Below are 1,113,197 nucleotides of genomic sequence, written 5' to 3'. Positions count from 1 at the left end.
TTTTGTGACTAGATCCTCCTGTTCTTTAATTTGGTTCATAACTCCATAGCATGAATCAGATGGTGGACAGTTGGTTGTTTTTAATTTTTTAGCCATTTATACACCACCTTTCTGAACCAAGTCCACCCAAGGTGCCAAGCAAAATACAAGCATAAAACACAAGAGTATATTACAATTATATTAGATTAATTTGATATTTATACCTTGCTTTTTCTGTTAAAATAATACTCAAAGCTGTATTACTTTATAATTTATTATGATGCTATATAATCGAAAAATACAGTATAATTTAGCAAATACAAAAGCCGTTTCCAGAGCCACAAAAACAACTGCATGACCAATAAGACACATAAAGGCTATTTGAAAAGTGATGTGTTTTTTTAAGCTGAAGTGGCCAGCACATCCCTTGAGAAGGCGTTTCATAAGGTAGGGGCCGCTGCTGAGAAGGCCCTGTCCCTTATGCTCTCTAATCACTTCAGAGCACTCAGATTCAGTTGTCACATTTCACCACCCAGCTCCATTTTTGCTATGTTTTCTCTGCATGTTTAACCCTGGCAGGTAGCATATTTAGAGGAATATCCAAGGGAACATTTTGCCCACATTTTTCAAGTCAAGTAGAATCACTGATATGGACCAAAAGGTTGCAACTGACTGTTGTGGTATCGTACATTAAAAAAAAATAAGCATATTATATTTTGTCTTTATTCAGGAGACAGAAGCTTCAGATTTATTTTTGCCTGAAGATGATGATGACGAAGACGAAGACGAAGATGAATCTCGTTCCTGGAGAAGATGAAACTTGAAATGGAATCAATAGTTTTAGAATTGTTGAACTAAAACTTTTAAAAAAATATTTAAAGGAAGTCAATGAGCCAAAAATTGTTTTCGTTTTTTGTTTTTATTTTCATACACGCAAGAAAGCAAGTGTGAGTTTGAGATATTAAACTTAACAAATAAGTAGCCACGATCAGCCAAAGGCTAAGTGTTTCAAAGGTGGTTGTGATCCTCTGAAGATGGAATGTATCAATCTTTCAAGCCCAACTTGTGTTTATTTTGTTTTTAAAATATGGACCTTTTTCAAGCTATCAATGGCTTTATAGGCTTTATTTAGTAATGTAGAGTGTGAGATGAGAGCTTTCTGTGAAGTTCACTTATACGTCAACATTTCCTGGAATTTGGTAATTCAAAAGTCCCTTAGTTAGGTGGCAGACAAGTTATTCAGTTTGAGTAAGTTTCACACCTGTCCAGAATTGCTCCTAATCTTACTGTGGATGATACCATTCAGCTATCTAGCAAAATTACAGGGCAATGCTGCCCATCTCCACATTCAAACAAGTCCACATCAATGACAGCTACTCTTGTCTAATAAGGCAGTTCTTCTCAATCTAATCTTCAGACATAGTCCAGCCTTACTAATTTTTGGGTGCAGCTTACCACTGCTCTGTGAATTCCACATTTATTTTCATGGAGCATCCATGGACCTCCTGCATGAATCCTATTAAAACGAACAGAGCAGTTAGTGCTTGATGAATAGCTGGTATAAGTAAATACATCTAAGTGCTTTTAAAAGTGTCCAGCCATTTGAGTTCATTTTCTGTCCTTTGTAGCTAAATAAGCTTCTTCTTTTTTAACCTTTTTAGGTCAAGCCTCCACAGTATTCAAAGCAACTTGTTCTTTCTTTAACTCAGAAAGCCCTAAGTCTTTTTTAGAAAAATTATTAAAATGATATGAGACCATCACTTCTAATAATATTGTGCTTAACTCTAAAGAGAGCAACTTTGGTAAAAGAAATGTTGAAAAGAGAGTGATTAGCTTAAATGCTTTTTATTTCCATGCTGTTTGGTTATGTTTTCCCTCCCTTCACCCACACCACTTTTTTTATAGCACCTAACAGTAGCTGGGGTAGATTGCGGTAGAAACCGTATTTAACTATTTTGGCTTTCCAGGGCAATAGATCTTCATACTCAACTCATGTGTCACTTGCTTCTGTTAAGCCTAAGCACATTGTCCTGTAGATTCCCCCCACTCTTGGTGCCTCTGTACTATGCCAGTACACAGTAGGGCCATTTTATATAGGAAAGTATGTTACGCCACAGCGTTCTGAATGTTAGAGTCAAAGAAGCAGAGCAAACAGTACTGTTCTCAACTGTGGTACTGGAACACTAATGCAAGCAAGTTTAAAAAAAATACTATTATTTTTGAAGTTTTCTATTAAAATGTATTACTGCAAATGGTACTTTACCCTCTCTTAAGTATCAGAAGTACTACATTAGATCTCGGCTAGCTACATGAAGTCAAGCACTCTGTTCTTCCTATTCTTTTGGGTACTGTTGTGTGTGTGTTGTGGTATGTAAAGTCCAAAGTAGTATCAATTTAAATTCCAAGTCATACTTGGAGAGGAGTGTAATTTGTCAGCAGTTTTTTGCCCTTTACACAAAGACCTTTGTTTTCTAGATTATTGCTACATTCCGACTAATGTTTAATCTCAGTGAATTACGTTAAAAGAAGAAAGCACGAATATTGCACACCGTAACAGGCAAAGCCTTGCTCTTCCCCCCATTGCCTGCAATGTCTTTGGAATGCCTGTGACTCAGTATGTGGCCATCACATATACTGACCCATTGCAGCAAAATGCTTGAATCTAAACAGTTTAATCAAATGATAGAGGGAACAAAGGATTTATATATGTGTATATATATATTGTACAGGGTTTTCTTAAAACTGTATAATTGTGTAAATATTTTGCTTTTTTGTGTACTAAAACTACCAGCATCTAGATTTCCATAAGAATTCTTGTATTTTTGTATCCGGAAGATTACAGTGAGTGAATGAAGCTGTAAGAGAAATTTCAATAGCCTTTGGCACAGGTAGACCGGATAGGATTCCTTTTCATATGGTTTTAAAATAACATTTTGTTTGCACACTGTTCAGAACAGGATGGATGTCCTTGCTCAGAGTGTTGGCTTTTTTTTCATGGGGAGCGAGAAAGATTAGGGGCCATGGGGAAAATATTTATTTAATGGGGATTTTCCCCCTTCTCTTTTCTTTTAAAATATTTGTTGGCTTACATAAATCCTCTGGTGACATCTTAAATGTGATTTCTCAGGCCAGAAGCACAAAAATGAGTTGTGCCCCTGAACCCATATATTGAAAGCATACTATTACGTTACTGAGAATGTAAGTGATGGGCAGCATAGTAGTAACTCACTTAATACAAAGGAGAAAGGAAAACTAGTTCAAAGTGACCTTCATTTTGACATAGCTATGGATCTCCCTGTGTTGTGTATTAGAACTTAGTAGGATACCATTGGTGTTTCTAGGTAGGTAACTTCTGGTAACACTTCATTTTTTACTGCTGTGGAATTGTCACTTCTGCATTCATAAGCTGTGATGGAGAGCATAATATAATACCTACTAAGTGACTTGAGAATGATAAATCAATCTGAAATAAAAGGCTACTACACAAGGAGTACCACTTCACTGACCACTTAGTGTGTAATCCCATTGCAATCCAGAAGAATGCCACAATGTAAATGGTCAGTGAATCACCCCCTCAATCTTTACAGATATTAATGCTTCTACTATATAAGCTGTCAATTAAACTGTGGTATAAAAATTTTGGTTGGTTTGTTTTAAATCCTTGAGCATAAAAAAGCCTAGCATCTGAAAACTGATTTGAAAAATATATGCCCACATACAGTGGAGATGCTTCAACAGTTTTTAACAAAATCATGTGAAAAGGAATGGTAAATTCCTCTCAATGTATAGTAAACTTGTATTATAGTTTTTACAAGATTGTGAACTTGTGTAATAGTATATTAGGAGATATTGTTGGATTTCTAACTGTTTATACATTTAAATTCATACATGTAATGTTTGTTTTATTGATTACACTCTGAATTTCTAAGATGCATGTTGACTTTTTTGCAATAAAGAAATAATATGGAATGGCATAAAACTACAAACGAAAAAGGCATAAAACAGATTGAATTGAAATTTGGAAAAATAGCCATTCCCAAAAAATTATAATCAGAAAAAGAGCTGTATTGCTTCATTTCTTCTGAGGTATACTCGCGTGAGTGCTTGGTGCAGAGTGTGTGTTAATAAATACATACGTATACATATTCATACGCATAGACATAAGCAGTTGGAGAGAAGGTGCAGTTCTTTTGTGGTAAAATGTTGGGTATCTTTATTGAAGTAATACAGGTTGGTTAAGCCTGTGACAGATGTGAATGCTTACCTCAGAATTTTGCTATTTCCTCTCAGGAAGGGCAGTTTGAGATAAACAGCAGCTTTGTGACAGAACCTTCAGGAAAATTCTTGGACAACTTAACTGCCCTGCCCCAACTATTCTGAACTGGAAAATTATTTTACCTCACCTTTCCAATGAATTTGTGTTGTTTGGGAGGCAGCTTACAAATAATTAATAATAATAATAATAATAATATAATATAAAATTAATACAACCATAAAGCTCACTTTTTATTACATGGATAAAACGAATAGTGTGCTTTTTAATTATGTTTGCCTCCAACTTAACTGTAATAAAATGGGTAGTGGAGTTCTCTTGATGACGATGGTATAGAGGGAGGGATAGTAAGATATCAAGTATTAGGACAATAATAACTGAAGGATATTGTTCACTATTCTGAAATTCACGTCACGGCAAAAGCAAGAAAACATCGGTAATTTATGAAAACAGATTTGCCTGTACAGTGGTACCTCAGGTTAAGTATTTAATTCGTTCCGGAGGTCCATACTTAACTTGAAACTGGTCTTAACCTGAAGCACCACTTTAGCTAATGGGGCCTCCTGCTGCTGCCGCGCTGCTGGAGCACGATTTCTGTTCTCATCCTGAAGCAAAGTTCTTAACCTGAAGCACTATTTCTGGGTTAGTGGAGTCTGTAACCTGAAGCGTATGTAACCTGAGGTACCACTGTATATCCTTGAACTCAAGGTAAGGTACATTTTCTAGACAATTCTGCATCTAGGCAACCTAGATCTGCTAGGTTGAGTAATATTTGCTTCCTCTGTTTTTAGGCCATACCTTTTAAGAGCTAAGACACGGAAGAACAGTAATTCCTAAATTAGGCTGGCCCATGCTAGTGCACTATCAGGGAGCCATTGTTAGACTGTGAGAAATTAAATTCTCCGAGGTTGCCCAATGTGCTTGTGAATGATTTACCATTCTGGTCTTGAAGCAGCTTGTGAGCTTTTGTGATAATATGTTTTCTTTTGCTCTAAAAATACATGTGTAAAGATCCCCCACACGCACACACACACACAATTTAATTTCTGAAAAGCTGCCCTGGCAGTTGGGGACACTTCTAGAAGTTTGATGCAGCCTAGATCTTTCTCTGTGTAGAAGATTATTGAGAAATATGTACACATTAAATTGGCTCTAATCCACCACCCCAAATGGCCTTCATTTCTAATCTTCAGTACTTCGATACCTGCATAAACAACAGTGGTAAAGAAATCCTTAATTTTTTGTTGCTGAGAGCAGAATGACTTTAGCTAGATCACTGAATCTGTAATCTGTGGGCATGATGTGTCTTTATGCTCTCTATAAAACAGGGAAATTCTGAAAGGCTTTTACAATCCCCAACGTGGCATGGAATCATTGAATTGTAGAGTTGGAAGGGACCCTGAGGGTCATCTAGCCTAACCTGCAATGCAGGAATCTCAGCCAGGTCATACATGACAGATGACCATCCAACCTCTGCTTAAAAGCCTTCACGGCTTGCTTGTAGTCAGGCCGCCTCTAGAAGGGCCATGGGTGCTATCTGGGTCCTACCTCATCCCTGCTTTGAGCAGCAAAAGATCTCTGGTCAGCATTGTGTGTCTGTTGGCTCTCAGGCCTCATCTGTACAAGAGCTTGCCATCCCAAAAGTATTGGAAGAAGCAATACATGAGAAAAGAAGGTGCAAAAATGGTGAATAGTTTATGTGATGGCCATGCTCTTTCTCCCATGTGGATTGTGCGGGTAATAATCTTCCATACAGGGTTATTATAAAGATAACTAAGATAATGATGTGAACCTCTCTGAGTGAGCACTTGGAAAAAGCTATCCATTCCTACCTGTATCCCACCTCGCCTGAAAGGAGGTGTGCCTAGCTATGCTACAGTGTTACTTCTAGCAGGCTGCATTATTTATGTCTGTCAGACTTGACTTCATCCATCTTCATCTGCAAGCTGAATCTGAGCTCAGATCCCCTGGGAGGAGGGCGACGCACAAAACAAATCCCATTTATTGGAGACTCTACAGAACAGTCTTTATGTTAATCTTCAGATAAACATATTTAAAAGCAATATCTGTTGTGACCCTAGCTATGTGCGACCAAGAAATGTGATGCACTTCATAATATTTTTGGCCATTTTATTTTGTTTTCAATATAAACTGAAATGCGCCTTTGCAGCAGCAAGACAGATTATGATGATCTTTCAGTTTTTTAGACATTGCTCATACTGGTTTGCATTGTTTTCTTTCAGCTAGCCATTTAGATATACTGTAAAATAAACATTCATAAATTTCTTTCAGTTATTGAGAATTTCAATTTTATATGTTTGTAGCAGTGTTGTGATAGAAAAGGCTGATGTTGCATGTTGAGCTGGGCTGCCTTGACACAGTGTTCAGAACACAGGATCCTCCCGCCAACAATACTCCATGCTTTCAGCATCGATAGGCAAGTGCCTCAATCTTTTCTTTTTTCTTTTTTCTGTAATTTTGGGGAAGTACTGGATCAATGTCACGGCCAGGTTGCTTAGCAAGAGCCTTGTGTATTTGTGGGCATGTTTGCATAAAGATTAAAAAGGAGCATTTATGATATACCCGCATCTAGGCCATACTGGAATCCCAACATATTATGAAATACATAGCGTTTGAAGGTTCAGAATGCTGCATAAAGAGGCTTATGTCACTTTAACAGTCACAGCTGCCCTCAAAGGATCCTGGGAACTGTAGTTTAACCCCCCCCCCCAGCTTAGCTTTCCAGTACTCTTAACAAACTACACTTCCCAGGATTCTTTGGGGGAAGCCACGACTGTTAAAAGTAGTGTAGGAGTGGATTAAAAGTATGGTGTGGACGTTACTTAAGTTGTGCAATTGGCCACAATTATTTGTAAGCTCTCATCATAATGGCACTTCTCAAGACAGCCAGTGTATTCTAGGGGTGTGCATCGTCTCTTTGTGTATTTGAAATAACCAGGTAAATTGGGATGATTCAAGGCAGACTCTCACATTCCCAAATTGGATTGCATTGTTAACAAGGCACATCAGGGTGAATCAGGGAATCCTCAACTTTGGAATAGCTCTGTTGCTTCAGCATTTCCAAAATGTCAAGCACATGACCACCCCCACCCCTCTTTTCTTTTCTGAGAAATTAATCAAGAGGGGTGGGATGAAGGAATTAGGGCAGGGTCTTTTGTTTTTATGGACAGGTCCAGTTTTTAATCAGTGATTAAAAGTGGGTGGGGGTTGTTGGTGTTGTTGACGTTAATTTTTTGTATCTTTATTTTGAATCTCATGATTTATGGGGACCGTTCAAATTGGTTGTGTATTTTTTGATGTTTCAATGATTGTTTATGACTACTTTAGTTATGTTTGTAGTTATGTAATTTTTTTACATGTTGCAAGCTGCCTCGAGCATAGTTTTAACTTTAAAAAGGTAGAAAACAAATGCAATGATTGGTTGGTTGGTTGGTTGGTTGAATAATCTTCCCAGTGCACTCCAACCACAGTGATTTGAAGGAAGGATGTCAAAGTGAATAAACTAAGTTGCTCTTCACATGGGTAATTTTTGTCCTTTGAGTTTTGGCTGTGAAAACAGGGTAAGCGACAGAATTGGACTAGGTGGATTGCGTCTTTCCCAGTTGTTTTTTTCCTAGCAAGTTAAAGCAATAGCTCATTTTCTCTCCCCCACCCACTCTCAGGTGACCACTCAGTAGGGAATGTCTAGGTGATGTTGGGCTACAACTCCAATAATCCCTGACCCATTGGTCATGCTGGCTGGGATGGAAGAAAAGTGAAGCCCAGCCACAACTCTGGAGGGCTGCAAGTTCTTTCCCTGCCCTGGTCTACAATTACTTAACTTAACTGTAGCACTGGCAAGTTGTGATGAGTGAACCACCTTCCAGAGAAGTTTGCCTGCCATGACCTTATCTGCTCACTGAATATCTCCTGATAAACTTTATCTCCAGAGCACAGTCTGAAAATGGCTATGATCATCTTGGTGCTTAACTCTGTTCATCTTGTTTTGAACATGCAATATAGTACACATGAGGTTATTGTACAGAAGAACCTTTTTTAAGTAATTATAATTTGGTATTCTGTGCATCTTTATGCTGATAACTTTAAAGCACTCATGGTCTCTGTGATTTATTTAAATGCTAATAAATTATACATTTATGGCACTTTAGTAATTCATGTGAAAATTATTTGGAGTCGAGCCACTATAATGTACTCTTGGTATGGTCTCCTGTGGCCAAAAATATGTCAAACAACAGTTCCATCCACTTTCTGGATTCACATTTTAGAGTGACTTTGGGTTATTCACAGGTCAGGGAAAGATAAGGAACACTTTTTGAAGAGAGCAGGCCTTGAACATTTGAAATCCATTTCATAAGCAGTGAGTGTTATACTCTGTGCCAATGCTACTCTTCTTGTGCTCAAAGTACACCTTTTGTTTGAAAGGCTTTCCTGAATTCTTTCCTTCATTACTTAGTCGTAGGCTGTATATGTTTGTTTGTTTGTTTGTCTGTTTGTCTATCTGCTGTGCTTGAATCCCATGCTTTTTCCAAAGAGCTCACTGTGGTTGCATTCGCATGGCAGTTTATTCGAAATGGTTTAGTATTTAGGTGATAGCCATGTTTTAAAGATGCTGCCTTTTATTAGACCATCATAGCTTTGGGGTTTCACAGAACTTTCCAGCTTTCAAAATGTTTGTTGTGGAGAAAAGTATATCTTTATGGAGGGTGTGTAGGTGTGAGTGTGTGCGAGAAAGAGACAGGACACACACAGAAAGAGATGTATATATTTAAATAATATATTTTGTGGTCCTAATATATTATTTAAATCTTACACCTGCACTCCCTCCATATACATATTCATTTCTTTTAAGGGTGAGTTGGCGAAATCAAGTCACACCATTATAATAAGAAATTGTGGGTGGGGACTAGGTTCTATGACTTATCATTAGAAATGATTCAACAGGCAGATTTGAAGCTCAGCAATCTAAGAGAGATAAATTATTAAATTTAGGCTCATGCTTAACTTGGGGTAGAAATGATTAGTGGAAGCTGATCCATTAGGGCAGATGGCAGACCCTCCAATTGTCCCTATTTTTCAGGGACAGACCCAGATTTACAGAAGACATCCCAGTTTCTGATTTGATCCTAGAATGTCCCTCTTTTCCTTAGGACGTCCCTATTTTCATCAGAGAAATGTTGGAGGGTAAGGAATGGGACACCCCTCATCCAGCCCATACCTGCCTGCCTTCTTACAACCAGTGCAGGGCTTGGCAACACTTTCTGAAATTAGTAGGGTGGGGGCTTGGGGCACACCAGGGCTCCTGTTGGTGGCCCTGATTCCACTCCACCAGCCCAGTGGGCACCAGCTACCACTAGAAACTATGAGAAATGGCTTGTTTTTGTATGAATTAAAGCCATTTCTCGAGAATGATCTCGAGAAGTTGACAAGTGATGTATGTTTTCCTACCATAGACTTTGCTGGGGTGGTTTGGGGGGAATGATTTCTATGTTTGCCTTTGGGGAAATTGTTTTCTGAAGCCCATGAGAGCATCTCTAGTAATGTGCCATAATCCATGAGCTGTATAACACGCTTACAGTTTTTATTAAAAGGCATTTTTGTGGCCAATGTTATGCAGACATAAGGGTGTCCCCTGCACATGCTCAGTACAAACCTGTTGTCAGAGAAGGTTGTGTGATGCAGGAGGAGTAGAACTGAACATTGAGGCCAAAACTGGGAGCAAGCAAACAGACCACTATGGCTTGAGGTGTTGAATTTCTTGGGCATTTTGTTGCAGGGAGCAGGCGGTTGAAAGCCACCTCTAGATATTTTCTGTCATAACATGTAACATGTGCACATCTTGTTTCATTTCAGCTGCACTGTTTAACAATGCAGCATGTTCTAAGACCTCCCTGCTTCCTTCCCCAAGTGCTGAAACCCACACAAAACAACAGGATGCATCTTTGATGGGTGAAAAACAGTGGAAAAATCTCGAGAGACATGTGACAGAAGATGGCACGCAGGGCTTCTAAAAATACCATGTAATGCATCCAGCTAGAGAGTATCTGAGGCAGTGGTGGGAATTCAGCTGGTATGTGAGAAGGAAGCCGTGCCAGCTACAAGGCCCAGCGGGTCCCACTCCTTAATAAAACATAGTTAAAATGGCACAGGAAGCCATGGCTTGTCAGCTCTGACACTGTACATGGGATTTCAGCAATCATGTGACAAACCACGCACATCTTTTTGGCCAATGCACAACTGCTTAGTCTTCCCCAAAGTCAAGCACACCACTATTCTGTTTGGCTTTTACAATTAATTACAAACTGGGGGGGGGGGGATGCAAACGGAAAGAGATTGTTCTAATTTCAGGTGACATGATGGGGTTTTTGTCCTCCCACTTTGGTTGTTACGTTTTGCCTTCAAAGTTTAATGAAGGTTTCAGTGAGCACTGATGTTAAGAAGCAGGCAAATCCAAACACTAATGCTAGTCATGTTTCTGAGTTGCAGGTCCAATACGCGGCTGTTTTCATATTGGTTTCTAGTGAATGTGGGTCAGGAAGGGCAAGTGACAACATGCGGAGGATTCATGTAGTCTGCTTGTGGGTTGTCACTTATTTTAAGTACCCAGATTTGTCAGGCTTCTGGAGCAAAACGGCGATCTAAATATGCCACAACCCTATGCTGCAGCTCTCCCTATCACAAGATACCCCTTTGGAATATTTGGTAATGTGATGCAAAAATTGGCACTTATGGCTTAGATGCCCTTATCTTTTGCCTTGCTCTTTCCAGGCACAGGTCTGCGCTTAAAAGCACCATCACAGAAAAACAAACATGTTGTTTGCTCCAGAGCCTTTTCCACAAGACCCGCTCTTTAGCGCTCAGTCAGAGCAAACATCGACTCGGGTTTTCCGTGGATTGCTGTTTGCTCCGATTGAGCTTTAAAGTGCAAGTTTCCACAGCTCTGGAGCAAAAAAAGTGTGCTTGGACGCAGAGCTTTAAAGTATGGAAAGAGTGGAGAAGCCCTCTGTACTCATAGCAACACTGCAGAGCAGCGACGCCGACTATATGGGGCGGAGGGGGCTTCAGCCACCTCAATATTTTGGGGCACGGAGCTCAGCCTCCCCATATTGAGTGCTCGGCAGCCGGGCGGGACGCGCGAGGGTGAACCAATGCGTGCGCCCAATCCCTTGCGCGCCGCAGTCTGTCTCCGCCCCTCGGGTCAGGCCTGACCCGGGGACGGAGCAGCCGCAGCTGGTCTCTGCCCCAGCCAGCAGCCTCTTTCAGCAGCGGAGGAGTTGTGTGCTTGCAGCCCAGTTGAGGAGAAGGGCGGCAGCTCTCTGCCGCCAACTCTTCACTCTGAGGAAGTTCCCTCACATGCTAAAGCCAGGCTTCGATGGGAGCTTGTTGAAGGGAGGGGGCACCCGGTGGGTGTTGGGGGTGGCGTCATGCGTGTGACGTCATGCACATGTGACACACACACCCAAAAAATGTTGGGCGCAACTCGGCGCGCCTGTTGCAGAGGACCCATTCATCACAAGCATGGTTAAGTACAGGCAATGTTCCCTATGGGAAGTTTGCCCTGAACCAACTTTCCAGCATCTATTGTTGTTTTTGTTGGCCTGGGCATTCCAGCATGTAGTGTAAATTGATTTTAATCTAGCTGGTTTTATCCATTCTGCTGAACCTTATTATTTTCTTTTGACTGCCTTTCTCATATTTTTATCATCAGCACTATCAATTTATTGCAGTGAACAGACCAGAAATATGATCAAAACGAAACCCGCCCTGTGCACCATACTCGTAAATACAGTGCAAATACAAAGCAAGGTGCAACGTTAATGTCCTTGGTTTAGGTATGCATAAATATAAGAAATGACCTAAGTAGCCTCCAAAAATTATTCTTCCACAAATGTGTATGTTTCTGGTGCCTTCATATATACAGGGTGATTCATAATGAAGTATACAGTTTCAACGCACTATAAAAAAGAAGAATGTAATATGTCTTATGTTAGCTGTAACAGAACTGTAGGGGAAGGTTTAAAGTTTTTTTAGAAACAGTCACAGATGTTCTATGTGTGCACCCTTTGTCACACAACATATCAAACCCGTACTGTAATCCATTTCTGCCCAAATGCAACTCATTCTCCGCGTTTATTTTCCTGGGCTTCATCGAATGGCTGTGCAAACACTATCAACTTCTTCTGATACACATGGTCATCCAGGACTTCTAAGTTTGCACCACCCGTAGTTTCAATTTTTTTATGCCAATCGTTGATAGATTTTCTGCTTAGAGGTTTTTTTCCAAACCACTTCTACAGCCCTGCCGCTTGTGCCAGAGAGAGTGGGAGGTAAGGAGGCAGGAAATAAACTGCCAGGCAGTGGACTTGACACAGGATCTAGGCCCGCTCTGCCTCCTATCCACCAATATCACACGGGGAGGAGGAGGCAGGGTGCAGAGCCCAGCTCTGTGGCCCCTACTCCCCACCCGGTGTATGAGCACCGGGACACCTGTGTGTCCTGACCTGGCGAGTGAGTGAGCACACTAGGTGGGGGCAGGATGCATCACATGATGTGTAATGTGACGCGTCACCTGATGCGTCCCTGCAATGTGGGGGGCAAGTCGGCACCCTCGGTGGATCCTGTGCCAGTTCGGCCTTGCCTCTCCCTCTCTCCAAAGTGCCCTGTTTAGGGGAGTTCTACTGGCTACTGCTGGTGAGGAAAGTCACCGTTGGTAGCTTCCTCCCACCTACTTCTTGGGCAGGCACATTGGAGTGCTTCTCCATAGTGGGGCTTCCCTACCAGTGGCAAAGGCATACCTCCACTCCATCCAAAACTTGTTCAGCTGGATGTATTAAGAGTTGGATTACTCTGTGAGTTACCCATTCAAGGGTGAAAACCCTATTCAGAAACACATCCAACCACCTTGGATTCTCCTTCCTGGGAGATTTCCCTGAATATTCTGAATTGACACCTCCAGGACTCACCTTAGCCATGGGATATCTTGCATTACCACTGGAGTACCTTACTTCTGGTGTGTCTTCCAGATCATGTGGGGGTTGGTCCTGAAAAAAGCACCTGCAAAGGTGTTACATAATTAATGGGTGCCCCCTTAGTATCCATTTAGTATCTGTTTCATGCTCTGAATAACCCTTCAGTATGCCTACTAATTGCATTTTTACTTTTTCCCTGATTTCCCCTGCCCCAATTTCTCAGGAAAGATATTCAGGTTGAATTATAATGTGACTGTTTGCTGGTAGATGTGGCTTTTCATAAGCATTCCCTAAGTTCCATCCACAGGACTCTGCCGTTTGTCTAACTTTTCCTTCTCCTGGACTGCGAAGTTTCGCCATGTGTGGGCAGCTTGGTCAGGTATCCCCTGTAGCTTAGCAACTTTCCTCTTGCTTTGTTAAACTAGGCTGTTCAATCTCCTTAATGAATAAGAGAATCAAGCCAGGTAATTGATGCTTGGCTATTTAGCTGATGAATAATTGACCGTCTGGGTAACACTAGACATTTCCTCGATCAGATTGGACAATGGAAGAGCCATGTCATCTCCTGTGCGGAGCTTCTCTCTAGTGTCAAGGAAAGTGCTTTTCAAATACAGTGGTAAAAGACATTGCAATGGCTTTTTTAAAAAACCACTAGATATTTCTTGGGGAGAAAGTGTTTTTTTAGGCTGCAATCCTATGCATACTTGCTTGGAAGTAAGCCTCATTGAAATCTTTTGGAATTACTCTGAGCAAACCTGCCCAAGTGCACCATACCACCAGCAAACCAATTGATCCAAAGTTCATAATTAAATTTTATCTTCTTGAAAATTCTACTCATGCAGCTTTGCAGAGAATCTGTAAGGTGGCAAGGCGAAGTAAAATTCTTTAGGTTAGGAAAGATAGGACCGCCTCTCCTCGTATGCCCCACGGAGGACCTTAAGGTCCATAAATAACAACATTTTGGAGGTCCCGAGCCTCAAGGAGGTTAGATTGGTTTCAGCTAGGGCCAGGGCCTTTTCAGCCCTGGCCCCGACTTGGTGGAATGCTCTGCCACAAGAGACTAGGGCCTTGCAGGATTTGACATCTTTCCGCAGGGCCTGCAAGACAAAGCTGTTCCACCTGGCCTTCAGCTTAGATTCACTCTGACCCCTTAAATGGGATTTGGCATATAAATTTTCCCTTTGCTTTTTTGCTGGCCCAGGTAGGACCAGCATGGATAGTTGGCTCAAGTGAATATCTGATGTTTCCTCCCCTTATGGTCTTGATTTATGGGCTACTACTAAAATGAAGCTGCATTTTAAGCTGCATTTTAAGCCATATTTTAATTAACTGTTTGTTTGTTTGTTTGTTTGTTTGTTGTAGTTTTCTATTACATTTTATTGTAATTTATATTTGGTGTTAGCCGCCGTGAGCCCAACCCTGGCTGAGGAGGGCAGGGTATAGAGAAAAAATTATTATTATTATTACTACTACTACAGCATTTTCTTCGGATCCACCAAACTGAGTGCTATGTTTCACTATTTATTTGTGGTGTAATTTCATGCTACTGCCTTACACTTTGAAGCATTGTGATCTTCTTTCCAAAGGGCAGCACATGAGTAAATGTAGAAAAACGAGAGGGGAACCCACTAGATTTTTAAAATAAAAAGTTATATGTTTTTAACCTGAGAAAAAGAACAATTTGTCAATTGTATGTGGAATAGTCTTTTAATTGCTGGAACTATTTTAATATATATATTATTGATTTTTGAGTATATTAAAGCTAAGAAAACAGTAACAATATTTACCCGAATTACAGAGATAGTGTTAAAAAAATACATTAGAAAAAGACTTGCAATAATTCCATACAATGAGAAGAGATCAAACAAAAAGTTAAATTAAATTAAAACAAAATTACTGAAACTAGGCAGGAGATGAAAATGAATATGATTTGATGAGAATTACTACATGTTTTAGCTAAGGAATGTTACCATTAAAACATTATCAATACAATCTAGATATCAATACAGATGTGAAACCAGACTCGGTGTACAAAAGTCATTCTTGATCCTGCTTTTCTACATAATACACAAGTTAAACAATAATCACAATTTAAATGTCAATTTAAAACAACTCCAAACAGCGTCAAAATATATAAATAACACATATGATTCCATCTTCCAAATGTAATGCGAAAGGACAATATCCAGTTTTCTGCAAAATACCTTAACTCCCACTCAAATCTTGATATCCGTGTATGAAATGCCTGCAAATAGCTCACTACTAAAATGTATTCTACATAGGGTTAAACTGTCTCAAAGTTTCATCATCTATACAGTATTGGTAACCTTTGCCTGCACTCCAAATTGTGATAACTAGCTGTGGGGTCATCACTGGTAAAAAAGACTGCCATTACTTTTCTTGTTTGGGGCTGGGCCCTATCACTGAGGTTGCCCACTGGGTAGGGGGAAAAGGATAAAATTCAGTGTGTTTGCCAGTGTGTATTCAGTTACCTGCAACAGTACCATAGTACCCAGTTTAGGAACCAAACTGGCCCCTAGAGCACATCAAGAGCAATAGTATATTGGGTCAGGCAAAACAACTAAGGTGATTTGATGCATCTGACTGCTTGAACAGGATGTATAATGTGTGCCTGACACATGGAAAGAGAAATCATGTCAATGCTATACACTTTGAACTATGAGGCAAAATATTCTGGGTTCTACGTTCTGTTGTTTCCTTAGTTGTACAGTTTAACTGTAAAGAGAGTCTTCTATTATACAACTGCCTGTTTCCTCCTAATCTCTGAACTGGGTCAGATAATAAAATGATTCACGTGAAAAGATCCATAAACTTTTCATATAATTTTGTGTTCAGAGTGAGTTCACTGGAGCATTGTCAGGGTGTTGTTTATTTCCTCCTCCTTCTCCATCTCCTCCCTCCAGAAAGACCATCAATAATTTACTGGGAGGAGAATGATCTCTCAAGTTGGTTGCAGCTTTCCTTTTATTCATGTGAACAGAGTTGCTTGATGGCTAGCCATCTGGGTCTTTAACTTGTTCCTGTTTATGGTTTTCAACTTTCCTGTTTGTGGGGTTTAGACAAACCAGACAGGGCCTGAAAGGTTTGATTTTATTTTATTTTTTAAACCTCATGCAATAAAGAGTCAGCTCAGTTAGATGGAGCAGTCCATGCCTAAAAAGAAAATCAGTCAAGCCAAAATTCATAAATTCATTCATTCATTCATTCAGGAGGCAGGAAGCACTTGGGTGGAATTCTTATCAGAAAACAAAGAGTGTCTGACAAGAGATTTGTTCCAACTGAATATCATATCTGAGCTTTCAGTGTTTATCTGGAATGTGTCTTTAAAACAGTGCCTTGTTTTCGAGACCCCTCTAAAAATATGCTTTATTAAAATGGCATCTCATCTTATGCCCCGGCCCCAGTAATCTTAGTTAAAAGGACATTTTAAGTCCTTGTGCATGAAACTGAAGATCAAGTGTCAGTTTCATTATCCGAATAGCTGGCAGCGGCTGGATGAGCAGGAGAAACCCATTGCTAAGGCTCTTGTATGCAATCAAACATTTCCCCTTTTATTTATTTACTTTAACTCACAAGTTCCAAATAGCAGGAGGGTTAAGCAAAAAGACAAAGGCCTGCCATTTATCCATCTATTAATTACCTCTAGCATGGTAGGGCCGTCTGTAAATACAGTGCTACTTTAGATAAAACTTTCATGCAGCTATTTAGGCCCTTTGAAATATAAATGATTTCCTTTAAATTTTTTATCATAAATCAAGGCATGGAGCTATGCGACAACACACCGATTCCCCCCCTGTTGGGAGGAAGCTCTCTCTCTCTTTGCCTTTTGCCTTTCAAAGCCTAGTTCATGTTCCACTTCCAATTGCCTGGCTCTAAGGCTTGATGGGAAGTGATGGCATGCTGCAGTCTTGTCATCAGGCCCTCTGCTCCTTGGGCTGCCTTGTCATGTTGCCAGCAGATCTAAGGAATTTAAAGGGGGAAAGAAGGGGGGCAGGGAGGTAGCGCTTTAATGGCCCTGTACCAGCAGAGAACAGAGAGATGCTGCTGGACTCACTGTGGAGAGGTGACCGCCCCATCCCGTAATCTTTACCAAGGCCTCTTTGTCTGGCTTTTGAAAATCTCCCCAGACCCCTCACTGGTCCTGCTTCCCACCCTGGGTGTCTTTTGCCTGGTTTGAATGTCTCCTTGAACTCTGATAAGGCCTCTTTGTGTATTATAATGATTTGATCATATGTGTCATAATATGTTTTTGAGGCCTGTTTGTTTCCTTGTGATGATGGGGGGCTATAACCTGTATTTGGTTGAGCACTAAAAACTGTTGAAGGTTTAGGCCTCTTGGATAGAGGATAGAGCTCTCTCTCTCTCTCTCTCTCTCTCTCTCTCTCTCTCTGTGTGTGTGTGTGTGTGTGTGTGTGTGTGTGTGTGTGTGTGTAGAAACTAGCCTACTGTAACCGAGATAAACTTTACCTTTGTGGCTCTGTCCACTTTTGCCACTGGCTCCTCTCACAACTGGTTGTGGCCTCCATAAGGGAATGTGGCCCTCAGGGTGAAAAATATCCCCCACCCCTCTGTTAACAGCACCAGTCAAATAGCATTTTAAGATTGCCTGGGTCTTTTAACTCTACGTTAGTTACATTAATTTTATGCTGGAATTTTATTGCTGTTGTTTCCTGTTTCAGTATATTTTACTGTACATGATTCCACATTTGGTAAGCTTCTCCAAGAGCTTCAGTTGAAGAGCGGCTAATATGTTTCTGGAAAGAAGGCAGGCAGGCGGCCAATTATACTCAGCTCCTTCCTGGATTTTGCTGGATAGCATGGCTGGTTGTGATCCATGTCCTGTCTCCACAGAGGCCTGAGCAGGCAACAGAGTGAGAACTGGGATGGAGAATGGACCGCTAGATATTCCTCCAGTTTTTAATATCAATCAATAGATTTATTGCATTAGCCGTGTGGCCATAGCATAATATACATAGAAATAACAGCATAAAATGGGGGTGGGGAGGTAAAAGTAGATATCGTCCTGGGCGAATACTTTAAAAAAAAAATGGGGATAACAAAAGTAACAGGGGATTTAAAAACATCGAGTGACAGAGAGTACAAAAACAAAAAAGACAAAAAACTGCTGAAAAAGGGGGGAAAAAGGAGCTAGGACAAATCTGAGGAGATGAAGGACCCCTTAACGATCCTCCTCCAGCCTCAGCAGTTTTTTTGTCTCCAGTTTTTAGTAACTGGAAATGCTATTTCAGGGAATCTCCAGATGTTGTAGGACTCCTGCTCCCATCAGCCTTGGCCAGCATGGTCAGGAATGATGAGAATTGTACTCCTGGAATATCTGGAGAGACACATGTTCCCCTGTCTTTGTTGCTGGTGGTGACAATTTAAGATTGGGCAAGCCCACTACAAGAACATTAAAAAAAACCTCTGGGACCAATTAGTATGAATGGATTGTTTTATTTCTTTGTTTCTATAGCATGACAACCAAGGTGGCATACATGGGGCAGGATTCAACTAATGAGTGCTGTCAGTGAAAGTGAAAGTGCAATGGGGATTTTGCCTTCTCTGCCTTCCACATGCCTGTTTTCAACCCCACCCCCAAAACTGGCTCAGGAGAACCTCCAGAACAGTGTGCACGGGGAGGAGAGAGGAGATTGTACACTCTTACATTAACCAAAGATTATTCATTCATTATTGGCATCCGTTTGTCTCTAGAGACAATGGAGTGCACCTCTGGGGATGAAGTCAAACCGCTGCATTAGCAGCACCTAAGTAACCTCCCCAGGGTGCAAGCCTGGGCAGTGTGTATGGAGGTCCTGGGCTGCTCGGTCCAAAGGAAACCAGAGCAACATATTTAGCACCAACTTGGCTGCAGGAGTTGCCAGAGGGAGGTGCACAAGATGTCATCCAACCATCTTAGGGACTCCACTCAGTGGCGGAGCTTTGTGCTCCAGCACCGGGGGGGGGGGCAGAGAGCAGGTGGGGGCATGGCTGGCACACGTCCCGGGAGCATGGCATGCTGCCCACAGGGGCTTGACGCGCGTCCTGGGGATGTGGCATGCTGCCAGCAGGGGCGTGGTGCCCAGTGCGGGTAGGGGAGCATCCATGATGGCACCCCACCGGGATCGCACTGCCGGGGGCTGTACGCTCCCCCCGCATTCCTCTTTCTCCGCCACTGCCTCCACTCCAAATTTGTGTAGGGTTTACTCCTTAGACTTTTCTTCTCCTGAAGATATCTCTCAAGGCAGCAGAGGTTTGGTATCTGATTTTTCATTCTTCTAGATAGGCTAACCTCTCAGATTGACAAGGCCCATCTGCCTCTCACTTCCCCCTAGAAACCTCCTTCCTGACCATTAGACCCGCTATTGGCCTCGTCCTCTCAATCTGCTGGAGCCTGTCTTCACAAGCAGGGGATATTCCCAAACTCACTGAGGGTTTGAGAACCATTGGCTACCCTCACCTCAGACAGAGGGCAAGTGGCAAGAACTGTACTCATGGATCCCAAAGATGGATCCCCCCCAATCACTGCTCTTCACCAAGCACTGCTTTTGCCTCCAGGATGGCAACTGCAGGGGCAGCTGATACTCCTAGGAATTGTGTGGTAAAGAGTTGGGTTTGGCTGTGTGGCCTCCAGTAGCTGATCCTGGCTGTACATCTGGGAGTTCACAACTGAGAGGGGGCGCCTGAGAGGGCCCCCTTACAAACCACAGGAATTCCTCCAGCCTGGAATCAGACTTTGTTCCTCTTCTCCCTCCCACCACTGCTCCAAATACTTTGTGGTTCCTTCCCTTGTGGTGCCCTGTGCTGGCTCTGAGCTGCTTCCCTTTGCCCTGGCGGCAGCTCTGAACACGTGGCGGCTCTAACGTGGGGCACCTGTTGCGTTACTCTGCTGTGCTCGCTTGCCACACAGTTCCAGGAGTGAGACAGATGGGAGAAAATTTGGACAGCTTTAGTTAGCCAGGAGAGAGAGCTAGATCCCCTTCACAAAAAAGAGGCAATGAAGATTCTCCCTCCCTGCCCCCAAGCTCTAATGGGGCAGAGCCTAGAAGTTCCTGGACAAAACAGGTTCCCACAAGTAGTAGCAGTTGGCTGGATACCCACTGGGATGGTTTTAAGAGAGGATTATACAAATCCTCGTGTATAAAGTTATCCATGACTCCTAGCTATGATGGCTATGTGTGTCAGGGACTGGCTGGGAAGCACCAGTTGGGAATCCCATGGGAACCCCCAGAGGAAGAAGGCTCATAGCCAAGGTTTTGGTGGTGGGACAATGATGCATGGCCAGGGGGAAGGAAGAGCAGAGGAGCTCTTTTCTAGGTTGACCTAACCTGTCCCGCAGTGCTTGTGTACACAGTTGCATAAGTTCCCCAAGATTGGTCAACAACCCTTGTTAACCAACCCCCAGTAACAGGTCTCTCCCATTGGCCCATTTTCAGGAGGTGTTTCTCTCTGCGAGTTGTTTCCCCGGCTAAGTAGCCACACAAGTCATCGCAGGAAAGTCTACGTACCGTTCAAGGAAAGAGTTTCTGCACTGCTAGGTTTTTAGAAGCCGACCGAAGAGAAGCACTAAACATACTTTATCCTTCCTTAAAAGAACCAGAGATTTGTGCAGCTGTCAAAAAAGAACGAAAAAAGCATTTAAGATCAACGCCTTTTAATAGATTCAGATTATGACACCCAGGAGATAGAAAACATCTGGAACCTATAGGCATTTTTTTGCGGCTGGGGAGAAGAACCGGCAGTGCCCTAGATGAGTGGAGATTTCCTTGGACCTGAGTCAAATTTTGTGCAAACAGGTTCCACCTTCATGAAAGAAATATGGGTAGTGTGGGGGGAAGGGGGCAGCTGCCCCCCTAGATCAAGTAAAACAATAGAAATATTTAACCAATCGCATGAGTTCTGCCCCCCAACAAAGTCCTGCCCCCCCTCAAGAATATTGGCTACACCCATGACTGGTAGGTAGAGGAGCAAGAGAAAGTGTTTATTTATTAGGACTTGGGGTGCAGAGCCAAGGTATGCATGCAGAGGCAATGGGTGTGTGTGTGCACGTCATTTAACAAAGGGGGTGTTCGTTATTCCAGGATAAATTCTCTTTTGTGTGTAGTGATTAGAGTATCAGAGTAGACTTGGGGAGGTTTCAAATCCCCACTAGGCCAGAATTTGATCCTGGACTGGTGTCTGTCTGTCTCTCTGCCGAACCTTACCTCACTAGGCTGTTGTAGCTGTGAAGATAAAAGAGAGAGGTAACCTATGTATGTTGCCTGGGAGGAAAGCTATGTTATAATATATCCAGCAGATCTGCAATGTGCAGCACAGCGAAAAGACACGGTTCTTTTCCAAGCCTCCAAATTCTTACGTATTCTGCTGTTGTAAAAAATAAAAATAAAAATGGATAGCTCAGTTGGCTGGACTACTAAGTGATGATAACGCCAAAGTTCAGGTTGGATCTCTGTATGGGACAGTTGCATATTCCGGCATTGCAGGGGGTTGGACTAGATGATCCTCAGGGTCCCAACTCTACAATTCTATGATTTGAAACCCGGGCCCCTCGGGAGCTGGAAAAAACGCACGGAGCGCCACAACTGGCCAGGTTTGTCGCCTTGGGACGGTGCGCATTTAGCTGCTTTTTTCGTCCTGGCCAGTTCTCCGGCCTCTTAACGTGCTGCCAGAAAGGAATCCCTGTCACAGTCGACGGGGCGGCCTTTTAAAAAAATGGCTTTTGGCAGGATCCTTCCCAGCGCCTTAGCTGGGGACCCCCTGCTCTCCTCCTGCTTGGCTCCCATCCCTGGGGCTCCCCCCCCCCTTCCCTCTTGGCCGGCACCAGCAGCAGCAGCAGCACGCGTGCGCACAGGGTGCTGGTCCCATGGCAGGCAAGGCTTGTAAGATGAGTGAAGAAGCCGAGGTGGAAGCAGGCGCGGGGCGGGGGGGCCGAGGCGCAGCGCCGTGGCAAGGGAAGCGTTGTCCTTGAGCACCGCTCACTTTGACAGGCGCCCGCCAGAGAACCAAGGCGGCCTCGATGCCCGACGCCGCGTCCCGGCCAGGTGCGCCAAGATGCTGGGCATGAACGCCAAGGCGCCTTTCGGCGTGCACCCTGCCCTGCAGGAAGCCAAGTTCGCCAGCCTGCACTCCAGCTCCGAGGCGATGCGCCGCGTGTGCCTGCCAGCCCCGCAGGTACGTAGACGGAGCCTCGCGACTGCTCGAAGGCACATTTTCTGACAGGCCCGGCTTAATGTTTTTTTCATGTCTCCTGCACAATCTCTCTCCCTCTCTCTCCCTCTCCCCCTCCCTCTCTCTGATCCACATGTCTGTTCCAGCAAAGCATCTTGCGCCTTCATATTAATTTTTATGACCTGAGCTTTGAGAAGAGGAATCTCTGTGCTTGAGAGAGAGAAAATGTGTTTGAATGCCGACTTGACGGTATTCCCCACTGACGGCGCTCTGCGCGTTCTTGCTTGCAGCTGCAGGGCAATATATTCGGGAGCTTTGATGAGAGTCTGCTGGCCCGCGCGGAAGCTCTGGCGGCGGTGGACCTGGTCTCGCACGGCAAGAGCCATCCTTTCAAGCCCGACGCCACCTACCATACCATGAGCAGCGTCCCCTGCACGTCGGCGGCGTCCAGCTCCTCGCCCCCCGTGGCCATCTCGGCGCCCTCGCACCACCATCACCACCACCACGCGCAACATCCGCACCATCACCCGCACCATCCTCACCCGCACCACCACGCCGGGGCGCAGCACCAAAGCCTCGACGGCGGAGACCTCCTGGAGCACCTCTCTCCCGCGCTGCTGGGCGGCCCCGAGCCGGGCGCGGTGCTGGCCGGCCCCATGCACCCTCACGCGCACCCACACCTGGGCGCAGCCATGGGCCACCTCCACCAAGCCATGGCGAGCATGGCGCACGCTCCTCCGCCACCTCCTCCCTCGACGGCCCCGGTGCCGGCTCCCCACGCGGGTTTGCCTTGCCTGGGCGACGTCGAGTCGGACCCTCGCGAGCTGGAGGCGTTCGCCGAGCGCTTCAAGCAGCGGCGCATCAAGCTGGGCGTGACCCAAGCCGATGTGGGCGCAGCGCTGGCCAGCCTGAAGCTGCCTGGCGTCGGCTCTCTGAGCCAGAGCACCATCTGCCGCTTCGAGTCGCTCACGCTGTCGCACAACAACATGATCGCGCTCAAGCCCGTCTTGCAAGCGTGGCTCGACGAGGCCGAGGCCGCCTGTCGCGAGAGGAGCGCGCAGGCCGAGCTGCTGCGCGGCGCCGAGCGCAAGCGCAAGCGCACGTCCATCGCGGCGCCGGAGAAGCGCTCGCTGGAAGCTTACTTCGCGCTGCAGCCGCGCCCGTCGTCTGAGAAGATCGCCGCCATCGCCGACAAGCTGGAGCTCAAGAAGAACGTCGTGCGCGTCTGGTTCTGCAACCAGAGGCAGAAGCAGAAGCGCATGAAGTACTCGGCGGGGCACTGAGAACGCCAGGTGCACCAAAGACCATAGATCACATACATATATCTATAGCTATAGCTATATAGATCTCTATAGATGTTGCTCGACGGCAACAGGGAGCGGAATAAATGGATCTCTGCAAGGACAGCCCTACCGAGCCACAAAGCCATGGACCTTAACCAACCAACAAACGCTTCCTTCTTTTCCTCTGGCCATCGGCCGCCTGGTTTATTTATTTTATTTATTATTATTATGATTACTATTTATTGCTTATTAATTATTTTCATCATCATCATTCAGTTGGCACAGCTTACTGTTGTTCCTCCCTGCGGGGGCGGCTGCAAATCAAAACTACTAACCATCCAAAATAAAACGCGCGCACACACAAAAAGTTTGTTTCTCCCCCCAACTTCCAAGCCATCTTTCCCCGTTTCATCCTTCTGGGTTTCTCTTCTCACCCGAGTGTGTGTCTTCTGGCGTCCTAGAGAGTGTATGAAGGTACTGATTTCTTTTTTTTAAAAAAAGAAATTAATGACGCAATAAGAACGGCAGTGGTAGATGCAGTTCGGAGGGGGAATAAACCGCATCTGGATTTATGCAGAGAGAGGTGGGGGAGAGAGAGAAGACTGGGAGAGAAGAGAATGAAGATTTATTCAGATTTTGTGGATTTGTATAGGTGGGCAGGGGGAGGCTATTTTCTGAGAGTCCGCTATTGTAATTTGAAGCCAGGTTTGGGTAGCTTTTGTTGCTCTACCGCCTTTTACAGGCTTGGTCAATTGCATGCTGTGGATAACTTAAAAAAACAAACAAAAACAAAACAAAACCCGATTCCTTCTTAAAAAGCGGAGGTGGGCCGAGCTTTCTTTTTAACAGCGAAATGACTTGGTCTTCTTTTTCAGACACACACACACGCATGCCTATCTCCAGATGCAGTACAGTTCGTTGTTTCTTGGGTGAGGAGAGAGGAAAGAAGAGGGGGTTATCTGAAATAAAACCATGCCGAATGGAAATCTTTGTTGGGGAGTGGGGAAGCTTGCATTCCCCACCCCCCATCAACGACTCGTGGATGCGTTTACTTTTTTTCCATGGGTATTTCCAAACACGTGTTGAAAGGTCATACTGAGCCAGCAACAAGTAATAGATCTTTGCCTGAGGTGAGCCACTGCATCCACATGGCGTAACGTGTCTGCCCACCCCCCACCCCGCCGCCCAAAAGGCACCTCATCCCGGTCGACAAGTAAAACTCCCCTTCTAGTAAGGAAAACTTTCACCCGCACAGGACGATCTGCAACACTGACTGCATAAAAGCTCATTGGAACTGGAGTTTACTGGGTCTAGCGGGCTTGAAATCCGAGCTCTTGAGTCTGTTGAGTCTGAGTCACTTTAAAAGAAAAACAACAGATGTGAGACTTTTCATTGCACCTCCGAAAAGAGTTTACTTTTGGCCCACTGCGGAACCCATTTTGAACTGAAGGCAGTCCCGTAGGAGTTTTTAAAATATAGCTGTCAGTCCTCGTCCGGGCTTTGATCTAAACATGTTTCTGCACTAAGTAAAGAGTTCTTTTTGCAAAATGTCTTGTCTGTATTTGTATCCGCCCCTTTCCTTGGAAAATTTATATTTCCTCCCTGTAATTGGGGCATTTTGTCCACTCCTGTCATCTCTACACCTTTCTCTTTGTCACTAACTTTCTGCCCCCGCCTCCCTGGAAAGACATTCTGAAATTTCTCAAATAAAAGAAGCTTTATTTTTCAACCTGAACTGAAGTTTTTTTTCCTCCCTTCCCCGCCCCCACGACTGTTTTGTGGGTTGATCTTGTGGTTCATCATGTTTTCTGTTTAGATGGAGAAGTGGGGGGGGGGGACGGGACAGGGAGAAACATTTTTAGGCGCGCTAAAATGTTTCTGTGAAGCGAGTGATATTTGTGCCAGAAAAGAGAATGTCACATCTTGCCTGACGAAGAGTTCTGGAGAAGGTGAAAGCTTGCCACGGTTTTGTGACATTGTGGTTGACCCCAGTATAAATATTGCTGAACTAGATTTTCCAAATATTTTCCTATACGATGTACTCCGAGTTCAGAGGGGCTAACTCATCGGAAAAGCGTTACAGGGTTGCTGCGATAGGGGTCAAGTCGTTCCTTAAGATTATTGTATGTACTGTATTACGTTATACCTAATTTCGGCCCGCATCTTCTTCCTAGAAAACCAGTTCTTTCTTCACATTATATCATACTTTGACTGTTGATGCATTTCTTACCGCTGTTCCCACGTGCAAACTTTTTTATTGGATGGTCAATGTTTTGGAGAGAGAGAGAGAGAGAGAGAGAGAGAGAGAGAGAGAGAGAGAGAGAGACACTAATATAACAACATCTCTTGCCAAAATCTTAAAACTTTATTGTGGTAAAGCCTACAGAGCCCACTAATGGTGAAAATAATTTCGCAGTTCATTAAAAAAATAATTCAATTTTTATCGCTGTTCATAAAAAAATAAAACAAAATACCGGACTGATTGTTTTTGTAAGAAAGTTTAGCCGAAGCCCCTTCTCAGCAGGACAAGGACGGAACTTCTTTGTCTGAAGTTCCATTGAGAAGGAAAGAAATCGCTCAAAACAACTGTATCAAAGGTTGATTTGGAATTCTGCTTAAAAGGAAAGTAGGGCTTTTGTTTATAAATCCCCGAAGCACCTTAAAGGATTAAAAATTAATGCTCGAACCGCAGCGATCTTCGGAATGTCTCGCCCTTGCATATCAATGAATATCCAGCAACAAAACTCCGACCACATTCTGCTTCCTTTGAAAAAATAACAAGAAAAGCTCCTTACTGAGTGGCTTTTTTAAAAGTTGGGTTTTTTTTAGTCCCATGAAGAAAATCGTAAGAAAGAGCATTAAACTCTCCTTCAGCGCCCTGGTTTCATTTTGTTTTCTCAGCGAGCCCCAATGATTTCCCCCAATCAAATGTCCTTTAATAATAAATGCCCTTGTGTCATTACATTATATTGTGGGTTCTGAAATTTTAAAATAAGGTTGATGCAATATTAATTGGATAACGTAGTATAAAAGGGGCAGAAAGCAATGCTGCCTGCATCCTGTCTCTGCTATCCGCTTGGATTTCAAGAAATACTCTTTTCAGGGTTGGTGGCGGTTGTTTTTATTTAAAAAACAAACTAACAGGTAAGAGGCATTTAATGATTTTAACATTCCTGCTTACTTAGCCTGCTGCATTGCTGTATTTTGAACGTAGCCTCCTGTGTTATTTGGTTTTTGTGTGCCCCCCCCTTTATTATAGTCTGCCTTCCTCTTAAGTCCAAAGGTAGCTTTGCTGCTACCTAGTGCTCCCCCGGCTCGGGAGACTTTTCTTCTTCGATTTTCTAGGTAAACATCCAGTTTCTATGAGGATTTGCTTTAATAGAACCGCATTCAATTTTAGGACAGGCTTAACAAATTCTCTAGTTCTCGCTCTCTTTCTTCGGATACGATCCCGGGAACTGAAGAGTTTCCCCAAAGTCATATATCAACAGAAACAGATTTTTGAAACTTTTTTGAAACCCAGTTGGCCTTCCAAAGTTGATGTTCTCAATTTCAGCACCTGGACAGCTCCCTGCATAGACAGACTGTCCATTTTTAAAAAAAACACACGATTACTATTAAGCCAACCTCAGGGCATTCCACTTCAAGAACGCAACTTTCTTGTCCACGGAGTTTCCCAGATTTAATCCAGAGGATGTGCTTTTGGAAGGGATTTCTTGATGTACGTCCCTTAAAAAAAACACCTCATCTTTTATTGATAAGCAGCTGTTGTACTTTATTAGCTTCTTCCTTTCTTGTGTGGATTGCCACGAACCGCGCTGCGCTGCATTTAGCCTGTCTCGCAAAGGCAGGCAGGTAAGCAGACTGCTACTTACAATGGGTTAGAAAACAGGAAAGGGGAATGACGGGGGCGATGGTTTCTCATTGACTGTTGCCGGATATAGCTTGCAGTTTGGTGAGTTTTATATTGCCCATCGAGCGGATGTTTCGGGAAGCAAGTTCAGAACTTATAAGGTAAAGCAGAACAAAAGCGATTCTGGGAAAGAGAGAGAGACTCAGAGAAAGACAGACACACACACACACACACAGAGAGAGAGAGAGAGAGAGAGAGAGAGAGAGAGAGAGAGAGAGAGGTGTCTGTTACCCTTCTTAATTTTTAACACGTGCAGAATAGTGCCAACTGCCTATGTTAAATGACTTGTAATTGGACAATAAATTTCTTATGCCTGGATTTTGATTAGTTGTCTTGAGGGGTCCCTGTCCATTCTTCTGCTATAGGTTCCCATGCATTTTCATTCCGATGTAAGCGCAAGCGGGAGCTTGTCCTTCAGTCTCTTTTTTACCCCAGTCCCATCGTGCAGAGTGAAGGCTTGTCTTCCCTTCACACCCACAATTTCCCATGCGGTGATGAAATCAGTCTCAGCATCTTTCAGCTTCTGTGCACTGTTTGTTTGTTTGTTTGTTTACGCGTCCAACATCTAAGTCTCGTACATGCCTACTTAGAAGTAAGCCCCGCTCATAAGGATGCAAAAGGGTTGCAGCTCAGAGGGCCAGAATCTATCCAGCAGCTGGTTTCTGTGTATGAAGAGAAAGAATTCAGAACTTCTTCTTCTTCTTCTTCTTCTTCTTCTTCTTCTTCTTCTTCTTCTTCTTCTTCTTCTTCTTCTTCTTCTTCTTCTTCTTGTGATGGGCTACAAAAAACTATGATATGTTCGTTCCTGCCGATATTTCTCGTTCCCCTCAGTTGCTTTATAAAGTAGAAGGAAACAGTAGAATTCTCTCTCTCTCTCTCTCTCTCTCTCTCTCTCTCTCTCTCTCTCTCATAATATGGTGGCCGATGTGAGTGTGCAGATGGTATTCCTCCCATCACGCCTTTCCCCTCTCGCTTTTTCATTGAATAATCGAATTGTAGAGTTGGACTATGCAGGACTCTTTGGCCCAACGTGGGGTCCGAACTCACAACACTGTAATTAGGAGTCTCATGTTCTACCGACCGAGAGAACCACACACCGAGTCAGACAGCACATGGCCTGTCTCCACTGACCGGCAGCGGCTCTGCAGGAATCCAGGCAGGGCTGTCTCCCAGTCCAGCCCCGCTACCTGGAGAGGCCGGGAAGGAACGTGGAACCTTCTGCATCCAAGAGAGATGCTCTGCCAACGGACCAGGGGCCTGACTCAGCAGAAGGAAGGGCTCCTATGCTCCTTCCTCTGTGTGGGACTCTCCGAGTCCTGCGGGCCTGCTTGCCTCCTCCCTTGCGAATCCACTGAGTGATCGCGTCTCATACACCAAGGGGGCGGAGGGATCCCCCCACCCTTCCCCCACCTCGCCCCCCGCTGCCCGGATCAGCCTCTCCCAAGGCACCTCCCCTCGTAATTGCCTCTGCTCCTCTGGGCCAGCCGGGGCTAGAGTCGCGCTGGGGGATCTGATCAATTAGTCATTAAGCGGCTCCATTAGCTTCCTGATAGAAACGCCCCGTGTCAGTTTCCTTGTTTGTGAATGAAAGCATTCATTATGAGCGCCGCGGAGGGGCAGGGCGACGGGAACCTGATCCGGCCAGGCGGGAGGGGAGCGGGGAAGGGGACCCAGCGCACAGGCAGCGCCATTCCATCCCGAAAGGAAGGCTTCCTTTGACCACAACTTCCAGCCGAGCGTCTTCTGGTCTCTTCTTCCAAGCCAGACGCAAGAAGAACGAGGCTGCCACCCCCCACACCCCACTCCTTGGAAAGGAAGCCCTGCGGAGCTCACAGGGACTTGAGGAAACATGCCCCAGCCATAACAGGAGAAGCGATTATGGGTTAATTTAGGACGTTTTAAAAATCCAATTGGACCATTGATTCGTTCTTCGTCAGAAGTCCATGAAAAGGCTTCTTGCTTGCCTGGATGTAGGATAGACTCTATCCAATAGAGTAGGTGGGTGGTCTGTAGAAACTAGCCTACTGGACAAAGGTGAATTTGCATTCATTGCATTCACTGCCCACTTTTGCATCCAGTCCTGCCTTCCACTGGCATGTGGTCCCTGGAAGTTGCCCAGAAGGGAATTATGGTCCACCGTCTGAAAAAGGTTCCCCGACTCTGTTTTATTCAATATTAACAACATCTACCAAATAGGTCTATATTTTAGAGAGCAGAGAACTTGCAGGGTTTGTTTTATTTTGGTCATGGCGAGTCTAAGTGCTGTCTGAGCCAGAAAATCTTAATGTCGCTCCTATTTCCATTAACTAATGGAACACAGCAATAACACCAACACACACACACATACACACACAGACACACACACACACACAGAGAGAGAGAGAGAGAGAGAGAGAGAGAGAGAGAGAGAGAGAGAAATTATCCACAATAAACCCTACTGGATCTAAGGGGGACTGTGGAATAACCATCCTTGGTAGATTGTGCCCTCTGGGTCAGAAAGATCTGTCTGTCGCTCACTCTGCCAAACTTTAGTGGCACCCAAATATGCCATTTGAATCAGTTGCTCTGCTTTGCTTCCTGGTAGAGACTGCCTCTGCTTTTGGTGCTGTTCTTGCAAAACTGAGAGACAGTGAGGTATAGTGCTTAGGGTGTTAAGAGTAAGGCCTCAGAGTCCAGGGTTCAAGCCTTGAAGCTCACTGGGTGACCTTGGGCCAGGCTCCATATCAAAGCCTAGCCTACCTCACACAGTTGTTGTGAGGATGAAATGGGAGAGAGGGAGAACCAGTTACGCTGCTCTGAGCACTTTAAAGAAAGGGTGGGGTATACATGAAATAAATGAATAGATTGGGAGCCACAACACAGAGTCTTCTGTATGCCCAGGAGAGTAGTATCCAACTCAAAGAGAAAACTTAACATTCCCAGTAATGCTGCCTCACCCGTGAGATAAGAGTCTCATCTCTATGGCGGTCGAGTCAATCCTCCAGATGGAGATATGATAGCAGTGTATAGTGTTCATTTTTCTACTGTTCATGAATGACATTTGAAGAAAGTGTGTGGCCTGCTGTTTCTTGAATAAGAGAATGAAAGATGTGAAACAGAAAACTTGCTTTCTGCATGTGAGTCCTACGAAAGACCAAAGTTCTATACACATTCCCGTCAAGGAGTTGGTCCATCTGGACATTTTGCTGTTCTGTAAGAAGTTTTTCTTGGTGCAGACATGATTACAACATGACAGCAGTCAGGAAAGACTGTGCCATTTCCCCCCCTGATCTGACAGGATGAGGGGACCAGAGAATGACAGGGAACCTTTTACCCTGTTATGGTTGTGTAGGAATGTGGGCAGGTGCAGCTTGACATGCAGTACAAAAGTGTGGAAGAGGCTCAGATGACACTCACATTCCCTTACCGTAGTCTTCTCTGTTCGTTAGCTCAGTTTGCTTGCAAGTTCACCAGCTCTTGACACAGAGAAAGAAGAGAAGTTTGCCAGTTCCGATTTATCACAACGTTTCCATAATGCAGGGGTTGCCAACAGAGTGCCTGTGGGCACAATGGTGCCCTTGAGATCTCCGCAGATGCCTTCTGAGCTCCCTCCCTCCTTCCATCTCTCTCTCTCTCACACACACACCTTAGTCAGAATGAAAAGCTGGAGGAAGTTTATTTATTATTAAGAGATTTCTATATCATCCTTCTCCAAAAATACACAGGGTAGTTTACAACAAAATAAAGCAATATACAACATACTATGTAATATTATTCACAGGAACTCAATTAGCAGCAGCATAATTCGAAAATGACTTAACCCACAAACCTCTACAAACCTGACTATAAAAGGGCCCAATTTTATGAACATAAAGTTTGGGTGAGGCACATTTCAGAGGGGAGACATTCCACAGATGTACAGTCACATGTTTTTCAAGGCTCAGTTTGATTCTGCTGGATTTCATCCCTTCGAAAAGCAAAGTGTGTGTATTTGTATGTGTGTGTGTGTGTTTGTGTGTGCCTGTGTCTGTGTGCTTTCCCTCTTCCTGCCTCTCTTTCTCTCTGTGTGGGTGATCTGGGGGAGGGGTGATAGTTGTGACCAGAAGGGCTGTCACCCATAGCACTTGCTCAAAAATCCAAATGTCCTCACAGACCTAAAAAGGTGCTTGGCTCTGCTGTAATGCAGCTTATTAAGAACCCTAGTTTTAGCCACATAGTCATCTTTCTGAATTTTAAAGATAATTCACACACATGCACCTTAAAAGAAGAAAGCATACATCCCATTAGTTTAAGCTCTCACTTGCACCACCAGCCTCTTTGCTTCTTATGGATGGTACTCCGATGCTTTTGACAGAACCCGGACAGGCAGACGTTTAGTAGTGGCAGGAAGAGAAGAAGCTTTTCCTGGGAAAAGGGATGAAGTGATGGGGGAAACTCCATCTGCTAAATGTCAGGTTGCAGTTAAAAGACCAGGAGCAAGGCCAGCCAAAGAGTTTGCAACTGAATCAAAACTGAATGCCTGCCTTTAATACAAGGAGTGGATTGTAGCTGCACATAATAACTGCCTTGGGATTAAACTCCCTCCCCCCTTTCTTCAGAGAGAGAATTCCTACAAAAGTAAGAAAGCTATCACCTCTAGGCAAGCATGATGGGATGAAGCCAAGAGTTAATCATCAGCTCAAATGTTAGGCTGCAATTCAGGGTATATAATTAAAACATAAGACAAGGCAGTCTGTATCAACCTGATTTGGTGAAATGAACCCACTTCATCCAGTCAGATAGATGGTTAACATATGCCTCAACCTGAGGTTGCATTTGCCCCAGAGTCAATTTTTCTGTTGATAGGGTTCCTGCATGCTCTACAGCAACATAACAAGTGTACATTCAGCAGGTGAACCTTCCAGGCAGAAGCAGTGGTGGGGAAAATCTTCACCTGCTGAATTTCTGCCTGTTGTGAAGCTATTTGATTTGTCATGCTTGTCCCATGCTTCCTTCAAAGAGCTAAGATGGGTTTGCAAGAGTTTTCTCATTTTAGCCTGACTGTTCGAGAAGTTAGGCTGAGATTCAGCAAGGAGCATGAGGCCATTCAGTTTCATAGCTGAGAGGGAGTTCTGCTATGGTTCTTGAAAGGGATGGGGAGCTGTGTGGGAAGGTGGCTTATCATCACTGGGTCCAACCATTGTTTGGTTGGTCTGTGGTCTCCACCACAGACACCAGCTTCCTTGGCAGGAGCAGCTGGATCTGGGAAGCTGCCCACCATTTACATGTCCCGCATTGCCCCCCAAGCAAAGCAGAGTGCTCCATGGCACTGCAGGAAATTTGAGGAGTTGGGTGGCTTCCTAGATTAAAGTGCTGCTGCCAGATAAGCCTGTGGCAATGGAAGCAGCTTACCAGGAGTGCCAACACAGGGGCATCAGTCCCTACCAGGAGGTTTGGGCAGGAGGAGTGGTCCAAGGGTGTTGGGTGCTGATGGCAGCTGTGCTATAGCTCAGTGCAAAAATATGCCATAGGGATCTCAGATGCACAAGTATCAGCAACACTTACCCCTCCTCCCGTAACCTAGCTGCTTCATATAAACCTCACTGTGTCTCACACCTACACGACATTTGGAGATTTCTTCATGGTTGCAGAAGCACAGAGAGCATAATGTTGTCACATACCTGTATTGTTCTTGCTTAAATAGGAAGGATCTGTGTGTGTGTGTGTGTGTGTGTGTGTGCGCGCGCGCACAAGCACATGCATCTCTCTGTGTGTGTGCATGCGCACACATGCACATGCACACACACACATGCACCTTGCTAAATCACTGGTCATGGAAGCACAGCAAATGGATCTATGGCAATACCTGTGTCATATATTGCAAATTAAATCAGCTGGGTAGCTCAGTTGCTTAGAGCATGCTGCTGATAATGCCAAGGTTGCAGATTCGATCCCCATGCAGGACAGCTGCATATTCCTGCATTGCAGGGGGTTGGACTCAATGAACCTCAGGGTCCCTTTCAACTCTACACTTCTTTGATTCTATGATTACTAGCTTGTCCAATGTAAACAGCTAAGAACATAAGGAAGAGCTTATTGGATCAGACAAATGACCCATCTAGTCCAGCATCCTGTTTTCACAGTGGCCAACTAGATGCCAATGGGAAACCCATAAGCAGGATTCAAGCACAAGAGCACTTTCCCTCCCTGTGGTTTCCAGCAACTGGTATTTGGAAGCATCACTTCCCATCATGGCTAGTAAGTCTTTGATAGCCTTTGATCGCCCTCTCCTCCATAAATTTGTCTAGCTGCTAGCAGGAAGCATATGCATAGCATTTGTGGAGTAGCCACTGGTTTTCATTATCTGTAAGATAAAGTGCTTCTTTGTGCATTCTCCTTGCCTTGCCAACCATCTGGGCCAGGACCTGCTGAAAACTCCCATACAACTAAATAAGTTGTAAGTTTCTTCAGCTGGTTGTTTCATCAGTGCTGACAGCTCTACTTTCAAACTGAGTGTTACCTTGAACTTTCAAATTAAACATTACTTTCGATAGACTCTGACATGCAGCGTAAGAGAATAACACTTCTTTGAAGCACAGAGACCAAGTGAGAATTACCAAGACCTGGCACACTGGTGAATTTTTCAAGATCTGTACAGATTCAGAATTGAAAATAAGAGCCAAGCTGGAATTTGATGATATCATTAGAAAACTTGTAAGGCAGAAGCAAAGGCTGTTTTTGAGCTTGAGAACGTCTCTAGTGAGCCAGAAGTGTTGAAAATGAGCAATGCCCATGTGATGCCAACATAATGGTGGACATTCGCATAACTTAAGGAACACAAGGCAGCTCCCAACTCTACCTGGAGATGCTGGGGATTGAACCCAAGACCTTGTGCACGCAAAACAGATGCCACACTCATCCTCCTTAAAAATCTGAATGCACCACTGAGAAAAGCTGGGTTCTGTGACTTGTATCAGTAATGCAAACTAAGAAAGATTCCATGTGCTTGGTTAGATTCTGTTACTTACTCAGCATCTGATAGTCAGGGAGAGGAACTATATAGTGCTCACAATTCAACCACTTATCTCATTTTGAAGTGAGTGAACATGAACATGAAATTTATTAGTCAGAGACCAGCTTGTGAAACACAAATGGAACTGCAATCCCAATAGCAAAACAAACATTTAAAACAATACACAACAATGGATTTCAAGTTTTAAAAAAGTGTGATAGGCATATAAACACATAAAAACTTTAAGACAGACTACCTTCCCCAGAATCGGTCACGGCCGGACCTAATGGTCAGGGGTCCCTTTACCTTTACCTTACCTTATGAAATGACCCAGAGTTGCCCGTGGAGCCGAGTTTGGGAATTTTCTTAACAAACTAGATTGAATCTCATTGGTGCAGTTAGGTAATTTTATTTAGACTTTGGGGACATCCTGGTCTTACTTGGGGTAGTTAGTGCAGGGGCTCTTTCAGAATGTAGCAAGCCAGCCTGGATGTTTCTGAGGGGCTTCTTGCTCATTCTGCTAAGAGGGACTCTGAGCATCTACCCCCAAGAGTTCTGACCAAATGGCACCATTGTCTTAATTCATGGGAAGGTATTCTGAGCTCTCACACACTTTTCACGGATGACCCTTATCATAATGAAAGATGCAGCTGTGATGTCCAAGACATCAGCCCATGTTCTTTTCCTCTCCTACTATATTATAGGCTTATCAACATATCAGATGTGGCATATCCTTTCCCTGATACCATTACATGGTGACTTTCCCTCCATTTAAAAAAATATTATTTGCCTTATCGTCATTCACTAAAGTGGAGAAAAGCACAGTGTAACGATGTCAGGACATGGATAACTTGTCCTCCACATTAGTAAGGTAAAGGTACCCCTGCCCATACGGGCCAGTCGTGTCCGACTCTAGGGTTGTGCGCTCATCTCACTTAAGAGGCCGGGAGCCAGCGCTGTCCGCAGACACTTCCGGGTCACGTGGCCAGTGTGACGAAGCTGCTCTGGCGAGCCAGCACCAGTGCAGCACACAGAAATGCTGTTTACCTTCCCGCTATAAAGCAGTACCTATTTATCTACTTGCACTTAGGGGTGCTTTCGAACTGCTAGGTGGGCAGGAGCTGGGACCGAAAGACGGGAGCTCACCCCACTGCGGGGATTCGAACCGCCGACCATACGATCAGCAAGTCCTAGGCACTGAGGTTTTACCCACAGCACCACCCGTGTCCCTAGTCCTCCACATTACAAAGGAGGTTTTAAAAAAAAAAATTGTACTCCCCAAAATTGTCATCGCAATTCTTTCTTAAATCCTTATTAATTTTGCTGAATCTTTTTAATTTTGCTGTCACATATTGTCCAAATGTTTTTGCTGGTTGATTTAATTGCTGGATGATTTAACAGTATTTCATATTCTGTACTTTCCACCCAGTGATATTTGATACTGGAAAGGTGATCATTTATAGGATTTGGTAGCTAACATGCAATGGTGTATAGTATTTGGCAATATGGAAAGCTGATACCTTGTATTATATTGAGTGGAAAAAAGACTGAGGTGGTTTTAGTCCCCCTGCTGCATAACCCATTTTAGAAGATGGATGGAGGAATGTGACCCTGTTAGTTCTCCTGAATCTCTTACAATAATGATCACATTATAAAATAAACTTTTCTCTGGTGATCAATATTCTGGGCAGGGCCAAGTTTGTTTGTTGTGTGTGTGTGTGTGTGTGTGTGTGTGTGTGTGTGTGTGTGTGAAGGCAATGGATGACATACAGGCAGAGAGTGAACGAGCATGCATTTGAACAGAGGGGGCTCCTCTATATGAGCCACTAACAACTGATTCCTCCTCTCCCTGTTCCCTGCTTGTTTCCTAATATCCTGCGCTGTGTCTCCTGAGGACAGCACATGGGGGATGAAAGCAAAGAAAACCAAACACGCCATTGGCGGCATTCACTCAATTGATTTTTACACAAAATTTGCCTTCATGCTCGAAGGATGGAAAAATGATCCCATTAATAATAAATCATGAAAACAAATGTGGGGAGGAAATCAATAGAGGCACATTTGGTGTCATAGGGAGATGAGGAGGAGAACCGGGGAAAGGAAATCTCACTACAGACATCAGATTAGCAGCACTGAGGTGTTGCGCTTGTTACATAATGCAAGGACTCTGCCTCTTTCCATTATATGCATTTTGGGAGGGTGCTCGGGAGAAGAAGCTGCCGCAGCACAGGTAGAAAGTGATGCACACTTCTCTCCACAGGGCAGCATTTCGGAAGCAGGCCAGCTGATCCCACAGTGGGAAGATTCAATTGAGAATGAGCAGAAAAAGAGGGGAGACCTACAAGAGAGCAGTTAAATCGCCTGTCACTTAATTTGTACTCAAGCCTTGTGGCTGCCACTTTCTTTCCATCCAAATAGGTAGACTAACAGAAGAAATGAAACTATAAAACAGTTCTTTCCCAAGCTATCCAAAACTTTTACATTGAAATAATCCATAATTTGAGAAGATATATTCAGTATTCATCAGTTTATTTGACTATACAGTATTCCGACAATATTCCAGGATTCCAGCTGAAGAGACTCAGCATTCACAGCACTATCCTTCCTGCTTCAGTCCAGCCAGTGTTGTTGTTTTTTCGGTCTCACTTGTTGTTTCAGCTTAATCAGTCTTGGGACACTAAGCACATTTTGCCACAGGCATAACTGAGCAAACACTGGATATTCCAATCCTATCCACTCTCTGTTTGTTATCGATGCTAGAAATCAGCAAACTGAAGTAGTGTTTTCAGTGCTATTGGAACTTGCAGATATCAGAATTTGCACATGCCAAAGTGTGTGTGTGTGTGTGTGTTTAACAAGCATTTCCTTTCTGCAACTGAGGGTTTGGATGCAGAAATAAATGAGACAAGAGAGAGTTACTAAATGTTCTATAGACAGAGACAGGCATATTCTCCAAGGATGCTCTATTGAAGGGAGTGAGGTCACATCCAAGATGGGGACATGTGCAAAAGAGACTTCACAGCTCCACAGCATGAGCTGCCCTGTGCCTTGAAGTCTGCATGATGAGATGTCATGGTTTTGGCATGGAAAAGGAAGTACCTTCCCACACTTTTCTCCACTCTGATTTTATACTAAAGTGGCATTTCTCAAACTTTTTGAACTTGGCTCCTCCCCTCACAACTGCACACAAATACGCCAAACAGCAAGGCAGCATTTCTAGAAGGAAGCAAAAGTTCTTTTTATCATTCTCACCGTATGGTTGTTCCTAATCCCATCCTGGCTGGCTGTTGAGTATGTTCCTTATTGTGAGTTACGGTACATAAATTATTGAAGAGTGCCATATATCCCTGTTTACTGACAATCAAAATGTACAAGTTGGAAAGGAAAACCTGCCATCACCTATCCAAAGAGAACAGCATTTGGGTAATGCAAAGTTCCTGAATGATTCAGTGATGGGTTTAAAAGAATAGGGTTTTGTTCTGTATAGTTCTTCTTTGGACTTTCAGGAGAGGCTTGCCTGCCCCAGCCTTCATATGAACATATGCCACAGCTCCAGGCCCTGAAGCCAATAACAATTCATGGGTGGTAGCCAACTAAGTAAGTCATACTCAGAGTAGTAGACCCACTGAAATAAATGGACTTCAGTTACTTATGTTTATTGATTTCAGTGGGTGGAATCACCCACTGAGCATGATATGCATTGGCTATCACCCAAGAAGGTATTGAAAATTGATTTGGCCATTGTCTGAGCTAGATTAATTTATGTTTGATGCTCCCAACTGGCAAGCAGGTTGCATGTGCAGGTAGCAAAAAATTAGCCTCTCACTTTGTTCAACATGCCTTACTAGCTGATGGCATAATTTACATGCTGTGCAAAATTTTTTAGAGTGGTTTAAAAAATCATGAAATAATATTTTTAAAAAATATAAAACCACAATCTTATAAAACAGCAAGCAAGCAAGCAAAAAAACAAAAACAGAACAGAACCCAGGAAAAAAGACTTATCAGTTCAAAACTAGCTAAGTTTGGGAGCCCTGGGAAAATATATAGGTATTTGGATGACACTGAAAAGATAGCAAATTTAGTGTCCTGTTATCTTTTGGAAGAACAGTCCATATGCCTGGTGCCGCCACTGAAAAGGCCATCTGTTCTGATCACATCTGCCTAACTTCAGAAGATGGAAGGACTCAGAGAAGGGCCTCTGATAATGATTTTTTTTGTTTTGGTAACTGCTTTTATTTTCATTTCTAATACACAAAAAACAATAACAACAACAAAGAGGAAGAGGAAGAGAACGGCTCAAAGCAAGAAAGGAAAAGAAATGTGTTATTGCAGATTATCCTGAGTTGTTTCGTTTCCGCTGTTCTTATTTTTGGAAGAGAAATATTGTAACTAACAAGTTCATAGGAGCAAATTCAGATACTTATGCACCCTCTTTTACATTTGCCATTGTGTAGGCCTTGAACAGAGGTTAATACATTTTCTGATACACTGGGAACTGGCATTCCCAGCATGTGCACCAAAAATACTACTTTCCTCTGCTAGGCTAGCGAATGCATTTGTGAAAGCAGTCTTTTGCAACTATTCGCATGAGTAAACCCACTAATTTTGCAGACTCTGAAGAGATGGTGCTCTGAGTATGAAAAATGTGTGAGAACTTCATATTAAATAATGACCACAATCAACAAAGATGCTTCACTGTGTACCCCACTGTGTACTTCTCATGGTGAGAAGTAGAGACCAGTCGTTTGAGCCTTGTTCTGTAGAATAAGGTTCATGTAGCTTGTTACCCTTATATGGGGTTGACATTTAGCTGGCCTCATCATTACCCTTGAAAAGCAGTCAGATCAAATCTTGCTGCCAAGGTAAGGTGGGAGAAGATTTGCAGCAAAAACAACATTAGTGTAAGTTCCATATCAAGTATTAATAAAACATGTTCCCTGGGACTCATGTACAGCTTGGATCCTGAGGAAAACATAAAAAGATAGCACATCCTGATCAGACATTAATATATTTGGGCTTCCCCTGCACCACCTCAGTTTAAAAAGGAAGACAAGAAAGGAGATTGTAGGTACTCCTTTCATATGCATAAAAAGCAACGCCAAAAGTAGAGATTGCAGTATTTATGGGAGACAGGCGAACATCTCTTTCATGTCTGGTGTTTGAAATTTCTTTCACAGTTACCTGTGGGAAAACAATGCACAGAGCTCACCCGAATATGCTGTATAATTCACACAACTGGAACTACATAAAAAAAAAAAAAGCTCAGAAGATAAACCCACTAGAAGAAGAGCAAATGTGATTTAGAAAGGGAAGATTACACGTTTGGAGTCCCAGACACAAGCTAGATGTGCATGAGTCTGAAAAGTAAGGTTGTTCTGCTGTGTATGAGGTTCTAATATCAAAGTACGGTAAACTTCAGCTTGTGCTGACAGCAAGACAATGCCTAGGTGACTTAGCCTAGGGCAGGCACGTGGTAGATGGCTCTTTTTCTGCTTTTGTAACATAGGGAAGATCTTTTCCTTTCCTTGTGTACCTGCAGTGTACCTTTTGCTGCCCATGAAGAACAGAGGGTGGAGGGAGGAAGTGGAGCGATTTAACTACAATGATTTAAATGTTAAGTCCTCTAAATTCAAATGCTTTAAATGTTTAAAGGAAGGTAATTTAGGGCCAATTCATGCATTATGAAATAACACTGACTGTGTTGACAAGAGCATCATAAAGCAGAAATGGATTATGTGTGCAGCGGATATTTTTGTGAGCAGGGATATCTGCAAGAGCCCTATGTCGACAATTCCTGCTATGTCTTTTTGTGAATACCCATTATACTGCTCATGCCAAAACGGACCATGCACTAGGGAAGCATGCACACAAGCTGTTATCTGTGCAAACCTGGGCTATTTTCTTCCATAGGGCACATGATTTCATGGAGCAATCTAAGCAGTTGGTGAGAAGGGAGAAAAAATCTCCATGGTCCTGGCGTCAGACTTGGGAAGGGTGCAGGAGGGGAGAATACATTTTCAGTGTTTGTGTTTTGTTTTGTTTTGTACTGTCCTGCCAAAATGCCCAAGGCAGTCCTGCTCAATGCCAACCTTCTCAAATACTTTTGCAATCCTGCCTGGTTCATATCTCTTTTGTCATTACCATTCATGAGAAAATGTTAATCCTGAATTTATGGTAAATGTTAATATTAACACATCATTTATTCTTCAAAACAATTCACTATGCTATGATTACTGTTGCTTATCCCAAACCTAATCTCTCTCTCTCTCTCTCTCTCTCTCTCTCTCTCTCTCTCTCTCTCACACACACACACACACACACCCCTTTAGACAGGGCCATCTTTAGCATATGTGCCCCCAAATTTGGTTTAGCCGCCCCCAATTTTTTTAGGGGGGGATGAACTCAAAGTTGTTGAGCTTCTTTTGGGAGGGGGGAAGCCAAAGTTGTTGACACTATGGACTAACAGAGCAATGGAGGAGGGGGCAGAGACTTTCGCTCCATTGCTTTTCACTGCCGTCGATCAAGAGGGACCAGTATACAGTAGGTATACATTTGGTGCTCCCCAGAATTCAGTGCTGGGGTGCACCGCACCCCTTGTACCCCTGGGTTATGACAGCCCTGCTTTTAGACCTCTGTGCCCTATTAAGGGAACAATACAACCTTAACGGGGAAGCCATCTGCGGGGTCCCAGAAAGTGGGGAAAGTGCCACTCCTCTGGCAGAGATATTAATGTGTCAACACTCACCAGCAGGAAGTCCTCAGGACTAAGGCCTCGAATTCTGCTGGCATATGTGTTCCCCTGGTCAGTGGTGTTGCAAAGGGGGGCCGGGGGGTGCGCCACGGGTGCCATTTCGGGGGGGGGGTGACAAGAAGGCACCCTGTGAGGGCTCGCAGCAGCATGAGCATCCATTGCGCTGCTGCCACCACATGTGGAGGATCCTCTGTTCACGGCTGCAACCGCGAGCAGAGGATCCCAGCGCCAGTGACAAGCAGCTATGTACAGTGCATGTGTGGCATCGCATGCATGCACTGTACATAACGATGCCGCACATGTGCTGTACATAGTGGTTTGCCTCTGGCGCCCCTTGAGTGCCATACGGATGGCGGTGAGATCCCTCCGTCACCGCTATAGCCACATGCAGACGATCCTCCGTTCGCGGCTGTAGCGGTGACGGAGGGATCCCAGCACCATCTGTATGGCACTGGAGCAGCGCCACCGGCAAATCATTATGTACAGCACATGTGCGGCATTGCTACATACGGTGCATGCATCGTACATAGCGACAACACATGCGCCCTATGTAGCGATGCCCCGTCCCAGGTGTCATGACGCCTTCGTTCACCCCTGCCCCTAGTGCTGTTCTGCCAGCAGAACAGGGCAACATGACCCAACATGGTCCCAAACTTTGGGTAGAAGCCTAAAGGTCCTGGAGAGCTAACAGTTGCATCCTCAGCATCCTCCGGAAGAATGGTATCCTCATGTCCATGTGGATCTTATACACAATCAAAGACTAAGGCTACATCGGCACCATACTTTTAAAGCACTATTTTATTACTTTAACAGTCATTGCTTCCCCCCCTACAAACAAAGAAGCCTACAAACTGTAGTTTGTTATGGGTGCTGAGGGTTGTTCGGCAACCCCTATTCCTTTCACAAAGCTGCAAGTCACAGTGTGGTTTAGCAACCAACCCCTCTTCACAGGGAACTCAGCACCCTTAGCAAACCACAACTTCCAAGCCATGACTTAAACATGATTTAAATGTGTGGTGTGGACGTGACCTTGGAGTTCTAATTGCCTCTGTCAGTCATAGGCCTGGCAGCATACTTAGGGGATATAGTTAGAGACACATCCCCACCGTGCTTTTGGAGGGAGGATACAGAGGTGTAGACCAGCCTATTGTACAAAAGTAGTATTTATGTCAGTTGCTCTGTCCACTTTTGCTTCTGATCCCATTCCACCTACCACTTGCAAGGGCCCCTTCAGAGGTTGTCCAAAGGGAATGTCGCCCTCATACTGGAAAAAGGTCTGTAGCCCCCACTGATAGAAGGGCTTCTTCTATGAGTTTAAGAAAAATGTCAGCAAGCTTATGCTGATCTCCTTAAACAAACGAACCTACACAGAAAGAGGTGAAGAAAGTTTATTTTGACATTGTTTCTTAGGAAGCTTTATTTTGGGAGACTTATTAGGACATAATTTGAGAATCTCAATGACAAAGGTAATCCTCAGGAATCGGCCTCTGTTTTCAGTGCTATCACAGATGATGACGAGATAGGCACCCGCATGATTGTCCCCAAGATGGAGACAGCCAAGATCATTTTACATGAATATACAAAAACAGCTGCTAGATACAGAAGAAATTTTGGGCATCAACAATCATGACAGAATTCAGCATTAACAGTCTAGTGAGCGATGAAAGGTGCTATGGCCTATCCATTATCCGAGCCATCCATATCCCTGGATTATGTTACAGTATAATGATTTCAATATACATTAAAGAACAATTCTGCATCAGCTGAACAGCTGGGGAATGGGGGGCAATTTACGAGGCTTGCCTGCTGAAATCAATAGACTCATTGATAGCATTGAGCTTTAAATCTAGCCTTAGTTGACCTGAAAGATATCAGAATCTTATCTTTGCATGACGTGAAATTATTGTCAGCTAACTTCAGGAACAAAAGCATTTTTGAGCCAATACAAGCAACACTTTTAAAGTTTGATAGCTTGGCTGTTCCAAAAGAGTTGTTGCATTTGTTTGCTTTTTCTAAACACCAGCATAGCTTAGTTCACTGTCTTTATGATATAACAAATTAAATTGTTCCCCATTTCATTCTCTTCTGAAAATCAAAACTTAAAAACCCCTCTGATCTGTGCTTCAACCTGCAGCACAGCTGGCTAGTTTTGTCCTAGGGGAAAGGAAGGTTGGAAGAAAGCTGTGTTTTGTAGAACTGTAGATGTACTGCATAAGCCTGGAATCTGTTCTTAGTGTCAACTTTACCAAAAGCAGTCTACCATCTGGAGTATGTCCACACCCTTCTTTTCTTTTATAGGAAATTTCCTTATGGTGTCAAAGAATAGCTTGGAAGCATGTGAGAAATGCCGAAATAACTGACAGCAATATCCTTTATAGGGTTTTCTGAAGATGCAAGGAAATGAATGTGTGTGTTTTTTCTTAACACATGACTCAACAGGTAGAAAAAACAACACCCCTTAATCAATAAGCAGTTTTACTAGAAGGCTAGCCTGCACAACTTGTATCCCACCAAGCTGAATGCTCCCCACCGGCCATGTACAGTGTCCTATCAGGGACTATCAGGGACTCAGTAAGCACCTTATTTTTTGCTACTGCTGCCAAAACAAAGGGATGACCCTGTGTTTGGCAGCTGCACTGCATTAGGAACACGAAAAGCTGCCATATGCCATCAGACCATCAGCTCATCTAGCTCAGTATAACATGACTGGTCGTGGCTCTCCAGGATTCCACCTAGGGGACTTTCCCAGTCCTAACTGGAGATGCTGGGGATCTGTAAAGCAGATGTTCTACCACTGAGCCACAACCATTCCTTATTCAGTTTCATGGCTCACGTGTTGCAAAGCATAATTCAAGGAGAGGCTGGAGGGTGTCAGAACAGGGACTTATAATCACTCCAGGCTTATAACATAGTGGATGTCAAATGTATTGCTCTGGTGGATTTAGGGGAACATGACTGGTTTGGTTGCATTGGGTGTGGAGCCTTGGGGGCACCATTGGGGATGCTGCAACGATGATTTAGAATGGTGCACAAGAAGCAGAGGGGCACAGGAGACCGCTGGAATCTGAGTCCCCAAGATCTGCCACTGCCTCTGCCTTCCCATGTTTGCAATAGCTAATTAGGAGGGCAGATCATGCCACTTCAGCTGTGCTGGCAAACCTCCCTTTGGCTGAGTCAGGTTTTTACCTGCCCTACACCTGTTGTCATAGGTGTGACTTGGCCAAAATGGAACAGGAAAGCCTGGCAGGCTTAATTAGGCCCATGGGCCACAGGTTCCCTACCCAAGGCCTAGGGATTCCCACATGCAGATCTCTCAGTGCTTTCCTCAACTGTACCATGAAAGCTGTTGCCACTGAAAAATCATACTGATTCTCATCAAAGAAAACACAGCACCTTTGGGAATCTTACAGACACAAGTGTCCTTATTTTCCCATGAGCTCAGGAATCCTGCACATGTTTTTCTGTTCATTAATTTCAACGTCTCCTCATGCAACTTTTTGTTCCAAGTCACATAACAGAGCACAAAACACGTGTATCTTTTACATCAATCATTGTTTTCTCATTTGAAATGCACGAAACTGGTGGACGGATCCTTTTCTTGGTTATCTCTTCCATGTGTTTTATCCTAAGTCTTATTCTTCCCCAGCTGGTGTGCGTACCCCATTCTTCATCTGATAGATCTGTGTCCCACAGCATCCTATCCTTTCAATAACTTTTATTCAGTGAATTGTCGTCCCCCCCCCCAAGTTTTGAAGAAGATGACACCCAAGAGGAGCCAATCACCCAAGGAAACTACAAAACAATCATTTGCAGGGCACACCCCTCTCTGAGCTCCATCCTGTCCCTGAAAAAGCAGAATGCGTGAATCGAAAAACAAGGGGAAGGAAGGTTCATGCAAATGCAAAGGACAGAGTGATGTCCTCGCTTGAATTCCCCCAGTGTCAGGCATTTGTCCTTGTTTGGCAAGCTTCAGAAATGAGAGTGATGGCTAATGATGAGGCGACAGCAAACAGAGTCCCTGGTGGTCCGGACAGCTTGTTTCTCCTCCATTACACTGAGAGAGCCTGGCAGCCGGCAGCCAGAGACCAGCACAAGTTGAAGAGCCATCCTATGGAGCTTTCTTTCTGCCTTTTCTTTTTATCTCTTTGTTTGGATGCATAATGAAGTTGAGACAAAATAGGGAAACGAAAACAGGCAGGGGGACTTGTTCTGCAGCAGCTACAAACCTGTGAAAAGTTAGCAATGCAGACAAGAGTCTCAGGGTAAGAGACACCTGGGGAAATGCCGTGTTTCATGCCATGTCCTTGTAGTGTGTGGCATGGTGAAGGAATAGGACTTTAAGCCATTTTGTGAATACTTTTTGTTCAGCAAGGTTTATAGCCTGACTACTTGATCACAAAATAAATAGATAAATGTAAAGCATTTTACATAAAATAGTCATTAAAAATAACAATTAAAACAGCAACCAAATAAAAATATGTCAAGCTGTAGAAAAGATCAACAGATTTTTAAAACAAACATGATAAAAATCACTTTTAATGTGCTATAGTCATAGATCTATCTTTGATGAACTTGCATGATCATTTCAAAAGGAGTTTCCAACTCAAGAAATTACTTATTCTTCTTGGCTTCTGCTCAATCCTGCCCCACTGTCACTCACACTCACACTACAGCTCACACTCAGCACAACTTCCCTCTACAACTGATAAACACACTTAACATCAGGTTGTTGTTGTTTAGCCGTTTAGTCGTGTCCGACTCTTCGTGATCCCATGGACCAGAGCACGCCAGGCACTTCTGTCTTCCACTGCCTCCCGCAGTTTGGTCAAACTCATGCTGGTAGCTTCGAAGACACTATCCAACCATCTCGTCCTCTTTCGTCCCCTTCTCCTTGTGCCCTCCATCTTTCCCAACATCAGGGTCTTTCCCAGGGAGTCTTCTCTTTTCATGAGGTGGCCAAAGTACTGGAACCTCAGCTTCAGGATCTGTCCTTCCAGTGAGCACTCAGGGCTGATTTCCTTAAGAATGGATAGGTTTGATCTTCTTGCAGTCCATGGGACTCTCAGGAGTCTCCTCCAGCACCATAATTCAAAAGCATCAATTCTTCGGCGATCAGCCTTCTTTATGGTCCAGCTCTCACTTCCATACATCACTACTGGGAAAACCATAGCTTTTACTATACGAACCTTTGTTGGCAAGGTGATGTCTCTACATTTTAAGATGCTGTCTAGATAGTGACACTAACACTAACATCAGGTAGTGAGACTGAAATTTCCTACACTGGTGTCTGTCTACAGAACATGATTTTATGACAATGAAATCCCCTGTATGCCTGGGTAATTGCCTGGGTCCATTTCAGCAATGCTAACACTGCTGCAAGGAGAGAAAATGCCTGACATAAGTTGGTAGGGAAAGGAGAAAGAGTGGCGCCTGCTGCTCCCTGAGGAAAACATTAAACATTTTTTAAAAATATATATGCTTAATTTAATATTAACCCAGGAGACAGAACATTTCTTCTCTCTCTGGAAAATACTGCACATTTTATAGCTTCTTAGGAAAGACTTTTAATTTCCCCCATCCCACTCTGAACACCTCACAGAATGTACATTTCTAAGAGCAAAAAGCTATGTTGAATTTTAAAACAACAGATATGCAAAATCCACAGTAGGCAGAAGATGCTTGAGGTGAGGTGGCATGGACAGAGAAATTAATAACTTTGTTTGGCCCCCACCCCTGGCTGACTTACTGCTATTGCAATGGTGTGGGGATTATTCCTTTAAAATGTCAACATATCCCAGTCAATTTCATCCATGTATGTGTGTATCTGCTTGAAATCTATGGAGCTGAACTAGCACCATTTTGAACCCTGGTAACATCCATGGGCTCCAACTCCTTTCCTCTCCCACTTTGCTTCTTAACACCCTGTCAGATTGACACATAAACTGACTGCCACTTGCGATTTTGAAGAATGCTTTCCCAAGATGCACCTCAGCTGAAATGCCCCCGAGGAACAAAACAAAGATGAATCGCTTGGCTGAAAGGCATCTAGTGAACAATGAGTTTTATTCATTTGTATTGCAGCCAGGCTTGGAGCAAGCAGAGCAGCAGCACCAGGTTATTTGGCAACTATAGTAGAGGAGGGAAGCCATCCTACAAGCTCAGCTCCCTGAACTAAAGTGAGCATGGGGTGCACGTATGGAGAGGCTAACTGGGACTATTTTAACTGCGTTATAGGGCTGTTGTGGGGATTAAACACCTCTGCCCTCTGCTCCTTGGAGCAAGAGCAAGCTATAAATGTGATAAATATTTTAAAACATTGCAGCCCCACAGCGCATGACTAACTTTACCCCTCATTTCAAAACTATTTTACTGTACAGAATAAACACCCGAATTCTGGTATCCCTAATGGCCAATCTAGAGATGCCTGTGTTTATTCAGCACACTCTTTCCCTTTCAACTACAAAATGAGGGGAGACCTTTTTATATCAGCCTGAGAATCTGGGAAGGGAAGTGAAACTTGCCCTCTCTCCCACCTTGATTCACTGTGCTTGGATGCTTTAAGCTACATTCACCCCAATCCAGCACACTTCTGGAATCAGAACTAGACTGAGGGAAGCAGCTTAAAGCAGCAAGGTGTGGAATCACTCCTGAGTGCTCATGTTGATATTTTAAAAATAGAGCCCTCCTATCCCCATAAGTAAATAGGCAATGATGCACATGGCATAAGGCATACCCTGCAACATTTCTCAGATGAAAATGTGGAATCCTATTCTATTATTATTATTATTATTATTATTATTATTATTATTATTATTATTATATATGCTGCCCATATGGGGATGACTTCCAACATAAATAAATCACAATAAAGCATTAAACATTAAAAAAAACTTCCCTGTATAGGGCTGCCTTCAGATGCCTTCTGAAGGTTGTATAGTTATTTATCTCCTTGGCTTGGGAGTCACATAGCCAGCTTTCTATGTTCCTATGGAACTCCCTCCAACTGGAAGCAGTGATGGCCACCAGCCTGAATGGCTTCAAAAAGAGGATTAGACAAAATTATGGAGGAGAAGGCCAATGGGTACCAATGGGTACTAGCCACAATGGTCATGCTCTGCCTCCACAATCAGAGGCAGCAGTGCTTCTGAATCCCAGCTGCTGGAGTCCACAGGAGGGGAAAGGGCTCTTGTGCTCGGGTCCTGCTTGCTGGTTTCCCATAATGGTCATCTGGTTGGGCACTGAGGGAACAGGGTGCTGGACTAGATGGGCCATTGGGCTGACTCAGCAGAGATCTTATGTTCTTAGGCTGTGTTCATTGGCACAGGGAGGACAGGTTGGCAGAAGCATCACTAGGGGTTGAGCCAGTGGGCATAAATTCCAGGTGTCAAGTGCCTAAATCTCCACAGGGAGGAGATAATGCTTGGGGTTGGACTACATGATCCTTTGGGTCCCTCTCTACAATTCTGTGATGAATTGGATTATTGGTCCATCTGATTTAGTTTTGCATACACTTGACTAGTGGTGACTCTCCAGGATTCCAGACAGGGCTCTCTAGCCATAGCTGTCAACTTTCAGATTTGAAAATAAGATATCAGCAGCCTTGAAAATAAGGGTTCAGCAGCCTCACTGTCCCGGGGACAGTCTACAGGATATCTAACAATCCAGGATAGCAGCGGGAAGCAGCAGGAAACGGTGCTGGAATAAGGGAATTTCCCACAAAAAAAGGGAAGGTTGACAGCTATGTCTCTAGCAGTCTTACCCAGGAGATGCCAGGGATTGACCCTGGGACCTTCTGCATGCAAGACAGATGCTTTACCACTGAGCTACAGCCCTTCCCTAATTTGGTTTGGCTCTTTCCAGTCTAGGACTTGGCCCATGTGCCAAAACTCATTTACAGCGTGACTCCATACCTGTTTATGAGTTAGGTCTTACTTCCGTACAACTGTGCATAGGATTGCTGCCGCCCGCTGGAAAGTTACTGTCATTGTGTTTGCCCAGCGATGGCGACCATGGAGGTCCAAGGCATGGAGGTCCAAGAGGCAGCACATCTCTGTCCCTCATCATGTGGCTTTGCAAACCAACCCAAGGAACTTTAGTTGCAAAAAAAAAAAAAAAAAGTGTGGCAGGCTGCAAGTGCCACCCACGTCAGCCAGCTGAAGCAATCCTGACATGGCAGCTCTGACAGGCACTAATTAAACTGATCTGGGTTCTACGTGGTGTGATCCTTTGCTCAAAGGAAGGATGTGAAGCAGGCATAAAGAGCAGCACGGCGGAGGAAATGGGAGAGCAGGAGCACCTAGACGCATCAATAATTCAGATAATGCCAGCAGCAACAAAGGGAAAGAGGGACCAGAACTAGGAGAACAGAATATCATAAAGCTTTTTAATGGTCTTTTTCTATTAATGTCAGCTCGGTGACCATTTTTCAAGGGGGTGGAAGTTTTCCAAAACTCTGGTGGAATCTAGCAACGAAAGCTAAACTGCACCTCCCCTCCATGTGGTTGTAATTCATGGTCTCGGAAGTGGAATGTGATTGGTGCTGCTCGAAAGTGCTGCTCCATTTTAAGGAGGGTTTTTGTTGGGGTTTTTTAAAGGAAGTCTGGGGAATTAGTACATTCATGGTGCAGGAAACTGGTGGCCTTGTCACAGTGAGTGGTGGGTGGTTAAGAGTATAGGCTGAAAAGCCTTTGAATTTTCTCTTTATCTCACCTTTCCACAGGCAGGCTCAAGTTAGCTTGCAAAAATCCTCTCCTCATTCCACATGCGACTCAAATCTACTCCAGAGGGTCCCACAACCCTATATGGGGCATATTCTGAAGGTTGGGGTGGCAGAGGAGAGAAGAAGTTCCACTGTACAAGTGGAAGTCTGATGTGCAGATGGAATGGCCGCATGGCTATACAGTGCTACCTCGAGTTACAAACGCCTCAGGTTACAAACTCCGAAAACCTGGAAGAGGTTGAGAACTTTGTCCCAGGATGAGAACGGAAATCATGTGCCGGCGGCACAGCGGCAGCAAGAGGCCCTATTAGCGAAAGTGCGCCTCAGGTTAAGAAGAGTTTCAGGTTAAGAACGGACCTTCGGAACGAATTACCGTAAGTTCGTAACTACAGGTAGCAATGTAGCACATAATTTTTATTCTGTGCTCCGATTATGATGCATTCTCATAAAACTTTGGGGACCCAACATGGAGCTAATCCCAGATGGGCTTAGTGCTCTGCCTACTCTGCAAGTTTGCAGCAAAATAGTGGTCAGGCACTGAGTCAATGTGACCACCAAGCATCCAAATGGACAGTTCATACCAACTCTCCTTTAAACTAAGTCTCCTTCCTTTAACAATTAAACTTTGAAAACATTCATAGAATAGATTCAGCATGAGGAGACAAAACAAGAATTGCTTTGCTTACCATTACCAGAAACATCATAGACATCATTACCAGAAACCATTACCAGGCACCATTACCAGAAACACCCAGCCATATTCCACACAGCACTCCAAATATCAGTTGATGTGCTGGTTGAGAGAAGAGCTAGGTTAGAAAGAGCTAGCTAGAAACAAAATACTGCAATTTGAATTCTTGGAATATGCAGTTTGTATTGCTTTGTATAGGATGCCAAAGTAGCCGTTGGACTAAAGTTTCTTCTTGTACTGCAATTGCTACAGTTAGGATTGGGCTGCCGGTAGCTGCTGTGTCATAAACTATTTAATAACAAGCATTACATATATATGCTCACACTTGCACAGGCACATGGCTAATATACAAGAAAATCAATTCAGAAAAACTTGCCAATGATTTACCTAATCATTGCTCTGGGTAAATACAACACATAGCGGGGGGGGGGGGTGTCTTAACAACTAGGACTGAATTCATCCCAAATATACAGGCTAAAACCGCTCCTTGTGTTCCTTTCATTTCCTATTCATGGTAAGTGTCTGCTGAGCATTCTGTCATGAATTCCACCGGGACTATGCATTAATCACATTGGCATTGTTAACAGAACCGCACAAAGGGTGTTTTGGTTTGCAAGGCAAGAGATACCTTATAAACATCAAGAGGTGGTGCCAACAGAGGGAAACACGATCTAGTCCACAGAAAATCCCCCCCCCCTAAATTTTATCAATTTTAATGATAAAATTCAAGTTTTGCTTGAAAATTCTTGTGGCCAAGCATTGGGAAGGGGAAAGGAAACTGCAGATTATCTGTTAATCTGATTATGCAGATTCAGGATAATCTCTTGAGTTTGGGAGAAATACAGTTGGCCAACTGTATATCACTATTGGACATCTTCCTCACACCCCCTCTCTCCCCCCTTCACACCCTCTCTTCTCTCACACACACAATTTGTGGTATGTTTTGATCTACCTTACACCCATTATACTATTTTAGGCCACTGCATTATACCAGTCACAGCACCCTAACATCCACCCAAAATATCTGAAACATTATTTTATTCAAGAATTTGCAGATGTCATATAGTCAGAAAAGCAGGTTGCCTGCCCTACCCATCCCAAAATAGTTGCTTCTCTCTCTCTTACACACACACACACACACACACACACACCTGCTGTTTTTTCTGTGTTCATCTGCCAGCTGAAGGTTGCCCACAGTCCGAAATAGGACTTGTGGGTCTCCCATGGCAGATGCTGCCACTGCTGTAGTCTGGAGACCCTCCAGACAGCCCAGGGCAAAATTTTTAATTCAGCATCAAACTTCAGCCTGAAATCTGGGAGAAAAAATGACAAGATGTCAATGTCTCTGAACCTATTTAGCTGCGCTTGAAACTTCACTGATCTGGATCAGAAAACTCCAGATAATAGGTTATAATTGTAAGCTTCCTCAGAGGCTCTGAGAGCTTTGTGCACTGGTTCTTATTGCCTTGAAGGTCAATATGACAGGGACTTTAAAGAATTAAACATGCTTCATTTTCACAGGAAGCTAAAGCAAGCAGCTTTGATAGTGACAAGAACTCCAAAGGCCCTGAAAAAGAACAAGGGGCTTGGCCCCGTAATACCTTCAAGAGACCTGTAAGGGAATCACAGCTGTTTGATACTATTAATGCTTCTCACCCACAGGATATTTTCATCGTACAAAGTGCTTTCCAATTGTGTCGCTGTATTTCACTCTCACAAAAATCCTTTTGGGCAAACTGTCACCATTTGCATGTTGCAGATGAGTAAATCACTGGGGCAGAGTCACCATTTGGAAAGCGAGTCTTTGCAGAAGTTGAGGCCAGAGGCAAAGACAATATTACAAGCCACCATTCTTTTAGAACTTTGCTCCTTAGCATGTAATCAATCGTCGAATGCTTCGGCAGCCCCAAAATAATTCAAGGTTCATCGTCACATTTGATGCAGACAGACTTGCAAAATTCTCAGGCCCAGTTTGAAATAAGAAATACATAATGGCGGTACCCTACCATGCTTTACTCAGAGTAGACCCACTGAAATTAACTGAAGTGAGTCACTTAGGCTGGTTAATAGGTGTGCTCTAGGTAAAACATAGTTGAATACCACACCTGCACATGTTCAAATGTGAGGTGAAGTCTGTACATATTCTTTAAAATGCACTCGTCTAGTGTCGGAGAGAATGCATTGCTAGCAAACATGGGGGGAAAAGTAACACAGAACATCTTCTGTGAAAAACCCATGAATTAAAAGTGTAGGTAAAAGAGATGCATGTAGGCAACTGTATATTTGTGCATGTATCACTTGTTTGTATGTGGTATTGCCTACTCAGGAAACTAAAATATTATTATGGCTGCAGGGAGCCGTTCCTTTGTTAGGGTGATTGCTTGCTTATGGCCCAGGTGGCCAATAGTTGACATTCTTTCAATGGACACTGAGATATTGTCTGGAGATCTTCAGAAAGTGCTTTGAGAAAGTGACCACCTTTCTTAAGGGGAGGGGGTCATTTATATGTGCATGCAACACATGGGAACCCAACATGGTGCCAAAGCTCCCCACTCCTCCCAATTTTAGGCTTTTTCTGGTTTTTGTTTGTTTTGGTTTTGGGAGGTTAGTTCAGAGTGTTGACAGTTTTTAAAATTATTTTAGAGTGTCAGTGTTTTGCTTGCTGGTGGGGAGTGGGTTCTGAGCGTCACTAGATTCTCTACTATGAGATGGGTGTTTTGTGGTGCCCATGAGTTCCATAGATTTCTAAATGTGTCCCTTGGTCCAAAAAGGTTGGAGATGACCTCTGCTGTAACATGTAGTTTGTTTCTCTTAATGAAGCAACAAAGAGCTTTCATCCCTGTGACATCTCTGCTGCAACTCTAAGTGTTGCTTGGGAAAACAGTCAAATACTGGCATATCAGGCCAATAATTTCCACCACATTCTGTTTCTTCATAGCTATGGAAAAACATTAAGCAGAGAACAACTGGATAAGAATGGGTGGGGTCTCTTGCACTTGACTAGGGCCAGTATACCCCCTAGGGGAGAAAATAGGCCTTGCAGATGTTGCACACTCTAATTAATACATTATTAAGGTACTTTTGTGAGAACCTGTGAGATATGGGGATTAAAGGTTTTAGACAAAGACAGCCTCACTGTTTGGGACTTAGCTATACCATCCTAAAAATGTTTTAATCTTGGGTCATGGCAATGTGGAGCTGGTGCAGACAGTTCTCACTGAAGTCAGCAGAAGCCAGGTAGTCTGTGTAGACTTTTTCCATCTCCTTTCGCCCCACCCCTTGCAGCTGAGAGGACAGACACTTCTGTCTCTGCACAAGGGCAGAACCACACCCAGTTTCCTTCCCTCTGATCCTTGGAGGCAGCCTCTGAATCTCATCCTCTCTGGAGACATCTCCACCACCAGCAGCAGCAGTATGTCACCTGCTGTATATGCGGCAGCTGATGACAAACCGGCTTCTGGGACCTGAGGGGCCTCTTTGAATGGCAAAGAGTGGATTGTTCGATCTGCACAGACGACTGACAATCACTCTCCAAGCTGTCAACACTCTTGTAGTGCCAGTGGTTTTAAGCAAAATACATGAATAAAAATGAAAGGAAGCAAAGCATAATATCAAAGCAAAAGGAACAGGAGCGCTGTTTTATCACGGTCCCATCAAACGTTCCCTTAGAAACTCTTGATGGTTGAAAGAAGGCAGCTCCTTCCTGTTGGGAAAAGTGGGGCTAGGCAGTGGCACATGGAAGAAAACTACACGAGAGCCCAGAGTTGGTACAGAGATGCAGGTGTTTGCAGCCTGCAAGCCATGGACTGCAGTCTGTGGAATCAGGCATGAAATTCCTTCCAGACTTTGCGGGTACAGACAAAACCTTTCAAAATACACATAGCTGAAAATTCCAAGGGGAGGTCCAGTCTCCCAGGAACAATATACGGGGTTTCTGTGCCTTCCACAACTGTGTGCTCTTCAGCCTTCCCAGATGTCGTTGGACTACAGCTCTCATCATCCCTGGCCATTGGCTAAGGTAGCTGGGGATTGTGGGAGTTGTAGTCCAACATCTGGGGACCCAAGGTTGAAAAACATTGATATACTGAGTGGCAGTGTCCTCTAGGATTTCAGACTAGGTTTTCACCCAGCTGTTCCTGGAGACGTGAACCTGCAACTGAGCTAAGGCCCTTCTCTGAATCTCTACAACACTCACCAGTTTTCTTTGTCTGGGTTTTTTGGGGGGAGGATGTCAATGTCCCTCCTCTCAATCTTACGGGGGCACTCTGGAAGGAAGGTAGAAGCACACCATCCGTAAACAATCGTATTCACAACACCAAATCCTCTTTGGTGTACAAACTTAATTTGATGATTATTCTGTCCAATAATTTTTGTAGGAGGTAGACAAGCTGTGGCACTCCAGATGTTGTTGGACTCTCATCATCCCTGGCCTTGTTGGCATTTGAAATTCAACATCATCTGGAAAACGTCACAGTGCCTATCTATGCACTATATTGACTTCTGCTCGACTCTGACAAAGAAAACTTGATGGCAGCCCCCCATGCAGGAATTAGGTGTCTAGGCATGAAATAAGCTTGTTAATACAGGCAGCCTTTATCTCTTAATATTTTCCAATTGGTTTACTACTCTTTGGACCTTTCTTTTGAGTTACCTGTGCTCATAACATTTTTATTTGGTTCCCAAGAGTCACAATGAAAGGAGAGGTATTTAAGGACACCTTATCTCTGTGCGTCAAGGCACTAATAAGTGTGGCAATTGCCATGCATTAGCACACGAGGACATGTCAAAGAAAAGGAAGTGACTGAATAATTTCAGTATCTTATGCTGTAAAAATAAAATGTGGATCAGAACCTGCACATTTCTAACTAAACAAAATTTGACATATCCAGCACTGAAATTCTCATAGTCATGTGCGCTCCAGTCAAAGCTAACAAACAACATGGACCTATGCAGAGTTAAGGTAACTACTTTCAGTAGGCTTAGGATTGGATTGCTCGGTTGCTATCTTACATACACATATGAGGAAGTACCGTATTTTTTGCATCATAACACTCACTTTTTTCCTCCTAGAAAGTAAGGGGAAATGTCTGTGCGTGTTATGGAGGGAATGCCTACGGGGGCGGGGGAATCTGCTGCAGTTGTGAGCAGAGGATCCATGGTTCCCCTTCCTTTCCTCCTCTGTGGCTCGATTTGAAACAGCAAAGCGGGAGAAGAGCCGCTGAGTGGGGAGGAGAGAGGGACAGAGAGCCTGCTTCTTTAAAAGAGCAAAGCGGGAGAGGAGAGGAGCCACTTACACAAGTGTAAGCGGCTCCTGTCTGGTTGGTTCCTTTAAAGCAAGCAGGCTCTCTGTCCCTCTCTCCTCCCCACTCAGCTTGCTACATAGCAGCAAAGTTTTTCAGCTCGCTAAGCCGGGGGTGAGCGGGGAAGAGGAAGAAAAGCAGAGCCTGCTTGCTTTAAAGGAGCAAAGTGGGAGAGGAGAGGAGCCTTCTCCCCTTATACCCTTCTTCTTCATTATTAGCAGCATCCTTCTCCACCCACCCCACGCGTGCTCCTTGTCCCTTGAGTGCTTTTCCTTCCCTCCCCACTTAAAACGTGGTTACAAAGCACGGATCCACATGGATCCTCAGGATTTTTGCATTGGGCTACTCCAAACTCACTGTCTGTGAGACAGATCACATGTCTGTGGCCACAGCATGAACCACAAAAATCATACATCCACTCTTTCGTTTAGAATACAGTATTTTTTTCTTGTTTTCCTCCTCTAAAAACTACGTGTGTGTTATGGTCAGGTGCATGTTATAGAGCGAAAAATACGGTAAGCCCCACTGAACTCAATGGTACTAATGACCAAGTAAATATGCTTGAGGTCGCAGCATTTGGCTGCAGTCCTGTGCATGCTAACTTTGAGAGTAAGTCCCACTGAAATCAGTGGAACTTATTAATGTGTCAACGTACATGCGGAGGATCAAGACCTTACTATACCACAAAAGCATTTTATTGCTCCTCAAAGAATGGGTCAGTGGTCAGACAAAATGCCGTGCTAATAAACTGTTTGCTTAACTGTTCTTGGGTGATGGGGCTGACAAGCTGACACGAGGCTGAAAGGGGAAATCTGCCAAGTCAACACTGTATGCCTGAGGCTGATGCTGCCTCTGGCTCCCACAGAAGGCTTCGTGCGCACTGATTCCCAAAGCACCTTGCTTCAATCACAGAATGCAATCCAATGACCTCGTGGTAGCCAGAAAACCAAATAGGCCCTTCCTATCCTCAGGCAATCCTGATGGCTAGGTTTCATGTGGGTGGTGAATTTGATGCTGGCATAGGTTTCCCATAATACCTTGCAAAGAAAAAAAAACACCCATCCTCCTTTTTAACAGTGGCATTCTGTCAAAGGCGTGAGGGGAAGTATACATTGCTCTCCTTGCTAGAAGGATTTTGACTGCTCTTATGGGTGGAAAGATCTTGAGCTTTTGTTGTATGGTTGTATATTCAGTTGAACTTGGCAACAGTGTTGACAGTCCCAGCAGGAACTACAAGGGATAGCAGGTTGTTCCAGAGCTCTAAACCTAGTTTATGTGAATAAAAACCAAACCAACGAAGCACCATTCAATGGCTTTGTAAAAGTAACAGGTATGAGAGTGGCAATCTAGATTGGGATCCTGCCTTGGTAGGGAAGGGACTTTAGCTCTTTTACTCCCACTGCCATCTCAATCTGGATCAGCTTCCCACTCCAATCCCACACCTATTTGCACTCAAAGAAGACATCCCTTTTGGGCCAGCCTGAATTAACAAGCACAGCCCTAAAGTGGACATGAAAAATACAGTGATACCTCGGGTTACAGACGCTTCAGGTTACAGACTCCGCTAACCCAGAAATAGTACCTCGGGTTAAGAACTTTGCTTCAGGATGAGAACAGAAATTGCATGGTGGCGGTGCGGCGGCAGCGGGAGGCCCCATTAGCTAAAGTGGTACCTCAGGTTAAGAACAGTTTCAGGTTAAAAACGGACCTCCAGAATGAATTAAGTTCTTAACCCACGGTACCACTGTATCACTTTTCCAATTTAAGAAACCTAGCAGCATAGTTTCTTTTAATTCTGCTGCTGCTTTTAATCGCATTGTTGACTGTGTGCCACCATTGGCATTTGGTCTGACGCAACAAAATTGCAAGGTTAAAATGTTTTAAATCAATGACAAAGATATGTCTACTTGAGAGTAAGACACACTGTGTTCCATGTGTTAGTATTTCACTCCTCCCATTGCAAGGATCATCTGATCCTATTGTTTACTTTCTGTTCCGTGAGAAAGGAAGCCTGTCTGTGTGACTTCCGTCTCTGGTACTATTGTACTTTTTTCTTTCTCCTCTGTCTTGCAACGAGACAGAGTGTCTGTATGAGGGCTGCTCCTCTCATATGTGTTTGTTATGTTCTTTAATCTGTAATTAGTAGAAATAAAGTAGGTATGCCCAGCTACCTCCTCACCTCTGTCTGCGCTGCTTTTACTCTGCTAGACCGGGTGCTCACAAGAGAGCAGCTATGAGTCCCAGTACATCAGGACTCCTTCCCGGGAATGCTGCGTAGCTGTTCCAGTTGCCGGAGGAGGCCATGGGGCCTGCAGGAGTGTTCCATTACCATGGGGCTTACGGCATGCATAGGTTTGCAGGGCAAGTCAATTGCTTCCATGACTTTTAGTCAATGAATGAATTAATCAATTTGTGTTATGGCACCCCTGATTTGAGAGGTACAATCTTTTTGACAACCCTTCCTCCCTCCTACTGCTGAGTAGAAGGCACCCACAACCTTTTTATTTAAGGTTTTCAGGGTCACTTATAATACCTTTAAAAAGACAACAAAATAGACACCTAGGGAGGAGCTAGACTGTGTATACACATTTTTCCAAAAAAAATCTCAGACATCCCAGTGGTTTCTTTTGTTTCTAAACCTCTGGGCCAAAGCAGATCTTACTCTGGCCCAGAAACAGCTGCCAAAACAGATATTAGTCCTCTTGCAGGGCAGGTCTTCCTCACCTGAATTGCCGCTGCTGCCTCTCACACTTTCGGCTCCCAATGTCCCATCATCCATGTTAAGTTGTGGGCGAACATAGGACTAAATGCAGTCGGAAGAACAACATGGTGCAGGCGACACTTCTGCCTGTAGAAGCCAATGGCATATCTTGACCTACTTCAACTGGAAATACAGCAGCTGGTGAGGGCACTTCCTTCTAATCTTTGAGAAAAGCAAAACCATGCCAGTCTTATGTAGCTGTAGCAACAAATCACCCGTTACTCTTGATGTTTTGACACGCTCACTGCAGAATGGCTGGGAATATGCTCCTGTTTCGGCGCTAACTCTTTGTAGATTCCCATCTGTGACTCTATGAATATTTGATGCCAGCGGCCACTCCGCATACCCACATTACTGATAACTTTTGCCCAGGAGCTAGAGCACAATTATCAGCCGTCAGAGTAAGTTAAAAGAGCTCATTCATTAGTAACATCAAAGGAGCAGATACATGTGTATATATTTGGTTTCCTAGGTGGACAATTAAACAAGGCAGGTCTTCAGCTAGTCACTTGCTCTTTAAAACTACGAAACTACTTTAAAACAACAAAACACAGTTCAGTTGAGGGCTTCCATTTAACAAGCAGACCCGTCTCTTTACTGCCCCCTTTCTTTTTCTTTTTCTTCTCCCTCACCTTCTCCTCCCTGAATATTCATTATCCGCTCCTGTCCTGCATCATCTAAAATCTGTGCCAAGACAATCTTACAAGTGTAAGAACCAACTTCCAGAAACACTGCTTGCCTAGAGGCTGCTCAGAGTCAACCATGGAATTTCTCCGAATAAAACAAGGCAAATCATTATTTAGAAATGAACATACACTTGTTTTCAAAGGAGGGACTCATTTTACAATGAGTAACATCTTTGGCATTGGGTTCTGCTGATTTCCCTTTTTTATGCTTGTGATTTTAGTCAGTGTGAGCAGCTTTGGATGAAAGGCAGATAATAAAGATTATATATATTTTCAAATAAAATATTCATAGAAAGGCCAGCTCCCAGCATCCTGCTGTACTGTAAAGTGACCAAGAAAGAGAACCCAGGGCGAGGCCAAGCAAAGAAAAGGGTAAACTATGTAGACATGAATTTCAGTTGTAAATAGCTACCACTGAGTTTTAAGGGGCAGAATAAATCAGGGTTGGAGAACTTGCAGATGTTGACAGACCACCCCCAACTCCCATCAGTACCAGCCAGCATGGCCTGTGGTCACTCAGCAATGATGAGAATTGTTCTCCAACAATGTCTGGAGGGCTACAACTTCTTGGGCGTCCAAGCAAAGCAATGGCAGCCAGCAATCCTTATGCATTCCACCCTCTACAGAGGAACTGAGTACAGGAAGAAGAGAAAACCTAAGCCAGACAGGTCCCTTGTTGTGCTGTTTTGTTTGTTGTTTCAGTTTTGTTGAAAGGGCTGAGTACACACAAACATTTAAAGCACATGACTTTCTCCAAATAATCCTGAAAACTTTAGCTTGTTAAGTGTGCCAGGGATTGTAGCTCTGCGGGAAGTTCTTTGGGGGAGAATGCATGTGCTTAATATGTATTGTGTATGTAACCTAACCCTTTAGGGGCAAGTGAAAATGTGTGCGAGAACATGGTGTCTTGTTTGCTGGCTAATTACTTGTTCCTAGGCAGCAGACAAGAAACGAGGCCATTAACAAAAGACCTAGCACAGAAGAGACATGAGTATTGCAAACAAGTGAGATTTCGTTAATGCTCTTTCAGGTCAATCTTCAAAGCAATCCACTGGACAAGCTATCAAAAGAAACCGACAGCTGTAAAGTACTCCCCAGAAGATCTGCATTGCTACCTTGATGGATAATTCTGTCTACACATACCAAAGCAGACGAAGGGGATCTCCTAGTGGCTAAAAGGAAGAGTGAAAATAAGAGTTACACTATGGAGGGGAAAGAACTTGATTAACATTGGTTCTTTGAAATTATATTCCTGTGATGTAACGATCAACAACAGAAGTGGATTCTGCAAGATCTTATGGTTGCAGAGAGACTTATATGTCAAGGTTAGAAGAATAAACACCCACTAGTGTTCTCAAAGCTATCAGCATGAGTTTGACCAAACTGCGGGAGACAGTGGAAGACAGAAGTGCCTGGCGTGCTCTAGTCCATGGGGTCACGAAGAGTGGGACATGGCTCAATGACTAAACAACAATAACAACATCCATAACTCAATGGTCACTGTCTGAAGATCTTACTGCCTTTCTCCATTTGAAATTATAATCTATCATACTTGATTCTGTTTGTGTGTCTGCTTGCATTTATGAACTGCCTATATTAATATACAAATTTAAATTAGGATTGATAGAGTGTTCTTATTGCTAACCTGAGCTGACATCATTTCTTGTTTTTCTTTGTTATATTTGCAATGAAAAATAGACAACTAGAACCTTGGCTCTGGAATACAGTACAATCCCATTTAAAATAGCAGGACTTCTCTGAGAGTTTATGTTATCATTTATGGTCTGCCATTCACCCAATATACAAAAAGTGTAGCGTGACACAGACTCAGCTTCCAGTTTTGGTAGGGTTTTCCCACCACCCACCAGGGCTGGAATTTTCACTCCTGCGCTTTTGCAATTCCATCCTGATTTCAGAAAGAGGATGTTGCTGGTACTACTGCTCCCACAGACACTAACTGTGGCTAGCCATCCCACAGCAGACCCCAGTGAAAACAAAAGAGAAAAACCAAAAGTAACATCCATTGATAAGTCCAGATGGCCAGACTAGACAGTCAGAGCTCTGAATAAGAGTCGGCACTCAAGCCCCAACTCTCTTTCTCATCACCCCAAGCATCTAGTCAAGCCACCAGGACTCATAGTGAGCAACACCCTGACTATATTTGTGATTGGGCTACACTATGTTCATCCAGAAGTGAAAGGTAGCAGCAACCAAAGAAAGTCCTGCTTTTCCTAACTGGTATCTTTTCAGACAGGGGACGCAGGTGGCGCTGTGGGTTAAAGCCTCAGCGCCTAGGACTCGCTGATCGAAAGGTCGGCGGTTCGAATCCCTGCGGCGGGGTGCGCTCCCGCTGCTCGGTCCCAGCGCCTGCCAACCTAGCAGTTCGAAAGCACCTCCGGGTGCAAGTAGATAAATAGGGACCGCTTACCAGCGGGAAGGTAAACGGCGTTTCCGTGTGCGGCTCTGGCTCGCCAGAGCAGCGATGTCACGCTGGCCACGTGACCCGGAAGTGTCTCCGGACAGCGCTGGCCCCTGGCCTCTAGAGTGAGATGGGCGCACAACCCCAGAGTCTGTCAAGACTGGCCCGTACGGGCAGGGGTGCCTTTACCTTTACCTTTACCTTTTCAGACAGATGCCAACAACAAAAAGATCTTTTGTTTTTGAACATTTAAAAGCACAACACTTTCTCTTGCAAGTCAGTGGAGCAGCAAGCTTCTGAGTGGACCTGAGATGGCAGTTTAAGCAGTGGTATAACCTGAGAGGTATTTTGGCTTGAAATTAAAACCCTACTTTTAATCAGCAATATTAACTGTGGGTAACATTGCGGGGTGAATGAAGACTACTCTCTCCCACCAACACAAACAACAAGCCTTATGAGTGGATATCTCCCCCTCCCCCCAGTCAGTATTTGCATTTTACAGTATTTGAAATTGTATTTTTATCTGTAACAGCTTTTGCTTGCTTTTATATATGCAATAGTTGTTTTATATTTTTATTGTATTGTGAGGTCGCTTCAAAATGCCTCCTAGGAAGTGATTTGTTAATTAATTAATTAATAATGGATTGTATTTGCATTTGTAATAGCAATTATATTTTAAAATGTTTAAAAATACATTATAAATCATAGAAGGGTAGCATGTTACTCTGTTGCAGCAAAAAACATAAAGAATATAATCCCAGATTATATTCAAAACAAAATAGAAAAATTCCTTCCAGTAGCACCTTAAAGACCAACTAAGTTAGTTCTTGGTATGAGCTTTCGTGTGCATGCACACTTCTTCAGATACACTGAAACAGAAGTCACCAGGCCCTTCTATATAGTGAGAAGGTGGGGAGGGGTATTACTCAGAAGGGTGGTGGGAATGGGTGATTGGCAGATAGCTGTGATGAGCCTGTTGTCGTCATCTCAGGTCCACTCGGAAGCTTGCTGCTCCACTGACTTGCAAGAGAAAGTGTTGTGCTTTTAAATGTTCAAAAACAAAAGATCTTTTTGTTGTTGGCATCTGTCTGAAAAGATACCAGTTAGGAAAACAGGCTCATCACAGCTATCTGCCAATCACCCATTCCCATCACCCTTCTGAGTAATACCCCTCCCCACCTTCTCACTATATAGAAGGGTCTGGTGACTTCTGTTTCAGTGTATCTGAAGAAGTGTGCATGGACACGAAAGCTCATACCAAGAACTAACTTAGTTGGTCTTTAAGGTGCTACTGGAAGGAATTTTTCTATTTTGTTTTGACTATGGCAGACCAACACGGCTACCTATCTGTAACCAGATTATATTGTCACTCTACATTTTATATGGTGTATTTGTTTTAAAATTGTTAACTGCCTTAAATCAAATGAATAAATCTGAAAGTATTTGTTCTTTTTTGGTAAAAAGATCGCATTATCTCTTCGCGCGAAATGAGTCCTGAGCAAGAAAGATCCTAAACGTCTCTACCATTTCGGAGAAGACACGATGGAGCCCCACCATAGCTGAACTACATTAAAATTGTGATTTTACTGTATCACTTTTACTGCTCTCACTTCAGACCCAGCGAGGTTGAAAAAATGGCTTCTCCAACATACACCCGTAAGTTCCGTATCAAAAGAATAGGATGCGTCCCTTTATTTTCTTATCTCTGTGGTCAGAGACTTCTTTTTTTTTTTTAGGTAATCAAGGTCAATTCCGGGTTATAGGTCACGTGACGTGCAAGCGAGCGGGCCGCAGGAGGGCGCGTTCAAGCGGCGCCGCTTGATGCTCTTTGAGCCAAACCAGCCAGTCACTACTCGCTTTCCGCCTCTCATTCAAAATCGGCGGCGACAGGCACCAATCGAGGCGAGGGTGACGCGGCGCCGTCATGTGATTGACGCACCTGGCAGCCACTGACGAGGCGGCGAGGCCTGGCGAGGGTGGGCGTGTGCGGCGGCAGAGTCGGCTGGTGATGGCGGAACGAGGAGGAGGAGGCGGCGGCGGTGGTGGCGGCGCAAGTGGCGGAGCAGGCGGCGGCGAAGGGGACGCTGGGGCGGCGGAGCGGTACAACAATGAGATGAGGTAAGGCCAAGTCCTCCGGGAATGGCGGCGGGGAGGAAGAGGTTGGCAGGAGGAGCCGGGAGCACGAGGCCTTTTGTGAGCGCGCGCGCGCGAGGGAGAGAGAGAGAGAGAGAGCGCGCGCGCAGGGGGCACGAGCGCCCTTCCCGCTCCGCTTTCGCGTCGCTGGGCCCGCCCCCCTCCGTCCTTTCGTCTCGAGGCGGAAGCGGCCGTTCGGCCTCCGCTCCCTCTCGGGGCTCCCCCCCCCCGCCCTCCCGCCCTTCACCTCAAGCCTCGCTCCTGCCCTGGTGAGATTCCCGCTCAGCGCCCCGACCGCTTTAACCGCCGTTATTCCAGAGTAGTACCGCCTCCATGCTCGCTGCTTTTATTTATTTATTTATTTCCAACGGCTCTTCAGCCTTGGGGACGGGATGCCCGTTTTGTCTGTTGGCTGCTCCCCCACACGCAGCCGGCTTTTGCCAATGGCGGCTCCCGGACACACGCTGACGTATCAAGAGCGGGCGGGCGGGCGGGCGGGCGGGCGGCGGATGAGATGCGTGGTTCGCTCTTCCCCAGTTCCTTCTTGAACTGGCGCCTCAGCTGGGGGCCCGCGGCTCAGTAGTAGCTGAGAGCGCATGCCTCTCTGTGCATGTGGAAGGCCTCAGTATTTCAGCAGGAAAGAGGATCTGAGGAAGGCAAGGGGGGGATAAAACAACCCTTGCATCTGCAGCAGATACCTGTTAAATCTATTCTGTGCAGAGTTAAATGAAGCCAGGGGCTGCCTCAAGTGTAAGGCAGGATTTCATATGTTCATGTAACCAGGCTGCATTGAGGAGAAGCCCCTCAGGGTTGTGTGTGTGTGAAAAACTTGACATGCAAGCGTAGAAGGTTGGCCAGATCACATCTAAAGTTTTATCCAAGTAACCAGAAGGAATACTTCATTTGTTAACAGTGGTCCTGCATAAGGAAGTGTTCCCGCGTAGGAAAAACTGTGAAGCTGACATGTGACATTAATATAGGGTTGTGTTTTGCATGGTACGCTTCTGGCGTCCATGTGTTGGAAAGCTGTGTCGAACGGCAGCTTCCCAACATATGGATGCAGAGCAAAACGCATGCATGACGATTTTCCATACATGGAAATACTTGCATGTTTATTATTAAAGTCATTTCTGTACTGCTTTGTATTCCTGGAAAAAGAATCTGTAAGGGGTTTGCAACTTTCCTTAAAGCTTCAAATGAAACACCGTAAAGATCCACCATTTAAAGCAACGTAATTAACAGAAAAATATTATTTGTAAACATTAAGAAATTACAAGTAGAAAAATCAAATATTAAAAATGTACATATTAAGCATCATTAGTGACTAAACAGAATAACTGAGATTGAAGTTGTGCCACTACCCCAGCCCTCTTCCACTTAAAACATATGAAGCAGTCCAGTTTAAAGTGGGAAATCTGCACTTGTCTGTGTTGCAGCTACGTGAAAAAGAAGACAGGGCTGCTTCACCTTCAATAGTCATGCCGAAGAAATAATTCCAGCAGCTGGTGAAAGTCTTCTGCACTTCTATTAAAGGTGCAGATGTCCAGTTTGCTCTTTCACCCAGCTACCCTGCTTGCATATACTGTATCTTTGGTAATTTGCAGTATGATGTGACTTTCACTGTATCCAGAAATTCCACTGCAAATACTAACCATCATAAGAGTAGTGGAAAAACTCACCCAGATAGTATTTTTAACTTCTAGTGTTGATAGCAGCAGTCTCTTTTCCAATTTAATTGCTGTGCATCATAAGAAAAAGGCATTGTCCTTTTGAAATGGCCCATTATGACAAGCAAAACAAGGCCTGACTATGCATATATAGTGGACTTGGTACTCTTAGGCCCAGGCTGTTTCTCCAGTGTATTGCAGCAGTGGTGGAAGCAGTGAGGATTTAGAGATGTAGGATAAGAAGCCCTCAATCCAAGTTGTTGCCAGCCTTTATTCTCCCTCTTATGTCAGACTTTAGGTAGAAGTGGGCTGGTGGCAACAGTACTGAATACTGGAAGTAGAGGGAGGGCAGGAAGACCTATATCACACTAGAACACTGTGTGCTCTTTAGCAGGCCGCAGACCTTCCTCCTCTCAGAAATCTATAGAGGAGGCTTTTTATGTTTGGTACGAATTGAAATGAAATAACTTATATGTCTTGGAAATACTAAAAGTTTTGCATTCTCTTGGAGTCTGCCAATTTGTCCTTCCCAGGATGGATGTGGGCAACCAGTTTTTCCCAAACACTAATGCATGGCAGAAACTTTTCAGTGCTTTATTTTTCCGCATAATATTTTCCATTTCACAAGTTCATTATTATCAAATAATGGAGGCCAATTGCAAATTCTCATTACCTATGCATGTCCTGTGATAAAATTCTATAAGTTCTGTAGACAGAATTTTTCCAGAACTGGCAGAATACCTTCCTTAGTGAGAGTGTTCAGTCTTGGCACCCCTATTATAAGATATATTTTAAATAACTTATATTTTACATGTACAAAATACATGCACATTGTGTCAGTTTACTTAGCTGCATTGTGGCTTTTTCCTTTTAAAATACATGTGAGCTGTAATAGGAAAAGTTCAGGCTCAAACTTGCTTGAGTTTTAAAGGCATAACCTGAAATCCTTACATATGTGCATCCTTTGTAACTCCTTCAATATGCATATATTATGTACTCTTAATAGCTTTATCACACAAAAAAATCTGATGTAGCTCTTGACCATCTCAGTGGAGTTGGCAGTGGCCACTGAGTGTCACATCACAAATTTACGAGTTATATACAACAATAGAATTCTTAAACACCTCTGTGCTATGCAACTTCCAAAATTAGAAGGTTAAATATTAAGTGTTGAATTATTTGTCTGTTGTCGTTCACCACCTTATAACCTTTGTTTTTTTCAATTTTGAGTCATCATGCCAACATTGGTATTGCACTGGCACTAAATGGTGGGCAAAATTGTTTTCCTGAGAGCATCAGAAGAGCGTTTGTTGGTTGCAAAGGTGAACGTTTTTTCTATATATACATTTATTAAGCTACCTCTATAGAGGGCTGGGTGGCACAGTGGGGATAGCATTCTCAAATTCAGATTTAGGCTACAAGTGAAAAGGATGTAGATGTTCCCATCCAAGTGTGTGGTGTGCACCCATTCACGTTATTAAACTGTTGGGTGCTTTGGTATTTATTAAAATCAGTTGTTTTAGAAGTCTTGGATATATATAAATACAGGAGAGATGTGGGTATTGCACCTTGTGTTTGAGGTGACTTTTATTTAGGTTTGTGGGAGGGAAGCTTGTGCAGTGCCTTTCCATTTGAAGTATCCCCAGTCTAGATACTGCTTTCTAAGTCATTTAAATTATGAGGACAAAGCCTCCCAAACAGTTTGGGTTTCATGATAACTTTGTCACAATGTTTTGGTTCACTTGTAACACCAATTTCCTTCTGTCGATCAAATAATTTAAAGACAAAACTGTTCATTTTGGTTTGCTCACAGAATGGCTCAACAACAAGCACTGAGATTTCGTGGACCAGCTCCTCCACCAAACACTGTCATGAGAGGCCCACCACCTCTTATGCGCCCACCTCCACCTTTTGGTATGATGCGAGGCCCTCCACCACCACCCCGGCCTCCGTTTGGACGTCCTCCATTTGATCCAAATATGCCTCCAATGCCACCCCCAGGAGGAATTCCTCCACCTATGGGACCTCCACATCTACAGGTAAAAATATGTATGAGATGAGGACAGTATCAGTTTTATTTTTTAATGTCTGAAGGATTGCTTGTTCCAGCAGTGAAAACTGTGATCATCCATTTGCCAATAGCGCTTACCACCTTTTTTGTCCAAAGAATTAAAGTTATGTTAATATTAGGCGTTTTCTGCTTTTTCTCTGCTGTCATATACTTAAAAAAACCCACTATCATTATTTGCTTTTTTTCACTCAGCCTTCCAACTTTCTGCTTGCCTGAAACTTCATCTATTTCTCTTGCTTAGGGCAACAGTCCACAACCTTTTCTCCCTAGGGCTTTGATGGAGTTTTCATCAGCCTTTCTTCCTATTTCTCAACTCATTTGTTTCCTCCTCTTTTCTTTCAGATCTACCCACTATTTCCAGTTTTCAGTCCTTACTCTTTTCATTTTGTTGAACATGACTGAGCATTTTTCCCACCCAGCTTCCTAGATGTGTTCCCCTGGAAGCCAAGCACTTCTGTCTTTTGTCACAACTTTTCTAACAGTAGCCTCTAGTCTGTAAGCCCTGTATGATTGAGTGCAACAGAACTCCTCCTCTTTCTGCATGTCCCCCAGATATGCTCTGGAGGGTTGGGAGAACCCCCAGAACAGTTTTGGGGGGCATGCAAGGGGAGGAGAGGCTGGGAAAGTTCTGTTGTGTTTGGGGAAGATGTTCTGTGCATGCAGTGATTTAGTTGAATACATCCCATAGGGACTTATTTCTGGATAGATTTGGTTAGTTATGAAGGCACTGTGAATTTGAACATCCCTTGTAATATTTTTACTCTTGCATATGTTTGTAGAGACCACCTTTCATGCCACCTCCAATGGGAAATATGCCACCACCTCCTGGTATGATGTTTCCTCCAGGGATGCCACCTGTCTCTGCCCCTGGAACACCAACAATGCCACCTACTGAAGAGATCTGGGTAGAAAACAAAACTCCAGATGGAAAGGTAAGATTTATCCCTAGTAGCAATAGTAATAATTGTTGTCTTGCTACACTGAAGATACAACAATCCTGTTGGGAAAGGCAGAAGGTGTGTATTTGAAGTTTTCACATTGGCACCACGGGGGGGGGGGGGGTCTGAATTGTTCCCCTCTTTGGTAAAAGGACCAGCCCAGGGCCTAGTGGTTCCATGGCTGGCCCTGCTGTGCATGCCGCACCTTGATTTGGGGCCCCATGTCATGGATAACTTCACAACTGCCCACAGTTTTGGCAGGCACAGTGGTAACCTTTATGGCAGCAGAATCCCCTGCAGGATCATGCTCAGTGAATGGACACGTCTGCAGAATCCCAACCCCCTCTAGCAGCATTGATCACGGAATTAGGCTTGCATCCTTAGCAATCTTATTTGTTAAGGTGGTTGTGTAGTATTGTAAAGCCTTCAGAATGCTAAGAAAAATTTCTAACAATTATATTGATTTTGAGACTTTTTCACAGGTAGGATCTGAAAGGTGAAAGGAAGAACTAGGTTATGTACAGTAGCATAAAATTGTCTTTTTTGCCTCTAGGTTTATTATTATAATGCACGGACACGTGAGTCAGCATGGACCAAACCTGATGGAGTGAAAGTTATTCAGCAGTCTGAACTGACACCAATTCTTGCTGCTCAGGCCCAGGCTCAAGCCCAGGCCCAGGCTCAAGCCCAAGCTCAAGCTCAAGCTGTAGGTGGTTCCACACCTACTACTAGTAGTCCTGCATCAGTATCTCCATCTCCATCATCAAATAGTCAGTCATCTACAACGTCTACTAGTACCACAACGACGTCTGTTTCACAAACAGTTTCCAGTAAGTAAAATTGCTGCTGAGTTTAATATTAAATTATTGCACCACTTGGAGGTGCTATAGGATTCTAGAATGCTTACAGTCTGAGTTATAGAGGGAAATATTGAATATACAATATTTGCATTATGCTGTGGCCATGCATATGCTGAATTGCTTTCATTATGTTTCAAAATTTTGCTTTATATTACAAAGTATACCTTCACTCTGCAATGGTACAGTGTAGTTTCCTTGTTCTTTATTTTGAGTAGGAGCAATGTAAGTTCCAAATACATCAGTTGTTCAAATGACTTTATTTGCTGTTTGATGAATCAACAGAAAACTCATGCCACTGCTCTGGAGGTTTGTTAGGTGCATTTTATGGAAAATGTGGAAATGAAATAAAATCTTAATCCTTTGAAGAAAGCTGAAAAACCCCATTATCAGCTATTTTCAGAAATTTGCCTAGGCTGTTTGAGGTGAGTGTGCGTGTGTATGGTAAATTTTTGCAGCTGCAGAGATTATTTCATTATTTGATCCTTGCAGCAGAAACCTCTTGGTGACTCCACTAGCAGAGCACCTTGATAATCTTGGCATTAAGATTGAAGTTTATACTAAAATGAAATAACTTGCAAGTTCTTAAGTGGCCCCTCCGAAAACTGCATAGTTTTGTAAATTACTTATGAGAGCATAATGAATTTGGCATCAATTTACAAGGGAATGTTGGTGAATCATATTAAACATGGAGCTTATACATGTATGATATAGGGTTTTGGATGTTTGTTCTCTTTATCAGCACCTACAACACAAGACCAGACCCCCAGCCCAGCTGTTTCAGTTGCCACACCTTCAGTCAGTGTTTCGACCTCTGCTCCTTCTGCTACATCTGTGCAGACTGTACCCCAGCCAGTCCCACAGACTTTGCCTCCTGCAGTACCTCATGCAGTACCTCAGCCGACAGCAGCAATTCCTGCTTTCCCACCAGTAATGGTACCTCCATTTCGTGTTCCTCTTCCTGGCATGCCTATTCCACTTCCAGGTAAATTGAGATACTATGACTGTCTTGCCAGCCACATGTCCATGTTGTCAATTTGTTTGCACTCATGTGTCTACTGTGTATGGAATTTGCCTGAATCCTCTTCATTTAAAATATATTCTTCAACAAATTTGGAGTTAGCTGACAGGCTTTTTAGAGTAAAAAAAATATTCCAGAATTTATTTTTATTGGCAAGAAGTCATGTAAAACCCTTTTTTTTTTTGGCATGAATACATATTATACTTCAAACACAATTTATTGGTTTAACAGTTCATGGTTGGAAGAAATTCACCTTGTCTTTGTTACTTAAGCTGCAATCCTATACACACTTACCTGGGAATGATTCCTTCTGGGTAGACATGCTTAGGATTGCACCCTAAGAATGTGATACTAGGCTTTACTGACTTTAAAATAAGCGATGTCTTGGTAGAAGTAGACTACTTTATTGAAGTAAATAGCTGCTTTGGTGAATTAACTCTTATTAAACTGGTTAATTACCTATACAAGCTCTACAAAACATTAGTTGTGGAGTCACATATTACAGTGCAGCTATTAATGTATGCATATTTCTAATTGATAGAGTAAAACTGACTGAGTGCAAAAGAAATACACTTCAGTTGTTACCTTGCCAAGTGGTAATTACCAGATGGAATCAGTAAACTTTCATTGAAGGACAGTATAAAATGAATTAATAAATTCAAAGATAGGGTTTAATTATCTGTTAGTGCACAAAAAGTTCAAATCCATGGTGCCACCTATGGTGTCCTCCCTTTCTTGCCATCACTTGTACCCCTAGAATTTAAAGACAGACTGTGTTGCAGACAGGGAGAGGATTTGGTGGTACTCACATACACAAGTACTTTTTGGCCGGGCCATATAGCTTCATTCTGAAATTGGAATAATTTCAGGCCTATATGGTTGAAGACAGAATCTTGGACCTATGTTTGGAAATTTGCTAGTATATAATAACTACTATAGTCTATTTTATTTTTTATTTATAAAAATTTCTATACTTCTGTTCATTTGAGGATCACAGCACAGTTTACAATATAAAAACACAAAAATGCATAGTAACAAACAAAAAGAATACTCTCTTCCACCTCCACCCCTGTTTAATAAGCTGTTGTGTTTAAGCCCTACTTAGGATTCTAGCATTACCAGGATTCTTAAGTCACCTCAGCTGACTGAAAAAAGGTTAACTTTTTATAAAAGCTACATCTAGTGCCAGTGACATATGTGGGCATTTATACAAATATATGTTTTTCAAATTCATGAAACTCTTCTAGTTTGGCTTCAGTGCTACTGGCCAAGTTGCCTGTCTTAATAGTGAAACCTCTGAGATCTTAAAATATACAATATGAAATTCCAATAGTTATTCTGAAAAGTAGAAGTGTGATTGGTAAAGCAGCGGAAACTACCTAGCACAGGAACAGCAACAACAGGAGATACAGAAGGAAGGAGGAATTGGTGAAAATTCCACCATCTTCCTCCAATGTGAGCAGAAAGCTGCTGATTGCAAGTCTTGATCCAATTAATAGTGTAGTTTTTGTCATTTCCATAGGCAGAATCCTATGTGCCGCCTTTAAACAGTCTTTTCGTAGCATAAAAAACAAGTCAAGTTAGAATACTAATGCACTAAGAGAGGTTGGAACATCCAGTAACATCTTCAAATACTGAAAATGTATTTTACATTGTCACTACTGCTATTGTACGTGAAGAAGTACCTGTTCGAATTATTTTCTCCCCTTCAGCCTTAAGTGTTTAGTTATAGTTCATATACTATAGGCTACTGATACATTTTAACATGACAAGTTTGACAGTGGAAATGGCTACTTTTCTCAAAAATCTTTCTGAACAAAAACTTGGCCAGATTCAGTGATCTTTCTATAGCACAATCTTACGCATACTTATGCAGAGGTCAGTCACACTGTAATGATACTTACTCTCTAGTAAATCTGTTTAGGATTGCAGCTCTACCCTTAATTTTCAGGCATTTTCAAAACATGGTTAACAAGATTAACCTCTGCATTCATTGCAAATTTGTAACGTAAATACACCCTAACATATATCAGCAAATATTTTGCTTGACTTGGCAGTTGTGCATTTTGTTCCATGCATGAATAAAGCTTGGGAATATTATTAGAAAAGATATTTTCTGGAAGACTAATGCAATACAAAAACCCATGAATGATAGTTGAATGTTTTTGTATTGGACACTCTTGAAGAAACTTTGCTTTTTGTTTGTTTTGAACTTGGGATTTAATTTCATTTTGTGCATCTCAAAATATGGGAATAAAAATATTCTAAAAGAAATTTGGGAAGGGTTTACGTTCTTGCATTTTCTAGTGTTAGAAGGTACTATAAACTTGGTACCTCTTTAAATTATCTCTTGTCTGGAATGTCCCTTCAACCCTGTTTCCCTCCCCTCCTTCCTCAATTGCTGGGTGTCCCATCCTATGCGACCTGTCAGTAACATTTTTCAATTGGAAAACAGTTCTTGACTGCTCTTTTCAATGAATAAACTTAAAAGGCGTCCTTTAAACATTAGCCTACCTTGCCACATGGGACTCTTCTGTGTGGCTAGGGTAGTGTTTAAAGAGCTAATTTGTAATGTGTTTTGGCTCCGGAATGGAGGTAGGAGCGGGAGAAGGGAGAGAAGATACAAGGGAGAGCATATATAGGCAACTAATGAGCCGTCAACTCAACTTCTCTGTTTCCTTTCTTCTTTTGGAGGGGGCCTTTTACCTTGCCCCTTACTTGCATTCACCATCTTACCTTCAACCTTGCCTGTTTTCCCTCTTCAGACTGATACTCCTGTGCCTTCTAGTATGATTTGCTTTCTCAACACCACCATTCTTCTCCCCCTGCTCCCCCAAATACATTTCTAAGGCTTCAGTCCTGTGAACACAATGGGGCTTCCTTCCAAGTAAATGTGCATAGGATTGGGCTAAATGAGCTATTTGCACTAATCCTGGACAGATTGCTGTAATACGGCAAGATAAGTATGACCTTTCATAGCATTGTCTCACAAGGGGGTGGAGAAGCTTGACCACACTGAATTTAAATCCCTGCATCATTCCCTCATTTTTTTTAAAAAAGATGGCTGCATTGTCATTTAAGTCCTCATGTTCAGTATAATCCGAGATTATTGCAGGAACTTGTCATTGATCTGGAATCACTTTACTAAAAGGGAAACGCATTTTAGACCTTCCTGCTTGCTTCCCACTGCCATTGAAAAAAAATAAATGGCATGCTAAATTTGTAGCAGGAAAATTGATACTACTCAGATTCCCAGTGGTAGCTGACATGCAGTGGCAGCTTTCCAACATGCTTGCTTATCCATTTTACAGGTGTAGCAATGATGCAAATAGTCAGCTGCCCGTATGTAAAGACAGTCGCTACCACCAAGACCGGTAATTTTTTTAAACCATCTTAGTCTGTTTTGTCTGTAAGTTGGCATGGTAGTGAATGTTGTTGTTTTTACCTTTATTTGCTTTTCCCAAATAACTGGATCTCTTATCTTTATTTTCAAAATACACTTACAAATACAGATTTCACATGTAGTCAGCAAGATTTCCCCCCAATTAACTGGCTATGAGCTTAATTAGTTAAAAAAACCAACACTTATGCAAGTTAAATTATTCTGTTCATGTGAATCTCTTCCATAACCATATTTTGTTTTTGCTTTCCTATGTGGGATACAGTGTTTGATTCCCCCCTCCTGCTATTTGTACAGTGATCAGACTTTGTTTGCATGTTAGTGTGCTTGTGTATGTGTATGTATGTCTGTGTCTATGTTTAAACTTACATGTTAAAGGCTGTTCTAGATACATATGTTTTCATGCAAAAAGGAGTTTGTTGTCAGTCCTTACATATTCACAAAAAAACTAGAGTCATGCTGCATTAAACCATCTGTTATTTTAACCTTAAAATCCAAAAATCAAAGTTGAAAGCAAAATCCTGGGTTGTATTGGCACCTAAACGTGTGATCCTGACTTCTAAGATTGGGTGCTCCTGACAGCGGTTGAAGGAGCTTAGTAAGTGTGCAGGACTCTCTCCCCTTCCATGGCACTGGGGAAGCTCTGCTTGCATGTGTGGGTCTGCTTTGCTTGATCACATGGCCATTTAATAGAGAGAACTAAGAAGATTTCCTGATAATCATGCTACATCTGTACTGAAGAAGCTGACTTTATTGTTTTACTACTCTTTGTTAGTTTTACCACTTTGAAGAGCAGTAAATCCTTCCCATCTTCTTTTAATGCTGATTATTATGATAGTGTATGGAATTAGCAATAACTTCATTCTTAACACTTAAAAAATAGTGCAAATTCACAAGATTCATCAAATATTTACTACATTTTGTGCCATCCATGACTGGGTATACAGAGCAGTAGTGATTAGGCAATGTGCAAGTACAGTGTACTAACACAGAACTACAGCTTAGAAGAAATGTCTCAGCTTCCAGTATTGGTAGCTTCAGTTTCATTAATAAGCCACTGTATATGCTGATTTCAGTTCGATGCTTTGGATTCACAAAATGTTACTTTATCAGTACTTGCCTTTTTATTGCTCCTTCTTATGTAGGTGTCTTGCCAGGAATGGCTCCTCCTATTGTACCTATGATCCATCCTCAGGTTGCTATTGCCGCTTCACCTGCTACATTGGCTGGAGCAACAGCAGTCTCTGAATGGACAGAGTACAAAACAGCAGATGGGAAGACTTACTACTATAATAATAGGACACTGGAATCAACATGGGAGAAGCCTCAAGAACTGAAGGAGAAAGGTATAGTGTTCAGTTTTGGACCAGCTAATGTTGCGCTTTGCAAAATTAAAAAGACAAATTGGCTGATGTGTGTGCTTATTTCTAGCATTTTTAAACCTGCTGTATGTCTTAAAGGTAAGGGGACCCCTGACCATTAGGTCCAATCGTGGCTGACTCTGGGGTTGCAGCACTCATCTTGCTTTATTGGCCAAGGGAGCCAGTGTATAGCTTCCAGGTCATGTGGCCAGCATGACTAAGCTGCTTCTGGCGAACCAGAGCAGCGCACGGAAATGCCATTTACCTTCCTGCCAGAGCGGTACCTATTTATCTACTTGCACTTTGACGTGCTTTCGAACTGCTAGGTTGGCAGGAGCAGGGTCCGAGCAACGGGAGCTCACCCTGTCGCGAGGATTTGAACCGCTGACCTTCTGATCGGCAAGTCCTAGGCTCTGTGGTTTAACCCACAGTGCCACCCGTGTCCCTCACTGTATGTCTTACATACAGTTAAGAGTCTCTCTGTCTACAGACTCAAAATCTAAAAAAACATGACGCAGAAAGAAAAAGCCATGGTGAGTCAGAAGTTGGGGGGGAAGCAAGCTCTGCAACTCTTATAATGACCAACATAAATGGAAACAGTTCAGGGACAGGAGGAGTCCAGTGCAGCTGGTCTTTCAGAAAAGCTTATGGGATGATTCAGTGTCCCACCTCCACTAGTATGTTACTTCTTTTACAGTCTTTCCCTTTCTTACCAGCTCACAGTTGAAGTTTGTTGCTTCTCTTGTTGTCTTAATGTGGCACACTGTTACAAAATGCCCCAGTTTTGCGTGTGTGACTTTGGGCTCCTGGATAGCAGACCTCCACTGCCAGGCTGCGGTTTCTCTAAGCTTCCATTTGCCTAAATTGAGAAATGCCTGGTTTTTTTCCTGGAGCCTACCGCCAACTGTTTTGAGAGTCTCCAAGTATTTGCTTTTTATGGATTTCTTCTTACAGATGGATGATTTCTAGAATTCTATTTAGTAGCTATCTCCAGGTTGCTTCATGTTCTCTATTTAGATTTTTTAAAGCATTTCTTATTGGCCTTGGCATTTCTGTTGCAGTGTGAAAAGGGTATGACTCTTTGAGAGTCCTTTGTACAGGATGCCTAGCACTATTAATCTGTCACTGATAAGCTCTTCCTTTTTGCTCCCCAAATCATGAGTTTTTAAAAAGGTATTCCGTTGACTCTCTAGGCTTTGACATTTCAGATGGAAATACTCCACCTCATAAACTATATTACACTTAAGAATAAAAAATTAACCAAATCTGCTCTGCATAGTTATTTTCAGTACCTATCTTATTGTCTTGTCCGTAATTTGTTTAAATTGTATTTTTAAATTGCTGTAACCTGCCCTGGGATCTTAATGATGAAGGGTGGGTAAGAAATCAAATAAATAATTAAATAAAATTAGTAATCCTTGGTTTTCCTCAATAAAGTTGAAGGATTTAAACATGAGGGAGCTAAGTCTAATTTCTCCTATCTCATTGAAGCACAATGTTGCTGTGCAGCAACAATCAAATCTTTTCTGCCAGACTGGTTATTCTGAGGGTCTGTTGAAGCTTTCTGGGGCTGAAAGTTGAGCAATTTTTGTAACACTTAAGGCTTGGGTTTCTGACACCATCTTATACTATTTCAGAGAAGGATGTAGGCCCCAAAGGATACCTAACAAAACAGCAACTTTATTGCTAAGAACAAACTAGATTAGAATTGCAGCGTAGATAACTGTCTTAGTTTTGACAAAGACATAACAGTAGTCCTGGAGCCAATATAAATCTCCACATATCAGTAGCAAGAGAATACTACTATATTATCTCATCCTTGTTGTGTAAACATTTAGCAATTATTTTCTAAAGTACTTGTGGTATCTGCTGATTACAGAAGCGATTGCCATCCTTACCATAGATAGGATAACCAATGTAAGGCGGTTGCATATCCATGGTAATTTTGAAAAGACAGCAAGTATGAAAATATATTTCTTTTGGAAATATAAGTAGAAGACTGTAAATAACAGTTGCTTTAAATAAAACCAGACTGCCTAGTGAAAGAGCTGCTTCTTCGAACTCCTTGCATGTCAAGGAGCTTCTCCAGACTACATACCTGTTCCTTCCGGGAAATGCAGCTATGTCGGCAATAGGCAGATTTTCTTGATTTCTGGACTGGGAAACCACCCACAAGGCCTTCATCTTACCAGGATTTCGACTCAGTATTGGGTCTTGTCCAGTCCACCACTGTATCAAGAAATTGAGAAATTGCACAGCACACTAGAGTTGGATGTAACAGAAAAATAGAGCTGGGTGTAATCAGCATACTGATGGTACCATACCCCAAATCTCCTGATGACCACTTCTAACAGCTTCATATAGATGTTAAACAGCATCATGCAGCACCTAAAAGTGTAGCTGTCTGGGAAGAGAAATATAGCCACCCAGTGTCATTCTGCTAGCTGTGTAATAATTTGTATAATCCCAGATACATGTCCATAGTTGAGAAAAATTCTGACAAAAATGAAAACACTAGCATTCAAATGTACTTTTCATTATGAATAATTATGCTGATAAGAGACTTAAGTTTGAATTTACAGAAAGTGGAAGGTAAAAAACAATGCTTTTCCCTAGAAAAAGTAGAAGAGAAGATGAAAGAAAGCATTAAGGAGCCTGCCGAAGACCCTTTGCCTATGGAGACCGAAGAGGAGGAACCCAAAATTGAACCTATCAAGGAACTTATAAAAGAGGTAAAAGACATGAGAAACCTACAGTTTAATTTTGCTGTATTTAAATACTCTTACGTTGGTTTGTGAAAACAAAGCTGCAGATCAAGTAGAATGAAGTGGAAGATGCAGTTAAGTAAACTGAAATAAAATAGAAAATGTGCATATTTTGGTCTGGATATTGAGAGCAAATTGGCAGCATATTGACAGCTCTCTAACGTGAATAGGTTGTTCTTATGTTTGGGAACTAACTAGAAGCAATATTTGATTTTACAAATTACTTAGAAAGTAAAGCATTGTGGATAGTCTTCAATGGCTGAAAAACTTGCTTGTATCCAATGTTAATCATACTTTGCGTCAACCAGTTGAATAAGTATGACAACCTAGGTTCATTTATTCAAATGCATATTCTGAGTAAAAACAAGCTGAATACAGTCCTCAGTTTTTAAGGCACACATTCAGTGCCTTAAATATTGAAAACTTGATTTACATTTAGGAACATAAACATCAAAACAAAGTGCTATTGCATAGTTTTGAAAGTAGTGAGATAGCACAAACTCTTGGCAGCTTTTATATTACTTTGGAGCAGATTTTGGGGCACATGGGGGTGCAGGTGGAAAGGGGCAAAAAGAAACTAGACATCCCATTTCACAGATGGATTAACCACTGTGCAGAAGCATATGGGCATCTTAGGATGTTGCCCTTAGTGTGTGTTAAACATAAAATGAATTAATCATTATAGTTCAGAAACTTTTCTTACACATTGGTTTCACTGATTTCCAAATTTTTATTTCTAATTGATTTTATATACTTCCTCCTTATCCTTCTTGTCAATTCACTATAAATGCAACAGTTGGTTTTAAATTACCTTTGATCTCTCACCAGGAACCAAAAGAAGAAGAAATGACGGAAGAAGAAAAAGCAGCTCAGAAAGCAAAACCTGTCGCTACTACCCCTATTCCTGGTACACCATGGTAAGTAACATTTTTTTCCCTCAGATTGATTAGTGTGAATATATAATAAAAAAATTTCTTCCAGTAGCACCTTATACACCAACTAAATTTGTTATTGGTATGAGCATTTTTCGTGCACGCACACGAAAGCTCATACCAATAACAAACTTAGTTGGTCTCTAAGGTGCTACTGGAAGGAATTTTTTTATTTTGTTTTGACTAAGGCAGACCTACCTGTAACTGTGAATATATAAGTACTACTTTAAATCTGTGCATTCTATTCATAGTGAACATTTTATTCATTGTTTAGTTTTAATATAAAATTAATGTTAGATTTACAATGATTTAATCAATCAATAACGTTAGCAATAGGCTTATATTATACATTTCATGTTGTATAAAGAAAAAATTGGCTTTACATTATTTTTGTATGAGATTGACCAGCAGTTAGCAGTGATCGTAAGTCTACTTTGTGTTTATAAAACATTCTCGTACAGACAGGTACAATTAAGTGCTGTTGATCTTGGCTATAATCATATGCACATTTATCTGGGAATAAGCCCACTGAATACAACGTTGCTTATTTATGAGTGAGCATGTTTAGGACAGTGTTGTTTTATGGAGTTTAAGAGCATGTGACAAAGGCATTGGGACCTCTGTATTTTATTAACGGAAAGCATGTTTATAGGTTAAACAAACTTTGATAGAGTATTGATAAACCATTGATTGATTGTGGCTTTCCTGTAGGTGTGTGGTGTGGACAGGTGATGAGAGGGTTTTCTTTTACAACCCTACCACACGTCTGTCTATGTGGGATAGACCAGATGACTTAATTGGAAGAGCAGATGTGGATAAAATTATTCAGGAGCCTCCACACAAAAAAGGAATAGATGAAGTGAAAAAACAAAGTAAGAGTAAAAACAGTATTCTTCCTATTTTGTCTTGTTTATTTTGCAATTTTGAATATACTTACAGGTTCATTTTTTGTGCTTATTCAAAGCAAGAGATATTTTGTGCTTATTTAGAAGCAAGAGAGAACTGCACTGGAAAATGTTATTGATCAATGCATGATTTCTGGGACTCAGTTGTGACTAAATTAAATCATTTTTGATTGCTAAAAGTAGGCTAAGCATATATTCAGTAATGTGAATATTTACATAATCTTAGGAAGTGCAGGTCCTCTATATTTGATATCTCCCATTGGTTCAAAAGATAATGTTTTCTTTCACTCAACACTTCCCTCTACTTTAAATCCACCGGCATGTAGAACAAAGTTAGGGAAACATGGCTGGTGGTCTGGGATGATGAGATTTTTTTGGGGGGAGGGATACAGGATCCCCTTCTGTGATGTTGGAGATGCAGTGGTTCATCACATCTATGAGCTTGATTTGGCCTTTTTGGTTGGATGGTGGTAAAGGATTAGTGAGATTTCTAATGTAAACACTTGGAATACTGAAGTGCTTTTTATTCTGTATATACATACGCTACATACCTCACAAAATACATTGCAGTCTTACCAAGAAGCTTGGGCATAGCTGAGCCACGGCGCAAATTAGTTTCAGAGACCTTGCTGACTGCAGCACTCACATTGTAACAGAGTCCTAGCATCCCGCAAAGAATAACTACGGTGTCATTCCTGAACTATATGGTTCAGTCTGGCTCAACATTTCACAGGTTGTTTTTTTTAAAAAAAAAATATCAATGTGTCGCTTATGTGTTTGCTGCACTGTGTTCCTTTGGGAGGAAGGGTGGAATATAAAATTTATAAATAATAACAATTAAGATTTCACACCAAGCCATAACTGGCTGTTCTATCTGATTTGAGCCTCTGCCTCTGAGGCTGGTATATATTAGGTTCTGGAAGCTATGGTAGAGTGGATTTTTTTTAAAAATTATAGATATTAATTGGAAGCATACATTATTATTTTTTAGGAAGTATACATTATTGATCAAATGTTATTTGTTGTTTAATTTTATTTCATAAAATTAATATACCTATTGATTGTGGGGGGAAAACCTCAAAGTGGAATATTGCATTCTTTATTGAGATTCTAATGTGTATTCATAGACTAACTTTGCATGTCTTAAAATTAACATGAGATGCATTCTTTACCTTTATGTAGACAACAAGCGAATATAAGTGGTGTGTTTTTTCCCCTGAACTGTACCTATAGGGATGCTAATAGAGGCCTCTCTTACAGTAAAAGAAGAGCATGAAATGCAAGATGAAACAAATGATGATGAACCTATTAAAGCAAAGAAAAGGAAGTAAGTTGTGTATGAAAGGAAAGACTACATTAATTTCTGAGCTTTAAAGTTTTCAAGTCTGAACTGGGGCTCAACTCTTTCAGTGTGGAAAGCTAAGTTTCCCACACTGCACAGTGGCTTTTGTAGTCACCATATTGAGTGAGATTGCTTGTCTGCAGTATGCCCAAAGTATTGTTGTATGCTCAATCATATTTTTTAATTAATTGTCTGGGGGGTATTGGGCCAAGTTAAATAATCTCTGGTTCCACTGTGCATTGAATAGAATGCATTGAATGGAATCCACCCTGAACATATGTTACCAAAATGATGTAAAGCTAAATATTTAATTGTTTTTGTTTTTTTAATGGAGTCTTGTATGCCTTCACTTTCATAGGAAGGAGGAAAACAAAGACATTGATTCAGAAAAGGAGGCTGCCATGGAAGCTGAAATTAAAGCTGCTCGAGAGAGAGCAATTGTCCCGCTGGAAGCGCGAATGAAACAGTTCAAGGACATGCTACTTGAAAGAGGGGTCAGAAACTATTATTGTATTAAGTCAACCTTGGTGTTTCCTGATTACACTGACATTTTAGCCCAAATAATGGAAAAATCTGTTAGTTCCTATATTGTTCTTCTTTCACTGACAAGTTATTCCTGCATACTGTCATTAGGATTGAAGGATATTGGTTATCTGTATAAGATATTTCAACTCCGTATGGGTGCCAATGATAAGGATGTCCGGTGCTTTGATAATTTTTTGTTGTTTGATTGTCCAGAAGGCACATGTGCCGAATAACTGGTCAAAGATAAAACTAGTGTTCACATTAAGTAAATGCCATTGGGAAACACACACACCTGTTGAAGTTCTGTGATGTAGGATTGTTGCGCACAACTAGTTGGGTGAGTGTGTAATCTTAATTTGGGGAGTTGGATAAATTGGGCTTCTGTTCAAATCCTTATACTACGATAGTTTCACATTTGAAGAGTGTGTCTGTTACCTATGTATGTGTACTGAAGATAAATTCTGGATTTCAGTAGCATATTTTTTTCATGCAAAATGAAGCCCACAACAGTTGTCTTTTTCAGGGGCAGTTTAGGGAAGTGGAGCATTTTTGGCAACTATCATTGCTATTCCTGGAGCCTTGGTATGGGTGGGACAAGAGAACAGCGCATATGTTTGCAGTTGATTTCAAAATTCTCTTGTTAGAGTAAAGAATATCAGCTTTCAGTGTGATTTTTCCAATGCAGTTTCCATGAAATGTTATAAGTTTGCCTTGTTAACCTGTCTTTTTAAAAGTGCTCCAGAGACAATTTCTGTGCAAAACCTTTGGGTTTATTTGGGGTGGCGGTGGGCGGGGGAGACATTGGATCATTTAGAAAAAGAGCTATGCAGGCAGCATAGGAAGTCTAGAGTAGAGAACTTCAAGGCTCTCTTTTGATGTGGCAATTTTTAAATGTCACACAGTAGTGGCTATTTTAATGAGTAATTAGATGTGTGTTAGTTCTGTGTAATTATGTAGACGTTTTTGGAGCCAATTAGTGTGGAAATTTGTGATGCTGACCTCCTGGAGCTTGTCATCTATTAGTGATGAAACTGCTGTAAGGGTTTCAGTTATGGCTCTTCTCTAACAGATGTCCTGTAGGTTTCAAGCAAAATAGCACGACTTGCTTGTCTTTGGGTGAATTTAATTGCTAGGAAAATCAGCACTTTTCTCTCTTCCTCTTCACCCCTTTCTATTTTTTTTTAAAAAGGTTTCTGCATTTTCTACTTGGGAGAAGGAGCTACACAAGATAGTTTTTGATCCCCGCTACCTGCTTCTTAACCCTAAAGAAAGAAAACAGGTAAAATAAAGGCCTACAGGTAAACACAACTGGCCTGTGAATTCTGTGATATCTGGAGTTTCAGATAACAAATGTTTAGGGAATGGGGTGGGGAAAGGGTAAGGTTCCAGGTATTTCTTAAGAAAGAGAACTTGACAATTTCTATAGGGAAATGAAAGCTTCAAACTCAAATGTATGTTTAGGTACGAAGTCCCACACCCCCAAACCATAATTGTTGCAGAGATTTGTATAAAAATATTAACAGGAGTATTTGACAAAGAAACCCTGAATATGTTATTCATACCCAAAATATTCTTGTGTGAAATCTTTTACTACAAAGATGAAAATAAATGGGAAGTGTAAAATTTGCAAAAGGGAACAATCAGGATTTATTTATGTACTCTGTTTTAATTTCTTCATCTCCAGAGTGATTATTTAGAAGCTGAGACTTGGTAGAACCACCAGGTTCTGAACCAAGGTGGTCAGTTGTATGTCTCTCATTAAATCATGCACATATAGCCCAATGTTAAGTGGGAGTTTTTTCCTCCTATCCTAACTAGTGATAAGTGTGGATACTGTGTCCTCATGAATAAATGATAATTTGATTGCATTAATATTGCATAAAAGTGTTTCTAGGGTTATTGAGCATTCTTAAATGCTGGCTATGAGGGTATGAAAGAAGAAAGAGCTGGCTCTTTTCTGATAGCTTCTCTTATATATTAGCTTCTCTTAGTGAGAATTACACTTTTTGGCTTTGATAGAGAAGAATATGTCACTATCTCCATATGTAGCAGTATCTTTGGCAATACCCTTCTTCACCTCCCCTCCTGGCTGCTTGAGCTGCAGGACCCCCTTGTTCCATGCCGCATTGTTCAAGATGGGCTTGATCCCAGCTTGAGTGATGACATATAGATCTATCAAAGGACATGCCATTATCTAATGAAGACCTCTGTACAATTTAAAAATACAGAAATTCATCCTGATGGAAGGAATAGCGTCCAACTATTTTATGTTCGGTACTGTTGCTGCTGTGATTGTTACTTGGTGCCCTAAAGAACAGTGTTAAAATTTATGTTGAATGGCTTTACATAAAAGTTTTTATAGAGAGGAATATTTCAGTGAGTCCAAGTTTAGTGAAGTAATACTCTTGAGGTCATATATGGTAACTTCTCATACTACTGCAAATGATGCACCCTAGCCTTTCACTTGTCCTTTGGAGTTCTCCCCACTTACAGGGTGATAATGCTCCAAATGGTATACTCTGGTGTTTCTGTAGGTATTTGATCAGTATGTGAAAACCAGGGCAGAAGAAGAGCGCAAAGAGAAGAAAAATAAAATAATGCAGGCTAAGGAAGATTTCAAGAAAATGATGGAAGAAGCGAAGATTAATCCCAGGTAAGAATATCCTCCTACATAAATAAATTTAAATCTTTTTTCAGGTACTGTGTACTGCTAGACTTGGTTTTACTTGAAGTCCAGTACTATCCTCTGCATGTTTACTGTCATTTAATCCAAATTTTATGACACTGGCTATTTCAGGATATGAAGCAATCCCAAATGCTTGGCAAGGTGTGGAAGATGGATTTATTTGCCCTAAATGTTCACAAGCCATGCCCTCCAATCTGTAGGTTTCCTCATCTTGATTAGCTGTGAAAACACCAACATTACTACTGTACAGAATATAATAGGGAACTTCTACTCTTTTCCAGCATTATGTAAATATGAAACATAGTGGTGCCCCGCAAGACGAATGCCTCGCAAGACGGAAAACCCGCTAGACGAAAGGGTTTTCCGTTTTGGAGCTGCTTCGCAAAATGAATTTCCTATGGGCTTGCTTCGTAAGACGAAAATGTCTTGCGAGTTCCTGCGGGGTTTTTCCCCTTCCCCCCTTTTTTCCAGGCCGCTAAGCCGCTTATCAGTTGATCCGCTAAGCCGCTTAACAGCTGATCCGCTAAGCTGCTTGTCAGCTGATCCGCTAAACTCGCTAAGCCGCTAATAGCGCTAAGCCGCTAATGCGCTTGCTTCGCAAGACGAAAAAACCGCAAGACAAAGAGAATCGCGGAACGGATTCTTTTCGTCTTGTGAGGCACAACTGTACCAGAATTGTTTGTGACTTTGAGCAGTATTTTTTTAAAGCTGTCTGTTCTACTTAAGCAAACTACATATGCAAATAGGCCCTAGCTATGACAGGCAAGTTTCCATAAGCTATTCCATAGTCAGCATGGGGAAAGGACCAGGTGGATTCTCTCTACTTAGCTTTGTAATTTTAGGTTGTGAACCGCCCTGAGATCTAAGGAGAAAAGGTGATATACAAATTGAATAAATAATAATAATAATAATAATAATAATAATAATAATAATAATTTTATATTATTTATTCATGACCAAATAGGTTTCCATAGTTCAGTTACATTGTAAGCAAGACATTGCCAATATATTGTTCAACAGCATGTAGTTATAATTTCCTTTTAAAGTATTTCTTTTTGTGTAAACTAGCCAGGATTTACTTTGCATTACATGTTTGTCTGCTTTAGGTTAATACTGTGGTTTCAGTAAAATGCAGTGAAACACCCAAATGTTTCTTCAGATGTTGTGCTACTTTGCTTGAATTAACTTGATGTCTACAAATGGTTACCCTAAACACTTATTAGGCAGGGGTGGGCAACCATTTTTCTGTCAGGGATCGCATTCCCCCAGGAGTAATTGGTTGGAGGCCACATGCCATATGTGGGCAGGGCCAGGTCCAGTGGTGGGTGAGACCACATTTTTTCTCTGTCTTATGCCCCCTTTTCTCTCTCTCCTCTTTCCTGCCTGTCCAGCAGACTGTCAGGGAGTGATGAGTCACTCTCACCAGCAGTCTGAACTGATTGCTTACAAAGAGCTTTTGAAATTAGGCTGTGGGCCACATAAAATAAGGTCAAGGGATTCAGGTTGCCCATCTTTGTTGAACAGTACTGAGCTTGAAAATAATTGCTTTGTTAGTATAACCATTTTCCTTACTTAGCCTTAATTGTTTCTTACTACTTTTTTGCACCCCAAAGGACACAGAAGTATATATCATTTATATATTATGTTTGTCTTCTTTACCCATTGTTGACTAAAACCAATCTCCAAAGGACCTGCAAGTCTTGTTAACTAATTTCTCTTTTTTAATCCAAGGTAACCGTGCCCATTTGGAAGTTTGCATTCCTTAAAAATCATATTTGTGCTTTGTGTGCTCAGAAATCCATGTCCAGTCTTGCTTTTGCAGCTCACTTTCTTTAGTTTAGGTTTACATTCACTTCCAGTCAGTTGAATAAGCTACCCAATTATTCTCTTGTTTTAATTTACCCTACAGCAACATTAGGCGGGATTGCCCAAGTCTAATTATTTCCAGGCTGAGATGAAAACATTCGTAGGATTATAATGTCTCACGTAAACCTGGGGCCAGATTAGCATCAGACCTTGGAAAAAGCACAGTAGTGTTTGTTTTTTTCGAGGTAAGTGGCAGTACTATATCTACTGCACATCTGAGAATTGGAATCTGGCCCTGGAGGTGAGAGTACTGTTAATAATTAAAACTGCAGGGAGAAAAGGTGGGAAACCCTTCAGACACTACTGTCCTTGCTCACAGTATTAAAAGAATCTGAATTTTTGTACCATGCCGGTTCTATTTCTGGCAGTGTTGGGTGGCAAAAGAGCATTGTTAAATTTACATTGCATAATCATGAAGTATCAGGACAGATTGACCATGGAATTTGTCTTCTGCAAGGATTATGTTATATGTGAAGAACTGCATTCAGTGTGTGCAATTTTTTAAAAAAACGTTTTAGCTGGTTCATGTCAACTTTCTAAAAAAGAAAATAGACAAACTTTATGTCTTGGACCTTCAACGGTGGCAAGGATACCAATATATTGGTGCCTAGTGTATGTATTCCAACAGAACCAAAACACAGTTGTGCTTTTGAATATATTTTCCATCTACGAAAGCCCTGCCAAATCAGTACACTTGCCATTTTGTTGCAGAACTACTTTTAGTGAATTTGCAGCCAAGCATGCTAAAGACTCACGATTCAAAGCAATTGAAAAAATGAAAGACCGGGAAGCCTTGTTTAATGAGTTTATCACAGCAGCAAGAAAGAAGGAAAAAGAAGATTCGAAGACCAGAGGAGAGAAGGTAAGATTTTTATATCAAGGATGTGAAAATAGCATAATGGGAGGATTGGGGAAGGGCCCATGCTAGTCTTCTGCCCTTCACCCCCCCAATTATTTTTTCCTTTTGTTTCCCCCCTAGTTTAAGCATTTGTATCTTATTTGGAGGTGTGGGGTTGGTCATTTTACTCTGTTTTTTCTTCTAAATTTGGAATAAGTTTAATGTTCTAGAAAATGTACTATAATTTTCTTCTAAATTCATATCTAGGTTTTAAAATCCTAGATATATTTTTTTTGGTGGAGGGACAAATGTCTGACTGGTAAACTCCAAGCAGACCATTACATACCCGTTCTGTCAGGGATGCAAGCAAGGTTTGAGAACTATTTGTGGGCAAATTTCAAAATGCTAACACTTCAGTGGTTTTTTTTAATCTTCCAGTAAATGTATCTTAGCATGACTACTTATCAGAATTAAAGGTCGCCTATGAAAGATTAATGAATTTCAAATGTCATTTGTCTGCACTGTCAATACAAGAGAGAAAGTGCACATCACTGGGGAAGGGGGATGCTACAAAGTATCTTCAACAAGCGTTAGCATCAAAATATGCAGCAACTTTCTTCAGTGTCCAAGCATACACCTTTGAAACCTAATCATTTCTGGGATTTCTGTTTCCTTACATACTTCTTAAGTGAAGCTAATATAATTTCCTTTCAATAAGTAGCATAGATAGAGGCAAAACTTTCAGGCAAAAGTTACCTGTCGTATAGGAATGGAAAACAGTCACAGCTGAAATGCAAAAATCTTAATATTGCAAAAAATGATAATCGGAAAATCCTTTGAGTAGGATCCAACATTGTCCAAGCGGACTTCCACCCACGTATTGGGTATTTCACTTCCCCACTGCTGCCCTATTGTGTGAGCTAGCATCTGTTCCACACTTGCGTTTGATGGAACTTCTTTGGGAACTGAAAATAAAGGCGAGTGACTCACATAAAGCCACTCATACTAGGCATGAGATTCAGCCCAGCAGCTACTTGATGCACTGCTCAGTCTCATAGGCTGCAGTCCTTTACCCACTTACCTGATATTGAGCCCCATTGTACTCAATGGAACTTCTGATAGATATGTACAGGATTGTGCCTGTAGACTCTATGATACATCAACTCTATATGCACCAGAATGATTAGCTTTCTAGAGGTGAACATGTATAACCTAGAACTAGCCTAAATTGCACTCTACTTGTTTTGATCTGTATTCATGCCTTAAACATTATTGTTGCATCTTAGCCATTATCAAAATGAATAGTTAATAAGTAAATTATTTTATGTTGCATGAGCTACATCAAACAAGATTTTGTGTTAAATAAATGTGTTTATCTTTGCATCTGAAACTAATTATTTCTTTTCTCCCAAAGCCTCTTGTAACCATTTTATGTATTCTGTTTTGTAACAAGTGGATAGATTTTACAGTTTTGTGCTGTGCGGCCTGTCAATCAGTTCAGTCTGACAGCTGTCAATCACTGACACGCAAAGTATTATGGGATTCCCTAGTGAGGAAAGAATTGGTATCTCTGTGTGGTGACTTTAGCCTCCCGCTGTTCCGGTACTTTACATTTTTTTCAGTTTTTTCCTTGTGAAGTGATGAGAGTTGTGCCCAGAATGTGTAAACTGCAAAAAGAGGAGAAAAATCCTCCTAAATAAAAGCAAAGTATTTTCAGCCATACATGCTTTTTTGATTCCACAAGAAACATAAAAGTTGATTTAAAATATGCTTAAAGTGTTAAGTGAAGCTTTCTCAGCCAGTTCTTCTCTTCCCAAAAAGAGGTTTAATGCAGGGGCAGAGAAACCTGTGGCCCTCCAGATTTTGTTGGACTCCAATTCCTATCATTGCTGGCTGGGGGTAATGGGTGTTGGAGTCAAACAATATCTGTAAGGCTTCAGGTTCTCTATCTCTAATTTAATACTATAATTTTGTGATTTCCCACAAACCTTTAAAGTAAGTGATTTGGGTTTTGTTTGTTTTGGCATCTTCCAACTCTGTGGTTCACTTGTTTAGTGAAATTAAAGAGAGAAGATAGCAAAGTTCCCTTAGGAATAGAAATATGACTATTTGTATGCTGAAGGAAGAGATATAAGGCACATCAACTAAACTGAGGAGTTTCATCTTTCATAAGTGTATTATATAGCTCCACTCAGTAAGGTCTAACTAAGCTGAAAGTTGCCAGGTCAGTACCTTATAACTCAACAATTCTGCCTCCCTTCCTTTTCACTAGAAAAACTTCAGCGACCCCCCCAGCTACCATGTCTATGTTTTTTCCCCTCCCCAAAATCAAGCCAGAATAGAGGTACAGTTTCGTTACTGCATTTATGGATTTAGTATCTATAATCTTGGATTTACGCTTTTCATTTTCTACTTTGCTTTTCCTGAAGGGTGACAGTTTTCAAGTAAAATGTGGTGTTCTCACCATTGTATGAAACCAGAAAACCTGCATGTTTCCTAAACCCTAGAATTATATTAAAATATTAGGAGAATGGATTGGCTGGATTTGGTAGAAAAGTCCATGGAAGGGTTGCCTTTAGTTGGAATACTGTATGTTCCTGCAGCACTAGGTGGTAAGATCATGCTGGCTTTCAAGTTAGAAAAAGGAGGGCAGCTGCTGGTTTCTAGAGAGACGGGTGCATGCTGTGTAGATGTCAGGCAGGTTTGTTACTGTACCTTCATTGTGTTGTAATGTTCTGAAGCCTTCTAAATGAATCCCAGTTAAATTATCACTTGAAGATTAGCTTTGTGTACAGTAGAAAAATAGCAATAATTGATTAGGTGTGCCTGTACAATGACCCTTACTTTAAAGATTTCCACAGAAACACATTTTGTTTTTAATTTTGTAAGTGTTGTTCTCATATATCTGGCTTAGAAAGCTTTCTATTTTGATACTAGTTGCATGCTGTGCTTAAGTTCAACTTTGGAATAACAAATACCATTAAAAAATAGCTATAAGGTTACTGAATATTTTCTTAAATACTACTGATAAATCTGCCATTGGTGGAGAAAAAAATTGCTCTACGCAGTGTTGTGCAGCCTTTTCATGATTTTATTTGCCTTTGGACTTAAAAAAATTCATTGTCCTTGCATAATACTGTGCCAAGAACCAAACATAAGTGTTGAGGGAGAGCTACAGACTATTAGCATTATTTTTATGTAGTAATTAATAATTGAAGGAAGCTAGAATGCAAGTTTTAATTGGCTGGTAAGGCATCAAGGCATCAAGCTGCACTGTTAATCATACTTAAGTCATTGGGATTTGGTGTCCTATAATGCATTAAGACTTGGGGTTGCATGCATGATTTGGGTTTGGGGGGTGGGAGTTGAGATTTATAATATAGCCTGTCTTACAATGGAATAATATCCATTCTAGAGCTAAAATAAGTATGATCTCTCTAATCTCAGAAAGAAGCTGTGAATGCTCTTAAAGCAATAAACTTGGCCCCTTGGCAGGGCTTAGCCATTTAGAAAGATAAGATAAGATAACTGGTAAAAGGTTTCTTAATGGTCAGAGGCCTGATCACGGGTGAGCATAAGTTGTTTGTGTGAAGCATCTTCCCATGTGATTGCAGCAATTGTACTATTACTATCTAGCAGCCATGCATGGGGCAGAGGTGCTGGTGGCAGTGCTAGAATTACTGGGAGGGAACGAGGTCAGGAGAGCTCTGGTTGGCAGTGCATCTGTGGAGCTGCCACCAACCTGGAGCTGCTCCAGCCTTGCCACCTCTCTGTGAAGCACCACTACCTGGAGGACACTCCACTTCTCCCACATACATGCACAAACCACTGTTGATGCTATCTCAACTCCTGAAAAGGTGGGTTTTCACTGTCACAACAACATGAGAAGTTGATTCATCCAAACAGATTATGATGTGCTACTGTGCCTTGTAGTTACGTGATTTTACCTGTCCAGGTGACAGTACCAAAGGCTCTGCAATGACATCCCTGTCATACATAAAATTAAGAAAATTCCAGAATTTCCAAGGGAAGCCAACAGAAAAAATAACTTGGGAGAGAGGGGGGGGGGAAGGAAGAAGAGAAAAACAATGCTTATGTTTTGCTGCACTTGTTTATATGGAAGGGAGAATTGTTTCATGAAACATTTCATTGTAGACTGAATTCTACTATTATGATTTATGCTTGCATTTAGCCAGATAACTATGTTTGGACAACTTCTCACTATTTGTATGAAACTTAATTGTGCCCTTCATACCAGGTTTTGAAATCATTATCCATTGCTAGCTGCTACCAATGGTGATCTTGGAACATTAATGAGCCCATTTTTACGCTCACATTTAAATATTGATACTTTATTCTATGATTTTATTCCTTAATTCAGTGAGTTGGTACTTAAAAGTGCAATGAGAAATCTAAGGGTGTAGCCCACCAAGCATTGCTTCTGTGAACCAACAATCTTCAGTGGATTATACCATGGCTAGAATCCAAAGTACAGTATACACACGTGTTCTAGAGCTCTGGACTACTTATCAAAGCAGGCTCTCGTTATAAGTGGTGTGGACTTAGACTGCATGCACACACTTCCTTAAGGTGGAAGGATTGCACAAATGAACACATATGTCCTACGGTGCACATTACACATTTGTGTTTCCCTGCCATGCATGTAGAGGACAGTTTCAGTAAATATGAGGACTGGTCCCATATTTACATTCTGGGTTTCCTGTGCAGTTACTGCAGGAGCAATACCAGTTGTGTATATAATGCACGCTCTTTTAAGTGGAAGAGCAGATTAGACCTGCTGTTGTAGGAACTTCTCAAGCAAGCCCTAACTATTGAGATGGTTCTCTTCGACATGTGTAAGCACCCTCTTTAGGTAATGTCCTAAGATTCTCATGACTGTGCAGTAGCCTTAAAGGAATTAGTCACATTGCATTTTGAAGGCTTCTGTATCATGTTTTAATATATAATCAAATCTCTCTTTCAAAGTGGCAGTGGATTAAATTTAAAGTTTAATATTCTAATGGAATCATCTAGTTTTGAATTTATTAAATTAAAATAGTTTTTGCTGTACGGTGAGTCTGCTTCTTTTTATTTCTAAATTACACTGCAAGCATTCAGAAGTCTAAGTGACTTCTTTTGTTCCCTTTTTCTTCCTTTTGTCTTATGTTTTGAAATATAGATCAAAATGGACTTCTTTGAACTGTTATCTAATCACCACTTGGACAGTCAGTCTCGCTGGAGCAAAGTGAAGGACAAAGTAGAGACTGACCCTCGTTACAAAGCTGTGGATAGCTCTTCACAAAGGGAGGATCTTTTTAAGCAGTACATTGAAAAAATAGCCAAAGTACGTGTGTTACTAATGAAGCCATTTCCATGTGCGTAGTATTTCACTGATGAAGCAATTGACAATAGACTTTGGAATACCCCACACAAGCATAAATCAGTTTTCTTAGCAGTGGTAGGAATTGCCCCATAGTCTCAGATTGGGGTTCTTGCTTACTTACTTACCTATTTATATTGCCTTATAAAACGCACTCTTGAGGTGACACATGATATATATTATATATAAAAAAGAACAAGAGCACAATCTGGAAGACCATCCTAGGGTCCATAAGATTCTGTAGATTGATGATAGAGGGATTAGGTGAAGTTTTGGACCAATAGCCACCCCATTCTTGGAGGCAGGAGAAGAGAGTGGAGTAAGGTGGCCCTGAGGATGTTTTAGGTATTCCAAATGACTTCACTATGCCCAATGAAATGTTGGACTTTCGCCACTCCTTTTTGAAAGTCCTTGGCATGTTTTGCCAGTACAAGACCAGAGTCGGCTTGAACTTGTAGGACTAGTCATGCACTTACTTGAATCCTAACCGTGATTTATTCTTCATTCAGCGGTTCTGATTTTGAAGGTAGTCTTATCACATCTTTTAGTATGCATTGGGTTGGGTTGGTGTCCCTCCACTGATGAAAGGCTCTTTGATCCAGCAGAGCCTTCCAGCCACATAACAGATTTTAAGACGATGGTTAGGAATTTCCCCCCCTTTCTCCATATGCTGTACAGAATTAAGGAACCCTTGTAATATCATGGGAGGGGGTGGGGTGCTGCTGAAGAGGAATTGCTTTGATTCCACTTCATTAATGGAGCGATACCAGTTGGATACAACTCAGTGTCTTTCATTTGTATAACCCATCGGAGCTGTGATAACTATAGTTAACAAACATTCTTTAAAAAATTAATTGAAACCTTACACTAGCAGCAGCAGTTTAATGGATTTTTAACTAGCTGCATTAATTTGCTTTATCAGTTTTTTTTCTTGAGTTCAGTTTGTGTTAAAATTCATAGCTAGTCTAAGCAGAATGTAATGTGTATTTTGGCTTCCATTTCAGAATGTGGATTCTGAAAAAGAAAAAGAACTGGAAAGACAGGCTCGCATTGAAGCAAGCTTGCGTGAACGAGAGAGAGAAGTTCAGAAAGCTCGCTCTGAACAGACAAAGGAGATTGATAGAGAACGAGAGCAGCACAAACGAGAAGAGGCCATCCAGAATTTCAAAGCTCTCCTATCTGATATGGTGAGGTTCCTGTGTGTTGAAATTAACAAGGTCAGGTATGCACTTATGTATAGAAAACACATTAAAATGTTTCCTGTTGATTTTAATCCTATAAGAGACTGATGTGAGTATAGATGCCTTCCCTAAAGTCCTATGATTTCAGAAGAGCTAAATTATCCATCTTTCCTTTTCCCTCTTTTTTCCATTGGCCAGTGTAATAACTGGATGGTATTCAACTAGGTTTTGCTTAGCTACTCAAAGAAATTAATGAACATTACTAGGGCTCCATCTCCATTTTACAGTCATGACTCCCCCCCCCCCCCACTTTAAACAGTCATGGCTTCTCTCCAAAATTCTGAGAACTGCAGTTTGTTAAGGATGTTGAGAGTCAATAGGAGACCCCTAGTCCCCCCACAGAGCTATAGTTTCCAGAGTTCCCTGGTTTGACTGTTAAATCACTTGCAGAATTCTGCCAAGAAATAGCAAATGGTAGCAAAAGACAGGAAGCGTGATAAGGAAAGGGAATGTTGCATAGCAAAAAACCAATCCTGCTTCCCCCCTCAAAATGAATAACAACAACAAAGAGAATGTGACATTGATGGTCTGTAACATATGGAAAATACATGAAGATACTTTAAACCACAATATCTTAATTTTTCTTTGCTTTGAAATAATTTGGGGCTGTATGTATGTTTGTACATTTTGTATAATGGGGGGTGGGTCACTGTTCCCCCGGTATCTACATAGATAACCAGCCAGTATTTTTAAATCAAGGACTCCAGCTCATTTGTTCAAAGTAATGTGTGATATCCACTGCTAGTTATACTCTGCTGAAATCAGGTGGATTCAGTAACTTAAGCCCTTCTATATTTGAGGCAGTTGCTGATGATCCAAATGGGTTGGGTATTATTCCTCATCATGTGACGGAGGCAGGAGAGCAAAGAACTCTGGGAGGCAGGCACAGTCTCCTCATTTTTTTCTCTCCTGCCTGATGGATCAGATCGTTTCCCCCCCGGCTCTCACTGATCTTTCTTTAAGCTAAGTTCTTCTACTTTCAAATACTCTTTTTTACTTTACTTTTTTTCTTTTGTGTGTGTGGGGCTACTCTTGAGTATGACTTAGTTGGATAATGCTCAATGTTTCCATGAAACTCGTAGGTATAAGTATTGTCTTCAGAACAGCCCAAATCCACACTTCTTTTTTTGGGGGGGGGGCACATAGCAAAAGAGACCACCTTGGGAATATTTTTACATTAATGCAGACATATTTCTCCCTCTTTGGTAGATGTATTTATACCAAAGTAATGGAGAATTACTTTGACACTTGACACATATTTTTACGACCTGGTCTAGTAGTGACTGTAATTGGTTTTAAACTGTTTTTAATGCTGTATTTTAATATTCCTGTAACCCAGCCAGGGACTTTCTAGTGAAGGGCAAGTAATAAATGGAGCAATAATAGTAATAATTTTAATGCAAATTACCTAAAGTTTTTGAAGTATGTATTTTAACAAGCTGTATAGTGATTGAAATTATTCCTTCCATTAGGTGCGATCTTCAGATGTGTCATGGTCCGATACTAGAAGGACACTTCGAAAAGATCATCGGTGGGAATCTGGCTCCCTTCTGGAAAGAGAAGAGAAGGAAAAACTATTTAACGAACACATTGAGGCACTTACAAAGAAAAAGAAAGAGCATTTTCGGCAACTTCTAGATGAAACTTCATCAGTAAGCAGATGCTCTGCAATTTTTCTGGGGTTCTAACATAGTTTTATGTGTGTATTATATCTTACTACAACATATTATTGAGATTAAATTGGTATTTTCTACTGTCGTTTCATTTTCCACTGACTTCTGCCTAGCAAATCTTGGAACAAAATGTGTATTTGTTGAATTACAAAGTAGTCTGTTCAAGCCCACTATTATGTTGTGCCCCTGTTTCTAGATCTGAGCTATGTTGAGCGGGTGGAGAGAGATTTGCAAACATTTATCTGATTCCATTTGACAAAATCTGATGGTTGGTAGCAGATCTCAGATACATATGAAAATGTTTTTTGGTGGGGCAGGGAATAGGTTTAATCCTACATGAATAAATGTTAACAATTTAGTAGCATGTATTGATTTATAGTCTACCAAGTTAAACATCTCACTATTTAAATGACTTCAGTTTCTCAACTTATTTTATTTTGCAAATCTTGTTTAAAAGTAGCATTGAGTTCAAAAGTGAAAACAGTGTAACAATAGACCAAAACTGTCAGTCAGAACCTTTATATCTCCTTCCCCTCACTTAACATTTGAGCGCAATTAAAGGGCATCCCACTTCCTGTGTTGTGCAGCAGTAGTATAGGCTGTTTGTGAGAGAGTGAATCCTTCCCCCTGGACATCTGCTGAATAGAAGGTCTTTTGCTTCTTTGCAGCAGCCTCTTCTACTTTTGGGTGCTTTTCTCTGATTATGGTTATCACACGTTAAGTCAGAGACCATCCTTTGCCAAAATTGCAGCTTAGTATTGCATGTTTGCAATTTCTTACCCCAGCCTGTAATATTTCTATTTTTCTATTTCAAAAGATTACTTTAACATCAACATGGAAAGAAGTAAAGAAAATAATTAAAGAAGATCCCAGGTGTATTAAATTCTCCTCCAGTGACAGGGTAAGAAGCCTTACAGTAGTCATTCTAGACTACCCATGTGATGTTAAAACAAACAGCAATTTCCTCCCTCATATATTTTGTTCAGCAGCCCTTAACAGACATTAGGAGATCTATGTTGTAATGGAGATGCAATGCCCAAATTTGCTTCTTTCTTTTCATGCAGAAAAAGCAAAGAGAGTTTGAAGAGTACATCAGAGACAAATATATTACAGCCAAAGCGGATTTCAGAACGCTTTTGAAAGAGACCAAATTTATAACATACAGGTGTGTATTCAAAAGCAACACAGAGATGGTTCTTCAGCCTTTTAATATTTATGTTGAATATCTGGTTAGCTTTAGCATTTTTTTTAAATGGGGAAAATGGATTACCCTCAGTTCTTTCCATGTATTTGAAAGTATTCTAAATCATGGATTTGGATTTTGGGGATGCTGCTGTTCAAATTGAATATCTGTGCCAGGCTAATTTTTAGTACACAAATATTTAGAGATGTATATTTTGTAAAATATGTGGCCTGCTCTAGAAAACCCTAGCTCTGAATTTTTACTTAGCAGTGTGAACGGATTGGGTTGGATACAGAGCTGTTCTTCCACTCCCATAAGGGTTGTTTCTGACCTAGCAGAAGAGTGTTGCATGAAGAAAGTTGCCCCAAGTCCAGAAGAGTTCCTCTCGTTTTGTGCAAGCTCTTCCTCAAAACCATTTTGTGATCCACAATGTTTATACGCTACAACCTGTATTATTATCATTCACTATTTCTTACAGTGTAGCACAACTCCTTCTACATTGTGCAGCTGCATTATGAAGAGTTGCTGAGCTCAGTTAGCCTCTGCCAACCTGGTGTCTTCCAGATGTTTAGGACTACTGCTTTCATCAGCCCCAGCCAACAGCCATGCTCGCAGCATCCTACCAGCACGTTGGCTGGAGCTGCGGCAAGTTGTCATCCAAATCATTTGGAGGGCATCAGGTTGGCAAAGGCTATTCTAGCCCCTGTGGGAGAGCTGATGAGAAAGCACTCTTTCTGCTCCAAGCCACTGATTGTTTAGTTAACAGCAGTCCCTACCCATGGATAATTCTATCCATTTAATAAGGATAATTTGACCCCAATAGGTTGTGTACTTTTCTTTTTAGTTAGTCCTTTTGCAGAGTATCTATTTAACAATTTACGTTGTTTATATACCACCTATATCCTCAAGTGTTCAGTGCAGTTTCAGAAATGTTAACTAACAAAATAGCAGATTTGCCTTCAGCTGTTAGTGATCTCTGCTGATCTCTGAGCTTTGTAGGCTGGAATTCTCTTACTCATTTCCTTCTTGGTTCTTTAAGTAGCCCCAGGAAGATGAAGAAAGGACTGGCAACAACAGTTCTTGTGGGCCAGTGGTGCTTTATTCAAAAACTGGTGGCATGAGCTCCCCACTCAGGCTTATTCTCTTATACTTGATTATTGCTATTGTTGTCATTGAAATAAAGCACTGTCTCAAATGAATGTAAATAATCATATTTATCTTCGGTTGGTCTGAAGTACAACTGGGATATTGGCATCCATTTTCTACAGGTGTTCTTCAACTGCAGTGTTTAATTTGAAATGTGCTCATTTTTCTTATTTTACATTTTTATAGTTTAATTAGTGCTGATTTTAAAAGGTACTGGCAGCCCTTGAGACTGAAGTCTTCTGTTTACCTGCAGAACAGATACAGCACAGGCAGTGGCAGTGCAAGATTTTTTACATTCACACATCCCTGCCATTTTGCCTCACCCCTGACCTGAAGGGGCAACCTTATAGGTGAGAGGATAGCCCAGTCTCTGTGTCCTTTTGAGCATTTGGCCTACCTGATTGCAATGTCAAGAGAGATTGATTTTGGTGGGTGGAATTGTTACTGGGACACCTGTCCACTAGTATCTTCACCAAGATTCCAGTTCATTTCTGCGGTGTACCCAGCCATCCAATGGTAATGATGACCCTTATACTTAATTGCAGATCCAAAAAGCTGATCCAGGAATCTGACCAGCACCTGAAGGATATCGAAAAGATATTACAGAATGACAAACGTTATCTGGTACTTGACTGTGTGCCGGAGGAGAGACGCAAACTCATTGTGTCCTATGTAGATGACTTAGATCGCAGAGGTCCCCCGCCTCCTCCCACAGCTTCAGAGCCTACAAGACGAACAACAAAATAATTGTGACATACTCTTGAACAAGAATATCTGTTAAGTCAAGAAGATTGCATGAGCCATCTGTCAGGTTTAATCGTATACATTACCATGAACCTATTGCAAAAACCATCCAAGGATCAGAGAGAAAAGCAACATTTGTGAACATAAAGCAGTCTCTATGCAGAGAGAACATTTGCATTATCGATGCTTTTTCTCTTTGTCGCATGACTGACAAATATTCTAACCATGCAGCTATTTCCAGTGATTTTTAGGTCCTAGAACAATGCGATATCTGTGTACAAGGTGTGAATGTTGGTAGCATTTTGAAGCGTTCTTGGCAGCGTTACATGTGAAAGCCTTGGGATGATTGATATTTGTGGTTTGAAGTTAAGAGCGGCAAAAAATACCGCAGATATCCTAATGGGAGAGCCAAGGTCAGGCATTCTTATGATTAAACTATTGACTGCTGAAGACCGCAGTAAGATTATGCCCCTTCATGAACCTGAAAATATAGGGCCTAATTCTCTACTCATGCGTGGCCTTTCCTGTATATAAATCAGGACTAACCCCATTAACGTCAGATCCAGCATGAGAGGAGAATGAGCCTTGCAGTGACCAAATTGAATAAACACCATTTGATCTTGTTCACAGGCCTGCTTTGATTCCCCCCTCTCCTTTGTCCTCCCCAGTAGGCACAATCAAGTTGCTTTGCCCAGTAGTCGGTAATGTTTTTGCTGTAAATTGGAAATGCACAGGAAAAAGTGTGTTCCCCAGGATAGCACGGTTGTACAAATACACTTTTATTTACCATAAAGTGATCTCTACCAACTTCTGGATTAGAATATGAAGTTCCCTTCTGGGTATTTCTTGTAAACTATATTCCTGTTTTGAATGTTAAACTTGTGTTTCTAAAGTTTAATTTTGAAATGTTGGGATTGTTCAGTTTACGTATTTGAACGACAATAAACCAACCCTTTTTATATATGAATTGTACATGCTTAGTAAATGGCTCATTACATTTGGGCAGAGTGGAGGAGGGAGAATCTGAAGCAAAGGAAATACCATAGCCCTAGCAGGGTATAAGATGGTGGCACTTTTTTCTATTCCCTCCTCCCCTTTTTAGATAGGCAGGTGTTTTTTTCTTCTTATTTCATTTCCAGGTTTTCTTGCGCAGTGGGAAGGAAAGTAAGTATATTAGTTCCAAGGCTGGCATAATTTGATGGCAGATGTTGCCACACCCACAGTGGGATGACTTATGAGGGCTAACATTCCTGGACTTCCACAGCAATCATAGGATCACATCCTGTTTATTTGATGAGTCAGGCAATATGGAAATCATACAAATAGGCATGGGATTTTTATGGAAAAATCACCTACACGTTTAAAGTAGTCAAAATGCCAGAGCATGGGCATCATAAGGGGGGGGGGGAGAATAATTTTTTACTTTTTGAGGGATTATATCAAAGGATAGTGCTTGCTAAGGGTTTGTAGTGGATTCAGAGGATTCCCAAGCTAATGTAAATTGCTTTAGAGGGATTCTGGGCTTGTCCAAGGTGAAGCAGTATGTATGAGATGCCTCAAGACAAGAATCCCACCCCCAAAGTTTGGTGATTTGAACGCGCAACAAATGCTGTAGAGAACATGTCTCTAAAGCTTACCTTATAACAAAAATGGCAGGGTGGCTTGAGAAAAAGGTAAAGCACCAAGAGAAATGGGAAATCTTTTGTGATTGACAGGTCTAGCTTGAAATCAGAGGGAATGATTACTGTCCAACTAGATTTGACTGCCCAATTCCAGTGCTTTTGGGGGAGGGGTGTGAATAAAATACTAACAGCATCTATATTTTGTTAAATTTCAAGGTAAAAATAAAGTATAGCTTTTATTTCTAAGTACCACAGAGCACTTTAGGCGCAAATGCTTCTTTTAAAAATGCATAATAAGTATGTGCACATTTCCTCACTAATGAAAGTAAAGAGAGTTCTGCAGGGCTGTTTTCTCTTTAGATTTGCCAGATCATTTATGATACGCGCCATGAATGGAAAATTATGGTGTTGTCATAGGTTGTATATGCATTTACAACCCCCGCCCCCTATTGCTTGCAGACTATTTCAATGAAAGAACTCGGATCAACGTATGACTGGTGCAATATTTCTCCTGTATAATTCCAGAGACATCCTACAGATGCAAAGTATTATACTAGTATTCCTTTTCAGTATTGTAGTACATTTTAATTTTGTGTCTATTTCTACAGTGCTGGTAAGGTATACAATATAAACCATGTCTTTGGTAAAGACTTGGCTTTATAAACTTGCCTGCTGAGGAGGGGAAAAGCAAAAAAACACAGCTTGCTTTTGTGGTTGCATCAAATATAGTTACTACCTCAATAAGGTGAGCCTGGTGCAGCAGGAGCAATCTGAACACCCACGTCTTATTGCACAAACAGTAGCCAATGCAGTTGCAATCAAACTAAGCATAGTGATGAAAGATACAATGCTCTGTACACAACCAAGTGAAAATACATGCACTTATGGATAACCAAACGACTTGGAAGTTTATTGAAACTGGCATGTTTAACCACACATAATCTAAGTAGTTGTTCGGGTTGGCAATTTTTTTACAAGCAAAAATACAGTAGCACGTGATCCAAGAGCTGCATCTCAGGATATTTTGCAATGTCACAGAAGCACAATTCTTACTTGGCAAAATGCAGTGTTGCTGTTCCAGGTTTGATCCAGTGGAATAATCTGCTAATGTAAAAAGGGGAGGTGATTTCTACCACTTCCCACTCAGCCTGCTTTGCCACCTAACACTTTTCTGGAGGATCTGCCAACTTCCTGAACATACTTGCAGGAGGCTGCAGGAGGAAAAGGGAAGCAGTGAAAATTATTTTTCGTTGTATGGTAAAAGACCCTCTCCACTGGATCAACATCTGCAAGCAGAAAAGGCAGCACTAGATTTCATCCACAATATACATTGTTACTCCCCAATGTCCTCAGTTCTATTAATGCAGCCTAAGGCAAACACATTGAATCTCACAGTGTAGTAGCCACTAGAGGCAACAGAAATGTCTTTGGCCAGCCCTGTTAACAGTTCTATGCATTTAAAATGTTTCCAGGAACAGTTGTTGTGTCCCTGTTCGTTTCAGAGGGACATGTACCAATTAAAATGTCATCAATACATCGGAATCGAACAGCTGCAAGATCTGAACTGTAACTTTAATCCCCTGAACTTTTTATGTATGTATGTACAGTTCCACCTTTAAGCACTCAGAAAACCTATAAGGACGAATAGCACTTACATTTTAAAAGCCAGTTTGCTGCAGTCAGTTTTTCCTTTCATATACAAATGTGCTTCAGCAGTTGTGAACAGTATTGCTATGTGATGGATAACGCATGTTGCCTTGCACTGAAATAAGACTAATCCTGTCCTGCATATACAAAAGTTGTATTTCCAGAACTGTGGAAATGAGCCACACCTGATGATAGAACTCAATCAGTAACTCACTTGCTCTTTTCAAAAACAGTATTTTAAATGAGAGCGAGCAGGTCCTCATATGAAGATGAAACAGCCAACTGTATCTACAATTGAGAGATAAAGTAATATAGAAATGATGTTGCTTTGGAAAAATATATATACCGGTTGCATAATAAGGTCCTGGTGCATTTGATGTAAGTGAAGTGATACCACTTCATTTTGGCTCTTGTTCAAAACTTGCCTTGCTGCCAAATACAAATGTTATATTAATTGCTAAATGACTATACAATGGAATGGAAGATTTCTACACACCTGGTTTGGAACACTATACTTAGACTATAAAGCTTATTTCTGTTATTCGTGTGAAGTGGCAAGCCCATTAAGAAGGCTAATCGGTTAGCAGAAAAACATGAGCCACATTTTCTTTGAGCATGTTTAATACATATTAAGTGTAATAATGAGAGAACCTGTCATGCATACTTCTTCATTAGTTAAAACCAAATTACACCTTTTGCTCTGCCCTTCTTTTTGAATTGGTCAAAACCTGTTCAAAGCCATAATTGTTCACCCCAAAGTGTGCCTACAAAACCTATATACAGAGTATGTATTATAAATAAGCACAAAGCCCTTCTGTTTTATAGTCATCTCATGCAATTTCAGCTCACTTCTTGATGCAAAACTACTTTGCAAATGTAACCAAATTACTATTTTTTTCTTCCTGAAATTTTAACTTAAATCACCATCTGAAAGTACAAGACATGCATTTTAAGTAAAATGAGAAATAAAAATCTCACAGCAGAATAACTGGAATAACTGACAGTTGCATTTGTTCATTACATTAATTCTGAAGACGTTGATAAGTCCCAAGCACACATGCAAAGGTGTAAAACTAAAGTAGTATACCCAGTTCAGCATTACTCCAAGTAAGCAACAAAATTATGATTATATATATATCAGCTTTCTAACTTCAGTTCTGTTGATCACAACCTACTGTCTCTTGCCCTTCATGTTCCCAAGGAATAGGGTCATTGTCTTGAGCATCAGGGACTGCTTCCCTGTCATGCCAGAATTGTTCAACATCTGGCAAAATGGGCATCTCCTTCTTGATTTCCATGCTTTCTGAGGTTTGAGGGACGGAGGGGGGCTCTTTTTCTTCATCAGGAGTCACTACCTCTGGAGAAGGAACAGAATCTGGGGCTTCCTCTGTGTTGTCAACCACGGTTTCCTCCTGATCTTCTGGGGCAGGCAGAGGTTTCTTCAGCGTAAGCCTTTTCCACAAGCCTTTGAAACCCTCCCTGAACTCTTCTGACATCAGTACAAAGATGAGAGGGTTGGCCGAAGAGATGGCAAACATCAGGACCTGGGTAGTGGCCATGAATCCTTGTGGGGGAGCAGGCCCACCCTTCTTCAGGTGCCAGACCCACAGCCAAGATATCCAGTCAGGAAGCCACATCACAGCAGAGGTGACAGTAACACTCAGAAGCATCATGGTCAGGCACCTGGATCTGATCTGGTTCCTCAGGTTCTGAGTCTTGGTCCCCCTCCGCTGGCATCTGCCATAAGCTCTCCAGAAATAAAAGAAAGCAAAAGTGAGGGGGGTGCAAAAGACCAGCAGGGGATAAAGCTTGACAAAGGCTGACATAAACTTGTAAGCATGGGCTGGAATGCTCACGATGCACAAAGCAGAGCCTACCTCCGGCTCCCAGAGGCTGCTGAAGAACCACAAAGGCAGTGGGATTCCCAAGGCCAGCAGCCAAATTGCCAGCAGCACAACGCAGATGGTGTGCCATTTGATGCTCACCTGCTTAGCCGGGTTATTTGCATACATGAAGCAAGTCTTGGCAACCACAGCGATGGTCAAGCTCTTGGCTGTCATGCAAGCGTGTCGGAACCAGTCGGAGGTTTTGCAAAGAAACCACCCCAGGTACCAGGCTCCTCTGGAGTAAGCCGCTGCCCTGAAGGGCACAACAAAGAGGACGAGGAGCAGGTCTGCCAGGCTGAGGTTGAGGATCAAGGAGTGGATCATGGACGGCTTCCCTTTCTTGGAGTTGTACAGTAGGATCCCAATGACACACACATTCCCTGCAAAGCCAGCCAGGCAGATCACCCCCAAGAAGGCTGGGATCACCACCTTCCACTCCTTGGAATCCTGGGGCTCATAGCCTCCTGCATAATGGATTGGTAAAGCCAGGGAACTGTTCATGGTGCTGAAGGCAGATTCTGTCCACCAAAGCCTCTGTTATTGTCGATGATGCACGCCAATGGGAGGTAAATCCTCCTTGCGCCGTTCTGTCTCCTTTAAGCCCTCTGTGGGTGAGGAAAATCTACCATTCTGTAAGTAATACAAAACCTCTGCGAAAAGCCTTGATACAGTACATGTGGTTCTAGCCAGATCCTCTCATTGCTATATACCTGCGACGGCTTTGATTGACAGTCCCCTGGTGGGAGCACGTAGCCTGCTGCTTATTAGCAAGTCTAATAACCTGTGTAGCAGCCCCATGGAGTAATTAAAGTGATTCTTCCATAAATGATGTAAAACTCAAAAATGCTGTGCCCAGTTCCTTTTATTACTATTTTTTTATATATACAAACGATAATGTGCAGCTAATCTCTGGACATTTATTAGCGTAAACAGCAGGACTGAATGGTTTTCTGATTTCGATGCTAATTTGAACTTGGGCCATTGGCTAAAATAATTCTGCAATCATGCCAAAAATATGTAGAACTCAAAAAGCTCCACTCCAGGTGCTACAGGTGCAAACTTCATAGAAAATTGCCTTTGCAGTTCTGGGAGTTAATGACAGGGTGGTCTTAATGATTTGATAAACATTTGACATGGGTATATTCCATGCTCTTATACTGGGTTTTTTTAAACTTAAATTTATATTATTTTAAGGAGAAGGGGGGGAAAGAGATTTATTTATTTATTTATTTTTATTATTACTTAAGAGAGTGGGGGGGTTGGGATTTAAAAAGTAAAAATATGAGTAAAAGGTGGCTGCAACAGCAGTGCCCCCCTTAAAAAGGAAAATATTTAAAAATGGGGGGGGGGAGGGAGAAACGTGTTTTGTTTTTGTTCTGTTTTTTAAATTGGAAAAAATGAAAACTACTGGGGGGGGGGGAACACCTAAAAAATGAAAATAGGTTTTTTTGGATGGTGTTAAGCCGCGTTCTCTTCTCTTGTGGGGAGTTGTCCGTTGCGCTGCTTCCCTCTGGGTCCCAGCCTGCTCTAGGCACATTAGCCACTGTGGAGGTAGGCTTGGGTCGGGCCTGGCTTGACTGCGTGGTTTTTCGAGGCCTCGCTGGCCCTCCCGGTGCTCTCCTACCTCTGTTCTCCCTTTGTGGCAGCAGTGACGACAGTAAGCTGGGGAGGAGGTCGGGGCTCCCTTTTCTTTCCTTTTTCCTTCTTTTTCTGCTGTTTTCTGCCTCCAAGGCCCCAGAGCTCCACCGGCGTGTGGGCGGGTGTTCTCAGCCCTGGCTTGATGAGGATCGCTGGGGGAGTGTTTGGCGGTTCCCTCGGTTGACACGCTGGGTCCCCTGGTTCAACCCCGATGACGGTGTTAGCGGCAGCATTCCTGGTTGCCCAGGAGCCTGCCAGGCAGCGCAGCTGCCTTCAGGAGCTCTGCTGCACCATGGCCCACGCCATGTTGCCTCCATGTATATATATTATTTTAGATCATTTCACAGGATACAGATTTTTCTCCCTCAGCATCTTATCCTCACAACCACCCAATGAGGCAGATTCAGCTGAGAAACAGTGCCTGGTGCACAGTCATCCAGTGAGTTTCATGGCTGAGTTGGCATTTGAACCCTGGTCTCCCCAGGTCCTAGTCGAACACACTAACCACCACACTTTGCTAAGAATCACATTCTACTAAAGTTCAACAGAAATTTATCCTCCCGTAATTTAAGACCATTATATCTAGGCCTGTCTTCTGGGAAAGTTGAGAGCAAGTCCTTGCCTCTTCTGTGTGACAGACCTTCTCCTATTTGGAGAGTCCCACCTCAGTTTTCTTCCCTCCTGGCTGAACATGCCCATTTCCTTCATCTTTTATCATAGGACTTGTTTTCCATATGGCTGACCACCGTTACTGCCCTCTTTGGAACCTGTTCCAGTTAGTTTATATACTTCTTAAAGTGTGGCATCCAGAACTACAGCTAGGTATAGGATGCCAATAAGTTAGTAAAGGTAAAGGTAAAGGTACCCCTGCCCGTACGGGCTAGTCGTGTCTGACTCTAGGGTTGCGTGCTCATCTCACTCTAGAGGCCGTGAGCTGGCGCCGCCCGATGACACTTCCGGGTCACGTGGCCAGTGTGACGAAGCTGCAGCTGGTGAGCCAGCACCAGCGCAGCACATGGAAACGCTGTTTACCTTCCCGCTATAAAGCGGTACCTATTTATCTACTTGCACTTAAGAGTGCATTTGAACTGCTAGGTGGGCAGGAGCTGGGACCGAACAACGGGAGCTCACCCCGCCGCGGGGATTCGAACCGCCAACCATACGATCGGCAAGTCCTAGGCACTGAAGTTTTACCCACAGTGCCACCCGCGTCCTAATAAGTTAGTAGGATGGGCTTTTTACCATTTAATGATTGGTGAGGGTTAATGGGCCTTTGAATTTGATGCTACATCACTGTCCACAAGTTTAGTGTCAGATACCCTAGAAATTATGATGGTTGAAAACCAAAACCTCAAATACAGTGGTACCTCTGGTTACGTACTTAATTCGTTCCAGAGGTCCGTTCTTAACCTGAAACTGTTCTTAACCTGAAGCACCTCTTAGGTAATGGGGCCTCCCACTGTCGCCATGCGATTTCTGTTCTCATCCTGAAGCAAAGTTCTTAACCTGAAGCACTATTTCTGGGTTAGCAGAGTCTGTAACCTGAAGCGTCTGTAACCTGAAGCATATGTAACCTGAGGTACCACTGTACTTGTCCTGTGTGGAGAACAAAGCCCAGTTGCTGCTGCTGCTATATTTGCCCTATTTAATATTCTCAGCCAGTTCAATCTTACTAAAAGCTTACATTGGGTATCATGTAGAAAAACAAATGGGTAGAAAATGAAATGGACATGTGCGCAGCCACTATTTTAATAAGGCTGACCATGTTGCACAGCTTTTCCCACCTGTGCGGGTAAGCAGGAAGGAAAAGATTATTCTTTTTGCTTTCTGATCCAAGGAAGACAGTGAAGTGGGTTGTCTGCTTATTATTCACTCACTGTTCCCCAGCTGGTATTACAAATGGGCCACTTTTTAAAGTGACAAGGAGCATTATTCTCATTGCAGCACATTAGTATATATATAATTCATTTCCTCTTAGAAAGCCTCAGCAGCACTACCTGCTGCTCATTTTTTCTGTGCCATAGTTTGCCTGATACTAAAGATGTGTAGGTGGTGGGAGTATCAGTGAGCTTGTGAGAACATGAATCATATTCCCAGGTGTCAACCTGGCTTGCTGATTTGTTGATTTAGCTACTTTCTTCAAGAATGGTGCCAATGTGTTTATTCCTATTTCTCTCCTGCCACCAAAAACAAACACACCGCTCTGATTGCAGATGGTAGGTTTCTTTGTTTTTACAGTGAATGTTTTTTTATGAGTAGCTACCACCTCCGTTTGAGCCTAGCCATTTCCCCTTCCTACTTCTTTCTCCACACCTTCCCTCAATCTGCTTAGGAGGCTTGAGAGAATCCCCCAAAACCGATTGACAGATGTCGTCCCACTCCCACTATGACTTCCTTGGTTACATCGCAACAATGGAAACTTACTTCTCCAAACGCACAAGCTGAAAACCACACAAAATGCAATGAAATACTCTGCAGCAATATCCTCCTACAGGTATAACCACCAGCATGGACCCAACTCACAAGTAATACTCTGTTGTGGTCCCCAGTATTTGCCCCAAACATGCTGTGTGGTGGTGCTTGGCCTGCCTTCCTCAGGCTTAGCAATGCAATCATTATGGAATACTTCCATGAGGATTTGTGTCTATTTTGAAAGCTTCCATCTGTCAGGGCTAAATGCATCTGATACCAAAGGCTATTGCAATGCCATCTGAGCAAAAGAAGAGCAGGGGATAGCTTCCACCTGCAAATATTAAACTATCTCAGCACATGTAATATTTGAAGCATCAGTACTTTTCTTAACTGGCATGGCTGATCATGCAACTACATTGTTAGCCAAAATAGTATCTGCCTGACATATGCAGTGTGCAGTTTGTTGGGTTGACAGCAGGGTATTGCTGTTTTTCACATTGGCAGCCTGTGTTCCAGTCTCTGTTCATCATTATGAGACGTTGGTGGCCTTTGCCATATCACTGGCTCCAGCCACATACAGCAAGTATACTCATTCACATTGACAGCTACATCCAGACATTTCCATGGGACCTGAATGAACACTGTCTATCTGCGTCCATAGAAAATCTCTGTATGCAACAGCATGTTTCCTTGAGCCAACTCCCTTGCTGCATCCAACTCCTGGATTTGCTTATCTGTAAAATGGAAGCAATGGCGACCTAACTCATGGGCTACATGCAGTGCTTTTTTAAAATAAAAAAATATTTAAGGGTAAAGTTGTACCTCGGGTGACAGACACTTCAGGTTACAGACGCTTCAGGTTACAGACTCCCAGAAATAGTACCTCAGGTTAAGAACTTTGTTTCAGGATAAGAACAGAAATCGCGTGATGGCGGCAGCAGGAGGCCCCATTAGCTAAAGTGGTACCTCAGGTTAAGAACAGTTTCAGGTTAAGAACGGACCTCTAGAAAGAATTAAGTTCTTAACCCGAGGTACCACTGTACGAGAGCTTTTGACTCAAGAAAATAACCATTTTATAGTTCAAATTGGGAAAAATAAATACAGTAAATGGACAGAAGTACTAAGAACACGCATTACCTCATATTACACAGCTGACAGCTCACAGTAACTTCCACAATGAGGCCAAACTTTCATCAGTAAAACACCACACATCCACATTCCACACTACTTCACACACTAAAAACTTGCTTCCATCTGAGACTCAGGAAACACCAGGAAAGGAAATTAAGCCGCCATCAGAAGTGGTAACAACAAAACTGACCAATCACCATGCTAGATTCCAACTTCTGCTTCATGCATTAAACACTCGCCTTCGTCTGAGACTCAGGAAACACTGTGACAGGAAATGAGGCCACCAACAGGGGTAGCAATGGAACTGACGATTCACCGTGCTAGAGAAGAAACTAATTTTTTTTTTAGTTTTTTCTCCCATTAGATTCACAAAATGTTTAGGGGTACATGTACCTCTGCATCCCCCCAGGAAAAAAAGCACTGGCTACATGTAAGGATTAATAAAAGACATGGAAATGGTTTCTGCTGCTTGTGACCTGGATACAAGAAGGACCACCTTCTCCCACATAACCCTGCTTGTATGCTGAGATTATATTTGGATGGTAGCAGATGGTATGGTGGCCTTACAGTAAGGTACAGGATGACCAAGGCAGAATGGAAGATGCCCACACAATTGTATGTATTTCTGTGGAAATAACACCTGGGAGCTGACAACTTTACATAACCAAATTAGCAAGGTGAGGAAAATTTATATTGAGTAGAAGCATCAGTGCAGTGTGTGGTTTGCATTGAAGTCACCCCCGCCAGCTCTTTTTAGTTTAGTTTGAGTCCTTGGAAAAGTGTCTGGCTGGCTCACTACCCATTTACTGTGCTCACAGTAAATGGGTTTTGGGTCTGAGTTTTGGGCTGGACACGCAGTTTTAGTTATCATACATGACCACTTCAGTTACAGGTAGGTAGCCGTGTTGGTCTGCCGTAGTCTAAACAAAATTAAAAAATGCACACGAAAGCTCATACCAATAACAAACTTAGTTGGTCTCTAAAGTGCTACTGGAAGGAATTTTTTTATTTTGTTATTACCATTTCAGGACATGCTGAACTCTCCTTGAGTCTACTCAGTCAACCTTGCCTTGACAGTTTTGCTCACATGAACAGAAGGCACTCTAGGTCTTTGTGAAGAAAAAATTTAAAATTTTGTGGCTAACAATTATATTGGGTTTTTTCCCCTCCCAGAAGCTAAGAAGGCTACCTTACTGGAATCTGTTCTAGGAAACAGTGGGTCTTACATGCAAAATCCACTAGATGGCACAGCTTTGTCATAGATTTGATGCAAAGTGGAATGGATTTCAGATGTGAACTGAAAGCAAACTCTCCTTATGGCTGCAGAGGTGGCTTTCGGAAACCAGACATGTGGGCATATTTTAAAAGGCATAGGAGAAATGCTTCCCCATGTTAGCTATGACTAATTCACAAAGGTTCCAAAAAACAATGTGGAACAATTGCCAGTGTTCCCTCGTGCAAAGGACAATCACTTCCCATTTGTGGCTTCTCATATGCCATATTACAGAATGTGGATGCATATGAAACAATACGGGAATAAACTAGTGATGAGGAAACACTGGTCCTCTCAAACATCACTGGACTTCAACTTCCATCATCTATAACTGCTGGCCATGCTCACTGGGGCTGAAAGGAGTTGAAGTCTAGCCACATACTGCCAAGGGCTCCCTCTCCCTGCTCTAATTATAAAGGGGTTAGGGTGAGAGGGTGCTAAGAAAAGTGGAATCCCTATGAGGATGAGTTGATGACGATGATGAATTACAGTGGTACCTTGGGTTACATACGCTTCAGGTTACATACCCTTCAGGTTACACACTCCGCTAACCCAGAAATAGTGCTTCAGGTTAAGAACTTTGCTTCAGGATAAGAACAGAAATCGGGCTCCGGTGGCGTGGCAGCAGCAGGAGGCCCCATTAGCTAAAGTGGTGCTTCAGGTTAAGAACAGTTTCAGGTTAAGAATGGACCTCCGGAATGAATTAAGTACTTAACCTGAGGTACCACTGTACTAGGTTGAGGTTAGAAGCAGGACCAGCCCTACCATTAGACAGACTGAGTTGGCTTCCACAGACGCTTTGTGGCAGGAAATAATGTCAAGGTGTTGCAGGACAGGGCCGTGTGTGCTTCATCACCTGCTCCCTTTCTAAAACAGTCTGCTGACTTCAAGTGTGATAGAGGATGATTCCCCATTGTTAGTACTGAAGAAAGTTTGAACATAACATGGAAGGGGATATCTTGCTTTTTGCTTTAGGACCAGCCCTGTTTCACTAGGAAAGCAAAAGAGAACCCCTTAGCGCAAAGATGGAAGATGTTGTTAAGTCTAAGGGAAACTTTCAAGGGCTGCCTGCTGGTGGGGGGCAGAGGCAGAAGCAGAGGTGAGTGGCACAATGACCACACACTTTAGCTTTGAATGGTAAGCTAGCTTGTGTTACACCCACGCCTCTTTGTCAGAATTCAAGGACACCCTGGGCAAAAATGCCCAGGGTGTGATACAGAGCCAGTGAGGGGTGTGGCCTGGGGAGGGGTGAGGTTCCCTGCCTCTGCTAAGCACTAAGGTGCTTCATGTAATTTGATCAGCAGGGCATTATAATTAACCTGAAAAATCCATTTTGCAGTACAGCAGCATTCCTGACCCGCCCCATTTTACCTCAAGCTGCCATATAGGGAGAAAGGACTTAATACAAATCTTACTATGCAGACTTCAAATAGTTTATCCAGGTTCTTGAGATCTATTAGCTGGGTGCCCTCTTTTTAGGGATGTTTGAATTATTTGGAGCAAGTTGCTGAGGTAAAAATTCTCCTGAATTTACACAAAGATATGCATGTGCTTGCCACAATATGGCCTAGCTGCATTGGTGGCGTCAATTTCACTATACCCTGCTTACTACAGTGAGTGAGAGATTCATGGTCTCATATAGGGCTACTACCATGGCTTATTAATTCATTTCATGATTTGTATTACATCGTCATAGATAAAATGGATGGTGGAAACTGTAGCCTGACATACACTGCAGGGCACTATTTTTAGGAAGGCTGCACCAACCACTACATAACACTACTGAGATGTCATTGCCAACACCCGGGAGGATTCTACTGAGGGAATGTTAAATGTACTTGGTTGTCTATTCTGTTCTCTAACATGCCATTTACAAATTTTAAGTACATGCTTTCCCCCTCACATACCTCTTTGATATTTTTCAAGTATCCAGGGAAAGGTTCTTCTGAAATCTGAAACAAAGCTATTGATTCTCACAAGCTAAGGAAAATCAGACTGTTTGAACCGAGATGCATTTCATCATTTGCAAAATTGGTGGTGCATGTATAGTGACATTTGGTAACAAAGGATGCAGAGAGCCTCCCAAAATAAGTGACAGTTTTGCTGTGACTTCCTACTGGACTAGGGGTTTGGCACTGATTCCATACTTCACATACTAATTCTAATTACCGTAAATTACGCACGCGCGCGCGCACACACACACACACACACACTGAGAGAGAGAGAGAGAGAGAGAGAGAGAGAGAGAGAGAGAGAGAGAGAGAAACTAATCAGTGTTCAATTTTAAATACAAAAATCCAACACTAAATTGTTAAAGACTGAATGTCCATCACAGACAATGCCAGAGGGGTGTAGGGTGGGGTAAGCACCCTCTGAAAAGGAGCCTGCCCCCCATTCCTGAACTCCTGTCATTAACATATGATGTCAATTTTCTTTCTTACCCACCTAGAAATATACTTTGCTCCTTCTGTATTTCCCCTGCCCTAAATCCCCCCCATGCCATGACTTATGTCCAGTCTTAAGATTCACCTTTGTGAAGTGTGGGGCTGCTTTGGATCATTGCTCAGTCCTGGCTTTAATTAGTGTCTGACCCACAGATTGCATGTTTTGTTTCCTCATAAAGTTATTAATGACTCGTGGTTTTCTCCCCCCCCCCCCACGATAAATTAATTGGTATCTCTACCCTGGTAGCAAAGATTTCCATCTTGAGTTTATAATTGCAGTCCTTCCCTCTGTGGGTTTTTAATGTCGCCTGTTAATTACCTCCCTGTACATGGGACAGCAGAATCCATACTGGGGGTCCCCCAGTCAAGTCTCCCTCCACCAGTCATTCCTCTCCAGCCGTGCATTTGGAGATAACTAGGGTTGGTATTTTGCATGCTTTTGTGGGCTGCTCACCCAGCTAAATTCAGCCTATTCAGGCTAACACAAAGCTCTCTGATCAAAAGTATCGCTCTTCAGCCATTGTGAGATATTTTTAGCATCTACAAAGGCAGAGAAGATGGAAAGCAGGCAAAGTGCAATATCTGTAATCGAATTGCTGCACTTAAAAAGGAACCGTCGAGTACTTTGTCTCAGGTTTGACCTACCATGATGATTCTCATTAATCTGGTCTGATGGAGAAGAGGGGGAGAGAAGGAGAGGGTTAGCCAGGCTGTATAAACAAGGAAGAAACACCTCCTTTTCTTGTTTTGTTTTAAGATGCATCACACACACCAGCGCAGTCGCTGGCAATGAGGGGGCAATGAGGGGGAAACCTCCCCAAGTCAAACAAGATCTGAAGGGACCTGAGCTAAACGACTACATTGGTCGGGGCTTGAGCCTGCCCATACAGGCAAGAAGCTATCATTCCCTCCTGCTAAATTGTTGGTGTTTTTTTTCAAACCTTGGTGTAATGGAGGTTTATTTAAATTCTTCCCTGTGGTAGGCTCCATATGGCATACTGATATGAATGCAAACAATGGGCTCAAGTCATTACCAAGGCCGAAGTCCTACTCAGAGTAGACCCATTTAAAATTAATGGACATGGCATAAAGTCAGGTCTATTTTCTGACCCTGTTTACAAAGGAGATTTTGACCGAAAAAAAATCTCATTCATGACCTTGTTGATTTACATAATCACAGTATCCTTTGAGTTACTGTTTGTTTATCTTAATTACTGGGTCAGTTTTGGATCTCTGCTCTTTCCCCCCCCCCTGCAAAGATTGACGTTGGTTATTAACTTTCCATTGTGATTATGCTAAAGGAGTCACAATCTCCGTCAGCCCCTGCATTTCTCCTAGGATGACCCCGGATTACTATCGGGTTAACCAGGACTAGTGCTCATTTGAAATGCACTAGTTGAAGGGCAAATCAATTAGTTCATTAAAAAAACTCGTAGAGTTCTATTGCTGATCAGGGACTTGGGTGGTTGCAATCATCTCAGGCAGTGATGTACTGCTAGACAAATAGATCAGTGCCTTTCAATTTCCCATACCCTGGGGTGAAATCCACTGACAATGTCAGGGAACCAGCATTGCATAAATTAGTGTGCCAAACATCCATCTTCTAATTCAGTATCAAAGTAGGCTTCTCACCAACTGGTCAAATGATGTTAAGTACCCCGTGCCCCTTTCAAACATCACAGTTGCCCCTGAAGCTAGTCCAAGCCTGGAGACAGACATATAATCATTTAACTTTCTTGTCTCAGAATTGGTTAAAATTTGAGTTCAAAGCCCTTCAGATGACACAGCTCTGAGCAAGGCTTCAAAAGGGGGATTGCAAACACCCAGGAGCCACATGGCAGTGGTAAACAGCACAATCCTACTCACGAGTAAGGGGTCTGCCTCCCTAGTTAGTAGCTTCAGGTTGCAACTTTAAAAACAGGGATGGAGAAACCAGAGATTGCTGTACTACAACTTCCAGCATGCCTTGGGGGGGGGGACAGGGTGCCCCATTCATGCCTAAAAGCTTAGTGAGCAGTTAGCTCATTGTCTGAAGTCTCTGGACTTGCAGTTAAACCCAGCATTGCTGCTCATTAATGCAGGATAACCCTAAACATGAAAGAAAGTCCTGGCACTGTGCTTTGGAAGGCTGCCTGTAGTGTAACAAAAAGAGGGTCTCTCTCTCTCTGGGTGGGTGTGGGTGTCATAGGTGGGAGGCATATTTCTGGAGGGGCTTTCTCTCCCATGCTTTGGGAAAACTGACACACTGCTTCCATTCATCCAAATGGGGCATTCAGCTGGAAAAAGCAAAACCAAATGCTCCTCCTTGACCCTTAATGCACTCCTTTCTTAAACAGTCCAGCTGCAGCATTTCTGGACCTACTGCGACTTCTGAAGGCTCCTCAATGGCAGCTGGCTGTAGAGCACATTGCAGTAATCCAGACATGGCACCAGTCAAGTACTTGCCATCTTTCCCCTCACTTGCCACGCCAGTCCTTTTGCCTGCTTTCTCCCTTCACTGCCTCCTGTTGGAAGCAGGACTCCTTTTTCCAGGCCACCTTCCTTGGTCTTTATCAGTAGCCTGACACCCAGAAGTTAAGCAGGTGATGCTTTACCTGACATGGAAAAAAGTGCCTTTGCAGATAACTTGAAACACTCAAGGAACAGGGCAGTGGCACCCTATTTGTTTTACATCTGGCTTAGTATGCACAGGAGAGAGAGGCTGACTAAAAAGTGAAGTAAGAAAATCTCACCACCATGGCCACCACCGCCACTGGGGATAAGGAAAAGCAAAGCTTTTGGCAAAATGCCCACTCCCTGTGAAGCTCAAAGGTAGCCCTGGAGTGCCTGTAAACACATTTCTTTCGCTTGGTTTCACACCTCCCTGCAGGAGTTCATGCATTTTTTATCCCTACCTTTAAAATATGGTTAGCATGTTCATTAAATGAATAAGATTATTATTAATTTTAATTTATCTTGTTTATTGAGACCAGCTGTTCATTAACATTTATTTATCTGCTTATTTTGCAGCTAAACCAATTATGTAAAATGCGCCGTGTTTCATGCCTAGGGAGGCATTGCCATTTTGCACTGCAGAGCCCATTAAAATAAAATAAAATGGTGAGGGGTTTTCATGGTATCCTGCCGCCTGCTGTCCATCTGTGACCATAGGGCAGTCACTTACGCATTACCAAAACAAAACAAAAAAGGAAGCCCCTCACCAAAAAAGAGGATAAAAAAGGGCATAGGTTTACATGGTATTGAAATACATTAATGTACAGGTGCACATTTTAGAAATGATTGCTATTATTTATATGGAAAAAAGCAATGCATCTCACTATAGTGGGGAAGGCCACTCGGTCTGCTGTCCTGATCTTGAAACTAGACTCTGAGACAGTCTTTCCAACAGAGGGCTGCCCCCCCCCATACTGTCCACAGACTGCACTTCAAACAGAGAACTGTCCTCTGCAAAGTAGGATCAGTGGCAAAGCTGTATGCTCCGACACCGGGGGTGGAGAGCAGGTGGGGCTGTGGCTGGTGAGCATCCTGCGGGGCATGGCATGCATTCCATGGGCACCGGACACTGCCCACAGGGGCATGGCGCACTGCTGCAGTGGTGTGGTGCCCAAGCGCGGTGGGGGCACATGCAGCGTGTGTCCGGGGTTGGCTGCTATGGTACCCCCCTTCCCGATGGTGCCAGGGGCAGTGCACTCCCCCCCCCCATTCCTCCGCCAGTGAGTAGGATGCATAGCTATTCCACTTGGGAGTCTCCATGTGCAGAAGCTAAATGCATGCGGAGAAGGGAATAAGATCAAGGGTTCAAGCATATCAAGGGTTCAAGTGTTCCGGTTTTCGAACGTTTTTCGGAAGCCAAATGTCTGAGGCTTCTGCAGCCAATTGGAAGCCATGACTTGGTTTTTGAACATTTTGGAAGTCAAATGGACTTCTGGAACAGATTACTTTCAAGAACCAAGGTACCACTGTACAATGAATTCATTTACCCATGCCCATTTAATAAAGACAATAAAATGGCAACACACCAGTTTTCATGTACTGTCATATGAAAAACTCCACTGGTGATTCCCAGGAATGCTCTACGATGTCGTGAGGAGCAGGGGGCTGAGCTGAACACCCTCTGAAAGTTAAGGGGGACAGACCCCCTCAACCCCCAGGAGGTGGTGCCTATGCTAGGGATAGTTGGGAAGAGCATGGAAGGAGTGAGGATGAAGACAAAACAGTCCAGTATCCCTTGCATAGCATCCACTGGGCCACCAGTGTGGCCTCGTCCCCTTAGTGCCAGAAAGAGATTCTTTCAGCCAGTCTTTATAGCTAGTGAGTTTCAAAAGTCAAGATAGACAGAGCCAGAATGGGCTGCATTGTGGAGTCCTCTGCACATCCAACAGCAGCTTAGAACAGAGAAGAGGATGGGTCATTACACCATTGTCACTCTAATCTTCATAACCTTTTTCAAAATTGCTAATATTTCATTGCTGTTTATTATTTCTATAGCAATGTCATTGCACATGGCTCTTTACAGAATATAGGTGGGTGGGGAGAAGAGAACAAGTCCTTGACCCAATGAGCCAAGAATCTAATAAACTACTAAGTATTGCATTATGTGTTTGAAAAGAGCCGCTAGCCTCTGCCTGCCTAAAACATGATCAATACGTGCTTCCTATCCAAAGCGCTCTGGGAACCATGTGCAAAGCCTTCCTTTTCTCCATCAAGGCCTTTGCATGTGCAGACTCCATGTGCATGTTGGATCACCTGAGAGATGGGGTTGTTTTTATTAATTTCAAAAAAAGAAAATGGAATCAAATTAAGACACAATTAGGCAGACTTCTGTGCATCGATCACACATCCTTGCCTGGTTGCTGGTACATAACGGAATGCAGTCAACCTAATGAGCTCCCATCTGCACAATGGCGATGCTGGGAGCACACGTAGGATTTTAATCCTCGCCACTTTCTCACTCAAACTGGGAAATATCCCCTGCATGTGGGAGGATCTTTGCCATATCTTTTCATGCAGCATTTCTCTGGAACAGCCATCCATTATTCAAAACGAGTGTGGCATTATCTAAACTCCCCCTAAAGGGAAATAACCTTGCCAGCTTATTCCTTGAAAACCATAGATATTATTTACTATTTCAGTTGTCAGAAATGGTCTAATAGACTGGAATTTAAATGAAACTCACTTTAGGGGAGGAAAAGTCCATTTTGAAAGCAAAATGCCTTTCAAGAGGATCAAGTAGTCAGATTTGCCAGGGGTCATAAATTCAGACCTTCATCCCCTCACTTAGGCTGGCAGGTCCCTTCTCAGCAATTTACATACTACAGCTTATCAAATCAGTTCCAAACTTCTTCAGACGAGACACTCCAATGTGAACTTGCTGGGATCCAAAAGAGCATAAACCAGCCCACTTACATCCATTAAAGTATCGTCCATCAGGTGTCAATGGGAGCTCCAATGGGCACATTGGCCATGATCTAACAGACTGCTGCTGTCAGAACTGTATCTGCCGTTCCATGTTAGGGAGAGGAATGCAAATGTAATAACTAGGAGGCAATCTGTTGGGTTTTATCCAACAAAATCATTGTGGGAAAAGTGGAACATCTGTGAACACAATGGAACTCCCCCTCCCAATGCCTCTCAAATCTGTTATGGGGTACAGAGCAGATTTGGGAGTGGGGGAAGGTGCCATTGCTCTCATATTTTGCAGATGTCTTTCTTTGTGTGGAGGGATTTAGCTGGATACCCACAATCTGCGATGAGTGATGTAATGTGGTAGGTAACTACTAGTGCCTTATTTTGCCCCACCCCCACATGCCCAAGGACACTGTCCTTCCACCATCCTTCAACTCAAATTGCATGTTGTGACATTATCATCTTAAGTAGGGGCACATTTCAAGCCATTCAAAGCAACTCCACCTCTCTCTTCCCCTGTTTATTTATTCAGAAAGGCAAATAAACACAAATGAGCTCTGACCATCTGAGAGAACACAGCCCCACCAAGACAATTTTCTCCCTGTTTCACTGCCACACTCACCAACAAAATTCAAGCAAGCCAAGTCATTCAAGCAGCCCTTACAACTGAACATCTGGAAACATAGGTAGGCTGTGCCTACAAGCACCTTTGGCTCTGGAATTTGCTCTCTGTCCTCCTTGATTTGTTGCCACCCGAAGAGAATGAGAGATCTATCTGCCCATGCAAGCTTTTACCCCAGGGAGGAGGTTATAGGCTAGGCACATAATTTACTCTGAGAGATGCGAGTCTCTAACCGTTAACGTTGGCCAGTGAGTTATGTGCATTAGCCTTCAAATGCCCCAAGGGAGTGACGTGACAGGTGCATATTTCACTTGCAAAATAAATATATCATATTATTTCAAATTAAAATACTCTCTGCCTTTCAGCAATTATAGCATCTGGCCTGTCATGCCCATTTCTTCCCCCCCTTCCTCCCTCCACGTTAGTTGCCGACTAGTCTTCTTAGAGCACGGCATGCACATTCTCTATTAACTGTTTGCATGCACCACACTTCTCAGTGCATCCCAAGTTCTTGACAGTTGCAAAGCATTTGCCATAGAATGAAAATTCTGGTCAATCTGGAAATTTTATAAAGACTGGGAAAGTTTTGGGTGGGGAACTGAATCACTGGGCAGCAGCGCCAATACTGGTAGCCTTAGAACAGACCTGAAAATAGAACATTCAGCGGGCCCTTGTCATGTATTTGAACTTCAAGAAGTAGCCATAGCGGGGCTAACACCTCAGTTATGATAGACTATGGGTACTGAAAACAAGTGGTAAAGGTGTATCTAAGGCAACCATCATATACAGACATTAAAAAGGTAAAAGGTAAAGGGCTCCTGACAGTTAAGTCCAGTCACGAACGACTCTGGGGTTGCGGCACTTATCTCGCTTTACTGGCCGAGGGAGCCGCGTTTGTTTGCAGACAGTTTTTCCGGGTCATATGGCCAGCATGACTAAGCTGCTTCTGGAGAAACCAGAGCAACACATGGAAGCATTGTTTACCTTCCTGCTGGAGCGGTACCTATTTACCTACTTGCACTTTGACGGGCTTTCCAACTGCTAGGTTGGCAGGAGCTGGGACCGAGCAACGGGAGCTCACCCCGTCGCAGGGTTTCGAACCGCCAACCTTCCGATTGGCAAGCCCTAGGCTCAGTGGTTTAGACCACAGCGCCACCTGCATCCCACATGGCTAAATTAGGTCCCTTAAATTCAACAGGTCTTCTCTGAGTAAAGCTTAATTTAATACCACCAAAATTCTTTGGGGAGGGAGTAGAATTCCCACTTTCAGGATGGAAATAGAAATGGGCAAACCTACAGCAGCGATTCCTATTTTGGGGGGAAATATTATGATTTTTTCTTTTTAACTTCTGTCTTTGACACTATGCTATGTTTTCCACTTCTGTAATAAACAACCCCCTTTCCAAACTACACCACATGCTTCATAATGTTTTGGAGTCAAAGAGGAATTTGCTTCACAACATGAAGGGAAAAGACAACCATAGTTTGCGTCCCCCTATACAGACATACTTGAGAGTAAATCATATTGAACTCAATATACCTTCCTTCTGAGTATAGGAAATCCAACCCTGGAACCCACCAATGTAGCTTTATAAACAGTCTTTAATATTTCTACAACATGGTCCTCAAATGTACGCTGGCTTTTAGTGTAATACAAATCAACTGCAAATGCTGTGACTGAAGAATAAATGAAGGAGGAATGAATGGCTAGCTTTAAAAGAACACTGTTACCAAGGGAGAAGTAACAAACAAAGTTTGCTTCATCACAAAGTTTGTGAGCTGAATTCAATTATCATGCTTTCTTACCTTCCCCCTGCCTCCCATAGAATAGTCCCACTGGTTCTTGGACTTAATGAGCAACACATGATTACTTACCCCTACTCTTGAAGAAGAGGAGCAAAAGGTTGTTGATCACCCGAGGATATCAAAGAGCTCCAGTTGATTCAGAAGATGGCAAGTGAATGAACAAGGCACCCCCAGCAGCATCTTTAGGCCATGATACAGAAATAAACAGCACCAACGACAAGGGTCAGTGAACACTCAGCTGATTTTTAGTTCATCAGCTGCCCTGATATGTTGAGAAATTAATGCTCATTAAGGTTCCCATTATTTCCTGATGAGTAACACACAGTGGAAAGAAATTGCATCAACAGCATTTTATGCTCAGATACATTTGGCTAATATTTAGTTTCGGCACTACTGTAGATGCCCAGCAAATGTATAAATGTATTAGTTTTAATTAAAGAGTTCCAAATAGTGCATTAACCTCTGGTTGACCTTGGATACAGATTTTGCATCAGTGGCTAGAGCCAGTCAGTTTAAACTCTCTGGCTATGCCAAACTCACTGGGGAATGCCTAACTACAAATTACAGGCCTAAATGTGTAACTAAAGCCTGATACCCCACTTTTACCTCAGGAAAGGATGCAAGGGGGTGGCTTTGAATGGGAGAGTGGTGGCAGGTGTGGGGATTTAACCCTTCCCCTACCTATTTTTATCTGCTTCAGATTGTCCCTCCCCTATCTTGGCTGCCAATTTTCAAATGCACAGCTGCCAGTAAGTGGGTCTGCTCTGCAAGACCCACTGCAGGCATTCCTCATAGTTGGCCTAAGCAGCTATGCATAAGCCAGGTGCACAATGGAGCTGATTATCCACAGGTTGTGACAATCAGAACTATAGTTGTTAGCTGAGGAAAGCCTTGCAAGCCAGTTCTGAAACAGAACACAAAGTAGTTAGTGGAAGGATACCTCTGTCTGAAGGTAAGTAGCTCATTCTGAAATACCTTGTGCAATGAAAAGCGGGTGAAATATGTTTTAAATAAATAAATTTGCCAAATGCAGGTTATGTACAAAGGAACTCAGGGTAGTACAGGGTTGCCTTACAAAAGAGGACTGAGTGCATGACTAAGTACAAGGTTGGGGTTACCAGAAATGTAGGGCTGGGCTGCATAGTCATTATTTAGTGTTAGAACAATTGTATATTTGACTTTAAAACCTATGACCAACCAGAGTTTAAATTAGCATGGCACCCCTCCTACATTTGAATGCAATTTCTATGAATGCCAACTTTTGTTTGGATACCCGTCTGGACATTTGGATAGTAGGGATTAAACTGTATGTATCAATCAAGATGGATGTATGGATGTTTATTCTATTGTGAATGTGAGCGAGTGATTTTGTTTGTGTTCTGTTTTTCCTGCCCCCCTTTGTTTTATCTTTAATACATTTATATTAATACGTAGGAATATCATGTTTGAGTTTTACAGATTGCCAGTCATTGTTTATTTTTTACCTGCTTTTATCTTTTGGTAGATGAAAACAAGTGCTTTTCCCCATCAGCTTTCAGGTTTTTGTTGAGTTTAGCCATTTTAGATGGTCTTTGTAAATGCAGAGCATTGCTATATTTAAGGATGACTGGATTAGACAAATTCCCACCTGTGTTTTATCATTAAGACATTCTTTCTGCCCCACTTTTTCCTCACATATACCTGGGGAAGGGGATCAGTTTGAAAGACATGTAGATTTCACTCCCCACCATGTGTGCACCACCGACTTCACAAATCATCTTGGGAGGGTGAGAGGAATGCCCAGAACAGAGTTAGGGGATGAGGGGGAAGCAAAGGGGGGAATTACTGTTGTCTATGCAGAAACCTTTGTGCTGACAGGAAAGTTGCTTAGAACTGTGTAAGCCACAAACCTGGCTCTCCCCTTTCCATGGTCAGGGTGGGCCACTGACTTTTAGTTTCCCTAATAAAGGAGGTACTTGCCAACTTTGCCAGAGCTGTTAAGAGCCAACGGGACTTCTAGCCCCATGACCTCTTTCCCGTCCAAAACCCCAATCCTACAACAGTACAGATGACTAGAACATTTCCATGCAATGCAAGATTGAATAGTAAAAGCTCAGCAAAGAGAATGAACAGATTTCAGAGTGCTCTTGCCATGCTGAATAGCTGAAGAATAGCTGAAGATCAAGCTGCCCTTTTCCATACATTGGTCCTCTACTGCTACTCTGTTGTTTATAGCCCTTCTCAGGGAAGCTAACTTGGCGCCAATGTTACTATTGTTTTGGCACCAGGCAAAAACCTTTTTATTCACCCAGGCTTTTTAAGTATGACATATCTGTTTTATTGGCTGTTTTTATCTCTGTGTTTTATGGTGTCATTTGAGTTGTATTTTTCACTTGTTATATTATTGCGAGCTGCCCTAGAATCAATTTTTGATGAAGGGCAGCATATAAATAATATTTTAAATAAATTTTTAAATAGAGGAGGGAGAAAATAACACATCTAGAACAAAACTCCAACCCATCCATCACCACAGCGAATAGGTTCAGAAAGCACCAGCTTGAACCAGCGTGGCCCCTGCTGTACATAATAGCTCTTGTATCTTTTAATGATTGCGTAGAAGAGGGAATTGCCGAAAGCGCAGGGGTGCTTGTCGTGCAGGGGTGAGAACCTGGGACAATATCATTTATCAAAGGCACGGTGTTGCTGATCTCATTACTGTATTTGTATCCCTGAACTGCCTTAGGCCAGAATGCATGGAGTCACCCAGTTTTATCCTGTGAGCAGGTCTGGCCCAGCACAGAGGATTTCTGGGCATCCGCCTTGGCTACTGACATTCCAAGGTTTCCTTCCTCAGCTAATAATTGTGTTAGAGTCCCTGTCCGCACTTCTGGTAGAGATCCACACAGGCAGGTTGTGCCCCTTGCCTTCAGGGAGGCCAAAAGCAGATTAAAAAGCTTGAGGGGAGGAGCAGGTCTTTCAGGCTTCAGCTGGCACTGAAACATTAAGAATCATAAAATGGTCGACTCCTGATCGCTTAATGTCCCATTGTCAGCCTGCTTAGCCTACAGTGAGACACAAGGGCCTGAGCCTCCCTCACGAGTTAACATCCCTAAGGCAGTACTATTCAACTGAACAGGCTGGGCTTGCCCAGAAAGGTGAGATAGGCTGAGTCTGAGGTGGGTCCAGGGCATTGGAGGCTGCTCTGTTAGAGTGCATGGGGCCCTGCCCCTGCCCCACCAACCTCAGACAGCCCACAGCAAGCTCCCACCTGCCTGCCTTCTTTATCTGCAACCACCAGCCAGGGGGTAGCTCAGCCTGTCAGTAGCCTCCACCCACTGTTAATCTCCTTGACTTCAGCCTTACCAACTCCCAATGGACACCAATCACTGCTTGCCATGCAATGTTTTGGGGTCCATAAATGTAGACAAGAGGAATGAGGACTTGTGCAGAAGAATGTCAATCTGCGGAGTGACACAACAATTGACACTATAGTCTTGGGCCTACTTTTGCCCCACAGGATCTTAGGGTATGCCCCCCAATTGCCATTTCCTTTCAGATGTTGCTAATGTGGGGTCCTCAGGTACACATGCACTCAAGAGATCTTCCTCGGTGCCCACAGGGTCTCTCCCCCCCCCCCCCGCTGAAATTAAGACTTGAAATAAGGATTATGTGGAAACCATTAGAAGAGGTTGCAGTGTGTGCTTAATTGTGGGGTGGGGTGTATATGCCCATGACAGTTTATCATGTTTGCATGTGCCCACAGGCTGAAAAAGGCTTGTGACCCCTGCTATGTTGTTGCTGACTAGTGAATGGAATGCTTTGAAATTATAAATCCAGCCACAACCTGCCTCAGGTATGCTTCACAGCTGAGACATGACAATGATTGCTAGATGTTTTGAGGCACCATGCAAAAATAAAAAAAATATGGAAAAAGCAGCACAGCCACCACCCACTTACAAATCTAGTAGACAAAACTAGTAGTTCAAAACTCAGTGCAGCACCCTGCTTATGGATTATGGAGAAGAGGCTTATGGAGTATGAATTTTTTAACTTAGAAAAGAAAAACTACTAATGCTTAAGAGTGAGGATAATGTGGTTATGAATAGTTCATAGGTCAAATGTTAAGGATACATTTCTGCTTCTGCCAAAATAATGGAATGTAGGAAAATCTCTTGTTTTTTCCTGCCTCTTGTTGTTCAGTCCTCCAAGTCTCCCTTCCTTTGTTTGCTCTGTCCAAAGCTATGTGACAGGCAGATTGACATCATGATTACAGGGCTTCCTGGCCTTATCAGGATTCTCTTTTCTAAAAAAACAAAACAAAATGGTGGTGCAATTTCAGCCAATCATACCTTATTAATCCATGTCCTCCAAGGGGAATTGCTCACCTATAAGCCAGCCCTAAAAACTGTTAACTCTGTTGTTTTATCAAAGGTAAAGTCCTGTTTATTTGCAAGTGGCATCTACAGCTCTCATTCCATTGTCTTCTCTCAGTTTAAGCAGAGCTTTCGTTCATTCATTCATTTATGCATGCATGCATCCATTCTTTCAGTCAGTTCATAACTGATAACAGTGCACTGGGGAATTAAAAATACAAATAATAGAAATATAATAGGAGGAGACATGATTATAAAAGTCAGGCCCGCTGAGATACAGGGACTGAGGGCACTGATGGACTCTTTGTGTTTGTAATTCTATGAAATATGAGTTATTTGCATAGTTTAGGGTTGATGTTACAGGGAAAGTGCAATTCTTGTGGTTGTAACAGCTGGGTGGCAAGCAGAAATTCAACAGGTTAAGCCTCTTCTGGTTTGGAAATACAGTAGGGAAACTTTCCCTTGTTCACATTCTGTGACAGACATTTTATTACTGTGTAGCCAATGATTTGTTTGGGCGGCCCTCCACTCCACCTGCAAAAAAGGACAGAAGTTTGCATATGACCCAAAGCACATGCAAATCTGTGCCCTCTTTTGCAAATCGGATGGAAGGGGTCAAAAATAAATCATGGAGACTTGTATTGCAGATTAACACCCCTACACTTTATTCTTCCCAGAGTCTAATATTCTTGGGAAGCCACAAATGGTCTGAAGAGGACACTGAAGCACTGCAGCACAGCCAAGGCAGAAGAACACCCTCACTTGGTTACCAACAGTTAGAGGATGGTTGAATAAGATTTGGTCTCAAACCCCTTCTTAGCTGTGATGTCACTGGGTGCCCTTAGCATGCCACCTCTTTCCCCTTTGTAAAATGGCCTACTTACCTCAATACTTAGGAACACAGAATTTGCAAAGCACCTGCTCATTAAAATACTACAGCCTTGATTAGCAATAATAATACGGTGGGTGGCAGTATTGTAATGGCCCTGCCCTTGACATCTTGGGATGAATGATGCACACTTTCCAGTCTCATCGCTGCAGCAACTTTCGCTATTAATCTCTTAATTATTTCTCTATAACAAGACTCTGATATCTTCTTCTCCTTCTGGTTATCAATCTGCCCCAGGTCCATCTGGGAGTCTCGTTTTCAGCAAGTTTCAGCTGATGGAGGCGCATGAGTGATTTTTAATTAAATACAAGTTATTTGTTTCCACAAATATAGAGCCCTAATTAAAAAACAAACAGCATAAAACTTCATCTTTACAAGCACCCGGGCAGGAAGCAGCGCTGTCTGAAATGCTGACATTCAACGAACAAATTAGAAACATTTATCAGCTCAGGATGCTGCTTGCATATGCAAATTGGGCTCTAGCAGGCTAGCAAGAAGTTAGAGCAGGATGGACTGGAACTGGTACTAGGGAAGTTTGTTTGCAAGGGGAGGACTAGATAGAGTAACACTGTTTGATGGCATTGGGTGGAATCTAGTGGGGTATCACTCCTTGCCAGAGTTGCTTAGTGGCACCTCTGCACCCTCTCACATCCATGTCCCCCGGATTCCATTCTTGATTCCTTGATTGCACTGACACCTCACTTTTCCTCCAAGGAGCTCAGGAGAACTTACAGGTTCAAAGGCGACCTGCCATTCAGGCTGTGTACAAACAACATTTTGTTTTAGAAGCAATGGAGAATCAGCACTTGTTTTTTCTAAGTAGTCCTATTAAATCTATTACCCATCCAGGAATATGCAATGCTACTTATTTATGCATTTGTATTACAAAAAAAACTTTAATAAATATTTATATAAAAAAAATAAAAATAAATCTATTACCCATCCTTTCCCAGGGTGGGTTGCAACAATTTAAAATTCAGAATTAAAAACAGTGAAAATATCTAGATTTGTTGCATTCCCCGCCCCCCGAAAAACGTGTATTGAGAAACATTAGGAAAACAAAAGCTCATTGCAGGTTGATTCTGCAGTGTGTCCATTTGAAAACAGATGTAGGAGGTGCTAACAGCAAGGGTGGTGATGTATCCACACCTGCCCAGTGACCTTGTAGATGGGCATTTGTCAAGATCACAATCCCTGTTTCTTTCTCCATTCACCTGGGGCATTTGCAGGGAGAAAAGGGCATGGGTGACCTAATCAAAGGAAGGTTTTTCAACCACACATCAAGCATTTGGGACCAAAACGTCCGAGTACCAAGACGTTCAAAAACCAAGGTATGACTGTACAGTGTGGTCGGGCCACTCTATCATGGCCCATTCTCTGCTTGCATTTTCAACATTGTAAGAATAGTGGAGGCTTAACTTTTTTCCTGAAAAATGTAATTATGGGGAATTTAGAAGACGCTTCAATAATTACCTTACAATTTATGTGGTGTGGTGGCAGCTGTTAGCTACTTTGCTCTTCTACAAAGCAACTCTAAAGGGCTCATCAATGAGAATTTAAAGGAATGGAGCAATTACTCTTATAAGTATTACTCATGCACAAAAAAGACAATAACAAGAAACAATACCTTGAGTAATTTTTCTGACAGTGAGGGTGGGAGAGGGGGTGACAAACTGTGCCTTGATGCTACCTGCGTAAATGAAACACTTGATTCAGCCTTCATTGCTGGAGAGGCATTCATGGGAGCTGATTCATGCTGAAGTTTGATGGGCTTAATGCACTTTCCCACTGATGACATGTCTGCCTCGAAAATATACCCACACTAATTGTTTTCAGCAGAGAGAATAATGTGAGCTGCTTGTCTCAGCTAGAGATAATTGCCAACAGGCTCAACCAATATACCGGTAGTCATGCCAATGGTTGGGAATAATGGCAGCTGGAGTTCAGGAACATCTGGGAGGACATAGGTTCTCCTTACCTCATAGGAGTGTTTCTCAAACTTTGGTCCCCAGTTCTTGTTGGACTACAACTCCTATCTTCCCTGCTAGCTAGAGATGATGGGAGTTGTAGCCCAACAACAGTTGGGAAGCCAAGTTAGAGAAACACTGTCTTATATAGTGTCTGCACAGTATTTGCAGTCACAATGAATGCATTAGTTGGAGGACATTTCATTCGGCAACAGACTGCAGCAGCTTGAGAGCTAGCAGAAAAATATATTCAAGGTGTTAACTCAGGCGGACGACAAATGAATAACAACTACACATTTACTAGATGAACAAAAGCGATTTCATGGCTAGCTTGTAAGAGTCAATCATTTCCTTAACCCACCCTCCCAGATGTGAATATTCAGAAAACATTACTAAAATGAAAAGGATGCTGAGGATGCTGGCCAGTGAAACCAAACTGTCCCTTTCCAAGCTGAGTAATAGCAAAGAAAGGCCGTCAATCTACCATTTTTTTTTTTATCTGGCAGGGCAGGGAGAACAGCAAGCCATAATGGGCGGAAGGGAGCACATACATCACTAGGCGTAGCAGACATGGGATTCCCTGGGGAGTCTTAACAAGGTGCTGCCTAGCCTAAAATCCACAGAAAATCTGACTGATAATATTGCATTATGATAAGGCCCTTTTGTCAGCCCAAGGCTGTGTCTCTCCACCGCCCTGCTCCCCCCATCCCAGGCCTGAAAGGTGTCTCGCTTTCCCAAACCCATCCCCTTGATCTTCTCGATGGACAGCAATTGGGGCTTAAGCCTGATGGAGAGGGGAGTGGGAAGGTGGAGGGGGAGAAGAAGCAGGCATTAAAATTGATAGCTCAGCAGCTCTGATGATAGAGAGCCTAATACTTGTTATGTGCTATGTCACTTATGGCTGGCGCAGCAATCTTACTCCAGTGACAAATTGCATTAAGGGAGGGATGAGAAAGCGAAAGCCTGCAAATTAAAAACAAACCAGTGGTGCTTACAGCATTCCTGTCATTGATGGGTGACGGACCTCCTCAGCTTTAGGCTAGGGTGTCAAGTGCAACAGAGACAGCCAGCTTTCACATTAGATTAGCCATGGAGACGCAGGCTGCATCCAGGCAAAGGGAATGGCATTGCCAGAAGCAAATGAAGAAACCAAGAGGTGGTCTCCAGGAGGAATAAGTCTGAACGGATTATATCAAGCTAAGTTCATATTAGTTCTCCTGTTGCGGGTGGGGCGTACAGAGCAGCTTTCCTAGTCAAGGTCTGTTTTCTCTCAAATCCCAGCAGTTTCTGCCTGCATCCTTAGAAATCCCTCGTGTTTCAAGCCATATGTGATCATTCCGCAGGAGCACCTACTTTTCTATATTTGGTTTTACTATCTGTCGGTGCTTGGGAGTACAGGGTGAGAAAAAGTGGCCCATCTGGGATCCCATTAATTTCATAATGGCCTCCTTAGCTGCTGCTTTCAGAAAGCGGCAGGGGGCATGATTTGGCTAAAGGGGGGGGGGTGTTAGTGGGTGGAGTTTGTGGGTTTCTTTAAGGACCTGCCTTTCCTTCCATGCTTTGAGCCACTGCAGTAAAGGACCATTGTTATAACCCATTACATGAGTTTAATTGTGAAAAAACACAAATCCTTTTGCTTTTTTAAAACCTCTGCTATCATGAGGTTATAAAGGAACCACAACCAATAATTTTAATACACACATCTTTTTTAGTAATTTACTTTTGAATAAATCCGATATGTACCCCTTCAAACCTTCTCCTTGCTAGTCTTGCCATACTACTGAGAACCCTGGTGCGCTGCCAGGGCCCAGCTCTGGAACCTCTTCTGAATGCCAAGGATCAGTCCTGGAAGAGGGGAAGTAATGGTAACATGCTTCTGAGCAAATGCATTGGTCTTTCCCCATGGCTCCTCAGATCAGAGAGTGCAGCTTCTTTCCAGGCAAGAAATTAACAATTACTGTATTTCCCCCCACCTATTCATATGGACACCCCTAGAGGTAAACCGCTAAGTGGCTTACAAAACTATTAAGATGCTTCCAAAAACCACCTCCAACGTATTGTGATCCAGATATTTATCTATATGATATGCACAATCCCATCACATTTCTCAGATGACCGTGTGCTTAACTGAGACATAATCTCTAGTTGGAAAGGAATGTACTTTTGTGTCCTGTGTGACTGCAGAAGACTTAAAAATTGTGTAATACCACAATTAATGCAAACTTGTCTTTAGTCATACATCTACAGCACCTGACTCCTGTGAAAGGATAAGCGTAGGTCCTGAGAAGTGATGGGATTGCCAAGGTGATGTAGAAATAAAGTAATTAAAAATAATATAAATTATGGGTTAACAGGCAAATGAGTGCATAGCTGGTGGTGTAATTTTAAATAAATGCTCTTGGATACACCACTTTAGACATCCAGGGTTTATTAAGGGTTCTGTCAAGAGATCATCATGAATGTCTTTGCAGCTTTACATTGGAGTATGTGAATCAAAGAAAATGAGCTTTTAATGAGGCAGTGTCAGAGAGGGCAGGTGGGGGCTCTTTGGAGTTGTCTATAATTCATTCATTTCTTTTCCTCCCTACCCCTCAAGAGAGACAAAGAGTGAGAAAGTGCACACACATACAAACGTGTTGCATTTCTAAGGCATGTGGGTAAAAACTGGATCCAGTAGAATTAACCTGAGCTGGGGGGGGGGGGGAGTGAAAGGGAAAGGGCATCATTCTTCCAACTTCGTCCTTCATCTCCATGTACTCCTCAAGGAGTACATCCTCAGAACTTCATGACCAGTGAATAAGGGGAGGCTCAGAAGACCACCTATTGGTAACCACTGCAGTATATAGATGAACCAATGCAATTTTATGTTGTGAGCTGCCCTGAGATCTATGGGTGTAGAGTAGTATACAAATGTAATAATAAAAATAATTATCATGTGCCCTTTTCAGCTTGCAATTTGGGGGCTCTCATAAGCCCTTTCCACACTTATAACTATAGCATTGGAAGGCCAGGTGGGCAGAGATATGTGCCCTTGGCAATGTCTCTGAATCAGATACTGGCAACAAACAACAGGGGAAAGCTTTTATCTTGATGCCTTCCTGATGATCTTCCCAGAGATATCTGGTTGGGAATGGGATGCTGGTGCTCTGCCAAAGCCAGTTTGCACCCAACCCTGGTGTTGCTGTTGCCCCTTACATGTGGTGGCTTCCTATATCCCTCTAGCAGAGTAAATAATGGGGTGCTATGTGGCTACTTCCCACCCCAGTGAATTCCCACCACTGCTGCAACCTGGCAGCTGTGCCACTATGGTGCGCTCAGAATATACAGAGTGTCAGCAATTCAGCACATAGTAATATGCAAGGCCATTATGTTCAGCGGTGCTACTTTCCAAGAGATCATTTTCTCATCCATTAGTAATAGGTTTACTCAGTGCACTCTCAAAATCAGAAATCCCACCCAAAGTCAATGCAATTCTCTGACCAAGGATACTTGAATTAACATGGCCCCATCTCAAGTGAATCTTATGCCACTTGATCCAAATGCAGTTAATTGCATAGCTTACAAATGGAATGGATTTTGGCCCTAATGCAATCTACATCTTATTAATGTAACAAGTGAATGTGCCCTCCTATTTAGATATACGGGAGCAGCTCTGGAATGTAGATTTGCACACAGCTAGCATTGCATAGGGAGGATTTTTCAGTGCTACTATGGCTATTTCAAGATTTCATTTGAGAATGCTGTGGGGTACAAAAAAAAAGAGACTGCTCATTTGCACACCCTAAAAGGCCTTATACATTCAGAGATGTTTCTCTTCCCTGGAGTCTGATCTTATACCAGGCCCTGTGTGCTGCTGCTTCGATGCAGCAGATTGTAACATTTTCTGAAATTGGTGCCAGAGGGATAGCTTGTTCTCTTACTCTGGTGCTGGGGATCCAGCCATCCCTTCATCATGGCACGGCATCATACATTAGCACTGCCACACAAGTGTAGCTGCGCAAGGTCTTGCAAAGGCTGGGGGATCGAGAGAGTGCAGGTGCACTCAAGTAGTCATCCTAAGGATTTGAAGTGATGTAGATGCTACCCAATCTCTTTTGAGGTGGACATAATTGTGTCTGACCTAACCAAACCTTCTCCCCTCATCTCCCACTTCAGGCACTAGTAATCCCAATAACCACACCCGAAAAGTGGATTGTAGGCTATATCTATTGTCACCTGTGATCGTTCTGGCACCAATGCTGGTGTTGCTCCTTCACCAACAGTGGGGTTTCTGCCGTCTGAGGTGGTTTCTTCACTGTGCCTCAGAGGCGGGCTAGGCCTGACATTGCAGGGCATCTTGGGAAAGACGTCATAAATGATCATGGCTGGCCATTTCCTTTGGAAAGCAAACAATTATCCTCACACAGTTACGTGTGTATGCTTCTAGATGTTCATCTTTCAAACTGGGAGAGATAGTGGTTGGAAAATGTTAAATTGCTGCAATCTATTTTTTGTAGGGTGACTCCCTAAATTCAAGGACTTAGGATTCAGCAGATTTCCTCAAAGGTGCCCTGTTCCCCAAACACCCTGCTTCTGGGGTTACCACTGCTTGCCACTGGTGAGAACTTGCCACCCGCCCACAGGAGGCTGGGTAACCGGGGAGGACAACTTGCCAATAGCATCAGAGAGTTAGGGTTGAGTCTATCTCACAAGGCCTTACAGCCAAGACAGAGAAGTTCCCCATTAAAGATTAAAATTGTTCAGCCTTTCTTTCCCCTTCCCTCCCCCCCCCCCAAGTATGAAACCAGAAAGCATGAAGGCCATGCTAAAATAATCAAGTGATTGAACCTTGTTCTTTTCCAAGTTTACCTGCCTGAAATCTCAGATTTGGTGTGTTCCATTACTCGTTCACTGTGAAGAATGACTGTGAACCAGGTAACTTTTTCATCAATATTAAAAATGGGCATGGAAGAACTTATGTGATAGCGATGGAAGCAAAGCAAGGAATAACTATTGGGACAGAAACCATTAATCAGGGCAGATGCAGTATAACTGCCAAATTCAAATTGTTCTAATTGTTATAAATGAATACAGATCAGGAAGGCAAACAGTTCTTACAAACATATATTCCCCAGGGACACAGCAGGTAGAATTCCAGGTGTGTTGTCTGATAGATGAAGGAGCAGCTTAGCAAATAAATGTTTCCTTATTTGATTTGGTGTTTGTGAACTGCCTCTATATTACTTTACAATGCACTAATGTAAAGAGGGCCATCTCACACAGGTCCTGCTAGCAGGCTTCTCATTGGCATCTGGCTGTGAACACAGAATGTGGTACTCAATAGGACTGGTGTGCATCAGCCACAATATTTAACTTGTATCTGTAGCTTAGGGGAATTGAAGAACTCACACACGCTCCCCTTTTCACAAAAGTGAATGAACTTTGCAGGCAGAGTAACCCCTCCAGAGTGGATTAATGCCATTTTGCCATATTGTAGACAAAGTCATCCCAGTGGGTTGTATTCAAGAAAGTCTGCCTTTTAGCACATAATTGCATTCTTATCACATGTGACACTTAGCGTGGTAGGAAGGAGTGGCCACAAAGAGCATTCCAGGTTGGGCTCCCAAGGGTTGTGTGTGATGCATTCTGCATGCAAATGAGGTCTTCCAGAGCTGCAAATCTGTATTCACTTACCTGGGAGCAAACCATCTTAAAATCTGTAGAAATTGTTTCTCAGTTGACATGCACAGCAGAGCATCCCTATGTTGGAGGGTATGGAGTTACGCAACCCCTGAGCCATCTGAAGGCAGCCCCATATAGGGAAGTTTTTAAAAAAAGTTTAATGGTTTTTTATGGTTTTATATATGTTGGAAGCCACCTAGTCAGATGGGTGGGGTATAAATAGTAAAACAATAACATTAACAATAACTGAACAGGACATCCCTATTTGCATCAATGTTGGAGGGCATGAAATGGCAGCCTCCTTTTCTGGCCAGGGAACTAGGCGTGAGTGAATATTGACATCAGGAATGGGGGCGGGCAGATAAAGATCTACATTGGGAACAAGGGTTTGGGGAGACCAGCAGCACCTCTGTTCTCCAAAAGGCTGCTGTATTGGGAAGGGGGGCTGCTGAGAAGGTGGCAGATCTGTCCGCTGCTGTGGTGATAGCAACAGCTGCAGCTTACTCCTTGGTGTCTGGAACTGCTGCCCCTGTAGATGCTGCCACATGAGGCAGTTGCCTCATCTTGCTTCATGGGTGGGCCGGCCTTGAGTAAAAATTGGAAGGTTGGAACTAATATAACACACATTAGGGAGCCAGTGTGAGGATAGGTCAGAGAAGAATACAGTGGTATCTTGGTTGTCGAACAACTTGGCTCCCAGACTGTTGCTATCAAAGGGTTAAAAGAGTAGCAGAAACGCTCTAATCACTGAGCAGCTGGAGGTCATTAGGCTTCCAGGAACATGAGTCTGTATAAATAGTCCCCCTGTTTGTTTGTTCTTCCCCTTCTCCCTTTTTGGGTGTGTGTTTTGCTGAGATGTGTGGTTCGTCGCCAGGATTGTTTTTTGGTGTTTTGTAAATAAACCTTATTTTTGATTTACAAACCGCATGCTCCAGGACTCCTTTTGGGAAGATGCTGCCTCTCCTGCCCTTCTTAGCTGCTGCGCGAAATCCTCTGCCGTGGTGAGACTTTTAAAGAAGGAAGTGCACTGGGCATTTACATTAAACTAATTAAAGTTTAATGGGACAGGTTATGGATGTTTGTACGTCAAGAAGGAGATAAGGAGAGCAGTTCAGAGTGATTTATGCAAGGACTGGAGTGAAGACAGAAGCGGTTGCCGACAACGAAAGCCTCCAAAGCAGCTTGAGTCCTGCAACGTGCCTAGAAAAGTTTTAAAGAGGCACTGCGCAGTTTGTACTCGCTGGAAGACGTCTGATTCCTCAAGGAGCCACCTCAGCAGCTGGGAGACGGTCTACAGGTGTGTGAGTATCGTTCCTAAGCCCCAGGGAGGATGGCAGAGTCCCAGGAAAGTTTTACTGTCCCGTTTACGCGACTCAATGGGAAAAATTGGCAAGATTGGAAGGCTAGAGTAAGGGTTTGGTTGCAAGCAAGAGAGTTGTGGAGCTGTACTGAAGCACCGCCTTTACAGGCAGCTGCAGACGCGTCTGCAGAAGCCAAAGCAGCAGCAGCAGCTTCACAGAAACGCGACAGGAAAGCCCAAGGTCTACTAGTTTTGGCAGTGGGACCAGAGCAAATGCCTTATGTTTCTGAGTTAAAGAACACGCATGAGGTCTGGACGGTTCTGCAGCGGTTAAATTCCAGAAACACTGCGGGGGCCAAGATCCATGCTACAAGATGTTTGTTTGATTTACGTCTCCAACCGGGAGCGTGTGTGAAAGAACATATTGCCAAAATGGTGTCTGCCTTTAATCAACTAAGACAGCTGGGCATTCCTTTCTCTATGGAGCAGCAGTCATACATATTGTTGTCTTCTCTTGATAAAAGCTATGAGACTCTAGCTCTAACTTTGGAAGCTATGCCTTCAACTGAATTAACCCTTGAATACATTTCTTCTCGGCTTGCGGATGAACAGGATAAAAGGCAAAGAGAAAGAGGTTTGTCTTTAAAGGGGAGTTATGCTGTGCCTAAGAGTGTTGATGCTGAGTTTGAGCACACAGTAAATGCTTTTGCAGCTAGACACTGTTTTCGCTGTGGTTCCCCTTCCCACCTAATCAGGAATTGCACACGTGAACCTGGTCAAGACAGCAACAAGGCCGTTACCCCTAGTTACCAGACAAGGAGTTCCAGGGGACGTCGAAGAAGAGGAGGAGGTCGTGGCTACTCCCACAGCACACAGCACATGGCTTCAGCAATGGCGTTGATGCAAGGGCGTGGCCAAGGCAGCAATCTACGCTGGTTGATCGACAGTGGTGCATCTCACCACCTGGTGGCGCCATCTAGTGTACGTTTGCAGAATTGCAGACATTTGCAAACCCCTAAAGTTGTGACAATGGCAGATTCAACTAAACGTTCCTTAGAGACTGTAGGCACAGTGTTCTTGAATTGTTTGCAAACAGAAATTGATGCCTACGTGCTAAAGGGACTGAAGGGGTGTATTTTGTCTGTGTCAGAACTTGATAGAAATGGGTTTAAAACTGTGTTTGAAAATGGGGTTTGCACTATTTCAAAGAATAACGTATCTCTTTTGCAGGTGGAATGCAGAAATGGGTTATATTATTTTGAGACAAGTCCAGATGAAGTTGAACAGGTTCATGCTGGTTGTGTGAACACGCCTACCCATAATTCTTGTGTTCATTTATGGCACCGCCGTTTAGGGCATATTAATTTTCAGTATGTTAAAAGGCAACCTGAATTATCAGAAGGGTGCAAATTGAACAAATGTACTAAGTATTTGGATTGTACTGCATGCAAAAGTGCAAAGGTTCATAGATGCAGCTATCCCAGTTCAGATAGGAAATCTGACAAAGTATTCCAACTTGTGCATATGGACCTATGTGGCCCAATGCCTGTTGCTAGCATGGGAGGTTCAAAGTATGCACTGTGTCTCTCGGATGACAAAACAAAGGTTACATGGTTTTTTCCTCTCAAAACAAAAGCAGATACTGCAGAAACAGTTAAAAATTGGGTTCATGCGGTAGAACTTGAATTCGGTACTAGAGTACTTGCTTTTCAGACAGACAGAGGGTCAGAATTTACCGGGTCTGTGTTGCAGAATTTCTTTAAGAAAAAGGGAATTAAGCATCGTCTGTCTACACCTTATTCCCCCCAAGAAGGAGGCGTGGCCGAACGTAAAAATAGGGTTCTGCAAGAGTTGGCAAACTCTATGTTGTTTGATGCTAAACTTCCTCAAAGTTACTGGGCGGAAGCCTGGCAGGCGGCTACTCATATTCTGAACCGAGTATATAATTCGGTAATTGATACTACGCCTTATTTTGCTTTATATGGGAAGAAGCCCAAAGTTAATTACTTTCGGGTGTTTGGATCTCAAGCCTATGTACTTATCCCAAAAGCGTTAAGGAAAAAGGGAAGTCCAAGGGCTAGGAAACTCATCTTTTGCGGGTACGAACCACATGCCAAATCTTGGAGGTTTGTGGACCCAGGTGGGGATACTACAAGAGTGGTCCTCAGTAGGAGCGCTGATTTTTGTGAGCAGTCCGGATGGACTCACTTACACGCTAACCCTGACATTTTGAGAGATGATTTAGGCATTCATGCTGAGAAAGAAAGTCCAGAGAGTGATGAGCCAGAAAGGGATGGTGCACATGGTTCAGATGCAGATTCTGATCAGGCACGAGGTTCTTCTCCTAAGGTAGAAAAGCCAGAATCTAGGAGTGCTCCAACTTCGCCAGTCAGTAGGCCTAGCAGACAGCAAAAGCAAAGCAGGTCACCTGCAACACCAAGCCCAAGGGAGGTATCTAAACGGAGGTCTTTATCCCTAGAGGCACGTCCAGACATAAAGTCTGAGACAGATTCTGACAGCCAACGGTCAGAGGGGGCACAAGAGGAGCAATTGCGCAGGTCAAAACGCGCCACGAAGGGCAAGCCGCCAGAGCGGTTTAAGGTGACAAGTGTATACGTAAATATGGCACAGTGTGAGCCAGAAAGCTATATGGAAGTACAACAGCTTCCAAGCTCAGAAGCCGTAAAGTGGCAGGAAGCAATGGAAAAAGAGATGGCTTCAATGAAGTCTCTCGGTGTGTTTACAAGTACAGAGCTTCCGAAAGGGCAACAAGCTGTAGGTTGTCGATGGGTATATCGTTTAAAGCCCACAACTACTGAAGAGTTGCAATATAAAGCCCGACTAGTTGCAAAAGGGTTTTCGCAGCGCAAAGGTGTTCACTATTCTCAAATCTATGCCCCTACTTCAAGATCGGAGTCATTAAGAATGCTTCTAGCCTCTTCAGCTAAGAAGGGAAATAAGCTGTTTCATTTTGATGTCAATGTGGCTTATTTAAATGCAGACTTACAGGAGGAAGTCTATATGACACCACCACCAGGTTTTGAAGGAGACAAGCCAAACCAGGTCTGGCGCCTACACAAATCCATTTATGGGTTGAAACAGTCCGCCCGTAATTGGAATTCCTGCTTAAACGATGCTCTAGAGAGCATGGGGTTCAGAAAGAGCGCAGCAGATGCGTGTCTTTATCTAAAAGGCTCGGCATGTGAACAAGAAGCAGTTTTGATATTCGTTGACGATTTATTATACAGTGGAAAGGATGATAAACTTGCACAACAATTTGCCACAAAGCTTGGAGAAAGGTTTCAGATAAAATCACTAGGCAATGTATCTGTTTATCTAGGAGTTAAAATTCAGCAAGATGAAAATGGTAACTATTGGCTTAGCCAAGAAGCTAAAATCCAGCAGTTGCTGGAAAGGTTTAAAATGAACAACTGTGCTGGTGTTAAAACCCCAATGGAGTTAAGTTACACAAAGGATGCTCAAACTGAGCAAAAGGCAGAGTTCTGTAATCCCGGGGTTTACCAGTCAGCGATAGGCAGTCTACTCCACATTGCACAGTGGACTCGGCCCGATATAACATATGCTGTCAACATGCTGTGTAGACAAGCTGAAAAACCATCAATGCATGCTTGGCAAGGAGTAAAAAGAGTTTTAAGGTATCTCCAAACTACCAAAAGCTTTCGCTTAAAACTATCAGCAGAGGGCAGCACACAACTTGAATGTTGGGCCGACAGCAATTGGGCAGATGCTGGACCAGATAGAAAATCAGTGTCAGGAATGGCGATAAAATTTGGAAATGCACTAATTGGTTGGAGATCAAGAAAACAATCACTTATAGCTTTAAGTTCAACTGAATCTGAGTTCAATGCGTTATCAGATATATGTAGAGAACTGGAATTTTATAAGCAACTGGTACAAGAATTGTTTGGAGAATGTTCCCTACCTATCAGAGTGTGGGAAGACAATCAACCTTGTATTAAACTAGCTAAATCAGGTCAATTCAAGGCGCACACAAAACACTTGGATATCCGTTATCAAAATGTATGCCAAAGTGTAAAACAAGGTTTAATTGAACTAAAGTATTGTCCAAGCCAAGAAAATCTCGCAGACGGTTTTACAAAAGCTTTGAGTCCGCAATCTCATAAATGTTTCTGTTCAGGTTTAAATTTGTATTAAGGTTGGTACAGCTCAGTGTTACGAGCGAGAGGGGGTGTTGCTATCAAAGGGTTAAAAGAGTAGCAGAAACGCTCTAATCACTGAGCAGCTGGAGGTCATTAGGCTTCCAGGAACATGAGTCTGTATAAATAGTCCCCCTGTTTGTTTGTTCTTCCCCTTCTCCCTTTTTGGGTGTGTGTTTTGCTGAGATGTGTGGTTCGTCGCCAGGATTGTTTTTTGGTGTTTTGTAAATAAACCTTATTTTTGATTTACAAACCGCATGCTCCAGGACTCCTTTTGGGAAGATGCTGCCTCTCCTGCCCTTCTTAGCTGCTGCGCGAAATCCTCTGCCGTGGTGAGACTTTTAAAGAAGGAAGTGCACTGGGCATTTACATTAAACTAATTAAAGTTTAATGGGACACAGACAAATCGGTGTGGCAATCATACAGGGTCCCCAGACTTATTTTGCCACACTAACTCAACCTACCCACAGACTCTTTCCCAATTCACTCCCACTCCAGCCAACCATCCAACTCCCAACGTACTCCCCCCTTCGCCCCTCCCAGAGTTGGTTTTATAGACTCTCTGACTCCACCCCCTGGGTTCTGATTGGGTAAGCTGTTTAACTATTTCACCTCCGGAACTCTCATATGTTAATGTCACAATCGGATCCCAAATGCCGCAAACCCGGAAATGGATGTTCCAGTTTTTGTACGTTTTTCGGAAGCCGAACGTTTTTCCGAAGCAGCTTCTGATTGAGTGCAGGAAGCTCCTGCAGCCAATTAGAAGCCGTGCCTTGGTTTTAAAACCATTCCAGTAGTCAAACGGACTCCCGGAACGGATTAAGTTCGAGAACCAAGGTACCACTGTAGTTATTTCTACCACCAAAGAAAATGTTGTACAACGTGGCAGCACTTTATAAATGTTAAACAATGCTGATGCAACAACAGTGAGTTACTCTGTTAGCAAGGTGTGTTAAATAAGAGGACTGGCATAGGAGAATAAAATGAATAATCACAATTAATTGGCTAATAAGTGACGGGGCAGAATGCTGCCCCAGGGGCTCCTTATTGCTGCCACAGAGCAGTGTCAGATATTAGCTGAATAGTTTAATCGCTGCTCAAGTTATTTATATCACTGCAATTTGTACCTATCACTACCCTTTTTAGCAAACATTTCTCAGACCTTACCTACCTCTGCCTTGGGGAATCTGATATTGGATGACCTGGGGCAGGGAAGGCACAGCCTTTTCGGGGTTTATTGCAGTGCCTTGGACTCAAACAGCTTTTGCACAGCTTTGGCAAATCAATCCAACTCACGACAGTGCACCCAACTACTCCCTTTCTTGTGCAAATAGCAAATGGATATTAATTTGGCAGTACAATTTATCATTGCTTTCCCTTATGTACCCAAGACATGATGCTTAAAAAAAACTATAATCTCCACTTGGAGGTTTCTTCATTAAGGGCATGCAAACTTGCTGCAATAATCTTGACCTTTGCCTTGGCAAAAATGAAAATGCTCTTGTGTTCCAATTCTGCTTGCATCTGGTCAGCCACTGTGAGAACAGAATACTGGACTAGGTGGACCATCTTTTTATGTCATTATGAGAGGGCTGTCAAGTTATCACTGGATGTTCCTGCTAGTTTCCTTTAGCTTGTGTTTTTTTTAATATAATGCTAAAATGTTATAATTTCTAATCCATGTGTTGTATAGGGCTAGATTTTAGTTGTAACATACTTGCCTATCCTGACTGCTCAGCCATGTTCTGTGATAATATTTAAATAAAATAATATTTTAATTTTTTTTACATTTTTATATACTACCATGAAACATATATACACAGGGTGGTATACAATATTTTATTTATTTAATGCATTTCATATAATAACAGAATTGTAGAGTTGGACAGGACCACCAGGGTCATCTAGTCCAATCCCGTGCAATGCAGGAATCTTTTGCCCAAGGTGGGGCTCAAACCCACAACCCTGAGATTTAGAGTCTCACGCTCTACCAATTGAGCCATGTTCCAAGGAGCTCAAGGTGATGCAGATGGTTTTCCACTCCTCCCTTAATCGCCACCAGAGCCCCTGTGAGTTAAGTTAGGCTGAGAGGCAGTGAATAGCCCAAGGTCACCCAGTGAGCTTCATTGCTGAGTGGGGTGCCAGAATGTCTTGGGCCGGCTCATAAAACAGGCCAAAATGACGCTTGAGTATGCACACAAGGAAGGTGAAGAATGTTGAAGGATTATTATTGTTATATATAACTTATGCCCTTGTGAAGTTGCTTTATGGATAAACCTTAAGCATTTCATGGTGTCCAGTTAGTACTGCCCAGCCCATCTTGTGCAGTTCCCCTTCATTTGCATGAGCTGGCCCCAGACATTTTGGCACCTAAAGCAAAACACAAAATAGCTCCCCAATCCCCACCAGGGAAGAAGGGGTGAGTGAAGCTGTGAAGTGGTGAGTGCAGACAGAAATGGAGCCCAAACATGGAGAAACAATCCAGAGGAGTCAGCATGCTGGAGGGGACCCCAAGGTTTGCAGAAGTACAAAAAGAGGTCAAAAAACAAACTCAGGGGACAACCCTTACTTAGTTACCACTGAGTGTTGAGCATCAGCTAAAAAAGGAAACTGGGAAACAGGGCGGAAGATTGTAATGGTATATTCTGGAGGGAAAGCGTGGGTGGCTGTCACCTTGAACAGGAGCGTCCCTGTTAAGGTGTGCAACATTTTGCTGCAAATCTTACTTGTTGCCATTCTCTGAATGAAAAGAAGCCTGTATTACTTTATTGCAACCTTTTCAGGCTTTCAGTTTAGTCTTTGTTCTGCATCTGTTGTAAGGAAGGCAGATGATTTCCTCCTCTGCACTCTTTAATGTCTCCTCAAATATTTGCTATGATCTCTGCACTCTTGTGTGAGGTGGCAAATTGTGGTTGCCTGTACCCTTTTCCTTCCATGTTGTGAAGCAAATTCCTCTTTGACTCCAAAAAATTATGTTGTGTAGTTTGGAAAGGGGGTTGTTCATTACAGAAGTGGAAAACGTAGCATAGTGTCAAAGACAGAAGTTAAAAAGAATAAAGTATCATATTCCCCCCACCCAAATAGGAATCGTTGCCATAGGGTTGCCCATTTCTATTTCCAACCTGACCTGAAAGTGGGAATTCTACTTCCACTCCCTCCCCAAAGAAGAATTTTGATGGTATTAAATTAAGCTTTACTCAGAGAAGACCTGTTGAATTTAAGGGACCTAACTTAGCCATGTTCATTCATTGCAATGGGTCTACTCTGAGTAAAACCAACCCTTTGTCTTAATTTTATTTACAAATTGGAATTAGTTTCATTAAAGTGACATTTCCCCCTGTGTGATTCCAGTTAAGCATCTTTCTTGTGAAAACTGCATCGAAACAGGCAGCTGAAAGGTATTGCAGTGAGGACCACATAGGCACTGGAATTTCTGAGTTCATTATGCTTATCCATTAGATGTGCATTTCACTTTCTCTCTTAAACAATTAAGTCTGCAACGGGGAGTGTGTGTGTGTGGGGGGGGGTTACTTCATTATGATCCTGCTCCAGCTGGGTATGATCTTTGATTATTTTTTTCCTTGTGAAGGAGCCAGCACACTGATAGGGAGGAGAAGCCAGTCAGGCTGCTATATGAAACATGAAACGAGCATTTTACACAATGCATGTTTTACATTTGAATGTATTTGCTTCTGTAGCATCTGCATGCAGGGGTCCTTTGCCATTTTAATCATCCTGTTTGTTGGGTGGCTGTGGCAGGAGGGGAGGCATCCACAGTCATGCTTTGGGCACAGAACAAGGGAGGCAGAACTACAGTTCTCCAGGGCCCTCTGGACTTTCCAGAGGCAATAGCAGTCAGCAGGCCAAGGTGGTGATGCTGAATTGGCTTTCCAATGCCAAGGTCGCTCTCGGTTATCAAGAAGGGGTGAGGAAGCAAGGGCAGCACATTGGCAAAATCTTGGCCCCATCCACCTAAAAGGTTCCCCGGCGGGAAGGAAGAATGCAGCTGAAAAAGGCTCCACACGCCCGGCATCAAAGCTCCCCAAAAATGGGTGTCCATGTTAAATAGGCTTCATAGTCTTTAGTGTCCAGCGTGGAATGTGTTATTATGCTTGCACATTTTGTTCCTTGCTTGAGAATTGGAAACTGAAGGGCTGTGTCATCAGTTTCCATAGCAAATTTGGATTCCTTCATTAACTTTTTAATGCTTACTACTATAAAATAATGAAAGGCTTAGACCTTGGAGATACAATTAGACTGCTGCCATTGCACAAGCCTTCCTATGAGCATGCATAAGGAGGTAGGCCAAGCAACAGTAGGCACCAGCGGGTGGGCAGTCACTGGGGGCAGCCTACCCAGAGCCCCTGAGAAGCTTAAGCCAATCCTGTATATTATGATGGTTGTGTCCTATATCAATTACAAAAGGAGAAATGAACATTAGACGTTGATCAGTGACTAGGTGGTACTTTGGTGATTCTATTTTGAAGGAACGCACTCCATGGATTATGTTCAGCTCTTGTGGTGCGACAACAAAACTGCTAGCACAGTTACAAAGCTAAGCGGAGTCCAGTATGATTTCAAATGAGATGGGGGACCAATTTGAACCCTGAATTGCAGAGGGTTGGACTAGATGACCCTCAGGACCCCTTCCAACTCTACAATTCTATCTGTACTATCAGGATTATACTTTTCTAGCTTTATTATAAACTCCACTTCAGAAATTATTTTGTATTGTGATCATATTGTCCACGAAAGTCCACAGTAAGGGCTCATCCAGGTTTGCCCTTGCCCAGCCAGTTCCCCCTGAGGAAACCCAATCTTTACTGCTGAACTGGAGCAAACTTCAATTGGGTTTTCTCCTGTTTGCTCTGATTTATTGCTAAAGTGCAGGTTTTCCCAGGAAAAGAGATGGGGCAAGGGCAAAATTTCTCAGACTCGTGCCTGTAAAGCACAGAAGCGGAGCAGAGCTTGTTCCTGTGCTTTTAAGGCATGGGACAAGCAGAGGTGTGGAGGAGCCCTCTATTATGATAAGCAGGAGATACCAATATTTGTAAAAAAGGATTTTGAATGTGTCAGTTTCAGCATTTTTCTTTATATCAACAGGACCTTTTAATCCCTTGTAAAATGGTATGAATGATATAAAGCAAATGCATATAGATTTCACAGGTTTTTTAATGGCCATCCCTTGTGTTGTAGACTTGATTAGCTTTGATTTTGTGTGGAGTAATCTGGGCTGATTGTCTTTCATGACTAGGTTAGTTTCTGTGATAGATGACCTTTGTTCAGAATGCAGACACCAAGACCAAAATAATAAACCCATGCTGGGAGAAGGTTTCATTTATTAGAGTACATTTTCCCTGATACATTGAAATCAAAGTTCCATCTTTTAGAAGATGATTACAAACACCATAAAAGAAACCCCACATTTCACCTCTCTCATCAACCAACGTGTTGTATGGCAACCCAACTAAATAGATCTGCCAATCCTGGCTGCGTTAGGCAAGCACTTGACTCCTGATGCGGGATTATGAAGGGGCTGAGGAGGCTGCCCCTGATAAAACTCAAATGGAAGATTTTTTGGCAGCTCGGCTTTTCAGAGAGGTTTAGACTGTGGGTTAAAAATAATAGCCCTTGTCACTTCACATAGCCTTGTTATTGGAGATATTTAGTGCTGAGGCTGGGCTGTGGGGGTAGTATCTAGGATGTGATCATGTTGCTTCCTGCATCAGTGAACACAATATTGATTGTGAGCTGTCATGGCTTGGGCACACTTTATGGTACTCCAGCAGGCTGCCTTCGACAATGAATCATGCCACATCTCTCATGCACTGCATTATCTTAAGACAGCCGTAAGAGCAATGGGGTGTCCTTCCTTAATAATACACCTCTCAAATATCTCTGTAGCTCTTCTAAAATAAGGCAAGCATCCAAGAAATTAGCAAACTAGCTCCTTAATGCTGCTATCATTTATTTATTTTTGGATTCTGAAATCCATTCAAGCCCATGGTGGTGAGCCAGAGTTTCTTGTCATAAAGCTTACATTTTTCAAAAGTGAGGAAGTGAGCATCACTAGGACAGACAGAATGAGAAATCTCTCTCTTCTCTTCTCTTTTTTTTTTTTTTTTGCCCTTTGCCTCTCTAGCCAAGCCACCAGGCTCTTTTGAACAGATCACCTCGAAGCAGAGCTTGATGCCAACATACCGTTGGAGCACATGACCCAGTCACTATATTATAAACCCTTGGAAAAATCTCCAGATAAATCTCCTCCACAGAAATGGTTGATTCCCTTCTGAAAGTTCAAAAAGTGTTATAGCTGTTTGGTCTGTCTCATACAACAAATCAGCTTGTCCATTCAGTAATATGACAAATGCAATTGGAAACTGCAAACAAAAAATAGCCTATTACGTAAATATTGGATGGGTAGGTATGCAGCTGGATACTATGCTTGCAGCTTTAAGCGCGCCGGGGGCAGAGGCGTTATGCACTTATGCCCCTCTCAGATCCATGGGCTACACACCAGGCCCTTTGATTCACCAGTTATTCCTTCAGGTTTCTGAACGGTGAACTCTTTCAGTGTGTTCTCCAAGCATTGGCTCCTCCCACCCAAGTCTCTTCCTTCCTGCTTCCTGTTCCACTGAAAACTCACTCACTGGTGGACCAAATTCAAGGGCTCACCCTAACCAGCTCTGTGGCCATCAGTATTGCCACACAGCCCTATTGATTATTAAAGAAAGACCTTTAGCAGAATGTGGGGTGATGCAGTGGCAGCAGAGATGGCTCAGAAACAATCCGAAGCACTGTGAGGCATGTGTTGGCCCTGAGAGGAAAGGGGGGGCACCTTTTGACATGTGTGATCTACTCAGCTAGAAGTGTCCCACCTACTGAGAAAGCTATGCCAGACTAAATTTGTCTTCTAGTCTGACAAGAACTTTCTTAATAAATGTCAAGTAAACTCTGGTGTAGCTGGCACATGGGAAGGAGTTGGGTTGTAAAGCAGGGCATTGTCATGGAATGACAATAAGGAGAAAGGAGTGTGAAAGGAACTTCACATTCTTTGGCATTATGATGCCCACAGTCGTATGGAAACCATTCCTTTCCAGCCTATGGTTGTGTATCCTTGGAGTCTTCCTAGTCACTGACTGCTTATGTGTGCTATGCTCTGTGGGGTCCCTTGACAGGAAACAGATGATGGGAGACAACCTGAACACAGAAGTACTTGGTGTGGGTCACTGTGCAAAAGCCTGGCTAGCAGCGAGTACCGTCAAGGATACACTTGAAGGATGCAAACCATAGGATGGTACTGTGAGCTCTTTCCATGCAATGGGCTTTCCAGCTCCCGTAAGTATTCTGACAAGAGCACTGCACACTGTTTGATAAGCTATTACTGAAACTCTTAGGAGTGTTTCCGTTGTGTTTTATGATGCAGCAAGAGAAGGGAGATCTGAAACCCTGGGACATACATCCAAAGACATTGCTGGATCATAACCGTAAGCATTTATGTGAGCATCTAGCCTCGCTGTACTGAGGTGGTATATTTCTGAACAACTAAGGCTGGTGACAGACAGGGGATGGATACCATTTTCATTGTCCTTCCTTTTTGTGAGTCTCCTCGGGGGCATCTGTTAGTTGCTGAATGCTGCGCTAGAATAACCTTTGATTAACCCAACAAAGAAACCTTTCCTTTAAAAGCTGTCACCTTTATTCTCTGCTCATGGAACACACATGAGACCAAAGTGAAGCAAGAGATTTAGTCTAGAATCCAAATTCTAGACAATGTTCTTTGCGTGAACGAGCCCTTTGAGTCTGCCATTGGGTGACCTTAGTGCCAACGGCATAGGGTTGGGATCCTCACTCAAATTTGGAAATTAGCAACTCGAACATCTTGGAGACAATTTTACTTCTGATACCAGAGTGCAGCCTTTCTTTACAGGAAGAAACAAAACCTTTTTTTATTAAGAAAAATGACTCATTTACCCCTGCTATTTTTTTTATCGTTTTGTGTTTGTTTTTTAAAAAAGAGGTTACTCCTGAAAGCCATTACTTGTAATAAATTTATAAGCCAGCATACTTTTTTTTTCTGTAGTCATTCCTTTAAACAAGGCAAAACATCTAATTTGCCCCTGACCTGAGCAGTCTCATGAAGAGCAGGCAGGGAGTTAAGTAGTTTAATAACAATGAAAAAGCTTGATTCCAAATATCTGAACTTCCTCTTGCTCCCAGGACTATCAAATCAGTGTCCCCCTTCCCTGGCTTCTGTGCAGCCTTGTAGTATTTTGATGTCTCTTGAGAAAGCTGCAGGCAAAGTCTTGCTCGTAAGGTGTAAGAGGTGGTCAGCTGGGCACAGGAAAAGGCTGGGCTTTTAAGAATCCTTTACCCGAGAGGGTGTTTAGAAATTCTTGTATGCTTCACGGCAACAATCACAAAAGGTTGGAGCTGCTGCCCAACTTTTCACAATCAGAGGAAACAAGAAGCACATTGATCTTCAGATATCCACCTTGTCAGAGAAAGCACAGGTTTTATTTCTTGTAGGGTCTGTTCTCTGATCATAATTTTATTTACTTGTTTTTATTATTATGGTAGTTTGTTTTTTTAAAAAAAACCACCCTCCCAAACCAATCAATTGTTCAAGAAAGGCAAGACCTAGATTAGATCCTTGTAGTGGAATAGGATAGTTTACCATGCAAAAACGAAGAGCTAATCTTCATATTGCGGAGCCATGGACAACCTCTCTTAGAAAGCAGCCAGGCGAGGATAGCAATACATGTTGGTTGGGTGGCTATTTTTCTGTGTTTGTTTGTTTCATTTAAATTCCATAAATTAGCAACTCAAGGGTTCGTTCTTTTAAAAGGAGGAGAAAAAAAGAACCAATGTCTACTGGAATAAATAAATAAATAAACAATATTTAAACACACACTACTAAAAATAAAAAAGGAGAGGGAGGAACCCTCCCTCCCACACACAAATACATATTTATGTCATGCAAGAGATTGAAAGAGAACTTTTTTTAAGTTCTCTCAGCCAAAGCAAAGATAAAAATTTAAAAATAAAATAAACTCACAGGAATTGCAGAAGAAAGCTCAGATTTGTTTTGGTATGCAAAAAAGTTGCATATTGGAAGCATTGGGTTTCTTTTTTGTTTTGTTTTGTAAGGTATTTTGTATACCAGCAAAAGGCACCACAGGATCAACCCAGCCAAATCCCTATGAGGACATCTGTGGGGTGTGATGAAAAAAGGTAAGAGCCCTCAATAGCACACATGGTTCTTCATGAATGATGAGTCGAAATGTCTGTACTGTGTACCTGTGTTTTCCCTGTCTTGGCTTTGCTTTTCTTCTGTCTGAAGGCCTTTCCAGAAAACAAAAATAGGGCTTAGTGATCCTTAAAGTAGCACTAGCATCATGTCCGCATGCAATGATGGAAAGACAAAGTGGACTTATTGCAAGTGGGACAGCGACGCTTCTGTGGGCTGGGCCTGGGCAATTCACATATTTTTCAGCTGGGGGAAAAATTAAGAGGGTGGATTTGTGTTCTAGCACGGAATGAGAACTATGGACTGATTGAAACTAAATTTAAAGGTGGTGGGGGCAGAATGATGGAATGTCACAAAGGCTGTGGGCTGAGACACTGCTGTCATGTGTAATGCGTTGGTAGCAAGAGCTTAGGACTTGCCGCTCTTTGCCATTGACAAAGAACAAATACAATTTTGTATGAGGTCACTGGCTTGAATGGTATAGAGGGGGGAGATTCAGCATCTCAAACACTCAGATGCAGCCAAACATGAGAACACAAGCACTTTTGCGGTCAAAACATGTGCTTGTATCTGTCCCATTGAGATCAATGGTGCTTAAAAAAATATTTAGATTATGCTGGATTGTACCCTAGGAAAAATTAAATTAATGGCATAGTCATGGTAGTCACCACAGATGTCAGATACCAGCCAATAGGAGGTTGTGACACCTGTGCAACATAAAATGGCACGTAAAAATGCAACAAGTCCTCTAGCTGGAAAGAACAGGGCTGGGGGGGGGGGAGCAGAAATGGCATTTCACCCAAAGCAAAAATCTTGTGGTTTTGCAATGCATTAGCTAGCTTGGGCAAAAATACATTTGTACCTCTCATAACAACAGTGTTACAGCAAAACATTTATTGTGTGACAAATATGCACAATAAATGATAATCTGGAAAGGCCCTGAGTTGATAAAAGGTAAATGCCATTTTTAAAAAGGGGGAAGAACAATTGGGTGGGGGGGAGATGAACCAGCAAAGGAAACTGAATTCCTGTTTGGGGATGGGGATGGCTGTAAAACCCAAAGATCTCCAAAACTGAAATTGGATAACTTAATCTTTAGATACAGTAATACATCATTGTATTTTATGGCCTTGCTTGCATTTTTTTCTTTTTTTGTAAATATATTACTATAGTCTTAACTTCTGTATAAATTGGCAGATGTCTAGAACAATATTTTTAAAGAAACTAAAAGCTGCTACTGAGTACTGGGGAAAAATAAAGCGCAAATAATTCAAGCTTGCTGTTGAATTAATGGTGTCACTTTGTAGGTCTCAATACCTGGAAGTCAAATGTTCCTAATGGGCTTTGCCAACCCAATTTCTTAAGGTTTGGGGGAAAGCAATAGACACTGGAATCTGAGTGCTTGCCTCTACATAACTAATGTCTGCAGAGGAATAACAAAACAAATAAGGAGGAGAAGGGGGAAAATTAAACGGAAGAAACATTTTAAAACTTGTGTTTGCTAGTTAGTACCCAGTACGTAAGATTCCTAAGGGACATTTCCCCCACCCCTTCCTAGTTAACCTTGTCCTGAAATATATACAGGTTATTTGTTGCTGCCACTGCTATGATATTTTCTGAAGGATGCCAAGCTGTATGCAGGATCTTCTTGCTAAAGTCCAGACTGTCCACACTAATTTCATCTTTTCTCCGTTTGCCCCCCACACAAACTTTGCGGGGTTTCAGGATGGCACGGGGTTTGCTGTTTTCCCTTGAGGCCTCCAGGGTCACATCACGCTTGGTGTTGCGATCAAACATTCTGAAGAAATTGTTGTAGGAGCCGGTCATGATGACACTGAGGAGCAAGCAAAGAGAATGGGGTGAGAACAGAAATAAAATCAGGTGACATACCCAATACAGTGGTATCTCGGGTTACATACGCTTCAGGTTACAGACTCTACTAACCCAGAAATAGTGCTCCCACCTCTCTGTAAAAGAGGAGGAGGAGACACCGGGAGGGGCAAGCAAAGTGAGAGCTGCGCAAAGCGGGACAGAAGCCGTGTAAGCAGCTCTCGATTTGCTTGATCCTGTCCATCCCTCCTCTTGCTTCACTGTGAAGCCAACAGAGCAAGAGGAGCGCTGCGCAGCTCTCACTCTTGCTCTGCTGGCTTCTCAGCAAAGCGGGAGGAGGAACGGAAGGGAGCCCTTACACAGAGCCTCTTCCGTCCCTCATCCCGCTTCTCTGAGAAGCCAGCAGAACAAGAGCGATAGCCGCGCGGCGGTTCTTGCTCTGCTGGCTTCACAGCGAGTGACGGACAGGAGCCATGGCTCCGGTTGTGGAGGCATCCTCAGCTCGTGACTGCAGTGGTAGCCGATTGATCCCTCTGCCACACAGTGCATTCGTTCCATAAGACGCACAGACATTTCCCCACTTTTTAGGAGGAAAAAAGTGTGTCTTATGGAGCAAAAAATACGGTAATCAGCCAAATCTGCACTTGCTGTATGTACCATCTCAAATCAGAAAGATACAAATATGGGCTACAATGGGATCCCTTAATCTGGTTTTCTATCAATGTTATTGACTTTCAATTCCCACCATCTCCCATCGTTGGACATGCTGGCTGAGGTGATGGGAGTTTGAGTCCAATATTTGGAGGTTATCTGCTGACATCTTTTGTCATGCTTTCAGGTGTCTGGATCAGAGTGACCACTACTTCCACAAGGCTATGCAATTTTTCTCTTCTGCTAATATCCTGTGCACAGAGAAGGAATGCTCTGAGCACACTTCAGCCTTCATGAGATCCAGGTATGACTTAAGAACCCAGAGCAAAATCCCTGTCCTCAGACCCCCAAATAAGAGATAGGAGATCTGTGACCCTCCAAATGCAGTTGGACTCCAAATCCCATCAGTACCAACCAGCATTGCCAATAGCAAGGGATGATGGGAGCTGTAATTTCCCATCCTTGCCCTAAGTAACAACTGCAAACCCATTTGGCTGTCTGCAAATGAAAATGGACAAATGTACTACAATGACAACCAGCAAATGTCATGTTTAATTTTACACTGCAGATGAAGTGACAGATTTTGGAAGGCACCTCAATCACCAAATTGGGAACATGAAACATCTTTCTGATAAGCAATATTTGAAACTATATAAGCATGGTGTTTACAAATAAGATGACAATTTAGTTAGCAATATTTGTCAAAGCACAGCTAGAAAAACACCACAACTCATCTCCGTTCCATTTCTAAAGCAGAGAGAATGCTCCATTTGCAGGGCTGCCTCAGCTGCCTTTGCATGGGGAGTGAGGGTGCTACCTTTTCTTTCCAGGAAAAAGAGGTAGCCTGCTTGCCCCCTTGGGTGTCAGCGGCAGAGGGACTCCCTCCCCCCCCCCGGTGGTGGTAGGAGGAACAAACTGCATTGGCCCCGGCCATGTGAGGCGCAACCTCCTTGGCTTCCTCAGTGGGAGCAGTGGTGTTTCCCCCCTGGTGGGCCCAAGGCCAATGTAGCTTTCCCCTCCCTTTCAACATTGTGGTGTATCGCCAGGTTGTGATCTTTGCCTGTTGATACATCGCAATGTTGTAAACGTGGAATTGCCCAGCCCTAGCAGTGAGCAGAACTCCACTAGGGGAAGCAGACGTGTCGGCTGTCTCAGAGAGACGGGGATGGTACTTAGAATCCTCTGAATCCAATTATGTGCTGCTGGAAAGGACAAGCCCCTCCTAAGATGCAAATGCTGTGATCTTTCTGTCTCCATAAACCAAGGTGTAAATAAACTACATTTCTAAGACACTGCAGACTCTCTGTGCCTTGATGTTCCAATGGAAAAACAACCCTGGTTGAGTGCCGCAGCTTAAGAGAGATTGGAGAGTGGCGAGTAACAATAAGTATTGTCCCTGCCTGCCCCCTGGCTGATGAGCAGATGTCAAGTTTCATTCAGCTTCACAATGATATCTACAGGGGCATAGCATTGGGGGTGGAGGTAGGTTGCCAGGGCGATTGTCCCAGGCAATTTTTAAGAGGAGTGTTGCTGAGATCACCCTCTCTTAGCCAGCCCTATGGTGCTTTTGCAAGGCTGGGATCTAATCAGATCCAAGCCTTGCAAAGCAGCTCAGGGAGGGCAGCCTGAGAAGGATGGCATGTGTTATTTGACCCCAGCTTCATCCTCAGGGGGTTTGGATCAAAGGGCACGTGTCCTTCTCATGATGCCCTCTGTGAGCCAGCCCTGTTTCTGAGGCTCACGACTGGCACACACTTTCCCCCTCAGCCCAATAAACACACACTCTGTCACTGCTCATGAAGCAGAAGAAATGCAAGATCAAACAGTGTAAACCAAGAGGCAACTAAGGGTGGGATAGCCAAAGTAAAAGGAGGTTCCTTACCTGTCAGACCCATTCCACACACATTCAAATTTATCAAAAATGCAATCGTTCTCGTAGAGGGAGCACAGCTTGCTGCGGAGGTAATCATGAACCTAAGGATTGAGGCACAGACAGAAAGGGTGATAGTAAAACAAGGGTCAGTGGGAATCATAATCCAAAGCCTGATTTATAAATCTTGTGAATCAACACGACATAATATCCACTAGTTCCCTACAAGCTCACCTCTTACTCATTTAGGTTATCAGATACATTAATCCTGGAGACATCTTCTACAGTGGATACATTAAGCTCTTCATTACTAATCCAGAAGCATGACTCAAAAGAAATGATGTTCACAAGGTACTTAAGGGAAGAACACAGCAGTCCCATGGGAGAAGGCTGCTCCACTACCAAATAGTGGGAAAAGACAACCTCAAAAATCATCTATTAGTATGGCGATAGGGGAGAGACGTGGGTAGGAAGAGCACTCAGCAACCTTATTTTCATAACAAAGATTCAATGAAGGGTGAAGCTGTCCAAGAATCAATGCACACACTTGCTTCGCAAGCTCCAGTTATCTGTTCCAGTAGTCTGGGTTTAATGTGTATAGGGGAGAAGTCCACCCTGGCATCCAAGAACAATGTTGGAGGATACAGGTTTAAGGGGCAGGCTCAAGACTTTTTGCTGCCTGAAGCAAAGGGGCAAGATGATGCCTTCCCAATTCCACATACAGAAGCCACTTGGGTTGGCAATCTACTCTTACTTCAGCACTGGCTCCAGTGCATCTGAGGGCAGTAGGGCAGAATGACACACACAGTGCTCTGCTCCAATACTTTTGTAATTCCTGACCATCAGCCAGCACCTGCTACCTCAAGTGGTTGCCTAATGGTAGGGCTGGCTCTCATCCCTTCCCTCCACCTACAGGGTGGAATTCGTATAATGAGTTCCATCAGCAGAAGTCCTGCACACCTCTGAATGCCCTGCATACCTCTGAAATTGAACCAGGGGGAAAGGGAGGGTTAGGAGAACCACCAGAACAGTATGCAGAGAGAGGAGGTGAGGAGGTGATTCTGCCTGGCAAGCTGAAACGCTTGCACTGATGGAATGTTTGCAATAGCGTGATGCTGAGTTCCCCCCATAACGATAAAAGCAGAACCACTGCCCAGGTAAGAAGCATTACATTCAAGTAATTCAGAGCAGTCCTCTCTCCCCTTTATTGGTGGAGAGTCTGCTCTACATGCAGAAGGACCCAGGCATATCCAGATAAAAAGTGTCAGGTAGCATGTAGAAGCAGGAACTTCCCCCCGGCTGAGATGTTGAAGAGCTCCCAGCCAAAGTAGATATTAGTGGTCTACATGGACCGATGGTCTGCCTCTATATAAGACAGCTTCATGTATAGTTTGGCCTCTTGGCCTTGCTCCTGTAAGAGACAGTGTGTGTGTTCCCTCAAAGATCCCTAAAGGCACACCAACGTTATTAGGCAAGAGAACACAAGTATATTCCAAGCATCACCAGCAATTTCATTACTTTGGATTTGTATAGTGTTTGACAAGCAGCCTTAAAATTATGCCGCTTTCTATGAGATCATATGCAACAGAAAAAACAAAACGAAAGTATCATTCTAATTTCAGTTGGAGTGGAAAGGAGCATGCTAAACAATGAGGACTTTGCCTGTTAGTTATGTAGCAGTTTTGAATGTTCAAAGTGCTTTACATAGATTGGGTTTGGCCCAGACTTAAGTAATATTCAGAGCAGAATAACTGAAATCAAATCTGTTTAAGTTATGTCTAACAGTGGATCAACTCTAAGTATGACAAAGCCTGGGTGCATCCTTTTATCTTTAATTCCTACCATCCATTCATTCACAATACACCAAAAATCTTGAGGATGAGGTACCTGGTATGTTTCAATAGGTCTGTTCTCCATGTTGAGGTCCCACACCTTGACAGTGAGATAGTCCCTGGTCATGATGTACCTCCCGCTGTGACTGAACTTAACATCAGAAATTGAAGAGATGATCTCAGAAAAAAACGACCTGTTACTTGGGTCTTCGGGCTCTTCAAAAACTATACAACACACAGAAAACAAGTCACTTAAAACATGGCCAAGGCACAAATCAATAGGGCTGGTGCCAATGTGGTAAGTATTGACATATTGATGTGTTTCATTTGCACAGCAGTGTGGAAATATTTAATGGAAAAAAGGTTACAGTTCAGGATAGTATCCAGATATAAGTGCTAGTGGAGCATTCCCATCCCCACTGTGTTTGTCAACCGAGGAGCGGCGATACCAACCCCCTAACCCTTCTTCAAAGAGCATGGCTCTCTGCAATCATGAGTACAGCTAAATGCCTAAAGGCTTTGTTTTGAATCTGGAACCCCAGTCGGACAGGGTTCTGGGTCACGTGGAAGTGTTTGCATATACAGATTTATGGCTAAAACCTACATTACGGACAACTATGCTCCGTGCACATCTACACTCTCATTCTGACAAGCGCAAAGGCAAGAATGCCCCAAAAGGGCTACAATAGCTTTCATTTCACAGAAAAACAAGACCATAAATGACACAATCCTGCAAAAATACAGTCTTATCAGGGAGTAAACCTTATTGAAATCAAAGGGGCTTACTTCTAAGTACATATGCATAGGCTTGCAGTTTTAAAACTCATCTGAAAGTATCCTTTAAAAAAATGTTTCTATTTTGTTTTACTGTGTTTTGAAATTTTGCAAGCTGCCCTGGGAAAAATGTATTGAAGTGGGCTATAAATATATAACATTTTATACGGGAAGGTAGGTAGATAGTCAACACAATAGGAGGAGGAATGCATAAAGTCCACTTTTAAATATGCAATGTGTAAGCAAATTTGAACAGTTTCAGATGCAATGATGCAAAAATCAAATTTTATTTTAGAAAAAATATATACTCAGCTGAGTGAAATCTCCCCTAAAAGTTCAGAGTTTAGTGCAAAAGCTGACAAAGTTGAGGAACAGAAACTGCTCCCCTCTTTAGAGTCTATAGTTTCTTTGCCAAGTCTCCCTTCTCCCTAATGACAAAGGTGGGGTGAGGGGAGAGACACAGTAGGATCAGCACTGAAGTCTTAACAAGATCTTGTTTTTTCAGTCCTTAACATATAATTGCCAGAGTGAGATTGCTTGTTTTGCCAGCTTTTTCATTCACCTGACAATCTCAAACTCCATCAAGCTACCCACATTTGCATTTCAATGTTTCAATGCATGGCATCATTAAATATATATACCTGCAGACTATAAAATATTAATTTCTTAAATTAAAATGCAACAGAACAAATTGAGCTTTCACACCTGGACTCCCACTGAATGACTGGCAGCAAACCAAAGTAAATAACAGTTTTTAGGAATCTAAACAGAAGAGTAATATGATTACATCATGTGAGAAGTCAAAGAAATGGCACCCACTTTATGCCACCTTCTGATTTGTAAAGCTGGCTTCCATGGGACCAAACTTTGGTCCACTGGATCAGAAGCCAGAGGGATTAGTTCTTCAGCTTCACGGAAACCTTGAGAATCTTCCTGTCTTTGTTGCAGAGGCCTACTGGCCAAGGCCCTGACTGCACCACACACTTAAAGCACTATCAAACCACTTTTAACAGTCATCAGCAACCATTCCCATTCCCAGAATTCAATGGGAAGAGGGACTGATTATTAAACCACTGTGGGGACTGTAGCTCTGTGAGAGCAATAGGTCTCCTAACAAGTCTCTGCACCCTTAACAAACTACAGTTCCCATGATTCCTTGGAGGAAGCCGGCTGTTAAGAGTGGTGTGAGAGTGCTTTAATTGTATGATGCAGATGTAGCCTAGGTTGCTTATAGAAATCCTTCTGGATCAGGGTGAACCCAAGTGTAGGACATTCTGCCTGGCATCTATGGCTAATAAATGTGGACTTCCCTGCATCTTCTTTCTGACCTTCTTCCTAAGACATTTATCTTGCTTCTGTCATGGAACAGCTCTATATGCTGCACTCTGCTTTTGCTTACCCAACTATAGTGTGTGTGTGTGTCATGCCTATCTATCTATATCATATATATATATATCTCAAGGTGATCTGGGCACTGTCAGGTGGTCCTGGACCCTCAGAACAGTTGAGATTTTAATGACTAGGACATTTTAATGAGAACACTCATCTTTAAAAGAACGGACCATTCTCTACCAAGCCATCAATTAGTGGAGTAATAAGCACTTGTATCAAACCTGCCACCAGTCAGAGAGATTTAAAGCTTTATGGGCCAATCAATATATGGCGTTAGCCAATCGAAGTCAGTACAGAGGTTTCAGAGCAATCGCTTACTTTGTGTATATATAAATCACAACTGAATGGCCCAAGAAAGCAAACCGATGCATCTGTGAAGTTAAGACCTTTTTTTGGTAGGAAAAATCTCAAGGATGCGTTCAATGGATGAGTTTTAGGACCCTCACCATGCTTTTTCAAAATGTTATATTTATATTAAGTATTCATAAAATAAAGATATGATACCACAGCAGAACTTGAGAACGAGCATCTTCCATTGTTAGCATACTTTACTTTTATGTGTGACAGCAGCTCTATTGGTAAAAGTAAATAAATCTTATAACCATACGTGAATTCTTAAAACAACTACCGGACATTTTCTCCACTACCATCATTCCGCAATTGACTGTGGAGACAGCTTGGTTTCTCAGCTGTAGACAATAACGAAATCAGGGATGGGGGACCTTTTTCAGCCCAAATTTTCAGCCACATTCCTTCGGCACCACCTGCCAGTGGTGGGGCAATGAATATAAATTCTACCTTTGCAGAGCAAGCAAATTTCTACACCTACTCACGCCCATTCTCTACCTTCCATCCAGGGAAGACAGACACATCATCAAAGATACATTCCAGTCAGGCAAAAACACTCAATGCAAGTGTTAATCAGGGCTGCAGAGGCACTCTGGCCAGGGAGAGTCTCAAGGGCAGCTAGAGAGGTTTGGAGGGACACATTCAGACCAAAACTTGCATTTCCCCGACCCCTTTCCCTATGTGAAAGTGAGTGTTTGGGTAAATTGTGTTATGCTTTCGTTGGGTTTGGTGGAATCCTAGATTAAATTTTGTTCTGACTTGTAGTGTTAAGGCTGCCCATTTTGTAGCACATGGGATTGTTGGCTCTGGTAACTGGGTTTTTTTTACATTTGGCTGAATGTATACAGGCCGTGTGGCCTATGGGTGTAATAGTGAGTGTGGAATTTGTGTGGTTACAGTGAAAGCTTGCTTTATGGATTTTATTATTGTATCTTTTTATTATTTTATATGCTGGTATATTATTATTGTTCAATTTTCTTTGTTGACTGCTTTGGAATCTTTTCTGATGCACAGAAGTATTATAAACACTTGACAAAAATGAGAGAGAGGGAGAGGGAGAGGGAGAGGAGGAGGAGGAGGAGGAGGAGGAACTACATCTATATTTGACCAAAGGAAGCACATTTCTGTGGCCAGGGCAGAAAACCTGTGGCTAAAACAAGACGAAGCTTAAGGAAATTTCTTAGAGACAGTAGGATTTCTTTCGCACTGCATGGATTCAGCTGCAATGATGTGTTCTCGCCCTTCGAGGGTAATGACCCACTTGACACCTAACATCCTGGCAATGAGAATTTTATTTACTTATTTTAAAAAAATAAGTCTGACACTAGCAGTCAGACCTCCTGCAGGAAAAACTGGGGAAGAAAACCATACCAGAGCAGTTTTTCCTTTCTCAGCACAAATACTTGGTGAGTTTCATTGCCCTCTAACTGAATGCTGAGCTGTGAAGTCCTGAATTTTGGAATATGGTGTGTGCAGGAAGGAGGGATGGAAACATCCCAAAGTGCCAGGATAAATGATCTCTCTACAAATCTGAAATGGCACTGCTCACAGCAGTCTCCAGCTTGAGCTCCTTTAGCTGCCAGCAGGAAATCTGATGACTTGTGGGTTTTTCAAAAATAAACCGAAAACATCAAGAGAAGGGGAGGGGATCAAGATCTGAGCTGGCTTGCGCAAAGCACCTAACTTCCACAAGAGCTTGTCGCGGCTGTAATAATTATGGGCTCAGGCACACTAGGAGGCAGGATTTGGGAGGAATTTTTAACAGCGGCATCATTTCTATGGGTTCTGTTATGTGCAAAGCTTGAGTCAAGTTTGCTGGTGCTAAAGTGACAGCAGAGGTGATGGGCTGACTTATGCTGCAGTCGAGGAAAGAGAAAATTGCAACCACCGCCAAATTATACAAAACCTGAGCATGTGAAAAACTCAGGGTCAGCCTACTTGTGATGTTGCAGATCTCCATATATTTTTATTTCTATTTTAAAGCAGCCATGGGGGGGGGGCACTGAATTTGAGGGTGGGGTGGGGTTAATTTTGCCCCGCTTTATTTTCCTGATCTAAATACCCCACTAACCAGTATCTGTAGGAGTGAAGAACCTGCAGCCCTGCAGATGCTGCTCCACTGCACCTCCCATCACCCCAAACATTTGCCATGCTGGCTGGGGCTGGAAGGAGCTGCAGTCCAGCAATATCTGGAGGAGTATTGGTCAGAAAAGGTAAGAGGCCATCCACCTTTCAGTCATGCTCCCTTGGTTTCTATACATCTTGTACCATCCTGTAAAATCTCTTTTAGAGAAATATGCACACAATGGAAGCAAAATCTTTCTTAAATTCAGGTTTGCATGTAAATAGCAGTGCAATTTATATATACAGCTGTACCTTTGTTTTCGAACTCCTTGTGACTCGAACGTTTTGGCTCCCAAACGCCGCAAACCCAGGAGTGTGTGTTCTGGTTTGCGAACTTTTTTGGGAAGCCGAATGTCTGAGGTGGCTTCCGCAGCTTCCAGTTGAGTGCAGGAAGCTCCTGCAGCCAATTGGAAGCCGCGCATTGGTTTTCGGAAGTCAAACAGCCTTCTGGAACGGATTCCATTCAAGAACAAAGGTTCAGACTGTACTGGCTGATTTGAACCAGACTGCTGCAGTGGAAGAGAAGGGGAGCAGGGCTACTGCATTAGCTTTAATGAGACCCCTGCTCCTTCTGGCTCCTCCTCTGGTCATTATAGGAAGATCTTGAAGAACTGGTGCCCACGTTTGCTTCCCCCCCTTCATCTCTCCTTCCTCATTCTCTTTTCTTCTGTGTTGTGTCTTATTAGTGTTAAGCCTGAAGGCTGCAAACTGTTCTGGGAACCTCTTTGGCTGAAGTGCAGGGGAAAACTGCTTCTAATTAACTATCGTGGACTTTGTTGTAAAAAGACATAAACATTTACATAGCCCGCTTGCCACAATGCCATTTTTCTTTCTTTCTTTCTTTTTCTTTTTAATTGATACACCAGAAAAGAAACAAAACAAAAATACAAATGAAAATATTGATAAACACAATATTAATTACAAAATAATAAAGCAAAAATTGGTCTTTAGACTATAGACCCGACCTCCCATCTATTCCTTATTTCAATTATATATTACTTGTTGCCAGTACACACTTTTATTTTAAACTGACTAATTCTTAATTCATCTTAGGTCTCATGTCTTACTTAAAGCTACTATTGAAATTATTCGAATGCTGCAACAGAGTTTAAACTGCTGTAATTATTTTTCAAATAAACTTTGAAGACCTCCCATTTTGAGACAAATTCCTGTTTTGGTTTGTTCTTTATCTTTTCTGATAGGCTGTCTAACTCCGCATATTCTGTCAGTTTTTGAGTCCAATCATGAGTAGAGGGGATTTCATTACTCTTCCGTTTTGTAGCAATAAGAACTCTTGCTGCAACTGTAGCATATAAAAAATACCCTTCATTTTTTGCATGATATCCAAATCTGTAATCCCCAGAAGATAAGCTTTTGGTTTTCTCTTAAAGGAAATATTTAGCATTTTTTGTAATTCTGAGTAATTCTGCTTGGATTTTCTTACATAGCCATCACATGTGATAGAAAGTGCCCGATTTGCCTCCACACCTCCAGCAGTTACTTGGGACACTTTTGTACATCTTTGAGAATTTCCAGGGTGTTAGATACCATTGGTGTTGCAATTTTAGAAAATTGTCTCTTAAGACATAACAATTTGTAAATTTCTAATTATTTTTCCACAAATTTTCCCATTGGTGCATGGTTATTGAGTACCCAAAGTCTTGTTACCACTTGACCATGGCCGCTGTAACCTCCTCCTCCTTGACCTCCCAGTCAAGGAGGAGTTGGTATACCTTGAAAAGGGTTTTTCTTTTAGAATTTATTAATTTGGATTCGAATCGAGAGATTTCTGCTGCAAAACCCTTTTGTTTATCAGATTTGAATTTTTCATGTACCTGATGGTATGAAACTAATCTGAGATGTACTCTTTTATTTCCTCGAAGCTTTTAAATTTTAGTTGATTGTCTTCTTCCTTTAATAGTGTTTTATATGTTGGCCAGGTTTCCTGGGTATTTTTCCTTTTCACCACGGAGGCTTCAATTGGGGAAGTCCACAATGCCATTTTTCATGCTACCTAGCAATCCAGGATGAGGATTATATGTGCAGACTGCAGGATTTACAACCAGGCTTGACTTTATATTTCCTTGAATTGGGCCTGCATCCAATCCTTCTGTGTAAGCTCCCTCTCAACAGTACATTTGGTGAAGGGCACTTTAGAACAATGCCTGCTTTGCGGTTTATTCATCAAAAGACAAGGCATAAGTGACCTTCCTTCCCAGTTTCTGTCTTCATCATTTGCAATGACTACCATTGCAAAGTGAAAATTGAAATGCAGGAATTTGTGAACTGCCTTATTATCAAAGACCAGATGGTGCTCCTTCACTCAAAAGAACCTCTGCCAACTGGAGACTTGGTGGTACCATGACAACTGATGCAGAGAAACCTTAGATTCCTCAGATCATCATATATGGGGCCTATCCCAGCTTAGAAGGATATCTCTGGGCAGAGGAGACAACCATTCTTCTCAACCCCCAACTGAGACAGCAAGGGGTTGCTTTGGGGAAGGAAGGAAGGAAGTAAACCAACCGAAAGGCACTGGATGGATAATCACTATAATTTTTGCAGAATAACTTGCTATTTGGTAATATATATGCTTAAATATTCCCAACACTGTTATTTTAGTATGTACCAGCATAGCAACAAGTAGTCAAAGTTCTACGTTTTTCTCCTTATGTCATCATGTCTGCATCCCTAAAAAGTTTAATGGTAGGGATGAGAGACCTCAGGCCCAGGGCCCAAATGTGCCCCCCCCGGCTGCTGCATTTGACTCTTGGAACTCTCCTCAGGCCATATTCCCTCCCAAGGCACAACCCCCATCTAGGCTGCTTTGCACTCTCCTTAAATGTTTTTGCCTGGCTGGAATCTGTCCTTCAACTCTGAAGATGCTTCTTGCTTGACTGGACGGAGGACAGTATTTAAAACAGTAGACTCAAGAGATCAAGGAATGCCAATGTAAACAGGTATGTCTTCAAAAAATCATGGAATGCCAATGCAGATGGGACCTCATATTTCAGCAAGGAGTGCATTCTATAGTACTAGGCCCACTGGTGAAAAAGCCAGGCCTCCTATAACCACAAGACAATCATTCTTAGGCTGTGGCAAGACTAACCTGCAGAATGATATACAAAGTCTAACTTCTAAAATGAAATTATGAACAACCTAAAAGTTATTTCAACCTGCAAATAGGAAAAATAGGATACAACAGCAAAAGGGATGCTGGGAAAATCTTGGTGATGCTGACAACTAGTATCCTCTGGAATCTGGTTAGCAGAAACTACTCTTCCCCTACCAACCAAATTTCATGAAAATTCAATTTTTCATTTCTATGTTGGGAGCACTTTGCATTAGTATAACCGGAACCAGTCTATAATCATCCAAGTTGGATAGATCTCTTGGTTCCAGATCAGTCTCAAGCACCCTAATACCAAAGACTGAAAAAGTATACTTTTAATGACACAGGGAATGAACATGTTGATAGAGGAACAAGTCGTAATTTGCAAATCTTGTCTGTAGGAGAGCTGCCCTTAAATATCCAGCAGGCTAAATGGAGCTGTAGTCTCTGACTATTCATGTTTTTTTGGGGGGGGGCATGGAAATGGGTGGCGCTGTGGGTTAAACCACAGAGCCTAGGACTTGCTGATCAGAAGGTCGGCAGTTCAAATCCCCGCGACGGGGTGAGCTCCTGTTGCTCGGTCCCTGCTCTTGCCAACCTAGCAGTTCGAAAGCACGTTAAAGTGCAAGTAGATGAATAGGTACCACTCCGGCGGGAAGGTAAACGGCATTTCCGTGTGCTGCTCTGGTTCGCCAGAAGCGACTTAGTCATGCTGGCCACCTGAACCAGAAGCTGTACGCCGGCTCCCTCGGCCAATAAAGCGGGATGAGCGCCGCAACCCCAGAATCAGCCATGACTAGACCTAATGGTCAGGGGTCCCTTTACCTTATGGAAACATCATTTTAGCCTTCAAGTGCTTAGGGAACTTGTCCCAAGAGGTTTTCAGAGGAACTAATGTGGGACATGTGGTGTAATTTCTATAGTTTCTACATGTTCTGTAATTACATGTCATTTCCTTAACTTTGTGGCTGAATAGTGCAGGATTCCACAATGCACCTTTGTTCTGAATAGAATTCTTTTTTTTAGTTGATGAATAAATCCTAAAGATTTAGTGCAGCCCCTTCCCCAAGCTGGTGCCTCAGGACTTGGGGGGGCTACACAGCAATTTGAGATTAGGGAAATGTGAGCTTGCTGGGCACTGGCAATTACATAAAATACATTGTTCACTACTGCAAGGCAGGACCTATTTTGGAAAGGGGTAGGATTGGTCCTCTGCTTCCATTCTGAAGAAAACTGTAGTCTTGCTTATAGCAGCAGGAACAGCTTTATTCCAAATAAACAGCTCTCCCACACCAGCAATGAACCATTTGTTTCAGTGTCTGTCAAAGCTGTCCCACAGAAGGCTGTGTGATCCTGTAACACACAATCCAGTTGCTTGGAGCAGCTATGCACTCGCTTCCTGTTTATTCTCCACTTGGACCTTTTCCTTCTTTTGTGTTTATGACGTAATGATAAAGGCACAGAAATCCTGGCCTTCAAGGTTCTCAGGGGGCTGGGGAATTTCATAGAAACATGGTTACTCTCTCTCCTACAATGACATTTCATCTGTAAAACTACAGAGCTAGCACTCTTCCCATCTGGTGGTATGGCTGACCATTTCCCCTATAATGGGACAAAACCTGGCAATTTTCCTGCACTGCAAAAGGAGACTGTGATTTTTCATTTTAGAGAGGCAGAAAGCAGAAGGGGTTTCTTCCCCCTCCAGTGACATTTCATTGCTCCCAATATAATGAGAGAGGCTCAAGAGTTTTCTACAGGAAGAGCCACATCCAACCTCTGCAAGTTTTCAAGTTTTCCACGCTGGAAACAAGAGGAAATGTTTCAGTCATTTTGTTCTTACGCCAACAGCAGACCACCAGAAGATAAAGAGAAATTAGACGATCCTACGGATTTCTAGGGTTGGAACTCATCCATATTTGTGCTCACCCCACACCTAAAAAGCATGAGTCTGAGTGGGTTCCCGCTTATCCCATGCTTTCTAGGCATGGGTCTGAGTGGTTTTGGATTTGCCCTGCTGCTTTCTCCGGGAAAATCAGATAAATTTGAGCAAATGTCAACCTGCAGAAAATCTGTTTGAAGTTTGCCCCAATTCAGCAGTGAAGATCAAGTTTTCTTGGGGGAAAGCGGCGGGTCAAGGGCAAGTCTTGATGGTAGTTATGCTGAAAGTCACTTACTGCTATTGGAGTAACCTAGAGCATTGATTTGTGATAATGCCTCTCCCTTGCCTAGATCGAGGATGGAGCAATGTGGGTGGGTGGAGAAACCTCTAACCTCTGCATGGTTAGAAGGTAGCCTGCTTTTTTGCCTCTGGCTCTGCCCACCACTGGCATGTTATGGTCACTGAAAGGCAGCTGTCATGCCAAAAAAGGCTTCTTGCCTCTGATGCAGAAAGTATACAGAGCTGCTATGAGGCTCACACTATATGGCAGTACTACTCACAAGGGAATGGTCATTCGGGAGAACCAGCACCTCCCATGTAAGTGCTGAAAAAAGGGCTGTTGGTTGCACAAGCCATCATGGAATATCACCTGCCTAATTGCTCACAGTTTGTAGGAAAGGAAGATTACATGAACACTGAAACCCAATCACACTGCAGCAAGAACATTTAGCCACAGTTGCTGAGAATACAGGCTTAGTGGGATGTGAAATCCTATCCTTCTAAGGCACTGGAAAAGAGCTCAATAAAATCAGGACTATACACTCCGCTGAGCCTGGTCTGGGACCATAATAAATTCAATTCAATATACACTCCGCCACTGGGTGTGTGTGAAGGGGGGGGGGGGAGTTGGAACTTTTCCAGGAATCTTATCCTTAGCTCTAACGCACCTACCCAGAGGTGTGACCTTGATACTGCTTGAATATCACAGTACAGAAAACCCAGCTATGTTTTTTATGTCACTGCTGCCTCTACAATGGCCACCTGCCAAGAACGAAACAGTTCTGCAAAGAGTGGCTTCTCTCTAGGAGGCACTCCTAGAACAGCATGGGACAAGGAAGGTTGAGCAAGGGAGTTGCTTTCAAGGCCACATGCAGCGGATTTATCTTGATAACTTTTTAAGGCTACTACATTACCCACAGTATTGTGGGGTGGTGGTTCAGCCAACACTGCAATATACATGTCGGAAAATTTCTGGGTGGCAGATTAAGGTAAGGAACATACTTTCTTTGACATAAAGCTGCAGATTCATTCGGTACTGCTGTAGATTGTGCATAGAAAGAGGTACATATTTCCAGTTGCATGGTGCATATCCTAAGGCCAACCCACAACAATGCATTACAGGTATATCCACCTGTTACACTTAACAGAAACACAATTGGAAGGTGCTTCAATACAATCTGCATTTTGATTAAACGCAACTAGTTATTAAATATTTCCTTTTCAAAATTCATCTATAAAGGCCAGAGTCACTTTTTTTTTGTTTTGATCCCCGATGAACTGCCTCAATTCCAACTTGCAAGTCTGCTGAACCACAATTGACTGAGGGCCAATGCTTCTGAAGGATAGGGAAAAATCAATATCAGACGTCAAGGGAGAGGTCAAATTGAACTTGTTTTCACAATTGGCTTGTATGTGCTCTAAAGGACACTGCAGCAGCAGCAGAACAAAGAAACAAACCAAGCCAAGGTCTCCGGTGTTGAAAAAGGGAAGGAAATGAATGCAGCCTGCTTCTTGATGCTTATATTATGAATCTGAGGTGGTACAATAATCAGACACTGGGAGGAAAGAGTGAAAAAAATTGTGGCTGTCCAATGAACTCTAGTGATAGATATCAGGATATAATCATACGCTTAGAACAGCCATCTAATTGGGCTTCTGTGACATCTCCCACTAAGTGGAAGCGATAAAGCCAAAGAGGTCATTTTTGTAACCTGGTTATTAGGGGTTAGGGATTGATTCAATAGCAAAAAGAAAAGAAAAACTGCAAGCTACTACAGCATCATGGATGGGAGAAATGGCTATTTTCCTAGGAAAAAAGCACCTTCGAGATATAAACTCTCTCAAGAGGAACATGCTCATATTTTATTTGTACTTTTTGTGGACAAAAGAAAATAAACAAAACATGACAAAACACATGCAAGGAGAAAATGCCAATCTAAACAGGAAAACATGCAGCCATTGTGAACCTTATCAGAATTTGCATAATGGGATCAACATGTGCAAAAGTTAAGGAAACAGAGAGGTCTTGTTCCGCTTTAGGAAATGGACATAAGATCATGTGACAAAGGAGATCAGTCATAGAAAAAGGGAAGAAAATTTGTCCCCCACAGAAGTCCTGTTTTAAGTTCAGATGCAGCAATAAACCAGGCTTTGTCATTAGAGGAATGGGTGATGCCATGCCTCATGCTTGCATGTGCTCTCCTCCCACCTTCCTTCGTGCAAGAGGGTTTGATGCTGGTTTAAGGGCAAGCTATGGTTTCCACAAACCATAGTCTGCTGCATTCAGATGGAATGACAAACAATGGTTTGCAAAAACAGAAGCTAAAGACTACCAATCTCCTCCCTTTCAGCATGATGGAAAGAAGGGAACACATCCAACTACAGTCAAACTCTAAAATATAGTTTGTTTACGCAAGACAAGTATTCTGATTCAATTGAATTAGGCTGGTTCGCTGAGATTAAATCCCCCATGGATTCTTGGTTCAGGTATAAGAACAACTTGTTCTACTTTATAAATCCTGGGTCAAAATAATCTAGCTAAAATGCCCCTTGAGAAATTCTTTACATAAGGGTTTAATCTGGATTAAAACATCTGTGTAATTTAACGTAGACAAAAATAGTTAAGGATAACTCAACATCTACATAACACTTGTTCAGACTGAAAACCTATTCCAGTTATCCACTTAACTGTAAATCACTACTGGTTTCATTTTCTACTCTCTTTAGAGCATCAACTCGCCAAATTCTCTGAATATTTCAACTGCATTGGCATTTTCTCTTATTGAGTGATGCAGGTGGAGCTGTGGTCAAAACCATTGAGCCTCTTGGGCTTGCTGATCAGAAGGCTGGAGGTTTGAATCCATATGATGGGGTAAGCTCCTGTTGCTGCCTCAGCTTTTGAAAACCTAGCAGTTCGAAAGCATACCAGTCCAGGTAGATAAATAGGTAGTGCTGTGGCAAGAAGGTAAACAGCATTTCCGTGAGCTCTGGCACTCATCACAGTGTTGCGTTGCACCAGAAGTGCTTTAGTTATGCTGGCCACATGACCCAGAAAGCTGTCTGCAGACAAACGTCAGCTCCCTTGGCCTGAAAGTGAGATGAGCGCCACACCCCATAGTCTCCTTTGACTGTCCATGGGTCCTTTACCTTTACCTGCCCTTATTAAAGGGGGAGAGGCACATAACCAAACTGATGTGTGAAAATGTGAGCTGAGTGAGTTCAGAATGTGGTAAAAGCATGTCGAACACACTACCCAACAAGCATCTGGCATCTTTGGGACAGCATGGGAATGAACAATGGGTTGTTACCAGTGGTGGAGTTATAAAGCAGTCACACAACCACATCACCACATACTGAACTCTACATGGATACGGTCAACCCCTATTTTCAACATACCAATTTGAGAATGTGATCTTTTATGTCAGGTGTGGGGAACCTTTACTAAGACTGAGGGCTGCATTCCACCATGAGCAATCTTCTCATGGTCACATGCCAATGGTGGGCAGGGCTAGAGGCGAAGGTGGTTGGAGCAAAGTGTGCAACTTTTACCTTTGCTTAGGAGGCTACATTCCAGCCATGAAAATGTCTGAGGTTTCTGCACACACACTCCACCCATGCAAGCAAGAGGCATTATCACAGCTGAGTGGCACATTCCGCCCAGGCAAATGTACTTGAAGAGGACGCAGAGCAGGGCCAGTGCAAGGAGTGGCCTGGGAGGTGGGGTGTGTCCTGATGGCCGGGCAGAGATGCCTGCAGGGCTATACTTGCCACCCAGGCTACAGGTTCTCCATCTCTGCTTTAGTAGCTACATTCATCTTAGTTGTTATAGAAAATAGTGTATGACCTGCAATTTAATATCACCATTTCTGATTTGCAAAACCACCACATTAATAATTAAAAGCTGACTCCCAAACTGGAAGCACTCTTCAGATGGCAAGAAATGAAAAATGGGCTTTGGATTAAATTTTGAGGATCAGAATAACTTAGTTCAAAACCAATCTCTCCCTCCTGTCCTTTTAAAAAGCAATTAGCTGAATCTTTGCATGAGATTTATTTCAATTCTGGCTGGAAAAGGCATCAGGCGGGGCCTTATAGCAATTGCACATCTCTTGTTCAGGGGGACAGAAAGCAATGGTGTGGGTCCCGTTCCCCATGCATTAAAGCAACTATTCATAAAATGCTTTGCCATTCCCTCCGCCTTCCACACCCAGGGATTTCCCATGTACTTTGAGCTTTCAGTTTGACATTAAGATATCTGAGAACCCAGTGAACCAGAAACTGAAGTGAGCTCTGGGTGTTACTCATTCTGGCAGGAGGGTAAGGTTTGGTTGTACAGAGATATAAACAGCACCAAGGTAAAAACTATTGTGCATGCTGCTCTTACTTTGGCAATCACAGCAGGAAGAGGATATATTCTGTTCACTTCCAGCTGGTAATACTTTGTGTCAGAAGTAAGCTTGATAACTAATTACTAAGAAAAAACTAAGGTTTCTTCTCCCCCCCAACACACCTGCCATTGAGATATATATTTTTATATAAAATAAGTACAAATCCTATTTTCTCATTCATCCTTCCGTGGGCCAAAATATACTCACATTTGGAGTGCCTGTCACACAGGGCGGACGCTCGCATGTCGCACAGTCTTATTGTCCCCTTGCTGCTGCTGTAGACAAAGGTGTTGCAGTGGTGCGGATGGAACTCTGCAGCCGTAATCACTTCTGTCAGCTCCTCCATGTTTGCTGGTTTTATATCTACAATATCTGGCAGAAGTGAATCAAGGCAGAACAAACAGCACAGAGCAGGAGGCCTAACATGATGTCCCAAGGAAGTGGGGAGGAGACAAGAGACTACCATATATCTGGACTGGGGAGACCTGGGTGGAACTCACTTCTCTGAAACTGGGCCAACTACTAACCTTCTGAGTAACATGCCTGAGATGTTATGAGGATAGAAGGGGATAATAAGAGAAGTTATCGCCTACCTGTCTGGGTGCCTGCATGTTAGCTCATTTACACTAAGCTATGGCTTGGTTTAATGTTATGTGTAAATGAGGGCAAACTGTGCATATTTATTTGTTTATATTTTGTTTATCAAAATATGTATATATTGCAGTTTCACAAAAATACTGGAGTGGTATACAACAATTATAAAACATGCAAAAACAGAATTAAAACCATAGATCACTGGCTACTGCAAGAGAAATATTATCTGCACAAGCCCGGTGGTATAGGAAAGTTTCCAGATTGTCCACTGGAAGAGTTTTCCATAGGACTAGGCAAGTAACATGAAAGGCTCAGCTTCGTGTTGACATCAGATGAATCTCACCAACTTGGGGGACAAATATCAACGCTTCAACAGATGTTCTCAGGTGTGATATAAGAATTCAGGTGGTCCTTAAGGTACCCTGGATCCACGTTATTCAGGGTTTTATAAATTATTACCAGAAATTTATACTTGGCTAGGTAGTGCAGATGCTTTAATAAAAGTGTAACATGCTGTCAATCAACTGCCCCCGTCAGCAGTTTAGTTGCTGCACTTTGGACTACAACTCCCTGCCAGTCTGACTGAGCTGATGCAAGTTGTAGTCCAAAACATCAGGAATGGTAGCTTGGCAAAGGATGGTCTAGACCAAATCCTTCTCTAGCTCCATCCCTTTCAGTTGGAATGTTGTGCATATTATCAAGTCTCTTATGCATCCTCATGCTGTAACATGCCGTGGTGCTAGAAAGAACACCCATTCAAAGCACGTTGCTTTATCTGCCATCAACCATGTGCTAGGTGATTGACTCAAAATGAATCCTAACTCATTAGTCAACTAGGTTGCCCCCTGGCTGATGGTAGGCACGCAATAGATTTTCTATTTCAGAAAGCAAAATCAATCTGTAACACCATGGGCAATCATCTGAGGAAAATAAACAGACTAGTCAGATGAAATAAAAGGCCGAGGTAAGTCACATAAATACCAGCCACTTGTTCTCACAAAAACAAGTTATTAGCTCCTACTTTTCTTGTCTCCTGGATTTTCTTTGTTGCTTATATCAGAGCAGACACTCTCCATTCTCTGCTAGTTGCCCTGGCATATGTAAGCTATCCTCAGTGGGATTATATTTGGTAATTATAAATGTCCACTGCAAGGAGGCGAAAAACCCCAGCTCAGTCACCAAAACCTTACAATTTACCACTAACCATGCTTTAACTGGGATAGGGCAACTACTTTATGGCATTCATGACCTTAATGACTCAACAAAATAGCAAGCTGTCTATCATTAAGTGTCTCCTTCCTTCTTTTCCTCTTACCAAATATTTTAGTTTGGCATACATTAACAAAATTGTTCCTCAAAGTGACAGCCTCATTGGTCTCGTTTGCACCTAATGCTATACTATGTTTAATATCAACCAAAGTTAATAAATCATGGTTTAGTGTCATGTGCGAATGAGGCCACTGGCTCCACAGAACAAAGGAATTCCTCTGATCAGGCTAAAGTCCAATTAGTTTAACAAAAAATGCTTTTCAAATATGGTTTCCCTTAACAGGCCAAGAAATTGATTCTCTCTGGTTGCCCATGATGCATGAGCCTAGGTCAAGAACTGAAGAGGTGGGAGTCAGGGCATGCAACTGTTTCTAGAGACCACTGGTTGAAATGGAGATGGCTTAGAACATGGAACTATAACAATTCCTTGTCTGTTGTGAGTCTCCAGTATTGAGTGAAAGTGAATGGGAGACCATTTGATTATAAGGGATTGGACACAAGGTTTCCTTTCTAGAAGCCCATCTCCTGATCTTCCCTCCCTCCCTTAAACAAAAGTCTTTGCTGGTGAAGAAGGGTCTATAAGCCCTTGCCTAGAATATGCATTAGTTGTATCCTATACAATCATGTCCTGACCACACTGGAACAGGGTGAAGTGAGAATCATCTGTGAAGGAAGACCTACTAATAATGCCCTAGGGTATTACTAACCTGACCTGGAAGCACCAGGAACAGCTTAAGCAGGCTATGTTTCATCACATGGCCTGCCCAGGTTCCTTTGTTAGAACTGCATTAAACAGGTGATCACAATTCCGCAATCTTTTCTGCCTACTCACTCTGGTCAGCTAATTTCCTACTATATCTGCTTGGCTATCGTCACATGATAACCCTCCATTATCCAGGCTTTCTTTTGTTCACACTCTACTCATTCTCCAGCTGAAACTTGGCTAATTTCTTGTGTTAATTGCAGGGCAATGCTATGCGTGTTTATTCAGAAGAAATTCCCACTGTATCCAGTGGGGTTTAACTCCCTAGTCACTGTGTTTAATACTGTATCCTTAATTTCCTTTCCAGTATGGGAGAAAGGTATTTCCTGACCTTGCCCCATCCTGATAACTTCACAGCTCCTCAGAAACCTCTCTGGGTTCCCACCTATTCCTCCCCTTTTCACACCTGCATAAACCTGTTGTCCTGGGAGAATGAAGCGCATATGCACAGAAAACATGTAAAAAGCAGGGCAATGGAAGACTATGAGGGCTAACGAGAGTTATATCACCAATTCATAACACATTGAAGCAAAGGGCAGAACCTGTACACTGACACCCGCTTCACCAACAATTGATCTTTAGAGGAGATAAAATGTCTTTTCAATACAGAATTGGAGCAAAATTGAGATTGTGTCTAGGAATGTTTTGAGCATTCGTTGATTCCAATAAAAAATAAAATAAAGAGCAGCACCCCATACAAAAACAGGACAGTATATATCCAGGATGCAATGTGGTGCTTTCAGACCATATTATTTCCAAGCAAAATAACAGGAAAACTGTCTGTCTTGGGGTATTTTTTAGTCTCACAGGGATGTTTGCATCCACACTAATTAAAACTCAGCCTGTGCTTCTTTATTGATTTTAGTGCAAGGAAAGCTAGCAGCTAAAGTAACTGCTTACTTTCAGATTACAACCGTTTGCTTTGGTTCAAGATGGAAGAGTTATGATTCCTGCCCCCTGCAACCCAAGGGACAAAATGAAACAGTTTAAAAAAATAGCCAAGGCATCACGCTAGAAAAGCTTTCCAATAATTGCTGCTGGGGTAGGTTTTTTTTTCAATTCTTCACATTTCGATCCAAGATGGAATCACAATTGGACACAATTGTAAGATTCAGGGTATTTATTGGTATTTTTTCCCCTCAGCTGGCCTTACCATTCAGAGAAAAAGCCCTGATAAGTGCAGATGATCTTTTGATGATTGGCTCCCTCAGTCATTGCTCTGAGATGGTGGCCACTGATGTCAAGCAGTTTTAGATTTCACACTACAAAAACCCCAGCATGGGCCAATTCTGTTGGCTTTGTGAAGCCTTAGTGTGGATAAAGGGGAGGAGGAGGGAAAAGCACAGAGGCATTCTTTGCCCCATACGGAAAACAAATTAAGTTCCTGCTGCTAACAGGGGCGAATGGGAGGTTAGGAACATCCTTCTCCTGTAGGGATTACTGGGAAAATGTGGCTGTGTGAAAAATACTTTCCTTAATGTAGCATTATATGATGGGGAAATTGAATAGTTGGATATACCACCCTCCTCATCTTCTCATAAATGAAACTTGTGTTTCAGAGAGATAATGGATCCAATTCACTGGGACACGTCCCCCTACACAAGTCCTATTGGAATAAGTATGCGACTTTCCACCCTTATTGATAAATTTAAAAACTAGAGAATTGCCAGGTCCAGATGGCATCTACCCCAAAATTATTAAAGAACTCAAATGTTAAATTGCTGATTTAACAAAGCTATGGAACTTTACCCTAATATTAGCATCTGTAACCAGAGGGGCAGGAAGTGGGAAATGAAAGTTACACGCCATTTGGTTTAACATCTATTCCAGGCAAGTTTATGGAAACAATTTTTAAAGACAAAATGTTCAAGCATATAGGAGAAAATGTGCTGGAAAAGAGTCAACATGGCTTCTGCAAACCATCTCTCTAACCTTTTAAAATTGTTTGAAAGGGTAAGTAAGCAGGCCTATAGAAGTGACCTGGTAGACACTGTGTATTGGTCTTCCAAAAAGCTTTCTGATAAATGTCTTCATCAAAGCCTCCTAAGTAAACCAAGCAGTCATGGAATAAATGGATGGGCCCTCTTATAGATCAGTAACTGGTTAAAAGAACAGAAAGCAGAGATTAGGCATAAATGGACAGTTCTCCCAATGGAGGAATCTGAGTTCCACAGGGATCAATATTGAGGTTGGAGCTTTTTGAGCTTATTCATAAATTACATGAATAGTGAGGTGTCCAAGTATACTTATGACTTTGAATTATTTTAGATTGTCAAAACAAAACAAAACAAAACTTTGAATTATTTTGGATTGTCAAAACAAAACAAAACAAAAGGATTGTGAAGAGCCCCAAAATGAATTTATCAAACTGGGTGAATAGACAATAATATTGCAAGTACAGTTCAACAGTGAGGCACACTGAGGCAAAAAATATATATCCTAATCTCTACACACTGATGAGGTTTGAACTGACAGTGATTGATCAGGAAAGAGACCTTGGAGTCATGGTGGATACCTTGATGGAAATATTGGCACAGGATGTGGCAGCTATGAAAATGGTAAAGTCCATGTTATGGATAATTAGGGAAAAGTTTGGGAAAATATACACTCCAAGATCAGAGGAAGCACATATCTGAATACTAGTTGCTGGGGAGTAACCAGCAGGGCATCAGACATTCCCAAGCAAGCACAAACGGCAACCTATTCTATTGGTGGCAACAGAATGCTTCTTTCAAGCCCTATTTCAGCTGGGAGGGGGTGGGGCAGAGTGGGCTACAGGCACCAGGAAATGTCTCTCTGGGCAGTTGTGCACCCCCAGGCAACACGTTGGCAATCCTTGCTTTAATAAATCTCTCAACCTCCTAGCTGCAAGACTGGGATTAAGAAACGCTGACTTGTATTATAGTGTTGCACACAGAGCACAAGAAGCTGCCTTATACTGAGTCAGACTTACTGGTCAATCTCAGCATTATCTACCCTGACTGGCAGCTGCTCCCCAGAGTTTCATACAGTCACATTCCCAGCCCTACCTGGAGATACTGGGGCATTCTGCACTCTGAATCTGTGACCTGCTGCATACACAGCAGATGCTTGACCACTGAGCTACAGCCCTTCCCCTTGTGCTAAGTTTATTATGTGTGTGAAATACTTCGTATGTTCAATAAATATTAATGTTCATTGTGAAAACATATGAAACGCTTTCTTCCAGTGGCAGTCAATGTAGAGAGGTTTCCCATCCCTGGTCTGCATGTGCAATGCTTCACCACTACTTGGCTTCTTTGTGCCAATGGAAACACTTCATGCCATGTTGGTGATGTTCTAGTTTCAAGCTGCTTCAGCCAAACGGGAGGGAAATAATCTGGTGAAAGTGTGAAAAAGCAGTGCACTGTCTGTCCATAGATTCCAAGTCTTGCTAATACTGTACACTTCAGAACCTGCCTGTAATATCTATGCTGTCAGTCTTCTTGTCAGCTGGAAGGATGATCCTTCAATTAAAATCACAAGCCGGGAAACCAAGAAATATGGGCACCTTTCCCAGCCTAGCAAAGAATCGCCTTGGCTGCATTATTTGCATTACTACTGATATGGCATGGAATCTTTTATCCTTATTTTGCTTTCATTGAACACTGTATCGCTCATCGCAATTTAGCCAGGAGCAGGACGTGGGAGTGAAACCAATGCATAGGAAAAAGGCAGCAAGTATACACATCGCATGCAAAGTCACTGGCAGAGCTCAGAATGAAACGAATATTAACACGTGTGATTTAATTTTACCTACAGAGATGCTTTGATTTAGCTTCTCAAGCCATGCAACTTTACAGCAGCCTCACTGCCCAATGAGACTACTCTGGAGGAAGTGGTTTTAGTGGATCTAGCTTCTTTAGAAAGTAAAAATTTGATTTATTTGTGGACTTTGCACCAATGATGTTTCAGGTATGTCAGATGGCATTATTATTATGGACCTATAGGAAGATTTGTCAATCTGTATTGACTTACGAATGCGCACAGAGGTTTTGTGACATGCACCGTATCTGAATTAGGATGAACCTCCTCCCTCGGCATAATTTTCACTTACAACTCAAGAAGGATTTCATCCTGGCTCTCTAAGGGACAAAAGGCAGGTTCATTAATCCACTGCATGCTTCTGCCCCGGGGGATATCGAGACCTTGTTAAATAGAATCTGCACTTGACCAAGGAAGGAGCTGTCGGCACACATGACACAGTTCTGATATTGAAAATGTTAAGCTCATTGACTTCAGTGGAAATAACTGGACATAAGTAGCTTGGAAATTGCAAATCCCTGAACTCACCATGCACACACAAATAAATAAGCAAATAATATAAATATGCTAACGGATACAGTGGCAGAGCACCTGCTTTGCAAGCAGATGGTGGCATTTAAATCCTTTGTGTGTCCAGGTAAGGCTCCTATCTGAAACCCTGGGATGCCACTGCCAGTCAGTATAGAGCAGGGATGGAAAACCTGTGGCCCTCCAGATGTTCATAGATTGCAACTCCCACCATCTCTAACCACTGGCCATCTTGCCTGAGACTGACAGGAGCTGGAGTCTAGCCAGGGCCAGGGATTTTCAATCCCTAGTGCAGATCATCTTGAACTAGATGAGCTGACCGTCTGAGTTAGCATAAGCTTCCTATGGCTACCCCACACATTTAAATGGACATATACTGACTGAGTGGTTGATATTATGGTGACAAATCTCATAGCTAGGGCCAACAATGATTTCCCCCCTAACAGGCCAGCTTTGTGTTAGATTTCAGTAAATAAGTGAGACTTCACTTTTAGTCTGTTCTTTCTGGAAACATTTAATGGGCCATGGCTGGCCCGAGACGTTTTGGCACCTAGGCAAGCCACCAAGAAGGAAGGCAAGATCTACTTCAGGAACAAGGGGGGAGGGAAATAAAGATTGGCCTTGGGATCTGTTGCCCCTGCAGATCCTGCAGCCTGAAGCGGTCACTTCACCTTGCCTCACGTGCTGGCCCTGCATGAACCAAAGATGTGCTCTCCCAGAACCTTATTTTGAAAGGAATTTTGTGCATACACGAGGACACAAAATGTAACTAGCCAAGTTAGATTGAATTTATTGATTTTATTTGGTACATTTTTGTGCATGATTGTTGTGTTCCCTTTCCCCTTAATAAAATTATTTATATTTTGACACTTGGCCTTAATTTTAATAGGAAAATTATCTTAACAATGTTTTGTTAAGTTCTGTGTCCTCTGGCCCTAAACTCAAAGCATCTCTCTTTATTTTCCCTGGAACTGGGCTAAAGAGGGGGGAAACAGATGGGCGGGCTAGGGTGTGGCAGGAAATTCATCCTGTCTGTTGGTAGTTCCTGTTAAGTCTTCTTTTTGGGGAGAACCACTTAAAACGAACTTCCCCTCCAGATTTAAATATTTGAATTTAACTGAATAGGTCTCTGCCATCACATCTACTTTGTGCTTTACACAAAGGAGGCACGTCTACTTCATAGGAGCTTTCCCCTGACTTCAGAAATACGTTAGTGTAGTCTTGTAGTGGGATAAGTCTTTTGATCATCCGTACCAGAAGAAATGGATGAGCCTTTCCCTTAGTCCAGTGCCAGGGATCTTTCACGGGATCCCATGCACCAGTGGAGCACAGAATTGGGCTGTTAGATTTTAGCTTCTCTTTCATCACATTTTCAGACTGGAAATTAGTTATGCATTTTAAAGAACCAATTTGTTCTTGCAAATGAATAATAGATGGGCCCAACATGAAATGTGCCGGGTTTGTGAGCACATGTTGTTTAGGTGGGAATGCTTAACAGGACACACACACACAGAGTGATAACATAGTTTAAAAGGGCCATGTTGTGCAAGAAGTGCAGGCTTTCTGCAGTTAATGTGTAATGCAGGCTCACCCAACATATGCTGTATCCAGCCAAATGTGGCTTAATAAATGTCCTGCTTTTTCTGCCTGCATAAAAAACACCCTGAACATTTACTGAGCTGAAGGTGTGTCCTCTAAACTACAACTCCATTGAAATACCCCCTGCAAAACTGGAGACGTTAAGCATGGGCACACATGCATCAACACTTGCACACTTACAATTGCAAACACTAGTGGAAGACCCATGCAAATAAACTGCCATGTTAAGTGTGAAGCAATTCTAAATTGACCTGAATTTGGAGGAGAGGGTAACAAGAGAAAAAGGGGAAATTATTACCTTCCCCAGTGTAACCCTCTTCTAAAATAAAAATGCATTTCTCGTGCTCTCAAAACCAACTTAAATATAAAAAATGGGCAAAGACAAGGGTTTTCAAATACATTCCTTACCCAGAGAAGCTGTGATTCTAAAAATAGCTCTGAGGAATATGCATAATGCCTTCACTATTTAGTAATTAGCAATTGGCCCTGCACACATCATGCTATATAAACGCTAAGCACATCATCGTCATCGTATTGCAAGTGCTTAGCTTTGTCTGGATCACACATATTACCCATTACAGATTTTTCACTCTACGAGGAAGAAGCAATTGGCAATTTTGCAACTGTCCACTGTTCTCCAGTGCACAGAATTCAAGTAGGCATCTATACACTCAAATCTGTAATAACCAGGGAGACACTTTAGGGATGGGACAGGATTTGTCACATGCTGACAGGTTCCATCTATGGCTCACTGACAGACCAGAAGGCTTACTTCATTTAAAATATACCATGTTGATGGTGTGGGTTGTTACAATCCTTTGCAAGAATGAAGTGCTGCACAGGTCCACAAGCTTTTGCAAAAACACAAGACCCAGGGTTTCCCCCTCTCACTCAGAATGGATAGAGGGCCAAAACTGGGTTTGGTGGATCACACTAACTGTGACAAAAAGGGAACTCTCAAGGAGAAAAATAATGAACTAATGGATCATGTCTGTTAAATACATCATTGCCAGCTCTATTGAGAAGAAAGCAACCACAACAGCCCACTGTCAAAAAGACAAGATTTTCTCAGCTTTTAGTATGGCTTTCTTTTAACAGCAATCCCTTTGAAGGCTGCTTTTAGCATACATTTAAACTCACAGCAGGGACGTGGGTGGCGCTGTGGGTTAAACCACAGAGCCTAGGACTTGCCGATCAGAAGGTCGGCGATTCGAATCCCCGCGATGGAGTGAGCTCCCGTTGCTCGCTCCCTGCTCCTGCCAACCTAGCAGTTCAAAAGCACGTCAAAGTGAAAGTAGATAAATAGGTGCGCTGCTCTGGTTCGCCAGAAGCGGCTTAGTCATGCTGGCCACAGGACCCGGAAGCTGTATGCCGGCTCCCTCGGCCAGTAAAGCGAGATGAGCGTCGCAACCCCAGAGTCGGTCACGACTGGACCTAATGGTCAGGCGTCCCTTTACCTTTAAACTCACAGCAACCCACTGTTGGCTGATGCAGGCTGCAGTGCCACAAGAAATGAACAGCAGTGCTGTCTACCTATGGAAAAGCATGTCATGTTATAATATTCAACTACCATAGAATGTCAACTTACTCGTGCGTGCTAGATTGGACATACCTTCAGCTGACCCAAAATTACACAGGTTGTGTAATAGCTTTAAAGCAGGGTTTCTGAAAACCCTGCAGAACCTGCCAAGTTTAACTGAAAATTCTGCAGTGGGAGACTGCTAAACAAAGTGCAAGCAATAAATGAAAGGAGAGATCAAAACGCTTAATTGGTTCATTTGGGTCAATGCTGTATTTGCATGTCTCTCTGGATGCATCATCATCTTTTTATAGCAGGGATGAAGAAGCTGTGGCCCTCCAGATGTTACTGGACTCCAACTCCCATCAGCCCCAGCCAGCATGGCCCATGGGCAGGGGTGATGGGAGTTGTGGCCCAGCAGCATCTGCAGGGTCCTGGGTTAGCCACCCCTGCTTTACAATGTGGATGAGTGTGTGTGTGTGTGTGTGTGTGTGTGTGTGTGTATTTCCCCTGAAGGGACCCAAGTGAAATGTGAGGTGTTGTGGTTAAAAGCAGTTCAGGCGAGAAAGGGAGGCTGCAGACTAAACTGCAGGATTGCGAAAGGGAAAGGTGAAGCGTTTTGCATCCAGGCTAAGCCAACATCCCACTGTTACAGAAAAGGTCTATTATAGCAACCGAATCATAGAAGGTTTCAAATTGCACAGTTCAAACAAAAGCACACCACGTTCCCAGATCTCTGACTTGGCATGGTGAAATCATGACTGCTTCAAGTGCATACTTACACCCCCATCCTACTGATATTTCAAGAGGCACCCAGGGCCATGAAAATTAGACCTCCCATCCTAGTTAAAAGCTGGGTGCCTTTTAGTTCGTCCTTCCCATGTGTTCCCTGGCAACTCTTATTATCCCTTTGGCTTCTTTTCACCACAACTACTGCTGGATCAGGGCGTGCTGAATTTTTCAACTTTCAACTTCCAAAAATGAAGGGTTCTAAAAAGTTGTGACATGACTTGGGATTCAAAAGATATTTTGGTTAAATTAATTTAGTTTTGCTTGATAAGTGAAATGTGTGTAAAATTGCATAGAAATAATTAAAAATGCCTGCCAAGTATTTGCAGTTATATTATTATTATTATTATTATTATTATTATTATTATTATTAGGCATTACCTGACATCTTCATAAGGTAAAATTAAAATTCTTTGGTTTTCTGAAAACAGTTTCTATACTTTTTAATCAAATGTAGCTTTACCAAACTAAATGTTGTCCGAAGTAACAGCAGATTTGAATTCCTCACACCCAAAACATATTTTTAAGACCCCTCACTGAATAAATTTGCAAAAATTGTTTCAACACCTAAAATGACACACTCATGGCTGCTGAATATTATTATTCCAGTTGTGGCTTTATAAAGGTGACTAGCACGGCCTCATTTGCATGCCTGGTTCCAGCAGCCTGTCACATATCTGTAGCATGCAATGAAATCTACCTATTAATATTTCTTCTCCACATGCTCCCTAAAGGCACCTGTCTTCTAAATTACACCTTGCAATTGCCTTCCTCCCATGCTGATCCTGTAAGCAAAATTCAACAATTTGTCAACCGAGCTGGAAAGCAGCACCTTGCAATAATGACCAGCTGAGCTGAGCTGCATTTAGATTTCTAGCTAAGGGAAGCAAACTGAGATATGAAAGCTAGGAGCTAAATGGTACCTTAAACCTAGGTTATGTGGACAACAATGGGATGTCTAGGTGTAGTTTTTTTATAACAATAATAAAAAGCTGAAAATGAATGAACTGTTCATTTTTCACATGGTCTAGTCCTTCCTCTAGCCACTCCTCCAATATTCTTAAGAGGGTGTCTTCTCCAATCTTCAGAGAGTAGCTGGAAGTGGAGAGGCAGAAAAGGGTCCTCCTTTCCTTCCACTCTGCAGTTTTAATCTGAAATCTTAGGCACAGTACTGTGCCCAGAGCTCAGAAACTGTTCATAAAATTCCCTGTTTCAAAATGTGGCTAGAACAATGGGAGTTTCGAACACTGGCAAAGCCCTGAGTGTGGTCACTGCAAAGGCAATACAAGGGCCTAGAGATAAACTGCAATGGTAATTTTTAAAAAAGGAGGATCGCCTTAAAAAATGAAAATAAAAAGAAGAGAAAGGCTAGAAATCTCACTCTGTTTACCTGTAGTTTTAGATTTACATACAGTTGTACAGACAAAATGAAGCCTGTAGCCATTGGGGGGGTATGTGTGTAGATAAATATATATATACATATAATATCTGCAAAAGACCATGGCAGAATGCTCTCCCCAATGTTGCCTGTTGCCAGTCTTTGTCTCTTCCCTGCACAAATCCTGATTCTTCCCTATCATCCTATCCCCAAATCCTGACCCTCAACCCCACTCTATTCCTCTCCCTCTGCCCATCTGACACCTTTCTCCCTTCCTCCAATTCACACACTTTCTTCACTCTTCCTTCTTTCCCCCTCCTCTCTTATGCATGCTCTGTTGGCTGCAAGCCTTGATTAAACTATAGTAAGTTTTCCTCATTTCAGTAGAACATGCTACATGGTCAGAGGAGAATGTTATTTGGTCTGCATTTTAAAGGGAAATTGACCTAATATTCAACTCCCGTAGCCTGATTATTTTTTGAATTTTACACTTTTCCGAATTTTGCAGTAACAAATCTCAACTCAAACAATGTACCAAAATATGTAAATGACAACCACCACCAAATATTTTGGGGTAACATATGTTTAGAATGGCTACCAGTAGATAAAATACGCATTTTTTAAAGGTTGTATCAGAATCTCTCTTAAGAATAAAAAATAAAAAAACCTGTCACAGATGGTTTGCAGAAAGATGGAATGGACTGATGAATGAACACAGGCTAAACTGACCCAGATCAGAAATAGACTAATTTCTCCATCCCTGTGTAGAGGCTGCATCTTCAATGCATTTCTTGGGACACTAGTCTTACTGAAATCAATGGTGTCTTTAGGATTATAGTTTTATCTGATAATAGTTTTATCTGAAAACAGGAACAAACCAAAGCTGCTTTATACGGAGACAGACCACTAGGCCATTCAGCTCACTAATTGTCTACACTGATTAGCAGTGGCTCCTACCAGGAGAGGGACGCAGGTGGCGCTGTGGGTTAAAGCCTCAGTGCCTAGGACTTGCCGATCGAAAGGTCGGCGGTTCGAATCCCTGCGGCGGGGTGCGCTCCCGCTGCTCGGTCCCAGTGCCTGCCAACCTAGCAGTTCGAAAGCACCTCCGGGTGCAAGTAGATAAATAGGGACCGCTTACCAGCGGGAAGGTAAACGGCGTTTCCGTGTGCGGCTCTGGCTCGCCAGATGCAGCTTTGTCACGCTGGCCACGTGACCCGGACGTGTCTCCGGACAGCGCTGGCCCCTGGCCTCTTGAGTGAGATGGCCGCACAACCCCAGAGTCTGTCAAGACTGGCCCGTACGGGCAGGGGTACCTTTACCTTACCTTTACCTACCAGGAGATGCTGGGGATTGAACATGGGGCCTTCTGCATGTAAACCAGATGCTCTACCATGGAACTACAGTCCTTTCCCTGGGTGATACTATCAATACCACACATGGGAGTTGTGTCCCAATGGCATCTTCCCACACAGCTCTGGCAACTCTGTATATGCAAGGTCACCTCATTATCCATTTGGAAACTTGTACCAGAACCACAGAATTCTCTGAACTCTCAATATAACTCTATACTCTAAGGGGGAAGAATAAGAACTCAAGCTCAAGTCTACTCCAGCACCCATTCTTTTTATCACAGCAACCCCCAGTAAACCATTTTACCTACAGAAAGTGCTTTGGAGAAATATGCTTGCCACCCTTCTCTGTCATTTCTTAACTCAGGCAATACTAGTCCCAGGTGTTTTTGTTGTCCCTCATATTCCCCTTCTTTACTCTCTTGCAAAGACCTCAAGACTCCCCCACCCCATTTCTCCAATGCAGTTACCAGAGGGAAGCAGTCCACAATTTACCTAGCTAAACTGAGAGGGAAGGAAGTCATTTCCTTCATACTGAATGGCTACAGCTGACGAAAATGGTTTCAATTGCATTTCAATTGCTTGTTTTTCTAATTGTTTGTAAGCTACCAAGAGAACTTTAGGTTATGGCATATCATACAAATGCCATAAGGTCAGTCAGTAAAGAAGGCCTTGGGCACATGTAGAACTTTTTATAAGGTGCTCAGGGTTTGCCTCACTTCTGAGTAAACATTTGTCTGCAGGCTAAAGGCAGGTGGGGGACTGAGACAAGTACAGTTGTAAATTGCACTTTAAGGACACAACAAACCAACCATTCAAGAGGTGCAAACTTGAGGTTCAAGCAAGCGGTGCCTTCTCAGAACAGGGCTCTCTTCTGATTGGATGGCAACTCCAGCCAGATTCATGCAGCAAAGGATACTAAAACTTTGATTGGTTATTTCAAAGTTCCACAAGTTTATCCTCAAGTCATCCGCTGACATGTAAGTTTCATAGTCACTGTTCACAGATATGGAGTTGATGTGATATGTGTGTGCATTTGCGAATACTCTCCTGGGAGTTGCCTCCACCATTAAATCCATGGGCCTTAGCACGGGTACCTGTCAAGACAAGAAACAAAAGGAGTTAATCAATGAGAAAAAATAGTCTATCATCAAAGAAAGTATCATATACTGCAACCACTTTTCTGTAAGCAACATATATGGTTATTAGAACTGGGTTCTTATGCTGGGTTAGAAGAACAGCAACATTAAGAATTTGAACTTGCTTTTTCCTTCTCCTTCCTATTCCCCTTTCCTCATGTGTCATGTCTTTTTAGACTGTGAGTCTAAGGGGAGGGATCATCATAGTACTGGTTTTTGTAAGAAGCTTTAAGAACCTTTGTGACTAAAGGGTGAAGTACAAATCCCACAAATAAATAAATATTAAGGTTAGTAGAGATTCCACGCCCTGGGAGCAACCTTTATTTCCTTCTTCCCATCATGTAGAAGAACTGGGACGGGTATAACAACATAACACAAAAGCACATGGCATAAGTTTCCCCACTCCAATGCTTCTTAAGTATACTCCAGTAAGATATCAGTCAATGAACCTTCAACTATATAAGGAAACTTTAACATAACAGAAAGGCATCAGCCAATGGTGGCCAATGCCAATGCAGTATTTCCTCCAGCAATTTCATTACTGTGCATTATTGTCTGTATGCTGCCTGGGGAGATTTCCCATGGCTGTGGAGGTGGAGACGGGGATATGACAGCCAGGATCAAGTGACACTAGAACATAGGAACTGCCAGCTCAGAGTCTGAGATTAATGTGATGAGCCTGCTTTCTAATTCAGCCTGACACATTCAATGATGCATCGTTTGCTGTTGAAGGACTTGGCGCAGCCATCTGGGGACATGGCCCAGCATTTTGCCCAGAGACTGCAGGGAGAAAGCAGCCATTGAGGCTGTCAAGAGAAACGTGATGGTTTTCAGAAGTTAAAGGGTTCTATGGTCATATCAGATTTCCCTAGAAACACACAAACATCAAAATTAAGGGCTTCGCCATAAGATTTTTACTTAGCCCTGTGAAGTTATGTGGGAAAGGTGTGTCGTAATTGGTTTTCTTACTGCTGTTCACTCAAAAAAAACAAAACCCAGAGTTTCCCACAATTAGGAAGAATCAATCAATCAATCAATGAGTAGGGTGGACAAATTAGCTCAACCGCAGTAAACACAGTGGTAAATGAGCCAGTCCACAAGTACAGTTTATATTGGCATCTTTGTTATGCATTTACTCTGCATAAGAATAATCAGAATTCTACAAGGGAGGGCATGTTACTAGGAACAGAAAATCTAAATGGTCCAACAGGTGCAAAGGACATTGGACACTGAGGTCCAGCTCTGAGGGCCTTCTGGCAGTTCCCTCACTGCGAGAAGTGAGGTTACAGGGAACCAGGCAGAGGGCCTTCTTGGTAGTGGTGCCTACCCTGTGGAATACCCTCCCATCAGATGTCAATGAAATAAACAACTATCTGACTTTTAGAAAACATCTAAAGGCAGCCCTGTTTAGGGAAGTTTTTAATGTCTGATGTTTTATTGTTTTTAATTATTATTATCATCAATTCTGTTGGGAGCTGTTCAGAATGGCTGGGGAAACCCAGCCAGATGGATGGGGTATAAATAACAAATTATTATTATGAAGTGTGTAGTCAGGATTAGATGGTGTTTCCTGGTCTTTATGAGACCATGGTAATGTTTAACAAGCAACCAACCAATACGCCTGATGGTCAAAACTACCATCCATTTGTTGTAGCTGGGAGTGTATAATTGGTCCCATCTTCCAGTTGTGGTGATCAAATATTCTAAAATATATTCAAGACTTCATAAATGAAGGCCCAGTCCACTCTAGCATAATGCAAGGAAATGCATCCTAGGGTGGGAAAGGGATGGAGGTATGCAGAAAGAGGTAACTTCTTAAAGCCAATAATGTTCTTCAGGACTAACTTTTGGGGGGATGGGGAGGGTATCAGAGCTCACAAATGGGATGCAATGGGAGCAGCAACGGTAGTTCATTCATGCATCTGCCCTATTTACATCTAAAACTGGCAGGGTAGGAGTGTTACATTTTTACAACAAAATGTGCATGTGGGTGAGTGGAACTAGACCTTGCCCTACAAACCGTGACACGCGAATGGCAGGGTGATGTCTTCTTATCTGCATCAGGAAAACACCATGATCAGCATGATCAGCAAATTTCTCCTTTATGCGCCCTGATTTCTAAGACCCCATCCACCCATTACCTATTCCCTTCCATTCTGAAACTGCACTAAAGAGAACGTGCGAAATGGATCTCAGACCTGTCTAGTCAATGATGGTCACAAGTAAATGGATGCTTTTAAGATAGCAATTAAAACTTAGCACATAGCTCTTTTACTATTAGGTTTCTACTTGAGCCACCCTTTAACTAGTACAGTCACGATGTTCTTAACCAACACAGACAGCTCCTTAAATATATTCCTTATTCAATTACAAGAGTAACCTGGGGGCAGTATCTATATGCCCATTATGAAAGGGTAATTCAGTGTAACAAACCAAATCAAGACCCTACACAGGCTGTCAAATAAAATAAACCAACTAACAATTTAAATTATTTTGTGTTTTCAGAAGGGGGAATGAAAATGCCAGTCTTTCGTGTGTGTATAATATATATATAGATAGACAGATAGATATATAGATATATATACAGATATAGTGATGAAGCACAAAATACTGCTTCCATGCAGATGGCATGCGAGTGATCACATGCCTCCACATGCAGTTTCCAACCCCTTTCTTCTCATCTGGTGAGGATTTTTCCTCCTTCCAAAGTTAATGGAGCACTAATCCTCTTTTGCACTGTAAAATTCGCTTTCTGCCACGGTTCAGTGGTGGGTGTGGTTCAGAAGGCAAGGGGATATGGCCTTCCTCTTTTGTGCCTATCAGAATTGCATTTCTTCAGGCAGCAATTAACCCCAAATTGAAGGCATCCCAGGAAAGAAAGAGGGAATCGCATCAGGATAACTGCTGCTGTTCTTTTTAGAGCTAAGCTGAAATTTCCCAGAAGACATTTTTCCTGAGAAATTGTGAGGGCCCCCCTTTTCTCCCTCACTTCCTAGTACACAAAACCTACTTCACAAATTCCCTTATTTTTTATAGTAGCTATTTTTTCCACAACCCCACCCCATCTTAGGTCCAGGACACACTGTGGAGGATTCAAAATAGTGGCCAGGCTGCTAACACAGTTGTTTCTGCTGCTACTCATAGCAGCAGCCACACCCTCCCAAAAACTGTTGGGGGTGGTGGTGGAATGAAAGAAACTGTGATACTGGCACCCTACCCTCACAAAAATGTTGCAGCAGGGGAAAATGTTCCCCAGGGGAATTTTTTTTGAAATTCCTTCCCCCACCCTGCTCCACATAGGATGGAGAATTTTGAAAGGCCATTTGTGTACAAGCTCTAGCTGTTTTACTACAGAGTTTGGATTTGATACCCTGCTTTATCACTACCCGAAGGAGTCTCAAAGTGGCTAACATTCTCCTTTCCCTTCCTCACCCACAACAAACACTCTGTGAGGTGAGTGGGGCTGAGAGACTTCAAAGAAGTGTGACTGGCCCAAAGTCACCCAGCAGCTGCATGTGGAGGAGCGGAGACACGAATCTGGTTCCCCAGATTGCGAGTCTATCGCACTTAACCACTACACCACACTGGCTCTCAGTGATACCTCTGATTGCGAACGGGATCCGTTCTGGAGGCCCATTCGCAACATGGAAAGAGCGCAACCCACAGTGGTGCGTCTGTGCACGTGCGAGTTGTGATTCCCCGCTTCTGCGCATGCATGTGACGTCATATTGCACTTCTGCACATGCATGAGCAGCGAAACCTGGAAGTAACCCTTTCCGGTACTTCCGGGTCACTACGGGACATAACCTGAAAGAACGTAACATGAAGCGGATGTAATGTGCGGTATGACTGTACTTTTTGTCTGAGTTTTTAAAACAGGTTCCTTGAGGGGGGCTATATTCCCAGTTGAAACAAATGCTTAGTCAGACATGCTTTGTCCTTGTACTTTATAGAGAAAGACTCGCTTTCAGCATTCAAAAGTAGTCCTCTCAAATCACTGCGGTGTAAAAAGCATTGTTAGCAGAAAGGAAGAATCGCAAGGTGAATGTGCTGCTCTGCATGGAGGAATCTGCTCACAATATCTGCTGTACGACTTTGGCCCAGTAATCTAATTTGTGTTTCCTTTTTCTGTTTTATACATAACACTTATGACTCCGTGTGGCTTTTCTGTGAGATGTAGCAGTATTTCCCTCTGAAACGCTGTATCCTGCATTTTAAAACTGAGTGATGTAAATGCAGTGTGAGAATCACAACAGAGGAAGAGAGAAGCCCAGTGAACTTCAAAGCTGCTTCTCAAATCTCACTGGGTTCATGGGCCTTCTCTTGAAACTACCCGGTTTTATGTGCTGTCACATTTAACCCACATCTAAATGTATTTTTACACGTTGGAATAACATGTGAGAGTGCATTCTTTTTTTAACCATGTGGCAATAGATGTAGACATTGATCTGAATGCCATCAGATGCCATTGATCAAGCTCCTATTGAGCTTTATCTTGACCCCATTAACATGAGTAGAGAGAGCCCAATTTATTCCTGTGCAGTCATGAACTCAGCAAGCCTATGTTGCTCAGGGTACAGCAGCTGATACCCCCTTTTGTCATGCTCAACAGAACCATTTTATTAAATTATTAAAACATCACCTGTCTAGACAGAATATCTGGGCAGCACTGGGGGCGTGTGAATGCTGTGAGATAGTGAGCCCCAACTTCAAATGGAGCTCTAGGTGCTAAGCCTTCCTCTTCTATGTCTTTTCCTCCCCTCCTCTTTCTCTTTCTAGAAGGCATTGCCTATGCTGTCAACAGTAGGAATAACCGGCCAGTGCTGCCTGGGGATTAATATTTTGCAGACAGAATATTCATCAAGGACTATTATCATGGTAGGCTTACAATTTCACGCTCCCTGTGCCTTTGCCTTATTGGGCCATTCCTATGAAGTGAGAGGAGACACCTTCCTGCATAAAGAACTTGCAATCTAATTACAAGCCTCTGCTTCCCCCAGGCGTTCTCCTTCCTTCTAAACTCACACATTCAACCCTAGTGTCATTTCTTCCCCTGTCTTTTGTTGCTTGCTGTTTCCCTCTGCAAGTCCTCCACATCAGAAATACTATAATCATAGAACTGAACAAAATACGTGAACGGGCTTATTGCTGTCACCAATTTGTCAGATGGTATCCAACCAATTGTTACCCCGGGGAAGGAGAGGGAAATGATCAGATGGGAAAGACTCATGGAGAAGGGCTTTGCATCCACTAGGTCCCTGGTTTAATCCCTGGCATCTCCAGGTAGGACTGAGGGACACTCTTGCCTGAAATCCTGGAGAGCAGTGCAGAGACAATTATGAGCTAATTGGAGCATTGCTTTGACTCAATATAAGGTAGCTTCTGGTTCCTATATACCAGTGATGGCGAACCTTTTAGAGACTGAGTGCCCAAACAGCAACCCAAAACCCACTTATTTATCGCAAGTGCCAAAACGGCAATTTACGATACGCTATCTTTATTGTCATTGTCCCATGCAGAACAATGAAATTGAAATTTAACCTGTATACCTCATTTTTTCTCTGTGTTTCAGTTTCTTCTTTATGACTGCTATTGAAATAAGTAATCCTTCATGAAAGTTACTGCATTACATTCTTCATTAAATTATCTTTCCACTGATATATAATTTTATGGTATAACTCAGTGCTTTTTTTCTAAAAAAAATAAATGTGACCCTCTTTGTGACTCAAGAAATCACCAATGGAGAAAAATACCGTATTTTTTGCTCTATAAGACTCACTCCCCCCCCCCAAAAAAGTAAGGGGAAATGTGTGTGCGTCTTATGGAGCGAATGCAGGCTGCGCAGCTATCCCAGAAGCCAGAACAGCAAGAGGGATTGCTGCTTTCACTGCGCAGCGATCCCTCTTGCTGTTCTGGCTCCTGAGATTCAGAATATTTTTTTTCTTGTTTTCCGCCTCCAAAAACTAGGTGCGTCTTGTGGTCTGGTGCGTCTTATAGAGCGAAAAATATGGTAAATACAGTTCAAATTGGGGAAAATAAATACAGCAAATTTCTTCTCCCATTAAATTCACAAAATGTTTAGGGGTATGCTTCCCCCTGCATCCCCACAGAAAAAAAGCACTGGTATTACTCCAAAACAAAGTGGTGTTATGAGCCACCAAACCTCGGAAATACATTTTTCTAGAAGGTTCCACAATTTTGGCCACTAGTGTACGGAGGAGGGCTGTACTAAGAGCCACCCTTTCCTTAATAAGAGATAATAATGATTGTCTGCGTGTGCACATACAAATAAATATAAATAAATGCAGCCAGATGGGTATAAATTATTATTATTATTATTATTATTATTATTATTATTATTATTATTATTATTATTATTGCCGTTTCTTTGGCTGCTGTTTGATCGCAGCCTCCACGGAATGAATTTCTCTGTTGGCTTCCGTGGGAAAGCCCAGCGAACATGTAAACCCGGCAGCCCCTTCTTAGGTTACCATCTTTATATGCTTACTGACCTGGGAGTTAAGCCCTCATGAACTCAAGGTGGCTTACTCCCGAGTAGGAAAAACAGACTGGCGGGAGGCCTGGCACATCAAAAGTCAATGCCTGTTCAGCTGCCAGGCCCTGGTGCCACAGGCTTTGGGCGTGCACAAGCTCTCCTCTCCTCCTCCCCTACCCCGAGCATAGAAGCTATGGGCCTGGTGCTGCAGGCTTTGGATGTCGCGCACGAGCCCAGCACAGAAGTTACGGCCCTGCTGGGGCGATGGCATGCGTGCCCACAGAGAGGGCTCTGAGTGCCCTCTTTGGCACATGAGCCATAGGTTTGCTACCACTGCTATATATCTATGTGATCTCTCCACACCCTCAAGGTTCCAACAAAATAGCAGCAGCAGTCTGAGAAAACACACTGTTGATTATTAAGTGTGCTCTTGTAGATCTGGACCATCACTTTCGGCACCTGCTGTTTTTGTGTGTGTTTTAATTTCAAGACTTATACAGCATTTCCTCTGTAGATATGCAGCTTGCTGCAACTTTCCCTCTAAATCTTTACCCCTTATGTGTACAACCACTTATGCAAACTGAAAAGGGCAGAGCCTGGATAGCTCACTTGGTTAGGTTGCAGGTTCAATCCCTGTATGGGACAGCTGCATTGCAGGGGTTAGACTAGATGATCCTCAGGGTCCCTTTGAAAACAATGAAGGAAATGAAAGCTGTAGCAAACATAAGCCAGCTCTCTCTCTCTCTCTCCACGCCCCCCCCCCCGGGATTCCACAGAAGCATGCACAGTCTCCATTTTATCCTTACAACAACAACCCTGTCAGATAGGATAGGCTCAAACAGAATTCCTGGTCCAAGGTCACTCAGTAAGGTGCATGAAGATTTGAACCCTGGTCTTACTACTAGACACTCTAACTACCATGCCACACAGGCTCGCTCCCCATGTCATGATGGAAGGAAGGCAGAGCGGGATGCTGGACTGAGGAAGCCCATGGAACAATAGCGGAATGGAACAAGGGCATTCTGCTGAAGCCCTATTTGGGAATCAACAAAGCTAATGTGTGTGTGGTGAGCTGTGCAGCTAAGAGATCAGCAAGCATTCAGAGTCAGCATGCTCATGTTGAACCAAGACAAGTTTTACAACTCTACTTAGCAGCAAGCTGAAGCACTCCTATGCTCAGTTTATCACATAAACACACCTAGAGCCTGCCCCTTGAGCCACTTTCAACTGCAAAGTTCTGGTTGTCTTTAACTCATGTGGCTTCCTCATTTTGTTAATTCAACTAGGACAACCACCACCACCTTTCATAGTTTGGATATCATGGACTGATGATGGGGAGGAGGAAGAGGATCCCGGTGAGGGGTGTAGCTGGGGCTGGAACGCACCAGGGAAAGCAGGGGATGGGGATATAAGTACTCACAGGGTGACGGAGGATGGCGAGGGGATGGAGGTCAATGTACAGAAACCAGAGCAGCAGGATCCATCACCAGAGGCAGAGGGACCCTGTCTCCATGAATATGGAAGGTTCTGAAGTGTAGGGAGCAGCAGGAGTGGTGCTCTAGGAGGCTGAGGTAGGCAAGGGCTCTCAGCTCAACTCCCTAGTTGGCCAGGTGGGGCTCGCTAGCTCTGGGAGGTGGTGTGTGATTCCTCAGCTGGAGCAGGTGAGGGTCATATGCCTCATCAAGCCCAGATGCTGCAATCAGCATGCAAAGTACCCAAGGGAAGCAGAGCTGAAGTGTTGTGTCTGCTCAACTGCCCATGTTGAGGGACTTTGGCTTGGATGCTCCTGGACCTCTATGGGCCTGCGCTTCAGGTTTGACTCTCAACTGTATCCTGACTGCTGGACTTCAGACTTGGCTACACGGATTGACCCTGGACTGTGTTTCCTGTCCTTTGGATTTTGGACTGTGCTCTTTGCTTGTATGGCTTGACCCCTGGACTTGGCATACCAACTTGCTGCCAGTAGGCCAGGGGTTCAGGACAAAGGAGCATCCAATCATGGGCCAATAAAATAATGCATATCTATTCTTCCGTTTATAGATCAGTTCATTTCTAGGTCAGAAAGAAATAAAGGGAGAGATGGAGTTAAAAGCAGATTGGAGTATATTGAGGCTGTGGGACAAGGAAAGGAGTGTATAGCTTGTGTTTACATGGAAACAGCCACCTGAGCTTGGTTGATAGATTTAGTCTTCCAATATGCCCTTTTCAAACTGCAGCCACAGTTGCCAAGCACACAGGAAAGGTGGTGAAACCGAGCAGAAGAGGGAGCGTTGTTCACTTTAATGAATGTGCTTAGTGCTTCTTGACAGACCAGCCAGCAGGAGTCCTGTTGAGCTTTTCAATTACTACTGCACTACAGAGCATGCTCCTGGCACACTGAACTGCCCCAGCACCAGAGCACATGCAGATATTCGCCCACAGCTGATAAAATAAAAACCGATTGCAAAGAAAAGAAGGACAGCAGTATTTTGCTGTTTTCGTCACGAGCTGGCCTTTTGCAATACAGTCTATGGAGATGCAATTTAAAGGGGAAGTGGGAAAATCAGCACAGCTCTGGCTTCCTTGCTCTGAATCAACTTACACATTCAGTCCACGTTCCCCCTGGGTTATTCAAGAGCAAGGTGGGCATGGCTCACTGACAAAGTTTGGTGAATATTACAGAGGGGAAAGCCAGGTATAGCCACCTCTTCATTCCTTAACTTTGAAACTGATTAATGAGGATAAAATGCTCATTATGCCCATGAGTCACAGTTTTTGCCTGCCAAATGTATGCAAGTGGCCTTGTCCTGCACATCATTTGCAGTTAAAAGCTGTGATTGTTCCATGTGCACATGCTATGCAAGCATGTTACATGTGTATATTTGTCTTTGTACCTGAGAACTGGTTCAAATGGTTCTGTCTTTTGATATCATAGTCATTATTGTGTGCATTCATGAACGTGTGTGCGTGTGTGTGTGTGTGTGTGTGTGTGTGTGTTTTACCCACTACATTAAGGTGAACATAGTTTTTATAACAAACTTAACCCAGGTATGCAATCATACTGCCTGGTAAAATCCCTCCCCCTAAAATTTCACATCTTCTGTTCAAAGGTTGTTCCCTAGCTTTTTTAGAAATACATTTTACTGAAAATGGCGTAGCAGTGATGGTTAACACCATATATTCAAGATACAGAATAGCATTACAAGGCTCTCTGAGTAGGGAAGTGTTTTAGACATTTATGATAATTGCAATCGCGAATGGAAGCCGGCCATTTGGCACGGAGCCTTGTTAATTTGGGGTATTTGATAAGTTTTGCAACTTGTTCTTATACACATCGGACCAAACTGACACTTTCAAGCAAGAGAGCAGCTTTTAGTTTTTGAACGGGGGTGGGGGCACCTTATTTTGTTCTTATGTTTGACTCCCCATTTTTAATTTTTATTACAGAGATGTGGCATACCTAGGCTTCCTTGCGCTGTTGGCAAGAAGCTGTATTAGCACCACCACCCATCCCTTGCACCCTTGGCCGGCTGTGGGGGATCTAGGTGCCCCAAGAAGCTAGCGTGCCTTGCCTCGCTGCCCAGAGTAGTGGAGGAGTGGCCCAGGGAGCAGACGGGCTCCTAGCCACTCTGTGCCAGAGTGGAGAGGTGTGATTTTCATGCCTCCCCTCAGACCTGTGCTCTTAGTGGGGGCCAACCTGGCCAACCCCTGGATGCACCCCTATAGGAACCTCAAAATCTGAATGTCGCCTGGGCATCTCCGGGAAGCCCTGCACATATACAAATATCAATTCACTTCTCGAACCAGTGATGGCTGCTAATGAGTCCCATCAGTGCACGAGGGTTTCTGCTTTTGCAACAGGGCCTTTCCTGCCTTTTCTCTCTCTATGCCCCTCATGTGTCCCTGAAATTGGCTCAGGGATGTTGGAAGAACCCCCAGAACAGCATGGGGAAGGGACTGTTCCACCAGGCAGGCTGCAGGGCTTGCGCTGACAAGATGTTCACCACAGGACAATGCTCAATTCCTGACACAGGTTCTAAACCACATTGGTCTATCATTTAGATTAGATTAATTAATCCAAAACAAAGTGCTATAGATGCATTTTGCCCCACCCCCAAGTTATTTTTGTAGACAGGCTGAGGCAAGGAGCTGGTCTCTGATAAAATATCTAACAGAAGGTTCAAATATATTCTCTCTCTCTCTCTGCACAGCAGCATCGAAGAACAAAATTCAGTAGAGTCCCTTTTAGAACTGTAAAATGAAAATGCTTTTAAGACCAAGTATAACTGCACACAAATAATTTATGCATTAGGAAGAAACATGGAAGTGATCACCCAAATGCATTCTGAGGTGATAAAATCCTGTGTCAGAACCCTGCACCGTATATGATCCAGAAGCCATGGGCTGCCCCCACCATTTTGTTGCTGACCCACATTCCACTTCAAGGCAGGCAGAATTTATGCTCTTCCCTATTAAATAGAATATTGTATTCGGATTCCCTTTTCCACACACCAAATACTGCAAGCAATTACGCAGCTCAGGCATTGTACTTCTCTTCTCGGACCCCCTGTAGTGTTTCAGAGCCTCTCAAAAACATCAACCGAAGTCCTCACATTTCTTGAAGAGAAGCTTTCACGAAAAACTCTCGACTGTCATGAATTTTCAAAAGGGCCCTTTTCCCTTTGGTTTGATGTCCTTAGCCTCTTGCGTTCCTTTTCTCTTTGACATCTCTGAAGCCTTCCCACACAGATGTTCAGTAGCACAGGCTAATCTCTGAGCCCGGCAGTTCAGACCATCAAGAAAGGAAAGTACAAAGGTGCTGCCAGCGATGGAAATAGGAAGAGCTGGCATTTGTTTCTATTAGTTTTTAACTTAATTAAAACAGAAAGCTGAAGTAATCGCTGCAAGAAACTGCTTTAATGTAAGTATAAAAGAAGACCCAAATGAACCTTAGAGAATAATAGGGTTGCTTTTTTAAAAAAAAGTGTACATGACATAACACTGTGTAGGCAGCCGGCTGCTGAATGAGAGAAATCGCTGCTGTGTGGGGCAGAAGAAGAGGTGGAATGGCTAAATGTTAGGCTTCAGCAAGAGTCAGACAAAAGGAGAAGGGAGCTGGCTGTCTAGGCAACTGGGACAGAATTTCATGTATGATCCAAAATAGGTGTGGGGAGGGATGGAGGGTTCATGAAGATCCAAGGTAAGAGATCAAAGACATGGAGGAGAGGCTTAGGCACTGAACTCACACCAGAAACAAGGTTATCAGATTGATCAGCAAGCTCTGAGGTTTTATTAGGCAATAGTGAACATGGATTGGCCTCTGGCGTCAGCTGACTGAGTGTTCAGGAAAGGTGGTAGTGCAGCCTAGATAGCACCGAGCGTACCCTGCCAGGTATGCAGCAGAAAACAAATCACTGGTGGTTCAGGGAGTAACCTATAGGAGTCCTGGTTCAATACCTTATGCTAATGGAGCGAGATGTCCCTGTGCAATGACGGGAAGGTGGCTAAAGAAGAAAGGGGTCAATAAGGATGCACAGTGCATGTGGCACCTTGAACATTTCCCCTGGAAATGCCCCATGCCCCTTTTTATGGCATCTGCATGATATTGCCCATCCCACTGGCACTGTCCCTCAGCCTAGTGGCACTAGACACCTCACAAGCACATACACACTCCTTCCCATGTTCTGCCACTCAGTAAAAAAGCAGCGCAATCTCCCTTGGCCCTTCCCTCACCTATGAACGCCTACTGAATTAGCACACATTCACACAATTAAATTGGTATGTTAAGAAGCTCAGTGGAATGGATCTGTAGAGAAACACACAGCCGGCTTTCAACTTAACCTCCACTTTGATCTCCTTGTGATGACCTGATAAATGCATACTGAGCTGTAAGCTGGGGCCATATGACAGCAATCTAGTAGTTTAGATATTTGGGAATGGATTCATTCAACCCACTTTCCCCACATGTGAGGTTTGGTTGTGTGCATTGGGCTTTGGCTGCTAAAGAAAACATGGCTTACCTGCCTAAAGGCTGGGAACCTCAACCTCCCAGTTCAGGCATCCTGAGTCATCACCTCTTCTCCTACAAACTGTCTACAATCTGTAGACTGTACACCAGCCACCTTGGCATGCTATGTCCTGCTGCTTTTCAAGTCCATGGCCTCTTCCACCTCCCTTTGCTCTTAAAAGGTTTTAAAATCTGAAATATTTTTCAGTTACCTTCAGTATTGCTCGTGATGCTTCCCAAAGCAGTCCAAGGACAACATTGTCCTACTTTCCCCCAGAAATATAAAATACAAAGCCACTGCTCACTGTGCCCCAGCTACCTACTGATAAAGTAAATGCCACACCACATGTGTTTGCTTTCAGTGTGCTGCCTGCCTCTTCTGTTATGCGTCCATATAAGATGACGACTCTGGAGTCTTGGGCAAATGGAGTAGCTACGCTTTACGTGAGCCTACTGAAAACACGACCTCTTTTCCAGCCAAGACTACATTTAGACACTATGATGCAATGGTGGTCCTGAAGCTCTTTTTAAAGCATGATCCAGGCAGCAATACCATCTCTTAAGACAGTGGGTCTCTTTAATCCCAAGTCACAATATATTAATAAAAATATGCATTTTAAAAGGTGGAAACCAGATAATTTAGAATAGAAAATAAGTGGCAGACCAAGTAAGAGCAGAAATCTCTAGCAAATGTGGATTGAGGAAACATAAAGTCTAAATAATATCACCTCTAAAAGTATCATACTGACACACGGCACATTCCTGCTATTTGCTTAGAATAGTTATATATAATGTTTACCATGCCTCTTTCCATGTTTTAAAATTTCAGTGGTAAGTAGCAGTTGAGACCATTCCACCTCGACAGCTATAGATTTATGGACTGCTTAGCAATTCAGTACCTAAAAGGCATGATTCTTTCAAGTGATCTCACTGATATATTTCTCCTATCCCCTGCCCCCCAAAAGAGCCAGCAGACGGAAACTCATCTGCCAGATTGATAGTTTCCTCTCGTTTCACTAATCAGGGAGAATTATGCAAAAGCACAATTATGTTATCAAATGCAAAGTCATAGCAATCTAATTCCACTCGATAATTCTGTTGGGCACATTGTTTTTACAGTATGCCTAGACACAGATACCGACGGTGTAATTGCTGTGGAAAATCAGATGAATAGGAGAAAAATTCCAGGAGGTCAGTTCTGGTCATCGAAGCCCCAAGCTGAGTTTACAAATATTAAATGGATGAATAATGAGCCTGTAGCAGAGAAAAGATCCAGCTCGTGACCAGGGCAAGAGCAAATAAAAAATGCAAAGAGGCAATAAAAGCCTCTTTTTCTCCCTTCTTTTCCCCCCTTAAATAAGAATTTCACAGTCATAACTCTTATTCATACTGGTACAATATGCTTCTTTATTTTGCAGAAGGAGTGCAGCTGGAAGTGAATATCAGCATGTAAAATCATACATATGAAAGGACTCTATCTCAATGCCTCTGTTAAAAAACAAACCAATGGATATTTGGGCCGTTTCCCCCAGTAATGTTAATGTCTACACTGTACCACAAAATAAGCACACATACTATATACATACACTGAAAAAGATAGAGCTACCTGGGTTATTTCACCCGAGAGATGAAAATAGCATGGACAGTATGCTTTTTAGTGGGTGGAAACCCACTAGAGCCAAAGAGTTGGCCCGCTTTCCCACTCCTATCTTCCACTGCATTCTATAAAGAAGAAAAACTGGACCTGAGATCCTATCTAGAATCTTTAAAATGTATCTATGTATTGTACGATTAACTCTCTCAGTGTCTCAATCTTTTCCTTAGCTTTTACAATGAGAAAACCTGCCTAGAGTCCACAAATTGCACCTAATATATAATAATAATAATATCTTTATTGTCATTGCCCCCTCTCAGGGACAACGAATTCAAAGTATATGAGAATTCAAAGTAACAGACTTGCTAGCATTAACACTAAGCCAAACTATGGCTGAACGGACAAGCGTGCAGGTACACAGAGCAAAAACTGACACCCATTTTGCTCTTCTCCCAGTCTTGCAGCTGCTGTTGCTGCACTACCAGGAGCCGGCCCAAGCCACTGTTCAGCTTAGCCTTATGCCCCAAATCAGGCTTGCAGCTTCACTCACTCAGTCTAAACAAACCACGAACTGTAGCCATAAGGTTTATCCTCAGCTTATGACTCATGGTTTGTTTTAGGGAGACAAACCCTGAGGCTTTGCCTATATGGACTGTTGAAGGGCTAGACTCAATACTTTCTAGCTGGATTTCCCAATAATGAACCCTCTCTAGAGGTTTATTATCCCCCCTTTTGCAATTATCACTTAGAGTTGTTCCAGCCTCCTGAAATGTCTTCACAAGCTGTGTTTTCAATTCACAATTGAATAGGGCTCAGGGGGAGTTTGACACCAAATCTGACATTACACTCACTAACTTCAGTTCATTAATTTATTCCAAATTTTGTCCCTGTGGTACTAAGGGCTGCTATCAGACTTTGTCTCTGTGGTATTCGGGCTGCTATCAAAATCCCAGACCCAATTAAACTACAAATAGTGGTTAATAATGGGCTAAACCTATTCAATAAATGCTTAATCCATTTGATTTCAGCAAAAAATATATCTGCTGACTAGTAAATACTGATTATCCCAATAAACTTAAAGACAAATTATCTGTTGGACTTCTTGAATTTACAGATTGTAACTTATTGTTACCTATAGATATTGTGAAATCAAAACCAAGAGCTACAGACCATGAACATCTTCTATATAATTAATGAGAATATCCTTCCTGTCTGTTCCTCAAGGTCATTTAGTAAGGCCTTGGGGAATCTATAGACCAGTTCTCCTATGAAGGGACATAAGGGGTTTCATTATTAGTCTCCAAAGCATTCCCACACTTGCGTGTCGAGGTCCCCAGGTCCACCCCAATAACTCACACATCACACAGAAATTTTTGTTTAAGATTTTTGGCATAATTTTGGCCACAACTTTATTAAAATACAAATTTGTGAGTGGTTGCTTAGGCATTGGTTTTGACTATCTGCCCCCACCATGGGGGACAGACTGACATTCCGCACGATGCGAAAGTCAGAATGGGGGTATACACTTGGGGGTTACGCGGAGCAGGGAACCTGCCCTCACCCCAAATGCAACCAGGCATTGGTTGCGACTATCTGCCCCCACCATGGGGGACAGACTGACATTCCGCACGATGCGAAAGTCAGAATGGGGGAATACACTTGGGGGTTACGCGGAGCAGGGAACCTGCCCTCACCCCAAATGCAACCAGGAGCTCATTGCTATGGCCCGAGCCCCCTTGACAGAGTGGACAAGCAATAGTTAGCCCCCAATTCCTTTAACGGAATCCCTTGCAGCAGCAGCATTAGAGGGGCAGGCACAGCCAATCCATGCCCCTCAACCAACCAAACCATAAACCAATGCCTAACCGCAACATTACAAGTTGTGACGATTTGCTACGCAGTAGGCAAAAAACCAAATGGCCCCAGCCAATCAGCCAGATGGACAAATTCCTACCAGGCCCCCGCTCCAAAGCAGACGACCCCATGACAGGCATAGCAAGGTCAAAGCGAACAACCCTATTCTAGGGAGGGAGGGACGGGCAATCCACTGCACGGGCGAAAAGAGGAAGCCCTAGCCTTGTGCAAGGAGTTTTACTATTTCTGGCTGTCAATCAATAAATGGCAACATTAACTTCTTCCCAACAACAAGGGAAGCCCCAATCGCATCAGTGGCCAACAATCAATTAGCCCGCCCACCAACTTTGGAGTGTCCTGGCAGCCCCCACCGCAACACGTGCTCTCCATGAAGGAGAACACGCTTTGTCATTTCAAGAACATTCCCATTTAATTAAGTTTTTTATATCTTTGTTAAAATTTCCTTTTTTAAAAAAACACAACTATAAATTTAATTCTTTCTAGAAATCCACTTAACTCCATATATACGGTGCCAAGTCAATATTAACCTACAAACACACCCAGTAAGAAGTCTTTTTAAAAATCCAGAATGCCCCTTAGACTCCTTTATTATGCTCGGAAGAATTCAGGAGTTACTAGGTCTTAAAGATGTTGATGCAGCTGCTGAAACCTTCTGCACCAGTGCCCTGCTTCACTTCTGCTTCTCCCCCATTCATGGCAAGCTTTGAGGAAGAGGAAGATCAGCACAGAAGGCAAGGGACAAGCTTGGTCTTCATGAGCTCTCCCAAAAGGCTCCGAGCTTTTCCAGTAGCTTGGAAAAAATAGCAATGGATTGCTTTGATGAGCCCCAAAATAAATTTTGGATTATTGCACTATTTAGATATTTGCATGGGTATTTCTAAACATAGTCTAGAAAAGCCAAAGTAAGCATATCTGCAAGGAATGAATTTCTATATGAGATTAGCTGAGCATGCAAATGGTGCCCACTGAACTCTTTTAAAACCATTTTAAGTACCGATTGCAAATGGAGGAAACCTTTTTTTAATTATTTCTGTAGCACTGGTTTGATGATGATCTGATCATTCAAAATTGATTAGTTCTGCCGCTTGAGTTTTATGGCACTTCATTCTTTTTAAAAAGCCAAATGTTTCAAATTACCCTATCTGTCATTAAAATGATAATGTTGCTCAGAAGTGTGTGTGTGTGTGTGTGTGTGTGTGTAAATCTCTGTGCTGCATAATAAATGCTCATCTAACAGAAAGAGCAACGCCATGAGTCTTACAACATAACTATTCTTACTCTTAGCATCCTTTGTGTAAGCGCTGATGAAATCTGTAGTGTGTGTCTGTGAGAGGGAATACCTCTATGAAGTATTAAAGGAAAAAATATACATACAGAGAAGAGAAGACCATAGGATTGATACTACAGATGTGACAGGATAAACACCAGTTCCTGATCAGACATCCTCACTATGGTAGCCACTAAGTTGTTCACAGGAATGTGTCAAATATGTGAGCCATTTTGGCTAGATTGCTAGTGGATGGCTAACTTGGGCTAGTCAGCTCCCTATTTTTAGCAGGTCCCATTTGCAATCTTTAATTGGAATAATAATAATTTATTATTATTGGGTGTACATATTCCGTTTCCTGTATTTTAATCACATCACACAGAGGATTCAAGATGAAAAATCTGTCCATCAACCATTGCGTTTTCCCTTGCTTAATGCTGTGTTATTAGACAGACTGGATTTGCCTTGATATGTCCGGCTCTTCACAAACTTTTCACGTTGCCATCCTCTGCCTTCTGCAGCCCTTAGAGGGCATAACAGCAGAGTGGACAACCTTTGCCAAATGCCATTAAAAAGGTGGGGCTCATTTCTCCTGCGTTTAATTTTCTCTCCCTAGTCTCTTTTTATTACCAAGGTGAAGCGTATGGTTTGCCTGGTATTATTATTATTCAGAAGCCAGATAATAGATGGCAGGCTGTATTTTGCAACCAAACAAAAGGAATCCTCAAACAAGGTATGTTTTGAGTGATCCCCATGGTATCCCATTTCAGAGCTGTCTGCAAGAAACCCACTGATGGACAGCCTGCATTACTGGCAGGTGGAACAGGAGCTTCAGGCCAGCAGAGTGGTGCTACTCTTGCTACATAGGCAGAAGTCAGCAGAGCTGATCAGGGCTGGGAGACCTCTGCCCTATCCAACACTTCCACAGTGTGGTGGATTGGGTGTTTGGGTTGTGACCTTAAAGGGCTAAGGAAACAGGCTGCAAAGTCCACTTAAGAGCTCATCCAAACTTCCTTTTGCACTGAGCTTTCCAGGCATAGGTCTGTGTTTTTAAAGCTCTATGTCCAAGTGTTGTTGTTGCTTTTATCCCGGCGCTTTCCCCTGGAAAAAAACCGTGTTTCAGTGCTTAATAGGAGCAAATGGCAGTCTGGAGCTATGCCTACAAACACAAAAGGCAGTCTGGATGAGCCCTGTGTGTCTTTGTACAAGACTCTGCTGGAATAAATAAACTGAAACACAATACAGATGTGGCAGAGGTGGTGATGGCAGGTGTTTGCCTGCCCTGTTGCAGTTCTCAAAATGCAAGTTTGCAGCTTGGTGATACTCTTAAATTCTCCATGGCTAGTGGTTGTTCTCAGGAGTAACGGCTCGTGGGGGTGGGACTGTGTTGCGGAACTGCCCTCTCAACACTGGCATCGCTGCGGTTTAGTTGGATGGAGCTGGAGTGGGACACTGGATTGGCTCCACTGACGTGCCCATGCAGCCCCAACCTCACCATTGCAGTGCCTTGCCCCAGTGCCATCCAGAGAAGCTGCAGCGCCACCAACTGTTGGCAGGGCAGCTCTATGGCGCTGTCCCACCATGCAAGTCACCAAGCAAGTCCTTAGCATGAACAGCAAAGCAGACATTTCCCCACCCATGGAGTCAACTTAACACACTATTTTCAAAAGAATATCCATAGTGCTCTCTGAATCATTGCTGAATCATTACTGAATTTTAATTACTATGAAACGTGCCAGTTCAGACCACGGTTAGAACATCCCTCCAGCCAACTCACCAGCTGTTTTCTACACCTTCCTCCCTTTAATCTTCACCAGTCTCAAAGGTGAAGTTGATTGTGCAGAAGATGCATCCTTGGCAGATAAAATAAATCAGTTGGTATCAGACTTTCCTAAGAGATCAGTTCACTGAAGCTGCATATGGATTACTGTTTCTGAAGAGCAATGAAGGTGACTTCACCTGTTAAGGTCAGCCTGGCGTAGATCAAGTTTTGCTGGTTTGATAATTTCTTGAATAGTAAGACATTGCTGAGCAGTGGACCTGACATGTGTGCGTGTGGATAGATCACTGATAAATCCTTTTACGTATTATTTATGCCCTTCCTCAATATAAAGGCACCTGTTGTTATGGGGGAGGGGGGAGGTAAGCCATATGCCTGAGTCCCTTTCTAATTTCTGGATCCAGCATGGATTCAATTTCTGGAATAGCCAGGTTAGCTTCCTGGTGAGGCAATGACCCTCTAAGTATGGACCATTGTGTTTCCCAACCTTGTGCCTCCAGCTGTTTTTGAACTACAATTCCCATCATCCCTGACCACTGGTCTTGCTAGCTAGGGATGATGGGAGTTGTAGGCCAAAAACATCTGGAGGCCCAAGGTTGGGAAACACTGCATTAAGGTAACAAAGGAAGTGGCTCTGTGCCAGGTGCCTGATGGCAAATGGATGGGGCCCCCTGCCTCAACTCACTGATAGTTATAAAGGCAAAGGTTAGAGTTGGGTGTTAAGAGTTCAGTTATGTGAGCTAGAAGCTAGAGCTGGAAGCAGCAGGTTGGGAAGCCAAAGAGACATAGAGATACTTGTGATTATGGGACAAACAAAGACCCTCTTGTGGTGTTAATGCTGTGAACCCCTTGATCGTAGGCTCGGGTTGCATATATGTGTAAAAAAAACCCTTCTATCACAAAGACACCACAGTCTCCGCTGTCCCTCATTCTAAAGGAAACACAAACACTGGGTAAGCACCTGGAAACCCCAGAATCTCACATTGCTCAGGGATGGATAGCATGCAAAACTGTGTCCTTACTATTTTTAAAAAAACCAATAAAGTTGTGTGATGCAGGGAATGACAGCTCTAGGAAGCCCTGGCATTCTACTGTCTGTATGCTACCTGAGTAAACTTGAGCTCCTCTGAAAGTACAGATTGTGGGTGCTGCTGAGCTGAGGTGTGAGGATAGTGGCCTATCCAAGGCAATTGTTGGCAAAGGCAGCAACCGCTTGGGAGTAAGCTCCACTGAACACTTAAGAGGTTTTACTACAATCAAGCCGCATATAAATTTTGCTAAAAATATGAACAAATAAAAACCTTCTGAATAAACATGCAGAGTCTTGAAGTGCACATGTGAGAGCTTTCTTCGCTAAAGGCAAAAGCAGAGTTTGGAAATCTCCTCTCCTTTTGGCAAGGGAATACCCATCTCTTGTACTTAGGCAGAGCAGGCAATGGTTCTGTTCCATTACAAAGAAAATCTATTACTTGTTCACTCATCTGATACGTCTCTCCAGATTACCTGGTGATGTATTTTCACTGCATTACGATAACCTACTTTTCCTTTCTTTCTCGTGTCCCAGAGGATTCTGCTGCCAAGAAGATGGCTTTCTAGAATAGTTTAAGGCAAGGAGAGTACAGGCAATGACAAGGAGAAAGAGGGGGTGGGGGTGGGCACGAGCTTGCTTCATGTGCCCTCGTCTGTACAGATGCATTGGCATGGTGCTTTGTTAAAGAGAGCCACTGCCTGGCACAAGGAGAAGTGGAGAAGATGAATTTGCTCTCCTTTCTCCTGGAGCCAGCATCCAAAATGCAAGCTGATACATTAAAACAGATTGAATCATGGTTTTTTTCTGCCATCACTGCTAATATGGAAGCAATGTACTCTCTCGATAGCACTTGTTTTTTTGAAGCGAGGGAGGGAGACAAGAAAGGATACAGCCGTGCCTGCCTTCTTACGATGTCTTGAGAACTCTGTAGTGCAGCCATAGGCGCCGACTCCATGGGGCTTGAGGGGGCCCGAGCCCCCTCAAAAATTCGTTTGGGGGGGCTCCGCCCCCCCAATAATCTCCGGCGCCCCTCCAGCAGAGTGCCATCGCCGCCCCTCCCCCAGCCCAAAATGCACAGGGAGGGGCGGGCTGCATGCCTCCTGCCCTCCCTCCCGAGCAAAAGCTCCACCCAATTTCCTTTGGAGCTGATTAATAGGCGCAGCACGCTCTCCCCTATTCGCTCACGAGGAGGCGGCGCCACTTTATTTGCATATTCATGAGCTTATTTATTATTCATGAGCTTTCCCGGGCCCCCCCAATATTTTTTATAAGTCCGCGTCCCTGAGTGCAGCTCACACATGGTATTCAAAGGAAGGAAAACATTGTAAGCCAGTCCCAAAGTAAGAGCAATGCGAGAAGCGCACACTGTATGCAGAAGAGACCCTGTGCCTTAGCTCTGCAGTCAGCCCCTTTTAAAGAGCAGCAAATCTATGTGATATGCGACTGCAAAAATGAGGAAAGGAAGGGACTTCTTTTCGTTGTTCATTTTACTGGCTGATTAAACTGGGTTTCGTTAAGTGGAGATCCCAGGGCAGTGAGTTGAATAAAACAAAAAAGACACAACTGCAAAGTCATAGAACCCAGAAACAAACTACCCACTATTTTTTAAATCATTACACACTATAAATACAACAGCAGTTCATACATCCACTAAGACCTTGAGCTATCCAATCTCTGAAAGCCCTGGTGCCTGGTGTAAAGTTGGGGCTTTTGGATGGAAGGGAATTCCACAGTCAGGGTACCACTACAAAGAACGACCTATCCTTCCAGATAAAATCCATCTATTCACTCTTTATACAGCAGGCAGATGAATTTTTCATCTGTGAACTGGGGGCTAAGCATCTGCAGTGCTGAAATCAAAGATAAAGCCCTCTGTGTCCTCTTTATAATTAAAAATAGTGTTTCCAGTGTCCCACAGATCTGGAGTGGTGTGTGTGTCTGTGTATCTGGTAAGTGTGCATGTGTACATGCATGGCCTTATGTGTGATGTATGTAGTGCGGAGTCGCAGGTGCATATCCACTGGTCATGCCTACCAGTGGCATGTGGACTTCAGAGGGGGTGACTGACGATCAATATGGCCCTAGGGGTGAAAAAGGTTAGCCATCCCTGCTTTAGAAGACTTCTACATAGAGCTGCCCTTTTGTTTGCTGTTGCTGCAATATGTCGATGGTTTAGCTGTTGCTGGTCAGCCATTCGCATCCAGCTCCAGCTGTTAGTAAATGTCACCAAAACAAACCACTCAGAAAACAAAACTACGGACATCCATCTCTGTCGTCCTAGAGGACGGCAAACTCCATTCCTCTCTGCTTCAATAATGGACAAAGCCCTGCTTAAAAGCGAAAGTGAAGACTTTTTAATAAGGTTACACACCGCCAGTCAACCTCAGAAACGTCTACCCCCCCTTTCTGACATTGTACAGAAAATTGAGATGATTTATATATTGCAGGCTTTTCTGACATGCGTGTTGCATCTGGAGCTTCTGTGGGGGCTCACAAACTAATCGGAAGCTTATCTCCGTCTTTGTGGAAAGGTCTGCTGTCAGCTTCCAAGGCCCTCCGAACAATTCAATAACTGACACCAAAGGTTCACCCCAGAACTCTGAACGTCTTGATGTTTCACGTGCTCAGACAAGGCCAGCGCCTACAAGGGCTACACAGTGACACGCGACTGATAGGTATGCTTGTTCAGCTGATTGGATGACATTTGTTTCATTAAATTAAAAGGCTGGCTGCAATCTTACTGTGCACGATGGCAGGCTGGGGCTGTAGGCACTCAGGAGCGCAAGTGAACCATCTTGCCTTAGAGAAGGTTTATTACTGAAAATCCCTGTGATCAGAAGGAACATAAAAATTCAGACACCTAGAGGCCCGCTGCCCTAGAGAACTGAAGCACTTTTGTGTTTTCCTCAAGATCAGATCCTATGAAATGTGTGCCATTTCTCTAGCACCCCCTCCATGAGCAAAACACTGTATTATCTGCTTCCTTGCATAATTTCAGATAAAGCATCTGCTAACAAACACTTTTGATCCTTGACTTGTTCTCTAGGTCTGCTGCTCCCCCCCCCCCATTTGTATCTTACACACATCTGCAGTTACATTTCATGTGTTTTCCTTTTGTCATAACTAGGGTTTTCATTAAAAGACAGAAATATTTGTTCCTGCTGCTCCTCCAATGAGAATGTAACTGCACTAGCACAATTAACACCTCAGTCAGTACTATGTATTTCAACCTCTTTTAAAAAAGAAACCAGATTCTTGCTGCTCATAGCAATGTGTACATGACACTGATTAAGACATTCAGCAAAAGCTGTTTTCTGAAATACTATAATAAAAAGGGGGGATCCAGACTCTCGCATTATTAGTTGTGTGTCAGATTGACACGCCTTGGGGGAAAACAACAACCTGAAAAGAATCCACCAAGCAGGCCACAGCCTCTAGGCTAGTGATGACCAACCCTTTTAATAATAATGCCATAACTCAAGCCCAACGTATGGGAGAGCGTCATATTTGTCACTTGATGTACAAACATCTCAGGCCCCAAAACATCTAATATGCAAGTGGATTCAATTTTCTACACAAACTAAGCATATAAACAGGAGGATTCTAGTTGTCTAGTGCAGGATCAAAGCTGAATTTCAAATCAATTAACCATTTGTAGGCCAGAGGCATTTTACACAACCACAAAGACATCTACACAGCTGCCACATTTATAAAATGTGACCTGCCATGAAAATAAAGTATTTAAAAGCAGATGAAATAAAGCCTGCTACCTTTTCATGACATTTAAAAGCAGATCTTCTGCAACCAGCCCTGGATGCTGCTTCAACCTATACATCTTCTACCCTCCCCCCAACCTCTTTTTTTATTTTGTTTTGTTCATCAAAGGAAACAGAAAGTATCTTGCTGTGCAGAGCACCCCAGGGGGACATTTGCAAACCTTCTCTTCTAACTGGAAGGGTAGTTAAAAGTGAGGAGGAAATACTTCTATCAGAGCCTCAGTAGAAGCTTGATTTGCAGAGTGCAGGATCAAAGTCAAAACATTTCTCCTTTAAAGAGATTTAAATCATAGATGTTATTTGTGCTAATTATTTATTGCAAACATCCCCTAGCACAGACAAAACCACAAGCACTTTGGATACTACAGCTATGCAGAAAAGAACTCCAGCAAAACAAAACAGCAATGCTTTTAGGGATGATTCAGAGGAAGAATGCAAGCGGTTATATGAGTTATATGTACTGTATGCTCACTGGGGACAGGGGGCGGCGGCGGAAGGGTGGGGATGCAAAACACCAAAGTACCATAATCCCTTTATTAGTACCAACCCACTTTAGGCATAACTTCATAATTCTCACGTCCTGCTTACTGTACAGTGGTACCTCGGGTTACATACGCTTCAGGTTACATACGCTTCAGGTTACACACTCCACTAACCCAGAAATAGTGCTTCAGGTTAAGAACAGAAATCGGGCTCCAACGGCACGGTGGCGGCAGGAGGCCCCATTAGCTAAAGTGGTGCTTCAGGTTAAGAACAGTTTCAGGTTAAGAACGGACCTCCGGAACGAATTAAGTACTTAACCTGAGGTACCACTGTAACTCAGTCTGAAATAACCACACTTTGCTTCCCAGCTTAGCCCTGCCTCCTCTTCCTCTCCTTTCCCCTAGGTCAAATTAAAGATTGCTAGCTTCTTGGCGATGACCTCTTGCAGCTTGCAAAGCGGCACTAAATAAATAAATAAAAACTAAACTACTAAAAATCACAAAACAGCGGTACAAGCTTCTAAATTCACCAGGACTCTTTCGAACATGCAGGATTATTAAGAAGAACAAAAATGGGAGGTTGGGTGGAATTCTCTCCCCCCACCCAATGCAGATTTCTTGATTTTTATCAAGTTCAACTGCTCTTTCTCCCATCTCCTTTTGTGTGCATGTGTGTAAGCACAAGGGACACAACTCCTTTTGCATTGTGGCTCTGAGATTCTGGAACACCCTTCCAAGGTAGTCCGTCTGGCCCAGATCAAATTATACTTTTATACCTGTCTGGCCCTATCTGGTTTCCATATCAAATTACACTTTTAAAGCCATTCTTGCTTTCTAAAACAGAGCTTCCTCATTGCTGTTCTGAAACTGATTTCTTAATGCTCTTTTAGACTAATTGCTTTTAACTTGGTGATTTTGGACAAAGTACTTTTAGTTTTTCATGGTTGTTTACTGTTACTGTTTGTTGCCTTGAGTCTTTTTTAAAAATAAAAATAACAGACTCAAGGTTGCAAACAATAATAATATGGAATTATTATTGGAATGCAGAAATATGAAATTTAGAGTTGTATCCATCATTAGTTCTACTCAGAGTAGAACATGACTATCTTAGTCTCAATGGGTTTCACTGAATAGAACTTTGATAAAGCCCATAATGTCTTAAAACTAAAATAAAAATAAAAATGTGCTGTTGCTATTGGGATTCTACCACCGCCACAAATGCCATCTTGTGGGAATAAGAATGCATCCTAAGAGCAGCATTGCTGGGCTAGATAATTCAGAATCCCAATTCCAATTCCAACAGTGGCCAACCAGATGCTTCCAGAAGCTCACAAGCAGACCTTGAAGGAAAGAACCTTCTCTTGTCATTAGTTCTCAGCACCTAGTACTCTGAGATACACTCCCTTTAAGTTGTAGATGGTCCATTAACTAACTTGGCCAATCACTTTTGATAGACATCACATCCATGAATTTGTCTAATACTTAAAAAATATATTTACTGAGCTTAGTGGTCATCACCCTTTTTTGAGGCAGAGAATGCACTGTCTGTGTGAAGTATTTTCCTTTGTCTGCCTTGAAATCAAAGAACTGAAGCTATATTGTTATAGAGGATCATATATTTATCTCTATCCATTATTTCCATGTGATTCACAATGCCATAAACCTTTATCACTCCACTCCACTTTGCAGCATGAGCCTATGCATCTCTATTCCAAAGTTAAGTCTCCCTGAGTTCAATGGGACTGGCATGCAAGTGTATAGAATTGCAGCCTTAAATGGCAGTCCTATATACTTTTACCCTGGAAGTACGATCCACTAAACTCAGGGAGAACTACTTTGGAAGAGACATGAAAATTTAATTTGTCAGCCCCCAACAACAAGAGTTTTCTGGGTGATGAACAAAGTAAAAACAAAATTTAAATATAACAATTGTATTGGGACAAATTAAGGAGCAGCAAATAAGTGAAAAATCAAAATGAAGCAGAGATCAATAGGTTTTTTTGTTTTTTCTTAAAAAAAACCTGCATCAGTGATAAATCGGAACTGAGACCAACAATAAAATATTCCACAGAGCCAAACAATCATGCTAAAACCAGAGATTTAAAAGACCTGAGAAAATACGAAGGTATTTTCCCATAGCACCAAAGAGACATCAGTTACCTGGTACACCTCTCTGGTGAAGGACTTTTCACAACTGAGGGACCACTGCAGAAAAAACTCTTTTCTCCCACAACCAACTGGTGGAGGCACTTAGAGAAGGGCCTCAGCTGAGCATCTAAAGCAGCCTCCCCTGAGCTGGAGCTCTGTAAATGCTTTTGGATTTCAAGTCCCATCAGCCCCATCCAGCCAATGATCAGGAATGATGGAAGTTGTAGTCCAGCAACAACTGGAGGGTGATGGTTCGAGAAGACTGATTTCCAGGCTCAACAAATACATATAGAATTGTGTGATTTATTAGTCAACGTATTTCAAAACTATGATTACTTCAATTTTTCCTTGTATGGAGTTTATTGCATTCCTTTGATAATCCTGGTGGGATGACCAATATTCCAGATGTGGTTGTGCTATAAATGTATAAAGCATTATGACACTGGCTGATATTGGCCTTTTCCTAAATAATTTCTGACATAGAATTTGCCCTTTTCATTGCTACTGCACAGGAAAGTGATGTTTTCAGTAAATTATTCAAGTGTTTACCACATGCATATGATAATGAAACTGGTGCATATAGCAAACCTCATATGTGAAATAAAACTGTTTTAAGAGTTAAATATTTTCCTTACCCCAAATTATCTCTGCACAGCAAAAATGTCAAGTATGAAGCTTTAAGCATCTGAAATTATGGTGTACAGCAAAATAAATAGATCGTGTTTTTGATAACAAAAAGCCACTTAACAGGGTCACAGATTTCACTCCGCTTCTCACGCACGGACACTTTTATCTACATGGAAGTATTTCAGGGAAGCAGAGCTTTGTAAACAAAAGTGCATCACTGGGAAGAATGGGCATGAAGCTGCTGAAGTGAAGTGAGAGGTTTGTTAAAAGAGGCTCTTATAACTGTTGTTGATCTCTGCGGAAGATGAGCTCTCGGGAATGTCAGACCCTCCAAATGCAAAAGCAGCAGTAAAAAAGGAAAAACAGCTTTAAGTAGCTATCATTTCTGTAAGCTAGAGAATAGGAAAGTAGTTTTGCTTAAAGACACTCTAATCTTTTACTCTTATAGACTGATGGCATTACCTATGTCACATAATAAGCACCATGAGACTTGGCATTTAGAAAGCGTATTGCTTCTTCAAAGTGCTTTAAAGTAGGGGTTAGGTATTCCCTTAGGTCTACCTGCAACAAATATCGGAGAATTAGAAACAACTTTGCTCTGCATTGGGGAGGGAGAAGGGCATGCAGACAGTAAATGCCAGTCTGATGGTTATTAATTTATTATTATTTATTAAATTAGTATACTGCCCTTCATCCAAAGATCATAAAATTACAAAATGAGAACACAAAATATGTAAAAATAATAGCAAGAACAAAAACAAACCAAGTACATGGAGTGTTAATCAGCCAAAGGCTGGATTAAAGAGAAACCTTTTCGCACGGTGCCTAAAGAGATGCAATCAAGGCACCAGGTAAGCCTTCCTAGGACAAGATTCCACAAACAGAGAGTCACTGCAGAAAAGGCCCTTTTTTGTGTTGCCAGCTTCCAGAAACGTTGTGGAGGCAGCACACAAAGAATGATAATTGCAGGGTCTGGGCTGGTTCATATGAGGAGAGGCCGTCCTTGAGATATTGAGGTTCTAGGCCACTTAAGGCTTTATAGATCAAGACCAGCAATTTGAATTAGGCCCAGAAACTAATTGGCAGCCATGCAATCAGGTCAGGATTGGTTTTAAATGCTCAAACTGTCTTGCCCTGGTGAGCAATGTTGAATTTGTGTTGTATAGATATATTGCATCTAATAATTGGATGCACTACTAAAAATAAAGAGCCTAGTGACACCTTGAATGCTAACAAATTCATTATGGCTTAACCTTATGTGGGACTAGAATCCATTTCACCAGATGCTTCAAGCTGGCAGGTTGCAAGAAGTACAGTTCTGTCACCTATGGCTTGAACTGCAATAATGGTTTCCTATCTTATTACATATGTCAATTAACTTGCTAATGCTAGGATGTTTGTTTTACCATCAGTTACTGCCATTGTGTATGCTTAACTGCACTGATTTTGCATATATTGCTTCCATGCAATTGTTGCAGACTGTATTTCCCCCCATTTAATTTCCATTAGTGTTTTCACTCCCCTTCCTGCCGGTACATCCACATAAACTTGTCACCTGATAATAACAATTTGCTCATCAGACTCATTCATCTGACATTCCTGGACTCGAGTCTATAAAACAAAACATGTCAAAATTTCCCTCAAAATGTTAAAACAAATCGTCCTAAAATGTGACTTGGCATAAAAAGACAAGAGCAGCAATAGAGCCATCCTGCAATGGATTATTACTACAGAGAATTCAGACCATGTTGCTGCCAAATGCTCGCATGCCAGTGCTTTTCCTCTCCTCCTCTCCTTGTTGTACATTGTCTGGCTTATGGCCATTCTTCTGACCTTCAATGCAATTGCAGCATCAGCCTTTCACATGCAGGCTGGCCAAAGCACCACTGGCGAACGGAGTTAGTCCACCGTGGGACAACTGACACGGCCTGGTAAAGCCTTATCTTTCTGTATTGCTTTATCCCAAATTTCTTGGTGGCGTTGTCATGTGAGGCTTCGTGTAGGCAAAAATAAATAAATGCTTCTCCTGGCCCTAATTCCCCCCTCCCATTCCAGGATGTTTGAGCTGTTAAGGGGCTTGCCCACCTTGGCAGATACCTGTCCAGCTACACATAACCCTCCAAAGAGAGCACAGGAAGAGATGTTTAAAGGTTCTCATGCCCATGCTGTTACAGTGGATAACAATAAACTACAAGCTATCATTGGGGGTGCCCACTCTTACTGACTATGAATTCCTCCAGAACACATCACTAATACCTATCAGGTTGTGATAAATATGAGAGGATCACTGGGAACACCAAAGGAATCTGCAGAGTTCTATTCTTCCAATTCCTCCATTCTTTCCCGTTTCAAGGCTTTGCTTCCCAAAATGCCATTTCATTCCACGTGTTGCTGGTAACTGTTGCCAAAGCAAAGTTAGCACGATATCACATGTCATAAACCTGTACCGGTCCAAGGGCCTGTTCTCTCTAGCCAAAAGGATTGAGCCATGAGAACTTTTCCCCAATATATAACAATCGTTATACAGAAAAAAGTTCACCTTGGTCAACGGGAGAGATCTTTTCGACAGTGATAAATCACTAAACTCCCAGGCATGAAAAGTCTCTGTACTCTATCTTTCAGTTCCTCTTCCAACACTTTGACCTTCATAGGTCCCAAACCTCCAGATAATTTAATAGCTGTTAAAATAAGGTTAAGAAAAAGGGGAAGGTCATATAAGAAGAAAACTAAGTATAACCTGGTATGGGAGTGGGGCGGAGGGAAGTGGAACACTAAAAGGACCAGTAACTGATGTCCACTTACTACTTCATCACTGAGAAATATTAAATCAAATCCTGCTTTTATGGATTAAATGCAATAATTTTATAGATACGTATATAAGGAGAGCCCTGCTAGATTGGGACAAAGGCCCATCTAGTCCTATCCTGTTCTCATACAGGCCAATCAGATGCCTATAGGAAGCCTGCAAGCAACACCTGAGTGCTAAGGCGCTCTTTTCCATGCGTGATACCCAGCAGCTGGCCTTGTGAGGCATGCCATACCCGCTTATCAGCTCTTACAGTGGAGGCAAAACTTAAGCATCATGGCTAGTAGCCATGGAAGACTCCCCAGTTTTAGGAGAAGGTGAAGAAGTTCGTTTATTTTTAGCCTCACATCCTTAAACTGAACTACAAGTAGAAATAAACTGGGTAAAACGCATACCCCACAAGTGTTTATTCTGAGAGCACAGCAGCCATTCTGGTTACTGTGAGGGGGCAGTTCATGGGCAATTGCCAAACAGGAAGCTTTCAAAACAACTCTTGTGTGTATACAGCTACTGTATCTTCAAACTCCCTGTGTTACGGCCTTCATTAATTACTGAGCTAGCTAAGTCACAGTGAATCTTTCTCAACAACCCTTATTTTGTATCTCAAATTCTCCACCATCAGTCCAAGATAGTAGAATTAAACAGACAGGATTTTGTTTGTTTGTTTAATGAAGATTACACTGGTCCAGAGCAACCAAAGAACTACTTAAAAACACAGCAGGCACATACATACAATCAGTGACAGCAAGCATTAATCCTGCCCCCCCACCCCAAAATCAATATATAGAAAGCATATCCCACTGAGGATCCATAGCTTTCATTAGGTTGATCGCTGAACAGCATTCACTTGACCAGAGTTGGACAACAGCTAAGAGTTAATATGACAAAAGCAAAATAGCATTATACCCATAGAATATGGGCTGCCTGTGTGACACTACGATCTCATAAATATAAGAGTCTTGATCGGGTTTGTGCTTTTTTATTACCTCACTATTTGTAAGAAATGCAATAAGGAATGAGTGATGGGCAAAATAATTGACTATTAACCTTCAACACTACAAACAAATTGCAAATATGACCCTAAAATCCAAACTGGGAAGTGGATCATTGTGCGGCTTTCTTGCTGCTGTGGGTGGCCTGGTTTCCTGGAGAATGTAACCATTGCTCAGAGATGACACTCACTTTTAATCGGTTTATGGATTTATTAGGCTCAGAATTTATTATATCTCAAAGAATCTGTTTTAAATCTCGTATTGATTTGAATAACGTGGAGTGAAGATCTGCCTTTGTTCCTCTCTCTCCCAATGTACTGTAATGTATATAGATTAATTGAAGTCTTATAAACAGTATATATATTTTAGGTGGTTAAGGCTACAATCCTTACTCTCCTGGAAATAAGCTCCAACAAAGTCAATAAAACTAACTTCAGAGTAAATATGTACACAGCATGCTTTGTGGCAGGGATGGGGAATCTGTGGCCCTCCAAATATTGCTGAACTCCAGCTCTCATCAACCCCATCCAGCTTTGTCAATGGCCAGGAATAAAATGCAATCCAGCAACATCTGGAGGGCCACAGGTTCCCAATCCCTGTTGCAAGGAATGGTAAATGATCACTCAAGTACTCAACAAGACAGCTCTACTCTGAACTACCCTTCCTTGTACTATGGCTCTGTCATATCTGCTATTTCCTTGATGACCACCCTGATACAGAAAAACAGAAATACTGAACATACTGAATTTATTATTTCAGTCACAGACCAGTTCCAGCTCACATACAATATCAAGTTAGTCATAAAACATGATAGGGATACATTTGAATTTGCAATTAGGTATAACAGGGACAATACAAATATGGCAAGAGTTAAGAAATATATAAATTAAAACTTAGTCACTAAAATATAACCTAAATTTATCATTTAACGCCTTGATCATTATGATAGCACAACTTGTTCCCTAAGTTTTACGGCGATCGCACAGAATTTGGCTACCCTTAACGTGATATCAGGATCCTTGTCCTCTACCAGGGATTTTAGAGATTGAAGTTTGGATTCATTTGGAGATTTTTGCATAGCAAGGGTAATAAATACTGAGCGTATATCAGAAATCTGGAGCTCTTGCACAGTTACAGTTCAAGAGAACTTGCCCAGAAGATATTCCTGGTGGATTGTGCCCCATAAGATCGACCTGTCTCCTACTGCATCACCCTTAATGGCATCCAAAATCCATTGCCAATGAAGTCACTTCATTTTGACTCATAGTACAGTTACTCCAGACAATTAATCAGTCATCTGGAGTTATTGTACCACAAGAGACCAGCAGGCCTCAAAGGTTTCCAAGACAATATGCAAGACAATGAACATTATCTTAATGCCAGCCTGTCCAACACCATCCCCAGAGTGCAAAACAATTCATTCTTTTTGGGGGCATTTTTCGCCCCCACGTTCAGCACACCAACTCTCACAACAACCTGCAAACTTTAGAAACACAATTTACATGAAAATAAACAGAAAGCATAGCAGCCAATGAGTGACTGGCTGCGTTTAAGATGGCAAAAGTGTGTACGATTTCTTTACCTAGGCAGTCCAAGCCTATATATGTTTGCTCAGAAGTACCAATACTGAGTCCAATGGCAGTTATTCTCATGTTAGCATGTGTAGGATTGTAGCCTTAATAATTAACTGAAGCTTTCCAGGAAGAGCTCACTATGAGCTGTCACTTCAAGCCACTGCAGGATTCGGTCAGTACAACCCAGGCTCAAACTGGCATGTCAGCCATGTGGAGACTCTCCACTTAGATCTAGACAAAGCAAATGTGGCAGTTCTGCACTGGGTCCTTGCTTTTTACACATTAAATACATGTTCTTCTAATGCAGTGAAGAAGGCAATCTTTGAATAGTATCCTTTTGACAGTGCATTTCAGAAAAAACTAAAGAAGTCAATAACAATGATGAGCAGTTCTGTCTGTGCATAGCAGCACACTGGTTTAGATATCCAGGATATGCGAGAAATTATTTTAACGGGCTTTCTGAACAAGAGTGAGACAATGCAGCCTTCCAAATGCACTATTCAAAATGACAGTAAACAAACTGTGAAGTAAAAATAATAATAATAATAATCTTGGCCTTGAGCAATGCCTTCAATATCAAGAATCGGCAATGCAATATGGAAACCATTTGCTTTATGGTGAGAATTAATTAGTTGTCTGGAGTTATTAAATGTCTTTGCTGGCCTGCGGGCGATGAAACTAGAAGCTATAAAAGGTGACCCAGAGTAATAATAGCACCACACATAAAAAACTCTTCTAAATCAATATTGTGCAGCCATATTAATATACACTAGACTAACGGTCAATACCAAACCAGCCATTTTGTACAACAGGAGGTAATGGGGCTAAAATAGGAAACACATCCAGAAAACTGTAACTATGTTCTTTCAAAGCCATGCTGCACTTTCAGGTTCAAGGCTTCTTTAACCAGTAGTTAATTAGTGGAAGCACAGAGATTCTCCTGTGTGGGACGGGTGCTTTGTGAGCAGAGAGACCCAAAGCACCACAGCTTAGGCTTCAGATCCTAATGAAGCAAGAGCCCAGTGTCCACAGAACACATACTTCCCTGGAAGAAAGAAACACTCCCACTGAAGAATTGCAGTTTGGATGGAGAAATCAAATAAAGCAATAGCTCCGCTGACGGACAGCAAAAGAAACAGCTATACAATGCACATCAGTGTTCTTCAGTTAATTCTAATGCACTTGGAATAAAACAAGGAAGGCTACCATGTGCTACGATAATGACTCTGAAGAAGGTGTAAATTGCTGCTAAAGCAGCCTGAAGGAGAACTCACCACTATATTGCCAAGAGAAGGAAGAGGAGCTTCTTTTAACCAAAAATAAAAGCTCTTTATCTTTTTGCTACTTGAGGAAAGAGGGAAAGGGAGACAGACGTCTATGGGGTGCTTTTCAGAATGCGAATACAGGACCGCAACATGAACTTCTGCCAAGTAAAGCAAGGTACACCTGCTGAAGCTTCTTCCATCACCCTGCTAAGAGGTGATGTCTGTCAAATCTCCTCCTGTTACATAGTTGGTGCAGCAAAAGGAAAACACCTTACGTCAGGAATTGATAACCCAAGCAGGAAACCCAATTCTCTTGAGGTGTTCTGGTACTAAAGCAATCAGATGTTCCTTCTACTTAGTACTGACTGTCTTGCTGAGCTGCTGTTGTTGTTTATGCAGCACTATTTGTACTACTATAGCTTATGAATAACATAACCCAAGGTTTTCTACAGCATGGGTTGGGATATGGTGTTTTCTATACATTACCGTTTTGCCGGACATAGAAAACACCTGTGTTGAACAAGTGTGAGTGTGTGAACTATAGTGCAGGTGTTGTTCACACCATCAGTATCTCAAGCAGGCAACCATCAGAATGCACATAACCTCTGTGTAAGAAATCCAGAATGTGTGAAAGAACCGTTGCTCTGAGTCAGTCAGCTACAGCAGGCAGTGATGTCTCCCTTACTTCCAATTAGCTGAACCCCTAACAGAAATGTACCCTGGCAGCTAGAACATGAGACCAAAGCGAGGTGAGAATCCAAAGCAGAAACACAGCTTGTTTAAACCCAACTGCAATTGCTATATGCACCACACTCCAAAGAATTCACAGGTGTTTTGGCGAGACTGCCTTAAGCAATGGCAAGGCTACCGTCCTCATTACAGTGTCAAACACTATCTCATTACTATGACAGGGACAATTAACACTCTGATCATGCTACTAACATCTAATGTGCAAAGAAAGGGTATTCCCAGACAGGTGTTAATGGTGTGAACAGCACTCCTCACACATGCAGGTATTTTGCAGCACCCACATGACGTCACTGGCATCAAAATGTTCATATCAGTCCATATCTCACCCCCCCCCCCCCACACACTGCATTTAATTAAGATTGTCCCTTTCTGGGGAAAATCCAGTAAGTAAAAAAAATACCTGTTCCCAATTACACATTTGTAATATTAGGCCACTGTATGGAAACATGCCAAGAGTACAGTGGTACCTCGGGTTACAGACGCTTCAGGTTACAGACTCCGCTAACCCAGAAATAGTACCTCGGGTTAAGAACTTTGCTTCAAGATGAGAACAGAAATCGTGCAGCGGCGGCAGTGGGAGGCCCCATTAGCTAAAGTGGTACGTCAGGTTAAGAACAGTTTCAGGTTAAGAACGGACCTCCAGAACGAATTAAGTTCTTAACCCGAGGTGCCACTGTACTTCAGACAGAAATGCTGTGGGCTGTTGTTTTTTGCTGAGATCATGAGTAATTAAATAAAGAAACTCTGACTCTTTTGCAGGGGAAATGCCCCCCCCTCCCGGAAATATGCATTTGCCATACCCGTAGTGTGGTAATTGTGGAGGGGTCTCGGAGCCGTCCATCTTCATCTTTGAGATTGTAGCCCTCTGGTCTTTTGTCGCGTTCACTCACTTTCCATAGCTTCACAGTTTTATCTAGAAGACAACAGGAATACCCAATTGACATTTTTCTCTAAGCCAGATCGAATGCTATTGAATAATGATACATTTAATATTCCACAATGTTTTATTTGTTATTTACGCAGCTCATTATATGTGGACAGGGGTTTTTTTTTTTGTATCACCTTAGTCTCAAAACAACAGTAATTCAGATGGGAAACTGCGGTTGCAAGTTAGCGACATGCTCAGGGTTACCAAGCGAGTCCATGACTAAGGAAATATAGGATCACAGACTTGGCTCCAGTGCAGTTTTCACACCATGCCCTCTGCAGGTAGCATGATCAGGTTTCATTCTTGCTCAAATCAATGATCAGAAACGACATAGAAGCTTTTATGAGTCAAAAGGTGGAGGAACGGACTCTGAACGTGAAGCAGGAGCACATTCAGGGTCAGCCCCACAAGGACCACTTTCCTTTAACTCCACTGCAGAAGACTCAGAAAGGGTTGAGGTTCCCCTATTCAATCGCAGTAGGAGATTACTGGAGAAGGATAATGCAAGGCTTCCCTATCCCCTACAGGGACCAAATATAGAGGGTGCTGCAAATCCATAGAATGTTGCTACTCATATAGCCGCTGTCCCCTTAAACTTCTGTGTTTAGATAATTAAAAGTATTCCACACAAGATGCCTATGCAGAATTTTCCTTTCTATATATTTAGACATAACCAGTGGTCCAAGAAACTGTTTTGACTTTTCAGACTAAAGTAGGTCAAATGGAAGATTATTAATGTTTATACCCTGACCTAGTAATGGTGGCCTAAACCATGCATTTCTCTCAATAATTGGTCTTGGCACAGTCAGGCATTTGATCTTATTTCAATATAGCAGGGGGAAAGCACAGCTTTATGTAAAATTAAGAAGGGGCAATTACAAGGATTTCTTCTCTGATCGCATGCTGAAGAAACACATGCCACCAGTTATTCCTGCCAATTTGGCAAAAGGAAATAACAACATTCATGACTGTGCAGCCTATCTATCATGTTTGAATATTTCAAGCAAATTTTGAACCAGTAAGCCACAAAAGTAGATTCCAGTGTCTCGTCTGCAAAAGGTTGCTGATTGTAATCTGGTCTCTGCACATTGCATATGTCAAGCTGAATGAATTTTACTTTGGCACAGGTTGAGGGAACAGCTTAGACAAGAAAACTAGCATGCACAATATCCTATAAAAGCAATTTAGAGTTACATGGAAGCTAACTGCTTTAGCTGAGCTTTGATTGCAACAGATTACATTGCAAGTCCAAAGGGTGACAAAGTACAAACTAGAAAGGAGCCCAATCATGTCCCTAATTTACTCAAAAGTCAGTTTCAACTCCCTCCTCTCAGTGAAAGGAATAAAATCTGACGTTTTATCATCGACACTGAATCTGTGCTGAATTCCACAATTGCCAGCTTGCCTGTCAGGTGGATATTTCCATTGGCTTCATCATTTTGTTGTCATCCCATTTATCGTTGTGCCATGAAGTCCTTCAGGGAAAGAGCCTCAGGAACATGTGGCTTTTATTCTGAATAATGGTGTTTTCTTTTCCCCCTCCTGGTGGGTGCTCTATCGGCAGTTTGTCATTGCTCCCACCAGCCTTTAAAGACAATCTTATTCATCTTCATTTCCCTCCACCCCCTTTTCTGGGGATTCCAGTTGACTCCTGTTAATTTTGTTGTATTAACTCATTTTGATCAAAGGGCCCTTCCACACGCTATGTTATTTTGGGAACAGAATGGGAATATTTGGGTAGAAAAGGTAGCAGAGAACTCTGAATCATTTTGAGGTATTTATAAGCATATGAAAACACCTTCCTGAATAATATTCCTGTTAATCAAAAAACTATTTAAAAACTCAATTAACAGAACATTAGGCTACATAATTAATCTTCATTGTGTTTCAGTGAATCCTCCCCCAAATGAGTTTAATAACTCTCAGAATTTTATTACAATGATCAATAGGGTAAATTCTTTAACACAAAGTAAGTTGACTATGAGAGATAATTAGACCCCCCTTTTTTCTCCTGTAGTAATTAAGTCACATCCATCTTAAAGCTTCATTCATCCTAGTAACATCACTGGACCCTCATGATATTTATCTAAACATAACATGAAACATAAGCTTAGCACGACTGAAAACTGAAACAAATTAGGAATGCTTCTTCCCTCCTTCCCTCCCTATTATCGTAGAAGAGTGAAATTCCGACAGAGGCTCACCAGCACAATCATGAGGTCAGAGAACTTCACTGTGGTTAACACTAGATCAAGGTCAATGCATTATGCATATACTGATGGGTACATAAAAACTGAACCAGAACAAAACTGAGTGTTTGGTTGCTTTTCTTATGTGTGAACTATCCCTGGTTGGTTACATAAGCTTTTCTTAGAGAGCTGAGAAAAGTATGCATTAGAGAAGTTATTTTGACGGACTCTTCTCTTGTGCTTGGGTTCTATATGATCAAGAAGGGGTTTTCTTTCTACCCTATAAAAAGGTACAATGAGTTTGTTTTATTAAACCAGTCTATTTCTTGATATGTTAAGTGTTCTGTAGAAGGTATGTAATCCCTCAGAACAATGCCCTGGAATTGTTTGATTTGTAATCATCACAAGGACACTCTGTTTATAGGCCACAGTGCAATTAATGCACAAAATAATTGAATGCCTGCAAATGGCATATCTACATTTCTGCTTCTCCTATTTAAAAGAATTCTCAAATTGAGATGTTTTTCAAAACTGGGCTTCCATCTTGTTTTCAGATATTCATTTTTTTTTAAAGCCTTCCTCTTACTATGGGCTTTTACAGAAGACAAAAGACCCAGACTTTTATTCTCAGCACTAGACTGGATCCAACACCAATAGATCATTTCCATGTAATAAACAGGAAGGTAGGAACAGAAAGGTAGGCTGCAGGAGGGTAGAATTTATGCTGCTTTAAAACAAGCTATGGGAGAAGTATGCTCCTGAACTGGGGCAAGAGAACAACCCTCAAACTAAATAAAAATAAAGTGGTTGGGGATGAAAAAACTCCCCCCCCCCTTCTTTTTTGCCTAAGACAATTTAGCTTCAAGCCCTCTTTGCAAATGGAGAGAGATTTCCTCCATATAGAAGATGCTTGGGAGCCATCTTAAAAACTATCATTAAAGTTCTGTTTTTTAGTACTTGGCCTTGGTTATAAGTTGTAAGTTTAAAATTTGTGTCCTTTCCCTTAACTATCAAATATGGTATGAAGTGCTGTTCTTTCAGATGAAGGTTCTCCAGCACACTAATCATCACTGACAATAACATCTGTTTTCAAGTTACATGCCCGGATAAAAAAATAAGACCAAATCTGAAAGTGTATAGGATGTTTGGGCAGGGGCAGTGCTAATGTAAAATGCCTTCAGAAAGGCTAAAATCACATACTAAAGCAAAATTGTGAGAACTGTCCCTAGGATAATTCAAGTTGTTATTTAAGCCATGCTGTTCATTATCTCACAAGTAGCAGTGTCTGTGGAACAGTCATAATGTGAAGATACATGAAACACGTTAGGACACGTGACAGAGGAGAGGCCGATTGAACTCAGCCAGAAACCTGTGTCTAGTTGCATCGTTTTATGCAGAGGTACAACTGCAATAAGAAGTTTCAAGTAAGATCTGATATTAATGGGCTGTTGACTTACATTATGAAAAGGGGCTTTATTACAGCCACTGCCACCATCTTACAAAGCCTGTGAGCTTCAGTCGCTCCACCCGTATATGAGAGAGAGAAAGTAATACCTACCCATCCTGCAGCGAGATTACAAGTTTTAATTATTGCAAGCCACCAAAGCATAGCAGGCTATTTGGCTGGAAAGCAAAGAATTATCTGTCATTACTGCAACATACCATTGGTGGAGAGAAGGAAGTAGGCTGCATTTTGCTGCGGGAGCCATCGTATTTTATTGATCTTCTCCTCTATCTCTAAGCTCTTCAGGTAATCGAACTCAGGTTCATGGCTCTGGAATGTGCTGTAAACATTATATTCTCCCCTGCGATGGGGCTGATTTTTGCTCTGTGGGAGTGGGAAAGAAACAATAAAGGGATTCTTAAAAGAGCCAGAGCTAGCAAATTTTCAATTGATTCTTTTGTTCTCAGAGGATTGTTAAAAGACAGGGAAATGTCTGATTATGGTGACACATTACAGTTTAGATATCAAAGCAGACACAAGAGATCTTTCCTGCACAATGCATCCTCCTCGTGTGTCAGTTTCTCTGCACGCTGATGATAGGAAGCAGGAAGAGCACCTTTGTTCCATGAATGAATGAAGGCCTCCCTGACGTTTATCTCCAAAACATATTGGCAAGGTGTGAAAGTGGCTCAAATCAAGGGGCAAACCCTATTTGGCTTATGCCCAGGATCACAGCTCAATGCAACGTTTGCCTACAGGCCTAACAGAATTAAAAATATTAACAAACCAGGATGGAATGGAAAGCATACAAAATGGTCCAAAGTTGCCTTTATCCTGAAAACTGCTGTTATGCTACTATGAGGCACTTCCAATTGACAGTATCCAGATGCCCAATCATAAGGCCAGTTCACACATGCGAGCCATCTGCTTATTTCTTCCATGCAATTCCCCCACACAATGAATTGCACAGACACTCCTCTGGGTGAATTGGTCTGTACACTGTTATATGTGGGCAGAAACCATTTCCACAATTACAGCAAAACTTTGTCCCACTGATGCAAGCTTATAAAAAGGCTTCTGTGAGCTGAATTGGACACAGTCTGGTTCACACCGAGATTTCCCCAACATGACCCCTGTGTACATGAGAGGTCACATGGAGAAATCAGCAGCCCCCTTCACTGTGTGAACTAACCCATAATGGACATGTTTGAAATACTACAGCTTATATTTAAATAGGACTCTGTTTCAAAGCACTTTGCATTATAACAGTAAAAATTCACATATCAAACTGCCTTATGTCAGATCAGACCACTGGCCTACAGAGCTGCCTTGTCTGCCCACCACTGAGTCCCCAAGACTCAGCCAGAGGATATTTCTCAGCCTTGCTCCCTGAAGATATTTCAAAGAGGATCCATGCCTGTAACTAAAGTTGGCTAGTATTATTACTTACATGTTGCTTATGGGAAGGAAAGAGAGTTCAAAGGGAACTCCTTCTCCTAAGGTCAACTAGTAAGTTCATAGCTGAGGTGACATAACCACATATGGTTATTATTTGGCACAAAAGTAACTGCAATGAGTCTTCAACACTTGATGAGATAAATTCAATTCAGCTAAAGATGCACATTATTTTAGAAAGTTTTAAAATCCCCACCTAGATGGGAGTATATGCAACCTGCATAACTTCATCAGATTGTTTGATCCATATTAGATGACACCCTCCAAGAGCCCAGATGCGTAGCGTGGGGTTTGTCATGGGGGCCGTTGTCCCAGGGGCAATTTTGAGAGGGGGCGCAAACAGGCACCCCCACAGCAGGTTCCCTCATCGGAGCCTGGCTCCACACCAGAAGGACCTGCGCCTTGGCTGCGGTGCTTGTGCCTGGTGCAGCTCTGCCCCCGCCCCGGGTCAGGCCTGACTTGGGGGGGGGGAGGAGAGGAGGTGAGTGGGCTGCAGAGCTGATGCCCACCCTCCTCAGCTGTGGCACACCTCGTGCCCGGTAGCAGCAGCTCTGCCACTGGGTCATATCTGATCCGGTGGCAGAGAGCATCCCACCTCGGTCCTAGCGAGGCGCGCCTGGCGAATGAGAGCAGGGGGAGAGTGGGCAGCATGCCCCTCTCCTACCCTGAACTGTGGCATGTGGGAAGGTGCCCTCTACATCCCGCCCCCTTGGGGCAGCACAGGAATACGCTTTGCCACTGTAATAGCCCAATTGAGGGTACTCAGCAAAAAAAAAAGTACTGAAACAGCTGCATGCATTCATTTGATGTAAATGAGTTGACGCCAATACCTTAAGCACTGGGGCAGTACTGCAAGCCTTAAGCATAAATATTCTGGAGACAGGAACATTCAGATTTTAAATTGCACTAATTGAAAATCAGTTTTTGTCAAATGCATTTTAACCAAGCCATGACTGGGGGAAAGCAATTGACCGTTTTCCACCCTTGCACCACCCTTGCATCAATCTGATGGGGCCAGAATATGGCATGTCATTCATAAGAGCTGATTCTGCCACAAATAACGTGTTGCATTAAAATGATGGTGCCTGATGCTAGTATTTCTACTAGAGGCTCTCATAAATGTCTGCTCATAGCATTCTCTGAAATGTTACAAGTGAGACATTACTCCCATGTAGATGAAAGTGATCCTACATAGTTTGAGATATTCACAAGATGCCAATAATCCTGCTATGTGAGTTAATGAATGATCCCCTTAACTGAAGAAAACCCTTTTTGCAAGTGTATGGATTGTCTGTGTAGGGTGTAGATGAGAAGAAACTGAAAACCTTCAGCACACACATCTACATGTGGAAGTGTCTTCTGCTTGCACCAGTGGGATCAATTCAAGCTGTTATCAAATTCCTGCCTTTTTGATCCAATAATACCTTTCCATTCAGGTAAGACATATCTCTGCCGACTAGGACAGATTAGAATAATCTTTGGAATCATATTCTGGGAATGGCCCATGTTGTGCATTCTATAGCAATAAAAACTGTCCTTTCTAAATAATTATACAGAATACACACACACATCCAACAAGCAATTATACAAATGGAAAGAAATCATAACTGACAATACTGTGCTTCCACTATGGAGTTTAATTATATGTGAAACTTTAGAATATATTCTTCACTGGCATATGGCAACAGCATCACTACTGTTGCTTAAGGCCCTGCATCAGTGTTTACCAGAATAAGACTATGAATACCTTTGCAAAGTAAAGCAGTTGAGAGAGCAAAAGAAAAAGAAGTAAGAGAAGTCGTACTAATGATTAAACAAATCAGACTTTAAAAGCATTATTTGGCTGGGCAAACAAGGCAGTTGGGTGTCTTTGAATTTATGATGCTTCAGCAGTATTCAGTTTATATTAGATTTGCAGCCAGCACTGACTGTTAAAGGAAGCAAAAGGATGCAGAAAATGTGGTATTTGCAGGGTGCTTCATGAGACAGAAGCTGGCCTATTGATGTTAATGGACTTTTTTGCAATTTTTAGTTTGCTAGAAGAGAAGCTGGGTGAAGACTGACACGCAAAGATTAGGAAGCAGCAGGAAGCTTCTTTTAAAAGGATAAAAATGGGCATTTTTGCATTCACCAGCACTTACCTCCTGCTCACGCTGAAATATTACAACGCGACCCCCCTTGTCCCCTGTCGCTAGTAATTCTCCTGTGTGGTTGAATTCTACTGTAGAGATAATGTCAGCTGAAAAGAAAAAGACAAAGGCAATTTAAGTTAACTGCAAACTGGCTTTGCACAGGCATCTAAAGGCTTCATTGCCTATATGGTTACAGGAACAACCACCGTCAGGGCTTTGCCTTCCCTGCGGAATTTCTATGGAGCAGTTGGATGTTCTATTATACTTGAATATCATAAAGTGAATTCATAGACATTGTAAGCAAAGAATTGTCAAGATTTAAAATCTATATGAGCACTTCAAATAGTCAGCCATTACACTCTTGCTTTTGTCACCAACATAAATGGCTGGAATGTTTACACCGGCTGGGGGATGGTGTGTGGGAAAAGCACGAGTCTTTACAAATAGCATCTCATGAGGGCTGGTCAGTGGTGCAATCTCCTGGCCCCATGTGATTTATGGGATGAAGCAGTCTTGCTGCAGGAGAGGGGAAAATAACCTTGCTGGATAGTCTGTTAAACATTATTCTTTATTAATTTTCAAGTGATGTACAGCAATCTAGGGAGGTGTGCACTCTTAATGCTTGAAAGGGAGAATGTACAATGTCATCTTCCAAAGAGAAGGAAAGGATCACTGGATGTTGCAGCAAACTAAGAAGGTAAACACTTTTTTGCTTGCTTTAAAGGCTACAATAATGTTCCTGCTATCAGTTGGAATCCTTGGTTTCTAAAGAAGTTTTTAAAAATTCATTACATTAAACATTGACAACATGTACTGGAAATACCCGGGAAGTCACAGGCACTATCAGAAATGGCACCTGAGGTTACTACAACTGCATTCCATGCTGTAGTCACAGTGATAACCAACATGCCGGTTGAAGGCCAAATTGCATTTTTCTAGTTATTGCTGCTTGACAGAATGCAGTGTCCCTGTGAAAAAAGTGCTTTCCAAGGAAAAAATATCAGCATCTCTCATAATAACAGAGTCAAAGTTGCATGTTTATTCTGCTTTAAAAATATCTAGAAAAATGTCTCCTCCAGCAAGTATCTGCCAAATGCCAAACTTTGGAACCACAGTGTGAAATGGGATGATGTGCCAGTTATCACTGCCTCTCACTTAGATCTTCAGGAAGCAGCAATAGGTAAATGCCACCTTAGATACTATTCATTAGCACTCTCTGTATTCCTAGATTCACTCCAATATAATCTTCCCTTAACAATCACACTGTCTAGTATAATGGATTCAAAACCACAGAGAATCTACACTGACACGAAATCTTTTGATTAAACTATTAATTACAGAGTAAAAACACACACCATTTTTTCATTCTGAATGTTCATGTCAATAGTGAACAAAGAATATTTTTGTTCATTCATTCACACACACACACACACACACACGTACACAAAGTGCTTTTTTTCTAAGAAAAATGTTTAGGGGTACCCTCATTTTGACTCAAGAAAATCAACATTTATAGTTCAAATCAGGAAAAATAAATACAGTAAATGGACAAAAGTACAAAGATTCACAAAATGTTTAGGGGTATGCGTCCCCCTCCGTCCCCCCAGAAAAAAGCACTGCATATATGTATATATATCTCCCAATGGGAAGGGCATGCAGTGTTAGCAGAGTGAGGAAAGAATGGTGCTCATATGTTCCTTCAGCCTCTTCCCCGTTCCCCTCTCTCAAATAATTCTGCCCACAGGGCCACAGCCTGGAAGGAGTGGAGGTGCCCAGGTTGTTGGCTCCCCTGCTCAGCCTCAGCCTTAGGAAAGGGGCCAGAGCTAAGGGGACACCAGTAGTGGGAAGAAATGAGGTTGAAGCATCAAGGGAGGAAGACAAATGACAAAGTGCATGGGCACAAGGGCCTCTCACCCAAGGCTCCCCCGAAACCTGGAGCCAGTCATGAAATTCATCCCCTTCAAATACAAATGTACAGTACACCACCAAACTGAAATGTGTTTCCTCAGCAAATGAGCCCATGCCTCATGGCTGGGTCGGCCCTGCATAAGATCTACATTAGGATCTGCTGCCTGAGTGGATCCTGCTGAGTTTAATGGGATTTACTCCCTACTAAGTGTGTGTGTTAGGTGTGCTGCCTAAACTACACATGCCATACATGTGTAGTTATATTTTCTGCAGCCCACAGGGATATGTTTCAACATTTACAGCTCCAAGGCGACCACCTCCCAAACCCACATCTATAACGCAATGTCTGGAAGCATTATGTTATTTAATAATATTCAAACACTCTGAAGTGAAATATAATGGAATATGCATTTAACTAAAATACAGTAGAGAGGTGCTTGGGCAGAGAGTGATTTGACTTACAAATGCTGTCCCTTTCAAAAGGTGGAAGAAAGGAGTGTTTACACTGCATCAAGTAAGCGGGTAACCTGCTGATGTGTGGATTTATCAGGGCTATTCTTAGGAAAATATGTCAGGGGTTAATTCCATTGCAATTACTCCCTGTCTTCAGCAACTGCATCTGAGTGCAGTTTTCAGTGAATGCAAAGCACAACTAGAGAGGGAGAAAAATGGCTTCCAACATAGCAGTATTGCTAGCTAAGGGCTTCTTTTATAAAATGAAGGCTTTTACACATTTTTAGCTTCTGGCATCCATTTTCATTGTGTGTTAGGGAGCAGGTTTTATGGTGTCATGGGCTTCTTTCAGCACCCAATTTACATTTGCTACCTTCCAAGTTATATCTAATAAAAATAAAGACACAGCTATCAGGACCTTGTTTCAGGGTGCACTGCCAACCCAGGCATCTCTTCTTTCCTTCCTCAGAATGTCTAGTCTAACACAGATGTGTGATGTAGAACCTTCATATTGGGTGCTAGAGGCATAGCAGAATGATGTCATTTTACATAGTGAAATGGGACATTACAAGAAAGCCATGTGGAGTGGATGCCTCATAAAGTCTCATCTTGTCCTCAGAAATCAGGGGAAGCAAAGAGGTGGTATGTTTTGTCTCCACAAGGTATGATAGTAACAGACAACTGGCCTCCCACATGGTTACATCCTACTATATAGTAAACTCCACCTGGTAAATTGTAACCTGTGTTCGTTGCCATTGTGAGTTCCATTTAGCCCAAATGCATGTTGATTTGCGCTTTTAAGAGCCTGTGACCCCACTCTCCATGGATCCAGCCACTCTCTATGCAAGAAGCCTACTCCTCACATATACTCCCCCCCCCCATGCCTGCTGGGCCATGAACATCCAGATGGCATTAGGCAGGTGAATAATGAGTTCCATGCTGCCTCTATTAATATTTGCACAATTTTCTCCATATTGCCCTGTCTCTTCAGCACTAAGCATATTTACCAAGACATGAATGCTTTCTGAAGTTTGTCTTAACTAATTTATAGCACTTGCTTGCTGTGAATAGATTTAGGAAGACAATTTCATTGTAGACAGGGCTGTGACAACAGCTGAGAAACCCACAAGGGCTGCAGTGGGATTTATAGTATTCTCTTATTATTACTATTTGGCGATTACTCGTAGCCGAGTAAGATTGTCTTCCATGAACATGGTCTTAACAGTAAGTCCGTAAGTGACTGTGGAGGCCATCATGTCCTTCCACAGTGGGGACATAGGTTTCTGGGCAGGAGTTGATCATGGGAGGGTTTGCCAAACGTTTAGCGTTCCATTGTCTTCAAGGTCCACAACATCTTCAGTAAAGGCTGTTCTCCAATTGGTGTGCTCGCAGGCAAGTGTTTCTCAATTATCAGTGTTTATACTACATTTTTTTAGATTTGCCTTGAGAGAATCTTTAAACCGCTTTTGTTGACCATCAGCATTACACTTTCCATTTTTAAGTTCGGAATATTTTTAAGTTCAGATTATTGTTTGGAGGACTATAATCAGCCATCCAAACAACATGACCAGTTGTATGTTGATGTTGAAGAATCATTGCTTTGACACTGGCGATCTTTGCTTCTTCCAGTACACTGGCATTAGTTCACCTGCCTTCTCAAGTGATATATAATATTTTTTTTTGGAGACATCAATGATGGAATCTTTTGAGGAGCTGGAGATGGTACTTCTAAGTGGTCAGTGCTTCACAAGCATACAGTAAGGTTGGTAGTACAATAGCTTTGTAAATATGTATTTTGGTTTTCCTGCGAATGTCCTGGTCCTCAAACACGCTATGCTTCAATCACAGAGTTGGATTAGTGGCGCTGCAGAGGGGTTGTTTTGCGCTTGTTGGTGCAGCACTTTGTGTTTTTTGGATGTTGAGTGATAGGCCAAGCTTTTTGTAAGCTTCTGGGAAGATTTTTAGGATGGTTTGCAGGTCATCTTCTGAGTGTGCATACACTATGTTGTCATCAGCATACTGAAGCTCTAAGACAGAAGTTATGGTAACCTTACTATTTGCTTTCAGCCTACTCAACAGTATTCTTCATATCCCTAATAGAGATGTAAAAGACATGATTGCACTGGCTGTTAGTAGCTTGCTTACTTTAGAGGATTTAGCACTGACCTGCAAAGAGCTAGTCGTTCTGGAGAGCTAGCAGTAACCACACCAATCTTGCAACTGCACTATTTATTAACAGAAGCAAAATGTTTTAAGGTGAAGTGTGAGAGCACACACAGGTTAATGACTTGGGGTTTGCAATGCCAATACAGAATGGAAGGAATTAATAATACTGCATGTTACACAGTATTAACTACACCACCCCCGCTGCCTGGACCTTTTGCTTAGTTGCTGCTGCAGAATGGGAGTGGGAGAGCTAGAGGCAAAGAGATGCCTTATGTAACAGTAGGAGGCTAAACCTTATAGGCTCAGCTTTGTTATGAAGAAAGAAAACGAACCAGGAAGGTGGGAGAAGGTTTCATACAAAACACGCTGTTTCCCAGTCCCTCAAGAGCAAAAGAGGAGTGAGATTGGGAAAATGAAGAAAACAGAAACAAGTAAAGGAGTTGAAACTGAAGCAACACCATCTAATGTTCTTATTAACTTTTCACTGAAACAATACATGCAGAACTGCAGATAGGCTTCCGTGCTTTAACAAGGACTTATCATATTAGGCAATTCTTCCACCTGCCAAGAGTAGATGCCTCCATTCAGGGTGGCCAGTAACCTGAACCCCATGGCAAGGCAACTCACCCTTCTCTACAACCATTGTGGCTCCAAGGATTCTTATGAACTCACCAAGTATTCTTTTTTGCCTATACCTCTCCACAAAGGATTCCTGACTAGGAAAACAACAAACATGGTGCAGAGGCAAGGGGGCAAGGCAACGAATTGGCATGGAAGGGAACTACTTAAAGTCAAAGAGAGAAAGATGCCAGCTACCTTAGATGGTATCTAAAAAGGGCAGTGCAGAGTAGTCTGCAAGACTGACCCCCAAAACCCAACTAAATTGGGAGTGCAATGTGCACCCAATTATAGGAAAAAAATATCTGAAAGGCCTCACTCTGAATCTCAAACAGCTTTTCCTAAAAGGCCCAGGCTGGACATGAGCATCATTGCACAATAAAAGACACAGGTGGTGAGTTTCCTGGCTTATGCAAGCTAAAAGCCCTGCCAGAGTGCTAAACACAAGTCAGATATTTGTCCCTACATCTCAAATCTTATTTTAATAAAGTCATCTGGTCCTTGCTGAAAAACATAAAAACTTAGATCTGTCTGGAAATACAAAAAAGGCACTTTGGTCTAATTACGATAGGGTATGCATTCATTTATAAGGTATAATTAATTAGCAATACTTGAGGTGCTGCTTGCATTAGATCAGTAGTTACTTGGATCAGTTCTGGCTTGTACCCAAGGTGCTTCCCCCGGTTTAAGCCAATGATGCTCTCAGTGCTTGGACACTAAAGGATTTCTGGGGCAGAGACAGAGTACCAAACTCCCCTGCAACAGAGAGGCCAATAAAATAGAGTGGGGAAACCCAACCAATTCATCTTTGGCCTGTTATACCAGGAAAGATTGGATGGGAGACACCAAGGGTGGCATTCAACACACATTTTGTGCTAGTGCAAGAGTTAGTGCAGACCCAAGGTGATTTCCACCCCTCTTCCCTCTGAGCATGCTTCAAGCCATCCCCAAATCTGCTCTGAATGTTTTGGGGAACCTCCAGGACATAGGGGAGGAAGCGGAAGAAAGTTCAATAATGCAAGGAAAAATGGTTGCATTGGTGGAATGTTCACCTTAGCGCTACGTTGATTGCAACCCCCAAGTGACTGATTCCACACACACCCCTTTTCAGGAGATGAGCATCTAAGTACACAACCCCAAGAGCGGCAGAGGTGGCCTTTCTTCCCTTGGCTAGTTGGGAAAATATCCTCTATTCTTCTAAGTGGCATCTGTCAGTATTTATAATTGCAAAGACACTCCTGAGCTGCTGCTTGTTCATTTTTAGGGTTAACTTGTGTCACTGGAATGCACTACAGTCTGATCCTGATTGTCACCTGCTACTTCAAGCCAGCCTTCATTTAAAGGCCAGTGCAGTGTGCAATATTAATTCGAATTCATAATGCTATTTGCACGATCGGTATATATAATTCATGACTCTTTTTCATGAGAAGACTCCAGCAGCAGATTTGTGGCAACAGAGGGAAAAAACTAAGATTCCCCCCCTCCTGCCCCCCTCCACCCCATCCCTTTTACTTGCTTCCCAACACATGCAGTGCCTGGAGAGTGTGGAATTCAACGAAAACAGTTTCCATGGTGATCCTTCTTTTCTCCATGAGGCAGATGATGCCAGCCCGTACTTCTCTCCCTTCTGAAGTACATTAATGCTCTTTATTGCTTTCATGCTAAATATATTGAAGATTGGATTTGATTTCCTCAGGAGCAATACCATTTTTATCGGGGGGGGGGGCGGGCGGGAGGAATGGAAAGTAAGAAGCAGACACAGAACTCAGCATGAAAAATGTCATCTTTTCATTTCAGGCAAAAAATATATATACACCAAACGGATGGCCCACCCACAGACTAGCTTGAGGTGGCAATGTAGGTGGGGCTACATCTGGATTGCCATGGAGAGGAGAGATAAAATTCCTCATCTTTTTCGTATCGCCTGCAAACAGGTCTGAACTGAAATGGGTGGATACTGCAAATGTTTTTGCCCCCTGGTGTAAAGCTTTCATCATGGGGGGGGGCAGGGTCTTGAAATAGTGTAAAAGAGGAGGGGTGGCACTTCACTTTCATATAGGGCTTGCCATATTCCAGTTCACCAAATCTGACAGCCTAATTTGCATATTATGGGTTGGGAAAGTGTTTGAGTGCGTACACACACACACACACACACACACCCCTGCTGATTTCACACTTCATATCATTCCTTTCAAAGTTGTTTCATGGGAAGGAAACAGGTGGTTGGGTTTCTGCAGATACTTTTGTAGAAGAAGAGAAGGAGTTTGGATTTGATCTCCTGCTTTATCACTACCCGAAGGAGTCTCAAAGCGGCTAACAATCTCCTTTCTCTTCCTCCCCCACAACAAACACTCTGTGAGGTGAGTGGGGCTGAGAGACTTCAGAGAAGTGTGACTGGCCCGAGGTCACCCAGCAGCTGCATGTGGAGGAGAGGAGAAGTGAACCCTGTTCACCAGATTATGAGACTACCGCTCTTAACCACTACACCACACCGGCTCCCTAGAGTGCATTTTGTAATGTACATTATGAGAACTGTCTTTCGTGGGGGGGGGAAATCCTAGCCGCAAGCCTATGAACTGTTTCTGACAGCAACACTATTGAACACAGTAGACTTTACTTCTCTGAAAACACCTATAGGGTTGTACTTTTAATCTTAAAAAAAAGAAAAGAATAAGCTTCAACTCACTTGCAAAGGCTGCAGAATCATAACATCTCCTTCCTTTTCTTATGCCTGGAAATTAGTTACTTATTTTCCTCTCTGTATACAGTTTGGTGTTTTGTTGTCAGTCTCAACACTTGCATGTTGGAATTTTATCTCTGATACTGTTGTAACATAATCATCATTAAGTTACACAAACCTTCACTAAGAACAGGAATGGGAAACCTGTGGCCCTCTTAATGATGAGGGTGACTGGGAGCAGTCACTGGGACCATTTAACACCTGTCCTAAAGGATTGACATTGGCTCCCAGTACGTTTCCAAGTACAATTGAAAGTGTTGGTGCTGACCTTTAAAGCCCTAAACAGCCTCAGCCCAGTATACCTGAAGGAGCATCTTCACCTCCATTGATCAGCCTGGACACTAAGGTCCAGCTCCAAGGGCCTTCTGGTTGTTCCCTCACTGCGATAAGTTACAGGGAACCAGGCAGAGGGCCCTTTTTAACAGTGACACCCTCCCTGTGGAACACCCTCCCATCAGATGTCAAGGAGATAAAGAAATATACAACTTTTAGAGAACATCTGAAGGTAGCTCTGTATCGGGAAGTTTTTAATGCTTGATGTTTTGCTGTGCTTTCATTATGCTGGAAGCCACCCACAGTGGCTGGGGCAATGCAGTCAGATGGGCAGAGATAAGAAATAGTTGTTGCTGTTGTTGGACCCCCATCAGTCTTAGTCAACATGGCAAATGTTCAGGGATGGAGGTAGTCCAGAAACATCTTGAGGGCCACAGGCTCCCTGCCCCTGCATTATTGGACAGTTGAAGCTTGGGGGCAGGGTGGGGGTGGCTGTGGAGTTCTCCCAGTGCAGGCGGGGCAAGACAATGGCAAGGTCAGGAGAGCCTGCATTTATGTGTGCACCTGTGGGGCAACTGCTGTGGGGCTGCCTCAGACTTGCCACTTCCCCCCTGCTTGCCCCATCCCTATGCCAAAAAGTACAGCGCTGCCACCTCTGGATTGTGAGTCAGGAATCCCACTCACCAATAGATTTGTCATTAACATGGTGGAAGCCGAGGCCTTTCTGGGGGAAAGTCCTCATTGACTAGGCATAGCCAACATGCATTCTCTTTAACAATCCTTAGGCTACAGAGACTGTGGAGTCTCCTTCCAGGGAGGAAGCTATTGGGCAAATATCAAAGATAGGTTTCTGATGTCACAGAGAAACAAGGGGAGTGGAGGCATTCACAATTCTTCTGGTGCTTATAGAATAGGAACTTTCCCTGGGAAAGAAAGAGGTGCCTTTGCACATGAAGTTTACTCATATCACTATGGAGAAAGGATGGGGGAGTTCTACTTTGGACACAGAGCGTGAATCACTTGCCAGCTCTATTTCACGATGACTGAGACTGCTCTTCTGGATGAACTGGATTCTACAGAAAACTTCTGTTGCAAAGTAACTCCCAGACAGGTTTCAAAGTTCTCATCTTATCTTTGAACTCCGTAACAGCTGCGGACTTTGGTAATATGGCACCTGGAGTCAGGACAAAATTTGTCCCCCCTCCCCATATTTCTTATTTTCACAGTAATTCCTTTTGGTACAGTTGCTTTTTTATGAATCTTCTCAGTAGGTACCCATATAAATATAGGATTATTATTATTATTATTATTATTAATTATGCATTCCCTCATCTTGGCATCCTGTGTGGGGGACCAGCTGCACCATCCTAAATCCAGCACTGACCATAAATAAGGATTCCAGCCCTGCAGATGATAAATTGAGAAGTACCATTTAAAAAAGCCCCCAGGAAACCTCAGGGCTGCCAAATGATGAAGGATTTAGATCATTCAAATCCCAAGCTATGAGTTGTCAAATCCAGTTTAATGCTGATAAGTGTGGGATAATAACTCATTGCACATCCCCTCTCTAAGCCCACCAAACAGAAAAAGGACAACAGATTTATTGAAGGAATAGGGATGCTAGCACTGACCAGGCTGAGTGATTGTACAATAATCCCCAATGTCCCAGGCCTGCTGTGTGACCGTAATAAAGGCAGCCAATGGGATATTGCAGTGTTCCAGCAACCACAGAAGGGAATTTAAATCTAAGAGAGAGCTTTTGTGGTGTTTTGATGGATAAAATAAACACAAGGAGATAAAAGGAAAATTATAGGTATTGAGAGAATGGAAAGGAACAACATTTGGGGCTGCTGGACCCTTGACTTGATCCCCACAATTGTCAGACACTCAGCATATACCTTTGGTCCCTGACAGTCATCTTAGAGACTGCAAGGGTGGGTGTGAATGTACCCCTCCCCCCAAAAGACACCTCTGAAGAACTGTACCCAAAGACATTCAGTAGAAGCTTCTCTGTTGAGTTCATTAAAATGACAGTGAATATGTATCAAAAGGATACATATTCATTCTCTCATGCAAATCCTTTCTGAAAACCCATTTCTTTTAAAATAAAATCTGATATGTGCTCTGGGCCAGCAATACAGAACAAAGGCCAGCAGTTGAAAAATTATGTTTATGCTTCTGCAGAGAGATTGTGGAAATAACAGTTCAGAGTCTGCTAGTCTAGAGACTGGATAAAAGGCCTCAGACGAACAGTTTCAAGTCTAGGCACAGCTCTGAACTACAGAGTAAGTTTTCAGACTTTAGTTTGTAGCACTTTGCATCATGAGAAAGAGGATATGCTGCTCATCCCATCTCCTTTTGCAAGCATTTCCCCAAATGTGATTCTAGGCATCAGCAGTGGCCATTTAAAACAAGAATTACACTAACAATTATCCTAGTGAAACCAGCTATGCTATGATATGGATGGTCGCAAGTAAACCATAACAAAATGCAATGTTATGTCTACCTAGATCTGTTGAGTTGATGATTGGGACACAGGAAACCAAATCATCTACAGGTAGGGTATCTGTGCAATGCCAGGGAGCTTTAGGAATCACTGGTAAGAGGTTAAAGGCATTATACAGAAAAGGCAACCCAAAAAAGTCATTTACCAGCCATGGACAATAAGCAAAGAAGTATCTGCCCAAGATGAAGAGCACAGGAAGACAGACAAAGTTGCACGACACCAGGGCCAACAAAGTCAAGACTAGCTGTTGTCCAGTATCCAGGTAAAGCGATAGGTTTTGACTCAGAAATATTTATAACCAGGCTAGAAGAGAATTAATGGTCTGTCCAAAGTGGGACAATAGAACCATGCTGCAGCGCGGACATCATTATCCTTGATTGACACACCAAAAAAAGCATCAGTCCACAAGTCTCACCATTAAGGTTCCAGCACACCTTATATAGCCACGACTATATTTTCACAGTGCATAATATAGGCATCTTTTTGAGCAGGCATCCCCAAACTTGACCCTCCAGATGTTTTGGGACTACACTTCCCATCATCCCTGACCACTGGTCTGGTAAGCTAGGGATGATGGGAGCTGTAGTCCCAAAACAGCTGGAGGGCCGAGTTTGGGGTTGCTAGCTTTTGAGGATCTTGAAGATAATTCTCTGTAGTGTGAAATCACTTTCAGTTTGGTCAATGAAAGCTACTATGAATCACCAAATTTGGAAATACATATTATTTCAAATTACAGTAACATACTTCAGAGTCAAAATACCCTCAAAGCAATGAGTTCAATCCCTTTCAGTGTTACAGAAGATCCAGATTAAAAGACATACTGAGCAATGCTAGACATATTTGGAGAAGACCCATTGAAATGGTTGAACTTAAGTAACTTAAGACCGTAGAGCTCAATGGATCTACTTCAAGTATGACTGACATTGGAAATCACCCAGTGTTCTCCCCCCCCCCCATGGGCAATACCATGTTCTCTTGTCTGTGATTCTTACCACTAGAAGGAAAAGTATGGAAGTATCCTCCTGGAAAGCTAGTTTACATACTAATTTAGGGACAAACTGGAAGATAAGCTCATCTTCACATTTCCTTTTTCCACAAAATTTGGCTTAGGAAGAAGGGAAAATGTGTTTCTGTGCAGTCCGCATGGCAACAGGCCCTTTGCAACATCTAAGTCCTTGCTAGTCAGAACAACGAATTGCTTAATGCTTGTAGCCCCAAGCAAAATTTCTGCTTAGCTATTAATATGCCCTCATTGCAGAGCTGAATTTCTGCCCACAATTCCAAATTACGTAGAAGTGGAATGGCAGAGTTTCAAGAACCCTGTGTTTAATAATTAGGTTAAAAAGTATTAAGGAAGGAGGGAATGATTCCCGATGTTTCAATGGAAGGGTCATGCCCAGATTATCTGAAGCAATCAATCTTCTTTCAAACTGTGTGGTCCACAGTAGGGGAGGGGGCTACAGAGGTTAAATCAGGATCTAATGGCATGCAAAATCACACATGATTGATCTGTATTGATTTTCCCCTGCTGAGGGGAATGATAGGCTAGCAAACAGAAATCAATTCCACTGCATTAAACTCAGTACGCATCTGGGCTCATCAGCAAAAATGGCTTGAACATTATTGCCCAATCACAGAGATGTGCATCGTATGTATATGTTCATATCTTACTGCTTGCTACGGATAACCAAATTTCTTTATTTGAGCCGGTGGCGTTTTAAAGAATTATAATGCAAAATGGCACACGTTTGCAAACTATGAAGAAAGACTGGATCCTTGCTTGACAAACCATCATTATATATAAAACTTTTGAATGTACCTAAGAAAATTCCAGTCTAGACAGAAAAATTCACTTTGTTTCAACTATGGGAAAGACAAAATGTCTATTAGCTAGAGGATTCATCACCCACTATGGTTTAGGCCAATTATACAAAAGGCAGAGTATAAAAATGAGAATTACAGTACAAATTATTGTGTAAGATTATTACTATTAAGTGCTTTCTACAAAACTCGGCTCAGAATGGGTTTTTTTAGAAGCACAGTTCTCCATTTCATCAAGTAAGAATTTGGGCTACTGATACACAGGGTTTTATATTGGGAACCATTTTACAAGGCGAAATGCATGTGCTTGACTTTTATAAAAGGGCCTTCTCTGTGGCTGCACCTAAAATCATGGAATCTTTTCTCCTGGGAGGCTTAGCTGACCCACACACTTGGTGTTTTGCTGTATGGCAATGCCTAACAGGGCAGGCATTTATTGGATAGATACTTTTTATTCAATGACTCAGTTTTATCTGCTGCATTTCTGTTTTTATTATGTTATAAAAAAATACAAAAATACTGTATTTTATGGTTGGTTTTAATTGTTATTAGATGCCGAATCAGCATCTTAAAAAGCAGAGACATCACCTTACCAACAAAGGTCCGTATAGTTAAAGCCATGGTTTCCCCAGTAGTCATGTATGGAAGTGAGAGCTGGACCATAAAGAAGGCTGATCGCCGAAGAATTGATGCTTTTGAATTATGGTGCTGGAGGACTCTTGAGAGTCCCATGGACTGCAAGAAGATCAAACGTATCCATTCTTAAGGAAATCAGCCCTGAGTGCTCACTGGAAGGACAGATCGTGAAGCTGAGGCTCAATACTTGGCCACCTCATGAGAGGAGAAGACTCTCTGGAAAAGACCCTGATGTTGGGAAAGACGGAGGGCACAAGGAGAAGGGGACGACAGAGGACGAGATGGTTGGATAGTGTTCTCGAAGCTACAAACATGAGTCTGACCAAACTGCGGGAGGCAGTGGAAGACAGGAGTGCCTGGCGTGCTCTGGTCCATGGGGTCACGAAGAGTCGGACACGACTAAACAACTAAACAACAACAGATGCCGAATGGTGCAGAAGCATCAAAAGGGCAGGATATTAAATGTTCAATTAAAACAGCCCAACAAAGCATGTTTATACATCTTAGCATTTGCTTGTGACCACATATGGGGAGAGGAGCCCAAATTTGTTATCAGTACAGGAGACACAACCTAAACTAGCTGAGCAAGATTTCCAGTTGTGGTGAATGGAGTGTCACTGCAATGCAAAACTCCTTGTGCTTTGCCATGACTAAGAGAAGCAGAATGACGAATGAAAGCCGAAGAAACATGGTATCATTTACACTGGCAAATAATCTAAGAGCACAACCTTATCCATGTCTACTTAGAAGCAAGCCTCCCTGCTTTCAGCAGTGCCTACCCCAACAAGGACTGCACCCTAACTTAATGTGGGGTGTAGTGTGCACAGTTCTCAACAGTGGAAATGTGGAAACAGAGAAGGGCCAAAATCAGCAATAAAAGGTGTGTGTACAAGAACAAAAAATAGGTAAGGAGGCTTTTAAAAATGTAATCAGTAATTTGATAATTAGGACCATGTCAGTTATAAGCTCCTGTAAAATAGAGTAGCCTCCTCACTCCATCCTCTTCTACTCTTTAGTAGAGGAACAACAGAGCGTTTTCCAGTCTTTGCTCAGATTTAAGGCCAGAATGACAAAGATTCCAGTTTTGATTCAGGCTCCACCATATACAACAAGCTCGGTTCCTCATGCAAGTCTTGAATTAATTCCACTGCCATTCTTCCTGGGTTTCCCCCTCCCCTCTCCTGCTGAGTATATGGACTTTTGGCCCTTCCAAACCTATTGGAATGTAAAGTGTGTGTCTCGAGGCCATACATATGTCCCTTCATTAAACATACACCGTCTGTGCTAAAGAGATCAGGAGGTCAACAGGCCAAAGGTTGAAACCACAGAATTCGTTTTTTTCATTTATCCTCTTGTTTTCCATGCTCCCCTTCTTTCCACTCCCCTTTGTCAGGAAATGATGGAGATTGACAATTACCAACTGGCAATCTCCTGTGCAAATGGTGGGTGCCCCACGCCGGTCTCAGATTTGACAAACTGACCTTCACATTGCAAACATGCAACATGCCAGCTGGGGGGGGGGGAAGCTATCATTTTTAATTGGCCAGGCCATGAATAATGTTATCTCTGATAACTGAAGAGTGTGTTAAACCAAGAATTAGAACAGCAACCTTGTGGTTCTTCCTTACACTAGGAAAATCACTGGTGGGAGGGGGACAGAATTAATGGCTGCTCCAGAGGTGTTTCATCTCTATTTGCATGAAATCTGGTATCAGGCTGCAATCAAATGAGAGATTCACAACTTCTCATGATAGGGAGAGATAACATCTGCTCAAAGACCCTTGCATTTTTACTTTGAATCAATCATATACTCTGTGAAGTCCAGGGAAATCACCACTAGGCAGTAATCTGGCACAATAGTTGCCTCATGGCAGGAGAGACTGATGGAAATTTTCAGACCTCTGCAAAGAGATTTCTAAAAGGAAGATGGGTCTATCTCAATCTGGGAAGTGATTTCCTCTGCACTTTCACCAGAGAGATTTTGAACTCATTCAAGGAAGCTGATAACGACTCTAGACTCTACCGACAGCTCAATTTAATGTTCCTATTTTTACGAAGTATCTTGGAGCAGGTATTCACTGTAGCATAAAAGTGTTAATACTTTCTGTGCAAGGCTAAAAAGGCATTCCATTTTGCCTCCTAGAATGCTTTTTACTTCCTGGTGCCATTAATGGATCACCTTTTACTACTTTTTACTACCTCTTTAGCGGTTCGAATCCCTGCGATGGGGTAAGATCCCATTGCTCGGTCCCTGCTCCTGCCAACCTAGTAGTTCGAAAGCACGTCAAAGTGCAAGTAGATAAATAGGTACCGCTCCAGTGGGAAGGTAAACGGCATTTCTGTGTGCTGCTCTGGTTCGCCAGAAGCGGCTTAATCATGCTGGCCACATGACCCAGAAGCTGTACGCCGGTTCCCACGGCCAATAAAGCGAGGTGAGCGCCGCAACCCTAGAGTCGGTCACGACTGGACCTAATGGTCAGGGGTCTCTTTAACTTTTTAAGTAGGAGACAATCTTTTAACACTATGGTCTGCTTCAAAGTTTCTACATGAAAAGCAGTTGCCTCTAGGAATCATCATGCAATTTGATTGCAGAACATTACATGTGCATTTTTCTGGGCGCACACATGTGAGAAAACCATAGCATCCCAGCTGATATAAATACAGCAAATCAAATCCATGTACCATTTTGATCAATGATGATCTCAGAAGTGCCACCTTTTCTAAACCTGCTTCTGTGTCTTTGTAAGCCACTCAATATACAGAAAATAAGCAGGCAAAGCACAGAACATTTTAAAAAGGTCAGCATGTTGGATGACATTCTGCTTCATGCACAGAAGGACTTCCCCCATAAGACTTCTGTAACAGCTCTGAAGCACTAAGGGCCAAGCTAAATGTGAGACTAACTACATTGGCAGCAGCCACATTGGCTGAAAGTTAGTAACTGACACAGGGAGGGCGCAATGAGCCCTGAGTACAGAATAGAGGCAGAAGCTGTAGTCTCTCCCGCTAAGGAGTTGGACCAGGTTCAGGGCTCTAATCCTGCTGCTGGAAATGAAACCACTAACAGGAAGAGGTTTCCCTGAAAAATTTGCACTTGAACTCTGATGTTGTATAATCTACTCTTCTGCTGCTTATGTAGACTAGACCTTATTTTTATCCTGTGAATTTAGAAAATCCAGCAAAGAATATATTTTGCTAAGTTTTGAAAGATATGCAAAGCATGAAAAATTACACACCTGATTTACAAAACTGTATGCCTCCATGGCAATACTTAGCTACAGAGACATTCTTTATTGTATGTATGCTTAGCATAATTAGAAAATATGCTTTCTGTAATGCAGTGAATTTGAAACAAATGATTAATTGCACAATTACAAAGATCCATCATTTTTATATCACTTTTATTTTGTAATTTCCACTGTTACATTTCTCTTTCTCTCATGCATATCCACACAAATTAGAGGAAATCTGTTTGGCAAGTGATGAAGTATCACATTAGTTCTTCAGTATTCAGAGTGGGTCTTATTTATCAGTACATTTTGATTTGCCCCACTGCTCCAGTAAGCTGAATGGAGAGCATTTTGATCCCTTTCTTTTTTCCATCTATATTTCAGCCTCCACAGTGATCCATGCACTGCAGAATTGCAGAAAGGCTTGTTTTTGTTTCCCATGTTTTATTTGATTTCACATACTCTAATGCTTCATCATCAATGTCACCAGCAAGGTAAACAAGGAGCAAGAATACATTTGCAACTATCCAAAGCAAGGCTTCCATGTTTTGCTTGTGGATGGGCCTTATCCAGAATTTAGCTGCAGTAGTGTCTGGTCAATTGACCACAGAGTCAATCATACTGTGATGATTTCAAACCCCTTTCCCATGTGATGTTCAAAGACAGTTGTTGATTTAAACATGCAGGCTCTCTGTGTCTGCTGAACAATATCAAATGAGATACATTAACAGAGTGTAGAAATGTTTTCAGGAACAACAAAAGACTCCTCGCTTTGCTTTTACATTCCAGATTCTGCAAGACAATGCAGGTGCTGGTGAAGCTTTCTATTTAGCTACAGTTCTCTCAACATTGCCTTCCTGTTGTTTTAGAGGTGGTACATCTTAAGATAGGAGGTAAAGCAATCTTCCCCACAAATTATGAATTAATATGACTGGACACTGTTCCCTGCTATGCCAGTGTGACCTTGAGCATGTCCTTCTTTGTAGTATTTTCAGGTGTTCAGAGTCAAATCAGGCCCTTGGTAAGCATGTCTCTTCCCCGCTCCTTCCAAGGAGCCCTGAGCCCTGTGACAAGCTAAACAGTGATGAGCACAGGGTCTCCAGCATGAAGATTTAATGATGCAAAAGCTACACCTGCTGAATTTCTGCCACTATTCCTGGGCCCACTATTAAAGTCAAAAGGCCATATCAGAAAAAGGTTGCAATTTTACTGATAAAACAAAACTTTTCAAAAACAGATCTTTCCCCCACATCTCAGAGGTTTCTGTGTTGAGAGAAATAACAAAACAAGCTAAGGAAGTGCATATGCAAGTTTTGAAGTTGGTTCTTACACAAGGCCAGAGAGAAAAAACAACTCAGCACTTTGTTCTTAGTTCTGGAACTGGCAACAATGCACCAGAGATTATCATCTTAATTTATTAAATCATTCAATTATTGACTCTATGACCTAAGAAAAGTGCCTAAGGTGGCTTACAATCATATAAAAAGAAGTATAAAATGCAAGGTAACACTACAATTAAACACTACAATTAACACTACTGGGTGAGCATTAAAAATAACCCACGATATTTGGAGTCCAACACCAGGCAAGATTAGAATATAGAAGCTTGATGGAAGAGAAATGTCCTACCTCACTACACCTAAAAGAACAAGACAACCCAAGGTGGGAAACACCAAAAAGCCCTCTTGCTTATCCTGACTGCACATCTCTGGGTGGCAGAACAGAGCATAGATGCTGGTGTCAAGCCTGTTTGTTGCTGCCCCATAACCTGCCATTCTCTGGGAGGCCCTGGTTCACCACCATAGGAGATTGCAACTGATGAAGGTATTCATGCTGGAAGAGGCACTCATTCAAATATCCTGGTCCCAGGACATTTAGGCCACCTTAAAAGTCAGCAGTGGATGCCACAGTGGGGCCACAGCAGCCACCTGACCTCCCTCTGGATGCATTGCTTCTGCATACTTTGATGGAGACTGGGTGGGGTGATGAGGCAGTGAGAGTGTTGTGGTACAAATACTCCACTCTGGATTGGCTCCGCCAGCAGGTTTGCACCCTACTGACTTCACCACAGTTCCACCACAGAGAGCCAGTGTGGTGTAGTGGTTAAGAGCGGTAGTCTCTAATCTGGGGAACCAGGTTCGCGTCTCCGCTCCTCCACATGCAGCTGCTGGGTGACCTTGGGCTGGTCACACTTCTCTGAAGTCTCTCAGCCCCACTCACCTCACAGAGTGTTTGTTGTGGGGGAGGAAGGGAAAGGAGAATGTTAGCCGCTTTGAGACTCCTTAAAGGGAGTGAAAGGCGGGATATCAAATCCAAACTCCTCTTCTTCTTCTTCTTCTTCTTCTTCTTCTTCTTCTTCTTCTTCTTCTTCTCTTCCCTCCCTGTCCCAGTATGCAGCAATGACACAGCAGGAGGGAGGTGAGGTTAGCTGCACAGCATCTGCTACTGCTTCAATTGGGCCCAAGTACAGAGTGGAAGCCAGTTCATATTAAGAAGGGCCTGTGTAACATGGGCAGAAAAGCAGACAGCAGAAATCTTGTCTGTTGCAGCAGCTGCAGTTTCTGGACACGTTTCAAGGGCAGCCCCACATAAGGTGTATTACTGTGATTTAGTTTTAAAAGGGGTGCCCCCTGTAGGTTGATAAGACTCTCCAGTTCCCATCAGGCCCAGCCAGCATGGCCAATAGCTAGGGGAGATAGAAGTTGGGAGTGCAACATCTGGACAGCGCCACATTGAGCTACTCCTGCTATAGCAGTTAAGAGCATGATGCATCAGCTCTAGGTCTCTAATTCTCAGCCTCCAGGTATAGAACTGGGATAATGCTACTGACATACCTTACAGGACGGTTGTAAGGATTATTATGTGTGCAAAACACCTTGAGCATGTCAGAAAAGCCCTGTATAAATAAAATCCAGCTCTCCAAGACTCCTTTCATCTTAGCCTTTATGATCCCATTTATTTTGGGGTGTAAAGCTGCATTTTCACTTGAGTATCCAATTACTGAAGGTTCTACTAGTAGTAAATAGATTCTTACATTTAATTGAAAAGCAAAGCAAAGAGAAATAGCTATATATTTCATCTCTGTTATTTGCCCAGCACCTGCTGAGGAAGAGATTCCAGAACTTATTTGCTCTATAAAATTGCATCCGTATTAGAACAAATAAAATTGATCTCTAAAAGGTCACGTCCTGTGAGCATGGGGAATTGTGTGCTGGCCAGCTATAACTCCTGGTTTATATCACTTTGTTTAGCTACAGCATGAAAACTTAAGCACATGTAACACAGCAAAGGCAATCTATAGCTGTCAAGACTTTTTATATACTGTTCCACAGTTTAGTGCTAGCCATGGAGGCTGTCTTGTGGCTATCCAAGGGAAGCCATCTGGTAGCTTATCAGGCAAACCCTATTGATTTTCTAAACATTTTAATGAATCGTACCCAAATGTCACCAAGTGAGAGAGTTAAATCTGGGAAACAGTAAGCTTCCTCTCACACCCGGCAGCTGTTTTTAGCATTTGATTGCCATCATTTTATACTGATGCCATCTACTTTTCTACATTATCATACTCGTTGCAATATGATGCACATGCTTTGTAATTTTAGGGCCAAACACAGACTTTTACATAGTGTAAAAACCAGAAAATAATTAAACAAAGTAAACAACAACATGCCTATAGGGGATTTCAGAAACGTACATAGCCAGGACTATGATATACAATTACGTTATAAAGAAGTGGTTATTGTGATTTGTAGCTCATGCTGGTTAATCAGCACTGTGCCCCTGGGTAATCCATCTGCACAACAACCCTATGCAGAGAGATCTCCATCATTTAAATGTTGCAAAAGAGGAGACTGAATGATTGAGATTTATTGAAGGTCAGTAGTGAGTTCCCCAGACTGAACTTCTGCCTGGTGGAATGGCCTCCCCTCTCCTTTCCCCATGTGTTATTCTGGGGTTTTTTCCCACCCTGAAAGCCAATATGGTGGGGGTGCCAGGGAGGGAATCATGTCCTGCCTGCCCCCCTTATGCTGAGTCCCAATAGCAAAACTACTTCATTGAATCCGACCTGAAGATTCAAAATTCTCTTTTTGTGCTTCACATCTGCAAATGGCAGTACTCTTTTCTATCCTATTTGCTTTATCTACACAATATTTTGGCTTTATTTGTTGGCACACAAGTTTACTTCTCCTCTCAATCTCCTTCCCCAAGATGCTCCAGTAACAACCCCCTCAAATACTTTTGGTGAAACCTTGTGGCCAAAAGTCATGTGCCACAACCATCAAGCATATTCACTGCATTCAGTGGGGCTTACTTTCTGGTAAATGTGCACAGGACTGCAGCCTTAAAATGGTCACTTCAGAAAAGCCCATCTGAAAACCTAGCCCATAATAAATATAGCAAATTTGCCAGATTTCCCAATCATTCTCTGGAAGAATCTTAACTTGCTCAAGAGGGGGCAGGGAAGAGAGATGAGAAGCATTTGAGAGAGAGAAAATTGTGTCTATTTCATGTGGCTTTTTTGCATCTTTCAGACAGCCAAATAGTCCCATGGCAGGACTACTGCCCTGCATTTCTCATGCTTTAAGATGATAAGCACTGTCTCTGTGGCATGTACCCTGATTAATAGATGACCCAAGAGATTTGCTCATTTTGCAGAATTGTAAATACTTGAATAGTGCCGATGTGTAGCACAGAAACAGTCAATCCTTTAGAGGTGTCTAATTTTAGGGTAGTTTCAAATCCTTCTGGTATGGGAAGGAACCATGGCTATCCTTTTAAAAAGTAGAGGATACTGAAATAGCGTGGGACTCATCTGTGTGGAAGTGGCTTCCATGCTACTCTGTTATGAACGTTTGTGTTTTATTTGTATGTCTAATAAAGTAGATTCTAAGTATGTGGACAAGACTGGAGTCAAAGCTTGGGGGAGGGGCGATTTATTTCCAGTATTTATAGACTGCCTTTCACCATGGAAAGTGGTTTATAGAACTGCTTAGGTTTTAACCCATGGTTTTTTGTTTATTTTGAACACATTATTGGACTGATGAATTCATCAACCAATAATATGGTGTTGAATACCAAAAAAAATCAAAATCAAAGATAAAAATCATAGGGCAAAATACAACTTCAGAAATAGGCAGAGTCCATAAACAGGCAAAATACAACTTCCTTAAAATAACAAGCATCTCAAGTTGAACAGGAAGGGGACTCTATGATCTCAGCTGGGAGGGAATTCCACAGACTGTAGCCCAAAATACTGAATGCAGCGCTCCTGGTGGATAAGACTCCCACAAATATCTCAGTGACTGGGCTGGTATATAAAGTATCCAGTAGTCCTTAAGGTATCCTAGGCCCGAATTGTTGCAAGTCCTGTAAATTAATATTAGAACCCTGCTTAAATCTGGTCCAGGAGTAATATGTCCCCACCAACCGTCTAGCCACAGCATTCTGTACCAGCTGTAACTTCTGGACGAAGCCCAAGGCTTGCCCCACATAGAGCACATTGCAATAATCTACTCCTGAGGTTATCAATGCATGAATGACCAGGCTATCCCCATTCAAGAACAGAAATAGCTAGTAAAAGTCATTCCTAGCCAATGAGACTACCTGAGCCTCAAGTGACAGAGACAGATCAAGGAGTACAAAGACACCAACTATGAACCTTTCAGAGACCCAGGATCTTCCTTGTTGAAAAGTAAACCAAATTAAATAAAAATAAAAATTAGAGGGAGTTAAGGGCTGCACATGTTGTCCTCCCATTACATAAAGCAATGTACAGGTATGGGCATGCTTCAATTCAAAGTTGGCCATTAGGCTGAAGGAAAACAAGCAGCCTGAGAGAGAATCAGACTTGGTCCTTGGAAAAAATCCCCGCCCAACTGAAATACTGCTTAAAAGTTGTGTGAGTTTCCTTTTTGCTACTGCATTAATCTGGAGGAGAATTGACAAAGGATGTACACCACAAGACATAGTTCCTCTAAACCAAGTATAGGGAACCTTTGGTGCTAAGTTTATCTCCTTAAACTGGAGATAAGAGTTCAAAGCCAGAGGCAAAAAAATTAAAAAGTAACTGAAAACAATGAAATTTGGAAAAATATATATTAAATGCCCACAAATTAACTGAAAGGATTTATAGAATTTATTTTTTTTAAAATGCCAATCCTTTTCACACACATACTCGTGAGCAACCACAATAATGTGTTATGCCACTAATCTACATTTTGGTGGCAAGTCTACAGCTCTAATGGCAGACATCAGATTGTGCAGTCTAGATTTGAATTTAATCAGCTAAATGCCATTTAGCCAACTTCTGGAACTGTACCAACTGGGAGAATGTGCAAAACCGAGGTTGTTTATTTTTGGCCCAAATTTCAGCAACATATACAAGCTGCTAGAGGACTGAAAACACTCATATACAAGCTAAATCTCACCCACTGAGTCAGAGAAGGTGCAATGGTTGCAGTCAATCTCCTTTTAACCCTTTATATGCCATATTCCACAGCCAAGTGTTGTTTGTCATCTGGCTATCCCCTCTTAGTGTGTGAGGGGATTTTGTCTATTAACATATATTCAGAAAAATGTGCAAATACACATAAACTATCCACAATACCATACATAAAATCCACAGGACTGCAAGGCAATAGAATTCTAACTTAAAACTCAAAACTCAGCAGCCTGTGCAAGAACTCTTATCCCATTCTCAAACAGCAAAAGATATACGGTAGTGTCACTTATTCTAAAAAGTGTGAACCAAGCTAATCCAAAAAGCACACGGATATACCTATTTCACTGCTGTTATTTCAGATTTAGATAAAAACCTATCAGAGTACTGCTATATGGCTCTGTGTTTATCTAGAAAGAAGTAATGTAAATCTTCATACATCCATATCTCAAATGGAAAGGTTATGGGTCGTACTGATGTTAGGATCTGCAGACTACGATAACAGGAATCCATCTTAAGCAGTCAGAGAACTCTAATATTTGCACGGCTAACAATGTCTAGAATTGGTAGACCAGATATACCCTTCAACATCCGGGGGCAGGGAAGAGGATAATACCAAGTGCAAAAGATGGGAAAATTCAGTGCCACCCTTTGAGCCTTAAACTGCTTATGATAAGAGGCTGGTTAACACATGGTTATTCTGCTTTATTCCATCATCAGGCACACTTCTGGTTGCCAATGGAGAGCAAGATTCAGCTCCAGGCAACCAGGTAGAGATTTTTTAATTTTTCTGTTGGTAAGGGGACACTAATATACAGTACATGTGGGTAAAGCTTGCTGATACATAGTGTGATCAATAAAATTTGTGGATTTGCAAGGTTATTCATTTCACCTCTACTTACTTATTATTTGTATTTCTACCTGATTTTTACAATCAAGAGTTTCCCTAAAACAGCTACTTGGGATGTTGCAATAGTCTGAAAGATTCAGGTTTCTCACTTGAACATTATTATTTCAGGGGATTCAAAGCCACAGAAGCTTTTAATGTTCTGCTGCTAAATTAAGGTATTGTGGAATGCCCTCTTCCCTTTCTCAGACAGGATCAGCCCAGTCTGAAACCTACTTTGGAGGTTTTTTGGCAGAAAGAGTCAGAGATGGAAGCATTACTTGCTTGCGCTTCCTCTCCCCACATTCCATGGGAAGAGGAAGCACGAAGCTCACCCAAGCCACCTCTGCTGGGTAGATCAGAAGCAGCCCACAGGGGAAGCTGGGACAGGAAAATATCCCACATCCCCAGTGGTCTTTTGCCTGGTAACAGTGCTGAGGCTAGGCATACCCCTCACTCCCTCTGAAGCAAAAAGTATCAAGGAAAAGAACCCTTGCTCACATATCCACACCATATTTTTATGGTGTAGTTTGTTAAGAGTGTTCAAAATTCTACCTTTGCGGGGGCTCTGTTAAAGGTGCTTTAAATGTGCTTTAATGGTATGGTGTGAGTGTGATAGCACACATCTGCAAAGAATTTGGTTGACAGGAGGTCATCTATTGCTGATCAAATAAGCAGGGCGTTAGGAAGCATCCACCACCATCATAGCTGTTTGCTAACCAATCTCACTGAAGCTGTTTCTAACTTGGCTTCTGAATTTCAGAGGAATTTCAGATATACCTTGATTTTCTTGCAAAGATAGGCTGTATCTTCAGAAACAGTTATTACCTGCTACATGCACCTTTAAATATCTTGAAAGTTTAAGTTTATGATGTGCAAAGAGCCTGTGAGTACATGCTAGCTTCTTGCCTCTTGAGTCACCTCCTGGAGATAAAATTCTTTAATCTCTCTCTCTGGACCAGCTGTATAGTGACCTACTTTCCGTATCGCTGGAGAAAGGGGGTTGCCCCATTTTAACACAGGCTGTACCTCAGGAACCCTGAGCTTAAACTGTCAATCCTACAAATCCAAAGTGTTCATTTGCATTCCATTTTTAGCTGATCTCAGTGCTATGGATTACACATGGATATCCCACCCCACCCATGCAACAAAGGATGACTTGTTTCTGGGCACTTCCTTGCCTTAAAAAAAGAAAAGAAAAACCATATACAAATTCGATGATAGAAAGGGAAGCGGGAGACTTGAATAATTATTTGCCTTATTGAGTAAAAGCTTTATAATAAAATTCAGGATATAATAAACTTCCAAATTTAGATTCACATACTTACTAGATTACTAAAAAAAAAAAAAAGCCAGAGGGGATTTAATTAAGTTCATTCTGACAAGGAATTAAAGAGCTTTGCTGGAAGCTTCACTGCTGGTGTTGTGAGGGATGCAGCTTTGAAGCTAAAAATAGAACTTCCTCCGTCGCTATTAGTATAGAAATGCTGGAGCAAAACTGTAAAGACAAACCTAAGCAGATCTTTGTTTGCTGACCACACATCAGAAATTCACTGTCAGCTTGACCTGGTTGCCTCTAATGAAAGCTTAGTGTGCAAAACCCCATGTTAATTAGAATGGAGTGGGAAGATGCATTATGTATTCTAAAATTCTCTAACTCCAAGGGGCAAAAATAGAGGGTGATTGCTGTTAAATTGAGTGACTGTCGAGGAGTTGCCATGTGAGTCTAATGTAGGCAAGCCTGTGGACAGGTTTTAAATAGCCGCTTTAAAAATAGCAGCAGGTACCTAGGTGCAGTCAAACAAAGATGTATTCCATATCTTTAATGAAATGTTCATTTGCAAATTGATACTAAAGATTGTTTTAATTCATATGTGCAATTACGTTCAGCAGAATCTGGAAAGTTTGCTGGTGTGTTTAGGAAGTAGGAAAAGGGAAGTATCCTGTTCACCTTACACACATCCACTGCAAGGCCGTACACAAGACTTCCAAAGATCTGGTGTAATATCACTGGACCCAATGGAAATTTCCCCATGGGATTTTGACCTGCCGTCTTGAAGAAAAGCTGCTTCTGTTTGCTTCTAGTCTGTCATGAGGATTAATTCAGTTGGCACCTGTTGTGGAAAGATTCTCAGACGACCTGTATTTTTTCTGGATACTTAGAAGTATTCTTACCTGCTGCCCAAAAATGAAGATGCCCCAATCTCACCTGAAACAAATTTTACCTGAATGTCATCAAATATTGTGTAGAGAATACCAGTAATCTCAGATATGTTGGCCATTCTTGCACAACTTTCCTTTTAACCCTTTTCCTCTGAGTATTTTGTGAAAGATTTTTCCTTTCACAGGCTACCCATGAAAAAAAGTGAGTGCAGCACATTTCCTTCTTCAGCTAATCTCCTTTTACTCTCATCTTGCTTGGTACAATGGAGTATCCAGTGTTAGCAATGGATTTGTTTTTTATACATGATTACACTTTCAAAACCTTGCCAACCATTTCCCTGAGCTTCCTCTTACAAAGAAGACAGTCTGAGGAAAATACAAGGACGGCAGATTAGCTGGCAGGTAACATCAGCTAGTAAAGCAAGTGGCAATGGCTAAAAGGTTATTCCCTTACATCTCAACACCCCCGTTGCTAATATTGCTACGGAAAGACCTAATCCAATAGACCAGGCTTCATCAATGAATAAAAAGATTGAAAAACACCACGTTAAATGCTTATTTGATTTTCATTCATGGCTCTTTGCACCAGCAGAGTGCAAGCGGCCACATCTCAAAGGTTATGATTAAGCACCTTGACAACCTGGAAGTCGATGATAAGGTATTTTCCTCTGCTAGCCGAAGCACAACGTACCTTCTTGAAAGGTGGCATTAAGTTTCTTAGGAAAGGCAGCTTATTCTTGACTTCATTTAATATCAGGTGCATTTTGTCACCTTAACCAACTGAGTTTTGTGACCAAAATATTGTTGATCAGATTTAAACAAAAAACAAAAAACACAATGCACCCAACACATTTTCTTGGCGCTTGTTTGTGCAAGTTGGATATCAGATGGTGATTTCTTCCTATATATAGCCAACCAGGTTATAAAACTCAACTTTGAACAACAATTTCCTTTCAACTTCTAGCAGGCCTTTAAAGGATTCCAAAAATAAGAAAAAGGATTGCTCTTACTGGAGTCTCCTGAAGGACAAAAATCAATGCTATCTTCAGAATAATCTCTATCCCACTTCAGGAACAGAGCCAGCTCCCAACAAAGGGCCTTTGTCCATGAAAATGAATTCCACCTTGAATGCAGAAAGGCCGATTTTCTTATTAATAAGCCTGCCAAAAGTAAAGTATTTTCAAAGAGGGGAAAATAAGAACTTATCTAGAGCTACTGTGCAATACATCTTACAGGAACTGGTACATTATCTGTTTTACCTAAAGCTCATTCCTCTGGAAGAGATGTCAGAATCCATGTCACAATCTACATCTCAAAGGAGAAAGTGAGAGGAGTCGGGCATAAGGCAAAAAGCTGGTTACAATAAAGCCTGCTGTAAAAAAAGTCCCAGCCCCCACATACTATCACAGCTATCTCACTTTCAACAGTCCCTTTTCTGTTTACTTCGATCTCACTGTCGCAGCACATACAACCTACACGATAATCCCTTCCAAGGAAAGAGAGACAATGCAAAATACAGGAAAGGTTTTCTCTACATGCCAGTGTCAATGCATTCAAAGACAGCTCTTACATTGGCAATGCCCTCCCCCCACTCCTAAGTACGCTAATAGCAAAGTAGGTTAAGCACTCAAAAGGTACGTGATATTGGTTACCTTTGGGGAGTGACATTTTTATACTGCACAATAATATATAAACAGAGATTATTTGCAAAGATATTCATGAGGGGCCTTGGTGGGGTTTTAACTTCCAACTGGTTCCTCATTTTAACTATGTGACCTTTCAATTGATAGTTACTACACTTCATGGTGTAGGAAAAGTAGGGGCTATGTCCACAGATTTCTATTAGAACCAAGTTGTATCACTGCCAGTATTCTTTGCAAAGCCTTTCCCCACACCAATAGAAAGGCAGCTCTATGCCTTGGATTTTCCACAAATCCCTGGTCATCTACGCTGAACAATGAAACATTTGGGGCAGAGCTGCCAAAACTACAGAATGGACTGAAGAAGCTGGAACAGATACCAAAACCCATTCTAGGAAAGAACAAAGGTCCACGCAGCATTCCTGTCAAATTCCAGTCAGGGCATACCTTCACTCAGTCTCCAAACAGAATTCAGACATCTCAACAATTGTAAACCTACATCAAAGTACCGAGATCTAGGAATTCTTCTGAAATTGCCAAGTGAATTTCTTCCCTGATTCTTTACATCTGGATTATCTGGTCTTCATTCCAAAGTGGAAGTGACACATTAGGAGGTCTCTATTGTTCCGTGTTTTTAGTTCTGAATTTTGAAGAGTCGTTTCACTTCCTCCTCCTTGCCCCTGCATTTCAATTGCAATCTGAACATCTCTTTACTTTTGCTGTGTTTTTGCAGTGTTTATTATCAATTTTGTTGTGTGCATGGATAAAATATTGTGAAGGGGGGGGGACACAGCTTGTAGTGATGGTGTACATGGTTGTCTCAAGATTATGTAGCAGAGGAACCCACTAGTAGTTGGCATCCCTCTGTCTGTCTTGAGATACAATGAAATGCACTTCTATGGGTGAAGTCAAACTACTGGAGAATCACTGTCTACTATGGCTGCTGCAGAGATTCACCTGTGAATTTTTTTGCTGTGTTAGCAGTAGCAAAGTGAACTCTCTGGGGCACAAGTCTAAGCAGTGTGTATGGAGGTCCTGGGCTGCCCAGACAACAATGCCCTTGGTCTCAGCCTCACCAAAGGAAAGCAGAGCAATACATTTGGCACCAGCTTGGCTGCAGAAGTTGCCAGGAGCAGTGGTACAGGGCGCCACCTTGGGGACTTCAGATTTGCATAGGGTTTACTCCTTAGCCTTTTCTTCTCCCAAAGATGCCCCACAAGACAGTGGGTACAAATTTTTCCTCAGGGTTTATTCCCGAAGCCTTTTTCACCAATGAATATAGCTGCAAGGCAGCAGAGGTTTAGGAATAGAGTTTTCCTTCTCCTAGATGGGCTACCTTCCTAGGTTGATGAACCCCATCTGCCACTCATTTTCCTCTACAGTACACGCAGTAACCGCCTTCTTGACTGTTGGACCCACTACTGATCTAGTCCGCTCATCCGCTGGAACTTGTCTTCGTATGCAGGGGAAGTCCCTAACTCACAGAAGGTTTGCACACGTAGAACACTGTACAAAAATAAGCTTGCATTATGCGTATTGATTGCATACCTTTAATGCAACATCAATGCACATGTGTGCAATCACACAGAAGGAAACATATGTGAAGGACGTAAAAGCTGCAACTCTATTCATGCTCCAAATCCAGAATTAATGTTAGTAACTCTCCTAATTAAACCCAGTTTCAGAAGGAATGGGATGCAGAGCACAATGAACCACAGAACAATACAAGAATTGAATGGGGGAAGTCCTCTTGCCCTTACCAAGAGCACAGTTTCTTCTTCTCAAGCCATCTTGCACAGATTGCTTGTGCATCCCTGAGTGCTCCACAATCATTTGCAAGCTGCCACCTTGTTTCTTGTGGGCAAGCACCAATAGGGTCATAGCAGCTTGCTGGGCTTTCCCCGGAAACCTCTCTCCCCCCTAAAGGGAAAACATTTTACTATGCTTGTCCTTAACTACAAACACAGTACATGCTATAGAAGAGTCTTTCTATAGTAGCATCCTACAGTGTTTGATGACAGCCCTCCATCCCAGAGATGCCCTGTGCTGCTCTTTCCTGCCACTCTTTCCCCCCATAACGCAGGCAATGCAAGTGCTCCCAGTGTTTCCTGAACACTCAGTGATCATTGCTAGTGCATGAGAATTGAACAGAGCAGATTAGAGGGTGTTTTATCCCCTGTGGTGTAATCAGAACACTTGGCCCACAAAGAAAAGCAAACCACTCAAGTGCATCTCTGCCCAAAGTCTGACTGTTTCCCATGCAGCAAGCTATTTTGCCTACCTCCGGCTATATGCCACAGTGAGCATCCCTATGTTAAGGTGATGAGTAGGGGCAGAGTGTGTGTGTGAGTCTCTGTGTTCACTATGTCTGTTTATGTGTTCTGCATCTGCAAATTTGGATGCATACAGGTGCGTGATGTGTACCTAATGTGCATTTGGCTTGACCACTTTGAGACCTGGTCCTGCCCACTGTTTGATTGCAGCCTACAAAAAGCTTTCTATGCATTTCTTAACCCAAAAGAGTCTTCCTCCAGCAGTGTAGACTCAATATACACACCCATTTCACATGTAAACTAAACATTTTTATCTGCACAGAAGTCTGGAAAAGGCAGCTACAAGAAGACATGCTCACTATTGACTAACTGGCAAAATATCACAACATAGGCAATGACACATTTTTGAACTGAGGCCCCAACATAGTGCCCAATGGCACTGACACAGTGGCACTGACATCACAGCATCCCAAAGTACAGAATGCACCCTAATTCATGTACATGAGAGAAAATAAAAGGGTATGCTGGGGGGACTCCATTGGGTTGGGGAGGCGCAACCTACCATTACTCCCAGTGTCAAGGCTGAAGTGCAGGGTTTGCCTTCACTTGAACCCAACTTCAGCCATTGACTCACATGGTGGAAAGCAAAACACACTACAACTGGGGGCACAGTTTAGATGGGAGCAAAACCTGCCCCTTCCCCACCCCAGATAGTGGAGTCAACAGCAGAGGTAAGGAACCTGTGGGGCCCACAGATGTTGTTCAACCGCAGCTCCCATCATAAAATGTTTTCTGTGTCCTAGAGTTACATGGACAATGTAAGTAAGGAACACACAATGACCATGATTTTATTAAGGGTTCAAAAATGAGCTTCTATAATTAAGATGGGAAAGAACTCATGTAAAATTTGGAACAAACTATAGAGCAAATTTAACAATTCATGACATTGGCATATAAACTAAGATAATCCAGGTTCAAGTATGGGTTTTCTTGTAACCAATTAAATTGATAGATTTCTTTTTTAATAAAATAGTAGCCATTCTCTGGAGCACTCAACAGGATCTATGCAAATATTTGAAACTGATACCAGTGAAGTGCACTTCCCACTGAAAGGCACTTGCAGATATTAGCAATTTGGTTTGAATTTTTATTTTATTCACTTTTTGATAAATAAGCTGCACTAACTCCTAGAAGACCCCTGTAATAGGTAAGATAAAGTTAATCTACTAATGTTTTTACCAGAGTAAACCCCAGAACAGAAACACATTACTTCCCTATGATGGAATTTTAAATCAGGGGAAGGGATTAAACAGTATTACTGAGCTGATGATAGTGACTTGAAAAAACACAATGGATTGTGGGTAATGATCATTATTTGCTCTGCTATTTGTATTCTAGGAACAGTGCTTAACTCTCAGGTGCCCGTGTGTGTTTTGCTTATGATTTCAATGAGAATATTATGAATGGATTGTGTTAAGTAAAGCTAAGCAGGGCCAGGCATGGATGGCTCAGTATGCAGTTTGTTGTATTCTATTTGACTCCTAATTCCTATGATATGTTTAAATGCATGTGCATTGCTGAGCAAGCTTACATGTTTTGCTTTGAATGATGCATTCTTAAAAATAAAAAATAAAACCCTAGCGCTGTAAAACCGAATCGGACCAGGAATATGTGTGATATGTGAGCACCAGCTAAGGAAAGGGTTGGCTCAGCCTACATTTTTTCTTGGAACTGTGGGACGGACCTGGCTATGCAGCTACTAATCAGCAAAGGCACTCTAAAGGTTTGCTACACAGTCACCATGACAGCTCGATCAGCAATAAACTAGAGATTCGGAGTCTCAAGAGGCTAGTGAAATCAGACTTCCAACGCTCCTATAGCAGGGCACCTTGGAATCTAAAAGACCTTCTCAGTCTTGCTGCTGCATCAGCTGCCAACCCATTTTGGGAGGAGAGTGACAGATGTGTTATAAAATTAGTGCCTGGATTCACTGATCCAATAGTCGCTGAGGTGGGAAGTAACGAGACTACTGACAAAGAAGGTATTTCATTCAATTGGTTCACACGCCACTGCTTTTTTCTGCAGAACGGAATGGAGGCAGTCTGTGACACAATGGCCTCGTGTATGCCTAACAGACCCTCCTCTGGCCGAAGTGGTAGACAAAAGGATATAAATATAAAAGGAATTCAAAATTTCAACATCAGCATTAGTTAGAATACTTAAAAGGGCACATGGTAAATGACTGCATCCTATAAGACCCCATTGGCAGCAAACCTCTCCACATCTGTACAAAATAATGCAACAAATAAGGAAGTTTAGCAAATTCCTGCTGAACCAACTTCAGTGTCACAGCAGTTACTTAACAAGCCCACCACAATGCACTCTTACCATTATGTACTACAGAATCCAGCAGGCTCTTGATCATTATTTACGGTATATTTTTGGCAGAATACTTTTGATATGCAGAGACATAACTTTCAGGGTTATTATTGGCAGCTCACTCTCCATCCTTGAGTTGGGGTTCTCTAGCCTTTCACAACTTCATTAGAGGAACTGGTTCAGTGGGTCAAAAGAGAGATGAAGATGGGCGTTTGGAATACTGCTTGACTAGAAGCAGGGCTCACATTTGTCCCTCCAGATACTTCACTCTTCTACCACAATTACTCATCCCGGATTTTCAGAGTCTGCAAATGTCAGAATGTATCCACTGCATCTGTGCCAGTTCCTTACATGACCTAGAAAATGAGATGTTTCTGGCACTTCCTAGCCATATAACCAATGCTTGGAAGAGACACTCAGACATAAATTATGAAGGAGCTATAGAAAGCCTCACCATTTCAAGGCTTTGCAGTTCTTATCTCATTACTTACAGTGTCTGATTTGAAACAAATGGCCAAGCCTTTTGTTTTATATTACAAAAGGTTATTTACATAGCATTTTGATGTGCAAATGCTTTACAAGACCATGCACAATTCAAAATACCCCTTTTTGAGGGTGTTCGTTTCCTATTCTCATTTAACAAATGGGGAAGGGGGTCTTTAAAATGAAACTTGCTGAGGCAACCAATGAAAGCAGCTCCAGATGTTTACCTTGAGTAAGCTGCACTTGATCCAAGGAGCTCATTAACTTCATGCAAGAGGCCTGCATGGTCTATTTATTAGCGTAGTAGTGAGAGTTTTATACTACTGCCACAGAGATCCAGGTTCAAACTCTCATTCAGCCAAGAAGGTCACTGGGTGATCATGGGCCAGTCACTCCCACACTCTCAGTCTAATCTGCCAAGTGATTTGTGATTAATATCAACATGCAAAGTGATGCCCAGTAGGCAAAAAGAAGTGGTGGCTGGAGCAGGAAGTCAAACATGATGCCTCACAATGATATGGAACCTTGTTATGCCTCAGACTTTAATGTTCTTGCTGAGAGTATGCCTGTGATAGAACCAATGACAGATTTGCTTGAGAGTGAGAAGAGCTGGTTTCCAGGGCAGTCTTAGATGTGCTTCTACAAAATTGCCTTTCAGTTAAAAAAAGAGGGTGGGCCGGGAGGGAGGGAGGAAATGAAGACTTCTACTCTGCCAAAAATTCGTGCAAAAGGAGCAGCATCACAGCAATTCCTTCCGGTCTACTGAAGCTATACAAAAGTGGTTTCAGTCCACCCTGCATAATATATACTGTCAGTTATGCCTCTGACTCTCTCACTGAAAGCTTCTCTCCTCTCACCTCCCCCTTGAAGCTCATTATGGATAAATGTATTAGACCACATTCTATTGATCCTTAGCTACCTTATTTATCCCAAGATCTGAAACCCAGGGGACTGATATGTAGTAAGGCATTCTATTGGCATTTTCAGAAATCTTGACATCTTCCATCAGTGCACTGCAATAGCTGTCAAACAAAGGATCATATTAAAAGACTGCTTGGCCTGTGATAAGCACCCAATTATTACTGTGCATGGCTTCCTCAGGTCTGAAGATTCATACTGGTGGCACTCAAGCATGGAGGAGAGGAGATAAAATTTAATTAATAATTTTGACAGCTAGGCCAACAGCCTATTAAATGGCTGTTCCTTGCTGTTTTCCACCATGACCTTATGGCTTGTAAACATTACAGACCTTGACTGGTCATGAGCTCATCGTGAGCTTTAATTTATGGCACAGGTTGCAAGTCATAATTAGCTAGTCTAAATGGAAGCTTTTCCAGGGCTCCCACGGAAAGCCTCATATGCTTTGCATAAAGAGATTCTCTTTTAGCTATGCCATGCGCACGGAATATAAAATGTAATTTCCCAAGGGTTAAGGCCATGTCACAGAAGAAAGGTAGGACAAGTATATTCCCTGTATTTTCAAAGATTATAATTTGTTCCAATAAAAGTTGGTCAGTGGCAACTAATGATAGGGATCTGCAGCATGTAGACCATCATCATATTTCTCCTCTAGTAATTCCTGGTTTTGAACTAGGGAAGATAAATTCTGAAAACACAGAGCAACAATGGAAACACAATTAAAAAGGTGCTTTAGATGGTGTTAAAGCCCGGGGGTGGAAATACAAAAATAGCTAATGCACAATGAAATACATGGGGTTTATTTCAAAGTAATGTGCTTAGCAATATGACTGACTTTAGTAATATATTCACAATAAAAAGAGCCGTAATAATAATAATAATAATAATAATAATAATTATTATTATTATTATTATTATTATTATTTATTATTTGTAAACACCCCCCCCCCCAATCTGGCTGGGTTTCCCCAGCCACTCTGGGCGGCTTCCAACAAAGATTGAAAATACACTGTCATGGATCCTCATGTAATGAAGCCAGGGGAGAAAGATATAGCATTTATGAAGCACTGTATCAGCTTACGAAGGTGTTTCCAAAAGGAGTCACACTCACCCACCCAAAACCAATTATCCTAATAATAATAAAGTAGTAACAGATTTTAAATGTAAAGTAATAAAACAGATGAAGAATTAAGAAACTGAAAGAAAACTTAGGAATAACAATGACTCTGGGCAAATACAATCACTGAAACATGCTATCAAAAAATATTAGCAGCACATCGCAAGTAAAAGGGGATGAGAGGGCATGCGAAATACCCTTATTAATCTGTGTGTTTTGTTATGTACTTCCTTCAATAGTATTGCATCCAACCTAGCATCCATGACATAAGATGGATGCTTATATATGAATGTGAGCACTGCACAAGGTTATGGTATTTGGAAATAAATACAGTAATTATGACCCCATATGAGTAAAGAAAGAACGTATCTGTTTTACCGTATGTGAGTGCAGTGGAGGGCTGCAATTGGATATAAGGCATAGCTCTTCTTTGACCATTTAAGCAGAAGAAAAAAACCAACCAATTATACAAAGCCCGCCACATGACTCTTCAGCGTGTACCATTCCTTCTGCCTTATAAATCCTTCCACCAGTCAATAATCCATCAGACACCAGATGTACTAAGATGGCAGAGAATCAAATTTTTGTTCTCTTCTCCCCCCCTGATTTGGATGGGAAACGAGGAGAAGGACAGAAAGCAGTTATACATATATGGATATATATCCAGCTGGCTAGACAACCCCTCCTGTGCCCCTTCTGCCTCAGGCAGTTCTGTGGACTGCTCAAGTGGCCTCAGGAGCTGTCAGGTGGTCAAATTAACAGCACTTGGATTTTGGGAACTGGTTGTTCTTCTAAGGAATATGGCTGTCATTCTCAGAATGCATTACTGCTATTGGGGATGTAAATATTAGCACTGCTCTCCACCAGAGAAAGAAAAACAAAATGGCTCACGAACACAGAGAATCTCAAATGCCTGTGTGGTAATGGCATAAGACAACTGAGTTCCATGTCACATGGGGGGCTCATTCAGCAGATTTTTCCAAAGGAAGAATGGAATGGATGTGTGTACACACAGAGAGAGAGAAAAATCAAGCTCACACAGAGAGAGAATGTAGATAACTTACAAGCCCCCAAGCAATATCTTTGCAAGTCAGTACCCTAGCTTAGTCCCAGGGACTGCTGCCTCAGGCTGTGGATTGGCAAGCAAGTGAAGAGCTCAAATGCCTAGGAGCTGCTCTGTCCAATAAGCTATAGTTCTCCCACAAGGCAGAGCAGATAAATAAACATATTGGTGTTCCCTGAAGCTCTCCTTTTTCAACCCTGCTGGTCTTTTCCATGGACTCCAAAGCGAGGTAATGACCGCAAGCACTTTATATGGCACATATTTATACCTTGCTCTGAACCTTTTCAGATACAGATCCAATCTGAGATGGGGGAAGCCAAAATAAATTCTTCAAAATGTGCTGCATTTTAAGGACTAAAGGGCATTCATGGAAGGAAGTCTGAGGTGCAGGGTGTTGGTTCTGTCCTTAATAGAATCATCACAGTCCTATCAGCTTCTGATGTTTCACAGTTCCATCAACAAATATGCATGCATATACAGTGATTTCTAGCATACTTTTTGTATGAGTACTTAAAAGGTCATTCACAAAAGGAGTTAGGTGATATTTTGTTTCCTCTTACCAAACTGGTGAAAGAGCTGTGGTGAACCTAAGGGCATCTCCATGGAATAAAACTCCTAAGTGTCACAAAAACTGAGACAGAGTGAATGGGAATCAGCAGTGAGTACTGTTCTCAATGCACATGGCAAAAATCCAACAGGAGAACCTTAGGCTGCTGCTGCTCACTCTATTTAACAAATCCCAAGGAGCATCTTTAACTCCCCTCTCCCAGAGCAAGACAAATGCAGAAATGCAAATGAGTCTTTTGCAGGAAGCTTTGCACATCCAAAGAGGCTGCCAAGCAAACAGTTTTCCTGGGTAGTGCATCCAAGGCTTGCTTAATTCTAACTGCGTCCCATACTGCTTATTCATTGCCACCATCAAAAGATGGGATTCTGAAGCTGCAGTCCTGCAACGTAATAGCTCTTTCTGAAAACCTGTAAGACATTTAAAGTTGTTTAATTCAACAATGGAATCTCGAAGGATCCCTTCCCCAAAACTGCACTCTCAACCAGAATACAAGCTACTCAGAATTCACAGAAATGCTGCCAAAAGCAGCCTTCCCTGAAATAATTATCCTGTCCTGGTATGTAACATTTAGAATGGCTTGCTATATAGCTTGTAACCATTATCCTGCACTAGACCATGGGCATAGTCGGGAGGGGCAGCTGCCCCCCAATCAAGAAAAATCAATAAAAATACATAGTTAACTGAGCCCCCCCACAAAAGCCCCCCCCCCCACAAAAAACCTGGCTACACCTATGAACTAGTACCCAGAAACCTGGATCAGGTGTGCAGAGATTGGCTGCATTTCAGATGCAACACAAAACATCTTTTGTTTCATCGCACTATACATGAGCTATATGCAGCTCAGGGAGCTCCACCTTCTCTCCTTGTGCACAAACCAACTTAGTATTATGTCCAAGTGAGCATTTGTAGTTTCCTTTCCCTGAACAAAAGTTGGGAAGCTCAGAAGAAAACAATGGCTTCAGATTGTGATTTCTTTGGAGAGAGAAACACTATATGCATGGGTTCAAATGGAACACCAAGATGACAGCTCTGCAGTTTGCTTCCTGCTTTGACTAAGCGAGGCACAAGGCAGCAGAGCTTGAGCTGTATGCACCAGCATACAGCTCATGCACAAGATGATTAAACCATTTATACTTTGTGACATTATATCTGAATGTGCTCTCTCTCTACACACATAGGTAGATAGATAGATGATGATAGATAGATAGATAGATAGATAGATAGAGAGAAAGAGTACCGTATTTCTAAACGTTATGGGATAAGACCGAGAATACTCCCCACAAGAGCAGCTATTTTCAGGGACATCTCTCTGTCAAGTAAAATGCACACTTCATCCCTCACTCAGCAGTTCTCTTAGCACTACTGGCAACAATCCCTTATTGAGACTACCTGAATGGGCATTTTTTTCCCCAGAGGATTAAAGCTTGATGTAAGAGAATAGGTTGCTGAAAAGGGGCAGCTGAAAAGAGGATGTTTGGAGGAAAGAGAGCAAGGCATTAGCAGGGAGGGATACCGTATTTTTCGCCCCATAGGACGCACCAAGTTTTTCAGCGGGGAAATAAAGGAAACAAATTTTATTTTTCCCCCAGGCGCTTGCGGGGCAGGCAGCGGGGAGAAGCACTCTTCTCCCCGCCACCCGCCTGCAGATCAGGTCCGGGGACAGCGGGAGGACGCGCTGCGCCTCCCAGCTGTCCCCGGAGCTTGCGGGGCTGGCAGCGGGAAGAAGAGCTCTTCTCCCCGCCGCCCGCCTGCAGACCAGGTCCGGGAACAGCGGGAAGACGCACTGCGCCTCTCCGCTGTCCCCGGAGCTTGCAGGGCTGACGGCGGGGAGAAGCACGCATCTCCCCGCCGTCAGCCTCCAAACCACATCTGGAGACAGCGGGATGGTGGCGTTCCGCCTCCCCACTGTCCCCCAACCTTGTGGGGCTGGCGCTGCGGCTCTCCTGAAGCCTGCATTCGCCCCATAGGACACACACGCATTTCCCCTTCATTTTTGGAGGGGAAAAGGTGCGTCCCATAGGGCAAAAAATACGTTATTTGCAAAATATAACAGGAGAATGAGATCAGTGACATGGTGCACGGAGCTGTAAATAACCTTCATCACATCCCAGACTAGTAGAATTTAATCCAAACTGCAAGTTGCATGGATAGCCTTCCATGATGAAAGCTAATTAGAGAGCTATAAGTCTACACACTATCGTCATCAAGCTTGGTAGCTAAAACATTAGGTCCAGTCGTGAACGACTCTGGGGTTGCAGCGCTCATCTCACTTTATTGGCCGAGGGAGCTGGCATACAGCTTCTGGGTCATGTGGCCAGCATGACTAAGCTGTTTCTGGCCAACCAGAGCAGCGCACAGCATGACTAAGCTGCTTCTGGCCAACCAGAGCAGCGCACAGAAAGGCCGTTTACCTTCCCGCTGGAGCGGTACCTATTTATCTACTTGTACTTTGATGTGCTTTCGAACTGCTAGGTGGGCAGGAGCAGGGACCAAGCAACGGGAGCTCACCCCGTTGTGGGGATTCGAACCGCCGACCTTCTGATTGGCAAGCCCTAGGCTTTGTGGTTTAGATCACAGTGCCACCCGTGATATTCAAATGTCAAATATTTTAACTTGCCAACCACCTGCTTCAACCCCCTTCCCGGAGCTTCCACTCATTGGCTGTGGAAACCCACTCCAGGCTGTAATAAGGGGAAATACACAATTCCAAAGTAGTGGAAATTGTGAGCTGTCCTGTGGGTAAGTACTGTGAGGACTCGCCTGAGCTTCTCTCAGAAGGGGTAAAAGTGAAAATGCTAATTAACCTCAGCTGTTGGAATGATGCCCTGAAAGGAACGTGACTTAGAATAGGTCACAAATCATAAGATAATAATAAAAAAGCCACAGTGCTCTGGGGACATTAAGCGATTACAGGGAGTTGTTATTTGGCTGATTTTCACACATCATTAGCATATGTATAATTTAACGAGTGAACATGCAGAGGATTGGCAAGACATAAGAGACCCCTTCTTAAAACGTGAACTGTAAATTGAGGTGGCCACACTTAAGAGATTTTAATCAAGTTGGAAAAAGTAACGAGATCAATTATATTAAAGACATAAGGAGAAAGAAGTAGGCCTTATTCTAGTCAATTTTTTCCCAATATGGACCTGATGTAAAAAGTGGAAATTCCCAGTTATTACTATAAGATATTTAACTGATCAAAATGAATCGGCAGGATATGTGTTTTAGGGCACACTTTTTCACGGTACTTTAATAATGGACAAAAAGTCAGAGAAATACTCTGAATGAATTTTAGGAAACGTCAAGATAATTTTACTTCTAAAATGATAAGATGGGAATTAGTTATCTAATGAAATGCCAAGAATACTTGAGATGGTTCAAAGATTGATTGTGCAAGAGGCCATCTACAATTCTTTACCCCAGAAAATTACGGACGTAGTTAACCCCAGGAATCAAACCAAATCAAGTATCTCATAATCTGCATAAAGGTACTGTCTTCACTGTACACCAGTAATATCAGGGAGTGTGAGGCAAGTATCTATCAGCATAATTTCTCTAATGCCAACCTTGCCTGTCAATGCAACAGTGAAATGGAGGTCACATTTTAGTGTCACATTAGAGGTGGGTGATAAACTCTACCATTTGGTGGTAGGTCCCTGAAAAAGGACAAAACCAGAAAACAGGAACCAAATCCCTGAAATTGCTGACAGATTTTCAGCAAGACCCTAATACATTAAGAGGGGGGTGGTGGAGAGAAATTGCATATGGTTTCAGTTACTGTGGACTGCTTTGGCCTTTTGCTCTTTCTCTGAAATTCAAGGCACCCATTTCTCAACCATCTCCCCATTCTATTTTGGCTTTGCAAATATGACCATGCCACCATCTGGTGTGGCTGATGCCAGCATAGCATTGCAGCAATGATCTCCCTGCTTACACTGACACAACATAGTTGTGGTTTGTATGACACCCAGTGCTCGTGCTAGACTATAATACGAGATGACCTTGACCCAAGGAAACTAATGCTGCAGAACAAACAGGAAGTCGAGGAAAGAGTTGTAAAACCAAGACCAAATGTATGTACATCAAATAAAAAACATATAGCAAGTAACCCCAATATCCCTAGCACTGACTCACCTATTTCAAATATCAGTGATGAATCTGTAATGTAACATACATAAGTTCTGATGTACAAATAAAAAATCCACAGAAATTAAATTAGTTTACCACTGGTTATAAAACCACAAATCTGGAAAGGGAGGGTGATGATATACACCAGCCTCATGCAAAGCACTTAGATTTACCAATACTGCTCAATCAAAAGACTAGATTTCAAAAGTTCCTGTGAATTATATTAGCAAAGGTGTTGGCCCAGGAAAAAAAAGCTTTATTAAGTTAACTAAAATGCTACAAAATAATGTGAAAGTTTTCAAGTTCCCCCAAACTCTTCATCAGGCTAGATCAGGGGTAGGCAACCTAAGGCCCGGGGGCCAGATGCGGCCCAATCGCCTTCTCTGGTCTGCGGACGGTCTGGGAATCAGCATGTTTTTAGATGAGTAGAATGTGTGCTTATATTTAAAATGCTTCTCTGGGTTATTTGTGGGGCATAGGAATTCGTTCATATTTTCCCCAAAATATAATCTGGCCCACCACATGGTCTGAGGGATGGTGGAATGGCCCACGTCTGAAAAAGGTTGCTGCCCCCTGGGCTAGATGGTAAAAAAAGGGGATGGAAAACTGTTGTTCAAACCATTATAGTCTGCATCTGACAGAGTCTTAAGATGTGATGTGGGACAGAGTAGCCTACATACAAATGAAGCCCTTTCAGGTGCTTTGCAGGCTTCAGGTTGTACCCAGGCCTCTTGGAGAAGGAGAAAATGCATAATGGCTGTGCTCTCATTTAGTACAACAACCAGTTGTTGCTCTGTTCTGCCTTCCCCACTCCATTTCCAGACAATAGGGTTTTGATGCTGCTGCTGCATGTATCAAGTTTATTAAAACTACACCTGCATTAGAATACACACAGCAGAAAAGGGAGAAGTCCTTTGTTTTAAAATCAGCTGATTGGCATCGTCAGTGAACCCTCTGGGATTGGCTGCACTAAAGACAAGACATGCCCATCGAAGTTGTCCCAGAGGGGATGGGTGAATTAAGGATCTGGCCTCCCAGTCAGTTCCAGTCCCCTACACCTCTCATGTCTCCCCCCTGCACACACATTTGTTTCCTCCCACAATCCTTGAAAATTGGACTGGCAGCCAGAAATCTGGGCTAAGCCACTAAAGCTTGAGTAGACCAATTATGCTAGTTTTGCCCAGTGCCTTAACTGTGCAATTAACAGTTAAGCTGTTTGCCCATTGTACTGTGACTCATGCACTGGCATGAATATTGATGTCCACTCAAACAAGTTCAGCCTGTGAGCTTGAAGTGGGTGGGACTTACAGCAGGAATCATCCCGGCATTTAATCTGTTTTATCACATGAGGAGTCCAACCCAGTATCTAATATCACCACACCTTCAGCCCTGCCTGTAACTCCTGCTTTCACCAGCCACTGTTCTAAAGGGGCCTTGCTTCCTCTGCCTTTGATCTGTTAATTGGCTTTCACCCTCTGATCCCTTCATGCCTCTTCAACATGCAAATTGGATCTTTCAGGCAGCCTAATTTGCCCAAACTTTTTACACTCTGCTGCCTCATCTCCTACAATCCCCTCTGGTCCCCCTCCTCAGCTCACCCCTCACCTCTTTTAATTTGTCACAGGAACTGGGAAAAAAGCCTCAGGGCACCACTGATTAGTTTGGCTTTGCTGCCTCTCTTTCTTTTCAGTAGGTGGGTCACCATCCTCTCCAGTGACTCTGGGAATTTTATTGCCCCTTTCACAGATGGGAGAGAAGCAATTTTGCCCAACAGGGGAGGTGGGGGGGGGGGGAGAAAGCAAGCCTCTCATCTCCAAAGCTTTCAAGCTCCCAGTTTGGATGGGGGGGGGGAGGTTGCACAGAACCTCCAGTCTTTCTGCCCATGGATTTCCACAGCATGGGTGGAACATGCAGGACTAAATTAGTGAGAATAAGCATCCGTTCATGGATGGCAGTGGGAATGTCCCATATTGTTAAGCATGCTGCTCAAGCACCAAGGAGAGTGGCACCTAGTCCTGCAACTGGAAATCTACCATATGTTTTCTCAACAGCAGAATCATTTGCTGGGCTGAGGAAGGACTTTAAATGCACCTCCACTGAAAAGATTATTGTGAAGCAGTAAATCAATACACCAGGAAGAAAGGGTTCAAACCAGCAGAGTCCCTCCATGCCGGGCTACTTTTCTGCTCACAGGAAATCTTTCCTTACATGCACACTTTAAAACTAAAGGGATATAATCCATTCTGCTACCTAATTCAGTATACCTCTGAATGCCAGCTGCTGGGAATCACAAGTGGGGAGAGAGCTGTTGCACTCAGTGTCTGCTTGCAGGTTTTCCACAAGCATCTGGCTGGCCATTGTGGGAACGGGATGCTGGACTAGATGACTTGCTGGCCTGATCCAGAAGGCTCTTATGTTCTTCATTTGCTCACTCCACTTGCTGCATATATAGATTAGGCCCTGCTCAGTTATCAGGATCAATCACTGATTCTTAAAAAGGGAACAGGACTTTACAGTAACCAATTGCCCTGGCATTGGATTGGCCCCTTCTACTTTTTAAGTATAAAGAACCCTGACCTAACCTATTGCAGCAAGAGTTCTTTGGTAATACATATATCACATAAAAATAAAACTCCTTCTTTTGTTTGGGAATATTTGTGTTACAAAGCCAACTTTTAAGCTGCCATAATGGATATGTTTTATGGTCAGAACAAGTGACCTTTAAGTGCCTATATTAAAATGCCCGCAGGCCCTTAATATGAATACAGAGGACACAAAAGACAGACAGCAAAGGGAGTTCTTTGATAGCCAAGATCACTCCTTTAAATTAAAAAAGCGACACACACCAGAAGGGGGAAATCCAATCAGCAAAAGGTTTACACACCAATGGCATGAACTCCCATAAGGTGTCCTAACCAGGAAGGATAATTGTACCTAAAGGCTACATGAACATCAACAAAACATAAAATTTCAACTTGGCTAAGTTGCAACGCTCACGGTGCATAAGCATCCAAGGTCAATAAGGTAATCTTGCCTCCGGCTACTAAGGCTGAACAAGCTAAATACTAGTTTACAGGCCTCTGGCCAGCAAGCGAGAAAGAAAGATGATGACTGGCTACTTCTCACTGTCCTGCTGATCCTGTTCACATATTCACAATTTTCAGTGCATATTTTCTCCATTTAAATCCTGGCGATGATAAGATGTGAATGGCAGATTAAAGAATGAAAAAGGTGTTTTCAGAGACAAACAAAATAAGAATTGGAGGTGGGTGGGAAGGCCACTCCAAAACACAGTGCTAGTAATACAGCCTCATCAATCTGCAAGGATTGTATTTGTAACAATGTGCAACTCTGTAGTTTCTTTATATTTTAACAGATGTTGTGTTTATGGAACTACAAGATGATCTAGGTTTTATGAATAGTGCTTCCCCCCTCCCCAAGATGTTTCTTTATATGATTAACTGACTACAGGCCATTTGTTTTACAACAAAGATGGTCAATGATCCATACGCACTGATTTATTCAGGCCCCATGTACCGTAATGGTTGATGTCTCCCTGGTACTGTTCATTAGCATCCAAAAGTGATTGGAGGGATGCAGATTATGAGAGCAGTTCCCCATTGCTCTACATGATAGTTCATTATGTAGGAAAGAACTGACTGGCAGGAAAACTAAACTCCTGAGAGAAAAGGGAAATATTAAATACTGAAGCAACTATTAAACCCAATTTCAACAGTAAATAGGTAGCATACTCCCATTTCCAGTATTATGTCCTTTATTGGTGTTGTAACCAGTTTATACAAGAATATTTCTAACTCTAAATTTAATTATGAAAGTGAATTTTACTTTTACATATATTAAAGGTGCATCAGTTAAGACTGCATATCATTTTTAGATCAGTTAAGGAAACTAAACATGGAATTTGGAATCAAGCAGATTTGGGCATAGACTACTGCTAGTAATAGAATTAAACTGGTTGTGAATGATACGCTACATAAGTGCCTCCTTGATTTTGTTATTTAAATAAGTGATATCATGTCTTCTAATATAGGAATTATACCACTTTGATGCAACTACCACTAGTATAAGGAACTGTTTATCACTTTTGCTATTATCACTAATGAAGTCTGTCTAAATAGCTCATAATGCACCCTGAAATATCAAGTGTTATATTTGTGTAACACAATATTGTACTTGCTTTGTACAAGATGTAAAATTTCAAGGGTTGTTTTAAGCTAGTCTCACTGTAAGTTCTTCTAAAACCTAAAAGAGGACTAGTAACAAAAAATTGCAAAAAAACCCCCACTCACTTGGTTTCCCTTTTGAAGCTCCTGTGTGTTGCCTTGACCTGAACACCTGCAGTTTGCATACCAAAAAATAACAACAAAATGTCCTTTTTGGTTTCACAGAAATAATTAAAATAAGGAACAGGTATATTGAATGAAATTTGCAGCTCAAGCAAAACAGCAGCGCACACAATAAGTTATGCACAAACCATTTCTGATCAGAATTTCAATAGCCTCAGGTGATGCAAATAGGCACTTCTGAACCTTTCCTGAAGCTATGGGACCAAAACATATGGCTGAGATTAGTTACCAAGAGGAAGCTTAATTCCAAAGCCAGCAAAGATTTGATCAACGAGTTTTGGAGTAGGTTTACATAAACATGAAGGAGAGCGACAAAAGATTTTATCTACGCACTGCAGAAAAAGAAGGAAAAAAAGGCCCAGGCACTTTTGGTGCTGAAGCAATGCTCCCCCCACACACCCCAGAGACATTTTTCATCATTTTCCAAATCAAGAGCATCCTCCCTAAATTTAATATAGCAATTTCAGCTTTCAGAAGAACATTTTGATATGTGTTAATGAAAAAGAAAGTGAGCTCTGCTGTTCTGGGAGTGAATTCCGAACCATCATACTCACGGTATAAAGATAATTCAGATTTATACTGGAACGTAACAATGATACCAAGCCTCTATATGTGCGGTGTAAGAAATATTGCTAAAAGTTCCACAAATGTTGTTTTGAATTTTCAACAAATGCTGCCTTGCGTTCATTGTGGAAATCAAATGCATACATTTGTTATTGGTGGCTTGGTAAATATGCAGTGACACTGGCTGTTGTAGTGTTTGGTATCTGTACAGTCAAAGTTTAGTCAAACAAAAAATGAAATCCTGGGCACTGAACTGAAATGGTTGGGGACAATGGCTCCTAACCTCCTCTGCTGCCCCCAAATAAACCCAACAACACAGAGTTTAGAAATAAATATATAATATGAAAGTCTGACCACCAAAAGCAAAAAGTATGAAGAAATGCCTTATTATTAAACCAAACATTGAGGCTGATAAACAAATATACACCAAGTATACTCAGCAGTTAAAACTGAATTGGTAACGAAGTCAAGGCCTCACTTCTAGGATATTTATTCTTGAAAAATAATCACACACATTTGTAACAAATGACCAACGGCAAAGCTAAAGGACTCATGACAGTTAAGTCCAGTTGCAGATGACTCTGGGGTTGCGGCGCTCATCTCGCTTTACTGACCGAGGGAGCCAATGTTTGTTCGCAGACAGTTTTTCCGGGTCGTGTGGCCAGCATGACTAAGCCACTTCTGGTGCAACAAAACCAGAAAATGCTTTCGAATTGCTAGGTTGACAGGAGCTGGGACCCAGCAACAGGAGCTCACCCCGTCGCAGGGATTCTGATCAGCAAGCCCAAGAGGCTCAGTGGCTTAGACCACAGCACCACCCGCATCCCTAACAAAGGACTAGCGTGTTCTAAATCTGCCCCAACACTAGCATCTAAACCATGTTAATTATTTTTACCAATCCACAGTCCTGAATTTTCTTACTTTTTGTGCTAATTAAACCGATGCGGGGAAACTACTCCAATCTCTATGCAAGGGCTTGGTTTTGGTGGTTTGTTTTTTAAAAAACAAACTTTACTCAGGAGATGAGGGAACTTCTTGGGGTTTTTTTGTTTTGCCAGGGGGCAGAATTAATTGATCTGGAGTGCCAAAGCATCCCAGGGGACAATGAACTATTTCTGCCCAGAGCTGTGGCCTAATTCCCATAGCAAATATATCTGCTGTATGTCCATTGGGATCTCCCAGTGGACACTGTGAAATGTGAAGGAGAAAATCTAGTTTTTGGAGTCAGAAAGCCACAACATGTCACACATTTATAGATGCACTTCCCCTCCACTCTTGAACGCATCTGCCATGGCAATGTATAAAGGTATGAATTCTTCTCAACATTTCTGTGTATTGAACTAGGATGTCTCTGAGCCAGTATAAGCCAAATAATAAGCTAAGGTCCTATGGTACCCATGTGTTCCGCAGACACAGAGGCAAGGGTTCCCAGAGTGTCAGCCTAGGACCAGAGAGACCAGTGTTCTAATCTCCCCGCTCATTGAGTGATCTGCGTTTAATCATTTGTCTCCCAGCCTAACAAGTTTGTTGTAAAGAAATACAATGTGCAGGGGAACACCATGTCTGTTAACCACGAACTCCTCAGAGGAAGGCCAGGTTAGCAATGAAATAAACACGTAGTTCGAATTCTAACATTATACTCCTTTTATCAATTTGCTACTAAATGAGATAGGAACCAAGAAGAGTCTATAAAAGTAATTTGGTAAATAATGAATACATTCCTGGAAGAATGCAGAGGGAATCATCTATGAAAATTTATAGAATATATTAGCACCTATGAATTATTCAGAAGCCTTTACTGCATATGCCTTCACACAGATCAGCACTAAACTCACTTCTTAAAGACAGTCCCTGCCCGACCTGCAGCTCATGACTCCTATCTAGACCATTTCAGCTGCTGTGATAAGCAGTTCTGTGCTTAAGGAAGTGGGGTGCAAGCCCTAAAAATAGCCCTTACTACAGAAAACTCTGGGCACCATGCTGAGTCCACTCAGTGAACATAGGGTTGCTAAGATGTCCCTTTGGATCCAGTGGAGTACTGACAGCCCTGCTCCTTTCTTTCCACCCCTGCCCCTTTCTACTTCAAGCTTCTGTCTCAGTAAAGTCCATTTTACTGCAAGTTTGGGTCCAAATGCCAGCCAAAGGGACAGACTGTCCTTGAGCCTTGACACCTCCCCTTGGCTATGTTTCGCAACATGCTTGGCTGTGTTCCAGTAGCTGTGTGCAGAGAGCTTTACTGGATGCGACGTCACCCAGCAAAACGCCAACTGCTACTCAGACCCCTCTGAAAGAGGGCAACCCCCCAAACAAAGAAGAATTAACAGGGAGAGACTGTAGGTGGCAAGATTGCTTTATTACATGCAGCAATGTTTTCTGATGGAGCACAAAAAAAGCAAAAGGAGGTTAGCCGTACCTTGTCCCCTAAGAAAAAAGCTTCAAAAGCTGAGCAACAGCATCACTGGGACAAGTCAAAATGTGACAGAAGCGTGGCAAGATTTCAAGTTCTCCAGACCTCTTCAGAATTTAACATCTCACAAATGGGAAGCGACCACTGCTGCTTTATTGCAGAGTCCCTACTTATCCATTGCTTCATTATCCCAGAATCACAGTAGGGCTTCACCTGTAGGAACAGCACAGCTGCAACACCATAAGCTATACACTATCTACAGAATATTTTGGCATCAAAAGGTTCTGATCCTCTGTTGCTTGACTTAGTTGCATTGTAAGGTATTCTAAGGCAGCTCCAAGCCATTAATAATACTGAATAGGATACAAAAACTATGTGATCGTTGTATACCTGATACAAAGGCCAATCAGGTTGTATCTTTGAACATAAGTAATTCTTTCTGCTCACCTTTTTCATCAGGGCTGGAAAAAGTGAGTCGAGTCCCACCATCAATCACAAAATGCACATACTGATCAGAGTTATACAAGATAGAGCTGATAATTTGAAGGAAGTGAAGATGCCTAAAATAGAATTGGCTAATTACCCCGTTAGGGTAGGCGGTATCCAGGATCTTGACTGTCTAAATCATAATTTGCAATTAAGACTAATCACTGTAAATATTCTGTATAAAGACTGGGAGCCATGATACAATGTAGAGACAGGCTGCAAATTTTTCTAGTAATCACTGGCACATCAGAAAAAAACAGGCCCTTCTGGGCCAAGAGATCAAAGGCAATCTCTATATTGACATAACCCTCAAATTTCTCCCAATCACCTGTGCAACTTCTATCCACGGAGTTGGACAGATAATGTGATTATATATCAACCTTCCTCCAACCTACAGCTGTCCAGATGTTTTGGACTACAACTTCCATCAATCCTGACTACTGGGCATGGCAGCTGGGTGTGGTGGGACATGCAGTCTTAGCATCTACCAGTCTGTAGAAGGCTGTTACATGCAGTGCTTAGCACATATATTTTTCATAACTGTAGAGCAGGAGAGATCAGGAACTCCAATCAAACAAAGAAGGTGCTTATGCTGCAGGAGTAGCGTGGGAAGAGTAATGGAACAGTGGTGCTCGTGCCATTGCAAGCTGTGCATGAAGTAGGCTTCAGTCACAGATTCACAGGAAGCCACCCCTACCTGCTTTCTATCCCCTATGTTGAGGACTCAGGAGAATCTCATAAAAAGACCACACACTTGTATTCATGGAAAAAAACCATAGGTATCCCATATGTAAACTTAACCCTCTTGGCAAAGCCTAGAAGGTAGCTATGTCATCAAGGCAGCAATCCAATACACATTTAAAGGTAATGGCAAAGGTATCCCTGACCGTTAGGTCCAGCCGCGTATGACTCTGGGGTTGCGTGCTCATCTCACTCTATAGGTGGAGGGAGCCGGCGTTTGTCCGCAGACAGCTTCTGGGTCATGTGGCCAGCATGACTAAGCTGCTTCTGGTGAACCAGAGCAGTGCACGGAAACCTTCCTGCCTATTTATCTACTTGCACTTTGACGTGCTTTTGAACTGCTAGGTGGGCACGAGCTGGGACCAAACAACGGGGGCTCACCCCATCGCGGGGATTCGAACCGCCAACCTTCTGATCAGCAAGCCCTAGGATCAGTGGTAAGCCACTCACTTACCAGGGATTAAATTCCACTGCAGTCAAGAAGGCTTACTTCTGAGTACACATACTGTGCTGCAAGTCTTTTGGGGTGTTAACCTATGGGCTTTCAGGCTTAGCTTTTCCAGCATCTTATAGGCCTTCACTATTCACCAGCCCATAAAACCAACTGAATGACATTTACCTGCCTCAAGAGCATTTGGTGGCTCAGCTGAGTAGTACTAGAACTGCTTCATCAGCACGAATGCTACCTATTAATGTATCTGTGACAGATGAAAGGAAACTTGATTATATTAATTGCTTATGGCGTAGAATGAAACTGCTGGGCCTGAAAAAGCATGCCTATAAACAATGGCAATTCTTCCAGTTCAAGCTGTAGGTCAGCTTTTACGTGCACTAAGGAGATTAACTTTATTGCTAGTGAAGAATTTAATTACAGGAAGTGATTAGCCAAGTGCTCCTGATCAATGCAAGCATAGAACAAACTGTGTTCAGTTTGGAGTTGTGGCAATTTGTTTTAACACAAAAAGGCCAATGCCTAAAGGAAAAAATGGTTTTGGTATTGGAAGACATTTGATACAAGCGCAACACAAGTCTAGGCAGGGCAATTATTCTCCACATACCAGTGACCACCCACTCATTCAAGCATTGTTCCATAGCAAAGGGGGCAGGGGCAGACAGTTTCTTAGAGCTTGAAAGGTTGTTTCCCTTTAGAGTAGGAGAGGAAATAAAAATGTTTGCAGTGCTTTCTAAAATAGTTTCAGAAATTGTTGTTAGAAAAACAGACATTTTTAACACAAATACAAACACTCCAATGTCATTTCATCTATTAAAGTCACCAATTTGCTTTTTAGCTTAATGCAAAGTGCTAGGCTTAATTGTTATTGCTAAGATCTCCCAAGGACTGGTTTTGCCCATATGAGCCAAGCTACCAACACAACTCCTGAAGCTCTGTTTATGGTTCTGCCACTGTGTGAAGTTTGGCAGAGGAAGGGCATGCTTGGATTTCCTCAACAGTAGTGTCTACCCCATACTATATCATCACCTGTTTTATCTACCTTACCTCTTGCCTTTTGGCAAGCAGCTAAAACACGAATCTTTGAGAGAGCAACTGGTCTCATTTAACTCCAGTTGCCCAAGCTACAGCTTGTTTCCATTTTAATTCCTGTGGTTGTTTTGTGCTAAAAACCTTGCTGGTCAAATGCCTACACTTTCAAGAGCTTTATCCAGCTACTCCATTAGTGACAAGAGGTCCACTTCTTTCCTTGGGACACTAGTCAGAGCAGAAATGTATTTGCTCCAGTCAGCAACCAAGTTAATGAATTGAGTCCTGCTTGTAGCATCTGCCTTCGTACACAGCAGTCTCAGGTAATATGGATGCCTCGTTTGTAATTCAATGCAACTAACTCATCATCGTTCATTCATGTAATCACATCTTCCATTTAAAATCGTTCATCACCATTCAAAATAAAAAGCCTGTCAAAGTATGCATGGAGCTTTAACTGAACCTATTTTCAAACATATGCAGCCATAATTTGGGGGGAGGGCCATAGCTCAGTGGTAGAGCATCTGCTTTGCATGCAAAAAGTCCCAGGTTCAATTGCCAGTATCTCCAATCAGCTGCAGTCAGTGTATAACATAAAACCAGATAGAGCAAAGAGCCTGCCTTGTTATAAGGCAACTTTCTACATTCCCGTAATTTTAATATAGCTTATTTAAGACTGAAAATCTAAGCATGCCCACCAGAAATAAAGCTCCATTGAGTTTAATGGGATCTACTTGTGAGGAAGCAAGTGTAGGAGTGGACTTCACTTCTTCATTCTTTTTTAGACTGGCAACTTGCTCCTGAACAATCTTACAGAACCCAATGAGATTATTCAAGTGTAAGCAGTTCAAGGATGAAACTCTGAGAGAGATAAGCCACCTTGCTATCCAAGTGGAAATATGAGGTATGAAAATGCAAATGTTGGAAGATTGTGCTTATGAGTAATGTGAGATAAGTCTTTCATTATTTGCAGGTGTCATTTCATCCGGAAATGGCAGCCAACACGGAGACCAAATTAAACTGCTCTTAAGTTGTAGACTGAGCATATTTAAATGTCATTTGTAATTAGGAGGCTTTAGGAAGCATCGGAAGAACATTATTAACCCATACTTTCCCATTAAGCTTTCCATCACTTTCCTCATCACAAAAAGTCTGATTGTAGGTGGGGGGTGGGTTTGTAGCACAAGGACACTAAATCAACTTTAATTGTGCAACCTGAATTTGCTGGTATGTGACTGAATAAAATATCAACAGTCTGGGATTGCCTTTCTATATTGTCTGTACAGGCTAACAGAAGTGCAAGAGTTTTACACAGGAGTCTTCTTGATCCCTACCTGTAACTGCATTGTTTTATACGTCATGTCCCATGATCATATTATACAGTATTTGTGTTTTATGTTATAAATCAAGCACTGCTAGGAGTGGTTTCTTTCTGATCAATAAAAAAATGTGATGTGGCATGAGCAATTTTTTATTCTAAAAGTGTGGCCCAGAGAAAAAAGTTTGAGAACCACTGATCTAACTGCTATAGACAAATGTTAATTTTGAAAGATCCAGTTTAAATTAGTGCAGTGTTTTCCTCAGAACACTGGTCAAAGTGATGTGATAATTACGGGGAGAGAGAGAGAGAGAGAGAGAGAGAGAGAGAGAGAGAGAGAGAGAGGCAACAAGCAAGAGATTCTGGCGAGAGAAACCTTATACTTCTGGAATACAGGGGATAAAGTGCCACTAGGTGACTGTAATTCAGTGTTTAGCTTTTTGAAGCACTTTGAACCAAGTTGAACCACATTTGAAGTTCATGAACGATATTAATAACCGTTTAGACGAACATTTGCAGGCCTCCTAGGTCTAGTTTTATTACCATACAAATGTGAAAAACCACAGTGCAGGAAAAGTAGCTGCTGTATCTTCTCTGTTTTAAAAAAACACAAACAGAGAGAGAAAAGAACTGAGTACTTAGAACATAAAGAGAGCCTTGTGGGTCAGACCAGAGGCCTAACCTGTGCAGCATTCTGTTTCCCAAAGTGGCCATCCAGATGTCTACGAAAAGCCCACAAGCAGAGTATGTAGGAGCGCAATCACAAATAGCAACATGTGTGAAAAGAAGACTGGTTTAGAACTATAAAGCCTGATGTAGTTAGGAACCCAATACTACTTCTCCATATAACCCTACCCGGACACTATACTTGTCATCAGAGGCCCATTTCCATGTGCCTCCCCTGTGTGAGGTGCAGAGAGTGGCAATACAAGGATGTAATAGGCTAATAGGGTCTTCCTCCTTTCAGATCAGAGTTTTGGGCATAATAATTATTTCCACCATGTGCATAAACTCAGTTTGGACTAAGACATCCTTAGCATTACTATTCATTACGTGTAACTGGAGAGTATACAAAGAGGGTAACAAGATAGCACATTGAACTATTTAGACAGGGGTAGGAAATCTGTGGTCCTCTGCTCCCATCATCTAGACCAGTGTTTCCCAACCTTGTGCCTCCAGCTGTTTTTGAACTACAACTCCCATCATCCCTGACTAGCAAGACCAGTGGCAAGGGATGATGGGAATTGTAGTCCAAAAACAGCTGGAGGCACAAGGTTGGGAAACACTGATCTAGACTACCGCTCCCATCATCCCTGACCATGCTTGGTAGGACTGATGGAAATTAGGAGATCAACAGCAACTGGAGAGCCACAAGTTCTCCATCCCAAATTTAGACCATTGCCCTCAGCAGCTATTCTGCTGGCTGGCTGAGACTGACTTTCCCAGTAATCACACTGCAAACAGTTCACAAAACAGGGTTACTAGAGGATCTCGGTAATGAAAAAAGTGTCATCAAATTGCTTCCCATTTTCTTTATGCTCCAGGGACAAACACAACTTTACAGGGCTAATGTCTGTATTTATTTTTCAACCCTGCTTTTAAATTTAAAGTAGCAGTGAGAAACCGTATTCTTTAGCAGATGGCTATTGGGAGAGGAGCGTCTTACCATTTTTCCACCCAAAAAATTGCCCTCCAAGCCCATTTTTGTACCTTTAAGGGGGGTGGAGGATAGTCTCTCTCTCTCTCTCTCTCTCTCTCTCTCTCCTTCCCCAAGTCTACTCCATGGATCCTTCAGTTCATGACTAAAAACTCCAGGGCATTTTTACACACATCTGTCACAAGGTAGCATCTAGAATGCCTTTTATTCTTTTAAGTAGGGTTTGGAAACAAACAATATAATGCAATGGACATGAAATAACATTGATGAGGAGAGAAATGACCAATCTATGCAAGGTCTTATGATAAGCTGAGCTGTGCCTATTAATTAACCCAGAGAGGATTAAGGGAAAACTGGAGAATTGCTGCAAGTTAAATCAATAAACAGGAAATAATAGGTCTGACTCCAAAGGCACAGTCATTAAGGGAGAGAACTGGATCCTGGCATGTGCAAAAGCCTGGGTACAAAGCTAATCAAAAGATGTCAACCACAAATGTGAACAAATGCCCTTGCACTAAAACCAGGAGAGACAGAGCAAATGAACCAAAAACTGCAGAAGTTTTTTGAACAACCAGGCTCAATACCTGTACGATAAGACGAGAGTCCTTGGCATTACTTCTGGCTATCAAGTGGTTGAAATACACAACATGAAGCTATATGAGGAGTTAATTATGAATTCTCTTTAACAAAATTCCATGGCTATTCTAGGAATGAGGATAGGTATTTCAAACAGAAACAGTGGTGACGCAGATACCACTCCATGGGAATTTAAACTCCCAAGGCTGGGCTAGATGCTGAAAACAAAATAGTAATGCTAGATTTAGATCTCTGATCAGGTTGAGTAATAATCTCTCTGCCTTATGGATACTGTGAAAGGATTTAAGTATGCTGTTGCACCATGTGAAGAAGTTTAAAATAGAAGGTGCAGAAGGCGAATGTCTAGACAAGAGCAAGCTCATGCACAAGCAAATGTTGCTATGACAATTTTTGCCACTCGCCTGTTGCCCCAAATTTCTGATTAAGCTTGGAGATGTAGTAAAATTATTATCTTCATTTTGTAGATGGGACCTATAAATGAACAGCTACTCACACAGCTATGTGTCTGCTGTGGTAAGTTATCAGCTGATAAACAGTTATAGCTGTATTTACACACACAATACATCTAGAAGGTGCATTAAATAAATAGGAGTGGAAACCCCAGATTAAGCCTATGGATTCACACTCAACATGGGGATCAAACAGCTGCACTGGGAGACTACTTCTTGAATGCAAGCATTAAGATTTTCTGCTTATTTGAACTCTACAATGGAGGAGCAAAGCATTCTAGAGATCAATAAATGCCTTAATGCAGCATGGGTGTGGGCTGTGCTCGGTGTACATAGATACTGCCTTCCACATGATCTGCTGTCTGTCATCAGTTCAACACAGCAGCACAACAGGGTATTCTGCTTCATCTCTGGCAGTTTCTGAGATGAGAAAACTTAGTGCTTAGTATTAAAATGTGAAGAGAGAGAGGAGATTCCTGAAATTAAGCTGTCTTGCAGCTGAAATTGGTTTCCTTCAACTGAAAAAAAGTAATAAAAGATCTTTTATGTTTCAAATGAAATGAGCCAACATTTGTTTCTGCATGGGTTCTATATATATGGGAAAAACCAGCTGTGCACACTGTTAATGGTGGTATTCATGCTTCAACGCAAGTTCTTGTGCACTATATTTTGCATACTTAAAAGGAGCAGCACGAATAGGGGCTGCTTTTGTTTATCAAGGGCCACTCCACATGCTATTCATTTCATAACACAGGCAGAATTTCTGTACAAGAAAAAGCATGCGTGAGATTACTGCAGAAACATGTACACAAACTGTGGACAATATGAAGAAACTCTGGGAACTGAGGATTGGCTAAAGGAACAAGAATCAGAAAACTTGAAGAAAGGGAGGAAAGAAGAAATGGAAGAGAAGAAAGGAGAATCAGACAGTCTCAAGGAAAAGAGCTGATGCAGTGAAATTATAAAATGGTTAGGAAGATGCAACAGCAAAAATGTTTCCCTTTCCTTTTAATTTCAAGGTTAGTTGAGGAAAACAACTGCTCTTACCAAGGATAATTTCAGAAATGACAGGCATCTTTGGATTGTCAGTAGTTTGCGAGAGGAATGCTGGAGCAAACAAGAAATAAAGTTTGCTCATATAAAATGGGTTTGTTGGCTTCATGCAACAAATCACTTCTTTCAAAAAGAGGCATTTTATGGTTAGGAAGTTGACATGGAAAAGTGAACAAATTACTAATGGGAAGAAATATGAACACCCTGCAAGCAGATCAGGATAAATGCAGGATGAATATTCATTGCCATGTAACTACCTCACAATCCAAATGAATGCTCAGTAAAGACCAGACATAGTGTAACCACCAGATAAGCTTAGTGCAAGCAAATCAGAATAATGTTGACTAAATGGGTCATCTGGAAAAGCCCACAGTCCTTTTGGCAGTTTCAGTTGAGTGTGTGCAAATGAATCCAGTCTCCTGCTTTTTACAGCTGAAAGTTGTCTTCCCTTTGACATAGGCCATCAGTCTTACTCCCACTCTTCCTTAAAAATAAAAACAACGGAGTCTGCTTTCTCTTGTTTAATATTAAAATCAGAATATTTTTCTCCACCATCTCTTGGAATTGCCAACTTTTATCTGGCATTTTAATTTGTTTGCCTTGTGCTCAGTGTATTCTCAGATTCTCAAATGCATGTCAATTTTCTGGCAATTTTATGATGTAGTTCTCTCTATAAACCGGGTGTGATCACACTTTCTCTTGTCTGGCCACATGATTTTAGCTGCCGTCTGTTGGTCTGCAGTTATCTGTCTCTCTCAGCAAACATAATTCTCTGCACAGTTCATCAACACCCTTCTACTTTTCTCAGCACCACTGAGATCTGCAAATTAGCCAATCTCAAGACTTTGAGTTAACTAGGGCTTTGGATTACTCTTTCCCACACACCTTCCATTTCAATGGCAAAAACATTTTCCCCATTGCATTATGACCCATCTATGTTTGGCCCTTAATCTCTGACAGATTAGCCTTCTGTAATCTAGGCAAGCCTGAGCAGCAATATTGTAGAATGGAGTAAACGTATGTTGCGCCAAGTTGTCATATGTCATCAGGTGAGTGACAGGTTGGCATAGCGTGCCCAAAATGGTCTTAAAATCCAAATCCAGAACCACCAGCATAAAAGACAATTCAAATTCCGAAATCCCTAGTAGTATTTCTCTCTAACCTAAGATTAAGATAGCTTGGAAGGTATAGCCATGATTCTTTGAAAATGGAGGAAAGACACACACAAAACAACAACAACAACAACAAATGTCTGTCTCTTTTGCAGCTATGACTCACAGCTGCAAAATACAGCAGCATCTGAAAGCCATTTCTTTCTTTGTAATATGGAATAGAGGCATGACTGCATCCTGGTAAGAAACTGGTAAAACCTACAGTGAAACTAAGGATTCCTCTAAAGGCAGCCACATAGACTGATTCACATTTGTCTCATTTAGACTCTGAATTGCACAAACCAGGCCTTTTAGCAATAATGTGTGCCACTGCAGAAGGTTGGATATTGTGCAGCAGCCCCTTCAAACTCAATAAGGGTAGGCTGTATTGAATTAAAATGTGAATATGAATAGTACAATCAGTACCTCAAGTCTTCTATTTATATAGATAAGTCTGTTTATCTCATTTCACAATGTTCTCACAGTAATAGTTCCAATATGGTGTGATTTTTATAACTACAGTTATCGCCAGCATTTTTTGGGGGGGGGGGGAGACTTGGGCTTGGGAACTTAAAAGAGGGACAGCTGTAACTTTCTGCATTCAACACGCTAGCCGCTAGGGTTACTTACCGGTATTTTTTGTAAACTGGCTCACCCAGCAGAATAGTCAGTCCTCAATACAAGACAACTGAGTTTTTAAAGGACTAGTGCTTATTACACCATACCAATATTGGATACTTTATCAAAGGCAGTCCACCTTACTTCCTCAACTATGAGATATTTATGTCTGCAAAAGGGTTTTGCTTTGTTTTTTTGTAAAATTGGGGCATTATATCTTCACATTTTAAAGTTGTTGATCCACTAATGCCAGTACCTTCAGTTTGTAATTGATGTTAATGTTTATTGCATATTATATTGGGCATGTTTTACTATAGTATTATTGCAATGCTGACTGTTGTGAACTGCTTAGGTATTTTGTAACTAAAAAAGCGGGATTTTTAATTATTTTTTAAGATTTAAAAAGTGGATCATTCATTTTCAAAAATGTACAAAACCAAGAAGAACTCATCAGGTTATTTTTAAAAATCTTGTAACTATAATCAGTATTTGTCTCACATGTAGTCCCATCAGTGTTAGAAACTGAGATATGAACTCTAGGAGCTAAATGACACCTTAAACATAGGTTATGGGTGCAACAAAGGAATGTCTAGGCACACTTTTTTACAAGAAGAATGCAAAGCTGAAAATGAATGAACTGCAACTAAAATGATATGTTCATTTTTCACATGGTCTAGCCCTTCCCCTTCCCACCCCCTAATATTCTTAAGGCGGTCTCTTCTCCAGTCTTAAGAGAGTGGCTGGAAATGGGGAGGCAGAAAAGGGTCCTCCTTTCCTTCCACCCTGCAGTTTTAATCTGAAATCTTAGGCGCAGTACTGTGCCCAGAGCTCAGAAACTGCTTGTGCTAATGAAATTTCCTGTCGCAAAACATGCCTAGAACAATGGGAATTTCGAACACTTAGTCCCATATAATACAATCATACTGAAATAAAACATGCATTTATTAGAGAACTTCGGGTTGTCTCAATGGCCTTGTTTTGTAAGCTGTCACATTCTTAGGGAACATGCTATCCCATAATGAATTCTGTAAGCCACCCTCCGTTCAAGGATTTGCGTGAAAATCTTTTAAATTCCTCTGCCCGGAAGCTTGAATAATTTGTTATTCAAGTGGATAGCTCAAGTGGTTAGAGAATGGTGCTAACAACACCAAGGTTGCAACTTTGATCTCTATATGGGACACCTGCATATTCCTGCATTGCAGGGGGTTGGACAAGATGTTCCTCAGGGTCCCTTCCAACTCTACAATTCTATGACACTATGATTTCAATTGAGGAAAACTGGATAATAATAGGAACAGAACCAAATATAACCATTAGTGTATGAGTTTCCCTAAAATAATGTTTGCTACCATCATTTCCAGGTGTCAAGAAACCAGTTATTTGCTTGTTTGTTTGTTTTAATCTGAATGTTATTGGATAAATAGGATGGAAAATACACACACACACACACACACACACACACAACCCTGGAACAAACTAGAATTGGTGTGAGTCATCCATTCATAACAAAAACCTCACTGAAATCTGTGCAAACTCAGCAAATTGGGCAGAAGTGTTTGATGAAAAATATCTTCCAGCCGCAAGAGAGTCAAAATAAGCCGAGGAACATTTATTTGGGGACTATGAAAGATTTTACCTATTTGGTGGTGGGGTGCCACCAAATTATTACAATAATAATAATGATTGGGGGCAGTTCTATTTCCCTTTCCCAAATTTCTCCATTCATTAGATTCCAAGGGAAGCCTCATTCTGCCTGAAGCCTTCAAGGCTTTTATCAAATAGATTCCTGCCCTGTGCTCTAGACAGGCCAAGAATTACAATGATCTCAGTTACTGAGCTGTCCATAGTGCTGGAACACAAGCTTCCAATATTTAGCTTAAATGGATGACGTCAATCTAGGTTTTGCATTTTTTTAAATCACAAAGGAGGTTGAGAGCAAGGGCTGTTTTTAAAGGAATAGAGTATAACATGCACATGTGCACACACATGTAATAAAATCCTAAAATATTTAATAAATATTAGTGGAATATGTATTTGTAAACGTCTAGCCGGTCCGGCATAGGCAAACTCAGCCCTCCAGATGTTTTAGGACTACAACTCCCATCATCCCTAGCTAACAGGACCATTGGTCAGGGATGATGGGAGCTGCAGTCCCAAAACATCTGGAGGGCCGAGTTTGGGGTTGCCTGATTTAGCTTCAAGGCAACCCATTAAAGGGCTAATTTATTTCATCAGAAATACTGCATAAGTGATTGGGTTCAGGAACATGCATGTAACAAATTATATGGATGGACCATAGCAGCAAACTGGGGTATGGTTTGAAAACACATTAGGCCACAATCTTGCTGAAGCTAAGCAACTCTGGATTTGCTTAGTGCCTGGGGATCACATGTACACCCCTTTGGATTCCACGAGGGAAGAAAGGTTGGATATCAATATAAGGATATCAATATAATAGTTATGTGTGGCATACCAAAAACCTTCTAAACCTTTTATAGGACGAAAGGGTCAAGGAAGTCAGGCTCATGGATGTACATGTTTTAGTGGGTATGTACCCCATTACATGCACTGAATTTCTACATTACCAATTGCCTGAGAACTAGCACAGGATTGTCATATAAAGGGATAGTTAAGCTATGAAGTGGTTTCAGTTCAATATGCTGTACCAAGTGTTTACTTCCAAAATAGAAAGCCTCTAAGTGGCACTGTTTGCATTTGCAAGAAGCCGATATTGTGTGTGCATGTGAACTGCTACACCTTCTTCACACATGCAAGCCAACCATTTATTTTGGCTCACAGTGAAGTTTCTTCATGAGATTGCATACATGGGGGAGATCATATGGAGATAATAAGTGGCTGATCTGCATATAGAAGAAGCCCTAGATTTCACCACAGGCCACTTCTGAGGTGGAACAAAAGGGCTTTCTTGATAAACCAATTCTAAAACAAATTTCCAAAGGGCAAAAACCCAGTGAGTGTCCTCCCTTCATAAAAGACTGCTATAAAGTACAGCTGACTTAATTGAAACACTTATTTCCCATGTGCAGCTTTATGCCAAGTGGGAGCAATTTATCCAGCAAGGCCACTCTTTGGGCTTGTAATTAGGCAATGCAAGCCCTGCAGAAGAAATGGCAACTAGCTGGTTCTGACATATATGAGGTCAACTGTCACTCTTATGAACCAATTTCAAGTAGTATCTGGCCATCTAATTTCTGCTGACAGGTATTTCTTCCCCATTTTCTATTATCTCTGTGGAATACCTCTACCATGATACAAAAAGCAAATTATTTATGGTGATTTAGAATGCATTTATAGAGCAGCTACTTCTCCCATCACTTTTTTTAAAGAACAGAATTCTATAAATGATTATTGAAGGGGGAGGACTGGAGAGTGACACAGACCTGCCATTCCCTGTAAATGCCAGCTAATACTGCCTTCATTTGTGAGAGCAGGGATGCAGGGAGAAAGGCAGAGCCTTTATCAAGCCCTTTGAGCTACACTGCCTGTGCAGGTGTTGCACCTGCATAGGGAGGGATCATACCCATTTTACTTCTTTATTTGTAATGAGTTTCTATGGTTTTGAGCCTCAAAAGCTTAGAATACCATCTGTGATAGCAGACTGCTGCAGCATTTAGCTAATAATAGCTGCTGGTACATATTTCTTATTTTTCAAATGAGGGGCATGGAATAGACAAGCAGATGGATGGAAATAATGCACTGAGTGACTTGCTGCCAATAAGATGATGCATCCCTATCCCATCATAAAACAGGAAACTAAAAATACCGTATATTAATCTGAAGCAGCACCACTCCGGAACCAGCCATTCCTTCCAAGTCCCCAGCAGCTGCTTTTATAGAAGCGTCTGAAGATATATTGGCACCTTCAGTTCCCAACCAAGTACCATTTGCCATCTGGATGGAATCTCAGAGGTCAGTTGCTTCTACTTGATGGAAATGCATGTCACAGTCTTGACTCGCCAACTCCCTACCATGATGGAAACTTACCGTAAATGTGCATCCACTGCTTGAAATAAATGTTCCTATTAGAGGACTATTTCAGAAAATGTTGCTGAATGAAAGGGCAAAATAGGCAATCACTGAGAATGTGAAAGCTTTCAAGCTACTCTTAATATAAAGCCTTAAGCAAACAATGGTATGGCGATCTAAACACTTCTCTTAGACCATTTATTTCCACTAAATAATGAATTAGAGGGGATGTCTAGGTATTAATTCTCACTTTTAAAGAACACGGAATAGGTAGCTTTAGACAAAACACCCTTCATCAGTTTGTTAAGGCTCTGTGTCTCTCATTGTACTTTTAACGAAATCATTACATCAAGTTGCCAAGCAACCCAATGAAATAGGTCTATATTAAAGAAACCTTGGTAACAAGAAAATTGGTTGTACAAGACAAGGTTCACACACACACACACACACACACACACACACACACACAGAGAGAGAGAGAGAGATTTTGGTGGGAATTCAGACTTTTGGCCCAGCAATGACATCCCACAAATAATGGGGAACAAGTGTGGGCCTCATGAACATGCATATACATTCCAGGCAAGTGAGCTAGGTGTTCAGCACACCAGTTAAGTCTGTCATCGTTTTCTACTGCCCATATGGACAATAGTGAACTAGAAACACACACACACCTGCATCCAAAGTAGCATTAAATCATAGTCTATCAGTACAAGGATTTCCACTTGTGCGATGGGACCTTCCACCCCCTCCCACCCCTGAGCACTACCTAAGTATGTTCTATCTGTTCCCACAAACCTCTGGAACAGATTTGAGGAAGGCATGGGACACATACAGGGGGATGGGAAGGAGGAAAGTCACAGTGCATAAAAGGATTTTTTGCCCCCAGTGCACATGTGACATCATTTTTGTGATAGTAAGTACTCATATTTCCAGAGCCCGGGGCTTTTCATTACCATACGTAGGATCTTATAATCTAGACTGAAAACTAGAAATGAACAAATTGTTACCAACCACCATTACATATTGGAGTGCTCCATCTGCTCTGGAATTTTGGAACTCCTTTTGAGACAATATAAAGATAGGATCACTTCCTCTTGCAGTGTTCTGAATATTGTCAGATTCAAGAAACATAATTAGCTAGCCAACACTGCTGGAATAGTTTGATCTCAAAACTTTGAATAAAGATGGGCTTGTGGGTGGGGACGGATGATGTTTCCTTCATGTCAAATGAAGACCCAACTTTACTAGATGCTAAGTAAGCATGCTCAGTTTTCAACCAATGTCTCAAAGACTAGAGCGCATACGTCAAAACCTGAGTCTCGGTGCCCCTGCATACATACAGAGTTGTTAATTGATCTACAGAATTCAGACATGGGTTCCTCCTTTAGTGTTGGCTCTAGGCTTTGGGAGGCCCTTGGGCAAGATCCTTTCAGGAAGAGTTACTTTCTAATTGTGTGCCCATCTCCTTTTCCTCACCACTGCTACAGCTCCCCATTTGCTTGCCTCTGGGCCCAATCTGTGCCACTTCCCAGGGAGAGATAAAGTTATGCGGAGGTTTCTGCTCACTTGCCAAGGGAACATGAATAGGAAGTAACAACAGGGAGAAGAAAGGGCCAGGACATTCTTAAGTTTGGCAAAGGGTCCCCTGCTGGACTGTAGGCCATTGCATGTGCCCCAAACCCCCAATTCCTGGTTCTGGTCCTGCCCCCTTCAAAGAGTGATTGCTTCTCCAGGTTAAATCCCAGATTATTAAACTTCTCTTAATTTGTAACAAAAATATAATGCAAAAATAAGTCCTTGGTAGACAATATGAAACACTTACATGAGTACAAAAGCTCTCTTTTGGATAGTCAATAGGCCTCTGTGACAATAAAGTCATCCAATGGCTGAGCAACTTCTCAATTTGGTAACTCAAAACTCTGCGTAGGTTAACATCTGATCTAACCACCACTTTGAGACTCTACCAAGAGTAATTGGTCTGTCTGCCTGTACAAGAAGGCAATAGCAGACCAGATGGAGACCAAACATCCATACTAAAGGCTTCCAGAGATATGAAAGCCACTTAAAGAATGTTATATCATTATGGAGGCAAGGAAGCCAGCTGCAATGCCAATCAACAAAATGAAAGAAAAGGGAATCTCACAGACTTGTTCATCCCTCAAAATAAGGCCCAATCGCCGCATCAAGGCCCATTGGCTGCATTTAAAAACAGGCTAAAGTGAAAGGCTACAACGTTACAGCATCTCCACCTATAAAGTAAGATATATGGTGAGCTGTACATGTATGCAGATGAGTTTGTTTTGACTACTCCTTTGAATTTATTTTAACATTTGAAATTGCAAAGCTTTTTTAAAAAAAAATACAAGAGCAATATTGAATACTTCCATTTTCCAGTTTTTAAAGAGGGTTTTTAAAATTCTCAAGGTGTTGAGGGGGGTTTGAGAAGCCTTTTAAATGTAGTTTGTATATTTTTAAACCAATAAACATTTAATTAATTTTTTTAAAAAATAGAGATTTAAAAAATCTCCTAGGATTGTAGTGCAATACTAGAAAGAAAAGCAAAGACAGTAACACAAAAGCCTAATAATCTCCCACACACCATTTTCATAGGATATAGCCCAAGTTACAGCTTCTGACTTTTTGAGATAAAGGAACTTTGGAATAAAGCACACACACCTTTTATACACAAATCATGTTTTCAAGCAAAAGAAAACTTCAGCCAGTTGAGGTCTACCTGACTTCATGTATTGGAGGAACTAACTTGGGAAAAGGTGGGAGGAAAGCTTTCCAGATCCTATACTGTTGCTACTGAGAATCTAAGATCTGCCTTCAGTGGGTCATACTTCACTTTTGCTTTCTGAAAAACCAGAACTCTGCTGGAGCAAATCACGGGAGTCCCACACATGTGGAAACCCAGTGTTAACGGACAGTAGCAGCTGGTCTTGCCTGTCCAAACAAAATGACAAGACAAAGTTGAGACAATGAATGCCTGAGTCATTAAAAATGCATGATGCATTTTGAGGGCTAGCTTTTCTGCCATTTGGGAAATCAGTATGGAAGGCAACTTACAGCAATTTTTTATAGCATTCCATGCATTTGCTTTTTCAAACTAATGGCCCGATTCTGCTGTCATTCTGTGGGAGGAATTCCCAGTGGGAGCCAACAGAGAGAAACGGGGCCTGTTAGAGGTCAGTTTTATATTGTACCAGGTCACAAACAAGTTTATAAAAAAAAAAAGAATACAACCTCTACATTCTCTCTCTGGCACACAAAAATGCACAAATGTACAAATACTGCCCAAAGTCCAAAGGATACCAATTGGATATTTCACCTAGGATATTCAGTAATATAGTCGCTGGCTAAATGTGCAGGGAAAATCAAGGCTCACACACCACCCTACAGGCCAAGCAATGGGCAAGAAGCAGGTGAATCCAATGTTGGGATAAAGCACGGAAACTTGCATTGTCACAGAACAGTGGAGTTCAAAGAACAGAAGACCCAGCATGTCCTAGGATGCAGCTGGGCTCTTCCTATATTCATGGTACAGTAGTACCTCAGGTTACAGACGCTTCTGGTTACAGACTCCACTAACCCAGAAAAAGTACCTCGGGTTAAGAACTTTGCTTCAGGATGAGAACAGAAATCGTGCTCCGGCGGCGCGGTGGCAGCAGGAGGCCCCATTAGCTAAAGTGGTGCTTCAAGTTAAGGACAGTTTCAGGTTAAGAACTGACCTCCGGAACGAATTAAGTACTTAACCTGAGGTAACACTGTACAGGTTTTCAAACATAGGGATGTTTTTACCAGCAGTCAAATAGTTATACAGCTCAGTCCTATGAAAGTTCACTCTAAATTAGGTCAGCCGAGTAAAGCGGGACTTATTCCTAGGTGCAAATGACAGCAGCCCTGGGGTGGAATTCAACATTGCACTATGATGAACATTCTGTCTGCGGAAGCATTTCAGCTTGCCAGATGGAACAATCACGTGTCTGCTCCCCCTGCATGCTGTTCTGGGAGTTCTCCCAACCCCCTGCCCCCCCCAAGCCATGGGGTGCGGGGGACGTGGGGCACAGTCCTGCGGCACAACTCCTAGACAGGGCTTCCGCAGATGGAGTTCATTATGCGAATTCACCCATAAGTCTGGTTTCTACTCAACTAGTCACACATTGGGTTGTTTCCTTAATCTATGTTAGACCTACTTTGGGTAGACCCATTGGAATAAATGGCTAACTTAAGTTTATTAATTTGAAATGGGTCTACTCTGAGTAGGACTTACATTGACTAGAACCCTCAGCTCTTTTGCTGCAATAAATTGAAACACAATCCTTGCTGCAGATATGGACCAGTACAGCATGTTAAAGCACTTAGCTATTTATACAAATGCTTTTTATTCTTTGCTCTGCATAATCTGTCCCTGCATAAATAATTATGAAAATTTCCTTATGGTTCTAAGGAGACAGTGATAATCATTTAGACAGGACCAATCTATGGTACGTTGGCTGTTGTCAAACCAATAAGACCCTTGGTATGTGCATTATTTACATTCTCATGCTGAGAGGGCCCCTTCCAAACTGCTCTTCAGGACCAAACATAATCACAGACAGACATCTGGTATCCCATTCTTGGCTAGCCAGAAATGTCCAGTGGGGAACAGGTAATAAAGAAGCACTGCTCTGTAATTAAGGTTCTGCCAGTCTACTGCATACTCCAGTAAGTTTAGAGGCATACAGAGCATCCTTGTCATCCTACACTCCCCCAGAGGTGCAAGTATGCAGTACAAAATTTGCTTCCACTCAAGAGGAAAGAACTGTTTTGACACTATCCAAAAGGTTTGTGTACCAATATAACTAGGCACCTATGCCTGTTTCTAGTGGTTTCAGTTCTGATCATGGTTGTGCATATGAACAATATCCCTTCTCCAAAGAAGAACTGTATGAATTGTAGTTTATCCATCACACAGCTACCATATCCAGTATCCTTACCAAACTAAATTCACCAGGATTCTTTGGGAGGGATGTGGCAGGGATGGTTCAGGGATGGAAAGGCCAGTAGATTCCCCACCCTCCCTCCTCAGGATGGGCTTGAAAAAGGAAGAGCAGCGATGCCATCAGCGACTCATATAAGCCAGAGGAGGAGAGGGGTCCCACTGTTGCTGTAATCTGTCATGGCCTGTCCCAGGTAAGGAAGGCACAAGTTAACTCTTTACTGGCAAGAAAAACTTTCAGCAACTTCCACAGTGCTCCAGATACACTCCAGTGAGGGCAGTGAAGGTCCTATGTGAGTGTCTGGAGGCATTTGGGGGATGGATGGCAGCTAACAGTCTACCAGCTCCACTTGGTATGCAGGCTGAGACCCTACCTGTCCGCAGACTGTCTTGTCAGAGTGGTGCATGCCCTGGTTATCTCCCGCTTGGACTACTGTGAGGCACTCTAAGTGGGGCTACCTTTGAAGGTAACTTGGAAACTACAACGAATCAAGAATGCGGCAGCTAGACTGGCGACTGGGAGTGGCTAACAGGACTATATAACACCAGTCCTAAAGGATCTTCACTGGCTCCCAGTACTTTTCCTTTTTTTGTTTTCCTCCCTTGCCTTTTTCTGCAGTGTATTTTGCTGTATAAAGAAACCTCTCATCACTGCCTTACTTGCATCCCATACCACATTTAAATCTGTACCATTGTTCAGATTCAATTCAAAATAGTTTCGCGGGTTTTTTGAGCTTTCTGCAAGACCATTTGATTATCTAATAGTCCTTCATTTAATCTCCACCTGAATGATGCCAGTACGTTTCCAAGCACAATTCAAAGTGTTGGTGCTGTCCACCCCCATCGCTCAGCCCGGACACTGAGGTCTTCCTCAGAGGATCTTCTGCTGGTTCCCTCACTGTGAGAAGCGAAGTTACAGGGAACCAGGCAGAGGGCCTTCTTGGTAGTGACACCCGCCCACCAGATGTCAAGGAAATACACAACTATCTGACTTTTAGAAGACATCTGAAGGCAGCCCTGTTTAAGGAAGTTTTTATTATGTTTTTAGATATGTTATTATTATTAATTATTCTTATTACACGTTTCTAGACTGTAGGCAGCTGTCCACAGATCTGGGCTATATGGAGCAGTCACCTTCTTCCACCACAGACTGCCCTGACTTCTGCTCTTCTCCTGGCTCGTTCCTTGTGGGTGGCATGGCACCCCATAAGTCACTGGTCCCCTCTCCTGGGTCACTCCCCTGATCCCCTGCCTCCATCACACACTCTTCCAAGCCTTGCCAGTCCCCGACAGATGTGTATGGCATGTATAGTCTTAGTTATATTCCACTTGGATTACTGTGGAACAGGTTACATGGGGCTGCCTTTGAGACTGTTCAGAAGCTGGTCCGGAATGCAGCAGCCAGACTGTTGACAGGGGCTAATAATAAGGAGCACGTTGTTTCTGACCCTCACTCTATGATTTTCTGTGCATGTCATGATGCCAACATTTACTGCCAATAGTCCAAGAGATACTTAAATCTTGTCAGCATGGAAATAAAGTAAAACTATTCTGGCTGGCTTGTCTTTCTGCTCTACGCAATTATGTAGGAAGTTTTCCTTCTACTTCTTCAGTTCAATGCTCAATCTAGACCTTGTGTGAACAATACCAACCTTGCCCTTATACTTTGTACATAACCATGTGTGTGTGATACAAGATGTTACTATATTCAGTTCAGCAGATTTATATTTTTGCTAAGCTGCCCAAGCTCATATAAACTCATGCACTTCCAATTTTCGAAACTGTTATTCCAGTGACAAACTAGACATCAGGGAGATAACTGTATTTATCTCCATTAACATTTTATTGTTATTCAGAGACTACAGACAGAGACCGAACGAAGCGTAGGAAAGTTGCAGTAATTTGTTCAGATATTCAGAAGGCACAGTTAATGGCTGCGTTTTATGACTGCACGGAGGACAACCCAAATGCTGTAAAACAAAGATCAAATTGAGAAGTTTGCGGTCATTAAGGGTTAAACCATTCTTTGGTTAGCTTTTTGTTAAGAGACATTTGCCTTTGCTTCGAAGTAGTGCCCACGGCTTGTTATCTAAACAGCCACTTTGTTATGCCAGTAAGGAGTACAAAATGATTAAAGTGACAATTATGCCAATGAGCGCTCTGGAATGGATGAAAACGTTAAGGACAGATTCCAAAAGTGGCACAATATTGGCTAGCTTGTGAAGAGAACAGCTTGAGGGCTTGTAGAAATGATATGCAGGTACCCAAAAGCTATTAGGCATTATTTGTATAGCTGACTCCATAATGTCCTTCAGCTTTACACACCACATGTGCAACTAATGTCTTTGTCAGTAGAGAAAATATTACAATAAAATTTGAAAAAGTGAACTCCAGAGCTATGGGCAAGAATTAATTGTCTAAATGTGGGTAGAGAAATGCCCATAAGCATAAGAATCCATGGTACCCCCTGAGCCTTCACAATAATAAAAAGTTCAATATTCTGTGGCTTAACTAAAATGTCTGCAGATTCAGCCTCAGAGACAAAGGTTGCGCACACACTCCCATTTACTCTGCATCCAGTGTGCTCCCATTACTGGTTGGGGAAACAAGGTTAGCCACAATCAGTGTTGTTTCTTATGAAACAATGCATTTTGATTAGCTTTCCCCCTCAACCAGCTTCTATCTGAAGTGAGAAAAAGTCTAACCTAGCTGTGTTTTAAGCTGGCAATGAGAACACAGCTGGACTTGCTACTGACTTGAAGCAGATGCATAATCTGCTCATTGCAGAGGAAAGCTGAACTTATTTTCACCTCCTCTTGCCTTAAAAGCAGCAGGCAATTTGCTGTGACCTCCTGCCTTCCAGTACCAAGGAATTCCTGTACCTAAGGCAATCCAGCTCAGGACTCTCAAGAACTAATGTTGAATCTCTGGTATAGTGCTCAGCTGCACTCTTGTCAACAAAGGGCACAAGCCAAAGGGACATTACCTTGTGAAACAATTACCTTGAAATTGGTGGAAGCTGACTTCCTCATAGGTGGCATAGAAGAAATGGAATGACGAGTAGAAATGGAAGAGATACTGGGGACAGAAAGCCACCGTGGGCACTCAAGTCTCCAGACTTTTTTTGGCCTTCATCATATATAACTTTCCAAGGCCTTATTTATGAAACAAAGGTGGGGAATTGGTTCTGGTTGATGGGCTGCATCATTATGTCTCTCACCTACCCTCTAGGCCCAACCTGATGTCCATAATGGCACCCACAATGACATCAGGTGAACAGTTTTCCTTCTTTCCCTGTGCACATAGCTCTATCAGCAGATTGGTGATGCCTGTAAACCCCACTTCGGACAATGAGCGACATCTTTATCTGCACCACACCCGACGTCATGCCTGACAGGTGGGCATGTCAACCTCACAAACCAAATGGGGAGGCCTGGTGAGCCTACAAACCAGCAATTCCTCACCATTGCTATAAATTCACTGCCTTGAAACCAGCTGCTTTCAGCAGCAGATTAAATTATCAGAATCCAAAATTTCACATATATTAGACATATTTCACATTCATTTTTTAAATGTCCATTAGACAAGCATAAGAAAGAATGGGAAATGTCCAGATTTTGGTTTTTGCCATTTGTTTGGTGAATCACAGTGGGTTGTGGCTCTTTTTCACTTTTTAAGGTCACAGCTGTACAACCTATATACTACTTGCCTTTCAAAAGGAAGAGGAAATGGGATATACATATCATGTGATGCAAATGACCTGTCTTGCCCCTGACGTTTGAACATGGTTCATGAGCTGCTGCTTCATTTATATTGCTGTTATGAAGCCTCCTCTGTAGTGTTTTCTCCCCCCACCTACTACTTTTGCTTGGCTTTATGCAGCGGTTGACCAGTGTTCTAGGATTCCGGGCTCAGAAAGTCTTCGGGTGTTGCCATGGCAACATGCTAGTACTACAGGTTGCTGTCCATTGAAGGATGTTTGAGACAAATTACTGACAAACACAAAACCCAGCAGCGGCAGCCAGCCAATCGAAGCCAACCAAGCCAATGTGTTTATTAAAACGGCATTTGCTGTCCAAAATGAGAGCTTTTCTTCATACAGAAGCTACAAAACTACTTAAAGGGATACAAATTCAAAGAGAACCTTGAGTACATCCTTCTAAAAAGCTTCCCAAGATAGCCAATTCTCTTCTAGGGGTTTGAAGTGATGGTGGTAAGGAGTATGATAATAACTAACATGTCACATACATGCCCAGCATATTAAACATTTTTCCACCCACTCTTTGATTGGAAAAATATATATTTGTAACAGTTGGGTTTGGAAGACGATGACAGAGGGCAATAGTGGTTCAGCTGTCTGAGGCTGGTCTTCTCTCCACCTCCCCATTTCCTCTTAGAATCAAATAATAATATCATGTCATCCACTTCACCCTCTGTTTATCTGGCTGGTGGTAAAAGCGCTAAGCAGTTATGTCAACATTCCTAGTACAGCGTAAAACCAAGGCAACAGGATGTTATTCATTACACATCAGTGCTGACCTTTCCCTATCCTTTAAGAGTGGCAAATCTGCAATTGGTCTAAGGAGAACAAAAACTCTTAAATCATGGGAATTACTACTGCTTCAAAGTGTTTCCCCTCAAGAAATCAAGCTTACAACACAAGGAACAAAAACCCAGTAGAATAATTGCTCAGAGGGGGATACTAACCCTAATGGCTCTATTATGTGTATTAGGGAAGAAAACATTGATTTAAATTCATGTGTGCTTTTATGGAGTGGGACAGGGAATGGAATTTGGACAGTTCTGTTCAAAGGCAGCAAAGGACAAAACTTACTGAGTTTTTGCAAAAGATAACCGACAGGTCCCAAAAGTCTGTTTCATAGCACATTCGTTCCAGGTGCTCATCAGCTAGCTCTGCTTGCCATTATCGTCAGTTTCATGATGCGGCTCAGCAATTCGGAGATCCCTGATACAAATCTGCAGTGAGTTGTATTAGACTGGAACAGGATCCAGCCATGTTTTGATTCTAAGGAACAAAACCTCCCTCCTCACAGAATTCAGGTAATGCAAGCCTGCAACAAATGCTCCACTGCATATTGAGCCCCTAAGAGGGCAGTTTCAGTAGAAGGGGGAGAGGACATCTTTTCTCCTTCACCCGCCTTGATCTGCCAACACAAGACCCTGGAGAACTGCTGTCAGTGGACAATGCTAGGCTAGATGGGCATATATACTGACTTGGTACAAGATTAAGGGCACAAGGAGAAGGGGACGACAGAGGACGAGATGGTTTGACAGTGTTATAGAAGCAACCAACATGAATTTGACGAAACTCCGGGAGGCAGTGGAAGACAGGAGTGCCTGGCATGCTCTGGTCCATGGGGTCACAAAGAGTCGGACACGACTAAACAACAAAAATGACAACAAGATTGTTTGCTAGAGTACTAAAAAGTTTGCTGCGCCGCACCATTTTCTACTTATTATTTTACTTTTACTTCACGTGCATACTTCTGAATGCTTAGGAAGTCCAGGGTTATTTTTTAAGAAATATTATCGTTCTTTGGGATTGTGCTATTTTGCTCCCAGGATGGTTCATTATTAGAAGCATCAATTTCATGAAGACGTGCAGAGTGACGGGATGAAAGGAAGGCTGCAAACTTTTAATCTCAAGAGAAATTCAGCACATGCCACTTTTCTGGTGTCAGCTACTTCTGTCTATGTAGTTCCTAAAGATACAAAAGCATCTTTCAAGAGAGGACACCAAGGCACTGCTCTCCGTTTTTAATCTGTGTGTGTTGGCTGAACAATGCTCTGCACCATTTTTGTTGAAAGCACTGCAAAAAGGGAAATAACAAACCAACAAGCTCAATGCAGGTATCTTTGGAGGTTTACTTGCATTTGAAGGTTATGCATCATACTTGTCAAAATCCATCCCCACAAAACATCGCATTTGGCACCACCCTATTCAAAACCCTGTTTCATGTGCACACACTCGGGGCAATCCCAGAGGTTCTTGACTGCTCTGCACCAGGAGGTTTATAGCTATCACCATGTTAACCTATCTCTAAAGCACAGATGGGTGTGTTGCTCAACATACCATTACCAGCCAGTTATTTGCTCTTCCCCATCAACGGCTATATCAAAATTGTATAAGGAAGAAATGTTGATGAATCTATTTTTAGCACAGAGTAATCAGCAACCTGCCATGCTTACTGAAGCTTTACTTCTGTTTTGTGCTGCAAACTGCACTGCTGTAGTTCACTGCTCAGCACTCAGGAACGCAAAACTGACTCAGCAATGTTAATTTTAGTTACAGCCAGATATTGGTGGAATTAGCAGTGTGTGGAATAGATTATTCCAGCAATTTGCCATACCCTTTATATCTGAGAGCAGAGTGGTGCAATGGAAAGAAAAGCAGAGTTGGCATTTCACCACAGTGCATCTCAGGAACGCACTCAATGTGGGGCTTCCCTTATGGCTGATCTGGAAATTTCAGCAGAATGCTGCGCTGCAACGACACTACATGACTCCTGCGCTCAAAGATCTGCACTGGCTGTGGATTTGTTACTGGACCAAAATCAAGGTTTTGTTATCACAATTTAAATGTATTTAAGCCTTGGGGCCAGTTTGCTGGAGGAATCACTTTGCCCTATGTGTTCATTTGGCCATTTCCATCTGTGGAAATTGCACTTTTTAAAATGCCATGTGATGCTCATTCCACATTTGCAATGAGCCAATCTTTTAATGTGGCAGCACCTATGCTTTGAAACTCACTATTGATATAAGCACCAGTCCCTAATGTCACTATATCGCTTTATATACCTGCTGAAAACTTTACTTGGGAAAACCTACTAATACATAACATTTTCTAAAGCAAGTTCATTTGGCTAAGTTTTACTTACTGTATATGTGTAGTATTGACTTAAAAAGAACCACATATACATAAGGTATTTACAGTTTTGTGGGTTTTAGTTACGGTTTAACAATCATTTCGCTATCTAGTGTGAGAAAGTTGATCTCTGTCCTCTTCAGTTCCTCATCTGTGAAATGGGAATAATGATGACATGTCTCATAGGTGCATTGTGAGAATGACTGAAGATTGCTGCCCTTTTTCCATTCAAAGATTAAACAATCTGGACTGATCTTTATATTATTATGGTCATTTTTCTTTTATACTGAAATTATTAATTTTTAAACAGCCAGTTCATGAGCTGGACTTGTGTTGTCAATGCAAATATCATCCAAGAAAAGTCCCCTTATTCAAATATGCTTCTGCACTTGTTCTTCCTTCCCTCAAAAAGTCCATCCTAATCAACTCTTCCATTTCTGCAATGTCCTAGCTTTTACACAAGGACTATATAATAGTGCACAGTATTTTCATAGCTTATCTACAAGTGTATTAAAGGGATATCCCAAATGCAAGTTTTCTATTAGCTTTGACACCATACCGAAATGCTGGGTTACAATGTTCTGCCTCAATTCATCCATGGACACAGGGTGGCCTTTGGGCATTGCAAGCAGTGTAATGCTATCCAGCCTTTCACCCACCATTCCAGTCCCATAGCCAGTAAACATCTGTTTGGTTTGATGCCAAATAGCCAGTGTCTAAAGAGACTAATGAACAGCTGAACCTTTGTCTGCCTGAGCCTATCCAACAGACTGACCAAGGCTTTCTGCTGCTTTTTCTCCAGCATTCCCGATGGTTGTATGCGAGCTGCAGGCAGCACCACTCCTGTCTTAACTATTTTAACTTGCAAGAAGGGTATGCAAGAGTAGCCAACAGCTGCGGTAAGAAGGTCTGGTGGGCCAAAGTTCAGAATAAACTCAGGCTTGCAAGAGAGGGTTTTTAAAAATAAAATAAAATCAAAAGCTAATGCTATTCTAGGTTGCATCAACAGATGTATAGTGTGTCCCGATCAAGGGAAGTAATAGTCTCACTCTATTCTGCCTTGGTCAGACCACACCTGGAATACTGTGTCCAATTCTGGACACCACAATTTAAGAAGGATATTGACAAGCTGGAACGTGTGTAGAGAAGGATGATCAAGATAATCAGGGGTCTGGAAACCAAGCTTTATGAGGAACAGTTGAGGGAATTGGGTATGTCTAGCCTGGAAAAGAGGAAACTGAGAGGATATACGATAGCCATTTAAAAAGCTTTCGCATGGAAGATGGGGCAAGCTTGTTTTCTCCTGCTCCGGAGGCTAGGACTCGAACCAATGGATTCAAGTTACAAGAAAGGAGATTCCAACTAAATATCAGGAATAACTTTCTGACAGTAAGAGCTGATCGACAGTAGAACAGACTCCAAATTCTTCAATGGAAATTTTAAAGTAGAGATTGGATGGTCATCTGTCATGGGTGATCTAGTTGAGATTCCTGCATTGCAAGGGGTTCGGTTAGATGACCCTCAGTGTCCCTCCCAACTCTACAATCCTATGATTCTAGTACAGTGTTGTCATTTTTGCCTCCTAACTTCAGGCCTTCTGCAAGGTAACCATATGAATCAATGCATTTTTATTTTATGCTGCTGTGCATAATCATACTTGTACCAGCACTATCCACACTCCCAACCCAGTAATGACTGATTAGCAAATTCTCCTCAGCTCAATCTGCACCTGGCTTGGTATACTTAATATCTATCTTCTTGAGTTTTCTTCTGCTTTTCAAATATTTTCTTCAGGCACTTAATGAATGCTTGCATGCACCTGTCTTACTGTATTGGCTCTTGGGAAATATAGTTTCAAGCATCAGGCATGGCAGAAAGCCACTTAGAAATTCAATCTTCCTCTTTCCATCACAAAACAACAATAGTCAGGAACAACAGAAGGTTGCGGTGACAGCAATCGTATTATACATTTGCAAAAAACAAGTCAAATACTTGATCCAAATGGAGACAATATTAAATAAACAAAAGGCTGTGTCATTGGGTGTTCAGGTCACACAGTTCACAACTATCAATGAGAGCTTCCATCGAGTTACAAGGAGATTCAGCGAGTAACTTTTGTGCATACTCCTACAACAAAGCTGTCTTCCATTCTGAAAATGAAAGCCACACATGTACAAAAATGTTATTTCAGCCAGAGATTATCTTCTGGGGAAATGGCTCAATTTGTAATATATCCAAGAAACAAAATCATATTCCAAATCAAGTAACTACAAACACTGGCAATATCATTACTTGCAATTCAGTAGTCATGAATGGGCTATAATAATACTCAGAACTCAAATAGTACTTTATTAAGCACTTCCAATACGTTGACTCAATAATCCTTAAAACACTATTGATATTATTTTGCTACAAATAGAGGGCAGAGGTCATGTTTTGCCTAAGCTACCCCTTAAATTAATTCTGAACAGAGATCAGAACTAGGGAATTCGAGTTCATAGCTTGTGCTTTTACCCACGATGCTAGTGCCATTTTAGAGATGGACCAATTTCCTTTTAAAAACTGAAGTCTACTCAAAGAAACCAAATAAAAAATGGGAGTGTACTTCACATAATCCTCACAATTAAACATGTTTTCAAAAGCCTCCCAGCCTCCTCCACCACAGAAAGAGATTTACAATCCTTATAAAAACACATTTCTGCTATCACCAAACAGTCCTGTCCCACCACATGTATCCATTAATCTAACTTCCAATGAATGAAATACACAAAGCAAATTATCACCTGCTGATCTCAACAAACACATGGGAGGAGGTGGTCCCCAGAATACACAGGGATTGTTACACAACTTTAAAGTCAAAACCAGAACCTTGAGTCATTCTTGTGCTCTTAACTTGCTGCTAATGCTAGAACAAGTGCAGTATCCCGTCCACAGCTCACACCAGTTAAGAAAGACAGGTAATCTCATATTCTTCACCGGCTCCCAGATGGCAATATTCTTCAAGAGCAGCTCCACAAAGCGCTAACTTGGAAGTCAAAGCCACTGAAATTGGGGGGTTTCACTTCCAAAGGGCAGTGAACTGCTAGTCCCTAGTCACTGGAAGCCCTGCATAGCTATCAACTGTTGCCCTATTGACTGCAAATTAGTCAGAACTACCTTTGCAGCCATAAGGTCAAGAAATGATTTCATAGAATCGTAGAGTTGGAAGGGACCCCGAGGGTCATCTAGTCCAACCTCTGCAATGCAGGAATCTTTTGTTTAACATGGGACTCAAACCCATGACCCTGAGATTAAGAGTCTCATGCTCTGCCAACTGAGCTAGCTCACATTTCTTTTTAACTAAAAAAACCCCTGAAATTCCTTGGATGTTGAATTCTCAAACCAATAACTAATATGTCACAGGACTGCAGAATACACACAGCCCTGGGCTTATCTGGGACTGGCAAATACATGAAATAAGAGTGCATCTCTGCTATCTGAGAATGCACAAGCTGCAAGATTCACAGACATAATCTTCAGGCAGAAGTGGGGGAGATTAAAATGGAAATGGCTCTTTTGATTTATGTAATTATTTTGGAAAACTTCAGGCGCACCATTTCTGTTCTTCAATTTCAAAACGTGTGAAAATGAGAAAGTTAATGTAAGATTTTGCAGAGGGCACCAGCTCTCTTTAAAAGGAAGGAATTCAGAGAGCTATTTCTCAAGTCAGCTCCTAAAGTAAGAAAGCTTTTAAAGTTTCCAGCACAGCAAAATCCAACCCCTTAAAGCAAAGTTAATCTTTTTAAAATTCTGTCAGTGTAAGGAAAAATGCATTCGTTTGCTTTCTACAGAAGATCCTCAAATGCCTGCCAGCAGCAATAGATGCAAGGTAAGGAAATTGAATCAATGGCCAGTACAGCCAGGGGAGTATGCATAACACAAATGGAACACCCAGAACCTGCCACAGACAAGACAGGTTGGCTCTCACTGCACTGATGACTTGTAGGCTACTTTTGTTCTCAAGCACAGGAAGCTGCCCTTTACAATACATGAGGGAAAGACGGTGCTTCTGAAAGGTTAAGGATTCCTTGAGTAACCATCAATGTGAGACAAGCTCCAAGTTCATGTTTTAAAGGTTGCCCTAGGCATCTGATGGTAGAAGCAGGTGCAGAAAGGAGGGAAATATTTGTTATGAAAGCTTTCTGGGCAAAGCTAGAACACTGAGCTCAGATAGGTCAGGAATAGTACAGATATAACCTGCAGTTTTAAAGAGAATATAGAATTAACATAAATAACTAAAAGCATAAATTAAGTTGATTTAGAATGTGCAGGAAATGATAAATCAAATTTAAGGAATCCCAGAAAGAGGAGGAAGGAAGTCAAACTGTTTGAAATGTTATAATTTTTGTAAAATTATTGAAATGTATACAAATGAAAACAATAAATAAAATTATAAAGAAAGGAACAGTAGACATTAAGATGAGAAAATGAAGTCCTGAGAAGGGAATCGCAGGATTAAGTACAAGAAAAGCAAAGATTAGGATTAGAAACAGATTGCAAAACAAGGCAGAGATAAATCTGTTAAAAGTGGGTTTGTCGGCAGGAGATTTGACCAAAATGAAATTTAGGGAAAACAGCCCCATCATGGAATATGGGGGGATCAAAATTCCTTTCACCGAGGTAGATTACCCTGCATCTTTACAAATTCATTAGCATCTCCAAATAAGGATATAAACAAACATGCAAAATCTGTGTGTGTCTCCCATTAGCATGATAACATTTGTGCAATATTAAGCCATTCCACAAAATATTATTTGAGGGGCATGACTAAGGAATAGACTTAAGTTTGCTGAGCCCCAACACTTATTCAAAATAGCACAACCCAAAGGGACATCTAACTGAATTACACCACGTTTATAAGGGCACAAATAAAAGAGGCTGGAATGCACACCAGGATAGAGTTAAGTGGAGAATCCCACTGTATAGACAGTTTGGTGTAGCAGTTGGAATGCTCAACTAGGGCCTGGATGCAAATCTGCATTCAACCATGATGCTCCCTCACCCTGTCCGGTCATCATTTTTCAGCCTAATCTAGATCACAGGGTTGTTGTGCAGTTAAAAGCACAGGAAGGGAATAATAGAATCATAGGATTGTAGGGGTGGAAGGGACCCCTGCAATGCAGGAATCTCAACTAAAGCATCCATGATAGATGGCCATCCATCTGTATATATACCACCTGGAACTCCTTGGAGGAAAGGTGGGATATAAATGTGATAATCAAGTAAAGAAGAAACACTGCAGGCTGATTTCATTACAGCATTTTTCTATTTGGAAAGATCTGTTCATAGGTGCTTACTGAAAAGGCCACATGGCCTGCTCAATCCAACATAACAGTTTCCACATGTGCTACCCATGAATTATCCCAAACTACTACTCCTGTTGTAGAAACAATATCTCAACCCATCCCATTTATTTATTTCTGAACAAGATTTCTCATCATCAGTCCTGTATCTTTGGAGACAATTTGTGTTGCGGTGTTTAAAAAAACAACAGCAGCAACAGCAGCAGATGTGGAACAGTATCTATTGATAAATACGCTAGAAGAATAACCACAACAACAGCTAAGGTGCTTTATTTGGATTATATGGTCTGAATCTGCCCGCCTATCCCAAATAAAACTAAAATATTACTGTATTTTTTGCTCTATAAGAGGCACCAGACCACAAGACACACCTAGTTTTTGGAGGAGGAAAACAAGAAAAAAAATATTCTGAATCTCAGAAGCCAGAACAGCAAGAGGGATCGCTACGCAGTGAAAGCAGCAATCCCTCTTGATGTTCTGGCTTCTGGGATAGCTGCGCAGCCTGCATTCGCTCCATAAGACGCACACACATTTCCCCTTACTTTTTAGGAGGGACAAAGTGAGTCTTATAGAGCAAAAAATATGGTATATTAGCAGAGATTAGCTTCCTCTAGGAGGGCCACCTAGTGGTTGCTTCAATAAAATTCAATTTACTCCAGACTAGACTCTTAATAGCTCTTTCTCCCAAAGATGCCAGCTACACGCAGAATTGCTTCCATGATACCCTCACTCCTCAATTTACTGCTAATTCGCCAAGTGACTCAGCGTGCTACTTATTCTGCAAGTCTCTGCCAGAATGATCGGGCAGGTTAATTTGAGATGCTTATTCTGGACAGCTGCTTGGGAGTTGAATGGAAGAAAAAAGGTTTATTGTTTCATATGATTTCTTGGCATTCACACACAGGCAGGAACATGATTTCTGAGAGGCCCCAAAACATGCAAAAACCTTCAGGGAAGGAGTACTTGGTTTGCATTTGATTCCAAACCTGGATGCCAGCTCCAACAATTCGTGCTCATTTTTGTTTTATTTTTTTAGGGACAGGGAGAAATCCAATTTTATTGCAGTTGGGAATTCTTACATCAAACAGCACAGCACTGCCTGCAGTTCCACCTTTCCCAGTGCATCAGCAGAGGTTCCCTGCTCCAGAAAGCACTTTTGAGTCAGGCTCTCATTGGAGGGAGGGGGGCGGAATCCCAGCTGACTCAGACTTCCCCCTTAGGCACAAGCAGATTACTGAAAGCTAAACAGCTCAGCACACGGAAGGGCCACAGTCCCTTGGATTTGTCACAAAGGGACCCCAAATTAAAGACCAGTCCTCCTAGGAATAGGAGGGAAAGCAGGATGGTACTTTACAAAAACAAGTATTAAAGACTGACCAGACCTGTCTAGGCAGCATTGGGACATGGTCAAAACCACATTTATGTAGCATATGCTTTGTTAATGCTTTACCAATTATATTCTAGAAAAAAACACGATTAAGCCAGATGATGCTACATATTTTAATGTTTGATCAGCTAAGTGCAGGATACATGGGGCAGTGCAAACTAAGAGAATGAAACTCTAGACAAGGGGAAGTCTACGTGGTTCCTCCATTTCATGCTCCCTCGTAAGCACCTTGGTTGAAAACCAAGCACCTTGGTTCCATTTTGCCTGAAAAGTTGTGTGTGTGTGTGTGTGTGTGTGTGTGTGAGAGAGAGAGAGAGAGAGAGAGAGAGAGAGAGAGAGAGAGAGTGCATGCTAGCAAAGTAGGACAAAATGCACTTCAAAGTTCCACTGGAACCCTCTACCCCATCTATGGATCTATGAGGTGCTCTCATATGCTTGAAATCAGGAGAGGAGATTCCTCATGGCAAACTGTGTAACAGGACTTTCCCTATATTGCACCAGAATTAAGTAGCAGGCAGAAGGACAAGCAATGATATCTGTTATAAAACACTCAAAGATCTCATCCAATTGTTTCAAACAAACAACTGGGCAGCAGGCCCAGAGAATGTCCAAGCAGCAAATGTATCCATAATGGTACTGAATCAATCTACATTGGGTTTTTTCTTAGTTTGTTTTAAATGGAAGACACTTGGGGGGGGGGTGAAACAAATAATTGCATACAGTAGATGAGGCTGGAAACTACCTCTCTTCCTACACTTTCCATCAATGAAGCATTTTTTTTTTTTGCCCCATAGTATGAGAGATCCTGGATATAGAGATTATGAGAGAGATTTAACATTCCACATGGTAGATGTATTATATTCAACAGCCCTCTGTGTTCATTAATGCCAAACATTGCCTGAAGCAAACCGAAAAGGGAAGTGAGATATGATCCACAAGGGATTGAAGCAATATCTGTTACATACAATTGAGACAGACTAGCTTCGGAGAGACCCATAAAGAACATAATAACATAAGCAGAGCTTGGTGGATCGTGCCAATGGCCCATCTAGTCCAACATCCTGTTCTCACTGTGATAGGTCAACCAGATGTCTAAGGGAAACACACAAGCAGGATTCGAGAATGATTCCTTTCCTCTAAAAAGCGGATTGCCATATATATATATATATATACACACACGAGAGACCTATACTGCGGCAGCAATGTAACTGTATCACACAGGCCCAGTTTGCAATCATGTTAAGCCAAACCATGGCTTAGCACAAATGAGCAGCTCTGAGATAAAAGATCATGGCCACCTTGCTCCTCCGCCAGTCTTCCTGCTACTGACACACAGCTGTAAACTAAGTCATGGTTGGGCATAGCATTTCATCCAAACCAAGGCTTGTGGTTTAATTGCCTCATGCAAAATGCATGTGGAGGGCCATAAAACAAGCATTGGCTATAGATTGAGGCTTATCAGGAGTGAGAAAGCATGAGCCCAGGTTTGGACATAACACTAAGCCAAACTCTGACTTGCCTCACTGTAGCAGGCCTGGAGGTCTCAACCTTCTCTCCAGGAATCCACATGTTTTGCTCATTCAAGCTTAGCCATGGTTTGGCTTAAGTGTTATTTGTGAATTGGCTAATAGTGTTTACAGGGCTTGCACTGAAAATGGGTGGAGCTGCTTAAGGAATTATTTTAACTATTGCCCATTGATGATGATGGCCTATACATTATTTGCTCTACACAGAAGTATGGGATTCAAGGCATGCCTTAAAAGACAACCCTATGTCGTTTCCAACTAGCAACAGGTTACTGGGGGGGGGGAATACCACATCCCCCCTTCTGTTAATACAATACCATCTTCACTTGAAAATCCAATTCTTCCTACTTAGAACAGCCAGCATAAAGGCTGCAATGGAATGTCTTACTCATAGCTTTTCTGTGTGGGGAAGAAAAATACCAAATTCCTAAGATCTTTTTGCATTCTTCATTTTGCTCAAAAATATCAAAGTGTTGCTTTGTTCTACATGAGTAAGAGGCAGACACACATACTTAAGTTAACTAATATACAAACACCTAAAAATTCCCTGGCAATAGGCTATCTCTTTAACAGCCATTTTTATATAAGTAGATGTATTCAGAATTATACAGATTTTAAATTATTGCTGAAATCAGTGATCAGATTCCTAGGGAAATTCTAGTGGGGCAACCCTTGGGAGAATCAGTCAAGTAGTAGCCTGAGGAGGTGGCTTAGAAGGCATTGAAGTTATGACAGTTAAGACAGCCACACATTTGAGTACTGCCTAATTTACCACAAAGGATTAAATGGATCTTTTTGATTAACTTACATAAACTGCCTCCAAAAGAACAGCAGAACCTTTCCCTATTTCATCCAATAGAAGGCTTCAATCACGACCCAGTTTTAGCAATAAAACTTGTTTTTTAAAGCAATCATTTGTAAAGTACAGGAAAAGTCAAATCCTAAACTCATCTACTCAGAAGTAAGTCTCGGTGAGTTCAATGGGACTTACTCCCAGGTACCAACTGCAGCCCCAACCTATTATTCACACACATTATTGTAGCCTTCTGCATATCTTGGCCTGCTCTGGCCAGTGGCGTAGTGTGGGTTGTCAGCACCCGGGGCAAGGCAAGTAATTTGCACCCCCTAACCCGTGGATTTGTGCCCCCTAACCCTAACCCCCAGATGTTGCGCCCGGTGTGGCCGGCCCCCCTGCACCCCCCACGCTACGCCACTGGCTCTGGCTGCCACGCTACTTCCACTGCCTAATTGGAAACAGAGTTGTTTCCAACCAAGGCCCCATTTGCACTATACACTTAAAGCAGTATCATACCACTTTAAACACTTGTGACCTCCCCCAAAGAATGCTGGGAACTATATTTTGTTAAGGGCACTGAGAGCTCTTGGGAGACCTCTATTCCCCTGACAGAGCTACAATTCCCAGAGGATTTAACAATCAATCATAAACCTTAAACACATTTGGGAGGTATTGTGGTATCCAATTTCCACCCTCCATACACCTTCTTGTCTTGAAAGCGAAAAAATCACTGCCAACCTAAAGATTTTGGCCCAACCCCAAGAATACCAACGCCTATTTCAGACACAAGACCCCATTTCCTATTTCCACCATCCCCACTGCATGGCCCAGTGGAGGGGCTCACATACTTGGGAACGGAACTACAGGAGCAAGTCAGAGCCACATGCAGCTACCTCCATCCTTCCTGGGATTTATTTGCAGATTAAGTAAATCACAGGCGAGCCAAGTTTAGATTCCACCCTCCCCCCCATGCCACCTCTTTCAGGTAAATCCTTGTTTTGCCCTCCCTCCCCACCATCCTGTCTCTCCATTTCATCCTCAGAGCCAAAGCTCAATATCTTCAGTAGTGGCTCACTGAAGCCTCTGATGAATTGAAAAGGGGGGGGGGGAGGCCACAAGACAAGGACCCATTATATCAGTGAGAAAACCAGGCCCAGCGAAGCCATTTCTTTTCCTTCATCCACGACACCTCTCTGTTTTAACACCCTTTTCCCATTCCCAGTTGATTCAGTAGAATCGACTCTGCAGCACGGCTACCTACCATTGCATTCGTTTCCCGTAAGCATGTCGACACCTGCCTTACAGCTCCCTGGCCCTTTCCACGGGAAACAGCTTGGGTCTGTCGTCATCGTGATACATCCAGGGTTTACCCCCACCCTCCCTGGCGCTGAATCGTTGCATTGCCGAGCTTGGGTAACGCAGCACCCCAGCAGAGTGAACCGGCCCAAATCCTGCCTTGTAAGCAACCAGCCATTAATTTACACTTCCCTGAGCATTAAGAGGTAGCAGTCGAGAGAGAGCGCAAACGCCGGGTGCAAGGGGAGGCTGCAGACACCTGGGGAGCGCAGCACGCCAGGCTGCTGACACGTCGAGGTGCGATCAGGGCCCCAATGAACCGGAGGCGACATCACCCCGGGCGTCCTCGGCCAGTGCTCGAGGGACCTTCCGCCCTGATCCACCTGCTGCTCGGGGCCCCAGCTTGCCAGGCACCGGCGCCCTATGGCGCGTCTTGCCCGCGCAGCTGCCAAACCAACCAACCATGCCACCAGTTCCCGGCGATTGCCCCGCTAGGTCCGATTTTGTGGCCAAGCGCAGCGCCGTTGCGCTGCCGACTCGGAGCTGCGCTTTGGCAAGAAGCCTCCCCGCAGTGGACTGCCTCTCTTCTTCACCCACCCCATTATTTATTTATTTTATTTCCTCCCCCCCACCCCACCCCTAACCGGCTGGGCCATCCATTACCTTCTGTTGCATAGCTGTGATCGCGCAGGAAACTGTTGTTTATCTTGCGGGTATCAATGTCCTCCTCCATTGACAGCGGGCTTACTTTTGTGGGAAGTGAGAACAAGCAGGCAAGTATCCATCATCGCCCCACCAAGCCTGGGATCAGTGGACAGGAGGGAAGGGGAGCTGCATCGAGACCAACATGCTCCTGCCCTGCAAGGGGGGGAAAATACGTGTGTGTGTGTGTGTGTGTGTAATCTATATATATGCAAGCAAGCTTTCACCTCCTCCTCCTCCTGCCAGGGACGCTGCTGTTGCAAAGGTCCAAATGCCTTTCTCTTCGTGCCGTTGACGCAAAGGTGCAAATCTCCTTCGCCTCCACCCAGGAATGGGGATGCGCAAGGTCCAATTTCCCTTCGCCGCCTGCTGCTGTTGCCGACGCTGCGGTTGCTGCTGCTGCTGCTGCACAACCTCCGAATTCCCTCCTCCTCCTCCTCTTCCCAAGGCTGCCGCTGCCGCGCACGATCCGATTCCCAGGGACGCTGCTGCAACCCCCAATTCCAGGGCGAAGAAGTGCCGCAGCTGGGCGACTTCCCGATCGCGGCGCCCAACAGGTTCCCCTTTTGGCTGCCCACCTCTCCTCCGCATGCAGCAAGTCAGGCAGCCGCTAGCCACAAAATGGTGTCCGCTCCCGCAAAGATCGCACTGCTCCGGCGTCAAGGCTCCTCTTCCTCGCTGGGTTTTTCTTCTTCTTCTCTTTTTCTTTAATTATTTCAGCGCGGAGGGGGGCGGGTGTTCCGTGAAGCCACGGCCCGAGGCGGTGAGGGTGGAGAGGCGGGGGTCTTCCTCTCTCTCTCTCTCTCTCCGGGGAGGCAGGAGGACTGGCGCCGCTGCGGCAGGCAGGCAGGCGGGCGGGCGGGAGGTGGGGCGCGGGGTGCCGCGGGCTGGGCTCTGCTGCAAAGCGCCGCCGAACAGCCCAGGCTGGCGGAGCGCGAGTCGTCGCTGCTGCTGCTGCTGCAGAAAGCTGCTCGGGCTTGTGCTGTGGCGGCGGCGGCGGCGGCTTTGCTGGAACCTGATGGTGCATTAAAGCCCAGGCTCCTCCCCTACAGTTCGGCTTTGGCCAACCGCGGCGGCGGCCTGGGGAACTCTTCCCCCGGCAGCGGGAGCAGCTTTTTTTCTTGCTGCAGTGGAGCTTCCGAGAGAGGAGGACCACCCCGGAGGGACGAGCTTCGAAAGGACGCCGACCAAGGCACCGCCACGAGGCCGGCCAGGGAGGCGGGGCCGCGCCTGAGGCGCCGAGGGCCCCGTGACCTCGCGCGCCCGGGGCAGTAATGGTGCTCACGTGGCGCGGCCGCAGGTAGACGGCGCGCGACCTCTGAGGGGAACTTCCTCCCGCGGCCCTTCCCTCTCAAGAGTTAACGGGGGGGGGGAGCTGACGCTGAAGTACCGGGGAGCAAGGGGCCTGGAAGAGGAGGAGAGTGGGCATGCGTCTCGACGCGAATGAAATTTGGGGAGTCTTCATTTTATTCCCCCAAGAGCTCGTGGTGGTGTGCATAGTTCTTTCCCCACCCCCTCATTTCAACCCCCACAACCCTGTGAGGCGGGTTAGGCTGCCCAAGGTCACCCAGTGAGCTGCTTGGCCAAATGGGGATTCGAACCCTTGGATTAGCAATCTTTGTGCCTCTTGGCTATGATAATGCCATTGCACCACAGCGGCTCTCATGGACTTGTGGAGTCAGCCTCACCCCCTCACTATAGAGGCAGTGGGGCATGGAAGTAGCCTTACCCAGCTTAGCATTGCAGCCAGCTAAGTCCTGGTAACTTTGTGGATAGTGTTAAAAAATAGTATTTGCCCTCACAGGTGGAAATCCCTCTCTTGTTAGTGTGTGTGAAGACCAGCTGCAGGTGGGGAGAGTGTCGTTTGCAGGCTTCCCAAGGGAATCTGGTTGGCTACTGAGAATAGGATGCTGAACTAGATGAGCCATTGGCCTGATCCAGGACTCTTATTGGGTTTTTGTAATAGAATGACATGACCCAGTATCCTGCACTTTCTTGATTGGCCCCTGGAGGAAACTATCCATCATAGCTGGGCTGCTTTGATTAGCAGATTCCAGAAATGGTGCCATTCCACCCACACCCAACTGCTGGTGTTTCTTTAAGAGGTCCAGACCGGGAGGCTGAACCAACTTTTGTCTTTTTAAGGTCAGGTGCAGAAGCATATTAAGGCTTGCACCACTGTTCTGTTTTCCAGGCAGCAATTTTCATCATCATGCAAGGTTTCCAGGCTTCTAGTTAGGCCACTTGAGCAGAGCTAGACTGGGCAGCACAGGGACAGACTGGTATGTACCTACTTTTAGAAGCCTGGCTGTTTGGGAGATTTGCTCTCGACTTAGACCAAACATGGTAGGCGTCACAGGTAGAACAGCTATATATTATCAAGGTGTGGTGTATCCATAATATAAGTTGCTACAAGTATTGTACATAAGGCCAATTCTGAACTTTATGATGCACTTTCTAGAAGAATAACACTTTATTGAAAAGTGGAATTCACATTAGGCAGTATTAAAATTCTGCAAGAACAAAGCATTACTCTTGTGTCTCTTCTACTTATAGTACAAGTGTTTGCCTGCAGTTTTGCAACCTAGGGGCCTAATATTGCAGTTAGAATGCAGTTCCATTTGAGGCTCTGCAAGCAGTAATAATGGAATATTTTATTTATAATATGGGAGGAAAGAAAAACATCCTCAGTTCACAAGAAGTTATCCTATGGTTTATTTACTTTTAAATTTTCTAGCTCTAATCTCGTAGGTGGAAACTTAATTGAAAATCTAAATTGAGAGTGGATTATTTAGCAAATCTAATTTTATACACCCTCCAATTAATAAAACCACTATAGTTATGCTTGCTTCCGTGGTATATATAATAAAATTGGAATACTGTAATACCACATGGCCATTAGATAACTCTGGCACACAAATAAAGTAAACCAGGGGTGCTCAAACTTTTTTCAAAGAAGGCCAGATTTGATGAAGTGAACATGCGTGAGGGCCGACCAAAGTTCTGGAGCTTTTCCCAGGATTTCCCCCAGGAAATAAACTGCCACAGATGCTGAATTAAATCGACCAGTGGGCCAGATTAGGCCCCCGAAACTGACTTTGGACATGCCTGAATTAAACAATCCATATTGTCAGTAGGGATGCGGGTGGCGCTGTGGGTAAAACCTCAGTGCCTAGGGCTTGCCAATCGCATGGTTGGCAGTTCGAATCCCCGCAGCGGGGTGAGCTCCTGTCGTTCGGTCCCAGCTCCTGCCCACCTAGCAGTTCGAAAGCACCCCTAAGTGCAAGTAGATAAATAGGTACCGCTTTCCAGCGGGAAGGTAAACGGCGTTTCCGTGTGCTGTGCTGGTGCTGGCTCACCAGAGCAGCTTCGTCACGCTGGCCACGTGACCTGGAAGTGTCTCCAGACAGCGCTGGCCCCCGGCCTCTTAAGTGAGATGGGCGCACAACCCTAGAGTCGGACACGACTGGCCCGTACGGGCAGGGGTACCTTTACCTTTATTGTCAGTAGAGAGGCATGTGGCAGAGCTCATGTTTTGATTTCCTGAGTCCTAGGTTTAGCCCTGGCATCTGCAGTTAAAAGGATCTTAAGGGGTTAAAGGGCTAGGGAGGACATCTGCATATGATATCTGCTTCCAGTTAGAGCAGTAGATGATATTGGACTTGATGGTCAAATGGTCTGATTCACCAGAAAGCATCACATTTCAATCAGTTGTGAGTCAGCAATTGTACCACACACACCACCTTATTCCTCCATATTCATAATATTGCTTAAAGTTCCCATCTGCTGGGGAATCCTCCCCATCCAATGTCCCCTTTGTTTCCACAGCAGAGTGAAAAAATACTTATTTTCTTTTCAGTGGGCATCATTTTGGACAGCCTTAGTCCCTTCTTTTCTTCAAAATATCCTACTGCTCAAACTCAAATATTCCAGCACTGTTCTTTCTAACACACTGGAATGCATGTGAAATAAATCTTACCTGCTGCTCTGAAATCTGCTGTGTTTAATAATTATTATTTTTTATTGTGGATTTCTTTTTACTGTGTTTTTGTATGTGCTACTCTGAATAAATGAGGAGAAAGAGTATGTTTGAGGGTGTTCCATTATTCCTGGGGTATGAAGGAGCAGGCCCACACAAGAGTCCAGCAGCAAATGATCCAATATGGAAGCCATCGGGCGAGAAAAGCTGGTGATGATAATAATAATTAAGAATATAACTTTTCCCAAGGTCCAGGAGGAGGGCAAGGGTCTGCACTTATTGGTGCATGGAGGTTGCATGGTGATGCAGGACAATATGAAGTATCAGAGGAAACACTGACATTTTGAGCTGCTTAGAAGCAGGGAGCATATTTGACCAGCTGAGAAAACTGATGTCTTTCTTACAGCAGCACTTGAGAGCAGGGAGCTGTCCCCAGTAAACCTAATAATGAATGGTGCTGAAAAGAGTAAGGAGCTCTCTGAACTTCACTTACGCCACGACACTGTGTCCTGTTGGAGTGCAGCAAGATGAGAACTGGTAGTGTGGTTTAGCTTTCCCCTCTCTTATGTTTGATTTTGCTCTGCACTTGTTATGCATCATTCAGTCTAGATTACTACAGTGTAACAGTAAATGTATCCTATGTTCACTGAGTGTTTATTTTGCCTTACTTGAATTTACTGATACGCTTTGCAATGCTAAATGTTTATTTTAAAGTGTATCAGTAAATTCAAAGCACGATATGTTACAAAACATGATATAATGTTTATGTTTATTGTGAGCCACTTTGGGCAAAGTGTAAAAGTGGCTTATAATTTGACTATATTTAAGGACATAGGAAGCTGCCTTATAGCAAGTCCGACCATCTAGCTCAGTACTGTCCATATTAACTGGCAGCAGATCTCCAAGGGTTTCAGGCTTTTCTCAAACTTACCTGGGCACACCAGGGCCTGGGACCTTCTGCATACAAAGGATGTGCACCATCACTGAAGTAAATCCTTCTCATATAAATCCCAATTTACAGATACAGACCAGGGTGGCAATTGCTCAGTGATGCACCATTTGCTTACCACCTTGTACTAGTGATCTTCTTGCACCCAAACAAAGGCATGCAGCAGCAGGACCCCACAGGTACACACTACTTTCACAACTGTTACCTGCTTTCCGACAGGTATACTCTCAGTCAAAATTACAGTAAGATTTTCGCTGGTTGTTAATTGGATATTCCTTAGGAAAACAACATTTCTGCAACAATCCCCTTGTGTACGATTACATTATATAGCCAAAGGGTTCAGTACCCGTGTTTCTGGTGAAATGGTGAAAGGCAATCTTTGAAGCAGGATCTAGTCACTGCAGGCTGTCAGCAAGGAAAGGATGCTGCTTAGCAGCTACTTTCCTTAAATTGCTAAATCTTTGGAGGACCTTTCTGCTCTGTGGCCACTCCTTATCTCAGCTTCTCCTACAGATTGCACCCTGGTAAGCTATAATAGTAAATAGCAGGCGTAGGGCCAGCACAATGCAGTATTCATTCCCTTTTAATGGTTACAAAGTGGATAGCCAGTCTGCTAAGTGTCCCTGCCTTTATCCAAGCCAAGTATGTGTGCCAAGGAACCAGATGCCCATATTAGAAAAATAACTTCTATGGCTGGGCATCTGGACTATTAACTGCTGGCCAAAACAAACCCAGAAATCTATGCACATACCTGAACTCGAATAATCATTTGAGGAGTTTTGGAGTACTTTAGACTTTTATTTCAATGGGTATCAACAAGGTAAGTTGAGCAAAGACCGAATATAATAGCAATAATTGTTAAAGGCTTTGTCCTGGATATGCATATTGGCAAATTGTATCAGTAATAAACTGAAGCTGCTTCACACAGTATATCCTGCAGCAGCAGCATCTCTCTGTAGTGTGGTTGCCTGTATGTAATGCAGCAGTCATTCTCCATTTTAATAAATTATTTTACTTATTTTCCTTTGAAGTGTATCGAGTTAATGTCCCCCCTCTCCCTTTTCAAATGATGTGAATGAGGTTTTGCTCCACTGAAAGGTTTGTCCTATAACAAGATTTCTCCTTCGAAGACCCAATTATGTTTGAATAGTGATAGCAGAGTTGTTGTAGAAACAAGGATATCATTGGGGCAGTACTAACTGGAGAGGGGGCATAGCTCCTGTTGCTCATGGGGGGAGGGGAAGAGACAGTTGTGTAGGCCCTATGAGAGCCAGTTATTCTGAAGACAAGAAGGTGATCCTGAAAAGCCAATAGGGATCACAGGTCCTTAATGGGGACTGCCTTGCCCTATACGTGCCCACTCAACTGGTTTAATCTGCAGAACTTGCACTGTTATTGGTGCGACATGATACTTCACAGTTGTAAGAAATCAATCTTTTAGTGTAGCAGCAGCTACACTTTGGAACTTCCTGCTTATTGCCATCAGGGCAAGTGCCTTTTTGGCACTTGCTTAAAATATTTTTGGTTTAGACAAGCCTATCCAGACATGATGTGTTTTAATATTTTCTCCTGTTTATTTCAATTATCCTTAAATGTTTTCAGTGTTCCTTGTAAAGTAAACAAACCAACAGAATGCCTAGCAGGAAATAACTGTGGAATCAGTGCCTCAACTCAACAGGGAAAAGGAAATCAGGAGCAAAACTGGTCCATTTGGAAACAAAGAGAGAGCTACCTTTATTTTGTGCAGTGACAGACTAGAAGCAAGAGTTGTCTGATTCTAGGCTGCTGCTGCTTCTCTCTTCAGGGACAGACTGCAATCAATTTTTCACTGCAAATTGCCACCATTCCTTCACTGTGACTTGGGGTGTCTGCAGCTGTGGCAGAAATCTGATATGTGCAGTTTTTTATGGCAAGTTTGTTACCTCTTGAGCAAAGTACAAGGTAGTGTGTTTGGTTTTAAAATTAAAGGCATGATAAAGCTTCAGGTTACGTTTCAGCTTGCCAGACAAAGCTATCCTATTTTCCTTCAGTATATCTATAATATTCTTTATCCATTAAGTTCCCTCCTGATGTTCTTGGCTTATGCGTAATCACCCTGCATGAGACAACTCTCCCTCTTTTCTCAGGTTGACTGAAATGTTGGATAATAGGTCTGGCATGGAGAAGCACTTGAGGAATTTGCAAAAAACAACAACAAAAACACACACCAAAAAAACAAACAAACTCCACTTGCCTCTAATGAAAAGAAAGGGTTTGAGGTCCTTGAATTTTTTTCCTTGAATCTGAGCCTGGCAAAAGGTGGTGGGAACAGCAGTGAGAGAGTGCCAGGAGAAAAGATGAGGAAAAGCTTTAGCCCTAGGGTGGGGTTACTGGCCACCCCAATCTCAGCAGTAGCAAAATTCCAGGGGTCTTGGCCCTTAACCAGGGTTTGTGTTCTTTGGAATGAGGCACGGCGGAGACTGCAGTGTCTTTAAGATATATGATTTATTTACACATATTTATACCTGAGTTTGAAATGGAGGAAGTGCAGATCTCTACACTCCAATAGTGTTTCTTGTTGCTCTCCTTATAGCTTCTGCAAGTGTGATAGCTAGCTATGTTCCCCGGTCTCTGCATGCAGCCTCTCCAAGCCAGCCACTCATTGAGGCCTCCCCACCTTCTTAGAAACCTCTGCTTTAAAAGGACACATTTTTTCCTGTGGTGACATCACACCCCATTACCCAGGCTACCTCCCACCTCCCAGTTTACATCATGGTACACTGAAATTCTGAACCTGGTCCCTCATGGGAGAAGGGACTCACACTCTGTTATAGGGTAAATGCTTGTGTCAGTTGCCCATTACCTTCCTTTGTACTAACTACATGGTGGTGGTTCTCCCCAGGCAAGCCCCTGGCCAAGAAACTGATTCAGCCTGCATTTTTACACTTCTAAGCTGTCTCGCACCTGGGCGAAGACTTAAAGCATTTTGTAATCTCCTGCATTTGCTAACTCTAGAAATTAGGGAGAGGGAAATCTGGTACCCAGGACTCCCAATTCATAACAGTAGAACTCCACCTTCCAGACCCCTTTGGGTTTTGTAGCTCAGCAGGCTCCTAATCAGAACACTGCTAGGGTACTAAGATGAAGGGAGGGAAGGTACAAAGCTCTCTTCTCTCCTTTCTCCCTCTACTCCCAATAGCAATGCTATTGCCATTGCTTGCCAGGTTTGCAAAGGAGGAAGTTTGGGGAGTGTGTGATAGGGTGTGATTTTGGGACAGGGAGGACTGATGGGACAAGGCGCATCATTTTTCCAAGCCTTGGGTTACTCAGAAAAATAATCCAGGTTATGCACTTTAAAAAAAAGGAAAGAGACTTGTATCATGTACAGTGGTACCTCTGGTTACATACTTAATTCATTCCGGAGGTCTGTTCTTAACCTGAAACTGTTCTTAACCTGAGACACCAATTTAGCTAATGGGGCCTCCCACTGCTGCCGCGCCACCACCACACGATTTCTGTTCTCATCCTGAAGCAAAGTTCTTAACCCAAGGTACTATTTCTGGGTTAGCGGAGTCTGTTACCTGAAGTGTATGTAACCCGAGGTACCACCGTATCTAGGGAGAGCAGAGTTTGCCAATCACTAATCCTAAATTTTGGTTTTACAAGTGAAATGCTTTAAATTGGTCCGTTAAAAAATTGAAACAAGTGTCTTTTATCAATTGAACAAAGAAATCTCTCCCCCCTGTAAAATCTACTTTGGAAGTAAAAATGTTGAAGATACTTGACAGAAATCCAATTTGCTAGAAAGAAGTTAAAGATGCTTAATTGGCTGTCTGATTGAGAGCTGATAAGCAGTAATTTTCTTTGAAACTATGGTAACTAAGGGCTGGTTCATATTTATCTTTTGTCACTTGGGCCTAATTCATATATCTCCTTAGGCTTCTAATATGTACGTTTAACAGATCACATTAAGGGAATGCTATAAAAGAAAGTTCACAGATCACAGGAGTAGTCTATGTGCACAAACAGCACAGCAGATGACAAGCAAACCTGCAAAATCCTGCAGTCCATTTCTGTGAGGAGAAGGGGAAATAATCAGCAACAGGACATGCAAACCCTTGCACAAGCTACACAAAGACAGGAGGAAACAGAGATTCAATGCAGATCAGAATGACATCCAAATGTACATGTTTGTCAGCACTACATGAACTTCAATGGGATGTGCACTCTCAAAGTAGATTGCTACCACCAGATGCTCCACATGTTCATCAGCATTACTGGATGGTGCAATCCATATGGTAAGCTGCTCAAGGCATCACATTATTTCTGCAGGAAAGGATTGCCCACCTATTTAAAAGGCAAACCAGAAGATAGATCCTCTATCTGAAGCCTTCAGGAATATTGCATACATGGACTAGCAATACAATATACCTTAAGGCTGGCCAAACATGCCTTGTGAAAAGGATTTATTTGAAACAGTGTTCACTGCAAATCAGAAGAAGCAACCTGACAAATCCTTCCCAAGAAAGAAACCTTATCCTATTTTCATCTTCGCATCAACGTTAATTGTACATTAACACAGTGTACTACTGACACAGTGCAGTATAAAACTCTGCCCAGTTCACCTTGACCCAATAATAGCCATTATAGCTTAAAGGATTTATTAGGTTATCATGTCATCTCATTCAGGGATTTTGTAATATGAAAATTACTGACATGGCAAGCCAAAAGTATCCTTCTGGAGGTGTTCCACCTCATAAACCCCAAGACAGAAATTTCACATGCCACAAAATTCATATTAAGAGTGCAGTGAAAATCAGCCAGCAGGTTCTCAAAGCAGGGATTCTCACACTGGCTATAACCCTACGCAGGAACATATTCTGTTGACATTTACACTTGAGTCAATTTCATCTCAATATCATCAGTATCAGTTCCTCAATTAACACCAAAAAAGAACTATTCTTCTGTTGCAGGGATCACCAAATTTTCAAGATAGTTCATTACATTTTAAACTGTGCGGATGAAACAGCTACAGGAGGCACAGATTTCTCTCTCCCTGGCACTCTTTGACATGACAAGCTGCACTACCTGGAATTCTCTCTTCTGTGGATATGGGAGGATATTGTGGATATTGGGACATGGGAGTCCTAATTCTAAAAGGGATGTTAGAAAGATGTACTTTCGTTCATTTATAAAGCTGCATGAGTTATTAGGGCTAAGATTTATTAATCCTGCATATCTTAGAAAACCCTTCATTAGGTTTTCATCAGTTTATTGAGTTCAGGTGCATATGTAAACAACCGTACAACCATGCTGCAAAAACCTACTGTTCCTGCCTAGGAATTCTCATTAAGAACAGAAAGTCACTGCAATCAGTGTCATAAAATCAACAGCTGAAGAGCTCATATGTGAAAGAAAGTAACCAAGGGTCAAACTAACTCACAAATGCCTGCCCACTGCTCGCCTACACAGGGTTTATTCATGTACATAAGTATGCTGCCTAAATTATGCTGAAGTCAATATAATTCATTCAGCCTTATAGTTTGTAGGACTGTTGTCCATGTCAGTGGAAGAACAAATAGTACATTCTTGTGAAGTGAGGCACAATTGCTTATTTTGCAAGAATAGCATTGTTGTTTATGAGATTTTTTGTCTAATTACCCCTAGACTGAATTGTTCTAAAACATTTCACTTCTCATCATTGGGTATTATCTGTCAATTCTATGTGGTTTCCCATTTTGTAGCCTGCATAATCCAGTTGATTCAGCTCCAGAGAAACAACTTTCATTGACTACTACAGGCTTAGTATCAAGCCTCCATATGACTTGGATGCTGCCGTGATCTGTTATGCAACATGCATTGTGCTGATTCGTGACATTCTTCTATTCTGAAATCTCTAAAATCAAGGAACAAGCCTTTACAAAAACTAAAAGCATTAGCAGTCCTGAACACAAATGCGTTTGCAGATTAAAATTCACAAAAGGTCAGCATGTCACTGTTGTCCAACCTCCCCAGGTATCTACCATGTCCCATTCTTTGGCATATCTTGAAGAGTGGAGGCACTTTTCACTCCAGTGGTTTTTACCTTCATTTAGATTTAAGAGCCTTTGTGCATTATCTTGCATAAGGCTAAAAGTGTGCAATAAAATTACTATGATAACTTCCTGTTCGACACATGCAAAAAGCTTCAGCTTTATCCTTTTCAGAAAAGGATGAATTGCCTCAACTTAACCACTTTTAAATTTCCATATTCACAATCCATTTACTAATTGGTGGAATAAATCAGATTGAACGTTACAAAGGAAGATAATTCTAGATTGGCAAACACTGTTATTTATTCTTGCTATTTATGTCCTGTTACCACTAAATACTGTACTTCTGTATTTCAAGGTCTTGATTTTAACCTTTTAACAAAATCGCTTTCTGTCCTCTGAATTGTGACAGCTCCTTTCAGCCTGCAACAATTCAGTTGCCACTGAGAGAATCAAACTGGGACCCTATGAACACTTACCTAGGAATAAGCTCCACAGAACACAGTAGGACTTACTTCAGAGTAAAAATGCATATTAAATATTATTTTCTTTTTAACAGCAGCTCTTGGTACCTAATATTAAATTTGGGAGGGACTATTTCTAGTCCAAGACCCATAACATTGTGACCCATATTAGACCTTTCCTATTAATCAATCTGCAAAGATTAAGAATTACATATCCATTTATTTAATGGACTTACAGAATGCTTTTCAGACCCAAAGCAGTTTACAACATACCCAATAAAAATTGGCAAAAGGGTACTTGAAGTGGGGTAGGCAGTTTTCATTGATGGTGGGACACTAGCTGTCATTTTAAATCAAAATGGTGGTCAGAAATGTGATTTTGGCATGTCTTTGGCCAATTTTTGTCATAATGGGTCCAAACTGCTGGTTGCAAACTTGGCATAAGGATTCTTGAGGTGGAGGCAGTGGTTTTTGTCAAGGTCGGGATACTGGCTGCCATTTTAAATTAAGATGGCAGACCAAAACGTGACTTTGGTGTTACTTCCCCATTTTTGGTTCAAACCTGAACCAATTTGGATGCCTCTGGAGAATAGTATTACCCAATCTGCCATGAGGGTTCCCAATGGAGGAGGCAGTTTTCATCTATAGTTGGACACCAGTCACCATGTTGAATCAAGATGGCAAAACAAATAAACCATAAATAAACATTAGCACACACACGAATTGGGTCTGGGTCAGGTGTTTCCTGTGGGGTGTGTGTATGTACACAGCCCCAAAAGTCACAAATTACACAATCTATATGGAAATCATATTGGTTTTGTTTGTTTGTTTGAATTCCTGGGCTGCACTGTCCACTCCCTAATAGTAAAAAAACATTTGAGTCAGATCACAATATTTTCTATAGCCCAAGTGATATTCACCCATGAAATATGTCTTAAAGGGCCATTTTAAAGTACTGAGGGACTGGAGTTTCCTCGATCTCACTCAGGTTCACATTTCACAGCTGTGAGGCCACTACCAAAATATACATTTGTTGGAGAGAAGTGTGTTGTGGCAGGGAGGGTTTATAGTGGCAGAGGCCTCTTCTATATACTTTAAGGCAGGAACACTGCTTTAAGGAGGCCTGTAAATTGTATTCCTGACACCTCTGCTACTACAGGGCTTCCTTTTGAGGAAGACTGGTAGGTGAAGCAGCAATAGCTCCATCTTGAAGGATTGGGTAGGTGCATAGTTAGGAACACCCACTGCTTTCAAGCAGCAGGGGGGGGATGGAATTTCCAATGTCTTGCAGCTCAGTTCTTTGCAACAATGATGGAGATCTCATATTTAAGTCCTGGATGCCCTAGCCTGGACACTCATGCAGAGAGGATTGCCCAATGCTACCAGAAAGCCACATAAATGGAGCTCCTAGCAATTCTTTTCCTACCAGTCCTCCTGTTTGTAAGGGGAACTTTTGAGAAAGGGTAGAGCAATGGGCATTTCCTATGGGTGTATCAATATCATATACCAGTGTTTTTCAAACTTGGGGCCCCTAGCTGTTGTTGGTCTACAACTCTCATCATCCCTAGCTAGCAGGACCAGTGGTCAGAGATGATGGGGGTTGTAGTCTAACAACAGCTGGACACCCAACGCTGTCATAGACTTTTGAAAAGAATTTAGGTTTTCTGAGTGTTCTCTAATTGGTACAAAAAAAACCCCCACTAAGTCCAAATAAATAACAAGCAAATTCACCAGCAGCTTACTGTTTTCATGTCTTATTTTATGCTTGCTGGCAAACTTTCAAGGTAAATGCAACAGCTGCACACAGGCAGGTATATCCAAGGTACTAGGAAGCTACTGAATCAATTACTCTTCCTTGCAGAACCCACTATCAGATGTTGAAACACCATGAATTAACTTTGTCACATAATACAGTCCCTCCCCCGCATTCTCCATGAGCAATACTTACAGACTGCAACACTGTTGTATTTTTATTCAAGTCAACAGAAAACATTTGCTAGATGAACAAAGATCAAGTTCCTGAACATTAGCAGTTTTACTAAAAGAAGTAGCACCATTGAAGGCTAATGGTATTTGCTACCCATTTAAAACTGTGTAGGCACACTTGTAATGCATTATCTTCCTTGACTTCCATGGGACATGAAGTCCAATACAAAAGATAGGCCAGAGTAGTAATGCAACCAGGGAGTTGCTGAATGACATTCAGCCGCCTGTTCCCAACCCTGGCAATTGGGGCAGAGCCTGCTGGCTGGAGGCTGTGTTGCGGCCAAGCTGCAATCTCTCTCTTCCTTTCTCTCATGGGTGCTGGGACCCACAATGCCAACATTATGCTCAGCTATCCCAGCGCAGCAGTTCAAAAGAGCATGAACCATAGATCAAATTAAGTGCAAATACCCCAGCTGAAATGGCTTGTAGATAATCATGTCCCGAGGCTTTAGGCAGCTTTTTTAGTACTCCTGCGAACTAATACCATGTAAGTAGATATATCCTGAAGATCCAAGTAATTTCACCTAATTGTCTGTTCTCATTCCAGGAGCATGTTAGCCTGAATGCCATTAGGCTGCGTTACATATGAACTTTAAGGCGTATGACATATGGTGGTGAGCAGGTGGTATTGTGGGAGAGGTATTAACTATGTATATATGAAATCACAACAGGAATAAATATTTAATTTCATGTGCTGGAAAGCAAAGTAAGGTCTTTCATGATAGTGGACTCTAATGCATATGTAAATTAATTAGAATTCCTGACATTCATTGCACCAATTATTATTTCATAAAGCAATGCAATCATTTTAAACCAATATTGACTCCCTCCCCCCCCCCAAAGATGAAACTGTAGCTTTGAAAATGTAGCTGAGAACTGGGAAAGCTTTCACCCAGACAGAACGAGAATATTTTCAAAGTGAATTAAAAAGTGCAGGTGTTAATAGCCCTGGTTTATATTAACCATATTTGAATGAATCTAAAGGCACAAGTGTGCCAGAAATCCAACAAATCTGCTCCAGGAATGGAAGCAGTATCATGACATGAGGATTATATAGATAGTCAACTGAATTGGATGCTATCTTACTAAGACCTCCTTTTTAACAGGGATATAAAATGACATTAGAAAGTTCACCTTTAAATATGGTACTTCCCATGAATTTCCTAAGTACACACAAACGAATTCCCCAGTTCTGTTGTTGCTGTTTCTTGGGCCTGTTGGCATCAGAGGCAATAAACCGACTGGCAAGCTGTTAGACATACAAGAACCTTTCTCATGAATTTAAATCTAACCAGCATTACAATGAAAAACAGCAAAGATTTTGAGTTTAAACCAATATGATGGCCACGGTCAAATGCGCTGCTTAAGGATCATTTACAAGATGCTGTCATGACAAACTGAAAAGAGTGTGCATGCACATACGCATGCACACACCACATACACACGCATTTCCTAAATGGGGAGATTCCAGCAGCGTGCTGCAGCATTTTTGTAAAACTTAAAGAAACAAAACCCTACATTTATATCCTGCCTTTCCTTTAGGAACTCAAGAAAGTATACATGGTTACCCACCCTCCATTTTATCCTCACAGCAACCCTGTTGGGCTAAGAGAAAGAGACCTCCATGGCCATGAGTGGAGATTTGAACCATGGTCTTCCAGGTTCCATTCCAAGCCTCTAACCTCACCACCACATTGGCTTGCTTGGCTTGAGTGTTTATTTTTTTCTCCATGGTGGTTCTTCTAATCTTAAAAGCAGACTGCAGTATAATGAGCCTGCAATTTACTCAGGGATTACATTCCAGGGATGGCACCTAAAGCCAAAATCACATTTTTATTTAATATGAGGATTTCTGGGGTTCTACCTTGAATTTCTACTGAAGGAGTAACAGTCAAACATGGAATATGACTTCGCTAATGTCATTACTGAAGACTAGGACATTTCATCTTATTTTTATAGAATCAGAAATAAGCTAGTGGGAACTTGGAAATCGGAAATTTCCTAGTAACAGAGACCAATGGCATGGCTGATCTCCAGTGACTGTTCCAGAATCACACAGCATCTCATAATGTCAGGCACGAGGTTAGCAAAATTAGGGAGTCAAGTCACACAAAAGGAGACGCAGTACTCCTCCTTCACGGATGAGAAGAAGAATGAGGGTCAGGACCTTCCAACAGCACAAGAAAAGAATCAGTTCATTGAATGCAAAGTAGGTACAGATTTTCTACCTCCCAAAGGTCATATGATAAATAGAACAACTTCACAGTCACAAGTTGCCTATGATAAACAGTGCCCAGTTAATGAACACTGTTATGGACTTGCCTTTACTTTGGCTCAGTGGATTTGTAGCCTAGGACAGTGTATTTCAAAACTTCTATTAGATGGATCATTGTTCTGTGACATTTTGTTCATGGCTCTCTTCATTTCTGCTCATCCATTCCTGCATGTATGCATGGAAGCAAATGACCTCGCACAGCAATGATTGCCCTGAATAGGTTTCCCCTTTCCACAATGAAGTTCCACTAAATCCTTTTTCCCCTAGCCGGTCAAAAAGTTTGCTTTTTGCTTTACACAGTCAACATCTATAAAGCATGGCTAGAATTAATGTTCTTTAAATGTCATTTTGGTTATACCAAAGTCCTTCCCACCCCTCTCAGGTGTTTAAGTGGGGCAAGTGGGAATAAACACTGTCCCCCATCACCTTCCATATATCTGCCTCTAAAGCAGGAATCTCACTAAACTGCTGGAGGCTCCCTGCATGGTTATAAGCAGGGGTAGGCAACCTAAGGCCCAGGGGCCGGATCCAGCCCAATCGCCTTCTCAATCCAGCCTACGGGCGGTCTGGGAATCAGCGTGTTTTTACATGAGTAGGATGTGTGCTTTTATTTAAAACACATCCCTGGGTTATTTGTGGGGCATAGGAATTCGTTCATTTCCCCCCCAAAATATAGTCTGGCACACCACATGGTCTGAGGCAGTGTTTCCCAAACGTTTTTGGGCAACGGCACACCTGTTTACTGAAAAAAAATCTTGCGGCACACCACCATTAAAGCCCCGCCCCGTGACGTCAGCGCGCAGCGTCACGCCGGGAGGGACGCACAAAAGTGAAAGTTTTTTCCCTCCCCCTTGCTGGGGAACCTCCAAGCTTTGGGGGTGGGAGGAGGCAGCAGAGCGAGGGACTGAGGGACGGCGGCAACTGAGGCGGCGGCGGCTGAGGCAGAGCTGGGAAGGGGGTTTCCAGGGGACACGGCAGCTCCTCGAAAGGCTTCTCTCAGCTGCGCTCAATCCGCCTCGGAGAGGATTTCCCCTCCGGTCCCATGCGTTCGTTTGGGGCATCGCTCCGGCTGCTCCCTCTCCCGCCGCGCAGGAGCGATGCCTCTCTCTGGCTCTCCCTCCGCGCAGGCTGAGGGAGGGAGGGAGGGGCGCGTGTGACCCGTCTCTGCTGGGAGACCAAACCCAGCGAGGCAGAGTCGCGCGGAGGCGCCCAGGCAGCGCTGCCGGCTGCGAGGAGGAGCGCCAGGCAGCAGCAGGAGGCGCGGCCTCTCCTCGCCGCCGCCGCCCCGCCTCTCGCCGCCCGACTCGCCCGCCTCCCTCCAGGCATCTCGCGGCACACGAGGCAACGTCTCACGGCACACTCGTGTGCCGCGGAACACCGGTTGGGAAACACTGGTCTGAGGGATGGTGGACCAGCCCATGGCTGGAAAAGGTTGCTGACCCCTGGTTGGTTATAAGTGATGGAGAGAACCTCTTTGAGTACTGGAATCTGGGCCCTGTTGGGGGAATTCTGCCACTGGTGGCTTTTACTGCCACTGCAGCTTTGTGACCTGGTAACCATAAGGAAAAGGGGGAGAGCCTCCAGCCCATGGGGCCTTCCTATTCACCCCACACCCTTCCATTCTCAACTGTTTCTAAGCCTAATGGTTAATGCTGTGATTGAGGGGAGGGACAGTTACAGGTGGGACAATAAGGTTTAGCCTTCCTCTCATGCAGGTTGTAACCTCCACCACCACCTCTCCACCCCACGGAGCAATTAGGCTTTTGAAAGCAGGCTTGCATTGCTGCCAGTGCATTTGTGGGGTAGTGGTAGCTGTAGGGGAGAGTGAGAAAGAGAGAGTAAGGGGAAAGTGTGTGTGTGTGTGAGAGAGAGAGAGAGAGAGAGAGAGAGAGAGAAATGAGGAAGGTGAGAGAATGAAATAAAGGTGGGTGACAGAATACCTATATATGGAGGGGCCTCCAGGCCCCACCCACATTTGACACTGGTCTTGCCCACTGTCGGCATGCTGGCCGCAACAGATTTCTCCCAAAGGAGTCTGGCCTTTGGAAAACCTTTGTTTTCCACCTCTGCCCTAAGGGAACAATGAGAACAAAAAAGCAGTATGTATTGCTGAAATTTCCCATGTTGATATAAACCAACCAGTCAATTCTTTGGTTTGAGGCTTCTGGTTTATTATAAAATAATCCACAGCTCCTCATATTTCATTATTGACTCAATCTAAGTGGGTGAAAAGGTGTAAGATTTTCAAAGAAAGCTTTAGTCAGAGATGGTACCTCATTACACATTCAGAAGAGAAATGAGAAATGTCAGGCTTCATGTTCTGCCTGCGCCAGGAATGGAGGTCTCCCTCGACATCGTGGGGAGTTACAGATGGAGATAAACAAGGAATGATGGGGAAAAGTCATTCTTTGAATTCCTCTGTAGGTGTGAGAGGAACTGGCTTTCACTCGCAGATTGCCCTACGGTCTGGCACTTGCTTCCTTATGGAATGCAAGGGCAGGCAAAGGAATCGGGTGCATGGAGCACTCCGACTATTGCATCCACCCTCCCCAATCCATTTCTGGAAGCAGAGGATACCCTGCTAATTGGGCTTTAATTGAAGTAAAGTACAGGCACATGCTAGAGGCGATGAGAAGACAAACTGTGGAACATCTTGGCTACAAGGATTTAAAGGTTGGAATTGAGATAAGGTTTCATTCGGTGCCAGAGACAGTAGGGGGAGGGGAGCCTATGGTTGCTCTGTAGAAAATGTAGAAGTTTTTCTTCTACATTTCTGATTTGGCAACCCTCCTCAGATTGCAAGGTTAAAATAAAACATAATATAAAAGTGAGGGTGGAAGAAACTGGATTAATAATATGAAATTTAACATCAAACTGGAACTGCATATGTGAGAGGAATTGAATGGAGAGAGAAGGGGGGGACGTTTTACCCTTTGAAAGGACTATGTTGGAATATAAAACTAAACCATCCCCGCTCTCTATTATTTTCAAAGGAATGCAAAGGAGACTGAGACAATTTGGAATGTGATCTAATTGGAAAGATAACTGATTTTAAATGTTCAGCTGAAAAGAGGTAAAGAGTCTGTTAGCTGCCAGAGGTTTTCCTATTAATTGGTAGTTTGGAATCAGACCACTCTTCCTAGGCTGAAAAAAAAATGGTGAGGAAAGTTTATTTGTTGGAACAGAGGGGTCTCTAACAAGCTCTTGAGTCACAGGATGAAGCGATGCAGAGGCTTTTTGGAAAACTGTGGGACAACTGCTTCCCCCAAGTCATGATGGGAAATATCAACAGTTGGAAGAATGAAGGACACAACACCATATACGGCTGGGACAACATCATGGGGGGGAAACTACCACACACAGGAAAGAACAATGAGACACACCTAGATTTTAGAGGAGGAAAACAAGAAAAAAAATATTCTGAATCAAATGTTGTACTAAACTATTTAATAAACTACTAGTATATCAGGAAAATATTTCAACCATGTAAAGTAAACAGCAGCACTGGCGAATGAAGAGGGGTGTGGGGGAGCGCACCGCCCCCAACAGCGCAATCCTGGTGGGGTGCCACCGCGGCTGCCCTCCACCTATGCTGAGCGCTACGCCCCTGCAGGCGGCAAGCCCTGTCCCCAGGACATGTGCCACGCCTCTGCATGTGGTGTGCCACGCCCCCAGGATGTGTGCCAGCCCCGCCCCCGCCTGCTCTCTGCCCCCCGGTGCCGGAGCATGAAGCTCCGCCACTGAACAGCAGCCAACAGTGGCATTAAGAACCATCATCACTGTCATTAACAAATGAAGAGAGACTTTAAGGTTCGAGTACTCTTCTAGTCTTCTGTGACCCCCAAGAATTCATCAGTGCTAGAGTCAGAATTTATGAAGCTCCGTTGCTCACAATCACTGACATCACTTTCTTCACTATCTTCATATAAGATACCATCTTTGTTTCCATCCAAAGCATTGCTGATGCCACATTTTTTGAATGACTATACGACGATTTCCTCCTTCACCGAGTGCCATGATGTTGTCACTCATTCACAAACTTGAGTGATAGTGGGCCTCTTCATTCGTCCAGTAGGTGTCAGATCATGATTACCAGCAGCCATCCACTTGTTCCACTCTTCTTGCATAAAGACCTTAAATGGCTTGTTGATGGAAACGTCAAGAGGTTGCAACTGGCTGGTAAGTCCTTCAGGAATTACAGCTAGATGAGTCTTCACTTCTTTAAAGCACTTTTTTTGTAGATTCACTAATATGTGCTCTAAACTGCTCAAGTACTAATAAGGCAGTTTTTTTCAAAAGCCCTCCAAGACGTTTGAACCACACTTTTTCAACCCATACTCTCATTCCACTTTTGTCCATCCATCCTTTCTCATGAACATGTACAAAGAAGAAGAAGAAGAGTTTGGATTTGATATCCCGCTTTATCAGCCCTCTTGGAATCACTTCTTTTAGAAATAACAAAAAAAATTCCTTCCAGTAGCACCTTAAAGACCAACTAAGTTAGTTCTTGGTATGAGCTTTCGTGTGCATGCACACTTCTTCAGATACACTGAAACAGAAGTTTCCAGACCCTTCTATATAGTGAGAAGGTGGGGAGGGGTATTACTCAGAAGGGTGGTGGGAATGGGTGATTGGCAGATAGCTGTGATGAGCCTGTTGACGACTCTTAACGACTGCAATAGGTCTTACAGGAAAAAGCAAGGGGTGAGAAGGTGAAAAGTGGCTTTGTCATGTATAATGAGATTATTTTAGAAATGTTTTCCTTTTGAAAATTAACATGGGTGGCAATTTGGTGCTATCTGCACAGCAAGACAACACAACTGTGTAAGGGGTTTTCTCATGTCCGGAGGTTTTCACGGCGATAGTTTTGGCACCTTTCAGATCAACAGTTAGATGGCACATTAAAGGTTAGCGGAAGTTCATCCATATTCCCAATCTGGCCAATTTCAAACCCATTTCTCTTCCTAGCATCAATTACCAATTTATGAAAAGACAGAATCTTAGATGCATATTCTTCTGGCATTTTTTGTGCAATTCTAGTTTTGGTGCACATAGCAAGGCCACATCGCTTCATAAATCTGTAGAACCACGGTGGTGATCCAGTAAAATCGTGAATGCCTTTCTCTTCAGCAATGCATTTGGCTTCATATATTATCATTTTTGTAGAGACTGCGAAGCCATTATTCCGGTGATTTATGATCCATTCTTTCATGACCATGTCCAACTGTGGCCACTTTGCAGCATTTCAACAAAAAGTGTGCTTACTTTTATCTGCGTTTTGCAGCTGATCCTCCTGTTTCCTCCACTCTCTTACCATTTTTTCAATTGGAGGTGGTCCAAAGTGTCTCTCCGCTGTTCTGTTTCCATGCTCCTTAGCATATTTTACTACCTCTAGTTTAAAAGGAATCTTATATGCTAGCCTTTTCTGCTTTATCATCCTTGTATGTAGAATGTAGAATCCCTCCACCCACGCGAGTGTCATCCCAAGGGGGTGGCTGAGTGCGGGGGCAGAAGTATTACATGGCTCCCGCTGTGCTTGCTTTACACCCATGTAAGCGGATCCTTTCCCACTTTGCTGCTTTAAAGCGAGCTGCGGAGGAGGGACGGACGAGACCCATGGCTCCTGTCCGTCCCTCCTCCACGCAGCATTCGCTTCATAAAACGCACAGACATTTCCCCTTACTTTTTAGGAGGAAAAAAATGTGTCTTATGAAGCGAAAAATACGGTACCTCACCTGAGACTTTATAAATTACTTAATATATTAACATGAATTGAAAACGTAAGGTTGTAGCCATTGTATAAGAGATTTTTATCTTGAAGGGAATGTAACTGAAATTATTAAAATTTTGAAATGCGGGGGGAGGGAGCCACCAAATCTAGCACTTGAGGAGGCCACTTTAGCTACATTGTATAATTTGGTATATGAATAATTGATTTTAATAATTGTATTAATTAGATAAAAATGGTGTTGTTATAATGAGGCTGTTATTGGAACGATATTGGAAAATCCCTAAAAATATTTATTTAAAAAGAGAGAGAGAAATGAGAAATGTCCACATTATGACAAGATCTTCCTTCCCAGATCAAGCTGTATTCTTTTCTGGGGTGTCAGAAAAGAAATCTTCAGATTGGGAAAGAATGAAAGCATAATTTATTAGTGACTCAGATATTTGTATGCAGAGAAAGGAATTATAAACACACCAATGGCATGCAGGGATCCTTCCCTCCCATCAATGATCTACAACTGAAGCCATTACCAGAAATATTCTTTCCTCTCTTTCATTTTGTTTTACTGCGAATAGATGGATTTGAATTTATTTAAGGGCCCAATTTCCAGCTGATATAGGCTCTTCTATTGTAAAATCAAATTTTTGTATTATTATTTTAAAAAATCAAAATAGATCTCCAGTGTATATTTTATTTTTCAGTTGATGCATCTCTCAACTTGCATCTCCCAGTTTTATTGCTCTTATAGGAGTGATTTTTAATGAGTTTTCAATTTATCACGGTTTTGATATTAAGAAAACAAGCTGCCTTGGGCAACCAATGGGGTGGAAAGACAGGAAATAAGTTGTAACAGAAATAAATAAATATATAAATGGTATTTCATGGAACTGTTAATGATGTAGCATCTTTTCCAATAACATTCTCAACGTATCCTCAATTGCCCCAATCCAGCAGTTACCTTAGCCTCAGCAGAAGGCCTGCGTGTGCTGTTTCATGTACACATACCTATGGGATAACCAGCCACATACAACCAACATGCTTAAGTCTAATTAATGCCTGAAGGGGTTAAAACCATAGAGGACGCTGCCCTGCCAGGCTTGAACCAACATGACCTACTATATCCCATGACATGGAGAGAGAGGGAGGCTCTGTCTTCAGTTCACATCTGCTGATATTGGATAATGCTGTACATGGGAAAGCTACATACAATACATAGGATGTTAGAATGTGGGTGCTCATATAATCCAGTCAATGTGATCTCCATTGACACTGCACTATACAGATGAAGATAGGCTTTCCCATCTTTCCAGAACTGTGGGGGGAAATGTATATCCTATTCTGCTGATAGTTATCCACATAACCACAGCTGCAAGTAAACATTGTCCTGGTTGGCACATAACACTAAGCCATGGTTTGCTGAACAAACCGTAAGATGATCAAACATGTTTCTCCCAATATTGGTTTGTTTTCCAGCTGCTCTTGCCTCCTGCCTTTGTAATTTGTTGAGTGTCTAGGGTGGGGGAGCCAAACAAACTATGGTTAAGGAATGGTGGTGGGTTCACATGTAACACTGAGCCATAGTTAAAACAAATCCATGTTTGTAAGCCAGCAACAAATCATGGCTTCAGACTATGGTTTGATGGCAGTAAAGAACCAGTTAAGACCCTAAGCAGGGTTCAAACTTAACACTAAGCCATAGTTTAATAAACCACAGTTGAATAAACTATGGCTTATTATCATGTGCAAACCAGGCCATTAACTCAAACAATTACGAGATTCATGGTAGTAACAATGGTATATAAGGAATATGGAGAGAGTAGTCATTAAAGCAGCAGTGCTAAAAATGCAATCTTTATTGCTCCCTCTTGCATAACCCATCAACATCCTAATAGTTTCCCAAGAGAAAATGTGCGCAGATAAACTCCATGTAGCAAAAGACTAGATCTGGTGAGTGGGACGCGGGTGGCGCTGTGGGTTAAACCACAGAGCCTAGGACTTGCTGATCAGAAGGTCGGCGGTTCGAATCCCCGCAACGGGGTGAGCTCCCATTGCTTGGTCCCTGCTCCTGCCAACCTAGCAGTTCGAAAGCATGTCAAAGTGCAAGTAGATAAATAGGTACCGCTCCGGCGGGAAGGTAAACGGCGTTTCCGTGCGCTGCTCTGGTTTGCCAGAAGCAGCTTAGTCATGCTGGCCACATGACCTGGAAGCTGTATGCTAGCTCCCTCGGCCAATAAAGCGAGATGAGTGCCGCAACCCCAGAGTCGGTCACGACTGGACCTAACGGTCAGGGGTCCCTTTACCTTTACCTTAGATCTGGTGATATTTTCTGACAGCGTTCTTATTCTCAAAATGAGACCCCAAATTGCTGTGTCAATTATCTGAGCCCATAATTCTTCCTCAGCCTCAATGCTTCATCATTGAAATGGGAATAATAGTGAATGAACAGTTATTGCAACGTCAGATTAAAAACAGACATCTGCCAAAGCAAAACTAATTACCCTCCCAATCGAGACAGCAATAATGTTTATAACATTCCTAAAGAGGAATCGTAAAATTTTAAATCTACACTGCCCGCCAGGAATATAAAGTATAGGGAATAATAATTTATTCACAGGGTTGCTGCAAGGATTAATGAAACAAAGCAGATAATAAAAGTGCTATATAAATGAGGAGGGCTTTGCAGTTAGTCAGGAAAGTATGCAAGACAAGCTTCCACAAGAGAGACAAATTCTCTTTGTAAATATATGTATAAATATTATCCCATTCCACTCAAGTTCTTTGCTAAGGTGCAATAAAAGTACATACTTGCTATTTGTCATCCCCCACAGAATGAGGTGCATCTATAAATCCTCACATTTGTATCATAAGAAGACATGCTGGACCAGACAAAAAAGCTCATCTATGGGAAGCTCACAGAACATGAGCACAATAGCACTCTCCTGCTCATGATCTCCAGCAAATGATATTCAGATATATAATACTGGAATATATAGCCATTATGACCAGTAGCCCTTGATAGCCTTACCTTCCACAAACTTGTCTAATACGCTTTTTAAAGCCATCCAAGTACATGACCACCACAACCTCTTGTGAGAGCAAATGCCATAGATCAAGTTATGCTCTGAGTAAAAAAGTATTTCCTTTTGTCTTTCCAAAGTTCAACTTCACTGGGCACCCCTGGGCCTTGCAATGTGAAAAAAATGTCTCTCTGTCCACTTTCCCTACACCATGCATGGTTTTTATACACCTTTGGCATGTCCCCGCTTACTTGTCTTTTTTCTAAACCAAAAAGCCCCAAATGTTGCAACCTTTCCACGTAGCGGAGTTCCTCTAGTCCCTTGATAATTTTGGTTGCCCTTCCTCTTAAGAGAACAGGATAGTGTAGATGGTTTATCTCCTTTTCTACTTTGATTGGGTTCTGAGATACTGACAACCAAGGCAGACACTGATCTTCATAGCAGCTGACCAATCAACTCAGTTCTTCCCAATGCAATTCTGTTAACTACATCAGAGGACATAAAGGTATCCCCGCCTGATAGCCATACAACATTTAGCCATCTTTTTGGTTTAATGAACTATGCAGAATGGTACTTTTAAGCACACCATCTAAATTACTGCATACGTAATTATATAGAGTGTTGTTTCCTGCTTTTTTCAGCTGGTTGTTGTGCTGCTGAAAGAAAGCATATAATCCTTGCTAATCAAGAGAATGAAATGTGGAATATTTCCAGTGGATCAAACAAGACTTTAATGTCTTTTAGAGGGGATAGTGCAAACCCCTGTCACACACACCCTTGCATCAGAACAGTAATTAGCTTAACTACTTATATAGCAAATAGGATTTGCTATTTGCAAATGCGCAAAGCCATATGCTGTCATGCCAGTGCATCTGAATGGCTGGAGCATAGGTTCCTTAGCACAAGCTTATCTTTTGCTTTCAAATTGCCCTTTCTAAGCACTTCCACAAATGAGGCTTTTTGCTTTCTCTATTTATTTGCCAACCACACTGATACTGCAAAATGGAGGAATAGAATAAATTGCTTCATGCTTTCTTTGACCTCAGATCTAGGATGCTTTTCTACTCTCTTACCAGCATGCTGCTAACACGACCCCTTTTAAAGCAATACGGCTTAGTAAGTGCACAGGCAGGGAAATGTATGTGGCAGTTTGCATGATTTAAATTCTGGCATCCTGTTCCTAAGTGTCTACAGTGGATGCAATGCAGCACTGTGATACTTCAGCCAGGAGGATGTAATATGCAGGGATGTGACCCTGGAGGCAACAAGGTGGAGTAAAAAGGAGTGAACCAGCAATAATTCACACAAAGTAAGTGGAGTTAACTCTTTATTAGGAAGGGGGAAAAACAGGATCTGCACAGGAGTGTTAAGCCTAATGAGCACAGCAATTCTTCTTAGGTAGGTCTTGCCCCCATGAATGATGCAGTTGCAGAGACTGAAGGTCCCCTCCTCTCCAGGATTTCCCTCAAGATATCTGAGATGACACCTGTGTGACGCTAATTTCTCCTCTACCCTCCTCATACCTCTCTTGGTTCTGGGAGACCAGGAGGGAGGGGAGCTTGTCACATCAGGAGCGGGAGACACCCATGCCTCTTCCCCAGTCTGACTCATCTCTGCCTCCCTCATCCCACTCACCCACTTCAGCTTCTGATTCTGAGCTGCTCTCTGCCACAGACTCCCCCTACTCACTGAGCCCCGGCACCGCTTCCAAGTCTTCTCCTTCTGACCACTCAATGTCATCCCACCACCAATCCCCTGGCTCCGAGCTATTTTTCCTTGGGGGTTCCCCAGCTAGTTCCTCTCACCAATCCTCTGCATCTAGCCATCTCTAACAGCTAAGCAGTCAAATCCATTGGGCACACAACAGAATACACCTTGCGCTATATTATTTTTAGTTGATTGAGAAAGGTCACCTTTTTCAGAAATTCATAGACTAACCCAAGTTTTTACTGACTGATTTCTCTGTAAATTAATTTGGTTGGCCTTGCATTGGCCTGCTAAGACCCCACTTTCTCATCATAGGTCACAGAGAAAGACAAAGATTTATTGATTTATTTTCTTACATTTATAGTAAGGTTACCAGATTTTTTTCACTGAATCTGGGGACACTTTAACTTCAATGGATGTTGTCAGGGACTGATTTGTAAATCCAGGGACTGTCCCCAGGAAATGGGGGCATCTGGTCATCTTAATTTATAGCCCATCTTTCTTATGTCACTGAACTCGAGGCAGCATACATGTGGCTCCCAGGTGGCCACCCATCCAAGCCTTGGCCAGACCAAGATCTGCTTAGCTTCAGCAAGGTGTTGCCCTCATGTGCCATACAGATGAGCTATGAACCACAGATAAATGGCTGTATCAGTATCGGTTGCCTTTTTCTTATCCCCATAAATATGCAGAAGGGCTGCATCTGCAGTAAGTAATTCAATTAGGGTTGGTTTTTGTTGCTGTTGTTGTTCTGATTTATTAGAATTGTAGTAACAGTGGTAGCTGTATGAAAACATTAGCAAGTGTAAAGTTTTCTGAAAACATATTCTGGGAGAAGATGGATTGCTGATCACTTTTGTGGACAGCATAAAACTGTTGGCATGTAGTCAGTAGCGATGAAGTCAGAGAAGATGCATCGAACAACCTGAAGTGCTAGCAATAAGCCAATCTGAGTCCAGCAGCATTGGTCTTAATATAGCCAAATTCAATAAAGCTAAGTGGAATGCAGCCTAATTCAAGGTCATGCGCCTCCAACAAAATGGGACATAACTTTCTATAATATTACTACTCTACATATGGTGAAGAGCCATACCTCAGTTCTCGTGCTGGTTCTGCATCAGAAAAAAAAAACTTGCCCCAAATAGGGAGACTGGACTACGAATTGTAACTCTTGGCACCTAAGATCCTTTATGTGAATAAGAATGATTTCAGGAGGAGGGAGAGGAGCCAGTTGAAAGCAATGACCCAGGAGAAAGAGCTGGCAGTGACTATATAAGGTTCTCAGTCCCCTCTTTACCTTTGTTGAGTTCTAACAGTTCCTTTTCAAGCTCATTTCCATTCGGTTCTGCTGCTCCAGTCCCCTTGTTTCTGATCTGGAAGTGACATCTAGCTTGTTTACATCCTGTTCTGACTCGGCTCCAGCCTCCACACCTCTATGCCCCACCCAGGGCAAAAAAAATCTTAATTTCACAAAAATGTTCATAGGGTCTGAACTGGTGATAACTAGCCAGGAATGAAGCCTTGGGGTCTCAGTGGAGAATGAAGATGTTGACCCAGTATGTAGCAGCTGTGAAAAAGACAAATTCCATGCTAGGGATCATTAGGAAAGGAACTGAAAATAAAACTGCCAGCGTTGTTATACAAATCTATGGTATGGTCACATTTGGAATATTGTTTGAAAATGTTCAAAAAAGTGCAACCAACATGTTCAAAGGGATAGAGCAACTGCCCCATGAAGAAATGTTGCAGCATCTGGGCTCTCCAATATTAGAAACAATATTAGGCAGCAATATTTTTTATTGCAGGTTTTCATGGGTAATTCCTTAGCTGTGCAAGTAGCTGCAACAGAGGCTTGGAAAACACCCACAGGTGTATGAAATGTGTGCAAATACATTTCCATGACAAAAGCGTTAGTTTACCCTCCGTTGCACTGTGGTGCATACACCGGAGTCTATGATTTTCACAATCCACATCAAATCTTTTGGTCTTCAAGTTGCCACCACAGAGATCTTTGACTGTTTCTGCAATACACTAACATGACTCCTTTGGGAGGGTAATCAGAGATCAGAATATAAAGGAGTGTTATTTATATAGACTGACAAGGGAGGCACACCAGGACAATTCACATGACCTTCTGCCTGCAGCCAAATATAAGCTGACCAAATCTTTATTATTAAAATTGGCTGTGTGGCAAAATGTGTCCTTGGCCTGGGATATTGTTAGTGCACAACAAGGGCTGCAGAATCTTGAACTTGGCTCATCATGTAAAGGAAAGTGACTATAATAAAGTAAAATGGCTGTCTTTCTTAAATAAGGATATCCTTAACCCAGAACAAGATTCCTTAGGGTCATTGTTTTGTACATTCAATCATTACTCTGTACATTCAAACAACTAGCAGTTTCTGGTCCCTGCACCTTGGATAATGAAGGTGGTGTTGAATAGGTTTGTACCTATTGTATTCTGAACTATTTTACAGATCTTTTGGGGAAATGTAATTCATAAACCTAATATCTGTACATTATGAGTATTTACGGTATATGTGCCCATATCATCTGGAAAAAGAAGTGCTGAAAAGTGTTAATTAATAAAAGATATCACGTCTTATTAACGTTCATATCATAATTACTAAAATCACAAATCCATCTGTTATGTAGTCAGCAAACAAGACAAATGACTATGTTCTGTTAAACCGATTATCAAATGCCTCAGGGAAGAAAATCTAATAGCCTCAGCTAAATCAAGAATCAAACAACAATCCCTTTTACCACATAAAGCTGTAGACACACACACATGTATATACACATTTAGCCTGATTGACAAATAATTTTACTATAATGTAACCCCCTCACCTCTACTCTGCATTGACATCAGGTCACAAAAAATGAAATTTCACTGTAAATTTCACAACCTTTAACATTTCATCTTTTCTTTTTAATTTTTATAGCCAATGCATTTTTAATTCTTCCCTGGAATCGCACCATATCATAACATTCATATCACAGCTATTCTGTTAAACATTAAATCCCTTTTGCCAAGATGGTAATTCGGTTTGTGTAATCCAATTTAATAAATAAAATTAACCTCAAGTTTGTAATGATTTGAGCAGATTACTATTATTATTAAAAAAAGAATGGTCATATTTTAAATATCTGATTTGTAAAGGGGTTTCCATGCACCACCAACACATCCTAACATCTGCCGGTAATACAGCTAGGATTGCTCTGTTAGACACATAAAATGAAAATAATGTAAAATGCAAACTCACTAATTCCTTCCTCTAGCTTCTGAGCATAAAAAGTGCCACCAAAAATTTCATTCTGTCTTGCATACATAGAATATCCCAAACACAATCTTTATTGCTCTCAGTTCAAGTAACATAGTGTTGCATGCCACTCCAATCTCCAAGCAGTGTGAGAGTCCAGGGGCGGTTACCTAGGGTCCATGTTTCCTTTTGGAAATCAGTCACAGCAGAGACTGTGGTGTTTGTATGATATATGGTTTATTTACACATACAGTGGTACCTCGGGTTAAGTACTTAATTCGATCCGAAGGTCGAATTAACCTGAAACAGTTCTTAACCTAAAGCACCACTTTAGCTAATGGGGCCTCCTGCTGCTGCAGCGCCACCGGAGCACAATTTCTGTTCTCATCCTGAAGCAAAATTCTTAACCCGAGGTACTATTTCTGGGTTAGCGGAGTCTGTAACCTGAAGCGTATGTAACCTGAAGCATATGTAACCCGAGGTACCACTGTATATACAACCTGAGCCTGTGGTGGAGCATTACACACCAAGCAGACTGAATCTGACATGGGGATTCAGCTTGCTGAATCTGACATGGGGACAGCTTGTTGAGCTGTGTATGTGATGGTATGGCGCCCCTCCATCACATACACAGCTCAACAAGACCACAACAAGAATCCACCGACAGTATACAAATCAATATGGCTTACCTGACCCAATAATCCCTCCCCCCCAACAAATGCAAACAAACCTCACTGCAGCCAACGACAACCAACCATGCCCTGCCCCCCATGCCTCTCACTACCAAGGAAATGTAATAAGCAAATAGAAAGAGAACCTACCCCTCTGACAAAAAACTCCACTTGTAAACTATTTAAAGAATACCGTATTTTTTGCTCTATAAGACTCACGTTTCCCCTCCTAAAAAGTAAGGGGAAATGTGTGTGTGTCTTATGGAGTGAATGCAGGCTGTGCGGCTATCCCAGAAGCCAGAACAGCAAGAGCGATTGCTGCTTTCACTGCGCAGCGATCCTTCTTGCTGTTCTGGCTTCTGAGATTCAGAATTTTTTCTTCTTCTTGTTTTCCTCCTCCAAAAACTAGGTGCGTCTTGTGGTCTGGTGCATCTTATAGAGCGAAAAATACGGTATGTTTCACCACCTCACCCTTCCTCTCTCCTCGCTTTTCTTCCCCAACCCTATACTGAATATCTCATAATAATGGGATAATAATGAATAATGTCTCATATCAAATGTAACTGATTTGTAGAAAAGACTTTGCAACCTGAAAAAAGCGACAATGCACATACTTTTGTAAACCAAGAAAATCTTTAATAAAAATTTATTTAAAAACAGAAAACAACAAGAAATCAGTCATGGCTCTTCAACCTTCTGCTCCAGCTTTCAGCCTGCAACTTTTTTTGTCCTGGTTCTAGCTCACAAGAAAGAAAGAAAGAAAGAAAGAAAGAAAGAAAGAAAGAAAGAAAGAAAGAAAGAAAGAAAGAAAGAAAGAAAGAAAGAAAGAAAGAACCCTCCAATGACTCTCACCTTTCGTCTCTCCAACTACTAACTAACTTGGAGGAGGGAGGGAGGGGCCCCTCCTCCATTTGTCATCAAGGAAAGATAGCTTTCTTAAAGGGACATTACCTTCCTTTTGTCTTCTTAATAGCTCATCTCCAAGGCGATTACCTCATCATCCTAGTTTGTATTTTAATAAAAGCTGAATCCAGGGGTACAGTATCTGGCGGAGGTTCAGTGTCCAGTTTAATACTGCAAGCACTGATTAAATTCTAAAATTTACTGGATTAATTTAGGGGAGTCTTGTACCCCCAAACTCATAACAATGGAGACTGATGCGATGCATTTCACACCCTGCATTGCTTTCACTCTCAAGGACAAGTGTCCTTGCAAAGCTCCACTGTCAGCAAACAGGAAAAAGGAACAGATCTGAATGTGGTCTAGCGGGGGATATAAATGTACACATCTGGGGCTTTTTTTTTTTTGCAGTGCATGTATGTCTGATTTGGGGTGGAGAAGAAGACATGCATATTTCGTAGAAGGAAATATAAGTGAAGGATGCAAACTAGAAAGATATGAGCAATGGAATCTCTCCTTTTGGATCCCCATGAGAGCCCTCTCAAGGTCAGCAGAGTTTCAAGACGTCAACAGAGGCTGATGACCATTGTTCAAATTGATGACAATGGTCACTTTTATCTTTTTAAAAATAAGTAGATGAAAGCACCTGAACCTCCATGCTGAATGATTCCTCACACCCACTAGTTACAGTTAGAGCATGACCAGGAGGCATTAGGATGGGAAATGAGTAATACCCACAACAGATAGGCCCATTCTGAAAGAACAAATGGCACACACATAATTGGACCAATCCACTGCTCTGTCATAGTTTGGTCTCATATACAAAGCTGTTGCTACTGGAACAACTCCTAGCTCACTGCTTGGGGAGTTTTCTGATTAAGGAGCATATGTTGTTGTTTAGTCGTTTAGTCGTGTCCGACTCTTCGGAGAGCCAGTGTGGTGTAGTGGTTAAGAGCGGTAGTCTCCTAATCTGGGGAACCGGGTTCGCGTCTCCGCTCCTCCACATGCAGCTGCTGGGTGACCTTGGGCTAGTCACACTTCTGTGAAGTCTCTCAGCCCCACTCACCTCACAGAGTGTTTGTTGTGGGGGAGGAAGGGAAAGGAGAATGTTAACCGCTTTGAGACTCCTTAAAGGGAGTGAAAGGCGGGATATCAAATCCAAACTCTTCTTCTTCTTCTTCTCTTCGTGACCCCATGGACAAGAGCACGCCAGGCACTCCTGTCTTCTACTGCCTCCCGCAGTTTGGTCAGGCTCATGTTTGTAGCAAGGAGCATATAAATATTTCCAAATAAATAAATAAAAGGATGAGATTCTCCTTACATTAGTCCAAAGTAATGATTCCTGCATTTATTTTAATACTGATTTTGTGAATCACTGAATAAATCTACTGTTAAGGCAAGGCAGAAGCAGCCAAAAGACATTGCGCAATTGGGGCTTTCACCCTCACTTCTGCAAAGATCCTACAGTAGTTGAAACTAACATGAAACAATGATATCACTTACATTTTCAGCATATAAGAATCAGTAAAGAATGCTATAAAGGAATAAATCCTGTTTGTATCAGGTTGTTATTTCTCGATCTATCATTCCACTGCTTTCAGATTTCTGATTAAAACATTGGACCCTAGATAGGAACTTAATCTGCTATTAACTTAAACGGTCACATCAATTAACTTGTTTCAGTGGAACAATCCACTTTTAATTATCAGACAGGCGGTAAAAAATACACCTTGATGGTGTTGTAATCAGGGTTTACCGCTTCATTACCGCTTCCAAATTTCTCTTATTCTCCGGCAGAGTTCAGTTGAAAATTGAAAGGAAAACAACGCTTCTTAGCAACCTTTCTTCCTGAAGCTATTAACGGCCACTTCATTTTGTTCTGAAATTTCCATTTCAGGCATGTTACTAAGAAACCAGATTAAAGAGAAACAAAGATAGCATGTGAGGGGGAGAGGAAATGTGCACGTGCACACGCAGACATGCCGAACAGCACGGCTGGAAGGAAAACGCTGGGCTTCCCACCTAAGTAGACATTTGTAACAAATGAAACCTACATTGCATTTCTGGTCTGGTCTCATTTCACAGTGTGAGTACTGTCTGGGGGCACCTGCCAAGTTCTTTGAAAGATCAGAGGCCACAGATTTGCAAAAAAAATAACTCAAGGATATTATCTTCCCACCACAACTACCGCCAATTTTGCTGCTGAAACGCCACAGAATTATTTATTACTATTATTTATAATAATACGAGTTAGGAATTAATGGTCAACAAGATGGGATGGTGTTGGTCGGGGGAGATGTTCATTCATTAATTTGGGGCAGAAGGATCCACATGTTCAGCATCAAACCTGTCATTCCAAACCCCACACCCGCAGTCTGCAATTACTTTCTCACTAAAGTTTCAAATCTGAGTTGCTCTGTCTGTTCATGTACTGTATGTGTTTTGGGGTAGCCTGTTTCACTTCTCATGGGTCCAGTTTCCTATGAAAAGTTAAGGATTCACACCCACCATGCTTCTTGCATTTGCTTAGAAACACCTGGGTGCAGCTCATCTTCTTATCAGTATCCTATACCTCACTACACACTGACCAAAGTGTAGTCGTGTAAGGGAGGAAAATGCCATTTTAAGAAAGGAGGTGTGAGTGCAAGAGAAAAACCCTTATTATGAAGAAAGACAGTATGAGATGTGTTGATAAGAGCCTGAAGGCCACTAGAGGTGATTCCACAGATGTTGGTGCCCTCTACACCAAGGAGTTACCCCTGCGACACTTGATCACAGGGGAAGACCAAGTGGACAGGCAACATTGACAAGATGCTAGACGCTGCTACAGAACTTAAAATTGATCTTCCATACACCAAACTCTCAATTGGAGAACCTCTAACTTCATTGAGTGACCATGTTGTCAAGGCTCTGTCTACTGATCAAGCATACAGTTATCGGATCATATGGGCTACATCAGAAGCCAAGAAGCAAGTCGGTGGCTGATGTCCAAGAATGAATCAAAGCAAGACTTGGTGAAACTTCTAGTTTAAATTTCTTATGAACTGATGTCATAACTTTCTAATGTTGTTGTATGATTATAAGGTGTGATGGGACGATGAGCTGCTTGTGCGTAAAATGCAAGTCCCTCAGAGTTTGATCAGGTTTTCAAACCTCTGCCTGTGACGGAGCCCCTCCAGCATGGCTGCGTCAATCACTAGTAGTATCCGAAAGTGGCTGCTTTCGGAAACGTTTCCAACATAAAAGCTCCTTAACGGAAACACGTCGTCTGGCCTCTCGGCGTGACAGTTTCCGTCGAGGTGTGGGTGTCCCTATAGGAGGTCCTGAGACCTCCCCACTGGTTTCGCTTGAAGCGTCTCTGAGCCATCCCTCCGACTCACTTTCCCTTGGAGTTCTTGCTCGCCCTCTACTGGTTCCCTCTTCCGCTGCTACTGCTCTCTCAACCTCAGGGAGCCTTTGCACCTGCGGCGCTTTAGATGTCAGTTCCCTGACATCCACCTCCCCTCCAGGGCCCCCTTCACCCCCTCCCGTCTCCTCTCCTACTGGCGGTGAGGAGGTAAAACCCCTGAAAGAACCTCCCTCATCTTCCGACGTCGCGAACACTTCCTTCCACTTGTTGCTGTTCCTACTCTCTAGGTACTCTTCGTCATCAGAGTCCACTCCATCTTCCAACTCCGACTCCGCGAACCCTTCCATTTCCTCTTCCTCATCGGTGGTGCCGAAATACTCCCTCCTAAACCTTGCTATAGGCTGAGGTTTCCTCGGGAACCTTTGGTGGAACGTTTCTGTTAAAACCTCGTCATTGACTTCCTCTGCACTTACCCAGGTGTTTTCTGACTCCGGTTCCCCTTCCCACGCCACCAAATACTCCACCTGATTACCCTTCCACCTGGAATCGAGGATTTCCGCTACATGGTTGCGGCGTTCCCTCTCTTCCAAGGCTGGTCCCCTGACGTGCTCCCCTTCACGTCCCCCCCTGTATGGTGACAGTAACGACCTGTGGAACACTGGGTGCAATTTCATGTGGTTGGGTAATCGGAGTTTGAAAGCTACCGGGTTGACCTGCTGAATCACCTCAAAGGGTCCCAATCTTCTGGGCCTCAGTTTCTTACAACCCCCTTTGAACGGCAACCCTTGGGTTGACAACCACACTTGATCCCCCACCCTTATGGTTTCACCTTCCCTTCTGTTCTTGTCTGCCTGCTTCTTATATTGTGCCTTGGCCCTTTCTAAGTTGAGCTGGAGCTGCTGATGGATGGCTTCCATCTCTTCTACAAAATGTTCAGCCGCTGGAACGCTCCATCTCTCCCCTCCTTCCCCTGGAAATGCCCTGGGGTGACACCCGTAATTAGCCAAAAAGGGACTCATCCCTGTGGACACATTCTCCGCATTATTGTAGGCAAATTCTGCCAACGCCAACTTTTCGACCCAATCGTTCTCTCTGTCATTGACATAACACCTAAGATATTGTTGAAGAATGCCATTTGCCCTTTCCGCCTGCCCGTTGGTTTCAGGGTGCCGGGCAGTTGAAAAATTAACTTCCACGTGTAGCAAGCTCATGAGCTTCCTCCAGAACCTGGAAGTAAATTGTTTGCCTCGATCTGAGATCACCCTCGAGGGAGCCCCGTGCAACCTAAAGATATGTTCCACAAACAACTTCGCCGTTTCTTCCGCTGTGACTGCATGTGAGCATGCTACAAAATGGCACATCTTAGTTAACAGGTCTACTACTACCATGATGGCTGTTTTCCCCTTGGACCTTGGCAGATCCGTCATAAAATCTATTGATATCGCTTCCCAAGGCCGTTCTGGTGTGGGTAAAGGTTCTAATAACCCTGCCGGCGCCCTTCTTTCCCCTTTGGCTCGCTGACATTGGTCACACCCTCTTACATACTCCCTTACATCTTCCCTCACCTTAGGCCACCAAAATTCCCTGGTAACCAACCACATGGTTTTGTGTTGCCCAAAATGTCCCGCCGTGGGGCTATCATGCAACTGCTTGAGTACTCTCCCCCTCAATTCACCTTCGGGTATATACAGTGCCCCTTTGTAATACAATGCCCCATTTCTTTCCTCAAAACCTCCGGGGCTCTCGCCCTCCCCCCTGAGACCTCTGAGCTTATCCTGGGCATATTCATCATTTTCCGTTTCCTCCACCAGTTCCCGTTGCCCCACCAGCGCCGCCCCACACACCCAGCGGTCCTCCGGGATGACATGTCTCTCTTCGATCACCTCCTCCCCTTCCCAATATTCTGGTTTGCGTGAGAGCGCATCCGCCCTGACGTTTTCTGGGCCTGGCACATAACAAATCTCAAAGTTAAATTTGGAGAATTCCTGTGCCCATCTCACTTGTCGTTGGTTGAGCACTCGAGCTGTTCTCCAATACTCTAAATTTTTGTGGTCGGTGCACACTTGCACCTTGTGTTGTGCCCCAATTAATAAATGTCTCCACCTCCGGAATGCTTCGTGAATGGCAAGTAGTTCCCTGTCATACACCGTGTAATTCCTCTCGGACTTATTCAGTTTCCGCGAGAAGAATGCACACGGTCTCCACTCCGACGCACTCCTCCCCGGTTGAAGAAGGACCGCCCCTATAGCCCGGTCGGATGCATCTGTTTCCACTCTCATGGGTTTTTGTAAATCCACATGCAGAAGTTGTTCTTCCGAGGCGAAAGCCCTTTTCAGTTCTTCAAAGGCTCGATCCGCCTCCACCGTCCAAACAAATTTCTTCTTGCTGCTGAGGCAGTCGGTGATGGGCGCCGTCAAGTGGGCAAAGTTCTTGATGAACTTCCGATAAAAGTTCCCAAACCCCAAGAATCTTTGCACGTCCTTCTTGGTCTTCGGTGTCTTCCATTCCAGTACCGCTTGAACCTTGCCTGGATCCATGGCCAATCCCTTGTCTGACAAGCGGTACCCCAGGAATTCCACCTCCTTGGTATGAAACTGGCACTTCTCCAGTTTCACCCACAGCTGGTTGGCTTGCAGCCTGCCCAACACTTCTCGAACGTCCCTCACATGCTGTTCCTCATCTTCCGAATACACCAACACGTCGTCTAAAAAGGCCACACAGTTCTTGTACAGCAAAGGTCCCAGAACGTGGTTTATAAAAGCTTGAAAACAGGCGGAGCCCCCTTGTAGACCGAAGGGCATAACGAGGTATTCAAAGGCTCCCAAAGGGGTAAACATGGTGGTCTTCCATTCATCTCCCTTCCTTATGCGTATCAGATTGTACGCCCCCCGCAGGTCCAGTTTTGTAAAAATCTTTCCCTTCCTTACTCTGGTCAAAATGTCGTCAATTCGGGGCATAGGGAAAGCCAGGGGCTCCGACACTGCATTGAGGGCCCTAAAGTCACACACCAGTCTCGGTTTGTCTGTGTTCTTTTTGTCCACAAAAAACACTGGGCTGCCCCCCACCGCTCGGGACTCTCTGATGAAACCTCGCTTCAAGTTTTTGTCAATGAACTCCCTCAGCTCCTGCATCTCCCTGTCTGACATGGCGTACAGCTTGCCTACTGGGAGTTGGGCCCCTGGGAGTAGGTTGATTTGACAGTCAAAGGGTCTATGCGGTGGCAGTTTGTCTGCTTCCCTTTCGCTGAATACGTTGCTCAGATCTGCGTATTGCGGGGGCACCTTCCCTTTGCCCATCACTTCCATCCCCGCTAGGGTGACTCTGTCTCCTCCCGAGACCTTCCCCTCCTTGCAGTGTTCTAGGCAATGCGCTGACCCAAAGGAGACCACCCTCTGATGCCAGCCCACTAGCGGATCGTGTAGCGCCAGCCAGCTCATCCCCAAAATGATGGGCGCTCCTCCCAGGATGGCCACATTAAACGCTATCTGTTCGGTGTGCCTTGCCACTCTCATTATCATCGGGACAGTCTGTTGGCTAACTTCTCCCCCCAACAGCTCTCTGCCGTCAATCGTAGTCACCTGCAAGGGGTTACTTAAAGGGATGGTCTGTATCTGGTGCTCAGCTGCAAACTCCTTACTCATGAAATTACAGGAGCTGCCTGAATCCAAAAGCGCCTTGACCTTTAGTGGGTGTCCGTTTGGCAGTTCTAGTAACACCTCTATCACTAAAGCAGGTCTGGGAGGTTCTGGCATGGGCACTTTCATTGCTCTTTGGCCTGGCTGCTGTGCCCCGACGGTGGCAGCCAGGCGTTGGCTTTTACTTGCTCCTTGCTTTCCTCTTCCTTTCCCCCAACAGCTCCTGCCATCCCTTGCCATTCCTTTCTTTGTGGGCAGACTCTGGCAAAGTGCCCTGGCTGTTGGCAGAGATAACATCTCTTGGCGCTCTTTCCCTCCTTCTTCCGCCCTTCACTGGGATTTGAAACTGCGCGCGCCCGCGCTGTTCCAACTTCCATCGGCTCTGCCGGCGGGAAAGATGGCTCTGGAATGTCTGGAATGCGGAACTCCCTCCAACGGTCTCCTTTCCCTTCCCGCCTTTCCAAAGCCCTCGCCTCCTGGCGCGCTCCTATGGCCAGCGCAGATTTGGTTAATTGGTCCATAGACTCCGCCCTGGGCCCCCGGGAAAGCTCATCTTTGACGGTTGAAGAAAGCCCCTCTTCGAAAAGCATTTGGATGGGCTCCGCCGATAGGTCCCACCCCAATTTATGAATCAGCATAGTAAATTCAGTCCAGTACTCACGGACAGATCTGCTTCCTTGCTGGCAAGCCATTAACTGCCTTCGCACCACCCCCTGCTCAATATCGCTGGAAAACATCAGGTCCATGGCACGAAAAAACTTCCTCGTGTCCTTTAAGATCTCATTATTCGCTGCCATCAGGGGTCTAACCCAATCTTTCGCCCCGGATTCGAGATGGCCAATCACATACGCCACTCGCGATTCCTCGTCGGGGAAGTCATCAAACTGCAAGTTTAGAGCGTATTGCATCTCTGTTCTAAAGGCATGATAGTTCCTGGGATCCCCCCCGAATTTCTGCACCAATCCTGGTACCTTTCTGGCGAGCGGGGTGGTTTTCTCCTTTCCCTTTTCTGCATCCTGAGCCCTCCTCTCCTCAAGCCTCGCCGTTTGCAGCGCCAACTGGATCTCCAACGCTCTGTACCTTTCTTCCAGGCTTGGACCCCCTCCAGCTGCTCCTGCACCCCCGGTTCCGGCTGGGTTGCTCATGATGCTTCTCTCTGCACAAGCTGGCTTTCGGTGACTTTCGGATTGCTGTGATGGGACGATGAGCTGCTTGTGCGTAAAATGCAAGTCCCTCAGAGTTTGATCAGGTTTTCAAACCTCTGCCTGTGACGGAGCCCCTCCAGCATGGCTGCGTCAATCACTAGTAGTATCCGAAAGTGGCTGCTTTCGGAAACGTTTCCAACATAAAAGCTCCTTAACGGAAACACGTCGTCTGGCCTCTCGGCGTGACAGTTTCCGTCGAGGTGTGGGTGTCCCTATAGGAGGTCCTGAGACCTCCCCACTGGTTTCGCTTGAAGCGTCTCTGAGCCATCCCTCCGACTCACTTTCCCTTGGAGTTCTTGCTCGCCCTCTACTGGTTCCCTCTTCCGCTGCTACTGCTCTCTCAACCTCAGGGAGCCTTTGCACCTGCGGCGCTTTAGATGTCAGTTCCCTGACATAAGGTAATGTTGTGTACTTAGCAGGATATATTCTAAGCAGAGAAATGATAATTTTTATAGCATTATCTGACATTTTCAGAAGATAAAATTAAATTCTTTGGTTTTCTGAGAACAGTTTATGTGCTTTTTAATCAAGCATCGATTTACCAAGCTAATGTTATCCAATCGCAAAAATAACAGCAGAGATGAATTCCTCATACGCAAAAACATATTATTAGCCTTTACTGAAATGCAAAAATTAAGTTTCACCCCTTAAATGACACACCCTACTGCCCCAGCTTCCTTCATGCTAATTTCCCATTTGCTTCCCTCTTGCTAAGGCTGCTTTTCTTTTCACATTGTTTATGATCATGCCAGCTCTTGTCACTTATTCCAAATTTCCAAAATAAAGCAGGTTGGCACTCTAAATTATGCTATAGTTAGAGTGGAGAACAGAAGGGACTGCAAATTATCATGTGCAGAACTGGAAGTAACGCTAATCTTGGAAGTGCTGTCATAATGGCAGCCCCCTTGTCTAGTTTCCTCTGCCTGCAAAATTTACAATTTGAGGGGAGAGAAGATTGGAAATTCCCTCTCCACACAAAATAGGTGGCTTTTCCAAAGTAAATGAGGTGCAGGTGAAACATTTGTCTAAACGAATGAAGCAAAAGCCAGAACAACAATGGGCAACTGTCTTTGCACACAAATGTTTCCAAGAAATCTAAAAAGAAAATTGCTGTAAAAACTGACAGCTTTGTATGTCTGTCTCTTTCATGGACATGATAGTTAAGAGTAAGCATTTGTGAAAATAATTTACTGACTTCATAAAGTGTGGAAAGTGGTACTCTCCAGGGAAAATAAAGATTGACACTCTCCCGCCTCCCTTGCCTCAAAAATGAATGGCAAAAATGAGCAAACATATGTTTGATCACACACTGCTTTCTGGCTCATTGGTATATAGCTAAGCCTTTGTGCTTAGCCAATATGCAGGGGACTTAATTTTCCTTTCAGCTGTTGTTAGAATTATATTTAATAAGAGGCTTCAGAAACAAATAGGCAGAGCTGGGCTTTTTCAAAAGTGCCGTTCAGACAATGAAACTTTTCCAAGTTGCTCTGTGGTGCCTTTGATATTTGAAATAAGAGAAGGAAGGATCACAAAAATCCAAAATAATTTGTTTTTCTAAAAATATCACCCTTCTTTAACATGGCCAGTAATCTTTTAGAGCAGCTAAGTGCTTTCAACTTGTGTGAATGTCTAGAAAGAATAGTAATAGTAATAATATTTATACCCCACCCATCTGGCTGGGTTTCCCCAGCCACTCTGGGTGGCTTACAGCACATAAAAAATTGTAAAATATTAGACATAGAAAAATTTCCAATATAGGGTTGCCTTCAGATGTCTTCTAAAAGTCAGATAGTTGTGTATTTCCTTGACATCTGATGGGAGGGCATTTCACGGGGCGGGCGCCACTACCGAGAAGGCCCTCTGTCTGCTTCCCTGTAACTTCACTTCTCACAGTGAGGGAACCACCAGAATACCCTTGGAGCTGGACCTCAGTGTCCGGGCTGAACAATGGGGGTGGAGACGCTCCTTCAGATATACTGGGGCAAGGCCATTTAGGGCTTTAAAGGTCAGCACCAACACTTTGAATTGTGCTCGGAAACGTACTAGGAGCCAATGTAGGTCTTTCAGGACCAGTATTATATGGTCTCGGTGGCCACTCCCAGTCAACAGAGAGTTGCCAGTTTAGGATCAGTTTAGGATCTGATTATCTTTTGTTTTGGCCAAAACAGACAGAGAATTTATTGATCACCCACATTGTCTTGGCCATCCCCCAAATACATGTGCAAACATGTGCAAATGTAATGTGTGAATCAGGCAGTCTTCATGACCCCATGGACCAGAGCACACCAGGCACTCCTGTCTTCCACTGCCTCCCGCAGTTTGGTCAGACTCATGTTTGTAGCTTCGAGAACACTGTCCAACCATCTCATCCTCTGTCGTCCCCTTCTCCTTGTGCCCTCCATATTTCCCAATATCAGGGTCTTTTCCAGGGAGTCTTCTCTTCTCATGAGGTGGCCAAAGTATTGGAGCCTCAGCTTCACAATCTGTCCTTCCAGTGAGCACTCAGGGCTGATTTCCTTCAGAATGGATGCATTTGATCTTCTTGCAGTCCATGGGACTTTCAAGAGTCTCCTCCAGCACCATAATTCAAAAGCATCAATTCTTCGGTGATCAGCCTTCTTTATGGTCCAGCTCTCACTTCCATACATCACTACTGGGAAAACCATAGCTTTTACTATACGAACCTTTGTTGGCAAGGTGATGTCTCTGCTTTTTAAGATGCCCCCCCTAACCATAACTTTTCCCAAATCTCACTGTGGCTAAGAAACACTGCATAGCAAGAAAACATAATATATGAACCCCACTCCAAGACATCATCTGCACACAAAAAGCTGCCTCATACAGATTGCATGTAAAGCATATTTTGTGCTTCCCCATTTCTTTAAAGAACTGCTTTTCACATATGCCATCAAAATATGCTTAGCAACCAGATGTGCCTGTGTGGGGAAACAAGCAAATTCCAAGTCTTGGGTAGTTGCAAGCACCTTTGCGATACTCATACACATAAAAAAACAACCCAGTACATCTTCAAAATGTAACACAGAAGCTGGTATACTCGCACAAAAATGCATTTTATTGCTTGTACCGGTTTCTGAACTTTCAAAGCTTGTAGGGTAGGAAGGAACGAAAATGTGGCCTCTGTTTAGAAAGAAACGTAACAGTGTACACATTAGTGGGGTAGGGGAGATAAATTGTCCAAAGCCCCTAATGAAATCTACAAGACACGTTCCCCCAAAACCTCACATTTTTATCCAAATTGTGGCTCCATTGCAGCCTCCTAAAATGATAGACGGGGAGGGGGGCATCACAAAGATATGGGGACTGGGTTTCCTCTGTCCGCTGATAATTTCAGCACTGACACATAGAAATGGATGGAAACTGTGGCACAATCCAGACAAATCAAGTACGTGCAAATCCTTCAGCTGTAGAGTTGAAAATACATCCCACTGAAATGAACTGAGACTGAGCACACAAATGAGACTGTGCCCTCAGTCCAAGAACTGAGATCAGTACGTGGTGTGGAAGCTGCTTGTGGAAACCTGGAGAAGGACCCTCTCCATGGTGGGGCTCCAGTTGTGGCACTTGTTTCCCATGGAGACATGGATGCCCACGATACTGACAAGCGTCTGCTGCATGGTGAAGACTGATTGGCTCTCTCAGCAGGAGGCTATGAGTGGTTTACTTTCTGAAGCTTTTGTGATTTCTACTGATTACTATGATTTTATTATTGGCTTTTAATTGTAGTCCCCCCCCCCTGTTTTTTATTATTTATATTGACAGAATCTGTTTTGATGTAAACCACTTTGAGGTGATATTTTTAATGAAAAGTGCCATACAAGAATGTTGAATGAATGAATAAATGTTGAAAGGGTCATTTACATCTCTTCCATGGAAGAGTTGTAACATGAGCAGAGATGATGTAAGCCCTCTTATAATACACTCAGCACTGATGCCACCCTTATGTTGTTTACTGCTCTTTTCATATGATCGGGTCACATTCTGAAGAGCCCTTACTTCCCTGCTCTTCTGGATCCACTGCAGTCTGACACCCCAGACAAATTAGTAGGGATTTGTCTATGTCCACAAATAGGTTAAAGGTTATGGGAAGAGAGCGATAAAAAGAAGGAAAGAGAGAGAGTTTTTCTTTAGCAAGAGAACAAAAGAATATACAATGCTACACAAAGGAAGAGTGCAAGATTTTACATAGGAAAATGCCAGCATTTGCACTGTAATATTCCTGTTTATGAAGATATACAATATGTTTGATTACAGCAAACCTAAATCTTTTGTCTATCGTTCCCATATGCGTGAAACAAACATCTCATTATTTTTTTAGTGTGGACACAAAGAACAGAGTAATAGCAAAAGAAAACAACTTAGTTACCACCTGCTCAAGCTGGTCCCTTATACATTACGGTACATATTGCCTATGGCATTATCTGTAATGTCAACCTAATCCAAACTTGCATTCTTCTAACTGCATTTCTCCATCTCTCTGCGCTGAATAGACTAGTTAATCAATGACCAGTAATGATCCATACTGATTTCAGTTTCTATAGTTCTTGAAAAGAGTATATTGCAGTTTAGGATAAACATTGCTTAGGCAGCCATTCATTCAATGGCCCATTGGTGGTATTGACAAATTTCTACTTAAAGACAAAATGACAAGATGTTTCAATAGCTAAATTGCCACAGCACATCCTCCTCCAAACAGGTATCCAGGTAACCATGGTGATAATGTCCCCAGGCTTGGGGGGGGGGAGAGAGAGAGAGAAAGGGGAAGGAGAAGAAAATAGTCCTATTTCCTTAACAGGTTGAGGGGGAGGGGAATTACATGACAACTTTCTAGTTACTGGTCAAAAGTAAATAAAAAGAAATTAAATTAAATACTTAAAATACTACTTGATTGTGTTCTGGAATTAATATTAGTCAGATCCCAAATAAGAAATATGGCATTAATAAGTATTCAAGCTTTTCCTTGGCAAACAAGACTATGGTATCCTGCATCTTTTGTTTCATTTTGATTGAAATTGTACTACATTTTCCCCTTTGAGAGCTGAATTTTTATATCGGATATTTGCATTAGAAGATGAAAATATAGTAGTAACAACCAGCAAAGGTGTGGATGTATTCATAAGCATCAGGTTCATCACATGTTATTCGCCTACACAATTCGCCTACCAACGAATAGTTTCAGGGATACACAATGTCATACATGAAAATCTGGTGCCATATGGGTCTTGGAGGGGCAATTTCTCAGGGAAAGTTCGGTCAGCCTGCTTGACTGTTCATGACTGCCAGTTCCTAGGTCTGATAGGTAAAGGTAAAGGACCCCTGGACGGTTAAGTCCAGTCAAAGGTGACTATGGGGTTGCGGTGCTCATCTCACTTTCAGGTTGAGGGAGCTGGCGTTTGTCCACAGACAGTTTTCCTGGTCATGTGACCAGCATGACTAAACTGCTTCTGGCGCGACGGAACACCATGACGGAAACCAGAGTGCACGGAAACACTGTTTACCTTCCCACCACAGCGGTACCTATTTATCTACTTGCACTGGCGTGCTTTCGAACTACTCGGTTGGCTGGAGCTGGGAGAGAGCAACAGGAGCTCACCCTGTTGTGTGGATTTGAACCGCCAACCTTCTGATCAGCAAACCCAAGAAGCTCAGTGGTTTAGACCACAGCGCCACCCGCATCCCATTTCCTCACTTGATGGATCCTCCACAGGCTGGACTGTGGTGCACCAGGGCTAGGGTCGAGAGAGCTGCCTATACTCCAAGGTTTCAGACGGGGGTCTTTCCCAATCCTACCTAGAGATGCAGTGGACTGAACCTGGGACCTTCTGCACTGAGCTCCAGCCTTTCTACCAAAGGCCATGTGGAACTTCTATTTTGGCCTCTTTCATGTCAGTACCTAGGTGATAGGGGTGGGGTAGGGAAAAGGCAGATGCTCCTCTAAATTTACTGGATGGTGCCATAATAGAGGAGTTGCTGTGCATCTCCCCCTCCCCAAATTTCCATTTGTGCCCTACTGCTTATCCACTTTCCTTTCCCCACCTGCTGAAGAAAGAACTTTGCTCCACAGCAGATCAAGACAATGAGCAGAGTAACCTAGATAGGAAGAGGTGTGTGTGCAGCAGCAATCTTCCCAATGCATATGCTTTGTTTAAGATAACAATGCAACCTCTGTGTTGCAAACTGAAAATGTTTTTTCCTTCAAAAAAATTGTTTATTAAAAATGCAGTAAAATGGCTACTGGAAATGTTTCAATGCATTTCTGGCAACAACAGCATGAGTGGGGGTAAAATTGCTATGCCCGTGGTAGATAAAGGCTCAGTGGATTCTAGTCCATGATGGCTATATCCCTCCAGGACTGAAGCCACCATGTCTCCGAATGCCAGTTGCTAGGAAACAGCAGCAGCAAAGGGCTATTGTCTTCATGTCTTACTAGTGCAATGTACCTGGTGTTGCCCAGGAATTTGTAGAAACCAAAAAATTAGGATGTTTCAGTCCTCCGTCTGGAATCAAAATGGTGTCCAGCATGCAAACATCAATAAAGACTGGTGCCCCACTTTGGGAATCCTTCTGCCATAGTATCTCCAGAGGTGGCTGAACCTATGCTTAAAAAAATATATGTGAAGTCACACCAAAGTAATGTTTTGGTCCACCATCTTGATACAGAATGGTGGCTGGCATCCAAATGGCACTGAAGTCAGCCACCCCCACCTCAGAAACATGCATACCAGGTCTGGAGATGATATTTCAAGAGGCAGCCAAATCTATAGAGTACAGGCAGACCACCTTCCAAAATATATAGAATATATGTGGGTTTCCCAGGGCATTTGTTTGGCCACTGTGGAAAACTTCATGCTGGACTAGACAGGCCTTTGGTCTGATCCAGAAGGATTCTTCTTACGTTTCTATGGATTGCAATATGGCCAGTTTCTCACTGCATGGCAAGAGCCACATGGAACAGGAATGGGACACAATCTGTCCCATGATCATCATCTGCTGTGGCAACTACGACAGGGACATTTGTAAAAGGACTTCTGACAAGAGCAGTTCCAGAGGGACTTGATCTGATTATTCAAAAAAGAAACAAGACTACTTATTACAAAACTAACCATCTGACCTCACCTATCTTTATTAGCTAAAATATACATGGAATGGTACTTCTGATTTGAGCTCCCATTTAGTGTAAACCTGATACAAATTAACTGAGCCACAGCCTTAGAACGTTGTTCAGACCAACCAGGGGCAGGGGGCTGGCACAGTCAACTGAATTTGAGCCAGCACACCCCTTCAGTATCAAACATTCAACAGACAATCTCCAGGGACTATTTAATATTCACTGTGATCTACCTGTCTATCACAGGATGTCCCTACTTAACAAACTGGGCATAAGCAAAAAGGGAGGAGGGTGGAGTTAAGGCAGCTCCAAATCTTTCCATGCAGCGCTGCCTTGCATTGCAACGGCCAGGAATGCTTCCTTTTCCATCACACCCAAGAGAGCGCAAGGAGCCATGTCTGTCTAATATATTGACTCACTCACCATGTCCCCCAAGGGAATGGGGTCTTCACAAGAAGCAACATATTTAGCCCCCTCCTCCTCCCTTCTCCACCTCCTCCTGCTGCCACATATGTTGCCTGCACAGCAGTGAGCATTAAAGCAGCAGATGGTGGAGCATGTAGGTTGCTCGAGCTCAGAGGAGCAATAAAGTGTGCCACTCAGCAGGTTGTCCCACGCTACCCTACAGAGTTTTGCTTTGCTCTGGCAGGATTATATTGCAGGGGACCCACTTCCAAGTGTCTCTGCTTCCTCCCCCTTCTACTGCAATACTGGGGCAAGATTTGGCTGTTATCCATCTGGGTAACATAAACAAGCAAGTTGCCGTCAAAGGAACCTGCGTAACTTATCAGGCTTATGTACGCAATCTTCAGCATTAAGGGCAATGTTCTGCCACAGATGTCCAGATCATCAAACTATTGTGGGGAGGGAGATGTATACACACAAATACACCGTTCTCCATGCTTTGTCCTATTGCTGTTGGTTTCCATTTTTCAAGAGCGTGATTTCAGCTATGGCCCCTATTAAAACTTAGTAGAAAACTCGCAGGCTTGCTACAGAATGCCTTGGAGGAATTTCAGATCAAATACGGAGAGATAATGAGCTCCTAGTGACGTTAGTGGGAGAAGCAGGCATTCAAGACTCCTTAGCATATGGCCTTTAGCATGGAGGTAATTGCTGTCTGGGAAGATCTGTTTGCCATACTGTAGGGTGAGGGGGGGGGGACAGCAGAATAAATAGCAAGGAATCATGCATGCAGTGGGTTCATTGACCATTTAAAAAACCGACTTCTTAGATGTTTGTTGCTTTGGCAATTTTGAAAGCATCTGCTGGAAGAATGGGCTTTTTTTAAAAAAGTTACTATTTATTTCAAACACATTTTATCTTGGAAAAAGGACCCCTTCACCTTTCAGGCTAAAAATAGCAACAAAGGTTACTTACCATTCTTCCATGTATTAGCTCCATCTCAAACATATTGATTAGTCCTGTGTGTAGGGCACCCCGTGAACTTCAATCAGCAGGCAGCTTTTTCTGAGAACAGAATAGCCTGTTTATTGTATTAACTGTTTATATTTTTGACTGGACCAGGTATAACTGGAGAGGGAGAGTAGAAAAATATATATAAAAGCATATCCAGGACTCTTTTTGTAAGTGGGATTCTGCATGTTTGGAGTCACAGTGAGGATATTTTAGCCATAGCTTTGAAATATGTATTACAAAATGACCCAGAAATTAAAAGCCACATGTGCCAGAATGCATGTGAGCACATGGTTAAGCAGATGTGAGATTCCCTCATGGTGTACCCAATTTGCAATTTTTATATGTGCATGCAAATCCTTTGATGTTTAGGCTGCGAAGGACAACAGGGCTCCTGCACTCGTAATAGTGAAACAGAAGAGGTCATATAAACTTGTATAAAGATAACTACTTGAAAACTTGGGAGGATATAAAAAGAAACTTACAAATATGGAACAGAATGAAACTTTCATTACTGGGTAGAGTGTCGACTATAAAAATGAATGTATTACCAAAGATGTTATTTTTGTTTCAATCATTACCAGTGACTGGAGATTATATTATGAAGCTTCCTGTCTGTGCTGCTTGAAGGAATGGTTGTTATTGAAGAATCCATATATTTTAGATTTGGAAGGTCATAATAATATCTATGGCTGGCACGCATATTTGTGGTATGAAAAGGCAAAAGTACAAAAAGGATTTACAAACCATATAATTTGGAAAAAAATTGTATAGAGTATATGATAAAAAATTATTGGAAACCAAAAACTAATATGGCTTTCACCAATAGAAGCTATAGCGGTGAAGAAGAAGAACACGACGGAAAACTGGGTGATTTATAGAAATTGGTTAAAAGAGGAAGGTGGAGAACTTAAATTAAAAGAGTTTAAGGATTTATCAGGAATGTTAGCGACATGGATACAATATTATCATTTGAATGAAGTATTCAAAAGGATAGTAAATGGGGATTTGGGGAACAGGTATCTCAACTAGAGAGAGACCTGCTAGATTGTAATGTTAAGGTGATGTCTAAAATGTGTAAGTTGTTATTGGAATGGGAGACAAAAGATGAACAAGTGAGATCTTCAATAGATATTGGTCATAACATAGAAATGGAGGCATGGGAAAGACTGTAAAACATGGACATAAAATTTACAGCATGTTAAGATTTAAGAGAAAACTATACGAAAATGTTATACAGATGGTATCTAACACCAAGTAGATTGGCAAAAACGTATAAATTAAAATCAAATATGTGTTGGAAATGTAAAGGAAAGGAATGTACCTTTTCCCACATGTGGTGGTCTTGTAATAAGGTTAAAGCTTACTGGGAATTGATATATAATGAATTGAAAAAGATGTTTAAGATAACATATGCAAAAAAACCAAAACAAAAAAAACCAGAAGCTTTTCTTTTGGGAATTATGGAATCAAAGTTACCTAAATAATATAGAAATTTATTTATGTATGCAACTACTGCCGCAAGAATGACATTTGCCCAAACATGGGAAGAAGAAGTAGTCCCAACGAAAGAAGAATGGCTACAGAAATTAATGGGCTATGCAGAAATGGCGAAATTACCAGAAGAATAAGAAATCAAGACAACATATTTTTTTTATTACGGAATAAAAATCGTTTATTGAATATTTACAAACTGTAAACAAATTAAGGCATTAGCAGGATTATTGTAAAAACTTGCAGTTTCTAAAAGATATGAGATAGATGTGGGAAATTATAAATAGAGTTAATTGGGATACGCAGAAGAAAAAAAGAGGGTAAATCCATGGAACCACTGAAAGAGGGAGAGGGAAGGTGAGGTTTGATATGTGAGAACTGCTTATTTTTGTTGTTATTGTTGAAATGTTTATTTGTTATAAATGAAAAATAAAGTTCTACAAAGAGAGGTAATTTCTACACATTTCTTTTTTAAAACCAGCAAAACAAAGCTGCTCAAGTATCAACTTCTAGTCAACAACTGAAAGGTACAGGAACTCTGTTCTCCATTCTATTGGGTCATCTTATGTATTCTGCTGCTGTCCAGCGATAGAAGAAACAAACATCCACTTGCATTGAAACATGTGCTGGGCATATATTTCAGCTCATTTCACTGTACACCAAGAATGAACACATATAATAAATGTTTTGGGCCCAAGGCCCATTCAGAATTTTGAGTGAGGGAAGTGGGTACTGCCCTGTCTGGTTGCTTCTCTCCAAGTTGGATTCAGTAGAATTAAAATGGCTCATCTTGAACTTGTATGGTTTTAGATGGGAGTACCCAGCCTCAGCCACCATCATATTAAAGCTTACAATAGTAGATAGCACAGTTACAAAAACAAAAACAAAGCACAGATCTAGAGATGGCCAGAACCATATATACACTGATTCAAGACAAAGATCTTCATGAATCTTCACGGCTTTATCAGAAGAGGACAAACAAACACACACACACCAACAAATCCCAGAATACATCTGTGGACACAGAAGTAACCCAAGATTTGATTGTTGTTTTGACCACACTTGCTACCCTTTGACAATGAGAGGAATGAGTGGAGGGGCCCAAAGGATCTGTGGGTCCCAAAGGAAGTCCTCGAGGGTTCCACACTGACAACCCCAGCTAGATTTCAGAGCATTTTCACTGTTCCTATATCAGCACTTACACTTGCTCATTGCATTACTATCCAATCTTCTAAATTCTTTCCTGAATACATGGAAGCACAGCCACATAGGAAAAGGTTAGCATGAGCCAAGCTACATACACAAGGAACCATCACAAACATCCATGGTTGGGTGGGAGGTGGAGTTGAAAGTGTAACTGTAGTCACAATATTTGGTTGCTGGCTTGCTGGTCTCCAGCCAGGCTCATGTTATCCTTTCCTCCACACAACTGTGTACTCGCATACACAGTTTGATGAAAGAATTTTGCAGCATAAATTGGCCCTTGGGCATTGTTGGTTAAATTTCTAAGGATCTGCTCCTTTCAGATCCTGGAATGAGTGGGTAAAGAGCTCCACCACCTCTGCCCCTATGGCTTCTGAGTCCAACAATTAATTCTCACTGGCCAACTGTCCTCACCCTTTGCAAGCACAATGCTGAGAGGGAAGCCATCCATCCGCAGCAATGTACAGTCACTAGCAATAAGGCTCTTTTCCTCACTGATTAGATAGGAAATCAGAGGCAAATCTGAATGTAACTATGCAGCTTAGATCTATGTGGGCTGTGGAATTGGCGGCGGGGGGAAGCACAACAGTGATGAATTTCTGCGGTGTCAAAAATTACAGATAAAGCAGGCAGCAGTCACCAGGGAACCACTAATGTAAATGATAAGTAATATTTCAGTCCATGCACTGTGCAAACAATGGTCAGTGTAAAAAAAATTACATCAAGCAGAGCCCCACTGAGTCACGTGAGGGGGGAAAAAGCATGCTGAGTTGTATACTGGAAAATTTATTACTAAGAGCCATGAACTTGCATTTGAATGGAAATGTTGATTATGAATAAACCTGCCATAGATTTGATAAAGCTGATAATACATTTGCTTTCCAAATATAGCTAGATTAGCCCATGGCAGTCTGTTTCTCATTCTAATCCAAATTAGAAAATCATTCAAAGTGCAAAGGAGAAAGCCTTGTGTTAGATTGATATCAAACAGTCGATGCTACAATTGGAAAGTTTAACGAGGACACATGCATTTGCACATGGAAAATAGAGCAGGGCTTGTTCCGACCTGAATCACCTTCTCATTGTCACAATTAATATCCTGATTCCTATTTTTATGTACTAGGCAGAGGTGACTAAACCAAAGGATATAGACATAGCTATGGAGAAACAGGGAGAATTGAAACAGGGAGTTAAAAATGCTCAACATTACAAAACGTTAGCAAAATTGTGGTGATGTTTTTTCTTAGTTTATTAGGAAAGCATTTCATTCCAGATTAATACACGTAGTGTCAAAGAAAGAAAATGTGGCAAAAAAAGAAACATAAGCCTGTCAGGTTGCCTCTGCCTACTCTTCCTATTCTTCCTTTCTCTGCCCTCCACAGCCCCCAGATGTTTCTGGACGAGAACTCGCATCAGCCCCAGCAAGCATGGACAATAGCCACATCAACAACATCTGGAGCGCCAAAGGTCCCCCACACCTGGTCCACAAGTATATTTGTAAGACAAGAGACCTGTCTTTTGCTTCTGCTCTTCTGTAAAATGCAGCATACAGTAATCATTGTCACAAAAGCATGTATAATAATACACATTGAAGGACACATCCCTAAGATCAGGGTTGGGGAAACTGTGACCTCCATTCATTGATGGACTCCCAAGTCCCATTAGCCCCAGATGGTGCGGCCCAGTGATCAGAGATGATGGGAGTTGGGAGTCCACCAGCATCTAGAAGGCCCCAGCATTAGGGATGAATTCCTACAATTTTACAAGCAAGCCTTTCTTGCATTCTTGTCAACTGAATCAATATTTTTGTGAAACTGGTATTAGTAGCTTTTCCAGATATCTTCAGGTGCCAGTTTTAGGATAGGAATATGGCTTTTAGCTGTGCCCACAGCTGCTTATTGAACATCAGATTCTAACAATCGTTTCTGGGAGATTTGGGGAAAGCCAGAGATTAAGAAGGTGGGGTGCGGGTGGCTCTGTAGTCTAAACCTAGAGCCTAGGGCTTACTGATCGGAAGGTCAGTGGTTCGAATCCCTGCAATGGGGTGTGCTCCCGTTGCTCGGTCCCAGCTCCTGCCAACCTAGCAGTTCAAAAGCACATCCAAGTGCAAGTAGATAAATAGGTACCGCTCCGGTGGGAAGGTAAACAGCATTTCCATCCGCTGCTCTGGTTTTGCCAGAAGCAGCTTAATCATACTGGCAACATGACCTGGAAAAACTGTCTGCGGACAAACGTCGGCGCCAGTAAAGCGAGATGAGCACCGCAACCCCAGAGTTGTTCGCGACTGGACGTAACTGTCAGGGGTCCTTTACCTTTACCTTTTAGAGATTAAGAAAGCCAAGCCCTTTTTATAACTCAGGGGCTTGGTAAGTCAGACAAAAGGTTTTCCATCCCCTACAAGTAGTTTTATGCAATCGTAATGGCAAAAGGCATTTTAACCTCCCTCTCTGCAATAAGTTTTTATACGTGCATTACTGTTTCAAACACTGAAAGCATCGACCGGTACACAAACTACAGGAGCCATACAAATAGCAACCTGATTGCAGTACTTTAGTGCTCTGGCCCTCTGCTGGATAGCGTTTAAAGCGCACAGCTCTGCCTCCAGTGCAGAATCACTTTCACCTCAGAGGACAGGGACCTCTGCCAACTGTAGGGTTTGATTTCAGTCTCCAGTGGCACATTGTGATGACATTCATAGGTGCCTGTTTATAGCCAGAAACTAATTAGAGCTCATGCTGCATTACACAGCCTGCATTACGGAATTCTCATGCACAGTAGCAGGAATTGTGTTTAATCTCATTTGGCTTTCTATACTTCTCTTTTCCTGGATATCAGGGCGTGTCATGGTTTTTTTGGTTTTTTTTTTAAAAAGGACAACAACACAGAGAACATTTTTACAATTAGATTAAGACATGTGTGATGCTAGAAGATAAATTATCTGAACCATTTGTGCTCCTGGATGTCAATGTCCATGCAGGTCTGAAGAACTGGAAAATTTGATTTGTGTATTTTTTCCCCAATGCAATTTTTTTTACTGTGCATTATGTGAAGCATTTATCTGACCACTGATTTAAGTTTCCCAGGAAGCTTTAAATGAAAAACTTAATGTTAATAGATACCAGGTTTATTTTGAGAAAAGAAAAACAGCTAAATTCTGGGCTGCAGCTATTAAACCACATAGTAAGTTGACAGCAGAATATATTATCACACTGAATCAATATAAATATTATTATTTTTTGGAATATTTTGTTTAATTTCTTTACTGTCATGCATAATGTGTGCCTCCCTGAACCACTATAAATTCGGCCAAAATATGTATTTTTACTTCCCTCCAAATGTTTCTTCATGGGTGTATGCCACAATTTAGGGGCAAATGAGGGGGGAAAGCCTCTCCACATCCCATTGTTGCACAAAATGTGTAAAGTGGTACCTCTGGATGCGAACGGGATCCGTTCTGGAGCCCCGTTCGCATCCTGAAGCAAAAGCAAGCCGCGTCTGTGGGTCGCAATTCGCCGCTTCTGCGCATGTGTGTGACGTCATTTTGAGCATCTGCGCATGGGCAGGCGGTGAAACCCAGAAGTAACACATTCCGTTATTTCCGGGTCGCCACGGAGCATAACCTGAAAACGCTCAACCTGAAGCATATTTAACCCGAGGTATGACTGTACACAGATAGCATGAGAGAGTTGATATTTGAGCCACAAGTGGACATAAATCCTATCCAGGTCTTTGCTTTTGTGCAAACTCTACATGTGAGCAGGGCAACTGGGGAGATGGCAATGTGGGGACAGAGCTTGATGCCCTCATGCTGACTTGTGTATAGGGTTTACACATGACCAGAACACTCAAATAGGGCTATCAGGAATACAATGTGTAAGATCTGAGCCACTAAGAAAAAAATTATGTATTTAACAAAATTTGAATAGCACTTAAACATAAATGAAATGAAAGGACCACATTTCACCTTGAAATTTTAGGGCCTTAGGATACCTTCCCATACTGTTTAACCGAATCCACTAATCTTTGGCAGGAGTTTCCAGCCACTTGGAATGCATGCAAAAACCCAGCTGATTTTTCTACCCAGCTCTCCTTTTCCAGGGGAACTACAAAAATGAAATATGTACCCTACTTTTTGCTGTTGGGTTGAATAGACTCTGTAGGGACGCAGGTGGCGCTGTGGGTTAAAGCCTCAGCGCCTAGGACTTGCCGGTCGAAAGGTCGGCGGTTCGAATCCCTGCGGCGGGGTGCGCTCCCGCTGCTCGGTCCCAGCGTCTGCCAACCTAGCAGTTCGAAAGCACCTCCGGGTGCAAGTAAATAGGGACCGCTTACTGGCGGGAAGGTAAACGGCGTTTCCGTGTGCGGCTCTGGCTCGCCAGAGCAGCGATGTCACGCTGGCCACGTGACCCGGAAGTGTCTTCGGACAGCGCTGGCCCCTGGCCTCTTAAGTGAGATGGGCGCACAACCCCAGAGTCTGTCAAGACTGGCCCGTACGGGCAGGGGTACCTTTACCTTTACCTGAATAGACTCTACAAGCAAGCTGTCCCAACCACAAAGGTCAAACAGAGTCGAAGTTTAAAACTTCATTTTGCCCTAACATAGACCACAGGTAAGCCCTTGTTTGCAGTGGCACCAGAAGCTGGGAGAACCCTGATCCAATGTGTGCAGCTCTAGCCCATGTGACAGCAGCTGCACGCTCATGCTGGTAGTACCAAGGCAGACAGAACCAGCAAGCAGGTGTTTGATGCGCCCCATTACTGCAGTTCAGCACAGGGGGCTGTACACATGGCAAGGTTCTTGCAAACATTATTCTCCCCGCGTGTGCCATTGCATGCAGCAAAACCTTCGCCACAGAGGAAGCGGTATCTCGAAAGGCCCTAACGTTCACTGCTGTGTGGCTGCCGCTCTCAAAAGCATGGAAACTGCCAAGCTTCAGAGGTAAAACGAGGCTTTGCTTTTCAAGCAGACTCTTGCAATAGGCCGGATGGAACGCTGACTAGGCATGTGCTGGTGCAGCAAATGACTGTCTGCGTATTGCTGACTTTGTGCCGCGGAGAACATACAGCAGAGGGCACTGGGACCACTCCAGGTTTCAGCACTGCATCATTTTGGGAAGTGCTCTTCTAGATATTTCTCACAATGCATGGGACCTTTTTAAGGAAGGAAGGAAGGAAGGAAGGAAGGAAGGAAGGAAGGAAGGAAGGAAGGAAGGATCTCTTTGTGCCAGCATAAAACTGTCAGAAACAACTCAGCCTAGACATCCGATCCAAAGAAACACAGAAAACGTCTCCTGTCTGTGGAGAGATCATGGGATAAAGATGTTGTCACTTTAAAACTATGGGATGTCAACAGGTGAAAGGAAGGATGACTAGGACTGCAATCCTGCATATACTTACCCAGGAGTAAGTCCATCAGTGAGGCTTACTTCTTAATAGAAATGCATAGGATTCTGCTGTATCTTCAGTCCATGTTTCAAAAACCCCAAACCAAAGCCACCGGAAAAGATTCTCACTTACTTGAATGGATGCGAAAGAGAAATCACAACCTATAAAAGACTTGGCTGTTTCCTTGGCAGTATAGAAAGATGCCATTGGTCATAACCATGGGCAAATGAGCCCATTCTTGAATGCCTAAGCATCTGACATTAAAAACAACGCAGGAGGAGAGCTTATACATAATAAAATGGCTTTGATCATCTGTTTGATCTGCCTTCCTTATACAAAATGCATGAATGCTGTTATTTTCCCTGAAAGAGCAATATTGACAAGTCATAGTAATGTTTCTGTTCAGAGCACATTTCTGAAAACATTTTCACAGCGGGGGTTTGCTCGCTTGCCGCAGCCTCTCTAGGCCAGCTCTTGCGATTAAAGGTAGCCTTGTTTGTTTGCCTTATTAAATGAGCTGCCAATATATTGTGTGCACATTAATGGGCTCTCCACACTTCCAGCTCCCCTCAGCAGCACCGAGTCCTTTCTAACAGTGTTCAGCCATTAAAATGAACTTCTTGCAAGAGCCAAAGCATTTATTGGCTCAGCCAAGTCAGCTAAGGTATCGATGCCAGTGTCAAGGGAAAATGCTAATCATTTGCCCTACGGGCTAATGTTTTAAAGATGAAGATGCAGGAAGTGTCATGTTTACAAATTGGTTAATTCATTTCAGGCACAATAGATTTTCCATATATATACACACACACACACACACACACACACACTCCCTTGTTAAAAAGTTGGTATTCCACATTAAAACAGTAATGAAATATAGATGGTTTGTTTTCTTTTGCTTGGTACAAAAACTGCAGAAGGCTTGCCTTTCCTTTTGGCAGAATGTTGCTAACAAAGAACAATTGAGGTATTTGGAGGGTGGCAAGGACTAGAATATCGCAGCATGTTAATGAACACCACCACCTTGTGGATTTCTTAGGTAACACAGCCAAATAAATGCTGCTAAGCAAGACTGCAGAACAGCTGCATGACACCAAGACAAAATAATAATAATAATAATAATAATAATAATAATAATAATAATAATAATAATATGAAATACTTCCTTCTGTTCAGCAGACTTCATTTTGTTTTGACGGGGTCAGCAACTAATTCTCTTCACTTTCAAAATGATTTTTTCTGAAGCCAGAAATAGGAATTCGAAGAGTCAGCATACACACACACACACACATATTCAAGTGTGATCATAGACTCATAAAATCGTAGAGTTTGAAGGCACCATGAGGGTCATCTAGCCCAATCTCTGCACTGCAGGAATCTTTGCCCAACGTGGGGATCAAACCCTCGACTCTGAGATTGAGATTAAAAGTCTCATGATCTACCAACTAAGCTAACAGCTACAACCTTAATTGTTCTTAGCAAGGAGGGTTTTTCACTTTTCTTCATTTAATACCACTGCTAATCTTAGCTGCTAAGAAACTCACTCCTTTCTTTTATTGATGGGATGACCTACTTCAGATCACAGAAAAGTCCTTACCCAAATTTAAGGCAGTGACAGAGCTTCTATTGCTATCAACGAAGGCATATGCCCAACACTCTGTGCCTAAAAAGCCAACACATGTTCCTGATACAATGCATGAATTGTTAGGCTTGAATCTGGCCCATATTTATTGAAATTCCTGATCAATCATGAGCTTCACTGGTTTCCCCTAAAACCATCTCTCTCAGGCTGGCTTACCTATTTTTCTGTTATGATGACCTTTTGACTGGCTACTGACTGATAGGGCTGCTGTTAGCAGGGGGAACTCTCTTTTGCAGGCTATACATTCTGCTTTCTTGTAAGCAGAACCTGTATAAAAGAGGTACTCTTTGATCATGTGACCCAGAGCTTGTGACGGTGTAATAAGAGTTCTAGTTAGGGATGTGAGTTCAAGCCTTCTTCACACATTATTTAGGAACTGCTTCTCTGTGCTGTAAATTCACAATTAGGGTGGGACGGCAATAGCGGGGTGGTGATGCTGGAATCTACCATTCGCTCTTCCTGCCACACAGTTTCTTTGTCCACATACTGTGGGAAACTGGCTTCTACAGGTGCATTGCATGGGCATAATTCTGCAGCTGGAATGGAAAATGGCAGGTTAAAGGCATATTGCTTCTGAAGAAGACAGAAGGAGAAAGAAGAGAAAAGAACCAGCAGGCTTTAGAGAAACTCTGACCTTGATTACTTGATTACAGAACCTCAATCCTTTGTCTACCTTAATTTGCTTTTTGGATGTTTATTGCAAAAGAGTGAATTACCATTATCCAGCATCTGTTAAGATGGCTTTTATTTCTAAGAGGTTATTCCACAACATCGTATGTCAACTATACAGTAGTTGTACTGAGTATTTTGAAAACACTGTAGATTGGAAATTGAAGTGATTAAATCCTTATTGCAAACAACAACAACATTCCATAAAGCACTGGGTATGTATTTTAAAACAATAGCCACTGAACGAAAACCTACTGTGATTAAACATAAAAGTATATTAGGCACTGGCAGTGTGATGCGGAGTAATTATGCTGCCAAGCCTTTATTTATGCATGAATTGTTCAATAAAAACTCATAGTCAAGAGCTATCAGTTTCTATCATCCAACTCACTCCATTATGGAAAGAACAGAATGATGGACAGCAAGCATGGGGAAACCTTGGAGCCTCCAGATGCTGCTGGACTCCCCTGTAGCCCAACAATTGGCCAAGTTGGCTAGGGCTGGAGGAAGTTGAAAGCCCAACAGCATCTGCTGTAGAGCAACCACTTCCCCTGGAACTGTTCTTTCCTCCCTCCAGACAAATGGGGCATAGAAATTGCACACAAACATCAATGTCTGTTTTCAAAGATGAGATTTCCACACTGCATTCTTCCTCTAGGCAGAATGAACCGATACTGCAAAAGAGTTTCACATCTAAACTCAGCTTGCAAACCTGGCACTTTTCCAACCATTTTCATTCCTGTCTCTGGGTCTGTCACTGTCCCTTAATTTACAGCCAATAATATCCACTACTGCAAGTTCCCTTGTGCTTCAATCAGATGGGAAGACTTCATAAAACATCAGAGCTTTAATGATTTCACAAAAGAGTTGTGTTCTCTCTTGGAATCCTTAATCAGATGAAATAGGCCCTGAGGGTGCATGCAGACCGACAGTTGTTTTGCAGGACCTGATACAGTGATTTGCTCAAAGTAGTAAACACAGATTGCACAGTATCTGTTAAGGTTCAGCATTCTAGTTCAGGATTTTTGCATAAAGGTTTATACACTATATTAAAGAGATAAAACCTTCCAACAATTAGACAGAAGTTTAATGCCATCCTTCCTTTTCTACCTCCGCTGTTGGAGACAGTATAAAAAGGTAAAGGTACCCCTGCCCGTACAGGCCAGTCGTGTCCGACTCTGGGGTTGTGTGCCCGTCTCACTTAAGAGGTAGGGGGCCAGCGCTGTCTGGAAGACACTTCCGGGTCACGTGGCCAGCGTGACAAGCTGCATCTGGCAAGCCAGCGCAGCACACGGAAATACCATTTACCTTCCCGCTAGTAAGTGGTCCCTATTTATCTACTTGCACCCGGGAGTGCTTTCGAACTGCTAGGTTGGCAGGCACTGGGACCGAACGACGGGAGTGCACCCCGCCGCGGGGATTCGAACCGCCGACCTGACGATCAGCAAGTCCTAGGCACTGAGGTTTTACCCACAGCGCCACCCGCGTCCTTGGAGACAGTATACCTAGTCTGAATATACCAGTCGCTGGGAATCACATGTGGGATGAGTGCTCTCCTACTCGGGTTCTGCTTGCAGGCTTCCCATTGGGCATCTGACTGGCCATTGTGAGAACAAGAAGCTGGACTAGATTTCCCTTGAACTTGAAAATCATACCCATGACTCCTTTCTTCATTTTCTTTAGCGTTAGAACAACAATTGTTCTTCGTTGCTTTTAATAGAGAAATATTTAAAACAGGATGATCAGTAAGCCCAGTCATTATATGCTAGTGGCACTGTGTAGGATTGCAGGTTCACAACATGGAGTGAGAAATATTTGCACTACCACACCTCCTGTCTCTAATAATAAGAAATACTGACACACACACACACACCCCCATTTCCCTACCTTCTAAAGAACACGTTTCTATAACGCCCATCAGTATGCATGCGGGGAGGTCACACAGGGCTTAAGATGTAAGCATCTACCACTGTGGCAAGTGAATTCATTGTGGCAAGTGAATTCAAAGGGTTTATCAAGGTTGCAACCCATATCAAGTCTGGAGGAGCTGGTCCATTAGGACAAACGAGGCATCCCTCCACCAAGCACAATCCACCCTCAGCCAGCTCCCACCTGCCTCCTTCCTTACTTGTCCACAAGGCGGCACTGTCTGTCAGCACCCTCCACCTTAGCCTTTGTAGAGTTCAGCCAACAGGAGGATGGGGACAAAATCAAAATGAGTTGGCTCTGGTTGGCCTCCCTGCCTTTGCCCTACCAGTCGCAAGGCTACAAGGCTCCATAGGGAGTAGGTCCTGAATATGGAGCCTGAGACAGATTAAATCAGGATCCAGCCTGTATACCACTACCCAACTTTGGCCGAAGGAGGACAACAAAGAACTAAACAAGCCTCTTGAACAGCAACATGATACAGCAGGCCTGGCCAGGTGATAGTGCCCGACTTCTATAAAAGCTTCTGCTTTAAGTTAGCTCTCTTGCGTAACAAGGGAATTCATCTTCCTGATCTTTGTTTGCTACCCTTTGCCTTACTCAAAGAACCATCTGCACTGACTCCAAAGAAAAAGCCAGGTCTGACACTTTTGTACTCGCAGAAATAAACAGGGTCAACGAAAGCTAACTCAGGACACCATCTACATTCAGCAGACTGAGAAGCCACATTGGGTGCACGCTTCCCCACTAAGATGAGATGTCTTGAATTTTTATTTAAATAATAATTACTTCTGAACTTGTATCTATACATTAAGATTACCACACACATATGATGGCCATGCATGCACAGCCAATAGACCTAAATATTGCCTGGTGGCTGAAGAATACTATTCCTGGCAACTCTGAAATCACCGGATGTAATTGTGTGTTTAACTGCAACTATTTCTTAAATGATTTAACTGTTTTAGGTTTTGTGTTTTTTAATTGTGGGTGTGTATGTTGCCCTAAACTCCTTTGGGAGGAAGAGTGGGATAATAAGTTCAATATATAAATAATAATAATAATAATTCTTCCAAGGCCTAAGGAGAATCTGAGGCTGTGCCACTCAGCACTGTTTTCTGAAAAATACTAGCTCTCAAATGAGCTTAAGAAAACAATCAATTGCTTGTTTCCATTTGAAGGCTACAGTTGATGCCAGAGAAATGATTCTGGGGTGCCAATGCCTCCAATTGTTTAAAACCCTTAAAAGAACATTTATATTTTTCTAACATAGATAAACATTCAGCTGACTGGCTTCCGTCCATATATTAAACTGCCCTCTAGTGTTTTCTGCTCAGTACTGGAGCAAAATGGCCATAAATATTTAAATAACTGCCGCTCCACGATCAAAGCAATTCATAAGAATAATGGTTTTTAAGAAGACAAATGAAGAACAGCTGAGGGCACTTGAACTAAAAGTTCACATGCCAGCCAAAAGTGTGCTGCGAGGTGAACTTATGGTGTGCGTCTGCCACAGTCAGGAAGCCACATCACCGGCTTCTTTCTGCATTTAGCAGGGCTGCCTGCCAAATCACATATTTTATCAACAACAAGAAGAAGTCTTATATCCCTCGCAGCAGTTCTCAACCTGCGGGTCCCCAGATGTTGTTGGACTACAACTCCCATCATCCCTGAACTCTGGCCTTGCTAGCTAGGGGTGATGGGAGTTGTAGTTCAACAACATCTTGGGACTCACAGGTTGAGAAAGGCTGCCCTAGGGAGCTTGGAGCAGGAAACATGGCCCTCTCCTCCCATTTGAGGCTCAAAAAACCCTGTGAGGTACGCAAAGCTAAGAGACAATGACTGACCCAAGGTCACCCAGTGAGCTTTATGGACGAAGCTCGCCAAGTTGAATCCAATGAAGTCACTGCATGAATGGAATAATGCCCACTCATGCAATAAAGCTTCCCCTCTCTCTTCTCTCCGTGTTCAGTCTGCACACACACACACACACACACACACACACACACACACACAGAAACATATCTTCTCTGGTGGATTGGAGGGACTCCCAGAGCAGATTTGGGGTTATGGGATGGGCATGGGGAAGAGAGGGAAGGGAATTCTGTTGAGTGAGCAGATGTTCTCTTCTCTGTGCGATGATGTCACTGGATACAACTCATAGTCTTTCCACTCATCATCCAAGATTATGACCCAGCCTTTCCCAACCTGTTGCCCTCCAGATGTTTTGTACTGAACATCCACTAACCACTACAGCACACTGGATGTCTTTTATCACACTGCTCTATCCATACTGTGCAAAGTGAAAATGGCAGCTGCTTGACTTGGTGGATCCCTTATGGCAGGGTGTTCCTGGTGGATGCCAGTCGATTGTGTGATCCTGATGGATCCCCACGCCCAAAAAACAAAAGCAAAAGCTCAACAACTTTGGTGTAGGCTCCCCCAAAAAAGCTCAACAAATTTGGTCATGTTTTTATAGTGGGAGTAGATAGCAGACTCTTGGAAGTTGGACATCTCTGCCTTATGGTGTCAGCCAGTGTGCACAGATTGGTCAAGAGCTAGAAAGCAAAGTATCTATCATATTTTCAGAGTGAGCCATCAAGTGGTGCAACCCAGCAGACAGCAAAATATAGCTGGAGACTTTGGGGGGGGGGGAATCCCAACTAATTATTAAATCAGTCCTGGCTTTTAAGTGTTAGAATAGACCAGTGTTTCCCAACCTTGGGTCTCCAGCTGTTCTGGGACTACAACTCCCATCATTCCTAGCTAGCAGGACTAGTGGTCAGGGATGATGGGAACTGTAGTCTGAAAACAGCTGGAGACCCAAGGTTGGGAAACACTGGAATAGACCATATATTCACATCTGGTTTGTCTCAGTTTATGCAATTTGCCTGGATATTGGTGCAACTTGAGTCAATTACACATTTTATTTATCTTGTAAATCAAATTGTAGTTTCCCAAAGAAGCAATGGGGTTTTGATCAAAATGTTGGCAAATGTACTAACAGGTAGAGCTGGATAATAATGGGCTAATAAAGAGGCTGATGGTGTCATCTAATGAGACGCCCTTAAATTAATTAATTAAACACAATTGCCTATTAAAATCATCTGTTTTCCATTCTGGAGCTATGATTCAATATTTCACTTCTGCATCCCTCTCCTTTACCATGAATGACTTATGAACACTGTCCCTTCTCCACTAGGAGGCAGGGAAGTTCCAATGTTACCACCATTTTATAACTTGTTGTGAAGAACAGGCCCATTCAATGTTTCTCCAGCATTACCGGTATCTTGTTTTTGCCTTCACTCTTAAAAACTTCCCACCTTCTTCACACTATAGGGAGATCATAGTTTGTGTTCCCCCTTGCGAATTTCACACTCCTCAAACTTAATTTGTGTCGTGCCTGAATCCTAGATGGTGATGTACTAAGAAAGGCAGCTGTCTCCAGCATGCACAGAGTGGTGTTCCATCAACCCTGACTGAACAACTGCACCAGTTTGGCTGGCCCCACATCCTTACAATTAAGAGAAGGAGGGGAGCAGGGCTTCTGGGACAAAAGGCATGGCTGAAACACAGCTCAATCCCCTACCACACTCAAAAAAGACTATTCTGCCTTCTTCACTGCTTTTACCACTCTGGTCCTTGTCCTGTCTTGCCAAGCTAGTCTTACCCCTTCACAGTCATTTCTACTTAACCATGCACTTTTCTCCTCCGAGGGGTTTTAGTCTTCCCTCCCCCACCCAGATTCAATAGCTGTCTGTGATGGTAGCAGCCATGGAGAGGGCAGGAAAGACAATTTATACTCTCTCCTCTGTTGAGGCTTCTTTCTGCAGTCCCAGCTTCTCTAAGCACTTCTAGTTTGAATTCCACCCTGAAATAGTTGCAATCACACACTGGTTGCACAATTCAGGTTGCACAATTATGTCTCAAATAATTTTTTTACTGCATCTGCTTGCCTGTGTTGTCTTAAGGTCTGAAACAGATTTCTTGTATATTTTTCTTATCAGCTCACCATCTCAGCTGAAAGCTTCTCATTTCTTGTGTGTCTTTGAGCTTCCCCACCAGCTCCCCTGTGCCTTCATTGATTGATCTGTAAGGTTGTTGGGTTTTTTAAAGACACATTTGACAGGCAAAATGAAGCACAAGACTATACAGTACTCTATTGTAAGTTTCTGGACAGATTTTTCTGTAGTATTGAGCGGCTTAACTTGACAATACAGAGAGATGTGCCGAACTTCAGGAAGCATGATCAGAATACAGAAGATTATATAAAAACCAAGAAAGAGTATTGTAGCACCTTAACAACCAATACATTTATTGGATAACAAGGTTTTGTAGACTAGAGCTTATTTCATCAAATGTATCAAATGTATCAAATGTATGTTGCCCACAAATTGTTATTAATTCTTCTTATTCACAAGTTTATTGTTTTATATTTTTTGTAAACTGCTTTGAGGGTTTTTTTTTTTTTAGAGTTAAGCAGTGTATACATTTTATGAAATAAATAAAGAGACATACATATCTGTTCAGAGATGGGAAATGTGGCTGTGAGGTGTTCCCCCCCCCCCACTATAGGTATTAAAGTATAGCATGGTATAGATAGCGAGATATTGTTAAATGCACCAGGCCATTCATTATCTTATAAATAAACTGGTCTGACTGGTTCAGCAGGTTCCTCTTACAGATTCTAAAGTCTAAACTAATATACACAGGGTCACAGGTTTGGAAGGGATTCATGGGTATCATTCAGACTGACACCCCCCCCCCCAATCCACAACATATAAAACACTATTATCAGTGACAGCAAATGTGATTGGGTCACTTTGTTCTTAAACTTGTTTACATTTGGGTACAAGAATAGTTGTTACATACATGGTTGTGTATGCACTCTGATCAGTTTACTGGTGTGACAGTACCAGATGGAAGGGAGACCTAGGTCTCTTCCAGTGCTAATAAATGACCAAATTGAGGTGTGTGTGCTTGCAATGGCCAAGCAAAGGCATGTTCAGTTGGATCAGGAGCACAGTTAGTTCTCAGCATGTGTCTGGAGTTCTTCTCTCTCCCAAACATGGATGTGTTGTCTATTATTAATGGAGAGAACCTCTGTACACCAGGGTTTGTGGCTTCAATGTGATTGCAGCAACAACCCTCATTGCACAGCCACCTGCAAAAGAAATCTAAGGGGGACCCATGAAAGCTTATGCCAGGTGTTTTCAACCTTCAACGGCTCCCTTAACCAACTACATTCTTTCTGCGGCACCCCTGTGGGGCTCAGGAGCCCAGTTATGTCACCCCTTGTCTGCAGAGCTGGCAGCCTCTCACCCTTTTCAAATACCCTCCCTTGCAGAGTCTTCCCTCAGCCTCCTCTCCCCTCTCCTTGGGAGTCCTCTGCGTAGCTGCTGCTGCCACCCCTGGTCTCTGAGCTGCCCCACCCCACCCCAAAGAGAGGAGCCTTCCAGAGGCACCATTCGCCTGTGGAGCTTATAGCCAGGGCTGCTGCAATAAACAGCTGTGCAAACCTTTGGGAGGCAGAGACAAGAGAGGGCATCAGAGGAGGGAGGGAAGGAAAGAGGGACAGAGGCCAGTGTTGGCTGCGGCACCCCTGACCCTCATTCAAGGCACCCCAGGGTGCCAAGGCACACTGGTTGAAAACTGCTATCTTATGCCATGGTGGTAAACCTTTCCCTTTTAAAATGTCGCTAGTTATTAACTTAACTGCCCCTTTGGAAGAAAGCTATATAGCACTTCCAGCAGTTGTAAGCTAAGGAAAATCTTGAGGGTTTGATTTTAAATAGTAATACAGTGGTACCTCGGGTTAGGTACTTAATTCGTTCCAGAGGTCTGTTCTTAACCTGAAACTGTTCTTAACCTGAAGCACCATTTTAGCTAATGGGGCCTCCTGCAGCCGTGCCGCCGCAGCACAATTTCTGTTCTCATCCTGAAGCAAAGTTTTTAACCCGAGGTGCTATTTCTGGGTTAGCAGAGTCTGTAACCTGAAGCGTATGTAACCTGAGGTACCACTGTACTAGAAAACTATAAGGAAATCTTATTTTTAAATTTTACCTTAAAAACTGAAACCTTTATTCAGCAGTTTCCAATGGCTGGTGGTTATGGGGGGGGGGGGGGACAAAGCAACACAATCCTATCCATGTCTGCTCAGAAGTCCTACTGAGTTCTATGTGGTGCGTATGATTGTAGGCTTAAATAGCCAACACACGCAAATAGTAGTTGTAATTGTTTTTTTGCCAAGCATAAAGCAACACTATAGATAACACACTGGGTAGAATATTTTATAGTGAGATTACTGGAACTGACAAGCAGCTTAGCAAGAACATGCCCCACTTGCTTCTCATAAAATGTTCCAGTAGCTCTGTCGGCACTGCCGGAACAGATAGGATGACAACGCCAGTCTCTTTCTTCCTTGGGACCTGATGGGGTGAATATCCTTGCTTCCACATTATGGGCTGCAAAAAGGCATCACAGCAGTCTCTCCCTACTAACAGTGGATCCTAGCCTGTGTTCCCATCTCTAGTTTTGTTCCATTTTTGGCCTGCTGTAGTTGGTCCTTATTTCCAGTAATTCCTTATTTCTTGAAACTTCTCTTGCTCTGGCTGTTTTATCTTAGAAAAGCAACATGCACTCATTCATGGAATGCTAGAATCTGATCTGATCGCTAAGAACTCTGCACACATTTGGCTCTCTGGTGCTGTTTAAAAACGTATATCACTCTAGTATTTCTCCCTTCCTTGACTGACTCACCCCAGTCTCTATTGTCCAAAGTCTCTGGCTTACTCCATAGCTCAGTATTTGGATAGGTATGCTGACAAAGGATTTTAGAGTTACACTGTGCTATTCTGGCCCTCTTTCCAGGTGTACCAGATTGAAATAATAAAATGAATATATAGTGGGATTTACTCTGGCAGTTAGTTCTAGTGAAAGATGAGGGAAACCAAGTTTATGGATATCTCTTTGACTGTTCATTGTTAAAGTGGCATCAGCATACATTGATGGCATCTTCCTAGTTCTGGAATAGACTTCCTCATCCAAGCTGACAGGAATTTCCTGAAAAACACTACAAGACCTCTCTATTCAATGCAGGGGGTAGGGCAGAGAGAAATCACTGGCTAGGAATAACAAAAGCAAGCAACATTTTACACACATTTTATTTTAACATAGATTCTATAATTCAAGTTATTAAGGTTTGTTTTTACGTTAATTGAATTTTTAAGACAGTGGTACCTCTGGTTGCGAATGGGATTCTTTCCAGAGGCCGATTCGCAACATGAAAAGAGTGCAACCCACAGTGGCGCATCTGCGCACGCGCGGGTTGCGATTCGCCGCTTCTGCACATGCGTGTGATGTCATTTTGCACATCTGCGCATGCACAAGCGGCAAAACCCAGAAGTAACCCTTTCCGGTACTTCTGGGTCACCGCGGGACATATCCTGAAAGAACGTAATATGAAGCAAACGTAACATGAGGTATGACTGTACTGTTACCCACTCTGAGGCTTCTGGGGGCAGGCAGCTACAAACTGGAATAAATTCCTGAAACACCTCCACCAACTGAAGCTATATTTACATCAGGACTGCCTACTGGATACCTTATTAGGGAACATTTATCAGATGCAGAGACAATTGGTTGGGCAAAGTAAGCAGGACCGCTGAATTAAAAGTTTCTCTCTTTGGGATGGTGAGGGGAGGCTCTATTCTACTCTTCTAATGTTGCGTGAACTTTCCTTCCATCTTTCACAAAACTTTTGAAAAGCCTTCCCTTTCAAACCAAATGTTTAACGCACCTCGATTTAAAATTGGTAGGAAACCCAGAGGTCAAATAAGCTAAGTGGGAACGAACACAACAGAGTGGGAGGCAGAAGATGGCACCAGACACTTGCTGCTGGGCTGGCTTCAGTTGTGGTTGTTCTTCATGTACCCATTGCATTTATAAATGTTGTGAGCTGCCAGTCAAACAGTGGTATATAAAGCCACTAAATGAATAAACATAAAACTGGAAGCTAGTTCTAGCTTAGGAGCTACTAGACACCTGTCTTCAGTTTAAGGTAATGGCCACAGCAATAGCATTTGTAATATAAATCTAGTTGTTCAAAGACTTGGTGACAATTCCTGTTGCAGTTAATCAGTTTTGTCCCACTCATTTCAACTGAGAATTAAGCATATGCTAAGGGCAGCAATCCTATAACCCAACTATAAGGTAAAGGTAAAGGGACCCTTGACCATTAGGTCCAGTCGTGGCCGACTCTGGGGTTGCGGCGCTCATCTCGCTTTATTGGCTGAGGGAGCCGGCGTACAGCTTCCGGGTCATGTGGCCAGCATGAATAAGCTGCTTCTGGCAAACCAGGTAAAGGTAAAGGGACCCCTGGCAGTTAAGTCCAGTCGCAAATGACTCTGGGGTTATGGCGCTCATCTCACTTTACTGGCCGAGGGAGCCAGCGTACAGCTGCCGGGTCATGTGGCCAGCAGGACTAAGCCGCTTCTGGCGAACCAGAGCAGCACACGGAAACACTGTTTACCTTCCTGCCAGAGCGGTACCTATTTATCTACTTGCACTTTGTGCTTTCGAAATGCTATGTTGGCAGGAGCAGGGACCGAGCGACGGGCGCTCACCCCATTGCAGGGATTCGAACCGCCGACCTTCTGATCGGCAAGCCCAAGGGGCACAGTAGTTTAACCCACAGCGCCACCCACGTCCCACCTATACCTGAGAGTAAAACCTATTGAGCTTAGTAGATTTTATTTCTGACTGCTGTACACATGCCTTACTTGCTTACTTCACCAAACCTTTATTAGGCATTACAGTGTACGCTTGCCTATAATTGCTCTGTAAATCTCTTTCATTGAAATACGTGGAATTTGTGTAGGAAAGCCTAGGCATGTTTATTCAGAAGTAAACCTCACTGACCTTCAGGTAAAAACTGCACTTTGGATGGTGTATGTCCTCAGGTCCTATTCTGCACTGTGTTCATAATGTGCTTTTTACCCTTGGAGAGGTCAGGCTCTTACTGAAAACAACTATAGCATATTTTTCTAAATCCCGGGTTTAATCTGACACGAAATTGATTTAATACTTACAGTTTATTTTCATGCTGTGGTTCAAGACATGTTATAGAAAATAAAATTATGACTGTTGATAAAACCTGCATGTAAAAAGCAATTTGGTATTATTAATGGCCATGATCCAGCCAAAGGAATGTCCTTGTATACTTGCATTGGGATCAATGGGAGAATTATGAATATGGGAATTGAAAGTGCTCGTTTCTGGATGTAATTTGGTTTGCTGTTGCTTTATCTCTAGATTTGCTTTATATTTTGTACAGTATTCTACTTTTATATCACCCTAAACCTACAGAAGTCCCACTGTTCTCAGTGGGGCTTAACTTGTCCTAGGAAAGCATTAAACACCATGTGCCTTTTTGATTACCTTTCATTTCGCTCCTTTGCATTTTGCACACACAAAAGCAAAAGAAGCACATTTTGTGCATTTAAGGATAACCTGAAAGCTATTTTAAGCTGCTGTGATAAAAACTTCAGAGGTATAAAAAGAGCTGAAAGTGAATCCATTTATTCCCTGTATTATCCTGGTATTATCTTAGGATACAGGAAACCCAGTCCTAGCCATGCTTATCCAAAATGAAGCCACAAAGGATTCAAAAGGACTTACTAACCAAATAGGTGATCACAAGCAAATCAAGTGATTACCATGTTGTATATCTCTTCTGGCATGAACAAAAGGCAAAGGCCAAACTCATAGGGCAGGACCGGGTGTTGGTGGTCTCTTTCCACCTCCATTTTCTGATTTAGATAATTCAGCAGTGTGGACACATAGAATATTACTTGTTTTAACAGATGCCATTTTTATATTACTGTAATAATGCAAAGACCAATAAGGGTATCATTATGTTCTCCATATCTACATGAATATGATATCTCCTCCAATCTGTTGGGCTGGTATATTCTTCTGAAAGTAAATTTTCCACTCATGCCATGGCTTGCGGAAGGGGAGTCATCATTATATGCCTTTAATTAGGTCTACAGAGATTGGTAAGAGCTGCCATCAAAGCCATGCAAACATGTCACTTCATAATTCAACCTGGTATCACTTTGCTTATAATATCTGAGTTTATAAATACCGGCTTAGCGAGTGAGATGAAAGAATTAAACAAAAGGTCCCCCCCCCCCTTATTAAGAAACCATCAGACGGCTAAGCTCTTCTTCCAGAATTCCCTTGGATTTCTATGGCACACGTTGCCTAACATATCGACTTGAAACATTTATTTCTCTAAACTATGGAATACACAGACTGCCAGTTTTCTGTTTGTCCTAAAGTCATTATATGAATCCTTCCATACATGAGCAACCACAATGACCTTGGTGTCTAACAGTCTCATCCAAATGACTCACCAAACTTCCTGAGCTTAAAAAAATCTAATAAATGTTTGGTTGATTCCAAATCTTTACTGGTAAACAAGAAAAACAATGCAGCAGGGATGAGGAACGTGTTACTCCCCAGCTGTTGCTGGACTACAGTATATCTCTCTGCACTAAAACAGATTAAAATTACTTCAATTTTCTAAGCATCTGGGTATGCTTGTCTAACCAAGAATGAACAATGTTTTTAGAGTGGATATGGCTAGAACGCAACATAAGATGATCATTCTGAAATATGGTTTGGGAACAAAACAGAATGTACTATTTGAAGAAAATTGGGTATCATTTTAAGGTCATTTTTGTTTTTAGGATCTGATTAAAGATGATGGAGTTGATTAGCGCTCCTGCTTTTAACAACTGAATTGATTAATCAATATAAACTAATTTACATAGTGCAGAACCTCAGTGAAGGTCTCATTTAAGAATTCTGAAAGAATGGGAAAGCTTCTCTTAAGCATAAGATAAATGGCTGCAAAAAAAGGGGGGGAAGAGGGTACCCGGGAGAAACATGGTAGCTCGGGCATGATGCAGGCCCAGCTCCGCTCACAGAGTCAGCGCATGCTGCTTGCATCCTTACTGGCCACCCTCTGGCCACCGTGAGCCATACTGCTTTTGGGAGCGGTGCGCTGGGCTCTGGGGTGCTTGGGGCTTGCACGCCACCTTGGGCTCTAGTGTGCCACCCCCAAAGATAAGCGCTGCCGAGAGCACCCCACCCTCGCCTCTCCTAGCTACACTACTGCAACACCTGTGCTCAGAGATCTGCAATGGTTGTTGATCTGCGAGCCACATAATATCCGTTCCACATTTGTAAGAACTTGGTCACTTCGTGTGGCAGCGGAACTCCCTGCCTAATTGAGAGCAAGCAGGCATCTTCACTGCACGATGTTAAAAACATGCTTGTTTAGACAAGCCTACCAAGCTGAGGTAGTTTTTATGTTTCAGAATGTTAACTTTTGTTAAATAAATAAATAAATGTGTGTTGGGGGATAGAGAAACCTGTGGCTTTTGCGTGGCTAGAATTCAGCCTACTGGTCAAAAATCCATCACATCCTTTGCCTCAATCACATTTGGCTTCTAGGCCTGCCCACTGACATGCACCTCCCCCTAATGTCATCAAGAAGGAACGCCGCCCTCGGGCTGAAAAAAGGTTCCCCACTATAAAAACAGTTTATTGGATTAGAATGATGCCCCATGTGACCCAAATAACCTGCTCAAACACTTAAAAAAAATTAAACACTTGGATAGCCGATATGGGGACAATTAGAGGCCGATCTATTGCCTATCATTTACTTCCATCTTCTAGTCATAAATTACCAAGCTAAACTAAAGTGGCTTTAGATGTAAAGATTAAAGACAACTCACTATTGGATTGTGCTCCTAGTTCTACTTATTGCTGCTTTAACATTTAATTAGCTGTAATTATATGCTATGGTCTGCTTGCATTCCTGTCTTGACAGCATCAATCTCTGCAATACTTAAACACTCATTTAAAGCTCTCATAGGGAGGGCTTCTACTCTCTGCTACATGGAAAAAACCAAAATCTACACTGGGGAAAAATCTCTAACACAGCTTGTAAGTTTTAGAACTTAGATTCTTCTTGCAAGCACCTTCTATTATGACTAAAGAAAATGTGATTCTCCCCCTTCTATCTTTATATAGTATGACAGTCTCAGTATTACTTCAATGGGTGTAGGGGGGGGTAGAGAGGAGCAGCTGCCCACCCCATAATCAATAAAAATACATAGCAAACTCAGTTTCTGCCCCTTCCAAACAAAAATCCTGACTGCCTCCATGATTACTTCCTGTACACTCTATATCAGTTATTAGAGTGTGGCATCAATGGCAATTCATAAAAATTTCTGACAGCAGATCATGCAAACTAGTAGTAGAGAAACTTGCCCCAGAATGGCAAAAGTTCCTAGCATTCTCCCAGGCTCCAGAATCCTGAACATTACTTTCCCTTCCAGTCTTCTCAAGTTGAAACCTTGGCAAAACAGATTGCATATACCTGATCTGCACAGCTAACCTCCCACCCTCTCCCCAATCTGTAAACAGATTTGCACGATATGTTTTCGATGGAAACCCGGCCTGCAAAGGAAGTAACTAAGGTGGGGGGGATCGTAGTCCTGCAGTCCAGAAGACCTTTCCGATGCTGTAATGTTTTGCACCATTCTCCTTGATAAATGGCTGACTCGCCGGGAATATCGGGCCGCCCCCCACCCAGGCCCCACCGATTCCTCAAATCTTGTTGCAAGGCAAGCTTGTTTTGCTGGCACACGCCACCCCCCCCCCTCGCCCCGGGCACGCACTGGCTGCAAAAGGCAATGTCAGCAGAGACAGGGAGGAAGGGGGAACGGAGCGGGGGGGGGCAGGCTCTCCTCCCACTTTCCCTCTTTCCCCTCCCCTCGGCTCTGATCCGCACCTGGCGTCCCACCCACCATCCCGCCGGCGCTCCTCTCCGACCTGTACCTTCCGTGTGGCAGCTGGAAGACAGGATGGTGTTGGGAGGTCTGAAGAGGTAAGGCAGGTAACGGGAGAAGCATTTCATCTTCCGGCGACAAATAGGAAGAAATGAGGGCTGAACGCAGCCTCCTCAATCCATGAGGAGGAGGGATCCTCAGGCTGGCCAGGGAGGCTACATGGTGGACGACGGCGCAGCGCGGCAGCCCTCCCGGCGGAGCTGCAGGGCGGCGGGAGCGAAAGCGCCTCGGCGGTGGCGGCGGCGGCCGGACCCCATTTTGCCATCAGCGCCCGCCAGAGCCGCCTCGCATTTCTGCCCGCGCCCAGCAGCGCCAACTCCGGAGCCCCCCGGCGAGCGGGCCGAGCGAGGCTCCTCATTGGCTGCAGCGCAGCGGAGCAGGATTTGCTGACTAAGACCCTCCCGCCTGTAAACACACGCGCGAGGCGACCGGAGAGCGTCTCGCGCCCCGCTCTGCTCAGCAGGGCGCGGGATCGCGTCCCGGACTCTGCGGAGAGCCCTGGGAATCAAAAGACGTTTCCTCCGCAGGGGAAGGGGGGGGGGACCTGTTACAGAAAGGGAAATTCCTCCGCACGTTTAAAGGTGCTTGGCTGGTCGAGAAGGAGCTGCCCGCCCTTCCCACCGCTCCCCTTATATTTTGGGGTGGTGGTGCTGGAATGGCTCATAGCACAACATGGCTACCGGTAGAAGTTGTTTAGATTTTCGGGAGGGAACTGGAGAATCTGAGTTCATGGATGTAAAGTAGGGCCTGTTTCCAAGTTAGGGCACAGAGGACTGCAACTGTGCAGCGCCGAGCCCCTGTATGTTTACTCAGAAGTAAGCCCTACAGTATTTCATGAGGTTTACTCCTAGGAAAGTGTCGCAGGACAGCTAACGAACAGTGCATATCTAACCATGCATGCTCAAAATTAAGTCCTGTGTGACTTGTTCCCTTTGAACCGGTGATACTTACCTTCCAGGTAACATGAATAGGGTTGGGCTTCAGGAGAGGGAAGAAACTTAAAATCAAGGGTCTACAGTAGACTTTGGTCAAATGTTATAACCAGCCTCCACCTTGTCTTTGTAGAAATGTACATAGGGATTGCAGTTTCAATTACTTTTAGCATCACAGTTTTGTGCTAATATTTACACAGCATAGAAGAGCGGGGGGGGGGGAATAATATTTAACCTCTATATGGTGCCTTTCTCACATCCATTGCATCCATTGCATATACAGTCGTACCTCGGAAGTCGAACAGAATCTGTTCCAGAAGTCCGTTCAACTTCCAAAACGTTTGGAAACCAAGGCACGGCTTCCGATTGGCTGCAGGAAGCTCCAGTTCCAAAGAACGTTTACAAACCAGAACACTCACTTCCGGGTTTGCGGCATTCGGGAGCCAGAACGTTTGAGTCGCAAGGCGTTTAACTTCCGAGGTACGACTGTATTTTCTTAAATAATCTTCACACCCAGGTGAGTCAGTGATATTACTTCCATAGTACATATGAGACAGTGGAAGCTGAAAGTTTGTTACTTGCTACTTAAGGAGGTTGAGGCAAGGGAATGACTGAATGTCTCCATGGTGTCGAAGGCTCACATTCTAAGCCACTGCACTAGATTGTTTTAAAGATATTCTAGAAAGGATTTTATTGCAATTACATTGGTTTATCCCTGGTATTTGCTCAGAAAGATCAATATGCCCATGGGACTTCTCTTCCTGGTTCTAATGGCTTTGGGGGTGATGTTGGGGTGAGGGGAGGCTATTCCCATCACAATGTGCCATAGTTGCAAACCTGCTTCTCCTTTCTCATTGCAGAAATTTAATATTTCAGAACCACGCATGCTAATTGCTTACATACAGTTAATATTGCATCCAGTTTGACCCTAAGGAACTTATCACCCTCTTGAATACTACAGTTCAGATCCAGGACATACTGGTTGAACATCTTCTGGGTTTTCTTGACACAAACAGGAATGTGCTTAGTAGCCGCGTGCATAAGTAGAAATGTGATTGAAAGAACAAGTATGCAATAAACCAAGTATTAATGCATCTTGAATTGGCACTTAGTACTTCACACAGATTATCTTAAATATTTTATATACACCTGGATATGAAATTATACTCATTTAATCTCTTTTTCCTTTTTTAGTACTACTCATAGCTTTGCCTCCAGCTTTCCTGACAAATAAATGTGTAATATCAATTCAAGGAAATTATCACTGCTTGAATCTCATTTGTTTAGCACTGTCAGCTTTGAAATTACCTACTGTATTTGATAAATGGAAAGTGCTGAGAAGGACTTCCCTAAGACATTGTTTATGCCATTGTTTGGGGGAAATTGCTTGAAATATCTCTTTGGAAACTGGATTAGAAGAGGAAGTAGTATTGAAAGAAAGCATAACGAAAAATATGTACATTTGTCTTCAAGAGTAATATGAATGAATAAATAAATAAATAAATAAATAAATAAATAAATAAAGGGTTGGTTTCCAAGACACTGGATCTCAATAATTGTTCCAGATCAATACTGAAATGGTTTGGGTTTAGCTTTAACCTGAAATATATGGGGGTGGTGGCATGGGCGTAGCCAGGATTTATGGGGGTTTTTTTGTTGGGGGGAGAACCTCAGTCAAGTATTTTTATTGATTTACTTGATTTAGGGGTGCAGCTGCCCCCTGCCCCCTTGGCTACACCCATGGTTTTTGGTCTACCCTAGAACACATTTATTGATTTAAATCTGCTCCCCTAAACATTGCCTGTCCTCTCCCTCCACCCCAAGCTACAGTATATATAATTGGTGGTTTAGTTTTCCCTTGGAGTAAATTCACTCTACTTTAAAATCATATTCACAAAAATAGCCATAGTCTCGTGGTAGCTGGCTCTTACTTAATTATTTAGGCTGAAATTGTAGGTTGCATTAACTAATAGCACTTTACTCTCTATGCAAACGGCAGAGTGCAAACTGTGAAAGCAATTAGCAAGCAGCATAAAAAGAAGCCAATGAAGTTGGGCTCACAGCCAAATCCAATGATATTGTAGAGTCAGATATCCAAGGTATCCAAGATTTTAAAGGCTTGATTCCCAGCTGTCAGTAATATGTTACAAAGTTGTATACATATACAGTATACAATAGCATCCAGAAATCACTAAAAAATGAAGGGTTGTCTGCTAACACAAGAGCCCTTACACTAGCAGATGGCAGAGTTTAAAAGTTGTGGAACAAAGGACCCCAATGCAACTGTTGGAATAGTGGAAGCTTGTTGCAGGTATCTTCAGAGAGCTTTTGAACCCTAAGCAGAATGGGACCCCATTTTGAGAAAGCAGGCTAGGATCTGACTCCAATGGAGGTGTGGCCGGATCCTTCAGAGCAGCAGCATGGGAGGAAAAATCTAATGCTAGCATCTGGACCAAACAGGCCTGAGTCCCTACCTTCGGATCCTGCCCTGCCTGAGGAATTAATCCCCTTCACTCAAAGAACTTGCATCTTCATGCCAACCCATCAATGTAGGCAACATGCCTGGAAGGATTTGTCAGAAAGAAGTGCTCAGTTTCCAAGCCAGGGGCTTGCCCCTTTATAGCCTTTGGAACTTTCCATGGTGCTGACTTGCCTCATGTGCCCAATATTAGGACAATAGAAATGCAATGGCTCAAACAACATAAAATCATCCCAGGATTCTCTGAGCTGTGGGTGAAATTGGGGGAAGGACCCATCCCCTAAACTCATAGCAAATGTGCAGAGTGAGGCCTCCCCTCCACCCTGGAAACTGAAAGTAGGAAATCAAAGACATCCAGTGGAAAACACAAAACAGCAGCAGGGGAATACAGTAGGGTCAAATACATCTGGCCTGGATCCCCAGTACTCTAGAAGGTGCATACCTAATCTTACTGTACTTAAAATAGTTTTATTTGTGCCCCAGTTGTCCAAACATGTCATGGAGCGCTGAATAGGTGTGCTAGCAGTAACAAGTACAATGAGTTCCCATAGTGCAATAGAGCTCCCCCTGTCTCCTCCCCCCCTGCACCCTTCAAGTCAGCTCTTGGGGATTGGAAGAACCCCCAGAACAGCACACAGAGGGAGATTATTAAGTCGGGCAAGCAGAAATGCCTGTGCTGATGGGAAAATGGCCTTACAGCAATGTTGAATTCCACCCAAAATTAATAGAGATGTATAGCCTGTGGTAAATGATATACATTGATTAACATTCTTGTCCTCCGTAATGCAAGTAGAAACTGTGTGCCAAAAAAGGTGGCCTTCCTCAAACTCCAGCAAGCCAGCAGTAAGAGAAACCTCATTTCAACTTCTAGCTCTCACCACTTTAGGCCTGCAACAGAGGAGATGAGAAGGGCCATTGTGACGAAAAAGTTGGTTTTGCTGGACCGGTTGGATCAACAAGTGTTCGTTCGTTCTTTCTTTCACTGCCAACAAATGGTTAATGAATGGCAGCCTCTGATTGGCTGTGGTTCCAGGAGGGAGAGTTTAAAAGGAGAGGATTTGAGAGACGGTTGGTTGGTTGGTTAGTTGAGAGGGTTGGTTGAAGTGGGTTGGAATTGAGGATGGGAGATAGGTAGGGAGACAAGTTGAAGTAGAAAGAGTTGGTTCTGGAAAAAACCAACTTCCACTCTGAGTGTATTGTGAAGGACAGAGTGTGGTGTCCTGTAGGAGGAATAGACCAGAATTTTACTGGGAAGCAGAGGCTGAGCCAGGAAGTAGGAGCTGGAAAGGAACAACCTACTTGGGACTCAAATCTAGTCTGGAGGGGAGAGATTCTTCTGAGGAAAAGAAGAATCTCCCAAACCCAGTGAAGGGAGGGGGTGTGGAGAGCCCTTTGCTCTATTGCTTAAGGTACCTCAGGAGCAGGATTGTTAAAGGGTGTGTATAACTGAAAGAAAGTATCACCGTATAAAGGAACCAAACCTATAACGCAAATACAACTGACAACAAATTAAAGTATAATCATATTGTATGCCTGAAATAACATAAGTTCAAGCCATTTGTGTTATATACTATCTTGCCTTAAATAAATCTTTTTTGTTTATTTAAAGAAAACCTGGCTGAGACTCTAACTGACTAAATATTCCCTCACAAAGTTCCCCCGCAGGATACTCTGGGCTAGAATTTTAAGAGGAAAGGAAAAGAAACCTTCGGATAAAGTGCTGTTCAGTGAGGTGGGGGCAATTTATCTAAGTGAGAGCGGGCCCAACAGCGAGAGAGAGAAAAGTGTCGTCGCATATTAATTGGTGGCAGCGCCATGATCCAAAGTTAAAACCCACACAGAAACATACCCAGAGATATAGAACAACCAGTTTAATAAATGTTAAATATTTGGGAAAAGTCAGACGCCCATGGCAGTATAAGTTCCTCAACTACGTTTATTCAACATTTGGGAGTGACAACAGCTCACTCATAGGAAAACAAGAATCAAACTGACTGGATGACACAATAATAATGTTGAGCATCAACTGACCATTGACAGTTGACCATTGAAAGTGCATGCACTTGCTTGCCATTAGAATGTTCATCTACCAACGCTTATACGATTGGTTAGAACACGCCTTGTAACATAAAATGTGCTAAACCCAATACATAACAATAAAGTAGTGAAGTTATTTTATTAAAAGGAGAAAAAAATTCTGTCAGAAAATAACCAGCAAGCGCCAAGCCAAAGAGACTCAGGATGACCCAGTGCTGGGAGCTGCTGCATCTGAGGAAAATCCTAATACAGTACTGAATTAGAGATGATGAGACTAAGATTAGAAATGGCTAAAGTTGAAGCAGAGAAAGAAAAACAAAAGACAGCTGACATTCAGATAGCACAGAAACAGACTGAGAGAGATATGGCAGAGAGAGAGAGAGCAGACTAGCTCATGAGGAAAAAAAGAAAGAAAGAGATGCCAGATTAGCCCAGGAATACAGAGAAAGAGAGGCCAAGATGGCCCTTGAAAAAGATATGTTTCTTTTAAAAATGGAGGAAATCAAGCTGAGAGCAGAACTGCCGCAACCCATGTTGGGGGGGTGGGGATTTTTCCTCAGGTAATATAAAGAGGTTTCCAAAGTATGTAAAAGGTGATGGTGTGCAGGCATTCCTATTTAGTTTTGAACGGACTTGTAAAGACTTAAACATTCCTGAGGGAAACTGGATGCTGTACTTGCGCCCTCAGATATGTGGAATTTTGAGTGAAATATACTCGGATCTCAGAGAGGATGAAACCTCTGATTACCTCACATTTAAAGAGAGAATGAAAGTGTGCTTTGGTCTGACCGCAGAACAAAGTCAAAGCCTTCCATGTCGTTGGTAGACTCCCCAATGTAGACTATGTGGTTGGTTTAAACTTGGAAGGTGGACATTGTGAAGTTTTCCAAGTAAACATGCTTAAACCTTATTATGAACAGGGCAGAGGGAAGGATAAGGCAATTGCGGATGCCCTGTCACAAAAGCTTTAGATAGATAAAGGGACAAACAGGTGGTGCCAGGATATATGTTTATTTGAGATGCAAAAGTTTGTAATGTGGTTTAAAGTGTATTTGAAAATTGAAACAAACCCCCAAAGTGTTTTTTAGTTCCTGCCCATTGCTGCGTGGAGGCTGGTGTATGCAACCTCGCTTATGCAATGAGGGGTGGGACATGTGACGGAAAAGTTGTTTTTGCTGGACTGGTTAGATTAACAAGTGTGTCCCCCCCTTCTTTCGCTGCCAGCAAATGGTTAATAAATGGCAGCCTCTGATTGGCTATGGTTCCAGGAAGGAGAGTTTAAAAGGAGAGGATTTGAGAGAGGGTTGGTTGAAGAGGTTTGGAATAGAGGTTGGGAGATAGGTAGGGAAACAGGTTAGGAGACAGGTTGAGGTAGAAAGAGTTAATGCAAGAAAGAGTTGGTTCTGGGGGAAAAACAACTTCCACTTCTGAGTGTATTGTGAAGGAAAGCCTCCCTTGCCCTGCAAATCATCTGGAATGTATACCCTTGTGGGATCTGGCTGGTAGAAACTTTCTCCATTTCAGGAGCATATATTTCACCCGTTGTTTAAAGGGCGGGGTGCAAAGACCAGAACAGTTCAAGTTTGTTCCAAAAACGGCAGGCGGCATATTCCGCTTTTATTGTGAGTAGACAGAAGGAGAGAGGGACATGATTTGACTGTAAAATGTCCCAGAACTACTAGGAACAAATAGATCATTGAGTGCTGCAATGCCCATCATTCCTGATCACTTTTTAGTACTCTCTCTTTTCCATATCTTATGATAAGAAATGCAATGAATTGTATACAGTGCAGTAGTTAATATGCTAATATAGTCAACATGAAGAAAAAGAAATATATTACCTCCCTCAAAAAAAAAAAGAATGTGAGGAGAAGGATTCCTGCATTTGCAGAAAGGTTCATGCTCCCATTTTAGTGACAGTTAATTAAGGCCTCCTTAAAACACCCTTTAAAAAAAGACACATCATTGCTACCTGTTTGCAGTATACCTTATCACCACAAGAAGAGCTGGAACAAAGTCATCATTGACTAAGCAGTTAGTGCAAGAAAACAAGTTCCTTTTCATTTCAAGAACAAAAGGAAAAGTAAACCCACCTTCTGTGACCCCTGTGTCAATAGTTCCTTTCACTTGACTGAAGCACCACAGCACATCTTGCATGAGGTTCTCAAATCCTGCAGATAGACACGTCGCCCCATCAAAAAAATGAGAGAGATAAAATGAGAAGGAGGTTCAAGGTTTTTTTTAATTAACAAATGCAGATCTATGCGTAGTCACTGCCTTGTTCTGAATAAAATGAAGGAAAAATGTGTACTCACCTGGAATCATTCTGCAATGCAAAGATATAACCTAGCTCCCTGGGAAAGTAGCAACATTATGCCCACATTGTGAATTGCCTTTCTGTCTGCTTTCTTCGTGCCATCTGAGGCTATTTCGAAAATGGTGCAATCGGAGTCAGCTCCCAATACATCATTGGCAGCATCATTGTGGAGTCAGGAGGCCAGCAGTCACATTCTTTATCACAGCCTCTCTTCATTGGAATACTAACGCAGACACAATAATTTCTGTTCCATCTTATATAAAAAAGTGCAACAAAATAATAGCTGAATTGTTGTTTTTAGAATAAAATCAATGTTTAGTCTTAGATTTAAAGGGGCTAGCTATCCCCTCTCTCTGCTGTATGCGACTCTTGCTTCTTCCTTTCCCCTCCCCTCTGTTGTGACACATATACACACACCACCACTGGTCTATTAGAGGCTATCATGTACAATAGCTAATAATTAAACCTCTATGTTCAAAGGCAATTCACATTGCTATTAGATGCTGGTGGCACATAGCAGGAAATAGTTGGCCACTACTGGAAAAAGGATTATCTTTGCTCTGATCCAGAAAGCTGATTCTTAAGTGCAATGAGTGTGATTCTTAAATGCAAGGAAAATATCAGTTCAAGTAACCAATTCATTACACATAAACAAGTGTTCATATAGCTTTTCATAAATCAATGTTTATAATGCTTTGGTTGACTGATCTATGGATTAATCTTTGGATTAAGTTGATTAAAAGTTGAAGCTGCTGCAATTTTTAATTTATTGATTAAAATTACTCAAATGCCATCCCCCTGTTTAATTATGACAACTGGACATGTTTCTGTCAGAAGTGAGCTACAGTATTTTCTTATCCTTTCTGAATGATTTAACTGTTTATGTAGTGATGATATTCCCTGTTGAATAGCCTCTGCCTTACAACTCACATTTGGCTGATTCGCAATGGATGAGGTCACCCTCCTGTTGTTTTGAAGGGAATATTACATAAATTATAAAGACTGGCTGCTAACCATAGGCCCTTCAAACTGGCATACTTAAACTCAGCAATTTACAGTTGCCAGGAATAGGCCAAAACTGGCATAAATACAATACTAATTCAAAACATCTTTAAACTGTTTCAGGAACATAATGGCCAGATGTTTTAGGATACTTTTTAAAAAGATACTTGTAAATCACAGTGTTTGTGAGGACTCCTCATCCTTGTCTGGCTGAAAATAGTTGTGAGAATGAACTCTGTTGGAATTATTACTCTAAACGCAGCATATTTTTTAATCAATATATGAGTATCAGCACCTCATTATTATTTTTGCCAAAAAACAAAAACAAAGCACTGCTTACAAATATTGTATTTGATGAACTTTTTTTCCTCTTTATTACACATTTTATAATATTTAAAGGTTTTTAAAAATCAGAGGGAGACAGCATGTCCCTTCTACTGGCTCCACATCTCTCCTGCAGTGACCACTCCACACTGGGTCATGATGTGACCATATGAAAGTGTCAGTACCTAAATTTACTTCTTTTACTTTTGAATCAGGGGACTTTGATTTTACCTTTGTTATTATAAAATGTAAACCACCTTGACTTGTTTTACAGAAAGGGTGGTACTTAAATGTAGCAAATAAATAAATGTCCTGGTCACCCCTTTCTAGTAAAATGATAGGATTGCCCTATTAGTAATTCATCAAATCACCAATAATGAGAAAAGGCATAGGCAGATCTTCTTGGCAATGTTATTCAAAATAACAGATTGCAATACCACACTTAAAATTTGAAATCTGCCATTATTATCTTCACTGTAGAAAATGTCATTTTAGAAAAACAAAATGTGCATGGATCCTTGGCATGATAAGTGTATGTGAAGTTCTTTCCCCTAAAATAATGGATAAACATTAATTATTTTCATTATGCTATTCTGAACCCTGTTTTCTCCCTTTATTGTCAATATGATTCCTCCTTGAACCGAGCTTGAGTGGTCCCAGACTATCAGTTTGGAAGCACAATTTGATCACTCAAAAATAAGGTAAATGTATCTGTGTATGGTTGCAGAGGAGGGCAACCAAGATGATCAAGGGTCTGGAAACCAAGTCTTATGAGGAACAGTTGAGGAAATTGGGTATGTCTAGCCTGGATAAGAAGAGACTGAGAGGAGATAAGATAACCAAGTTCAAATATCTCAAGGGCTGTCACGTGGAAGATGGAGCAAGCTTGTTTTCTCCTGCTCCAGAGGGTGGGTGCCAAGCTGGACTCTGATCTGAGTCACTGCAGCACAGTTTGGGGGAGAAGGGGAGATAAGCCGCCTCATCATACTGTTGGAAATCTGCCAGGTCAGAGGGATGTGCCTCAGCGCAGGCACCGGCAGATATTCCTTGGCGACCTCCCCGCTGCTACTCCCGGCAGATAAGCAGCTAGGTCTCGGCGATTCTTCCCAGAAGTGTGAGAAGAACACACCGTTCATCTCTCTCCCCTTTGGTGTCCCCCAGGGAGGGGAAAGAAGCAGACAGAAATCTATTTACATCTTTTATTCCTGTCTCTCATATCAGTACAGAGAAAACATGTCTGCACTCCATAGCAGTTAGAATTGACTCCACCCATGTACTTCCAGTACGGGTCATATGACACACTCACAGAGCTAACATCCGGTGCTCAGTACAGAGTGGACTGCCCCTTTGTTCCCTTGGCAACAGTCACAAACATCCTGTTTGGCTTTCCAGCCACAAGCAGCTGACTAAGCTGCTAGAGCCTTTGCTTGCAGCAGCTTTGGTGCTTTATAATAACACATACAACCATACATCTGGCAATTAAATTCCACCTCTTTATGTTATATCTATTAAAATTGTATATTTAATTATCGGTTTCTTCCCTTTCCAGACAAACCTAGAAATATATTTTTGCTATTCTTTGAAACATCTTGCTCTGCCTACTATTGGAGTGGTTTGAAATAAAATTAGGCAAAATATTCACTTTTATAACCAAAATTATTCCCATTAGAGAGTTTCATTCTTCCCCATAACTCAAGATTTATTCTTATATCTTTCCATGTCTTTACATAATTATCTTGAAATATATTGGAGTTTTTCGCTGTTAACCATATTTCCAGATACTTCACCTATTTCTCAGGGTCAAGGTCCCCCACTTTTAATCACCCTTCTCCTGCCCAGTGTGGCCGGCCACCTGCCTTGGGGCGGTATCCTGTTGGTCATCATGGCAGCCAGGAAGTCCTGAGCCACCCCAGAGCCAGCTGCCTTGGCACAGATTTCAAAGTCTGCCAGCACCAGCAGACAGGGAGTCCTCAATTCTGCCTGTAAGACCAGTTCCGTCAGCTCAGGCAGGGAGACTGCTGAGCAGAGAGGCCATGGAGGGCAAAGGAAACAGGAACCACCCCTCAAAAAGACCCCAACCCAAAATCTGTTCAGCCCTCTCCGCTTTTTGTAGCTGGAGTCAGTCTGGGCGCTGCCCTCCCAGACCAGGTGGGAAAAGGGCTGCCAGGAAGGGAGCAGGTCCTGCAGGACTCCCAGCAAGGAGACCTGGGAGGTGTGTCTTGGGCAAACATGGGACAAGGGAGTTCGCTGTCCCTAAGGTGTGGGGCTTATCTTCTTTCAGATTTTGCCGGAAGCAGGCCAGGTCTGGCTGAATTACTGTCTTCTGCAAAGGAAAAAGAATCTGGGTCAGATGACACTACGAACCCCACCATGGATGGGTGCAAGAGAGCACAGAAGCAGCCCCACGCCAGGCAGGACAGGTCTCCCTATGGCTTGGGCCCCAATCCCTTGCCCCAGAGGACTTCCCTGGGCCCTGCAGCCTCCTGGGAAGAGGTGGAAGGACAACACCAGGAAAGGGGGCAGAAGAAGTCTCTGGCCTCATCCTGGCACCCAGGGACGCACACTGCATCTTCTGCATTAAAAGTCGCTGGGGAGTGTGCTCTTGGGGGGATGGAAGTAACCAAAGAAATGAATACAAGAAGGCAAGATACTTACTCTGAGGTGGGGGAATCTTTGTGAAACGGCCAACAGTAGAGAAATGCTGCTAGCTGCTAGTTTCCTTTCCTCCTCACTTCCCCAAAGGGCATAATATGGGAGGTCCTGCGGGAGGAAAGAGTGCCTCAGAGTCAGGGACCAGTCTGGGCCAAAGTGGCCCTCCGCTGCCCCCATCACAGAGTCCCTGGCACTCCCAAATCATGAGGGTTGCCAGTTTTGGTCTTGGGCCAAATTGGGGGCCAAACGGGACAGGGGACTCCATGCCCCAGAAATGGGACAATCCATTGGATAAGGGACGGGGGCCAACCCTAAAACCACTCCTGATGCCATCAGGATACTTACAGTGAGCAGCTGGAGGAGGGTGCCAGCAATAGGGGCTTCCAGAAGGAGACCCCCCAGCAGTCTCTGGAAGTGCTGCTTCAGTTCCTGTGGGAAAAGAGAGGAGAGAGGTTGAGTGCTGGGTTAAATCTTGCAAGGGTGTGAGAAGAAGAAAGAGCTGTGCAAAGGGATGTCAAAGCAGAGGACATACATCTTTGACCTCCTCCTTTTCTGCACCCCAAGAACAGCCTCCATTGTCATATGCAGGATAGCACTGATCATATCGCAGCTGAAATGGGGTCTCATGAAGCTGGAGAGAGAAAGGGAAGCAGTAAGACGCTGCCTCCTCCAAGTCTCCCTTGCCCCTTTCTCCCTCCTGCCTGCTCTTGCCCACCCAGAGCTCCCCCTGGAGTTCTGCCCCCCACCCCGCAACCCCACCCACTCCAAAGACCCCACTCACCTCAGCTAGAGGAGGGCCTCCAAGGCCAGGGCCAGGCTCAGGGGGTGATCCCTGAAGCGCTCCAAGTGGCCAAAAATGTCCTGGAAGAGAGCAGAGGAGGAAAGTCAGCTCCTTCCAGGGGTCTACGGAGGATGGCTTCAACCCCAAACGCCAGGGGATTGGCAACCCCTGTCCTAAGCCAGAAGGGTCCTCCTCTCTGGCAGATGCACAAGCCCTTTCACAAAGCCCTTCCCTTCCCATGGGGGTCCCTCACACCACCCATTACTCACCATAATGGCTCCTGCTTACTCACCATGATGGCTTGGGCCATCTCCTGCTTGGAGCACTTCAGGGTGTGGAGCCCCCTGAGCCGAGCTGCCTGGCAGTTCTGGATGACCTCCAGGAGGTACAGCTGATCTTCCTCCAGCAGCTGAAATGCAAAAGTCAGGCTGTCAGTTCCTCATGGGGGGAGGGCTCCTCCGCATCTGAGAGTGCAGAGCGCAGAGTGAAGGGCAAAGAGCTCGGACAGCAGGGGGCAAGTCTGAGGGATCTACTCCCTGCTCTCGTTTTATCCAATACTCACCCCTAGGGAAGGGATGTGGAACCCCAGCACATCCCTAAGCCCCTGGCAAGGCTATTCCAATAGTTTTCTCCTGGATTCCAAGTCCTACTACAGGTGAAGGGACACCCCAGCCCCCCCGCTTCCTCCATCAGACCCCACAAAATGGCTTGGTCGTGGGGGGGGGGTTTCCAGACTGTGGCCCAAAAGGACCTTGGGTCAGATCCAGCCATCTGGCTCTGTGCATCTTTTGACTAGCTGCCCTCCAAGCCCATTCCTGCCCTCCTCTGTCCCAGAAAGGAAGGCCATTTGCTCACCTGACACCATGGGCTTCTCCAGGCCTTATAGGGGGGCCACCCTGTTGCTGCAGCTGATCAGGCATCTAAGCACCTGAACCTCGAAGTGACGAGCAGAGAGAGCAACTCAGAAGCCAGCAGCCCCAACTCTTGGGGGGTGTTTGTGTGTGAGGAGGGGCATCTGGCCCAATTCCTTCCATCTCTCTGCAGTTCAGTGACCTGAAAGGGCATCACCAGAGCTGGATAGAGGCAGCCCAGAGCACGAAGGGCTGGCAGAGAGAGTAAGGAGGCCCCAAGTGCTATGGGTTCAAGAGCTCAGCCCAAAGGAAAGAGAGGCATTGCCAGCTGTTAAAGGGCTGCTCTGCCTCATCTTCTTAGGACAGCCCTGCCCTTCCTAAAGAGGGAGGAGACCCCTAGGAGGGTCCTCTAAGCATCAAGGCATCCCAGAAAAGGAAAAGAACATGAAGAAGGTGCTGGAGCCTTCCTTGGAGCCAAAGAGACCCCCCAGAAAGGGGGAGATGGCTGATGTCGTAGGGCAGCTGGAGAGATGCAAAGTGGAGCCAGGCAGAGGTGTAATGGTTGGAGGGCTGGACTAGGAGGACCTGGGAGAGCAGGGTTCGAATCCCCACTCAGCCATGAAGCTCCCTGGTGGACCTTCGGCCAGCCTAGCCTACTTTACAGGACTGCTGTGAAGATAACAATTGGTGGCAGGGAGAACCATTAAGGCCACCTTGAGCTGCTGGGAGGAAAGTGGGCTAGGAATGTCCTAGTAAATGAGAGGGGAGAGAAAAGGGGAAGACGGGGAAAGAGTGGAGGAGTTGAGCTCTCTGGAGAAGACTGACTGGGTCAATTTCCAGAGAGCTAAGGCTGTGCCGGGACCCCAGGACTCATACTCCGCATCCAAGAGACCAAGAGAAAGGGATAGAATCCTACTTACAGTCTATACATTTTGTTCACTAAAAATTCCCACTCTCCTCTCTAAACTAGCTATCTAAAATGCCCACCCAACATTAACTCTGACCCAACCCCAGCCCTAAGCCTAACTCTAATCCCCACCCTAACCGTACACTTACGCCTAACTACTCCTCTATGCACAAAATAAATATATACAAAATGTGCCCAAATGTGCCCCAAATAAAAATGTAAAATAAAAAATATGAAAATAAAGAACAAAAAATGAAATAAAAAAGTAAAATAAGAGTTAAAATAAAAAGTAAAATAATAAACATAAATAAAATCAAATGAATCAAATAAAAGTAATAAATCAAATAACAATAACAAGCAAATGAACACCTCTCCTTATCTTCTCCAACCACCACCAACTCCTCTCTCCTCCACTCGCCTCACTACTAACCCACAATGGCTGCTTGCAAGTCAGTGGCTTTTAAGGGAAAAGCAAGAGATGTCACAAAGGAGGGCAAGTCCTTGTCACCGTGGCAACCCCCCATCTGGACCTGTCTCCTCCTGAGAGGTGATGCTCCTCTTTCAGAACTTGGAGGCAGTCCACATCAACAGTAGGCTGCAAAACAGTGAAATTAAGTAAAAAAATTCATTCATAAGAAATTCCCATTGTGAAAAACAGGTTTTAAGTGCTTGTGCTCACAATGTTAAGTAAATAAACCAGAAAATAACACTTGCAACTGTATCTTATTTTTCCTTCTTTTAATAAGGAAAGGGGAGGGTGACAAGAAATTTTTTACACCTGGTACCACCTGACCTTGCTACACCACTGTGTAGGACATAAACCAATAGCTTCAAGTTACACACAAAAAAAAATTCCAACTAAACATCAGGAATGGACTCTCTCCAAAGGTGATGGTCTTTCCTTCATTGGAGATTTTTAAGCAGAGGTTAGATGGATTTGTCATGCGCTGCTTTAGTTGAAATTCTTCCATTGCAGGGGGTTGGACGAAATGACCTTCGGAGTCCCTTGCAACTCTACAATGTTATTATTCTATGAATATTGCCCTTACAGCTTTAGCTGTGTCTCTGGTTCTCTTACACTGCCATCATTTTCAAGTCAGTGAATGCTCTTGGGCATTATGGGGCATGGAGGGTTGGCAGGGGAATGGTTTGGGAGAGGGAAATCCCTGAGGAGAACGGGGATACAATGGCAGGAAACCGCTGTGCGTGTATAATAAGATAGCAGGGACCTGAAAGCAAGAGCCGGCTTTTCTAAGCAGGAGAATTGGCTTGACACCAACGTTATAAGAAAGGGAGGGAGGAGGGAGCGGGGATTGGCGGAGGGGATTCGGGGGCGGGAAGTCGGCTCCTGCGCGCGGGACCGAGTGTGCGCAGAACTGTTCTCGGGGCGTGAGAGGACGACGGTTGAACTCTGGCGCCGACTCCGCCCACAGTGGGGAGGAGCCACAAGAGCCTCGCGTAGTAGTAGCAGCAGCAGCGGTAGAGGCGTACTAATGGCGCCCGGGCTGCTGCTCCTTTCGCTGCTTCTGTTGGCGCTGCACGTGCGCTTGGTCCATGGCGACACGTGGGATGGAGGTAAACGAAAGTTGCGCTGCGAACAGGTGTTGCCGTCGCAAGCATTGCAAATAAAAACACCCACAGCAGAGATCCAGCCTCATTCCGTCCATTGGGGAAAGGCTTGAACTGTATTTGGTGCTAGTACCTGAGGTGATTTTACCTCTGCCCTTTCCTTTCCAGCAGCTGCCCAAGGCTGGCTTAGCCGATCCAGAGCACACAACACACACCTGTCCTGTGCCCTTGGCAGTTTTTGTCACTATAGGAGGGGGGGGCAGAAGCACCCAAAGAAGACGGAGGTTGAACCCCCTGCGTTGCATCACAAGGTCCCAGATTTCACCCCTGGCGTCTCTAGGGTAGGGCTGGGGGAGATGTGAAATCCTGCAGAGCCTCTGCTAGTCAGGGCAGACCACATTCGTGATTAAGTAGCTTCTGCGGTGTTATAGTTGCAGGATGCTGGATCTCTGTGGGAGAGGTGATGGGGTGGAATATCCTGGAAGAGGTAAAGGCTAGGCTCCATCTCCACTTCTGTTTGTGCCTAGAAAGCATGAGTCCAAGCAGTTTTCCACTTGCCCCACTCATTTCTAACCCCCCCCCCCAAATAAAGGTAAGGTGAGTTCTTAAGGGAATTCTTTCTGTGCTCAATTTTGTGTGTTTAGTTTGGGCCAGGACGTAGAATGCTTAGATCTTTCTTAGGATTGTGTCCAATTAAGTAATTGTGTTAGTGCAAGGACTTTACACTAGCACAACAGAACTTTTCCACCTGTTCTCTCACACACGGGAGTAGCCAGGTGGTTTTTTTTTGGGGGGGGCAGAACCTCAGTTAAGTATTTTTATTTATTTTTATTGATCTAGAGGGGCAGCTGCCCCCCTGCCCTCCCTTGGCTACACCCATGCATACATCCCAGTTTGCTTTGGGTTTCCCTCAACTCTCTGGAACAGATTGTGGGGGCATATGGGGAGAAGAGAGGACAGAAGTTCTGTTGCACAAGTAGAAGTCCTTGTGCTGAATGGACAACTTTGTTGGATACAACCCTTAGCCCTTACCATCCTATACTTCTGTAAAGAGGGTAGAAAATAAAACCTGTTGATTAAATTTCAGGTGGCGAGTGGGCTCATATGGAGAAAGAATAGGCCTTTGTTGTCTAAGATGACATGAAAGATGCTTTTAGCTGTGTTTACTAAATTCAGTTGAAATAAACATGCAAAATTAGATCAGTTTTTAAGTCATTAGAAATTTGTCTGTTGCAAACAGTTTCTTAGCGCAAATTACCCTAATATGCATTGGGGGGAAAACTCAGTTCTAAATTTTTCAGAAAACTCGCACCTCTGCCTCTTAATCACTGGATATAGTTTTTCTAGGTAGGTAAAGGTGTTGTAGAATTAATAGACAAGGATTCCAAATTGCAGAGCACATGATTCAATGAGAACATGTTTATTCACATAGACACATTTTTTATTGCTCCACACAGTTTGAGTTGTTAAGATGCATCAAAAGTAGATTATATGAATTCCTTAAATTTTGAGTGTGCTTATAGATTCTGAAGTAAATAAATGAAAGCTGTAAATGAAGTATCTTAAGGTTGGTTCACACATTAGTGAACCATGCTGCATGTATGAGCTTCTGTGAACTGGCTCAACTTCCAACACCAGTATTATTTCCCATGGCTAGATATTCTCTTTCCAACCTGCACCTTTTTATATTTTGGGCAAGCTGATATCCCCCGTTACTTTTGCCCACTCACCTTAAAGCTGCTCCAGCTTCTCTTTGCCAGAGAGAACAAAGAAGGAGTTGCAGAGGCAGTTCTTAATTTCTCTCTCTTTGGCAGCAGTGTTTTTTCCTATTCCAGCTCTTGGCAAGAGCAACCACCAGAAAAAAGTGGGAAAATAGCCCATTCATTTTCTTTGTTCTCTCTGGCATGGAAAGGCTATTACAGTGGTACCTTGGGTTACAGACGCTTCAGGTTACAGACTCCGCTAACCCATAAATAGTACCTCAGGTTAAGAACTTTGCTTTAGGATGAGAACAGAAATCGTGCAGCGGCAGCGGGAGGCCCCATTAGCTAAAGTGGTACCTCAGGTTAAGAACAGTTTCAGGTTAAGAACAGACCTCCAGGATGAATTAGGTTCTTAACCCGAGGTACCACTGTATTGATGTGAAGCTGAGTGGCCAGTGGTAGCTTTGAGCTCCCTGGGATCATGGGACAAGGCATGCATTAGAAGACTCCCCTGAAGGCACCTGTATTGACTGTTAGAACTGGGGCCCTCTGCATATGCACAGAAGCTTCTGAACATCCCAAAAGGTGTGTTTTTAGATTTAGATAGTGGATTTCTGCACTTAGATTTTTCTGTTAACAGAAGTTTGTGCTTAATTTTTCCATTTTTCCATTTGAAATCAAGGTGATATAAAAGTGGTTAATGCTGGATAACTAATACACATAATATTTATATACAGTAGACGGGTAGAGGGGCTGCAACTTCAAGGTAATCAACTGAGCAGCTATAGAAGACAAAAAAAGAAAAGAATAAAATGTGTGCCTGTGCTTACATACTTTTGAACTAAACCCAACACATTCCTGGAGAAGATTATAGAATTTAGTACTTCTATTGTTGCACATAGTGGGACGCAGGTGGCGTTGTGGGTTAAACCACAGAGCCTAGGACGTGCTGATCAGAAGGTCAGCGGTTCGAATCCCTGTGACGGGGTGAGCTCCCGTTGTTCGGTCCCTGCTCCTGCCAACCTAGCAGTTCGAAAGCATGTCAAAGTGCAAGTAGATAAATACCTTCCAGCGGGAAGGTAAACGGCGTTTCCGTGCACTGCTCTGGTTCGCCAGAAGCGGCTTAGTCATGCTGGCCACATGACCCGGAAGCTGTACGCCGGCTTCCTCGGCCAATAAAGCGAGATGAGTGCCGCAACCCCAGAGTCGGCCACGACTGGACCTAATGGTCAGGGGTCCCCTTACCTTATTGTCGCACATATGATTGTGTAGAGACACATACAGGGGAAAAGTGAGGATTAAGCATTTACTTGGGTTGTTTCTGGGCTCACCAAAAAACAATTTTGTTGCTTTTCTTTCCTGCCTTATCTCTTATAAGAAACTTGCTTCTAAATATACAGGCAGGATTAGAAGTGGATGTTGACTTGCTTTAGCTAGAAGTAATATAAGTGTAATAAAACAACATTTCTTTTTCTTGCGTAACTGCTTTTTGCATGTTTCTATTTTTCAATTTTCTGTTGAAACAAGCAACCCACTCATCCTATCTAATCTGTTTTATCAAGGTGGGTGTGAAGTCAGAGTCAGGATGCAATAGTTGCAGAATGTACAGTGTTCTCTATTATGGCTTGGTGCCTGAAGAATCTAGATGGAGGTAGAACTTAGAAGTTTCAAGAGGAATAAGGGCAGCAATAAATTACAAACAGTCTTCAATTTAAGTTAGAATATAATAACTAAATTACTTTTTCCCGTCTAAAGCTAGATTCAGACTGAATTGTCCTCAAGCACCCTGCTGGCGCTACTGGAATGGAAATTGTTATTGTCTAGAGGCAAATAATACGGGGACTTGGACAGAAGCGCTAAAATTTTGCAAGCGATACAGCTTTACAGAATTAGTATCATTTACTAGTAGTCAGGAAATGGTAAGTTGCATATATACTTACTTTTTGTATCTATACATTGAGGACACTTTCTGCCCAAACAGATACTGCATTTACATAGTATAGTCCACAAAATCACATTAATTAAAAATTGTATCTTGAGAGACCAACAATCAGGGCAGGGTTACAACAATAAGTACATAAAAATCCAGTTAGCAAAACTTTCTTACCCACCTTCTGTTTATAGACACCTCAGTAGAGTATGTCAGTAGAGTATTCTTGAAACAGAATAGCACCATTGGATACAACCAAAAAAATACATACAAGCTGCATTACAATGATGGATCAGAGGAAGCAAATTTAAAACAGGGACAGAATAAAAGGCCTGCAAAAGTGTGTTCACTGCACTGCAATGGCATTAAGATAGGTACCAGGTGAGCTTCTCTACTGGAACAGGCTCACCTAGTCCAGCATCTTGTTCTCTAAGTGGCCAACCAGATTATTAGGTTACAGAGAAACCAGCAAATCCTAGGTAACAAGACATTTGACAGTATTGCAGTTTATATTACAGTCTTAGTTATGAATTATGCAACAGATGAGCAGATGATGCTGTTTTTGAGTTACATCAATGAAACCTGATAAAATCAGAAATTATTTTACTGTAACTCAAGAGTAGCTGATAATTACTAGTTGTTCACACCAGATTTGTTCTCACTTACAAACAGATGAGCAATAAGAACTTCTTGATCTTTTTCACTGTACTCCCATGTGACATCACAAATCATTTAACTTCTTTGAGCCAACAAATGTTTTCTTATGAATGTCGGGAACGTTAGTATCTTTGAACTAATGCTCAGTGTACTGTACAAGTAGAAACAACATTATTTAAGGGATGTAATATTTAGGAAGGCTTGGAAGGTAGGATCATAAAAAGTATTAGAAAAGATAAATTATAAAATAAATAAAAGAGATGTGAGGTCCAGGTGAATATATATTTGCCGATACGGTTTGTATGTCAAAATATCTTAAACTTTGCTGTTGTTTTTCCACAGAACTGGATCTTAGCTTTACCTTTGGATGATTTTTGGACTGGATTGAATAACTTGGAAAATATTAACACTTTTTCATGGTCAGAAGGTACACCAGCAAATATGAGGCTTCCTTGGTAAGATGTGAACATTAAAAAGCACAATTGAAGTATGATTTGTTTTCCTCTGATATGATTGTGTCAGGGGTGTTTGTAATGATGCAAGTGTATTTTTTCTTTCTTTTACCACTTATATATTCCATTCATCCTGTGTATTGGTATTTTGTGTTATTGATATCATGGGGTAAACAAATATAGGTAAACAAACAGAATAATAATAATGAAAAAATAGTAAAAAGATGCTGAGGAACATAGGACTATGGTAAGCCAGAATGTTTCATCAACTGTCTCTCCCTCCCTTTTAACCTGGCAACAAGGCCTATTAGCATTGCCATTCACAAAACTTTTCTTATGTTTACATTTCCATAGAATATTAATAGGACCATGGTGTAGGCCATTGTTAGAGTGGACCAAGAAACTGTTGGAGATAAGCAGTGTCCAGTGCACAGCGGAATGATGAGAAGTATGAGCCAACATGCTCTATACTACTTTATTTACAGTTCAAAGCTGGTATGTTACAGAAAAACATTTTCCCTCTGCCGGAGCAGAGAAAGCGTCATCTCTCCTCTAAAGCCTCGGAGAGAATCACAAACTGAAACTGCAAAGAAGCAGTGAAAAACAGGAAACCAGTGTACGTCATATCCAGTCTCCTTTCCCGTGGGAAAACCTCCAACAGTACAGACTCTGTGGAATGTAAACAACCTGTCTCGTGACAAGCACTTCGCTGCACAGAGAAGAAAGCAGAAACCAACATCCTCCCCCTTTCTGTGAACATCTCTGGGCAGCGTGTTCGTACAATATCAGTACAAACCCAACTTCTGCACATAGGTACAGTGTTGATCCCTTGATACAATCTTGGACAATACATCAGCAGGAATTTCATTACCTGGCATATAGGACACCATTACGAGTCCCTTCTGAATATGTTCCCTAGCATGTTGCACCTTCAATTGCAAGTGCTTCGTGCTTTGCTTACAACCTTCAGAATTTAGCAAAGCCAAACATGCTTTGTTGTCCTGGTAAACCTGGATTGGACATTTGACAGGAATTTTCATGTCTTTGCACAATTGTAACAACCATTCACAATCTTTAAGTGAATAAGACAGTGCATTCAGTTCAGCTTCACAAGTACTTAAGCTAACTGTTGTTTGCTTCTTGCATGACCAATCAAATAGACCCTGATTGTACTTATAGCAAACTCCAGACGTACTTTTCCTGTCTGTAGTGTCACTTCCAAAACTTGCATCTGCAAATATCTCAAGACCACCAGACTTCTGATTGTTAAATCTCAGTCTGTAATGCATAGTGCCTTTCAAATACCGCGCTATGCGTTTCAGAGCTTTCCAATCCTTAACAGTAGGATTGTTGACTTGTCTGCTTAGCAAATTACAGCTTACAGCAATGTCTGGTCTTGAACATCTGGCAATGAAGTTTAGCTTGCCTAGCACACTTCTGTACAGTGTAGTGTCAGAAAATGCTTCTTCAGTGTCATCTACCTGATAACCTGTTGTCATCGGTGTGTCTACAGGGTTAGCATCCATCAGGTTTAGTTTGCTTAACACATCAGCAATTTTCCGTGACTGGTGTACTAGAATGTTACCATCTTGATCTCTCTCTATTTCCAGAGATAGGTAGTTGTTTACCTCACCAAGATCTTTCATGTCAAAGTGCTCTTTCAGTTGAGCTAGGGCGTTATTGTACATTGTGACATCTTTCCAAAAGAATAAAAGATCATCAACATAAAACAAACAATACAGTTTCTTTTGCCCCTCCTCTTTGACAAATACACATGGATCAGATTTCCCTTGCTTAAAACCTAGAGAAAACAACACTTCAGTGAGTTTTGTGTGCCAACACCGTGCACTTTGTTTGAGACCATAAAGGGACTTTTTCAGAGCACAAACAAATCCCTGTTTTACCTGTACGCCATCAGGTGGAAGCATATAAAGGGATTCACCTAGAGCAGTGTTTCCCAACCTTGTGCCTCCAGCTGTTTTTGGACTACAATTCCCATTATCCCTTGCCACTGGTCTTGCTAGTCAGGGATGATGGGAGTTGTAGTTCAAAAACAGCTGGAGGCACAAGGTTGGGAAACACTGACCTAGAGATCCGTACAGAAAAGCTGTATTCACATCATGGTGACTAATGTGTAGATTTTCCTCTGCAGCTAGCTTGAGCATAAGCCTAATGCTCTCATACCTCACTGTGGGTGAGTAGGTCTCATGATAGTCTTCACCTGGTACCTGAGCAAATCCTCTGGCTACCAATCTGGCTTTGTGTCTGACTATCTTGCCATTTTGATCAGTCTTCGCTTTGAAGACCCATTTGCTTCCAAGCAGTTTCATTCCTGGAACTACTGGAACAAGTTCCCATGTTTTGTTCCTTTCCAAGGAATCAAGCTCAGCCTTCATGGCATTTAACCATGGCTCAGCTTCCTTTGAATCCAAATCCTGGATTTCTTGGAAACTTGAAGGTTCAAAAACCTTCTTGGAGCTTTTAACAGCTGTTACTGCTAACTTAGCAAACTCATCAGCAAATCTCTTTGGAGGTTTGCCTTTTGTGGCTCTCTGTGACCTGCGAATTAGCCTTAAGTCTTCAACACTCTCCTCTTCCTTCTTAGGAGAAAAGTGACCTATTGTGAACAATGGTTCCTCCAATTCTTGATCAGAGCTTTCAGAGGGTCGCATAGAGGCTTTCGCACTCTTGAAATCCTCTGAATCATCTGATTCAGTTTCAGACTCAGAATCAGAACCTTCATCAGTGGGTGTGGGTTGTTGCGGTTGCTTTTGACTATCCTCAGTCTCATCACTGTCATCAGGATAACATTGGAAAATTCCCACATTCTCCCCCCACTTGGCATTGTACTCAACACTTCTTGTGAGCTTAATTTCCTTAGAGTCAGTCATCATTATTCTGTAAGACCCTTTCTGATAACCTAGAAAGATACCATGCAAACCACGCTTGTCTAACTTGGAGTTTTGTGGTGAGTGAACCCACATGTCAGAACCAAAAATTTTCATGTGTTTGATGTATGGCTTCTTGCCAAACATCTTCTCATAGGGGGTACAACCAATCGCTGAAGATAACCTGCGATTATAACTGTAAGTGAAACATGAGAGAGCTTCGGCCCAATAACTCTCTGGAAGATTTGCATCATGCAGCAAGGTTTTTAACCCTTGAAGCAATGTCTGATTTGCCCGTTCCGCAAGTCCATTCTGCCATGGCGAGCGAGGACTAGACAAATCGTGTTGAATTCCTTTCTCAGCCAGAAAAGCTTCAAACTGCTGAGAAGTGAATTCTCCCCCCCGGTCAGTGAAAAGAATTTTTATCTTCTTACCATGCACATTTCCCAACCAAGCACAGAATTCCTTGAACCTAGGAAAAGCCTCTGATTTCTGCTTGAGATTGTACACAAAAATATACCTGGAAAATGCATCAATGAGAACCATGAAGTACCTATTCCCACCCAAAGAGGGCGCTAGTGGTCCAACCAAATCAGCATGAATAATTTGGTATGGTTCTGTAGCTTGCCTACTAGACACCTTACCTTTTGCAGCCATTTTTACCTTGTTTGCTGCGCATGCCTTGCACTTCATGTGGTACCTGCAGGGTTTAATAGTCATACCTTCAACCAAGGCAGGCATTTTAGATACTGCCTCAAAATGCAAATGACCAAATTTTCGATGAAAATCGTGAATACATTCTGCATGCAAACTTTTGTTAGAACCTGCAATGCAACAAGTGTCATCCTGCACAACATCATCATAATACAAAACAAACAAACGATCAACAAATTCAGCATACAATTGATAATCATTTTTCTTGGTGATGATGCATCTATTGTTTTTAAAGGAAACGTCAATCTTCTTCTCAACCAGCTGTCCAACGCTGAGCAGATTATGTTTCGCATCCGGCACATAAAGCACATCCTGTATCGATAAGTCCAAACTGTGAAGAACAACAGTTCCGTAGCCTTTACTGGGGATTGTGTGGTCATCCGCCTGGTGAATTGCACCTTCCTGCGGTGTAAAAGACACGAACAATCGCTTATCGTTGCACATGTGATGCGTTGCCGCTGAATCAACAACGAAGAAAGATCTAGACGTCTTCTGGACCTCTGCAACCTCTGCAACCTCTGCAACCTTTGGAGCGAAGCGTGAGACCATTGCCTTGTGCTGCGTTGTCCTGGACACCGGACCTTTGCCTTTGCTCTGGCCTTTTCCACGCGATGAGCTTCCACTGCGCTGCTCTGTTTTGGCCCTGGGATATTTGCATTCCCTCTTCATATGGCCTAGACGTCCACACGAGTAGCATTTCACTGCCTTCAAAGCTTTGGCGCCATCTGGTGGTTCCACTGCACTGCGGGATGACGACTGTGAAGTCTCCCCCTTGTTGATGCAGCTAGCACCCCGCCGATCTGCTTCACTCTGAATCATGGCAGTATCACAAGCTACTGTGAGTTGAGCATTTGGCTGATCAGTGGTATCAAATCCCCCACTTGCTTCATCCAGCCTTCTGCAGCTAGCTATCACTGCTGCTTTAAATCAAGCTGCTTTATACATGCTGCGTTTGTGTACAGCTGCTTCAATCCAAAAGCAAAATCAAAACAGCCTCTGCCTTGCCTGTGCTGCTGTTCTCTTTAACTGCTTTGCTTTTCTGCAGCTGCTTCAAACCGCATTCCCAAAGGCAAGTTCAATAGCGAAAGTCCCCAAGTGCTTTCTCTATGTTGCCCTTTAATTCTTGCTGCGTCATGTCTGCAGCTGCTCTGAAACTGCAGCATTTGTAAAAGTTACTTTCACTTTCCCAGCCATCCAAGCCACTACGCTTGTGCCGTGGAAAACGGCTTTAAAAGCTCAAAGTCCAGCCATAAAGCCATTAATTAGAAGCTGGCAGGCTGCCCGGAGCAGTAGCACATACCTCATCAATCATTTTGACGCGCAGAGCAGATACCGTGCGTTCCGACTCTCTGCCGCTGTTCCGATGCTTTGCCGGCACTTTGTTTCCCTGCTCCTTTGTTCCTTTGCCAGGAGCCCGACTACTGAAGTCCATCCTCAAAACACTGCGTTTTCTGGGCCCATAACCAAATGTTGGAGATAAGCAGTGTCCAGTGCACAGCGGAATGATGAGAAGTATGAGCCAACATGCTCTATACTACTTTATTTACAGTTCAAAGCTGGTATGTTACAGAAAAACATTTTCCCTCTGCCGGAGCAGAGAAAGCGTCATCTCTCCTCTAAAGCCTCGGAGAGAATCACAAACTGAAACTGCAAAGAAGCAGTGAAAAACAGGAAACCAGTGTACGTCATATCCAGTCTCCTTTCCCGTGGGAAAACCTCCAACAGTACAGACTCTGTGGAATGTAAACAACCTGTCTCGTGACAAGCACTTCGCTGCACAGAGAAGAAAGCAGAAACCAACAGAAACCAGCAGGCATGCCATAGTCAGAGCCATGAATACAACTGTTTTCATGCATAGTCTGAAGTGCCCAGAGAGAACCCTTTTGTAATTCTTTCTGTCTTGGAGGGCCCAGTGGTTCTCCTGGGGCATGCCACTTAACCAGGAGCTCAGAGGGTATACATCTGGAAAAGCCCTTAATTACCAGGAGGAAGGGCAATACACTGGAGACAGAAGACATTACAATATCAGTGTGATCTCTGACATCAGTATATTTTTGCAGTCATGTTTTCACTGTTACGTCATGTAATTTTTCTCTTTTGTTGTACTAAAATCTAATTGGGAAGGCTTCAGCTATCGTCCCCAGCCCAGCCAAATACTGTGCATTGTGTGAAAGTTTCCAAACGTCGCTTGGTTGCTTTGCATTGCAATGAAAAGGCCCATTGGATCTGCAAGCGAAATACAGGTGAGTTTGGTTTTTACAGGTTTTTAATTCCTTAAATTTTTCCAATTTATCTGTGATTTCCAGACAGATATTCAAGTGGTTAGCTTTTTCCTATCCTGCTGGCATGGTATATGATGAAATAATCCAAATGCAGATTTTATTGCCTGTATATTCAGAGAAATCTATTGTTTGGTTGCTTGTTCATTTATTGAACTGGTATATCACCTAATATTTCAGAAAATCTCTAAGCGGTTTACATCTTAACAGAAATCAAAGGGAGGAATTCAACATTGTTCCTTTCCAAACATTCTGTCAGTTCAAGCATTTCCTGTATGCCTGATGGAACAATCTCTCCCATCCCCGCTCTACTATTTGTTCTGCGTGTTTCCTTGACCCTCCTAGAGCCAGCTGAGGCATGTGTGGGGAAGAGAGTGTGGTGTGCTACCAGAGGTCTTCACATGGGATTCCACTAGCAGGACCAGACCAGTTAGTTCAATCTGGCTCAAAATATATTACATAGAGATTCCACATTCAATCCAACTGTTATTAATATATGATACATTTTAAATAAGAGAATTAAGGAGTAAATATATCCACACAGTATACATAAGCAAAAAACTAAACAAATCATATAAAAAATACGTCAAGAAGTAGTATCATAAATATTACAAAACTAGGTGTCTTCATATATAAAAATACAAATCTGGAATTCAGGAACCAACTGTTATACGGAGTCACTCAAGAATCATACTCTTCATGCATGCACAACTTCACTCCATCCACTCAATTCCATTTAACAACCAGTGCATATGTACAAGACAGCAGGTGAAAAGCTCGACCCCAATAATTTCCATCCCTTCTCTCACCTCGAGCAATGCAAACACCCTCACCCCATCTCTCATTTAAGCCCTTCTCTGCCAACAAACTCTCACCCTGTGGGCAGTTAACCCAGCCACCAACATGCCTAATACCACCTCATAGGGAGTATTGCAATCAATCGACTAAAAATAAGATAAATCTTCCATATAGGACAAGTCAAATCTCAATAGGGCTCATCTATAGACCATTTAGCCAAACACCTTGCCATTGTTGACCCTGTGGGAGTTGATTCTTGTGATATGTCAAGTTGAATAACTGTTCCACCCATTCTTGTTGCTTTTACTTCGTAGTAATGATAAAAGCCTACAGTGTTACATGATGCTTGAAGTAAAGATGTGTGCCAAATCCTAACTGGCATTTGCACACTTTTAATATATATTTGGAATTGATTCCAGTGTGAGTCTGGCAATTTTGTGCAACTAATTTAAACTGGTTGCATTACTGTGTGGATTCTTTTTCCTATTGCAGCTGTTGACCGGTACCAGGAACACAAAGGAAAGGTGCTTCTATCACCCCCAGGCTCTGTATCTCAAGTACATGCAGATTTGATTTCTGCAAAGGCAGCGTGCTTGGAGCTTAGAGAACAATGTACAGGGATCACTATCTGGAATAATGCCTATGCAATTGCTAGAGGAACTGTATTGCTAAAAAGTGAAGAGCGCTGGTCCGCAGCATATGTCAAATCAGGTTGGCCAAACATTCTGTAGATTGCAGCTCACAGTATTGTATTATGCATTATGTGATAACAGAAAAACTAACTGATACAATTTATAGAACTAGGGACTGTGCATTCTGAGATGTAATCAGAATGTGAGTTCTTTGCCTTAAATGAAAAAGGCATTAAGTTTCAGCTGAAAGAAATATAAATGTAAAACTAAAATGCTGCATTTTGAGCAAACATTCATTTGGTTGCTTGCATGTTTTATTCTCATTTCAAGAGCAGAATCTTTGTGGAAAGTATTTTGCTAGTGTGAAGAAAGAGTTTGAGAGAGCTTGACATAAAAGGGAAAGAGGAATGGATATTCTGTACACTGCTTGGGTATTCTCTGTATAATGGTTTATAATTTCTGAAATGAAATAAATAAAACCTAAGTATTAGATGACCAGGAGAAGAAACAGAACTGTGGAAGGCAAATATGATTATTGTTATGTCCTTTTTATTATTTTTCATAGATTGCTCCTTGGGTTACTTTGGAAAGAACTGTTCCTCTGTTTGCAGCGGATGTTATGGTGATGAATTATGCAATCCATACACTGGAGTTTGTGATAATTTTCATTCTTGTACAGCTCAGGACTCGCCTACTATTTGTGATCGAGGTACTTGAACAAAGCTAGTAGGGGATGAATTGGGAGCAGAGAAGAACTCTTTCTACTGTGCAAAACTAAATGTAAACTAAAAAAAAAAACACTTTCAAGAAGCACCAATAAATATAATAGTGATATTCCTAACTCTTCATTGCACATGACATACCTTAGCTTGGGAAACCTTGTAGCAACAGCCCAGGCATACCAGCTTTTCTGTCTCTGTAACATTTTAGCTATGTGACTGAGCTGGTGTTTTCACATTTTGACATCTACAGTGTTGCACATGATTAATTCCCAATAAGTTTATTCCATCACCTATTCTTCAGTGTTTGAGAGTGGCTGCATACTTATATGCACACACAGTTGCCATGGGTACATAAATGTTTTCTGCAGCAAGCACATAAATTGTGGGTGACATACCTCTATCTTTGAGCCACCACTATACGTCCTATTACACTTACGTGTGTTTTCAATTAGATTTGCATAATATAGGCATTCTGGTGGTTTATGACCACGTAGATCGTAACAAGTTTATCCACAATGACATGCCTCTTGTGCTATGTGTAGACTCATTCTGCCATTTATGTGCCATTTATGTGACCTGTATGCTCTTACTAAGCTGCCTTGTTTAAACCCCATGTTCAGAATTGAGTGTGGTAGGAATGGATGCCTCCAGTTCCACCTGTGGGTTGTGAGTTGTTGTTTTTGGTGGCCGTGTTCTTCTTCCTTATGGCTTAATTTGTAGAATTTCTAAAATTAATTTTGGAATTGGTGCATGTGCAGTTTGCTGCAGTTTTCACCTTGTGTCTTCCATTTTACAGGTTACTGCAGTGTGTGATTACACAGGACAGCGGGCCACAACTGTTCACTTGTATCATTAAGCATCCTCTTGGTTTTTTCCTAATAATCGCTTCTTACCCTTCCTAAGTTCTTTAGCATGTGGAGAATGCTTCATAGAGAGGCTGGGATTTCTCTTATGTGCACTGTCACTCAGAGAAGGCCAAAACTGGAAGTTTCACCTACTGTTTCCTCCCAGATTCCTCCCAGAGAGACAGTTATGACTCACATGGATGCTTGGATAAAATGAGAAAAACCAGGAAAGATTATTGCAATTTTTCTAATACAAAGTTCTATGAAACTGAGAAAAATCCTCACCCATCTTCCCTGACACTCTGCTTGTCAGAATTTGAAGGAGAGTTAGCAGCTGTGTTCATACGCCTGTTTACTGTGCACTCGCTGCATTTCCTGTGCTGGGTTTTTAATCTGTATTCATGTGACATCATTGAAAATGTATATGTATCCTCTACTTTGATGCATTATTGCCTAAGATAGCTTCACACAGATTGAAAGACTTAAACCATTCCCAATTTGTCTCTAGCCAAGGTGTAAACACCTTTGCATAAGTTAAAGACATCCCTGCCCTATCAATGCCTCCTAGTGTGTACACAGAGGCTGCACCTCCACAGGCACATACCTCCACATGTGGTGGGAATGCCCCAAAATTCAATCCTTTTGGATATTGGTGCTGCAGGAAAAATGCAAAATAACAAAACAAATAATGAAAGCAATTCCGGAGTCTTTCTTGTGCCTGGATCTGTGACCACTTGTCATAGATCCTTTGCTTAAACTACTTTGCAATATACTTGTGATTGATTTCTGCCATCACTTCAGATTCCTTTTTGCATGGCTTTTTAATGAAAGCATATACGTCCTATTAAGCACTGGAACCAGTAAGAGAAGAAATTAAAATGAAAATTGTGACAGTGCATCTATACACAGTAGTATGAAGTGTAGCTCATCCACACTTCCATTTGTCCCACTGTTTTCCCCTGGTAAAACCTCCTGTTTACCGCTGAATCGGAAGAAACATCAGTCATTTGTTTTGGTGTGGATTCATGCTTATTCTGATTCAGTGGTAAACAGCAGGTTTTCCTTGGGAAACTGGTGGGACCAAAAAAAAACCCCTCACCACTTAGACCTGTGCCTAGAACGCATGGAACAAGTTGAAAACCTTTTGGACCTATGTTTTCTAGACACGGGACAAGCAGAAGTGTGGATAAGCCTAAAGTCTGCAAAAAACAACACACACACCCAAAAAAGATTGGTGGGTTGGGAATGCAATTGTCCCCTTCTGCAAATACAATCAGGCAATTTGAAACAGAAAAATGGGGAGAAATTTGAGTGGATCCTGGGTGAACTATTTGCTTTTGCATAACAGCGAAACCCATATTATAGGCATGCATTGTACAGAGCTGTAGCTATGGAGGAGGCTAGCCTTTTTTTGCCTTGCCATTGAGGCTCTCGGCCTCAGTGTGTGTGTAGGCAAATGCATGTGGGGGGGGGCTGCCCAACTGGGTCTTTGACCCAGGTGAAATAAAGCCTAGCTTTACCCCTGCATTGTGGTCCTTGCATGTGACAAATCTTATTACAGCATACAGACTGGAATGTTACCTGTTATTTATTTGTGTTTTGATTAGCTATGAGCAGTGCATGGTGTCCACGATTTTCTGGTTGGAAATATTGGGGAAATGGCTGTTATTACTTCAGCAATGTCAGCATCAGCTGGGCAGATTCTCGGAAACAGTGCAGAAGATTCAGAAGTACGGATCTAGTATGGATTGGAAGCAGAAGTGAAATGGTATTTACACATCCCTATGGCAAAACACAAATAATGGAAATCTAGTGGTAGATTTTATATGGCTGTATGTGTATGTGTGCGTATAATATATATATGTGTGTGTTACTATTTTGAAGTATCTTCAATTAAAAGCAGGGTTTGTAAATTTTGGCATTTGTTTTGGCATTGGTTTGGCTTTCTGATATTTGCACCTGCCATTACCACAACCTACTGTGTTTTAAAAACAGTTATGAGTGTGATGGTTGTGCTGTGGCAGCAGCATCAAAAGACACAGCCCCAGTCTGGCTCGAGTCCCATGGTGCTGTGAGTCTCTTTCCCTATACCCCATATTTGCACCTGCCATTACCACAACCTACTGTGTTTTAAAAACAGTTATGAGTGTGATGGTTGTGCTGTGGCAGCAGCATCAAAAGACACAGCCCCAGTCTGGCTCGAGTCCCATGGTGCTGTGAGTCTCTTTCCCTATACCACATTCACTTTAAAGTGAAGGTCTTTGCTAATTAGGTTTCCCTGACTAAATCAAATATCCCTAACTTTGTGGGCCAGGTCTGATTTACACCAGTGTTCCTTCTGGCTCATTCTTCCAACTAGTTCTCTTTTCAGAGGTGCTGTGGCTGTCTTTGACATTATTTTTCTCCACTCTGGTCCACATTTCTCTTTGCTTTTATAATGTCAAGGGTGTCTGCCTATCAGCGCCAACAACACAGGCCAGAGAGTTCCCTGCAGTGTCTCTCTCTTCTCCAAGAGTAAGGCTGCAAATTTCCCTGGGAGTAAGCCCCATTCAATTCAGTAGGACTTGCTTCTGAGTCCCACTATGTTTTTGAGTCTTAAACAGGTAGGTCTTCAAGAGGTCTCATTTTAAATCATAAGGTGTTTTATTCAGAAAGTTATTAGACAAATTCTTGCAATATCTGGCTCTGATTGCTAGTTTATTGCATGCAAGTATTTATTTCACAAGTATTGTATAGCTCTAGAAAGTGCTTTGTGAGTTATGAACATGACTGGGCTTAATTTTGTTTGGAATAAACTGAGCCACTATTTGTAGCTTGGTGTGTGTGGAAACAGCTTAGTTTGCTAAACCCAGTTAGTTACAAATTGAACCTGGATTGGAGTTGTCTATCAAAAACAGAAAAAAAAATTATGATAAAAAACTGTGTGATTTGAACTGAGCTTTCTATTTAAGAAGAACTGTATAAAGTTTAAAGTACGTTTAGTTACTGGACGGTGGGAAGAATGTGTTTGTACCCAGCATTTGACTTGTGGATGCTGCCCTCTTGTGCTAGAAATTGATAGTAATGCAAATATTAAAACTGAGAGAATTCAAAAACAAAATGTCCTAGTTTGGGAAGTTGGGAAAATGGAAATCCCTTTTTTGCTATGAGCCAGAGCCAAACACAAACTCCAGGCATTGGAGCCTGTCTTGTCACTCAGTTGCTGCCAGCTTGTTAAAATTCTGCCAGCTTGGGGCTAAGGATCCTATCTGTGTTATCTCAGAAGAGGTAGGAAGCCATCTCTTCCAGCTGGAGCTTACAGGAGCCTTTGCCAAGGCCTGTACCCCAGGGCTTGGGGGCATTCCTTTTATGTGGTTTAAAGTACTGTTAGCTCTACTCTGACCTTGTAAAATTTAGCAGAAGGCAAATATTGTTGCATCCCAAATTGTTTTACTGTCTCTTGTATTTTGGCAGGACTGGTTGTCCTCTGTAAACCCTCGTGACATTTTGTGGACTGGGCTGAATAGCAGGAAGCAAAAATCCATATGGATTTGGTCAAATATGAAATCAGCTGCTAAAGCATTACACTGGTACATAAGTGTACACTGGTACACATAAGTGTTTCTGTCAATTTTAGTTTCATCGTTTCTAATTTGCATTTCAATATTACTATTTCCATCTTGAGTAAAACTATTTTTCTCAGTTTTGTTATATATTTATTTATTTATAAAGGTATTTGTGTACCGCTATACCATAAAAAAATATCAAAGTAGCTTACAACAATAGAAGCATAAAACCATAAAAATGTTAAAAACAGGCATCAATTTACCATTGTGGAAGTCTGTATTCCTACTTGTCTGCAGAGGCAAACTATAAACAACTCCAACGCCCTGTAACAGAACAATGAAAGCAAAAATAATAACTAAAATAATTACCTCAAAGAACAAAAGAAGCAAAGGCAGAAAGAGCACAGAAATCCAGAGCTAATAATAAATACATTAAATTCTCAAAATGAAAATGGCATATAAATTAAGCAACAACAGAATCAAAGTCTTGTTTAAAAAGAAATGTCTTGAAATGCTGGTGAAACGCAAATAGGAAGGTAATCTCTTGGAACAAGGAATTGCACATATGGAATGTGCCTGCCATAGAGAAAGCCAGGCCTAGAAGGTGTTGGCACATGTGGGAGGGCTGGGTCACACATCTTAAAGGATGGACAGCTCCACTTGGTTGGGGACAAACTGCAAGAAGCTTTGTCCCAAGCTGTTTAAGGCTTTAGAAGTAATAGCTGACACCTTGAATTTCACTTGGAAACTGCACGTCTTGTACAGTACTTGCCCCAATCAAAGTTTTACTGGTGGTGTTTTACACTGGTAGAAGTTATTGATGGTTTTTAACTGCTGCCCCATAAAGAGTATGTTACAGTAGTCCAATCCAGATGGCATGTTTGACTGGGTTTATTTTTAATGTTTCCTTCTAGGAGCAGCTGGTGCGGAGGAGTGACATCATGCACCTGGTTGTGAAGTCACTGCTGCTTACAAGGAGGGAGACGGGCAAGGTGACAAAGAAGGTTGGTGCTGTGGCTGAGGAGACAATGCGCTCTGCAGAATGCCCCTCTCCTTCCCAGTAAGCTGCAGCAACTCTGTTGGAGGCCAGGAGCATGGTGCCACCCCTCCTCACTGGCTGCTCCTGGTTTATTGTTGTTGTGATCTGTAAGGTGGCTGAAAAGTTTTTTATAAGATGTAACAGAAATGTGCATATCTATGTCTATACCAGTTAATCAGCCATGTCTTTTTCTTACAGGTTGGAACTAAAAGGGAGCCCAGCTGGAAGATGTATGGGTCTTAATTCAGTAGACCAAACTGCTCTGAGACTAAATTGTGAGGAAAAACACAAATTTATTTGCAAGAGAATTGAAGGTAAACTGCACAGTAGAGTTCTGAAGGCGATGAAGAAGAAAACATCTGTAATGATTAATAATATTATTTATACCCTGCCCATTTGGCTGGGTTTCCCCAGCCACTCTGGGCAGCTCCCAACAGAATATTAAAAGCACAGTAAAACATCAAACATTAAAAACTTCCCTAAATACTTGCTTAGAATTTTTATTTTAATTATATCAAGGTGAGCTCTCTAGGTTAATCAGATTTCTTTTCTCCATTCATGGTGAGGCACAAGGTTGCATAGGTATCCTTTATCATGCGGGATGAAGCAAGCTGTGAATCATGTGATACACAAATGAATATCAGGTGTGATAGGGGGTCTACAAACCAACTGCACAGGCCATTTAGATGGCCCTAAGGAGCTTCCCTTATCATTTGCCCCAGATAGCTTCCATGCCTGAGATGCCAAAAGACCTCCCAAAGGAATTCAGAATGCCAGAGTAGTGCTGGACAACTCTCAGCCAGAGTGTGTACTCTTTTAAAAGATCTAATCTTCAATGAGTGAAGAGTGATGTGTATTCGAACTTTGTAAATGACCATCTGGGACAGGCCTGGGGAACTTTTTGTTCGCCAGATGTTGCTGAACCATAACTGCCATTATCTCTGGCCATTGGACATGCTTGCTAGGACTGATGAGAGTTGTAGTTCAGCAAAATTTGGAGGGCCAAAGGCTCCCCACACCTGATCTGGATTGTGAAGATAGATGGGTGCATCTGCAACCTGGGCTGACCTCAAGGTAGTCCTAGCTCAGGCTACACAGTTTTGAGACAGGCAGAAGCAGTGTCCACAGTTTTGAAGAAGGATGGAGCAGTCCTGCCTCCTCCCATTCCAGTTTGAAGTGCATATTAAGGGGAGACTCACTTCTCTAATATCAAGTGCACAGATTTCTGGTGTGGCACCTTCACAAGATTTGCAAGCACTGATCAGCTTTGAGGCTCCATATATATGATACACTTTAAAATGCCATTCTGGAAGGTGCTGTTTTTGGAGTTCAGCAAGAAGGGTCTCAAAACTCGGGTTCTCTTGGTTCTTAAACATGAAAGTTCAGCAAACAAAACCAACGTTTATACCTAAGGTCAACTGTGCCTTCCGCCAGGCACAAAATCTGATGTTTTCCTTCCTTCCTTGCCTTGCTGTATGTCCCACAAAGAAAAGGAGTGGCACACATTGGACATTTGGAGGACTTCCAAAATGTATTTTGGAAAGACTTATACAGCTCTGACACTTGTATCTCTGAGGAAGCATCCTTTGGAAGGCATATGCTCCAACAGATGATCTACACTTGCCAGAGAGCACTGAGGTGGCCCATCCTGGGATGAACATTGCTGCTGGACATTCTGCTCAAAGATACCCTTCTCTTTCAAATACATTGTTACGGAATGTTTAGGAGAATTACCAGTGTGTCGCGTTTTCCACATTCCACATATTGCATTTTGGAAACACATGAGTTAATGGAGAACAATTAGTGAAAAAATGTATTTCTACAATTTCTAACAGAAATATTACTGGACAAGATCTGCTGTATTTGCAGAATTAGTATAGATGAGTCATACAGTATTGGGTACACATGCTGGCCCTAGGAGGTGCAGAATGTACACTCCTTTGCCAAAACATGTACAGGACTATAGTACAGAATAAAAAGGAAGGAAACAGGCTGTTCTTTTTCAGAGTGCTTTTGAATGGACTTTGCTTTCTACAAAGTCATCTTTGACAAATCACTGCAGTGTTTGGATCCTTGACTGTGGGCAGTATGCCCTCTTTTGCAAAACTTCAAATTTTGGCACACAGTATTGATACAGGGAACTCAAAAAGGCTCTTCCAGTAGATCTAGCTCTGTATTGTGGTTGCAGGAGGGGTTGCTGTCTTGGATATTTGCCTGGGTGGGGGTAATTAAACTTGAAAACAGTCTCTGGTTGGAAGTTGCAGCCGGGACTTAATCCAATTCCATGAAGATCACCCATCTATTGCAATTAGACTTGAAAAAAAGATAGAATCCTCAGCTGCTGGGGTTTGGGGTAAAAGTGTATTGGAGAGAGTAAATTAATGAATGAATCAGTTGGGTGATTTTGTATATCAAAGAGATTTGTGAAGTGGCACTTCTCGCTTCTTGCACATGACCTGTGGAAGGTTAACCACCAAATAATGTGACTCTTGAGCCAAACAAGTTCTCACCCCAATGTAGTGGATTGTTGACTAAATAATTAGTGGCAGTGCCACTTGATCAAAGGAGTTGCCTGTTCTCATTTAAAGTACTCTGTATTATTCAAGCCTATGGGATCAGTTCCATTAGTTGAGGCCAGAGGGTGTAGACAGTGTGCTTTTAGCTGTCTGTCCCAGTATTTGTCCATCATGGCTTGCTTGTTCAGGTCAGGGATGGTGGGTGCTGACCATGTGGAACCACTGACTTTCAAGGGGTGGTGGTATTAATACTCAGAAGGGGTCATATTTCAATATACATATTCTCTGATCTATGTCTATGCACTGATCAAATAAATTTATTTAAATCCCTAAACAACTTAATGAAAAACCATGCAGAAAGGGGAGTGACTGTTGGCAGAGACTATAATGGAGCTGTATCGTCTGTAATTGGCAGGTACTAAGTAATATCTGGAGAGTATTACCCAAAAAAATTTTTTAACGATGGAGGGAAATCACTTAATAGATATGGAGCTTTTACCATCCTGCTAATAAACACTTTTTAATCTCAGCCTCATAACTCAAATTATTGAATAGATTATATCTAATTACCCTACAGCTGACATCAAAGACAAAAGAAGTAAAAAAAATGGATTATTACCAACAAATATTATCTAACATTATCTCTGTTGCGTTTTGAATTTTAAAAAATCCCCAAAATATTATTAGGTGTGAATATGAAAGAAAACAATTTCAAACTACTATTCCAATAGTATCAACTACATAACACTGGCAAAATTTATAGCCCAAATAAGCAGTGCTGGAGGTGCAAAAGAATTAAAGTGGGTTTAATATATAGTATGACTCAAAAATGGAAGACTAAGGATCCCTCTACTATAGAGGAATGGTTGAGGAAAATTTGACAAATTAGTCAAATTATAAGGTTACTGTATAAGAGGAACGCAATATATAATTGAGAAATTGTTTATATTTAAATAATTGTGGTATGACAATGTAAATGATGATTTTTCACCTTATAATCAATTTACAATAATTTAGATTTTTATGTACGGTATATTGATCTGTTTCTCTTGACCTTTCTTTCCCCGCTTTATGATTGCACTATTATCTTATTGCATAAGAAATGTAATATTGAATTGCCAAAGGTTCAAAATTCTACAGTGAAAATATTTTAAAATAAAAGGGGCAGTGGCACATCCACTCATGGAAAAAGACCTTTCTGGACCCTGATGTACTTGGCAATTAATCTGTTAACCAAGAACATACTCTCTCACCAGACTACCCCAAAAGAATGGTTCATTCAGTGAAAATAAATATGCATTAACTAAAGGAGTAACTAATGTGAAGTAATATCTGTCTATCAATCTTTATGTCGTGTAGGTACAGCAATTATATCTAGCACATTCACACTCTTAAGCTAAATGAGTAAGAAGTCTTAATCTATATTGTGAAACAGTGGGTGAGTTCAACACATTGCTATGAAAACACCTAAGATAGAGATTTACATTTTACCCTTGCCCCTTCTGCTAGGACATGGAGTTCCGTTTAGAGTATCTCTGGCGTGTATATGTTCTGAACGCCCGGGGGGGGGGGGGCGCTGAGCGTGTTGCACTGCCAAACATTTGACTGTCTAGGTCTGTAAAGGAAAAGTAACCCATAGAAGAACTCTGAGGTGAAACAACATAACTGGATAAAAAGAATGTCTTGTAAACTTTATTTGATAATTATTCTAAGCATATTTCTATTAAAATGGATAGTAAAAACAATTATTGCCCCCTCCCTCTTTTTTCTTTTTACCTCAGTGGAAAATCTTTTTGATGTCTATACTGATCACTTTTTGTCAGGACCATTAGAACCTCACTTTTATACCTCCTTTTCCACCGCTGCATTAGACTGCTTAAATGATGCCAGCTGCACAGGAATAGTGAAAGATTACCGATACTACAGAAGAACAAGAGGTGTTGATATAATTGTTACTTATGATGAAGCTGCAACTGCATACATAAGACGTGGTATGTTTGTGCGCCTGAAATAAAAACTAGTAAACAGCTTTTAAAATGCACTAGTACTCTAAAAATATTTGCAAAGTATTGTGGGTCTTATAGGGATCTTTCATTTTTCTTCACTATGCAAGTTTTGATTTAGTTTGAAAAGCTTGTGTATTTGTTCTTACTGTAATCTAAATAGCTCCCATTTTAAATCTGAGCTGTAAAATGTAATTCTATTTCATTCCCCAGATTTAGATTTCATGTCTTAGCCAAAGCCATATCTTGCTTACATTCAAAACCCATAGGTCAGGATCTAAAACACCCCATGCAGAAAGTGCTTTCATGCACATATATGGAAGCCAGGGAAAAGTTCTCAGGTTCTCCTTTCTTGCTGCATCTCTCTACGATATTAACTACCCATTTTAGGGGTTTTCTGACTAAAATGGATAGTGGTGATATAAAAAAAGCCTCCAGTGCACATGTGGACTGTCATACATGGACTTTTTAAGCCTGACCATAAGTGTGTCTTTCTTGACATAAGACCAGAAAACACATTTCTTAAGTAAAATCAAGAAATACACACATTTGAGAGAGTTTAGAAATTTAAAACTTTTGGAACCCAGTTCATCACAGTTGCAGTGACCTTATGCAGAGATTTCTCCAAAACACATGACATGAAAATTCAAAGAACTGTATTATGTGGGGTGCAGTATCATTACCCGCAACAGGGATTGCCCCCCCCTTTTAAAAAAAATACTCCCCCCTCCCCAAGCTTCAAGCAAGAGATTTTAAGTCCTGCAATCTAAACGGAGGAGAATTACAGAAGCAATTATTTTCCCATATATGATTCTCCTGTTTTTCTTTGTTTTAGGGACTGGTCCTCTAGACTCTGCTCACTTAGTCTTTACTTCCTTTCACTCATGTACTGTATTTCTTGGTCTTAGCTGGGAGTCTTTACTTACTCATTTACATTATTTTAGGTACCGAAAAAGGAATTTTGAATGCTCATGACTTGTTCCTACGTTCTGTTTCTCTCTTCCACCTTCCTCCCTAGTTTAGCTTCACAGCAGTCTGAGCTCCTGTCTGCATGATGCATTTAAAGTGGTATCATATGACTTAAAACAGCCATATCTTCCCCAATGGCATCCTGAGAACCGTAATTTGTTAAGGGTTTTGAGAGCTGTTAGGAGACCCCTATTTCCCTCACAGAGCTATAATTCTCCAGAGGTCCTGGAAAGAGGGGTTGATTTTTAAACAACTCTGAGAATTAAGTATATGGTGCAGGCAGGCAAATCATAGTTACTTTAGGCACAGACTTTAGGTTAAGATCTATGTCTGTGTTATAAGTCAACCAGGATTATCTGCTTTCTCCATACTGCCCCTTCCCTCTCTACAATGGTTTGATATGCTTTCTCACTGGGAATGGTGTAATTCAACTTACGTGATCTTTGGTTTTTTAAAAAATGAAGTAAGCTGTTACATCAGCCTTCATCTTTATTAATGTCAGATGCCTCAAGGTCTTCAACTCCCCTATTTCTCACAACCCCTTCTGCATATTAACATTTAGATCAGCTGGTTCTGTGCAGAAGCTGGCTAGATGGTGACGTCATTTGGTTGCTTCTCGGCTTTCTCTGAGGTTCCGTATGATTTTGTTTTAAGTGTGTAATAATGTTTATCTGATTCTCTACACAGAATGTAACTTTCGTTTCTATGGTTATAACTGTGCATCCGATTGTAAAAAATGCTATGGAGGATTCAGGTGTAATTCAGTAAATGGCAAGTGCCCAGAAAGGATGCAGTGTATTGGCCAGTTCAAAGGTGAACTGTGTGAATTAGGTACAGTATTACTTTGAACAGATTTGTGTGGGGTTTTTTGTCTATGTACAGTCATACCTCGGATTGAATGTGCTTCGGGATGAGCGCGTTTGAGTTGTTCTCCACGGCAACCCAGAAGTAACGGAGCGCATTACTTCCAGGTTTCGCCGCTTGTGCATGCGCAGACGCTCAAAATACGTCACGCACATGCACAGAAGTGGCGAAAAGCGACCTGCGCGTGCGCAGACGTGCCGTCACTAGTTACGTTTGCTTCTAGATGCGAACGGGGCTCTGGAACGGATGCCGTTCGCATCTAGACATACCACTGTATAAGCACAAATGAAAATCTAGAATGTTTATTTTGCAAGGGTGGAGCTGTCTTCCTATGGAAAATTTTGGTTGACTTTAAGCCTTGGTAGAACCCTTGCAAGTAACAGATTAATTTACAGGGGAGGTTAAGGGTATTTCCATTGAATTCAACCAACTGTAAAACCACAGCAGGATGAAATGCATATGAGACCACTTGCTCAAATAACTAAGTAGTTAGGTTTTTTTTAAAATTCCATCCTTAGATTTTTCCTTGTAACATGATGTTTTGAATATGTTCACCAGCATGTGCAATCTGCATGAACTTTTTTTACCCACAACACCCTCTACCCTTCTTATTTCCAAAATAGAAGTTTTCTTGTTTGTGCCATTTCTCAAAACTAAAAACAAGCAATTTGTATACAGTATTTGCTACATGCACTCATTAGTCTCCATGACAGAAAAAATGGAAAATACAAAAAGATGCTTATTTAAAAGCAGATACAATGTGATGTTGCTACAAAATGCTTATGAGATTTGTTGGTGCTGTTTTTAAGGAAACGTTTTTGAGACAGACTTAGAGACAAGGCATGATGACTAAAACTACATATCTCTGGAGGCAGCTCATTTGGCCCTATAAAACAAAAGGCTAGATACAGTATGAACTTCAGTAGAAAAGCACTAGAAAGTAAATGCAAACAGATGCAAATACAGTTGGTAATGTGAAGCAAAAAACATGTTAAAATAGCATGATTCCATTCAGTGCAAATTTGATATGTGTAACTGGTAGTGCTTTTGAATGAAGAAAAGGGTGTACAGTTGTGAAACCTCAGAAAATAGTATAATGGCAAACATTGCAATCAACTTTTGCTTCAGAATATCTGCATTATACATAAGCCTTTGCTTCATGATGAAAATATTAATGAAAATAAAATGAATGGTTTGGCACACCTCTAGTTTCTGCAAGATTGTGACCTGTCCTAGTAAACTATTCATGTTTAATAAAAATTTAGGCATACTGAGTTGAGTGAGGTTTACTTTCAGGTAAATACATAAAGGACTGTAGTCTGACTGAATATCTGTCAGAATGTGTTCCTGTTACTTGGAGTACTAAAAGCTGCTGCACTGCTGGGTTGGCCATGATGCTTTAGTTTAGCATGTGATATAGCTAAGGCTGTATGAAAAAGAATAAATAATCTTACTGGAGGGCAGTTGAGTCAGCCTGTCTTCTTTCTCTGATATTAGAAATAGCTAAAATAGCCGCTAGTGAAACCAAATCTGAAGACCAACGTTTAGACATTTGCAAAACTTGGGTAGTGGTTGTGTTCTAAGAAGAAAACAAACAGAACCATTGTCACAAGGAAGGGGTGCATTTATATCTACAAGCAAGAGGACAAACAAACAATGGAAAAATCCTGGGAACATGGAACATAACCAAAAATCTCCCCTCACTGGAAGATGGAGTAATTGCACCAGTTATGTGTGAAATACCATGCACTTTCTGCCAATCAAATGCTCCCGTGGAAAGATCACACACTCACCACTTAAGAATAAGAATAATAACAGAGAGAAGCAGAGCTGTGCCTGAAGCTGCTTTTTTGGAGCAGGCAAGATGCCAGGCTGCCCACTACAGATGGCATACCTGTCTTTTGGAGCAAGTTGGAGGAGAAATCCAATCATGGATATGATCCTCAACTATAGAGAAAGGTTCAGTTCCCACTTGACATAAGAGATCACCATTAGTTTCCTTATAATTTTCTTCATTTCAGGCATCAGGAATCCAAAATGTCCACAGAATGCCCCATGGTGGTTTTATGATGGACACTGCTATTATTTTGAAAAGAAAAGGAAACGGCAGTACGCACAGGCAAGCGTGCAGTGTTCATACTACAAGGATGTCAACCTTGTCAAAATTGACAATGAAAAGGAAAAGGTATTGTACTTTAGTGCAAGGATAAATTTGAGACAACAAAAAGACATCTAATGGTACCTCGGGTTAAGTACTTAATTCATTCCGGAGGTCCGTTCTTAACCTGAAACTGTTCTTAACCTGAAGCACCACTTTAGCTAATGGGGCCTCCCGCTGCTACCGTGCCGCCGGAGCACGATTTCTATTCTCAACCTGAAGCAAAGTTCTTAACCTGAGGTAATATTTCTGGGTTAGCGGAGTCTGTAACCTGAAGCGTGTGTAACCTGAAGCGTATGTAACCCAAGGTACCACTGTAGTGTAAAAGGTTTAAACATTGCTAGTTTCAGTTTAGGCTACCTTTCTTCCTGTTTTCAGGAAAAGGAGCTGGAAATATTTCAAAAAGGCAAAAACCCAATCATACACATCAGATCATTGAACAGAACAGGCATAAGTACATTTAAAACTGACTAATTTAGGTTTAATGCACTGCAACTTTTTACATTTGATCAGATATGTAATCAATTAGACTGAAGATGTAATAGGCTGCTGGAGATTCATAAGCCAAATCTGACCCATTGAAGATGGTTTTCTCTCCCTATTGCTCAAGCCAAAAAGGCAGAAGGGTGTGGAAGGCATGTAAGCTTCAGAAATGGCTGGCAGGTCGTTTGGGAGACTGGCGAGCAGAGCCTAGACCGTTCTCTAGCCAAGCTAAGTACATGCACTAAGGTACAACAGAGGGAGGGAAAAGGCTAGCTGGATGGCTAAGAACTAAAGAAAACTAATAGTACTCCCTCTCAAGAAAAAAACAAAGTAGATTTGTACCTTGAAAGTCCTGCTATATCTAATCCCAGTGTATAGGTGCTGTGATGAGTAGCATTCTCCCCTCCCCCCCTTTAATCAGTTCAGGTTAATTCATCAGTTACATCAGTTCCTTTAAAAAATTTACCAGCCCACTGATAAACTGGCCCTGATAACATCAAGATGAGTCTACTGCAATTGCTGCGTTTGAGTATACTAGCTGGTGCTAAAAAGCAATCTAGGGAATGGTAGGAGGAAAATTGCTTGTATCAGTCTAGTTACCATCAAGGCCTGAAGTACATGGCTGAAGAGCTGTAATACCTGTACGAGAGTTTTAAGTATTCTTACAAAGGCTGAGCACTACCCTGCTGACTGCCGAGCAGTAGCAAGATTCCAGGACAGTTCTAGGTGCCCAACCAGAATTTGTGCTCCTTTGAGAATCAAGACGCAGCGGAAGCTGTTGTAGCTTTAAGAAATATGTCTTATTCACATAAAAGGTAAAGGGACCTCTCACCATTAGGTCCAGTCATGACTGACTCTGGGGTTGTGGCGCTCATCTCGCTTTATTGGCCGAGGGAGCCAGCATGACTAAGCCACTTCTGGCGAATCAGAGCAGCGCACGGAAATGCCGTTTACCTTCCTGCCAGAGCGGTACCTATTTATTTGCACTTTGATGTGCTTTCGTACTGCTAGGTGGGCAGGAGCAGGGACTGACCAACGGGAGCTCACCCCCTTGTGGGGATTCGAACCACCGACCATCTGATCGGCAAGTCCAAGGCTCTGTGGTTTAACCCACAGCGCCACCCACGTCCTTCTTATTCACATACTTACACCTGAATTTAGATGGAAGGAGTCATTGCAAGAGGGGTGTGTTCCCCACAGCAGTGCAGCACTGGAGCCCAGCCTCACTTCAGTCAGCCTGCCAAGATTATTTCTGGCTTTTGTTTCCCTTCTTCCAAGCACATTCCTACTCCAAACAACTCCCTATCCCAAGAACATTTTTAGAGGCACATTTTTCTCATGTGAGCACAGCCTGCTCCCTCCCTGTCTTTCACAGTCCTGAGACCCTTTCTTTGATGTGCTAACGGATGCCAATCAACACCTTTGTCTTTTAATGACTTTGCATAAGCCATCCCAAGGATCCTTTGTCTAGCAGGGTTCTGTAGCTTGCATCTGTCATCAACCAACAGTACCTGTTGAATTCCATCCATCCCAATACAGATTCCAGATATTTGTTCAGGTCTTAAATTTGAAAAGCTGTTTTTAAAAGAGATTTCTTTTTCTAGAAGTGGCTTAATACTATGATGGAAAGTCAGAGTTGGATTGGTTTGCTACAGGAAGGAAGTGTATGGAAATGGAGTGGCGATCGAGAAGCTGTTGATCCATTACACTACTCCTGGTAAGCATTCAATTTCAGCAGTTGCAGGAAAAGAGCATAGTTCCATAGATACTTCCATAGTACCTATTGAGCATTGTTTTTAATAACACTCTTGCTCAGTTATAACTCTCAAATTGTCATCAGAAGAGGATGCTAAAGAAGGTTTTGGTGATGAGAAGCATTTTGGAAGGTAAGGCCTACAGACTGACGGAGAGAGTTCTTCTCTGGAAGATACACATTTCCCCCCATTCTTTTGTGACTGTCTTTGTCCAGTAATATTGTTACATGTTACCATAATCTCCATGTGCAGTGTGAGATTTCAGGAGCTTACCCAGGATTGTGTTTCCATTGGAAAGACAGTGGAGGCTAGTGTCTTTAAGAAATTTGGTTTATTAACACAATTACCCCTGGAAATCTACAATGGAGGGGGTGCAGAACATTTTACCCTAAGAATGTCTCTCATCCCACCCCCCATAGCTTCAGCAAGCTTAGTTCCAAAGCAGCAGTCAGTCATGGCCCCTTGTCGCATAATGCAGCCTCTTCCAGGCAACAGCCAAGTTGGTTCTGCCCGCCCAGCAGTTCTTGGGGTCTGACCTTCGTTCTCTTTCTCAGCAGACCTCTTACCCAAAACCCAAGCCTCCTATGTAATTACTCTTTTTCTAGTCATCCCATCCCATCTCCTGTTAATTGTCCTGCCTCTATCCACTCCTCAGAACCAGGATGGGTGGTGGAGAGGACAGTTCATTTGTATTGCCAAAATCCTTAATGGCCCTGGTATTGGTTTTTAATGGCTCTGCACCTAGTTACCAGGCACCAACCCAGGGATTCCACATCTGGCACAGTTCAGCAGGTTGCATTTTCCATTCCTTATCCAATTATTAGCTAGATTCTGACATTTATTAATTTCTTAGTTTTGGGAAATCTCCCCTCCCAATTTACAGGTCGCCTCCCGTTAACATTTTGCATACCAAAGAAAACCATTGAAAAAGCCTGCAAACACCTCATTCTGCCCTTGCCTCCATTCCACCCTTTTTATGGCATTTCCAGGTCACTTCCATGTTTGGCATGATTTGTATAGACATGGTCGTGCACATATTGAACATGCGTAAACTGGGAGCTGCCTGTTTATCAATATAACTGGATTTTTGTTCTGTTCAGTAATATAAATGCAGTTGGTCCCACTTTCCTGTGACACCACACTACTATGTTTAGTGTTGAGCTATTGTTCCATCCATTCAGTTTTAATTTGGGAACTGGACTCTCAGATATATCCCTAATTTCTATGCCATCTGCTTTTTGTTTGCATTCTGCTTTTAGATTTCAGTATTTTCTACATATTCTAGAAACGTTTCCTGTTTGCTTTTAATTAGACAACATACAACATTATAAAGGCGCCCTCTGAAGTAAACAAATTGGTTCTGCATTCTCAGGAATACTACTGTAAAGAGTACAGAAATGTATGGGATATTCAGTTGTTGGTTTTTTTTTTAATTTTGTAAGGCAGAGTGTATAAATTGCATTGTTAATTCTACCAGCTTATTTTTTATATTTTTAATCAGGTTATGGGACTTTCCCGCCACAGCAAATGGATGTGTTATGATGGTTAGAGGAGGCAGACTTATGGCATTACCATGCACTGAGCAACATTTCTATGTTTGTGAAAAAGAAATAGGTACTGATTGGAATATTTGATTGTTATACAATATAAATGCTCATCATAGGATCACGTAACCTTTTGCTCTGTTTTATGATTATGAATCTGAATTTGCCCAGAGTAAGTATGATTAATTGTAGTGACTAAGATTCCTAAATTTTTTCTTTCTTTCATATAGCAATTCATGTTGTATTTGCTGTCAGTAATCTTGTTACTAAATTATAATCATGTTACTAAATTGTCTCTTCTTTTTTAAAAAGTTGGTCCTGACATTTTCATTGATTACCCTGGGAAAATAATGCTGGCTGTTCACCCCCTGGCTGTGTACAAAAGCTTTGAGGAAGCAAGATTCTATTGTATATTAAGAGAGAACTGTACTGGAATAAGTAGCTGGCCAGACAAACATTTTCTTGTCACAGGAATGGAAATGGTATCAGGTGTGAGGCATCATGTATTTCACTTGAAGACCGGTAAGGATCATTTCTGTTTTTAATAGTTGTTTGGTGCACTGGAATGCTGAGTAAAGATTCAAAATTCTGAGCTATAATAGCTCCAAATAGAAGTTTGAAATGTCCTGGAAATATTGTGAAGGATCAGAACCAGTGGAGCTTAAAGATTGACCAAATTTAGTTTTCCCCCCCTATAAAGTGATTCCTTGTGGGGGTGGGAGCCAACAAAATTTGTGGATGGGGTTGCACTCCTAAAGGAGCAGGTCTGTAACTTGGTAGTATCCTAGATACACCTAGACACAAGAGGCCCAAATGTCCCTAGCAGTTTCACTTAGTACACCAGCTACGCCCGTATTTGGATTGGGATAACTTGGCCACTGTAGTCCATGAATTGGTAACTTCAAGTCTGGATTACTGTAATGTACAGTATGTAGTACTGCCCTACTCTGGAAGCTCCAGCTAGTGAAGAAAGCATCAGTTAGACTGTAGATGGGATCAGAAAGCCAACAGTATGTGCACCTCCACTAAAACATCTGGACTGGCTGCCTATATGCTACTGGGTCGGGTTCATATATTACGTCAATAGCCAAAGCCCTGAACAGGTTGAGTCCAGGTTACCATAAGGAGTGTCTGAACCCTAATATCCCAGCCTGAACACTGAGATCATCTGGAGGAGCCATGCTAGTTGTACCCCATGTTACATTGAGATGGCTCAGTATTCTACTAAATAATAAACTTGAGAGCATGTTTTTTATATTGAAGCTTGCAGGTTCCAACCCATCCTAATGCATTCCAGGAGCCATTCAAAAAGTGCTAACATGCTTTTGAGGGGTATCCTCATATTATACCATGGGACTTGGCACACAGTTTGAGAACTACTGATCTAAGAGAGATTGAGCTAGGAAGCATAAGAAGCAAACCAAATTGGGGGAGGGGAAAATATGATAATGGTGATACAATACTGACATGCATTGTGTGTGTGTGTGTGTGTGAGAGAGAGAGAGAGGGGGGGGGGTCACTAGTGAGAGAGCACACACAGCATAGGAGACAAAGAGAGAAATGGAGAAAAGTAAATTGACAAAGATAGACAAACTGAAGAAGAGGGAGCATAGTAGAAAATAAAAGACAAATGTAGTAGAATGTAATTGTATTTCTTCTGTATCAAAGGTGCTAAATATCCATATGCTTATATTACTCTTTTAGGGTTGTGTTGCCCACAGTGTCTCCATGTAGTTGCGGAGGACCACAGTACTTTCCTCACAAATGACCCATATATTTTGTTGCTGTTCTGTGGCTTTCTCAGGACAGTCATACATCCTATTGTATTCTAGGGGTTTATTGGAACTTTTATACAGTTTATCTGCTTTGCACCTGTCACAGTAATACTCAGGGTTTTTTATGTTTTCTATTTGATTGCTGCTTTAAAACAATGCTGAGCCATCTCCAGTTGCTCTCACTGTAGTGATATGATTTTCTGCTTACTGTTCTATGTTCAGCTGAGAATGAGAAAATGCTGCTTAGCTTTTGAGTTTGAAGCACCTGGAAGTGTTGGGAATACATCCAGGTTTTAATAATCAGTACAGATAAGAAAGCATGAGATCCCATGATGTTTTGGAATAGTCTAACTCATGCATTCTCTTGCTCAATCTTGTTAGTACATCACTCTGTGATTTATTTCACACAGGATGAGACAAAACATCCAGAATGGATATAATTCCATAAGCTGAAGTGATGATTCAGAATTTAACACTGCTGTAATTATTTACAGTTTTAGTAGTGCTTATTTACTTCTTTCTGAAACAGAATTTTTCATCTTGAGGGCTGCAGTATCTTCTGAACAGTCTTCTATAGGTCATGATCTTTTTACAGGTCCCAGTTGGGCTGCTTGGTGTGGCAAAATCTTCTTAGGGATACCCGCTCATTGGTTATTGACTCCCTTTACTGTTGACAAGGTACAGTTGTACCTTGGTTCTCAAACAGAACTCCTGGAACCATTCAAAAACCAAGGCACAGCTTCTGATTGGCTGCAGGAGCATCCAAAAATTGTTCAAAAACCATAACACTTCTGGGTTTCAATCGTTCGGGAGCCGATTTGTTCAGGAGCCAAGGTGTTTGAGATCCAAGGTATGATGGTAATCAGTAGTTTGTCCATGGTAAGGCATGGTGCTGTGGTAAAACACTGGATCTTACTGTAAAAAATAATTTATTAGGGCTGGATTCAGCTGACCAGTGCACCTAGTGAAAGCCCATGCAGCGACTTCCGATAACATGATGTTGCTTCTCCATCCTCCCCACCATGGCCCCCAAATTTGCTCATGGGGAGGCCAGGATAATCCCTAGAACAGTACATGGGAGGAGGAGAGGAGAACTCATTCCATCAGGCAAGCAGAAATTCTTGTGCTGACAAAATGATCTCCTTAATACTATGTTGAATTCCTCCCTATATGTTTGCCTGTGTATTTGTAGCTTGGAATATTTTTATCATATTTTTATCATACATAGATGTCCAAGACAGCTTGGTTACTTTAAATTTTTTAAAATTCTCTGCACTCTAGCTTGTTCACCAGGACGTTATGGGTATGGATGTGGGGAAGAATGTCCACCATGCAGAGATAATGCCCTTTGTAATATGTTGACTGGTTTCTGTGATGAGAAAGCCTTCTGCAGAGACACATCCTCTATAGAGAGGTGTTCAGAAAGTAAGCTTAAAAAACAAACAAAAATAAATAAATTTAGTTTATATGAAATATTGCTGTCTTTGTTCTGTAGGGTCTGTCTTTGTTTAGGGTCTTCAAAATATCCCTAAATGCTTCTCTGTTTTCAGGATCATTTTAATGGAAATGAAACAGAACACTGCTGTTTCCCCATGTGCCCTGGTGCATATTTTGTCTTGTAGTTGCTTAGCTCAGTACAGAGCAGATGTTCATGCTCTTAGTAACATCCTTTGAATGATGGAGACTAGGACCATGCCATAAGAGTGGCTGCACTAGCACCGTTTGAGCGCCTGCTCATCCTTTCAGAGGTGATTACACGCAAATTTAATGTCTAGCCAGTTCTGTAACAAGAACCATTCTCTGAATATGACTTCTACATTGCAATGAATTGGGAAAAGCCTCCAAGCAGAATAAATATTATGCAGTGTGTTGTTCACAGATCATATACACATTTCTGCCCCAGTGAATCATGATGGTTGTGGAAACTAGTGATTGGCACCCCGTGGATTCTCTTTGGATTGGAATAAGGGGGGCTATTCCCCCCACCCCAATCTGAATTTAAGCTAATCTTTACCAAATCCTCTGGAAAACGTAGTTTTTCTGTCTTTTTCTACAGGCCATCCCTATATTTTTTGTTGATATCATGAGAGTGAATTTCTTGAGACTGGAAAGTTTCTGTTTGCACAGGGTAGATGTTTTGCATATTTGTTTTGGCATGAGTATGAAGTGGCTTTTTGTGCATTTGTTTTTAAAGGCACAGTCAGCCAGAGATGTCCCGATATGGGTAAATGGCGCTACTGGAACAGATACTGTTACTATTTCTCTGTCCATATTGATGCTGAAAAACGCTGGGAAGAAGCCAATTCTTCCTGCAGTCGTTTTAGGGCTGCTGAACTTCTATGGATTGAAGACCAAGATGATCTGGTATGGCTATTTTACCATTAGTGACTCTTGTCTTAATTGGCCTGTACTTCCAGAACTTTAGCACCTATGTAGAAGTATCACAATTCAGAAGAATGCTGTACTTTTTTATTAATATTGCAGGCACTATACAGTAAAAAAAGTTTCTACACTTTTATGTTATTCTTTCCAAGCTGATGCAAGTTCCTTTAGTGATGCTGTTGTAAAGAATTGCTGTAAGAATCCCCAGAACCTCAATTATCATTTTTCAAATGGTAAGACCTGAGAAGGCTGGTTCATACCTATCCACATGGTGAATTAGTACATGCTCCTCTACGTGTCACACATAGAAGGCAATATTCATCTGGATTCTCTGCCTGAAAGCTTGTTGCACGCATTCACTTCTGCCCTCACCCCCCACCTTTTTAGAGGGAAACATTTCATGTGTGGACATAGATGCAGAATGCCCAGATCACATTACCTCAGCCTTATGAACAAACCTACAAGTTACTGGCCTGCAAAACTTCATACTAGCTTACTTCTGCAAGCTGTTTTACTGGCCCTTGCTATTGCCATTACATACCATACTGAGGTACACACACTCTGTCATATAACAACTACTTCTGCTCTGCAACACGTTGTTTAGCTTTGCTTGCTCCTTCCCAGCCATTCATGGTGCTTTGCTGGTCCAAAGAATTTTGTTCCCATGGTTGAATTGCTAGCAGAGGGTTTTAATCCATAGCACTATTGCTCAGGGGCTGCATAGCTGAAGAGCAGCACATTCTGGTTTCTGCTGTTGGCCAGGGGACCAAAGGCCACTAGGAAGCTGCTCCCCCTGCCTCTCAGAAAGATAATTGGGACAAGAGTAAGACCAATCAACCCCATCCATTGGCCAGAGAAGGAGCAGCTGAAGGGAGCTTATTTCCTCCCATCCTTTCTGAAAAGAACAGTGCTCTAGCTGCTAGTTTCCCTGGGATTGTAGGAGCAAGGAGATAGGCTACATCAATCAGACAAAGGAACAGGAGCTACCACATGCATTTCAAACAATAACACCAGCAAGAATAGATCAACTTGGTCCTACTGGATACAAGTGCCCACTTCTATATTACTATTTTATTCATGCCTTAAAGTACCTTTCCATTCCACTGTGTGTCTTTGTAAGCCTAATATGACTGGGGATGAGCAGTGACATGCAGAACACCAAGGTATACATAACTGAATGATTAGTTGAATGTGCATCAGATTTATGTTTGTCCTTCCTGGCTCAGTAAGTGATACATATGTTAATGTCTAATTTTGCACAAAGATCCTCCTTATGTATTAACCCTGCTGTTCAGCCAAAAAGGCTTCCAAGGTGGCTTAGATAAGTTCAACAATAGACAGCACAGTCCCTCCCTGCAGGCTTCCTGTCTAAAAGACGCAGCATGAGAGGAGGAGAGATGAGGGACTAGGAAAAGCAAAATCTGGCACTTAGTCTTAAACTTACAAAGTTATTTTAATGACCTGTTTGAGGGCGAGGAGGAGCCAACTGAAGCAGGTCCCTCTGCACAGTTCACAGAGGGTGTTGTTCTTCCCATCTCTCCCTCTATCGCAGCCAGATGAAATGGCTGCCAATCAATGACAATTGATAGAGCTGGAACTACTCTTCCATCAGTTGTCCTCTTTCAGGTGTTGGTAGGACACAAAGGACAACCTCTGTAAAAAATCTTAACATTTGGGCAGATTCAGGTGGGGGAAAATGGTCCTTGAGATATCTTTGACCCAAGCTAGGGAGAGGTTTTAAAGAGCTTGTATATCACAGTTGAATAGGTAGTCCTCATAATAAATACAATATGTACTGAAGATCCAGATCTCAACTCTGCTCATTGTTTATCCTAGTACTAAAATCATATAATTTCTTACTGCTTTAATGATACCTATGCAAGGTAACCCAACACCAGTTTAATATCAGAAGCAACATTTGCAACTGGAATGGGAACAAAGTGATCATCTTTTCATTAATTGTGAAAACACATGCACTGCTTTTAAAAATCAGTCCTGCCTAGCTATTTCTGTTTTTATTCCTCATCCTGATTTCAATTGTAGGAGTGGATACAAAAGTTTGTTAGAGAAAAAACATGGCTAGGACTGCAAGATATAAACTCTGATGAAGTCTGGGCTTGGTCACATGAGGACAATGCAGAAAGTACATTGCGATGGTATGTATAATGAGTGGGCCCAATCCATAACTGTTGGCAGTTTAAGCAGATCTCAGCTGTGTATTGCATGTTTGCAAACAGCTATGAAAAGACTCATCAAGGATAATAAATACAGTATCTGGAACTTCTGTATGCAGATCTCATTTGGTATCAAGTAGTGGTCTTTATTATTACAAAATACTGAGAACAGGTCAGGGAAAGACTGAGAGAGCGTAGAGGTAGAGTCTGGAGAAAGTTATGGAAGTATGAGTAACACATGACAAAATTACTTTTTCTAAGCACAGCGTAGTGAATAAATATTTAGGGTTAAGCTGTGTTCTACATCTACATTTAAATTGTTTTGCTATTGGCTCAAACCTAAAGGCTGGGCCAGACATGTTGCTTTCCTACCATATCACAATATGTTGCACTCAGTAGGAAAGTTGAGGCATGGCTGCTTGATTTTCTCACCTATCATATAATGTCACTGGCTTTGGTGGTGGTAATGCACTTGTATGATCTGAGTATTAGAAAATATCAGGACTTTGAGAACCATTAGTCAGCTCTTCTTCTTTCTTGGTATGGTACCCAAAGACATAGGCATTAGTGGCCTTGCTTAAATGCTTGCCTGGCTGGAATCATAAGAATATAGATGGCTGCCTTATACCAGTCAGGCCACTGGTACTAAAATATCTGAAAAGGCCATCTGTGCAAGTGTTCATTTCTTACTAGAAGGTACTGCCAATCAATTCCTTAAGTTATTCCACCTCTTCCTCTAAAAAGTTATATCAGATACAAAAATCTTATAACAAGTATGCTTGGAATGGAAAAAAAGCTAGGGTTTGAGTGCTTTCAGGAGTAGGAATTTCACTAAAATGTCTAAGCTGTTTACCTTTACCCTCCCTTGCTTCTTTAACAACAACAACAACCCTTTGTTCTTTCATAGCAGTTGGGCCAGAATGCATCATGTGACGATGTAATAATAATAATAATAATAATAATAATAATAATAGTAATAATTTATTATTTATACCCCGCCCATCTGGCTGAGTTTCCCCAGCAACTCTGTGCGGCTCCCAGTCAAATGTTAAAAACAGTACAGTGTTAAATATTAAAAACTTCCCTAAACAGGGCTGCCTTCAGATGTCTTTTAAAGATAGGATAGCCGCTTATTTCCTTCACATCTGAAGGGAGGGTGTTCCACAAGGTGGGCGCCACTACCGAGAAGGCCCTCTGTCTGGTTCCCTGTAACCTCACTTCTCGCAGTGTAATTGCCAGGAGCATTCTTAAAACAGAAATAATAGTGTTTTGTAAGTGTGCATCTCACCTGCTGTTGTCAGCCAGCACAATCTGCACTTTTAAAGCACCCTGCTCACCCAATTTCAGCGAGGAGTAGGCAATTCCCTCCCCAGACAGGTTAAGAAAATGCATTGAATGATCCGTCAGCCTGCACTATCTTCTCAGTGCACACTCCCAGCTTGGCTCAGAAGGGGTATCCGCTCTCCATTCAAGTTGGGAGAAAGAATAGTTGGTGGTCACCAGTGATCAGCAATGATCATGTAGAAATTACATTGGCATGTACAGATGAAGTTACTTAATTAATTCTTTTATTATATTTTGACAGGCTGGATTTCCCAAAGGGGTACAAATGGCACAGATGTGCTGATATGTCAAACAAAGGTGTTATCAGTAAAGTTTACTGTACTGAAAAGAGAGAATGGGTCTGCAAGAGACCAGCTGGACGAGGTTCGGAGTCTGCTGATCTTTATTGTTACGTAGAAGTTGCTCATGTATAATTTGGGGAAGAAGACAACTGAATGAGAGTTAGCATTATTGACTTTTTGAAGATCAACTGTCCCAACAGAGGGATTAAATGCTACTTGCTTGGAACAGAAAGAAGCCCTGAATTACAATATATCAGTTGCAACACAGTACAGTGGTACCTCGGTTTAAGAACAGTCCGGTTTAAGAATGATTTGGTTTACAAACTCCGCAAAACTGGAATTAGTGTCTTGGTCTAAAACGGAATCCGAACGGTGGAAGGGCACTGGTGGCAGGAGGCCTCATTAGGGAAAATGCGCATCAGTTTAAGAACGGTTTTGGTTTAAGAACGGACTTCTGGAACGGATTAAGTTTGTAAACTGAGGTACCACTGTAGTTTATAGTACTCTGTTTTGGGGCACTAAATCGTTAGCTCCACTTTGCTGTGTATCCATGATCAACAGCCCATAAGGTCTTAGATCATATGTTTCAATCTGAAGGCTTTTAATGCAAACTTTCTGTATTTATTTGGGAAGTTTTAGGCCATTGGCCTCTCAATTTACTTGTGATCTGCTGTGGTGAATATTTGTATTCTGACAAAATTCTGATAGCTTCAGCATCTAAACGAGGTAGCAACCTAGATGAACTCTGAGAATTGTATAGAGTTAGCAGAAGGAATTAGAAGAGTCAGCAGCAGCTTTCAAAACTCACCAGCTGTTATAATGAAGATCCTCTGTAGTTTTATAAAAATGTACACTTCTTACCCCTTCAAGCATAACTCAGTTAAATGAATGATTTGCAGAAGTGCCAAAAAAAGCTTTAAAAAACCTCTTAAAGAGGTGGAAATAAGTCCTGCTTGTAGATGGCCACTGTGAGAATAGGATGCTGAACTAGATGGTGCTTTAGTTTGATCCTCCAGGAATCAGTCACATACTAAGCAAGATTTCAGAGAAGAAAGAATCACGTCACCAGGGAACCCTAAGATATGCAGAAGGTCAAAAAACAAACAAATCCTCTTTAACCCTCCTCATGAGGCAAGTTCCCAAAACCAGCGCATTGAGCATGCCCAGTTGTCACAGAGAGGAATGTAATGGAGCTGTTGGAAATCTGAACAGAATCATTTTGTTAAGAGACCCATGTGTTTTTTCTGTTAATTTTTTATATCTTACATTGGCATTAAAGAAATCCCCATAAATTTCTAGATCTCTTGCTACCTTTGTCAGCACTGAATGACTGATTGCCTTAAAGAATTGCTTTGCATTATTTCTGTCGGATTTACTGTCTTGATTTAAAGCATGCTAGTAGCAACTGCTTAATAGTAGTTGATCTTATGGCAACAAAGCCATAACTTGTCAAATGCTGTTATGGGTCTAATGGTGGTACCCAATGTTCAGTATCTTCATTTTTCTGTTGAATTTGTACATGCATTGTGGCTCATGTATCGTAAGTTGATGGGCAAAGGTTTAGAATTAAAAAAAAGGGGGGGTTGCTTTTTACAATCTTTGAGCAGTGGAGCTGAATTCCCTCATATGTTCAAGCATATTGATTGCAGACAAGTGAGCAATAATAGGGATGATTAAAATATCAGAGTTATGACATTGCTTATTTTGTCTACAAATTTTAACATTTTAAAGAAATATACAGTACTCAGCATAGATTTTTTAAAGTGCTAACTGACCTTGCCTGGCTTTGTTGTGAGTCATCTGTATCATAAGTATCATATCATCCGTATCATATCCGTATCATATCATCCATATCCATATGCGTACCATCCATATAAACTAGCTTTATACGTCTGCATCACTGTTAATTAAGCTGTAGAACTTGCTTATAGAGGTCAATCTTCTTAAAGAGACCTCTTGTGTAAGCATCACATAAATGATATTAATATTTGGTTGTTCATATATATTTAACAGATGGACCTCAGTATAACTTTTTCTGTCTTCCCTACAGACCTTGATGTATACACAGGCTTTTGGGATTCACTAGTGATCTCAGAGAAACCAGCTTTGTCAACCAATTATACTTACAATTATTCAAGGGATGAATGTATTAGATTGAAGTCAAAATGTCTTGGCTATGGATTGTGGAAAAATGGATATTTCTTGTTCAATGGTTTAATATTAGTCGGTGGCGGATTTGGTCCAAGTGTAACATTTTTAAAATCAGGTAGTCGTAATTGTCTTGAGTACCTTCTTAAATGTTTAGAATTATTGAATACTGAATCGTATCAAGATTCCCTCTCATGAAAATACAAAATTCTGTGATATTTTTGTATTCTAAATACAGTAGTACCTCGGTTTACGAACTTACTGTAATCCATTCCTGAAGTCCATTCTTAAACCAAATCCATTCTTAAACCAAGGTGCACTTTCCCTAATGAGGCCTCCTGCCGCCGATGCCCTTCCACTGTTCAGCTTCCGTTCATAGACCGAGGTAAAGTTCACAAACCGGAACACTACTTCCAGTTTTGTGGAGTTCGTAAACTGAATAGTTCATAAACAGGACTGTTTGTAAACCGAGGTACCACTGTAGATCCTTTGAAATCTCATTCATGCTTTTCCTTGCTGAAGAGTCTGGCACCTTGGAATAGCTAGTTTCTTTCACCTACAGATGTAGAAGTTTTTCCTTCAGGTGTGATATTTGCTTGTTCCTGCTTTTACTCGTCCAGTATACCCCCTCAACTGAACACTGATGTCTTCTTTCTTTTTGCCTCTTCCAAACACTGTAAAGTATACTCACAAACAGTGTTTTTTTCTGGGGGATACATACCCCTAAACATTTTGTGAATCTAAGTTTGGCCTCATTGAGGGGCAGTATTTTAATATAAGTAGGAAAAAGAGTGCCCCTAAACATTTTTTTTAAAATGAAAAAAGCACTACTCACAAACATTCGTTTAACATCTTTATTTATAGCGGACATCATGAGGTCACTGGGTTGGGCTATGGCTCCATCCCTGGTGATGCAGGCAGGAGAGAAAAGCTCTTTGGAAAGTGGGCAGCTATCACTTAGTTATATGTTCCTGCCTATGCAAAGCAGTAATCTTCATTTTATATTCTTTCTATTCTTCTTCCCATGGTCAGGGTTTTCCCTCTTTACCTCCTCCGTTTGTACCTTAGTTCTTTTAACTTGGCTGATTTCCCCCCTCTTCAGCCCATTCTCTCCTCACACCTTACTCAGATTGCTTCCCTCAGAAATGTTGTTCCTACCTTTTTTATTTTTTTGCTTCTTCTCTTCCCTGCTTCCTTCACCTCAATAAAAATCAGAAAAAGGACCAATAAAAATATTCCTCTTCCTATCTTTGCATTCTACCAGGTTTGCAGCAAAATAGCTGCCTTTTCCACTAATGCCCCACTGTCAGAGATTTGCAGGGTGGCTTCATGGTCGTTGCATAGCACATTTGCTAGACATTATAAAATGGACTTATTTGCCTCAATGGATATCACCTTTAGCCTCAAGGTCCTTCAACAGGCTTTAAAGCTCTAATACAGCCATAGGCAAACTCCAGCCCTCCAGATGTTTGGGACTACAATTCCCATCATTCCTAGCTAACAGGACCAGTGGTCAGGGAGAATGGGAATTGTAGTCCCAAACATCTGGAGGACAGAAGTTTGCCTATGCCTGCTCTAATCTGTTGCTGTTGATACCTACCCTAATGGGGAAAGCTGTGAGATGTCCCAACCCAGTGACCACTTGATGCCCACTATAAATAGTACAATTGGTACTTACCCGAAGAGAGTTTTGTCCCTGGGGCCTCTCCCTAATAGGGACTGCAACTGATTCTTTTCTCTTTTTTATAAATATTTATTAAAAAAAATTTTTAAGTACAAATGCATAAGTAATAAACAACTTTACTTATATAACATAATTTCATCACTTCTTTGAACTCCCTCACGTCTCCCGCTCCCACTTACATCGTTAAAAAGTTTTTTCATGTAAATTATCATCTTGTTTACAATCTTATATCCACTCATTTAAATACATCTAGCATTTCTCCAAAAGGTTTATATTTTCCTTAATCTCACTTATCGTCAAATTCAGATCTAATTTAGTGGTGGGCAATTATTTATGATCTAGCATCCTTCTTAACATTCAGCCAAATCACAATATTTTTGTAAATAAGTCTTAAATTTCTTCCAATCTTCTTCAACCCTCTCTTCTCCCAGGTCTCGGATTCTGCCAGTCATCTCGGCCAGTTGCATGTAGTCCATCAGCTGCATCTGCCACTCTTCCAGTGTGGGTAGATCTTGGGTTTTCCAGTTCTTAGCGATAAGTATCCTTGCTGCCGTTGTTGCATACATAAAAAATGTTCGATCCTTCTTTAACACCTTCTGGCCGACAATACCCAGAAGGAAGGCCTCTGGTTTCTTGGTAAAGGTATACTTAAATACCTTTTTCAACTCATTATATATCATTTCCCAGAAGGCCCTCACTTTAGGGCAAGTCCACCAGAGGTGAAAGAATGTTCCTTCACCTTCTTTACATTTCCAACATTTATTATCAGACAAATGGTATATTTTGGCAAGTTTAACTGGGGTCATGTACCATCTATATATCATTTTCATTACATTTTCCTTCAGAGCATTACATGCAGTGAAGTTCAGCCCAGTGGTCCATAACCTTTCCCAGTCCTCAAACATAATGTTATGCCCAATATCCTGTGCCCACTTTATCATAACCGATTTAACCATTTCGTCTTGTGTATTCCATTTCAACAGCAAGTTATACATTCTCGAAAGTACCTTAGTCTTAGGTTCTAACAGTTCTGTTTCCAACTTCGATTTCTCCACCTGGAACCCTAACTTTTTATCATTTTTGAAGACTTCTTTAATCTGAGCGTAATGTAACCAGTCTCGCACTTTATCCTTTATTTTTTCCAAACTCTGCAATTTCCAATTGTCGCCATCTTTTTCTAGTATTTCCCAATACTTTGGCCATTTGGCCTCCATATTGGGTCTTTTTCGGGCCTTGGCTTCCAGAGGTGAAAGCCACCTTGGAGTTTTGTTTTCCAGACAGTAAACACTGCTTTTTTCTATGCTTTTTCTTTTCTGTTATGGTTCTAGCTTTGTCGTTCCATCACTATATACCATATTTTTTGCTCTATAAGACTCACTTTTCCCCTCCTAAAAAGTAAGGGGAAATGTGTGTGCATCTTATGGAGTGCATGCAGGCTGCGCAGCTATCCCAGAAGCCAGGACAGCAAGAGGGATTGCTGCTTACACTGTGCAGCAATCCCTCTTGCTGTTCTGGCTTCTGAGATTCAGAATATTATTTTTCTTGTTTTCCTCCTCCAACATCTAGGTGCGTCCTGTGGTCTGGTGCATCTTATAGAGCGAAAAATATGGTATGTTAGTAGTAGTTAAGTAGTACTACTTATGGTTATGTGGAAAATGGGCTCTTTATTTCTTGTTGTTTCTTATCCTTGGTGATACTCCAATGACTTTTCAAATTTAGTGGCTCTGCAAAACTAAATGGGAGCCACTCACTTCCCAAAGAGCGTTTTGCTCTTGCCGTCATCAACAGGAATGGAGCTGTAACCCAACCCTGTGACTACATGATGCCCTAACAAATCTACCTATTGTATCTTCTCCCTCACTCTGCATGTGTGTTAAAGTTTGTAAAAAAATATTTTTAAGTTGATTTGCCGAGAATGTAGATATGGGAGTATATTAGCCTAAGCCCTTAGCCAATCAGTGGTATGCACAGCTGCTTCTGCTTGAAATTAACAGAACTGGCTTTTTGGCAGTATCAAGCTCAGGGAAAACACTGACAAAAACTGGGTGAGTGTGGTTATGGTAGCTTAACCACTTTTTGCCTGCCCGTATCCCACCTGGTGCATGTCTTTCAGCATGAGTATTTAATTGTTGGGGATAGCTGAGCTTATGACTCAGGAATTCCCAACTGAGGTGGAATCTACACACATATAAAAAACATTCTGAAAATGCTTTTAAAAAAAAGTTTTTAAAAAATACAATGAATTTTCCATAAGGCTCACCATTGCCATCTAGTGTCATATTGTATATTGCATATAAAACACACTTAAAACATTTTATTTTCAGCTGTATAGCTGAGTCCCAACTAGGCTCTAATCTTAGCCAATCTTTTCTTCCAACTTCAGGTATGGAAATAATAACACTGACCTACCTAGCAGGGCTGTTGTAAAGGTTACAAGATAATGTATGTGAAACAGTTTGAACATTCCATACTGCTATATTACTTTTATTTTATTTTATTTTAAGCATGTGACTATGGATACTATGGGCCAGAGTGTGAAGCTGAATGCCGGCCATGTCATTGGGACAAACCATGCCACCCTGTTACAGGAACATGTGAAGGTCCCATTGTTTGTGTTGCACCTCAGGGTGTAGGTACATGCCCTTTCGGTAAGTGGGCTTTCTTTCTTTCTTTCTTTCTTTCTTTCTTTCTTTCTTTCTTTCTTTCTTTCTTTCTTTTAAAAACCCCTATTTATTTATTTATTTATTTATTTATTCATTTAAGAGTTTTGAAAACAAAGCTTTGCCAAATGTAGTTTATAATTGAAGACATAAAAGCATACAAAAGCAGCATCTGAAAAATAATGTAATTAAAACAACAGGATAAAACAATAGATCCTGATGCATGGATGAAGGGAAAGGGAGAATGTGCCCCTGAGGATGGGTCCTGATTTGCAAACCATCACTTGTACAGAGTAAGCTTATCACTGACAGTTATCAGAAGTTAATGGGAAGATTCTGCTTTATATAATGAACAACTCTCTACCCACTCTGAAAATACTCACTTGGCAAAAGATACAAAGGAATGTTAGACTATGAAAAGCAACAAAACATGGGAAATCATAATAGTTTTTGCATTTGTTTTCTCTTTTAATGGTGTGTCAGGCTTGTACAGTTTAAGATGCCCCCTTGGTGATGGCTGGTGGTACTGGGGAGGAAAATGCTACTTGATAGACGAAAAAAGAAAAGTGGCATGGAGTGAAGCACAGGAGCTATGCAGACGTTTTAAAGACACAAATCTACTTGAGATACAAAGCCTTGAGGAAAAGGTTAGAATCTTAAAAAGAAAAGAAAAACCCTATAAAATGTTGGTCACCTTTCAATTCAAGAGTGCTGAAGGTGGTAAATAACATTTACTTGCTTAAAGAAAATTCAGTGGGCACTTTAAAAATCTACCTTTTTGCAAATGGCACTTCAACATTTATTTTAAGGGAGAGATTTTGTTTGTACTGTGAGGGAGGAGTGTTAACAAAAATATAAAGCCTTCTTCCCTTCCTTCCCATACTTTTGCTGTAGTCAGAAGTCACTTGTTGGGTGAGGTACTGGGGAGGAAGAGAACAGGCAAATGGCTTCATGTGAGATATGTACCAGTCCTCTTATTTCAAGTATTGTGCCTGATACCTAGGTGGAGAGATAGAGAGGAGGTGCTATCAACCCTTTTGTTTTTGTTCAAAGGGAGAATTGAGCTATACTTATCCCCTGATGTGTATGCAGTTTCACCTATGGAGTATATTGAGATCACACCACCAGATCATAACGATGCTAATTATGTCTTTGTTGTGTTCTGCTCCAGACATGGGTGAAAGCAATGATAAATCAACAAATGTGGGTAGGAATGAAATGGCATTCAGAGACGTCTCGTTGGCAATGGGGAGATGGAACAAATGTGAACACTAATATAAATTGGTAAGATGTTTACATTTTTCTGCCTTTTATGAATGGGACTGGAGGTACTTTTTATTTATGGCCCTGAAATACCTACTGAACAGTTTTCAGTGTATGGATAATGTCAGGGAACTGCCATCAGCTCAGAGGCGAGAGATAGAGGGGGAATTGTGTTACAGGGAGCCTCCAAAAATCTTGCGAAGCAGTTCCTCTTCCAGCGAGGAGGAAAGCCCAACCTCCAGTGGAGAAGAGGTGCAAGGACCAGAGGATGCTAGAGAGAGCCTTAACACCGTGCCTGAGCAAGCCGGAAAGGAGGGAAGCACACCCCTGCCATCCCCAATCATGCGCAGTAGTTTGAGATGGGGGGGGGCAGAAAAGGCTTGGGGTGATGAAACTTTTATGTTGGGCGAGGTACAAAAACAGACCACTCCTGGATTCTGCTAGCGATTGAGCCAGGTATGATCAGCTTGGTAACATGAAGCGGAAGAACAGGTCACTTTCTCCTTGGATATAAGATGTACTCAAGTGGGTTTGAGCTTTCTCTGGTGCTTGAAGGAAGGAACACTTGTTACTGTCTTAGGTGTTGTAAGAAGTAGTCCATTATGCTAATAGCAAACTCATTCTCCAAGTGCCTATCCTTATGTAGCCAGAACAGCACCATCCATGCACAAGGAGCATGCAGGGCCTTCTCAGTGGCTGTATCCAGACTTTGGAACTCCATTCCTGGAGAACTTAGACTGACTCCCAATTTGTTCTCCTTCTGCTGGCAGGCAAAGACTTTCTTGTTTCAACAGGCTTTTGGGAACTGACTGTTATTAAGAAAAAAGCTGGTGCTTGATGCTTCTATTATAATGATCTGTATGTTTTAATAAATCATTCAGATATATATTATTTCAATATTAGTATTTAAACATTCATATTCTATTGATGTTTAAATGTTTTAAATGACTGCTTTTTCCATGCTTTTAGCTGTTTCTGAGGTGGGATATAATTAAATATTATAATGATGATAATGATAATGGCTGCTTACCCAGTCACAGGCTGGGCAGCTGTTGCAACCCGTCACTCCAAATGCTTACCCTCAAGAGCAACATCTGGGTTAGGTGGTTGGCCATTGGGAAACTCCTAAGCCGGCCACTGGGGAGTGGCAGGCTTTCCCAACATCTGTTTACTTGAATCCTGGCCAATCTGGTCAGGCAAAGTGAGGCGGGCTTGAGACTTGATAAAAGTTGTCTGTGTCTGTCCCCAGGGTCTGCTGTGGCTACTAGTCTAGCAACATGTGTGTGTGGGGGGGGGGTAAGTGGTGAATCACCCCTACCTCAGAACTGTGCATGACAGGGGTCGAGTAGGAAATCTCTGTCCAAAAGTCAAGGCATTTGGCATATGGGCCATAGAGCTTTCTTCAGCATTTTGGGAATGTAATCCCTGTAGACCTGCGGCTTGTGGAGGACCTGTTAATGCTCAGCTTGACCCCTAATGCAACAGCCCTCCATTACAAGAGTTGTGAGGGACATACATCCAATAACTAACCCAAATCCAACCTACATCTGGAATAAATAAAGTTGTGGCCAATTTTTTAAATCTCAGACTGTCCTGTCCAGTTCACCTTCTTGGCTTAGGCCTTGCTCCCTGGAGCTGGGAGTCCCTGTGAGTGAGTCTGCAATAATAATAGATTGCTCAAGATTGTCGGAAGTAAAATCTATCTATCTTTGGGAGAAAACCTAAAGGGTGGGAGCTCCAAAACAGCCATGTGAAAACTGAGAATGTTGAGGGATGGAGGAAGATGACAACTAGAAAACTGTGTAGGGAAATGGAATGGAGCATAATGAACATGGCTAACTTGGTAGAACCCTGAACAGGCATATTCTACACTGCAACATTCTTTTTTCAGAGGCCACCTGCCTTATTTATTATTATTATTTCTAATGCAGCAGTGCTCTCAAAATAACCCTCCCAAATTCTGCACAGTGGTGTGTGATATAACAGATTATGTTATAAAAATTAGTATGAATATTTTTCTCTTCCTAGCTGTAGTTCAAAATGTTGCCTTTCCCTTTAGGTTAAATATAGAAGGGGACAAACGTGATGGCTGCAGTACTATTCTCAAAAGTAAGCGACTACTGCAATCAGCAAAGTGCTCTGAGAAGTTTTATTTTATATGTGAAAGAGAAGAATGTAAGTATTAGCTTTTTTTTCTTGCTCCCTTTCCTTCTTTTATATTCTTCCTATTCAGTACTGTCTCTCACCTAGGGAAAGCAAGGAATATTCTAAAGAGTCACCCCACTGCTTAATGTTGTCTTCTCTGCAATGTGTTATGTGGAATTATTGTTTGGGAGTTAAAGGGTTTTTTTTGTTTCAGTTGCATTGTGTTTTTATATGATGTAGCCTGCCCTGGGACCTTGTGGAGAAGGGTGGTAAGGAATACAATAAGATGTTGATGGTTCTGTGGCTCCTGGGTGCAATAATCTTATTTGGATATTACTAAAAGATGAATAATAATAGCTAGGCTATTACGTACAGTACACACTGCCTTTTCCTGTATAGTTTGAAAACTTGAAAGAAAACCCACCTTAAACATCAGTACAGTGGTACTTCAGGTTACAGACACTTCAGGTTACAGACACTTCAGGATACAGACTCTGCTAACCCAGAAATAGTACCTTGGGTTAAGAACTTTGCTTCAGGATGAGAACAGAAATCACGCGGCACCGGGAGGCCCCATTAGCTAAAGTGGTACCTCAGGTTAAGAACAGTTTCAGGTTAAGAACGGACCTCCAGAACGAATTAAGTTCTTAACCCGAGGTACCACTGTATTGGATTTCCAACACTGAGCAATCAGCAACAAAATTACTTGATGTTGCCATAACAACAGCTGAACATCTTTGGAAAAACGTGCTGGTAAAACAAAGCCGGGGAAAATTGCTTTTCTCAGAAGAGTGTTCCACAGTGTAAGGGCCGCCAATGAATAAGCCTTTTCCCTTCACCTTCCTCATCTCATTTCTATGGCTGAGGGAATGCAAAGCATGACTTCAACTTAGAATCTTAATTCCAGGAGAGGGTGGTACAGTGAAATAACGTGCTTTGCAGGAATTCAGGAAATAATGACCAGCAGTTTGAATTCACAAGTGAATTGGAATTCAGGACTGGTTAGTGAAGATCATAGTAAATGATCTGTAAGCAGATTAGTCAAGAACATAGTAAAATGTTTTGCATGTTCACTCTCATCAACATTTGGACCACTGAGGTCTGTACCATCTGAAGCTTCCAAACTGTTTTCAAGAACAAACCCTTTTGTGGTAGATGTGTGATACTTGCTGGATATCTTGGTGTCCTTGAGAAAGCTTGATCTTCCATAATACACATAGTGTACTTGGACTTTCAAGAAGCTTTCAACAAGGTACAGTCATACCTCGGGTTACAGATGCTTCAGGTTGCGCATTTTTGGGTTGCGCAACGCACTGAACCCGGAAGTACTGGAACGGGTTAGTTCTGTGTTTCAGTGCTCACGCATGCGCAGAAGCACTAAATCACTCTTTGTACGTGCGCATGCGCGGCGCTGTGGGTTGCGAACGTGCCTCCCGTACGGATCATGTTCGCAACCCGAGCGTCCACTGTACCTCCCAAGGACACCTGAGTAAGCTCAGCAGTCACAGAGTAAGAGGCGATATCCTCTTGTGGATCAGAAATTTGTTAAGTAGGAGGAAGCAGAAAATGGGAAATGCAGTTCAATGTAAAAAAGAGGAAAGTGGTACATGTTGGACAAATAAAATCTGAATTTCACATATACGCTCATGGAGTCTGATCTGGCAGTGACTAATCAGGAGCAAGACTTTGGGGTTGTGGTAGATAGCAAGACTTTGGGGTTGTGGTTAGAGAAAAAAGATGAGTAAGAGGTGGCAATGCATGATGGAAGTTTATAAAATTATGCACTAGAACTAGGCAGAGCATAGTTAAACTGTGATCACAGTTTGGATGGCTTTAAAAAGTACCGTATTTTTCACCCTATAGGACGCACTTTCCCCCCTCCAAAAATGAAGGGGAAATGTGTGTGCGTCCTATGGAGCGAATGCAGGCTTTCGCTGAAGCCTGGAGCTCACCGACTGGTGCGCACCAACCCATCTTGCTCTCCAGGCTTCAGGCAGCTATCCGCAAGCCTTCGGAGCACAGCGGGAGTTCCCGCCGGGCTCTGAAGACTTGTGGATAGCAGCCTGAAGCCCGGGGAACGCAGTGCCAACTCCCGCTGCGCACCCCGGGCTTCAGGTAGCTATCTGCAAGCCTTCGGAGCCAGCAAGCTCTGGGAGCGAAGGGAAGGTTGCTCACAACCTTGCCGCCGCTCCCGGACCCGTTCTGGGGGCTGGGGTAATGGGAAGCTTGGGCTTCCCCAGCCCCAGCCCCACGGCTTCTGCCAAAGCCGCGCGCAGCCTTTCCCGGCTGGAGAAGTTACACACGGCTAACAGAGGAAGCCAAGACAGCCAGCAGGATGGATCCCGCTCGCTGTCTTGGCTTCTTTGCTCTTTGGGGCTTGGAGAGGGGGGAAAAGAATTTCCCCCCCTTTATTTCCCCCCCTAAAAATTAGGTGTGCCCTATGGTCCAGTGTGCCCTATGGAGCGAAAAATACAGTATTAGACTAATCTATGGAGGAAAAGTCTTATCAATGACTCTTAGCTGTGATGGAGGCTAAATTGGTTGGAAGCAGTATACTTCTGAATACCAATTTCTGGAAACCAGTTCTGTTGCTCTCAAGTCCTGCTTACAAGTTTCCCACAGGTATTTGGTTGGCCATTGTAAGAATCAGATGCTGGACCAGATTGGCCATTGGCCATTGGCTTGATCCAATAGGCTCTTCTTATATCATTATATTATATCATTATACTATATCTTTGAACTGATGGTAAAAATCACGGTCTATGATTGTTTTCTTTGGACAGCAATGAATATATTCCAGGAATACAAAGGTCACATTATACCACAACGACAAAACGCATTGCCAAAAATGTTCTATACTTTGAGTGATGCTGAAGAGGATTGCATTTTTGAGAAAACTACTTGTACTGGTATAGTTTTATCACAAGGCCAGTATTATATGGTTAGTGGAACAAATATATTCAAAAGCGTCGATGCACATGACACCTTATATGTGAAGTCTGGTGAGTCACTTAAAGGAACTTATCTATACACTTATGTATAACAATGTGGCTGTGGCTACCAAACTATCTTTTTCCTGATCTTATGAAAGTTGTTAACTGGCAGATGCATGCTGTTGGCTCCTATGTACGTCTCTTTCTTGTTACGGCATTATCATTGTTGCCAACTTATCCAAAGTACTCTGATCCTAAAAATAGTATAACTTATTAAATTTTATGTAATGTTTTAGTTTCTTAAATCTAAATGATTCTGGAACTGTTTGGTTCCAAAAGTAAATATGTCCAGCTGGGCCAAGAGCTTACAGCTTTGGTGATGTCAACATCAAAGCGTTAATTACTATTTTGCTCTTATGGGACAAAAGATGGGGTAGAAATACATTAAATAAATTAATTAATCATAGCCTCTTTCAGATAAAATTGAACTTTTCTATCAAATAAGCTATTTTTCATTCAATCCGCAATTAATGAACTCTAGTGTAGCACGGTGGCTAGAAAACTGACTTGTGAGCCCCCAAGTCCTACATTTATTGCTCACTAGATGGCAAGTCATTCTTTGCTCTCTTCATGTTTCTTCCCAAATCTAATATGGGATAACAACAACAACAACAACCTATCTTCAGTTTCTGAATACCCGAAACAGCTCATAGTAAAAGTCAAATGTTGAAATGTACTTATTAATCTGGTTTTTAGTTTATTCTTTTGCTGTTTTAATTCTCAAATTTTATTCTAGTTTGCAATCCTGGATTTTTTGGTACAAATTGTCACTTCATTTGCAAAAAGTGTGCCAATAACTTACCTTGCCATCCGATTACTGGAGAATGTGTAGCCATTGGCCCTACCAAGTGTACCTTGGACTCCCCAGATCCAGAGTGTAATGCAAAAGGTACAAAATATGACAGTTTCTAGACATAGGTTTTCCTTTTTTATTCTCTCATTTTATGTGGCTTTCTCTACCTTTCTTTTAGTACCTCCTTTAATTTATGTCAGCCACTCTGTAGAAGTCACTCTAACTCCTCTAGTAACCACTGAAATTTTGGGTTTCATTTACTAATATATTTCCTTTAAATTTTACCATTTACATCAACATTAGTTTTCTGTGTAAGTAGAATTAAACTATACAGGAAACTGCTGCATGTAATAGTAACTTAAGTGACTGAGCCACAAACTCACTAGGTAGCGCTCTCTGAAGTGCTACAAAGATACTACAATTACTATGTGCTCTGGTTTCTGTCACGGTGTTCCATTGCGCCAGAAGCGGTTTAGTCATGCTGGTCACATGACCCGGAAAGCTGTCTATGGACAAACACTGGCTCCCTTCCTTGGCCTGAAGTGAGATGAGTGCCACAACCCCATAGTTGCCTTGACTGGACTTAACCCTTTTTATTTTTTAATTCAGTATGGTTTGCTCACAGCTAGAAATGCATTTAATTACATAGATATGCAGGTGTATCTTGTGGTTTCAAAGTTATATTACAACTTACCGTATTGGTTTTTAAGCTATCACAAATCCGTGCCCAAAGAAGCCCCAGTGGTACCATTATTCCAAGTCATGTTACTACGTGGAACACACAAAAACAGCCACATGGACCGATGCCAGGATTGCATGCCAAGGATTTAAGGGAACAGACCTAGTTAAAATTACAAACAGTCATGAAAAGGTACTATTTATGAGCTGGGTGGGGGGTAATTGCTTTATATCCTTCTCACACTAGATAGGGGCTGGTTTGTGATTTAGACTTAATTAGGTTAATTCTGTGACTGTTTTCTTTTGTTCATTTTAGAAGCCATACAAATTGCAGGTGTTTCTCCATTGAGATTTAAGCAATTCAGATACCTACCCAACATGGGAGGTACTTCCCCACTTTACTATATCACGTAACTATGATTTGTGTGTGTAGCTTCTTCAATCATGAGTGAGGCCAGTTGCATGGGTCTTTCTTTTTCCAGCACAAAAGGACTCTGTTGCAGTAGCATCTCCAGCCAGCCACTGTTACTTCTTGTTACAACTGCAGCATTAGTTACCTAACAAGAATAGAAGTATTTTAGACTTATTATAGAAAGTGGTGGTGAGAAGCCTTATACAGTGCTCTTAGAGTGACTATGAATGCTTTAGAAAGCTTCCTTGCAGCTGAGAGAAACTGAATCTATGTTAGTAGTGCTATCTGAAGACATTTGGAGCTTTGTAATCCGTGTGCTTACTTCAGTTTTCTCTCTTAAATTATTATTTAAAAGCATATACCACCGTTATCTAAACTAGACATGCGGTACCTATTAAAGGAGGTTTTTATGTGTTGGAAAGATTATTCAAAGGATGATTAAATGTTGTTTGGATATAAGGCTTTAGGATTCTTGCTATAAAATAGTTTTTAGGACTTTTCTGAATGTTGGTTTATATTAAACGTATTCTGCTCCTACACCATAAAGAACAGTTCAGATTTATTTCTTCTTTATTCTTACAGATGTGGGTACAGTATACAGGAGATGACAGCTGGATTGGTTTGATCTTCAGCAAGCGGTCATATCAATATATTTGGGTAGATAACACAACTTCAATCTTTCAAAATGCATGGTGAGATGTTTTAATCTCACTATTGTTTTAATTGTCTGTTTTAACCATATTTGCACGGCAGTTTTTAACGTTGTGAGTGTCCTCTATTTAAGAGGCTTCTACTCTGCGGCCTCTTATAGTTATTTTATCTGCGAGTCTTTTAGTTCTTATGCTCTTACAGTTGTTTTAACTGCGCGTCTTTGTTGGTTTTTAGCTCTTATCTGTTTTAATTATTAGGTTTTTTTATCCATCCACTACCTGTGTTTAATCTTGTATTTTATTCGGATGTTTTATGCCTGTTTCCTTGTCCTCATTTGCCCTAACAATTATCGGTAAAAAAATCCTAACTGCTATTTTATCTATATGCTTTTTTAATCCTGGTCTGTGACCATAATAAAGTTCATTCATTCATGGTGAGATGTTTTCTAATATAGTCCAATATTAGCAGAAAAGACTGTTTTCAGAGCCTTAGTAAAGTCCATTCTCTCAACAGAAAAAAATGATCACGTGATATATTCAGATTCTAGTACCATGCTCTTTATTTTAAGAAAGTATTCAGAGGTTCTTTCTGTTTCAGTAAGGATCTCGCTGATTTTCAAGTCTCTAAAACCACAATGACTGTCAATTCAGCTTCTTCTTCTCATTGTGGAGCAAGCAGTCAAACTAGAAAATCTCAAATTAACCATGATTTCCTATTTCATCTGACCCTATAAACTATGGTTTTCACCTTTAGCACAAGATAGTATATTAAACCATATTCAAACTATGGTTTAGTATCTTGGTTTGGTTCAAAGCCAGTTGTTGCAGTTTCATGTTTTGACTTACAGGTTTGATTGTTTGCATTGTGAAGGAGCTGTGCACATGGGCAAAAGGCTTGTTCATACTTGAAGTCAAAATATCACTGTCCAAACTGAATGGATAATTTATGGCAATTTCAGGGCAGATTGTCATTCTCTGGCATAAGTGAGGATGAGACACTGAAAGAATGGGTTGTCTCTTCCTCCTGCCCAAGAAAGGCAGGGATCGCATAGCTTCAATCTTTATACTAGATATGGCTTCCAAAAAATCCTTCTGTGCCTTACCTGGGAACAGGGGTCTCCTCTAGATCCTCTTTGCTTACTGGCTAGTCTTGCCTTGCCAACCTCTTTTAGATTCTAGCTTATACTGCACAGTTTTCTTTCCTCTTCTGACCATTACTTTTTCTTATTTCCATACAGTTAGTTGATGAGATATATATAAGCAGAATGCTACTACTCAGATTGAACCAGCCTTAAATCTTTATATGGTTTTTCAGGTTGCTAACTTTAGAATGCATTTCAAGTTTGTTGCCCAAAATTAGTGTGTGGTTTTGAAAACTTCCTGTAGTAATGTTGAAATAGAGCAAGCTTTAAGGAACGGTTTAATTAATCAGAACCTGTACATTTTTTCTCCTTCTTAACTGCTGGCAGGGTGGTTAGGCAAAACAGAAGATATACACAATCTGTTTCTGATTGTGGAGTTGCTTTCAAGAGATATCTTTCTGTGATTGATTGTTCTCTTCACAGAAAATGGATTTGCAAGAGACAAGGTAAATTAAGAAGTTGTTTTTGCCTCTCAGAAACAGATGCACAACTTGACTCTGGCTAGAAACTAATGTGTCTCTCCCCCCCCCCCCAAGAGTTGGAAGTGATATAGTTGTGTTATTTCTTGTGGTTTGTCCCCATTGTCAATATTGCTATCAGTATCACCTCATCAAACAGATGATAGTGCTTCAAAAAGATGTGAAATCTGTTTGACCAGATCAGCACTGGACACGAAATGACAATACGTAGTGAGTTATAACAACCCGTATCATACCTCCTTAAGCTCTCTTAAAACCTATTGACTTTCTCTGGCCATGCAGCCCTCCTGATTTCAGTGAATTTGACTCACAAGTATGCATATTATTATTTATTTTATTTGTGATTTCTGTCCCACTTTTCTTCATTAAAATATACTCTTGACAGATCACACTCACCATTTTAATAAAAAAATACATTAAAACATTAAAAAGCTGCTGGCCAGATCCACACATTTAAAACACTCACATATCAATTTAATAGTGCCTTGGTGGTCAAACGGCTTGGCTCCTGAACAATCAGCTCCTGAACACCACAAACTTGGAAGTGAGTGTTCTGGTTTGCAAATGTTTTTCGGAAGCCGAATGTCCGACTTGGCTTTTGCAGTTTCCGATTGAGTGCAGGAAGTTCCTGCAGCCAACCAGAAGCCACACCTTGGTTTTCAAACCATTTTGGGAGTCGAACAGACTCCCAGAATGGATTAAATTCGAGAACCAAGGTACCACTGTATATACTGATTCTTCTTCTTTACTTCTAGGTGGTCCCACTAAACGCAGTCCAAAAGCACAGATTTTATAGATACCTTTCAGTGTAGTTCTTCAAGTGTCTAAGTACAATCCTTAAATTCAATATCAGTATTACTTGTGTGGCCATTTTGGCACTGCAATGATTTGTGTGTAAATGTGTACTACTTCTGAAAGCTCAGGTCCTTGACAAGACAAACATTTGTACCAATGAAAAGGGGAATCTTTTAGAAAAAAAATAATTTGGTGAAAAAGACATAACAATGCATTGTTATCTGTTTGTTGCAACAGTTGCTCTAGTTTGGGGCCCTTAAATCAGAGTATATTTGTCCATTTGTGAACTGGCAGGTTGCACTTGCACATCACGTATCTGCACAATAATTAGGAGCAGTCATATTTTATACATTTCATTTAAGTTGACTGTTCCTTTTATTTTAAACAGATGTTGATCTCTTTACCGAATTCATTGGAAGAGCATTTTACCTTCCTGGTGGAAAAGCTCCTAAGTATTCTACTTTAAATGAGGCTAAACAGGCCTGTTTAGTCTTGTCAACGTGTATTGGAGTGGTAGAAGCAGGGAAAGATTTCATGATACACACTGGTCTAAGCATATACAATACCAGGGACAAAAGTGTGAAAACCTGGATTAAATCAGGTATGCAGTACAAGTATGTGCAGAATTATTTACTTGGCTGAAATTTATATAATTTAACTCAAATGCAACTGGTTTGCCTGTATTATTTTTATTAATAACAATTTTGGGATGGGTGCATGCCTATTAATTAGAAAGTGACACTGGGCCATCCTAAATGAGGCAGTGGTTTCTACATACTGAGGGGATGCTTCAGATATATGTAATATAGAAATAAAAGAAGGCTTGTAGCTCTAAGGAGTTTACCATCTAAATACTCGCAGTGGGCGAAGACAACAAAGAGGCAAAGAACTATGAATGTGGGCATAACAAATATGTGCCATCAATTGCTACACTATAGTATCTGGTAGATACTAAATTCTATGTTATATTCATGTTTGGATGATTCAATCATGCTTTTTAACATCTCCATGAAGCCATTGGGAGAGATCATTAGGGGGTTTGGGCTGGGTGTTCACCAGGCAGTTGGAGGTTGGATGGCAGCTAATGGATTGAGGTTGAATCCTAACAAGAGAGAACGACTGTTTCTGGGATACAGGGGGCAAGCAGGTGTGGGGACTCCCTAGTCCTGAATAGAGTAACTGTGCTCCTGAAGAACTAGGTATGCAGCCTGGGAGTCATTTTGGACTCACAGCTGTCCATGGAGGCGCAGGTTAATTCTGTGTCCAGGGCAGCTCCATCTGGTACGCCAACTGAGACCGTACCTGCCTGCTCACTGTCTCACCAGAGTGGTACATGCCATGATTATCTTCCTCTTGGATTAGTGCAACACACTCTACATGAGGTTACCTTTGAAGGTGACTCAGAAACTACAACTAATCCAGAGTGCAGAAGCTAGACGGGTGGCTGGGAGCGGCTGCTGGGACCATATAATGCCAGTCCTGAAAGACCTACTTTGGCTCCCAGTATGTTTCTGAGCACAATTCAGTGTTGATGCTTACCTTTAAAGCCCCAAATGGCCTAGGCCCAGGATACCTGAAGGAGCATCTCGACCCCCACCGTTCAGCCCAGACACTGAGATTCAGCTCCAAGGACCTTCTGGCAGTTCCTTCACTGCAAGGTTACAGGGAACCATGCAGAGGGCCTTCTAGGTAGTTGCGTCTACCCTGTGGACGCAGATGTAAAGGAGATGAATAACTATACAAGCTTTAGAAGACATCCGAAGGCAGCCCTGTATAGGGAAGTTTTTAATGTTTTATTATGTTTCTGTATATGCTGGAAGCTGCCCAGAGTGGCTGTGGCAACCCAGTCAGATGGGCAGGGTAGCAATAATGACATTATTATTATTATACATCACGTCCCCTGTCCTAAAATTGGGTTTTGAATAAAATTGTCTTTTCGTAATCCATTTATTATGCAGCTGTAGCCGGATTTACCCACAGATGTAGCCTACAATTTATGGAAGTCATTCCTGTATTTCCCTGTAATATAACATTTTACATCTTTCATAGATTGTGTCGCTGGAAGATTTGGGGAGAACTGTGAACAAATATGCCGCAAGTGTGGTGATGATGTGCCATGCAACCCGTATACAGGGTTGTGTGGTGACAGCTTGTTTTGCAGCAAAAATGACCGTACTTTCGCTTGCAAAAAAGGTGATCTGGGAACCCCTTTCTCTGCTTCTTCTTAAAAATTTCTACTCCCATAAATATGAGAATCCACATTATGACAAAAGTTGTAGGAATATCAAATAGTGGTCATGATCCTTTTCTGGTTTCAGCTGAAATTAAATTCCTTTAAGTATATAGAACCAATCCTATTTCTTTGAAAGGTGTGAAGTTGATATAGGGGGGATATAGCTAAGTGAAGTAATAACGCGGCTATTTGTTACTCACAAGGTTGGAAGGAAAGGTTAGCAGCCTTTTGAAGTCATGGATTAGCTCAGTACTTGAATTATATTAAAAAAATCTGAGAATAGAGATAGTATTCAGACTTCACTCAAAGTATCAAGGATTTGATAAAGATTGTAGGATAAGATTATTAATTATGTTGTATGATAACAAGCTTAAAATTCAACAAATCATTTGGCAATAATCCAGTATCCTTCTTTCAAAGACAGTATGGAAAATAACAGCATTAAGTCTTTCCAACAAATAAACTGATCATGGGAAAAATAATAAATATCATTGGCAATTCCACAATTTAATTGTTTCTTACAAGAGGCAGATGCTTTACATTTGTACTCTGGAAGAAAGTCAGCTACTTCTTAATCAAATCAAAATGACTGCAATTTTTTTTTAATAATACCATGTGTTGTAGTGATACTTTGGAATCAATTGTAGGGAGTGAATGATGTAAATGAGTTTGCTTGATCTCCATAATTTGTCAATAAAGGGCAGTTTTTATTGTGTTGGGTAAAATGTCCAAAACAAGCCTCATGTCTTGTAATTTCTGACATTCAGCTCAAGAATAAAAAATCCACTATTCCCTAGTTTATTTTGCTTTCTAGTAAATCTTGGCATTTCCCAAAATAGTTGAGGAATGCCCATAATTGTGAAGAAGGGTTAGTTTTTCAGATAATTTTATACAAATGAAGGTGCCTCATATCAGATGGTTTCAGAGAGTATAGTGCCCACTTTTGTTTTATTTTCCAAGCAATCACTCCAGGATTAGAGGTTGCATCTTGTTCTTGTTCTTGTTATTTTATTATTCTTGTTATTTAAATTTATATAACACCCTTCATTTGTAGTTCTCAGGGTGGTCCACAACATAAAAATATAGTGCATTTTGCTGTTTGATTGACATATTATTTCACTGCTAACAAGAAGGGTTCTGCTTTAGCACAGTGATGGAAGAGAAGAAGACAGCTGTAGGCTCTGTGGTACCTGAAAAGTGCACATTGGTGGAACCTGATCTTGTGAGGTGGGCCTGGTAAATAAGGCTTGAAGCATGTTTCTTTGATCATAGCGCTGAGATTTCATATGTATCTTACTCGTTTGGTCTACATAGGTAGTAAAACATAGTATTACATATAATATTTAGGCTAGCTTACCTGGAAACAATTCACCCTGTATGTATATGTTTACATTTCAGGGACCTTGATTGGCGGGAGATGCCCTGTTGAAGATGGCTGGGTGTACTGGCATGGCAGCTGTTATTACTTCCCCAAAGCAACAGAAAAGACATGGTTTGATGCAAGAGATATGTGTAGACGATATATGGACGCAGACCTTCTCTGGATATCTAGTAGAAACGAGATGGTATAAGCCTGTGTTTTCACATAATATATATTTACTTGTATGACTTTGGATATGCCATGTGGCAACTTCAGTGGGAAATGCCAGTTTGGGGGATGGTTTTAAGCTGATATACAAGTTTTTGTAAAATGTATGTCCCCCATTTCTTCACCACTCTTTCATAGGTGTTCTACCTTTTAAATTATTTAGGATTCACTTCTTACTATATTGCCAAGAGGAGTCTATTGGATTGGTCTTCATGGTGGTCTATTTTGTACCCATTTGGAGTGGTCAAAGGCTAATGTTTTATACACAGATTTAAAATGGTAAGCTGAGTGAGACACCACAGTTGCTGCTGCCAGCAAGAATAAGCACCCACACTCTGAAATTTACAACAAAGTTGAATGTCCCAGGCTGCTCCCAGACTTTGGAACCCCCTCCCTCAGTGCTGGATTTACGTATAAGCTAAACAAGCTATAGCTTAGGGCCCCACTCTTTTGGGGGCCCCCAAAAAAATTAAAGGAAAAAACACCTGGATGTACGTTTCCAAAATATAAGATAAAAAAACAAATAAAATAAAACCTACATACAGCAACAGTTATTTGTATTGTGCATAAATTACCATATAGCATATATTCAACACAAAAAACAGCGACAATTTGTTGTTGACAAAGGACAGCTGGACATATAAAGGGCCCCATTAGCTTCAGTAGCTTAGGGCCCTCCCCTCCCTGGATAAGATATATTGGCTCCCTCCTTGTTGTCCTGCCAGCAGGTGAAGACTTCCTTGTTCCAACAGGCTTTGGGGCACTGACTGCTTTTAATGAGACGGCTGCTGCATTCTGTTTTTATTGTAATAGTTGGTAATGTTTTAATAGATTTTATTTGTGTGTATAGTTTATAATTTTATCAATGTTTATTTTTTTCAAATTATTGATGATATTGGCAGTTCTTATTTTTATCTGTAAGCATCCTTGAGTCCCCTCAGGGGAAAAGGTTGCATATAAATAAATATATCATAATAGTTCTAAGGCTCATGATCAGCCCCATGCTCCCTCTGAAACTTAAAGTAGCTCTACTGGGGATACATTGTCCAGACTTATTTGCATAAAATCCTGGTAGGCTCACATTGCTGAATGTTGTTTTTGTTGTGTGACACTAACATGGTGCTAGAAGCTGCCAAACTCAAAGACTCATTAGAGGAATTTGAAATGTGGCTCCCCCTCCCCCTCAAATGTATTTACGAAGTGTTCAGAGCATGTGTTAGAATTTACCCTTAAGCCTTTCTGTTGCTTAATTCTGCTGCTTCCATCTGCTATGTGGCATTTCAGATACAGTGGTACCTCGGGTTAAGTACTTAATTTGTTCCAGAGGTCCATTCTTAACCTGAAACTGTTCTTAACCTGAAGCACCACTTTAGCTAATGGGGCCTCCTGCTGCTGCTGCCGCGCCACTGGAGCCCGATTTCTGTTCTTATCCTGAAGCAAAGTTCTTAACCTGAAGCACTATTTCTGGGTTAGCAGAGTGTGTAACCTGAAGCGTATGTAACCTGAAGCGTATGTAACCTGAGGTACCACTGTACTCATTCCAGGAGACCACTAGCTGCACTTACTGCCCTCGTTCACATGTCATGGTACAGGAAACTGGCTTACGATGACCACACAAACATGCAGCTTGCATCTGCTTTGCTTTTTTCTGGCCCTTTTCCTTCTGTTCCATGAGCCCAAGTTTGGGCAACACACTAAGCCGAATGTTTGGCTTTCTGTGTTGTGTAAACCAGGAAGCTATGGAACAGAAAGCAAAAGTTTGGGCAGTTTCACACATCATATAATGGGATGTTATGGCTAACTTTAGCCATACATAATTATGTACTTACCAGTTGTATGTTTCATGCTTTTCCATATGTGTGTGTGCATTATGTTTTCACATATTTATATGCAATATTTTGTTTTCTTAACAAGGTACTTTGTGAAGTAGCCCTTAATAGAATGCAAATGGGCAATAGTAACTCATTGAATACTATTAAAGTTTGTAAATCGATTTTCAAAGTAACAAAACTTTTTCTGTGTGTGTTTCTAAAATTGAGGTTACGTAATAATTCATGGACGTTCACCTGGAATTGCTGTGTGCAGCTAAATGTTCCCGAAGGTTCAATGCCAGGAACTAGTTGTTACGGGAAAAAATCGTGGGTTTGCAAGAAAAGAGAAGAGGGTAATGTGAAATACTACTGATTTATGTAAAACATTAGAAGACATACAATAAGATAGTTACATTTTTAAAAGACTTCCATGTCAATTTCAGTATGGGCACCCTAATACACAAATTGTTGAAATTTAATTAAAACCAATATTTTGTGCATCAAAAGTACAACTCTTTTTTTTTTACCCAAATTGCTAGCCTAGTAAGTTAAGACCAGCTTTTCTTGTGGGATCTACTTGCATAATCAGATTTTACTTAGCAATATGAAAATTCTGAGAGAGTTTGAAATATTTATATCACCAAGCTTTTAAGAAGCTGATAATAATATAGAAGTTGCAATATAGTTGTGGGAGTTTGCATTAGCAACCAATAGTAGCATAAATTTAAATTTAAGGCAAAGTTGGCTAACTTTCTGTATTGTAGCATTGCTTGCTTGCTTGCTTTTTTGTTTTAAAAATATTTATATACTGTATTGCTATTCATACAAAATATTAAAGTGGTTTACAATCACAGTACATTAAACCATACAGTTAAAACCATATAAAAAATTTAAAAATACTCTTCCGTTAACTATTATGGAAAGATATATTCTTAGTTGCCTGCATAGGCTTGATGGAATGGAAGAGTTTTAAGCAAGCATTTAAAAGTTGAAACAGAAGGTGCCTGCCTACTTAATTAACTCTTTATAATCCCCATTTGTGGAGGGAGGTTTGGCTGGCGCCTTCATTATACAATTTCAGGGGCCAGGTGAAAACATGCCTCTTCAATCGGGCCTTTGGCTGATTGACATCCAATGCCATTTTTTAATGTGGTTTTTTTGTGGGGGGGGGAGTTAATGGTTTGTTGTTGTTTTTTCCCCACTATGTATTTTGTGGTTTATATATTGTAACTATGTTGTGAATTGCCCTGAGATCTGAGGATGAAGGGTGGTACACGAATTTAATAAATCATCATCATCAGTGCCTGCAGCAGTTTTGGGGAGGTGCTGGGCAAGCTGTCCACCTTGGCAAATGATCCAAGGAGGCAGGCCTCTTTTTTGGCAGTGCAGGAGATTAAATTGTCTGGCACACCTGCACCAATCCACCATTTCTCTGCATCTCAAGCCAGCATTCTCTTCAGGGCCTGGCTGGCCAGAGGAGCAACAGCATTGGAACAGTGAAGATGCACAGTGCACCTCCCTCCTTTCCCCCATCTGCCCTTTCCTCTGGGACAGGCAGACAGGCATGGGCCTTTTTCTCAGGGCTAGGCAGAGTAGAGCAGCGCACGAAGCAGCCATTGGTCACCGCTGGGGGGAGGTGAATGTCTCTGATTAGGTTTTCAGTGCAGCTAATCTGAGAAAAGATTTGTCATCTTCTGGATTGGGGAGGATGACTAAGATCTATCTTCCAATTCCAGCTTTGTCAGAGGTTTATATCCTGGTTGCTCAGAAGGTCCTGAAGATTCTCAGAAATGTAGAGAGGAAGAGGCCTTGAGGTTCAGCAGTAGAACCACTTCCCCCTTTCCTTGCAGCTAGAGTAGCCAAGAAACAACATAGAAAAAGATGGGATTCTTCCAGCTCATCTTTGGAGTTAGTGATAGCGCCTTCTCCTGCTATAGTTACCAAAAGTTTAAGAGGAAATGGAGATCTTATAAACTGAAGGTGCTGTGCAATTATCAGTCATGCATCAAGAGGGACTCTCCTCATTTTCTGCAGGAACAATGCAAAGAAGAAGTCTTAGTCTTTTATATTCCAACTCTCTCTCTAAGTTGCAAATGAGAATTGGCAGGATCAAACACTCAACCAACTGTATGGTCTTAACAGTTTTTTTAAGAAAATAAACTTTAAAGGTAATTATCCCAAAAACTCTGAACTATTTATCTGAAATTTGGCAAGCTTGACTCATTTTGTAGGGTCTACCATGTCTCCAAATATCCTGTACCTGTGTTTCAATACAAGGATGGTATGGCCATTTTGGTTTCCCAGTGCAAATCAGTGGGATTTCCAAATATTTGTCTGCAGAATCCAGGGATTGAGTCTGGATTGTCCCAGGTTGGGACCAGTCCAAATCATTGAGTTGGGCCCCAGATGAGTGAGGCCACGAACAGCTGAGGTCACGAACAGCCCTAGTTTCTTTTTTTAAAAAAAAATTATTGGGTTTTACACAGTTTATATAGACACACACAATACACAATACAAACATACACGTATAGGGACAAACATGTATAATTTCAAATCCTTAATTTCTTAGCCATTTTCCCTGACTTCCCCACACCGCCCCTTCTTGTATCCCAATTCCAGTAGTTAGTTCAGCAAGTTCTTATATGAACAGCCCTAGTTTCAAGTGTTATTTGGGTTTATTGTGCTTTCTGTTGTAGGTAAGTGGGACTTTTCCTACATTGCCTTCTGTATTAAAGGGGGGAAATAACCCTTGCCAGATGCCTGGTATAATTCATGGCACTTTTATTTTTCCTTTTTACTCTGTTCATTCATTCATTTATTTTACTGGTATGCTGCCTTTCCACAAAAAACCATGCTCAAAGCAACACAACAAAGGAACAGGGATGCATTTAAAACAAACACTACAAAAACAATTTCATAATAACATAGCAAAATAATGACATAGTAAACATCTCATAACAGCAAAAAACCACAATTTTTTTCAATAATATAAATACAAGATTAAATAAACAACATGTTGCATTCAATTTCAAAAGTATCATGGGAACGTCACATTTTCATTAGTCCTAAAAACACCCCTCACATGATGTTGCTCATAGTCCCTTTCCTGCAGCGGTTTATAAGGCGGGCAAGGGATGGGATAGCTGGAAACACTCCTTCCTTTATGTTACTCACAGTCTCTCTCCAGCAGCTTCTTTTCATCTGTCTAGGCTTAATGTTTGATTGGCACAGAAGTCCTTCAAATGATGTACGTAAATTGCACGGCTATTTATCCAAACTAATTTTGTTTGTGTTCTAGAAAGTACAGATTTCATCGAGTTTGGTGGCTATTACCTGACTGGCATTATCAACAACACTAAAGTAGTCACCCACATATCATTACATGATGCCTTTCTGCATTGTAGAGACAAAAGAAGTCTTTGCACTGGAGTTCAAAGGATAAGAGCTACGTACATAACACTGATTGCAAAGCGTCTTGTATTTGTCAGGGGATCATTTGCAAATCTCTATACAGCATATTTGAAAACCGGTATGTAACAGTATGCCACACTTGTGGAATCCTGTGACAGGGATTAATTAACCCATTATGTAAATGAATCACTCTTTTTATATTCATACTATATAGCTCAATGACCCCTGGGAAGCTCCCAAGCCCATCTCCATCATTGTCCCTAACCAACTGGTATTCTGGGTACACTGCCTCCATATTTGGAGGTTCCCAATTAGCTATCATGATTAATAGCTAGTGATAGAGCTATGTTTTGAAATGATTATTGAGCACCCACTGAAGCTTCAAAAGATGCTTCAGACCAGGGATTCCCAAACTGTTGTCCATTGAATTGGTGGTGACTGCTCCACCAACTTATTCACATATTCTGTAGCATGTCTATACATTTGTGGTTGAAGGCAAGAGATAGGAAGCAGTCCAGGTTGCCCCGCCTTGTTAACCCGAAAATCAGCCCTAACGAGGCTTTTAACTGTTCCTGAAGTAGGCAGTTTCCAAGCTTTCTCTAAACCTAAATGACAGACAAACCCTATCTCAGCTCTCACAGGTACTGAAGCCCAGACTGTCAGCTTCTAACTTTTAACATCCTCCTCCTGATTGGATGACACTTCAACCACCCGTAATTGGTTTCTGGGTCACCAGGAGGCTGGCCTAAAGTTTGTGTCACACAGTTGTTTCATAAGACTGTTCAGTTTTTTTGCAGAGCAGCAAGGAGATGCTATTATGTAATTTTCACCATCCTGCTTTAAAAAAACAAAATAAAACATATTATGATCATTTTAATATGCAATTATATTTGATCTTTGAAATCTCTTTTGGCAGCTTGCACACCAGGGTATTATGGTCCTGATTGTAGTATAAACTGCACCTGTAATGGCACTAAGAACTGCAATCCATTAACTGGAGAATGTGCAGAAAACGAGCAGTGTAACGAAGACTTCATAGGAAAAGATTGTGAAGAAGGTACACAATTTGCAGTCCTGTTGGTTGGGTGGCCCTCCCCTCCTCAGACTGATCTGGAGGGGAGAGAAAAAATGAGCTCATTGATCAAGGTGACAAAGCTTTTATGGAAGTAGCAGTGTAAAAGAATTAATCTGTTCTTATTCTTATCACCTAATAACAATAGTGTCCTGTGAAAAATTGTGAAAGGATGTGCTGCTTCCCTTGTTCTACTCTTTATTGACAAGCAGAGTAAGAATGGTGAAAGGGGATGTTACTGAGGAAGAATTAATAAGTCAGAAATTGTAGGACTCGGGATTGTCTGGCAAATCTGCTGAGCAACAAATGAGACATTGCATGGGATTTCTATGACTAGGTATCCTCATGTCTTTGTGACCAATGAAGACCCTCATTTGTCCTACTTGTGACTCATGGTTGATCAGACCTTGAATCTGGGTAGGATCATGCAGAAGGAGCCCCACAACATATCAAATAGTGAAATTCTAGTTATAAAGTTTTATTAAATCCAGTAAATTAAAAACCTTATCCTAAACTGCACTCAAATTTAAAACTCACAAATAATCTAGTTGGCCAAACTAGGTGTAGTGAAGGTTTTGATGCCAGAGTCCTGGTAAATGCACATGTCTGCATCAGAGTTATCTGCTGCATTTTCCAGATTACTTTTAGCTCAAGGCTAGCTTCATACCGGTCAGCAGTTAGGGAGAGATAAGGAAGCAAGTTTTGTAATGTGCCTGCAAGAACTAACCAGAGCACGTCTGTGCATTTAGCGCTTCCATTTCCTTTTCCATGCCCTTGTCAGCATTCTGCTTAGAAAACATGGGCTGTTTTTCCATCTTCATGCACACTAATGCAATCTTCTGCTCTCTCATGGCTTTCTGGCCTGCTACCTATAGCAAGGATTACCAAACTTTTTGGACCCAGTAGTACATTTGGAATTTTGAGAGAAAGTCATTAGCACCAGTCACAAAATGGCTGCCATAAGGTTGTAGCTTGACACAAAATTGGTATTGCTAATATTTCTACATAGCCAAGTTTGGTTGACATGGGAGACCAGGGTTTAGATCCTCACTCACGAAGCTCATTGGGAGATATTGGGACAGTAACTGTCTTTCAGCCTAACTTATTTCACAGGATTGTGTGAGAGAGAATTCTGTGTGTTACCTTGGAGGATATAACAACAACAACAATAGAATAATGACACCCTTTTGCTTCATAACTTTTTTCTAGGAAGACTATGTTCTTTTCTTTTTTTAATAAAAGCTCAGAATCTAGGACTTCTACCCAGGGTCTGGTGTCACGGTGAAGGCCTTTGTAGGTGCCTACAGATGCCCGTCTGGCAACGTCTGACCTGATCATGCCTACCCATTCAAACACTATTTCCAGTATCATGCATGTTAGTGAAGCATGGCATACAAGCATGTCAATCAGGTGCCAAAATGTGTCACATGCACAAATGATTGACATTAATTGATTCCTACCTGCTTCTGTGGGATTTCAAATCATCCATCTAGCAAGAAGGGCTGATGTGATCTTTAGCAGATGAGTTCCTCAACATGAAGTTGGGACACGTGAAATGAATTGTTTTTCAGCAGTAGATTTACTTCTGCATCTGGGTTATCAAAATATTGTTGCATTCATAAGGTGAAAGTTTTTATGCTGTAACCAGATAGTGATTTATGCTGACTTTGGGTGCTTTCACACTAGGTGTGTAGTGTGGAATTACCATGCCTCATTCAGTTTTTAAGGAGCATCCATATGATGAAGTCATCCCATATTTTTATTGTGTTTCTTCCTTTTTTTTTCTTTGGACCACAGGAAGTTTTGACTCTTTTTTTTTTGAGAAAAATGAAAGAGCCATGTAATCTCTGCAGGTATAGATGTCTCTCTTTTTAGCCGGGTGTGTTTTGGCATGGGCAGTGAAGGGCTCCCTTTCCTGATACATCACCACTCAGCATTCATTTATTATAACATATGTACTGGACACTATTTTATGACCCCAATTTATTTCTGGCATCAAGTGGGTAGTGGATTGAGTATCAGCCCTCTGCAAGCAGGCTTACTTGTTACAACACTTCTGACCTGGTGGTGGGGCGGGGGCAATGACTTGGAAATTATATTTGTTTAAAATGCCGCTGTTAATTTCTCAGGTGTGATTAATCTTAAGTGTCCAACAGATCCTGGATGGTGGTACTGGAAGGACAATTGTTATTACATAGAGACGGTGAAGCAATTCACTTGGGAAGGAGCAAAGGATTTCTGCAATGCTTATTATGAAACTGAACTTATACAACTGCCACTACGCAAAGACGAAAAGGTAACATGCATAAACTGACACAGTTCTGGAATGGCATAAATAATGAGAAATAAGAGTTTATTTATTTATACCCTGCCTTTTTATACGCTGTCAACTGAAAAACAGTACCTTTTCCTATTGGATACAGAAGTTAAACTTAACATGCATTTGGAGAGCAAGAGAATTTTCTGCTACTATTTCAGGCCTGACATAGGAGTCTTTATTCTGCTCTAGAGTGGGTGTCTGCTGATGTTAAATATCATATAATGCAACCAATTTTCCTATATCAAACCTATGATATATGTTAAAATATGAAGATAGGGAAGACAACGTTAGGGAAAACATGTAGACTTGTTTAGTCCTGGAGCATAAAGTAAGTAAGTGGCTATATCATTATTTGCCATTGCTTTGTCTTGACATAATTGGCAGTGTTACATTATAAAATCCTACCCCCCCCCCTTTGCTGAATATTTTGAACATTCAAAAAGATCCGAACAATGTGTAGTAAGGAAAGGAACATCTTGAAAAAATCTACATTGCATTGTTCATCTACTTGTTCAAGTTCTATGTTCTTGCTTTAATTTTTGTACACCATTTAGAGATGCCATTTTATATATTAAGTGATATAGAAATGGTCTAAATAAATAATAGATAAATAGTTTCAAACAATTCTTTTTTCAGGTAGGGCAGATTACAGAACTATGCTGTTGATGTTCAGTGTGTCTATCAAATAAGTGTATTCTTAATCTGCAGGTCTGGCTGATGTCTATGATAAAGGATGCTATATGGACTGACTCAGCAGTGCCAAAACTCAAAGAAATGACTAACTCGTAAGAGAAACTACTGCTTTCATTAATGGTGTATTAGGCAGGTTTAGTTGTCTAGCTGATTATAAGAAATAAGCACCTGTTGGGATGTTCATCAGTCATCAGATTTTATTGGTCAACCAAATACATGTACAGGTTATAGCCAAGAACAAAACAAATAAAAACAGACAGGTCTTAAAAACATATTATAGCACATATTATCAAAACATTATAAAACACTTCACAAACTCAGGTGGGAAACTCAGGGCACGACAGGACTCCAGGCTTTCCTGAGTTGAGAGGCTTTTAGCGCAAGCTTTACTGTGTTAAACATAACTAGTTTGTTTGAGCTAGACAGCAGGTATTTGATGTTATCGTTGCCTTCACTGCTTCCATATCCTGTCTGACCAATAGTTCCTGCAAATGCTCTTTAATAAACCTTCAGCTAGACTGCACATTAGATGTTAGGAGGGCTACTGGATAAAAACCACATTTTTGAAGCAATATATTATTACAGCTTTCTTTCCAAGTAGCCTTAGAGGGCGATTGCATCTGCTCTGCCACACATAGCTTGACCAGCTCATATACTGAATAATAGTCAGTAGAGCACGAGACTCTTAATCTCAGGGTTGTGGGTTTGAACTCCAAGTTGGGCAGAAGATTCCTGCATGAACCTTGTGGTTCCTTCCAACTCTACAATTCTATGATTCTTATTTTAGATCCAGTGGTTTTGTTGTAGCAGCAACATTTGAAACAGACAGGTGAAGGCAGGACAGCAGGCAATGTTTTGAAATTTCAGACATGCTACTGACAGTATTTAGCAGCCACCTGTAACAGCATTTAGTAAATTGTCTACTAATTATTAAATGATCAAGAAATATGCCACTGAATTGCAGGGGGCATTTTTGGATACAGTGTTGTCACAGATTTAGAGTCCTCAGTTCTAATTTAAAGTTTTGCCATTCAAATTCAACATATAAATAGAAATTACAACATTTTAAATTTCATCATTTCAATTTTTTCCTCTGATATTCATTTGTATAGCCTTGTTTTTAAACTTTATATTTTGCTATAATTACCTTGCCTATTATATACTATAATTTAAAATATTGGTGATTTTTTTTTTCCAGTGTCTAACCTTGCTTACCTTGGGTTGCATCCAGCTAAATCATTGTATGCGCAGAACAACTTCTGCAAGTGCAATGCAACCTCCCCTCCTTTTACTCCCCTATGTTCCCTATACCCTGCCCAAGAGGCTTGGGAGAGCTACAGAGCTGGTTTTCTTGTGATCAGGTACATTCTGTTGTGTTTGCAGAAGGTATCCCACATGTGCAAGGGTTTATTTGGTATAACCTCTTGTGTGTTTGATTCTTAGTCAAGAAATGTATGGAAAAGCTTCTTCTACCTGCACACAAATGAGGAAGAACGGGGACCTTGAAGAAGTTCCATGTTCGTTCTTTGCTATCTTGGCTTGTAAAAGAAGTGTAGGTAAGAGAAAATTCACAGCAGTTCCCAACTAGAAGCAGGGATGTTTGGTGAACGTGAGCTCTGTCACTTGCAGTAATGACTTAACGTGATACACACTTCTCAGGCTGATAGGCAGATTGGAACTTAGTTATCCAATGCCTTTTTGCATGTACTGAATGTTCTGAAGCCATGGTGACCTGACTTAGCATTCTGTTTATAGAACCAGCTGCTTGTACGCTATGACCCAAGGGTCAGATGGGTGTCAAGATCAATTTGAAATGTGCCACCTGGGACAGTGCCCATTGCCAAGCACCCCCTCCCCAAGCTGGGTTGTCTGCATGCACAACATGCATCTACATCAGGGTGGTCCAGCACATGGCCCAGGGGTTACATGTGGCCCTTGAGGCTTTATTTGGTGGCCCTCAGCAACATATGGCCCCCCATCCCTTGCACCACCTTCCCCAAGCCGGTAAGCAAGGCACTGGACTTTGGGATGAAGGCGTGAGGGCTTCTAGAGTCCTCCTTCCTCCTTCCTGAAGCCTAGTTAGTGCTTCCCCAGCTTGGGGAAGGAGGTGGGAGGATTCTAGGACCCTGCCAGAGCCTATGGTCTCTTTCCCAATGTCTAGCACCTTGCTTGTCTGGCTTTGGGAAGGCAGCCTGCGGGTTCCATGTCTGAATACTCTGGTAGCCCACTTGGTATGAAACATTGGGTTGCCCTGTATTAAATCTATTAATTGTGTATTTAATTATATATATACTCTTACAGGATCAGGGGCAGAGGAGCAGTATTGTACACAGACAGCTCCATAATTCTGTTATTGATACTGTATCTCCACTTTAAAATATTAGGGAGTGGCTGATGGCTGAGACCTTAGAGACAGACAATAGTAGGATGGATAGATAGATAAACATTCTGAGGTAGTATAAGTTACAGATAGGTAGCCGTGTTGGTCTGCCATAGTCAAAACAAAAAAAATTCCTTCCAGTAGCACCTTAAAGACCAACTAAGTTAGTTCTTGGTATGAGCTTTCGTGTGCATGCACACTTCTTCAGATACCAACTGAAGAAGTGTGCATGCACACGAAAGCTCATACCAAGAACTAACTTAGTTGGTCTTTAAGGTGCTACTGGAAGGAATTTTTTTTGTTTTGAGGTAGTATAAGGTAGCTTTCTATATTCCTATTAGTTCAACAAAGCTACTTGTGCAGAATCAATTGTTACTTGCCCAGGTCTGTGGCTCACTGCAAGACTGGCTTACTGGTCTATATTTGGAGCTACCTCTGGCTGGTATCCCTGTACAAAATTCCCAGATGTTAGTCGGTTGTTAACTCCAAATGTTATAAATAGTAGTTTCAAGATGAATAATAATTCCAGAATTCAGCACAATGTCTTCCTGCACAGCAGTAAATTGTTCAGAAAAAGGTAAAGTAAAGGGACCCCTGACCATAAGGTCCAGTTGTGACTGACTCTGTGGTTGTGGCGCTCATCTCGCTTTATTGGCCAAGGGAGCTGCTGTATAGCTTCCGGGTCATGTGGCCAGCATGACTAAGCCACTTCTGGCGAACCAGAGCAGTGCACGGATACACCATTTACCTTCCCGCCAGAGCAGTACCTATTTATCTACTTGCACTGTGTACTTTTGAACTGCTAGGTTGGCAGGAGCTGGGACCGAGCAATGGGAGCTCACCCCGTTGCAGGGATTTGAACCGCCGACCTTCTGATCGGCAAGTCCTAGGCTCTGTGGTTTAACCCACAACACCACCCACATTCCTAATTGTTCAGAAAGCCATCTTCAAATGCAGCATTTGGACTTCGCTTGGTAGAAAAAAGGAATTAGGAAGCCAGCATATTATTAATTGGCAAGCCAGGTGGCTCTGTGTATAATAATGACACAAGTGAAGTCACAATGGTACAATATGATCAGGCAGATTATTCTAGGAAAATGCAAAGGAAAAAAAAGAATTTAAAAATACCTTTCAGATGCCAAAATGTTCTGGCTATACCCTGGAAAGATGCTCATCTTGCCTATGGGCGACAAAATGTATATACAAAAGGAGCTTGCAATATCAGCCTGCCTTTTAGAAGAAAAATGCACTGGAATCAGCTTATGGAAAAGACAGTATGTACCAGTCAGTGGTAAAGAACTGATCTCAACTAACTCAAAGTCGGATGCTACATTCATGAAAACTGGTAACTGTCCACTTTAGAGTGTGGGTTATGGGAAGGAGTATGGGTTATGGGTTATGGGAAGGAGTAGCAAAAAAAAAGAAAAGAAAAGGAAATTAGAAAGGTATGCAACACTGTTACTAATCATCACAGTAATGACCTATTTATGTACATGCTTCACAAAGTTAGCTGAAAGTCATATGTCTGCAGCCTGGTGCTGTGATGGTTTAATTGTTGTCTGTGTTTTTAATTGACTTTTAAATATTAAATATTTAATGGACTTTTAAATCTGTTAGTGTTTAGCTACATTTAATTATTGTCTTTTCTATGTTTTTAGGTTTTTCTAGTTTGTCTGTGTAAGCCACCTTAAGTCCCAGACTAAGGCAGGATAAAAATAAATACAGACAGCGGCCATTTCATGCAGGGGTTCCATTCCTAAGCACCGCAAGCATCAGGGGAGCACATATAAGCACGCCCTTTTCTGCATCCAAAAGGATCTGCACATTGGTAATCGTGCATCAATTGGCTGCGCCTAAAATGGTTACCACCTGTGTAGCAATAACAATAATAATAAAATATAGCAGCTTTTTATAAAATAGCCTGTTCCCATCACATTCTAACATGAACAAGAAACAGAATCCAGGGCAAAGCTGTATAGATAGGGGTTGGCATTGTTCACAGTGCTTCTCATTAAGGTAATTGGGATAAAGTAAGAAAGCTATAATATAAGGCAGAATCAAGAAGAGGCAAAACCTGCTTCTCGTTCAGACATTGGAATCATCAAGGGCACTGGGCAAGTTCAACCATTTATCCCATGATGTCCTTGAGTATATGTATTTTGTATAAAATTTATACTGTATTATAAATGAATGGCTTTCATTTGTTCCTTTATGAAAAATTAATGTACTGCACATCCAGACAGTGTTAGCTGACTGGTGCTCAAAGGACATCTTCAAAGGAGGTTGGTGTAAATTGGCCCAAGTGGGTTGGGCTCAGGATTAGGAATCCAGCCTGCCGGTTTGCTATATAAATTTAATCCACTTTAATTTCGCAAACCTAAATTTCTGGTATGTGTTTGAATCCCTCTTGCGGAACACAGTTTGAAGGCGCCCAGTGTCTTTCACCATGACTGAACCCCTTGATTTTTTCCTGGCTTCCCGGCCTTAATTAATTACAGTGCTGTTAGAATAAACTTCATAGCTACCTGACACTTTTCATTTCCCTTTTTGAAAAAAAGACAAGCCAGGATAAAACCTACACTTCAAGACTGTATACACTACTTTAACTCCCCTTTCCCAAATAAAAATGGGTACAACACTGGGTTATTTGGCAGGGCTAGCATAGACTCATATAATTGCAGAGTTGTAAGGCATCCCAGGGGGCATCTAGTCCAACCCTCTACAAATTTGACAGAACCCTGTGGCACCCCACTAGTCACTCTTCTCCAGGATGAAGAGGAACCATTGATGAGCACCCTTTGGGTTCAGTCAGTCAGCCAGTTACAAATCCACTGAGTGGTAGCATAGTCAAGACCGCATTTTACCAGCTTCTTTTACAAGAATATCATGGGGCACCTTGTCAAATGCCTTGCTGAAATCAAGGTAGGCTACATCCACTGCATTCCCTTCATCCAGCAGGCTTGTAATTCTGTCAAAAAACGAGATCAGGTTAGTCTGACATGACTTATTTTTCAGAAATCCATGCTGACTATTGGTGATCACAGCATTCCTTTCTAGGTGCTCACAGACTGTTTGCTTAATGATCTGCTCCAGAATCTTCCCTGGTATTGATGTCAGACTGACTGGGCGGTAATTATTTGGGTCCTCTCTTTTCCCCTTTTTGAAAATAGGGACAACATTTGCCCTCCTCCAGTCTGCCAGGACTTCGCCTGTTCTCCAGGAATTCTCAAAGATGACTGCCAGTGGTTCTGAGATCACATCTGCCTGTTCTTTTAATACTCTTGGATGCAGTTCATCTGGCCCTGGAGACTTGAATACATCTAGACTAGCCAAGTATTCTTGTACTATCTCCTTAGTTATTCTGGGCTGTGTTTCCTCTGCTGAATCATTTGCTCCAAATTCTTCAGGTCGGGCATTGTTTTCTTTATCGAAGAAGACTGAGGCAAAGAAGGCATTGAGGAGTTCAGCCCTTTCTGTGTCCCCTGTTTGCATTTCACCATCTTCTCCTCTGAGTGACCCCACTGTTTCTTTGTTCTTCCTTTTGCTACGAACATACCCATAAAAGCCTTTTTTGTTGCTTTTAACCTCTCTAGCAAGCCCGAGTTCATTCTGTGCTTTAGCTTTTCTGACTTTGTGTCTACACGTGTTGGCTATTTGTTTGAATTCCTCTTTGGTGGTTTCCCCCCTTTTCCATTTTTTGTACACATCCTTTTTAAATCTTAACTCAGTTAAAAGTTCTTTAGATAGCCACCCTGGCTTCTTTAGGCACCTTCCATGTTTCCATCTCATTGGTATTGCCTTAAGTTGTGCTTTTACTATCTCCCTCTTAACAAACTCCCAGCCATCATGAACTCCCTTTCCTTTTAGTCCATGGGATCTCACCCAGCACTTCCCTAAGTTTTATGAAGTCGGCTTTCTTAAAGTCAAGAAATTGAGTCCTAGTATGCTTGGCTGCTCCTTTCCGCTGTATAGTAAACTTCAGAAAAGCATGATCACTCGCGCCTAATGATCCTTCCACTTCTACCCCACTAACCAAGTCATCAACATTGGTTAGGACCAGATCTAAAATGGCTGTTCCTCTTGTTGCTTCTCCCACTTTCTGGACAATGAAGTTGTCTGCAAGGCCAGTGAGGAATCTGTTTGACCTTATGCTCTTGGCTGAGTTTGACATCCAACAAATATCTGGGTAATTGAAGTCCCCCATTACTACTATCTCCCTTCCTTTTGCATGCTTGGCCATCTGTTCTCACAAACTGAATGAGCAGAACATTGCCTGCACATCTTGCTTCATACTTGAGGTTATACAAGGTCTAGAGACCTGCATGATAAAAGAATTAAAAACTTGGAATCACTAAACTTTGAATAAAACTTACATGAAAACAAACTGGGAATCTGCAGAATATTATTTTTTTGGGGGGGGGGACTGCTCCCACTTCCCATCCCCTATGGACACACACAGGAAGGAATAAGTAGACCCTATTTATTCTGTGCCCTTCATCACTGATGGAGGAAGAGGAATGCGGGGGGAGCGCACCACCCCTGGCAGCGTGATCCCCAGGGTGCCATTGCGGGTGCCCCCTGCCCCCGCAGGTGCTGTGCCCTGCCCCTGGATGTGTGCCCCGCCCCTGCGGGCAGTGTGCCCCGCCCTTGCCCGCTCTCCGCCCTGGTGCCGGAACATGAAGCTCTGCCACTGCTTCTCAGCACTCACATGGATATTGTTTAACTTCATGGAATCAGATCTATATGCCTACATGCCTTATTGTATGGGGACTTAGATAAAGATTACTATTTTTTGAAGGGGGTTGGACCATAAAGTACTGTTCTTATCTAAACATTAGTTCGTTATTTTAAAATACATTTTCAGCTTGCAGAGAAGGTCATTTTGGAGCCTTTTGTCAAGAAAGGTGCCCAGAATGTCCAGAAGATAAACCATGCAATAGATTAACAGGAAAGTGTGCTGGTGATGTGACCTGCTCAGAACATGATTTAAAGCTCTGTGAAATAAGTGAGTACTACAGTAGTGGGACAAAAGTGGTCTTATTAGCTTGAGGCTATTGATATATTCCATTTTTGTAATCTGTTCAATTTAATTTGTGGGATGATGGAACCAACGGTGTAGGTGGTTTTTCACCACGTGACAGCAGGCAGGAGCAAAGAATTGTGGGAGGCAAGAAGCTAAGCGGCTCTGTCTATAGATGGGGACCCACTTTGTCTCAAAATAGCGAGGGGCAATGTGACCTTTTATTTATTGTACTGCTGCCTGCCTAGTGATAATTATGTAAGTGCATCATTTCCCCCCACTGTGTTCCTTCTTTTTGAAAAGATCTGAGAAGCCAGTTTTGTTACTACAGTTGGACATACTTCAATGGACAGTGTTATTACATTCCTTCATATGGGCAGATTAATCATAGTGATGCAGAATACATGTGCAGCCTTTTTAAAGGAGCCCGGCTTCTACATATGACTAGCAATGATGAAAAGGTCAGTGACTTAGGCATCAATCAGGTAGATAAAAAAGAGACACTGTCATTCTCTGATTTCTAAAATGGGTTTCTACTGCCTTTCATCTTATGGAAACTTGTTAGATTACATGGGGAGATAAAATAGTACAGGTTGCAATTCTGCCCCAGTAGGCCTTATTTCTGTTTAGGAGTGGGCTGAAAGTAGAGAAGTGTGAAAATAAACCTTTTTTAAAAAAAAATTGTGTGTGTAGCTGTAGACCTTGTTTGCACCTTTATATAGTACTTTGCTAATATTTTCTTTAAAACCATAAATTCAAAACAAGCTGCTATTAATTTTATGTAGAACAAATAGGATAAACTTAGGAATGGCTCATTGCTGAGAAACAAAAGAACTGTGAGCTATGTTCTGGAAATTCTCATGTTCAGATAATCATGCTAATCTATTGTAATTTATTTCCCGGTCTTCTTTTTAACTGGCCGAAAACCTCCTAGTTTGCGCAGTGCGACATGTATGCGGTCTTTTGTTAAAAGAAATTTGTAACTGAAATTTAACTTCAAAAGATGTTGGATATTTTCAGCTGTCATCAGATGTTCTTGTCTTCTGTCACTATTAATCCTTTGCAGGATTGGGTAGCTAAAGTGATCTCTAAAATATTCTGGGTTCACGTAGCTGGCCCAGATTTCCAGCCAAAAATGTGGCTTTCACAGGAAGAAAAGCTAGAAGGCAGGTAAATTAAACAGCTCTCTTTTCACAAATTCCCAAATTTTGATTTACTAGAGAATAATTATGCCATAAGGCTGTGTGTGTGTATATATTACTTGTTGTTGGGAACCATATCATCCTGTAGTTTTGACATCATTCTGCAATCAAACAGCAGATTACTTTAACTTTTGGAATGTTCACCCATAAATTGTTCTATAAGAGGCTATGATACTGGTTTGTGCGTTCTGAGTGTTGATTGTAATAAAAAGGAGGTCTTTAATAGGAACAGTTTTGAACTGGATAGCAGTTGGAGAGGGAAGGCTTAAATCTTCCCTCCCCAGTCATTTTACAGTGGTACCTCAGGTTACATACGCTTCAGGTTACATACGCTTCAGGTTACCCAGAAATAGTGCTTCAGGTTAAGAACTTCGCTTCAGGGTGAGAACAGAAATCATGGTCCGGCGGTGCGGCAGCAGCAGGAGGCCCCATTAGCTAAAGTGGTGCTTCAGGTTAAGAACAGTTTCAGGTTAAGTACAGACCTCCAGAATGAATTAAGTACTTAACCCGAGGTACCACTGTATTCCTGATGACAGTCTCTCCCACTTCCACAGCTGGTGATTAATTTCTTAAAACCCATTTTCATACATGTTGTAAACATCTGTTGTTAAGCCTGAGAAACCCATAGCCCTTTGCACTTATGGATCCTTTGCTGCTGCTGCATGTGAATACAAAAAAAGATAGCTTTTACGTTGGGACAGGGTGTTTGTTTGTTTGTTTGTTTTTTAATAGAACATGGCTCATGGGGAAACCCAGCCAGATGGGCAGGGTGTAAATAATAAAATTATTGCTGTTATTATTATTATTATTATTATTATTATTATTATTAAACAAAATTATACTCCTGTGTTTTCTGTAAGATGATATTCAAGTGCTTGATAATTATATAAATACCTGTTTTACAATATTTTGCATACAATTACGGAAGCCTTGAAACCACCAACTCATGCAAAGGCAAAGACCAGTTTGTATCTAAAGTATTAGATTCAAGTATATGTTGGACCACTTAGTGTTCAAAATGCTAAATATTGGAGTATAACATTGGAATCAGACTATTCATGTGCACCTTCCCACCCACAATAGTTTACTATTGACCATCCTAAGCTGTTTATAGCATAAAGTGTGTGTTGTTTGTCTAGGTTTGTTTAGATATATGTCTACTTCATGTTTCAGGATTCTTTTTGATGCGGAGCAGTTGTGTCCTCAGATGCAACCTGCTGTGGCTTTTTTGATATCAGCTCCTTGTTCAGGAAATGCTTCATGGATCTGTCAAGCCCCATTAGGTGAGTTTAATGTTTAGCAAGATATTGGGTGTTTAGGTAAAAATCACTAAGCTACTTTCAAGTTTCATTGGGAGTTCCTTTTCTACAACTGATGCTGCCTGAGCCAGGGTAGCTATTTTAGTTTTATTAGGGTGCTATGTCTATAAAAGCAGAGGTCCATGGAGCAAAAAAAAAAAAGGGGGGGGTCCCAACACTGACATATAATAAATACATTTTTAAAATAGTAAAGTTTTCTACAGGCTTACCTCCTAATTAGCAGTGTCTTGGGCACTGGGGTCTGGCCATATTTTACAGTGTAGTGAGGGCTTAGCATCTTTTCTCTTTCCTTGTTTTCACAGCATCTGAGCCAGTGGATGATCCAGAAAAGTGGTGGATTCCAGTAGTGATATCCACTTTAGTTACCACTGCTGTACTGGTAGTGACTGTGATTGTTACATTTAAATATGGGTTCTCTATTCAAAAAGAAGCAAAAGAAGCAAATGATGTGAAAACGCCATCATCTTAAATCAGATGCCAAGCTTACCGTTTCATGGTCATACAGTTCTTCATAGAAGAAAGAACAAGCACTAATGTATATTGTTGGCCACCTGAGAAGCAAACTCTGTGAGCTCCTTTTGCCTTGTTCTTAAAATATTTTGAATTGTAGAGGTGGGTTTGACAGGTGAAATAGTAAGTGTAATAGGCAAAGAAGCAAAAAAGGAATTGAAAATTTGTTCAGTGTCTTAACAGACTTCAGAAAGTGTCCAGGAACATGAATAAAGTTGTATAATAGATGCTCCTTCAGTGATTCAGAAGAATGGTTGTCTGCTTCCAGCACTGAGTTTCACAAAGCAGGAGTGTATTCAGTAAGAAAAGACTGGTTGAACATAACCCTTGTACTTTACTCCTTCAAGTGTGTGTTCCTGTTTGTTAGATTTTTAAATAAACTTGAAGGAAAATATGCTCGTATCCTGTAGTAGATTGTTTAAAGATAATGAACCTTAAAGCTTCTAGCTATCCATCATTGGTACTCCATTCACTTCATACCTTCATCAAAAGAATACTAATTCTGTAGGTAGTTTTTCAAACAACTATTACCCAAAAACTTTGGCATTATCCCTAGGACGTTTGCATAATGATGACGTGCTGTGCTACACTTAGTTTTGACTATACAAGAAAAAGGTAGGTTTAGGATTTAGAATAGATTATTATAATGATAATTAGGAGAGATGGGTGATTTTGAAGGACATTATTTTTTTGTTCTTGACTTGCAAGTTAGTTTTTAGGGAAACATTTTTATTTGCATATTCTGGGGAGATGTTGTAATCAGTGGGGGGGAGAGAGGAGGTCAGTAAATGTAAATAAGTGAATATATATATTGAATTGATATCAACCGCTGTTTAAATTGCTGCTATGGCATTGCATTTCTATTGAGGATCTGTTGTCACACACACACACACAAAAACAGTAAATGTACCGTATTTTTTGCTCTATAAGACTCACTTTTTCCCTCCTAAAAGTAAGGGGAAATGTGTGTGCATCTTATGGAGCGAATGCAGGCTGCGCAGCTATCCCAGAAGCCAGAACAGCAAGAGGGATTGCTGCTTTCATTGCGCAGCAATCCCCCTTGCTGTTCTGGCTTCTGAGATTCAGATATTTTTTTCTTGTTTTCCTCCTCCAAAAACTAGGTGCGTCTTGTGGTCTGGTGCGTCTTATAGAGCGAAAAATACGGTAATTCAAATTGCCTTTGAATGTTTGGTGGTTGTATTTTGGAACTTTAGGCATCCATACCTGAATGCCGTAGAATGAGTTTCAGTAACTGAAGCTAATCACATAAAAATTATTTGTAAAGAAAAACCAGGAAAATATCAACATCATACCAAACTGAAATTTGTAACACTTGGTACATAATAGTCAAAATATTAAAAAATAAAATAAAATACTGTGTGTAGGTAAAAAAAATAGCAAAGTGGTGAACTACATCTTCCTAGACTCTTCTGCAGACTTAGAGTGGGGTTAGGGATTGGTGAAAAACTGCTACCAGTCAAAGTAGGCGGCACTGGGCTAGATGACTAGTGATCTAATGCAGTATAAAGTAGCTTCATAATGGCAGGCTGCTGGTGCTCCTTTTGTATGCCATGCTGCTTTATCCCCATTAGAGGGCAGCAAACATTTCCAGAAAAACAGCTGAACTTCTAAAACTTTGTTCTATGGCCTTTTAATATGCAAACTGCTTTGCAGTATTTACCTCACAACCACCATGTGAAATAACGGGTTACTGTTCCCATTTTATAGTTCACACAACACATACATAGCCAAGCAAGCTTGCTAACTTTGATTGTCAAGACAGAAGTTCAGTTTACTAATCACTGAATCACGCTGGCTATCATGGAATTATTATTTTGCAATACAGTCTCAGCATGCAAGCTTGTTCCCAATTATTTGGGAGTAAGAGTTGTTGAACACAGTGGGACATATATCCAACTATAAACATGCATGTGATTAGGCTGCAAGGCTGGTACAGTGTCCAATCACCAGGCCAAAATAGATGTGATGCTAAATGTTTTGCATTTGGGAATTTAAAAGTTGTTGTTAAAGTTAACAGCAACCACCAGGCATGGATTTTGTCAGCATCATAACTTGTGGGGGAAATTTTTTTTCCACCCTTTTGTGCCTGTTGGAATGCAGCCTCAGTGGAATATCTGTGCCCTTGAAGCTGTTGCTACTTGGTGGAAGGAAGTCTCCCATTGGTAATATTAGCCTAGATGGGAGTGGGGGGGGATTTTTGTTAAAACAAAATAACTTCAAATGCTGCATTTAGTGCAGGGATAGATATGGTAATATGGTGCCCTGAGTGAGGACAAAATTTGGTGCCCCTCCAGCAATACTTCTTATTTTTACAACAATTTCATTGTGGTACAGTTGCTTTTTATGGATCTCACATTATTGTTGTTCTTGTTATTTGGCACCCATGTGTGGTGTAACCGTCCACACCACACGAAATCTAGTGTCACATCTGGATTTAACACCAGTGCCTGAATTGTTTGGGGAGTGAGTCCAATAAGCTCACCTCTTTAGCCTTCTAAAAAGTATAGCACTGCAAAAAGTGCACACCCCTCCCCCCCAGTTGTGAAAGAGGGAGCCAAGGCTGATTCAGTCTTTGCCTTCTCCACCTGTGGTAGCCACTATGAAAAATTGCCACTATTAAGGTGAGCTGATGGGAGAGAGAACAGACAATACTAAATGTCATTACTGCTTACCACCATTACAATTTAACTGGAGGCTGGGAACTTGCCTAGAAGCATAGGGTTTGCCTCTCCTTTCATCCTCCACACTGACGTAAACTGGTAAAATTTAGCTCCACACTCTCTATGGCTTCTCTGCCCCAAGAAGCTTTCTGCATCTTTAGAAGAAGTGAGAATTGGCCCAGATGTGTGTGTTTTCCTCACCCTTAGTGCTGCATTGATGGCACAGGCAGTATGTGGGCAGAATTACCCCCTCTATGCAACTCCTAAAGGGAGCAAACTGGCTCAGATTGTGTTCTTGGTAATCTCCATGACACCTTAGCCCACAGTACACCAGCTTTCCTTCCCTGCCTACTTTACCAACAGTTATGCCTTATTTTTGCTCTGAACATCTATGTAAAAAGTGCCATCCAAAAGATATTTTCTCTCACCTTATAAAAAATAAGAGGGGAGATATTTTTATTCTGTGGGATCTGTTTAACTACTGAAACTCTGACATATCTACCCCCTCAAACAAAAGATGGTCATACTCCATACATATAGTAAGACGCAGTAACCTGACCTGTGTTTCAAGTTGCATACGGAATCCATTCTATTTTCCTGTCTTTCCTTATAGAAACCTTTCATTCATAGCTTAGGGTTGTCACAGGCTGTGTAGATTTCCCTAAATTCTATCAGTTCCAATGTAACTAGGTTCTTTCTGTAAATGAGTGCCCTGAGGGAGAGAATGAGGTGCTATGAGTAGAATTTCACTTTGCACAATGAATGCTTGGCTAGAGCTATTGTGAATATTAAGTTATAGGAAAGTAACTATTATCTTTTCCCAGTCTTTAAAAAAACTGGGAGGATGGGTTTCTTATCCTTTCTTTCCCTTTTCATACCTACAAATACTAGTTAAAAATAACTATTTTTATTTCTGTTATTGTTCTGCAAGAAAATGATTGAAATATAAAACCTATATGATAGCAGGTTTAAATTTTTTAAAGACACTTCACAAATCATTTTTGTTGCTTAATGGAATGCCATCAATTTGCATGTAACTCTTTGATAAGGAAATTAAGTATCATCACTCGTGCTGTCAACCTCTCAATAATTTTTAATCAATTAATTATCTGGCTTTTAAGTGATGAAATAATTAACTGATTACATGTAAATAAATTTACATATTGTGAAACCCTTCTTAGCTATCCGGCTTTTAACTGATGAAATGTTTCTCTGATTAAATCTACATAAATTTACATATTGTAACACCTCAGTTAAAGTGTCTCTGAGGACCATGAAGGAAAAGTACACTTTCTCTTAAGTGGGTCAAAAGTTGCAATTTAATAGACATACTATACTGACTGCATCTTTATATAGGTAGTCACTAGGTGGCACTGGACTTTACCTGGATGGAGGAATTCCTTAGGGAGACAATGAAGTTCTCCCCGGGGTTCCCAAGTGACTTGCCCAATCCTATATGTTTACTCGGAAGTAAAACCCACTTACCAAGTGAGCATATGACTGCAGCTCAAAACCACCAGACTTAAAAGACACATTGATGTTGATTGTTGTAGCAAAACAGTCACCTTTATTTAAAAGTAGCTCTTGGTATAGAAATGAAAGTCTAAATGGTTTCACATACCTTATTTTTCAACCTGCTAGCTTTTGATTCAAGCTGGAGAACAAGCCACATTCCAGACATTGGACCCACACTCGGGACATTGGGTACAGGAGGAGAACGAATGCCTTTTTGTTACATGTCTGGACCCTTATCCCAGACTTTGGCTTGTTGCCAGCTCCATCAATAAATCGGTGGACAAGTGCTTTAGTAGCTGAATAACCACACCAATTAATGTTTAACTGCGCAGTTTAGAGGTAAAGCAGATGCGCAAAAGTAGCACTTCCAAGGACCACCATGCACTTGATACAAGGTTCCTGTGTCCTAAGCGGTCCTCAGATTCTACATTTCAGGAGCTCAGATGCTGACACGCCCTCCTCCAATTTGGAGAAGAGATTGCAAGGTTTAAGGGAGTGGCTCTCCTCTCGCCTCTCAGAGAAACGTGAACAACTGATGGCTTATGCAGGCTTCATGTCATTGGTCCTGATGCCCCTCGCAGTACCTGGGCAGGCACGTCCTGAAGTTATTTTCAAGCCCGGGGGCAATTTCACGAACCATTAGCCCTACCTGTGCGCTTACAGGCCGTGCTGGATTCAGGCCAAAAGAGCTAGCTCGGTTCCTGGCCGAAACCGAAGCCACTGTGCATGGGACGCGAGAAGTGCTGCATGAGATGCATGGTTTTAATGCAGATATCTGGGGGCGGAGAGGAGATTCTCGCTCAATGGTCCTAAATCCCTTTGCCAATGAAACGCCAGTAACAGTCTTTGCAGCATCATTTGCATTCTTTTCATGCTTTCTCATTGGGATGCTAGGGGTTCCTGCCTAGAAAGAAAAAAGGGGGAAAGGGAGACTGTCCTCGCCCCCAAGCAACTACTTAAGGGATCTCTGGAAAGTGCTGATCTGCATAAAGCCTTTAAGCGACACGGTGTGTCAGGCGGACCCGGCCGGCGTGCTTTTGATTCGTCTGCAGTTGCAGAAACGCTGCCAATTTGATCACAGCGTTAACTACAGTTGCAGTGGCTGGCCGCTGCTTCTACCGTCTCTCTCTCTCTCTCTCTCTCTCTCTCTCTCTCTCTCTCTCTCTCAAGATCCCCTCCTGCTCGCTCCTCTCCTTCCGACTTTTTTTTTTATTTCCTGTCCTCTGCGCGCGTTTATGTGCGTCTTTGCAACCGTTGCTGTTGTCTGGTTTGTTTCACCCCCCTTGTGACTACCGCAGGCTCCTCCTGCAATCTGCAAGAGGGGAAACTTCCCTGCAATAGCGGCTCGGGCTCTTCTCCCAAGTGTCCTTGCCTCCAGCCGAGATCCTGCAAAAGGAACCTGGGCAGGCAAAAGCCACCCACAAAGTGTCGACCCGCACCAGCGCACTCACCTCTCCCGGTTCCTCTTGCTCTGCAGCTTCAGGTTGTTGCTGTTGATGCTGGCTTCCGTTCTCTGGTCTTTCTGCCCTCCCTAAAACAAGGTAAGAAAGGTAGCTTTTGTTTTCGTTTCACCCTCTAAGGTTTCCAACCAGGAAGTAGCGCTCTCTCTCTCTCGCTTATCGATGCCCCTCTGGTTTGGGGCATTCTTTTCTAAAGATGCTGGCTTGTAGAGAAGTTAACTTTCCGCCCCCCCGCTCATGGTTAGTAACTTTGAATGTTTACATATCCCTAGCGAAGACTCCAATTGCAGTTGCCAGTAGCAGGACAAGCGCTTGCAGCTTGAATAGTGCTAGGTGTGTGTGCCCTGAAAGAATAATTATGGGTCAAGCTAACTGAATACTTTTAACTGAAGTCCTTGTTCTTGTGTGCATCTGCAGGGGTGTCAGAACCAAGTTGGGGTCAGAACACTATGGGTTGGAATTCAAGGGTTTCAGTGGGTCAAACCTAAAAGGGACTCAACTAGATTAGTAAACAAAAAGCGATTTATATGCGTTGCATATGCGATATAACGTTGTGCCACCAGATGGCGCTGTGAAGCCCCCCTTTTCTCTACCTGTTTTCCCTGTTTAAATTTACAACGCTTTTAACTGAAACGCTTCTTTGATGTGTCTAGCTAGATCCAGCCTCAGTATAAGAGTTTTAGAGAGGAAAGGGTTTTTTTTTTAATGACCAAGTTTCTTCCTAAACCACCGTATTTTATATTTGCATCTCCCCAACCTTCTTTTAAAGTATTTAAAAACTGTAGAACTATAATTCATTTTCTTCGAAATAACTATTTAATTCTCACAAATCCAACAGCTTTAGCATAAGCCATAATTTTTATCTCATGATTTTCATTCTCAGCAGCTGAATAACTTTTTTTTAAAAAAGAGCCTAGTACTGTTATGGTTTTACTTTGACATTTTTGCATACATGGGGTCTCAGCAAGGAAGTGCTGTGCTAATTAAATCAATAGTTTTGATTTACCCCCATACTAAGTTCCCTTCTGTCCCCCCTTTCTCTCCTCCAGTTATTAGTCTGTTTACTGTTCCGTTAATGGAACCATGAATATTGTGATCAATAAAGGGATAACATCAGAGCATTAAAAAGCTGGAACCCTGAGGAGATGTGCAGTGACCGATTAATAAAGTTCAGCAATGTTTTGAATTGTTGAAAAGGCCATAGCAAAGTATGCAAGGGCTTAGGGATTCCTGTCTCTCAATTATCTAAGCCATTAAAATGTATATTTGTGACGCATAAAAAATTAGTATATGTGCTCTCCAAAGCTAATCATACCCAGAGGAGACCCATTGAAATCAGTGTTCTTAAGATACCTAAGCTTTTTAATTTCACTAGGTCTACTCTGGATACAATTTAGTTGGAGATCACCTTATGAGATGTTCAAAACCCTGCCACTTAGCCATGAAATCTTGGTATTTTTTTCACCCATCCTTAAAAAAATTGCTTGCATGAATAGATGTAGAAACACTTTGTTCAACACATTGTCATTTTGATTTCTTCTGGTGATTATGTGGAGGGTTCTTTATTTTGATTATAAATTATATAATAGGGATAAAAACTTTAAGAAGGTAGCAATTATTTAAAAGATATAGGCAGGCTCCTGTACCCACTTAACCTTGAACTCAGTGGGACTTACTTCTGAGTAAGGCTCCGTTAGACTGCAATTCTAAATATACTTATAGGACACAAACTCTATTGAACACATTAGGACTTACATCTAAGAAAACATATTTAGGATTAGGATTTAGGACAACATAAATCAGGAACCTGGTGAGAAAAAAAATACCTAAACTGGGGTGATAAGTAATAGAAGGTTTTAATAACAACATGCATATCAGAGTCACTAAGTATCCTTGAAACTATTTAAACTTGGCAAATGAAAAAGCCCCCAGACAACCCACAATTTTGAAAGGCGAGGCCTGAATCCCTTCTGAGATGTCTGTGTGTCAGTGGTCTCCCAGGAAGGACATCAATAAGGCTTGTATGTTTCTATTTAACAAGTGCACATAAATGATATGGCAACTGACTTTTATAGCTACTTATGATGAGACATAATTTTAGCATCCTGTTTTATGGATGATATCACCGCATAATGTCATGCATGCTGTGTTTTTCCTCTCTTTCTCTTCAGGTCAGGAGAAACACTAATCTTTACTGTAGCATTTTTCACTGCAATGGGGGAAGCATTCTCCCAATTCTTCCTTCTCTGTGAGCAAGATTTTTGTTGTTTCAAAATAGATGACTGTATTATTTTTGCTTATTTATTTAATTTATATACCACCTTATATCTCAGGGTGGTTCTTGGCTTTGTCCAAGGTGTTTGTTTCTTAGCTATCTTTAAGAAGAAAAGAATAGTAGAAGGAAATATGGTTCTTAAATCAGACAATTAACGACCGTATTTTTCGCTCTATAAGACACACCAGACCACAAGACGCACCTAGTTTTTGGAGGAGAAAAACAAGGAAAAAAATATTCTGAATCTCAGAAGCCAGAGCAGCAAGAGGGATTGCTGCGCAGTGAAAGCAGCAATCCCTCTTGCTGTTCTGGCTTCTGGGATAGCTGTGCAGCCTGCATTCGCTCCATAAGACGCACACACATTCCCCCTTACTTTTTAGGAGGGAAAAAGTGAGTCTTATAGAGCAAAAAATATGGTAATTATTGGGCTAGGTCATTTTTAGCCATTTCACTAAAACAAGCTTTATTGGGAAGGACCATATCTCATGTGCAAGATCCCATGTTCAATTCCTGGCATCTCCAGGTGGGGCTGGGACCACCCACTGCCCGAAACCCTGGAGCACTGCTGCCAGTCAGTGCTGGACTAGGTGGACATAGGTTCTGATTTTGGAATAAGGCAGGTTGCTGTTTTCCTAGGTCAGGTGCATTTCTAGTACAGGTTATGGCAATCGGAACTTCATAAGAACTTTTCTGAGATTTGTAACATGCTTTGGAGAGAGGACTCACTAGTGACCGAGAGGAAGCTGCCTTAGATCAGGTCAAAATGTTTATCCATCTAGCTCTGCATTATCCATCTAGCCCTGACTTTCAGCTGCTATCCAGAGTCTTGGGAGAGATCTTTCCCATCACTTTCCACCTGACCTTTTTAACTGGAGGTGCTGGAAACTTCTGCATTCTTGCTCTAGCACTGAACTAGGGTGCCTCCCCTAAGTGAGGGAAGTTCCGCTTTTTTCCTGAGCGCCTTCAGCCAAATCTCAGCTCTGCACTTTGCACATTTGGGCCTTGTGAAAAGGTTGTGATGATGGCAGCACTTTTGTTTTACTACTAGATCAATAGCGAGAGCATGCTTTATGCTGAAATAATCTTTATTCCCAACAAAGTGGGGTGTAAAAATATTAGAGCAGTCTATGTTTCATTCTCAGTTCACACACCCTGTTCTCTTCTACACATGAGAAGCCCTGGCTGCTGCTGAGTGCATTTTTGCATGTGTGAACTGGATGGATACAAGCAGCAACAGAGAAAATTGTGCTGTTAATGGTCATGCATATGTCTCTGGATGCCGCATCTATGACTCTTCATTTAATATAACGGTGAGCTGTAGCGAAGGTTTGTTCTTGGCTATAGCTTGTAGTTAGCAAGGAGAGAGCTGAACTCCAAGCCTAAGGGCTGCACAGAAGCAAAACTGGTTAGGAGCAAAGTGGTTGCAAGCCCCTTCAGGATCCCACACCTTTGTGCACTCCCAGTACGCCATAGTTCGGCTTCTTGTGCTGTGCAAACCAGGCCATTGTCAGCACTACTTAATGCATCAAAAGGACATAACATTGTTTGATTCCCAAGACAAAATGTGAACCTTATAAAAATATGTGTGATCTTGAGGCTTTTCCCTCTGAAAAAAAAAAGTCATTCAGCAAGTTTTACCTTTCTGATGCCCCTCTTCACAAGCTTCTTATTTCCCAAGCTCTTTGTACCCCCATAAGTCCAAAGACACTCCTTGATGCAACATTGCTTCAGCGTTTCACTCACACAGGGACTAAGGAGAATAGCAGCTTCTTGAACGGGATTTCTTGAGGATACATAAGACTGGCTGGTTGGTACCTTTTGGGGGGCTTATAAAAATTATGGCAACAGATCAGGCATCAGTGGTACTGAGGTGTAATTATGTGCAGGACTGTGGTCTGTGTATCTGAATTTAAGTCTAGGTGTGTACAGACACTTCAGGTTACAGAAGCTTCAGGTTACAGACTCCGCTAACCCAGAAATAGTACCTCGGGTTAAGAACTTTACTTCAGGATGAGAACAGAAATCGTGCAGTGGCAGCAGCGGGAGGCCCCATTAGCTAAAGTTGTACCTCAGGTTAAGAACAAGTTTCAGGTTAAGAACGGACCCAGAACGAATTAAGTTCCTAACCCGAGGTACCGCTGTATTTAATAGTTTCTCTGGTGTTCTTGAAATAAGGCACCTGGCAGCGAGTTTCCTTTAAACCTGTTTGGATTAAAGCTGGTTTAGGCAGTAGGAGAGCATATTAGAATCATAGAAGTGTAGAGCTGGAAGGGATCGCCCCAAGAGTCACCGAGTCTATCCCCTGCAATGCAGGAATCCCAACTAAAGCATCCATGAGAGATGGCCACCCAAACCTCTGTTCAAAAACTTCCAAGGAAGGAGAGTTCATCACCTCTCGAAGGGAGTCCACTCCACTGTTGAACAGCTCTTACCATCAGGAAGTTCTTCCTAATGTTTAGTCAGAATCTCTTTTCTTGTAATTTGGATCCATTGGCCTGGGTCTTACACTGTGTAGCAGCAGAATACAAGCTTGGTCCCTCTTCCATGTGAGAGCCTGAAACCTAAATGTATATGAAAGACCAGAAGAGAGAAGGGTGACCACAGCTTGATCAGTGTCAGAAGCTGAAATTTTAGTATTTATTTATAAATAATAGTATGTGAAATTATGTACAGAATGGATAAAAGCATAAAAACATCACAACAAGACCAAATAAGGGGCCAGAGGACAAAAATAAATAGTGGAGCATGCAAAACAAAACAAAAACCAACTTAAAAGTAGAATGCATAAAATAGTACAGCCGGCAGCAATAAAACAATGTTTGCCTGATTTTATTGAATTATTAAAAAACACAGGTGTTTTTTGTGGGGAGAGAACACAACTTTTGTTTCCCTTTTTGGTTGCACAGAACTCTTCAGCAGAGTGGTACCAGTTTGTCAGCCACATAGGGCTAAACAAGTGGCCATGTGACAAACACATGTAGCACTTTAAAAAACATAAAAGGCAGAATACCTGAAGACTATTCTAAAGCTGTTGTATAGCAAACAGAAGAAAGTTGAGTTGAAGTGAATATTTGGTCCTGGGCAACCCTCCACCTTTCATGCCAGTTCTTAAACCTTAATATTTCCAGAATTCTGAAAAGTCTGCTCAAGCTACATTACCTGATTAGGTTTCATATTGCTGCTATAACAGGGAAAAGAATTTCTTAAGCCGTGTTTTCAGCCAATCTGCTTGACTCTCCTTCTGTTTTCTTTCCCGTTTCCTTCTGATATGCTTAAAACTCTTTCATTACCCCCTCTCTACCTCTGTAATGGTTTTCAGCCAACCAAAGGCAGCCATTATTTGCAAAGTCTTAACCACTTAAGGGAGTGACTTAGCAATTTTCATCCAAGCCCAAATCCTGAAGAATTTCACCTGGGCTCTCCAACCATAAGACAATTTTGCTTGCTTCAACTTCCTGAGTATTTAATTACCCCTCTGATTTATTTTGAAATGATGGGAACTTTGCCGAGCTCTTACAACAACAGAAACAGCTTTGCTAACATGTGCATCAATTATTTTTTGAATCAGTGCCAACATCAGAAAGATGTTGAGAGGATTTGGGGGCCCCTGTGCAAAAAGTTGAGTCTGTTGTCACGAGATATGTCTGGTACAGAACTAAGGTATGATTAAATAACGAGTGCACTTTTGATGCAGGCCTTTGTGATAATGTCCTTTGCAGAAGAGCCATGGCTCAGCTGAAGAGCATCTGCCTTGCAAGCAGAAGGCCCAGATTCAATCTCCAGCATCTCCAAGCAGGGCTGGAAGAGACACCTGTCTGAAATCTTGGAGAGCCACTGTCAGTGTAGAAAAACTGAGCTAGAGGGACCAGTGTTCTGTATGTGGCAGTTTCCTGTGCCCTCGTCCTTCCTTGCCACCTAACCTCCAGTCCTGTGAGAGCCAGCCCAGGAGGCTGGTGATATGTCCTGCTCTACAGAAGTCAGCCCTGTATTTGAAGGGCTGTCTGGTCCAAGTCCAGTTTGAAGTGAGATAATTTGAAGAAAGGAAAGTGGGAACCTTAAAGCAGCCCACCGATAGTACCCAGATAGCAAACGTAAGAGGCCTGCAGGCCCCTGGGCCCCTGGTCACTCTCTCCCCCACAATGGTGAGATGTACTATTTTTCTAGTTAAATGATAGTAATTATTTATATATCTCCACATATCAATTAACAAATGGAAACATACACCCTCTTTGGTTTTTTGGGAGTTGAGGAGGTGGTGTGTTTTCTGATTTGGGGGGATTTGTAAGTGGCTGCGCTACAGCTCTGTTATGCTGCTGGGTGAAATAACCTGTTTTTGGTGGCACTGTGGGTTGTGGGGGATAGATAAAGGTAGGATGAATCTGAATGGTACATCAAGACTTTAAAATGTTGGCTCTAGCAGAGAACTGCCACATCTGGACCTCAATAAGGCAACTCATTGAGTATAAGAAGAGTGCTGCTGGATCAGACAGACAAAAGAGCAATCTAGTCCAGGATCCTGTTCTTACAGTGACCAATCAGATGTCCATGGGAAACCTGAGATCACGACATGAGCCCATTAGCATTCTCCCCACTTGTGATGTGGTACACAGAGGCATGCTGTGCTCAGTAGACTCAGAGCATAGCCATCTTGGATACTAACCATTGAAAGCTTTGTCCTCCATGAATTTGTCTAGTCCTCCTAGAGCTGTCCAAGGTTGGTGAGCATCACTTCTTCTTGTGGAAAGAAATCCCATAGTTTAAAGAAGCTGGCCCTGGGTTCTAGTATTATGACACAGGGGGAGAACGTGTCTTTGACCACACCATTTGTATCTTAAACACCTCTAGCAAGCCTCTCCTTAACTCTTACTCACCTTTTCTCTAAACTAAAAAACCTCAAATGCTGTAAGCATTCCTCATAGGAGAGCTGCTCCAGCCCTTTGATGGTTTTGATTCCCCTTTGTTGAACCTTTTCTTGCCTCCAAGGTGGGTAAGCACTTCTTTTCAGCCTCTAAACCTGATGGGGCTGGAGTAACATTTTCTGCATTGCTTGCATTTACGTGTGCCAGGTTGAGACCTTATTAATTATGTTTACACATAAATGCTTGAAGTTCGGTCCCTGCTTCCGGGTTGCGTATCAGACAGTCCTGCAGCCAGCAGACTGCGGAAGAGACAATGAATCAAGGCACCATAATGAAAAATATCTAGCCTGATTTATGCGTTCATTGTACTTAACCACCTCATAAAGTAGCTTCCAGGTTTTTTTTTTAAAAAAAGAGAGATGTGGATACAGGCGCTTTCTGGTAACTGGTTTTATATACATGGTGGGGGCTCTCTGGTTTTTTGTTGTTGAAGTTTTATTGCAATAGAATGAGGACTATAAAACCAAGATAAAAATGGTTTCATGGGAGCAGTGCAGGGATCATGATTATAAACTGAGTCAGTAATCATGACAGCCAAATTTCTTACTTTTCCACAGAAAGAGAGGTTTGTGCTCACACACTGGAGGAATAAGAGATCAAATATATACATGGTTCTGTGTTCCTCCCTGGGGAGTTTCAGGGAATACAGTAAGAAATTTTAATATGCTTCCTTTCAAATGAAAGCAGCAAAGGTGAAGTGACACACCCTCTGTTTCTCATGTTTAGTCCGAAGCAGAATTAAGATTTTCATAAGCAAGTGGAATTTATACCAGCTTGGCTGTTCTGCATAGAAAGCAAGATGACAGCCACACTAGTAGAATCATGCAAAGACATAGGGGTGATCTTGTTGAGGTAGTCAGAGAAAAGTCAATAGGTCTACTAGGAGAGAGAAAAATCTGTCAGCATCAGTGACCTTGTGTGTCCTTTTTAAGGGCTTCTCCCCCTTCCATTTATTTTTTATTAACACTCCTGTCAAAATGTGACAAATTTGTGTGGTTCATACAGTTTTTCAGTTTTGATGTCAGCTGTGTCCCCCCCCTCCTTCCTTTCTGTTTTTCCCTCCCCACTAGGGTCCACCGGCAGGAAGATCTACAGATCTGCCAACTCTGAGTGAGTTAATAACTCGCTCTTAGCACTTTGAATTTAAAGGATGATGTAAGTGAGGAGCTTCCAGCCAAATCCAACATGGGCGCAAACACCTCCAGCAAGTCACCACCGTTTGACGAGAACGAAGACGGTAAGAACACTGTGTGGTGTTTGAAATAGCTTTGCTCAGTAAGACACTGGGAGAGAGAGGTGCCTGAGAAATCCTACATTGCAGCGCCTTTTAAAGCACTGCCTCTCCGTCACGGGCCAGGCAGCACAGATATCTCTTCAATTTGTGTCATTGTTGTTAATCCCCCTTTGGGGAACTAAATGAATATCTGGTTTGGGTGGTAATTTAGTTTGTAGCATGAAGCTCTTTTGGACTTTAAAATGGTAAAATATCATTATTTAGGAGGAGCAAAATTCAAAAGAACTTGGGTAGTATTTTAGAGTCATTCCAAGGACTCGAAACATTATGCCTCAAAACATTATACCCCGCCCTCCCGACCTTGGCTGGGGAGGGCGGGGTATAAATAAAAAATTATTATTATTATTATTATTATTATTATTATTATTATTATTATTATTAGGTGCTTTCTCCCCAACCCCCCACCTCCACCACGAATGGCTCCATTAGTCCTTAAGGAGGTGGAAAAATATGTCGCAGGGGTGAAACGGGGCTTTTGGTCTAATCACTAATCTGCCCTCTCCCTTTAGCATTTTCCATCCAGAGCAAGGGCCTTCTCAGTAGTGGTGCCCATCTTGTGGAATGACCTCCCGTCAGATGTCAAAGGAATAAACATTATATAGACATTTGAAGGCAGACGTGTATGGGGAAGCTTTTAATGTGTGATGTTCTGTTGTGTTTTTGTATATTCTGTTGGAAGCCACCCAGAGTGGCTTGGACAACCCAGGCAGATGGGCGGGGTACAAAAAACAAATTGTTGTTGCTGTTAAATTGATGCCAGAGCTATCACAAGGCTAACTCAACCCTATGAAACTCACTCCTGCAACACCTCCTTATTCCAGGGTGTTTTTTTTTCACTTTTGCATGGCGCCTACCTATATATTTTGGAATTATAAAGAAATATTTATATAGTGGTACCTCGGGTTGCATACGCTTCAGGTTACATACGCTTCAGGTTACAGACTCTGCTAACCCAGAAATAGTGCTTCAAGTTAAGAACTTTGCTTCAGGATGAGAACAGAAATTGTGCTCCGGTGGCGCGGCAGCAGCAGGAGGCCCCATTAGCTAAGTGGTGCTTCAGGTTAAGAACAGTTTCAGGTTAAGAACGGACCTCCAGAACGAATTAAGTACTTACCCCGAGGTACCACTGTATAAAGATATATTTATAATCTTATACAGTGGGGTTGCAGAACTTTGTTGTTGTTTTTCCTTGTGTCAGGTGTCTGGGACCTGAACAGTTCCTGCCCCTTGGAAAAAAAGAGGCTTTTAAACTGTCTCCTTTGAGCAATGCTCTTTTTCAGTACAAGTTCTGGCGCTACAAGACCCCTCCTTCTGCCAACAGCTTTGGAGCCGGTCACTCTTCACAACAAAGTCACAGCTGACACAGCAGGTTTTCCCTCCGTCTGATTTAAAGGGGAGCGATGCTTAGGGGGGAGTCTGCACAACCCAGGCAAGCTGTGCTCACCTAAGAGGCCTGAGAGCAGCTCGCACAGGCACTTTTGTAGCAACTCATGAAATGAGATGCAACTGAAAGGTCAGGGCAATGAACTGGATCCACTTTGGCACAGTGTTCTGCAAAGTAGCACGTATCATGCTCTCCTGTACTTCGGTTCGGGGTTTTGCGCCCTGCAGGGTCCCCATGTAGCTGAGGCTCTGTTCCAAATCTTGCTCCCTCACTGCACTGGATAGTTGGGCTGCCTTTAGGCCAAAGACTCCCTTGTGCCTCTGGTCAGTCCATGTCCTCATGGAATCCCAGGACTTAATCTGAGTTGGAGTTCACCACAGATTAGAGCCAGTTCTTATCTTGAGAGTTCAGCCCTGGAACATGTGAGGTAATAACTGAGTGCCTTTAACCATGCTCAGATTGGTTTTGCTACACGGCCAACACGCATACTTCTGGTATTGAGGAGAAGTTATTCTAAGGAAGCCCTGGCATCTTTTGTCTGAGATATTAACCACGGATGGAATTTTTTCGTAATGTAATTGTGATCATTGAATGCAAGGTTGGAGTTGCCGGTGATGCCCAGAGCATTTGAGGATTAAACACCTAACACACACACACACACACACACACACACACACACACACACACACACACACAGAAGCAGGGAACTGGGGGCTGCATCACAATATGGGAAATGGTATTGGTATGACTTTGGCGTAGGAAACTCTGTGTGTGCATTGTCATATGTGATTAATGCCAAGCGTGTGTTTTGCTGGGCAACCTTCATGCCTACACTGTGTGCACAGGGCAAAATACACACATCTACATTTATGAAGACACATGCTAATTTGGAAGTAATATCTGTGTTTGAAATGTGTCACAGGTAAAGATGCTAATTTTATGGTGTCTTGCCTGGCTAATGTATGGAGTGAAGCAGAAGCGCAAGGAAAGTGTAGATCAAAGGACCCATCTTCTCTAGCCAGGAAAAAAGAAACTAAAGCCTTCTTATGGTGCCTGCAGTGCACTTAAATGCTGTTCCTTCTGAAAGTACAGCAATTTGTTCCAGTAGTGTATTCTTCTCTAATCTCCCAAATCATTTTGTTCTGATTCTGTAATAATCATTGCAGCCAATTTCCTCTCCATGAACCTAAGACCAAATTTCATTCATTTAAAAAAAAAAAAATTCTGATCCTCAGTGCACTCCGCAAGCATGGATATTTCAAGCATGGAACTGCTGGCACAAATTATTTGATGATTAGGTTGATTGTGTACTTAGGAAATTTATGGTGATGCCCTCTGAATGTCATAATTTTCATTACTGCATGCCGTACTGCTGGACCCTGTGTTAAATGCTGAGTAAGTGTGTGGACAACAATTCCCTCCATATTTGGCTAGAGTGACTGTGGGCTTTGTTTCAAAATTAATAGTGCTATTGTTTGGGTTTTTTGGTTTTGTGTATGCATGCATTAAAGTAATTGAAAACTATGATGGGGCAATGCCACCCTGAAATTATCCTGGGAACTGCAAATTATATTCTTGTGCATGCAAGCATTTTGTATTGGCATCTGTTGTAAAGCAGTCTCTGGTGCAGTCTCAGCAGTATTGATAGATGTTTTTGTTTTGCACTTTTCTGAGAGTGGGAAACCTGAGGAGGAAATTCTGTAGTCCTATGGTACACCCTCTCCGTCTTAGTCAGATATGGTACCCATAGACTTATAGGGTGTCTGTGTGCATAAACACTAGTAACTGATGAGTTTGAGAAACACAGGCATACTGAAAAAACGTGGGAAGAATCCACATTAAAAACAGTTGAAAGTGGTTTGATTGGGGCATCGGCACCACTTCTCATGGCACACAAATATTTATTTTATACTGGTCAATATGTTGTGCAGGGATTTAGGGGATCTTAGCTGATTGGTAGCACATCTGCCTTGCATGCAGCAGGTCCCAGTTTCAATTCCCAGCATCTCACGTAGGAAGATGTCCCCCTGCCTAAAACCCTGGAGAGCCACTGTCACTCAGAGTAGACAATATTGAGCTGGATGAACCAATAGTCTTGACTCCTTAGAATGGCAGCTACGTATGTTCTGGCAAAGCAAAGATTCAAGAAAAACCCTGCACAGCCTTTCTAAAAGAGGCGGAAGTGGGATGAACAGGCACACCATGAGCAGGTATTCCCCCATTCATGCTGCTTTAAGCTCTGTGGAAAAAGAGGCTCCAGAATGTTAGGATTGGTGGACTGGAGGCAAGCAAATGCTTCAACCAGCAGTCAAGCAAGGATAGGCAGTCTTCAGTGTCACTCAGACTCAGGAAACCAGACCAGAGTAGATAACATTACAGAGCCTTATCGGGACACTGTAGATCTTTGTTTCACTTGAATCTCACTGGGTTGAAAGCTGCTGTACCACCCTATAGATTAGCTTAGTTTTGTTTGTAGTATTTATATACCACTTCATATACCCAGAGTTGGCCCTAAGCAATAGTAAAATGCAAAACACATTTTAAAAAATGAGCAAAACAATAAAAATATAAAATATCATAGAGTTGGAAGGGATCCTGAGGATCATCTAGTCTAGTCCAACCCCCAGCAAAGCAGGAATATGGACCCATATGGGGATCAAACCCATGACCTTGGTGATAATAGCACCACACTCTAACCAACTGCATGTTCATCCAAAGAAAAAGTTGTATCATACAGCACACCCTGTCTAAACAGTATGAACCCTAGTAGACACCCAAAGGCCAGCCATCAATGCTCTCCAAATGCCTGCATGTGGTGGTGCTGCAATGCAGCAGAGATCAGACCAGGAGTTCCTTCCACCTCCAAATGACCACTATGGTGCAGGGTTAAGGTGCTTGGGCTTTGCTGCTGCAGCCCCCTGGTTAAGGTTACTTCCACAGTGTGCTAGTCCTTTGATGGTGAGAAACCTTTGTTGATAAATCTGCCAACTGCAGGGCTTTCTCAAGTCTTTTCTTCAAGCATGTAACTTGGATACAGACTATCTTCTTCTTCTTAAAACAATGCCTTAAGAAGCTGGGAACTTCTCAGCAACACTGGGTAGTGCTCCCAAGATGAAGATGTAAAAAATTAAGACACCAATATTTTAAAGGGAATCCATTACATTGTAGGGAAGTGTGAGACAATGAGGGAAATCCATAATGTTAGGCGAGGCAGCAATCTTGTGTGGGTAAGATGATCTTCCTTTAAAATATTTCACATTTAAGCAACCACATTATGCCTTTTGTGATCTGTGACCCATGCAGCAACAGTATTCAAGATTAATCTGCTGCCTAGACACCATCAGTCTTATAGGAGAGGTCTTTTCCCGTGAAAGGGGCCAGCTTTTGAAGCCTCACGGCTGTCTTTAGGGTTCTTCAAGGAATCATAAAACAGACCCAAGTTGGCACTTCCATTGATAAACAGCATCTTTATGATGCCTGAAAGTGGTTGCTTCCTGATTAATAAAAGGGGCTGCTTGATCATGGGTGTTTATTCCCGGAAATGTGTGCAGAAACTAAATACTGAATAGAGCCACAAACTCCAGTCTGAAAATGGACTAATTGAGCCTCCCCTCTTCCCCTGATTCACCACCATCTCAAAACTTGTGTTTGGACCATTTGGACAAGCTTCACCGTATCCTGTTTACCCTTCCCTGTTTATTCCCATCTTTTCCCCTTCAAGCCTCTTCCTTTCAGCATGCATTTAGTTCTGGTTTGGACCAAATCTTTGTGTCTCCTCTACCTGCAGCTTTCACCTTTAGTCAGAGCATGAGCCTTCTCTTGGTTCTCATTTCATTCTGAAGTACAGGTTGCTCACAACTTATGCACATTTAACTTGTGCTCATTCAGCTTTATGCACTTGGCATAATAATAATAATAATAGGGGTGGGCATCTAGGAAAAAGACTTTGGCAATCCTACATGCCATTGAACCCAATGTGTTTTGACTATACGCACACCTGCCTGGGTTTTGAGATCTTCATGGGAGGCGCTTCTCCAGGTCCCGCTACCTTCACAAGCATGATTGGTGGAGATGCAGGAAAGGGAATTCTCAGTAGCTGCTCCCAGACTTTGGAACTCCCTAGGAAAGCTGGCTCCTTCCTGGTTGTCCCTCCACTAGCAGATGAATTGACTTGGGGAATTGATTCATTTTAATTAAAGGGTTGGTGCCATGCTGTTTTTATTGTAATTGTGGGTATCTTTTAAACAGATTTTATATATGTATATAGTTTTGATTCTATTAATGCTTAATTATATTTAAATAATTGCTTTTGATATGTTTTTTGCAGTTCTTGTTTTTATCTATAAGCTGCCTTGAGTCCCATCAGACTCAAAAGGAAAAAGGAAAAAGGCAGAGTAATAACAATAACAATAATTTCAACCAAGAGATACTGACCTTTTGGTCATAATCCCAAAGTATTAGAGAATGCCACCCTTGGATGCATTACAATAAAATGCAGCCATCAGGGCTTGGTATATGGCACAAGCCCTCTTGCTTCTGTCCCAAGGTGATTCTACCACTTGTTATTGCAGTAGCTGTCCATCTGTAGTTTAGGCAGTGAAGTTTATGAATTAATTCACTTAGGGTAAGTAATGTTGCTAGTGCTCTGTGATTCTGTGTACTTTGGGCTTGTGGGTGAAAGGTGTACTGACAAACAGCATTTAATCTAATATAACAACTGTTTTATACTCATTTCCAGTTAGGAAAACAGGAGCACAGAAGTGGCGTGTTGATTGGCGCATTTGCTGCCAGCATTTTTTGCTGCAACACTGATTTCCCAAGTCCTGTTTTTCCTTTGTCTGTTAGCTTAGCCTTAAAGCAACAAGGAACACATCAGGTTTGGGTAGCTAAATAATAACAACGTCCTAGTAAAAGATGCTTCTGTTGAATTTGCCAGCACCTTTTCTTCTTTCCACATATTGGCATGGCAAGTCATTATCAGTAAACATTTATCACTTATGTCACTGCTGGTGTTCAGGTTACAGTATCAAGGGATTCATTATTCATGTCGTTTGGACCAGTGCATTGAAGGTATGCCTCTTTAGGGGATGGGAGCTAACAAAAGAATACATTTCGGGCAGAGACTCAAATTTAATTAACTCACTTTCTCCTCTCTGAACTCTCCTCTCCTTGCCCATCTCTAGAAAAACAACGATGATTAGATGAATTTTAGCAAGCGACTTTTCAAGACGGACTCTGTCACTATATTAGGAGATGGTCCCTGAGTCATGGGCATAGCCAGGATTTATTTAAGAGAGGCAGGCTTTATATGGGGAGAGGAGAGGCAGAACCGAGTTATCTGTGACACAATTAATCAGCTAGTTAAGTATTTGCATGGAGTGTTGGGATAGGAATGGGAAGATCTGGGCTCAAATCCCTGTTCATCTATGACGCATGGCCCTGCTATTGTTATTAGAGTAGAAGAAGGGTAGTCTGCAATTGGTTTTAAAAAGAGAATAAAAGAATGATGCATTGGAATAGCACCATTTCCTTCAACTTGCTTGGGGCAGGCTACGTGTGGTTGCTCTGTTTCATTGTCACAAAAACAGAGGGAAATTACTTGCCCAAGGCCACTCAAGAGGACAGATTTGTAGTGGTTAAATAATCTGACCTCTGCTGAACATTTAAAGCCAGAGCCCTGCTGTTTTAACCAGTGGCTATTCTTACAATGGCCAGCTGGATGCCTATGCAAAACCCCAAAGCAAGACCTGAGCAAAAGAGCATTCTCCCCTCTTGTGGCATTCAGAGGCATATTGCCTTCAACAGTGGTGGCAGAACATAGCCATTGATACTGGTACCCATTGATAGCCTTATCCTTCATGAATTTGTCTAATCGTCATTTAAGGTCATCCAAGGTGGTGGCTATCACTAACCTGTGAAGAAATGAAATTCATAGTTGTGTGAAGAAGTACTTTCTTTTGCTTGTCCTGATTCATCCAACATTCAGTGAACTTCCATGAAGTTCATTGAATGGCTTTGGGCAAGCCACTTGCTGCAGGTTGTTAGATAAAATGGGATGATCCCATGTACCATAATTCCATATAATAAATTTGCTTGCCAATTTGGGGGTGGGGGCATGGCAAGCAAATGTTTCCTAGATTGTTTTTTCAGAAGTGTTCAAGACTCAAGTGCTCAACATTATCTAAGGGTATACAATGTGTCAATAAGATATTGTAAGCAAGTTGTTGGCAATAGGTTTTTGTTTGTGTGTGTGTTTTAAAAAAACTTACTGCATTTTTCCTGGAAAGGATAAATACTGATTAAATGGGGTGGGGGAATATGGGCTGGCATTTTGATGCTATAAATGTTGTGTGGATGCTGCAAAAAACTGCATGCATGAGGAGCAGCCACCCTAAGATAAACATATTTTTGGAAGTGTCCAGTGAAAAAAGAAAGATAAAGAAAAAATGAACAATTGCATCTCAACTCTAAACCTACTGCTGTCCAAACAGTTAAAATCATCATCATCATCATCATCATCATCATCATCATCATTTTCATCCCAAATGCTGATCTGTAGATTTTTCCACACAGATCCAAGCTATTTAAACTGGCAAAACATTTGTAGAATGGAGTCATATTGCAAGAGCAAAAGACTGATATCCTCTTAGATTTTGTAAGAAAAGACACAATCACTTCATCAAGAGCCCTTGCAAAGCGCATTAATGTTCAAGTCCCATTGGAAATGATGATACTACGTGGTAAAGGTACAGAGAACTAATTTATACAGGGCTGAAAATGGCAAAGGGGGCTTGCCCCATAGTTGTGAATATAGCTGTGATACACACACACACACACACACACTGTTTCTGGCCTGCATAATTAAGGAAATGCAATTTATAGGGAAATATCTGATTCTAATTACTTGCCAAAAGTAATTTATCTCACTATTGACAGGTTAAGCTCTTCAATATTTGGGTTTTCTTGCCATTAATTGAACTCTTCAAATACATTTTCACAATAATTATAGCAGAGGCAATTACCTGATTTCCAGAGGCAATTAAAGGCCAGTTTTGTGCTGCCTGACATTTGTTTCTAAACCAAGGTTATGTTTGTCTCTGGAAGGTCTGTTCTGGGGTTGTCTGCTCTAGGAGCAAGCAAGTGCTGTTGTAGATTGCAAGTGGACACATAGTGAATACATGTGGGTACACAGTGGTGTAGGGTGTCCAGGCAGAGATACTGCAGCAGCAAGGAAAGGACTAGGCGATGGAACCAACAGCTGAGGCAGTAGTATGGATGGAGGTGCCACCAAGCCTCAGAGTCTAGACGTTGTCTGAATGTTGTGGAGTGTCTTGAAGCAAGGATTCTTCAGCTCCAAGTGCCACTGTGTTTCACCATGCAGATGCTATAGGGGTGATATGGCAGCAGGGTTCAAGAGAAAGACCAGTAGGGTTCACTCAAGCATGCCACATACTATTTTTAATTAGTTATTTAAACACAATAAAACTTATTCATCCCATTTTTTGGCCCCACTAAGGGCTCCACATATATAATTGTATCATAATCCTTACAACAGCCATGTAAGGCAGGCCAGGGTTATTATCCCTGCATTGCAGATGTGGGCTGACAGTCATCAAGAGAATTTTGGGGGTGCTGAAATTTGAACTGCAGGCTTCCCAGCTCATTCTTTTTGCAACTTCCCAGTGCCAGCTCTGTAAATAAGCAGAGAAAATTGCTGAGGTGTGTTCTGTCTTCCTGACTGTTCCCAGAATGTGTCTTCATTGGACCAGCTTTATATTACGCCAGTCACTCTTCCTAATCACTATGACCTATCTATCTATATTCCTGCCCTTTGTGATTATAGTCATTGCTGGATATCAATATGCCTTTGTTTCTTTTCTCAGTCTGCTTCCTTGAGCAACTTTAAAATACACTGTGAACCTATGAGGTCTTTCCCTTTTAATTTGCTTATCCCAATATCAATCTAGCCACAGAAACCTATTATTTGCAGTTTAAGGAGTCAGTGATCCCATTTGTGGTCATTCTTGACTTCCATTGGTGAGATCAAGATAAAGACCTGGAAAAACCGGGGTTCATTTTCTGTGGGACTAGGCCAGCATTTGGGATTATTCATTGCTATTAGATTTTCCAAAGTGTTTAGAAGCAGCTTTGTTGGTATGGGTGTGTGGGTGTATCTGTGACCAGACTTCCAAAATAACTTGGCTAGTGATTCATAAGGGCTTAGTACCCAGCAGTTAATGTGTAATAGCTACGTTGTTAATAGTTCAATCCTATGCGTTTTTACTTGGAAGTAAGAGCAAGTATGAGACTCACTCCACAAGGAAATGTTTATAGGGTTACCACCTAAAGCCATTTTCACTCAAGAGGTTTATGCATGTTGCTCTGTGAAACTGAAATTGTCCTGCATGCTCAACCACATCACAAATGCCTTTGTTCTGAACATGCAGTGAGCCTACTGCTCTGAAATATATTACTAATGTCTGACGCTACGTCTGGACTAGAATCTGCCTGGATTGTTTCTACCTGTATACTGGCTACAAGATCAGTGTAGATTCTGATAGACAAGTAGCAGTGATCACCAAGTTATTCTAGCCTGTAGAAAATGACTGAGGGACAGATTCATGTGATACAGAACATTTGTACTTTTGCTGCTGAAGTTGTGGGTGGCAGTCAGAATTCTGCTGGTGTGTTAGACTTCTCCGCTGCCTAACAGTAGATAAACTTGTTGAGTTGGTACTGGAGGTTACAGGAGGTTACTTGAACTGGGGAAGAATGGGTGTGTGTGTGCAGTCCTATTCAAGATGCTCTAGAAAGTGATGTAATTTAGCATATTTTACCTGTACTTACTAAACAAAGGTAAAAACTTTGCAACTGTTAGCTTGCCTTTTTTTGCAATTGGGAGTCATCCATTCATTGCTGCTATTGAACTTGTGAAATGTGGAATTTTCCATAGAAAAAATAAGCACTGGAAAAGTTTTCAGAAGATTTTCCGTTTGGGGAAATGCTCTACCCCACATCTCTGGGCCCAGCACAGGAATTAGATTTCACATTTTACACTGTTCTAGGTGTTCCAGTTATTGGGTAATTGCTTAATTGCTTTCCTTGAAACAGATACCTCAAGGGGCTTTACTTGTCCACAAGTAGAAAAACAATGATGGCATTATTTTTCCTTGATATTTACTCAAAGAAGACACAGCTGCTGATTTACAGAAAGGTTAAAAACATAAATGATGTGTCATGCCATACTAGCTCACAAAGTGGCCTCAGTATCCATAGTTGTTGGCACCAGGCATAATAGTCTATAAGTCTGAAATCACAATATAGTATAAATCTTCACCTACAGAACGTCAAAAAGTCCTGTCTTGATGGTTTTCAACAGGCCAAAACTGATAACAGATAATAAACAGAAGAAAATGTCTCTTTATAATTTGTTAGTTTTATCTGGTGAAAGTATACACTGCAAGTTTACACGCCACTTGTTCTGCCCAGCAATGCATATACTACAAACTTAGATAATGCTACCACCAACTCCTATTGCACAATTTAATCTGCTTGTCCTTCACATGCCCTTGAAACTGAGACTTAGTTCTCAGCAGGTTATACCAATAATCGCCAATCTTTTCTGACCCTTTGACCCAAACATGCATTTGTGGGACCAGTATCTTAAAATAATTCTTACCTAGGGCTTGCCAATCAGAAGGTTGGTGGTTCGAATCCCCATGATGGGGTGAGCTCCCGTTGCTCGGTCCATGCTCCTGCCAACCTGGCAGTTCGAAAGCACAAAGTGCAAGTAGATAGATATGTAGATAAATACCTTCCAACGGGAAGGTAAACAGCTCTGGTTTGCCAGAACCAGCTTAGACATGCTGGCCATATGACCTGGAAGCTGTTTGTGGACAAACGCTGGCTCCCTCGGCCTACAGGGCAAGATGAGCGCCGCAACCCCAGAGTTGTCTGCAGCTGGACTTAACGGTCAGGGGTCCCTTTACCTTTACCTTTAATGCGGCTGTTGCAACCCACTTGGATTAGGCTGCGACTCAGTAGTGAGTTGCAGCCCACCAGCTGAACACCAGTGGGTTGTACCACTTCATATATTAGGTGGGAAGTTCCTCCATGAGAAAAAGGCATTCATCCACATAGAAATCTAAATAGAACCCTTATCCTTTGCATGCATAGTTTAATATGTGGAAGGGTTTTGTTTTTTGTCCAGTAACCATTTATTCATATGGGCCTCCATCTGCATTTGTAGAGATCAGATACACTTGGCAAAACTGAACCACTTCACTAGGAGACAAGTCCCAAGTTATTGGCTTTTCTGTCATCCACTCTTGTCTAACCATCTAAGCTGTGCTGTCAAGCAACAGAAACTGAGGGAGAATGTAAGTATTCTCAGAGGATTTAGAACAAGGTTGGAGAACTGGTGACCCTCCAGATGCTGTTGAACTCCAGCTCTCTTGAACTCCAAAAATAATGGGAACTGGGGTCTGACAACAACTGGAGCCCACACCTGTTTTAGGGTATTGTTTCATCAAGACATTTGAAGCAGGGAGGGACCAGTTACGAGTTTTCTGTCTTCAGTTTAGAGCAGGCATGGACAAACTTGGCCCTCCAGATGTTTTGGGACTACAACTCCCATCATCCCTAGCTAACAGGACCAGTGGTCAGGGATGATGGGAAGTGTAGTCCCAAAAACATATGGAGGGCCAAGATTGGCCATGCCTGGTTTAGAGCATAGGAGAGAACTTCTGTTCCTTTCCTTATTGCTTTGGAATAGAGGAACGTATGAACAGCTGCCCTTAGAGGCAGCCTCCAAATTCTCTTTCCATAACTATGGGAATAACAAATAATCCAGTACATTTATATACTGAACATAGTAAATTAGGAAATTTGAGTAACCCTGATTCATATAATAGGGAGGAGAACTATTTTGTGTGTATCAGTTGTTTGATTGTAAGAACCCCTGGTTCTGGCTGTTCCTATCTTCTAACAAAGCTTGTTCAAAGCCATCCAAATTTCCTCTTATTAGCCATGTATGGAATTATGGGGCAGTATTTTTTAAGTGGCTAGCTATAATGTTTTAATACTGTATTGAGGGATATGTGTGGATTTTTAGCAATTTAAACGTACATAATTACTTCTTGATGGATATTAGCATGTTGGGAGCTATTTTTAAGACTTACTTTTATCAGCAAATGAGGAGCTTCGGTTGTGCTGTTCCACATGAAAAATGTTTTGCTGCTCATTTGCAGGATCAGGAGAAAGTCTCACGTGCCAGCATCACAAAACATATCCTGCAAGCCTTTGATTTGTATTGACTAGAATGTTACTTCACTTGTCTTCCTGGGCAATTCAGAAAATGTCTGTTTTCCATAACTGTCGTTCATGATGATTTTGTCATTATAAGATGAATTAAGCATACAGAGAAACTTAATTAAATCAATTTCCTCCCAATGTTCGCTAGTGAACAGAGGGGCTGACATTATTAAATGTGTGCTGCAAAAGGCAATGGCTAATCCAAGCATAAGAGAGACCAGTAAAACTAGAAGCTATATTCTCAAATTCTTATATGAATGTCCTATCCTGATGACGCTGGAGCCCAGGTAGTACAATGAATGCTTGAGAATGGCTTGTCAGGTAGGTAACAGGCAGAGTAATGTTGAAATTGCAGGACCTTGGATAGCTCATAGCAGACAACTTACGGTACTAGAACAAAGTCTGGAGGTCATCTGAAGCCGGTCCAGATGATGATGATGATTAAAATAATGTATATACCATCTGTCATTTGGATAAGAAATACTCAGGTGGTTCATAAATATGTAAAAGCCTGTTCCCAGGAATTCTTAAAGGCTGTGTTCCTCTGGTTGGAGTCTAGTACTCCTTCACCTCTCAGTCAGCTCCTAACTTGTGTGTTACCTCCGCTAGCGAGCCACCACCAGTGACTGTGAGGTCCTTGGTGTTAAGAAAGCCAGTATCACAGGGAATCTTGTTCAAAGGGTGCTATATTGTGGGAGGGAGGAATGGCTTTGTTTTTAGAGACTCTGTTCAAGGGGCTTCTGGCTGACAGGCTGGATATTAGTGTCAGAACCTGTGACTTGAACAGAATTTCCACTGATGTTCCTGATCCACCTGGTTCTTCCTCCTCCATGTTGCTATTCAAAATCACGACAGTGGGCTCCCTACAGGTCATAAGGAATCAGAATGGAGGCTTGACATTTCAGTTCTATTAAGTTGGATGGCTGAGAGAGAGACAGAGGGACACAGAGGCAATCACATGCCATCTGGGTCTTTAGCCTAGCTCTCTCCCATGACTCCAAACCTGGTTCTCAAAAGCTACATACATTGTCAGGTTCCCTCACAAATACCACCCCCCCATTCAGTTCAGAGATGGTTTAGAATACTTTGTACTGGCTGACTAGCTAGAATAAGCTGTCTTCACACTTTACAGACATCTTTTCTGAACCGTATTGTCCCTTGTTGCAGGAGGGAGTTTCGGAAAAAAGCAGGTCATACACATGGTCTATTTCCTTCCGCTTCTTAATTGGTTGGAAATGTACAGATGGATGAGGCAAATGTTGTAATTTCAGGCTCTGTCACTTTGGCATTACCTGACAGTTCTGGGGTCACAATCATTAAAGCCGTCGCTGTTAGTAATCCACAGCCTTGAATTGGTGCTTCCAATCAGCCCCCTAATGAGGTTTAAGTGCTATTACGTTTGTGCCCGGTATGACAACTGGACTGCTCTCATTATTATCATTTCTTGACTAATAGTTCTGTGGCTTTAGTGTTGCCTGATCTCCATCTGAGGACTTGAGCTAGTATGAGCAGAATTCAAAGATATTGATTTAGGAACTGCAGCTGTACTGCCTTGCTAGAACCACTTATGAGGTTTCAAGAACGGTGGGTTGGTATCTGATGGCTGCTTAAAATTATTTGGGATAGGGCAGAAAAAGCCGTGTAATGGCACAAGGACATAATGGTAACTGTGGGAGCACAGCACCAGAGCAGGAGACAAAAGTACTAGCGCAAAAGTTCAGATTTTGAAGCTATTACATTAATTTGTTATATGTTGATTTAAAACAACTAAAAACTAAAATTCTAGGGTGCAGCACAATTTTGCATGTAAATGTAATCCTGGAATTATCTTGCTTGCACAGATGCTTACCTTGGGCTGCCTTGCCAAATTTATTCAGCCTTAAAAAAAATTAAAAAATCTAATTTTTAACCAAATGATCTACAAATTCTCCTGGGGTTTGTTCCTGCAATTTATATTGCAGGAAATGTTTCCTCTACCATTTTATCTAAATAAGATTCATTTGTAACTTGAAAGTTTATAGTATCTCAATGCAGCAGAACTTCATCCAAAAAGATAACTGTTATTTGGTGTTCCTACATGTGGGAAGAGGGGTATGGGGAAAGAGAGCTAAATATGTGGAAAAAACTGGCTCTTTACATTCTGTATACCCTTACCTTAAATAGTAATAAAACAGGATTCGATTTAAAAAGTGAGTACTTATTCTATTAGATAGAATCTTATCAGTTCTGAAAAATGTAGAACAACAATATTATTTTAAGCAATAGTGAAGTATATAATGTTTAGTCTCGCTTACTAGGGAACAAATGGTTATCCCCGCTGTATTATAATTCTGAAATTGGTTATTTCAAATATTGAATAGCTGAGGCTTTTATTTTTAAAACCTTTATTCTTCTTTACAGTCACCTTCGACCATTTTGAAATTTTGAGAGCCATTGGAAAAGGCAGCTTTGGAAAGGTATGTTTTTTTTCCCCAAACAAAACTATCGCTCCATGTGGTAGGGACCATAGCTATCCACAGATTCTTCTTAAAATAACAAGGTGGACAGCAAGTAAGCAGGTTTTAGATAATATTGCATTGTCAGTGTCTACAAGCTGAGCCTTATCTTTCAGACCGTCAGGAAGAATTAGAGCCTTGTCCCTCATATGCTCAGAATCTTCAAATTATATTACAGGATATTAAACTGTTCTTATTGATAAAACCAGAGCTGCTGAATTTATATGTAAACATCCGGTAAAGGGAGACTTTCCACCAGAGCAACTCAGGACACACTGGCATTGTGCCTCATTTCTCCCTTCTCTTGCACAGTCACGATGCTTTTTGAGGTGTGCGAGCCTAGTTCTTTGAGCCTGGTCCTGTACAGCCTCTACATTTTTGCCAAAGGAGATCAGAATGTGTGCTTAAGATGCCTTTTGTGTGGGATTTTAATGTTATTTTAAGGCTGTTGTGTTCTTGTTAGTTCTCATTTTTATGTCAAGATCTGTATCTGGAAGCTATCAGGGCCACTTTGCCCATCAAGAATAGGTATAATGTGACGAAGAAGCCTGGTGAGAGGTGGATGAGGCCTATGAGAATGTGAGGCAAATCAGTTTGGGAAAACATAGTTCATCAGACCAAGCATTGGACACAGTTTCACCTTAGTCCCACTCATTTACAGTGGTGACATGTCTAGTTAGTTGGTGACTCTTCTTAGCAACATGCCTGTGCGTTTGTATATGGTGGGGAAGAGCAGGATCTAGAACAATGAGGCGGCAATTTAGCAATGTACATTGTTGAGGTAGGATAAGGTATATTGCTAAGTTAGGGTAGGATACATGAATGTCCTCAGCACAACGCAATGCTACAGTTTGCACCATGTTTCCGCCTTGGTTTGTCCTTGCTAGGTTTGCATAGTCCAGAAGAATGACACCAAGAGGCTGCTGAAACTTTTCTCTTAACATAAACTGTTGCATTGATGGATACACTATCGCTTTAATACTGTCATCGAAACCTCTCCGTTACCTTGTGGCACTAATTTGAAACAGAACTTTCTGAAATCCTCCTTTCTGAACTTGGGGATTTCAGTTGAAATAGGAGCTTTGATGGTGGAAAAGAAACTTTCTTTCCTTTGAAACCCCCCCCTAGTGGATTTGCGGAGGCATAGTGGTCTGGGAACTGTATCTTATTGGGATTTTTTGTGGTTTAATTGTTTATACTCTGGACTTGCCTTTCTCATGGATTGAAAGACTATTTGACCTTGAACAGCAGCTGTGGAATGAGTGGCCCAGCGAAAACAAGAGCAGCTAAAGCTGAGGAAGCTTTAGCTGAGGAAGCTAAAGAAAAGAAAAAAGACAAGAGAGCTGGGCAGCTTGTCCAAACAACCTTGATTCATCATCGTAGATCCTCGGTGCCAACTGTGTTGACGGCGCAGGAGGAGGAAGTTGAAACGCCTGCTACAGAAGAAATGGCAGCTGGAGGAACTGATCCAGTCTTGAAACAAATTTTGGAACAATTGGCACTTTTGAATAAGAAGGTGGACGATCAGTCATCTAAAATTGATAGAGCTACATCTACTATCAGCAAGCTAACAGATCAGGTTTCGCAGCACACTCAGGTTATTGAGAAACTGCAAGGAGCTACGGCAGAGAACTACAAATTAGCTGCGGAAGCCAACCAAAAAGCTGAGCAAGCGTGCAAGAAGGTGGAAGAGATCAAAGGGGAAGTAAGACCTCTGAAAAGACAGGTAGGAGAACAGCAAGCCTACCTGTCAATGGTGGAACTGAAAAGTAAGGAATGTAATCTTAGGCTGAGGGCTGTCCCAGAGTTGGAACAGGGCAACCTAGAGAAATTCTTGACGGAGCTGTTTTCTAAATTTTGGGGGGTTGAAGAAGATAAAGACTTCAAGATTGTGACGGCCTTCAGACTGGGAAGATCGGTTAAGAAAGATAAGTCCAGAGACTGTTTGGTTTGTTTGAGAACAAGAGAGGAAAGAGACAAGATATTAGGCCAACACTTTAAAAAATCCCTGGAAGTCGAAGGCAAAAGGGCAGAAATTTATAGAGACATTCCTAAATATTTGTTGGACCTTAGAGCCACATACACAGACTTGGCCAAATTGTTAAGATACAACGCAATCCCTTATAGGTGGGAATTTCCTCAAGGTCTGTCATTCACCTATAAAGGAAAGAAGGTAAGAATTAAAACACCAGAAGACCACCAGAAGTTCCTACACGACAACGAGGAGGACCTCCAAAAGAGAGCCGTAGATTCTTGGCCTCCACCACCGGGATTACCACCAGGATCCATACCATCTGGAGGCGGCCCGGCACCACAGCTTCCGGAAAAGGACGACAAACTAGATACCCAACTGTGATACCCAAGAAGTAAACCGGGATGTCTCTACAGCTTCTTAGTTGGAATATAAATGGCGGGAATTCTCCAGAAAAACGCAGAAAAGTATTTCATATTTTGAAAAAAGAACAATTGGACATTATTTGCCTGCAAGAAACACATGTGACAAGACTCCATAGAAAAGTGCTAATCAACAAAAGGTTAGGCCAAGAATTTATTTCATCGGATAAAGTTAAGAAAAGAGGAGTGGTGATTTATGCAAAGGAGAACTTGTCCCCAAAATTTGTATTTAAAGACGAACAGGGCAGAATTTTGGCAATTGAAATCCAGACACAAGGTGAAAAGTTTTTAATTCTAGGAATCTACGCCCCAAATGATGGAAAATCGGAATTTTTTAAGAAGCTGCACGAGATTATGCTGGACTACTTGGACTATAACAACATTATCATGTTGGGAGATATGAACGGTGTCGCCTCAGTGAATATGGATAAGTCACAAAGTGCTAATATAACGAAAGATGGCAGGCTTCCAAAAACCTTTTTTGAAATGACTGACAATTTGGATTTGATCGACATATGGAGGATCAAGAACCCTCTAGGGAAAGAAGGAACTTTCTTTTCTGAGGCCCATATGACATGGACGCGAATCGACCAAATATGGATAACTAGAGGGCTGGCACCTAAGACCAGAAAAGTGGAAATCTGCCCAAAAACCTGCTCCGACCACAACGCCTTGAGAATGGAATTGAGACTAAATACAACCGGATCGTTCAGATGGAGAATGAATGACGCCTTGTTAAGAGATCAGGAGATTGTTAAGAAGGCCCAAAAAGTTTTAAAGGACTATTTCGAAATAAACTTAAAGACAAATGTGGAAAAAAGAATAATTTGGGACGCAAGCAAAGCAGTGATAAGAGGGTTTCTAATACAACAGAACACGATTAAAAAAAGACTCTGGAATGAAAAGAAGGAGAAGATCTTGGAGAAAATAAGAGAAGGAGAGAGAAAACTGAGATCCAGGCCTAAATCAAAGGAAGTATTGAGAGAAGTGAAGTTTTTCCAGGCACAATACTCGAAACTGATAAATCAAGAGGTGGAATGGAAAATTAAACAAATGAAACAAAGATCCTTCGAATCTGCAAACAAATGTGGAAAATTGTTAGCCTGGCAGTTGAAAAAGAGACAAAAACTTAACACAGTTACAAATCTAGGGATTGAAGGGAGAATGGTTCAGAAACCCGATGAAATTAGAAGGTCCTTTCAGAGATATTTCAAAGAACTCTACTCTCAAAGGCCACAAAAAAGCTTAGAGGTGGACCAATTTGTTATAACTAATGGATTACAAAAAATACCCCAGGAAATGAGAGCAACCCTGAACTGTAATATTACAACCCAAGAAATTGAATGCGCCATTCAGAACCTCCAACTGGGCAAATCTCCGGGACCTGATGGGCTTACTTCCAAATATTATAAGGTACTGAAGGACTCATTGACACAACCATTGTTGGAAGTTTGTAACCAGATTATGGAGGGGAGGAAGGCACCGGAAACGTGGAAAGAAGCTTTCATCACGTTGATTCCAAAACTAGAATCTGAAAAAACTCAACTTAAAAACTACCGTCCTATCTCACTCCTAAATGTGGATTACAAAATTTTTGCAGACATTTTGGCAAGTAGGTTTAAGAAAGTCTTAAATGAAGTGATTCATAAGGACCAAGCAGGCTTTCTCCCTGGTAGGCATTTATTTGACAACATAAGAAACATCATTGACATTTTGGAGTTTTTACAGATTAATTCAAACACAAGAGCGGTGTTGATTTTTATTGATGCGGAGAAGGCCTTTGACAACATTTCTTGGCTGTTTATGAAGAAAAATTTGGAAAGGATGGGAGTAGGGCGGGGGTTTGAAAATGGAATAGAAGCAATTTATTCAGAACAAAAAGCCAAATTGATAGTAAACAACGTGGTGACAGAGGAGTTTAAAATTGAAAAAGGGACACGACAGGGGTGCCCTCTATCTCCTCTGTTGTTTATTTCAGTCCTGGAGGTGCTAATGAACATGATTAGAAATGACCGGTTGACACAGGGAATTGTGGTCGGAGAGAAACAATATAAACTGAAAGCTTTTGCAGACGACTTGGTATTAACATTACAGGAGCCAGCCTCTAGTACTAAAAGAGCGTTAGAATTAATTTCTGATTTTGGTCGGGTGGCGGGATTCAAGCTGAATAAACAAAAAACTAAAGTTCTAGCAAAAAACTTGACAACTACTGAAATAGAGGAGTTCAGAAAAGAAACAGAACTAAATGTGGTTAAAAAAGTAAAGTACCTAGGGGTGCACTTGACCTCCAAAAATTTGAATTTACTTAAGGATAACTATGAGAAATGTTGGTCAGAGATAAAAAGAGATCTGGAAACATGGTCAAGATTAAAACTTTCCTTGCTGGGCAGAATAGCTGCTATAAAGATGAATGTATTGCCGAAAATGCTATTTTTGTTTCAGTCCCTCCAGATCGTGGATAAGGTGGAATGTTTTGGAAAATGGCAGAGGGATTTATCTAAATTTGTCTGGCAGGGCAAAAAGCCCCGAATAAAGTTTAAAATACTAACAGATGCGAAAGAAAGAGGGGGGTTTGCCCTGCCGGACTTGAGGTTATATTATGAAGCTGCAGCCCTCTGCTGGTTGAAGGATTGGATTCTATTGGAGAACACCGACGTCCTTGACCTGGAGGGATTTGATAATGCTTTTGGGTGGCATGCATATTTGTGGTATGACAAGGTTAAAGTTCATAAATTGTTCAAAAACCATATTGTCAGAAGGGCAATTTTCATGGTCTGGTCAAAATATAAAGACTTATTGGAGAGTAAAACTCCGAGGTGGCTCTCACCGATGGAGGCCAAAGCACGTAAAAGACTCAATATGGAGGCCCACTGGCCTAAATATTGGGAAATAATTGAAAAAATTGGAGATAAATGGAGGTTACAGAGTATGGAAAAGTTAAAAAACAAGGTGCGAGATTGGTTGCATTATGCTCAAATCCAGGAAGTTTTTAAAGCAGACAAAAAAGTGGGTTTCCAGGAGGAAAAATCGAAACTAGAAACAGAGTTGCTTGAGCCAAAATCTAAGCTAATTTCGAGAATGTATAACTTGCTGCTTAAATGGAACACACAGGATGAGATTGTCAAATCCTCTATGATAAAGTGGGCACAGGATTTGGGGCATAACATTATGTTTGAAGACTGGGAAAGGTTATGGAACACCGGAATGAAATTCACGGCATGTACTGCCTTGAAGGAAAACATTATGAAAATGATATACCGGTGGTACATGACCCCAGTCAAGCTTGCAAAGATATATCACCTGTCCGATAATAAATGTTGGAAATGTAAGGAAGAGGAAGGGACATTTTTACACCTCTGGTGGACCTGCCCGAAAGTGAAGGCCTTCTGGGAAATGATACATAATGAACTAAAAAAGGTGCTGAGATTCACCTTACCTAAGAAACCGGAGGCCTTCCTTCTGGGCATGGTAGACCAGAGGATGGTCAAGAAAGATAGAACTTTCTTTATGTACGCTACTACAGCAGCGAGGATTCTGTTGGCAAAGCACTGGAAGACACAAAATCTACCCACATTGGAAGAATGGCAGACGCAGCTGATGGACTATATGGAACTGGCTGAAATGACTGGCAGAATTCGAGACTCGGGAGAAGAAGAAACGGAGGAAGTCTGGGAAAAATTTAAGGACTATTTGAAAAAGCATTATAAGTTGTATGAATGTTAAAAAATGCTCCTCTCTAGGAAGGTATAGCTTCAGTATCGGCAAATTTCTGAATTGATAAATAAGACACTATAAGACAGAAGTGAGGTAAAGAAATATTTTTATTGTGTGGAAATTAAAAATTAATGCAATTGTATTGAAATGTTCACATCAGATAACACGATAAAATGGAAGATATATTGTTATGCACCATGTTTCCGCCTTGGTTTGTCCTTGCTAGGTTTGCATAGTCCAGAAGAATGACACCAAGAAAATGTACGCCATGAAATATATGAACAAGCAAAAGTGTGTGGAACGGAATGAAGTGAGAAATGTCTTCAAGGAGCTACAGATCATGCAGGGATTGGAACACCCTTTCCTTGTGAATTTGTGGTAAGCTGAGCACCATATTTCCCATTATTTTCCTGGGAGGAGGTTGCCTTCACTTTTCTGGAAACCTGGTTCTGTTTGTTTCAATTTAACCTTATTTACCATTCTTGGTTTCCAAAATACAGTACTTGTTGCCTAGCTGGTGCTTTTTTCTTTTCTTTTCTATGTATAACCTAGTTTTCTTTGAGTGGCCTTTGAGAGAAACAACAGGCCCCTGGACTGCCTGTGGTTTAAACTCATGTCTTAGGCAGGGCCTGGATAATAGAGCCCCCTGTTCAGCTCCTTTTATAATGGGCTGCGTTCTTCCTGGCTTGAGGCATCGAAGTCCCATGCTGTTTGCCCTTTATTTCTTTCACAGTAAAATAAATAAATGTAGCATTTTGACCCAACAGCAGATGTGTCAGATCTAGGACCGTGACTGTTTTGAATAGGAAATATACTTTGGTAGTGCAAAGGAACGTCACTTTTGAAAACAACTACCTGTACCTGGAAAATTTGTGCCTTTGGGGAGAAGGCTTGGATAGAGCCCCCTGCCTAAACTGCTTCCATTGGTTTCTTGGAGAATATTCCAGCTTATAGTCTCCCATCTGCAGCCTGAAATTATAGTCTCAAGGAATTCCATGTGATTTATACAAGTCTGGAGAAGGGGTTGATGTGGCCCTTTGGCTAGGATCTTTCACCTGCCCAAAACCTTTGTCATTATTTTCATGTGATAATTTTAGAGAATGTAACAAGCTATCATTCAGGCTAGCACTAGTTGACAATAGATTCCTAATAAACCTTCTGCTTTGCTTTCTGCTGCCTATTTCGCCCATTTCTTTGTGCTTTCTGTGCTATGTGATGCAGCTAATGAGAGCTGGAATCTGACAAAGATTAGGTTGTGCTGTGCATGAGGCCCAAAAGATGTGCCCATGGACACCAAATGATTGGTGACTCCTCATTGCAAAGGCTTTGAATCCCGGTTTTGCGGGTCCTAGTCCAACATTCCAACCACTGCAGCACAAAGGCTCTCCTCTACTGAAGCAGATTTGGCCCACTACACTACAACTTGGGTGAAGTGTTCCACTTTTATTGGCATGGCCCAAGGCATATTGCCAGAACTCAAATTCCACCTGTTCATTCCATTAGCACAGTCAGTTTTCAAAAGGGAACAGGGCTCCTGCAGCTTTAATAATTGCTGAAAATAAATCTGTCTTCTGCATAACTCTGTAAAGGTTCAGGAACCCTGCCTTCTTTGGCATCTAGCCACACTGCCTACTACTGGGGACATCGCTGCACCTTTCAGATACCAATTCCTGTCTTTATCTGTTTCCTCCCTGTCCCCACATGGTGCCACCTGAATAAGGTCAAGTCACCCTGCTGCAGGGCAGACTATGAAACCAGATCGATATCTTGGGGAAATGTCTGTAACAGTTCTTTCTCTGAGGACCCTTGATGGGGGCACAGTTCATTTTCAGCAGCTTGCGCGCCATCAACAATGAAATCAGCACACTTATAAGGCATGTTGATCCTTCCTTTTTTCTTTGATTTAGTGTGTTTTCCCCCTTTCAGTGGCCCTGAAACAGGAAGGATGGAATAAGGTTCTGCTACCAATGGACACTAAACTCTGTTAAGAGCCACAGTAATATTTCAAGTAATGGGGAATTAGATTATTTTGCAATTTTTTATTTTGTTTTCAGGGGGTTTTACCGGTAGAGCATTGGTTAAATAACCTCCAGCAAAATCACCCTGTTGTAGGGTAATGGTAATAAAACAGATCTCAGTGTCTTTTCACCAGAGGTACCAAAGTATTAGCTGACAAAGGAAGAAGTATTTTTTTTAATTATACCCTGCTCTTCTGTTTTGACCAAATACCAGTAATAAAAATTATTAAAGAATTTAGAGTTGAAAGGGACCCCAAGGGTCATCTAGTCCAACCCGCTGCAATGCAGAAATCCCAGCTAAATAATCCCTCACAGATTGTTAAAATCTTCCACCAGGGAAGACCAGCACAAGATATTTAAAAATCCACCATGAAGTTCCTTCTGTAGACAGTGGGTCATTCACCTACTCTTTGCTTGATTGACTAGATTTGCTTTCCTAAATGCCAGTCATTGCCTATGACTTCATTCATTGGCTAAAAATCAACAACACTGAAAGCAGGAGCAGGCTTGTTTCTCACAAAACAAATAAGCAAAAATGTGCCTCAATATTTTAAAAAAATAAAGTTGGGAGTGAGGAGTATGCTCCCCCCTCTGCTATTCACATTTTTAAGAAGTCACCATACAACAACTAATGTGAATGGTGTCTTGTCTAATTTGGCCCTTCCTTGCCACGGGGAACAAATAACCCAAAGCAAAACTGGAAATTAATGTCAGGGAATTCCAAATAAATGTATACCACTACAAAGCAGAACTGTTTCCCAGTCTGGATCAAACAAGAGATGCCCTATTAGGTGGGGATGGGGGCTATTTAAACTCCTCTGCTGCCTGTGTTCCTGCTGCACAAAAAACTCTGCCTCTCCTCATCAAATAGTGATTTGGTATATGTTAGATTATTTTAGTACTGCATCTAATTTTGTACTCTAATAATCAGTCTTTTCTACACATGAATGGTTTTGCTTATCTTTGCTTACTTACCTATCTATCTATCTATCTATCTATCTGCTTGTTAGTTTCCCTAGCTTCTTTTTTACCAGCTTAACCCATCAAGGCAAGGAGAGAGTGAAAGTAATAGCTTATCACAGGAGAGTTGCTGTCTACAAGTGTTGCTTGAGTGTTTAGTGACGGATGCTTGAGAAGCAGACTGCATGATAAATGAAGGCATCTTATGGTGCTCCTTAAACTAGGGAAATAAATAATTTCTCTGCCTCTCTGAGCCATTGGTCTAGACTATTAATAATATGCCTTTGGCAGTCAGTACTGAAGAGAAAAAAGAAAGAAAAAAATCTGGGAGATTAATTTTCCCTTACCAAACAGCCTCAAATGCAAGGAGGTTAATAGTGATTTTGAGTGCATCTGCATATATCACCCTAAGTTTTTAATTCCTTCTCAAACACAACAGTTCTTGGAGAAAAGCCCAGCTTGCAGCCTGTGCAGTCTTAAGTCTGTTGGCAGAGTTATTTAGGTTTATTTAGGTTTATATAGGGATTTCCAGTAGCTTAGGGTCAGCGGAGACTCTCAGGCCAGAGGGTACATTGTTAAAACTTAGCTCAAGTTGATTCTTCCGTTGTTCTGACAGTAGAACGTAGTCTGTGTATCCTCCAGCTGGGTCTATGTTACATGCCCTGAATGTGGGTCAATTTGCGGCAGTTGTTGCTAGTACTCCTGTGGAATAAGAATGGGAAGACAGTGGTAAAAGATTGGGAGATGTGCTGTCTTCACAGGAAGTATTGATGCAAATGAATGAATATCTCACTTCACATTTTTAGGAAATGGTTCAGTCCAATGGTGCAGGGTCCTGGTACACATTTCTTGTCTAATGAGCAAGCTTTTCACAAGGACGGTGCTTTGGGAAGGGTGTGCTTTCAAACAAGCAGGGTACATTTCTGAGGTGTTAGAATCATGTGAGAAGTTTGTACTCTGTCAAAAATGTTCTGCTCAGGCTCCAGTTTCCTTTATCATTCATTAGCTAGGATCCTTTTCTCTGCATTCAGTGCTTTTCCAAGACAATGATGCCCTCTGGCTACAAGGGTAAACACTTGAAAAAGTCTTGATACACCATACAGGCACTGATTCCTTCCTTCCCAGACTCACACACACAGACAATGCCTGAAGCAGGTTTTTTCATGCTGCTGCATGGTAGTGCCCACACTGTCTGCATTGGCAAACTGGCTGAAAAAGAATAATTCAGCAGCACATGTGCAGAGAGCCTTTTCATGAGCACCAAATTGCTAAAGCAGGGAAGAGAGGGAGAGATAGTTCTGTTGTGCAAGGAGCAAGTGATCTGCTTAGTGCTATGTTGAATTCTACCCTAAGTCTCTGATGCCGCCTCTGTATTGTTAATTTCCTTTAAGCAGCCTCCTTATACAGTCTGGGGTTTTATATAACTGGGAGATGTAAGCTGCCAAGGGTGTGGCTGCCCCTTTAACAAGCACCATAAAAAATGATTGCATTGATGATTTGTTATAAGTCCACTTGCACTGAGACCTGCAGGGGCCCCGTTGTTATATTATTCCCTGTGTGTTCTACTCCTTGGCAGGAGTGTGTTCAGAATAATAATTGTAGGTTTTCTCAGGATAGGTTTCCTAAGTGAAAACTTCGTTTTAACAAATATAGAAACTAGTGGCTGAAGGTTAACTGCAACAGTCAGCAAATATTTTATCACAGGGGGTTTCTCTAACAAGCTACATCTTGCAAAATAAAGACAAAATTGAGTTTTTGTCTTTGAACCTAAGTTGTAGATCCATGATTGTGGGCTTTAAGATTATTGGTGTAATTTCACTTGGGGAAACTCTTACATTTCATCTCTCAGCTATTTTAACTCCAGCCAAAGTCTGATTTTCAGCATCGTCTTGGACCAGTTTCCATGTTACATATGAGAGAATGTATGACCCGCCTGATTGACTGAGCTTCTTGAACTAAGGGCAATACCAGCTGGTAGTTTTCAGCTAGCTTGGCACTGTATTGTATTTAATATTCATTCATTCATTCAATAAATATATCTCTTTGGAGAAGAGTCACACAAAGTGGTTTACAAAAGATTATGACAACAAACAGTAATGATACAACAAGCAGCAATGATACAAAAAGTTGCAATAGAATGGATACAATAAAAATAGAGTATAATATAACAGATAATTTTTTTCTCTCCTCTTTTACCTCCTCCTTCTTCTCCTTCCCAGATGGCAGATTCCTGGTCTTCTGGCTTGACATAATAATAATTGACATTGTATCTGGTGTTGCTGTCTTTACCATTGTTCTTTATATCCTGTCTTTAGGGATACAAATCATTTCAGGGTAACTTATGCCTACAACCACCACGAATACACAAAGAAAAGAAGAGTCATTATTTCCCCCCTCTTACCATCATACTCACTATGGAAGGTCATCCACCTGCAGGCTGTACAGTTCTGTCAGCCCTGCAGATATGTACGACAGCAGCATGGACTGAAATTCCCTCATCTTGGCCAGCTTCTGGAGATGAGAACAGTTGAAGCAGTCCACCCAATCTTCAACATTAAAGCCATATAAACCTGTCATTCTGTGAGAAATTCTGAAGGCTGGTTCTTTCTTTGTGTGATCCTGGTGGAATCAAAAGGGCAACCTGGGGAGAAGCTATTCACTGTGATTATGCACTGGTGAACTGACTGTATTTCTAATGCCAATTTGCTGATCCCCAGCTGCCTTTCAGTCCTGCATGTATGAAAAATAATGGTTTTAGAGCTGTTTGCTCTCTTTCTTTCTTTCTATCTTTCTGTTTTAAACACAGTCCACCTGCACCTCTAGCATGATGGAGAAATCTGTAGAGAACATTACAACCAAGTAACGGCTCAATAGATTGATTTATTTCATCCCTCTCTGTTGTGTAGGATTTTTAAGTCACTCTGGAAATCTCATTTGACTGAAACTTGGAGAGCTGTAAAACAGCAACACTCCTTGTATACAGATATGTGTTAATATAGCTGCTTGAATGATTGCCATAGATTTCACATTAAAAGGAAACCTAATCAAGTAGCTGTGTCCACACATTGCAGTTTAGCATACAGTACCTGGTAGTAAGGAAATTTCTTTAGGATCTGTCCCCAAATCACAATGGTAAGGGGTGATGATAAAACATTTATGAAGAAAATCTTCATAGCTATTTGCAAATGCATTTTCAAATTATAGAAATGTAATTTCCTATGTTTCTATGGGTTATTCTTGCTCAGTCTAAAGGAAGCTGCCTCATACTAGATAGCTGCTGGTCCATCTAGTTCAGTCTTATGTACACTGACTGGCAACAGTCCTCTAGGATTTCAGAGGAGTCTTTTCCCAGCCCTATCTGGATATTGAACCTGTGATCTTCTGTATGCACACTATAACCCCTAGCATTCAGCTATGGGCCTTCCCCAAAAGAGCAGTATGGGAACAAGATCTTTAGGTGGGTCTGGGCACTCTTGCTTTTTGCGAAGGGGTTGTCTTTAGTGTTCCTGCAGCTTCTAGACTGTCAAAGACATGCATGGTTGTGTCTTCTGTGCTGCTTGCTTATATTCATGCATCTTTCTTTGTCCATTGACTTAGAGATGATGTGATTTTACCTTGTATTTAATTATGCTGGCACCTCAGGGAATCTTTTGGCACAAAAGCAGCTAATTTTCCTCTCTGTATTCAAGAGCATTGACTGCTCCAAGTCTAAAATGTATTGATTTCTTGAGCCCACATTTAACTCGCTGTTATTTAAACGAAGCCAAGCAGAAAGGTCTTGTGAGGGAAATTTCGAAGGCAATATGAAAATGTTGGGGGTGGAGGCTTAATTTGTGCCATTTATTTGCAGTGCCAGGACATAACTTTTGAATGCATTGGCTAGGAATAGATGGAGGTCCCCTTGAGCAGGTGTCAAGTGCATTTCCTTTGTAACCCCAGGGAGCCTCCACACATTAGGGGTTCAGGGAAGGAGGAATTCAGAACTAGAGTGGTGTTTCTAGACAGCCTTGAGCCCTTGTAACTAGAGGTTAGAGTTCTAGCTAGAAGGCATTGAATAAAGGGCTTGGGAGTGCCTTCTCTTTTTGTTTGCTACCAGTTGTGCGTCTCTCTGCTACTTTCCTTGTTTCCCACTTCTTGTCCAACACAGTTGCTGTTTTCATTTTCATACTTTTGTTTGTATTTCATGTGTCCTTGAATAAGCCTTATTGTTGGACTCCTCCCCACACACACACACAAGAAAAGGGAGGGGGGTTCCATGTCTAGAAGAATTATGGAAATGAAACTTTGGCCACATGTCCTATTAATAGTCCAACATACCCAGAATAGCTTAAACCTTAAGATATTTTGCTGTGCAAGCACGACACTACTAACCCCAGTTCTTGACTTAGGGTTTGCTGTGTTTTGCACAAAGAGGAAGTCTGACTCCAGGCAGAGTCATAGATCTCATCATACAGGCTTCTAATTCTACTGCACTAATCAAGCTATATGTCCTTTGTGTTCTGGCATCTTGTTCCAGGTATTCATTCCAGGATGAGGAAGACATGTTTATGGTGGTTGATCTGCTTCTTGGAGGAGACTTGCGTTACCACCTGCAGCAAAATGTCCGCTTCCAAGAGAGCACCGTGAAGCTGTTCATCTGTGAACTAGCATTGGCACTGGACTATCTCCAGAGCAGGAACATCATCCACAGGTGAGCTACGCACTATAGAGATACATTGATACTGTTACCAGTCATACCATCATGAGACACCATTAATCCTGCCAGGTATCTGTAGTCAGTGCTTTTTCCCTAGAAAAATAGGTGCTGGTACTCACCATGAAGTTATTGCATAAATGCCACACTTTTAAACCCAAAAAGAGGTGGTGGTACAGCATATCCTTGAGTACCCCCTGAAAAAAGCACTGTCTGTAGTGTCAATGAATGACAGCACTTTCTGTATGCTTACCTTCGTGGGTCGACAAACACTTGGAATATTGGGATGAAAGCACCTGTGGTTATTTCAGTTACCAATGAGTATTAGTATTATATTCCACCCTGAAATAATCAACAAAACAAATAATGTCTTTGTTCCTCCTGTAGAAGTAAGGGGATTCCTCAAGGTGTTTGGGGAATACCCTAAATAAATAATTTAATTTAACATTTATGAGTGCTTCAATAGATGTTGGAAGGAATAATAACATAAATATCTAGCTTGCACTTGTTTTAGAAAAATTCTACAAAAGGCTTCTGATGCACTGATTGAGATATGTATAGATAAATGTATAAAACGTAATATAACATCTATAATATAACATGTTATATACAAAACATCCACACACATTTGTTTCAGTCCACTAACTCGGCCATATAGCTGCTACAGTCAAACCTTGGTTCCTGAACACCTCTGTTATTGTACGTTTCAGCTTCCAAACACCTAAAAACTGGAAGTAAATGCTCCGATTTTCGAACATTTTTTTGAACCCGAACGTCCGATGCAGCTTCTGCTTGAGTGCAAGAAGCTCTTGCAACCAATCAGAAGCTGCGCCTCGGTTGTCGAACGTTTCGGAAGCCAAACAGTCTTCCGGAACGGATTACGTTTGACAACCGAGGTTTTGACTGTATTTGGTTCAGATGAATCATCCATACCATAGAAGGTTAGTTGGGATCGGACATTTGCCCACAGATTGTTTTAATCCATAACAATAGTTTCAAAATATTAAATTTGATAGCATACTTTATTTTGAGTGTTGTGAATTTTGAATGAGCATTTCTTATGGGCTGGTGACAGCCATTACTATCTACAAACCAATCCATGCACTCATAAAGAACTTTAACTCTCCACTGCCAATGAAAGACAAAGCAGCCTTTTCATGCTGTGACCTGCATCTATTATCACTTCACTATGTAACTGAGGGGAGAAGTTTAACTATTCAAGAATGATACCCAAAACGTTTGCTGATTGGGCATAGCTAGTTGCATGGTTCTCTGGTTTGTGACCAGTATTGATAGTGCGTTCCTTTGAGAGTCATTAATATATACAAGGTTGCAGTGTGTTATCCCAAGGACAAGTTCAATAGAAACTCTTTAAAGGTTTGAAGTCCAGAGAGGGGGATGCATCTAACAGAATTCTGTCTTGAGTAAATACAATAGGATTCAGCTCGTAAGTGGGTAATTGCATACCATCAAAACGTTATTGGTTTCCACTTCATCTGTTTTTATGCAGAGTGTATGCCACAATGTTGTAGAGCTTGGGAAATAAAAAAAAATGCAGGGAGATTGCAGTTTAAGAAGTTATACAAGTGATAAAGTTTGAAGAATAGAAATATTGGTGTACTAAGTATATGTATTATTAACTGTCTATGAAATTACTCAACCAAAACTTCAGGCTCTAGAAACAAATGTAATGCATGCTGTAATCACATGAGAAAAATGGGTTGCAAACGTTTGACCCATAAAACTGTTTTTTTTAAATTAAAAATACATAAAATGTGTTTTAGAAATGTGAATTGGATTATATTTATTTGTTTGTTTTTTAAAAAGAAATCAGTAATACTAGGTGTCTCCTTATTAATAAATAACCTGACTTACATTGAAATCTAAATTTTAATATAAATATGTTCAAGCCCACACTTCTAACATCTCTCTTTGAAGCAGAAGCTTCAAAGCCCACAGATCAAATGACTGTCAGCTACATCAGATTGGAGTAATTCCCAGCTGATGCAAACACACCTTTAAAAATGCAACCAGAGGTGTTATCTGTGTACTTAGGAGTAGATGATCATGCAAGATGAGGCTATCTTCCTGGATAGATGCAATTCTTTGGAATGGCATAGTAAGAGTTGTATGAATGATCCATTTGCTGAGAGTGTTTAGCCTTGCTTTCTCAAGTAGGCAGAGAATTTGAAAGCTTATATGCATTTGGTAAGAAACTTTCAGGTGTTGCCTTTCAAACCTAAATAATATTTATTCAATGGACATCATACTTGACTGGGAAGAATAGGGATGCTGAAGGTCATCATCCAAGATTTCTAACTATAAAATAGTGAGTGGAATTGACTTACACTACTCCTTTTTTCATGCTTCATTATCAAACGTCTTCCATACCTCTGGACAGGATTGGAGTTGTCTTCCTATAGCTCTTTTGTTTTTTAGGATATTCGCCATTTATGGTTTACTTTCTAAAAATGTACACTTCAACTTCCTTTGTAATATGTTTAAACGTCTGCACTTGGACAAATTCAAATGCCTATTTCATGCTTGCGTAACCAAAGGAGACTTCAAGACAAAACAGTGTGGTAATGAAGGTATAAGGTTCACTTTTTCTGCTCTGCACCTGTTCACACAGCCACCAAATAATGAATGAGGATGAATTACACTGGGAGACACGGAGGGAATAAGGCTGTTTTGTACTGGCTTTGAAAAAGCCTGGAAACTGTATTGGGCAAACACCCAAGGATGGAGGGTGTTATATATATCAATTAATAATAATGGACACCATGATGATGTAGCTAGGAAGATCCTAATCCAGCTTGTTTTTACATTACTCTTCTTAGCAGGAGGATTGCTAGTAACATAATTTGCTGGTCTTAAAGCACATATTGATGAACAAGGCTTCTGGGTGAGCCCCACATCCCTGACCATTTTAAAGAGATGAATTTCATACTCTCCTGAGGAGGCAGTTACCATGGATGTAATGTAGGCCTCACTTGATAAGCTGGCTGTTGGTGGTTAGGGTGACCAAATGTTGAAAAAGTTATCAGATAATAAAAGCAAGGAGATAAAAGTTGGTGCCAGTTGTATGTTAGCTCTTTTTATAATGAGTTACTGAACCCTTTGAGCACAGGACTAATGCCACATAAGCCCAACGTCTATCAAGATAAAGTTCCTGGGAGTGAGATGTAAAGCTGTTGGTTACTTTGCTAGTATGTTACTCCTCTTACATGATTATCTTTGCAAAGGCAGTTGGGGCATCATCTTGAGATAACGGCAACAAAAGACTCAGGTGAAACCTTCTCTTTTAAAAGAAGGGGAGAGGAAAAGGAGGGGAGTAGTCAAAGGGTGTGTATCTACATGGAGTGTGGAACAGACTGGGCGGGGGTTGACTCTGTAAGGAGAAGGGGAGAGCAAACACCTGCACTACCCACTGCTGATGATCTTCAGTGCCTTCCAGTTACCTCCTACCTTCTCAATGCATGCATATTTAGAAAATAGTTAAGGGGGGAAAATTACAGTTCCTTATTGCTGAATATTTGTTTCTCGAAAGAGAAGAGGAAGGCCTTTTTCTGAGGCATGGGGTTGTTTCCGTTCAGGTTTATCTCTTATTTATCCCATCTTATTTGGCTTGAAATAGACTGAAATTAGACCCCAGTTTCTCCTCACAAAAATATGCTTCCTCACACAGTGTATAGTTAAACTTTGGAATTCTCTCTGGCAAGAGGCAGTGAAGATAATGGAAGATAATGGCTACTAGCCACAATGGCTATATTCTGTCTCCGATGTCAGAGGTAAAATGCCTCTGAATGCCAGGTCTTGGGAATCACGTTGGGGAGAGTGCTGTTGCACTGAGGTCTTGCTTTGGGACTTCCTGTAGGTATCTGTTTGGCCACTGTGGGAACAACAGAACAGGCCATTGGCCTGACCCAGCAGGGCTCTTGTGTTTTTGATAAATGTGTGCATGTGAATTGCCTCTTGGCAGCTGAGGAAAGATTCTCTACATATGCAAATACACAATATGTTTGTGGCATTTTTTGTTTTGTGGAGATAATAATTTTCTTTTATTGGCAGCTGATAACTTAAAATAGATGCTAGATATATATATTTAACTTCTTTACTGTTTTATAAACCATGTGCTTCATTGACTCAGCTGTATGAAAAAATAACCTGACATATTGCTCTGCTCCAATCTTTCTGTGCCATTGTCCCTATATCCAGAATTTAGATTTCTTCAAATCGATGGTAATCATAACCTGACATCTCTATACAGAAACACTTTAAGTTAACAATAAGCAAAGCCCTATGTTTTTCCCAGACTCAGAGATTATTTGCAAATATCCTGCACAGTGGAGTATGTCATTTTTCCTGTTTCTGTAAATGCTAGTTAGGAACAGATCAGTTTAACAACTAAAGTATAGGTTGGAAGGAAAGAACTCATGAACTAAAATACAGCTGCATTCTCATCGAATTAAATTACAAAAAATGTATGTGGGATTTCTTTGTAAGAACTTTTTTGCCATAAATTGCAGCGATAGAGTTCTATTCATCATAGATTAGATAAAGTTGATCTCTGCCCTTGGTATTTATTATTTATGCTCCATACTGTAGACACACAGGTGTGCTGCTTTCAGCAACACTTTGAGCTTTTACTTTTCATAAAATAAGAACAGGATAATGGTTTGTTTTTTAAAAAATAATAATAATATAATCAATCAAGTATCACAAAATAGCAAGCAAGTCAGCTTTCAGGTTCTCAAGAACTTCAGCCTGGATCAAGATAAAAAGGGGCTGGGGAAGCTGGAGAACAATGCTATCAATGGCTTCTAGTCATTGATGCCTAAGTACCTTTTAATAATTAAAAAAGAGAATAATATTGACAAATTTTGAAAAGGGTGTGGATAAGCTGTATTAGTCATGAAGGCTACATGCTGTCTACGGGATCAGAGACAGCATGCCTCTGAAGGCCTTTCACTGGGAAACAATAGCAGCAGAGGGATATTGCCCTCATCCCCTGCTTGTGGACTTCACATAAGAGGCATCTGACTGGCCAGTGTGAGATACACAATGCTGGACTATATAGGCCTTTGGTCTGATCCAGCAGGCCTCCTCTTGTACAGACCTGAAACTGTAGCCCAGGTCTAAACTTTGTAAAATACAGTGGTACCTCGGGTTACAGATGCTTCAGGTTACAGACACTTCAGGTTACAGACTCCGCTAACCCAGAAATGGTACCTCAGGTTAAGAACTTTGCTTCAGGAGGAGAACAGAAATCGTGGGGCAGTGCCATGGTGGCAACGGGAGGCCCCATTAGCTAAAATGGTACCTCAGGTTAAGAACAGTTTCAGGTTAAGAACGGACCTCCAGAACGAATTAAGTTCTTAACCTGAGGTACCACTGTAAAGTGTTTATTAAGTGCTATGGAGACATTATTAGGCTAGATCAGTTACAACCGCAAAATGATTGCAGGAACAATGAAAAATAGTTTCATTTAAAAAACAATTCCACATATAATACCAATTACAAAACACTTCTACAGATGAAAACGGTTAAAAATAGTTCAAATACAGATGCAAACTGGGATAGAAATCTTCATTTAAAAATGATAGATATTCATGTGCACAGAATACCCCCGAAGAGCATAAGTCAAATTGTGTTGACTTTCTTTTAAGGATGTCTCCCGCTCTCCTGCTCTGTGGCACCAGTGGACTTCTTCCCCTGTGGTGTGTGGGGCTACTTTCCCCCCTATACTTCATGCCTTTTTGACATGGACTTGCGCTATTAGCATTTGTGCTCAGTACATATGTTTATTCAAAAGACACCTGCTCCATTGTAACTTGCATCCTATTGCGTGATATCTTAAGGCAGTTTTCTCTGCCTCTGGATGATGGCTGTTTGAATCTGTAAAGACAGATAGAATCCTCTCCCCTGCATAGCTTGGAAAAGGGAACAGCAGGATATAATTTCAAAGAGGTAGAAAAACATCAGTAGCTGGCCTCCTATGGTTGTTCTCTATTTTCATATTAACAGCTGAAATGCTTTGTACAATTGCCAGCGCATCTCCCAATAGACCTTATTCCCAAGATGCAATTTGGGTGTACGTTAAAAGTTTCCTGTATTAATTCCACAGTGCTATATCCTACAGTTTATTGTGTGACCCCTGGGTGATTATATTGAACATTCTGATTTTTTCCCTTTATTTCTAAGTTGCTGTTTATCAATGGTCTTTAATTTATTAAGAGAAGAGTGGTGTGAATTTTCCCAGATTCTTTCCCCCCCCTAAAATAATTTATTTCATTTGAGACGGTTGCTGATGACGAATGGGTTGGGTAATAATTTATTTGTTCCCCTTGAATCCTGGTTTATGATTAAAAAAATAAATAGGAACTTGTTTCAATTACTCCTCAGGATGTAGCTATTAAGATATTATAAACTTTTCTTCCCTACTCCCAAACAATTCTGTAAACAGTGTGTCAACGTGTTGGGAACATTTAATGACTGAAGCAGTTACTTTGGCCAGAAACATGAATTCTAGTGCACAGTGTAATCCCATTTGTTTCAGTCAGCTGTCTTTTTGGAGTGGAGATTGTAGCCTTTAGATGTCTGGCTGAAATGCTGAAATGCAAGAGTTAACAGGACGTGGGAGACTACAAGCCTTCCCGAAACCTTGAGCCAATGTGGAAAACAGGTTATATACCTGAGATAAATGTAACATGATGAAACAGTTTTGGCCACCTGGAAGGTTTTGCTAGTCTTATAATTAACGCTATTCCCATACGGGGTGACATTAAATTGATAAAGCAGCAACCTTACCTGTAGAATGCAACATCTGTACTTAGAACCCTCAAGAGATGTGCAGACAACTGTTTACTTTGTAGGAACAAAGCTCTGTGGAGACAGCAGCAGTGAGTCAGACCCATGTTTTTAATATATCAGCCATCAGGTGAAGTGGCAAGAAGATCACCAAACAACTTAGACCTGTCTAATAGAGTCTGACTTGCATGGCCACAACACTTGCCATCATATGGGTACAGAAAGCATCAAGCCTCCCCTTTTGTCGGTGAAGATGTTTGCATGGTGTTTTCCGTGCTCTCTGTACTGGGTATTAGATTACAAGGCGCTTGACTAATTCCCATGGCAGGTGCTTGGGAAGCAATGTAATTAGCCCATTAAGATCAGGTAATTTCTTGTAAAGTCAATCAAGTGCATAGAGCAGGCGTATCAGTTGCCACTTTGCCTCCAGTTCCCCCCTCCCTAGTTTTGGGATATTAGTCTCTCCCCCCCCCCAATCATAGAGAAGCTACATTTCATTGACTAGATACTGAAATTCGTCAGAAATCCCATGTTTCCTTGGCTGTGATATTTTGGTTCGGAGTGCATTTTTCTGCCTTAAAAAAACCTAGATAAACGAAAAGCATATGTTATAACAACTGAAATATATTTCAGTGCAAGAGCTAAATTATATTTTAAAAAACCATGCTATTACTAGCTGTTGCTAGAGAAGAGGTTTCTAAACAACCCATTGGGGAAGTTCATCCTTTAAACGTTGTTAAGAATTGGATGGTTGAAACAGAGTATGCGGTAATAATGGGAAAATTAAAAGAACCATGGAAGCAGGAGAAGGGAAGTAAACAAATGTACTATTTTATTGGTGGGTATTTTATTGTGTAAAATGTATAACTGAAACTTTCAAGAAAATAATAATAATAATAATAATAATAATAATAACAACAACAACAACAACAACAACAACAACAACAACAACAATGAATTAGAATGAAAGATTTAACATTTTTTTTACATAAGCTGTAGATATTCCGTAAAACACAATAAACTGAACTGAATAGATTAAGTTTCTTAGTTTATCTATGCATTCTGAAACAGAAAAGAATTTAGACTGTATTTGCTGGGTTATTATTTTACTGTTAACATGTTAAAAATTGCATTTAACTCTGCTGGGAAATTTTTGAAAGTTTCCCCGAGGTTACAAATGCGATTCTCTTACCTGTGCTTTGATTTTTACCTTTTGGGAACTGCAATGTTTATTTTGTTTTTCTTAAAAAAAAAAAATTGCTGTGTGCCACTGAGGAGATTTTGCTATACCCCTGAGATGGTTCTGTTTCAAGCCTAAATTGATTTCTGGGGAAATTTGTTTGTATGTAAAGGCTTCGTACTCCTATGATAGCAATTATGATTGTGCTAAATTTCATTAACTTTTCAATTAGAAACCAAACTGCCACTCAGACTGTATGATTGATTATTTCTGTGGAGCATAAGATCATAAGAAGAGCCTGCTGGATCAGGCTAATAACCTGTCTAGGCCAGCAACCTGATTTCACAATGACCTACCAGATGCCTGTAGGAAACCCACCAGCAGGATTCAAGTACAGGACTACTCTCCCCTTCTGTGGTTTCCAGCAACTGATATTCAGAAGCATTGTTGCCTGCAGTTGTGGTGGCAGAGCATAGCAATTGTGGCTTGATAGCGCTCTCCTCCTTGAATTTTTGTAATCCTATTTGAAAGCCGTCTAGGCTGGTCGCTATTTCTGTCTCCTGTGGGAGTGAGTTCCATAGTTTAACTGTATGCTGCGTGAAGAAGTACTTTCTTTTCTCTGTCCAGAATCTAGCAGCTATGGAAGTGACACTTTTACCTCACTGCTGTGGTGACACTAGGTCTAATCTCCTTCATTGGACTGATAAAATCTCTGCTCACTCCTTTTCTAATGAACAGGAATAAGCATGCTTAACTGTGATGCTGGAGGAGGTACTGTCCATGTGGGAATGGATTTTACAAGCAGTGAAATGTTTTTCAACAGATAGCACATTGCTCAGAGGAGCAGCTAGCACAGGGATTGCAGTTGTGAATAAGCACCCATCCGTTCAGATCCATCCTTTTCAGAAAATGAGGTGCTACACACTATGTGCCCTGACAAATAGGTGGCCACAGCAGTCTTACTAAGGCTAGAACCAAGATGATCAAGGGTCTGGAACTATGGTGTTACCTCCATTTACAAACTTAATTCGTTCTGGAGGTCCGTTCTTAACCCAAAACCATTCTTAACCTGAGGCGCACTGTCGCTAATAGGGCCTCCCGCTGCACTGCCAGGGCACGACTTCTGCTTGCATCCCAGGGCAAAGTTTGCTACCCAGAACACCTACTTCTGGGTTAGCGGAGCTTGTAACCTGAAGTGTTTGTAAGGAGGACGGTACGTAACCCAAGGTTCCACTGTACAGTGGTACTTTGGTTTACAACCATAATCTGTTCCGGAGGTCTGGTTGTAAACCAAAACAGATTGTTACCCAAGGCATACTTTCGCCAATGGGGCCTCCCCAAAAAAATTGGGTTGTAATAAAAAAAAATGGGTTGTAATCCAAAAAAAGGGACAAACACTTCCAGGTTTGACGTGGGTGTAATCCAAAACGGATGTAATCCCAAACAGTTGGAAACCAAGGTACCACTGTAGTTAGACTTATCTCATGTCTTGGCCTCATTATCCCCACCTATGCCAGCAGTCTGTGCTGTGAGGCAAGGAACAGGAAATGTTCAGTTGGTGAAATTATGCTGAGACATGGTGTAAGCCGAAATATACAAATCTCAAAGATTGTGGTGAACAGCACTCTGTTTCTCTGGCATCATGTCTGTGACCTCGTGCTGCACCAGCAAACTCAGCTTGAGGTCAGGGACAATCAGAGCTTTGCTTAGATATAAAATCTGAGCACATCACAAAGTGGCAAAGCAATACTTTCTTGCATCTGGGAAATTATTTTGCCTCCAGCTGTTTCTCCCAATTAAACATTCATGAAAAGTTCCTGGGCTATTCTTCAGGAAAAAAGAAAGAAATCACAAATGCATCAGAGATGTCAGGCTCTAGAATCACGCCCCCCCCCCCCAGCTCAGTTTTGGAAACTCTTGCAGTCAGAGAAGTGCTTAGTTATGTGAGACTAACTATATATAAAAACATGTTGTATTGGGGAAAACATAAGTATTAGGGGAAATATGCATTACAGAAATGTGTGCATAAGGCAGAACTGCACACACAAAAATATTATTTGAAAAAGTTTGCACCAAAATACTGATGGATTTTCATAAAGACTTAAAAGTTTTCTGTAAACTGATGTTGAGAACTGAGTCGAAGACTGGTAAAATGTGAATCTAAAATTGACTGATTTGCCCATCCCTAATAGCAGTGAACATGGTGCAGGCTGGTGGTTGTTTTTTTAAAGCTTTTTCACATCCTTTCTTTGCTTTTAAATTGCCGCTAGGTTTCTCCTGTGGAAATGGCAGCCTTTTCTAAATTAAGTGATATTAGAAAGAGGTATTGGAGACTTGCATCATATTTCTTTCAGCTGGTGCAGACTTTTGTTTTGGTTGCTGTGGACTAGAATGGCAAACTGGTTGTTGCTTGTTGCTGCAAGGAACTGTCTGTAAGTAGGACAGAGACAGCCAGCTGTTCCTCATACGTAGATGCTGCGTGAGTGGCTGTCACTGTTTTTATCAGTAGTTCATGGCAAGACTGACAAATACTTTTTATGTGGCCTGGATGATGTTGCTAATGCAACAGCTACAACAAAAGGGTGGGGAATTAACCTCACACAACATGGGCTTGTTCACATGAACTTATGAACATAGCAGCTTATGCAGCTGAGTAATTAGGATAACTTTGCTGCTGAGGTACCATTTAGGAATTTGGGCGATTTTTCCTTCAATAGAAAATAGCTATGACAACTGCTCTTAAAATACACTGATTTGGGGTGCAGTAGGGGGTGGCAGCAATGTAATCTTGAATGCATCCACAGACGGGTGGCACCCTGGGCCAGGGCTGGAACCCCTGGGGTTCTCTCTCCTTGGTCAAATGCTTCTTTCATCAACTCTTTTCATCTGCAAGGAGTCATGTATCATTCAGGCTCCTGTCACACAGACCCCAACTTCATCCCAAAGGGTAATTCCATCTTTCACAGGACTCAAGAGAGGTCCTCCTTTCCCCATATCCAAAGTCCGACAGGGGGAAGGAATGGCACACTGGATGTGTGCAGGGCCATCAGGATCTCCCGCACATGCCCAGAGGCACTGTGCCCATCAGAGGCCAGGATGTGTTCCCTCCCATCCAGAGCCAAGGGGCACAAGGCTTCCCCTTGTGTAGCTCTGTTCTGGCCACGGCAGCGGCAGCATTCAGTCGCTCCTGATCTAGCAAAGCTACCCACCCTTAGAGGAGAGTTCATGCTCCAGGGTCGGCTCCTCCTTCCCAAGAGCCACAGCCAGACGCATAAGTGCTGCTCTTGGAAATGGAAAGATCGGGCAACTCTCCAGGAGTTACAACCATTTTAGCTGTAAACTCAGTGCTTTTATGCAGAATTTCACAAGCTTCCCACAAGACACCAGGTGTACTGGGAATCTATTGTTACACTGGCAGGGAAGCCTACAGAAATTATTAAAAGGGAAATACAAAAAGAACGCAAAAGCTATTAAATCGCAGGGCTGACTGGCAGTAAGGGAGGCACCCATCTTGGCTGGGAGTCCTGGAAGGCCTTTCCCCGCCTGGCCGGGGAGGGCAGAGCCTGGACTGACTCCAGCTGCAAAAGCAGAGGTTGCTGAACAAACTCTTGGGCTAGGGAGCTACTGTTGGTTTTTTGTATCTTTGTTTTAGATCCTGTTATGATTTATGTGGAAATTGTTCAGTGTGGTTATATTTTTTTAATGTTTTGCTTCCTGTTTATGACTACTTTTGTTGTAGTCATGTGGGTGGTTTTCATGTTGCAAGTCACCTTGAATGTGGTTTGAACTGTGGAACGGTGGCATACAAATATGTATGTCTATGTCCCCAGCATCATTGGCAGGTGGGATCAGGATCTGCTTCACCAAGGGGTATGTGGGGGTCCTATGTGGGGCATCATTGGGAATCACAATCCATCTCATTAGCAGCACCGCTGCCTTGGCAGCACTTGGGACCTGAGCTCCTCTGGGTGGCCATTTGACCTTCGCCTTCCATCTTCATGACTATTACAAGCTAGATAAAGGTAAAGGTACCCCTGACCGTTAGGTCCAGTTGTGGATGACTCTGGGGTTGCGCGCTCATCTCGCTCTATAGGCTGAGGGAGCCGGCGTTTTTCCGCGGACAGCTTCCAGGTCATGTGGCCAGCATGACTAAACTGCTTCTAGCGAAACCAGAGCAGCACACAGAAACACCGTTTACCTTCCCAGTGGAGTGGTACCTATTTATCCAGTTGCATTTGACGTGCTTTTTAACTGCTAGGTGGGCAGGAGCTGGGACCAAGCAACGGGAGCTCCCCCCGTCGCAGGGATTTGAACTGCCGACCTTCTGATCGGCAAGCCCTAGGCTCTGTGGTTTAGACCACAGCACCACCTACATCGCTTACAAGCTAGATAAACTTTTTTTTAAAAAAAGTTACTTCTTGCCAGTGGTGAGATGGGTAGTGAGAACCCACATAGGATCATATTTCTCCCTACAGATAAGGAACTTAACACGGTCGCATATAAAAGAAGATGTAGAAGTCACATCCAGAACGTAGATTATGTTGTCATGGAGGTGGCCTAGACGGAAGTATGTCAATCGATAAGTTCAAAAAGAACACTGAACTTTTTTGCCATTACAGTCTTCCTGCAATTGCACCTTACATGATAGAAGCTTTTGTTCATTGTTGTAAAAGTGCTTTCAATGGACTAAGCATGTCCTAAATGTCTTGCCAAGGGTACTTTGCTTTTGGGGAAAAGAGCCTGATGCATTAAGGAAAGCAGCTGAAAAGTCAAAGCCAATAGAAGTTGTGTTTCCTGCTGTGTTTGTTCCAAGCGAAAAATCAGTGAAATTGGGTTCCATATCCTGATGTCTATCTGGGTCATACTTCTAAAACACTGAAAGGAAAAGGATATTTAAAAAATACAAAATTGAAAAGGAAAAGGTGCTCTAGTGTTTACAGTAATCTATAATATATAGAGTGTCTTGGAGTTTATACTTGGGATTACATTAGCTATCCCAGAAGACAATCAGGATGTTCAAGGGAAATGGCAAACCTTATGTTCGGACAGTAACGTTGGGGGAGAAGGAGTATGTTGTGATTATTATGCATTTCATTTGGGATGGTAATACCCAGTTCCTGTTGCCATTTTTTTTTTGGATAGTCTTCAGATTGGAAGACTCCGTAGAGCAGATTTTGAGAGTGTGTAAGGAGAGGAAGGAGAAGTCCTGTTCTATTATGGGAACTGCATGGGCACATTGGAATCAACCAATAATGTTCAATAATGTTACCCCAATATATTCTATTTTAACACTTTGCAAATCTTATTAGCCATGGGAGGAATTCACTGTTGTGCTAAGGTAAATATTCTTTCTGCACAAGCATTTCAGTTCAACAGAACATTCTCCTCTTTCCTCCCCCTGCACACCATTCTATGGGTTCTTCCAACTCCCCCAGTGCTATATTTGAGAGACATGGGAGAAGCCTTGTTGCACTAGCAGAAATCCTTGTGCATGCTTCTGCTAACAGTACTAATAAATCAATAGCCTCATATGTTTACTGGGCTCTTTGGCATTTCAACCACAAAGTGGGGGAGACAACTGCAAGCAGTTCTATTGGTGGTGGTGGGGAGAATCCAAACATGGTCAGTAGTATAATAAGGACTATTTTTAAAAAGTAGTGCAATCACTTTCAAGTGTCACAGAACTCTTCATCAGGCTTCACACAAAGAAATAAGGGGAAAGGAACGAGAAGGGGGAAATAATGTTGCTCAGTAGAGGGCATGGCCAGAAGCACTTTCTGCAATGCATTACAGCTGTTGAGGAAGTTGACGGGCAATTAAAAAGTTATTTGTAGACAAATTAAGTTGATTGAGCCCTGAGTGAAAGATCAGAAGTTGTCCCTTTATTACTAAATGGAACATATGGGCTCCAGACAGTATTTTGTTCATTTTACAGAGTTTTAACTGCAGGTATGATTACAATCAGTGGGTGGCATGTAACAGAAGGACTTGAGGATCATTCTATAGATTGCTAAGAGTGATTTGGGTGTCCTTCAGTTTTTACGAGAAACGTGATCATGCTGCAGTAAGTCCCTCCCCCCCCCCCCCGATATAATACTAACTACTACTGGAACCTTCTCTCTCTCTTTCTCTCCCTCTCTCCATCTTTTATTTTAGAGACATAAAGCCAGATAACATCTTGCTGGATGAACAGGGTAAGAGCCAATTGTTTCTTACTATAATAGTATCCTCACGCATGCAAACCTGTAGCAAAATACTGTCTCCTAGGTGAGCAGTGCAGGCTTTAGGAAGCCACCATGTCATTGTGAGATGGAAAGCAGGCTGAGGCAAAAAATAAACAAATCTTACCTTAGCTCTGTGCTTCTGCTGAATTAAGGGATGAATGACAACAGCAGGCCAGGTTAACTATAGGTTTTCTTCATCTGCACTTTGTGACCCAGCTTTTAACTAGAATGATGGCCTTGTTCAGAGGTTCCTCTTGCATGCTATACCATTCTTCTTTCATGTGCCAGGAGAGGAGTTTGAAAACATCCACTTTTAGTTTTGAATGAACCACGGTTTACCATTATGTCTGAACATGGGGAAACTATCTCACAAAGGTTAGTTCAAACTTGCCAGGATCAATTGGGGGTTTCAGGATCTGGTTTGTTATTGATAGTAGGAACCAATCACAGTTTCTCTGAGTGAGAAACTATGATTTATTCAAAACCAAAAGTGGAACCTTTTTATTCCAGTTTTTCCTTCTGTGTGATGGATTCAAGCAGGGGCCAAAGCTCAGCGGATGAATATATGCTTTGCATTCTAAAGGTCTGGGATTCCATTCCTCATATCCCCAACTAAATGGATTATGTAGCAGGTGATGGGAAGGGCCTGTATTTGAGCTTTTAGAGAGCTGCAGCCAGTCAGAGTAGGCAGTGCTAACTAGATGGACAAATAATCTGGCCCATTGTGTCACCTTCCTGTCTTTCTAGGGAAGGGGAACAGGGACTCGGTGAACACAAAGCTCGCTGTGGCGTGGAGTCATAAATTTATTTATTTATTGACAGCATTGATATGCTGTCCATACATAACTAAGTTTCTCTGGCTTAGCATTATGTCTGAACCAGGCTGATAAATTTATCATGAACAACAATCATGTTTTCCTCCGTAGAATAAGGTTTTAATTTTGGATGCTTTTGAAGGAGAACCTGCTGTGGCTCAGTGTTTCAGACGCACCGCAGTGCAACATAGCTGTGCAATCAGAGATAACGGGAAATGTGTTTGGAGAGTACTATAGGTGCATTTGGGATGCTGAGCTGCAGAGCATTTCCTCCTTGCTTGCTCTTTTTCCCCCACAGGAATGTGCAAAAGTTTTATGCAGCCTGTTTGAAGGCAAGTTTCCTTTTTAAACACTCCCACCCTATGCAGGTTCAATGCAGTTTTCTTCCAGTATGCATGGGATCACTGGGTCATGGATGCATTTTTCACATGAAAACCATTTATTCCAGGGGTGGGGAACCCAGAGTCCTTCAAAGGTTGTTGAATTCAAGCTCATATACACCATAGACATCATGGCCGATGGCCAGGGATGATGGCAGTTGGAGCCCAGCAACATCCATGGTTTAGGTGCTTCTGAAGAGGTTCCTCAAGAGCATCTTCCTTGTCATGCTGCTCTCACACCATTTAAATACAAAGTAAATTCCCTGCTTTGCCTCCACAAGGTGTGGCTATTGTGTGAGCTGTTCTCTGCTGTTTCCCAGAATAGTCCACTCTGAGGCACTCTGAGAAGGCGAGGAACGGGCAATGTTCTGATAACTTTACATTAAGAAAGAATTCAAGAGGAGGAACTCGCACTTCCGTTGATGTTAATATGTGTCTAAATGCTATAATTTTTGGAGAATGGACAGATATTACAGTCATAGGATTGGGCTCAAGGAAGACAGTTGAAAAGAACTGCTTCAGAGGCTTTTCAATTTTTGATGCATTTGGGACACCGTCAGAATTCTATTTGGACTTGTCTTTTCTCTACGTGCCCTTGAAATCCATGCCCTTCTGGCTGTTTCCTCTTTGCAATTGCTCTGTGTGTTTCTCCAACCATGGCAGGAGAGTTGTGTGGTTCCACTCAGGCGTGCAAAGAGCCTCTTACCTATAGTTCAATTTTGTTCTTGGTTTCCCCCTCAGCCATTGTTTTAGCAGCATCTCTATCTATATTTAGACCGCTAAGATTGTGCTTGTTTTCCAGTGACTTGTTCTCTCCTTGGGAATGGTCGTTCAAACTCAAGCTCAATTCTGTTGCACCTTTGCTACTTTTATGCCAAACTGTGGGTGCTTCCAGACCGTCTCTGTTTTTGGGTGGGATTCAGTCACCCCCTGGCAAATTCAGGTTGCATAATTAAGGCTGATTTGGAACTCTTGTGAAACAAGCCCACTTCTCCAAAATACTGGATTTTTTTGCAATAAGGAAGGTGATGGGAAAACACATTGGAAAGTGTGGAATGACACTTCCTTTGATGCAGCATCGTCTAAACTCCCCACAAATAAATAGGAATGTATTCTCTCTCTTTCTCTCTCTCTCTCTCCCTCCCCCCTTTTTAAAAAAATCATCTAATGTCCCTGCAAGCAAATCAGACTGAATGTTCATTAAGCAGGTTGTGTGAAAGCACCCTGTGTGAGAAAGAGGTTATGTTAAGGCTGACTTCAATGGGCAGGATCAGCTGGGCGGAGGCAGTTTTTTTTTGGGGGGGAGTAGAAAAAAAAAGTGTCAGTACTCACCATGAAGTTGTTACAGTAAGTGCCACACTTTTAACATTTGGGGGGAAGGTTCTGGCACTGCATACCCTTGAGTACCCCCAGAAAAAAAGGACTGGGCAGGGGGAGTTCATAGCTTTTCCTTTCATTTGGTGGTGGTGGGGAATCTTACTTTTGTTTGGTAAACATTTTTTAAAGTCTCATACCATTATACTGAATGTTCACAATTTAATGATTGTTGACATTTACATCTGCATGCTGGTAATCCCAGATAAATTTTGTTACTATCTAAATATACATATATACATATATACATATATTTTAGTCCAGGTGTTAACTGTGCTTCACTGATGAAATATCTCTTGTTTTTCACCATTAACAAAATTAGTCAGGGATTGTCAGCATTCGCAAATGAATATCATGTTTTCAAACATTTCTTTAACATGCACAACACCTTGCATTTTTTCATTCTGTTTTGGTAGTTTAATGTTAACTACATTTTTATTTAGGTTTTTAAAAAGTTTTTTAATCAACTCTAGAGTCTAAAACCAAATTGGATCCACAATTATTTATGGTGCTGCTCAGAAAATTATATTCACATCTTATATGTGGTAGTAACTACACCAAGCTTCTTCTCGAAATACTAAAAGTTAAGATATTTCTGTGTGAGGTCCTCCCCATAACATGCTTTTTTAATAGTTCAGTTTTACTGTTTACTATTCCAATTACTTCTGCTTTTTTAGAAACTTTGGGTTGTATTTCAAGAATTAACTTCTGACAAACAAGACAGCCAAAATGCCATCTCCCTGCTTCTTTCCCAAAGAATATCAAAGGTTGAATAAAAATAATGGCATCTATAATTCATTATTTTATTAATGCAATTTCCCGCAGGGAAAGGAGAGCAATAGAGAGGAAATGAAAAGTGATGCAAGGATGGAATATTGCCTTGGCCTTTCACTGCCTCCTCTCTTAAGAGTTCTCCGAGGAGTCATTTTGGGCTTGCCTTTTCTTTTCTCTTTTTCACTCTACAGCCACAAGGAAGGGGGCACCATGGTGTCTAAGATTGTTCAGGCTATGCATGTGCTGCTTGCCAAATCAGTTGCTGGGAAGGGGGGCACATGTCAGATGTACTCTGGCATCATAATTCATGGTTTTCTCATACTGCAGGTGACAATAGCCCTTAAAGCATTCTCCCCGCCTGCTGAGATTATGCTTCAAATGCAGCCTTTCTCAACCTTGGGTCCCCAGATGTTGTTAGGCTACAACTCCCATCATCCCTGATCACTGGTTCCTGCCAGCTGGGGGTGGTGGGAGTTGTAGTCCAACAACATCTGAGGACCCACAGTTGAGAAATATAGTTCTATTGCAAAAAGAGGCATCAGGTGTACCAAGTGGGTACATTTGCTTACCCAAAAAACTTCATTGCAGCACCGTGGCTGGTAGAGGACCATAGCAGAGAGTGATGTCCGGCCATCTTTGAGCAGTAGCCACTAGAGGTACTGAAGTATGCTTGAGGTGATCATGGGAAACAGTCCCCTGTAGGAATCACTTCTTCTACTGCCACAATTTATTTATAAATCCCATTTTCTCTCTTCCGTTGAGCAAACAGAGTACTCATTTGCTTCAGCTGGGGCGAGATTTTGGCTTTGATTTCTGATCAGCAGTGCCACGGACGTGGACCTCTGAGCCTAGGGATTTACTGTGTTGCTTTTATTATAGCACCTTGCCAGCTCAACAGCCAGGGTACTTTTTATATTTCCTCCCTGGCTGTTCAGAAAGGGAGTTGATAGGTGTTGGCTTGCGCAATCACATTGCACTTTCCTGCCTTGGGGCCTCGGTGTTTAATAGGAAAAGTTGCAGGGAAGAGAGCAAATTCAAAGGACATAGTGCAAATGATTGATACTCTTGGCTGCCTGTTTCCTCGTAATTATATATAGTAAAATGAATAGCCATGCCAGAATGGAATGTTATGTAGATGTGAGATGCTCATGTAAAAAATGGTTTCTTTACCTCTCTCTTAGGACATGTGCATATCACAGACTTCAATATTGCCACCGTGATAACAAAAGACACTCAGGTCACCACTATTGCTGGCACTAAACCATATATGGGTGAGTAGCTAAAAATTAAGGCACAGTTTACTTCTGTTGGTAACACCTCTGTTCTAGGGTTGTGCTCTGAGCATTTTAATTCTAATTCTGTCCAGATATTAAAGCAGTTTTGCTGCTGCTTCTTCTTTTTAAGAAGCAAAGGTCCAGCTTAGAAGAGACTCCATCCAGCCTAATACATGGAACCAGCATACTGGTTCTACCTCTTCCAACCCCATCTCATTGCTGCCTAGGTGCCTAAAATCTTAAGAGCGTAGGGCAAAATTGCGTGATTGCTTCTTGGGTTTTGTGTGTGAGATGTATGCTGCAGTTGGGTGGGCAGGCCCTATAGAGATGATGAAAGCTGGCCCAGCCCATTGGCTTGACACATGAGACTGGGAGAAGCCTTTGAAATATCATCCGAACTAGCCCCCAAACAATAAATGGATATACAGAATATTGATGTATCATCCTCAAATGATTGGCAGCACACCTCCCCTGTTTTTTGGTTACCAAGAAATATAATGAACTTATTACATACTCTTTGAGAATTTAGCAAGTGTTCACTTCCAGTAATTGTCTGCTTAACTTGGTTGCCTGAGGTAGTGGGGTTTGTGTGTTGGTACCCTCCCTTTGATCTCTTATTTCATGTGATTGTATTTTTTCCATGTTTGTTTTAAGTTTGAATGTTTGTTTGTTTGTTATTACACTTATATACCACTTTTCCTCCAAAGAGCTCAAGATGTTCACATGCTTTCCCCTCTTGCCTTTTTCCCTCACAACGACCTTGCGGGGTAGGTTAGGCCAAGAGACTGTGAGTGGCTCAAAGAACTTTACGGCTAAGTGGGGTTGGTATCCTGGTCTCCCAGGTCCAAACATAAGGAGCCACGGTCTTCCAGTTCAGGAGGGCACCATTTCTATGGGTCAGACACTGGAGTTAGCAACTCCCCTCCCAGCACTTGAGCAAAAGTTAGGCCACTTCCATTTGACAATATTAAATGATGTTTTGATGGCTGTAATGCATGTGTCTGCTCAGCAGCTACAAGCATGTTATCTGTGATCATGGGGGAAAAGGAGAGGGACTTTCATGCATATATACTGTATATCTATAGATCGATAGGTATTTGTGCATTTGCAACACAAGTGCGTCAAACAGTCAGCCAAAGTGTGACCTGGAAATTGTGATTCATAAGTGTAAAAACTTGTACAGAACCAGAGAACGTAAGCATGATGAGTCAGTTCCCCAGTGCTCCGTGCATTTGTGCAGTGACCTTCTGAACCTCAATAACATGGCAGAATTCTCCCAGCTCATTTTCTTGATGGTAGTTTTGGTTAGGTGACAAAAGTAGAAGGATGTCATGCCGCCTTCGTCTTCTCTTTTAGTTAGAGGGCAATGAGAACATTCACAGAGGAAGGGGGAAACTTTTGTGCTTATACCTCCCCCCCCCATTCTCATTCCAAATATAATTCCTTAAGTATCTCCCCACTCCCAAAAATACATTGCTTGAAAATACTTTTTTGCCTTCTATATTTGTTTATATATTTGCTGGGGATATTTGTATTCTGTGATTGTTCACAATGGGTCATGATCCAAATCCAAATGACAATAAAACATTAAAAAATTGATAAACCATAAAGTCAGTTTGAACAGTCGAAGCAGGTGGAAGAAAGTTCAGAGTGGGCTACTCACCCCAAGTCAATTAACTCATTAAATACACTAAAAATGCTTGGGCAAACAGGTGAGCCTTTACTGGCACAGGAATGAATATCCTGCACACTTCCAAAGGGAAAGCATTCTCTGTCAGAGCCTGATGGCCACAGGCTTCTAAAGTAGTTAGTAAACTGATCATAACAACGGCTGAAAAGTAAATTATGATGGTTGAATAGAATTCTTATCTTGCAGTGAACTTGGTTGCAATTGTTATAAATATGGGCAAAATTCAAAACGCGTTCAGCAAAAATGGCTCTTTGATTATTATGGAGGTATGGAAGGGAAGAAGTATATAGGCAGTGTATGGACATAACTTTTTAGATGCATGTGCACCAGACTTGAGATGCATTTCTTCCTTGCTCTAGAAGGCAAAACCTAAAGGCGACATCTCTAGAAGGCAAAACCTAAAGAACTCTGGTATACATGTTTGTTGACAGATGTTTAAAGCTGTATCTCTCCGGAAGGCAAAATATTGACTCCTTCTGATAAGTAAAGTGTCAGGGCTGAGCCATAAGCTGCTGTAAGAGGGGAACAGGAACGGGGACCTAATGACTGTGTCAGAGAAACTGACTCAAGGGACCAGGATAGGAATCAGCTTAATGTCACCCCAAAACACACCAGAGCCAGGGAGATGATTATTGTCATCATCATGTTTATTGGTAGGCTACATTTCCATGAGATTATCGCCAAAGCAGTTCAAAAAATATCAAATGAACAGCGATAACATTTTTTAAAAAAATTAAATTATTTTTTAAAATAAGAACAATTGCAGCTAATCATACTGTCAGTGTAAGTAAAGCGTCATTTAAAAATAGCCCATACAATAGTGTATAAAACAATACAAATTTAGTCCGCCTCCTCTTTAGTTTTAAGCTTTTAAATAAGGCTAGTTTAACAGCTTAAAACTAGAGAGGAGGCAGACTAAATCCTAATGCAGAAATAAAAATAGTTGTTGATGTCCCATTTTCATAAGGCATTTCGCAAGGCTTAGGTAGATAGCAGCCTTTTTCTCAGCTCCCATTTCTTTTAGTTCATTTCCCATAGCTCGCTGTTGCCCAGGCAAATCAGGAAGCCCTTCTTGACTAGGTGGGCCCAGTAGCCAGCCATGGCCCCCAAAGGGTCTGTCCCCATTTGGACATTTGGAATATATGTTCACACCAATGGAAGCAAAGGCAATAATCTTGCTGTAAGATTCCTAACGAAACCAAATAACAACTTTCTCTTTTCCCCCAGCACCCGAGATGTTCAGTTCTATAAAACCCATTGGCTATTCCTATGCTGTTGACTGGTGGTCATTAGGCATTACAGCCTATGAACTTCTTAGAGGCCGGGTACTGTACTGTTCATTTATATACTTTATTGCTCTATACATCCATTAACCCATCGTTTTCAGGTTATCCTGCTCTCAAGCTCTGTGTCCATTTTTATGATAAACTCATTAAAATTACAGAGAGAATCACTGCTGTTTCTTTTAAAAAGGGATTATCTTACTGATAAATATGAATTTTTGATATAGCAGTTGCTAGACAATATACCAGGGTTTCAGCAGGAACAAAATGTAGAAAGATATTTTACAATTGCAGAATGATCCTGCGGTTTGAGGAAGAAATGGACCGCTGTGTGTGAATTAGTAATCAAACACATTTCATGTTCCAGCATGCCTTGTTGCTGGATTGGATGACAACATACTTCCAAAATGTTTTCTGGGAGTCTTTAGAAGTTAGGTCAAACCAGTAGGCAAAATGGGAACTTTATTGCAATGGATACACCTAAAAGCTTTTTTAAAAAAATTAAATAAACGTTTGTGAGCAATATGTCGCATTGCTAGCATATAGAATATTAGCATCAATTTTGCAATAAACTATGCGTGAACAGTCCCATTGATTGCAGCCCTGGAGATACACAGGCAAGTGAAGGTGTGGGAGGAGCACGTGCTTAGCTGGAGATGTTAAGAATATTTTTGCTGCAGCCGATCACCTTGCACAACCTACAAGCTGCTCAGCAGAGTGATAGCTGCAGTAAAAGAAAAAAAGCATTTTGCTGCACATGTTCTTCATCTGTGACTACCCAGGATTGCAGCCTTCTGTTGGATTTCAACCTTAATAAAAAAAAAAAGCAGGAGAAGGCTTCTGTTTTGTTTTGCTCTTGTTAAATAATTATATTTATACCAGTCGGATCTTTTGGTAAAGTAAGCAGGGCAGAAATAATTTAAACCTCTGCTTAAAATTGCTTCTTTAAAAAGTCTCATAGTTTTAAATTTTAATTACTTTTAATTTAATTAGTCTTAATTAAGGATACCTTAGCTTTTTCATCCAAAACAGCTGTTCTGAAGCATCCAAAATGTTACGTCATTTAAGTCACAACTGCATGTTGGTGGGGGAATGAAGTAGCCAAGTTTAGATATCGTTTCAGTCCCCACTTTGTTTCTGGGGGAAACAAGCAATGCAGTATCGTGTTAGAATATTATGTATACATGCAGCTGAAGATAGATATATTTTATTTGTGAATGTGCTGCTGGCTGGACAGAATTTTGTATTTGTATTTAGTCGTTTCCACTATCCATTTAGATTTAGTTAAATATATAAGCTATGCATATGGTTGCTGCTAATAAAGACCTAAACAGGGATTGAAAAATTAGTTCCTTACACTGCAGCGCTTTACTTCACATGTACTTTGCCTTTTCAGTTGCATGTATTCTTCCACATGCCTGGGAATGTCTCCCAAAGTCAATGTTGCCTAAAGCGGTCTACATTTATTAGGGTTAGATATTTGCTTCTCACTCTCCTGTTATACATGGGCATTCTTCAATAACCACTTGCTAAGGTTGTCAGCAAGAGTGAAAAGCCCTGAATCCAACGTTGCAGTAACATTCAGGTATTGGTGACCTGAAAAACAGTAATGCGTTTTAAAGCTTGCTTTATTGGATTTCTACTCTGCCCAAAGGAGTCCTTTGACATAGCAGGAAATTAAAATGTTCATGCCTTGTTACCGTACACTACAGGCATGGTGAAGTATTCCTCCATCTTCCCTGTAAAGAAAAAAAAATACTGTAGAGTTAAATCTTGTGAATAGAAGTTGCTTATAATAATTCAGAAATGTTCTTGTATCTAAATCTTTCCTGGAACCCTGGCAGATTTCTTGCCCATCATGTATCGCCTTTGAGGATCTATACTAGTAATGGCTGAATGTTCTGGCAAATGGGACAGAAGTAAAAATCCAGAAGACGAGAGGGTTGTTCCCTACAGTCCTTATGTATCTCCCCATGGCAGGGCATCTTAACTGAACTGCGCAGGAGAGGCAGGCAGGAATGCAGGTTGTACTCTAGCCTGTAGCCAGAAATGTGCTAGTTTTGCTACCTGCTTTTGCACGTGGATGATTTTTGTCTTCTGATATCATTTTTAATCTGCTACAGTCAAGAGATTTAGATGTGTCTTAGGTAATTTTATTATTTGTGATATTGTTATAGGTTCTATTTAACATTTTGGTAGTCGCCTTGAGAAAATACAGAAAATACTAACCATAACTGTCCAGGAGTCACATATATCCCCACTTCCTGTGCTGTAAGTTAGCTGTCCATGATCTCTATGGACTGTTTGAAACTCCATAGTTTAACTCACTCTTTCCAGAGGCTATAAGGTCAGCCACGATATAGCAAGCAATGCTGAACTAATTTGGCACTTAGTTTGAATGGGTAGTTCTTTATACGGCAAGACCCTCTACTTTTGTTTTCATGAAATGTTTGGCAAATCATGGTTTGTCGTTGGCTTAGTGCATCATGGTTTGTTAGCACAAAACACAGCATGTTCCTGGGTTATCCCCTTTGTGGTGGGAGGAGCAAAGTGGGAGTCCCCCGGATGTCTCTGTCAGCCTGCACTTCATGCAAGTGTGACTTACCAAACCATCCTTTTATGGCTTAGCATGATATACAAACATGGTCAATGTCTGTTTCAAAGGAGATACAAACAAGAGTTTACCTCAATGGCAGTTAAGCTCCGACTCCAGACATAAACAGGATAATGCAGTCTTTAAATGTTTCAGGGAATATGGAAAGAATTTTGGTTTGTTTTCTGTTTCTTAAAAACAGCAGTAAATTGATTTCCTCTGCACTCAGGCTGTCCTAGTGAAACACTGGTTGGATGACAGTGCAAAGCCTTGATCCCTTCCCTTACATTTTGCTTTTCAAATGTACCTTTGTTGTTGCTGCTGCTGCCCTCTCCTGCACTGATCTATTTACTTCAATTGAATTAGGCTCCCCAGTGACTGTAGTTCAATGGTTCAATTGAGAACAACAGCAGGGCGAGATGGAGGAGAGATGCGGGTGGGAACAGGAAGAATGTGGGCTTTGGAAAAATCAGCACAATGACCACCTGAGCAGAGGTCATTTACTTAGAAATGGTCTGAAAGAAATAATGTGGTTTTTGCAGCTGCTGGATGAGGGATTTGTTTCAAAATTTATTTGCTCCCCACCCCCTTTTCTTCTTCACAGAGGCCATATCACATTCGCTCTAGTACTGCTGCAAACGAAATTGCCCACATCTTCAAGACAGCCACGGTTATGTATCCTGCTGCTTGGTCAAAGGATATGGTGTCCTTAATCCAAAAGGTAAGAGGGACATGTTTTTGGAGGCAGGCTGACTTCAATAAAGAGAAGGGTGCTTGCTTTAGAACAGGTATGGGGAACCCCAGCCCCCCATAATGTTGCTGAACTACTACTACCATCATTCCTGGCCATTAACCACTGTTCAGTTCCCTTCAATGACTGGTAAAGAATCCCTGACAGATGGCCACCCAACTTCTATTTAAAAACTTCCAATAAATGAGAGTCCACCACCTTCCAAGAAAGCCTGATCCACTGTCAAACAACTATTGCCATCAGAACATTTCCCCTAAAGTTTTCTTAGATTCTCCTTCCTTGTTATTTGAATCCAGAAAAAGCTTGCTTCATCTTCCGATATTTGAAGGTGGTGAACATATCACCTCTTAGTCTGATCTTCTCCAGGCTCAAGATATCCAACACCCTCAAATTTGGTTTCCAGGCCCTTTATCATCCCGTTCATCCTCCTCTGCACATGTTCCATCTTGTCAATATCCTTCTTAAACTGTGGTGCCCAGGACTGGACACAGACATATCTAAAAGACCAAACGTTTCCCACACCTTCTGAGTGGAAGCTCAGTACACCAAGACTTATAGGAGAAGTGCGACTGCTGCAAAAAGCAAGAAGCCAATGTCTCACCTCTCCATCCCCACCCCTCACAGTAATTTCTGCTAACACAAAATGTGTGACATAATTTTACATGACTTCAGGTTACCACACAAAAGCCACCTGCTGCACTTCGTTGGCTCCCACTTGTAGAGGCATAGAGAAAAATTTGCAGTGGACTTATGTTACATCTTTGTATTATTAGATTTTATGGGTATTTAAATACTGCTGTAAATTAAAAAAACAAAAAACCCCCACCTCTTAATGGTTTTCAGTAAAATTACCAGAGAGAGAGAGGGAGAGAGAATTACCTGCTAGTTCAGCATGCTTTAACTTGAGAAGGTTTCCAGACATCACATTTTCCCTGTGGCAAAGTGACAGTTGGGCTTCTGTAGAGATGTTCACTTGCCATCATTTATTCATAACTTCTATTCACATATTTCCACGTGGTAACAGTTTGTCAGCATAAGAACTATCAGAAAATATGGCTGAGAGGCATTCTTTATCAGACAGAGGAAATTGGAATGGGGTGCCTTTTTGGAAGGTTTGCTGTTGGGAAAGTCTCAGTACAACTATATCTTTCAGCCTCTTTCTTTCTGTAAAGGGCATGTTTTGGTAATGCCTGAAAACATGATTTGATTAAAGGTGAAGTTAATGAAAAAATGCACCAAAAACAATGGGTTCAGTCCATGAAAATGTGAATCTATGTTCAAACATTCAGTGAGCACAATTCAACAGAAACTTAGGTGGTATTCAGCTAAGTTTCAGCTGACCCACTGAAATAAATGAATATTGACTTAACAGGACCTCATGACTAACTTAAAAGTCCTATAGTTTCAGTTAATACTTGATTGCAACTAATTGATTCATGCTCAGTATGGTGTTTGCAGTGGGACATCCTTCTCCCCATACTAGCAATTCCTGTTATAAATTTTTTTTTCAAAGCCTCAAGACCCTGGTGTGAGAAACTTTTGACCCTCTGGATATTATTGGACTTCAACTTCCATCAGTGTCAGCCACTGTGATCAGTGTCCAGGGGTGATGGGAGCTGTAGTCCAACAATATCTAGAGGACTACAAATTCCCCATCACAGTTCAAGATCATTCCAAATAAATTCATTCTGACTGGTATGAAAATGCAATGGGATCCATTTTTACATAACAAAATATTTTATAATATGGAATAAATGGCATAAGGAGATTTACCTAATTCTTTTTATACCAGATACAGTGGCACAAATTAATTTGGTCTCACATCCAAGATTAGTGGCATAAACAGGACCCTTTAGCGATTTCCAGTTATGAAAGATGGTTACATTTCTCTCTCTCAAATAAGCTTTTTTTTTTTTAAAAAAAAAAGTAAAATAAGATAATTGGGTTCATTGATATAGGTAACTTGGGGAAGAAGAGATAGACTACCATCCTATGCATACTAAATTGAGAGTAATTTCAATGGAGTTAATGGAGCCTTCATCTGAGAAAACAGATAGGTTTGCACTGTTAAAAGAATGGGTTTATATCCAGCAAAATCTTCGCATTAGCTCAAGGACTTCTGTCTGCTCAGTGGACTTCCTCTGCTCATGCCCTCACAGAGTGTTTGTTGTGGGGGAGGAAGGGAAAGGAGAATGTTAGCCGCTTTGAGACTCCTTACGGTAGTGATAAAGCGGGATATCAAATCTAAACTCTTCTTCTTCATGCACCCTCCAAAATCCGTTGAGGCATTTCCCCAAACCCCAAACCCAGATTTGAGAGTGCGGTGTTGTAGTTTCATATGGGGAAAGGAGAGGGAGTCCTGTTGCACAGGTTTATGTATGTATAGCCTCAGTATCCTCCTATAACCCCCTCAAAAGAGACTATGGAAAAGAAAATAGGTTAATATGTGTGCTGCGTGCAGGTTCTGGTATTTGTGTTTCTGTCTCTATCTGTGATGTTTAAATCAATGTTGTACGGAACTGCCTCGAGAACCTGAAGGCTTGGCAGGCTATTCAGTTGAGAAGACTGCTGCTGCTATTGCTGCTGAGGCTGAGAAAAGTTAAGGCCAAGGTCTATTATATTTCATTATTACCCCGGGGGGAAAGAAAACAGAAGGGGGCACGGGTGGTACTAGAATGGAAGTGGCAATTACACAGCCCCCAGTGGCAGCAATATTTGTAACAGCAAGTGGTGTAGAGATGATATATTAGGCAGTTTAACAAAATGACCCTGAAATTGGGCTATCATTCAGTGATGCACTCTGAGGTTGTTTTTTTAATTCATGAATCTCCACTTTTGGTGTTCAGAATCTCTAGCTAAAAAACCTCTGCAGAACTGAGAAGATCTCTTGACTGTCTTTGACCAGAGTCACTCAGGTGCACAGTTCCATGTAGCAAGGAGAAGTCTGATTTCAGAAGGGGGTGATGTTTGCCTTGCCACATGACCCCCAGACCCAGGTGGAGATATAGTGTAAAGGTGAACTTCAGATCCATATTGTTAACCCACACACATGAACCAAGTGTGCTAGAAACGTTTTTAGTCGTTTTACATTTTAGTAAAGACAAAACCCACAATATTTTAATGTTTTTAGGCAGGATTAATAGATCTGGAAGACATGATTTTGGCTGGGGACCCTAAACTGTAGACAGTGAATCAGTTACCACTACCCTCCCCGTCCCCACAAAAAAATAAATGCATAGCAGGTTATGCTGGGCTAAAACTCCAAATTCACAGCCCAATCCTGAATGTTTTTCAAAATTTAGTATCAAATATATGCTCTTCACATAGTTCTGCACAAGGCGAAAAGCTTCCATATATTCAGAGTCCCATATACATGCATGCATTGGCTACATATTGACTCCTCATTCCCCACTGCCTTTATGTGGCACTGTAAGAGACGGCACCAAGGAGATGGAAAATTGCCCAACGGCAATTGAAAAAACCTGCATGTATGGTGGTAGTTGTATGATCAGAAGAACTATTTTGTCCAGATATATACCTAAACACACATAAAATCTGTTTTAAAAACCCTGCATTTGAAACTAGTCAAGACAGAGTAATAACTCCACATTTCTGTAGATTTCCTTTATATTTATTTATGTCATTTTACTTTGCTTTTTATCCTGTGCCATGACATTCTGGAACCCCCACAGGCCCTTTTGTTCCTTCTTGAATTAATGATGCAATGTCACCGCTATTTAAATTTCCACTGTGCCCCCCTTTGTCTTTGTTTTAGCAGCCATTATGTATTATAGATGAGACCAACTGGGATGTCAAGTTTGGTCCTGGCTCTCACTTGTCTCAAGTAAATTTCATAAGAAAGGTTTCAGTGCATTAAATCAGGCATGGAGCATTTCCACATACAAACTGAACACCTTCCAGTTATGCAAGGCTGGTAATGCAGAATGGAAAAGGGAAGAAAACAGAAATCAAATGTGTGCTGCAACCTGTGTAGGTTTTATGTTTGTGTTACAGGCAGATTCAAAGGGAACCCAGGGAAACCTCTCATGTGAAAAATGCTTGTATGGGCTTGCAGATGTTAGAGGAGCATTTTAGGAACTTGCATAATTGTAGGTTTGCAGTTCAGCAGGAGTATCCCATTCCAGTCAGTCTGGCATATGAATGGAAGGAGGCTGATGAAGTAACTGGCTGGCTTTGATTTCCCTGAATGATTTGCAGCTCCCACAAAAACAATCTGTTTGCATTCATGTTCTACATGAATCATTTTGAAATGTTTTGCTGATTCCTGGGCAATGTTTGAAGAAAAATATTCAACACTATATGGGCAGTGTACACTGGTGGCATTTGTATAAACCACAGGGGGATCTGATTTCAACAGGAGTTGGTTTGAACTATGTGGGTATTTATCGAGTCATAAAAATAAAGTACGGCTGCAAAAGCTTTCTGAGATAAATCTGTCACAACAGGACTTTTTGAATAATTTGTTCAAATGCAGTAGATACTTGTAGAGTGTTTGGCTTAACTTACTTAGAAGAAAGAGTTCAGTAAATTACTGCTGAAGTAGAACACTTTCTCATTTTGAGCCAGCCAAGCATCCAGCAAGGAAAAGAACCAGATTCTGTACTCAGTCATGGATAGTGTGATGTATGGAAATGAGAGAAAAGATTGAAAGGCCTTCTATGGTGGTGCTGATTTCTGGTCAATGCAAATTAAATTGTTTGACCTTTGGAACCAAACTTGTGGTCTTTAGCTCTAACTGCTTTTGGTTGTAATGCCAAGTCTTACAGGAGAACGGAAGGTAGAAGGATTTTTCATTGTCCAAAGCCAGCTCCTTAAGTTTGTTGAGGCTGTGCTACTTAGAACGCTGGTTTTCTCTTGGAAAGTTCTCCATTTATCTTCAGTTGTCAGTTGTCCTCACAAAAACCCCATGTGAACACTTATTCCCATTTCACAGAAAGGGAGTGAAAAGATTACAACTTTGCCCAAGGCTACTCAGTGAATCCATGGATTATAAATTTGAATTCACAAGTTCAAGACCAACATGTATTCCACTGAGCATGTTGGCCTTTGTAAATGCTTTTTGATACCTAAATTGCTTATTGCACGGCTATAATTGCCTCCCTTACAAATTCTTCTCATGGCATTAGCAGAAGACCAAACTTGCAGGGCTATACAGAATGAATAGTGGTAAGTTTTGAAATACGAACAAGGCAGCTTGAAGAAACTGCCAGAATAGTCACCAGTCCATCATGGAGCAAATATCTAGGAAATGTAGGGACTGTAGTCCTTGAACTCCACGGGTAACCTGTCACTAAATTGAATATGTTTCTTTTGTGTGGGTAAAAACTGTCAAAAGCCTAAATTTATTAGGCAAAACTGTGGTTACCTTTTTGATGTTACATTCCTGTTGAAATTGCTACAGTGCAGCTCCCTCTTGGCTTCTAAAGGATGGTGGGAGCCTTCAGGGAAGAGTCCGTGATGCTTCTCCTTCCTATGCCACTGCCATCCTTCATGAAAGCGAGAGTATTATTGCATGGTGAAGGAGCTGCAGCATGGACCTCTCTCATATAACCCAGGTCTGCTGACACTTCCTTTGTGAGGTAGTACAAGAGCCACTGCTTCTTCCCAAGCTGCCCAAGGAATGTCAGAAAAGACCCCTATCTTGTTGCCCTTAGTTCAACAAGTTAGATTTTTGAAGTTTATATGGCAAGTGACAGTTGTACTGCCCCTCATGTGTTGCAACTCTTCAGATAACCCAACTGAGCTTGAGATCTACCAGTTGTTGCCTGCAAAAGTAAATGCTAACTTAATAAAAAATGGAGCTTATGAATTTCCAATTGGTCTTCTGCCCTAGACTGCTTCCTTATTTTTGTCTCAAAATTTTATTGATTTCTTACGTAAAATCCAATCAGATGTTTTACTGTAAAGATAAATAGACTGGATTGCGGCTTTTCTCCTTCCTGGAAAACCTAATTATATTTTCAGATTAGAACAATAGATTAGACTTGCTTCTATGCTGTGCTACACAATACAGTTGTAGAAGAGGATTCTCTATTGAGTTATCAGGAGTAAAACTGGTAAGCTGCCCTTTTTTCTTTTCTGCTTACAGCACAATGGTCCTGATCTAGTGAAAGTTGTGACTAAGATCCATTGCATTTGAAACCAATGCAGCAAATTAGTCATGATTAAATTAAGTCATATGGCTTTTAATGGGGATTCATGCCTGTCTGAAATGCACAGGGATTCAAACCACCGTCATTTCCTGTATCTAATTTACAGTAAAAAATCTTGTTGTTTTCTCTCTGTTCTGATCCTTATCATGTTTACATGCTGGTTTAATTCCCATTTCTAGTTAATGGAAATAAATACAGAGGAGCGGTTTTCTCAACTGACCGATATCCAAGACTTTGCTTATTTGTCCGATATCAACTGGGATGCTGTACTTCAAAAGACAGTAGAGCCTGGATTCCTTCCTACCGTAAGGATTATATTTTTAATTATATAAAGTCTCAAATGATAGGGTTTTTTAATATTTTTAGCCTGCTTTTCAGATTGAAGTCCACAAAAGAAAGCTTACACAACCAGCAATTTAAAAACAAACCAGTTCATTGGATGCAGTGATGGCCAAACTCCTCTTTTTGGGAATGATGGGGGAGTAGTCTTTGTTGTAACTATGTTTTTTTTTTTATAAATTTTTTTTATTGCGTTTCTTTTCATAATTTTATACATTCCAAACAGTACAGAAACAAGAAATACAAGAAACATTTTTTTTTTAACCAAAAAAAAAGAAAATACTTAACGATTCAATTGTCCTTAAATCCCTTTTGGACTTCCCCACACCTTCCAGATCTGCGTTCTTTAAATTAACAATATCAGCAAATTGTTACCTTATTTCAAACCTTATTATAACTTCCAATCATTATGTCTTCAAATTCAATATGTTGTATCTCAATTTTAACACCTTTATAATAAACATAATGTTTTAGTTCAGATTGTCTCCTTTTCTCTTTTATGACTTATTTTACCATTTACTTAATCCTATTTGCTAAAGCATAACATTTCCTAATCGTGCACAAACTTAAGCTTCATACAACATATAATATTTCTGCAGGTAATCTTTGAATTTTTTCCAATCCCCCTCAATTGTTTCTTCTTCCGAATCTCGGATTCTGCCAGTCATTTCGGCTAGTTCCATATAGTCCATCAACTGCGTCTGCCATTCCTCCAGCGTGGGTAAATCTTGGATCTTCCAGTTCTTTGCAATGAGTATTCTTGCTGCTGTGCTAGCATACATAAAGAAAGTTCTATCCTTCTTTAACACTTTCTGGTCTACCATACCCAGCAGGAAGGCCTCCGGTTTCTTAGTAAAGGTATACCTAAATACCTTTTTCAATTCATTATAAATCATTTCCCAGAAGGCCTTCACTTTTGGGCAGGTCCACCAGAGATGAAAAAATGTCCCTTCTGCCTCCTTACATTTCCAACATTTGTTATCAGACAGGTGATATATCTTAGCTAACTTGACTGGGGTCATGTACCACCGGTATATCATTTTCATAATGTTTTCCTTCAAGGCACTACATGCCGTAAATTTCATTCCGGTGTTCCATAACCTTTCCCAGTCTTCAAACATTATGTTATGTCCAACATCCTGTGCCCATTTTATCATGGCAGATTTAACTGTCTCATCCTGTGTATTCCACTTAAGCAGCAAGTTATACATTCTCGATAATGTCTTGGTCTTTGGTTCTAACAATTCTGTCTCCAATTTCGATTTTTCCACCTGGAAGCCAACTTTTTTATCTATTTTAAAAACCTCTTGAATTTGAGCATAATGTAACCAATCCCGCACCTTATTTTTTAATTTCTCCAGGCTCTGCAACCTCCAATTGTCTCCAATTTTTTCAATTATTTCCCAATATTTCGGCCAGTAGGCCTCCATATTGAGTCTTTTTCGAGCCTTAGCCTCCATCGGTGATAACCACCTCGGGGTTTTACTCTCTAATAAGTCTTTGTATTTCAACCAGACTGCAAAAATTGCTTTTCTAACAATATGGTTTTTAAACAATTTATGAACTTTAACCTTGTCGTACCATAAATATGCATGCCAACCAAAAGCATTGTCAAATCCTTCCAGATCTAGGACATCCGTGTTTTCCAACAAAAACCAATCTTTCAACCAGCAGAAGGCTGCAGATTCATAGTATAACCTCAGGTCCGGCAGGGCAAACCCCCCTCTTTCTTTCGAATCAGTTAAAATTTTAAACTTTATTCGGGGCTTTTTGCCCTGCCAGACAAACCTAGATATATCCTTCTGCCATTTTCCAAAACATTCCACTCTGTCCACAATCTGTAGGGTTTGAAACAAAAATAACATTTTCGGCAATACATTCATCTTTATAGCTGCAATTCTACCCAACAAGGAAAGTTTCAATCTTGACCAAATTTCCAGGTCCTTTTTAATTTCCAACCAACATTTTTCATAATTATCTTTAAATAAATTCAGATTTTTGGAGGATAAATAGATCCCTAGGTATTTCACTTTTTTCACCACACTTAATTCTGTTTCTCTCTGAAACCCTTCTATTTCTGCGGATGTCAAATTTTTAGTCAAAACCTTAGTTTTTTGTTTGTTCAACTTAAATCCCGCAACCCGACCAAACTCTGATATAAGTTCTAAAACTCTTTTTGTGCTGGGTTCTGGCTCTTGTAATGTCAAGACTAAGTCATCTGCAAAGGCTTTCAGTTTATATTGTTTCACTCCGACCTCTATCCCTTGTACCAACCGGTCCTCCCTAATCATGTTCAGTAGCACCTCCAGGACTGAAATAAATAAAAGAGGGGATAGAGGGCACCCCTGTCTTGTCCCTTTTTCAATTTTAAATTCCTCCGTCACCACATTGTTCACTATTAATTTGGCTTTTTGCTCTGAATAAATTGCTTCTATTCCATTTTCAAACCCCCGTCCCACTCCCATCCCTTCCAAATTTTTCTTCATAAACCTCCAAGATATGTTGTCAAATGCTTTTTCCGCATCAATAAAAATTAACACCGCTCTTGTATTCCTGTTGGTTTGCAAAAGTTCCAAAATGTCAATGATGTTCCTAGTATTTTCATACAAATGTCTACCAGGGAGAAAGCCTGCTTGGTCCTTGTGAATTACTTCATTTAGTACCTTTTTAAATCTACTTGCCAAAATGTCTGCAAATATTTTGTAATCCACATTCAGGAGTGAGATGGGACGGTAGTTCTTAAGCTGAGTCTTTTCAGATTCTGACTTAGGTATCAATGTGATGAATGCTTCTTTCCACGTTTCCGGTGCCCTCCTCCCTTCCATAATCTGGTTGCATACCTCCATCAAAGGTTGTATCAAATAGTCCTTCAAGGTCTTGTAATATTTGGAGGTAAGCCCATCCGGGCCTGGAGATTTGCCGAGTTGCATATTCTGAATGGCACCCTCAATTTCCTGTGGAGTTATTTTACAGTTCAAGATTGATCTTTTATCTTGAGTTATTTTTGATAGTCCATTTGTCTTTAAAAATTGATTTATCTCAAACTCTTTCTGAGGCCCCTGTGCATAAAGTTCTTTAAAATATCTGTGGAAACACTTCCTAATTTCCTCTGGTTTCTGAACCATCCTTCCTTCAATCTCTAGATTTGTAACTGTATTTAACTTTTGTCTTTTTTTCAGCTGCCATGCTAGCAGCTTTCCACATTTATTTGCTGATTCAAACGATCTTTGCTTCATTTGTTTAATTTTCCATTCAATCTCTTGATTTATCAGTTTAGAATATTGTGCTTGATGGAATTTGATTTCTCTCAGCACCTCCTTTGACTTTGGTTTGGTTCTCAATTTTTTCTCTCCTTGACGTATTTTCTCCAATATTTTCTCCTTCTTGTTATTCCAGAGCTTTTTCTTAATTGTGTTTTGTTGTATCAGAAACCCTCTCATGACTGCTTTGCTAACGTCCCAGATCGTTCTTTTTTCTACTGTGGTGTTCAAATTTATCTCAAAGTAGTCCTTTAACGTTTTTTGGGCCTTTTTCACAATCTCTTGGTCTCTTAGTAAGGTGTCATTCATTCTCCATCTGAAGGAACCGGTTTGAGTAAGTCTAAATTCTACTTTCAAAGCGTTGTGGTCGGAGCATGTTTTTGGGCAGATTTCCACCTTTCTGGTCTTAGGTGCCAGCCCTCTAGATGTCCATATTTGGTCGATCCTTGTCCATGACTGGTGGGCCTCAGAGAAGAAAGTTCCTTCTTTACCTAGGGGGTTCTTTGTCCTCCATATATCAATCAGGTCCATATTGTCAGTCAATTCGAAGAAAGTTTTAGGCAGTCTGCCATCTGTTGTTAGATTTTGATTTTGAGACTTATCCATATATGTCGACACCACTCCATTCATATCTCCCAGCATTATGATGTTGGCATAGTCCATGTAGTCCAGCAAAGTCTCATGCAGCTTCTTAAAAAATTCTGATTTCCCATCATTTGGCGCATATATTCCTAATATCAAAATTTTTTCTCCTTGTGTCTGGATTTCAATTGCCAAGATTCTTCCTTGGTCATCCTTAAATAAAAATTTCGGTGACAGGTTCTCCTTAGCATATATCACCACACCTCTTTTCTTTACCTTGTCTGATGAAATAAATTCTTGGCCTAATCTTTTGTTGATTAAAACTTTCCTATGGAGCCTAGTCACGTGGGTTTCTTGTAAACAGATAATGTCCAATTGTTCTTTCTTCAATATATGAAATATTCTCTTTCTTTTTTCCGGGGAGTTTCCGCCATTTATATTCCAACTGAGTAGCTGCAGAGACATCCTGTACTATTTTGTTAACTCTAGAGTGGTGTATCTTCTTTATCCTCTGGTCCCGAGGGTATAGGCGTTAATCCGCCTCCAGGCGGTGTAGGATGAGGTAGAGGCCAAGATGCTGTTGCTCCTTTTTGGAGATCTTCTCCGTGGTCGTGCAGGAACTTTTGTAGGTCCTCTGATGTTCTTATTTTAACCTTCTTTTGTTTGTAGGTAAATGATAGTCCTTGTGGAAACTCCCACCTATAAGGAATTGCGTTATATCTCAACAATTTTGCCAGTTCTGAATAGGTGGCTCTCAAGTCCAATAGCTGTTTCGGAATATCCCGGTAAATTTCCACCCTTTTGTCCTGTATTTCCAATGATTTTTTAAAATGAAGGCCTAATATTTTGTCTCTCTCTTCCCTTGATCTCAAAATTATCAAACAGTCCCTGGATCTGTCCTTCCTTACCAATCTTCCCAGTCGGAAAGCCGATACTATTTTAAAATCACTTTCTTCTTTTAAGTCCCAGAACTTTGAAAATTCTGTTGTCAAAAAACCAATCAAATCCCCTTGTTCAAGTTCTGGAATTGCCCTCAGTCTAAGATTATTCTCGCGATTTTTCAATTCCACCATAGAGAGGTAGGCTTGTTGTTCCCCTATCTGTTTGTGCAGAGGCTTGACTTCTTCTTTGACTTCCTCTACCTCTTTTTTCGCTAACTGTGCTATTTGAATGGCTTCCCCTGCAAGTTCGCGATTTTCTTCTGTTGCACCTTGCAATTTTTCAATAGCTAGTGTATGCTGGGAAACCTGATCTGTCAATTTCTGGATCGAGGATGTAGCTTGGTCAATTTTTAGTGATTGAGAATCTACCTTTTGATTTAAGGTTGCCAATTGATCCAAAATTTGTTTCAAGACTGCCTCAGATCCTCCTGCAGCCATATCTCCCTCTACAAACTTGTCAGGCTTTTCGACTTCTACCTTTTGTGGCACTAGCACAGTTGGCACGGATGATCTGCGTCCTTGAGTCAAAGTTGTTTGCACAAGCTGTGCCTGCTTTTTTTCTTTTTCCTTTTCTTTAGCCTCCTTGGCTTTAGCTGCTCTTGTCTTTCCTGTGCCACTCATTACATATCAAACAATGTTCAAGGTCAAATTATTTGTTGTCCCATGGGAAAGACAGATCCAGTTTAAAAACAATCCTGAGAGAGAAGGTAAACATAAAAGCTGTTCACAGGCCTTTATATTCCCAAAGTCCTCTAGGGGGAGTGCCACCAAAACTCAGAAAAAAGAAGGAAACTTTTCCGCCATTAAAGTCCCTGTTATTCCAATTTGAAAACACAATAGTCCCAAAACAGCAAAAGAAAGAGTCCTCCGGAGCTCTTTTGGACCTAAACAAAGTTTCAAAACGGTGTCTGCAACAATATCCACTCCAACTTGTTTATGCTCCAAAGTATCACTTAAATAACCGAAAGTTTGTAACAGTTCCGCAGTTAAACAGTTTCCCCCAGGCAGCCGATGATTTGGTATTTAAGTCTCCATAGCCCTAAACAGGAGGATTGAATCAACTTACGTTTAGGAGTTGTTCTCTTTAAAAACCAGTTCTATAAGTACACTAAAGTCCCACTTTAACACTTCCCTTTTCGAGCGCTTTCCGCTTCTCAAGTCCTTTGCTTTGATCTTAAAAGCAGTGCCGGAAGGCGGACTTCCTTTTTCTCGTCTCCCGGTTTCAGCCAAATTCAGTAAAATCTTTCCCGGATTTAACGTCCTTACTCACGGGTTTGTTGTTTCAGCCTGATGTTTTTAGGAAGAAAGGTCGGCGCTCATCTGTGACAGCCGCGCGGCTTCGCTCCCGCAGAAAGAGCGATACACTCACAGCACCGCTCCCCCTCCTTCACTCCGGAGCCCCTTACGGGGTCCCTTCTGCGATTTCGGGGTCGCTTCAGGTGCCCGCTGAGTCTCACGGCCACGGGCTCACTCTGCCCGTGGTTTTTCTTGATGGGTCGCCGCTGCGCCGTAGCGGAACGACCCTTTCCTGCGAAGCCCCTCTTCAAAGATCGAAGAGAGCCGCCATCACAGTTTCGCGCCGCCTCCGGAAGTCTTTGTTGTAACTATGTACCAAAAATGTGGTGGCCTTTTTTTTTTTGCTTTTTATTAAAGTTTGGCAACAAATAGTGAATCCCACAGATCATACAGGTCTCCCCTGCCAGTTAGATGATGGTGAATAGGATGATGGGGTAATGACTGGTCCCCACATTAAATGGGGGCGCCCTTTGCGTGGTCGCGCGCAGTCCCCTGGACCCTGTGGGACACCATTAGCACGGGCTTGGCTTCGCCTTCCCCAGGTGGGATACCTGGAGGTCTCCGCCTACCTCAGCCAGTTGCCCAATCCTGCCTGGGGAAGTGTTGCCAAGGTGATTGGGAGCTCTTGGTATGGTTTCTTTTCCAGGTATAGAACCAAAGTATAGATATAGAGCCAGCTTCCCATGCGAGTCTCATTCTGTTTGGAACATTCTCTCTCCCCTTACCCCAGAAAGGGAAGTTGAACTGTGACCCAACCTTTGAACTTGAAGAAATGATCTTGGAGTCCAAGCCGCTTCATAAGAAGAAGAAGCGCCTGGCTAAGAAGGAGAAGGAAAGCGGCAAAAATGATTCCATGGAGGTGAGAGTCGCAGGCAGCTGGGCTCCTTGTTTCAGTCGAGGAAATTCATATTTGCACAGACCAGTGGACTTGTTGCTGATGTAAAGATGCCAGCATTTTAATGCATTCCAGCTTTGTTAGATGTCTTCCTGACATATTGGTCTCAAAAGACTAGAGACAGTGATGCTCAAATTGCTTACTCAGGTCTAATCGCATTGACGTTAATGGCAGTGCTCCAAATGAGTGGCTTGAAGAGAAGATTGCAGCCAAAATAGGCAAGGCATCACCCTACTTGGCTGCTTGTCTCTGCAGATTTGGATAATAATGGAAGTAGTAGTTCCTTCAGTTTCTAAATTATTTGCTTTTTTACTGTGTGTCACTGATACTATATTTTCTATACGTCCACTTTTAAAACTGCTGGAATATGAAATAATTGCTAATAGCAAATAATGCTTTCTGACTTTGGTGTCACGTTTTTTTTTAGCAATAACCCGCTTGAAGGGCCCTTACTGAAACCCCCCTTCTACAACAGACAGGTGTATAATTCTTTCTGTTTACTTAGCCCTTCATGTTCAGACAGGGAAGAAATTGGGGAACGTAAACTGTGTCTGTACTATTTACTGATTGTGATAGGAGAACACCTTCTTGTTTTCTTGGCAACCACCCTAATGCTTTTCTCTAGGTTCATCCTTCTACCCTCTTCCAGCTATATGGAGTTGAGCTCATATGAGGTGTTCCAAAATATAATATAAATACATAGTACAAAGGGAAATAATTTAGACCATAACCCCCATCACTTGGTATAGTTGAAACCTATTATCTGTCTGTCTGTTTCTGAATGTGTCTGAGAATGGACTACTCTCCCTTCTCAGATTTAGTATCAGATGTGGAATAATGCTATAACTCTCCTTACTGCTTGACAGGTTGAAATAGTTGATAAGTGGCTATGTTGGTAAATTTACCCTTTGGTAAATTGTCAGTAGTAGGCATCCTTGCATTCTGTTAAGAGAACAAAGGGGCAAAAATAAAAGGAGCTTCCTAAGCTTCTCACACATCTTTCTATGTTTTCCTGAAATTGTCCACTCTTTTAACTCTGTATGTGACCCACCTACAGAATATATTGGGTTAGTCTTGTACAACTTTATTCTGCAACTCTTTATTTTTCTGTAGCTTCATAAAGCAGCAGAATCTGGATCGAGGAGTGACAGAGGGGTATGATATCTTCAGCCCACCATTACCAGTATCCCTAGATTTCAGATGACTTTAATGTTCCTTTGTGCTAGAATGTAAAGATATCACATGAATTTTAGAATCTTTGGCGTATAAATCATTGGGGACATGTGAAAAACAAAGCATTGGATCAAAGTTAGATGAACTTAGTTAATCTCACGAAGTCATGATTAACTTGTCCGAGGCATACGTTGTCTGGATTCAACCCATTGCTTACTATTGTTGTTGCTATCACTTCCCTATATCCCAGTGAACTGTCTATGGCCTTAATGTCATCTCATCACATAAACTTTTCTGTTTGTTTCACAATGGAAGACCTGCCAGCTTCAGAAACACCTGGAGTCAATCCAAAGGGACTTCATCATTTTCAACAGGGAGAAGTAAGTATTGAGCTGAAAAGTAGACTTTATCTTGGCAAGTATGCTACTGCATGTCACTAAGACTATTTAGATATAAGGAAGTCTGATCAGTATTCCTCCAATAATTAAGCAGTGAGTTTGGCATGAAATCTATTGAAAGGCTTTGGGAGGTTAGGTAATGTTCACAGGCTCTTTCGTTGGGCTGCCACTAGAACAAATTATTTTAAAAGCCAATGCCAGCCCATTTCCCTGAAGTAGGCAGTCCTACTAAATTCATGTGATTAAGTATATGGTGACTGTGGTGGGTTTATAGCTCTCTTCTGTTCTAGTCTGCACCTCTTTAGGGAACAATGCATAGTTTTGAGAAAGGAATTTGTGACTGACATCTTAAATAGTTGAATTATGTTTTGATTTTGTCGCTTGCTGCCTTGACATTTAAAAAGGAAAGGCTGGGGATACATATTTCAAATAAACTAAGAATTAAAATAAATGACAAAGAACAAGCTCTTGGCTCGAACGGTAACTGGATGAATATTATATTAGCAGAAATAATTAGATATTTAGGTAATTTAGCAAAAGTGAACTCAGCAGATTTTATCTATTAAAGGTGCCCAAGAATTGCAAGCTGGCCGCCACTTCCCCTGATGCCATCCTGGCCTCCTCACTGGCCAAGAAAGTTGGATACAAGCCATCTGCCCAATTGGCCGATGGCATGTGTGCAAAGGGGTGGGCACTCACTGAGGGGCGGGACCAGCTGAACCACCAGGTTTCACTTGGGTTTGCTCTTTGAGCATTTAAAGAGGCCCACATCCTACCTCCACACACAGCTCCTTGGCTCGAGCAACAGCAGGGTAAATTTTATATTAGCAGGAATAACCTGGTCTTTAGACCCGGGATATCTTCTTGGATCCCCATCATTGCACAACATGACTAATATCAGGCTATATTGTTTTTTGTGTCATCCCTACCATTTCTGTCCACAATTAAGTCTATTAGTGTGTAAATAGCAGAGTGCTCCATATGTGTCTCAGCAGTTCTGAAGTGATAGGCATCAGTTCCCCACTTTCCAGCCTGGTCATCCTGCTTGCAGACCCTGGTTGCTGCATCTCTGTTATGGACTTTGATTTCTCTTACGTGTTTTGTTTTTGTAGGATGAGGAAACAGCATAATGAAATGCAAGAGAACTTGACACTGACACAAACCAAAGACAATCAGGAAGAAGACGACCAGAATAATAATCTTTGAAATCAGTTTAGCTTCTGCTGAGGTCTTGCTGTCCAAGGTCCAGGCGTCTACTTTACCTACTTCATGGAGCTCAACAAATCAAACTGCACACTGCTCTCAAGACAAGGCAGACAGCTTCCCTTGCTATGAGCTCTCCAAACCAGAAGCTGAGTGTCTCCTTCCACCATAAGGAGTTAGGGCCTAATCTCTTGCAGCAGTGCATAAGGCGCAAATTCTCATTTTATGCCTTTTCTGGTGTTTTAAAAAAGCAGGAAAGAAGGTGGTGTTTTCCCCTCAAAGGGCACAAGAATGAAGAAAGGTCATATTTTCTTTATGTAGCTTTTCTGTGGCAGGATGTCGGGTTTGCTGATTACTGGGCTCAGTCAACTGCCTGTAGGAAAGGGATAAGGTTTTTATTAAGTGTTTGTTAGGGGGATGGCTGCATATTTTAATAGATGTTTCAAAGAGATGGTCCGAAACTGAAATTGTGCAAATGGACAACAAGAGAGTCCAATGTCAACACCAGCTTTTTCTGCACCAGCAACTACTCTGATCTAAAGCTTATATTTAGTACACCAGCTCAAAATATACAAAGAATTATTATTTGCCATGGATTCTCCCCTCCACACACTATTGGCACTATATATGTAGCGTTCCAGGGCAAATGGATGTGGTGTGTGTGTGATCTTAGAGTTGCTATGTGAATCAGAAATTGAACTGTTGGCAAGTAGGTACAAACAAAGATATAAGTCGCTAAAATCTTCTAAGGGGATGTGGTTAGATAGAACTCACCACCAGCAAGTACAGCTGACAACTCTAACGGTGGGGGATGGGGCTGAACTTAAAACATTGTTTTTGTTTTTTAAAAATGAAATAAAGGCTGCATAATCAGGAATAGCCATTCAGCAAAGGTTGATGCCCCCTAAAATCAATATGACAGCACATCACACTTAACTGTATGAAGCCTATTACCTTTGTAGCCTTAGGTTGCTATTTGACACTGTATGCACTCAGATCTGCTAGGAGCTGCCAAAGGGGAATGAGCAAGTGAGGTGGAGCGAGTGTACAAAGCATAACAATTACATAAGCCTCCATTTTTGGCAATATTAAGAATAGTTCTTTAAGGAAAACCAATATTGTACGTATTGAAAATTCACTAGATTTTTGCTCTGTCCTGCTTCAGGACTCTAGCCATCTTCTTGCCATGTTCTCTTCTCTCCATGTTTCCGCTGGAACGCAGCTGGCCAAGTGATATCACCGATGTGAAAGTCAAGCCCATAGTTTGCAACCGGGAGTCAAAATGAGCCGAGTGATTATTCCTCCACTCTTGCGGCCAACTGCCCCCTGGTGGCCTTTCATTTTCGTGCACACTCGTGTACAAAAATGTTTTTAAAAGAAAAGCAGCAAAGAAAAAGAAACTCTGCAAGGAATAGACACAATACAGCTGTAAGTTCAGTGCTTTTCAATGCCATTTATTTAAAAATTAGAGTGAAACATTGGCTAGACTGTGCCCAGCGTCTTGGGTTTTAATCACCGTATTGAAGCAAGGCAGACAGACGCTTGATACATTTGGCTAACTGAGCAAGCAATCCCGTCTTCGCTTTATAGGCTCACTGGGCTGCTTTCACATATGAGAAGCTGCTTTCTATTAATATCTGGTTTCTCTTGCACTCAAGGAAAGCCACTGCCTTGTGGGGAGAGGACCAATCATCTGGAATAAGTAGTTTATCTGCATGCACAAAGAAAGACGGGCTGCTTAAGCCCATCTATTGCTTCAGGCAGCTTAAGCTAAAATTGCTGCCTTGGATGTTGAAATCGATAAAATGTTCTCTAAGGCCCTCTAGCTACATCCTTTTTATGTGTACTTCCTGCAATAATAATAACAATAACAACCTGCAATTTATTTTTCAACAAAACACTTTGGCTTCTTTCTGCCAAAGAAAACTGCCCCAGGTAGCAGCTGGCTGTGACCCAGCTCTCCGCTGCTTTTAAAGGTGAAAGGCCAGTAGCTGTCTTGGGACCAAAATCTTTCCAAAATGAAATATATGTGGCATGGAATTCTCCCAGAACCAGAGTCAAAGCAGGTTCCAAAGTAGTTGGGATCAGAGCATTGCCTTGTGTGCCTGTTGGGATCATTGCATTCAATAAGAAGCAGTGTCTTTGTAGTGACACTCATCCTGCGTTGGAGACGGCACACTAGTCTCTCCTTGGCTTTTATCAATTTCTCTTCTGTAGACCAGGCACGAATGCAGTTGTATAACGTTAATCATTAGATACCTAAGCTCAGCATTACCCAACGCAAAAGGTGATCACAAACTACCCTTCCTTTGACAGATAGGTAGCCTTGTTGGTCTGCCATAGTCAAAACAAAAAAAATTCCTTCCAGTAGCACCTTAAAGACCAACTAAGTTAGTTCTTGGTATGAGCTTTCGTGTGCATGCACACTTCTTCAGATACCTTCTTCAGATATCTGAAGAAGTGTGCATGCACACGAAAGCTCATACCAAGAACTAACTTAGTTGGTCTTTAAGGTGCTACTGGAAGGAATTTTTTTGTTTTTACCCTTCCTTTGGCCATGGTGGATTAAGCATAATAGATGCCAACATTCTGAATAAGCTCTAAGACTGGACTATAGCCTTACTGTGCTCTGCCTGGGCTCCCAGGCTCCAGCTCTCCCTGCCATCATTCCGCCTGGCCTGCTGCACCAGGCTGAATGGTCAGGGCATTGCTTCTCAACTGGGAGGAGCCCATGCTACTGTATAGTATCGAGGAAAATCCACAAAGCCCTTTAACACAGCTTTGGTCCAACTTTCCACTATTCACACTATATTGAATTTAAGTCTTACTGCTATGCCAGCACAATCTTTACGCCAGTCCTATTGGCTTGATAGCTCAGCTGCATGTAAAGCCTAGAAATAACTTGGGATTGTTGCAGCACCAGGGAATAGTCTTGTCGAGATGTGTTGCTTTTTTAAGGCTGAATGTGAGCTACTAGGCCTGATTTGTACAATGTAGAACAGTCAGCCTCAAAAGACTGTTATTACTAGTGACGTCATTGGCACTACCCAGTCGGTGCCCAAAAAACACAATGATAAGATGTGAAACACTCACTTTTAAAACAGGTTTGTGAGTTATGGGGCAAGACAGCATTTTTTAAATTTTTATTTTTTTGGAATATCAAAACTGTGGGCTTAGGGTCAAACAGGATGATATAGTAAATGCATCAGCATATTTCTGTAGGTATACTTCCCCATCAACACCCACACACATCTTGATTGGAACTGTGGAACTCAACCCTGTCCCATTTCCCCCCCAAAAAAGTTCCCCTGAAGTTGCTATTTATGCTATAGCCTCTCATTCAGAAAAACTGCGCTAGGTGAGAGGGTTAAAACTCCCTTCCTCCAGGGTGGTTGTTTTTTTGAATTAAAGATAGTGAGAAGCAACAGTGCATTAAACATACTATCCTATTTGATGCTTTGTTGATAAATGTGTTTTGCAGCAACAGAATCAGTAGCTGACAACTGTGTTTGTGGTAGAATAAAACTTTTGTGGGCAGGAGTGCCTTATGTCTAATTTGAATCCCAGAGTATGCCACAACTTGTCAGGTATTGCACTATTTTAAAACGCTAAAAGACAATACTTTAGATTGAAGAGGACATGAGCTGCTGGCTATTTCAGAACTACCACTTTAGGGCCAAGCAGCAGCAATAATTGTTTTTTTGCATTCCAGAGGTAGCCAACATGGTGCCCTTCAGATGTTGTTTGACCAGCCCCAGCCAGCATGACCAATGGTCAGATTATGGGAGTTTGCGTCCAGCAACATCTGAACAGCACTGTGTAGGCTACCCTTGCTCGGTGCAGTTTTGATCTCTTGTCACTTTCAAGCAATAACCTTCCCATAAAAAGTTTAACTGGTAAACAGTTGTTCAACATGCCACAGTAAAATGGCCGCCTATGCACTGTCTGCCCTGGATAGCTTTCTGCACAGCGATAAATAGGAGGCTTTAATCTGGTTATAGTCACATATCTAACAATCGTAAGCAATTGGGTTTTAGGCTTCATCCTTTTGTCTTGCATAGAAATGGGCTGCGAAGACAGCTTGCTCATTATCAATGTTAACGGGTTAGTAATTATGTCAGGTTTAATGAAAATACACAGGTGGTATTTCTGGCACTTTTCTTCTCTTCCATTTTATAAACATGGTCTATTAAACTTTCTATAAGACTCTTAATACTGCCTTGACTCTTTTTTACCCTTTAAAAAATAAAAATACTTGTGTTAATTTATTAAATGTTCATGTTTAAAAAGTCTCTTGGATAGATAAGAGAGACTTGCCCCATTCAATATATTTGTAGGTTTGCCGAGTCGGTTTTGATGAGGTAGCTAAGGGGCTAAGGGATGACCAAGAGGGGTGTCATATAGCCATGGATCTTCCTGTAAGGCAAGCCAGAATGTGAATAGCAGCAAACCTGCTTAGTTGTAATATAAAGGTGAGACCCAACTCTTTGCCAAACCATCTTAGCAATAGTCATTCTCCTCTCCTGCATTCCCTTCCATGGCCAACTCCCGCTTGCTATCTTCTTAATTTAATGAGGGTTGTGATCAGACAGCAGGGTCCCTGCCTATGTTCTTCACAGCACCTTGGACAGTGGCGGAATTAAATGTTCTTCAATAAACTGTGAGTTGGAACTTTTGGCAATAGAACTTCATTTTTAAAATGAAGTTAATTTACATTGTAATTGCCACATTATAGTTTACTTATTTTTATTTATAAAACCTCTATACCACCCTTCATGTAACAATCACAAAGCAGTTTACCATATAAAAATACAGAACATATTAACAAATGAAAACAACAACCCTGAATAAAAGGCCCTAGATTGTTTGCCTGGCACCTTTCTAAACTAACTATATAGACAATCCATGCTCTTGAACAGCCCCATATTTTTTCACTGCAGTTTGCAAAGAACATCCTGCTAGACTGTCCCCAACATTTGTAATATACTCAACAGGTGTCTGGTTGTATGTGAAAGCTCAAGTATCATCGTAGTAGAGAGACTCTGTAGGGGAGCTTCTGTGGGAATCTGAGCTCTCTTTCACTCCCCTCCCTTTTCTGGCCACTTTTCATTTTATTTGAAGCTTAGATAAAATTCTCACAAATAGGATCTTTCAGTTTTTTTCTATTCTTTTACGCAGTTGTAAAACAACTCTCAGAAAGGAATAGAATGTTCCTAACCTTCCAATTCCAAGTACTTAAGGTGACATTGATGTGTTGGGGAGATCACACATCTGATTGATTTTCACTGCTGGCCGGAGCTCCAGTTAATAACAGCTTTATGTATTTTTCAAAGCTTGATGACATCCTTTTTTTATCCCAGATTGCAAAAACTTACCTCAAATCGCAAAGGCAGGAAAAAGTCTCAACCGATCTGTTATGTTAAAAAGTCATCAAGTTTGTTAACTGACAATTGCAAACAGCAATCAAGATATCCATGTTGTGTTAAAACTTTTGTTGACAAGAATTAGAGGCTGTTTGTCAGTTTCTGGACTGATCCACACCTGCATATAGATCACCTGCTCTCAGGCTGACTTGTCACAATGGCCATCCTTGACTAGCTCATTGATTTTCTGAAATTTTCATCAGCTGAATCTATTCTTGTGAATTACAGAAGGTTCAATTCACATCTGATGTGTATTAGGTCTGTGCTGTCATCCAACAGAGCACAGTAAGAATGTGGCCAGAAGTGGCAATAGTCTCATTTGAACAGGTAACTTATTGTAAGGTATGCTCTGTGATGCTGATGGTTTGATGTTAGGGGGATGCCACAAATGAAGATGTACAGCTGTCATTTCACAAGTCTTCCATGAATCACATTTAGAAGCACTTCTAAAGCTTATTAATGCCAGTCTGTGAAAATGCACATATTTATCCCTCTTCCATTAAAGCTAGTAAGAATTGCAATTGCAAGACAGGTGCTTGGATATATTCAAGTTCAATTCTAGAAAATATTAAATAAGAAATATAAAAAAGCAGCCTGCAGAATCAAAATGTGTACAAAACCTACATTGTATGAGCATGAAGTGGCTGCCAGTATGTAGTTTTCCACTTGTGAAAAGTCCATTGTGGACACAGAAAGGAGTATGTTTTCGTCTGTGTTGCAGAAACAACTGACTCCCATCTCTCATCACATTTCTTCCTCTTAAAACACACAATCCGATTTCTGAGAATAAGCAAGTGTGCAGTTTTGTCTTCCATACTCTCTTACACAAACCACAGCTCAACAGTATGTGTTCCGTTATTTGTAGTTTGGCTCCATCTTGTGGCAACTTGGGAATAATGCAACTATTGTAGGAACACTGTAAGCTGTCTTTTATTAACAATATTGGTCCATCTGGCTCAATATTGTCTCCACATTGACAGACAGTAGCTCTCCTTTTCTGGATAGATCTTTTCTAGTCCTACCTGGAGATACCAGGGATAGAACGTGGGGTGTTTTGCAGGCAAAGTATGTGCCAGCAGACCACAGATATCCCTGGTGAAGTCAGCTTGCCAACCAAGAAAAGATGGAAAGTGACTGAGATTCTTTATTATATTTAGAGGTACAGAAGGAAAGGTTACTCCAGCATACCAAAGCTGGTGAAATAGGAATGGGACTGACAACATTTACATACTTGTATACCTTAGGCAATGTGAGAAAAGTTTTTTCTATCTTCTATTAATGGTAGGATCTTATTTGAACATGCAGCTTGCTGCGAAGGATATTCTTAAGCATGAACCTGGCAAAGACTGGAGTTAAGATGGCAGGATAGAGTAATGCTCATGCATTTCCTCCAGGAATCAGAGAAGCAAACCAAGCAGACTGGGCACATAGATGACAGAGGCCTCTTCCAATGATGTTATACTAGCTACAGTACTTTACCTTAACAACACTCTTATGTTCCATCTTCACCATGCCCAATGTCAGGCAACAAAATTATCCATTTAAGTCATGTGAAACAAGGACATGACTAAGAGACTCAAAACCTACATTATTGCCTTGCTATTTGGAAAGGACGTTTTTAGCATCATAGTTCATTTGTGGAACTGCAAGGAGGAAGATAGGGGAGATTATTCTATCTGGCAAGCTGAGATGCTTGTGCTGATGGACTAAATGTTAATAGGGCAAGGCGAATTTCACCAAGTGTGTTCAGTTCTCCTAAAACAAGGCAGCTTCCACATTATAAGCATACCAGCTAACTTTGTGTGAGGTTTATCTGTTTAAATCACAAAACTGCTCCTCGTCATTTTCTAATCTGCCAGGTAAGGGCAGTCCAAAAGCTGACAGGTAAACCTATTGTGTTGGGCCTCCTTTAATTTACAAGCACATTTCTTGTTTCTTGCGCAGGCTATATTATCAGCTGTTGTGGACAGACAGGATCTCAGCTAGTTTGATCCGACATAACTTAATGTTCATGATTATTGCAGCTGAAACTGAAGGAAGCTTAAGGCCACTTCTCTGACATAGATGCTGTGTTTGCTTATACCTGACTGAAATCTAGCAGACACATAATAACGTTTGACAAGGCACTTTTTAATAGAGAAAGCGATATTGTCAAAAAGTATTTTAGTGTAAATACGGATAAAATCAGCAGTATTCTATGGTCTGTTTGGTGCTTGTGTACTGAACTGAAAGCAAATTAAGTAGATGCTTTATAAATACACTTTTTCATGGGCAACTACCAGTGTGTGGAATGCAGAGCCCATGCAGATCCCTGTTGCCAACCCATGGTACTGAACGGCACTGAAGAGTGGGACATGTAGAATGTGAGGAACACTGAGAAGAGCTTCGCCTATCTTCTACGTGGTCATGCAGGCATGCCACTAGCACCAACCTGGAGGGTGGCAATGGACCTCTTCTGTGGTGGCTCTCCTCAGGGAGGTTTCGCTGGCGCCTTCATTATACACCTTTGGGTGCCAGGAGAAAACATTCCATTTCAACCAGGCCTAAATCCTTTTAAATGTGTTTGTGGGAGAGGGTTGGGGGTTATTGGTTTGTTTTGCTTTTATTATGTATTTTGTGTTTTTATCTTGTATTTTTATGCTGTGAACCACTCTGAGATCTACAGATGAAGGGCAGTATATAAATCCAATCAATCAAGAGAGCCACAGAGATTCAAAAAGCCCAGATTCAAAAAGCCCAGAATGGAAATCAGTCACAGCCCTCATGAGAGGAGCTGCTACAACTTCCAGTTCACTAACCAGTTTGTGTGATATGAAAGAAAGAGGATTTGGCAAGAAGTTCAGTCCTGTACAAACTGAGCATAGGGGGTGATATCCTTTCCCCTACCCCCACCCAAAGAACTTGAAATTAATTGTGAGGGAGGAAGAAACTGTTACTTTGCCTCGACAAGCCAAGGAGGGGGGGAAAAACCATGCCTTTCCATTTTTTATTCAATAAAATGTACAAAGTAATAAAATCTCTAACAGGAAGGTGATACAACAGAGCCATTACAAAGATGGCTGAATTTTCCAATGGCCTCATGTAGTGCTCTGAGGCAACTATGTCTTGTCTGAATTTAGTGGAAACAGAAGAACATGGACACAATACACAGATCTACTTGGTCTGCCCCCCGTCCACCTCCCACTACCCTGCCCCACCACCTTCTGCCCCCACCCTTCCCCAACACTAAAACTCCTTGGTTGATTCTGCCCAAGTAAACTGGCTAAATAAACAGCTCATGTCATTAGTTTCCCATCTTTAATCCAATCCCCTTCTTACAATGTGTTATCACACAAGCACTCACCATGTACAATTACATACTCTTAACTTAGTCACCTGTCAGATTTGCATGCATGTAAAAAAAAAAGGGGGGGATATTAAGGCTATGAATAAACAGAAAAGAAAACCCGCAATATTTTTTAAAGCTAGGTAGCGAGTAGCATTTATGAAACATAAGGCTTGAGGCTTATTGATTCTTCAAAATCTGAACGCTTCTTCAGGTTGCTCTTTCCTTCTTAAATATCAAGGTACCATTGCTTAGTTTTCTCAAATAACAGTTTCCCCCTTCCCTTCCCCCCTTCTCCCCTCCCTGAGTACTGGGTGCTTAACTCAGAGATGTTATATTGGAGCGGCCTCCTGGAGGTGCTACAATGCGCTTGCTTGCTGCGCGAACACCTTCATCAATTTGGGTACCTGCAGGGCATACACAAGATGAAAGGGGGGAAAAGCAGGAAAAGGAAGTTAGGTGCTTTTCTTCACAGGGCTAAGAAAAAGTAATACAGCGAAAGGCCTGCTATGAAGGCTATTTTCTTGTCAATCATAAAATCTTAGAACACAATTGCTTTGGCACAGGTACCGCTAGCTAGCTAACTCTGGAAATATCTATGCTCACCATAAAGGGGAAAGCGGCGGTAAATCATATAAAAAGTAGGTGACAGTTAACCATTCCACAGCAAAGAGTGGCACCTGGTGTGGCTTAACTTTCCTACTATTTGAGATCCCTGATAATCTGAATAGGTGGCTACAAATCTAGTGTGTGAAATCCACTAGTGGTCTTAACGCATAAATGCTGACAAAGGTTACAATAAGCATATGGAATGAAAAGACGTCCCCTTCCCTTCTCTGCCTAATAGAATAAAACAAATCTCAAACCTGCCAGCTGGGTGAATTTGATTTTATTGCAGCTAGAGAAGCTGTACTAAATACCAGTGGCACCTTTTCCCTTGCCTTCTGCCTAGAAGTGTTGCAATCAATGTACCGTCTTCTCACCCAATCAGCTTAGCAGATAGCTTACCCGATAGCTTACCCGATAAGCTAAATCCAGACTGGTGGAGATTCCTTACTGGGGGTGTCTGCCTGGTAGGTGATCCCCGAGTAGAGCCTGCAGGAGTGCCCCCTTTAGGTGTAGTGGTCAAGTCAAACACAGGCCCATCATACATGCCCCTTGGCACAGCATGCATCTCAGCCATCTGTCACAGGTAAGAGAAAAAAGCAATGTATTAGGCCAGTGGTTTTCAACCAGTGTGCCATGGCACCTGGGGTGCCTTGAATGGTGGTCAGGGGTGCAACACTGGCCTCTGTCCCTCTTTCCTCCCTCCTCTGATGCCCTCTTGTCTCTCTGTCTCCCAATGGCTTGCATAGCTTTTTGTTGCAGCAGCTCTGGTTACAAGCTCCCCATGCGAATGGTGCCTCTTGGGCTGGTCACGGGGTGCTTCCCAGGCCCCTGTGGGGCAATGTGAGGAGACACCTCTCTTTGGGGCAGGAGATGCCGCTCAGAAACCAGGGGCGGCAGCAGCCCAGAGGACTCCCAAGGAGAGGGGAGAGGAGAGGAGGCTGAGGGAACATTCCACAAGGGAGGGTGTTCAAAAAAGGGTGTGAGGCTGCCAGTTCTGCAGACAAGGGGTGACATAACTGGGCTTCTGAGCCCCACAGGGGTGCCGCATAAAGAATGTATTTGGTCAAGGGAGCCGTGGACCAATAAAGGTTGAAAACCCCTGTATTAGGCCTGGCTTCCCTCAACTGTCTGCTCAACTGTCAGTGCAAAGGCCTTCACAGACTTCTCCATCATCGTCTCACCCATCCACAATTAGCAGAAGGGTGGGAGTGATATGATGGTTTACTACAGGTTTTGGTCTCGTAAACACAGTGAAAACATGCTACCAAGCAAGGCAACCTGAATAAGGAGAAGCTCTCTGAGGTAGGAAATGTAGCCATGCATTTCTCATTAATGATACACAGAAAGGGTCTCTTCTCAATTGTAGAAGCTACTACTCTATGGCTGCTTCTATGACAAAGATAATGTCTGAAGTTCATGGCTGTAAGAGAGGAGACCGCATGACAGCTGTACCCAACATAAGCATGATACCTTCTAGAAACTAGGACAATGCTGGCTACTCCCATGTGACTCAGGGCTTCTGGTAGTATCTTCACAGCATGGGAAAGAGCTGTGGTGCACAGTTCCCTTGCCATAAAGCAGTATGAAGGAAGAGACACCATCATTAAAACCCTACATACTGGGCTTCTCTATCTTACCTTCCTCCTTGCTTTGATGCGCTTGTAGACATAGTCTGAGAAAGGGGTGCCAGGAATGAAGCGCCCTGTCCCCTGTGTCACATGAAGGTTGCCATCTTCCATCATTATCTTCCCCTGGCATATGACAACCAAGGGGGCTCCACGTAGCTCCATTCCTTCAAAGATGTTGTATTCCGCTGCCTACAACACATTGGAGTCAGACTCATTATGCATCAAGCCACCAGCCCACCTAAACCAGTGCCAAGTCTACAGATACCCTCTACCCTGCGGGCCTACCCCTGCCTCTAGCCACCTGGCTGCTGCCCAGCAGAGTACTGCTTCTTATTTTAAATTGCTTTTAAATTGTGTTTTAAAAAATATCTTTTGAAATTATTTTAACTGGCTGGGTTGACTGACACCCTATGTCCTTTTAAAATGTGTGTGTGTGTGTGTGTGTGTGTGTGTGAGAGAGAGAGAGAGAGAGAGAGAGAGAGAGAGAGAGATTGACTTCTTGTTGATGTGATTATGTATTTTGCGGTTTTGTATTCTGATTTTATCCTGTGAACCACCCTGAGACGTATGGGTATAGGGCGGTATATAAATTTTAAGAAAGAAAGAAAGATACACTCTATGAAACCCAAGAACAGCAGGTGGGGGATCATTCTGTCTGGCAAGCTGAAATGCTTGTGCTAACTAAATAATATTAGCACTGCATTGAATTCCTCCTAAGGTCTGAAAACACACAAGTATTCAGGACCAAAACTTTTTGCCCTCAAGAGATGAATGCTTTGACCCTATAGCCTAAACATCTTTTTCTAAAATAAAGAAATACATTTCATTTTTGTTTGCTACTTCGTTTCTGTGAGGATGTGGGTGGGCTAAGGCAGACTGAAGCAGAAACGAGCAACCCAGAATGAAGAGAAGACAAAGCTGTCCAGGGCTCAGGTTCCTATATTCCTGTGCTTAACTTCATAAACTGACCATGTCAGTTCGTGAAGTTAAAAGACTTACTGACCAGCAAAAGACTTACTGATTGGTGGCTTTTAGCAGATACAATTTTCACTGCATCGGGATCCCATATGACAAGGTCACTGTCTGATCCAACAGCAATTCTGCCCTTTCTTGGGTACATGTTGAAGATCTTGGCAGCATTGGTGCTTGTCACAGCCACAAACTGGTTTTCATCCATTTTCCCCGTAGCCTGTTGGGTATTAATCATAAAAGAAAGATAAGGCAAGTAAAACAAGTTACAGTCACAGGAGTAAAGCAGGTCCCAAAAATACAAATCTCAGATATCAAATGCCAGAATAAAGAGCTGCATCTTCAGAGTACATTGGAAACCATATAATGAAGGTGTCAGATGTACCTTTGTGGGGAAGGAGTTCCACAGCCTAGGAGCTGTCACAGAGAATGCCCTCTCCTGGGCCACCACTAGGCAGTGGAACTACCAAGATGGTCCTTTCTGCCAATCTTAATACCCAGAGGGTCTGTAAGGAAGGAGGCAATCTCAGATAATTGGGGCATATGTCATATAAGGCTTTAAACATTAATGTGAGCACCCTGAATTGGGCTCAGAAACAAGCTGACAACCATGCAGCTGATATAAACAGAGGCTATACAAGTTACAAAGGGAAGTTTTCATTTCCAATAGCTGAATAATTCAGTTTCCTTTATTCTGGATAAAACTAGTATTAAAAGAGCAGGTCATTAAGCAGATTCACCTAAAATGCACAACTAATATATTTTGGAGCGTTTCTCCCAATAAGAACCTACACAGACCCTTTGATCTGTCATCGGCCTTCCTCCAGGTCCCCCCTCTGAAGGAGATTTGAAGGGTGGTGATGAGGGACAGGGCCTTTTCATTTGTGGCTACCTGCTTTGGAATGCGTTCACACTAAGGTCCACATGGTGCCAATATATTTGATGGATTATGACATAGCTGTCTATGGTATTTTTCTGCTGCTGTTTTATTGGTTCTGTTTTATAAGTTACTGTATGGCTCTGATGGTAATATATAGTTCTTTATTATGATTTTACGTTATGCTTTATGCTCCTAATTTTTTATGTCACTTCAAGACTTCTGTGAGGCAAGCAACTAATACACTGAATAAATAATACAAGTAATATCAATCCCCACTTCCCCATCCTCTTCTCTTACCACTGCTTTGTCCCAAATAACAGACATCCGTTCCTCAATACCATTGGTCCCCTCTGGGATTGCTGTGAAGTTGTCTTTTCCAATTGCTTTCTGCGCTGTACTGAATGTACAGTGTGCACTTCCTGAGACTTGGAGGTCACCACTAGCTCAGAGACAAGCAACAAAATGTATTGGTTAGCCATGCCCTTAGACCAGTCGTACAAGAATGCTTTTATCTCCAAGTAGTTTACTGAAAGGCACAGAACTGTAATTAGCATAAATGTGAACTAGAAAAGTAAGGTATAAAAGAACCTTGTGACTAAGTAGCAATGCCCAATATTGCTTTTCCCCCTCCTCCTCCCACATCTTTTTTCCTTTTGTGTCATGCCTTTTAGATTGTAAGCCTAGGACAGAGATAGTACTGTTTATTGATCATTGTAAATCTAAACCTATTCAAGAACCTTTTCCAGCTGAAGATTTATTTGCTCTTGAAAAATGAAGCAAGAAAATTATTGCAGCTAGCACCAGATTGATTTGATTGCAGACAAGTGAGTCAGACAACAGATCAGTGCCAACACTATGCTTTAAAGAAAGTCTGCTGATGCAAGTCTATTCACATGAACAGTGTTAAGATGAATCCACAGTTCCCGTGAAACTAGAAAGTGTTTTTCATTTTCATGGAAGGAGAGCCATGATCTTGCAGGAGTTCACAGGTTCCACATTATAATGCTCAGGGGTGTACAATGTATGCGAGCAGGATTTTTTTTAGAACAGCATATGATTAGAACCTGCTGTCAGTGTGAAAATTAGATACTGGAGTCACAAGAGATTGCCCACTAGCAGTGAAATCTTCAACGACATACTGTCAAAATGTTATGTGAAGGAGAGAGAAATAAAATTGGTTAGCTGCCTAAAGCATCTGCTTCTTGGTTTGTCTACTTCTTGGTAAAGGTAAAGACTTTATTACTTTAGCCACACCTAGAATCTTTTATTGGAAAGGCATCCAGATTTCATCTATGACAGAATTGCTACATTGCTTCTATTCTACCATTTCTTGCAATGTAACAAAACCTTGACCCACATAATCCAAAGTATTTCAACCACTGTATGAAACAAGCTTTTGGCATAACCTATTAACTTAACTTTGTTTCAAAGTTCATGTAGTGTCTAAAGACACTAAGTCATTTGCTTTGGTCCATTATATTTATCTGCTTGTGGCTCTAGAGGGCAGCAACAAACAATGGTCATGGCCTAACAATCATACCAAAGACCATGCAAAGAGTTCCATGGAAACTTCCTGCTTCCTGGCGTCTGCTAGCTGCCGGGGACTTAGCTGAAAGGATGCACGGTAATTAAGAAAAAAAAAGGGGGGGGCTTAAAGCCTTGTCTAAACACTAAAAAAGGAAACTATAGAGATTGTTTGCCTTCCAGATGGACCCTGTGTCTGATTTTCTGATTCAAAGAGTCTCTGAGCCTCATGGCCTCAGTCTGGGCTTCAGAACACAAGTCCTAATCCAATGATAATCTCCATCTCCTCTTAATAATTTGGTGCCATATGTCTGCTTTACTACACAGAGAGATTTGTGTCAGTCAGATTTGTTCTGCTAAAAACTAGCTAACTAACAGGCAGGCGATCCTCCTAAAGACTATATCCAAAAGAATATTGAGCAGGGTGTTTAAGAAAAGCAGGCATGGTTCCTTTTTTCCAGGACTTGGCCACTTCATATGTGTTATGAAATATTTTTTCCATGTTGGTCAGTTTTAATACAACTCACACCTAGTTTATTCAGTCTTCTCTTCAAGTTGCCAGTCAACGCATACAATTTGAAATGTGAGATGTACCTCACTATTTCCAAACTTGAAATCTGAAATATACCTCACTGTTTCCAAATATAAAACCTTATTTTTAGTTTCTGGATGCTCACTAATCCAGGTCTGTGCCAACATGCAGTTCAGCAAACTACCCCCCAGTGCTAAATGACCCACTTCTTTTGTTTTTCTATACATCTAATTTCTTTAGTAAATATCCCTTCTTTTTCAGCATCACCGCTGTCCTCAGTTTGAAGCTGTCTTATGAGCTATTCCAGATGCAAATGTGCACTTGCAATAGCAACACCTCAGAATCCTCCAAATGAACAAGGCAATATAAACAGAATCTGGAAAGTCCCCACTTGAGTGGGTGCAGTTCACTACTTTCCTGTTTATGTTAGCTCCAAGCATCATCTTATTATTCATTTTCCATAGGACTGGTTGCAAGAGAGAGTATTTCCCTTTCTCTCTATAACCAACCTGGCCAGTAAGGAGTTGATGTAATCAGGGGTTGTTGGATCTGGACTCAGTGGAGGGGAGGTCACAAATGCAGCAGCTTTTGCCCAGTTTTTGCTCCAATAGTGTGTTCCATCTGTTCCAAGACTGGCTGCAATTGGCTCGCCAAACACTACATTACCTGATGGTGAAAATAACAACAAAGATTTAGGACAAGGACAATACATTTTACAGAAGGGGAGAGGGGGAGCTAGGCCTGCAGCTTCTTCTGTTGGCAGAAGTACACATTTATAAAAGTTAGTGCCATCCTCAGTTAGTCTAGCTCTAGAATATGCCAGCCATAATTAGAACCTGCTGCAGACCGCATATATCACCTATGCTTAAAGAACTACATTGACAAATCAAGGACAAATCAGACTGCCTTTAAAGCTCTAAACCCAGGGTTCCTTAAAGGAGTGTCAGACTAGGACTTGGTAAATCAAGGGTCAAATATGCTGTCAACTAGTCCAAGGGGAGCAGTGACATCACTGATAAAGATGGCAGGCTGAGCAGCTCTCTCCTCCTCAGCCAGATGAAATAACAGATTAAATGTACCCCAAATCCTAAAACTATTTAGATTTAACATTGACCCCGAGAAGGATATATCACAATGAGTGAAAGAACGGACTCTGAAGATTCATTTTAACATCATAAACTGACTCAATAGATGGGTTCTGATGACATTGAAGACGGACCCACGATGGTGCCAAAAAACAAAGACTATGTACGGAAGACATTGAGCTGGCAAAGGGAATCTTGGATAAATTTAAAAAGGAATTATCTGAAGAACAGAACAAAGCACTGACCCTTTGAAGGACAGTGTTAAAGGTATAGCTGATAAAGAGCCTCATCTTGTGATGTAAGCAGGCTAAAATAAGCAGGCCTCCTTGATGGTAGGATCCTCTTCCCACCATGCTTACTCCTTTTCAGGAGGATCATGAAAACCTTCTTTAGGGGAAGCTTTGTGGCCCTTGGTCTATTTCAGTTATGTAATTGTATTCTTTTAATTGGCTGCATCTGTGCTATTGGTTTTTGTTCTTCTGGCTCAAGAGCGCTTAATATGTGGCGCTCCCGTTTTGGTTGGGGCTGCTGGGAGTGGTAGTCCACAAGGTGATTACATTTATTCTAGTGTTTTTATACTGGTTTCCTTTTTTAAAGTCATTCTGAGGCTACAGCCATTCTAGCAAACCTTGTAAGTAAGGTGACATGGGTAGGTAACAAAGATGCAGCTGCTCACCCTTTTTTCTGGCCTGTGAAATCAGGTCAGCAGCACTCTTGCTCATCACTTTGGTCACATATAAGGGGCAGTTGGTCTGGCTGGCAATGGTGATCGCACGGAAGACAGCTTCAGCCTCCAGCTGAAACAGAGAAGGGACTGTGAGCTCAGAAAACAGCAAAGGACTTCAGTAACTTTGCATGACACAATATATTCCACTTCAAAGCATGATCTTTCCATTCCCTTAAGAAAGTTTGGAACAGCAAGAAAAGAATGATCCTCAAATCCTGAACAAAGCAGAAGCATTAAATTCTAAAACGCTTCCCTCACTAACCTTTCCAAATTCTACCCAACACAGTATCAACTTTCTATTTTATGTGTGATGGGTGTTTCTTGCACAACTGTCCTCTCTCTCCAAAGACTCCTTTGTTCATAGTAGTTCATGCATTTTGCAATAGAAAACATTGCAAATCATGCACAGTAGCAGTTTTGGCCTTGAAAGATGAAAGCTAACACAACCTGCTATGTGAGACTATTATGTCTAAGCTCAGCTTGGCATTAACCCTGTATCCCCTATTGAACCCATTTAGTAAATGAAACCTGTGTTTGCTAGATAGAGAGATATGCTCCATACAGCAGTCAGCTACTTAACAGGGGGAAAGGAGGAGGAATCATTTATCTTGTGTTTTTATATTTTTATCCAGAAGCCACCCTGGGTACCAGTCTGGAGGAAAGGCAGGATAGAAATGAATAAAATAATTCACAGAGAGACTGTTTAGGCTACGAATGGTCCCAAAGCAGCAGCAAGAAGGAAAAAATGGAGTTCACTAATTTGTTAGTGGTGATTAATTGTATATCATTTTTATTAACAGTTAACATTGAGAATATATTAGCAGCTGTTCTAAAGCAACAGCATGCATCTCTTGCAGAGCCAATCAAACCACCTGAGCCATATAACTGTGAGCTACAAACCCAAAATTTGCCACTTTCATTATTATTATATGTACAATCCACAATTACAACAATTTCTTTCTTCTCCTCATCTCCCTATCTCTCAGTCCTCAAGTTTAACTCTCACTGATTAAAATTGATTTTGAACTAAAGCTTTGGCTTATTTACTGAATAAGGCATGCAGCCTGAGTCTATTTTGTTACTTAATGGCTGTACTGGAAAAGAGGATGGTTTTCTGCTGGTTATTTGTTTAGGATGCAGTTCCAACCCAATTATGATGACTGTTTTCCCTTCCTATTGGCCCCTACTGCCTCCCATGACATCAGAAGCCTGTAATTTTCATATCTTGCTTGCTGTTATAACTTTCAACACTTCAGCAAGTAAGGTATCTTTGGAGCATTACATCATTCACTGTTCAGCCTGACATAATCTAAAATACCTTCTGACTGCCAACAGCTTAAATACTGATATTTTAAAAAGGAAAGGAAAAAATAAAAGAGTGTCCTGAAACAAACCATATACAGTAAGAAGAGGTGGTGGTAAGCAGAGGTTCGACTTTAGGCAAGCTTGTAAAGGGACCAAGGAATCAAAGTTTGAAAAGTTGTTTACTCAACCATCTGCCTATGCTGAAACAATTTCTTCTCTAACAAAGTGTCAAGACTATGTGAATACAATTCTTAGGACTGTCTTACTTAATGCCAATTTGCTGAGGAAATGATTTAAATTCCATCTGTCAGCATTGTAAAGGGACTTGCCAAGAGTAACATACTTACGTGCACCTCCCCCCCTTAGAATCTGAATATCTAATGTTATTTGAGACCTAACTGCTATACGGCTGGGATGCTGGAAATTCAGGACAAGGATGTTTATGTGAAGCACCAGAAAATGCAAAACATAAATAACCTACAAGCAAAGATAAGTTTGAAATATTTCCAAACCACAATTCCCTGTTCCACAGGTGAAGGCAGCTATGAGCAACCTTCAAAAATCACTTGCTGCCCACAGGGATAAAAACTGAACTATTTGCAAAATATTGTTGAAATATATGTTCAGAATGTATTATTTCACTGTTATGAGCCAGCCTGAGAATATTTAAGCATTTAGTTATATAGCAGGTGATTCTTTATGAACTAATTCTGCTGAAAATGAAAAAAAGCTTCATAGCAAGTGATTTAAGACATGCCTTTTATTACACACTTGACCAGCCAGCTGGAGGAAGATGGAAGAGTGCTGCAGCTGCTGTGTAAGTGCACTGTTGCTTTCCTGGAGAGAGAGCACAACACCAAGGAAGGAGACTGGTGTTGTGCTCAACAAATTATTTGCTTACAAATTTGAAAAACAAATTAACATCCAAATACAAAAACAACGTGAAACTTTCCACAGTAGTATGGTGCAGTCTTGTATGCTTAAAGGAAGCATGCTTTAGATATGTAGCTTCTCAGCTTTAAGTCTAGAGGAAATAGGCAATTAAGATCTTCATCAGGGTGATGGGGAACTGCAGCCCCAGGACAGCCAACTTGCTCCCCGCCAATCTACAACACACGGAATCTCAATTATACCCCAGACATGTTCAGATTTCCCTGAATTATGGAGTAGCTTTATCCTAGAAATTTAAAGGAATCCCAAATAATATATTTTTGAATGGCTGTTTTGTGCAACATTCCAGATAACCAAAGTGGTGTGTTTTCCACATGGCTGCAACTATTCGGTAATGACTGAGGCTTGCGGTCCAAAAACCATACCACATGTGCCATCAGGATGTGTGCTAAGGAAACCATATGTGTGGTTAACACATCATCTTCCCCATAAGACAGTTCTGAGTCAGGAGTAAAGAGACTGTCCATGAAGTCCAGCAACCTTAGAACAGCAGCAGCACTATAGAGACTCGGGACAGCTGCCTGGGCAAACAACTTATATAAGTTTCAGAATTCCTGTCCTTTTTCTCAAAAATCCTCAAAACCAACCACAAAAATATAGTAAGCAGAGAAAATGTGTTACACCCTACCAAGATGAATGGAAGATACCTTATTCCAAAGCCAGCTGTAGAAGCATGTTAGCATTTAACGTACACTGACCTTCCTATTTTAGGACAATTATAGTAATGAAAGTATTATGTGCAAATGTAATGCTCCTACCATTCCTGCTCCCTATGGGTATAAAGTTATACCTATTTAAACATAGTAATTTCCTTTGCTCTTAGTGCTGCAAAACTACCATGGCCAGCCCTGACTATAGTGCTAGGAATGTATGAAGGGTGTTTACTCTGTCAAAAAAACAACCCTCATTACCACAAGTGATAGCATAAAATTCAGCCTTAAACTAAAATGTGGATTAACAGGCCAAATAATAAAGAACCTGGATGCTAATATTAGCTGTAAGCAGAAATGAGATACTGGCAAATTTCTAGACAATTATTTTACAATGCAGATGCACCGCTAGAGAGTCCTTTTAATTACCCTAATTTTCACTGTCTTGTTTCTCAAGTCTATAAAAAGCAAAGCTGCAGGAATGTGCTATGGAATGCCCAGTTCGCCCAGGCAGGACTTGTCGGTTGCTTTTGGAACTGCACTGGTTCATGTTAGCACTGGGAACTTAAATCATCTACTGCAAAATTGAGCAGCAGCAACAATCTGTCTGAAGGGTGTTTGTTGATTCATCAGTGACATCTTACCTCTTCTGGCCTACTAAGTACATGGCCCTCTGGGCCAGTTATTCCCATCTCCAGCATCCTAGCTTGCTCCTAAAGAATATAAACAGAATGAAGTTAAGAAACAGATTTAAGAATTGTTGTTAAGGAGTAAATCTGAGTACCTTACAGTCATCTGAATATGTTGCATAGAGCAAAGTCTAAATGTGTGGTTACCAGAGCTTGGATTACTGTGGTTAACCTATCCTAATACAGGAATGACTGTAGTTAAATGTTATATAGCCTTGGCTGTCAGCTTATTATAGTTTTTAAAAAACTTATTAAGCTTTTACATAAGCTAGCATTTACAAAACAATTTTTGGAACAAAACACTATAGTAGATCTATAGAGCTGAAATCAAGATTTAAAGCCACTGATAAATATCTGCAAAACCCAGTTACATCTGGATAATATGCTTGCCCACAACTACTGTAAGTCTCAGAATTTTGGTACATTACCAGTTCTGCTGATTAATCAGAAGACAGAAGACAAACTATACAGTATCCAGACAACATAATCCTACTTAACTGGTTAGAATTTCCAGTTGAAGGACAAAAACTTAATTCAGGCATTTACAATCTCTACCTGATTGGGATCTAAGGATCCACCTGGCTCTTTCAGAATACATTTGTAGGATGTGTCATGTTTTACACTAGTATACATACATTATTTCTGCTTACAATATGTGCTTTGGTCAAAGAGAAGATAGAACAACATCACCTGTGCAACGATATCTCCATTTTCAGCATGAACTTGAGCTACTGCGCCAAGATCTCCCAAAAAACTAAATATCTCATACAACTGAAAAAGAGAAATTAACAAGAAAGCCAACATTAGAAAACATGTGGTTCAACATTTTCATGTTTCTGATTAGCAGAGATTTTATTTCTTTATTTACTGTTATTAGCACTGGACTTTGAAAGGGCTACCAATTCAGTCAACTACCACTTAAGAATAAAGGAAGTAAAATAGTGAGAGCTCAGGAGAAGGAACTAGACTAAAGGACTACTGGCTGAAGTCTATAAATCCTAGCTGCACTTACATGTGTTGTTGCCTCTTAATCAGATGTCTTGTGAGACACTGTGTAAAAGGTAAAGGTAAAGGCACCCCTGCCCGTACGGGCCAGTCTTGACAGACTCTGGGGTTGTGCGCCCATCTCACTTAAGAGGCCAGGGGCCAGCGCTGTCCGGAGACACTTCCGGGTCACGTGGCCAGCGTGACATCGCTGCTCTGGCGAGCCAGAGCCGCACACGGAAACGCCGTTTTCCTTCCCGCTGGTAAGCGGTCCCTATTTATCTACTTGCACCCGGAGGTGCTTTTGAACTGCTAGGTTGGCAGGCGCTGGGACCGAGCAGCGGGAGCGCACCCCGCCGCAGGGATTCGAACCGCCGACCTTTCGATCGGCAAGTCCTAGGCGCTGAGGCTTTAACCCACAGCGCCACCTGCGTCCCTGAGACACTGTGTAGCCCTCATTAAAAAAATGGCGAGGAGCGGTATTTGTATTAGATTATAGTTCTATACAGCAGGTGATGCTGTGGGTAAAACCCCAGTGCCTAGGACTTGCTGATCGTAAGGTCGGCGGTTTGAATCCCCGCAGCGGGGTGAGCTCCCGCCGTTCAGTCCCAGCTCCTGCCCACCTAGCAGTTCGAAAGCACCCCTAAGTGCAAGTAGATAAATAGGTACCGCTTTCTAGCAGGAAGGTAAACGGCGTTTACCAGCTGCAGCTTCGTCACGCTGGCCACGTGACCAGGAAGTGTCTTCGGACGGCGCCGGCTCCCGGCCTCTTAAGCGAGATGAGCGCGCAACCCTAGAGTCGGACACGACTGGCCCGTACGGGCAGGGGTACCTTTACCTTTTTATAGTTGTCACAAATCAATGATGGACATTTGAACTGGTATGATAATTTCTGTCCTGGCATTTAGTCCTACATGAGGCCACCAAGAAGGCTCAAAATCACAAATTAAAACACAGTATTAACCCTTTAAAAAGGCTGATAAGCAATGCATACAGCACAGTTGAACAGCTTAGTTCTTACCTCTGTATTTGACATCTGGTACAAATCCTTATAGGCCATGTAAACCATGAAAGAGTTAACACCTAAAGCAAAAGATTATATAAGAAGAAAAGTTGGCAAATAAGATTTTATTCTCTACTTCACGTCATTCTAAATCGGTACTCCACTAGTCATGTGAGGAATTACTCACACATAATGGAATGGGAATCTTTGGCAAGAGCCAGCAGCACAGGGAAATTTTCTGTTTATTGTCCTGTTAGTTGATTCTCTGAAACATTGAAGTTATCTAGCCAAAGCTCTGCTGAATCTTAAATGTAGTCAAAAGCTTAAGAAAAGGGAAAATATTTATTGGGCATCTGGCCACCTTTCGGAGTGCTGCTTATAGAAATCTAAGAAACATGAGAGGACACCTTCTGGATCACACTGATTTAGTAGCCTGGAAGAAAGCATGCAAAAAGAGATTGAACCAGTTGATGTATTGGTATTGCAATACCAAATAACATCAGCACTATGATTTGTAAGCCATTTTCTACACTAAGATAATTATCACGTAGAATCAAGAGTTACTTATCATATAACTGGGGAACAATTAATATCGCCCAAAGGAGATAGTAAGAAAACTGTGGTTGGACCCAACAAATCTCAGCACACATGTCTGTTAAGACAGAATCATGCACTATATATTCTAACAAACAATTAGAATGTGGGAAGACAAGGGATTGGCCTCTGGCATTGACGAACCTTTTTCTTTGATGAGTGTTTGCACTTCTTGTTTGACACTGTCATTCCAGTGGGTGATGTCCACATTCAGGGAGTAGTCACAGCAAGCCTTCCCATCACCCCACTCTCGCCACTTCTCATATGCTTCTATGAGGCTGGACTCGGGCTCAGGAACAACATGATCAACTGTGAACAAAGGCAGCAAGCTGTAGTAAAGAATGAAGGTCTTATGCTCTTCCCTTCTGTCTGGAGATTTCCCTCTAAACAATTACCGTATTTACTCAAATCTAATGTTCCCCCTTTTTTGGCCAAATTACATTGCGAAAATTAAGGTGGGCATTAGATTCGATGGCACATTTACATTCGCCAGCAAATCCTTTTTTAGGTTTCAAGGTTCCGAAAACTGAGGTGTGCATTAGATTTGATGGTGCATTAGACTCGAGTAAATACAGTAAGTCTTCTGTAGCCCAAAGACTCCTGAACTCCTAAAGGCCAACTTCATAGATCCTTCAAAAAATATGCTGTTTCCTAGCATTCTACAAGACACAATGTACCACAGAAACCAGCTAAACAGTTTTTCAAAGTCTCAGTCACTATGCTGTTTGGGGCAATGTTTTCACCACCAAAAGAACAGATGCAGCATTATTTCAATATTTATTTTTGTGATGGAGCACACTGTAAATAGGTATAGAGGACTACTTAGGCAACAAAGTTAATAGCAAGGAATCTGGGTAAAGAAGAAACAGAGAAGATACTTCAGAAATAGGAATATTTTAGAACTATAAAGAGCAGTCATTGTCCAGACATTTTCAACACAGGAGCATCTACCATATTTGACAATTTGGGTCTAGCAAGTGAACCAAGAGAGCATGTCTCATCTTACTGCTTGTAATTTCTCAGATATGTCTAAGTGCACTTACCAGAAGGAAGAATGAAAAAATAAGTCACTGTGCTTTGGATTAATAGTTCCTGGCATTATACCAGGTGCTTTTAGCAGGCTTTTGCTAAGAAGTGAGCGGGAAGTAGTAGCAGGTTGCCTCATCTCTTTCCCTCACTACGACTCATTAAAAAAAGAAGAAAGTTTCTTCCTAACATGCAGCTTAATTTACCTTTTCATTGCCCCTGACGTAATCTTCAATTTCTACTGCAGTTATTAAGTGCAACAGACACTGCGGCAGATACTGCAGTTCTTTCAACACAAAAATGAAGGAGCAGGAAGTAAAACATTTTCAACCAACTGCAGTCACACTTGCAACTTGTCCTATGACTCAATAAGCCAAAAAAACCCTGCAGAACCATCAAGCTATGAACCAGAACATTCTAAAAACAAGAAGCAAGAATGGCTCTCCCATTTTAGTTTACTTCCTAGGCATGCTGGGAGATTAATTTGTCTTCTGCAGCATGCTCTACTATTATTATTTTTAAATCACAATTTTGTGCACGTTTATTCTTTGTTGAACTGCTGAAATGCCATTGAATAAAAGATTAAATCTTTATATTTGAGCAAACAAGACCTTCAACAAAAATCTCACAGTATAATGAAGCTAAGTTGGGTTATTGCATAAATCCTTACACTTCAGTAAGTTTTTCCAGAAAGCCTGATTTTTCCATGGAAGCTGTAACACAAACTTCATCTCACTTTGGAGTCTACTGAAGTTCATTTGCCATAACTACACACTTTCTAGCTCCAAATTATTTCCATGGAGGAAAAACAAAAATAAATATGCATCACCCATTACATCTGATGACCAATGGAGCTGCAATGAGTAGAGCAGTTTTCAAGCATTTTTAAACATTTTAAATACTATAGAAATAAACAACTATGAACCAGTAATGGCAATTATTGAACTTCTGAGGCAGCCCTCAATATGTTCTACAGAAAGGATGACTGATGTGGTAGATGGTAATGGACCAAAACTCTGGCTGGGACTGATGGGAGCATGTAGAACTGTACTTTCCATTTGTACTTTCACTCAATGAACTGTACTTTCCATTTGTAAAACGTTCACCCTATCTTAACTATAACTAACATTATATCTATACCTAGCACCATATTATGCACCAGAAACAAGTTTTGTAATAATAAAAAATGAAGGTAATGTTTAGAAGACCCACAAACTGTTGAGGAAGTCACAAAGAGAGCCCCCCTCCACCCTTGTACTTACTGATCATGGTGGTCCCACCCGCCAAGGCTGCTTTTGTCCCCTGGAAAAAGTCATCCACTGCTGTCATCCCCTTGTATGGCATCTGCAAATGAGTGTTGACATCAATCCCTCCAGGGATAACCATCCTTCCATTGGCTTCTATGGTCTTCACTCCGCCAGGGACTATCAAGTTGTCTCCAATTTGCCTGATTAAATAATAACAAACCAGTCTGATAAACACGTTTACAATGACAAATGTCGAGTGCAATTTATTCCACAATAAGACAGTTCTTTCATCCACCATAACTGATCAGCAAACCAGCATATTTAGTACAGCTTTCTCTTATACATTTTAGTTACTTTAGGCTGTAAAGTAAAGTATTACAATAATGGAGCAAATATATGTTTTTTATACTCCTTTTGCAAAAGAGTTAGGATTTGAGTGAATTTCATCAAACATTTCTTTATTTGACCTGCCTATTAGAAGAGTACATATTTAAGAAGCCAAATACCTGAACTCAATACATTATTATACTAATGCCAGAAGAACCACACATTGATGGAAACCCAAAAATGGAAAACCAGGACTCTACCTAACAGCTGCAAAGAGGTAGGAAGACTCTGTGACTGGCACTTGTGGGCAAGAAGAGGATGCTCAGCCCTTCCTACATTTGTCATACCACAAGGAAGGGCAGCAAGTGAATGAGTTTAGCAGTACCCCTGAAATGTCAAATTGTGGCTGCCACTTGTGCAGCTGTTTGGCAGAGACCCAGATTTCCAGACAGGCTGCAGCAGTGAGTGTCCTGCATTTCTGCTCCTACTAACTAGAAAGAAGCCTGTTACTGCTGGTTTGTCTGTCTTTTTACAGTTAATTTTGATTAGCTACATTAAGCAAAATGTTCTCCATTTGGTATGGAGTATAGTAGCCTCCTGTTTTAAAAACTAGGGGGAGCAATTCCCAAGGTTTACAAGCCAAGCTTCAGCTTGACTAAGGGTCGTTTTACCCATGAACACCCTGCTCAGAGAAGAATGTACTTCTCCCAAGGCTTCAGAGATTCAGGCACCAACAATAGGGGCATCTGCTGGACTTATACAAAGCCATGAAATATTTTTTGGTAATCAAAAGACTAGTGTTTCATTATGGATTGGATTTTCACTGTGTGTGAATTTCAATATTAATGATATTTTTGGTATACGGTGTCATCGTAAGACATATGGACCAAAATGTTGGAAAGGCAAGCTAGATATATGTAATTGGACAATTTACATCATCTTCATGTAGGAAATTTCATGTGCCCTATATATACCCTATCACACTTAGCAAATGTTTCTGTTTCATCACATGTATATATCACAGAACAAGCTAAAGCTTCTCATGATGGAGAAACAGACATGGTGTGCATCACATACCGTGAGGTACATGCAATCAATTTCCTAGACAGAAATTATATTCATGTAGAAAGTTATGACATTTATGAAGCAGTTCTAACATTAGTTTTAAAAAGATATTTGTAAGTATCATTTGAAGGATGGAATTTATATTATTATGTTGTTTTTCTTCACTGTATAGTTTATTGTAACTTGATATGTTTTCTGCTCCTTTAAGGCTCCATTTGGGAAGGCAGCTTCTGAGTTTTTAAATGTATTGTTTTGAATAAATAATAATATTTATTATTATTATATTTTGTATCAGCAGGTAGTGTTACTTTCTTAATTTGTACATTTGGCTTCGTGTTTGTTGAGTTACAGTTACTTTTCCCACCAAACAGTTTTCATGCACATAGTAAAGACAAATGAGGAAGACCAATATCAAAATATCTTTGAGTCTTGGGATAGTTTGTAAGTTATATTTGTTTTTTTTCTTGACATTCCAGCGATCTGTGATATCTTATGAGCTACATCTGTTCAGTTATTTTCCTAATATACACTGTTTGCATTTGTATGCTTTTGATTTGGTTATAAATAGCATTGTTTATTTTTAATTGTCATTAGATTCCATTAAATTGTATTTGGTAGAATTCAACACTGTTCTATTCCATCTGTGTAAGCATTTCAGCTTGCCAGATAGAACAATCCCCCTCTCCTCTTTCTGCTGTTCTGGGGGCTCTCCTGACTGATTTGAGCCAATTTTGAGGGGTACACAAGGAAAGGGGGGAAGTCCCATTGTGCAAGCAGGAGTCCTTGTGCTTCTGCTGAAGGGGCTTGTTAGGTGAATCCTGCCCTTCTTTCTCTCTGTCTCTCTCTGTGTGTGTTTACATTAGTTTGCAATTATTTTTTGAACCCAATCTTTTTAACAAGACTTCAGATTGTTGGGATTTATTTCCTTTTTTCTGATGGCCAACCCCTGCTTATCCCCTGGATTCAAAATTGAGAAGCATACTGCCTCTAAACATGGTGTCATTTAGGGCAGCTAGCATGGCTATTCACAGCTGTTCACAGACCAACCTTCATGAATTAGGATAATTCGTTGCATTTATATATTGTATCTTCAAGGAGCTCAGGGTGCCCACAATCATCAGAATGAAAGGTGCCCAGATTCACCCAGTAAGCTTCACAGCTGAGCAGGGATCTAAACCTCAGCTTCCCTCGTCCAAGCTTACAGCACTGCAGTGGCTGTAAGCAAGAAGCATTGGAGCAAATATTATGGCAGTGAATTCCAAAAGTTAAATGTGTGAAGAAGCATTTCCTTTTGTCAGTCCTGAACTTACTGCAACATCAGCTTTACTGGATGCAATCACTCTTCATTCACACCATTAAAATGTATAATGAGATCAGGTTGCTCCAAAATAAACATAAAAAATAACTGAAAAAAGATCAAGCTCCCAGCTCTATTTACTACCACAAAAATTAAAGCAGCAACCGATTAATTCCATGAGAATTTTGTCTGGATGTTAAAAATAAATAAACTTGTATTTTGTTGTAAATAAATAGGAGGTAAAAAGAAAGCTTTTAAAAAATATGTTAAAAATCCCTGTCTCCATATGCAAAAACAATTCTCAAGTCCTTAAGGTCTAAAAGTTAGAATTACTTGTTGCAAAAAATGAAAACTCCCAAATATAATGGACACAGCTGCTGAACTGTTCTTAAGTTTTGCCAGAGTTTTGCAATTCCACCACCATCAAAAAGTTCTATAAAACAAACAAAAACCTTTCCCTGGGAGTTGACAATGAGTTCGCTATGTATTTGGACATCCACTGACATAGCCTTGTGCATTCTGTGCATTATTTTTAACAGCACATTCATTGTGTTATAGCAGTACAAGAAATACTATCTTCTTGTTTGAATCTCATCTTCCTCTGACCTGAAGGACTTACACAGCAATCCACGTTGCAGCTGGGGTGGTAGTGAACCAATGGATTCACTGCCACATCCACAGCCCTGCTGGCCAGGGTAGAAGCCGAAGGGCTGTAATTTTCCACTTTGTTTTGCTAGCTCCAGGAAACAGGCTGCTTTTGGATCTAGCAGATCCATCACCAACCCTATCCCAGCTTGTGAACAGTGTTCTGTTTCAGGGTCTTACAACAGTAAATGCTGGTAGAAACACCTTAGGCAGTTGAATGCACTCCACTGTGCTTTCAGCAGGCACAGTGGAGGCCTCATCCTCACCAGCAAAGATATCTCTACCACATTCAAACCCCCTCTAACCACTGGTGGACCTTGGCGTCTCAAATTTCAGTGGCCCCCTGTGCAATGCCAAAATCTAGCCACCCACCTCCCACTCTACCTTGGAGCAATAGTGGTGGAGCTTGCTCCTGCGCCCCAAAAGTTACGTGCCCACCCCCCTAGAGCTACCTCTCCTCTAACATTGCCTCCTCTAGTGGTGCCAAGACTCTGGAGGACCTTGCCCCAGGGAACCTGACTGATTCCTCTCTGGTGGCATTTAGATGCCAGGTAAAGACAATTTTATTCAAGCTTATAATTTGTCTGAATTTTGAGCTGAAGCTTTTTGTAAATTTCCTTTCTTCTTAACTGCTGTTTGCTTTTTGTTTTCAATTTTGATATTTTTTGAAAATTATGTTGATTTTAAGCTGCTTTGGGCATCCTGTTATACATGATGGAAAGACAAGTGGAATACAAGTATAAATATATGCTCCAAAACATCTTCTATTAGTCCTTCTGAATACGTGCACAATTCCATGCTCTTTGTGCTTACATATGAGTAAATTTTATACCACTAATACTCACTTCTCTAAGCCAAAGTGCCCAAATTGCAGAATGTCTTTTTTTAAAGGGGTGTGTGGCTACAAGCCTACACAACCTTGTGTACACAAAGAACACTGGTTCAGTTTTAACTGAAGCAATTCCAACTCTTGCATTCATCAAAATGTTTATTACACCAAATAGTTATTCAAATCAAATCTGGCAGCTTGTGATACGACAGACAATGGCCTTTTTGCATAGGGGTTATGTTCCTAACCTGTGCACATCAGCAGAGCCCTGTTACATCTCCGACCCCCCTTTTCCGGCCACTTCCAGGTTGCAATGATGCACGTGTGTGCAGCTACACACATACTGCACAAGCATAAAATGCTCATTGCCTGTATACATCTTTTGGGGATACATTTTTTGGGTATAAAAAAGAAACCTTTAAACACAAACACCCCACATCTCTGTATCAATGAACTCACAACATTTGAAAAATTATTTGTGAGTTTTAAATATTTTACAGATGGTACTCTTTCCAAATGTCTTTGTGGCAACAAACCAGCAGTTAATAAATTGCCCTTTTCCCTCGGGGTTTGAACACTTGGACAATTTCCTCCTCTTAAATATTATTTGATTCCCCTGTTGCTGCTTTTAAAAATATTTCCTGCAGAAGAATCTGGATATTTGCTTTTATACTTTAATGGCAAAGAACATTTGAGATCCTTGGCTATAAAATATCCCACAACTCAAACCTCACTGCACTGGGATTTAATCCTAATTGCATGTATTTACACACTAGAACAATTTCAGCCTTTAACCACTGGAGTCATTACTTTGACTTCATAAACATAACCAGAAGCCAGATAAAACAGAAACCATAACAACTTTTGCCTAAAACCTCTCAGAATCTTAAAGACACAGCTTCTTTTAAGAAAATCTTTACCATCTCTAACTGCAATAAATGTAACAGTCATTTTTATGATGCAGTAGGCAAGCCAGAAACCAAACATAAATTACATTTGTCATCTCTTCTCTTTAGCAAAGGGTCTCCAAATACTATGACAGTTTAAATGCACTGATATAGAAAGCCATGTGCTGTAAATGACTTAATCATAGACTATTTGACATGAATAACAAGACAGTATACATGCAATATAAACTTGCACATAACAATTTTTGGAATCCCGTTCCTCTCTTCAAGAGATAGATATATTCTGACCACTAGGAAAACAAAGAGTGGGCTGTGGGAACTGTATACCTACTTTATAAGACCATCCTCCATGTAAATGTCAGCATAGAATGACTGATCATCATTGACTATCCTCCCTCCCTTAATGAGAAGACGGTCGCTCTGTGAAGAGAAAGCAAAGATTTGTATTTGACAGATGTTATGCATATGTTTGCATCTCCTTTTTATAATACAGGGTGTCCATGAAAAGAGTAACACAAAGCCAATGAACTGTGCTTAGTTAAAGTAGGCCCAATCTTTAATCAATTCCATCTCTGTTTGGCATAAATTACAAATTATCTGCCCATTTCCCTAGAGCTGGATAGCTGATGCAATCCCACTGCTGTCCAGGAACAAGCGGCAGTTTCACCTGGATGCTATTGATATTGTTACTACTGAACAGTTCCGAGAGCTCTTTTTTAACAGCAGTCAGTGTAGAAGCTAATTTTGAGCACCATCATATCAACATTACATTTGGGAGGGGGGCCTCACAACATTAAAATAATCTGCATTGGAAGGTGCAAAAGATTTAGTTCAACACTTGGACCAAAGGAAAGACTTACCAACTTCCTATAGACCAGGCATGGCCAAACGTGGCCCTCCAGATGTTTTGGGACTACAACTCCCATCATCCCTAGCTAACAGAACCAGTGGTCAGGGATGATGGGAATTTTAGTCCCAAAACATCTGGAGGGCCAAGTTTGGCCATGCCTGCCATAGACCATATATCTTCAACTGGTGGATGGGGATCTATTACTGGGTCACAGCCAGACCTAAGGCAAGTGAAAATATCAGCACCATTTAAGTTAAAAAAATTAGAGAGGGTACACAAATGGGCTAAAGCTGGGTCCCGGGCCTGAAAAGGTTGACCATCATAGAATAACCAACATAATCCACAGTACTGGGTCACAAGCAGCAAGCTGGTACATGCCAGAACCAATTACTCCCAAGGACTCCAGAAAGAGTTAATTGGTCCCTGGTGGTTAACCTAGGCCGTTTCGTATCCCCACTGTTTACACCAGTCCGGGGGGCGGGGGGCTCTTTCACTGCACCAGTTTTTTTTATGTATTTATGAAAGTTATTCCTTTGGATGTTACCATATCACTGTGTCTCATGGATCAGGCCAATGGTCCATCTAGCCCAGAATCCTGTTCTCACAATGGCCAAGAAGATGCCTATTGGTAGCCTAAAAGCAGCATTCGACTGCAAACCCAGACAATGTTTGATTTCTGTATTCCTGACTCAAAAGATTTTTTGACTAAAATGGCCTTGCCTCAAATTCTAAGGCAATTTACAAAAAATAAAAAACACCACAATTTTTGTTACTTTGGCAAGTACTCTTCTTCCTTTTCACTATCTTTTCTCTCTCTTTTTGTCACAGGAGACAACAAAATCAAATAAACCCGACCCTCAGACTAATGTGCCCATCCAGCTCTGTACAGGCCAAGGATTCAGTTACATGCCATGCATGCACTGCACACATTTCAACACCGTAATTGGGGCAGCCCCTCCTTGGGAGAAGCTCCATGCTCGCTCTGCAGCCTTAAGACATTTTGGATGAAAGGCAATGTTTTATGTTGTAGAAAGGTCAGTTCACTGTAAAAATGAGCTTCCTAAAAATGCTTCAAGAAAGTTGAATGATTGTTTCCATTTTAGCTATTTGGCTATCAGCTTGAGGGAATTGTAAGGTTTGCAGCAGTGGAAATGAATATTTAGGGGGAGGGAACCCAAAATGAATAAACTTCCCCTTCATTAACAACCCAGTGAGATGGTCACTGGCTCTAGAGAAAAGTAAACACTAATGGGGGGGAGGGGAAAATAAAAGCACCAGCTGTGAAAAAACAAGTTTAAATATATATGCAAAAAACTAAAAAAAATCTTAATGTATAAGAGTGCCAAACCAATGTAATAATAAAAGTATAAAACACTATTTAAAAAGAAACCCCAGCTGCAACAAAATTTGTCTCTCCCATATCAGTCTCTACAGCCACAGCAGGCGCTGCAATGTTCCAGCAGTTTGACTTCACCCCCCAAGGTGCACTCCTCTATTGTTTCCAACAACAACCCAAAATTGGGTCTCCAGCTGTTTTTATACTACAGTTCCTATCCTCCATGACCACTGGTCCTGCTAGCTAGGGATGATGGGTGTTGTAGTCCAAAACTGCTGGAAATCCAAGTCTGGGGAAACCCTGTTCCATACCTACCCCATACATAGACCAATCTTACTTCCCAATGAGATTAATAGCAAGACCTCATGCAAACATCGTAATAAAAATCAGGGGGAAATGATGCAAGAAATACCCCCTTGGATACACAGAGTCCTTTTCTGAAATGCATTCACCTCTTCCACACATCCCACTTAGCTTAGCACAAATGAGTGGGCTTCCAGAGAGGAAGCTTGCAGATGCTTTGCTCCTCCGTGGTCCTTTCTGCCGCTGCGCCATGCTCATGACACACATGACTCGTGAACCAGGAATAGTTATTTCCGTTCACACAAAAAGGGCAGGCTTTGTTTTCATAGCTGTTAGAATAACCTACACATAAACATTTGCTTAGTTTCTTTACTCTCTGCAACCTTGAATCCCTACTGTTATGGGTTCCATGGTTATTCGGAGTATAGTCCAAGCATATCAGTTAAGTGAATAGACATTACAATACAGATTGCTAGTTAAGAATTGCTAGTCTTCCAAATAGATAAATGACCCTGGACGGTTAAGTCCAGTCAAAGGTGTGTGGCGCTCATCTTGCTTCAGGCCAAGGGAGCCAGCGTTTGTCCACAGACAACTTTCCAGGTAATGTGGCCAGCATAACTAAACTGCTTCTGGTGCAACAGAACAGAAGCCAGAGCACTCGGAAATGCTGTTTACCTTCCTGCTACAGCAGTACCTATTTATCTACTTGCAGTGGTGTGCTTTCGAACTGCTAGGTTGGCAGAAGCTAGGGCAGAGCAACGGGAGCTCACCCTGTTGCGAGGATTCATACCGCCAACCTTCTGATTGGCAAGCCCAAGACCACCTGTCTTCCAAATAACCCAAAGCTTGTAGATATTAGAAGGAAATTTATGGCAACAACAGTGCCCCCCCTCCACCTCTTCATTCTTCATGGCATCTACTTCTATAATAAAGTTAACCTTCCTTGACAGGTAAAAATTCAAATAAGCAACAACTCCAGTTCGTAATTCCTGAGGTGCAATGAGACAAAAAATACAATTCTGTTCTTAAATATCATCTTTCTCACTTGTACACAACCTATGATTTTACGGTGTGCTGTTATGCTTTGCTTTCAAATGAAAAGTTTCTTGGAAGACCTCCTACAAACATTTTTCAAATGCCCAACACATCTGAAGGAGACAGGGGTACATATGTATCACCCGGATGGTCTCCCATAAAAGGACTCCAAGTTTTATTCACATGTTGTAATACAATATGAAATACACTGATAAAAACAACTATACAATTTCAGCTTGTTTCTTAGATTACCCTAAAACTTCTGCATTCTAATAGTACACATACCAGTAACACAAATACAGTGGTACCTTGGGTTAAATACTTAATTCGTTCCGGAGGTCCGTACTTAACCTGAAACTGTTCTTAACCTGAAGCACCACTTTAGCTAATGGGGCCTCCTGCTGCTGCCGTGCCGCCGGAGCACAATTTCTGTTCTCATCCTGAAGCAAAGTTCTTAACCTAAAGCACTATTTCTGGGTTAGAGGAGTCTGTAACCTGAAGCATATGTAACCTGATGCATATGTAACCCGAGGTACCACTGTACAATGAATATCTGGTGATATCCTCAGCACAAAATAACAAGCAAGCTATTCAGAAAAATCTCAATTTCAGTTCTAGACACCAAGTTTCCCAAAATTGTGAAGCAAACAGAATAATTAGGGGGTGTGGCAAAATAACATTGCCTATACTAAAGGGCTGGTGGGAAAGTGTTGAAGGTCAGGGCAGGATTTCATAAGCAGAATGTATCAAGTGTGTGCAAATTACATTGTAGCACAATCTGTGTTTGTTTTAATACGTACAGTACAGTACTAGATCTGCAATGCTTTTTTTAAAAAAAAATCTTTATCTTCTAGATTCAGACCCGTGCTCTAAAATGTGATCTCCAAATAAAAAAAAATTATGTGATGTGGAGAAAATAAGAAGTGAACAATCTGCTCGTACCAGCACCCACGGAGGGATGATTCTGACAGGGCTCAATACAGCCTTCCCCTGTCTGCATGCTTGCAGCCCAACAAAACCTTAAGAGGAACAAAAGGTCTGTGTGCACCTCCCTTATTGCCACCTTGTCCTAATTCACTGCTGAATGCAAGTTACTTAACTTTTTTGACTGAAGTACATTTTCCCCCTTCTGAATTCTTAAAGGGCAGAAGTAACTGATGCTAATGCATCTGAATAAAGGAGGAGGCACAGCACAGTTAGAAGTTTATTTTGGTCTACTGTTACTGTAGCGAAAGTATACAGGAATGTAATGGCCTTAGTGGTTGTTTCATTGATATTTAAAAGTTTTGCATTTATCATCATTTGTGCCGAGCCCTAGCAGCAGTAAAATAAGAAAGAGGAAGGCCAGCACCAACTCCATTAATTGGTAGGCAGAAAAGGGTGGGGGATGGCACATTCAATGACATCATGTCTATTCTGGCACAGAAAGTTCTGGATTCGTTCGTATGCAAGAGGAACTAAAGAGGAAACTGAAGCGCTTATCAGGAAACGGGCCTGACTAATTCAAGGGCTTTTGCATGCTTACCAAGATCTCCCGGGCTATTACAATAAACACACTGTTCATCCTGCCAAAGCTCATTTCTGCTTCCCCACACCCAGCCATGTCTTCCTGCCAACCCTGTTTCAGGCTGCATCATTAGCCACTGTTGGCCTGAGGGAAATTTTATCTGCAAGATACAGATGAGTGAAATCACATTCATGGAGTCAAAACAAAAGCACCAAGAATCTAAGTGCATCTTGGATTCTCTTTGGAAATTCTGGCACAGATCCCAGGCCTTCTCTGTTACCTCCTTTGAGCATCCTGTTAAATGAAGATGCCTCTCTGTTGCTACAGGAAACTTTATTGCTTGTTCATTCTCACATAAATGTTACCCTACACACCAGATGTTTTCTACCAAAAGGATAAACAGCAAAGAGTTATCTACCACCTTTAAGATTAAAAAGTTCTAACAGCATACACTGCCATGAACTATTAAGAGCACAGACTCATTTGGCTACTCTTCTGCAAGTTTGCACAGGAAATTAGTACTGTCTGACTGCAAAAGCAAGATCAGGAAGGCAGATGGCTTGATTTTAAAAAGATGCAAGCCACCATGAACTCCCATTTTCCCCCTGCCATCCAAAAATCCTTGCACAAAACAACACTGACTTTATGAGAAAAGAAGGGTGCACATGGAATACTAATGCACGGGTTTCTTTTAGTTGAGATTGAATGTACACAGGTAGAATGGTAGCACAATTCAGCCCTTCATGTTTCACAAGCATAAATCACTATCATGAATGGGACAAACTGCACTGATGCTCTACTATGAATACAATCTATTTATCCTTGTAGTAATTCACAGGCAAACATTCACTCTATGTAGACTAACTGCATAGATTTGTAATGGAAGTCACGTTTGTAGATGTGAAATGGCCCCAAGACTGATACTGAAACTTCTGGCACCTCTGCCAGATTCCTTGATAGCTGGTGTCTTTAAAAATCTGGAGAGGATTATGCACCACAGGATGGATCAGTAAAAACCATTTTTATCTCTGAAACAACTTTTTCTCTCTCCCAAAGATTAGTTAGGTTTGTTTTGTGGTTTAAAACAAAATTTAAATTCAGTTCAAACATGTTTAAAGCAATTGACTCTGTAGAAGGTATACTGTATTAAAAAATAGAAACAAAAGACAAACATATGCAACTTTCAAGATCACATATTACAGATATGACACATGTAATATATATTCTAGTTATCACTAGAATATATCACTGAGGAAGCCATGAATATTTAGAAGTCAACCAAAGAGCATTTCCCTTTTCCACTGAAATGGACAGTGTGATATAGTGTTTAGAATGTTGGACTGAGGCTGGGGATAACTGGGTTCAAATCTTCACTTGGCCATGAAGTGATTTTAGACCAGTCACTACTCTACCTTGTAGGACTGTTGTGAGTACAGAATGGAAGGTGGGAGCTATGCATGCTGTCTTATACTTATAGGAAAGGTTGGATATAAATGTAGCTAACAACAAAAAACTTCTGGTTACTTAATCTTCATGTAAGTGATCTTGCTAAGTGTCCTTGCATATGCAAGAGCACCAGGCACTCCTAATTTTAAAACTATTCCAAATCTGCATAAAGTCCTTTTGTACAAAGGCCATGTAGGCTACATGATCAGAGGTTCTGGATTATATTCATAGGTTGTATGAAGATGTTTTAATTGCTACAACAACCAGTTAGGATGCATGTTAATAGATGAATTAGAAAAGTGGAAATTTGGTTTAACTCATTGATTTAAAATTGACCCTTTTCCTGGTGACTTTAAAAATCTATATTGATCAAATTTTCCTGGTAGGCAGCACAAATGTGCAATTACTAGCATGCTCCCTACCAAAAACAATAGTCTGTAGAAAGGCAGATTGATCTAAAATAAATAACTGATTTTAAATCCCTACCACAAAGGAACAATTGTAAATCAAGTTTCCAATTCCTATGTATTTCCAGCTTGTGGGGGGAAATATATGCTATGGCTAACCCTGTGTCTTCTGTATTTTCAAGTGTCTTGGCTGCAAGCCAAGCCATTGAATATTACTCTTACTGTCCTTGTTAGCTTGTGAACCCAACACCCCCTTTACCTTTGAAATGGAACCAAAGCATCAAGAGAACCCAGAACTTTAACAGACAAGCCACAAATATTTCTGTTCACTGGGTTTCTTAAAAAAACCACAATGGACAGTATTCCTCAGGAAATCAATTTTACTGTGTTTGTGTGGTCCAAGCAACATATCTTCTGATAAAGTTTTGAACACTGGTGTTAGGGTTCAGTAGTGGTAGTGGCAGAAGGGTGGATATGGGTTTTTTCCCCATGGGTAACACACCAGAACTCAGTTCTGACACCTCTCAGGTGGGTGCCATTGCCATTTTAAGAAAAAGGGGGAGGTGTTCCTGGTGAGTTCCGGCACCTGTTTTTCTGGAAAAATAGCACTGCATACTTGTGATTTATTTCATCTTTCAGATTGCTTTAAAATGATAGACCATGCCTTCCCTACCTGATTCTCATATTTTTGGGACATCATATTTGACATTTGTAAAAAACAATAGAGCAACAGAAAACAAACAGGAGCCCAAGTTATAAGAACAGATTTTTTCTGTTAAAAAAGATAACATTCATCTAAATCTTAAGTCCCCTCCTCATTTTACTTTTGAAAGACTGGAGTAGATTCTTTCTACTCTACTTCTTTCATACATATTCAAAGGTCTAAGGGGGAAAAGCCATTTTATACAATTTTGGGCAGCACATGCACAGAGTACTGCTGGATTAGCTCCATAGTTTGTTCATCTTGTCTCCCACATGATGTTTTCCTGGATCTTTTATAGGCATAGGCGCGACTCTCAGATGTATACTCATATTTCAAAGTATTGAGTATGTGGCCAATGAAGTATGTTAAATTAGCATAAAACATACATATATTAGAGCCTCTTCCTGACTTGGCAGGAGTATGAAAATGGAATTTTACACAGACTCTTTATACAATGCAGAGTTATATAGAGAATGGTCTCACAGCAGACAATGGAATTCTACTATTGCAACTAAGCAGATTTGGCCTGTTAAAATGACTGAATCAATGAGTCCTATGTAAACTGTTCAGGGTGTGTGTAATAAAGGTATACTTCCTTGAAAACCATTACTTTGCCATTACTTTTCTTCCAAATTGCTTAACACTTGCATGCAATTCATGGTCCTCTGCAACACTTCACAGGCCAAAAGATGTTCAGAAATACAGTAATTGGGTACATGTTTTGAGACTCAGATCAGAAAAGGAATAGGTTAGTTTCAGCCAGGAAGATAATACTTTACATATTTACAGTCCACAAGGCACATGGCTTGGAAGAAGGGCAGAGTTTAAATGTTATTTCTGTTACTGAAAGAAACATTACAAAGGTCATGCACTGACAACAATGCAGCTCTCTCTTGTTAAAGAGTGTTGTTATGTAACCTCTTTTTTACCAAGACAATCCAAAAATCACAATCTCTGGGAATTGCAGGGGCAAGTGAATAGTGTTCAACATACTGTACAAGGTATGCATTATCCTGGTGGTGTGGCTACTGTTAGAAACCTCAGCTTCATGAACAACTTTCCACTGGGTTCACCAATTGGGTATATATGGTATATTCCCCAATATACCATATTTTTATAAACAAAAATATACCGTGGCGCTAGGAGATGCCCAGTGGTAAATAGACTGGTCTAAAAATAAAAGAATGTAGTTGATGCAGATGTAGTTGAGAAAGTCACTTTACCTTCAGGACTCCATTTTTCTTCCCAAAGTGAAGATCTAATATATTGATGAGGAGTAAAAAAAACTAGTGAAATATTCCAGATTGGAATCTGCATGCTCTTTGCATGCAATCCAAGATTCATCTATTGTCTTTAGTATAGTCAATTTATTTGGCAAGACTTAAAAAAATAAACATAGCATCAATTATAGTCTGTAATTTTGAGCAAAACACATACCATTTGTATAGTCTGTTTCTTATCTGTCTCACATCTTTACTTCCTAACCTAAGCCCACTGAGCTTTTGCAATATTGGCCAGTTCCAATATATTATCTACAACTTATTTTATTCAGTCTACCTCACCATCTTCCTAATTCAGGTGTCTAGGTAATCTCACTATACATGTATAGCCATATTCAAGATGGCAACGCCCTAAGAACACAGTGAAAATAGCCACATATGCACAATACAGCTGCTGCTCATGAGCACTAGTATGAAAGACAAGACAGACATCCTGCCATTCTCATTTCATCAGACTGCTTTTCAGCAATATGCAAGATGAATATCTGCACAAGTTGTAGTGAATTTCTTAGTTTATGTACAAACTAAGTACAAACAAGCAACACTATTATTCTGCAAGATTTTGGCTTATCCCTAAGGATCACGCAGAAACTGTTATGCCTGAGTTTAGGCAGAGCCCCACCCATACAACCAGGCACACATCACTGCCTGTGGAAGCGTACTACTGTTTTCACTCCAATATTCATTACTAGCAGTGAGATTTACTGCCAGCTATGATGATAAAGGGATTCAGTGCTCTTATACCTCAAGAGTTTATTTTCTTGATCTCAGATGTTCTTCTACAGCACTGCAATTCCCTGCTAGTCAACCTGTCAAATGAGGAAACAACGATGGGCTGTGCGCAGCCTGAACTGGCCACATGTGGCAATCAGTGTTGTGGGCAGAAAAAATCTTGAATACCAGTATACCCTTTCCCTCTTGGAAATTACTTCTGGTTCCTGGGTGGTCACACCCTTTCAAATGCAGGGATGCACCTCCCTGTGGAAAGTGGGGGTGGGGTTCCCCCAGGACTCCTAAGAAAGCAGTTCTTCAATGTGTCATGTCTTCAGGGGACCAACATCTCATATACTGAACAAGGAACATTCTCGCAATAGTACATACCTTACAGTTCTGTACTATGTGGTTACCATGTGGTATAGAATTGACAATTATTAACACTATCAGAGGACTGTTAGGTGTACATCTTTAAAGGTGAATACCTAACTTTAACATTTATTTTCCAGCTACACCATCTTGAACTGCTTTTTAAAATGACATTAATTTGAGAGAGTGCTGCTGAGAATGCTTTAAAAACCCCTGGAAAGAATAATATCACCCTCAAAGAATTTATTTATTATTACTACTTTTATCCTGACTTTAGATCCACAGCACTAAATGCCATAATTTTTTAAGCTAATTGCAGCCATAAAATAACCAAAGAAGAACTACGAAACAACACACAATCGTGAGCAGCTGGACCCTAGTGCAGCTGGACTTTCCTCTATTTCAAAGAAAGCATAAGAAAGCATATGCTGAATACCAAGATAGGTGCGGCCCCACTGCACAGAGCGTCAAAGAGGCAAAACTGCTGCAGTCAGGTGCAGCAGCACAAAAGAAAACAATATCATGGGATTTAGCTAGCTAATGTAGGTCACACCTTCTAGACCTAAGAGAGAAGAAAATGTAACACTTTTACATGGCTGCTTTATAGTATTATACTGTGCATGTACACACCTAGCTGCTTAATCTGAAAGCAGGTAAAAATCGGCTTAAATATTAAATGACTTTGGCATTAAAGGCAAATAATTCAGTACTGCCAGAAATGTGAGCGTAAAATAAGATACTGGCTATGTCTACTTCTTTTATATAATTAGTCCCAACTGTCTAGTCTGTGACTCTCAGTGTTTTTCACCTGAAAAGAAAAATATCTGTTCCAAAAAAGGTTCAAGAAAACTGGCTGTTTCAGTGGGGGTGGGGTGGGTGGGCTGGTGACAAAAACAAACTGGCAGCTATAGTTAACATAAACTCATCCCTTATTTAAGGTCACAGGTAGGAAAATATGTCCCACAAATGCTTTTAAGCCATTAAATGGGCAAACAAAAGAAAGCACTCAATAAAATCCCATCAGAAAAGGCAATCCTTTAGTGAAATTAGTTGCCCTCTAAACAAGTACAGTGGAAGACAAAATATCTGCTAAGCCTCTCCCCCCTCCAACCCAGTGTGTGTGCGAGTGTGTGTGCATGCTTGGTTGTGCTGCTTCCTTTGTTTGCCTCAAAGATGGAGTAGCCACCCGTTCCCCCAATGCATACCCTATCCCACAAAAGATTTCATTAAAATGCATTGGAGACAAAGCACAGCTGCACTCCTTGCATCTGAAGCCAGCGACAATAAACCCCAGGCCTATTAAAGACCAAGGGGGTACCCCCTCTGCAAGCCGTTTCATTGCATCAACAATAAATCAGGGTGGAGTATGAAGCCACTGGAAATGCATCTGCAGGGCACACACAGATGCAAAGATGCAAAACACACTGCTATTTTCCACGGTATTTCCCCCCATGCTCTCCAACAGACAGTTTTTATTTCATGTTAACAAGCAAACCATTATTTAGAAGAAGAGAAAATTATATATTTCACATTCATTTGTAAAACAAAGCTTTCACATTTACAGATGAATCAATTCCTCTTTTTCCTGAGCCAGTCAAAGCACATGACGCACCCAAATATGCAGCAAACGAAACTATGCAGCAGGCAACTTAGGCATACCAGTGTTCCTGCTTTTAAAGAAAAAAAGGAGTGGTGACAGAACAAAAAACAAAAACAAGGGTCTGTCCAAAGCATTTAAAAAGTGATCAAACATCCTGAACTGAACAAGGAGGGACATCTATTCCCAACATGCATGGTTGAAAACAGAATGTCACTAAATCCTCACCATGCCCCACAGACATGGACAACAGACATGAAGGGGGAGTGGGGGGGGGGGGGAGAGAAGAGAGATTTGATAGCAACATTTTGGGGCTTGAAGATACTGCAGTCTGATATCACTGCTTCACACAAGTACAGTCCTCCCAGACAGTAATTTAACAGCACAAGACAATGAAGGGCCCCCCCTCCGTGTCAATTGTAGTTTATGGAAGTCCCAAGATTTACTTAATCAGGGCTGCCCCTGCATGCACCTCCTCATTTTTGCAAGCTGGCTGGCTTTTTAATATCCCTCGCAAATATGAATTGAATCAGCACCAGCTTCTTACAAAACTAGACTGACATGGGTAGTAGCTGGTGGGGAAGAGTAAACTAATACAAAACAAATGTGAAGACAGAAGCATAAATGCAGCAAACATGAAGAGCGGAGGGTGGGGAGAACGAAAGAAGCTATGTTAAGCCACTCACTGTTATCCTGGGGATGTTCTTCTTGCCCTGATAACCAGACATGACGTTCGGCTGTTGTGGCAGGGATAGAACCAGCTCCTATCCTCCAACCTAGGAGTAGTACCAGCTTGCAAAGCAGCTCAAGCTCAGGTGAAACAAATGGTGCTTCCTTCCTTTCCTCGTCTTCCTCTCTGTCTTGCCCCCTCCCACTTGTTTCACACAATAGTAAATCCTCTCCCTCCCTCCTCTTTTACCAATGACAGCTGGGACCCTGTAAGACAGGAATGGCTGATGAGGCGACTCCTCCCTTCTCCTTCTTCCCAGTCTCGCTTTCTCTGTGCATTGATTTTTCTCTCCTCGCCTTATTTGCCTCACCCACTCCGAGCTGCTGTCATAGCAGTAAGGCATGACAGCCGCTAGAGGGTAGCAGTGGAAAGACTGGCTACCAGATTTGCAAAGGGACTGGGCAAGGCCCATAAGCTCTTTCCCAGGGACGTTAACTACTGCAGAAGAAGCAAGGAGCTACAAGCCAGCACTGACAATTCAAGGGAGCAGTCAGAAAAGCACATCAAACTTCCCAGAGACCAGCAAGCAGCTAAGATTTTAGGAATTAGTATCCATAGATACCCAGTGGAAAATGGTCAGAGATATTTCCTCTCTTTGAGCAACAAATGACTTCTAGTTTAAGGTTACCAGATTTTTTTCAATGAATCTGGGGACACTTTTTAACTTCAATGGATTTTGTATGGGGACTGATTTGTAAATCCAGGGACTGTCCCCAGGAAACGGGGGCGTCCGGTAACCTTACTCTAGTTTGTTTCTTGTCTAAAACAGATGCTTTAACAAAATGTACATAAGTGGAAGAGTAGCAGCTAAGTTGGCATGTAATAAAGTAGACTAAAAACTTTGTGAAGGAAGGGGTAGTTAAGCTAGTACTCATATTAACAACAGTATTTCTTTGCTAAGTCTCCTTGAAATCCCTACACAGCTTTCCAAACTTTCCAATTTGGTGACACAGATTTTAGACAATGCATAATTTCGAGCCACATTAATTCAGTTTTACTAGCAAACCGGAGGATAAACTAACCCCCTTCCAGCCCTGGGAAGAGCATGGGGAGCATTCCCATGACACACCTACACAATGCAGCTGACACAATAATGTGTTGTGACACACATCGTTTTTCATATTGTGGTGATTCTTCCACCATCCCCTGCAAAGTAATCTTCTTGTTCTCATGGTTTTAGACCAAGCTTGAAAACCTAACCCATTTCAACTCTATTTCACTGGAAAGTGCTCCCTAAGGAATTCAAAACCCATCCATTTTTAAAATCTTGCTGTTGTTCGGAAAATAGTGTGTGCAGGAAAGGGAGAAGTGCAACAGGGTTACAATACCTAACTTTATTTTAGAACAACAACCCCCCCACCTGGTTTTTTTAAAAAGAATTTTCATATTTTTTTTTTTTGTCAAAATGATCAATATTTTTTCAAAGGTTTTTATTTCGAAATCCATTTCTTTCAGGGCTTGTGAAAAGAAATTGACATACATAAAGCTGAGGGGGCACAAAACAAGCAAAATCAAAAAGTTTCTCATCATCAAGCCCTCTGGAATATAAACTTTCTTTGTTCTAAAAAGTTTTACAGTGTGGTTAGGGGGTCTAAGATTGTTGATGTGGTTTGTGGATATTGCGCTTCATACCTGAGGTGAGATAATCTCATCCATTTGCAGAACATATGTACAAAATATCTGCTCTGTAAGCTGAAGGGAGGGCAGGGGAAATATTGTATAGTCAGCCACTAGAGCTTGTGGAAGAAGCAAACTATCCTAAGGCACATTCTAGAATTCCCACTAAGCATCCAGGGTTTTAACCACAAACCCCTTGGTATGAGTCCAGGATTGTGGGTGCTTAGACCACAGAGCCACTTTAGGGTCCACCACCTACCATGTCAGCTGACAGACTATGCCAGTAGAGATGGCTCACACTTACCCTTAGAAACGCTTATTTTCAGTGGAGACAAAAACATTTGCCAGTTGGGTTGACTGGAAATTCAGTAATTCCACAGTAGCTAGCAAATGACTAAATGACTCTGACTTGTGTAACGTAACAGCTCTTGTTGCTCAGTGATTCTTCATTTTGATAAATATGCAATGAAGAACTTTTACCTCCAGGGACTTTCACATTTCAACAATTGACACCACCCTCAGAATTCATGCAGAGAAGTTAGAGAATAAAGTGGACCCAAACATGGGCTTTCTTTTGTATGAGTCTTTATGCATATTGATTAACCTGCATCCTTCTGCTACATTAACCTTTCCCACTTTCTACTCTTGTTCCACTCTCAGATCTCCTCTTTTGCATGCATCTCACCTGGCATGCCAAGGAAAAGCCAATACTGGTTTGAAGATTAAAAGTGAGCCAAGGGCATCCATCAAAATGCTCAGTGGAGCAGCTTATGCTTAGAGACTGGGAATTACAGTAGAAGGAATCCCCTTCCTCCTCTCTTGGAGCTGTTGCAGGTGGTGGGTTTGTCAAACACAGAAAGATCGCAGCAAATAAATGTTGTTAAATATAAAGTGAAAGAGACAGCGAGTAATCAGAACTACCTATGGCTAGAGTTTCTTTTCAGAAATAGCACAAAGTTAATTTTATCTCTTGTGCAGCATATTATTTAATGAAAATTGAGTATTTCTGCAATGCACATATACTAGTGGTTCCATTAAATCCCCTTAATAAAAATATTTGGATTTCCTAGTCTATAGGATCTCCACAGAAAGACATGGAACTTCTGTAACAAATAATCATTTTCTGCATCTTAGCCCCGAGAAGAAAACAGATTTTATAAATCAATAGACAAGTGTAGTAAGAAAAAACAGCCTTCACATTTATACCTTTCCTAGTTCTCATATCCCAGAGGCATGTCCCTGTCTTCCAAAAAGCTCATTGGTTTGGTCAATGGTCAATGGAAAGGCTTATTCATAGTGGTCATAGCATTCATAAAGCCTTGGGGTAAGGATGGTTGGGTCATCTACATCTGTTCTGTAGCTGGGGCAAAGGGCAGGCTACCCTGAAGAGATCACAGTATACACACACTGGAATTTCAAACACTAGGCTGGATGCTAGTGATGACATCTACGGGGGGGGGGGAGGTGCAACCCAAACATTTAGTATCTATTCGGGGATTCAAAACCCACTGTCAGATTTGTAGCACTGAGACAGCCATGTACACAGGTCACATGATACCCTAAAACAAACTTTTGTAATCACTTTTTTGAATAATTTGTATCAAACTTATATTAAACAATATAAAATTTATAGCAAAAGATGGAACTTTCAATGAAAGGGGCAGGACGTATGGTGGAAAGGGGAAAGGCACCTGTCACTTTTTGTGTGATGTTAGATCTGGCAAGTCATTTTATGTATTGCTATAAAAACTCTCTTGAAAAATCCATATACATAGCAAGAGCTGCAAAAGACTCTATTCTTCTATTGTATCCACTCCATTTCCTTCCTCTCCTCATATCCCAAACTCCATAGCAACTGAGCACGCTCAATCCTTTGGGGGATGTTTTTGAAGTTCCCCTTAGAGTTTGTCATAGAAATTACTTGTGCTTCTACAATCTCTGGGTTCCCCTAAGCCTGATACTGTCCACTTGTGAATGGTGCCATTTAGGTTACAAAAGCAGTGGCACTCTCAACACAGCAATGGCATGTGGGACTGGAGCCTTTCTCGAATCATTTGCAAGTATGGTTTCCACCCTCTTCAAAGAGGTAAAGGGACATGGGTGATGCTGTGGTTTAAACCACTGAGCCTAGGGCTTAAAGATCAGAAGGTCAGTTGTTCGAATCCCCGCGACGGGGTGAGCTCCCATTGTTCAGTCCCAGCTCCTGCCTAGCTAGCAGTTCGAAAGCACGTCAAAGTGAAAGTAGATAAATAGGTACTGCTCCAGTGGGAAGGTAAACAGCATTTCCATGTGCTTCTCTGGTTTCGCCAAAACCGGCTTAGTCATGCTGGCCACATGATGAAATGAGCGCCGCAACCCCAGAGTCTTTCGCGACTGGATTTAACTGTCAGGGGTCCTTTACCTTTACCAAAGAGGTAAACTGTCTCTGGAGAGCAGCAGCACAGATCTAGTAAATCAGCACTGCTGCAGGTGGATGGCAGTCAGCCTGGTCAAATGGAACCAAGCACTTTTTAAATTTTATTTATTTGTTTAAATTATTTGTATACTGCCCTTCATCCAATAGATTCCAGGGTGGTGAAGAACATACATAATATAAAAATAAGGGATGGTCCTTCAAATATTGAAGCAGCTTAGTCATGCTGGCCACATGACCCGGAAGCTGTACACCGGCTCCCTCGGCCAATAAAGTGAGATGAGCGCCGCAACCCCAGAGTCGGCCACAACTGGACCTGGCCTGGTCAGCGGTCCCTTTACCTTTTTACAACACACATCATTTCATAAGTTGCATCCAAAGTTAGGCAGCTATAAGTCTGTTTGTATAACAGGATTTTCTGGCCCACTACAGCTCCCTGAAAAACCTCTCCTGAGGTTAGAGGACCCTTAGGAAAGAGCTAACGTGTAGTATGAGGAACTGCAGTGGGATGGGGGGGAATGAGCAGGCGCAACTTTCACTTGTGTATCTTTTAGATAAAACTTCATGATCAGGATTCACTTAACAAACCCCATCAGCAGAAGCCCCATGCAAGCACTTACACAATGGGAGTTTCCCCTTGCTTCCCTGCGCCCCCTCCCTTGGTAGGGCTGCTGGTGTTGGAGAATATCCAGAAAGGGAGGGGCAGAATTGCTCCATTTGTCAAGCAAAATGTTTGTAATAGTACAACACTGAATTCTACCCAGTGTGTATTACTGGATAATGGGTAAAGGTACACATAAAGGTAAAGGGGACCCCTGACCATTAGGTCCAGCCGTGACTGACTCTGGGGTTGCGGCACTCATCTCGCTTTATTGGCCGAGGGAGCCGGCGTACAGCTTCCGGGTCATGTGGCCAGCAGGACTAAGCCGCTTCTGGCAAACCAGAGCAGGGCACGGAAATGCCGTTTACCTTCCCGTCAGAGAGGTACCCATTTATCTACTTGCACTTTGATGTGCTTTCAAACTGCTAGGTTGACAGGAGCAGGGACCGAGCAACAGGAGTTCACCCCGTCATGGGGATTCGAACTGCCGACCTTCTGATCGGCAAGTCCTAGGCTCTGCGCCATCTGCATCCTGGATAATGTAGTTTAAATACAGATCCCTTTAAAAAAAACCAGCCACACACCACCGATCCCAATATTCTCAATGAAGTTCATTTTTTCCCCTGTAGCAACACAACTAAAACCTTCTTTGAAGAAAGTGATTTAATGGCATTTTAGAAAAAAAATATTTATTTATTATTTTGTATATTTATATCCTGCCATTGCTCCAAGGAGCTTATGGCAGTGTACAGGGTTCTCCTGCTTCATTTAATCTACTTCACAACCCTGTGAAGATTAGGCCAAGACTCGTTCAAGGTCATCCAATGCGTTTCATGGCTGAGTGAGGATTTGAACCCTTTGTCTTCCAGGTCCTAGTCTTACACTAACCATTACATCACACTACACCATGCAAGCTGCATGCATGTTCTGGGAAGTGAGGGGAGGTTCTGCTTTCTTTGTTGCCAAGTCACATTTTCTATTCTTTTAAACATTCATTTTTAATGACATTTTTGAAAAAGCTTTTACTTCTCAGATTCACTGCACAAGACATCAACTTCCATGCCAAGTCTAGGCTAGAAGTTGTTCCACTTGATGGTTTTCCCTACATTCATCCTGTATGGGATGTGCTGCCAGCATTCCTTTCTGGGCCTGTTTCATCTCTCTTTTTTTTACCCTTGTAAAGACTCTTTCTTTTCTTCTTTCTTTTTTAAAGAAAAGTGCTTAAGTCTTGTTGCTTCTGCCAAAAATCACACTGGAAACAGTATGCATACTCTGCATCAGCTTTACACCATTGATGACTTCCTGATGTGCATATGATATGATATGATATATGCCTCACCCAATTTCTGCAGCAGTGGGCCAAATTATATATGTTTGAGATCCATGATTGGTTCTCCCAAACTTTTCATTTTTTAAAAGCAACAACTCTCTCTTCCTCCCTCTGAATTAATCAAGACCTTAGTACTGTGGGGATGGGAAGGCAGAACCCTTCCATACTGCACTGTTTTCTGGCGTAAATGCCTTCACCCAAGCACCTATTATGGGGCAGCTAGGGAGCACTTACAATGGGAAATCTATGCAGGGAAAGGGTTGACGTTATCCCCCATCTTCCTACAATGCACTGTTGTCCAAATTTCATAATGGATCTAAAACACCTTGTCTTAATATAGCCCAAAGACTCTGGGGTGCTAAGACAGTACTGGCTTGGGTAGAGCTACAAAATTACTACAAAATCCTATGAAAGATTTGGAGGGGATCCCAAATGTTGGGTTTTGTAGTTAATGAAGCTCTTGATCAGTAATGATACTCAGGCAACTGTTTTGTTGTTCTCTGGAAACATTAAGATAGGTGCAGGGAGTACTTTACTCCCTGCTTCTAACTCTTAAACTGTCCCTTCCTGAAGCAGCTTTTCAAACAAAAGAAGGCTTTTAAAGGTCACACTTTGCTTGTAACAGTGTTGTTTGCCTTGAAGAAGCACAGTTCAAGGCCTAGTTTGTGGGGGCAATACATCTGCAATGATAAGCAGGGTTTGGAATGAACTAGTTCAGTTCAATGAACCACTTCAAACATCTCTGAGAGCTGTGCTATTTTTCTAGAAAAAGAGGGACTCACCATTAATGCCTCCTGAGAGGTGCTGAAACTGAGTTCCAGTGGAAAAAAAGAGCCCTGCCTGGAAGTAGTTTCCATAACTGCTAGGTAATCTAAAGGAGAATTAAGTTCATTTTGGGGCAGAACTTTGAACAACTTCTAGTTCATGCTCATGTTCATTCCCTCCCACCAACACCCCCAAAAGAAGGCCTGAACCCTTAGCTTCCAATAAACAAAAACTAAGTAAATTCAACAGCTATAAAGAACGATAAAACAAACCATGTAGGCAATGTTCTAAGACTCAGGCAGGTATGGAGGTGTTGCTGTTGCTACAGAGCAGTAGGCAGGTAGCCAAATTCTTCATGTGGGCTGTTGCCAAAGATGTGGAATTTCCAGAAAAGTCTGAACTGAGGCAATTAGCATTGGAATATTTTCAGTTTGCACTGCAACATTTTCTGATATCCTTGAGAGTGATCTAATTTAGCATGTTCATTTTACCTGTAATTAGTACTGTATATCAAGCTATAAACTTTGAAATGGCTAAGCTTCCCTAATACTTGCTATTGGAAGTCATCCATTGTTGCTGATGAAGCTATGAAACAGCACTGAAAATTTTACACCCCACATCACTGGCTGTTGAGAGTGCCACAAGGAAAAGCTGTGAAAGCCAGAAGGAGAAAATAGCTTATTACAGCTTTTGCCAAATTACCCTCTTCTTTCTGGAAGAACAGAAAGCACCACATCCTGAATCTGCTAGTTAGAGCCAGAGAGCTATCCTGAATGGGACAGGGCATCAGAGGATTTTGTAAATTGAGCCTAGAAAAGAGGAGAAAGTTCATTGCAAGATATTTCTCTTCCCACCCCCAATGCAATTATCATCTGGTCAATACAGTGAACAGTATCCAGCTTCCCCACTGCAATAATTCAGTTGCTGACAAGAATGAAGAATAAAGGAAAGTTTGTAAAACCAAAGCACCTGTTTCACTCCCCCCTAGTTACACACAATACTAAGAATGTTAAGAGGGAGGTGAGATTTCTGCTCAGAACTTCCTCCTCCAAACTTGTCAGTATAAAAGGATCATAGCAATTTCCCATTTGAGAGGTGGGAAAGTCACGGATGGAACCACACATTGACTTAGCCAGGCTCCAGTTGGACATGTATGAAGCAATGCCATTTTCCTGCTTCCTTAACTTGCTTTCTGGAAAGCATATCAGACATTTGTTTTTGTTTTGACAAATTATTTTTTTCATTCATCTATAGCAACTGTTCTCTCTTTTAATTCACATTCATACAGAAAGACTTCTGAAGACAAATTCACACAATTTATTTTCCCCACTGTAACCATGTATATGGTGTGCTTGTCAAAGTCTCAAGGAATTCCCACAATCACAGCTGCAATTTGAGATGCACTGAGACACACAGTGAGACTGTACAACATGCAGTACTTCCCAGATGTTTTGGTTGATTGAACTGATGTATTTGTAGTTTTGAAGGATCATTTCATGCAAGATGTCTGCCACATACAGGCAGCTTCAAATTTCATCAGTATGGCAGCTGTTGTATGTGGTGAGTTCTATACAGTGGTTGCTGTGTGATTTCCTCAAAGCCACCTGCTTACTTGAGGACTAATAATAATAATAATAATAATAATAATAATAATAATTTATTATTTATACCCCACCCATCTGGCTGGGTTTCCCCAACCACTCTGGGCAGCTTCCAACAAAACACTAAAATACAATAATACATACCAGTGATGGGGTAAGAAGTAGGTTGGCTGGGGCTGCTGGGAGTTGTAGTCCAAATCATCTGGAGGGCACCAAATTGGGGAAGACTGTGATGCACTATGAGAACACTAGAAATTGGCTGACACAAAACAAGCAGCCAGACAAATATCACAAAGGGGTGTGTTTGCCAACTTCAATGATAGTACTAATGCATAAAACCTAACACATAAAGAAACTGTAAACATTTCAGCACAGGTTCTACATGGAGAAGAACATATTTTAAATTCTCTACCTGAAGTACACAGGAAAAGCTGCAAGAGGTTCAGAACCACAAAGCTTTCAAGTTCTAGATCTCACTGGGGAATTAGGAACATCCTATACACCAAACTGATCATATTCACCAGTGTTTTTCTGAATGTTGACAGTATAACCTATCATCTAAGATACATGTCATTTACCTTACTACCTAGACAATTAATGAGGTGAATGAATATTTGCTAAAACACCAACATGATATAGGCTCAATGTTGCTGTTCTTTCCCGTTTATATGTGTGTAATATATATATATGTAATATATATGCTTTCGTAGATTTTCACGGGTACAGGAATGCAGGTTTTGGTGTCCTCGGGTGTCTTCCCGTGTAAAAGTTGGGGTGTCTAGGCGACGTTTCGACGAGGTCTCACTCGTCATCTTCAGGCTGGTGCTTTCGGCTTCTTGTTACTGGAACAGAGCAGGATCTCAGTGTTTGAGTTCCTATAAATACTGTTGAGGGGGTGTGGTGTATAGCCTCCAATGTTCTGGGCAGAGAGGAATACCAGCAAAACAGGGTTACGAAGCTAATCCAAAAAGAAACACCCCCCAAAAACCAAGACACAGAAGAAAACAATGGCATGGCCCTCCTTCCTTATATCAAGGGCACTACAGATAAAATTAGCAAAATCCTCCATAAACACAATATCAAAACAGCCTTTTGCACCAACCAAAAAATAGCCAATATCCTCAGAAACCCCAAGGATAAAATCCAGTTGGAAAACCAAGGGGTCTATGAAATACCCTGCAAAGTCTGCCCAGCCACGTACATTGGACAAACAAACAGACGAATAAATGCACGTATCGCAGAACACAAGAATGCCGTCAAAAAAGAAGAAAAAACTTCCTCTCTTTTCCAACACATGAAAGAAACAGGACACGAAATTAATTTTGCAGATTCCAAATTGCTCTTTAACATGGAACATCACCACAAGAGAATAATCATGGAAGCCATCGAGATAGAGAAACACCCTCACAACATGAACAAGCGTGACGACACATCCCGCTTGCCAGACATCTGGAAATTAGCCCTCCCCACAAAAACTGACACCAGATCCAGAGGCACACAGAACGCCATCACCAATCAACCACACCAGACCCAAACCCAGACCCTCTCCACAGATAAATTACAGACACCATCCAGTAGCCAAACCATGGAGGCACCTCCGGATGCTGCACCCCCCTGCAATCCCTACACAGATCTGGCTGACACATGCCACAAAACCACAGCTCGCCCCTATACACGAAGCCAAGCCAGAGCACAACTAAGTGCAGTACAGCCATCTTCTCAGAAAAACTCTTCACAAAGTTCAAGAGGTCAAGACACAAAGACTTTAGCAACTAATCCACACCTAATGACCCACCTAAGTGGTACTCAGGATATCACTCAAGAAATCACTCAGGATATCCCTCAAGTAATTAAGGAACAAAAGAAGAAAAGGCACACTAGCCTGGGAACTTCCTCTCTGCCCAGAACATTGGAGGCTATACACCACACCCCCTCAACAGTATTTATAGGAACTCAAACACTGAGATCCTGCTCTGTTCCAGTAACAAGAAGCCGAAAGCACCAGCCTGAAGATGACGAGTGAGACCTCGTCGAAACGTCGCCTAGACACCCCAACTTTTACACGGGAAGACACCCGAGGACACCAAAACCTGCATGTAATATATATATATATATTACCATATATATGGTAATATATATATTACATGTGTGTAATATATATGGTTTCAAGCAAACCATATATTTATTTGTTTTTGAATAATCAGAATATTGAAGGGCACCACCAAGAAAAATGCTGTATAATTCCCCAAATATAAAGTTATCTTAAAGAGCATCTACTTCTGAAACATGGAAGAGGAGAAAATATCCCAGGTGCTGATCACCCAGGCTTTTAAGCATTTAATATTGTCTCTAAATATTAAAATATTAGTATTCATCAATGTTTTCACTAGCCATAGTTTTATATAAAACAGTATGAAACTGATGTTAAAAGCAAATTTTTATACTGTATATAGGGTTAGCCTATGACTAACAGATACTCCAGTTGGTCCAATTTATATATTAGATGGGGATCTGTCCCATCATACCTTGTCTATGGCACACAGATCTCTTATTTTTAGCAACACTTTCATAGGTGCTTGGCCTTATGTACATATACAGAGCGCTTATATTTTAGTCCACAATTATCAATGCAACATACCCTTGCAAGAAAGAGAGACCACCGAGGCTATAATATCAGAGTCCTTTCTCCAAGAATAAAGCTCATTATGTAGATAGCCAGCTAACAGCATAACAGGCAGAATATAAAAGGCCTCCCCATTAGTGTATCAATACTTGGTTTATATCATCTAATTAAGTGTCATTGTCCATCATGAGAAGGAGTCCAGTGTTTAGGTCTATCTGGTGAGCTCAGACTCCTGGACACAAGAATACTCTGATGGTTAATGGAGACAAGATACTGGGCTTAAAAATGGATTTTTTTATAGCTTATGATACTGTGCTGTATCTTCCCAATAAACCCTCCAGCAAACACAGAGTGACATGACACTTGCCTCTCTCTGGGAGTAACAGCAAACAACTGTCAAAGTTCCAGCTATCTGTTCAGTTCTATTACACGTATGCACACTTTAACCTTCAAGACTTAAATGTGACTGTTAGTAAGGGGCGTTTGGGACAACTGTTGCTTGAATATGTTTTAATGTCTTGATTTTGAAGCTTTTTGAATGTTCTGTAGACATTGTATATTTAGGTTGACTTTTTTGGTTTTCCTTTTGTACTTTAATCAGGGTACAGCGTGTGATTTTAAAAGAGAGTTTAAAATCCAGTAACTAAGGAGGATTTAAATAAAAAAATTGTCCAGTAGCACCTTAGAGACCAACCAAGTTTGTTCTGGATATAAGCTTCTGTGTGCATGCACACTTCTTCAGGAGGATTTGTTGTTGTTTTTAAAATGAATTCTTCACAAAATCTCTATTGGAAAAAGAAATGGTTGCCAAAATGATCAATGCTCACTTTGCAAAAAAATCACTATCAGGAAAGGTCCTCTGAATACATCTGTTTTTTCCAATTATGATCTCATAAGCACCTCTCCCTGTATTTGGGAAACTTGAAATGGACAGTAACTGGGTTTCCTGAAAACACATTGCTGATTTCAGTCCAGATGCTTTTCATTCAAAGCTGTACTATATATTTCTGTTCTGCCTTGCACATTTTCCTGTACAATTTTAACTAAAAACACACAATGGGAATAGACAGCTGTTAGAATCTCCTGCACATATTACACCTACTCCTCAGCCTCTAATTTATATAGCCAAACAACCCCAGCAACGGAAAGTTTTCCAAAGCACTGGACTTTTTAAAAAATCATGCTTTAACTTAAATGGTTTCCCCCCCTTTCAACAAAAGAACATTTTACTCTTCCTCCACTCCTCCTTAATTTAAACCAACATGTTTCCAATGAATTTAATTAAAAGAATATGGATTCTTAACCATTTCCAACTCAGATGCTGTGACTGTTCTTTATGAAAAGTCAATTCTGAGTCTACTAGGATATTAATTCAAGTATAAAAAGCATCTAACACAGACTAGGCCTAGATTTAGATTCAAATTTACTTCAATGTGGGATAGCACAGCTCATTTTTCGTTACTAGGCATAATAGCCTGCTAAGGAACTGGGTGCTGAGTCAGTTATATGTCGTTTAGGAGGTAGATGTGGCATTACTTCCTCCATGAAAGAAAGAGTTGAGGAAAGAGGACTGATCGTTTGGATTACTGCTACAGAAAGGAGGGATAGGACACTTGGTGGCAAAGTGAGATCTTTCTGGTTAGCAATACTGACTTTATTTCGCTTTTACTACTACTACTATTCTGATAGCAACGCATACAGTTCTTCCACTAGGTGACCACAATTACTGCAAATATTTATATTTGTAAATTTCCCATTATCTTGCTGAACATAAACTCAGTACAATGCAAAGCACCATCAGTAAATCATGTAAGGCCCAGAGCTGGAGCAGCACACTGCTATTCTGAATCTCCCAAAGCCTAGATTTTAGTCCACTCCTTTACAGTACAAGACTTATAAAGTCAATCATTTCCAACCTGATACAAATAAGTAGGTTCCAATTGTTTGTCAAACAAGTACAAATTTAGTAAAGACTGGATACAATAATTCTCCAAAGGTTTAGGATATTTGGTTCAGAGCTCATGCCTGATTTAGATATGCAAGTATCCTGATACTATGCAAGTATTCTTCATAATCAACACATATGCAGCATTTCTGGAAGCTGTATGTCATATATAATTACCAATAATAATATTCATCCTGAGCAGAAGTGGCAATCACCTGTTAACATTAAATTCTTTATACAATAAAATAAAAAACATATACAAACCAACATGACAGTATTTTCTTTTCAATTCCTCTTTTACAGAAAGAATCTTGTAGGTACCACACCTGTGAACTCAAAATATCACATCAAACAATACATTTCTGGAAGTGTCCAACCACTGTTTCCTTTATTTAGAAAAGCAACAATGTCATTCGAATTGACTTCAAACTGCTCTACATGTATGTCTTTGGTACCTGTAGTGTTAGTTTCTCTAACAAGGCTGAATTCCAAACCAGACTTTTCTAACACTCTAATGATACAGAAGAATTCACCATGCCTTTGCCACTGTTAACAATCTTGCAGACATTAGTTTCTTTCTTAAGTTTCTTAAAATAAGTTTTCATTGTTCCCATCAAAACCAAAACAGTGCCAGTTTTGGATCATTACATGTTGGCTGAAAAGTTTTTTTGTTGACAGTTCATCAACAGCCAACTAAAAAAAAGAAAGAAACCCACTACATCACATTTCCAAGTCATTCAGACAATGACCTGAAAGTAACACAATCATAACAATTCTTCTAATTACATCTGATGAGCTTCCCAATTCATCCTCAAATCTATCATTTTCTAACAGAGATGCTATATCAGCTAAAAGACAGGAGCTCTATTGATAATAATGAGCAGTACTAGAGAAATCTGGCTTGCCTTCCTAAATTCCATCCCAAGTCCACAGCTCAAGCAGAATCACAGATCAGTATGTGAACAGCTACATGAAAATACAGGAAGTTTCTTAAAGCAATTACATAACAAATGTGCACTTAAGCTGGCAGTCCGAAAGGAAATTACACCACGGGATAATAAAACAATCCGAAACAAATAAAAATAATGGCACCCTCATGTCTATTGTTCTTCAAGGCAAAATATATCTGCCAGTGGCTAAACAACAAAGCACTTCCACAAGTGAGCAGATGTGTATCAATCAATCAATCAATCAATCAATCAATCAATCACTAACCTTCTAAACTAGGTGCTATTGAAACTGACAATTACTGTTTTGCACTCATGCTTTGGGGCCATTATTATAAATCTTCTAAACTCTATCTTCTAATCTAAACAATACATTGAGCACAAAATTATTTGGGCACATTTCCAGTTTGCAAAGGCATGTGCCTGTTTTCTGTTATTTTTTTAGAATATAAATATGAAAAAATGGCATCCAATGAAGTGCTGAGCATATACACCCTATCAAGTGTCCCTAATTATGGAATACTAACTCCTCCAAGATCTCTCCTCTGCACTGATTAGTTAGGTCAACCAGGCCACCACATTTGGCCAACAAAATATTTTTGACTAAGCCACACTCACCAGCAAAATAGGACATGCAAGGGAAAGAGAGAAAATGCAATGCAGCTGTGCAAAGAGCTGGATCAGCTCCACCACTGCTCTTATACCTTATATTTGGCTGAAAAATGGTAGGCCAACAACAATACCTGCAAAAAACTATGAGACAAAGGGAAAGAGAAGAGGAAAACTGTCTCCCATAGGAGTATACAGAGAACTACTACCACTTCTTCCAGCTATTGTTGAGCAGGACACAGCTGAGAGAAAAGAGGAAAGCTGATTCCAACTAAGTTAGAATCAATTTGGCCATGTTTGCATGAAAGCCAAACCATGACTTTGTGCAAATGCACAAATATGCTGGCTGCCAGGAAGATCACAGTTGCTCTGCTCCTCTTTTAGCAAGCTCATTCATACTATCCCAGTAAGCTTACTATGATGTGAGAACAGGGCCTTTGTCTTCGCTCCCAGTTATACCTGGTCTGCAGCATGTCAAGGAGATCAGTATCACAGCAAACTGTACCACAGACTGCAAGCATTTGTCTTCCTCCATTCCCACCTGCACTAATCCCAGAATAATAATACTGAGCGAGTAACTGCTGGGAGAAACAAGGAGTGGCTGGAAGGCCTGCCTGCTAGCCACAGATGCTGCTGCAGGTAAAGACAGCCACAGAGGTATGGCCTGGGCCTGGACAACTAGCTTCAAGAAATGAAATTAGAAGCAAGAAGGGCTTGGCTTGTTTCTCCATTCATCCGACCCCATCAAACTGGACAGCCACTTAGCTAGGCATTTAATAGTAGTCACCACTGTAATGTAGCACTTACTGAGATGTTTCTTCATTTATTGGATGGAGGATTTCCATCCAAACACCAATCAGTCTCCTCTGCATTTGTAGGTCAAAGTACACACTACACAATATCACACATAAATATTCAGTACAGGTAAACTGTGATCAAATCGTTTTACAATCAGTTTTGAATATGGAATGAAACTTTCCCTTCAGAATAATCAATTTAAGAGCTAGTCTTTTCTTCTTCTCTTCAAGGGCACACAAGTGCTATGCACCGATTTCTCTGAAGTAGTATAAGTTCCTAATTAGCAAAAGACACATCTCCCCACCCCCACCCCATAAAATGAGAAACCTAAAGCATTTTAAATGGGCCTTGAAACTGCTTGATAATGTAGCTGCATCTGTATTCATGCAAATTATAGCAATTTCAGTTCATCTTTCTATATACTACTACAAGTTACTTATGGTACGAACACTTTATATTTTTAATTTAACTGGCCTCTTTTATGTCAGACATAAATAATAGATGTACTAATTTCACACATTCTGATTTTTATATAGACAATGGAAACCACGACACAATGCTGCAATAGATACCAGCAAATGAATGATTACTGAGTTTCCAACTCTTATTTTGATGGAAGATTTACTTAGCGACCATTGGCTTCCACTGAAGAGTAGGAGCATTTTCCCTCATAAACCAGATCATCTCTGTGCCTAATCCTGCAACCAAGTTGTAATTTGCAATTGCAGTAAAGCCTGTGTTGCGTAGTACAATACTGTATTACAGCCAGCTGTCAAGGAAAAGCCCTTCACAGAATTACCTAGGAAAAGAGAAAATGTCTTGACCACATGCTGAAGAGACAAAGACTTGTCCAATTCTCGGATAAAGGAAAACATAACAGAATGGTTTTTTTCTGATTAAGGTAGATGAAGTAGATGTCATTAACAGAATAATCATTCTGCCTTATGCTTCCCAAAGCTCACAAAACAGTGTTTTGCCATATATTTTAGCTCTGCTTATTGTGCAATCCTATATATGTCTATTCAGACATTCTAGAACAGATCTAATTTATATCAGTGCTGGACAGAAGAATTCTCAAAGAATGTAAGAAAAGCCCTGCTGGATAAAGTCAAAGGCCCATCTAGTCTAGCATCCTTTCTTACAGTGGCTAGTTAGAGATGTAGGGGAAGTCCACAAGCAAGACCCGAGTACAAAGGTGCTCTCCCCAGTTGTGATACTCAGCAACTGGTATTCAAAGGCATTTTGCCTCCAACAGTGGACGTAGAACATAGCAAAAAATAAATGGATGTATCTACATAGCTATTCAAATGCCATACATTCTGGGATGATTTGCCACCAACATAGGAATGAGACTTTCAGTTGAAGCTTCTGAGTTTCCTTGACAGGCAGCCCCATATACAGTACAGGGTTATGTTAATGGTGGCAACAGCAGTTCCCTCCCACCTTTTAACCTTTTACCAACCTGTCTTCTCCCTCCATAGCTCAGGTGTTCCTTGGGTGTTTTGCGGATTTCTTGTGCTTATTTATTTAAGAACTTTGTCCCTTACAAGTTGTTACACTAATAGCACTTCTGCAGCCAGCCAGCAATAGAGAGCAGAGAAAAACAGGAACTTTAAGAAGGCGAGCAGCAACTGCAGGCGGAAATAACTGGAAATAGTGGGGAATGGTATGTACTGAATTCTTAAATAGACAGATGTATGCCTGGCAAGTATGTTTACTGTTTGTGGGTGTTGTATGTATGGCAAATGCATGTGTGGCAAGTGTCATTTAAAAATATAACAACAAAAGACAAGAAAATAAATAATAAAATAGTAGATGTGGATTGAAGTGATATTTATTTACATGCTAGACCACTTAACAGGATTAGATGGATTTTTTTGCCATTTTCAGTTTTGCAGGTTACATACCACTTGACTCACTAGTGCTGAATGGCAATACCTTCAACTACAGCACATTTTAGTCTATTTTTGGACCATCAGCTTTGAAAGCCTCAGCATCTCCTGGAGAAAATGGATGTTTGAAGATTAAACCCATATTACTTGTTTATAGAAATGTTGTAAAATTGATGTTCAGGATCTTGGAGACAAATGGAACAGAGTTAGATGTTTTCCAATCGACGGAAAGTTGCTATAGCATCAATATGTGGTATTTGTTTAGATTTAAAATTGAGATTGATTCAATGAAAAAAGGAAGTCTGTATATGGAACTCCCCAGCACCTTTATAAGGAAGGGGTTGATTAGTCCAGAAAGATGTTGGCAACATAACGCTGAAAACCCTCTTTGAGGCATACAATGTGGGCATGTCCTGTGGTCTTTTTTTATTATCAGAAATTACTACTCATATCAACTTTGTTTTGGAAAAAAAACATTGATATTTGTGAGTGTTCACAAACTTGCCTTTAGAGGATGTGGAGGTAGTTACCAGAGAGAGGGTCTTTTATGTGGTGATAGTGATATTTCTTCTATTGGTAAATTTGGCTATAGTCCTGTAACTGTTTTTGTCTGCTGTTTTTAATATTTTGAACATGGTTTACTATACTTGTGGTGTTGAATTTTCTTTCTCTAAACTAGCTTGGGGTTTATTTTAGAGGAAAGGCAGGATATAGGCTTCCCAAATAAATGAGTGTTGTACATTTTTCCTAGTGGGGCAATAGAGCTTCCAGGGTGTTCAAGGGCTGAGGTTCAGCCTATGCACTAATGTAAATTGTAATGCACAAAGGAACAAAGATATTATGTTAACACATGACTAGCCCTTGCATACTAGTTTTATTAACTCAATAGCAGCTGCAGGAATCCCCAATCCTATTCTGGACCAAAGGTGGGTGAGGGGGCTCCAACCATTTGTCCTCAACACAGTCCTGATCTGGATTGCACACACACACAGCCCAGAGACTGCCAATGTTCTAGGAGAAAATAACAACTGCAACTCTCCCCCACTCAATCCAGATTGGAACAGTGGTGGGGACAAATGGTTGAAGTTTCCTCATGTTCCAGCCCCAGCCAGGATCACCACACATCTTATTTGTTTAGTAAAGAAAAAAAATGTGTGATAATGCTGTCTCGATCCTAAGAGAAACAGTGTGTTGCAGTGGCTTAAGTGCAGGATCTGGGAGGCCTGGGTTCAAATCCCCAATGGGTGACAGTCATTATATTTCAGCCTAACTGACCTCACAGGGTTGTTGCAAGAAAAAATACTAAGGGGGAGAATACCATGTACTCTCCCAGGAGCTCCTTGGAAGAATGGTGGAATAAACAAGACTAAATAGTAAGATAGGAATTGGATCGAAAGTTGGTAGCTGAAAGTCTGTGTCATGGCAGACCCTTTTGGCAAATATTTAGCAAAAGCTGTTTGAAAGGCAGCACAGTACTAATAAATCAATGTTCTTTGCACCTTTTTGAAGAAAAACCTACCACAGCTAAAAATCCAGCACAGCTCTCTTCCAAAGTTTCAGATCAGGAATACCTGAACTAACAACCCTAGATCAATACAGATCTAGGCAGAATCAGAGAAAAAGAAGTTATTATACCATTATAAGCATTTATGAGCAGTTCGTTTATAACCTATTCATTGCTTAAGAACTTAATCTTCAAATCAGTTTATTTGGCTTAGACAGTTAAAGGGGTGCCAGCTCTTACATGTGACAAAGGATCTGTTGTCCCAGTCTCAAGGATCCGGTGCTCATCTACAGCTGGATGAACTGAAGTTCAGTGTGAAATTAGCCTTTTTCTGTTAAGGCAGCCCCTTAGCAAAGCAGCAACCTTACTGAATCATATGAAATAGGAATTCATTCTATGGATGATTTCAGCTCCAGCTGACTTCACTGAAGCAGCCCACACTGACCTAGAAATGGACAGGAGAATTTCCAACCAATACTTATGCCCGTATCTGGCACAGTTCCATCCTCTTTAGAACTCAGAACTAGTTAATGCATGGTGGCTTTCTCCTGCATGGAGTAACTAACAATGTAAACCATCACTTAAGACTTATCAGAAAAACCTTATTTGTGTCAAATATATACATTGCGTAAATAATATTGGCATTATATTATTGATTCATGTTCTTGCAGCAAAACTTAAGCTCTACCACATACATAACAGTGGTTCTGTTTCATTGCCACACTTGTTAGGTCTGTATGGAAATTATCATGTATGAAGCATCTATCAGTAACACCAGCTATGTACACTTAGCACTTAACTCTGACTCCAGTGCACTTCCACTACTGGCATTTGAAGCCATGTCCACATGACATCAGCCACAATCCATATGTAGTTTCTTGAGAAACACTGCTATTTCATGCATTTTCCCTCAAATCAGCTTTCATCTGATTTGAAAACGTAATCCACAATCATTTCAAAATTAAGGTGAAGTATGTACATTTACTTGCACAGATGACAGCTCCATGAGCAGAAGCTCAGGGTGAGTGGGTTGTAAGGTAAAGGTACCCCTGCCCGTACGGGCCAGTCTTGACAGACTCTAGGGTTGTGCGCTCATCTCACTCTAGAAGCCGGGAGCCAGTGCTGTCCGCAGACACTTCCGGGTCACGTGGGCAGCGTGACAAGCTGCATCTGGCGAGCCAGCGCAGCACGCAGAACGCCGTTTACCTTCCCGCTGGTAAGCAGTCCCTATTTATCTACTTGCACCCAGGGGTGCTTTCGAACTGCTAGGTTGGCAGGCGCTGGGACCGAACGACGGGAGCGCACCCCACCGTGGGGATTCGAACCGCCGACCATGCAATCGGCAAGTCCTAGGCGCTGAGGTTTTACCCACAGCGCCACCCGCGTCCCTTAAGTGGGTTGTAGGCTTGAGGAAAACAAACAGGTAATGTGCATTGGGTGAAGACATCCTTGCCCCCTCTCTGGTGTGCACAGCAACTTGGCAAATGTGACTTAAAACACAGCAGGGAGGATGGGGACTACAACTTTGCTGCATTTTAAGCCACTAATGTGTGCATAGTCTTAAAGGAGTAGGTATCACTCACCAGTCACCTGTATACTAGCCAAGGCTACAAACAAAACATGAGCTCAAGGAAACATACTGACTGAAATCAGAAAAACGCACCCCTGATTTCAGGTACCAACTTTTGTTGGTGTCAGCTCAGAGAAGATTTCCTGAAATATAACTGGGATGGGGTTAGAAGACAGGACACTTATTTTTAGTAGTTCTCAGGTATTTTTCCTGTTTTGCAGTAGGTAAGACCAACGGAATATAAAGGCTATTTATAAATGACTTGGAAATTCTTGGATCCCAAAAGAATGCTTAAAGGTAAAGGGACTCCTGACTATTAGGTCCAGTCGTGGCCAACTCTGGGGTTGCGGCGCTCATCTCACTTTATTGGCCGAGGGAGCCGGCGTACAGCTTCCGGGTCATGTGACCAGCATGACTAAGCCACTTCTGGCGAACCAGAGCAGCGCACGGAAACGCTGTTTACCTTCCTGCCGGAACGGTACCTATTTATCTACTTGCACTTTGACGTGCTTTCAAACTGCTAGGTTGGCAGGAGCAGGGACTGAGCAATGGGAGCTCACCCTGTTGCGGGGATTCGAACCACCGACCTTCTGATTGGCAAGTCCTAGGCTCTGTGGTTTAACCCACAGCACCACCTGCGTCCCTAAAAAAAGAATGCTTAGGCCACTTTTAAAACCTAAAAGTGTAACCTCTAACAAAAGAGTTCTTACTTCTATGATGCAATATTTAAGGTGTTCCTGTTTTATTCAGCTGCTCCTTATAAGGTCAAACTTTTGAAAGTCAAGCCATTTAAATTAAGTTCCAAGTTCATCCTTTTTATGAAGAAAATGGGGAGGACTGAGTTTAAAGTAACCAATCCTGGCATAAGTTGACTGCATTCTCTCCTGATTGGCTTACTTGACCATTCTTGGAACATAGGACATAGAGCTTTTAAGTTAATAACTTTAAAAATGCTGACACTCGACTTGTGCAGTACAGGCTGATGGCAAAGAAAAGCTGTCTCTCCCTTTTTCTCTTGAAAAGAAACAGAAAAAAGTTGTAGAGCCTCCTCTTGGTTAACCACAACCTCTGTGAGCAATAAAGAAGATTCAGCATATATACAGAGCAGAATGAGCAACTGATTCATTCACAGGGATGGTGAATAATAATTAGAATGTGGTCACGTGACCTCTACAATTAAGATCCAGGCACCACTAAGAGTATGTAGAGTTGTTTCTTACATCCCTAAACCCTGATATCTTACCAGAATTACTCCTAGCTGCAAGGGCTTATCGGGAACGTCAGGGAACACATGGCATAAGTGTTGAAAAGATGCCTCATCTACACATTATTTAGTTGCTAAGTTTATTTTTCAGGAGGAAGGGGGGGCGCTAGGGGCCTCTCTCTCTTAGTAACCGTCTTAACAGCCATCATCAACTTCGGAACAGGCCGTAAAAATGTACGGCCAAGTAGGATTCGTGCCGTTTTGTTTTAACTTCTGTTGAATTTTAACCGCTTCGCAGCTTGACGAGGGCGAGATGTTCGAAAGATGCTTCGGACGTTTCTCAGGAGGGCAGATCACGCACAAGCCCAGAAGTAAGTAGTTTTGCCTCGTGTCAGCCCAGCTGCCGAAGGCTGGGATTCGGGGGCGCTTTACTCGCGAGTAAACAGGTTCCACAAAGAGCCGTCGACACGAACACACACATTACACACCCCTCCAGATCAGGCTACGGGTCTCCCTCGCCCTCATCGCCTCATCTTTTGTTTCCCATCTCAGAGATGCCACCCACCGACACCCCCCACCCCTTTCCGCGGTCCCCTTGCCTCCTCTCTGACCCTTGAGGGACTCCCCAACCCTCCCCCCTTACCTTGTAATCCTCGTAGTCGAGGTTTTGCAGGCGCTCCTTGCCGGAGCGGGCCCGGATTTCGACGCTGCGGGCCGGGGCTTCGTCCGGGGGCGCGTCGGGCTCCGGCGGGGGCTGCTGGGGCTCCTGCTGCCGCGACGGGGCTCTCCGGGCCCCTCTCTGCCCGACGCTGAGCGCCGCGAAGTCGAGCGTCTTGCTCTCGAAGGCGCCCTCCACGCTGCAGAACATCCCGCCATACTTCTGGCGGGGCACTTGGTCGGCGGTGCCCGGGCGCGCCAGGTACACGGGCAGCTCCTCATCCTCCTCCTGCTGGTGAGGCTCCCCTCGCTCCCGGCCTCTCCGCCTGCCGCTCGAGGTCATGGCCGCCGCAGGCAAGGCAGCGCCAAACAACGCTCGGGAGCCCAAGCCGCCGCCGCCGCCGGGTGGCAAGTCGAGCCCCTTTCGCCTGCCTGCGAGGAAGGAGAAGGAGGCGGGAAGGGGGGAGAGCGCGCCTCAGCCGGCTCCTCTGCCGCAGCCGCCGCGCCTCAGCTCAAGCGCGGAGTGACTGGCTGACGGGGAGAGAGGGAGAAAGAGCGCCTGATGGGAGGGAGGGAGAGAGGGAGGCGGCGGCGGCGGCAGGGCTGCCCGGCCGGCCACGAGGACTTCTCCTCACACGACGAGCACCGGCCGCCGCTGCCGTGAGGGGGAAACGGCGCCCGCTCTTCTTAGGCTGCGCTTGTGTAACGTCAACGGCGGGCACCTGAAGCGCCCGGCGCCGAAGCCCTCAGGCAGCAGCGGCTCGCCTCCATCCTCGCGACGTCCCTGACAGGACGGCCTACTTTTTTTTAATCTGTGTCCCTTATTCGCAGTAGTTTGTTGGGGGAGGGGAGGGGGGAAACATGCCAGGAAAGAAACTTCACCGGCTGAACTCCTGCTTGTCACACAACTGCTAAGGGGTGGGGTTGGGAGAGGGAGAAGTGCCAATTTGAATAAAATATTTGAGGGGCGGGGAAAGAAAAATAGGTCACATGATGCGGTGCACACACCCTAGTTGAATGGCAATGCCCATCAACTTGGGGGGCTGGCCCTCTCAAATATTTTAGGGGGCGCCAAAGGGAACTCTGCCCCCAGGAGTTGGCTCCTAGCCTGAGAGGTTCCTTATGCCCCCCTACATCAGGTGTGTGGGGGGTATCTGTGGTCCTTGAGATGTTGCTGAACTACAATTTCCATCATCTCTGGCCATTGGTGAGAGGTTCCTTATCTGGACCTCCTGTGTTTTTAATAGGAATTGGACTCGCAGAACGGAAGAAGGCATTTGGTGGTTTATCAAATGTATGCCCAAACCTCTTTCCCCAGGTTACTTCTACTGTGCACAACATGCATAAACGTAAGAAACATAACAAATATAAGTCTTAACATGCGGAATGCTGCCAAAAATGGCAGTTGGTGTCAAATAGGACTTTAGCAAGTGGGGCTTGCTAAAAAACGACCTTCCAAGGCATTTGTAGCAGCCAGGTGGGCCAAATTAGGCCCATGGGCCGGAGGTTCCCCTATGGTGCTCACAACCAGTGACATCCTACCCTATTGTGACAATAGGTGGAATCCCCATGCCTTCCAACAACCACATTGTGGGCATAAGTTCAGCAGGTGCCATTTTTCCTGGCATGGAGATGCAGGGATGGGGGCCACTGCACCAAATGAATTTCTGTACGCCATGTAGATATTAAAGTTACAGGAAGATTGCAATCGAAAGGTAGCAAGTTTGGGAGTATTTCATTTCTAAAATAAAACATGGATACCTCTCCTCCTAAATCCCAGATGTATGGAAGCTGAGTGCAGTTATTTAGTAACGTAAGGAAAATGTTCCATGCTCATGTTCTAAATTATTATTATTTATTACATTTGGATACCATCTTTTATCTGTAAATCTCTGGGCAGTTCCCAACACAAAACTACAATATAAAAAAACCACAAAATACATAATAAAAACAAAAACAACCCAATAAACACCTCTTCCACAACACATTCAAAAGAGATTGGATGACAATCAGCCCAAGGCCTGGTTGAAGGCGAACATTTTTGTCAGGCACCTAAAGGCAATGTAAGAGAGAGCATTCCACAACTGGGGAGCCACTGCAGAAAAGGCCAATTCTTGTTTTGCCTCATCATCATTACTCCCCGAGGCCAGGAACTGGAACTGATAATAGTTTCTAGCTAGGGTTGCCATATGTCCTCTTTTTCCAGGACACATTCTCTTTTTCATGATGAGAGTCATAGAGATCCATAGTTAAAAGTATAAGTTGGCAAATGTGTCTTCTTTTTTGCTCTTCAAAATATGGCAACCCTATCTAGCTCAAGAGAGCATAATGAAGGAACATAATGTTATGCAGAATTTCACTTTTATCCATGAAAGTTTAAGGCATGTAAGACTGCTCGGGACTGAGGCCTCTTTTTTCTTCCAAACTGAAGTTTATTTTCTAACAGAAGCCATGATTTTATATTTCCACACGCATCTATAATCACAAGACTTATAGCTAAATTAAATCATATCTCTCCCTAAATAAAGACGTTGAAGTAAAGGCATGATGGTACAGCATGCATTCAGAATCTCACTGAGGTCAACATTAGGCACATAGATAATAACACATTTGCTTAGTGAAAACTATAGCTTACCAGAGGCTCACTTATAATTTGTAGAGTTGCTTCTGTTAAGAATTGCATGAGAGGCAGAAATCAACAGATGTATCTTTTTCCATCCATCTATCCATGCCAGGAAGGACTTTATGTACTGATTTCTGCCTGCCTAGAGTAACTTAAGGTAAGGGAAACTCTTTTCCATAAAAGAACAGTAGTTCTAAATACCTCAAGGCCCACCTCTCACAATGTGAACAAACCCAGATCCTGCGCTCCTTATCTGAGGCCCTTCTTTGTGTGCCTTCTCCACAAGAGGTGTGCAGGGTGGCAACACAAGAACAGTCCTTTTGTGCGGTTACTTCCCATTTGTGGAATGCTGTCCCCAGGCAGGTGTGCCTGGCACCATCATTATATATCTTTAGATACCAGGCCTTTGGCTTTTAACTATCTGTGGCTTTTAAAAGTGATTGGGATGTGTTTAATGCTTTTATCTTTTCCCTTGGTTTTAATGTATCTATGTGAGATTTATTGTATGTTTGTTTGGTTGTAAGTTGTTTTAGGTTGCCCCAGGCAAGATAAAGCAACTGATAAATTAAATTATATATATATATATATATATATATGCTTTCGTAGATTTTCACGGGTACAGGAATGCAGGTTTTGGTGTCCTCGGGTGTCTTCCCGTGTAAAAGTTGGGGTGTCTAGGCGACGTTTCGACGAGGTCTCACTCGTCATCTTCAGGCTGGTGCTTTCGGCTTCTTGTTACTGGAACAGAGCAGGATCTCAGTGTTTGAGTTCCTATAAATACTGTTGAGGGGGTGTGGTGTATAGCCTCCAATGTTCTGGGCAGAGAGGAAGTTCCCAGGCTAGTGTGCCTTTTCTTCTTTTGTTCCTTAATTACTTGAGGGATATCTTGAGTGATTTCTTGAGTGATATCCTGAGTACCACTTAGGTGGGTCATTAGGTGTGGATTAGTTGCTAAAGTCTTTGTGTCTTGACCTCTTGAACAGCCACGTACATTGGACAAACAAACAGACGAATAAATGCACGTATCGCAGAACACAAGAATGCCGTCAAAAAAGAAGAAAAAACTTCCTCTCTTTTCCAACACATGAAAGAAACAGGACACGAAATTAATTTTGCAGATTCCAAATTGCTCTTTAACATGGAACATCACCACAAGAGAATAATCATGGAAGCCATCGAGATAGAGAAACACCCTCACAACATGAACAAGCGTGACGACACATCCCGCTTGCCAGACATCTGGAAATTAGCCCTCCCCACAAAAACTGACACCAGATCCAGAGGCACACAGAACGCTATCACCAATCAACCACACCAGACCCAAACCCAGACCCTCTCCACAGATAAATTACAGACACCATCCAGTAGCCAAACCATGGTGGCACCTCCGGATGCTGCACCCCCCTGCAATCCCTACACAGATCTGGCTGACACAGGCCACAAAACCACAGCTCGCCCCTATACACGAAGCCAAGCCAGAGCACAACTAAGTGCAGTACAGCCATCTTCTCAGAAAAACTCTTCACAAAGTTCAAGAGGTCAAGACACAAAGACTTTAGCAACTAATCCACACCTAATGACCCACCTAAGTGGTACTCAGGATATCACTCAAGAAATCACTCAAGATATCCCTCAAGTAATTAAGGAACAAAAGAAGAAAAGGCACACTAGCCTGGGAACTTCCTCTCTGCCCAGAACATTGGAGGCTATACACCACACCCCCTCAACAGTATTTATAGGAACTCAAACACTGAGATCCTGCTCTGTTCCAGTAACAAGAAGCCGAAAGCACCAGCCTGAAGATGACGAGTGAGACCTCGTCGAAACGTCGCCTAGACACCCCAACTTTTACACGGGAAGACACCCGAGGACACCAAAACCTGCATATATATATATATATATATATGCTTTCGTAGATTTTCACGGGTACAGGAATGCAGGTTTTGGTGTCCTCGGGTGTCTTCCCGTGTAAAAGTTGGGGTGTCTAGGCGACGTTTCGACGAGGTCTCACTCGTCATCTTCAGGCTGGTGCTTTCTTCTATATATATATATATGAAAGAATGAATAAAGGCAACTTCACATAAAGCAGAAAATAGCAACACACATAATCATATTTACTTGCCATTTATTTTTTGCCTGCAAACTCTATATTGATATATATGCACAGGTAGAGTTGTGTGATACAGTTTGTTTATGAGACTATTTGTTTTGACTGCTTGATGACCAAGTTTGCTTTTTGTGGTATGGTTTAGTATAAATGTTGAAGTGCATCATGACAACAGGCTTCAAAGCTCTGTGTTGCTAAGTCCTTTCCCCCCCCCCCCACATTGTGCAAGTCTTTAAGGTTCCACCGTGCCCCTCGTTGTTTTTGCTAAAACGAACTGACATGGCTATGCTTCTGGAAAATGTGCAGGCTTGATTACTGTAAACCAAAGTGTGACAGCTACAAGTTTCATGAATTCCCAACAAGCTGCTGCTCTAAAGTAAAAAATAAGGATTCATCTGAGACAGTAAGTTGCAGACGCACAAAAATGTTGGCAAGCTAGGAAACTGCAAATCCTGCTCCACAGCAAAGCATTCCTTAAATGTGTGACAAGGTAAAAGGAGTGAAATGATGAATCTGCACATCTCGCATGAAGTATTCACTAAAAGAGATTTTATTGGTCCCAAATGTATGTTAAAATCAAAGATAACTCTGGACTGCTTACCATTGTTATTTTCATGATGACTCCATTTTAAGTTGTAGTAATTCTTCCTTGTGAAAGATATAATGCTGATCTTGAACTCACAGTCTAATCAGTGTTACAAGAACCCAAAGAATGTAGTCTTCAACACCGATTAAGTTTCTACAACTGTCAAAGCCACTACTTGTGGAGGGTGTGTGCGTTTGTGTGATTACATTATAATGCATAATACTGTACATATTATTACACTTATTCAATTACCATAGTCACTCGAGTCTAGTGCGCCATCGAATCTAATGCACACCTCAATTTTCATAACTTTGAAACAAAACAAAAAAATTATTTGCTGGTGAACGTAAATGCGCCATTGAATCTAATACGCACCTTAATTTTTGCAATGTAATTTTTGCAATGTAACAAAAAAAGTGAGCATTAAATTCGAGTAAATACGGTATTAATGATATACTTTTGCTCCTATTTAAGGGCTTCTTTAAAACAATTCAATGTCACATTTACTCTTACTGTTATTCAGAAAGCAACTGTATACCAAGAGATTAGGCATCATCTTTCAGTGGTCTCTGAATCTGTTGCATACATTTAATCATAATCATAAGAGTTAGTAGGTAGAGCAGAATAGGGTTCATATGATTTTTATTAAGTGGTCATGAGAACACCATAGTCACTGTCAAAATAGCATCTTTACCATGCAGTCACTGACTACACCACAAAGGTCCTGGATTGCAATTTATTGATAGGGAATTAAGGATTATGGATCTCTTGTGGAAAAACAAATAAATGGGATTTCAGTGTATCAGGAGAAAGCTGCTAGAATCACACAGAGAGCTGCCCTGTGTGGTGAGCAAGTGACCTGCCAAATGGCAGATTTCAGTGAGGTACCCTCTGGTCCTGTACTGAGTCTCCCCACTCAGGCTAGCCATTGGATGCTTCTGGACAGGAGAGAAAATTGGATTCCTGCTTGAGGAATGAAGTCTTTCCTCAGCAGGATGTTATTGTATTCCTTAGCCCTGTCTCCCAGTTTGTCCTTTGCTTCTGCACCGTAGTTGGTCTTTTAGTTCCTGCTAACTCTTTATTTCTCTTTACTCCTAGCTTCTGACATGTCCCACAACTCTTAGTTCCTAGCTCACTTCAGATGGTTGCCCATACTAACAGATTCCTCTGTTCGGTATGTAAGTAGGTGAAGAAAGGGTAGTGTAAATGAATCTGGGCGTGCCCAAAGGTAGAATCCATTTATACAGCCACAAGCATCCTGTTTAATGTTAGACACCACTGTAAAAACCATGGGAGTCTGCTGTGTGCACAGCTCAGTTTGCGGTGTTTTTCTTTCTGTGCACAGTTATGTGAATTGTCCCTTATGAATGTTTGCATGAAAATATTTATTTATTATATACAGGGTGGCCCAAAAGTAGGTATACTGCTTTAGAATCCAGTTTCTTTGTTCTTGACTCAAGTTCTCATCATTCGCAATATCAGTAAAGAAAAATAATCCATTGATTGATTGAATGTATAGCTACTTTTGGGTCACCCTTTATTATATCACATACTTACACAGTCCAGAACTGACCAGATCTATAACTTCAGCTAGAAAGCAGCAGACCACTCACAGGGCTCTGACTGCTATCAGTTTTTTGTGTTTTTTCTCAAGATCTGCTGACTAGACTTTCATTGACTAGACTCAATGACTGTGCAACATAACACAACAGCCATTCTCAGAGATAATTGTCAGCATGTCTGGTTCCCTCTGCTACCATCTCTGACTTATTCTCATGACTGAAGTCATCTGTGAAGCTGATGTCAGAAGCCACAATGAGTTTTGTTTAAGAAAAGTCTATCAGTGATTAGTAAGATTCGCAGGAGAAAACTCTCAAAACAATAAATTCTTCCTCTCATACACACCACTGTCTGTATAACGGACTCCAAAACCAACAATGGTCTGTGGGTAAGGAAAATAATGGAATGGAATGGAATGGAAACAAATGATCACTAAATGAGCCCTGATTTTCACCACCCACTGCATAGTAGAGATTCAGGCATGTTTTTGTTTTTTTTACTCTTTAAACAGTTTTTGCATTTCACAATACAAAGGGCTATTTTCCATTTCACACTTAAAATAGCAAATGTTGGGTAAAAAAACCCAAGACTCTGTGGACTTAGGCAAAATAGTACTTTTAGGAACATCTTCTGGAGAAAGGTAGGTCTGAATGGTGCAAGGAACAGACTAGGAGGCAAGTTTAGGGGAGCAGCAAATTTCCCCTTTTCCCTTTGTACAAGCCACCCAGGGAAGTTAGAAGTAGCTGCTGTCTGGATTTCCTGCACAAAGTGATATTGCCGCCAAACTAGATATGATGATTGTTACACAGTTTGCTCATACACTGTTGAGGTTTCTTGTTTCTTGTTTGTTTGTTGGGGTGGGGAGAAGCTGGATCAGGACCGTAGCATGCAGAGGAGAGAGCTTTAACACTTCCCCCCTCCATATATCCTGATTGAACTCTCTCACTCTGTGCCCCCTGACTATCCACAAAGTTCCCACTCCAGAGCCCTCTGTAGCACAACCCCACCACCTTGGTTGTGGTATCTCATGAGAATGGCAGATCAGGTACACACTACTGCAAAGAGGAAAGAAGGGAGCATCATATTGAGGTTGGGGGTGGGGGTGGGAGAGGAAGTTGATTAAGCAGCAAAATATCAAGGATTGGCGCTGATAGACTTTCAAATAGCAGCATCTTAACCAGACAGCCATGCAAGAGCAGCTAATGGCTCTGTCTCAAAACCTCATTATTCTGTTGCATTACTTAAATGGATGACAAATCTCCAAGTGACTCCTTTTACAGTATTATCGTCTGAAATATTAATAATGTCAAAGCTGTGTGTGCTACTTGACAGTACCAAGCACAATCCAATTAGAAGATACAAATATTTCCCAGCATTAGCCTCATTTCCAAATGGCTTAGAAATTGTCCATAACTACTCAGTATTAGGAGAGAGCAAAAAAGAAAAGGAGGGGTGTGCCATTAAGCATGGGTCAGTAAGTAGAAATGCTCATGTTCAGTGTTAGAAAGAAAAGGGTGGAATACTTTAATAGTACTGAGGTGAAGCAGGGGCGACCATGGCTGGAATGAGGAATTATAAAACAGTTGCCTATCAAGCATAATGTAACTGTGTGTACTATATATTTCAGAATAAGAATCCTGGAAATGGAGAACTAATCAGGGCAGGATGCAGCCAAATACTGTATGATTAATTTTAAAATGAACAGCCAAAGTCTTGACAACCTGGAAAAGAAGTAAAATTGTCCCAAATGCAAAATGACTACACTTATTCCAGAGTCAACACTAAAAAAAGGGATAACTACACATAAGGCTTTCCCCATAAAATATGTTGTTGTTGTTGTTGTTGTTGTTGTTGTTGTTGTTGTTGTTATACCCACCCAGTCTGGGCAGTTTACAGCATATATGAAATATATATTTCATATTTTTTTCCTCCTAAAAAAATGTTTAGGGGTACTCTCATTTTGACTCAAGAAAATCACAAGGAAAATAAATGAAGCCACCATCGGAGGTGGTAACAATGAAACTGACCAGTCACCGTGCTAGTTTCCAACTCCTACTTCACACATTAAATGCTCGCTTCCGTCTGAGACTCAGGAAACACCATGACAGGAAATGAGGCCACCATCGGGGGTAGCGACGGAACTGACGATTCACCATGTTAGAGAAGAAACTTAAAAATATATATATTTTAGTTTCTTCTCCTGTTAGATTCACAAAATGGTTAGGGGTATGCATACCCCTGTGTCCCCCCAGAAAAAAGCACTGTATGAAAGCATAGTAAAACATCAAATATTAAAAACTTCCTGGTACAGGGCTGCCTTCAGATGTCTTCTTTATGTAGTTATCTCCTTGACATCTGAAGGGAGGGAGTTCCACAGGGAGGGTGCCACAACCGAGAAGGCCAAACAGAAGAATTCAGCTGCCTTCTGTACTTTTGTTGTCATGCGCTGCAACCTTTAATGCATACACTCCAACATTTCTCTGATGAAAATAGAGACATCTTAACGAAAAGTAAGACATTCTTTGATCAAATCAGAAACTGGGATGGCTTCAGTAAATCCAGGACTGTCTCTGGAAAATAGGGACACTTGGAGGGTCTGTTACTGATGACAAGTGAGCATGTTTGGGATTTTCCAAACCCTTCAGGAGAAAGCCATAGTCACATTTAAATTTCTCGTTTAGTTTCTGAGACTTAACATACAATACTTTGAACTCCTGCCCTATAATGTCATATTCTTCATTCAGCAACCCAATTCTTTTTCATGTCAGATTGCTTTACAGAAAAGTAAACTAATTTTTAAAATACTTACAGAAATGACAGAAATACTATTTCAGCATCAGACACTTGGAAATGCTAAGAAGCTCCCAAGTGCTTTGCCAAGCAATTTGTACGAACAACTATGAATGAAGCAGAATTGTCCAGCCTTCTTCAAAATATCCTTTAAGCAAATCCCTTTTCACAGGCGGATTAGTTAATGAAATGAGACATAACCACTCCACATGGTATGGTGTTCTATAATTTTTTGACTCCTAGAATTCATTGTGCATTTTCTTTGTTGCTTGTTGTGGGTCTGCTAGCTAGGTTTTGTGAAAATTGAGAATAATTGTTAACTAAATTGTCTTTATGAACATGTCATGGGGGAAAAAACACTTGATTTTCACCATAATTTTTAGTATATGTAATTGTGGGAAACATTTCTTACATTTTGCTATTATGCAAATGACAGAAACCAAGTTACTAATAGCAAATTCCTGTTGGTTTACTACTCTGTCTGTATGTCCCCTACCAAGGCAAGACGGAATGCCACAACATATTTTCTGGTGTTTTGTCTAATTTCAGCGTCTCCCAAAAATGATTCGTAGATGATTCATCAAAACATGTGTTATCAAACACCTCTTTATTTTTAGTAGACCTCTTTTTCCAAACTCTCTACAGTAAGCCAAACTGTGTGATAAAAACTGAATGGAGATCTGGAGGAAAGTGGAAACACTGCAATTATCAGCTTCCTCTTTACGTGCAATGTGGCTTTTCTAACAACTGGAAACCTTGGTGTTATCAGGAAATTAGGGCCCAGTTTTCCAGAGTGTGTAATTTTTTAAAAGGTCTTTTCTATACAGTGGTACCTTGGGTTACATACAATTCAGGATACATACGCTTCAGGTTACAGACTCCACTAACCCAGAAATAGTACCTCGGGTTAAGAACTTTGCTTCAGGATGAGAACAGAAATCATGCTCCATCAGCGTGGCGGCAGCGGGAGGCCCCATTAGCTAAAGTGGTACCTCAGGTTAAGAACAGTTTCAGGTTAAGAACGGACCTCTGGAACGAATTAAGTACTTAACCTGAGGTACCACTGTAAAGGGATTAGTAGAAGGCAGCCTTGGGCATCAGTTAGCAGTACAGAGTCTCAAGCAGAGATGTGCTTTCCCAAGCCCACATGTTCCCAGCATGTTCACACTCCTGTCTCAGTGACGTCTACTCCATCTCCACAGAATGGAAGATGGCAGGATACCCAAGGGTGTAATCTACGGGGAGCCAGCTTCAGGCACCAGACCCATTGGCAGACCAACTCTGCATTGCAAAGATGTCTGCAAGAGTGATATGAAAGGTGGCAACATTAACCCCACCATGTGGGAGTCCCTTGCAGTCAACTGCAGCACTTGCAGACAAACAATCAGGTTGTGTATCCACAGCAGTGACCAGAGGAGGAATGACCGTTGGGAAGAGCGCAGAGAGAAGAAACGCCATGGTGCATCTGTAACAGCCCAACTGGACACCTTTATCTGCCCCAGCTGCAACAAAACACGTCTCTCCCTTATCAGTCTCTACAGCCACAGCAGGTGCTGTAACTCTCCAGCGGTTTGACTTCACCCCTGAAGGTGCATTCTCCAACAGTTTAAGACAGGTGGAGAACCTCAGACCCAAATGTGGCCCTCCAGGATTCTCTCTCTGGCCCATGGAACTCTCCCCAGACCACACCCCTCACTGCCCTTCTTTTGCACCACAAGTGTTTTTGGCTGGCTGCAATGTGCCCTTGAACTTTGGCAAACTCTTGTTTGTCTAGATGGGAGACTGCAGTATATATTAGTGTGTGCAGACTAGCCTGCACAAAGGTAAAATTTATATCACTCTCAAAAGGTGGCCCAGAAGGGAATCTGGTCCTCATGCTGAAAAAGGTTCTTCACTGATACTTTACATTTTTAACAAAAAAAAAAACCAACACTGATTCCTCTTCAAGCAGCAGTAATAAGCAACCCACTGATGCCCAGTAGGAATGCCCAGGGCCATTGTAAGGCAAGGTGGGGAGGGATAACTGCTTCGTGTCCGCTGATGCATTTTTAACTTTACAAAGAATGCACATTCAGCTTGTCTTAACATATAAGACATAACTGAGTTGTGTTAAGTGATTCTGACTTTGCATTTTTGCTTAAGAACTTGAAAAGTGTTTTGCATTATCACTTTATCTCCAACTATGCCAGCATTTTTTGCACGCAGACCCCAGCAGAGGGAAGGTGCCATGATCTACCTCCTACCCACTACCTTTAGCCTAGTGCTGTCAACTCTGACTCACAAAGGCCTTTCTCAGCCCTGCTTTGAAATCCTCTAACGGGAGATGCCTGAGTTTGGACTTTAGGATTTTTTGCATTCAAAGCACTTACTCTACCACTGAACTATAGACCATCCTCAGCAACACAGATCTCAGCTGATATTTCAACTCTAAAGTGCTTCTACGGTGCAGTGATTAAAAAAAAAATATTAGTAGCATCCCTCCCTCAGATGTGGGTCACCTCAGTTGAAACCAATGGAGCACTGTGGTATAATAAATCTAGTTTTTATTCTTGCTCTATTTTACATTGGGCATGAGAGTTATTTATAGACACCGAGGGACAATTTTCCCTATCCCTGAGTCTTTATGTTTCTGGATTGTCTCATGTGGGTCAAATGATTTAGGTGCTTGGAGAATAAAATATTTTGGTGATTACACACAAACAGCTGCTTTCAGGGCCATGACCACAACATTCCTCTTAATGTTTGTCTTTAAGTCAGTTACATCCTGTCTCATACCAGCTGCACTTTATCTTTGTTCCCAAAGAAGAAGAAGAAAGCTAACATCAGGTAAACACTGTTGCTCAGTATTTGTTTTCCAAACACTTTTGCTCCGCACTCCACACCATTTTAAGGGATGGAGTGCATTTGTGTCCCAAGAAGTTTAGGATGGTGCATGTGGTTCTCCCCCGAGAGGTGGGTTAGACTGAGAGTTCAGGACTGTCCCAGAGTCACTCAGTAAGCTTCATGCCGGATCAGGGATTTGAACTTCAGTCTTCACAGCCCTAGGCCATTGCTGTATCTTAGGCTTCTCCAGCCTGGGCCTTCCAGCTGTTTTGGACCAGAACATCCATCAATCCCAGCCAGCATAGCTGGAGTGCACTACAGTGGTACCTTGGGTTAAGAACTTAATTCGTTCTGGAGGTCCATTCTTAACCTGAAACTGTTCTTAACCTGAGGTACCACTTTAGCTAATGGTGCCTCCCGCTGCTGCCAAGCCACCACCACATGATTTCTGTTCTCATCCTGAAGCAAAGTTCTTAACCCGAGGTACTATTTCTGGGTTAGCAGAGTCTGTAACCTGAAGCATCTGTAACCTGAAGCGTCTGTAACCCGAGGTACAACTGTAGTTAGAAAAAAACTGCTCTAACTGCCACACCATGATTTTTGTCTCATCCTTTCACAATTATCTTGAATATATGAACTCCTTGGAAGAAGGCAGATAACACAAATGAAATAAGGAATAATACCAAGGAAATAACTGTCTGCCCGCACACACATACATACTCCTTGTTCATCCCAAACCAACCATCTGAAAGTCAAGTCCTTAGGAGGAAATTCCTCTTTTCTCTGCTATCACCACATCAGTGGGAAATGATATTAAAATGGTTTTCTGGTGGATCTGGAGACAGCACCCTTTCGTAATTGTACACAGAAGACAAGTAATGAGGGACTAACCCGATTGGCATAGCTGATATATAGCTAGCACCATAGATCATCTATTGAAAATGCAATAAAGGGAAATTACAATGGGAAGGACACTGTAATTATATATTTCCTCTTCTAAGAAAGTAGGCCTGGCAGAAGGGCAGCCCTCGGCATTTTGCACAGCTAGGAATAATGTTAACAATAACTCAGAATTGTTAAGGCTGAAAGTGAGCAGAGTTTTTCTTTACATTGCTATGTCTCCTGCACTACTTTCAATGGTTGTCCCACATAGCCAAAACAGGATGTGCTGCACTGTTGTGTCTTCATGTTGCATCTTCAAAGCAAGAAATCTCCACTGGTACATTGGGAAAGTGCTTTGAATCCTGATCCTATGCTCTGCACCAATGGGATTCACCCTAGAAAGAGCTTTATGAAGCGACCAAACACAGGCAGTCTCCAGAATCTGTTTGGCCTTTTGTAAAGAGTCTGCCAGCGGTTAATCTGATGCATGACTCATCTCTCCAAGCAATGGCAGCAATTCTGTCGTGGTCCACCCAAGCAAATATATTTATTTTGTCACTTAAAGGCTTAACTTGGCAAAGAATTCAAAGGCATTTCAGTGTCTTGATCCCAGCTGGTCGTGGATCGCCAGGTTAAAGCAATGAGCTTTAATCTTAGGTTAGCATATGCTTCTTCAGAGCCAATATTACATTCCTAAGAAATTATAGTTATTTTTATTATTGTACTCTATATAAATAGCTTGTTGCATTTGCATTCATTTCATGCTTGAGGAAAGCAATACCACGCAGTGACTGCATGAATGATTGGGGGCTGTACCACCACCATGGAGGCCCCCGTTGCACCCATTTTAAGTACAGCAGAGGAGATGCTCCTGTCAGTGTAATCTCCAATGGTTGCCACCACACAAGGGTGCATATAAGCCTATTAGGAACTTCAAGAAGTAAAAACAAAACCCAGCAAACAGAATTAAAATGTCTTCCCAGAGGTCTATTAGAAGACTTCCTTGTTTGCTTTACAAGTTCTCACTACAAATTGTGTAACACCACGAACATAGCTAGTGCTATGACCTTCTAACATAGCTAGGTTATGACCTTCAGTGGCCAGACTGGGATTTAGGTTTACGACTGGCATTTCTGAAGACCTGCCTCCTCCTATATGAAATTGTTTATCCACTGAAGTCATCGGTGCAAGCCCTGCTCCAAGTCCTCCCATTTCAGAAGCAAAGTATGTGGTGAAGGACCCTTGCATTTGCAGTCTTTGGAACACCCACTGCAGAAAAACTGAGTCAGTGCCATCTTTTACACATCAAGGCATTTTCCTGATGGCTGCTCACTGTTAGTTGCCCTGCTTCTCAGACTTAGTTTTTTATGTGTTTGGGCATATGGTTGGGTTTTTGTTTCCATATTTCCATGTATTAGCTGATTTCTAAAAATAATCGTCTGATCTTAAATAAGCCATCCTGGGCACTAAAAGATGGGAAGGCAGATATGAATGTTTGAAATAATAAATACTTGTGATTATGTTATATCCTGCCTTTCTTCCATGGAACTTAAGATGACATGCACAAGATTCCCAGCTGGTCTCCTGTCTTCTACAGGATGTGTCTTCAGGTCATGATACACCTGCGGTAATGTGTCAGGAGCATATGGATCTGCCTTCTGCCAGATCCATCTCGCTCAGTATTTGTCCATTTGGTCAAATGGGTAGCTCAGTTGGTTAGAGCATGGTGCTGATAACAACAAGGCTGCAGGTTCCATCCATGTAAGGGAAAGCTGTATATTCCTGCATTGCAGAGGTTTGGACTAGATTATTCTCAGGGTCCCTTCCAACTCCATGATTCCATAATTCTATGATTTAGCTCTCCAGGTCAGAAATATTTCTTATCATATCACCATCCTTTTTAGATGAGATGCTAGGAACTGAACCATGTGCTCTACTGATGATCAGTTATAAGGCCAGAGTACCTCCAACCTGACCAGGAGAAATGCGTTGTGTATGAAACAGCAGAATCCACCTCAGTAAGACAAGGGATCTTATCCACACAATTTCCAAGTTGTTGGTTTTTCCCCCCAATACAAGTTTCATGATCTGCTTCCCTTCCAACCCAAAATTTGTATTCACCTCTCTCCTCAAATTAGCATCTGCTTGTCCCATGCAAAGCCCTGGAGTAGAAACTGTCTGTTATGCTCAGAAAGTGACTCTGTCTTACATTAAGGAAAAATATTAAGCGTAAAATAAGTAAATATTTTATTTAGGCTAGCATTATAAACTGGAGGGTTTTTACAGGGAACAACGAGGCTTTAAATACCAGGATGCAAACCATTTATTTCCATTGAAGGCATGAAAAACAAAGCTGATCCCACTTTCATTGTTTGACAGTTTGTTTCTAAAAGCAGATTTCTAAGTATCTCAGCCTCTGGGATGGAGGAGAGTCGTATGTTCAGCATTTGGAGTTTATTTTTTAATGCTTTGCACTTGAAAGAAGAGACATGCAAAAGAAAGCCTACAGAGAGACATACTTTTGGCCATCAAATGAACCTAGATATTGGCAGAAGTTTGTTTTGAGAAACAACGGCTGCTGGACAAAGTAGGAACAGATGAAAATATGTTTAAGTTCTTTATATTCTAAAACAGAACATGTTGCATGTCAGGAAAAACAGATGTTCTAAATGCTGTGAACTGAATCTCAGATTTTTATTTTTTATTCTAAGCCAAAACCTTTCCTACTGCTTTTGTTTCAGGTGCTGGAACAGGCCCCACCCAACCCCCTTTTCCTAAACTGCTACTTATCCAAATTGACAACATTTCCACCACTTACCTTTGGACAATTCTTTATTCCACATATCTGCTTTGCCACATGTCACCAGGAACAGGAAAACATGGCCAAGAACTGACAATGTGAGGCACAGATTTATTTATTTTTTAAGGAGGAGGAGAGGGTGAATAAAAGTAGAATCATTATTGTTTAAAGCCATCCGCATAAAGCAGCAGGAGAATTAGCATGAATTAACAAGTTCTCCTAGGATATAGTGTATAGTTAGTAGGAGTTGCCAACCTTTGTTGGCACATTTGGAATTTTGGAAAAGTGTCGTGGGTACCAATAACTTGGATGCTGTGGGGTGTGTGGCATAATACAAAACGATGGCTGTGGGAGAGTAACATTAACACACAATGGCTGCCACATCCAAGAGAGCGGAAAAAGAGGCAGGACCACAGAATGATGGGAGCATGCCACCCTCAGCCCCTTCCCCACCAATGGGAAAAGTCTCCTACATCATCTACCACCACACTCTCCTAAAGAAGCTCTTTGTCCCTCTCCTCTGTTCATAATGGAAAGAGGGTAGGTGCCCAGGTCCGGCATCCAATGAAACCTGGTCTTGTTAAGGGGTGTGTTCAGTATGGGAGAGGCTAAGACAGTGGAAACAGGAAGACCAATCTGTTTCTTGTGCATTGTGGATTTTTGAGTGGATATTTACTGAGACCTTTTGCAGGTGCCATAGGAGGTACTGTTGTGCATGGGTGCTGCATTGGCAGTCCCTGGAAGGTACTGTAAGGCTGGGAAATCTCATGATTGGAGATCAAATGTGGCCCTCCAGGTCTCTCTGTCAAGCCTTTGGGATTCTTCCCACACCAGACTTCCTACCCTGTAATACCCTCCTTACTGCCCCTGCAATACACTCCTCAGTACTTTTGTCTGGATGAAATGTGTCCCTGAATAATGCCACTTTCTTGTCTGGATGGAGGGTGGAAATGTGAGTGTAGAAACCACTGACATCTGTATAGATTGTAACCTACTGCACAGAGACCACATCTGTTGTCTTGTCCACTTTTTGCCTCTGGCCTCACCCACTGCTCCAAAGCTTGCCCATGAGGGAACGCTGCCTTTAAGCTGAGATGTTTTCTTCATTCCTGGTGCAGAGATAGATCAAGTAGTGGGCTATCATTGCAGCTTCATGGACTCCTTCAGGGAAGAGGTGTCCAAAGAGGGAAGAGGATACCTTAGAGAAGATTGCTGGGTTTATTGTCTTAGATCAGACATAGGCAAACTCTGGCCCTCCAGATGTTTTAGGACTACAGTTGCCATCATCCCTGACCACTGGTCCTGTTAGCTAGGGATGATGGGAATTGTAGTCCTAAATATCTGGAGGGCCAATTTTGCCTATGCCTGACTTATGGGGACTTGGAGGGCAGTGTGGGACCTGGCACCTCTGAGATAATATGTTCTCAGTACACTGGTACCTCAGGTTACAGACGCTTCAGGTTACAGACTCCGCTAACCCAGAAATAGTACTTCGGGTTAAGAACTTTGCCTATGCCTGTCTTAGATATATTTAAATGAATCATTTTCATGGAAACACTACTACTGTGTTTCAGTTCATTAACTCGTGGAGTATTTTTTGTGGGCGGGAATAAAGTTTTAATCTCACCTCTGGGATGAATTTACCCCAAATTAAAAATGGAGAGGAAGAAATCCATAAAAGAAATGCACATTTGTGGAGAGTATTCAGTGGCTCCTCCTGATTATACGAGCCAAAGAAAGCTGTCTGCCTTCATCAATCAAGCAAGACACTGAAGCTCTGGGATTTAGCAAGAGGAGCTGTGGAGATGAAATGAATGAGCTCAAAGTCTTTGGGCATTTGAAGAAGCTGTTCGGGAACTGGGCCAATGTAAGGCACAAAAGGCTCCAGGCAAAGTGAGAGATGCAACGTGGCACAAATGAGAACACTCCACAGATGCTACATTCACAGCCAGTAGTGACTTACTCAAAGTATTGCTCCTACTCAATACATTTAAGGCTAGCATTCATGTCTATCCTGCATTCATTTGCCCTTGGCCTCCTCCTTTGCAATGGTCACCAAATAGCACTAAGGGGATGGGATTGTAAAGAAAAACCCAGTCTGCAGAAATAACCAAATTGGGGACAAAAACAACCCTTAAGCTAGCTACTAACAGCAAATATTTCTTCCTTAGGGATTGCTACAATAGGTTGCTGTGCTGCTAAAATCCATAGAGTATGCCTGTCACTCTAAGCATCCACTTGGCGAGTTCAGTTTGAGGTTGTGCATATGAAAGGCAAAGTTCTTCAGGGAAGTTGTTCTGGGTTTGAAATATATTGGCACAAACAGAAAAGCCACTGGGATGGAACATTGCCAACATGATTAGTGTGGATTTCTTCTCTTGCCCCTCCAAAATCATGAATATTGTTCTTGACAAAGCCAGATTGGGGCTATGTGTAGACATAACCAGAGCCTGGAAGCTTTGTTCATTTTTACGTTCCCATTGCCAGTGGCTTGGCACTGGAGCTACAGTAAGAAGGTTCTGTTCTGCTAAGCAGGACAAGGCAGAAGCCTAAGATCCTAGTCTTTAGACCAGGCCTGGCCAATCTGGAGGCTTCAGAATGCCTACCAATATCAGAGGCTCATGTTGCACACACCCCCTTTTTCTATGAGCCCCAAAGGTGCCTATTTACTAGGGATGGTCCTTGTTTTCTTGTCCCTGATACATTGCTGCTCCCATTTGTCTCAATTGTTGCCTGTTGAACAAGCTCCTAGGTTTACTCAGGTTTCAGCTACACCCATAATTTTACATGCTGGTGGGGCTCATTTTGAACTGTTGATAGCATATTGTGGGTGCTTCATTATTATTATCATTTTAGCATACTCGTAAGGTAAAGGTAAAGGGACCCCTGACCATTAGGTCCAGTCGTGGCAGACTCTGGGGTTGCGGCGCTCATCTTGCTTTCTTGGCTGAGGGAGCCAGCGTACAGCTTCCGGGTCATGTGGCCAGCATGACTAAGCTGCTTCAATATTTGAAGGACCATCCCTTGTTTTTATACTATGTATGTTCTTCACCACCCTGGAATCTATTGGATGAAGGGCAGTATACAAATAATTTAAACAAATAAATAAAATTTAAAAAGTGCTTGGTGAACCAGAGCAGTGCACAGAAACGCCTTTTACCTTCCTGCCGGAGTGGTACCTATTTATCTACTTGCACTTTGACGTGCTTTCGAACTGCTAGGTTGGCAGGAGCAGGGACCGAACAATGGGAGCTCACCCCATCACGGGGATTCGAACCGCCGACCTTCTGATCAGCAAGTCCTAGGCTCTGTGGTTTAACCCACAGTGCCACCAGCGTCCCTACAGCATACCCGTACCTGCAACCAAAACCACATACTTGTTCTTGGTTGTTGTTGTTTTTCAAACAATGTAGATTCACTGACTGTTGTGGAATAAATGAACACAACACAACAGATGGAGTAGAGCCTTCAGCCATGTGTAATGAGGTACAGGAAGGTTTGAGAAATTATCTTAGGCATAAAAAAAAATGGGGTAATAACAAGCAAGCATGTCCCTGTTGTTCCCTCTATTTCTGAAGTCCAAACTATGAGGGATGTTGCTTATGCAGCCAATATGGAATCCCAAGGTCTTCAGAAGTATAAAATGATACTGTGTGTGGAAACTCCCTTTAAGGGAAGAACCCCAAGAATAACACAATGGAGACTGAGCATACTCAATGGCAATGAAACTCTGTATATCTGTTGGGGAGGAGAAATAGAAAACCACGGATGGTGGGATTGGAATGGGGTGGCTGAATCCTGACCAACAGCACGGCATGCTGCAACCTTGGGTAAGTATTTAATTCGTTCCGGAGGTCCGTTCTTAACCTGAAACTGTTCTTAACCTGAAGCACCACTTTAGCTAATGGAGCCTCCTGCTGCTGCAGTGCCGCCAGAACACCATTTCTGTTCTCATCCTGAAGCAAAGTTCTTAACCTGAGGTACTATTTCTGGGTTAGCAGAGTCTGTAACCTGAAGCGTATGTAACCCGAGGTACCACTGTAATGGAACACTCCATTACTTCTAAGTGTCCCTTTCTAATATACAAAGGAATTCATACTATTTAACCAGCACAGGCTGAGGGTTTTGCAATATAAATATTTGGCAAAGACTGTCATTCCTTTGGGCTTTAATCAAGTATCCTGGAAGCTGCAGATTGCCTTCACTGATTTTCTCTCTTTCTCCAAAGTGACATATGAATCAGCACATCCATGTAGCCTAGGCTTATCTAAAAGAACTCTTGGAAATTCTTGGAAGAGAGTGACAGCACTGGTCTTTGAACTTTCTCTTGGAAATATACATACAAAGTGGAAGTGGCTTTGCTGACCTCTTATGAAGAATGTTTATGGGAGAGTCAGTCAGTGTAATTACAGTAGGATTTTCTTTAATTGTAACTGTGTCTATTTGTTTTAGGGGCACATAAAAGTAGTTTTACATTGTGCATAATAAATATGCATGCATAAGTTTCCAAGTTAAATTCTATCTCCACTTAAAAGAAACTAAAGAGGAAAGGATGGGAGTGATCTTTGCTTGTCAAGACATAGCTCCTTCAGAGCTAGATGGACCAACAAAGTACTATGTAAATCAATAAAGTAAATTTCAAAGTCATCATTGCATTGTGGAGCAACATAAACTAATAACTGTGAATCTTTCAAACTATCAAGAAGCTCACAAGAACCAGAGTATTTACTATTTGGTTTACAGCATAAGCAAAACAGAGTTTTTAAAAGATGTTACAGAAGCACAATTATAGGCTGTAAGAAACTAGCCTTTTCTTCCAGCAATATTATCCAAAGCAACCATTTCCAGAGGAGGCCGGCATATTAGTCTCTTGCAGTTGTGTGATACTGTAAGAACTAACTTGTTAATTACGACAAAAGCTTTTGCTTCATCAAATGCACAAATGTTATCCTGAGTTGTAGGTGTGATATATTTAATAGAACTTGTATGCTACTTAATTGGCTGAAACCTCTAAGTGGGTTACACACACCCCACACAAAAAAATTCTAATATATATAATTATATAAATATATAATTTTTAAAAACCATATATGCATAACAATGTATGTGTATAAATACTATTTGTTTATTTTATTTTAAGTATTTATATACCACTTTTCGTCAGAAAAGATCACAAAGCAATTTACAGAAAAGGCAAAAAATTAAAGGCAATATGCTAACCATCAAAATCCATGGTTACAATATGTAAAACATCATATTCCATAACAGAGATTTCCACTCAATACACTAATACTCAGTATTCACATCTACTAGCCTGCCTATGCCTTAGCCATTCTGCACCTGCACACAATCACCCACACTCACATATTCCCAACAGTTACAGAAACCCAATAAAGAACTGCAACCTAAATAAGCTGTACAATTAGAAGTGCTATTTGGTCTGGTTTCTTCCTTTAGGGTCTGTGAGCCTATACATACATGTATGTTGAAATAGTAAACAGTAAAGCCAGAAGGAAATTAAAGGCAAAAAGTATGTTTGTTGATACATTTCATTTCAGCTTCATTGTTTACGATTCCCCCACCCAGCCATCTATATAAATACCTAAAACTCAGGACAGCACTTCATGCAATGGAGTGCCAAAAGACTGTTTTTTCCAAAATAAGTTATATTTATGCACAGAGTTTTGTTTAAGCAAAGAGATTTTCTATAAAGCATTTTTACAAATATGCTGATGGCTCCTCTTTTACAGGGACCTAATAATCTAATTGCTAATGTGCTGCAAATTATAACATCCTGTACAAATTTCTTTATTTCCCATTACAGCAATCTTTGTTTTACATTTCCGTATTATGCCAAGATTGAGGCTACAAGCCACAAATAACTTGCTCTAGAAAAATCTCAGTGTGCTCTTGCAGAGCAAATAGCAGACACAGCGTTTCCACACTATTCCATTACCACAGGCAAAGCCTTCTTTCATATACCTTATGCCTTCTGTATGATTTTTTTTTTAATTAACCACTCATTTTCTTGATTTTTAGGTCAAGAACAAGAATTACTGCAACTAGGGCAGAACACACCATTTGACAAAAAGACTAAAATCCTACACATAATCAGTGGAACTTATATATGAATAGATATGAATAGTATTAAGATTATGTTATTGCCTTCATTGTATACTTGGATTTAAAGAGAGGAAAAACTATTTTAAATTAGTATTCTGCAAGTTGAATAGAAAACTAGTTACTACGGGATGGGTAGAACTTCCACCTATGCTAGTTTCAGATGTATATTGATTACAGTGGTACCTTGGGTTAAAAACTTAATTCATTCCAGAGGTCCGTTCTTAACCTGAAACGGCTCTTAAACTGAGGCGTGCTTTCGCTAATGGGGTCTCCTGCTGCTGCTGCACCACTGGCACATGATTTCAGTTCTTATCCTGGGGCAAAGTTCTTAACCTGGAGCAACCACTTCCTGGTTAGCGGAGTTTGTAACCCGAAGCGTCTGTAACCCGAAGCGTCTGTAACCCGAGGTACCACTGTACTAGATAACTGTAGCAAGTGTTGGGAACTTCCATTCCACTGACTTTATTAGGACTGCCAGGCCATTTGACCAGGCCATATTTAGCCATCATGACTGATAGCGTTCAGGGCCAGCACTATAATATATAGCCATGTGGCTCAAGCAGCAGGCCAGGAGGGATTGTCAACATCATCATCATCATTTAGATTTATATACTGCCCTTCATCTGAAGATCACAGGGGGAGTTACAACCTAAAAACACACAATACATAACAAAATAACTGAAAAACAATACTCCACCCCAACACGTTTAAGAGGCCATAGATTGTAAAATCAGCCAATGGCCTTGGGGAAGAGGAATGTGTTTGCCTGGCATCTAAAGAGATGTAATGAAGGTGCCAGGTGAGCCTTCCTGGGGAGAGAATTCCACAAATGGGGAGCCATGGCAGAAAGGCTCCATTCGTGTGTTACAACCCTCCGGACCTCTCGTGGAAGAGGCACGTGAAGAAGGGCCTCAGATTAACAGTGCTTGCCACGGTCATGGCATTTCAGTCACAATGGCTTGCTTCCTTTCACAGGATCCCTTTCTCAGAGTCCAGCACTGAGGCATAAGGAAGGCTCCAGAAATCCTGGGCGGTAGCAAGTGGCAGGTAAGGAGTGAGACAATGAGATGGTAAGTGGCAGGATGGAGAATAGTGGCACAAGGTCGTTGTGGGCAGAGGAAAAGGGAGAAGTTAGTGTCAGTGCTGTGGCCCTGTAGCCACTAACAGAAATAAAGTATACTCCATGAATTTATCCAGTCACTTTTTAAGACCATCCCCAAATCTCATTGTAGTGGGTGTAAACAGTGCCATTCTCACTAGCCATCCCATGAGAAACAATAGGCTGTGTTCCAGCTCCTGTCATGTTTTTGGTCAGTTATTCTTATGCTTACAATGCACATAGCTTTTAAGATTGACAAAGGACTAGGGGTGTGGAGCAGACTACAATTTCAACAAATAAGAATACTAAAGTCTCTTGGCTCAAAGGGGTGGGGGTTATTGTTGTGGCTTGCAATCTGTGATTAATGGCTTTCCACAAAATGCCACGGGCATCTCAAAATGCCTTTCCTCCCCAGTTATTGAGGAGACATGAGGAATTCTATGTGGAACGGAAGGTGTTCAGAAACTCAAAGCCTGTGCTGGAATGTGCCTCTAGAAAGAATGTCTGGATCCAAGGGTGGGAGACAGGTTGTCTCTCACAAAATTTGAAGGCCCAGCATGCAATTAACTGAGAAGAATACGTCCTGTTATTTATGCAAAGAATGAATGATGTATGGGCTGACTCACTAGCCCCTTATACAAAAGCACAGAGAACACATTGGGACACTGGTCTTTTTTTCTTTTTCTTTTTTTGCTAATGGCTCCCAGGCTGCATTTGAGTTGTAAAGACATAGTAAAAGAGTTAGGTCATCACAGTGCAGCCCAGAGGTAGGAAGGCACTTTGTTTGCCTCATAAAGACTAGCCAGTTTCTCCTGCAACCGCCAAAGCTTGGGGTATTCTGAAGATTAGCTAGGATACTGACAACAAATATTTCCTCCTAGTCTTTAATCCTGCTAATAAAATGCTGTGGCCTTGGAATGACATTGAGTCTGTGAGCCGGGAGGCCTCCTGTTACTTTGGTGCCTAAGAGATATAGCCGAGAGATTGAAGGCACAGGAATGCACATCCCAGCTGGCAACTCTTGACTGCTCATTTTTAAAGGGTTGTAATCTTGTGTCCTGAAACTCCTGGCCAATCTCGTGCCCGGGATTAGGGAGCATCCTTCATGCCAACTGCCATTGTTGGCAAGGGCACAGGCTTTAAAAGGGGATTAGACACACTGATAAGGCTATTGAGTGCCCCTAGTCACATTGGCTCTGTACTACCTCTGGAATTGGAGGCAGTTTGCCACTGAATACCAGTTTTGGGGAATCCGCAGCAAATTATTATTATTATTATTATTATTATTATTATTATTATTATTATCATCATCATCATCATCATCATCATCATCATCATCACTCTGGGTGCCTCCCAACAGAATATTAAAACACGATAAAACATCCAACATTAAAAACTTCCCTAAACAGGGCTGCCTTCAGATGTCTTCTAAAAGCCATTTACAGTTGAACCACCGTTGACATAACCCTCTGGCCTATTCTCTATTTGCTTCCTTCCAGATCTCGCACAGAGAAAGCACACAAAGAAGGGCCTCAAATGAGGATCACAGGGTCCAGGTCAGTTCATATGGTGCGAGGCGGTCCTTGCGGTATTGTGGTCCTGAGTCATTTAAATCTTTATGGATCAAAACCAACATCTTGGAAATAAGTAGGGCTTCATTGCTGAAGGTGCTTATGCCTAACTGTCCCTAAATGACCAGTAATGGAAGATAGCTAAGGATCACAGCTTCTACTATAAAATATTTTATTTTTGTTATGGGGGGCTACCTAAAAATGGTCCTAGCAATTATGCAAAATCTGCCTCCAATGATAGAACTACTAATATCAAAGAAGCAATTATAAATTTGACAGAATGGAGATAAACTGTTCAAGTGAGCATATGTAAACTTGTTAAAGTGAGAATGTACAGCAGGGGTCAGCAAACTTTTTCAGCAGGGGGCTGGTCCAATGTCCCCCAGACCTGGTGGGGGGCCGTATTGGGGGGGAATGAATTAATTCCTATGCCCCACAAATAACCCAGAGATGCATTTTAAATAAAAGCACACATTCTACTCATGTAAAAACAATCTGATTCCCGCACCGTCTGTGGGCTGGATTTAGAAGGCGATTGGGCCGCATCCGGCCCCTGGGCCTTAGTTTGCCTACCCATGATGTACAGCATCATCTGACTTTATAGCTTTGTGTTTTGACAATTTAAATGCTGGATCAGAATTACAACTATCAACATACCTGAGCTAGTTGACTTGGTTCTTTGCTGATCAATGGGATATTGATGGTTTTCTCGCTTATGGATCAGGAGGCTTTGGAGGTTCGTAAAGAATTACTTCCATTGGATCATAGTTTTATCTTTATATTCTTTTGGAATAGTGGGAGAGCTAGAGTAACTTTAGAGAGCCTGGCTATCAGCAGAGGTGATGTAATGAGGAATAGCCTTCTGGACAACAATTTTGCTACACCTTCCCTGGACAGGGCTGGGGGTGAGGAGCAGAAAGGCATCAGGGTTGGGGCTGTGCAGATGCACGAACATTAAGCAACTAACAGACTCCATCAGGGTGTTGGCACAGACCTAACCTCAATGCCACAACACCGTCCTGCCCCACTGATGTAAACTGTAATGTTACCAGCACTGGGAGAGCTCTGGCCACTCTTCTCTATACCCTAAGCTTAGCAAAGAACGCTCCCATGTTATTTCAGGTTCTTTCTAATGGGCAAAGGGACCTCCAGGTTAAAGGCCATCTGGTACTTGTTTAGAGTAGATATGGCTATGTCTGCCTGTTTCATCTGCCCCCACAATACAGCTGTAATCGGTGTGTAATTAGGGAGTCTTTAATCCACAGATTATCAACTCTTCTCCCTGAAGACCCCATCTGTTGTGCTAGAGCTGAAAAAGAAAGCTTTACATCTGTGAACTGGGCTCTGGTTAGAAGTTGTGCTTTCACAAGGTCTTCATCCGCGTGCAAAATGGTTCGCTTTTGTTGTCTGCCACTGGAAAAAGATTTAGGCCACGGAGGATTATTAAAGTTAGGCAGCTGCGTTTATGCTCCTAAACATGTGGCTTGCTTTTTCAGTCATAGAAAATACAGTAGTTCCTGGGGTTTGGGAAGCTCCCCACGCCATTCCCTGAGGAGAACCAGGATTTCTGCGCTTCACAAATCTAAAGCACTTACTGTCACACTATTGCGTGTTCTTCCTCCTTGCATGTTAAGTTGTTCTCACATTGTAATCCATTGCAGCATACGAGACACTTTGTAGCATATTTGCCAGTGTCAGGTCCTGCTTTCGAGCTTTGCATAGACATCTGGTTGGCTGACGTGAGAACAAGATGCTGGACCATGTGGGTTATTGGCCTGATCCAGCTGGCTCTTCTCATGTTCTTATGACACCCTGAGAACTGTTACTATATTTATTCCACTGCCTTGTGTCCCTCTTTTGGTATACCAGTAAGTTCAACACATGCTTCATTGGCAGGGCGTTCATAGGAGAAAAAATGGTGTTAATGCTCAGAAACATCTCCCCCCGCCCCCGAAATAGACAATGTTCCCCACAAAACACAAAAAATAATTTTTTTAAAAAATGGAGGGACAGAAGGTATTGACGGGTACCAGTAGAGATGTCTGAGGTCACTGTAGCACCGATGAGCACCACATTTGGTTCCCTGGGACTAAGTCTTGATAACATTTGCTAGGCATGCAATCCTTAAAAAAATGAGTTACTTTTGTTATCAGAATTAGTTTGTCCTGTGAAAATGCAGGTTCTCCATATGCATAAGTATCATTTCTTATTTTCTTCTGCAGCCAGTTTTGGTTGGCTAAGAATGTTACAAATGATTCTGCTGAGATATCCTTGGAAATGTGTTTGGACTGTGCTTCAAAAGCTTCAAATCTGATCTATTTGCTTTATTTCCCTTAGCAAACATAAACTTTAAGGATGTCTTACAGAGTCTTACACACTAGATTCAGAATGCTTTAATTTACAGAGATGGTCCAGACACTACAAAACTTCAGTGACATTTAGATACATTCCAGATCCCATGTTATGTGTTTATTCCCTTAGCAACATTCACTGTTATAAATGATCCTTTATATTTTTTAAAAAAATCTAAAACTATAGTGCCAGAATAATTCGTTCCCATTTATATAATTCTTTTTCACTTTATCTTCTGATTTATGCTAAAACAAATGGTTGGAACATGGCTTCCCATCTTTCTGTGAGTCATGGGGTGGAGCATTACACATGCATGCAAAAGGCATAAAGTCACACACAGCTTTTTTCCATTTCAAAATGGCATTTTCTTTCTTTCTTTTATTTACCAAGTCCATAGCAATAAAACACACTTTTCCAAGGATGCTGTGGATTTGAACTGACTTTGGCGGGGGGAAGACTGTAAATTAAAGTAATTAACTAAATCTTTGTAGTTATAAAAATATACTTTCTGTTTCTCCTCTGAGGCTTTTCTTGGCAACTCCCCACCACAAGGCCTCCATTGCGGTGCAGCCTGCCTTCCCTTTTGTGAGCTGCTGCCCTTCCGTCCATGGGCCTGCACACTTTGCCAGAAAGGCAGAATAATATTTTGTCTCTCTTGACAACAAATGCAATGAAAGCAAAGCTCTGCTGCCGCCTCAAGAAGTGAGAAAGGAACCAGTTTTTCTCAGCTAGAGTGAACAAGGGGAAAGGCTGTAGTTCAGCAGCAGAGTACAGTATCTGTTTTCTGTGCAGAAGGTCCACTCCCTGGCATCTCTGGATGGCGCTGGGAGAGATCCTGAAAACCCAGCAAGCCACTGTCAGTTACTGTGCAAAACTAGGCAAGGTGGACCAATGGTCCAATTCAGTATGAAGCAGCTTCCCATATTCCTAAAATTTCAACAACGCACCAAGTTTAGTTATAGGAGCAAAGATAGTCTCCAGAAGATGGAGGCTAGCAATGAGTGGGGTGAAGGTTCTGTTCTTTGGTAACTTCTAGAATTCAGCCTTAAACGGGATTTGTGTATTTCCAGGTCATCACTGCTTTTGCCCTTTTATGTTGCCTTGTTTTTAAGAACTGCAATAAGCGGAATAAATGTGTAGCTGCTCCTTACCTGGTAAGGTAAAGGTAAAGGATCCCTGGGCAGTTAAGTCCAGTCAAAGGGGACTATGGGGTGCGGCGCTCATCCCGCTTTCAGGCCATGGGAGCCGGCATTTGTCCACAGACAGCTTTCCGGGTCATGTGGCCAGCATGACTAAACCACTTCTGGCGCAATGGAACACCGTGACAGAAACCAGAGCATATGGAAACGCCGTTTACCTTCCCACCACAATAGTACCTATTTATCTACTTGCACTGGTGTGCTTTCGAACTGTTAGGTTGGCAGGAATCACCCTGTGATTCAAACTGCCGACCTTCTGATCGGCAAGCCCAAGAGGCTCCTTGGTTTAGACCACAGCACTACCTGCATCCCTGGAGGGTTACTTGCTGGCATGTTTCATGCAAACCAAGGTCTTTGCTTTCCAGCTAAGGTCCACAATCTAATCTCACATCATTGCTATTTGAACAAGTGTAATGTCACTGAATCATTTTATTTCTGATTTTATCTTTTGCCAGAGGAGAGCTCCTTACTTGGTTGTCAGTCCTGTTCCCTTCCAGAGGTTCAAGCCAGGCACTGAGTTGGCATGGAGAACACCACCCCAGTGATCCATTCCATAGGTAAAGGTAAAGGTACCCCTGCCCGTACGGGCCAGTCTTGACAGACTCTGGGGTTGTGCGCCCATCTCACTTAAGAGGCCAGGGGCCAGCGCTGTCCGGAGACACTTCCGGGTCACATGGCCAGTGTGACATCGCTGCTCTGGCGAGCCAGAGCTGCACACGGAAACGCCGTTTACCTTCCCGCTGGTAAGCGGTCCCTATTTATCTACTTGCACCCGGAGGTGCTTTCGAACTGCTAGGTTGGCAGGCGCTGGGACAGAGCAGCGGGAGCGCACCCCGCAGCAGGGATTCGAACCGCCGACCTTTCGATCAGCAAGTCCTAGGCGCTGAGGCTTTAACCCACAGCGCCACCTGTGTCCCCATCCATTCCATAAGTTATCACAAAAATGTCAGTTTCTCTCCTGAGTATTTTGAAGGAGCTTGATGGCTGGGTCTATAACACGCAAAATGGCCTTGTTTCTCTGATAGGGTTGTGGCTACATATGCATTACAAAAAAGATGATACTTTCCATATGCTAAATTATATGTACATATGCATATATATGTGTGTGTGTGTGTGTGTGTGTGTATACACACACACACACACACACACAGTACTTTTTTCTTTAAAAGGTTTAGGGGTACTCTGGGTGCTAACTTCAGACGGGCAATTTCACAGCTTTCTGTACTTATGGTGCTTTCTTTAAACTGGATGCAGATTGGGCAACCCTTCAATGTGTACCAAATATTTAACTAGCATCCAGCATTGTAGTGGTTAAAAATAAGAGCTCTTCTTTTGCTTAAATTATCACACTGACCCCATTCCAAGGGGTCTCTTTGTCTTTGCACCATGTCTCGCTGTTTCAGACAAAAGCGAGCCCGTCCTTCTGTCCCCCTCCCTTGTCCTCCTTTTCTGGACTGTGCAAAACTAGCACAATGGAAGCTGTTCATGGAGAACATGGAAGGAGTTGGATTTCACTGAACTTTGTTGCGTTGTCATGTGCTAAGGTGCTGATCCTGGCCCTTTTATAAAGCCACTCTTTTAAAACACAAACAGCCCCTGGGGTCAAAAGGACTAAAATTGATTGCTGTGCTAAATAAAGTTTTAAATAAGTATATTTTTTTAAAGGAAAGAAAGCAAAGTATCTGCCCTGCAGTGATCTCACTCAGAAAACAAAGTTTGCAGTAGCTAGTTAAATCTCCTCAGGAAGAATGCAGCCAAAGTTTGTGAGTTGAGATTAACATCAACAGGCTTCTAAAATATCTTCCTTTGGTCAACAGCAGCGGTTGTACTGAAGGGAAAAAAAGGGAGTGGGATCCAAGATACAGTGGTACCTCAGGTTACAGACGCTTCAGGTTACAGACTCTGCTAACCCAGAAATAGTACCCCAGGTTAAGAACTTTGCTTCAGAATGAGAACAGAAATTGTGCAGTGGCGGCAGCGGGAGGCCCCATTAGCTAAAGTGTTACTTCAGGTTAAGAACAGTTCCAGGTTAAGAACAGACCTCCAGAACGAATTAAGTTCTTAACCCGAGGTACCACTGTACCAGCAGCAGAAGCTGAGCTCCAAACTACAAACAGACTGTGTTAAAAGCACCATCACATTTAAAATGTCTGTGTTGCTGTTTCAGGAGAAATTTTCTCTCTCTTTCTCACCTCTACCCTCCACCCTGCCCAATCCTGTCAAGAATTGACTTCCCGAAGCTGTGGCTTGCCTTAGGAGGGAAGCAGCTATTGGCAAATAGCTGAGCTGGAATAACCCAGATGGAGCTGAGCTTTCTGATCTCTCAATTGCTCGGTAGTTTAGTTCCACCTTTGCTAGCTTGGCTGGGTTGATGGGAGTTGTAGTCCAAAACATCTGGACGACCCCAGGTTGGGAAAGGCTGGTTTAGAGCAGAGGTCGGTGCATTCCAGAGGAATGGAGCATGCTGGGGGTTGGATTACAGCAATGTGTGAGGGCTACCCCTGGTTGGGGGGGCGGCGAAGGTAAATAACAGCTGAGGGGCTATAACTGTCTTGGCTAAAAGATATGCACAGGCTGCTGGGCTATTATTTAATCCTGAATTGCAAGGAGTGCTAAATGGGACATTAGAGAGAAACAGATTATTTCACTTGCAAAAGGAAAGCATAACCAAAAGTGGCTAGAAATTCAAGTGTGCCTTAATCCAGTGGCGTAGCATGGGGGGTGCTGGGGGGGCCGGCCGCACCGGGCGCAACATCTGGGGGTTAGGGTTAGGGGGCGCAAATTACTTGCCTTGCCCCGGGTGCTGACAACCCATGCTACACCACTCTTTGTAAATGTGAAACACTTCTGTATTACTCTAGGTATGCACACCTGCCAGAAAGAGTTGTGCCAGGAAAGTGTGTGTAGGATTACAGATCATACCCTCCAACATTTGAAAATATGAAAACAGGGACACCCTAAAGAAAAGGGGGGGCTATCTGGGATGAAATCAGAAACCAGGACAGTTTCTGTAAATCTGGGGCTTTTCCCTGGAAGGTAGGGACACTTGGAGGGCCTGTGCCTTATTTACTTGGAACAGGCCAGTGGCGTAGCGTGGGGGGTGCAGGGGGAGCCGGCCGCACCGGGCGCAACATCTGGGGGTTAGGGTTAGGGGGCGCAAATCCACGGGTTAGGGGGCACAAATTACTTGCCTTGCCCCGGGTGCTGACAACCCACGCTACGCCACTGGAACAGGCCCTGTTTTTCTAGTCTCCGGGTAAATCAGAGTGCTGGAACAACAATTAGAAATTAGAAATTATGGTTATACTTGGAACAGCAACAATAAAAAAGAGTACTAGAGGCAGAAGACATGTAAACTGGGGTGTGTGAATGCTTTCTCATCTCAAAACAGAAGCAAATGACTTGTGCCTCTGAAAGCTGAAAATTAAGAGGGTGACTCACACAGACCTTTAGCCTTTTCTTGTCTGGCAGCAGAGCAAGGATGAGTTGTTCTGTGTGCAATTAATTAGTTGCAGGGCTCTTTGTGACTGCTGAGTCTCTTGGATTCGTAAGTTAATTTACTGCATCTGTTAGTAACAGCCAGCCTCAGTCTTTAGGCAGAAATGTGGAGAATTCTCACAAAGACAGATTCTGGAATAATATTTTTGACTCCTCCTTCATTTGTAATGAAGCATAGTCTGGCACTGTATCTAATGTCAAATAATTTTGGATTTGTGACTCATCTGTGTGTAGAAGAAAAAGACATACTCTTTAGACGGAGAGAAACAAATATGAAAGAGCAATACTGAACACTCAAGAAACTATCCCCAGTTACCCCACCCAGTCCTATTTTAGTGTTGATGACAGTAAACGGCTGCCATCTTGTGGAAAGAATCAGAATCTCTTTCTAGAATTCTGATATCTGAGTCCCTTTTAACTATGGGGGCCATAGATTTCATACATGCTGTGTGTGTGCTTTACCACTGTGCAGTGGTACCTCAGGTTAAGAACGTAATTCGTTCTGGAGGTCTGTTCTTAACCTGAAACTGTTCTTAACCTGCGGTACCACTTTAGCTAATGGGGCCTCCCACTGCCGCCTCACCGCCATCATGCGATTTCTGTTCTCATCCTGAAGCAAAGTTCTTAACCCAAGGTAATATTTCTGGTTTAGCGGAGTCTGTAACCTGAAGCGTATGTAACCTGAGGTACCACTGTACTGTGAAATCTCATGTAACACCAGTAGTCTTCAGTGTTTTAAGACCTGGGACCCACTTTTAACCCAAACATGCATTTCAGGATCCAAAAAAAAGGGGGGTTGGGAGCAGGTGGCACTGTGGTCTAAGCCACTGAACCCCTTGGGCTTGCCGATCAGAAGGTTGGTGGTTCAAATCCCTACAACGTGGTGACCTGCCGTTACTCTGTCCCAGCTTCTGCCAACCTAGCAGTTCAAAAGCACACCACTGGAAGTAGATAAATAGGTACCACTGTGGCGGGAAGGTAAACGGTGTCCTGTTGCACCAGAAGCGGTTTAGTCATGCTGGCCACATGACCCAGAAAGTTCTCTGTGGACAAACACCGGCTCCCTTGGACTGAAAAGTGAGATGAGCGCCGCAACCCCATAGTCGCCTTTGACTGGACTTAACTGTCCAGGGGTGCTTTACCTTTACCTTAAAAAATGCTTAGAATATACTGTATTTGTATGGTGATGGTGCTACTTTTGTGACCCACTTTAGATCAGTCTGCAACTTGGTAGCCGATGCCAACTTATCAGTTGAAGCCCCACTTTCCTACATACAATCGTACCTTGGAAGTTGAACGGAATCCGTTCCGGAAGTCTGTTTGACTTCCAGAACATTCGGAAACCAAAGTGCGGCTTCTGGTTGACTGCAGGAAGTTCCTGCAGCCAATCAGAACCAATGGAAGTCCTGTCGGACGTTCGGCTTCCAAAAATAGTTCGCAAACTGGAACAGCGATCGGGAGCCCAAACGTTCAATGTTATGTACTGAAGTTCTCACCCTGGGCCAGCAGAGGGATACTGTAGATAGTTATGCAAATGAAGGATCAAAAGTGACGTTCAGTGATTGGATAGTTTGTATGCGAATGAAGGATCGAAAGTGACGTTCAGTGATTGGATACTTTTAGAAAGTTGCTACAGTTACGTTGTTCTGGAGCTCTATATAAGCAGGCTGACTGAGCTCTTCAGTTCAGTTCTGTTCCAGCTTACAAATAAAGAGCTGCTTTGGAAGAATAGCTGTGTCGTCTGATATGTTCACCCACAACTTAACATTCAAGAACTAAGCTGTTCGAAAACCAAGGTATGACTGTACCAGTGTTTTCCAAAGTGGGCGATATTGCCCCCTGAGGGGCTCTGGAATGATCCGGGGGGGTGGCAGTGGCCTCAGGTGCAACTGCAGGGCATTGAATAAAAATAAGGAGGTGATGGAAGCATAAAGAAAGAAGAAAAAATTGAAAAACTGTTTGTACATGTTTCATCTGTTGTATAATGACGCTTACTGCCAGGTCAGGCACTGCTGTGGGATGGTGACAATGCCTCTCCTGGATCTGACGGTCATGCTGGAAGCAAGGGGTTTTCCCAGGCCTGGGAAGTGGATCACAGCTTGCCAGTCTATTTGGTCAATGGCAGGCGAACTGCAGCACTGGCACCTGCCCCTTTGCTTAAAGTAGGTAGATTTCCAGGGGGGCACTGAGGAGTTGTTGTTTTCTGAAAAGGGGGCGGTAGGCTAAATAAGTTTGGGGATCTCTGCTATATGCTGTGTTCTAAATCATAGATCTGTTTTACCATTAATTAAAACATTCCAGCAGCCACGAAATTAAAAGACACCTGCTGCTTGGGAGAAAAGCAATGACAAACCTAGACAGCATCTTAAAAAGTAGAGACATCACCTTGCCAACAAAGGTCCGTATAGTAAAAGCTATGGTTTTCCCAGTAGTGATGTATTGAAGTGAGAGCTGGACCATAAAGAAGGCTGATCACCGAAGAATTGATGCTTTTGAATTATGGTTCTGGAGGAGACTCTTGAGAGTCCCATGGACTGTAAGAAGATCAAACCTATCCATTCTGAAGGAAATCAGCCCTGAGTGCTCACTGGAAGGACAGATCTTGAAGCTGAGGCTCCAATACTTTGGCCACCTCATGAGAAGAGAAGACTCCCTGGGAAAGACCCTGATGTTGGGAAAGATTGAGGGCACAAGGAGAAGGGGACAAGAGAGGACGAGATGGATGGGTAGTGTTCTCGAAGCTACAAACATGAGTCTGACCAAACTGCAGGAGGCAGTGGAAGACAGGAGTGCCTGGCGTGCTCTAGTCCATGGGGTCACGAAGAGTCGGACATGACTAAACGACTAAGCAACAACAACAACAAAAACATTCCACATATTTTTTTTGGGGAAACCATTTAGCTTCTGTTTGTGGCTTAGGAGGTTTCCCATCATTCTGCCACTAGAATGTCTGGCTGCTGACTCCACTGCTAAATTCCTGAAAATAAAGCTGAATGGGGCTCAGGACTGCATGGGAGACTATTACCTAAATCTTAATGGTGAAGATTCACTCTGCCCATGTTCAAATGCACATCTTTATATGTTCTTTATACGTTGCAGGACCAACTTTATTACCACTGCATATATTGAAAACAAGTCCTGAGGCTGATCCCTGATGATCCCTGGCACAACTCCTGAAAGTTGTTCTTTTCTCACACTCTGCTCACTTTCCTGTGAAAATATAGCACATGGCAGGAAGCAGGTGCGCTGCTTTGTTACTGTCTCTGTATTGTTTCAAAATAGATTTCAAACAGGCTGTGGATAACACATCCATTAATGTAAAGTGAAGTTTAAAAAAATGCTGCTGTTTTATTTTTATTTTTTTTATACAAACTAAAACACCAGAGGTCATTGAATCCTATATTAAATACATAAATTAAAAAATAACCATTCATAAAACTTTACATACAATAAGGATTCTCATCTACACGTTAATACGTACAGTACATATACATGGCCGCAGTGTTTATCAAAGGGTCATTCTGCCAAATAATTTACAATTCTCTTCTGGAATTATAGACACAAAAATGGGATCAATTTATATACAGGGAGATGCAGTGGAGAGAAAGTGGAACTTTTGTCCAACGCAGGAGCAATCTGCTGAATCTAAATGCAGTGGGATTAAAAAGGGGTTGGCTAGCTTAGTCCAAACGGGATAGAGCAGATAGAAACACTTTGGAGATTCACAGTGTCTTCATACTGCCCTCAAATCAAGAAACTGGGAAGTTTGCTGTAGTTACAAGTAAACTATATAATGTGCCCTTTTGATATGTCAAAAGAGAAGGCTTGCCACTGTGATCCATGTGAGTAGTAATACTGCTGAATTGCGTGATGTGGGACTATCTTTTGCCCAGAGTTTGCCATTCAAAGCCTTTCCCCCTTCCGTGCGCTTCCAAGGTGAATTTGAGGGGTCTTTCTCCATGCTCCTTGTCAATGAAATTGAGGGGCCACATGGCAAAAAGGAGCCCGAAAAGAGTCACACGCTGACGTTTAAAAGAAAACACTTGCATTGTCAATGAGATGCCAAACTGAAACAAGAGGAACTGCTCAAACTGGGAGGTGCCGTGGACTCCATTTCAGGAAAAGGCTCGGCGGACACTGATTCGCCCCACCCACTTTGAATGCTCCATAACTTGTTTTGAAATTTGGAAGTCCTGATTCCACTTTTCTGAAGTACCAGATTCTGTTGAGTCCAGGCCACCTCTGGCTTTGATGATGCACCAGGTCTATCTGTACATGCACAGAGAGGCCTGCTTAGCTGGGAGTGGTGCAACGGCTGCAGTTTCACGAGGGTGGAACTGCAGATTTGCCACCAAATTCCCCAGGAGCTGAAAGTCATGCCATTCATTCACAGTAGTCACATCACCTTTGAACCACCCTTGGCCCCACATCCTCATTCTTAGAATTGGAAGTACACTTTTTTTTATAAGATCTAAGAGCATCCTACTATATACACTGGAGATAGATATATGTACAGTAACATATGCATGTATTTGCTTCTACGTACATATTTCAAAAGGTGAACTCATTTTGATCAGCAGAGGGTTTGCAAAGTCAGTGTCAAGAATATTAGGCACAGATTGTGTTGCACTGAAGAGAGAGAAAAGCGCCTCCAAAGTCTACAGAGCAAATCTGACAGACCACTCTGTACTATATGAGTCACAGAATTGTCACCAAGGGGCTGGTGGTTGTCCACCCTCCTTCAGAGCCTTAATGAAAGTTGGCTGAATGTATTAGAGAAAGTGAGATGAACATGCATACACAAGGAACATATTGCAATACCAAAGACAGAACTGAAAACATGTAAATTTCTTCAGCATGCTAAGAATGCTGTGGAACATCACCTTAAGCAGTTCCATCTTACCATGGAAGAGCTGGAAAAACCATGAAAATCCATGAAAATTTAGCCATTCATTTAAGTGGAAATCAAACTATGTCTCGTAAGAACAGTGTGACAGAAGACAAAATGCCATAGACTGACAAAGCAACCTTTTTGTCTACATCTGAAGACCCATGGTTCTTTACAGGAACCAAATCTGACTTACTCAATACTGGAGATCCCAAATGGTAAAAATGCATAAAACTGAATAACATAGGCATGTAAATTACACATTATATGAATGATATTTGCACTAGATCAGAACAGAGAAGTTATCATGGTAGGCATATACAAGATTCAAACATAAGGTCACATCAGACAGTTGTTATCCAATGAAGGTACAAGTTGTTCATATTTGGACTGTTTTTTTATTGATGTATTCAGAGGAATAATTGGCACCACCTGTGGTAACTGGCATGTGGGCACGCAAGGCAAATTTCCACATGTTAAAAGCACTCTAAAGTGCGAAACTGGATATTCAGGAAGCAGTCCTATAATGATGTACATTTCAAACAAAACAAAAATGGATATAGGAAAAATGGCAGCACTGGCCCAAAGACCCCGTGGTACAATGGAAATCATATTGCAGCATTCTGGGCTGCTATTGCAGGATTCTAAAGGGTCTTAATTCCAAGCCACATGTTTAGGAAATGCTATAAGTTGAGTGGCATAGTACCCATGTTATTCGCCCCTACATATGACTGCCATAATTATTTGCATATTTTAGAACTCGGGGATGTAGTGTTAAAGGGCAATGCATGTTTTACATTGCAAATATTGCATCAGTGCTAACGAGAGAAAATATAAGACGGTCACAGGACCTGTGTGTGTGTGTGTGTATGCCTGCATTTTTAGCAATGGAAATCTGGCTTGATGGGATGAACAACACTCTTTCCCTGAAAGAATGGGAAATATTTTATATACTGAAGGTGGATTCCACAGTAATTACAGGGCCGCAGACAATTTGAAGATAAGGTAAGATTTACCTGCATGGCTCTTTTTCACTCCTGGCCCAAATTCATGAAAACAAAAATTCCATCAACCAGCCATGTTCTCTTACCACCAGTGATATGCATACTTTTTGCTAGATTTCAGAAAATTGAAAATTACAGAAAATTGAAAATTGTAGATCCCATTCTGGGCAGTGTTATTGTTAATTTAAAGAGTGCTGATAAAGGGATATATTTCTCAGGTAAATATTTATCCACTCACCAAGGATATGGCAGTAAGCCTGCAATGCCTAGAATTCTGAGATGTCAAATGAAATGTACACAAAAATGGAGACGATAACTAATAAGAGCACACGAAACATCAAATGGAGGTTGATGTTCATTTTGATGGGAGAATGGAAGTGGTACCTGAGAACTGTACTCACTCAACAGCTTAGCACAAGCACCATTCAGCAAGTGATAACTTTAAAAGTTGTTGAGCTTTGGGGGGGGGGTTATTGAGCTGTTTTTGTGATTTTTAGGAAATTCACAAAAAAGACACTTCCAACATGGGTTGCCATATACCCGGGTTTTCCTGGACATTTTTGCCAAATTTCGGAAATTCCGCCCAGTGCAAATGTTAAGGATCAAAAGATAGATAGATGATAGATAGATAGATGATAGATAGATAGATATAGATAGATAGATGATAGATAGATGATAGATAGATAGATAGATAGATAGATGATAGATTGATTGCTATGGCTTCCTCTTCCATTCAGAGGCATGCCAGAAATAGCGGAGCACAGCAGAAAAAGAAATGAATGTTTTGAAGAAGCATGGAAATGAGAGTAGTAGATAGTGATGAATGATCCACTCAAAGACACTGGAACAAAATAGTCTGCACCCTGAGTGGAATGCTTTGGAGCCTGATTTTCCACAATTTATTGGATTTTCCCCATTTTGGGTAAACTGAGAATTTTCTGGGGGAAAGCGTTGAGATTAGTGTTGAGATTTGTCACTTGGACTATGTAATTTAAACAGGAATGGCAAACACACAGTGTGGACATGCCCTGCAACACATACTGCATCTTATAAGGTTTCATGTAAATTAAAGCACAAATAAGCTGATTTAGCCTTCTGGTATTCCAAACAGCAAAGGAAATGGCTTCAAAGAAAATCACAGCCCTGTTCTGCAGGGAAGCTTTACTGTAGGTGCCTTTTCATAGCCTTAACCTGACATGACAGAATCAATCCACACTGTGGTAAGACAAAGCAAGCTCTTTTTCAGTATTTAGGTCAGGGCATTTCAACGATATGTGGAATGGTGCAGAAGATAATGCTGGCTACTCAGCATCTTGTATGGGAGATATAACTCTTTGTGGTGCAGCAATCCTCTGCACAAGAATTTTGGGACCAAATTCAGGTTTAACGTTGGGAAGTAAACTCTATCCTGGCTTCTTACAAGATGCTAAGAGACAAATGAGTGTGACACATAGAAAAGTAATGATAGCAAGCAGATAGAAAAGCACAGGGTTTTGTTTCCAAACTGAGATGGTACAAACTTTGCTCAGCAAAGTACGTCAACCATTCAGTACCGATCTGCACTCATCATATTGCAAAAGGGACATACTATAATGGATAGAGCTTATTTCACTTTAAGTGACAGAACACAGCAAGCTGTTCCTTCTGACAGGATCAATTATGGTAGGCAAGCTTCTCTGAAGCTTCTCTGATTTCTTACCACTACTGATTGTACTGAGTGCTATTCCTTTGTGGAATTCCTATTCCATATACTGTAACTATGGAACCTTTGTCTCCTTCTATGCTCTGTGGTGATCTAAAATTAATTCTACTGATGTAGAATAGAACATCCCTATTTTCTGAGGAATATTGGAGGGTATGAAAGTATTGCTAGTAATCAGCCATGGGCTTGGAGCAATGCACACTGGAAGATGTAGTGTGAGAGGATGGGGGGGGGGGCAGATCTAGAGGAGTGACTCTGAACCTAGGTTGTAACCAGAACTGTACAGCATCTCTTATGTAAGTTTTAGTTTAGCAATAAAGCATATTAGAATGTAACCTTCAATGCATCTGTTTTCTGACAAGCTGTTACAAGGGATCATGGACACATATGAGAAACAGAGCTTGTGAGCCTTTGGCTGGGAGAAAATGCGCACAAAAACTTTGCTTTGCCATGGGGTCTGAATAAAAGTCGAATCCAGTGGAATTAAAATGGATCCCGTTGAATTTACATGTTTTTATACCCTCCAGTCCCCTAAACCACCATCAAGTTAAACCTTGGTAGACTGCACAATAAAGAAGACAGATCCAGGGGTTGCCAATATGATAAAAAACATGGATCCAAGGCATGAATCTTCATTATTTGTAATAATAACAAAACCACCAAGAAGTCACAAAACACACCTAAGGTCACAGAGGTGACCTATGACATGACTGGTGGTTTGGATGGGATCCATGCCTCACATCCATGCTTTGCACCATGGCAGTAATTGATAGTGCAAGATCTGTGGTTCTTAATACTTCCTCTTTCATTTCTATGTGCCTTTCCTGGTAGGTGGGAGGTCACCACCTCATAAGGAGGATCTTAAAACCTTCATGGGCACCAGGGGAAGTTGCATGGGTAACCCTGGCCATGTAGCGTCATGCTTTCAAGGTGTTGCTGCGGCAAACTCAATTGATATAAGACTAACATTGTGGTGTGGATCCACTGTAGGTGAGAATGTTGTTCATCCCTTCATTACTGATTTTCTTGATTGTATGAATGTCTGATAGCATGTACTGTGCCTTTACAAGGCACTAACAGGAGGACAGTTCTGAACAAGTAGGGGTGATAAATGTGCATGAATGTTAGACATGATGGCATGGCAACGAACCAATGGGTGCTCTTGCAGCATTCCAGCATTTAAAAATCAGAGACTTTGCTTTATGTCTGTATGAAGCCCCCGTTCTGAATGCTAAGCAATGCATAGCATAATCTTACGTTGGCCACTGTTATTAGGAGCAAACAACCACAAGCAAATTCAATGCTTGCCGTATTTATATTTCTAAATGTATTTAAATTCTGCAGGTGCACAGGTGGAAGATAAGTCCTTGCTTTTTCTCCCATCTCTATAAGGGAGAAGAGGCATAAGGTGGTAAAATGGAAGAGAAGGTCAGTGCAGGCTTCTGGGAACAGAGCTGAGGTTCTCCGCACGCTATATAACAAACCAGGCTCAACTGCTGCCTTCAGCACAGGGATGACATCCGCCCTCAATGCATGTTGCCAGTCATCAGAACTTCTCCAAACACAAACCAAGGATTCTAAGCAGGAATTTCCACAAGCAGGTGCTACATCCAACAAGAAACCTTGCAAAATCAAGACAGAGTTATTTGTCACCTGGAAGATAAATGCTGCATTAAAAGGCAGGCCTTGATGAATGAACACAAGCCTAACCTCAACAGCAAGATATGTACTGGTCATGTATGGGTGAGATAATAAAGGGTACATCCTAGGTTTCATCGTTTTGGTTCATGCGGCCAACTGGGAAAACACAACATGACAGGGGAAAACAAATTGTTTAGGAGGATTTCACTTGTACAAGTGAGTGGAGGCAGAAACTCTTCGGAAGCTGAGGTTTGATTAACAGGCATTTGCTTCCTCTCTGACACAGCTATTTCTTTGTCGGAGGACCTTTCCGCCCCATTCCAGTGGCCGAAGATACATTAAACGGTTAGTGAAATGAGTGTTGCGTCCTTGTCAAGTTCTTCACTTGATGTAACAGCCATCCTCCCTTTCCAGAAGGACCCTGGCGACAAATAAGGCTACAGCATTGTTAGGAATCCTCAAGAGCGCTGTCAGACATTCTCACTAGATGGATCACCCATGCTATACTGCAGGCAGCAGTAGATTAACATTCCAACCACGTCTATCCCATTGTCAGTTTCAACCCATTATGAAACAAAAACAGAGTATGTTTCCCCCCTTTTGTTCACATTGCAGCTGTCATTGTTCCTGAGTTTAAAATCAGAGAGAGAGAGAGAGAAAGAAAAAGCGTCCCTGTATTAAGAAAGCCAGACTTTCCATATCAACTGTTTTATTGTCACTGTCCCCTTAAGATTCCTGGATACGTTTCTTCTGCTCTGTCCCCTTTATTATCGATGACTTTCATGGGAAGTTGGTGTCCGTGTTTAAAATAACCCCCCTGCACAGCAGGGATAGATTGTTCATAGTAACTTTGGTTCCTTGCCTGGCATACCTTTACTCAATCGACTGAATGTGGTTTGCTTGCTGATTCTTCACCATAAAAAATAAAATAAAAATCCTAGTGATATATGCTGATGGCATATTTGTCTCCCTCCTTATAGAATGTTATTAAGTGCAGCATATCTTGTAGCTTTAGACAGGGAACTGTCATGTAACAAATGTTGAAGAATGGCTTAAAACTACATGGTGGGTGTGGTCTCTCGGTGACAGAGTGTCGCTTTGTTTTGCAATGGTTGTAAACAGTGTTCTCTTCTTCGTGTGTTTGGAAGCATCTGCCCTTTGAGGACTTTTCTGTATAGTCAATCGCTCTAGAAAGCAAGAGAAAAGCATGTCTGGTAAAAGGGGACCATTCAAATGACCTCCCTAATTAAAGAGTAGTACCCGCTTCCAGTCTCTCTGCTCTCCCCTCCCCGTCCATCTCCTCCCACTTCTAAGCATCTCTGGACCATTTACATGCCTCTAAGGTAATGCCCAGCTAGGCCCTCTCTTGCCCAGCTGACAGCAATCATGGTGCTGGTTGGTAAGCAAATAGCACCCATGTGTGATGTCATCATAGTGGGCGATAACACTTGTGACCTTCCTGGCTCATCTCCCACATCAGTTTGGAGAGAGTGGTGCATAGTGGTGAGTGCTGGCAGCTTGCTACAACCCATGCAAATCAAAGTAAAATATCAACTGTTAATAAGGAGACTTGAAAAGCAACCAGATATGTGTCTTCCTTTATATTTATTTAGAAGAGACCAGTTTTAAATTTAGAATTTGGGAGTATTTTTTCTACTTTGATAGTGTCTTCAAAGACAGTTCAGTCTACGTGAGTAGCTATTAGTTTATTATACTCTAAAGACATAAAGAGAAGTCAAACCATGAAATCTTTTGTTGTTGTTGTTATTGTTGTTCTGCATCTTAAGCTAGTCACTCCAAATGATGACTTACGGTTCAGACTCTATATTACCAAAAGCTGGTGCTATGGAAAATAACGAGGGAAGGATTGCTGGACAGAGGACAAAGGTTAGAACCAACCAATAATATATTATGGACAAAGGCAACATTCCACATTTCCTTAGGGTCAAACACACATTACAGCAACCATCTAATGTAAAGTCTGAGTGCAATAAATGTGTTTACAAACACATACAACAGAAAGGTCCACTCAGGGAGCTCAGATTGGCTACAACTTCCTGTGGAAAACTCAAGTTGGCCTCTGCATAATGTATGAAATGGCCCTTTGTAGAAGGTCTGAAACACACTTGATTGATCTTGTTTCTGGATCAACATTGGTATAGATATTCAGCTGTGTTGCTTTGGATAAGAACCTAGAAAGAGGTATGTGTGTGGCTTAGTATTTTAAGGGAAAACAAAGACAGCAGTCTTACCTTTCAAGAGGCACATTTGACATCAAGGCCAAAGAATAAAGGCAAGAGAGAAGAACAAGAACAGAAAAAGAAACTGCAGAGGAAGAGGAAAAGAACACATTATTTTTCGGGGATATAATATTTATTTTCACTATGATGTATGTGATTAGGATCTAACTCCATTAGACATGTGATTACAATGATTATACTTCCAGTAAACCTTTTCTCCTGGAAGTTATACATCACTTAGACTATAGGGTTGCATCCATTTTGTTAACATTTAACTGACACAAATCATTATTAAAGGCCTCGTGCTTAGTAGCTTGGCAGATTTCCGTGGAAACCAGCCTGTTAGGCTGACTTTGAATAGTTGGGGATTTATGATCTGATAAAGAGGTGTGATCTCAGATGCACATGTAGGAATCAAAATTCATGTCACTGAAAGGACCCAATTTGTGGGCAAAAGAATGGGTGTTGCTGTGCAATTTTTATTTCCTTGGGTGCACTGGAGCTCCCATGTCTTGATCACAACACAGGGTTAGAGTGGAAGTGGACAGCTTGTATAAATCTGTACTGGCAAAATAATAAAATGATACATTTTGGTCATGCAAAAATAGTAAATAGGGAAAGCCTTTGTATTATGAACATCAACTATTCGTGCTTAACCAAGATGGAAAATCTTTTGGGTTGATTCTTTTCCCTGAAACGATTTCCAGCATGATGGCATAGGTGGGTTAGTGCCAATATTTTGCTTTGATTTTCACATAGAGATTAAAGGCTGGATGGCTTCTTCAGATGAAATCCATTTGCTGCTGTGAAGTGCACTACCAGCTGTCTGATTCATTAACAGGAAGAAAAAAATCCGATGAAGGGTAGACTGACTTAAAAACAAAAACTGTTCTTGATCAGCCATTACACAAATATGGGCAAATCTGCAAGTCTGAATCACAACTAATATCTCAGGCCAGTGTTTCTTTCCCTTTGTAAATTTTAAAATAGGATAGCAGTAAATAGACACTAAAGCTGAGTTATTTAAAGAACATTTTTTTTCTCTCATCCTGGAGGGTTGGAAGGTATCCTGAAACTAATTTCCCCTTCCATAGTCCTCTATCACTTTTCTCCAGTGTTGGAGTGATTATGTGCATGTTGCTACAAAGCACAGTTATTCTTCAAAGTTCTTTCCTACCAAGAAGATGCCAAAGTCAGGGTTTTTTGCTCCTGCCCTCATTCTGATGGTGTCAGCCTGAAGCCAAATCAAAGTAAGGGCAGGTACAGAATGTTTTCAGCCCTTATTCTGATGTCTTCTAGGTGGGGAGGAAGCAAAATAGAATCCAGGAACAATGGGGAGCAAGAACCATTCTTGCTGGGTAGTGGGGCAAATTCTTTACTCCTGTTCCCATGTCCATTTCAAATATCCACAATGAGTCATGGAGGCACTGAAGTGAAGGAGGGAGTATTTTGGCTCAGCTCTAACAGAAACAGCTGATTTCCAATAGAAAGGCAGAGGTTTACAGAAAAGCCTCTGCAAAATTTCATGGAGTACAATCTGTAGAGTGAAAAATGCAAAGCAACAGAACAATTAATTAACACCAATTAGACTTAATAAACCTGAAAGGAACACATAAAATAGTAAACTATCTAGGCTTCTACACATTTTAAAATATGTAAATAACCAACCTTTTCTTCTAAATCCTTGATCTGTCTCTTCTGGATGTCAGTTTTATCTTCTAAATCTCTGATCCTCTAGAAATAAAATGCACACATAAAAAGAGAAAGAAACTTTAGGTTTGCTTAATTTTGAGAGAGAAAATATCATTTAAGATTTCTAAATTAAGAACTTGTATTGACGGTGAGCAGTTAACGTGCACTCTACTTACAGTGCAATCTGATACGTGTCTACTCAGAAATAAGTCCTATTGAGTCCAGGTAAGTGAATATACGATCACAGACTCAAAATGTCAAAAATAAGTTTGGGTTTCCTTAATTTCTGCAAGTGAGTAAAGCATGTACTTACTTATTTACCACTTGGAGTTCCTCCGGACAACCTGTTTATTGAACTTTCATCCTAATTTGCTTGTGGGATGTTTATTTTGTAAATCATTGGTTCATTTCCCACTTTTCAATGCATTACTTTCCTAACTGCAAAAAAATCCATTTCTTTTTTTAAGTGGATCTGTTGCACTAGGGTGACAGAGTGCTTTTATTCTTTAATTGTGTGAACCCAAATTTCCTGGTATGATTCCATCCTGTGAAATACTGCCAGTCTGGAGGTGCCTTATGTGATGCAAAATCCACAGGTCTACCTGATTTGTTGCTGGTGTTTTACAGGGCAAATGCATTGACCATGAAACAGTGGATAACAATGCCAATTTTTGCAAGATAAAACCTAATAGTATTTCTTCTGTCATCTGAATCTTACCTGATGTGCCTGCTGAAGCAACTCCATTCTCTCCTGCAAGATCTGGCAATCATATTCTCTGCTTTTTCTCAGCATCTGCCGCCTTAATTTTTCGACAGCAGTCCTAAGTTCCTCCTGCTGCTTCTCACTGAGCAGTTCTCCAAACTTGATCACTGTTTCTTGCTGCAAAGCGTTGTACAAAGTGGCTTCAAGCTCCTGGATTCTCTAAGCAATGGAAGAAGAAAAGGGAATATATAACCTCACACTAAACCACTTGGGTAGGTATAATCCTGAGTTTTCTATTCATGCATATATTTTAAAACTATTATGTAGAAGAACAAGGTGGCTAAACTGGGGGGGGGTTCAAAATGAAAATGGAAAGTTTGTGATAGTTTTATGTCTGTCTGTCTGTCTCTCTCTCTGGGTATGTATCTACACATATGTGTATATATAGTTGTCAGGGGCTCAGGAGCAGAGGCACAGGGGAGAGAGGAAATGGAGAGCGAAGGGGAAGAATCTGAGGGCAGCGTAGGGGAGTATGAAAGTGGCCCAAGAGATTCCATGAGTCTCTCCAGCGAATCAGAAGATTCCCAGAGGGGGGCGCCGATGGCCAGGGCAGGGGGGGCCCCAGGGGGGACACACCAGAAGCAAGGGGCCAGCGGGGACTCCCAAAGCAGCAGCGGGAGATCAAGACCAGCTCATCCACCAGAGCGTAGTGAGGGGGAAGAGTCACATGTATCAGGGCCAGCTTCTCCTCCAGCAGGGAGAGGAGATGAGTCAGGGCTGGCCACGCCTCCATCGCAGAGTGAGGGAACGGAGGGGAAGTCAGGTTCAGCTAACCTCCCCGAAGGGGGAAGCAGTGACAGGAGTAGTGTAACGGTCAGGAGGAAGGTTGCCGGCTGGGCGCGCGCACCAAGTTCAAATGTACAGGCGCGCGGGACAGCAGAAAACTCGGATTGGGAACCAGGTCCTAAAGCCCGCCGGAGGCAGGGGGAAGAATCAGGGGACTCAGCGTCAGAAGAGTCTAGAAAGGGGAAGACCCCAGCGGACAGGCGGACCCAGAGGAGGAAAGAGCAAAGGAAGAGGTGGAGCAAGGCTAGAGTCTTAAACTGGTGTCTGGGGGGAGGAGATTCAGACGGAGCTTCAGCGGTCTAGAGTTTGAGACGTAGAGCTGTGCGCCGCGGCTTTGAAATCGAAACTGAACTTCAATAAAGTCTTTTGTAAATAGTAACGAACTGGCGTTGGTCCTTTGTGAGCTGGGACCTTGGGCAGCTCTGACAATAGTGTATTAATTAATCTCTAGAATTTGGTAAATGATGACAATTCTACATTAAGGTCTAAAATCATCTACCTGCCTACCCACTTAGATGTACTGTAGTGAATGCTTATAGTCACATTTAGATTTTCCCATTCACTTTAACAGCAGATGTAACCCTGCACAGAGAGAACAATATGCACCCTTTTCTGCCATTATGCCCATGGAAGCTCCATGTAGGCAATGGAGCTTTCGCACATGCAAGATACCCATAGCTCAGGCTGATTTCTTTCCCTCCCACCACCACAACAGGAAAATGTTATGTTCTATCTTCTAAAAACCCAAACACACACACCGAGTTTGAATGGCTGACATGAGAATGTACCCCCAAATACATTGAGGTGCATGTAATCAGTGTTCTGAGATCTATGTTCTGGTGTTCATTCCAGCTCTTGCTTTCAACTTACCATATAGGCCTGGTCAAGAGCTTGTTTCCTGTAGTCCAGTTCTTCCTCTAGATAACCTTTTATTTTACAGAACTGCTCCTACAATGAAGGATGATTTTGGAAAAAAACAAACAAAACCACAAGTTAATTATTCAAGAAGCTGTAGCAAAGGACATATTTGATGCTCAGAATCATTCAGGAAATAAATAATAAAATGTGTGGTGTATGTATGGGACAAAGATGGCAACAATTACAAGGTCTAGTTTATGTTTTTTTCCCCCCTACCATGTCACTCTCCAGCTCCATCATCTTCTGGTGCAGAGCTGCCTCAGCCCCTTCAATCTGCTGTATCCACTAGAAAAAGGAGCAAGGCCAAAAAGTTATTTGCATCTTTTTTTCATTACTCTTGTCAAAACAAGAAACAAAAGAAATAGGAGCCTTCTGAACGGCTTTCTCTTTCAGCAACTGTAAAGGCAGTTAATGGCATTCTAACAGATAACAGCACTGATTTTACTGACCTGTAATTCTATGCATTTGTTATCTATTAATCTTGACATTTCTATTCTATTTCCTTCCTCCCAAGGAAGCCCAGGGCAGCAAACAACAAAGCGGCAGACCATCACAATGAAATAATAGAATGAAACAGAACATTTAGAATGTTGGGTTTATGTGGTTTTGTATTGTAGTTGTGGCTCAACCTGTAACCTGTAAGGATATAAGTTTTCATAACATGGATAAATAAATATCTTACTTTAGTCGTTTGCCATTAATTTATATAAAGTGTATGTGTGCGTGCTTAAGGCTCAAACCTTGCTGGACTCGGATCCATACCTCTTTCTTCCAAATGTGGAAGGAGGCTGTGGCTGCCCAGTGGTTTTAAAAAAAGAAACCTCTAATCACAGACATTTTGTTCACATCTCGAACACTGAAAACGTGGCCTAGGGTAACAGTGGGGAACCCCTATGGCCCTCCTGAAGTTGCTAGACTATACCTCCCAGTAGCCCAGACCACGATGGCTGAGGTTGAAGGGAGATGGAACGCAGCAATATGTAGAAGTCTACAAGTTACCCAACCCTGTCCACGAGCCAAGTCTAGGCAAGTTCTGTTTCTTAACCACTTGTGCAAATCCTTCCAAGTCTGTTCTTGTGGATATTTCCATCTTCCATCTTCCCAAACCTAAGTCTTCTATGTTTGAGAATTTTTTTCCTGGATACCCCATGTTTGATGTTGCTCATCTTTTCCCATTCAAAGGGCTGAGTGGTTCTGCTTCTGCTCAGAGCTCATCAGTATATCATTTACAGCACAGCAGAATCAGTGCCAGGAAGCCATGGCACAGCAGAAGAGCATCTGCTTTGTGTGCAGGTGGTCCCAGATTCAATCCGTGCCAGGTAGGATTGGGAGAAAACCATGTCTGAAAAATGATGGAGGGCTGCTACCAGTCAAATGTAGACAATACTGAGCTAGATGGATCAATGGTCTCAGTATATGGCTATGCCCTATGTACCCAACTGTCTCCATTTAAAGGGCAGTCTGTGTTAATGTGAATCATTCGTGTGTGCATCATTCTGGGTAGTAACCTCATCATTTCAAGGACAGACTCTGCTAGATAAAGTGCACATTGCTCATTAATCTGTTGTTATTCACAGAGTGGGAGCTTTCAGGCCAAGCAAATTGTCATTTATCTGAACAATGAAACACTGGTTTTTACTCTTAACTGTAATGAACTCTTACTGGAACTAGAATGTTAAAGTGAGCAGTGCCTTGGGCAACTGAAAGGTAGTAAACAGTCACAAAATAAAATGATTTGGCTTATATCCAAGGACCAGGCCAACCTGAACAACAGGATTGATGAATGAAATTATTTAAAAAACAAACAAGCAGGAGCAAACTAATGTTTCCTTTTGTGGAGAATGCACCTGAATCATATTTTACTCTTATCCATTCTTTCATATGAGAAGACAACATACTTTTTGACAGGCAGATAATATTTCAGTCTCCTCCCCGTCATTCTGTGCTACATCGCTTTCCAATTAATAGCTTAAATTTGTGTACACTTAAAGACACCAAGTGCCCCAAAAGTACCTTTTCTGCCAGGGACAACACGGTGCTAGCTTGAATTATGGCCACTTGCTCTTCATTTCTTAAATTCTGTAAATTTCAAAAGGCAAAAGATCAAACTCGAGAAAAGCAACAGTTGTTTGCTAAATAGGTACTCTTTGAGGGAGAGAATTCCGATTCAGTTTCTCCTATAGTCCAATACATCTTAGTATCTTAGTATTCCCATGCCCCTAATGGACTTTCCCCATTCACTTAAGTGGAGGAAGCAGTTTTGTGTACAGGCAATGCGATGCACTGTGCAAAATCACATCCCCTCTTCAAATGAATGGGGAAACATGGACATTACATTCTGCGGTGAGCGCAGAACTCTGTATCAGAGACAAAATCTTTCTTATCCACAAAAGGCCAGTCTTTGCAACTGACAGAAATATCTCCAAAATGCACAATTGGGTGATACCTTTCTTGAAAACCAAACATCTCAGACAAAGTTTTCTTCCCTGTTTATCTATTTTCTTTGGGTTTTTTTTTTAAAAAAACCCTTAATAAAAACTAATTTGAAAAAAAGAGATTATGAACACAGTTCTATTGCTTTCCTCTTTACTCTGCAGCTTTACAAGTTTCCCTTGTGGTGCTGTACATAATATGAACTTGTCAGGTATGCATATCACTTACCCCATTGTCGCCCAAGATGTCTAACTGTTTTATAAGATCTGGAATGCTAACATCCTATTAAAAAACAAAACAATACACTTATTAAGAACTTATTAAGAACAGAAGGATCAAGGCTTTTCACAGTCAGTATAATCAACAAAACTAGAGTGCTTAAAATCATATCCAGCTCTACTGTCTACCACACTTCATTCATAAAAGTGAAACTCAAGTGTTCAATGAACTTTGGGAAGAGCTCATCAGGGTTGGGCCCACTGATCCTGTGCCCAACTTCCTTGAACTCAAAAGTCACATGTCTTTGCATGTACATGAACTAATACACTAATAATAATGGAGGGTCATGGATTAAATGTGCAGACTCTATGCAAGTGAGATCCTTGAATGTGCTTAAATTGGGATCACCATAATCCTAACTCTGCTTGTATCTTCATGTGTTTGTTTGTACCTTGATGATCAATTTAACAACTGAAATTAGTTCCAAAAGAAAGACAATAGGATCTTTCCCTTTTTTTATTGAATCCATGCTAACATACCTTGACACCTTCTTTCATGCAGTAGATCTGCAGAGCACTTACACCATCGGAGAATGGGTGGATTTGTAGATTAAATGGTGGAGACCTTCTTTCTCTTTCCTTCAAGTAAAATGTAAGAATTATGTAAGAATTAGAAGAGTTATGTACATTGAGCAGATGAAAACTTTGCTTTTTTCACCCTGTTCAAGCAATTTGTTCTTCATACTTTAAAATGAAGCGACAAATATACAGCTGAGCTATAGTGTTTATGTCTAATATATGCTGTAGGTTTGCTTGTTTTAATGTATGTTGGTAAGCTGCTTTGAGTTTTTGTAAGAAAAGCGATCAGTAGGTTCAATAATAAACAACAGATTTTTTTTTGAGTAAGCGGTATATATATTTACTAAATAAAAAATAAAAATCATGAGAATGTTAATCAGAAATGAAATATTTGGGTTACCGAATGCCAGTAAGAATGTTCTCAAAAATATGCACTGACTTTATTTATCTGTTCTTACAATATTTAAATTCATTAAATATTATTCATTAAATATTATACAAAGCAGGGGGAACCGATCTGCTATTAATGGTATGGTCAACATATATCAAAGAAGACTATTCATATGGGTGATTGTGACAGATCTGGAGCTTGTTATTATTCTGGATTAGCTGATCTACACTAAAAATGCATGCTCTGGTGAATTTCTCAGTGAGATACTGTACTGGGGAACTCCTGAAATAGCAACACCGAGCTTGAATCTGGCACACTGTTTGTACCTGGAGATGTTTGGTGGTGAGCCCATCTAATTATTTCTGTTGTTCTTTAACATAAGGACATACAAAGCGCTCTGCTTGTATCCGGTCAATACTAGTTCAGCATTCTGTTCTCACAGTGGCTGACCAGATGCCTATGAGATGCCTGCAAGGAGCATATGAGCATAACAGCACTCTCCCCAGTTGTGCTTCCCAGCAACTATTGTTCAGAGGGAGGGAGGGAGGGAGGGAGGGAGGGAAGGAAGGAAGGAAGGAAGGAAGGAAGGAAGGAAGGAAGGAAGGAAGGAACTGGGCAACTTTTATTCCACACTGCTCTTCCCAGTTCAGTTATCTTTGTTAATCAATGATCATTTATATATTTTTGTGTATCTGCACTCTGTTTTTCTGTATAAAATATTCAAAGCAGCTAACAGCTCCCAAACAGCAAACCACAAACACAAAGTTATAATCAAAAACCATTCTGCAATAAAGGGTCCACGGCGTCTTACTTCAAGCTCCAGATTCCGAAACTCCAACAGCTCATTTTGATCTCTGGCATCCTGCAGCTCCTGTTGCAATCTATGGTTATCGATTTCCAGTTTTTCTATCTATAAGGCAAATGTAAATATATAATTAGTGGAGCAGACCATGTTTGTTTAAAAGTTTGTAACAACCACTCTCTCTCCCCTGCAATATTCTATCCCCTCCCCAAACGAAAGATATCCAACTGTTTAAACTTTGTTGTCAGCCTGATAATGGAAAACATAACAAAGCCTATAAAGGTTACAGGTCATGTGCTATAAGCATAAATTGCCTTTAAAAATCGATGGAAATATATCAAAAGCAACCTGGCACATAAAACAAGATCTGCATGTGCTGATTTGGGACTTTTGAGGGATTCATTGTTCCTTGTGGCTAAGAGATACTTTTGAAGATTATTTTTGATGATTCATGCAGTTTTCTTGGATGACTTTTCAGTTTTCATGTTTTATATTATTAAATGCATTGTGTAAGGACTGGCCTTTGAGCAAAATTGGAAGAATTCTTAGTTGCTCTGAAAGGCCATTTCTGAAGGATGAAAAATAATTGCTGCCAAAAGATACTTTTACAGTCTGGTGTTGCTGGAGAGTCTCTTGTTTTATTTTTGATTACAACTACTGCCCTTTCTTTGTAATTAAGTTTCATCTTGATATCTTTCATTTGTTCTTTATTTCTTGCATTTTGGAATTAATATATTTTACTTTCTTCCTATGCAAACTTCAGCAATGTTTTGATATCTGTGCATTTTGCCTACCTGTTGCATAGACTACTGTTTTCAGAATTTTCAGAGAAATGAAAAGCTTTTTATCATGCATTTGGAATCCTGGACAGAATAAGGTACAGTGGCTCTAGTTTTCAGCACCAAATTCTACGCACTGATGTACAATCTAGAAATTCAGGTTTTGAACATACCTTATCCAAAAGCTCTTGATTCCTCTTAATAAAAAGTTGCTTGTCTTCTACCCAGTGGGAGTCCTGTTTGATGGGAAGAAATATTTTAACATTAAAAGAAGTGTGATATGCAATGAAGTAGACACACTATGATGTGTATAGACACAAGTTTTTTGTTAAGCGGAACTAATGCATGTCAAAGAAAATTGTATTGTGTGAATTGGCCCTGAAAGGGCTGACATTGGCAGGAGATAGGAAACCACAGTCATGATAGTAATTAAAGCCACTATGACTAAGAAAATAATGGATGTTATTTTCACTGTTCTGACTCAACTCTTATTCAGCTTTATATTGCACTTACTATCAAATTAATCCATAGTTGCGTTGTAGGAAGTGGGACATCGAAAGTAGCTACATTTAATGGGTGGGACATGTATGACCACCCAATTTGGCGTGTTGCTACAGTTTTCTGTGTATCTCTTATGGTCTTCACATGTCACCTTTCACATAGTGGAGACATGTATGCAAAGCATTTATTCCCCATACAACAAACCATGCTTCTAACAACTTCTTTATGCGAAAGCAAATAAATATTGCCAATGGGTGAAAACAGCTGCGGAAAACACCAGTTGTAAAGAATATACCTGTCCTCTCTGGGCCAGCGTTTTTTCCAGATCCTCTATTTTAGCTCTGTACCTCTGGACTTCAGCTTGGAGCTGCTCCTGTGCCTGTTAGAAATAATAGCCACAACATTATGTGACACAGCTATGAATTTCTTACAACATCTCTCTCCTCCTTCTCCTCCTCCTCTGTTTTTAAGTTTGGGGTGTATGTTTGAGTTTTAGAGAAATGTTGCCCATGGTAAATACTAACCTTGGCTTCTCGTTCTGCATCTATGATCCCTCCTGTTTGCTCTTGCAGTAATGCATAGGCTCTCTGCAGGGCTTGATACTCCTTTGTCAATTGTCGAAATCGCAACTCTGATTCTTCAGCTGCTAAGCTCTGCCAGTGAAATAAATAAAGGAAGTCTCAGGTGGTTATAAACTGTAGGAATGTATATTGCAAAAACTTGGAAGGGTTGTATAGGGTTTTTACCATGTTGAAAGCCACAGAATTGTTTGGTGTTTTGTTTAGGAGTTTAATGAACATAAATTTAAAAAGCGTCACCATATCAAAATGCAACCATCAATAACATATTTTTAAAGGGAAAAGGTTTGTTTGTTGCTTCCTGGACTTTTTTTTTGTAAATTAAGGGAATACAATTTACATGTAACCTAAAAAGAGCATTGTTGTAGCTTGTGTTCTCACTTGTATGTGGTTTCCTTTAAAAACCAAACACTTAGTTCTCTTTCAAAAAATGTGATGTCAACATACTTAAAATGCAGTTATAACCAATGGTTTTTTTCTGGGGGCACGCAAGGGTACGCATACCTCTAAACATCTTGTGACTCTAAGTTTGGCCTCATTGAGAGGAAGTATTTCAATATGAGTAGGAAAATGAGAGTACCCCTAAACATTTTTTAAAGAAAAAAACAACACTGGTTATAACACACCAGATAACAAGAATTCAAAATAATTTCCCCCCACGATTTATACACCATGCTTATTTTGAGAGTTAAGCAATACTAGAACACTTGGTCAAATGGCACATGATGCTAAAAAAATTTCTGAATGCCCTGACTGGAATTCTCTAATTAACTCACAGCATTTCCAAGGTGGAACAAAACTATCAGGACTGCAACATGGGGCAGGAAATGCGACCCCTTTCCCCATGCCGCTTCCCAGCAGAAAAAGTCCCACCTCCAACTGCTATGAGGTTTTGCTATTACAGTGGTACCTCTGGTTACGTACTTAATTCGTTCTTGAGGTCCGTTATTAACCTGAAACTGTTCTTAACCTGAAGCACCACTTTAGCTAATGGGGCCTCCTGCTGCTGCTGCACTGCCGGAGCACGATTTCTGTTCTCATCCTGAAGCAAAGTTCTTAACCTGAGGTACTATTTCTGGGTTAGCGGAGTCTGTAACCTGAAGCGTATGTAACCTGAAGCGTATGTAACCCGAGGTACCACTGTCCTTGCTTTGGGAGCAAATAGCAGCTGCAAGGAGGGGAGGATTTTCAGTGGGAAAATGGTACAGGAGAAGAGATACCGTAAGTGTCTCGCCCCCCCCCCCCAGTCCTGATCCTGATCCCCTCCACACATTAAACAAACAAACAAACAAAAAACAGAAGTATAATTGTGGAATTCAATGTGTTTTAAACATCACATGTAGTTTGGCCTGTGTCAATTCAGCTGAATGGATTATTCAGCTGGAAAGAAGGTATTTTATCACGCTATCAAAAAGCTGGGAATTTATTTTCTGAAAACAAAATGACACACAAGGCAAAGAATTAGCAAGAAAAACATTTAAAAATGTGAAGAAATTCACTGAAATTTACAACATTTTTTTTCTCAACATGGTAGTCTTTGACGAGAAGCTAACCATACCATGGTTTCCCTTTCATTTAGGAACACAGGAAGCTGCATTAAGCTGATTCACACCATTGGTTCATCAGGTTCAGTATTATCGACACTAACAGCCAAGAGCTTTCCTGGATTTTAGACAGGAGTCTATTCCAGCCCAACTTGGAGATGCTGGGAATTGAATCTGGGACCTTGCGCCTGCAAAGCAGATGCTCTACCACTGAGCTTTGGCCTTTTCCAATTAAAATGCATATTTTAAATAGGTCACAAGAGAGTACTCTGTTTCACATAGTTTATTCAACAAATACTTATCAAACAACTACATTTTGCTCAGATTGGTACCATGCCCCAGACTTCCTGTTTTTAAAATTCCGATCAGTCACTTAAAAATAAAAATAAAAATTGTTGCCACTGCAGAAGTCCCCACTGCTAGCCCTTCAGGGTGTATAGTATGAGGCAAAATATCTTACTTCATCCAGGTCTTCATCTGGAGTTGCTGGTGTTCGGTCTGTCCTGAATGAAGCCATGGATGAGGTTTCTGAGTCCATGGAGTCATCATCACCCCCATAAACTGTGTCCAATATATGCCTCTGAAGGGAGGAAAAACCTCACATGAAAAAATACTGCCAGTATTGTTCCATCACCACAGGCAATAGTCAGTCATGCTTACAAGTCCAGTCATTACGTTCTTGATTCAGGCACATGGGTGCAGCCTCACTGGCTCTGCACTGACTATTTCATCATGTCCTGCTGAGCCACAAAATCTAGACAGCAAGCTGATGTGATTGCTGTGCTGGGGTCTGCACAACATGGCGTCACTGGTGGGCCCGTTTCTGTTTTAGAAGTACAGTGTACACCAGAATTCCTCCTCTCACTCCCCCCAGTGTCAGAGTAGTGGCAGTCATTGATGCGGACACAGCTTCACGGTGCTGTACAAGTGAAAGAAATCTCACTGAAATCAGTGCACAGAGGCATCAGGATTCCGGTTGCTAGCAATGGGTCCTGCTCAGGGAAGGCTGCTTGATCTAGTGCAGGCTTTCATGAATGGAAATGGGAGAGATGTGATTTCCACACACAGCCGTCCTTTCCCTTGCAGCCCCCTGTTGCACCACCTTCCATGCATTTCCAGAGAGTCCCCCCAACATCTTTACAGATTTGAGGAGGCAAAGGGGGAACACAGAGGGAATCAGTGAAAATCGCTTGCCTCCCGCTTTTCTTCACACAGAGTCACAGAACTGTAGCATTGGGAGTCACCACAAGAGTTTTCTCGCCTAACCCCACGCAATTCAGGAATCATAGATGGATCAAAGAGCCTTCCTTGATCAGGAGGACGCTGCAGTATACAACCCACTGTTGTTGCACCCGCTATTGATTTGTTATCAATGTATTTACATACAGTGGTACCTCAGGTTAAGTATGGTACTTAATTCGTTCCGGAGGTCCGTTCTTAACCTGAAACTATTCTTAACCTGAAGCACCACTTTAGCTAATGGGGCCTCCTGCTGCTGCAGTGCCGCCAGAACACGATTTCTGTTCTCATCCTGAAGCAAAGTTCTTAACCCGAGGTACTATTTCTGGGTTAGCGGAGTCTGTAACCTGAAGTGTCTGTAACCCGAGGTACCACTGTAGTTCCATCATTGTGCATGCTACTTTACAGAGATATAAGAACTGAGGTCCCTGCCCTGAGGAGCCTCCATTCTAAAATCTGACACAGGGAAAACAGAAGAGGAAGGGAAGGGGTGTGGGTGAAACAGGGAAGCAATATATGGTTGCTTCAGTTACATGTCCTTATGCTTGGTTACAGGCTTAGTTAGAGCTAAGGCACAGGAGCAATGCTAAAGTAACTGCTACTTTATGAAGTAAGCCATGTTAAATCCAGTTTGCCCCCCCCCAGCTTAGTGCCTTCAGACTTCCTAATTGAATTAGAAAACATCAAAGGAAAGATGAGTCATGCTATAAGATGACAGAGCTGCTTAATCTGTGGGTTTGGATAGCAAAGTACTGGCATCAGCACTTAAAACTTGCCAAGTGAAGTGAAATTGTTTTGCAGACAGACTGATCAACGAGAATTTAAGGCATACTTGTATTATAATGTTTTTATTCCCACATAAAGGATAAGACATCACAGGGGTGGAAAGCATATGGGATATGCATGGTCAACGGGCAGAAGATTTGCAGCTCCTCTCTCTCTAGGGAGATGAGGTCCAGGAATGTATTGAGCTCAACATGCAGGTTCACAAATCTCTGCTTTTTTCGCTCCTTTTTCTTCTTGGCTCCACATGCTCCACCCCTGGCAAACGCATCCTGGATTTGCTGCTATTTGTGCAAATTCATTGTCTCTATTGGCAAAACTAAGTCTGCGAGGCCTAGTGCCTTTCTCACCAAAATGCCTGCGACTCACGACATTGGGCTCTGCAATAATGAAATACAGCACAGCCTCTTTGTCCAAAACATTTCTATGCTTGTCTTACCTTGATTGGCTTGGAACTTCTTTTATGCTTCCTGCGACGAATAAGTTTCTCTCTATCCTATAGAAGAAGAGCAAGGAACAGTGAGTGCCAGGGTAGGACAGGCTCAGTCTCAGGCATCAAATATATTCCCCACATTGAGAAGTCTCTGGCCCTCACCCAATGGAAGGTGGGATCTTGAGGAAATGAAGGCCATGAGTTGAAAAAGGTTAGCCACCCCTGTCATCCCTAACCATTGGTCTTGCAGGCTGGGAGTCCAGCAAAATCTGGAAAGTTTTCCGCATCCCTGAATTAAAAACCCATCCTCACGATTATTCTGCCCGTGATGGGTTCAGTTTGAGGCAGACTGCACCACCATCCAGCCAACAGGGCGCCCACTCATGAACAGAAGTCAAGGTGTAATCCATATACAACCCGTAACAGTGGGAGACTAATTCATGCCATATAAATGCCAATGTTATGTTGATATCTATTTGGATATCTGGCAGGCTTCTCTTATAAGTTAATGTTTCACTTTTGATGCAGTAACTGATGGTCATTGTATCCATAAAGTGAACTGATGGTTGTTTTTGCTATTATTCATACTATTATTATATTATTTCTTTTTCTTTCTGTTATCTATAATTTTCTTTCTCTTCATTTTCTTTGTTAAATTTGCAAATAAAAATGTTGTTGTTGTTATTAATCATAATAAAGGATTGCTATGTGGTCTGGGAGCCTTGCTCCTGACTTCAGGATATGAGAAATGCTTCCATAATTATAGGCCATCTTGCTTTTTCATAATGATAGCTTTCAGAAGAAGAAGAAGAAGAAGAAGAAGAAGAAGAAGAAGAAGAAGAAGAAGAAGAAGAAGAAGAAGAAGAAGAGGAGTTTGGATTTGATATCCCGCCTTTCACTCCCCTTCAGGAGTCTCAAAGCGGCTAACAATCTCCTTTCCCTTCCTCCCCCACAACAAACACTCTGTGAGGTGAGTGGGGCTGAGAGACTTCAAAGAAGTGTGACTGGCCCAAGGTCACCCAGCAGCTGCATGTGGAGGAGCGGAGACGCGAACCTGGCTCCCCAGATTACGAGACTACCGCTCTTAACCACTACACTACACTGGCTCTCAGGAGCTACGGTACTCCTCCTCTACTTCTAATGTCTTGCAGAAGTGTCAACCTACCCGTGTCAATTCATCAATTATGTTCTGTTGTTCTATAACCTGAAGCTTCAAAAATTCAGTCTCTTGCTCTTCATTAGCTTGATCCAAGTCATTGAGAGATTTTAATTTCTTCAGAGGAGGATGTGATGTCATTTTTTCTTTCTGTGTAGCAAACAAAACAAAAGCAACCCCTGAATATTAAAAACAAGTAATTTCTTTTAAATTTCTTTTAAACAACATTTTCTGCTTCAGCAGCAATTTCTGCCAGGTGTCTACAATCTGACATCCAAATTGGCATGGCTATTTTTAGTATTTTGTTTTGTTTTGTTGCCTCAAGCCTTAAGTGTGAAATCATTTTGGATGTCAGGGAGTTAGGCTGCAGTTTTTCCACTTTGTGCATTTCTAGGTAGACATAAATAGTTTCTAAAAAAAGAAGAAGTGTTCTCTTGCTATGGTCTTGAGGGTATGGCAGATATACACCCTTATTTAGAAAACTGAACAAAACCTTGCCAGAGCTGAAAGTCCTGCACTATAGTATGAATGTTAAATTCTGTGATTTGGGCTGAGAACCTGAACACACTTACTTGGGAGTAAGTCCCTAAAATCAGTAGGACTTCTGAATATAAATGCTTAGGATTTTATTTGTTGCTTAAAATTAATTTATGCTAAAAACAGCTTATGTTTGTAACTTTACTTCGTGGAGAATTAGACATCCAGTTCTGTTGCATAAAATCATTAAAATGAATCCAGACCCATTTACTTGCAGACTAGGAATCACTGAACATATCTTTTGATATAGGCTTACAAAGTTTTTGTTTTTTCAAAAGAGAAAAGTGCAGCGGAGAGCAGGTTGGGAAATGATTTGAAACAGATCAGTGTAAATTATTCCTTGTTCTTTTTACAATGCTCTTGCTTGTCAATTACTCTTGACACAAAGAAACTTCAGGAGAAGTTTCAAGGGAAGCAAATGGAGGCAGCCTTCTTGGGAATGGTTCAAACATCTCTTCTGTGGGGTGTGGTTCAAGGGAAAGAATCCCTCCCCCGCCACTTCACAAAGGGAATATTGGTGTGTGTGTGTGCGCGCGCGCGCTGGATGTTCACGTGTACAAACGCAAGCATAGTTTAAGTGAGAATTGGGAGGCTCACATGTAAATTTGCATGCATGGATGCTGCTCTATGCAACCTGCTTAATGAGTATCAATCCTGATTTGCTTGCACAAAGTTTGCATTGGTCTTTATGACCATGTATCTGATGAATTGGACTGTAGTCCATGAAAAGCTTATGCCAGAATAAACTTCTTAGTCTGTGAAATGCAAGAGGTTTAGGCATGCAGGTTGCTGTGTTCAGTTTGTATGCACCAGGATGTTCAATTTGGATGTGTCAAAGGCCACAATGTCATAGCTACAACCAGACAAAGGTCAGCATGAAATTGACTGGTTTTTAGCTATTGATAATCTCCCTGTTTCAAGTTTCTGAAATATTCACACTCAATTTTGAAGAAGGGAAAGCCTTTATCAACTAATTAGATCAAGTGTCAGCTTTGCCTTTTGCGGTTAAATCCCAGAAATTCACTGCAAAGAAAACTTATGGGCAAAAACTTGCCAATATTACTATGCACAAGTAGAAAAAAATGTTCTGAACACTCAGTACAAACCATTTCTAAATTCTCCTTAGCGATTGCTTTGAGCTTCTCCTCCATGCGCTGCAACGACTGCATGAGTTCATCATTTCTCTTGGAGAGGCACTTATTTCTTTCCAGAAGAGGTTTGCATTGTTTTTCAGCTTCCCGAACACGTTTCAACTGCAACAACAATAATAACTCATAATAGAAACCCCTTTCTTCATTTCGTTTCTCATTGCTGGTGTCTACTGTGCAAGGGAGTCTCTAGTACAATTTAGGAAATGAATGATAACATGGTAATTCTAACTTTCATTAAAGCTGAACGCAGAGGGTTTTTTGTGGGGTGGGGGGGGTGGGGAGAGATTAGAGCACTAAAGGTGCTTTGAAAGAGGATGGGGAACCTCTGGTCCTCCAGATGTTGTTGGACACTAACTCCCATCATTCCCCAGCCAGCTTGGCCAATAGTCAGGGATGATGGGAGTTGGAGTCCAACAACATCTGCCGGCAACTGCATTGGCTTCCACTGGACTAAATCTTGGAGGAGAGATCTTCCCCACCTCTTTAGGGAATGTGCTTGTGTTTGCCCTCTGTCTTTCCTACTCATGTGGTGCTTATTCCTTCCATCTAAAAGTGATGAGGAGCCATGTAAATCATCCATCTGGTTTATGCTGTAACCTGCCCTTTGACCCTGGGATGAAGGGTGGTGTAGAAATTTAATAAACAAAATAATAAGTCACGGCCCCTTTTAGGTCCTTTTGTTCTTTGTGATATAGCTTTCAAGCACCCCCGCTGAAAAAACTGCTAAAAGCACCCACCAGTTCATTCCGCTCATCCACCAGCAGTGTATTCCTGTCCTCGAGTTTCCGTATGGTAGCATTGAGTTCTGCCATCCTCTTCTGGTTTCTGCGTAGGTCCTGCAAAGGAAATGTTTAAATCATTTAATACAACAGCTGCATATAGGCAAACTGCTGTCAGTGCAGTGCCCAAGGCCAGACAAGTTATTTTGGCATCTGAGGAAGAAAATCCCACAGGCACCTTTCCCCTGAACCCCACGTGACAAATGAAATAAATAACAACTTGCTGCCTTTTCATGACACCAAAGTTCAGCTGCCTGAGGCGACCACCTTAGTCTGTCTAATGCTACTGGACCTGGTAAGTCTATTCTACTGCATACCCATGGCTTAGGTTGGGCAACTGTAATGTGCTCTATGTGGGGCTGCCTTTGATGGTTGCTCAGGAACTGAGCTGATCCAAAATGCCAGGTTCTGTACATTTGCTGGATAAATGGACTGCAAGAGCTGCTTGGTTACTAGCTGGACTGTGTAGGGAAGTTTGGATTTGATATCCCGCTTTATCACTACCCAAAGGAGTCTCAAAGTGGCTAACATTCTCCTTTCCCTTCCTCCCCCGCAACAAACACTCTGTGAGGTGAGTGGGGCTGAGAGACTTCAAAGAAGTGTGACTGGCCCAAGGTCACCCAGCAGCTGCATGTGGAGGAGCGGAGATGCGAACCTGGTTCCCCAGATTACGAGACTACCGCTCTTAACTTCTTTGGCAGAAATGATGGATCCCAAGGTAAGGTTACCAGACGTCCCTGTTTCCCAGGGACAGTCCCCAGATTTACATATGTCCCCCTGACAAAATCCATCTATTTGGTAGGAAGTTGAAAAGTGTCCCTCAATTCATTGTAAAAAATCTGGTAACCTTATTCCAAGGAAGACAAAACGTTTACCCCACCCCTGAAACCATGTCTCTCAACCTCTGGGATTCAATTCATTTATGATTTCACATAAAATAAAGCATTCAAACAATGAAATAATTGTTGCATAGTATGCATGGGTCTCTCCTGAATCGGCTTCGACACCCCCACTTTACAGAACTGTTGAACAGATTATTTTAAATTTGAACACTTCCATGTACTACAAAAATGCTAAGCTTTAACTTCCATAACCATTTTTGCAAATTGTGCTAAATTGAGCGTATTGAAGTGCAGTCTTACGCCAGCCACAAGAGGGCACGTTTCATGCACCACAAATGGATGCTTCCTCGTGGAAATGATGCAATAAGTGGGCAAAGTGCATCCAGTCAAAGACCAAATGTTCCCCTTTCTTACAGGACTGCTGCAGTGTTCAGAGCCATCTCCTGCTCTGCCTGGGATCTCTCTTTTGGGACTGCTCATGTTACATTCGGCCTCCTTTACTAAGAAGAGCTGTTCGTCCAAAGCCTCCTTCTGCAGTTGAAGCTTCTGAACATATCCAGTCAGGGTCTCCAGCTCTTTCTCCAAGGAGAAGATGGTTCTGTCTTTTGCTTTGATCTCATCCATCTGAATTAAGACATGGGAGGAGAGTGTTATTCCACAAGCCAGAGCAGTGAGCTAACGTACTTTCTACACATTCACGAAGGCAGTTTACAGAATACAGAAGCTCAACTTGTTTACATTCAAACAGGCCTTTCAATCTATTAACGGAAACTTTTCAGTCAATTGTTTCACTCTCTCCATCCCCAACCATTATGGCTGGCAACTTTTTATGGTCAAGGAATGATTATACAGCTGTACAGCAGGCATAAATCCAAAAGGCAAAGAATCTCCATATCTGTTTCTGGATGTTTAGAAAAGATACACCTGTCAGATTTTTGACTGTTATGTCCTGGCATGTGAAAAAGCCAAAGGAAAAATAGATTGCAACTCTTCACAAGCCAAGGCTGAAAACAGGACGTTAAAAAGGGACATATAGATTCTACAGAGCTAAGAAAATATTTTATTTGGTGGGCACACAACATTTTGTTATGTAGCAGCTATGTGGTGGAACCAGTGCCGGATTTACATATAAGCTAAACAAGCTATAGCTTAGGGCCCAAGAGAGTGGGACCCCCAAAATTTAAAGGATTTTTTTTTAAGTTAGAGCTTAATAATTATTTCACTATTAATATCTTTCTTCTTAACTGTATTTCAGTTCAGCAATTGCTTTGATAAAATACATATTTTGTTGTGTGCAAATGGCTTTAGATACCTATTAGGTCCAGAAATTACCATATAGCATATATTCAACACAAAAAACAGCGACAATTTGTTGTTGACAAAGGACAGCTGGACATATACAGGGCCTCATTACCTTCAGTAGCTTAGGGCCTCATCAAACCTAAATCCGGACCTGGGTGGAACTACCCTAAACTGAATTATTTTGGCCTCATGATTTTTTCTTCTTTATTTCTTTCTGTATCTGAGCTCAATCCACATTCTGATACTTTCCCAAAATGAGACAACTTGCAATGTTTAATTGTGTGATGGACATATCAGCATGTCCCCAAAAACCAGCTCATAGCTGCCCTATTTACCATGTGATTGTCAGGTGAAAAACATGCTGAGTCAGTATGGGGTGATAAATATGGGCTGGTTCAAAGAGCCTACATCTAAAGTTTTCCAAGTGGAAAGGTCCATGGACGCAGCTGTATTGTGGAAGTAGTGTCTGACCCAATCTGAGCACATTGGGAGGCGGTGCTTCCCAGTAGCCAGTCATTAAGGGGGTGGTGGTTATTACTGCACCTACACCAATCACTACTAGGAAGCAACACCAATCAGGGTTGTTGCACATGATCTTATGCTACTTTCTGGGAGGTTTTGCACTGAGGGTTTTAGAGCATCTAAACCAGGCCTGCAGTTAGGATCGAGAAGTTTTCACTCAATTTGTATTGGCTGGCACTACTCTGTGGAAAGGTTGTTGTGTCATTTAGATATTCTTCTGTAGGGAATTCTTGTATGGTGGGGAGACTGCTTAAATGACCTTATAAAGTAGATATTTCCTACAAAATCAAGAAAGGGTGTGTTTGCTGTGCCAAATCTGTAATAAACATATGGTTGATTCTTTTAAGCATTCTCACAGCCATGTGCAAACTACTCACAAGCAAGCGGCTGTCACAGGGCAGGGAAGAACACCTAGAGGGCACCTGCAAGATCTTTTAATGTGAGGTGTACCCCATTCACTCTATCCATTTAAAATTGTGTGCTAACGGCATACCTTTGACTTGGACATAGCACGTTTTGCTAACTTCTACATATGTTACTCTGGAGGATGTCGGCTAATTAGAGCAGATCTACACCATACCTTTAAAGCACACCCAACACACATTTAATGCACATGACTTTCCCAAAAGAATCTTGGGAACCGTAGTTTAACTATGCTGGGAATTGTAGGGTTTTTGCGCGGGTTTGGGGGGTGGGGATGACGACTGCAGCTTCTAGGATTCATGTACTTTAAATGTGTGTTGGATGTGGTTTAAATGCATGGCATAGACCTGCCCACAGTTTTATGGCAAAGGCTCTGTGTCTTTAATATAAGCTTGATATCCAGAAGACAGTCAGCTCTTTTGCCTGTATGGGGATGCAGTCACAGGGAAACCTTATTTTCTGCATGCAACTCTATAAAAATGAAGCAGCTGTCCATAAAAAATGTCAGTACGGTGGTACCTCGGGTTAAGTACTTACCGATAATTGGTTCCGGAGGTCCGTTCTTAACCTGAAACTGTTCTTAACCTGAAGCACCACTTTAGCCTATGGGGCCTCCTGTTGCCGCTGCGCCGCTGGAGCACAATTTCTATTCTCATCCTGAAGCAAAGTTCTTAACTATTTCTGGGTTAGCGGAGTCTGTAACCTGAAGCGTATGTAACCTGAAGCGTATGTAACCCGAGGTACCACTGTAGTCCTAACTGCAGTACTGGTTGTTGAACTATATGTAAAACGTTTAGCTTTTGCAGTCGATAAGATCAGTAGATGCTGAGCATCTTTTCATTTTGCAAAGTCATACAAATGTTTGCTTATGTAAGATGAGTATAGAACAATTTTAGAACAAGAAGGTGACTCAGATTATTGTCTGGCTAACATTTATCAACTAAAGTCAATTTCCCCAGCTAAGTGTGGGACTGTATACTGTACTGCAAAACAACAACACAGTGCTATCTGGTAAACTTAAACAAAGCATAAAAGCCACAAACAAATGATAGACACTCAACACTCAGATCTCCCATTCCTCTCTGCAATGTCATGTTCAATTTACTCTGTGTCATCATCATCACCACCACCATCATTTATTATTTATACTCCACCCATCTGGCTGGGTTTCCCTAGCCACTCTGGGCGACTCCCAACAGAATACTAAAAACACGATAAAAAATCAAACATTGAAAACTTCCCTAAACAGGGCCGCTTTCAGATGTCTTCTAAAAGTCAGATACTGTAGTTGTTTATTTCCTTAACATCTGGTGGGCGGGCGTTCCACAGGGCGGGTGCCACTACCAAGAAGGCTTGGTCATTAGAATGTGAAGTTATTGGACTATAATTCCCATCCTCCCTGACCATCAGCCATGGGAGTTGATATCGAGCAACATCTGGAAGGCATCATGTTGGCTACTTTTGATATTAGCTTTTCCCTAGCAGTGAAACTGTTAATTTAGAGCATGATGTTGGAAGTTGTAGTGTAAAATACCAGGGAGAAACCACACTGAGGAAGACTGATTTTGACTGAGACCTCTCAATGTGAGACTTGAAAATGTCACAATTTGGTATGAACTAGATAACAGAAAAAAGAATAATAAATGCTCAGCGGAAGAAAATGATTAATTTGGGGTGTCTATGTGCAAGCATTCACACAAAATAGACTCTGGAGAATTCTCCACACATAACTCAAAGCCACTTCCAGGGCCTGCAATATCTTGTGATGGCAGAATCCTTAACAGGAGTTGCTTTCCTAAAAGCAAAGCAAAGTCTGTGAGGCAGGGTCTGATCTTGTTTACATAGCTGCCAGTCTGGTGAAATGTGCTTTTAAGCCAATATGCATGACACAAGGGTCTGGCTTTGTATGTGGCTCCCAAAAAGTTTGTATTCTGGGCTAGTCATCCAGACAAATTCAGTGCTGTGGACTGAATCCAACACTCCCTCTCTGTATGCACTCAGCAGTGTTTGTACACACACACACACACACACACACACAGAGAGAGAGAGAGAGAGAGAGAGAGAGAGAGAGAGAGAGAGAGATTGGCTTTGTTATTTCTCTCTAGACTTCTGCTTGCCACTAGATGTCTTCCTGCTTTACTGAATACTGCATATATATGATTTTGAAAGGTATACTCCTGTTCCTTTGAGAAGCGACTTGATCCTCTTTAAGTTTGGAGGCCAGAGGAAGAGGAAAATACTTTATTAAACAGCAACAATCAATTAAAGGCACATCTGAAGTTGATCCTTTACCTTCCATGCTTTAACACAGTTTTCAACATTTGTTTGTAGCAATTGTTTCCTATTTGCTGCTGCTATGGAGTCTATTATTATTATTATTATTATTATTATTATTATTATTATTATTATTATTACTATTATTTGAAGGGATTTCCCCCAGTGATTAATTAATCTAATCAGGGATCACATACTGAATTTGGTGACGTATCCAGTCAAATTTGTTATATGATGACATCACTGAGGACAGGAAGCATCCCTGTTGTCCACCTGGTTGTGTCACACTGTACTATCAATTCCACTGCTCACTGGCAGAGTATTTTTGCTACAGTCCATCTCTAATCATGGGTGCCTCCTTTATGCATGCATGTTGCATCAGAATATCAATTCAAATGCACATCTCAGTTAAGTGATGCAGTGTGAATGTCACATGCGAGGGAAGGTGTCATTTGCCTGCCATGAACACCTTCACTGGGATTCACATCTCCTCTTTAACCCCCAATCTGCTATCCTATTGAGCAAAGTGTTAGACCCTTTCACAAAGCGGTGCAAAAGAAACTCCCAATGACATATAAGGGAATAATGCATTCACCAAGGGTGGAAATGTACACGAAACACTTCACCCCCATTTCACCTCAGCCCTAGAACATTGTGCTCCTTGGGATCGCAGTAGTGGCAAGCTGTGCCCCTACCTGTGGGCAAACGAATACAATTGCAAATTGAGTTCCTGTGCTTCGATTTCAAACAGCAGGCTGGTGTGCCTACTTTCATGGGTAAATCTACTTCACTGCTTGTCTGCTGACCTTTGCAAGCAGGCAAAGACAATTACAGGAACAATGTGAAAATGAGGGATACATCAAGAGAAAGAGAAAGAGAAAGAGAAAGACAGATTATGCACAGTGGCACAATTTGGCTTGTTTGCTGAAAACTGGCAGGGAACCATGTGCAGGTCTATATGGATGGCACCTAATGACATCTTTTAAATCAGGGGTAAGGAACAATCTTCCAGGGGCCACGCGCCAGTTGTAAGTGACGAGGACACAGGGAAAAGTGGATAGGACGAAGGATTGCACTTTTAACTTTGTACGGAAGTCTACATTCCAGCCATGCAAAAGCCAGCGTTTTCTGTAGACACAGCCCACTCCATCCTCCATACAGGCAAGCAAGTGGCTTTATTACAGTTCAAGGACCCAACCCAGCAAGGCAAAAATCACCCAAAGAGAGCATGGAGGAGGGCTATGGCCTGGGGAGAAGGGGCGAGTGTCTGCCGGGCTAGTTAGAGAGGTGAACAGTCTTCGTATCATGGGATGGATATTTCCTACCCCTGCTTTAAATGTATACCCCCCCCAAAGAAATGGATTTTCAAAGCAAAAAAGCCATACAGACTTTCCTATAAGAAGAGATTGCTTGCCTAGGGGGAGGGGTACATGGAATACATCGCCATTTGTACAATTTTGGCTTATTCCCCCCACCCCACCCTAGGGGCTGTGCTGAAAGAAATGGCTGTGGGCCTCCACCCCAAGTTCACATAAATATTTTTTTCTTGGCAGCTGCGTACCCGTGCACACAATCACACGGAGTCAAAGAGGGCTGCTTGCATGCGTTGTTCACATGCCCTAATAACAACGAGGGAGACTAACTACTATTATGTAAGTTATGCTCACTGATTTTATATGTCAGTCTTGATAACACTCAGAAGGAGGATGCAATGTTCCCACAGTGAATTTGATCCCTGTGGTGTGTGGGGGGGAGAGGATGGGAGCATCTCGAGCTACACTGCCCTGTTTCGGCAGCCAATTCATTCCTGCCTCTGTAACCTTTCTTTCGTCATTGCAGGCGCCACATAAGAGTTGTGACAACCGCACAAAACCAGTACAGTGGTACCTTGGTTCTCAAACGCCTTGGTACTCAAACAACTTGGAACCCAAACACTGCAAACACAGAAGTAAGTGTTCCAGTTTGTGAACTGTTTTGGGAAGCTGAATGTGCTCCGTTTTGAGTGTTATGCTTCTGTTTTGAGTGTTACGCTGAGGTCTGTTTGTTTTTGCTATTTATTTTGCATTTTTATTTCTGCGGCTCTTTTTGTTTTGTTTTTGTGACTGTGTAGAACCCAGTTCAGCTACTGACTGATTGATTGTGTGGCTGCACTACATTGTTTATTGCTTTCATTTATGGATCAATCGTCTCATTAGATAGTAAAATTCATGTTAAATTGCTGTTTTAGGGGTTGTTTTTAAAAGTCTGGGACGGATTAATCCATTTTGCATTACTTTCTATAGGAAAGCCTGCCTTGGTTTTGGAACACATTGGTTTGGGAACAGACTTCGGGAACGAATTAAGTTTGAGAACCAAGATACCACTGTATGTACTTCTGAGCCCTGTTTAGCAGCTTCCCATCCAGATAAGGTTACTAACCAGTCTGCGGATATCCCTCTCGCTCTCCCATTTGATCTTTGAGATTGCTTCCTGGTGGGATTGGTGCTCACTCCGAAGATCCCCCGCTTTGATCTTATCCGCCTGGATCATGTTGTTCAGGGCTTCGTCAACCTGCTTTTTGGCAGACTTGAGTTCGGTAATTTCCTGCAAAAGCTTAAGGCGCTCAGAGTCAAATTGTTTCCTGGCCTCTTCGCGAGCCTCAATGGTCAGTGCTGTCCGTACTTTGTCGCTGCTCCCTTCCCGCAGGGCGTACAGGGCTGACTTGAGCCTCTGGATTTCACTGTCTCTGATTTTCATTGTCCGAGCCATTTCTTGCTCGTGCTGCTTGATGAGATTCTCCCGCACGGCCTGCAGCTCCTTCATCTTCTCCTCGTGGAGCTTCGCTTTCAGTTCAGTGATCTGCACTGTCTGCTTGCGCTGCTCCAGCTCCCGGATCCGCTTCGTTTCTTGGGTTTTCTCCCTTTCGAGTCTGCTTACCTACGGGAAGACAATAAAGCAAGGGAGAGAGAAAAATAGATGTAATGAAACAATTAATAATGATGACAATGACTATCCATTACATTTGTCGCTACATAAAATGTTTCAAAGCAGATGGCAATTATAAAAAGTATACCAACACAGAAGTTTAAAGCAACAGCAAAAGAATTAAACAACCTTCCTTAGTACAAATACTCCTCCTGTAATTTGATAAAAAGGCTGAATCCTAGCCTTCCTTACTAAAAGGGTGAACACAGCAGTAGGCTGAAGTATGATCATACCATATGATCGTAGTTAAAAATCAAATGCTGGGGTAAACAGATCTGTCTTTGCTTGTGGCCTAAAAGTTGATAATGGTGATATAAGTCTTTAAAATGTTCAGAGAATTTGCAGTTGTCACACAATTCCAAATGGCTTCTTTTTCTTCCAAGAGTGAGACCAAAAGCTTGTTTACTAATGTAGCTAAAGTCCTAAGCAGCAAGATTCCAACCAAACCTTAACGGAAGTGTGAACCCTGAGTCCCAAGCAATTCACACCTGAGTTAATCTGATCTCCACCTTTGGGGAATTGCACACTGATTCAGATGCTCGGCTTCCATTCTTTCTGAATTATAGAGATAAATTTCTAAGACTTTTTGTTATGGTTGCTGTTGCTATCAGAATTCTAGGGTTGGAAGGGACCCCAAGGGTCAACTAGTCCAAACCCCCGCAATTCGGGAAATCTAACACATTTCCTTTGTATGTGTTCCAATACACCGTATTTCAGGCTTAAAAAACTAGCTCATGAGGGTGAAGATACAGAGGGAGAGAACAAGGATATGTTGTGCTTTACCTGCAAGCAAATTTGCGAAGCTATCTGGGAGTTGTAATTCATCCAAAATACATATTTTGTTATGTGCAAATGGCCTTAGATACCTATTAGGTTCATAAAAAACAGTGACAATTTGTTGTTGACAAAAGACAGCTGGACATAGAAAAGGTCCCATTACCTTCAGTAGCCTAGGGCTTCATCAAACCTAAATCCAGCCCTGCATATCAGTCTTACTCTGAATATGCAGCTTATACTGAAAAGGAAAGTATGGCTTTTGAGCCAAGGTGATGATTAACCTTTTGCTCCTCTGTGTCTCAATTTCACAAAACACTATCTAAGGGTAAGCAAGGGGAGATTCTGCTCGTGTCAGGCCTGACTTCAGAAAGCAAATCTAAAGACTGTAACTTCACAAAAGATGGCTTACATTACACAGGTTATTTCTGAAGAATAACCCCCCCCCCCCCGCTCTGCAGTATCCTCTGACACTTGAACATGAATTCTCTTAATTGTGTGTATGTGATTTGTTTTACTGTTGCTGAATTATCCTGTCATCTGGAGAGTTTAGTTTTGTTTCTTCTATCTACGATTTAAAAGATGCATAAATAAAGCTGAAGAGATCATTTACAAAATTTGCTGTAAATATATATATGCCAGTCAGCATTCCTGTATATAGATATAGCCAGTCAGCAATCCTACAAAAGAATAAAAATAGCAGGAAACAAATAAAGCAACAACAAGACAACAACACAGAAGAGGGTAAAAATCAGAACTCACAAGTTCTTGAAAATAGTGTAAAAGTTAGCAATCTTTAAAAGACTGTGTAAATAAAAAATGATTTGCCTGGTTCTAAAACAATAGCAAGGTAAGGGCCAGGTGACTCTCACCTGGGATGGCATTCCACATGCATGACATTGCCACCAAACAGCCAGTCTCCAAGGGAGCTTTTCTACCATTGTAAATAGAAGGCAAGAGGATGAGAGATTTTAAGCCTTCCTTCATGGTCTCAATATGGTTCACCCTCACCTTATGCACCAGTTCAGTGCCGGATTCACGTATAAGCTAAACAAGCTATAGCTTAGGGCCTCCCTCTCTTGGGCCCCCCACCAAAATAAATTAAAGGGGAAAAAACCTGGATGTACATTTCCAAAATACAGTGGTGCCTCGCAAGACGAAAAGAATCCGTTCCGCGATTCTCTTCGTCTAGCGGTTTTTTCGTCTTGCGAAGCAAGCCCATTGACAGCTTAGCAGATTAGCACTACAGCGGCTTCTAGCGATCAGCTGTTAAGCGGCTTATCAGCGGATCAGCTGTTAAGCGGCTTAGCGGCTTAGGAAAAGGGGGGGAAGCGAAAAAAACCCGCGGGGACTCGTAAGATCTTTTCGTCTTGCGAAGCAACCCCATAGGGAAATTCATTTTGCGAAGCGCCTCCAAAACGGAAAACCCTTTTGTCTAGCGGGTTTTCTGTCTTGCGAGGCGTTCGTCTTGCGGGGCACCACTGTATAAGATAATAAACAAATAAAATAAAACCTACATACAGCAACAGTGTTTTGTGTTGTGTAGGCTCCTATGATGTAAGCAATGGGCCCCACCTGCTAGCCTGCTCCCTAAAATATCACTGGTTTGCTCATTTCTATATATAGGGTGCCTACATTCTGCATGTGCAAATGGCTTTAGATACCTATTAGGTTTATAAATTACCATATAGCATATATTCAACACAAAAAACAGTGACAATTTGTTGTTGACAAAGGACAGCTGGACATATAAAGGGCCCCATTACCTTCAGTAGCTTGGGGCCTTATCAAACCTAAATCCAGTACTGCACCAGCTATTTATTTTTTAAAAAAAGCAAGCATGCTTGGGTTAACTACGTGACAAGCCTCACATCTAGCTTGGCCCTTCCGCAACACTGAATATTTCCTTGAGCCCATCTGAAATCTGCTGACAGAGCTTTTGAAGTCTGTGCATTGCAACCTGAATGGGTGGCTTAAATCCGCACTTCATCTTTATTACTTCAGAAACAATATTCAATAGGAATTTTGCCTAAAGAAGGGCTCATGTATGGATCTCAGCACTCGCCCCTATAAATATTTCACGGTTCTTGACAGAAAACAACAACAATAATGTCTTTTCTGCACTGTAAGCTGCTTTCAACATCATCATGAGGGCAGACTTCAAGTGCAGCCTGATAGTGACAAAAGCAATTTAGTGAGGGGAAAAGACTTGGATAGAGAAACAATTTTGGTTTAATACTAAAGCTTGCAGGGGGAGGGGTGTTCAGAGCACAGTGATGACCCGGGAAAGGCTTTTGTTCAATAAATAAGGCTTTCCTTTGAGTATTTCTTTTCCAACAAATATAGTGAAATACAATTTAAGGGAAAGCAAAGAAATATTTAAAACCACCAGGGAGGCCCACTCACTGATAACACCAAGGAAAAATTAATACAATATTGTAATAGGCTTGCAGCGATGAAGCCTTGTCAGAAACTGCACTTGTGGACTTTTTCTGTGGAGGGAAAAAAGGGACTATCTGTGCTCAGCCAACAACTCTGTGAGGCAAGTAAGGCTGAGGTGAGGTGACTATCCCAAGTCCACATCGTGAGTTTTGTGGCTCAGTTGGGAACTGAACTCAGGTCTCCTTGGGTGAAGTCCAAAACTCAGCCCACCTCACCAGGCATGGAGAATCTTTTTTCATTCCGAGGGCCTCATTACATCCAACCTCCTTGGACCACATACTGGCAGTGGGCAGAGACAAACAAAAGTGGGTGTGGCCAGAACAGTTGAGGCCAGAAGTTACACATAAACAGCACCCACCATACATAGATTCAGCACACACCTGTTCACATACACATGCACACGCATACACATGGCACACACACATGTACAATTTGGAATAATTGCATATGCATAAGCAGACTTTCACTCACATGCTCCCTCCACTGCAGTTGGGCTTGCTCTATTTAGGACAGTTCGCACAATCGCCTCAATGGATATGGCATATGCTTAGACCATTGAAAAGTACCATACATGCCACCCCAAGCCCCAGTGGCTATGCAGCTTCCAGTTTGCACATGCCAGGATGAACAACTTTTCATGTTCACCGTATGCATGTAAGGATGATCAGGGTTCCATATTGGTTAGAAAGTCTCCACACACACCTGTACCCATGCAGGGCTGGTAGGTACATGGGGGAAGTCACTGGGGTCCTGCTCCGTATTCCGAGTGCATATGCATAGAGGTTACCATGTGAATTTTCCACATGACATTGAAAGAAGACTTCAGTTTGGAATAATTGTTGTAGGGTGATTCTGGGGACATGTTTTAGTTAGCTGTCTCCAAAAGCGATATGAAAATAGCTCTTGCCTTAGGAAGAGCACTGATCAGTTTTAGTTCTGATGTGAAGACTTTGGTGACCTATGCTGAACCCAAATTGCTCTTTGGAAACTTTTCCTCCTCTTAGCATTTATCTGGTTTAAAATATATTCCATACCCATGGACGAAGGAATAAAATAAAGAAGGGGGAATGCTTTTGTTGCCTCAGTACATCTTGGGATAGTCACCTCATCTCAGCCTTACTTGCCTCACAGAGTTGTTAGAATAAAATGAAGAAACTCCTTTGAATGCCATCTTGAACTCCTTGGAGAGTTAGATAAAAGTGTGCCAAAAATAATGGCTTAATTTGCTTCTCTTAAAGTTATCCAATACTTATTGGATTTATTTTTATGCGCCTCTTTTCATCTGTCCCACCTGGACTTCTGGAATTCACCTCTGTTCAAACTGTGTTTCTAAAATTGTGATGATGATACTGCCAGCAATGTACAGTAGATGACACTTTTCTGCTGTTGGGACAATCTTGCTGACCCTTCAGGTATTTGCTATGGGACCCCTTTGTAGAACACAAGAGTACCATTTAAGGAAGGGGCCTCTTACCCATCCTCTGTTTTATAATACAAAGGATTATTACTCAGGAATATCTCTCATTATTACAAGAAGGAAAAATTACAAGAAATACTGCAATGAACACCATGAATCTTCTTGCTGCTCTTAAAATCTGGTTGCCCCACCCATTCTCGATATATGACGTGGGTCCCTTTGTCTCTCTCTTGTTAACAGCACATTCCAAAAAGCTGCAACCAACCAAGAGATGCAGATGACTGTAGGGTTGGAATGAAGTGGCAATTGTCAGGACAACCTCCTCCTCACGCTACATCTTCCAGGCCTCTGGCAACTAGCCTACGGTTCTTAAGTGAACTGAGCAGCTAATTTTTTCCTGAGTGCTACAGGATCTGTGCCAAGGGAAGGGGGGGAGGGGACCCAACACAAGCTGTCTTTCAAGATTGTAAAAATAGAGTGCAGCACATGATGAATTAGAAACAAAAGCTCAATTTCCACTCACTTACACATAGGTAAGTCCCACTGACATGATTGGCGCTTCTGCACATATTTTTTTGGGCGTAGGTTTACAGCTCTCCTCTCATTCAAAATTATTATTTTGTTGCTAAAATGGGCTGCAAATTAATGACTGACTCTCACTGGAGAGCCAAAGGAGAAATACTCTGGAGCACACTATCTTGTCTGATATTAATGCAGCACTGAGTCTTTCTTTCATCCCAATCATTCTACAATGAAATAAACTGGATTTCAACAGACATAGTTGATTGTCCTCTGAGGTTAATGGTAGCCTTGATCTATGGACAGCCCAGAAAGGTCTTCGTGATGAAAGACTTGATGGAAGTTAAAATGGTACTGCTTAATTATGGAATCCAGTGGCAGCCTAGATTTGTTTTGCCTGAGGCGATGCTTATTGGCAAAAGAATCAAAGAGTCTGGGTCACTGATGTCGATTACAGTTCTCTGGGCAGAGAGAGAAAGAGAGAGGAAATCTTCCTCAAGAACCTTATAAAATTGCTAGTGTGGCTGGACTGCGAATTCAAAGTGGCAAGACAGCGTTAGAACTGAAGCAGATAGGCAAGTAAAATTCATAGAGAATCTGGACGTCATTTCGCAGCACAGGTGGAAGAATGCCAATTTTTTTAATGCTTCTGAAAAGGAAAAGAAAGGTCCAGCCATCTTTCCATTGTGCTAGTTTTTTGACACAAGAGCATCCATAATGTAACTCTCCTCTGCAATCTGAAATAGTACAGTTGAAATTCTACAGTCCCTTTTCCACCTCATTCTGCAGCCCAGGAACGCATGAAGCTGTCAGAGCACTGATCTATCTACATCAGTGCTGTGGACACTTCCTGGCAGCAGCTCCCCAGGGTTTCAAGGCAGTTCGATTGAGCCTGGGAACTTTTGCATGTTTCTACCACTGAGCCATAGTCCTTTTCCATAAAGCCAGTTTTGAATGCTGTCAGTACTAACAGCAGACCAACCATTTATCTGTCTAGTATCCTAAGAGGACTTGGGTAAATACAGAGAACAAACTCACCAAATGGTATATATGGGGAAGTTTGCCTGCTTCTTAAATATATGCTAAAGAGCAGAACAGATGGCTGTGGCTGGCTTTGTAGAACATATTGCACAGGCTGGTTGCTGCAGCTCCACCCTTAGTTACTGCTTTTACCCTGCTGTTCCGTTGCTATAGAGTAAAAGCCTATCCTGGCATGTATTACTGAAGTGTGTTTTGTCTTTACTTCCCGTTTAGGGAAGTCAGAAGCAAACCTCACAAATAAGCATTGCAAGCTTGATTCAGTCCCTCTTCTGGGATGGCGGGAAGGCATATTTAATTAATTCCTTGCAATGTCATGTTCTTTTTAATCACCTGCTGCCTCTGACTACCATTTTTTCACTCACCTTAGACTTCTCCTGATGAAGCTCAATTTGAATGTCTGTTAGCTTGGTCCTGAGATCTTCGTTGGCAGCTTGCAAGGACATAATCAGTGCCTCAGGCTTTTCAGCCTTGCTGCGTCCTTTTTTTGACATGGCTGTTGGCTGTTGTGAGTCTGTGCGTGAGAATCCTTTTTCAAATGGGAACAGCCATTTTTTCTTTCTTTCCATTAAAGTTGTCTCAGAACCTACTGTGTGACATTCGTAAAGATAGCCCCATCAGCTCCTTGGGCAGTCCTGGGAGAAATAAGATGACACAGCATTAGTTAGCAAGTTCAGTGAAAGCTGGAGTCTGCTTAGCAACACTCAATATAAAGACAATGTTTTGTTTTGTTTTGTTTTAAGGATTTAAAAAACTGCCCCAGGTCATATATGCCACCCATGAACCATAGAGTTCTTGGGAGGTATATATGACAATTTAAAATCCACAATGCAATATTAAAACAGCATAGAACAGTTAAACACAATACTGAGAGGAATAAAAACATTCAACCAGATAAAAATTAAATAATTTAAAATGCCAGGCAAATAACAATGTTTTAAACTTCAATAGGGAATAATAGAGAATTGGCTGAAGGCATACCTTCCTCATTTCAAAGTCAGCCCACCATCACAGAGAAGCCCCTGTTATATGTACATGGACTCTATAATTCTCCTACTGACAGAACATGGAGAAGGGCTTCTGTGGCCACATTGCAGAAGCTGATAGGAATAACCATAACACAGATTTCAGTTTATGTTTTCCACTGGCATATACTACAAGGACATTAGGGCTGGTGGGAGGCCAAATGTATTTTTGGGTACTCTGGGTCAGATTCAACTAACCTGGTGCTCTAGTAGAAACCAGTGCAAAGACTCTGCTAACACATCCTGGGTGTCCACCGCTTCTCCCCCACCACTTTGTCACTTACTTAATGGCCTTGAGATTTCATTCCTCACTTTCTGCTGTGCTTCATTTTATGTTCAGTTAATTCATGGATGCATTTAACCAATTAATGGCTTGGCTAGAGAATACAACCAGATCTGTGATCAGCTAGAAACCAGCCATAGTTTGCTAGTATTTTTAGCACCTATGCATTTTCCTGCTTGTCTTCTTGATTTCCAGGCATCTACCCACGTGGCTGAAGAAACCTTCCCAATGGCGCATGCATTAGATTGCAGAGAAGCCATACAGAAATGGGACAGGAGAAGAAAGGAGTAAACATCAGCTGCCTTTTTCCTGCCTTCTTGCTATGGTCTGCTTGTATTTTTTCCCATATATCTGCTGATCTTGCATAAGTTATTAATATTGTCTTGGAGTATTGCAGTTGTCAGGTTGCAACCTGGAGATCTGTTTTGGCCCTTTACATATTTAAGGGAGTCGAGGTCTCTGTTGCACAGTGCTCCCTTAATTCCTCCCCCCCCAACCCTAATGCTTGCAGCAAGCAGAACCCCAAGGGAAGGAGGAGGGCAAAGTAGTGAAGGAGACTACTCTGGAATAAGCTCTGGTTTGGAAATGGCACAGTGTATGGGTCCAGTCCATTCACTGTTACACACTGTATATTGCAATTCATCTAGGAAGGATTTAGATTACATTACCAAGCATGGGGGTTGGAATATTAGGTCTGTAATAAATTGTTTGGAGAGGTGGGAAATCTGTGCTCTAAGAAGCAATTTCCCACTGGCCTGGGGACTCTTGTTCAAACAGGAATCTTAATTATATATACTGTATATTTATTAAATGGGTTGTAGCACTTGTCAGTTGTAGTGGGGGAAAACCTGGAAAAATACTGGCAATGAATCCTGAAAGCTCAGAAACCAGAAGGCAAATCAAAGGACCCTTACATTAGTCCTATTTTTGAACATTTGGGCTTGGCAATATCAGAGCTTTTTTTGTTTGTTTCAAAGACTGTTGGAAGACTCAGCTGGAGAGATAGGACTTGTCACAACTCCCATACTGTCAACCACCAACATTTCCAATTATGTTAATTAAATGTGCAAATTAGCAGTGGCCCATCCGTTCAGAATAAACTCCAGTGTTGATTCTGCGGCTAGAACATCCATGGCGTCTGAGGCATGAATACCAACACCAGCTGCTTGTACAGAAGTCTCACACTGGCCAGTCCAGTTATTTGCCAGCATTGTGCTTTATGTGATTAGACCAGTGGCAATTTATCACAAAAAACCACAATGCAAGCCAAGTCTGAAATTTCTGTAAGACTGCATATGCAGTGTATGTGTAATGCACATCCAGTTTAAAGAGGTGGGATGGGAGAGAGATAATTTCTTTCTGGGTGTGCTTGTTTAAAGTAAGGAATTATAGCTAACAGCTTTAGCTGTAGCACATAACTCCATTGTAGCAGAAGGAAGAAACTGCTCTGGAGATGCCTTTCCTCATTGGCTGCAGGTTACCCCACAATTTGAACTCTCTCATAATGCTGCAGATGGCACACATCACCAACTGCAGTCCTGCAGCATGAGCATTGCTCAGTGTGCTGGATGTGCTGTTTTAAGGTCAATCTACAATGAGAGAGCATTGGCCCATAAAAGATGGATGCTTTCGCTTCCGAAATAGGATATCTTTGGCTGTGTATGCCTAAAAGCATAAAGAACGACGGTTAAAAATATCATTACCACACAGATGGAATGTCTCAATTCTACCCACATAGCAGGGAGGGTGTGATGTGACCATGTTTAGCAGCTGCAGAAAGGCTTAGTTGTGTCGGTACACAGGAAAATATGAAAGAGAGGGAGAAGGGATCCATAATGAGGAAATGAGTTTTGGAGATGCCTTCAAAAAGGCTTGCTTATTCACTCTTGATTTATCAGATATCAAGTGCTGATTTCCCTCTCCTCTGCAGACAGACATATGTTACGCTTGGCATTTGTATTTGCTTACAGATGTATCCAGGCAGCTGTGACACACTGAACTAGTGAGATAACAAGCTTTAGCATAAATGCAGCAGGCAAGTTTGCTTACAATCCTTAGAATGCTGACTTGGCACTCTCAGCAGCTATTGGGAGGTGCTGCTCAGTGCTCTAGAATTAATCATTCTAATCGGATTATGAATTAGATATACAAGAATCAAGCCTAGGACCAAAGACACACACACCAAAATTCCATTGCACAGTATGGAACACAACAATAACGAATCTGAACAGTTTATACAAACACTAAAGTGGCTGGAGTGGTTGGCTTGTTCCTTATACAGTCCCAGTCTCTAAAGCCCATGCCCTACAATATGTGGAAAACTAGGATGTGCATCTTCTGGTATGCACTCACATGCACGTCAAATGACTTATGCAAGATTGCACCTCGGACAATTTTGGGCCATGGCACCCCAAAATTGGATGTCCTGATGCAGTCCATGCAGCCCTCTAGCCATCTCTTATCCACACATACCTTTCCTCTGCTCTCTCCAGGTATGGTCCATGCTTTAAAGCTCCAAGTCTGGCCACCGCTGCTTTTTTTCTTTGTTTTGTCTGTGAAGACCTGCTCTTTAGCACTCACTCAGAGCAAATGTCAATCTGCTGAAAACCTGAACTGACGTTTGCTCCGACTGAGCGCTAAAGAGCAGGTTTTTGTGAGGAAAGCTCAAGGAGGGAGGAGAAAGGTGCTCAGACAAGGAGCTTTCAAGTGTGGACCTGTGCCTGGAAAGAGTATAGCAAAATATAAATGCGGCTAAGGCCTCAATGCAGCAGGCACCAAGACTGCTGGTGGTATATATTCCCCCCCTTTGCCTCTAATTGCTTAAGAATTCTTGATTAAGTCCCTGGTAGGAGCCATGTAAAAAATGCTGTTACAGCGCAATTCTCTTCTAACACTTGTAGAAGCAGGAGCAGCAATATGTTTGCCACAACAGTTCGGCATAGATAAAGATTTATCGGAGATTAAATTCTGCTCCCATCCAATCTTGGAAAGCAGTTAAGACTATGAAGTGAGCACACATTGCCGAAGATCCTGTGGCTAGACTGTCTGTCTGCAGCAGCACTTAAAAATGTACACCACAAAATATGAATCTGGTTAAAATTGACCTTGTCAGATCAAAGGCATCCCTTAAGAGAAGGCATGTGCTCCCCTACTGCTCAGCGTTTTACTGAATGATCATTGTTGTCACTGCCTTGTCACTCTTCTGTGAAACGAGAATGACATCAAACCCCTTCTTCGTAAAGGCATTTGGGGCTGTTAATGCTGTGGTGCGCACACACAGTGCAATTCTGCACATGTTTACTCAGGAGGAAGTCCCACTGTACTGAATGCTGTGCATTTAGGATTGCAGTTTCAGGGGCACAGTCCCATGTCGGAAATGTCCCTGAATTAAGTAAGCAACCTTCACTGACAGGGGGCAGCTAGCTTGAAATATCCCCGACTCTCCCTGCTGCAGACATAGGCAGACAGAATCCTTTTAGGGACTAGGTCAGGCATCACATTTGAATCAATAAGGAGAATGTTCTTCCCAGCTCCATTCTTTCTTATCCTCTTTATACGCTCCTATTTGGTTCTCATGCATGCAGGGGAAGTTTCTCTTCCAATGCAAATAGCAGGTGTGCTTGTGTGTGTGTGTGTGTGTAGGTGCCATTCTGGACTGGGGACAGAGGCGGACAAAGAATTATAGCCCCCACCAGCTCTTATCTGGAATGGTTCCCCTGTGCCTACAGTTTACTTAGAAAGAAGCCATTTATGCAATTGCTAATTGCATGAATGGCATTGTATATAGTTTGACCCTAAGTTGCAGTTTATTAAATCTGTGAGCTTAGAGTTCTTCTGAGCATGTACAGAATGTGTTTTGGTTTATCAGAGAGTATAAATACAGAGCCTGTATTGAAGATGGATAGGAGGGCAGCACTCCCATATTAGTTACTGTATATACTCGAGTATAAGTCAACCCGAATATAAGCTGAGGCACCTAATTTTAGCACAAAAAACTGGGAAAACTTATTGACTTGAGTATAAGCCAGTTCACCACACCACAAACCTGGTGGTGGTGGCAGCGGCAGCAGTGGAGAAAGAACAAGCAACCCGAAAGGGCTGCTTTTGGGCTGCTCGTTCCTCCTCCCCCTCCGCCGCCAGCGGTAGAGGCGGAGGAAGAAGGAGCAGCCTGAAAACCGCCGCCTCTGCCGCTCACAAGAGCAGGCATAGGAGCCGCGGTTGGGAGAGGCGCAGTGCCTGTCCTTGCGAGAGGCGGGTGGTGGCGGGACCAGCGTCGAGAAAGGGCTACTTGGTTTTTCTGGAGAGGGCTTGTCCCTCCGCCACCACTGCCGCTGCCCACCTCACTCAAGTATAAGCCGAGGGGGGCTTTTTCAGCATTAAAAAATTGCTGAAAAAGTCGGCTTATACTTGAGTATATAGGGTATTCATTTGTTTTATAAAATTTACACACTGCTTGACTATCAAAAAAACCTTAAAGCCGTTTATAAGGAGGTTAGACATATTTGAGGTCACTATGAACTGAGGTTGATGCTTTTTCAACATTTTTGTGACCTTAGGAGACAGGGAAGAGATTGTTAGGAAAGCTTTGTAGGCTCTTGTCAAGAGCAGATTCCGTAGCCTGGATGAAAAGCAAACAAAGCTGGAGAGGCCCGTGAATATTTTGTTCGTCTATGTGCTTGATTTTCAGCTCAACTTATAAACACTGTTCAGAATTAAGAGGAAATGTTGAAAAGGCATGAGGCAACGGTATCAACAGGATCTCACCCTCATGAGTTTGCAGGCTTGTGGGAGTTTTTCCTCAACTGCTTTTTGTCCTCTCACATCTCCTGTATTAAAGATTTTAATTTGAATCTTGATAAACTTATACAAACAAGCGGTGACATGTACAACCTCAGCTGTCCACTTTAAAGAAATGCCATACATAACTGATACCCTAAAATCCCCATCACCAGTGGTCATAAAATCCATAATTCATGTACCATAATCTTTTATAAATCAGATTTTCGTCCAGGTGTTAAAGTGCAGAAGAGGGCTCATATTTAGAACCCTTCCACAAGCCATTGATAAATATCCACCATTCAAGCAGCTCCTGAACTCAGAGGACTTCATCAGAGCCTCAGTGTGGTGACCTTTGCATAGAAGCCAGCTCAGACAGCACGTATCCATTTCTCCTGACCACCCATGCAGTAGGATGCAATTTACAGCCTCGGCTACAAATACTTCTCTTCTGTGATGAAAAGCCACAAAGCATGACACTCAACTGACTGTTATCATCTCTCACACCTGAATGCCTCTCGTTAAAGGTCTCCACGTATTCCCATTACAAAACTATTTCTCGGGGGCACACAATACTTATGGCACCATTTCAATTGGGTCAGTTGACTACATCCCAGATAACCATTAAATCCTGGATGAACCGATCCAGCTGAAGAGTTTCTAAAATGCAGGCTAAAGGTAGAGAAAGGAAACACTTCTATCAAGCCCCCTTTCACTTGAAAGACCCACCATTCATTTTTAAGCTGTCATCTTATGCACATAACTAGGGATGTTGTGACATAAGCTTCCCCTGTCCGGAGTACTGAAACCGGTTTCAAGCCTTTTTTGACATGCCAGTTGAGGATCATAGAATTGTAGAGTTGGAAGGGGGTACAAGGGTCATCTAGTCTAGCCTCCTGCAATGCTGGAATCTTTCACCCAATTTGGGGCTAGAACCCACAAACCTGAGATTAAAGAGTCTCATTCTCCATCTCCTCACAATGACAAGGTTCTCTGACCATGGTTGGTAACTTTTGGGTGTGTTTTGAACTTGCACGTAAACCTCGCATTCCAGTTTGAACCTGGAACCACAACCACAGAACAGACAAGAGGTCCTTTAGGTCAGTGTTCCCCAACCTTGGGCCTCCAGCTGTTTTTGGACTACAACTCCCATCATCCCTTGCTAGCAAGACCAGTGGTCAAGGATGATGGGAGTTGTAGTCCAAAAACAGCTGGAGGCCCGAGGTTGGGGAACACTGCTTTAGGTGATTCCATTTTGCATTTTATTTCATATTTCAGCAATGGATGCCTTCAGACTGTCAGTATTTGTAGGGGTGTTGACTGCGGATTCAAACGCATAGTGGGGCAATAAATCCAGTGAAAAACACACACATCAAATCCAATGAAAACACCCCAGCTTTTTGCAGTTAGGAAAGTGATGAGGAAAAAGTGTGGAATGGGCAAATGATTAACAGAATGATACAGAACAACCACACAAGAATATCAGGATCGGTGCAAGATAAATGCTGCTTGTCATATAAAGTCCCCACAAACTAATGAGAAAAAATGCTCAGTAAAGACCCCACATAGACTAATCGCCATGTAAGCTTTGTGCAAGCACATCGGGATGAATGCTCAATAAGCAGGCCATCTGGAGGGGCTCTATAGCACCCTACTCATATGCAGAAGTATTAAATGTATATGGGAAATGGGAAATATCATCTATAACCATCTATAATACAGCTGCCTTGAAACATTTGTATACTATTGGGTATGTATTGGTGGGAGGAAAGGTAGAGCTCATGCTCAATTTTCAGATGTGATTACTGGGGCATGCTTCAGATTTGTGCAACAAAGCTCATGTCTCCAGGGCTAAGTGATTTATTGAAAATCATGACTTTCTTTTAAAAATATTTTGTCATTCAGTGGTTGTGCTGAGGGAGGCAGAATTTGATTTCTCACTAGTTTGACTTTCATTTCTCTCTCTGAAGCAGTGCTAGAGGTGGCGGCACACCATCATATACCTTAGGCAATAGAAACAAGAATAAGAATTTCAAGGCCTGATTTCTTCAGAGATCCTATATATGAAGGTAAATAGCTTTGGTTAGGACAAGCCAGTGTTTGGCTTCTTTCTCATGCCGTTGTTGCAGAAGGCACACAAATATAAAAGCATCTGACTTTGCTCTAACAAATAACAATTAGCTAAATAGATAGGATTTCTCTTTTCCACATAAAATTGTCTGAAAACGCCTCCTGGCTGGATTGCAAAAATATGTTTGAAGCATGAAATAGTAGCCTATCTAACTATCTTTTGTGGTGTCCCTTTCTCTTGTCAGGCAAACTATGGTGATCATTTAACCCATTGTTATAAGCAGTTTGCCATCAATGGGAAGCTAGTAATCTATCAATAAGAAGGAAAGATGAATCTCTTTTAGAGAACAATTTGGAACACAGAAGCTGCAATTTACTGTGAAATAGCTTCCAAATGAAGAACTCCTCACACAATTCTCTGTGATCCCTGACAAGCTCACAATACAACAGGAAGGGCAGCTGTGTCACTTAAAACAATAATATGTTCATAGATTAACTTCTGTTACAAGTCACCCTGTGGAAATTCATATGGTGTTCTGCTGCCTTTCCCAAGTCCGTTCATTGCTGTTCCATCAATGGACAAATTGGTTCAGTTTTAGAAGGATAAAAGCCTGAACCAAGCTAGAAAACAAGCTGACGCCTCCTCCTAACTCTGCCTACAGGATTTGGCCAGCAAAGATAGGAAAACCCTATTTTTCTTGGATCACCAACAAAACCAGAGCTCAGTCCATTTGCCCCTCCTTTGTCCCCTATAAGAGAAGCTAATACTCAGAGACAGAAAGGCCCACCCATTCAGCTCCCTCAGAAAATGGGAGTTCAGCCTTTCCCAGTCCCTTCTGCAGAAATACAATGAACAAGATAGTACAAAGGACACTGGCAGGATTTGCCTAGCTTTTATTGGTTTGTGTCAAGCTTCACCTTCTTGGAGTGTAGGAACAACCTGGTACCTTACCAAAGACTCCTAAATAAGCTCAGCAGTCATGGGATAAGAGGAGAAGTGCTCTTGTGACTCAGGAACTGGCTAAATTGTAGGAATAAAATGGAGGATGAGGCTTCTAGTGGCTAAGACCCCTGATTGCCATTGTTGTTACCTCCACTGTAGGAAAAAACCATGCTAATAATAATAATAATAATAATAATAATAATAATAATAATAATAATAATAATTTATTTATACCCTGCCCATCTGGCTGAGTTTCCCCAGCCACTCTGGGCAGCTCCCAATCGAGTGCTTCCAGATACCTCTTTGGGTGTGTTCCAGTAAAAACTGAAACTGTCTTGCAGTTTTCTTTCTGGTTTATCAAGGAAGCACCCCCATTATGCAAAAAATACTAGAGAATTAGTTCCTCTAAGCTTTGGGTCACTTGGAAATATTAGCTCTTGTTGGTCGGAGCTTAAAATAATTAAATCAAACAGTAAAAAATTAAAGCTTGCCTTTTTTGTCTGGTTCCCCATCTTTGAGCTCAACACATATAAGCACAGGATATAGAATCACAGAATAGCAGAGTTCTTCCTGATGTTTAGTCAGAATCTCCCTTTATGTGACTCGAAGTTATTAGTTTGGGTCCTACCCTCTGGAGCAGGAGAAAACAAGCTTGCTCCATCTTTGATGTGGCAGCCCTTTAGGTATTTGAAGATGGCTCTCATATCTCCTTTCCCAGGCAAACATACCCAACTCCCCTAACCATCCCAGACCCTTGATAATCTTGGTTGCCATCCTCTGCACACGTTCCAACTTGCAGATCACAGGAGTGTCATTTGAGTGTTCCATCTAACTATGCCAGTGTGGTGTAGTGGTTAAGAGTGGTAGACTCGTAATCTGGTGAACCGGGTTAGCGTCTCTGCTCCTCCACATGCAGCTGCTGGGCTAGTCACACTTTTCTGAAGTCTCTCAGCCTCACTCACCTCACAGAGTGTTTGTTGTGGGGGAGGAAGGAAAAGGAGAATGTTAGCCACTTTGAGACTCCTTTGGGTAGTGATAAAACGGGATATCAAATCCAAACTCTTCTTCTTCTACTACTACTTGGTTGTACTTGGAGCTGTCCAGCCTAGCAGGTTACTGGCAGTGCAACTGGGCCAGGTTGAGGAAAAGTCTTAAGCTCCAAATTATAGAGCAGTATCACAGTTCCTTAGGCAGCAGAGCTGTTAAGTAGAACACATTAGTCTTCCATGGTTCAATTTTCTTTTAGGTTACCTCTATAAACAAATACCTTAGGATTACCTCTATAAACTGTGTAAACACATTCCTAGATTTTTAAACCTCTGGAGATTCGAGTCTGGATGTTTTATTGGCTCATAAACCTTAAGCTGGCTTCATGTTACTAAGAGTTTTTTTTAATGTATTTTATTTACTTATTTAACAAAACCTGTGCACCACATAACTATAAATATAACCTCTAAGTGGTTTGCTGAAAACATAAAATAACCATTACAATTATCAATAAAAGTCAGAGTTAAAAGCAAGTTTTAAAATATTAAAAATACAATTTAAACCAGCGGTTAAAATTACAGATTAAACCACATGTCACCTTTTACATGTCTGGGTAGGGTAGGCTTGCCTGAGTTGCCCATCCTAGAGTTTGAGCACAATCGAAACTTTGGCAGCCAACTGGAGAGTCTGCATGGAGGGGCAGCGTGATCACATCTGCAGCCCTGCCGTGCATGGCAGCTAGGGCAGAATGTGTGTGTTTTTTGGGGGGAAGTAGACAGGTAGATCACTGCAGGAAGACCTGAAACTGGCATAACAATTGGGCCTAGAATGGACCCAATGCCATTGCATGAGACCAGTGAAACTGTCTCAGGATCTAATGAATTCTGGACTGGCTTAGCTCTCCTTGCTCCCTGCCCCTAGATTGCCCCAGTCTGCTCTTACGCTGGCTGTCCCTTATGGGCATCCTGCCAATGGCACTCATGCTCAGCAGGCAGAAGAAGAAGAGCTACACTGATGGAGTGGCACACCATTCTGTTGGTGGCAACCAACAAGAGACTGGCTTAGATGGCAAAGCTAGCCTCTCCCCAGTGCAAGCTAGAGGCTCTGGACTGCTCTGACCAACTGATATATTCCTAGTGCTTGGTGGATGCCATTTGTAGCAGCTGCCTTTGCCTCATTTCTTGCAGCACTTTATGCAGGGGAGAAGGGGCAGCCATGTACATTTAAAAACACAGTGCAATAATCACGCAACAGGGGCTCCATTCCTCACTCTGCCTTTTGAATTTAAATGGCAGTGAGGTATTTTAATCATTTTTACTGCAAAATGGTTCGGGAATTGAAATGCACAGAATAAACAGTATTTTCCAAGCGGTGACAGTGAAGAATTAATGCAAATTTCCCTATGCTAATGCTTTTGTTTAAGTTGAGCATCTCGCAGCGTGGAGTGTTCCCTGGCTGCTAATGAATGGCCTCCACTTTTTGTGTGAAGCCAATTGCAGGGTGTTGTTAAATGCAAACCCTCCTTATTTATCAAAACATATATGTTTGTGTGTTTCGTTAAAACAAAAGGTTTGTTTCCGTGTCTTACTTCGTGTACATTTATGTCATAGCTCTGTGCTTGGAACCTGAATGCAAATGGAGCTAATATGCAATTATTATAATTTTTGACATGCAGCTGGATGGTCTTGCCCTTGCTGCATATATCAACATATTCAGAACAATCTGAAAACTGAATATTCCACTTGGCTCTCCTGTCATTCTTGTGATTTCTACCCACAAACCAATGGATGTGAGTGTCACTTTTCATAAGCTGTTGAAGAATGGATCAGGCAAAGACTCTGGAGGCAACAGGAAGGAACATGCCATTTTTAGCTTGCTAAACAACACACACTTTCCCTTCTCCTTGAACTGCCTGCAATGGAAGGCCAAACATAACTCCAAGGGACCAAGGTGCCAGAATGGGTTCTGCTAAGCAACCAAAAAAAATCACATCTTGCTACTTCATCAGCTGACAAAAAAATTCTGTTTGCTAATGTCAGGGACTGGGCAGAGGAGGAGGAATGTGGAGACCGCCTACCCATCCTGACCCTTCCAGGGAGGAAGAAGAGGAAAACAGTATAGATTTACAACAGTGGTTTGTGGGAGATCACAGCTCAGAGGCAGGTGAGGGGAAAAGTTGGGAAATAATGGGAAAGGAGCAGCAGGCAGAGCTGGAGCAGAAACTGGCTAACATGTTGTCACTAGAAAGCATTCCAGACCCACCATCTCCCAGAACCCAGTGAGCCTTAAAAGCAGAAGAGCAAAGAGCTCAAAGACAGAGGGCACTTAGCGGCACCCATAGAGGATGATGATGATGAATGAGGAAGTGGGAGAGAAGGGGGTGCGTGGAAATTCACTTGGGACAACACCATTATCCAAGAGACTGGGTTCAATAATAATAATAATAATAATAATAATAATAATAATAATAATAATAATTTTTTATTTATACCCCGCCCTCCCCAGCCAAGGCCGGGCTCAGAGCGGCTTACAAGCAATAATAAAAACAAGTTGAATGATTACAACTTAAAAACAAAATTTAAATACAACATTAAAATATTACAACATTAAAATAAAATGTAGCCTCAACGCAGGAGGAGAAGGAAAGAAAAAAAGAAAGAGGGGGGGGAATCAAATTGGCTCCAAGCCAAAGGCTAGGCGGAACAACTCTGTCTTACAGGCCCTGCGGAAAGAAATCAGATCCTGCAGGGCCCTGGTCTCATGAGGCAGAGCGTTCCACCAGGCCGGAGCCAGAGTTGAAAAGCCCCTGGCTCTGGTTGAAGCCAATCTAACTTCCTTAGGGCCCGGGACCACTAGGGTGTTGCTATTTATGAGGCTCTCCGTGGGGCATACCGGGAGAGGCGGTCTCGTAGGTACGAGGGTCCTAGGCCGTGAAGGGCTTTAAAGGTCAAAAGCAGCACCTTAAATCTGGGAGCCAGTGCAGCACCTTAAATCCGGGAGCCAGTGCAGTTTGAAAAGCACTGGGTGAATATTCTCCCATGGCAGAGACCCCGTGAGGAACCTCGCTGCAGCATTCTGCATCCGCTGGAGTTTCTGGGACAGCTTCAAGGGCAGCCCCGCATAGAGTGAATTACAGTAGTCAAGCCTGGAGATGACCATCACATGGATCACTGTGGCCAGGTCGAGGCGGGAAAGGTAAGGGACCAACTGCTTGATGCGGCGAAGGTGGAAAAATGTCACCTTGGCTGTTGCTGTAACTTGCGCCTCCATGGAATGGGAGGCGTCAAGGATTACACCCAAACTCTTAACAGAAGGCAATGGCACTAATTGGGCCCCCACAAGAGAAGGGAGTTGGTCCCTCATCCCCATGCCATCCTGACCCAGCCATAGGACCTCTGTCTTTGAAGGATTTAGTTTCAATCGGCTCCCACGAAACCATCTAGCCACAGCTTCCAAGCATCTGGTCAGTGTGTTCGGGGCCGAGTCGGTGTGGCCATCCATCAGTAGATAGAGCTGAGTGTCATCAGCGTACTGGTGACAGCCCAGCCCAAAGCTCCGGATAATCTGATCAAGGGGGCGCATAAAGATGTTAAAAAGCATCGGGGAGAGAATTGCGCCCTGCGGCACTCCACACACCAAGGCGACATTTCCCTCCCTAGTGCCACCCTCTGTCCCCGACCAGAGATAAAAGAGCACAGCCAGTTATGGGCTATGCCCTGTATCCCCACGTCTGCGAGGCGGTGGTCCAGAAGATCATGATCGACCATGTCAAAGGCCGCTGACAAATCTAAAAGGATCAGCAGTCCTGACCCACCTCGATCCAGTTGTCTACGGAGATCATCTGTTAGGGCAACCAGAGCCGTCTCGGTCCCAAAACCAGGACGGAAACCGGACTGAAATGGATCTAAAGCCGATGTTTCCTCCAGAAACCTACCAAGCTGTTCAGCAACCGCTCTCTCAATTACCTTACCCAGATATGGAAGATTTGAAACTGGGCGGTAATTGGATAGGTCTAAGGGATGTAATGAAGTTTTCGTTAAGAGTGGACACACTACTGCTTCCTTCAGTTCCCCTGACAAATTGATAATTTCAACCAGGAGGGTCCGCGCAATATCTGGACACTCCCTAATCAGCCAAGATGGGCACGGATCAAGGAGGCAGGTGGTGGGCCTACCAACTGGGAGGAATCTATCCACATCAGCAGGGAGTATCCGATCAAAATGGTCCTGAAGTCAATCAAGGGGCCTCCAGTTCAGTAACTGTATCTAAATTGGCAGGGAGGTCACGGTGGAGCAACAGGACTTTCTCCGCAAAAAAGCTCGCGAATGCCTCACAGCTGTGGGTCGAATTTGTGCTTAAATTTGGTTGTCCTCCTAAGGACGTTATTGACCTAATTATTCTAAAAAGTTGTGCCGGGCGAGAGCTAGCGGATGCAATGGAAGCTGCAAAGTAAGATTTCTTAGCAGCTTTCAAAGCCATCTCATAGGCTTTCATAAGCATCCTATAAGATGTTCTTGAGGCTCCGTCATGAGTCCGTCGCCATACTCGCTCTAGCCGTCTGAGATCCCGCTTCATTTGCCGGAGCTCCTCAGTAAACCAAGGGGCCTGGTTTCGATGGGGTCGCAGAGGGTGCTTAGGCGCGATCTTATCAATGGCTGCCAAGAGCTGGTTATTTCAGTCCTCAACAAGGTCATCTAATGAGTCACCAGGAGGAGCAGGGTCCCGCAAGGCTTGTCGGAATCTATCAGGATCCATCTGTTTTTGCGGACGAGCCCAAATAGGTTCGCCATCCGAGCAGGGGAGGAGCGGGAAGTCAATCTTGGCTTTCAGAGCGTAGTGATCAGACCATGGCACTTCCACAGGGGGAAGCATGATCATATCTATGCCAGCCCCAAAGATCAGATCCAGCCTGCTTGATGAGTGGGGCCCAAAACAAACTGGGAGAGCCCTAGTGTTGCCATGGAAGTCACTAGGTCCAGTCACTAGCTTCTCTCTGTGAGATTTGAAATAAAAAAGGACTGTAAGAAACTTTTCCTTGTCTTTATACTTCCCTGGGCAACCATCCGGGAGCTGCAGACAGCACCCTGACAGCTAAAGGGATTTTGCCAGAGCTGACAGGCTCTAAACATAGGCCCCTGTCCACTAAAATGCAGATGAGGAACTTCTAGTTCCCCCAGATGTTGATGGACTGCAACTCCCATCACCAATGACCATTAGGCATGCTGGCTGGCCTTAATGGGAGTTGGGAGTCCAACAACATCACATTGGGTACCCCTGCTCTAGCAGCAGCATCCTGACATTTTGGTCAGTCTTCAAGGGAAGCCCCACGCAGAGTGCCTTGCAGTAATCAATAAATTAGTGTAGCTTGTAGTAAGGCTGCCCTGATCCAGCTAGTTGTAGATGGAAATAAGCACTTCTCTCCACAGAGGCCACTTGGGCTTCAACCAGGCACACCAAGTTGGGCCCCACATTGGGGGGCTGTCACATGTGCATGACGTCATATGCACAGTGCCCTGCCCCCTGTCGGGCCACGTCTGCTGGGACGCTCTGGCAATGGCCCTCCAAGCCTTCCACCCATCCTGGAGTTTGGGTGATTGTGCCAGTGCTCACCCAGGGGTGGCAGGTGATGGCAGTTCCCTCAATATTGAAGCCCCTCGCATCCCATATTTCCAGCCCCGCTGGCTTCTAGTGACAGGATATTAAAATCATAGAATTGTAGAGATGGAAGGGACCACGAGGGTCTAACCGCCTGCAATACATGAATCCTTTCTCCAGCATAGGGCTTGAACCCACTGCCTTGAGATTAACAGTTTCATGCTCTGCCAACTGAGCTATCCCAGTCCATGAACCGTCAGGGTGTGTGTGACTCCATGTAGGACAGGTCGGCCACCCAATTCCTGAATTTAGGGACTGCCTACCAAGAGCATCTCTGTTTTGCCAGGATTCACCAGAGACTGGTGCTGCACAACTAATATAATTTTAAAAAACCGTGCTGTTTTTATGCAAATGTGCTTCATCCTAAGAGCCAATCAGAGGGATGCATAAGCTGCATAAATCAGATTATTATTAGAATAAATACACAAGTAAATTTCACCCAAGTGCAAATTTATCAAGTGACCTTGGGACTGTATTTCAGATGTTTGAGAAGGTCACCGTGTTGGGCTGCAGGAGGGAAGCCTATTTTGAGTTTACTCTTATTGATGGAATTTCTCTCTGTTTTTTAAGGCCTTTCATATAATTTGGCTTAAGACAAGCCGCATAAGAAAAGGCAATGCACAAAGCCCAAGAACAACCTTGAAAGCATTTCTAAAAATAGAGAGCTTGCAGTTAGAGCACTAAACCTGGACATAAATCAAAAGAAATTATTTATTCAGCATGTGTGTATGCACGCACAATGCACTCATGCAAACACACACGCAAGCACATGCCCCATATGCAGCCACGAGTCTTTAAAATACCTGAGCACCAAATATTTTACCTATCAGTCCCTTTCATTGATAAACCTAACAGTACTATTTTTCCCTATAGCCTCCTCGCAACACATTGTGATTGCACTTATCACTCAGTAAAAACAATAAAAGATATCAATAGGCTTGGAAGGATAGCCACTAACCAAATAATAAGAAAGGATGAGTTAGGAGCTTATGGGAACAGATGGCAATTGTTAAATTGACAGTAATATTAAAGAAACGTGGAATTATAAAGAAAGATTAGACAGTTGGAAGCTGGTTGCGCATAATATAAAAAGAAAAACTGGGATAGCAGAGATTGGAATAGATTTAATTTTAAATAACTGACTGTAAGAAAGGATAAACATGACCTCTTTTATTACCTATTTATTGCTTATGCAGTTTTCGGTACTCTTTGTGATGTAGTTGAATAGAAACATTTTAAGTGTCGAGACTGTAGGTGTGCACAGTTTGAAAGTACTGTATTTTTCTGTGTATAAGATGCCCCCGTGTATAAGATGCCCCCATGTATAAGATGCCCCCTATTTGGGGGGACTACAAATGGGGGGGGGATTACCCAGAGTTGTTGAGCTTTTTTGGGGGGGGGGTTGCTGACCACCACTGACAATAGCAAGAGCTGCCTGATTGCCGCCAGCAGCCACCAGTTGCCCGCACGATTGCCGTGGTGACAGCCTATCAACAGCAGCCCTTGCTGCAGCCACCAATCACCTGTCCTATCACTGCTGACAATCTCCTGCTCACGGCAGCAACCAATCGCCAGTCCACCCTCTGCACTATCCATGTATAAGACAACCCCAAATTTCTAACATAATTTATTAAATAAAAAAACCTCATCTCATACGCTGAAAAAATATGGTATGTTTGCATGTGGAAACTATTTACAATTATTCATATATTTCAAGTAATTATCAATAGGCTTACAGATAAGAGGGAGAGAGAAGGGGGGGGAGAATGGGAATCATATTGCAAATCAACCCCCATTTGATGTTTGTCAAGATATCTCAGCTGAAATTCATGAGAGATTTGATCATTAATTTTGCATTTTGTTGTTTGTGTGGCAGTAAATATTGTACATCTAGACATGCAGCTGGGGACTGAATGGAAATCTGTGCAGGCAGATGTTATGCTCACTATGATCTGAATTGACAGGATCTAAGAAACCTCCCAGTGCTGGTATTAATGAGCAAATTATATATATTTTTAGTCGAGGTTGAACCATCCAGAAAAGGAGAAAAATCCTGGGTAAGAAGTCTCCAGACAAATCTCCTATTACATGTAGTGCAGAGGAGTCCCAGATTTTTTACAGTAATGAAGGCCAGTCCATGGAAGGACAACAGAAGCATCACTGGAATACAGTGGCACCTCGGGTTAAGTATTTAATTCGTTCCGGAGGTCCGTTCTCAACCTGAAACTGTTCTTAACCTGAAGCACCACTTTAGCTAATGGGGCATCCAGCTGCCGCCGCACCGCAGGAGCATGATTTCTATTCTCATCCTGAAGCAAAGTTCTTAATCTGAGGTACTATTTCTGGGTTAGCGGAGTCTGTAACCTGAAGCATCTGTAACCCGAGGTACCACTGTACTGATTCCTCTGCAAGGCAGAGTATATTCTCAGAATGATTTCTAGTGGCAAAAAGAAACAAAACGTACAGCTATGCATGCATTAGGGTAAATAATTGTTACGGGGGGATATAATTTTATGAATTCCCCTCTCTAAATGTATTAGTGCTGCACGGGAATGACTGTATTAATATAAATTAATTTGTAGCAGCAAGAAATGAAGAAAAGGCGGTTTTGTATACAAGAGGTGGGGAATGTAGGCACATACAGAGTCTTCCCCACCTCCTGCAATTGTAAAAGCATTGTGCAGTGAATTGAATTCAAAAGCAGGGATGCTTTATTTCTGCAATTATACTTGACCTAAATGGTTATAAAAGGTTGTGCTATCGGAGTTATTGACAAGGCAGGAGGTCACCCAGGCAACTCCAGTTATTGGGCAGCTGATAAATGGAGTGGTTAAGTATGCAAGTCCACAATATTTGTTGAGAAGGGAGTAACCACTACAGAGCTGAGTACATACCTAGCCAAGAGGTGATGATATCAGGGATTCGTTCCATACATTTTGAAAGCACTTGACACTGTGGCTTTCATTATCGAATTTGAAACACACTTAAATGGAATAACGGGGGAGAAAACTGATGAAAGCCAGAGAAAATATCCAGAACATTTCCTCCGCCCTGATTGCAGCCTCTGATCTCTATCTCCATCTGTCCTTTAACACTGTCAAGCTATGGAGGCTGTATCCAATTGGGAAATACAGGAACATATGGTGCCCTTCAGATTCACTAACTCTTGTATATTTCAACACACGGAATGTCCTTCTGGTCTTTTGAGTTAGTGTCCCTCTTTTTCTTAAAGATGCCATTGTTTTCTGACCCTCCTTTAAAGAGAAGCATGTATAAATTTAAACAGCGCTCAGAGATGCAGAAATTAAATAGGCAAAGCTTTTCCAGACAGTATCTTGCACCACTTCCAGGTGCAGAAATAAAGGGACACCAGTGTTCTTGTACCTGTAGCAAAGCCTCACCAGGAGAACTTCTTATGCTCCTTCCTTGCACACCTGCCTTGCAGAGTAGGCCTGCTTCTCTAATGGTTGCCACCACCAGCTCAGTGGGAGTCTGCAGGCTGCCTTCACCCCAGACAAGGATGAATTAAGAAACTATTAGACCATTGGCTCTTCCAGCCAATGCCTTGCAATTTATCCAGAGTGTAAAGCCAGCTCTCTAGCTCTGTTTCTTCCCAAGAACAGAACAACAATTCCCCCAACAACACAATATTTCTAGCCTGTTTATGAGCAAGTTTTAAGGAAGACCAGTGAGCAGTGCATAGTAAAATCTCTGAGCAGTGCATAGTAAAATCTGGCATGGATGCCAGATGGAAAGGAGGGGACAAAGCAGCAAGGGCAGCCCAGCTTTGACAGACTCTCTCCTCTCTCATTGGCCTCTTGAGAACCACAGTCACACTGGTCAGGTATATGAGCCCATCTCATGTTTTCCAGGTAGCCGTCTTAACCACCCTTGTGTATTTGAATAAAACTGGTGGAGACAGCTGATTGCCTGACCTAGAGAAATGGTGAGGGCCTGGAGAACAGTGTTCCTCTGTCACAATACCCACATTCCCGAGAGGGTGAAGCAGACACAAAGATGGCTAAACTGAAACGTGAACGGGTGCAGTGCTCATGGAGACACAGCCTACAAGAAAGAGGACAGTCTTTGGGTTGCATCCAACAAAGTTGTCCTGCAACCTTTTGTGGCATCTGTACATTCCCTGTATCTGCTCCAGGGCATAGGAGGTGCCCCCAGAACAGATTTGGGAGAGGACAGGCAGAGGAACAAGTCCCTTGATACCCCCACCCCTTTTATATAATACATATTGTAGTAGGTTGTCTAGAGAACATTAGCTACTGGGCGACTAAGCAATGCAGTAAAAACAAAAACAAAAAACCAATTCCCTTGATTTTCAACGAAAATTGGACTTCAAAGAAGCTTATAATTAAATTCCATACAAAGGCACAATATTGCTGGTGGTTTTGGGGAGGCAGTAATTGCTGATGGTAATGATTTCAGGACCTTTTCTCCAGAGGTTGGGGCAGGGAATATACAAAAAGAGTCAGAGGTGGTCTGCCTTATGGTGACGATGTCAATTCATACAAGCAGCCGTAAGTAGCAGCGTAAGGTGTGATACTATTATTACACAAGTGTAATCAAACGAAATATTGCTACTGTTTCAGAAATGACAGATGGTTATTGACTCTGGTCTCAATGGGGAAAAATTAGGACCTTTGACATATACTGTTTGCCTTGATTGATGAAAAACAGCTGTGTATACTCAGGAATCAGCATGGCGCACTTGGTACCTGCCACTTCCCTGTGTTTTATTATTTTTGTCTCCCGACTGGAAGCCTGCACAGATCTTCCACTCTAGTGCAGTACAGCGGTACCTCGGGTTACAGATGCTTCAGGTTACAGACGCTTCAGATTACAGACTCCGCTAACCCAGAAACAGTACCCCAGGTTAAGAACTTTGCTTCAGGATGAGAGCAGAAATCGCACGGCAGCAGTGGGAGGCCCCATTAGCTAAAGTGGTACCTCAGGTTAAGAACAGTTTCAGGTTAAGAACGGACCTCCAGAACGAATTAAGTTATTAACCCGAGGTGCCACTGTACTAGTATAATACCTGGCACTGACTGTTAAGGTGGCTTGTGTGAGTTGACACTGTTAGCATAATATCATACACTGACAGTTAAAGGCTCACCAAATAGAATCTGAAGACTGGGGCCCACTTCAGACATCACAATAGCCAGGGTGAGGGGATTGGAAGATTTCAAAACCACAGTTGTTTAATCACAGCTAGTCATGTCATCCAACCCAAACCCAACAAACTTAAGACCAGCTTAGAACAATTGGTTGTGAAATGGGCTTGTTTCAAGCAAACCATCGTTAATGGTGTACAGTGGTACCTCGGGTTAAGTACAATTCGTTCTGGAGGTCTGTTCTTAACCTGAAACTGTTCTTAACCTGAAGCACCACTTTAGCTAATGGGGCCTCCCGCTGCCCCCGCGCTGCCGGAGCATGATTTCTGTTCTCATCCTGAAGGTAATATTTCTGGGTTAGCGGAGTCTGTAACCTGAAGTGTATGTAACCTGAAGTGTATGTAACCCTTGGTACCACTGTATATCATGGTGGGAATGAGTCCTGGGATCGTATCTCCCCTCTTTGAGAAGATTGGGAGCTTTCACTTCCATTTTTAATTGAACACAGCCATGTCATGTCATCCAAACCTGACGAACTTTGGCTAATTCTAACAAATGTTTGTTCAACACCTGCCAACTTCAAACCATGGCTTATGAAGCTGGTTTGTTTCAACAAACTATGTTAGGCCTAGCCACAGTTTAGGGAAATGCTAATCTGCACTTCATCAAAAAGGAGCAGGAAGCTGCTGATCCAGCTGAACTGGAGGAAGAGAGTGGAGCTGGAACAAACCTGGAACTATACGGCTTTCCCCCATCATGATAAGCCATGGCTTGTCAGGACCTCAAAGCCAGTTCTGTCTTTTTAGGGAAATTTAGTAAATTTAGTAAACAGATGCCAGACACAGGCAAGGTATTTTACACATTTAGGTGCTTGGTGCTTTGAGTACAATTTTGGAAAAGCTGAAAAGCAAGACCATAAAGTAAACTGAAGACTTTGCCATCCATAACCAGTTGTTCTGAAAAACTGCAGAACCAGGTATTTCAAGATTCTGTATTGTATCAAGAGATTCGTCTCATTCACTCCAGAGAAGCTTCCATTGTTCAATTGTTCATTGTTCAATTGAAGCTTCAGTTGTAACCGATGCTGCAAACAAAGCCCTAAATGAAGCTATGGTTGCATGTGTGGTTCTTTCTCCTTTGCAAATGTTGCCTGTTTGTATTATGACTGTGGAGTATTGCCAAGTCCTTTGAAAAATGTAGTAAAAGATGCATTTATTTAACAAATTGTACACTGCTTAACTGTAAATAAAATCTCTAAGCAGTTGGCAAAGAACATGAAATATACATTAAAACTGTCAATAAAAATGAAAATTAAAAAACAAGTTTACTAAAAAGGAAAATTAATAAACACCTTAAAGTATACATTCCAAGCGAAAATTATGGATCACATCAACTTTACGTGTCTGGGTAGATTTTCGTAAACAGAAAAGGTTTTAAGAATACAGTGAAGGCGCCTTCCTAATTCCAGGGAATTCCAGGGTGTAGATGCTGCCACATTAACAGATAGGTTCCTTACAAGTGTGGGACAGACATTATGTGGCACTTGTCAAAGTGGTTGTGTGGAGAAAGAGATGAAGCAAAAGGAGCTTGTGTGTTTGTATTTCTGTGTGTATGTGTCTGTGTGTGTATATATGGAGAGTTGGAAGAAAGTGGATATCAGATTTTGATGACATTTTCAGCCAGGCATAGGCAAACTCCGGCCCTCCAGATATTTTTGGGACTACAATTCCCTTCATCCCTGACCACTGGTCCTATTAGCTAGGGATGATGGGAATTGTAGTCCCAACATCTAGAGGGCCAGAGTTTGCCTATGCCTGTAAATTTAGGTAGTATAGAAACTCCTTGACACTCATTAGAAGCATTGCAGCCTTCCTAGCCAACTCCCCCCCCCACCTCTTACAAATACACATATGCAACTAGATCTGAAACAGCGTGACTAGTAAAAGCAAGTGTCTTCTTGGGAATAGAGGAATATGCGTTTAATTTAAAACGCATAACTGAGCGAAACCAAATGGCACTGTTGATTTCCACAAAGTATTGGGCACATTTATTCTTGATGCCCCTGTGAATATAATTTCAATAAGCAGGTTTTTGATGTACTTTGTCATAACTAGAGCTGGCCCTACCAGTAGATAAGAGTTACATGATCACTCCAGGCAGCTGATTTGGGGCAGCAACTGCTGAGTTTATTAACGTATTTTTACTCCCAGAGCGTAGTGCTTATGAGGCATTTCGGAGTGGGCAGGACACCAGTTGTTGTTCTACCTCAGACAAAGCAGTAGGTGTTGAGCTGGTCCTGTTTATGGAATGCCTAGTGAAAGGTCATTTACTGAACAATATGAAATTGCTAGAAATGTGTAGGAGTATTCTTGTGGGTTTTTTTTAAATTAAAAATAATAATACCAGAAACAAAACAGTAACAAGCAGGCTTTCATCCCAAATTGCATTTTCTTTAGACTATTGCATGAAAGGCTGTTTTACTGTATTTCCATTATCTTCTCCCCTTCAGATTTCAACTGCAGGTACATTACATCTGGTGGTCCTCAACTCCTGTATAAACTCGTAGCTGTTCTATTTCATCTTTTTAATAAAGCTTAAATGTTTTGTTATTTGTAGCATCATTCCTTTCACTGGCATCCCTCAGCAGTGCAGTTAGTGGGTACTAAGGGACAACAAGCAATATGTCGCTGCAGATAAAGAGCAGGACAATTAATTTTCATCTTAGGAGATTATTAATAGCGAACAAAAAGTGCCATGTTGCTCTTGTTGTTCTGCAGTGTACAAATTATACGTTTCATTCAGCCAAACTTTTTTTTCTTTTTGAGACAAGCTAGTAAGGCTACAATTTTTTTATGACTTACAGAGGGTGATAAAGAGAAGTTAGTTGGAAGTGAAATGTTCATCACAGTTTATATGAATCTTGCATTTTTTGGAAAAGACATCTCAAAGGCGATGAGAGCAAACCTGCAAGAAAATATTCCAGGGTCTGCTTTTGCTGCAAACAAAGCCTTAAACAAGGCTATGGTCACCACTTGTTCCTTTGCAGATGTTGCCTTCACTGTCACCTCAGGTGTCCCAGCACCTCACTAATAATAGTAATAGTCATAATAGTAGTAGTAGTAGTAGTAATAATAATAATAATAATAATAATATCCAGCCAGATGGGTGGGGTGTAAATAAATAAATAAATAAATTATTATTATTATTATTATTATTATTATTATTATTATTATTATTATTATTATTATCCTAAAAACAGAATCCTTCCAGATTCCAAGTTCCACTGATTCAAGTTCCACTGAGCAGAAGAGTACAACTACAACAGTCCCTTGAAATGCAACAAAGAACATGAAGGCTCAGAGGTGAATATCAAAAATAATTCTCTGTGAACTGCTGCATTTTCCATCTTGTGAGTCGGCTGTGTATAGAGGCTGACCCCAAGGACCAGCAGATTTTCTCTACACAGGTGCAAACCTCCCTTCTCCCCCATGTACACATTTGAGAGCTATGGGCTCTTGTGCAGTGGTTGGTAGCCCCCTAGCACTAGGCAGGACAGCCAAGTAAGGCCTCAGGGCAATTAAATGTGCAGCAGGGCAGATGCCAAGACCATACAGCTTCCTCTCTCTGCCTCCAATACCCACACGTTAAGTGTAGACTTCTGCAGGAGAAAGCCTATGTGTGAAAAGTCTATGGGTGCATAGGCTTTCCAGAGTTGATGTAGGGCACAGTTTTCCAACAAAGTTAGTGTACACACATGGGGTGGAATTCAGTGTTGTGCAAAGGAGAGTGCACTGTGTCTGTTCCGCACTGTGCTCATGTTGTATGCAAAAGTATCTACGGAAACCCAACCACATTTTTCATTCTTATAAACAGGGTGGGCAGGCGGGGGAGAACCTGAAACTCCAGATGTTGCTGGACTCCAACTTCTACAATCCCTGACAATTGGCCATGCTGCCTGGGGCTGATGGAGAGCCAGAAGTCCCCCACCTATTCTATAATATGGAGTGGGAGGTTGGTTGCTTAACCCTTTCCCAGCCAATGGGATTTGCACCATAAGCAAATAATTTGCAAATTGTGCCACCTGGATTTGGCAGACTAGAATATGGCAACCCTACCTGGAGAGCGGATTACGGTTGGGGGATGGGTGCCATCTCTCCACTCTGCTAAAAAGAATGTTTCGGAAGGGAAGGGAAGGGAAGGGAAGGGAAGGGAAGGGAAGGGAAGGGAAGGGAAGGAAAGAGCCCGATTCCAGTGCTTGAGAACTGTATGCTCCACCTGATCTAGAGATATTAGAATTAATTATTATGTCATTTTAAATAGAAACAGCATCTTTTGATCTTTCTGTTTTTAAAAGGTGGAATTCAGTCCCATAGGAATGTGTTTCCTCAGTTTAATTGTGCAGTCTACTTGCCTGAGCAGCTATAAGCAAGGGAATTGTTCATGTGTAAAGCTCCAGAGACAGGAAACCACTTGACTGAGAAGCTAGGAAATCCCCTTGAGCAGCAAACTAAGCCCTCCCTTCCCCTGCAGTGTCACTTAAATTCTACTAGACTGACCTTTGCTCAGCTCCATAGCTGATTTTCAATATCAAGGTTTATATTTCCCTAATTATGTATTAGTTGAGACTTTTTTTTTTGCAGGCAGACTGGAGAGAATGCTTCTGAGCATGTGCAGTGTGCCTTTCAATTACAGCCAATTTACACATCAAATGGTGATTATTCCCAGGCAGATTTGAGTCCCAGTGCCTTGCATTATTTGCAAGCAAAACTCCCTCTCTCTTATACCCCCCAAAATCTCCATATGTAATGTCACAGGAGATATCCTATATGACCATTTTGAAAATGAATATTTTTTTATTGCAACATTTTTTCTTTTTTATTGTTTGTTCTTGTATTTATTGAAACCTTTCCCCTGAAATGTCTTTCAAAGAAACACAAAGAGGGAGCAAGGGGGATAGAGTACTGGAAAAGATAAGGACAATAAAAAGGGGTGAGAGTTCAATTCATTGTGTGAGACAATTTGTGTGTATCTTTGAACACTTCTCTTTGACCAGTAGGTCAAGAATAACCGCTCACCCATCCGAGGTGGGCGCCATTTGCGGACCGGCACGCGGTACCCCCGATCTTCTTGGAGACACGTCAGATTGCCCAAACTTGCCCGCTTTCCCTGCGCCCCGGAGCTTTGGGGGTTCCTGGAAAAACCCCGGTTTAAACAAGCCAATCTGTGGCGCCGACTGGGGCGGGACCACAGGAGCGGACCGCGAGTGAGCAAGCTTCACTCTGGTCCGCTCCGGTGGTTTAAAAGGGGGCGGAGCCAGCGCTCGGTCGGCTCCAGAGTTCCCCCATTTCATGAGGTGGGTTGTCACAGCATAATGGCAAAAATGATGAAGTGGGTCCCTAAGTCCATTATCAGGTTAAATATGGGTCCCAAACAGGGATATCTATACGAATGTTTCGGTGAAGCAGGCAGAGTAAAACAATGAAAGGAGGAGGAAGCCTTGCTTCTTTCAAAAAAATAAATAAAATAAATATGAGAAAAAGCGGTGTCTGTACATGTTGCCTCATATCTCAGGTTCTACAAATACTATAAGCCTATTCTTTATTATGAAAGCTGGAAATCTGGATATTATGGTTCACCAGGGTAATGGGCAACAGCCCCCTTGCCCCCTCAATGGAAGCCCACAGTCCCAAGTCTGAAAAGAGGAAAAGTACTGACAAAGTGGGCGTGGACTGGATGACTAGTTCTAGCCCAGCTCAGACAAAATATTTCTCTTTCTTCATAGGAATTTGTAGCAAGCCTGTTCTTTTTAAAAATAACAATTGATTTGGGCAATGTTTCTGATGGCAGGATTCCCCCCTCCAGTAATTACTTTTTTGTTTAATTGAAATATTTTCTATAAAATATTATAATAATAATAATAATAATAATAATAATAATAATAATAATAATAATAATTCAATTGGCAATATCACTCAGATTCAAAACAAGACATGCAAGGAATTTGACTCTAGTGTTGAGGAATCAGCCTCCTGTGGGGATTCTCCACGCTCCTTAGGAGAAGCATTTAATACGCAGCTTCAGAGTACAGAGAATTTTACCACAGCACGGGGTTATGACTACACTTAATTAGAATTGCATGTATTAAAAGGCACATTTGCATTCCCAGACTCCTCCTGGAGCAGCTCAGACGCAGCTGTGCAATTCTAACAGGCAGAGGAAATTTATTTTTATTCCCCCTCTCAGTGGTCCGAGGCAAACATTAGTTCCACAGCACAACAAACACTGAATGTGCAGATAACATGGTGCTCAGGCAGAGTGAACTATAGAAGGAAGTGCCTGAAGCAAAGTTCATTGCAATCTTCAGTATCAAATGTTAAAAGATAACTCCCATCTGTAAGCTTCTAGGCTTTTCCCTTTCTTTCCCTTTTGCCAATGACTTTTCTTTTAATTTTATTCCTGTAAATCGACTGCTCAGTCATTTGCTCTATTCCAGGAATGGGAAACCTTGGGCCCAGGGGGCAAATGTGGTTCTCCAGATCTGTCTGGCTCTCAGGACTCCAGTTCAAAGCTTGCCTTGTTTCCTAGCTACTTTTGCCATGTGCCTTTGTAGCTTGGTTTTATGCCCGGGATGAACTATGGTTAAGAAAGGGTGCTGGCTTCACTAATAATGCCAAGCCACAGTAAATGCAAGTCAAGGTTCCTAAACCAACAATAAACCATGGGATTCACACTGTGGTTTGTTGACAGAAAACAAACCATAGCTAAATTTCTTAGCAGGGTTCAGTGAGTTCAAAACCATGGTTTGTAAACAATAGTTTTGTATTATGGTGTGAACCAGGTCTATGTGCCCCACAGTGTGCTCTCTTATCCTATTCAAATCTCTCTCCTGAATTCAACTATAGTCATTCTGTTTACCTCCCCTTTTCAGCTTCTTAAGGGCTGTCTTCCCTTAACCCCAGTCCCATTTCCTCCTGTTTCTGTTGAGTTCCTTTAAAAAACAACAACACACACTGCATCTTCATAACATCCTCTGTTCCTTCAGAGACACCCCTCCCGGCACTGTGACATGGATCCTGCTCTGTAACATTAGGCAACTACACCCAGCCACTATCTATGCAACTCTTTGGGCCAGGTTAGTAGAAGAGGGTGTTTTCTGAGAGATGGGCTGGACCTGGTGTTTGCCCTCTTGTAACTACTGTAGCTCTATTGTTGAAACGCTGCTTAGGGTACACACAGCAAACTCTCTCTGCATGCTCTCTGCAACCTTGAGAGAGTGAAACAGACCTGCATTCCCACAGGTGATATTAGTTGCATGGGAGCAACCAGAAACAACTGTCTTTTTTTATAAGGCTGCAATGATAGCAACTGTTTACTTTGGGGGAAAGGTAACGGTTTTGTCGTTGCCACATTTTGTTCATTCTTTATTCCCTTTTGAATATTTAACTCCGCTTTTCTACTAGAAGTCTACAAAAAGCCACACTAAAACATGACAACTATGAGGAAATGTAGCAGCAATCATGATTAAAGCAATGAAACAGAAGCCAGTGGGGAGGGGAATAATTAATAAATAAAACAGAGCCAGAAAAACCATAAAATCAGGAAAAAACATTTTAAAAAATCAAGTACAACTATTCTAAGCTACAATAACAGTCAATTGATTTTGACAAACAAAGAAGCCCTCCTCTCTATATGCAGTCTAGTTTAGGTACCATATGTCCATTAAAAACGTGTCCGCACCTGTCAGGGCAGCAATATACCTCTCTGCTCAATTACATCAAAATGCATCCTCATGCAATCTGTAGTTTTAAGCCCCAAGACAAAAAGCCTGGGAAATGTGACCACCATCAGCAGGTTTGCAAGGCAGAATACTAATAAATGCATTGAAGTGCTTGAAGGAGAAGGCAAGGTTCATATTTCACTCTTAGTTAATAAAGCATGGCCGGCCCCGTCATTAGGCAGATGGAGGTGAGTACAAAATGCACTGTGCAGGTCATGGTAACAAGCAATCTCTCTTTCTGTAAAGTTGTTTCTTATTATTTCATTTTATAATGTATATAAAACAGAAAGAACAATTACAGCAACAAATAAATATTAAAAGTTGAAAAACAAAGCTTTAAAATAGGCATGTAGAGTGAGTTAAAATAACAAAGTCCAAGGAAAGATTATCAATGTTATCAGATCATCCAGTATAGTTACAGATTTGCCAGACTTGTGACAAGGATTGTCTTGAAAATGATGGTTCCGCTGTACATGTCATAAATGAATGCCAAATCTTATCAAAAGTGCCTGGAGATTCTAGTCCTTGTCGAAATCTCAAATTATATGTGATTCCACCCCCACCCCCCATTATAGCTCTATTCCACAGTGAGCGTTACTAAGCATCCAGTGTAAGATTTCCACTGACTTGCAATTACTATTCATGCTTCCAATATCATATACGAGACCAATTCTTTTGACAATATAGTAACGAGCTAGATATTGTGCCTTGTTTTTTATTTATCTGCACTTGATTCGGAAAATCTCCACCCCAAAATATGCAACCCTAAAGCAGAGCTCTGCTTCAAGAGGAACTTTTTACAGAGAACAGAGACTGAGATCAAACCACTGCCTGCTCTTTTCCGCTTTGCCCTGTCTGGGTTTCATATGTTTTCTTCTTATGCCTTGACCAGACTTAAATTATTCATGGCTTCCCTTACATTTTATGGGAAGCTGGATTAATAAATCATTAAGAGAATAAAGATGGATGAGCACCCGTTATATGGGCAAAGACTACTGGAAGCTGCATCATCGAGATGTCAGATTTCAATTCTGCAAACGTTCAAAACTGTGCTCCGGGTTTGGCTTTGAGCTCCATTTTCTGTCTTTTGGAGCAACTAATCTATGTTACATCAGACATGGAAGTTTTATACCAGTGTCCCTTTCTCTAAGTAACATGCTGGCAAATGCATGTTGGGGAAGGAAGAATGATGAGGGGAGAGACCATGGCTCATGGTAGAGAACACGCTTTGCATATGGAAAGTTCCATGGCACCGCCAGTCGAAAAACAGATCAGGTGGAAGATGATAGGAAAGACACCTGCTTGGAATTCTGAAAATCTGTTTCTGGTCCTAGTAGACAATATGGGGCTAGACAGACAAAAACCCATCCTGGTACAAGGCAGTTTCCTAAATGTCTTCAGCAGCCAGCATTCTCTGGTTAAAAGGAAGGCCTGCAGTGTACAGTGTCTGTGTGCCGTATTTTATTGAGGCCGTATTCTACTTGAAGGCCTGCCTGCTCCAAGTTTGATTTAAAAATAAAGAAGGGTGTGGAAAAATCATGCAATCTCTTTGAAAAATGGTGCAGGAAGCAACCACACACTGCTTCCCATGTAATTCTATGCACAAAGGCCCACTGGGAGCATATCAGAATGGCTGCCCCTCAAACTGTCCTGCCTCATGGTTTATAACTTACCTCAAGCGCTGGGGGATACTGTGTCGTCTAAGGTGGATGGCATAGTTGGTTTGGAAAGGTCTATCAATTCATGAGGAATTCCTAATTTCTAACAATCAGTAGGAAATGAAATGAAAATAATGGATACAAAGTTTTAATGTGCCATAGGATTTGGTATAAGCTCCTGTCTGAGCAACATTAATGTTTTAAGTAGCTTCACTTTAAAAAATAAAAATAAAAATGCTAATATTGGTGAGGAAGGAATGGAATATTAAATTACCGGTACATTTTTTTAAGTTAACATTTGAGAAAACAGTTTTTGTAATGGCAAGCATATTTTGTGCTTGACGACCTACTTCCCATTACAAAAACTGGAGGCTAAAGTAAGCATAGCATGTCACACGATTTTTTTAATGCCCTAATGAAGTGCCCAGTACACCAAATCTGACATGCCTTTGTGGGCTGCGCAATTGGGGTGTCTTTTGTGAAGAGGTTGGTTTATTTTGGACTCGGGAGTAAATCAATAAGCATTAGGCCAGGAATAGCACTGGTGGAATTGCTGAATAAGTGAAACAAAAGAAAATGTAAGTCCCATTTTCTCTTTCATCTCTTAGACTGCAATCTTAACCCCACCTACCTGGGCTTAAGCCCTGTTGTCTTCAGTGGGACATACATCTGAGAAAACATGGTTAGAATTTCACCCAAAGATATAAATTATAGAGGCCACCAGTTTCATGTCAAACAAAACTTAGGAAGCGCCCATGATTTTTTTTGCTTTGTTTAAATATTTTAATTTCAAATAAAACCATCACACGAAGGTGAACCACATGTATAAATCATGGCTACAGTATCTGTAACAAGCAAGCAAGCATCTCAATAGTATCTAGAGCAGGGCTTGGTAATGTGGTGAGCACAATGGCACCTAGAGGTTTTCCCCTGACACCTACAAAGCCTCTCTCCTGCACTGACCCCTTATTCATGAAGCAGTTATGCTGCTTACCTTTCTCTCTTGTGAAAAGAACATAGAGCTGAAGGAGGAAGTTGGAAGAGCGGCACTCTTTCTCACTTCCACCTCTATGCGCTTTTCAACATTCAGATTAATTCTACTATATCTGGTTTTTACCCAGATCTCCTATCTTTCTTTCTCGGGTGGGTGGTGGAGGAAAGCTGATTTAGGGGAGTGAATAAAGAAGTTACCAGAAGGGGTGTCAGTCAAACACAGGGACGCGGGTGGTGCTGTGGTCTAAACCATAGAGCTTCTTGGGTTTGTCAATCGGAAGGTTGGCGGTTCAAATCCGTGTGATGGGATGAGCTATGTCCCAGTTTCTGCCAACCTAGCAGTTTGAAAGCACACCACTGCAAGTAGATAAATAGGTACCACTGTGGCGGGAAGGTACATAGCATTTCCGTGTACTCTGGCACTCGTCACTGTGTTATGCTGTTTAGTCATGCTGGCCACATGACCCGGAAAGCTGCCTGTGGACAAACGCCGGCTCCCTCGGCCTGAAAGCGAGATGAGCGCCACAACCCCATAGTCGCCTTTGATTGGACTTAACCATCCAGGGCTCCTTTACCTTTTACACTCAAACATCCAAATGTGCTCACAGGCTTAACTCCTGATCTACAGCAACCCTGGGACTATATTAAAAGTGATTACCGAGAAGAAAAACTTCTCAGTACTGCCTCTTATTCTCCTGAAGCTGGTCCTAAAATTGAATATATTGAGTCTGATCCAATGCTGTCGCTCTGCTGACTGAAGGGTCTTTGATTGGTCCTGTGGAGTCTCCCATTATCAGAATGGGGAGGAAAGCTATTTCACCTATTTGCCTTCTCAGTTTGCAGCTCCTCTTGCCCCCTAGCATGTGGTTTCGAACAGAAAGAGAGTGGCCTGTTTCCAGTGTTTCTGCAGATGACAGTGTGTGTGTGTGTGCATGTGTAGATATCTTCTACAATATACAAGGTAGTCTGCAGCAATCTGCATCCTGACAAGTGGCTTGGTGTAGGCAGGTGTTCTCCCAGCTCCCAATACCAAAGGCGGAAATAAACACAGAAATTTGCAATTTATTTATTTTTGGTTCCTTTTGTCAAACCTGCACATTTTAAATGGTCTGTTTACACAAAGATTTACAAAAAGTCAGACTTCATTTAACTAAATGATTTAAAGAAACTAATTCAATTAATCATCATTAAACAAACACTTGAAACCAATTAAAGTTGAGCCGTAATGAAGACATTGATTTTGACTTTGTTAAGCAAGGCAGTCGAGCAAATTAAACGCACCTTCTAGAGACACAGTTTTCACTCTTGATTGTGAATCCTAGAGTGACCACTAAATAGTGATAATGTTTATCAGCCTCTTTGCCAGAAAATCAGAATACAGCCAACTGTTTTTAAGATAGAGATTCAGGAAATTATAGGCAAGGCAGCCAGTGAATGAGCTGGTCTATTAGGGCAAATGGTGCCCTGCCCCAGCAACCCCAGTTTGCCCTTAGCCAGCCCCCATTTGCCTGCCTTCTTACTACTCAAAGAGATAGCTGTCAGACTCTGAGTTTCTTGGGCCTTAGTCACAGTGTTAACGCTTGTAGAACTCAGCAGGGATGAGAATGGGGACAAAATTAGTTGACTTTTCCTATCATTGGCTCTGGTCCACTTACTGTTGGTTTCTCTCCCTTCTTCCCTACCAGTTCCAACAGACACATTCCATCTCAGATAAACTAGTCCCTTAATGTTGGCAGAATGGGAAAACTTTTGGAAAACAACTACGAATCTTACGGCGTGTTACAATATTAAAGAGAACATGCTAAAAATGCAGTATAGATGGTATCTTACCCCGTCAAGGATTTCCAGGAAGTATAAAAATATCGCGAGTAACTGTTGGTGTGGGGAAAGTAATGGAGACATGTACCACATGTGGTGGACGTGTAGGAAAAATAAGAGAATTATGGGGCCTCGTCTATGATGAGCTGAAAAAAATCTTTGGAACAACATTTTTTTTAAAGCCAGAAGCGTTTTTGTTAAGCATCGTTGGTAAAGATATCCCGAAAAACTTAAGAGAAATATTTCTATACGCTACGGTAGCGGCCCGAACACTAGTAGCAAAGAACTGGAAAGGGGGAAATGTTCTGACTATAATGGATTGGCAGAGTAATTTACAAGAATATGTGAAAATGGCACAATTGACCAACAGCCTAAGGGGCAGTTCAAGACAAGAATTTGCACAAAAATGGGATAAATACCAGAGATATATACAAAAACATACCAATGGTTTTTTGTTTATGGCAGCATTTGAATCAATTTGGATAAAGAAATCTAGGAGAAAGAAGATTAATGGTACAAATTGTTGTAAGAATGTATTAGAGAATATATAAAGAATAGATTAATAATGGTAGGTACATTCACTATTAGAATAAAATGGGAATTGACAGGAAGTCAAGTTTTTATGATATTTTGTTAGTAACTTTTGTTAATAATCTTTGTTAATAATAGCAAAAAAGTAGCATAAACACAGCTGAAGCTTAAGGTTTATAACTATGTAAGAAAAGACAAGTATATGGTGTTTTTGTGTATGTGAGTGTATATGATTGAAATCTCAATTTACTCTACGAGTCGTCAACAGGCTCATCACAGCTATCTGCCAATCACCCATTCCCACCACCCTTCTGAGTAATACCCCTCCCCACCTTCTCACTATATAGAAGGGTCTGGAAACTTCTGTTTCAGTGTATCTGAAGAAGTGTGCATGGACACGAAAGCTCATACCAAGAACTAACTTAGTTGGTCTTTAAGGTGCTACTGGAAGGAATTTTATATATATATATATATATATATATGCAGGTTTTGGTGTCCTCGGGTGTCTTCCCGTGTAAAAGTTGGGGTGTCTAGGCGACGTTTCGACGAGGTCTCACTCGTCATCTTCAGGCTGGTGCTTTCGGCTTCTTGATACTGGAACAGAGCAGGATCTCAGTGTTTGAGTTCCTATAAATACTGTTGAGGGGGTGTGGTGTATAGCCTCCAATGTTCTGGGCAGAGAGGAAGTTCCCAGGCTAGTGTGCCTTTTCTTCTTTTGTTCCTTAATTACTTGAGGGATATCTTGAGTGATTTCTTGAGTGATATCCTGAGTACCACTTAGGTGGGTCATTAGGTGTGGATTAGTTGCTAAAGTCTTTGTGTCTTGACCTCTTGAACTTTGTGAAGAGTTTTTCTGAGAAGATGGCTGTACTGCACTTAGTTGTGCTCTGGCTTGGCTTCGTGTATAGGGGCGAGCTGTGGTTTTGTGGCCTGTGTCAGCCAGATCTGTGTAGGGATTGCAGGGGGGTGCAGCATCCGGAGGTGCCACCATGGTTTGGCTACTGGATGGTGTCTGTAATTTATCTGTGGAGAGGGTCTGGGTTTGGGTCTGGTGTGGTTGGTTGGTGATGGCGTTCTGTGTGCCTCTGGATCTGGTGTCAGTTTTTGTGGGGAGGGCTAATTTCCAGATGTCTGGCAAGCGGGATGTGTCGTCACGCTTGTTCATGTTGTGAGGGTGTTTCTCTATCTCGATGGCTTCCATGATTATTCTCTTGTGGTGATGTTCCATGTTAAAGAGCAATTTGGAATCTGCAAAATTAATTTCGTGTCCTGTTTCTTTCATGTGTTGGAAAAGAGAGGAAGTTTTTTCTTCTTTTTTGACGGCATTCTTGTGTTCTGCGATATGTGCATTTATTCGTCTGTTTGTTTGTCCAATGTACGTGGCTGGGCAGACTTTGCAGGGTATTTCATAGACCCCTTGGTTTTCCAACTGGATTTTATCCTTGGGGTTTCTGAGGATATTGGCTATTTTTTGGTTGGTGCAAAAGGCTGTTTTGATATTGTGTTTATGGAGGATTTTGCTAATTTTATCTGTAGTGCCCTTGATATAAGGAAGGAGGGCCATGCCATTGTTTTCTTCTGTGTCTTGGTTTTTGGGGGGTGTTTCTTTTTGGATTAGCTTCGTAACCCTGTTTTGCTGGTATCCATTGGCAATTAACACATTTGAGAGATTCTGTAACTCAGTTGTCAAGTGGTCTTTGTCAGCCAGGCGTTTGGTTCTGGAGATGAGAGTCTTGGCTACGGAGTTTATTTGTGCAGGGTGGTGGTGTGATTGTGCATGTAAGTAGCGGTTGGTGTGTGTTTTTTTCCGGTAGATCGTGTGTCCTAGGGAGCCATCAGGTTTTTTGTAGATTAGGACGTCAAGGAAGGGAAGTTGGTTGTTGGCTTCTATTTCCATAGTGAATTGTATTTTGGGGTGTAGGCTGTTGAGATGTGTGAGGAAGCTATCCAGTTTTTCCTTCCCGTGTGGCCAAATTACAAAGGTGTCGTCAACATATCTGAGCCAAAGTTTGGGTTTGTGTTCTGACTTGTCTAAAGCATTGGTTTCAAAGTGTTCCATGTACAGGTTTGCGATGACCGGTGAGAGGGGTGATCCCATAGGTGCTCCTTCTATCTGTTTGTATCTTTGTCCATTGTGGATGAAGTACGTGTTGGTTAGGCAGTGGTTGGTCAGGTCCAAGATGTATTCGGGGGGATTGTATTTGTTTTGAATGGCTGTCAAGGCTTCATTAATGGGCACTTGTGTGAAGAGAGATACAACATCGAAGCTCACAAGTAGGTCATTAGGATGTAGGTTTTGCTTCTTTATTGTTTCTATGAACTGGAAGGAGTTTGGAACGTGTGAAGAGATGGATTCTGCATAGGGCTGAAGTTGCTTGGCGAGAAATTTAGCGAGATTTTATATCAAGGGCACTACAGATAAAATTAGCAAAATCCTCCATAAACACAATATCAAAACAGCCTTTTGCACCAACCAAAAAATAGCCAATATCCTCAGAAACCCCAAGGATAAAATCCAGTTGGAAAACCAAGGGGTCTATGAAATACCCTGCAAAGTCTGCCCAGCCACGTACATTGGACAAACAAACAGACGAATAAATGCACGTATCGCAGAACACAAGAATGCCGTCAAAAAAGAAGAAAAAACTTCCTCTCTTTTCCAACACATGAAAGAAACAGGACACGAAATTAATTTTGCAGATTCCAAATTGCTCTTTAACATGGAACATCACCACAAGAGAATAATCATGGAAGCCATCGAGATAGAGAAACACCCTCACAACATGAACAAGCGTGACGACACATCCCGCTTGCCAGACATCTGGAAATTAGCCCTCCCCACAAAAACTGACACCAGATCCAGAGGCACACAGAACGCCATCACCAACCAACCACACCAGACCCAAACCCAGACCCTCTCCACAGATAAATTACAGACACCATCCAGTAGCCAAACCATGGTGGCACCTCCGGATGCTGCACCCCCCTGCAATCCCTACACAGATCTGGCTGACACAGGCCACAAAACCACAGCTCGCCCCTATACACGAAGCCAAGCCAGAGCACAACTAAGTGCAGTACAGCCATCTTCTCAGAAAAACTCTTCACAAAGTTCAAGAGGTCAAGACACAAAGACTTTAGCAACTAATCCACACCTAATGACCCACCTAAGTGGTACTCAGGATATCACTCAAGAAATCACTCAAGATATCCCTCAAGTAATTAAGGAACAAAAGAAGAAAAGGCACACTAGCCTGGGAACTTCCTCTCTGCCCAGAACATTGGAGGCTATACACCACACCCCCTCAACAGTATTTATAGGAACTCAAACACTGAGATCCTGCTCTGTTCCAGTAACAAGAAGCCGAAAGCACCAGCCTGAAGATGACGAGTGAGACCTCGTCGAAACGTCGCCTAGACACCCCAACTTTTACACGGGAAGACACCCGAGGACACCAAAACCTGCATTCCTGTACCCGTGAAAATCTACGAAAGCATATATATATATATATATATATATATATATATAGCCTGGGAATGTATGTATGTATGTATGTATGTATGTATGTATGTATGTAATGTATTGTAAGACTATTAATAAAGCTTGTTACATTGCAAAAAAATAAAATGATAATAATAATAATAATAATAATAATAATAATAATAATAATAATAAAAACCCGGTCCTAATGACTTTGGCTAAGATTGTTAATCATGTAAAAGATTGTGGAATATGGATATAAAATTTACAGCATGTTATGGTTTAAGAGAAAATTATATGAAAATAATATATTGTTGGTATCTAACATTGAGTAAGCTGGCAAAAATGTATAAATCTAAATCAAACAAGTGTTGGAAATGTAAAGAGAAAGAAGGTTCTTTTTAATCATATGTGGTAGTCTTGTAGTAAGGTTAAAGTTTACTGGGAAATTATATATAATGAATTGAAAAGGATGTTCAAAATAACTTTTGTAAAAAAACAACAGAAGCTTTTCTTTTGGGAATTTTAGGGACAGAACTACCTAAATTGTATAGAAATTTATTTATGTATGCTACTACAGCAGCAAGAATACTACTCACCCCAAAAGGGAAAGAAGCAGAAGTCCCAGCAAAGGAAGAATGGATAAAAAAACTTATGGAATATGCAGAAATGGCGAAAGTTACCGGAAGAATAAGAAATCAAGATAACAAACTTTTTATGGAAATGGTTTATTGAATATTTACAGATGCAAAGAGATAAAAACATTGGCAAGATTATTGTAATAACCTGCAGTTTCATAAGAGTATATATTTAAAGTAGATTAATTAAATGAGCAAATTAAATGACATTTGGTTATGCAGAAGAAATTAAAAAAATAAATTTAAGGAACTGCAGAAAGAGGGGGAAGGAAGTCAAACTTTGAAATGTTAAATTGATTGTAAAACTAATGATATGTATAAACCTGAAAAGTATAAATAAAAACTTTTTAAAAAATAACATTGTAAAAGAATAGGCCTCGTCAAGGGAAGTCATGGCTTCTCCAAAGGGATAAGCTTGTCTCACCAAGTTATTTAAGAGGATCAACAGATAGGTAGTTGAATCTATTCAGTAGACACTCTATATACTTAGAATTCCCAAAAGCTCTTTGCAACACATCACAGACTCCTTTAAAAAAGGCTTAACACTATAGTATAAGAGCACAGATCTTCCCATAGGCATCTGGTTTGCCACTGTGAGAAAAGGATGCCAGACTAAATGGGCCACTAGCATGATCCAGCAAACTCTTATGTTCTTTTTATGGACTGGTAACTGATAACAAAACAGACTGTAGGAATACATGAGCAATTTTTACAATGGGGGGAAGTGAATCATAGCTGCATCCCTAAGGATTTGTTTGGGAACAGTGTTATTTAACCTATTTGAAAAGGCTCTGGGTGGGGGGATATGTGAATAGGGATTCGGTGAGACAGCAGGCCACTTTAAAATCACCCACAGTGGTGCTGTTTTCCTCTTGGAAATGGCTTCAACCATTTCCATATTTCAGTTTAAGACTGCAGTGAAGCATGATTTTTATTACTGATTTTCCCTCACATGCCTGCTTGTGAACCTGGAAGGGAGCACATTCTACCACTGAACAATCTGTTGGATGGGGAATTTAACAGCCGCTTTGCCAGAAAATTAGAAGGAAGCCAATGCAGCTGCTTTTAAGAACAGAATTGAAGAAATTATAGTCACGGTAGCCTAACTTTCACCTCAGATATATTGGTACTACTACTTGGTGCTCTTTTTTTGGTTAAAAAAAATGAGTTATCAGTACTCATATATTGTTTTTTTTTAAGCCATGGGTGAACACTGCTGGTGTACAAACAAAGCCTGCAGGTACTAATGATTAAGGCATGGTTTTTCTTCCTTTTTCTGGTCTTATTTGTTGTTGGTCTTATAGGTCTCTTTTAACTAACATTCTAGCGGCTTTAAACAGTAGGAGAAGGGAAGTACGCCCTCTTTCTCTCTTTCACCTCTCTGTGCTTTTCAAGGCTCATATTAATTCTATTAGTTGGAGTGATGGCACAGACTCAACCAACTGTAACATCTGACCAAAATGAGTTGATACCTGTGTATGTTCACTACATCTATGGAAATACAAAGGCAGAACAGAAAATATATTTTTTCAGTTTGAGAGTTGATGAACTGTAACCCCATTAAAACTAATACAGTCGTACCTCCGAAGTCGAACAGAATCTGTTCCGGAAGTCCGTTTGACTTCCAAAACGTTTGACTTCCAAAGCGCAGCTTCTGATTGGCTGCAGCAAGCTCCCGCAGCCAATCGGAAGCCGCAGGAGCTCCGTCGGACATTCGGCTTCTGAAAGAATGTTCAAAAACCGGAACAATCACTTCCAGGTTTCAATCGTTCAGGAGCCGGAATGTTACTCCCAAGGCGTTCAGGAGCCAAGGTATGACTGTACGGTTTTGAGCTTTGGAAATCAGCTTTGGGGGGGGGGGGAGTGAGTACTTTAATCTCTGGATTGTCTTTGCTTTCTAGTATCTAGTTCAAAATGCCAGCCAGAAATGCCTCCTTAACAACATCTTCCTTCTTTCAGTTGCCTGTTTGAAGGATGCTGCTTTGATGTCTCTATTGGTTACAATTGGCTCTAGCTGGAGTTGTGGAATTCTTGAACATATTTTGTTTCAAATCCATAAATGCAAAATACTTCACCATTGTCCCCAAGGTGAATCACAGCTTCCAGATGAGGGTAGGATACGTTTTTGGGTGCATGCCCATAGTAAGAATTTTCTAGTAAAACATAAGCCAATAAGAGCCAAATCAAATGCGCCAGCAACTGTGGTTGTTGTTGAGATAGGGACCAGAATGTGAAGTCTTGGCATATGCTTACATGAGCTACTAAAGATCATTTGAATCTCAGTTTGGCATATTTATGTCTCCTATATCTTCATGTTTAAGAGACCATGTTTTATTGGTGACTATGCTTAGCCTGGCACTTTGCACAGGTGACGTTCCACTGGTCCTTCCTTTAGTCGACATAGCTATGCGAATGTGGATTTATATATCTATGCTGTGCCTGTGGAAAGCATGCACATTAGCCTGTTCATTTATGGGTTCTCTGCATCAAGGCTTCTCTCCTGGGACCCATCTGAGCTGCTATTCCCTTTGCCAACACAAAAGAAACAAATCAATGTTTGCCATTACTTCCCCTTTTCACATCTCTATGTCTTTACAGTACAGACAACATATGGGTCTTTTGGAAGTTAATGCCCCCCATGTCACGAAGTGTTTTTAAAACATATTTGTGTTGGCAATAAAAAACACTTGCTGGCCTTCAACTGCTCTTTCCTTGGCGTTTCCCCCCTAAATAGATCAACATGCCACTGACATGCACAAAGCAGGGCAATCAACTGATGGCAAATATAGCTCCTTCCATTGAAGTCTCCTTGGAGAGCCAATTGTTTTTATATTGTGAAGAGCTTTCCACTCCTGTAGATATCTTGGGTATTCTACCCCACCCCCCGCTTTGGATGAGAGAAGACTGAAGACTCAATATCTACCTCTCTGCAATTCAGAAACAACACTGTTTCTCTGCTGAAGGGTGTCGCTTTCCAGAGGCAGAAGAGATTTCCAGTTATTGGCTGCCATTAGGGGAACATTCATTGATCCCCACAGACTACAGGCAGAATAACTAGTTTAAGAATGAGCTGTCACCCTGCAGCTGTAGAACCATAAAGGTAAAGGTAAAGGTACCCCTGCCCGTACGGGCCAGTCTTGACAGACTCTGGGGTTGTGCGCCCATCTCACTTAAGAGGCCAGGGGCCAGCGCTGTCCGGAGACACTTCCGGGTCACGTGGCCAGCGTGACATCGCTGCTCTGGCGAGCCAGAGCCGCACACGGAAACGCCGTTTACCTTCCCGCTGGTAAGCGGTCCCTATTTATCTACTTGCACCCGGAGGTGCTTTCGAACTGCTAGGTTGGCAGGCGCTGGGACCGAGCAGCGGGAGCGCACCCCGCCGCAGGGATTCGAACCACCGACCTTTCGATCGGCAAGTCCTAGGCGCTGAGGCTTTAACCCACAGCGCCACCTGCGTCCCTTGTAGAACCATAGCCTTTCCCAAAGAAGGTCTGGTTCCTAGGCAAGTTCTAGAACTCAGGGGTTGTGAACCTCCAGCCTACAGGCCTAATTAGGCCCACCAGTCCTCTTCATCTGGCCCACAGGGTCATTTTGCCCAGACCAGGCCCACCTACACTACAGTCAACATTATCTATGGGGTCAGGTGTGGGGCAGGTAGAGACAAGGCTCAGCCAAAAGCACTTTGAAATATCTGACTATCAGCTGGTTGTTTGTTCTTGCAAAGCATCCCACAAGGGCCTTGCAATGGGCTCTTGTGCTAGGGGTTCCAAAGACACAACAGTCCACTGTTTGCCAGGTCTTGAGAATCCCCCTGTAAGGATGTCTGCAAGAGCTCTGCAATCGGGTTTTTGTCCCAGCCACCTCTGGACTACACCAGTTATAGGGGCTTGGTCCTACCCACTAAGGCAGGAGCAGGGAAATTTTTCAGCCTGAGGTGGAATTCTCTCAGGGGTCACATTCTGGAAGTGGCCATTCTTGCATTACCACACCACATACTCCTAATACTCTAATCAGACACACATTCCTAACATACACCCTTCCCACCATTCACACTCACATAGAATCAGGCAACATTAGAGACTGAGATTTTCACGGGATTCAAGAGAGAGAGAGAGAGAGAGCGTCTATAAAAAGTTTTTCCTCACTCATGGCTGCAGACTTCAGCTGACTGACTTCTGTCCCAAATGCTTTTCTAGTTCCCATGACTCTTTATTCCTCACACTGCTTGGCAGGCTCTCAGCCACAGAGCATCTGCTTTGCAGAAGCTGCCAGGTCCAACACCCATCATTGGAAAATATTCATCTGAAATCCTAGAGAATCACTGCGCCAAGCTAGAACCCTGAGCTAGGCAGACCAATGGCTTGACTTGGTACAGGGCAGCTCCCTATATTCCTACAAAGTCTATGGGTGCCCAGTATTTACCGCAACACTCCACAGCACGAGCTTGCCAGCTGCTTCCAGATTCTCCTTCATGGTTGCTTGAATTTCTTCTAAAAACTGCTGCTGTGGTACTCTGCTTTCAGGAGAGCCCTTATTTGCTCATTTGGCAGTGCACAGTTTCTTTCCAAGGGTACGATAGATCCTACTCCTGGCATCAGTAGGAATGGCTCCCCACCTCCCTGAGGACATGAGCGATGAGGAGGAAGGGCTGCAGTTCAGCAGTAGAGCATGTCCTTTGCACACAGAAGGTTCCAGGCTCCAGCACCTCCACCTGAAACCCTGGAATGCTGCTGCCAGGCTTGTGAGCTCGATGGATCCTTAGGCAGTTTCCTCTGTGTTCCAGCCATGCTGTAGGGCTGAGTATTCTTTGAATGGGAGACCACAGGATACCTATGGCATTCTTGTGCTCTCCGTCTGAGTTGCAAATAGATAAGAAGTCCAGGGTGGAAACAAGCAAAAGCGGGAAGCAAAGCCGCCAAAAGAACCCAGCACCTTGGTTCAATCAGAAGATTAATCAATTAATCAACAGATTCTAGGGAACAGTAATTAAAACCCATTCACCGATAACATGCTGCTTCTTAGACCCCTTGGCAAATTTCATTATGAAATTTGAGTGAATTTGAGGAGTTGATAAGGAATTGAATAGTTGCAGCTCGTATGCTGCTGGCGCAAAAAGAAAAAGTAAACGAATGGTTGTCAACAATTTGGAAGGTAGCTGTGGTGCATAAGCTTACAGAGTCAGCAAGATTGAGAGATGGAAAACAAGAGAGAGAAAATGTAAAAAAATTAATGGGTTCCTTGAACCGAATTCCTGAACAATAGATACAATACAAACATTGATAGGTATACTAGTTTTTCTATGTGATAGTTTATAAATTTATAATTTTGGAATTTATCATATCGTTTGTATTTACAGTTGTTTGACATAGATAGATGTATTTGGATATATGCGTACATGCATTTGCATGTATTTTATTTCCCAAATCAAATAAAATCATGCGCACACACGGATTGGATCCCCAAAACAAGATGGACTCCTGCAGACCCCTCCAAGCTGCTTCCAAGTCAGTTCAGCCACCCCTAGCTCAAAACCTCCCACTCTCTACCTGACATCCTCTGTCTCACAATTTAAACTTCAAAAATGCAACATTGTTTTCCTTCCCTTCCTTTAGAGGAAGGTGAGGGAAATCCCCATGAACAGTGAAGCAAGGCACAGTCTCACGTTACACTGAACACAGGTGCAAGCTGTCTCTATGCATGTACAAGTGTTGGTGTACAGCTTAACTGTTGTGTACACAGACTGTACAATCATTGAACACTACGTGTAAATGATAGTATGAGTGTGCAGTTCATTTGTTTGTGTACACTGGTACACGGATTGTGCATGCGTTGAATGTGAACCAGTGAATATCCCTACAGTGTCCAATGATGACAAGAAAGTGATCTAAGTGGCACATAAGCAGAATGAAAGGGATACCCACTCCCCCTTCCATTAGAGCTTCTTTTGAAATCATGAGCATCCTGAAGCACTTTACAAATCACTCAGTATCATGTGGTAATGCAGCGGTTGCAGAAACAGAGGGCATTCTCTGCTCTCCTGTTACTCATAGTTTGAAATGTGGACATGGACACATTTCCAACAGTATTTTTTTTTAATCACAAAATATCCTACAGTATTATTATTTTAATCACAGTGCCCTGCACTAAACTGGGCGTCCAGATGGTCGGCTTTTTGGAGACAATGTAAAACACCTTTTAGTCTCTTTTTAGTGCGAGAGAAAACCCAGCAAGAATCAGAATAGGCTTGAATGCCTTCTCATCTCTGACAGTTGATTGCTGGGTGACCTTGTTCAGTGACTCAGTGTCACAATTCTCTGTGGTGAAAAGTGGAGAACACAGGATTTGTTTGCCTTTTAAGTACACACATAGCCAACTCCTATCTATCCCAGATGTAGGAAAGCATCTGTAATACATACATTACCTCATTAAGCTTGTGCTAATGAGCGAGGAAAACCAATTTCCCCTTTGTTTCAATCCCACATGCTAATGCTGCTGGTATTTGCTCAGAATGGCCAAGATTTATCCCAGACCTGGCTCTCAAATTCACAGATCTCTTATCTATATCCTGTTGCCAACCTGTTCAGTAACTATGAGCAGAAGCCTGTGGAATACACAACTTTGATTGCATAATGTGTTGAACAATGTAGCCTAGTTAACTACACCAATTTTAAGACCTGGAATGCGCTACTAAACTATCCTTACTCAGAATTCTTGAACTTTTGCACACTCTATATTCTGTTAGTATAAGCCTTCACAATATTTTTTGGTTCAAATAACCATCATTTAAATAGTTCTTGTAAACCGCTTAGAGGTTTTACTACAATCAAACAGTATGTAAATTTTGTCAGGCACATCACGTAAATAAATGTAATATGTAAGATGTGTTCTATTGACTCATGATTTCTTCCCATGTTTACCAGTTGCTTACAAAACCACACATTACCACTGGGTCCCTTTCTAAAATGTGAATAACACCCCCCTGCCACCACAAAGCTTCAAAGCTTCTAGCTCAATGGAAACAGTCAAAAGCCAACAGGGATCATTATTATTAACAGCAGCAACTCTGGAAAAGTAAACCTGCAATGCTTTCTCTAATCAATATTCCCATACTTGTGAGCAGTGCTTTGTTTCGGGGGGGGAGGGGGAGGGATGCACGGGTATGCATACCCCTAAAAATTTTGTGAATCCTTGTACTTTTGTCCATTTACTGTGTTTATTTTCCCCAATCTGAACTATAAAATGATGGTTTTATTGAGTCAAAATTTTGAATGACTGATTCTGTTAAATTACAGTGTGTTATAAAATCTACATGTAGTGCAGTCCTGTGCATGTTTACTCAGTCGCACTTAATCCAATGGGGTTTACTCCATTTTAAATATATTTAAAATGACAGGCTTAGGCTGATCCAGGATAAGATCTGCTATGTGAAATGGTCATGCAATGGCTAGAGTGATCCTTTGATAAACAAGTAGCACAAAATCATATTTTCCATATTCTGCTATACTTTGCTTTTGAAATTGTTTTTGTGGGTCTTTGGACAGCAATAAAAAGTGTGTGTGTGTGTGTTCTCCTTTTATGGAGTTTGGACAGTTTTATGATCCCAACTAGGTTGTTCTGATTATGCCAGCACGCCCTGGCATAGTTTGGCCATTGGTTGATTGTTCTAGGTGAACAAGTCATAGCTGAAGAATCCCTTTAAAAAGTCTAACCAAGGCCTGTAAGGCAAATCTAGCTAAGGATAATATTCCAAATGTGTCTAAGATGTTGAAAATGTGTGGAAAACAAGTGAGGTCCCAACCAAAGAAGAATGGCAACTTAAGTTGACAGAGTATGTGCAGCTTGGCAGACTTAACATATAGAGTAAGAGAACAAGAAGAACATACATTTAGAGAAGATTGAAAAACGTTCAATGAATATATGGGAAATAGCTGTGTACAGAGAAAATGCTGGCAGCATTAAGAAAAATCAGTGTAAATAAGTTTGGATGGATGTAATAATGGAATATTGAATGGTATAGCTTTTGTTAAATATGCAGGGATTTATGATATGTAAAATGAACCATGGAAAGAGAAGGGAAGTCACTGATATCTTAAGGATATAAAAATGAGTACTTTAAATTGTAAAACAGAAAATTTAATAAAAATTATCTCTATATCTCTCTCTATATGATGTTGAAAATGTGAATGCCTTCAAATCTGCTATTGGTACTTGTCTACACAAGAGAAAGCTGATGTGATGCCCTCCAGATTACACCTTCCACCATCCTTGTCCCTTGGACATGCTGGCTTGGTGTGATGGGCGCTGGAGGCCAACAGGTTCCCACAAACACCCTGACTTATTTGAGATAGCCAAGGAAGAGGAACTTGTCAGTAAAACCCAAATGATATTGCTGGTAAAACATTTCGTCAATATATATTTTTTATTTGAATTGTATCCATCATACTGGCCATAAGTGGAAGGAAGCTTGTTTGTATTGTTGTGGGGCTTTCAGCCTACAGGCTAATGCACTGACCACAGACGGCAGTGGCTTAAACAAAGGAAGAGAAATCATATAGGTCAGTCTGTGACCTACAAAATATATGAAGTAGTTCAAAAGCTCAGCCTTTGTACTGTGTGCATAGATTATCCTTGGCTCAGTAGCACCACTAAGAAGCCTTCTGCAGTTATTGGTTATTTTCTACACAGGCATACCACTAAAATGCCTGTTAAATAAACACTTCACTTACAAAGGAGATTTGAAAACACATATTTTTCAGCTATGGATTCCGAAGAAGCTCATTCTATGTCCATTACCCTAATATTTTTAGACCTATCTTAGCTGGCAGTTAATTGTACTTAGTGCATGAAGCTTCCCAGGGAAAGTGGCTTTGCTTTGAGATTATAAAATAAAGAAATCACAAGGAGTCTCAATTTATCTGGGCGGTCATGCAAGATCAGCTGCTGATTTCAGAATGGGAGTGAGGGGGCTGGGGGCAGGCTTAGTGGTATTCAGTATTTAAAAAGAGAGACCGGGAGGCTGCTTTGAGGGAGAAGCAATCTACAAGGACAAATTTCTCTGGGTAATTATTGCCACAATTACTGCGACACATCACCACCTCATCACTTTCCTCAATGCACAATGCAGTAAACAAATCAATAAAAGCAGCACAACAATCAATTCCTTGAATATTAATTAAAAATAATAAACACAGACAGAAAATAAATCAGTTATGGCAGACTAGAAAAAGTCTGCAGCCACACCACTAGTGAAATTCTGGGCCAAACTGAAGGGTAGAAATGAAACTGTAAGCATACTGGTGACTTGGAATGCCTACCAACTAACCTGTGTTGTTTATTGCATCAATATATCACAGTAGTAGCTAAGTGCAGATCTCAGATAAATATGTGTATAGTAATACTTATGAAATCTATAACCATGCATAAAATTATTCCTAAGGAAATCTGCAGAAAATAATTAAGGCTTACATGTAGTAAACATTATTATGTCCACTTTAAAGAAATAGGTTATCTTAGACATGCCTACTGAAAATTAAGTTCCACTGAACATAAGCATAAGTAAGTGGGCCTCTTGCCTTCCATTTTGCTCAACTATGTAATAATAATAATAATAATAATAATAATTTATTTATTACTGTGTTTATTACTTATACCCCACCCATCTGATCGGGTCTCCCCATCCACTCTGTGTGAATCCCAACAGAATATTAAAAACATGATAAAACATCAAACATTAAAAACTTCCCTAAACAGAGCTGCCCTCAGATGTCTTCTCAAAGTCAGGTAGTTGTTTATTTCCTTGACATCTGATGGGAGGGCGTTCCACAGGGTGGGTGCCACTACCGAGAAGGCCCTCTGCCTGGTTCCCTGCAACCTCACTTCTCGCAGTGAGGGAACCACCAGAAGGTGCTCAGAGCTGGACCTCAGTGTCCAGGCAGAACAATGGGGGTGGAGATGCTCCTTCAGGTATAGTTGCAACACCCTGTGGTGCCCCCTAGGCTCAGCGCCTATTATGGTGGAACCAGTTGCACTGCCCCAAATCCACCTCTACCCATAGGAAAGAAGTCCCCAAAGTTACAATACCAGTTCTGTGCTTTAGTGAAGATGATTGGTGGCGCTGTGTCATCTTCAGAATCTGACGGTCACATAAATGTCAACTTGATATAGTAATCTGTTCCTCTTTTTTAAAAAAATTGCATGCACCTTAGAGAGGTCACTTGCACATTGCAAACAGGAAAACACAAGAGGATCAAGAAGTACACATATTAGCATAACATTTGCAAATGCCAATTTCTGTGTATAGGTACAAGTTTAGGAATAACTGCAATAATTCAAATCGAAATACAATATGTCTCATTACTGTAGGTAAGACTGCGACCAGACGGGCCAGGATCCGTAAAGTAGGACACAGGACCACCTATCCTCCTGCACAACACAGCGGATATTAAGTGAAAACAATAATGCTGCTGTTGGATTTTCTCAGGCAAGAACCACAGAGAGAGTAAGCAAAACCCACACATTTTTGATAAGGTATTTTTAGTGCTAATTGACAAAATAGCTGAACAGTCCCTCTTTCTCCACAGGGAACATGGAAAATTATAGCTTGCATTTGTAAGCCACATAGTTTTGTTTCAAAAAATTAAACATTCAGAGAAGCACTCTCTCCCCCCAACCCATCTCTATATATAGTTATGAAGGTTGCACGCCACCATCAATTTCTGCAGAGCAGTAGCAAGATTCCAGGGGGGTTCTAGATGCTCACCCAGGTTTGCGTTTCTGTTGGGGGAATCTAGGCACAGTGGAGGCCAGTGTCTTTAAGAAATATGGTTTATTTTACACATATTTACACCCAAAGTAAATGGAGAGGGTGCAGAATGTTATGCCCTAAGAGTGTCTCATTGCTGCATTCATAGCTTCCTCAAGCAACGGTCAGTCATGGCTCCTGGTTTTTGGGCACCTCCAGCAGGTGCCAATATGGTTCTGCCTACATCCTCCTCCTTTTTCCCAGAACACCTTTACACTTCAAAAAGGACATCTTTTCCTGTGACATCATGCCCTCCACCACCTTAGCAACTTGCCAATTCTCCTGTCTCTGGCTTGCTTAAGATAACTCTGGCACAGTTATACAGTGTTTCATGATCGTGTCCAATGCAGGACAAGAACCACATCTTAGCAGCAGGGCCACAGGAGTTCAGTCACTGGCATCACTTGCTGGGATCAGGGTCTCATTTGCACTATGCATTTAAAATTGTAAATGATTGGCTTTTTAATAAATAAAGGGTGGGTTCAATCTATGATAGAATTTTTACTGCAGCCAACGGACGCAATCTGGTATTTTCTCCTTAAGTTGCAAGAAGTTCTAAGAAGTGTAAATGATCCTGTATCCTATAAGGGGACAGTTGTCAGATGGCTTGTTGTGCTCCAGTGGGAGCTTTGTGCAGCGATCAGAAATAGTTGCTGTCATGGTGTCCACTAGTGAATGCAAAGTAGAGATATAAGCACCTCCATTTGCGCTGCATGTGACTTGGGTAGACACCAATATTATTGGTGTCACTGCTGAAGAACGTCTTGTTTTCTATATGCAGCACCATAATAATCACTTTCATGCTAAGAACTCTGCAAGCCACAAGTAAATCACGGACACCATTTGCATACAAGTGGTTTAATGATGACATAACAAGAAGGATTTAGTTCTGTCCACATGGGGAGAGGTGGTTGGCAGATAAAGCAGAGGAAACACTGAGTGACTTACCAAGAAGAAACCAGTGGTATGCTAAGTGATAGATGGTCGTTATCCACATCTGTTAAGATTTCCCTCCACAACCACCAGTGCTATATACACTGTGATTCATCAGCGGCAGCATGTGTGTCAACAGTAGCATTAGACTGCTCATCAATATTCCCTGTTCCACTGAAATGAGAGTGAAATTCATAGCAGCCTCTGGGAATTGGTGTGTGTGTGTGTGTGTAGCTAGTCCTGTTTTTATTAACTACCAGCTTTAATGTGTTGAGATAGGATGCATTCTAAAAGCCATGTTCATAGCCAATCAGCTCCACCTTATCAGGTAAAGCAAGTAGGTCAGGCCAGCACATGTTGACCCACCAAGCTAAATGCAGACCAGCACCCATGTTATGTGGCCTGTCATCATTGTGACAGTGCTTTCTGACTACAGTTCTCGGCAGCAAAAACTAGAGGCTCACTGAGTCCCTGGTGGGCTGGCATTTTGGGCTGGTGGGTCATAATTTGTGCAGCCATGGATGATATGTGCACCTGGCAGGAAGCATCTCTGAGCACTCCTTTACAAAAGATCTCTCTCCACCCCATGATCCCTGTGTTTGATAGTCAGACATAGGTAAGAGCACTTTTTACAAGAGATGTACATGCCATGGGTACAGTGTCCATAGCAAGTACCACAAAAAAGACCCTGATGTACTTGGGGTGCATTTATTGGCACAGGCTGCCATCTGTAAGCCCTGCTTAATTCAATGAGGCTTCCTTCTAATTAAGCTGCCAGTCATTATTTATCTTATGCTTTACAGGAAGCAAAGGGTGGAAATCAACATAGCACGAAGTGGGAGGTGTATATGAAGAAAGAGGTCCCCTCAGGCATCAACATTTGCCCAAATTACAAACTTAAAAACTGGTACCAAAATGGTTCTTCTTAACATGCTAGCAAAGTATGCAGCTAGGAAGTGGTTAATACATCGCCAGTGAAGTACACTCCTATGAAAATGTATGGAATATATTTGGAGCCCTGTTCAGGCACCTGAGAGAAAAGGCATGTAGGGATAGATACAGGCAGGTTTAAGTCTTGCCTCCAACATTTTTGGCATGTCATCTCCACTCCCAAACTTTGTGTGTGTTTGGTGTGAAGTTGTGAAGGGAGCTTGTAAGCCTTTTAGCCTTCAGGGTTCCTGCTAACAAGCCCCTTACAGACCTTTGCTCTAAACATGCAAAGGTCAGGGGTAGAATGGGCATGTCCAGTGCTCAGAGACATTGGCAGCAAAGTCAACCCATGTTTTCCCCACCCGCTTAACACACTTTTGGCCTCACATATCGCGGCTGAACACCTGAAGACAGCTTTAATGTAAGGAGGAATTTGATCCACTAATTTTGTTCCAGTTATTTGGCATTTATACCACTTTCAGTGGTAGAAATATGAGGCCCACATATGCATTTATAAACCGATTTGTGAAATTGTAATGTTATCCAGAATACATTACCATGAAATACAGTAAAGTGATGGGTTGTGGAAGCATAAATTTGACCATTGAACTGGGCTTGAATTTGTTAGTAATATTACACATATTTTCCTGACATGAGTACCATAAGCTTAGTCATCTCTTGTAGCAATGAAAGAAAAAAACCATCCTCTTCCCTGCTGGATTACAGTCTTAATAATAATTAAATTGTTGAGACGGCCTCTCATGCATTTAATGAACGACCTAGCTGCTTTCAGATGCTGTTTTTCTTTCCTACCTAACAGAGACATACAGGCTGTATTTAGCAATTGGCTGGGTTGTAAGCCAGTTTGACTAGGCCAGGGTTAGGGACCTCTTTCAGCCTGAGGGCCATATCCTCTTGTGGGCAATATTCCAGGGGCTACATGCCAACAGCAGGTGGACTCAGTGGCAAAAGTGGATGTGATTCCAACCTTTGCACAACAGACCATGCAATGTCAGACATTTTTGCACACACACCTCAACATTCCCTTTCTTTGCAAGCCAGAGGGATTAGGTAAAGGTAAAGGTAAAGGACCCCTGGATGGTTAAGTCCAGTCAAAGGCAACTATGGGGTTGCGGCACTCAGGCCGAGGGAGCCGGCGTTTGTCCACAGACAGCTTTCTGGGTCATGTGGTCAGCATGACTAAACCGCTACTGGCGCACAGAGGACCATGACAAGTGCCAGAGCGCATGGCACACATTCAAGGACACATTCCAGTAAGGCAAAACTACTGGCGGAGCAGAATGGCACACTCTTCAGCACTCCCCTGATGAAAACGGGATGTGAGAGCGCAGTACTAAAAAACGTGCATCTTTGGGTGCCGTGCTCTCGTCAGACTCAGCTGGCTGCAAGCGCCGGCTCATTCCCAGGACATTCCAAGTGTCATGAACTAGAAGGATAACAGGAAGAGGATTCCAGTGAGGGGTGTAGCTGGGACTGGGACACACTGGGATAAGCAGGTGATGGGGAAGGAAGTACTCACAGGGTGATGGAGGATGGCGAGGGGATGGAGGTCATTGTATAGAAACCAGAGAAACAGGATCCATCACCAGAGGGACCCCTGTCTCCATGAACAAGGTGGGCTCTGAAGCAGCGTAGGGAGCAGCAGGAGTGCTTCTCTAGGAGGCTGAGGCAAGCAAGGGCTCACTAGCTCTGGGAGGTGTGTGATTCCTGGAGTAGGCTGGGAGCAGGTGAAGGTCACCTGCCTCATCAAGCCCAGATGCTGCAATCTGCATGCAAAGTATAAAAGGGAAGCAGAGCTGAGGTGTTGTGTCTGCTCAACTGCCCATGTTGATGGAGTTTGGCTTGGATGTTCCTCGATCTCTATGGGACTGTGCTCCATTGCTGGGCTTCAGTACAGAGAGCCAGTGTGGTGTAGTGGTTAAGAGCAGTGGACTCGTAATCTGGGGAACCGGGTTCGCGTCTCCGCTCCTCCACATGCAGCTGCTGGGTGACCTTGGGCCAGTCACACTTCTCTGAAGTCTCTCAGCCCCACTCACCTCACAGAGTGTTTGTTGTGGGGGAGGAAGGGAAAGAAGAATGTTAGCCGCTTTGAGACTCCTTAAGGGGGGTGAAAGGCGGGATATCAAATCCAAACTCTTCTTCTTCTTCTTCATTGACCTTGGGGCAATGGGGCAGCCAACCAAATAGATCTCACCAGCAGGCCTGCAGGGAAGCTCTCCTAATCTGATCTTAGCATGTCACCAGAAAAAGGCAAGAGATGAGCCAGATTTGCATAAATTTTGCATGTGCAAATGTGCAGCTGAAAACTTTAGAAAGTATTACTGCAATTAAAAAATAAATGAAATGCATCTCACCAGTTTGAAACAGCGTTTCCTAAACTTGCATCTCCAGATGTTTGGGGGTTACAATTTCCATCACTGGTCCTGCTAGCTAGGGATGATGGGAGTTGTAGTCCAACAGCAGCTGGAGACCAAAGTTTGGGAAACCCTGGCTTGATAGATTGTGACTGATCACATGTCTGATATGGCTGCTTAGTCTGCAGTCCACTGATGGGCAATTCCTAGGCCCTTGCTCTTCCTTCTTGGTGATCTTTGAATGGAATTCAGACTGGACAGCCCTCCAAATAGAGGATTCCTCCAAATAGTCCTCAGAGAGCTCTTCAAACAGAAGGCTGCCCTCTGTGAAGAACAATACATAGACATCCTCACTGATCTCAAAGAGCGGGTAGGTTGATACGAGTGAACAGATCCAAAAACTCTCTTCTTTTTTTAAAAAATGTGGTGAACAGTAATATGGTTACCTGCACAAGACAACAAGGCTATCTTATTATCCCCACTCCTCCAGTTATTTCCTTCCATCTCCTTTTTGTATCAACACCTCCATCTGGTGATCTAGGAAAGTGGGGGGGACGGGACACCTTTGCCTAGAGATATTCTGACTGCTAAAAGTTTTGAGAAACAGTTCCTTTCACCCCATCCTTCTGCCTCTCCAAAGACATAACCAGGCTCTCTTGCCAAATAATTCTGCTCAGTGGCAGAAAGCACACTTTGCTGCACAGCTCTTCCATGACTTGTTGACACAAACAATAGTTACTAGTTGCATCATTTCACACACACCTGACCTAGTAGCAGTATACACAGCAGCTGGGAGAAGACTAGTTCTTTACTAGTGATAAAATTTAGTGATTCCTCAAGGGAGATCATATGTATAGGGATTATGACTCAAATGGTTTTCCCACAGTGGAGAAAGCTTTTGTTCCCACCCCCAAAGATAATAAATAAGGAATGAAAGTAGAAGTGACAAGGTTAAATAAATTTATTTGATGGGTTAGTATTTTTAATTTTTTTTTGTATAATACCAAGCCTGCCCTGTTCATACGTTCTTTTCCTGTTCAGCATATTCAACTGTATGGTTAAATTTAATTTTGGATTTATGGTTGGGTCCCTATGGTCTGTAACAACCCCTCTCCCCAGGTCAGAATTCTGTTAAAAGCAGTCTGACAACAAAAAGAGGTTTTTCCATCAACTATACCCAATCAGCAGCAGATTCTGATTCTCCATTGAGCATGGCGTGTTTTCAAACCCCTGTCTGTTTCATTCACACTTCCCATTCTTAAGTGTCCTCCTAAAAAGGACAATGCATTTGTGGGAGAATGCAGTATCTTGAGGGGAGCTAGAGAGACGGTGTGCTATGAATGAGAAAGAAGTGTGCATGTATTGTACGGTAAATTGGCTGGAAACATCTTTTCATTGTGAGCCCAGTGAGCAAGAACTGTCATTTCTGTGTCCTCTACCACATTTGCCACATTACTGGTGCAAAAGAAACGTAAGATTTAAGAAATGATCATCTCAAATAACTTGGGTTCTTTTATTGAACCCTCTCCTACTCAGACCTAACATATTGACTATGGGATTGTTATTTCTTCTGAGAAAAAAAAAGTGATATGGATTGTGATTTTCTCATTTTCTAAAAACTCACTTGTAGCCTCGAATTACTTAAGCAGTTGTCCCAAATAAAGATGAATCAATGTGTCTTTTAAACCTCAAGATCAGTGATCACCTCAGCAAACCCTACGATTTACCATGGATACAGAGAACACATACTGCTTGCTATGAACTGGGGGTTCACAACCAGTGTTGACTTATATGGTGCCATGCTTTGTCCGGAACTATAGTAGCCCACACAGTACATCAAATCTATGAAGTGTAAAGTAATGCTTTGAATCTGCCTCTTTAAGTCACTATGTGGATTTATTACTGTTGTAAGAATAAAAATATAAATTGACCTGGAACATATATCATGACTGTTCTGCCCTGAATGTATACAATAGTAGATGTACTCATTTAAAAAACTATGACCAAAATAATCATTGCAGGGTTAAACACCAGTGAGTCTCATAACAAAAACCTACTTTCTATAATTCAAGAAGATGATGCATACATCCAGGAAGACTGAATGGAGATGGGAGTGTGGAGAAATAGTGATTTGGTTTTTCCAGGTTCTGAAGTATCAAAATGGAGGTTTGCTCAATATGGGTTGCCACTATTCTTCCCCCACTCTCCAAAAATCAATTCAGTTAGAATTTGATAAATATTTATCTTATTGTCATAAAAAAATGTAATAAGAGCAATGCTTCTGGATCAGATCTAAGGCCTGCCTAGTTCAGTCTTCTGTGGACAACCAGATCTTTATTGGAAGCCCCCAAGTAGGACATGAGGGCAGTGACCAAGAGAGGCCATATAGCACACCAAATGAAGGATATAGATCCCTCCCGAGTGGCTAAAATGAAACCAAGAGGCCATAGATAGCTCATACCAGCCTGAGTGGAAGACATTGTCAATCAATCATTGGCAAGGAAAACAGCACATGTGCTGTAGGTAGAAATCTACAAAGAGACCCAGATGTGTGTGGCATGCATGCACACATGCGTGCGTACACACACACACACACACACACACACTCCTACAAACCAACTGCATCCGACCTGAACCTTTCAGCAATGCCTCCAAATGATACACACACACCTCTAGCAGTAAACATTATCCATCGATCAGCCATTGACAGGATCCGACATTGCTTATTTCTGGCTTTACTGCAGCTGGCTGAGGCCCAGCCCAATATTTGGGCAATTACAAGGAGGAATTAAAACATCCCAGAAATAACAACTGCATTTTCAAGCTGATAGACATCCACAAGGCATCCCATATTTCAATGGAAAAGGACAAACAAAAGCATCTTTCTTTGCTAAATCTACGGGCAAGAAGGCAGTTGCAATTAATCTTTGAGCCGCATTTCCTAAGACGGCGCCTAATCAGCCTTCATCCCTCTCCATCTTCCTTTCCCCTCTCTCCCACAACACCCCTCCCATCCTTCCTCCTCCACCCTTTCCAGAGGCTCAGATGAAAGTCATTGTTACATGGTTAGGATGCTCATACAGCAAAGAGCACACCTCAAATATCGATTGCCATCGGATTTAGAGATGATTAAGGAAAGCAGCGATGAAGCCGATGCTTCTCTGTTGCTTATGCTCACCATGCTGAAACCAAGGGAAGGTGTTGAAAGGCGAGGGATGTGCAAGCTGGATCCATTTTCCCTTCTACTGAGGTTGCTTCAGAGCACAACATCAGCAACTGCTCTCTCTCTCTCTGTCCCCCCCTCCTTTGGTTGGTGATGCTGAGGATAGAAACCACCCACCCACCAGCAATAGACAGAGCCTCAGCCACCTCCCTCCTTGGAGGAGGAGGTTGATGAGCTCACTGAGGAGAGAGCCTGGAAATTGCAGCATGGACCGCCTCCTTCCCCCCTCCCCTGCTGCGGTGCTTTGCTCTCCCTGGGCGCCATGGCAACGGCCATGAAAGATGGAAGGGAAGCAAGGAGATGAGGAGGGGGGGAAACGAGGAAAAAAGGAGAGAGATTCAGTATCTTTAGCAATGAAAAGCTGCTTTTGACAGGCAAGCAAATCACTTCAGAGGGTACTATTATTGGTGGAGGGGGGAAGAGGGTGAATTTCTCACCCAAGGAGGTCAGAGCAGGGTGTTGAACACAATCCACATTCCTATTAACAGGAAATTCCCTCAACACACACCCACACACACACACACCCACACACACACACACACACACAGAGAGAGAGAGAGAGAGAGAGAGAGAGAGAGAGAGAGAGAGAGAGAGTCCTTATATTAGATAAGCAGCTCCCACCATCTCAATGATAAATAGGGGTTAAATTCTACTCTGGGAAAGTCAAACTGAAGGACATAATAATTACGGATCTTTAAGGACTTGTTAAGAGATGGCAACCCAGCCTGACTCTGCTTGCTGCTTTAAATGTGAGATAAACAATATGTAAATGTGGGTGTGAGAAAAAGGCTGACTGTGAAATTGCTAAGCTTATTGCTGGTAGCTTAAGACTACAAACTGCCCTCCCTCGATGCAGACGATAAATCTGAAATATATATTCAGCTCTGGTCTGGATAGCACAGCAGTTATAGCACGGGTGTCCTTTCTGTGGCCTCTTTCATTTATGATTTAGCATTCCATTCTGTTTTTCCACACGGTGCCCAAGGCAGGTAACAACAGTAAAAACAAATGGCATCAAGATAACTAACCATATACCCAATCAATGATGCATTAATTGCTAAAATATTTGGAGCAGTTTTCAGAGTCTAAATTACCAATGCATTGTTAAGAGTCCACATTACATATACAGTAACTATATCTAACTTTTTAAAACTCCCCCCAAAGCAAACAACTTTATAACACATTATGGCCATGGGGCTGCTACCACAGCCTATGCACATCCCCATAGTGTGGACCTTAATATTGTAGAGCCTCAGTTGTGGGGGGAATGGCGGCCCAAGAGAGAGCTTTTCTGTGGCAGCCCCGGTTCCAACAGTGGAGGTAAAACATAACCATTGTGGCTAGTAGGCATTGACAACCTTATCCTTCATGAATTTGTCTACTTCTTTCTTTTAAAGCCATTGTGTGTGTGGTTGTGTGTCTTCATGCAAACATACTCCCACTAATATATGATTTCACAAGTTATGTATTATTCTACTAGGGTACAAAAGGGACGTGGGTGGCGCTGTGGGTTAAACCACAGAGCCTAGGGCTTGCCGATCAGAAGGTCGGCGGTTCGAAGTCCCGCGACGGGGTGAGCTCCCATTGCTCGGTCCCTGCTTCTGCCAACCTAGCAGTTCGAAAGCACGTCAAAGTGCAAGTAGATAAATAGGTACCGCTTCAGCGGGAAGGTAAACGGCGTTTCTGTGCACTGCTCTGGTTCGCCAGAAGTGGCTTAGTCATGCTGGCCACATGACCCAGATGCTGTCTGTGGACAAATGCCGGCTCCCTCGGCCTATAGAGCGAGATGAGCGCGCAACCCCAGAGTTGGTCATGACTGGACCTAAATGGTCAGGGGTCCCTTTACCTTTACTAGGGTACAATTGCTGAAAACGGCAAGAACAAACTTGTTTGAAGTAGTCCTTAGAGCAGGGTAGGGGTGCCATTGGACTATAGCTCCCATCTTCCCTGACCATTGGCCATGCTGGGTATGGTTGATAGGAGATTGAAGGCCATATATTCTCCAGACTTGCTTTAGAGCAGTGTTCCTCAAACTTGAGTCTCTAGCTGTTTTTGGACTACAACTCCCTTCATCCATAGCTAGGAAAACCAGAGGTCAGGGATGATGGGAATTGTAGTTTGAATACAGATGGAGACCCAAGTTTGGGAAACACTGCTTTAGAGGGATGTGTATTGGTAAAATTTGCAGTAATCAGGGACTGCTGGGTTATTTAGCAAGTACCAAAGAAATGAACCTATGCTGCCAATTCTCATAGTAGACCAATATAAAATAAGCAGCACATAAGCGGCACACAAAACACTATCAAACCATTCTACGTTCTAACTCTTATATTAATAATCCAAGGGTTAGATATCAATGAGGATAAGACAGGGTGCAGGCTTAGTAAATGAATAAATGCTTAAGTCAAGAAAGAACTTAACATATGAAGTTGAATGTATGTAAATACACCAAGATCTTGAAGGAGAATTTCCTGAAGAAAGAAATTAAATATTGTAGCTTAATCTAAGAAGAAATGTAACATATGGACTTGAATGTTTATAAATGTATCAAAAGCGTGAGAGTGAATTTACCGAAGAAGCCCAAGACTCTTCCTGGGCGAAACAGGTGACAAATGCCGGCACCCTGTCTAACTCTTGTGCGTAACATCACTGACACTTCGTTTGATCAAACTTATCCTCATTGATATCTAACCCTTGAGCATAACATCACTGACACTTCGTTTGATCAAACTTACCTTCGTTGATATCTACAGGAGCCTGGCTAAAGGAACTCTAAAGACTGAATCTTCCTTTTGGACACAATTTGAATGAGTTTTCTGTTTGTGGCTTCTGTAGTAGATCTTGTACATAGCTCTCTCAATTTTTGGATTATTAATATAAGATTTAGAACGTAGAATGGTTTGGTACTGTAGTGTTTTGTGTGCTGCTTATGTGCTGCTTATTTTATACTGGGTTATTTAGCAAAGCAGTCTGACTGAGACTGAGACTGAGGACTGAGTGTGCTCATTGACTACAGAATGCTGACAGTCTTGGCTGTTGGGGTGGGAAGAATGGAGAACTAGAGAGTGGAGGAAATGGAACTGAGTGGTTGGTATCTCGAACAGCAGCACACCACTTGGCAACACGTTATCAGTTGTGTCACTCTGTTTTACGGACTGAAGTTCATCACTCTTCTCCTGGAAAGACGGTAATGAAATACTGCGCTTATTTATTTAAGTCCACATCTTGATTTGCCACTTTCCCACAAGAGTTTGGCAATGATTTACTGATCTTCCCTGTAGGCCAGTATTGTCGAGAAGGTCATACTCTCTAGGAAGATGTATTGACCTGAGAGACCCCAGTACCTGAAAGCTCGGGATCGCTGCATGTCTTATTAAAACGACAAGGAAGAATTCCACGGGTGGTTGCATTCTGCCACTTGAACGACTTCGCACAGAGTATGCCTGTAGAAATTCCCATTCAAGAGACAGGCATTGCACCACCTCTTTGCAAAGGTCAGTGTTAGCATGTCATTGGGAGGCACTTCAACTCTTGCTGATGGCAGAAATGAAATTGTCTAATATTTCCCATGAGTTAATTTGCTCCCAGTCCTATGGGTCAGGGACAGAAAGGCTACCATGGGCTGGTGTGCTGCTTCATTTGATATTATAGTGGTGAAGCATTAATAACCAGCTGCATCCCTGACCAAATTGGAATTTTAACCCAGATCCCTTGAAGGCTAATTTGCTCATTGAGAAAAAAAGAGAGGAGGAAAAAATATGCATGCTTGTCAAACTTTGCCATTGCAGGATGCTGGTGTGTGGCAAAGTCTCTCTGCCATGGAAGGCTAATATGTCAGGAGAAGAGTTAATATTGGATATTAAGGATTTGTTAAACATGGCAATCTGTACTAAATGTGGTAAAGGTAAAGGGACCGCTGACCATTAGGTCCAGTCGTGGCCGACTCTGGGGTTGCGGCGCTCATCTCGTTTTATTGGCCAAGGGAGCCGGCGTACAGCTTCCGGGTCATGTGGCCAGCATGACTAAGCCGCTTCTGGCGAACCAGAGCAGCGCACAGAAACGCCATTTACCTTCCCGCCAGAATGGTACCTATTTATCTACTTGCACTTTGATGTGCTTTTGAACTGCTAGGTTGGCAGGAGCAGGGACTGAGCAACGGGAGCTCACCCCGTCCTGGGGATTCGAACCACCAACCTAGTCCTACCAAGTCCTAGGCTCTGTGGTTTAACCCATAGCGCCACCCACGTCCCGTACTAAATGTGACTGGGGTCTTATTTTTAGATGTAAGCTGCGGGCCTATCTGTGCACTTTCCTCACTAAAGATATCATGACATGACCCTGATGTGATTGTCCAGAAGAACCCAAAGGACCCTGTTGGACTTGTGACCTGGCTGGGATCATTTCAGCTAGAGCCTCCATGTGGGAGTGTGGGCACGTTTGCTTGATTTCCACAATTATGATAACTGGGAAAAGTGCTGTTATACATATCACATTGGGAATATGTCCACCCTCACATAGATGTGCTGGTTCATTCAATTACACATTACAGACTATCTTTTATTTTAAAAAAAAATATTTTATTTGCTCAACATATAACAACAACAGCAAGAAGAAAAAGACAAATTACACCATAATAGGAATATCATCAGTCGCGCATTAACATAAAGAATTAATATACATTTCATAATCCATAAACTGTAATGGTCTCTTCCTTTTAAATCCGACACATTACAGACTATCATATGGTATTGAAGAAGCACCAGAACTGAGTGCATGGTAAGACAATGCTAAGTCATCTTACCAAAAGGTTAAAAATGTTTGTGTGTGTGTGCATTTCTGTGTTTATTCAGCTTTGTGACCAGATCTCCTCTAGGAATAACAATATCACTGGCCAGCTATCAAGTGATCACATGGTGAGTTACTTCTTTTCAAATATATAATTTACCTAATATTAGCTGTTGCTAAAAAAATGCAACAAGATCCTGTCTCCAGCTCACACTATCGTTCATTCATGTGGAGATGAGTTTGAGGTTTGTTTCAAGAATAGTTCTTAAATAAATACAGGTTGTTTGCACCCTCTTATTATATAAAGTTAAAGAACAGCTTACGTGCCCCAATAAAGTCAGGTTGTCTAGGGCTGATGGGAGTTGCCGTACAAAACATCTGGAAGGGGTCAAATTGCCAAAGCTTGCACTAGTTTAATATAGCTATAATAATTGAGATGCTTTGTTTTCAGGATGCTGTCAGGGTAACTTCACATTTTATAATTTTAGGTGTACAGCCAAGGTGTATCCACCTTACAGTATGTCCTTTCATTGAACATTCAGCATGTTTTGTGCTCAATATGTTATCAAGTCAGTTATACACAATCACACCTTCAATACCATTTCCACCTGCAATATCATTTCTACCTGAGGCTGTTACGATGCTTCATTCACAATCAGTTCATGGGCCATAGTTTCCTACGAGATTTTCTGTACCTTTTCATGCAACAAATGTTCCACACTTGGTTGTGTTCTTTTGTCCTACATTTGTTGTATTGCAGCACTATAGTACCCCTTCAGTTGGCAATAAACGCAGTAACATTAGCAAAGCATTTCAGAACTAATAAAGCAGAATGGTGTGTTGGTGGTATAGTGTTATTGCATTCACCCCAATCTCTGAGCAGCAAGAGACTCCAGGGGTTCCTGCACTTTCCCAGGGTTTGATTCTCTTGGAATAAACAGAGACTGTGATGTCTTTAGCAGATACAGTTTTATTTACTCATATATACAACCTGAGCACAGGAGGGAGGGGTTCACAGGATTAACACTCCCTAGCTCCCTACACAGACCTAGCTCCCTATTAAGTTTCTAGGGTAGCCCCCCCCATCCAACTTCTAGCATCAAGGTCGGAGCAAATGAACAGCTTTGCCCTCAAATGCTTTGTAAATTTGTGCTATCAGCATATGAAACACTGATCAAACTACTTGTCAGATAGGCCAGTATTGTTTCTTTTGACTGGCAGAGCCTCTTCAGGATTTCAGGCAGAGAGGGTTAATTTCCATCACTTGCTACCTGGTCCTTTGAACTGAATTTAACAGGAAGTGAACCTGGGACATTCTGTATGCAAAGCAGGTGCTCAGCCAATGAGCTTTGGTCATAGTCGTGAAGTAACAGTAAGCCCACCTTTTCTGTCAATACACTCTCAGTGAAAGAAGTTACCAGCAGAGGTAGGATGACCCATTAGCTCCCCTGTCTCTGATCTTAACAATTCCATAATCTAGTCCCATCATGTGCTTTGTCACTATGTCTGGGGTGCTTCCACAGTGACCCCTGGGGGATTTTTCCATTTTTCAACCATTCATTTGCAGAACTTGTCATAGCAACCTGCTGTGCTCCTCCTAAACTCCTTACAGCTAAGGCAGGTGTGTGTAAGCAACTAGTTGTGCAAGCAAGAAGGGGCCTGTAAACGAAGCTTGCACAAGAGTTCATTTCAAGCTATCTGGGAGCAGTGAAAGAGCTGGCTTTCAGGATGGGCACTCTATTGCTGATCGGGGCTGACCACACCTGACCATCAGTCATGTTGACTGGGGCTGATAGGAGTTGGAACCCAACAACATCTGGAGAGCTCCAGATTCCCCAGCCATGACTTAGAACATGGGTAGGCAAACTAAGGCCCGGGGCCCAGATCCGGCTTAATCACCTTCTAAATATGGCCCACGGGTGGTCTGGGAATCAGCGTGTTTTTACATGAGCAGAATGTGTCCTTTTACTTAAAATGCATCTCTGGGTTATTTGTGGGGCATGGGAATTCATTAATTCCCCCCCCCCCAATAGTTCCCCCCCCCACAAGGTCTGAGGGACAGTGGACCGGCCCCCTGCTGAAAAAGTTTGCTGACCCTGACTTAGAAGATACTGCCTCTGCTCACACACACACAAAAAAACAAATGTATGTGAGCATTACTTTCTGCTATTGAGTTGAAATAATGCATGGCTTGTTGTTTCTTAAAATGACAGAAAAAGCTGGTCTTGCATTTATGGCCCAGTGGCCATCCTAACAGAGAGTGTTCCTCAGAGTCACAGCCTGGTCACATCTATTGGATCTATGTAAATAGCCTTTGCCATTTATCTGAATGTTTACTTGTTCACCAGACGACAGACAATAGTGCCAATTGCTGCTTTGTTACAGAACATGATTGTGTTCTAAGAATGCAGCTCTTGCAGAAAAAGTGAAGAAGTTTTCAGCCAACACTGAAACAATTGTGTCAAAGCCACTTGACATATTATGCAGAAGTAAATCTAGTGCATCTATGGTACACATTTTGAAACATGTTGTATGCATGCTTCACGATGTCTTCGAGCTGCTTCATGCTGGTGTTTTCTTGCGGGAGTTTTCTGCAACATGTCCTTGATGCAATAATAGTGTGTGTATGGTGGATTTATAATTTTATAGTATTGGGGGGTTGAGCTGGAGGATATCTGGGGAAGCCTTCCAGTCCTGTGAACCTAGCAGAATAATCTGCTAAACAAGTAAACCTGTCTCTTTGTAAAATAATGACCATAGCTGGCCATTCATCAGCATCTTAAAGAATGAGCCATGTTGCCATAGTGACAACTCAGTGATGGTGCTTCCAGGAGGACGGAATTGGCCTTTTCCTACCTCACTTGGCTGGATGCCACATCATCCAAGGAGGGAATACAATAGGCTGGGGTGGCTGAGAGAGACTTTTAGGTGGTTTTGTGGGCTGTGATGGTGCTTCATTTGCAATCTGTGCACAGGCCATAGTTTCCTACTAGATTTTCTGTACCTTTTCATACAAATAGTAATAGTAATAGTAATAGTAATAATAATTTATTATTTATACCCCACCCATCTGACTGGGTTTCCCCAGCCACTCTGGGCGGCTTCCAGCAAAACATTAAAATACAATATGTTCCACACTTGGTGGTTGTGGTTTTTTTGTATGTGTGTCCTACATTTGTTGTGTTGCAGTGCAATAGTGTCCCTCCAGTGGGCAATATCTTTATTCCTCTTTACTGCATACCAAGGAACCTGTGTGTTTCACCTAAGGAAGAAGGCAGACCTGGGTAACAGCTGTTTGTTATACGTGTACAGATGGATGGGGGCATATCAGCCATTATGTGTTTTTTCCTTCCTGGGGAAAGTGCATCCTGAAACCTGCCCAGCATTTACAAAAGCTCATTTGAATGTCTGGTACTTCCTCCCACAAGTCGCTTATGAGATGGAGGCTCTAATGAACTTTTTTCTTTCTATTCTGCCCACCCTCCACCCAATTTGTTTACCATGTAGCCTAAAGAAAAATTCTGGAGAAAACTTATGCATCGTTTTGTGACCTGCTTTATTTCCAAGCTCCTAGAGGTTCACTTGGAATTTGTGGTTTTTTGTTAATATAATGCATAATTGTTAGGAAAAAGAAAACTGGCATTGTTAAAACTTCTGTGAAACCTGTCACTGATTTATTCAATAAAAGTTCAATGTATGCTTTATGACTGAGTCACCAAATAATCCAACACCAAGAGGTCAGGTTTAATGGATTCATTTTCTACAACCATATTATAACAAAAACCAAAGCATGATTGTGTGTGTGTGTGTTTCTAATTATAGTTGAATGACTTCTAAGCTTTTGATCTAGCTTACTAGTGACTTCCATTTTAGACTTCTATAATTCTCATGTCATTTTATTTGTAATTTTAGTAAAACCAAGTCCTGGGAAAATATGCTTGCCACCTCCCCTTCCTTGTCTGTTCCTAAGATCAAGGAAACTCACCACAATGGTACAAGATTTCTGTGCCTTTCGAAAAATTGGACGCTGTCGCTGGAATGAAACACATGCTTCCTACACAGGAATACAATGTGACGTCTGAAAGGTCTACTGGTTTCTCTCAGCTACTTGAAGGAGAAAACAACACACATTCCTAATAGTATACCAGCCTTTAATGGGACGGCCCTTTAAATTATTTATTTTGGTTCTGGGCAAGTTGTATGTTGTATGCCTCAGTTTTATTTTGGTATGTCTTGGACAACTTCGTTCACCGCAAAATATTTCCCTGCATGAAATTATAAGATGGGCAGGACAGCACTGTAAAAGAAGTGCAAAGCCAAATTGTTTTTATCTGAAGTGTACACTTGCAATGAATAATTCAAGAGCTCAGAGGCTTTGGAAAGCTGGAAAAGTGGCTGGTTAGAGGTGCCTAATTAATTTCTCTCTCTCTCTCTCTCTCTCTCTCTCTCTCTCTCTCTCTCTCTCTCTCTCTCTCTCTCTCTCTCTCTCTCTCGTGCTTTCCTATGCTGCCACCACTGTAGCCTTGACCGCCCGCTGCATCAGAATGCCCTTGGTGCTGCTTGGTGTTGGTAAGGAATTTGAAGACCAAAATGACCAAATTAAAACTTGCCCTCAAAATTCTTCTTCTGAAGCCCCCTACCCCAACTTTCAAGGCAAAGCCAAAACCAGTAATAATGGCACACAGCCTGCACTGGCAGCAAGGGGACAACAGGAAGGCTTTTCATAATACTATTGTCCCACTGTGTATCTAATTGCAATGTCAAGAAGGAGCCAGCAAAATCGGCAAGAGCAGTGAAATGCTGCCCAGAGGAGAGCAACAATGGAATGTCAGAACACTGGAAACTGCTTTGTAGCAAATCAAACCATTGGTCTGGGACTGACAGCTGCTCTCCAGGGTTTCAGACAGCAGTCTCCCATGGCCCTATCTGGAGATACTAGAGCAGGCATAGGCAAACCCAGCCCTCCATATATTTAGGGACTACAACTCCCATGATCCCTAGCTAACAGGACCAGTGGTCAGGGGTGATGGGAATTGTAGTCCCCAAACATCTGGAGGGCCGAGTTTGCATATGCCTGCACTAGAGCTTGAATGTGGGGTCTTCTACTTTCAAGACAGAAGCTCTACCATTTAGCTATGGATTTTCCCCATCTTGTCTCATCTAGCAAGTGCTATTTCTTAGGTCCGGATATTTTTTCAGGGCTGGTTCATGCAAAGAAGTGACACTTGCCCTCAATATATATATTAGACTGTTGGGTCTTTTTAGCTGTGGCCCCATATTTGAGGAATTCCCTCTCTATGGGGCACATATAGACCTACTTTGCTGCCTTTTGAACAGACCTTGGATACCTTATTTTAAGAAACTTTTAATTAGTAACTGTGGCCCTCTTTTTATTTTAAACTGCTGCTGTTTCAATGCTTCAGTGTAGCATTTGACTCGGAGGAAATCAGCTTCCCATGTTCTCAATTGCCTGCCTACTAAATATTTGGAATATGTAGGACTAACATTAACTCTTACATTTTAAAATAGCGTGGAAATAAAAGAACACATAATTAGGTACCTTCAGCTAATTGAATGAACTTCAGCACTATCTCCCATTTGGAATACGACAGATCCTTTCCCTGCCCTGAATTTAACAACGAAGGGTATTTTAAGCACTCAGATGTAAAACATTACTGAAAACGAAGCCTTTACAAGCATCTTCCATCAACACCAAAGTATCCCAGCCTCCTTGTGCTCCCCCTTTCTTTCCATTCCAGCTGGTCATTGCAAGAACTCTGTAACTAAGGAATCATGTCTGAATGTGCTCCCCCCCTCTTTCTGTCCCAATCCTTTTCCCCTTTTGTGTCATGTCTCTTAAATTTTAAGCCTAAGGGCTGGGGCTGCCTTATCAATTACATTTTTTTTGTCTCTAGGGCAGGATAAAACAAATAACCCACTCCCCAGGTTTGCAAGGCAAAGTGACTTAGCCCTTAAATACAAACCCATATGCTTTTACGAGCCTGAGCTTTTGCTGGGCACATAAAGAATCAATGATAAAGGAAACTTCAGGGTCATGTGACTTTCAGGCTACCAAAACAGCCAACACAGCTTTAAAAGGCATTTTATTAAACAAAATAGGCTAATAAAAATGATGCTACACGTAATCATTTAGGTTTATGTATTCCCTTTCATTGAAGCTATTATAGTGATAAATATCAGTTATGGGATTTTTAAATTATTATTGATCCTCAAAGCTGTTCTGCTTTTTTCATTATGGGAGTTCATTTAACTTACCTACTAATACACCCTAACCAGACTTTATAGATGTGGTCTCCTTACTTCCTTGTGTTTTAGAAGCACAAAATCATCAGGAAGGTATTTTATTTTCCTTACACTTTGAGCATAGCTGTCAACTTTTCCCTTTTCTTGCAAGGAATCCTATTCGGAATAATGGAATTTCCCTTAAAAAAAGGGAAACGTTGACAGCTATGCTAATGAGGCCTCCTGCCGCCGGTGCCCTTCTACTGTTTGGCTTCCATTCGTAGACTGAGGTAAAGTTCGCAAGCCAGAACACTGCTTCCAGTTTTGCGGAGTTCGTAAACCCGAATAGTTCCTAAACAGGGCTGTTCATAAACTGAGGTACCACTGCATAAGCTAAGCAAACTATAGTTTAGGGCCCCAATCTCTTGGGGGCCCCAAAAAATTTTAAAGGAAAAAAACCAGGATGTACATTTCCAAAATATAAGATAAAAAACAAATAAAATAGAACTACATACAGCAAATGGCTTTAGATACCTGTTAGGTCCATAAATTACCATATAGCATATATTCAACACAAAAAACAGTGACAATTTGTTGTTGACAAAGGACAGCTGGACATATAAAGGGCCTCATCACCTTCAGTAGCTTAGGGCCTCATCAAACCTAAATCTGGCCCTGGGTTGGGGTGGTGTAAAGGAAGGGTTTTTTTTGGGGGGGGCAAGGTGTGAAGGGAGAGAGCTTGGTCAGGTGTGAAGGGGGGGTCGGTGAAGCATTTGGTAGTGGCTGGTAGGCTGCATTTGTGGGCAATGAAAACAGTTTCCTAGAGGAACATATCTGTCATAGGTGTCACCATTATTTCTTACTATTATTCAGAATAGCACCTCAATAAAGTCATGCACATGCCGAATGGCTGGATTGCGTACGTTGTCAAGCGGGTCATTTCTCCATCTGGTGAACATCAAACACGGCCTTGTGAATCACTGCGCTTGTTAATGCAGTGTCAGAGATGTTTCTGTAATGCTATTAAATTAAATCATTTGCCCTTTGAGGAAATGGCTATTGTAATTTTGGAAACGATAAAGAAATAGAAAATCAAACTAATGGGAGAGAAAACTGAAAATGACTCTCAGGGGGAAAGCTTCTAACTTTTTGGTCGGTATGCACAGTTTAAAATGGTAATGACCCAAGTTAGTTATTGTCTTTGTTATGAAGTTTCTATGCCATGTAGGAGGAGCCTTTCTCTGTATGCCCGCTGCAGGCCTGGCACGCAGGAAGGGCAGTTGCTTGCATGGCAACAGTTGAAGATAACAGCTGGTTTTTGGAGCCCTGAACCTGATGAGAAGCTTTGCATGAGAATCTAATCTCTCCTCCAATGATCATCTGCATTTTATGGAAGACCAGATGATGCTGGAAAATGTCTTCAGGCTCAGGCTTACCATTGTTCAAAGGGGCTAAGCAGCATGAGCCTGTAGTACATGCATGCCTGTTACTGCTGAACCAAGGTTTCCTTAAGGTACAATAAAGTGGGCTCTAAATCTTCCTCATCATCAAAATGATTTTCCAGGCTCCCTGCTTCCTCAGCCTTCCATATATGGCACAGAAAAAGGCTTGCCAACTTTTTCAGGTATGTGATTTTTGAGCAAGTTCTGTGGGCACCCTCTTCTTTGGTCACTGCTGTCTGCCTCCCTTAGGCCAGCCACCCCCCAAAAGACAGATAGAAAGTTTCACACCTATAGCTGAGTTTTCCAAGGAAGCTGCATAGATGTTAAGATCTACAGTGGTACCTCGGGTTACATACGCTTCAGGTTACAGACTCCGCTAACCCAGAAATAGTGCTTCAGGTTAAGAACTTTGCTTCAGGATGAGAACAAAAATCGTGCTCCGGCAGTGCGGCGGCAGCAGCAGGAGGCCCCATTAGCTAAAGTGGTGCTTCAGGTTAAGAACAGTTTCAGGTTAAGAACGGACCTCCAGAACAAATTAAGTACTTAACTCAAGGTACCACTGTAGTAGAATTAAACTAAGTCTTGAAAAGCTGAAAGAATAAGTGGGACATGTATTTATCTCTCAACTTCCTTTCAGCTGTATGTAATTTTCAAGGATGAAAAAAGCTACCCCCCCCACCCCCGTTTCCAGGATTAACATGAAACTGTGCAGCTCCTTTGTTGTTTTTGCTATGGGTTGCTGCATGTTGCTTAAGTGATCTAGTTAATGTTACAGTATTGAATTGTGGTTCTTTGTATGTTATTGTATTTGTTTTGCAATATTAGTAAGAAATTGTTACCATGTTATTGTTTCGCTATATTGTTATGCAAGAGTTTTTATGTTTTATTCTTTAAAATTAAAATGTATTACTGCTTTCTTCATTGTATGCCACTTCAGCATGGTTTTTGTCTGTGGAAAAGTGAACTAAAAATGAAGGAAGGAAGGAATGTGATGCAGTTACCACACATATACATCAGTACATGCAGAAGATTATTTCGCACAATTCCATCCTCTCAAAATGCAGGGGATAAAATTAAATGAATTAAGCTTGCATCTATGTGTAAGTTTCATACTACCTTGTGGGGGGTGGGTCTGCAGTACCCATTTTTCCATGAAGCTTCTTGGATTCACATATTGGGTGAGCATGAGATTTGGTCCTCCAAAGAGAGCAGTGATGAACACTTGGAGTGTTATTTCCTTATAACAGAAAACCGGAAAGGGAAGGTGCTGCCACCTAGTGCCCTTACTGAAGAAGATCGCCAAAGAATTGATGCTTTTGATTTATGGTGCTGGAGGAGACTCTTGAGAGTTCCATGGACTGCAAGATCATCAAACCTATCCATTCTAAAGGAAATCAACCCTGAGTGCTCACTGGAAGGACAGATACTGGAGCTGAGGCTCCAGTACTTTGGCCATCTCATGAGAGGAGAAGACTCCCTGCAAAAGACCCTGATGTTGGGAAAGATGGAGGGCACAAGAAGAAGGGGACAACAGAGGATGAGATGGTTGGACAGTGTTCTTGAAGCTACCGGCATGAGTTTGACCAAACTGTGGGAGGCAGTGGAAGACAGGAGTGCCTGGCGTGCTCTGGTCCATGGGGTCACGAAGAGTCGGACACGACTGAACAACTAAACAAACAAAACCTCGGGTTACATACGCTTCAGGTTACAGACTCCACTAACCCAGAAATAGTGCTTCAGGTTAAGAACTTTGCTTCAGGATGAGAACAGAAATCGTGATCCGGCGGCACGGCAATAGCAGGAGGCCCCATTAGCTAAAGTAGTGCTTCAGGTTAAGAACCGTTTCAGGTTAAGAACGGACCTCCGAAACGAATTAAGTACTTAACCCGAGGTACCGTTGTACTGTATTCCACATGACAACAAACCTGAAATAGTAAGTTTCACCAAAGATTTGTGATTTACAATGCGTCTGCACAAATAAAAAATAAGCAGGAAAAGTGACCCCTCTTGTCTCTTTATCCCCTCCCCTGCTTGTCCACCTCCCATAGCTTGCCTGTAGGAACACAGAAGTGCTGCACTACATTCATGAATTATCACACCATGACACTTTTCTTCCTGCCCTAGTTCCTTCTCTTCCCAGAGACTGCATTCATTCCCACTCTGACTTGTGAGCAGAAGAAATTGATCCCCCCCCTCACCCCTCAATGGGAGGAAAAATGGATTTCAAAGTAGGTTTAATAAGAAAAAAAGTGCAGGGGGCTTTGTTTTGTAGTCCTCCTTCTCCCACAGCGGAGAGAAAGTGATTGTCAAGGCTAGCGGTTCCTCTGCTCTAAGCTGATGTTGGCAGACAGAGGAGTTGCACCCTGACCCATTATCTTCATTTGCTTTGTTTTATGTAAAATAATGTGTTTCTGGCATTCAGTGGAATGTGCTGGGGTGGGAGAGATACCTATGCCCAGATGACTTGTTTATTGAGCGTTCATCCTGATTTGTTTGTGGGGAGGTTAGATGAAGTTGTGTCAAGGAAATGCTATCCCATATTTCACAGTGCATCTTCCTATTACTTTTCTAATTGGAAAAAAGCCCAGTCCTTTGGGGAAGCGGGCTTCATGTGCTAGACCTGCCAGTCAACTGGAACTGCACCACTTGAATTTGCTGGTATGTGATTGAATCCCACCTAAAAGCAACAACGTTCTGGAAATGCAGAACTCCACTTTTGAAGCTCCTATAGAAGAGACTGGAATTTTGAACTGGGCCAGAAATCTGGAATCAAAATGAATCCCCGCCCCAAATTAAGGAGCACAGATGGAAAAATGGATGTTATTTTACTTGCGTGTTATCTAAATTGCCTCTTGTCCACTTAAAACTTTTACACAAGCAGAGGTTTGATAATTTTTCTGCTGAAACCATTAAGGGGGAAACTACAATTCATTCTCAGGCATGCAATACACTTTTTTTTTTGTTTACACTTAGTTTGTATCTGGTTGGAAGAAACCATCTAATGTAAAGTAGCTTACCCATACACAAGAATATCCCTGTGAGCATAAACATTGCCCTCCTAAAGTTTGTTTCAAACAGAGACCACCACCATTCATGCCAGTCACTGCTTTTAATATTTCATCCAGCATACTTTTAAAATACCACAATAAATTCCATCAACACTGGCAAGACATTGTGTTAATACTAACATCAAAAATGTTCTTCGGTCACAATGTAATCCAGAATCATTTTCCAAATGTAGAAATATAATTTGGCAGTTTTCCTAGGCATACGACTTTATTGCACTTTATTGGAATTATTTTTTTAAAAAATCTATTTTTACAAGATCAGTGTAAATTGGCTGATCTTAATACTATTTTGTTCTGCTTAATACCACCAAGAAACATGCCACAGTTATTAAACCTGTTTAATTAAAACAAAAAATTACACTGCATAATACGTTTGTGTGAATATGCATGTACTTCCATGGGGCAAAAGAATCCTCCTTTATCCTGGTTAAATCTATCAATAAAACTATTTGGGTTGTATCCAACTAAATCATTATGTGCACAGAATGACTTCTGTTGGCACAACAGAACTCCCCCCTCCCCCCCAGGTGTCTCCTGCACCCCCAATGTAGTCTGGAGATTTATGAGAAAACAGGGAGGGAAGATTCTGCTGCACTCACAAAGCGTGTTCCTCACATGCAGTGATTTAACTGGATACAACTCTGTGCTGCAGAATGTTATTCCATGTACGCCACTCATGAATACCCAGTTTTCCCAAAAACATGGAGGCTACACACAAAACGGATCAAACAACTAAAGAGAAGAGCTACTGGAAAGTTTCAGATTTTTCTTTTAAAATTCAAGCACTTTAAAAGAGGGACCAAATTTGTTATTTTCTGTGATTTCTTGGCTGTTTAGCTGAAGTGCACATTTCTTCTCCCATAGAATTATTTATTGCCATTATTTTTTTTAGAATTCACCAGGAAAACCAGGTCAGTGCAACCTAAGTCAAAGTCCAAAGCCTCTTTACTGGATGGCAAATCCCTAGTTAACTCAGTGGGACTTACTTCTAAGTAGATGTGATACAACCAGACTGCTAGATCATTTTAAAAAGATTGCGTCTAGAGTAGCACAATTTCACAAGTCAGAGTTGCAACCAGCCTGTACTATCCTTTGATCGTACAGCAGAATTGCCCCTTGTCCCTAACTGCTTTGAAATGGGTGCAAATGCAGTTCACTGTGGCCATCTGGTCACAGGAGCAGTCTGTCGCCTATCATATCACTCCTGTTTAAAGGCAAATGATTTGTCACACTATCATTTTTCAAACTAGTGCTGATGCATGTCAACAATGGGGAAAGTGCAAAGTCTAAGAAAGCAGCACGAGGGATTTGGCAATACTGAACGAAATAGAGGCAAAAAGGTTGTTTAAAAACAATACCTACATCACACTTTCCCCAATGTTTCCAATCTCTCTGTAGTCAGGTGCTCATTTGCACATGAAATAGCTGTGCTGAAGGAATTTCCCAATATAATTTCAAAAAATTGGGAGCATGGGTGAGTAACCTCTGCATGTGTTGCTGATATCCAACTCCCAGCAGCCCCAGCCAGCAGCACCAATGCCAGCAGCACCAATTAGCCACCCTTGTTCTAGAGCAGTAGTTCCCCAAATTGGGTCTCCAGCTGCTTTTGGACCACAATTCCCATCATCCCTGACTACTGGTCTTGCTAGCTAGGGATGATGGGAGTTGTAGCCCCAAACTGGCTGGAGACCCAAGCTGGGGAAACACTGGTATAGAGTACACAGTCAGCTTAGTTCATCTGGGGCTTCAGCCAGGCCTGTTGACCTTCTCATTAATGTCCCATATGAGCTGAGAGTGAAATTTACAATATACCAGATGCTTTCATTCTTGCTGTAGGGAAGACTGGTAGTGCTTGCTAAGCTGCCTTTCAGGAAAGCTTGTCTCCTGTTATTGATCCTTTCACTGAGAAAGTCATGATAAGCTTCTAAGCAACCCCAGGCCTTCCCGGAAAACAGCTTGAAAACCACAGACTTTACTCTGCAAATCCCACTGTTGGTGGGTCTTTCAAAGCAAAACGTTCAGATCAAGCATTAGATCTCCTCCTTTCAGTTCGAAGATGAACATCACCTGCAGCTAAACAAGACTCGGCTGTATGGCATGTTACAATTCTATGTTGTGTCTAACACATCTAGACAATAGTTATCATATAAAGTTACTACCACATTGGTAGGACAACACTCACTGATTGTGTATTATTTTGAACATGGACAAAGGCCAGGGTCTATGCTGGCTAACAATTTTGTTGAGTACAGAGGTAGATCTATTGATACCAGTACAAAGGGGTCTTCACTGTGACATTAAAATTGGTTTACCATACATGAAAAGATAAGTAGTAGCAATGAAGTAGGTATGTCAGGCATACTGAAATTACAGTGAAATGTTGATGATTGGTGAACAGAGTATTAGAACCTGGGTTCAAATCTTAATTCTTCCCAGGTGGCTTTTGGGGGGGTGGGCAGAAAGATTTGGTCTGCCCTGGTTTTCAGAAATAATAGCAGCCTACCCCTCACAGGATCACACTATAAATAAGGATTGCAAAACATAATCAATAAGCAGTGGATTAAAAGTACTATAAACAATGTCTGTGCTTCTTAAAACAGTTGACCAACAACCACCAACTCATTTGGGGTGACACAACTCATTTGGGGTGGCAAATAGAGCACTCTTGCCATTGTTTTTAGCAGCATAGTGTTTTCATGTGACTGGACTTAAAATATTGTATCAAGAATGTGAATGTCAGATATGAAAAAAATAAGGCTAGGAAATAGAGAACTAATACACCCCCATCTCTGGGGGAAACATGTCAGTTAAGGCAAATGAAACTCATGAATGTAATGCAGAAACCCAGTCTTTTGATCCCCCCCCCTCTTGATTTCCCCAAGAATTTGGCAACTGCCACTAATTAAACAGCACAAATTAAGTTTGGCAGCCATTAGGATCCTGCTCGACGCTGCAGTATGCCAGGCACCATGACTAAGAGTGAATTCACACGTTGAACAGGGTGGTTTTTTTCTGCAACCAGAGAGCATAGTATACTAACTAACTTTATATGCACACATTTTAACATGGGACACATTTAAAATGCAACCCCTAATGAGAGGATTGTACCATGTACCCTGTGCAACACTTGGATAGGCTCAAAGGCAATTGGGAGCAATTTGGTGAATTTGCTCCATCTGCGGGAACTTTGCACACTATAAGAGGCTATGTTTTCTGTGATTAGCAGTTTCCTTTCACTGTATTAGTTAAGTGATTTCAGAAGTGATGGGGGAAGATAGCTTTCCTTTGCTCTACATCATTCAAGTTCCCCCACCCATCACACTTCTCCCACCCATCCCCAAATACTTGTTACATAACTGAGATAAGGCAACTTATGAACCCAGTATCAAATGCAAACCACACATTCACACTCTGGGCCTTTGAGGAAAGGAATCTGATGGAGAATTACCACCTGAACTGTAGGTACAAATATAATAGCAAAGATGAACTTGCTCTTTGCTTTCCTGTAGGGTAGGGTTGCCATATTTCAAGAGGTAAAAATTCGGACACAAAAAGTTGTTGAGCTTTTTTTAGGATTGAAGCCAGAGCCTGGAGCCTTATTTTTTAAAAATAAAAATACCAAAATCCAGGACATTTTCTTTAAAATGTAAAATCCCCCCAGAGGGGCATGGAGGACCACCAAAAGAGGACATGTCCTGGAATTCCCAGACGTATGGCAACCCTACCGCAGGGCAAAATTGAGAAAGGCAGCAAATCTAAAATAGCATCCTGTGATCTCCTTCTGTCTGCAACATTTTCCAAAGGAATCTCATCTTTAGCTTCTTGAGAGTAGTTAATGGGAACTGTTTTAAATATTGGCAGCAGAAAAATAAAGTGGACAGTGAAGTAATGGCATTGACAGCAATTTGAGGCCACAATTAGGAAAATTATATTGCAATGCTTAAATAACCTCAGTGCTAAAAAAAGAAAAGTGTAAAATTGAAACTAGGACCGAGTTGTCTTCAACAAGGCTTTCTCACAATTTAAAATAAGTTCACCTAATTGTCATTGAGGGATATTTTGTCTTCTACAAATTATAACCCTTTGTTAAAATACACACGCTCCAATTCAGGGTTGCTCTTTTGGATCTTGGCTTGTAATTCTGGCTCCAGACGAGTTACAGACATGGAACTGAGCAAAAGAAAAATAGAAGAGACGTCACATACAACCCATGATCAAATTTCATACATGCAAGTGGTGAAGCTTTAAGATGATGATTTATTTTTTTAAAAAGTTGGAATTTATATCAAATATGATTTTGTACTAAGGGTACTTCATTATCAATTCTAAAAGTATTTTCTTGCACTTCAAATAGTCCCTGTTCAACATTATGAGCCACAGAAGAAGATTTTCAAGTTTTTGCTTGGCTGTTTTGCTTGGCTAAAGTTAACTGGTGAGGTATGTTAATGTGTCAGCCAGGAAAATGCGCTTTACATGAACCATTAAGCTTTCACTTATAAATTAAACTTGGCCTAACAGTTCGTGTATCACCAACAGGTCTTTAAAACTGATTGCTAACATTTTAATTGCATTCACTCTTAATAATAAAAAACAGTTTAGCATGTGTGAAAACAAAGGCATGCAGTTAAAATCAAAAACTGTGTCACAGAACTCTTTAACATGTCAACACCAGAGAATACCCACCTAAGCGTGATAAATTCTGATCCCTCTCAAGCTAAGCCTGGAACTGCTTTGGCTATATGCAACTCATAGGCTTTTTCGAAGCCAAGAGGGGAAATAATGTTAACAATCAAACTGCTTTGAGTTAAATCGGCATTCATGTGCCAGAAGAGAAGCAGCAGGGGGATTTCTGGTTCCACGAAAGAACCTTGATCAATCCATGAAGTTTATATTTATTGATCCCAGCAAATGGGAGTCAAACTTTGTTTATGTAGCTTCCTTTAGAGCTCAATGCAGAAGCAAACATATCCCTTATACAAGGTGGCACAAAGGACCACAGTGTTGCAACAGGGAACACCAAAGCTGTTCATCTTCAACAGAAAGACATTCCAGGTGCCTCTGTAAAGTTTCCCCCCATGATCCTATACTGGCTTGCAGGATAAAGCACTTCAGTGTGAAGAAGCTCTTAGGGAATCTATGGCATCCTTCCCCACAGCAGCCCATTAGTAATCTGGCTGAATGACTGTAGAGCATAACCCCAGTGGGTGGCTACAGAAAACAACCAAGAAACTGCCTGTGGTGATGAGAAAGAAGGCAGGAAGACTGCTGTGCTTCTTCTCCTGGGCTTCCTCTGGGTGGTGAAGAAGGAGTGATTATTATATAAGCAACACCACCAACCACTAGGTGGTGGTGTTCCATGCACGTAGCCCTTAGTTAAGGTTTTATGTATTGTCTGTTGTTGCATTGTCTTGGATCTGTTTCTCTAAAGAACAGACCTGTGTTGGAGGTCTGTGCTGTTGATTTAACTGACAGTAATTTATTCTAAGCTGATATGGCAGTAACAAGGGGAGAGTTTGGGACCACCAATCTGCATAGGAACAAGGTAACCCACTGCTGAAAGTCCCACTCCTAAGTAAAAGGAGTTGAAGAGGCATCAGAGTGGTTTCTCATTGGCTGGGAAACAACAGCATCACCTTCCTCACATAGTCATGAATGAGAAAGTGTTTCAAGACAGAATCAGGGCTCCCCCCCCCCCCGGAACTCAGTTCCAGGTGGGCGCCATTGTCATTATAAGAGAACAAGGCGGGTGTTCATGGTGAGTTCTGGCACCGCTTTTTCTAGAAAAATAGCAGGAACTACAAGTGAATGGGGTGAAGGCGAGGAAAATGAACGTGAGAAAAATCTGATCTTACTATGCCAGGCAGGATTAGAACAGAAGTGCTACCCAACCTGCTTCCTCAGAGCTAGGCAAGAGCAGACTTTGGGCTGGGAACCTATCCTAATAATAAGGCCATTTTGAAAATTTCTTACTTCCAGTCTTAAAAAAAAGAGGGGGGGGGGGTTATGTTCTGACTTCTGGAATGTCTCTCTGCTCATAGTCATAGAAATGATGATGACTCTTTGTTTTCTATTTTTTTTGCAATGTGCTCAGCATACTCTTACCTCTCACCATAGCCCAAAGTATTTTTTTAAAAACACACACACACACATTACCTTTTTTGTGGAAATAATGCACAGCACAGAGGTGTTGCGAACACCAAACTGGAAAAGACAAGCATTAAGTTAGGTTATTTGAGGGTAACTGTCCTCAAAGTACGAACTGGCCTCTTTCAAATGTGCAGATAGTTTCAAAGCACCTTAAAATCCTAACTCTGGACATCAATATTAAAAGCACAGATATTGCAGCAAAAGGTTTCATGGGCTAAAGTCCGCTTCATCAGATGCATGGAACTCCCCCTTGTTTCTTTCCTTTGCTCTTGCGTCACTTTCTTTATGTGCTACACTCAATTTATTTACTATTCAACAGAGCTGATAGTAATGAACACAGTTCTGATATGGGAGGCTTGAAAAGGAACCACTGGGAGATTTGTAAAGGGTTCTGTGAGACTCCTCCCTACCCAGTTGGAGTTCCAAAACTTGGAGGTTTAAATGGGGAGCAGGATAAGGCTCACAAAGCCTTTTCCAAGTCCCACCATATTGGGGACTTTAAAGGAAAGGCAGGAGGCAGCCCTATGCTCTCATTTGAGCCTCTGGAGAAGACAATGTCTTAAACCTCGTTGAAGTAGCTTCTGTGTGCAAGCTGTTTCCATGGGTGCTTTTGCACAGGCCAGTAATCCCCACACAGCTGATGAAACCCTGTCCTCCCACCTATCAGCTGATAACCCCTTGGTGGGCCAGGATTGGCCTGTGGACTAGAAGTTCCTTGACTCCGTACTATGACATGCCGTTTCCCCCTCTGGGCTTATATGGCCCCCCGTTCCTCCCCTTTGGTTTGCTCTGTATCTTCCCCAACCGAGACGAAGTCAGCCTATTCCAGAAGCTCAAGGTCTGCTTTTTTTTGCATTGCTTGCCCAGTAGCTGCTTTGGGAAAAGGTTATCATAGCACTTTCTCCAAGTTATTTGCCTTAGTCTTAAAGAGAGGCTTTGATGGCCTCATTGTGCCAAAGTCAAAACTACACATTATGCTTAATGTGTAGCATGCAGGTATTGTCTCTGCTGAACCAGATACCAGATCAAAGTCCCATCTAGTCTAGTATTTGGTCCTCACAGACAGCAATCAGATGACTCTGTGAAGCAACTAGCTTTTCTTTGATTACAGCTGAACCTGGTGGGTTATTTTTGGATGGGGTCATAGGGGAAGAGGGAAAGGACAATCCTATTCTTTCCACATGTTGTGATCTCAATAGCAATTGCCCCTCCCACCATTGCTGGAATTAAAGAAAACACAAGATACACAGCCACACTGCACACATGAAGCGCAATGTGCAATTCCCCATTTTGGGTTCAAAATCAACATCTTTCACAGAAGGAAACATTGTTATGATAACCACAACCATATCCCCATGAATTCATTTTTATTTATTTTTTTACTCACCAGAAGCCAACTAAACCCACTTGAATGGGGGCACTCATCCATGGAAACCTCTGCGTTTTAAAAGAAATGTGACATGATGAAATGAGATATTTCCTCTCACCACATATGTACTATTCACATTCTTGGGTCCAGACCTTTTCAAAGCACATGGACTCTGAAAATTTATGCAAAATGGAGAAGGCATGCTTGAACACACACCTAACTACTATGGGTTCTGCAAACATTCCCAGCCTTAGAGTCAGATGTTATAGCCTCCAAGGTCAATAGGCACACACACACCCCGACTTTGCTGATTAGTCCATGTGTTCTTAGCAGCAGGACAGATTTCTAAAAGTAGGGCAGTATTATAATACCACACACAGAGTGTGTTTAAGGGATGAAAGCAGTCCTTTCCTGCAATTAGATGAATTACTTTTGTAAAATTCCACTGAAAGCACTGCCATTGCTATAGGGGGAAAGGCTTGGGCCTTCAGGTTTTGAAAATGTTCATTGCTGTTATCCATTAAAACCCTGGGATGGGTGCTTTAGAGGTTGTTATATAGTTGTAGTAAAAATACACACATCAGGAAGTACTGAGGAATCACTCAGACAATGTGAGCAATGTTAGGACTTTCTATAACATGTGATCCCATATTGCATTTGTTAAATAATGCAAAAGGATTAATTCCAATGTATATTTTAAAGTTGCACCGAATTTCTTTTTTAAAGAATTGCAAGTGTCACTTAAAGAGAAACTGGGGCAGGGGTTGCATTCTGTGGTATTTCTCTATAAGCAAGAGTAATATAATCCTACCCCTACCCTCACTTTGGGGAAAAATATTTTAAAAACTTCATAAAAACTGATAAACAAGCCTCCCCTTTTCCCATTATCAACCGTTGTTCCTGTGTCAGTAAGGAACAGCTATTCTTTGGGAATTATTATAACATCTAAAAAACCCAATGCATTGTTTCACAGCATACAAATCCTATGCACAGTTTATTGTCACATCATCAAGCAAAACTAATCTTGCAACAATTAATCATTTAAGGGATATTATAAAGATGCTGTGTTAAGACTTCTACCAGAAAGTAAATGCTAATGAAACCAAATCACAGCAAGCCTCTTCTATATTGAATTTGCTTCTGTTACTAAAAACAATCATTCCCTTTCATATATGGTATCATAAACAGGATGAAGATTAAAAGTAAAATAGTTAATTGGTTAGAATTACAATGGATGTGTGCAATTATAATTTTCAGGTAAAAAGCATTCCACAAACTGCTATTGTATTAAGGATCAGAATGAAGTGTTAAATAGTTGGAAATAAGCAGCAAATGTGGAACTATAGATTTTGTGCTTTAGATATGAGGGAAAGAGGCAGGGAAAATATTCTGTGCATATTTACTCAGAAGTAAGACCCACTATGTTCACTGGGGCTTACTCCTAGGGAATTAATGTAGATGAACAAGCCTTTAGGATCGGAGTGACTATATTGAACAGCTCATCAGTTCCCAGATTAGACATATGACATATACAAGGGATCTTTAACAATGCCTAAATGTATCACATCCACAGATGTGGACAGCTAAGGTTACTGGGGCTCTCTCTGCACTGCAGGAATCCAAAGCCACAAAGTTGTTGCCTGTGAGTCAGGTAGTCAAGGAACAAATGACAGCTTTAAACTTCAAGGATGGTGCGGCATGTAATGATGCAGCACTTACATCTCTCTGGAAACTGGGCAGATGGCAGAACTCCAGCCAGCCAAAGGACTCCTGTTTACTTCTTATTGCACCACAGTTTATGATCAACCAGACACCAGCAGATGCCACCCAATGGAATCATAACAAAAGGGCAGAGGATAGAACTCTGCACTGGAGATGTTCTAACACCGAATGCAAGATGACACTGTATTTCTCAAAGCTGTTGTTCGGAAATGGTTCATTTTTTGTACGATGAACAGTTTTGTGTAGGGCTGCCTCTTGGACACAAGGGCAATCTAAAGCTTGTTTTAAGTTTGTTGTTGCACAGAATCATGAGAAACAACAGCAGGCAGTCTCTTTTTCTAAGCATTTGCATTGGGGCTCATAGCACCATTCAAGTCAGCTACCATTTTCAGATAGAGCAGGCGCACAAAAACATTCCTATATGTGGGAACAAGAGGAGCCACTGATGCTCAACAGACACATGGGTGTTTAAATGTATTTCTCAGATGCATGGGGCCGGCTCATACTAGCTGGAAACCTTTACTCAAGTTTGGTGAGCTTGTAACACTTAGCCTCCCACAACTGTGAGAACTGGAGCATCTGTGTGGGTGCGGTAAATGGGGCCAAAATTACTCTGTCTTAAGACTCAGGTCTAACCAGGAACATTGGCACCTGCCTTTTAGCAAGTTGGATCATATTGCCTATGCTGATTGGGAGTGACTTTCATGGACTCCAGACAGTAGTCTCTTTCAGTGCCAGTTTGCTGGAGATTGAATCTGGGACATTCTTCATGAAAACAGACACTCTGCCGCTGAACTATGGCCCACATCCTATTACTACCTTTAATGAGATAAAGTCAGCATGAAATGGCTTTTCTGCTTGTTCCTTCATCTGTTCCCTGGCTGAGGACAAAAGCAAGTGCTGCCAGGCTGCTGCTCAAATTAAAATCACGTACTTTTCTCAAACTCCCAGTGATTAAAATGCCAGGCATGTTTGGGGCTGCTGTCATTTCTTTCTACTATGGTGCAGCCAACTCCTCGTGCTCCATATTCACCACTGCTCTCAGGGGAACTATCTGCTTTTATTTGGGGAGTCACATTTGGAAAGCTTCAGCCATTTCCATGACTCAGCAAGATTCACTACAGTTATATTTACTACAGTTATAGAAGGACAGCCACCTGGAGCTAGAAACATATAACGCCAGTCTTGAAAGACCTACACTGTCTCCCAGTATGTTTCCAAGCACAATTCAAAGGCTTGGTGCTGACCTTTAAAGCCCTAAATGGCCTCGGCCCAGTATATCTGAAGGAGCATCTCCACCCCCATCGTCCAACCTGGACCCTGAGGTCCAGCTCCAAGGGCCTTTTGGCAGTTCCCTCACTCCGAGAAATAAGGTTGCAGGGAACCAGGCAGAGGGCCTTCTTGGTAGTGGCACCTGCCCTGTGGAACGCCCTCCCATCAGATGTCAAGGAAATAAACAACTATCTGACTTTTAGAAGACATCTGAAGGCAGCCCTGTTTAGAGAAGTTTTTAATGTTTGAAGTTTTATTGTGTTTTTAATATTCTCTTGGGAGCCGACCAGAGTGGCTGGGGAAATTCAGCCAGATGGATGGGGTATAAATAAAAAATTACTACTATTATTCTTAGAAAGGAAGGCAATGTTTCTGCGGCAAGATTCAAAGAAATGAAGACCTTCACAGAATCCCTCTTTTCCTTCTCTTTGTCTGAACCTTTAAAGTAAAGATTTTTTTTCTTAGGCTGAGTGAACAAGAGCTATTATCTGGAATGGTGGGAAAATGCTAAAGCCTGTATGCATTAATAAAGCAGGTTGTAGATGGTGTCAGAGTAGTGCAAGTAATGAACTTTAAGCTGACATGCCGAAGCTGCTTATTTTATTTAAAAAAGAAGTGCAGTTCATTGCTCAATGGATCCAGGGCTGATCAATAGCAAGTCTTATAATTAACTAGCTGTAGAGCAATGATTCACCTGAGCTCACAGTCCATGAGGCAGAGAGGGGGCAGGGAGGAGCAGGAAAACATAAAGGGAGTCATGATGGTGTCAAAGAACACTGAACAGTCACTGAAGGGCTCTTTCAGATGTGCTGATCTGAAAAAATTACAACATCTTCATGTTGATTAAACTACATACACGCCAATGGAGACTTTGCTTGACATATGGCATTCTCTTTTCATTAGCCATTGCAAGAAATATCACTGAACCAACAGAAATGCTCATCACGTAACTTGTCAGTCAAATGCAAACAATGTTAACTCCAAAATGTGTAATATGCTTAAGCAAACATCCCTGCTTCTTCCAACATATTCAAGTCCCCCACTGGAATTCTACAGAGAATATTTCTTATTTGCTGATGGATGGGGATAAATACACTTACACATTATGTTTCCATCAAAATAAAAATAAAAATCCTTCCAGTAGCACTTTAGAGACCAACTAAGTTTGTTATTGGTATGAGCTTTCATGTGCATGCACACTTCTTCAGATCCAAGGAATTTTTTTATTTTGTTTTGACTATTGCAGACCAACACGGCTACCTACCTGTAACTAGAATTATGTTTCCATATTTGCTTTAGCAGCCCAGAGGATTAGACAACATTTCATTGTGCAACACAGCGCCCAGTGTGCTGGGGGCTATGTGTGCTAGAATGTAGACATTTGTGAAGTCCAGTGGATTTTAGCAAATAAATTTAACTGACTGACTGACTCTTCGAACATGATGCAGTGAATTCCACATACATAACCTATTTCAGCTAAGACTTCATATCAATCTAGGAGACTTGGATCAAACTCTCTCTAAGTCACTAGGTAACCTCAGGCAAGTAGCTGTCTGTCAGTGGGGATAATGATGGCCTATATAGCATAACTGATATTTAATGAACTATGTCCCTAGAAAATTATTCTTACTTCAATGTTGCCAGAAAAAAAATTATGGGAGGGATTCACTCATGAACCCTGTCAGCAGAAGCCCTGTGCTTGCCCTAGGTGAGATTAATATCTTACAATGACACTGAATTCCCCGACATACAGAATGTTACATGAAAAGAGCAGCATCTCAGGGAATCGCATAGGTTGGCAACAGTGTGTGGTGCTGGTAATATTCTTGATGTTTAGTCCATCAGCAAGAGCCTAAGAAGCATGGAGGCCACTTTAATGATTACTCCCTTATATGCACAAGCCACTTATATGCACAAAAATCCAAAAAGAGCCCTGCTGAATCAGACCCGTGGCCCATCTAGTCCAGCATCCTGTTCTCAGTGGCCAACCAGATGCCTGTGGGAAGCCTGCAAGCAGGACATGAGCGCCGGAGCATCTGCCCATCTTCGATTCCCAGCAAGTGGTATTCAGAGGCATACTATATTTCAGGCAGGTGACTCCAGGCCACCACAAACCTCTCACTCTGCCCCAAATAAGCAAATTTACAGCAGGATGGAAAAAGTCATCTGACGATGTAGGGAGCTGCCATGCAGTACTCCATTTATGCATGACAGCCGTTGCCATACGGATCAATTTTAACTTAAAGCAGCTTCCATGTGACAGCATACTTCATGTACATCAGCTTCGAATTAGGTCCTTGCGGGAGATGTCATGCATCTGAAAATAACCCTGACTTTTGGCATAAACGCTTTAATCAGCATATATCTTCTTGTTACAATTTATGAAAGCAATGGTGTGGATCTAATTTGCACAATGGAATGAAGAGCTTTCACATCCCCCTCCCCCAACCCCTTGTTTTATTCACAAACAAAAATGTTCCCCAGAGCAGGACAGGGAATAACAGCAGATTTTCTCTTTTTCTTTTTATTGCTCTGTGAATGGCTATTTCATTAAAACTGATCTCTTAATTGTACTGGCTGTAAGAAGGAAATTAATATATCTTCAAGAGCTTAGGCTTACCTTTAAAAATGCCTTCTTTTCCAAAGAATTCATTATGAACGGGGGAATGGCTACAAAAACAAAGAATGAAATGCTTAAGCCTTAGCAAACTATGTATACAGAGCACTTTCTAATAACAGGTATGCTTCAATGAGTTTACTGGTAGTGTATAGCTTTCCTGAGGCACTCTATTAATATGCATAAATAAATTAGCAATGTATGGAGATGAAAAAGGGTTATAAAGAGATGAGGGAGAATGTGCACATGAAGTTTCACAAGAGATATAATTAATTAAAAAAAGATTTTAATAATATTTGATGGTCAGCTAGAGCAATGGCTACAATATCAACAGTGCATTGCAGATACATTGTAAAAATAAATAAAACTCTGCCATGTTTCTCTACAATATCTTTTATGTGTGAGCCATTAGCTGTTCAAATCTAATGTACTGAAGCCAAAGTTCTTAGAAGGGCATGATTTCAATCACTACTTATGCTTAGCTGAAGGTGAACTAACCCATGCCAGGAGCAGCCATAAGGATCCGTGAGATAACCACCTGCACAATGGCCTGTTGGGCAGCTTTGGAAGATTCACCCAATCGGTTTCCATTTTCGTCTGTAATGGGAATACCATACTTTAGTTCCCTGTTGGGTTTTAAAAAAAGAAAAGAAAAAAGCTGAACAATTGTGAAAGGTTACTCTTTAAGGGCATTATATGCTCAAATTGTTTATGTTCCTAAAGTTACGTTCCAGAACATTTGTTAATCATTTGTAAACTTCAACAACAGCCCTGCTTTGTTTTTCGTTACATTCATAAGAGCTGGTTTGCACATGATGCTCAAGCAATGCTATGGCTTTGTGCAAATGCTAGAGATTGGATTGTGGCCACTGTGCTCCTCTCCCAGTCCTCCTCCTGCTGCGCCACTGAAAGCTAAGCCATGGATTGGTTTAGCACAGGGTGGGGAATCTTTGCTGGCTGGCGGGCCAGATCTCTATCTCCCCCACCCCTGCCTGGCCAAAGTGTGAGTGTTGAAGGCACACTCTGATCCACCCATCAGCTGTTGTGTGGGTAGGAACTTACCTTTCTGGATTCAAGGAACAACTTGGGAGTTTTAAGCTCTCGATTGCTCCTTTGAAGTCTTGCCCTTACCTGCACCACACCTGCTGTCATGACATCAGGTGTGGGGTGGGTGAGGCTTCCTGAAAGTGGCTTCCTCTGCAGGCTGGACTCTGCAGGAGTCACATCCAATTTCAGTCAAAGCTGGAGAAGAATTCAGGACTATTTAAAGCTTGTGCCAGCTTTGAAATGAGCTTTAATAAGCCTCTGAATTTCCTTTCAGAGTCTGGCTTGGAACAAATTTTGCAGCATCCCTCCTAAGCCAAGAGGTGCTCTGTAGCACATGCTAGATTTTTATCTTACCTTTGCCTCATTAATGGGATATTTATGCAGTTAGCAGCAGCTACAGCAGCAAAAGGAACAAAACGTCCTATAAGAGGTGAGACATGCTGTGAAAAAAGAAGTAAGAGTTACCTGAAGATGGACAAACCCCACCAATCCTCAGCCACTCTAAAATATCATCTTAAGTATTGTTTTGTGAAAAGCTGATCTTAAGAATCTATGCCAACACATCAGAGAATATATGTTGCCTGAAGCTAGAATCTTTTGAGAACACTGGTATAGACTGTACCTTTTAAAAAATGAGAGTGGTTTCTCAACTGTATTCCAGTGACATAAAAATCAGTGGCGTAGCGTGGGTTGTCAGCACCCGGGGCAAGGCAAGTAATTTGCGCCCCCTAACCCGTGGATTTGCGCCCCCTAACCTTAACCCTAACCCCCTAACCCGTGGATGTTGCGCCCGGCCCCCCTGCACCCCCCACGCTACGCCACTGATAAAAATATTTTAGAACAGAAATGTTGAGTTATAATCACTCCCAGAAATCAGGTTAAGTTTTTGATGAAATGCCATTTAGGGAAGCTATATGATCATATTTTTTTTTTTAAAAAAACCCTCTATCTTTCTCTTTGAAAAATAGTTGCAGTCATTCTGTGAAAGCTTTTTGAAGTGTAGCCATCTTAGAGTATGTCAGCAAACACAGCAGGGTGTCTCATGTTTTCTTGAAGATTTATTGCAGCAGAAGCTTTCCCAGGCAACATCCTACTTCATCAGATGCATGACATGGACAGTGAAGATATGCACATGTTAAACGTTTTGGGGTTGGAGATAAAAATGACCTTTAAACACCTCTTTAAAATGTATACCAAAGCTTTATTTTTGTTTTGTTCTGCGCATCGCTCAGTTTTTATTTGTGATATACGATCACATTTTGCTTTTATCTAGCTTTTAGGAAAATGTATTATTATTATATTTGTATTAGTTAATGTTGTTTCATTGTTTCTATGTAAACTGCTTAGATTTTTATTATACAAGCAGTATAAACTATTTATAAAGAAATCTAAAGTGGATTTCATGCAAGAATCAGAAACAGCACATTATCTGAATATCAGTTGCAAGAGACCTCGCCCTAGAAACTGCGACTATATTTTCGGTGAGGTGGTAAATCCAAGCCTGGGCTCACATAACTGTTGTACAAAGAAAGTTGGAAGTTCCAGAAACTGCTAGGGAAAATGCAAGGCTAGAACACTTCTCCCTGACATCTAATTTCTGTGTGCTGACATATTCAAAGGTATAAAAATGAATCAGTACTGAAGTGAAGCAAACAGGATTCAGTCACAAGAGACTGATAAACCCACAGATGAAAAGATTAAGTGGGCTCCTGAATATGCAAGGTCGTGTCACAATAAATGCATTGGCTTTTAAGGTGCCACAATAACCCTTGTTACTCCTCGTGCGTATGGAAATCATTAACTAAAAGTTTCCACAACAATCAAAACTCTTTCTCAAAGCAAAACGGAGGAAATGATTAAATACCTTTGTTAGTGCGTTAAGTCCTAGAGCAGTTGCAACAGCACCTGTGGTGGCAGAAACATAGGCTGTTCCCAGCTGGCTAAAACAAAAATAAGAATGTTTGTGTGCGCACAATAGCCGTATATGTTACATCGCACATGTTCCAATTATGTAAGCACAACTGGCATGGTACTGTAATATGTTCTCCTGGCTGAAAGACAAAACTGTACCGGAATATAATGTCAAGGCATCTAGTGGGGTTACAAACTTTTCCCTTTCCCACTTATGATGCTAAGTGGCTGACTCCTAAGTGATCTATATGTTCTATATCCACAGTTGGGAGGCGGTATGTCTCAGAATGCCAGTCACTGGGAATCACATGTGAGGAGTGCTATTGCCCTCAGGTTCCAGCTTCTGGCTTCCCATAGGCATCCGGTTAGCCACTGCGATGGCAGGATGCTGGCCTCTGACCCCATCCAGCATGACTTCTATATTATTGGGTACCAAACTGACAGCTGGGTGGTGTACACCTGTACTCTGATGATGGACTCAGTAGAAGCATCGTGCTTAGACTGAGGGCTGAGATCTTATAGCTGAGTGGTAGAGCATGTGGTTTTTGTATGCAACACATCCTCATCTCAGTCCTTGGTACATTCCGTTTAAAAGATCTCACTCAGAGACCCACTGTCAGTCATGCCATATGATAGTAGGTTAGACAGGCTAATGGGCTAACAATATAAAGCTGCCTCATACGTTTGACAGTTCACTATGTTTAGAAGCATGATAGAAGCTTCAGATATCCTTGTAGCTTCAGATATCCTTGTAGACTCTTCCTCTGCAGAATGAGCCATGGCTTTCTTTTTGCAGCTATTTCCTCTGCCAGCTCTACTATACGGTGAACTATGCCAGTCCATTTATCAGAGAGCAGGAGGATCTAGGTGCATGGACAGACTGTCCTTTTCATGAAGGAGAAAAAATACAAAGGGTCCTCAAGGTACTAATTTTGGGGCTGGAGCCTTAACAAAAGTCTAACAACGTTCATCATCTCGGCCCCCAAACAGGGTCCCCCACCCCAATCGGGTCTAATGCCATCATAAGCTGGCAAGGAGACTGAGTAACCTTGAGCCATCTTCACCAGAGGCAGATAGATCACCTCAGAATATCTTGGGAAGTAATTCACTTCATTTCTTACATTTATATCCAGCTCAGCACCACATACACAAGGCTCTCAAGTGCTCTCCCACCCAGGCAGTGACCAGACCCAGAGGTGCTTAGCTTCAAAAAAGTTGCTTCACTGTGTGCCTTTACACTCTGATACCGGTCAGAAACTGGTTATACCTAAAGCAACTGGAAGGATAAAGAGCAGTGGTGGGGAACCTCAGGGCCCCCAGATATCGCTGGGCTCCCACCAGCTCTAGCCAGCATGGCCAAGGATCAGAGACAAAGGAAACCACAGTCTGACAACATGTAGAGGGCTTCAGGTTCCTCAGCTCTGATGCAAAGACTTCCGAGCATGTAATTATGGTATATCTGTCTGTCTGTCTGTCTGTCTCTCTCTCTCTCTCTCTCTCTCTCTCTCTCTCTCTCTCTCTCTCTCTCACACACACACACACACAACCTCTGAGTGTGCAAGCTTAGGATGTCAAGCAACACTGAGTGGCTGTACTGTGACCACTTGTATCCTACTGGCAGTTCTGCTCCTACATTCAAGAACATCATCTTCGTTCTGCTCTTGTCACGTCTGGGCAACATCTTTTGGTCTTCTGCCTCAATGTTTCCCAGATGTGCTTGACTAGATGAATAATTCTCAAGACATTTAGAAGACCCCACCAGAACCAGACAACTTCATGGACTATAGAAGTGAAGCACACATGCCTGTTTGAAATGCTCTGATCCCATACCAGCTGCAATCCATAGTAGATGTCTAGAATGCATTAGTAGCCTAATTTAGTCATTCAAATTATGCAGATATGACCTTGGGTGATTATCTACATGCAAATAACTTGTTTTTAGTACCAGACAGAAGTAACTAGGCAGCCATGCATCTAGTAATATCTCGCATATATTACTGAGGCGGTGTACGTGAAGTGCTTGGAATGCTCACTATATGCATGTTACATATTAATGTTATTAAATTAGCATCACTTCGATTTCCCCATTATAGTTTACCTTGTGCTTACATGTCGTCACGTCAAGCCAGTCTATGAAAAACCACATTGCAAATTTAATAATAATCCAAACTAGGCAATCTGGGATCCATTATTATTACAGCTGCTGGAAGCCATTCAGAAGAAGCAGGGGACCTCTCTTGCCTTGGGCATGAATTCCTCAGAGCAGGGCAGAATACAGGGCTGTTTCAAATATGCAGGGCCTGGCTGCGGCTCAAAAACTAAACCTTACTGCCGGCTCCACAACCAATTACCACCCTCATCCCAAGCTTTAGGGAAGATGATTTAGGGCAGGGATGACCAGCCCCCACGATTTGGGGAGCTAACCATTTTTTTCTGGTTGGGCAAGGCCCCATCAATTTGATGGCTGCTATTAAAAGTGGGGGAAAGCACTAACATAGACCCAGTGCTGGGATGGGCAGAGCCCATCACTGTGAGGGAGATGCAAGCAGTCTCCTCCCCAGTCATCAGACTGATCGTTTTAGGAGTTCAGAGAGGGAGTTGACCACACCCCCTCTAGTGATCACAGATAAGCCGAGTAGGGGAGAGTGTTGGACTGTGTGTGTGCATGTGAGAATGTGGACTGGCGCACACACTGCTGGCATGTGGTCAAGGGTGAATGTGGCTTCTTTTTGGGGGAGGGGGCAAAACAAGTTAGCCACCCCTGCTTTAGTGACTGGTCACTTCATCAGTCTTGTGAGCTATTTTGGCTTTCATCAAAGATAACACTGCCTGCATATCACATTACACTAATTAGAGCATAACTGTAACTCAGAGAGATTACATGTGCAAAATATTTAAGCATTTTCTCAGGCCGTTCACATCATAGCACAGAATTTAGTTCTAAACTAGAGCAGATATCGTAATTCAAGGTTTTTGAATTTTCTGCCTGGTGTGGCTTAAATACCTTACCTGACAGTAATTGGAGCATCTCCACTCCTGTTGGTGTAATTTACGATGGCATTGAACGACTGGTTAATCCACTGCCAGAAGACCACTGCTGGAGTAGTTCTTAAAAACAAAAAGTACCACCAATTTTATTTAAAGTGATGAGATTAAGACAATCAAATGCTGTTGGGCTGATTATTCTTCATCACACTCCCCCCAAAGATTATTCTGTAAAGGATCAGCCAAATCAGTCTTTTGAACAGTTTCTTCACAAAATGATAGCTTTCCTACATGAAATGTAGAAATGCACAGGTCTTCTTGAGGAAACTGTTCCAGTTTGAGTACTGAAATAAGTTAAGATTCTATTAGATGTACCTGTTCAGTTACAATAATGTAAAACTTGAAGTGCTTTTCCCAGGTACAGAGCTATGTTATTTGACAAACATTTCTAGCTCAGATTTAGAGAGTCACATAGATTATTAAAATGTAAATTTAATATCAGGTGGTTTTTATCCTGTAAGACTTGACAAAAAAGCCAATTACTATAATTCAAGTGGGAAGGTAGTGATAATCATGGTTAAAGGAAAATTTGATACTTCATCTTCCAATCAGTAGCTCGCATTCTGAAGTTCAAGAGTTCTCAGATTGAATTTTCTCTACTTTGCTTTCTTTTGAAGGTAAATAACCAAACCAATATGTGAAAAATATAAGGGAGCAGAAGAAACCCAAAATGTTCATTTTAACTGTTTTTTGAAACATTCGAAGTATACAACATCACTCACTTGGGCTGCAGCAGCACTAAAACCCTTTAGAGTACACAAAGTTGTTACAACCAGTGTCAGTAGGACTATGGCCTGCAAATTGGATTTCTCAATTGCATATTTATGTCACTCATGTACTATCATGCATTACTTACCTATAAAAGGTCATCATGCAGCCAGTAATGGTCATATTCATGGGCACCTGAGCAGACATGCGGCCAATTAGAACCATCTTTTCCCCAGTATCTGGATGGAAGGCTGAATCGTAGATATATTTCGCCCTCCATAGTTCATCTTCTGTTAATCCAGGGCATGCAATTCCTTGTCTTGGGGCAAATGGAAATATATGTGAATATTTAATTATAAATATGACGTTAAGGTCCAAAACTTAAGTAATCACACAAAAGATTGGCACATATCTTCTCTGCAGCAGCTTAGCATAAGAACCTCTGTGTCCCTTTCCATCATCATAACTGCTCTTTCTCATGTCAGCATAGTCACAGGAGTACTGCAGGTAGGTCAGCTGGCTCACATTGAATTTTGTTCATGCAATTGTGCATCAAAGGGCAAGGCCCTAAGGAGAAAATAGTCACTGCTTGTTTGCAAAATTGACTTCTGGCATTCTACTCCAAAATATTTTATCATTCCCTTACATTCCACCCCATCTTCCCTTCTTCCTCACTACTGACAACAAAGTTTAATTCCTCATTCCTAAATGTTCATTGCAGAAGGCCTTTTCCTCTCAAGCAACCATGTTTAGGAGCACCCCAATTGTTGTAGCTCTTGGCACGCTGCCTGGATAGCTCAGCTGGTTAGAGTGTGGTGCTAATAATGTGAAGGTTGCAGGTTGGATCCCCGTATGGGACAGCTGCATATTCCTGCACTGCAGAGGGTTGGACTTTCAGTGGTTCTCAACCTGTGGGTCCCCAGATGTTGTTGGACTACAACTACCATCATCCCTGAGCTCTGGCCTTGCTAGCTAGGGGTGATGGGAGTTGTAGTTCAACAACATCTGGGAGCCCACAGGTTGATAAAGGCTGGGACTCACTAGATGATCCTCAGGGTCCCTTCCAACTCTATCATTCTTTGATTCTATGATCTGACCACACTGTAAAAACCAATTAGCACCTGGAACACGGCGCATGCCAGCTCTGATCAGCAGTTACAATTCATGATGGTGGATGCCTCTGGACTGGTATTTTATGGCGTTCTGCCTCATATTCTTGACACAGTAATAGCGTATTGCTCTCTGGAGGGGTTTATAGCACAACAGAGGCAAGGCAGAAATAAACCAGATCATTTTTTTTGTATAGGAAGTTATGGGATTTCAGCAGGCAGTGACAGGATATGACCTGATTGAAAACAAAGAACTGTCACCACCCCAACGTGTTTTCAGGCACAAACAGGATTGAAAGTGGGATTGCATATGTCAGCCTCGATAGCATGAGCACAAAAATAATGAATGCACAATAAAAGGGATGTCTGGAAGGGCTGGTCATAATGCATAAATACACACCCACATCTACACACCCACGTATCACAGAGGCTGATTCTTACACTGTGTACCTATTTCCCCCCTCTAACATCAGCATAGAACTCCCTTTTGATGATAACATCTGTACACCATGTTTGCAAGAGGGTGTCTTAAGGAGGCCTGTGGGATTCTCTTCTCATTTAAGACTTCCTGAAATTCAAGCTGGGGACTCTTCTTGACCAGACACTACAAGAGTTGCTTTTTTTGAAGAGAGTGGGGGCTGGGTACCATTTTCTACTGCAAGTGGCTATTTTATTTTACTCTTTTTACATTATGCCTCGAGTATTCTCAACTACGATATGATACGATATCTTTATTGTCATTGTCCCATACAGAACAATGAAATTGAGCCCTTGGGATTAAATTAGGGTGCTTTTTTAAAATAAACATTTACCTGTAATCATGCACAATTTTTCTTGCTTTTTCTAGCTGCTCATTGGACAACAAAATATTCCTAGGATCAGTGACAGTGAAGAAATGGCTCGCTCGTCCAATAAACGTACTTTGATCCCAGCGAGGCTCTTTGATATTGATGTTGAATGGTATATCGGCTGACATTTTTTCAAGAACACTAAATAAGAAACAGAGACAGAAGCAGTTTTCAGTTTCACAGTTCTTGGCTTCCTGCGTTTATCTGGATCCCTTCAGATTTCTGGTTCTCTGCCACAGATCTCTGAACTCTTGTTGAAAATCAGAGATCACTCAGCCCAGTGATGCAGTCAAATGCTGAAATAGCACTTGTGCTACATCTCCAATAACAGGATATTTGACCAGAGTTTTCAATAGAAAACCCTGCTTGCAACATGGATGAGATCATGCTAAAAGTAGGTCAAGATGTCCCACAAAGCTTTTGTTGGATGCCCTTGTCTGTTTTGTAATCTTCCCATCATATTTAATTTTCTATTCATAACAGCAGAAAAGTTTATTGCAGCTCACTTGAGGATGAAACAGTGTGTGTATCTGCTTACAAAATTATTTGAGATATATGCATTAATGACTGTATTGGATTTTACTTTCCCCTAGTCATCTTAAAGATGCAGTTAGCAGAAGGCAGCAAAATAACTACGGGCATGTTGTCCATAGGGTCAGAAACTAATCCAACGCACAGATCTCACAGACTTCTCATTATTTCTCACCCATGCCTTAAAGATGCAGGTAACCTCTGAAGAAGCATACTACACAATTTCTGTGCATGTGTGTATACATGTGCACATGGATATGAAAAATGAAAGCAGGTGCCATTTATTCTTCTATCACCTGCAACAACAATATGCTGAGCTCTCATTCCTTCATCGGGGGGGGGGGGGGCTGCATCAAAAATGCCAGTGGGTACTAGAGATAGTCCAATGCCTACCAGTCGACAATACTAAAAAACGAAGGTGTTTATCTTGAGGGTTACAAATTTGCTAGTTGTTGATGGTTTTATTCGTGAAAGACACAAAAGCTTGTCCTGCCTACTCCCATATCAGCATTATCAGTCAAGCTTGGATTCTCATAGACAAGCCAAACCACAAACACACCTTTTCATTGTCTCCTGGTTGTAGGGGACATTTCCTTAGAATCGGAAAGGCTTGCTGAAGTTTCTAATCTGAAACCTTATCATAGGACAAGATCTCCACTGGCCAATATTCACTCAGTTAAAAAACCCAAAAAAACTCCAAGAAAAAAAAAATCCAGTTACCCTAGACAGTTTAATTGCATTGCTGAACTTGGCTCCAACTTATCTTTCTTATTGTTTTAAAACCGCAACTGCTTATGCCATAATTGACAGACAGTGTGAGCTACCATTTCCCATCTTTGAATCACTGAAGCTGGCCAATGTACTGCCCAAGGTAGGGATCCAAAGAGACAATTTGAATGCCTGGTAATCTTCCTCATGTGCAAAGGATTGCATTTTTTTGCTGATAGCAGAAACCGCTCATGCTCCACTGAAAGCTGCTCTAGAGTATGCAATCAGGCAAGTTTAGATTCTGGATGTAAATAACTAGCTCTCTTTAGATAGTAATGTGTATTACTTCACACACTTCTAATTGTGGTGAGACAGCCCAGTTATATTTGGGAACCCTTCTGATTATTCATAGGCAGACTTGGTGTACATGCGGAAGCAGCTTTGCAGTTCTCTGGATTCCAGCTGCAATCTCCAAGATTGAAAGAGAACCTCAGAATTAACTATACCTGTGTATTGCATTTGGAAAAGGTAGGGCATATAGGATTTCAATGGCTGTTCCAGAACCGCAAAGTCTTTGGGAAACAGTACAGTGTATGCATTTTGTTGAAGCCAGGGTTAAACTGGCTGGTTAAACTTGAGCTGGCGAATAGCCTGAATGTTTGAAAGGTTACAGGGTCTTACCAACACAAAATGTAGGAGATCAGTAACACAAGTGTAAAATCTAATCTAGTTTCAAAATGAAATGCAAGTCTTGAACAAAGTTCAGCCAAATGCTTTTAGTATGAAAGAGTACATATAACAGCACAAAAGGAGACTTTAGACCTTGTTTAAAGGTCAACAATGTACCTGCAATGAAACTCCAGTAGCAATCAGAAATTAGTTCTCTTTTAAAAATAAAAACTTTCTATTGTATAATATGGTTGCAAGACACAGCTGGTACATGGAAATGCATTATTTTCCACAGCAATATACTGCATGATTAGAGCTGAAAACATTTACGTACATCCATCTAGTTTAAACTACATTTTTCAGACTGGAGTGTTATAATCAGATTAGTGTGTTTTGGGTATATATGTTTATTGCTTGCCTGGAATGAATTTTGCTTATGAAATGTCCATTCAGCTTCTGAAGGACACAGGAGCTGACACTGACTCGAGAAGACCAAATAATCCACAAAACCCAGTACCTGGCTATAACAAACAATAACACTGATGTAGTTAATTGCGTTTTTCAAAATGCTTCATGTACTTTATAGAAGGGGTGGAGAACCTGTGGCCACCAAGAAGTTATTGGACTCCAACTTCCAACAGTCTCAGCCAGCATGCCCAATGGTCAGGGATGATGGAAGTGGCAGTCAAATAACATCTGAAGGACCACAGCCCCCACCCCACCCCATCCATGCCTTATAATATTGTAAGGATTACCTACATAATGCAACAAAAACAACAAGGAAAGCAGCAGTTACCAGTTACCAGCCTCTGAAGCCACAGCAAATGCTGTGATTCTCTAGCAGTTTGACTTGGCCCTTGGAGGCGCAGGCCATTGTCTTTTGAGACAGATTAATACCAACATTATTTTTTTTACAAATATAGTGGTGGGGATTTAGTAGTTTGCATAAAGCAATCTAACAAATTCACTGCAGGAGCAGGATTCCAAGAAGCAATGGGCAAACTCTGCTTAGCTCATTCAAAATGAGCTCAGTTATTTAAGAGCTTTCTTGGAGGATTCTTAGAAGAAGAAGAAAGCTTATCTCTTTTCTGAGAGTTCTCTTGTGGCTTGCAGCCAAGAAGTCTTGCTCATTCATTTTTTTTGGGTGCAAGGATACATTAATCACAGCCAAGACTTAGCTGTAACGTCCCCCACCTCATATAACTGATAAGAACGCTTCTCTAGGCCCATCCACAGTTTAACTACAGTCACATGGACAAAAGCAAAAGAATGTTTTACTGCTGAGGGCCATATTGCCTTAGGATTAATCTGTCAGGGGCTGTATGTGGTCAGAGAGTCATGGAGGGCTGTACTTTGCCCCCTGGGGGTCCCCACCCCTGAACAAGTTGCTGTAAAAAGCTATTCCAAGTATGCCAACCAAAGAGCAAATTACTAAGAGTTAATAACCACCCTGACGGTATCAGTGCAATGCACTACAGCCACGCGGAACAAGCAAGTCTAAAATTAAAGTGATGAAATTCAACACAAACACTCCTACCCTTTCTACCAACTACTTTTCTGGCCATCTTGTCACGGCAGGAGGGTTCAGGTACACTGGGAAGGTTACGCAGAATAGCTTAAGAACAACAAGCACCATGCAATGGGACAGGTAACAAATCCACCAAGGTTCCTGCCTCCTCTGAGCAATTTTAGTTTTCCCCTCCCCTGCTTCTAATGAAAATCAACTCGTGGCATTTCTAAAGAAGGTGCCATTCAGAACTTCGAGGCTACGGGTGTCAGACTTCATTTGCTTCACTTGACAAAACTGTGCCCTGCCTGCAGCTCCAGTCTGAGAAAACCAGCAGCCCAGCTGATGGCTGGGAAAGAGGAGTGGTGCACCACATCCATCAAGCTAGGGAGGCAAACAGCCCGCCCCTCCAATGTTACTTTCACTTAAAATCAGCTTGCCCTGGCATTTTTCTGCACCAGCCGCTTTGTCTGCAATATACACTTCCCCACAGTGCGCTAGGAGGAGCCTACGAAGCAAAGGAAGACAGAAGTCAGGAAGAGGGTCTGCAACATCAGTATTACCAGATGCAATTTATAGGAGGGTGGGAGAAGTCCCCACGTAACCTAGCAACAAAAATTACAGCTCCCGTATAATTCCCACTGCCGAGGCAGCCTGCACAGCAGCAAAGCAGCCATCTTTGGTGTGTAACTTAGCGGGAGATTTCATCATTCCGCGCTGAAGTCACCTCCAGATGTTCGCGGTTCACAGCAGTCCCTGCCAGCGCAGCAACTTCACACGAAAACCTGTTCTCCGCAGTGACACATTTCTCTTAGCCGAGCCCGGACAGCCTCCCCGACGGCTTTACCCTTTCCTTTCCTAATGCAACTCCAGCAAACGAGGTTCTTGGGGAGAATGGCCGCGTCTTTCCCCTTCCTAACAACGTGGCCGTGGGAAATTATTAATTGTAAAAGCGCACACACCGTAATCCGGTCTATGAGGTCCATTTAACGCAAAATCAGGCAGCTGGAAGAAGGGAGAAAGCGATCAGTACCCAAACGAACGTCTCTTTCTCTTATTTATTCTTTTTTTAAAAAAAACCTAAACCAATACTTTTAGATCCATCTACTGGGAACGCACACATAACCGAGAGGGACATTTTGGGTTAGTCGCTGAGCTCACTGAATAGATGCACACGGTATACAGGAGGACAGGAAAAGTGGGTTAGCTAAACGGGCATTGCAATGCCACATTGCATCAAGGGTGCCAACTTGAATAAAATATTGGGGGGCCCATGTATGCCCCGCCCCGCATCATCGATCACAAGACACGGCGCACGCGTACCGTTGGAGTGGAAATGCCCATCAACCGGGGGGGGGGCACTCAAATATTTTATTGGGAGGCCGAAGCGACCTTGGCTCCTATGGATTGTATTTTGGGGGAGAGGCTACTGTTGTAGGCAGATGCACCCTCGGGGAAGAGGATGCCTCTAGCGCGCTCGAGAGACGGGCACCGGGGAGAAAGGGAGGCGTAGCTCTCCGTCATCTGCAGAGACGCAGTAGCTGCGGGGCGCCAAGCCGGCCTCCCTCCCTGCACCCGCTTCGGGGGATGGAGAGCGAGGAGGGTCACCCCCCACTTCGGGGCTGCTGGCTGGGTGCAGCGCCGTCGAAGGAGCGCCTACCTCCCGAGTGGCCAGGGATGGGGAGAGAGAGGTGCTTCTGGTTGCTGCCCAGGGTTACTCACGGCGCCCGCTGCGCGCCCCGCTCCACGGCTGCCTCCCGCACGTCCGCGCCGGCTCCAGTCCGATAGGCGCGCCAAAGCCCGCCGGAAGAAATTCAGGAGGCAGCGAGCTAGCGAGCGAGCGGCGGCGGCTGCAGAGCGGGCCAAGCCGGGGTGGGAGGGGCGAGCAGCGTCCGGACCGCCCCCTCGGGAGGGAAGGGAAAGGAAGAGGAGGGCGCGCCAGGGGAGGAGGAGAAGGGAGGCGAGGTGGCGCCGTGGCGGAAGGCTGCCTTCGCTCGCTCCAGGCACCCGGGCCTGGCGCCGCGAGGGAGAGCCAAAAGGTGAAGCGTTGCCCGCCTCTGCGGTGCTCAGCACGTGGGGAGGAGGGGCGGGATGGACCCCGCAAGCCCCACCCCCGACCGGGATTTTAGCTGAATCAGCCCCCCCCCCCGCGCCCGGCTTCTTAGAAAAACATGTGAGGGCAGCGCTCTGCCCGGTGTTTGGAGTGGGGTAGGGGATCGCCAGGCTTCTCCATGGCAGCTTGGGCCTCAACATGCCCCGCTCGCTTTCTCTTTCCTATTTAACGCGGACTTACCCTTCCAGCAGCAAATCATGGGATTGTGGAGTTGGAAGGGACCCTTAGGATCATCTAGCTCAACCCCCTGCAATTTCAGGAATATGCAGCTGTGCCATACCGGGATCGAACCTGCAACCTTGGCATTATCAGCGCCATGCTCGATAACGTCTAACCAGCTGAGCTATGCGCTGACAAATATGTTGCCAGTGTTTGAGATGTCTCCTCGTGGCTCGTTTTCATATTAAATTCCCGTCGGGAAGTGCTCCTGTTTTCGTTCGGAAGCTGTTTCTGGCAAGGGCATCTTTTAAGTGTAAAAAGTTACAATTGTAGTCATTTGTAACTTTTTTAGACTTAAAAAAATAAATCAGAGTGTCTTCTGTTCACAGGGGATACAGTACATAAGAAATTATTGAGCTGATTTTCACAATCCTATTTGAGGCCAACCAAATGAATAGCTTCTTAGCAACATTGGGATTATTGGTTTCTTTGCTGAGAGCATTAAGTAGCCTGGAGATAGTCCGATGAAAACGACAGAGGGAAAATCAGGACAAAAATGAGTATGTCACAGTCTTGCATAAGCTCATCTCTTCTTTTGTAACTAGTTGAAAAGGTGATGACCCTGTTAAAGCTAAACAAGTGTGTGCTGAGCTTGCAGGTTTCAGTTTAATTGCTGCTTAACTCTGCCGAATTTATAGTAAATCAGAAAACCAGCACTGCTGACCTAAGCACCCTGGAATTACACTGAAGATTGCAATGGAATTTGCTTTTAAGTGTTAAGGCATAAGGCAATATACACATTCACTTACCAGAACTGTGTTTTGATATGTGTGTGAAAGGCCACATTTTCAGGGGTATCTGAGTAAGGAGATGCTGAATAACAACTCTGTGATGCAGGCCTGCTGTTTGCATTTATATCTCTTTAGAACTACAGCCTCCCTGGCCATTGTAGCTAACATCCATTTCTTCAAGATGACTGATTCATGCATATAAGCCCTGGCAATTCAAATAAACTATCGGAAAACTCCTTTAAGAACATAAGACAAGCCCTTCTGGCACAGGCCAAAGGCACAACATCTTGATTTCACAGTGACCAACCTGATGCCTATTGGAAGCCCACAAGCAGAGCTGACACCATTCTCCTCACCTGTGATTCATAGCAACTGGTATTCAGAAGCATACTGTCTCTGACATAACCACCCACGCTGAGTCTGTCAGCCATAGACTGAGCAATCTCCTTTTCCATTATTCTCTTACTTTCATCTCCTTGTTTAAATAAGGGCTAACTGAGGCTGCCTTGCTGCCTGTGTGAACCTCATCTTAATTGGCCCAGTAGGTCTCCCTGCCACTCATAGCCACCTAGATCAGGGTCAGCAACCTTTTTCAGCCGTAGGCTGATCCACCGTCCCTCAGACCATGTGGCGGGCCAGACTACATTTTGAAAAAAATAATAATGAGTGAATTCCTGTGCCCCACAAATAACCCAGAGATGCACTGTAAATAAAAGGACACATTCTACTCATGGAAAAACACCAGGCAGGCCCCACAAATAACCCAGAGATGCATTTTAAATGAAAGGACACATTCTACTCATTTAAAAACCACGCTGATTCCCAGACCATCCACAGGCCAGATTGGGAAGGCGATTGGGCCGCATCCGGCCCACGGGCCTTAGGTTGCCTATCCCTGGCCTAGATTAAACATCCTAAATATGAAATGTTGTACCCTGAGTCCAGTAGTGGATGGCATGGTGAAGGGCCACTGCTCACTTGACAGTGAGTTGTGGCGCTGCTGCTTACCAGGAGGGGGAGGTTGGTGGGGAGATTGGCATGGGGCACACACCCTAACTGGAGCACCAAACTGGCTCTACCGGTTGCTGCACACCAGTCTCGCTGATTCCTCACCCCGTTACCTCCCAGTAAGCAGCAGCCACACACCTGACCGGAGGTGTGGCTGCACTCCACCATGCTGTTCCCTACTGGCCTATTCCTTTGCACCTCTAAACCATCTCAAGAGCCAGTATATAACCTGTTCAACAGTTTATTTTGATCTCAGACACAAATCATCAAATGAATATAATGAAACAGAATCCTTGTTTATTTTTCTGGCAATAAAAAGTGAGGTAGAGTGGATGGGGATGTTCGCCTTCCTTTCTAGGAGCATGGGGTGAGGCAAAAGCTGGGAGATAGATTTACAACTGCTGCTGCTTGTAGTGGCTGTCAGAACCAGAGGCTACTACAGGTTCAAGGAGACTTCTCTGTATGCCCCCCCCCCATGAAAGATGGTAACGTGACCATACACATGTTTTCTTACATAGTAATTGAGTGCATACAAGTCTAACCCAACATCAGTATTAATAAAGCAAATCTAAACCCACAGGCCTTGTTTGCCTGCACCTACTTTTAAGAAGGGCTTTGTTCTTTAGAGCAAAGGGACAGCTCATTCTGAGCTGTTCAAATCAAGTTGGAAGGCAGGAGTGGAGAAACAAGGATCTACAATGAAAATCATTTGCCATGAAGAATTCAACCCAGCAATTGCCTGAATGCCTTAAGAAATAAGATTGTTTACATACACTAACTTGAGATGAAATCCAATGAGCTCTCACAACCAGCAAGTTAGCTTACTGATTGTTTCACACAATGAAATACAGTGGTACCTCGGGTTAAGTACTTAATTCGTTCTGGAGGTCCGTTCTTAACCTGAAGCACCACTTTAGCTAATGGGGCCTCCTGCTGCCACTGCGCCACTGGAGCACGATTTCTGTTCTCATCCTGAAGCAAAGTTCTTAACCCGAGGTACTATTTCTGGGTTAGTGGAGTCTGTAACCTGAAGCGTCTGTATCCTGAAGCGTATGTAACCCGAGGTACCACTGTAGTTGCATGAACGGCAGCATATCACAAAAGGTTTGTTCACAGTTACTAGATCTATCCTGTAAGTGGCACTACAGGACTAGGTTTTTACAGCAACTCAAAATGACAGATGAAAAGTATTTTGCTTTTATTGAAAGCCTGTATCACATATATAGATGTTACTAGGGAATTGGTTGAGTTTTCTGGTAATAAACTTTGGGGATACTTTGTTTCCTTTGTTTGCAGTCACGAAAGATTAGAAGTGGCACAATGTACCAGTGAAAAGCATTGCTAAATATTGTAGCTCAGTTCCACTTTGAGTTTAGCAGTTTGGATGTTCAGGTCAATACAGTATAAGTTTAGTTCCCATTCAGCATTTGAACTGATTCTGTTTTGGTTCATGTTACAAAATAAACTTATGATTCATATTACAGTGTTGATTTCTATATTTCTACTTTTATGGAGCTATTGTTTCTCTTAGATATGTAATATAGATAACAAGAAAAAGATGAATAGTAAATGGGTATGTATGTATTATAAATTGCATATATAAAACACTAGCAGCCTTGTACCTGGTGTTGTTTGGGAATTCTAAGACCAAAAAATCAATGCAGTTTTGGAATCAGTGGTAAAGATCAGTGTAGTTTTGAAAGGTTTGATCCACCATCTTGATTCAAAATGGAGTCCAATTGCACCCAAGCATAGACGGATTCTTGCTCCTTGATTTCAGGAACCATAATGCAAAATTATTATTCTATTTTATTACTTATTTAGTTGCTTTTTTCAGAAAGGTGACTTACAAAAACAAAACAAATTTGCTTATGATCTGTTCTGAGGTGTCCAAATGCATATTAAATGGACAAACAGCTTTCCAAAATATGTAGTAGATGCAGGAAAATAATAAAAAGAGGAAGGCGCGCCTAAAAAACAGTTCTGAAGCACATATCACCTGCCTTTTATGCTATGTCAGACCATTGGTTAGGATCTGAATCAATTTACAAGGAAAAGGATTTAGACTTAGGAAGTACTTCCCGACAGTATGAGGTGTTTGATTATGAAACACACTGCCTCAAAAGGTGGTGGTCTGCCCTATGTTAGAGGTTTTTAATCAGAAGCAGGTTGGTTACATATCAGGTACCTGTGGGTTTCCTGCCTTGTTAGGGGCCAGACCCTTGAGACCCCTTCCAACACAATGATTCTATTATGCCACTGTCTTCTATGAGGCTTACTTCTAGGTAAACTAAGGAGCCATATGATTACAGCCCCAGTGATGAAAATGATAGGAAAATTGAGAGAAATCATCTAAAAGAAATTCTCAGGGGGTTCATTGCTAAGAAATGGACAATCTGCAGCTACTGCCTACTACTGCCTGAATGCTCACCCCTGCATTTGCTTATGGAAAATTTCAAAGACAAGCTGATTTTGCCCCGTGGGCTGCTCACTCATTGTCACTGTAGGATGAGATTTTAAAACACACATAGAGATTGTCAGCCCAGCAGCGCAGACGCATTTCAAAATGGCTTTGAGGAACTGCAAGTGAAGATAAGTCTTCAACTCCTTAGGGGAATGACTAAGGTCTTTGAGAAAGCTCAAGGAAAAATACAAATTGATACGTTTTCCAGGGAGTGGGGTGGTGGTGGTTTGCTTCAGCAAAAGCAATAAAGAGTCCCATGACACCTTAAAGACTTCATCAAATTTATAATGGCAGAAACTTTCACGGGTAAGAGAGGCAGGAGAGGAGAGGAATTCCCGCCGTGCATTGCATGCAGCCCATAACTTACTTTCTGAAACTTTCCTGCTAATGTCTCAGCAGACACCAAACAAGTAGCAAAAAAATAAGTTTGTTTTAAAACTGCATGTTTATAATCTGTTATAGCCCAGTGCCCAGGAGATGGGCATTCACATAGCAGTTCATAGGAGTGGGCAATGGCTCCCAATACTAGTTAAAGAACACAAATGATACCTTAGTGAGGGAGGAGAAATCTAATTCAGTTCACATTTAAATCCATCAAACTTGAAACAATACGCAGACCAAAACACAGCTATCCTTCAAAATTCACACTTCAGGCATGTGAGATCTATTTGCCTTTTTACTAGAACTCTAAGTCTACTAACCAGAACTAGTTGCAAATTAATGACATGGCAGGCATAGGCAAACTTGGCCCTCCAGATGTTTTGGGACTACAATTCCCATCATCCTGTTAGCTGGGGGTCATGGGAGTTGTAGTCCCAAAACATCTGGAGGGCCGATTTTGCCTATGCCTGACTTATGGGGACTTGGAGGGCAGCGTGGGACCTGGCACCTCTGAGATAATATGTTCTCAGTACACTGGTACCTCGGGTTACAGATGCTTCAGGTTACAGACGCTTCAGGTTACAGACTCCACTAACCCAGAAATAGTACTTCGGGTTTAGAACTTTGCTTCAGGATGAGAACAGAAAATGTGCGGCAGTGGTGTGGTGGTGGTGGGCGGCCCCATTAGCTAAAGTGGTACCTCAGGTTAAGAACAGTTTCAGGTTAAGAACGGACCTCCAGAACGAATTAAGTTCTTAACCCGAGGTACCACTGTACCAGAACTAAGCCTGTTGCTCTTTCACAGAGAACTCCATTACTGGTTTTCTCCCAAACTTGCTTAATTTTATCAATTTAATTTGAAAGGCTTGTCATGGTGGCAGAAACCCTTTATATTGTTGCTATTGTCAAAACAAGAGGGAAGTGGAGCTGCTACAAATCATGGAGATACATACTTGCACAACTACCTTTTGCTGGCTACAAGTGTAAATGCACAAATTTACTATTCTAGATTATGAGGATGTGTTTACTGCGCACACACTGTGTTTCTAATGCTGGGTCTTTAATCCATGTTCACACAACCTTATCCAAAATGCATATGTATCCTCTATTTTTTAATAAGATTCTACCATTTGATGTGTTTCTCAAACCAGCTTCACACCGACTGAAGTCTGTAAACTGTTCCCAATTTGTCTTTAGCCAAGGTGTGAACACCATTGCAAATATATCATCACCCTGTCAATGACCCATGGCAGGTGCATAAACAGAAATGAATCCGACACTAATGAAGCCATGTTGATGTAACCAGATGGTGGGGGGGGGGGAGGTGGGTGGACGGGCAGACGGGCTGTGAAACAGATTGAAAAAAACAGCTTCACTCTGCTCTTAAGGTAGTAATGTGCACACACCCTGAATGAATCTGTTTGCCATTAAGAGTTCCAGAGCAAGCAACACGAAACAATTTTTTGATATCAGAAAATGCCGTCCCTGACGTCTTATGAGTCAGATGTGAATAACACTATGATGAAAGAGACCCACAAAATATTTCCAGCTCTGGGAAGCTGTGTGTCTCACAGAGGGACGCTCATAAGACTTGCTCAGAAACAACAAATAATTCATACAGCAACTGACAGAGGGAAGAGTGTCAAGGCTATCAAAAGACATTGTGACTAGCTGGATTTCATTAGGACCTCATTGAGATGAATGGTATCTAGCCCTGGGACTGTTCAAAGCCACAAAGAAATCACATCCAGAAAACAAACTGCTGGTAGCTATGGCTTTTATTTTTATTTTATCTTTCATTAATGTAAGAGAGAACAAAATCAATGCAAATTTGGCGTGTGTGTGTGTGTGTGTGTGTGTGTGTGAGAGAGAGAGAGAGAGAGAGAGAGAGAGAGTGTTCTGTGACAGTCATTTGGCAAAGAAAGGCACGTAATATTCCTTTTGTTCCCAGTCTCATTAAAATCATTGCGCTTTATTCTGGTTCTGCACTTATAGCTCTTAACAAAAATTAGAACAATCACTCAGTAGGGCACCCTACTCAGGATAATTCACTGTAGATAAATTAGACTTTAACAGACATTATACTTAGTATTGCACACAAGGCATGGAATCAAATCAAGCTGCATGTTGTATTGCTGATGAACAATGACAATGCAGTACACAATCACAGCAGTGGCGATGATTGCAAAGCCATGTCAACACAAAATTCCATTAAATATATAATGAAACATTAAAAAATAAAGAAAGATCTCTCTTATGCCCCCAAATAGGCCATCTCCCTTATGGCAAATCACATTCTGTTAAATAAATGGATTATTGCTTCAGCTGATACAAAGTTAGCTCCTCGCTTCCTAATAAAACCTTTTTTTTATAACATTTAAGAATAGCTCTACTTTAGAGACTAGGAGGAACTTTGGTCTTTGTACAACTCAATCAAACAATTCCTTTCTGATATATTAATATAAAAGCATGATGAATGGCAGATACTGGTGGCATAATGGATCTATCTTGCTTTTAAGAGGAATAATAGAAAGCTGACTAGCCAGGCTGCTACTGGAATGGTTTGCAAACAGAATAGTAAAAGACCTCCAGAATTTGCTATCCATGTACTCTCTTGGATAAGAATCACAGTGGAAAAATAGAAACTTCTCACATAAGCAAAATTGTTTGGAATTTTCATGAGTTCTGGTCCTTAGCTAAGATTAACAGTTTAATTCTAAGCATGCTGGCATGGAATTAAGTTTCACTGCTTTGAGTGGAGCTTAGTTCCTTGCATATGTTTATGATTGCGGTGTGCACCCCAACAGGCTGAAAGAGTTTAAATATGCAAGGGAGGAATCATGTAACTGAGCAAGTCTGTTTTTATTACAAATCCAAATTGAAAGGATAGGATTCGGGTATTGCTCCATTTTGTTAATCTTAAATGCTCCGTCTTAAGCGTAGTTTAAATCACTATAGTATTTATTTCTGATCATTTTCAAGTTTCTGAATTTTTTAAGGAAACCCCATATTTCAGACCAAAAAGGAGCTGATTCAACCTTAGCCTTAAATGCACTGTGTTGGTTGAATCCAATTAAGTTCTACACAAAGCAGACCCGTTTAAAGTAATGAACCTGAGTTAGTTGTGTTTATTAACCTCAGTGGGACTGAGTAGGACCAGCAATGATTCTATTGAGAGCAACCAAAGAACCACCTTGCCAAGACTTGCAGCTGTAGTCATCTAAGCCAGGGATCTCCTGAAACTTGGTTTTTTCTCTCTCTCTGACATTTAATTTAATTTAATTTTGTGTAGTTTAAGACTGCAGCCTTAGATCAGCCTTAGACTATAGACCCCGGTACCTATTTATTTGTAGGCTACATAGGAGCTAACACCATGTATTATTCAGCGAACTTGCATCACTTACATCTCATGAAAAAGATGGATGTCAACATCACTAGCGTAGTGTAGTGGTTAGAGTGCTGGCCCAGGACTTGGGAGACAAAGTTGTCAAATCCCCACATGGCCATGAAGCTTGCTGCCAGTCAGTGTCTCAGCAGAACCTACCTCACAGAGTTGTTGCGAAAATAAAACAGAGAGGGAAGAGAACCATTTATGCCACCATGATCTCCTTGGAGGGAAGGTGAGATATATATGTAATAACAACACACACATAAACACAAAATCAGAGGAAATGTCAGTTCTTCTTGTAATCCCAGTCTGATGCGACTTGTAAATTGGCTGAACTCCTGAGCCCAGAAGTTAAGATGCAGGGCTGATCTGAGACATTTTGCTGTGTGGAGTGAAGGCCCAGATAGTAACCACTCTTGTTCGATTTACAGAAACACAAGGCCAGGCTTGTTTGCAGAGCCATACTCCCAGTCTACACATAGTCAGATTAATGACAGAATACAGCAAGAATGGAGGATCTGTAGCCCTCCAGGCGTGGTTGGACTGCAACTCCCATCAGCCCAACCCCCACCCAGTATGGGGTCAATGCTCAGGGATGATGGGAGTTGTAGTCCATCTCAACGACCACAGGTTCTCCACCCCAGTAGAGAGCCTCCATGCATTCACTCACATATCCATTTAGGTTCTATGCTCATTGCTAATCTGAGTGTATAGTGGAAGCACTAAATGTGATCCCCCTGAATAGGGTTGAGATGGCTGCTTTCTGGGTCATTCCATGTTGTATACAGGAAATTACAAATCAAAACATGCAAGGACTCTAATAAGTTTTGTTTCTGACACAATGACTTATACATTTATATTCTATCCATTTCTACCCTATGGGCGGTACATGAATTATGTTTCCAAATATTTCTAAAGAGTTGTCCTTCCATGTCCTTGCCTTTATTATTTCACCTCATTTGTCCCAATTAACCTGCTGGAGCCAGCATTTTTTAATTTCCTTCCCCTCTCACTATTGTTTAAAGGACCTGGCCTGTCATACTGAGCACTTCATTTGGATTCATGCATTTACCACTGAATGCTCACCAGTGTCACTCTGATGGGCTGAAAATGAAATGAAAACCTTTGAATGATCTGTTTGTAAGAATATTAATAACATTATTGTGATTTTTTTTCCTCCCAGAGTGCCTGCGTTATGTCAGCGCTGTATATAAGCCACAAACAGACACAGCCCCTGATCCCCAGGCTTGCAAACCAAAGGACGAGACTCCTATCACAAAAGGTGATAGAAAATGGTGGATGGGGAAGATTGGTTTTGACAATGTCGGAACAAAAAGGAGAGTTGTTAAAAGGCATCTGCATTCAGCTGGAGACAGACTGATAATATTTTCTTGGTGTTCTTGTTAGGATTGCATTTCCCAACTGGTTTGGGTCTTCTGAATGGTTATAGGGGTCAGGGGGACACTTTTCTTGCTTCTGCAGTAACAAGACAACTGACAATGGAAACAGATTTCTTTCTTTCAGGATCAGAGAAGCAAGCTATCTTGAGCTGCTCCTTCTTGGCCAATGGCTAGGGTCAGGCTGGCCTTCCTATTGATGTGGTATTCTTTCTGGGAAGGTACCCTGAAACTTAGGATGCAGTCTGATGAAGCATTTTGAAAGCTGGCCAAGTGGGTTCTGTTGCTGTTTGTTTTCTAGGACTAATACTTGTCATGGATCCCTGAGCTCTCAAGGATCTTCTTTGCTCCCTCCTCCTTTGTGTGTTATTGTTGCAGTTTCTACATTACCCACTCTTCTGAATTGCTCAGCTGGAAGCCCTACTGTACTTTCAGACTTTCGCCCTCTTCTTGAGAACCGTCCAGCCAGTAGCTAGTCCTCCAAACCAGATCCTGCTTTGGGTGCCTATTTTGTATAGCTGCACCCCACAATTCTGCTAGGCCATTGCCTGGAAATCGCAGCTTCACCCATTATTATTTTTTATCTACCCTAATGCTGCAGAACCAGTTCTCCCTCCCTCTGGTATGTGTCTGACATATCCCAAAAAGGATAGGTATAACAGTACAACTTGTCTCTCTCTGTGCCTCTAAATTTCTCTCTTCCTCTTGGCAGCATCTGCTCCATTCCTCTTGCATGTTGAAGCATCACTGTGATGCTGCTTGTCACCTTACTTCTCTATCTCTCCCTTTCTAGCAGTTTGCCTTGCAATTGCCTCTTACTATTCAATCCCTCTCCCCTTTTCTGATCCTGTCCCCCCACCAACTCCCTCTGCTGTTATCGGTTACATCCTCATGGAAATCACCCAGTTGATTGGCAAGGCCTGCTTTGGATAGAATTCAGCTGCACTATGGAGTTCCCAATCAGAAGTTCTGTAGTACAGCTGATCCCAGTGGGTCTTGAGGCAGGAGGGTGTGGTTTGGAGAAAATGGCCTCACATGCCAAATTGGGACTGATGGTGGGTCTAATTTAACTTATGGGTTGGAGGGTTCTTCACCACTATCATATATTTTGATCTAAGTCAGACTATCCTGGTACCTTCTAGATGTTTTGAACTACAACTCCCTGACTGTTGGCCATGCTGGATGTGGCTGATAGGATTTGGAGTCCAAAACATTTGGAAGGCACCAGGTCGGGAACGGCTGACAACTGAAATGAAGGTAGTGAATTCTTATATTGTGCCTACATTTCATGCAACATTTCAAAGAATCATAGAATTGTAGAGGAACCCTGAGGGTAATTTTGCTCAACCCCTGCAGTACAGGAATCCCAACTAAAGCATCCATGACGGATGGCCATTCTACCTCTGCTCTGAAACCTCCAAGGAAGTAGAGTCCACCACCTTTGAGGGAGTGTGCTTCACTACTGAACAGCTCTTACTGTCATAAAGTTCTTCCTGAAGTTTAGTTAGAATCTCATTTCTTGTAACTTGAAGCCATTGGTTCAGGTCCTACCCTCCAAAGCAGGAGAAAACAAGCTTGCTCCATTCCCCATGTGACAGCTCTTTATATACTGAATTGGCTAACATATCTCCTTTCAGTCTCCTCTTTTCAATGCTAAACATACCCAGCTTCCCCAACCGTTCCTCAAGGCTTGAATTCTGGACCCTTGATCATCTTGGTCACGCTCCTCTGCACTCATTCCATCTTGTCAGTATCCTTCTTAAATTGTGGTGCCCAGAACTGGACAAAGTACTCTAGGTGTGGTCTGACCAAGGCAGAGTATAGCAGGACTATTATGGTCCTTGATCGGGGCATTATACAGTACTTCTGTTGATGCAACCTAGAATAGCATTAGGTTTTTTGCTGCTGTAACTCATGTTAAGTTTGTGGTCTACTAAGACGCATAGATCCTTTTCACATGTACTTCTGGCAAGCCAGATGTGCCCCATCTTATATTTTTGCATCTGGCTATTCCTGCCTAAATGCAGATCAAGGTTAGTCTTTGTTTGCCGAAGGAAATGTTTGATATATCACTGAAAAATAATTGATCCTTGAACTAGCACATTGGGGCACATCAACAGGAAAGTTGAGTCTAAAGCTGTGGCTAAATGATTTCCAGGGTTCCACCAGTCTGACATGATTCCCCTGCTCTGAAGTCACTTAAATATTAACAATGGGATTTTAACAGCTTTCATTTTATTACTCACATGGGACAAATCAGTTCTAAATCACATTGGTTCTTCAGACCAGCAAACGAGTTGCAGTGTTTTATTAACAACATAGGGCTCACAATGTATTAAATGCTAGAATTTAAAACCTGTTGAGAGGTTTACATAAGTTTTACAGATGTTTCCCAGTCATTCTGAGTTGTCGTGAATGAAGCATATGTACAGCCATATATTGGCTGCTGACAGGCAAGTCATCAAAATGGAAAAGAAATAGCCTGTGATTGTGTTGCACAATCCCCTCCCCCAGCAGTCGGTAAGAGTGCTGTCATCTTGACATGCAGTGCTATTGGGATGGGAACTTTCAAAAGACCTCATTTTAAATCCAGATTTATCTTGATGGGCTTGTTCTGTTGTAAACACTTTCAAAAGAATAATTCACAACTTGAAAGCTGCACCCGTTGTAGGGTGGCTGTTAAAATCCTGCAATATTGCAATGCAAAATGCAGTGTTTGTAATGATTCCATGACTGATGTCCCAGCTGGAAAAAGGAGGTCTGTACTTTGGGATTCAGCCCATCTCCTGCTTCTCTCCCCCCCTTACTGTTGAGAATTTCTATTCCTCCTTAAGGAGCAGACGTGTGGAACTGTTGCGTGTCACATGTCTGTTTACATTCCAGCACAGCTTGCTGGAAACTTCCGTTGTGTGTATTGCTTTTGTTTTTCCTTGTCTCTCTGAGAAGATGAAGAGAGAGATGACATGTTTATTTGTCCTGATTTATGATTAATAAATCTGTAGTTGTAGTATGCTTTCACAAGCCTCACGCCTATTCTGTGTGCACAGTTTGATATGCTGATTGTGTGCCCTGGCTTTGAAGCCTGGGTCGCTGATTTACATCGGAGCAGAGGCCAATGGGTCTTCGCAGCGGGAGGGCTGGAAGGAGATGGCCCAGCTGGGGCTAGCCAATTGGCCTTCTGGTCCTCTGCATGTTGACACTTACACCTGGCCAGGAGGTGGCGTGACTTATACTAGAGACATGGGGGATAGGGCAGTGATGTGACATAAGAATCATAGAGTTGGAAGGGACCCTAAGAGTCATCTAGTCCAACCCCCTGCAATACAGTAATCTCAAAGCATCCATAGCAGATGGTCATCCAACCTCTGTTTAAAACCTTCAATAAATGAGAGTCTAAATAAGAAGCATGGAAGGCAGTTGCCTACACGTTTTTGCAACTGATTTTCTTGCTTTTATCACCATCCAGCTTGTGACGGATGCAGAAATGAAGAAGTTCCAAACTGACCACTTGTTATTGGTGGGCTCTTCAGCCTGTTTCATCTATCCTTTTGCCTTAAACATTATACTAGTAGGAACATGTTACCATTTTTATTCAAGCACCCTCTTTAATCAAATCAATGCTTCACAGATTGATTGCTGTTGCCTTTATTGTAGAACAGAGTTCTTCAACTGGGTGCCCTCCAGATGTTGAGCTACAACTCCCATCAGTCCCAGCCAGCATGGCCCATAGGCAGAGATGATGAGAGCTGTAATCAAAAACATCTGGAGGGCACAAGGTTGAGGAAGGCTGTTCTAAAAAAACAATGGAAGCTGTTTAAACAGATACGGCAAAATGGTTGAGTATTAATATAATCTATTTGTGTGTGTGTGTTTTAACAAATCCCACTAAGTAGCACATAAAGGCTCTCCTGGTGGCAAATAATTATGTTTTCTCACCTCCTTGCTCCACATCTTTTCCCTCAAGGATGAAATGAATAATATTTAGAGGACGGGATAATAATAAGCCGTGGGAAGGGAAGCTTGCGGTGGGTGGTACAATTCCCCCTCTCCCCTCCCCTTGGTGTGTGTGTGTTCGGGGGAAAAACCCCCAACAGACTGTAACGTGCATTACTGTTAGCTGCTCAAGGTTAGCTAAGCATTATCTGTCGTAACTGACATTAAGAAAAATTATAGGTGGCATAAAAGCAGCTCTACAAATGCTAAACCCTAGGAAATTAACCTTTGATTCTGCCTGACAGCTCAGTGAGTCTATTTGTTCTTTCATGACAGTTAACCCTCCCTCCAACGCCCTGCCTGAGATTTCTTAAGTCTTCATTTGCAAGCTTTACTGGAGCACAGTTTGTTATGCCAATATAGGAGATTTATTTTTAACATTGCAAAACTTGCACAGGTTTACTCAGAAATAAGTCCCACTGAGCTCAATGAGACTTTATTCCAAGTAGGTAAGCATAGAATTGTCGCCTAAATAACTCTTTTACTGGCCTTTAATAATGTATACATCAGGGTTATAAATAAGTTGCATTGCAGGGAAGAAAGGAAATGAAGTTTCTTATTTTGGAACATTCAAGAATCCTGAAAGATGCTTTTGTAGATCAGAATTATTATTATTAATGAATAGCTTGGGACCCAAGCTGCTCCTTTGTTTACAAAAGAAAGTGCAATTCTGCTAATTTCTCCTTCAGCCTGCAGTTCTTGTACCATAATTAACATTATTCCCATAGGTATTTTAACCTCCAGAAGCAGTTTTTTCAGAGGGTACAGGATGATCAGGAAGGTAGAGGAGGACATTTCATGATAGGAATCATTCACAGAAAGAAAGTTGGGAACTAAAGCAGTGTGATTTATTTATTTATTTAAAAATATTTATAATTTTCATTTATATGTAAAGGTAAAGGGACCCCTGACCATTAGGTCCAGTCGTGACCGACTCTGGGGTTGCGGCTCTCATCTTGCTTTATTGGCCGAGGGAGCCGGCGTACAGCTTCTGGGTCATGTGGCCAGCATGACTAAGCCATTTCTGGCGAACCAGAGCAGTGCACGGAAACGGCGTTTACCTTCCCACCGCAGCGGTACCTATTTATCTACTTGCACTTCGACATGCTTTCAAACTGCTAGGTTGGCAGGAGCTGGGACTGAGCAACGGGAGCTCACCCCGTCACGGGAATTTGAACCTCCGACTGTCTGATCAGCAAGTCTTAGGCTCTGTGGTTTAACCCGCAGTGCCACCCGCGTCCCTTTTCATTTATATATGTTACAACAATTATCTAACCAAGTTTTAACATTTTCAATTTCAATCAACTTCCTTCCGCCTCTTTCTGCAGTTCCTTACGTTTATTTCCATCCTTCCCTACAAGTTGCATTCCATTCCTTTCTAAAAAGTTTGTTATCTTGATTTCTTCTTCTTCCTTCCACTTTTGGGCAAATAACATTCTTGCAGTTGTAGTCACATACATGAATAAATTTCTTTACTGTTTGGGTAGTTCTAATCCTATAATTGCCAAGAGAAAAGCTTCTGGGTTGTTTTTTTACGAATGTTATCTTAAACATCTTTTTCAGTTCATTATATATCATTTCCCAGTAAGCTTTAACCTTATTACAAGACCACCACATGTGAAAAAGGTGCCTTCTTTCTCTTTACATTTCCAACACTTATTCAACTTTGATTTATACATCGTGTTAGGTACCATCTATATAGCATTTTCATATAATTTTCTTTTAAACCATAACATGCTGAAAATTTTATATCTGTATTCAATAATCGTTCCCATGTTATGACCAATATCTATTGCCCAATGTATCACTGAAGATTTCACTTGTTCATCTTTTGTCTCCCGTTCCAATAACATTTTGTACATTTTAGACATCACTTTAACATTAGAATTTAACAAGTCTCTCTCTAATTGAGATAGTTGTTCCTCAAACCCCTGCTTCATATCCTTTTAAAATATTTCCTTCAAATGATGATATTATAGCCATGTTGTTAACATTCCTGGTAAATCCTTAAACTCTTTTAATTTAAATTCTCCACCCTTCTCTCTTAGTAAATTTCTAAAAGTTGCCCAACTTTCCATCACATTTTTCTTTTTCATTGCTATGGCTTCCAAAGGTGAAAGCCAAAGTGGTATTTTAGTTTCCAGTAATTTTTTATATTTATCCCATATGCTATACCATTTTTTCACAATTATATGGTTTGTAAAACCTTCATGTACTTTCACCTTTTCATACCACAAAGAAGCATGCCTACCAAAAATATTATTGTGAGCTTCCAAATCTAAAATATGCAGATTCTTCAACATCAACCAATCCTTCAACCAGCACAGACAAGATGCTTCATAATATAATCTCATACTGGCAGGGAGAAACCTCCTCTCTCTTTCGTGTCTATCGGTATTTTATATTTTATTCTTGTTTTTTCCCCCTTGCCAGATATAGTTAGAAATATCTTCTTGCCATTTGCTGAAGCAATCTGTCTTGCCAATTGGCGGTATTGATTGAAACAAAATTAACATTCTTGGTAATACATTCATCTTTATAGTCGACACTCTACCCAGCAAAAAATGTTTAATTCTACCCCATATTTGCAAATTTCTTTTGATATTTTCCTGGGTTTTTAAAAAAATTATCTTTATATAGATTTATTTTCTTTGCTGTTAACCATGCTTTCAGAATTGACTCTATTGGTTCTTCTACAGATATGACCATGTCATCTGCAAATGCTTTTAATTTGTATTGTCTCTGTCCCACCCTTTTCCCTTTAATTTATTGATTACATCTTATTCTTTGCACCAAAACTTCTAAAACTAATATAAACAATAAAGGTGACAGTAGACAACCTTCTCTAGTACCTTCAGTAATCTTACAATAGTCAATACATTATTTACTATCGATTTTGCTGTGATTCTATATATATTGCTTTAACTCCTTTTATAAAAGTGTCTCCACAGCCCATATAGTCCAAAGCTTCAAACATATAAAATCACAGGAGACATTATCAAATGCTTTTTCTGAATCTAAAAACATTAAGGCTGCTTATTTTTCATTTCTCACTGCTAAATATTCTATTACTGTACATCAGTTATATTTCTGATATTATCTTTCATTTGTCTTCCTGGCAAGAATCTGGCCTGATCTTGATGGATTACCTTTTAATATATATTACAACCTGTTGGTTAATATATCTGCAAAAAAGTTTATAATCATTATTCAACAAAGATATAGGTCAATAGTTTTTAACCAGCTCTGGATCTCTGTCTTCCATAGGGATCAAAGTTATATAAGCACGCTTCCAGGATGATGATGAAGAAGAAGAGTTTGGATTTGATATCCCGCCTTTCACTCCCTTTAAGGAGTCTCAAAGCGGCTAACAATCTCCTTTCCCTTCCTCCCCCACAACAAGCACTCTGTGAGGTGAGTGGGGCTGAGAGACTTCACAGAAGTGTGACTGGCCCAAGGCCACCCAGCAGCTGCATGTGGAGGAGCGGAGACTCGAACCCGGTTCTCCAGGTTACGAGACTACCGCTCTTAACCACTACACCACACTGGCTCTCAAAGGATTCTGGCAGCTCCCCTGTATTTAAGGTCATATTCATAATTTCCTTTAAAGGTTGTATAAGGTAATCTTGTAGCTTTTTTAAACATATTGCTGAAAGTCCCTCAAGTCCAGGTGCCTTCCCCAATTTTGTCTGTGAAATTACTTGTTGTAATTCCATCATTGTCACTGGTCCATTCAAAGATGTCATTTTATCTTTTGATATCTTAGGTATTCCACTGTCCTCTAAATATTTACTCATTTCTTCTAAGTTACCCTGTTTAGCTCAATAAAGTTCTGTATAAAAAACTACTCTTCCTTCTATATTTATTTTATCAATGCAGGTTTTTCTCTTTCTTTCTTTGCCAAACTAGTAGTTTCCCTGGCTTATTAGCCTGTTCAAATTGTTTCTGTTTTAAATATTTAATTTTCCATTCTATTTCCTGTTTTATTATAATTGAATATTGTGTTTGCAATATCTTAATGTCCTGTTTCACTATCTCTTTTCGTGGGGAAATTATTATTTCTTTGTCTTTTCTTTTTATTTCTTGTAAAAAATTTTCATCTCTCTTATCCTTCTTTGGTACACGCTTTGTTGTACAAAGAAACCCCGCATTACTGCTTTACTTATGTCCCAAACCAGCTTTAAATCTGCCTTTTGGTTTACCTTAGTTTCAAAGTAATCCTTTAATTTTTTTTGCCCCTTTCCCTAATATTTCTTGACCATTTAATAAATTTTCATTTAGTCTCCATCTCATTGGGAAACCTCCCTGTTCTTAATTCCACTATTATAGAGTTGTGGTCAGACAATGTTCATGGTAGAAAAATCTCTAGATTTTAAGTCCTTTTACCGTATCCAGATTGGTCGCAAATCCTTTTCTTTTAGAGAGGTTGGTGCTTTAATGACGGATCTCAAGGCTTCTTGCTGTAGGGTCTCGATCATGCCATGTGTCTGCGCTCAATCTCAGAGCCTCCTATAGCTCTTGCTGGAGCTTCAGGAACTCCGTGAGAACATCTACCGACACTGCTGGATACTCCAGAACCCGAACTAAAAACCTTTGAAATTTTTCAGAGAAGATGTGTTGCCCTCGCTACCTTCTTGTCTCCTCACAGCAAGCGGGTCACTCAGTGTGAGCAATCTCTGCCATGTGCCATTGCCCACGGCAGACCCAGAAGTCCTAAAGTAGTGTGATTTAAATCCGCAACAACTCCCTCCAACGAAAGCACATCAGGATGTGCAATCCACGCGCTTGTATCAGAGTGAGTCACTGCCATTTCAGCTTTTAGGAAACTCTTCAATCACATTTCTCTGAACTACCTTGACCACAGTGGGGTGTCAAGGTTTTCTTTCAAATAATGAAAACAGATTATCCTAATGAGCTGATCACAAATCTTGCTTTCACAAAATCTCAACGTTTGAAAAGCCTTTCATTATGTTGTCAGACTCTTCATATCCATCGCTTTCTTTAGAGCTTTGCAGATTAAACAAAAGGGCAAACAGGTTCTTTCTTCATGCTGGAGTGTTTGGAAAGAACCCCCCCCCCCTCAACATTTTGGAGTTTCTTTAAAGCTTAGATATGCCTACTGGCACCAAAATGGATTTTTAATATCTATCATTTATCTATCCATTTATGCATCTATTTTAAAAAATCTTTTCTTAACGTGTTACAAAAACAAGTCAACAAAATTCAAAGAAACATTGGAGTACCATGTCAATTCCCAACCTCTCTACATCTTCCCACGACTGTTGTACATTATTTAACTTGTGTCCATAGATCAGGGTTAGGGAACCTCAAGCCCAGTTGCCAAATGCAGACTCCACCCAGGTCTCTTGGTTTGGCTATTAGGAATAATCCCAGTCCACACTCCCCTTTGGGCAGCAGTGTAGTGGCAAAGTCAGATATGCAGGGTCACTTTGATAGTCACTGCAGACATGTCCCCTCATACCTCCTCTCCCATCTAAGACTATAACATTATTTAATAATCTTATAATCATACAATAATCATTATTAGGGATGCACTGCAACAGCAAACACAGATCTCTGTGTGTTGCCTTTGAGCTAGATCTACTATTTCGGTGCACATTCATGGGCAAATGATTTGGAGTGCTCCAATATCTGCTTTTGGAGTGACTTACATTGTGCTTACATTGACGTTCCGATGTAGGAAACGGAACTTGCACACCATTGTCTTGAAACTGAAGCATTGTGCATTTTCAGTGTTCCTAAATGTTTAGCTTTGGAGCATACAGAACAACTCCTCTATGGTCTCCCCACATTCCTTCTCCAGTGTGACCCTAGGAGTCAATCTTCAGTGGCTGTCTCACTGCTTTCACTCTGAGACCTCTTCTCCGTGGCTCAAAAGCTCTCCTTTCATGCTGATTGAGCACCTCTAGGACACTGGAGGCAGGTATATTGCTGCAGAAATAGCCTTTGACCCCTAGCAACTGCCCCTCTGCTCTCGCACCACATCTCTCACTTGGTCAGCATCCTTCTGAGTCTTTTGCCTCCCTGGAATTTCTTGAACTCTGATAATTCTTGTTGTTTGCCTGGAGTCTCCTCTCTACGGTGAAATGTTTTGAATTTTTTTCCGATCTAGAGCCACTCTTTCCAAATTGGTGCCAATGCATATAAATTAGCACACATGCACACTTTATTCAAGGGACGCAGGTGGTGCTGTGGGTAAAAGCCTCAGCGCCTAGGGCTTGCCGATCGAAAGGTCGGCGGTTCGAATCCCCGTGGCGGGGTGCGCTCCCGTCTTTCGGTCCCAGCGCCTGCCAACCTAGCAGTTCGAAAGCACCCTCGGGTGCAAGTAGATAAATAGGGACCGCTTTCTAGCGGGAAGGTAAACGGCGTTTCCGTGTGCAGCTCTGGCTCGCCAGAGCAGCGATGTCACGCTGGCCACGTGACCCGGAAGTGTCTTCGGACAGCGCTGGCCCCTGGCCTCTTGAGTGAGATGGGCGCACAACCCCAGAGTCTGGCAAGACTGGCCCGTACGGGCAGGGGTACCTTTACCTTTACATTACACTTTATTCAAATCTGAGTGCTTTTTTGGTGACCAGCCTAGCTTCCTCCACATGGGAGAATGAAGGCTACAAGTGCCTAGTCAGTGTGATGTGCCAGAAGACTTGGTTATACCATGGGCATGCCATGCCCTAAGACTGTGCACCAATCACCTTTTTGTGCATTGATCATATTTCAAAGTAGCAAATGCCATCCTGCCACATTGTATTCTCAGAAGTCCTCTGTGAAGAGGGTTAGGCTCAAAGACCAGCCAGTGAACATCACTTCTGAGTAGCTGTTGGAACCAGATCTCCACCATCTGGGGAGGACCAAAGCAGCCTGGATGTCTGTGAGAGTTCAGGATTGCTTTTCTTGTTCATGTAATCAATAAAACAGTACCAAGCAGTTGCAAATGAGCCTTTGTGCCTCTTTTTTAGCTAGTCATATTTATTTGGTCCATTTCCCTATTAGGGCCAATTGTCAAACCCCTTTAAGCCAATTTGATAAGGGTGCCTCTTCCAAGTCTTTCCAAAATTGGCCTATAGACAACCAGTAAGGGATTTAAATGAGATATCTGCCTTCTTTGCCAGGTTGGATGGCCCAGGGCCAGAGACACCATCTTCTTTAGTTATTTGAGGGGGCCTGATGTGATGTCCAGGAGCCAGGGACAGAGCCAAATGTCCTTTAAACATTGAGTGGGCCCAGTCCCCTAAAAAAATTGGGGCCTCCAAAACTGCTTTGGCCCCTAGGAGTCAGTGCCTATGCTCAGGGGCCAAGGCATCAGGCAAGAAGGAAAGCCAGGAAACCCCATGGAATGGACCCCGACTTTCCTGCCTGGTGCAGGGCACTTCTTTGCAAACAGCTTCTCAGAGAACATGCTTGCAAAGGAGCAGCTGCAAAATTAATTCCTCCTGCTTTTGGTAAGGAATGCAGGGCAAAGGAGAGCTTCTTCTCCTTGCCTCCCGCCTGTATGATTAATTAGGGTTTTTTGTTTTTGTTTTTTAAATGGGGAAAAGTGGTTGAAACTGACACATCTATACCAGACTACTCCTTTGAAGCAATGAATGATTAGGCCTGAAGTTACGCTTAGAAAGACACCTTTTCTATTTAGCTGCAGGTCTGCTTTAGGATTTGTATGTACTATATATACTAGGGACAAGGGTTGTGTTTCCCCTGACTCTTAACGCCCCCTCCTTGCACAAATACACAGCCACACATAAGGGACACAAAACAAATAATGGCATCTGTTAATATGGGGAAGTGCTTCTCTTTTCTGCCATAAGAGGGAGCCAGGCCCACGCAGAAGTCTGCGACATGGGAAGTTAGTGAACACAGTGAACTGCAAAGAGAAAGTGGTGATGTATAGTGGGGGGTGGGGGGAGAGAGAAAGGAGGACCAGAAATAAACCAGCAGGAAAAAGATGAGGTGAGCGTTGATCTTTCAGCTGGGAGCAACAGCCACTACACTCTGCAACAGCCACGACACGGTGGTATAAATGACTTCTCGATGTTGGTAGGTCCATGCCAGAGGGCAAAGATGAGTTTCAGATCTTGGTGTCAGCTTGGATTATGTGTGTGTTTTCGTTTGTGGGAGCTGGGGTTCGTGGCAAGGCGGCAGAGTTCATTTGTGGTGTTTGCTTGTTATTTCTATAGCGCTCTGGTTTTAAATACAAAGGGTGACTTAGGAGAATTGAAATGCCTACATTCTTTTGTGCTCGGTATGTTTTAGATTATCTTTCAATATTCATAGACATGTGTGGCTATGCACAGTCACATATAAAAGTGCATATGTATGCCAAATGACATTGCTAATCAGGGTCTTAGGTCTCGGGGGCTCGCTTGGTGTGCACTTTCATGGACTATTCCAAAATAATTTAATGTCTGTTTACTGTCAGGATAAATCAGCACTCCTTGACTTTTGGGACAATTGTGAGATAGTGCTCCTGAGAGCAATGTAGTATTAGAGAGTTTAAATTAATAGAGCATGCTCAAAATCTGAAGATTTGGGTAATTAATCTCCCGGTGCTTCCTGGTGTGCCTGCCTGGAGAGTGTGGGAAAAGAGTTTTGTGTTTTCCTCCATGCTCTCTACAGGGGAGGCTGCTTGAATTTTCAGGGCAGGCAATCTGAGGGGCTCCTGCTTATCAGTTTCTCTGCCTCATGCTTGGCTTTCCCTCCTCTGTGATTTAGGAAAGAGACCTCGAATATACAGACCTTTTCTTGCCTGGCAATGTTGCTGCTTGCCACTCTGGGCAGGAAGGATCGTGTGCCGTCAGGGTCCCTGGCTCAGCATGCTGAAGAAAGAGCACCTGGGATCAGAGATGTAAACCCAGAGGTGGAGAACAGACAACCCTGAGGAAGCTGCTGTTCCTGGATGTGTTTTTAAGGGAGAGGGACTGGCTATGATCTGATCTCTGGGATGCCACAATCTTGAGCTGTAGGGAGAAGGTGGATGCTCCTCAGAGAAACAAGAGAAAGTCGCTCAACAGTGAAGGACCTCAGCTTAACAAACTCCAATTGCACATAATAGTCGGTGGCTGGGAAACTACATCAAGGGCCAAAGGGATCTGCACTCAGGTCTTTTGCTACTCCTTCCTTCCTTCCCTCCCTTCATCCAATGACGGCTACAAGACAAGCTGAACTTCTCCCAGATCTTTGCCAGATAATTGGAAATATTGTGCCTTTGCTTGGGATGATTTCATCCTGATGGGCCACTTCGACGGGATGTACAAAACGTGACTTGGGTGATGAGCACCCAAACGGGGACTGACTTGATACACAGAGTTTACACATGAATCGCAAGGGAGCACTGAAAAGGAAGGAGCTCATCCACATCCTCAGAAGACTAATTTAGAAGGAGAGGTCTCGAAAGTTAGGGCTGGTGGATTTTGCTAATAATAATAATAATAAAATGCACACCTGCAGGTCCACATACCTGCCTACCCTACATACCGTCAGAAGATTATACCTGATGCAATGCAGCCCGGCAGCTGCGATTGTTGTCTTTTTTGCTTTGCTATGCAATTCAAATTCTCAATAAAGTAGAAAGGAAAATGTTCTTCCCTGGACAACACTAGAGCATCAACAGTCAAAAAGGTAGGACTTGGAAAAATTCTACTTTTCTTTCTTTTTTCTTTTTTTTAAAAAGACAGATAAATTGTGATCTCTTAGGTATTGAATGTCTTAAAATGTAAATTTATTTTCTTTGCTTCTAGGACTGTGAATCTTAAATACAATGTGGAACAGTGTGAGGAGCTGATTTCTGAATCTACTTGTAAAGACAGAACTGACATTTTAAATTTTGGTAGCAGAAAGGGACAAAGTCTGAAAGAGTATGCATATAAAAATGTCCCGCCAATGGAAGGGATGGAAAATTAAATCGGAAACAAAAGCACCTAATGTGTTCTGCTTCAATAGAGCTGAAGGGCTAGTTAAATGGACACTGGACAAACTGAATCAATAGCCTATTTAAGGGAGAATCCATGTAGGCTGGAGAGTGATTGTGCCCCTGGGATGCTGAGTTTATTTGTACAGGACTCTGAGGATTTTTGTACTGGCCTGTTCTGCTTAAGAGTATTCCATTTTAGGCTGAAATTCAGGAAGGATTACTGGAGGGGGAAAACCATGACTGTGACAGTCAGTTTCAGATACTTGCCACAGAATGCCTGATGTTTCTTAATGAGATTCCTAAGGATGATGGGATCCCTCCCGAGAACGAAGAGACTTTAGCACAATCCTTAGTGGGGGTCTGCCTGGTGGTGAGTAATTAATGGACACCTGATGTCTCTTTTGCAAGCTCTGCAAGGACATGAGCTGATGTCATCGCAAGCCCCCATGATATGATCTTGCCTTGGGAGGAAACATGATTTGGAACAACACCACTATGGACGGGGAAGGGATGCTTGTGAAAAGGGATTCCTGCTTTCGGATCCTCACCGGCTGCTTCCTTTCCTTGCTGATTCTTTCCACGCTCCTAGGGAACACACTGGTCTGTGCTGCGGTCATCAGGTTCCGCCACCTGAGGTCCAAGGTGACCAACTTCTTTGTGATCTCTCTGGCAGTCTCAGACTTGTTAGTAGCCGTCTTGGTCATGCCTTGGAAAGCCGTGGCAGAGATAGCTGGATTCTGGCCTTTTGGGTCCTTCTGTAATATTTGGGTGGCATTTGATATCATGTGTTCCACAGCCTCCATCTTAAACCTGTGTGTCATCAGTGTGGACAGATATTGGGCCATCTCCAGCCCATTTAGGTATGAGAGGAAAATGACCCCAAGGGCAGCCTTCATTATGATCAGTGTGGCATGGACTTTGTCTGTGCTGATCTCCTTCATCCCAGTGCAGCTGAACTGGCACAAGGCTAAAACCACCAGCTTCTTAGACCTGAACTCCACTTTCCAAGGGGTAGCTATGGACAACTGTGACTCCAGCTTAAACAGGATGTACGCCATCTCTTCCTCCCTCATCAGCTTCTACATCCCAGTGGCCATCATGATAGTCACCTATACGAGGATATACAGGATTGCTCAGAAGCAAATCAGGCGCATTTCCGCCTTGGAAAGAGCAGCCGTGCACGCCAAAAACTGCCAAACCCCCGCCGGCAATGGAAGCAGCATGGATTGCCAGCAGCCAGAAAGTTCCTTCAAAATGTCCTTCAAGAGAGAAACGAAAGTCTTGAAGACTTTGTCGGTGATCATGGGGGTGTTTGTGTGCTGCTGGTTACCCTTTTTCATACTGAACTGCATGGTGCCCTTCTGTGAGCCCACCATACAATCCAAGGGAGCAGAACCATTTTGTATTAGTTCTGCCACTTTTGACGTCTTTGTTTGGTTCGGATGGGCCAACTCTTCGCTGAACCCCATCATCTATGCCTTCAACGCAGACTTCCGCAAGGCATTCTCTACTCTCTTGGGATGCTACAGACTCTGTCCCGCTTCCATCAATGCGATAGAGACGGTTAGTATTAACAACAATGGGGGCATAGCCTTTTCCAGTCAGCTTGAGCCCAGAGGGTCCAGCCCCAAAGAATGCAATTTAGTCTATCTGATCCCCCACGCTGTTATATGCCCAGAAGAAGATGACATGGCAAAAAAGGAAGAGGAGGGGGAACTGTCTAAAACGTTGGAGAAAATTTCTCCAGCCCTATCAGGTATCTTGGATTTTGAAGCTGACGTTTCTTTGGAAAAGATCAACCCCATTACACAAAATGGTCAGCATAAAACCTGAGGTGTGAAAGAGCTAGCAGCCCATCGAAATGCAGAAGGAAGATTTGTAAGGTGTTTCTCTCTCTTTTTCTTTTGTAAGAAAGTGTGCTATCGCGAGAGTTTAAAGCCATCACACAAAAGCCCAGAGCTCAGTTAGCTGCTGTTTGACAGAAGCATCCAATTTAAAACAAAGAATTCCAACCTGCATAACATTGTATTTAGAGATTGTTCTATGTTGTTCATCCTGAATTTGAAACAGATCTAAATTGTAGATACTGCACAGCTGCGAAGGAAATGGAAAATCAGCTTGTTAAATGTTTGCAGAAACAGAACTGGGGGGAGGCTAACGAATTTTATTTATGAACAAAATGTATTAAGCTAAGTATGAGGTTCCTGTTTGACTTGCATAGTTGTATTTGAGTGTTCATAGGTTGCAAGTAAAGTTTGGTGACTTTTGCCAGGTTAGGTGGATGCCTTTATAAATGATTTCTGAACATCAATAGAGCCTTATAACAAGAGTGGAATATTTTTAATAGTAGGAAGACAATGTGTCAATACTGGCTTTATTTATTTATTATTTAAATGGCTATTTTTTCATATGTTAAGAAATCTAGCTTTATTTATCTTATTTTATATATGTCTAAATAATGGGATATTTCTGGGGTCTCATTCACTGCATTTTTGACCAGTTTACTAGTCAGCACTTTATAAAACAAACAAAGGAACAATTCTGAAAGTGAGCTTTGTCTGGATAACTATGTAACACAGGAGAAGCTGAAGAACCGACAAAGTTGTGTGATGGTGATGATGCAGTGTTCTTGTGGGGCTTTCTGTACCAAAAATATAGGACCAGAGTTGACTGAATGGCAAGATGCAAAAATTGTGCCCTTATAAGAAACGAAACAAATTGCCATAAATTTATTTTGGAATTTTCTGTTATGTTGACTTTGCTTGAACGTCAGCATGTGAAACTGTATATAGTACACCTTATATATGAATACAACTTATAAGATGAATTGAGCTAAGAAGAAAACCATCTTAGTTAACCAACAGTGGGTATTTGTCATTTTGTAAGATAAACCACCCCTCTCGGACTTTTTTTTTAATGTCAAATTTTGACTATTGTTTCTTGGGGGGGGGGAGAACTCCCCCTCCCATGTAACCAGTGAAATGGAGAATAGACCTATCAATAGCTATTATCCATGACAGCTAGAGCCTCCATTTTCTGAGGCAGTATACCTCTAAATACCAGATGCTGTTGAAAAACCACGAGGGAGGGCTCTTGCCCTTGGGCCTTGCACATGGACTTCTTGGAAGCATCTGTTTGGCCACCATGGGAAACATCCCACCCTCCCCCTGGTCTGGCCTGTTGAGGTTTCCTTTGCTCTTATGAAACTGGTAATAAAAAATGAAGAGATAAGTAAATATTGATGTCATCTGAAGCTGCACGATTTGCTACTGTACCCATTCAGAATGTCGGAAGTGAGATACTGCGATATAAATTCTAGCTGTCTTGGTTGGCTTCCCTCATGTAGAAAATAGTGCCTCATTCCTATTCTGGATGCCGACACAGTGAATGGAGAAGCAAAACCCCCCACTATCCCACAAGTTGTCCAATATTTCTTTTTGACTACCTACGTAGAAATCAAAATTCCTGCGACATTCCCTTGAAGATATAAATGAAAAACAATGATGATGCCAAACCCACCAACAGACACCAGCATTGATATACAAACACATTCCAAGAGAATAATCTGGGGGGTTCCTTTTGTGAGGGGAAGGGTAAGAATGTTAGCAAAACCCCAAACTTTTGCAGAAACATACTCCTTATTATAGCATTCATCCAGAAGTGTAGTCAGCAAAAGAGGACTGGGAGAGATCATTTAGAAGCCTAATGAAAATATACACCCTGAATCAGGTCTGTGTTATTTAAGTATTGTGAATGTTTTCATAATTCTTATTGCCTGTAAGCTGCTTTCATACATATAATAAAAATTATTTTGTGAACATAAGGTCAAATAAAGCAATTTACATTACGTTTATTAGATAAATCATTGTGTTTTATTTGTCATTGTGTTTTTAATAAGAACAACAATCTCTTTCCTCCTTTTTTGCCTTTGTAACCTCTTGCTGCAACAACTACTGAGACATTTAACTGATGGCGTCAGATTGGAACATATCCCATTGAAATGTTTATTTGTTTGGTGCCCGTGGAAACTTGAATTCAGATTGGGCTGATTTCTATCCTCCTTGAAATGGTGTGAGAAAAGTGGCAGAGGATCTACTTTGTATGCACAAGGTCCCAAGGTCAGTCCCCAGCTTTTCCAGGTAGGGCGGGGAGAGACCCGTACCTGAAATTTTGGAGAGCTTCTCTCAGTCAGTATGGACAATACTGAGCTACATGGACCACTGATCCGACCTGGTATAAGGCAATTTCCTAGGTTCTAAATAAGAAGAAACCCTGTGGGTTTGGCAGAAAGAGCTGTTTGTGGTTTCTTCTCCCACAGTTATTTATTATTGCAATTACATCTATAAGCAAAAGAGTAAGCACAAAAAAACCTTTAAGGTGGTCATTTAAGATGTCCACACTTTTATGCCATCACCAGTGTTTATAATTCAGCCACTGCTTCATCTCTTTGCTTGGAAACTTCTCCCATTTTGTGGTTTCTAGTCTGTAATATCTCAGAGGTGGAGAATAACAAAAAATGGTTTGATTTTTCAGAACCTGATTGGCAATGCCAATTAAATGGAAGCTGAATTTCATCTCCCAGTGGGTCAATCTTGTAATTCATAATCATAGCGGGCATCCTGAATATGCGATTGGTTGTATAGTTTAGGTGTCTCAAGCAATGGACAAATCTGACCTCCCCCTGAGAGTTTTCTTTTGTTGGAGTTGGATTGAGAAGTGCTGTGTACTTCTGCTAACTTGTGATCCACTGACGTATCAGTGCTGTTGAAGAATATTTGAGTCCTTTGAAACATTGCTTTGATGTTAGTGGGAGAACTAGTTGAAACCTGCAAAAACATTGTTGTTGTCGTCATGGAGGCTGTAGTCTTAAGAAGTTTGCTATCACAACATGTGAATATGACCACTAGCTGAAGGTAGCTTTAAAAGGGAATTAGACGTGCCCATGGAGGATAAGGCTACCCATGGCTACTGGTTAGGATGGCTATATATTTCACTCCATATCAGAGACAGTGTGCTTCCGAATACCAGTCACTGGGGATCATGGGTAGGAGAGTGCTGTTGTGTATATGTGGACTTCTCATAGCCATCTTGTTGGCTGTTGCTGGGAAAGAATGATGGACTTGATATAGAGTTTTCATCTGATCTAGTAGCAAAATATCTTGGGCTGGACCCTATTTGTAGTCCTTTCCCTATGTGTCTTGAGATTAACTTGTGAACAGAGCTCACAAGACCTGTTTGTGCCCGTCTCTGTACGTGTGGCAGGACCTTGCTTTCCACAGTTCCTGATCAGAGGGGGCCTACAGATGGAGAGTTTAGATCACGCAGGCTCTGTCCAGATTTCATACTAAATACCCGCATGAAGAAGAGGTTGTTCTCTAACGTAGCGCACCAAGTTTGTTCAGGCACAGCCCTGCTGCAGTCAGTAATTTTTGACCATACAATAGGATACCTATCTGGCACTATATCTGACATTACATTGTGGAAATAATAACACAGCAGTGGGATTTCCTGGCTGGCTTTTAGAGTTCTTGAGCTTTGGCTGGTTCACCAGCTCAATCATTAATGAAGGGAAAGAACCTGGCTACATGCTCACGGAGGAGAAAGCTCTCAATGGCAACTTTGCCATGTTCTACCTCCACTCTCAGAAGCAGTATACTTCTGCATACCATTGAGTTGCGCTCAAGTCCTGCTGGCAGGCTGCCCATAGGCATCTGGTTAGCCACTGTGAGGACAGGATGATAGACCATTGGTCTGATTCAGCAGGGCTCGGTCTTATGTGTTTTGGGCACCACTCGAAGACCTTTATTTCATTCTGTATTGGATTTGACAATGTTTGTCTATAGTACCTGGAATTGTTTTTTATTGTATATATGGACCTGTTTTTATTGCCAATGTTTTTACCATGAAATATTTTATGGGAAGTGATTCATAAATGGAATTGATCAATAAAACGAACAAGCAGTAGGCCAGAATAGATTACTGTCAAGCACTCTTTATGGGTCTGCCCTTGACAAGTATTTGCAGTTCAGTAACTGCAGCAGGTCCAGAACATGGCTGCCAGAAATTGGAATGGTTTAGTCAGCAGGAACCTCACAACACCAAGTCCAGAGAATCTACAAAGCCCAATTCAAAGTGTCCACATTGACATATAAGTCACTAAATGACTTGGGATTCAATTATCTGAAGGAACAGCTATCTCTGTGCCATCCTGCCGAGGCTTTAAAACCGGCTGGCAAGGTATTTCTTGTTATACCATCTCCAGGTAAAGCATGTTTCTCACTTACCTCAGAGAGGGCCTTCTCAGTGGTGGCACCCTGGTCTTGGAATTCTCCCCCCACCAGCTCAAGTGTGACTGGCAATTTCTTTACTCTGTTTTAGGTGCCAGTGAAAACTCATTACTCAGGCTTTTGGTGGGGAGGGATTGTGAGCAGGGGCAGCCAGTACTGGTTATGTTGCTATAGAAACAATTAGGTATTTTGTAGGGAATTTAGTTTCGTTTGTGTGATATGATAGATATGTATAGTGTGCATTGATTTTATTATGTGACCCATCACCGCTGTGCGATGAACAGTAGAATAGAAATTCAATGAATAAAGAAATTAAGAAATATAATAGTGATGACTATGTTTTACCTCAATTGTTAGAGATAGTATGCTTCTGAATGCCTGTTCTCATGGAGGGAGAATGCTTAAGCCCTGCTTTGGAGCTTCCCATAAGCTTCTGGTTGGCTACTGTGAGAACAAGATGCTGGACTACATGGGTCATTGGCCTGATCTAGCAAGTTCTTCTTAAGTTCTACTTTATTTCCTATTGTGCTGGATGTTGGAGATGGGGGGGGGGGAACAATTGCAGAGCTGAGTAGGGAGTAGGGATGGAGGAGAAATTTGCTTCAGTACCATATTTAAAGCTGAATATGTCAACTTGGCACTTTCCAAAATGCCACCACCATTCAAAATTCACAGGTATTCAACCAAACAATGCTTACAAAATTGCATATATTTGGGGAAAGAGTGCATAAAAATGAAAATATTACACACAGAATGCATTATATTACGGGAAATTGCTTGTAGAAACAAGTACATTAGTCAAAGCTGCACAGAAAAATGTGTGTGTTGGGAGAAAGTTGCACTGAAATGCTGATAAATTTTCAAGAGGATTTTTCTTTAAAAAATGAAGCTGCAAAATGTGGAGATTTGAATGTAAAAATGTAAAAATGAGAAATGGAGAAAAATGAAACTCCTGGTAGGGAGTGAAGGACTTTTGGCTTAAACAGAATAAAAGGGGTTCTGCTGCACTTGGTTTTCTCTCTTCTGCCTGGCTTACTTTTCAGCCTCATAGCTGAGTTTTGAGGGAAACTTCCCTGGCCTGGTTGCCTCTTTAAATGCTGCCTTCCAACCAAACCTAAAACCTTTACCTCTCCCACAGCTTCATTTTTTTTTTTATAAATATTTATTCAAGATTTTCTTGATACAATAGAGAAAAAACAAACAAAATAACATATACTTTAACAATAATCATACTTTCTTCACTTCTTTGGACTTCCTCACATCTCTCGTTCCTGCGTTCCAAATTTTCAAGCTTTACCCAGCAATTTATCACCTTATTTCAATTCTTATCTTATAATTTTCCAATATTGTATCCCTAATTTTGGATAATTTAACCCAAACCTTAAAAGCTTAATTTTAACATAATATTTATCCAAAATTTATCTTTTCTCATATTTTCATTTATCTTCATCTTCCTTTTAACTAGCTTGTTGGTGCCCTATTGTTAATAATCTTACATCTCCCACAGCTTCATTTTAAGGGATGGTTTTGGTTCCTTGTTTGGGCTAAGGAAGAAACAGAAAGTTGAATCTCAGAAGCAGGAACGGATGTCAAGAGTCATCCAGCATGTTAGGCTGGTATAAACCACCGCTGAATATTTTTCTGACCATAATCACAATGTGTTTCTAGGGCTTCTGCGTATGCTGTGTTGAGCCTAATTGATTTATTTTCTTTTTTGAAAAAAAGGGATATGTATTTTGCTTCATTAACATGTAGTCTACAGTGATAAAAATAGCAAGAGTCACTTGGTGGATGGCTAGTGTTAATTTTATGACTGGCAGCGCTATTGCATCCCCAGAAAGCAGAGAAGGAAATGCTTCTTGGCTGTGATATGCCATTTTACGGGCCATGGCCAAACTGTCACCCCTCCTATGAAGACCAGAAGGCTCTTGGCCATTCTTCTATTCTGCACAGCAGCCTGTGAGTAGCTTTGACGTCACTTGTGACAGGTGAAGCTGTGTTAAGCGTAGGCGATTCCAAGTGGAAGTGGAAGAATGGCAACAAACCTTGGATTCAGCCTTCATCATGTGAATATATGTGACTGGAGTCAAATGCAGTGTTTTGGTTCAAACTTTTTCGAGAAACAGGGTCAGCTTTTGTAAAGGAAAGATAGCACACAAGGTCAATAGATGATAGTTTGAGGGCAATAGTTAGGGCTAAGCTAGGCAAGGTCCCACTCGTGAAATTAGCAATCTTCTATTGCTGCGCCTTAACTGTGAGCCACTTTGAGGACATCTACGTGGAATGAATGAATGTATGAATAATAATAATAATAATAATAGATTGCTAATTATTATAGCTGTTGTATATTTATTATTATTGTTGTTATGCTCTTCTTTGGTTGATTTTTTTGTGATTCTTGTGCATCAGAGTTCATGGAAGCAGTAGCGACTTCAAAGGTTACTTGAATGTGCAGAAAACAAGAAACTGGAGCAGTTTGTGTTTCCTATTCTCTGCACTTCTTTGTAATATGATGAAAAAACTGAGAAAAACCGAAATTGCTGAAGCTGAGTAGGTTTGGGTATGGGCAGGGAAACTTCCTGAGAACAACATGCATGGCACCTTGGGTTCCATGACGAAAGAACAATGGGATATAAATGTAAGAAAACAAGTCAATAACTATAATTTGCTTTTGGACCGTTCTCTAATCTTGTGGCTAAAAGTGAGAAGGTAATAAATTGGAGATTGGAACAATTTCTTCATGAGGTAGGAAGTGGAAGATTCCCTTGAGCAAGGCTGTGACGACACCTTAGATTATTTATTAGTGATAGATATAAATCGCATATTATCTTCCATGTTCTCCTTCCATTGTTGGAGGAAGGATGTTTCTCAGTACCAGTTGCTGTGAATCCCACGTGGGTTGAGCCATGGTTCATTCAGGTCCTACGGTTGGGCTTCCCACCGGCTTCTGGTTAGCCATTGTGAGAGCAGGATTCTGAACTAAATAATTCTTTACAGTGCTGTTCTAATGTTTCAGCATACATAAGGTTTCCAGGTGGTCATTCATCCAGACCATAACCCTCTCTAACTTAAACAAAGTGACTGCATCCTATGTCCTTAGACATGTCCTGGGGGTAAACGTATGATTTAGACACAATTTGCTCAGTTCGTAGCCAATCTTACGATTCTGCATATCTTGCTATTTCCTCTCAACCTCTCTCTTAACATATAATGAATTTTATCACCTTGCTCTAATGTTGCCTTCCTTGACGCTATAAAATATAATTATTGCCTGATCCAAATATGCACTTATTAAAGAGCCAATAACATGTTTATGGTGCAATTATTCCACACAAACCCCAGCTCTGCTTTTTCTAAAAACGACTCTTAAAAATCATCATGATGCATTGTCTGTTTATTCAGGTCTTCATTTAAACCAGGGAGAAATCCTTGTGAATTACAGCCCACAAATTCAAGTTTGGTACATAAACTGAAGAGGTTACTTAATATATGTAGTGCAGTTCCCAGTGATTTTCCTAGATTAAAAAACAAATGAAACACAACATCCTAAGAGTCAAATATGATGCACTTTGTTTAAGCCTCGCCATAGGGAAACTGGAGGGCATATTTAGCATGCTTAAATGTAATGTAATGAGGCTAGACTATGATTTTCCCTAACCATTGTTTAAAATGGTCAGGATTAATAAGCCTCTTTACTCGGGATGTCAGATCAGATCAGTTTTGTTTTTTGTTTTGTTTTTTACTAAGTGATCCAGTGTTTTTGATAGCTGTAAAACAACGACAAAATCCATAGATGAAACTCTCTCTCTCTCATCACCCCCCCCTCCCTGGGATGGAAATGCAGGGAGGAAAAAGCCAGACAAAATCCTCAACAACAGCTGCCAGAATGACCTTGTGGTGGTTCCTGATAAGGGAAGGAAGAGCTGTTTAACTTGAAACTGTTAGGAATTGTAAAGCCATCCTTTTAAAAGCTGATTTTTCACCTGCTTTAACTGAATAAGGAAAGGGGGTGGATGAACTAAGAAGGTAGAGCTGAAAGGCAAACATCTCCCAACTGCAGAAATACATATCTTCTTGAACTTTTGTGGGAATTGAGTGCTTACTTTTTAGAGGGATTCTCACCCTAAAAATTATGTGGCAAGAACATGACCAAAGGCTCCTTCCCAGGCCCCATTCAGTACCAACCCTCTTAGAAACAAGGGCAATGCTTGTCTGGGAAGAAGCTATAGTGCAGTCTCCTCTCAAGGGCTTTCCTGATACTAGCCCAAGAGGGAGCCATGCTGCAGAAACTCCAAAGTAGGCTGCCCATGTGTCCTACTATTTCAGAGTGGACATGATCCCTGTTTTGAGGCATCCTGCATTTGAAAGGCTGTCTGGTCCAAGAGTTTAGAGAGAAAGAAAGAAGCACAGGAAGGGAGAGCAGGGGCCCATCAACAGTTTGCCTCGTGATAACCGGCACACACAATCTTCCCCACCATAGTGAGATATACAGCATTTCTGACCCGTGTTCCTTGGATGAAGGGTGGCATAGGAATTTAATAATTAATCATTACAATAGCTTCTGCTTAAATTATAATAATTTAAAAATGTGCTTCTACACATAGGGATCAGCGTATGCAAAATTCATGCTGTTGTGTAAGTGGCCATCTTAGACTGCAAAGGTCCCTTCATGACTTTGCAAAGGGAATCCACTGTGTGAGGAAAGGCCCTGATACAGGAATGTGAAGACACATGGCAAGAGCTGGAAAAAAATGCTGGATATGTAGGAGAGAATTAGATCCCTGTGCAAAGGTGCTGCTTAAAATACAAGCCCAGATCATTCCCATATTTACTGGAGTCCCCTGTCCTGATGCTGACAAAGGAGAGCATAGGTTTTTCTCACGGTTGCTTTTATTCATTTAGAGAACTGAATTCAGGCCACTAATATTGCCAGAAGCCATCGTTTCCCCTGGTTTAAATACACAGACTATATATTTTTAATGATGCACTCTGCCAGTGGGGCTGTGGAACTCTTGTCCCAGTTTTGGAGCAATGCACAGCAGGCAGGGGGAAAAGAACAACAAATAGTAATAAAACAAACAAATGAACAAAAAAGAGAGCAACATACAGGGCACACACACACACACACACACAGAAACACACACACACTCTGTGTGGAGTTTTTTCAGGACGGCATGGAGTTGGAACAAATGATAGGGTGAATATGGGTTCACTTGTGATGGAATTGAAATGTGACATCATAAGCTAGTGGCGATTTTACATCATCATATTTCAGTTCAGAAAATAACTTATGTATTTATTTTTAGGGCCTTTGCATTTTCTTTGTAACCATCAGAGTCAAATTTTGGGTAGTCTCTCGAATAGCTGACAGATATGCCCCCCCCCAACCTATGAATCTGTTTCAGTTTACAATTTTCCATTCTGGAGTATCTTTTTGGAATCCATGGATGTTTGAGTAGGAATGTCACTGGCAAGTTTCTATGTTGTTGCCACTTTACTTTAAACTATAGCTGCATTTTCATGAGGTTTGTATTTCAATGAAAAAGTAGCCATTTTATGGTAGTGCTGGTGGTAAACCCCTTATCTTCCACTCTTTTATTCACTTTTGTGTTTATTTGCAGCTCTTGTTTTCCTGATTTTCTGATGCTTTGACATAATTATATTTAACCCCAAAGGTGTCCACAAGAAGCCCTCCAGCAGGACATGAGCACAAAAGCACTCACTCCGCCTGTGTTCTTCAGCAACTGGTGTTTATATTGAAGTTGGTACACAGAAACCATGACCAGTAGACATTGATGGCCTTGTCTATTTCCCCCTTTTAAAGCCATCCATGTTGGTGACAAATCACCATGGTGGCAAATTCCATATTTTAGCTCTGCACCATGTGAAGAAGTACTTCTTTCTGTCTGTCCTGAGTTTCCAACTTTCCAACTCATCAGATGAGCCTAGGTTCTAGTATTCAAAGAAACAAATAAATGCTTCTCCCTATCTGCTTCTTGTTCACAAGGTTATCCTAGCTAATCAGGAATCACATGACATCACAAAGCACATTGAAATGCGGCAGCATCATTGTGGACAGATAAAGCCACTTCCATTTTCCATATTCTGAATGAGTGGTGGTAAAGAGGCCACCTTATTTCCTCCTAGTGCTGCCCAGCAGAACTGGAACCACCTGTGGCCCTCTGTCACATCCAAATACACAGTCAAAGGAACATCCCATTAAATGTAAAGCATCGCAGATGGGTTACCTCCTCACCTGGAAGATATTCTGTTGCTCTGCATTACTTTCTCTACAGTTCTGAATGTGTATTTCCACTGGCAATGTTTGCAAAATAACACTGCTCCCCCTAATTTTGGGCTGGCCATATTTTGACACACCACTATTATTGTGATGCTGTTCTGTGGCCAAGTAAAGGGCATCCCTGGAATACAAATGCTCTTCCATAAGAAGGGTTTATAACTTGTCCCAGAGGTGCCACTCAAACCCTCTCAAAATGTGAAATAGAAAAGGGAAAGAGCAGCCATTATTTTGATGGATTTTTAAAAACAAGAAACCTACTCTTATATTGACAAATCTTCCGCAGTAGCTCTGAGGTATTTTACATTGCTGATGAAAGAAATATGGCATTTAACTCTGCTCAACCTCCCTGCTTAGGAGTTGGCTGCACATCATGATTCTCCAATCAGAACAACAAGGTTAGAGATGAGGATTAGAGATTAACAGCTCTGTCTGTGAATCATAAACCCAGCTGGGAATATGATAAGCTAAACTGCAAAAATAATACCTGGTGCATTTTTCTTTTCACTAAGGTAAATGAAATCCATTGATTCAAATAGAAAAAGATATGTATGATATTCAGAAGGTTGCTTCCACCTTTAGAGGGGGGAAAAACCACTATGGTTGCTCTTGCCCATGAAGTAAGAGTGTGGTGTTTCTGACAGCTGCAAAATGTCCAAAAAGAGGAGCCTCTTTGTAGACAGATGTGCGTATGTGTGCAGGCTTCTGTTTTCAGTCACATCACCACATAAATGGGCATCAAGGGGGAAAGGCTAGTGGGGTTTGGAAAGTTGGAGTGGGGCCAGCCTGCAATCCCCCCCGACCTAGTTAGTGTATGAATGGAATTGACCTTCCGTAAAGGCTTGTGTCCTTAAATGTTCAGTTCTGATGCCTGAGAGCCAGCTTTCACTAAAAAAAACCCCACACCCCTCAAAGTCATGGTATGATAATGTCTTTATTAGAATGAACCGAAACATCCCAATCCTGAGGAAGCTTTTGAGTTCTTTGGAAATAAACGAGGGAACGGAGTGGGGAAGAAAAAGCTGGGCAAGGTGTCGTTTGCTTGAAGCTTTGTCGTTTATATAAACAGTCTTAAAAATGGAACACAGAGGAAGTTGTGCAGACATAATTGGATTAGCATCGCTAGGTGCAAGACGGATTGCAGGATGCACCCAGGGGTGCTGGGACAAAGAAGACGTCATGGCTATTCTCCTATTTATTTATTTATTTTTTAAAAACCCACATTAAATATAGTAAAAGCTAGAAATTTTGTAAAATACAAAAATACAGCTTTTATTAAAAACAACAACAGTTGGTCCTTCCCAGATGCTTAGAAAGGCTGGTGTGAATTTTAATCTGTTTTAGTATTTTTAACTCTTGTATGTTTTAATGTACTGTTATTTTTTCCCTGATGTTACAGCGTGTGGTTTTTTTGTAAACCACTTTGAGGGTTTTTTTCTTTTTGATTTTTTACAATCAAGCATTGTATAAATATTATGAAATAAGTAAATTAATGAAAGTTTTTGCTCTCTGCCTAACCAGGGACCTATGTTTCACTTAAGGCATAGGGCAGGTCTGAGTAACAATGTGGTTTTGCTTTCAAAATTGGAGCAGCCATTGCTTCTTTACGCTGGAATACCAGGTGGGTAATTTGAGCTTTATTCAGTTTGCAATACCCATCTTGGAACTGAGGGTAAAAGTTGATCTTATGGCTCCAAACTAATTTGTGTACCCCCCCTTATTTTTCTTCATTTTCCCACTCCCTGCTTGCCTGAGGAGCAATTATGGAGACCTCCACTATTTTGTGACATTTTGCTTGGTCCCAATAAAAGTATTGTCTAGTGGCAGCTATGTGGACCTGCCTTGCTCTCCCAGCTTCTTAACACTGCATGCAGCTGCTACGTACTGGGAGGGGGAGAGGCAAGGCAGCAGGAAACTCAGCACAGTCTGGGTGTAGATTGCTTCTGCCCCAAGCCCACACCTGCCAAGCTCTGAGCTGTCTTGCCCCTTCCACCTCTTCCTCCCTGTAAGCAGCTGTGATATGTGTTGTTGGGAAGCCAGGAGAGCAATGCAGACCCATCTGCACTGCCCCATGGGCTGCTACAGGAATTACCCAGTTGTGGTATTTGAAGTTGTCCCCCCCCCGCCCCCGCAATGGACCACAATGATTATCTGCGCTCATCATATATAAAGCAACCTGGAAAAAATGGTAGAGGAAGATTTTTATTAGGGATAGGGACAGTTTCAGGTGGCACCAAACCACGATGGTGGGTCAGTGGAAGATGCTTCCACACAACAGTTTGTTTTGGACTTGGAACTACTACTGCATGGTTTCCACCATGACATTGTCCTCCTCAAAATGGTATCTCATATTATTTTACCATTTAATTCAGGATTCACCCTTTTCATAGAAAATATGCCAAGTAACATGGGGATAAATAGGAATTAAATAGGGGGGGGATATGGAACAGTATTTTGATGAGGATGATGTCATGTGGATGCTGTACAAAGCTCAAATCCATTGCAAACTGTTGCATGGAAGTATCTGCTGTCATGGACCATCAGTGTGATTTGAAGTGCAAAACCTGTATACATACTGTATGTAACACCAAATCCAAAGCAAATTGTTATATGGAAGTTCCCTGTGTGGATGGCTATGGCTTGGAGGGGTGTATTTAAAAAGACCATTGATGCTTAGTGCTTCTTTTTCAGTGCTGTAAAAAGTGGATTGGGGGAATGGAGGAGTGCTGCAGGACTCTGTTCGACTTTCTGTGTCTAGCATGCTGAGTTCGCTGAAGCACCACCATCTTCTTTGTTCAGTACTGCAGTTAAAGGCAGTATAAAGGCTCTGCATGCCTGGATGGTTATCATAAAATACTTCTTATATCTGTAAGAACAGATGGAAGATGGAAAAAATGATAGGGTAAGCTGAAAACTGAGTCCACCTGGGCTTTTAAAAGAGAAATCTTATAAATTGCAAGTCCAAGAAAGCTGACTGATGTTATTGATTGGCCTCTTTATCAACTGTGGTCACAGGATTTCTCTTGCTCTTGTGAGAAGCCATTCAATGGTAGGAAGTTGGAGTGAATGGGTTATGTCACAAGAGCATCTATTTCACCATATGTGGTTTTTTTTTTTAACAAAAAAGCATAAAGAAGATTCTCTGTTTGCAAAAATACCCTCTACGCCCCACCCCCCAAATAAATTATGTAAAAAAGATGCAATGTTCTCAAACCAGGCAAGATATTGCAGTTAAGAAGTTTTTCAATGAAAGCACAGGCCGGTAATGACCCGTAGCAACAAATTCAGTTGCTTACACATCTTGCTCTTTTGGAGGAGCCCAAATAAGCATGACTCCATACAGTACTACCAAATTTCCAGGTCCTATGTGGATGTGAAGCTACAGAAGATGCTCAGTCACAAGGTATGTTTATGAAGATGATAAACCAAGGACAGGATTTTGGAAATGGTTTACTAGTTACTAGTTATTGAATGCAAAGAAAGCCGCCTTCTGTCAAGTCAGTATTGCCTACCCTCTCTACAGAATTGCCGACACTGACTAGCAGTGGCTCTTCTGGGTTTCAGACAGGATTGTTTTCCTGGCCCTACATGCTATTTAACTCCAGTGCTATTCAACATCTATATGAAGCTATGGGGAGCAATTATCAGGAGGTTTGGGACACAATCTGCTGATGACTCTAAGTTCCACTTTTCTGTTAGATCTGAGTCAGGCAGGCTGTGCATAAAATGAACTGATGCCTGGATGTAATGGTGGAGTGGATGAGGGTCAACAAACTGAAGCTAAATACCATCAGTACTGGCATTCTGCTGGCTTCTAGAGCCATATGACCTGTTTAAGCAAGCAATTCCCTGAACTTGAACTTCTCATCTTACTGTTTCAACTATTTTCAGCTGCCTTGTTTTACTGTACATTTTCATTAAGGATCTTTAATGCTCTGGGATAAATATTATTGTGTGTTTTGATTACATATGAATTTTATAATTGATTTTATTGTTATATGCGCTTGGAAATCATTTTGGCATATAAGAGGTACAAGAACTGAACCAGGGACCATTTGCCTCTAATGGACCTGCTCTACCACTCTTCCCTTTGTTTCTCCAAAACCTGTGGCCAGGAGGTATGGTGAACACTCTTGGAACTAGAAGATTGTTGATCAAATCATTGCTGTTTTTCTTAAAGTACATCAATTGATGTGGGCATCAATGAACTCACCTTCTGCCAGTAGTGGTCTGTGGGGCTGTGCTGTTTAACTGACTCCCAACCCTAAGGTTGCTGCTGGTTACCATAAGGGAGAGGGAGGTTGGCACAGTGCAAACTTGGTGGCAGGAGGCACTGGCTTGGTTCCGCCCTACACCTGCACCTGACCTTCTCTCCTCAGTAACTGGCAGCCTGCCTGGGGCTGGGAAGCCAAGTAAGGAGTGCAACCCCACACTGCCTTATCTCCCAACTGCTACTGCCCTCTGCCCTCTGCACATGTCTGACCCTGCTTAAAGCAGATGGCATTCTGTCCTCAGGTGAAATCCACTATCAAGGGGCAGAATCTAAGAACGCTTTGTATTAATTGCCTGTGATCAGCTTCATGAAGTCCTGAAAGGCAGACAGGGAAAACCCATTGCTTTCTTGCCTCTCAAGACCCATGGAATCAAGACCTGGGATTGAGATGCATCACTATTCACTAGCAATACCAAACAATGCAAGCATATCAACACTAAACTACACCCTTTCAACAATTCCAGACCTCACCCCTAAAGAGCCCTCATGAGAAAGAATAGTGTGTTATACAGAGAACGGAAGCAGCAGCAAGATGCATTTACCTTGAGGAAAGCTTTTTAAGCACTTATGGCTTGTTTTAACGCAAATGCTTTAAAAGGGCCCTCGTCTCTAGTGGTTTCTATCGGAAGCCTGAAAATGAACAACACTGACTTTCTAACTCTCTGTCAATTGGCTCAGGCCTCAGCTTCTCAGCCTTCTACTCCTCACGTTTCAGTAATGAATAGAACTGATGGCTTTACATTGTGAACAGGATAGCCCCCCTCCCCCCCCACGGCAGTCACTAGCTAGCAGGCAAAGAGTCTGCAGAAGTATTTCCATTCAAGTTAACATAGTGTGGAAATAGAAACAAAGTAAATGGAAAAACAACCCCCCCACTAACCAACCAACCAACCAACCAACCAACCAACCAACCAACCAACCAATAAACCCCCAAACCAAATTGAAACTGAAGGAAGACTGCAGTTTGCTGATGTTGATGTACAACCTATTCTATATTCTTTCTTAGGTGACTCATAAATTGAATAAAATAAATGAGTTATTCCATTCTTTACCAGAAGAGGCACACAACCCTGAACACAGTCTCACGTAGCTCACTAGATGAAACTGCAACCTTGGGTCATGAGGTGGCTGGTTCAGATCCCAGAGTCCCTGACAATGCAGTTTTGGGCTCAAAGGCATTCTTTAGATCTTTGCTTCCACTATCACAGCCACCTTTTTCACTGAACTGTGACATTTTTATCCTCCCATGACAGTGGCTAAGCTTCAGTGAAGCATCCAATACTTGCATCAGGACAACTCATTGTATTGCTAAAAATTACACCCACTTACCATTGAACCCAATAAGACTTCTGAATAGTTATAAAGAGTATGGCACCCCTTCCTCACTGTTAGCTTCACTGGAACAAATGACACTGCCAAGCCAGCCCTCCCTACCAGTTCATGTCAAAATTCTCCTTGAGATGAGATCAACTAGTCCACATCTGCTCTAGATCGTTGGGTATTCTAAACAAAATTTGCATTATTCTTCCCTATAAAGCCACCAAGTGCTGGGAATGATGCTAGAAAACAAATTCAATCTACTGCAAGGAGCTGAAATTTAGGAAACTGGAATCATGTGGCATCTTTGAACTATGGATCTCTCAGGGAGCCAATTAATCAGTCAATGTGATTTACAGCAGTCCTTGATAGGACTCTGGAGTTACTGATTTTTATTCTCCATTCAGTGACTTTGTAAAAGAAAGGTTGCGAAATCATTCACTGGGTGAGAGTTTTGATTCATCATTCATTCATTCATTCATTCATTCATTCATTCATTTCATTTCATTTTTGTCCCGCCCTTCATCCCATATGATGTCAGGGTATTTTTCAAAAGCAATTAAATAAAATGCAACATAGCACAGAGTATTTTTTTGAAATCTTCAAACCAAATACTTCACAACTATAGCTAGTTCTAGAGTAGCACAAAGAAAATATTTATTGTTTGCCTCCAGGGGTCTCATCTCCCAAAGGCCCCAAAGGACAAATGAGTATTTAGCTGTCACCGTAAAGTTGTCAACAAAGGTGATAGGTGACAATTCATCCTAATTCATCCTACTTACAGCCTCATTCTAGAGTGTCACCATTCCCATCCACATAATTCTCAGATCCACTGTTGGTGATAATGATGGCCTCAACTTTGCCAGCTCTTTGATGACATTCAGATATAGGGAAGCTCCCTTCTCATAAAAGAAATGAAGCCCATTTACCTTGTCCTTCATCCTGGATTATTGATGGCAAAGCTGCATTGCTTGCTTTGTCTCCAGAGAAGTTTCCTGCTTGGCAGGGGGTTGGACTCGATGGCCCTTGTGGTCTATTCCAACTCTATGATTCTATGACTGAGGAAAAGGCAATCCAGTCTTCTGGGTCCAGAGGATCACACAAGTCCAGTCTGAGAAGTCCAATATTTAATATCAACCACAGCAGTGTATCCCACCCCCAGTGGGTTACCTTTCATGGGTACCAGGGCAGGACTTTCCTCTCCCCTGTTCTAAAGAGATTTCTATAGCTCCTTCACACACTCTATAGCTGTGGTAGCAGGACTGGGGAACCTCAGGCCTGGGTGCCATGTGTGGCCCTCTATCTGTCCCTTGGGATTGCACTGTGGCTACACCCTCTCTTCCCAGGACACACCCCTCATCGAGCTTGAGTATATTTACTTGGGTGGAATGTGCCCTTGAACTCCTGCTTGCTTGGATTGAGAATAGAAAGGAGAGTGTGTGCAGAAACTAGCTTACACTTCAATGGCAAAAATTTACATTAATTGTTCCACCTAGTTTTACCTCACCATGGGCATGTGGCCCCTGGAAGGTGGCCCAGAAGGGAATGTGGCTCTTAGGCTGCAAAGGTTCCTCACCCCTGCATTTTGTAAGCTCAGCCATCTAAACATCATGTTCTTCTTTTTCACTTACACTAACAAGCTTTGACCAGGGACTAATGAGTTCTGCTTGCAACTTAGCACACACTCCCAGGACCAAACTATATGTGATGTGACAGATCTATTATCTAATCTCTTTGATTTTGATTTTTTTACTTAAATGTGGCTGCAGGGGCTTGCAGCTCCAAACTGGACCATAGCTGTGGTTCTGGTCGCCCTCACTCTGTGATGTTTTCCTGATCTGAAGCTTCTTCCCCAAGGTTTGTCCAAAGAAGAGGAAGGGGGAAATCAGGTGAAATCTGTTTCCCCTCCTCGCCCCCACGCAGCTAACTCTTGGAATGGATTTAGCTCAGAGAAATGGTGAGACAAACTTACTTGGCTACAAGCGACTGCCAAAGAAGGAAAGGATTTTACAGGGTTCCCTCTTCCAAAAGTGCCATTTGGAACCCGAACTGCTGCTTTTCAGAAAAACACATTAAAATGTTGGGTGATGTGATTTCATGCACAATGGCCTTAACTCTACAAACTCTTCCACTCGCTCACTTGACATATTCATCCATTCAAACAAAATGCAATGTAATATAATGGAACAAATGTTGCAACCCACATTCATTCTGCCTCTCTACAGTAAGTATTCTGCCTATCCCAAAGATTCGGCAAATGAAATGCTGTGTTTCGCTAGCATCCATTCCAGCCCCCTAATGTAATTCACTAAGTTGTAGCCAGTGTTAGCCCTATTCAGAGCAGACCCATTGAAAGCAATGGTCATGACTAATTTGGGCCCATTCATTCCCATGGGTCCACTCTGTGGAAGATTTACCTGGAGGCAACCCACTGTTTGCAATGTTCAGTGCCAACAACGTAGCCATAGGCAGCCTGCTGCTATGGCTTCAGAATTTGGCACCATCAGGCATCTTGCCAACCCAAAATTGTTGCTACGGATGTCATGACCTGGCACTCTTCTCCATTCCAGGCAGATGCTGTTTCCCCTTCACCTCATTCTGGAATCTAGTTGAGGTTGGCTGCAGCCAACATTTTAAACAACAATTCTACTGCACTGACCCACCTACTTTGATGCTTCTACTATAGTGAGGTTGGCTAAAAACAAACAAACAAACACCTGCCCTGCTCCCAAATCACATGTACCCACCAAGATCATGGAAGGGAGGGAGAAATGTGATTCAGTTTGCATTTAAAGGTCAACCTAGATCCAGTGGAGGGCAAGAGAGGAGGTCCCCCTGGCTGCGTCACAGTTTAAATTTCATGCGGCCACACCCCCTACTGCCGCTGATTGGTCAGCGGTGTCACCCCTGGGTGGGATCCCACCCTGCACCAGTGATACGGCTGGGATGGCACGAGGGGGGTGTCAATCTCCACCCCCCAGTTGGATCACTGCAGGGGCCAACTCTGCCCAACAGAAATGGTGAGCGCACTTATTTGACTTTTCCAGTGCACTTCTCCAGTCAACTAATGTGTACAAAATGCATATAGTAGGACAAAGTGTGCACAAAATGCACATTTCCATAAAAAATTGTATTTCTAAAAACACATTGCTTTAGGGAAAACTGCTTGCAAAAAATGTTTATATTAGCCAAAACTGCATACAAAAATGTATATTAGAGGGAAATCACACAAAAATGCTGGCAATTTTTTAGGAGGATTGTGAATTGTCGCAGAAATGTGGATAATTTTATTTTAGATTGGGGGAAAATAGGAAACTTGGAGAACTTAAACTGGCAGATTTGTCCATCCCTTGACTAACCTGGAGCTGGCCTGGCTATGACTCTCCTCAGTTTAGACCCATGAAAACAGGTAACGAGAGACAGAGAAACCGAATGTTGCTTGGAGTGGTAAGTAGACTGCTCTTTTGTTATGAAGGTGTGGAGCTGCAGATACAGTAGAACTGACAGCCAGCAGATGGTTGGAATGTCGCCCCATAAAATGGAAATAACGTAGTATGAGCCTAATGGATGATTTAGGAAGTCAAAAGGGAAGATTTCCAATATTTCCATAGTTCTAAGGATCAGCAGAGGCACCGTTCTGGATTCCAGCATTTGCTACTTAATCTTAACTAGGAGGGCTTCCCATATATAAGTTCTCCCATTATATATATGTATAGCTGCTCAGGTCACAAAGCAGAAACAAAGAATCTCCCACTGTTAGTTAACCTTTGCTCTCCCAATTAAATAATAATGAAGCTGCTCTGCTTTTTACCTTCTTCAGATAGATTGCTCTTTTAATAAGAAGGAACGGGCTGCCTTTAGCACTGCAGACTCCAGCAACAAAATAAATGATCAAAAGAAGGAAAAGCCCTACCATGAAATATTGCTAAAGGCGCAGAGTCAATGGTGCATGAAGTTTAATTTTCCTCACCAGCCCTTGGTTGAACAACTCAGAGCCAGACCCTCAGCCGATTTTGCTGACGTAGTGCCAGCTCACTCTGTCTGAACATCTGATCCTCAAGGGGGCATCTGCACCAGCAGAAAACCGCAAGTTGGCTTAACATTAGCTGCACAGTGCATTAATAAGATCATTTTCAGTCAATGGTTGGTCATGCACTGGTTTGAAAGCAAATCACTGTGAGGGTCTGGGCAGTTTATAAGAGCAGGATGATAATGGTGACCCCCTCACTAGAAATCAAGGGCATTAAATAATTAATTAATTAATTAATTAATTAATTAAATTGACACCCAGCACCTTCCTCCAAAGTCAGCAACAGAATAAAGGTAATCAATCAATACAAAACCATCCCGTGACAGGCACCAACTTGGATGGCTTTAAAAGAGGATTCTACAAATTTATGCAGGATAAGGCTCTCAGTGGGCTACAATCCTTGATGGCTGTGCTCTGCCTGCATGGTCAGATGCAGTGCAGTGGTACCTCGGGTTACAAACGCTTCAGGTTCCAGACTCCGTTAACCCAGAAATAGTACCTCGGGTTAAGATCTTTGCTTCAGGATGAGAACAGAAATGGTGCAGTGGCGGCACAGCAGCAGTGGGAGACCCCATTAGCTAAAGTGGTACGTCAGGTTAAGAACAGTTTCAGGTTAAGAACGGACCTCTGGAATGAATTACGTTCTTAACCCGAGGTACCACTGTAATGCTTTTGAATGCCATTTGCTAGAAGCCACAACAGGGGAGAGTGTCCTTGTGCTCAGGTTGTACTTCTCACAGGCCACTCTGAGAACAGGATACTAGACCAAGTGGGTCACTGGCTTGATCCAGTGGAGTCTTATGTTCTTATGATGATGCTATACTGCAGTCACTGTTTTCGTTATTGTACAGCTTCCAAAGAGGTTGTCCTGTGTTACACAGTTCCTAGTTACTTTAAACTTCGTTGTATTGGAGCAGCAGAACTGGATGTTGATGGGACAGCCATATAGCAATCATATTTACAGATGGCATGCTTAAGTCAGGGACTCTTAGGCACTACAAATGTTTTTCATTTAGGAGTTCCAAGAAAGCGGTATCAAATGGTAATAGCAATCTTATTCCTTTACATCTGTACCTGCTGTTTTCATGTGGATAGTCCTAGTGTTCCTTATCACAATATGAAACTTTACACAGACCCTTGTATGGGCATAAGAGGTGTTCTGTGAGCAAGGCACTTAATTTCCTTTAGCTCATCCTTTGCCATTATGAATGCCAAATGGGGTCCACTGTTATTTTGAATGCTAACCCCTGCCAATCATCTTTTTGACTCTACGTTCAGATTTCTGTTTCTTGACTCCTTTCTTATTTTGTAAGCCTTTTAACACTTTTCAAGCCATCAATCTATTATTTAGGTTGCTGTAGTGCCCAAGGTGCACTCCTCTCACCTATTTCTTTCAGGTCTATTGATTTCTTGAAGAAGCTTACTTAGGGCTGGAAATGGCAAATTCTGCTCTGCTCCCAACAAAAGATGCAGAAAAATCAATACGAGGCTGGTGTGTGGAACCCTGAACAAGGGAGACAAGCCTGAAGCTAACAGCATGATGTGCTGTTTAGAATTCTAAGCCTGCTTTGTTCAAAAGTATTTTGATTAATGCAGAGTATGCAATCAACCTCATGTATCTGAATGAAGGATGGGGGAAGGATGGAGAACATCGGCAATGTTGAGATAATTAGAAGTTCACATAAATCAAAGTGATGCTAACACAGATTTAGGTCAGACATTTGCCATTGGGATGCCATTGGGGGGGAAATGGTCTCCACATGGCGGGGCAGTGATAACCTTGTAGAGTTAACTTACCCTGCATTTTTTCACTGGCAGCTGATGATGAAATGTAACATTTACTTAGGCATATCGGTAGGAAACCTTTATGAGAAATGGGGGTTCCAGAACAACTCAATTCAGCTGTGCCAGTATTACTATGATTCGTATTATTTTCATTCATTCATTTATGAATTGCTTCCGATGAAGCATCTCAGAGTGATTTCTCAATAAAAACTGTATACAAAACAACTGCATGTAAAAGAACAATTAAAACAATTTCAAATATATGCAGAAACCACAGGAATAAAAAAGCTATGCTATTTAGAAAGCTTGTCAGAAAAGTTGTAAGCAGACAGTGAAAAGACTGTAAAGATGGCACCTGCTTGATACGTAATGGGAATGCGGTCCATAGGGTGGGGGCCACCACAGTAAAGGCCAAGTTGTGAGATTGTGTGGAATGGTCCCTCCTGGTAAAATGGTATCTGCAGGTTGCCCTCTCCTGCAGAAAGCATTGATTGGTTGGGTATATAAGGGACAAGGCAACATTTTATGGTGTATTATTATTATTATTATTATTCCTTATCAGGGCAGAAATATACACTATTAAACACTAATGCAACAATAAAAACAATGAACAGTACAGTATTGTACAGGTTTATTGTATTCACTGGGGCTTACTTCCCAGAAAGAGTGCATAGGTTGCAACCACTGCAGGTGATAATAGCAAAAGCAAGAAGACATTTTTACCCCTTGATGCAAAAAAAAAAAAAAAATCACAATGGGATGTCTTCTCTAATGCAGAATTAGCTCATTTTAAACATAGAAACAAGAGGCTAGAGACAGAGGAGAAACAGTGACTCCTTGAATCTGCAGCCTGAAGCGACTGTTTCACATTGCTTCATGGAAAGGGCACTTCTGACCTCTTAGGACATTTAGTTTTTCATGCAAGCGGAGAGGTGATTTTACAAGAGATTTCACGCCAGCTTAAACTGGGTTTCTGAACTTTAAAACGATTCTCTTTGCAGAGAAAGCTCTGTATAAGAAGATGAAATTTACCAGGAGGAAAGGTTTTCTCCTGAGGTATAAATAGCAAAGAACAAACTACAAATGTGTCAGTTGTGAGGGACATATTTGTTTATTGTCACAGTCACAAATATGCCAAATGTGCTTTCCCAGCATGTTGGCATGGTTCATGGAGCGAACATACCATCTTCAGACAACAGGCGGAAGCTTCAGCAGTTAAAGCAATTGTCACAGAATGACTCCAAACTGTTCTCTAGCAGTTTGTCTAATCGCAATATGTGATAGGAGTTCTGCTCCTACAGGAGACAGCGAGGGCCACCAGTTTAGATGGCTTGAAAAGAGGATTAAAGAGATTCATGGTGAATAAGCCTATCCATGGTCATGAGCTGCAATGGCTAAGTTCTGTCTCTACTGCTTGAGGCAATAAGCTTCTGAGCACATGTTTTGGGGGAGGCCAAATTTCACTCTAGTACTGCATCCTTCCCATGGGCATCTGCCTGGGCACTGTGATGCCAGGATGCTGAACTAGATAGGTTTTTGGCCTGATCCAGGAGGCCTCTTCTTATGTTCTCGTGTGCTTAAATACTCGTGAGCAAGACTGAGCTGAGCAATGTATCTATTTGTGAAAATAACTGTATTCTGTTAGGGGATATTGCTTGCAAAATGTGTATACGAAGATGTAGAGAAAATATGCAATAAATTCCTGATGAATATTTGTGAGAACTTTTTTTTTTTAAAGCAAGGCAAAACTGATGCAGAACTGAACTGAACTGCAGATTGGAAAAATGAGAAACAGAGAGAAATAAAAACAGATGCATCTTTCTCTCGGAGTCTTGAGCAAATTCTCTGTTTTGATTATTTATTTATTTATTTTTTAAAACAACAGACTCCTAAATCCCAGTTAACTGTCAGAATTAAAATGAGGCCAGGCCAAGACCTTATGGGAAACACACTGAGGCTGGATCTAGATACATCAAATAAGTGTTTCAGTTTAAAGCATTGTACATTTAAACAGGGAAAGCAGGTAGAGAAAAATGGCACTCCACATTGCCATCTGGTGGCACAACGTTATATCACACATACAACGCATATAAATGGCTTTTTCTTTACCAGTCTAGCTGAGTCCTGAGTGAGGGTGAAGAACGAAGCAAGGTGCAGGGATTCTGTTGTATACAGCACACCTTTGCTTCTGGACCATCTTTTACTGTGAGAAGGTTTCTTCTAACCAAAATACGGCATAAGGGCCTTCTTATTTTTCTGGGTGAGTATTAGTCACAATCTCTATCACCCACTCTGCATAGAAAAGTACCTGTTAACATTAAGATACTGTAGTCAGATCTATTTTAAAATTCTTCTGCAGTATCAAAATTATTTGAAGGGTGTTTTTTTGGTAAGAAAAAAAGTGCAATGAATTTCAAAGAGAACATGATGTGTTATATAATAGCTGTTATTTTTCATATATTAAAAGCCACTGGGGAAAATGTGTGGGTGTGTAGGTGATACATGTATGAATGATGATTGGAAAAAGTCCTAAGCATCAGATGTGATCTGTATCTCTTTTCCTCAATCAACGACCAAGAGACAGAAGAACAAACTTATTGGTTTTGTACTCAAGCCTTCAGTTTGTTCTATTTCCTGGTATCACCACAGCCAGACTTCCCGTGTGTGTGTGAGTGTGTGTGTGTGGGGGGGGGGCGTATTTTGGAAAATCTGCAATCTCTTGTTTCGAGTGAGAAATTTATTTATTTTCTTTGAGTCTGAGACTTTGAGTCTGAGACTTGTTGCAATAAAATGCAGTGATTTGTTTTTTTAAAGAACCCTCTGGAATTGAGAATAAGCTTGGAGGAAAAGACTTGACCGAAATGAGCTGGTCTGAGTGTTTATTTGGAGGACAGAGCAAGGGAAGGTTACATTAGGGAGACCATTTGAAGGCTTACATTGGCAATAGCACTGCTAGATTTATCCTTCTCACTGCTTTTGTTAATTCTCCGTTAACCAGTTGAGAGGTGGTTTGTACTGCTTCCATGACTACAAAATGGAAATGGGACACACACACACACACACACACACACACACACACACACAGGAGACCCATCCACACATGGAAAATATCACTTAGGCCCCCCTGATAATGTGCCAATGAGTACACTTGTGTGATCTTCTAATCCAGAAATGGCTAATCCCCAGCTCAGGGACATGACCTGGCTCCCCAAATCAGACCCCACTGATTTTGAGAGTAGCTAAAAGAATGCAGATGTGGTGCTGGGGCAAGGGGACTAGAGATGTTTGAGCATCTTCATGTGGCCCAGTCCCCTACTGGGGATGCAAATCGTCTCCTCTCCTGCCATCAGCTCCCCTCCCATCATGAGCTGGAAGCCCCCTCCTCAGTTGATCTGCACAGATACTCAGAGGGGCATTGTGTGTCCTGTGTGTGAGTGAGAGAACGAGAGTGCATTTGAGCATGGCTAGTAAGACCTAGCCATGCTGGCTGAGGCTGAACTGGAGCCCATCAACATCCTGAAGGGTTGGAATAAGCCATTTTATAGGTACTGCAGGGAAAGTGCCAGGGATGTCAAGAAACTTGAAATATAGGTAATGTCAAGAAGTGGGGAATGAAATCAGTTGAAGAGAAGCACACACTTTTACCAGTTTGAGACAGTGGGTGCTCCCAGACTGTTGTTATTTCTGAGCTGGGTTCAATCACATAGCAGAAAATTCAGGTTGCACAATTACAGTTGTTTGGGAGACAGTGTGATTTCTCCAAATATCTGAATTTTTGTAAAGGGAATATGCCCTGAAAACTGTGGAGTAACACCATTGTGTGTGTCCCTACAAACAAATCAGGATGAATTTTCAATAAACAGGTTGTCTGAATGAATTAAACTATTTGGGGCAGAAGACTGGGAAATTATTGTCTAACACAGAAAGTAGATCTGTTGGGTGTCATTCTAGAGTGAATATTTCAAATAATTTATTTTATTTAACTGACAGGTGGAAAATCTGAAGTCCTTTTTATTTTTCTCTCCCCCCCCCTTTTCTTTCTTGTTTTTCCTTTGGTTTTCCTTCTTTTTCTTTCTCCATTTTTCTTTTTATTTAGATGAGTTTCTTTTATCTTATTTCAATATGAAAAGCTTTAATAAAATCTTATTTTAAAAAAGTAAACAGGTTGTTTGGAAGCACCCCATTTGACATAAGCTGATGAACTCTGCAGTGGGGAGGGTTATACATGATCTGTGCTGACACTCACAGCCCCCCCTTTCCATCCTGAAGAAAATGTAGCCCACAGAACACCAGCACATTGAGTTCCCTCAGCTGCACAGATAAATAAAACCAGAGGATATCCACGGGGGACTCCGAAGCTTTCAATGTTCAGCAGAGTGAGAATACGGAAAAATATATTTTCGGAATTAAGGAATTCCATTTAATCACAAGCATATGTGAGCTGCAGTTACGGCAAAAGAACAGTTCTTTGCATTAAAATGGAAGGCGCTGGTAATTCCAAGAAGGCGGTGTGGGGTAGAGTGAAAGAGAACAGTAAGTCACTGAGTATTTTATTTAATAATAATAAAGGGGGGCCCCTGGTATTTCTTGCAAGAGAATTAAATACTGGTGGGAAGAAAAAGGGTTTTCTATACCCTGTGACAGCCCACTCTGTTCAACCAGAAAGAAATGAAACCACATGTTGTGATTATATCCCGTGAGCTCTAATGAGGCATGCTGGGGGCATGATGGCATTGCTGACATTTTTCAAAGAAAGGCATCTTAGCTTTGAGAGTTAAGTTGCTCCCATTTTAACCAAGGGCAAAGGGGAGGGAGACGCAAAGGAAAGACAAACCACCAAATTCAGAGGCCCACCATGCTCCTTGAAAATGGAGTGTGGACATGTTTTTCCTCCCCACTCAATTAGATGCCCAACCATGATCTCCTCCTTTCCACTGATTGCTATTGGGGAAGGGGAGGGAGAAATACACCATCTCCAAGGTTAGCATTTTCTCCCCACCCATTCTGGGGGCATTCTAGGGATCCAGAAGAGCCAAAGCCTCCCTTAATATCCCCACAGAATGCCCTTTTTCTGCCCACTCTGCCATCAGAACACTGTCAGCAGAGGAGAGAAAGCCTCAAAAGAACCCAGAGTATTGGGTGGCCCCTGAGACGCCCTCTTAGGGACTGTAGGATTCCAGACTGACAGAATCTTAATTAGAATTCTCTCCCTAATGGTCCCAGAAAGCAGAGGAGCTTGCAGTCCAGTGCTTACATTGAGTGAATCGGGGTCTGATCACTTGCCCAGATGGGATTGCTATGTATGCAAAACACCACCATCACCATCCATTTTCAAAGATAAGTAAGGGAGAAATCTGCAATAAAATGCTGATGAATTTTTCGTATTAAAATCAATTAATTAATAAATCAGAAACTGATGTGGAAACGTGGAGAACTGAATTTAAGAGTGGAAAAATGAGAAGCAGAGGAAAATGTAAATTTATCCCTCCCTAGTAAGGGCAAGCGGATGTGGTTCTGATCCCCCTTTCATGCATTCACATCCATAAAGATGGTCAGACAATCAATCAATCAATCAATCAATCAATCAATCAATCTTTAATTAAATTTGCACACCACCCTTCCAACATAAATAGGCTTAAGTGAGTATAGCTTCAGTCCTATGCACGCTTGTCTAGAACTACGTCTTAATGAAGACAGTTAGACTTGCTTGCAACTAGGGATGGAGGAAAAATTTGATTCAGCACATATGTAAGCTGAATCTATCAGATTCGCACACTCAGAAACAAGATGTGAACCGAAACACAGCCATCCTTCAGAATTCGTATTTATCTGAATTTTGCAATGCAGCTCTCCCACCAAACTATGCTTCTGAAAAGGCATCTGTTAGGGGCAAGTGTCCATAAAAACGAAGATATGACAGAAAATAGAATATAAACATTCATAATATTGGGAGTAATTGCTTGCAGAAATGTGTACAGCACTCAGAAAAATGTTGATTAGGAGAAATTCACCCTAAAACGCTGATCCATCTTCATAAGGATTTCTTTAAAAAATGGCATATTGCTGCAAAATGTGGAGAACTGAATTTAAAAATGGAAAAGTGACAAACCAAGAGAATTGAAATGGACAGATAGTCTCATCCCTAGTTCCAGCCAAATCTGTGTATATCCTACACATTAATTTATTGTGGGAATATTTAAGCTGTATGTATTTTCAGTACTGTGTTCAAAGTTCACAATGAGTTCAAAGCAGCTACTTTCAGAGCAGTGGGGAGAGGGGAGTTTTGGTGACAAACTCATAAAAGGAATGTGCACTTTGGCTTGTGTTCTAGGACTAATGGACTCTGCTCCTAAGAGTTTCACAGACTCATAGCGCAGCAGGTTATGTGAGAACTGAACTCCTTTTTCTCTCTGACAAACTCTACCCTTGTTTACGAACATGGCTGAGGAAATATATTTTCAGAACTATGTATACATTTGCTTGAGAATTATTCAAAAGACCAAACTGAATTTCAGAGAAGCACTTGGGAAATATCAAGCTCCCTATAAAAATAGTCTCAACTGTGAGAGATTGATGGGCCAAATACAAAGCAAAACATTACTCCCCTCCTCTAAAAAATAAACACCCTACCTGTTTCGCAAAGTGCACCCAACTTTAAATCAAATTCAGTCGTCACACTAGGGCCAAGGGTGTTTGGACTTTGGCCTGAAAAACAACAACATGCAGTAATGAATGTGGGAAATAAAAACAAAAAAAGATGGGATCAAAATGCTAGAAGTCATTTTGACATAGAATATAACTTCACTTCTCGCAGTGGCAGTTCCCTCACTGCAAGAAGTGAAGTTACAGGGAACTAGGCAGAGGACCTTCTCAGCTGTGGCATCCTCTCTGTGAAATGCCCTCCCATCAGATGTCAAGGAGATAAAGAACTACACAACTTTTTGAAGACATCTGAAGACCGCCCTGTATTGGGTAGTTTTTAATGTTTCATGTTTTTCATGTTTTATTATGTATTTATATGTACTGGAAATGGCTGGGGAAACCCAGCCAGGTGGGCGGAGTATAAACAATAAAATAATAATAATAATAATAATAATTCTTTCCCTGACCAAGATAGAAAAAATAGATATTGGACATGAAGAGCAATGGTTCCAACTTGCAAAAGAATGAAACATTTGAATGATAAAACATACGGGAGAAGGCATCAAGGCATATGAATGCATATAATGTTGACCATGCAATTTCCCTCATATATTTTCTCTCTTACTCTTATCTCTATAACTTTGCAGTAGACAGAGGAAGAGAGTTAAGCAAACTTAACACCTTCACCCTTGCCCCCCCCCCCCGAAAGCTATTCCATGAAGGCAATCTAGATCAGGGTCCTACAACAAGGGGGTTAGTGTTAGACCTCATCCTTCCTCCATGCTGCAGTTCAAATTGGGATCCCATACAGCTTCTTTCATACAGAAGGAAGTTGTGCTATTATGTAGCTCAAAGGACAAACCATTGGTTCTAGAGCCAGTGTAGTGTAGTGGTTTAGAGCAGTGGACTCATAATCTGGTGAACCGGGTTCAATTCCCCACTCCACCACATGCAGCTGCTGGGTGACCTTGGGCTAGCCACACTTCTCTGAAGTTTCTCAGCCCCACTCACCTCACAGAGTGTTTGTTGTGGGGAAGGAAGGGAAAGGAGATTGTTAGCCGCTTTGAGACTCTTTAGGGTAGTGTTAAGTGGGATATCAAATCCAAACTCCTCCTCCTCCTCTTCCTCCTCCTCCTCTTCTTCTTCTTCCAGCTGACATCTGCAGTAGATAAATAAAGCAGGTCGTTTACTTATTTGCTTGTTACAAGTGTTTGCAAGAAGTAACAGTTCTGAAATTAGAAATCCAGGGCTGGAATGGACAAATTTCCTCAGTACCCCCTTGGATTGGCCCAGAAATGTGCCTATTCCTCTCTGAAAAAAAATGGAGAGAAATCAGTAAAGTTCTCAAGCTGATCCTCATCCTCAAAGCAGGCTTGGAAGTGCCCCAGGAGTTAAATTCACACACACACACACACACACACACACACACACACTGCTTAATATAATTTAAATCTCTAAGTGGTTCACACAAAATTAATATCTGAGTCAGAGTCAAATGAATTCTCCTGAGACCTCTGTTCAGGACCATCTCTGACAGTCTGACAGAGAATGAATCTAGCAGGCATGGTTTTCACCAGTTCCTTAACAGAAGCCCATAGCATAGCTGTCAACTTATAGATTTGAAAATAAGGGATTTTAGTCAACCAGCTGAAATACGAATTTAAAAGGGACCAGATAATTTTGGAGAGCAGTGCCGGTTTTTAGCCCTTTGTTTCCAGAGGTTGCTGCTCAAGACACCAGCTGATGAAACACTGCAATTAAATAATTACAAGCAGCAACCACTTTTTGCACAAAACGAAGTCCAAGCTATGAAGATGCTGCTGCAGTTCTGTATCTTTTCTCCCATGCTCCATCTGCAGCTCTCAGTTCCATCAAGCGGGGCAGGAGGAAGAGGGGGGTGGAAATAGCGTCCGAAGTAAACCTGCAGATCAGACCATCTATGCTAGTCTACCACTACAGATCTATGGGACTTGCGGTCCTTCCTCTGCTTCCCCCCACTATGGTTAGCCCTTGGAACACCTACCCGCACCTTCTCTCTCTGAACTGCATTCTCTATAGTTGCCCTCGCTTTCCTCTCAAGGCTCCTTAGCAATTCATAGGCCGCGCCAGGCTGCCCATCTCATCCGAATCCTTCAGGGGCGAAGCTGCAGTACGGCCTAGCGGGAGCGGCGGCAGTGGGCAGAGGGGAGGCCCCAGGCAGAGATGCTCAGGCGGCCGTGAGGAGGATGGCGGTGGAAGGGCCCGAGGCTCCTGCCAGTCACGGTGGGGAGGGGCTCCCAGGGTCTGAGGCTGGTGAGAGGAGGCCAGAGGGGGGCGGGGCGGGCAGCCAAGCAACACAGTTGGAGCCTTCCTCCTCCCTGGCCGGCAGGGAGGGAGGGAGAGGAGCTGCTTCCTTTGAAACCTGGAAAATTTAAGGGACATCATCAATAAGGGACAGCAACGGGACACGGCGCTGGGATAAGGGAGTTTCCCACCAAATAAGGGGCGGTTGACAGCTATGGCCCATAGTCATTGCCTTAGTTTTGGGAAAACTTGACTGTGCCCTAGGAAGCAGTAGCAATATGTATGATGAGGGTGAAGCTGCCGCCCTGACACCAGTGTGACTGCTGCTTCCCAGCACAGGGCTGGGACAGTGGTGAGGTTGGGGCCTTGCTGTTGCACTGCTGAGAGCACCTCCAACCTGCTCCAGCCCTGTCCAGGTAAGCAGCAGCGACGTGGTTTTTGGAGGATGATGCTGTGGCTCCAACCTACCATGTGCCACTACTGCTACAAAGGTCAAACAATGGACTTGAGGAAGTTGAGGCTTGCCCTAGTCAGGCGTTGCAAATCTGGATGTTTTCATATTGTCTGGGGTTACCAGAAACAAAGGGTTAGATCTATATACAGTCTGATCCATAGGAAACAGAGGTAATCCACTCTAGAATCAAAGTAATGAAAGGTAGCTTATAAATCTCAGAAACAAACTCTGGACAATGAAGGCAGATATTCATAGATTATTATGTGCGACAAAGACAATTAAATACAGTATACTTTTAATTCTATGGGACACCCCTTATGTTGGTTTCCTGAATAATAAGATCTCACCTCAATTCTGTTTTTACCTCTGATATTGCCATTGTCACACAGTTAAGTCACAAATCTTTTCTTGTAAGATTTCCCCAACTTAGTCTGCATTTTACTGATAACCTGTGCCCTCTTGACTTGAAGAAATTCCATCTCATTTCTGCAATTCTTAGTCCAAGTCACCTTGCCAATTAACCTATGCTACTCAAAACTTTCCATGTACAAACCAAATGGTCTTTTAAATATCTTTTATTGCTTCCCATAGCTTAATTATAAAGTCATACCTTTTACCCTCCCGTTTTTCCCTCAGGACTTATGCTTCTTTGGCAGAACAACACTTGTTCAGTTTATGAGTCATTATGTAGGTCTGAGATGAAAGTTCTTCAATGAATATTTTCAGTAGGGGGGGGAAACCCAGACACACATTTGAGTAACTGGAAAGTTTTCAGAATGTTTTGCTTGGTGTAAACAACTTCTGCTTCAGTTTCCTACTTATTATTAATAGCATTGTTATTACCAAATAGGCTTCTAAGCAGTTAAATGGCCCCTTAGATCAGTGTTTCCCAACCTTGGGTCTCCAGCTTTTTTTGGACTACAGTTCCCATCATCCCTGACCACTGGTCTTGCTAGCTAGGGATGATGGGAACTGTAGTCCAAAAACAGCTGGAGACCCAAGGATGGGAAACACTGCCTTAGATAGCCAATGAAGGCAAACTAAGCTAATTTTGAGTGAGTATTCTTACTTATTTAAGAAGCATGTCCTTACTTTTCATTAGCTTCATTTACCTCCAGTGACATCGCCACACAACCAAATCTGCTGAACTACATGACAGTAGCATGTTACTGGTAAGAAGAACAAAGAGCAATTTGAAGGGCGGGGAAAGAGCTGCTGAAACTACAGCCAGCTAGGGCTTCAAAGAGGCTTGCTGTGGAATGACATCTAGAGTCATTCCATGGTCTACCTGCAGGAGTGTGGCAGGGCACAGTCAGCCTGAACAAATGCCAGGGGAATGCCTTCTCTCTGCCGTTCCTCCTATGAAATAAAGCCTCTCAAAGCCACATTCCAATCACTAAAAAGTAGTGTTTTTCACAGGACTGGTGTGCCTTTTCTGAATGTCTGTGCTGCTCAAGATTGAGAAACTGTGATTGAGAAACACACCTGGGGAGAGATGTACGTTTGATCTATGTATTGGGGGGGGGGGAGAAGGTACACATGTAAGCATGAGAGAGGGAGAGATGCATGTGATGTGTGTATGTATGAGAGAGGGAGGGAGGAAGGCTGGGAGGGAGAGGGGGGCATACATGGCTGTGGTCTGCATGGGTGCAGTGAATTTCTGTGTGCATGCTGTGTGAGAGAGCATGAGTGTGGTGGGACCAGCTTGCACATTTCCCCTTGCCCTGGTGGATGCTCCCTATTGTTATTAGATAGGCTTGCCATACATCAGGAAAATTCCTGACAAGTCTGGGTTTGGGGGTATAAAAATGGTGTGCGGGGGAATTTTGCCAAATTGGTAAAATGTCAGGAAACGCCCAGATGTATGGCAACGCGATGGAAAAAGCAACGGAAACCACTTTGCAAATGTCAGGAATTTTACTTTTTGAAATATGGCAAGCCTACTATTAGAGAGCAACGGCATTGTGTAATCTCTGCAATCATGACCAGCAGGACATAGGGGACTTCCTACAGCATGCATGAGGATTTCTGGAATGGGGTAGGAAGCAGCAGTGACTGTACACTAATATACTGTTATGGTAGCCATGTTGTATTATGACAGGGTTATCCCCCCCCCCCAAAAAAAAAATCCTGTCTAGTACCAAGAACAATGCAAAAGGAGATTCTGACTAAACATCAGGAAGAACATTATAGCAGTAAGAGCTGTTTGACAGTGGAGTGGTCTCCCTCAGGAAGTTGTGAACTTTCTTTTGCTGGAGGTTTTTAAGCAGAGGCTGAATAGCCATCTGTCACAAATGCTTTAGTTGAGATTCCTGCATTGTCGGGGGTTGGATTAGATGACCTTTGGGATCCCTTCCTACTCTACAATTCGATGATTCTTTGAAAAGCTTGAGCATAAGTATCATTTCTACACATTTTCTATCAGCTTCCTATCTGGGAAGATAAAAGGTTCTTCAAGTAGGCAGTTAATACTTCATCCATTTTTCATCACGTTGAATGTTCAGGTTGCATTTATGCCAGTGGAATAAATTGTTATTCACAGCTCCCATTATTTCTAACAGGCCTTTCGATAAAGCCCTATTGTTTTCAATGGAAATTCTCATCATTCATTCTAGTAAGATCGCTTGTGTGGTTCACTGAACAATACATTTTGGAGATGGCAATATTGGAAAGGAACTTGAGGGGGAGTTTGAGTTTTCTGAAAAAACAGCAGAGGTTGAGTTAGATGGGCAGAAGTCCAAAGGAACCCATGGGCTCATATTTGTGGGAATAGTTCACTGTCTTTTTAAGCCCTGGAGAGAGCAAACATTGAGCTACACTTGCCAGAGATCCCTGGTGAAGATTGATTGACTGTTAAACCACTCTGAGAATGGTAGCTCTTTGTAAAAGGAAAAAGATTGCTTCTAATTTAAGTGACATAATTATTCCGTGATCAATGTGCTTCTTATTCATTTTTCTTTCATTTCTGCTAAGAGGTGGCTTGCTTAAAAATATAGTGATCAGAAAACCAGCCATGCCACTGAGGTCACCCGAAGCTCAAGCTGCAGTAAATGATCCAGCAGTCCCCTCAAGCTACGTACCTGCTCCTTCAGAGGGAGTGTAACCCCTTCAAGAGCCTCCCATCCATCTGGTCTAGGGAACCACCTCAGTCGTATCTGGATTGAACTTCAGTTTGTTGGCTCCCTAATGTCATTCTAATTTGTTGGCTGATCACTGCTGTTCTGTCTGCTGAAGTTGAAGGGAAGGGAAGCTGGATGTAGGCTATTCAATTCCTCTGCCTCTCCAAGCAGGTGGCACATTTGCAGATGCTGTCTCTGGCTGGCCAGAAAAGGAAGATAGCAGTGGCTGCAAGGAGGGATGGCCGAATCAAAGCATTTAGGTTACTCCCGGTTCCTTATTTTTCCATTCTAAAGTAAAGTTTGCTCCATTTCCAGTTTGCATTCAAAAGAGAAGCCAGCTTGAAAATTTCTACACATTTTAAATACTCATTTCTCCTAGAATACTCATATTTGAGTGAAAGGTGGCCTAAGAACATTCCCCAAATATATGCATCTCTGTGAGACCTCTCCCTGATATTTGCTGTGTGCGTGTGTGCGTGTGCATTTTTTCACTTAAAAGCTACATTCGGGAGAGTATAAATTTAAAAGGGTAGCTGCCTTTTGCACTGGTTTGGAAATTGCGAAGGAGGAAACCCTGCATTAAAGTGAAAATCGAATGGCTTTCTCTTCCACCCTAGTTGCAGGCAGATGGAGAGACCCAGCATCTCAAAGAGTTTGCGCCCCTCCTGCCATTTTTGGAAAGCATTAATGGTTTTTGCCACTTAGGAATATGCACTTTTGAACTGGCTAGACGCCTCTTTTCCATTCCAGATTTTTTTTGCACTGTACATATGCTTATCGTAGCTCCTATTGCATATATATGTCCTAGATGTGGGCATCAATGACACACATAGATCCATATACATTTAGTGGGTCTTAAACCATGAACATATAAAGGGACTGCAAGTGTTTGCCCAAAGTAAGAAGTTTTACAGTCCCTCTAGAAGAACTTCAAGGGAATTGGTACCTTTGAGACAACTGCAAAGAAAAACTGCATTGTTCTTGTTCAGACTTGGCACAGGAAATTATGACTTAGTTGATTTTGGAGATTGCAGTGGGATTTAAGTAGACATGCAGGCAGAAGATATGTACATTTGCATGCTATTATTGCTGAGCAATTTCACAAATGTACCTGCTTGTAATTAGAAAAGAGGCCATGAACTCTATAAAGGGAGTAATTTTCTTATCACTAACAAGGTAAGGGGGGGAGATAGCTCCCCCATGTGCTTATGCAATCACTGGAGCCTCAAAGTATAGAGTCATTGATTGCAGGTCTATGGAAACTAAATGCTTTGAGGATTTCAGCATTTAACTTAATCGGTTCATATGACCTTCCCATGTATACACAATGCAACATTTACCCGCAAAAAGATCACACCATGTAAATTGCTTCAAATTTACTGAAAGTGCCTTAGTAGCTGTGGTTAATAACCATGCTATAAAACAAAAGTCCTTTGGGTCAAATCAGAAATGCGGAGTCTGTTTTGTTTTCATGCTATTCTCCTTCTCCCAATTACCAGCTCATTATTGTATTGCCATAAATGTTTCCAGAACATACGACAGGCACAAAATAGCCTTCATCTATCCCTCTCAGAATATAAATATCATCACCAGTCAATACTTCCCAAACTGACGCCCATCAGTTGGCCGCATGAACCTGTCAGCATGCCCGAGGACAATTTCCTGCTGAAAACCCCATAAAGTCTAAAACAAATAATCGAGTGATGGTGATGTCCTTTGAAAGTTAAACCACCATGGCTGATTAAATGTCTGCGAGAAGTCATAAGCAGAATTATCAGACATTTAGGAAACAAAAGTACCAGGACACATTGTATATAATTAGTGCTTTGTTTTGGCAGGATAGGAAGGGAAAGGTTAAGTTGTTGGAAGAGAATAAATTATTTGCTGTGTTGATATTCTCAGTTTAAAAGGATCTAGAGGGTTCACCTTTGGACACTGGAAGCATGCCTAGTCCCCGACACATTAGTTATGGGAGAATGTATCAGCTTATTTGTCTGCTGGGATCAAAGGTAGAACAGAAATACAAAGGACCAGAAGAGGCACAAAAAGTAGAGGCAGTGTCTAGGGATGCATAGATGGAACACTCCTGCCTGCGTCAATTTCACATGTGCTCATAATGAAGTGTGTTTTCTCTTTTGCTAGCTTTTGCCAGTGACTATATATATATATATATATGTACTGAAGTTTGTATTTAAATACATATTTTATAACAAAATCTGTATTTTCTCTTAATGTACAGGCGTCTAAACATTTTATCCTAAAACATGCTCTTTTAAACACATTTTGCTCCTCTTTTTTTGATACATAAAGTGCATCACAAAATCCAGAGAAGTGAAATCCAAAGGATAATTATTTTGTAATGTGTGAATTAGTCTGGGAGGTGCAAATCTGATAAATTCGCTTAAAAATACAGAGTGAACGAATTTTTGCATTATTCTTCTGCTTCTATCTATTCTAGTCTATCTTTTTATAGTGCCTGTAAACCTTTAATCTTCTAAGGTGTTTTTTTTACCCACCCTCTCTTAGTATTGGAATTAGAGTAGTTATAGCTGTTTGAGTAAAATGAATATGCTTACAGAATAGTTTTGTATTGGTCCCATTTTACTGCTGCTACCAGATAAAACATATGGGGATATGGATTAGTCTTTGGAAAGCTATTTAGAAAAAATACAATGGTAATTTAATATGTGCGTGTCACTTAATACAAAGGCAGTCTCTAAGCAGCTTACAAAAAGATAACAAATTCAATGAAAAATGAAAGACTAGAATGCCAGACGAAACATCAAAATCCCAAGAAAGTAAAAACACAGCACAATTTGAAAAATATATGATCCTCAGCTACCTGGAATTCCCCTCCTTCAATCATATGCTCCCCACTGTTCTCCTAGTGGTGCGGCAATAAAATTGCTAGCACATTTGCAAAGCTAAGCAGGGTCCTGTATGGTTCCAAATTGGATGGGGAAGCTGGAGTCCCTTCCAGCTTTATGATTCTATTCCACCATGCTGTCTCCTGCCCACAGCCACCTGAATAGGAGCTATTACTTTCCTCTTCACCCTTTCTCTTGTCAAGGCACATCCTGACTCCCAAGATGCAGCACTCGCCCTCCAACAGAAGCTGATGGTGTGCTGATGCACTGGCACTCATCTGACCTTGTGGTTTACCAGGAGGCAGAAGGGGAAGGACAAGGTGGTGGTGAGGTAGTTGCAGCACAAATACACTGTCACTGATTGGCTTTGTCACTGGCTTTGTATTGCACCAGCCTCATGGCCTCCTCTTCTTCCTCTGACTTCTGGTCAGCAGCAGCAACGTGATGGACTGTAGGACAGGCAAAACTGCTGCCCCACTGTTTCTATCTGCTACTGCCCACTAACACATCCACAGCATGCCCATTTCTGTCTTACATGAGCTTAGGTAAGTTCCTTGCACTCTTGGTGCAGCCCTGACAAATCCAGAGGTGTAGGACTCCTGTGCCAAAGGCATCCATCTAGACTAGGGAGGGAATCAGTGAAAGACCCCAGGGAGATTTCAGAGATTGGAGGCTGCCAAGTGAATTCTATCCCACCCATACTCCTTTGCACATAAAATAATTCAGGGCTACCCAGTTGTGGGAGAGCTAATGGATCTTTCTTTCATTGTACATGTGCTAATAGTATGGTGGATAAAATCCTGTTTAGTCTTTAATACATACCTCTAGCTTGACACAAGAGGGAGGAGGGCAGGATGAGCATGAAAACTACTCAAAGATGCTGACTCTGAGGACAGGAATACACATGTATTATAGCCAGCCAGTTCGGCTTAGCAGGAATCCTTTATCAAGAGGTGGTATCAACAGGTCTCCACTGTTGTCAGACAAATTTACTGGGTTTTTATTACCCAACACAACTGCATGGAGTGCTGCTTTAGAGTCACTAGAAACCCACAGAGCTTTGCTATAAATATTGACATGCCCACGCAATTGCAGTTCTGACTCATTCTTCACTCTCTCTCCTCTCTCTCTCTCGCCCCATCCTTGGCTTCACTTTCATGGGAACATTTCAGCTCTTACTCACCAATGGCTAAGAGTCACTGCTGCATTTGAATCCTGCTTTTTGGAGGAGGTTATTGCTTGACATGCCAGACTTTCTGATTTGCCTGGCCTAATCAGACAGTCCTGTTAGGAGGAGGGGACTTTGGCATAATTTTGGTGTTATGTATTCTAGAGATAATACAGAATTGCCAGCCCAATGTCCCGAATGTCCCTTTCTTCCCTCAGGAGTGTGATGTCCTACCTGTAGCACCACCAGCTCACTGTGCCATGTGGGACTTGCCTTTCTGGCTGTCTCCTCACATCTTATATGAAGAGTTAAAGAAAGTAATCTTCATCTATGCCTTTTCCTGAATCTGAACTGGATAACACACTGCCCTATATGTGGAGCCAGCAAACAACAGCAGCGAATCATGGGCCGGGAAATGCTCTTTCTCTTGAATGCCAGTCTCCTTGACAGGGTTTAAACTCAGTTTATTGGCCCTTATCCAGAATCACCTTTTTCTAGCTACAAACTGTACTGTATCAGGGATAGGGGAATTCAATAGGAATTCAATTCAATTCCTGTATAGGGAATTCCCTATATAGGAAGCAGCAATGCCAATCTGGACCAATCCAGCTCATTGTTGTCTGCAGAGGTCCTTCTCGGTATTGGCACCCACCCTGTGGTATGCCCTCCTATCAGATGTCAAGGAGATAAGTAACTATACAACCTTTAGAAGACATCTGAAGGCAGGCTTGATAGGGAAGCTTTTAACGTTTAATGTTCTATTGTGCTGTTATACATGCTGGAAGCTGCCCAGAGTGGCTGGGGCAACCCAGTCAGATGGACAGGGTACAAATAATAAAATTATTATTATTATTATTACACAACCAGCAGTAGCTCTCCAAGGCCTCGGGTACCCTATGTGGAGATGCCACTGAGCTATGGCCCTTCCTCCTGTGACAGAGCATATACTCGTGCTACCATGGAAGGGTATGGGGCATGGAGGGTGCCCTCCTGCGCACCACAGTTCAGGGTAGGAGAGGGGTGGGGAAGCTGCTGCTCATTCTCCCCCTGTTCTCCACTATTGGGTCAGGCCTGAACCGGCAGCAGAGGCGAAGCTGCTGTGGCTGGATGCACCTCACTGTGCCTAAGATAGGATGCTCTCCACCCCTGGGTCAGATGTGACCCGGTGGCAGCCGGGCGCGAAGCACCGTGCAGCCAAGGAGGGTGGGCAACAGCATTGCAGCTGACTCTCCTGCTCTCCACTGCCGGGTCAGACCTGACCCGGCATTGGAGCTGCTGCAGCCAGGCCTGCCTTGCCATGGCCGAGGAGGGCTGCTGTCCACCGCTGGGTCAGAACAGCTGCTGCCACTGGGCACTAGGTGTGCCATGGCCAAGAAGGGTGGACGGCAGCGCTCTTGCCCACTTGTCCGCTCTCCTCCCCCAGGTCAGGCCAGAACTGGGGGGGGGGGTCAGAGCTGAACCAGCAGGGCCTGCTTTGGGGATGCCTATTCGGAACCCCCTCAAAATTGCACCCAGGGCCATGGCCCCCACGGACCCCCACACTACGCCTCTGGCCTCTGCCTTCCACTGAATGCCTCCTCCCCCCCCCCAGCACAACCATTTGGGGAGACAGATAGAGAGTCTATGAATAGCAAATATGTATCAAGCACACATTTATTTCAGAAAGCCCCTAGAGTTTTTTTCCCCTCCTTTGCAAGAGATAAAAGACAAAAGGCAGAGAAATCAAACAATAGCATGGCAGTAATTTGTTTTCTGCTTTCCCCCAGGGACTCTTTCTTCAGGTATTTAAATGGTGCCTTTTGGTGCTCAAGGCTGTGGGTGCAGTATCTCTCAGATGTGAAAAATTTCACTTTCAAAATGTAAAACTATGCTGGGAAAAATGTATTCTGTTCGCATATGTTGTTTTCTTGTTACTGATGGAGATGGTGAGAAGAAAAAAGAAAGCAAAGCAAAAACCCTTTGTGTAATTTATTTTTTCATACAAAGCCACATTTCAATGGAACTTAATCACCACCTTATGCATTTAGGGTGGGTATAAACTTTTATATTTTCTGTGTTTGGTCTTATTATATATAAATATATTTGAAAAGCAACACAGTTCACTGTTTATTAGCCATGTGTAACTATAACTGAGCTTTATATTTTCTAGTTTTGCTTGTGTACATATAATTTATTCTCCAACAGACACGCTTATTTTTGCTCTATTGAAATCACCAGGTGCATGAATTTACTATTGCATTGCTGCATTATTCTAGTCAGGACAAGTGGTGCAAAGTTATTTGCTACAATATTGATGTAGCAACCATTCATTTCATATGAAAATTACAGAAATCACTGTAGAAAATACAGAGATGAAAAATCAAGGGTTGATTCCCCCTCCCCCACATTTATAACAGTTGTGAGTGGACTCAGGAAAATTGCTTTGACTGTTATGACTTGCAGGGGGAAGTGAAAGCCAAAGTGACTCTCTTGATTTAAGAATATTTCAAAGGTGGGAGTTCTTGCACCACACTACGGAGATACAGTATGTCTTTGTTGTTTGTTAAGGGTGTTGAGAGTTGTTAGGAGACCACTATTCCCCTCACAGATCTATAATTTCCTGCATGGCTTAATGGACTATCCATCTTCACAGGGAACTCTGAAAACTGTAGGTCTGTGAGGGAAACAGGGATCTTCTAACAGCGCTTAGCACTCGTATCAGACTACAGCTCCTGGAACCGTGCTGTTTACCTCAGGGGGCAATTCATCAGTTCTTCATCAGATAAACTACCCACAAAGCATATAGAAGCAAAGGCAACTTGTGCATGAACTGCTTTTCCCAAGGCATTTACTATCTGCTATGTCTTGCTTCGAAACAGCTGGGTACACATGCACTGAGCTGAAAGTATGAAACAGATGCATATCAGTCAAAATGGCATCTTGCCTTTTGGTGGGGGTGGGTTTGCCTCCCTCTTGGGGGAAAGGAGACTTGAGTTGGTCTCTGGGTTGATCTAGGGCATGTAGATCTGTGGACCATCCTAGTTAAGGCTACCCCACCTCCTCTTTTCCCTTTGCAGCTTCCTCCCTCCCTTTATAGCAGACTTTCTCAATCATGGGTCCCCAGATGTTGTTGGACTACAACTCCCATCATTCCACTGGCATGGCCAGTGGTCAGGGGTGATGAGAGTTGTAGTTCAATAACATCTGGGAACCAAAGGTTGCACTGTAATGTGGCCATTGGCTACCTGCATTTGGTACTTGGGGCTTCTTATTTCCACTTACTTCACACTGTAGAGCATCTTGGGTCGATGTGGTATTATTTGAATGTTTGGCATTCAGTGTGGACAGGTAAGGAAAGGTAAGATCTGACTTTTATGCCACCCTGAGGTGTTATGGGGATGGGGGGCACTGTTATCACCGAGAGCTGGTGACCTGTGAAGTTCTTAGATGTTCTCTTGGGGCCACAGTGAATGCTGGACAGTGGGGTACAGGTACACAGGTTGGCATTCATATACACAAATAGGAACAGTTTCTCTCTATCCATGTCTGCAGAGCACATAACCCGATAGTTTACATGCCTATGGGTGAGGGACGATTCCCTCATATAAAAGCATGCATCCCCCTGCCCACACTTATTTGTTTGCTAATTGGCAGATCCTCTAATTGGTTATATTTTAATATGCATAACCTTTCCCCCATATAATAAGGTGTCTTGAGTCTTCTTTCTGAAAGTGAGGGAAATAAGTGTTTACCTGCTCACCTAGTATGAAAACAGCTGTTGCTGTGTTTGTTAATTAATTGCTGCTAGAACTAATCCATCATTAAAAGTTATTGCCAAATCCATCAATACAATTTGTCCCAGGCCTTCATTTCAACCACTGGCTACAGAAGCAACAAGACTTGATTTTAGTAATTGTTTAATTTGTTACTTCACAGATACAAAGCCATTCCATTTAATAATGAAATAGCCCCATCAAATCAATCAATCAGAGCACAAGTGAAGTTGTGGGGTTGTACACCTGACAGCAGACCAAATGGCACTTAGTAAATTCAATCTTACATGCAAATTCTTGAAGGGGTGAAATTACTTGCACCTTCTGGCACCTTCTGCTGCTACACAGGAACCTCACCCATTCAGGGGAGGCAGCTGAAAGTAAAGGATGGAAAATGCAAGGTAACAAGATAGCAAAAAGAGGGGAGATTAGGAAAGTATAATTAAAAAAAACTATAATAATAATAGATCAACCTACCACAAAAGGTTATGAGGATACAATGTGGGGAGGCATGTATGTCACCGTGAGCTCCTTGGAGGAAGAGCAGTATCAGATATCTTAAATAATAATAGAAATGAGCAAGCGCCATTTAAAATAGTCATCTTGAAACAGCACCATTGCAACAGTACTGCTGGCACTGAAAGTTAATGACTAAAACAAACAAACAAGCAATCTTTATTACGGTTTAATGACTAAAAATGGTGGCAGAATGGACATGGGCTGGGTGTGTCAGAACCCACCGCATCTGATCCTGGTCTGTGTTAGAGAGACGTACATCTTGGCTAACTCTGCTTAGAGCAGAAAGATTCTAAAATACATTGATCAAATCAAAGCCATTCTTTTTTTTGAATGAAGATTCACATCTGCACCAACGGAATGGCTGCAATTTGTTCAATTTCAGATTTGCCTTGAAAATTTGCCATTCTCTAGTCATACATCTTCACAATTAGTGTCAAAAATTAGCAGTATCTTTGCTTAAGGGACATAAACTCAATTTCATACAATTAGAACAGCACCAAAGCTCTCCTCAACCCCCACCCTCAAGTAAATGCTTTTGAAATGCTTCAGGCTTTTGTCATGGCATCAGAATGCAAGAATACAAATAAGTTATTGTAGGGAATCTTGATTAAAGCCAAATGCCGTCCAATTATTTATCTGTTGCCCAAATCCTGTCCCTAAATACTTGGCGATGCTTTTGTGTTTCTGGTGACTGTGATTAAAATTCGCTATAGCGATGCCTGAAAGAGCTTGATGCATTCATTTTAAAGCTCAGTGACATATTTTTGATCACAAATAACAAAGGTCTCACAAAGGAATCGTGTGCATTTGGAGGGTGTTAATTGCTCTTCATCAATCTCTCTCCTTTTTTTTACGCTCTATTGTCTCCCTGTGAAATGTGCATCGGTGCAAACAGTCAAGCACAAAGAGAGAAACTGCACCACTTCTAAATCATCTTTCTGGGTAAATGATGTGGCGAATCTGGCTTGAGCTCACACATTTGGCCAAGACTTTTCAAATCCAGACGCGAGAACTACAGTGGACCTTGTGTTACTCCAGCAATGAAGGGGGTGTGTAGGTACCACATAGTAGGAGGCAGGCAGAGATAGCGGGAGGACTAGAAGGAGCAACATCTTACTGACCTCCCATGAAACCTCTGCTGGATTCCACCAGCTAGCAGCCATATCATCTACACTCCACCTGAAGGAACAGGTTCATTGTCTGGCAGTGCTCCTGGATTCCAACTTTTCACCAGAGTCTCAAATGGTTTCTGTGGCTAGGAGTGCTTAGGCTGATTCACCAGTTACAGTCATCCCTCAGTTGGGATAGCCTGGCCTCAGTTGTCCATGGTCTGGTGAACTCTCACCTGGTTTTGATTTTAGTCATTATGAGACAGAGTGGCTGTATATATTTGAAGTAAATTAAAAGTGAGCCTTAATGGTGCTAAGGTAAGTAGAATAATTCAATCAGAGCCTAGCACTACCAAATTGGATCCTCTGTTCCACTAAAAACAGGAGAAAAGGGTCAGTGTTTCTCATCCAGCCCTTTTGGAGATGGGCACAACACTGTGGTTGGTTGTGGCAGACAGAGATATGTGGTATTCCAACAGTGTAGGCTGGGCATGTGGAAGGGAAGTGGGATGATCCTCCCACCTACTTGTGTTCCATGTGCTGACTGTGCCTTGAAGACGGACCTCATGCCTGTATACTAGGGACTGTGCACAGAACCTCCAATCTGTCCTGTGGCCCCACATGCAGGAAGCCCCTTGAGCAGGAGGAGCAGCCAACATCCCACAAGATTGTGTCCTCTGCTAGTAAGCATGGTGCTCTTTCAGGGCAGGGTAGTGGAAGGAGAAGCCAGGGAGGAAAGCCCACAGCCTGTATCCAAGCCCAAAGCCCTGTCAAAGGCACCCTCCACTTCTATCTTCTCCCAGAAAGTTGCAGCTGGTAACTTTTTTGAGATCTCCCAGAAAGGACTTACCCCTCCAAGACTGCCATTTTTAGGGGGTGCTATGGCTTACTGACTCTATGTTAGGCATCTAGAAAGCGCCTCCCCTGGACTCCTTTAATGGAGTATCCCCGATTCCCTGAAGCAGGGGGTGGGCAGGCTCCCAACCCTGCCCCCTGCCTAGACTAGGGTTGGATCCAATGCATTATCTGCCAAGAAGTTGTGACAATCGCTATGAGGTAGGCAAAACTCTCAATTTGCCTACAGTCAAATTCCTCCCTGGCCCCAAATATGACAATTGAATATTTCCATAGCAAGGTCATATACAGAATCTGCCTGCCCACCTGCAGGCAGGGCCATATGCACCATTGGATGGGAGGGTGGGGAATTCAGCTTTGACAGAGCCGGCAAGTCCCATTGAGGCATCTTTATAAGCCCAGTGAAGACGAAGAGCTGAAGTCTTCACTCAGGTCCACCACAAAGACCTGCCCAGCCCCTGCGTGCCTGTGATAGGTTTGTTCAAATGCAGCTTGCCTGTGATGGGTCTGTTCAAATGCAGCTTGATTGTGATAGGTCTGTTTGAATACAAGTCTCGCAGCAACCTACATGGCCAGAGCAGGATGGAGTGTTGTGTCCCAATGGTTGTGCAGGGCTGGAAGTTCATCCTGGGCTCAGACAGTGGTTGTACAAGGCCGTGATAGTCACTTGCCATCATATGAAGGAGGGATGCGGGTGGTGCTGTGGGTTAAGCTACAGAGCCTAGGACTTGCCGATCAGAAGGTCAGAGGTTCAAATCCACGCGACAGGGTGAGCTCCTGTTGCTCTGTCCCTGTTCCTGCCAACCTAGCAGTTTGAAAGCACGTCAAAGTGCAAGTAGATAAGTAGGTACCGCTCTGGCGGGAAGGTAAACGATGTTTCTGTGCGCTGCTCTGGTTCACCAGAAGAGGCTTAGTCATGCTGGCCACATGACCTGGAAGCTGTACACTGGCTCCCTCGGCCAATAAAGCGAGATGAGCACCGCAACCCCAGAGTCGGTCACGACTGGACCTAATGGTCAGGGGTCCCTTTACCTTTTATCATATGAAGGTAAGAGGTCCTTTTGCCTTGGAAAGTGTTTTGGTTTGTCAGATGAACTTATTCCCCCCCCTCTTCTCCCTGTATGCTGTTCTGTGGGTTCTTCAGACTGCTCCCCCCATGCCCAGGGCTAATTTTGGGGTCACGGTGTGAATAGAGGGTTGAAAGCCCCATTGCACAAACAGAATTCCTTGCACAAGGCTTCCCCTGATGAGACTCATTTGTTGAATTCTGTCCCTACTCTTTGGATACAGTGCCCAACTTGGCTCTTGGAAAACATGAGGGTCATGGTTTTGGATTATGGAGTGTGTATGAATTGGGATGAGGTGATACAGCATCTATACGGTTCTGCCTTCTTGCTTAGCCTCAGTGGCAGACTATGAACAAATAGACCATACCCTATCCTCTCCTCAATAACTTTGCAAAATATATTTTGGAATGCAGCTTGCTTGCTGCAAAATTGTCCAAAGCTGAAGTTTTGGAGCTTTGGCTAAACAGAAATATTTTGAAGCAGAAAGTTAGGTTCTGTTCAAGTGTTAGCACTTTAGTTAGCTTTTTCTGGCTGAATATACTTTTAAGCCTTTCCGGTTCCCCCACTTACAAGCTGCTAACAACCATTTAATGCCTGAACAGCTTTGATGTTCTGTTAAACTCTGATAATATGTGTCCACATTCACCCACCTTCATTTCAGTACGTTCAGTCTTTTCCAATCCCTTAGGCTTGTTCGCTGGCTGAGTGCGCCAACAACTTTGCCACTTTGATGCCTCTCTTTGAACATAAAATATATATTTGCTTGAGCATTCACTAGACTGCAAGGAAGGATTGGGGAAGTTCTCTTTCTAAAAAAACCCAACAATCTTGAATTCTCTATATAGATTGAATGAGCTCAGAAAAGCAGACTGAACTAAATTTAGGCAGGAAGGTCTTAAAACACAGAGGCAGGGCAATTGGGACTATGGAGTGAACTAACCACAAAATTTTGGGAGCAGAGGCACTTTCACAGACAGAGAAGCTTCAGCTTAGATAAAATTAATACAATAAAAATGCACAGCCTGGTTGACTTGCTGGATGTTCTCTGTGTACTGATCCTTGAACATGGGGGAGATATTAACATGCTTGGAGACACCCCAACGTTTGCAGAAGCACAACACGCTCAGTTGTCACATAATGCTGACTGCCTGTTGGAGAAAAATTGAGAGGGTAGGGAATAGAAAGGAGTATCCTGGAAGAGGATGTGGCTGGTGGGCTGGAACATTCCAAACTGCAACATTTTGTTGCAGGTTCCATCGTAGGTAGGCTGTGTTGAGATGGACAGTGCTGGCTCCAGATTTTTGAGGGTCCTTGAATAAGACACTACTTGTGCCCCCCTCCCACATACTTAGGGCATGTACCTCCTCACTGAAGCCTTTAAAAATAGCAGATTACTGTAATGAGAAACTAGGATGGAATAGATTTCTGAATGAATACAGTGGTACCTCGGGTTAAGTACTTACATAATTTGTTCTGGAGGTCCGTTCTTAACCTGAAACTGTTCTTAACCTGAAACACCACTTTAGCTAATGGGGCCTCCCACTGCCGCTGCACCGCCGGAGCACAATTTCTGTTCTCATCCTGAAGCAAAGTTCTTAACCTGAAGCACTATTTCTGGGTTAGCAGAGTGTGTAACCTGAAGCGAATGTAACCTGAAGCGTATGTAACCCGAGGTACCACTGTACATGCAAAATTTACATTGGCTGGAAACAGAATCCCTTCTTGAGAGGACACTGTCCTATAAAGCATTGTAAAACTATTTAAATAAATAAGTAAATAAAAGCTTTGTGTTCCTTCTAATTAACTGTGGCCAGTGGTATGGGATATTTTTCATCCATGCTCACACCGCCTCCTTTTCTCTTGTATTCTCATGGTGCATTTCCCCATTTATTTCCTATGGCATAGAAAATACTCTACCTCTCTTGTATACAGCAGTGGGTGAAAATAGTCCTGACAGTGTTCCGTGTGAGCTCTTTTGTGGCTGCTTCCTTTACATTGCAAGGCCAGCTTCATTGCCTTTTGTATGGTGAGCACAGGGATTTTCATAATATTATGTCTTTAGGGATTGTAATTTCACAGCTGAAATACAAAACTGTAAAATCCAGGGCTAAGTGGAAGCTAATAAACCATCTCTGTTAGCATCACCAGGTTTTTAATTCTTCAGTGCAAACATTTGTACATTATTTAGAAGGAGTGGGAGGAATAGGCTGATTCATTATCCACTTCAGCTTGAAGGTGCTGTGGAAGTTCTTTTAAAAGGCAACAGATTCAGCACCGCTTGATTGTAAGAAGCCTCAATGCAGTTTACAAAAAGAATAAAACAGCATTTATTAGTAAAAACAATCAAAACTTTCAGAAAACTGAAACCAGCAATGAACTAAAAACACACCAGCATTTTAGCTATCTATTTGAACAAAAATGTTTTTAGCAGGCCTCAAAATGAATACAGTGAAGGCACATGCCTGATAGCAATATTAGGGCTTTTATAACTCTGTATACAAGAAAGCAGTTTTTGCATACAAATAGGTTCCATTTGTGTGATCACAAATGATCACCACTAGTGTATAGTGTTAAATTTTGAAGTTCAGGAGCTCATTGTGACAACTCTCGTAGTTACACCTACAAGCAGAGTCCATTGCCATTGCACTAAGGAGTCTCCAATAATTCAGGCTGCTGTGTTGATCCATTATCTATATCCATGTTCTACACACACACACACACACACACACTGCCTGCTGTCATATTATCAGTCCCACTACTGGTATAAATCATGCTTTGAAGCATTTTGACACATATTATTCCGAGTGGGATACAGTCAAAGTGTAGTCATAGACTTTTCAGAACCTTTGCAGTAGGACACTTTATTATTTCCTTGTTTTCCTCACCACTGTTCATATAGGGTTGGATTCAGTCTTAGTTATGTTTAGAATAGACTCCCTGAAATCAATGAAACTTAATTACTCTTACTAAGCCTTGATCCGGCCCTTAGTTTTTACAAGTCATCAGAGTTCAGTAGCTGGAGTAATTAAGACAAAGGGGATGGGGGAGAAGAAAACAGAATTACTTTGCTTCACAGGAGATGTGTCATTATTTGTGATGACAAAATAATGCCCTAAAAATAAAGGAAGTGTCAAGAAGTAAAAATATCTTCATACCAGTTGCAAAAGTTATACTGGGGACATCAGCCTCCAAGACAAAAGAACCTGTGAATGCAGCAAGTGCATGGACAGATTATCCAATGTGGCTGCAAGCCTAATAGCAGCAGTAGTAATAAATAATAATAGTAAGTTGTATCCAGTGAAGACTTGAATGAATGGGAGGGGGGAAGCAACCCCAGTGCAGATTGGTTTCCTCTGCCAGATGTGGGTGGAGATTTCTCAAGAACGAAGACCCTTAGAAAGGCATCACTGCATCCAATGCAATATTAATAACAAATAATTATAATGAAGAAAGGGGTTAAAGAACCAATAATAGGGGAGCTTTATTAGAACAACCAGTTGTGTCTTTAAATCAGCTGTGTTCTCATTACGTCCTATTACGCAGAAATGTGGCAGATGAAGTCTTTCTTCCCTTAGCCTACACTACAGAAGGGATAAGTTGAGTTTGGCTTTAGAATGGACCTTTAAAGGGTCCCAGGACTTCCTGCGCAACAGAATCATTTGGTCGGTGACAACTGTGTACATAATAACTTAAGAGCAAGTCTTCTCGGTTAGCAGCACAATTTCAGTCATAAATACTCAGAAGGAAGTCTCTTTGAATTCAGTGGGGTTTATTTCCAGGTAAGCGGAGTTAAGATTGCAGCCTTAACTGTTCCCCTACCACCCCCAGCTGCATACAATGAAAGGGAAAATGACATTGTTTTCTCCTGCTCCAGAGGGCAGGACCTGAACCAATGGCTTCAAGTTGCAAGAAAGGAGATTCTGACTAAATATCAAGAAGAACTTTCTGACAGTATCAGCTGTTCAAGAGTAGAACAGACTCCCATGGTGGTGGACTCTCCTTCCTTGGAGCGTTTTAAGCAGAAGTTGGATGGCCATCTGTTATGGATGCTTCAGCTGAGATTCCTGCATTGCAAGGGGTTGGAATAGATGACCCGCAGGAACCCTTCCAACTCAACAATTCTATGATTCTATTATTAACAAAACAAAGCAGATGAGGGATTCACAATTTTGTTCAAAAGCATATGCTACAATGAGAGGCAGCTATTCAAACAAGAAAACATCTTCAAAATGTCATTGAAACACTTGGGAATTTTTTTAATGAAATGTTTGGCAGAATTTGGCATGTGTCCTGCTACCAGTAGGAAGTCTTATACAAGGATTCAGAAAACCCAATGCCATCTGTGGATGGTGGATTTAACACTTAATTAGTTATGGTTTATGCTTGCGCTGAACACAGCCAGAATGTTTTAGCAGATGCTGTGCCCACACATAAAGGCAGAAAGATTTCCTCTAGCTGCACCTCCATTAGAGCTAGAAGATTTCTTCATCCTAGGCCAAAGAGTCCACACACAACTAACAGCAGTTTATGGAAGAGGGAGCAAATGAGGACGATATCACCACTGGCTGATAATTTGATAGGAAGCTTAAAAATAAAAGTGTGTGTGTATCTGTCTACACACAAGCTCCCAATCCTATGTTTAGGGAAGTTTTTAATCTTTAAAGTTTTATTCTGTTTTTAGTGTTCTGTTGGAAGCCACCCAGAGTGGCTGGGGAAACCCAGCCAGATGGGCAGGGTATAACAACAACAACAACAACAACAACAACAACAACAACACATCTTCACACAGAAGGTTAGCTGAACTGGGATGATCCTGGTTTAGTGTGCTTAGGAATTCAGTCCAATAAAGTTAACCTGGATTACAGTTCAGCAGGGATCAAAATTTCCACACTTCACTTTGCTGCATGTTTTGTGATTTTAAATCTCTGCTGGGGCTCTCCCCACAAAGAGTACTTGCCTAGATCTAGCCATCCAGGGAATTCTCCTTTTTATTTTACCACATCCATTGTATTATTTAACCACAAAACCAACAGTTTGACGGCTGGCCACCCTTGACAAGGTTCCCTTTTCAAGCCCTAGCAGGCTTGATGACATTCAATCAGTATAATACACGTGAAGGAAATACATTGCTTGATGTTATCACATTATCAAGTGGCAGGTGTCTATCTAACGTGACCTAGATTATTGTCAGGGAAGTGTAAACCCTATCCAGTCATTTCCCCTCATGCAGTTATAATTGCAGGTTGGTGGGGGTGAATGGAAGGACTGTCCTTCCCTGACCTCAGCCCCTTCCTCAGCCTTCACCACCTGGTCCATGTGCCTCTCACATGTTGGAGAGGTTACCTTCTACCAACAGGGAGCCTAAGGTAAGCATGCCAACTGACTAGCCTTGTTTAATTCAAGCTCAAAGAGTGGGAATATGCAGCGGTGGAGCAAGCCGATCAGGCATCTGGGGCGGCACACGTGCCCTGTGCTGGGGGGGGGGCAGCCACCCTTGGGGGCAGGGCAAGCCAGGGCAGGACACTCTGCGGGGCCTCCGAGGAGTCTGCCTGCCTCCTCCCACTCAGCCATCCTACAACTGAGGGGGTGCTGGCGGGCAGACCGTTTGGGCAGCACGGAGCCTGTGCGCGTCCAAGCCACCGTGTCTCTCCCAGAAGACATGTGTGGCTCAGGCACGCTGCAGGGCCCATGCTGAGTGCTGCCTGGCATTTTGTCACCCCCTCAGCGGTGACACCCGGGGCAAACTGCCCCCCTTCCTCCACCCCTTGGAATATGAGAGTTACCTGGAAGCTGTTCTGCAGTGTTGCTACCATCTCAGTTTGCTTGTTTGTTTTCACACTCTTACCTGTTCATTCCATCTGACTTTGCTCAGTATGGAATTAGACAAGCCAAATTCAGCGATTTGCTTTGAGTGCCTGACCTGAAAGAAGCTGCAGTAATGGCTTTGGCTTGGGAGGGACCTGTGAAATCCCAATCTATTAGAGAGCACGGTGCCCCTAGGAAAGCCATGGCTCACTTCCACTAAGTAAGCTAAGCCAGCCTCATGCTACTGACTGATAAATGGAGCGATATTGGCTTTAAGGTCTGGAGGCAGATGCTCCCAGTTCCTCCAGATGGAAATCAGAGTGAAGCAGGCAAGATGCCATCTGGAAGGAAAGAGGCCCTGCCTGTACTGTGTACAAACGGTGGGCCTTGAATAATGAATGTCAAAAGGCATTGTCTTTTAGATTCTTGAACATTGTATCATTAAAGCATCTCATAATTCCAAAAGTCGCAAAACACACTAGTATATGACCAAGCAAGAGTTCACTCAAAACCTCTGATACTTGGTTTTCTGATTAGTGTATAGAGGAGCATTTGGGGGTGGGGTGGGGTTGTGTGACGAACTCCCAAGATCTGGCAGAAATTAGAATAACTTAACACTTGCAGCGCCACCTTGCTAAAAACACCCTGGTATCAATAAACATAACTCTTCTGAAGAATCCCCCTCCTCAGAGGGGAAACAATAAATTATTGGTGTATCTGGATGGAACATTAAAGAGTTGCTCAATGAGTGTTCAGGCTGCAGGGGTATTATTGGGAAGGTGGGTGAGGAGTAGAATTGCACATTTGAGCATGTTGTTTACTCCCACCTCTTGATAGATTGCAGCTGTAAAGATGAGAATGAGCATCTAGGTTGTTTTGCAAGGAACAATCACTTGTGAACGCAAGCAGTCGAGGAATGGAAAGCCTGACCAAGAACAAAAACTTAAGTCCAGCTGATGAAAAGTTTAAGGCAAAAATATAATGGTCAATTTCTTGGCTGGACAGAGAGAGAACAGCAATTCTCTTGGCCCTTTCAGGTCATTCAGCCTACTTTTCTCACCCAGACATGCCCATCACGACAATTGATGAATCTGCACGAACTCCAGATACAAAGACAATTGAACATTCCCCTACATCTTAACATTTGAAAAGGCCAGAATATGAATATTTTGCAGTGACCTTTAGCATACACTTAATGACATTTGAAATAATCTTGTTTGTAACATGATATGAGGGCTTGAAATGATGGGTGATCCAAGTCATAACCCAGTTTTTTTTTAATTCTTTTTTTTTTAAAAAAAAGAACATCAGGAAGATATTGTGGCTCTTTCCTGTTGCAACAGCCTGTCATTTCTGCATAAATCACTGTCATTACAGCCGCTTTGGAGATTTAGGCTCATCCATATGACCCTGCTGCAAGTGCAGTATGGGTACCACTGTATCACTCTTAAAGCAAACCTTTAAATAGAATGCTATATAAGCTTGATGGCTGTTACTGTATGGGGTCCCAGAGTTGACACAAGAGGATGAGCTGCTCCTTTAGCTGGAGATCAGATCCTGATGAACCTCATTATAAGACTGGGCCATAAGGCACTTTTGAAAGTTTCACCCATGGCCATTAAAGTCAGCAATATTTCTGAAACCGCTGAGTGTTTTTATTTCAAGCTGTTGCATCTGCTGAAGGTAGAAAAATTCAACAACTTCAAGCATCACAGAGATGGAAGCAATTATTTTTAAAGCTCCCACGTAGTGCAAGTCTTGTAATCTTGAACTCATTATCTTAACAAGGTGTGTGATCATCAACACAAACTGAAGGCCAAGCAATTCCCATCAGGAGACTGTTAGTGACCTAGAAAATTATGGAACACAACTAGACATTATTTTAGTAGAATCAGCTTCCTACTGAAATTGGGAAAGTGAAGGAGTAGCTTTCATTTCCCTCTTCTTACCTGGTTGATACCAGGACACTGGGAGTTGTATTTCATTTTACATGGCTGACATTGTGCCAAGTGTACTTGGAGTCAGTGCTTTTTTTCTAAAAAAAATGTTTAGGGGTAGTCTCATTTTGACTCAAGAAAATCACCGTTTAAATCGGGGAAAATAAATTCAGTAAACGGACAAAAGTACAAAGATTCACAAAATGTTTAGAGGTATGTGTACCCTGGAGTTCCTCCAGAAAAAAAGCCTCTGTTTAGAGTGTTAAAAAAATAAAATAAGCAAAGGTCTTTATTATTCAAAAGTTTTGCAGTGATTTACCTGATGCAGTAGTAGAGACCATAGGGCCAAAGGTTGAGATGAAAGACACTGAATGGATTGAATGAAACAGCTCTAGGCTAGTCAAAGAAGCAGAGTGCTAACAAACACCAACACCCCCCCTCCCAATATCAAAGGCTTTCTGGTTAATGAACTGAACATCAAAATGTTCTATATTCTTGCATGCAAGATATCTAAAGACGGGAGGAGCACATATGGAAAATAAAGACACACATTACCAAATAGTCTCTATGGTAATGTAAAAGGCAAAGGAGAGAGGGTGACATTCTGGGAATGTCTTCCATTCCATCATTTATTCAGTCAAAAAGGTTTCCTTTGTGCTAGATTTTTAATGCGTTTGAAAATGGACTTGGCTTTAAATATTTGAACACCCAGTGACAATTGCTGCAAGTCCTGAGTACCAGGGTTTGAACTGCCCTTCCCAGGAGCAACAGAAATGGCAGTTTTTCTTAGAAATCTGTTTGGTGTAAACATGTTGAATAAACCAATAGAACAGGGAATGCTGGAGGTTTCCTTCTGTGTTCCTTTTCATTGGTTTTCATGAATTATTACACTGAGGCAGCTGCATTCCTTCTCTCTCTCATCACACTTGAGACATGTACGACTTTAACCCTTGGAACTCTGCCTGCCCTCAAACAATTTACTTTCGGTCTGTTGTGGAAGCACCTTTGTGACTTTTATATCCATCCATGAGGGGAAGGGTCCAATCCTCAGCAGAAATTGACACCAAAAAGTGATGCTCAGGAGCTGCTGGAAAATGTGTTGCCAACAATTCCAGTTTGCTTGCTTACAGTTGCATAGGTGACAAAATGTAAATTCGAACCCTGCTAATATTGGATTGCATCCAATGTTGTCCTGTGCATAGAAGACTCTTTGATCCAGGGGAGGCTTCTGTGAACTGAATGCATGAGGAAGGGGGAAGTTCCAAACAGTTCTTTATTTCTACTGCTCCTCTGTGTGGCAGCTTTCATAGTTTTTCTGGAGGATCACCAACCTTCTGGAACAGATTTGGGGGAGGCACAGAAGTCTACACAGGAAGAGGAAATCAAGTAAAATCACCTCCCTCCCTCCCGCTTTCCATTCATGTTTTCTGCTGGATGAAAGAGACTTCCATTCACCGGAAGCACAGCATTGGGTGCAACCCATTGATTAGTTCTTCTTACCTTTCTGAATTTAATGTTCTCGTTGCCTGTTGCTCTCCTTTTCAAATACTCTTCTCTTGACACTACACCATCTCCTTCCACTGATTTTGATCATTTGCTCTTTGGGGAAAGTTATAGAAAGGGATGAGCGAACTGGCATGTACACTGTTAGTGGTGGTGGTTCTCTCCTGGCTGTTGAAGTGGAGAGATCGGCAGGTTGTCAGTCAGTAAAGTAATGCATCCAGCAAAGCTGCCTGACTCCAGGCTGGAAAGGAACCATCTGCTTCTGATGACAGTACCCAGTTATTGCTGTTAGCAATCATCTGGGCTCAAGCGAAGCCTGCTAAGCTTTGCTCTGGGGCTTTGGCACAGTGGGGCTCAGCACTGGAAGCTGGTGGGGACAAGTCTCCCAGAGACACATACTGTAAGTTTCTTCTGCACATGGGTCTCTGCAGCTGTAGCGCTGCTGGAATGTGCAAAAAGGCAGAACAACTGTGTAGATAAACAGCAGAGACTTCCATCATTAGTTTGTCAACCAACAAACAGGTAAGAAGGGAACAAGCAAGCAAATAGAGGAATCTAGAAAAACTGATCTCATGCATCTGGAGAATGTATGTACAGGGTGTGACCCACCAATCAAAACACAGCCATCCGTCCAAACCCAAAAGCCTTGTTGTGCTCATTCCATTGGTGGAAAACAAAGCCTTGTGTGTGAACAGGCAGACCTAGAGAATATAATGGCATAAGCAAAGGATCCTGACATTTCACGTTCCCTATCAAGGCATTTTTATATTTCCCCAAAGTAAGAAACTGTCACTGAATTGCCTTGAATTAGATCAAACAATTATGCTTTGCTTACAGATTGCATGAATCAATCATGGAACCTGCTTTGACACTAATAGCTACCTGTGCAGTTATGCTGCAGTGTGGAATCATGGAATGGCCAAAATTTAAACTGAAGATGTTATTGAAAACATGAGGACAATATCATTTGGGAATCCTCGAAACCATCCCTTCGCAAATACTGTTTGATTCTCATATTTCTATGGGAACATGTGCCCTGGAACCCAGATTTCACAGCTGAATCATAGCTAGTGTTTCAATTGTTGTGCAAAGTCAGGGAAACCTTATTAGCAATGATTTCCCACCAGAGCAGTCATCTGCTACACAAGATTTCGTCTAACCTTTGCAGCATTAACATGAGTCAGGGAGATAAGCTTGAATGTGACGAAAATATGATTATTGGTGAAATATCACCGTCAAAGTTTGAATCCAGAAATTATTTACAATGGCAGAACTCTCAGTTAGGGGACCACACAATCTGGCTTGGACCCCAGTTTGGACAGTCCACCTCAGTCTGAAACACTTGGGAAGCTGCCAAGGTTTTGGCTCAGGGTCCTGTACCAAATTTGCTTCAGAAAAAAAAGCTTTATTCACTTCATTATAAAGGGGAAATAAAAATGGCTATAACTTTCCCCATTGCGTCAAGTGTAGAAGCCCCCCCCCCATGGATAATGCCTGCTGAATTACAGACAAATAATAGAATAATAGAATTGTAGAGTTGGAAGGGACCATGAGGATCATCTGCCCAAACATGGGGCTTGAAACCATGACCCTGGGACTAAGAGTCTCATGCCAAAAGGTCCAGCGTTCTTTGTGCTGGGCTCCTTTAAAACTGGATTTTTCTCCCAGAAAGAACCCACCCATAGCTTTATTTATTTAGTGAGGGGGGTAGGGTGGGCAGAATCATACGAAGTATAAAGGTACAGCAGGAACAAAACAAAGGAAATGAGCTACCAATGCTCTCCCAAACCAAGAATGTTAATTGAGCAGATGCACCTAAACCAATTGTTTAGCTGTGTATCAGTTAAAAAATATATAATAATTAAAGAAATACAGGGAAAAGAAGATTGATATATATCAATAAATTACCCAAAAAAACCCCACACAGTAAGGATATGAAATGAAAGGGTAGGAAGGGACTCACAGGGCAAGCAAAAGTATTTCCACAGAACTCTTTTAATAACATTGCTGCGGACAAAACTTGCAAAAACAAAACAAAACACGTAAGAGGAAAGCTATTGTTTACTTCAATAACTCTCCCTCACACTGGGATTGGATTACAAGCTTGTCAATCAGAATGGAGCACTCCATCCCTCCCTCATCCCACCCTGACATTTTCCTTATATAGTAAGTTTAGAGATATTACTTCTGCTTTTAGCAGACACTTGTTTGCAGTGCTTTTTAATGTCCAAATTGCTGAGGTAGAATGAAACAATTTGTTTGGGGTGGGGGCCCACTTGGGTTTGGGGTGCCTTTCAGATCCTGCTTTACCTCAGACAATCCTAGAATCCTCCCCAATGCTCCCTACTCCGGGTCACTATTAAAGAGTTGTCAAAATCCACTAAACACCCCTCCTGACAGTGGTCTCTTGTTATGAAAGATTCTCGCAGTTACTTCACTGAGTATATCACATAAGTAACAATGGCTGACTGAATACATTTATGAACATGTTATCTGCAAGCTGTTAATGCAAATAATGAATGCAAAATCAAAAGAGTATCTCACACAGCTATTTAACCTCATCAAAAGGTCCTTATACAACTTTTCAAATTCTAAGGAGTTAGCATGATTTATTGCAGATCAATAAATACATAAATCTATGAGACAGCCAAGACTTAAAACATTCCCTGCTGCTAAGACTAATAATGGAAATTCCAGAGCAGTGTTCACATGGAACTGCTACAAGAAAAACAACACAGCTTTTGTTGGCTATAATAAGACAGTCGGTTGGCTACTAGCCACAATGGCTAGCTTCTAACTCTATTTTTGAAGGCAGTATGTCCCTGAACATCGCTTGCTGGGAATCACAGGTGGGGACAATGCTATTGCATTTGGATCCTGCCTTTGGGCTTCCCATTGGAACAGGTGCTGGGCTAGATGAGCCCTCAAGCTGATCCAGCAATCTTCTCTCTTAGTCTTGTGGCATAACAAATTTATTATGGCAGAATCTTTCATGGGTGAGAATCCACTTCACCAGATGCGTGGAATGTAATGATCAGTTGGCATTTATGTGTACTACTTGCCAACTCATGATAACACTTAATGCATCTGGTGAAGTGAATTCTGGTCCAAGAAACCTGATGCCAGGAAATAAAATAATCTGTTGGTTGTTAAGCTGTCACAAAACCCTTTGTTATTTCAGTGATGCGGAATGATACAAAACTCAACGATTCAATGAGAGAGAATAACTGATGAAATATATTTAAATTATATTCAGTTTTGCATAACATTTTACTGCTGTACTGAGACGTGTACTACTGCACTTAGACTGTTTTTTATGTGAATTACCTTGAGCATAGATGTATCTGTGGAAAATGCAGCATATAAATAAAATGATTATGACTATGACTACTAGAAAATTGTTTTAGATGTCTAGAAAGTAGATGTTTCACTAACCACTGTCAGCAAAGCATAGGATACTGAGCTGGACAGATTCAGTGGGATAATTTGTTGAACAAAGCTTGAAACACTTTGCTGAAGTTACAAAGATGCAAATAGGAGTTGTTTTCAGGCTACTTTTCACACATAAATTTAAAGACTGATTGCTCAAACGAGAGAATACAAAGGGCGACAGAAGGTTATAAGCAAACTCTTGCATCTGTGAACAAGAGACATGTGGTACATGGACTTTTGTCCAAAAAAGTCATGTATGAAATGAAGCGTGCATTGTCCCAGTGCTGGATCCATCCTTCCCACGGAGCAGTTTTTTCTACACACATGATAGAGCAGATCTGAATGTGTGTTCATGCAGATGACTTGTATTTCTTGCATTAAGATGCATAGCATTTATATGGATAGTGCAGGGAGACATTAAAAATGTCTCCGTCTTACAAAAGTTTGCAGTAAAGAAAAAATATTATTCACACAGGATTCCAATGAAATGTGATTGTGTATAAGCCACACAATGAATTCTGTAAGGAGTTTTGAGATAATAGGTTTAAATAATGGCTATTCTGTCACACATCTGTATATTTGTTTTGGTTTAGATCAATGGCAACCTGAGTATAGCAAGATTATTTAATAAATTAGCTTTCTGTGATGTTACGGCTGAATCAACTGACTTCTCTTCTTGGTAATGAACTATATTATATTTTCAAATGTAAATAAATGAAACCTTAGGCTTTCTATTTGCTTTCCTTGATTTGTCTAATTCTTCCCTTGGGGGAATGTATGAGGCACTGACTACTAAACCATTGGAATGTTAAATTAATTTGTCATTCATTCACTTGCTTGAAGGGTAAGATTTTCCCCATTAAATAGAACTGAGAAGCCCTCATAAGGGACATTTTATATACATACATAGGAACATAGGAAGCTGCCTTACACTGAGTCAGACCAATGGCCCATCTATCTTAGTATCGCCTGTTGCCAACCTTATTGGGTCAGTGTGCACATTTGGAATTTTGAGAAAGTGCTGTAGGTGCCAGACACAAAATGGCTGCTGTGGGGTTTGGGGATAACACAAAATGGCTGCCATATTTAAAAGAGCAGAAAAAGAGACAGAAGCACAAAAAGGTGTGGGCATCCCCCTCATTGCCCCCACATCAATAAAAAAAAGGAACCTACTTCAGTCACCATCACGCTCACTCACAATCAGAAGCTATTTGCACATGGGGATCATGCACATGTTCATGGGGAAGAGAGGGTGAGTATTAAATCCTGACATCTAATGTAATCTGGTTGTGTTTCAGGGGTATATTTACTGCAGGAGAGGCTGAATCAGTACAAACACAAAATGAGCAAGTACAGTAGACATTCCCTTCGATGTTGTGGATTTTTGAGGGGCTATATTAACTAAGATCTTTTGCAGGTGTCAGAAAATAATGGAAGGCACAATGGTGACCATAAATATTGTACTATTAACTCCTGACTGATTGGCAGCTGCTCTCCAAAGTTTCAGTCAAGTGTATTTCTCAGACCTACCTGGATATGCCAATAATTGAATTTGGTCTCTGTTTCATGCAAAACAGATGCTCTACCACTGAGATATGACCCATAGATCCAGCTTGGCTTTGTGTTGTGGAAATCTTACATAAGAAAGATCGTCTATTATTCATTTGGGTATATTATTCAGTTAACATTTCTGTCTCTAGAAAACTCTTCAACACCTTCTCATTGTGCACAATCATCAGTATACACATCATTGTTTTCTATACTTTAGATAATCAGAGGATAAGCACCATCTACACACAAGAGGAGTGTATCAGCAGGCTTTACGGAACCCCATAGTCGAATTCGAGTGGACTTAACCATCCAGGGGTCCTTTACCATTACCTATTAAACAAAGTCTCACCCTAACACAGTGGCTGGTGGCAGGTGAGGGGAAGACGACAATCTTACATATATGAGAAACTTAGTCTAGACATTCTCATTAAGAGCAATAACAATTATTACCAATAATAATGGTACTTTTTCAGACAATAGTATGTCAAATAATGAAGCTCCTAATTAAATGGATACCACAGATCTAATTTATTTCCCACACTCTCGGGAAATATGGTGGGAACTCGGCTCTTTCACTTTCCCCCATTACAATAAGCATAATGGGGAAGCCGACAGATGGTTTATCTACGATACATAATTATACTTCTGTCCTTTTATTGATTCCAAGAAACCTTCTGCCAACCTTTGACTAAGAATCTCAATTACAGGACTCATTAAAGGACTGGTGAAAATGTCACAAGCTGGGCAGGAAAGGACAGTAATGACTATATGCCCATCGCGAAACTGTCTTGTTGGTGACAGTGGCATTGACCCTTTCTGCCTAACCTCTTCTGTTTAATTCTGTCTATAAACACACAAAAAGGTTGAAAGCTCATTTAGGAGTGAGGGGGATGTTTGTCAACTAGAAATCTACATGCCATGGTTTTGTTCACAGTCAATCTAGACCGAAGGCTACCCCTTCCCCCGGCTCTGTCCTCATAAATGGTAATAGCAATATGACAGCCAAAGAATAGATCCATGTAGTCACTGTATATTGGGGCTGTCTGCTCTTATTTGGAGCACAGATTGCATTACAATCTGAAGCATTCATCATAAGCACAGCTTGCAATTCCACGTTTCCCCCCTTTGTTCCCACAGTAGAAATTGAAGACAAGTAAACAGAAGGTAAGTGACTTTGTTGACAGTGGGCCACAATTTTACTGTGAATAAAGCATCACTCAGCTTCGCAGGTGTTTGAGGTAAAAGAGGCAGAGACTCGGGTATGCTATCCTTCAGCATGTAGCGGAGAGAGAAGCAGACTGTGAGACAGAGGCTTGGGGCTTTGCCATTTTTACTTCTTCAAGTCATGACTTTCCAGTACTCTTCTGGGGTCTTTAAAGAAGTACCCTTCTCTTAGGGATATGAGCTGCCTCTACTATGCCTATCGCAAGAAAAGAGCAAATACACCATTGACTTCATTGGTTCCTGGGAAGTCTATTTGCTGTCACAACTATTTCCACTGCTTAAGAATTAGTCTCCCCAATTTTGTGAAGATGGTTGTGGCGCCAACATGGAACAAAGAATGAGGTCCGGCATGTAGACTTAGATTCTTGTGCTGTTGTAATAAAAAGATGGATAAGTTTTGATGTATTTCTATTTTAATTAGAGCAATTAGTACTACATTTGCATCTATACATTTAAAGCAGCACATACAGATCCCCCCCCCCCCCAGATCTGTGCTCTAATTTACATTGTTTTAATTTTTGGAGGGAGTGGGAATTAGGTGAACATTTGTCTAAAATTATTTATTGGTTAAATGATTGGGGGGGGGGACAACAACTTCAGACTATTTTTTAAACCTTCTTTGACTTGTTTTTATTTTTTCTTTATAAAAAATCTTTCTTTTTATCATGTATTGATTTTTAAATGATTTTATGTCTTGTCATGAGCTGCCCTGATAACTCTTTCTGAAAAGGGTGCAGCCTATAAATATGCTATAAATCACCAAAGAGCGGAGCGCTATTAATCTTTCACCACCCTGAATTTTAAGTGCAAAGCAGCAGTAACAATGTCCAAAGTTCTGATTACTTTCTCTGTTTCACCATTCCAAACACAGTTTCAGAAAGCCATTGGAAAGATAGGACTTTGCTGAATGATGGATACATTTTAGTTTGAGACTGCCAAGGACTTCATGTAATGCCATGTCTAGATTCCAGAACAAGCTATACACTTCTGTCAAAAGGTTTTCTTTTTTCCCTTTTAAAGAAGTGCTTGAACAGACCCTGTCTTGAAGTCTTTTTCTACTCTAGTGATCCAAGCTTTTAGAGGATTATTATTATTATTATTTAAATTTGTATAATGCCTTTTATCCATAGATCTCAGGGCAGTTCACAGCAGAAAAATATAAGAAAAAAACACAAAATACATAATAGAAAAACAAGAGAAAACCCTTAATAACCCCTCCTCCTCACCGCCAAACACATTTAAAGGGGTATAGGATTGCTGTGCTTTTCCCTTCATGTGCCTGGGAATAAAGCTGGGGATTACTCTCAAGCTACTGCTCGGGTCCTTATTACTGCAGGGCAGCTGTCACCCTATCACCCTATCTACATTTCTCTTTGATAGATTATGCAATTGTCCTGGTTCTGGCCGTCGTTTCAGAAACTGGAAAGAGCAGCCACAGGAAATGCTTGATGGGGAAATTTATTTTATTTGCCCCTGAGGGAAAACAAAACAACTGGCTCAATGCTCTTGTAACCATCCAAATTGTTCTTTTTTGTGGTTATCTTGGGTTCTCTCCTATGCCTCTGATATTTTCAGCCGAGCACTTAAAATGAACATTGCTGAATCACAGGACTTCAGCGTCTCCTTTGTCCACTGAACTGATGCTGTGGGAATGAACTTTACAGTTATGAAAGGTTTTATCTGGGCAAATAACCCATCCCTCTTGCTTAAGACCCTCTTCTTGCACCAACAGTGTAATCCTATAAATGTCTACTCAAATGTGGGCACCATTAAATCTAATGGGTCATACATCCCCAGGCAAGTTTGCATAAGATTGCAGCCTAAAGGTCCGAGTGGATGGGTACCCAATATATTTTTCAATGTACACTTAAAAATAAGCGGGCATGTAACAAATAGATGTATAGTGTGTATCAGAGAGCCACGCCAAGGAGTACAAAATGGGGTCACATCTGATGCCCCAGATCTCAATAATGTAGATGGGCTTCTAGATGTATCTTGTCCCGAAGGACTGAGAAAAGATAAATTATAAAATGACCCTCCCGTCTGTCTGTCTGTCTGTCTGTCTGTCTGCCTCTCTCTCTCTCTCTCTCTCTCTCTCTCTCTCTCTCTCTCTCTCTCTCTCTCTCTCTCTCTCACACACACACACACACACACACACACACACACACACTCTCTCTCTAAAGGAAAAGCAAAAGTGACTCTTGCATCTGGTAACTCATTCCAGTCCACTAAATCATTCCACGAATACCCAGAAAGTGCTTCTACCCTTGCCTCTCCCTTAATGGATTGGGATGTGCCTATTTCTGCCTCACTTGCTCACAACAGCAAATGGATTTATAATTGGCCGGGATGGGAAAATCAAAACCACTGGGATGTTATCGTTTCTGTTTGTACTGTGGCCTTTGGTTATGGACTCCACAGCTTCTTTACATTTCCAACCTGCCCTGGAACAGACTGGTCACCACATTCACTGGATATATTTAAGCAGAGATTGGATACCTATCTCCTATGGTTGCAGCAGTTGCAAGGTGCCTACACAAAACAAGGAGCTGGGCTGCATGGCTGCCAAGTTTCCTTCTGAACCATAAAATTCTATGTTTCTATGTTTAGGGACTGTAGTTAAAGGTTTCAAGTGGCCTCTTTACGGCTCTGAGTTAATTTTAAATCTAACAGCTTTCTTGTAAAGAATGGCTGAATTCCCATAATTGCCACTAATTAGGAGAGAGAACTTGACTAATCTCAACATCCTGGATTTCCCCTTTGGATATATAACCATGAATAACCCTTGTGCACTACAGCTGAAATGCACGAGGGGAATAAACTATCATGATACAGAGAAGTAGATAAAATAATAGTAATTTATAACATTTATATAGCCTTTGTTTGGAGGGAAGATATTCAGGCTATTTCCCCTAAAGTTTATTTAGCTTCATGTGTGCATGGTGACTACTCGAAAATGTGCACTGTTATTTGACACATTTCAGTTAAAAACCAAAACCACCATCAGAATGATCCAGAATGATGTTTTCTTGTGCAGTTTGGTCTTCAGTGTCAAATCTCATTCCAAAAAAGATGCCCTAAATGGGACCGGGCCTGTAAATTGTGGCTCTATATAGAACAGGAATGGATTGGGGGGAGGGGGCGGTTTCTCCAGGTTGTGGACCAGCACATTGAAGATATTTTGCTTTTTAGTGGCAATAAGGCTCCAGTTCAGTGGGTGAATATATATATATATATATATATTTGTAGTTGTAGTTGTAGTTGTAGTTGCGTGTTCCTTTTCACTGCTCTCCTGAAGATCATGTTTCCATTATACATCACACATTTGTGGTAAACAAGAACCAAATGAGGTCACCAGCAAGCAGTTAAATCCACAATCAGGAGAACCTAGGCTTGCCAAATGTCGGGAAAATTCCTGACACGCCCTGGTTTTTGGGTGTAAAAATGGCATTGGGGGAATTTTGCTGAATTGGCAAAATGTCAGGGAATACCCGGATGTGTGGCAACATGATGGAAAAAGCAGCGGAAACAGCTCTAAAAGCTTTATATCACTTTCTTGGGGGGGTCCTAAAAAAAGCTCTTTAGGTCTTCCTTTGCGGGTGTCAGGAATTTTACTTTTTTAAAATACAGCAACCCTAGGGTAACCAGGTATATTTTTCTGACAGCCTTTGGGAAATAAGAGAGTTATTGCTAAACTAGCCTCCAAACAATACATACAAGAGCTATTAAGGGAGGGGAAATAGACACCAAATGAAGCGTTCAGAGGGATAGGCCTTCTGCCCAATCAATCAGAAAAGAAATTGGTATGGGACAGACAGTGCAAAACGAATGAGGAGTTAGCACTGCTCTGTAGTAACTCTTTCTAGGCAGAGAAGCAGTCAGTCACTCTCACCACAGAATCACAGAATTGTAGAGTTGGGATGAACCCCAAATGCCGTCTAGTCCAACTCCTGTGATGCAGAAATCAGAGGAAAGCAAGATGGGATGAGTTTATGAAAGAATCGTTTTGCAAATATGTGGACCACTGTGCGGGGAGCCTTGTGGTGATGGAGTGATTTCGCCTCCATGTTTATATTAGGCAAAATTGGCCAGAGATAGTTATTTTTTATTTTTTATTTTTAAATAATTTTTATTAAGATTTTCCAAATTAAAACAAATAACATCCAATTCATAAACTTTTTTCCAATATCCAGGACTTCCCCTCCCCACCCCCTCTTGTGTTCCAGATCTTCCAAAAAAACAATAAAATTCAACAAATTCTTATTCCCAAAATACACTCATCCTCATTAACTTAATTTATCCAAATTTCCATCCCCTAAGGTCGATCTATTCCCTTCCACGAGTTCCCCCCTTTCAAATATAATACTAATAATAATAAAATAAAAACAAATAATAGTTTTACAACCTTTGGATTCCAAATTTCCCTCCCCTCGTTCCCTGTTGCATTCCTCCTATCCCTCCACTTCTAACCTCTTCCTGAAGATCCCACATTTCAATAAATCCACATCCCTCTGGTCCTTTACCGGCCTTTTTAAATTGCACGTGTCCAATCATAAAAGGGGTCTATCAATAAAAAGGGGGCCCATTTCTTCTATCCAGATTTTTATAACCAGGAGTAAAAACCCCAAATTTATATCCATAAGCTTGTCAAATCTGGATATCCCAAATGTTCCCACCCCAATTCTGTCCTATTCTTATTATTTCCTTGTTCTTGCCAGTCCAATCTTAAAAGGAGTCTGTCAAAAAAGGGGCCCATTTCCTCTATCCAGACTTTTATAACCAGGAGTAATAACTCCAAATTTATATCCCTAAGCTTGTCAAATCTGGATATCCCAAATGTTCCCACCCCAGTTCTGTCCCATTCTTGTTGTTTCCTTGTTCTTGTCAGTCCAGTCTTAGGAGGAGTCTATCAAAAAGGGGCCCATTTCTTCTATCCAGATTTTTGTAACCAGGAGTAAAAACTCCAAATTTATAACCATAAGCTTGTCAAATCTGGATATCCCAAATGTTCCCACCCCAACTCTGTCCCATTCTTGTTGCTTCCTTGTTCTTGTCAATCATTCTCTTCCTTTTTACTTCCCTGTTCCCTCACAGAAATGTTCTTTTTCCAAAAGCTTCTAGTGTCTCTACAGAGGCTTGTTGTTCAAAAGCAGAACATTGCGTCATGTTCCTTTCAGTTTTGAACAGATAGATCCATTGTTCCCGGTAGGGTGAAACCCTCTGTAGACAAAATAATGCTCCATTTCTGCAGTTTCCCAGGAGATTAAAAGTTCCCTTCAACTGTTCATGTTTCCCGTCGAAAACACATGCAATATCCCTCAGCTCCTCTAGATGGATTACAGTAACAATGTTCCCTTCCGGATCACGTCCACCAGTCCAAGTAACTTGTAAATCCTTATTTGAAACAATTTATCTTCAATTTATAGCAAATGTAGCCGGCAAAGTCCTCATAACAAAGTCTCAGTTTTATTATTCCGTTTTGACAGCTCTTGACAGCTGTCAAAACCTCCGTTTCTCTTCTCCAGGCACTTTCACGGATCGCTCCAGGGGTTCGGGGGGGGGGGTTGCTTTTTGATACAAATTCCACTTTTCTCCTCCAGCTCAATCTTATAATTTTCCCTCGCGAAGTTGTTAGTTCAACAAGATAAGGTTCCACTCGATCTTAGTTATCCAGTCCTTTGTTTTGACTCTTCTACAATTTAGGGGGGGGCTGACTTCCTTTTTTCCACCTCCCCCGTTCGCTCCCAATTTTTTAAAAAATTTAGCTCTCTTTTTAGTCCATATTCCAATTACTCACGGGTTCTTCTTTTAGGTCCAAATTTTCAATAGAAGAAGTCAGCGCTCTCCGCCGGATGGCTCGCGGCTGCGCTCGGCAGGGATAGCAGAGGACTCAAAGCACCACGCTCCTCCCCGGCACCCGATCCACAGCCTTTAAAAAGGCTCTTCACGAGTCGGGAGGGCGCTAACGGTGCCAGCCGAGTCTCCATGTCCACGGCCTCCGTGGCCGTGGTTTTTACGGGTCCCCGCATCGCCGGTGCGGTAGGACCCAGCCCCTGCCGAGCAGGCTCCCTCCGGAGCTCGGAGGGAGCCCGCCATTCGGCGATGGCGCCGACCCGGAAGTCCAGAGATAGTTATTTTTTAAAGGAGAAATCACAGATTTACATAAGTCCTTTTTAAAAGGGAAATTGGAAACTGATGTGGAAATATGGCAAACTGTTGAGACTGGAAAAGTGTGGGATTGAGTTCATCACCTGCAAAACTGCAGCTTGGCTGGTGAGCCAAAGAGCAGGAAAGAGAGAGGTGCGCCCTGTCTCATGTTTTGAGTCCAGGAGTGAGGCTGCTGGCCAGCTATATAGCAGAAGCAAAGGATCCAAGTTTTAAAAGTCTGGTGTTTTTAATGTTGAATGTTAGCATGGATATATGAGATTGGTGTTATTATTAAGACAGTGTAGGGTTATGAGATATCAGTTCCTTGTTTTATTCACTTTGTACTTTGCAGATTTAGTTTTTATGAGTTTTACGTACGTCTTTTATTGCCTGGAGTTGTTCCCATATCGATCCTGTATTTATTGATATTTACAGTTACCCTTAAGCAAGACATTGTGTCTGAAACATGCTGAGCACTCCATCTGAACTCTAAAATTGTCCTTCAGCCAGTAATTTGGGAACGAGGTTAACCTCTCTCTTTTTATTTTCTTTCCTGGACTTTTCTGCCACCACCTCCCGACAATATTTTCTGTGATATCAGAGCACACAGATGTTCCTTTCTACCCATTGCAGATCACATGAAATGCACCCACATTACATCAAAAGCCATAATTCTAGTAGAACTCAATACAGACATGAAAGAAATCTCAGCCTTTCTGGGCCCACATTCATTATTGTCCAATGGAGAAAAGAAAACCAAAATGCTTGTCTGAAGCATTGCCTTTCTTTCATATTGGATCTGCTCATGCTAATGTACAGCTATAAAACATCATTACTCAGTAGTAAGCCCCACTAAGTTCTCCCATAAAGAGATGGGAATGTTACCTCGCTTTGGGAAGGAGGAGTGCCAGCGCTCCATACTGCTGAGTAGCACCAGATAGAAAGCATATTGATCATTTCAAGGGAAGTTGTGTAGCTCAGTAGCTACAACCATTTGCCTTGCATAGGTCACAGGTTCAACTCCCAGTATTTCCAAGTAGAGAAAGACTCCTATCTGAAATCATGGAGAGCTACTGCCAATCAGTTTAGACAATGTTAAAGCTAAGTGGGTCCAATGGTCTTACTCAGTGTAAGGCAGCTTCCTAAAATCATTTACAATGTATATACTACCTTAAGAACTTAAGAAGAGCCTGCTGGATCAGGCCAGTGGCCCACCTAGTTCAGCATTCGGTTGTCACAGTCGCCAACCAGATGCCTGTGGGATTCAAGCATAAGAGCACCCTCTCCTCCTGTGGTCTTCAGCGACTGACACTCAGAAGCAATATGGCCTACACCTTGAGATGGATCGTTGTCAGAAAGGAAGGTGTCATGCTTTATTTAAACAAATGGGCCAGGTCTAACTCATATTGACTACAAGGTGTTCTCTCTCTCTCTCTCCAAGTGATGGGAGCAAAAGGCAAATATTAATCATGAAAGATGGCGTCGATGCTCCCTGCAGACCCTCCTGTTCCTCCCCCAAATTAGATCCAATGAGAAATTGCACAGAACTGCCTGAAACCATTTATCTAATGAGAATAAATTATTGTAAAAACAACAACAGTACAAACAATAAACAAACAGCTTCCAAGGTCATTGTGCATCAATTTCCATTAAAACAGGTCAGATACAATGCCTTTTGTTTCCTGTCTGATTCTTATTAAATTACTTTAGCATGGCAGAGAAATGAGGGCTCTTCATTCCCTTAAATGTAGCTGATTACCTAGATGTATTTGAATGAGGAATAAAAGAGAGGTTGGACTTCTCTTCCAGGCATTCTAGGTTGTTAAGAACTGGAAGAATGATGGGGAACCTGCAGCCCTCCCCCAATGTTGATGGACTACAACTCCCATCATCCTTGACCATTGTCCATACTTCCTGGGAGTTAGAGTCCAACAATGTCTAGCAGGCTACAGGTTTCTCATTCCTGAAGCAAAGGATGCTGATTTCATTAAAATGAAGAAGACTCTAGTCCTAATCCAGCAATCCACTAAATCAGGAGTGGGGGACCTTTTTCAGTCTGAAGGGTTCATTCCTTCAAAGGCAGTTTTCTGGGGGTGCATGCCAGTGGAGGTGTGGCCAGAAGTAAAAGTGGGTGGGGCCATGGAGATGAGGTTTACCATTGCCCAGTAAGCTGCACTCCAGTCAGAGTACACACCCACACCCTTAGGAGTCAACTCCTAGGGGCTGAGGTCCCTTTGCCTTCCCCATAACATATTTGAGGGGGACAACCCCACCCCCATTCAAAAAGCAAGGAATTTGCTTTTCAGAGAGACCAAAGCACACAGGGAAAATATGGAGGAAGGTTGGTAAGGGGTGTGGCCTAGGAAGGGGGCGTAGCCTGGGAAGAATCCCAAGGGCTGAATAGAGAGGCCTAGAGCATCACATTTGACTCCCGGGCCTGAGGTTCTTCACTTCTGCTCTGAAATAAAAAGGTTTCTGTTGCCAGAGCAACCACCAAGCATGTGCAAAAAGCTCCTTCAGATGTTTATTTTTCACGAAGACTCCACAACTACTCACTTTCTAATTTCCATGCTTCTGTTAAATCCAGTATTGCTGACAGGCCAACAAGTGATAGCTTGAGGGTTATCTTGAATATTTATTTGGGTTTGTTTTTTTTTTACAATATTTATATCCTGTGTCCTCTAGCAAGTTCGCAGCATTGAAAATGGTTCTCCCTCACCCCCATGGCTCATATTTTAGGCTGACAAAAACCCTACATATTTGGTTAGGCTGAGGTACAGTAGCTGTTCCAAAGTCACCCAGTGAGGCTTGTGGCTGAAAGGAAATTTGAACCTGGATCTCCCCAGTCCTTGTCCAACACTCTAACTGCTGCAACACCCCCCTGCTGCTTAATCAGAATACCAAGCAATTGAGGCTTCTGCCTGCTGCTCCCTCAGTCCATTTATCTGCTTCCTTCAGCACCAAGCAGGACTCCCAGTGTACCAGACTGCAGGACAGTCAAGTGATGGGCTGCATCATGGATGGTGGGGGGAAAGGACCACGTGAAGCCAGAATTGTATAACCTACTATGTCAGCAGCAAATTCAAAAGTAGACCTCTCTTCGTCCTGTATTATAAAGAACATCAAGCAAAGGCGTAAGTGAGAAAGAGTGTGGGATTATAGCATAAGGATGTAAATATGAAAAATACCCTGGAGAATACAATCGTATGCTTCCAAATCTGTTGCAGAATTTATAAATGACACTGTGATAATTTATTATGGCATTTATTATGATGTACTGATTGTATTGTTAAACCGATGTTAATAAGAGTTGTTATTATTTTTTATTTAAAAACACCTTACATATTCTGTATATCTGTTTTTATATATCTGCCACCTTATTTATCATCATTTACCTTTATAGCATTCACTATGTATTTGACACTGTACTTGCACAATGAACATGCTATTATATGGATTCTAATAACAGGGTGCATTTATTTGCTAAGTTTATACTGGTGGTGCAGATATGCCCCATGATAAAAACTTTGAAGGGAAGTCAGTGAGCATTTTGGTAAATAATTGTTTAATAATTTCTGTTACTGTAAAAGAAGAGAGCCTTGTACTCTTCAAGAAGCAAATAGGTTGCTTATTATCATTTCTTGTAAGATCTGATTATCTAATTCAAATTTGTGTTGCTCTCTTATCCTAAATTAAGCTTTTGGCCAGCATTGTACAGTTATGTCTATAATGTTTGACCATGCTTATTTTATACAATCAAATTAATTTTTTATTTGAGTCAACTCCTTTTTATTTGTTGGCGGGTTTATGAGCATTACTGTTTTTGCCTTCCTTCTGGGCCTGTCAAACTGACAAAAGCTACATAATTACATTCCTTCTTTACAAACAAGATTTGAACAGGGCCGGATTTAGGTTTGATGAGGCCCTAAGCTACTGAAGGTAATGGGACCCTTTATATAGCAGATGGGGCCCATTACTTACATCATAGGAGACTACACAAAACAAAACATTGTTGCTGTATGTAGGTTTTATTTTATTTGTTTTTTATCTTATATTTTGGAAATGTACATCCAGCTTTTTTTCCTTTAAATTTTTTTGGGGGCCCCAAGAGAGTGGGGGCCTAAACTATAGCTTGTTTAGCTTATATGTAAATCTGGCACTGGATTTGAACCTTATTTCAAACAAAAAACAAACAAACAACCCTGCCCCCCCCCCCCGCACAAAAAATACATTTTTGGACGCAGCCTTGAAAATGAGGCTGCTGTTTCTACATGAAATACCATCAGTTATACACAAAACTTTAACAAAGAATGTCTAATCCTTTATTGCTAAAGGTAAAGGTACCCCTGACCATTAGGTCCAGTCATGACTGACTCGGGGGTTGCGACGCTCATCTCTCTCTATAGGCCGAGGGAGCCAGTGTTTGTCCGCAGACAGCTTCTGGGTCATGTGGCCAGCATGACTAAGCTGCTTCTGGTGAACCAGAACAGCGCACAGAAACACCTTTTACCTTCCTGCCGGAGCAGTACCTATTTATCTACTTGCACTTGATGTGCTTTTGAATTGCTAGGTGGGCAGGAGCTGGGACCGAACAATGGGAGCTCACCCTGTTGCGGGGATTCGAACCACCAACCTTCTGATCGGCAAGCCCTAGGCTCTGTGGTTTAACCCACAGCGCCACCCGTGTCCCATATTGCTAAAGGTAGGTAAAGGTAAAGGACCCCTGGACAATTGTCCAATCAAATTTGACTTTGGGGTGTGGTGCCCATCTCTCTTCAGGCTGAGTGAGCCGGTGTTTGTTTGCAGTCAGTTATGTTTCCGGGTCATGTGGCCAGCATGACTAAACTGCTACTGACGCACAGAGGACCATGATGGAAGCCAGAGCGCATGGAAACGCTGTTTACCTTCCCACCAACTATCTACTCACACTGGTATGATTTGGAACTGCTAGGTTGGCAGGAGCTGGGACAAACAACAGGAGCTCACCCCATCGCATGATCTCGAACTGCCGACCTTATGATCAGCAAGCCCAAGAGGCTTGATGGTTTAGACCACAGCACCATCTGTGTTCCTCTATTGCTAACACCTAGAACATTCATATATTCAATGTCATGGACTGACTGGATGTCAAGGAATGGTGGGAGGCACCAGCTGGGGAACCTCCAGGGGAAGGAGGCTCAGAGCCAGGGAATTTGTGGTGGGACAACAATGAGTGGTCAGAGGAAGAAGAAGGAGCCGACTGGGAGATGGAGGTGTTGGAAGCAGAAGAGGTAGCACAAGGCTTAGTGAGTAGGGAGAGGCTGTGACACAGCAGACGTCCAGAGTCAAAACAGCACCCACAAATAAGAGGGTGGTATCAGTAGACTTAGGGGAGTTCTGAGGTTTGTACCCTAAAGGAAAGAGGCCTCCTGCAAACCTCCCAGCCTCTACAAGAACTCAGTGGAATGGAACGTAGAGAGAATAAATGTTTATTCAGGTATTTGTCCGATCATGCAAACACTCAAAGTTTGGATGACGCAGGAATGTGCATGCAAGCCAAACACCCTTGTAATGTCATGTTACCCCTTAGTACCCAACCTTTTGTGAAAATGAGAGATAAAGTTATTCCTTCATTTAGTATAATAAGCATATCAGGTGGCATCCCATTTCGAAATATTCATTGCAATCTGTCTCATAAATATGCATGTGTCATCAAACAAATTGTGCCTCCTCCCAAAGCAGACACTTAAGCTAATGAGAAGACAGCTAACCATTAGTATTATGGATTATTATTATTTTTAAAAGCTGCATCAGATTTATTTTAAAAGTCTCCTTGAAAATAGATCACCAGTAGGATGCCTCCTCGTGATGTTTTTCTTCAAGGATAACAGCAACTCTTAGAAAAGTTTTGCAGAATGAAAATAACAACCCAGCAACCCCTATTATAAAGACATGGAGAATACACATTTGAGTAAGATTTTATGGATTTTGCTTTGCAGTTGAGAAAATAACTAATCACTAGACATGCAGGGACTTGTAGATATCTCTCATAGGCAGCCTAATGAAATGGAGAAGATGCTAAGGTGTGGAGGTGATAACATGTGATGTCACCTTTTCATACAGTCAACAACTGATTGCATACTGCAACAACCAACAGACTTTGGTACAATGTATGTTGACTTGCTCAGCAGGACTGCATTCAAAATTCTATAGTAAATTAATATGCTCAGAAGCCACCATAGCACAATTAAAAATGATGTGTTGGATCCAGAGATCTCATAAGTGAAACTCTGCTTGGGCAAAGAACACTCAGAGTTACGTACGGGTTAATCTGTCAATTTCAGGTTCTGCCAGTTTTCATTTTCCCAATCAGTTCTCCACAATTCTGCAGTCATTTGCATTTTTTATTTTTTATTTAAAAAGTCCTTATAATTCTTCAGCATTTTGGTGTGATTTTCTCCTAATAAACACACTATTCTATGCACTATATACACATTTTTGCAAGCAATTTTGCCATATATATGAACCAACCTGGACCCTGAGATCATCATGTGAGGTCCTTCTTCTTGCACCTCCTCCACAAGAGGTCCAGAGGGCGGCAACATGAGAACTGGTCGTTTCTGTGGTGGCTTCTGCTTGCAGAATGCTCTACCTATAGAGGCTTCCCTGGTGCCTTTACTACCTATTTTAAAATGCCTTTAAATGTTGTAAGCCCCCTTGAATTCCAGCTTGGGAGAAAGGCAGGATAGAAATAACATTAAATGAAATTAAAATACATAAATAGATCTGGGGCAGCCAACACGACGCCTTCCAGTTGTTTTGGAATACAGCTTTTATCAGCCCCAGCCAGCATGACCAGTTGTGAAGGATGAAAAGCGTTGGAGCCCACTGACATCTGGAGGGTCCCACATTGACTAACCCTGGAGTAGATCATTGTAATCCAGACATTTGTACCTGATGTTCATTTTTAACCATTTCAAAACAACTACTGTCCTGGCCTTACAACAATAGATTAGTCATTCTGCAAACTGGTGAGCACCTGTTGGTCCTAGTGTGTGTTTTTTTAACTGTCCCAATATTGTTTATGCACTAGCTAATAAAAGGGTGGCAATTGTTGCTTTGACTACATCACAATTTCAGCTTATCTAAAGACAGTACAGATGCTGTCATCTGACCCATTATATATCCTGATCAGTTGGAATTGTGTGAAGGAATGTGTGGTGATGGACGAGCCAAGGAAGCCTACGCTCAAATTGCAGTGAGAGCTACTGCAATTACTTTGCCTAAAGTAAACTAAAATCAGAATTGATTGCTGAATGTTTGAAATTTAGATCAGTGCTTCTGCTTTTCAGAAGCAGGCTCAACCATCTGAAAAGCAAATAAAAAATTGCCTGTCAGGTCAGCCTCCCATGCATTAAACTGAGGAAGTTCATGAATATAAAAGTAATTGGGCAAACTCTTTTCCCCACTTCGAACAGCTGCTTAAATGCATGTTTCAAGGAAGAAAACTTTCCAAAATTTTCTATAGGCTTAAAATATATTTAAGTATATATTTTAACTGCAGGGCAAGCAAATATACCTTCCTTACAAGCTTGTCTAATGAATTTTAACATCAAAGATCTGTTGAAATTTTTATATCCAATACTTTAGTATGGTACCTGATAGTGGTTGATACTTAACATTGCTATTCAGTGGATAACTTTTGTTATTTGAAAACCTGTTATAATCAATACAGTTTTATATAAGGAGGAATCCAGGTCAGCTGTGAGTGGAGTTACAATCATGGGATTCCCCTGCAGGCAGAAGGGAAGGAAGATAATTTTACCTCCTGAAAGGCTGTTTCAGAGAGTTTGGGGGCCCACAGAAGTCTGTGAGGTGCAGGAGGGTCTGCAACAGGAAGGGACATTGGCAAAATTGGTCTATCATTTGTTGGGTCAGGGTTGCTGCTGTGAATGGAAGGAATCTTTTCAACCTTTCATACTTTGAAGGGCAAGTCTGGTTCCAACCCATAATGTATCCAATGTTGCACACGCATGCACTCACATACACACATATATCAAGTTGATCCATTACAATATGAATCCCATAATAAGTCGCATGGGACATGTTACAAGGATATGCCTTGGAGTCATCAGTTGTGTCTCCCGAATAACATGTAGCGGAGAAAAATGCACTATGTGGGATTATCACATCCGTATTTGCTCATCTCCCAGCTCTGCTTCATTGCCTGCCTCTGTTGGGAGAAGCATCATCGCTGCTTTGAATGCAGCAGGTCCCAGGTTCAATCCTGACATCTTCATATTTCTAGCAAGATGCAAGCAGTTCATGGAGATCAGGAGTATCTGTACATCTTTTCGCAATTTTTGGTTTAGCCTGTCAGCTTGTATAAGTGCTTTAAAAATAGATAAATACAGATATATTTGTTCCTTCCTGTTGACTTAACTGAAATATGATTCCACGATTCTTGCAAAAATTGTCCTTTGTGGCCATCAGCTAGCTTCATCCAAGCCTGCCAAGTTTTTAGTGTGAAAAACGCCAGTTATTTTTCAAAAAGGAATTAGTGCATCAAAGAGAGTAGCTAAAAGTGAGTAAAGAGAACAGTTGAAAATATAAATCTTACATTGCTACTGGTCTTTACCACCTCCACATCATTTTTCTTCAGCTAATATACAGACTTCAGCAGTTCACTAGAAAAAAATAAGTATGACATTTATGAAGGTGCACGGAAATACTTTGTTAGGTGACAACTAAAATGTGTAGTTCCAAGTCAGACCCTCACCAAATGGGAATAGTAATAATGAAGTTGAGGTAGATATTGAAAGCACAATTTGCTGTCCAAAAAGGACAGTGAACAAGATGGTGTGTATCAGTTTGGTGTGCATTAGTTTAATACAAGACACCTTCTGAATGAATGTGCCAAATACAAGAAGGTACAAAATAGTTATTGTGTAAATAGGAAGAAACTATGGATGGTATTCAGCTAAGTTTTATTTGCAATAGAATTAAAATTAATGAACATTAATTAAAGTAATGCCCACTAAATTTTACTCTGTGTAAAACTTAGTTGAATACCTCCCCATATGCAGCTTCCCCTATATACGATGCTGTAGCAGGAATTCAATGTCACACTTTCCCAAACATGTCATCATCACAAACATTTATACTTGCCTGATAGAATGCCCCCTCTATTACCCCTGTGCACTGTTCTGGGAGTTCTTCTGGACCCCCCCCAGCTGATTCAGGTGTGTGTGTGTGTGGCACAAAGGGGAGGAGAGGCGGTGGGTGCGGGGGGGGGGAGATGTTCATTGTGCTAGTGGAAGTCTTTGTGTAGGCTTCCACTAGCAGAAGACACTAATTGAATCTGTCCCTATGTTTTTCTCATTTTTTCTCATGATATTATCATGATGACAGAGAGCCTCATGCCACTGATTTAGAGCTGGACTCTAGAAGTGAATCCCTGGCCATTGGGATGGCTGTCTCTTGTGGGCAGGCAAAACACAGGGTGCTTCTGTTCAGGAAAATTGCTGTGACATATTTCATAGTAATGGCTTGACTCAGAGACCTACAAGTATTTGAAATGATGAGGTCAGATTCTTGACACCCAGTTCTGAAATTCAATTTGAAAATGTGAAACTTTGTGCCCACTCCAGTTTGAATGATTTAATGTTGTGCTAGAATCTATGCCTCCTCTTTTTAGTCCTAGTTAAAAAGGAACATGGGGTGGCTCCAGGCTGCTGGTATTTTGTGAGAGGCTTTCAAATGCATACTGGAACTTTAGCTTTGCACAGTTGATGTGGATTTAAAGTGCTCTGTCACCCTAGTGCAACAAATCCACTTTTCTTTTTAAAATGGACTTTATACAGTTTGCAAAGTGATGTAACGTTTAGCAGGAAGAAGTATAAGCACCTGACAAGCAAATCAGAAAGAATGTTGGATGAACACTCATCAACATATAAAACTGCCCTATAAACAAATCAGAGCTTATGCTCTTTAAAGATTGGGCACAGTCAAACAATCAGAAGCAAATCAGGATGAAAGCCGAGTAAAAACGTTGCCTAGTTAATCTCCCATACAATAGCAGGGTGAATTCTGGGAATCAGAGCACGTGGATGATATTATTCCACCACGACTCAGTGTGGCCAATCTTGCTAAACTACATCAAGTCAGTTCAGTTCTTATATCGTTCCTTTGCTGAAGCCTTCCACATATATTTTATGTAAGAGGCTTTTTGGGGATAATTTAAGCACAGTTTAATTTTCTGTAAAAATGGCAGGCGCTGTTAAAAGTGCCTTTCATCAATCAACTGACAGAAGATGCTAACTACATTACTTTCATGTCTAATGCCTTCGGGCTGTTACAGATACTACGTATCGGAAAGCAGCTGGAGATGTTGTGGAGAATAAAACATCTGCTAAGCATGATTTTAAAACTGGACAGCTTTACATTTATAATTACATGCACCTACACATTTTGCATGAGTCTATAAAGCTTCGGGAAATTCTCAACATCCTCAGAATATCTCGTGTAGGTTAGAATGAGGGGGTAAGAGGAATAAGCCTAACTGTCTAGATATTTGTGTGCCATGACTTAAATTAGAAGTAGCTAACATGGCACCCTCCAAATGTTACCAGACTATGATTTCCTCCATCCTTGACCATTGGCCATGCTGGCTGAGGCTGAAGGGAGTTGCAGTCCAGCAAACTGGAGCCTGCCAAGTTGCCTACCTTGGACTTAAACACTCACCTAATACAAAAATGTGAAGAAGAATGTGATAATTCATGTAATTTTCAATGCTACCCAGAAAATTTTATTGAATTAATAAATACATTCATAGTATTTTCTTTCTTTCTCCAAATGAAGAAAATCAGCAGTGATATACCCACAGTACCAGGCAAGGCCACTGTGCAAATATTACTCAATGTTTGAGTCCACTTACTTTTACAGAAGTTGGAAAAGCCTTCAGTCAACTCACTGCCATCCATAGCTCCAAGATATAGGGTAATAGTGGCCAGGAAGCCAATCTTACAGCACAATCCTATACATACCTAGTGACAAGTAAGTTCAACTGAATTCGGTGGGGATTACTGCCAGGTAGAAAGGTATAGGTTTGCAGCCTTCATAAATCAAGAAAGATTCACTTACATTGCTGACCATAATCAACTGTCACTGGCTTTTTGGAATATAGTGCCTTAACTATACACTGGGTACTGCAGCAATGGCACACTTTGTGCATATTGGATAGTATGTAGATATACCCAGGAGGGAGGCATCCACAGGGGCAGTTGTACTGAAGCTTCTGAAGTAAGGTATAAGAATAAAGTGATGTGGCAGGGCAAAAATATAATGAAAGTAAGTGGGGGCAGTGGTAGAAAGCCAAAAACGATAAGACGTGCAAGAGTCAGATTACCAGCCCCTCTTTCATTATCTCCCTCTGCTCTTCCTGACATATACTTTCAGTCTCTACACATATCATCTATGCATGGCTTAGTCTGAGGATTTTGTGGGATTTCATGAGCTCTCCTGTTGACAGTTAAAATATCTGCTTTGATTGTTTGCTACTACAGAAATTCTCCATCAGCCAAAAGAGGAAATGTTTTGGGTGCAGGGGAAATATTTATATATTTCTTTTTCTTGTAAATGGGCTTTAACCCTCCTGGATATTTCTATAATTATTACTATAATCCTTATCATATAATCCAAAGGCCATGGGGTAGAACAACCACCTCCAAGCAGACCATTTGTGAAAGAGTTATCAGGAAGGCTTTGCCTTCCAAATTTCATTCTTGCCAGGAAGCCCAGAAGGAGATTGCGGTTGATAAATCAAACTGACAGATTGAGAAGAATTTGCAGAGTCCCACTCTTCCTCTCTGTCCCCTAGCACAGATAATCTATCAAGGCAACCAAAACAAGGTTGAAAAACCACTCTGGAAATCAAATTGGATCTGAATAATTAACTATATCCAATACCCTCTGTGGTTGCTATTACAGGCTCACAGGGGAATCCTATGAATGTCTGCTCAGTGGATGTCTGCTCAAAAAGTGATGATGATCATTTTCAATTTCTTACCTTTCATTCACCACAAAGTTCCAAAGTGGGTTGCAACAATTTAAAACTACAATAAAGTCTAGCTTAAAAGTGGAAAACCCAAGAATTACCAACAATAGAAGAATGGCAGATGAAGATGATGGATTTTTCGGAGCTAGCCGACCTAACTGGAAGAGTCCGCGACCAGAAGGAGGAGGAGTATCAGGAAGAGTGGAATAAATTTAATGATTATTTAGTTAAATTTGCTAAGCTTAGGATTTTATTTATGTTAAGTGATGAATTAATATGTTTAATTCCATAAGGTGAAGATGTAAGGATGTTAATGTTTAAGTTAAATTTCATAAAAATTGGGATTTGGAAAACCGTTAAAAGGACATGCAATGAAATTCAACCAAGGGGAAGTGAGGAAGTCACTTAACAAAGTTAATAACTGTAATTTTCAACAAGGCTATGATTTATGTTTGTTTTGTGTGTTTGTTTGTTTGTTTATAATATTGTGAAAACTAATAATTTTTTTGGAAAAAAATAAAATAAATCCCTCCTTCCATAAAAAAAATAAAATAAAGTCAAAAGACTTGCCTGGATAGATAGATGATAGATAGATAGATAGATGATAGATAGATAGATAGATGATAGATAGATGATAGATGATAGATGATAGATAGATAGATGATAGATGATAGATAGATAGATAGAGAGATGATAGATAGATAGATGATAGATAAATAGATGATAGATAGATATAGATAGATATAGATAGATAGATAGATGATAGATAGATAGATAGATGATAGATGATAGAATGTGTGTGCATGTGTGCACGAATGTATTTGTGTGTGTGTCAAAAGTCATAGTAAAGAAGTACATCTTCATCATGCCATGGAAACTACATAATGAAGATGCCAGACACATCTCTTTGAGGAGAATTTTTCTCAGTTTTGAGGCTGTCACAGAAAATGCTCTCTCCTGAGCTGCCACCTTCTGAACCTCTGAGGGCAGTGCCATTACTCCATTGCCTCTGCGTTCAGTGGAGGTTCCAGATAAGTGTGTATAGCAGGCTTCATCAATTTGATTTCCTCCTGAGGCTTAGACTTCATCTCTAATACCTGACCACTTTCTATGTCGTCCAAAACAATTGGAGGACACCAGGTTGGGAAATGCTGCTATATAGGACTGCAGTTTCAAAAACCTTGTGGTAAATTTGGCCAGTGGTTATTAAAATCAGTTGATGACTTCTTTAAAAGGGATTTTACAATAACTTCCTCAAGACACATTGGGACAACAAGGTTAATGCTTTTATTTGATTATTTTATTTGTAACCAATTTCCCTCTTATTTGGATTATTGCCCTTTAGTAAATCATCTGCTCCTAGATATCAGTGTAGCCTCTTCACAATACATACTTGATAACCCTTCTACTTGTATTGATTCTTCCACAACAGCACTGGGCACTTCATTATAACCGTCTCCTGGTATTATTTTCTGCAGAAAAGATTCTTTGTCACATATAAAAGCATCCATTCAGAAAATTGTCAGTCTTATTTGACATTTCTGAAAGTAACAATCTGGCTGCCGAAGATTCGCATTTTGGAGAGTTTTGCAAGAAGACTGGAGCCAAGTGTTTGACTACATTTGGCCTTTCATCTAGCCAGCTTTGAAAAATATATATGATGATGTTGTAAATTTGCCAGTTAAGACATTTGCAGGAAAAAGTATGACTCTCTTTTTAAAAATGGAGTTAAATTACATTACTAGTAGCTGCAGGAGTCCAAATTTAATTGTTGACAGCTAGTCTTGCCCAGTTTGTTTTGGGCAATAATGTTCTTAAACTTCTTTTCTCCTGCAATCTTTACCTGGAAATGAGCACTGAAATTTTAGCAACTATAATTATTTTCTCTCTATAGTTATTCATGATCTGAATATCTGGAAACTCATCATAAGTACTTGATGGACACACATGCTCAAGCAGAAGCATGCACACATGGTAGACCAGGCATCCCAAACCTTCGGCCCTCCAGATGTTTTGGACTACAGTTCCCATCATCCCTGACCATTGGTCCTGTTAGCTAGTGTTCATGGGAATTGTAGTTCAAAACTTCTGGAGGACCACAGGTTGAGGATGCCTGTGGTAGACCCTTCACAGTTTGGAGGACAAAGAATAGACAAAAACAGAGAGATAAACCTTCTAAAATGTGAGCAAAAAATGCAACTCAACCTTTTCCCATTGCCAGTTCAGCCCTAAGGACTGGAAACTACCCCCCCCCAATAATATCTTACAATAATCACAAAGGAGTCAGACCTGGATGTTATAAGTTCCCTTTGGAAAGAAATTCCATTCTTGTAGCAAAGCTACAATGCATTCGTCTTGAAGCTTAACCCAAGCAACACAGAAATATGCCTGTTAGGGCTCAGGCAACAGGGCTTTTGATTCACGTCTAGGCAAAGCTCAATGTGCCAGTTATTGTCATATTTTCAATCCCTAAATTCTTCACTTCTGAGGCAGTAGTAAGCAGTAGTAGCTCTGATGAGGAGATGACCCCATTTTCTGGACCACTCCAAGTAGACTACATTCTGCATCTTGAACCCCAAGGAAGCATCTTTGCCTATGGAATCAGAGATGGACTACTGATCAAGAAAGCCCTCCAGAGCTTCTTCAGACCAAGTCCTCACAGCCCAAAACCCCACCATGTAGCAGGGAATGACTTCTTTAACTGGCACCCTGAAGGTAAAACTTCAACCTTGATCCCTCAGGCAAGACTCTAAATCTCTTATAATTGCAGTAAGACAACTTGCTCTTTTTATTTTTCCAGCTACAGGATTCCTGCCTGTGGTCCCAAATCCAGCACTCTGGTTGCTGTCCAAGGTTCTGACATCATTCCAACATGAAGCTACCTTGGACAGTCCTGGGCCTGCCTCCCACCCCATTATTTGGACTGCTGCTTCAGGGCAGTTATCATCTCAAAAGCCTCTATGTAGCTTAGGACCAGCATGCCTTAAAAAACTGCCTTTTCCCATATGAGCTTGCCCATTTACTAAAGGGGCCACCAGACTGTCAGTATTTTGCAGAGAAGATTCAAGTGCATACCAGGAAATTTAAGTTTGCAAAATTAAAGTAGACAAATGCTCTGTGTTGCCCTAGTAGAACAAAGAAGAGCCCTGGTGGATTTAGCCAAAGGCCCTTCTTTTTCAGCATCCTGTTTTCACAGTGCCCAACCAGTAGCCAAACAAATCCACTATAAATGACTTTTTGCTGTTAGGAATGTGTCAGGAAAATGCATTGAAAAGTGTAGGGTGAATGACTGGTGAATGGAAATATGTGTAAACACCCCAGAATCAAATCAAGATGAATATAGGATGAATGCTCTTTATCTTCCAGCCTCCCCACAAATGAATGCTAGATGAAGACTGAACCTTATGTAACCTCTATTTAAATATTTGTGCAAGCAAATTGGGACGAATGCTCAAAAAATAAGTCATGTGCAGGGGCCCTTGGTTGCACTAGATGTACTATTTTATGCATTCTACTGGTAGCTGGAGTGCAGGTGAGAGCCATGAGAACAACCAGAAAGCTTTATAAAAATACGCAAGCCATCAGTACTCACTAACAAATTATCACTGAAAATTGCCTCCCTTTTGAAAGCCACTTCTTCTGACCATGAGATAACACACACACACACACACACACACACACCATTTCTATTCCTGGGCATGTCTCTCCAGGGAGACAGATAAATTTCAAATCTTGATTTGTTTGTTTTTTTCCTAGATCACCTCAGCGGCAGCCCCTTGTAAGCTTATTTTGTTTGTTTCAGCGAATGTGGGAGGCACCAGGAGAATATGCCAGAGGGGACAAGGGAATCCTACCAACTCATTCAATCATCTAAATAGAATTATGGTAGAGGCTGAAAATCATCAACATGACCAGCTTGTGAACTCTAGCTTAGGAAAAGATGGCAGAGCCTTAATAGATTTGGGTTCTTTCTTTTTTGATGGTAAAAACTCATAGAAAGTGTATCAAGTATGGGAAGTATATAATGCTCCTTCACTGGTCCAGATGTTAGAAAGGAGCATTGGTAGATACAGTTTCTGTTCTAGTTACAGATAGGTAGCCGTGTTGGTCTGCCATAGTCAAAACAAATTTTTTTCCCTTCCAGTAGCACCTTAAAGACCAACTAAGTTAGTTCTTGGTATGAGCTTTCGTGTGCATGCACACTTCTTCAGATACGTATCTGAAGAAGTGTGCATGCACACGAAAGCTCATACCAAGAACTAACTTAGTTGGTCTTTAAGGTGCTACTGGAGGGAAAATAGTTTCTGTTCTGTTGTTCATGCTCACTGCAATAGCTAACGGTGTAGGGAACAAAAGGAACTAATTTCCCATTGGCTATTAACACCCTGAATTCTATAGCAAGCAGGTGCAGCAGAGTCAGACCTTGGTCCTTGCCATCATATTCCCTGGAGTTCCCCCTGACAGGTGTTCACATCTGGTAAATTTCCAGGAGTGAAGGTGGTGGTGGTCAGTGATTGTGACTGCTCCATTGAGTACTGCAGCAGTCTCCATAACCTGGCAAACTGTGGTGATGATGCCACTGCCTAGGGGTTGCGCATAAGGGAATACAGCTCTGGGGTTGACATAAAAGGTGCCTTCAGAGAAAGAACTGCCCTCTGTATAGTAGAAAACATGAAGACCATTATTGCTCTTTCTTTCCATGTAGCAGGCAGCACCCAGGAAGTGGTAGAGTGTGTGGGTGGTAGGTAGCAGGGCGGAAGGGGCCAGCATTATGGCAGCAGGGGCATCTTCATTGTTTTCCAGGTTGGAAAGAACTTTGGTTAATCTACAGAATCTTCTTTTAGCACTCATGCAGAAGCTTGACGTCATGCTGAGCAATCTGGAGCAAGTAAACATGCCTGATGCAGTCCTCAGTCGACAGACACAGACAGAAATAGAGGGAGAAGACAGACGCCCACAGCTCTTTGACAGCCAGTCCCTTAGAAGACTATCGTTCTATATATAGCAGCTGACTACATCTTTCTTTTGGCTTGCACCTCCAGGCAATGAGGGCACAGAAAAGTAAAAGAATGTTCCTAGCCATTCCAAACTTTAAAAACACGAGTAGCTCTACAAGGAGCTGGCAATGAAACTGATTTCATTCCTGTAGTACCTATTGATCATATTCACATAGTCCCTTTGGCGTGTTTGATCCATTGCAGAGCAAAAGAAGACAGGCCTCTGCCCTGAGGAGTATAAAATCTAAATTTGATAGGGGAGGAACTGAAGATGGTGCAAAAATGGTTGAGATACGGATATTAATATCTAACCTCCCCAGTATCTATTATTCTTCCTTGATTTCCTCAATTGCAGTACTTGTGGGTGGGGGTGGAATCCTGCCCTTCGGGGCACCCCTGTCACGTGGCTGTGAAAAGGGAGATTTTAAAAAGGCAAGATCTCTCTGCCTCCCATAATGCATATGTGCCAAAGAATGTCTCCACTTATGTTTTGAAAAGGCTGTGAACTATACCTCAACCCTGAGCATGCTGGTGCTTGGTTGGCTGTCCCTGGGCTATAGGTTCAGTTCTTCTACTTTCTCACAAATGCCTTCTGATTTCCTTTTTTGTCCTCAGCTGCAATGCAGAAATACTTTTGCCCTGTGATGGTTGGTACCTATTGAGGCTGGCTGGGACCAAATGCAGGGAGCCCAACAGTAAGTGGAACCTGAGCCAATGACAGGCAGAGTGAACAGATTCTCATTTTGTCCCTATCCTCCCCACTGCTGAGTTATACTAGGGCAAGAGTTATGCAAGCTGATGGATATCCATCCATCCATCCATCCATCCATCCATCCATCCCAGAGTTACAATTCCCAGCAACCTATAACAAACTAGAGTGCCCTGAATTATTGTGGGGGGGAGGGAGGGAATATGCTTTGAATGTACTTTAAATGCACAGTGTGTATGCAGCCCTAGTGATTCACAGGGAGGGGAAAGGAGGAAATTGGTTTGACAATGGTCAGTAGGGTGTTGGTGAATATTGCCTGCTGTTCTGATTATGTGATTTTAAGTAGGTTTGAAACAATTGTTTGAATTCTAATGTGTAAACCACCTTGGCATCATGAATGTTGGTTTAGAAATTGGATCAATAAATGCAATAAATAAATAACGAGCTTGAGATATACAATGCGTTGGAAATTATTTTGTGCAGGGAATTCTGCTAATGTTTTAAACCAGTCATTGTATTTGTATTCCACTTTACCTCCAAGGATTTCAGTGTTGTGTGTATGGGTTTTATTTCAGTTTTGGAAACATGATGTAATAAGAAGCAAGTTCCCTACTTTCCCATGAGGCTCATGTGTGAACTTGGCCAGTCACGACCTTTCAGCCTAATGTACTTCACAGGGCTGTTGTGAGGATAAAATTGTTTGTATGTGGGGGGGACCATGTCATTATCCTCTTGGAAGAAATGCAAGAAATAAATGCAATATAATAATAATAACAACAACCCTAAAAGACCAATTTCCCAATGGTGGATTGATTGCTTGAGCTTGTTGGGTCAGGCACCAGGAGATTAGCAGAAAATGTGAGGCTAACACAACTGAATTATGGATGAAGAGGTAGAACCAACAGGAAGGTCATGAATAATAATTCTATGCCCTTGGTGGCACTAGCTGGTGGCCCTCTATGTTGTCTGTCAAAAGTTCTGGATAGTCAAAGGAAGCATCTAACATATGGACTATAACACTCCCAAGGTGAACTGTGGACTTTCACAGGCTTCTGAGTTTCATCCATAAAAATAGGGCTTAGTAAGCCAGTCAACAGTGCATGTTTTTGCTATTAATACACAGGCTGCACATGCTTGCGGCAGTGGCCTAAAAATAGTCCTCACATTCTGACTTTTTACTCTATTGCTATTTGATGCAGATCTCAAGGGAAGTGATGGTGCAGAAAACCATGGATTTCATGGCCTCTGATTCCACACATGAAAACAGACGTGATTCAAACGTCACTTGAACTTTAGCACCCAGTCCATCCTTTGCAGGGAGCAGTTTCACAATAATTTTGAATTTTGTTTGAAGGGGTGAATGACAAATTAGTTATGAGTTTTGCATATATGTTTGCTCTTTAAGTTATTCACCAAGGGTTGCCTGAGTGCAGATCAAGATGGATAACATATTGATCATTCACAATCTGCTCCAAATTCATCTCTTCAAGGGGAAGTGAAGAAAGGGTGGGTGGTTGAAGGCGAGGGAAATGAACCAGAGCAAGGGCAATATTTGAAATCTTAAGGCTCCCACCACCCTTAAACTTTCCACCAACTTCAGTGGAGCCCATGTATCAAATGCTCTGCTGCACATGTCTGATAATTGGGGAAAGGTGATAAGATTGAAGCAAATGCTTGCTTGCCTTTAACAGAAATTTTCATCAGAAAAAGCTGAGCTGCAGGGCAGAAGTTTGGCTAGGATGTGAGCAGACTGGGAACAGGAAATTGCAAAAATGACGAGGCAGAAATGAAAATAGATGGAATATATTGGCATAGGACCTCACAATACATGTCGTTTGGAGTGGGGCATAGCTGCTAAGGCTGAAAGTGTAGAACAGTGGGAGGGGAACCTTGTGCTGTTTCTCCCCTGAAAACCACCCATAGCATTCAGGGATGCTATGAGTACCAAGAAACTGAAAGCAGCTTTGGGGATGTGCGTGTGATTATCAGTGGAGAACAGGCTGAATGGAAATGGTTAACCACCTCCCCCTTCCCCGTATTTGTGTCTCAGTGGTTGCATTGTATAAAAATGACCCCCCCCCCAATCACTGATCTGAGGTCAGTGTCTTTTTGCAGTATAGGAACCATTCTTTGTGTTTGTTGGCCATGGCTTTTACAATGTAATCCTAATTATGTCTCCTCAGAAGTAAGTCCCATTGTGTTCCATGAGGCTCACTCCCAGATAAGTGAGCATACCACTGGGACCTTTAACATAGCTCTCAAAGCTACTTTACAGCTTCCCCAAAAATGACCCCCCCCCCCCGGGATTCATGTGAACAAATATCCACGGTCCTCATCTCAAGGGTTCAGCTCCTTTTTGAAGCCAACATAGCTGCTTCAGAGGCTTTCAGGGCTTGACATCTTTTAAAAATACCCAGATGAGCTTCTGTAATACTATTTCTTGCTCCCAAGTGTCCACTGCTCTTTTTCCCTCTCAAAGCAAATGCTGTAACAGCTCCACCCACCTAATAATCCCTTAGGAAGTATGAATAAAATGTATGTCCTGATTTATGATTTATTCTGCAGCCCCAACGACCCTTATTTTCTTTAATAATGTATCGCTTTGATTTATACACTTGCCTTCAGTCTAACAAATGCATTTTGCCTCATCATAAAAATAAAATCATCGCTGTAGAGTAGCTAGGAAGAAGCAAGGGATTTAATTTTCCAGCAGAGCAACTGGATATATTGAAGTAGGGCTTTTAAATGCTGCTGGGACATTGCTGTTCAATACTCATAGCAGAATTAAAATGGTGATTCAACACATCACATAATACAATGCTGTATTATCCAGTAATACCTGCCCCCATGCCTAAGATCCTTCTACAATGTTTACTCTGAAGTAAGCACAACAAAGGTTCCCTGCAACTTTAATTAGAAGCTTCTTCCTGAAAATTGTGGCTTTAACTGATTCCTGTTCAGCATAGCATAGTATCACTAGATGCAGTGGACCATAACTAGTTACTTTTCCCAGTGGATGCAGACTTTATTCACCAGTTTCCTCTTAACATTCACCCCCTTTTTAAAAAATGACATAATAGCAGTATTTTGTAATAAGCATTTTGTTACCCACCCAATTTTGTAAGCCACTCAGAGAGCTTTGGCTATTGGGCAGTGTCAAAATGCAAAATGATACTGAGGTCAGCGAATCCCCAACCTCAGAATGTTGCTATATAAGGCTCCACAACTTTTGTCTCATGATGACTTAAATAAAACTTGGAACGAAACATTGCCAAATAAGCCGCACATGATCGAAATCCCTTTCAAATCAGGGGACCATTGTTTTAAAAGCCCTTGTAACGTTCAAGTATCTTGAGTACTTTAATTGCTTTCTGAAAGTCAATTGAACAAAGTGAGATATTGTTGGGAGTCAGATTGCGTGATACATCACTGTCACTTCATCATTTTAACAAAAAAATGGGGGGGGGGGGAGGAAGACAAAAGACAGAGCGGCTTTTGTGACTTGTGAATACATGGGAAAAATGAAAGCGAATGTTGAGAAATACATTGATGCATCTACGTTTCCTCCAGTAGCACAAAAGGAGAGTTTGTATTCACTGACCATGCAGAAAGATGTAGAGAGACAGGGCTATTTTAGGACCAAGCCAGAGAAGTATGCACAGAATAGCAATTTAAGATACTGCATCACTGGCTCACATAGGACAGCTCAAGGGAATTCCATGTTATGGAGACAGACCAAAGACTGAGCCTATGCCACTAGTGCCATTATGGATTTCCATGGGGTGGGAATAAACGTGAATTCAGTTGCTCACAGAACTTTCCTTGTCATCTCAAAGTGCTTCATTTGACAGTTAAGAGTCAGGAGTCTTGAAGATGTTTTCAGAGGGAAACAAATGAAACACTTTGACGAGTGCCATTATCTGAAGCTGCTGCTATTTTCCTTTTTTCTTGCACTTATGGATCCTTCAGAGGGAAAACACAATTCTAAGGCTTGCCTTCTGGAGAGTACCAAGTCTCAAACTCGTGCATATTTTAAGGGTGGGCTGAACATTCCCCTAAGTTAAATTTGGGGTCAAATGTTGATATCTTAGGGATTAGAAAGACTCCGCCGCCGCCCCCGGCCAAGGGGCAAATCTTTTTTCATTGCCACTCTCTCAAGATCTTGATGGCTGCTACCCACTCCCAAGAATCTGCTTATGTACCTTGGCAGAAAAAGACACTGGCAAGAGACTGCTGCTATACTGAAAACATCTTCACTTTGCACACACTCCGGGGAACGAAGAGAGTCCCTCCCCCATTCTTTGAACATTTGAAAATGCAACCAGTTTGCACGCAAGTTAATGGAGCGTGGTGCTTCTGTATGCAGCTGAGAGCTGGATTAGTCTTGGGAGGAGGTCTTGGGGTGGGGGCAGCCTAAATTGATTGAGAGGTATGGGGAATTTTTGCTAGGCAGTTCAAACCAGTCCCAGCCACACCTCTGACCTACAGTGTTAACAGCAGACAATAGTGCAAGGGTGCTACATAAACTGTCAGAAAACACCCTCCAATCTAGAAAAGAGGTAGGGATATGTCAATTTCAAATTCTCACACACACTACGCCTTAAATTCAATTCTCCACATTTGTGATCTTTATTTTTTTTATATAAAAAAATTCCTCATGAAAATTCACCAGCATTTTAGTCTGATTTTCTTCTGACATATGTGTTGGTATGCAATTCTGCCAAATATACACATATTTGCAAAGCAATTCCCCTTAAAGAAATGCATTTTTGTATGTTTGTTTCACTAACAGATGCATGGTTATGGACACTTTACCATTGCATGTGCATTTTTGTACACATTGCTTGGCTGGAGAACGGCACTGCAAAATTCTGAGAAGTGCGAATTTCGAGCTCGGTCATGTTTTGGCTCATGTATTGATTTAGAAAGTGTGAATTAGGTAGGATCATGTTTAAATGCAAACTAAATCAAATTTCTCCCCCATCCCTAGTTCAAACAAACAGAAAGTGGCAACTATAATAAAAGGGATTGAGAAATTATAAGCTAGAGCAGATGACTGTGCAATTTGTTCAGTAAGTTAGGATAATGCTTGGCGCAACAAAAGGAGTAGCAGTATAGGAGGCAAATCTGCTCTTCAGTGAAGAAGGACACCATCAGTGGACACTGCGCAGTGTCTGAACCAGGCTGATGCATTTTCTTTTAGAAGTATCTCTTCCTGATCTAGCTTCCGCCTGTCCTTTTAATTGTGCACAAGTTGTGAACTGTTTCAGATGTGAAGCGAAACTTCCAGCCAAAAGCAGCAGGTATGCATACTTGCTTGCAAATTAAGCCCCATGCTTAAGTGCAATAGGGCAGACACCACAGTGAGCAAGGAGGCTTGGAACTGCAAGCTTAATTCCTACTTCCAGGGGATGAACAATAAAAAGGAGGGGGGAAACCCCGGAAGTCTATTTACTTGAAACTAAGTCAGAGTGACATCTTTAGGACAAAAGAGCTATGAGACACAAATCACAATCCTGAATTTGACTTTTGTTTTTCTTCAGCCTTTGAGAAGAATGTGTATTTGTGAATAGCTTTAATAAATAATGTGGGGTGGGTTTTTTTGTTTTTTTGTTTTACCATTTGCTGAGAACAGGGTCATGCAGTAATAATTATTTCATGACAGATTAAAGATTAATTTAAAGCTTTCTGATATGCAGACATCAAGAAACCACAAATAGTGAATAAAATCTATATTTTTTCAGATTTGTTTTTTAAAACCAAAATATAGGATACTAATATTCAGCAGTAGCAGCTCAAAATCCTTTGCTGAAGTGCTAGCTACATGGATAAACATGGCAGTCAATGATGGTAGTCAATTAAGTTTAATTTAGAGTTGACCTATTGAAATGAATGGCCTTAGCTTAGTCAATGTTATTTATTTCAATTGTATTAGTAAAATGCAGTTGAATATGATCTCTGGGGGTCTATCCACACCAAGATTTGTTGTGCAGCATACATAGGAAAAGGTTAATGGAAGTGGTTTTCTGGATATGGTGGACCTGCAGCAGGTGGGGTACTGTTGCTTTTCAGGATGGAGAGGGAAGATGTCAGTGTGGTGAAAAAAAACTGGCATAACCAATTTGACATTCCTGCTGGTATGTTTGCACAGCAACAGACTCCCGCCTCATCATACTTCCCAGTAAGCAACAGCAACCTACCTGCTGGGAAGCTAGCATAGTGGCTCTGCCAACCCAGCCAGCCACTTCTGATGGCTAGTCTTGGTTATGGTTTGCTGAAACAAGGCAACTTCACACTGTGGCTTATTAAGATGGCTAGTTTTGACAAACCATTAACCACACCTTAGGGTTCAGCTGTAACAATAACCTGCAGCTTATTGAAAGCAGACAGTGGGAAACTTTTGTTCTCCTCACAGATGTGCCAAAGGAGAAGTGGCACAAAAGCTATATATGACTGAATTTAAATGGCTATGTTTATTTCTATGCTGCTGCTGCTGTCCAGAGGCAGCACTTCATAATTTGAATTTTATCCCATTTTAAAAGAATAAAAGTGATTTTCTTTAGCTCTTTTGCATGTAGTTCCTGCTGGTTTGGACAGTCCTTTGTTTCACAGTGTTGAAATCTAGATGGGCCTCTATTCCATCTGGTTGTTGGTTTTCTCCTTTCTCCTTACTTGCTTATTGTGCAGTTGTGACACACGATGCCAATAGTGAAGACAAAGCAGCTGTACATTATGTTCCTCTACTTTCTACTGCGGTTGCCTCCAGACATCAGTATTTCCAGTGATATTCAGTTCTTGTTCTGTTAGAATAAGGGTAGCTAATATGAAACTTTCCAAATGTTGCTGAACTCCAGCTTCCATCCATTCTTACCAGCATTTCCAATGTCCAGGAATGGTGGGATTGTAGTACAACAACAACATCAGGGGGAGCAACACTGGCTCCTCCTGTGTTAGAACAACTTCTAATAATTTCCTTCAATAAAACACAGAATTAGGTGTTTTTTTGGAGCCAATTCTAGGTTCATTCTGCTCCTCTTTTGTTTTGGGCTTGTGACTGCCATTAATCAAAGGATCTCTGTTGAGAGCAAATTGTTTCTGTAGCAATGAAACACACTTGAAATGGCATTTTACACAAAGTCATTTCACACTGATGCTTGGCTGTGGGAAGGGAACAAAATCTTATTAAGTTAAATAATGCCTTAGTGCGAATAAATTAATTAAAGTCTGCCTGTTGTTTAACTCTTGCCTTATTTATTAGATAATATATAATGAAGTCATAATCTTTTATTACAGCAAAGCCTATGAATCATGCTTTGAGTGTAAATGCTAATTTTTCATTTTGTACTTTTCATGACTTATAAAACAATAATTCAATTCAGCTGTAGTGACTGACAGCCCCATATCTTATTACAGGAAAAAAGAAAAAAGATGAGTGTATTTCAAAGCCATGAATAATGCAGCAAAGGCAATTCCTACTTTAACACAAGTACTGACTTTGACTTACAGAGTGCTTTGGGTCTAGGGTTGGCACCTGCTTTCAGCCCGTGCTTCTGTGCCTTTAATGTAAAACAAGATGCAGCCTTTGATCAGATCAGACCAGGGGTGCCAACTTGAACAAATTATGATCACATAATTGATCACAAGATGCAACACACACACCATTTTAATGGCAATGCCCATCAACTTTGGGGGGCCCCAATCCCCTCAAATATATTATTGGGGAGGGGGGTCTGAAGGGACTTCGGTCCCTAGCAGTTGGCTCCTACGGATCAGACTATTCTGCAATCTGGTCCAGTATTGGCTGCTCTGATTGGTAGTGACTCTCCAGTAGAAGGTCTACCCCACCGCCTGCTACATGGTTCTTTTAACTGGAGATGTCAGCCATTGAAACTGGGACCTTCTTCATTCACCATGTGCAAGCTGCTTCTGAGCCACAGTTACGAACCCCAAATAGCTATGTGATAAAAAGCTGAGGATTTTGTTGGCATGGTGATGCAGTCCCATTTCAGGAGGAATTTCAGGATGAACCATCCATTAAAAAATATGGTCACTCAGCTATATAGCTATCCAATAGTGAACAGCACCAAGACCTGCTATAGAATGGTCTTCCTTGCTATGAATGCATCGTCTAGGTAAAAAGGGGCTGGAAATGTTCCTTATGCGAATACACAATTTTTGTTGGATGAGGGGTGTGATCAACATATACAGCCATGGTGGAGGGTGATGGTGGAGCTAGCCTGAGCATGTTTTGATGAACGCATAAGGATGTTTGTCCAAATGCCCCTCCACTAAAGGGAGAATGGCAACAAACAACTGCTGCAGCTACTTACCCTACAGATTGATGCAGAAGATGCAGCTTATACCTGCAGCTGCACAAGAAGAGGTTGTGTCTGTGTTTGAGTGCTGGTCCAATAAATGGTTGCATTGCCTCAAAAGAGGTGCACCCAACTCTTTTAACATGTTGTCTCCCTCCTTTTCTCACAAATGAGGGCAGTGTGTGAATCGGAGCCATTTTATCAGCATTTTTTTTAGCTGTTTGCTGTTTTACTGTTTGCTCAACTGACATTTTAAGCAGAAAGAACCTGCAGATAGTAAACACTGGCAAGAGCTCTCAGGGACTCTGCAAAGAGGCTTAACCTTAATGAGTCTATTATTCCTCCTCCTGCCCATCCACTCACATCTAGCTGCAAGGGGAGCACAGATGTTTTGTGACAACATATTTATGTGCTGGTGGCCCTAATTAATTGATTTTTCTTCACTAAATGGGATGATATTATTACTTTTTGGCACAGAGTGCAGGCAATTTAAAAATGCACTGGACCAAATTATTCCCTTGTGAATATTCGCAGCAGCCAGACCATTGTTTTGACCATGTTTATCAAAGAATACTACCATGTGATGAGTCCTCAGGCATGGCAAACTTTGCCAGGGCATGCTTCATTTTTGCCCAAAAGGCTGCTATCATTTCACCATTGATTTATTCCTGGCTCTTAATGAGGGTGAACAACATTTAAAGTGTATTATCTCAACCGCCTTCCTTCCACTTCAGACAGGAGTTCCTTATCGTTCATAAGGGGATTTGGGCAAGCCACTCGTTGCTTGGGTTGGATTGTTGCAGAACACCTCCCCCCAAAAAGAAAAATTAAATGGTTCCGAGTTCTCTGCCCATTTCCAAAGGACAGCTTCACCCAAACAGGAGAGGAGATTCTCATGGTTACAGAAAGCATCTCTAGGGATGGTGACAGAAATCAGTGTCTACTCATCCAAGCCGCACCTCTGAAAACAGTTCTTGGAAGGCCAAGGTCAACTCCTCAACATGAACCCTTGAGGTGAGAGCCCCCTACCAACCGCGATGCATCCCTTTCATTATCTTGCTTTTGACGCCCAATTTAAAGAGAAGATGGTATGGGGCTTGGGGGGATGGGACTTGATGTGTGGAAGGAATGAGTGTGGGGAACTGGTTGGGCAGGAGGCAGGGAAGCCAACATTTCTCTCCTAGATCAGATTTTAATTTGAACCGGGAGAGAACTTGGGGTTTCTTAGAGTATCTATTCAGGCCTGAGGTGAGAAAGCTTTGCCAGCATCTTGGTAGATAATGCACTGGGATGGAGACGGGTGGCAGAAAAGTGGAAGGTGCTGGGCATTGCTTCTTGGTAAGGCCAGTATTAATGTATTCATGTATTAATAATCCCTTCCAGCAAAAGTCAACGTGAAGCATCCTAACAGCCAGTACATATGAAATAGGATGTTATCACTGAAATTATTTAAATGCCCATTGCCAACATGTTGGTATAATGTGAAGAATAAAAGATCGCTCAAGGCAAAATGAATCAGAACAGCAGCGAGGAGAGTTTATTTTAGTTTAGTTACTTGCTTATTTGAGACTACTCTTTACCTGTGCTCCAGGCACTTGGGAACCTTCCTGAGGGTGCAGAGAAGATGGGTTGTCAGCTCCCCTTTTCCATTTTAAATGGCTTCATAGGAAGCACAAATGCCACTCAAGTGTGTGTACGAGAATATGTGACTTGACAAACCAAGCAGTGGATGAAGTAGCTGCAACGGAAAGCATCCACCTGTTGTGGGCAGAAGCTGAAACTCCTAAATGTTATTCTAGGACGTAGCTGTCAGCCAGGAATCCAGGAGCAAAAACCAGTGTTAGGAACTGCTGACCACTGCCCCATGTGCTGAACTGCAGCAATTGTTGCCTCTCAGAGAAAGAGTTTCTGGCTCTGGACTGACTCCAGCTGCCCGTGGCCTCCTTCTAACTCGTTCCTGGCTTGGAAGTGGCCTGTTGCAGGAAAAGCAGCAAGTGGAGGAGAAAAGTGACCAAAAGCAGTGGGACATCCTGGGGATCTGCTGCTGTCACTGCTGGAAGAAGGGTGAGCCTGGGCAGCACAAGGAGCAATGTAGGAAGGAGGAAGGCAGGCTGAATTTTTTTTTTGCAGGGGGGGGGGGAGGCTAGTAAACTGTAGTTTTCATGCACCTGTGTGAGAAAACCAAAAAGATATGGCTGTTGTGGCTTCCCAGTGTGAGCCCATGGGATAACTGAACCTTTGATTTTCTGAATATTACTTTGGATTCTGGGTACAAGGTGAGCCCTGCCCTCCAAAGAGATCTGAAGTGAACAAGCGCCTGGTATGCAGCGCCAAAGCAGTCTCCAAAGTGAAGCAGGAGGGAGCCTCCCACAACTTGGAAAGCTGCTTTTGGTGGGACTGAAAACAACTCATAGGTCCCAGAGAATCGACAGGACGCTGTACTTGATTTATAAATGAGGGTGGTTGAGTTTCTTGCTGTTACATTATTTTTTCATGAATACAGATGACCTGAAATGAATTAATGGAGCAGACTTCCATCAATATTTATTCAGAATATTACAAGATTTCTTACCTGTGTTGATGGACCTTTGATCAACTTTGTGCCCATTGTGGATTGCAGATTTTAGTGTTTCTAATACTGTGCTGCACATATATTTTGCATTGCTGTGTTGGGTGTTTTGACCTCTGACTTTTATGCTTCTTCGTCGTACTTTACATTACGATAATTGCATCTGCCTTTCCCAACTGCATTGCGCCAATGCAGCGTTAATTGTTTTTGCTATGGCATTTGTCAGCATCCTATTTGCTAGTGCATATTTATGTTAGGGTGGATTTCTCCTGCCTCCAGAAAGATGAGGACAGACAGCTCTCGCTCTCCATCTGTGACCCAAGCATGACTAAGCAAGGTCCATTTGCTGTAAAGCAAAGGGTGGGCGAAATGTAGAATTGGCAGCTGCGCTATTCTTATTTTTGTATGCTATTCACATGACAGGGCTTAATGCACAAGGTTTTTATAAATAGTGCAGGTAAACGCTCTTGTGCTTAAAATGCCTTCCCAGGTTTCACTTGAGGTGATCTTTGAAAATCAGGAGAGAGAGAAAATAGCAACGGATGTTTAGCCTGAAGCTGGAAAGGCAGTGATCTGAAAGAGAAAGTGTGTGTGTGTGTGTGTGTGAGAGAGAGAGAGAGAGAGAGAGAGAGAGAGAGAGAGTGTCAGGCAAGAGAAAGGAGGACAGAACAATATTGTAATACTTGCACTGTAAAATATTTCTGAAGCTGCCATTTGCTATACAGCTGCTGGAGGAAAAAAATGCAATGGGTTGTTAGAATTTATTTTGTCCATGTAGATGCAAATAAGTTTAATTCCTGTCATTGTGAAGTCACCCTGGTGAATAAGCCTTAAAGGGCCCCCAGAGCTGCTGGGAGCAGCCTTGCGAGTTCATTAGGTAAAGGATGCTGCGAGACTTGCCAGTGCACAGATCCTTGCAGCTGAGCTCCGTTCTGAGCCAACTGCATTGCTAAAGAGGCTAAATATAGGTTGACGGATGCCGAAGAAAGCCAGGCGTGAGAATTGTTGTGCATGAGTCGTTGCCTCGTGGATGCCACTCGGTCTGCTCCACAAAATGGAAGAGCAACCTGCGGTACTTTCTTAGAGTGATTGCATTTTAATGGAGCCACTAATGGAGACTGACCATCCTGTTGTTAAAATATAGGGCAATGGTTTATTGGCTTTGGGAACAGGTAGAGAATTTTTAAAGTTGCAGCATCAGAAGCTCCAGGCATGGCTAAACATGAGGATTTCATGTGGATGTTGCAAGCATGCTATGAATCATTAGGAAGGGATGCCAACCTTTGATTAGTGGTGCACACTCATATTGGGGCAAGAGGAAAATTGAACGAAATAGAATCAATTCAGTTAAGAACATTATTATTAATATTAGGATTTATTTATTTCATTTATGAATCATTTCCCATGAAGCATCCCAAGGTAATTTTAAATATAATAAAAACATATGCAATTACATATAATAAAACAGTTAAAACAAATGCAATAATAATAATAATTTTTAAAACCACACACAGTCTAAAACAACCACCACCACCCATAGATAAAAGCAATTCAAATCCAGTACAGCTTAGATGGCCTCAGTGGCACAGAGTGCCTTCCATCAGCTTTGGCTGGTGGCTCAGCTGCGTCCCTTCTCTGGATAGGAGATAGTCTTACTTCTCTTGCCTGTGCTCTGGTAACCTCCAGGTTAGATTACTGCAATGCATTATGCATAGGGTTGCCTCTGAAGATGGTGTGGAAACTTCAACAGGGGCAGAATTTGGCAGCCAGGTTGCTTACCGGAGCAAGATGTTTTGAACATATTACACTGCTCCTGGCCCAATTGCACTGGCTGCCAATTAGTCTCTGGGCCCAATTCAAAGTGCTGGTTTTGACCTATAACTCCTTAAATGGCTCGGGACTGCTATACTTCAAGCACTACCTCTCTTCATATGAACTGACCTGGACCCTGCAATCATCATCTGAGACCCTTCTAATTGACCCTTCTAATTGACTCCTCCATGATAGGTCCTTTTCTGTGGTGGCTCTCTGTTTGGGAATGCTCTCCCCAGGGAGGCTCGCCTGGCACCTTCATTACAGATCTTTAGGCACTAGACAAAAACATTTCTCTATAACCAGGCTTTTAGCTGGTTAACATTCTATGGCCTTTGAATGTGTTTGTGAGAGGAGGTTATTGTTTTGTTTTGTTTCTGTTTTATTATGTGTTTTGTGTTCTCATTTTGTATTTTTCTGTTGTGAACCACCCTGTGATCTTCAAATGAAGGGTGGGATGCAAATTTAACTGAAAATAATATTAATAATATTTTTTTAAAACCTGAAAATTTTCATGAGAGAGAAATAGCAAATTGCTGCAGAAATGGGGAGAACTAAATTTAAGATGTATCCTTACTTGTCTTAAAAGGTTGCTCTAGCACCTTGATAATTTTAGTTGCCGTTTTCTGAACCTTTTTCAGCTCTGCGATATCCTTTAGCTGTTTAACAAGGTAGACCAAAAATACTTTAATGGGTTGATAGTCCTAATCCTAATTGTTTAGGAGGCTGAAAAAATGCCACTATATTGAGAAATTATCGGTGGTATAAAACTTAATGAGTGGATTTGTTGACATTAATGAACCAAACTTAGTCTTGTTCATTAAGTCCAGTGGTATTCAGATTAAAACTTAGTTGAATACCATTCTATGTCTTCTGTGCAAACAAGGCTAATGCAGTCTAGTACAGAAAGGGTTAGATACGCACTTAAAAGAATTCTGCTTGGTAGCCAAAGGGAGTTTAGACAAAGGGTATGTAAGGATACAAGCTTTGAAATAAAGATGTGTCTTTGTGTTAGCTGTGTAATAAAATCCTCGGGAATAAATGAAGATTTATCAGTAATCACCTCTTTCATGCGAACTTGATTTAAGCTTCCTGATGAGTTCAGACATCTTGCTGCTGTTAAATGATTTAATTCTTTGTTGAACTCTAATTGAATATGAGAATTGTGTTTCCCTCAGTGGCAGCCAAGATAAGGAGCACATTGAAATGCTGAAGGTGTCAGAAAGCTGTGAACTTTTTAATGACCGTCTCAACATTTTGATTTATGGTGGTGCTTCCCCCTCCCCCGCCCCAAAGGCTTGTTTTGGAATCAAAGAGCAGCAAGATAAGAAAGTTCATTGAAAAGGAAAATCACAAAACCATTGCTGGTCTTCCTGTGACTGCCAGAAATATTCTTCACAGGTTTTATTATACTTCATTGTAGAAATTTTCAAAGTCCCCTTTTTGAGGGGAGTGACATAACCCAGGGAATTCAGTTCTTTTCCTTGTAGAGGTGGGAGCTCAGACATATTGAAATAATATTCAACCTCTTTCCTCACTGGTATTCTAAGAGAACTGGCCTAAGATTTTTGAAAACTATATTTCTTTTATTAAGAAGTGGTGCCTCAAGGCACAAAAACACCAAGAAGCCAAGTAGAATTTAAAGCTCGTTCGAATTTAGCACTGCCTTTTCCTCTCATTTGAGATTTTTCTCGCCCTTTCCTTTTTTATTTTGTTTTATGCATGCAAGTAGTCTGATCTTAATTTTTTAAAAAGCTTTCTATTTTCACCCTCCTACATTGTGTTATGATTTGATCTTTTCATGTTGCAGCACCTGTGTTGTGTAGCTCTCTGCCTATTAACTTATGAGAGGCACTCTCACTATGCTGTTTGAGATGGCTGCTGAAAATTTATTTTAGTAATTTCAACAAGACACATAATTTAGCTGCATATAGTTAGTTTTAATATTTGCTGATTATTTGTGCCTTATTAATCATTTTATATTGTTGTATGCAGGGCCTTTTTTCAGCCAGAACTCTCTGGAACCCACTTCTGAGGTCGCCACCATTGCCATTACAGTGATACCTTGCTTTGCTCCCAAACAAATCGGCTCCAGAATGCCCCAAACCCAGAAGTGAGTGTTGTAGTTGCAAACGTTTTTCGGAAGTCGAACATCCATCGCTTCCAATTGAGTGCAGGAAGCTCCTGCAGCCAATCAGAAGCTGTTCCTTGGTTTTTGGACCATTCCGGGAGTCAAATGGACTCCTGGAACAAATTAAGTTCAACAACCAAGGTACCACTTATAAGAGAACAAGGGAGGTGTTCATGGTGAGTTCCAGCACCTATTTTTCTAGAAAAACAGCCCTGGTTGCATGCACACTTCTTCAAGATTGTGGATTTGTTTTTTGATTAGTGAGTTTATGTATTTTTTCTAAATAAATTAATACTCCAGGCTGTGCTAATGCTACCCAAGGGTTTGGAATTTTTCTTAGCATGAGCACACAAATACTTCAGGGTTTTAAAAAAAGGTCCACTGACAGCTGTCCAAAGTGTTTTCTTTCTGAAGCAGAGATATGGGATGATCACTGAAGAGGCCTGGTGACCTCAGGATCCCTATAGGCTCTCCAGAGATGGTTTTGTGTATGTTCAGGAGCACTGCTCCCTTATAGCTAGGTACCTCAGAGCATCAGCAACTGTCATAGGCAGTATGATTCTGAATACAAGTTGCAGGAAACTACAGAAGGGCAGAATGCTACCCTGCTTACGGGCTTCCCATAGGCATCTGATTGGCCACTGTGAAAACAGGATGCTGAACTAGATGGGTCACTAGCATGATCTAGTAGGGTCTTCTTGTGTTCTTGCACCTGTGCTGTACAATCCTATGCAGGAGGATATTCAGCTGGAATTTCTGACCGGCAGGTTTGCATATTCTTGTAGCCTGAATCAGACAATAAGCCTTTGAGGATCAGAAAATCTGCAGTTGTATCAAGCTGTCCATGAAGAACTAGATAGACAGTTTCCATCAACTTCAGGGGAGTAATTTTACTCATTGTTCCACACCACGAGAGCTATTATTAGCATTTTGTAGGTGAAGAATAAGGGAAATTGCCAAAGGGCAGCCAATAGTTGTCTGCTGAATCCAAGCTGACTGTCAGAAGTATTCAAAGCTGTAAGCTCCGAACAGCCATCCTTAGCAACTGAGGGCCAATGGGTCTGGGTGGTGTTCATGAAGATGTCAAAGTCAGAAGAACCCTGAATGTCATTTACAAGTGATATTTATTTTGCTCAGCATCTAAAGCCCAAATGGATATAGTGAAAATCCATACCACATCTCTGCAATAAGTCAGACAGAAAGGGTTAGACAGGTGACATGCCAGTTTTGTGGGAAAGAAGGATTGGACCAGCATTTATTTATTTTTTAAGAGAGATGCTAGGCACCAGGTCTAATAGGCACATTAATCTGGAAGGTGAAGATCAAGCGAGTCCACTTTGCAATTTGAATTCTTTAAATTTACACCCATAAATGGCATCATTTCTTAAAACTGCACACACATTTCTTTTAGTGTACCCTTTTCATATGGCATTGACATAGTAGGCTTGTTTGTGAACCCACTGTCAGTCACAGCAGTCTATTCACAAAAGTGTGTGTATAAAATAGATGTTTGTAGGATCTTCAAATGCCACAATTTGCATAGGTTGTTGTTATTTATACATTGGGGTGGGGAACAAGGACATCCCTTGAAATGCAAACAATGGCTTTGGAGAGTTGATCTTTCTTGGGACCATGACTGTGGGAGAAAAAGAGTCTAAACTCACACTTCTTTCTCCACCTCCCCACTTCCCTGCATGATTCTGAGGCTGCTAAGATTTCCCATGTGCACATTATTTGGACTTGCTCTGTCTATTTTGTCCTTTTGAACAAAACTGGAACAACACACACCTAACTACTGCCTAGAAGGGTAGCAGATATTTTAAGGGTGCAACCGAATGAGCATACACAGTATGCACATTTTTGAACTGAATGTATTCAAGCAAAATCGGGAGCATATCTGCAAACCCAGCATGTTTGCAAATTGATACCCTTCCCCCATTTATTCCCTACAGTGACAAATATTGCACCAGCTTTTTGTTGCCTTGAAAGACTTTAGTACAGTGGTACCTCTGGTTAAAAACCTAATTCATTCCAGAGGTCCGTTCTTAACCTGAAACTGTTCTTCACCTGAGGTGCCACTTTAGCTAATGGGGCCTCCCGCCACTGCCGCACAATTTCTGTTCTCATCCTGAAGTAAAGTTCTTAACCTGAGCTACTGCTTCCAGGTTAGTGGAGTCTGTAACCTGAAGCGTCTGTAACCCGAAGCATTTGTAACCCAAGGTGCCGCTGTACTTGAAAAAAGGACAATGATTATAAAAAAGAAGACCTACTACAGTAGTACCTTGGTTCTTGAACAGAATCTGTTCCGGAAGTCCGTTCTACTTCTGAAAACATTTGAAAACCAAGGTGCCTCCCTCTACTTCTGAAAACATTTGAAAACCAAGGAGCTTCCAGCACTCAGTTGGAGGTCTCAGAATGGACATTTGAGTTCCAAATAACTTTCACAAACTGGAACACTCACTTCCGGGTTTGCGGCGTTCGGAAGCCAAAACGCTTGAGTTGCAAGGCATTCATCAACCAAGGTACGACTGTACAGGGAATGCAGGCACCTCATCTTGACTCCAACCAGTCTTGCCAGTGCTGAGTTCTAGTTAGATGGAAGGTAGTAGTTCAACCAAGGCTGGTATCTGTTTCCCCAATCCACCACCACCACCTTGGGTAATAGGGTGCTGTAAGTGGGTGGCACAGATGGTTTCTTAGGTGATGTGCACTTCATAAGCAACAGGCAGGGGTGAGATTTGGAAGTGGGCTCTGGCTGGGTATAGCATGCCTACTTATTTTCAAATGATAGACCCTTCCTACCTAGGTAGCATTTTATTGGGGTTTCTGTATTTTACTTATGTTGTCAGTAGTAGATACATTTAGAAAAGGAACCTTAAAATTGTTTTCTCTCTCTCTCTACACACACACACACACACACACACACACCCCACAAAGAAGACTACAAGAGGTTCAAGAATGCCTCAAACATTTGTCTACATGCTTGTCTGGTTTCCCTTTTGGCCTGGAAGCTTAACTATAAATGATGGACCACAAGGAGCCACAAATTAATGAGTGTGTTGGTTTCCTCATATTATCAGTTATCTACTTTCCTTTTTGAGAGAAAATCCCACTCCTCCTAGCATGTGCCTAACCGCCATTGCAATGGTTTTGACACCACCTTTTGCCTCATAGTGCACAGGAGAGGCAACCTGGTCCTCATCTAGTCAGGTTTTATGGGATGCTTTCAATTACTGACTCCCAATGACGTAGGCAGAATACTTGCTTCTGTCTGTCTCATTGGGAGTCAGTAATTGAAAACAAATTGTCTACTCAGCCCACGGATTGAATCATTTCAAAAGGCCAGAAGAAACTGCCGGCTTGTTTGTTTTATATAATCACTGTCGCTTTGGGAGACAGTCGTGTTCCAGCAAGGTTGGAAGCGGCAATAAATGAGACAGCTGCTAATAAATACCCTCTTTATGAATTAAGATGCCGCAAGCCCATTTTTAACCTCCCATTTTCAGCCACGATGATCCACTGGACTGTGGCTCCATTCCCCAGGTAATATGGACTGTCTGGATCCCCATCCATTTGGCTCCTTTCCGAGTTTTGGGACTGAGAATGCCTTGGTCACTTTGGTCTTATCTTCACTGGGAAAGACAGAGATTCTCCAACCCTAAAGGACTGGGAGAACAGAAATGGCAACAAAAAGAATATGGCAGGCAAATCTCTCTAAGAAGGGAGATCTTTCATTGAAAATTAATATAAGAATGCACTTGTACATTATTTACCCTCAGTAAAGTCTTATATCCATAGCAATGACCAGAGGAGGAATAACCACAGAGAGGAACGCAGAGAAAAGAAACTACATGGTGTATCTGCAGCAGCCCAACTGGATGCTTTCATCTTTCCCAGCTGCGACAAAGCATCTCTCTCCTGCATTCTACAGTCACAGCAGGCACTGCAACCTTCCAATAATTTGACTTCATCCCCAAAGGTGCACTCCTCCATTGTCTCCCAAGGCAGAGTACCAACCCATTTATCACATAATTATCTTACAGATAATCTCTGAGAAGCATGGAGCATTCTGAATTTTCTGTGTTGCTTATACAACTCAGTATTTTATTAGCAGCTTTTATATATGAAAATGTTAGTGAAAGATAATGCTTGGTAGAAGCAAATGCTGCAAAGCTCAGTTTGAAGACTTGTGGGAATAAAAATACTAGTTTTGCCAGGTCCCTATTTTTCATATAAAACTCTCTGAATGTGCTTGTTCCCATCTTTATCTATAATACTCTTAGCTGTTTTGGTTGGGCAATGCTATTAGACAGAATGTCAGTCACATCAAACTCAGTGGTCATTTTGGGAGGCCATGCCACGGCTGATTAATATAATTGAATCATATCCATAGTGGACTCAGGAACAGACTAATTGAAATGGATATGCAGGTTAAGAAACATGACCTGTATCACTGCAGTTAGTTTCTTAGCCTCCTACACATTGCAGCCATGGCTATGATAATGCTACCATGTATTTCATTACATAACTTTAGTCTAAATTTATTGCAAAATCAAAAAAGACAGAAAAATGAATTAGATGTGAGTCACTAAAAGCCATTTAATCCATAGCTGCTTCACTAACACAGCTGATTTTGTAGTCAGAAGCATTATAATCTGAATCTTAGTTTTGTCTTCTTTTTTAAGTAAGTAAGTGGGATGCAGTGCTAAGAGTATTGGACTAGGACCTCAAATCCCCACTCAGCCATGAAGCTTTCTGGGTGAACTTGGACCAATCACTGCCTTTCCACCTGACCTACCTTACAGGGTTTTTTTGAGGATAGAATGGAGAAAGAAAAGAATCATTTACTCCACCTTGAGCTTCATGGAATAAAAGTGGGATCTAAATGAAACAATAAAATAAATAATAAAAATATCTAGGTATGCAAAGTAATTTCAACACAATGAGAAAAAAAATGTTTTTTGAACAATAAAGCTGGCATTTTCTAAAGACCAAGGGAAAACCAGAGCACACATCTGTTAAGGGACTCAATAAAGTAGCCCCAGCTCCCCCCCTCCCGATTTTCTTGTTTGTAAATGGTTGATTCGTTTTGCTCTTTGGTTAAAAAATGCAAGCAGATGAAATAGAATACTGTACTGCGCTGAAGCAGAATATTTTTAGAACCAAGCAGATTCCATTTCTTATCAAGAATCTTGAATATTAATGGGATCTGATATATTTTTGAAGCATTGCTTTTCTAAGGGAGAAGGGCAAGTACAAGACTCTGCAGCCTTCTCTGCACAGTCAAACTAGGATGTGGAGTTGGGGATATTCCATTTCTTTTTTGTCTGAATACGTTCTTTAAACTTATTTGACCTACTGACTAATTTGGTAAGCCATCCCAATATTTAAATAACACATGGAAAGACAAGAACGCATAAACAACTTTTATGTGTGTGTTTTTTGTTTAAAACCCAACCTTCCTTTTTCACCAGCACATGCTGTGCTATATCCTGTTTATTTGTCTACAAGGTACAACTGGGAATGCAGAGCTGCATCGATGAGGAAGAAAGGAAGGCTTAGATCTATGACTCTTGTTTTTCTTAAGGTAATTGCAGCTCTGTGTGTGGCAACTGCTATCCAAATCGCAGCAAGCAGAAAGGGAAGATTTATCCTGAAAATCCTGCCTCACTTAGTTTAGAATCCTGCTGGCAGAAATGGGAATGGGCTGTCTGGACCCAACATTGCAACTCCACTTCCATGTGCACAATGGAACATCCTTTCTTGTCCCCTGCACTCATCCACCCAATGTGTCCTCAAAATCAGCCCTGGTGGGTTGGAGGACTCTCTAGAACAGATTTTGAGGGTACACAGGGGAAAGAGAGGAAATGGAAGACCCATTGTGCAAGTGGAACCCCGCTCGTACAGATAAAGGTAAAGGTAAAGGTACCCCTGCCCGTACGGGCCAGTCTTGACAGACTCTAGGGTTGTGCGCCCATCTCACTTAAGAGGCCAGGGGCCAGCGCTGTCCGGAGACACTTCCGGGTCACATGGCCAGTGTGACATCGCTGCTCTGGCGAGCCAGAGCTGCACACGGAAACGCTGTTTACCTTCCCGCTGGTAAGCGGTCCCTATTTATCTACTTGCACCCGGGGGTGCTTTCGAACTGCTAGGTTGGCAGGCGCTGGGACCGAGCAGCGGGAGCGCACCCCGCAGCAGGGATTCGAACCGCCGACCTTTCGATCGGCAAGTCCTAGGCGCTGAGGCTTTAACCCACAGCGCCACCTGTGTCCCCTCGCTCGTACAGATACAACACCTTTAATACGTCTTGCCGCCAGGCAGGTGATCTTCAGGGTGTGTGTCTGTGGCTATGCAGGGCAGGAATAAACCTGTCTGCAATCCCAATAACAGCTTCTCCCTCAGTGGCTGTAATAAATATAAGGGCAGGGGAGAAATTTCGTTGTGCACTATGCATAAGTGAATTAGTTAATTTTATTTTTCTTCTATCAGTTATTAATATACAACTTAATTCTGTAGGTTCACCCTATCTGTACTTTTCATATGCAGTCTTGAAAACTTGAAGAATAAAATTGCAAAATAATAAAAGAATAATCATCATCATAATCACAGAAAGCTGAAACATGTGGATGTCAGGCAGCAGAGGAACCAACTTCCCCCTTATATTTTCTAAGTGGTGTACATAGAGAGTACAAAAAAAACCCACACTGATAATAAAATCATTTAAAATTAGTCATAAAAGCTGAAAGCTTAAGTGTAACATGCAATTTGACTCTAGGGCAAAATGCAGAGGGAGCCCCCAGCTACGGGAGGAAGAGGCAGGTGGAATAGGACCCCAAGCTGAGGGGGAAAGGGCAATTTAATGTGGTTTTGTTATTGTTATATTATGTATTTTCTATTATTATTTTGTTTTTGTGGGTTTTTCTTGCTGTGAACTGCTGTGGGATCTTCGGATGAAGGGTAATCTACAAATTTAACAACAACAACAACAACAACAACAACAACAACAGTATGTCTCAACCTCCTCTCATTATTCTTATACCGTTTTGTGAAACGTCCCGGGGGTGTGCACAGCACCTGGGATTGGTTTCTTTTGAAAGGAGGCCACCAGGTACTGATGGTGATTTCTAACATCGGAGTTTGTTTCCAAGAGGTGGAGACAGATACAGTGGTACCTCGTGTTAAGTACTTAATTCGTTCTGGAGGTCCGTTCTTAACCTGAAACTGTTCTTAACCTGAAGCACCACTTTAGCTAATGGGGCCTCCTGCTGCTGCCTGATTTCTATTCTCATCCTGAAGCAAAGTTCTTAACCCGAGGTACTATTTCTGGGTTAGCAGAGTCTGTAACCTGAAGCGTATGTAATCTGAAGTGTATGTAACTCGAGGTACCACTGTAGTTTAAACATACTAACTGCAATCCTCACTGCCCTGCATCAGATCTGTGGAGAGAAGCAGTCCCTCAAAACCATTTCCAGAGCGCCAAGTGAGTCCGCTGTCTCTTTCCCTGTTTCACCTCTGTCTCCCTAAATGCTTCTACTGCTTCTCCTTCACACCAAGCTTGATGAAAGTGGGGGAATGAAGATAAGCCATCTTCTTCAACCATTCCCATGCCTTCCTGGCACACTTGCTTGTCATGCCTATACAGTGGTACCTCAGGTTGAGTATTTAATTCGTTCCAGAGGTCCGTTCTTAACCTGAAACTGTTCTTAACCTGAAGCACCTCTTTAGCTAATGGGGCCTCTTGCTGCTGCCACGCCGCCGGAGCATGATTTCTGTTCTCATTCTGAAGCAAAGTTCTTAACCTGAAGCACTATTTCTGGGTTAGCAGAGTTTGTAACCTGAAGCATATGTAACCTGAAGCATCTGTAACACTGTAAATGCAATTTCTGTACTGCAAACAGTACCATCACGAGTGGCGCATTAATATTTGTAGGAGGTGCCATCTGTCTCCCTGGGGCAGCGTGGGAAGAAGAGCCCTTGTTGTTACCGTTAAGATATCTGACTGTGGTTAGATGTTCCAAGCAACAGTTGTGTGTTTAGATTCCTGAAGTAAACATGAAAAACTGTGCTTCTTCTTGCTGAAAGACACAGAACTGCTCTGAATCTCTAATTACAAGAAATATGTGCCTTTGCTAATGACTGGAGCATCTGCAGTCATTCTGGTCCAGTTAAGCTGCTCCTGTCCAACACTTCCTGGCAGAATTTCTGTCAAACGCTCACTGTGGGACAACTCTGAGCATAATAAAGAGGGAGGATATTGGAAATTCTTCTTTGCTGCAATATTTTGGTTTTGTGAATCATTTTATCACTGGCTTTTTCTTGGTCAAGTGAAGCTTAGAACCAATTTCCATTTGGTGATAAGCCTTAAACCTACATTCCAGTCAGATGAAAGACCAAAGTCCCCTCACAAGTACCTTCCATGCACATAATTCACACCAGAGTGTGACACTCCCATCATCTCAGGAGTTCTGAAGACCCATATTAAGATAACAGCAATCATTTGGCGGTGACAGATTACACAAATAGCAGCTCCATGTGATGCTAGCTTTGCTCACCTGATAACTCCTACTGAGGGATAATGCTCATAATTCACCATTTTGTGTGAATCAGTCCTAAAAATAAATAAAAATAATCACACTTACACTTAAGCCATAACAAGATGCACTTCTGTTTATCTTACAAGGCACTGAGGCAGAGAAAAGAAAGAAGGAAATGGAGGGAAAGAAGGTGACAGTTCTTCTTTCTGGCTCAAGGAAAAGGCATAAGAAAAATCATATTTTTCTGGGTTCCCCTCCTTTTGCTTTCCATAGTATTGGGCATACGGGGGTGGGGAGTTAAACAAACAGCACAACTCACTGCCTCTTCCCAGTTTTAATCCTAATGTCTATTTCACAGTTATAACTGTAAGTGCCAGGACTCAGGGAGAGAAATAATGAATTTTGCAAGTGAAAAACCAGACAACTGGGGATATGATCTATAAATACAGAAAACTGCAATAGAGTTTCAACACTGAAGTAGCTGTGAGGATGGCTCAGTGCCTCTCCCTTAGACTTCATATTGGGGAAGATAAGCAGTTTGTAATATGTTCCAAAACAACAGCAGCATTTGCTTGTTTCGTATTGGCCTGCTAATTATTCTGGGCAATGCTCACAATGCCCTTGATGTCTTTATCTGAAAGGCTATTGCAGAGTCATTTTTTAATTTTAATTTTATTTTATATGACTTTTATATGTTTGTGATATAATGATATGAATGATGAAGCAGCTGGAAAACTGGAAGAGATTTTTCATGCCTGAAAAATATATTGAACTATGCCAGAGTTCTTCAACCTTGGGTCCCCTGTTGGTGTTAGGCTGCAACACCCAACATCCCTGACTATTTCAGGGAAATAATACTTTTGACAAATTGGAGGACAGATTTCAGCAGAGCACTGTTTAAAATTGCCAGCCTGCTTCCTTTTGCATTAGAGGAAGCATTAGAATCAATGGAAATAAAGGGGGATATATTTATTATATATGAAGTGATTAATATGCTAATATGCTATTCCCTACTTCATATCAGAGAAAGAACAAAGATGGGAAGCTGTTGTATAATGAGATAGGCCATTGGTCCATCTAGCTAAAATTACTGGTGATGCTGGGGATTGAACCTGAAACCATTTGTATAGAAAACATGTGCTCTACCACTGAGCTACAGTCCTTAATAATAATAATAATAATAATAATAATAATAATAATAATAATAATAATTTGTACCCCACCCATCTGACTGGATTTCCCCAGCCACTCTTGGCGGCTCCCAACAGAATATTAAAGACATGATAAAACATCAGTCATTAAAAACTTCCCTAAACATGGCAGCCTTCTAAAAGTCAGATAGTTTTTTATTTCCTTGACATCTGATGGGAGGGTGTTCTACAGGGCGGGTGCCACTACCAAGAAGGCCCTCTGCCTGGTTCCCAGCAACCTCACTTCTCACAGTGAGGGAGCCGCCAGAAGGCTCTCGGCGCTGGATCTTAGTGTCCGGGCTGAACAATGGGGTTGGAGACACTCCTTCAGGTATACTGGGGTGAGGCCATTTAGGGCTTTAAAGGTCAGCACCGACACTTTGAATTGTGCTCGGAAACATACTGGAAGGAACTTAGAGCAAATGGATGATAACATATATTACCCTCCTCCCCCTGTCTGTGTGATATATGGCAGGTAACAAAGACTCCTTCCAGGTGATCTCTGAAGGAGGTTTCAGAGAATAACTCCAGGCTGACCAGTTAATTGCAAGTCTGTCAACACCATTCAGCTATTTGCTCAGGAAGGATTTAATTAGTGAAGTTAACTGGAACACAAAAATCGCTACAGCACCGTTGGTCTTTGATCCATCATGTTGGATATTACATGTCTAATTTCCTTTCAAGATTACTCTGAACTCTTGTTTTACATCCTTGTCAGTTAACTGGGACTCATAGGTGAAACCCATGAGAAGTATCTTGTGATCACTTGCTGGCAAATGACTAATAGATCCCCCTTTAAAACAACAACAACGTACGGTTTCTTGGTCTTAATTCCATTGCAGAATCAAGCCAGGCATCTGTCTTGCTTTAAATAAAAAGTATGTCAGAATAAATCTTTCATGAAGAGGTGTTCTGTTCTAGCACAGATCCTCTCTGCTATCTCTGGCTGTTTGAAGACAAGCAGGTCCCCCTAGAGGTCTGCTGTTTCCCTGACTATGAAAGCATCATCGCCTGATTATAACTGCCTATGTGGATAATAGACATTGATGGTGCATGGAAAATGTCATCAGAGCTTTTGAAATTCCATTTGCAAAAGAAACTTTCCATTGTGTAGAAGCTTTATGATTACAACTCCCAAAGCACTGCTAATATACCAAATGTATCCCACCCATAGCTTATTCTCTTCACATCATTCCTGTGAAGCAGGTTACATCCTTCCCTTTTTACACAGTTGACCTTTGCCGGTGCCGGATTTAAGGGTGGATCCCCACCCTGAGTGGGTCTGCCCACTCAGGGTGCCGAGCTGTGGGGGCACAAAACTGACATCCATAATTGACAAAATCCATTTGGAGGCACCAAACTTTCAGCTCACACAGGGCACCATACTGCCAAAGATTATCTCCCCTGCCTTTGCTGTTAGATGACTTGCAAATGGCTATCTGATTGGGGATGCCAACTTGAGTAAAACATGGGGGGGGGGGAAGCAGGTAAGCCCCGCCCCACATAATTAATCACATGACACAGTGCACACACACCATTTGAATGGCATTTTCCATCAACTTTGGGAGCTGAGGCCCCTTCGGCCCCTAGAAGTTAGCTTCTATGTATCTAACAGATTTAGGTCTGCAGCCTAATTAATTGCTGGCTCCATATTTGTTGGTGCTGGAGGAGACTCTTGAGACTCTTGAGAGTCCCATGGACTGCAAGAAGATTAAACCTATCCATTCTTAAGGAAATCAGCCCTGAGTGCTCACTGGAAGGACAGATCGTGAAGCTGAGGCTCCAATACTTTGGCCACCTCATGAGAAGAGAAGACTCCCTGGAAAAGACCCTGATGTTGGGAAAGATGGAGGGCACAAGGAGAAGGGGACTACAGAGGACGAGATGGTTGGACAGTGTTCTCAAAGCTACCAGAATGAGTTTGACCAAACTGCGGGAGACAGTGGAAGACAGAAGTGCCTGGCGTGCTCTGGTCCATGGGGTCACGAAGAGTCAGACACGACTAAACGACTAAACAACAACAACATATTTTGGTCAAGTCAGCCTTGTCCAAAGCAACATTGTGCTACAAAGCACTGCAGTGTTGTGCCTGGACCTTCAGCTCCTAGACCTTCAACATGCATGGACCTTAACTCCCAGAAACCCCAGCCATAGAAACTGTTGAGCTCCACTGCTGTGTTCCTTCTGGTGATACCACTGTGGTCAGCAGTAGCAGCAATTTCACCATTCCCCCACCAAGAACCACACAAATTATACCTCACTGGGCTACAGTTCCTCCAGACTGACCCACCCGGGCCAAATATCATTGCAAAAGATAAGTGGCATGATCATTGTACCTCTCAGTGTGGGAATTTCAGGACTGACCATACCATTTGACTGACTGAGGTGCCTGACATAGGCAGCAGATGCTGGGAGGCGGTTAGTGGCGGAGTGGTGATGGAGAGCAGAGTTGAATATGGCATACCCATAAGCTTAAGCGACCCATAACCTAGGCTGCTGCCCTCAGGTACAATGGAGGATGCTGCCTTGTTGCCATTGTTGACGCCAGTTAAATGCCAATCTGGTCAGCTTCTGGATGTAGAATCGGGGCGTGTGTGTTTACATGTGGCATATTGTCCTTTGCCTCAGGCAGCAAAATGCCCTGGGATGGTCCTGGATTACTCCATCATTCATCAGGTGTTCTGATTCTGGGGATCCTGACAGCTTCATTCAGTAAATAAACAAACAAAATCATTTGTGAGAAGAGCTCATTTGTTAATAAAAATCCCAAGCTCTTCTGTTTTATTAGTGAGATTCTGCTCAACTCTGGCAATGCACGAAGAAAATGGGAAGTATTTCCATTTTAGCTGCATTTCTAGCTATGCCCATTTTGTTTATGCATGTCCTCTCCAATTGATTTGTCTCCTTCCTTGTTTATTGCATTTCATATCGAAGAGCAACAGCTACTGTTGGAAGCTGCTCAGTAAAAAAAAACAACCTGCTTTACCCCACAGGATTGTTTTTTTGGATTTTTTTTACATGAGCTCGTTTATGCAGGCTGTGATCTTTTATTTTTAAACAGTTTTTTGTGCACGAAATCCTTATAAATGACAGTTCTGTGATAACAGTTCACAGGGGAATGGCACAAAGCAGCAGGCAGTTATGTTACACAATGTAAGAACTTGCTGGATAGTGATTTAGGGCTCTGTAGCATATCACTCTCCAAATACTATTATTCCATCATCTCAGTTCCATTCATCTTAGGCTCGGCTTGCATACTGTATGTTGCGATATGATAAATTTGGCACACTTCAACATAATAATAATAATAAATTGCTTCCGCATTGGTGCAGACGATATATTCTATCTTTGACAGTTTGTGCTGGGTTGTGTTTTTTTTTTAAGGATGCATTAAATTATTATGTGAAAATAGCAAAATGTAGCTACCCTGAAAATTGTGCTCTTATGTGATTAAACACCATGAGGATAACTTCTAGTAAGCTGAAATATTTTCCTTCCCCTTCTCTCTTTAGGTTTTATAATCCCCATCTTTAAAAAGATCTAATTTTGCTGCTGCACAGCAGATCTGAGTTGAGAAAGGGAGTTTGTTCTGTCATGCTGTGTGTGAAAAACACAACATTAGAAGCACTATGCACTAATCTTCCCAAGACTTAACAGCAGGTGCTTCAATCAAGGAACATAGGTAGTTGAAGCAAAAACACTTTGAAGATGAGGCTGATATCCATTCAAGAAACAAATACAAGAATGCAAAAAGAGCTGAGGTCAGGAATACTGTTGCAGAGAGGTGTTTCTTTTCATTTAGAGGAAATATTCTTCACCACTCTGCAAAATAATTATTGCAACTACATGCAGAAACAGTCTGATCGCAAAAGCACCCAAGGTGTAACAAGAAATAAAAAATGGAGGCTTGGCTGGACACTGAAATACATGGCCAGCTTTTGGTTTCTGACTATTTGTCAGTAACTGGCTTTCACTCGTGGCAAAGAGGGATTCCTGTGCTAGATCACAGTTGACCTAAAATGTGTCCTCAACAGCTTAAAACAAAACCTCAGTGGATGCCTTGTGTGAAATGGCAGGTTCTCATTCAAAAAATGGTCTTCAAGAGGGATGCCAGAGAAACACACAAAATGTAATAAGGCTTCTCCCGTGAAAGGCAAAAACAGGGAGAATGATTGACCAGGGATAAGGATTACAAAATAGATACTCTCCCTGGTAAATAAGGACAGTGGAACTTATAAGATAATAAAATATCTCATTGGAACTTGGCTCCTCATACTGCAATCCTTTGCATGTCTACTCAGAAGCAAGTCACATTGATGCCAATATAGCTTACTCCCAAGTGAGATTGTTTAGGTTTGTCATCTGCCAGGGGACCTGTTTATTGGACATTGATTCTGATTTTAAACATTGGCTGTTTAACGATCACTCACTCTGATTGGTTTTTGAGGAGGCTACATGATGTTGTGTCAAAGCAAGTACTATTCCACCCTTTTCATGTCAATCTCCTGTCACTTTCTTTACTGCAAAAAATAAATAAATAAATATAAATAAATAATTGTGCATCCTGAATTTACCACTATGTGATTGAATCTTTCCCCCAATTAGCAGCCTCTGAAACACATGAGTCTTGTAGTGTAGCCAATAACTTATACATATGTTAAGGTGTCCCTCTATTGTGAAACCTTTCTGAGAACAGGTTTTTAGGCACTATACTTTCATTTCAAGCACCATATGCTCTTTATCCTTTATGCGACTATTTCTGGTGTTTCTCCCACATGCTTGGGATCAACAGATGAACAGTAATTATGATTAAAGTATTTTGTCGGCTAAGGCTGCAATACTATACACATTTAACTGGTAGTTAAGTCCCGCTGAACTTAATGAGACTTACTTCTGAGTAAGCAAGGATTGCACTCTAAGAAGCTTATTTTGAGAATTTGAGAAGCTAGACATCCCTTTGACATTCAGCTACGGATTACTAGACTGTCATTGAATGCAGTGGGACTTTCTTCCAAGCAGAGTTGCCTAGGAGTATACTTTTTGATGCAAAAAAGAAGCTGTTTTCTTAACATCCTTCCTTCTAACTCAGGCATCCCCAAGCTTTGGCCCTCCAGATGTTTTGGACTACATTTCCCATCATCCCTGACCACCGGTCCTGTTAGCTAGGGATCATGGGAGTTGTAGGCCAAAACATCTGGAGGGCCGCAGGTTGGGGATGCCTGTTCTAACTCTTTTATTGGCAGGCCTGCCATATTTTACTATTGTTCTTTAGTCAAAAGATAATTCACAATATCCTTATTTTCAACCTGGAATACTTAACCTAGAATGCTCTACCTAGAATGCTGTAATTTTACCTGAAGGAGAGGGAAAGGTTTTACTCACTGAGCACTGAAGCTTTATGATGCAATTCTGAAGCTCATTTAAGCAGTGTGCGCCCTAACTATCCCCAGAAACATTTGCATGAAGAACATATGTCTGCATGGAGTGTTACTCTTTTGGCTGGACAGTGCAAATGTGTCAGCGTTAATACAAGGAGGCACACTCACCAAAGTGTAAGAACAGACAACAGGAGATTTAGTGGTAGCAAGAAATCCATAAGTCTTCTGCCTCCTTCCATTTAGCCCTCTTCCCTTTGCTATCTCCCAGAAGAATGGCACATTTCCCTGGAATGTCGCTAGTAGGCATTATTACTGGCCAGTGATCAGAGATGGTGGGAAATGTAGTCTAATAACATCTGGAGGGCCACAGGTTTCCAATTCCTGGTATAAATATTACTTCCTCTGTCCCTCTCCCTATACAAAATATAGTTTTTCAAACATTATTAATTGCAAACAATTTTAAAGCAGATCTCATTTTACGAATCACATTTCACCGAATGTTCGGGAAATAAATCACACTAATGGTTTTGAGATTTCCAATGTATTGAAGGGAGGAGGTTAGAATGTAGGTTCCAGATAATATTTGTGTCTGTTGTCAGAGGAAGTGTGCTTGATTAAACACCAAGGGGCAGAAAATATTCAGAGGAGGTAGAATTTGCCTGTGCAGTAAATATTTTCCACGGTATATTAGCAGCACAATTTCTGTTCCTTTAATAAGCTATGCTTTTTATTTTCAATTACAAACAACAAAAATATTTTTAAAGTAAAAATGTTGTAACCTATTTTAGAAAATATTATTACACCTGAGAACCAATGTTAATATTTTTGGGAAGTGTTTTTTTTCTAATCCCCTAAAAAGAAAAAAGAAAAACCTCAAGAAAACTGTAATTGGTTAGAGAACAGTCTCTGAACGAAGTTACATGGTTTGTGCCAACCTACTGTCATTTTCTTGACATTTCCCTGACCATTTTTGTATGGAAAAAACAATGGGGTGTTTTACTACCCCTGTACTCCAATATTGGCAGAATTCAATGTATTTCTGAGGCATTTTATGCCAAAGGCATTTTATTTTTGTTTCCAGAAATAAAATGATAACTGGTGAGTCGCTTAAATTTGGGGACATTGTACATTTGTGACAATGTCCTTGTAGGTTACTTATCTGTACATTGCAGAACGAAAAGTGAACCTCGGGTAGAATAAATGAATGAAAGTCAAGCTAGTTACCATTCAGCCTGCCCAGTTTCTGCCCGGAGAAGAAGCCACAAGTGCTCCCTGTGTTTATCTCACTGTAGAAGAAAAGATAGCCAGAACAACTGGAAGAAGAATGGGTGGGAGCTGCCAGAGGTACCTTCTCTATGACTGATGTTGAAAGGTAAATTCTTGTTCTCTGAGTTGCAACATGGCAAAACTACTCACCAGGCAATCTGGTCTAGATAAATACAAGAACTCATCATCAGCTAAATTAACATGAACAGCATGCTAAGCCATGCTAAATAGAAAAGCCACTGGGTTTGAGCGGCGTGTGCTTAATGCCTGCTCCAAAAGTTAATTGGAAAAACAATTAGTGCATCAAATGGAAAATGGATTATTTCACTAAATCAACATGTGAAATAGAAAAAAAAGCACAAGAAGTGGGTTTTTATAGAGTCAGCTTAGATTTATCTACATTGACAATACAACAGTAGCTGTCCAGGGCTTAAGACATGTTTGTCACTTTCCCTGTCCTATTGGGGATGTGAAGAAAGGGCCTGAGCATAGGATGTCCATGGCTGGTGCAGGGAGGGCTGAAAGAATAGACACAGGAGACCAGTATTGGGTTGAATTAAGCCACAAAGTTACTGATTACAGGAAACAGTAGGTTTTCCAAAGGCAGCCTTTCTCAACCTGTGGGTCCCCAGATGTTGTTGGACTACAACTCCCATCACCCCTAGCTAGCAAGGCCAGAGCTCAGGGATGATGGGAGTTGTAGTCCAACAACATCTGGGGATCCACAGGTTGAGAACCGCTGGCCTAAGGCATTGTGCATGCATCCAGCATCAGGCGGCGCACCTCCTGCCTGATAGGAACCTGGTGGGATCAGTTTTGTGTTGGGGAGTCGCCCCTGGCTTGGATTGGATGTCATGACCCCACACAGGGAGAGGTGTATTGATCCATCAGTCCCCCTGTGGATTCACAGACAGAATCACCCTGCATCTCTCTGACAGGGTGCCCTTGTGACTAAGGATCCAGCCCAATGCCTTATCTGCGATGGCTGCCATAAGTTAGGTGAAAACCTGCAAGCCAATCAATTTGCTTGCAGGAGAAAATTCCTCCCTGGCCCCGAAAATGGTGACAGAGTAAACCATAGTAAAGTCCATATGCAACTCACCTGCTTCCCCACTGGGTGGGCCCCAACAGACTGGGTGGGTGCAAAATCCCATGATGGTTAGCAAAGAGGGTGGCCCACACCTGGTTGCCCTCTTAAATACACCAGGGGCAGGCTGGGCACAGCCCCCATACCCTTTGCCCTGATTGGCTTTGCAGGTGATGCCTGCCCATACCCGGAAGTTTCAGCACAGCTGGGGTGGGTGGCACCAGGTGGCCATCCCCTCCCTGGCGCTGCAGGAAGAAGGCAGCCTCCTCAGACCAGTCACGACCTCACTGTGCAGCAGACTCCCTCTCTATGGAGTGCCAGGAGAGTGGATATTCTCTAAATGAGGCTGTCGGGCATCTCCTGCCAGCCCTCTCCATGTGCAAAAGGGGTATTTAAGGGGCCTATCTGAGAAATGAGCAGCACCTGACAAGAAAGTGCCAGGGATCACCCTTCCCATGAGGGAAGGAAAGAGCATGTTAAAAACTGAGCTGCTTCCTGTAGCTTGCTCACCTTCAAACGTCAAGGGGTCCAGTTCTCTTCCCAGCACCAGAGTTTGAAGACGGGATTGTCTATGAAGCTGACCAGGCTTGCAGCTACTCTATGAGTAACCTTGATTGAGTTTAATGAATAGACTGTTAGTTCAATCGCAGAGCCACAGTGCTTGGCTTTATTTTGCATTCTGTTTTGACCTTCTGCCTGCTTTTATTCCTAACAAATTTTCATAGTTTGACTTCTGAAGAGAGTATGTAGGCCAACCTCATGTTTTAAAAATGCCAACATGCCTAGATACTTGGCATTGGGGATACTAGGAATTTAGTTGTAAGTAACCAGCACATTCTTCTGAAGTCTGAGAGAGACTCAAGAATGTGGACTGCCTCTACACTCCAAGTAAAGCACAAAGGTGTTGTCTGAATTGAGGAGTGCTGGAGCAAGGACTCAGAACCTTTTAAAATGTAATTGCTTCAGTTCCTCCCAGGTTCCCTTCCATCTGGGGCTGCAAGAGTAGGTGGGGAGTGCGGTGGCAGCAACTACCAGAGACTAAGACTCACTGGCAACACGGCAGGGTTGTTGGGTAATGTTGTGAGTGTGGGAGAATCTCTTGGGCACCCCCACTTTGTCATAGGGGGTGGAACCTGAGACCGTTTGCATATGAAGCTCTACCACTGAATGACAGCTTTTTCTCAAATTGGAAGTGGAGCTTTCTTTTTTAAAAATAATGTGTTCCATAAAAAGGCTCGAGCAATTGCATGTAGCCTAGAATAACAAGCACTAAGAGCTAAATTATATATCAGTTCTCCCTGATTGGCAGTGACTTTGAAGGAAAAAAGTGTTGTACTTATATTTCCCAGTATGTCCCTTTCTTTACTATAGTCTTTGCCATCAATCTCACATCAAACCTTTCTTTGGATTGTTTATATTAGCAGCAGATTCTTTTTGTGAAGTGTTAATGTGAATTAAGAGCTTGAATGATACCATATTTCCTGCTGTGATAGCATTGCATTTAAAAGATTTTGGCTAAAGTTCCTCCTGAATCTGCCTAGAGCTTTATCCTCCTTAGATATTGGTGCTCTAGGAAAAACTCTGATCCTAAACCTCCACTGCCTTTCAGGATATCTTCAGGAGAAGACAAGGTAGTGTAAACTCTACACAAATCCGAAATGGAGTCCCTAAGACGCTTGCCTCTTTCTAGCAACTCCCGCAGCCAAGCTGCTGCCAAATGTGTTGCTCTGCTTTCCTTTGAACCACATCGGTGAGACTGAGAGGGAGGTCTTGTCTTCTGGGCAGCCCAGGACCTCCATACACACTGCCCAGATTTGTGCCCTGGGGAGGTTACTTTGGAGCTGCTAACATAGTGGTTTGACTTCACCCCCTGGAGGTGCATGTCATTGTCTCTCAAGACAGACAGATGCCTACTAAGTAGGATACAACATAATCTGATTTAGGTGATCCCATGTAGATTCTAGATAAGCATATCCATCTTAAGAAAGCAAACCAAAACCCAGATTGCCTCTGTTTCCTGATTCACTGTCCATGTGTCTACAAGTAGTCAAGTCAAATGACATTGTTTCAATGAGGAATGGCAAGAAATATGAAGAAACAATTTAAAATAGAGACAAGAATCCTATTTAGGCAAGTGATGGTCCTTGAGCTGGATGAGATGTGACACTGCCATCTGTCTAAGAGCAGACACGGACCTCGTAGCAGCATGTGCAAAGGCAGAAGATGGAAACTGCAAAGATTTACTCCTCCTCCACAGCCTGATTGCTGTCGATTAAGCCCTGGTGTATGTAGCAGAGTTAAGAATTTCTGTATGCTAATACAAAAGGAGAGCATCCCCTGACTGGGAAGGAGAGAAAGAATGGAAACGATCACTTAGACTTCAATTTATTCACTGGGAAGGTAAAAACAATTCCACTTCCAGCTTATTTACCTTTCTCCTTAGTAATACCCAGTGGCGTAGCGTGGGTTGTCAGCACCCGGGGCAAGGCAAGTAATTTGCACCCCCTAACCCGTGGATTTGCGCCCCCTAACCCTAACCCCCAGATGTTGCGCCCGGTGCGGCCGGCCCCCCCTGCACCCCCACGCTACGCCACTGGTAATACCCAACCTGCCATTAATGTGGGCAGCATCAAGGCAAAACTTCCTGTGCCCTCTGATGTGGGTTACTTGGAAGGTTGTGTAGAATCTCATCATTCTTACTCCTGATCAGTGATGGACTATGCTTCCCTAGAAGAGGCCGCAGAGTCTGAGCTATTTGTTTTTTCTAATTAAGTTTTTGGTTCTTCGAGAAGGAGAGTTATGAATAAAAAATGTGAAGGACACCAACCAATATAAGATTTCTGTGAAGAAGAGGGCACAGGTTTCATACTGCAGAGAAGTCCCAGAAGTGGTCAGCTCTCCTCTCCCTTCAAAAGGGCAAAGCACTGGGAACTCCACTACGGCCCCCAACCACCTTAATCTGGCCTTGTGCCTGATTTTCACAGCCCTGTTGTACTCTGGAGTGATATGATTCATCCAGCCTAAAGATGAGTGATATAGATAAGTGTTTCCTCTCAATGGAAATAAGGACATGGCTTAAAAAATGAATAGTGACCAAATTGTCTCTACATTCTATCTCTGTCTATGGCAAAGTTTGAATATAAAATCAGGAGCAGAAAAGCCATTTATATAAGAACCTGAATTAAGGGGCTGAAATAACACATTCTCAGAGCCAGCTGGATTTATTCATAAAATTGTGGCAAAGCTTGGACTGGATCATATATGATTCTGATACTAGGTCCAATAGGAAGGTTTTGAAAAGAGGTTTCTCTGGATGCATAGAACCTGGTCTATGAACGTGTGTGTGTGTGTGTGTGTGTGTGTGTGTGTGTGTGTGTGTACAGGCTGGCAGGCAGGCATGCTGGGGGCAGAACACGGCCTCAGAGGAAGATCTGAAGGTAGCAGTAACATAAGTGGAATTCTTTCCAAATATGGAATGCTGATACAATTTCAGACATGGCACCTCAGGGAGGCAGTACAGTTCAGTGACAGAGCTTGGAAAACACACTACATGCAGAAGCACTCTGGTTCGATCCCTGGCATCCTCAACCAAAACAATGAAGTAGCAGGTGATCAGACCTTTGAAAGTTGTTGCCAGTCAGACAATACTTGTCTAAATAGACAAAACGTCTGATGTGGTCTAAGGCATCTCCTGGTGTTCCTATAAAATGAGGAAAGGGAACCTGTCCCCCTTCAAATATTACTGGATCCCAACAACAGCACTATGGCCAATAGTCAGAAGTGATGGGTGCTATAGTCTAATAACACCTGGGAAACCACTAATTTACCATCCCTACCACATAACTTATAAAAGTTTAAGAAACATTTTTTGTTAACAAATAAAAAAAATGCTCTCTGCAAAATACTTCTGGCCTCTAAAGTGTACTCAGCATTTGCAGTAAGGTTGAGTTAAAAAACAATGAGTTTTATAAGTAGAAACATAAAAATGCCAAAGTATAATGACCCACCCAAAAGACTTTGTTTTGTAACTCCTGCTAGAATTGCCTTTAAATGGCAAATGACTGTTCTAGTGAGCTTTTTTCAGTTGCTAATTTGTACACATTTGTAACATGAAGTATATACTGTTGCTCTAAATGCAATACTCTATTAGATGACTTCTGGAGGCACATAATTGTCACTGCTTTTAAAACCCGCTCACATACTGTTTTCTACACATATAGTGCTGTGTTGATCAATTGCAGAATTACAGTTCTCAGCCTGGCATGTGTTTTCTCTTTCTACCTGCATTCCCACACATTTTCTTCTAGCCCCTATACTAGATGATATGCAATTGTTCAATCAAAGTCAGAGCAGATGATGCTCAACGTATTACAGGAAAGCACTTCCATTGTCCTTTAGAAGGGTCTCCCCACCACCACCAAATGCTCTCTCATTGCAACATTAAATGAAAGTGTTGCTATTGTCGTTATTTTTGAATTATCATGTTTACAATTTTATTCTATACTACTTTAAACTGAATTGCCTTTTTACAATCTCATCTCCTTCCACATTAATAGGATGCAAAACATACTCAGATAATAAAAAAGTATTCATATTATGATACAGATTTCATTGGCAATCAATCTGACAGTTAAATTGTTTTGAAGAAAGCAAATAATTGTTACCTGTGGACACCCCTTAACTGCAAATTAAATCCTATTTATGAAGTATCTTGTCCAGCAGATGGATTTAGCTGGAGAGTGAACACATTAGTCTTTGTTGTTAAGTATGTGCTAAGTACACAGGTGGCGCTGTGGGTTAAAGCTTCAGCGCCTAGGACTTGCTGATCGAAAGGTCGGCGGTTCGAATCCCTGCTGCGGGGTGCGCTCCCGCTGCTCGGTCCCAGCGCCTGCCAACCTAGCAGTTCGAAAGCACCTCCGGGTGCAAGTAGATAAATAGGGACCGCTTACCAGCGGGAAGGTAAACGGCGTTTCCGTGTGCAGCTCTGGCTCGCCAGAGCAGCGATGTCACACTGGCCATGTGACCCGGAAGTGTCTCTGGACAGCGCTGGCCCCTGGCCTCTTAAGTGAGATGGGCGCACAACCCCAGAGTCTGTCAAGACTGGCCCGTACGGGCAGGGGTACCTTTACCTTTACCTTTTTATGTGCTAAGTATGGAACAAGCTTCCCCTGCCAGCCACATTCTTCTTTGTATTCCCAAAATGTGGGAAGTGCATTGTTGTTCAGGCCTGCTGAGCTAGTGATTCCAAAATATTCTGGACTTTGCCAGCAGATCCCACCCACTCCCCAAAGGTCTGCTGGCAAAATATACTAATAGCTTGCATACTAGTAGCAAAGAGATTCTCCATGTGCCTGTGATTATGTAGCAACAAATAGCACCATCCATCCACACAAACAAGAAGATGACATATTTGCAGATTTGGGGAAGCCAAAAATATTTTCAGGGGATAAACCCTGTGGTGACAGGGAAACAAAAATCAACAACCCCAAACAGACCATTGGCTACTAAATGCTCAGTGGTCACAAAATACTGGCTGTTGGGATGTATGTGTGGGCATCAAAAATGGTGGTGGTTGTGCTGGAATGGAGCATTCTGAAGGAAGGTGTGGATGGCTGGAACTCTGACTAGGGGCACTTCACAGCACATTTTGTTGCAACACTGATTTTATAGATCCTTATAACCCAAAGGGCTGTATCTCCATGATAGAGTACCTGCTTTGCATTGAGAATGTCTCAGATTTAGGGATCGGGGGGGGGGGATATGATTTAGTCCACTTTTAAGATGGACCTATCAAATTTGCACTTTCTTGAACAATATATGAACTCAAAGAAGCTCTCCATTGAAATTTACACTTCTCCTAATTTTATAATGTAGTTTTTTATTGTATACAAACATATTAGGCACATATGAGTGAAAATGGCATACAAAAATGAATCGGGGAAATTACAAAAATGTGTATATCAGAGGAATTGCATGCAAACATGCATTCTTTAAGATAAATTCACAGTAAAATTATGGTGAATTTCCATGAGGATTAATAGCTGCAGAAATTTGGATAGCTGAATTTATAACGGGGAAATTGAGAGACGTGAACTGGCAGATCTATCCATATTCACCCAGATTCAGCCCAGTATATCTAGGGCTCCTGTGCCTCTTAAGTGGTGTGACAGGTATAAGTTGAAGAAGTGCAGCTCTTCCTCCATTCTCTTTCCATTCTAGAAAAAGTTTCAGTGCTAAAATTTTGCCCATTGCCCAGCTCTTAAAAGCAGAGACGTAGAGACGTCATGCAAAATAAAAAGGAAAGGAAAGGTGGCAAGCCAACTTTGTTGTAGTGGCAACAGGGAAGGCCTGAAACATTTTGGTACCTGCATTGGAGTCTGAATCATGTTTCCTCCTCTGCTACACCCAACACTTTAAAAAGTCTTGCTGCGCCATTCAGACACTAATTCCTTCCTGCCTTCATCATCATGGTGTTGTCTAGAGCAGGTCATGTCACCCTGCTGGCAAGGCCAGCTCTAATTGACAGTAAGATAAATTACGACTAATTATTCCTTTATCATAGATTAGCCATTTTGTTTTGAAAATTCAAAAGCAGCCAAGATCTTTTCCACATCCTGTGAAAATTTGGATGAACTCAGCAGTGATGCGTCTGCAATACTGAAGGAACAAATGCTTCATCTTTCTTTATACAGCCCTCTTGTTCAGGCAGTTCTCGTGTTTATAATGGCAGACCTCATCCTACGGTGGATGGTAAAGCCCTTCCTTTTTGAGAAAGCATTTAAAGTTATGGCAAGTTGGGCCACAATCCTATACACCAGGCATGGCCAAACTTGGCCCTCCAGCTGTTTTGGGACTACAACTCCCATCATCCCTATTTAACAGGACCAGTGGTCAGGGATGATGGGAATTGTAGTCCTAAAACAGCTGGGGGGCCAAGTTTGGCCATGCCTGCTATACACAGTTACCTGGGTGTAAGTCTCACTGAGGTAAATGAGACACTGTTAGTGGCCTACTAGCTGCTATTGTCTGTACATTTAAAATGTACTGTACTGAAAAGGCATTGCACTTATTGTCTGGACTGCTTTTTGTGTTTGTGTTATGCTATATTATAGCCCTTTTTTAGCTGCCTTTGGTATTGTGTGAAAGATCTTGTCATTAACATGATTCTTATTTTTATCTTTAGTTTGGAATCTGACAACTCATGAGAGAGTCGTTTTATAAGAACAAAAGATATATACATTATTATTTTTTAATAATCAGGCCCTTTTTCTTTTAAATGGCATATTTCTTTTTTTAAAAAGGCAACAATCCTACTTGAGCTAAATACATAAATTAACCTCAAGTGAATCTTTCAAAGCCAATAAACATTTATCTGCACCTGAGTCTTCTACATCGACTCTTAATGCTGCTGGATGCAAATACCAAGCTAGAGATTTCAGAGTTACATTGATGGGAAAATTGCTCCATGTGCAGCATCTCCTGTAGCTGGAGTTGTTGAAATACTCAAAGCCAGTGCTGTGAATCTAAGTTTGGCCTCATTGAGTGGCAGTATTTCAATATGAGCAGAAAAATGAGAGTACCCCTAAACATTTTTTTAGAAAAAAAGCACTGCTCACAGCTAAGCAATCTTAAAGGTACAGAAGTTGCCCCAGGCTCTGGAATTTGCAACCCCATTCAGCCTTATAGCCAAAACAAATAATCACCAAGAAATCACAGTCCATACTGATGTATTTTGAGTGAGCTCTATGTTCAGGTGTCCCTTCCCCTGCTAATAAGTATCAAGATATTACTCTCCAGCATTGCCCTGTTTTATGTGGCAGGGCTTCTCCTGCTGAATTTCCCCATGCAAATGTTAAAGTTGCAGAAGCCTTCTCATAAAGCTTTATTCCTTTCATTTTTTTTGCTGCCTTTTAATCCAAATGTTGTTCTTTCAGCTCAGTAAAGAAAAAGGCAACTGGTTGTTTCCATTGTGATTCTAGGGTTCTATAATGTGGATTGAAGAAGCATGTGTAGGTGGCCTCCTGTCAAGGGAAGCTGAGCTCTGAACGCATCAGGACTCTTCTGCTGCATAATGGATTCTTGCTTCTCAAGATTATATTGGGTACAGCATCTTTAAAAAGTGTTTTTAATTGAAGGGATTAATTTTGCAGCATGACAGTTTCATACCCTCCTTTCCTCTTACAGCTCTTTGACTTCACTCCCTGAGGATCTTTTATTGCATTTGGGACAAGATGCTTCAGTAAAGCACTTTCTGAAACAATCTGAAAACCAAAACACAGCTGTCCTTCAAAATCCACACCGTTCTGAAATTTGTGATTCGCCTCTCCAACCAGTGTTTACAAAGATGCATATATTACAGGGAAATGTACATAAAAATGAACACGTTAGTGAAGATAACATACAAAAATGCATTATATTAGGAGGAATTGCTGTCAAAAAAAGTGTACATTTGTCAAAACTGCATATAGAATTCTCTGACTTTAGCAGTTCTTGTTTTTATCTGTAAGCTGCCTTGAATCCCCGCAGGGGAAAAGGCAGGATGTAAATAAATATAATAATAATGATAGTGATAGAATGCCAAGCAATTGCTCTGTAACACACGGGACTTCCTCTTTCCCTTTCCCTAGCTGCTTGTGGTTCTTTCTGTTCCTTTCAGGCAACAGAGATGGCCTGTATTGGAGAACCTACTAAATCCTAAAATCAAGCTTTGGAACCAACATTTTTAACACTCCTGTGCCTTTAACATCAGCTTGGTTTGCCGCCAACAGCACCAAAATGGAAATTAAATTATTGGGGAAGTCCCCCCCCCCCCCGTCCCTCTGCTTGCTGTATTTCTGCATGGCAGGAGGATGTTAGAAACAATCTCTTCAGTGTCGTCGTCCCCCCTTTTGAGTTGTTAAGTTGCAATACGGTACTTCAGGGGTCCCCCACATTGAATCAGGATAGCTTGGATAGATCCCACGTTGCCTTGGACAAACCCAAAATCCCTCCCCTGCTTTGACTTGGCCTTCATTGGAATAAATGAATTCACTTAGCAAGAATTTGCTTAAATAAATATTAACTGGAACAAGGCAAAATTATAGAACTGGGGGAAAGGACAACTATTTATATTTTCCAGCACTGACATTGTATTTGGTTAAACTATATTGGTGCCCGTGCCCAACAAAATACGCAGATGCTTTTAAAAGTAACTTTTTCTTGCAAGCCTCATTCAGATGTATGCAGATGCTAAGAGACTACAAGCCTTTAAAGTACCCCTTTGGGGGAAAATTAATGTTCTTAAAATGAATGCAGTCTCTAAATTTGTCTATATTCTTTGAAAAGTTTAAATTGGTCTTCTTTTAAGAAAATTGATCCCTTGTTTATGAAAATGTTCATTTGGAGTAGTGAAGAGACAAGATCCAAAAATACCATTGTAATTGTATCTGGCGACAGTTGGAGAAGATTTTAATTTGGCAAAGTATTGTAAAAAGAGAAGGGGAACTGGACTCTTGAGGACCACAAGATGCACTTCCCCCCTCCCCCACCCACAATGCAGAATTTTTTGTACATGATTTAGAGTCACAAATTCATGGAAACTGGGAAGCCTGAATAAGGTTAATAATGTGAACGTTTGACATGCAGCTTGAAGCAGTATAACCTACAGACAGGTTTGCTATGTTAGTGAGACATGGCCTGTTGAGGAACCAGCTACTTCTCTGTTGTGATCTCCTGCACAGAATTTCTGTTTCAGTTGTAATATGTTCACATATGTACTCTGGGACAGGGATGGGCAAACTTGAGTCTTGTAGGATCTACTTGATTTTTATTTGACCTCCCCCACCACAACGATCCACCAGTCAGAATCAAATGGAGAGAGAACAGAGCTCACAGGTATTTCAGACAGAAATCTACTCTTGGCAGAATTTTATTTGATAAAAACAAATTATTATTTTTTTAAAAAAGACATACAGTATCTTGGTTGGAAGACTTGAGGAAAAGAAGCCCCATTTTCACATGCTTTCTGGAACAAGGGCTGCATTGGTTTTGGCCTGGATGTCATGAAGTAACTTCTCCCATGAAGCTTGGGCTCCTTCAAGACATCCTTGAGAGCAACCTTATCTGACTCAGTAGTGTTGACTTCTGAATAGACCTACATAGGATTGGGAAATATCTGGTGTTAACTGAAGCAAGTTATAACCAGGTTATAGCTATTTTGTTCCAGATTAGTTAATTCATAACTTGTATGTCTCTGGCACACACACCCCACCACCAACTATGGCTTCTTCCACCACTGACATGCAGCTCTGAACAGAATTACCCTTAAGGGAATTGAGCCCTCAATAGACGAAACATCTTGCTCACCCTGCTCCAAGGTACAAAACTCTCATTTGCATGTGGATCCAGGGGACCCTTCCATACAGTGGCACCTCAGGTTACATACGCTTCAGGTTACATACACTTCAGGTTGCAGACTCCGCTAACCCAGAAATAGTGCTTCAGGTTAAGAACTTTGCTTCAGGATGAGAACAGAAATTGGGTTCCGGCGGCATGGCAGCAGCGGGAGGCCCCATTAGCTAAAGTGGTGCTTCAGGTTAAGAACAGTTTCAGGTTAAGTACGGACCTCCAGAACGAATTAAGTACTTAACCTGAGGTACCACTGTACTTGCATTTACCAACTCCCACAAAATCTGTCTCAGAGTCAGGACAGCTTGCCTTATTTTCAAGGTGAACAAGTCACATTTGTGAATGTCCTTTCTTTCATCCTACAAATTATCTCTTTGGTGGTCTCCACTCTGCAGTCTTCCTGGGTGCCCAAGTTTCTTGCAAACCCCAAGACATCTGCAGCTGAGCTTTCCAGAATGCGGGAGAAATGTTTAATGGGAAGAAAACACACACATACCACAATTATAAAGTACCGGTAAGTTCAGCCTCAGACTCTCTAACATTCTAATGAAATCACAAAGTGCCTTGAGAAAGAAGCAGAAAAATGGAAGGTGCTTTTGCTAGGTGGGTGGGAAAATGCAGGACAAGTTTCAGCACAGTACAAGAGATTTCAGGAGAACAGAAAGTGGGCTGCTCCGCATTCAGATATCAGCAACCTTATTCAGAATTGCAAACAACAAAAATCAAATACATTTTTCACTTTTCACTTCCTTTTTTTAATGTCACCAAGACTGTTGTCGTGGGCACTTAATAGAATGGGTATATCTATTTCTATATTTTATTATGGTACCATTAGAAGATTTTGGTGCATTTAATATAATACCACTGACTGACATTGTTTCAGGTGGGTTCCCAAATAGGTTTGGTCCTGACATTTATTCTGCCTGTGGGTGCTGTTTATTGCCTAGCAATTAGAACTGATATTAACATAAAATAGCTTATTGACTTCCAAAAAACCTGAGAACCTTTCCCTGAACAGATTCCCAGGAGTTTTTCTCTCTCACACACTCTCTTTCTTTGTCTCTCTTCTCTTCCTCCCCCACAGTCATCCACCCACTTGCTTTTAAGTGTGCCGTTTCAAATTTAGAGTTCAGGAAACTTTGCTTAAATCTCAGTCACAGAAGACAGTTACTAGGGCAGAAGCAACCCACAAGCTGAGAAATTTTAAAGCAAACTGAGACTGACTTTTAATCTCCAGAAACTTTTCCACCTCATTTCAATGCTTAAAATCTGATTCTCAAACCAGTTTGATTTAGACACTTATTCATTAAGCCAGCGTCTTCCATGGTTAATTGTTTCAATTTTACATACCTGGCATTCATGGCACATTGAGTAAGCCTACAGTTCTCATGTCAGTGTGAAGCTGGCTTCAGGGAACTGCGTCAAAATTCAACATTTCAGAAGAAACTATGGATACATGTGGATCATGGGTAATAGCATGTATGTACAGATTTATTTATTTATTTATTTTAAAAAAAAACAGGTGTGGGAACACACTAGAGCTAGAGTAGAAGTGAACAGGTGCATAGCCTTATTTGCTCCCAAATTTTAAAGCAAGGGTGGTTGACCAGTGGCCATCCAGATATTGCTGGGCTCTAGCTGCCATCAGTCCCAGCCAGCATTGCCAATAGTCATGGAAAATAGGACCCACACTACCTAGAGGGCCACAGATTAGCCACCCCTGCTATAAAAGCTGCCATGTCAGGAAAATTCTGCAGTTACCTTTCTGCAATTATGTAGTACCCATCAAAAAGCAAAAGAATTGTAGCCATAATAGTGAATGGGGAGACAGGGGACCTTAATTTTTTTGAAGCAGGGTTCTGATTTGGACTCAAGACAAGGCAGACAACGTTTGTCATAGCCCAAGCCTACTTGAATAAAACAGGAGGGATAGGTACGCCACACCCTGAATAATTGATCATAACTGAGTTGTAGAGTTTTCAAAAACTTTTTTAAAAAAAGTTTTCTTTTTGGATTTTTGAAAGTACATTTAACAAAGAAAACCCAAAGTTTCCCAGAATGTTAGAAAAGTTTTGAGTATTTTCATTTTATTTAGTATTTTATATGTTGACCATGCAGTGATTTGTTTCAGGACCTGAATTAATGTATTTTAAAAATAATACTGTAGAGCTTAAATCAGATTCTGCCTGGCTTCATGTACATTTGCATCTCCTAATAAAGAACCAGCACTTCACAACTGAAGACAACAGTGGTATATTTAAAATGCTCATGTTTGTTCCTTAATAAATAGCTTTGATTTACATGTCCTGACTTTGCTCTTGAGAAAGAACTGATGGATGACAGGTTTCCAAATTAGCAGTTTTAGATATATCAGACTTGTAATCACTTGGAAAACAGAATGATGATATCTCTTTAAAATAACAGAACACACACACACTCCAACCATTCTTCATATTTAATGAAATCAAGACTATTTGTTGAGACTGCCCTCTCTGGGTGTCAAATGTATTTTCTCTGCCGAACATACATTTGAGCTCAAATCCTGGCTCGAATCCTGTAGATGAGCAGTTCCTGAGTCTGGATAATTGGTCAGCTGCCTGTTTTGAACAGGGTCATACTGCCCTAAAGAAGCAGGTTTATAGGCTGGGGGATGCTCCTGGATCTATCTCCATCATTAAAGGTTGAGGTGACCTCAGTGGCTAGAAGTACCTTTTACCAGCTTGGGCTGGCGAGACATCTACAGCTTTTTCTGGACCAGGATAACCTGACCATTGTTCATTAATGTAATGGTAACCCACAGGCTGAGCTACTGCAATGTGTTCTATGTGGCATTACCTATGAAGCTGCAGCTAGTGCAAAATTCAGGGCTTGACTTCTCACTGGGACACACTATGGCTACCATTTTCCATCACTACTAAAATAATTGCATTGGCGGCCAGTTAGCTGCTGGGCAAAGTTCAAAGTGCTGGTATACAAAATTAAACATACAGTCAGGAGTGGGGAAGGAATGCTGCATCTCCTCCCTCCCTCCAGAACAAAAGGAGGAGAGTTCAATTTTGCAGGGTGGGGGGATCTCCTTTGCAAGGACCTCCCCTCCACTTTTGAACATTCCACTCAAAACCGTACTGAAGGTTTCCTGCTGAGGATAGTTGAGTGCCCTGATGTCTATCCCATATAATAGGAGCAAAGGGAGTTTTGCATATGCCTATGGCTGTAGAGAGTCATGAATGAATTATGTCTGAATTTGACATAAGCAACTAGTTGGAAGAGTTTTCAGTTTGTGTTGGGAGATAAACTGCAAAGTGCAAATTAGGTAAAATTGCCTTTAAATGTGAAATGAATCAATTTTTTAAAATTTTTTTTGCCCATGATGGGAAGATCTTCCTGTGCCTCAGTCCTGGATAAGGTAGGCCCACTAATAGCCCCCCCCCCACTAACCTGCAATGAGGCAAGGTCTAGCCACTTACAGGTTTCCACAGGATCTTGAACCCTTCGCTTCAAAATCTGTACACAGCCTTTATATGTTTCTACTGGTGTTTCCACCAGTGATTTATACATACCTGAATGAGCTGTGCCAAGTAGCCCCCTGCCCCATTTACAGTGCAAACGCAGGGAAGTAAACTGCCTTTACATGGAAGTGTTCCTCATTTGTAATTACTAATAGCGACTGGATGTAAAGCAAGTCAGTGGTACCCTAAAAGTCAACGCATCGTGCCTGGCATTGCAGAAGCAGTGAGTGGCTCAACCAGAAGCAGGAAGGAAATGGGTTCTGAGCACCCCCCTTCTGGGGCATTCACATTTCAGCTGACAACATCTTTTTACTGCCAAGATTACTGGATCACAATAATAAAATAGGTGGAGGGCAGCTAGCATTTGTCAGTTACTGGCAAAAAATGTAGGTATACATATGTGAAAGGTGACTATAATATTACCATTCTACAACATCATACGTATTCATAATGAGCTATAGCAGACCATTTGTCAAATATGCCAAGCCAAATATTTCTAAAATCAGAATGCTCAGCTTTCCTTCTCCCTTCTTCTTTCACAGAAGCAAGGGTCACCATACATATTTAAAGCGTGAGAACAACCAATATTGTGGGCGATGCAAAGACAAATTTATTATGGCACAAGTTGTTGCGAACTAGAATCCATTTCATCAGGCACATGAAATGTAATCTTCAGTTGCAAGTATATTTACAAACGGGGTGAAGGATTGTAAGCGGTAAGGTGAGCATTGCCACTGCTTCTTGCAGGGGGCAGGATGGGCCAGCGCAGGGTAGCGCTGAAGGAACACCGGGTTGGGGTGCTGGCAGATGCAGACACATGCACACCTGTCCCCACTGCTGCCAGAGCTCCACCTGTTCTCACCACTGCTCTGCTCATTCTATTTGTTGCAGTGCTTCAGTCAGGAGGTCTCCTCATAGGGGAGTTCTCCAACCCTTTGAGTATTTTGGCTGCACTTTGCGGAACATTTTCCAACTCCACGGTATCCTTTTTGAAATGAGGAGACCAGAAATGTACACAGTATTCCAAAGGTGGTTGCACCATAGGTCTGCATAATGGCATTATGATATCGGCAGCTTTATTTTGATTCCTTTTCTAATGATCCCCAGCATGGAATTTGCCGTTTTCACGGATGCCACACACGGTGTCAACACCTTCATCAAGCTACCCATGAAGACTACATTTTGCCACCATTCACTTGGTCTAGAGAGGTCCTTTAGGAGCGCTTCACAATCTTTTTTTATTTGTTTGTTTTAATGACCCTGATCAATTTAGTATCAGCGGCAAACTTTGCCACCTCATCCCTAACTGTATAATATTTATGAACAAATTGAAAAGCACGGGTCTCAATACCAGTTTCTGAGGGACTCCACTTTCTATACTCAGATAGCCATTTGTTCTGTCTCTCTGGTTCCTGCTGCTTAACCAATTCCTGGTTCACAAGAGGAATTGTTATTCTCTATGTTGTCTCATCTTATTCAGTTGTTATTCTCTATGTTGTCTCACCTTATTCAATGACTGCTAAGCTTACTATCTAAAATGAGTAGAGTTCTTGAGAATCTATGGGAAGCATAAAAATGAGCATTAAGAATGAGTTCAGTGCAGAGATGAGAATGAGGATTAATACCTTTGGAGGGGATATTTGTTTGGTTTTTATTGATTGATATATATCAATCAATATATCCTACTGATATATATCAATCAATATATCCTACTGATATATATCAATCAATATATCCTACTGTGGTGGCACACTTGTACAATGGATTTCTTCTTGTGAAAACAGGACACACACACACCCTTTCCTAACCTTGGAACCCCTCTGGAGGGTGCAGGTAGCTGCAGGCAGAGGGAGGAGGGAAGGAGGAGATGTTTCCTTGCATCCATGGGGGTGACACTGGATCTCACCCAGAGACCTGAGATGATATTGTCACACAAACCTGAATGTGAACCGATATCCCTGTCCATTATCACCCTATTATTGTAATAACTTTTCCATTTAGTACTCACATCTGATTTTATGACAGCCTATATTTGAGTCAAAGTTTGAGCCAAATGTTATCTCTCCTGACTGCTGTACTGAAGGATATAAAGAAGCTGAATGGAATGGATGGTCCTGACAGTTTATTGCATTATATGTGGAAATGTGATGTACGGAAAGCAAGGAGCTTGTGCAGCATAATTGCCTCAAGCCAAGTCAGATCCCATTTGCCACAAGTGAAAACTGTATTTGTAATAATGCCATATGCAGTTCCTTACCAGGGCTGAATCCCACGTCCTTCTGTGATGTTTCAGGAAGTAAGGACCCCTCCAGACATCCTTTTTATGGGGCTTTGATGATGTGCTCATGATGATATTATGTGCAGTTATACATGCAATCCCACTTTCAATACTGTTTGAAAAGTGGACATCTCACTTCATTTATGTTCTGCAGCCTCCTGCCAAAATCATTTAATTTTTCATTCCTCAGATGTTCTGGGGTGAGGTTGTTGCCCCACTTTTGTTGCAGTTTTTGCTGTTCTCCCATCTGAAATGTGGGATAAATATTTCTGAAGGCAATCTAGTCTCCAAAGGCATCGCCGGCAGGGGTTCATTACTGGTTTGGCGGTCTATGCCCCAGTAACCTAATTGGGTCAACCTCTTGCTGATTCTAGGATACGTCCCCCTAGAGACTTAACCATTTCAGAGTATAGGTGGGGGAATTGTAAAAACAACCTGCCAGAAATAAGCATTCTAGCCTGTCCAGTCACTTGACATGCTTTCTTAGAGGAATTCAGTCACGCCGTTTCCCCACATGCATTCTAAAGGGGTGCAGTCCTTGTTGTTAATCCAGAGGTCATGCAACTGAAGAGTTAAACGTGATGTGTGAGCACAATTCTCAGAGATAAGGCCCTTAAAACGATTCCTGCATGTTTTGACAGTGTTTTGTGATCTAGAAAGCGACAAGCTACAAACTAGCTGAGAGAGCGATCGAGAGATCAACAAACAAATGGGCTGAAGATGCAATTTTAATCCTCTATTTGCACTCAGCTTTGTAGCCCCGTTCTGCTCCCACTGTAGTACAAATCATCCTGATTAAATCAGTCAGCGGTTGCTCAAAGCCACCACCGGTTTTCTTTCTGCTCTGATAAGCAGGGATCTTTGGAACAGATTTGCCCTGGGTCGCTTGCTTTGCTAGCAAGGACAGGGGGCTATTTTCAGCAATATGTTTGGTTTCTGGGTGGTCAGTGACTCTTTTGCATAAGTGCCTGTTCTAACTATAACATTTAGGTGAAGGTTTGAGTTACACGAATAGAAGCCTCGGTCTCCTTTGCAAGGATTAGCTTTCTAGATGGAATTTAAGAGAAGCGGCTCCTACATGATTTCTTTGGATGAAGTGTGACGTTTAGGATTTATTTATTTTTAAAGAAAAGATTTTCTTAGGTCAAACAAAGAGCTAGCCAGAGGCTAGCTTTCTAGGCAATGCTTTTTAATGGTAAACTCTGGTCCACCATAATTAAAATTGCGAGGTGATATTCCATCTTTTTAAAAATCAGTAGTCTGTTGTGGTGGAAAATGAACGATGAATGCTTTGTGAACTGCTTGTCCCCAGTTTTGTGTCTAGAGCCATTATGTACAATTCAGTACCCCTCTTCCAAAAGAAACAAAGGTTGGAGGGAATTCTGTTACCCCAATTAAGATATGTTTCAATCAGATTCATAACCAGGCATCTGGAAATCAACCCAAGGGTGTCTGGTTTTCCTCTTCGCAGTTTTATCTCTTGATTGGGAGGTGGTCTTCTGGATCAAAGTGGTCTTCATGATCAAATCTAAGGCTGTGTGCTGGATTTGGTCACATCCTGAACCAATTCAGCATGATTCATCAGGGACTCTGGGCTTTGGCCAAGTCAGGTCAAGACAGCTCCAGGTTGCCTCAGGTTAGGTTAGACCTCCTGGATTGATCCGGGGGGGGGGGGGAGGCTGTAGACCACAACAGGATGTTGTTGTTGTTTAGTCATTTCCGACTCTTCGTGACCCCATGGATCAGAGCACGCCAGGCACTCTAGTTTTCCACTGCCTCCCGTAGTTTGGTCAAACTCATGCTGGTAGCTTCGAGAACACCATCCAACCATCTGGCCTTCTGTCGTCCCCTTCTCCTTGTGCCCTCCATCTTTCCCAACATCAGGGTCTTTTCCAGGGTGTCTTCTCTTCTCATGAGGTGGCCAAAGTATTGGAGCCTCAGCTTCAGGATCTGTTCTTCCAGTGAGCACTCAGGGCTGATTTCCTTAAGAATGGATAGGTTTGATCTTCTTGCAGTCCATGGGACTCTCAAGAGTCTCCTCCAGCACCATAATTCAAAAGCATTCTTCAGTGATCAGCCCTCTTTATGGTCCAGCTCTCACTTCCATACATCACTACTGGGAAAACCATAGCTTTAACTACTGTATATGGACCTTTGTTGGCAAGGTGATGTCTCTACTTTTTAAGATGCTGTCTAGGTTTCTCATTGCTTTTTCCCAAGAAGCAGGTGTCTTTTAATTTTGTGGCTACTACTCCTTCACAAAACAGCACCCAGCAGGATTTAATCTTCCAACATCAGCTGGTGAATTGAGGATTTAGTCCTGCTGGCTGCAGATTGCTCCTTCACAAAACCATTCCATGGAGGGATGGGGCTTGCAAAGCAGCACCCCACAGGATTGAAGCATCCTCTCCTCTGCAATCGGGGCAGGGAAAGAGATGCAGTGTCTCCTTCTTCCACCCCCTCCTGCCTGTATGTTTAAACTCCTAATTGAATATTAGTCCCACCCGTAATTGACTTGGGGCTAGATTTGGGTCCAGTTGAGTGTGCCTCAGGCATGGATCAGGTTGTGGGCTTGTGCACAACCCTTATAAAACCCCTCTATCTGCACTTTAGAGATCCCCTCTAAAGCTCTGAGATTGGAGACAAGCTCTCTGCCGGCTGTTTTAGAGTAAAAGGCAGCATTTCTCCACGGCCTTATTCCAGCACTGTGGTGGGTTAAATGCTGCTTAAGAGTGGACAAAGGGATTTTCTCTTATCTTTTACCTCTGATCTTAGCATTAAGCACCACAGCATCAAGACTGGTAAAGGTAAAGGTACCCCTGCCCGTGCGGGCCAGTCGTATCCGACTCTAGGGTTGCGCGCCCATCTCACTTAAGAGGCCGGGGGCCAGCGCTGTTCGGAGACACTTCTGGGTCACGTGGCCAGCGTGACGAAGCTGCAGCCGGCAAGCCAGCACCAGCGCAGCACACGGAAACGCCGTTTACCTTCCTGCTAGAAAGCGGTACCTATTTATCTACTTCTTCCACCAAAACGAAGATCATGGCCACTGGTCCCATCACCTCCTGGCAAATATAAGGAGAAGAAATGCAGGCAGTGAGAGATTTTACTTTCTTGGGCTCCATGATCACTGCAGATGCTGACAGCAGCCACGAAATTAAGAGACGCCTGCTTCTTGGGAGGAAAGCAATGACAAACCTAGACAGCATCTTAAAAAGTAGAGACATCACCTTGCCAACAAAGGTCCGTATAGTAAAAGCTATGGTTTTCCCAGTAGTGATGTATGGAAGCAGTGGCGTAGCGTGGGGGGTGCCAGGGGTGCCGGCCGCACCGGGCGCAACATCCGGGGGGGGCGCGAGTCCAGAGGGAAGGGACAAGTTCCTTCCTCTGCCGGGCTCCCCGCCGCCACCGCCAGCCTTGCGCCCTAGCGCGCGCGCGCCCCCCGCCGCCACCGCGCTCCACTCACTGCTCGCAGGAGGAGCAGCCGCTGCAGCAGCGCAGACGCCGCCACCAACGCCTGGCCGGGCACGGGCAGCCTCCGCACCCCGCCGCCGCCGCCATCCCCTCGGCCCAGCCACAGGCGGCGGCTGCTTCTGACGACGGGGAGGGAGGAGAGCTCCGAGGGGCCTCGCCGCGCCCATTGCTCCCCAAAACCCTCCGAGAGGAAGCTGGCGGGCGGGCGAGGGTCTCCCGGCGGAAGGGGGCGCCGCTGGCTCCGGCTCTCAGCACAAGTCTCAGCCGCGGGGGGGGGGGCGGGCGAGGACGGAGCGCGGCTGGAAGCCCCCGGACCCGGCCGGGAGGAGGCGAGGCGCTCGCCAAGCCCGGATCTGGAGCGCCTCGGAGCGCAGACTCCACCTACAGCCCAAGGAGAGGAGGGGGTGGGGAGGCGCCCGAGGGGAGGGGGCTTCGGCTGCCTCGGCTCGCGGGGGCTCCGCAAATAATAAATTTAATAAATTCCTGCTGAGCCTTAAGGGGGGGTCCTTGGCTCCTTCGCTCGCCCCCAGCCCCAGTGGCGTAGCGTGGAGGGGGGGTGCAGGAGGGCCGGCCGCAACATCTGGGGGGGGGCGCTCGCACTCGAGTGCTAAAATCCACGGGTTAGGGGGCGCAAATTACTTGCCTTGCCCCGGGTGCTGACAACCCACGCTACGCCACTGTATGGAAGTGAGAGCTGGACCATAAAGAAGGCAGATCACCGAAGAATTGATGCTTTTGAATTATGGTGCTGGAGGAGACTCTTGAGAGTCCCATGGACTGCAAGAAGAACAAACCGATCCATTCTTAAGGAAATCAGCCCTGAGTGCTCACTGGAAGGACAGATCGTGAAGCTGAGGCTCCAATACTTTGGCCACCTCATGAGAAGAGAAGACTCCCTGGAAAAGACCCTGATGTTGGGAAAGATGGAGGGCACAAGGAGAAGGGGATGACAGAGGACGAGATGGTTGGATAGTGTCTTCGAGGCTACAAACATGAGTCTGACCAAACTGCGGGAGGCAGTGTAAGACAGAAGTGCCTGGCGTGCTCTGGTCCATGGGGTCATGAAGAGTCGGACACGACTAAACGACTAAACAACAACAACAACAATTTATCTACTTGCACTTAGGAGTGCTTTCGAAATGCTAGGTGGGCAGGAGCTGAGACCGAAAGACAGGAGCTCACCCAGCCGCAGGGATTCGAACCGCCGACCATACGATTGGCAAGTCCTAGGCACTGAGGTTTTACCCACAGTGCCACCCGCGTCCCATCAAGACTGGAGGACAATATAAATCCTGGTCCTTAATAATAAATGACAGCATTTCTCCTGACCCTTATAGCTGGAGAGTGGGTTGGGTTGCAAATGCTGCCTTATAGTTTGCCTAGATCCTTCACTCCAAAGGAAAAGGCAACATTTTCAATCACCCTCCACCCAAGTGCATCTGCATGTGCTTTTGTGTGAGAGAGTTTATGTATGAATGTATGACTGCAAATGTGTGTGAGAGAAGTAGAGACTGCTGTGCACATGCCTTGTGTGTGTGTGTGTGTGTACATGCATAGATTGGCCACACCCACAGCTGGCATACGGCGCTCAGATCAGCAACTGTCAATGTGGTCCTTGGACTGAAAAATATTCAGTCCCCTGCTGTACTGAGATGAAAGTATAATATACAGTGAAGATGAGAAACATGATCACTAGCAAAATTCATCTGGGATGTGAAGGATGCCCTGGTGAATATAACCATATAATTTGAATAAGTCTGAGATTGTCAATACTTCAACATGATTGTTGACAACCAATGCATTTCTGACATTCACAGTAAACTTGAACATGAAAACAGTGACAGGGCCTTTATTACAGCTCTGCTAACAAACTGCTCTAGTAGAAACAAACACCTTCATTTCAGTTTGATGAATCACTCCAGGAGCAGTATTAATTGAACCTCTGCAACTGTGGAAGTGAGTAATGAACAACAAAATCAGTGACTGGAATCCAAAAGTAGTGTGAGGTTGCTTTTATCATGTTTTTAATATTTTGTTGGGAGCCACCCAGAATGGCTGGGGAAATCCAGCCAGATGGGTGGGGTATAAATATATTATTATTATTATTATTATTATTATTATTATTATTATTATTATTATTTCACACAAAGGGACTATCCCACTCTTTTCTTTCGCAGCAGTCCCCACAGCTGCTGAAAACATCCCATTGGAGGTTAGAATCATAGAATTGTAGAGTTGGAAGCTAGATGGCCAGTCCACCTATGCTTAAAAACCTCCAAGGAATGAGAGTCCACCACCTCCTGAGGGAGTCTACTGTCAAACAGCTCTTACCATCAGAAAGTTCCTCCTGATGTTTAGTTGGAATCTCCTTTCTTGTACAGTGGTCCCTCAGGTTAAGAACTTAATTCGTTCTTAACCTGAAACTGTTCTTAACCTGAGGTACCACTTTAGCTAATGGGGTGTCCCGCTGATTTCTGTTCTTATCCTGAAGCAAAGTTCTTAACCCAAGGTACTATTTCTGGGTTAGCGGAGTCTGTAACCTGAAGCATCTATAACCTGAAGCGTCTGTAGCCCGAGGTACCACTGTAACTTGAAGCCATTGGTTCGGGTCCTACCCTCAAGTGGACCTGTTTATTGTAGCACGAGGGACTGCAAATTTGTGTGTGCAGGTGAATATCTCTGCTTGCATACTCTGAACTTCTGATCCATGCCTCTATATTTTCTGTTGGATGTACTTTACCAGAACTCAACCGTAAACAGCAAGGATGACTGTGACATTCTGGAGCTTCTTTGCTGTGGCTGGATCTTGATTCTGCTTGGAAATTGTGATATTGACAATGTTTTAGACAGTGTACTTAGAACATCCATTATCCATTCTTCTTAGTAAATCGTTAATCAAAATGTTTGTAACAGGTTAGAATGCCTCACTGAAGTGCATGGAGGACCCACTGCAAAATAACCCTCTGAAAATGATTAGCACTTAATTTCTCTCTGCAGTGCAGTTACCATATTAATGATGTATAATTCTTCCATCAATCTCACTTTTGTTAGCAACCTCATTCAACCTTTAACAAGATGATTTCCTGTGTGCTTCCTCTGAAACTTAGTCCGTTCCTTCGTGGTTCTACAATATGGCATTACTAGGGACGTGCATTCATTTAATAGATGATGGGAAATTAAAGCTAAGGGGACACAGTACTGTATATGGCAAAGTGGATGGGGAGACAATTGCAGCAATTATCCACTCTTCCATTGTCTGTGTGAGATGCTCTGTTCTGCAGCCCCAGTAAGGTGGAACAGAGCAAGGCTTATTGTGGGGCAGAAGTTCCACTAGTGGAACTTTGCAAGTTTATCTAAATTTTATCTAAATTCCATGATGGGGCAGCCATCCTTTTACCCACAGAATGCTCATGGAAATGAACCATATCCTGTGAATTCTTTAGAAGAGACAGGGAAGCTGTGTATACATAAAATGCTCCACACATTTCAGTTGTTGGGGTTGTTGTTTTACCTTTCAGAACTATTATTATTAGTAATTGAATTTATATACCGCCCTATACCCGGGGGTCTCAGGGCGGTTCACAGAATAAAACCAAGATATAAAACCACAAAATACATAACAAAAAACAACAACCCAATAGCCCCCCAAAAAACCCCACATTTTAAAAGGGCATAGGATGTAAATCAGATCAACCAAAGGCCTGGTTAAAAGGAACATTTTTGCCTGGTGCCTAAAGGTGTATAATGAAGGCGTCAGGTGAACTTCCCTGGGGAGAGCATTCCACAGATGGGGAGCCACTGCAGAGAAGGCCCGTTCTCATGTTGCCACCCTCCAGACCTCTCAAGGAGACACATGAAGAAGGGCCTCAGAAGATGATCTCGGGGTCTGGGTAGGTTCATATGGAAAAAGGCGGTCCTTGAGGTATTGTGGCCCTGAGCAATATCAAATCTGCAACATGAAAAGCCATGCCTTATTGTCCCCTTGAACTTGAAAGTTGTTTCCTAAGAGCAATACCCTCCTGCTGCAGTAAATGATGCTTTTCTAGGACAGCTAGATGTAAAAGAAGACGAGACTCCAGCACCGTTAATAGTTGTGCAGAAGATGGAATTTCCGTGTGCAGGCGGAGAAACTGACCCACATTCTTGCTGCTTAAGGCTCCCTGCAATTTATCTAAAGTCATAATTAAGCCCCTTATCACATGCTGTGTGAACATTAAAGATTGAACGTTAATGTCTAGTATTAACATTAACATGGTGGTTGTTTACTGAATCCCTGTAATTATCTTATAGTATTGTTTTTATGTTGCATGTTTGTATGCCACTTAGAGATTTTAAAATATTAAGTGGTTTGGAAATTTTTCTAAATAAAGTAAGTAAAAATAGCAAACCACTGCGAGTGCATATCGCTTCCTTCACCTCATTACTCCCAAAAGGACATTTGCAAATTTAGCTCTGTTGGTGCATAATTTGGGTCATCTTGGCACAGAATGGTGATTCCTCTGCCCTTCCATGTACAAAGAACAAGCAGCTCTGTTCTTGTGGAAGCATCCCAGTGACTCCTACAAATGATCTTAAACAAGGGCAGAATCCCCTTCCTCTGATTCTCACCCACCACACACATTTTTCTCTCTGCATTTCACACTTCAACATGCAATTCTAGAAGCACTGAGCAAAGGGCAGGCATAAAAAGTGGTGATCAAATGAAAGAACTCCAAAGTTCCAAAGAATCAATGCCTTGCAAATTCAAAGTTTCAGATCTTTAAAGTTCTCTTCCCCTCCAATTTTCTGCTACTTTGCAGCTCCCTGAAACCTCTGCCGGGTACAGAAATGTACTTTTCACAATCCAATCCATTTTATTGGATCCAAAGACTGTCAGAAAGTTAACATGTTGGACAAAAATGAAATAGGAATGAATTAAACCACATTTAAATAGACATGAAGGCAAATTTGAAAAGAGCTCAAATACACAACCATTTAATTAAATATAGCAAGGAATTATAGGAGAATGAATTCCTTTAGAAAGAAAAGAAGTTAATTGCTTTTTGTTAATAGAAATGCCACTAACTTCACATTCTGCCCTGGTGCTGCAGTTACTAATTCAAATAAATTAAAATGAGTTGCATCACATTCGAAATTATTTCCAGGCAGGAAAAAGAAAGAAAGAAAGGCATATATTAAGGAGATCACAAGTTTTTAGCTTCAATTACTTCCCAAAAGTCCTATTTTGCATAATTTTTTAACATCAAACAGTCATGCAGAGAACTGATTTATTTCTGTGGACTAAGATCATAGATCGGGGGAAGAATGATTTAACGGGGGAATTAGGTACACAGAAATGAAATAACTGCGTGTATATGTATGCATAGAAAGATGGATAGACAGAAAAGCATCAAACAGTGCCATGCAAGATTGCTCAATCCCTTTTAGGATTTGGTTAATCACTAAAATATTTGTTACTGTGATGAACAAAATAGGGTTTTTTATTTTTATTTTTTCTCTGCAGATCTGCTGTTGCTCAAATGACAGGGTTTTGTGATGGCTGCTTCAACTACAGTGGTACCTCGGGTTAAGAATTTAATTCGTTCCGGAGGTCCGTTCTTAACCTGGAACTGTTCTTAACCTGAGACACCACTGTAGCTAATGGGCCTCACACTGCCGCCGTGCCACCACCACGCAATTTCTGTTCTCATTCTGAAGCAAAGTTCTTAACCTGAGGTACTATTTCTGGGTTAGCAGAGTCTGTAACCTGAAGCGTCTGTAACCTGAAGCATCTGTAACCCGAGGTACCACTGTATTGTTTTAAGAACAGCATAGACAGGCCAGGTTGTCTACAAATGGGAGGGAATGGGAGGTTGGAATGTCTAGATACCCGCGGAATTCTCTCCTCCCCCTAGTAATTCAAATGGAAGCCCACTTGTTGTGTTTTGCAAGGAACAGACATCTATTTAAAGCCATCCTGTATCCAAAGATAGTTTAAAGATATTCAAGTATGGTTTAGATCTTAAAAAAAACAAACCCTAAGAAGGGAGAGGAATTGCCCACATGGACAATTATAGCCCAGCCTACCTGGGCAATAAAAATTGCTCACCTGGGCAGCACCTGGATAGCAGGTTGAGCAAGTCACCCAGTCACAGTCATTTCCACATTGCATTTCTTTTAAAAATTCTAGTAATTATTTTCAAAAATTGCATCAATTAGCATATGCAAATCTGTCTCTTCTATTGTCCTCTTTTGGGGGGGGGGTGGAAATGGCCACCCTCATTCAAGCATTGTTTTCCACCTACTTCTGATAAGATTCCCAAAGGGGAATTTATTATATAGTAATTGAGGTCATCACTAATATCTCAGTACCTGATAGGCCTATGTATCATACTGAACTAAGCATTAATTTTGCCACAAAATACCCGAGTTTGAGTTTTTCATCCCTTGATAGCCAGGACCGTAATTTCATTATTCAGTTTGATTAAGCGCCGCTGAACAACAGCACTGATCTCAAAGTGGAAGCACAAAAGTAAAATATGAATCATGTTACCAGGAAATGGAGTGCCGAGCCTTGACAAAAGGAGACCCTGGAAGGAACATTTTCATGAAGAGCTTTACAACGTCAACACTAGTTACTGGGTTGTATCACATATTTACAAATCCCATTAGTAGTTTTAAGTAGCGAGAAGCAATAGCGACACATTCATTAATGTGCTTTAGTTAATGAACAATGACAATGCACCTGAGACTTTTCAGGGATGGTTTAACAGCTGGTGTGAATGGGCAAAGCTGTGCTAGCATCAGTAAGTCATTAGTGATCTAGTTTTACAAATTACAGTGGTACCTCGGGTTAAGAATTTAATTCGTTCTGGAGGTCCATTCTTAACCTGAAATTGTCCTTAACCTGAGGTACCACTTTAGCTAATGGGGCCTCCCACTGCCGCCGCCACGCAATTTCTGTTGCGTGTTGAGTCCCACAAGCCACCCCCCAAAAAATTCACACTTCACACATCAATTTTTGTTTAAGATTTTTGGCATAATTTTGGCCACAACTTTATTCAAATACAAAATACGTGAGTGGTTGCATAGGCATTGGTTATGACTACTGTCCATGCCCTCAGGGACAGAGCTGGTCTTCCGGCCATCAACAGAAGCCAGCGTGGGAAACAAGTATTGGGTGAGAAAAATGGAGCTGGGACCCAGTCCCTCACCTCTCACCCTCATGTTCCGGTGGGGCTTGCACGGCCCAGGTCCGACTCCGAGGACAAGGACGAAAAGAATGGCAAGCCCCTGGATTCCTTTAACGGAATTCCCATCCGCATCATTTGGAGGGATAGGCACTTACCCCTCCAAGCACCAATTTAACCAATGCCTAACCGCCAACCTTACAAGTTGTGACGATTTGCTACGCAGTAGGCAAAAACCAAATGGCACCAGCCAATCAGCCAGATGGCAAAATTCCTACCAGGCCCCCGCTCAAAGGCGAACGACCCCATGACAGGCATAGCAAGGTCAATCAAGCAGGAAACCACCCTAATTAAAGGGAGGGAGGGCGGGTGATCCGGTGAAAATCAGCCAAGAGGACGTCCAAACGTCCGTCCCCTGTATTTAAAGACTATGACCCCTCCTCCAAACTGGCAACAATCAAAAATCCCCAGCAACCCAATTAACCCCTTACAGGCTTCGGTTCTAAAACCCATTCACCGCAGGGTGGCTCGCTGTCCCAACCGCAACACGTGCTCTCTGTTTAGGGAGAACACGCTTTGCGTGTTGAGTCCCACAAGCCACCCCCCAAAAAATTCACACTTCACACATCAATTTTTGTTTAAGATTTTTGGCATAATTTTGGCCACAACTTTATTCAAATACAAAATACGTGAGTGGTTGCATAGGCATTGGTTATGACTACTGTCCATGCCCTCAGGGACAGAGCTGGTCTTCCGGCCATCAACAGAAGCCAGCGTGGGAAACAAGTATTGGGTGAGAAAAATGGAGCTGGGACCCAGTCCCTCACCTCTCACCCTCATGTTCCGGTGGGGCTTGCACGGCCCAGGTCCGACTCCGAGGACAAGGACGAAAAGAATGGCAAGCCCCTGGATTCCTTTAACGGAATTCCCATCCGCATCATTTGGAGGGATAGGCACTTACCCCTCCAAGCACCAATTTAACCAATGCCTAACCGCCATAGAGCCCCAGCTCACCGCCAACCACTCACAAACCCAACCAAACCCTTAGTTTGGCCACCACTGAGCCCAGCCATGCCGCATTCCCTGAGGCTGAAAGATGCACGCCATCAGGTCTGAAAAAGGGTGCAGCCTTAAAATGAATCTCCGGATGGGCAATCACATCTCCACCCAATTCCAAAACCTTCTTAGACACCGCAGAGTTGATGCGCTTTCTGACCCTTTCAGTGGCATCAGGGCATCGACTGCCCCTCCAGACGCGGCGTTGCAAAAGCTGAGACCAAAATATTTTCGCTGCAGGCACCATTGCCTGCAGAACCTCCAGGTCAGCCACAATTGCAGCACGAAGTGAAAGACAGTCCATGGCAACCAGGTCATTCTCCCCCAGCTGTACGACAACAGCCGAGGGTGGCCCTTCCAAAAGCAGCTGCCTTCGTATCCGCGGCAGGAACTCAGACCAGCACATTCCCCGTCTGGACAGCCACGATAACTGCACATGTGGAGGAAGGCCGAGACCAGGACCCAATCCGGACTGTCGTGCTGCAACACCAGCCCAATGGACAATACTGTGCCCGATCATCCACACTCGGACAAACGCTAAACCTGAAGTAAACAAAGCAAAACAAATGTAAGAAACGAAACAATTAGCGGACATAACATCTAAACGCATTTGATTTCCAACGACCCAGATTTTTAATTTTAGCGGCTGACAGCCCCCAATGCGCCGCCGTCGTTGCAGCCCCTATCCTGAAGGAATGAGGGGCAAACCCATAGGCTGTGCCACCACAAGCCATAATTGCCTTGCGCATCACTTTCGCAAACTGATGTCTTGCCAAGGGCAATCCATTCTCATGCCTGAGCAACGGCCCATCCCCTGGGCTGCGCACTGCCAAATACTTGCTAACATCCTTTACGGGGCAAGGGCCGGCTTCTCCCGTAGCCGGGAGACGAATGAGGGCACCCCTACCCAACTGATCCGTTTTGGAGCTCCTAACTGTAATTCGCAATTCAGCCGGGGATAGTTGCACATCCTGTAGCAATAGGCCCCTTGAGTGACCGTCCTTGTGAATCTCCACCACTAATTCACCTACCCTCAAAGCTCCAAAAAAGGCAATGGAGAAGGCCGCCGAAAAAAGGCGAGCCTCATACCCCGACCAGCACACCTCCCGTAACTTCCTGCGCATACTGCACAATAAATCAAAAGAGATGGGGCTGCGGGTCGCAGGTTGGGCAGGACGGAGTTTACTCCAACCCTCAAGGGCCTTGCGTACGATAAACTTTGAGCACGGATCTTTGTCAAAAAATGTTTTACTGAAAAATGCTATCGCAGCTGCCTGAATCCTAATAGTCTTAGCTGCGCGCCCCAATTGAAATAAATGCGCCAAATAACTCAGAACCTGCGAAGAGGTGGGAGGAACCCCCACTAGTTCGCAAGCTGACTGACGCATAAAGTCCAAAAAATCAGACCAGGCCTTTGTATAAGATCTAAGGGTAGAAGATGAAACAGACGCCGCTACTCCCTGCAAAACTAATTGCTGCCAAGGTTCCAGAGATGATCCGGGAAATATTCCGGACGTATTCGTGCCTCTGGAACCAGGAGTCTGAACCGCTCCATCTGAAAACGGGACAGAGCATCAGCAATTTCGTTAGACACCCCTGGAATAAAACGTGTGGAAAACACTATATTGCAACGTAAACAATGCAATACAAAGGCCCGCAAAAGGGCCGACACCCTGCGGGAGCGTGACGACAACCTGGCCAGCACAGCCACTACCGCCTGGTTGTCGGTCCAGAAGCAGACACGCCGGTTCCTGAACTCCTCGACCCACAAATGCACTGCCACTGCAATGGGAAAAAACTCGAGAAAAGTTAGGTCCCGCGTTATCTTTCCCCCCTGCCAGCCAGGCGGCCAACGCATGGCGCACCACCGACCCTTCCAGTAAAGGCCGAAACCCAGTGAACCTGCAGCATCCGATTGGACTTGAAAATCGTTATGCAAGTTCAATGTGTCTTGCCACAGAGACACCCCGTTGAAGTCCTCCAGGAACTCCAGCCAGATGTGAAGATCAGCCCTCACCTCTGTAGAGAGGCGCACTCGATGATGCGGGGACCTCAAACCAGCGGTGAGTCGAGCCAGGCGTGAGCAAAAGGGGCGCCCAGGAGCCACCACTCTGCATGCGAAATTCAGGTGTCCCAAAAGCGACTGCAGTTGCCTGAGGGACACCTTTTTTAGAGGGAGCAATTCCTCTATTACCTTCCTCAAAGCCACCAGTTTTTCATACGGCAAACTAGAAGTTTGCGCGACCGTATCCAAAAGGATACCCAGGTAAGTAATCCGTGTTGAGGGACCCTCGGTCTTCTCAGTAGCCAGCGGAACGCCAAGTTCCTGCGTCAGGTCAGCAAAAGCTTGTAACAGCACCGAGCAATCACCGGTATCACAAGCCGAGGCCAGTAAGAAGTCATCCAAATAATGAGTGACCCCGCCCAGACCGGTTCTAAACTTGAGGGCCCACTCCAAAAATGTACTAAAAGATTCAAAAGCGGCACACGCTATCGAACATCCCATAGGCATGGCTTTATCAAAATAATAACTATCCTCAAACTGAAAGCCCAATAGCCAAAAGTCCTGTGGATGAATCGGCAAAAGGCGAAAAGCAGATTCAATATCGCATTTTGCCAAAAGGGCAGCGTGGCCGAACTTCCGAATCATCTTGATCGCCTGATCAAGGGACGCATATTTCACGGAGCAGAGTTCTGGAGGAATAACGTCATTGACTGAAGTACCCTTGGGATGTGACAAATTATGAATTAAACGAAATTCACCTGGGGCTTTCTTTGGCACGATGCCCAATGGGGATACGTGGAAATTATGAAAGGGGGGATCGCCAAAAGGACCAGCCATACGATGCATAGCCACCTCTTTAGCAATCTTCTTGCAGGCTACCTCAGGTAGCTCGCGCACCGATTTTTGGTTAAACGGATTCCGTGCCACGGGAGACATAGCTACCGGAATCCTAAAGCCAACGGAAAACCCATCGCTCAAATACGAAGCAGCATCCCTATTAGGGTAGAGCTTCAACCAACTTTGCAGGACTGATACACGAACAGGAGTATGAGCCAAGGAGGTCAGTACGCTATTTTCCTGTCCCAGAAGTTGAAGGGAGGGGGGTGTTTTGCTTGGGGGGTTGTTGAGAACCCCCCCTTCCCCCACGAAAGGGCCGCCGCCCCACAAAACAGGAAGAAGCTGGATGCGAACCATTGCATTTTTCGCATGTGTGGGTATACTTACACCCCTGCCGTTGACAGGAGCCCTTATTAAAATCCCAGCAGAGCAGGCGACGGCTAAATCTAGATGCCGAAGACTTCGGTTTCTGATGCTCCGGAACCTTTTTATCAATGAGTGGAGCCACGTGAGTGGTCCCGACATCAAGGTCCTTACGATCCCAGCGAGCTGAGGGGATCTTGGCAGCGCGGCGCCTGAAGTTCTCATCATATTTGATCGCCGCGCTTTCACCAGCTTTGTTGAAAGCAGAGCGAACAATAGACAGATAAACTATCAAATGAAGAGATCTCCGAGGGTAAGCCGCCATGACTACTCCAGCGAAGACCTGGAAACAATCAAGCCAATGTTCAAATGTTCTGTCTATAGTGGAGGCACCCGGGCGTTTTTTAGACGTCCCTTTTTCCTGATCCTCCGAAGGTGGAATTAATTCAAAGATGTCAACATAACGGCCATCCAAAATCCTATTCCGCAGTTTGGACGACAAGTGCGAACCTGGAATGATGTCTCTAGCCGAATTGGTCGAGACTTTCACGTCAGGTACCAAAGCACCGTCCTTACATTCTTGGACAGCCCCATACTTCGCCCGATGTGAGTTGGCCCTCCGTTCCCAAGCCCACCGAGGCAGCCCCGAGGCCAGTTCGCCAAAACCCCAGTAAAGCTGCATTGAGCTACTATACTCATCATCAGAGCTGGATGAGGACGTACCAGTATACGAAGAAGATGAATCACCCCTCCTCCGCTTGGCATGCTTCCGCGAGGATTTCCTGCGGCGACGTCTTCCGCCCGAAGATTTCCTATGAGGAATCGGCAAGCTGTCTTCAATAGAAGACTCAGAATCAGGGCTTTGTTGGGATACACCTGCAGAAGCTTGAGGAGAGACAACAGGTGAGAGGCCAGAAACCGATGCCACCTCATCCGGAGGCTGGGCCATCACTCTTCGCCTGGAGGCAGAAGCCACGGGATTCCTCCGCCCTGAAACCCTCACGGAGGCACGACCTGCCCTCCTCGAGTGGCGACGAGCAACAGGTAAGTCACGGGGCTGGGTGAACTGCTGATCCACCAACAAACTCCTAGCTGATGCCCTTCCTCTCCCATCTTCACTAGATGACATTGGAGACGGCACCCTTACAGGACGAGGCGGTCTCCCAGACACAGAAGGTTGGGAGGAGCAGTGCTGAAGGAAACCATCCATTTCGGCTGCAAAGCGGGATAAGGCTGCAGGGTCGCCGGCCATACTTGCCACCAAAGATTGCACCCGCCCCACCGGTTGATTCGGTATAGGGGAACGAAGTGCCTGCGAAGGGCCTCTAATAGGCCGTTTAGACGTGGAAGCTGGGCTGGGTTGGGCGGCAACTCTCTTCGGAGCCATGCCTGCTATGTAGAATCACAACAACAATCAAATAACCGTCAATCAAGTCAACTATATTTATATTATTATTCTATGTATTTATTTATTTATTTATTTATTTATTTTTATTTTATTTATTTATTTATTTTATTATTATTATTATTATTTATTAATTAACAACAATATTATTAATTAAATCTATTAAATAATTATCTTATTTATTTATTATTTATTTGGTATTTCTTTATTTATTAAGTATTTCAAAATTCAAATTAACTAAAACTAAAAAATTAAATTAAAACAACTGCACTTCCTGGTCAGGCCAGCAGGGGGGGCTAGGCTGGATTAACCAGTGCAGGTGCAGTAGCTAGCCGCGCCACCAGGGGGAGCCCCGGCACGCAGCTCACTGCAGTAACCCTGTGCGGCCACTAGAGGGCGCGCAGGGAAAACAGCATCAACAAAGGACTCCTCCGCTGCCCAAGCGCAGGAAAGAGCGGCGAAAACAAAATGTCGGGCGCAACAACGCGCCGCAGCCCCGCAGGCCCCGGGAAAGCGGTCCCCGAGTTAACGGGGTCCCCTGGCCCACTAGGCCCCGACCACGGCCCTGCTGGCGCTAGCTCGGCCGCGCCACAGCCGCCGCTGCCTCTGAGCCGCGCGGCCACCCGCGCTCACGCGGCAAGCGGCCGAACCTGAGCGGCGGGAAAAAACCCCCGAAGCGCCTTCCCCCGCAGTCCCAAAGGCCGCAGAGGGGCCTGGAAGAGGCGGGCGCCGCCGCGGCCTGGATTTTCGGCCGATCCCCGAGCGCTTCGAGCCTCCGGCGCCAGAAAAAACTGCCAAGGTAAGGGCACCCCCAAGCGGCTCGCTGCGGTCCTCCTACCCCAGCCCGGGCGATAGCCCGGCTAACCACCACCGTCCGCCCTCGCGGAACAGGCCCCGAGCCCCCCGGGGAAGGCCCCAAGCCAGGGGGGGGGTACCCGCCCTCAGGCCTAGGCTTTAAGTTAAATCTAAATTAACTAGTGGCAGCCAATACAAATTAAATATTAACAATTGTTAAATAAAAGGCACTCAAGATGGGGGGGTGGGAGGGGGAGGAAAGGGATTACTTAAGAAGGGGAAAATCAATTATGGAGCAGCACTAAAACGGGGAAGATTTTTTAAGTCTAGGCCCAAAGAAATAAGCTCAGCAATACAACCGTCTCTCCTGATCCGGTGAAAATCAGCCAAGAGGACGTCCAAACGTCCGTCCCCTGTATTTAAAGACTATGACCCCTCCTCCAAACTGGCAACAATCAAAAATCCCCAGCAACCCAATTAACCCCTTACAGGCTTCGGTTCTAAAACCCATTCACCGCAGGGTGGCTCGCTGTCCCAACCGCAACACGTGCTCTCTGTTTAGGGAGAACACGCTTTCTCATCCTGAAGCAAAGTTCTTAACCCAAGGTACTATTTCTGGGTTAGCGGAATCTGTAACCTGAAGTGTCTGTAACCTGAAGCATCTGTAACCCAAGGTACCATATATATAGTTGTGATGGTGGTGGGAAAGGGCTGAATACAATACTATGCTCCTTTATTGGTTGTGTATATTGGCTATATGAGCACTCTAGACAGGGGTCTGGGGGCAAAGTTTAAATTACCTATCTGGAGCTTGTGCCCCTCCCTCCAGCCTTTTTGTAAAGGATCTGTGTCATCTTCCCCAGTTGTCAGCCTTACATAATCTTTTCCTTGTGTGCTCATCTGCTCTCATATCCCAACCTCCCTCCCTGCCTTTCTGCCTCCTGCCTTTCTGAAACCTCCCTTGTGCCTTCCCCAAACCTTACAAATAATACCCTTTTAACATATACATGCACTCTGCCATTAGGCAGAGCGAGGCAGCTGTCCCCAGCAAGTGGTTTGAGGTTCAATGGGCTTACTCATAGGCAAGGCAACTTCTACTTTTCTCCTTTCTGCCCAGTGGGATGCCTTGCCCACTTTTTCCTCAACATGTGCCCTCACACATAATAGATAACACTTGTAAAATAGATAAAAAAGGAGTGGAGTTAAAATACTTGTGGATACAAATTAGGTGTGTGTGTGTGTGTCTATTGTCTTCTAATGACTCCCTTAAAATGTATTGCAATCATAATGATGTGGGATGGCGGCCTTTTAATATCATTAAATGAAATCCAGTAAAATGGTTGAAATAGCCAGGAGCCGCTTTCCCACTGAAACAAGCTTAGCAGGGTGATTTTTTTGTTTTGTTGGGAATGTGTGTGTGTGTTTTAAATGCAGAGGGAAGGGAACCTCTTTGCCTTACAGGTATTTATAGAGTGGCTTTGAATGGCATCTTAGTTGCAGCAGTCTTCAGTTCTGCGCTGGCTGCTTTCCATTATGTACCAAGCGAGGCTTTCTTGATGGCATCTCATTATTTCTTGACAAAAGCTACTCTGACAGAGGCAAAACCTTCATGAATTGGCTGCAGGGTTAGGCAACGTTTGGTCTCTGATATGCTCTCATAACTACACTCATCAGAAACCACTACCTATCCATTTCTGGAAGGTTTTACTGTTTCCACAGGATTACTCTGATGTCAAATTAACAGTAGTTGTTTCTCTCCTGCTCTGGAGGGTAGGATTCGAACCAATGGCTTCAAGTTACAAAAAAAGGAGATTCCGACTAAACATCAGGAAGAACTTTCTGACAGCAAAAGCTGTCAGACAATGGAACCGACTCTCTTGGACTTTCCTTCACTGGATGTTTTCAAGCAGAGGTTGGATGGTCATCTGTCATCTGGACTAGATCCCTTGGGATCCCTTCTAACTCTACAATTCTGTGATTCTATGAACTCAAAACTGGTAGAGCTGGAAAGAATGTTTGATAATATTTGCCATTACACATAGTGTAGCCATTTGAATGCTAAAGGTTGAAAACTGAAAACACAACTGTATAATTTGCCCTTGAAATACAAGTGTTTTACAGTGCAATCATATATGTGTTTACAAAGAAGTCCCTTTGAAAAATATGCCAGTACTCACCATGAACTTGTCAAAGTAAGTGCCACACTTTTAACATTTGGGGGCAGGAGAGGTGCTGCTACTTCAGCTACTGTTTAAATCCAAGCTTCGCTCTGGAGCTCTTAGCCTAAGGATAAGCTAACCTAACCAGCTTTTCAAGGGGCTAGCATGTAAACTCCTGGAGTCATACACCTGAAGTTTGGCACAATAAATCCCCTCTATAGGGACTTGCAGGACGCAGGTGGCGCTGTGGGTTAAAGCCTCAGCGCCTAGGACTTGCCGATCGAAAGGTCGCGGTTCGAATCCCTGCGGCGGGGTGCGCTCCCGTTGCTCGGTCCCAGCGCCTGCCAACCTAGCAGTTCGAAAGCACCTCTGGGTGCAAGTAGATAAATAGGGACCGCTTACCAGTGGGAAGGTAAACGGTGTTTCCGTGTGCGGCTCTGGCTCGCCAGAGCAGCGATGTCACGCTGGCCACGTGACCCGGAAGTGTCTCCGGACAGCGCTGGCCCCTGGCCTCTTAAGTGAGATGGGCGCACAACCCCAGAGTCTGTCAAGACTGGCCCGTACGGGCAGGGGTACCTTTACCTTTACCTTTTATAGGGACTTGCACATTTCAAGATATAAGTCCCCCTATATGAAAAAAATGTTGTGTCTGTTTTCATTTTAAAACATTTTAAGATTTAAATGTAGCTAGCTTAAAAATCTATCTGAAATATGGCAGGGTTGATCTCACCTTTAGGGTCTACTATTGTCACCCCCCCCCCAAATTGCATGCCTCAATGTGAAATATTAAGAAAGTGATGACCATTTTGGTTTTGCTATGCAAGTCAATTGGATTTCTGGAGATCTGGTTGCTACTGGGTCCACATTTGTCCTGGCCGAATCAGGTCCAATCTGGATTCTACAAATCTGGGTCACAGTTTGGATTGGGGACTCCATGCACAGCCCTAGTATATACTGTACGTCCTATTCTGAACTCTTTGGAGGAGGAGTGGAATTTAAAGAACCTATCCGTGTGCATGTGTGCGTGTGTTTTCCAAGAACATACTGTCCTAGCTGATAAACACTTTTTTGTATACTTGCTGCTGCTTAGGCTGCAAACCAATATCCATTTACCCAGGAGTAAGGAGCACTAAACTCAATGGGGTTTACAGCTGAGTAGACATGCAAAGGATTGTACTCTTAATGATAAATTTCCCTCAAGCAGAAGTCTACAGCTTTGCTATTGAAACGTATATGATTTGCCTTCTGTGCTATTCTAGAGAAACTTTAAAGACGAATTCCAAGGTAAGGCAGCACAAATTTTGTTCAGAAACCAGCAATTCTTGCCGCATTTGGTTCTTTTCATCCCATTGTATTTTGTCCTTTCTTGTCCATTCCCTTCAGAAGGTTTTTGTCATATTTACTTTGACAGATCTCCCTTCCAAAGAAATCTTAAAATATATCTTCTAAAAGAGGGACTTTGACTCATTTTCAAATGTCTATGCTGCAAGATTTGTGAGATTAGATTTGTTTTGAGAACAGCATAGAATTTCATCTTGGGGTATTGCAATATTTGGGATGTGATCTAATGGGTCTACATTTGGCGTTCACTGGAAAAGATTGGGCTCCATTTAGAAAGATTGCAAATTTAACTTGATATAGCAGCTTCCTGTATAGCAGCAAAAAGCCAAAGGCTAGGAAGGTTTTAGAGTACCAAATCAGATGGATATGAATTTTTTCTGTAAGGACTTATTTCCTGTGGGGAAAACCTCCTTCTTGAGGAAAAAAGGAAAACACTCTTAGCAGAATAATTGGGGTTTCTTTATATATTTCTTGCTTTTCTTCACAGCAGAGTCTGACCCACAGCTGTGATCTTAGTTGCCAAGAAGAAATATTCAATATATCTGCAGTATCTCCAGGGCCGGATTTAAGCTACTGAAGGTAATGGGGACCTTTATATGTCCAGCTGTCCTTTGTCAACAACAAATTGTCCTTTTTTTGTGTTGACTATATGTTAATTTATGGACTTTATAGGTATCTAAAACCATTTGCACATAACAAAATATGTATTTTATCAAAGTAATTGTTGAACTGAAAGACAATTAAGAAGGGCTTCTGGTTTCCTGCCATGGCGGCTGGCTGCTTTCCCAGAACACCGGGCTCCAATCGTGCAGGTTTTCAGGGATGATATGGGGGTAATTATCCCTGCCAACCCCCCTTCCCAGGGTAGAGGGGGACTGGCCGTCACCTGCAGTTCATGCGATAACTGCCGCTCGCTACAGAAAATGGAGGTAGGTATGCTGGGTGCAAGCACTGAACGAATTGGCAACTCTCCAGAGTCATCGCCATGAGCGGGAGATCTCTGTTTCCTAATAATCATTAAAATTAGGACTAAGAAACAGGCGTGTTCTAGAAAGAAGGAGGTAAATAAGGCCTGCTAATTAAATCAGTCACTGGATTTCAGAGCTTTGATTTGAAAAGGACTTTCATCATGGTGTTTCATCGGGAGGTGAGTGGCCCAGGGAAGCGGTTGTGGATCTTAGATGAGGTAAGCTAAACATTCACCAAACATTTAGTGAAATATATCCCATGGCATTGCTTTTCTATTGAAGTTTATTTATTTTTGGAATACTAATTCATTAAAAGACTCATCAAAAGACCAAATTACTGAAAGATTTCTGAACCATAAATCTTATCAAAAGAAGGAGAGTTGGTGTACATTGCAAAAAGCTGAGCCCAGAGCCTGGAAGATAAAGTAGAAAATGAAAGAGGGGGCCATGGAGAGGATAACGCAAATAAAATAAAATAAAATATATTGAAGAATAACAATACAGAAGAATCTGCCTTCTGTGTGAGAATAGAAATATGAATTTATTTGGACACGAGAGAGAATCACACACCAGGACTGCATAAAACAATGGGTTAAGATTGGACTTATGAAACTGGAAAAAATCAAGAGAATTAAACACATGTCAGGACTTTCTCCTGACATCCAGAACATGGGAAGTCCCCTGAAATTATTTAATTCAGATTGTATAATTGGTTTTATTATTTGTGTTTTAATGTGGCAAGATTTGATTTGATTTATTATTAACTGGAATGTCTATAATTGAAAATTAATAAAAATTATTTACAAAAAATGAAATAAAATTAAGAAGAAGTATATTAATAGTGAAATAATTATTAAGCTCTAATTGTATGTAAGTTTTATATTATTTGTTTTTTATCTTATATTTTGGAAATATACATCCAGGGTTTTTTTTTCCTTTAAATTTTTTGGGGGCCCCCAAGAGAGTGGGGTCCTAAGCTATAGCTTGTTTAGCTTATACATAAATCCAGCACTGAGTATCTCCGTGGTACCATATACAGTAATGCAACCACAATGGCCAGAGGGCTTTGAAATGACAACACTGTAGTGGACACTTCAATGGCTTGCCGTAATGATAGATATATAGGAGAAAGAGGGAGGAGAAAAATAACTGGTTCAAAAGACAGTGATTCTCTAAAGATGAATGAAAGGAAACAACCCTTTTACTCACACACCAGTGAGGGACCTTGCCTGTGCCAGCTCCAGGCTCTTAGGGGACCCTTCTGTCAGTGTGGGCCCCATCCTACAAACCTTGGAAGTCTCCCAATGATGCTAGCGATATGGCTCTGACAGGTATGACTTTGGACTCAGCTATACAGCTGCAAATAAAACGTTTTGAATGTATTGTAAAGTGCAATATACAATTGCGACACTAGATGGCGACTATGAGCTATAGCAAATTCAATGCATTTTTCAAAACATTTTTTTTTTTAAAAAAAGCATTTTCACAATATTTTTAACATGTCTGTAGATTCCACCAGGGTCTTTTGTGTGGTGTCACCTAGACTGCAGAATGTGCTCCTTCTTCTGTGTTTAGGACACATTGGGACTGCCCACGGGTTGCATGGAGCCTTCCACAGCCACCTCCGCTGCCACCAAATCCAATTTTGCTACTGGGGGAAATCACAAAACAAACTGCATCTGGTGCTGCAGTTACTTCAGAGCAATCCATTGCAATCCATTGCAGCCTAACAGGAAGGCCCCTCTGGAATTTGTCCCACAAACATGTGCGTACAGACATGAATTTGCAAATCTGTCGGTGCTTGGCTACCCAGAGCTTAAATACGTGACCTTTCACACACGCTTTCAAACACGTGGATTTGGAAAGGATCCCTAACTTGGCAGGGAGGGAGAGAGACTGAGAGAAAGGAAAGAGGCTGAGAGAGAGAAGATCTGAAATACAGGACAAAACTGTCTGTATCTTTAGTTTTACATCTTATGATTTATGTGGAAATTGTTTCCACTGGGTTGTGTACTTTTTGATGTGTTTTATTTATTGTTTATGACTTCTGTTATGTTTGTAATTATGTAAATCTTGTCATGTTGTCAGCCGCCTTGAGCATAGTTTCAACTATGGAAAGGCGGCATACAAATAAAACGATGATGATGATGATGTCTCAATAAAGGACATAGTATTTTACATTGAAATACTGGACAATCCCGTATTATACAGGACAGGTGGCAGCCCCAGCTCATACCCAGATGAAGTTTGTGGCAAGGGGAAGACCTGTTGGGCTCCATCTACGAGCCAGAAAACAATCAGTTTCGAGGTGTTTGCTTCCCTCCTGAAATAACTCCCCACTGTTTGTTTCTCTGGAACTCTCCATCAGGCAAAGGACCAAGTGCCACTGAGTTGTGTGAATTGGCATGGTGGAGCAGCAGTATTTTTTTCTGGGGTACTCAAGTTTACGAGGTACCAGCATCCTTTTTTCTCAAATGTTAAAAGTGTGGCACTCACTGTAGCAACTTCATTGTACATACCGGCACCTCCCTCCCCCCAAAAGAACACTGTGTGGAGTGCTGCATTATTACAACCTGATGTGAGCTGTCATGAGAATCCTTTGAAAAATGGGGTATAACTTTCTAAACAAAGAAAGAAATGGAAGCCTGTGCATCAGGGATTTGTGGATACAGGTGACACAGCCTTCTTTTTATGTTTTGCGCCATCTATTTCCAAGTCACCTTGAAATGAGTCCTGATGGAACCATATATTCTCTTCCTTCTTTTAATTAAATAGGCAATTGGCAATACACAATGCAATCACCGAGTCAGCCACCTACTAAACATTGAGGCTGCAGCTACTGACGTATATATGTTGTATGCTGGTCAGTGAAAAGATCTGAGGATGGGACCTTTGAAGGCCATGTGCGTGTGTGTTTAGGATACTGAGAAATCAATCAGAATTGTTCCCAGAGAAAGTGAGTCAGAAAGTTCACAAACACAGTCAGCCAGAAAGTGAGTCAGAAAATGCACAAGCACAGTCAGCCAGGCAGATAGATGGTAGATAGATGATAGATAGAGATAGATAGATGATAGATGATAGATGATAGAGATCACGTATACGTGTGTATATATGATGTAGCTATAATTATCCATTTTTTAAAAAAATTGAAGGATCTTTCTCCAATCCCTTTGAAAGTGAAATCACTTTCTATTGGCTCAAACTGCTGATTGGTCTATTGTCTGGTCTGGCTAGTGGTGGCCCTGCTGTGTCTCAAGTGGATGCCTTTCCTAGACCTGATACCTGATACCCTTTAACTGGAGATGCTAGGAAATGAGCTGGGAACCTTATGTAAGGAATGGATGTGCTCCAGCACTGTGACATGGGACCCCCCCTGAACTGTTATCCAAGATCCTGGCTGAAATTCAGAACCCTGCTGTACGTATATCATCTCACTGAAATATCTCAGAAGGATCTGTGCTCACCAATTATTGCTTCGCTTTGAAATTGCTCGCCGTATGAGACACCTCTGGTTTCTGCATGTTTAACTGCATCTTGGAAAGCTCCCAAATTACTCTCGGAGTGGAATATGGAATAGATTTGTGGGGTCTGATTTAATGGCAACAAAAGGTTTCCGGCCTGGAACACAGATTTGCTGGTGGGATCCAAAGGTTGGTCAGATATTGGCCAAACTCTGGGTGCGTGGTTCTGATGCAGTCACAGGCTGACCAAGGTCTAAAGGTAGGTGATATGGTTTAGGACAGGACAGGAGTCAGTTTCTAGAAAAGGCAAACAAGGATTAGAGGCAAGAGATGTGTTGATGGGCAGGCAGGTGGTCAGAGTGGTGGGGAGATGCAAGACAAGGCAGAGAGTCTGTGTTAAGAGTCAGAGCCAACCACATCCCCACTGCTTCCTACAGTGACTTGGCATGATCAGTTTGATGAGATGTAAATTGATTCAACTCAATTGCTGTGCACAGTACTCTGCCCCCCATGCCCCCTAAACAGGTGTAAGGTGTGTGTGGGAGAGAGGGAAGTCTTGCACAAAAGAACCTCATTCCCCCCCCCCATGCACATATCCCGTTTAGCACTGTCAAATTCCCCCTGCATTTCCTTCTTTGGCTATTATAAGGGTGGCACTGCAGCCTGGGCAAGATTCGTACTGAGATTGCCCCTGAAGAAGGGAAATTGTATTCCTGAAATGAGCTTTGACTGCAATAGACTTGAGGACTTTTCTGAATTCATGCATCTCTTTCCTTCCCAGTCTCTTTGCTTCTCAGGAACAGCTTGAGAGCTGCCTTAGTCCTCTCGGATGTGAGGCATCAGAGCCCAGTTGACCAAGTCCCTGGCTGGAATCCCCAGGTGCCTTACACAGGCATTGTACAAAAGCAAGGCATGTCTACTGATATGGCATGGTGGCAGTTCAGGTTTTGTAATCTGAAGTTCAGTGTGGATGGACTCCAGAAGAGCCACCAAAGCCTTTCAGGGCACTGCCTGCCCACAACTAACATCCCCGAGCTGAAAGAGCTGTTTTGATATTGCAGCAATCAGAATCCCGTTGTGCAAATTTTGCAGAACAGAAGGCCAAATAATTAGCTCTAAAGAGACTGAGATCAGGGCCGGTGTCTGCTTGCTCCACAAGTCACCATATCCCCACCTCCCGCAGAGCGATCTTCCTTAGAAATAGAGCATAATGAAGTGCAAGACTCCGATGGCTGTCGGCTGCCGAATGAACTCGAGTGGCTCTCTCTGGCTTGCACATCTTCACTGTCAACTCTGATTGCAAATTTCTTTGAATCATGCTCACCACTTTGATGGTAATGCAAGCCCTCTCTTCCCCCCACCTCTCTTTCTATGGTGAAGGTTCATTTTATGAGTCATTTTTGCTCTCCTACATAAAATAGCTTCTTCTTCTTCTGCTGTTGCTGCTTCTCCCCTCTCCCCCCAGTAAAAAAGCATAGCTGATTAAATCACAAGTAATTGCTTCTCTAAAAGAACCATATTTAAAATCTCTTTCACTTTGAGCTTTTCAAATCAAAGCGACTACAGTGTGAATCATTAGGTGTTTCAATGGATCCAACTTCTTGCAGCTTTTAGAAAAACACCCAATTTCTCTCCACGTCTCTTCAAGTTAATTTCTCTCATTTACATTGTGCTCAATAGAATTAATGCGTCTAACTTTTCTGCACAGCATTGATGATTCAATAAGATAAAATCGGGAAAATAAGAAAATATGCATGGCATACCTGGATCAGAGGATCCATCAGATTCACCTAAAGGGTCAGAAGATCCATTTGATCCAACTAGAGGATCTACGTAGTTCTGCTTTGTGTTTTAAATTGTTGTAATCCACCTCAGGAACTTATGATGAAGGATGAGTAATAATGATAATTCAAGACATTCCAAGCAGAGTTTGAAGCTCAAAGGCATTCCCTGTTGTCTTCTCCCTTTCTGCAAATAGAGGTTCTGTTTGGCTACTATTGCTGGTTCATATCCTCCATGGCAAATGTCCAGCCCTTTCTAAAAGCCATCTTATAATGGTTATTTCCATTGCCACAAAAAAGGAGGGTTGATCTACAAAACTGCTAGTGGAAGATTAAAGGATCACCTCAGTTATATACTAAAGTAGCGATAAAGTCAGATGGCTATATAATACAAAATATGAAACCCCAAGAATTGGCATCTGGATGCTTTATTTTCTACAAAGCCGTAATTTAGGAGTGGAGAACCTTTTTCTGTCTGAGCGTCACATTAGCTTATGATGAACCTTTGGGAGGGGAGCACATGTCAGTGAAAGATAGGGTCAGAGGCAAAAGAGGGTGGAGCAATGGATGTAAGACTCACAAGCCCAGCCCACAAATGAGGCGAGGTGAGCTGCCCACCTTGAGTGGTGCAAGCCCACCAGCTGGGAAGTGGCAATGTTTCTGGTGAGACCCCACAAGATCTCATGGAGTGTGCAAGATCTTGCTGGAAGCTGGCACTACTGTCAGTATTTCATGGCTGCTGCCACAATGCAGGTAAGAGAGGCTTAGCACGGGCAGTGGGGTGGCGGGGTGTGTGTGGCAGTGAGGGGGGGCAGCACATTCCTATTTGACCTAAAATGGTACATAACACCCCGGACACTTCCCTTCGTACAGTAGCATAGAGTCTAGCTACTCAAAAGTCTGAGAGATTTCTACCAACATGCCTCTCCACCCACCATCCAGGCAAGCAAAAATCATTATATAGACTGACTCTGATTATTTTGGCATACTACTGTGATGACCCATTTGACATGCACCTCATTGGAGAAAAGACAGAAATGATCCCATCCTGAACATTTAAAGTGGGAGGAGGGTATGATCTCCCTCAACTCTCGGGATCGCTGCATATTCAGTGCATTTATTTTGTATCATGCTGCTGCTTGCCAGAAACTTCCTGAGCTTCACAGTTCCTGTGATAAATTGGAGGAATGTGGACGTAGCTGCCTGCCCTTTGGAAAGTGTCTGTTTGGAGAGCATTGTTCTGATTACACCAGTGGGTGTGGGTGTCCCCTGCATGGGGTTTGTCAGGAAGATAAAGCATTGGCTCAAATGGAGGAGGTGAGGTTTTCTAATTCAAGGGGCAGTTTGCAAAACAAACAACAACAACAACAACAGCAAACAGACATGCACATCTGCTTTCTTCCACAAAAAATTACACCAAGGAAGCAACATCATATCTAAGCTTCCTCACCATTGAGTTGGTGCCAAAGAACTACAGGCAGAAGGCAAATGGCAGCTTCTAGGGCTGTCCCCCCCCCCCAATGCTGTTACACAAACACTGTTCAAGCGTTGCTATATAGGAGGAATTTGTAGCAGTTCTCATGCTTTGTAATGGGTAAGAGATTGTTCAATTGACCTGCTTGGATTTCATTTCTGTTTGCTTGTGCAATGTCCTAGTAAGAGGTATCAAGCACAGCCTAGCCGTGTCTTCCATGTGTGGAATGACAACTTGGGACCCACCCCAATGGACCTTAATTGTCTGACATATTTTTTCCAGTGAAAATCAGAAGTGCAAATCAAATCGTTCAAATGAGTGCCAAAGTGTGCATTGGGGGGGGGGGAATACTACAGAAAATACTTCATGTGCCTTCTCCTAATATTCAGTTTATGCAATCAACACAGTCTTCTTTCTGTGCTTTATCCTCAACTTTCAACTTGAACATTTCTTGAATGCTCAAGAACATTAAGGGTAATCAAAATAATTATATCCCTGCCAAATTCTCCTGAAATCAGTTCCAGGGGATCGTGCTGTTAGGCTAATGTGCCAAGCTGATATATTCGTGTTATTCTTAATGCCTGCTGTGATTATTCAATGATGTACCAATGATAAATTGATTTTTCTCTGCCTGTATGGAATACACATGGGAATCAATATGCTGCCCATCAAGAGTCATGGAGGTGACTGTAAATTTGCTCCCATGGTACTACTGTGCTAAGAGCACTCTTTATTTTAAGCATGGGCTTCACTGATAATGGTAGAAGCCCTATTCCAGGTGTTAAAGGGCTCATATGTTCATTGACAATAAAGGGTCTACTCTGAGTAAAACATAGGCAAATGCCACCCAGTGTGCTCAAGAGGACAAGACAGTACATGCCACAACTTTGTTACATGAGTGGTAGGAGTGCAGCATGATAATATCTCAGCATTTTAAATGCATCCCTTTCTCCTGCTCTCAGCTGCTTTGCAGCATGTCAAATGAGATCCATCTAAATAGTGTACTGACAACATGGCCTGTCTGCATAATGGGAAACTATGGGCAGAAAATGGCTGTGGGGCATTGGCTTGCAGTGTTGCTCAAATGCAGATAAATTGTTCCGCTTGCCTGCGCTTTAATGACCTGCTCAGTGGAGACCATAAAGCAGCTTCAGATTGACTTCTGCCAAGCAGTCTATAGCTCAGGTGGGAGTTAGAGTTCTTGCACATCAGTTTCCCACCATGTTGCTCTTTCACTTTCCCTTATAATCATGGATATTTTCTTTTGGCTAACAGTTGCTCGAATGCACCATTATGGGACATTTTGTAAAGTTAGCATACTGGCCACTCATTGCTCCCACATGAGTACCATGAACTTCCACTACAAATATATACATAGAAAACAACCGAGGAAGCTCATTTAATGGGTATTACATATCTTGTTTCTGACAGAGTGCTGTCAATTAAGAGGGTTCTGCTGCAGCAAACTATTTTTTTCTAATGGACGCCTCGTACTGTTTTAGTTGGCCTTAAACTTTAACACTCTTTAGCCTCAACCTCTTCACTTTTTCTGGCTCATTACAGAGGGAGGTGACATCCCACACAACTCATTTTATTCACATATCCTGAAATATTTACTCGTTTTGTACTCGTTTGTGACTACTTAAAATTCAGTGACAGTTATATTTCAGCAAGAATCAACATGATAGCTGAAGTCATTGGAATTTGGTCAGTGCTTTATTTTTGCTTACTTGTCTTTCGACCTTTGGAGTGAGATGGAGGATCCCTTAACAGCCCACTGTGAAAAGTTTGTGAAGCGCTTTGCAGATTAGAAATCTCTCGCATTTGCCCTGACCTTGGGCTCTTCCAGTCGACCCATCTGTTGAGCATGCCACCTGATTTGCTGGTACAATGCTAATACAGATGAACCTGTCAATTTCAGTTTCTCTGTTTTTCATTTTATCGAGGCTTAAGTTCAGTTCTCAACATTTCCACATCAGTTTGCATTTTTAAAAAAGGTCCTCATGAAAATTCACCAGCATTTTAATGCAAATTTCTCTTAATATACACATTTTTGCATGCGATTTTGTCTAATATACACAGTTTTACAAAACAATTCCCCCTAAAATAATGCATTTCTAAATGTTATATTCACTGATATGTGTGTTTTTATAGATGCTTGTACTGAATACATGCATATTTGTATGCATTACTTGATTGGAGACCTGTACTGCAAAATTTGGGTAAATGTGAATTTTGAAGGATGGCTACATAGGTAAGTTCTCCTTTAAATGTGAAATGAATCATTCTCCCCCACAACCCTATGTAGAGGTTAGGTTATACCATGCATTTACTGTGCATTCATTCTGATTTGTTTACAGGACAGTTATATGACAAGGGCACTTCACACTGATTTCCTTGCAGGGTGTTAATTTATCTTCCTGCTAATCATTTCTTCATTCCACACTTTTCAATGCATTTCCATCTCACTTTCTTAACCAGAAAACAAAAACCTGTTTCTTTTTAAAAGTGGATTTGTTGTGGTAGGGCAACAGAGTGCCATAATGCTCTTTTAATTGAACACACCTAACTAATCCAGCATGCAATTCAATCTGTGAGGCCTGAGGATAGTGTTCTTTCATATGATCCTGTCCCCTCATTGAGACTCACCAGGGAGGGCTCCCCCCCTTCTTTTTGCTCACCTCTATGTGTGGGACACAGGTGGCGCTGTGGGTTAAAGCCTCAGCGCCTAGGACTTGCCGATCGAAAGGTCGGCGGTTCGAATCCCTGCTGCGGGGTGCGCTCCCGCTGCTCGGTCCCAGCGCCTGCCAACCTAGCAGTTCGAAAGCACCTCCGGGTGCAAGTAGATAAATAGGGACCGCTTACCAGCGGGAAGGTAAACGGCGTTTCCGTGTGCAGCTCTGGCTCGCCAGAGCAGCGATGTCACACTGGCCATGTGACCCGGAAGTGTCTCCGGACAGCGCTGGCCCCTGGCTTCTTGAGTGAGATGGGCGCACAACCCCAGAGTCTGTCAAGACTGGCCTGTACGGGCAGGGGTACCTTTACCTTTACCTATGTGAAGTGAACAATGTGTGAAAGGGCCTTTCTCCACTGAAGTATCCAGGTTATGAAACTCCCTGCAATGGGAGATTTGTTCGGCCTTCATCCTGATGCCCATTCCAGTGTTTGCTGAAGGAATTATTATTTTTTGCAGCATGCATTTAACCTGGCTGGAGGCTGCAGAGTAATTATCCATGACCACCCTCGGTGTACTATTTTAACTGCCTACTTTTCAATACTGTTTATATTGCTTAAACCAATTGTTTTAATTGCTTGCAAGTGAAATGTTAGCTGCTTTGGGGGACAACATTTTCCTCTAAAATTAATAAATTCTGGCACCTAGATGCCTCAACATTTTTTTTTTAAGCTATCCTTTTCTTGAGTCACTGAAAGGAAGATTTCAACTTATTTACTCTTTGTAGAAGTCCTCTCAAAATGCTGCTCTTCAGTCTTCAGTTTACTTGCCCTGGTAGAAGCAACTGTCCAAGTAGAAGTAGTGGTGAGCCTGCCCAACCACAGACTAAGTGAAGGAGAAGCTCATGACTTGGTGAACGGTAGCTTCATAAGTGAATCTGAGGATGTTGGCATGTTGTCTTGGCTTGCCAATCTCTCTTGCATACTCATAATTGGAAGCTTTGTGCACCGAGCACAGTGTTTCCACCTCCCCACAAAAAAAATGTAAAAAGCACATAGGTGTTTCTCAAGAATCTGCATATACCACCATGATCTCTGGTCTTCATGGTCATCACCACTGAACTGGTCTGATGTATGACAATATCTGAATTTATCTCATCTACAAAAATCCTGAGAAAAGTTATACTCTGTAAAGACTAGTCTCAACTGGGAAGCTGGAATGTGCAATAAGCTAGTTCCCCAAGCACAATTTAAGAAAATCCAAGATCGCCACCCGCCCCCTTCAGTCTAACAAACAGCTTTCAGGAGGTTATTCATATGTCAAACCAACATGAATAATGCACTTGGCATATTTTTTCAGCATTTGGAGTTCAGCTGAGTTTGAAGTCCTCATTATACTACCACCATCATTTAACAAGCTGCACTGATTGATGCTTTAATGTGTATAGGAGGCTAGGTATCACACAATAATTTGCTCCATGTGCAGAAATGTGAGTCTGTTTGCGGCTCATTTAAAAGCAGTAGTGGGGAAAATGTTTCTCTGTTGCCTTATAGGCAATAGGGAGTTATGATTTCAGATAGTGAATCAGTAGGAGAAGCACACGAAATTTTTTAGGAATCAGTATTCCAGCTTTGCAAATATGCCTTTTTAGTGCTAGAACAAAGCATAAAAGTCTCAAGAAGTCATAAGCACAAGCTGTTACAAAGTAGATCACATTTCAGTGCTTCCCACAAAGCATCAGCGGCCTTTATTAATGCACTGCTGACGACCAATCCCATAAAACAGCTCATAAGGAACACACATAATCGAGTGCCTTTTATTGTTGTCATTTTATTGTTCCTCAGAGAAGACTTTGGAATTAAGAGCACGTGAGACTTTGTGTTAACAGAATCCCTTTAGTAGAGTAATCCATACTGAAAGGGAAATTAGGCAGAACTGTTTTACAACACTTAACAAGGAACACACACAACTTTGGGAAAACCAGTTACTGAAACAATAACCTGAACTGTGCAGTTGCATAATAGCCCCTTTCAGACACTCAAAATCAATATATATTCAGTGGGCTGAACCCAAACTCCCCATGAGTGGTACTTCACTCATTGTGCTCTCACACTATGATTCCTTTTTCAGCTCACTGTGCCCCCACAAACTGTTACAGAGGGTGGGAGTCACCTCACGAACCCCATCAGAGGAAACCCCACCCAGAGGCTTATGATTGTACAATTCCCCCCCCCCTTTCCCCTGCATGTCCCTTGCACCTCCCAAAACTGGCTCCGGAGGTGGTTGGGAGCTCTCATTATTGTCTCTGAGCACTGATTGTGCACCTGCATGGCCTCCCCTGGTTCGGATGACAAGGAGAAATAGAGGGGGGTATCATTCACCCTAACCCTCCTGCTGAGTGTTTCCAGTGGCTTCATATAGTTGTTTTTAAAAAGCACAAATTCAGCTTTTTCTAAACCTGCAGGTGTACCCTTTACTCCCAAAATTATAATGCTTACAGTTACATGAATGATGCTAGCTTCTCTGCTAAGTGACATCAACATAAATAAATTGGGCTCCTCTCCTCAGGTGCACTAAAAACAGCTCTGCTGATGCTTTTAAAAAACCCCAGAAAATGCTATAAACCGATATGCACACAAATATGTGTGGCTTTTGTAAGTACTTAGCAAGATTGACCAGCCCTGAGATTTAAGAAATGTCTCAATAACTATGAAGTTTGCTGCTATAAACTTTCTGGCTAATATACCAAAAATGGAATGTAGCCATGGGCTCAAAGTTAAAAACATATGCTCAATGATTTCTTGAACTTGATCCAGAAAACTTGCTCAGGTCTTCTCCAGGTGATTTGTTGATTGGGTGTTCATCCTGATTTGCTTTCACAAAGCTTACATGGAGGTCAGACCATGCCAGTCTTTGTTTAACATTTGTTCAGATTTATTTGCAGGGAGGTTATATAACAATGTACATCCATCCTGATTTGCTTGTGGGATGTCCATACATCTTCCCATTAATTGCTTGTTCATCTCACTCTTTTCAGTGCAGTTCTCCATCAGTTTCCTAACCAAAAATGGCCTTTTTTTAAAAAAATGGATTTGATGCACTAGGGCGGGGTGGCCAACTCCCAAAGTTGTTGAGCTTTGGGGATGAAATTCCCATGGGGGGGAGGGAGGTTCCGGTCAAAGTTGTTCAGCTTTTTTAAGGAAGAGAAGACCCATTTTTAGGGGTGAAGGGCAAGGTTGTTGGGCTTTTTTTTTAGGGAGGAGGAAAGCCCTGATTTTTGAGAATTCAAGCCTGAGCTCTGGGGAGAAAGGGGAACAGCCACTCAGCAACAAATCGCTGGGGAAACAAACAGCATCACTGAGTAAACTCCGTCTTCTGTTCTGCAGATTCTGCAACAATGGAGGGCAGGGCCAGATTTTGCCAACGCTAAGGAAAGGGACCCAGCGATCGACTGCGATCTACCAAATCTTCCCAGGGGATCTACCAGTAGATCGCGATCGACCTGTTGGATATCCCTGCACTAGGGCAGCAGAGATCTTAATCAGCTTTAATTGCAGAAACTCAGAGTTCTGGTAAGCACTTGAATCCCTTCTGGAAAGCAGGGAAAGTCTAAAAGCACCCTAAGGCATGAATACAGTGGAAGACATTGCTTATTTTAATGCTACTGTGTATAAGTGGGTTAAATATATTTGAATCAGACTCTGCTAGACTCTGTAGTTGTTTACGAATTCTCTTCAGGTAGCGAAGAGTATTCAATGAACTTGAGATCTCTGCCTCACTCAATTGCATTCTCAGATGTTTGTGATGTGTTGATTCTGTGGAGTTAAGGCATCCACTCCACCCACCTGCTCCTGAGATGTTTGAGTGAGGGAGACATTGTGCCTGACTTTATAGAGGGGCAGTGCCTGTGAATGCCAGGGTGGAGGTGTACACTGTGTTTTCAGATGCCAGCTTGGCGATGGAGTTTGGAGTGAGAGATTCACCTTGGCAATAAGAACCCCTCTCTTGGTGAAAGTAGGATGGGGGCAGAGAAACAGAGATGCCACCAGCACACACCATATTGATCTATATTTTCTTATACATGCTGTGAATCCACAGGCATAAATGGTTTCTTTTCAGGCTGACAGCAGTGAGTTTTTCCATGATTATGCTTACTGAAATAAGTGGAAGATGGCTGTAGCAAACATGATATGTGAGTGTGCGATGAAATCCAATAATTGGCTTTTTAAAAGAAAATACATTATGCCTTCTTGGATTGCCTTGGGAGATTTTTTTAAAAAAATTGTAATTCAGCAATGTCTCTAAACATACCCAGAAGCTACAAAATGTGGATACAGGGGGTGCAGGAGGGCTGGGGGAAGCTAGGAAATCTACTGTGCATGGCCTACATTTTTCTAGTTTAATAAAGCATTCAGAATTACATATCCCCCCCCCTCGGGTTCAGAGTGAACCAATACTAGCAATTTACTAGCATTTTTTTCTAGTTACAAAAAAGTATAAGCAGTTTTCTAGAGAGCAGTGCTTACCCCAGTTTCTGAGGTTACTGGAGGCTTATTGGAATTTTGTAATATTTTGTTTTATTTACAAATATATATATATAGGCTGAGCACTGGTGGTAGAGACACAGCTTGACCATTCCAATGGATGGCTAAATCTATCAGATCTTCAGAGAGACACACCACTGTATCTCCTGGTTCTGCTAACTTCTAGATTCCCCCTACCAACTCAAATCTTATTCTTTGTGTCTCTCCCTCAAATTGCAGCCGCTGTGGTTTATTTTGAAACATATATCCAGATTGCACCGCTGATGCAAACTATGTCCCTTTCCCCTTCTCTATGTGGTTTTTCCTATTCAGAACATTATTATTATGAAAATTCTATACTGCCCTTCATCTGAAGACCACAAGTCGATTTACAATACAAATATACATACCACAACAAACAATTATCAGCACCAGCTCAGCCACTCCCAGAGTTTTCCAGGGCATCCTGCCAAACACAGTGATTCTTTTGCTCACTAAAATCTGATAGCAAAGCCCATAATAGTATTTTACTAGCAGGTCTTGAGGTAAATATATATACATGTTTTAAAAGTCAAAATCTAAATCAGGTCCCAAAAGATGGAATAAAAAGGGGAGATGGAAATAGATATTAATTTCTGCCACATGTTTATTGCCAGAGAATAAAGAATGACTTATTTTATTTTTTAAAAAATGAATGTATGGATTTCTCCCGCCCCCTTTTGTAGAAATACTATAGTAGTATGGCATCTTGCTGAGAAACATTCTCCGGAAGCCATCTCTGCCTCTCCTAACAGACTGTGAAAGATTTAGTCCAGACTTCTGTTCTGATCATGTCACGTCTGTTCACTGCTGCCTCTTGCGGGAAGAGACCAAGAAAGACAGATGCTTCAATCTCCCAGCCACTCGTCACTTTGCATAACCATCACATCACAGAATTGTGACTCTTTCTATTATAGGCACCACTAAGGGAAGAGGGGTCTTTGGGACCCTGGTCATGTCTGGAAAGAGAAGCAATGGATAAAATTGGGGGTGGGGTTTCCTTATAAATTCCCAATAACTAATGAACATGAAAATAATAACCATTTCATATTTCTCATTTCATATGGATGATGAAACGATTACTCGTGATTATGAAAGAGATAAAATAATCATAATTACGTTGTTGCGTTTCAAAAAGAATGTTGCACACTTCCCAAAGGATGCACTCTGTTATAACAAAAATAATGGATGACATATGCTCTTGACCAGGGATCTGCTGAGTTCCATGAAGATCAACTAGAAAAAAACTTACTGCCTGATAGTTACAGGTGTAACATCTCCATAAGGATGATTTTTGGTCCATCAGTCTGAGGGCCCAGTTACTGCGGCTTGTATCCTGCTGGATATCTTCCTAGATGATCCAGGCCTCCTTGCCTAGAGCCTGTTTCTTCAGTGTATCCTACTAGACAATTGAAAGTGGCAAAATATGGGGCATTTTGGAGATAGTATATAGTGACCTAGTTGTTCTGTAAGCATAATATACTAAGGATTGTAATCAGTTTGTTTCTTTATTCTTTTAATGAGCTTGTTATGCTTTAAAGTTGTTGGGGTGTTTTTAGTTGCCTGTATTTTCAAAATGATAGATAGATGATAGATAGATGATAGATAGATAGATAGATAGATAGATGATAGATAGATAGATAGATGATAGAGATAGATAGATAGATAGATAGATAGATAGATAGATAGATAGATATAGATAGATAGATAGATATAGATAGATAGATGATAGATAGATAGATAGATAGATAGATAGATAGATAGATAGATAGTATTTCCCCTTCCCCCGCCACAAAAGGTCATTTGGACAAATACTGCTAAAGGAAGGCGTCATTCATTGCCAAGAAAATAAATGGCATTAACAAAATACAGTATCTATCCATCTATTTTTATATCTATTTTGGGACCGAAATTTTGGAATATCTACATTGGAACTGATTTTTTGCATCTTTAAGTCAAGATGGGAAAAATTGTAGTTGTACCGCGCACACACACGTTTCCCTGGTAGCAGAAATACCATAAAAGCAAGAGTGCTGAAGAACTCCTTGGGGCTCTGCAACAAATAGAAACATTAACATGCCTAGTTCTAAAAATAGCTACGCTTGGTACTGCTCATCAAGTTTCTACTTAGCTGCTCCCGCTTTTGTGTGGAGGACATTCAACCATCAAGACACAGGAATGCATTCAATATTTGCATCGCGGTGGTTGTCCCTATTATTAGCGTTGCTGTCCAGCATTCAATACTTCTCAGCATCTTAATTGCGTGTGTGTTGAACATGCTGCAAGAACGTGTTTGGAAGCACTGAAAGCACATTTTCACATTGCATTGGCTCAAAGGGTGTGATGTTGTTAATGCAAGTTAACAGGGCCTACTCTGCACGGGAACTAAAGGGAAAGGAGGTAATAAGAAGTGCCAGGTACAAAGAAGGCCAGAGACAAAGGGCACATAAAATACTTGGAGGCATCTGCAGATTCTCTCACTGCAAGCTAAAGCTTTAAATCATCACACCTTGAAGTAGAGATCAAAAGGGAAGCCAACCACACTCTCCTCGTTTTATTTACATAGAAACAATTGGCGGTGCAGGGAGTTACACATAGTTATCACATCGCCATGGGAAGATGTACCTGGATTCAGTCATATTCCCTTTCTGCATAATAACTTACAGCCAGCTGGAGGGGATGTCATGGTCCGGCATGGCTGCAGCAGTGGGATGGTCTTCCAGCCTTGGCACAGCCAGGGAAAGGCATCACTTCCTCCTCTTCTGGCCGTGCTGGCTGCTGGGGCTCGCCGGCAGTTGCAGCCAATTGTGGGGAAGCTTGGGGGCGTGGTTTGGGAAGCGGGTTATAAAAGCCAGCTGTGTCCAGGCCTCAGCCTCAGTTTATGCTAGATTCCCCACCAACCCAACCCACATTTTAGGTGTAGGACTGCACGCAGGTAGGTGGGCATGCCCTGCATTAGACCTTGAAATGGAAGCCTTTGGTCACCATCTTTTGGGTCAGAGATGAATTTGCCTTCAAACAGATTGGGCCTGTCTGGGGGTTTTACCTACCTCATAACAATTGTAACAACTTGATGGCGGATAAGGCATTAGGTTGGATCCTTAATCCAGGTGGATGGAGAGTTTGTTCAAATGCCCAAATGGGGTCTGATGGGACAATGAACGCTCACTCCTCATGGGACTTCCCAGCTGCTTGCGCAGGCCCGCCTGTCTGATGTCACAGCCATTGGAGGTTCCTGCCAAACCTCAATTCAAATGATCCAATCGGCGGCATTGGTGGAGGCGGGGCCAGCCAAGTGGACGAACAGTGAGCAGGCTTCACTCTGGTCTGCTCATGATGTTCATTAGGGGCGGAGCCGACGGCAAAGCACACAGTCAGCTCTGGAGCTTCACCCACCCGACCCTCCCTGTGTTTAATGCTTGATTACAGGTTAACCTTTTCCTTCCAGGTCAGCGGGTGTTGCTATGGTCTTATGATAGTTGCTGTTAAAGGACTGGAAAGGAATTTCTCCCTACTCCGCAGGTTTTGCCTTCCCCGTAGCAGTTCTCACAACTTTGGCGGTTTCAGGCCTTGGGCGTAATCTTTTAGTCTCCCTTCCCTAAATGGGGGGGGGGGCGGCGTGTGAAGTCGTGACTTATACCCCCCCCCCCCGTGTGGCAGCAATACCAGGGTTCCCCGTTAAAGGGGTTTGTGTAAAAGGGAGCCACTGGTCATACACTGAAAGGTTCTCAGTGAACTCCCCTCTGTTGTGTGGGAAAGGGGGTGGGCAGCCTGTGTACACAAGTGTCTTGCAGTGCCCCATCCCCAGATCTGATTAACCCTGATGAGCCCCAGTCCCCCAGCTGGGGGGCTGGGAGGGATAATAGCTACATCTGACAGAATTGATAAAGTTGAGGCCAATTTAATCTCATAACACGTTGTCATGAGTTATTCTTTCCTTCTGGTGGACTCTGTGGGGTCGGGGGGAGGTGTCTCCACCTGGGCACACAATGACAAAGCACTCCCAAAATGGTGATCTCAAGGGGTTGCCCCAATTTTATGTACATCATAGGGTGATCCTTAAACTTCTCCATGAAAATACTTCCATGTATTAGTTTAAGGTTTAGCTAGGCAGGTGTGCTTTCTAAAGTTGCAAAAAGTTTCCCTCAGGCAAAATGTCCAACATTTTCTTGTTATTTAAAATAGTTAGAAGATCATGATAAAATAAATTAGGATTAATTTTTGTAGGGAGATAGCTATCACCACAATAAAAGGCTTCAGAGTTGTAGAATAGTCTGTCTCTAGGTAATTGCTTGAGTAATTTGAGTTAATTGCTCATCATGCAGAGATTTTTAATACATTAGTTCATGCTTATTTCCATTATCAATTAACACCACAAAAATGATTTCATTTTTATAAAGTCTCTCCAAGGCCAAGATCTCCATTGCCAGTTAGTGACTCCTATAATTGGGGGGATTGGGCTGTAGCTCTATATACTCACTTACCCAGGAAAGCCCAGGTAATGGGCCTTACATCTCAGTAGACATGCATAATGCAAAATACAAGGAAATGCAAAACTGAGCAACACCTGCCCTTGGTGGCCATTATGGTAGGTATATCTCTGTTCTGTAACATGAAACAATAAAAAGGATTGAAACTCACCACAAGATTAGAGTTTGAGGTTCTAGAAATTGGATTTTTGTAGCCTTCTTCAAGCTTGATAATCCCCCAAGAGGGTAGCTTGTTAGGAGAGCTTCACCTTCCTCTATTGTCATCCCTCTCACCTCCTGAGAAGGAGGATAAACTTCTGATGCAGGGAGCATCTTTCAGAAGCTGCTTCTCTGGTGGGCCAGAGCTGCTGTGCTAATTTCTTGGCAGGTGAGCTGCTGTTGTTTAGTGTGTGAGTGAGATGCAGAGGTGATAGGGAGGTTGGTGCAGTGCAAACACGCCAGCAATAGTACAGGATCAAGCTGTTCATCTCTCATTGATATCCCATGCAGTTCATGCTTCTAAAACATCTGTCAGCATATTTGTATATGGACATGTTGTAGCCATATTTTCCAACCAGACTTATGTATACTAGCTCTGCAGGATTTCAGATGGAGTGTATCCCAGGTCTCCTGGGGATGCTAGGGATTGAACTGGGACCCTCTGAATGCAAAGCAGATGCTTTACAACCAAGCATTTGGCCCTTCCCCACCATATTACTTCCTCCTCCTTAGCCTCTCAAGGTAAGGGGAGCAAAGGCAAATGAGCTTGGGTGATGGGGGACCAAGGGCTCAGAGATCTTTGTGGAACCCAGGCTGATGATACAATAAACACAGCAAACATAGCAGGGCAGAAGGGCTTGCTAATGAAATGACAGCACAGATTATTATTTGGGGGGGCAGGGGGCTTTATCTTCTTTACTTTTGATTATTTAGGACAAATTCTTCTGGCATATTCTTACTTTTATTGAAGGTTTATGAGGACTCATCACAGCTGGCAGAGCTGCATAAAGACGATAAATTAGAGGGTCGTTATCAGATTAAAGCTGCCAAATCTGATATCTGAGCCTTTTTCTTTGATTGAATAATCCTGTATTTTATCTCATTTTTGAACAGTGGGGATTCATAAATCACCTCTTTCTGCCATTCTATTAGACCAAAATGAGTCCCCTTGTGTGTTTCATTAACATAACAATATCTTGACTACGGTATATCCTTTTCCAATTTCCTCCCAAATGCACTCCTCTTTTACCCAATTTGTCAAGCCTGTGTTTCTGTAAACAGAAAACATTTTATTTCCTTAATTTGCAAATGTGACCAACAGGCACTTATAGTAGGCTGAGTGGCACTTCGTCCCAGCACTACAATGTTCCAGGTCTCATCTGATTACCCTGTAGGTGCACCTATTCTCTGGCTGTTATCATATGTCCAAAAGTGTCCCTGACTCAAATTCTTAAAAGATGCTAAACTGGGGCAGGTGCGGAGGAGATGGTAACTTACTTGTGATTGCTCGGTTTGTCCTAGTGTCAATCATCTGAGGGTGGGGAGAGGGTGCATGATGGGATCTCATCATGCACTCCCCAGCTAATTCATGCTGGCAACCACACTCTCCTTAGGTTGAAGGAAGCACAGTTGTGATGGGGGAGGAAGTCATCCCCATATACCCTCCTTTCATGCAAATTCTCCCTGCAACCCATCAAACAGCTGTTTGCTGGGCCAACAGGAGCACTGGATAGGGTGAAATCAGTGGGACAGGTTGGGCAACCCTGGAGGGCCAAAGGAAAGGCTTAGACAGGTGACATATGGCCCATGTACCACATGTGTCTGAGCACATATATTGCGGTGAAACATGGAAGGCTTGCATAATGAGAATGACTAACTAGCTAGTATGAGAAACATATGGCCATTCCCAGCATGCATCTCCCTAATAAAATTTAGTTGACCCAAACATTTAGCATGCCCATCGTTTACAGCAGGTAATCAACATAGTGCAGCATTAGGAGGGGAACACTGAATGTGAAGAGGCCATACCTGCATCTTGTTAAGCTAAAAAGATAATGAGGAAATGTGGGAGAAGTGAACTGGAAGTAGGCGTTTATTGCTTTAATGTGTAGTTAAGCCCTGAGTGTTGTAATAGCCATGACAGGAGTAAAAACAGTGATGCAAACCAACCAACAGAAAATGGAAATCTGTCAGTCTGAACAAATTTTGCTGCAAATACGCCATGGTCGGACTAATTTTTGTGCCTTATTTTATGCTAAGTAAATACCTGGGTTTGTCCTTGAAGGGAGCTTTGTGGTCTTATACATCCTCAAATGAACGAAAAACTTTTATCATGGGAAACAAGAAGAACATCGACTGTCCTATTATAGGAAAATATACATTCTTGTTACTGGCTAGGCTCATTTAGCCTTTTGCCCTTGGGAGTTTTGTCATTCAGTGTCCGCCTCTCTTGTGCCATTTCTTTCTTTAGAAAATATTTTTTGATGTTGTCACAGTCTCATACAAGCCCTGGGATAACTCTGTTACAAAATAATGGAAAAGCCCAAGGGGGAGATGTCCATTATTAGCCCAATTGATTATTTTTCCTTTGATTGCTATGTTTTAGAAATAAAACAAGCAAGCTGCAAACTCAGATTGTGTTTTCACTTGGGAGGGGTAAAAATGATTAGAAATTCCATGGATAAATATACATTCCCACACTCCAAATATTAATACAGACATTTCCTCTCCGGGTCCCAACATGCCAACAGAATTGGATGTGGTGGAATAACAACGCTGTGAGGTGGAAGATCATTCCTTCCTTAAAACGAATCAGTACAAATCCTTGGAGATAGAAAAAGCAGTTTCCAGATTAAGATAATCTGCCCTTTAAAATACAGCCCCATAGAAAGTGCATTACACTAATCTAATCTGGAAGTGATGAGAACATAAATGACAAAGACCAGTTCATAAGGCATAATTTTAGTAATTTGCATAATATTATGAACTTTGTAGACATCTTTGGAATGCAGAGTTGGTCTGCTTGGTGCCAGAAGCCAGCTCCCCATAGAGCACGTCCTTTGGGATCTTGCCATCTTCCATTCTGTGGATTTGGCCAAGACAACATAGATGTCACTGAGACAGGAGTGTGGACATGCTGTAAATGTGGGCTTGGGAGAGCACATGAAGGCTGGCAACACTAATCCTGCCATGTGGGAATCCCTTGCAGACAACAGCAGGACCTGGAGACAGGCAGTCAAGTTGTGTGTCTATGTCAGTGACCAGAAGAGAAATGAATGCTGGGAGGAGCACAGAGAAAAGAAATGCCATGGTGCATCTGCAGCAGCACAACTGGATTTCTTCATCTGCCCCAGCTGCAACAAACATGTCTCCCACATCAGTCTCTACAGCCACAGCAGATGCTGCAATCTTCCAACAGCCTGACCTCACCTGCAAAGGTGCACTCCTCCAATGTGACCCAAGACAGATGAATGCCAACCATTAGGATCTCTAGGTTTTTGAATTTCAAATATGGCTCTGATAATAGGGGTGAAATTCCCACTATGTGCAAACCATTAGCACATGTGTTACACCTGGAAAACAGCAGAATTGTCCCTTGAACAGCTCTGTTTGCCTGTGAATCTTTTGAACAGCTCTGGTTTGCCTGGAGAATGCAAAAACCTGACCAAGACATGAAAAAAAGAAGACATCTCAGTAAAAATAGTGTCTGAGAAAGATTGGGACATTTCTACAATGGACAGCGTTAGCTTCACACCATCTAAGGAAAAAAGGCGTGAGTGTTTTCTCTATTCAAAAGCTGTATCCGGAAGTGAAGATCACTGCAATAATTTTAGCAATGAGCGTATGTATAAGTCACAATAACAGATTTAACTTCTTCAAGTGCTGAATGACTGGAGAGCTGAGAGCATTGCTTGAATGAGTGTGCTGCCTGAATGTGTTTAGAACAATTGGGACAGCTGTTTGGCATCCTGCTGGTTGAATACTAAGAAAATGCCCAAACACTGGTAGCATCTCAGTACCAAGATTTATCTACTGAGCTACTTACCATGAGACAAAGCACAGCAGATGTTGCATGCTATTATTCTACTGTCCTATTTGTTTTCAAGGTATATATTACAAATTAGCATCTTAATTATGCTGCTTAATAATAATAGCTAAAATTAGTGTTTAAAAGCCAAATTGCAAGAAATGTCTAATATTGTACTTCATGATTCATCCATGCAAATGGTGGGAAAGAACTGTATGCCAGAATACTGCTCCAAATTTTGTTGTATGAATGGCAATGGCATGATCCATGAAAACCATGGGGAAATTACAGTTCAAAACAATTTTCCAGGTTAAAGAGGTTGCAAATAGATCTTTTCTAGAAGCAATTAAAACGGAGATGAGTGCTAAATTTTTGCAGTATTCCACTAGATTTTCAAAAGTTCAAAGAAATCCCAAATCTGTCGAAAACAGCCTGCTTCAGTTTCTGTTTTGGGATTCATCTGAATTGGACGCACTTCCATAAATTTTGTATTCCCCTGAAGCAGCTTATTTTTGCCTATGTATACATGATTAAACTTGGTGCATTGATATAACAGAGTAGCTGATGATATTTAAAAGGATTGAGACAGGAATTAATGCCCATTTTTGTTACTAACATACTTATTTTCATTAAAGTTGCTATATGGGCAGTGAGTCAAATTGGCACTTTTCATCAAATATACGGTGAAATAGCTCTTTCAGAGGCTTGTCTGTGTTGGGCAAGGAACTTGCTCCCTACGAGCTATATCTGAGTATGCATTCTGCAATTTGTGTCTCTCCTCCTACAGCAAATGCAACTAGATGTGTTCAATGAGCAGAAACTATGAGAATGCATGAAAAAGCCAGTGAAAGAAATATGCAAGTATCATGGAGATAATGACATGTTACAACTAAAGTAGCTTAAAGAAGGAAGGCAGACAGAGAATAACAGGAAAAAGCACACAACTACTCTTGTTTTTGCATTATGTCTATGCACAACATTATCTAGACCCATTTCATTCTGGGGCCAGGCCAAGCTATGGGACTGCACTGGCTTAAGTAACCCCTGAGAGTGGAACCAGGGGAACTACAACCTTGTTCCTGCTTCTCTTTCTCCTTATGGCTTTTGTTATCATTGTCCATAATATACTCCTGTACCAACTCCATGGGGTGGGAACCGAGAGCACCTATCTATCTGGTACACAGGCTGAGACCCTACCTGCCCACAGACTGTCTCGCTAGAGTGGTGCATTCCCTGGTTATCACCCACCTGGACTACTGCAATGTACTCTACATGTGGCTACCTTTGAAGGTGACACAGAAACTACAACTACTCCAGAATGCAGCAGCTAGACTGGTGACTGGGAGTGGCCACTGAGACCACATAACAGTGGCCTTGAAAAACCTACATTGGCTCCCAGTACGTTTCCAAGCACAATTCAAAGTGTTAGTCTGACCTTTAAAGCCCAGTATACCTGAAGAAGCATCTCCACCCCCATCGTTCAGCTTGGACTCTGAGGTCCAGCTCCGAGGGCCTTCTGGCAGTTCCTTCACTGTGAGAAGCGAAGTTACAGGAAACCAGGCAGAGGGCCTTCTCGATAGTGGCGCCCACCCTGTGGAACACCCTCCCATCAGATGTCAAGGAAATAAACAACTATCTGACTTTTAGGAGACATCTGAAGGCAGCCCTGTTTAGGGAAGCTTTTAATCTTTGATTAATTATTGTATTTTAATATTTTGTTGGAAGCTGTCCAGAGTGGCTGGGGAAACCCAGCCAGATGGGCAGGGTATAAATAATAAATTATTATTATTATAATATTATTACTACTATGTGGCCATGTCCAGAAAGTAACATTGGGAGAGTGGTTATGCTATGGGGTGCCACAGAGTGCCATTTTATCCTCATTGCTATTTAACTTCTTCATTGAGCCATTGGGAGTGATCATTAGGAGCTTTGGGGCAAGGTGCCATCAGGATGCTGATGGATCTATTTCTCCGTAACATCTGAATCAGGAGAGACTGTGCAGGCCCTGGACCACCCACAGAGCAAGGATAGAATAAGCTGACCCTGAATCCCAGCAAGACAGAGGCACTGTGGTTGAGCAATACCATGTCAAAGAAATTGGCCAGTTGCCTGTCCTGAAGGAGCAGGTTTGCTTCTGGATTCAGCTTTGTCACTGGAGGCTTAAGTAGCTCTGATGTCTAGGAACCCCTTTTATCAACTTTGGCTAAAGCAGTGACCATTCCTGGACTGGGAGAGCTTGACCATTGTAGCTCAGGCATTGGTAGCTTAAACACAAATAATCCAACACAACACAATCTATATGGGGCTCACCTTGCATTTGGCCCAATTAATGCAGAATGCCGCAGCACATTCGATGACAGGAGTAAAACCCTGCTAGCATATAGCACCCCTCTGCTCAGAAATTGGCACTGGCTGCCAATCTGTCACCAGGCCAAATTTAAGGTGTCACTATTGGAGGAGGCAGTGGAAGACAGGAGTGCGTGGCGTGCTCTGGTCCATGGGGTCATGAAGAGTCGGACACGACTAAACGACTAAACAACAACAACAATTGATATATAGAACCCTCAACAACTTGTGACCACTTTACCTGAAGGATCACCTCACTCCATATGTACCCACTTCTACTGGTACTTCTACTAGTGGTGTGTAATGTTCATTCTGCACTTGCAAGAAATTAATCCTTTAGTGTGGCAGCGTCCAGTCTTTGGAACTCCCTGCTCTGCTAATATTAGGCAGGCCCCTTTGCTGTACTGTTTTCATAACCTGCTAAAAGTTTTTTGTTTGAGTAAGCAGCATTACTAAACCAAAGGGAAATGCTGATTGAACTGACCCACTTTTATGATTCCTGGTTTCTTGAATATCACTGAAGTTATACCATCCAAACATTTTTTCTGTGTTCTATAGATCTTAAACCCATCTGTGAAGGTAATCCACTTGATAATCCATGTACTATTATTTTTTTCCAAGGGAAGCACAAGAGATAAAAAACAGGGGTTGCAGGACTAGTGGCAAACTTCAGTAGACCTTTGACACAGTGTCCATAACTGGGTTTTATCTCCCAACATTCACCAATCCAAAACAAAAATAAAAAGCAGCAATAATAGACTATACTGTTGTCACTGGTCTAGACTAGCATAGTGACATCATGAGAAAGAGCCACAGAACGATATGAGACAATCAAAATATGCTTTAATGAATGAAAGAAGTTATCTTTAAATAGCTCACCATTTGGAGTGTGTTTGTGGAGTCAGACAGTGTTCAGGTTCATATCTTGATCCGTGACTTGTGTGGGTCTCTTGCATTGGTAAATGTATGGAAGCTGGAAGAAACCCACTGAGACATGATTCCTGAGGAAAATTCAGCATGGTGTGCATATGGGAGGAGAAACCCATAGGTTACTTTCATCTTATATAGCAAACCTTTAAAATGCTTCCCTCATCCCTAATCACAACAGTTGAAAGGCCGCTCTATCACTCAGTCTGCTACACAATCTGTTGCCACACTTAGACAGACTTTGAGGTCAAGAACAAGTTGCTCCAGCAAAAATAGATAAGGCTTTAAAAACTATTTTGGATGCAATGATTGGAACACTCACTTCTGTCTCTTCTGCTATGGTTTTTCAGCTTTTCAAAGCACCTAGTATAAGGGAGTAACAAATAGGAATATTAGCATGATAAAAGTCTTTGGCATACTCATTGTCAATGCAAGATTATCCTCTCTGGTATTTTCAGTCACATACAGATAGACAGTGGCAAAAGCATTTATGTAACAAAAAGGAGCCTGTGCCAGTGAACATGTGATTTTAGACCCTTCTGTGGTGCTGTCACTCCAAGCAGAATCTCTGGGCATAGAAACTTTGCTTCCCCTTTTGCTACTTTATTTATTTATTTCATATATTTATATACTGCTTAATACCAAGGCAATCTCTAAGTGTATAGCAGTATTAAAAACATTAACCCAATGCAAAATCGTAACATCACAATTTTCAAAATGTCTTAAGAGTTAAGCATCCTTTCCTTCTTCTTGCCAAGGTACATCCTGGCTCACAATATGCAGGACTCACCCCACTAACACTTTCTAGGGTTGCCATATTTTGAAGAGCAAAAAAGAGGACGCTATGACAACTTTCATTTTAAATACCCCTCCTATATGTAGTCTATAGAAGCTGTGATATATTGCTGGAGAAGAGAAGAGGAAAGCAAGTCTTCAACCACCATGTCTATGTCACATCCAGAAAGTATAGCCAGAGAGATTTTGGCAAATTTGAAAACACCATCCGGGCAGAAATTTTACCCCTGAAAGAGTATGTGTCTTGGAAAAAGAGGACACATGGCAACCCGAACATTCACATCGCTTGTCTCTACTCACCAAACAATGTGCTCAAGGTTCCCTCCTGTGTATACACTTAGCTTTCCTGGATCTTGGCATAGATGACAAAAACAGCGGTTGAACTTTAATCCAGATGGCTTTCAAGCAATCCTCCTCAGGACCAGGATTTAAACTAAGGACAAAATGGTGCCCATTTACAGAAGTCGACCAGACTGGCAGCTGAATCTGACTTCAACACTGGCTGACAATGGGACAGTGTCTCATCCACTGCAGCTGAGGGAAGCAGGCTAGCTGAGGGGATTGTGGGCAGGCTGAATGGCCTGCACAGCTCTGTTCTCCCCACTCCTCAGCATGTGTTACCTGAGGCAGCTGCCTTACTCTGTCAAATAGTAGGACCAGCCCTGATCCTCCCTGTGTGATGGTCATAAATCAAGAGGCTATGGGAGATATAAGCAAACCAGAAGAGTGGTCCTTGGTGCTCCTCAATAGAGCTAATGCTCTGAAGCAAGCAATGGGAGCAACCTACAAACCTAGAACAGCCTGCTAGAAGTCAATGAATGTGGCGTCAAGCTTACAAATGTGCCTCTGTTTTCTGCTGTGGGCATTGGACACTCAGCAAGAACATCACTGAGCATGCTCAGTAGTCACAGGTGACCATTTATACTGGTGCTATGAAAGGAAGGAAGACCAAGAGTAGGTGGAGCCAGAGGCAGCAACAAGCAGAGCCAACTTATTATAGAACTCCTTCCTTCTGAGTTCTATAATAGCAACATTGAGACTAAAAGGGAGGAAACTGCAGGTAGTTCCACCTGCTGGATTGTAAGTAGGAAAGCTGAGGGATGTCTGAAGGCCAATTGAGATTGGTTGGGCAGTACCCCTTTTACCATACTTCTCCCTACTTCACTTAAGTGGAATTCTACTGAAGAAGAAAACCAATAGGAAACATTATTCCAAAGCTAAGAGCTTTGATCCAGCACCTCTGTCCATTATTCAACATCTCTATATCCATCTCAGTTTAAATAAATATATGGCATTTAAGTGCTCTTTCATATTGTTACAAGCACACTTCACATTCTGATCCCTTCTTTTGTAATGCTATCGTTTAGTGTTAGTCATGTCCTCGAAGCATTATGGGAAGGGTTCAAAGTTGAGATTTTATTGCATCTTAAATGGCTTCTTCATACTGATGTATAACTAAATGCCGTGGAGAGTTTCACCTTAGGGCCTTTGAATACTGTTATAAAACATATATTGATTTTCCCTCTTGCTTGCTTGCTCTTATCAGCTGACACCACATTTCATTTTTTTTTTCTGAAAAGAGCTTGAAACATTATTTCAAGGCTGTTTATCAAAGGTTTTCTAAGAAAAAAAGCACTTGCAGTGACATTGAATATAACTTTTTCTATGTTTCTATGTTTTTCTATGTTTGGGCTTTTTTGATGACTTGGGGAGGAAGAAATAATTAATGCACAATATGGTGAGGTACTGTAGCTCAGGATCAGGGTACATGTTTTGCATGCAGCCAAGTCCTAGTTTTAATTAGTTAAAAGGATCTCAGGAGGCAGAGTCAGGAAGGTTTCTGCCTGAGATGTCTGAGAGCCATCATGCACCAAGGTGTCAAACAATACTGGGCTAGAAGTATTGTTTTTCTTCTGGGGGTACACAGGGGTACGCATACCCCAAAACATTTTGTGAATCTTTGTACTTTTGTCCATTTACTATATTTATTTTTCCCGATTTGAACTATAAAATGGTGATTTTCTTGAGTCTAAATGAGAGTACCCCTAAACATTTTTTTAGGAAAAAAAGCACTGGCTAGAGGCATAAGTGCCAACTCCTAGAAGACCAGCTGCCCTCCCCTCCCAATGCTGTAAAAAAAAAAATGTCTGTCTCGGGAGACCGACAAATTCCAACAAAAATCTCCTGTCTGGGCCAGCAGATCTCTTCCCTTTTCCTACTAACATAAACGACCCACTGGACTGCTCTGTCCCATTGCTATGGGTTTAACAAGCTTCTGAGATCTTGCTCTTGTATAAAAGAAAATGCCACCCTTGTTTGTTGCTTTCTGTGTCACTGCGAAGACTGGTAATGAGACATCAGCCACTTTCAACATGTAAACAATTATAATAGACTTTGAACATTTTTAAAATAAATTTGTTAATACATTAGAGTCATGTACATAAGATTTGCATCATGCTCAGAGAAGTAGAGAAGTGGAGGGGGGCTTTAATCTTGACAAGGGGTTTCCCTGAGAAGTGGAAAGAAAGATGCAATGAAATAAATCAGCCGTGAAGATGGTAATATAGTTAAAGCCGTTGGCTTTTGCAGCATCATAAAACATAAGCATTTCTAACAATCATATAATCAAGACGATTTGTACTATACATATGAAATCTGGCACTGAAAGTCAACTTTGTGAAAGGAATGGTCCAACCCAATTTCAGAAAATTCCAAATGAAGAACAATTATGTTATATGAATGTGGTAAGTATTTTGTGTTGAAGGGCAGGCGACTCATGCCACATACATTTTCGAGTTCATCCAAACAAATACCTTAGAATTCTCCTTTTCCCTATGTCAATGAATATGTAAAAAATCCAAGGAAATTGCAGGGATGTTCCTCATGGTGGCTCTGTGAAAAATTCTTGTAGATTTCTAGTTTTCAAAGCCTTCTCTTTTTAATAAATGTGTTAGATGGTAGCTCCTCACCTCAGTGACTGTGGTAGATCCATTCCATAACTGGCCCCTTAAAAAATCTTGCCATTACCAGAACACAGATACAAAATTTTTCTGCTGTCCCTATAAAAGAAGCGGAGACCTCTGAAGTCAATTGGATCTTGGAATGTGTGTATTTGATTGTCATCTACTTTGAGCCTTTGTTTTGGCCTTGAGTTCTAGCAAATGAAATAAAAATGCTTTGAATATAGTAGGGACCAGGATTTCTTATAAGTAGGAGGGTAGAAGCAAGGGTAAATCTGTTTTGAAGAATGCAGCTTTAAAGCACACAATTCCTTAGGGAAATTGTAGGAAATGTCTTTTGTGCTCCATTTCAAAGCTGATAGCTATAAAAGCATACCCTTCTATCAGAAGTCACAATGTATGCAATTACAGCAGGTGCCAGTAATGAAAACTTGAAAGTGTTGCAAAAGGACATTTCAATCGAGCTATTTGTAACCTAAATATTAATCAGCAGCTTTTCTTTATGAAGAACAAATGGCTGGGTAGAATATTTTTTGGTTACCATAGCATCTATAGGGAAAAAAATGTGGGACTTGTATTAGCTGGCTGGAGTGAACAGACTTAGAATTACATTATTTCCCTTGTGATGAAGGTGGCAATTATGAGTGCTGCTAATGCAATGACACTGTCATTACCAAGCCAGTTTTGTAAAAAGTACAGGCAAGTTACCATTCTTTACTGACTGATTTCTCTTATAATGTACTGTATATTTTATGAACAAGAACATAACTGGAAGAATAGACTACTGAATTGAAAAGAAGTAACAATCTGTCACATCCCTAGGACTATACTCTTTTTTATAGACAGTTTCAAAATCCTCTCAGTACACTTTCTGTACGCACAAACTTTTTTATTATGTACTTTATTTTCTCATTTTATATTTTTATGTTGTGAACTGCCCTGTGATCTTTGGGTGAAAGATAAATGGCAACTTTGAGACGCTCCAGTAAGGCTGTGACTCGTGGAATACATTATCGTATGAATGCAAGCTTTCATTTGCAGTGATGTCCTCAACTGAATGGGCAGGGTTGATGGGTGCTAGATGAGAAATCATCAATATAAGGGGAGTTATTCAAGTAATTGCAAAGGATTTGAATTCTAAGAGGAAATATTTAACCAAGGACCTGTGGATGCTGTATGCAAATTGGACAGTTTTAGAAAACCAGGTCCTTCCAGTATAAGGAGTAAAATGTAAAACATTGTTACAAGATACTGTCCATACCAGCTAATTAACGTCTACTCAGAAGTTCATGAGTTCATGAGACTTTCTCTCATGTATGTGGGATTAGGATTTCATATAAATATCCTTTCAGAAGTAAGTCCCACTGAATTCAGTGACTCATACTCGAAGGTAAGTGGGTATAGGACTGCAACTTTATTCATATATAATAATAAATCTTTCTATTTGAACAAAGTAGAGAATGTTTCTGATAGCAGAATGCATATAAAAGGCTAACGAGAGTTGCAAAAAGCATCAATTAAGGACAAGAATTATACAAGAAAGGGATGAGCAGAAGTAGAAGACAAAGTTAAGAGAAGGAAAGCTTTCTTTTAGTGTAGAGATTGGGAAGCTGTGGACTTATGGATGTTGTTGGAGTTCTCCTCTCCTTATCCCAGACTTCTGGCCATGCTGGCTGCAGCTGATGCGAGTCAGAGTCCAACAACATCTACAGAGCCACATGGGAACCATTCCCAACATTCTCCTGCAGAGCAGATTTCTCTTAACCAGAGCTTTCTGATAAAGCCAGACCTGTTTCTCAGGTTATTAAAATGGCCTTTTATTGTTAGTTCTCTAAGCCACCTGATAATCAGATTGATTCATTCTTTATCACACAAACAGACATATTACATACAGAGTGACAGGTACTCACACACGTATGGAAGGGTTTGTTTTTTGTTTTAAATCCATTCTCCAAATGAGTTTCTTTCAAGTTCACACATCCTCAATGTCACCGTCTATATTCCATAATGGGGAAGTGAGGCTCATTTCTCATCAAATGTTGCACATTTGCGACCACAATTCTCTTAAAAGGCATGATTTATTGTCTGTATATGTTGCATATGTATGGCTGGATTAAAATGTCAAAAGTTGTTGTTATTTTAATTAAGAAGATTCCCAGCTTGCTGTTTTAATTTAGCCAGGTACTCTCTACTCAGGCTTGAATTACAATACCCATGACTTGTTTGAACTTGCCCAATTGGCATCTGAGAATTTATTCTGATGATGAGTCAATCTTCAGTCAGACCACTGAGAGTCCTTATTAATAAGTCAAGGTAGACAATGATATATACAGTACATCACCTCCTGCTATGGGCCTCTGACACACCAATTACAAATGGGAACAAGTAGTTCTGGCACTTGGGGACATTAACTCATGTCTCTTTCTTTTGGAATACAATTACTAGCAGAACTTAGTGCTGTTTCATTAGTCCGTTGCCATAGTTAAAACATTGACTGAAATATTTCCATTGGTAGCTATTTTATGGTCCACATGAATGTATACTGTGACTGTGAGGGAGTTATTTCTGAATAGGCAGGTATAGGGATGAATTGTCCTGTTACTTGCATGGATTTCAAAATGATTTAAACACAAGCTTTTGCTTAGGGTACCCAGTCCTCAAAACAGTATTTAGAAATGAATACTTGAAAGCACTCATTCATTTTGCAGTTGCGAACTTAAGAAAACAAGCCTACACAAAAACCTGCTGTTGTTCATCTAAACTTCAGTGCCTCTATAGTAAACAACAAATAAGAATAATTATAGTTGAGTGGTTGCATATTCCAATGTACCCTATTTTTCAGAAACCAGTTTTGCATTTTTGTTGTCCTCCATGTTGGCACGCACTGCTGGTGTGAAACAGCCTTTCCTCAGGCGTGAAACTTTCTAAACAGCATTTGCATAAAATAAATCTTACCCTTGCAACAGGTTTGGCTGCTGTTGCTATGCACGTTTACATAGCCCAATCTTACTCCACATTTAGCATTTCTTTTCGTTTTGCCTTTACAACACTGTTACAAATCTGCCAGTTAAGCTCTATGCATCTCTGAAATGTATTGTCTGCAATGAAACAAGCAATTATTTCTTCAGGTTTTGTGGCATAATATCCTTGGAAACTGGCAATTATGGAATCAGAGAGGCATCAAATTGTGTAGAAAGGCGTTAGCATGCATTATTTCTTAAATAGCAGTTACATTAACTCATAATCAAAGGGTATTATTAAATAGTAAATGTATCATAAGTAAAGATTAACAATGCTGCTGTGCAAACAGAACAGGCAAAAGTGGCTGTCACACTCATTTGTGAATGTAGCAGTTGGACCAGATAAACATCTATAAGTCTGGTTCTATTCAGTGGGTACAAATTATCACAACCCCCTCCCACCATAAAAGGAGATGACAGTCTTAAGGTTCACCTTGGCTCCAGGTAAAAAAAGATCAGTTTGCAATTTTACCCATGGTTTATATTATTACTAGTCGGAAAATGCATATTAACCTCTATCTTGTTGTGCAAATAAAAGTTATGCCCTGGTAAGCATTCTGTGGTTCTAGACTGCATGGCAAAGAACTTTTCACTCATAATGTATATGTGACTAAGTATTTTTATTTATATATCTGGAATGATATCCTGACACCTTGAACTTTGGTTGAACTGGGATAAATTGGTTATGCATCCACTTATCTAGACAATGGTTAAAAGAACAGTTTCAAAAACTACACCAGAAGCCAGGCTGACAGGAATTCAAGAAACTTTATTTTAGGTGTTATCTTAGTAACACCTGCACCATATGTTCAAGCATTCAGTTTCATGAAGTGGGAGACAGCATTTATAATTAATTTCCAAGGTTTCTCTGAGGCAGAGATAGGTAAAATCAGGAGGGAGGAGATTAATTTCTTTCTCTTCAGAACTGCATCAAAGGCCTTTAATCTTGGCATCCAGTATTTCCTGCAAGGCCAATTCTGCTTCTTGGTCCTGTTTTGCGACAGGGTTGGCCTCCTAACAGGAATGATGGTGCAAGGTGTTTTGTGGAATAAATGGGCAACAATATTATTACTTTCAAAACTCTGCAATGAACAGAAAACATGTTAACAACTGGCTAACAAAACCAGCTGTGCAGCTCCTTGAACTTTAGGCGAGAAGTGAAAACAAACCTCTTCTGATGTCTACCTGCCATGGGGGACTCTGCTCTAGGAACCAAACAAATCTGCTGACTGGCCTGTGCTTGTCCTTGCCTGCTCACTTTTGTCTGTGTGGATTAAATTCCTTCCTTTATTGTACATTTCCAGTAAAGAGATACCACAGCGATACAGGGTCCCAGGTTCAATCTTTGGCATACCAAGGTAGAGCTGGCAGAGTCTCCTGAATGCAGTCCATAAGAGCCTCTGCTAGTCAATATAAACAGTGATGAGCTAGATAGAGCAATGGTCTGGCTCTGTCAAAGGTAGTTTCCTATGTTCCTATGTACTTGCATGTATTTTGTATATGGATCTTCCCCCACCACCATCCCACATTCCCACAAAATATGAAGTCCCCTATTTGCTTTTGACATTTCCAGCATTTTTGATAACTCCAGTTATAAGCAGAATAAATGGAAAGTATGTCTTGTCTTCTTGTCAAAACATTGTAACGTCGTTGTTCTTTTTAATTGCCAGAGTTAGTGATAATTTATGATGTTTGTCAGGGCTGGCCCTACCATTAGGCAGTGTGAGGGAGCTGCCTCAGGCAGGAAGTGCTAGGGAGGGGAAACAGCCGCAAGATGTTGGAGCTGTATGTACCACACAGCCTGGCCACTATCCCATAGTTTAGCCTGCTGCTCTCAGTTGTGGTGAAAGAGAATGCCAGTGTTCAAGTCACTTTTCAACTGCTAGTCCAGTCAGCTTCTGAACATGGAGTTGGAAGGGGGGGAGTTTCCATCTTGTCCCTCACCTCAGGCAGTAAAATGTCTTGGGCCAGTTCCAATCTTTCCAGACTTTCTCATGTCTCCATGAAAGTATTGTCTCTCGTGTTTTGCACCCATTTTACCATATAAAAGGCTTTTCTTCTAGTTCCATTTCATATTTCAATAATAATACAGAAAATTTTGAAAGAAATCCTTTGCAATTCCATATTACCTTTTCAAATTCTGTCCTGTCTTGTATTTGTTGATTTCCACCCCTAAGCTATTCTGTTAAGAGATTGCACATAATTTGGAAGTATTCAATCCAAGGAAGAGTTGCGGCATTTTATTTTCTCTTCTTTCCTGCATAAGATAAAATGGTGCATTCATCTAACAAGCCTTTGCATCAAAAAAGATCATTTCCCATTCCCATTTTAAAGCTTGTGTTTAATCCTGAATCTCATTGCACTACTATTGAACAATGATCTGTATAAATCCCATATTCTTGCTAAGTTGGGAAATTAATGTATTTATTTTTTCCGTTCGTGGTTCTAAAACTGCTACTTCCCCATGCAATGGAGCCTTAGTCAAAGCTTTTTTCAAGCAGAAAAGATGGGCTTAAAGATATGCTAAGAAGCTGGAAGCCATTTGAGTGCCCCTTTGCTAGGCAGCCACAGAACTGAGGGCAGCTCCCCTTCCATAACCTCTCTCACCTGTCAGCCATGAAGGGCTGGTTAGGTAAGTGTCCCTTCACCACAAAGATGCCTTGGAGTGCCCAGAATCTATTCAACTCACTGAATCTTCCAATTAATAGATTAAAAAATCAGACAGAATTACCCAGTGTCTTCACTAGACCAGTACAGCATAAGGTAGACAATTAAAGGTGCTGTCTTAACACCAATTGTGAGGTGTAAGCCAAACAATCTCTATTAAATAAGGGACAACATATTATGAAAATAATACAAATTGGGTTTTTTAAAAAATCCATTTCTATTCAGCTGCAAAATGATAATTGGATAACCCCTTTCTGTAATCGCCAATGATTGTTGGGGTGCAATGGTTCCTGGTCTGATAAATGAATGGGGCAGCACAGGGCAGGAGCAGCCTCTTAAGCCAGTCCTCATCCCAACACTCATTGACTACTGCATCCTTCTAGTTTCAGATACAGTGTGCCCTTGCCCTCCACTCCCAGAAGGGGAATGCCAGCCTGTGCATGTTTTGAGCATCATGCTGTCTAACAGGCCCAATGCCCAGCATGTGAGCAACTGAATTGCAAGAAAAAAGCTTTGATTGGGCAGCTGGGAAAGAATTCTGGGCCTTCCGCCTTAGACTTTACATCATTCTCTTCTATATCCTCTGCAAACTGACATTTCTAGAGATGGCGACTTGGCCAATTTGGGGAAAGAATGCAGGAGAAAATGACAGCAATTTTCTCCTGTGAAAAGAATGAACAATGACTGGAAGTCTGAATGGCAGAAGGGAGTTTGCAAGCTTCCCATTCAAACTGTTTTGCCAGTTCACTTTGGACTAACACCTGCTTTTAGAAACCTGCAATACTAGAGAAACAAATGTAGACCAGAACAAAATATTTGGGTAGATAAGCCTCAAAAGAGATGACTTAAAGAGATAGTCTTCCTGCAATTTCTTGACATATGGAGAAGTTTACAGAAGAAAGCTATACAAAACACAGAGCCCTGCCCCCCAAGACCTGGTACCTCTGGTTGCAGACAGGATCTGTTCCGGAGCTTTGGTTGGATCCCGAGCTTCTCGCAACCAGAGGGACTGCTTCTGTGCATGTACACGTGGCAGCAGACTGCTTCTGCACATGCGCACATGGCGAAACACTTCCGGGTTTGCCGCTTTCGCAATCCGAAGTTTATGTTATCCAAGGGTGACGTGCTGAAAAGGTAAAGGTAAAGGAACCCTGACAGTTAAGTCCAGTCGTGAATGACTCTGGGGTTGCGGCGCTCATCTTGCTTTACAGGCCGAGGGAGCCGGCGTTTGTCCGTTCCACAAACAGTTTTTCTGGGTCATGTGGCCAGCATGACTATGATGCTTCTGGCACAATGGAACACTGAAGCCAAAGCACAGCATGGAAAAGCCATTTACCTTGCTGCTGGAGTGGTGCCTATTTATCTACTTGCACTTTTTGGCATGCTTTCAAACTGCTAGGTTGAACCACCGACCTTCTGACTGGCAAACCCAAGAGGCTCAGTGGTTTAGACCACAGCACCACCTGCAAGCCGAGGTGCTACTGTAGTTCAAATGTAGGCATTTGAGAAGCAGCTAAGGGTGAGGAGGATGAAACATAAGTAATGGGAAATGAATATGCTCGGATGCATTGACATTGTGCAAGGAGGAGAAATGTGACTCCTTTCTCCTGTACAGGTGAACCTACCTAATTTGCACTTTCTGAAAGAGGCAGATTCTGAGAGGTGGCAACACCTTGGTGTTTTGGGGAAGCATTCCAGACACATAGGGCTGCAAAGCAGATTGCTTGGAGACATTTAAGAGAACAGGAGGATTTTGTCTGGCTGAGGCTGAGGATTTTTTCTGGCTGATGTTCCCTTTCCTTAATGTATTATACATTCATTGCAGAATGATTGAAAGAACAATTGCCTTGCTCAATGTCCTGCCTAGAAGCAGGATATTCATTAGACTTTGAGGTGCCTTTTCAGACTGTTGTTGAAATAGCCAGTAAAATAATTTCCATACTTTCCTTAGGGAAAGTGGGCTACTGGGAGGGCAGGGGGTGTTTTCTGGAAGCTTCCCTGAATTTTAATTGAAATGCACCCATCTTGAATCTTGACTATTGCTGTGGTATTATATGGGTCATTGTGAGCACTCTACTGCTTCCCCAAACATTTCTTATATATTTAAAGTCTGCTCTAGTACCTCTCAAACATATTCTTGTCACAGAGATAAAAAAGGCCTATTTCCCCCGTTTAACAATTGAGGAACTCTATATGCTTGGGGAAATGGGTGTGTGAATAATAAGCATTTGTAGGACAGAGATCAGAAGGAGGTCAGAGAGAGATATATTAAAGGATTATTTAGGCTGTTACTGTCTCCATGGTACTTTGATAAACTGATCACAGCTGACTTGATATATCTGCAAACATATGCCTCTGTGTATCAGTTGAGGGAGAAGTCTATTATGCATTTTGTGTTTTTCCTCTTTCATTTTTATGCTTTGAACCACCCTGAGATCTTTAGATGAAGGGCAGTATAAATTTAATAAATAAAATAATGAATAAATAATGAATAAATAAATAAATTGAGGGTCCTAATGCACATCTGAGTACAGATGTTAAACACCCACTTTCAGTGGAAAGTGCATTTAGATGTGCATTTCAATGAGGAAGGATGGTATATTCAAATGCATTTCATTTGGAGAGGGCATGGGGCATGCACAGGGCAGAAGAGGGGAGGGAACTCCCATTGCACAAGCAGAAATTATGTTAACAGAACAAGGGAGTCAGATACTACTGTCAGCTTCTAGGATATCTTACAGAAATTGCCAGCCTGCCATTCATAGGATGGCAATTAACAAAGTAACATGAACCTTTAGCAGGGGTGGGGATTCTGTTGCCCTCAAGATGTTTCTTGGCTGCAATTCCCTCCATCCCTGACCGTTGGCCATGCTGGCTGATGGGAGTTGGGAGTACAACAACAACTGGAGGACCACGGACTCCTTCACCTTATAGGTACAGTTCAAATTGCTCTGAGAAGCTGCTACTTCCTTGAAACCTTTGTTGCCATTTTTGCAATGCTCTCCCCCAGGGAGGTTCCACTGCTGCCTTCATTATACATTCCTCTTTAACCAGCCCTTTGGTTGACTGACATGGAAAGTCCTTTTAAAATGTGCTGGGGAGGGAAGTTTATTGGGTTGTTTTTATTTTCATGTTGTATTTTAATATTGGGATTTTATGTTGTGGTTCGAGGACCCGATCCCCACAATGTGGAATGAATACACAAGGACACGTGATATAAGATTAATGGGCAAGAAAAGGCCACAACTTTATTGATTACAGCAAGTGAAAAGGTATTGGCTTAGGCATTGGATTACATCAGCTGACTCCACCCCCTCAGAGAGGGGTGAGTCTAAAACAAGGGGGGTTTATTCACCAGTAGGTGGAGCCTGTTGATGCTAATCCAACTATAGGCTCTCCCCTGATGTCACCGAGGGCCGTGCCATGGCCTCCTGCCAAGCAGGCATTGGACAGAATACACGACCGCCAGATTCCTTTAAGGGAATACCCCAAAATTGAAGGCATAGGCGATGGCCACACCTAGCCCTTCGACACACCACAACACATTATTCCAATGCCTAACCTACCCACCAATACCACGAAAGTTGTGACGATTGCCACGAGGTAGGCGAAAAAACCAAAAAGCCTAATGCCAAATGGAAAAATTCCTACCAGGCCCCCCGGACAACCAGGACGACCAACCTAAGGTCCATAGCAAGGCCAAGGAAAACTAAGACCCTGAGCTGAAAGGGAATGGAGGGTGGGTGACTCGCGACGGGACGATGAAGAGTGAGGCCGAGGAGGGGCTGGCGCCACAGCATTTAGGCTGCTGTACATGCCCCCTCGGAGGCACCTGGTTGGGTGTCTGCCGATGGGCGTGGGTGCCAGCCAGGTGAATGGGAGGCAGGGGGCTAACATGTTGGAATTCAAGCCTATATCAGTAGTAACTGGCAACTCTCCAGGCACCCGGCTTGATCTCCTGTTGACCTCCCTGTCTGCATTCCCCAGCAAGATCCAGGCTAGGTCACGATAGGCGATTCTTCTCAGCGTGAGAAGAACACACCCCCTCTTTCCTGGCCCCCCCCCCGGCAGGGGAAAGAAATAGACAGAAACGTATTTACATGCCTTTATTTCTGTCTTTGCAGCGTTACAAAAAACATGACTGCTCTCTTCAAGCTCCAGCAGTCGAGAGAGAAACACTTCCTGTACTTCCTGTACAGGAACAATAGGAAGAGCTCATATTACACTCTGAGCTAATTCCGGTGCTTCGCACTGTGAATTGACTGTCCCTCTGTTTCCCACTGAACAGTCCCAACATTCCATCATGTGATGTTTTCAAGCTAGCAGCTCGCAGCTGCATTGCTTCTATATCATAACATAACGCCCCCTGCTAGAGGCGGAGCTCGGGCTTCCGCCCACAACCACTCCCCTCTCTTCCAGGAGGAGAGTCTTTGTAATCGTCCTGAGACCTGTGGGTTTAGGACAGTATACTACATATATACGGTACATACATACATACATACATACATACATATGCCACATTGAATTGTGTGCAGTTTATTTCTAACTGGCTGTTCATGTTGTACATAGATTTCTGTCTCAAAGAATTCAGTTCAGTTTTGTACAGACACCATTAGCAATAGATCCAACTCTTGTTTAGGGTTGCCATATTTCAAAAAGTAAAAACTAGAACACCCTGAAAGTTGTTGAGCAATTTTTCAATTGAATAAGATCCAGGATAAAGCGCCACCTTTTGGAAATTCCCCAGAGGTCAATTCTGCCTTTGGAATCCCTATAATGTCTGGGAAAATCCAAATGTATGACAGCCCTATCTTATTATAGAATTGTGACAGCCTCTATGACTGCTAACCTTTACAGGTTTTATGATGCACCATTTTGTTAAAAGGGGCCAAGTCAAGAAGGAATGTAGATATCTACCAACCATATACCCTTAAAAGCAATTAGCAGTTTTGCTTTTTTAAAAAAATCTTTTTTAAAAGCAGAAGAATGAGTACTACACCAATCCCTGAACTAAAGCAGATTGCATAATGTCCACTGCAGTGGAAATTGACAAAGCTGTCAGCATATATCCTCATTACAGCCACGTACAGTAAAAACAAAAATTATCTTAGTTAACTAATTCTGCTAATTTCCCATATGGCAGGCCATTTCTACTGAGAACATTTACAGGGTAATTACATTTGATTGTCCTTACTGTTCACAGAGGCAAAAGTTATTCCTAGCCAGTCTCCTGAGGTACAAGTAGAATATTTAGGCTTTCATTTCCTGAAATGATAGGAATACATACAACATAATCAAGGGTTAATGGTTCTCATTCATATAAAATTAAGAGTTTTTGTTTTTTAAAGACAAGTATTTAACGGTCAGAGATAAATAATGATTTATTTGAACTGTTTATTTAATATTGCATTTTTGTGCATTATAGCTTTTAAATTAATTGACTGCTTTATCATTGAGACCTTCAAATAAAAACTTCTTTTTTCTCTTTAAGATGCAGCCTGCTGTGATTCTATCTGGAGAGGATATATTAACAAAATAAATGCAAATGCTTTAGCCCTGGAAACAGTTATTTTTGAACAGGCCAACCATGTATAATGTACTTTATTTAATAGCAAGAGAACAGATTTCACAGATGACTTGCAGAAGTTAACAGAATCATCTGCTTCTTGTTTCATTCTAGGTGTGTTCTAGATATGGCCCCACCTAACCATTTCCCATCAGAAAATGTGTTTCCAATGAAGCCCAAGCAGAACATACTTATTATAACTCTGTTTTCTGGCAGGAACATTTATATTTCTCTCTGGGCAGAAGTGTGACCCTCAAAGGAATCAGAAGTGTATGGGAACTGCAATTCCCCATAGGGCAACTTCCAGTACTTAAGGCTTTGTACTCTACTTGGATGCATTACAGCTGACCTGTGCAGGAGGAAGGCATGGTTTCTCCCTCCCCTCCCACAAAGCCTTAAGTGGCCTCAGAGGGAAAAGGTCAACATGATGAAACTGCTGGGGGCAAAAATGTTTACAAACGAACAAAAAGGTCAGAATATTAATTTCCTCCTGCGACAATGCATATAAATTCCAGCCAGTTCTATTTTACTCTGCGCTCTGTAGTAAATGTTTTCTCTGGCTAAAATCTTCTTAAGGCACTAGCCAACATTATGGTGATATAAATTTGGGGTTTTATCTGACTAAGTCAGAGTAGACCCATTGAAATCAGCAGATGTTAGCAATGGCTAGTCCCTTAATTTTAATGGGTTTACTCTGAGTATGACTTTGCTGAACACGACTCATAGTCACCATTATCATGATTTAGTCCGTTATTTATACAAAGGGCTTTGAGATTTTCATCTTTAGCCTAATGGCGCTGCTTCTGTTTGAGACAGTGACTTTAAAAGGTCACCTGGTGAGTCTGTACCTTATGTAGGAGTTAAACCAGCCCTTCCTCTTCAAAATCCAGCTTTGTCTCCTAAACCACTATCGATCCAGTAGACTTTCATCTAGATCATTTTTATCCTTGTAGACATTCTGTGAGAAAAGGGAGTGGGCGTCCATTTTGTACTTTTTTCCCACATTACATATATTGAACTGATGTATACAAAGAATGGCTTTATGAAACCTGTATGGGAAACAGACTGTGACATTCCAATGAATGCTAGCAAACAAAATTCTGAGTGCTCTGATCGTAAATGAAACTTCAAGAATGCAGACACCAAAGAACCGGCATAGGGAGTTGTGCGGGAAAAACCAGAGAGAGGATTTGCTTTGGGGGATGAAGTATATGGTACCACTTGCCTAGCACTGCCATTGCTACACACCCATGTTGCACCTGCTACTTTTTAAAAATTCTCATAAGAGGCCATGGAAGTTCCTGCAGTCCCTGTGTGGGAGAGATAGTGAAATTGTGACCCTCCAGATGTTGCCAGACTGTTGCTTCCCTCATCTCTGGTTGGGGCTGATGTGATCTGGAGTCCAAAAACATCTGGAAAGCCACACACTCCCTGTATCTGCCAGACAGTTCGTGGGCATCAAGTAAACTATTTATTTATGTATTGAATTTATATGCCGCCCTATACCCAGAGGTCTCAGGGCGGCTCACAGAACAAATACCCGATATTCACAATCACCTTCTCCTTGAAGCACCCAGAACTAAGCATTTTCTCCTGCAGATGGGATCCACAATAGTTCAGTCACATTTCACGTAGTACTAAATCTCATATATAGTTCTAAACCTTCCTTTGTATTACTGGCAGTGCTTCACTGCAGCGTAAATTTCTCCCTTTGCTGTGGTTCTCCCTTCTGCATTCATCATGCTGTGCTGAAACAATAAAACTAAGTGTAATCCGTGAAGGATATTCTCTGATGTCCTCTGTCTACTAAGTTATTTAATTTCATTGCCCACGAACAAGCATACAATGCCCTTGCAGGTTATTAGTGAAGCACTAAAGATTGTAATAATTCTACCAGTGCCACTAAGTGACAGGAGCAAGACGGCAGGAAACCAAACTGAGCAAGCTGGAGTTAGCTCTTTATTAGCAAAAACAGGTTTGGCACAGGAGTATCAGGCCTAATGGGCACAGCAACTTTTCTCTGGCAGGTCTTGCCCCCGTGAAGCAGTTGTGGAGACCAAAGGTCCCTACCTCTCCACAGCTGCCTAAGTCCTCTCCTCTTCATGGTTTTCCCCTAGCACAGGCATCCCCAACCTGCAGCCCTCCAGATGTTTTGGCCTACAACTCCCATGATCCCTAGCTAACAGGACCAGTGGTCAGGGATGATGAGAACTGTGGTCCAAAACATCTGGAGGGCCAAAGGTTGGGGATGCCTGCCCTAGCAATCTGAGACTGCACCTGTGTGAAGGGAACTTCTCCACTCTCTTTGTGCCTCTTCTGGTTCTGAGAGACCAGGGGGGAGAGGAGCTTGTCACAGCAGGAGAGGGAGATAACTGTGCCTCTTCACCAGCCAGACTCATTTCTGCCTCTTGACCTCCCTCCTTTCCTGCTTCAGCTTCTACCTCCAAATCTGAACTGCTCTCTGTCACAGACTCTCCCCCTCACTAAACCCTGTTTCCAACACATCCCACCCCCACCCCCCATCTCCCTCTCTGACCACTCATCATCATCCCACCATCAACCCTCTGGCTCTCAGCCTTCTTCCCTTGGTGATTCCCCAGCTGATTCCTCCCACCATTCTTCTGCATCCAACCAGTCCATGACACCATGCTTCTTAGTAGTTGTCCCATCCCCATTAAAAAAAGTTAATATGAATTATAAATAAAATGTCTTCTTCTTCACTAGCACTTGCTTATTCTGGTATAAATAGGATACGCAAAAGTCAGTGGGTACAATCTTGCATTTTGCACCTTTTTGCTTTGGTGGTTGGGCTGATGGGAGCTGTAGTTCAGTGACATCTTGAGGACCAAAGGTTCTCCACACCTGGTGTGGACAATGCTACATAGTCCACAACATTGACAATGTTTAACTCAATATGAGGCAAGTTCCTCTGTTCCTATGAATTGTTGAGAAAGAAAAAATCTGGAAAATCCTAGGCCTGTTTAGAAACCTAATTAAGAAATAATCCCTTGACAGTGTGAAAAACTATTTCAACGTCTGAGCTGTTGTAAATGGCCTGGCTACAGACATCTTTCTTCATTTCCTTTTTTAAAAAAATCTTGGCTTGGAAGAAAACATGATAATTTAACAAATCAGCAAAGATTCCTCATCGATTCCTCAATTAATTCAGAATGCCTAAGCTAAATTCCACATAATCCTCTCATAATCACAGCAGCTCTCCACTTAAACTCATTGCAATATGTTCTACATAAATATCACCCTTCTAGTCTTTACTTTTAAAAAGCTTGTTGTCCTGGAATTTATCTGTTTTCTTGTCTCATTTCAGCTGCTGTCAATCACTAGTTTTTTTGTTACAATTCTGTTCCCATGCTGTGACTTGCTCCTTCCTATGCCTAATACTCCCCTCTTCGAGTCCATACACCAGATCCATTGCTTTTGGAAAACTTTTCATGAACCATTTCTGCATCTTTACAATCACCCAAATCTCTCACCCCTGGGGCTCTCCCTTTCAGTTTCTCCTTTTTCTTGTCAGTTATGCTTTTCCAATCTAACAAAGGTCTCATAAAAATTCATTGGCATTTTAGTTCACATTTCTCCTCATATGCAAGCAACGTGCAAATATAATAGAATGCATTTTTGTGTTATTTTAGCTAATATGCACATTTTAATGCACCCCTTCCCTTAATATGCACATCTTTGGTACACATTTTTGACTGGAGAACAGCAGTGCAAAATTCGGAGAAGGGCAATTTTCCAGGGATAGCCATTTCAGTTCCTGTATTGTTTGGGGGCACATGAATCAAGTAGCCAAACTGAATTATACCTCAATCCTTATGGAAGAGAAGTTGGGGTGGGGGTATGGAATGAAGAAGTGTTGTGTGAAGAGGTGTACTGTATGAATCAGCTGTGAATCATAGCTAGCTCTCCTTAGAAAAGACTGGCTTTTGTCTTCTTTTGTAGACTTGTAAAATAGAAGACAAAGGTGGGGCTTTCATCTGTCTAATGTATTTTATTAAGCTTCAGAAGCTTTACTTCAGGTCCCTGGTAGCAATCTTTCACAGTATTCAGGCACATGCCGTTGTGGATATTGCCACTAGGAAGCTTCAACCCTTTCTCTGAAGCTCTTTATTCACATGTTGAGTCCTTGGGAACATCACACTGAGGACATACTGGATTGAGAGGGCTTTTGTGACTGGCCTTTATCATATATAAAATGCTATAGTTTTAAACCCACACGTTTCTAGTGCATATGAGCCATGGAGCACATTTGTATTTTACCAAAGTTTGTCTTGCAAATGAATTCCACTCAACAAAGATTTTCAGTTTGGCAACGTTCACATTAAGAATGATAATAGAAACAGAAAAGATGATATGAGAGTCATAAATACCACACTAACATAAAGAATGCACTTAGCAACACCAACCTTAATCTGACTGTGTGAGGAAAAACTATCAATATATAATCATGGCTGTGAAAGGTTTAATGAAGAATACATTTCTGCACTTGATTTGTAAGCCCTTAGTCTTCCTGCAGTAACTCTTAACGACAAAATTACGCTAATGGGAGTTGTGATTTACTATATTCTGTGTATAACACCAAGTGGAGGAGAAATATCTTTAATTTCATTATTATTTAAGACCCCAACTGTTTAATCATTCAGAATCATAGGTTAAAATGCATTGTTATTTTATATAAGAAAATTATGTATCAGTGAGATTTCTCAGAGGAACAGAGACAGAGAGAGCTATATGAAAAATGGCGAAATTGTGTAGATTGAAATCCAAATGTACCAATTAAGCATAGCAACTGTGTGTGCTGGTGCAATTCTTTTTGAAGTGTTGTTTTCAGCCATTCTAAATCCTGAAGAAGCAAGCCCTAAACAGTAAAAATGCTTGTCTCTTTAGTAGTGGAGCTAATGCAAAGAAGTATTCAAGAACTGGAGCCTCACACCATTCTCTTACTTATATTGCAAGTGGTACTTATGTATTACAGACCCCAGTATAAAAATTACAAATGGGATTTGATCTAGAATTTGGATTTCTGCATTCTCCCCACAAAAGAAATGCTTTTGAAAATGGTGCAACATTGTTGCCTTAAGATATCTTAATTATTCTATTGCCTTTTGGGATTTCTAACTTGTTGGACTTGATGCTCTTTGACGTACAGAAAGACACCACTTCCAGTACATTCTTCCCTCTCCCTCCTATAGAGTTTATATCCAGGGATAACCACGTCCCCCTGGTTCACTCCATTCCACCAGTTTTCCATTATACCCACTACAACAATGCCATTACCCATCTTAGAATGGAGGCTTCTAGCATCTTCTGGAAGCATGATTAGTGTACCAATTAATTAAGTTACACTTCATCAGCTATATGCATCAAGTGTTAATAACAAATATGCATCATGATTATGAAAAGTTTCCTTATGCTTCTGCATTTGGAAGCTTTTTATTCACCAAGGACATCAACATTCACTTGAGAAAAATAACACATTTTCATCCCTCTTACTGTCATTTAAAGAAACCTTAATGTGTTGCCTGAATGAACAGAAAAGGCTTAGATAAACAACAACAGCTGCAACAAAAAGGAACAGCTAATGCATCTCTTCTTTAAACAGTCAGAATGTATGTATGTTTATTCATAATTTTATTATTAATTCCTGAGAGTCATTCTAGCTATCTAGCTATATACACTTTCTATCATCTCCCACTTTGAAATCACTATGGCCGCAATGCATAAGCCTTAAACTTCCTCTCTGGTAGAAGAATATCCCAATGAAAGACATATTTACCTGAACCTAAGTTTATTTTCATTGGGATTGACTTACTAGTAAGAGTACTCAATATAAGCCTCACAACCAGAACCTACGAGATGCTTTCACCTTTCCGACCCAGTACAGATAGTTGTTTTGCTCATCATGCTTGCTAAGCTTCTGGTATTTTAAGTTTCCCTACAAAAAGTAATGTGCTCGGTGCCGTGAAGGTGAGAAACTAAAAAAAAAAAAAAGCCTGGGCAGTGATAAACTGAGGAAAGTTCATCCTTCATTTCTAGCCTGAGCTCCACCTTGAATGAAGGAGCAAATGCCAAGTGGAGGGGTAACCACTATTATGTGATCCTCTATTACTACTACTACTACTACTACTACTACTACTACTACTATTATTTGTTGTTGTTGTTTAGTCGTTTAGTCGTGTCGGACTCTTCGTGACCCCATGGACCAGAGCACGCCAGGCACTCCTGTTTTCCACTGCCCCCAGCAGTTTGGTCAAACTCATGCTGGTAGCTTTGAGAACACTGTCCAACCATCTCGTCCTCTGTCATCCACTTCTCCTTGTGCCCTCCATCTTTCCCAACATCAAGGTCTTTTCCAGGGAGTCTTCTTAATTATTATTATTAAATGCAATAGAAAACTATTACACCAGGGAGAAAGGATCTACTCAGCCTACCTGTTATTTGGTGTGCTGGTTTTTTCTTGCAGGGGAGTCTGTTGATTATTTTTTAATGCTAGGGTTCATTCAAAAATGTGAAACCCACCCACACCCTTCACCCGCACCTTGAAGTGGTACAGACTGTTGCACCAAGTCGGTACTCACCTGCTACCTTAAGTCTGTTGCTTGTGTAGACCAGAGCTAAGGTATTCTCTGAAAAGGGACATAAGCCACAATGGGACTTCCTTCTGAGTTAACATCCACAGAATTCAACTGCTTGTCTTTTTTTTTTTTTTGGTGTGGCTTTAATTGCTTTGTTATTTCTTGGATCCAGACCTAATGTTCTGCAATCAGAAAGCCCTAAACAGCCTTAGTCCAGTATATCTGAAGGAGTGTCTCCACCCCCATTGTTTTACCCGGACACTGAGGTCCAGTGCCGAGAGCCTTCTGGCGGTTCCCTCACTGCGAGAAGCCAAGTTACAGGGAACCAGGCAGAGGGCCTTCTCGGTAGTGACACCCGCCCTGTGGAATGCCCTCCCACCAGATGTCAAAGAGAACAACAACTAGCAGACTTTTAGAAGACATCTGAAGACAGCCCTGTTTAGGGAAGCTTTTAATGTTTGATGCATTACTGTATTTTAATATTTTACTGGAAGCTGCCCAGAGTGGCTGTGGAAGCCCAGCCAGATGGGCAGGGTATTATTATTATTATTATTATTATTATTATTATTATTATTAGGCACCTTCTGTTGGATTTCAGCACAGTGAAGAGACTCCCAGTAGAGGGAGGAGGAGGAATTTTCACTCATTTCCCTTTCCTACTCAGGTCTCTAGCGCCACTTCCCAAACTGCTCCAAAGAATCCCTCAACCCCCTGGAGGAGATATTTGAGTTACATAGGCAACTGCAGGGAGAAGGCAGAATCAGCAAAAATGGCCTCCAGTGTCCAGTTGGCAAAGTTCTATTCAGCATTTTCAGCTCAGCATTCTGTGAGTCTCTATTGGGGAAGGCCTCCTTCTTAGTCATCTAAAGGAGAGTTTTCTTTCCTTTCAACAGGTGGGCACACTTTCTCCAAAGATACATATCAAAGGGAATGATAACCATGAATTTGATCTTTGAACCCTGTATGGGGAAGCTCTGAACACCACACTAAGCACGCACTGTACTTTCAGCTGGAAGCCAACATTGGTAAATTAAAGGCCTATGATTAATTGGATAGTCTTGCAAGTTGTGATTTATCTGCTGACTGCAGCTCTTTGTCCTTTCTTAAATCAAATGTCCTCCCTGTCAGTTGTCCAGAATAAATTTGCTAGGGCCAACTGGGCAATCAAGCTGGTTGAGCTGATCATGGTATTATTCCGGGCTCTTCAGCTTTCCAAAGTAAGGGCTCCTCTGAATCTTGTAGGACTTACAGCTGAGTAGATACCATAGAAGCCAACTCCAGGGGGCTGTGGGGGCTTGGGCAGAGAGAAACAGTTCAGCTTTGCTCTACACAGCCAGCCAGCAAGGCACCCTTTTCCGGGGGGGGGGGGTAGGCTCGGGAAAGGAAGCTGAGTCCAAGCCTGAGCCCCTCTCTGCACAAAAGGGTGCCTTGCTGGCGGTGGAGAGGAGGAGGAAGAGGAGCTGCCGCCCACCATGACATGGATGTGCAATGTCACAAACACACACGCCTGCTCGTAGTGCATGAGACACCACATGCAGGCATGTGCGTGTGACATCACACATCAACGTTGCAGTGGTGGGCACCCACAATCCTGAGAGCAAGATGACACCCCTGGTAGATATGCATAGCGTTGCAATGTAGATTTATAAAACACCACAACAATTACATTGCAATCCTTGATCTGCCTACCAAAGTAGCCCCACAGACTTCAAAGAAAGTCCTCTCAGAGGAAGTAGGTTGAAGGCTACCTGGGCTGCCCACTAATTTCTAGAGCATTGATGTTAGAAAAAAAAGCCTTCTGAATGAACCCATTTTTGTTCTAAATATCAAGACAAACCTGTCTGTGAGACTTGCAGAGCTTGTGTGTTTTGTTTTGGCTTTTATGCAGCTACAGGACACAGAGTAAGTACCTTTAAGGTAACATAATTTTAATTTATGTTAAAAAATAGATCTCGAACCCAACAACTCCCCCCCCACAAACAAATCCCACTGTAGCCAACTAAACACAACCAACTATGCCCTGCCCCCCAACCTCTCTCACTACCAAGAAAATATAATTAACAAGAGAACCTACCCAAATGATGCTGACATAAAAACCCCACATAACACACTAAGTATAAGAATATAAGTTTACCGCTTCCCCCTCCCCACTTTTCCCACCTCTTCCCCAACCTTATTCTGTATACAACATTAATGTCTCGCATCATATGTAACTGATATATGGAAAAGACTTTACAACCTGAGAAAAGAGAGAATGTCCACACTTTTGTAAACAAAGAAAATCTTTAATAAAAATTATTTTTTTAAAAAACAAAGAATGCATCTCAAAGACAACTCAGAGCGGCTAACAATCCATATGTTATAATAATATAACAAATACCATGTAATGTTGTGCCAAGGAAAAACGGTGGGTTTTATCCTGGGTCTCCACAAGAAGGGTACACAATGTACTTGTGACCCAAACATGACAGTGGTGACTGCAGAGAGAAGGGGGGATCAGTGTAGACACAGTTCCCTTCTGTAAAGAGTAGGAACCTCTCCATTCACAGAAGGGACAGTCTGGATCCAACACAGTACAGTGGTACCTTAGGTTACAGATGCTTCAGGTTACAGACGCTTCAGGTTACAGACTCCGCTAACCCAGAAATAGTACCTCGCATTAAGAACTTTGCTTCAGGATGAGAACAGAAATTGTGCGGCGGCAGCAGCGGGAGGCCCCATTAGCTAAAGTGGTACCTCAGGTTAAGAACAGTTTCAGGTTAAGAACGGACCTCCAGAACGAATTAAGTTCTTAACTTGAGGTACCACTGTCCACTCTCTAATTTTATAATATGGAAAGCATCCCTCTATAGTCACTAGCCTAGCCAAGTAAAAACTTACTGGAAAATTGCATATTCAATGATATTTTCCTGAACAGTGGATTTCTGTAAAATGATTTGAAGTTCAAATTACTCCGGCGGCCTTGCCATTATTTCTGTTGTCAGTTCCACTGCAGGAACATACAGTGAGCATATTGAATGTTTAGTCACAGAAGCATGACGCTTAATCAAATTTATCAAAAGCACAGTAAAATTCATAACATCTACCAGAAATGTTGGGTCCAGCTATGCAAGAAGCAGAACTTCAACATTCAACTCAAATTCTGTCTACTTAACATAAAAGTAACGCTAGAAACATTTTTGAGATTGTGTTCATTGTTGAATTGTAGCTGGCATTTTGAAGCATGTTAAAAACTAAGCTTGTTTCCCCTGGTCTCAATGTTGTGGCTTTTTGAATAGTTCCTTTTTGTAGAGCAGCGTCCATAGAGGTAAACAATTCCTTGTATTGGATTATTTTAGTGTAGCTCATGACGAGGTGCTTACTGCTTGCTATTTCTGGCAGCTATTGATATTCTTTACTAGGTCCTCCGTTGTATTGCTCAACAGGCAATGCCCTGTGCAAAATCTAAGCCCTCTAGGCATTTTCCATTTATGGATGTTATATGAGAGTTTTGTATTGATTTCTAAACAGCTATGTTTAGATGCACAGATGTGTATTAATACAGAAACAGGATGGAATGGACTTATGAATGACTGCATGTGAAACTGCCACTGTACCAGAAACAGAATGATCCATCCATGTCTATTTCATACACCCCAGGATTATATTTATCTTCATGAAACACTTGATGTATGATTTCTACAAACAGCAAGTCAGTCTACCACTTGTCTGGAGAAGCCAGATGAGACGATAAAATACAAAATGTTGGATTGGTTTCTGGGAACTACAAAGAACTTGAACAATTTTCTTGCAACCTTGATCTCTCCTGTAGAACACCAGATGATCAAAGAGCCTTTGTATGTTCTTATACACCAAGAATCAGTTCAAAACAGCAACCTGTGTGCAAAATTGTTAATTAAGATGTTATTTCAGATAAGCACAAGTTTCTGAGAAGAGAGGCAACAAGGCTCCTCATTAAGAGCGGTTCTTCAGTGCTACGTTCTCCATGCAGTTTTTTGCCATAGTCAACAAAACTCAAGTGAAAGGGGGAAATGGTACTTGTGTACATCTAGGCTTTTTCAAGGAAAATGTCAAATGTAGTCAAAGTTGGGAAAGGTCATTTGTTCTATTCCTACTGCTATGGCCTCCAAGAGCAAACTTCCAATTTGGAAATTAAGGGGTTAGGTAAAGGGACAAGATGTGGCTAGAGATAAACCAGAGAAGCTAGTGTCACCAAGAAGTTCTATCTGTGAGTGTTACAACTTTTCAGACCTACTGTGGCCAAACACAGTCTGGTTCACACTGTGCAGATTCTACGCAGCCATAGTAGCTTAGATGGCAAGGAGTAGCTATGGATCTTTTATATTGTGGAAACTCACTATGATCTAGAACCTCCACTTGTATAGCTTGACGTAGCTGCTTGTCAGCAAACTAAAATCTTCTAATAAGCAGATCTGCTCATGGGTAGATGCTCAGCTGCAACAATAAGGGGACCACTTTCCTGGCACCCAGCCCCAAGGAGTCATGTCAGGCCGCAACTCTTGTCCATTTCTCAGTAAGTGACCTTTTTGGCATAAAATCTAGAAGGCCCTTATTTAATTTTTTATTTAATATAAATATTTTGTTGAAAGCTTTACAGTGAAGTGAAGAAAAAAGAAAGAAAGAAATACATAGAAACAAAAGAAAGCAGAGGAAATGAACAATGAAATGACAATAAAATGCAATTGAGGTTACAAAACTATGTAGTATACATGTAAGTAGATGAGATTGTTCTTTTCCTAAGGTATACATCAATTCATGAGTCACTTTGGTTTCTATAAATACATTGCAAATATCATTATATTTGTTCATTTACAATCTTTATCTGAAAGCGATCATATGTTGGAAGAGTTGTCATATGACAGAAGATGAACGGACTTACGTGAGAAAGAAGGCCAGAGAGGCTTCCTCAGAGTGTGAGGCTGAGGAAAGAGGGGAAAGGTCCCAGGTGAGAGCTGGGAGGGTTCACTCTTCTGTGTGTGGAATAAGGAATAATATATAATTGTGATAGAGGGCTTGGTTGTTGTTTTTTTAAAAAATATTTTATTAAAGGTTTCTTAAGTTTATAAAAATACATGCATTGTGTCTTTTTTTCAAGTTGTGTTTTCTACAGATCAGTTTCATTTGTTGTGAGACATTAGTGCTGCATACAGTATAAGGTATAAAGAGGGGAAAGAGGGAGAGGGGAAATGGGGGGTGGGGTCTGGTGGTTATGTATTCTTCTACTTAGTGTACTTAGTGGAGTTTTGTTTCAGCATCCCTTGTGTAGGTTCTCTTACTATTCACTTGTATTTCCTTGGTAGTGAGAGAGGTTGGGGGTGGCTTAGGGTACGGTTGGTTGTCTTTGGTTGGATATGTATTACCGGTATATACATATATAGTTTTCTTTCTTTCTTTTTCTTCCTTTTTTATTTTTCTCTTGGTTTGTTTCTTATCCCTCTTCTTTTGGTATCTTATGCTGAAAAATCTCAATAAAAATACTTTTTTTAAAAAAAACCTGCAAAAGCGTCCAAATATTGGAAGATTTTGGCATTTCATTATACATTTGAAATCCAGGCCAGGAAGAGCACAGGGAACCCATAAATTCTACGTGCATGTTTGCAAGCCATAGCAAGCGTAAACTCCAATCTTGGCAAATTTTATGCTGCTTCTGTGAGTCAAAACTCTCCTGAGGCCTAATTTTATTGCTTCATCGCCCTTCAAAAACTTTGCTTAATCTTAATTATAGCTCAGGAGTCACGACCAATGTACATTTAATTAAGTACTTTCAAAGAAGGAGGTGGGGAGATTTGGATTTAACACAAAGAAGTTCAAACCACTTCCACAATAAAAGGATCCCTGTTGAAAGAGCCTAGTGAAGGATTTAACCAGAAAACACTGCAATTTCCTTACCACATTATGAATGAATATATGCAATACATCAGGGCTTTGTTTATCCTTTGCAGTGGAGGATACTGGAGACAGTCAAAGAAAGGGCAACAATGTTGTGGCCTCTTCATAAGCTTCCAGAAGGGACAGCCCAATATAGTTTGGTGCCTGAGATAAACCCCAAAATGGTGTCCCCCATCACCAGGGAAGAAGGGGTGAGTGAAGATCTACATCAGTAATAAGTGAAGGATAAAGATTGAGATCTGCTGCTTCTGTGGATCCTGCCTCCTTAGGCGGTCGCCTCACCTTGCCTCATGGGTAGACTGACCCAGGCTTCCAGAGGCATCTAATGGGCCACCATTTCAAAGAGAATGCTGGGCTAGATGATATCAATCTGAATTAGGCAATTCTTACAACATTATTTTTATTGCTGTCAGGTGTATTGGTAGAAGCTAGATCAGTGATTGTGCAGCCCGTGTTTCATATGCAGAAGCTCCCAGGTTCAATCCCTGACATTTCCAGGTGGGTCTAGGAAATAACGGCTTTGTTATTGGAGGTTAGTTTGTGGGGCCATCTTAAACCTTGTGAGTGCATTAGAGTTCTGACTGCCCACACAAGCAGTGGTTTGGGTCTCTTAGGACTTAAAGGAGCAATGTGTAATTGACTGTTTGGTTTGTGAAGCTGTAGATTGAACTGTAGATTAAATTTGGGTTTCTACCTTTGTGTGGACCTGCCACCCCGTCCATCCACTCCTGATGCAGACAGGATTAAGTGGGGTGGACTGGTGGTCTGACTTAGCATTAAGACAACAGCATCCTATATATAAAACACGTATTTCCCATCTATAATATGCTACTTTACATACTAAGCCTATGGTCCAAAGAGGAAAGTGCCCAGCATTTACAAACACAAACCATACACGCAGAAACTAAACTCTTTTTCAGAACCCCCTTCTAGATGACTTACAAAAGCAACTAAAATATTGCAAAATATAAAATCACAAACAATAATATAAAATAAAACTTCAGGAAAAAAGACAGAGGAGCTCGCAAGTCAAAGGAAAATTTGGATCAAAATATCAGAAAGGCAACTAAAGATGATCAAGTAATAGCCACTGCAAACACTGGTGGGGTCTCTGCAAATGCTGCTGGACTCAGCTCCTATCACTCCCAGTCAGAATAGCCAATGGTCAGGGGGTGATAGGCCTGAAACTTCGAGATGGCAGAGATTCCCACCCCTACATTATAATGATGGAAGGACAGAATGGGCTGTACCTGATGCTTAGAGGAGAAGAGAGAAGGTGCCAAGCACAGGTGTCTCAGGAGGATTTTGTGGTTGGAAACTCATAACTGTGCAATATTTTGCACCACATTTGTGAGGAAGGTGTACTATGTCAGCTGTTTATTGCGAATGTTGTGTCAAGCAAGTGCTGTCTCACACTTTCCAGTGCATTCCCCGCCCCTTGTCGATTTCCCTTTTCTCAGAAAGGAAAAGGGGGGAGGAAGGGGCTTGTTGCGCAAGAGTACCAAATCAACTTTAACTGTGCAGCCTCAGTCTTTGGGTTTTATTGAGATTTCACATCACCTCAACCAAACATTTTTTTCCGGGGAACTTCTTCCAGACTATTTGTGCCCTGCCTACGTTCATTCAGTGAAACAAACAGCATGGATCAGTTATGGTGAATGGACTCCACCCCCCTCCCAAGTATGCAGTATACAAATACTATCAGCAATGCCTGAGGCATTCGTTGCTTCAAAAATCAATTGTATGATGCTCTTTTCCTTACACCATTAGCAGTTTCGGGATGGGTTACTTAGCTTTAAGTAGCTTAGCTTTACAACCTCACCACCTAGTGGAAGAAAATGTGATTTCCTCAAACGACTTCAGGGTAGGGGGAATTTAGTGTGGAATTATCTAAAGACGCAGAAAGTTGCCTGCATTTGCTGTAGAACAAATACTTTAAGGAAAACCTGAACGATTCAGTGCATTTGTGGTTGATAAAGGTGAAACAGGAAGAAAGCAGCGCATAGCAATTGCATGCATATTGTTGTCTTACAGGATCGCCCCTGTAAAAAAAGAACCATTATAACACAAGTGCCCTTGATTAAGTCTTGATTGTCTAGTGTACAAGTACAAATCACTATTATTTTCACAGTGCGTGGACCACAAAGCAGAAGACAGCATGTCTGTCAAAAGTCAGTAGAAAATGAGGCTCTGACAGCAGCCACGAAATTAAAAGACGCTTGCTTCTTGGGAGAAAAGCAATGACAAACCTAGACAGCATCTTAAAAAGTAGAGACATCACCTTGCGAACAAAGGTCTGTATAGTAAAAGCTATGGTTTTCCCAGTAGTGATGTACGGAAGTGAAAGCTGGACCATAAAGAAGGCTGATCGCCAAAGAATTGATGCTTTTGAATTATGGTGCTGGAGGAGACTCTTGAGAGTCCCATGGACTGCAAGAACAACAAACCTATCCATTCTTAAGGAAATCAGGCCTGAGTGCTCACTGGAAGGACAGATTGTGAAGCTGAGGCTCCAATACTTTGGCCACCTTATGAGAAGAGAAGACTCCCTGGAAAAGACCCTGATGTTGGGAAAGATGGAGGGCACAAGGAGAAGGGGACAACAGAGGATGAGATGGTTGGATAGTGTCTTCGAAGCTACTAGAATGAGTTTGACCAAACTGCGGGAGGCAGTGGAAGACAGAAGTGCCTGGCATGCTCTGGTCCATGGGGTCACGAAGAGTCGGACACGACTAAATGACTAAACAACAACAACCTTAGGATTGTGGGTTCAAGTCCCATGTTGGGCAAAAGATTCCTGTGTGACCCTTGTGGTCTGTAGCAACTGGAACAATGTGTGCAAAATTGTTGTCATATTCTTTTTCTATTGGAATTATTCCTAGAAAGGTATCATTCCCAATGCAAAGATATGGAGAAAGTTGGACTTAGACAAGGGAAAACTGGGTTCAAATCCCAGTAAAGTTTTCTGAGGTCAGTAACACTCTCTCAGGCCAACCCACCTCACAGGATTGTTGAGAGAATGTAATGTCTAAAACCCAATGACAGAATGCTGAGCTCCTTGGAGGATAAACATGTTACCCAGTGCTATTATTCTAGAAAACAAGGTGCCAGAACCCACCATGAATGCCTCCCTTGTTCTCTATAATGGCAATCGGGTGCTCACCACTTGAGAGTTGCCAAAACTGAGTTCCGGTGAGTTCTGATTGAAAAAAAGCCCTGAAGCTACCTAGCCTAACTATATGTGTTCCCTTAGGAAACCACACAATTCAGGCCCATTTATGCAAGTGGTTCAGTTTAAAGTCATGGGGTGAAAATATTGCTGCATTGATTTGATTTTATCGCTCAAAGAAACAGAGGTCTAGCCTGCATTTATTTCACAGATAAATCACATTCTGTTTGAGACAAATGGCAGCACTAATATACAGTGGTACCTCGGGTTAAGAACTTAATTCATTCTGGAGGTCCGTTCCTAACCTGAAACTGTTCTTAACCTGAAGCACCACTTTAGCTAATGCTCCTGCTGCTGCCATGCCGCCGGAGCATGGTTTCTGTTCTCTCCTGAAGCAAAGTTCTTAACCCAAGGTACTATTTCTGGGTTAGCGGAGTCTGTAACCTGAAGTGTATGTAACCCGAGGTAACACTCTGTGTGTATGTGTGTGTATACATATATAAATGTTTATATATATATATATATATATATATATATATATATATATATATATATATATGCTTTTATTGATGTAATTAAAGACACACACACAAACTCCACACCAAAGACCTGCATCCCCATGCAGACTTGTTGACACAGGGGGTCGCTGCTAGTGTTCACTTTCTTTTGGAAACACCACCAGATCTCTGCTGGTGCCAGTCTACTTAAATCAACAATAAATTCAACAATTCAAATGAAACCATCATTAATGTAAGATGAACAGAAGAAGTAAAAGCAAATGTTGGTTATCCCCATGTTCATGGGATATATCCCAGGCATTTAAGGGAGACAATTTAAATTGAGGAAGGAAGGTAACTGCAATTCACAACACGGGATACTATATATAACAAGCTTTTCCAAGTGATGCAGAATAGTCAAAGAAAAGGAATTTGTGCTGGGCTTCTGATGGAACACCCTTGTACTCACATTGCAAAGATCCAGGTGTAGAACTCAATACTGGAGGTGAATTTAGGGCGTGGGTGGGCAGCATGTTTCAACCCAAGAATCACATTCCCTTCTGGACAGCCCTCAGGGGGGCTTATGCTAGTGGTAGGCAGGGCCAAGGGCAATGAATATGGATTTTATCTTTTTACCATAAGCTCATTTCTACATGCTTCTTGGTGTTCCATTCTGGCAAGCAAGATGCATTTTCAGGGTTCAACAATGCAGATCAGCCGGAAGCACTCAAGGAGGGTGCAGAGCAAGGTGGTGAGGAGTGTCCCTTAGACAGAGGGTGCATGGCCTGGGAAGATAATTGAGGGCCAAACAGAAAGGCCTGGAGGGCCACATAGAGTCCCTGGGCATGAGGTTCCCCATCCCTGATATGCTGCCTTGATGTCACAGGGCTTTGAAAGCAGCTCTACAAGATTTGTACATCTTCATGAACATAGGATTGAAACACCACACAGTTTTAGATACTGTGATGAAAAGTATAAATATTATTTCTATGAACTTGCTATGAATATTTACTAAAATGAATAAGACATGAACTATGTCAGATAGGAGCCATGTTAAGGTTCCTTACATGAACAACTGATGGGTCAGGTAACTGTTGTTTGTTTATTTAACACATTTATTTCCTCCAAAAATCTCAAGGTGGCATACATGGTTCTGACCACTGTAGCCAACTCTGGGGCCTGTTATTCTAAAGCAGCAATGCGGCAGCAAGCAAAGGCTATAGCAGCCAAGACTGCTGCTTGTGGCTGGAAAGCCAAACAGGAAGTTTGTGACTGTTGCCATGGGAATAAAGGGGCAGTCCATTCTGTACTGAGCACCGGATGTTAGCTCAGTGGGTTTGTCACATGACCTGTACAGGATGTACATGGGTGGAGTGTTTTTGGGAGTTTCTCTCTGTTTGTTGAAGAGAGCAGACATCTTTACTGTATGACTGCTAAAAGACACAAATAAAGACATGTAGGTACGTTTACTGTCTGTGTCTGATTCCCCTCCCTGGGGACATGCAGGGAGCAGGGAGGAGAAGAAGCAGTTGGTGTGTTTTCCTCACAGCCTGAGGAAAATCGCCGGAACGGACCTCGCATATGTTTTATCCTGCCGGGAGTCGCCGGAGGGAGGTCTAAGGAATTCAGCCGGTGCCTGAACAGATAGGCACATACCTCAAGACGGGCTAGAATTCCAACAGTGGTAGCAGACGCCGGTTGCTGTTTTCATCGACCTCTGCATCAAGAAGTGGCCTCCATGGAAGCCTGAGGTGAGAAGGCTGATTCTCTGCAGCCAGAAGCTGACCAGAAGAATCTGAAAGCCAAGCAACGGAGTCCAGGTATGAGATTTTCGGGCTTAGAAGTGTGAATGCAGATTGATTCATTCTCTGCTTCGAGGGAGGAACGTTTGGGAACACAGCTCCGGTCAAAAGAGAAACCGCATTCCAAACATTCCTGTGGTTTTTCCTGTCCAAGGAAAAGGAATGCTGTTGCTTAGCAACGAAGGCCATGCCTCAGAGAGGAGAAGTGAAAGTTAAAATGGAATGTTTTGACTACACAGTCTGAAGAGCTCTTGGAAAATTCCAACGCAGCCAGCGTTGAGAGCTGCCAGGTGCACAGAGTGTAAACAAGCCAGCTATTGGATTTTAGAGGCTTGTGTTTGAGAGTCAGTGCAAGGACTCAAAATGGATGCCAAGAAGGGAGCTTTGCCTTCTCCGCCCCTTCTGACCAGTGACAATTATGCATCTTGGTCTATTAAGATGAAGGCCCTGCTGCAGAATCAGAGACTGTTTGGGGTGATTGAAAACCCCATCCCAGCAGCACCAACGCGTGCTTGGGAGTCACAGGATGTGAAGGCCAGAACTGCTATAATTCTGTGCGTGTCAGACTCTGAGCTTATCCACATACAAGATTTACTGCACGCGAAACATGTTTGGGACGCGCTGAGAAGGACACATCAGAGAGATGCAGGTTCTTCAGCGTTGCTGTATTTTGAGAAGCTGACCAACCTGAGGCTTGCGCCTGATGGAGATGTTCAAGCGCACCTGACGGAAATGAAATTTCTGCGTCAACAGATGGTGGAACGCAATTTCCGTTTGCAGGAGGAAGTGTTTTGCTTCATGGTGATCAACAGCCTGAATCGGACTTACAAAACGGTTGCCAGTCAGCTGGGGTCTCTCCCAGCAGCGGATTTGACTTCGGAGAGGGTCTTTGCCGTGGTTCTGAATGAACAGGACAGACTTGCCGCCCTGGAAGTGAAGGACAAGGGGAGCAAAGAACGGAGTTCTGACACCCCCACTGCTGTTGCTACTGGAGGAGATGCTGTAGCTTTAAACGTTGTCCGATGTTACAATTGTGACCAGATTGGGCATCTTCAGCGGTACTGTAAGAAGCCACGTCGGAATAGAGGAGCTAAGGCGAGCTCCACAAAGTCTGAAGCGTCAGACAAAGGTCACACCAAGCCAAAGGCAAAGACTGCAAAAGCTTTGATGTCGCTAAAAGCCACACCAGAAGCGGGGAATTTCTTTATCCTAGACACCGGATGCACGCAGCATATGTGTCGACACAGAGGACTATTTTCTACGTTTGAGAAGCAAAGCTTCGCGGTGCAACTAGCCAACGGTCAAAAGCTGGAAGCCACCGGAATTGGGACTGTGTATCTTAAAAGTCTGAACTTGACTATAAGCAATGTTTACTTGGTTCCAGATTTGAAGTTTAATCTGCTCAGCGTTTCGCAGATTGCCAAGAAGGGACTAAAACTGTCCTATGATGATCAGAACTGTGAGATCTACAAAGATGGAGAGTTGTATCTTTCTGCCAAAGAGAAAGATGGACTGTATTTGTTAACTTTTGATCAAAGTGATTACATGGAATGTAATTCTTGTGATTCTAACATGATCTCTTTTACAGGTGTAGCCAAGAAGAACGCCAAGCAGGTCACCTCGAGGGTCGACAAGGCATTTCAGCGGGTGTATGCTGATGTGATTGGTCCTTTAGCACCATCTAGAGGCAATGCAAAGTATTACCTAATATGTGTTGATTCTTTCACAGGTTTTGTCTGGATTTATCTTTTGGAGAGACCGAAAGAAGCCTTAGAAAGGTTTAAAGCGTTTTGTGACAAGGTTAAAAATATGCATGATGCTGACATAGATTGTCTTTGCACAGATGAGAAGCCAATTTTTCTTTTACAGGTTTTCCAGAGGTTCCTGAAGAAGAAAGGGATAAGACACAAAACTGCTAGTTCCGAACAAGCTTGGAACAAATGTGTCTGTAGTAGGGTGAACAAAGAATTGCAAAAGGGAATGGAAGCGCAATTGCTTAGTTCACATCTGCCACATGAGTACTGGGCTGAATCGCTAATGTCATTCTGTTACACGTGGTTGAGAAAGTTTTCAAAAGAGTTGGGATGTTCTCCTTTTGAGAAACTGTTCCACAGAAAACCTTCTGTTGCCCATTTTAAGGTTTTTGGGTCTCATGTGAGAACAGAAGCTCCAGGTGGGGTAAAGAATGCCAGAGGCATTTTTGTGGGTTATGAAAAGGGTCTCTACAGAGTAATTTTGTCTGAATCTGGAAAGGTGATTCTCACAAAATTTCTAGAGAGTGCTCCTGAACAGGAGAGAGTGATTGTTCACACATTTCCCACAGGTGATGATGATTCTGATGATGATGCTGATGAGTTTGATCTTATTGAGTTCAGTAGTACTGATGATGACAGCGATAGCTCAGACAGCTCAGTTGTCACAGTCATTGAGAGGAAATCTCACATAATGACAAGACCCTCAGAAGAGGAGGATGAACCACTGATTAAGCTTAGTACTGGTTCTCCAGAGAGTTCAGAGGCTGAACCAGAAATCAAAGAAGAGCAGCACCTCTTACGTAGGTCTGAGAGAGCAACGAAGGGTGTACCACCCAAGAGGTATTCACAAGAGTTTGCTAACTTATGTGTTGCTGTTGTAAACGACCAAGGTCAAATTGAAGCTGTGTCTGAGTCAGAGACAAAGGCACAACAGAGAGTTGTTAACCAAGGTAATGCAGAAGCGCTCATTCCTTGGAAGTCACACAACCAGAGAGGTACATTGGTAAAACCAGTGGCGGGTAGTTCCAAGGGTGGAACTGAAACAACAGGGGAATGTTATAAGTATAACAACTGTTTGTTTTCTTCTCTGGATGATGCTTTGCTCGCAGCACGCATTGATACTTTAGGGGGAGTATGTTATTCTAAAGCAGCAATGCGGCAGCAAGCAAAGGCTATAGCAGCCAAGACTGCTGCTTGTGGCTGGAAAGCCAAACAGGAAGTTTGTGACTGTTGCCATGGGAATAAAGGGGCAGTCCATTCTGTACTGAGCACCGGATGTTAGCTCAGTGGGTTTGTCACATGACCTGTACAGGATGTACATGGGTGGAGTGTTTTTGGGAGTTTCTCTCTGTTTGTTGAAGAGAGCAGACATCTTTACTGTATGACTGCTAAAAGACACAAATAAAGACATGTAGGTACGTTTACTGTCTGTGTCTGATTCCCCTCCCTGGGGACATGCAGGGAGCAGGGAGGAGAAGAAGCAGTTGGTGTGTTTTCCTCACAGCCTGAGGAAAATCGCCGGAACGGACCTCGCGTATGTTTTATCCTGCCGGGAGTCGCCGGAGGGAGGTCTAAGGAATTCAGCCGGTGCCTGAACAGATAGGCACATACCTCAAGACGGGCTAGAATTCCAACAGGGCCATGGGTGCTTTGGCACCCACAATGATATATATTTGTGGGGCTGGGCCCCCACAAAGTCAATGGGCAAAGCCCTTCATTGCAGGCACCCCCAATCTTAGGCACGAGGTGGCACTTATGGTTCTGACTTCCTAATAGGGTTGTGTACAGTCCCCCCCCCAATTCCAATTCACTTTGGAGCATCCCTGATCTGACCCAAATCCAGACCCCAAACTGATTCAAGGCCCTTGCACAATCAAGCGGACAGGAGGTGGAGGGAGAAGGACAGGCCCTAATTAAACTTATGGTCAGGAAGAGAGGAAGAAGGAGATGCAAGAAGGCTGCTTGTCCATCTCCTTCTCCCCCATATTCTTTCTTCCAAACCTCCCCCTCTTTTGACAGTCTTGGATGCTTCCAGGTAGATCTGATCTGACCCAGGGTCATCTGAGGCTGCCTCAACATGATCCAGTCAAACCCCAGGTTGACCTAAATCGGCCTGATTTGAATTCAGGATCCAGTGTGCAGCCCAGCTTCCTGCCATTTTGTTCCTCTGCAATTCAGCAGGGAATCCAGTTCTTTTGAGACCGCAGCATCCTTTAAATTTCTTTAGTGTAGATTCCCATTGACTTCTCCGCATCAGAATCAAGTATCTGTTAAGACTTTGGGCAACAAAGATAAATTACAGAGCATTCATTGAGGCAATGAGGAATCCTAAAGTGCAGACCAGGTGTCTAAACTTCAAGGTCTTTGTTCAATGAGAATTCATTTGATCCTCAATGAAAATGTTTTCCTGCTTGAGTTTTCATGGTTTGAGCTTTGCTGTGCATTCATACAAGTCAGGGTAATTCTGCAGCAACACTTACCAAGCAATCCAAACAATTATTGATTTTCTTTTGAATTTTTCATACCTTGACAAATCAGTCAAAAGTGTCTCAGCAAGGGCTCTTCGGGGAAAAGCTCTCTCCTTTTCACAAAAGCTTGAATGATCACTCTGTGCAGTGCTCCCAGGGAACTGTTCAAGACTGTCTGAATGAGAGAGCGCCAAGAAGGCAAGCATGTCAGCCCATTCTGCTTCTTTGATTTAAGGGCTTCCAGATGAATTTATTCTATTTGAAAAAGGAGATGGTTTGATCAAGGGTTGCATTTAGACTTTGTCCTCGTCTGCCTCCAAATCCTCATCGTATTTCTTCACGCCAGGCAGATAAAAGGCTCCACAAACTTCAAAAAGCCCAGGAGAAGTCAGGAGTTATCTCACTGGCCTCCAATAGCAGAATTCAACTCAACAAAAGGTTCATTGGGGCCAAATTATGCATTGTGTAATTTCGTGTGTGTGTGTGTGTGCGCGCACACACACACACGCAAACGCACGCAGACACACAATACTTCATCCTATGGTGTGGAGATAAGATGATGGACAAGAAAAGTGAATCTTGTAAGCTTGCAAAGACACTTATACATGAAGGGTAAAATGATAAAACACCCACAATTCCCTACTCAGTGTATGCCTTCTAATTGCTAGTCTCATTTGAATATCTATTTAGACATATGGAGTGCTTCTATTAATAACCAAGTTTAAGTCAGGATTGATGGGTTATTTTTATTATTAATATGAGCTGATGATCTTTCTTTCCTCCCCCCTTTTTGTTATATTTGTAAAAATTTTTTTATAAATGTTCTTTAAAAGTGGCCACTTTTATGTGGAAGAAAAAGTTGTCACATGGCCCCAATCCAGAGCATGCTCCAGATATGAATTAGCGGCCTATTCCTGCTTCCTTTCAAAATCAGAAACTTAAGAAGAGCCCTGCTGAATCAGACCAAAGACCCATGGAGTCCATCATCCTGTTCTCATAGTGGCCAACCAGATGCCTCTGGGAAGTCTGCATGCAAGACATGAGAACAACTGCACTCTCTCCACTTGCATTTCCCAACATCTGGTCCTCAGAGGCATGTTTCACATTGAGATAGCTCAGCTGGTAGAGCACGAGACTCTTAATTACAGGGTCATGGGTTCAAGCTCCACACAGGGCAAAAGATTCCTGCATCGCAGGGGGTTGGGCCAGATCAGCCTTGTGGCCCCTTCCATCTCTATGATTCCATTACTCACTCTATCGCTCACGATCCCCAGCAACTTTTCACCCTTTTAGCATCCCTGCTCCAGAAAACGGCAGAGAACTGTGAGCAGCAGGTCTTAAACAATTGCATAGGATTCCAAACAATACCAAATTCATCTAAAAGTTCATCAGTGAATATTAACCCAAGCTGTACATTTTCTTCCTAAACATTAAGTCTGCCTGACTGAGACCAGGGTATCCTCTGAGCATTCCTTGATGTGAAAACTCATATTTTGCAGCATCCACACATGATACAAAGCCAAATCGAGATTTGGTCTGGCCCAGTAATGCTGATGCTAGGTTCTTAAGACTGCTGTTCTGTCCGTGCTTATCTGGAAGTAAGCCTGACTGAGCTTAGTGGAGCTTTTGAATAGACCTCAGCAAGGATTCCATCATAGGTACACAAAGAAGTGTGCGGCTTTCAGCACCAAACGTACAAATGTGTGCTTTATTCACAACTCATTAACTCCCCATTTGCATTGCATTCAGAAGCTTTCAGGTAAAGAGCAACAAAACTGAGAAATGGCTTTACTGAGAAGACAGAAGTGTTATGTTCTCCACAATGTTTTAAAGAACAGGCACTCATCCGTGGCATGTAGCAAGGGAGCGAACAAGAAGCTTCATAATGCGGAGAGTGAGATGAGACTTTATTTAAATGTTGTTTTCCCTTGACTTTAATTTAAGCAAATTTCTATACCTGCATTTTCAAACAACAACAACAAATATTACATTTCAGAAGACGCTATAAAGGAGACTCTGAGGCAGTCACCAGGTTTCAGGGAAGCTGGGTCTTGGAAAAAAAGATGGGTTGCACCACTTTCATTCATTCCAATAACTACCCCATTTTTTTTACCACTCTAGACATATTTGGATACAATTGCATAGGATTCCAAACAATACCAAATTCATCTACACAGGCTGCTCCTGTGTACAGTGGTACCTCGGGTTAAGGACTTAATTCATTCCAGAGGTCTGTTCTTAACCTGAAACTGTTCTTAACCTGAAGCACCACTTTAGCTAATGGGGTTTCCTGCTGCCGCCGCGCCGCCAGAGCACGATTTCTGTTCTCATCCTGAAGCAAAGTTCTTAACCCGAGGTACTACTTCTGGGTTAGCGGAGTCTGTAACCTGAAGCGTCTGTAGCCTGAAGCATCAGAAACCTGAGGTACCACTGTACTGTACTTCATAAAGGGGCTCTTGATTCTCAAATGTATACAACACTGGTCCTCCCTTTTTTGTCTGTACACGCCAAATCTTTAAATAAAATAAAACCTCTGGGCCTTGAATAGGAAGAGAGCTCTGTGTTCCAGGGCAGAGCCCAGGGGTGGAGTTTAAGGACTGCATCCAGAACAATGATCAGAAAGAAAATAGCAAACATGAGGTGGAGGCAAGGATATAGGGTTAAGGAGGCCAGGAAAGAAGGTGGGCAGGAAGCTGGTTAAGGTTGAGTGATGTGCCCCAGGAAAAAAATCCCACAAAGAGCGGACAACATGGCCCCTTGGGAAATAACTTTTCTTTAACTCCCAAGTTATGGCATATTGCTCTAGCGTTGTCCTACATGAATTTATCTAATTGTCTTTTAAAGTCATTCAATTTGGTGGCCGTTGCTACCTCCTGTGAAAGTGACTTCCATGGTTTAACTATGTGCTGTGTGAAGAAGTACTTTCTTTTCTCTGTCCTGAATCTTCCAACAAATAAGTCAGAAGAATGATGATAGGGAAATCTTGTTAAACTTTGATTTAAAAAAAATGAAGGAGAGAGTTGGCCGACTGGTTTGATTGCACATATTAATTTTCAGTAGCTTAATTATAGGGCTCTTTTGGGACACTGTGTTTGTGTATCTGTGAGGCACAGGGAATCCAGTTGGGAAGTAAACACAGATGTCTCCTTGAGCACTTTGGGAAAGCATCTGTTGTCTTTCCTCTTTAGCTCATTCTGATCCCATATGACCAGTTTTCAAAGCAAATCATGAGACTCAGCTATCCTGATTTCACTCCAGGCTTTCAAAGAACAAAAACAAAATCTGCACCTTAGGGGAATTATTCGTAGCAGAAAGCAGGTGAAGGAGGTAGGAATTTAAGCAGATTGTTCTTTCCTTCTTTCTCTCTCTCTCTCTCTCTCTCTCTCTCATCAGAAGAAAATACAATAGTCAACAGAGTGAGGTGGAGACTTATTTCAAAAATATTTATCTAGCATACTTAACAATCAAAACTTCTTTGGGGTGGCGAAAACTGAAAAACAGCCACCCTTCAAAATGCACACTTCTCTGAATTTTGCAATTCAGTTCTCCAGGCAAATAATATTCCGGGGGTGTCTACAAAAAGGTTTCTATAAGTTAAAATAACATAGAAAAATGTGTTCTATTAGGGAAAACTGTGTTGCAAAAATGTGTATAATGAGCAAAATTGCATTCAAACATGTGTATACTTGGAGCAATTTGTATTAAAATGCAGGTGAATTTTCACGGTGACTTTTTAAAAATAAAAAATATCAAGAACTGAAGTGAATGTTTGGTGAACTGAACTTAAGATTGGAAAAATAAGAAACCGAGAGAACTAAGCCAGATTCCTCCATCCTTAGTGGAGGAGAGTACAAGCAGGGGAAAGATCCAGCGCCTTCCTACTCTTTCTCCACTTTAAATCACTGTTTACCCACCACTGCAAGTCACAGACAAATTCAGCACAGCTGCAAACGAAGACACCAACCATGCTACTGTCTTGCAAACTTTACCCTTGATCCCCCAGAAGCATCTGACCCATCTCTGTCGCAAAGAGGATTCCGAGGAACATGGAACTTGGTCTGATTCATTAAGCCAGCAGTTCTTCAAAGCAGGTAACTAGATATAGAAGAGGCCCTGTGCATGTACATTGGGTGGGAAAAATCAAGAGTGGCAAAGCCATTTGCTAACTTGATCAGTCCACATGTAGATGACTGCAAGTTTCCTTTTGCTTCTCCCTTTCCCATCCCATAAATAAAAGGAACGGAAATGCTTGTGGAAACTGCACCACAGATCTTTAGTGAAATATACTGTTGATGATGGGAAGCCCTTCAACTAACTGCACTGAGATGAGCACACACCCAAATTGGTGGTTTTAAACTTTATAATTTGCTTGTGTTTTCATCCACCAGCTCTTTAGCTTTCATGAAAGGACACTGCCATTGACATCAGCAAAGTCTTGATGTTGTCATTTTAGATGATGTGGTGGCACTTCATCTTTATTGATTATTACATTTCATTAGCATGAAGTGCTTAAGGGGTGGGAGGAGAAGGAGAAAACGAAATGAGATTATTTGATTTCATTATATTCATGGCTTTGTGAGCTCCAAGTGTTAATAAATTATCTGTCTTCACATTAAGCAGCAGCTTACTTTATTATATAAATTGCATTAAGTGGCGCCACCACAGATGTAAATAAGTTGTGCCCCATTAATAAGGTTTATTCTCCCCCCCCCACCTCTCATGATAATTATTTAGAGAAATGTTGGTAACTTCTTCCTACAATGTGAGTGCTGACATGCCAGAATGAATGGACTATCCACTACTGACCTTTCCAACCCCATTTCCCAGAAAAGGGTCAATAACAGTATTTTACAAGGGTTCATCATTTCAAATCACTGGGTAACTGGCTAATTAACATTTCCACAGAGTCCTTGTTAATGACCTCCGTCAAAAGCAGGGCTGAACTACAATACAGTGGTACCTCGGGTTAAGTACTTAATTCATTCCGGAGGTTGTTCTTAACCTGAAACTGTTCTTAACCTGAAGCACCACTTTAGCTAATGGGGCCTCCTGCTGCCACCGGAGCACGATTTCAGTTCTCATCCTGAAGCAAAGTTCTTAACCCAAGGTACTATTTTTGGGTTAGCGGAGTCTGTAACCTGAAGCATATGTAACCTGAAGCGTATGTAACCCGAGGTACCACTGTACATAGTCACACATTTTATCTGCTTATGTCCAATGGGGCATGTACATGCAAAGATCTTCTGGATTTTGCAAGTGTCAGGATCAAAATTCTCATAACTGACAAAAAGTCATGGTATGGAATATATATTTGCCCACTGGTATTCTAGTACTTTGAAACATAATAGTGAATGTGTCTAAGGCCCTCTACTTCCACTTCTATTCACTGTGTGTACGCAAGCTTCATGTGCCCCCATTCATTATTGTGTGGAAGTTAGAACACACTATATTTTATTTTCCTTTCAACAGAGTTGGGTGAGATTTCTAGGCATATCAGCCCATTTGGACTGAATCACTGGCCAAATTACAGAAAAGTTTCGGGAAGTTTTTAATGTTTGAAATTTTATTCTGTTTTTAGTGTTCTGCTGGGAGCCACCCAGATGGGCGGGGTATAAATATTAAAATGGGGCCAAAGGATTTGTGCTGGGCACCTTTAAAATCTGGTCCTACACCCAAAAAAGGGAATCAACCAAGATTTTTTTTTTTGGCAGAAGTGGATTAAATTTTCAGGTATGATAACCAAATGTCCCACCACAGCTCTCTTGCCTACTTTCCCCCTCCCGATCCTGGCCTATTCCTTAAGCTTAGGGGATACAAGTGTCCTTTTGCAACCACGCTCTCTCCTCCAAAGCAGTGGGATTTACACTGGTAAAATGTAAATCAATTCCCTTGATTGCAAACGAGACTTGTCAGTTGCATGTCTTGATCCAGGCATTTCCCTTAAGCTGGAGACATAAGTTTCCATTTGAAAATCCTTTCCCTTCATATCCTGGCATTAATGGTAAGCTTAGAAACACTTGTCTGCAGGTTTTTTAATGAAAAAAATCGTGTCTGGATTGCCATGTCACATGAAGCATTTCAGGGTTTTTGCTTTGAGTTTCCCCAACAGTCACAAAAACCACCTAGCTACCCTATGTCAATTTTTTTTTAAGGTTTCTGCTATAGAGAAACCCCTCTCATTGGCTGCACACAAATGGCTTCTATATGAAGAGGGCAAGCTGCCTACCACAGAGAGCCATTTAAAGTAGTTTCCACTGAGTGGATCAGCCTGCTTGACTTCTGGTTCCATTGCTTAGCCCCTTCTCTACAGTTTTCCCATAATTCCTCTGGCCCATTCTCATCCCACACTCATCTCTCTCTATTGCCAATATTCATTTCATGATTGGAGATGGAAAAACACTTAGTAGCTTAGAAATTTAAATGTTGTGCATTTTAAGTACTCTGATTTTTTTTAAAAAAATACCCCAGTGTTTTAGAATTCATAAAGCAGGGTACAGTTTGCATCTAAGACAATTAGGTCAGCATAACTTCAATGAAGATAATCACTGGCAATTTTCTTCCTTATTTAGATCATCTATGACAAGGTTAATTGTAAAATATGGTTATTCTTTATCTGTAATCCCACAAGTACAGAGCTATAGACTGAAGTTCTAATCAAGAGGACAGAAGTTGTCTTGTTGAGGGCACTGGGTGCAGATTGCATGCCACACCTCTGTTGAAAAAGCTGTGATAACTATTGATGGTAGACAAATGCTCCACAAATCAGAAGAGCCAAACAGTTTTTATCATCACGAGCATCATGGGGCCTTGCTTACTAGAAATATACACTGGGCCTTGTTGCTTAATATGGACGGCACAGACAGGAGAATTTAACTTGTCCATTTATATCACACCTACCAAGGCAGCCATTTCAACTCTCAAAGTGCCCCTGTTGTTGACTTGTTTCACCTGAAATGGATCAACCTGAAATGGCCAACAACTCCCATCATCCCTGGCTATGTGATGTTGCAGAGTGCAGGAGAAATAACTACTGGAAGGAGAACACACACACCACCCTCAGTTACATCACACCTAGGGAAATTTGAAAGATATTCTCAACTGCCATATTAATCAGGCTTGGCACCAGCAGCTGGCCAATTTAGGTTCTGGATAAGGGGCTGACATGGGCTGCCATATGCCTGGGTTTTTCCCACTTTTTGGAAATTCTGCCCGAACGCCATTTTCGATGGACGAATCCCAGCTATGTCTGGGAAATTCCAGACATATGGCAGTCCTAACTTACGGGGCTGGACAAGAGATGGCAAACTTCATATTCAGTTTTAGGTAATGTTTGTTGTTGTTTAGTCATGTCTGACTCTTCATGGCCCCTTGGACCAGAGGACGCCAGGCACTCCTGTCTTCTACTGCCTCCTGCAGTTTGGTCAAACTCATGTTGGTAGCTTCGAGAACACTGTCCAACCATCTTGGCCTCTGTCGTCCCCTTCTCCTTATGCCCTCAGTCTTTCCTTCATGGATCACTGCCTTGTCATGGCAAAGGGGCTTGAATAACTCAGAGAAGCTATGAGCTATGCCATGCAGGGCCACCCAAGACCAACAGGTCATAGTGGAGAGTTTTGACCAAGCGTGATCCACCTGGAGCAGGAACCGGCAAGCCACTCCAGTATCCCTGCCAAGAAAACTCCATGGACAAAGACAAGGTAATGTTTATTATGAGTCAAATAGAAGAACGCAGAAGGCTGTTTATTGCAATTCTTTTTTTATCACTATAAGGACCTCGCATACAAAATTTTCATCTCAGATTAATCTTGTGAGAACCTATATAGATAATGCCTTGTAGGGTGGAAAGGATTTGGCTTTTTAAATCTTACCCCATCAGTCAAAGCAAATTAACAAACAGCAGGTGCAAAAAATGTCCTGGGAAATTATATCTCAGCTGTCTTCTTGTTAAAAATATTCCCTCACACCAATTTGTAGGAAGAGACACTTGATTAATATTCTCACCAATATTTCCCTAGCTGTCAGGGGTTGTTCTTGGATCAAGATTTTTTTTGCTCCATATTTAATGTCTGAAACAATTTCACACAGTTACAGGAAGACTTGTTGAGGATGACACCCATACTCCTTGGTTACATATCTTTCAATCAAATATTATTTACTTCATTGTGCTTTTAGAACTTCCTTCCATCCACAGAATCCTAGGGCAGTGGACACCATTCCAACAATTCCACGAATAATGCAACATTAATTTTTTAAAGCCCCAATAAAAATAATCTATTTTGAGCAGTATTCAACTAAACTATCCTGTCAGCACAGGATTTCTGCTAGTGCAATGGGGCTCCCTCTCCTTCCCCCTCACTCACCAGAACACATTACTTGGGGCCTGTGGGGTGAGAAGATGAAGGAAAGTCCCATTGTGTAAGGAACCAATTACTAAGCACTACACTGAATACAAACCTTTGTTCTTACATCTTTTTTCAAAAGGTTATATATAAATATATATATATATATGCCAGAGCCCAGCTATTCCATCTCCCCTGAGTTGGAGGCATTGACAGAGTTAGTGTAGCAGTCTCATGTTATCTATGCCTCATATCAAGGTGTGGCAATACCTGGGATATTAAGAAGCATCATGGCAGGAACATGGCCAATGTAGAGTCATAAGGAAAATACATGTGCTTATTCTGTAATAGTCTTGTTGTTTGGTGCAGTTCTTACGGGCCAAACTAGGTTAAATGCAGGAGAGACACAAGTGGTTTCCTGTCATCTTTTTTGTTTAATGGTAATGCAATTGTAGGGAGTTATGAATTTGATTGGAGCAGCAGCAGGGGGGGTGTGCACTTAACTCTTTTACCACACTCCATTTTGAAAATGAACTAAGAAAGCTCCTTTTTATCCCAATATCGTAGGCCCCCCTCAACTCCCCCGGTAACTGCGCAAGCAGTTGGAGGTGGTCAGTTTAGATTGCAAAAATGGTCTGCAGAGAAAGAATTAGGTGGCCCATCTTCATTGTCACTGCTCTGATCAAATGCATAGCCCCGTGGCTGCATTTCAACCACAAGAAGGGCCATGAGTCCTCTGGTTTGGAACCAAGAATTCCCCATTGGAGATCCCTGATTTTCTTTTGAAAGAGTACCCTGGAGAGAAGGGGTGCCTCTTCAGTCGGTTTAAGTGTGGCCAACGGCTTTCATTTTATGTCCATTTACATTTTATATATCCCACCCACTAACAATAACCTGGATTTGGTTTCCCCAGTCTTATAGCCCACTTCAGGCATTCACTGCAGAAAGTAAGGAGGTGTCTGCAGGAAGGCACGGGGATCGCTCTGCAGCCTGGATGACATCACATGCACCAGCCACACTCCCAGGTTGTCCCACAGCTGGCTAAGTCTGAGGGGTACAAGTTCATCTCACAAAATATTTTCAACATGGAGATGGGAGCCCCTACCCATTAGGAGCCTCTGCATGTTCTGCAGTGAACTCCTGAAAGAGGACATACATATCAGATGTTTGTAAGACTGTGAATACAGAAAACCATAACAGAAATGTGTGTGCTTTTTTTTTTTAATACAACTAGCTTTCAGTTTGGGAATACAGATGATGAGTAGTTAGTGAAATATTTCTAATTAGTTTCAGGAGGTCAGAAGAAGTTGGTCACAGTTCATTAAAAAAACACTTCCACCCATCCTACAGAAACAAGAAAATAAAAGAAAGCAAGACTCTCATATATAACTAAGATATTTTGGTGCCTAAAAGCTACTATCAATTTTCCAAAGTGAGTTTGAACTCTTCGACCTCCTTTAGGTTAAGAGGATGAGCAAAATCTGCAAGGCTAATGCTATGCAAATTGCCTTGGAAGAATCATGCTTCATTAGCAATCTTTTTTACTAAGGCACCTGTTTTGCTCAGAGCGTGGAAAAAAATGGGACTTTCCCTCCTTCCCCATCTCTTTGCTAATTAAATTGCTTCATTTTCATGTTAATATCCCAATTTTTATTCCTCCTCCATATCTTCCAAGCATATTCAGTGCAAATTTGTTCATGTACGGAGAGCAATTTGCTAATTGTGCTGGTAAAAGTTACATTGTCAGGCTGCTTTCATAAATCACATTGCCTTGTAAAAAGTTCTTTGTGCATGATTTTTAATACAACCAGAGAACATCACCATGACATCCATGAAGAGGTTCTAATGCATAAGCTTCAGTAACTGGCTACATAAACTAGGTTTCACAGTGCAAGAAAGTGATTGAAAATGAAGAACAATTATTTTTCCTAGTTAGATTGATATATCCATCATACTTTATTCCAAACATTATTCCACTTTGCATCTTCTTATTTTTATTTATTATCTCCCTTACATTTTCACCTTTACCATTTCTCCGTGAAGTTTGCCATTTGTCACACTCAAATTTCAATCTCCTGCTGCTTTCCCTGTCTGCTGTAGAACCAGTTGCTGCTACACTATCTCCAAAATGAATAACTGGGTGGGGAAAACCCTTCCCTGTGTTGGTGACATTGGTGTCTACCTAAAAGAGGTAAAGCCGCAGTCATAGAAATAGCTGTGTACCATTAGCAGCCAAGTTGACTCATCACACCTACCAACAAAATGTCCATCTCTGCTGCATGCGTATCAGCTGAGGAGTCTCTTAATGCTGCTGGTCATTATGATAGAGGGGTGTTCATGAACTACTGAAGTGTCTTATGAGACAGATCCAGGTTCCCACTGTAAAGAGCTTTGAGGGCTCAGGACAAAGTTAGACGTGACAATTATTACCACTACTTTGGCCTTATGTTGCTGATTTTCATTTAACTAAAAGTGGAGCGGGGGGGGGGGCAAAGGTAGCCAGATCAGTGTCATGGCTGGGCCCTATCTGTGCCCCTACCACACCATCTATTTGCATTGGGAGGAAAGCTTCTGATGTCATTGGCTCAGGGTTCCCAATCTGGACTGAAACCATGGGGAGAACAAAGACTTCAAGCCCCACCTGCCAGTCCACAAGCGACAGGGAGCCCCAGTTGACAGAGCATTTTAGCTCCAGCTGATGAAGTGTCAGTGTAAATTAAGCAGTCTGCATGGAGAGGGTAACATTTAATAATTTAATTAAAACAGTTTGAGCTAATAAGGATGCAGTAAGGAGTGCTTGGTGTGCTCTGGTCCATGGAATCACGAAGAGTCGGACATGACTAAACGACTAAACAACAACAAGGTTCCTGTGTGCTAGGAGCTGAATTCTGTACGTACTTATAGCTCAGGAGCTAAATTCTAAGGCAGGGTTTCTCAAACTAAGAAACAGGGTTTCTCAGGGCCTGTTTTTGCACTACATCTCCCATCATCCCTAGCTAACAAGACCTGTGGTCAGGGATGATGGGAATTGTAGTCCAAAAACAGCTGGAGACCCAAGTTTGGGAAACCCTGTTCTATGGGTAGGAAGTCTGCAGAAACCTCACATTTACTAGCATCATATCAGTGAAACTTGAGGAGTTACGGTAAACTAGATTAAACTCCATCTTTGGAGAAGGGGTGAAAAAGAAAACCCGATATATATACAGTTCCAGTCAGTTCAATTCCCTTGAATTTTCATAGGGAATTGAGAACAAAATTTCATCTGCAGTCTAGTTCAAATGGTGCTGCCTTCTACAGGGCTAAAACAAACATTCTATGTATTAAAAAAGAATTTGGGGTATCAAAGTTTTTAAAAGTTAATTAGGAGTTAAGGTACATAAATGAATCTCTAAAAACATTTCTTGTTTTGCTCCTGGTTTTGTGATGACAGGAACATACCAGTCTATATATAGCAGATTAGGAATTTTAATTGTCCCAATACCAACTCTTTAAAATCACAGGCTTTGCGCTAAAGCCTCATTTATTTTGTAGAATATCGCAATTTTGCAACTTTAAGGCCCTCTAGTGGCCATTTTTTAAAGTTTTGCTCTCAAAACCATGTAGGGCTCCTCCTCTCCTGTTGGAATACTTTGGTTTCCCACTGTAATGAAGTACTAGCTTTGTTTAGCTTTATGTTCCTTTCTGCTAAATTAGCAGGAAGAGACAGGAGACATACATATGGTTCAATTTTTTTAAAAAAAACTTTTTGGTTTAGCATGTGGTCTTAAGGGATTTCCATGTTTACTCCAGCTCCAAAATGCCAGGAAACTGCATCTGTTAAGGACCACGCCTTTCACAGAGATGCATTATTTCAGCAAGGGTTGAGGAAACTTTTCCAGTTTGCGGACTGCATTCCCTTCTGAGTCATATTCTGGGAGCTACATACCAGTGATAGCCAGGGCCAGCGACAAAAGGTGGGCAGAGCAAAAAAGGGAAATGTTACCTTTGTGGGCTAATTTCTGCAGACTAACATCCCCTGCCCCCCCCCCCCGGCAGTCCTCCACCCAGGCAAGCCAGAAGAAACACCAGAGTTTCAAGGCCACATTCAAGTCAGGTATGGAAAGCAAGGAAGGGGTTCGGCCTGGGGAGATGAGGTGTGGTTGGGGAGGTAGTCTGGCCTGGGGAGAGTCCCTGCCAGATAGAGAGGTCTGGAAGCCTGCATTTGGCACTCAGGCCTGAGGTTTGCCATCTTGATTCAGATTATGTGGTTAGCATACCCTCCAACATTTTTACAATGAAAACAGGGATATCCTAAAGAAAGTGGGAAATTCCAGGATCAAATCAGAAACAACTTCTCTAAATCAGAGACATCCCTGGAAAATAGGGTCTTGGTTAGTTCAAGCTACACCATTACTTTTGGAGTTAGATAGTGGCAGTGTGTTAGACCCAGATTTGTCTGTTCACTGGTACAAATGCACAGAGGGCTTTTAAATGTATTGTTTTTGATTGGGGGTTTATAAAAGTGGACTGGCATTATAAAATAGTCAGCACAGATACTGTCTTCCTAAGCAAAGGAAACAATATTGATCACTGCAGTTTTCGATCTTTTTAACAGGGTTTAACGAATACAGTTGGAAGTTCTGAAAATGTGGAAAGTTTACCGCAGTTATAAAAGGTTCTGTATATCTGCACGCCAAGCTGGAATTACTGGTTCTGCTTCATTAATAAATTGAATCCACTGACACCAAGTCAAATAAAACTTCTATTGTTGTTGTGTTGTTTATTTCATCTCATTTCAATATGACTTTATATTTTTAAGAAAGAAATCTCAGAAGTTTACAACCTACATTAAAACATCAAAACAATCCAGAATAAAAAAATTACAGAAGAAAGTCAAATATAAAGTATACATTCAAAGCAGCATAATAAGCAACAAACTAAAATATTAAGGATTTCAAAATAAAACATTACAAAGGTAAACTACGGAATGTACATTTAAAGCAGCAAAGTTAACAAAAACAAATTATTTTAAACATTTCAAAACCAAACATTACTAAAGTGAGTCAAATATAAAATGCACATTTAAAACATCACAATTAGCAAGAGAATAAAATATTACCATAAGCACAGAACATACCTGCTGCTGTTGCTACCGGTCCTGGCAATGGTGGTTCATGGCAGGCAGAGACTGTGGAAGCTCAGGCTCATTGACCTAGATCTGCACTAAGAGGCAGCCCAGAGGGTCTCTGGCCTCTTCAGCAGCCTCAACTTTTCTAGCTGGAGTCAGTCAGGGCCTCACCCTCCCAGGCCAGGTGAAAAAATGCCTCCAGGGCTCATAGCCAAGATGAATACCTGTATATGCCTTCTTGGTTAGCTTTGCAGACAGAGCTGAAAACCAGATCCTATTATACGAATATGCTAAAGTGGCATTTTCATAATATTTCCATAATCTTGTAATGGTAAATCTAAGCACTAATAAGAGAACAACTGATTAGGTCTTTATTCTAGCAATCAAGATTTTGCCTGTGTTAGTCTGCCAAGGCTGCTGTTTCTTTTCCAGGCTTTACCTATTAACATCTCAGAAAGGGTTTTGCAGTGTTGGCAGACCAAATTGGAAGCTTCTATATTTGATGGTGAAAGGTCCAGAATCGGGGCGGGGGGGATACATGTATAGGATAGCAGCATCTGCCAGATGGGAAACTCCAAATTTTAAACTTTGCTTTGAAGCAAACCAATCAAGAAAAAATATTTTTTTAATGTTGTATCAAAGTTGTGGCTTCAATTAAAGGATACTTTATCCCATCATGTCCCACTGAATACCTCACCATTTCTGGATAAATGCCTTAAAGCCTTGGATTGGGCTAGCAGTACATAGCTTAAAAACAACATTCACAATTCACAACATTCACAAAAGAAAGCTTTGGCTACTGTACAGTCTCTCCCCCCCCCCCCACTCCCAACTCCTCTCCACTTTCATCGTCAGTTTTATAACTGAAACAGATTAAATATTTCAAGGACTGGGAAGAGAGGGCATTGTAGGGGCTTTGGGATTTTTGTGCAAATAGAGAGGCCAAGGGTCACTTCAGAACTCATTGGGTCCTGTAGAACACAACTAGATTTCCTGAAAGCAAATCACTTCATTTCGTAGCAGGCAAAACTGGAAGCCACCAGAAACTTGATTGCATTTGAAAATATGGCACTATTTGAAGAAATGATACCAGTGATTTGCCATCAACTGGTTGCAGTTAATATGGGTTTCTTTCAGAGGGTAAAAGAATACTGAGAAGAGGATTGTTAGTTATTGAGGAAGATACTTGGCAAAAAAATAATAATCTGGAATATTAAATATATTAGTTCAATGTTGGCATTAGCTATGGAAACAAGTCTTAAAATTATTTTTAGATAGTACCTAACACCTACTATATTGCCTTATGTCGCACACACAGGGAGACATCTTCTCCAAGCTGTTGGAGATGTGGGACCTCAAAAGCTAGTTATTTCCATGTGTGGGGAACTTGACCCACTGTAGAAAGATGTGGGTGGATAAGGATCCACACTGAGGAAAATCTGGGCAAAGACATGTACTTATGAGAGCTCTGAAGCAACTGGTGCTTGCTGCTTTAATTATGGCTAAGGGAAGGACATTGCACAGTACAGGGGCAATGAAAATACCTGTTTTGGGCTCACCACTTTATGATGGTGCAGTACCAGATAGAGGAGCCTTCATCCAACCTGGTGCCCTTTATGTAGATGTTTTAGACTACAGCTCCATTATCCTTGACCATTGCCATGGGGCTGGTGGCAGTTTCAGTCACAAGCATCTGATGGGCATCAGGTTGGGGAATGCTAGTATCTAGGCTGAAGGTACCCAGTGGTCTGAGGAAAGAGAAAATCTGTTGATAATATCCCAGATAATAGCAAGCCACTCCTGTTTAAAACAAACAAGCAAAAAAACAAAACAAAAACCCCACGCTTGGAAACGGGGAATTAGAAAATGGCAAATGCTTTGAAGCCTTCAAACTGTCCAAAATGAGTGCCATTTCACCAGCTACAGTATTTTATTTGACAGAAATGACCGTGAAATGCATGCTAATTGCTCCAAAGCTTTAAGACGGAGAAAGCAGCCCTTGCTGAATTGAGGTTCACCTCCAGACTTTCTTTTATGCTCACAACAGCAGAGCCAAGAGGATAACAATGTGTAATGTGTCCGGCCCTCTTTTGCACCAAATTACTAGGATCATTTTCCCCCCAGTGAAAAAAAGGAAAATATGAAAGGGTAATTATGACATATTTTTCATTGTTTTCATGGAACCTAAGCCCCTAATTACTCAAACTATTTATAGGGTAGTTTAAGGAGCTAACAGATGTAATGTTTGGCTCTTTATTTCCCAGAGGCTCCATAGTTATGAGGTTCATTTCAGTAATCCCAGATTATTCTCTCATTTTACCTGACGAGTCCTTCCATTAACCTGCTTGCATTCAAAGCCCTTTTGAAAGAAAGCCACAGCATTTATGTCGGCACAATGCTGCTCAAGCAAAGAACATGCTAAGTGAGGCTGCTTCCAGACAGGCGGCTATTTTGTAGGGAAAATGAGCATTATCCGTCATATTGAAAGGTATTTCTTGCAGACCCAAAGAATCTATTGCTCTCAAAGCAACTTTTACATCTTCTTGCTAGATACGTTCAGCTGATTTAGTAGTAGTAGTGTAGCACCAAAATGTAGCACCCTGCTTGTGGTTAACGCTTAGCTGGAATGAAATATTCAACGCAGCAACAGAGAAATTAAAATAATAATTTATTTGTCAGACAAATAAATGAGAGGCACAGTGGTATATGGTTACCAAGCTCTGGCCTGCCTCCTGCCATTATGGCCAGCACTTATATTCCCTTAATCCAGCCCCCTTTGCTCCTCCTTGGGCTGCCTCTGTTCAATCAGCCTGGTTGGATTTCCTATTGGCTGATTGCTATAACTAATCACAAAAAGATACACCCATATCCTCCTGTCCTTATAAGGGAGACAAAGAGCTATATATTTGACATATAAGTAATAATATATCTTACATGGAATCTTAATTACCAGCTCACCTCTTGCCCTATTGCCTTCTAAAACAAATGTTTAATCTTACATTTTTATGTTCAACAGATGTCAAGGATCTTGAGTTCACATCAACATTGAAAGATTTCCTTCATTTGAGGGTCTTTTAAACAAATGCCTGACAACTATATATCAGAAGTGTTCGATGGCGTCTCCTGTCTGGCAAGGGGGGGCTAGGCTCATTTGCCCCTCTGGTCTCCTATTGCAATATGACTCTATGAATCTAGCATTTCTTAAATCCTTTGCATAATTACATTTAAGCCAATATATTTAAGCTATTATATTTCATACATTATCATAGGTAGCCTTTTAAAAGAATAAAACCTTTGTAAAGTAAAAAGGAAGGAACTCAGTAAAAAACAGCTTTTAAAGATTTCCCAAAAATGCTCTCATTCTTCCAGCCAGTTGCCTTTTTCACTGCTCTAATGAAAGGCCCATGGTATCATTTTACTATTTGCCCATTTAATTTAGGAACCTGATCAAGATATAAGCCAATATAAGTCTTGATTAAAAATGCAGTCTATATTCAGATGCCACATTCCCCCCTTTCAAGCTCAAGGACCTTGCTTACCAAGCGTCCTTGATAGCTTGATCTTCATCATATTCCTGAGGTAAAGCTCTGTATAGGGCCATGATATGAGGTAGAGTTTCATTCGAAATCATCTTGCTAATTGTACTTCTAAAACATGAGATGATACATGGCACCATACATAAAACCATTATTACTACCGTCAAGAAAAACAAGCAAGACAATAATATCCCTTTGAGTCCCGCAACATTAGGTAACCAATTGGTGAGCCATCCCATATCCCATCCTTCCCATGTTTATACTTGGACATGTGCTATATTCTCCATCTTTGTAGCCAACACACGGATTGCCTCACCATTATCAGAAATGTTAAAGCAACAGGCATTCCCTGTCAAGTTCAAGACTCCACATAGGCCTCCCTGCCTGGCAAGTACATAATCCATTCCCATTTTCAGCTGCATAATGGCGGCTCTACTTTCATCCAACTGTTGTGCAATAAGTCTCAAACTCTGGGCCGTTGCATTGGTTACAAGTTCCACTACTGCTTGCAATCGAATTATTCTGTTTAGATTATAAATAGGATCCCGTGCCCCTTGTATGAGCTCACCAGGATTCCAGGAGGCAGGATCATAATAGGCTATAATGCGCTCTGGCGGCCAATCATCAGTACCGCTCCAACTTTGGGTACTTCCTCCTGCTATACGAGAAATATCAGCATTCCTTCGTGTTTGCTTAGCTGAACTAGTGGGCATAATCCACATTGGTGGTAATACCCATCCCAGGAAACAAGTCCCACTCCATTTGGAAGGGAGTTTCTTGTATGCCCATTCTCCACATATCCACCACAACCATCGGGTCTGAGGTTTTTGGTACGTGGAGTACAGAAGGCGAAAATATCAAAAGAGGTAGAGAGTTCACAGTGCAGTATGTTAGATTGCCTTTTTCTGTCACAGTTATGTTCCACACCACTTTCCATGCATAAATAAAAGGAGGTGCACAGGGCAAGGTATTCCGAGTTCGATACGTAGTACCGTTTGCCCAGGTTTGACTATTCTTAATATAATCCCAAGTATAGTGGCAATGAGAAGAGCCTATCATGGTAGGGTCAGCTGCATCTGATGATTTATGCACACAGATTTCCCCTTGCACAGGTATAACTCGTATTGGTTTAGTTGAGTTCCAACCGGGGAAATTCTGTACTTCTGTTTGGTGTGGCATTCCGCTTACCATACCAATGGCACTTAATGGTATTGGTAATAAGGGCATACCTCCCTCTGAATCATCTGGCCCAAGAGAGCAAACAAGGCAATTAGTCCTATTTGCAACATTGGCTATCATCTCAGCTAAGCCTACCCACATATTGTGGTCATGGCGGAATCCATATTTAGCAAATTTGGTCAGATTCATGGACCCTTCCCCTTCCCAAGGGATCAGGATTAATAATAAAATCATGTTGATGTCTAGCATATGCATTCCTTCCACAAAAGATTACCTTATTGTGATAGCAAATAATTATTAGTCCCAATATAATTCCCCCAGTGACAGAAATGGGGAACCACCAAGACCGAAACATATATCCCGAGGATCCCCAATGAGTAATATCACTTATAATTGTTCCACAAGGGGGCAGTCAATCAATTGTATAAGAGAATCTTCCCGTTCACAATTGCTGGTTCAGACGCTCCTCAAGCTTCAGGCGTGCGCAGGTCAGCCAGCTTCCAGGTTGTGGCTGCAGCAGGCTGGTCGTCAAATGTTGCCCGTGACCTAACCCGCTCCCGGTAGGGCTAGATACAGGGGTTTTTGGAGAGAGTCAGTTTTAAAGGATTAGAGGGGTCACCTTTGCATGTCCAACTGCCTTCAGACTTCTTTAAACGAGAGTGATGAATCCAGGGGGTCACCTCAGCTACCTTCACCGCTGTTAGAATAGAGAGCAGGACGGTGTAAGGTCCACGCCACTTAGGTGCAAGTGGATCACGTTTCCACTCTTTCACCCATATGCTATGCCAGTCTGGAGCTGATGAATCGGCTTGGCAATGCTGCACGGCGTGTGCTTGAGGGCCCACCTGTTAAGATAAAAAAACAAACAAACACGGGAGAGAGACAAAAACACGGGAGAGATTGCACTTGTCCCTGTGTCACATGGTCTCCTATTTGTTTGAGGTCAGTTGGAATATCCTGAACAAAGGAGGGCGGCCTCCCATACAGGAGCTCAAAAGGTGACAACTTAAGTCTTTTTGTGGGTGCGCACCGAACACGAAACAGTGTTATGGGTCAGCAAGCACATGGGGATATTAAAGCAGCCTGTGCTTTTCCTTTGCAGGCTTGACACAGCCCGGCCTGGTCCCTGGGGTGCAGGGCCGTAAGAGATGGAGGCAGGCTGGGCCCTCTCCCTCCTGGGTGAAGCACCTGCTGGAAGCCTCGTGGCAATCATCCCCCCCCCGGGGGCACACGCAACAGACACTGGGGCCAACGGAGCGTGGTGGGTTAGGGTGGCAAATGCCTCTCTGAGCTCCGCAGAAAAGCTGAACTTGCACCAGAGCCGCCTCTGACCCACATAATGGGCTATTGCCAGCTTGTATTTTAGGGAGCTGGTTTCTTGTTTTCAGCCTTGCAGCAGCAGTACCCGACTGCACACACTTAATGTGATCTCACAACAATCCTAGGAGGTAGGCCATGGTTATTCCCATTGTAGAAGAGAGGAGAAACGGAGTGATATAATGCCAGCAGTAGTATAAATATGTCCCCATACATGCACCATACAAATAAAGAGTGGACACATAGTCCTACAGATACAACCGACCCTTTGAGGGTGACCAAACTGTTGATGCGGCCCCCCGATGAATTTGAGTTTGACACCCCTGCTTTAGACATATTAGTGGGCTTCTGGCATGCCCTGCAGATGCCTTGCACAAGCGTCTGGCGGTAGGTAGTAAGCCTGGCCAGGTGAATTGCATTGTTTGGATCCCAATTAGGATCTTCCAAGGGAAAGTTGTCCTGGAGATGATGGTCAATATTATAAATATTTCCCACTCTGGCCTGCTCACGCAAATATATCTGTGCCTTTTCAATTATGTCTCTCCTTTCCTCAGTGGTGAAAAGAGTATTCAGGAGCTGGCGACAATCTGTCCAAATAGGACTATTACTATTGAGGTCACCAAGTCCATCATAGCCTGAGGTTTTTCTGCGAAAGATGGGGTGTTTTCCAATTCATCAGATCTGTAGTTGTGAATGGAATACATTGCAGGGTCGAAGTTCGAGGTGGCCGTGGTCCAGGTTGCCCATTAACCAGCACAGGCTCCTCAAGTGCATCAAATACTCTTCTAAGAGGGGCTACTACGTGACCTTTTTCTTCACTTTGCTCTAGGGGCCTCAAATCATAGGGGATGGTATTTGTCCCAAGGCGTTCTTTTAGCAGCTTTATACGCCTGGCTGTATTGCTTGCTGACCGATTAAGGTCTCCCTGTAACTTCTGTAATAATTCTCTAGGACTTGGATGTACAGGGGTTTGGGGTAGGCAATCAGTTGTTCCACTAAAAGAGACTGTAGATGGAGTTCTACTGGGACTCACAGGTGGAATAACCACTTCTGCTTGGGCTTCATTATAGGACTCCAATGCCTCCTGAAGATATTTATCATAATCTATCAAGGAATCAAGCTCTGTGACTCCACCCCCATTATTCGTTCCACTTTCTTGCCTTGGGGTTACAACTGGTGGAGGGTTTGAATTAGGCTCCCTTCGATGTGGAGCATAGGGTGGAGGTGGAAGCACCTCTTCCTCTGGTCCCTCAAAAATGGGTTTGAGTTTATTTGGCAAGATTCCTTTCCTAGCTTCGGCTTTTACAGCCAATAATTTGCATCGTTGGACTTTGCATTCCCTTATCCATGGAGGATTTTTATATTTAATGTGCTCAGCCAGGAATCTATATATGAAAATTGTTCTGGGCACCCTCCAGTTTCTTTGGTGATGTTAGACCAAAGTTTGCTTACTAAATTTATATCAAAGGTTCCCTGGGATGGCCATCCAGTACTTTGTTTTGGCTACCCTAATTCACATAACGTTCTCAAGCGCTCTGGCGTCATTTTGACTCCATATGCCCCTGAGAAGGCTTTCTTAAAATTATTTAACATACATTCAAGAGGTGTATTTCCCCCTTTGAACCCCCAACTCCCATTGTATGGCCCTGTGAAGTATCCACTCAGTCACTCACACACACGCCTTACTGGGAAACGAAGTAGTACTCACTCCACACTTAGGTCAGCTACACATTGTACTTTCTCACACATGCAATGCGCTAGATACTTCAACCACACTCTACCTCCCAATCTTCCCTTTGCCCTACACCAGATCACCATCTGATGTACCCAGCCACCTAGCGTACTCAGTTCCCCTTTACTGAGACGCAGAAGTTTGATCAGGACTTCTCTTCCTCCCAATTAATTGGAGGGCCAAAACCCCTTAGTGCACTTACCCTTAGCTGGTTGCCTGTTTATTTCTCTGGTCCCCCCCCGGTCCGTCGCCGTCAGTGGGCAGGGTATCAGACAGACGAGACTTCTGCGTTCCCCCTGGAAAAATTTACCAGTGCGCGCTGGGAAGCAGTTTAGAGATCCTCTCTCTTGTACCCTGTCCAATAGGGCGAAGGGGCTGCGTTCCAGCAGACCACTTATCCGAGTCGCAGGCACCATAAAATGTAGCACCCTGCTTGTGGTTAACGCTTAGCTGGAATGAAATATTCAACGCAGCAACAGAGAAATTAAAATAATAATTTATTTGTCAGACAAATAAATGAGAGGCACAGTGGTATATGGTTACCAAGCTCTGGCCTGCCTCCTGCCATTATGGCCAGCACTTATATTCCCTTAATCCAGCCCCCTTTGCTCCTCCTTGGGCTGCCTCTGTTCAATCAGCCTGGTTGGATTTCCTATTGGCTGATTGCTATAACTAATCACAAAAAGATACACCCATATCCTCCTGTCCTTATAAGGGAGACAAAGAGCTATATATTTGACATATAAGTAATAATATATCTTACATGGAATCTTAATTACCAGCTCACCTCTTGCCCTATTGCCTTCTAAAACAAATGTTTAATCTTACATTTTTATGTTCAACAGATGTCAAGGATCTTGAGTTCACATCAACATTGAAAGATTTCCTTCATTTGAGGGTCTTTTAAACAAATGCCTGACAACTATATATCAGAAGTGTTCGATGGCGTCTCCTGTCTGGCAAGGGGGGGCTAGGCTCATTTGCCCCTCTGGTCTCCTATTGCAATATGACTCTATGAATCTAGCATTTCTTAAATCCTTTGCATAATTACATTTAAGCCAATATATTTAAGCTATTATATTTCATACATTATCATAGGTAGCCTTTTAAAAGAATAAAACCTTTGTAAAGTAAAAAGGAAGGAACTCAGTAAAAAACAGCTTTTAAAGATTTCCCAAAAATGCTCTCATTCTTCCAGCCAGTTGCCTTTTTCACTGCTCTAATGAAAGGCCCATGGTATCATTTTACTATTTGCCCATTTAATTTAGGAACCTGATCAAGATATAAGCCAATATAAGTCTTGATTAAAAATGCAGTCTATATTCAGATGCCACAGTAGTAGTAGTAGTAGTAGTGCTTTGCACTTTTTAAAATAGAAAATGGTGTCGGTACTCAGCATGAAGTTGTTACAGTAAGTGCCATACTTTTAACATTTGAAAGAAAAAAAGGCAAAACTGGGGCGGGGAGGATTAATTGAAAATGATGATTGCTATTATTACACACACACACACACACACACACACCCTGGAGAAGGCTCTTATTGTTAATCTTTGTAGGTTCCTTTCATTTCAAAGTATCTCATTTTCTAAAGTTTTCTAAAGTTAACAAGCTAAATTCCCCTGCAGTGGGGGGGGGGGGGATAAAGTTTGTGGCAGCTTGAAAGCATAACCTACTCCCAGAAGAGGTTTTTTATGCCCCCCCTTCCTGTAATTCAACAGCACAGATTCAGGGGAAAGCTGAGTAGCATCTCTATAGCATCTTCCACGTAGGCCTGCTCCTCTCCCATCCAATCAGCAATTGTCTTTGCAACATACCTCACTAAATTTTGGTCTCCCTCTTTCTCTGGGAGAAGGTTTATGCTTTTAAGCTGCCGCAAACTTCATTATCAATAGGAGCCTTCTTCAGGTGTTACAATTAGAAGTTAAATAAACATAGGCATTGGTGGCAAATCTCTTGCCCTCCAGATGTTGGTAGGTGTTGCTCATCCCTGACTATGGACCACGATGTATGTGGCTGATGGGGATTGAAGTGTTTAGAGGGTCAAAAAATCCCCCACCCCTGCATTAGTGGTACGCAGTGATCATGAGTCACACTCCAGCTGCAAACTTTATATAAACCTACTATTAATATTATCTTCAGGGAGAGAATATGGAGGGGGAAAGATGGGACTAAGCAGGCAAACAGAATCGCCCATCACTGTATGATGAATTGGTTTCCTCATCATGATCAAAATGAAAAGCAATGGAACAATTCCTGTTTATTAGATCTGCTGCAACAGTAGATCTGCAACTTTATGAAACCTGATTTCATTCTGCCCATAGATGGCAGAAGTGCACCAACACATTTTAGCCATTCTTTCTATCCCATCATTTTCACTTGGTGAAACATGGGTTCCTAAATTTTTGAAACCTCCCAATAAATTATTTGAAAGAAATGGCATCTGTGGAATTCTTTGAGGCTAAATGGCTTGAGAACTGAAGCCTTAGAGGGCTGATGGACATTTACCCCTCTCCAATCCCTGTTTTACATTTCTTTGGGTACTACATGAATTAAACAATAGCCAACATAATGCAACTTGATGGAAAGGGGATTTACAGTCTCTAAGGTCAAGTTCATTCACACAAGGGCAACATTTGATCCAGCCTTCCCCAACCTGGTGCCCTCCAGATGTTTTGGATTACAGTTCGCATCATCCCTGATCATTAACCATGCTGGCTGTGGCTGGTGAGTGTTATAGCCCAAAATATCTAGAGGGCGAATTATTCCTCTAGAATAAGTGCCTCCTTGCAGGTGATGTATGTGAAGATAATGGAATTTCTTTGTGTCCATGGTACTTGATTTATAACAACAGTCATCACTTCATCATGCATCTACTTCAGTGAACAGGCTCCAAATAGACTATCTTGATACTACAGTGGTACCTCGGTTTTCGAACATAATCCATTCCGGAAGACCATTCAACTCCTGAGATGTCCAAAAACCGAGGCGCAAAGGGCAGTTGGCAAAGCCAATGAGGAAAATTGGGGGGGGGGGGACTCAGCAGAAGCCGTTCAACTTCTGAAAACAAGAAGAGCCACTTCACAGAAGGCATTTCCAGTCACCGTTCCAATTTTGAGTCCTATATTTCATATATGACTTTGTAACTGCAAAAGTAGATTATTGCAATGTAGTCGACGTGGAGTGGCTTTCAATCTGCAAGGGAGCCACAACCAGTGCATGAAGCCCTGCCACCTTACAATGAATCTTCAGGAGCATGCTGCAATGAGCACTGATCCCAGCTGAGACAGTGGGAACTTGTAGTCCTTTTGGGTGGCTGCTCCTCTGCTACGTTGCATTCGTTTTGATGCCACAAAACCTTTGCATTTATAACTGGTTTCCTTTCCTTTATTTCAATAATTCCTCATCAGAAGGCCCCAGACCACCTTCTGTTTACTTTTCTTTTTGGAGATGTCTGCTATTCTGAATTTTATCTCAATACTCCAGATTTTCTTTATTTTGATATCATGACATTGACCCTCCCCAAGTTTTAAAAAAGGCTGCTGTTAACTTCATAAGTCTTCTGTTGCGATCAATCCTATATGTTTGGCTTTTATGAATATATTCTTTTCCAAGTGTGTCATGAGGACATGTTGTTCACTTACGAATTTTCCTTCTTGTTGTGAGTTTTGGAATGTTTGGATTGATTTCATGTTAAATAAATAGATTGATAAATGTCCCTTTCCATTTACTTTTACCTGTTTTCCATATGCTCATTAAACTTTGAATCTGAGTTATCGTGGGTGCACTAAATGGCTAAGCCTGCTTTCCCAAACGTCCAGTAGACTCAAGGGATAATAATAAGCAGGAAAAGGGGTGGGCACTGCACTCAGCAAGTAGAGCAGCTCCACGTTCCTCCAACTTGAAAAGAACTCAGTAATTATAAAGCTTCAGCTCTACCACATCCACATCGCTCCCTGTGAGTAACCTAGCCCCTACTGCATGATGTAGACACACTTGATCACATTTTCTCTCTCATTTGCAGCGGGATTGCTTTAGTCAGTGTGCTCTGTGCCAGGTTATTACACCACAAGCTCAGCACCCAATATGCTGAGCTATTTTGAGCAGCTGCTTGTTGACTATAAAACTAAGTGGAAGCAGAAATCTCTTACAAATCTGGTCTTAAGCATTCAGAATGATCTGCTTGCGGAAGAGCCACTGTTGGCCGCATATTTAATTGAGAATTTATGTGTATTTAATCACCCATGATGATACACTTAACTCTGGGTATGTTCAAGATGCAAGATGAGCATGCTATCCATATGCAGAAAACAAATTCAGATTAACCTCAAAAGGGTGTGTGTTGACATGTGCATGCACACACGCACACAAACATCTTGCCCAGAATTTTATTGGTTCAGATTCTGGGGGTTGCCAAGGTACTAACATGGAAGACATATGTTTTTCAAGTTATACATTATAATGAGTTCCACCATGTTTCTGTCTCCCAGGCACAGTTATGGAGTACTAAACTGTACTAGAAGTTTCTTTCTTGGTTGAATAGAGCAAACCTGGATCATCATCACCATCAATGAAATTTGAGAGCCAGCATGGTTTCATGGTTAGAGTGATTGACTACAAGTGGAATAAAATATTTCTTTTAAAAAACAAAAACAAAACCATAGTTCTTAATATTGTTCCAGACTCAATATGCTAGGAAAGCCATATACATAGCTTAGTCAGCCTTCCACAGCCCAGTATCCCCCTCTTTATGGTTTGGACTACAATTCCCATCTTCTCTATGCATTGGTCATGCTGGTTGGGAATAATGGGAGCTGAAGTTCAAAACATCTGGATGGCACCAGGTTGGAAAAAGATTAGTTTCAATCATGTGTTAGAATTGTTGAAACCTAACATAATCACACATTTTCATTCTAAAAAAATTCAACTTAGAAATTCAACTTACTAGCATTATTGTTATTATTATTATTATGTCTATTATGACTATTTATTACATTTCTATTCTGCTCTTCATCCAAGGATCACAAGACGGTTTACAATATAAAAACACAAAAATGCATACCACAGTAACAAACAATATCCCCGCAACACAGTTTAAAAGGCCATGAGGGTGCTGAACATGGGGCTAGCAACCACAATTTTCCCAGTATACAGCCTGGGCAAAGAATTGCCACCACCAGGGAAAATATAGTGGTCGCATATTCAGCATCTGTGGCACGGGTTCTCGAATGCATAGACAAGGCATGACAATAACAGTGTCCCACATCGCGAGGGTTCCAATGATGTGTGAACAGGGCCTAACATGTCAAAGCTAACAAGTGGCTCAGCTGGCAAATGGATACATTATGATCAGCATCAAGATACCATTAGGCACACCTGTGTCCAGAATGGCATTCAAAATTGAGGTGGACTAGTTGCACTGTGGAAGATTCTAGCTACCCCAATCCATTTCCTTTCCCTCCTAGAGTTTTTTCTTGTCATCATACCCCCCTAGCAGTCAGTAGGCATGCTATGACAATTGAGTACATTCCAGCCTTATTGCACTGTTTCAGGGTTTCCTGCAGCTAGGGTTGGTTTCTAGAGTGGTGGGGTTTTTTTGTACTTCTGCAGTCCTTGGGGTTCCCCTCAACCCACTGCTTCCTTCAGCTTGTGCACACCCTTTTGGCCACATATGTAACTGTGCTCACAGCCTGGACATCCGAAATTGATGGAATAATTCCAGAAAAGCATGCAGCATGTTCAGAATCACAAGTTCAGTGGATCAGAAAGATCCAGGAAAGCTCTACTGTACAGTGGTACCTCGGGTTAAGTACTTAATTCATTCCGGAAGTCCGTTCTTAACCTGAAACTGTTCTTAACCTGAGGTACCACTTTAGCTAATGGGACCTCCAGCTGCTGCTGTGCCGCCGGAGCCCGATTTCTGTTCTCATCCTGAAGCAAAGTTCTTAACCCGAGGTACTATTTCTGGGTTAGCGTAGTCTGTAACCTAAAGTGTATGTAACCCGAGGTACCACTGTATTGCCAATTTCCATCCACTGACCTATCCAAGCCCTACATTGTGTGAAGTCATGCAGTCTTATCCTTATTAAGAGTTACTTGAAATTCAGAGCATTCAAAGTGTCAGCAGAAGGGATTACAAGGCTGTATTACTATCATGGCCAATCATAACAAAAAACACTCTCTGCAGTTGACGCCAGTGTTTGGAATGGCCTTTGAAGTTAGAAGTAATTTGCATAGCTGTTTAAATTATTTTAAAAAATAAATGTAGGACCCACCTTTTAAAATTGAAACTTTGCCACAAGGGCAGACACAAAATGCATATGTTAGACAATTATATAACAATAACATGAAAATGCATAAAAACAGTAAATAACACGAATATCACAAATACATATCCATTACTGTAACTAGCACAGATAATGCTAATCAGTGGGTGAGATGGCATTTAGTAATGCACACCACTTTTATTGCTGGATTAGTTGCCAGGCTGACTTGCAGGATCAAGCTGCAGCTTTTGACCAGTATTGTTACACACTGCTCAGGATAAAGCCAAACACAGTTTATTGACAAATTGAAAAAATCCCATTGACGTTCTGCACATTTTCCTGCATGATAGCAAATAACTACTGCTACTGCTACTACTACTTTATTATTTATACCCCGCCCATCTGGCTGGGTTTCCCCAGCCTCTCTTGGCGGCTTCCAGCAAAATATTAAAATACAGTAATTCATCAAATATTAAAAGCTTCCCTAAACAGGGCTGCCTTCAGATGTCTTCTAAAAGTCAGAGAGTTGTTTATTTCTTTGACATCTGTTGGGAGGGCATTCCACAAGGTGGGTGCTACTACCGAGAAGACCCTCTGCCTGGTTCCCTGTAACTTTGCTTCTCACAGTGAGGGAACCAGGCAGAGGGCCTCGGCACTGGACCTCAGTGTCTGGGCAGAACGATGCTCTGTTAACACAGAGGAAGCAGGTTAAGTATTCCCACAAGCTGGATTTCACATTCATTCTCATAACCCATCTCATGGTAATTGGAGATTCTTGCTGGATGAGCATAAATCATTGTGTGCATCAAAGCTGTTTTAGCATTTTTCAGTAGAATGGAGGGAAGACTACTGAGTTTGTCAGAAGGAGCACCACTCTTACAAGGTCTTCACTGACTTTGGGAGAATGGAAAAGTGATTAATTAATATCATCAATGACTATCATCACAGAAGCTCAGCTGAGATTCAGTGTTTGGTCACAAATTCACTACTTGTTTTTCTGTGGAATCTTAGAAGCACAGAAGCATCTACAGTGGTACCTCAGGTTATGGACGCTTCAGGTTACAGATGCTTCAGGTTACAGACTCCACTAACCCAGAAATAGTACCTTGGGTTATGAACTTTGCTTCAGGATGAGAACAGAAATCGTGCTCTGGTGGCCCGGCGGCAGCGGGAGGCCCCATTAGCTAAAGTGGTACCCCAGTTAAGAACAGTTTCAGGTTAAGAACGGACCTCCAGAATGAATTAAGTTCTTAACCCGAGGTACCACTGTATAATAAGTGATTTATAGTGTTTTGATCAAGACATTTACATCTTGCTCAAAGCACTATAAAACATTCAATAAATGGGAAGCCTTTAAAGTGGTTCTGAATGTGGGTTAAAACAACAAACAGTACTTTGCTGTACTGTTGCTAAGGTATGAGCTAAAAAACACTATCATTCCATCTCTTCTAAATGCTCTGGATTGTTTTGTTCCTTGTTTTTGTTCTGTCATGTGTGTGTGTGTGTGTGTGTGTGTGTATTAGTTTCAATTAAAAAAAGAGAAGTCTATATATACAACAATATTCAATACTAAAGCTGGAAGAAGAAAAAAGAATTGTACTGACAATATTAATGAAATAGACTGAATCATAAGTAAACTGGAGAAAATGAATTATTTACACTGTGACTATAGTCAGTGACCCAATATTATTTACTTCCAACATTTTAGTCTCATCTTTCTATTAAGAAACAGAGATGATTCCAAAATGGTAAGCAAAGACATAGAAACATTACCCAAGAATGATAATTAAGTGAGAAACTTGATGAACAGTCTCCCCAGACTTGGTTTCAATTAGCTTTAAATTAAAAGTATTTATTTGCCATTATGAAAAACACTGTTTGATGCTTATGACCTTTCCTTCTCTCTTCAAAATTCATGAAACAGCATTCTGTTTCGATGAGGGCAGTGGTGGAGCCAGAATTCTGTACAGGAGGAGAAGAGCCTGAAAGCATGGCATAGTTCCATTTAGGTAGGAAAAGAAAGCTGTGAACATTGTCATTGTGACATATTGTGAGTATGTAGTACACATCCAGGTGTGGTGGTAGTTTCATGTTAATAACAGCTTCCTCGAAGAAATTAAAGAATGAGAATGCACTGACGTCAGGCAATTTTTTAAAAATACATAGAGTAGCATGTACAAGGCTGACTATAGATTCCACTGTGATTATTTTTTTTCACAAAGAGGCAAAGCATTCATGATTGACAGATAATAATAATAATAATAATAATAATAATAATAATAATAATAATAATAATAATTTATACCCCACCCTCCCCAGCCAGAGCCAGGCTCAGGGTGGCTAACCCCAGTAAAATTACGATAAAAACATAATAGGGGGGGGGGGACAATTTAAAATACAGGTTAAAAATACAATTTAAAATGCAGCCTCATTTTAATAATAGCCCATAGATCAAAACCATAAGGGGAGGGAAACATAAGGGTCAGACTGAGTCCAAACCAAAGGCCAGTTGGAACAGCTCTCTCTTGCAGGCCCTGCAGAAACATATCAAGTCCCGCAAGGCTCTAGTCTCTTGTGACAGAGCGTTCCACCAAGTTGGGGTCAGTACTGAAAAAGGAAGTAATTCCTCACATAGCATATAGTTAAACTATGGGATTTGCTCCCAACTTGGATGGTTTTAAAAGAAGATTTGACATATTAATGAAGGAGAACGCCATCCGTAGCTACTAGTCATAATGACTATATTCTACTTCCACTGTTGGACTCAGTACACGTTTGAATGACATTTGCTAGTAATTGCAAGTAGGGAGAGAATTGTATTCAGGTTCTGATTGTGTGCTTCAATGGAATTTGGTTAGTCACTGTGACCAGATGGTCAATTTGCTGGACTAGATGGGTCTTTGGCCTGATCCATCAGGACTTCTCTTGTGTTCTTAAAACACACAATCAATTTCTTTTGCTTTACTGTGTCCCTTGCCAATATGAATGATGTTAACATAAAGTTGCCATTAACTTTGAATTTTATCTCCCAGCCTAAGAAATACTCAGCTGCAGTTCAAATAAACTAGAGTAGCTGTTGCTTACATATCAGCCAAATATTATCCAGCATTAACTTATATGTGAACACAGTGTTTAAAACATCCAAAACATAGCTCTGCTCCAGGGGGATAGACAACCAGAATTTATTTCCACATCATTTGTAATAGTCTAAAAAAACTTGCAGAAGACAAAAACATTCAGAATTATTACCAACTACGGCTCCAACTGGGACGCGGGTGGTGCTGTGGGTTAAAGCCTCCGCACCTAGGGCTTGCCGATCGAAAGGTCGGCGGTTCGAATCCCCGTGGCGGGGTGCGCTCCCGTTGTTCGGTCCCAGCGCCTGCCAACCTAGCAGTTCGAAAGCACCCTCGGGTGCAAGTAGATAAATAGGGACCGCTTTCTAGAGGGAAGGTAAACGGCGTTTCCGTGTGCAGCTCTGGCTCGCCAGAGCAGCGATGTCACGCTGGCCACGTGACCCGGAAGTGTCTTCGGACAGCGCTGGCCCCTGGCCTCTTGAGTGAGATGGGCGCACAACCCCAGAGTCTGGCAAGACTGGCCCGTACGGGCAGGGGTACCTTTACCTTTACCTTACGGCTTCAACTTGGGTAACATTATAAAATGGCATCTTTAATTTTCAGCTCTTATTAAATTAATAACTCACTGCTTATGAAAATTGCATTTGCCATTTAATATTTCCATCTAATATGAACCTAGATGTGATTACTGTATGGCAATAAGCATACAGAAGTGTGACATTGTGACATTTCTAAACTGGATAGACCTAAAAGCCAAACCATACATACACACACACACACACTTTTTTGGACCTTCAAGTGGATAAGTCCTCCAAATAGATGAGTGTCCTCTGTAAAGTAGGACACCTGGCCACCTTAGCCGGCCAACCAGCAGCAGTACCTGACATCTTAGGGCAACTGGCAAGGAGCTACCAGTGCTGAATCCCACCTCTTCCTCTGCAGCCACTCAACACTTTAAATTTTCTACAGTGTTATTCTGTGGTATTATGGGAAGTTTAAAATGGTAGGATTACAGTGCCACTACCGCTGGTACATCTGCTGAGGAGTGCCATCAGATGCAAACCTGGAGCCAGCCATGACAAAACAGATGTACATTTGTAGTGCAGATACGCCCTGTGGTGTAGATACAGCTTTTACAAGTAAAGTGGGGAGAAGCATACAACATAATTTACCTGGGTTCCCGCCCCAAGTAGTGATTTAGTGACTGTAACAACAATAAGCTGAGTCTTTTTTTTTTGGTCTGCTTCCTTATATTTTTGTATCTTTTCATTTTCTGAATAGGATCACATTAATGATAACTGTATAGCCTATTAGGCTGGGGTAAGAAAGTGTAAATTGTGGGGTGGGGACTTTTTATTTGGGTCAAATACGTGTTTTTTTATCTATGGTGATGAATGTATTTGAACATTTTCACAAAGAATGGGTATTGAAGTGCATGCAGTGGTACTAGCTTTGCACGCTAGAATAAGTTGAGTGGTTCCTTCTTAATCCACTCAAAAGCTGCCCTCAGAAGAAAACCACTGCAGCTGCCCTTCTAAAATCTGGCAAGGTCCATGCTCCCCAGAAGTGACAACTTTATCTGTATATATCAGTGAATTCTGCTGCTAAATAAAAAGCTATAGGTATATTCTTTTTTAAAAAATCAAATTTCAAAAGCACTCCACATAACAGCCTTTGGAGCTATTTATTTGTAATTTGACAGGCTTTATCCAAGGGGCAGGGGGGAGTATGTATGTCTACAAATTTCATCCACTTCTGCCAAACAGAAAAATATAATAATTTAAATTCCCCAGTAGTGAGCTGGGTGAGTGAGGGAGAAAGAAAGAAAGAAATGAAGTAGACTTGGATAGACACCAAAACAAACTGGGCAGCTTATGAGGCACCTCAGACCTGGAAAGACTGCTTCATGAAGCATCAAATCAGGGTGAAAATTGAATATTGCAGTTAGTGCACACCCATAGTTAAAAAATAAGACTGGCAAAAGGGACCCTAGTTCAAATCTCCTGCAGTGAGGATCCTAGTTTAGCTGGCAATATTTGACATAAAAAGTCACCTAGCTATATATGCATCTGCACCAGATTTCAGAAACACAGAGAAAGTAGGTACTCTCTTAACTGAGCATCTTGTTTCTAAGTGTCACCTCTCCAATATTTTCCCTGACAGCTCAGAAACACTTTTTCTCAAATATTAACAGCACAATATTGTTGTCTACTCAGAAGTAGACTCAGAAGTAAGTTCCACATTGTACACGTGTCATAGGACTGCAGCCTGTGATGTAATGTACATCAAATACACTTAAGTGGAATATGTGCAACAATTAGTAATAAAAGCCTGAACTTTCAGAACATTTACATTGTCTCTGTTTTTAATAGACATGGATAAATTTGCAGTCTCTGCTGAGAAAGAAAGGAAGAGCTCCCATTAATGCAAATCAGATATTTTTTGAAGGGTTTTGAATTTTTTTTAATGACTGTCCAGCATTCTGGGATATCCTGTTTGAGTGAAATTTGAGGCTTTGGTGTATGAAGTAGCATTCTCTATATTTCTGTATTATTATTTTTTACCTTTTTGAATTTAAAAATCTTTGGAGAATATATACTACATGAAGGAGTTTTCATCTCTGGAAAGAATGGTGCAATTCTATATTGTGGCCACAAGAGAGAGCATGGATGTTGTTAGCATGGATTTCGTGAAAAGCCAGATTGAAACTGTTCTCTAGGAACCCAGGTGCTCTGATTTCTAAAAATAACAGGCAATGGATACTTTGAAGAATGTTCTTGATGCTTATGGAAGATGTGGCACAATCTTACGCATGTTCCATTGGAAGTCTGTGCAGCTGAATGTAAGAGGGCTTACTCCAAAGTAAGTGTGAGTAGGAATGCAGTCTTTCACTTAGAGTCAAACACTTTATATAGTCTAGCATCGTGAACAGAAGAACAGCCCTGCTGAATCACGCAAAAGGCCCATCTAGTCTGCCATCGTGTTGACACAGGGGACTAGTTGGATGACCGTGGGATGCCCACTAACAGGACATGAGCATGACAGCACTTTCCCCAGTTGTGTTCCCCAACAATGACTATACATACGCATCCCACTTCTGATACAGTACATAGTTATCATGGCTAGCAATCATTGATAGCCTTATCCTTATCCACCACCAGTGTGGTGTAGTGGTTAAGAGCGGTGAACTTGTAATCTGGTGAACTGGGTTCGCTTCCCTGCTCCTCCACATGCAGCTGCTGGGTGACCTTGGGCTAGTCACACTTCTCTGAAGTCTCAGCCTCACTCACCTCACAGAGTGTTTGTTGTGGGGGAGGAAGGGAAAAGGAGAATGTTAGCCGCTTTGAGACTCCTTAGGGTAGTGATAAAGCAGGATATCAAATCCAAACTCTTCTTCTTCATTGTCTTCTTCTTCTTCTTCTTGGATCGGTATAATCCCCTTTTATAACCACCTAGTTTGGTGGCCATCACTAACATTGCTCTTGCGGGAGCAAATTCTGTAGTTTACAGCAAATTCTTCCATCAGTCCCGACTTGCCCACCATTCAGATTCATCGGATTATGCAGTGCATAAATGTACAGTACTGATATTTCTGTCCCCCCACCCCACCCCACTCATCTGCTTTGAATGAAGAAGTCCCTGGTTCAATCCCTGACATTTTACAGTGGGGCTGGGAATGTCTCCTATCTTAAACCCCGGTGAGCCACCGCCAGTTGGGGTAGACAAGAATGAGCTACACTGACCAATTGGGCTGACCTGGTGTAAGCAGGTTTTAGTGTTTCCAACTGAAATGCCCCGAACTTTGTAACCTTTCTTCATAAGGGAGTTGCTCCAGAGCCATGATCATTTTAGTTGCCCCTTCCTGCACCTTTTCCAATTCTTGAGTTTCCTTTTAAATATGTGATTATCAGAACTATGCACAGTACAGCCAGGTTAGCAACTGGGAACCCCTGGCCTAAATTCAGCTTCTTAAAGGATAGCATCTGACCCCATAGCTGCCAGTCCACAGGGGAGTGGTGCATGGGGCCTGTGACCATAAAATTTACCATCAACAACACATTTTGGCAGGACTGGGGGTGGGGTGGGGTGAAGGTGGCTTGGTCTTCTATCCTCCCATTATTATTAAAATTGACTGTGCAGTAAAACTGGTTGGTGATCAGGCAGTTTGTATAATATAACAAAATGATGTGCACAAGTACAAGTTAAACCTTATGATAAAATACCCCATCATATCGTTTTATGAGGGGGAACTAAATATTCTTAATATATAAATCCAAGCCTTTGTTTATAATTGCTAGTATGTCCCAGATTTCTTCTAAAGCAGATAATATTTAAGAACGGCAGCTGAAATACTACACAAAGCACACAATCATGTGCATGCTTACTTAGACTGGATCATTATCCTCTGAGGGCTGCATTCACTATTGGCAAATCCGGTGATATTGGTGCCAACCTATTATGGTTATTCCATTATTTTGTTTTGAGCATTGAGTTTAAAAATGCAGTATGTCTTAAGAACCTGACAAAATGTCTTGGTTCAGCTGCCTACTATTCTCAGGAACATGTTGTCTTCTGATCTCACACTCCACACAATGGCTGGGAGCACAATAGGGTTGCTACCCGAGACTCTCCTGCGCTATCATTTACCCAGGCAGCTTTCTTGGTAGCTAAACTATGTGCTGACCTTTAAGAAAATGCTATTTTAAGGTTAGTAAATTTGAAGGTAGCTACATTTGAAGGTAGCAAGGAAATAAATAACTAGATTGCTATCTGACACTACTTTTCCAGCAAATCAGTGGTTTTCCAGTTCTGTCCTCTGTGACAAGGTAATGCCTACATTTTGCTTCAAAGCACCCAGCATCTCTTCTTTGTTCCTAATGCTATTTATACAACAAATGGTTTTATTTTTCACATTTGCTTTCTGAAGCAAGCACTGACACCTCAAAGGCTGTCACACAGAAGAAAGCAAAAACTGATTCTCTGTTGCCCCAGACGACTTAAATTACAGGAGAGGAAATTTTGGGTTGAGTGTTAGGAGAAACTTATTGTTGGTAGGACTCAACAATGGAACCGATTATCTGCAGGGGATGTTTGGGTCTTCTCCTTTGTGGAGGTCTTCAAGCATTGAGTGTGACCAACTGCTGAAGATGCTCTAGCAGTTGATTTCCAGGGGGTCAACTAGGCAGTCCTTCAAGGCTCCCTCCACCTCTATAATTTTCTGATACCCAATGATAAAACACAGTTATGTTGTTTCTTTCTACATTTGAAAATGCATTCTTAAAAGTGATATTTATATTTTCAAGAAGCATTAATTTATTTTGATTAATAGCCAAAAAGGAGGGCTACTGACTTTAGGTGAGCCATATTTCCCCCACCCCCCACCCCCACCAGAGAAGCACCAAAATAATTGCCACTAGAAACACCAGATGTGTGTCACTAAGGTTGGGTGCTCTGGCAAATTTTGACATGGTGGCTCCTCCAGAGTAGTGGCTGTCCACATGAAACTGAGGTGGAATAGTCCCGTGAGAAAGCCATAGTACTTTATCCAGTGAATATTCAAATAGGCCCCCAGAGGCCTGTTTTCACTTATAACTCCCTGGAGCCCACAGGCAGAGGCAGAGGGGAAAGGTGCAGCTGTAATTTACACACCATAAACTTTTGTAGGTTTTATTCACCTCGTTGGCCTGATATTTAAACGACATCATATGGCGACAGTGTAATCTGGGAGCTAAAAGCACCGGCTGTTAGCCTATCCCTGGCCTATTCCTGGCGCGCCACACCTCACCTCACCTCACCGAGGAAGTTAACCTGACTTTTGGGAGGGAACCAGGAAGGCTGCTGGTGGAAGGGAAATGAGAACCAAGGGTGCACATAATATAAACGAGTGCATATTTATACTACAGGAAAACCCAACATGCGCAAGGTGTCATAGAGAGATGGATGGGAACCCTGCCAAAAAGAGCCAGCAGCCATAAATGACTTCAAGAAGATGAAAGAAAGTGTAGGCATCTCTTAAATATACATCACATATAAAAGGCTTTTACCTCATGGCTCCTTTCTGAGGGGGAAACAAGGATCTTTGGGAAATATACCACTACAGAACAGTACTGTGGAGTTCATATAGCATCTCAACATGCTTTACAAGGGACTGAGCAAGGTCTAAGGTAGGGAATGTGCCCTTCCCCATTTTTTTACTCTTCGGTCATTTGTCAAAGCCAATATCAGTGATCATCTCCCCCCAAAAAAGGAGCTGGGGGAGCATTTATTATTTTTTTCTGCTGAGGGCTACATTTCTCTAGGTTAATCTGTCAAACCCCATGAGCCAACAAGGGGTGGGGTGGGGCCAGAACAAAATATGGCTGGGGCAAGAACCTCTCTCTCTCTCTCTCTCTCTCTCTCTCTCTCTCTCTCTCTCTCTCTCTCTCTCTCCTAGCCCCTTCTGAGCTGTTCAGCAGGCTGTTGGTCCTATTTGCCACAGGTCTGAACTGTTCACCTGCAGATGGCATTTGAAATTAGACAAAGAATGCTAGAAATAGATATTCCAACTTTCTTTCATATATATATATATATATAATATTAAAGTTTTTTTATTACAAAGCAAACAAATAAATAAGGAAAAGTACCTATAGTATCTCCACTTTCAATTCACTGAGCCTTTTTCACAGTTTGTTTACTATTTTTAAATGCTTTAGGCTAGTGGTTCCCAAAAAGGTTTCCTTGCACCAACCACTTAAGGGTTCTCTTGCCAGTTATAACAATTGTGATATGCTGTGCAAGGTGCTTTGCTATGGTTATTGCTGCTATTATTATTTATATATTGCGTTAAGTTTTGAATTCCAAAGAATTTAAATCACAATACAGTAAAATGCAGTATAAGAAATAAAAGGAATAAAAAAAAATACAGTAAAAAAGGAACTCCAGTGTGAATATTTAATATGATAGATTTGCCATCTCCCATCTTAAGCCACAATCCAGAGACACACCGTAGACTAGCTGATTTGGGAACCTCTGCTCTAGGAAGCTTACAACAAATATTAAAATGATAACATGTAAGAAAATAAACAATATGTATTAACAAAACAAAAAACAAAACAAGCAGGGGCACAGCAAATAAACATGTTAACTAGCCATTCTCTTAAACACTAGAAGGAACATTAGCTTGGCTGGCCAAATGGCTGCCAGGGGGAAAATGGCAAAGATAAAAATCATAGAACAGGCAAGGCAGACCTCCCTAGGTTGGGTATTCCAAAAACTAGGCAAAACCAGAGAAGGGTCTCTCCTGCATGCTTCACCCCAGAACACCTCAAACATGAGTGGAACATGAAATATATTTTAATGAGCAGGCGAGTATGGGTGGTCCTTTGTGTATTCTGGTCCTAAGCCATTTCAACTATAGAGGTAATAACTAGCATTTTGGATTTTAAACCTATACCACAGTGTTCTGAAGTAGCAGGAGCTTCTAGATGCTTTTTCAAAGCCACCTCATGTGGCAGTCATCAAATATTTGATGTAACAGACAAAAGCACTCCTGGCAATGATTGCGATCCATGATGGGTGTATGGGTGCATATCTAATTCATTCTGTGTGTGTGTGTGTGTGTGTGTGTGTGTGTGTGTTTGTGGTGTTCTGGTTGCCCTCTTCCAAGAATGTCTAGAGGAGGAACCAAAAAGAAAAGACATCTAAAATGGTCAAGAGAAATAGACCATATTCTTTATGAATAATTTCCAAATGTTAAGGAACTTTTAGCTGAGGAAAAAATGGTTAAAAGAAAACAGAGTTATAAAATGGTATGTTCAGAGAATGACAAAATAATATTTATACTTTCAGAATTGGGGTTCATCGACAAGGCATACAAAAAGAATGACTCCTGAATGGGGTTATAATTAATTATTGCTTATGAACTGCAATAAGCAGTGATGGTGGTGGTCACTTGACCACTAGCAAATTTAATAATAGTAAAAGACTAAATGATTTTATGAGTGTTTTCTAAATACACAAAGAAATCTTACTGGTTACTAAAATACATATAAAAAGCATATATATATATATATATATATATATATATATATATATATATGTATATAAAATAGTCAAAACTGAAGCTGTCAGTGGCAGAGATGGTATCTCTCTCTAGTGAAACTGGGAACAAAGAAAGGACAGAAGGAAATGGATACCATCATTTGACACTTTTATGAACTTTGCTGGATCATCTGATGAACCACCATTGGAGACAATATCCTGTCTTGCCTGACTCTTCATTTGACTTATCATGGAACTCAGATATTCTTACTGTACCACAACAAAGCTTTATGTGGGTTTGATAGCACGCTCACAAAAATTTGACAGATTTTTTCTTCACCCCTGAAACTTTGCATGTCGGTTAAAATGAAATGAAATGATCTCATAGGCCAGAGTCACAGCCAGAATAATTCTCCTGCAGAATAATCTTCCATTGGTCATTTCATTCCGCATTAGTCCACTATTTTGAGTGTTGTCATTCTAATTTTAATCCATTCCTAGCAGTAGATAGATAATGCTATAGTTAACTCCTTCTCATTGTTTCCAGGATAAAAATATGGTTCTAAAGAGATCCTCAACCAGATATGTTTTTTTCATCTCTTTATTAATTGGATTTCTTTCGTGCCATGGAACCTTCTAAAAATAAAAATAAACATGCACATATACACACATTTTTATGGTAACTTCAAATGACTTTAACTCTAATGTATGTTGGTTGGAATGGTATTGGTTTCAGTAGAATTACACCTAATATGAATTTGTCCTTATAGTCAAAAGTCTGGAGGGTATGTGAATGGGGGCAGAGGGGAATGACGTACATAGCGGTTGATCTGGAGAGCAGGGCTGCAAACTGTTGTAGCTACACTCCACTTTTATTAAAAATGCCATTCTAACGAGCCCTAGTGGCCTCGGCGCATGGAAAATGGCTTGCTGTGTTTTGAATGGCACTAAGTAACACCCCAGGGCCTTAAATCAGTTCAAGATGTGTTGATGGCGTCTGATCTTGGCCATAGAAGGGAAATTCAAAGCAATATAGATTTAACCTATAGACCCTCCTTCTGACTGATGCTTATCAATAATGCAAGGAAAAGTGAATCCAGGAGATGTTTCATACTGTAGCTCATTGTTATAGCAATGTATTCTTATAAGTATTATTTTTGCTATTAAGTTCAGCGGCTGGCATAAGGAGCTTTCAGATGATAGATAGATAGATGATAGATAGATAGATAGATAGATAGATAGATAGATAGATAGATGATAGATAGATAGATAGCCTGGACTTTCTTTCTGCAGCAGGACAGTGGAAAATACAGCTACATGACCAACGATAGAAACACATTTGTGCATTGGCTGGGAGTTGGAGACTGTGAGCCTCATCAGCTGCGATGTCACAACGTCCCTTTGTATGAGGGAGGGAACTTCAGGCAAACACAATCTCACATATAAAGCTGCCTTAATAATGATGCTTATATAGTGCTCTCTGAGAAAGCAATCTTAACCCCCTGGTTAGGATATGGCAGAGGGGCCTATCTGCCTATCTCTGTGAGCCTCTGCTGTTCCCATGACTAGGAGCCTTTTCTGCTCCACCAAAAAGCACCACTGATGATGTTCCTGGCTGGAGCAAGCAGACAGGGCATGGATGGGTTGGTAGGTCTATCATTCCATCCCCACCACCACCACTTAAGATTGCTCTGCCAACGCTCCAGTTATTTCACTTGCCCCCCAGTTTGTCAAATGGAATTATCCCCCATCACCCCATGCACTGTTCTGGGAGTTCTCCTGACTCCCACACAGCCCATTGGGGGCAGGCAGGGTCCATGGGGGGAGGAGAAGGGGGAATGCCCTGTTATGTAAGTGGGAGCCATTGCACAGCACTTCTGCTGATGGAGTCCCTAAGATGGATCCGGCCCAGAGTCTAAAATCAACTAAATGCATCACTGCTCCTTTCGTATTGAAATGACACCTTGAAAGTAGACTATATGTTATTAACGAACATTTGCTTCCTCCACCACCACCCTAACCTCTGTAATAACAAAATGTCTTTTTTTAGAACATCTTCATATCATGATACAGTATGGAAGCCTTAGGCTAGAAAACGATGCTTTGAATTTCTCTCTACAAAGCCTTAGTGAAGCACAATTACAAGAAATCTATTAAAATACTTTTGAGATCCTGGCAGGGTTTTTTCCACACATTAACAAATCTTTTGCCCCTTTCTCTTCTGATGTCTAGCCAGGAGCACCACTGGCAGACAAGCCTTGCCTAGGTGGATTCTGATTGTTAACAAGAGTGGGAGCAACTACAGAGAGCTAGAGGGAGAGATGAAGTGGGTTGATGAAAGGCCGGTTTCCCAACAGATACCACCCATGTATGAGACAATGGGGAAATAAATAATCACTGTGAACATTACCAGTTTCCTTCCCGCACTGACGTCTTTGGCTAGAGTGTGACTGTAGTGCTCAATTATAGGATAATTACTGTTATTGTGTTTGTGACAATGAGTTGGTGGGAGTTGGGACTCTGGTGGAGGTAGGAACGAAGACGGAGGGAAGGAAAGAGGGTCGGGGGTAATTGTTGGCTATCCATCAGACAAGGCTGCCATTTTCTATAAATGAATCACAGTTGTTCTTCCCTTAACAAAACAACTTCATAAATGGCCTCTCAGGGCAATCCCATATATGATTATTTAGAAGTAAGTGACGTCCAAGTGTGTCCAGTGAGGCTTACTCCCCTAGTATAGGGACACGGATGGCGCTGTGGTCTAAACCACTGAGTCTCTTGGGCTTGCCGATCAGAAGGTTGGCAGTTTGAATCCCTACAATGGGGTGAGCTCCCGTTGCTCTGTCCCAGCTCCTGCCAATCTAGCAGTTTGGAAGCATGCCAGTGCAAGTAGATAAATAGCTACCACTGTGGCAGGAAGGTAAACAGTGTTTCCGTGCACTCTGGTTTCTGTCACAGTGTTCCGTTGCACCAGAAGCGGATTAGTTATGCTGGCCACATGACCCGGAAAGCTGTCCTGTCTGCTTGCTCCAGCCAGGAACATCATCAGTGGTGCTGCTCCCTCAGCCTGAGGTGAGATGAGCGCCACAACCCCATAGTCACCTTTGACTGGACTTAACCGTCCAGGGGTCCTTTATCTTTTTTACCTACTCCCCTAGTAATTGTCTTTAGGGGCATTTATCAGTTAATGCTGAAGAATGTGAACAAAATGAACGACTCTGAAGATGTCCAGTGACCCAGCTGTTGCATTTTCAGTGAACTCTTTTTAATTTCAAACAAATCGGGTGGGTGGGCATTTAAAAACTAAACCAACAAGTGCAGCTACCTTAGGTGCTCAGTAGGCAGCATCTCCAGCATTGTGTGCTTCCATTAAAACTCAGACGAAGGTTTCACCTTCTCCCGCTGGTTAAATTTAAAACCTATTTTTTAAAAATAGACTATCTCATTGTTATGGGCTAAACCCCGCCTTTATCCCTTTTTTCCAGGTCCTTTCAGTTTCTCCTTAGTATATTCCAACAATAAACAGCTAGCTCAAAAGGCAAGTTTGGTGGTGTAGATATCCATGCATATTCCTAAATCACATATAATGGGTGTATCTAAACTGCAACTCTTTAGCCTTCCTCCTGAGACGTAGCTCTTTGCACAAAGAGCTGCAAGCAACATTGCTACTGTGGTTCCACACTGTATCTAATAAAATGCTTGACCTTCACTTCAATCTCGTATGCCATCTGTATGGCGAGGGCCAAAGTGGGCAGGCTCTTTAATTAGTCCTTTAATTAGAGGGTGTTCTTAGTCATTCTCCTTCCTGAGCTTCAGAAACAAATGGAAGCAATATAATGGAAAACCCAGGATAAGGACAGTATGTTGATTACATAATGGGAATGCCCAGAGTGGGGGGAAATGAGTGAATAAAGAATGGCTGTTCCAGAGTAAATACCTTGTCGGGAATCACCCAAGAAATACATTTGTATGGCTAACAGTAAAACTGGTGAGAAGCCGTGTATGTAGTGGTTAGAGTGCCTTACTAGGACTGAGGAGATCCAAGTTCAATCCACATTCAGCCATGAACTTTGGACTAATAATCACTATCTCTAAAACTAATCTACCTCAAAGGGCTGTTGTGAAGATACAAAAGGGGAGAGCTGTGTGTGCTGCCTTGAGCTCTTTAGAGCAACGCTGAGACATATATGCAATTGGTCAGTGAATGGTGAATCCATTAATTTCATGTCACACTACAAAAGGACAATTTAAAAAGCAGGTCCATGTGCAATGGATAGCAAAAACTGTATTATGGCAAAATAGTGTTGCCTCTATCTATTTGGCAAGGTCTAATACACAAGGCTCCCTAATGAGAGTCAAGCCTAGATGATTTTAGTTTTCCTGGTTAATTCTTTCACTGTAGAGGGATCGTCTTTGCAGCACTCTGTTTGTGTCTTGGAGAGCATATTATCCACACCATAGCATTATAGTTTGAAATCAGTTTAACTGTCACGATCTCTCTCTCTCTCTCTCTCTCTCTCTCTCTATATATATATATATATGTGAATTGTACATTTGGGTGGATTGTGAGAATTCTGTTAGAAGTCCTTTGTTCCTTTGTAGAACTACAGACCCCAGTCTCTCAGCTAGGCTAGAGTTAAGAGGGATAAACAGGTTTGAAACTGGTTTACATTTGTAATGTAGACAAGCCTTCAGCCTGGCCCTGATTTCCTCAACGCTATTACATGTCTGGGAAGTGTAGTCTAAATAATGATAAGCTACTGAGCACAGCTGAAAACTCAGCAAGCGCCAATCAAATCTGGCCTGGTGAGCTGTGGCCTGCCAGTGTTTTGGCTGGGAGTTTCCCCCCGCCCCACTCCTCCAAGTTCTTTTCGTGTCACTCTAAATCAGATGATTCATAATGGTAACATGTTGTATTGGTTATCCAGTAATGCAGCCTAATAAAAGCATGCTTACAACCATTTTCCTTTTAAGAACTTAGAAGAATTTGTTCCTCACAGAATCAAACCTGTGTTCTTAATAAAGGCAGATTGAATAAAACAAGCCCTGTGAAGCAAAAGGACTAATTTAACAGCTCGCTGATGAAAATCTGTGGCTGGCTTCTCCTCCCTCACTCACCCCAACTCCTCAGTGCCCGATGCAACTCATTGCATGAGACCAGATGGCTTAACATCCAATAGTTCTGAGTGCAATGTTAATTTCTTTTGAACCCTTCCTTTATTAATTCTGAGTTTGGCGAAAGATAACAATCCTGTATCTGGGAATAAGTTTCATTTAACTCAAGGGGACTTCTGCGTAGATGTGTACAGAATTGCTGTAGGAATAGGAGTAATATTCTTACTTGATGCTTTGCAATAAGGAAACAGGTTTGTTAATATCCCATAATTTCTGAAGTATAGCATGAGTTATAGATTAGATGTTGCATGAAGTAGTATAGGCTTCCTTGGCTTCCAAGATACAACAGTGGCATTTTGTAAAATCATCATCATTGTGATCTCAGTTTAGCGGTAGATGTAAAACACTTACTTTTAATCAAGTTCTGAACTAAATTGAAACAGGAGCTTATGAAGATAAACTAAATTGTCTCTTTACAATGCAAGCCGATCAACCTTTACTCAGGAATAAGCTATACTGTGTTCAGTGGAGCTGAGTGCCCAAAAGATATGTTCAGATTTGCAGCCCTAGTTTAGAAGGGAGTGGAGGTAGAAGTAGCAATCCACAATGGAAGGACATATTAGAAGTAGTGGCATATGAAGGGGGGTGGAGGGGGCGGTTCGCCACCCGGGGGGGGTTGATGGCCACTGCCTTCCCCCAGCTGTGGAGCAGCGAAGGGCACGCGCACACTCAGTGTGGGTGCTGCTCGCACAGCATCCATACAGGCTGTTGCGCATGCGCAGTCCGATTCGGCTGCCACTCATGCATGGCATCTGTACGGGCTTTTGTGTCGGCTGCCGCACATGCTCAGTCCAATCGGGTTGCCAGGCGGTTCGCCCCACCCCTTGACATACCACTCCGGGTGACAGAGAGGATTCGTCCACCACTGATTAGAAGTATGTAAAATTAGGAAGGTTGTGGAAACAGTGGGTCCTGATACATTGGTTTCCTCTCCTATAACACCAGGCCTCAGAGTCAGCACAGATTCACAGATCAATTCCTTTGTGTTCTAGAACTGTAGGTGTCTTTACATTCCATGTGTAGAAGCCTTTGCCTTTCACTGTGATCTAAGAAGCGAGCTATTGTCAGCCTCTTAAGAGCTAGGGCAATTAGTCAGGTCATCTTGGATTACTAAGCAAAGCAAAATAAATATGTCCAGAGGATGACGAGCCTTTAAATACTGTCAATAAAGTATTAGGCCTCCAGTGCAGGTGTAGCTGATGCGGTTTTCTCTTCATAAGCATTGAACAATAAGAGTTAGTGTCTTCATCTTGTGTTCTTTCATCATAGGAATCAGCTTCCTAAATGTGACTGTGACCTGCTATAATGATCCAGTGTGGCTGTCTTCATTGTTAGAACAATGGTTGAAATAACAATTATGCTAAGTATGCTATAGTACAGAGCAGGCATGTCCAACAGGTAGATCATGATCCACTGGTAGATCACAGGGGTTTCCCAGGTAGATCATGGTGTGAAAAAAGCTCAACAACTCCTGGCAATGACAATGAGTAGATCACAGCCAGTCTTTTTATACTGTGAGTAGATCACAGTCTCTTGGGAGTTGGATGTGCCTGGTATAGAGTAAGACCATTTGCAAATACTGCTCTGTTGTAATATATGTAATCGGTGAATGTGTCTGTGTGGAGAGTGGATCTTTCTTAATCTTCATACTGAGTTTCTTTCAAATCCACCAAAACGTGTTCGCTGTTCTCCCATTAGGTAACAATAGTATAGAGGGGGCCCAGTGTGTGAGGAGAATAAAAATATTGCTAGTCTGCTTTACATGAGGAATGTATTGGGCAATTTCAGGGCTCTGCCAAATATTTGCCCACAAACATGTTGAGAATGAGAAGGGGAATTTGGGAGTATGTGTGAAAAAATGCATGAAACCACCTTTCCTTAACTTTTTCATGTGACGCTCACTGCCTGTTCACAGCTGCTTCCCTAGTTGGTAGGCAGGGTCAGGACCATTGTTTTTAAAATGCAAAACAGAACATAAATTTATTGTTGAGGTGATCCAAGGCAATTGGAAATCATGTAAAAATGGTTTGAGGTCATGCCATTCAGTCATATTTTTGGTAATGTGATAATAATCCAAGAACAAATAAAAGTGAAGGCAAGTAGCATAGGTCTTTCTCCAAATAGGCTTCCTAACACATCTATGTAGCCCCATCCAATTTAAGTACATGATGGGTATTGAGGCCAAGTTTGACAATGCTCTCCGCCCTCATTCTGAATTAATGAACATTCTAACCTTGTTTACAAGCTCCCCTAAATGCCAAGGAATTGGGTATTTCATGAGAGAAGGGGAACTTTTTAAGCCCCATTTTAGATCACCCCAGTTGGTCAAACCGTTTATGCTTAATATTCCCCTACAAGATTTCTTCCACAGACCAATTCAAATACTTGGCCATGTCGGTGGTGAAATTCTCCTCTGTGGTTGTATCTCTCTGTTCCCACATGGAAATTCAGATTTTTGAAAAGCAGCTCTTTAAATCAAAGCTTAGCTGTCTCTGAGGCGTCTATTTGATGTAGGGTGCATTATTAAGTGAGGTGCATTCCAGTAGTGGCTGGTGTGGTGGGGCACAGCCATAGAATTGTATAGTTGGAAGGGACCACAATGGTCATTTAGTCCAACCCCCTGCAATGGAAGAATCTTTCACCCAACATGAGGCTCAAACCCACAACCCTCATGCATCACCAACTGAGCTATCCATCAGATATGGGGTCACTACTGTAGCTTGCTCAAATGAACTAGGGTGGGATAGGATAATGGGGATGAGGTTAAAGCTTTGTGAATGAACCAGCAAAGCAAATCTGGCACTCCAGCTGGTGTATTCAAATAGCCCCAACCTTGCCTTTGCCCTGCCTCCCACCTGACTGGCACTTCCTTGACCTCAATGTGACTTGCTGAGCAGACATGTATAGGAGTGGACTGTGACACTGCAGTCCTCTAGTTCTACTCAGAAGTAAGTGCCACTGAGTTCAATGGGGTGTACTCCTGGATAAATTGCAGCCTAAGTATGGTGCATTTACTTAATTGTTTGTAGTGCCCTCTAGTTCCACTAGGGGGCTGCGCACCCCGAAATGTGGAAGGCACTGCATTTGCCACTCAAAGGTATTGTGATCAAATAAAACCATTGTTCAGATCAATCCAGAGGCGAGCATAGAGAGCTGAATAGAAAATGCTTTCTCTGCTTGCAAATGCACCGAGTTCCCTGATCCTTGTAGCATTTTGCAATCTTGCTTGGCCTGTAATTTTCAGGTACTTTTGGAAATGATGATGAATCACAACATTTCAAGCTCTCAGAGGGAAGAAGAAAACAGAAATCCCACAGTAGTGCTTCTTTCTTAGTTAAATATATGTTTGCAGTGTGGCATGAAGTGCTGGGTTTAATGAGCGGGCTGCAATTGACTTATCTTTCAAATGAATCCCTTTAAATACATGCTGGAGAATGCTTGTCCCCCAAACTGCCCATTAGACGCAAAGTACAAAGTAAATGGATTATATCTGGGAAACGCTGCTGCTTATCTTGTGACCCTAATATGCCTAACTGCTAGGGGGCAAAGTGGCTCAATAAAAGGTTCTTAGGAGTCTTGGCTTTATACTGAAACATATTAAACAACCCCCCACCCCCTGCAGCCCACTGGTGGAAAGACGTTTGAAAAATGGTACCATTTATATAATGTGTATGTTCCTGAAGGAAACAAAACAAACTGTGCTTGCCCAGACTGGAAGAGTAAAAGAAGCAGATGAATTAACATCTTTTATTTGTGCGGGTTGCTACTAGGGCTTACCAGATCTCAGAGTCTGCCTCCAAGTTTAAGAAACCTAAAGCAGGGTGTAGCAGTTTATAGACCACACGTCCTGCATGTGAAAGGTACCAGGTCCACTTCCTGGCATTTCCTGGTAAGCCTGGGAAATACCTTTTTGTGAAACCCTGGGGAGCTGCTCCAGTGAATGCCATTGGGCATACTGAGCTAGGTGAACCAATGGAGTAACTTGCTATCAGCTTCCTATGAAAAAGGGGGAGGAGACTGTTGCCATAGATGATCTTTGTGTGTAGAGCACCATGATGCAAGGAACTGCACTGTGCTTTATACTGCTCCTGACAGCACATTTTTAAACACCAGTTTTGGTCAGTCACTGTTGGTGGGTGGGAATCTATTGCAGAGCAATACCGTTATTTAACAACATGTGCAAAATGTCACAAAATAGTGAAGAAGCTTTCTGAACCCTTCAGAACCCTTCATCAGGCTGGGATATCAAGCAAAATGTGGAGAAAAGGCAAGCATGATGTTCAGCCTACATAGCCATTTAAGTTGTAATCCTGGAGGAGCTATTGGGAGCTAACAAGATTCAGGTTGCACAAAGGCCGTGGAGACAAAGGAACAGTCGTGGTAGACCCCCGGGTTTTTTTTAATGGTCTAACTGTTGCTTGGATCCAACTTCAGATCCAAATAGACATTTTCCTTGTGAGGCAGAAGACCTAAGTAACAAAGTAGCAGAACTGAAGATTAATTTTAGCTGATGCACTAACTAGAGTTGAATTGGGTAGCGTTTGGGTACAACCCACCAAAAGCACTAAAGGTGGCAAGAAAAAACAACCCATCTTCCTCCAGTTTTAGTACTCCTCTCCTGGACATAAATGTTTGTTGCTCCCCAAAAGCACAGACAGCTGTGTTTGTCCATCATTTCACTTTAGGACCACAAATTGGTGTCACGAGATAGTGAGCAAGCTTTTGAATTCATCAAACTCCTTCAGGGAGCAACAAGGGAATGCTGGCAAAATTTTAAAGCCACAAAGTCTGCAGCTGTAATAGTCTTAAGATGGAGAGGGAGAAAAGTTGATTCGGGCTGGCCAGCCAGTTCCTCTTTCAATAGACAATGGCCCTCCTCTCTCCAGCAGCTGGCTCTCTCAGCGGGCAGCCATTAGTGCCGTCAGTTCTCTAAGAGTGAGCTGCTCCTTCCTTTGTACTGAACCTTGGCTGTACCTTTAATTGTGTTTTGCATTGCAAATTGCAGTCATAAAGCCAGGGGACTAGGGCTACAATCCTATGCCTGCTTCAAGTAAGCTCCATAGAACAAAGTGATACTTATTTCTGAGTCAGCATGAAGAAGACTGAGCTGTGGGTATTGTTCCTGGCAATAATTAGCGTAAATAATTTGCCAAAGTAACTGCAGTGGGTGTAACTGTTCACAAGTATGGCTTGATGGTGGTGGAGGAGTTTGCAACCAGACACTGGCAATGAAGAGATGAGACACTGGGCTTTGCAGTTTCAAATGAGCAGTAACTTTTCTTTTATTAATTATTCTTTTTTAAAGGAACTGGAATGGGTTAAAATGGTAACTGGCAAGTGATAAAGATCTTTCTCACTAACACAGATCCTTATTAATCAGAGGCACTGAATCAGGGTGTTTTTAAAAGCATCAACTGTTTGGTGTGGGCTCTTAAGAGTCTGGACCAGCCTTTCTCAACCTGTGGGTCCCCAGATGTTATTGAACTACAACTCCCATCACCCCTAGCTAGCAAGGCCAGAGCTCAGGGATGATGGGAGTTGTAGTCCAACATCATCTGGGGACCCATAGGTTGAGAAGCCCTGGTCTAGACCTTCATAGGCTACACTTTCCTGTGCTAAAGGATTTCCACTTATACCACTCCCACTGCCACCACCCTGGACTGGTGAGGCAGCCAACTTAGGTGGCAGGTGCTGAAGGGTGGGATATGGACAGAGCTGTGTACCCTAACCTGTGGAGGTGCCATTGCCTCTGTTGCCATGAGATTCAACCACCCACCCCCCTAGCTGACTTCTGACAATAGAATGGCAGCTCCATCTTGTCCTTCACCAGAGGCAGCAAAATACCTTGGATGGGCCCTGACCCCAGCTCACAGTTCTGAGTGGGTGAAGAAGCCAGATTTCAAGTGATGCTTCTGTGCCTACTCCAGCCTTGAGGCCTTGATAGCAGGTACCAAGGGTGCCAAGTTGGAGACATCGGTTCCAGTGAAGAGAGAGTGATTGTGTCACAATAGGTAGAGAGCACATAGTTTACATGCAACAGACAGACCTCAGTTTCCATCCCCGGTAGCCAGAGAGAGCTGGGAAAGAACCTCTGTCTAAAATCCTACACAGTGCCTGACAGGCAGTGGAGGCTGGGTTAATCCAGACTGAGCTAGACTGACTAATGGTCTGATTTCACATAATGCAGCTCCTTGCGTTCCTAAAAGGCTCCACAGCACCATCCCTGGTAGATGTCCATCAGAGAACAGAGAGCAAATTGTGCTATGTAGGTTTAAGCCCCATGTTGCAAGAGTGTTATTATGTTAAGAAAGGCATGAGGGAGAGGCTGGGTAAGTGCTCAGAAGCAGTAACGCATCGTGACATTTTGAAAGGGTTATTAATATGTTCTCCGTGACCAAAGTGTGAGAGAAAGTTCAGCATTCCCACAACTGGAATGTGGTTTAAGGAAGCACAGAGCGCGCAATTTTCTTTTGAGCCACAGATACATGACCAAATACCACTGTAGATATGAATGATGGTAGACTACCAGTAATTGCTATGCTGGAGTGTTTACCAAGTGGAAGCACTTGAACTCAATTATAACCAGTGGTATACCATCCATAATAACTATGCTGAAGTAAGAGGAGTCATTGACAATAGCAAAATACTTCTAAGTTAAGGGCACAGAATGTCAGGAAGTAGTGAAGCTATAGCACTTTTCAGTTATCAGATGCCATTAGCCAGTGTGATATCACCTTCACATCAGCAGGAGGTGGACCTCCCAAGGCAGGAGACCAGTCAACCCTAGGTGTTGCATAGTGAGGTCCCACAATGGAGTACCTCTTCTTCAGAATGGTTGTGCTTTTCATAACTACCAGGTGTAATCCTCCATTGTCATGATCTGATGCTCCCCATTATATATGGGCAAAACACTCACATATTTAGGGTGCAAGCTACTGAGAAGTTCTTCACTACAAGCCACAGTGAAATGTAGGGGGGAGGGGGCTATGGCAAAAGATGTATCATGTTAATCTTGCACATCTCCCCATTTCAAAGGTGCTTTTGCAAAATAACAATCAGCTCCTGAGTATGCTGTGGTATAGCTACGAGGGTGTTCTAAAATGTTACCGTTTTACCCTAGAACAAATGTATAGATGAGTAGAAACATTTCCCCTGAATTGTTGGCAGTGCAATCTAGAAGATTTAAAAAACCCAGATCGTTCTGGCTTCTAATTGCAGTTAAAGAAAAAAAAATACTTTCCTACAACTGAGAAAGCGTTAAGGCTGCCACTGCTCAAAATTAATGTTATCTGTGAAGCTCTTAACCTCAAGCTGTCTCTGTGACAGCCTTCAACGTCAGGCAGGTACTAAAGATGAAAACACCAGATATTCCTCCTCCTTCTTCCTGTGCACTCTTTTAAAATAACAGCTATTATTGCAATGACTCATGGACATTTTAAACCACCATCATCACCTCGAGAGAGAGAGAAAGAAAGAAAGAAAAATGTAGCAGCAGTTTCTCTCCTGGGCTTGGCAGAAGCCTCCAAGCGTAAAAGAGGTCATGTCCAACATGTTGATGACAACCGTCTTCAGAAAGTTCAGAAGTTCCATCTGATAAAATAAATAAATTAGTGAGGTTGACTGCTTCTCAAAACCTTGTGGAATCTTCCTGGATTTTTTAAAAAACTCCTTTCATTTTGCTCCTTTTAATCCTGTCTTTCTCCCAAGCAGCTCAGGCCAGTGTATATAGTTCTCCCCATTGTATACCCCCCCCAACAACCCGGCTTATAAAGAAAGACAGTGGCTGGCCAAAGGCCTCTCACTGAGCTTCATGGCTGAGCGGGAATTTGAACCCAGATCTCTCTGGTCCTATTGGGACACTCCAGCCACTATGCCATGCTAGCATTAACCAAACAAAACACAGTATTATGACTGATACAAAGAAGTTTCATACATCTCAGTTATTTCCAGTAGAGCCTGCCCTTAATACAGAAATTAGTAACCTCAGGCCCAGTGGCCAAATGTGGCCCTCCAAGCCTCTGTGTGTGGCCCTCAGGACTGTCTCCATCCTCTACTGGCCCTGCTTTGCACCCTCTTTGACTGATTCTGCCTGACCTCAATGTGTTATTGAACTCTGGTGATGCCTCTCGCTTTCTTGGACCAAGCAGAGAGGGGAGGATGAGTGTGTGTAGAAACTAGGGTATCGTGTTTCTTTTCATTGCTCCACACATTTTGCTCCACCATGGGCATGTGGGCCTCTGGAAAGTTGCCCAGAGCAGAATAGGGCCCTCAGATGGAAAAGGGTTCCTCACACCTGCCTTGATATGTCTACAACTACAAAAGGAAATATTACTTTTCGGAAGGCTCTTCTTTCTGAATGCTTTTTTTAAAAAAACAACAACAAACAAATCTAGCAATACTATAAAAAATTATTTGAAAGGAAATAAAATGATTTCCCACCTAGCTTCCCTTCTGTTTCCTTAGGAGGGAGCCATTCTGCTGCTCTTGTTACTTTGCTGGGACTTCTCCATCCCAGTGGCTTGCCATCCACTCCACACCCAGGCATGCAATATTTGGAGGGAGAAGCCACAAAGATGAGCAGGCATGTAAGTGCATGTCACCCAAAGGTGCATTGTATGCATGCTTCCCGCCATGGGGCTGGTATAGGGAGGCAGGGTAGGAAGAGACCTGATGTACATCTTCAGCCTCCCACGTCCCAACACTCTGGCCACTAAGGCATGCCTTCTGCCTCATAACACAGATTTAGGTAAATGTTTTTCTTCTACCACATGGTCTTTTTCTAGCATGCAGCAAGATGACTCAAAGGGTTTGACATTAAGCGAATGATAAGCTTGCCCAAGGTGTTCAAATACCTGTTGAACTAGCTCTACCTTTGGGGGGGGGCAGTGAGCACATTTTTAATCTTGAGGAAAGTTCTGTGAGTGCCAGTCACAAAATGGCTGCCTTGACTGTGTCATCACACAGTTATGGCTGCCAAGGGGTCATGTGATAGCGGCTGAGCCACGGCAAACAGGAACTAGCAGGAAGAACAACCAGTCTCTCATGCATTGTGGATTTTGAGGGGGATATTTACCGAGGCCGTTTGCGGGTGTCATAGGTGATATGGTGGGCACACTGGTATCTGCAGTAGCGACCCCTGAACTAGCTTGTCAGGGGCCCTCTTTAGGAAAATGGCAGCAGGTGCTGGGAAGACACCAGGTAATGTGTGCTTTTTTAACAGGTGTGTGCTTGCATCCAAGACCCCTCTTGGGCTCATATGGAGTCCTTACTCCGATATGTGTAACTAGCCTTAATAAGTCCATTTAAAAGGCATTGGGAAGAACAAGGTGAGGGAGACTCTTAGATGGTTTGCCTCCAGTGTGTGCCACATCAAAGTTCTGTCTTCCCTGTGGTCCAAGGATGGGAAAGATCTACCATGGATCTCCTCAGCTATGCTTTTGCCTGGAGTAATGGACCAGCTCACAGTCTTTGCTCACCAATAATGGAGCACCACCCATACATTGATAGTCCATGCTGAAGAAGGTTTGATTTTGCGGTAGCAAGCAGGAGGTGGTTAAAGAACATTACCTAGCCAGAAGAGAGCCCTGATCCGTAATACGATGCAGGAAAAGAGCAGAACCTGTGCAAATATTAATTATATCAGCAATGATTCAAACATGTGGTTGAGCCCAAAGGAAAATATTGACTCCCAAACCAACAACAGGCCTAGTATCAGAGGTGATGAAATAGTAGTAAATAAGCTATAAACATTTCATCTACAATGCTGAATTACTCATTCGCTTTAGATTTTACTTTATTTAATAGCTGCACCTGGGGACTTTGGGGCAATGGGGAAGCAGTTGGAGGAAGAAAGTTAGTTTGGAAGGTGGAAGGAGAGTTTCCTGGCAGTCCAGAATTTACAGTGCAATCCTATACAGGACTACTCATAAATAAATCCAATTATTTTCAGTTATGCTTACTCCCAGGTAACTATGCAGACAACTGCGATCTAATTCACTTAATTTACCAGCCGGGGTGGGGATGGGGAGTTAAGTGCTGACAATGTTAATTAATATTTAGCAAACTAAACCAATGCAAATTCAGAACATCGGTGTTTAATTTATTTATGTTGGTGGTGATGGTAGCAGCATTATTTTGAAAAAATAAGCTTTGTAGGATGGAATGATCTAAACAGAACAATAGTAACAGTTTAAGAACGTGATTTCTAATCCAGATAGGTGAGTTTTCCTGTTCCAAGGAGAACCAACAAAATTGCATTTGGATTGTGTATACATAATATATTTAAAACACATTTGAAGTACACACATATGGGAACTTTAGTTTGTTAGGGTGCTGGGAATTGTAGTTTTATGGGGGGATAAACTACCATTCCCATGATTCAGGCAGAGGGGTGTGTGCTTTAAATGTGGCATTTTTTTATATTTATACAGCCAGCACTGACACTATTATCTATTTCAGGCAGAGTTTATAGTTCAACTCTAAACCAGCCGTAAATCACCAGTCTATCACATACTATGATGGTATATTATGGCTTCCTAGCAAAATTACCAGCAATGAATATCCTTTATGTTATAGCTCATGCCCCACAATAATTTTTAATTTTCATACTTTTCTCCTCCATGTCTGACACATGGAAAACTGAACCCTCAAGGAGGTTCCAAAACTCTGACAGCAGAGTTGCTGAGGAAGCATTTTTGCAAAATGAAGAAGCCAATGATGCTCAGGAGAGCACAGCTGTTGCTGATATTGACAGCAAGCAGAACTTTGCCGCGGCTGTGTTGCGGTTGCGTTGGGAAAAATTCAAATGGGTCAGGAGAGAAATCTTACTCATCTGTCAAAGTAAAGCCATTTTCCAGAGGATCTCTGCATGTCGCAGGTGCTTTCGGCAAGTTAGGTGTGATTCGATCAGTCGTTTCTTGCGATGAATTAAACAGAAGAGAAACCAAAGAACATGTGATGGGAAGACTAGTTTCTTTCAGGGTTTTTTTAATATAAAGAGAAAAAGTGATATATTTGTTGTGGACAGTGAAGACTGATGAGCCTGGATCTAGCACCCCTTTGAGCACATTCTGGGCAATACAGTGGTACCTCGGGTTACATAAGCTTCAGGTTACAGACTCTGCTAACCCAGAAATAGTACCTCGGGTTAAGAACTTTGCTTCAGGATGAGAACAGAAATCGTGCTCCAGGGGCGCAGCGGCAGCAGGAGGCCCCATTAGCTAAAGTGGTGCTTCAGGTTAAGAACAGTTTCAGGTTAAGTACGTATGGACCTCCGGAACGAATAAAGTACTTAACCTGAGGTACCACTGTATAAGTAACTCAAAATGTGAGCTACCTAGAGAGGGTGGGGGAAACACCTTGCACAATAGTAGATTCTGATGGAAGCATCTCATTTCCGACAGATGTGTGCTGGACTAAGTAACCTTTCTGGAACGCTTCCTGCACTTCTACAGTGGATTCTTTCCTACTCTTTTCTCCAGAGCTTAGCAGAAGATAAACTGTTGGGTAGTTCACAGGGCAAGGACATGGCTGGCCCACCCATGAGGCAAGGTGAGGTGACTGCCTTGGGTGGCAGGATCCACAGCGGCAGCAGATCTGGCCTCCAAGGAATTCATCACCCTGCATGCTGCCTCTAAAGTGTCCTCTTGATGAATAGGAGGCGCTGCTGGTGTCCTCCTGCCCCTAGAGGTGGGAAGACCATAAACAGTGTCTCCTTTTCACAAGAGGCCACTGTTCAATGCCATCTTCAAGAGGCCTCTCCCTAGGGAGGAAATGGCAGGGGCTGCCCTCTGGAGGCCCCTGGGGTCTGCACCTGTCCAGCATGATTCAGAGTGGGCCCCGTTCCCTTTCTCAATGGCTTTTGATTCCCACTGATTTGGTCCCCACCCCACCCCACCGCCCCCAATACAGTGATACCTCGGGTTAAGAACTTAATTCGTTCTGGAGGTCGGTTCTTAACCTGAAACTGTTCTTAACCGGAGGTACCACTTTAGCTAATGGGGCCTCCTGCTGCCGCTGCACGATTTCTGTTCTCATCCTGAAGCAAAGTTCTTAACCCGGGGTACTATTTCTGGGTTAGCAAAGTCTGTAACCTAAAGCGTCTGTAACCTGAAGCGTCTGTAATCCGAGGTGCCACTATATAGATCTTCACTCACCTTCTTCCCTGGTGGGAAGGCATGTTTTGTGGTTAACCTCGGGTGCCAAAACGTCTTGGGCCAGCCCTGGGCAAGGATTCCAGACTTCTGGTTACTTATAACCCTAGCAACAACAAAAGGCTTTTGGAAATACTATTAGAAACTCTGGTCTCTAACGATTTCAGCATGCAAACCCTCAGGTGGGGCACACAGAGAAGGGTCTCTGATGAAGACTGCAGGGTCTGAGGTGGTTCGTATGGGGAGAGGCAGACCTTGATGTATTGCTGTCTTGAAACATCGGTTGTTGTTGTTGGCTTGTAAATTTAAATACTGCTCATATGTCAAAATGGCTTCTAAGCAATTTGCAAGTATAACATCAATCCTTAATTATCAGAGCATCAAAACATCCTTTATTAAAATATACAATAAAACAAACCAGTTAAAAAGCAGGGCAATTGAAAGTGGCAAAAATAGTTAAAACAATATGATCAGAAGTTCAAGTTCAGGGGAATGCTTGCCTAAGCAATGTGTCTTCAGGAGCTGGCAAATTGTCAGTGCTGATAGAGACTCTCTTATTTCAGCAGGGAGGGCATTCCACAACACTGGTGCCACCAGTGAAAAAGCCCGCCTCTGATCGTATACAGCACTTTCAATTAAGTCCAGAAAATAACTAGTAATCAGTTTAGCTGGGTCAGAATCAGTAAAATATGTTCCAACTTTGTGGTCCTGGTCAATAATCCCACCACTGAACTCTGCAATAGCTGTGGTTTCCAAATGGTCTTCAAAAGCAGCCCCATGCATAATGCATTGCAGTGATCTAACCTAGCATAATTAATCAATTGAAGCTAGGTTAGCCCTGTCAAGATAGAGTCACAAATGGGCGGCCAACCAAAGCTGATAGGAGGCACTCCACAACACCAAGGGCTCCTGCCTTCAGAAGTCCCCCCCCCCAAGCATGGCCAGTGCTATCTTTCAGCCACCTAGGCAGCCACCCAGGGCATGGACCTCAGAGGCGTGCAGTACTAACCTTTGAGGGGCAGTGTCTTATACAAATTAGTATAAATTTTAAATTTCTGGTAATACTTTACTTTTATGTTATATTTTGAACTCAGTTTCCTAAAGCTCGGACTTACAAAATACTGCAATGTTGCAAAATAGGTTGGCTTGGCAACTATATCAACTGAACATGCCCAAGCATCAGGACTTGATCTGTAGGAATAGGGGGCAAAATTTGCCAAGGAAAAAACATGAGATTCTGATGTCTCTGGAATTGAAACTTTTAAAGAGACTTACATTTTTGCATCACCATTCACAAGATTATTCAGAATGATTTGTGTGCTGAAACCTTTTTCTTTTCTTTTTTGTATTTGAGAAAGATAACCAAAGATTGTTGCATTACTTATCCCTGCAATTTAAAACAAATTGAGCAGTTTCAAGATTTGTGCTTGTCACTTTTTCTACAGTACATCTGCTCTTGAGAACTGAAGTTAGCAATGGCGGGAGGTGGAGTTGCAAGTAGTTAGCTTTGTCTAGGGTGTAAAATAGTCAGGCACCAGCACTGCCCCCCAGGCTACTTCTGGGGAAACATGTATAGGGTCACACTTTCCATGAGATCTAGATATAGGAAAGCAACACGAAAGCTCATACCAAGAACTAACTTAGTTGGTCTTTAAGGTGCTACTGGAAGGAATTTTTTTAGCAATCCTTAAGGTTAAGTGCTCTACGAGAGCCTTGATGATGTCCCAATTATCTGCAGAAGCCCAACCCAGAATTGATATGGAGCAAGCAGCTTGCAATCTGTTCTCTCTGGGGAATTGCACAATAGCCAAAGGGTGTTCGTGATACCAACACATAAAGTGTTTATATGGTCTACCAATCCAGCATATTGACATGCACGGAAAGGAAGGGACTGATTGTTCATGCATGAATACTTATAATTAGTAGTAATTGTTAATAAATTTAAATTGGATCACATGCAGCTTATGTGGGAAGGTGTTGTTTGAAAGGGGATTGAGAAACATACTCTAATTGCGGTACCTTTTGAGGGCTGGGCAGGAATACAGGGAGGAGTACTCTAATGTTTAGAACTTTCCTGCCTCTGAAGTCCCCGTGTGACCCCCTCCCAGAAAATAATTCCAATCAATGTGTACTAGTCAAGGAGTTACTGGTTAATGCCAGTGTATCAATCAATCAATCAATCAGATAGACATGGGGATCTCAAGATGTACTGAGGAATGATTGCATGCACACCTTCTTGGAATTTAGACAATGCCTTGTGACATTTATTCTTAGGAAATACTACTATAACTGAAGTAAACTGGATTGCTACAGTAATTGCAGCAGAGCTCATGATTGCAAAGGCAATACTGGACTTTGGGCTTTACCATTTCAGTGGTGCCTTGTGCAATGCCAAAAGTCAGTGCCACCGCCCCTCCACCTCTTGCCTTCCATTGTTCATCACTGCTGCAGGGTCCATGCGGGCAAACCAGTCGTGCTCCCCTAAATACGTCTCTGGCAAGGGAACCCATTTTTTAAAAAGATGTCTCAAGCCCTTCCAGAAGGTGCATTATGAATCGAAATCTGCAGTGACCCATCCTGACCAGAGAAAAGGTTTGGAGGGTGTTTGGGGGCAAAGGATGGCAATGGAAGGGTGGCAGGGCTATATTTAGTTGCCCAAAAAGTCTTCTGAACAGAAGGGAAGGAGAACAATGAAAGCAGAGGTGACTTCCTCCCTGGCTTCACCACATCCCCACCCACTCGCTTGTATGTTGCTGATTGCTTGCAGATTTGCAAGACACAAGAACAGTTGAAAAAGTTCACAGTGATACCAAGATGAAGGCCTAGCAGGCTTGCAGGTCGAGAGCACTGCTTTTTGGAAGTGGGTCATGGGCACCTTTATACCCACCAGCAGTGACACCTCAATGCCTTCCATATGCGCTGTGTCAGAAAGATTTGGGACATCACATGACAGGACAGACTCCCAAATAAAGATGTGCTCTCCCGAGGCCAGCATGTTCACACATCTGTCTCGGTGATGCTGGCTTCGTCAAGTATACAGAATGGAAGATGGCAGGCTCCCCAAAGACGTGGGCGACAGAGAACTGGCTTCAGGCACCAGGCCTGTTGGCAGACCAGCTCTGTGTTACAAAGATGTCTGCAAATGTGACATGAAGGCTGGCAACATTAACCCGGCCATATGGGAAACTGTTGCAAACAATTGCAGTGCTTGGAGACAGGCTGGTCGTGCGTCCACAGCAGTGACCAGAAGAGGAATGACCACTGGGAGGAGTGCAAGGAAGAAGAAACACTGTGGTGCACCTGTAGCAGCAAAACTGGATGCCTTCATCTGCCTCACCTGCAATAAAATATGTCTCTTCTGTATTGGCCTCTAGAGCCACAGCAGGTGCTATAACTCTCTAATGGTTTGGCTTTACTTACTCTCTTCCACTGTATCCTGAGACAGATGGATGCCAGCAATTTGGTTGCATTTATATTCCACCTTTTTATCCAAGGAGCTCAAGGTTGCACATATGCTTCTCTCCCTCATTTAATTCGCACAGCAACCTAGTGAGGAATGTTAGACTGAGACACGGTGACTGGCTCAAGGTCATCCAGTGGGCTTCATGTCTGAGCAGGGATTCAAACCTCAGTCTCCCAGGTCCTAGTCTGACACTCTAACCACTACACCACACTGTTGTTGCTGGCATCCATCTATCTCAAGAGACAATGGAGTGCACCTCCCTGAGTGAAGTCAAACCACAGCCCTAGCAGCACTGAAGTGACTTCCCCAGGGCAGTGTGTATGGAGGTCTTAGGCTGCCCAGACCACAGGACCTCCCTCTCAGCCTTGCTGATGTGGTCCAAAGGAAAGGAAAGCAACATGTTTGGCACCAGCTTGGCTGCAGGAGTTGCTGGAAGGAGGTGTATAAGGTGCCACCCAACCATCTTAGGGACTCCACTCTGGATTTGTGTAGGGTTTAAAGGTAAAGGGACCCCTGACCATTAGGTCCAGTCGTGACCGACTCTGGGGTTGCGGTGCTTTATTGGCCAAGGGAGCCAGGTCATGTGGCCAGCATGACTAAGCCGCTTCTGGTGAACCAGAGCAGTGCACGGAAATGCCGTTTACCTTCCCGCCGGAGCGGTACCTATTTATCTACTTGCACTTTGATGTGCTTTTGAACTGCTAGGTTGGCAGGAGCAGGGACCAAGCAACAGGAGCTCACCCCGTCGCAGGGATTCGAACTGCCGACCTCCTGATCGGCAAGTCCTAGGCTCTGTGGTTTAACCCACAGCGCCACCCACGTCCCCGTGTAGGGTTTACTCTTTCACTTTTTCTTCTTGTTGTTATTATTTATCCAATTTCTTCTCCAGAAGATGTACTGCAAGGCAGTGGAAGCTTAGGATCAGAGTTGTCCTCCTACACCACGCTGGCTCTCATCTGAATGGAGGGGATGCTCTGGGTGTGTGTACATAAACACGAGACACAGAGAGACGAGTGAAATTGTAGCAAATAAGGTATATAAAGCATGTGCTTGTATCCAGAAGGTCACAGGCTCAATCTCTGTCATCATCTCCTGCCAGTCAGTGTAGACAACGCTGATTTGGCTGGGCTCTGACACAATATAAGACGGCTTCCTATGTTTCCAAAAGGTAGTCCTCCCTCCCTCCTGTTGTCCCCCATTTGAACCTGGCCTCTGCTACTTCCTTTTTCTTCTTCTTCTTTTAATGGCAGAGGGGTTGCCACAATCCCAACAACAACAATAATAATAAATGCCTTTTGAGAAAGCAGGTGCATATTAACTTCTCCCATAGGCAGGGTTTTCTTTCTCTCTCTCTCTTCTCCCTCCTCCCTCGGGAAGAAGGGGTATGTTTAATTATGAGAGGCCCCTTCTTGCTTGTAATCCGTTTCCAGTTCAGTTCCTTGGCTGGATAAATCCGTTAAACGTGTTGTCGTCCCTTATTTATTGATTGGAGGTATTTGGGGTTTAATTGAGCAAGTCGGTCGTGGCCCAGGGCAGGAGTGGCGCTACATGAGCAATTAAATCTGATTAGCCGGAGCCCTTTAAGCCCCAGCTGGGTGATTGATAACCGAGACCGGCATTCCTCAATTGACTCGCTACATCAAAAAGGAAAAGGGCTTAGCCGAGAAATGCCGAGGAGTCCGGCGTGAAAAATAGCGAGGGAGAGTGGGGGCAGATTAGACTTTTAAAGGAGCTGAACGAAAGGGGACGAGGGAGGGAGAGACAGAGAGAGCCGCCCATAAAACAAACCCCTAGGTGACTCCTGGCTCTTATGAATAAAATAGAAAAATCCAAAGGCTTGTCTGTAATTTCAAAGAGAAACTGAGCGAGGCGCGCATCGAGGATGGGCAGCCCAGACGCAGGAAGGCTCTTCACACACATCCCCCTGGGAACGGAACGGCGCCCATAAAGCTGTCGACTGTTTGTTAGGAGTGTTTGTTCCCTCGTTAGCTCCTTTCCCCGCTGGTTTAAGGAAATCAACTCTCTCATGGGCCAAGAACCGGCCAGGGCGCACCATCCACATTTACGCACGCGGGATGCGTGTCCTTCCTTTGGCTGGGAAGAGGCAGCTGGAGAAGGATTGTTGTGGTTCACTTATTTGATTCAGTTTTAACTTAGTCCAAAGTGCTCAAAGCGACATACGCGATTATCTCTCCCACGTTCCCCTCTCCTTTTATCTTCACAACAATCCTGTGAGGCAGGCTAGGCTAAGAGTGGGTTACTGACCAATGACCATCCTGTAAACTTCATGGCCGAGTGACGATTTTGTCTAATCAAACATTCTTCGTAAAATGATTTAGGGTGCAATTCCGTACCCACTTACCTGAGAGGAAACTGCATTGAACTCAGTGGGCCTCGCTTCTGAATAGAACTGTACTGTGCTGCGTTAGTCTCTGTCTTCATGTTTGGCTTGTCACCTTTATAGGGTCCACTTCGATTTCCTTTAGGCTTCCGCCAGTCTTTCTGTGAAGGCTCGGTGGGTCACAAATGTTTCATATCTGGAACCCTGCCCATGCTTACTGGCGCCTATATCTTTTTTAAAAAATAAATTAAATTAAAGCAGACCTCCCGAATATAGGTTCTGTGCGCCCTGCGCTTTGATTTAAGCAAAACGGGGCAGGATCATATGAGTGGGGTGCGGGGCTGACATTTGTCCTCCAGTTATTCAACAGAATATCTGGAAAAGGAGAGAGAGAGATTTAAAGGATAGTCGCTACTGGTTTTAAACTGGAGACCTGCCATTTCGAGGGGAAACGCTAAGCAGCGAGTCCTGAGTGCCAAAAGCAGTTTAGCAATGGGATGTGCTACCTCGGCAAAGGGCGAGGGGTTCTCTCCCATGAGAGGCTTCTAAGGAAAAAGACGGCTATGCAGGCATGGAGACAGAGGCAGGATGGCTGGATCTCAGGGATGCTGTAGCTGCGGGTTGCAGTGGATGACCTCTCAAGCACCCTTGCACGTCTAAAAAGGATGCGGGTCTGCGGCAGCTCTCATTTTGGAATTCTTAAATTAACTCGCTTAGCACACGAGGCTTTAGTTTAGAGCACTTGGTTAGACTTCAGAGCCAGTCTCTCACTCGTTTCCTTGCTTTTTAAAAGTACCCAATAACCAGTTTCCCTTGCAGCCCAGAGAAAGAGGTTTTTTTTAAATACATGCTCAATGGCGGTTGATTTCAGATGCTTTCAGCAAATGCTACGCCCGCCGCTTATTTGAGTGGACTTGAGAGGGGGTGGTGAGTCGAGGGCTCCTCATTCTGCCACTTAAGCCAGTCTTAAGAGTTAAGGATAGCCCCTCGAAAGAAAGGCTACCCAACATCCGGCCTCCAGAAAGAACCCAAAAAAAGTTTCATAAACTGCTAGAGAAGTCAAACCAGAGCTGCTGCTGGAATGCAGCAGCTGCCTGGGAGATAAGGATGAAGAGAGAAGAAAGAATTCGCCCCTGAACGTTTTGGGAAGGCAAATGCGCATGTTGCGGGAAGGGCCATATTTCTCAAGCGGAGATTAATTCAGATCTCGGCCATTCGGTGTCCTTCACAGCTTTCATCGCAGGTCTTCTGCCTCCTGTGAGTGGAGGTTCCATGGCTCGGCCATTTCCAGCTTCCACCGTTTCCCAATGCTAATGACTGAGCGGTAGATAAGTGCCTTAAATAAAAATCGTACCTGACAACCAGCAGGAGAACGCAATCGCAGGCCCATCTCAGTAGCTGCCAGTGGCTGTCCTCCACTGGGAACAGGATGCTAAACTAGAAGTACCTCAGTCTTGAACAGCAGGAGGCGGCACCTCTGACCCCATCCCACCCCGCTCACTACAACCATATCAGGGCCCTATCTATCTATATCTATCTATCTATCTATCTATCTATCTATCTATCATCTATCATCTATCTATCTATCTATCTATCTATCTATCTATATCTATCTATCTATCATCTATCTATCTATCTATCTATCTATCATCTATCTATCATCTATCTATCATCTATCTATCATCTATCTATCTATCATCTATCATCTATCTATATCTATCACCTATCTATCTATCATAAAGATTTCTTAGTTTACAAAAATACATGCATTGTCTCTTTTTTCAAGTTGCGATTTCTACAGATCAGTTGCATTTGTTGTTCGACATTAGTGTTACATACAGTGTTAGGTTAGGAGGGAAAAGGGGGGAAGGGGAATGGTGAGTGGGGTGGGATCGGGTGGCAATGCTTCTATTCTTCTACTTAGTGGGGGCAGTGTCAGCGTCACTTGTATGGGTTCTCTTACTGTTGGCTTGTTGTATTTCCTTGGTGGTGAGAGAGGCTGGGGTGGCCTAGGGTGTGGTTGGTTGGCTGTAGTGAGGTGTGTGTGTGTGTGTGTGGGTGTGGGTGTGTGTGTGTGTGGATCAAGTTAGCCAGAACAATTCGTATGCTGTGGAGGGCCCTCTTTATGAAAAGTCACAAGAAGGACACAGGAAGATCAAACTAGCTTCTCCCTCCCTTGATGTTGCTGGACTATTGCATTTCCCCAAGTCTCTGACCCTTGCCCATGGTGTCTGGGGCTGAGGCGAGTTGAGTATAATGACCTCTGGAGGACTGCAGGTTAGCCATCCCTGGACTCTCCTGTTGGCCCATCTAGGCCAGCATTTTCTACACTGACTGAGCCAGGCACCATCTTTTCTTACTCTTAACCTCAGGGTTGTGAGTTGGAGCCTCACGTTGGGCAGAAGATTCCTGCATGGTAGGGGGTTGGACTTCCAACTCTGCAATTCTAGGGCAGGGCACTGAACCTGAGACCTCCTTCTGCGCACAAGGCAGATGCCGCACCACTGAGCTACAGCTTTCCTCCTTAAGGGTGAGGGGGCTCTAAACGCGCAGACGGGCCCCAAGCTCATTCGCACGTGCGTTTATGACACGGGATGCTTTCTCTGCAGCAGAACGTGTGAATTTGGCTCCCTTTAAAGATAAAAAGATGAACTGCGATGCGAATGTCCCCTGTCTGCAGTAATCAAGCCTAGAGGTAGCAAGTCCCAGAGAGAGGTGAGTGGATCGATTTGGAGGAGGGCTCTCCTCTAGAGTAAGCGAGCCTCAAGATCCGCGGCCTGGCGCGTCTCTGGTTTCCGTTCCGCTCGGATCTGAGCTCTTCTAGGCCTGGGGAGAAGCAGCGAGCTGCCTTTCAAGAAGGATCAAAACACCAGGAGAGCAGCCGGCGCGGAGGGCGTCGGCAGGAGCCGGCCTTCTCCAAAGCCTTCCGCTCCCGTCGGCTTCCATGTGAAGCTGCCCTCCCCTCCCGGGAGTCTCCGCCACTGTCTTAATTAGTGCAACCACCCATGAAAAGCCGGGTTCGGAGCCGCATTATTTGCCCCTGTGTGTGAAACAACAACAAGCCCTATAAACAATTGTTAGCTTGGCCTCTTGCCTCTGGTAAATTACACAGCATTAAAAAATAATGCTTTTCATATTAGGCAGTAATTAAAGGTTGGGACAGCTTGAAAACAAGAGTCGGGTTTGGGGTTGGGGGAGGAAGGGGGCCGAATCAAAGAAAATATAAAAATGTTCTTTCAAGAGTTATGGGAGGCTAATAAAGTCTGTCTGTTCGAGAGAACCACTTTGCCCCCAGCTACAGCCAAACTGGAGCCGCGGCAATTGCCTCTCAATAAGATAATGATATTCCTTTCTCTGCTATTAAAAGGCTCCCAGTGCAAACTTAAAATGATTTATTTAATTTAAGAAATTATGAGGTGTAACTTCAAAGCGTAAGCCGTTAGTAATGGAAAACACCAGGTTGTTTCAAATTATAATAATAATTGTTTGGAATACACTGACATCAAAGTGCTTTCATCACCAAATAAAATATAGCCCAGACCCCGAGATCCAGGGGAGTTTATTGAGTAGACATTTTGTGTGTGTGTGTGTGTATGGGCGCGCGCGCAAGTGTGTTTATTATTTCCTTATCAAGAGACATTATTTTAGCAGCTCCTTTTCTCAGCTTTGAAGTTTTGACAGTCTTAAATTAGCTTTATTGCATTTTTTGGCTCGCCGATGGGAGATTATCTTGGCTGCTTATTTTTCATTCTGATCTGGGGTTTCCATCCCTCTCTCCACCCCCCTTTGCTCCTGTTGCTGTTTCCAGGGTACTCAAGTTTGTTATTTAACACAGCACCTTGATAGCCCAGAATTGGCTATTCAAAGTCATTAAAAAGCAAATAACTCTCCATCTCTCTCTCTCTCGCGCGCGCTCTTTTCTAAAGCAATCCATTAGACGTCTGGGAAAATATTCTTATTTAAATCAAACATCGGGCTGAAATGCTGGCACAATCAGTTTAATAAAGAAAGAAAAGGGCAGCGCATATTTTCTCGAGGAACGCGGTTCCCTCCCCTTTACGAGTTTCTTGCTTATTCGAAACACACAACCATTTTTATATATATAAAAGGGGGGGAGGCAGCGTCATTACTGCCAAGAAAATTTGCTTTCCGCTGTCAGAGGGTTTAATTTCCCTGAATAGCTTTATATAAAAACCTATTTCGGTGCTTGCGTGTATGTATACACGTGCACACGTTCAAGACTCTGGTTATCCAAGAGGGCTGAAAAGATAGCAATCCTCGTGGAATCGGAAAGGCAGACTTCTAGAAAACTGTTGCAGCTTTATAGACCAAGATTTCCATTTAAAGCAGCAGGCAGGGGATTTCCTTGCGCTGTTAAAGAGCGAAAGTGATTTGATGGAAAGATGGGGCTGGCCGGGAAAAGCACCACAGACGTCAGGCACCCCCCCCCCCCCCCGCCCGCCAGGCGCGCAATTTCTCCCTCCTCCTTATCTTTGAGGTGGGGACCTGGGAGAAACAGAAGCGCACCTTTCCCCGACGGTGGGCGCCCGTCGGAGCCAAAACAAATACTAATCAGGCTGCGATCCTGTATAAGCCCCTTCGTCTGGGGGCCAGCCCCATCGAGAGCAGATTGTTTCCCACAACCACAGTGCGTTGGATCCGGCTGGCAGGGACGTTTGCATTTCGGATAGAAAGGCAGACGGAGCTGAAGGGGTTTGGGAAGCGTCTTCGATGGCTTTCCTCCACACCCACGCGCTTCCCCTCTTGGGGCTGTTGTCGCAGGCGTCCTGGGAATAAAACGCGGTAGATTTACTTCCGAGAAAATGGATTGAGGATCGCAGTGGAAGCGCAGCCCGTGCGTAAACAGATTTAGCTGGAAGAAATGCCCGCTGAACTCAATGGGCAATTGCATCCGCGTCGTTTTTGGCACGGCGTCTCCGCCCTTCCAGTTCGCTTGTCAGTTTCATCTTCGTTTTCTGTCACACATTTACAAGCTGCGCTCGTGTAAAGCTCGTCTATAAAGCTGCAGCAAACAAGACATCTCTTTTTAAAGCAGCCCCGATCTTTTGCACGACCTGCTCTCGGAAGTGGGACGTGTATGTTCGGGGAAGATAAATCCCTCCGGATTATAGACTCTCCTTTAAATT

At 42.1% G+C, this 1,113,197-nt stretch overlaps 10 protein-coding genes and 7 long non-coding RNA genes across 56 annotated transcripts; 9 read left to right on the top strand and 8 right to left on the bottom strand.

The window, feature by feature from the left end:
- Positions 1 to 4,449: 4,449 nt before the first annotated feature.
- On the top strand, positions 4,450 to 60,836 carry LOC309364094. Its single transcript, XR_014165724.1, has 3 exons — positions 4,450 to 4,735; positions 6,580 to 6,689; positions 60,533 to 60,836. It is a non-coding gene; the product is annotated as an uncharacterized lncRNA (long non-coding RNA).
- On the top strand, positions 22,309 to 24,176 carry POU4F3 (POU class 4 homeobox 3; the record flags this gene model as incomplete). Its single annotated transcript, XM_081900820.1, has 2 exons — positions 22,309 to 22,428; positions 22,716 to 24,176. The coding sequence occupies 2 exons, from the start codon at positions 22,309 to 22,311 to the stop codon at positions 23,706 to 23,708; spliced, it is 1,113 nt and encodes a 370-aa protein (XP_081756946.1). The 3' UTR covers positions 23,709 to 24,176.
- Positions 60,837 to 63,891: 3,055 nt separating the features above from the next.
- TCERG1 (transcription elongation regulator 1) lies at positions 63,892 to 99,556 on the top strand. 10 transcript variants are annotated; one of them, XM_081900107.1, is made up of 22 exons: positions 63,892 to 64,039; positions 67,535 to 67,760; positions 68,572 to 68,724; positions 69,284 to 69,560; positions 70,330 to 70,572; positions 73,920 to 73,982; positions 75,154 to 75,354; positions 77,986 to 78,101; positions 78,963 to 79,051; positions 79,778 to 79,938; positions 81,205 to 81,298; positions 81,672 to 81,807; positions 83,028 to 83,117; positions 84,373 to 84,491; positions 87,102 to 87,252; positions 92,408 to 92,572; positions 93,613 to 93,795; positions 95,322 to 95,501; positions 96,340 to 96,423; positions 96,587 to 96,687; positions 98,105 to 98,201; positions 98,397 to 98,535. In XM_081900107.1, the coding sequence occupies exons 1-21, from the start codon at positions 63,930 to 63,932 to the stop codon at positions 98,178 to 98,180; spliced, it is 3,018 nt and encodes a 1,005-aa protein (XP_081756233.1). In that variant the 5' UTR covers positions 63,892 to 63,929; the 3' UTR covers positions 98,181 to 98,201; positions 98,397 to 98,535. The 10 variants fall into 10 exon arrangements, with proteins under 10 accessions (XP_081756233.1, XP_081756227.1, XP_081756225.1 ...); XM_081900101.1 differs by having other exon boundaries at positions 98,038 to 98,201; XM_081900099.1 differs by having other exon boundaries at positions 81,232 to 81,298; positions 98,038 to 98,201; positions 98,397 to 98,447.
- LOC309363743 lies at positions 89,553 to 92,401 on the bottom strand. Its single transcript, XR_014165571.1, has 2 exons — positions 91,110 to 92,401; positions 89,553 to 91,069 (listed from the first exon to the last, which is right to left on the bottom strand). It is a non-coding gene; the product is annotated as an uncharacterized lncRNA (long non-coding RNA).
- Positions 99,557 to 101,099: 1,543 nt separating the features above from the next.
- On the bottom strand, positions 101,100 to 104,429 carry GPR151 (G protein-coupled receptor 151). The gene has a single exon (XM_081900126.1). It carries the CDS (start codon positions 104,249 to 104,251, stop codon positions 103,016 to 103,018), a length of 1,236 nt encoding a protein of 411 aa, XP_081756252.1. The 5' UTR covers positions 104,252 to 104,429; the 3' UTR covers positions 101,100 to 103,015.
- A 39,721-nt stretch (positions 104,430 to 144,150) lies between these two features.
- Positions 144,151 to 396,389, bottom strand: PPP2R2B (protein phosphatase 2 regulatory subunit Bbeta). 5 transcript variants are annotated; one of them, XM_081900121.1, is made up of 15 exons: positions 396,365 to 396,389; positions 395,802 to 395,918; positions 395,510 to 395,589; positions 395,074 to 395,157; positions 394,732 to 394,836; positions 394,350 to 394,399; positions 390,527 to 390,606; positions 225,874 to 225,971; positions 222,496 to 222,661; positions 218,517 to 218,629; positions 183,049 to 183,226; positions 168,766 to 168,930; positions 154,318 to 154,487; positions 152,443 to 152,534; positions 144,151 to 149,913 (listed from the first exon to the last, which is right to left on the bottom strand). In XM_081900121.1, the coding sequence occupies exons 1-15, from the start codon at positions 396,372 to 396,374 to the stop codon at positions 149,634 to 149,636; spliced, it is 1,788 nt and encodes a 595-aa protein (XP_081756247.1). In that variant the 5' UTR covers positions 396,375 to 396,389; the 3' UTR covers positions 144,151 to 149,633. The 5 variants fall into 5 exon arrangements, with proteins under 5 accessions (XP_081756247.1, XP_081756248.1, XP_081756250.1 ...); XM_081900122.1 differs by lacking the exons at positions 394,350 to 394,399; positions 394,732 to 394,836; positions 395,074 to 395,157; ... (1 more) ...; positions 395,802 to 395,918; positions 396,365 to 396,389 and adding an exon at positions 390,749 to 392,016 and having other exon boundaries at positions 390,527 to 390,604; XM_081900124.1 differs by lacking the exons at positions 390,527 to 390,606; positions 394,350 to 394,399; positions 394,732 to 394,836; ... (2 more) ...; positions 395,802 to 395,918; positions 396,365 to 396,389 and adding an exon at positions 382,975 to 383,284.
- On the bottom strand, positions 376,988 to 382,963 carry LOC309363738. Its single transcript, XR_014165565.1, has 3 exons — positions 381,867 to 382,963; positions 378,979 to 379,078; positions 376,988 to 377,183 (listed from the first exon to the last, which is right to left on the bottom strand). It is a non-coding gene; the product is annotated as an uncharacterized lncRNA (long non-coding RNA).
- Positions 396,390 to 398,614: 2,225 nt separating the features above from the next.
- On the top strand, positions 398,615 to 479,082 carry LOC309363707 (uncharacterized protein). Of its 8 annotated transcripts, none has more exons than XM_081900092.1 (45): positions 398,616 to 398,842; positions 402,295 to 402,458; positions 403,469 to 403,581; positions 409,305 to 409,423; positions 410,750 to 410,968; positions 411,455 to 411,598; positions 414,064 to 414,224; positions 415,910 to 416,025; positions 417,239 to 417,354; positions 421,338 to 421,547; positions 423,216 to 423,359; positions 425,414 to 425,577; positions 427,638 to 427,750; positions 429,289 to 429,401; positions 429,644 to 429,853; positions 432,388 to 432,531; positions 433,301 to 433,470; positions 435,532 to 435,644; positions 437,248 to 437,369; positions 439,338 to 439,553; positions 443,624 to 443,767; positions 444,263 to 444,426; positions 444,951 to 445,063; positions 447,102 to 447,217; positions 449,971 to 450,189; positions 450,917 to 451,069; positions 451,684 to 451,844; positions 452,646 to 452,755; positions 454,183 to 454,301; positions 455,518 to 455,730; positions 457,179 to 457,322; positions 458,761 to 458,927; positions 459,114 to 459,229; positions 460,990 to 461,114; positions 464,060 to 464,290; positions 465,089 to 465,229; positions 467,401 to 467,540; positions 468,273 to 468,349; positions 469,701 to 469,813; positions 471,773 to 471,982; positions 475,502 to 475,642; positions 475,961 to 476,118; positions 476,724 to 476,827; positions 478,033 to 478,142; positions 478,481 to 479,082. In XM_081900092.1, exons 1-45 carry the CDS (start codon positions 398,761 to 398,763, stop codon positions 478,645 to 478,647), a joined length of 6,609 nt encoding a protein of 2,202 aa, XP_081756218.1. In that variant the 5' UTR covers positions 398,616 to 398,760; the 3' UTR covers positions 478,648 to 479,082. The 8 variants fall into 8 exon arrangements, 7 of the variants coding, with proteins under 7 accessions (XP_081756218.1, XP_081756221.1, XP_081756219.1 ...); XM_081900093.1 differs by having other exon boundaries at positions 398,617 to 398,842; positions 421,428 to 421,547; positions 467,374 to 467,540; XM_081900091.1 differs by having other exon boundaries at positions 398,617 to 398,842; positions 467,374 to 467,540.
- A 4,827-nt stretch (positions 479,083 to 483,909) lies between these two features.
- Positions 483,910 to 565,517, top strand: STK32A (serine/threonine kinase 32A). 2 transcript variants are annotated; one of them, XM_081900127.1, is made up of 13 exons: positions 483,910 to 484,425; positions 492,609 to 492,775; positions 507,930 to 507,985; positions 514,359 to 514,510; positions 521,627 to 521,800; positions 535,950 to 535,987; positions 540,542 to 540,631; positions 543,552 to 543,649; positions 546,805 to 546,921; positions 553,304 to 553,429; positions 560,273 to 560,401; positions 561,926 to 561,990; positions 563,121 to 565,517. In XM_081900127.1, the coding sequence occupies exons 2-13, from the start codon at positions 492,724 to 492,726 to the stop codon at positions 563,212 to 563,214; spliced, it is 1,191 nt and encodes a 396-aa protein (XP_081756253.1). In that variant the 5' UTR covers positions 483,910 to 484,425; positions 492,609 to 492,723; the 3' UTR covers positions 563,215 to 565,517. The 2 variants fall into 2 exon arrangements, with proteins under 2 accessions (XP_081756253.1, XP_081756254.1); XM_081900128.1 differs by lacking the exon at positions 483,910 to 484,425 and adding an exon at positions 484,654 to 484,677.
- Positions 565,518 to 571,606: 6,089 nt separating this feature from the next.
- On the bottom strand, positions 571,607 to 628,664 carry DPYSL3 (dihydropyrimidinase like 3). Of its 4 annotated transcripts, none has more exons than XM_081900115.1 (14): positions 627,773 to 628,664; positions 593,765 to 593,853; positions 588,378 to 588,562; positions 586,234 to 586,398; positions 585,514 to 585,575; positions 584,199 to 584,279; positions 583,464 to 583,532; positions 579,863 to 579,983; positions 578,611 to 578,767; positions 576,343 to 576,484; positions 575,215 to 575,385; positions 574,206 to 574,385; positions 572,968 to 573,142; positions 571,607 to 572,366 (listed from the first exon to the last, which is right to left on the bottom strand). In XM_081900115.1, exons 1-14 carry the CDS (start codon positions 628,127 to 628,129, stop codon positions 572,278 to 572,280), a joined length of 2,043 nt encoding a protein of 680 aa, XP_081756241.1. In that variant the 5' UTR covers positions 628,130 to 628,664; the 3' UTR covers positions 571,607 to 572,277. The 4 variants fall into 4 exon arrangements, with proteins under 4 accessions (XP_081756241.1, XP_081756242.1, XP_081756243.1 ...); XM_081900116.1 differs by having other exon boundaries at positions 572,980 to 573,142; positions 627,773 to 628,612; XM_081900117.1 differs by lacking the exon at positions 627,773 to 628,664 and adding an exon at positions 605,667 to 605,886.
- On the top strand, positions 627,423 to 642,750 carry LOC309363733. 3 transcript variants are annotated; one of them, XR_014165556.1, is made up of 4 exons: positions 627,423 to 627,500; positions 630,446 to 630,566; positions 632,746 to 632,919; positions 642,712 to 642,750. It is a non-coding gene; the product is annotated as an uncharacterized lncRNA (long non-coding RNA). The 3 variants fall into 3 exon arrangements; XR_014165558.1 differs by lacking the exon at positions 630,446 to 630,566 and adding an exon at positions 629,034 to 629,135 and having other exon boundaries at positions 627,437 to 627,500; XR_014165557.1 differs by lacking the exon at positions 630,446 to 630,566 and having other exon boundaries at positions 627,429 to 627,500.
- A 24,775-nt stretch (positions 642,751 to 667,525) lies between these two features.
- On the bottom strand, positions 667,526 to 760,055 carry JAKMIP2 (janus kinase and microtubule interacting protein 2). Of its 7 annotated transcripts, XM_081900108.1 has the most exons (22): positions 759,832 to 760,055; positions 704,219 to 704,488; positions 697,118 to 697,615; positions 690,593 to 690,802; positions 689,295 to 689,393; positions 688,513 to 688,659; positions 686,879 to 687,019; positions 685,720 to 685,776; positions 683,719 to 683,838; positions 681,661 to 681,789; positions 681,432 to 681,515; positions 680,809 to 680,871; positions 679,866 to 679,964; positions 678,625 to 678,723; positions 678,095 to 678,148; positions 677,447 to 677,512; positions 675,650 to 675,718; positions 675,386 to 675,463; positions 673,685 to 673,888; positions 672,943 to 673,008; positions 671,287 to 671,359; positions 667,526 to 670,221 (listed from the first exon to the last, which is right to left on the bottom strand). In XM_081900108.1, the coding sequence occupies exons 2-21, from the start codon at positions 704,420 to 704,422 to the stop codon at positions 671,309 to 671,311; spliced, it is 2,538 nt and encodes an 845-aa protein (XP_081756234.1). In that variant the 5' UTR covers positions 704,423 to 704,488; positions 759,832 to 760,055; the 3' UTR covers positions 667,526 to 670,221; positions 671,287 to 671,308. The 7 variants fall into 7 exon arrangements, with proteins under 7 accessions (XP_081756234.1, XP_081756235.1, XP_081756236.1 ...); XM_081900109.1 differs by having other exon boundaries at positions 667,526 to 671,359; positions 759,749 to 760,055; XM_081900110.1 differs by lacking the exon at positions 759,832 to 760,055 and adding an exon at positions 729,794 to 729,906 and having other exon boundaries at positions 667,526 to 671,359.
- A 6,700-nt stretch (positions 760,056 to 766,755) lies between these two features.
- Positions 766,756 to 768,395, top strand: LOC309363313. The gene is made up of 2 exons (XR_014165301.1): positions 766,756 to 766,806; positions 768,024 to 768,395. It is a non-coding gene; the product is annotated as an uncharacterized lncRNA (long non-coding RNA).
- Positions 768,396 to 778,273: 9,878 nt separating this feature from the next.
- On the bottom strand, positions 778,274 to 803,019 carry SFXN1 (sideroflexin 1). 5 transcript variants are annotated; one of them, XM_081900132.1, is made up of 11 exons: positions 802,918 to 803,019; positions 797,174 to 797,350; positions 795,401 to 795,571; positions 794,509 to 794,607; positions 791,453 to 791,528; positions 789,943 to 790,028; positions 789,040 to 789,167; positions 788,545 to 788,594; positions 782,949 to 782,998; positions 781,568 to 781,615; positions 778,274 to 779,584 (listed from the first exon to the last, which is right to left on the bottom strand). In XM_081900132.1, the coding sequence occupies exons 2-11, from the start codon at positions 797,335 to 797,337 to the stop codon at positions 779,488 to 779,490; spliced, it is 969 nt and encodes a 322-aa protein (XP_081756258.1). In that variant the 5' UTR covers positions 797,338 to 797,350; positions 802,918 to 803,019; the 3' UTR covers positions 778,274 to 779,487. The 5 variants fall into 5 exon arrangements, 4 of the variants coding, with proteins under 4 accessions (XP_081756258.1, XP_081756256.1, XP_081756255.1 ...); XM_081900130.1 differs by lacking the exon at positions 802,918 to 803,019 and adding an exon at positions 802,347 to 802,453; XM_081900129.1 differs by lacking the exon at positions 802,918 to 803,019 and adding an exon at positions 802,285 to 802,414.
- A 21,214-nt stretch (positions 803,020 to 824,233) lies between these two features.
- Positions 824,234 to 830,093, top strand: DRD1 (dopamine receptor D1). 3 transcript variants are annotated; one of them, XM_081898426.1, is made up of 3 exons: positions 824,234 to 824,367; positions 825,043 to 825,948; positions 826,068 to 830,093. In XM_081898426.1, the coding sequence occupies exon 3, from the start codon at positions 826,715 to 826,717 to the stop codon at positions 828,071 to 828,073; it is 1,359 nt and encodes a 452-aa protein (XP_081754552.1). In that variant the 5' UTR covers positions 824,234 to 824,367; positions 825,043 to 825,948; positions 826,068 to 826,714; the 3' UTR covers positions 828,074 to 830,093. The 3 variants fall into 3 exon arrangements, with proteins under 3 accessions (XP_081754552.1, XP_081754553.1, XP_081754554.1); XM_081898427.1 differs by having other exon boundaries at positions 824,240 to 824,280; XM_081898428.1 differs by lacking the exon at positions 824,234 to 824,367 and adding an exon at positions 824,466 to 824,572.
- A 40,625-nt stretch (positions 830,094 to 870,718) lies between these two features.
- Positions 870,719 to 873,405, bottom strand: LOC309362728. 2 transcript variants are annotated; one of them, XR_014165096.1, is made up of 4 exons: positions 873,305 to 873,405; positions 872,156 to 872,379; positions 870,993 to 871,072; positions 870,719 to 870,889 (listed from the first exon to the last, which is right to left on the bottom strand). It is a non-coding gene; the product is annotated as an uncharacterized lncRNA (long non-coding RNA). The 2 variants fall into 2 exon arrangements; XR_014165097.1 differs by lacking the exon at positions 870,993 to 871,072.
- Positions 873,406 to 1,086,420: 213,015 nt separating this feature from the next.
- LOC309363741 lies at positions 1,086,421 to 1,087,328 on the top strand. The gene is made up of 2 exons (XR_014165569.1): positions 1,086,421 to 1,086,566; positions 1,087,152 to 1,087,328. It is a non-coding gene; the product is annotated as an uncharacterized lncRNA (long non-coding RNA).
- Positions 1,087,329 to 1,113,197: the final 25,869 nt, after the last annotated feature.

The sequence above is a fragment of the Podarcis melisellensis genome, assembly GCF_964234715.1.
Source record: "Podarcis melisellensis genome assembly, chromosome: 2".
Lineage (NCBI taxonomy): Eukaryota > Metazoa > Chordata > Lepidosauria > Squamata > Lacertidae > Podarcis > Podarcis melisellensis.
This window is presented reverse-complemented; position numbering and strand designations above follow the sequence as displayed.

Coding starts and splice junctions, on each gene's coding strand:
- TCERG1 (XM_081900098.1), top strand. CDS start 63,930: ATGGCGGAACGAGGAGGAGGAGGCGGCGGCGGTGGTGGCGGCGCAAGT. Junction 75,355..77,985: donor TCAAGAACTGAAGGAGAAAG/GTATAGTGTTCA, acceptor GCTTTTCCCTAG/AAAAAGTAGAAGAGAAGATG. Junction 79,052..79,777: donor CCTATTCCTGGTACACCATG/GTAAGTAACATT, acceptor GCTTTCCTGTAG/GTGTGTGGTGTGGACAGGTG.
- PPP2R2B (XM_081900121.1), bottom strand. Junction 390,607..394,349: donor TTCCGGCAAAATCTGAAAGA/AGATAAGCCCCA, acceptor GTGTCTATCTGC/AGGATTTGAGAACCTCATGC. Junction 225,972..390,526: donor TGACACAGGGGTCACAGAAG/GTGGGTTTACTT, acceptor TTTTCTTTTCAG/CTGACATTATCTCTACAGTA.
- SFXN1 (XM_081900132.1), bottom strand. CDS start 797,337: ATGTCAGCCGATATACCATTCAACATCAATATCAAAGAGCCTCGCTGG. Junction 795,572..797,173: donor AAAATTGTGCATGATTACAG/GTAAATGTTTAT, acceptor ATTTGCCCCAAG/ACAAGGAATTGCATGCCCTG. Junction 782,999..788,544: donor AAAAGAAGGCATTTTTAAAG/GTAAGCCTAAGC, acceptor TTTAAAACGCAG/AGGTTTCCATGGATGAGTGC.
- JAKMIP2 (XM_081900109.1), bottom strand. CDS start 704,422: ATGGAAAGAAAGAAAAAATGGCTGTTCCCATTTGAAAAAGGATTCTCA. Junction 685,777..686,878: donor TAATTGATGAATTGACACGG/GTAGGTTGACAC, acceptor CTTCTTCTATAG/GATAGAGAGAAACTTATTCG. Junction 681,790..683,718: donor CAGATGAAGACCTGGATGAA/GTAAGATATTTT, acceptor TTTCACTGGCAG/AGCTTAGCAGCTGAAGAATC.
- DRD1 (XM_081898426.1), top strand. CDS start 826,715: ATGATTTGGAACAACACCACTATGGACGGGGAAGGGATGCTTGTGAAA.
- STK32A (XM_081900127.1), top strand. CDS start 492,724: ATGGGCGCAAACACCTCCAGCAAGTCACCACCGTTTGACGAGAACGAA. Junction 535,988..540,541: donor CATCTTGCTGGATGAACAGG/GTAAGAGCCAAT, acceptor CCTCTCTCTTAG/GACATGTGCATATCACAGAC. Junction 543,650..546,804: donor ATGAACTTCTTAGAGGCCGG/GTACTGTACTGT, acceptor TCTTCTTCACAG/AGGCCATATCACATTCGCTC.
- DPYSL3 (XM_081900115.1), bottom strand. CDS start 628,129: ATGACCTCGAGCGGCAGGCGGAGAGGCCGGGAGCGAGGGGAGCCTCAC. Junction 584,280..585,513: donor ACCAGATGTCAAATACAGAG/GTAAGAACTAAG, acceptor TCTCTTTTTCAG/TTGTATGAGATATTTAGTTT. Junction 574,386..575,214: donor CTGCTAAAAGCCACCAATCA/GTAAGTCTTTTG, acceptor AATGTGTTGTAG/GCAGCGGAATACAACATCTT.
- LOC309363707 (XM_081900091.1), top strand. CDS start 398,761: ATGGCGCCCGGGCTGCTGCTCCTTTCGCTGCTTCTGTTGGCGCTGCAC. Junction 409,424..410,749: donor GATCTGCAAGCGAAATACAG/GTGAGTTTGGTT, acceptor TTCCTATTGCAG/CTGTTGACCGGTACCAGGAA. Junction 435,645..437,247: donor GCAGAAAGTACATTGCGATG/GTATGTATAATG, acceptor ATATTTTGACAG/GCTGGATTTCCCAAAGGGGT.
- GPR151 (XM_081900126.1), bottom strand. CDS start 104,251: ATGAACAGTTCCCTGGCTTTACCAATCCATTATGCAGGAGGCTATGAG.